This window comes from Mustela nivalis, assembly GCF_964662115.1.
Source record: "Mustela nivalis genome assembly, chromosome: 7".
NCBI classification, from domain to species: domain Eukaryota; kingdom Metazoa; phylum Chordata; class Mammalia; order Carnivora; family Mustelidae; genus Mustela; species Mustela nivalis.
In genome coordinates, this window is record NC_139026.1 from 127,664,665 (window position 1) to 128,730,424 (window position 1,065,760).

The 1,065,760-nt window shown below is 36.8% G+C and overlaps 1 protein-coding gene and 2 pseudogenes across 3 annotated transcripts; 2 read left to right on the forward strand and 1 right to left on the reverse strand.

Annotated features, from left to right (window-relative positions):
- Positions 1 to 195,498: 195,498 nt before the first annotated feature.
- Positions 195,499 to 974,894, forward strand: MALRD1 (MAM and LDL receptor class A domain containing 1; the record flags this gene model as incomplete). Its single annotated transcript, XM_082742491.1, has 40 exons — positions 195,499 to 195,697; positions 215,151 to 215,291; positions 231,727 to 231,821; positions 231,919 to 232,080; positions 242,583 to 242,679; positions 261,743 to 261,844; positions 262,500 to 262,643; positions 270,038 to 270,204; positions 276,385 to 276,474; positions 279,106 to 279,313; positions 292,734 to 292,880; positions 301,289 to 301,386; positions 310,142 to 310,315; positions 319,724 to 319,844; positions 360,672 to 360,824; positions 361,232 to 361,337; positions 361,810 to 362,177; positions 365,851 to 366,263; positions 424,780 to 424,867; positions 439,149 to 439,325; positions 442,120 to 442,282; positions 489,897 to 490,053; positions 494,132 to 494,242; positions 497,869 to 498,082; positions 535,410 to 535,657; positions 539,880 to 540,171; positions 619,359 to 619,604; positions 621,368 to 621,525; positions 697,731 to 697,914; positions 734,760 to 734,888; positions 743,661 to 743,822; positions 771,933 to 772,090; positions 805,641 to 805,842; positions 822,913 to 823,176; positions 835,036 to 835,161; positions 842,872 to 842,938; positions 935,045 to 935,124; positions 935,214 to 935,310; positions 971,420 to 971,495; positions 974,580 to 974,894. 40 exons carry the CDS (start codon positions 195,499 to 195,501, stop codon positions 974,658 to 974,660), a joined length of 6,465 nt encoding a protein of 2,154 aa, XP_082598617.1. The 3' UTR covers positions 974,661 to 974,894.
- Positions 478,030 to 484,421, reverse strand: LOC309868866 (ribosome biogenesis protein NSA2 homolog pseudogene; annotated as a pseudogene). Its single transcript has 3 exons — positions 484,275 to 484,421; positions 478,822 to 478,921; positions 478,030 to 478,673 (listed from the first exon to the last, which is right to left on the reverse strand). The product of its transcript is annotated as a ribosome biogenesis protein NSA2 homolog pseudogene (transcript).
- Positions 974,895 to 1,003,527: 28,633 nt separating the features above from the next.
- On the forward strand, positions 1,003,528 to 1,015,035 carry LOC309870360 (annotated as a pseudogene). The gene is made up of 2 exons: positions 1,003,528 to 1,003,575; positions 1,014,561 to 1,015,035. The product of its transcript is annotated as an uncharacterized misc_RNA (transcript).
- The last annotated feature ends 50,725 nt before the right edge of the window (positions 1,015,036 to 1,065,760 follow it).

Consider the following 1,065,760-nt stretch of genomic DNA (forward strand, 5'->3'; position numbering starts at 1 on the left):
GCCAAAACCAAGAGTTGGACGCTCAACTGACTGAGCCACCCAGGTGCCCCATGTTGTTGACATTTAATTGGCAGTGAGGTCATGGGTGACTTGAGGTGTGGAGATTTGATGAGTTGCAGAAGCCAATGAGAGTGGATAAAGTTGCTAAAGATGAGAGGATGGAGTCATAGGCAGGACATTTTATGTCAAGAAGAAACGATGCCAAGAAGGTGAAGCTTGAGGGAAGGTAGAACAATATGTGGAACGTGAAGGGAAGTGAGAGGACATTTTTGTTTATTTCTGGTTTTTACTTGGGAGAGGTTGAGTGATAAAAATACAAGCATCGCTTAATTGCTAGTGTTAACTCATCAGAAGACAGGAGATCTGCAGCCTGGGAAAAGAGATATGTGAAGCTAAGAGTCTGGCATCTTTTATCCTCAGTGAGAGAGAGACAGACAGACAAAGAACAGAGAAAGCGAAAGGTGATTCTAGTTAATTATTCATTTCCTGCGTGAAAGAAATGCCTTTTGAGGTCCTATTGCTTCCGAGTTTTGGCCCAACTACTAATTGGGTCTTCCCAGCAGCTCCAGTGTCAAGTTTACTGATTAACTTTTACGTGGTTAGCTACTTTCAATCAGGTTCTTGGAAGCTCTTTTGGGGCATTGATATAATGGAGTTTCTAGACCCTCAGAGAAACGATGGAGTGTGGAACAAGCTGCCTGCATGAAGATATGACTGGTTCAAACTGGCGGAACAGTTTAGTTGTAAGTTACTAAGAGGAATAAAAATAGTTACCATTTTCCCAGTCCTTGTCACGTGTCATATTCTGTGCTGCACACATTTCTCATCCTTTCTCCAACTCTGCAAGAAGGCTGTTACAATCATTATTTTATAGGTGAAGGAACTGAGGCTCAGATAATTGTTTTTGTTTAAATTTTACTATAAGAAGAGTCAAACATACATAAAAATAAAGGAAATGGGGTAAAGATACCCAGATTCAAGAATCCCTGCTGTTTATCCATCTTTTTGCACCCGTGCTCTCTCTTTGCTTTGTCCCCAGCACATTTTTCTTTCCTACAGCTCAGGGCATTTAAATGCCTTGCCCAGGTCTGCACAATCAGCATGCTGTCCACATCCCTCCTAGGAATCCGGACTAAGTTGGCTCATTGGAAGTGCAGACACAAAGAAGATCTGGTCTTCACCACCATCACCACCTGTGAGAATTGTTTCAGTCAGTGGTTAGAACAGTTCCATGTGATTAGTGTTACAGATGTGGAAACTGAGTTACAGGGAAGACAAGTGACTTGCCCAAGCGTGGTAAAGCTGCCTTCTAACCCAGATGGTCTGACTCTAGGACTGGTCCAGTCTGGTGGGCAAAGCAACCCACAAATAATTTAGGAGGATTGGAGATGTGATAAAATGATATAGAAGGTAAAACCTTTTAGTCTCCCTCCCTGCTCTCTTTTTGATCTCCCTCTCTGGATAGAACATCCCATAAGGAGAGCAAACGTTTGGGTCACAGCACCAACATCATTTAGAACACTGGGTCTAGCTCTTCTCTAGTCTGTGGCCAAGTCAAAATGAAAGCAGAGAGAATTTTAACATTAATGCTAGACTCTAGCCAGCTCGTGTTTAAGAGGCTGCTAACCGAATGATGTGTGTGTGATTGCACATGTTAGTACAAGGTGGCAGGGTCAGCCTCTAAAAAGCCTTGCAGGGGAATAAAGCTAGAAGATTTTTACCTGCCAGCTAGACCTTGTTTTAGCCATGATGAATTCAAATGAGCCAGGCTGCATTTCAAGCATGCCCATGGGCTCATCATGTTACTTTAAATTACATAATATCTCAGTCACTAATAAGCATTGTTCTTTCATCTGGAGTAGAGAAGAGTAGAAAAAATTGTATCAGGAAGATGTTCCTGTTGATTTATTTTTTTAGTTCCCTATGGATATTCAGATATTATTCAGATAGTACTTAGATTAATTGCTTATGTGATTAGCAGTGATTTTTGTGCCTGCTCTAGGGACTAACATGGCAGCTTTGTTACCCTATAATTCAAAGGTAAATGGATAAGGATGTAAACTTATAGCCATGATGCTGGTAGGAGGAGGTAAGGAAGAAAAGGTAGGAGGGGAAATGAAATGATTAGGTGGTAGAATAATTTTTGTCCCCTTTGTTAAGAATCCTGATATTCTGGGGCAGATGATGGGTATATGGAAATGGTCACTTTTGAATGAAATTCTTCTTAGAGGGGTCAGTTGATTTGTGGCCAAGAATTGGGCAATTGAATTATTTTTGTCTTGTTTTGAAACTCCGTTCTTAGAAATTCAAGCAAAACCTATTAATGCCTGTGAATTGAAAGGCAGTTCTCTTGGTCGATGTTGAGATTGTACCAGTGGGAAGTGAGGTTGCTTTTGACTGATGAACTGTTTTGGAGAAACATTGTACTCTAAATTGCTTCCAAGTTTATTTTGTAAAATGCTTTGGAAGGTTATATTTTCTAGATGCTTGGCAGACTGCTGGATATCTAGCATTCAGCTAGTGAACCCTTTTAGTTATTTATCAAAGAAAGAGTCTCAGACTCCCACTCACCTTGCAAATTCTTATTGAGCTTTTGATGGAAATAAACCGTAACTCTCACTGCATTCACTTTCCTATTAAAAACAAAAAAAAGGAAGGAAGGAAAAGAAGCCTTTGTCACAATGATTCATTTGAGGCAACTGCCCATGTCTCAGTTCATCTAAAGTTCATTAAGTTCCAATTCCCCCAAATGCCAAGCTCCAATAACGTTGTAATCCAAGAAGTCAGGGAAATAATTTATCCCAACAGTTTATATACTTATAAATGCCTTGCTAGCTTTGTGATGTACATTGTTGTGTTGGGCTCATTACTATATTTGACAAGTTTATATGTTAACTTTGGGCAATAGGAATTTTACATAGTAGAGAACATATACACTGGCCATGTGTTAGTTAGCTAGCACACATATGAATTCTGTGTTAGTTTGTATAACTTCAAGGTTTGAAATTCTCGCTTTGAAGAATGTTTTACTCTTTTTAAAAACTTTCAGAATTGACTTTGAAGAGCATAATTGCAAATTGTACTCCCTCCTTTGTATGCCTCTTAAAATTATTCTCGAGTGGTATCATACATGCTTATGTGGCTACTGAAAATTCAAAGAAAATGTAAAATATTAACATTTGTTTTACTGGATGCATTGTTATTTAAGAGCATGAGAGTTAAGAAAGGTGAACTTGACTCAGAAAAAAATGAACTGCCTTTCTGGTGGGGGTATATTAAAAGAGAAAAAGAGACTGACTTAAGAGCTATCTTTCCTCATTTACAGAAGAGGAACAGTATATTTTGTCCTACTCCCTTTTTGTCTCTGAGGTGGTGGGAAGATGGTAGGGTGGACATGGTTGGTGGGGGTGGGGGGAGCTGCTGAGGAGATTAATTTGGACTTCATACATCCTTTATCTATGCTGTATTCATGGGTATATTCACCACATTTCAGATTGTTCCTTCACTTTGGTCATTGCATTAGTTTCCTGGAATTGCCATAAACAAACTGAGTACCTCAAAACAAGAGACATTTATTCTCTTAAAATTCTGGAGGCCAAAAGTCTAAACTCAAGGTGTCAAGCAGGGTCATACTTTCTGGCAGAATCCTGCCTTGACTCTCCTCAGCTTCTGGTGATAACCAATAATCCTTGGTGTTCCTTGGCTAGTAGATTCTTGGCAAATCTCTTGCTCCATTGTCGCATGGCTGTTGTCCTGCGTATCTGTGTCTTTCTTCTTTCAAGAACACTTGTAATATTGGATTAGGAGCTACCTTACTCCAGCATAACTTCATTGTAACTAATCATCCCCAAAGAAACCTCATTTTCAAATACAGTCACAGTCAGCATATCTTTTGGCGGGGAATGCAATTCAACCCATAGCAGTCATGGAGATGATGATTCCTGCTGGTCTTCACTACAGACCTGAATATCCTGTGGTGCTTATAGTGGCTTTTTCTCCTGAAAGCTTTTTTTCTTTTTATTTTTCTTTTTTTTTTTTTTAAAGATTTTATTTATTTATTTGATAATGATCACAAGTAGGCAGAGAAGCAGGCAGAGAGAGAGAGAGAGAGAGAGAGGAGGAAGTAGGCTCCCCACAGAGCAGAGAGCCCGACATGGGCCTCGATCCCAGGACCCTGGGATCTTGACCTGAGCTGAAGGTAGAGGCTTTAACCCGAGCCACCCAGGTGCCCGAAAGCTTTTTTTCTTTTTTTCTTTTAAATTATCTGGGGTTCCTAGCTCTCTACCCTGGCAGGCTTCTTTCCAGATTGACAATAATAAGAAGAGTGTTTAGCCTTCTCTTCTTCCTCCCTTTCTAAGGACCAACACTGAGATTAGTCTTCTCACAGAGCCAGAATCTTCCGTCTTGCTCCCCTTGACCTACCACTCTTTGAAATCTTTTGAATTTAGAGTGTACCTACTTCTTTCGTAGATTGCTGCTACCTTTTAGTAATTTCATTAGTTACGTGAGAACATCTGTGGTCCAATTTATCTATCACTACCTATAAGTTCAATTTCAAAAATCTGAGCATAATTTTACAAAATATGTACTATAAGTTATTCTCAAGAACTATGAGTAGTCAGAGATTTTACCCTATGTGCAGACACAAGTTAGCCTGTCACAATGTCATGGATGCCGGAGGGACAAACAGACATCCTGGGTTAGAGATGGAGTGTGATACATCACTCACAGCACTAGCAGTAGCCAGAGTATCAGAATTTTGTACCAGTTCCCAAACATGAGCCTCAGTCCCAAACATGTGATGTGAAGCGAGTCCAAGTACAGCTGCACACAACAACAGGTTAAACTGCAGGAGAGGAACCCTGAGCTTAGGGAACTTGAATCTTTTATAATGGGCAGCAAGCATGACTGCATTTTGCTTCCGAAGGAACATTATCTTCATTATACTGTTCAGTAAGCATGTCTGCCCTTTGCTCTGGAGGGAGACACTGTATTTTCCAAGGGAGCACACCAACTCCTAGCTCCCGAGGGAGAAATGATCTCTATCTTCCAAGGCAATTTTTTTGTACAAACATCCTTGAAAGGGTGGTCTAGAATGAAGAGCAGTCAGTGCCTTGCCTATTAGGCATTCGTAGGTGCAAAGGGGCCCATGGAAGAGTTGTTTTCTAGCAATTGTTATGAGGAGGTATTTTCTCACAGGAAGCACTTGTCGTGATGTCATTATATTTTCTGGAAAATGTGATCTTTGTGTAAAGTTTTACAATGGTAACATATTTAAATGCTGGTAAAAAAAATCCCTGCTTAGAATAATATTTTCATGCCATGTGTTCCAGGGTGTATTTCCTATATGGCTTTAGTCATAGGCTTATGCAGTAGCTGAAGTAGGGGCTTTGGAGACAGGCAGGATTGAATTTTATTGCCATTTAGGCTGTTTATTCATACATGAGTGAATAAAAAAATCTTCAAAATTATTTTCTTATTTAATCCTACATAATCCTGAGAAAACCAGATCAGATTGGAGAGGCTTATTGTCTTTCCCAATGTCATCGTGCTAATAGAAGATAATCAGGATTCACACTGAGGTCTACCTGACTTCCAGTCCTGAATTCTTAACCACTCTATTATTACAAGTCCATGAAGTAGCTGGTGTAATCAGTAGCAGGTGCTTCACATCTAGAACTTAGAATTTATGGGAGAATCTCAGTCAACAGGTCCCTGAAATGTATTCTAAAGTACTCCTTGGAAACAGACAAGACATGGCTGTGTTAAGGAAGAGAAATCAAAGCAAGGAAGCTCCCCAGAAAACAGACATCTGTCATTGTTGTTATTGAACTTTCAGAGAGAAATTTGTTATAAAAAAGAAATTGTCATTAATTCAGGCCTGGACCTTGTGTATTAGCTGCTGAGATTGTCTGGCTAGCATAGCCAGTAAACTTGAGCTATGATTTGGATTTATATATTCATTTGATTCCTATGTGTCAAAAAATTGGGATAGAAGAGGGAAATACTATTTTATTTTGCTGGTCAGAGGACAGAAAGTTTCTTGTTTTGTTGGCTTGGTGTGGAAGGGAGTCCTGTACTATGGTCTAGGTATTTCAGCTGAGTATACAAACAAGTGTTATAGTCTGCTTACATTTCAGGGACCTGTTGACTGAGATTCTCCCATAAATTCTAAGTTCTAGATGTGAAGCACCTGTCTGTTGTGTACTGGGCTTTATCAGGTTTGTCTAACCTCTTCGACATGGCATTTTACTTTGATTTTGTTGCTTTATATTTACTGGGTGTTAACAAGTTGCAAGCACAGTAGGAGATACCAGTTACATAGGGTTCCTCCTCAGTAAATGTATCACAGAAATGCAAACATCAAGTGGTATTTTATGGGATGACAGGTGAACATTTCTATTTTAAATTTCTTTTCAGTGATGGGTCAGTAGATTTTCAAGTGTCATGCAATTGGAGCTTATTATCTAGCATTTTTTTTTTGCTAAACTTAAAATTTTAATTTGGTGGGACTTTGTTTTTGTTATTGCTGGTGTTTATGCTGTTCTGTTTTCCTTACTTAATGGTATAATTGACTGTCCTACTCAAAGATGTTGGATAGAAACCTGTCGCCAATAATTAATGAATACTATTATTTAAGGCTTATGGAGGGAACTTTGATCCTAAAATAAATGTTTATATGTGGGTCATGCCTTCCATTGTAATGTGAGTTTTCTTTGCCCTGCTTAGCATTGGAGTTATCTTTTGAAGAATGCCAATTAACTGCATACCTGCCCTAGGGAAAAAATGTCTTTCAAACACAGGCTGTGTGCAGAGGGGCACAACCTATAGACAAAACATTAAAGTAGCAGGCTGGAGGATTGCAATTTAATCCTGATGGCTCTCCTTATTAAATTTTTAATTTTGGAAAAACTCCCTTAACCTTTGGTGACCATCTTCTCACTTATAATGAGAACACATGAATAGCTCTAGAACTGACGTGTGTATATCAAATATATGTGATATATGCATATAAAATGTATTTGTACTTGTTAATTGTTAATTTTATTTCTTTTAACTTTTGTTAAAAGTTAAAGACTTTTGGATTCCTGGGTGGCTCAGTCATTAAGTGTCTGCCTTCAGCTCAGGTCATGATCCCAGGGTCCTGGGATCGAGCTCCACATTGGTCTCCCTGCTCAGCAGGAAGCCTGCTTCTCCCTCTCCCACTCCCCCTGCTTGTGTTGCCTCTCTGGCTGTCCCTCTCTGTCAAATAAATAAAAATTTAAAAAAAAAAGTTAAAAGATTTTAAGAATTTTTAAGTGTGTCATAAAATTTTATGTTCTAGTTTCTACTGGTAGATAATAAGTCATCCCAAAACATGGTGGCTTGAAACAACAATCTTTTTTTTCCCACCCTTTTTTATGGATCTGCAATTTTGGCAAAGCTCAACAGGGGGCATCTCATTTCTATTGGATATCAGCTGGGGCTGCTTGGGTGGAGGCTAAGGGATCCATATTCAAGATTGCTGTCTCACATGGCTAGCAAGTTGGTATAGGCCATTGCCTGGGAACAGTCAATGTGGGAACAGTCAATGCTGTGGACTGGGAGCTGGTCCCTCTTCACCTGGGCCTCTCTTTGAGCTACTTGGAGTTCCTCACAGTGTGGTGGCTTGGTTCCAAGAACAAGTATCCCAAGAGACAGGAGTGAAAGCTGTAGGTTTCATAATGCCTGGACTCAGAAACTGATACAATGTTGCTTTTGCTATATTCTGCTATTCAGTTTTTCATAGAGCCCCAATTCAAGAGGAGGGAGCATAGACAGCATCTTTCAATGAGAGGTGTGTAATTTGGGGTCATGTTTTAAAACCATGCTATCCTGTACATGGTTCCTGAACTACTGACAATAAACATGCACAAGATGGGATTGGGAGGGAGACAAACCATAAGTGACTCTTAATCTCACAAAACAAACTGAGGGTTGCTGGGGGAGAAGGGGGTGGGATTATGGACATTGGGGAGGGTATATGCTTTGGTGAGTGCTGTGAAGTGTGTAAACCTGGTGATTCACAGACCTGTACCCCTGGGGATAAAAATATATGTTTATAAAAAATAAAAAATTAATAAAAAAAAGAAAATTTACAATAAAAAAAACATGCACATTATAAAGAGCACTCCCAGTGTTTGATTAACATCTATTTTTTTTTCTTTACAATCATGAACAGTCCCTTGATATTCTGCATCATCTCTTACCATTGGCATCATTGTTTATTTTTAATTTTTTTATTAATTATTTTTATTAACATATAATGTATTATTTGCCACAGGGTTACAGGTCTTACATCATCAGGCTCTTACACATTTCACAGCACTCACCATATCACATACCCTCCCCACTGTCCATAACCCAGCCACCATCTCCTTCCCACGCCCCAGCAACCCTGTTTGTTTTGTGAATTTAAGTCTCTTATGGTTTGTCTCCCTCCTGATCCCATTTTGTTTCATTTTTTCTTCCCTATTCCCAAACTTCCCACTGTGCCTCTCAAATTCTTCATTTCAGGGAGATCATATGATAATTGTTTTTCTCTGATTGACTTATTTCGCTCAGCATAATACCTTCCAGTTCTATCCACGTCATTGCAAATGGCAAGATTTCATTTCTTATGATGGCTGCATTGTATTCCATTGTGTGTGTGTGTGTGTGTGTGTGTGTGTGTGTGTGTGTGTATGTGTATATCTATCTATCTATCTATACATATACGACATCTTCTTTATCTATTCATCTGTTGTGGACATCTCGGTTCTTTCCATAGTTTGGCTATTATGGACATTGCTGCTATAAAGATTTGGGTGCACATGCCCCTTTGGATCACTACATTTGTATCTTTAGGGTAAATACCTAGTAGTACAATTGCTGAGTCATAGGGTAGCTCTATTTTCAACTTTTTGAGGAGTCTCCACGCTGTTTTCTAGAGTGGCTACACCAGCTTGCATTCCCACCAACAGTGTAGGAGGGTTCCCCTTTCTCTGCATCCTCTCCAACATCTGTCTTTCTTGACTTGTTAATTTTAGCCACTCTGACTGGTGTGAGGTGGTATCTCATTATGGTTTTGATTTGTATTTTCCTGATGCCGAGTGATGTGGAGCCCTTTTTCATGTGTCTGTTGGCCATCTGGATGTCTTCTTTGCAGAAATGTCTGTTCATGTCCTCTGCCCATTTCTTGATTGGATTATTTGTTCTTTGGGTGTTGAGTTTGCTAAGCTCTTTATAGATTTTGGATACTAGCTGTTTATCTGATATGTTATTTGTGAATATCTTCTCCCATTCTGTCCGTTGTCTTTTGGTTTTGTTGACTATTTCTTTTGCTGTGCAAAAAGCTTTTGATCTTGATGAAGTCCCTATAGTTCATTTTTTCCCTTGCTTCCCTTGCCTTTGGCTGATGTTTCTAGGAAGAAGTTGCTGTGGCTGAGGAAAGAGGTTGCTGTTTGGATGGATTCGTGTCTCACATTGAGGTCTTTCATCCATTTGGAGTCTATTTTTGTGTATGGTATAAGGAAATGGTCCAGTTTCATTTTCATGCATGTGGCTGTCCAGTTTTCCCAACACCGTTTTTTGAAGAGACTGTCTTTTTTCCATTGGACATTCTTTCCTGCTTTGTCGAAGATTAGTTGGTCATAGAGTTGAGGGTCCATTTCTGGGCTCTCTGTTCTGTTCCATTGATCTATGTGTCTGTTTTTGTGCCAGTACCATGCTGTCTTGATGATGACAGCTTTGTAATAGAGCTTGGTGTCTGGAATTGTGATGCCTCCAACTTTGGCTTTCTTTTTCAGCATTCCTCAGGCTATTCGAAGTCTTTTCTGGTTCCATATAAATTTTATGATTATTTGATCAATTTCTTTGGAAAAAATGGATGGTATTTTGATAGGGATTGCATTAAATGTGTACATTGCTTTAGGTAACATAGACATTTTCACAATATTTGTTCTTCCAATCAGTGAGTATGGAATGTTTTTCCATTTCTTTGTGTCTTCCTCAATTTCTTTCATGAGTACTTTATAGTTTTCTGAGTACAGATTCTTTGCTTCTTTGGTTAGGTTTATTCCTACGTATGTTATGGTTTTGGGTGCAATTGTAAATGGGATTGACTCCTTAATTTCTCTTTCTTCTGTCTTATTGTTAGTGTATAGAAATCCAACTGATTTCTGTGCATTGATTTTATATCCTGATACTTTACTGAATTCGTGTATGAGTTCTAACAGTTTTGGAGTGGAGTCTTTTGGGTTTTCCACCTAAAGTTTCATATCATCTTCAAAGAGTGAGAGTTTGACTTCTTTGCCGATTCAGATGCCTTTAATTTCTTTTTGTTGTCTGATTGCTGAGACTAGGACTTCTAGTACTATGTTGAATAGCAGTGGTGATAGTGGACATCCCTGCCACGTTCCTAACCTTAGGGGAAAAGCTCTCAGTTTTCCCCCATTGAGAATGATATTCGCTGTGGGTTTTTTATAGATGGCTTTGATGATACTGATATGTACCCTCTATTCCTACACTTTGAAAGGTTTTGATCAAGAAAGGATGCTGTACTTTGTCAAATGCTTTCTCAGCATCTATCGAGAATATCATATGGTTCTTGTTTTTTCTTTTATTGGTGTGTTGTATCACATTGATTGATTTGTGGATGTTGAACCAATGTTGCAGCCCAGGAATAAATACCACTTGGTCGTGGTGAATGGTCCTTTGAATATACTGTTGGATCCTATTGGCTAGTATTTTGGTGAGAATTTTTGTGTCTGGGTTCATCAAGGATATTGGTCTGTAAATCTCCTTTTTGGTGGGATCTTTGTCTGGTTTTGGGATTAAGGTTTTTGGGATCAAGGCCTCATAAAATGAGTTTGGGAGTTTTCCTTCCATTTCTATTTTTGGAACAGTTTCAGGAGAATAGGTATTAATTCTTCTTTAACTGTTTGGTAGAATACCCCTGGGAACCCATCTGGTCCTGGGCTTTTGTTTGTTGGGAGGCTTTTGATAACTGTTTCAATCTCCTTACTGGTTATGGGTCTGTTCAGGTTTTTATTTCTTTGTGCTTCAGTTTTGGTAGTTTATACATCTCTAGGAATGCATCCATTTCTTCCAGATTGTCAAATTGGCTGGTATATATTTGCTCATAGTATATTCTTATAATTGTTTGTATTTCTTTGATGTTGGTTGTGATCTCTCCTCTTTCATTCATTATTTTATTTATTTGGGTCCTGTCTCTTTTCTTCTCTTTCTCTTTCTTCTGGATAAGTCTAGCCAGGGGTTTATCAATCTTATTAAAGAACCAGCTCCTAGTTTTGTTGATTTGTTCTACTGTTCTTTTGGTTACTATCTCATTGATTTCTGCTCTGATTTTTTAAAATTTCTCTTTTCCTGCTGGGTTTGGGCTTTCTTCTGTTCTTTCTCCAGCTCTTTTAGGTGTAAGATTAGGTTGTGTACTTGAGACTTTTCTTGTTTCTTGAGAAAGGCTTGTATCGCTATATACCTTTCTCTCAGAACTGCCTTTGTTGTGTCCCACAGATTTTGAACGATTGTGTTTTCGTTTTCATTTGTTTCTATGAATTTTTTCAATTCTTCAATTTCCTGGTTGATCCATTCTATCTTTAGCAGGATGTTCTTTAGCCTCCATGTATTTGAGTTCTTTCCAACTTTCCTTTTGTGGATGAGTTCTAGCTTCGTAGCATTGTGGTCTGAAAATATGCAGGGAATGATCACAATATTTTAGTACTGGTTGAGACCTGATTTGTGACCCAGGATGTGATCTGTTCTGGAGAATGTTCCATGTAAACTAAAGAAGAATGTGTATTCTGTTGTTTTAGGATGGAAAGTTCTGAATAGATCTGTGATTTTCATCTGGTCCAGTGTGTCATTTAAGGCCTTCATTTCCTTGTTGATCTTTTGCTTTGATGATCTGTCCATTTCAGTGAGGGGGTTGTTAAACTCCCCTATGAGTATTGTATTATGGTTGATGTGTTTCTTTGGTTTTGTTATTAATTGGTTTATAGAGTTGGCTGTTCCCATGTTAGGGGCATAGATATTTAAAATTGTTAGATCTTCTTGTTGGAAAGACCCTTTAAGTATGAAATAGTGTCCTTCCTCATCTCTTATTATTGTCTTTGGCTTAAAATCCTGTTTATCTGATAGAAGGAGTGCCACCCCAGCTTTCTTTCTTTCTTTCTTTTTAAGATTTTATTTATTATTTATTTGACAATAAATAGGCAGAGAGGCAGGCAGAGAGAGAGAGAGAGGAGGAGGAAGCAGGCTCCCTGCGGAGCAGAGAGCCCGATGTGGGGCTCGATCCCAGATCCCTGGGATCATGACCTGAGCCGAAGGCAGAGGCTTTAACCCACTGAGCCACCCAGGTGCCCCCCAGCTTTTTTTGGATGTCCATTAGCATGGTAAATTGTTTTCCATCCCCTCACTTTAAATCTGGAAGTGTCTTTGGGTCTAAAATGAGTTTCTCGTAGACAGCATATTGATGGGTTTCGTTTTTTTATCTATTCTGGTACCTCGTGTCTTTTGATTGGGCGTTTAGCCCATTTACATTCAGGGTAACTATTGAAAGGTCTGAATTTAGTGCCATTGAATTGCCTGTAAGGTGACTGTTACTGTATATTGTCTCTGTTCCTTTCTACTGCTTTTAGGCTCTCTCTTTGCTTAGAGGACCCCTTTCAGTGTTTCCTGTAGGACTGGTTTGGTCTTTGAAAAGTCTTTTAATTTTTCTTTGTCCTGGGAGATTTTTATCTCTCCTTCTATATTCATTGCTAACCAAGATCTATATAGTATTCTTGGTTGCATATTTTTCTCATTTAGTGCTCTGAATATATCATGCCAGTTCTGTCTGGCCTGCCAGGTCTTTGTGGATAAGTCTACTGCCAATCTAATATTTTTACCATGGTATGTTACAGACTTCTTGTCCTGAGTTGCTTTCAGGATTTTCTCTTTGTCACCAAGACTTGTAAATTTTATTATTAGATAACGGGATTATCTAATAATAAAATTTAATAATAAATGGGGTTATTTTTGTTGATTTTGAGGGGGATTCTCTGTACCTCCTGGATTTTGATGCTTGTTCCCTTTGCCACTTTAGGGAAATTCTCTACTGTAATTTCCTCTAATATACCTTCTGCCCCTTTCTCTCTGTCTTTTTCTTCTGGAATCCCAATTATTCTAATATTGTTTTGTCTTATGGCATCACTTATCTCTCGAATTCTCCCCTTGTGGTCCAGTAGTTTTTTGTCTCTCTTTTGCTCAGATTCTTTATTCTCTTCTTTATTCTCTGTGATTTGGTATTCTATATCACTAATTCTCTCTCATTTATTCAGTAAGAGCCTCTTACTCAGTAAGAGCCTCCATTTTTTATTACGCCTCATTAATAGCTTTTTGATTTCAACTTGGTTCTTTTATTTCTCCAGAAAGGGATTTTATTTCTCCAGAAAATGTTACTCTAATTTCTTCCATGCCTTTTTTAAGACCAGCTAGCACCTTGAGAATTGTCATTCTGAACTCTAGTTCTGAGACACTATCAATGTCCATATTGATTAGGTCCCTAGCTGTTGGTAGTGCCTCTTGTTCTTTTTTTTCTTTTTTTTGTGTGAGTTTTCCCACCTTGTAATTTTATCCAGACAAGAATATATGAATGAGAGAATAAAAATACTGAAAGAGTTGCAAAGATCCCAGAAAACTGTACACTAACCAAATGCGAAGAGACCCAAAACCAGGGGGAGAATAAAGGGTGAAAAAAAGAAAAAAATACATATATATTTGTCTAGTGACTAGAACATAGTCACCCACTTGATTTTGGGTGTATTCTGGTCTCTTAGAAGAAACTACCTCCTAAAATTTTAAAGAAAGAAAAATATATATACAAAAATAAGGGTAAACACAATGAACGGATGGAATATGACTGTAAAGATGAAAATTAAAAAAAAAATTCTAAAGTAATTGATAAGATAAGTTGGCTGGAAAAAGGGAAAAAAAGAGAGAGAATGTGCTCAGACTGGAGACTACAACAAAGCCATGTGCTAGATTTAAGGTGTATTTTGATCTATTAGAAGAAATTTTATCCCACAATTTTAAAGAAAAAAAACCCCTAAATGTAAACAAAAAATAAGGTTAGATACAGTGAAGGGATAAAATATGACTATAACAATGAAGGTTTAAAATGATCTTTTTTAAAAGAAAGGTATTGTTAAGATATACTAGTTAAAAACGTTGAAAGGGGAAAGAGGGGAATTTAAAAAAATTGAATAAGAAAAAATAAAAGTAAATTTAACTCTGCCATCTTGCTTTTCCCTCAGGCATCAGTGTTTATTTTATATATTTATGTAGAATTTCTAATGAATCAAATAAACAAAGGACTATGAAACCAAAGCAACTCACCGTCTATTTGTTACCACCTATCTTTAGAAGTATTTAAAACTGTCATTAAAAATGTGCAATACAATTTGAATTAAGAAAAATAAAACACATCACTGAGGAATTCTTGTTCAATGTGACATCAGTGTATCTTCCAGAGGAAAGCCTACAGCAGAGCTAGTGACCAGCCTTTGATAAACTGTAATATAAGTTCACGGGGAGCACATCCTCACTACTCTGGTCAATGTCACCCAAACAAGAAAGGGCAGGAGTCACAACCAATAGAGAAAATATGTCACACAATGGGGTTCGAGCAGGGTTTGCCAATGTTTGCTCTGGGTGTATGGCAGGGTTTTTGAGCAGCTCCAGAACAGTGAAATAAAGCTGCAGAAACTCATTGAACACAATGGCCACAAGACCTTTAAAACATTCACTGACACACAGTTTCAGAAGTTTTAGCACAAATACAGCTTTGTTACAGTTAATGATAGGTGTGAAATGATCTAAAATGGATTTGGTTTATTTTGTGGGAGAGAAAATATGAATCAAGGAAGGAGTAGGTGAACTTCCTATTGGTCACTGAAAATACTAGCCATTGAAGGCTCCTTGAAGGCTCCTATCATAGTAAGGACCTCTGTGGGGACCTGTGTTCTTCCAGTGCTCCCAAGGAGGGAAGAGATGGCCATGTGAGAGTAGCTTATCTCCTGCTCACCTTATTTCCATTATACTCCTCTCTGATCCTGACAGTTGGCACATGGCTTTTTCATGGTCTATTATAGCTTATTTGGCTATGTGTACATTTCCTTCACTTAATACAACATGATACCATCATACATTGAATGAATATTGACCTTTTTACTCCATCCAGCAGTCCATCCCACTTTGTGCAGTTACTTGTTCTTCCTTATTGGCCTAAAGTCACTTCCTTTTACGTGGTAAGTTTAGGTGTGCCTTTTATACTGCAGAATAGATGGAGAGTAGTATTCATCTGCTCTAAGGGCCTTGTGAATCATAAACTGTTTTTTTTTTTTTAATCAGAGTCTTTTCCAGTAATGATTTAAGATTGCGAAGATTGCGTTTTCAGCTACTTGCTTACTATCATATCGTACAGTTATATTAAGAGTAAATGCTTTGATATTTACACTACTAATATAACAGATGAAATTTATATTTGCTTCTTTTTATTGACTAGGGAGAGAATTCATTAATTTTTGAAATAGTTCATTTGGAACTTCATTAAATAAATACAATGTATATTTGAGAATATAATTTATGTGGTAGTTGAGAGGGGTAAGAAGTCAGCAGTGTTGCTTACCTCTTGTGTCCCCCTCATCTTTGTTACTTACCTTCTTATTCCAGTTGTTGCTGTGGTAACATCTGTAGGGTGTTATAACCTGACAGAACTTTGTCTCAGCTGATCTAATATTTCTACCTCAAGACTTCTTTGCTACTGTTGTGTGGGATGTCCATGGGAATATCCTCAACCCCTTAGACCTATGCATAAACCTGCATGGGTGAAGGAATTCATACTTCATGGAGTAGTCCTTCATTAATAGAGCAGATGCCTAAACGTGAACACTTCCCTTTTCTGGATGGTTCAGAGAAAATTTAGGGAAACATTTGATTTATCATAATACTGATATAAAGGACACAACTCAGGAACAACCAAATGGAAGAGATGCATAGAGCAAGGGGAGAGGTGCAGAAAGCTTCCATGCCCTCTCTTGGTGTGCTAACCCCCCAGCACCTCAGGTGTTCACCAATCCAGAAGCTCTCAGAAGCCTGTTGTTTAGAGATTTCGGAGGAAGTTCCATTATGTAGGCACAACTGACTAAATCTTTGACCATTGGTAATTAAAACTCAATCTCTACTCTTTCTCTTCTCTCTAGAGGTCCAGGGGTGGAGTTGGAAGTCCAAACTCTCTAATACATGGTGGGTTCCTCTGGCAACCAGCCCCATTAGGAAACCATCTAGGGACCCACCAAGGGTCACCTCATTAGCATAAATTCAGGTAAGGTAAGAAAAAGACTCATTACAAATAACAAAACATGCTTCTCAGGAACTTTGGGAGTATTAGAAGTTCTCTGTCAGGAGCTGGGAACAAAGGCCAAATAAGTATTTCTTATTAACCTACTTTCTCTGTTTTATTCTTCTTAGTCTGTCATTTCTTTTTTTTTTTTTTTTACAGTCACCTTCCAGAATAAATTAGTTGCATGCAAATTTTTGTCTCAGACCCTGTCTTTTGGGGAAATCTGAACCAAGATATCAGAAAAAAGGATAGGGATGCCTGGGTGGCTCAGTTGGGTGGACAACTGCCTTCGGCTCAGGTCATGATCCCAGAGTCCTGGGATCGAGTCCCACATCAGGCTCCCAGCTCCTCAGGGAGTCTGCTTCTCCCTCTGACCTTCTCCTCGCTCATGCTCTCTCTCACTGTCTCTCTCTCAAATAAATAAATAAAATCTTAAAAAAAAAAGGATAAAGGTAGGAAGAATCAGGTTCTGAAGTATTCTTAAACACTGGGACCTTAGTTGTTCACCTGGCTCTTCATCACTGCTCTTTTTCTTTTTTAAAGATTATTTATTTATTTGTTTGAGGGGTGGGGGAGAGATATCACAAGTAGGCAGAGAGGCAGGGAGAGGGGGAGGCAGGCTCCCCTCTGAGCAGAGAGCCTGATGTGGGGTCAATCTCAGGACCCTGAGACCATGACCTGAGTTGAAGGCAGAGGCTTAACCCACTGAGCCACCCAGGCACCCTTCTTTTTATTTTCTTGTACAAGATATATTGTCTGCAAAAGGTGTTCTTTTTTAAAAAAATTTTTATTTTTTATAAACATATATTTTTATCCCCAGGGGTACAGGTCTGTGAATCACCAGGTTTACACACTTCACAGCACTCACCAAAGCACATACCCTCCCCAATGTCCATAATCCCACCCCCTTCTCCCAACCCCCCCTCCCCCAGTAACCCTCAGTTTGTTTTGTGAGATTAAGAGTCACTTATGGTTTGTTTCCCTCCCAATTCCATCTTGTTTCATTGATTCTTCTTCTACCCACTTAAGCCCCCATGTTGCATCACCACTTCCTCATATCAGGGAGATCGTATGATAGTTGTCTTTCTCTGCTTGACTTATTTCACTAAGCATGATACGCTCTAGTTCCATCCATGTTGTCGCAAATGGCAAGATTTCATTTCTTTAGATGGCTGCATAGTGTTCCATAGTTCTGCAAAGAAGACATCCAGATGGCCAACAGACACATGCAAAAGGTGTTCTGTACAGCACCCTTCCCAGTACTTTTTTTTCTTTGGCCTGATTCTAAATTTAAATATACAAGTCAATCCATAAAAATGGTACTGCTGAATTTGTATACTTCATGTGGAATTCACTTTCCATGCCTATAGAATTGAAAAGCCCACATCACAAAATCAATTAGAAACATCAGCCTTATGAAGACAGAGGAAAATATAGGAAGTAAAGAATCTATTACTGTGGTGATGTTTTTTAAGGGAGAATAGAGGAAAATATAGGAATCAAAGAATCTACTACCATAGTGATTTTTCTTTAAGGGCAAACAAATTTGTATTCTTCATTTTATCAAGTTAATTGAATTTATGTACAGTATAAGACGATTATGTTCTTGCATCTTCTTTCTGATTTATTCCTTATTTTTGCCTTTGACTTTCTCAATGAGATTTGATTTCATTTTTAAACATCCTTCTGTGATCTTTATCCAGCTTTGGCTTGGTAATAACCACTTTGGAAGGGAAAGGAGCAGCAAATAGCATCACCTTTCACATTAAACCCATTCAATGCATTTGACATATTACTTTCTGAAATTCTGGAAAATTGGCCGATTTATTAATCTTTTGGGTGTCCTTGAATGTTTTAACTTTAATGTATATTTTTTTACTAAAAAAGATTATTATAAGAATATGAAATAACTCAGAACCTAATGATGAAAGACCCAGTAGACCACGCAGAAGATTAGATAAACAAAATGGAATATTGATAGGAACTAGAGCAGCAATTCTTACTATCCTGCATAAAAGTTTTTTCATATCTCTCTTGGGCCATAAGTTCTCTCATCTCTATTTTCCTCTGTATGTTGGCTTCATTCCTGTCTTTGTCTTGTAGTAGCACCAGATGAATATGGTTTTCTGCCTGAATATTCAAGAGACATGTCCTATATTTGATACACCATTTATTTATATATTACTAAGAAAAAACACTATAAAATATGATGCACAGGATATTGTGAGATACCTTGTGATTTTAGAAATGATAAAAATTTGCATCTTGGGGTGCCTGGGTGGCTCAGTGGGTTAAGCTGCTGCCTTCGGCTCAGGTCATGATCTCAGGGTCCTGGGATGGAGTCCGGCATTGGGCTCTCTGCTTGGCAGGGAACCTGCTTCTCTCTCTCTCTCTCTCTCTCTCTGCCTGCCTCTCTGCCTACTTGTGGTCTCTCTCTCTCAAATAAATAAATAAAATATAAAAAAAATGTGCATCTTAACGTCAATATAATATAGTACTGGTGTGTTTGGGTTCTTTTTTTTTTTTTTAAGATTTAATTTATTTGAGAGGGAAAAAGAGAGAGAGAGCAGGGAGAGGAGCAGAGGGAGAGGTAGAAGTAGGTTCCACATTCTGCAGGGAGTCTGACATAAGGGCTCGACCCCAGGACCCTGGGATCATGACCTGAGCCAAAAGCAGACACTTAACTAACTGAGCCACCCAGGCGCCCCTGGTGTCTGGGTTCTCAATGACTGGAGACAGAGAATTTGAGTGATTCAGTCCAGTCAATGGATTGCTTTTTTCAGGTCCAGTTGTTACGCCAGGACCAAGCAGCCACAGCAATAGGAAAGTTCTTAGGCAGGTGGGTTGGGTGGGGACAAAAATTACAAAGGCTGTGTTACTGTACACTGTATACTGTTCCTTGTCATTTTCTAGAGTTTCACATTCAATATTTTGGTAACATAAAAATATTTATATATTTACACTTAGGTTTCCTGTTTGTTTTGAATGGCTGCAAAATATGGATTGAAGAGACACGTCAGCAAAAATCTGATGTCCATATTAAATTATTAATTTAAAAATGAAAATAAATTCTTTTGGCTGTTAAAAGTTCCATTATGGGTACAACTGTAAATTTTAAATAGTTTGACATTTTGGTGCAGTTTTGAGTATGACTTCAATAAAAACTAATAGTTAATTCGTTATTTTGAGGTAAGTTTAGACTTCAGAAGAATTGCCCAAGTAGGACTGTGAATTCTCGGATGCCCTTCATTCAGCTTCTGCTAGTGTCAGCATCTTCTGTAAACTGAGCAATGATCAAAACTACAGTACTGACCTAGGTATGATACTGTGAACTAATGTACACAGAACTTCCTTGGATTTTGCCAGGGTCCCAGCTAAGCCTTATTTCTATCCCCAGGACCCAATCCCAAATTCTGCATCCTGTTGAACTGTTCTATCTCTTTTAAATCTGTGTCAGTCCCTCCGTCTTCCCTTGGCTTTTGTTACTGTGACACTCTGGAAGACTGTTGGTCAGTCATGCTCTTGAACGTTCTTCAGTGATTCTGCATGATCACGATGAGATTTGGCATCACTGGGAAGGCTGCCACAAAGGTATCAGAACATAGTATCTGGGCTCCATAGTGTCGGTATATATTACTGGTGATGTTAACCTTGATCAGTTGGTTAAGGTGGTGTTTATCAGGAATTTCTACTCTAAAAGCAAGCACGTTCCCTTTGAAATGGGTAAGTATTTGGGGGTGGGTACTTCGTGTCCTTCTGAATATCCTGTCTTTGCCATCCAGGTTTGTTCCTGTGCTCTTTGACATGCTACCATCTTTTTTTCTTTAGGCGTGCTTTACTTTCTGACATCACAAGAGACTCCAGGCTGACCCTGTGTTTTTCCTGTCCTAACCTTGAAACCCACCAGTTTTCTTCTTCTTCTTTTTCTTTTTTTTAAGATCGATTTATTTATTTGACAGACAGAGATCACAAGCAGGCAGAGAGACAGGCAGAGAGAGAGGGGGAAGCAGGCTCTTTGCTGAGCAGAGAGCCCGATGTGGGGCTCGATCCCAGGACCTTGGGATCACGACCTGAGCCAAAGGCAGAGGCTTTAACCCACTGAGCCACCCAGGTGCCAGAAACCCACCAGTTTTCTATGGAGCTCTGCTCCTTTTGTTGGAGAATGGGATTTGGAGGCCACGATTTGAGTACCAGAGTGTTCATTCTTATTTCTAATGCCTCTCGGGAAATAGAACTAAAAAATAAATGATGTATGGTAACCCACACAGATGCAAACATTACACCTCTCTCTCCATCTTAAATGTTCCTCTCTCCTCTCCATGATGTCTTTGACTCCTATCCCACACCACCCAGTTTCATTCTAAGAAAATTAATTTTGATTTAAAAATTTTTTTTGTATTATGGTTAGGAGGTAGGGCCCACATGGTATTTATTCTTTGGAATTTATTGAGACTTCCTTATACTGAGGCCTAATTGTTCATTTAGTACGTGTCCCATAGGCACTTGAAGAGTGTATTCTTTGTTAGACATAGAATTATCTGTTCATCTAACAACTTATGAGTGTATTATTCAGATATTGTAGATCACTGATTTTTTTTTCTTGCTTAACTTTCAATTTCTGAGTGAAATATGTTTTAGTGGTTCTCAGAGTGTGGTCCCCGGACCAACAGGTTTAGTATCAGCTGGGAATTTAGAAATGCAAATTCTTGGACTCACTCTAGTATGATTTTTATTCCTTTTGGATTTCTTCCTCTCTGAAAGGCTTCAGAATTTTCTGTTTGATGTTCTTAAAATGTCCCATTATCTGACTTACTGTGGTTCTTTTTTTCTTATCTCTTATATTTAGTGCTCTGTAATCCCATTTGATCTGAGGTCTTTTATCTCTCTAATTCTGGGAAATTTATCTCTTATTTCTTCAAGACTTTGCCCCTTCAAATTTTTACTTCTCTTCTAGAACTCTTATAATCTGTATCTTGGCTCATCTATTTCCAGATTCTTTAACTTTGAAAAGAAATTCTCTTTCTTTATCCTTTCCTATCATTTTTTTCAGTTTAATTTTCCAACTCTGTTGTGTTTTTTAAAAAAATAATATTCATCTTATTGCTTAAATTGTATACTGTGTTCACTCTCATAATTGATATTATACTTGGCGCTACTTGCAATTACTTTTTCTTACTTCAAATTGAGAATAACCTTTTGAAGATCTCTCCAGGGGCTTTCTACTCTTCATTTCTTGGTCTTCAATAGTTCTGCTGTAGGCCCAGGGACATCTTTGGTTAAGCTCCTGATCCTTGGTTTCAACTCAGCTCATGATCTCATGGTTGTGATATCGAGTCCCATGTCCAGCTCTACACTCAGTGTGGAACCTGCTTGAGAGTCTCTCTCTTCCTCTCCTTCTGCCCCTCCTGCTTGTGGTTGTGCTCTCTCTCTCTCTCCCCCCCCAAAATGAATAAACTTAAAAAAAAATTTCTACTGTAGGTTTTACATGTTGCTGATTTAACCCATTTCAGTTGAGGTCATGTTAAGCTTTGGTTATTATTTTTGTCTGTGTGCGTTTTTCTGGAATACTCTTAGGCAGTGTGAGTTTGGAAAGAACTGTTTATCCAGGCTCTGTTTCACTGGGAGACTATTGGGAGAGAGGAGCCACACTCCAGAACATCAGTCTCTATGGATTCCGCAAGGAATAACCATGCCCAGAACCACCTTTACTTCTGGAGAGGGCCAGCCCTGGGTAGATGTAGTCTCCCTGAATTCTGTTCTCTGAGCCCTGGGAGCTTTGAACAGGAGGGAATGGAGGAGTAATGCAATAGGGCAGCTGGTCAGGTCATACCTGCTTATACCAATACCCAATACTGTGGCAGGTTTTTGAGCAGGACACTCTCCTCCCTAGCCAACGCCAGAGGCCGGTGCTATTGCTGCTAATTTCTGTGGTGAGAGTAAACACAGTAGTTGTCCAGGGCAACCTTGGGGAGAGGAAAGAATAACATTGAAAGAGCCTTCCTGCCTACCATCCTCCACACAGCTGTCACTCACCTTCCCACCCCCTCCTTCCCCCACACATACACCAATTCGAGGCAGCTTTTGTTCTTTCTAGTAGTTTCTCACCTTTGGTTTGTTCTTTTGATTTGTTTTTTTCTTTGTTCTGGAATCCATGTTTGCTTCCTGAGTCCATATATTCTCCAGGGTTGAATTTTGGGAAAAGGTTTTAGCGACTCTGCTATTTTGCCATCTTGGCAGGCCATTTAATTTGTGCTGATCTATGACCATTGACTCTACTCTTGGATAACCTCCAGTCCTCATGGCCTCTGCTGCCTTGCCATTGTCCTGGAACCAGACATCACTGCTGGTGGGAGCCAAAGAACGGAGCCTGCCCATTTCAGATTGCCATCGGTTATCTCATCTCGCCTTCCCTGGACCCCTCAGTCCTGATCGCCTACAATAAGTACAGGAACTACTCTTCCCTTTTTCTCCCATCTCCGTTTTCTCCTTGCTATGATTGATTCCAGGGAATGGCCAAGGTTTTTGTTTGGTGGAAGAAGATGAACGATGAGCTTCCTTGCCCAAATTCTTATGTATTTTCTCATATTCTCGTCTCTGGCCTCAACCTTCCATCCAGTTCTAGAACTGAATAGTTATTGCTGAAATAAACTTTCCTCTTGTTCTCTGGATCCCATTTTCCTTGGGATGATTTTTCTGTACTCATCTTTCATATTGTTAGCATGATTTTTTAAAAAAAATAATTTTGTTGCCATTTCCTAAAACTCTCTATATTTTACATGAAGTTTTAAAAACTCATTCAAGTTTTTCTTAGTGTGAGTTTCTTGGCAAAACAGAGCCTGAGGCAAAAGCTTTGTCGCTAAAGCTTCGCTGGGACCAAAGGAGCATGAGGCAGGGAAGGAGTGGCAATAAGTATGAATTAATATGTTACTGAGCTGTTCTCGCTTTCGGGAGCCAATCACTCATTCAAACTCTGACATCCTCAAAGGAGCTCTGGGAAGCTACTGTCCAGCAAATAGTCTACCTGGGAGTAGACTATTTATCCATTGTATACTGTCTCCTGTTTGTCAGAGTTTATCTTGTTAGAGTGCCAATTCCTTGCATTCTCTCCCCGCATTGTTGGTCTCGTGAGTCAGGGTAGAGGCTGAAGGACAAGGTGAGGAGTGCGGTGAGGCAGGGATGAGGTGTGCTGAGAGGCATGAAAGACTGGACCTCTGTCTAGACAGCAAGGCAAGGGTTTGGAGCTGGGTGCCCATAAACTGAACCCAAATAACAGTATATAAAAGATACAAAGAATATTAAATGAGATATCAGGGTTCTCACCGAATAGATTAAGGAGGAGAAAAGAACGAATAATGCTGTAGCTCCCTATAAGCCTTTGTCCATTCAGACTCTCTTTTTCCCTTTCCCAGTCATATCTACTCTGATTTTTATATTATAATCCCATTGTTTTCAATAGCATTTAAAAATAATACATATCTTTAACAATATGTTGATCAATTTTGGATATTGAATTATCTATAAATAATACCCCCTTTGTATTTTTCCGTGATTTGCTTTTGCTGTTGTTGAGTGATTAAAAACAAAATTTCCTGCCAACCCAGGAAAGCGCTCTACAAAGGAAGAAGAGAAAGAAAGCAATTTTATTATTGAATAAGCATTAAAGCAAAGTGTAACGTGCATCACAGGCAAGTGGCATTACAAAATCATGCCAGATTATTTTCCAAAATTGTTGAATCAATTTACCTTACGCTAACAGTGCATGGTTTGTTGCTCGCTGTAATCATGAATACTTGCTAAAGTCAGGTGTTTACATTTTTGCCAATTTGGCTTGGGCAAAATGTTCTCTCAAGGTTTTAATTTTCATGTCTCTGTTTAAAAGTGACATTGGGTATACTTCCACTTATTTATTAGGCATTTATAGTTCTCTTTTTGACCATTTTTCATCTGGTTGTTTTCCTTTTTGGTTTTTAAGAATTGTTTACCCACTCTGCTTATGCTCTTTGAAATGCAAACACATCTTCTAATTTTGATATTTAATTCTGCATTTTCTTTTAAAGTATCTTTTGATGAAAAGATAACTTTAATTCATATGTATTTATTTTTCAGTCATGACTTATGCTTTTGTGTCTTGCTTAAGAAAGTAATTTTTACTGCAGTTGAAGATATTCACATGTATGTATGTACATATATATGTATATAGTTTTTTTTCTTTTTAAATATTTTATTTATTTATTTATTTGACACTCAGAGATCACAAGTAGGCAGAGTAGGCAGAGAGAGAGAGGAGGAAGCAGGCTCCCTGCTGAGCAGAGAGCATAATGCGGGGCTCCATCCCAGGACCCTGGGATCATGACCTGAGCTGAAGGCAGAGGTTTTAACCCACTGAGCCACTCAGGCGCCCCTGTATATAGTTTTTAAAAGATTTATTTTATTTATTTGAGAGAGAGAGAGAGAGAGAGAGCATGAGGTAGAGGGGCTGAGGGAGAGGGAGAGAAATTCTCAAGTAGACTCCACATTGACCATGGAGCCCAGTTTGGGGCTCTATCTCATGACCCTGAGAAAATAACCTGAGCTGAAATCAGGAGTTGGATGCTTAACCAACCATGCCACTCAGTCTCTCCCATATATTTTTTCTAATTAAAAGAAAATCTCTTCACATTTAAGTATTTTATCCCTTAGAATTGATTTTTCTGTATGGCGTGAGATAGGTTCCATTTTTTTTTTCATTTTTTTAAAATGTGTATAATCAAGTACTTCAGCATCACTGTTTTATTGATCCATTTTCTGGCATCATTGTGAAGCTGCAGTTCTTCTGTACTGACTGGCAAATCCTTCTCTGTGAGATACCGTGTTTCCATGTATATGAGGGTTGATTTGGGGGCTTCCTATTCCTATTTCCCAGTGGGGAGCCCCATGCTCCTTGGTGTGACTGGGATAAATTGAAAGTATTTGCATTTTTGTTTTTGGTTTCTATTTTATTTAATTCTGCTTTGATTTTTCTTTTTCTTTTTTAAAAGATTTTATTTATTTATTTGACAGACAGAGACACAAGTAGGCAGAGAGGCAGGCAGAGAGAGAGGAGGAAGCAGGCTCCCTGCTTCACAGAGAGCCTGAAGTGGAGCTCCATCCCAGGACCCCAGGATCAGGACCTGAGCTGAAGGCAGAGGTTTTAACCCACTGAGCCACCCATACGCCCCGATTTATGCTTTTTAAAGTGACTTCTTAAATAATTTTTTCTGCATCTTTGGCTTTCTACATTTTAAATATGATGTATCTAAGCTGTGATTTTTTTTTTTTATTTTTTACTTTTTAAAATCCTACTTGAGTTCTGTGTTTTATCATTTCTAGAAAACCCTTAGGCATCATTTTTTTGTTCGTTTATTTATTTATTTATTTTTACTCCAATCTCGGTGTTCTTTCTGTTTGGAACAATGATTAGGTATGTGTTAAAGCTTTTCGTTCTATTTTGTATTATCTCTTAAATTTTTCTAATTTATTTATGCTGCCTTTGGGTAATTTTCTTCAGATTTATTTTCTGGTTTATTTATTCTCTCTTTGGTTTTGTTTCAAGTGCTGTTTAACTCTTCCTTGTATCTTGAATTTCAACAATGCCTTTTTTTAGACCTTTTGTTTGGTTCTTTGTCAAATTGACTTGGTCATTTTTATATCTTCTCGAGCTTTGTTTATTGCTTGATTCTTTATTCTTTTGCCATTCTGCATTCTGTTCTGATTTTTATTGCTTAATTATTTTATCTTCTGTGTGTTCTGGTAATGGAAGCCTTGGGGATCTAAATCTATTGTTTTTGTTTCTACTGATTCTCACTGAAGATGACTGCTGTTTGTATGCATTTGATAATTACTTTGGACTAATATTTGATCGTGGGAAAATCCTGTGGGGTCTCCATTGAGGATTATTCCCTCCAGAGAGGATTTGTGTGATCATCCCAGGTCAACCTTAATTAATATTTTGGCTTCAACTTTCTCAAATCATCATCATACATGTAATCTAGAATCAAGCCCAAGACACATGTGCTGGCAGGTCTGTAGCTAAAATTTTTTTATGAGGCCATTTTTCTTCTTTATTTTCCCTTTGGAACCAAGGTTGGGACAGACAGGTTTTCTTCTTAGCTCCCTTTCCAGCAGGGCTGGGTTGCATACTCATCCTTTCATCCTTGTTAAAGTTCCTTCTTTGTATGGGGTTTTATGTCAAGTGGTTTCCATCCTGGCAAAGGCCTGGAGTCCTGTCCTTAGTTACCAGTTTGGTGAGAACTCCATCCCAAATGCTGGACTCTTGTTATTGGCATTTGTCTCTAGAACATTTCCAGCTTTTTATGTTCTCTTTCTTATTCTATTTTAGCTTTTTTATTATTATTGTTATCATTATTTCTTGCCTTGGGGTATTTTTCCCGACTTTCTTTTTAGATTAGCAATGCATTTGAAAAATATGACTCTGTAATTTATCCAGTATGTATTTTTTTAAAATGCAGTGGTTTGGAGTACTGGGTTCAAAGTATTAATTCCCAAATAGCCAGAAACAAAAAAGTCTCATCATCTTTTCAGAAATATAAGGAACCAACATTGCAATTATTCTGAGCTCCTGGGGAAGAAGGAAATAAAGGGAAAAAATAATTGCCTTTTAATATGGGAAGGTATGTTGCAAATATCAAAATTTTGGGAGGCAGTGTGGCTAGACCACACTTTGTCTCTGTGTAACTGTGAAGCCATTGCCCTAAATTATTTTTTAAAGGCCACAGATTAGAGTACAGTCTAATCCTCATTGAAAGGAATAGATGTATGTAAAATCTCAATCATAGAGTCCATAATAAAATTTTCTTAGCTGTGTCTCTGTTATAAGACTCTTCCCCCTGCAGTATTTACAACGTGAATGTTATCTTAGAACTGATGAGAGTCTTTATCTGCTGAATGGCTTCGTTTAGAATGTTCTCTTTTGATTTTAATAATGAGCCAAGTAGTATCACTCCAATAATGCAATTGAAGGGTTTCCTGTAAATTTTACTAAGGATGTAAAACTCATGGAAAATTGGACATATGTTGCATTAAATTCTTTTTACATTGGAATAACACTGGAAAATTAAGTGGCCTCCTGATTTATCTAATTCATTGTATGTACAACTATCAGAATATTTTCTTTCCCTTTTTAAAAGATTTATTTATGTATTTGAGAGAGAAAGAGAGAGAGAGAGAGAGAGAGAGAGACTGAGACTGAGAAGGAGAGTGGGGGCAAGGGGCAAGAAGGAGGAAGATTCCCAAGCAGATTCAAGCCTGAACATGGAGTGCAATGCAGGACTCAATCCCCGAGACCATGACCTGAGCCAAAACCAAGAGTGAGATGCTCAACTGTGCCACCTATGTATGCCCAGAAGAATATTTTCTTAAAGCACAAATCCTAATTTATGGCCCTTCCTTCGCTCAAGAAAACTTGAATTAATTGCTATTTCTACCTTCTTGTTAGACATTTCTATGTGAATGCCAACTTCACAGTCAAATACTATCTATCTAAATCTAAACTTATCCACATTTAATTTCATTAAATCAAGATTTATTGAAGTCTTTTTCAATATTTTATTCTGTGTGAGGCAAGTGAATCAAAGATGAATTAGCCATGGTACTTACTTTCTAGGTGACATTCAGTCCCAGTGAGGGTGGAGAGGAGGGACAGACAGCATGTAAAAAAAATCACATAGTGTGGTAAGGGCTCTAATGGAAATTTATGCAAGTAGTTCATTCTTTTTCTTAATTTTCATAGCATTTTATCTTAATCCCTCATATGCATTATGACTTCTACCTTTTAGTACAGACATTATCTCTCCTTTATGACTTTAAAGATTTTGAGGAGCAAGTCATGGATATTGGATTTTTTGATATATTTTGAAGACAGTTGAATTTTTTTATTTTTATTTTTTAAGATTTTATTGAGAGAGAGAACAGGGGGAGGAGGAAGGGGTGAGGAAGAAGGACAAGCAGAATTCATGCTGAGCATGGAGCCCAATGTGAGGCTCTATCTTATGACTCTGAGATGACTTGAGCTGAAGCCAAGAGTAGGATGATGCTTAACCAACTGAGGCACTCAGGCACCATATTAAGATAATTTTTTAGGGAAGTTTTAGGTTCAAAGAAAAATTGAAGGGAATATGTAGAGATTTCCCATATACCTCTTTCCCCACACAGGCATAGCCTCCCTATTATCAACCTCCCCCATTAGAGGGGAGCATTTGTTTCCACTGATGCGCCTACATGGACACATCATCATTACCCATAGTCTGTATATTAATTAGGGTTCATTCTTGGTGTTGTACTTTGTTTGAGTTTGGGCAAATGTACAATGACATGTATCTGACATCATAATATCATTCAGAGCACTCTTACTGCCCTAAAAATCCTCTGTGCTCTGCCTGTTGATCCCTTCCTCTCCCTTACAGTCCTGTTTTTAATTCTACCACACATTTAGCTTAATTCTTTCCATGGAAAAATAATGGTAACAGAACAATAGCGGTAACACCAACAGTAATATTACTTACATACTAAATATGTGCTGGTCCCTGTCCTGTGGTTTTGTACATACTAATGCATTGACTCTATCCAACAACCTCATGAATTGGATACTATCATGATTCCCATTTAACTGAAGCACAAGAAAGTTAAATAATTTGCTCAGACTCACATAGCTAGTAATGCAAGGTGGATAGACTAGGTATCTAGAGCTGGATACAAAAGTGGTCAGTGAATATATACTGGAGACATGATGAATTAATATTAGGTGGCTGTTTAAAGAAAACCTTAAATGCAAAGGTCCTAGAAATTCTACATCCAATACTGATATACTTTCCTTTGGTTTGAGGGCTGTATAATTTGTGGAGACTATAAAGCTATATGTGCATTAAAGGATTTTATTTATGTCTTATGGGAAACTCCTTAGTGTTGTTGCCCTAAGACATGAAAGATTGACAGATTTTACCTCTAGCAGTTCTTTAGTTTTGTTGTCCTGTTTTTCAAGTTGGATTGTCCTCAAAGGACAGAAACTTCATTGTCATGCTAGATGTTTCTTGTGTTTTACACAGAAACTTCCTCAATGCTCTGAATATAAAGAAGCTTTACCTGCAATGCAGAACAACTGACTTTATAACTTGCATATTAATGGAATACACTAAATGGAAAGTCATTTTGAAATCTGGACACTTCTTGCTTTCTTGGTTTTTTACCTCAGGCCCTAAGATAATCACAGCTTGCTGGAGTTGGCAGGGGCTTTGGTGATCATATAGTCCAACAACCACCTTTTATGGACAAGCTAGCTACTGTTCAGAGAAGCTCTGACTCGCATACATTAAGAGAGAATAGAAATGTGAAAAGTCCTGTTTAGAGACAAGACTTGACAGGCTCAAAACAATCAAAGACACAATCAGAGGGTAGCCTGAGCTGTTACCATGAAAAATATTATATGTACCAATTCTCTGTATTCAGGTAATTTTACAGTTAGGAGTAGAGAATATCGGCTATGAGGTCCTACTACAAAGTAATCTGATAGAGTCCACACAGGTAGAGCTAGAGGTAGATTATAGAGGTAAGTTATATGGTATCATAGAGGAATAAGCGGTAACTTCTGGCTTTTGTATTCAGGAAAACTGCTCATTCCTTTCTTCTTTTCAACATATTTCAATCTAGCATGTTTGTTCCAAACACCATTCTGCATTATGGAGAATCAATGATTAATGAGATAGACTGACTTTTCCTTATGGAATTTATATATTGATTGAGATAGATTATTGATGTAAAAATGAATGAAGGCCAATGAAAATGAGAATAAGCAAAGAATATTGGTTCAGCACTTGCTATAGTAAAGAGAGTGAGCCACTACCATTACTTGCCTCTGGCAGAGACTCAAAGACAGGCTGAGGAGTGGGAAAGCTTTATAAGAGAGAAAAAAAGGTAGTCTTCAAGCTATTGGCATGGGGAAGCTGAAGGTAGGCTAATAGAAGTGGGCACCCTATGTGATTAGTTAAGGGTGCATATTTGGCTTTCTCCAGTTTGCCCTAAGATAGAAGCAGGTCAGAAGTTAGGGAAGCTGTTAGCTAATCAAATCCTGGACATTTAGGGCCAATTTTTTACAAGAGGTATTGTTTGACTTCCTGTAATTGTTGTTAGAGATAGTGGTCAGACTTTCTACAAGTCCGATTTGTAGGTAATAGGTTGACTTCCTGGGCTTGCTGTAGATTATGGGTCAGAGTTCTGTTTTTACATATGATCTAGTCACTGTCTGTCTGTCTATTTCATCTTTCAACAGGGAAAAAAAGTGCTCTAAGTAATACAAATAAATGCAAAAGTGAAAAGTCAGGGAGAGGAATAAAGTGTGATCAAGCAGTGGGAAGGAACTCATTTTAGACAGGGTAGCTACAGAAGGCTCCTCTGAAAAAAGTAACATTTGGGCAGAAACTTGAATTTTGGGAAGGAAAAAGCTATGAGGAGTTTGGAAGCTAAGTGGAGGAGGGAGAAGAATGTTTCTGGTGGAGGGAAAGGCAGATGCAAAGGCCCAGAGGTAGGAATGAGCTTAAAGTGCTTGAGGACAGCAAAAACCCAATGTAGGCAGGCAGTGAGAATGGAGAGTGCTAAGGACGGTGAGGACTGTTTAAAGGGAGATGGAGGGGGGGCAAGTGCTGGGATGTTGGTGTCCCACACGTCTTCTAGACCTTATTCTGAAATTATCAAGTGTCACCCACAGTGGAATGAGCTAATTGCTAAATATCGGTTTGGCCACCATGTAGGACATAGTAAGTATACTGTCAAATGTGGAAGCAGGAGCAATTAGAAAGCTAATTGTGAGGACAGTTTGAGCGGAATAAGACTGAGAGGAAAGATGGGAAGACTGTTTTAATGTGAAGGAGTGGTATGAGAAAAGTTAGAGACAATGGTGAGATAATTATGACAGGAGAATGGAGAGGTATTCTCTTGTGTTCTGGGGGTGGCTGAAACATGGGGGCAATAATCTGAGGCAAAATTACAGAAGCATAGATTTGGTTAGTTAGGAAGTATCTGTTGTGAGAATAATATAATTAATCTTTTTGTTTAGGACATTTTATTTCTTCGTGGTTGCGCAGTGGATGAGGGAGATGGGGCTTGTTAGTGGGAACACTGGTGCTGAAGTTATCTGTGTGTGAGACATTCCTGACAGTGGAAACAGAAGGAATCTAGGGAAGTGATAGTTTTTATTGTTGTTTCAGGAATTCAAAAGAATGGAGAAATAATTGCACCGCATGGGAGCAATACAACTTCATATGTGTACCATTGGAGCAGCAACACAGCTTTTAATATCCACTGTTAGAGCTGGGCCATGTCTAATTACAAATGATAGGGACACTCGTGAAGCAATGAGGTTCTGAATAACGCACGAGTCATTGAGGCAACATTTGGCCTGGAAGATATAATGCTCCTGCCAAAAGTTAGGAAGGTCTGAAAAACTTCACCTCACACAAAGAAAGCCTGTGGTACGAGGCATTATACAGAAGGTAGAGATCAGTTGCAAAGCACATTTTTGTTTCCATCCTCTCTTTTTCTCTATGCATCTTAAAATAGCTAAGTTGAGACTGCAGATAAATTTTTGAGTCTTATTCTTCTCAGGCAATATTAGAAGTTTCCTCTGGCGTAAAACTCCTGGAGAGCACAATTTTTAAGAATATTCATGTCTTTGTACATAAGCCTTTACTATTATTTCGGATTATTCCCCTAGAAAGTACTACTAGAAAAGAGATGAATGGATCATTTCTAGTTACTTCTGTTCCTAGTAGTTCTTGCATTAGCCTTGAGATGGTAGGAAATTCAGGACCTGGAGAATCTTTTATTATTCCTTTCAAATGCAAATGTGGGAAGTTCGAAATGAACTATAGAAGCACATCAATGGCTGACTTAGAATAATAGTGATCACTTGAGTGACTACTGATTTGTACCAGGGTTTTCGTAAATTGTCTTCTGTAATCCTCAAAGCAGTTCTATGAGACAACCATTTTTATTTTTGCTTTGCATGTATGGAAACCAAGACCATGAGGTTGTTAGCTCAAGTCTTCAGACTCCTACATTTGACTCCAGAGTCTATACTGTTAATCTGACCAGATGGACAAACAAAACTAACTAGATAATAGCCTGAAAAGAGTCAATCCTAGCCATTCCTGGGCTTTACCCTTCACCTTATGAAGGAATCACTCTCATCTGAAACCCCTCTTCTATCTTCCTCCCAGTCTTAAACATGCTGCTGAAATGGGTTTCCCCACAATTTCTTTCCCAACAGTTCCCTCTGTTCCACATTTTTCTGTATTAGCCTAATGATGATAACTATAGTGTCAGATCTTACTGTAATACATTTAAGGTTGCATTAACATGGCGTATAGTTCATGCTCTTGTGTAAATTAAGTAGTTATGAAGTAATGATTTTGTTGTTATCATAAAATTGTATGCATAAAAGACCCTGAAGAACAAAACATTTTTTCCTTGTGACCCTTATGAGAACTTGACCCCAAAATATTTCTCTTCACCCTTCTTGCTAAACCTAAATCATCCACTGAACCAGCTACTGAGCTGCTCCTTTATTTCTCCTTTATTTACTGAGCTGCCCTCTGGTCAGCACAGCCCATTTTCTGGAGCTTTCTGAGAATTTGAACAGCAAACAATTGTTAGAATAATATTGGTTGAATTTTCTCCTCTCATAAGATATTTTCTTCAGGTATTTTTAAGGACCTACTATTCAATTCAACAGACCTGACTCACATTTAAAGTCATTTGTTTTAGCCACAGTTTGAGAAGACCATGTAATTTGTTATTTTAACAACTCATGCCTCAATAACAATATGAAATAGTAAAATCATTTACTGAGCCATCACCCAGTACCAGACGCCGAGCCCTTTTAATATACCAAGGCATTTACTTCTTAGAAGAAATGTGTGTGATACAATTATGAACCCATTTTAAAAATAATGAAAGTGAAGCATAGTTTAAATGACTTTCCAAGGTCAAACACATCATAAACAGTGGAAGGCAATTCCTAATCCAGATGTACTTGACCGCAAAGCCCGGATTTCTAAGCTCTACAGAGCTCATATCTGGCTAGGCAGGCCACTCTTAAAACAACTATAGATTCAAACTCAAGGTGCAATTCAGTTACATTTAATTGTTTATCGTGTAACCTAGTACTTAAATTCATAGTACAATTTCCTGTTTGATTAATGAACCATGATTATATTTCAGATCTGTCTTCTGTTGGCTCACCTTACCCTCAGAATATTTTTTGTAAAAGCAAGTGTGACTGAAGTATCTTTTCAAAATAAAAGTGAAGAAAAGCTCTTTACTGGAATTGAAAGTCCACTCATTTGTATTTCAGTCATACCTTTGGAGAACACAGGGCAGTGCTCAAACATCTCTCTTTTATAGTCTGAAAGCACAAAATTATGTTATTTATTTAAGTTTTATGAAAATCTTCAAGATACCTTGAAAATGAGTTTGTCTAAATATTATTTTGTTTTCTGGGTGCTTTTTTATTAAAAGATCATTTCATTGATACTTTTCATAAATGTCATCATTAAACAACGTAGGGGCCACTTGTTTGGCTCTTTGTTTGCTTATACTGAGATTGAGGGAAATGGCCCACAAAAGCTCAGCTGGTGAAGAACCCCGCACCTGTGAGTTCTTGCTGTCTGCCAAGTCTTTAAGACTTGAAGAGCAGCTTTAAATAAATTTCTTGCTATTTCCCAGAGATGATTGGACCACTCTGTGCCATCTGCCAAGGATGTTTTAGGTGGCATATTCTTCAGCGGAATTTGTCTTAGCCATCTGATTTTGTTCATTTTTTGGCATGTAATATGGGCATCACTGAAGTCCAATGAAATCACCACAGTCATATTAATTTGCTCTGCTATCATTATGGGGATGGGTTTGCATCAAAGCTATTTGGGTAACAATGAATATTTTAAATGGTCAGAGAGCAAAGAGTTGGGATCTGTCTAAAATGTGAAATGTTTTAATAGCTTTGGAGTTAATCCATTTCTTCAAAGTTCTTTTTTAAGCTTTTCTTAGTGGGGATTGTACTTAGGTTATAGACAGTTCACAAATACCAATGTTGATAACATTTTCATACTTTTTATTAAATCAGTGCATGGTGAAAACATCCTTTCTGCATTTCTATAAGAGAATCAAAATGCTTCGAACACCCTAGAGCTTAAATTTTAAGAAATTTCTAATTGAAGTATAGCTGACATAGAATATTATATTAGTCTTAGGTATACAATATGGTGATTCAACAATTACATGCATTATACAGTGTTCACCACAATAAAGGTAGTTACCATCTGTCACCATGAAAAGTTATTACAATATTATTGACTGTATTCTCTATGCTGTACCTTTTATCCCTGTGATTTATTTATATTATAATTGGAAATTTGTCCCTCTTAGTGCCCTCTATCCATTTCACCCGTTCCCCACTTCCCTCCTCTTTGGCAACCACCGGTTCTCTGTACTTGTGAGAGTGTTTCTGGGCTTTTTGTTTGTTTTGTTTTTTATATTTCACACATAAGTGAAATTATATGGTATTTCTCTTTCTCTGCCTTAATTCACCTAGCATAATAACCTGTGGGTTCATCCAAGTTGTCATAAATGGCAAGATTTCATTTTTTATGGCTGAGTAATATTCCATTATATAAATAGCTATTTATATTATATAATATTCCATTATATAAATAGCTATTTCTATAGTTGTCATTGTATATAACATCATCTGTATCCATTCATCTATCTCTGAAGACTTAGGTTGCTTTCCTATCTTTGCTAGTATAAACAATGCTGCAGTAAACATAGGGGTACATATGTATTTTTGAATTAGTGTTTTCAGTGGGGAGGGGGTGAATACCCAGCAGTGGAATTACTGGATTATATGGTATTTCTTTTTATAGTTTTTTGAGAAAATGCTGTACTATTCTCCATAGTGGCTGCACTAATTTACATTCCCACCAACAGGGCATGGAGTTCTCTTTTCTCCACATCCTAGCCAATAGTTAAAATTTTTTTGTCTTTTTGCTACTAGTCCTTCTGACAGGTGTAATGATATCTCACTGTGGTTTCAGTGCAAAACCACACTGAAATTTGAATTTCCCTGATGATGAGTGATGTTGAGCATCTTTTCATGAGTCTGCTGCCCATCTGTCTGTGTTCTTTGGAAAAATGTCTGTTCATGTCTTCTTTTTTTTTTTTTAAATTTTTTATTTTTTATAAACATATATTTTTATCCCCAGGGGTACAGGTCTGTGAATCACCAGGTTTACACACTTCACAGCACTCACCAAAGCACATACCCTCCCCAATGTCCATGTCTTCTATTTTAAATCGGATTATTTGTTTTTTTGGTATATGTATAAGGAGAACTATACTTTTTTCAAGGACAAATATACTTAGATATTCATTACTTTCTTTAATTCTAAAGATCAAGAAGGAGGAAGAGAAAAGGACTCTTAGTTATATACTTTATAATATGGCTATTCTTACAGAAATGCTTTTATATTAGTTCAAAACAATCCTAGAGAAGAAGTAAAGTTAGAAAACAGGTATTTAGAATTTTAGCTCAATACCTACTTATCGCATTAAGTGACACACAGTAGTCAACACTTAAAAAATAGACTAAGCTCTTTTAAGGATTTTCCTAAATCCATTAAATAAATTTTATTGAACTGTCAGTTTTCTAAGAACTCATAAAGCAACATTTCCTTTTAGTGAGAAGACTGAACAGTTTGGAAGCAGTTTAAGCCTTCTAAAACTGTTTGATTTCAATCTTCCATCCCAATGAGTAGCATCTTAAAAAAGTATAATTTTACATTTCTCCTTGTTTGCTGGGCTGGCTGTGGCCTATTTGCCCTCCAGCCATTCCTAGTCTTTCTCTTACCTTGGCAGTGGGGATCTATGCCTGAAGGTTGCTTTTTTCCAGGTGATGTTGGCTTCCAGCTGGGCCTGGAAAATGGGATGATGGGTGGGAAATTACAGGGTATCTCCAACCTGTGTTCTACCCTGCACGCCTACAGCCTGATCTGTCTTTGTCACCTGCTCTGTCTCTTCAAGGAACCCCCTTTTCTGCCTGGCAGGCTTACTGTTGGTTTACCTACTGTGGAGTGATTCTGATCCCTGGAACATTATTACTTCCTTGTTTCTCCAGGCTAGGCATGATTGCTGGGTTGCCTCATTATTGTGTTGGACTCCTTTATCCCTCCGAACACCACTATAACTCATTACTTTAACTTAATTCTATTTTAAATATTTGGAGTGTTTTCTGTCTCCCTGACCAGTCCCTGTACAATGTACTTGCCCCTGGTGTAATGATTACTTTAAGAATATTCTGTAGTCTGGTATAGATGTACAATCACTTTCTTTGGGGCCATACCAACTGTACTGGGTCGAATTGTTTTCTCTCCAGATTTGTGTCTACCTGGAATTCAAGAATGTGTCCTAATTAGGAAATAGGATCTTTGCAGGTACATTTAGTTAATATGAGGTCATACTGAGAGTTAGGGAGGGCTCTAATCCAGTGTCTTGTGTCCTTATACAAAAAGCCATGTAACTATAGAAGCAAAGATCAGAGTTATATATCTATAGGCCAGGAAACACCAAAATCACTGATAGTCACCAGAAGGTAGGAGGGAGTCATAGAACAGATTGTCCCTCAAACCAGAAAGAAATTAGCCTTGCCAACACAACTGATTTCAGACTTATGGCTTCCAGAAATGTAGGAGAATACATTTTTTTTTTTAAGATTTTATTTATTTATTTGACAGACAGAGATCACGAGTAGGCAGAGAGGCAGGCAGAGAGAAGAGAGGAGGAAGCAGGCTCCCTGCAGAGCAGAGAGCCTGATTCAGAGCTTAATCCCAGGACCCTGGGATCATGACCTGAGCTGAAGGCAGAGGTTTTAACCCACTGAGCCACCCAGGCGCCCCCATTTCTTTTGTTTAAAACCACCCAATTTATGGTTCTTCATTATAGGAACCCTAGGAATTTAATATACCAACTTTTTTTTAGCATTGCTATTATTATAATTCTTACTTATTTCCTAATTTATGTTATTAATTCTTACTTCTTTCTTTCTTTCTTTTTTTAAAAATATGGAATGCTTCACGAATTTGCGTGTCATCCTTGCACAGGGGCCATGCTAATCTTCTCTGTATTGTTCCAATTTTAGTATATGTGCTGCCGAAGCGAGCACCTTACTTCTTTAATTTATGTTAGGTCCCGTCTGCTGATTTTCTCCAAGATTGGGGCCAGGTAATTTGCATTGTTGATCTAATGAAAAGTAAGCAATGACCTTAGAAAGGAGTGCTGGCTTGATTGAGTTCACCCTTAGCCACATTACTATAAAGCCATGCCAATTCCATGCACCAATTCTGTAAGAACAATATTTTAAGATATTATTTAATGATATATATAATATATAATATATAATATATATTATATATAATATAAATTTATATATAAAATATTATATATTATACATTATATACATTATATATAAATATATATTATATATATAATGAACCTATTTATAATTTATCAATTTATCAATTTAAATTTATAATTTATAAACTAGAACAGAGGTATGTAAATATTTTCTGTAGAGGACCAGATACAAAATATTTAGGTTTTGTGTTTTGTTTTATTGTTGTGATTACTCAACTCTGCTAGTGCAGGAAAGTCACTATGCCCTATTGTGTAAATCCATGTGTTCCAATAAAACTACAGAACAGGTGGTGGCTAGGTTTGACCTATGGTCATAGCTCGCTGACCCTGAGCTAGATCATTACCATTACAACTCCATAACCCTTCCCTTTGCTCTGAGCAGAAACTATTGCTCTGATTTTGATATTTATCATCCCTTTTAAAAGATATATTAATTCATTTTATTTATCTGCAGGCTTTATTAAAATGCCCTTTTAAAGAAACAAACCTGGATTATGTTTGTGAGATTCAATACCAATAATTCATGTATTGAGTAGATCAGTCTTTTCACTGCTATAAAATACATTTTGTATGAGTATTCCATAATTTTTCATTTCCTGTTGGACACTTGTTTGCTGTATTTTTTTTTTTTTTTTTGCTATTACTAAAAAAGTTACCTGGTTTATCATACTCCTATTGAGATGAACATATGCAGAAATTTCTGTGGGTCATATACCTAGTATAAAATTGTTGGATGAGAAGGTATGCACATTTTCAACTTCATAAGAAATTCCTAAATGGTTTTCTTAAGTGATTATATCAGTTTACATCTGTCCCATCAGAACTAGATAAGGATCCTCATGATTCTAGATTGTTGCCAAAGCAATATTACTAGATTTTTATTTTTGCCCATCTCATGAATAGAAAATGTTATCTTTGTTTGGTCTTAATTTACATTTCCATGATTATTAAGTCAAGAAACTTTCAGGGGCCTCTTATTTACGTTTCTGTGAAATTCTTGTATTTTTGTTCCTTTCTTTATATTTCTATTGACTCATGTGCCTTTTCCTAATTGATTTGTTAGTTCTTTATATATGATTGATACTAATCCTTTATATAATTAAAATAATAGTACAAGGATTTGCCTTATGTAAATTGCTTAATGGGTTTTAGTAAAATTTAGAAATCTACATTTTGAGTCTTACTTTTTAAAAAATTTGATTTAGTGCTAAAAAGCCTTACATTTTTGTGGTCTGAGTAAATGAGATCTATGAAAGACATTCTGTTTGCTGGTAACAAACTAGTTTCTAATGATGAAAAGCTGAAATTCTTTAAAAAAATAAGATACAGATGAACAGTAGGAAGTATGAGTTACAGAGAAATGTATTGAACTTAAAATTTAGAGGTTATACAATGTTTCACAAATGCAATTAATTTATTTCTTATGCATGTGGGAGAATGGTTAGAAGAGAAGTTTCCAGAATAAGATTCAAATGTATTGTTTTAATTAAAAATTTAACCTTAGTCTGTGCTTTTGTGTATATTTCCTACAGGATCAAAGGATTATTTTTCCTGAGAATACTTAGATAAGTATAGCTTATACTTATCTAAGATAAGTATAGCTCCATTTAAACATAATGTTATGTTATAATGTATTTTATTTTCATAATGTTATGTTATAATGTATTTTATTTTTGTATCTCTACTGTAGCTTACTGTCAAGAGTTTTAATTGTTATCATTGTTAATTTGGCAAATGAAAATGTTTCCCTGACATATTTGAATTGAGGGTCTGGAGACCCAGAGTTCTGGAGTCCTGATGTGTGTAATTATACTTCCACTAAGGAATTACACAAAGTTCCAGAGGAATAGCTGGGAGACTTTTCTCTCTCCTCTCTTAAGTGTTTATTAAGCCAAATCCCTATACAATTGTTCAACTAATAAATCTAATAAAATTAAAAATTGGCATTGTCAAAATTATATTACTTTCTAAATGTGATTTCTTTTTGTGGAGATCAAATAAATAGACCATTTTCTGCTCACAACTTTGTGATTATATACCAGAGAGCAACTGCCTATTCATTTATGTCCCTAGCCTTAGTCAGATGAATTTCTGTAGATGAAGAAAACAAATCAGTAAAATATATTTTTCTTAAGTGATTACTTGAAAACTTCAATTTATTTTCATGTTATTATATCCCGATTTGATAGGAAATTTCATAGATTTGCCTTTTAACAGCATCTTCCAGTGTAGGCTCTCCTTCTTTTGAACTATCCCTCTTTTATCCCTGTCCCTACAGCCTACATGTCTTGTTACCTTTATATTTGTTTGCCAAAAAGGTATTTGCTAGAAGAATTATTTCAAAATCTTTGCTTAATATTTCAGTTGATTTATTAAAATCAGAAGTTTTTTCTTTAAAAAGGAGATCTATCTGTATGACTTGAAATTTCCCTATTAACATACCCATCTAAAAACACCCAACAAATATTAAGTGCTCGACTTAATGAATTGCCACAAAGTCTGTAATGACCATTTAGGTCAAAACTGAATTTTGCCTATATCACACAAGGCCCTTTAGTGCCCTTGCTCAATCTTTATTTCCTCCCACAAAAGAATCACGGATCTTGACCTTTAACACTATAGTTTAATTTTGCCTTTATTAATTTTGGTATATTTATTAACTAGAATTGTATGTTTGTTGTATATTGTGTGGGCCTGGATTTTGTTAATTAATATGTCTATGTGATTCATCCAAATTCCTGCTATGGTTAATTCATTTAATATATTCTGTTATATGGATATATCACCATCTATTCTACCTTTGGGGGGATATTTGGGTTGTTTCCAGTTTTTTGCTATCATGGACAATGACAATATGAGCATTTTTTCCTGTCTCTTGCTACACATATATATACAGTTTTGTTGGATATATATACTTAGGAATGAAGCTGCTGGGTCATAAGAGTGTGTACGTTCAACTGTGGTGGATAATGCCAAACAATTTTCTATAGTGGCTTTACCAATTTACACTTTTCTCAGTACTGTAAAAGAGTTCCTAGTTTTCCAGATCATCAATAATATTGGGTGCTATCAGCATTTTAAAAATTAGCCATTTTTGTGGATGGATAGTGGTCTTTTGTTGTAGTTTTAGTTTTAATGTTTCTGATGAGTAATGGTGGTTAAAAATGGGTTATGCGCTTTTCCCCATAAACATTGTTCTCTTCTGAAGTGCCTCTACTAGTTTTTGTCCATTTTTAAATAGGGTTGTCTGAATTTATGAAATGGCTTTATATCTGGATTTGAGTGATTTGTTTTGCAATAAGAGTGGCAGAGATTTTCTTCCACTCTGTGATTTGACTTTTCATTTCTTCTTTTTAATTTTAATTTTTATTTATTTTATTTGACTTTTCATTTCTTGCTGCTGTCTTTTTATATAAAGATGCTCTTAATTTCAACATCCAATTTAGCAATCTTTTCCATTATGGTTGGTGCTTTTATTTTTGTCCCTGTTTAAGAAGCAATTTCATATTTTAAGATCATAAAAATATTCTAAAAATATACTAAAGGCTTCTAAAATATTCTAAAATATCCCAAGACTTCTAAAAGTGTTTTATATTTTACATTTAGATTTACGGTCCACCAAAAACTATTTTTTGTGCATGTGTTGAGTTTTATTTTTCTCCCTTGAGGATATCCACGTGATCTTTCTTTTTTTCTTAAAGATTTTATTTATTTATTGGACACAGAGAGAGATCACAGATAGGCAGCAGCAGGCAGAGAGAGAGGTGGGGAAGGAAGCAGGCTCCCCACTGAGCAGAGAGCCTGATGCAGGGCTCAATCCCAGGACCCTGGGATGACCTGAGTGAAGGCAGAGGCTTAACCCACTAGGCCATCCGGGAGACCCTTCACTTGATCTTGAGCTGGTTATTAAAGGGCCATCCTTTCCTCACTAATGTGTTCTACCATCTTTGAAATACATAAAATGTATACATATGACCCCATTTTAGAATTATTTCTTTGGTTCCATTAGTTTATTTGTATGTCCTTGTGCCCATACCACAATGCTCTCATTGCCTTAACTTTACAATAAGTTTTAATATTGGCATTGTGAATTTTCTCAGATATTTTTTTTTCCTCTTTAAGAGCATTTTGACCATCATTGGCTCTTTGCTTTAATGAAATGTTTAAAATTAATTTATTTCCACAAAAAAGTATTAAAATATTTTTGGTGACTACATTTAAGCCATAGACTTAGTAGAAAGCCATTTCATAGAAATTTACATCTTTTATATTGACTTTTCCATCTATAGAAACAATAATTTTTTCCATTTATTTAGATCTTATAAAATTTCCCTGATGGTTATGGTTTTTTTATGTAGAAGACTTGCAAATGTTTTGGTAGATTTATTTTTGTGTTTCTGATTTTTTTTTGTCATTTTGTTTGTTTATTTATTTGAGAGAGAGAGGGAGAGAGAGTGTGTGAGCAGGGATGGGGCAGTGACAGGGTAGAGGGAGAGAAAGCAGACGCCACAGTGAGCATAGAGCCTTATGCAAAGCTCCATCTCACAACCATGAGATTATGATCTGAGCTGAAACCAAAATAGGATGCTTAATGAACTGTGCCACGCAGGTGCCTTGTAAATGATTCTTTTTAAACTTTCATTTTCTATTGTTCATTGCTATCACATGGAAATGCTTTTCTGTGTCAGTCATGTATCCAGCAAACTTTATACATCATTTATTAGTTCTAACAATTAAACTGTGTAGTCCCTTGAATTTTCTAAATATCCAATGAAGTTTTTTCTAAGAACATTTTCTTTTTCTGTTTTTCCAATATTTATTTTTCTAACATTACCACATGAGCCCCACTTGTGTCAGTTTTGTTAGGTTGCATTTTTCAAGGATTTTGCCTACTTCATCTAAAATTTCTAAATTGTTGTTATAACTTTGTTTATAAAATTCTCTTAAGGTCTTTTACATGTTGGTTGGATCTGTAGTGATGCTCCCTTTTCAAATGTTTATTTGAGCTGTTTTACTCTTTTTCTCAGTCTTGCTAGCTGTCTGTTAATACTATTTGTCTTTTCAAAGAAGTGAATTTAAGTTTTGTTGATGATCTTTATGTTTTATTTTCCATCTTACTAATTTTAGTTCTTTTAAAATTCTTTCCACTTACTTCCTTCGATTTAATTTACTCTTGATTTGTTAACTTAGTGTTAAGGATTCTCTCTTTCCTCTGTTGAGCAGATAGAGTGAGAGTCTTCTGGCTCCAATTCAAAATTGAACTGGGTAATAGCTGAGTTCGAGTTTTACTTATACAGTCTACCTCTGGCTTACCTTTGTTTCTAGGATGAGGCTCTCCCAGACCTTTGTTTTAGGGTCTGGACCATCTTATTCTTCTCAAATGTGAATCACTGTTAGTAGTTCTGGTACTATGCTTCAGAGCTAAATCTCTAGGCTCATACCCCACATATTTTCAAAACATGCACATATTGAAAGAGAAAGTTGACAGTGTGTTTGAAGCAAGTTTTTATTTCCTAAACATTGAGAAATGGACAGAATTTCAATCTGCCTCTAGGAGATTTTAACCTATGTCTGTTTACACCATCATGGCCTCAGAATGCAGAAAATGTCCCATGAATATATCAGCTATTGTTCTGGTTCCTTCAGGTTTTCAATTTGCCACACTATTTCTTCTATGATTACCCACAACTTTTAGGTTACATTTCCCTCATTACAGGCTCTGTGTTTTAGCATACCTGGAGTTTGGACAAACTAGATCTTTAGTATACAGCTGAAATTACCTCTGTTCTGTGGGGGAAAATAATTGGATATTACTAGCTTCCCTGAGAAAATTTGTCTCTTAGATACTCTTCTTTAGAATTCTCCTTGGGATTTTATTTCATCTAACTCTTTGCATTCACAGATTCCTAATAAACCTTTAAAAATATGATTCAAATAATTAATTTTTTCCCAATTTTGCAAGAACATTTGTCTGTTGTGAAATAGCTATAAACTCATTTGTTTGGCTTGTTTATTTTTATTATCCCTCTTTATTGGCTTTTTTACTTATACAGTTACTTACTCTGTTCTTTTAAGTAATTACCCTGGATACTATAGCATGCATTCTAATCTTATTTTTATTACCTGGATAGTGAAAGATGTTTCTGCCATCTAATTTTGCATAAAAGAACAGTGCAAAACTTAATCCCCTAAAACAACAACTTATTATTATTACTCATGTTTCTATGGTACCAAGGCTCACCTGGAGAGTTTTCATTTGGATTCTCTTATATGATTCTAGTCAGATGATGACCAAGGCTATGGTCATCCTAAGGCTTAACTGGGAAGGGTATTCTTGATGTCTCCCTCATGTGGTTGGCAGTGGTGCTGGTTGTTGGTTGGGAGCATACTTTCCTATAGCCTAAAGTCTTCAAAGATGTTCTGCTTAATGGATCATGCCCTCTAGTATTCAGTGCATAGTATATTCTCCTACCCTTAAATCTGGGCTGACACTGTGACTCAGTTTTAACCTGTAGAATATGGCAAAAATAATGCCACACGACTACTGAGGCAAAGTCACAGGAAGCCATGTAGCTTCCACCTGGGGCTTCTGGCATGCTTCCTTATGGAATTCAGTTATCAAGATGTGACAGGCTTAAATCAGGTATGAAGTCCATGGAAGGGTATTCATGTTGACTGTCCCTTTTCAGCTGGTCTTGCACTCCAAGTTTTGGTTCTCAGGCCTCATTAATTTTTGTAAAGCTTTGTTAAGCTCTTCTCTCTTATGTGCCTCTTCTAGAATTAGAAAATATTCCCGGGGGGGGGGGGGGGGGGGACGGGAAATAGCCTTAAGTGCTAGGTTCACCTCTTTTGATATTTATTTTTATCTAGGTCTTGAACATATAATTTTTAAAATTGCCTTATTAACCCCTTAGAGCCAGTTATGGATCTTTAAAAAACTTTTAGGGAGCCTTCTAATTTTCTTCTGCAGGGAAGTTTGGATTGCCACTACAGGAAGTAAAATTTCCATATATATTTTTGAAATTTGTAATAATTGAAATTCTCACAAATCTAATTAGACCATGGTAAAGGCTTTTCCTCTACTTCATTTTAATATCATTAGCCCTTCAACAGAATGTATGGACCTTTTACACTGAATAGAAGTGTGGATGGTGATAAAAGAAGAATTGTGTTCAGATTATTTTCCCCTTGAAATTGTTTTCAAATTCACTTATTGTACATTTTATTCCTTTTGATTTGGGGCTTATCCTAGCAGGATGACAAAGTTTTGACAACACACTCTTGTGAAAATATAATAAAACCTTATAAAACCTGTAAAACAAATCTTCCCACACAGCTACTTACACAGCTACTTGCCTACTATGTAGACTTTTAAGTCCTTGAAGTTGTACTTTGTGTGTATCTCATTGTTCTTTAACACTGCATTGAAATTATATACTTATGTTTCTAAGTTCACAGTGCAAATAAAATTTCCTCAAGGACAGTGCTCCTTGCGATTCATCATCTAACCTTACCACTCAGGAGATGTGTGTCGATCTGACCTGAAGGGAAGCAAAAGCCTCAGTTTTGAGATCAGTTAGCTTTCTCAGGATCTTTATCAGTTTAGGTCCTGTGACTTTAGGTGTGTGTAAAGATCTAAATATAAATAGAAGAGAGTTAAAATATTTTGTTCAACAATAGGGACAAATCTAGATGGTTCTAGAGGTTCTAGGGTGTAAAACAGGGTTTAATGCAGTATCAAATGATTACCATGGTCACTGAGTAAAAAAAAAAAAATGTACATTAAATCGCCAGAAAAAAATTAGTCATTGCATTTCCCTACAAATCCTGTTCTTTTCTTTTGCTAGATCTCTTCATTTCTTTTCTAATTTTCTTTATTATTACTCATCATTATCATATACAACTGACATTACTTGATCCCCACCTAGCATTAAGTGTTGGAATACAAAAGAAAGTTATATTTTGCAAGGCAAATATTTATTGATCATTTATTATTTGTCAGGCATTACCTCAGATCTTCATTTTTTAAAGTTTTCTTTAAATCCCAGGTAGTTAACATACAGTGTTCTATTAGTTTCAGGTATCCAATGTAGTGATGCAGCACTTCCATACAACATCCAAGGCTCATCACAAGTACACTCCTAATCCCCATCACCCATTTAACTCATCCCCCTACCCACCTCCCCTCTGGTAATCTTTGGTTTGTTCTTTATAGTTAAGAATCATTTCTAGGGGTGCCTGCATGGCTTGGTCAGTTAAATGTCTTACTCTTGATTTTGGCTCAGGTAAAGATATCAGGATCATGAGACTGAGCCTGGTGACTGGTTCCTTGCTGGGCATGGAGCCTGGTTAAGATTTAACCTCTCCCTCTGCCCTCTCTCCCTCAACCTACCCCTAGTTCACACATGCTCCCTCTCTCTAAACAAGAAAAAAAGGAAAGAAAAAAGATAATGATAATACTTTCTGAGAGAAAATATTTGCAAAGAATATGTCTGATAAAAGACTTGTCCCCAGAATATATAGAAAAGTATCAAAACTCAGTAATAAGAAACAAACAGCCTAGTTTTTAAAATGGGCCAATTTAGGGTCACCTGGGTGGCTCAGTGGGTTAAAGCTGCTGCCTTCGGTTCAGGTCATGGTCTCAGGGTCCTGGGATTGAGCCCCACATTGGGCTCTCTGCTCAGCAGGGAGTCAGCTTCTCCCCCACTCCACCGCCCCCTGCCTGCCTCTCTGCCTACTAGTGATCTCTCTCTCTGTCAAATAAATAAATAAAATCTTAAAAAAAAAATGAGCCAATTTAAGCAAAAAACATACAGGTAGAAAATAAACACTTGAAAAGATGTTCAATATCATTAGTCTTTAGAGAAATGCAAATTATAACTACAGTGGATACAACTACACACCTTTTAAAAATATTGAGCATGTCAGGTGCTGGGAAGGATGTAGAAGAATGGGAATTCTACATGCTGCTGGAGGCGACATAAAATACTGATATTTATCACGTAATCCTCGCCATTCTACTCCTAGGAACTTACCCAAGAGAAATTAAAGTGTATAGCCTTACAAAGATTTGCATATTAACATTCATGGCACCTTTATTTATTATAACACCGAAGTGGAAACAACTGATGTCTAGTGTCAGGTGAAAAGTTAGACAAATTATGGGATACCCAAATAATAGAACAGTATTCAACAGTAGAGAGGAGTATATTATTGATACATCCAGCAACATGGATAAATCTCAAATAATTATATTCAGTGAAAGAATCTGGACAAAAAGGAGTTCATATTTTGTATTTTCTTTTACATAAAATTTTAGAAAAAGGAAACTAATCTACAGTGGCAGAAAGGAGGTCAGTGGTTGCATGGTATCTTAGTTATCTATTGCTGTGTAACAGTATTTCCCAAAATTCAGCAGGTTAAGATGACATATATTTATTATCTCATACTTTCTGTAGGTTAAAAGTCTGGGCACAGCTTAACTGTGTGTCCTGTACAAGGCTGCACTCAAAGTGTTGGTCGGGATTGGGTTCTTATTTGAGTCTAGTGTGGGGAAGGATCTGCTTCCAAGTTCATGTAGTCGTTGCTAGCATCCAGTTACTTCTTTGTCTCACTGTTAACAGAATCTTGATTCTATCTTCATAAACACAGACTATAGTAACCCATGAGTATTTCTCCTCATTAGAAAGCAATACACTTCTATGTTCTTTCCTCCATTGCTCTTTTGATGATATATCTCCCATACACTTTCAAAATTAGCAGTAAACATGAAAGCAACTCAGTTTTTGTACCCACATTTCTATTGTTACACCATGCTTGCCATGTTGTGAAACAAATTTTCATAATTTCATTATCATGATAAAATGAAAAAGAACGTGCATTCTGACATTTAAAATAATACACCTTCTCTAAAAATAATATACCCTCTCTGCAGGCTGCTGGGCTGAGGCTTCGGTTTCTCTCTGGTTTTGGGGCTCAAGGCAGCCCTCAGTTCCTTGCCTCATGACCTTATTCATGTGGCAGCTCACAAACTGATATCTGGCTTCCTCAAGGCTAGCAGGGAGACATTACATGTATTACAGTTCATGTACATTGCCATATGCATGTACCATCACGTACATCCCATCACGTTTGCATATTCTGTTGGTTACAAGTCACATGTGCAGCCCACACTCAGGGGGAAGAGATTATGCAAGGGCATGGACAACAGGAGGCCACCTTGAAGTCTGTTCACCACATTTGGGAGGGAAGACTGCAGAAAAGAGGATAGATTTACAAAACAGCAGAGGGAAACTTTTAGAAGTGATGGATATGTTTATTATCTTTATTGTGGTTTCTTCATGGATGTAAATGTATGTTAGACATATCAAATTATATAATTAAATGTGTGGAGTTTGCTGTATGCCATTGATAGCTCAGTAAAGCTGTTAAAAAAAGAATTACATTCACTTATATATCCAGATGGAATTTGAAGCCAAGCAAGAATAAAAAGGCGAAGAAAAACTTTGGCAATTCCTTAGCTGCAGATAAGTTGACTTATGGTTACGACCTTGACTGCTCTCTAGATGAAAATGTACTAATGATATTAATGTAGTCAGCTTTCTGTAAAGAAATGTAAGGTCTACAAAACATTACTGCTACTCACATCAATTCAGATGTTACCAAAATTATGAGCTCTTGTAGTTTGTTTTATATGGAATAATGAACAATGCAATTTGTATATAGTTCGACTGACAAGTAAATTTCCCACATAAAGTATAAATAGAATACAAAATAATTTGTCACATCTGTGAGGCTGAAGTTAGAGCTCTTAGAGAGGGTATATTATTTTTAGAGAAGGTATATTATTTTAAATGTCAGAATGCACGTTCTTTTTCATTTTATCATGATAATGAAATTATGAAAATTTGTTTCACAACATGGCAAGCATGGTGTAACTTAATAGAAATGTGGGTATAAAAACTGAGTTGCTTTCATGTTTACTGCTAATTTTGAAAGTGTATGGGAAATATATCATCAAAAGAGCGAAGGAGGAAAGAACATAGAAGTGTATTGTTTTCTAATGAGGAGAAATACTCATGGGTTACTATAGTCTGTGTTTATGAAGATAGCATCAAGAAGATTGTGTTCACAGTGAGACAAAGAAGTAACAGTTATTGAGTATTAGTAGTATATTAGGAAAATAAATTCCTAATATATTCATATTATGAATTGAAAATTTAATTTTTATAAATACATTTGTATTATAAATTGAATTTTTAATTTTTACAAAATTCCTACCAGTCATTTTTAAAAAAGATTTTATTTATTTGTTTGACACAGAGAGAGAGAGAGAAAGAGAGATCACAAGTAGGCAGAGAGGCAGGCAGAGAGAGAAGGGGGAAGCAGGCTTCCTGCTGAGCAGAGAGCTCGATGTGGGGCTCAATCCCAGGACCCTGAGATCATGACCTGAGCCGAAGGCAGAGGGTTAACACACTGAGCCACCCAGGTGCCCCTCTATCAGTCATTTTTAAAAGACAGGAAGATGGGGCTGAAGTCGCATGGAATTGTCCACAGTGGAACTGGATTTCCAGTGATGGCTTGCTTCACACCTCACCCCCAGTATTTTCTTCAGTACGAGAGGCAGGATCTATTGTGATTAGAGGCACAAATTCTGGAGCCATGGTGCATAGGTTCAAATTCTGGTTGTATAAGCTGATATAAGCTATTATTTTCCTTCTCAGTACCACTGTTTTTCTTACTGAAAGTATCAATAGTATCTGGTGCATCAGATTACAAAGAATGAGGAAATTTCTAGAAAGAACTTAGAACAGTGTCCAGCACAAAGTTAGCTTTTTGTGAGTATTTCTTCTCATTATTATTACATGCTTTGGCACACATGTGTTAATCAAGGTTTTAATCAAGAGAAACAAAACCAATAAGCTCTATATCTATCTATCATCTATCTATCTATCTATCTATCTATCTATCTACTTATTTATTTTTAGGAATTAACTTACATAATTGTGGAAGCTGACATGCCTCAGGATCTGCAAGGTGAATCAGTGAGCTGGAGCCCCAGGAGATCTGATATTTCAGTTTGAGTTCAAGTGCAGGAAAAAGCAGATGTCCCATTTGGAAAGCACCTAGAAGGAATTCTCTTACTCTGGGTGGGGACAGGCCTTTTTTGCTATTTCTGTTCTATTCAGGCCTTCTCTGGATTGGATGAGGCTTGTCCACATTAAGAAGGTCAATCTGCTTTACTCACTCTTATCAATTTACATGTCAATCTCATCCAAAAACACCCTCATGGAAATACCAAGAACCTTTTACAAAATATTTGGGTGCCTCATCACTCAGTCAAGTGGACACATAAAATGAACCAGCACAGGGGCGCCTGGGTGGCTCAGGGGGTTAAAGCCTCTGCCTTCAGCTCAGGTCATAATCTCAGGGTCCTGGGATTGAGCCCCACATCAGACTCTCTGCTCAGCAGGGAGCCTGCTTCCCCTCTCTCTCTGCCTGCCTCTCTGCCTACTTGTGATCTCTCTCTGTCAAATAAATAAATTAAAAAAAAAAATGAACCAGCACAGCATGAAAACTATTAGACATTGACCCAAAATTATGTATACCTAGGTTCTATATGCTGTGATAATTTGCATCTTTTTTTAAGAGCATTTCGTAGTTATTTTTATGTCTTTTTATTACTGAATGCTTGATGGTCTCCTGCCTTGTCACAATCATTACGATTTCTCCCCCTTTCAGAATGAAGACTTTATAAGTTTTATTGGTTGTAACATGACAAGTGGGTTGGTTATTATGAAAACAAATCAAAAGTTTTGTGAGGGATGAAATGACAAATCTTTTGGGTTTTTTCTTTTTTTTTTGATTGATGACATTTATTTTTAAAATTTGTGAAATAATCCAGAAATTTGGGGCCTAATTGGATCTTTAACCATTTCAGCAATAAGGGAGAGATTAAATAAAAATTTTAAACAATTAGTTATGGTGATAGCTGTAGTACCATTAATATTTACCATTTATTGAGTATTGCATCTTAGCTACCATTTCAGCAGGAAGTGAGACATTAAACAAACAAAAATAATTATAGTGTTATTAATAATACCAGTAGTAATATTTACCATTTAATGAATGTATTTACTGTCTGTTGCGCACTGTAACAGGAACTCCACAGTGTTTACTTCCTTTTTTTCTTTTTTTGTTTTGAGAGAGAGAAAGAGTGTGAACATGGGCATGTGCAAATGCAAGCAGGGCTGGGGGAAGTAGGGGTGGGTGGAGAGGAACTGGGGGATTGTGAGGGAAAGAATCTTAAACAAGCTTCATGCTGAGTATGGAGCCTGATGTGGAGCTTGATCTTATGACTTTGAGATTATAACCTGAGCCAAAATCAGGAGCCAGCTGTTTGGGGCACCTGGGTGGCTCAGTCGATTAAGCATCTGCCTTTGGCGCAGGTCATGATCCCAAGGTCGTGGGATAGAGCTCCCTGCTCTGCAGGGAGTCTGCTTCTCCCTCTGCCTCTGCCCCTTACCCTACTTCTGATCTCTTTCTCTCAAATAAATAAATAAATAAAATAAAAAAGAATTGGATGCTTAACTGACTGAGCTACCCAGGTGGTTGCTTCTTTAATTCTTTTATAGCCCATGAATTTGGAACCATTATCTTTTTTTTTTTATAAAGATTTTATTTATTTATTTGACAGAGAGAAATCACAAGTAGATGGAGAGGCAGGCAGAGAGAGAGAGAAGCAGGCTCCCCGCCGAGCAGAGAGCCCAATATGGGACTCGATCTCAGGACCCTGAGATCATGACCCGAGCCGAAGGCAGCGGCTTAACCCACTGAGCCACCCAGGCACCCCTGGAACCATTATCTTATTCATATTATATAGTCAGCGAGATGGTCAAATAAATGACGTAAGCATTGGAGCCAGTCTGGGCTTGTAAGATGAGAGGTTTGATTTCTTTTTTTTAATTTTAAATTTTTAAATTTTTTTTATAAACATAAAATGTATTATTAGCCCCAGGGGTACAGGTCTGTGAATTGCCAGGTTTACACACTTCACAGCACTCACCATAGCACATACCCTCCCCAATGTCCATAACCAACCACCCTCTCCCCTCTACCCCCAGCAACCCTCAGTTTGTTTTGTGACATTAAGAGTCTCTTATGGTTTGTCTTCCCCCCGATCCCATCTTGTTTCATTATTCTTTTCCTACCTGCCCAACCCCCCCCACATTGCATCTCCACCTCCTCATATCAGGGAGATCATATGATAGTTGTCTTTCTCCAGTTGACTTAATTCGCTAAGCATAATACCCTCTAGTTCCATCCACATCATCACAAATGGCAAGATTTCATTTCTTTTGATGGCTGCATAGTATTCCAGTGTGTGTGTGTGTGTGTGTGTGTGTGTGTGTGAGTGTATCTCACATCTTCTTTATCCATTCATCTGTTGATGGACATCTAGGTTCTTTCCATAGTTTGGCTATTGTGCACATTGCTGCTATAAACATTCGGTTGCACATGTCCCTTTGGATCATTACATTTGTATCTTTAGTGTAAATACCCGGTAGTGCGATTGTTGGGTCATAGGGTAGCTCTCTTTTCAACTTTTCGAGGAACCTCCATGCTGTTTTCCAGAGTGGTTGCACCAGCTTGCATTCCCACCAACAGTGTAAGAGGGTTCTCCTTTCTCCACATCCTTGCCAGCATCTGTCATTTCCTGACTTGTTAATTTTAGCCATTCTGACTGGTGTGAGGTGGTATCTCATTGTGGTTTTGATTTGTATTTCCCTGATGCCGAGTGATGTGGAGCACTTTTTCATGTGTCTGTTGGCTATCTGGATCTCTTCTTTGCAGAAATGTCTGTTCATGTCCTCTGCCCATTTCTTGATTGGATTATTTGTTCTTTGGGTGTTGAGTTTGCTAAGTTCTTTATAGATTTTGGATACTAGCCCTTTATCTAATAAATGTCGTTTGCAAATATCTTCTCCCATTCTGTCTCTTGTCTTTTGGTTTTGTTAACTGTTTCCTTTGCTGTGCAAAAGCTTTTGATCTTGATGAAATCCCAATAGTTCATTTTTGCCCTTGCTTCCCTTGCCTTTGGTGATGTTCCCAGGAAGAAGTTGCTGCGGTTGAGGTCAAAGAGGTTTCTGCCTGTGTTATCCTCAAGGATTTTGATGGATTCCTTTCTCACATTGAGGTCCTTCATCCATTTTGAGTCTATTTTTGTGTGTGGTGTAGGGAAATGGTCCAATTTCATTTTTCTGCATGTGGCTGTCCAATTTTCCTAACACCATTTGTTAAAGAGGCTGTCTTTTTGTCCATTGAACATTCTTTCCTGCTTTGTTGAAGATTAGTTGGTCATAGATTTGAGGGTCTATTTCTGGGCTCTCTATTCTGTTCCATTGATCTATATACCTGTTTTTGTGCCAGTACGATGCTGTCTTGATGACAACAGCTTTGTAATAGAGCTTGAAGTCCCGAATTGTGATGCCACCAACTTTGGCTTTCTTTTTCAATATTTCTTTGGCTATTTGAGGTCTTTTCTGGTTCCATATAAATTTTAGGATTATTTGATCCATTTCTTTGAAAAAAATGGGTGGGATTCTGATAGGAATTGCATTAAATGTGTAGATTGCTTTAGGTAGGTAGCATAGACATTTTCACAATATTTGTTCTAATCAAATGATGTCCATGAGCTTTATTAAATGATAATCCAAATGATGTCCATGAGCATTATTAAATGATAATCCATGAGCATGGAACATTTTTCCATTACTTTGTGTCTTCCTTAATTTCTTTCATGAGTACTTTATAGTTTTCTGAGTATAGATTCTTTACCTCTTTGGTTAGGTTTATTCCTAGGTACTTACGGTTTTGGTTGCAATTGTAAATGGGATTGACTTCTTAATTTCTCTTTCTTCTGTCTTGTTGTTGGTGTAAAGAAATGCAACTGATTTCTGTGCATTGATTTTATATCCTGTAAAAGTTCTAGCAGGTTTGGAGTGGAGTCTTTTGGGTTTTCCACATATAGTATCATATCATATACAAAGAGTGATAGTTTGACTTCTTTTTTGCTGATTTGGATGCCTTTATTTTCTTTTTGTTCTCTTAATGCTGAGGCTAGGACTTCTAGAAATATGTTGAATAGCAGTGGTGATAATGGAGAAAGGTTTGATTCTTGATACACTGCTCTGTCTTCCAGAAGGAAGAGGTAATGCCTCAGAGCCACTCTGGAGACAGACTGCTCCCTGCCAGATGGCAGTTACTAGGGAGGGACATTTTAGCATCAATACCTGGTTTACATTTCGCTTCTCATCACTGTGATTACTCTCTTCTCAGTACTGTATTACAGTGGGAGCAGTGGTCCAAAAATATACTATATTAATAGAAAATTTGAGGTATAGTAAGGCTAACAGTTTTTAAAATAACTGTCATTTAAAAGTTTTTACCCACAGTTCCCAAGAGGAAGAAGGATGCCATGTCATGGTGGTAGGGCTACACAGGGAGAAGAGGATCTATGAGCAAGAGCCTTTGTTTTGGGACTTCTACAGGAAGCAGTGAAGTTAGAGTAATCAGGCTTAGGCTTGGCTGGTCAGAATGATTTTATCAGGCTCTGGGGCATAATGGCTGTCCCTGGGTGTCTGGTGCCTGGCCTTGGGGTAATCACGGTAGGGCTTGGGAGCAGGGACTCTGGATTGGTTGATTTATATTTCAAAGTCACCCCCTGGGAGGTGTGCTTCTAGGGACAGGGATGAGGAGTGGGAGGGGATGCTAAGGGAAGCAGGAGGCCAAGGCAAGGAGACTCAGGTATATGTCAGGTTGTGCAGAATAAGGTACATCCAACTTATTACATGGAGGGCAGATGTTAAAGCATCAAGTTTATAGAGGTTAGAAACATGGTTAATGGTAATAGCCTTATTGGCTTCTAATAGAGAAAGGGGATTTCACGAGGTTCAAATTTATCATTAGCCCTCTATTTTACCTGTTTTGGCAGAATTATGCAGAAGTGTTCTTATAGTGTCCATTCATTGCCTGGTGGTCTAGAGTCTCCCACCTGCAGGGAAGGAGCCCTTTTGTTTACCCCAGTGGTAGGTGAGGGTAACAGCTTAGGAATTTGCTACTCACCAGAGAGAGTTGCTAACATGTGCAGACATCCTCCTTTGAAAGGTAGAGATGGAAATACCAAGGTTCCAAGAAAGATTAAAGTCTCAGGAAGCCCTGAGGTTTGTGAGAAGGGGTTGTGATTGCACCAGTATGCAACCCCACCCATATTTAAAAATATTATTATTATATATTGAATTATTATATTATATATTATATAATACATATATAGTATATATCATATATATTTATTCTATATTCTATATTCTATATTCTATATAATATATATATATATATTATATATTGAAATTCATGAATCCTCTGAATTCTTCCCGTCTTTTTTCCTACTTTTTTCACTCTCATTCTCTTCATCCTTTAGGATATTGCAACAGTCACCAAGAGAACATAATGACAAAGCACGTTTGATAGAGACAGAATATCTTCACTTACAAGGGAGGGTAAGAAGTTGAGTGAACTACTGCTTTTAGGACATAGAAACATCCTTATCACAGAGAACAGAGGAAAGAGAAATTTTTGGAAATATTTACAGTTTAAAACGAGGGCCTGTCAGGTTTGTAAGAAGCAGATAGGTTGCAGCAGTTTATGGATTTCAGGGTGGTATGAGCCTGCAGCGAGAGATTGTTACGCATGTCTGTGCGGACTCAAATACTGTAGTATGTGAGCTGTCGAAAGGACTTTGGGGGAAGTTATGGGCTGTACTTTCTTTCATTCTCATATTAACTGCATGATGAAGGTGACCTTTTTCTGAGTGACCCTGAGAAAAAGCATAGAAGTCTTCCTTGGTTGTTGAGGTTCTGTTGGGACAAGTTGAATAGCGTAGAGAACCCATTCCAGGCAGACTTTACAGATAATAATAGATGACCTGCCTGAAGGAAAGAATTGTTCTGTGCATCCTTCTAGAATCCATGAAGGACTATTTGATTCCTGTGAAGGATTAATTGAAAGATTTTTTTTAAATCAACTCTACTCTCTTGTCTTCTGCTATTCAGGCAAAATCACAGAAAATGGATTTATTGATTGTTCAGAGATATTTCTCAAAGCCGAGGCACACCAGGCCTTAAGTAACCCTTCCTCAACCAGGTTGCATGGTTGGCTTTGGAACTCAAATGCAGTGGAAGCTAGGGGGAGACATTAAGAAGTGAAAGTTATATAATCTAGTGCAGAGCTCCCAAACCAGCAGGTTCTGGGGTTGCCAGATTGGAAATGGAATGTTCTTTTTTCCATTTACTCTAGTATTTCTTGCAAACATGACCAAGTTATATGTATTTCATGGATGGGAAACTGGTTGGAAGGTACTAATTGAAGCAACCGTGGTCTAGAAGGAGAATATCACCTGTTTTTAAAATAATTACACCTTTTATAGCCTCTGTAAGACAGTGACCAGCCTTATCCCTTATTATAAACATACATGTTTCAATTGCAACACATAAGTGTTATGTAGGAAAAACAAGATTTGGGGTATATACAAGCATATTAATTAAGCACTAGGAAGCTTCTTTTCAGCATCAGACCAATCAGTGCTTCTCTTATTAATGCAGGGACCTCTGAGGTATCACATCAAATAAGTTGGATTCATGAAGTTCTGTAAGTAAGCAGTTGAATAGCAAAATATCATTTTTCCTTCATTCTAGTATAAAATGCTCTGATTTAGGTAAGTGCATTTTGTAGCACTACTCTCTATATTTAGATAGCTCTAAGCTGAAAACTAAGGCATTCTTTCCAGGTCAAGATATCACATAAGATATATAAATCAAGATTGCTTTGTGTTTTCCTCTTGTAAATGCTGCTGAATTGCTGTTCATTTTCTCTTATAAGGACAACTTTTGGCAGGATTCCTTTCTCCACATTCTCTATTTTAGTGACTGAAAATAATGAAAGCCAGAGATGTGGGAGTTACTTTTGACATATGACTCTTTTTCACCTCCTCTCCTGAATTTGTCACCAAGCCCTTTCAATTTTCTATTATTTCTACCTTAATTTGTGATCCTAGGGATTACTACAACCACTTCTTTATTGGTTTCTCAAAACCCAAGCCTATCGTTCCTCTTCAGTCTGTCCTCTGCATTACTACCAGAAGGATGTTCTTCCTAGAGCATAAGTTTGGTTTGATTCATTTCTGTTGCCTATAAGATAAAGACCAAGTTCCTTGGTTTTAGGCTGAGAGTAACTAGTTAACCAAATTTTTTTCCATTTTACAAGGGAATTTTTTGTGAAATGGGTGCCTCCCCCCCACCGGAAACTTGTGAAAGGTAAAATGTCAGGTATATTACTGGGCAATATTTCTAATGGTAAAATGGTTGCTATACTGTGTCTGGTCTGGAAGAATTGTGAGCAGAAGACCATGGTTCTGAGTTTCATGAGTGTGGTGACGCATGTAACTGGGCATATCTCTTTGAGTCCCTGTATACTCTTATGAGAGAGTGGTTTCTGTGTGGGTCATGGGGCTACTAAACTGATTTGGTGCCCGCATCCACCAATCAGATCTCATTCCTTTAGCACCTGAGTGTTGGCTGGGGGGTGGTGTGGGGCACAAAGAAACTATACTTCTGTGAGAATAATTGAGGAACCATGTCTGAAGCTGCCCTCTTGACTTGTCCCTGCCCTAAGTTAATCTTACGCCAAGTGTAGCTTACTATAGTCCTGTGGGTGTGACTATTTAGCTGAAGTCAAAGATCAACAAGAGAGGCCAGTGCAGTGATATACCGCTTCCTGTCTCTCCTTCCCACATCTCCAGCCACTCTCAAACACATGTCTTACCTACCAGTTTTATTTGTATTTCTTTGAGTGTGTTATATTCCTTCATGCTCAGATCTGTGTGTTTCTTTCTTCTCCTCCTTCTCTTCCTTTATCATTTCCTTCTCCTTTTCAACCTTCCTCTCTTCCTCCTCTTTCTTTAGACCATTATTGCCATAGTGAGTTCTAGTTCCTCAAGTTTCAACAAAATGAAAGCCCTCCTGGATGCATTCCTTGACTGTTGAGAGCAGGGATTGGATGAATTGCAAGTCTATTTTCTCTATGGCCTGATGCTAGGAGTGATTTCTATGGTTTTGAGTGGTTCAAAAGAACCTAAAGAATAATAATGCAACATGTAAAAATTACATGAAAATCATATTTCAGTGTCCATAAATAAAATTTTAGTGGAACCTATTACACTTATTTGTTTCTTGGTTATGGATTATCTATGGCTTCTTTTGAACTATAGTAGCAGAGCAGAGTTGTTGAGACAGAGACTCTATGACTCACAAAGCCTAAAATACTTACTATTTGACCTCTTTTAGAAAAAAAGTTTGCTAACCCTTAGTCTGGAGCAGCACTGTCCAATAGAAATTTCTGTAGTGATGGACAGATTTAAATGTGCACTCTTCATTATGGTGGCAACTAGCCCCATGTCACTATTTAAATTTAAATTAATAAAAAAATTTAAAAAATCAGATTGTCAGTCACACTGGCCAGGTGTGGCTGGTGGCTACCATATTAGATAGTCCTAGTGTAGAAATCTGGGTGCTGAGTAAATTCCTAGCACCTTGAATATAGCTCTGTTATTAAATTTAATACATTGTTCCATGCCTTTGTTTTCTTAACTTTTTTTTCCTTACCTAGATAGTGAATTTGGGGAGAAATTTGCTTTTGTTTTATTTAACTTATTTTTTTTTAAGTTTTATTTATTTATTTGGGAGGGAAAGAGGACAAGTTGTAAGGAGGATCAGAGGGAGAAGGTGAGGGAGAAGCAGAATCTCCACTGAGCAGGGACACTGATGTGGGGCTCGATCCCAGGACCTGGGATCATGACGTGAGCCAAAGGCAGACATTTAACCAGCAGAGCCACCCAGACACCATTTTATTCAATTTTGAATTGTTGGGACCTATTATAATACACGGGAGATGGCAGGACTTCAATAGGAATTTGTCTTATAGTTTCATATGGTAGTGATATTTTAGATACATACACCTTTGGTGAGATGTCTGCTTTTTGTTTCAGAGTCATAAAGACTTTAGGAATCTACTGTAACATGAATAGATTTGTCAGAATGACCAACAGGATATTTATTCCTCTCTTACTATCATTCAGGGTTTGTGCTAGGCATTACTGTATGTCGTATCTTAATTTGATTCCCGCAAATCTGCAAAGTAAGTTGTCCATTGTGGTCGCAATTACATAGCTAGTGAAGGACAGATTCATTATTCATATGTTAAGGTTTTACTTCCTCTTGGGGATTTTAGATTTTTAAAAGGAGTGTTCTTTAAATCAATTAAGTGATTCTCTAATGCAAAATTTTAGTGATCCATTATAAGTAAGAAGGGATGATATTTAGGGACAGAAAAATACTTTCTGGTAATAAAAATCTTATTACATGGGTGATTGTCTGGCTTTGTGCTTTACTGGTACATCTCAAAGACATTTAAGTAATATAATTCCCTTTTTTCATATGGATGGGGAAGGAATCTGATGGGCTTCAGGACATGCTACCACAAAACATGGCACCTTGGCATATTGAATATTTTGGGCTCATGAAGTTTGAGAAAACCACAGAAGCAGACCTTCCACACCTTCTTCTCCCTAAAAACAGATTCCAAAGTCCCATGTGAGAAGTGACCTCCATGTACCCAGAGAAAAGAGGCATCCTTGTCTCAGAAGACAAAAGGATACCCAAAGAATCTGAATAAACAGACGTTGGTTAACTCCCCCAGTTTATTATAATGACCTCATACCTTAACCTATCATATCCTTCATGACTGTCCACTCTTCATCAAACCTAGCACAAAAATACTCAGGTCTAACTGTTTCTTCAGGTTCTCATGTCCTTTCGAAGCCTCCCATGTCACATAAAATTTATAATATACATGCATATGCTTTTCTCCTGCTAATCTGTCTTTGGCAGTTTAATTTTTAGACCTAGCCAGGAATACCCTCACAGGGTTGAGGAAAACTTTTTCCTCCCCTACATAATCTTCAAAATTATCTTGTGAGAGCATACAATTAAATTCTTCTTTACAGACTAAAAATTTGAGGAAAAGATTGGGGAAAAAATGACCAAATTGGGACTCAAACACTGGATTCTGTAGCCCAAAGGCTATGACTTTGGTCGTTATCTATTTGGGTTGCTAAAATAAAATACGACACACTGGGTAGCTTACAAACAAATGAAATCTAATTGTCAGGACCAAGTGATTGGAAGACTCAGATCAGGATGCCAGCATGGTTGGGTGAGGGCCTTCTTCATTGTCCTGTATTTCTCCTTGTATCCTTACATGGTGCAAGGGACAAGGTAACTTTGTGGGGTCCTTTTATACAAGTATTAATATCTGTTTGAGGGCTCTGCCCTCAGGACACAAGCACCCCAAAGGCTCCATCTCCTCATATCATCACATTGGGCATTAGAATTTCAACATATAAATCTGGGGGGGGGGCACAAACATTCAGATCATAGCAAGTTTCTTAATGGGAACTCCCTTAGTAGAGATACTTTTTAGAATTACATGCCTTAGAATGATGTATCTTTTAAAACTGAAATACTGGGACAATTTTGGGATCAAGGAACTAGCATTTATATCCAGTGTAGAGACGGTGCTGATGTTCCCAGGTGGTTGAAGAGGATTTTGAGTTTTCTGTGTCTGTTGTTGCCCATCTGTCAAAATTAAAGCCACAATTAAATGGTATCAACAACTTGATGAAAGAGGGATATACTCTTACTGTTTGTTGTCTCCCTATTTATCTTATGTGTTCCCTGAAGAGACTCTTGCAACTTCCTAGATTTTCAAGATGTTCTGCAAATCAAACAAAATATCACTAAAATATTTATCATCCACAGCATAATATTCTTTTAACAAATGAGCTAAGAAGAGAGAAAATCTATTTCGTTGTGGTAGTTTACTATAGCTATGTTTTTTTTTTTTTTTAAGATTTTATTTATTTATTTGACAGAGAGAGATCACAAGCAGGCAGAGAGAGAGGAGGAAGCAGGCTCCCTGCTGAGCAGAGAGCCCGATGCGGGCCTCGATCCCAGGACCCTGAGATCATGACCTGAGCCGAAGGCAGCGGCTTAACCCACTGAGCCACCCAGGCGCCCAGCTATGTTTTATTTTGAAGGTGTTCTTAAAATTACATAAGTAATGCATGAAAATATGCTTCCTAAGGAAAAAAAATCAATAAAGTTTATATAAATTTTAAAGACAACACTCTATTTTATCCTTTATGTTTAATCTACTTTTCTCCCTAGAGGTAAATGTTGTAAACATTGGTGTATATCCTTCCAGATTAGGTGTTTAAAAAAATATATGAATCAGATTTATTTTGTACATAATGCAATCATTCTAGCATCATTTTCCAGTGGCTGACTTTATGACTCAATTATTATCTTTGAGATTATTATGTGCAAATGTATTTCTCAATGATCTGTTTTCACAGTGATGCTGTGTAACAAAGTACCCCACAACTTAATTTAATTAAAACAGCAGCCATTTATTATTTCTAATGAATCTATTGTGTAGCTGGATAGTTCTTTCTGAGGTAGGCTGATCTAGGTTTGGTTTTTGCATGCACTTGCTGATAAGTAGGCTAGGAGCTTGTTGCATAATGGCCTCAACTGGAAAATTTGGCTTTTCTCCATGTATCTTTCACATTTCTCAAGAGGCTAGCTCAGGCAGATTATAATCATGGAGGCAGGGATCCAAGAATTGATGAAGAAGCGTACAAGAATTTTGTAAGCTTCTGTTAGCATCACATTTGCTACCGTCCTATTGACAGTAGGAGGTCAAGCTTAGAATCAGTGTGTGGGGGGGTACAAGCAGGTGTGAAAAACTTAAGTCATTAATACAATCTGCCCTAATGCAAATGTAGCATGATTTTAATTCTGTGTAGTATTTTACAGTTGATGACACCAAAATTTATTAATCTGACCCCTGACTTTGAGGGTGCTTGTAGTTTACACTGTTAAAAACACTGAGGCAGGGTACATTTTTTACATTTATATCTATGTCCATATTTTAATTTCTCAGTAGGAATACATCTCAAGAAAACCTGGCATTATATTTTTCATTGAAAGGATAAAGATGTGTGTATAGTAAAAAGAAAAATTACCTAACTCCAAGAAAGCTGCTTTCCTCAATTAATTGCTTTCTGTCTTTGGAAACAAGATTTGGGGCCTACAACTTGAGATTTTGAATTACAGTTGAAGCAGGAAAGAGCAAAGGGTATGCTGCTTTCAATCCTCTTTTGTTCCTCTTAGTGGTTTAAAGTGGGGTCCAATGAGGAGTAGAAGCTAATAACTGAACAGTATATAATGTCAGGTAAATACTGTATTTTATTCTATATTTACTGTTTCTTTTTAGCATGTGTTGAAGTCATAAAAACTAGCACCTTGTCTCGTTTGAAAAAAATAATAAACTGTAGCATATGCTGCTATTTCCTTCTTGGATCTACAAATAGAGACATACTAAAAAAAAAGTAGTATCAAGTTACTATAATTATTAACAATTCCATATACTGTGTTTTTGTTCTAATTCCATACATGGATCAGTGTCAGCACATAGTAGGTGTTTAGTAAATTTGTGTTGAATAAATGTCAAAATTATGTTTATAGCCTATACTGTAAGTCCCTAATGTAGCAGAGATTATGGCATAGGAAAAAACTGGGCTGATATTTGAGATCTGGAAAATCTTGTGTCTTAGATTCTCAGGAACAGTTTTACAAAGCACGAGAACTCTGTTTTGCTTCCCTATTCATTTGGTGTCTAAGATACTGGGAATAATAATTCTCTGCCATTATGCAGTTCTATTCAGCCTTAGATGTAAGAGTCCTTAAGGTGCAGCATAAAGATTGACACATTAGAAATGGATTTGTAAAGAGCCCAGGGCCTTGTTTGGGGTCATGTAATTGAAGACAATTTTCCTAAATATAATGAGAGCAGCCAAGGCCTAAAAGCTAAGAGTTTAAAAGGAACAGATTTATGCAAGGATGACAAATGCCGAGCCATTATATGAAGCAAGTAATTTTTCTGTTCTCAAATTGCATTTCCTAATAAGTCAAGGTTCAATTTATTTTACTTATAAATGAATATACACTTTTGCCCTGCATCTTCCCGGTTTGATTGTAGGAGTTACGTTCAGAGAGTGGGAAAAAAAAAAATAGTGTGCCATTGGTCTTCTTTAGAGGAGAGATGATCATATAATCACCAAATTCAATTAAGAATATGGAAAACATCTTTTTAAACCTGCTCCGTATAAAAAACAGTACACTCTCATGTCACTGACAGGAAAAAAAAAATGTAGTCTAAAGCAAGATAATATATTAGCCATCATTTTTTTGTCATCCTGGAAAAATAGCTTTAAAAAATGAGAGCTGATTCTTTCATTAACTATAAATATTACTGCTAGCACTATGTAAGTCAATCTCCTGTGTTTTGCTTCCAGGACAAATATGCTAAAGGCCTCGAAACTCTTTTGCCCTAAAAATTTAGAAGTCTAAAAAAGTGATGGCTTAACCACATTTAGATTCGGTCTTAGAAGGAAAAAAAAAATGTAGAAATATTACATAATGTAACCTGTATTTTTCCAAGTCACAGGAGGCAACATGAGGTAACATGAGGGTCCAAGAAGGATCACTTCAAAAACATCTGTTCTCTGTTGACTCTCAACATGCCCTGTTCACTCAGAGCCTCAGGAATCCTGCCTCCCTTATTTTAGCCAGTTCCCCAAAGTGTCGCCAGAACAAGGCTTTCCATTCCTATGCCATACTCAGCCTCCTCTTCACTGATGCTGGCTGCCCCTGACATTGCTTGGGACTGAGCCACACAGCCATTGGTGCCAGTGGCCACTCCGAGAACATCTACTGAGGTGTGCTGCCTTCCTTCCCAGTGATTGCCCAGGAGGTACAGTAATGTAGAATCAGAAAAAATAATGTCTGTTAAATATTTCATTTTCTTATGAGTAAGATCAAATACAAATTGCACATGGCCTGCCTTTCTGAAGGAAGAAGTTCAGGCTGCCTTACATTAACCTAAAATTTGGAGTAAGTGATGACGATGGTGGTGGTAGTTGTAGGAAAAGCTTATAGTACAATACTGCCTTGCTGTATGTTTATGATTATCATTTTCATTTTTCTTATTATTTTTTTAAAGATTTTTATTTATTTATATGACAGAGAGAGATCACAAGCAGGCAGAGAGGCAGGCAGAGAGAGAGGAAGGGAAGCAGGCTCCCCGCTGAGCAGAGAGTCTGACATGGGGCTCAATCCCAGGACCCTGGGATCATGACCCGAGCCGAAGGCAGAGGCTTTAACCACTGAGCCACCCAGGCGCCCCCCCATTTTCATTTTTCATTTTGGTGACCTCATTACCTTATTTTGGAAGTAAGGCTGGATAATTTCTATTTAGTGGTAAATTTAGTGGCTGTGGAAAATGTCAGAATGACATCTATATATAATTCTCATACAAAGATAGTTGTACAGTGCCAATTTTACAGTTTATTAAAATTGTATGTACCTTGTAGAATTTAATCTTTTAATGATTCTCTGAGAATAGGTGATAGATTATATTTCTGGTTAAATTTTACAAATGAAGAAACAGGCTCTGGGGGTTAATTTATTTAAAGTGGTATAGCTAGTAACTGGCAACAGCAAAATTTGAAGCCAGGTCACTTAACTGAAGTGACCCCCAAAGTAGTAACATTACCCCCTATTACCACTATGACTTAGAGAGTCCATTACTTTCTGACAATTTTTTCAAACAGCCCTTTGTTTTTTGATGGTTGAAATGTCCACATATGCATGTACTTGCACACACGTGCATACTCTATGAATTCATTTTATTATATTATACTTTTTGCTGAACTTCTCCCCTTTTTTTTTCCCCTCTGCCATCACATCACCCTGATGTCCCATCTGCACCACAGGCATCCCGTGCTAACAACACATTCTTCTATTTTCTTCATGCTTATATAATCACAAAATACACATGGATGGATGTGAATGATAATCATATTGAAATAAACACAGTTTTCTGCACTTTGTTTCTCTCATTTGACAATGGAGTTTGGAAATTTCTCCAGATTCAAAGATTTAGTTGTCATTCCTTCTTTTTGTTTGCTATATAATGTATCATGGTTGGCTGTACTGTAAGTTGTCCTGTATTCCCAAGATGATGGGCATTTCAGTTTGTTTGCAGTTGTAACGACTCTCAACAGTGTTGCAGTTGATGTTGTTATCTTCATATGCCTGTTTGAAGGGGTATGATATTTTTTTTAATGAGATTTTACTTTATCTGAGAGAAAGAGTGAGAGCATAAGTAGGGGGAGGGGCGGAGGAACAAACCAACTCCCTACTGAGTGAGGAGTCTGATGTGGGACTCGATCCCAGGATCCTGAAATCATGACCTGAGCTGCAGTCAGAGGCTTAACCACCTAAGCCACCTAGGCAAACCTGAGGGCTGTGATATTTTTAATTTTAATAGTTGTTGATAAATTGCTTTCCAAAAGATTTCCAATAGAGTTGTAAGAAGCCAATTTCTCCCCAAAATGTATGAAAGTAATCTTCCTTTACATTCTATTTGCAAGAGATCACATCGTTTTTTAATGTTTGCCAGTTATATGGGTATAAGATGGTAGAGCCCAGTAACTTTAATTTACAATTCTCTTGCTCCTAATATAGTTGGACACTTTTTTAAATGTATTTTTTGTCATTCAGATGACATCTTATGTGAATTATCCTTAGTATGTTTTCCATATCCTTAGTATGTTTTCTACAGTGTAGCTTATCTTTTCCTTAGCTATTTGTAAGAATTTTATTATGTTAAATTATTTAAATTATATGTAAATTTTTATTGTGATATTTTAAAAATCTCTTCCTCATCTGTTAGGTTCTTACAGCATACAAAATTATTTATTTTTAAAATTTATAACTCAAAGAAAGCCACTGATTTCTGTACATTGACTTTGTATCCTACCATGTTGCTGAATTGCTGTATGAATTCTAGTAGTTTGGGGGTGGAGTCTTTTGGTCCGTATACACTATGGAGTATTATGCCTCCATCAGAAAGGATTAAATACCCAACTTTTGTAGCAACATGGATGGGACTGGAAGAGATTATGCTGAGTGAAATAAGTCAAGCAGAGAGAGTCAATTATCATATGGTTTCACTTATTTGTGGAGCATAACAAATAGCATGGTGGACAAGGGGAGATGGAGAGGAGAAGGGAGTTGAGGGAAATTGGAAGGGGAGGTGAACCATGAGAGACTATGGACTCTGAAAAACAACCTGAGGGTTTTGAAGGGGCGGGGGGTGGGAGGTTGCGGGAACAGGTGATGGGTATTAGAGAGGGCACGGATTATATGGAGCACTGCGTGTGGTGCAAAAACAATGAATACTGTTATGCTGAAAAGAAATTAAAAAGAAATTATAACTCAAATAAGTTTATCAAATAAGTTTATTTCCTCTTTCATAGCTACTGAGTTTTGATTGTAAAGAAAATCTCCTTAGATTTTATATTGTGTAGGAATTTTATTGTTTTATGTTTTATATCTAAATATTTCATCCTGAAATGTATTTACATATGTGGTGAAAAAAATGGATTTGCTTTAATTTTCTTCCAGATGGAAAGCCACTTGTTTCACTATCATGTGTTTATTTGTTTTTAAATTAAATTCAGGTCAGTTAACATACAGCGTAGTATTGGTGTAGGAAATAGAATTTGGTGATTTATCACTTACATATTAACACCCAGTGCTCATCCCAACACGTGCCTTTCTTAATATCCATTGCCCATTTAGCCCATCTCCTGCCCTCCATACCTTTGATCCAACAACCCTCAGTTGTTCTGTATAGTTAAGGGTCTCTTATGGTTTGCCTCCCTCTCTGGTTTTATTTTTATTTTATTTTTCCTTCTCTTTCCCTAGGTTTATCTGTTTTGTTTTTTCAATTCTACATACGAACAACATCATGTATTTGTTTTCCCAACACCATTTGTTGAAGGGATTATCTTTTTTCCATTGGATATCCTTTCCTGCTTTGTCAAAGATTAGTTGACCATAGAGTTGAGGGTCTATTTCTGGGCTCTCTATTCTGTTCCATTGATCTATGTGTCTGTTTTTGTACAAGTACCATACTGTCTTGATGATGACAGCTTTGTAATAGAGCTTGAAGTCTAGAATTGTGATGCCTCCCACTTTGTTTTGCTTTTTCAACATTACTTTGGCTATTCAGGGTCTTTTCTGGTTTCATGCAAATTTTAGGATTGTTTGTGCTAGTTCTGTGAAAAATGACGGTGTTATTTTGATAGGGGTTGCATTGAATGTGTAGATTGCTTAGGTAGTATAGACATTTTAATAATATTTTTTCTTCCAATCCATGAGCATAGAGTATTTTTCCATTTCTTTACATCATCTTCAATTTCTTTTATAAGATTTCTGTAGTTTTCAGAATACTTAACCTCTTTGGTTAAGTTTATTCTTAGGCATCTTATATTTTTTGGTGCAATTGTAAATGGGATCTACTTCTTGATTTCTCTTTCTGCTGCTTCATTGTTGGTGTATAGAATTGCAACAGATTTCTGTACATTCATTTTATATCCTGTGACTTTACTAAGTTCATGTATCAGTTCTAGCAATTTTTTGGTGGAGTCTTTTGAGTTTTCTATATAGAGCATCATGTCGTTTGCAAAGACTGAAAGTTTGGCTTCTTCCTTTCTTGCCAATTTGGATGCCTTTTATTTCTTTTTGTTATCCGATTGCCAATTTTAGGACTTCTAGTACTATGTTGAGCAACAGTGGTGAGAGTGGACATCCCTGTTATGTTCCTGACATTAAGGGAAAATCTCTCAGTTTCTCCCCATTGAGGAAGATATTAGCTGTGGGTCTTTCATATATGGCCTTCATGATTTTGAGGTATGTTCTTTCTATCCCTACTTTCTTGAGGGTTTTTTTTTCCCCTTGAGGGTTTTTATCAAGAAAGGATTTTGTCAAATGTCTTTTCTGCATCTATATTGAGGATCATATGGTTCTTGGCTTTATTTTATTGATGTGGTGAATCATATTGATTGATTTGTGGCTTTCGAACCATCCCTGCAGCCCAGGAATAAATCACACTTGTTCATGGTGAATAATCCTTTTAATGTACTGTTGGATTCAATTAGCTAGTGTCTTAAGTATTTTGGCATTCATTCCTGTTCCTGAAGATCGTCTCTGTTTCTTTCTTGTCTTTGTTGCTTTTTGTCTCTCTTTCCTGCTCACAGGGTCTTCTTTAATATTTCTTGCAGAGCTGCTATAGTGTTGATGAATTCCTTTAGTTTTTGCTTATTTTGGAAACTCTACCTCTCCTTCTATTCTGAATGACAGCCTTGCTAGATATAGTATTCTGGGCTGCATATTTTACCCACTTAGTTTGGTGAGTATACCATGCCAGTCCCTTTTAGCCTGCCAAGTTTCTGTGGACAGGTCTCTGCTGTAACCTTACGTGTTTACACTTGTAGGTCGAAGACCTTTTGTCCCTAGCCTCTTTCGGAATTTTCTTTCTCTTTTTAAAATTTCTCTTTTTACAAGTTTCATTATGATATTGACCAGTTACGTTGATTTGGAGGGGAGTTCTCTCTGCCTTTTGGACTTGAATTCCTTGAATTCCCAGATTAGGAAATTCTCAGCTATAATTATTCAAATAAACAAGTCTATTTTCTTGATCTAATAATTTTCTTTCCCTGGGGGTGCCTAGGTGGCTCAGTTGGTTAAGTAGCCAACTCTTGATTTTGGCTCAGGTCATAATTTCAGAGTCCTGGGTTCAAGCCCTTAATTGGGCTCTACACTCAGCAGGGAGTCTGCTTGAGGATTCTCTCTCTCTGTCTTTCTGCCCCTCCCCCCATAAAAATAGTATTCTTTCTCTTTTCTTTTCATCGTGATTATTTTCAATAATTTTATCTTCTTTATCACCTATTTGTTCCACTGCTCTTTCATCCTCATTCTGACTGTATCTAGTCAGTTTTGCATCTCAGTTACAGCATTATTTATTTTGGCCTGACTAGTTTTTAGGCCTTTTATCTATGCAGGCAGTGTTTCTCTGGTGTCTTCTATGCTGCTTTCAAGCCCAGCTAGAGTACTTATGACTGTTCTTCTAAATTCTTGCTCAGGGATATTGCTTTTATCTGTTTTGAGCAAATCCCTGGCTTTGATTTCTTCTTGATCTTTCTTTTGGGGAGAATTCCTCCGTCTTGTCATCGTGTCTAGGTTTCTGTGTTCTGTTACAAAAGCTCATTATATTTTCTACTCCTGAGTGTAATACTATATTAGGAAGGGGTTCTACACTGTCCAGGGCCTGGCACTTCAGGAAATGTTTCTGGTGTGTGCTGTGTACACCCTGCCATTGTGTTTTGGTTGCTCTTTCCCACAGGTCAGTCATCTGTAGAGTTCCTCCTTGCTTGCAATAGCAGTGTTTGGATCTTTAACCATGTATGCTTTGACTTGTATAGATAAGCCTGATTTTAAAAAAGCCTAATCCACAAAAAGAGAAAAGGAAAAGGAACAAAAAAGGGAAACAAATAGACAAACAAAAAACTATAAGGGTGATTCCAAAGAAAAAGAAAGAAGGAAAAAAGAAAAGAAGCCCAATTCAAGAAACAAAAAAGGAGACAAGCAAACAAACCAACAAATGAACAAAAACTATAAGTCTGATTCCAAAGAAAAAAGAAAAAAAAATTCAAAATAAAAAATGAAAAAATAATATAAGAATGGCTGATCCTATTTCCTCCAGTTCCTTCCAGAACTGAGGCTGATGCTTTGGAGCACTCTGTGATGAGTAGACTTGGTACATGCCGGGGCCTGTGTGGGTGTTCTGGGGGAGAGGCCTGCTGCTCAGATCTGCCCTAGTAAAGATGGCCTCCCAGGTTCAGTGGGGCAGGGTTTGGTGTAAGTGACTCCAGTCTTCCTTGAAGGCGCCATGTTTCTTGCTGAAGTCTGACCATGCCGGTGGGAGTTGGCAGGGGTGGGGAGGAGGAGTCGTAGGAGAGTGGAAGATGGCATCACTGCCGCTGTTCAGGAGGCCCTCACAGATAAGTGAACAGTCTCTCCTCCTGTGTACCAGGCTTTCATAAGTTCCTTGCCCTCCACCTGTCTGTGCCCAGGTTGTTGGCCCTTCCAGTGTGACAGTTCTCCTGTGTTTTGTCTCTGGCCGGAGATTGGGATTCAAAAGTCCAAATGTTAAAGGATCTGGCAAGGTGCAGACCCACTGTCCTTCCCCAGAGGAGAGCCTTGAAGTACTGCGCCTAGCACTGTTCTGTCCCAGAAGAGCAGTGGCACACCTGCACAGGTGCGTTGAGTCTGAGGTGAAGCACAGTGAAAAGCTGTGACCAGTTATCTACCCTCTGCGCCCGCCCTGTCCCATGCTGTTCAATGGCTGTTCAGTGGCACCTGGAAGGTCTTTTGTCCTTGGAGAGGCAATATACCTTCTCCCAAATGTACTCCAGCAAGGGAACATTCTCTCCCAGTGTGACCCAAGGAATCCTCATACCATGGCATCTTCCACAAACCCTACACGCTGCTCTCTCTCCCGCTCTCTTCCAGACTTCCTCCCTTGAAAAGGGCCCCCTCCCCTCCATGGCACCACAGCTTTTCTCTTCCCCAATTCACATCTCTGAACCTCACATCTGCCATGTTCTCTCCCTCCAATTGTACAGATTGTTTTCTCAGTCCTTGGATTGATTTCCTCGTTGTTCAAAATGATTTGATGTTGCTCTAGCTGTGTTTGAGGGCAGAAGCAAGTCCAGGGTCCCCCTACCACTCTGGTATCTTAATTCCTCCCCCTGTCCAGTACAATTTGTTAAATAAGTCATTGTTTTTCACTGAATTAAAATTTCTCTTTTGTCAAACATGAACTTTTCAACTATACTAGATATATTTCTGGATTATGCTTAATAGATAAAGACCTTGGAGACTGTGAGATTTAATCCTACCTCTAAGTTGACAAGTTAGCCTGCCACAGTTTTACAGGTGCTGAAAGAAGGTACAAGACTTCTAGGTCAGAGGCAAAGGACCGTTTATTACTCACAAAAACCGTAGGTATAGATTCATAATGTTCTCGCCTGGGTTATCTGAGCCCGGTCTTGCAGGGTAATGCAACAAGGACCAGAGGACACTACTTTAGCTGCACTACTTGAGTATTAATATGTTGTCATTTTCTCCCCGTTCAGTTCAAGAAATTTCTCATTTCCACTGTGAATTCTTTGACCTGTGTTGTTTGAAACATCTTGTTTAATTTTCAAATAGTTGGGTATTTCTTGTATTTTTTTTCTGTTATTGATTGCTAATTTAATTTTATTATAGTCAGAGAATATAATCTGTATTCTTTAAATACCTAAAAATTTATTGAGACTTTCTGATTTGGATTTCTTTTATATATTTTTCTTGCCTAGTGGGTTTGGCTAGGACTTATAAAACTGTGTTGAATTCAAGCGGCAAGAGTAGGCATCTTTGTCTCTATTCCTTATCTTAGAGGAAAAGCTTTCAACTTCTCATTATTGGATATGATATTAGTGGTGGGTTTGTCATATACAGTGCTTATTATACTGATGAACATTCATTTATACCTGATTTGTTGAGGATTTTATGATGAAAGAATGTTGAGTTTTGTCAGATTGTTTTTCTACCTTTGTTGAGATGATTATATGATTTTTAAAAAGATTTTATTTATTTATTTGATAGAGAGAAATCACAAATAGAGAGGCAGGCAGAATGAGAGGGAGAAGCAGGCTCCCTGCCAGGCAGAGAGCCCAATGCAGAGTTTGATCCCAGGACCCTGAGATCATGATCAGAGCAGAGGCTTAGCCCATTGAGCCCCACAGAAGCCCCTCCAGATGATTATATGATTTTTATGCATCATTCTGGTAATGTGGTGTATTATACTTCTTGATCTGCATGTATTTAACCATCCTTGTATTGCATGGTGAAATCCCACTTCATCATAAAATGTGGTTCCTTTAAAGTGCTGTTGAATTGTACTGTTTGTTGGTATTTTGTTGAAGACTGTGATGAAAAAGGAACCATTGTACACTGCTGGTAGGATTATAAATTGGTGTAGACATTATGGAAAACACTGTAGGGTTTCCTCAAAGCATTAAAAATAGAACTACAATATCATTTAGCTATCCTACTTCTGAGTATTTATCAAAAAGAAATGAAAACAACAACTTGAAAAGATATGTGCTTTGCTATTTCATTGTAGCGTTATTTACAGGAGGCTAGACAGAAACAGTTTAAGTGTTCATCATTGGATGAATGGATATCACATACACACACACACAGCAGAATATTATTCAGCCTTAAAAAAAAGAAAGAAACCCTGCCATTTCTTTTCCCCTAAAGATTTATTTATTTTGAGAAAAAGAGAGCAAGTGAACATGGAATGAGGGAGGGGCAGAGGAAGAGGGAGAAGCAGGCTTCTCACTGAGCAGGGAGCCCGATGCGGGGCTTAATCCCAGGACCCTGCAATCATGACCTGAGCCGAAGGCAGACCCTTAACCGACTGAGCCACCCAGGTATCCCTCAAATCTTTTTCTTTAATATTTTTGAACATGTTCATAATAGCTTCTCTGAAGTCTGTGCCAGCTCCAAAATTTGGATAATCCTGTAGTTGCTTTCTGTTAACTGGTTTTTCTCTTGACTGTGGGGCACTTTTTGTTTTTATTTTTTTTCTTTGCCTTCTTTTTATGTCAGATTTTTTTTTTTTTTTTTTTTTTGAGTGTGTGGCATATTGGACGTTGTGGTTGATGTATTTTAAGGGTCCTGGATTTTTTTTTTTTTTTTTGTCTTTCAGTGTAGAATCTTGGCTCTAGTCCTTGCAGGCAGTTAAGTCCGCTAAATTGCAACTTCTAACTTTGCCACAATTCTGGTGAGCAAAAAGTTAAAGTTTCCTGTCAATTCTTTGAGCCGCCAGTATTTTTTTCACCTGGTACCCTGGAGTATGTGTAATTCAGAGACCAGCCAAAGGTTTGGATAGAATTTATAAACAGATTTGTTCCCCTTTCTTTATAATTCTCTTTACTGGGAATTTTCCCCATCAGACCTGAACTTCGTTGGCTGAGTACATGATGTCTTAGGCTGCTCAGACGGCGAAGTACCTTCATAGACAAAGTTGCATTAACATAAATTTCACCCAGTGCAGTTACTTTTTTTCACAGGTGTTTTCTCCTTAAGGTCCAAAAGTTTGGCTCATTCTTTAGTGCCTTCACTTAAATTGATCGTTTTTATTCATATTTTGTCCAGAGTTCATAGTTGCTATCCATGGGAGGCTCATCCACTTTGCCATTACTGGAAACAAAATCAGTATAGACTTTTAATAAACTAAAGTCACCATCAATTATGAAATCTGTCTTAAGGCATCTTAGGAAGGAAAAGTCAAAAAGCATTTTTGAAGTCAGCGATTCTTTCTTTTTTCTTTTTTTTAGGTGATCAAACAATAAATGTTTTCTGTTTGTAACTCACCCAGTTTGTACCGTGAAAGAAACCAATTACGGATATTCTAGCTTGTTCCTAATGCAGTTTCTTCTAAACATGTAGCAACGACTATGTGTTTAGATAAATTAACTCATGCGTAGTAAAGCTGATCCTTGTGCTTAGTGCTCATTTATTGATGGTGAGACTCCAATGTAAACTTGAAAGTTCATTGATCAGTAAAAACATGTGAAAAAAGAAATGTTAATGGCAACACACATTGTTGGGACTTAGAATTAGATGTGCATGGAAAAATGTTTTGTTTGTTTTTTTGACAAAAACCTGTATGGAACCTGGAGATGAGTGTGGGTGAAAGTTATTCAAAAAACCTGGTTAAAATGACCAAGTCTTTCTTTTCTCATGTCACTGAAGCCAATTACAGTTTGACAGGAATGGAGAACTGGGACAGATTCAAGGTGGTGTTTGTTTTCTTTTAAATCACATTTTCTTCTTCTTTGCCTTTTATGCCCAAAAGGCCATAATTTTTTATAAAATGAGTTTTATAATATGTATTTGTTTAAAAACAAGCTAACCAGAGGAAAGAGTCATTGTATGTTTTTTCCTGACATTGAAAATATCCTTTGTAGGATGTTGAAAAAAAGCATGAATAGCAAAGTATGATTTTTAAAAAGATTTTATTTATTTATTAGAGAGAGAGAGAGAGATCACAAGTAGGCAGAGAGAGAGAGGGGGAAGCAGGCTCCCCACTGAGCAGAGAGCCTGATGTGGGGCTTGATCCTAGGACCCTGAGATCATGAACTGAGCCAAAGGCAGAGGATTAACCCACTGAGCCACCCAGGTACCTAGCAAAGTATAATGCTTAAGAATAATTGGTATTGAGTTTGTATAGGATATAACAGTTAATGGTCTTTAAATTTTTATAGGATATTAATTTTGTCAGCAGATATGATTGTTGATTCCAAGCTTATGATATAAAGTTGCTTATCTTGCAGAAATAAGCACATTTGATTTACCACACCTTATAGAACAATGCCATTTTCTAATGTTCATCCCTAGAAGAGTAAGTTAGGGTCGACAATATTTAAATTCAAGAGAAACAAACAAAAAGTCATAGTAAGCATCTTTTTAAAGTAAAATACAGAGCTTATAATCAACCAAAGCTTCAAATATGTAATTTGAAATTTCTGATGTTTCCCATGGGTAATTTGGGTCCAAATCACTTTTACTGGAAATTATATTTATAATCACTTATATTTTCAGTGTACCTACATTCCTCAGAATTGCTTCAGGACATAATTAAGGTAGAATCCAACCTCCAAGCCTCTGATTTATTAGAGGAGTTTTGCAAATTTGTTTTATATGTAATTTATATATCATCATTTTAAGTGAGAATTTTGCATTTTTCTTTTTGAGGCTCCTGAAAGTGACCACTTTTACATGTAAAGAGAAGTTTTATTTGACCTGTGAGTGTCTCAGAGATAGACCTGCACTGTTGTATTCCTTAGTACCCCAGTGTATAGGACCTTTCTTGGCACATAGTAAACAGACAAGAAATACTTGTTTTCCAAGTGGTGCGTTTTACCATTAATATCTTCTTTAAGTATTGAAGAATAACTGATATCATTGGATTTTCGTAATTTCTAACAATTTACACATTAATTTAATGGCAAGTAATTTTACTACAAATACTTTAATTTTAGATAAATTTCTTCTCTGTCTCCAAGTATAATAACTTATTATGTAAGTAAAAACTTTATTCTTCAAGTAAAATATTAATTTTGGAAAACAAAGATCTCCCTGCTTCAAAACGATGGTCACATTTTTATAACTTAAAGTTGAAACATAGCTAGAGAGGCTATTGTTTAAGGGGAAAATCACAAGACTCATTGTAAAGGCAATTGGTATATTATTCCAGATTTTTCTGTATTTGGAATTCTTGGCACATAGTAGAAAATCAATAAATGTTGCATTAAATCAATGAAGAGTGAAAGTTAGGGTTACTAAAATATATTATTAAAATAATAAATGTGATTCTAATATTTCTTAGCTAATAAATTGTCAATCAGAAAAAAAATCATAGATCAATAGTAATGCATTTCTTGTTTGCACACTCCATTAGAATTTTCAAGTATAGCATTAGCTTTCAGTGATCTACCTAAATGTACTGACTTTCCTGTCCTGTTTTATCATACAAATTGTGTTATACATATGTTAACACATATACATATGTTAGCGCTGTTTGTTTACTGTTTCTGGCAGCTACTCTGCAGTGTGTTGAGGAACTGAACATTTTGTAATTCTGATTAACAAGGATTTTTTTTTGAAGAGCTCATCAGTCGGTGGACACCCACCCGACTCATTTTAGGAAAGGAGCTTCCGGTATGCCCCCCGCGCCCCCCCCCCCCCCCCGCCCAGTGTCTAGTACTCATTGTCTTTCCTTCACCTAATATACGCTAGGACTATTGGTTATGAATATGAAAATAAATTATTTAGAATATAGCATATTGTGCATTTGTCCTTTCTACCACACTACTCTTCTTTTGACCTTGCATTTTTCCATTCATATTTATGTAGCTTCTATGAATTCATGACAACAATGATTAATCTATAATTCTAATGCAGTTGGTTGGTCTTTTTCTTTGTTCTTTCAAATACATGAACTAACCACCTAAATTAAAAATAAAATGGATGGATCTATTTCATACTAGTGTTATCAGTCAGTAGTGTTTACTCAGAACAAACAAGCCCCTCTGCATATTTTGAGTAGAGAGGGATCTAAGGTAGAGATCATTTTAATAGTGCTCTTGGGACTGGAAGAAGAAAGAGGACTGAAGTCTTACTGTTGGTTGGCTGGAGCCCAACATCCCTACTCTCATCACTAAAGCTTCTAGGAATTCCAGAGCTGCTGGCACTTTGGATTCAGAAATAGATATTTTCTCTTCCAGAACTTTATCGAAGTACATAGGTCAATAAAATCAAACTCGATTTAATTTGAGTTATGGAGTATAAAATATAGTTCATAAAAATACATACTAATATGTATCTGCTGCTCTATTATGATGGCACCACTAGGTTTTGAATTCCTAAAGAAGGTCCCTATTTGGCATTATTTGCTCAACTGATTTAACAAGTTTATTTTTTCTGACTTCATAAAAGATTATCAAGGAGGAAAGGAAGTTAACTAAAATTTTAAAGATCTTTTGGCTCATTCATCTTGGAAAACTCATTTTTACAGTTATTATTTGCTCTTAAGAATTTTAGGGAGAAGAAGAATAAATGAAACAAGATGGGATTGGGAGGGAGACAAACTATAAGTGACTCTTAATCTCACAAAACAAACTGAGGGTTGCTGGGGGGAGGGGGTTTGGGAGAAGGGGGTGGGATTATGGACATTGGGGAGGGTATGTGATTTGGTGAGTGCTGTGAAGTGTGTAAACCTGGTGATTCACAGACCTGTACCCCTGGGGATAAAAATATATGTTTATAAAAAATAAAAAATTAAAAAAAAAAGAATTTTAGGGAGAAACTAGTAGGATTGATGGGATTGAGATGTGTCTGCTAGTTCAAACTTAGAAGCATAATATTGTAGTAGGCATAATAATCTCTGCTATGGAAAATTAATTTTACATGTTGTATTAAACATTTGAATGTAAAAGCCTAACCATTTGTAACATTCCAAGTTTCAGAGACTTTGTTAGTACTTGTGAAATGAGAATTTAAAATGTATATTAAAATTATTTTTATGTCATGAAGTGTTCCAACCATTTAAAAAAGTATAGAGAATAACGTGATGGACATCCATGTTTCTACCACCCACCTTACTTCAGAATTTGGAAGAGATTTTTAAGTGTAAGAATAGAGCAAAATAAATACTTTTTTTAGTGTATACGTACATTATCTATTTTTATGAAATCTTTACAAAGTTGAGCTGACTCTTTTAAGAATTAAATTGATTTAATTTGAGTTATGTCTTCAAGAATTAAAATTCCTAAGCGTCTGCCTTCGGCTCTTCTTCAGGTCATGATCCCAGGGTCCTAGTATCAAGCTGCATGGGCTCCCTGCTGGTCAGGAAGTTTGCTTCTCCCTCTCCCACTCCCCCTGCTTGTATTCCCTCTCTTGCTGTCTCTCTCTCTCTCTCTCTGTCAAATAAATAAATTAAAAAAAAAAAAGAATTAAAAATCCTATTTCTAAATTCCTGGAATGGTGCACTTTAGTTATTTTAACATTTTCATTGGTTGCATTAAGTGTCAGTTCAGTCTTATTGGCTCTCAATTTTACATAAAAGTAGTTTGTCGTCCTGTTTTTGAAAAATTACCTCCTTATAGCCCCACAGTTTATAATAAATGGCACATGAGAAGCTCCATAAAAATAACTGGGCCCAAATCAAAACATATGAGTACTTGTGCACTTTATATTTATGCAGAAATACTATGTATATTTCAAGCATGTGGCATTATCAAGCATGTCAGTGTTTCACCCAATAGTTTGGTTGAAATAAAATTATGAATCTATTATTTAAATGAGGTAAAGGATTATATGGTTCTTTATGCAGAAAATATATCTCGTTTCTCTTACTTTATTATCTCATTTGGTTTTAGATGAAGGATGTCAGATTTTATAATGAAGAAACCTGTTCTCATTTTTGCCAAGATTGCCCAGATTTAATATGTGTGCTTCAAGCTTCAGTATCCTTCTAAGTAATAATTGGCTACATATCTTACTTTTTTGTTTGTCAAGTGGGGGCAGGGGCATTGTGAAGCTTGTAATTTTGATGTGTTCAATTGCTTATAACAATATTAATTGAAATTAGTTTTCTATGATATTAAAAGTTGTAATTTTCTTTTTTTTCTTTTTTAAAATTTTTGGTTAAATTCAAGTTAGTTAACACTGTTTACTGTTTCTAATATGCTTTTAAAAAATTTTCAGATTCATTGGAATTTATTAGAGGTAGCACCCAAAGACACTCTCATGAAATATTTCTAACAAATTTGCAAATTCCTTATTCATAACGAAGAAATAAAACATGTAATGAAATGTATATCCAGGTCTCAACCTACAGAGGATTTTTTCTCCTCTAATATAATCAATTCATAGTATATCATTCAATGCCTATACTCTGAATGTCTTTGTAAACATTTAGAAGAATAAAAAGACCCATCTTGTCTAAATGTCTCAAAGTTGATGTGGAGAACAAAGGCAAAATAAATGTAGAAAAAATTAAATTTCTTTACAACTCAGTGCAGGCAGTATGACCCCCTCAAGCTGCCCAACTGCCTCAGTGTTAACGCTTTGCAAAAGGCAAAAGTCAACCTCAACTTGACATTCACCCCACCTCAAGGATCCTGTAAATTTTCTTTAACATATAAAAATCCCTTTGGAAACTTCCTTTTTCTCTACCTCCCCCTTACCCCTATATGTTGGAATCATCCTCCAAGCATATGGCCCACTGATAGACATCTGAAGGGTCTCATGACGAAGGTTTTACTAGACAGTAGTAAATGACCCCCAAGGTCCTGGAAACCTTGCTTCCAAATTCCTTAAAGACCTCTGCTATCCCTAACTCCCTCCCAACTTGAAATTATATAATCAGTCACTCCTCACAACCCTCCTACAGCTCTTTCTGCCCACTGGCCCTGTCCCTGTGCTTTAATAAAACCACCTTTTATATTTTACTTATTTTTTGTGTAAATACCATACACATTCCTTGAGCTCTCTTGTCAGTCAGCTAGCCCATGCTTTTACCTAAAGAGAAAATGGAGTAATAATAGTGGTGAAGTGAAGTGAAGTGAAGGAGGAAAAAATAAAAGGGCCAGTTTTGCCAGACTTGTCCTTTCTGGGAATAAAAATAGCCGGAGGGAGTCAAGTTGTTCTGAGGAGAAGTAGAATGGCCATTTATTTTATATCAAGACAAGGATTTAAAGTTTATATTGATTAGAAGGAAGGACATAATTTGATTCCCCATGTTTAATAAAATAAGTCCACCATTTACCTGGAAATGCATGCAGGAAATGAAATGGCTGCAGTGAAGAATTACCTTAAGATTGTTCAAAAACAACATGTCTCTGATTAAATTTGGAGATCTAATTGGCTTTATTCAAGGATTCATGAATGGGGCAGCATCCTGCCTACCAAGTAGGATGGAGCTCTGAGGAGCTGTCCAAAATGGAAGACTTCCATAAAAGATGGTAATGGGCGTGGGACAAGAAAGTTGTCAGCAAAAAGAATGATTTCAGGCAAAGTCACCTTTCTTTGGGGGAAGGGCAGGGGTCTGTCATGCAGATTACCTCATTACTGCCCATCAGAAAATCCCAAACTGACTGTTTAAAGGTCAGCACTGGGTGTGGTGCAAAAATAATGAATAGTGTTATGCTGAAAAAAATAAATTAATTAAAAAAAAATAATGAAGGTCACATTCCTGAAGTTGGAGTCTGTTTGTTGCCATGAGTGCATGTGATCCATTTTAGGATCATTTTTTCTTTCTTTCTTAACGAGAAAGATCAGTCAAATCGTGTGTCTTAATGGCTTGCTGCCGTACTTGGCACTAAGAAATGCAAAACAAGACGAATAATTTAATTATGAGGATAAGAAATTATATTAATTCACATATTATTGTGTACTTAGGGAGCATATAATTAGGACCCATGGTGTTTACTTCCAGAATAAGTCCTATTAGGCTAGACAGTAGATAGAAAGTTCTAGAAAATGCAGGTGATGTAAAGACAGCTGTGGAAATAAATTTTAGGTGTGTACTTAGGACCTAGGGGAAAAAGGCCTGGATGACACCCAGGCTCTTCACATCTACTTTTGATCTGATTTATCTGAAAAGTTCAGCTCTTGAGAGATAAAGGTTGAATAATGGGGCAGGGCTTGATTTATGTACTGATAAGGAAGATGGGCTGTTGTCCAGAAAATTGATAGTGAAAAATGATCAGAACCTTGGTCCTGATAAGGCAAGGGGAAAATGCTGAGACAGGGAGACTGGTGACATTTATAAAGACAAGTTTATGCATTGAAAACATATTCAAGTATTTATAAAGGCCACTTTTTATTGACTGATCAATCTATATGCTCTGGTAAACCCTGGAGGAAAACAACGTCTAAAGAAATAGACTTCTTGGTTTTTTTGGAAAGAAATCCACAGCGTTTTAGCGTTTTCTTTCTTTCTTCTTCTTCTTCTTTTTTTTTTTTTTTTAGAAAAAAACACCCCATCCCAGCCCCTGTCACTAGAAGTGAGTAAAGACATACTCTTTATTTGCCATGCTGTGATACTTCCCCTTTAAATTTCCTCCTCCTGAGTCTTCTGCCTTGAGTCTGGCTTCCTTTAATGTAAGAGCAGAAGTGCTCTACCTAACAGAACCCAGTTCTTTGATTTCTGAGTAAAGTCCTTATTTTAAAATGACTATAATGCAGTGGATTTTGTTCTTTATATATCTGGTGTATTTTTTGAAACTCATACTAGTTTTACTTTCTTCTTTTCTACTGTGGCTCATGCAGAAAACTCAGAAAGTTAAAACTTAGTGATCTCAAAGTAGAGGTTGGGAGAGTAGGGGTAAATTATTTGAAATCAACAGGATACTTTTAATTTTTCATGTTCCCAAATGTTCCCATCCATCACATGTGAAACAGAGAATATGTTTTGGGCAAGTCCCTTGAACTCTGAGGGTACTGTCATCTTCTTTTAGAAGATACGATCACATAACTCATTTTTTTTTTAACTTAAAAAATTCATTGAGGTGTAATTGACATATAACATTATATGAGTTTGAAATATACAACAGAATGATTTAATAGTCATGTATTTTGTGAAACGACCACCACAAGAAGTCTACTTAACAGGCATCATTATACATAGCTATAAATTCTTTTTTTCTGGTGTTGAGGACTTTCAGAATCTATTCTCTTAGCAACTTTCAAATATGCAACACAGTATTATTAACTATAGTCACTGTGCTGTATATTACATCTTGATGAACAATTGTTCTGTCATTTTAATGAGTTTTTCTTGTCCGTCCCTTATCTTTATTACTTTACTTAATTTTATTTTATTTTTTATTTGCATGTAGTCGACATACAATGTTACATTAGTTTCAGGTGTACAACATAGTGATTCCAGAAGTCTCTACACAATGTTGTGCTCAGGGCAAGTGTAGCTGCCCTCTGCCTCCAGACAACACTATTACAATATCACTGACCATCTTTCTTATGCTGTGATTTTTATCCCCATAACTTATTTATTCCATGAACTGGAAATCTGTATCTCCCTCCTCTCCCCTTCACACATTTTGCCCATGTCTCCATTCCCTCCCCTCTAGCAAATACCAGTTTTTGTGTTGATAGTCTTAATTCTGCTTTTTGTTTATTCATTCGTCTTGTGTTTTAGATTTCACATAGAAGTGAAATTATATGGTATTTATCTTTCTCTTTCTAACCTATCTCACTTACGAATGACAAATATAATATAATATAAATATGACAAATATAATATAAAGCTACTCTTCAAGTAATATATATTATTAATATAATATAATATAATTATAAATTATATTATAAATATAATATAAATATTATATTATATTATAAATATATTATAAATATAATATAAATATATATAATATAAAGCTACTGGAAGAGTAGCTTTATATTATATTCTAGTCATTCTATCAGGACGTACCATGTTCTATGTAAAGGCCATACTGGGTTTTTATGTCTAAGCACTTAATTACTGTTACCAGGCATAGTGCTCTACAAGTAGCAAGTACTCATTTCTACAAAGAATGAATGGCATAGATTTTATGGTGTTTTCAGCTTCAGTTAGAAAGTCATATGATACATATTGCCATCTTCAAATACTAACAGCACCCCTGTTTATACCTGATGCATTCTCATAATCTTTCCTATTTATTCTTTTTTCTACTAGCAATGTCTCATTATGCCAAAATTTGAAAAAAAATTAGGAAAAGTCTCTCTTTGACTCTGTTAATTTGACAGTAGCTCTAACAAATAAATTATAGCTGAAAGGATTTTCACCACATCTCTCAAACTCATCCTTGAGCAATAATCAGGAAAGGTAAAGTGTAAAACCAACAGAGATTGTTCAAGGGATTTATATGCTAGTGAAAATAGGAAATTTCAATAGAAACCATTTTGTAAACTTTACTCTGGTGTTGTAATTGCAGATGCTGAATTGAAAATGTGACCAAAATGTTCAATGACAGGCCATCTTGAGGGCTTTCTGAATGAAAGCATTCAAAAGTACTTTGTAATTTCAGTTCCTTTAAATGTTTAATCTCATTGTCATTTATTCCTGATCTCCTTTATTTATCTATCTAGTATTGATTGCAGAAATTCTGATCTAAAAATCCTGTACTTCAACTTGACTTAAACATACTGCTGTTTAAACAAAACAAAACATATTGCTGTTTATACCTGATTCACTTACAGGGCCCCTGGACTCTGATTAATAAAAATGTACCGATACTGGTTCATTAATTGTAACACACACACCTACTAATGCAGGATGTTAATAGTAGAAGAAAGTGTGTGCAGGCAGGAGAGGAGGCATATGGGAATTCTCTGTACTTTCTGCACCACTTTCCAGTAAATCTAAACATGACCTAAAATGTAAAGTATATTATTAAAAAATAGTAAGATCAAAATATGTTATTATTCTGGAAAATGTGTAATTGTAAGGAGTAACATTAAAATTAGCAAGTTATGCTTTAAATTATCTTATCTAAACAGTCATTGCCAAACCCAGGATCACCTAGATTTTCTCACTATTTTTATTTTCTAGAAGATTTATAGTTTTCATTTAACATTTAGATGTATGATCCATTTGAGTTAATTTTGGTGAAAGGTGTAAATCTCTTTCTAGATACATTTTCTTGCATGTGGATGTCCTATTTTTTTAACAGAGTTGTTGGAAAGGCTACCCTTTCTGCACTGAATTGCCTTTGTTCCTTTGTCAAAGTTTGGTTGACTATGTTTTTGTGGAGCAATTTCTGGGCTCTCTATTCTGTTCTAATTATTTGTTTTTCTGTCTGTTACGCTCTGTCTTGATAACTGTAGCTTTATAGTAAGTCTTCATGTCAGGTCGTGCCAGTGTCCTCTAGCTTTGTTCTCTCCTTAAGTTTTGTGTTTCCATTCGAGATTTTAGCACAATTATCAATGTTCTTTAAATTCCCCATTTGACAATTCCAAAATGTCCGCCCTATCTCAGTTGGTTTCTGGTGCTTGCTTATGTCTTCAGCCTGTCTCTTGCTTTTTAGGATGCCTTGTAATATTTTGTTGAAAGGGGTTCATGAAGAACTGGGTAAAAGGAATTCCAGTAAATAAGCCTTTAGTTTGAGGTTTTATGTTTATCTGGTTAGAAATTAGGCTGTGTTTACTCTTTGCTATAGCTGTAGGTCTTAGAGGCTAAGAAATCCCTGGGCAGCCTTGTTCTTGGCTGCCCTGTTATCTTTAGGTTTCCTTAGATATTTCTTCTTAAGTGAGTTTCTAATTGTTTAAGCTGTAATCTGCTGTATTATACAGGAGCCTGATTGATGTACTGGGGAGAGGGGAGGGAGTGCGTTCTTAATCCTATGATTGGGTCTCAGGGTTTTGGTGAGCGTACAAATATATCTCTGCCTTCTACATCCCTGACATCTTCCTGGAAGAGACAGAAAGACAAGAATTGGTAGGCTCTGGTGGAACCCACATTGATTATGGTCTAGTTTTTACTAGAGCTCAATTTTTTGAGCTTTGGGAATATTTAAAAGTGGTTACTTCACCCCCCCCAAAATGTGGGGATCCCCCCTCCCCAAACTTCCTTAAGAACCAGACGGGACTCTTGGAAACAAACTCATGAAAATGTTGGGAGGATCTCTGTGAGTTTGGCTTCCCAGGGATTTTTGTCCCTCAATCATGTCCATGCTCAGTTTGTAGCAATAAATGAATCACCCTTTAAATTTTCCTACCAGTGACTGGCTCGAACGGTGGTTTCTATTCCTGGTATATCATGATTCTCTGTGGGGGCCCCTCTTTCTAGCTGTTGGGGTGACCTTCTATTGTGTGACCTCAATTGAGGCTTTTGATTATTTCTATATAACTTAATATTTGGATATTTTAAGAGGCTTTTATAGAAGCATTCCCAGTTTATATACAATATTGCTTACTCAAGTTTGTCTGGGTGCACCAGCTTGCAGAATACATAATATTAGAGTCTTTGGCAAAAATCACACATATGGTTTATTCATGGCAATTGCTTCAGCTCTACATGGGAGAAACTAAGACTCTTGGGGTCCACAGAAGTGTATATGGTTTCAATATTTTGAAGCATTTGGGGGGAGATACGTGCATTCAGCTAAGTTCTTAAAAGTTGCACATGATGTATATTCAGTTTTTAGCTCCTTATCTCACATTTTTTGAATGTCTGCCATCCATTTAAGATGCTATATGTCTAGCAGTGAACACCGCATACATGTGATTGACCTTCTTGGAGTTTACTCTGGAGTTGGGTCTGGCCTTGACAAACTTCTCTATGGTTACGAAGAGCTCCCTCTAGGAAGGACTGAATCAAAATTGGAAAGGCAGTATTTTCACCAAATTCTTTGTCTCCTCCCTTCACCCTTTTCCTCCTTACTATTACATGATGTCCATAAAATTAAAAGAAAACAAAATGATGTATAGTATTAAATTAGTAAAAAAAAAAAAAAGTGATTAATTTCCCTTTCCTCTCCCATCCTTTGCCACAATTTCTGGCAAAAGCCCTAATCCTCAATGAGCCTCATTATCACCCTTCCCCAGGCTGGCAGTCAAGCTCATGAGTTTTGGCTGAATAAAATCAAACACATTTAGATCACAAATGACTTCCTCATGGATTAATTTAATTAATGATTTTCAGTCCTCAACGTATTTGACGTCTCAGCAGACATAGACATAACTGCCCACCATCTTTTCTTTTCCGTTCTTCTGAAATCTAACATTTCTCTTTTTCCTACTTTTTCAGCTTCTACTTTTCAGTTTCCTTTATTGAGTCATCCTCTTTCCCCTGACCGGTCAGTAGAACATTTCTTCAGTGCTTTGTTTTAACTTCTCTTCTCTTCCCACCACTGCTTCAGTTCCATTACTACACACCAGCAATTTCCAGGAGCTCTATCTTGGCATATCCCCAGTGGAAATCACCTCTGCCTACTTTGCCTTTTCCTGCTTCTCATCGTCAGCTTACTCTTCAGTATATAATAGTAGCATCTGTAGAGTTGCTTATACCACAAACCTGGGCATCATTTGGATAATCTTCTTTTCCACCTCTGGTATGCAAACATGTCACAAGCCCACATCCCACATGGGTACATGTGAGAGGAAGGCACTCTGTGGTCATTTTAGGATTCCACACAAGAGATCTTGGAAAGAAAAAAGGGACCACATCAGTTATATAGGACCAGAAGAGGAGACATGTTTGCTCAAGGAAGCTGCAGTTGAAAATCACATGTGAGCCCAAAGAAAAAAGAGCCACTGGAGGACGTTGCCACTCCAGAGGGCCCGTGAGATTACACCTAAACATCAGCCCTAAAAACTTGCCTTTTCACTGAATCCCCTCTTTCCTGAGTACAATGCTGCGAGGATTAGAAACAGCAACCCAACTTTGCGGGAGACAAAACAGGAAGATACTCTTTAGTATCCTCTTACAAAATCATATGCCAACACATTCTAACATCTGATGATTTCACCTGCTACATAGTTTAAGATCATTCACACCTGTACATGCTGTTGTTTACATTCTAGTTGAAACCAGAAAGATCTCCATCTTCTATGATTATCTTTTAAAAAAATCCATATTTTCATATGATTTCTCTATTGAAATATTTCGTCTTATTTTTTTAAAAGGTGTTATTTGTTTGAGTGAGAGGGAGAGAGGGAGAGAACATAGAGGGAAAGGGAGAAGCCAGATGCAGGACTCGATCCCAGGATCCTGCGATCATGACCTGAGCTGAAGGCAGACGCTTAACCAACTAAGCCACACAGGTACCCCAACTCTATTAAAATATCTTCAAAAATTCTGAGCTAGGTATATCTATATGAGTCTAAGAATTACAATTTTTCAAATTATGAGAAAGAAACTAGATGGGTTCTAAGAATAGAAACATTTTGGGGTTTGGTTATAGATCAGTATTTTTGAGTGAACACTTCTGTTACCTTAGGCTTTCTTATCCCCTGGTCCTGACAATTTTAGAGGGGGAGATTCTAAAACAAAAGGCCTAGTTTTGTTTTGTTTTCCTTTTTGTCTGATTATTTTTCGACATCTTGTCTGAATGCTGTACATGTAGACATTGGAAGTAAATAGTTTTCATTTTTCCTCTGACTTGGGTAGAATTGATTTCTTACTGCCTTTTCGGTATTCTGTTGTTCCTTAAGAGAATAGATTTCCATTTCTGAAAGCGTCTGACAAGGTATTTTTGAAGACATTTTCTTTGAGAACTATAATATTGAGGTGATAGAACAATCACACTTGTGTTCCAGCTAAACTGCATCTGTAAAATGACAAAAAGATTTTTTGGATCTTTAACTTCACATACTCTGACTCATAAGGCCAGAAAGAAAACCTCAAATTTCTGTCAGTCTGTATAAAGACTTGATGTTCAACTAGGACTAAATATTCAAATTGTATTACTTTGTCCAGAGACTTTCATATTCATGGGAGACTGCTCTGTAGTTCCAGCAGCTCCGTGTGTGATTGAATCTTTCCTTTTTCTGTTTTCTTCCTGAACAAATGATTGCTGTTTTTTTTTTTTTTTTAAAGATTTTATTTATTTATTTGACAAATAGATCACAAGTAGGCAGAGAGGCGGGGAGGATGGGGAGCAAGCAGGGAGCCCCTGCTGAGCAGAGAGCCCTACGAAGGGCTCGATCCAAGGACTCTGGGATCATGACCTGAGCTGAAGGCAGAGGCTTAACCTACTGAGCCACCCAAGATCCCCAAGTGATTGCTGTTTTATAGGCAACTCTATATTTGCTCAGATGATTATATAATTTTGAAAGTAGATTGCAGACATTATGATCCTTCATCTCCAAATACTGCAGTCTGTATCCTTAGGAACAAGGGCATTCTCCTATGAAACCACAATACTATTATCATGCTCAAAAATTTAATAAGGGATATTATAATTTTCTCTACAGTTTTTCTTTTAGTAGGATTTTCTTAAAAGTGTAATTTTTCTTTTGTTTTCTTTTTTTAAAAGATTTTATTTCTGAGAGATAGAGAGAGAGCATGAGCGAGCACAAATAGGGGAGGAGGAAAGGGGAAGGGCCAAACAGGCTCCTCACTGAGCAGAGAGCCCGATGCGGGGCTCAGTCCCAGGACTCTGGGATCATGACCTGAGCCGAAGGCAGACGCTTAACCGACTGAGCCTCCCCACAGATGCCCCAATTTGTGAATTTTTCATGTTCCTCCCATTTCACTATTTTTCTCTTGCACATCTCATGTCCCTTTAGTAAAGGCTGATTACCAAAAATAAGGAAAATAGAATAACATTTATTGCTGTCTTTTTTTTTTTAACTCTTGGAAGAAGAGAAGATTGTGGTACATTATTATGATTGTGCTACTGGAAATATGAAGGTCGTCAAGAGTGGTCAGTGAGTTTCTTATGGGGACCTGAAGAGCCAGTGTGTTATGATAAGGATGATTTGGCATATATATATATATATATATATATATATATATATATATATATTTGTTTTTCCTTACACTAGATTAAAAATTACATTTGCTACTTTTATGAAATATACAGGGTATTCTGGCAAATTCAAAACTTGAAAAGTAAAATGATATTGACATTAGGTTTTGAAAATGAATCTTTTAACTATCCCTTAGGTAGGTATGTGTTTAGAAATGATACTGCTTTCCCAGGCAATTACATTACCTTGGGTCTAGTTGATTTCCTGTGGTTACCTGGTCTTCTTCACCCTCTATTCTGACTTGAGTTACTTCCTTCTACTTATCTATAGCTTGTTTTTCTTTTACAAGCTGTCTCTAACTTCTGTGATCATTCTGGGTTGCCTAACCAGTGCCGTACTCCATTCAGGGTGGGGATAGAAGATTTTCTTATTTCTGTGTCTCTTCTTGGTAAGTGATGATTTTATTCATCAGTATTAGAATTCATAGAAATATCTGTTTCCAAGTGTTGATTCAAATAAGCTTGTTTCAATTGCAAGCAACAGAAACCAACTTGACAAGCCTTAAAAAAAAAAAAAAGAAAGAAAAGAGAAGAAAAGGAATTTATGATAAGGGTAAAGGAAATCAAGGAGTGCTCAGATAGATGGAAAGTTTAGAGAACAGACCTGGTAATAGATGGAGACTAGGGCAATTTTTGAAATATATAGCAACTATTTGTTAGACAAGGTAGAGTCATTCTGTTCTGGTCATAATAGCTGGAACAAATAAGCTTTACCTAGTTCTACCTTGATTGAAAGTCATTCCCAACTATATCAAAACAGGGCAGAAATGATTTTACCCAAGGATATTAGGTTGTCATTATCAGAGAAGGTGGAATCAGTGTAAGCTCAACAAACATCCAGAACAAAAAATCTGTGTTTGAAAATCATAATAGTTTTATGAACTGGATTTTGGCACTCTAGACAGGTATCAGAATTTACCTAATAATGCTAAGATTACATGATTTTGTACTTTTTAAAAAAAACCTTTACGTGTTTGAAAGTATCCACAAAAATTGAATGTAGGTGGGTGTAGTTGGTTTAAGAATGATTTTATAGGGATGCCTGGGTGGCTCAGTTGGTTAAGCAGCTGCCTTCGGCTCAGGTCATGATCCCAGCGTCCTGGGATCGAGTCCCGCATTGGGCTCCTTGCTCGGCAGGGAGCCTGCTTCTCCCTCTGCCTCTGCCTGCCATTCTGTCTGCCTATGCTCGCTCTCTCCCCCTCTCTCTCTGATAAATAAATAAAATCTTAAAAAAAAAAGAATGATTTTATATAGTTTTATGGTCTTTAATTACTTAATACCTTGAATTAAATATTCCCAGGAATATGTTAATACAAAATGATAAATTATTTTAAGAGAGATTTTTAGAATTTTATACCCTTCTCAGAAATAATGCAGTCCTATTTTATACTATTTCAAAAGGTCTGCCTTTTTGTGCTATAAGAAAATGTGATCAGAAAAATTAGTATAAATTAATAAATTCATTCCCTAGAAGAAATGTAGAACATTTATCTATTGAGAATCACTTATTCAGAGAATAAAATAGGGGTCAGTTCCTATACTAAAAAAAGAATTAAAAAAAAATTAGAGGTGTGCCTGCATGGCTCAGTGGTTTGAAGCCTCTGCCTTCGGCTCAGGTCATGGTTCCAGGGTCCTGGAATCGAGACCTGCATCAGGCTCTCTGCTCAGCAGGGAGCCTGCTTGCCTTCCTCTCTCTCTGCCTGCCTCTCTGCCTACTTGTGATCTCTCTCTGTCAAATAAATAAATAAGATTTTTTAAAAAAAATTAAAAAAAATTAGAGTGATATATGCAACATTCAAACTACTTTTGTTATTCTTAAGTTAATAACATATTATTTAATCAAAAAGTATAATAAGAATAACTCAATATGAACTAGAGTTTCAGCCTTGTAAGGGAAAGAAAGAAACACAAAACAAAGCCCAGGAATAGAAACAGAAATAGCAAAAGTGAAAGCAGAAATAGTAACGTGAAAGAAGGACAAATGGTCACTTTGCATGACCCCATTAACAGACCACAATGGCTTCAACTTACTCCTCCGTTCCTGAGTCTGCAGGACACGCTTTCACCCTCTGTTTGCCCCTGCATTCTGAATAAGACATTTCTGTCTTGGAAGTTGATCTTGCTCCACAAGTTCCCTTAAATTCACAGCCATGAATTATCTCTACTTTCTCTATGTGAATCCTTTCAGTCTCCGCTTTCCATATTTCTCGACACTCCCTGGAATATAGTGTCCATCCTATAACATTCTTATATATTAATATAAGAATCGCCTTTTTCTCTGGCCTGGCCTACTGCCAATATTATAAGTCTCTCCCCCCTACCTTCACTCCATCAACAAAAACTACTCGTGGGAAATTCACTATTAATTATCTTCCACCTGACTTCTCAGGTTGTCATCATCAATCAATTTGTTAAATATTTATTAACTTCAGAATGAAGTATCAAGGTCTAGCCCCACCACCCTGTTCCACAATTTCCCAGGATTTGCTGACGTCCAGATTTCTTATGAGAGCTGCCAAATAGTTACGTTTATTTAACTTCTTATTACATTTCTAAATTAAACCAAGGTCCTGATCTTGTCACCCTTGAGCATGGACTCATGTTTCTCTCAAAAATGTATCAACTCTTTGAGGACTCCTGGGTACATGAGTTTATGGACTTTAAAAAAAATTTTTTTTCTTTAACCATTGAGCCAGATATCCTTTGGGACAGGGACAGAGGCAAGGGTCAAGAAATAATATCTAACATTGAAGAAGAAGAAGAAGAAGCAATCCACTCCGAGTTGCTCATGGCCCTACTAAAATGAAAAAAAAAAAAAAATGATACAAACCTTCAGAATGACTCCTTCCCTTAAGGTACCACAAGAATGTCACAAATGTTATAGGATGGACACTATTTAGTATACATTTAGACAAATTCCTCTGAGAACTCCGTTTTGTTTTATTTTATTTTAAAGATTTATGTATTTTAGAGAGAGAAAGACAAAAGGGAGGTGGGGGGTAAGGAGGAAGGGGTGGAGGGAAAGAGAATCTGGAGTAGACTCCTCTCTGAGCATGGAACCTTATGTGGGGCTTGATCCCATGACTGTGAGATCATGATCTGAGCCAAAATCAAGAATTGGACGCTCAACTGACTGAACAACCCAGGTGCCCCAAGAAGTCCACTTTAGTATAAAAAAATCTAAAGCTGAATGTAATATTTGGGTAAGGTCTAACTGAATGAGGATTAAAGTAAAATTAGGGCCAGGAACATGTGAGAACCCTCAGTTCTGGTGGTGTGATCATAGATCAGCCACAAATATCTTCCAGCTAGGAAACTTTGCTACACTATTTCCCACTAACTGCCTTTATAGTAATTTACGGCATTTCTCATGTACTCTAAGAGCTCTGTGCTCAAGCTGTGAGGCCCACTTCTTAGAACTTGACTCACTATTTATCTGATCGGTTGAGTATTTTCCCTTTTGAGATACTTCTTAAAGTCTAAAAAAATAAAATTGGTGTCATTTGGTTTTATTTTCTAATTTTATGTCTGGTCCATTTCTGCCTCAGGAATCAAGATTTCATTTTTATAATTCAAGCTTGACAGGGAACACTGGATCCTATTGGGAGTGTATGGTCTTCTTGTGATCCTTCATTTTTGAGGTGAAAATGCTGCATCGGTATCTATGTGGGATCTGGTTAAGTTTGCAAAATTTCCCACTTTGTGGTTTTACCTGATTCTGTATTATTGATCGATTGATTGCCACTGTGTACAGTGGCTATGGTGTTGGAATCTGTGTGTGAAATGCCCAAACCTCAGATCCCAGTGCTCTGGATCGATTTCCCTTCCTCCCTTCCCTTTTTCTTTCTCTCTCTCCTTCCACCAATATTTGTGGAACACATCATTAGTGTCAGGTACATGCTAATAAAAGACGGTGAGCAATATAGAAAGCCCCTCCTTGAAGAACTCACTATCTAATGGAAAAGATACACATTAAATAAAACGATGCAAATAAGTGAACAGAGACTATAATTAAAGAAAAAGTGTTAAGTGCGTAGAAGGCAAATTAAAGGCAGACATTCCCTCACCATCTATGTAGTACTGAAGTAGGCCAGCTCCTGTCATTCTCTGTCTTTTGAAAGCCTCCTTGATCTGGGACTCTACAGAACTCAGCTTAAAATCATTGTCACGCAGATCATGTAGACATCCAGAACAGATAAATAAGTTAGCCCATGTCTGAGCTTTCACACTGTCCTGATTCTCCCCTTTAGCATTTACTTAAATGGAATTAATCATTCACTGGCATAATTAAGTTTAATGTCTCCTTCTCCCATTGGCCCACACCCTGTCCATCTTATTCATATATATCCCAACTGCCTGGAAAGAAAACATAGTAGTTATTTGAGAAATGTTTTTGTTCAAGCAGAGACAATGGACTATGGTGACTGTGTTCTTTCTCCAAGATAGGAAATGAAGAATTTTATGTATCACTGTGGTTGTTTCTTTGTGTCTATTCTGTACTTTTATTTTTTTCAAAGATTTTACTTATTTATTTCAGAGAGAGATAGAGAGATCATGAGCGGGGGGTGGGGGGGGATGGTAGGAGCAGACTCCCCATTGAGCAGGGAGCCCAACACAGCACTTGATCCTAGGTCCCTGAAATCATGAACTGAGCTGAAGGCAGACATTTAACCAGCTGAGCCACCCAGGTGCCCTATCCTTTTATACAGGGTGGTGTGAGGGTGATTCCTGGAGCACAGACTCCAACTTCAAGGAAGGGGATACTGACTAACCTGTGCCACTCCGTAATTTGATCACTTTTACCATATATTGATAGGTTCAGGATTCAGAAGGGTCACCTGGTTACTTTATGACACTCTCCTGGCCAGGGGTTGGAATGGGTTTGTGATCAAATCTGGAAGAGTAAGCTTCAAAGACAGATTTGCTAGAGGCTTTCTGGACAGCTTTCACTTTCACTGTCTGTTCTAGAATTCAAGGGTGAGGGCGAGGCTGAGACACACGGAGAGGGACATTGAGGAAATTCCACAAGCAGAACCAGGGTGAATTGAATCTGCTGAGCTTAACCCTGACTTCTGCCCACCTCTGCTTTTTCCAGTGACCTGGGAAAATAAATGGTTTTACTGCTTATGCCAGATGGAGCTGTTTTTATGCTACCCAAGGATCTAAGCTCATTTCTCCCATTTACACTGGTGAGATCTCTCTGTCTCTGTTTCCAACTCTTTCTCTGCCCATCCCGGCAAACCTACACTATCAAACAAACAAAGAAGGTATTCTATAATGGAAAAAAAAAAAAAGACCTATAATTAAGAAATATCTGTCTTCACTTAAACAGCACATATTTTAGAATGACCTCATTTAAAAAAAAGATTTTATGTATTTATTTGACAGGGATCACAAGTAGGCAGAGAAGTAGGCAGAGAGGCAGGCAGAGAGAGAGAGAGGGGGAAGCAAAGCTCTCTGCAAAGCAGAGAGCAGATGCAGGGCTGGATCCCAGGACCCTGGGATCATGACCTGAGCTGAAGGCAGAGGCTTTAACCCACTGAGCAACCCAGGCACCCCAGAAAAACCTCATTTTTAATCTAGCACATTGATCAAGTTGAGTTAACTATGTTCCCAAGAATAAATAATTAAGCTTTTTTTTTTTTTTTTTAACTTTTCAGGACCCCATGTGATTTTTTTAACTTATTTTTTAGGTTGTTTTTTTTTTTTTTGAGATTTTTTTTATTGTTGTAAAGTATACGTAAAATTTACCATTTTAACCATGTTAAGTGTACAATTCAGTGGCATTTAGTATATTCTTGTGTTGTGCAACATTGTCACTATCCATTCCCAAAACTTTTTTTTTATTATTCCAAATAAAAACTCTGTACTTTTAAAATAATAACTCCTCATTCCCTTTTCCCCTCCTGCTCTAGTAGCTTCAAGTCTACTTTCTGTCTCTATCAGTTTGCCCATTCTAGGTACCTCATCTAAGGAGGATCGTACAGTGTTTGTTCTTTTGTGTCTGACTTATTTCATCTAGCATGGAACCTTCAAGGTTTATCCATGTTGTAGCATTTATCATGATTTAATCTCTTTTTAAGTCTAAATAATATTTAATTATATATATAATTATAAATATGTACATATATTTATACATATATATATGACATTTTATGACATTTTATATACCCATTCATCCATCAGTGGGCATTTGGGTTGTTTCTACCTTTTGGCTCTTATGAATTATACTTCTATGAACATTGGTGTGTAAGTATCTATTTGAATACTTGCTTTCAGTTTCTTTGAGTATATACCCAGAAGGGAAATTTCTGGGTCATAAGATAATTCTATGTCTAACTTTTTGAGGAACTGCCAAATTATTTTCCACAGTGGCTGCATCATTTTTTGTTCCCACCAGCAAAGCACAAAGGGCTCCAGTTTCTCCACATTCCCCACCAACACACCCACACTTGTTATTTTCTCTCTCTTTTTTAGGCTACTATGCATCCTAATGAATGTGAATTGGTATCTCATTGCTCATTGTGGTGATTTTATGCTATGAATAGATTTACCAGTTTGCTATGAAGAGGCTTATTTTGTAGCATTTCACAGTGTGGTCTTTTGAGCCAAAGTGCCAGGATTCAAATTCCAACTCTGACCAGCCACTAGACCCATCAGGAAAACCTTGAGATATTTATTCAACTTTTCTGTGCCGTAGATTATTCTTATAAAAAATGAGGGTAATAATAGTAGCTGATCACATAAAATGGTACAGATTGAATGAATAAATGTGATACAGTCGTGGGAGTTTCCTTTCAGTATTCTGAGCATAGATAGTATTGTTTCAAGTTAGTCCTTTCAAAAAAATCTTTGTAACTTTGTAATCCAGCATTTCTAGTTGCTTTTTGTAGGAAGAGGAATTCAAGTCATCTCAGTCTTTATTGTTACTGAGGCCCCTTGATACTATTTCCTTGAAGAGCTCTCTTCTCCATGCTGTGAGTTATTACTCAAGCACCAACACTGTTAACATTTTTTATATTTCTCTGCCAATACATATATATGTTTAAATACAGTTTCTGTGTCCTTGGTACTTACTGAAATGAGTTGAAAACTCATGTCCATATAAAAACCTGCACACTAATGTTTATAGCAGCTTTATTCTTAATTGTCAAACTTGGAAGCAACTGAGAGGCCATTCAGTAGGTGTAAGGGACATCCATACAATGAATGGACTTTCATACAATGGATGGACATCCATACAATGGAGTATTATTCAGCAATAAAAGAAATGAACTATCAAGCCACAAAAAGACATGGAGGCGACTCAAATGCATATGGCTAAGTGTAGGAGGCCAATCTGAAAGGATTGCCATAATGTATGATTCCAACTATCTGACATCCTTGAAAAATGTAAAACTATAGAGAATAAAAAGATCTGTGGTTGCCAGGGATTGATTGGCTGGGAGCATGAATAGGTGAACCACAGAGAATTTTTTATGATGGTAAAAATACCCTGTATGACATTATTAAGATGGATGTATGTCATAATACAGTTGTTCAAATCCAGAGAATGTCCAACACTAAGAGTGAACCATAATGTAAGCTATGGACTCTAGGCTTATCAGTTAAAATAAATGTAGCACTCTGGTGGGGGACTTTGATGTTGGGGAGGCTATCCAATGGGGATGGGGTATTGGGAAATCCTTGTCCCTTCCCTTCAGTTATATTTTTTTTATATAATTTTTTATTTTTTATAAACATATATTTTTATCCCCAGGGGTACAGGTCTGTGAGTTGCCAGGTTTACACACTTCACAGCACTTACCATAGCACATACCCTCCCCAATGTCCATAACCCCACTCCCCTTCCCCTAAGCCCCCTCCCCCCAGCAACCCTCAGTTTGTTTTGTGAGATTAAGAGTCACTTATGGTTTGTCTCCCTCCCAATCCCATCTTGTTTCATTTATTCTTCTTTTACCCACTTAACCCTCCATGTTGCATCTCTACTTCCTCATATCAGGGAGATCATCTGATAGTTGTCTTTCTCTGATAGACTTATTTTGGTAAGCATGATACCCTCTAGTTCCATCCATGTTGTCACAAATGGCAAGATATCATTTCTTTTGATGGCTGCATAGTATTCCATTGTGTATATAAACCATATCTTTATCCATTCATCTGTTGATGGACATCTAGGTTCTTTCCATAGCTTGGCTATTGTGGACATTGCTGCTATTCGGGTGCACGCGCCCCTTCGGATCACTACGTTTGTATCTTTAGGGTAAATACACAGTAGTGAAAGTGCTGGGTCATAGGGTAGTTCATTTTCAACATTTTGAGGAACCTCCATGCTGTTTTCCAGAGTGGTTGCACCAGCTTGCATTCCCACCAACAGTGTAGGAGGGTTCTCCTTTCTCCGCATCCTTGCCAGCATCTGTTATTTCCTGACTTGTTGATTTTAGCCATTCTGACTGGTGTGAGGTGATATCTCATTGTGGTTTTAATTTGTATTTCCCTGATGCCGCGTGATGTGGAGCCCTTTTTCATGTGTCTGTTGACCATCTGGATGTCTTTTTTGCAGAAATGTCTGTTCGTCTTCAGCCCATTTCTTGATTGGATTATTTGTTCTTTGGGTGTTGAGTTTGCTAAGTTCTTTATAGATTTTGGACACTAGCCCTTTATCTGATATGTCGTTTGCAAATATCTTGTCCCATTCTGTCTCTTGTCTTTTGGTTTTGTTAACTGTTTCCTTTGCTGTGCAAAAGCTTTTGATCTTGATGAAATCCCAATAGTTCATTTTTGCCCTTGTTTCCCTTGCCTTTGGCGTTGTTCCTAGGAAGATGTTGCTGCGGCAGAGGTCGAAGAGGTTGCTGCCTGTGTTCTCCTCAAGGATTCCATTCTCACATTGAGGACCTTCATCCATTTTGAGTCTATTTTTGTGTGTTGTGTAAGGAAATGGTCCAATTTCATTATTCTGCATGTGGCTGTCCAATTTTCCCAACACCATTTATTGAAGAGGCTGTCTTTTTTCCATTGGACATTCTTTCCTGCTTTGTCAAAGATTAGTTGACCATAGAGTTGAGGGTCTATTTCTGGGCTCTGTATTCTGTTCCATTGATCTATGTGTCTGTTTTTGTGCCAGTACCATGCTGTCTTGATGACGACAGCTTTGTAATAGAGCTTGAAGTCCGGAATTGTGAGGCCACCAACTTTGGCTTTCTTTTCCAATATCCCTTTGGCTATTCGAGGTCTTTTCTGGTTCCATATAAATTTTAGGACTATTTGTTCCATTTCTTTGAAAAAAAAAATGGCTGGACTTTGATAGGAATTGCATTAAGTGTGTAGATTGCTTTAGGTAGCATAGATATTTTCACAATATTTGTTCTTCCAATCCAGGAGCATGAAACATTTTTCCGTTTCTTTGTGTCTTCCTCAATTTCTTTCATGAGTACTTTATAGTTTTCTGAGTATAGATTCTTAGCATCTTTGGTTAGGTTTATTCCTAGGTATCTTATAGTTTTGGGTGCAATTATAAATGGGATTGACTCCTTAATTTCTCTTTCTTCTGTCTTGTTGTTGGTGTAGAGAAATGCAATTGATTTCTGAGCATTGATTTTATATCCTGACACTACTGAATTCCTGTACAAGTTCTAGCAGCTTTGGAGTGGAGTCTTTTGGGTTTTCCACATATAGTACCATATCATCTGTGAAGAGTGATAGTTTGACTTCTTCTTTGCTGATTTGGATGCCTTTAATTTCCTTTTGTTGTCTGATTGCTGAGGCTAGCACTTCTAGTACTATGTTGAATAGCAGTGGTGATAATGGACATCATGCAGCCATGTTCCTGACTTTAGCGGAAAAGCTTTCAGTTTTTCTGCATTGAGAATGATATTGGGTTTTTCATAGATGGCTTTGATAATATTGAGGTATGTGCCCTCTATCCCTACACTTTGAAGAGTTTTGATTAGGAAGGGATGCTGTACTTTGTCAAATGCTTTTTCAGCATCTATTGAGAGTATCATATGGTTCTTGTTCTTTCTTTTATTAATGTGTTGTATCACATTGATTGATTTGCGGATGTTGAATCAACCTTGCAGCCCTGGAATAAATCCCACTTGGTCGTGGCAAATAATCCTTTTAATGTACTGTTCAATCCTATTGGCTAGTATTTTGGTGAGAATTTTCGCATCTGTGTTCACCAAGGATATTTGTCTGTAGTTCTCTTTTTTGATGGGATCCTTGTATGGTTTTGGGATCAAGGTGATGGCCTCATAAAATGAGTTTGGAAGTTTTCCTTCCATTTCTATTTTTTGGAACAGTTTCAGGAGAATAGGAATTAGTTCTTCTTTAAATGTTTGGTAGAATTCCCCCGGGAAGCCGTCTGGCCCTGGGCTTTTGTTTGTTTGGAGATTTTTGATGACTGTTTCAGTCTCCTTACTGGTTATGGGTCTGTTCAGGTTTTCTTTTTCTTCCTGGTTTAGTTGTAGTAGTTTATATGTCTCTCAGAATGCATCCATTTCTTCCAGATTGTCAAATTTGTTGGCATAGAGTTGCTCATAGTATGTTCTTATAATTGTTTGTATTTCTTTGGTGTTAGCTGTGATCTCTCCTCTTTCATTCATAATTTTATTTATTTGGGTCCTTTCTCTTCTTTTTGATAAGTCTGGCCAGGGATTTATCAATCTTATTAATTCTTTCAAAGAACCAGCTCCTAGTTTCGTTGATTTGCTCAAATTTTTTTTTTTTTGTTTCTATTTCATTGATTTCTGCTCTTATCTTTATGATTTCTCTTCTCCTCCTGGGTTTAGGGTTTCTTTCTTGTTCTTTCTCCAGCTCCTTTAGGTATAGGGTTAGATTGTGTATTTGAGACCTTTCTTGTTTCCTGAGGAAGGCTTGTACTGCTATATATTTTCCTCTTAGGACTGCCTTTGCTGTGTCCCACAGATTTTGAACCATTGTGTTTTCATTATAATTTGTTTCCATGAATTTTTTCAATTCTTCTTTAATTTCCCGGTTGACCCATTCATTCTTTAAAAGGATACTGTTTAGCCTCCATGTATTTGGGTTCTTTCCAAATTTCCTCTTGTGATTGAGTTCTAGCTTCAGAGCATTGTGGTCTGAAAATATGCAGGGAATGATCCCAATCTTTTGATACCAGTTGAGACCTGATTTAGGACCCAGGATTTGATCTATTCTGGAGAATGTTCCATATGCGCTAGAGAAGAATGTGTATTCTGTTGCTTTGGGATGAAATGTTCTGAATATATCTTTGATGTCCATCTGGTCCAGTGTGTCATTTAAGGCCTTTATTTCCTTGTTGATCTTTTGCTTGGATGATTTGTCCATTTCAGTGGGGGGAGTGTTAAAGTCCCCTACTATTATTGTATTATTGTTGATGTGTTTCTTTGATTTTGTTATTAATTGGTTTATATAGTTGGCTGTTCCCACGTTGGGGGCATAGATATTTAAAATTGTTAGATCTTCTTGTTGGACAGATCCTTTGAGTATGATATAGTGTCCTTCCTCATCTCTTATTATAGTCTTTGGCTTAAAATCTAATTGATCTGATATAAGGATTGCCACCCCTGCTTTCTTCTGATGTCCATTAGTATGGTAAATTGTTTTTCACCCCCTCACTTTAAATCTGGAGGTGTCTTTGGGTCTAAAATGAGTTTCTTGTAGGCAACATATAGATGGGTTTTGTTTTTTTATCCATTCTGATACCCTGTGTCTTTTGATTGGGGCATTTAGCCCATTAACATTCAGGGTAACTATTGAGAGATAGGAATTTAGTGCCATTGTATTGCCTGTAAGGTGACTGTTACTGTATATTGTCTCTGTTCCTTTCTGGTCTACCACTTTTATGCTCTCTCTTTGCTTAGAAAACCCTTTTCAATATTTCCTATAGAGCTGGTTTGGTGTTTTCAAATTCTTTCAGTTTTTGCTTGTCCTGGAAGCCTTTTATCTCTCCTTCTATTTTCAATGATAGCCTAGCTGGATATAATATTCTTGGCTGCATGTTTTTCTCATTTAGTGCTCTGAATATATCATGCCAGCTCTTTCTGGCCTGCCAGGTCTCTTTGGATAAGTCTGCTGCCAATCTAATATTTTTACCATTGTATGTTACAGACTTCTTTTCCTGGGCTGCTTTCAGGATTTTCTCTTTGTCACTAAGACTTGTAAATTTTACTATTAGGTGATGGTGTGTGGACCTATTCTTGTTGATTTTGAGGGGGTTCTCTGCACCTCCTGGATTTTGATGCTTGCTCTCTTTGCCATATTAGGGAAATTCTCTCCAACAATTCTCTCCAATATACCTTTTGCTCCCCTCTCTCTTTCTTCTTCTTCTAGAATCCCAATTATTCTAATGTTGTTTCGTCTTATGGTGTCACTTATCTCTCGAATTCTCCCCTCGTGGTCCAGTAACTGATTGTCCCTCTTTTGCTCAGCTTCTTTATTCTCTGTCATTTGGTCTTCTATATCATTAATTCTTTTTTCTGCCTCATTTATCCTAGCAGTGAGAGCCTCCATTTTTTATTGCACCTCATTAATACCTTTTTTAATTTCAACTTGGTTAGATTTTATTTCTCCAGAAATCCTGAGAGGGTTTCTCTGATATCTTCCATGCCTTTTTTGAGCCCGGCTAGAACCTTGAGAATCGTCATTCTGAGCTCTAGATCTGACATATTACAATGTCTGTATTGATTAGGTCCCTAGCCTTCAGTACTGCCTCTGGTTCTTTTTTTTTTTTTTTGTGGTGAATTTTTCCAGATAAGAGTATATGACGGAGCAAGTAAAATACTAAAGGGGTGACAAAGACCCCAAGAAAATATGCTTTAACCAAATCAGAAGAGATCCCAAATTGTGGAGGGGGGAGAAAGGGGATAGAAAGTGGTTCAGAAGAAAAAAAAAAGAAACAATTAAAAAAAAATGAAAAAAGAGAAAATATAAAAAATAACAAAGTATATATATATATATATATTTATATATATATTAGATACACTAGTTAAAAAACGTTAAAAAAGTAAAGGTGGTGAAAGTTTAAAAAATTTTTTCAGCAGAAGAAAAAAAAATGGAAAAAGAAAGAAAAAAATTAAGTTAACTGCAAAACTAAAGAATTATGGGGAGAAAGCCATGAGTTCCGTGCTTTGCTTTCTCCTCCTCTGGAATTCCCCTGCTCTCCTTGGTATTGAAACTGCACTCCTTGGTAGGTGAACTTAGTCCTGGCTGGATTTCTTGTTGATCTCCTGGGGTTGGGGCCTGTTGTGGTGATTTGCAAGTGTCTTTGTCCCAGACGGAATTGCACCACCCTTACCGGGGGCCAGGCTGAGTAATCCGCTCGGGTTTGCTTTCAGGAGCTTTTATTCCCTGAGCGCTTTCCGTAGAGTTCCGGAGGACAGGAATGAAAATGGTGGCCTCCCAGTCTCCGGCCCGGAGTTGCTGAGAGCTTGGGGCCCCACTCCTCAGTGTGCCCTCAGAGAATAGCACCCAATTACTCCCGTCTCCCTGGCCTCCAGCCGTGCTCTGAGCTCACTGAGCCTGTGACCAGTTCAAGGTAACACTGAGCTGAGAGCTCACTCCTCGGCTCTGTCTCTGTAGCCGGCTTCCCCATTCTAATACCTGCAAACTCTGCGACACTCAGACACCCCCAGTCCTTCTGTGACCCTGCCAGACCTGAGACCACGCTGACCCCGCATGGGCTTTACCCCGGTTTAGCCTCTGGAGCGATGTCCCTCAGCAGAGCAGACTTTTAAAAGTCCTGATTTAGTGCTCCATTGCTCCACCGCTTGTTGGGAGCCGCAGTCTATCTTCCCGTCATTTTGGATTCACTTCTCCGCCAGTCCTACTTTTCAGGAAGTGGTTGATTTTTTGTTTCTAGAATTGCTGTTCTTCTTCTCTTTGATCTCCCGTTGGATTTGTAGGTGTTTGCAATCTTTAGATAAGCTATCTAGCTGATCTCCTGCTACCTGATGTAGCCTCAGCCTGCTACTTCTTCGCCATCTTGACTCCTCTCCCCCCTTCAGTTTTGTTGTGAGCTTAAAACTACTTTAAAAAAGCTCAAAGTCTTGAGGAAAAAAAAAAAGAAAACAAAAATACCCTGTAGTTTTAATAATATAGCTGCTATTATACTACAGAGAAAAATGATGTTTCCCAACAGCATGACTTCATAAGGGTTTTTGCATGTTGTCATGTGATCCTTGTAAATATCATTTTAAGTTAATGCTAAAATCACATTTGATATATGGTTTAAAATATCTAACCCCTTTATAGCACCTACCGTGTGTGAGATGCTTTCCTAGGCACTTTATATTTACTATTTTTATTATTTTGAGGTAAATATTATGTAGTAAAAATGACTTTTGTTGTACAGTTCTATGACTTTTGAAACATGTACAAATTTGTGTTAACTACATCACAATTGGGATATAGAACAGTTCATTATTACCTAAAACCATCTCTTGCGCTACCCCTTCGGAGTCCACCCTTCCTATTACATTTCCCCTCTGCAACCATTGATCTACTTTCTTTCATTGCTGTTTTGTCTTTTTAAGAACATCATATATTTGGAATTATACAGTACATACCCTTTGGGACTGGTTTCTTTCAGTCACCATAATGCTTTACTTTAATAGTGATGCAGTTTGTTGTGTGTGTGTTATTGATTTGCTCCTTTGAATGTTGGGTTGTATTCTACCATATGACTACACTACAGTTTTTTTTCCAAGATTTATTTATTTGAGAGAGAGAGTGCCACTGGGGGAGGGGCAGGGAAATAGGGAGAGAATGAATCTTTTTTTTTTTTTTAAAGATTTTATTTATTTATTTGTCAGAGACAGAAATCACAAGTAGGCAGAAAGCAGGAGGCCCGCAGGAGGTGGGGGGAAGCAGGCTCCTGGAAGAGCAGAGAGCCCGATGCCAGGCTCCATCCCAAGACCCTGAGATCATGACCTGAGCTGAAGGCAGAGGCTTTAACCCACTGAGCCACCCAGGTGCCCTGGGAGAGAATGAATCTTAAGCAGGTTCCATGCTCAGTGGGGAGCCTGATGTGGGCCTCTATTCCATGACCCCAGGATCATGACCTGAGCTGAAATGAAGAGTCAGGCGCTTAGCTGACTGAGCCACCCATGTACCCCTCACCACATTTTTTTTTTTTTTTTAATCCATTCACCAGTTGAAGGACATCTGGGTTATTTCCATTTCAGTAAAGGATTATAAATAAGTTTCTATGAACATTCACATACGGTTTTTGCAACATATATTGCCATTTCTTCAAGAGTGGATTGCTAGGTTAAATGATAATTGAATGTTTATATTGTAAGAAACTACCAAACTTTCCCAGAGTGGCTGTACCATTTTATGTTCCCATCAGCAAAGCATCAGAGTTCCAATTGCTCTACATCCTTGTCAATATTTCGTATTAAATATAACTTTATTTATCCTAATAGGGATGGAGTAATAGCTCATTGTCATTTTAATGTGTATTTATTTAATGACAACAGAGGTTAAGCATCATTTTGTGTGCTTATCTGCCATCTTTATGGCCTCTTTACATTTTGCATTTATCAGCTTATGGAATTCTCATGACAATTGTATGAAGCTATAAAGTAGGTAATATTATTATCCCTGTTTTACAAATAAGGAAACTAAGACACAGCAGAAGTTAAGTAATTTGCCTACAGTTTACACTTAAGTAGCTAGAAAGTGGTAGAACCAAGATTCTTACCCATGTTCCTGTAAATGGACATTTATGTTGTTTGTAATTATTTTTCTAGTTATGGTTATTTCTAAGAAGAATGTTATGTTTATGAAACTTTTACATATGAGATCATTGGGATTTATGCTAGAGATCAACTTAATGGATCAAAGGATAAGGAAGTTTTTCTTACATGTCTCTTGGTATAGTGTCAAATTGTTTTTCAAAAATGTTATACAAATTTATGCCACTCAGTAGTGTATATAGTTACTTGTACCATTTTTCTTGGGTGTCCAGTGGATCCTGGCTGCTTGAAGTCCCCCTAATCTAGGTCACTTCTTATTCTCCCTTCTTAATCTGCCTGTAAGTACAAAACTGTGAAATTGGGTGAATGGGCTTCTATTTTTCTTTCAAGCTATTAGTTTAGAATTATTCATGAGATACTAAATAGACTCTAAATAAGATTAACCTTTTTTTTTTTTTTAACACAAAATTAGGTGGGGCATGCAATAACCTCCAAGTCATATTCAGAAAAATTCTAGAGGTCTTGTTTCCCCATCAAAAAATATTTTTCCTACTGACCCATCCAAATACTATCTTCTTCCCTGTCTGATCTATAATTCCAATGGGAAGAGTCAAAATAGCAGAGGTAGGAGACATTACTAAAATCGTATTAAATTAGTTTTTCTTCTTGGTTAATTCTACTTGAAATGGAGAACAGCAGGAAAGGGATAACTTACCCTGAAGGGATGAGTTTTGATTGTATTTGAATGCAGATATTCAGCCACTAATTCTGAAACTCTGAAGAGTCAAACAAAGAGGCAGAGCCCCCAGAGAGCAGGTAAAGGGTGGCTGTGTGGAGGGCAGGAATTGGTCAGAGGACAACCACCTACTGAAAAATATGTCCCAGACCTAGGCAACACTGCCTTACCTTTTAAAAGCCATTATAAGCATTCAATCTTTAGATTTTCAAACTACATTATATTTACCTCATTTTATTATATTATTCTATATTCTTTCTCCTGACAATGCAAGCTATTTATTTTCATCCAGTGGGTTCATTTTGGAGGCTTTGTAAGATCCTTATGGTCCCACTCCCCTCTTTCAATGGTTAACTCTCATGATAACTATCCTTCTAGATTCCTAACTATTTTTGTGACCCTTTCTTGAGTATTTCCAGTTTTGTGTTGTACATTTATTGTGTGCTTGCTGGGTATACAGCATTTTTAGACCCTGGTGCTCGTTTAGAAAATGTATCCCATTCCAGAAATGCATCTTCACGGACGTAATTTGAAAAAAAATAAAATCTATTTATGTTGGTTGCAAAATTATTTGTAATATAAAACCTTCAAAAAGACTAAATTAGAGACAATGGGAAATGGTTTTATAAATTGTTAAATCAACTTGATGGAATATTTGAAGGCACTTTAGCAACCTGGCAGCATAAAATTATATGTAAGGTGTCATGATAACCATAAAACTCTGTGAATATAGATGAGAATATTCAAAGGAAGACAGAAAAAAATGGGCAAAGTGATAGGTTCATTGCACTAGGGGTTCATCACCGTGTATTCTTAATTGCTTTAATGTTGAAATGTTATACAGTTTTAAAAAATGGAAGGTATGATCTGTTGGGATGTGGCCTGAATCCACAAGAAGGTTGGTTTGTAGTTAACTTCAGGAAAATAATACACTTGTAGATGGAAAGATAATTGATGCTCTGAAGCTTCATATGATTAAGATAAATGAATACCATGAACGGTAAGAATTTCAGTTAGAGCGTTTGTCTTCAATGTTGGCATTTCCATCTCATGAGATATTGGAGAGGTGGTCAATTCTGATTCCATCAGATACAAGAAACATATTACATAAAGAATAGCACCCCTAGTGCATTACTCCTTCATTTCCAGCTCATTTAGTTTCCATCTACAAATCCATTTGGTGCTTCTATTACACAGTGAATGATTTCCAATTTAAACCATATTCATTGATATTTTTACTTAGTTTTGTTTTACCATAAAAAGGAATACTCTTTAGGATAAGGCTTAATGTTCATTGCTAATTAATTTTTTAAGAATTCCACTTTTAATACTTGTGAAGTTTACATTTGCATAGGGAACTGGGGACGTTGTAATTCAGTTCATCCTACTTCTAAATAATTGTAAGTAAAATATTTTTGAGAAAGTGTGATTGTCATCACTTTAGAGAGGGATAATTTTAAAGTCTGCCCTTGAGGCAAAGGTTCGTGTCTTATGATTGTGCACAGTTAGACCAGAAGGCTAATGGATCAAGATGTGGCCAAGTTAGGTTTGGAAATAAGCTTGTAGCTTGTAGCTTGCACCTTGCCCATGGTTTGAGGGCCTTACTTACCAATGTTATAGATTGAACTGTATTACCCACATTTCATATGCTGAAGTCCTTAACCCCTAGTATAAGGTATTTACAGGTAAGACCTTCTGGAGATAATTAGGTTTAGATGAGGTCATGAGAGTGGGGCCCTCATGATGAGATTGGTGCCCTTCTAGGAAGATATACCCTAGAACTTGTGCTCCTACCCATCCCCTCTTCTTGCCACCTTCTTGCTGAAGGTGGCCATTTAGTCAGAAAGAGAGCTTTCATCAGAAATTCACCATGTTAGCATCTTGACCTTGGACTTCTAGCTTCAAGAACTGCAAGAAATTAAATTTATGTTGTTTAAGCCACCCTGTCATGGTATTTTGTTATGGCAACCTGAGCTGATCAAGGCCCCATTTCATTGTTTGAAGGTTAGGTTTCAGTTGTCATTACTGTAACTTGTCTGAGGGCTTTCTCTGAAGCATCAAATAGGAGCTCAGTCTATGGTCTAGAAAATGCCAAGAAATGAACCAGTGCTGTCCCCACCCTCGCAACTCTCAGCTACTGGCTGATGGTGTCTAACTCTTGGCCCCTGGAGGGGAACTCTGCAGCTGTGTTCTAAATCGTTTCTTGACTACATCAGTGGCTGACTTAGTGACACAGCCTTTCCTGGCTGCTTCCTTTTGCTGTCATATCCTCACTCCCTGACAGTAATCTCCTGTGTGAGTCAAAATACTGGGCACTTGAATCCTGGCTCAGAGTCTGCTTCCTTTGGAACACAAGACATGTCAAACCCTTCTTTTGGCCATTTTGTGAAGGGATACAGCTGATCACTATGGGGGAAATTGCAGGCATTTGGAAATAGGCAGTTGGTCCTCAGCATTGTTGGAAAAAGGTTTAAGCACATAGTCTAATACTGGTGGATTAATAGTATCTATTTTTTCCTTCTTCCCCAGAACACTCAGACAGCATGTGCATGTTTACACTGAGTGTTTGTATATGTATAGTGACTATTTTATTGTTTTCCTGATCAGTCATATAATGGGCTCTCACATAGTACATCCAAGCAGGGGGCAGGCCTTGTTCACAACCCATTACCATACCGGAAGGGGTGTTGCTTTTCTGGTTTGTCCACTCTGGGTGCCATGATCCTAATGACACTTGTTTACTGGGAATGCATATAGGGTATTGACCCAGTCATGCTAGTTGTTGAAATATTCAAATACTTCTCAACTGGTTGTGAGAAGGCTGCCTCCCAGATTCTTTTAAGCATCTTTCTTCCCCTGTCTTTTCACTCTAAGCTCTCTAGCCCCTCCTGACTATTCTCATCATCATCATCATCCTGGTCTGACAACTGAAAGAGACCTCATATGTAATTTCAGCACTGTGTATGGAATTTGGTTGAGAAAAAAGATATAGGTGCTCTTAAAAAATTTTAAAGACATCCCTGTAATTAGTTTGAGTGACTGAGTCCACTTGAAGTAAGCTCTGTTTATTTTTCCTTATCAAATAGCTTTTTATTTATCAACTAGCTAAAACATGAATATATATGAATGTGTCCATGTATATAAACATTATGTACATATATATTTATATACATACATATTTACATGTAATCATTTTAAAATAAATATTTTTTCCAGCTCTACTGAGATATAATTGCATATGATTATTGAAGTTTAAGGTGTACAACATGTTGATTTGATACATTTTTATATTGCAACATGATTACCACCATAGGGTTAGCTAATATCTCCATCATATCACATGATTACTATTACTTTTTCTGTGGTAAGAACATTTAAGATCTACTATCTCAGCAACTTTCAAGGTTTATAGTATTGCTAACTATAATCACAGTGCTGTGCATTAGGTTCATAGAAAGTGTTCATCTTCTAACTGGAAGTTTGTACTCTTTGACCAATGTCTCCCTATCTCCCCTACCTCCAGCCCCTGGTGACCACACCATTCTATTCTCTGTTTCTATGAGTTTGGCTTTTTTGATTCCACATTTAAGTGATATTATAGAGCATTTATCTTTCTCTGTCTGCCTTATTTCACTTAGCAGAATACCCTCAAGATCTAGCTATATTGTTGGAAGTAGCAGCAGCATTTTCTTCTTTCTTACAGCCAGATAATATTCCAGTGTGTGGTGTGTGTGTGTGTGTGTGTGTGTGTGTGTGTGTGTGGTGTGTGTGTATGTGAGATATCTTCTTTATCCATTCATCCATTGACAGACTCTTAGGTTATTTTCATATCTTGGTTATTGTGAATAATGCTGCAATAAAGATGGAAATATGGCTGTCTCTTCAATATTTGTTCAATGGAGTACAATCCATTTCCTTTGGATATGTACTCAGAAGTGGGATTGTTAGGTCATATAGCACTTCTATTTTGAATTTTTTGAAGAAATTCCATACCATTTTCTGTAGTGGTTCTGTTAATTTGCATTTCTACCTAAAGTGTTCAAGAATTTCCCTTTTCTCCACATCCTCTTATTTTTACTGGTGACGGCCATTTTAACAGTGAGAGATGATAGCTCATTGTGGTTTTTATTTGCATTTTTCTGATTATTTGTGATGTCAGACTTCTTTTCATGTACTTTTGGCCATTTGTAGGTGGCTTTTAAAAAATGTCTATTTAATTTGTCCATTTTTCAATTGGATTTTAAATTGGACTGTTATGGAGTTATGTGAGTTTTTTATATATTTTGGATATTAACCCCTTTATCTGATGTATGGTTGATATATGGTTTGCAAATATTTTCTCCCATTCCATAGGTCGCAATTTTATTTTGTTAATTATTTTGCTGTGCAGAAGCTTTTTAGGATAGTCTGGGGAACACCGTGCTGATCTAAGCCAGGGATCTCTGCAGGTTGCTAAGAGTCAGCAAACACATCTTAATTGTGATGACGTGTGATTATCTGAGCAAAGATGGTTCATCATTCTTTTCTCAAAGTATCTTTTTTCTCCTTCATCAAAGTCCCTGAGAAATACCTGTAGCCTGTTATCCTAAGAATTATTTTTTTTAAAATCCAGTATGGATTTCTGTACACATCACTGCTCTGTTAACTCTCCAGTGTTATTCCAGTGGAAGGGGTCTTTGGGGTTTGGAAAAGAAAAGAACAACTTCTGAGGTTGATGATAACCTGAAAGTCTTATTTAGCACACAGAACTTATGACATCTCCTCTGTTTTAGTAGAAAATATTTCTCTTGGTGTCGTGACCACTCTGTTTTCACTGCTTAATTTTATGAAGTCCATGAGTGTTATACTTTTGAATGCATCATTTTGCTTAATTCCCCAATACCAATGTTATTTAGGATGTTGGAAATTCTGTATTTTACATTTCCAGATGAGAGTGTTGAGACTCAGTATTTTGCCTCAATAGTATATAAATGGCCAAATTAATAATTGCAACAACAGCTTAAAAGCAGCATAAGAGCATTGCTTTCTTGAGTCTGCTGCATAAATGTGGAACTATTGCCAAACATGGGCAATTTGTATGAAAAAGGATGATCATCGATTAAGATTTTAGAAATGATTGCTTTTTTGTAAAATGTGATTTTAAAGATGCTGCTGGTAATTCAGCATCTGTTTCCATTCTAATTAGGTGTTTCTGGTTGTCTTAATTTCTCTTTATTTTTACCTCTTCAACATATCACTTTTTTCCCCTTGCTGTTGTTTTTGTTCCTTTCTTTTGCACTTGTCTCAGGCAAGAAAACACACCTGCAGCCCTTTATTATTTGGATTACTAGAAAGCCATCTGGTAACCACAATTCGCTTCCCTTTCTTGTACTTTTTTCCTGTGAGATGCACAGAAGACATTTGGAATTTTTGGGGAAGATCATAAGGATGATTTTTGAAGGGAGTGAATTACATTATTCAGTTTGAGCCTCCTGGAGTATCTAACATGATGTCATATAGTCATAAGGCACTTGTTTGTTGACTGAATGCTTGAGGGAGAGAAGGACAAGACCAGTAGTAAGAGTTTACATCCCTCAATTTAAAACAGGAGAAAAAGTGACAACCAAGAGTAACCATCAAAAGATGATTGAAAAGATTCATAAAAATCTATTCTTTATCATTATTGGGTTGTGCATAAAAGATTAAGTTTTCAAAAGAAATTTAGATTGATATGACAGAATACATCAGATTACATTATATATAGAAAAATAAGTATAATTTTTACATACATACTTAGTCTCTTCATTGATGCACTAAAAATGAACCATTTAATTATGTGCCAGCCATTATGATAGGTGCTGTGAATACAGTGGTAAGTAGAAATAGATATGGCTTCTGTTTTCACAGCTGATGGACTACTGTGATATAAAGGAACTAAACATCAAAGTGGTGTTTAGCTGAGAGCTTTTCTTCTACGGTCAGTGACAAGACAGAGATATCTGTTCTCACCACTGTTATTTAACATAGTACTAGAAGTCCTAGCCTCAGCAATCAGACAACAAAACAAAATAAAAGGCATCCAAATTGGCAGGGAAGAAGTAAAACTTTCAGTTTTTGCAGATGACATCATAGTCTATGCAGAAAACCCAAAAGACTCCACCAAAAAAATCACTAGATCTGATACACAAATTCAGTAAAGTTGCAGGATACAAAATCAATGTGCAGAAGTTTGTTGCATTTCTATATACCAATAATGAAGCAGCAGAAAGAGAAATCAAGGAATTTACAATTTACATTTACAATTATACCAAAAACCATAAGATACCTAACAATAAACCTAACTAAAGAGGCAAAAGATCTGTATGAAAACTATGGAATATTAATGAAAGAAATTGAAGATGACTCAAAGAAATGGGAAAACATTCCATACTTATGGGTTGAAAGAACAAATGTTGTTAAAATGACTATACAACTCAAAGCATTGTACATATTAAATGAAATTCTTATCAAAATACTTTTCAGCTTTTCAGAACCATCAATCCTAAAATTTATTTGGAACCACGAAAGACCCCCCAATAGCCAAGACAATCTTGAAAAACAGAAGCAAAGTGGGAGGCCTCACAATTCCATACTTCAAGTTACATTATAAAACTGTAGTGATTGATTGTATGGTAGTGACACATAAACAGACATATGGGTCAATGGAACAGAATAGAAAACCCAGAAGTGAATTCACAATGATATCCTAAAACCGTCTTTGACAAAGCAGGAAAGAATATCCAGTGGAGAAAGACAATCTCTTCAAGAAATGGCTTTTGGGAAACTGGACAGCAACATCTAGAAGAATAAAACTGGACCACTTTCTCACATGATCCACAAAAATAAATTCAAATTGGTTGAAAGACCTAAATGTGAGACAGGAAATCATAAAAATCTTGGGGAGGACACAGGAAGTAACCTCTTTGACCTCAGGTGCAGCAACTTCTTACTAGATATATCATCTCCTAAAACAAGGGAAACAGCAAAAATAAACTATTGGGATTACATCAAGATAAAGAGCTTCTGCCCAGTGAAGAAAACAATCAACAAAACTAAGAGAACTGGGGCACTTCGGTGACTCAGTGGGTTAAAGCCTCTGCCTTCAGCTCAGGTCTGGTCTAGGCGTCCTGGGATCGAGCCCTGAATTGGGAATCTCTGCTCAGCAGGGAGCCTGCTTCCTCCTCGCTTTCTGCCTACCTCTCTGCCTACTTGTGATCTGTCTGTCAAATAAATAAATAAAATCTTAAAAAAAAAACCAAAAAGAAACAAAAACTAAGAGAACTACTGAATGGGAGAAGATATTTGCAAATGCCATATCTGATAAAGTGGTAGTGTCCAAAATATATAAAGAACTTATAAACTGAACACTCCAAAAACAAATAATCCAGTTAAGAAATAGGCAGAAGACATGAAGAAGACATACGGATGGCTAACAGACACATGAAAAGATGCTCAACATCACTCATCATCAGGGAAATACAAATCAAAACTATAATGAGATATCACCTCACACCTGTTGGAATGGCTAAAATGAACAACACAGGAAGCAACTGGTGTTGGTGAGAATGTGGAGAAAGAGGAACCCTCGTTCACTCTTAGGAATGCAAGCTGATACAGTCATTCTGGAAAACAGTATGAGGTTCCTCAAGAAGTTAAAAATAGAGCTACCTATGACCAAGCAATGGCACTCCTGTGTATTTATCTGAAGGAAACAAAAATATAATTTCTAAGGGATACGTACACCCCAAGGTTTATAGCAGCAGTATCTACAACAGCCAAATTATGGAAACAGCCCAAGTGCCCATCAACTAATGAATGGATGAAGACATGGTATATACACACAATGGAATATTACTCAGCCATAAAAAAAATGGATCTGGCCGTTTGCAAGAACGTGAATGGATCTAGAAAGTATTATGCTAAGTGAAATAAGTCAATCAAAGGCCTATATTCTCAACTGAGCCATCCAGGCGCGCTAAGATTGGAATTTTAAAGCAAACAATTTTAAAGCAAACAATTCAAATCCTTTGAGGAAGGAAGCTGTCATTTTAACCAGAATATGGAAACAAGGTTTATGGTGTTGGTTGGGTAACTGCTCAGATCATAATCCCACATCGGGCTCCCCACCTGTCAGGGAGTCTGCTTCTCCTGCTGGTCTCTCTCCTCTCATGCTCTCTCTCTCTCTAATAAATAAATAAGAAAAATATTTTAAAAAATTCCAATCTTAGTAATATATTCAAGAGACTTTTTTATCCAGAAGCACCAAGAGAAGGTGAAAAGTAATGTTCCTGCTCTTCAGAGCAAAAATTAGGGAAAAAATCTGAATATTCAACAAATAGGGATAAATTGTGGTAAGTTTCTACTATGGGATACTTCAGCTATAAATTTTTATTATAATAATGGATAATATTCACAATATAACAGGAAACAGGGCGCCTGGGTGGCTCAGTGGATTAAGCCGCTGCCTTCGGCTCAGGTCATGATCTCAGTGTCCTGGGATCGAGCCCCGCATCGGGCTCTTTGCTCAGCGGGAGCCTGCTTCTCTCTCTCTCTCTCTCTCTCTGCCTGACTCTCCGCCTACTTGTGATCTTTCTCTCTGTCAAATAAATAAATAAAAAATCTTAAAAAAAAAAAAGCAGGAAACAGTAAACAACGTATTATATTGGTATATACAGCAGGGAATGATTAGCATGAATTCAGATTAGATGTTGTCACCAGGAGAAGATTTGTAGGGGTAGAAACCAGGTATGGGATAAGAGAGGAAGAGTTCAGAGGTAGATTTAAATTACTATTAATTTGCTAGTCCTTCATTTGGGAAGCAAATTAAAATTGGCTATTATATTTTTAAAATTCGCTGAATAAAGTAAAGCCATGCATAGGTTGGTAATCACCAATAGTCAAGGATTGAGTAATCCCATATAGTGTTGGGTTTTGGTCGCACAACTAGGAAGAAGATAAAGTAATTCACAGAGAAACCTGAAAGAAGACCAGATAGAAAAAGAAAAGACCTGCTCTGGATTGTAACCTGTCTCATTCCTTTTCATTAAGCAAATTGTTGTGCGCCGTTTCACCAGAGTGACTAACGTAATCATTCTAACAGTATTATTTTTCTTTCTCTTTCTTCACAGTTCATGTTGTCTTACCTTTTTTTATGGGTAGTATGATGTACACTGAGGACCTTTTTACTTTGTTCATACGTATTTCATTTATGAGATGATCTCTTTGTGTAGAGGAGTTCCCAGACTGAGTTTATGCTTAGTCCACAAACTACATTAAATATGTCTGAGAACTCATTAGGGAATGTGTGTTAAGATCTGACTTGCGAAGAGGGACTGAAATGCTTCCTCAAGGAAAACTGTTCCATAAAAGAAGAGGGAGTCAGGCAGAGAAGCTTGACCCAGTTCTAAATTAGGCCAATTGAATTGGGGTGGAGTGATACTAAATATAACATGGTATTTGTTCATTGAATTTCCCTTCACTGATTTACATATGTATTTTAGGGGAGTGGGAATTTGAAAATTCTGTTGTGGAAGAGGAATTCTCTGTTACAAAAAGAAGATGGTCCAAGCTGATGCATATGTATTTTCCTGGTACAAATATGGAGAAATGCTGGATAGATATATCCAGCATTATAATACCATACAATAAAACCAATTTTAAAAAATTACCATGCTCATGGTGCCTGGGTGGCTCAGTTGGTTAAGCCACTGCCTTCAGCTCAGGTCATGATCCTGGAGTCCTGGGATTGCAGCTCTGCAAAGAGCCTGCTTCTCCCTCTGACCTTCTCCTCTTTCATGCTCTCTCTCATTCTCCTTCTCTCTCTCAAATAAATAAATACAATTTAAAAAAATATTACCGTGCTCATGAGAATAAAAAAAAAAACAAAAAAAAAACGGTGGGAGATATTTCCAAATTTAAAAGACAAAATCAAAAGGAATAGTTGTGAGCTGTAGTTCATGTTAAAGCAATTGATAGGGCATTAGTTAAGAATATAGGCCTTTGAGGAAGGAAGCTGTCATTTTAACCAGAATATGGAAACAAGGTTTATGGTGTTGGTCCTGAACTAAGTGGAAAGTTGCAACCAGTATTTTGTATGAAGTTGAAATACTAGAAGAGCTTTCTAGTCAGTGAAGTGGAATAGAAAAACTATGGAACATAGAGCAACAGTGATTTCTCAAACTCTCAGTGAAAAAATACTATAGAATTTCCCTGAGAGTGCATACCAAGATATGGAAGTGAGGTTTGATTTTATATGACATGCTTGCTGTGGAAAACCCAAGATAAGCTATAAACATTAGTCCTGAGGTGGGGAAACCTCTAATTTCCAGAAAAGAAGGGGGAAAACAGTCTACATGTGAACATAACCATGAACTAGGGCACACTGGACTCGTAAACAACATGCATTAAAGGCAGTTGCACGACGAAAAGAATTACATCCCTCACTTTACCATCAGAAGGTAAAGTCAATGGATAGAGTAATGAGATAATTGACACTCTCAAAAATCAGAAATAAAAATCTAAGAGTATACATCAGTTTGAAATTCTTCCAGCAATAAAGAATTAAAACTATAACGAAGAATGAAATACTATGAAGAAAGAATAGATGGTATTGTTATAGGAATTTCTAGAAATGAAAAATATGTTCATTGAAATTAATAGTCTGGTAAAGTTAGAAATTAACAACCCGATGGTTATAGAGAATATTAGGCAATGCTATAAAGAAAGTTAGTAACCTTGGGGCACCTGGGTGGCTCAGTGGGTTAAGCCTCTGCCTTTGGCTCAGGTCATGATCTCAGGGTGGTGGGATCAAGCCCTGCACCAGGCTCTCTGCTCAGCAGGGAGTCTGCTTCTCTTCTCTTTCTCTCTGCACACTTGTGATCTCTCTCTCTGTCAAATGAATAAATAAAACCTTTAAAAAAAAAAAGTAACCTAGAAGATATAACAGAAGGACTCAGAATAGACTCCAGAAAGATAAAGAAATGGAAAATATGATGTTAAAAAATATAAATCTTATACATAAATCACCAAATGTAATCAATTAGAAATCAACGAAGAGGAAATTGAGAACAGGAGACAGGCAGGATTCAAAGGGATAATGGATGGAATTTTTCTTAAATGAACAAAAGATAAGAATCTGAACCAAAGACACTCACTGGTTTTTAAATAGAATAAATAACACAGATCCTACCTAGATATTCTGCAGTGAAACTGCAGAACATTAAACACAGGAAAAAAACTGAAAGCAACCAGAGAGAAAAGGCAATTATTTAAAAAGAATGACAGTTAGGGCCACCTGGGTGGCTCAGTTAGTTAAGCGTCTGCCTTCAGCTCAGGTCATGATCCTGGGGTCCTGGGATTGAGCCCAGAGATGGGCTCCCTGCTCAGCAGGGAGTCTGCTTCTTCCTCTCCACCCACTTGTGCTCGCTCCCTCTCAAACAAATAAATAAAATCTTTAAAAAAGAAGAATGATAGTTATACTGATAACAGACTTTTATCTTTAGAGTATTTTTTGGAAGGAACAATATCTTTGCAAGTTAGAATCTGAAAGTCAAAACTGAGCTAACATCACATTTAAGAGTGAAGTAAGTAAAAAGGAATCACTAAAGTGAGCCTGAGAATTTCTTTTTTTAAATTTCAGATAATTGCCAGAAGTTCTACTACAGACTGCACTTAAATAAGGAGGACCTTGAACCCCAAAATAGAAAGTGGGATTCAAGAAGCAATCATCTAACCTATCTAATCATTGACCGTGACAAACAACAAGAATTACATCAACAATAACAATAAATGTAGTGATCACTAATTTTGAGATTAAATATTTTAAAAATAAATGAGACAATACAGATAGGTAAATGCTCATTAAATATCAAAATGAGATTGTTTATTGAGTTAAGTGGTATGCAGTCTGGTCAGGAGGTTATGAAGGGACCAGGATCCATAGGGAAAATGAGATTCAACACAGTATGGCTAAAAGCAATAAAATAACTTACAGTAGTTAAAACAGAGAAAATGCCAGCAGAAGTTACCGAGAAAATGAAACAGTCACAGGTGAATAGTTTTAGAAATGAAAAAGGACTCATAAATACAGAAAACTTTGAAAACTTCAAAAGGCATAAGAAAACACTATGAATACCTTTTCCCCCAACAAATTTGAATACACAATATTTTAGAAAAATATGGATTATAAAAATTTGTCAAGAAGAGAGTAAAAGCAGGAATAAACCAACATCTTTATTAGTAAAGTTTAAATTGACACTTTAAAAAGTACTCATAAGTTAAATGCCTGTACAAACATATAAACTGCTCCAAATAAAGTTTAAAAAAACTTACCAACACATTTAAAGGGCCATATTATCTTGAAAAATTACGACAAGCTGAATTATGATCTTAATCATATCCAACAGTTATGTAATATTTTTATAAACTCAATACTTTCCTAACTGCCTTATGTCTATTAACCCATTATAACCCTCAAAAATTCTAAATATTAACAAATATAATTCAGTAATATGTTGGAAGAATATTGGTGATCCAATAGTATTATCCCAGAACCTCAAGAGTAATTTAGCTAGAGTATCTGTCAATAGAGTTTTCTACATTAGTATAGGGAGGGAAGAAAATCATATAATCTTAATACATACAAATAAGTAGTTGTTGAAATTGTTTTTCCACTTCCTGCAGTTTGGTATAGCCAAGTTCTGGGTAATAGGTTATCATCATTTTGAACCCTTTATAGGAGATAGCAGGTCTATGCCATTCCCCTTGTCTTCTTTGTTCCTTCTCTCATCCTGCTCTGGTTGGACTGTGGAGGCTGCCATCTTGGACTTTGAGAAGGAGGCTCCCTATAATAGTAAGATAAAGGAGGCTGTGTGTCCAGTTCAGCCGCTGCAGCAACATCTATCTGCCTGGTAACTGTTTACCGCAGACAACTAAATACACAATAGCCTGTGGGGCAATCTGTGACTTTTACATTGTGTAGCCTGAAGGGAAAAGTCAGAGGAATTAACACCTAAGAAATGTATCTACTGAGCAATGTGTGGTCTTCCTCTTTCTGAAGCCAGCTACTCTGGGAAATAGGCATTTTCTTCCTTTACAAATGCTAGAATAATGATATCAGTGGCAGGCTGATAAATATTTAACAAGTAAATTTCAAGAAAAAATATGATTTTTTAAAAAAAAAAGATTTTATTTATTTGACACAGAGAGAGATCATAAGTAGGTGGGGAGGCAGGCAGAGGGAGGAGGGAAGCAGGCTCCCTGCTGAGCAGAAAGCCCGAGATGCGGGGCTCGATCCCGGGACCCTGAGATCATGACCTGAGCTGAAGGCAGAGGCTTAACCCACTGAGTCATCCAGACATCCCCTAAAAATCTGATTTCTATCATTTTCTGATTTTTGAGTTGTAAATTTTTCTGCCATGGCCAATTTCAAGCTACCATTATGAACTTTCTGATGGTGGATTTGGGTAGAGATGCGTACCTTTAAAAACTTATGAGCCGGTGTGAGCCAGTCCCAGTATCTGTCTGCAATGGTAGAGGGACAGATGTGAGGGTTGAAAATGAGTGGGATAACCTCTTTGGGTTTTCTGTCCTTATGATACTGTACCTTCAACTTGGAGGTCCTTTATGCAATAGATAATATATATTCTTAAGCATACATTCTTATTTCAAATTTATCTGACTTCCTTACTTGTGCTACTTAAATCTAAATTAATAGTTTCCATTGTGATTCACAGGATTGAATTTTCATTGGCAAAGAGAAACATTAGTACAATTAGTTTCCCCAAACAATGAAATATGTTAAAAAAAAAAAATCTACCTTTAGTAGGTGGTGAACTGCAGCTTAGATAAGAACCACCTACAGATAGATAACTTTCAAATGGAAGTCACTATCAATGTTGTTTTGGATTCCTTTATCTTTTATGACACTGACTCAACGCTTATCCCCATCTTGATTTTCCCTGTGGTTGGAGTTAGTGCTGTGGATTATTAGGCCAAGGTTCAGACACAAGGAACAAAGATAAAGCAACATAAATTTGAACTTTGATATGCGGCAGCTTCTCTGTGATAGAAGTTTAGTTGCACTAAATGCCAACTGAGATGACACCAGACAAAAAAGTATCATGTGTCAGTGGGAGGGAGAAAGGATAAGAGAGAGCTATTAAGAGACAGGAGCTATGAAGAAAATTCAAGAAAATCTCTGAGCACCGTTTCAACCAAAGGGTTCTTTCTTCACATATCTCAAGGCTAATATTTCAAAGGACAATCTAGACTGGACACAAAGTAACTATTTTAATCCTTTACAAATAAATACTTTGGTAAAAAAGAAAGATGTAGGATATTGAACATTTTTTACTGAAAGTTAAGATATTAAATATGTTCTCCCATTTAAAAAAAAAGATTTTATTTATTCATTTGAGAGAGAGAGAAAGTGAGAGAGATAGAGAGAGTACAAGATGCGAGGGAGAGTCACAGGGAGAAACAGACTCCCTGTCAAGCAGGGAGCCTGATGTGTGGCTTGATCCCAGGACACCGGGATCGTGACCTGAGTGGAAGGCAGACACCCAATCGACTGAGCCACCCAGGCGTCCCTGTTCCCCCACTAGTAAAAATATGCTTAATTAGCACAGGCAATTGAAAAAGAGTTATAGCAGGTATGAAAATGGATTTTTGAGACCCAGTTTAAAGGTTCTAGTTGTTTGGGGGCTCTTCCTAGTCCTAAAGTATACAGGTAAGAAAAAGATTTATCTTTATTATAGAGAGGATTAAAGTAGTTCTAAGTTGGTACTTGGCTACGTATTTCTAGTTTCAGGTATCTGGGGATTTTTCTCTTTAATGTGGATTTAGAAGAAAGAGACAGTAGTGGAGAAGTTCCTCACTAACAATTCCAACTTAGCTTCCAACCTCCCAAATGCAGTATCATGTAAATCGCATTTGGGCCTCAAGCCCTCAGAAGCTGGTACTGCAGAGAAGCCTAAAGAAATCTTAACTGATGTCTAATTCGTGGTATGATACAAGCTATTAATACAGAAACAGGGCAAAATAGCATCTGAAAAGCTAGAGTAAGACAGCATGTAAATATATATTGTTCTTGTTCCCCGGAATGGAGTTGGAATGCAAAACAATGAAAAGCAAAACATAGTTTATTCAAATCTTTAAGAAATAGTAAAGAATGACAAAAAGATGGCTCTAAAAGCTTTAAGAGAAGGAAATTAAGAATATATAGAATATTGGTTTACTTAGTGGATGGTAAAACAAGGAAATTATAAATATTAAAGAAGGATTCAAAAAAGTCTTAGAGAGGGGGTACAGTCAATCTTCATTATTCATGGACACTGTACTTGCAAATTTATCTGCTTGCTAAAGTCTATCTCTAAGGCCCAAATTGATACTTAGCATGCTTTTGCAGGCATGAGTATATGCAGATTGGCAAAAAATTTGAGTCACCTAAAGCTCATGTTCCCAGCCGAGGTTGAACGAAGTGACATTCTGCTTTCTTGTTTCAGCTTTCATCCTGTAAACAAGTATCCTTTTCACGGTCCGTTTACTGCTGTGTTTCTTGCCCAGTGTCACTAATCATCTGAGAAATGCTAATCAAAACCACACCTGTTAGAATAGCTATAATAAAAAGAAAAAATTACAAAAGACAACAAAGGTTGGCAAGGATGTGTAAAAATTAGAACCCTTGTACCCTGTTGGTGGAAATGTAAAATGGTACAGCTGCTGGGGAAAACAATATGAAGATTCCACATTGTTGGGCTTTCCAACAATGGAATTGTTGGGAATTCGGTGGGTGATTTTTGTGGTTAAAATGGCCTCCAAAAATAGTGCTTACGCGCTGGCCGTGTACCTACGCGCAGGAAGCCAGTGATGTGTCTTATGGAGAAAATACATGTGTTAGGTAAGCTTCATTCAGCCCTGAGTTCTAGTGCTGTTGGCTGTGAGTTCCATGTTAATGGATTAACAATATATGTAACAGTATATATAATTGATCAATAAAAATTGGGGGTATTTAAACAGAAACACGTAGAACATGCCTATCTCTTGATTGAAACTCACAAGGAACTGAATGGTGAGTTTCCCTCAGAAGCAGTGGTTGGGTATTCACTAATTCACTGTTCATGATGACTTTATAGCAGAGAACTACAGTAAATAATGAGAATTAACTCTATATAACGTATTATAAAAGGAAGCTTAGGGGGTTGCAAGATGCATCCGTATTGTAAGATTGTCAATTCAGAGGACTGTGTCACAGTGGTCACATGAAATCACTTGGAATCAGGCAGAAAGAAAAAAATAGACCGAGTGGGCCAGCCTGATGCAGTAGGTCAAGTCTTTTGTTTTCAAATGACTATTTCAAAAGATGTAGTCAAAAGAGCCTAAATAAATTCTTCCTTGTATAATAGTAATGCGAGGAAGTCATGTGTAAGGGTGACTCTGTATGGGTCATGAAATTGGAAAGGGCTTTGGAAACTACTTCTTTGTCGAAAGATCTGACAAGGGATTTTGGGGTACCATTTGTTCCCTGGATTATCAGATGCTGTCATTTGTACCCTGGATGGAGAGGCTTGGATTTTTCTTTTCCTGAATATCGGTCCAGTGTTTTAACTATTGCACAATCTTATAAGATAAACATTTTGACCACGCCTTATTGTAAAATTTGAGGTGATATTTGCAATTATTTCTTCAAATATAGTTGAAGAACATAGAGAATTTATGGTACTTTGATGCTCTGTAAAAGAAAACTATTGATTAATAATTTTTTGATGGTGGAGATATGCTCTTAAATCATTATGTCATTAATATTTGATCTGAAAAATGAATTTACTATGTGCTTCAAAGCTGATGTACTATATCATTAAGTGTGTAGTTTTAAGAATCAAAGCTTCAAAATGCATCTATTTGTATCAGGAAATTTAGTACACTAGAATACATCATGAATACAATGTATCAATGATTATTATTATATTATTATCATAATGAAGAACTTCATCTGTGCCTTTCAAACTTACAATAACATGGGGAGGGGAGTGGTGCACCAAAGTTGTTTTACTTATTTATTTTTAAAATATTTTTATTTATTTGTTTGAGACAGAGAGAGAGAGAGAGAAAGACAACTGAGTAGGGGAGACAGGCTCCCCCACTGAGCAGGAAGCCTGACGTGGTGCTGGATCCCAGGACCCTGAGATCATGGCGTGAGTTGAACATGACACTTAACCAACTGAGGTACCCAGATACCCCAGAAATTATGTTTCAGATGAAACTGTGACTCAAGGAGATTATTAACCCTCTCTGACGCAGCACTGACAAACAAAAGTCTAATAGAGAAAAAAAATCTTTTTTTTTTTTTTTTTTTTTTTTTCAGCTTATGGGGCAAGCTGGAAGTTGTAGTTAGGGAGCAAATGAATGAAAGGGACTTTAATAGATGATATTTGGTTTTGCAATCAGTATCTGTTTATTTTTCTTTGGGATGAATACTCTAGTTTTCTTTTAGAGAACAATATATTCCTCTCTAGAAAAAAAAAATCAGAGTATTTTCCTTTACATTAAATACTTCTGGTCACCAGACGAGATCAGGCGCGTTCAGGGTGGTATGGCCGTAGACTACTTCTGGTCACCAAATCTGTGGGGGTTTTCTCAGATTGACTTTTTTTTTTTTTTTTCAATACCAGCTGGGTGTCCTGTGTTTCAGTTTAGCTGTGACACTATGAAGTTTAAAGTTGGATCACACAAATTAGGGGATTGGTCTCAAAAATTTACCCCAACTTCCAATGCCAATTTCAAGTCTCAGATTATTACCTATACTTCTAATCAACTGGCTATCAATTAGAGGTCTTGGAAACCTTGGGTTTGGTAATTTGCTGGAATAGCTCATGGAAATCAGGGAAATATTTACTTATGGGTTACCAGTTTCTTATAAAGAATACAATAAAGGGGCACCTGGTGGCTCAGTGGGTTAAACCTCTGCCTTCAGCTCAGGTCAGGATCGAGCCCCGCGTAGGGCTCTCTGCTCAGCAGGGAGCCTGCTTCCTCCTCTCTCTCTGCCTGCCTCTCTGCCTACTTGTGATCTCTGTCAAATAAATGAATAAAATCTTAGGGGAAAAAAAAGAATACAATAAAGCACACAGATGAACAGTCAGATGAAGAGATACACAGACTAGGATCCAAGAGGGTCGTAAACACATGAACTTCTGTCCCTGTGGAGCTGGGCTGTACCTCCCTCCAGGCCTATGGGTATGTTTACTTAGCTGACGGCCCTCTGAACTCCATAGTTGGGGGATATTTTTATGGAGGCTTTATTATGTAGGCATGATTAATCATTAACTCAACTTCCTGCCCTCATCCTCTTTCTAGAAAGGTAGGGTAAGGCTAAAAATCCTAAGCTTCTAATAATGGAGTGGTGTCTCTGATGACCAGCACCCATGCAAGAACCTACCAAAAATCACCTTATTAGAACAAAAGACACTCCCACGCCAAAGAAGTACTGAGAGATTTAGGCGTTCTGCTATCATTTAGGAAATTACAAGGGTTTTAGGAACATTGTGCCAGGGTAAACAGGACCAAGAACAAAATATTAGCAGGAACCCAAAGACCAATATGTACATTTCTTATTATTTCACACTCCAGTTCTTAGTCTGTGTATTGAATTAATAGGCCTGTATTTCAGTCTTGTCCCATCCTAGCAACACATTTCATCGGCCACAAGGATTAGTTTAATGATGGACTTGAAACGAACCAGAGCCAAAGGCAGGTCTGGTGGGACTGTTGGGGGAGGGAAGCATGTGCTTCCTTTGCCCCCGTCGACCCCTTGCCATTAGGAAGGATGCATCACTGCTCTTTTAAGAGCCAGCTATAAAATCTGATAATGAAGCCAACACGGAGAAGGCGGAGGAACTGAGAGAAGGAAACTGAATTCTATGACACTGCTTCATACTCTGGATTGGAATTTCAGCTGTATTATAACTTCCTTTTTAAAAAAAATGCTGAATTTACTCAGATTTTTTTACTCTTAGAACTAAAAGCGTCCTAATTGCTACAGATACTTAACTACTTCAAGCTCCAAATTCAGAACTAATGAATACTTTAGCATCAAATCTCCCATTTTACCTTATTTGGCATAATACAGAAACAAGTGGGCAGTAATTTATCTTTGAAGGAGGAAGACACTTGGAAACCTTCCTGACTTTGGCAAGAGTTTAACCTGGGGGTTGTGGAGGCTCACTACACATAGAATATTAACAAAAAGATGTTCAGATACTAGTTCAATATTAGCTGTAACTTTTTTACCCCCCCCCCTTCTGGTTGTTTAAATTTCTGTTTAAGGCTGAAAACGTTTTAAATAAGATACAGTACTTCTCACCTTGTTTTAGAGTATTTTGATTATAAATGCATATCAGATATATTTCCATTGTTTTAAAAATTCTTTGCTATTTTTATAAAAAAATGTTGACATTTCCATTCACTGAAAGTTGAAATAGGCTGATTGATTCAGCCATAAAATATATGGGCCAAATTCAAATAATCATGTCTATCATATCGCATTAATTGTCTCAGTGGGAAGGTTCAGATATAATTGTTTGTGGGTTCTAAGATGCTTTATATAAGAAAACTTGTGTACCATAAAAGAATTCATGCACAACTCTGTGAAATTGGTTCCGCTTTTTCAGCTCTGGTATTTATACGAAGAATGTAATATAGCATGAGGTAATCTTCCAGGTAGGGCATATACTTTATAGTTGGGTTACCAATCAAAATGACTGAATCAATACATCCAAATCTTATTTGATAAAGATGACAAGCAGGCTTGTTCCTTTGAGAGACATTTTGTAAATTTGACCTTTAATGTAAAAACGGAAATTGCGCATCTTTGATTTTTAGAATTCATCTTGTCAGAAAGCAGTCAGGGCTGTCTCTATATCATTAGTTTTAGAGCAGAATTCATCTTCAAAAATATAACTCTATAAATTCAGGAAAAAGAAAAATATGTTTTAAAAGTCACTTACAGAGGGGGCGCCTGGGTGGCTCAGTGGTTAAGCCGCTGCCTTCGGCTCAGGTCATGATCTGGGGGTCCTGGGATCGAGTCCCGCATCGGGCTCTCTGCTCAGCAGGGAGCCTGCTTCCTCCTCTCTCTCTGCCTGCCTCTCTGCCTGCTTGTGATCTCTCTCTGTCAAATAAATAAATAAAATCTTTAAAAAAAATTAAAAAAAAAGTCACTTACAGAGATTATGGGCAAGTGCAGGAAATCGGAACTACTTGGTAACCAGGGAGCCCTCTCTTCCTTAAAAGATCATTCTATCATGTAATTCACAGATATTCATTGGCTTTTAAGGATACCCTGCTTCTTAAAGGTTGGAGTAGAGAGATAAAGATTAGCTACATTACACCAATAAAAATATAAGGACAATGCCCAGACAGTTCCTGAAAGCAACCTGTTAACTTAGCAAATGTGAGCTCTGGGAAATAGCTCAAAAAATGAATCCAGTGGTTTTTTTCTTTACAGATTCATAATTCTTCACCAGTGGAGTGAGATGAATTATATCTGTGGACACATGGACACAGAATAAATAATGCAATTGAGAGAGAACATAGAATATGGCCCAGCTTCTCATCTTAGAGTTAGGAAATGAAGCTCATTTGAGATAGACTGAAAACTGGAAAGAATATTAAGCATTTAAATTGTTCTCTTTACTTCTTTTATTTAATTTTTTACATGAAAGAAATGGCTGGAAATAATTTCAAAGTCAAGTAGGACTATGAGGATTGTAATTTTAAAAAGCAGCTCCCTGTCCCAGTCCTTTGATAATATTTTAATATGATAGTATTGAGAATATGTAAATATTATTGACAAGTGAACTACATTGCATTCGGTGTTAACATTTACTTTGATGTACACTCCTGTTTTCCTTGGAAGAAGCTGTCTTTTTTGTGTTGGTTTTGGTCTCTGAAGTTAATCAAACCCATCAGTTATGACTCCTGACTCCTACTGCTTTCTCATGGGGACATTAGTCCTAGAGATGAGAGGTTTCTACTTGTTTCCTCTAATGCAGGCTGCTGCTGTCTAGATCTGCTCCACAGTATCGTATATGAAATGATGACGTTGTGCTGCTTTCTTGTAGACTACTGCTTCCTGGATCCCATGTCTTCTTTCTTGGCTTTCCTCTGGTCTTAGTAAAACATATCCTTTCCATGCTCTTTGAGAAGGGTTACTTTGGAAGCAAAGTATTTGTGACTTTGAAAATATTCTTATTTTTCCCTTAACATTGAGTGTTCAAGATCACACAGATTCTAGGTTAAAAAACAATTTAAAAATATTTTCACTTCATAATTTTAAAACAGTGATAGAGTTACTTTTACCATGTAGGGTTTCCTGGGGGAAAAGTCCTTGTGGTTTCAGTCCTGTGCATGTGTGTGTGTGTGTTTGTGTGTGTGTATTTTCTTCTGAAGCCACATAGGATCCTTTTAGGTCAATAGTATTCTGGAAATTTGTTTTTGTTTTCTGTTAAGACATCCTCATATAGGTACCCTATTATGAGAGGGAGTGGTGAGAGATTTTTTAAAATTTATTCTTTTATCTGTCAACTATACAATACAAGATTATGTTGCTATACCTTAGACTGACAGAAGTTATTTATTTTATAACTGGAAATTTTTACCTTTGGACCACCTTTATTCTTAGTCTGTGTGTGACCTTAAAGCTGAGCTTCTCGTAGGCAACTTGTCTTTGGGTCTTTTTGATGCATTTAGCCATTCTAGACCTTTTGATTAGAGAATTCTAATCCATTTACATTCAAAGTAATTACTAGGAAATAGGTAAGGACTTAATATTTCCACTTCATTAATTTTTTTCTGTTTTATAGATACTGTGCTCCTTGCTTTCTCTTTTGCTGTATTTCTTCTTTTTTTTTAAGGATTTTATTTATTTATATGACAGAGAGAGATCATAAGTAGACAGAGAGGCAGGCAGAGGGAGAGGGAGAAGCAGGCTTCCTCCTGAGCAGAGAGCCTGACGTGGGACTCGATCCCAGGACTCTGGGATCGTGACCTGAGCTGAAGACAGATGGTAACGACTGAGCTACCCGGGCACCCCAACTTTTGCTGTATTTCTTATGATCAATGACATTGTGGTGATATGTGTTGACACTTTTATCATTATCTTTTGTGTATCTACTAAAGGTTGTTCCTTTGTGACCATGAGACTTATATAAAATACTCAAAACATCTTATTTTAAGCTGATAATAACTTAAATTTATAGCATACAGAAACTTTAAACTTTTATTTCTCTCCCCTCACATTGTAGATTATCAGTGTTACAATTTATATTTTTATATCATGTATCCAAATAACAGACTATTGTTTTTAGGATTTTTTTTTTTTAAGATTTATTATATGTTTTCGAGAGAGGGAGAGTGAACAGGGGGAGGGGCAGAGGGAAAGGGAAAAAGAGAAGCAGACTCCCCACTGAGCATGGAACCTGACCTGGGGCTCTATCCTACAACCCTGAGATCATTACCTGAGCTGAAATCAAGAGTCAGATGCTTAATAAACTGAGCCACCCAGGTGCCCCTGTTGCTAGTTGTTTATTATTATTATTATTATTATTATTATTGTTATTATCATCATCATCATTAACTTTTAAACTAGAGTTTTAAGTGGTTCCCATACTATCATTACAATATTAGAAAACCAGACTTTGACCACATTTACCTTTAATGATGAAATACACACATTCATATGTGTTTATGATGTTTAAATTAGAATCCTTTCATTTCAGTTTGTAGAATGCTCATTAGCATTTCTTGTGAGGCTGATCCAGTGGTGATGAACTCCTCAGATTTTGTTTGTTTGGGAAAGTCTTTCTTTCTACTTCATTTCTGAATGACAGCTTTACCAGATACAGTATTTTTGAGTTTTGTTTGCTTCATAGTTTGAATATGTCTTCCCATTGTCTCCTGACCTGTGAAATTACCACTGAGAAACTGCTTAATCTTTTGTGTATATTGGGTGTAGGGCTCTCTTGTATATGACAGGTTGCTTTTCTATTGCTGCTTTGAAAATTCTTTGTCTTTGATTATTTTTTTTTAAACAATTTAATTATAATGTGTCTCAGTAGAACTTTTCACCTTCAACCTATTTGGGATACCTTTAGCTTCATGAATGTGGGTGTCCATTTCTCACCTCACGTTTGGAAAATTTTTGTTCATTATTTATTTAAATATGCTTTCTGTCCCTTTCTCTTTCTTTTCTGGGATTTCCATAATACATACAATGTAAAGGATCCATCTTCAAGTTCGCTAATTTCTTTCTTCTGGTGATGTTGAATCTGATTGTGTCTGATGTTGAAACTGTCTATTGAATTCTTTTTTTAGTGGATAAATTTGGTATGTATCCTTGTGTAAATTTAAGGTATACAATGTGTTACTCTGATACATTTGCATATTGTAATAAAGTTGCTGCTATACTATATTGAATCCTTCAGTTGAACCATTATATTCTTCATCTCTCAGATTCTTTTTATGATGGTTTCTCTTTCCTTGTTGAACTTCTCATTTTGTGCATGCAATGTTTTCCTAATTTTGTTTCATTGTCTGTGTGTTCTTACAGTTCACTGAACTTCTTTAAGAGAATTCTTCTGAAATTTTTTTTGAGAGTTTATAGATTTTTACTTCTTTAGGGTTAGTCATTGGAGCTTTGTTAGTTACCTTTATTTACCTGATTCTTTATGATCCTTGTATATGCAGTTATCTGTGCATTTGAATAAGTGGTCTTGTCTTCCAGACCTTACAGGTCATTTCAACAGGGAAAGACCTTTACCATTAGCTCAGCTTGGCATATTGGGTAGGTGATCTAGTAGCATCTGTGAGCAGGTGAGTCTTGCTATCAGTGTCTCTAGCTATGCAAGATCACTGCCTGTGCTCTAATTGTGAGGGCTGGGGGTGCCTCTATGGGGTCTCTTTGCTTGGGGCCTGTTTTCAAGTGGGTCTTTTGGGTGGGATCCCTGATTAGGTGAGCCTGCTGACTATTTTCCACAGGTGGGGCCTTAGTTGGATTCTGCAGTCATCTCTGGTTGGGCAGGTTTGTAGGCTGTGTTCTCTGGCAGGGTGGTGCCATTGTTTGTATTCCACAGTTGGGCAGGGCTGAGGGTTATGATCCATGATCAGTCCTGGGTGGGTGGGGTCTTAGGCTGTATTCCCCTGACTGGATGGTTCCACTGGCTTGACTTGATGTTCAGGCAGGGATGTAGGCTGGGCTTCATGGTCAGATGTAGCTCCGGGCTGTGCTCCAGAGGTGCCTGGGGATTCAGGCTGGGCTTTGCAATTGGGTAAGGCAATTAGTTGTGTCCTGTCTTTGGTTGAAGTCAGTGTTCAGGCTTTCTGGTTGGGGAGGACCTGTCATTGTACCTCACAGTTGGGTGGGGCTGGAGACTGTGTTAAACAGTTGAGCAGAGCTATATGTTAGGCTCTGCTGCTGCTGCTCAATGAGATTGTAAACTAGGCTCTGAGTCTGTGTGGTACCAGTGCTACCACAAAAACAAGTGCTCAAAATGAAGACAACATGGTAGGTGGGAGCCCACAATGGGTATGTAACCAAAGTGAGAAATAATCCTGTGTTATAATAATCCCAAGATCCTGGGATCTTGGGGTAGTTTGTTGCTATCATGTAACTTAATAAAAGTTGAGTGATGCAGAGTTCTATTATTGCCTGAATATAGTCCAGAAATATGACCCTTTTTATTTTAATAAATTTTAGTTCCCTTTTAAAAGTAGACGCTAAATACATATTTTTGATTGAACTGAGACTTTGTAAATTATGTTGGTTTTAGTGGGTTTTGATCTAAGTGAGACAAAACCATCTTAAGTGTACTTAAACAGTGAGGAGAGATCACTGGTTTACATATCAGTAAATACAAAGGTGAAAGAGTCTTTGACCCTCGTTTGACCTAATGGCTCATTCACTTCATCAAGAATGGAGTTCAGGGGCGCCTGGGTGGCTCAGTGGATTAAGCCGCTGCCTTCGGCTCAGGTCATGATCTCAGGGTCCTGGGATCGAGTCCCGCATCGGGCTTTCTGCTCAGCAGGGAGCTTGCTTCCCTCTCTCTCTCTCTCTGGCTGCCTCTCTGTCTACTTGTGATTTCTCTCTGTCAAATAAATAAATCTTTAAAAAAAAAAAAAAAAGAATGGAGTTCATCTATGTCTCTCTGTATTGCCTTTGACAACGTCAGCTTTTTTTTTATCTGATGCTGCCAACTATTCTCAGGGATACATGTTTCCTGGTCAACAGTAGGAAGAGAGTGCTCTTCTAGAAACTCTCACAAGAGTGAATAGACATCTTGCTTAGATAGGTGTCTTTCTTAGGAGCCACAATAAATTTCTTGCATCTTAGTGATAGGAAGTGAGTCACCTGCTTCTGAATTCGTAATTGTAACCTATTTACCTCAGCCTCAAGCACAGATTAAACTTCATGAGCAAGGTGTGGTTAAGCCACCCCTAAAGAACTGGGGAAGTGAGTTTGCCAAAGCAATGAGTAATTAGATGTCCTAGACAAATTTGCAATGAACACTATGCATCGACCCAGCTTTTTTTTTTTTTAATCAATCCTTGAACTTAAATATGTGACACAGTGCATCAGATGATTTGTGCTTCTGATCTTTGCTGAATATTCTTATACATTTGGCATAATCCAAGAGAAGTAGTAATTGAAGAAATGATGACAAGCATATAGCCCATTTCCCATGGCCACTAGAGTCATCCAACCCAGTTTTGCAAACTGCAAATCTGCAAATCTGACACATTCCTTATCTTTGATATGTTTCCAGATTTTATGCTCTCAAACTCTTCTTCTCCCTTCATCTCTTCCTCCCTCTTTTTCTTTCTCTGATATATAGATACATCTCCATTATTTATCTCTCCCTCAAGGAGTTAAATGCTTAAAATATGTTAAGCTTTGTGTGTCTGCTTCCTTTTCTTTTTTTTCATAAGCACTAAATTCTTCTTGTTTTCTTAAAAATATCTTCATGCTTCTGAGGATTAACTTCATAGCTTATTAGATTTCTGGGCAAGTAGTTGGTCTAACATTAAAACTCAAAATAAATAATTTCATACTTTTAATGAAACATTCTTGATTTTGTCTTCTTTGGTGGAATATAGCAAGAGTTATATAAATATTGGGGCTTGTTTTAGCATTATTTTCTTGTAACTATTGGGTATTTGAAGCATAACACCAATTTGGCCATGAAAATCCATTTAAAATCTTGATTTTTCTTCTTCCTTATTTATCTAATGCTCAGACAGAGATGGTCTAAAGGTTTTGCTGAGACACCGTTTCACTTTGAATAATTTATAATCAATGTGATTTTTCTGGTTGTGCTAGATGACTGATCATTTATTTATTACATGCCTGGATGTTTCATATGTCAAAATAGAATTTTAATGGGCATTAAATCAATTAGAATACATTTGACAATCATTGCATATTAACTGTATGTGGAGGTCTAAACCTTCTTTATTTTGATAAACGTGACTGATAAATACAGCACTGAGAACTGCTGAGAATCCCATTAAAACGAAGGAAAACATTACAGTGAATACTTTCCTACTCTGTCATATAAAGAAGTCCCTTTAATGCAGCCTAGATTTTGTAAAGTTCCTATTTGGTAAGGGAATGAATGTATTACAAACCAGAAGTTTTAGTGAAAATGCCTATGCAGTGGCTCAGTGGGTTAAAGCCTCTGCCTTCAGCTTGGGTTGTGATCCCAGGGTCCTGGGATCGAGCCCCACATTGGCCTCTCTGCTCGACAGGGAGCCTGCTTCCTTCTCTCTCTTTCTCTCTGCCTACTTGTGATCTCTGTCTGTCGAATAAATAAATAAAATCTTTAAAAAAATGCCTATGTAATATTTAAAGTAAATCAATCTGTAATTGATATTTGCACTTGAAATAAAACATATGTGTTGTAAGGGAGTTGCATTAATTTTCCAATCATAATACTGTAAAATTTTTCTGTTGGTTGTTTTCCTCTTTTCAACTCTGCGTTCACAGTGAATCCATCAGAAAGATGCCCAGGGGAAATCAGAGATGGTGAAACCCAAGTGCAGAGCTCAGCCGCAAAGAGACAGAGGAGGACTATCAGTTCAAGGGCTTGGCTAGAAATGAAGTTTTTGATTGATGCAGTCACATATTTTTCCGGATTAATTGGGACCAAAGCCAGGGTGGCCAAAGGAAGCATTTGTCTACAGTGGGGAACAGGGGACTTGCCCTGTTGCCTAAAATTTTATCATTAGAGCTTTATTCCAAGAAGAGAGAGAAAAGGGAGAGCAGACATCCTAACAGTGGGAAGGGAAAAGCAATTACTTTTGATCAAGCAGAACTAAATTTTAATCCCAATTGTACCTCTCAGTCGTTTCCTGTAATTTCTGGGCAATTATCTCACCAATTTAAGACTTGGCTTTACCATTGGAATAAATATCTAGTTCACTGGGTAGTGGAGAGAATAATGTCAAGTGAGTTAACAGATGCAGAAATGATCAGACACCATGGCCACCACATGGTAGGGACTGGGTGACTGCTGGGTCCTTGCCTGCCTTCCTTCTTTGTCCACTCTTTCTCTACTTTCCCTTCCCCCAGAAGGAAGTGGGAGGGCGCCGGAGGTTAACAGAGCCATGATTAAGTTGAAGACTAGCTCACAATGGGACACCTACTTCTAAAAGGTACAGTGAATCGTGGAAGGTGTCCCATTTTTCTTTTTTAATTTTTAAAAAGATTTTATTTATTTATTTGACAGAGAGAGAGTGCATGAGCACAAGGGGGAGTAGCAGGCAGAGGGAGAAGAAGCAGGCTACCTGCAGAGCAGAGGGAACCTGATGTAGGACCCAAACCCAGGACCCCAAGATCATGACCTGAGCTGAAGGCAGTTGCTTAACCAACTGAGCCACCCAGGTGCCTGGTGTACTCTTTCTTTCTTTCTTTCTTTCTTTCTTTCTTTCTTGTTAAGATTTTATTTATTTGATAGATAGAGATCACAAGTAGATAGAGAGGCAGGTAGAGAGAGAGGGGGGAAGCAGGCTCCCTGCTGAGCAGAGAGCCCCATGCGGGACTCAATCCCAGGACCCTGAGATCATGACCGGAGCCAAAGGCAGAGGCTCAACCCATTGAACCACCAAGGTACCCCTGGTGTACTGTTTCTTAAACATTAAGTATAAGCTTTTCATATCACAAAATGGTTTTAAGAATTAGGCAGATTATTATGCATAAGACCCTAATGTGCCTAAAAAAGAAAAAAAAAATAATAAGAAGAACAACCACCCCTTTCGAATCAGAGACATCTGACCTCAAATATCACTAGTCCTAGAGCTTGGGAAGAGTCTTGATCTTCCGGTCACCTCTTCTTTAAATTGTGATGGCAAATGAATGTGAAGCGCTATCATGAATTTTTGGAGCACTGAGCTCGGCACTTAGTAGGCTCTTAGTGGATTTTGCATCTTGGGGCCCCATTATCACAAATAAAGTGGAGCTGGTTGAACTGTGTCAGATGTTAATCCAGCAGCCGTCAGCTGAAAGAATTTAAAAAGTTGGCTGCGTGCAGGTCTTGCTTGGCAGATCCCTGAGCTACAGCTGTCACTGATAATTGCTTAACAGCTCAGTTAGTACGAGGGCAAGTTGTTGCTCTCAGACGACTTGTGTATTTGGGAAGAGACTTCAAATCATTTCAGAGAACGTACCTGAATTTCAATGAATTCTAAAAGGTGTGTTAAGCGCTTTGATGACCTTGGGTTTAAACTTTTATTCAAATTATTTGATGTAACTGTTTCTCTCTTTGTGAAAAAGTTTTCTCCAGGATGTAATGAATCATTTTGACAGTCCAAACACAGAGTGGCAATTGTATTTGGTGTTCCATCAGTCAGGATAGCAGTAAGAGTTTATTGCTGCACTTAAAATATCTGATGTTAAACATAACCATTAAATTAGTTTCAAATGTTTTAAATTCAGAATGTATGGAATATGATTGGCCATGCTTAAACAACCCTGCTGCTGCCAGCAACTGATATATAAATTTAGAAGTGGGGACCAAGATCGGGGATTATAGGTGAAGTGGTTAAAATATGCATATAGAAAGGGTATTAGCAGTGGCTGTGAAATTAACTTTGGCCTTGATGTGGCATGTGGAGGGGACGGGCCTTTCTTGAGCCCGAAGCAGGACTTAATATTTTTCTCTCCTTCCAGTAGTTAAGTTTTCAATATCCCTCACTGAAGAGTTGTGCTTAGGAGGATAAATCTGTTACAAAGATGGCAGTTGTTTCAAATGTTTCTTGATTTTGCCCATAGGTTTATTGTTTATAGTTTCCGAGATGTAAGCATAGATCTTTCCGTTGAAGTCGATTCTTAGTTCTGCCCTGATAGACCCTGAACTTCTGAGTCAGAGTTGAGGAGAATCCAGTGAAAATTTTCTTATCCATCTGCCCCTACTCGTTGAAGTGCAGAGCGGGGATTCTCAAACTGTAGGTGTGTTGATCTCCCCTGGAGGGCTTGTTAAACTGAATTGTTGGGCTCCATCGCCAGAGACTGGGAATCTGTATTTTTGTAAAGATCTCAGGTGAGACAAATGTTGCTAGCCTGGGGATCCTATTTGAGAACCACTGGGACAGAGGAAGTGCTGCTTCAGGTGGGATGCTTGATGTTACAAATAACAGAACACTTGACTTCAGTGGTTCAAACCATAGATCTTATCTCATATAACAAGAAATCCAGAAATAAAAGATTCTGAGTAGGTTCAGTGGCACAAGGTCATCCAGGGCGCACACTCTTTTCTTCCTTCCATGACAGTGAGTATTGGTTGTGTCTTCCTGAAATCACCAGATATCACTGCTACCTATAACTGGATAGCCGTGGCAGCTCTAAGCATGAGGTACCAAGGCAACAGCCCTCATGAGCAGGACAATGGAGGGATAGGTGTATTTTTTTAGTATCTACTGTGGGAACACTCTTCTGTGTTCTGTTCTGTTCACCAAAAGGGAAGAAGGGAAAAGACTAAAATGGCCAGTGATAAGTAACCAGCAACCATCAAGGGCACACTTCCAGGTAATACTAGGAAACGATCCTCTAGATTTTGTTTTCCACTCGGTATTTGGAATGACACAAAAGCACTGATGGCTGCATCATCCTGGTGCCTCCCTCTTTCCCTTGCTTCCTCTCTGCCTTCCTGCTTGCCTGACTGTCTGCGTGTCTGTCTTTCTTTTTCTTTCTGGCTTTCTGTTACTCTGAATTGTCTCCATGACACCCTCTTGCTTCCACCATCTCTTAATACGGTTTTCCTCGAACATCCTTCTTCCCAGGCGCTAGGAATTTAAGATTGCATTTTGGATGATGAATAACTGCAGCCTGAAATTTGACAGTCCTATGCCTTTTCTTTGCTTTCCGTGGAACAGAGTTGGATTTCCCTTCTCTTTCCTGCTGTTCTAGATTGCCCACTTTCACTCTTTATTGGGAGGAGCTTTTAGACAAGACAATAAAATCTTGATTTGCCTTGTAGAGTCTCACTCTTAAGAACAGGAAAGTCCCAAAGCCCATCAGATCTGATGTTGAAGCCTCAGGGGGAACCATGATGGATGTTTAGAACCCCCAGGATTTCACCTTGCCTTCCTAGGATGGAGGGCATCCTCAAATGCCGACAGTCTTGCCCATTTCCATAAGAGTTAACTCTGTACCTCTTTATACTTGTCAGGGCAATATCTGCGATTCATTCTTGATTTCAGAAATAATTCTTTAGCACAACTTGGCAGTTTAAAAAAAAAAGATTTTATTTATTTGACAGAGAGAGAGACACAGTGAGAGAGGGAACACAAGCAGGGAGAGTGGGAGAGGGAGAAGCAGGCTTCCCACCAAGCAGGGAGCCGGGGGCGGGGCTTGATCCCAGAACTCTGGGATCATGACCTGAGCCAAAGGCAGACACTTAACGACTGAGCGACCCAGGCACTCCACGATTTGGCAGTTTTAACTTAAGAATATGCCCCCACTGTAACCATTTCAGGACTCTCATAGTTACAACACGGGTGCTACAAACCAACATTCTTTTTATCTAGGTTTCCTTTCATCTGGGTGTTCTCGCTGCTCCTGCCTTGGACTTCTTAAATTTATTCCCAATGCAGGAGCCAGAATGTTTCTATTAAAATGTAAATAAGATTATGTCACTACTCTGTTTAATACCCTTCAGTGGTTTCACATCTCATTACAAGTGAGAGCCAAGATTGTTACAATGGCCTGCAAGGTGCCTTAATGAGCTGCCCCACTCCTTACCTTGCTCTCCCTTGAACATGCCAAGTATGTTCCCACTTTGGGGCCTTTGCTCTTCCTGTTCCCTCTCGTGATCTGTTTCTTCTTCTTTTTTTTTCCCCCAGGCCTTCCTCAAATGTCACCTTCTTACTGGGTCCTTTATCATAGTATTAAAATTGGATCACCAGTCCTTGTTCCTCACGGTTTCCCCTCTGTCCATTCTTCCTTTACAGCACCTATGACCACCCGTTATACCTTATCTTTTATTTATTCATTGGTTATCTATTTACTGTTTTATTTATTTTTTATCTTCCTCTGCTACAATGGCATCTCCATGACACTAGCGATATTTCTTATATTAATTGCTCTGTTATCGGAGGAGCACCTAATACATAGAAACCCCTAAGGAGTATTTGTTGCGTGAGTGAATGAATCACTCTACAGTAATTTACAATCAATATCGTAATACCTATAAAAAATATATAAAGCAAAGACAATAGGGTAATGGACCACCTTGTATACCAGTCACCGGTTTCAACCATGATCCTCATTCTGTTATTCTGTTCTCAACTAGCCCATCTATCTCCTACTCAATAATAATTCAGTGTGGATGCAATTCTTTTTTTTTTTTTCAGGTAAGATTACCTATATTGAAATGCATAAATCTTATCTGCACAGTTTTGACAAATGCATATACCTAAGTAAGCCGCACCTGTATCATGATATGAAACCGTGTCACCTGCCCAGAAAGTGCAGTCATATCCCCTCCAAGGCAATCACCTCCGTCCCACCCAGTTAATGACTGCTCTGCCTTTTTCCTGCCTTAACTTGGTTTCACCATTTCTGGAACATCAGCTGTAAGTTAAACCGTGCAGTAGGGACTCTTCATTTTCTTTCTGCCTTGTTCACTCAGAAAAATGTCTGTTCATTCATGTGTTTGCATATATGAGTAACAAGTTCCTCTTTCTGTTGAGTAGTATTCCATTGTATGAACATATGGCAGTTTCTCATCCCATTCTCCCAATGATGGACATTTGCCCTTGTTTTGTGGCTCAACACATGGACTATCTAGCTGCATGTTTCCTGAGGAATTGAAAGGAATTTGTTTTTGGCTGTTGTTCAAAAGCTGCTACATACACTTTTCTCTAAATCTTTTTGGTTTTGTTTTCGGACATCTATTTTTCACTTTTTTTCTGGAAGATCCTTAGGAGTCAAATAGTTAGGCCAAAGAGTTGGTATATGTTTAACTCTGTAACAAATGCCAAACATCTCTCCACATAGTTGTACCACTTTATATTTCCACTAATGATGCTTTATGGTCTTAATTTCCAGTCCTCTGATGGCAAATGATATTGAACATTTTTTTCATATGCTTACTACCTATTCATTTATTGTCTCCTCTAAGTATCTTTTATATAGTCTGAATACAAGACTGTGGTCAGCTACATGTTTTGTGAATGTTTTTTCTGGTCTGTGGTTTGCTGTTAATTTTCTAAATGATGTCTCTTGATGAACAACTTAATTTTGAGAAAGTCTGATTTTTCTTTTTTTTTCTCTTGGCTATTTCTGTTTCTTTCTAATAAATCTATGATTAACTTCAGTCTGCAAAGACATTTTCCTATGGTTTATTTTAATTTTTTTGAAGATTTATTTATTTTTTTGAGAGAGAAAAAGAGAGAGAGAGAGAACATGAGGCAGAGGGGCAGTGTGACAGGGAGAGAGAGTCTCAAGCAGATTCCATGCTGAACATAGAGCCTGACTCACGGCTTAATCTCACAACCCCGAGATCACGACCTGAGCTGAAATCAAGAGTCTGATGCTTAACTGACTGCGCCAGCCTCATGCCCCTATATTTTCTTTCTTTCTTTTTAAAAATGTTTTAAAAAAAGATTTTATTTATTTATTTATTTGAGAGAGAGAGAGAAAGCAGGGGGAAAGAGAGGGATAAGCATGCTGTGCACTGAACATGGAGCCTGATGCAGGGATCAATCTCAGGACGCTGAGATCGTGACCTGAGTTGAAATCAAGAGTTGCTCAATTAACTGACTGAGACACCCAGGTGCCCCCCATATTTTCTTTAAAAGTATTTTAGTTTTATCTTTTACATTTATGACTCTACTTCATCTCAGAATAATTTTTGTATATAATGTGAAATAGGGGTGGATGTTATTGAGTTATTTTTCCACTTAGATATCTAGCTGTCCTTGTATTATCTGTTGGAAAGATTTTCTTTTCCCCATTCAGTTGCTTTGATACCTTTGTCAAATATCAATTAACTATTGAAAATGTGGGTCTATTTCTAGACTTTTTCTTGTATTCCAATAATCTGATTGGTCTCTTTGTCTATTCATATTCCAAGTTCAAACTGATTACTGTTAAGTTAAAGTAAATCTTATAGTCAGATAGTATATGTTTTTAACTTTTTTTTTCCCAGATTGTTTTATGTATTCTAGGTCCTAGGAGTAGATGGTCAAGTCTTATAAAAATATCTTGCTGGGATTATGATTGGTATTTTTGTGGGTCAGTATTATGGTCCATATAACTGAATGTGTGTATGCATTTGAGAAGAAATACATTCTACAGTTTGAGGATATAGTGTCTATAAATGTCAATAAGATCAAGTTGGAGGGTGCCTGGCTGGCTCAGTTGAAGGAGCATGTGACTCTTGTTTTGGTATCATGAGTTCAAGCCCCACAGGAGGTGTAGAGATTACTTCAATAAGTAAAACTAAAAAAAATAATAATAATAAAGTCAAGTTGGTTGGTAGTCTAATAGCTCTATCATTTACTGAGGAGGGATACAAAAATGTCCTCCTCTGTTGTAAGATTTATCTAGTTTGCCTTTTAGTTTCATTAGTTGTTTTTTTTTTTTTTTAAAGATGTTATTTATGTTTTTGACAGGCAGAGACACAACAAGAGAGGGAAAATAAGCAGGGGGAGTAGGTCTTGCTTGATGGGAAGCCCGATGCAATGCGGGGCTTGATCCCAAGATCCTGGGATCATGAGATGAGCTGAGCTGAAGGTAGATGCTTGATGATGGAGCGATCCAGGCACCCCAAGTTTCATTAGTTTTTACTTCATTTAATTTGATGCTTTGTAGTTAGGTATACACACATTAATGTTATGTCTTCATGGTGTATTAACTCCTTAGTGATGAAAAGCTTCTTTTTATTTTGGTAATACTTCTTGCCTTGATGTTTATTTTATTTGATGTTAATATAGTGACTCCAACTTTTTTATAATTATGTTTTTCATGGTATATCTTTTCTCATCCCTTTTCTTTCATCTTAGTCATGTCTTTAAAGTGTACCTTTTAAAGACATAGAGCTCTGCTTTTTTATCTAGTCTGACAATTTTTGCCTTTTGGTGGAAGTTTATCCCATTGAAAATAAATATAATTGTTGATATGGTTGGATTTAAATCTACTCTTTTATTAATTGTTTTCTATTTATCTCATCTCTCTTTTGTTTCTTTTCTTCCTTTTTCTGATTGTCTTTAGGATAAACCAACTATTTTTTTTAACCAACTATTTTTAAATATTCTAGTTTGATACTTATATTTACAGCTTTGCTCTTTCCCTTTGAAAACCTTTTAGTGTGCTCTAGGAATTGCATTTTTTATATTTAATAAAAATCTGCTTAGAAGTTATTATTGTACTAATCTGTAAAAAAATATAAGAATAGTCCACCAGTATAATATCACTTCCTCCACTGTTTCTTGTGCTGTTATAACATATACATTACAACTGTATGCATTCTAAACTCTACAATATAGTGTTATGACTTTTGTTTTAAACTGTTATATAACATAAAGAAATTAAGGTATTTTGTGGCCAGTTATATTTTATATTTTATGATGAACTAAGCACAACCACAAATATTTATTCTTGTACTAGTTCTGTTGAAATGTAGAGTCTAATTTCCTATCCTCCTGGCTTGGGGCTGACTTCAATGCTTGCTCAATAAAACACAGCAGAAGTAATGTTCTTAGTCTTGCAATGCTAGCTCACAAGAGGCTGTGTAGCTTCCACTGGAGTTTGTTGAAACATTCTCTCTGGTCACTCAGCCACCATGCCGTGAGGAGCCCAAATGAGGTGGAGAGGTCTCAAGTCAGCTCCTACCCGGGAGCCACACCAACTACCAGCCATGGAGTGAACCATCTTGGAGCTCTTGCCAGTTGTATTTTTCCATGGCTCCAGCTTCAGCCATCATCTGAATGTCGCCATATTACCCGACTGATTCCAATTAACCTACGTGACCGTGAGAGAGAAATAAACATTTTTCTAATATTTTAAGCTACAAATTTTGGGGTGGTTTGTTAGGCTGTGTTAGAGTATGTACTCACAGTGTCATCATTGCCTCTACCAATTATCACTTGGTGTCATTTGCCTTCAGCCTGAGGCACTTCTACTAGCATTTCTTGTGATGCTTTTATATTTTATTAATATATGAAATGTCTGTGTTTTACCTTTTTATTTTTTTTTTTACCTTTATTTTTTAAGAATGGTGTTAGTGGATATTGAATTATTAGGTTGACAGTTTTCTTTTTTCTCAGCACTAAAACAACATTGGTCCATTGTCCTTTAGCCTTTGCTGTCATTAAGCAATAATTTTTATTTTTTATTTTATTTTTGAAAATATTTCATTTGAGAGAGAGAGAGAATGAGTGAGGGGGAAGGGAGGAGCAGAGAAAGAGGGAGAAGCAGAGTCCCTGCTGAGCAGGGAGGCTGACACGGGGCTTGATCCCAGGACTATGAGATCATGACCTGAGCCAAAGGCAGATGCTTAATCAACTGAGCCACCCAGAAGCCCCAAAGCAATAATTTTTAAAAATTTTTCTTTTTTTTTTAAAGATTTTATTCATTTATTTGACAGAGAGAAATCACAAGTAGATGGAGAGGCAGGCAGAGAGAGAGAGAGGAGGAAGCAGGCTCCCTGCCAAGCAGAGAGCCCGATGCAGGACTCGATCCCAGGACCCTGAGATCATGACCTGAGCCGAAGGCAGCGGCTTAACCCACTGAGCCACCCAGGCACCCCTAAACATTTTTCTCATGGTACTTCTAGACTCTCTCTCTTGTTTATTTATTTTAGTTTTTTGATTATGTTGTGCTTTCTTTTTATTTATCATGCTTGGGGCATGATGACTTTCTTGGATCTTTAAATTGACATTTTTCCTCATATTTGGAGAGTTCGGAGCCATTGTTTTTCAGTTTTGGACATTATTTTAGATATTAGCCTCAAGCTCAGCTCAGAGATTTGTTCCTTAGCTGTATTCAGCCTATTAGTGAGCATACTAAAGTATTCTTTATTTCTGTACAGTGTTTTTGATCTCTAACTTTTCTTTTTGATTCTTTCTTAGACTCTCCATCTCTCTGCTTACATTTTCAATCTGTTCTTGCATGCTGGTTACTTTTTCCATTAGAGTTCCAAACATGTTGATCATACCTGTTTTAAACTCACAGTCTGATCAATCTAACATTCATGCCCTATCTGACGCTGGTTCTGACGCTTACTCAGTCTCTTCAAGCTGTGTTTTTGTTTGTTTGTTTGTGTTTGTTTTTTGCCCTTTATATACGTCATAATTCTTTCCTGATAGCCGGATACAATGTATTGGATAAAAAGAACCATAGTAAATAGGCTCTTAGTAATGTGGTGACGAGTTGTGTGTGGGGGCGAATGGAGCATCTTCTCGCCCATGATTTGGTCTCAGTCTCTTAGTGACCCTGTGCTCTGGGCTGAGAACTTTATAAGTGCTTCTTGGTTTCTGTGTTTTTGTTTTTGTTTTTACAACCCTTTTAAGTGGTACGGGGATGACTAGAGGGGACTAGAATTAGGTGTTTCTCTTGCCTTGAGTTGATTTAACTCGCTAAAACCCCAATAGGTTAGTCTCTGATGAACAGTTTCTCTTGAGGGCAGGCCTTGTGAAGAACAGAATGTGTTGGCATATTTCTAAATGGTTACTCTCCTCCACCCCCTACCAGAAAGCTCTTATCTTCACTGTGAGAATCTATAGAGTTCCTGAAGGGGAGACTCAGGTAAATGTAAGCCCCCACCCTGCCCACCATGACTGAAGTCCCCCATAGTTTTTAACTCTTACACTTATCCACACTGACTGAGCCTCTAACAATTTCAGAAATGTGTGAGAGAGGTGTAGACCTGTCTAGATTGGTAGGAGTTCAGGTTTTATTCCGGTATGATTGAAAGTCCTCGGAAGGTTTAAATCAAGAATGACTGGATCTAACTTACAATTTTCAAAGATTTTCTGACTGATTTGTGGAGACAGGAATCTTTTTTTTTTTTTTTTAATATTTTATTTATTTATTTATTTTGGTATTTATTTATTTATTTATTATTATTAATTCATTTATTTTCAGAAAAACAGTATTTATTATTTTTTCACCACACCCAGTGCTCCATGCAATCTGTGCCCTCCATAATACCCACCACCTGGTACCCCAACCTCCCACCCCCCCGCCACTTCAAACCCCTCAGAATCTGGTGTAATGGGTGGGACAAACATGGAGGTTGGCAAACCAACTGGGAGGCTGCTGTGGTCATACAAAATGAGAGCTGATGTGCTCTGAGCATCAGTTATGTTTCTAGTCTCTGCCATGGAACTACCTCAGAATAGTTCCAAGAGCAGGAGAGACAAATTCTGGACTATTCAGTGGTCTCTGGGGGCAATATATCACTATTCTCCAGTGTAAGTCCTGAAATAAATATCGCATGCTGGAAAGTAATGTCTTTATATTTAGTTTTATTGTCATCAACTCTGTGGTTCAGCCAAAAGAATTATTGGTCCCTTCCTGAACTTGTCTCATGGTTCACAATTCTGTACTTCTACACAAGACATTTCTTCCTGTTTGAAATGTATTTTCCTTATACATTTAAACAATTGTTTTTGAGATCCTATTCAAATACTACTGAGATTTTTTTCTCTCATCTCTGATGCAGTTTTATTATTACATTTTTCAAGGTAGATGCTCTGTACTCTGATTGCTAAGTAGTCTATACTCTAATTGCTATTTCACATTGCCAAGTATCATGAATAACCTGAGAATTTATACTAATCATACACTAACAAGTTAGCAATTCACAATTTCATGGCTATTGGCAGAAAACACGAGATTCCTGAGTCAGAGACTAAAGACTTCAATACTATGACATAACAGGAAGCATGAACTTCATGTTTTGTTGATTCTTTTTGTTCCCTGAGTGCCATGGAATAAAAGCCCAGGAGAGACTGTGTACTCAGGGGCTTTGTGTCATGGTTGAGGAACATCAAACTTAGGAAATCTAATTATTTCCTAATGAGCTGCAAATAAATCTTCTAGATTTTTTTCTCGGGGAGGAGACATTCTTCGCATATATAATGGTGTTACAATCAGCAAACCTACCCTTTGCTCTGCCTTGTAAGGGTGTTCACTCTACAAATATCTTTGAAAACATAGTCTGGAACCAAAAGGCAGTTTATACTTCTGCTCACAGGGTGTGGTGGAACCACGAGATTGATTGAGGATTATCTCTCAATGTCAATAGCACAAAGACTAAGTGTCGTATATGATTAGAGACTGGATGTTTGTGACCTCCCTTAAAATTTATATGTTGAAAGCCCAAGCCCCAGGGCGATATTATTAGAAGATGGGGTGTTGGGGCGCCTGGGTGGCTCAGTGGGTTAAGCCGCTGCCTTCAGCTCAGGTCATGATGTTAGGGTCCTGGGATCGAGCCCCACATCGGGCTCTCTGCTCAGCAGGGAGCCTGCTTCCCTTCTTCTCTCTCTGCCTGCCTCTCTGCCTACTTGTGATCTCTCTGTCAAATAAATAAATAAAATCTTAAAAAAAAAAAAAAGAAGATGGGGTGTTGGAATGTAATTACAACACGAGGGCAGAGCCCTCATGAATGGGATCAGTGCTTCTTTATAAAAAAGGGACATTATAGAGCTTGCTTCCTCTCTCTGCTCTCTGCCATGAGAGCACACTTCAAGAAGACCCTATTTGCAAAGTGGGAGGAGTGCTTTCACCAGGACTTGAACTTGCTACTTCCCTCATCTCCTATTTCCAGCGTCAAAAAGTGTGAGAAGTAAATGTCTGTTGTTGAAGCCACCTAGTCTGTATTTTGGTTATATCACTTTGAACTGATTTAGACATATGCCTCTACCACATATGCCTATACCCCTAGCCCAGGCCTATATACTTAGGGATTCAGGAAAATATGTATCAAATAAATGAAATACCTGATTACATTGCTTTTTCCTATTGTCTGCATCTACCCAAATCCTACGAATATGGATTAATATCAATTTAGTATTTTTATTTTTTAAAAAAATTTTAAAAGAATTTTGTTTAAGAGCCATAATGCTGTTAGTTCAGCTCCTTTTGAGACTATACATTGTGGGAAAAATTAATTTGTCAGATATTTACTAAAATGTTGCTCATTTAAGGCACAAGATATACAACTGAGAGGTTTACTTTAATTAGAAGCAAAGAGTTCTTGGAAAAGGCAGTCCAGGAATGTTTCTTGGTTAAGGGTAAATGTGTCAGCAGAGGAAAGAAAATTCCTTAGCCAGAGAGAAAGCAGGTACAGTTGTTTATAAAGAGAACCCCCAAATTCTTGGGTTCATAGTCTCAGCAGCTGATGAAACTATGAAGCTTTGCCCTGCTCTTTATATAAGAAGAGTGCTATTGTGGTTTTTTGTTTTTGTTTTTGTTTTGTTGTGTTTTGTTTTCATGGTAATTCTTCATGGTGAGAGATTGCCCAGGACATTTCAGGACATTTAAATTCCTCAGTCTCAGGCTTTATGTACCAGCAAAACTCTCCAGGTACTGTTCATTGTATATATTTGTCAAAAAATACCCCCCAGCTGAAACAAAATAAAACAAAACAATATGCCCTAAGGGGATGGTATTGTCCCTTCAAAAGAACTACTGGGTGAGATTTAAAGGTCTCACATGAATATATCAAGATCAAGATAAATTCTAAAGCTGTGTGGTGATAGCTACCAAAACTGTGGATGCTGGCATCCTGGGCAGAATATTATCTCCTAGTGGTGATGCCCACAGGTACTATTAAAATTCTATACAGATGCCTACTTCTCCATGAAACCACTGAATTCTCTATATCTGATTTATACTTTCTTAATCCAACAGCTTTTATTCATTTGTTCAAAATGTTTGTTGAGTCACTACTATGCACCAGATATTATTTCTGGGTGTTGAGATAGGGCACTGGATGAGAAAAGGCCTCTGGTTTCACAAAGTTTACATTCTATTAAGAGGAGATAGGTAATTAAAGTGTGCAATAAAACAGGGAACTTCATGTGTAACAAATCCTTAAGGAATTTGGGGCTGAGATAGTGCCTTGAGGAGGGGGTAAGAAGAGGCTTCCTTCGGCTCAGAAAGGTTTCTCAGAGGAGGGGATCTGAAAAATGATAAAAGGCTGGGCTTAGGAAGACCTGGTGGGAATATATTTTATTTTATTTTTTATTTTAAGATTTTATTTATTTATATGTCAGAAAAATAGAGAGAGAGAGAGAACAAGCAGGAGAAGAGGCAGGCAAAAGGAGAAGCAGGCTCCCCGCTGAGCAAGGAGCCTGATGCGGGGCTCCATCCCAGAACCCTGGATTCATGACCTGAATGAAGGCAGATGCTTAACCACCTGAGCCACCCACGTGTCCCTGGGAGTATGTTTTAAAGGGAAGGAAGAGCAAAGATGCTGAGAGAAAATGAGTGTATTTTTTTGTATTAATTATTTGGCATGTAATTGGGTATTGTCTCATGATATCTTTCATTATCATAGGACTGATGGTTATCATTCTGTGAATCTTTACAGGCCCATGCATCAGTTCATTTAATTCCCACAACAACTCTATAGGTATATATGATCACTAATTTAAAGAATGACAATTCTGTCTTGGAGAGGTTCAGTTACTTGAAGAATTTATACTCAAAACTAGGTCACTTATTGAATCCTGACTCTGTCTGACCTATTAATTTATTCTGTAATTCTATCCTACTTTCTTAGGTAGATTTTGAATTTTATAAAAGGTGATGTATGAGTCAGTTTGGGATAACATAACAAAATACCACAGGCTGTGTGGCTTAAGCAACATATTTTTATTTTCTCACAGTTCTGGAGGAGGGAAGTTCAAGATCAAGATGATGGCTGATTTGTTTCCTGGTAAAGGCTCTCTTCTTGGCTGGCCACCTTCTCACCATGTACTTACAAGGTGGGGAGAGAGAGAACTGACCTCTGGTCTATCTTCCTCATTTTATAAAGACATTAATCCCATCATGGGAGCCCTCTCTTCATGGTCTGATCTAAACTTAATCCCCAAAGGCCCCACTTCCTCTGTTATCTCATTAGGGGTTGGGGCATAACATAGGAATGTTCTGGAGACATATTTAGTCCGTAACAGAGGGGAACCATGCATTGTATGTATTGAGTATCCTCTAAAATAATTAACAAATATTAAAACAGTATCACTGGAATGAAAGCTTAACTATTTTGCCTCATTAATTCCTACTTGTTTTTCAGGTTTCAGCTCAAGCGCTCATCTTCCCAGGAAGCCCTGGGTTGGCTTTCTCTTCCAAATGCTTTATAGTATCCCACTTACCTATTTGTGGTTTCTTATGTGTTCTTCCTGATTGTGTGAGCTCCTTGAAAACCATCCTCATCATATTCCCAGTGTGTGATGGTGCAGTATCGGATGCATAGTAGCTGCTGTAGTTGTCTAGTTAATCTATCATCCTTAGCATGTTAAAAGCTTTCCAAACCTTAGTTTCCTCATCTATAAAGTAGGTAACCCATTGCATTTGGTTAAGAGAATGCAGTGGGACAAGGCTGGGAAGGTGACAGAGTAGGAGGATGCTAAGCTCACCTGCTCCCATGGATACAACTAGATAACACACATCCATGTAAATAAGCCAGAAAAAAACCTGAAGACTGACAGACAAACTCCACAACTAAAGGTAGAGAAGAAGCCACGGGAAAAAAGGGAGGGTAGAGATGTTTGGGAGCCAAACAGACCACCCTGATGGAGAAGGAGCCAGTAGCACATAGAAGAGCAAGAAACAGACTGTCACACTGCAGACGGCAGCCTGTATGGGGAGGGTGAATCCCCATAACATTTGCCTTTGAAAGCAGGAGGGGCTGAATTTTGTGAGTTCTTACACACAATACTACTTAGACACTGGGATTTAAAAAAAAAAAAAAATCAGCAGGCTCAACTCTGGGAGATAGCCTGTGGAGATACAGCATAAAAGTAGCAGTTTGAAACATGTCTGTGGTACATAGGAGAAATCCTTATTTATTCATCTCAGGACATAGCTGGAGAGACAAGGATTGTGGCGAGAATCTTCCAGGAACAAGGGAGCTGGCAGGTGCCATTTCCTTATCCTACACATCCAGCATAAATGCATGGTCACATGTGGGGACTAGCGTGGTGCTGATACCCATTACCTAATTGCATATATCCAGACTCACCACCCCACAGTTTGGCAGATATGTCTTCCCCAGTCATGCTTGCCTCAGTCCTAGTGCTGTGGGACTGCCCAGAAGACTAGCATAAACCCCACCAACACCACTTCTCTGACTCGTGCACTTTGAAGGACCTTGATTCAGTAGCAGCAGCCACAGGTCTCATTTCACAGGCAGTCCAGCATACACCTTGTTAAACTTAACCCCACCTGACCAGGGACCAAAGCCTCCCCACAATAGGCAAAGAGAACCCCTGCAGACAACTGGACTGAAGGGGAAGGTGTCCAGAATGTAACATCAGGGCACAGGCAACATACATAGAAGATACTACCTGAAGTGCCAGGTCCTATTGAACAGGGGACACTGTACTGCAGGGCATTATAGGGCCTTTTCTTCATAAGGCCATTACCTTCAAAAGAAGGAGATGTAGTTGACTTTTCTAACATACAGAAATAGACATAGGGAGGTAGACAAAATGAGGAGATGGAGAATATGTCCTAAATGAAAGAACAAGATAAAACCATAGCAAGAGACGTGGGTGAAACAGATATAAATAAACACCTTGTAGAGCACTTAAAGTAATGATTATAAAGATACTCACTGAAAGAAAAGAGTGGAGGACACTCTTTTAAGAGTGTCAATGAGACACCCTTAGCAAAGATATTAAAAAAAAAAAGAACAAATCACAGAAGAACACAACAAACAAAATTAAAAACACTCTTGATGAAATCAATGAACTTATATCAGGCTAGAGGAAGCTGATGAATGAATTAATGACCTGGAAGATAGAGTAGCGGAAAGTAATGAAGCTGAGCAGGTGAGGGAGAAAAAAATTATGCGAACTGAGAATAGACCTTGGGGATTCTGTGACTCCATCAAGCATAATGACATTTGCATTATAGGGATCTCAGAAGAAGAAGAGAAAAGGGGGCAGATTATTTATTTAAAGTAGTAATAGCTGAAAACTTCTCTAATCTGGGGAAGGAAACATCCAGATGCAGGAGGCATGGGGATCTGCCAATAAAATCTACTGAAGGTGGTCCACACCAAGACACATAGTAATTAAAATGGCAAAAAGTAGTGGTAAAAAACATTTTAAAAGCAGCAAGGAAAAAGAAGACAATCAAAGAGAAGGGGAAACCCCATAAGGCTGTCAGCAGATATTTTAGTAAAAACTTTCCAGGCCAGGAGGGAATGGCATGATGTATTCAAAGTGCCGAGAGGGAAAAATCTGCAGCCAAGAATTCTCTATCCAGCAAGGCTATCATTCAGAATAGAAGGAGAGATAAAGAGTTTCTCAGACAAACAAAAACTAAAGAAACTCATGACCATAAAAACCAGCCCTACAAGAAATACTAAAGAGGATATTTGAGTGGAAAGGAAAGACTGTAAGTGAGAGTATGAAGGTTAGGAATGATAAAAACAGTATAAGTAAGTATATCTGTAAAAATCAGTAAAGGTACTCACAAAATAAAAGGATGTAAAATATGACACTATATACCTAAAACTTGGGGTGGGGGGGTGAGGAGTAAAGAACTCGTTCAAATTTAGGCAACCAACAACTTAATATAGACTGCTATATGCAGAAAATTTATATATAAACCTAATGGTAATCACAAAGCAAAATCCAGTAATAGATATGCAAAGAATAAGGAGAAAGGAATCTAAGTATATCAAAGAAAGCCAAGAAATCATGAAGGAAAGCAAGAGAATAAAGGATCAGAGAAAATCTATAGAAACATCCACAAGGCAAGTAACAAAATGACAATAAGTACACAGCTATCAATGTTTACTCTGAGTGTAAATGGCCTAATGATCCAATCAAAAGATATAGGGTGTCAATATAGAGAGCCATCTATATGCTGCCTGCAAGAGACTCATTTCAGATCTCGAGACACCTGCAGATTGGAAGTGAGGGGGTGGAGAAACATCATGCAAATAGATGTCAAAAGAAAATTAGGGTAGCAATACTTAGAGCAGTCAAAATAGAATTTAAAACAAAGACTATAACAAGATACAAATAAGGGAATTATGTAATAATAAAAGGGACAATCTAACAAGAAGATTGTTATAAATATTGTAAATATTTAGGCAATATTGTGATTGTAAATATTTAGGCAACCAGCAACAGAGTGTAAATACATAGTTAACAAAGATAAAGAAACTAATCCATAATAATACATTAATAATATGTATTTAATAATATGGGACTTTAACACTCCACTTCTATCAATTGACAGATCATTTGAACAGAAAAATCAATAAGGAAACCGTGGCTTTGAATGATACATGTGGAATAGATGGATTTAATAGATATATTAAGAATATTCCATCCTAAAACATCAGAATACACATTCTTTTCAATTGCACATGGAACATTCTCTAGAACAGATCACATATTAGGTCACAAAGTGACCTCAAAAAATACAGAAAATCAAAGTCATAACATGCATGGTCACCTTCGCGAGGTGGGGATCCTGGTGATTGGAGTCGAAATGATGAGGGGACTACTGACTGATGATCAGTAGATGTCTTTATTTCTTACAATCACTTCTTTTATACCTTCCATAAGATCCAATTAGAAATAGGGTATAGATTTATGTGCAGGGTGTGGGCTACATGTGAGATGTGATTTAGTGCAGGTGATCAAGTGAGAGGAGTGAACAACAACAATTATCTCTTAGCTTTAAATGACAAGAGCAAATTAAGGATTTTCTTCACTTATCAGATCTATCTAAAGGAGACCAAGAAAACACTCCAGGGATCCTCCCTTGTTTATTCTGGGTGTCGGCCCAGGGAGACTCTTGCCCTCCATCTCCTAGAGTTTTCTCACAGGATTTTACATGACCCCAGTCACATTGGCAAGGATCCAGGTTGTGTTCCAACAATGCATCCTTTTCTGACAACCATGCCATGAAACTAGAAATCAACCACCTGGAAAAATCTGGAAAGACCACAAATATATAGGGGTTAAATAACATGCCAGTAGACAATAAATAGGTCAACCAAGAAATTAAAGAAGAAATAAAAAATTACATGGAAACAAATAAAAATGGAACACAATGGTCCAAAATCTTTGGGATGCAGCAAAACTGGTTTGAAGAAAGAAGTTTTTAGCCTATCTCAAGAAGCAAGAAAGAAAAATCTCAAATAAACAACCTAACCTCACACCTAAGGGAGCTAAAAAAGAACAACAGTAAAAGCTAAAACCAACAAAAGGATGGAAATAATAAAGATTAGAGTATAAATAAATGATATAGAATCTAAAAATCAATAGAACAGATTAATGAAACCAAGAGCCGGTTTTTTTGAAAAGACCGACAAAGTTGACAAACCTCTAGCCAGGCTCATCAGAAAAAAGCCAGAGAGGACTCAAATAAAGAAAATCTTTAATGAAAGAAGGGAAATAACAACTAAGACCATACAAATACAAAGAATTGTAACAGAATATTGTGAAAAATTAGATGCCAAAAAAAAAACTGAAGAAACCGGAAGAAATGCATAAATTTCTAGAAATGTATAACTTGCCAAAACTGAAGCACTAAGAAAGAGACAATTTGAACAGACCAATTACCAGCAAAGAATTTGAATTAGTTATCAGAAAACTGCTAACAAACAAAAGTCCAGCAACAGATGGCTTCACAGGAAAATGCTACTGAATATTTAAAGAAGAGTTAATACCTATTCTTCTCAAGCTATTCCAAAAGACAGAAGGCGGAGGAAAACTTCCAAGTTCATTCTATGAGGCCAGCATTACTCTGATACCAAAATCAGATACTGACACTACCAAAAAAAAAAAAAAAAAAGAACTACAGGCCAATATCTTTAATCAACATAGGTGTAAAAATTCTCAGCAAAATACTAGCAAACCAAATCTAACAATATATTAAAAAAAATCATTCACAATCAGTGTGACACATCAGATAAAGGAAAGGATAACAACCATATGATCATTTCAATAGATGCAAAAAAACATTTGACAAAGTACAACACCCATTCGTGATAAAAAAAAAAAACACCTTCAACAGAGTATGTTTAGAGGAAACATACTTCAACATAATGAAAGCCTTATATGAAAAATGCACAGAAAACATCATCCTCAATGGAGGAAAAATGAGAGATTTTCCCTTAAGTTAAGAACAAGACATGAATGTTGACTCTCACCACTTCTATTCAGTATAGCACTGAATGTCTGAGCCACAGCAATCAGACAACAAAAAGAAATAAAAAGCATCCAAATCAGTAAAGAAGTAAAATTTCCACTATTTGCAGATGACATGATATTATATATAGAAAACCATAAAGACTTCTCAAAAAAACCTGCTAGAACTGATAAATGAATTTGGTAAAGTTAAAGGTTATAAAATCAGCATACAGAAATCTGTTGTATTTCTATACTAATAATGAAGCAGCAGAAAAAGAAATTAAGAAAACAATCCCATTTACAATTGCATCAAAAATAATAAAGTATCTAGGAATAATCTTAGCCAAAAAAGTGAAAGATCTGTACTCTGAAAACTATAAAACAATGATGAAAGAAATTGAAGATGACAAAAAGAAATGGAAAGATATTCTACCCTCATAGATTGGAAGAACAAATATTGTTAAAATATGTATACTACCCCAAACAATCTACAGATTTAATTCAATCCCTATAAAAACACCAAGAGCAATTTTCACAATTCCAGGCTTCAAGTTATATTACAAAGCTTTAGTAATCAAAGCAGTATAGTACTGGCACAAAAATAGACACATAGGTCAATAGAACAGAATAGAAAACGCAGAAATAAACCCATGATTATGTGATCAATTAACCTTTGACAAAGCAGGAAAGAATATGTAATACAAAAAAAAAAAAGGCAGTCTCTTCAACATACAGTATTTGGGAAGACTGGACAGCTACGTGCAAAAAAATGAAAGTGGACCACTTTCTTATACCATCCACAAAAGTAAACTTAAAATGGATCATGTACCTAAATATGAGCCCTAAAACTGTAAAAATCTAGAGAACACAGACAGCAATTTCTCTGATATTAGCTGTAGTAACATTTTTCTAGATATGTCTCCTGAGGCAAGGGAAATAAAAGCAAAAATAAACCATTGGGACTATGTGAAAATAAAAAGCTATTGCACAGAAAGGAAGCAATGAAGAAAACTAAAAGACAACCTACTGAATGGGAGAAGATAGGCAGAAATGACTTATTCAATAAAGGATTAGTATCCAAAAATATATAAAGAATTGATAGAACCCAACACCCAAGGACAAATAATCCAATTAAAAATGGGCAGAAGTAATGAACAGACGTTTGTTCAAAGAAGACATCTAGATGGCCAAAAAACGCATTCAAAGATGCTCAACATCACTCATCATCAGGGAAATGCAAGTCAAAACTATAATGAGATATCACCTCACACCTATCAGAATGGCTGAAATCAAAAGCAAAAGAAACAACAGGCGTTGGCAAGGGTGTGAGAAAGGGGAACCCTCATGCACTGTAGGTGGGAATGCAAACTGGGGCAGCCACTATGGAAAACAGTATGGAGTTTCCTCAAAAAGCTAACAGTAGAACTACCCCTATGACCCAGTAATTGCACTACTGGGTATTTACCCTCCAAATACAAAAACACTAATTCAAAGGGATTCATGCACCCCTTTGTTTATTGCAGCATTCTTTACAATAGCCAAATTATGGAAGCAGTCCAAGTATTGATAGATGAGTACAATGAACTATTGTTCAGCCATAAAAAAAGGGAACGAAATCTTGCCATTTGCAATGACATGGTTGGAGGTAGAGAGTGTTATGCTAAGCAAAATAAGTCAGAGAAAGGCAGTTACTATATGATTTCACTCATATGTGGAATTTAAGGAATAAATGAATGAGCAAAGGGAAATAGAGACCAAACAAGAATCACTCAACTACATAGAACAAACTAGGGGTCATCAGAGAGGAGTTGGGTTGGGGGATGGGTGAAATAGGTGAAGGGGATTAAGAGCCACTGAGTAGTGTATAGAATTGTTGAATCACTATATTTATACCTGAAACTAATGTAACACTGTATGTTAACAATTGTGGAATTAAAAGACTTGATTAAAAATGTAAAAAAAAAAAAAAGAATTAAGTGAACTGATGGATACGAGAACATTCTTGCTTCATTTTTCCCTTTGCCTCATCATCCACCACTTACATATTTTCTCTGAAAGCTCTTTGCTTTACTTGCAACACACCTTATGATTTAGCTATCTGAAAAGGTTAAGCAAACGGTGGCCGGTGATTTCAAAATGGATCTATATTTCCAGAACTGTAGCTGTAATTCTTTAAATGCCATGGCTAAAACAGCAAGATGATTGTTTTGTCTGAAGGTGACCTTTACCGCACTGAAGATATAGGCGATAGATTTTTCTCTACTTGTGTTCAAGGTTCGTGATAGCCCAGCATTCAGTTCTTTGATGTGCCTAAATCACATTAGCAACAGATTAAAGGTAGAGGAACAATAATTTTCAATCAGAAAATTAGGTCACATGATCCGATGAGTATCAGCATATTTATCAGGGTAGTAGGATAAAATATTTGAAATTATGACTATTCTGGAAAACCTAAGGAGGTATGAACAGATGAGTATTTGACTAGGTGATCTCAATGGACATCATTATTTCTATTCCCTAGGTTGTTAATTTCATGAAGAAACTCCTTGAAGTTAGTTAAGTTTATCTTTAGATATGGATACAAATAATATAGATATAAATATACTTTAACTTAAATGATAGGGCATATAAAGAATACTTGGTCATTGTATTTTTATTTTTAATTTATTTTTATCAAATTAATATGTATATACTTGATATTAAAATGCCAAGCTTACCTTAAAAAACAGGGGTCTGCCACCCTGACTCCCTTTAACCCTTAGTCTCTTTCTGCAAAAGCAGTAACTTTTATTTCATTTTATTTTTTTTAAGATTTTTATTTATTTATTTGACAGAGAGAGATCACAAGTAGATGGAGAGGCAGGCAGAAAGAGAGAGAGAGGGAAGCAGGCTCCCTGCTGAGCAGAGAGCCCGATGCCGGGACTCAATCCCAGGACCCTGAGATCATGACCTGAGCCGAAGGCAGCAGCTTAACCCACTGAGCAATCCAGGTGCCTCAAACAGTAACTTTTAATTCTCTTGCTATTTCATCTGGCATTAACATACATATTTTCAAACAACATATGAGTCTTATTTCTTTATTATCAATTTTGGACTTTGCTTCCTGTGATGGGAGTTGATAATATGCCTCTCTCAGACCCTCTCTATATTAGAGTTTTTATTTACACCATAGTTGATGCTTACATTATCATTATTATGTGAATATTGCTGATGGTTTTCTTTCTGGCACAACATTTTGGTTTTTTTCCTGGAATTAATGGCAGTCTCCTTTTTTATTCCCCAAATATTCAAATGCATCAACTAACCCATAATTCCTCTTTTCCCCCCGGGGAAACATCTTTCCATATCTTGGCCCTGCCCCTGCCTGATGGACTGTTCTCTAGATTTGCTCCATGACTGTCCTCCTGGGACTTCCACTGTCCAGCCCCAAGGATTGAAAGCCTATCTCTTGATCCCAAGTCTTCCTCTCTTGGTTTTCTACCTTATTTTGCTGTAACATGTTCAATTGTGGTTTCCTAAGGAAAAGAGCATAGATGATAAATTTTCTGCAGTTCTTACAAGTTTTGAAATATCTTTATTTTGAACTTAAGACTTGATTGACAGTTTGACTGGGTTCATAATTCTAGGTTGAAAGTAATTTTCTGCCAACATTTTGACATCATTACTTCATTGCCTTCACATTCCCATTGCATCGAGAAGTCCTGTGCCATTTGATCCTTTGTATATTATCTGTCTTCTCCTACTTGAACACATATAGCCAAATGAGATTTTATATGTGTTACATGTGTAGGTACATGTGCCATCTAAATAAACTTTTCATTTTGAAATAATATAAAAATAATACAATTTACAAAAATAGTACAAATAATTCTTGTATATCCTTCACCCAGCTTCCCTGATTTCTTAAATTCTTTTCTTGATAATTTACTCCTTTTGTTTTCTCTGTTCTCTCTTTCTAGAATACCTATTAGTGGGATGTTCTATGTCCTGGGTCAGTGCTCAAATTTTTGTAAATTTTCTCTCCCATTTTCCTGTTTCAGTCTTTCTTATTTACTTTCTAGTAGATTTTCCTTAGTCTATCTTCTATCTTTAAAAAAAAAAATCTTAGTTGATTAAAATTTTAATTTCCAAGAGAATTTTTCAGTTCTCTGATAGTTTTTCTTTAGCATTATGTTCTTATTGTTATTCATTGAATGTACTATCTTAATACCTTTTCTTATTCTCTGATGTTATTTTTTGGTATCTCCTGTTCATAAATAAGATATTTATGAACTGATAATTTATATATAACTGATAACCAATGACCTAATAACTCCGCTATTTCTAAAAAGGGGTCTCTGCTTATTTGGCTTGGTCTGTGTCTTTCAAGCCAGAGGCTGTATCGATAGGATTCTGGTAGGTGACAGTTGGCACACACAAGCAAGATCTGTTTGCAGGGTTAAGGGTTAACAAAAAGGAATAGTGAAAAACAGAGGTTAGGAGCCACACAGAGCTGTTACTTCCCCGAAGCCTAAAGGACAGGAGAAGGAGAAATTATTGGAACTAATGATAGTTGTTGCTGGAGAAGAAGGTTGCCTGAAAATACCTACTTAAAAAAAAAGCCACTATTATATTGCTTAATAAATAGCATATCGTTTGATAAGGAAATGTTGTTACTCTAACCTGTGGCCCAGGAAGGAGAGAGATTTCACTGTTCCTTCACCAGCAGTCTGTAGCTGGTGCCGGACATTTACCAATCCACATGGGAGACAGGACTTGGCTTGGGTCTCTGGAGCTTGGCCTCCTAAGTCACACTTCAGGGTAGAGAGGAAGAGGGGTGGTTCTGGAAAGGCAAATGGATAATATCTAGCACTGAGCCTTCTGAAAATATTAGTATTTCTTTGCTATGCTTTCATTTATGGGTGATGCAATTAAGAGCTAATTGGAAAGTCTAGGATTTCTTTAAGGCCAGACTTTGGTCTTCCATAGGATAAATGGAAGGAGAAAGGAATAAAGGGCATTGGCCCAGGTGTGCTGGGTTAGGGAGACATCTAAGAGTTTAAGATTTGTATGCCAGCTTTTAATAGAGTCTTAATTTTTATTCCTGCAACTCAATTCTGCTTTCCGAGGTGTCATTGTCTCCAATGGCTGAAGTTCTCTGGATTTCTGCTGGTCGCGTAACTTTCTGTCCTCTTCTTCCCCGCAAAGTCATTTACAATTTCTCCATCTATTTTCTGTCTTTCAAAATGTTGTTGAGATCTCATTTCTACTAGTCTCTTCTTTCTTGATCTCTTTGTACTTCTGCATTTGTATTTTTTTTTTTTTGGTCTTTTATTCTTATATTAGGTAACTCGGGAATCAAAGAAACTGCTGTGTTTAACAGCATAATTAATATGTTTAACGGCATAAATTAATAAATTAATATGTTTAATTTATTCTTTGATATCTTTATATATTGACTCATGGAAAATGTAAATTTCACCAGTGAAATTTCTTTTTTTTTTTTAAAGATTTTATTTATTTATTTAACAGAGAGAAATCACAAGTAGGCAGAGAGGCAGGCAGAGAGAGAGAGAGAGGAGGAAGCAGGCTCCCTGCTGAGAGAGAGCCCGATGCGGGACTCGATCCCAGGACCCTGAAATCATGACCTGAGCCGAAGGCAGAGGCTTAACCCACTGAGCCACCCAGGCGCCCTTTTTTTTTTTAATTTTTTTTTTTTAAAGATTTTATTTATTTATTTAACAGAGAGAAATCACAAGTAGGCAGAGAGGCAGGCAGAGAGAGAGAGAGAGGAGGAAGCAGCACCAGTAAAATTTCTTAATTAAATCTAGTAATTTAATTAAGAAATCTAACTAATTTAATTAATTTACTTAAATTAATAAATTAAAATTTATTTGTTAATTTCTTAATAAATTAAGAAGCACTGGTTAATAACAATTTTATCTACTAAATATGTCTGTAAGTCTAGAAATTCATGAATCTGTCCACTGTGCGGTACAATGAAAAATTGTTTTGTATTTGCCCTCAGGGGGCTGAGGGTTGTACAGCATTTTCGTCACTTTTCTGTTTTTTATAAACAGTTCCAAACAATGCGTGGTTACTGTTTCTAACATGGAGTCATACACCTGCAGGGATGTACGTATACTCATCACTTCTTGTTCTCTCCATTTTCTAGCAGATGTGTCCATACACTGAAATTGCAAAGCGGAGGGAGAAAGAAGGAAAGGAACCGAATTATCTACCCTTACAGGACTGGGAGTTGGGTGCACCAGACATCCCCAAAAGAAATCTGCCCAGGGTCCGTTTTACTCAAACATATTTATAACTCAGTCCTTTCCATTTGTAATTTAACAACTGAATTAGTTCCATTGAACTGGCAGCAGATGGTGTGTGATAATTGCCTTCCTAATAATAATAATAATAATAAAAGCCTGTCAATACATGTTAAATATGGATTAAGCCAAGGGTTACTGCAACTGCTTGCATTTTCACTAATACAGTTCGTTCAAGTTGAATTTGGCAATAAAATGTGTAGAAATCCCATGAATTTCATATGTATTATGCATCTTGGCACCTCAACTTCCAAATGAAGTAGTTTGGTAGTGAATTCTTCTGGAAATAGAACTCATTTTTGTTATTTAAGTTAGAAAATAAAACGGTTTCTGTGTAAACAGAGGCAGACGTTTGCATATTTTAGAACTGATTGTGTTTGCAAAAGGCTGTCCTCAAGCCCAGAGACCCAGGAGACTGTAGCCTGCACATCCGCCCAACGATCTCCTCGGTTTAAAGGAAGGCAGCTTGGAGGTTCTCAATTTTCCTCGGGCCTCTAGTACCTCCCCTCCTTTGTTCATTCTCAGCCTGTGATTTTGCTTTCTGCGTCTCCAAGAAAATAAAAATCATCCAAAGAGAACTCTAGCTCCCTTAAATCCAAGCAGTGGATTGAATTCAAATGATATTTTCATTCTTCAGACCCTGTCGCCACATTTTTTTTTGGGGGGGGGGTAGGAGGGGAAGGTAAAGTATTATCCAGCAAATCTATACATAGACCTGTGCAGAAGACTCAATGTTCCTTTTTAATTGATTCTTTGGGTCCACACTGGGTCATCACACTACCATTTGGAAGTTTTCAGGCTGGAACAGATGTTTGAGTGAGGGGAATCCGCCGAGTTATGTATTGAGGGAGAAACAGCGCGGGTCTTACTGGTTCAGACTTGAGGTGTGTTTGCTTGTTTGTTTTTCAGCAAGCGTTGACTGTCTTCTTGGGCTGTGGGGGTTGTTACTGTTTGGGGGGGTTTGCTTCTCCTGTGGGTCATCACTCATCTTCGTGATATTTTTCTGGGAAATCTCTGTTTCAGGACCAGGCCCGGGAGGGGTCCCTGCTGAATCTCTGTTTTCTCCCTCAGGGGCTCAATTGATCTTTCTACTCTGCGGACCCGTCACTTCCCTTTCTGCTTCTGAGAGCTCATCACTCATTTCTCTCCTGACTGACATAGGTGCCTCTTTCTTCAATTTTAAAAAAATGCTTTTTGCCAGTGATTTTTTTTTTCAAAGAAAGTTTTTAGATGTGTGTGTGTGTGTGTGTGTGTGTGTGTGTGTGTGTGAATGTCATGTAGTTCTAAAACAAACTAGGAACAGATACAGAAAAAGATATGGGAAGGCTGAATGCATTCGCATTTTGGCATTTGAAGAAACTTGCCCATAAAGCACTCCAAAAATCCTACGGTCTATTAGGGCTTGAGTCCCTCTGCTAAAGTTGGTCACAGATTTGGGAACTTAAGAGTTGAATTTCATTTAATTTTTGCAGAAAAGGAGCAGTTTTGTATGAGGCAACATAATATTTAATGATTTTATAAAATTAGCGTGAACAGTACTTGGTCATTTATTTTATTAGGTGCTGAATGAGGAAGGAGTTAAGTGACTCTGATAAATATTGATCTTTGGTGTTTATCTTGAATTGAAATTAACTCATGGTCATTAACATCAATATAGATAGTGGTTGTAGATAAAAATTACTGCTTCAGGCATAATTCTATGCTATGTGTCTGTCATCTGTATATGTGTGATAAATATAGATGATCGTCTAATCCTCTATTCTTTAAGGAAAGTAGTATTATCATTCCTGTTTTGGAGAGCAGGAAAGGGAAAGCAGAGAGTTACTAACTTGCCCAGATCACAAAGGTAAAGCTGAAAGAGGCGGCGTTCTCAATCAGATTCTCTGGCTCTGTAGGGGCCATGTCACTCTGCCCAGGGGGCTCTGAGGGCTGCTGTGCTGTTGTGCAGTTGTCCTCAGTGCATTTACTCTTCCCTCCTCTCTTGTAGGATGACTGTATGCCTCTCAATTTTCCTCAGGCCTCTAGTACCTCCCCTCCTTTGTTCATTCTCAGCCTGTGATTTTGCTTTCTGCGTCTCCAAGAAAATAAAAATCATCCAAAGAGAACTCTAGCACTATTCACTGCCTGCCTACCTCAGTCTGCATCTATAATCTGAGCCATCTCCAGGAAATCTGGACCAATTGCCCCAATACTCCTGCCCCAGCACAGAGGAGTCTACCTCCTTCTACCCACTCCACAGAATCCTGAGCCATTTTCTCCTCTTTTGCATTATTAATTCTGTCTTTTCTTCTGTGTTATCCTCATAAACATATGAACATGCAGTTTCTTTATTCTAAAAAAAAAAAAAAAAAAAAAGGTGCCTGGGGGGCACAGTTGGGTTCCAAAATTTCAGACTTTCGGTTTCAGCTCTGGTTGTGATGTCAAGGTCGTGAGATCGAGCCTGGCCTCTGGCCCCATGCTCAGTGTAGAGTGCTTAGTTCTGTCTCTCTCTCTCTCTCCCTCTCTGCTCCTCTGCTTCTAAAATAAATAAATGAATCTTTAAAAAAAAAGAAAAAGAAGCTCCTTTCACCTCACATCTTTTCAGGGACTCTCCCACTTTTTTCTCCTACTATCATAAAGCTCTTGGAAAAGTTACCTACAATCACTTTCCCCCATTCCTCTCCTTGCATCCAGTCTTCAACCCCCGGTGGGTTCTTGCCTGCTGCTCTTAAAAGTCAATAACCTTCACATTGTTGCTGTAAGCCATCATTCTTTTGCTCAGTTGCTCCCCCGGCTATTTGACATAACTGATGACGGTCTCCTCTTGAATCCCTTCCTTAATTAACTTCCAAGAATGCACACTGTCTTGGCTTTTATCCTACTTCCCCCATAGTTGCCTCTCTGCCCTGTCTGTTCCTTAACTTTCTGCTTCAAAGCACTGAGGTCGTCCTAGACTCAAAGTTTCTCTCTCTCCGTTCTGTCTTGATGCTCTCCATCCTGTCCCATGGCTTTCAGTACTGTTTGTATCAGCTTTTCTTGGGTACCATTTCACATCCTCTTAGACGATTCCTTTTGTTCTGGCTCTGCATTATCTTCATCCTTCACCCCCAAGCCCCTTGGTTTTTCCTCCTGTTTGCCATAGACTGAGTCTGTCTCCTCGAGATTCTTATGTTGAAATGGAATCCCCAAGATGGTGGTCTTTGGAGGCACGGCCCTTTGAGAGGTGACAGGATTACCTGTCAGAATGAAATTAGTGCTCTTAGAAAAGAGACAATGGCTCCTTCATCTCTTTTCCCCTGTGAGGACACAGAGAAGATGGCTGTCCAGGAACCAGGAAAATGAGTCCTCACCAGACACTCAGTGCACCTTTATCTTGGACTTGCTAGCCTCCAGAACTGTCAGAATAAATTTCTGAGGTTTGAAAGCCCCCCCAGTCTGTGATATTCTATTACAGGAGCCTGAATGGACAAGCATACAGTGAGAAGCTTCTCTGTTAATGCCACCTGGAGCCCTGTCTGCTCATGCTCGCCATCCATACTTCTGCAGCCCAGCATGGGGTAACGTCACCTGGCACTGAGATTCAGTGGATGAATTCTTTTCCTATTTCCCACTTACTGGCTCTCTTATCTTTCAATTTTGCAATCCCAGCCCCTGGTGCTTTTGTTTTCTTTATACTTCTTCACAGTTTTTCCAGGAGTGAGAGCAAGCAAAGAACACCATTCACATTTTCCTGTAAAAGAGTCCAAACATAGCCTTGACAAAAATGTTACATATCTTTTCATTAGATTCCAGAATTTTTCACAACCATCATATTCTACAATTTTATTTGGGGTCAGATGCTCTGTATCTGTTTACCATGTGAAGTTATACTCACTGTACACCTTTGGGTGATTATATAAGTAAATTTGCCAAGTTTCTACGACATACCCACACATAGCGAATGAGGACACCCCCCCCAATTTTACTTTCTACTTTGTAGTTAAAATGTTATAGTTACCTAAGCTTTCAATATAGGTACTGTCTCAACTTCTTATTTGTGATTTGATCTTCTCTTTGCCTTAGTGAGTCTCTCTGCTTTTTCAACCCGTCAAGCTTGCTTTTGTTAATCATTTGCTTTAAAAATATCTTTCAATGTCTTGCTGCAAGGATCTCTGACCCATGCTTTCCTAACCCAGGTTCATACTATACACATCTTACATTCTCTGACATTGGTGTTTATTCAATTGTAATTCTAAGAACTCAGTGCATCTGGGCCTTTAAGAGGTTGAAGCAAAAGTAATAGAAAAATAGAATGGTGAATAGAGTGAGAAATACCAGATGTGTCTTTGTTTACTATTGAAGAGTAAAAAAAAAAAAAAAAATCATTCTTTTTATTCACTTGGCCCTCTTCTTGTTCGCTTGCAAGCTTTTCAAGTTCCATTCTATGAAGTTTGTAATAATAAGCAGCCTGTCCTATGTCCTCCCTTCCTCTCCTTCCTACCTCTGCACTCTTGCTAAGGTACAAAGGGTAAAAGGGCAAGTACAAAAGTAAATGTCAAGAAAGCGAGCATTACCCAGATTTAATCACAACATTTGGCATATTCCTTGTGTGATTTATTTGTCTAGCTTCTGTCTTTAAGCTTAGAGGGCCATATGTCATGTGGAGGGATAAGGGTTTTGGTCATTTGTTAGATACCAAAAGTAGCATCATCCAAGTTCCACCTTTTTTTTTTTCTTCCCCTAAACACAAGCACACATGGACATGCAATTAATTTGTTTTCTTTATAATTGCCTATTTCCTGAACTGATCACCATACCATCACAGTGTCTACCATGATTGTAGCGTTGCCAAGTTGCTCCTACCTTACTACTTTAATCTTCCTTACGTATCCGTTTCTAACTCTCTCTCTCTGGGATCATTATTATTGGGTGCCATTCTTCTCTAGCTGCCTTTGTCAAAATTTGGCTCCCCAAACATTACAACAAAGCCTTTTGATAAGAGAAAGATGAATGTATTGCCTACCATGGCAAGAAGGAGCTCCACCTCACAGAGCTTTGGCACTGTCTCGGAGAATTGGAAATTTGACTTAAGGCAGGCCTGTCAAGGTAAGGACCTGATTAGAATTGGGTAAGAGTCATGATACAACAGTTCAGGATTGCCGGAAACAGCAAGGTGAGGATTTTGAGGCAGCGATTCAAGGACTCTTTCGGTGCAAACCCAAGGGCAGTTCTGGAAGATCCTGGAACCGATTCTAATCAAGACAGTCAAAGGCAACAGAGCCATTTTCATGAAGACAGTAGGATGTGGTTTGGATTTTAACATCCAGGCTAAGTGTTGGGTTTGACAGTTTTGTTCCTCACTTTCTATTTCTTATGTATATCCTTGAAGGACTAAAATGCCTAAAAATTAATGTGCCTTTTCTCACACCCTCATCCATGAAAAGAGAGATGATTACTTTCAACCCAACGATGGATATTTTCTAGGTTGGAGTTTGAAAACACTGGTCCATTTGGTTGAGTTTTTATGTGTTCGAGTTATTTCTAGTGTGTGGAACAAGCTTGCTCTCCAGCCTGTGACCATTTGATTTTACCATTTGTGGCTAAGCTAGCACACTCAGTCCCCTTTGAGGGGTCTCTCTCTCTCTCTCTCTCTTTTTTTTATATAAAAGCTTTGGGGAAGCAACACACCACTGGAGTGAATAGTCCATTTGTGCTATTGGTGTTAAGAAAAAACATTTTACATCCATCAAGGTAAGAGCTACTTCCTCATGACTAGTAATGTAATGGTCCTGTTTCTATTCTTGGAGTCAGAGAACAAGACTGAACTCTCCCTTATTAATGGTCTTCAAATAGTGAAGACAGTTGTGTGATTTTCCTTAATTTATGTCTTCTGCTATAAACTTCTTAGAACAAAGCTTTGAGTTGTTTTTCCCTCCTGGCCATTCTTTTGTTCTCCCTTTGAAATGCTTCAAATTATCAGTTGTTTTCCTCCAAGCAGGACACAACTGAATACAATTCTCAGAGTTTTGTCCAGTACTCTAGATATGGAGCAGAACGATAACTTCTTTGGTTCTCGATACTGTTTATGAAATAAAAGATTGACATCTTTTTCTGGAGGTCATACCATACTATGAATTGCTTAAACATTGACATCAAAAATGACCCAGGAGTTTTGCCCCAGCCTTGCCCTCAGGACCCATCTGATCCATGCCTTTGCAGGGCGGGATTGTGTAGTGGTGAGACACATAGTCTTAGGAACAGCACTTTCAAGACTTTAATCCCAGCTCCAAGACATTCTAGTGCAAACCTGGACAAGTAATTAGCTCTCTCTTAGTTCTGAAATTGACAATAAGACTGGAAAAGTATATATTTTATTGGATGTTGTAAGGATTCATGTAAGTAAATGTATGCTCAGTCCTGAGACTTGCTGCCATAGAAAGGAAGCATGGTAAGTATTAACTTTGACCATGTTTTAGGGGGCTCTATTTTTCAAAATGAAAATAGCCTCTTACTATAAAAATGACACATGTACATTACTTTAAAAATCAGTCTGTGAATGAAAAGGATAAAGAAAAAGTACAGTTTTAGAACTCAGAAATCACCACTGTCACTCATTTTCTTCTAGATATTTCTGTGTGTGTACACATACAGCTGCGGAATTTTATAAAATGAAATACTACAGATGCTGTCTTGTGCCCTGCTTATTATATGAACATCTTTTTTGGTCAGCTTTTATCAGGGGTCAGCGAACGTTTTTTACAAGGGGCCAGATAACAGATATTTTATTTATGAGATATATGCGGTCTCTGGTGAATGGTATTCCTCATTTTGTTTTGTTGTTGCTTTTTTTTTTTTATATCACAGAGCCTTCAATACATAAAAACCACTTAAAAAAAAAGATTTTATTTATTTATTTATTCATTAGACAGAAAGAGAGAGAGAGAGAGACAGATTGAGAGAAGGAACACAAGCAAGGGGAGTGGGAGAGGGAGAAGCAGGCTTCCTGCTGAGCAGGGGAGCCTGACGTGGGGTGGAATCCCAAGACCCTGGGATCTTGACCTGAGCCAAAGGCAGAAGCTCAACCACCTAGCCACCCAGGTGCCCCTAAAAGCAACTTTTTAGTTCTCAGACTGAACAAAAACAGGCGACAGGCCAAATTTGGCCTGCAGAGCATAAATTGTCAACCCCAATCTAGGTAATGATTTCTCAATACCTAAAATGTAGATATGGGGGTGCCTGGGTGGCTCAGTGGGTTAAGCCGCTGCCTTCGGCTCAGGTCATGATCTCAGGGTCCTGGGATCGAGTTCCGCATCAGGCTCTCTGCTCAGCAGGGAGCCTGCTTCCTCCTCTCTCTCTCTCTCTGCCTGCCTCTCTACCTGCTTGTGATCTCTCTCTGTCAAATAAATAAATAAAATCTTTAAAAAAAAATAAAATGTAGATATGTGTCATATTTATTAAACTCTTCCACTATTTACATTTTCCCCTAGCTTAAGAAGTGCAAAAAGATTTTGAACAGTTTTGTTCTTTCGTTAGAGAACATTGTAGCAGTGGCATTGCTTGGTTAACATCTTTTTGGGCATATATTGAAAAAGTTATCTTTTGAGTTAAGAATAAGACATTAAATTAGGAACCTGATTCTGTCATCTAAATTATTAGTTATTCTCCACAGCTTCTGGTTATTGGAGAATGTCTTCAGAAGTCTCTCATTTGAACCAGTGGTCAAATGAGAGGACAGCAGCATACAATTACCTATCCACTTTTACTTTGACATCATATATTTTGGAATTGTTTGGGACCTTTTTTTTTTTTTTTAAATGAGAAGAGAATTCTGAACAACTGTAATTAACATCAGACACACGTTTTTTTCAGCTATCGCCCGGTAATATCAGAGGTCATCAAAAGACGTGGTACCAATCAGGACTGTTTACTTCCTTAACGGTTCATACACTTTTTTGAACTATTCTAAAATATTTTCCCAGAGCAGCAGCAAAACCTGGCTGCAGTTTGTTTTTCATTCGTGAGTACATTCTCTACTCTGTCAGGCACTGAGGACACACTTGAGGAAGATGGAATCCTTGTCCCCGATTCTAGTGAAGAGCCGGCACATGGGTCATTACAGCACTGTCTGCTAATTAGCATGAGATTCATACAAGGCAAGACTTGATTTGTGAAGCAGCCATATTGGAGCACCTGCTGACTTTAATTTTGCATGAATGATTGACTGCAATGTTTTCCTTGAGTTGTCTCCGTACTCTAGGAGATCTGACCTGATTTAGAGGCATTAATTCTGTCACCACCATCTATCAAATGGGTGCAGAGCTCACCTTATGGGTGAACAGAAGTCTTAGACTTACATGGATTTAACAGAAAATTAACAATACAGACTGATGTACTTTAATTAAATATGTTCATAGTAATTATGTTTCTGGATTCTAAGACCAGAGTACGGACTTTCTACTTAAGGCTTAAATAAATAGGAAAGATAAAGAAAACTGAAATATTTTGATATTAAGAGAAGTGTTCCAAAGTCATATTTCAAGAACACTTCTTTTGAGAATTAAAAAGAAAAAAAGATTTAATTTATTTATTTGTAGGATGCTTGGGTGGCTCAGTCGTTTAAGCATCTGCCTTCTGCTCAGGTCATGATCCGGGTCCTGGGATCAAATCCTGTATTGGGCTCCTTGCTCAGCTGGGAACCTGCTTCTCCCTCTGCCTGCTGTTACCCCTCCTTGTGCTCTTTCTCTGAGAAATAAAGTATTTTTAAAAATTAAAAAATAAAGATTTTATTTATTTATTTGAGAGAGAGAGCATGAGATTGGGGGGGGGTATGCTGAGGGAGAAACAGGCTCCCCACTGAACAGGGAGCCCCACACGGGCTGGATCCTAGGACCCTGGGATCATGACCTGAGCCGAAGGCAGATGCTTAAGTGACTGAGCGATCCAGGTGCCCCTTAACATTTTGAAAGCATCATCACTTTAAGAGACATAATGATTCTTTTCATTTGGTCTGGTGAATTCCTGGTTTCGATAGCTGCCTGCATTTTGTGTACCGAGGACTATTTATGTCAGTTGGTGGAGCTAAATCATTCCAAAGTTTTTACAAGAATTGCTCTGGGCATGTCGCTATAACTGAACACATTAGCTTCCATATCAAGGAGACAGAGTGAGTCCTGCACTTCAGTAGATGGGGAATGTTGGAGCCTTGATGAGGATGAAATCAAACTTCCTTCCTGTGATCTATTTGAGTCTTTGAGACTGTATTTCATCCCTCGAAAATAAATTTGCTGCCATATCAGTGTTTCCCCTGAGCTAGAACCCAGATTCTCAGCACTAGCTCAGACTTTGCTTGCTGCAGTGATAGCTATTGCTTTAGATTTGATTTTATATGGTGCTTTTAACTGTGTCATCTAATGTAAAATTTGTAACATACCATCTTTTTATTTTAAAATATATTTATTAATATTTGAAAGTTTTGCAAATAACATGACTTAAGTAAAAATTACCCATAACCTACAGTTTGGGGAAACTTTTGAAAGGTAGTAATGAAGTTCTCATCTGCCCTAGCAATACACTCTGCAGAGATGACAGCCATGTAAGGTGTTGTTGAACATTTCACTGATGAAATGTTCTTTGCATCTTCAACAGAGTTCAAACAAATTCTGAATGTAGACTGAATCCATTAAAATACATTCTTTTGCAATAAATTGACATGCAGCTCTTGAGTATTTACTGTTACTTCCATGAAGCTGGGATAGCACAGTAATTAGCGCTGTATGCCCAGTGCCAAGCTGGGTGCTTGAAATTGTGGATATTCAGTAAATGGAAGAATGGAGCTGTGCTAGAGGCCTATGTTTGTGATTTTTTAAAATTTTTTAATTTTTTATAAACATATAATTTTATCCCCAGGGGTACAGGTCTGTGAATCGCCAGGTCTATGTGTGTGATTTAATGACAAAACAATTGAAAGAAAACTAGAGGGACATTCTTCTAAGTTATATAAGCTATTTTTGTAAAGATTTGGTACTCTTACATGATAAACTTACACATAGACTTACATTTTTGTAAACTAGCAAATAAACTTACATTTTATGTTAAATGGGGTTCTTTTCCCAAAACAGAGTTTCAGGATTGCTGTGTTCAAGGATTTCATATCCCCACAAGTGTTCTTGGTATAGGTTTCTAGGTATATACCTGGGAATATAACATAACATATAACAAGAGTGTTCTTTCCCTCTATGCCATTCAGTTTGATGCAAAATTGGTTTAATGGGGGTAGCCTCAAATAAAATAATACTGTAGATGAATAACTTACCAATTTCCCCACCTTACCAAATCCTATTCCTTACCCAGTTACGATATTTGGCTTGTGGGAAATTCAGAGAGGCTTCTATTGCAGCTTCCTTGCTGTTCCCCACGAGATCCTGAGTCTTACCCTTGGACCTCAAGTACAATACTCCATTTCTCTTCTTGTAGGATCGATGAACCAATGGGCACCTGCTGATTGCTCACCCCAAGCTGTGTACTGACTGCCCTGCTCACAGTGAAACCAAGTATTACATGGGGGGAGTGCCCCTATTAGAAGAGCCCCTATTCCTTCCATCTTGCATTTACTACTTAGGTTCTCTACCATCTAACTTTATCAGAGAGTCACTTTTAACTTCCAACAGAAACATTTTATTCAGCTATGAGATTAAATTTCCTATGAATTGCCAGCAACACCATGAGAGTGCTACTGGCAGTCTCATTATATCCTAATATAAAACTTATCTTATATAAACTACTTTTTAAGTGGCCTCATATTGAAAACCATGAGATAAATCTCTGGTTTGGTTATAAATTTTAGGGAATGTATCTTTAAGCTTAACAATTATAAAATAAAGCTTTCTTAAGACTAATTGAATAGAGAGACACTAGGAGAGATTTATTTGAAAAATATCCTCTTTCCTTAAGTTCAAAATCAATATTAAATACAGTAAGAGAAAAAAATAACAAAATTGTATATATGAGTCTATACATTTTGGTTGGCTAGGAGAGAAACTCAACAAAGTGAACAATTCTCTGAGCTTATGTAAATGAAGAATCTTGGGTATGGATTCAGTTTTTAGCATCTCTGTGTTTAGGGACTTACCCAAAGACAGATTTATCCATCTTCATCTATTGGCTCAGCTAATATGTGTATTGGCCTCATTCCAAGAAAGGTTCTCCTCAAATGTTGCCAAAGCTGGCCACCAAAAAATCTGGGCTATGCTTTCTTGGCTTGGCCACCTCAGCAGAAGGAGCACCTTTTCTTCTAATAGTTTCTGAAGTCTGGGACTTGCCCCTTCATGGCTGTGTTTGCATATGTTTATCCTGGTACAAATCTCTGTGGCCAGGAGGGTAGATGGGTCCAATTGACCAAACCGAAGTCCTCTTTCAATACTGCTAATTCGTAAGAAATTGCAAGACCTTAGAATTAGTTTGTGTGGTTTCTTAAAGAAATAAAAAATCAATCTGCTATCACCAAGAGGGGAAAATAAATGCTGTAGAGGTAAACAAAAAATGTTCTAAAATACTTCACTTATTTATTTGAGAGAGAGAGAGAGCCAGCGAGCACGCAAGTGGGGGAAGGAGCAGAAGGAGACACACAAGCCGACTCCACATTGAGCTCAGAGCCCAACATGGGGTTTGATCCCTGGACTTTGAGATCATGATGAGTCAAAATCAAGAATTGGAGGCTTAACTGACTGAGCCACTCAGGTGCCTCTAATTTTTTTTTTTTTTTCAAATCTTTATTGAAGTTCTAGTTAGTTAACATATGGTGTAACATTGGTTTCGGGAGTAGAATTTTGCATTCGTCACTTCCATGTAACACCCGGTGCTCCTCACAAGTGCCCTCCTTAATACCCAACACTCATTTAGTCCATCCCCACCAACCACACTCCATCAATCCTCCCTTTATTCTCAATTGTTAAGAGTCTCTTATGGTTGATTTCCCATTTCTTCTCTCCCCCGTCTTCCATATATCCATCTGTTTTGTTTCCTAAGTTCCACATATGAATGAAATCATATGATATTTCTTTCTCTGACTGACTTATTTCACTTAGCATAATACACTCTAGCTCCATCCACGTCAGTGAAAATGGCAAGATGTCATTCTTTTTGACGGCTGAGTATCCATCTACTTATCCGTTCATCTGTTGATGGACACTTGGCTCTCTCCATAGTTTGGCTTTTGTTGATAATGCTGCTATAAACATCAGGGTGCATGTATCCCTTTGAATTTGTATTTTTGTATCTTTAGGTTAAATAGATTGCTAGGTCATAGGGTAGCTCTATTTTTAACATTTTGCAGAACCTCCATACTGTTTTCCAGAGTGGCTGCACCAGCTCACATTCCTACCAACAGTGTAGGAGGGTTCCCTTTTCTCTGCATCCTCGTTAACATCTGTCATTTCCTGACTTGTTAGTTTTAGCCATTCTGACTGGTGTGAGGTAGTATCTCATTGTGGTTTTGATTTTGTATTTCCCTGATAATGAGTGATGCTAAGCATCTTTTCATGTGTCTGTTAACCATCTGGATGTCTTCCTTGGAGAAATATCTATTAATGTCTTCTGCCCATTTCTTAACTGGATTATTTGTTTTTTTGGTGTTGAGTTTGACAAGTTCTTTAGATTTTTGGATACTAACCCTGTATCACATATGTCATTTGCAGATATATATACTCTTTAGTAGGTCACCTTTTAGTTCTGTTGATTATTTCTTTCCCTGTGCAGAAATGTTTTATCTCAATGAAGTCCCAATAGTTCATTTTTGCTTTTGTTTCCCTTGTCTCTGGTGATGTGTCTAGTAAGAATTTGCTACAGCAGAAGTCAAAGAAGTTGCTGCATGTGTTCTCTAGGATTTTTATGGTTTTCTCTCTCACATTGAGGTCTTTCATCCAATTTGTGTAAGAAAATGGTCTAGTGTCATTCTTCTGCATGTTGCTGTCCAGTTTTCCCAACATCATTTGTTGAAGAGATTGTCTTTTTTTTTTAACCCATTGGGTATTCTTTCCTGTTTTGCTGAAAATTAGTTGCCCACCAGGTAAACAAAATTTTAAAAGCCCAGTAAGAATTTGAGGCAGTTATTTTTATAACGTAGTGCTTATTCATTCATGTATACATTTGATGAATATTTATTGGGCACTAATATGTAATGAATGCTGTATTTAGCAGTGAGAATAAAGAGATGAATGAACTTGTAGCCCTAAAGAGGTCACAATTTAGAGGAGAGGGTCTATTACAGAAATGTAAGCTAGCTGTCATGGAAACAAACAAACGAACTAGGAGGAGGCAGAAGTCGGGAATGGTTTTCAGAGGATGTTAGGATTAAGTTGAGTCTTGAGGGATGAATAGGAGTTACATAGAGAGATGACTTAGAAGGACCTATTACACAAAACAAAAGCATCTTCAATGTTAAAATACTTGAACTTTCCTCAATAGAGATTTCTGAGCAGTTTCACAGTAATTATCATAATTTTGGTCCAATATAAGCTACTTTTGCTTCATATCCTTTGTAATAATTCAGTATTCAAATTTGCTATCCCTACTTTTAAAGAGTATTTGCCCTGGATTTTTAATTAAGTGCTTAGTTTCATAAACCTCTCAAATTCTCTCTAAAAACTTGAATAAATAAATGGATACAGAAGAAATACATTGATAGGTGTCCTTGGAGGGGAAAATAAAGGGGCACTCTGACCTCTTCTGCCTTGACCTCAGCCTGTGCCTCCCAAATACTGTGTTTCTGGCCCCAGGATCAGGCACCTGATTGGACCATGAGGCACAGTCAGACCAGATCAACCCATCACTAAGAAGGCTACTGCTAAGACTTACTAGGCTGGCATAAATCAAAGAGCTGGGCCACTCTATTTCTGAAATGTGGATTAATCAACATAAAGACTAAATGAAAGAACAGATGAAACTGAAAGCTTCTAGCATCTCAGGGTTCAGAGTGGCCCGGAGAGGGATTATCTTCAAGTGACAATTGAACAATTGAGGAAGCAAATTCTATGCATAAGCAGCTGAAGCTCCCAGTAGAGAGGGGAAAAGAAGCAATTCTTTGCCTCGTGTGCAAAATGCCAGGGTGAGAGCAAGAGAAAGAGCAGGAGAAAGTATTCATTTCCAGAGACATCTCAGTTCTTGAATTTCTCATCCACTTCCTCCATTACTAACGCTGACTACCCTCCGTCATCACCTCTGTCCTGCTACACACTCTAGGTGATTACTCTGCTTCTACTCCTGTTCCTCTTGTACCTGTTCTCCAAACTAGAGCCAACATGACCTTTGAGAATGTAGATCAGATGATGGACTGCCTCTGAGAAAAAAAAAAAAAAATCCCCCAATGGCTGTCCTTTGCTTATACACTAAAGACAAAACTCCCTATGTAATTTGGCTGCTTCCTACCTCTGAAGCCTCACTGCTGGCCCTTCTTTTCTTCCATCCATGGGCTCAGCTGTACTGACAGGCTGCCTGTGCCCCAAACACACACACATCAGTCCCTCTCCTTTTTTTTTTTTTTTTAAGATTTTATTTATTTATTTGACAGAGATCACAAGTAGGCAGAGAGGCAGGCAGATTGAGAGAGAGAGGGAGAGAGAGAGGAGGAAGCAGGCTCCCCGCTGAGCAGAGGGCCCGATGCAGGGCTCGATTTCAGGACCCTGAGATCATGACCTGAGCTGAAGGCAGAGGCTTTAACCCACTGAGCCCCCCCAGCGCCCCATCAGTCCCTCTTCTGTATGTCCTAGGGGGCCTCACATTTGTTCCTACCTCAAGGCGTTTGCACTTGCTGTTGTATTTCCTTGGAATATATTTCCTCTAGATCTTACTGTGATGACTCTTCTGTTTTTTTTTTTTTTTAACTTAAATTCAATTACTTAACCTATAGTATGTTATTATTTTAAGAGGTAGAGTTTAGTGATTCATCTGTGGCATGTAACACCCAGTGCTCATTCCATCAAGTGCCCTCCTTCATGCCATGACCCAGGTCCCCCCTCCCCTCATCTACCAGCCCTCTAGCAACCTTCAGTTTGTCTCCTATAGTTAAGAGTCTCTTATGGTTTGTCTCCTTCTCTGATTTCATCTTATTTTATTTTTCCCTCCCTTCCTCTATGATCCTTTGTTTTGTTTCTTCAATTCCATATAGGAGTGAAACCATATATTTGTCTTTCTCTGATTAACATATTTTACTTTTTTTTTTTTTAAAGATTTTATTTATTTATTTGACAGAGATCACAAGTAGGCAGAGGCTTTAACCCACTGAGGCGTCCACGTATTTCACTTTTAAGCCTCAGATTAAATGGCTCTCAGAAATCGCCTTGTCATCTGTTTTCTATCACCATTTCTTGTTTTCTCCATAGAAGTTAATAGTATTTGAAAATTTTCTTACTTCTTTTTTTCCTCCTTCCCTTCTTTTCTTCCTTCCTCTTTTCTCTCCCTATCCCTACCTTCTGTTCTCTCTTTCTTCTTTCTATACTGGTTAATTTTTCTTTGGATGATTTCTCTTTTAAAATATGAACACACAAAAACATGAAATTTGTTAGACTTATTTATCATCATATCCTTAAAACTTAGAAAAGTGCGGGCGCCTGGGCAGCTCAGTGGGTTAAGCCGCTGCCTTCGGCTCAGGTCATGATCTGGGGGTACCGGGATCGAGTCCCGCATCGGGCTCTCTGCTCAGCAGGGAGCCTGCTTCCCTATATTTCTCTCTCTCTGCCTGACTCTCCATCTACTTGTGATCTCTCTCTGTCAAATAAATAAATAAAATCTTTAAAAAAAAAAAAAACTTAGAAAAGTGCTTCGCTATCAGTTAGAAACAGATTGATTGAATAACTCCGGTCCTAAAACAGATTTCCAATAAATCCTCCTTCCTTGCCATCTTTGGAGGTAATTTGAATAATGCTATTAGTGATAGCTAATAGTATCCAAAACTAAATTAACAGTTGTGTTATTATTGGTATTGTGAAGCCATTTCTTCATCTGCATTGCAACATTATGTGAGTCTGGTTGTATGAGTAATCCCTCTGTTGGAAACCATTTCTTCCAAGTAGCCAGAAATCCTGACCCTTTCAATATAGTTTGAAATTCAGCACATTAATTTTATAATGCATCATTTTATTAATTAATTTTATAATGCATTATTTTATTATCAAGCTCCATTTAATAGTGAAATTATCTAGGAGGCCCACTGTTTTCTCAAGGTGATTTAATCAATCAGAATGCTTTGGAAGTTATGAGAAAGACATTCCGAGGGCGAAGTGAGGAGATTGAGGTTACTGGGTGTTGTGAAAGTGGAAGGCCAGATGGGGCCTTGCAGTGACCCAAGGTCATGTATGGAGGGACCGAATGTGGGAGGCAAAAGGAGAAGAAGCCAGCTCCTAAATTTCTAAACAGAACCACCCTGTTAACCATCCTGTTAACCTACACTTGTCCTGTCCTTGGGTAGTAATAGAAATGGGATGTGGGAAAGGGATTTTAGGAGAGAGGGCAGTGGGGAACCATAGAAATTTGGAGACTGAATTCACATTCACAGCAACTCAATGTTTCTTCCTTCTTCCCAGCTTCTTCCCAGGTGGACATAACCTATAGAATCACTTTGTCTTGGGCCTTAGCCTTGTGGAGTTCATGCCCCCCATCCAGAGACCTGGTGGGAGGGTTGGTGCTGCCCAGGTCAGCTTCTGTTTTTTCTGGAGAGGAACTCAGGTCAGAAGTAATGTGTTGGTGCAGGTTGTGTATTCTACCAGAGAGGGAAAAAGTCAAATGTGAAATGCCCCGAGTGAGAAATGGCTGAAAAAGTTAAACTGTGTGCTAATAGATACTTTGAAAAGAAGAACTCTAATATTTGTTGGAAATATGACCTCTCTTATACTCTCTTCACTTCTGCACAGTTAGCTCTCTACAGAGTTATATTTATTTTATGGTAGAAACCAATAATAACAGACACCCACCCCACTGTGGAGAAAAGCAATAGAACTCCACAGTTTGAGAGATCATACAATTTTGATTACTCCAGAGTCTCTGGATAGCTCTTCTTCAACTAGGAATGTGATCATCACACTGTATGCCCAACTCCTGTGGGAATGAAAAATCATCAACAAAACGTTTTCAAGTCTTAAAGGCAAAAATTGTATGTTTAGTTTTGGGGGAAAATGGCTATTATCACACAAAATTTTTTCTCTAAGGTGGTTTCATTAGCTTGGTTATAACATCTAAATAGTTAAGATACAGTTTCTGGAAAATTCTCTGTGAAATAGCTGCAGATTTCTTGCTGTCCAGTCAACTTTCCCTTTTCTGCATGGTGTTAGAAGACACTTCCTCCTTCTCCAGCTCTAAGCCCTTTATTCCTTGGTCTGCCAATCGATCTCTTGTCCTCCATTTTAGCATCTACTCTTGCGGGACCCAAATAACACATGTACTGTGAGTGGTCTAAGATAACAGTCGATAAGATGAGGTTTTAAATACATATAATGCATTTTCATCCCCAAGTTCCTGAGCTGATGCATTTTCTCTCACAGACTGGGCAGGGAGTGGAGTGGGGTTTAGGGATATTAACCCTCTAACCAGTGTGGAAATAAACAAAGACCACTCAAATGAGAACAGTCTGTTTAGTCAGAGCATGCCACAGCAAGAGAGTCAGCCACCATCATTTGTGTAGAGACTCAAAGGCAGACAGAAAAGTACAGAAGGTGTAAAATGAAAAATGAAAAAAAAAAAAAAAAAAGGGAAGAAGGGAGGAAGGAAGGGCGGGCTTCAGGTCTGACCTGCTTGGATGGTGTTGCCCAGGGAAGCTAGAGGCGGACCTGCCAACTAAGAGTGAGGCCTGCTATGTGATCCATTGGGGGAGCATACTTGACTTTCCCTGGTTGATTCTGAGTTGGAAGCAGAAGCAAGGAAGGAGCTTGTGGTCCTGGAGCAGGTCCTAACCATTCTGTGTCAGTTGCAACAATAGTTATGGGTTAGCTTCCTGGCCTGGTTGCTGCAGAAATGGTGATGTCCTCTGTGGTCTGGCCACCATCTGCTTGTTCACTCTGTCCCTCACCAGGGTGGGTCTGGTGGGCTCTTGTGAGGGTTGCAGCAGTAGCACTTGGTACTCTGTCTTTTTGGTGTCCTTTTCCCCACATGCCTCCCTGCTGCCCTCTGCTGCACCCTCCAGAAGTGATTTTGAAGTCTCCCCAGTAAAGGATAGAAGTGGAGAGAGATACATTAGTTATGGGAGGGTGCAGAGGACATGTTACCCGCCAAGACTATGAGGACCATGCGGCTGAGGGGGATATTAGCACATTCGGGGTAGCTTTCTGCAGGCTGGAGCTTTTGACAGAAGTGGTCACAGAACTGGGCTCATTCCCTTATCCAAGGGCATCCAAGGGAATCCTGGAGTGATAGAGACCAGGTGGTAGGTTCTAAGTGCTAGCAGCTCAGAACCTGCAATTGAGCATCCATAAGGACTTTCAAGGTCAGAGGGGCAGCCAAGGGGCCTTGACCCACAGGGATATGATCAGTTCAACCCCACAGAGATATGATCAGTTGAACTTGGCATCCTAAGGGGAAACACAGATGGGCAACCAGTGAGGGTGCTGCTTAACCTCTACCAGTAGAAAAGGCAAATGTGGAGATATGGGAGGTTGACAGTGGTTGATGCAGTAAAAATCATGGTCACTTGTTCAGTTCCTGAATTCTTGCCAGTTTTTTTTTGTTGTTGTTGTTTTGTTTTTGTCTTCATACACTTTATTTTGTTGAGCAGTTTTAGGTTTACAGATAATTGCACATTGCGCAGGAGCTACAGAGAGTTCTCAGATCCCCTCTCTCTCCTACCCCATAATGTCACGTGTCCACTGTTACAGTATTATATAGAGTGGTTTCAGCACCCTGTAAATAAGTGCTCTGCTCCACCAGTTCATTCCTGCCTTCCTTCCTTCCTTCCCTGGAGCCCCTGGTGACCACTATCTTTTATAATCTCTACAATGCTGCCTTTTCCAAGATGTCATATAGTCAGAATCAAGGAGTATAAAGCTTTAGACTTGCTTCTTTTATTTAGAATAAGCATTTAATTTCCTCTGTGTCTCTACAGGCTTGACAGTTTATCTCTTCTTATTCCCTGATAATATTCCATTGTATGGATGTACTACAATTTGTTTATCCATTCAGCTGTTGAAAGACATCTTGATTATTTCCAGTTTTTAGGGATTATAAAGTGTTCTAAATATCTATGTGAAGGAGTTGTGTGGACAAATTTTCAACTGATTTGGTCAAATACCAAGGAGTGCGATTGTTGCATCATATGATAAAAGTATGTTTAGTTTTGTAAGAAACTGCGGAACTTTCTTTTGAAGTGACTGTATCATTTTGCATTCCCACCAGCAGGGAACGAGATTTCCTGCTGCTTTGGAGTTTAGCCATTTTAATAGGTGTGTAGTATTATGTTAGTATTTTAATTTGCATTTCTCTGAACACGTTATGTTGATCATCTTTTCATATGCTTATTTACCACCTGTGTATCTTCTCAGGTGAAGTGTCCATGATTTTTGCCATTAAGGTTTTTTTTCCTCTAGCTTTATGATAATAACATTGACATACCATCATGTAAGTTTGAGGTGTATAGTGAGTTGATTTATTTATTTACTGCAAAATGATTACCCATCATAGTGTAAGCTAATACCTCCCTCATGTCACATAATTACCATTTTTTTGTGTGTGTGTGGTAAGGAGACTGAAACTCTACTTTCTTAGCAACTTTCAAGTATATAATATTATTAACCATAATTCCCAAGCGGTACATCAGATCACCAGAACTTATTTTTCTTTTAACTGGATATTTGTACTGTCTGACCAACATCTCTCCATTTCTCTTACCCTACGGCCCTCAGTAACCACCATTCTACTCTATTTCTATGAGTTTGGCTTTTTTAGATCCCATGTATAATTGATATACAGTATCTGTCTTTCTTTGTCTTACTTATTTCACTTAGCATAATGCCTTCAAGGTTCATGTTGTTGCAAATGACAGGATTTGCTTCCTTTTCCATGGCTATAATAATGCTTATACATCTTTATCCATTCATCTTTTGACAGATGCTGAGGTTGTTTCCATATCTTGGATATTGGAATAATGCTTAAATGAGTATGGGAGGACAAATAGTTCTTCAATATCTTGTTTTCATTTCCTTAGGATACATTTCCAGAAGTGGGACTACTGGTTGATACGGTGTTTCTATTTTTAATTTTTAAAGGAATTTAGGCAATTTTTTGAGGAATTTCCATAGTGTTTTCCAAAGTGACTGCACCATTTTGCATTCCCACCAACAGTATAGTAGGGTTCTCTTCTTTCCACAACCTCACCAACACTCATCTCTTGTCTTTCTGGTAATAGCCATTCTAATAGTGTGAGGTGATATCTCATTATGGTTTTGATATACATTTCCTTGATGATTAGTGATGTTTAGTACTTTCTCATGTACCTATTGACATTTGTACATCTTCTTTGGGAAAATGCCTGTTCAGTTCTTTTGCCCATTTTTAATTGGATTGTTGTTTGTTTTGATACTAAATTGTATGGGTTCTTTTGAATATTAACCCCTTGTCCTGTCTATGTTTTGCAAATATTTTCTCACCTTTGCTTTTTTTCTTCAAAATTTTATTTATGTACTTTGGAGAAATCACACATGAGTGGGAGGGCGGGACAGAAGGAGAGAAAAAGAGAGTCTCAAGCAGACTCCACACTAAGAGTAGAGCCTGATATGCAGCTCAATCTCAGGACCCTAATATCATGACCTGAGCTGAAATCAAGAGTTGGATGCCTCACCAACTGAACCACCCAGGTGCCCTTCCTTTCCTTTTTAGAAGCTTTTTAGTTTGAGGTAGTTCCTTTGTTTGTGTGTGTGGTTTTTTTTTTTTTTGCCTTTTCTTTTACTGTCAAATCCAAAAAATCATTTCCAAGATGTAGATCAAGGATCATACCCTTTTCCTTTCTTCAAGAAGTTTTCTGGTTTGGGGTCTTACATTCAAGTCTTTAATCAATTTTTCTGTTGCCCATTTTTGAATTAGGTTATTTGTTTTTTCATTGTTGAATTTTAAATGTTCTTAGTTTGGATCCAAATACTTTATCAGATATGTGTTTTGCAAAGATTTTCTCCCAGTCTGTGGCTCATCTTTTATTTTCTTAAGAGTCTTTCAGGGGTGTTTGGGTGGTTCAGTCATTTAAGTGGCTGCCTTTGGCTCAGGTCATGATTCCAGGCTTCTGGGATTGAGCCCCATATTGGGTTCCCTGCTCAGCTGAGAGCCTGCTTCTCCCTCTCTCTCTGCCTGCCCCTATGCCTACCTGTGCTCTCTCACTCTGTCAAACAAATAAACAAAATCTCCAAAAAAAAAGGTCTTTCCAAGAGAGTAAGTTTTTAATTTTAATGAAATCAAACATATCTCTATTTTTCTTTCTTGCATTAGTGCTTTGGATGTTGTGTATTAAAAGTCATTGCCAGAGTAGCTGTCTGACTCAGTTGGTAGAGCATGTGACTCTTGATCATGGGGACATGGGTTTGAGTTCCAATGTTGGGTGTAGAGATTAATTAAAAAAAAAAAAAAGCCTTTACTAAACCCTAAGTCACGTAGATTTTCCATTGTTATTTTCTTGAAATTTTATATTTAAGCTTTTTACATTTATATTTATGACCCATTTGAGCTAATTTTTTGTGAAAAGTCTAAAGTTTGTATTTATATTAATATTTTTTCCATGTGGTTGTTTAGTACTTACAGTACTATTTGTTGGGAAGATAATCCTTTATTCACTTGCCTTTGCCCCTTTGTCAAAAACCAGTTGAATATATTTTTGTGGGTCTATTTCTGGACTCTCCATTCTATTCCACTGATCAATTTGTATCTATATGTCTATGTTCTCACCAGTACCACACTGTGTTGATTACTATAGTTTCATACTAATTTCTGAAATCAGGGACTGTCAGTCTTATGACATAATTCTTATTCTTCAGTATTGTGTTTGCCATTCTGTGTCTCTGCCTTTCCATATGAATTTTAGAATCACTCTTTGGGTAAAATGACTCACTGGAATTTTGATTGGGATTGGGTTAAATCTGTCCATTAAATTGGGCAGGACTGTCAACTTAACATTAAGTATCCCAATCCATGGGATAGCTCTCTAATTATTATAGGTTTTCTTTTTTCTTTCATAAGAATTTTAGATTGTCCCTCATATTTCCCTTGTACATATCTTATTAGATTTAGACTTACACTTATGTATTTAATTTTTGGGGTACTATAAAAACTGCTTTTTATTTTAAATTTCAAATTTTATTGTTCATTCTTGGCATACAGAAAAACAGTTAGTTTTGTATATTAACTTTGTATCCTGCAACTTTGCTGTGATCATTTAGTTTTGGAGTTTTTTGTGTGATTTTTAAAGATATTCTACATAGGAAATTTCATCACCAGTGAACATGACAGTTTTATTTCTTCCTTCCCAATCTACCTTCTCTTTTCTTTTCTTGTCTTACTACATTAGCTAGGACTTCCAGTATGAGGTTGAATAAGAATGACAAGAGTAGGGGACATCCTTATCTTGTTTCTCATCTCAGCGAGAAAGCATCTAGTTTCATCATTAAGTATGATGTTAGTTGTAGGTTTGGGTATATATGCTTTATCAAGTTGATAATCCTCCTCTGTTCTTAGTTTTCTGGGAGTTTTTAATATAAATGGGTGTTGGATTTTGTCCAATGCTTTTTCTACATCAGTTTTTATGATTATATGATCTTCATTCTTCAGACTGTTGGTGTGATGGGTTATAGTAATTGATTTTGAATGTTGAACTAGCTGTACATACCTGGAATAATTCACATACTGTCATGATATATAATTTTTTTATACATTGATGGACTTTATTTGCTACTTGTTGAGGATTTTTACATCTTTGTTCATGAGAGATATTGATTTGAAGTGCCTTTTAATGTCTTTGTCTGGTTTTGGTATTAGGGTAATGCTGTCCTGTCTTCATGAAATGAGGTATTTCATTGTTTCTCCTTCATGAAATGAGGTATTTCATCTGTTTCTATTTTCTGGAAGAGATTGTAGAGTATTGGAATTATTTCTTCCTTAAATGTTTGGTATAGTTTACCAATGTTATCATCTGGGCTTGCTGCTTTCTGATTAGAAGGTTATTAGTTGTCAATTGAATTTCCTTATTAAATATAGGCTTCATTTAAGCAAGTTTTCATATCTGAAACCCATTGACTATAAAAGTCTTCAGGTCCCTGGGAAGAATTGTTCTGCAACACACTATGATTATTTTCCAAACTTTTCCCCAAAGTTCCCATGATCATTTACTTGAGTGTGCTTTATATCGGGTATGTTAGGTCCTTCAAGAAGTAGACTCCAAGACATGATTATGATTTTGGGATCTGTGAGTAATTCCTAGATATTCCTTCTAAAGTTTACCCCTTCAGCCTTTGCACTGAAGTTTCTTATTTTGAAACTAATGAAAGGCTGGTAATTTATGATCAGCTTAACCCATTTATTATCTGCTTAACCCATTGGAATACTTTCTGTTGTTGGCTGCTGACTTAATTGATGATATACTTGCTCACAAGAAAGGTTGCCAACCAGTTTTTTTTTTTTTTAAGATTTTATTATTTATTTGAGAAAGGGAGAGCACAAGCAAGGGGCTGGTGCAGGGGGAGAGGGAGAAGCAGACTCCCCACTGAGCAGGGAGCCCGATGACATAGGGCTTGATTTCAGGACCTGGGATCATGACCTAAGGTGAAGGCAGATGCGTAACTGACTGAGCCAGCCAGGTGCCCTGCTAACTAAAGTTTCTATAAGAAACTACATCTGGGATGGAGTATCTGACTTGATTGGGGTTTAAAGCAGTGAAAATCCTTTAACATTTGCCATAGTATATTGTGGCAAAGAGTGGTAAAATTTCATCTCTGTCAATATGGGCTGAGGGGCATATTGAAGGTGAAGATTTGGCAGATCAGGTTGCTACTATGAAAATCTTGTGGTTGAAAAAGTAGAATTCAAGAATTGTAGCATTGGCTGAGTACAATTCTTCAAAAAAATGACAGATTCAGACTACTAAATCTTGGTGGAAGTCATGGTCAGAGGACCATGGAAACTTTATGGTTTCCTAAAATAACCTTTGTTGTATTGTTGTTGTTGTTATAAACTGAGTTTATTTTTGTAATTTGTTGATTCAAAATATAGTTTGAATTCAAAGACTTCGTTTTTTTTATTTTATTTATTTACTTATTTTTTTACTTTTTTATTTTTTATAAACATATATTTTTATCCCGAGGGGTACAGGTCTGTGAATCACCAGGTTTACACACCTTACAGCACTCACCAAAGCACATACCCGCCCCGATGTCCATAATCCCACCCCCTTCTCCCAAACCCCCTCCCCCCAGCAACCCTCAGTTTGTTTTGTGAGATTAAGAGTCACTTATGGTTTGTCTCCCTCCCAATCCCATCTTGTTTCATTGATTCTTCTCCTACCCACTTAAGCCCCCATGTTGCATAACCACTTCCTCATATCAGGGAGATCATATGATAGTTGTCTTTCTCCGCTTGACTTATTTCACTAAGCCTGATACGCTCTAGTTCCATCCATGATGTCGCAAATGGCAAGATTTCATTTCTTTTGATGGCTGCATAGTATTCCACTGTGTATATATACCACATCTTCTTGATCCATTCATCTGTTGATGGACATCTAGGTTCTTTCCATAGTTTGGCTATTGTGGACATTGCTGCTATAAACATTCGGGTGCACGTGCCCCTTTGGATCACTACATTTGTATCTTTAGGGTAAATACCCAATAGTGCAATTGCTGGGTCATAGGGCAGTTCTATTTTCAACATTTTGAGGAACCTGCATGCTGTTTTCCAGAGAGGTTGCACCAGCTTGCATTCCCACCAACAGTGTAGGAGGGTTCCCCTTTCTCCGCATCCTCGCCAGCATCTGTCATTTGCTGACTTGTTGATTTTAGCCATTCTGACTGGTGTGAGGTGATATCTCATTGTGGTTTTGATTTGTATTTCCCTGATGCCAAGTGATATGGAGCACTTTCTCATGTGTCTGTTGGCCATCTGGATGTCTTCTTTGCAGAAATGTCTGTTCATGTCCTCTGCCCATTTCTTGATTGGATTATTTGTTCTTTGGGTGTTGAGTTTGCTAAGTTCTTTATAGATTCTGGACACTAGTCCTTTATCTGATATGTCGTTTGCAAATATCTTCTCCCATTCTGTCAGTTATCTTTTGATTTTGTTAACTGTTTCCTTTGCTGTGCAAAAGCTTTTGATCTTGATGAAATCCCAATAGTTCATTTTTTCCCTTGCTTCCCTTGCCTTTGGCGTTGTTCCTAGGAAGATGTTGCTGCGGCTGAGGTCGAAGAGGTTGCTGCCCGTGTTCTCCTCAAGGATTTTGATGGATTCCTTTCGCACATTGAGGTCCTTCATCCATTTTGAGTCTATTTTTGTGTGTGGTGTAAGGAAATGGTCCAATTTCATTTTTCTGCATGTGGCTGTCCAATTTTCCCAGCACCATTTATTGAAGAGGCTGTCTTTTTTCCATTGGACATTCTTTCCTGCTTTGTCGAAGATTAGTTGACTGTAGAGTTGAGGGTCTATTTCTGGGCTCTCTATTCTGTTCCATTGATCTATGTGTCTGTTTTTGTTCCAGTACCATGCTGTCTTGATGATGACAGCTTTGTAATAGAGCTTGAAGTCCGGAATTGTGATGCCACCAACGTTGGCTTTCTTTTTCAATATCCCTTTGGCTATTCAAGGTCTTTTCTGGTTCCATATAAATTTTAGCATTATTTGTTCCATTTCTTTGAAAAAGATGGATGGTACTTTGATAGGAATTGCATTAAATGTGTAGATTGCTTTAGGTAGCATAGACATTTTCACAATATTTATTCTTCCAATCCAGGAGCATGGAACATTTTTCCATTTCTTTGTGTCTTCCTCAATTTATTTCATGAGTACTTTATAGTTTTCTGAGTATAGATTCTGTGTCTCTGTTTAGGTTTATTCCTAGGTATCTTATGGTTTTGTGTGCAATTGTAAATGGGATTGACTCCTTAATTTCTCTTTCTTCTGTCTTGTTTTGGTGTAGAGAAATGCAAGTGATTTCTGTGCATTGATTTTATATCCTGACACTTTACTGAATTCCTGTATAAGTTCTAGCAGTTTTGGAGTGGAGTCTTTTGGGTTTTCCACATATAGTATCATATCATCTGCGAAGAGTGATAATTTGACTTCTTCTTTGCCAATTTGGATGCCTTTAATTTCCTTTTGTTGTCTGATTGCTGAGGCTAGGCCCTCTAGTACTATGTTGAATAGCAGTGGTGATAGTGGACATCCCTGCCGTGTTCCTGACCTTAGCGGAAAAGCTTTCAGTTTTTCTCCATGTAGAAGGATATTTGCGGTGGGTTTTTCATAGATGGCTTTGATGATATTGAGGTATGTGCCCTCTATCCCTACACTTTGAAGAGTTTTGATCAGGAAGGGATGCTGTACTTTGTCAAATGCTTTTTCAGCATCTATTGAGAGCATCATATGGTTCTTGTTCTTTCTTTTATTGATGTGTTGTATCACATTGACTGATTTGCGGATGTTGAACCAACCTTGCAGCCCTGGAATAAATCCCACTTGGTCGTGGTGAATAATCCTTTTAATGTACTGTTGAATCCTATTGGCTAGTATTTTGTTGAGTATTTTCGCATCTGTGTTCATCAAGGATATTGGTCTATACCACTCTTTTTTGATGGGATCCTTGTCTGGTTTTGGGATCAAGGTGATGCTGGCCTCATAAAATGAGTTTGGAAGTTTTCCTTCCATTTCTATTTTTTGGAACAGTTTCAGGAGAATAGGAATTAGTTCTTCTTTAAATGTTTGGTAGAATTCCCCCGGGAAGTCGTCTGGCCCTGGGCTTTTGTTTGTTTGGAGATTTTTAATGACTGTTTCAATCTCCTTACTGGTTATGGGTCTGTTCAGGCTTTCTACTTCTTCCTGGTTCAGTTGTGGTAGTTTATATGTTTCTAGGAATGCATCCATTTCTTCCAGATTGTCAAATATGTTGGCGTAGAGTTGCTCATAGTATGTTCTTATAATAGTTTGTATTTCTTTGGTGATAGTTGTGATCTCTCCTCTTTCATTCATGATTTTATTTATTTGGGTCCTTTCTCTTTTCTTTTTGATAAGTCTGGCCAGGGGTTTATCAATTTTATTAATTCTTTCAAAGAACCAGCTCCTAGTTTCGTTGATTTGCTCTATTGTCTTTTTGGTTTCTATTTCATTGATTTCTGCTCTGATCTTTATGATTTCTCCTCTCCTGCTGGGCTTAGGGTTTCTTTCTTGTTCTTTCTCCAGCTCCTTTAGGTGTAGGGTTAGGTTGTGTACCTGAGACCTTTCTTGTTTCTTGAGAAAGGCCTGTACCGCTATATATTTTCCTCTCAGGACTGCCTTTGTTGTGTCCCACAGATTTTGAACCGTTGTATTTTCATTATCATTTGTTTCCATGATTTTTTTCAATTCTTCTTTAATTTCACGGTTGACCCATTCATTCTTTAGAAGGATGCTGTTTAGTCTCCATGTATTTGGGTTCTTTTCAAACTTCCTTTTGTGGTTGAGTTCTAGCTTTAGAGCATTGTGGTCTGAAAATATGCAGGGAATGATCCCAAACTTTTGATACCGGTTGAGTCCTGATTTAGGACCGAGGATGTGATCTATTCTGGAGAATGTTCCATGTGCACCAGAGAAGAATGTGTATTCTGTTGCTTTGGGATGAAATGTTCCGAATATATCTGTGATGTCCATCTGGTCCAGTGTGTCATTTAAGGCCTTTATTTCCTTGTTGCTCTTTTGCTTGGATGATCTGTCCATTTCAGTGAGGGGAGTGTTAAAGTCCCCTACTATTATTGTATTATTGTTGATGTGTTTCTTTGATTTTGTTATTAATTGGTTTATATAGTTGACTGTTCCCACGTTGGGGGCATAGATATTTAAAATTGTTAAATCTTCTTGTTGGACAGACCCTTTGAGTATGATATAGTGTCCTTCCTCATCTCTTATTATAGTCTTTGGCTTAAAATCTAATTGATCTGATATAAGGATTGCCACTCCTGCTTTCTTCTGATGTCCATTAGCATGGTAAATTCTTTTCCACCCCCTCACTTTAAATCTGGAGGTGTCTTCAGGCTTAAAATGAGTTTCTTGGAGGCAACATATAGATGGGTTTTGTTTTTTTATCCATTCTGATACCCTGTGTCTTTTCACAGGGGCATTTAGCCCATTAACATTCAGGGTAACTATTGAGAGATATGTATTTAGTGTCATTGTATTGCCTGTAAGGTGACTGTTACTGTATATGGTCTCTGTTCCTTTCTGATCTACCACTTGTAGGCTCTCTCTTTGCTTAGAGGACCCCTTTCAAGATTTCCTGTAGAGCTGGTTTGGTGTTTGCAAATTCTTTCAGTTTTTGTTTGTCCTGGAAGCTTTTAATCTCTCCTTCTATTTTCAATGATAGCCTAGCTGGATATAGTATTCTTGGCTGCATGTTTTTCTCGTTTAGTGCTCTGAAAATATCATGCCAGCTCTTTCTGGCCTGCCAGGTCTCTGTGGATAAGTCAGCTGCCAATCTAATATTTTTACCATTGTATGTTACAGACTTCTTTTCCCGGGCTGCTTTCAGGATTTTCTCTTTGTCACTGAGACTTGTAAATTGTACTATTAGGTGATGGGGTGTGGGCCTATTCTTATTGATTTTGAGGGGCGTTCTCTGAACCTCCTGAATTTTGATGCTCGTTCCCTTTGCCATATTGGGGAAATTCTCCCCAATAATTCTCTCCAGTATACCTTCTGCTCCCCTCTCTCTTTCTTCTTCTTCTGGAATCCCAATTATTCTAATGTTGTTTCGTCTTATGGTGTCACTTATCTCTCGAATTCTCCCCTTGTGGTCCAGTAGCTGTTTGTCCCTCTTTTGCTCAGCTTCTTTATTCTCTGTCATTTGGTCTTCTATATCACTAATTCTTTTTTCTGCCTCATTTATCCTAGCAGTGAGAGCCTCCATTTTTGATTGCACCTCATTAATAGCTTTTTTGATTTCAACTTGGTTAGATTTTAGTTCTTTTATTTCTCCAGAAAGGGCTTTTATATCTCTCGAGAGGGTTTCTCTCATATCTTCCATGCCTTTTTCGAGCCCGGCTAGAACCTTGAGAATTGTCATTCTGAACTCTAGATCTGACATATTACCAATGTCTGTATTGATTAGGTCCCTAGCCTTCGGTACTGCCTCTTGTTCTTTTTTTTTGTGGTGAATTTTTCTGTCTTGTCATTTTGTCCAGATAAGAGTATATGAAGGAGCAAGTAAAATACTCAAAGTGTGGCATCAACCCCAGGAAAATATGCTTTAACCAAATTAGAAGAGATCTCAAATCATGAGGGTGGTGAAAGGGGATAAAAAGAAGTTCAAAAAGGAAGAAAGAAGAAAAAAGAAGGAAAAGAAAAGAATTTAAAAAAAGAAAACAAATAAGAAAAATATAAAAAAGAAAAAATATATATATTGGATAAACTAGTTAAAAAACGTTAAAAAAGAAAAAGGTAAAAGTTAAAAAAATTTACCAAAAGGTGAGGAAAAAAAAAACAAAAAATGAAAAAGAAAAAAATTAAATTAACTGCAAAACTAAAAAAATCACAGGGAAAAAGCCATGAGTTCCGTGCTTTGCTTTCTCCTCCTCTGGAATTCTGCTGCTCTCCTTGGTATTGAAACCGCACTCCTTGGTAGGTGAACTTGGTCTTGGCTGGATTTCTTGTTGATCTTCTGGGCGAGGGGCCTGGTGTAGTGATTCTCAAGTGTCTTTGCCCCAGGTGGAATTGCACCACCCTTACCAGGGGCCGGGGTGAGTAATCCGCTCAGGTTTGCTTTCCGGAGCTTTTGTTCCCTGAGCGCTTTCCGTAGAGTTCCGGAGGACGGGAATACAAATGGCGGCCTCCTGGTCTCCGGCCCAGAGGAGCCGAGAGCCCAGGGCCCCACTCCTCAGTGTGCCCTCAGAGAAAAGCGCCCAGTTACTCCCGTCTGCCTGATCTCTGGCCGCGCTCTGAGCTCACCGAGCCTGAGACCGGTTCAAGGTCACCCCAAGCTGCGACTTACTGTCGGCTCTGTCTCTGCAGCCGGCTTTCCCGTTCCAATACCCGCAAGCTCTGTGACACTCAGACACCCCCGATCCTTCTGTGACCCTGCGGGACCTGAGGCCATGCTGACCCCGCGTGGGCTTCGCCCTGGCTTAGCCTCTGGAGCGATGTCCCTCAGCGGAACAGACTTTTAAAAGTCCTGATTTTGTGCTCCATTGCTCCGCCGCTTGCTGGGAGCCGGCCCCTCCCCCCGGGCTCTATCTTCCCGTTGCTTTGGATTCACTTCTCCGCCGGTGCTACCTTTCAGAAAATGGTTGTTTTTCTGTTTCCAGAATTGCTGTTCTTCTCTTCGATCTGCCGATGGATTTTCAAGTGTTTGCAATCTTTAGATAAGCTATCTAGCTGATCTCCGGCTAGCTGAAGTAGTCTCAGCCTGCTACTTCTCCGCCATCTTGACTCCTCCCCCGAATTCAAAGACTTCTTAAGCCTCATGTGGAAAAGTGAGGGCATTGTTTATAAGAGTGTGGGATCCTAAGAATTGGGATGAGGAACTGGGAAGCATTTGGATGACTGCAAATACCTCTAATCCCTGAAATCCCTGCTTCCAGCTTCCCTTGATAAAAGAAATAGCCCTTCCTCCCCTGATAAGTCTGATTATACCTTGTCTGGAGATACACAGTCTCCTCAGTTGTGAGTATAATTTTGCCACATGCCTCACTCTGATCATATTCATTCTGAACTATAAGCAGACTGTGAAGAGCAAACTAACACACAGAAAGGATTTGCAATTATTTGCTAAATCATAACACTAGAAAATGGGAAATATGTGTGGAAATAAAGAGCCTGGTTCAGGTAAGAAGAAATATAATTTTGAATTAGGTTGAAGATCTCTTTATTTTTGATCATGTAGAGTAGGTGCTAACTAGTCGCTCAGTTCAACTGAGATCTAGACTTTATTCATTAAATGAATTTGAGATGTTAATAATAAAGAGGTAGTAATTCAAGACTTAGGAAAATAGGAATGTTGGAGTGGATTGTTTGGTAACTAATGCCAAATGATAACCAATAGAATTTTTGGTGTAGTTTGTTTATTCTTCTCTTAGTCTATATAAACTGAGATGGCCTAGAAGGCCATGTGTAATAAAACATTTAGAAGTACTTTGTTGAGAAGAGTGTTGACATTTTTATGAAGTTCTGTAATGGCTGAACTATTCAGACCTCACATGAAGTGGAGATGATGGTATCTTTATCTGAAGGGGTACGTGCACCCGAATGTTTATAGCAGCAATGTCCACAATAGCCAAATTATGGAAAGAACCTAGATGTCCATCAACAGATGAATGGATCAAGAAGATGTGGCATATATACACAATGGAATACTATACAGCCATCAAAAGAAATGAAATCTTGCCATTTGCGACAACGTGGTTGGAACTAGAGTGTATCATGCTTAGCGAAATAAGTCAAGCAGAGAAAGACAACTACCATATGATCTCCCTGATATGAGGAAGTGGTGATGCAACATGGGGGCTTAAGGGGGTAGGAGAAGAATCAATGAAACAAGATGGGATTGGGAGGGAGACAAACCATAAGTGACTCTTAATGTCACAAAACAAACTGAGGGTTGCTGGGGGGAGGAGGGTTGGGAGAAGGGGGGTGGGATTATGGACATTGGGGAGGGTATGTGCTTTGGTGAGTGCTGTGAAGTGTGTAAACTGGGCGATTCACAGACCTGTACCCCTGGGGATAAAAATATATTATATGTTTATAAAAAATAAAAAAAATTAAAAATTAAAAAATTTAAAAAAAAGATGCTGGTCAGTAACAAAATGTAATTATTAGAGGCAAGGGTAGCATGATTACTGTAAGATTATCATAGTGGTCAGCAAAGCCAGGTACTCTAGGGACTTTGGTGGTGGCTAGTGGAATTTGAGATCCACTGCAATAAAATATGTAGGAAAATCCTACATGGCTTGATATAAAAACCACAGAAAAACATCTTCTGGGTCAGGTGCCTATGTGGTTTAATGGTAATGGTTCACTGGAAAAATGGGAAATACTCAGATGCTGGTTCTATGCTGATATTAATCCCTGGATATTAGGAAAATCACTATGATTCTATTGGTCAGAGGTGGGATATAAGAAGTTTAGGTGATGAGTGGAATGTAGGTCCAAGTCCACCTCTCAGTGGCTCACAGATTCTACAAAACCATTCTGTGGTTGCTGTTCTACTGGTGAATGGCTAATTGGCATAGATGTACTCAGTATTTGGTAGTATCTTCACACAGATTCCTGATCCATTAAATGAGTTCCATTATGGGAGGGTGTCAGGACGCCCTCAAAACTATCCCCAGGTTCAGTGATTTGCCAGGGGGACTCACAAGACTCAGCATGTAGTTGTACTCATGGCAAAGATTTATTACAGTGAAAGGAGACAGAGCAAGATCAATAATGGGAACAGGTGCATGAGGCAATGTCTAGCGGAAACCAGGGGCACACTTCCAGAGTCTTCTCTTGGTGGAGTCATGCAGGACACACTTAATCCAGCAAAGAATTGTGACAATCAGGGAAGATCCTAAGATACTCAGTGCCTTGGATTTTTTATTGGTGGTTAGTCATGTAGATCGTTTCTGCCTGGCGGATATTAAAATTCTAGACTCGTGGAAAGCAAGCAAGTGTGCAGCATAAACTAGATTTTTGTTTGCACAAACCACTTAGATATAGTGAGCTACTCTTAGTCAGTCAGAATGGTGGGAACTGGTAATCCCAGATGCCAGCCAAGGGCCAACATTGAAAGTCTGGCTTTTGAAGGATATTAGCCAGTCCTGCTCATTCTTCATAGGTAAGACTAAACAAAGGGAAACCCCATCTCTGGGGGAATTGCGGAGATGGGTGCCACCATGGGCACCAATTCCTGTCAATTAACTTGACCTGCCTTTTTGTACTTTGTGAGAGTGGTTGAGTCTTGGAAAATAATGGTTTATTATTGAAAGTATAACCAGTTTAGGATGCTGATAGCAGAACTCTTCCAGTTATAGTTTCTTTACTGAGCAAATCAGCAAAACCTCTCTGTAACTCTAAAATTTTTTTATTTTTTATTAACATATAATGTATTATTAGTCCCAAGGGTACAGGTTTGTGAATCGCCACATTTACACACTTCCCTATAGCACATACCTTCCCCAATGTCCATAACCAACATCATCTCCCTACCCCCCCCCCAGGCAAAATGTATTTGTATTTTCTATTCCAATAAGCAGAGAACTCTAGAAATATTTTGTTTTCCGTCAAGAGGACAACATATGCCTTCGTTGTGTGCTTCAGATCACAATCAACTCACTCGCACCGGATCATGTATGGTCTGTAGATGCTTGGATTGTCTTACTATTGTGTAGGACATCTTGCTCACTCACTACAGACATGGCAATAATCTGACAGAATTTGGTAACCACAGGTTATCAGATTTTTACAATACTTTGAAGAAGTTCATATATGGCAGAGGTTAGGTAATAAACCCCATGGGTATACAGACTTTGAATGCATTCATGAAGTTATTTGGAATAAAGAAAGATAACTCTCCAAGTGAGAGAAAATTTGCCTTGTCTTACATCTTAAGCCTCTAAGAAAAATACAGAAAACCTAGTTGGCTTATCGTAGTTTCCGAAGAAAGCTTCAGAAGCAAAGCCTAAAGCTGTCTGGTATCTAATACGAGGCAGTGTTTTTGAGTTTGTTAAGGCTTCAGCCCAAGGATCTGTGGACATTTAGTCTGCTTGATAAGAGTATGTCCAGCTCTGTCAGAGAATCACATTTATAGGTCTGGATCATTTTAGAGTAAAGCCAGCAAGTAGGTATTTTTTCCTACTGGGAAATAGCTACTGGGCATCATTTAAGACTAAATTCCTGACCATGAAATAATGACCCTGCAACTTGAGCTGCTTGAAATAAGTTGAATGTGATGTAATTTGAGAGTGCTAAGCAACAGCATTCGGTCATCAGTGGAAGCAGTGTATACAAGACCAGAATTGAGTAGGGCACCCTTTTGGTGCATGCAGAGATAAAAATGATAAATTATCAGTTGAAAATGATTTTGTTTTTTGGCAACAAAATATGGATTTGCCTTATAAAATATTCTGCTACTGGATTATATTGATTTACTTTCTGTGATTTCAGTTCATTTCTAGTCTAAATGATGAATACCACTTGAAACAGTATACGGTAATGTTATTTTTAGTAGGCAGTAACAGTTAATAAAGGAGTTTCCCAGCTGAAATGGGGGCACTAAACAGCTATGACAGCAACAAAATATGTAATTTTTTTTTCTTAATGAAAAACAGTGAACATATAGAATGTTATGGAACCTGAATTCAGAATCAGGATATAAAAGAAATGTTCCAGGGTTTGTACGTCTCTTTGCACTGTTGCTTCCCTTCCCTCTTCCCGGCTTGTCTTCTTTCTCTTCCTCCTTCTTTATTTCTCTCTTTGTTTTTGACTCTCTTCCTTCCGTCCTACCTTCCTTCCCTTCTCCCATAATTGCAGGCCTGCACCTCTCTCTCCCCTTGGGAAATGGAAAAGCAACATTAAACACAAGAATTATATATCTTTCATATAGTGGAATTTCAAAATTTCACATATTTATTGCATTTATTTATATGCACCTCGCAAAATTCAAAATGATTGTCAATATCTCATTAATTCCATTCAGTTAGCAATTATTATTGAGTAACTATGATCTGCCAGGAACTGTACTAGTAACTGAGGATACAACAGTGAAAAAGTCACCATCCTGCTTTATTCTTACAGACCAGTGGAGGCACCACTGAAGTAAACAATGACCATTCCAGAGCTGTAGGGTGCTAAGATGACTGGGAACAGAAAGTCCCTGAAGTTGAAAAATAAAGAAAAATTAGTGTTAATTTCCTATCTGGTAATTGGAGTGGGGAAGAGATTTCAGATCTCAAGTCAAAAGATGGCGTGTTCAGAAAGCTGCCCGCCCAATAATTCAGTAATAGTGGTAGGGAGGGCGTAAAAATGAACCTGGAAAGGCAAGCTGTTTGTAAGTAATGCTAAGGAATATGACAGTTATATTAATTTCAGAGGAACTTACATAGGAAGACACTTGTGCTCTAAAATGATGACTGACTGAAGGATGGGAAATGAGTGTGGGTAGCCACACAATTTGGTTTGGGGTGTTGCTGAGATGAGAATTGGTAGTCTTTGACTGAAATACAGAATATGGAAGACTGGATGATTGTTAGGTAGAGGGAGTGAGAGCAGTCCAAGAACATTGTCTAGTTTCCCAGTGTGGGATGGGAGAAAGTGGCCTTCATTGAAACATGAGCTGGTTGGCTGGGTGGGGGAAGGGTAGGAGAGTTTAGTTTTGGAGATTTGGGGTGTCCATCTGTGTGGGCTGTGTGTGTGTGCACGCATGCGTGCTCAGAAAGAGGACTTGCAGTATCGATTTGAGGAACATAGCCTGTCAGGACTTCAGATACGGCTTTGGGGCAAGATATAGATAATGCTCAGAATCATGAGAGAGAAGAAAAAGCCTAGGGGGAAAAAAAGTATAATCTGAGCAGAGAGAAGGATTAACATGGAACTATGAGGATAATTAACATTTAAAAGACATATACAGAAGAGAAGTAGGTTAGGTATTGATTAATATTCATTTATAAAATAGAAGTAAGGAGAAGAAATATTTTTGAAACTGGAGTAAAGCACAGAGCAATGAAAAGCCGGATTATGTGGAGGGCTCAATGACTGGGCAAAATTATGGATTTTCCTCCCGGGATCCTGAATGCCCATACTTTATTTATTTATTTATATTTTAGGGTAATTTTATTTTTTTTTTCAGTGTTCCAAGATTCATTGTTTATGCGCCACACTCAGTGCTCCATGCAATACGTGCCCTCCTTAATACCCACCACCAGGCTCACCCGACCTCCACCCCCCTCCCTTCCAAAACCCTCAGCGTCCACAGTCTTTCATGGCTCATCTTCCCCTCCGATTTCCCCCAACTCACTTCTCTTCATCTCCCAATGTCCTCCGTGTTATTCCTTATGCTCCACAAGTAAGTGAAACCATATGATAATTGACTCTCTCTGCTTGACTTATTTCAGTCAGCATAACCTCCTCCAGTCCCGTCCATGTTGATACAAAAGTTGCTAAATGCCCATACTTTAAACCCATATATATATATAGGTTTATATATATGTAATTATATATAATATTTCTATTATTATTTATTATTATATATATTTTATATGTATATATCTTTTTTCTAGAATATGGGGAAATTATTACTTTCCTAATGTTTTTATGAAATGTTTGGAGGCACTCCTATCCCTGATCTATGGTCCTGTTTTTCCCTCTACCTTCCCCAATTGCTTCATATAGTCTCATGGGGTGTCTTGTTTCTTGCTGTTACATTGCAGAAATGAAAAGAATGTAGTTGAAAAAGAACTCTGATATGCCTTTAAGAAATCACATATAAAAGAATATTTTGAATATTCAACTTCATATAATTTCTGTGATTATGCAGCTTCATAGAATTTTATTATGAATACATCAGTGTGTCCTAAACTTCAGTATACTGTTCATTTTGAATATGCATTCTGAAATTATGTTTCAGTTGTAGAAACAAATTAAAATGAATTGACAAGAGGATCGGTGTGCTATAGAAGAGAGAACACTGCCCTTGGCGGTAATAGGAAATTTGAATTCTAGTTCCCAATACCACATTGCTGTATTTTCTCATAAATACCCTTAACTTCTTTAGGCCCAAGTAATGTAATTTGTAAAACAATGACCTCCAGTATCGCTTCAACTTTTAAAATCCTGTAGTTCTTGGGTACCGGGGTGGCTCAGTCAGTTAATTGTCTCCCTTTGGCTCAGATCATGATCCCAGGATCCTAGGATTGAGCCCATGACAGGCTTCCTGCTGAGCAGGTAGTCTGCTTATCCAAATTCCTCCCCCACCATCTCCCACTCCTGCTCTCTCTCTCTCTGAAATAAAGTCTTAAAATAGCCTGTGATACTCAATTTATCTAAACAAGCAATACAAGGTTTCTATTCGATTAACTAAGGCTTCACATTTTGAGCTCACAGAGAAATTCTAATAATTGGGCCTGAAATATTTGAATAAGTTTTAGCTGCCACAATGGTGTTCTAAATTACATGAATGTGATGATGTGAGCACAGGAATTAATGCAGAACATTGCTATAACGTTACTTAGTACTTTACTGTGGTCTTCCCCCTGGCCCCCTGCCTCATTTATGTACCTGCCCTTTGTTTCTTAAAATTTTCTTTCAGGAGATAGCATGATTATAAAGGCTTACATTGTTTAAATATGGTATGCACAGGGCAATAAATATCCACATCTAGCTAGATACAGAAATGGTGCAATTGCTCAAGTTAAATATTTTCTAAAGACACTCCTCTGAAAGAGTAAATGAATTGCTCTGGGAGTCATTTGTTACAGTTGCAAGAGTATCCGATTGTAAGAGACAATCCTGGAAAAGAAAGAGTAGAGAAAAGAGAAAGGATGTTTCTAATTATAGCTTCACCTATTATCACCTCCTGATCTTCCAGAGACCTATCAATGATGCTCTTCTTCTTGGCCAAAATGTTAGCATTCTCAAGGAATGAAGAATTTTGTTTCCTTTGGATTGCCTGTGCTTTCATCTCCGCATGGGTTCAGCAAGGAACGGAAGCTTTTCGGTGTGCCAATGGATTGTCCTTGCCTCCTGACAACGTGTGTGACTTCATGGATCAGTGTGGGGACAAGAGTGATGAACAGCAATGTAAGTGATTTTCTTCTGCTTTGCACAGTTTCAAGTCCCTGGACACCTTCAAACCAGGGGCCGACAGGCAGCCCAGGGAGATTTGACTAGGTACCTGGCCCTAGTTTCATTTATATGCCTTTAATGTAAATCGGAAAGTAAAATATACTTTTCAATAAGGAGGTGGGTTCTTAGACCAAAATTCCTCTCATGAAACTATATCACATTGCTAAGCTTCTAACGGAAGGGAATGTATTCTAAACTAGTTTTAACTGATTATAAAAAAGGAAGTGATATGCAGTCATGTAGCTTTTAATGTATCAGGGAAACAAAATTCAAAAGAAGCTCATGACTGAAGCTTTAAAATGCTGTGATGGAAATGATGAGCCTAAATCTGGCTTCAAGATGGAAATGTTTGAAACGACTTTTAGGTTGCATGAGTAGATTTGATTTTTGCTGATAGGACACTACCTCCCAATGAGGTTGGTACTAACTGCATATGGAGTACAGCATGGGCTTGAATCCTTTGATTCTGGGGTGCTGGAAACAGCTTTAGGAGAGGGCAGGACCTAGATTTGGATCCTGCATAAACTATGTACCATTTGTGTGACCTTGACCCTCTATCTCATTACAAGAGGTTGTAAAGTGAGATAAATTGACTTTCAGCAGCAGGAAAATGCTCCATTGCTAACTGGTACCATATGAAAAAGGAAACTGTTCACCAAGGCAAGATATGGATAAAGACAAGTGTGTTTCTATCGTTTCTCTTGCAATCCGACATCCTGAAGGAACACTGCATTTCACTAGTGGAATGAGAGCTATCACCTTTCACAGACGACCTTTTCATACAATTAAGAGAGTTCATTGTTGGTTCATAGTAACTGCTGGTTCAGTTATTGGGAGGCACTAATTCTAGTAGTTTAGAGCACCTTACACATATTTTCTAGTTTTTATTCAGATGCTATATTAATTCATGTTTATGGAATTTTTCATTTTCTTCTACTAAAATAAGTTTCTACATGTTCAGTTGTGCTATTGTTGCTAGGTTTCCATATCTTAATTTTTGCTATTGTTGCTTAGTTTCTATATATTCAGTTTTGCTATTGTTGGACTTCTACTTACGTAGTCAGTTGTCGTTGGAGTTGAACAAGAACAGTGAATAGCGAAAAATCTCTTCTCTGCAGAAGAAAACAAGCTATTGGTTTGTTTCCCATAGTTTGGGACAGCAATCATGCCGTTAGTAACTGTTAAATACAAAATGCCACCGAAGACAAGGGTTCATTTATATTTGTCCAATTTGCCCAGAGAGGCTGAATGTGGGTGTGCTGCCCTTTCTCTCATCTGTCTGGGAAAACCTTTCCTGTTCTTTGGTGAGCAGCAAAGAGGAACCACTTGGCTGGTTTGACAAGAAGTGCAAAGTCCCTTCCCTTATTAATCTCTGTGAAGCTTCCTTTCGCACGCTTGCTGTGATAACGTGCATGGTCCTGCTTCAGGGAAAAGGTTAATGTGAAAGAAGGGGAAAGCTGCCGAGTGCAAAAGGTCTGGGCTGCGTGAAAAATTCTAATAACTCGCAGCCGTGGAGAGAAACGAAGGAACAGATCTGTCGAATAAACAGATTTCATTTTAAATGTTACATTAGGAGATCACCTTTTGGCTTTTTCACTTTTCATTTTCGTTCCTGAGAACTTTCCACTTTGGTATTTTATTTAAAATTGGACTATAACCTTGTCGATAAAAACTGAGAATCACTATGAAGTGTGAGTTGCTTTTGTACACCACAGGAGGGGGAAAATATTGGGGAGGAATAATGATGGCAAGCGATTTTTCTCATAAAAATTTGTGATGCTCAAACTTATAGATGAGACTTCTTTAAAAAAAAAAAGTTAACTTTTTAATGATGTTATAATAGTCTTTTTTTGAAAAAAAAAATCGACCTGTGTCTCTTTTTAGCATCCAAATGGTGTGCCCTTTAAAGAAATAGATTACTCTGTTGACTTTTTGTAATGAAATTGGCCTAGTTGTAGTTGAATTTCAGATGCAACTGATTCTATTAATAAGTTTTTGAGAATTTTCTTATTTTACATGATGGACCTCCTTTTCAGAATACTGGAATCTTTTTTTTTAACTCAGATTTTTTTTTTAACATTTTATTTATTCATTTGACAGAGATTACAAGTAGGCAGAGAGGCAGGCAAAGAGAGAGAAGAGGAAGCAGGCTCCCTGCTGAGCAGAGAGCCCAATGAGGGGCTCGATCCCAGGACCCTGGGATCATGACCTGAGCTGAACGCAGAGGCTTTAACCCACTGCGCCACCCAGGTGCCCCTCAGATTTTTTTTAAAGATGAGAGTTTTAAAAAGACAGTCTTCATAATGAAATAAATTCTACTTATATACAAGATTGAACATTTAATATATAATGATTAAGGAAAATAATTTTTTAGGTATCACAACTGTTTGGTTCTTGTATTGACAAGAACCCCTCTCCGATATAATTTACTGATATCCTGAGACAGGGAAATAAATGTTATAGTCCTGGGTATCTTTTTTTTTTTTTTAATATAATTTTTTATTTTTTATAAACATATATTTTTATCCCCAGGGGTACAGGTCTGTGAATCACCAGGTTTACACACTTCACAGCACTCACCAAAACACATACCCTCCCCAATGTCCATAATCCCACCCCCTTCTCCCAAACCCCCTCCCCCCAGCAACCCTCAGTTTGTTTTGTGAGATTAAGAGTCACTTATGGTTTGTCTCCCTCCCAATCCCATCTTCTTTCATTTATTCTTCTCGTACAGTCCTGGGTATCTTTTTAAAAAATCATGTTCTAAACATTACATTGCTTCCATGCTGATCCCCATTGCCCATCATTCTCTTTGATTTATATTTGTTTATTTTAATATCGGAACCCTTATGTCAAATACAGAGAGAATCTAACTTCTTTCCTAGCAATTTCTCAAAATTATTTGATATGCAAAGTCTTGACTGTTATATTTTTACTTAACAATAAAGAAAGGAGCCTTGCTTATATTGCAACCATTCAAAGGCAAGTCAACCAGAAGATTATAAACTACTACTGATAAGTGTTGAGCTATATCTCATGAAATGGATCCTCACTGTTGATGTGTCACCGGAAGATAAATATTCTTAGATAATTACTTTTGCATACCTGAAGTCAGTATTAAAATTAACTGTTACATGCATTCACTTTTAGAGCTAACTCGTGACTCAAATGAAAAAGATATATTCTGTTAAATTGACATTTTTCTCTCCTATATACCTGTCACACTTAAGAAGTTTCCATTTGGTCTAGTGTTTTTACAAGGAGATAGGAATCTATTTATATACTTTGATTTGAAGGAATACATCATAAGAGTTGCGGTTTTACCTTATTTCTTTTGCAAACTTTTTGGATTTAGGAAGAAGAAATTTATTCAAAAGGTTTTTACTTCATATAAATCTAAATTTATATGTAAAAAATGTAAAAATTACCTTACAGGTACAGTCTCAAAATTTGAGAGATGACAGTGTTTAATCAGGTGATGTTTAAGTACAAATGTTATTTCTTTAATAGGATGACATGTCAACTACTTTTAAAAAGTAGTTCATTTAAGGACCGCCTGAGTGGCTCAGTCGGTTAAACTTCTGCCTTCAGCTTAGGTCATGATCTCAGGATCCTGGGATTGAGCCCTACATGGGGCTCTCTGCTCAGCAGGGAGCCTGCTTCCCCCTCACCCCACCCCTGCCTGCCTCTCTCCCTACTTATGATCTCTCTCTCTGTCAAACAAATAAATAAAATAAGATAAAAAAGTAGTTCATTTAAGTACAAAGTTAATTAATGAATGAAATGTGAGATTTCATGTACAATGTTTATCTTACTACTATAATGTATGCAAAATGTTTGACATACATTTTCATGAAACAACTAAAAATTCTAAGCAAAGTGTGTTAGTTTGAGCTCTTATAACAAATACCGTAAACTGGGTGGCCTAAACAAAAAGAACATTTAATTCTCATAGTTCTGGAGGGCGAGAAGTCTAGGATCAAAGTACTGGCAGATTTGGTGTTTGATGAGGGCCCTTCTCCTGGTTTGCAGATAGCTGTTGGGTTTTTTTGTTTTTTGTTTTTTTTTTAAGTTTTATTTATTTATTTGAGAGAGAGAGAGAGAGCACACACATGTGCAGAAAAGGGGAGTTGAGGGACAGAGGGAGAGGAAGAGAGAATTTCCCAAAGGCCCCACCTCCAAATATTTTAACACTGGGGATTAGAGATTTAACATATGAATTTTGAAGGGATGCAAATACTCAGTCCATAGCACAATAAAATTGAAAAAAATCTAATAATAAATATATAGAGCCTAGCTGAAGAAAAATTATAAAAAATTACTGAATGTATGGAAGAAAGACTCATGACAAGACTATTTCCTAATGGTATGCTTCAGTAGCATAAATATGTATATTTTTCACGTCCATGAAATCAATCTCCTTAAATTCTATACAGGATAAATTTTGGAATTTATCTGGAAATCTAATAAAAGTGATTTGTAAGTTCATTCAGGAAAATGTGTGAGAATAGCTAGAATAGAGCAGTGGGGAAGAAAATGATTAATAATGGGGAAAATCTTTTATCAGTAGGTTTATAATGGGTATCATGTAAACTACTCCAACATTGTTAAAGTTCAAAATTAGAAAAGCATCTGATCACTAGAAATAATAATATTTCTACATATAAAAATATTAAGAAATATAATACAATATCTATAATATATTAAAAAGTAATGGTGGCATTCGAAGTCAGTTCATAGTACTTCCTATAGGTCAAAAATTGTTGAGAAATTTCCATAGAGTATCTCATTTAATCTTTACCAAACATCTAATCTTTACCAAACATCAAAATAGTAAGAAATATTATTGTTCCCAATTTACAGCTTGGTAAAAAGAGGTTTACTGTCAAATAAATAAAGAATCTTAAAAAAAAAAAAAAAGAGGCTCAGATTAAGTAAATAAAAATGCCAAAGGACACAGAGTTATTTAGTGGAGGAACTGGAATTCACAACCAGTTCTGTCTGATTCTGGAACCCTTAATTCTTTTTTTTTTTTTTTTAAAGATTCTATTTATTTATTTGAGAGGAGCGAGAAAGAGAGAGTGGACACAGAAGCGGGAAGTGGGGAGAAGCAGACTCCCCAGTGAGCAGAGAGCCCAATATGGGGCTTAGTCCCAGGAGCTGGAGATCATGACCTAAGCCAAAGGCAGACACTTAATTGACTGAGCCACCCAGGTGCACCCTGGTACCCTTAATTCTAACCACATACAACACTAACTGTGTTTTTATTTGCAACCAATGAAGATGAGACTGTTTTATGGAATAAATTTCTTATTTACTCCACACATCAAAGTTTCCATAAGGTAAATGTTAAATGTAGAAGATAAAGCCATAGTCTTTATTATTCTTGATGATATGTTTTGAAGTTAGGAAAAATTTTGCTTTGAAGTGTAATAAATCCTCAAATATATATTTTTGAATATTGATATTGGGTAAATATTTGGATGAGGAAGGGCTGCTTTATGCATTACATGAAAGGAAGAATGTACAAAAATCAGTGAATTAGAATATAAAATAACAGTTTCAGTGTATCAAAAACATTGTAAATAAAAATGAAAGAGGAACAATGCTTTCAACCTATTTGACAAATAGTTCTCTTCCAGGTAAATATATCAAATAAAAGATGCATTCTCTCATAGAAATATGGGTAAAAGTCCTGAAAAGATAATTCACAAAACTTATAGAAAGGGAAAAATCACATGTGATGAAATGATCAACTTCACCGTCTGTCGTATATCATAGTCAAAACCCAAAAGCTCTCAATAATTTAAAAAATTAAACACACGTAAATTACAAAAGAGAATGTCCATAGTGTGAAGGGTATGAAAAATGAATGTTTTTTATATACTGTAGGCAGTGGTGTTAATAAACTCTTGCATTTTTGGTAGTATCTTTGAAGTTTGAATAAAGATTTAAAAAAGTGATCATGCCCTTTGACTAGTAATTTCACTTTTAAGAGTTTATTCTAGGAAAACATTTAGAAAGAGTGCATGTTAAAAGTCTCATCACAACATTATTTAAGATGGTGGAAATTGGAAAAATGTCATTTTATAATATTAGGTTAATGCTTAAATAAATTATGATGCATCTATACTATGGACATCTGTGCAGCCATCTGTCATAATTTTTGGTGCTGCTTAAAAGTGGGGGAAAGCTCATGATATATTGTCAAAAGAAAAATTATGATAACTGATCAATACATATACTTAAAAATAGAGTATGGCATTGCATATAAAATACTAGATAGAATAATGTGTAGGTGTTAGAACTACAAGTGACTTTTCTTTTTTGTGCATATTTATATTTCAACTTTTCCCAAATAACATCTGTTGTTTTTAAAATCAGAATAAAATGGAATTTTATTCTATTAGCTCCTCTACTGTGCTTATTGTAGAAATGAAAACAAAGTCATTTTATACATGTAGGCCATGTGATGCTGAACAGAACTCCTGTTCTCTTATTTGCCTTTTAACTTTTTCTCAAAACTCAACTGTGACATATGATTGACAGTGAAGTTGGAACACTTTGTCACCTGTGGTTCCCTTTCTGTAAGTTTTGTGAGTTGCCTTTTCAGGAATTTTGCCCATATTTCTATGAAAGAATGTATCTTATGTTTGATATATTTACCTGGAAGAGAACTATTTGTCAAATACATTGAAAGTATTGTTCCTCTTTTGTCTTATTTACAATTCTTTTGTTACATTGCAATTGTTATTTTATATATTCTAGTTTACTGATTTTTGTCTTCCTTCTGCCTGGATATCACAGGCATAACTGCAGAGTTTACCAGAATAGTATACAGTCACAGTTCCACTGTGGGCTCCACTGGGGGCTGCAAACAGTGAGATTATGAAGAATTATCTGCCCATTGGATGATGGGCATGAAGGAGGGCATGTATGTGATGAGCACTGGATGTTGTAGGTAACTGATGAATTATCGAACTCTACATCTGAAACTAATGATGTACTATATGTTGGCCAATCAAATTTAAATTAAAATAAATAAATAAATAAATAAATAAATAAATAAATAAGAAAAGTAGTAGAAGATTACAGCATTCCAGTTATGGAATGACAGGTCATGGGAACGAAAGGACAGCATAGGGACTATAATCAATGATACTGTAACAGCATTGTATGGTGACAGATGGTAGATACACTTGGGAGTGAAGTGTAATGTATCTGTTAAATCATTACCTTGTACACCTGAAACTAATGTAATGTTGTATGTCAACTATACTTAAAAAAAAAAAAAACTAAAGAAAAAAGAATTATCTTAATTCTGAAAGCTGGAATTTGGGTCTGAATTTCTAGGTAAGCCCAGAGAAATCACCATTTTGGGGTGGTTGGATAAAATATTCTGATGTGGTTTCAAAAGGTCCTCATTCTAGAATTGCAGTCCTTAAAATAAACAAAGAGGGTTTCAGATTCTAGATTCATAAGTCCTATACAAAACACCTAAAATTCTCAAAATCTTCAGTGTTTGCCTTTATGGGTGCTATCCTACCAGAGCTGCCAATAGTTTCATTAATATTCTGAAGGAGGTCATGGAAAAGCAAAATATTAACTTTTGAGGATGGGGAATTTACCTCATTCATCCCATATTCTAGAAGACTGATGGCACACAGAGTCAAAAAATGTTAGGTAGACTAGTTTACTAGGCTAGATCTGTCAACAGCACTATTTTTTTTTTTTCATCGTGGGATTTGATGCAACTACTCAGTCTTGCCATGTAGTCTGTTCTTGTTTTACTGATCAAGTGTGCATTGACATCATCCAAGAAGGACATTCAGAATATAAGTTCCTTTAAAAAGTTTCAAAGACACCTGGTGGCATCAAATGGCAAACTGTTTCTTCCACAAGCAAAGTATCTTCTGAAGCCAGCATATAAACATGGCTAGAACTCCTGCAATTCTTTTCATCTTTTCTGTTTGTCAATAAACGCCATTTCTACGTGCGCTGGTTGACCCTAAAGGCTTGGCTAGGAATCTTGAGAGAAGACTTGCATTGTTTGGTCAAAGTTACCAAAAATATGAAGGCAAGAACCTTGAATCACAGCTATTAAATAAGTTTCCATCAACAAAAGTGGAAATGATATAATATGATGTTCTTTATAACCCAGAAAAAATTGTGATTTCCAGTGAATAAGTCTTGAGATGCTTGATAGGATTTGGAAGAAAAATTTTACTTATTTTGAAAGAAATTAAAAACATATTTAGGGAAGAAAAAAATATGAGAGGAATTTATTTGTGCCTGAATTGGTTTCTGTGATGCAAAGTTTCTTCATGCAAGAATATATAACTTTCTGGTAGAGTCCCTGTATTCACCATTGTAGAAACTACTGAAAAGCCCTAAGATATTTTGGCTAATCTGCTACTCTGGAATGGAAAATTATATGTAAACAGCTATGCAACATTTATTACTTGAGTGAATACTGCTGCAGACTAGGGTTAATGCTATGCCTTGTCAGTGTTTCTACAGAAATCACCAGACACAAGCACTCCTCTGAACTTCTTTGAAGGTTACTAATTGTGAAACAATGTTATAGTTAAAACATGGTTTGGAAATCTTTTTCTCATTGACTTAGATGCCTCAATGACTCAGTTGACAGTCTCAATGCCAGAGACAGTCTCAATGACCTGAGAATAAAGGTGACTATATGACAAGAATCCATTGAAGATAATATTGGATAATTCTGGTGTGAGCCATAGAGTGCTAATTCCATTTGCTATCACGTAACTTTGTGAGTTAGGGTTTTTCCTGTTTCTGTCTGAATGAAAATATTAAAATTAATTCAGTGTGAAAGATAAATATTTCCTTGTAAAGATTAATTAATATTTTAACCTGCCAGGCCAAATAATAGCAGTATTTCATTGAAATTTGAGTGTATTTAAATTTTACTTTTATTTAATTGGAATATTTTAAATTCATCTCATCCTTTGTAGGAACTGACCATTACTTTTTACATTAAATGAGAGCAAAGATAATTTTTTGTGATTATGTTTTTATATGTTATCTACATGAAGGAAGTCATTCTCTAAATGGTAAAATGAATGGTATGTAAAATATTGTGGCTATGTAATAAATAGCTTTCCTCAAAAAGGGAAGGAGCTAAAACCACTTAAGAAATTTGGACTAAGATGCTGGCGAGGATGCGGAGAAAGGGGAACCCTCCTACACTGTTGGTGGGAATGCAAGCTGGTGCAACCACTCTGGAAAACAGCATGCAGGTTCCTCAAAATGTTGAAAATAGAACTGCCCTATGACCCAGCAATTGCACTACTGGGTATTTACCCTAAAGATACAAACGTAGTGATCCAAAGGGGCACGTGCACCCGAATGTTTATAGCAGCAATGTCCACAATAGCCAAACTATGGAAAGAACCTAGATGTCCATCAACAGATGAATGGATCAAGAAGATGTGGTATATATACACAATGGAATACTATGCAGCCATCAAAAGAAATGAAATCTTGCCATTTGCGACAACATGGATGGAACTAGAGTGTATCATGCTTAGGGAAATAAGTCAAGTGGAGAAAGACAACTATCATATGATCTCCCTGATATGAGGAAGTGGTGATGCAACATGGGGGCTTAAGTGGGTAGGAGAAGAATCAATGAAACAAGATGGGATTGGGAGGGAGACAAACCATAAGTGACTCTTAATCTCACAAAACAAACTGAGGGTTGCTGGGGGGAGGGGGTTTGGGAGAAGGGGGGTGGGGTTATAGACATTGGGGAGGGTATGTGCTTTGGTGAGTGCTGTTAACCTGGTGATTCACAGACCTGTACCCCTGGGGATAAAAATATATGTTTATAAAAAAAATTAAAAATTATAAAAATAAATAAATAAATAATAAATAAAAAAAGATTTGGACTAGAGGGAAATTACCTCAGCACAATAAAGGCTATATATGAAAACCCACAGATGACATCATATTGCCTGGTGAAAGACTGAAAGCTTTTCCTCTAAGATCTGGGACGAGACAAAGATGCCATCTTTCATCATTTCTATCAACATAGTACTGAAAGTCCCAGCCAGAGCATTTAGAGAAGAAAAGTATTCAGACTGGAAATGAACAAGTGAAATCATCTGTTCACAGAAAATATGATCTTGATGTAGACAACTGTAAAGATTCTGTCCAAAAATCCTGTTAGAACAAATAAAAAATTTTAGCAAGGTGGCAGGGTACAAAATCAACACCCAAAAATCAGTTGTGTTTCTGTACACTAGCAAAGAATAATCTGGAAAGGAAACTTTAAAAAAAATTCCATTTACAGTATCATCAAACAAAATAAAATACTTAGGAAACACCTCAATAGATACAGAAAAAGCACTTGACAAAATTTAGCATCCATTTATGATAAAAAAAAACCTCTTAACAAAATGGTTATAGAGGAATGTGCATCAACATAATAAAGGCCATATATGACCCCGCCCCCCCCGCCGCCCAGCTAACATCATACTCTATGGGGGAAAAATTGAAAACTTTCCTTCTAAAATCAGGAAAGCTTTTCCTCTAAGACAGTCTTGCCACTTTTGTTCAAAGTAGTGCTGGAATTACTGGCCACGGCAATGAGGCAAGAAAAAGAAATAATAGCATCTAAGTTGGAAAGGAAGAACTAAGATTGTCACTGCTTGCAGATGACATGATTTTGTATTTAGAAAATTGTAAAGACTCCACCATTTAGAACTACTGCATGAATTCAGTAAAGTTTTAGAATACAAAATTAATACACAGAAATCTGTTGTGTTTCTACAAACTTATAAAAAACTATCAGAAAGAGAAATTAAGAAAATAGTCCAGTTTGCAATTGCATCAAAAAGAATAAAATACCCAGGAATAACTTTAGCAAAAGTGGTGGGAGACTTGCTCTGAAAATATAGTATAAAACACTGATGAAGAAATTGAAGGTGACTCAAATAAATAAAAAGATATATTATGTTCATGGATTAGAAGAATTAACATCGTTAAAATGTCCATACTACCCAAAGTGATTTACAGACCCAGTGCAATCCTTATCAAAATACCATGGCATTTTTCACAGAACAAGTTCTCTGGCATCACAGCTTCCAGATTTCAAACTATACTACAAAGCTATTATAACCACAGCAGTATGGTACAGACACAAAAACAGACACATAAATCAATGGAACAGAATAGAGGGTCCAAAAATAAATGCACACTTATATGGTCGATTAGCATATGACAAAGAAGGCAAGTCTTTACAATGAGGAAAAGATAGTTTCTTCAATAGATGGTGTTGGAAACATTGGGTTGCTATGTGCAAAAGAAAGAAAATGGACCATTTTTGTATACCATATATAAAAATGAACCAAAATGGATTAAAGGCAAAATGTAAGACCTGAAACCAGAAAACGCCTAGAAGAAAACATGGGCAGAAAACTCTTTGACATGTCTTATAAATATAGATATATATTTTGGCTCTGTCTCCTTAGGCAGGGACAACAAAAGTAAAAATAAGTAAATAAGACTACATCAAATGAAAAAACTTTTGCACTGTGAAGGAAACCATCAACATAATGAAAGAAGAACTAACTGAATGGGAGAAGATATTCACAAATGATATATCTGGCAGGGGTTAACGTTCAAAATATTTGAAGAACTCATACAACACAATATCAAAAAACAAAGAAACATTTCAATTAAGAAATGGGCAGAGGTTCTGAATGAACATTTTTCCAAAGACATGCATTTGGACAATGGGTACATGGAAAGATGCCTGGCATCACTAATCATCAGGGAAATGCAAATCAAAACAACAATGGGATACCATCTCACACCTGTCAGAGTGGCTATTATTAAGATAATAAGTAAAAATGTTGGTGAGGATGTTTGGAAAAGGGAATCCTCTTACACTGTCCGTGGGAATATAAATTGTAGAGTCACTGTGGACAACAGTATGGAAGTTCCTCAAAAAGCTAAAAATAGGACTATCAAATGATCCCAAATTCCACTTCTAGGTAATTATCTGAAGAAAATGAAAACACTAATATGAAAAGATGTATACACCCCTGTGTTCACCACAACAAAATTTACAATAGCCAAGATATGGAAGCCACCTATATCTAGCAATAGTTGAATGGATAAAAAGATGTGGTATATATATACAATGAAATATTACAAGCCTAAAAAGGAATGAAATCTTGCCATTTGTGATAGCATGGGTAAACCTAAAAGGTATTATGCCAACTTAAAATAAATCAGACATAGAAAGACAAATACTATGTGATTTTACTTATATATGGAATCTAAAAAGCAAAACAAAAGAATAAACAAAACAGAAACAGAAATAGACTCATAGGTGTAGATGACAAAGTGATGGTTTTCAGAGAGGAGAAGAATGGGAAGATAGATGAAATGTGTGAAGGGGATTAGGAGGTGTAGTCTTGGGAGGTGGGTGGGGGGTTGGAGTAACTGGGTGATGGACATTAAGGAGGGAACTTGATGTAATGAGCACTGGGTGTTATATGCAACTGATGAATCACTAAACTCTACTCTGAAACTAATAATATACTATATGTATTTTTATTTAAATCTAATTTAAATAAAACTTGAATTTAAATTAAAAAAAGGTATGGTATTCCAGTTATAAAATAAACAAGACATAATGTAACATACTATGTTGGGTAGTATACTCAATATATAATATTAGTCAATATGTAATATTTAGTCAGTATATAATATTAGCATATGTATAATTGACACATATAGTTAGTAATGTAAAAATTTTGTATGGTGACAGATGATAACTAGGCTTATTGGGGTGATCATTTTGTAATGTACATAAATACTGAATCACTGTTATATATCTGAAACTAATATAATATTATTTGTAAATATTACTTCAATAAAAATACATTTCTTTTTCCTCTAAAAATTAAAACATAACCAAGGAGACTAAAGACATTACATAGAAAACTAAACTTTGTTGCCGAAAGAAATTAAAGAAGACACAAGTAAATGAAAAGACATCTCATGTTCATGGATTGGAAGAATCAATATTGTTTAGATGTCAATATTACCAAAAGTGATGAACAGAGTCAATGTAATTCCTATCAAAATCCCAAGAATATTTTGTGCAGAAGTAGTACAATCCATTCTAGAATACATACGGGACCCCAAATAACCAAAACAATTTCAAAAAAGAACCAACCTCAAATAACCAAATAACCAAGGGACCCCAAATAACCAAAACAATTTCAAAAAAGAACCAACCTATAGCCCTTAGAGTTCCTGACTCAAAACTTATTACAAAGCTAAGGGTATTAAAAGAGTTTGGTATTGACATAAAGACAGACACATAAGCCAATGGAATGGAATACAGAGCCCAGTAATAAGCTTTCATATGTAGACAAATGATTTTTGACAAGGAAATTTATTTCTTGACCATTCATTGGAGAAAGAACAGCCTGCTCATCAAATAGTGTTGTAAAAACTGTATCTACATGCAAGAAAGATTAAAGTTGGATCCCTACCTTACAGCACATACAAAATTAAGTCAGAATGGTTTGAAAATCTAAATGTAAGAGCTGAAACTATAAAACTCTTAGAAGAAAACAAGTAAAACAAGTAAAATCTTAAGTAAAGTAAAATACTGGATCTTTCAGGATGAAATACTGGATTTTACTGGGTAAAATACTGGATTAAGTAAAATACTGTATTTAGCAATGTTTTCTTGGAGGACACTGAAACCAGAGGTACCAACAAAACAAAACAAAACAAAAACCCTGGATAAATTAAAGTTCATCAAAAATGAACACTTTTGCATATCAAAGGACACAATCAGAATAAAAAGGGAATCCACTGAATAAGAGAAACTACTTGCACATCACATATCTGATATGAGGTTAGATTGATACACAGAACATATAAAGAACTCTCACAATTCAACAAAAACAACCTGATTTAAAAATGGACAAAGGACCTGAATAGACATTTCTCTAAAGATGATACACAAATATGAGCAAGGACATGAAAAGATGTTCAACATCTCTGATCATTAGGGATAGGCAAATCAAAACCAAAATGAGATTGCACCTCATACTCATTAGGATGGCTTTTATAAGCAAGCAAAACTCCAGGAAATAATAAGTGTTGGCAAAGATGTTGAAATATTGGAGCACTTGTGCCATGTGGTGGGAATGTAAAATCTTTTAGCTTTTCTGTGGAATAGCATGGCAGTTCGTCAAATAATTAAAAATGGAATTATCACATGACACAACAATTCTACATCTGGAGCTACATCCAAAAGAAATGACAACAGGAAGGCTAACAGATACTTGTATGCCAGTGTTCATAATAGCATTATTCCTAATATCAAATGGTGGGAGCAACCCAAATGTCCTTTCAGAAGATGAATGGGTAAACAAAAGGTGGTATATACATGCAACGGAATATTATTCAGTTTCAAAAGGGAAACAAATTCTGACATATGCTGCCACATGGATGAACCTTGAGGACATAATATTAAGTGAAATAAGCAAGTCACAAAAGGACAAACTCTGTGATTCCGCTTACAGTAGGTATATCAAGTAGTCAAATCCATAGGGACAGAAAAGAATGGGGGGTTAGGGATAAGAGAGAATGGGAAGTTAGAGTTTAATGGAGTTTCAGTTGGAAAAAAAACAAAAAATTCTGGGGTTAGATGGGGGTAATGGTTGCATGACAACGTGAATGTACTTAATACCAGAGAACAGTACACTTAAAAATGGTTAAAAGAAGCAAGGGAAAAAATGAGCTATTGGGATTTCATCAATATCAAAAGCTTTTGCACAGCAAAGGAAACAGTTAACAAAATCAAAAGACAACTGACAGAATGGGAGAAGATATTTGCAAACGACATATCAGATAAAGGACTAGTGTCCAGAATCTATAAAGAACTTAGCAAACTCAACACCCAAAGAACAAATAATCCAATCAAGAAATGGGCAGAGGACATGAACAGACATTTCTGCAAAGAAGACATCCAGATGGCCAACAGACACATGAGAAAGTGCTCCATATCACTTGGCATCAGGGAAATACAAATCAAAACCACAATGAGATATCACCTCACACCAGTCAGAATGGCTAAAATCAACAAGTCAGGAAATGACAGATGCTGGCGAGGATGCGGAGAAAGGGGAACCCTCCTACACTGTTGGTGGGAATGCAAGCTGGTGCAGCTACTCTGGAAAACAGCATGGAGGTTCCTCAAAATGTTGAAAATAGAACTGCCCTATGACCCAGCAATTGCACTACTGGGTATTTACCCTAAAGACACAAACGTAGTGATCCAAAGGGGCATGTGCACCCGAATGTTTATAGCAGCAATGTCCACAATAGCCAAACTATGGAAAGAACCTAGATGTCCATCAACAGATGAATGGATCAAGAAGATGTGGTATATATACACAATGGAATACTATGCAGCCATCAAAAGAAATGAAATCTTGCCATTTGCGACAACATGGATGGAACTAGAGCGTATCATGCTTAGCCAAATAAGTCAAGCAGAGAAAGACAACTATCATATGATCTCCCTGATATGAGGAAGTGGTGATGCAACATGGAGGCTTAAGTGGGTAGGAGAAGAATAAATGAAACAAGATGGGATTGGGAGGGAGACAAACCATAAGTGACTCTTAATCTCACAAAACAAACTGAGGGTTGCTGGGGGGAGGGGTTTGGGAGAAGGGGGTGGGCTTATGGACACTGGGGAGGGTATGTGCTTTGGTGAGTGCTGTGAAGTGTGTAAACCTGGTGATTCACAGACCTGTACCCCTGGGGATAAAAATATATGTTTATAAAAAATAAAAAATTAATTTTAAAAAAATGGTTAAAAGATAAATTTTATGTCGTGTAGTATTTTGTCACAATTTTTCAGAAAGAGCAGGACTCATCATTAAGACTACAACTGGGCCTCATGGATCTTTTAAGAGGAAGAGAGAAATGCGTTATTATTATAGGCCCAGGCAAAATTGTAATATAAATGGTTTGCTTTTAATATCTTCTGCCTCGCCCTTTTTAGACTTTCCTAATTCTTATATTTTTCTCTGTCTTCTAAGAACTTTATATTGTGATCCATACCATACCTAATTCTGAGTTCTGTACCAATTTTTTTCACCATTACCAGTATTTAAAAGTTTATTCTATTCCTACCCATTTTCTCAGAAGTATGCCCTAAGTTAACCATCACCTGGGGATATAATTTGATGCTTTTCTTCCCATGAAGGTGTTAATGATTGAATCTAAGAAGAACTCTTCAGTGAATTTTAAATGAGAGAGTCTGGCACTGTGGAAGACATTTTGGGGGTAACTGGGCCTCCTGAGCAACCTCAGATCACAACATGGAAACACTCTCCCTCTTTGAGTACAGTACGTCCCACCTTTGGGATCACAAAATTGGAAAAATGAGTTCCACACATCAAAAAGCCCACGAACGTGGATTCTACTATAAATTTCTGCACACAGCTCCTCATTGTTTCCTATCTAGTCAAACTGTGGCCTTACTCAATACAATTTAGTGATGGCTGTGATAGCAGAACTCTTAACGCAGACAGATTTTAGCAAAGCAAATAGTTTCAGATTTGGATGTAGACGTGTGGCATATAGAATTAAGAGGCAAGTCAGCGACAGTGCAAGAAACATGGTTCAAAGGGTTTTAAAATACAGCACTCTGTAGGGGGAAAATAAATGGAAAATTTTCAGATGTGATTTTTGAATAATCTAGCAATTATTAGAAGTGTATGGTTTTTACAAGAAATACTTGAAAATGTATGTTCATTAGATTCATTTTATAACAAAAAGAATCCCTGTTGAGATTTTCAGAAGCAAAAAATGTTCTATTTAGCTATTTTTCTAGCTTTAACACTTCCAGAAATCATTATGATTATCTTTCTGTATTAAAAAGAACAAAACATTGTGAACGGAAGTCAACTAAGTAATTGTAATGCAAAGTGATTTCTTGGTATTTAAAAAATGTTTCACACTTATGTGAGAATATATGTATATTTCATACACATAATTGCTGAAATACGGTGATGAAAATAGTTTAGAATATTTTAGAATCACAAATAGATTGTTGTAAAAATTGCTAGGAACTGCAGGAAACTTGAAAATCTATTTGTGCAGATGCATGCATAACTAATTGAATGACATGCGCACATCTATACAAATAATTATATAATTTAGTTCCTTTTTTTTTTTTTTTTTTTTTTTTTTGTTCAGCCAGATTCTCTGGATCACAAGAGGTCCATGAGGTAATAATTGGGATATTCCAGTTACTTTAAATATTTCAAAGACATTATGGTAATTGTAAATTTAGCCATGGTATGATTCCCAAACTAGTCAAACTTTTTAGCTTTTGAATAGAATGACAGTTCAGTCTGAAAATACTGGTTGCCTTGGGCAGACTAGCGATTCTGATAGACCTCTGACTCTAAGTTTTTGATCAAAATAGGAGAGTGCACTAATAAATTAGGCCTCAGAACAGAGCTTTGAGTTCATGACCTGAAGTCAGAGAGAGACCTGGGTTCTAATCTTAGCCTCAGCCTTCACTAGCTGTTCTATCTCAGACAAATAACTTCATGTCTATAACACAGAGTTTAAGCTTCCTCACTTTAAAAAAAAAAAAAAGATTTTTAAAATTTATTTATTTATTAGAGAGAGAGAGAGAGAGCATGAGGCGGTGGGCAGAGGGAGAAACAGACTCCCCGTTGAGCAGGGATCCCAACATAGGGCTCGATCCTAGGACCCTAGGATCATGACCTCAGCCTAAGGCAGACAGTTAACCAATTGAGTCACCCAGGCCCCCAGCTTCTTCACTTTTAAAATGGAAAACAATGCCTGCCCCATACGGTTGTTGTAAGGAATAAATAAACAACCACAAGTAGAACGCCTAGCACAGAGCAAAGTACCTTGATAAATTGTAGCTATTAAGATTCTTGTTATTATAGAACAGAACTGGTCTATGAAATCTTTCAAAATAAGGGATCTAGGAGAAAAATAAATGAAATAGACCATTGGTAATAAAGCGAGTTTACTTAATATTGTTTAAAAGTGATATTTCTAAATCAGCTTTCAGTACACAGATGTATGATCTCAAGAGCATGCATCCGATATATTATTGTTAAATAATATTTTGTCCAAAATATGCTTAAGCAAAAATTATGATTTCCCGACTGGGTTGCCAAACACTGCCTAACTATTCGCTGGCATATTTACTCCTGCAGTGGCTAATGCAACCAGTCAGGGCAAGAACAAACTCATCGAAGGCAAACCTCCACAGTTGTTAAGAACTATAACCCAGCACGGGCTATTTGTGGTCCAGATAACCTGTTTTTTAGAGAGTGACATTCGCAGATGTTGGATAATGAAATGAAGCCCGACCTTGTGGTTATTGTGAACAGATAAATGTCTAAATCCTTCAGCTTCTGCCAAGCTGCTCGGATCACTTAAAGCTGGGGAAAAGATCTAAAGAGCCAGAAATTGCCATTGTGCTAAAAGCACCAAGAATTCCAAGAACACTGATATTTAACAGGAAGGTGCCCTGTTTAATTGCAGAGATGCGTCACAGCCATGGCTGGCTGGTCTCCAGTGAGAGGGTCCTTGGTGGTGTGCTCTGTCCACATGGGAGACTCTGATATGCCTGGAAGCCTGGAATATCGAGGTGGAGCTGAAGATATAACCTGAATAATAATTCCTCATATTTTATGGTTCTAAGAGTTCTATTTTACATAAATTACATCATTAGATTTTCATAGCAACCATTTGAAGGGGAGAGGGCCAGATGTCATTATTCCAATCTTACAAGGGAAGAAAAGGGCTTGCTCTGGTTACGTGGTTTAGCAGGCACTCAGGTAACAAGAGACAAAACCAGGATTAGGTCCTCCGTCTCCTGACCTCACGTGGCCTTCTTTCTGTTTGACCACACTGTGTTTTCTTTTTTTTGTTTTTAAAGATTTTATTTATTTATTTGACAGGGAGAGATCACAAGTAGGCAGAGAGACACGCAGAGAGAGAGGGGGAAGCAGGCTCCCCACTTAGCAAAGAGCCGGACGCAGGACTCTTGATCCCATGACCGGAGCCGAAGGTAGAGGTTTAACCCACTGAGCCTCCCAGGCGCCCCCGACCACACTGGTTTTTGTGTGTGGCAATTTATTAGAATGTCATCTGCAAAAAAGCTTTGCATTAATAAAGTAGACGTAAAATGTGAAAAATAGTCCTTATGTTATTATGTTAATCTATATTTGCCATTTGTTGCTAAGCTTTTTTTTTCTTTTTTTCCCCTCCTATTCGTGTCTGATTTCTTAAGAAGCCAGATGGGTTTTGAAAGCTACTTTCTTTTTTCTCTCATTAGGTTCCAATTATGAAAGATGTGATTTTGAGAATGGGCTCTGTAGTATGGCACGAGACCAGAGTCTGCAAGTTGGTTGGACAAGGAGAAATGGGATGACTGGTGGCTCACCTCCATTTTATGATCACAGTGGCGACACGTCTGGTAAGCACTTTGAATTTCTTTCTCGTCAAGTGGTTGATTATGGCAGTAGAATTTTGGCTGATATTTGGAAATCAATTATTATAATGCCTAATTTTATGCCTTCTTTAATCATTTTCAGGATGTTTATGATATAAAATATCACACTGGAGTCTCATAGATGCATTCTTGGGATCCTGACAGTCTATCTATAGAATGATTGGATTTTCTAGCTGTTTTGACTCCTTATAGAAAATGGAAAATTTATTATTATTTTTTAAGATTTATTTATTCATTTATTTGACAAGAGATCACAAGTAGGCAGAGAGGCACACAGAGAGAGAGGGGGAAGCAGGCTCCCCACTTAGCAGAGAGCCCAACACGGGACTCGATCCCTGGACCCTGGGATCATGGCCTGAGCCAGAGGCAGAGGGTTTAACCCACTGAGCCACCTAGACACCCTGGAAAATGGAAAATGTAACATGATAATGCTACACAGGTTAATTCATCAAATTACGTTGCTTTTGGCTATACTGATTTCAGCTCAAACAACACTTGTTTTCTTAGGCTATCTAGGAAGCTCTAATGGACCTCTCATTAGCCTTTGAGGTGGCTCTGAAGCCAATCATTTATTGATTTCTTTACTTGATAACCAATGAACTTCATCCATTCACCATTTTGTACCAGGTGATTAAGATATTTTATTTTATTTTAAAGATTTTATTTATTTATTTGATAGAGATCACAAGTAGGCAGAGAGGCAGGCAGAGAGAGAGGGGGAAGCAGGCTCCCCGCTGAGCAGAGAGCCCAATGTGGGGCTCGATACCAGGACCCTGAGATCATGACCTGAACCAGAGGTTAGAGGCTTTAACCCACTGAGCCACCCAGGCGCCCTGCAATTTACTTTTTTTTAAGCCATGATCTTCTCAACTCTGAGGGGGGAATGATGATACTTAATTCATAGGTAGTTGATGTAAAAGCTAAATGAGATATTGTGGGTATAACTTGCCATAAACCATCTGACATTCAAGCAAAGTTGATATTTAGTACATTTCTGGATAATTTTGGTGGTCCTGACTCTAACTTCTAGGTAAGTGAACTGCAGTTTGTTATTTTGCTTGGCTTTGATGGCAAAAATACTTTTTTTTTTAAATTTTTAATTTTTTATAAACATGTATTTTTATCCCCAGGGGTACAGGTCTGTGAATCAGCACTCACCAAAGCACATACCCTCCCCAATGTCCATAACTCCACACCCCTTCTCCCAACCCCCCTCCCCTCAGCAACCCTCAGTTTGTTGGCAAAAATACTTCTTAAAAGGACTTTTTGACAATTGTTAGGAATAAGCCAACCTTATCACAAACAAGGGATCAGCTTTTCAAGCAGGACCAATGACTTGCTGCAGCACAGAAAACTTCTATGTGTGCAGTTACGCTACATGGTGATGATATTGAATCTGGTTCCTACCTTTTAGTTATTACAATACCTTGCAAATTGTTTGATTCTATATATATATCTCTTTTAGAACCACCCCACTGCTTCTTTCTTTTACTTAAAAACTTTCACAGCAGCCATTTACTTATCCTAGGCTTCGTCTTGGGCAGAATACCTGAAATTTTCTCCTTTTGTTGCATGTGGCTCTTTTTCTGTTCCTCTTGTATGGCTCCTCATCTTCAAGTTAGACAACCAGACTGTGTCATTGTGCTTCCTGCTTCCCACTCTCCTTCCTTTCTTTCTCTTCTCTCTCTTTCCTTTCTTTCTTCCTACTCATTTCTCATTTTGTCATGCTGATTTTTTTTGGATAGCTGGTCAATAAATAAATGGGAGCAATTATATCAAAATTGAGATGTTTTATAGGCAGATATCACTGTAGCTGCATCACTTGGTTTGTGTTCCCATCCCTGACATCTAACTAGATGGGTTTGAACCCTGGCACGTCAACCTGCTAGTTCTGTGGTCTCAGTTTCCTCATCTGTAAAGTGGGAATAATAATAAGACCAGCTTCATAGGGAGAACAGGGCAAAATATTGTCTGGCATAATTACTGAAGGCTGGTGATTTTAATAATAGAGATGCATCTCTTGTAACTACAATTACATGTTTAAATATGAGTATTTCCCTAGATATAATTTTAAATAGGCAAATGTTTTGCCTTTAGATATTAGCTGTGAAAATGTTTATAGAAAAATCATCTTGTTGGAATCTTGTCTCCATTCAAAAATCCTTATTTCATGAGTATTAATAAAATTTTTGATTAACTTACTCTTGAAATAATTTGCTGGTGCTCCAACATAATATTTTCCATCATGTAATCAATGCCTTGAGAAGTTTTCAGAGCTAAGTTTGAAAATCTAAGAACATTAAAAACATGACTGTGTCAATATTTGAAGTCTACTAAAGCTTGGAGCAGAGTGATTAAAATATAATACTGATTTTTAAGAAGTATATAATATTACATTGAGATGAAATGATATTCCTACACTGCAAATACATCTTTGCAACAATGGTAAAACTTTATATTTTAAAAAAGAATGGAATATGAGTTTTTCTTGTAACTCTTATCAGACTATCAAGTTTTAAATAATTCTAGAGCGCAGGTGATACTAAAGAAGATATGTGAGGCTTTTAGAGTATGTAATTTATTATAAATGTAAAATGTATAGATTATCAAAGATAAAAAATAATGTATTTGAAAAGCTAATATTTCCATCTATATTTCCATCTTATTTTTCTTATTTGGTATTTAAAATCAGGTTTGAAGGGAGGTATTAGAACTCTTGTTGTATTTTTTTTTTAAGATTTTATTTATTTATTTATTTATTTATTTATTTGACAGAGAGAGAGAGAGATCACAAGTCGGCAGAGAGGCAGGCAGAGAGAGACGGAGAAGCAGGCTCCCCGCAGAGCAGAGAGCCCGATTCGGGGCTCGATCCCAGGACCCTGATATCATGACCTGAGCCAAAGGCAGAGGCTTTAACCCACTAAGCCACCCAGGTGTCCCAGAACTCTTGTTATTTTGACCAGTTATTGAATTAGATCTAAAATCCATGTATTATCATATGACAAACACAAATTACTAAACATCATCCAATCTTTTAATTTTATTCTAGAAAGTGTGATAGTTTTAGCCTAGGACTGAAGGCCTTTCGCTGTTCTCTATGGCCACACCTGCATGACCCATTGCTGGGGCATTTCTTTGGTTGTATGGGATTGCTGGGTAGCACATAATAGCTTTGAAAGTTTCATTTACAGTATTTCTTCTAAAATCTAAAAAGATTTTACTTATTTATTTGAGAGAGAGAGACTGCAGGGAGAGAGAGAGAACATGAACCAGTGGTGAGGGAGGGAGGAACAAAGCCAGAGGGAGAAGCAGGCTCCCCACTGAGCAGGGACCCCCCATGGGGGCCTGATTGCAGGACCTTGGGATCATGACCTGAGCCGAAGGCAGACACTTAACTGACTAAGCACTGCGTTTCTAAATTCATGGTCATATTAACTCTATTTTGTCAAGTAAACATAAGCTAGATCTATATGCCCACTTATTTTTTATTTGTATAGTTCCACTCTGCTCCAGCTTATTATGGATTTTTCAAGCATATGAAAAGTTTCAAAACATATGTACGGTGAATAGCCATATACCCACCACTTAGATATTCAACTGAAATTACAGTATTTGTTTTATCAAATATCTATCCATCTGCTGATCCCTTTCTCCATCTATCAATCCATCATATTTTCAGTGCATTCCAAAGAAGTGGCAGGAATCATTTTACCCCAAATATGTTAGCATGGTATCATCTAGACACAGGGCCTGTGGGTCATTTTCCTGTTTTTGTAAATAAAGTTTTATTGCCCCACCTGTTTATTCACAAAGTGCCTGTGTCTGCTTTTGTGCTACAGCCTTTCAGTTGAGTGTTTGTGACAGACTGTATGGTCCACGGAGCCTAAACTATTTGGCCTTTTAAGAAAAAGTGTGTTTGCCCCTTTAGAATTCAATATTCATTACAATTATTATTTTTTTAAATTTTGAGGTAAAGTCTGAGTTACATGAACACACCAATCATAAATGTACTATTTGATAAGTTCTGATAAATGCATTCACCTGTGCAACCTGTTCTAGATAAAATCTAGAACAAAATCTAGAACATTATCCTCACTCCAGAGAGTTCACTCTAGAACAAAATCTAGAACATCATCTTCACTCCAGAGAGTTATCTAGAACAAAATCTAGAACATTATCCTCACTCCAGAGAGTTCACTCTAGAACAAAATCTAGAACATCATCTTCACTCCAGAGAGTTCACTCTAGAACAAAATCTAGAACATTATCTTCACTCCAGAGTTCACTCATACAACTTCCTATTCCATTCCTGCTCCCAGCCTCCGCTCCCAAGGGAATCACCATTTCAATTTCTTCCTCCTTGAGTTTGTCTTGCCTGTTCTCAAACTTCATGTACATGAACACATACAGTATATATGCCTGATGCAAGGCTTTGTTCACTTAGCATAATGCTGCAGACTCTTCCATGTTGTCATGTTATCCTGAGTTCTTTCCTTTTTATTGCTAAGTAGTGTAGAATTGGCTGAGTTTACCCATCCATTCTCCTATTGATAGAGACTGTGTTTTTTTTTCCTGTTATGGAATTTCATGAAGAAAATTGCTATAAACATTCCTATATAAATAAATCTTTTTGCCCTGAGATGCTGTGTCAATGAATGTCCAGTTTTATGAGAACTGCCAGAGTTTTTTCTAAGATGTCTATAATTTGTTTTGTTTAAGTGGAGGCTTAACTTGTTTAGACTCAAATGGAAAACTCTGTTTTGTTTGTTGTGGGCAGAAGTTCAGGTGTCGATTCAGTTCTTTTAAACTTTACTAGACGTGCCCCTTGCCTACACATGCATGTTTTGATTTTAGCCTGAGATATGGGTGGTTTATTTATGGAACATAAGCCACCTCTTCTTCTGGCTCTCTTCTTTCTAGAATTCTTCCCTTTACTTAGGGTGGACCTGGCTCTGTCCTAGCTCCTTTTCTTTGATTCTTCTGGCCAAGGAGACAGCAGCTTTTCCATCAGAATTTTAGTCACACACACCAGTTACAACCACAGCCTAACCTCAGGCCAAAGCCTGTAGGAATCTAACACGTGGTGATCCCTTTCTCCAAGTTTCTGTTCGCATGAAAGTATGCCTCTAAAGGTTTACCTTTAACTCCTCCTGAGGTCTTAACTTTTAGGTTTTTCTGTATGAGTTTACATTTATCACTGGGCGTTCCCATACCAGCATTCCCTAAACTGCTCCATGCTGCCCTTTGTGATGGGCACTAGGAACCATAATGCGTTTCTAGATACTTGGCAAGGTGCATGATTTAGACAGTGAGTTGTATTATTTTACTAATAAGAAACCGCAAAAGAGGGCACCTGGGTGGCTCAGTCATTAAGCATCTGCCTTTGGCTCAGGTCATGATCCCAGGTTTCTGGGATCGAGCCCTGCATTGGGCTCCCTGCTCCGTGGGAAGTCTGCTTCTCCCTCTCCCATTCCCTCCTGCTTGTGTTCCCTCTTTCACTGTGTCTCTCTCTGTCAAATAAATAAATAAAATCTTAAAAAAAAAAAAAACAGCAAAAGACAAAAGGTGGGAAAAAAAGAATCTCATACTCACTTCCTAGATTTTGTTTTTGCAGCCTTTATAGTCTTAATATCTATTTTGATATCAGTGAAAAATTAATGTTCATTTATTCTTCTATATTTTTATTATTTCAAAAGTTTCTTCTTGAGCATTTACATTGCTTCTTATATTATTATAGGATCTAGAGATATTAGAGTGAAGAACAAAGTTCTTGTACCCAGGGAATTCACCATCTAGTGATGGAGACATAAACCTTATACCTTTTTTATTCTATGAATCTGCATATATTTTCCTTCAAGGACCAGAGAGTAAATAATTTTAGCTTTTTAGATCACAGAGTTTATGTCCCTGCTACTCAACCCTGCCATTATGCTGTAGAAGTAGCCATAGACAATACATGAAGATTGAGCATGGCTGTGTTACAATAAAACTTTATTAATGGACTCTAGAATTTATAATTCATATAGTTTTCATATGTCAACAAATATTATTCTTTTGAAATTTTCAGCCATTTACACATGTAAAATCCCTCAGTTCTCAGGCCATACAAAATCAGGTGGCAGGTGGGATTTGTCTATGAGCCATGGTTTGCGGTCTCAGGTTTGTTCAATAAACATTAATTGAGCATTTTTGCTTCTGACAATATGCACTGTTGGGGATACAGGAGTAAAGGATCAAATTCCTCTTCCAAGAACTAACAGATAAGTTATCTTGATTTTAGTGGTTAGTGGTCACTTTTGTAGCAAACATAGGTCAGTATACCTGATGTATGCACTGATTCTATGTAAAAATCAGCTTTATCATGCTGTTACTTCAACATCCATCTGAATTTTCTTTTTTTTAAAAATATTTTATTTATTTATTTATTTGACAGACAGATCACAAGTAGGCAGAGAGGCAGGCAGAGAGAGAGAGGAGGAAGCAGGCTCCCCATCAAGCAGAGAGCCCGATGGAGAGCTCGATTCCAGGACCCTGGGATCATGACCTGAGCTGAAGGCAGAGGCTTTAATCCACTGAGCCACCCAGGCTCAGTGGCTTCATCTGAATTTTCGATGAAGGAGAAGACTATGATAGTAGGTCAGCTTGCGTCTTACAATAAAAATACAGGTAGGCAAGGTTTGTATTTGTGAAATGAAATTCAGTATATTGTCCCATTTGTGCCATTTTCAATACTTTAGTAAAAAAATAATTAAATGTGAAAATTTTCTTTTATATATTTACATACATGTGTTTATATATGGTGGCGACAATTGTGAATTTCAGTTCAAAAGCTTTTATTAACCCCAAAGTGTGTAAGGCTATGTGTGCTATGAATATAATAAAGACTGTTACAATAGATGCTGCATATGATATGATAGGATCTCTTTGAAAAGCACGCTTGACAATAACACAATGAATTATAATATGCGGAAATTTTTTAAAGTGCTATGACATTAGTCAGAGCATACTGCTCTGTGGATATAGGCAAATTCTGACACCGGAAGAAGCCACTCCAGATGGAAACTGATGTCATCACTTTGAGACAAGACTTGAGAATGGACTTGAAAGATGAGTGGTATTTCAATGGGCAGGGAAGTGAGAGACATGATATTTGAGACTAAAAGAACCACATAAGTACGCTGTAGATATACCTGGTGTGCTCAGACAGTGAAATACCAGTCTGCTCTGAGGATGTTGTCTTTGGAAATGAAGATTAGGCCAAATGTGTCTTTGGGAATGTCAAGATTTATGTCAACCAAAGGTTACTGATTTTATTCATCAGGACCATTGCCTTCTCTCTTTTTCCTCCTCCTTCTGCAGAAAACACATGTGACATATTCTCATGGTGAAAATGTTCAACATATGAGCCACAGAAGGGAACATGCATACCTGACAAAAAAAAAAAACCCTCACCTAACATCATGCCTGATGGGAAAAGATTGAAAATGCCCCTCATAGGAATAAGACAAGGATATCTGTTATTACTACTTCTATTCAAAATTGCACTGGAGTTTCTGGCCAGACAGTTAGATAAGGAAAAGAAATGAAAAGCATCCAGAATGGAAACAGAAAATAAAACTGTCTCTATTTGCAAATGATGTGATTTTATATAGAGAGGGTCCTAAGGCGACTTCTACCTCTGTCCAACCAGACAGCAGAAATGAGAGATGTTGACAGATGAATCGTAGTGGCTTAAATGTTACACAAAGAATTTCAAAGGCTTGCGTATTTGATACTTAATGATTCATTCTGTCTCAAGTAGTATTTTCCAGAGAGCTTTATTTCTTCTACAAATTCTTTGTCAAGCTAATAATATCAAGATCTGTGATGTGTGCTGCATGTTGTGTGCATTCTAAATTCGTGAGCTACATGAAGTTTTCACAATTCCTGAACAAAACTGATGCCTATTTCTTATTAGATAATACGATATCTGTTTATTTTCCCATTTCTTTTATTTCAAATTCAGAGTAATACATCAGTCAGGGAATCACAGTTGACAACTTAGATGATTATTTGACTTAACTGATATGACATCAATGAAAATTTTCCATATAACAAAAGTAGTCAAGCTGTCAAATATTTTAAAGTAAATATTATTATTCCACAGATTTGAGCTTAATAATAATACATTCTGTAATTTCTCTGTAGAAATACAGAAATTTTTCATAGGTCATTTGTTTTTTTTTTGGCACAAATTTTATTTTTTACAGGCAGATGGCTTATTTCTTTGTGAAATTTATATGGATATATATTCTTCAAATTAATTCAGCCACAAGTTAAAAAAAACCCATACCCCCCCAGAAATACATAAAGTCAAATAATAGTGTATTAAAATAAATATGATACAAATTTCAAAGAACATATTTTTGTTTAAAAGAATATATCTTTGGAACTACAACCAAATAACCAGCAGACTGAGATTCTGCCAAGTGAAAGCAGGCAGGGAATTTTACCAATTAAAGCCCTTGGAAAGGACCCAGTGGATTGCAGTTCTTTGCAAATGAAGTCTGGCAACATGATGAGAAGATACATTGATTCAGTGTGTGCTACAACTGAATTAGTCAAGGAAGGATTTACAAGCACTCAACTAGTTTAAGCTTCATAGACTAGTCAGCACTTTTAACATGTAGCAAGTAGAACGAGAGAACCAAACTAATGGCTATCTAATTGTGGTAGGCAGAATTCTAAAGAGGTCCCCTGCCCACGTATTCTAAGATTCCCATCCCCTGGTTATTCAATCAAAACAAATCTAGGTGCTATTGTAAGAGGACTTTATAGATGTACTATGGTTATGAATCAGTTGACCTTAAAATAAATTGAATCTGGGCTGTTGAAGTGAGCCCAGTGTAATCACATGGTTCCTTAGGACCCTCTCTATATAAGATCATGTCATTTGCAAGTAGAGATAGTTTTACTTTCTGTTTCCATTCTGGATGCTTTTTATTTTTTTTCCTTATCTAACTGTCTGGCCAGAAACTCAAGTGCAATTTTGAGCAGAAGTGGTAATAACAGATATCCTTGTCTTACTCCTATGAGGGGCATTTTCTTTTTTCTTTTTTTTTTTTTTTAAAGATTGTATTTATTTATTTGAGAAAGAGGCAGTGGGAGAGAGCATGAGCGAGGAGAAGGTCAGAGGGAGAAGCAGACTCCCCGTGGAGGTGGGAGCCCGATGCGGGACTCGATCCCGGAACTCCGGGATCATGACCTGAGCCGAAAGCAGTCGTCCAACCAACTGAGCCACCCAGGCGTCCCTATGAGGGGCATTTTCAATCTTTTCCCATCAGCCATGATGTTAGGTAAGGGTTTTTTGTAGATGTCATTTGTCAGGTATGCATGTTCCCTCCTGTGGCTCATCTGTTGAATATTTATGTCATGAGAATTTGTCTCATGTGTTTTCTGTGTTGATTGAGATGATCATGAGATTTTGGACTTTACTTGATCAATATGGCATTTTGTAATGATTGGCTTTCATACATTGAACTAACTTTGCATTCCTGAGATAAATCCTACTTGGTCGTGGTGAATAATCCTTTTTATATCTTGCTTGATGAGACTTTCTTGTATTTTGTTTAGGGTTTTCACATTTATATTAGTCTGAGATACTGATCTATACTTTTCTTATCATTTGGTTTGTCTGGTTTTGATATCAAGGTGACAATGGCCTCACAGAATGAATTGAGAAGTATTCTCTCCTTTTGAACTTTGTGCAAGAGTTTGTGAAGTACTGATTTTAATTCCTGTTGGAATGTTTATAGAATTCACTGGTTAATCCTTCTGTGACTGAGAATTTCTTTGTGGAAAGCTTTTTGATGATAGATTCATTCTCTTTACTTATTATAATTTATTCAGATTTTATATTTCTTCTTAAGTGAGTTTTGGTCCTGAGTCAATGTTTGTGTCTCTCTAGGAACTTGTCATATCATCTATATTATCCAATTTGTTAGCTTGAAATTGTTGATAATATCACCCTATAGTTTTTTTGCTTCTATAAGGTTGGTGGTTCCAACCCTATTTAACTCTTCATTTAGCAAATTGAGTCTTTTTTCCCCCCTATTAGTCAGTTTAGTTAAAGATTTGTTAATTTTGTTGATCTTTCCAAGAACCAACTTCTGGTTTCTTTATTTTATTTCTGTTATTTTTTAATTTCATTTATCTCTGCTCTAATATCAAATTAAACTTTGGCTCATTTGGGGTTTAGTCTGCTTTTCTTTTAAGCTTCGTAAGGTGGAAGATTAGTCTGTGATTTAAAAGTTTTCTTTTTTTCAAATTAGAAATTTGCAGCTACCAATTTATTTCTAAGCTCTCATTTAACTGTGTCCCATACATTTTGGTATTTTCATTTTCATTCATCTCAAGTATTTACTAATTTCTCTTCTGATTTTCCGTTTGACCCATTGGTTATTTATAAAGATTTTATTATTTATTTATTTATTTATTTGAGAGTGAAAAAGAGAACATGATCATTTGATTTTCACATATTTGGAAATCCCCACTTCTCTTTCTACTGTTGACTCAAATCACTCCTCAGTGATAGAACATACTTGTTTAATTCATATTTTGTTAAATTTATTGAGATTTGTTTTATGTCCTGAAATATGGTCTTCACTGAAGAATATTTTGTGTGGACTGTAGAAATATGTGTATTTTGCTGTTGTTGGATGGACTGTCCTGTAGGTGTCTGTTAGGTCTAATAGATGTAGTGTGGCTTAAGTCTTTTGTTCCCCTACTGATTTTTTAGGTGGTCTATCCATTCTTGAAAGTGGGGTATCTGTTCAACTATTTTTGTTGAATTGTTTATTTTCACTTTGCTTTTATTAGCTTTTGCTTCATATTTTAAGGCTATGTTTTGAGGTGCATATGTTTATAATTATTTTATTTTCTTGATAGCTTGATTCTTTTATCATGATAAATTGTGCTTGTTTGTCTCTAATAATATTTTTGTGTGTGTGTTCAATCTTTTTTTCCCCCTGGGTTTCCAGATCTCCTTTTGTTATTATTTGTATGTTATGGTTTTTATATGCTTTTATATTCATCCTTTTGGGGTAGTTGTATTGTTTGATCATGTTTTTATATAACATGTTAACCTCAGTTTTGATTGGAGACTTTAATCAACTTACAAATAGTATAACTTCTACTAAGGTGGGATTTAGACCTGCCACCTGCTGTTTGTTTTCTGTATGTCTCATGCTTTTCTTGTTACTCTTTTCCTCCATTACTGTTTTCTGCTACAGTATAGATATTTTGTAATGTATCCTGTTAATTTACTTTCTCATTCTTTCTCTTTTTCATTATTTCTCATTCTCTTTCATTAACAGTGAATTATAATTTTACTTTAATCAATTATAACAACAAATTAAGAGACACGTTCTATTGATCACTTTTTTTCTTTTTTATGGGTCATATTTTCTTGTTTCCTTATGTTTCTCACAATTACCTTGGGAACATGGATATTTAAAACAATATAATAAAGCAAATCTGAAAGTCTGATGTCTTAGTTCAGTGACTTTTCTAGACCAATTCTGGAGTCTTTATTCTTGTCATGTATAGCCATTGGATTCTCTATATGGTCAACTTCATGGTCAGTTAATGATCAAAGAGAGAATTCCTTAAATGCCTGCAATCACTAAATCTCCCAGTGTTTGTTGAGGGACTTGCTGTGCCTGTTGAGGATCACTATCAACAAAACCAGGCAGTGGACAACTCTGTCTTAGTATTAACTTTCTGCTTTCATAGAGCCTCAAAGTCAGCCAGAGATGAGAGCTGAGGGCCTTTTAGGCCTTTTGTGCAAGTATATGTCCATCTATATTTGCAGGAAAAATAAGAGTATTTCAAAGCCAAGTCCTATGGGACATCCCAATCCCCAGAGTTTGTTTTTAGCTTTTTGGTTAGACTTTTGAGCCCCAACTGTTATATGCTACTTCGGGCCAACTATAAAATTAAAATACTTACCTCTCATTTCCTCCATTTCCTAAGTTATAAGTGATTAATAGGAATGAATGTGAGCAGAAGGATAAATAAATTGCATGTTACAGGTAGCCTGTGGGCCCAAGTGCTTGCAGGGAAGAAGACTTTTTCCACTGAACAAGGTATTTTTTTTTTTTTTTCTGAGTGACCTTTTTATTATGTTCATATGCTCAGGGTGAGGGGACCCCTAGGCCCTAAAATAACAACAAAAATATATTAGTTAGATATTATAACTCTGGTACCTGAAATAAAGACAAATAGAAAACTATGTTAAAACATTAAAAAGTTGCAAATTCTCATTATAAGTATTTACATGTGTATTCTGGTGCCAAATTTATAGACACATTTCTTTTAAATTAGCTTGATAAAATATCCTGAGTGGTGAATTTCAGACAGCCTTGTAAGTGGGCTTTTTTGGGGAAACACCAGACATGTCAAATAATGACGATTATTTGGTAATGAGGTTTTTTTTTTTTTTTTTTTTTTTAAAGATTTTATTTATTTATTTGACAGAGAGAGAGATCACAAGTCGGCGGAGAGTCAGGCAGAGAGAGAGAGAGAGAGAGAGAGAAGCAGGCTCCCGCTGAGCAAAGAGCCCGATGCGGGGCTCGATCCCAGGACACTGAGATCATGACCTGAGCCGAAGGCAGCGGCTTAATCCACTGAGCCACCCAGGCGCCCCGAGGTTTTTTTTTTTTTAAAGATTTTATTCATTTATTTGACAGAGAGAGATCACAAGTAGGCATAGAGGCAGGCAGAGGGAGAGAGAGGGGGAAGCAGGCTCCCTGCTGAGCAGAGAGCCCGATGCGGGACTCGATCCCAGGACCCTGAGATCATGACCCGAGCCGAAGGCAGCGGCTTAACCCACTGAGCCACCCAGGCGCCCCTGGTAATGAGGTTTTGAAAGAGCTCTGTTTTCTTCTCATTGCTCTGGCTGCCATGCTGGACTGCTATTTTTCAAAGTTGTTACGGATCTGGAAGTGAGCAGTGGGAATAGGACAAGTTAAAAAACCATAAGGGGAGCCCGGGGACTCAGTCGGTTGAACATCTGACTCTTGATTTGGGCTCAGGTCTTCATTTCAAGGTCATGCATTAAAGCCCTGAGTTGGGCTCCACTTTGGGTGTGGAGAAGACGTTAAAAAAAAAAAAAATGGCAGAAACAAAAACACAACCAAAACCCATAAAACTCATTTGCTGGTTTTTGTTTTTGTTTTGTTTTTCTTCATTGCCTGAATGGAGGAGTAAATTTTCATTGGCATTTTTGTTGATATCACCCTTTTGCTTATGGTCAAGTTTTATGATATATTAAAGTGATTCCTGTAGCTCTTCATCACTGAAGCAGGCTTAAATTGAAATGGCCACATTCATTGATAAGTTGCCAGCAATATTAAGAGATTACTATTTGAGGGTGTCCTTTAAGACCTACAGTTTTAGCAAATATTATGTGGTTGTGTTGAGCTTGTTAGTTTAATGAGTGGGTATGAGACAAAACTTATGATTTAATGGAAACAGAATTTAATAAATAGAAATTACCAACCAGAAAAAATTTATACTAAAGACTATTATTTCTTCTCTGTTATCTGAACTTAGTCATATTTCTGTCGTAGGTGAACACACTTTTGCCTTTCCAAAAGTTTTGACATTTTAACCTTTGCTTCAGTCCTTGGGCCTTGTCATGATGATCCATTTTTGCAGCCTGATTTTTGGGGAAATGTTCTTGAGGACTGATATTATCTCACTGTCAAAACACTCAAACTTTTTAAGCTCCTTTGAGCCAGTTGGTTGCTCTATAACATGCAATACGATTTATGTCCCTTCTGCTCACACTCATTCCTATTAATCACTTAGAATCTGGGAAATGGAGGAAATGCAAGGCTGCTTGTCAATAGTTGAAGAAAGTGAGACTGAAAATTCTACCTTATCTCTCCTGAGGATCAAGGTTGCTGGAATTCACTGCCAAAGTTGTTGGATTCAGCCCTTCTGACTTGACTCATGGTTTTTGTTGCTTTCATATTTTATATGCTTCCTTTTTTTTTTTTTTGGTCATCAGTCTTGGTTTATGTTGGGGTTTTATTTCAACCCTTACCCAGCAACTGAGAAAAAAAATTTTCTTTGAAAGCCCTTTAATGTAAACATTTAACATTTTCAATAAAATCACACTGCTTATTCTTACTTTGCCATTTTGATAGTTAACACTTTACCATGAGATTATTTGAAATATGTTTTAAAGATATGCTGTGCATTTACTTTTCTGGATACAGGCATAAAATGGGAATTTAGGAGCCATATAAGCAAGCCGAGATGAATACAGTAGAGGTGGATAGGAAACTTATAATGGTGATAGTGATGTTTACATATATGTGTATAATATGATTGTTGGTAGGCTACTTCAGGAGTAAGAGGAGTATGTGTCAAAAACATTTGGTACATTTTTGGTTATCAATTTCGTGAGTCTCTTCTCATTGGTTAAAAGCAGCAGTAGGATGGGGTGTAGGATGAGGGAATGTACATGCGAGGAAAACTTACACTGCCAAGGATGTGCTTCTTTCTTGTATACTTATAGACAGGATGACTAACGTATTTTGGAGAACAAGGGAGAGTTTTCCATAAGATAGTATTTTTCTCTAAGGAACAGCTTCATCAGTTAAAGAAATTCTATATTCACACTGTAGGGATCAAGGTAAAATTGAGTGTGCATTTAAAGAAATACTTTGTATTGCCACTACATTGTTGGAATTAAAGGTAGAAATCAGATGTTGGTGTTGGGTGCATTTTGAACACTTCTTTGTTTTCTCCCATAAGAAGAAAGTTTATTCCTAGACAAGTGTTAAAAGATATCAAGCTGTTTCTGAATTTAAAATGTTACCTTTTGGGCACGTGGGTGGCTCAGTCAGTTAAGCATCTGGCTTCAGCTCAGGTCATGCGGGGTCCTGGGATAAAGTCCTGCACTGGGCTCTCTGTGCTGCAGGGAGCCTGCTTCTCCCTGTCCTCCTTCCTGCCACTCCCCTGCTTGTGCTCACTCTGTCTCTCTCTCTCTTTGTTAAACAAATAAAGCCTTTTTTAAAAAATAAAACTTTACATTTTTAAAAAAGATATTTATTTTTTATATATTTATTTAGAGTGTGAGCAGGAGAAGGGGCAGAAGGAGAGGGAGAGAGAGAGCCTCAAGCAGATGCCACACTGAGCTTGGGGTCTCATGCGTGGCTTGATCTCACTACCCTGAGATCATGACTTGAGTTGAACTCGAGAGTTGGATGCTTAACAGACTGAGCCACCCAGTTGAATACTATTCATTTGTATTGCTAGTAATATGATTGCAATAATACTTATTTAAGTGATAATATGATATATAGTAAATATAATAACTCATTATGATTATTTGATTATTCATTTGCTTAGCATTTGCATTACCTTCTGAACATGAAGCAAGAGAAAACTAATGACTGTCCACTGTATTACGTGATACCAGCTCTTCATCTAAATCATGTTTATATAATTATTCCAGGGAGTACATTCTCAGAACGGTCTTTTGTTATTGCAGGGGTTTCAGTTATGGCTCTGACCTTATTTACAGCAATCATTAATGTCATTATTTTCTGGTAATTAGGGTACAGTTTTGAAATAGGTCTAGGGAAGAAGAGGTGTCTTAGGTTTCATAATTTTACTATCGATTCTCTCAATGATATGACAATTAAATTTGATTTCCAACCCAGCTTTAAATGACCATGGAATAACTTGGTCGATAGGTTATCATAATCATCAACATTATCTTTTCATTCCTTTTGACAAATAGCAAGACACCAAATAGAGTAGGACACAGTTAGTTCCCCAATTATACGCTATAACTGTGTCAAGCACTGTAGGAAATTATAAAAGCCCAGAAAATGTCCCACACTTATGTTCTAGCCCTTTAATAATAATGGTTCTCTGGCAAGGTCTTCACTGCAAAATGTGGGACAGCATCAGGGCTCTGCATCATTTTCTACGATCACAGGGAAAGCTGGGACTCTTTGATCCAATTTTTTCTAGAGCAAACAATGATCTCCTTTGAAGTTTTCATTTATTTTGGTGATGCCAGTACCTTGTTTTCCCTGGATACTGTCTTTGCAGGGATATAACTTCCTGTGTTGCAGGAGATAAATTAGGTCGTGACTGCAGCTCATAGTAGTGTTATAGGGAGTATAATCACAAGAAGATATTTCTCTGGGGAATGTAGAGACATAAAATGATCAGCCAGACCATTTGCAAAAATGAATGGTGTGGTTAAATATTTTATTCTTGAAACAGAAATATATTGACCTAATGTGGATATGGGCCTACATTCTTACTGCCTGGTATACTAAATAAATTTACCAAGGATTTCTGTCAGTAACACGCTGACTGTTGTTACCCACAGCCCACTTCCTCTCACTGGTCTCCAAAGGGAATTCTACTTCCTCAGACTTAAGAAGCAGAATCTTTCTTCCGACGAATAACCAACATCCCTGTCAGGTACTTGAAAACACACAGCATTTCAAATACTTTTCACATTTGGGAAATTCTGTTTTATAATGAGTAATATAATTCAGATATTACTTATTTTTCACAGATTACATTTTATTACTTCTCCAGCCAGGTGAGTAACAAATTAGTGGCTGGCCTTCAAACTACACGTGGTGGTCCCATCCAGCATTTATGGCAAAGCACAGCTGGGCTCCGCAATCAGTGGGAGAGAAATGTCATGGACATCCAGAGCAACCAGAAATTTCAGGTATGCATGTTATATTTTCTAACTGTGTCCTTGAAGGAAAAATGGTAAAATACAGGTCTTTAACTGATGTAGGAAACAAAGGCAGAAGAAAAGTTATTAAATTTCCTTACTCCCTACAGCCTATTGACAAGTCCTTAAAATAGGCCGAGTAACATTCCTCTAGGAACTCAGTTACCTTGATGTTATTTGCTAATGGGAAGAGGCAGTCTTAGCCTGACCCCCAGGACCCTGTAAGTCTATTTTAACATATATAAAAATTCCTTTGGAAATATCCTGTATCTCTACCCCCAAGATACATGTTGGCAATCATTCTCCAAGCATATGGCCCACCAATACACATCTGAAGGGTCTCGTGTCTCGGGTTTTATTAGACAGTAATAAATGACCTTTCCCAACAACAGCTGGTTCCCCTCAAGTCTGGAAACCTTGTTTCCAAAATTCCTTAGAGACGAACACTATCCCTAACGCCCTCCCAACTTGAAAGGATATAATAAGCCATTCCTCGTGACCACAGTGTAGCCCTCTCTACCCATGGGTTTTATCCCCGTGCTTTAATAAAACTACCTTTTTGCACCAAAGACATCTCAAGAATTCTTTCTTGGCTGCCTGGCTTCAAACCCTAATATCTTTCCTATATCATTAATAATAGATGAATTAAAAATAAGATGACCAGTGTCTCAGTTGGCCAAGGCCTAAGGGATTTGCCAGGACTGTCAAGCACTGAAACCAAACAGTCTCAGGAAACTGGGATGGCCAGTCACCCAAAAGACAGGTTTAAATGTTATGTATAAAAACCAAAGTTGAGCAACATGGGGGCTTAAGGGGGTAGGAGAAGAATAAATGAAACAAGATGGGATTGGGAGGGAGACAAACCATAAGTGACTCTTAATCTCACAAAACAAACTGAGGGTTGCTGGGGGGAGTGGGTTTGGGAGAAGGGGGGTGGGGTTATGGACATTGGGGAGGGTATGTGCTTTGGTGAGTGCTGTGAAGTGTGTAAACCTGGCGACTCACAGACCTGAACCCCTGGGGATAAAAATATATGTTTACAAAAAATAAAAAATTAAAAAAAACCCCAAAGTTGATATATTTTAACATATATTTATATATCAGCTTTCTAATTATCTTCTTAATTTTTTAAATCCCCTTCATTTTCTATTTCTTTTACTATTCCAACCTCCTCTTTCTTCTCATTTCTTATTCTTAAGAATTACTTATCATCCAAACTTTTCTCATGCTTATCAGAGAACAGAGTTATATTGGGTAATGAGGAAAGAGACTATTTGATTTAAATACTAATTCCAAATGCTGTTGAAGTAGAATAATTGTCATATTCATTTCATGGCTAAACTCAAATTATTCAATACAGCCTTTATTTTCCAAAATAATTTTGAGAAGGAAAGCCCATGCAAGCCTATAAAAGACAAACTTATTTATGCAGCCTAATAAAACTTATGTATGGTGGAAATTATAATCTCATGATTATTACAGGAGTTCTTGGTAAAGCATTGCATATTTTTACATTTGAGAGAGCTGAGAAAAATTTCCCATTAAAAACAGGATCTTAAAGCATTTTATAAATTTGCTTTTTAAACCCGGTTTGCAGGCCAATTTAGCCATCTTGGCTAAAGCAGGTTTCCTTTATTGTCTGTTATTTGAATAGTATAATAATCAATTTTGTAATTTTAATACAGAGTAGAAAATCATCTGCCATGTGATGGATTTAGCACTTGCTTAACTATAGGGATTGAATTGGATTGAATTTTAACTTCAGTTATTTTGAGTGGCAAGAGGAAAGATGGGAGAATGAGCAGGATTTCTACTGTAAAATTGAATTGTGAGCTCTAAGAATGACACATTTTCTTAATTGATCTGTCATAAATTCACTGTAGTTTGAAATTTCAGGCTTTTGTAAACTAAATGGGGTTCCAAAGAGGATCGGAGAAAATCACTTCGTAGATGGTTAAATGACACCTAGATGAGAGCACATTGGAGGAACTGTATGGCTGGAAACATAACTCTGCCACTTGAAGCTTTGCACTCTATTGAAGTCAGATATATTGGTGTGGGGGCTGCGTGGGGACCATAGGGTATCTTAAGCCATCAGGCATTCAAGTCCTCCTGTGAATGATTGATTGATTGATTTAACAAAGACTCACTTGGGGCACTCAGGGTGTATCAGATGGGATTCAGGGAATGTTCCTAGTATGTTTGAAGAAAAGAATTTTCTCCCAGCTTTATTGAGATATAACTGATATATGTGTAAGTTTAATGGATGTAATATGATGATTTGATGCATGTACATTGTGAAGTGATTTTCACAAAAAAGTTAGCTAACATACCCATCACATTGCAAAATTATAATTTTTATCATGCAGTAAAAACATTTAAGATCTACTGTCTTAGCAACTTGGAAGTATATAATACAGTATTATTAGCTATATTCACCATGCTGTTTATAGATACTGAGAATTTAGTCATTTGATAGCTGGAAGTTAGTGCCCTTTGACCATTATTTCCCTGTTTCCCCTACCATGCAGACCCTGGCAACTGAAAAATTACTCTGTTTCTATGTTTGGCTTTTATAGATTCCACATGTAAGTGAATCATAGAGTATTTGTCTTTCTGTGACTTATTTAACTTAGCATAGTACCCTCAAAGTTCCAGCATGCTGTCCTAAGTGATAAGATTTCTTTCCATTTTTGGCTGAATTATACTTTTGTATGAATATACCACATTTTCTTTCTCCATTCATCTGTTGATGGACACTTGGGTTATTTATGGCTTGGCTGTTGTAAATACTGTTTCAATAAATATGAGAGTGCAGATATCTCTTTGAGGTTGTGATCTCAGTTCAATACCCAGAAATGGGATTGCTAGGATCATACGGTAGTTCAGTTTTTAATGGTTTGAAGAACCAGCACACTGTTTTTCATAACGGCTGCACCAGTTTCCATTCCCACCAACAAGTAAGGTTTCCCTTTTATCCACATCCTTCCAAACACATTATCTCTCATCTTTTAGATAATAGCTCCTCTGAGAGGTGTGAAATGGTATCTCGTTGTACTTTTGATTTGCATTTCCCTGATGATCAGTGAGGATGAGTATCTTTTCATGTACCTGTTGGCTATTTCTCTGTCTTCTTTGGAATGTCAATCTTTGGAAGGATATTCTCTAACTATTTTATTTGTGTGACATTTTTTTCGCTATTGAGTAGTATGAGTTTCTTATCTATTTTGGATGTTAACCCCTTATCTGATAGATAGTTTGTAAGGGGGGCAGTAATGATAGGCATGTGGAAGGGAGACTATGTGTTCCTGGATTTGGGGTGTGTGTGTGCAGACTGAGAACTCTGAGCACCATTAATGCATCTAATTTATTGTGGATTTTCAGGTATCATAAACCACTAAAGAAGTTTCTAGTTTCTTTCTTTCTTTTTTTTTTTTAAGATTTTATTTATTATTTATTTGAAGGAAAGAGAGACAGCATTAGTGGAGGGGGGAGGGGCGGAGGGAGAGGGAGGAAGCAGGCTCTCCACTGAGCAGGGAGCCCAATGTGGGGTTCGATCCCAGGACCCTGAGATCATGACCTGAGCTGAAGGCAATTGCTCAACCCACTGAGCCACGCAGATGCCCCTAGTTTATTTCTTAACACTTCTCTTTTTTCTAACCTATGTCTCTCTGTCTTCTCTCAATAACAAAGCAAAACAAAACAAAACACAAGAGCAACAAATCAGAGCCAAGAGTGCTTTTGAGGGGATCGAATCACTATGACTAGATACTGAAGGATGAACTTGCTGAAGTCCCTTCTGTCTATATGCTCACATAACTTTAATGACTGAAACAGGATTTTGTCTGTGTATAAACTTTGTCAGCATTTATACATCCTTTCTGACTCTGAAGCAGAGTGGATGGTTAAAGGACCCTAACCTATCTTTTTACCAAGCTTTCTGCTGTCCCATCTCTGTCTCCAACTCAAGGTCAAGATCTTCATGGGTAGGGTACCCAGAGGGAGATCTGGGCATTGGGTAGAACTGGAACCAGCTGAGACTTGTGTGTTAAACCCTTTAAAACAACTTCCTTGTTTTTTCCCATCTATCCATTCCCAAGTGGCCCATTGCAGGGGCTGATGATTAAATATGTGTAGCAGCTAACTATAAAACTGAAAACTCCCAAATATATCACTGCGGGGGCCGTGGGGCTGTAGCTGAGGCAGTGAGTTTATTCACTTGAGTGCTTTAAAATGAGTCAGTGGCTCCAGCGAAAGCAGATGCCTGTGCAGTATATTAAGTAGTTTGCCAAAATACTTTATTGCTGATATGAAAACAACGCCTCTACCTTAGAGGCTTTGTAAAACTTAGGAAACCGTATGACTCTCCTGGGATCCTTTGGCTACACCAATCTTTAAGATTGCAGGCATGTGTTCATTCTGTCCTGTCAGCAAGGGAGCAGGTGTTCGCATGCTTTTGCTTAGCTGAACCACAGAGACGCACTGTGCTTGTCACACTTCCCGCCATCCTCTCGTAGCTTCGTCCTGCAAAAGCTTGAGTGACAGGTTTATTGGAGGGTATTTTGTAATCAGCGTCTCCAGACAATATCTGCTGCCTCATCAGTTTATAGGCCTCCGAGAATTACTCTGTTTTCTGCAGTTTTCCCTCCATGCTGCCTTCGGACATGCCTTTCATGCTTCCTTTAGAGATGTCCAAATAGGAGATGGCAGTTTCTGCTGGACTAGGGTGTAGCATGGGCTTCTGAAAAAGTCTCTGTCATGTGGGGGCTTTGTCACCTTTATGTGTACAGTGCTAGGTCCACACCTTAATGAAATGAAGCTCGTTCATTTCTGAGGGAATACTGCAACCTGACAAGGAATTGTGTTTATGCATCTAGTCAACAAAGACAGCAGCATTTAAGAAAGTTTCTGAAGATGTTTAAGGAGTAATAACATCTAGTATTTACTGAACACTTACTACCCCATATAATGCACTGCATTTAGTCCTTTGTATATATGATTTTATGGGCCCTGCACAGCAGTCTTCTGAATCAGAACTATAATTCACAAGCATCGGAGAGTGAAGTAACCTATTAAACTCCATCCAGATTAGAACCCAAGATAGTTTGATTTCACATCTTAATCATTTACTCACTGAGCCGTGATCATTTCTCTATCATGTTAAAGCATTATAAGGATTAAAAAAAAATAAAAAAAGCATTATAAGGATTTATAAAGTATAGATGGAAAAATCCAACTTCTAGATTTGTCCAAATATGTTGCAGGTGACTCATGAAACATTCTTTTGCCTGCTGTGTTGGATAAAACAACATTTTTACACATTATTCTGCTGATTAACTGCAATTGCATTTCTCAGAATTGTAGATTTAAGCAATTCATTTTGCTATTGTCCTAAAATATTTGCAGAAGCAAATAATAAACCAGGCCAAATATATAGCAGAAATTTAGTCTCAGATGCAAGTAAAACCTTCCCTCACTGTTCTTTTCTTTGTTCTTGAAGGCACTTTCATATTGGTTTTATGGGTAGGAAGGAAGGAATACTGTATTACTAAGTATATCACTGACTGTGATTTTCATGTCAAATGTTTGGATTCTCAAAGATAATGAGAAGTCAATGCCTGAATTTTAAAATGATATCAAAGCATTTTTTATGCTATTATCTCCTAAAGTCATTTCTTTGATATTCCATTTCGACATGCCAAAGAGTTCTTAGCAACCTTGTATTCAGAAACAATAGATTTTATTAACATGGACGAAAGAGAAGTACTCATAAAAATAAATACAAATTATTAAGTTAAAAAAATCTACTCTCAAACTCTCCTAAATCATGATTGGAGTCATTTTCCCTTCTAAGTCAAGACTATTTACTGTGTGAACCCCTGATGGCAAAAAATTACAGTCATCTTTTTGCATTTCACATGTTTGCTTGAGAAATAATATTGAATGCACACTACTGATTTAAAAAACTTTCAAATGATAAATCTAACTACTAGAGTTTCTGTTCATGCAGTTACTGGTGTCACCCAAGCAAGTTTATGGCCATTATTTAGCTACTGTCAAAGATTCATTGAAGATTTAAATCTTGAAGGCTTGAACGCTGACTCCTTGCCTCCCTTAGAGGCCATCTTCTCTTAAAATGTTTGGGGTGAAAGCAATTTGTCTATTATTTACTGTTGATCTGTGCAGCCCTTACCTGACTTCTGTGATGTCGTTAAACTTCTAACTTCATTATCTGGTTATTTTATTTGCTAGTTTGCTATTACTTGCTTTATTTTCCCTAATGCAGTTAAAACGAGGTGGATGTTTGGAAAAACTTATTTACCAAAGTTTTGGGGAAAACAATGAATGCTAGACCTCACTTTTCTTAGAAATACAACTACCATACACAAACATGGCTTCTGACCCTAGACCTTACTTTTTAAAAAAATCATCTTGAGATTCCACTTTCTTGAGCTGGTTCAACCCATTCCTCTTTTCAGGATCCCAGCCAAAATATCTGGAAAGTCTTTCTGTTTAAATATATTTAATTTGAGTACTGCATTATGTATGATGGGTCTTAAGTTTTATAGCTACACAGACCAATGTGTGAATCTCCCTACATTTAGAGAAATAGTGTTCTCCCTAAGAGAAACATTTCCCCTTGCTAGTCCAGTGGGCTCAAATGGAAGCCAATTTTCACACTAAGTTCCCTTCAGTTAGACCAAGTTAATGTGTAATTTAATTAAATCCAACAAATATGCATATTGCAAACTTTGATGGAGACAATTGAAAGTGAAAAGGTCACTTAAAAGCCTTTTCATTAGATCAGGAATGAAGATACAGGGAGAGAAGTTGGAATAAAAAGAAGAGAAGGCTTAACAGGTCTTGAGGATTTGGATGTAGGGCTAGAAGAGAATGTGATTCCTCAAGCCACTTTAGAGTTTTGAGCATTGAAAGTGACAGTCTTCTGGTGCCACTGTCAGAGAATGGGAGTCATGGGAGGGGAAAAAAATATTATGACTTAGAAGTGACTTTTGTCATCTGGTGAAAATGTCCAGGAGGCTGTGGAGATATGGGCTTTTATAGATTCCACATGTAAGTGAATCATAGAGTATTTGACTTAGAAGAGTATGACTAGAAGTGTAGTCTATGAGAAGTCTATCTTCTCTTAAAAGAGAAGTCTATCTTCATAGAGTATGACTTAGAAGTGACTTTTGTCATCTGGTGAAAATGTCCAGGAGGCTGTGGAGATATGGGCAGAAAGCTCAGAGAAGTGGATGATGTTTGTGATATAAATTTGTGTTTCATCAGCTTGGGTGACAGTTTAAACCCTGAAGATCAATGGGTTTGAGAAGAAAGTGTGGAGAAAGAAGGAACAAACTGGTGATTAGTTCATGCTTATCTCTCCTTCTCTCTTTAAATATGGCTGCCACTGGTGTGTCCTTAGCTCAGCAAAAACAGGTGAAAAGATTTTCAAGAAGGATACATCTTAATCTGTAGAGAACAGATTTTTTATCTATAAATACACTATTCATACAGTGGCTTACATACTTTATAATAACTCTGTGTTACAATAATAGGTAACACTTATTTAATCCTAACTGTATACCAAGTGCTGATAGACATGTAATAACTCATTTATCTGTGCATAAATCTTAACATATAGGGAATAACATTATTATTATTTTAAAGATTTTAGTATTTATTTGAGAGAGAGCTCATTTGTGAGAGGACATGAACTGGGGGGAGGCGTGGAAGGAGAGGGAGAAGCAAACTCCCCACCGAGCAGGGAGCACCAGGAAAAGGACAGATGCGGGGCTCGATCCCAGGAGCCTGGCGTCATGACCTGAGCCAAAGGCAGACGCTTAACCGACTGAGTCACCCAGGCACCCCAATAACTTATTTTAATCAGTGCCTTTTTATAGTGCCTTTTTACAAACTGAGGTACAGAGATGTTAAATAACTTCTAGTGACCTGTTGCTATTAAGTGGTTTAGCGAGGGTCTGAACCCAAGTAGTCTGTTTCCAAACACATACTTTAATCATTGTGCTCTACTCCCCTCAGATAAAATCAACCCTATGTAAGTCTTTTCTTTCCCCTCTGAAATGACTTTTTATTGAAAAGCAAAGCACGGCACTTGGGTGGCTCAGTGAGTTAAAGCCTCTGCCTTCGGCTCAGGTCATGATCTCAGGGTCCTGGGATGGAGCCCCACATCAGGTTCTCTGCTCAGCAGGGAGCCCGCTTCCTCCTCTCTCTCTGCCTGCCTCTCTGCCTACTTATGATCTCTGTTTGTCAAATGAATAAATAAAATCATTAAAACAAACAAAAAAAGCAAAACAAATTTGCAACACAATTTTAAATGTTTGTAAATTGGGTCACAAAAGGGATGAAAATGTTTGCAGTGTGACTGTTATATTCATGCAGTTTAAGTCATTCATTGAATCTTACACCAGTACAAACATAAGGTTATTTCATGACTAAGAGTGGCCCAAATTTGGGCACCTGGGTGTCTCAGTCAGTTAAGCATCTGACTCTTGATCTCAGTTCAGGTCTTTATCTTAGGGTCCTGAGTTCAGACCCTGCGTAGGGCTCTTCCCGGGATGTGGAGCCTACTTAAAAAAAAAAAAAAAAAGGAATTAATAAAAGAGTAGCCCAAATCTAATAACCAAAATTGTCTCAGTATCAGAAGTAATATTAAAATGTTAAATGGAAAAGATATCCACTAATTTTCTTACCAAATGGAATCTACAAACTAAATTTTTAGAAACTGTAAAAAGAATGACTAAAACTATAAACCAAACAGGTTTATAGAAAATTCTGGGGAAAGTAGTGAAATAAAATACCGAGAAAATAATCAATTAGTATGCATGTAAATACTCCCATTTCAGTCATGATTTTGATACTAAGACACTGTAAAGGGATTTTGCAGAAATTGATCAGCTAGGTGCTACAAATAAACCTTGAGACTCAATTCTCTGTAATTGTTATCTTCTAGATGTGGTTTACTTGAGGTTAGTCACATTTCATCTACTTTCCTGTATGTATTCCCAGAAAGACCTAGTCTCTACCAGAGATCACACAATCTGTAGTAAAATCATTTAGAGATGGTTAATACTGTTTGCCAAGTACTTTTGCCATCCTATTTCTATTTTTCCTCAAAATTTTATATTTCAAATGTATAGCCAGCACTTCATCTTTTGTTGGTCTACACAACAATCGTTGATAGGCCTTTTCCAGCATTGTCCTCCTTTACAAGTAGTCGTGTGGTTATTATGTTTTATGTGATGAGGACTCTCTTAGGGCTACATGTTGACATATTACTCAACAGGTTGTGGATGTTTCACATTATATTTTCAGTAGTCTTTTAGATAGCATCTTGTTTGAAAGGAAATACATCAGTATGTCATGTTGTAGAGAGAATGTGGTATGACATAAGGACCTGCTATGGTCTGCTGTGTGGAGATCAGCTGTCAAGCTAAAAAAGCAATGCTGACATTCTGAAATAATAAAATGTTTATATTTTAAATAAGGCTGAACAATGCACATGGTTTAATGCATCTATGAATTAAGCCTCAAACATCACTGGTATTCATTGGTGAGGTTGGGAATAATGCTCTCCACCAACACAGCAATTTTCTGTTGATATAAGTAACTAGGAAATTAGAGAGTCGTTTCTTCCTAAGTTTCTCAGATTTATTACACCAGAGTATTTCATCTTGGTGCAGACTTGGTCTGGATTTACATCACAATATCACATTCCTCATTTTTTTTTAAAAAAGATGTATTTATTTATTTATTTATTTATTTATTTGAGAGCGAGAGAGAGGGAGAGAGCAAGAGTGAGCGTGATGGGGGGGCATGGGGACAGACGGAGTAGGAGAGGGAGAATCCTCAAGCAGACTCCTCACTGAGCATGGAGCCTGATGTGGGCCTCAATCCCAGGACTCAGAGATCATGACCTGAAGGAAAATCAACTGGCTGAGCCACCCAGATAACCCTCACATTCACTCGTTCTAGTAATAAGTCACTGCGCAACCATTTCTAGTCACTGTCCCAAGTTTTGTTTAGATAACGGCAGAAAATGTGCAGAAGGATAGAGCACGAGGATGCCAAGGCAAGCCTGTGAGCAAAATTTAGAGAGCCAGAGGTGGAAATGTGGCACCGTTGCAAAATGCCAAGAACCAGAGATCAGGATGGAGCTGGGTCCAAGGGCTGGTAAATACTGAATAGTGTGAACACATACAAACCAAGCAGAGACCATAAGACGGCAAAAACCGGATGAATATTGGTTCATTTCACAAACATGTTATATAACCTATGGTAGACATTGGAGATAAAGAGCTGACCAGTTTTCTTGTCCTTGAAAATATATGTGTGGATTTCTTTTGACTTGGAAATGTCATGGTCACCAAAGTGTTTCTAGAACTGGCATTTTTTTTTTTTGTTTGTTTGTTTGTAGGCTCTGTGCTATAATATTCCTTGCTTTATGCTTTTGTTTTGTTTTTCTTATGCAGGTGGTTTTTCAAGGTCAAATAATTTCAACTCCTGAACAGGATGAAGTCATAGCTATTGACGATATATCTTTCAGTTCAGGCTGCTTGCCTGCAAATGGTAAGAACTTTTTCTCATTTTTATCCTTATTGTGTATATAAGTTCAGTGCATTTTAAACATTGTGTAATGACTTTCATTCTTTGAATGAAATGAAAGCATTGTGTATGCTCGTTCGTTTGTCCTTTCTTTCTGCCTGATGTTTTAAAGTGGGCTATTTTCCATTGTATAACAATGTCTAGGTTTATGCCAGAAGTTAAAATAAATTGTTTTTTCACTGCGTCTGATGCTGTTAAGAGTTGAAGGGATAATTTGGTCTCAGATTTGAAACCTTGTAGCAATGTTTACACTGGCTAGTTAAATCTCACCAAGAGAACTCTTTGCCCCTTAGGAGAAAAGTGAAAACTGGCTTCTCCAGGCTTGAAATTATCTTCTTGGTGAATTGATTTGACTCTTTCACTGAAAGACACAACTGGAGGGAGAGAGATATTAGTTATAATCTATTTTCTATTTAGACTGAAATAGCTAGATCAATAATCCACATGTATCAGATCTAAAAAATTACTCATATTGGTTCTCTGATTATATTAACTGAATTCTATTTACCATGCATATTGTTCTCAATAGAAAAGTTTAAAATTATGAATTGGTCAGGATAAATTAATTTTATAAATAAAAAATAACAAATTTATTATTAAATAAATAAATAATAAATTTTATAAATAATAAATAAATTATGAATTGGTCAGGATAAATTAATTTAGTCTAATGATCATGCAAGAATCATATATATGATTATAGATAGTTGATAGATTTTTTTCCCTTTTAAATGTTATACTGTAGTATGAGATAGCAAATATAGGTACTTTGTAGAGAGGATTCTAAGTTCTAATTTGGTACAAAGATATGGTAGTTGTGGTAAATTATATTTTGAGAACAGAAGAGATGAGTTGATCTACCTAAAGGAGACCAAGGAATCTTGATAAAAGATGCCTGTATTATGCTTCGATTTCAAACAGCACTTCTGCTGGTAGAAGAGCTTTATAGGAATGCATCTCTTGCCACTTAGATAAGATGGTAGGGTTTTATAGGAGCTGTTGACAGCTCCTTCCACACTAGAACACAAAAAGCTTTCTCTCATCTTTATATTATCAGTTATCAGTATATTTTAGCTAAGAAATCACTATATGGTAAATTGAATTACAGATAAATTGAAATGGAGAACTAAGGGAGCAGACTTTATAAGGTCCACCCATTACTAGAAGTAAATAGTTGAAGTATAAACCTCAGTGCCTTTTCACCAACAGAAGGTAATATTTCTAGGATTTATCAGAAGGGAAGCAATAGATCAGAAGAGAATACACTGTCGACCACACACAGAGAAGACCCAACTACTTACTGCTCTGCCATTCAGTCTCCCCTCATGCTGTCTTCTCTGTTACCCTGGATGGTATTCCTGGGTCCAGAGCATGGCTTGTAATGGGGCAGCTGGTCCCTAACTGTGCAGTATCTTCATGTATCACCTTTTCTTAGCAGTTTCTGCAGAAACTGAGATCTGCCAAACACATTGATCCCCAGCTAGTCATGTGTATTGCTCAGTCTAGCTAATCACCCGCCAAAGAAAATAAGGAATGAAATCAGCTATTGGCCAGACTTTCCCAACTGTAGGGAAAATTAGGAACTGGCCTCTGCCTCTAAAACTTTGCATTACGACAAACAGGAATGTGCTGGGGTTGTGCTTGGGACTTTACATCGCCTGTATTAGGACTCTGCTGTCATTTCACAGATGACCTTTCTGTTCATCTTTGGATCTGGGAACCAAAGCCATTTCCTTAATTCCTCATGATGCATCTACTGGGACAGAGGCCAGTGTAGATGGACCATGATAAATATTCAGAAGACAGATGCCAGATTTTTAGTAAGCACTTAAAAGAGCTCTATAAGAGCACTATAGAAGTGAAAAAGCAATAGTCACAGGAGTGAGAGCACAAAAAGTTGGACATTCAGTGAAAGGTCGTGGTCAAATAGAAAAAATATTGGTGTCTATAATTTCTAAGACGGTAGTTCCAGATAATGTTACAGCCATATTGTTTTTGAGGTGGTGATAAAGTTTGCTGAAGATAAGGCTTGAATTGTAATGCAAAGTTATAGGCCTTTCACATGGATATTAAATTTATACAGCATTACAAGGTATGGGGCTAGAGAAGATTTTGAAATCCCAAACTGAAGTCATCCGTGAATACGGATGCGTGGATGACTCAGGGCAGTAAGTTGGATTTCATGAGCCAAGATGTTTCTACACATGGAAGAATAAGTGAATCAACATCAGGGATTTAGAAGAATGGCGACTTTAATTTTAGGCCTTGTATTTATTGGGGCATTGGGAAAAGATATCATCCCTCTGGAGATTTGCAAAAGAAGTAGTCTCTTTTTGGAAAACGCCAGTATCCAGATAAGGTCACACAGTATGTTCTTCTAACTTGAGGGTGCAGGGAGTTTTGTTTTATTGCTTTTCAAATGGAATGAGGGTCAATGGCATATTTAAACTTTTGGGAGGAAAACAAAGCAGCCTGAGGTTTAATAATGGAGAAAAAGAATAAAGTGTAATGGAATAGGATTGACATTTGGTTGGAGTTGCATTTTGTAAATGGTAGGAGTGTGAGAGATGGTAGTATTATGTAACGTTAAATTTCCAAATTAGGGGCACGTGGGTGGCTCAGTGGGTTAAAGCCCCTGCCTTCTGCTCAAGTCATGATCCCAGGGTCCTGGGATCGAGCCCCACAACGGGCTCTCTGCTCAGCAGGGAGCCTGCTTCCTCCTTTCTCTCTGCCTGCCTCTCTGCCTACTTGTGATTTCTGTCTGTCAAATAAATAAATAAAATCTTAAAAAAAAATTCCAAATGATTCTTTCTAGTCAAGTTCAGAGATTATAGTGATAGACTAACCCTAGTCAATCACTAGAATCAAAGAGAAGTGATTGATTCTGAGCTTTATTCCAGACTATTAGATGGGGATCCCTGAGGTTGGTGCTTGCATTTTAAAAAAGGTTCTCGGGACACATTTTGTGAAACTAGCTGATCTCAGGTTTAAGAACTGAACTAGGATTTGGGGCGCCTGGGTGGCTCAGTGGGTTAAGCAGTGGACTCTTGATTTTGGCTCAGTTCATGATCTCAGGGTTATGGAGGCTTCTCTCTTTCCCTCTGCCTCCCACCCCCCTGCAGCCCCTGTATGCATCCATTCACTCTTTCACTCTTAAAAAAAAAGGAACCGAACTAGCATTTGGGAATCATGCATCCTGGTCTCATGCTGATTATTGCCCTCGGCAGGGCGTGTCCTGGGACAGAGTTCCAGCTGATCATGGAGTGGTTTCAGTCCCGTGCAGTCCTGATGGTGATGGTCAGGGTGCATCTGAGACATGCAGGCAGAGCCGACTCAACCTTTTCCAGACATCACCATCAGAAATCTTACTCCAGTGGAGGGTGGGGTTAGGGATGCATCTGGATGCAAAAAAAGAGAAGAGTTTTCTAGTTGACTTAAGAAAACAAGAGGAGATGGACGTAGTTATGACGTAGATTCTTCAACTTTGAGACTGTTAAAGTCAAGGACTAAAGGATTTCCTTGGTATTTACTTCATGCCTGTCACCTTACATTCTTAAAATGACTGTTGAGGTTCTATACATCTCACATCCAGGCAGGAGGAAGGCAGAAATGAGAAAGGGCAATGTTTTTGGTCATGCCATTGGCTAGATGATTGTCAGATGCTACCTCGGTTGCTAAGCAGACTAATAAATTTGAGTATTTGGATTCAGCCTCTATAATAGAGGCAGGCAAGGAAAACAGGTTTATGAGATGAATGAGCAAACCAGAATACTTAAAAGTAAATTCTAGCTTTCTTTTAAATCTGTTCCCTTGCCTATATTCTCTTTTTAAATTATTGACATCTGGTCTCACTCAGCAGCCTAGGAGTTATTCTTAAATCATTCTCCCCTTTTCGTATCCCTCTGTTAATTTAGTTAAAAAATAGCAGTGAGGGCCTGTTCTTACATTTTTTCAAATTGTCTCCTCTTATTTACCATTATTATTTATCCAACTGTGATCCCCTTAAGATGTATTTTTTTCCTGTGGATTTTTAAAAATTCTGGTTTTGATCTATTCAACTCTACTACCCAGTACTATGTACTGTTCACCAGATTATACTTTCTAACATACAAATATGACCAATATCTAGCTTTTAAAATATATCAATAACTCTTATTATGTCCAAAATGGAATTCACATTTCTTATAAATTCTTATGATTTCAAGTTTCTAAGCTCACAGGATCCTGCTCTTGCACACAAGCCCAACTTCCTCCTTCATAGTCCTTCAAAAATCCCCAGACTCTGACCAGAACAAATTGCTTGGTAGTTCAGCAACCCAGTGTCGTCATCTTATTCTTGGGTATTTTTGTAAACTTTGCTCCCTCTGTCCATTTCATGATTTTTTTATTTTTTAATTTTTTTGGCTGTCCTCCTACTACTGATTGAGCAGACTAAGTGGAGGTCTCTTTTCTGGGAAGCCTTCTCTTACAGAAAATTTTCCCCAGACTCTCATCCCTCCACACACACACAGACACACACTGTATTGATTTTTTTTTTAAATTTTTTATTTTTTATAAACATATATTTTTATCCCCAGGGGTACAGGTCTGTGAATCACCAGGTTTACACACTTCACAGCACTCACCAAAGCACCTACACCTCCCCAATGTCCATAATCCCACCCCCTCTCCCAAACCCCCTCCCCCCAGCAACCCTCAGTTTGTTTTGTGAGATTAAGAGTCACTTATGGTTTGTCTCCCTCCCAATCCCATCTTGTTTCATTTATTCTTCTCCTACCCACTTAAGCCCCCATGTTGCATCACCACTTCCTCATATCAGGGAGATCATATAATAGTTGTCTTTCTCTGCTTGACTTATTTCACTAAGCATGATATGCTATAGTTCCATCCATGTTGTCGCAAATGGCAAGATTTCATTTCTTTTGATGGCTGCATAGTATTCCATTGTGTACATATACCACCTCTTCTTTATCCATTCATCTGTTGATGGACATCTAGGTTCTTTCCATAGTTTGGCTATTGTGGACATTGCTGCTATAAACATTCGGGTGCATGTGCCCCTTTGGATCACTACGTTAGTATCTTTAGGGTAAATACCCAATAGTGCAATTGCTGGGTCATAGGGCAGTTCTATTTTCAACATTTTGAGGAACCTGCATGCTGTTTTCCAGAGTGGCTGCACCAGCTTGCATTCCCACCAACAGTGTAGGAGGGTTCCCCTTTCTCCACATCCTTGCCAGCATCTGTCATTTCCTGACTTGTTGATTTTAGCCATTCTGACTGGTGTGAGGTGATATCTCATTGTGGTTTTGATTTGTATTTCCCTGATGCCGAGTGATATGGAGCACTTTTTCATGTGTCTATTGGCCATCTGGATGTCTTCTTTGCAGAAATGTCTGTTCATGTCCTCTGCCCATTTCTTGATTGGATTATTTGTTCTTTGGGTGTTGAGTTTGCTAAGTTCTTTATAGATTCTGGACACTAGTCCTTTATCTGATATGTCGTTTGCAAATATCTTCTCCCATTCTGTCAGTTGTCTTTTGATTTTGTTAACTGTTTCCTTTGCTGTGCAAAAGCTTTTGATCTTGATGAAATCCCAATAGTTCATTTTTTCCCTTGCTTCCCTTGCCTTTTGCGTTGTTCCTAGGAAGATGTTGCTGTGGCAGAGGTCGAAGAGGTTGCTGCCTGTGTTCTCCTCAAGGATTTTGATGGATTCCTTTTGCACATTGAGGTCCTTCATCCATTTTGACACTGTATTGATTTATTTTTGTAGCTAAACACTAAGTTTCTTAAGGAAACAGTTACTAGTGTCTTATTCCTTTGTGGATCTCCAGCACAGAGCAAACACTTAATAAGTACTTGTTGACTAAATGACTTAACACTGAACATGTGCAATTATTTAAGTATTAAGTATTTGGGAATTTGAGTAAATTCTTCTTTTCTCTGAGTTGCAAGTGTTCCATTTCATAGAACAGAGATTTAAATAAAATACCATGAGACTATTTTTTAGCAATATTTATATTTATGCTAAGAATATATATATATATATATATATATATATATATATTTTGCTTTTGTTTTAACATCAGAAATTGAGGTGTGTCTTCAAGTTATCTAATGTGATTTTAGAATCTGAAATTTCTAGCTTCCAAAATCATGAGAAGACAAAATATGTTGAATAAGTCACCAGATTTGTGGTGCTTTGTGTTGGCGCTCTAGCAAACAATTAGAGAGGCTTTCCTGAGCTAATTCTGTAACATATGAATTCTTTCTCATCTGTAGCCACTAAAGTCTCTGCTTAGGAGAGGTGGTCTTCTCTACATTTTATGTAGAGACTGTAGTTTTCCCATCAGTATGGTAGCTAGAATACAGAGATGCATTTTTAAAATGCTTAAACTAAAGAACTCTGAATCCTATATCCATTGAAAGTATCTTTCAGGAATTAAGATAAAATAAAGACATTCTCAGATGAAGAAAAACTATAGAATTCATCCCTAGAAGATCTACTCTAAAAGAAATGCTAAGGCAGGTTTTCCAGCTAACACACAAACAAACAAACAAACAAACAAAAAGCCAGAGGAAAATTTTATCAGTAGGAATAAAGAAAGAAAAACAGAAATCATAAATATCAGAGTAAATATAATGTAATTACCTCTAAAGATTTTTATGTACACAGGACTCTTACAAGCAGATTTTTGAACATCCTCTTGATGGGTTCAAAATATGTAGGTGTAACACATACTAAGTAAACCATAAAAGTTGGGAGTGTAGAAGTCCATACCTTTAAGACATCTACATTTTATTAGAAATGCTAACAAACTCTATGTGGAGTGTTAAACTGAGGGGTGTGTATTATTATCCCTAGGAGGAACACTAAACAGATATAAGTAAAGGAAATAGATACACTAAAATTGAGCATAAAAATATTAAAATACTGAAATAATCCACTAGAAGACAAAAACAGAAGGTAAAAGCAGAAATAATAGTAGCGTGGTGGTAAAGAGCACAAAGAATAATAAATGCCAAGGACACAAACTGAAAAATAATAAATTTGCTAATTTAGTTATAATGATAAAATAATTACATTAAGTATAAGTGGCATTTGTATTCCTTTTGAAAGTCAGAGGCAGTCAGATTGGTTGAAAGATAAGAGCTAACTATATTTTGACTGCAAAAGCTCATTTAAAAATAATGATATAGATTAGTTAAAAGTGAAGGTATTCAAATATGGTTAATTAATCTATGACAAAGTAGGGAAGAATATACGTTGGGGAAAAGACAGTCTCTTCAATAAATGGTGCTGGGAAACTGGACATCTACATGCAAAAAATGAAACTGGACCACTTATTACCATATACAAAAATTAACTAAAAAATGAAGTAAAGATTTAAATGTGAGACACCTGGGTGGCTCCATTGGTTGGGAGGCTGCCTTTGGCTCCTTTCATGATCCCGGTGTCCTGGGATCGAGTCCCACATCAGGCTCCATGCTCAGCAGGGAGCCTGCTTCTCCCTCTGCCTCTGCCTGGGACTCTGTCTGCCTGTGCTCCCACTCTCTCTCTCTCTCTGACAAATAAAAAAAAATAAAAAAATAAAAAAATAAAAAATAAATGTGAGACATAAAAGTTAAAACTCCTAGAAGTAAACATAGATAATGTCTTTGAGATTGGCCAGCTAAGGAAAACTATAACAAAATGACAAGGCAAACTACTGAATAGAAGAAGATATTTCTGAAAACATATCCAATAGATGTAATTATCAAAATAGATAAAGAAATTATACAACTCAACAGTAAAAAATTCCAACAATCCAATTAAAAAATGAGCAGATGATTTGCAAAGACATTTTTCCAAAGAAGACATTCAGATAGCCAACAGACACATGAAAATATGCTCACTATCACTCATAATCAGGGAAATAAACATCAAAAACCACAATGAGAAATTGTTTATGCCTGCCAGAATGGCTAAAATGAAAAAGAAAAGAAATAATAAATATTGGTCAAGGTGTATAGAGGAAAAGAAACCCTCATGTACTATTGGTGGAAATGTACAGTGGTGAAGTCACTGTGAAAAAATATGGGGATTTCTCAAAAAATTAAAAATTGAAATGCTGTGTGATCCAATAATTCCACTATTGGGTATTTACCCAAAGAAAACAAAAACACTAATTTGAGAAGATATATACACTCCTATGTTTATCATAGCATTATTTACAATAGCCAAGCTATGGAAGCAACCTACATGTCCATCAGTAGACAAATGAATAAAGAAGATGTGGTGTGTGTATACACACACACACGAATATTATGCAGCCATAAAAAAAGATGAGATCTTGCCTTTTGTGACCACATGGATGGAAGTAGAAAGTATTATGGTAAGTGCAATAAGCCAGACAGAAAGATAAACACCATATGATTTTAATTGTATGTAGAATAAAAAAAAAACCCCATATGAATAAATAAACCAAAAACAGAAACAATCCATAAACAGAACAAACTCATGGGTGTCAGAGGGGAGGGGGATGGAGGGATTGAAAAAATGGATGAAGGGGAGTGACAGGTCCAGGCTTCCAGTTTTGGAGTGAATAAGACATGAGGATAAAAGGTACAAGGTAGAGACTATAGTCAATGGTAATGTAATGGTGTTGTGTGGTTACAAATGGTAGCTACAGTTGTGGTGAGCACAGGATAATGTATAGGTTTGTTCAGTCACTAGGTTGTACACCTGAAACTCTTGTAACATTATGTGTCAACTACACTTAAAAAAAGAACAATAAAGAATTTTTAAATAGTGAAGGGATTAAATGAGGTGGTATCTCTATATTAATGTCAAACAAGATGTGCTTCAGAACAAGGAAAATTAATAGGGATAAAGAAGGATATGATATGATGATAAAAGGGTAAACTCACTAAGAAGAACAGTCCTAAAGATATGTGTGCCTAAAAGCAGCATGAAGCAATGAAAGAAGAAATAGGCAAAACTACAATTATACAAGGAGACTTGAACACTCATCTCTCAGTAAATAATAGAAAAAGTATACCAAAAAACATCAGTGAGAATTTGTAAAACCTGTGGAAAAAAATTTGTATGGAACCACAAAAGACCTCAGATGACCAAAGCAATCGCAAAAGAACAAAGCCAGAGGCATCTGACTTCCTGATTTTAAATTAGACTACAAAACTATCCTAATTAAAACAGGTTGGTACTGGCATAAATAAATGACACATAGACCAATGGAATGGAATAAAGAACCCAGAAATAAGACACTATATATGGATCAACTAATATTTGATAGGGGGTTAAGGATACTTAATGGGGAAAGAATAGTCTCTTCAATAAATGGTGTTGGGAAAATTGACAGCCACATGGAGAAATGAAATTGGACTCTTACCTTGTTCCACTAACAAAAATTAAACCTAAATGGATTAAAGACTTAAACATAAGACCTAGAGCCATAAAACTCATGGAGAAAGCATAGGGGAAAATCTCTGACAGTAATCTTGGGAACCTTTTTTTTGGGGGGGGGGTATGACACAAAAACCATAAGCAACAAAAGGAAAATCAACAAGTGAGACCATACATCAAACCAAAAAACTTCTGCACAGCAAAAGAAACAATCAACAAAATGAAAAGCCATCTATGGAAAGGGAGAATATTATCTACCTACTTGAAATAATTGATATTTTAAAAAATAATTTAAAACCATAGCAGTAAAGAACTTAAACTCCTTTTAAGTGCATGTGGAACTTTTAGTAACATAGACTATAGCCTGGGCCCAGTGGCAAGACTACAGGGAGGCAAATAACATGCTCTCACAGATACAGAATTCAAGGGGTCACTAAAAGCTTGTTATTATGGACCAAATTGTGTCCCCTTCAAACTTCAGATCTGGAAGCTCTAACTCCCAGTGTGACTATATTGGAGATAGTGTCTTAGGTAACTAAGATTATATAAGATCATTAGGGTATGGTCCTAATATGATAGGAAGGACTATGGCCTTGTCAGAAGAGGGGTTCACTCTCTCTCCCCTCCACCCCAACTCTCTCCCTCTCCCTCCCCATCACTCATGTCTTTGTCTCTCCCTGTCCCTCTGTCATGTGAGGACACAGTGAGAAGGTGGCCATGTACTAGCCAGGAAGAGGACCCTTATGAGAACCCAACCACACTAATAGCCTGATCTTTTATGTCCAGGCTCCAGAACTGTGAGAATATAAATTTTTGTTCCTTAAGCCATCCAATCTATGCTACTTTGTTATAGCAGCTTGAGAAGAGTGAGACAAGCACTAATTAAGATAAATAATATTTTAATACCACATAGTGAGAGCTCACGATTAATGAAAAAAATCAATGATGAACAAAATATAAAAATACTAAATGAAGATAGTATTACTGAATTTTCCAGTCTCCGATATGGCTTAGCAGTACTACAGGGGCTGCAGACAAATCTTAAGAATGTTAAAACAATTGAAATGGTAAAAAAAAAAAAAAAAAAAAAAAAGTCCTCTGAGCAAAATGAAATTAAACTACAAATCTGGGACATCCACAGTCATTTGAAAAGTAACTGTCACACATTTACATAAAACAGACTTTGAAGTTGCCAAGTATTTTGAACTGAAAGAAAATGAAAATATAACTTACTAAAATTTGTGTAACATAGCTAAAGCAGTGCTTAGAAAAAAAAGTAATTGATATAAAATTTTTATTAGGAAAGAAGAAAGCTCTCAAGCCAGTAAATTTAACTATCCATCTAACTAAAGTAGAAAAAGAAGAACATATAAAAGCTAAATCAAGCAGTGGGAAAATAATACATATAAAGACAATAAATAATGGAATTTTAGATGAGAAAACAATAGAAAAAATTACCAAAACCAAAAGCTGGTTCTTTGAAGAGGTAACTAAAATTGATAAATTCTTGCTGGATTGGCCAATAAAGAAGGAGAAAAGGCACACATTACCTAATTAGGAGAGAAATAGGGCTAATACCAAAGACTCTTTGGGTATTAACAGGATAATAGGAATAAGGAACTAACTACCAAAACTCTATGCACATAAATAAAACAATTTATGTGAAATGAACAAATTTCTTAAAAGTCATAAATGAGTAAAAGCTATTCAAGAACAATGTGATAACTTGAGTAGTTTTATGTTTATTAAAGAAATATGACTCATAGTAAAAATCTTCCATTAGAGAAAACTTCAGGACAACACCTGAAGTGTCTCACCGGAAATTTCTATGAAATATTTAGGGGGAAACAATTCCACAAGTTTTATATATTCTATTCCAGAAAATTTAAGTGAAGGTAATGCTTGTTCCCTTAGTCTATAAGGGCAGCTTTGTCCTACCGTGAAACTGAACAAGGATATTTTAAGAAATGAAAGCTACAAACCAATGTTTCTATCACAAAAGCTCTTTTAACAGCATATTAACAAATGGAATATGCCAGGAATGGCCAGCAATTCCTGTACCCACAGATGAAAAATTTCTCCAGACTTTGCTGTGAAAGAGAGGAGAAGACAAGGGGTCCAATGCTCAGAGGCGAAGACCTTTGCTCTTTTTGGCTCTCACTTTTATTGGTCCTTCAGGATACTCACAAATCCTCATCACTAGTTCTCAAGTGGGTGATGTGTGACAAGGAGCCTTATAGAAACTAGGTGGATCTGTTTACAGGAAAGATAAGAAACACTAATATGCTGCTAAACATAGCCTAAGGCAGGCTGTTTTGGCTAAGAAAGCTTCTGGATGGCAGCTCCTGAAGGCATTACAACCTTTCAACAGCTGACTGGCCCGCAGGCCTTGGCATTCCAAAGGCACATGGCTACTCTGAAACCTACTCCCGCCTCATGTTACATTTTAACAAGCCAGGTATTATAGTTGATTTCATTAACCCCAGTGGAAATCCAGTAACGTATTAGAAAGAGAATACATTAAAATCATCCAGGAGATGCAGAGTTGGTTCAATGTTTGGAAAGCGATCAGTGTAATGTACCTTGTTAACAGACAAAAGAAGAAAAGCACATGATGATCTTAGTAGATGCAGAAAAAGCATTTGACAAAATCAACATACAGCCATAATTAAAAACCTCAGCAAACGATAGACATCTGTAACCTAATAAAGGGCATAGACAAAGACCCAACAGCTAACATCATACCCATTATGAAAGAATGAATGCTTCACTTCTAAAACTGAGAAGCAGGCAGTGATGTCAACCCTTACCACTTATATTCAATGACGTACTGGAAAGCCCAGCCAATGCAATAAGGCAAGACATATAAGTAAAGGCATACAGTTGGAACAGAAGAAATAAATCTATCCATATTTGCAGAAGATGTCATTGTCTATGGATAAAAATCATAAAATGTATTTAAAAAGACTTCTAGAATTAGTAAATGAATTTATCATAATAATGATACAAAGTTGGTATAAAATCAATTGGATTTCTATATAATGGCAATGAATAATTGGAAACTGAAATTAGATAAATGAAATTTGTAATACAATCAAAGTAAATTCTTACATATAAATCTAACAAAAAATATGCTGACTTCATCAAAATCAAAAGCTTCTGCACAGCAAAGGAAACAGTCAAGAAAACAAAAAGGCAACCCAGGGAATGGGAGAAGGTATTTGCAAATGACAGTACAGACAAAAGGTTGATATCCAGGCTCTATAATGAACTCTTCAAACTCAACACACACAAAACAGGCAATCATATAAAAAAAAAAAAATGGGCAGAGGGTATGAACAGAGACTTCTCCAATGAAGACATACAAATGGCTATCAGACACATGAAAAAATGTTCATCATCACTAGCCCTCAGGGAAATTCAAATTAAAACCACATTGAGATATCACCTTACACCAGTTAGAATAGCCAAAATTAATAAGACAGGAAACAACATGTGTTGGAGGGGATGTGGAGAAAGGGGAACCCTCTTACACTGTTGGTGGGAATGCAGGTTGGTTCAGCCTCTTTGGAGAACAGTGTGGAGATTCCTCAAGAAATTAAAAATAGAACTTCCCTATGACCCTGCAATTGCACTCCTGGGTATTTACCCCAAAGATACAGATGTAGCGAAAGAAGGGCCATCTGTACCCCAATGTTTATAGCAGCAATGGCCACGGTCGCCAAACTATGGAAAGAACCAAGATGTCCTTCAACAGACGAATGGATAAGGAAGATGTGGTCCACATACACTATGGAGTATTGTGCCTCCATCAGAAAGGATGAATACCCAACTTTTGTAGCAACATGGACGGGACTGGAAGAGATTATGCTGAGTGAAATGAGTCAAGCAAAGAGAGTCAATTATCATATGGTTTCACTTATTTGTGGAGCATAACAAATAGCATGGAGAACATGGGGAGTTAGAGAGGAGAAGGGAGTTGGGGTAAATTGGAAGGGGAGGTGAATCATGAGAAGACTATGGACTCTGAAAAACAATCTGAGGGGTTTGAAGGGGGTGGGGGGGTGGGAGGTTGGGGTACCAGGTGGTGGGTATTAGAGAGGGCATGGATTGCATGGAGCACTGTGTGTGGTGAAAAAATAATGAATACTGTTATGCTGAAAATAAATAAATTTAATAAAACCTGATTTTAAAAAACAAAACAAATATGCTGGGTTTGAATTCTGAAAACTACCAAGTAATGATCAAAGACATCAAGAAGATCTGACTAAATAAATGGAGTATTGATTGAAAGATGATGGGTCTATGTTTGCCAAAATTCATAGAACTGGATAATCAAAAGTCTGACTTCATTTTCCATATGTAAGTTTAAACATTTAAAGAAGAAATAGTAACTTTTAAAAGTTTAAACAATTCTGATGGTGATGAAGCTGCCACATAGAGTACTTAGTAGTAGTATCTTTTTTTAAATGATTTTATTTATTTATATGACAGAGATCACAAGTAGGCAGAGAGGCAGTCAGAGAGAGAAAGGGAGAGAGGAGGAAGCAGACTCCCTGCAGAGCAGAGAGCCTGATATGGGGCTGGATCCCAGGACCCTGGGATCATGACCCAAGCTGAAGGCAGAGGCTTTAACCCACTGAGCCACCCAGGCGCCCCAGTAGTAGTATCTTTAAAGAAAAAGTACAACTTTATTGTTGTGCTGTATGTATTTCTCTTCACTATAAAAATGTGAACAACTTTATAAATGAGCTTATGGTATAGGTATAGGTACCCTTATAGTTTCTGAACATTTTAGTTCAACTAAATTCTTTTTCTAACATTAGAGAAATCTTTTATATTATTCCCACACCTTCAAACAGTATCATTCTAATTACTGCCCTTTTCCAAAAAAATTCACTGCACATTCATTGAAAGAAGGATCTTTTTAGACTTTACCAAAGTAGCATGTATGAAAGAAAAGTCAAGCTTTGTGACTGTGAATAAATAGGTATGTGTTTAGCCACTGATTTTTGAATAAATTGCTTATTATAATTTTTATAAAAATGGCATGCTGTTGTGGTTCATAATCAGAATATTGTGAATATTCTTTGAATATTTTTATATTGGTTTGCCAGGATCTTGCCTTCATCTCATTTATGAAGGCCCCAAATACACAAAACCATCTTTTAATGAGAATTTGAATGGTGCATACATATTACCCAGTTAAATAACTAAGGAGCTAGTTATCTTTTTTGTCTTATTAGCTTCTAGCTACCTTTTAGGATCCAGTAACTGTTCCTTGAAATTCATTACTAATTTAAGAAAATTGACAAGGAGATTGTCTAAAGCCCCAGGAGTCAAAAGGAGATGCCAATTATAACTTCTACTCCAATGGCCTTGAGACTTTGACTTCATTCTGTACCATGTGAGAGAGAATCTGGCCAATTTTGCATAACCTGCTTGTACAAGATAAGATTTGAAGGAAATGTGTCTTCACTTATAGAGACCTTAAAATGGTTGACAAAGCTTCATCCTGATGAACACGTATCGTGGATGGAAGATTTTAAAATCCCCAAAATAGTTTTCTGCAGCCAGATTGTGGTGTAATGTAACAGTGAGAAATAAAGAGGGTGGGGATATAGAGAAAATACCTATTAATATATAGATAATTGCCATCATTAAATAGTTTTGAGCTCTGAGACTGAATGCACTAAAATAAAAAAAGGTACCCAGGAGATTAATTGATTGTCGACTCAGACCCCCATCTACTGTTTTTATGGTTATAAATTCTAGTTTGGGGGGTGAAGGTAGAATAATGGTTGACACTGATGAAAGATATTGAATACCAATTGACACAAGTTACATTTTTAATATCTTATTATTTATATTTGACTATATTGCTATTTTTGTTTATAGTACTTTTGTGAGGTTTTTGTCTTGTATAAATAGTGAAAAATTAGAGATAATATACAACATTTAGTTGAACTATGGCCAATACTTAATTACTTAGCTCTAGGGGTCAGAAGATCTGCAGCTATTATGTGAATCTATAAAAATTACAGTTTTAATTGTTTCATGTTAATTGTTATTGTGTAATCTTAGCTTTGTTTATTCCTCACACTGCATCTGCAGTTTTATTTTCAGTGGATCTTACATTCAAGAGACTTTGCATATTCATCATTTTTAAGCTCCCATGATAAGAAATCAGCTTACAGGGGCGCCTGGGTGGCTCAGTTGGTTGGACGACTGCCTTCGGCTCAGGTCATGGTCCCGGAGTCCCGGAATCGAGTCCTGCATCAGGCTCCCAGCTCCATGGGGAGTCTGCTTCTCCCTCTGACCTTCTCGCCTCTCATGCTCTCTCTCACTGTCTCTCTCTCAAATAAATAAATAAAAATTAAAAAAAAAAAAGAAATCAGCTTATAGATGTTATTCATAAATCATTTTATAACCAATTGCTTCAATTTTATTCCAAATAAAAGTGTAAACAATTTATATACTATCTATAATATTTTCAAGAATCTTGTTGAATTGTTCTTAGGTCATGGATTTATTCAGTCCTTACACAAGTATATAGAGAACACCTATTGTGCCAAGGGTTGTTTCAGACAAGGGGGAGATAGCAGTAAAAAACAAACAGCCATCCCTGTGTTCATGGAATTACATTTTAGTGAAAGAGAGAAATACAGTAAGTAAATAAAAACAGAATTTTATGTCAAGTGGTGATACGTGATATGGAGAACAATAAACCAGAAAGCCGAGAAAAGAAGTGCCACAGATAAAGGTAAGATGGAGTTTTAAATAGTGTAGTCAGGCATAGTACATGAAGAGCACATTTACGAGCAGAAGAATCCCCAAGGAGTTGAGGGAGTAAGCCATGTGTACTTTGGAAGGAACCGTAAATGCAAAGGTCCTAATGCAAGAGTCGTCTTGGTTTGTATAAGGAAGATCATGGTAAGAGCTAATGCATTTGTTCATGAAGGACAGAAACCCATGTAATAATTTTGAGCGGAGGATACATGATCTAACAGACATATTTAAATGTCAGAAGAGGATAAGGAGGCAAAATAAAAGTTAGTGTAATCCAGAAAGCGTGATGCTCCCTTGAGTCAGAATTGGTAGTAGTAGCCGAGGTGGTAGGACATAGCGAGATTCTGGATGCTAGTTTACAGACAAAGCAAAGATTTGCTGATGGGTGAGAGCAAGAGATGGGTCATGGATCCAGATTTGTTCCTGAAAGAGAATGGATGGAGTTTTCATGAGCTGAGATGGGAAGAAAAGCAGAGGATAAAGTCTGGGGAGACAGAAGCAGAAGTTTAGTTTTAGACCCATTTCTTTTTTTTTTTTTTAAAGATTTATTTATTTATTTGACAGAGAGAGATTACAAGTAGGCAGAGAGGCAGGCAGAGAGAGAGAGGAGGAAGCAGGCTCCCTGCTGAGCAGAGAGCCCGATGCGGGACTCGATCCCAGGACTCTGAGATCATGACCTGAGCCGAAGGCAGCGGCTTAACCCACTGAGCCACCCAGGCGCCCCTAGACCCATTTCTATCAAGATGAATGTTAGCTCTCCAAGTGAAAGGACCAAGACAACCACAGGATATATAAATATTGGAGTCCAGGGAAGCTGGGACTGAAAGATAATTTTATGGGTCGTTGGCATCTAGGAAGTGTTTTAAATATATGAAATGAGGTGATATTAACAAGATTGTGGGTGTAGAGAAGAGAAGAGATCCAAGGACTGAGCTCTGGGGCATTCTCATGTTACTTTGTGTAATGCAGAGGAAATGAGGAAAAACCAGCAAAGGAGACTGAGAATGAACAGCTAGTAATTGAAGAGGAAAACCAGGAGAGAATCGTGTAGCAGAACCTAGCGAAGAAACGGTTTCAAGAAAGAGGGAGTGATCAAGTATATCCAATATTACTGACATGTCAGGTGTGACAAGGAGGAAAAATTAAATATGGGATTTAGCAATATAGGTCATTCCTGATATATGCACTTTCAGTGGAGTGGTAAGGGTACAGAAAAGAAAAAAAAGTTCTGATATGCCCTACAATGTGAATGAACCTTGAAAACATTATGCTAAGTAAAAAAGGTTGAATGCAAAAGGCTAGATATTGTATGATTGTGTTTATGTGAAATGTCCAGAAAAGGCAAATCTATAGAGATGAAAAGAAGGTTGGTGGTTGTCAGAGCCTGAGGAGGAACAGAAAATGGGGAGTGACTTATAATGGGTATGGGTTTTATTTTGGAGGGATGAAAATGTTTTGGAAGTAGTGGTAATAATTGTACAATATTGTAATTATAGAAAAGCCACTGAACTGTATACTTTAAAATGGTGAATTTTATGTTATGTGAATTTTAGCTTATTAAAAAAAAATCAAAATCCTCACTGGAATAGGCTCAAGAAAGGAATTGGGGAGAAGAACTCGTGTTGGAGTCCATGTAAATAGATAGAACTTAGCGAAGTTAGCTGGAGGGGGTTGTAGGGTCCGAGGGTTTTCTTTCCATGGGTGAAATTTTGGCCCCCTTGCGTACTGAAGTGAAAGAAAACTCGTAGATGTAAAGGAGGGGAGGAAATTGCTAGAATAATTCCTAAAACAGGAAAGAGGAGATGATTTTCTGAAGAAACATGGGCAGCAGTGCAGGGAGATGGGTGGTAGGACTTGGGAAGTTTTCTCCTGTTTCCTCTCATTCTCCCAATGAAATGTGAAGCAACATGATTATCTGAGAATGATGATGGGGAAGAAGGAATTGGAAGGGGAAGGAGGGGGTAAAGGATTTTGAATAGCAACCTAGGAGTGGCGGAAAAGGAAAGAAAAAAAAGTGGTGGGATGGCCACATGCAACCAAGTGAGTAGTCACAGATACAAAGCCATTTCAGTCGGGGTGGTGGTGGGCTCTTGCATGCTCACCTTCCACCACACAGATACAGGCTGGAGTAGGTCTTGAATTTCCTTCCTGGAGGTCTCAGCATATCCACAGTGATGCCTTTGACTGGAAATGCTCGGGGCACTCACCTGCACCCATGTTGCTTGTGTTGAGCTCCTGCGCTCATTTCTCCCACCCCCACCAGAGCCCATGTTGTGGCTGTCCCAGGCCTTGTGGTTCTTGTCAGGATTGTGGCTCAGGTATTTCGGGAGGAGAGAGTGAGAATTGTCTGGAAGTAGCAACAGGACAGGAAGGATACCTGGTCCACTCTCCAGCTCAGTGTTGGGAGGGTAGTGGAGGGAAAAACAGACACAATGGGAGAAGATGGCAGAGGCAGTCATTCCAATAGATCAGCTTCCAGCTAAAGAGGACAGTCTATCTTACAGTTGACACCTGTTCCATTATGCTCCTCACCATAGGCTTTATGTTTCCACATTAGGCCATGTTACTTCATGGATACATGGATGATTTGGTTTGGGAGCTTGGTAGTCACCACAGGGATCTGATTAAAATGCAGAAGCACTAGCAGAGTTGTATTGTTCTCTCTGTCTCTGTCTTTCTCAGTGTGTAATGGGGTTGCCTGAGGGGAGACGCTGCCACAGAACAGAGTTGGGTGGAGAGTTCTTTCTAGAACAAATGCTAACATTTTAAAAAATACATGTGCCTTTCTAGATGCACTTAATCTCATTTCTTGCCAATTTTTAAATTTAACAGATGAAATTTTACCCTGTCCAGAAACATTGAATACGGAGCAGGAGCAGTGCCATCTAGATACAAGTCTCTGCAGTTTTGATTCTACAGATGAAGGACTAAGGGGTAAGTGTTAAATTGAGATGCCCACCATAATGGTAGGTAGCCACCCATGAGACTTGGAACCACTAGTAGTAATTCAGACCACTACTATTGATACTCACTTGGCAAACTTTGTTGACATTTATGTCCTAATTTAGCCAAAGTGTTATTGAAAGTCTGTGGTTTATTCAAAGCACGAAAGATACTAAATATGTCAATTTAAAGTGATGTTGCTCTGTAAAATAGTTCCATTAAAGACCATCTTTGAATTATATCCATTGTTTCTTCTTTAAAATTTCAGTGTGATTATGAATAGCAAATGATTTAAACTAACTTAGTTCTGTAAGATAGGTCAGGTCAGATACTATGTATGCCACTGAAAGCATTGTAACTGGAGCAGGGGTACAAGAAAAAGTGAAAACATCTTTTTACTTTTAAATGGTAATGGTTTTTTTTCGGGAGGGTGTCCATCTGGGTCAAGGAAGAACTTTTGAAAAACAGGTATGCTGATATAGTTCAAGGCTTGTTGAACCCAAATTTCTAGGTATGAATTAGGAAGTGTGTGTGCGTGCGGTGTGTGTGTGTATGTGTGTGTGTGTGTGTGTGAAGCCTTGATTACAACTCATATGCTATGGCTAAGCAGCCACTCTAGTGACTTTTCCACGTCACGTCTCTGTAGTGTATCAGATCTGTGGATTGGAATTTGATATGCGTGACTGGGCATCTGAAACATCTGTTGGGCAAATTTCCTGGATGCGCACAAAAGCAAGAGAAATTCCTGCATTAGAATCTAGACCTCAGCAGGATCAAAAGAGTGATGAAGGTAGGAACTAAAAAAAAAAAATACTCTTTATATATTTTTTTCAGAATTGTGATTTATTGTGAGTGGTATTAAAACATTTCATCAGGGATCCTGATGAAGATACGGAGTATATTTTCTTGAAACTATATTTACCATACATAGTGAAAGGAAAAAAAATTAAAAACCTTATTATCAATAATGTAAAGGAAGAATTATACTAGGTAAACTATTTTAATTTTGTAAATTTTATTATTTTCTTATCATCAGGAGATAATAGATTTTGTGGGAACCAATAGGAAAGGTATTAAAAGGCTTCTATCAAAATGTATTTGCTCCCCCTTTCACTAGTGTCGATAAGTTTCTTTTTCATCTAATATTAAGTTTGTGTTTCTGTTTATTGTTCTTTCCACTGTTTTTCTTTCTTTTTTTTTTTTGAGGAGGCATATTGTTAGTCTTTTCTTAAAGTAGTAATTTAAGATTTTACTTAATTTAAGATTTTGCAGAAAGCAATAGCTGTTTTTTTCTTCTTCCATGTAGATTTTACTTTCTCCATAGTTTTGCCTTTTCTGGAATGTCATATAGTTGGCATTATACAATAGGTAGCCTTTTTAGATTGACTTCCTTCATTTAATAATATGCATTTAAGATTCCTCCATGTCGTTTCATGGCTTGATAGCTTGTTTCTTTTTCATATGAATCATATTCCATTACTTGGATGTGCCAGACGTTATTCACCTACTGAAGGACATCTTAGTTGCTTCCAAGTGTTTTGCAATTATGAATAAAGATGCCATAAACATCTATGTGAAGGTTGTTGTATAGACCTAAGTTTTCACCTCTTTTGGGTAAATGCCAAGGACCATGATTGCTGGATCATGTAGTAGGAATATATTTGGTTTTGTAAGAAACTACCAAGCTGTCTCCCAAAGTAAAGGTACCATTTTTTATTGCCATCAACAATGAATGAGAGGTCTTATTGCTTTCCATCCTCTCCAGCATTTGGCAATGTCAGTGTCCTGGATTCTGGCCATGCTAATGGGTGTGTAGTGGTATCTCCTTGCTTCAGTTTGCGTTTCCCTAATGCCTTATGCTTTTCATATGCTTACTTGCCATCCATATGTCTTCTTTGGTGAGGTGTTTGTTAAGGTCTTCGGTTTTTGGTCTTTTATCTTTTATTATTTTCTTTCTTTCTTCTTTTTTTTTTTTAGAGTTTATTTATTTGTTTGAGAGAGAGAGAACACAAGCAGGGGGAGAGGCAGAGGGAGAGGCAGGCTGCCCTGCTGAACCTGGAGCCTGATGCAGGGCTTAATTCCAGGACCCCAGGATCATGACCTGGGCTGAGGGCAGATGCTTAACCAACTAAGCTACCCAGTAATCCCTATCATTTTCTTTATTCACCATTGTTTCTTTTATTTCATGCCCTTGATTTCTTTTCCTTCTTGAAAAGCTTCATTTACTAATTGTCCTTTAATTTAGAAAAGATCTGTGGTGATGGGCTTGCTTAAGGTTTATGTTATAAACTTAGAATATTTTTAATGACCTCACTCCTAAATAATAATCAATCAGGTCAGACGGTTTTCTAAAGAAAGTCTGTATATTCTATTTCTAAGCACATGGAGATGGTTCTTTATTTCCTGATATCTACAGTAGTCATTGGGAAGTCTGAACTCATCTAATTGTTTTTCAGTTTTATGCATATTTAAAAAAATGTTTATCTCTAATGTTTGAAAATGTCACTATAATGAGTACGGATCATGACTATATTTTTAATTAAATTTTTCAATGCTCAGAATATATGTGTTTCATCACTTGTGGAAATGGTATGTTACTCTTTTCTAATAATTCTCGTTGAGTCCCTCTGTTCTTATCTTCTTGAGTGCCTATAAAATATAGGTCCTGGGGGCCCGTGTGTTAGTGTTTTCTATTTGTTGGCCTTGTTCTTTGTTCTTATTTTTGTCTTCCACTTCTGTTATGCCTTTGTAGTTTTAAATGAAGATTTTACACACTTCTTTTTTATTTCCTGTTTTAGTATTTCAATTATACTTCCTTTCTCACCCTTTATTTAGTGCTTGCTCTGAATTTGTGAACTTCATTTACAACTGATCCAATTCCACTTTCAAATAGTTTCATACTTCTTCATGTAATGCAAGTATCTTATAATAACAGAATATTCCCAATTCCTCCCTCCTGGCCCTTGCATCATTGTTGACATTCATTTCACTTATTTGCAAATTATAATCATCAAATACACTGTGGCTGTTACTATTTTGAACAAACTATGCTCTTTTAGATCAATTAAGGAAACTATAAATTAAAGATTTTGCTAAAACTTAACAACTGATGTGTTTTATTTATTGCTTTCCTAGTACTGTTCCTTCCTTTATTTAGATCTGAGGTTCTGACAGATATCATTTTCCTTTTCTTTGAAGAATTTCTTCTGACGTTCCTTAAATTCAAAGCCATTGTTTCCTTGTTTATTTTCTGTTTAGATAATCTGTCCATTGATGTGAGTAGGGGGTTTAAAGTCCCCTACTATTATTGTATTATTATCAATTAGTTCATGTTTGTTATTGTTTTATGTATTTGAGCGCTTCCAAGTTGGGTACATAAATATTTACAATTGTCACATCTTCTTGTTGGGTTGTCCTTCTTATTATGATATGGTGCCCATCTTCATCTTTTGTTATAGTATTTGGTTTAAAGTCTAGTTTGTCTGGGGGCCTGAGTGGCTCAATCAGTGGAATATCTGATTTTTGGTTTTAGCTCAGGTCATGATCTCAGGGTCATGAGATCAAGCCCCATGTCTGGCTTCACAGTTAGTGCAGAGTCTGCTTGTGATTCTCTCCCTCTAGCACTGCCCCTCCCCCTGCTTGCATGCTTTCCTTCTCTCTCTAAAATAAATAAGTAAATCTTTAAAAAAAAATAAAATCTAGTTTGTCTAATATATGTATTACTACTCCTGCTTTATTTTGGCATCCATTTTCATGGTAAATGTTTGTCCATCCCTTTACTTTCAATCTATAGACATCTTTAGGTCTAAAATAAATCTCTTTTAGGCAGCATATAGATAGGTCTTAATTTTTTTCCCTTTCTGACAATCTATGTCTTCCTAATGGAGCATTTAGTCCATTTACATTCAAAGTAATTATTTAAAGATCTGTATTTATTGACATTTTATTACTGTTATATTGTTGATTCTGGAGATTTTCCCTGATCCTTTCTTATTTTTGTCCCTTTTGGTCTATCTTTTGTACTCAAAGATTCCTGTTTAATATTTCTTGCAGGGCAGTTTTAGTGGTCACAGACTTCTATCGTTTTTGTTTGTGAGGGAAACTCTTTATCTCTCTTTTTAAATTTTTTAAAAATTAAATTAAATTTTTTTTCAGTATTCCAAAATTCATTGATTATGCTATTCTAAATGAGAGCCTTGGCTGCAGATTTTTCCCATTCAGCACGTTGAATATGTCATGCCTCTTTCTTTCGGCTTGCAGTTTCTATTGAGAAATCTCTACCTAGCTTTATGGGTTTTCCTTTGTAAGTTAAGGACTTCTTTTAAGATTTTTTTCTTTATTACTATATTTTAAAAATTTAATTATAATATATTTTGGTATTGAACTATTTTAAAAATTTGATTACAATATATTTTGGTGTGGGACTATTTTGTTGATTTTTTTTTTATTTTTTATTTTTTATAAACATTTATTTTATTTTGTTGATTTTGATGGGAATTCTCAATGCCTCCTGGATCTGGATATCTGTTTTGTTCCCCAGACTAGGGAAGTTTTTTACTATTACTTCTTAAAAATTCCTTCCCCCCTTTCAGTCTTCAATTCTTCCAAGACTCCTAAATTCTGAGTGTTATTGTGAATGATGGAGTCATTGCGTTCCCTACATCTATTTTTCTGTTGCATAATTCTTCCTCTCTTTTGTTCAGCTTCATTATTTTCCATTATTTTGCCTTCTACAGTACTAATTCATTTCTCTGCTTCTTCTAGCCTGCTGTTCATTGCATCAAGTCTGTTTCCAATCTCATTTATTGCATTCTTCATCTCTGATTCTTTTTTAACTCCTTTCCCCCTTTGTTAAGGGTCTCACTAATGTCTTTTATTTTTTGCTCAAGCACAATGAGTATCCTTCTGATTGTTGTTTTAAATTCTTCATCAGGTCTGTTACTTATATCTGCTTCACTTATATTTCTGGCTGTGGCCTTATTTTATTCTTTTATTTGGGATTAATTCCTCCATCTTGGCATTTTGTCTAACTCTCTGCCTTCTTCTCTGTGTTAGAAAAGCCAGTTATGACTCCTCTTGAATCTAATGACCATGAAGAAGAGATCATGTAGTGTCAAGGTCCTGGGACTTCAAGGAGTATCTCTGGAATGTCCTGAATGCACTCCACTGTTGTGTTCTTGTTGATCTATCCTTCAGGCCAGTCATCTGTAGAGTCTCTTGTTGTCTGCTGTGAGCAGTGTTTGGTTCCTGGCCTGAATGTGACAAGTTTTAACTAGAAGTGCTCAGGTCTGTTTGTGAGACCTGACACCACTTTCACCAGAATGGAGACCCTGAAGAACTCTCTGGCAAGGAGACATGATGTGAGCAGGGGTTTGTGCTCATGTTCTGAGGAAAGAGCTCCTGTGTTAGGACTGAGGCATGCTTGACTGAGAAGAGTAGTTCTGTCAGAGTTCAGGGGTATGAAGCTTAGTGTAAGCAAATTAGGTAGCTAATGTTGGTGTTATCCTGCTTCCCTTGGGTGGGCTCTGTGTTTATGCCGGCACATAAACACAGTGGAGTGGCACTAGCCAACTCCTTTGTTTTTGGAGAGGCATCTCTGTGAACTCTGCCTTTCAGGTCTGTGCTCTGAGAAGAGCAAATGTAGGTCAGTGCTTCTGTACTGTTTGCCCTTAGGTTGTTTGCCTGTCTTTTCTCCAGAAGTAGTGTGGTGACCTCTGGGCTCTATCCCAGCCAAGCTCATTGACCTTTAAAATTTCAGACTTTAAGCCCTCCTAGGTGCAAGAACTCATAATCTTCAGCTCCTCTTCATTTCCAAGCCAACGACTTTGGGGAAACTTTCTCTTTGTGCATTACCCTGTGTGCTCTTCTATCTCTTGCCCTTCTCAGTGACCATGGCTCCTTCCCCTCTGCAATACCCACCAACCATTTCTGCTCTAAACCACATCTCCACACTTTCTACCTTCTTCAGTGTGGCCTTTTCTCTCCCTTTAGTTGTGGAGTTTGTTCTGTCAGTCTTTGGCTCAGTTTCTGGAGTATTTCTGGAGTGATCTGATAGTTATCTAGTTGTGTTCCTGGGACAAGGTAAATCTAGGATCCTCCTACACTGCTGCCGTCTTTCTTTCCTAACATTACTTACAAAACAGGTCTGTTGGCTACAAATTATCTCAATTTTCATTTGTCTGAGAAAGTGTTTATTTCTTCTTCATTTTTTAAAGGTTCTATTTATTTTAGAGAGACAGAGAGAGTGCACACGTGAATGTGGGGGGGAGGCAGAGGGCAAGGGAGAGAGAGAGAGAATCTCAAACTGACTCTGAAGTGAGCATGGAGCCCTGTGTGGGGCTTGATCTCATGATCCTGAGATCATGATCTAAGCTGAAATCAAGAGTTGGACCCTATTAAAGGCAATCTTCATTTCTGTTATAGTGTTTTGTTTTGGTCTCTAGTATTTTTTATTCTTTTTTAGAATTTCCATCTCTCTGACTACATCTCCCATCTCTCTGACTACATCATCTATCTTTTTTTGCATGTTTCTACTTTTTTTCCATTAGAGCTCTTAACTTATTAATTATAGTTGTTTTAAATGTTTAGTCCGATAATTTCAATATTCCTGCCATATCTGGGTCTTGTTCTGATACTTACTCTTTCTCCTCAAACCCTATTTTCTGTTTTTTTTTTTTTTTTTGCCTTTCAGTGTGCTGTCTAATGTTTTGTTGAAAGCCAGACATGAAGTGCTATATTAAGGGAATTAAGGTCAATAAATATTTAGCATGACCTATTACTTTTATGTAGCTAGAGATTAGACTCTACTTTTTGTCACAGCTGTAGATGTTTGAGGCTAGAATGTCATCTGGTATCCTTGTTTTTGTCTTACCTGTTGTCTTTGGGTTTCCCTAAAGACATCTTAAATTAGGTGTGAGACCTACAGTTCTTTGGATCGTATTATCCTATTATTGTTATTGACTAATAACAATACTAGTTTAGGGTTTCATCTTTGTGATAATCCATGGAATTTTGCACATCCTATCACTTAGTCATAGTGCAAGGTAGTGACTGTTGGTATATGTTCCGCCTCAGTTTCTGAGCAGGATTCCCCAACTCTAATCTTTGACTTCATTGAGAGAGTTTTTTCCTCCAGCTTTTGTTTGCAGCATTCAAGTTAGTCAGAATCTAAGCTACCACAGCTTGGGGCTGATCTCAAAGTTCCAGAGTTCTTTGGTGTCAGCCCTACTCTTCACTTGGTATAATTGTTCTTTACTTAACTATTGAGATATTTTATGTTGAAATTGAGCTGTCTCAGCTTTTGTAAAAATATGTCTTTAGCTTATTTATCATTTCTTTGTGTATAAGTTAGATGCAAAGTGTTAACTTAAAATTGTATTTTGCCTAAAAGTCTTCCATTTTGCAGCAAATAAGAGTTTTATCTGATTTAAATTCATAGTTTTAAGAAACTATAGGAATATTCACTAACTTACACAGAAATAACACATTGGAAACCATTATTGAAAGGCTATAAGAGCATAGAAATATCTTTGTATCTCTTCATTGTCTGTATCACTAAATTTAAAAATAATACGAATTGGTTTTAAGTATCAGATGGGATAAAATTGATTGACAATATTTTTATGTAGTACAAAATCCATACCTGCAGTTTAATGGAACTGTGGTATCTGATACTTCCATGTGGTTGAGTAAGAAAGAGGGCTGTTTATATTCCCTTAAACTAAAAAGATTATTCTACAACTAAAAAGTAGAAAAAATAAGAGGGGAAGTAATTCTGGGAAGAAAGGTGAGGAATTCTTGGTTAAAAAAAGATTGCAGTGTGACATTTAAAAGAAAATGATGATAATTTTGTAGCACGAGATTTTTATATCAGTCGATATCTTTTAAAAAGAATATTGAATTGAAATTTCCTAATTTCAGGAACTAGGAGCAGATTTCAGTGCATTTAAAAATCACATATAGAAATGAAAGCCTATAATTTGTAGTTGACACAATCATTTTAAAACATCGTATCCCTAAAAATAATGGATGAATAAATAAGTGAATGAATAAAACATCCTATCCCTTTAAGTAAAATATTTGTCTTCCAAGCCTGATTTTGAAAAGTGCACAAAGCAATGATTTTGTTCAAACAGAAAGCAGCTCATTTTTTCCTAAATTGCTCCCTTTTCCTTTATTTTTCAGGTTACTATATCTGGTTAGGAGCTAAGGATGCTTCTACTCTTAACCAGTTAGACAGCAAAGCCTATTTAAATAGCTCTCTGTGTCACTGCCTGGGCAAGAGCTGCCATCTTCAATTCTATTATTCCATGGAAAACAGTGTTCTGAGAGTAAGACTATACAATAATAAGGTGAGAAGAAACTTACATTTATCTCAAATTCATTTAATAAGTGAAATTTCTATTTGGCAACTTGCGTTTCTATTTCTCATTTGTGTGTAGGCTTTAGGTATTCTTTAACTTGACTTTATTTCGTATACCTTTGAAAAGAAATATTAAGAACCTGATTTAAGACCTACTGTGATGTAGGTGTGCCTGGGTGGCTCACTTGGCTAAATGTCCTACTCTTGATCTCAACTCAGGACTTGATCTCAGGTTGTGAGTTCAATACCAGTGTTTGGCTCCATGATGAGAATGGAGCCTACTAAACAAACAAACAAACAAACAAAAAAACAACCATCATATAGAAAATATAATGTGATAATTTGTATAATATTATTTTACAAAATCATTAAAAATTCATGAAAGTATATTAAAGAAACTATAGGTCTAATAAAAATGAGATATTTGAGATTCTGTATTATTGGCTCATATTGACTTTCTGATGGGATCTGTTTTGGATTTTAGGTCCATATATCACTAGATCTATAATTATGATGGAAACAAATTACTTGTTATGGTACCAGCAGATACAATTTTAGAGACTGGTAATTACTGATTAAATACAAACAAATGAGTCATTGGAATGGGCAAAAATGGCTCACTGGGTTGAATGAAAGTTGCAATGGTTATGCTAGCAAATAAAACAAATCTAAGCTTTTTTTTTTTTTTTTATATACCTAACTTTAACTGAAAACAATCCTCCACAAGTGGAAAAATATCAGAGGCACTTTGAGAATTTTTATTGTGAAGAAAATTTATTAATAGATGGAATTTTTTAAAAATCACAGGCATAAATAGTGGTCATTCTAGCAATGGGAAACATTTGACTATAATTGCAGGAATTCTGAAAGGAAAAAGGAAGATAGTAAAAATATCCAAGTCAGATTCTTTTGGCTTCAGATGCTTTGAATAAATCAAGTTGACACTTCCTCCTCATATTGGCCAGATTCATTTTCCAACAAAAGTTTATTTACCATCTATTCTTATCAAGTATCACAGACCATCTGTCAATAACATTTTCTTCTGTTTTGTTTGCTTCTGAAGTCTGAAGTGCAATCATAATTAATCCTTAGATATGACCTAGTAGCTGCCTATTACTGGGAGAATTGAAAATTCAAAAGGGATTCTCTATTTTTTTTTTCCTGGTTCTATCACATCACTGTTCTCTTTTTCTTTTGTATCATTTTCTTCATGCCCAGTCTTTTTTCTTCTACCTCTTCTTTTCCAAAACATTCACAGAGTTCTAAAGCATGAAATTAGAGGAATAGGCTCATTAGATGGCCTAATATAATTTGTTTGTTTTTATGGATGAGATACAATTTCTAGCATTCTATAATTATGTTATATTTTGGTGACATTTTTATGGTAGCATTTGACAGTAGAATAATTTTGTTGAGTTTATGTTACAGTTAAAGGTGCTTTAAAAAATGTATGGTCCTGCGTGACTAGGTGGCTCAGTCAGTTAAGCATCAGCCTTTGGCTCAGGTCATAATCCCAGAGTGCTGGGATTGAGTGCCGCATCAGGCTTCCTGATCAGTGGGGAGTCTGCTTCTCCCTCTACCTTTCTCCACCCTGCTTGTGCTCGTGTTCTCTTTTTCTCTCTCAAACGAATAAATAAAGTCTTTAAAAAAATATATGTTCCTATGATAGTGCTTTTCACATGACAGGTAATTACTATTTACTGAATGTTGAATGAATTATCTTAAATTTGAGTAGAAATTTGTTCAATATGGCTCCCAATCCTAAAAATTATTTTGATCTACCCTGAACATCAGTGATGGATTATAAACTTTGGGACTATATAAGAAAAGATTATAAACAAATTGACTCCAGATACCACATCATATAATACGAATAGAATTATCAGAGCTCCATCTCCCACATTATAAGAAAAGAAGTTAGTCATGGAGAACTGACCTAATGTATTAATTAGAACCGGTGGGGGCATACATCTCAGAGCACTGAGCGATGTTTTGTTTATTAGTTTACCCAGTATTCTGCAAGGCAATCTCCTGTTTTTTCTTTCATACTATTGGCTCTGATCTCTACATATAATGTATAACATACTGGTCACTAATGGAAAACCTGCATCAAAATACATTTAAGTTTTAAGCTCATGTTTTATCACAAAGTTAAAAAGGACTCCAAACCTATTGTTTAAAAAATTAGCACTTCATGAAATGATCATTTAAATCTTCCATGAATAGAATGTAGACAACAACCCTTAGGATATGTGCAGGTAAATCAAGGAATACCTACGAAGAATGGTGAAGGTAGTTTTTTCTATATTTTCAGAGGACATCAGACCTTAAGAAGTAGATAACACAGGTAAAAGACAAGTTGTTAAATAAAAAGTTGACTCTGTTAGGATCAGCTTAAGTGTGTAGCCGTTCTAGTTTGTACCATATCACCGTCCTTGAGATTAGGTCTCTATCTTCTATAAAATAATGATCTTAGCAACAGCCTATCCTTTATCCTGAAGAGAGTTTCCACGTCAGTGAGCCAAGGATAGCGAGGTGCCCAGCTTGTGGTATCTTTTAGATATTTTAAAAATTTCCGGTGACAAATAGGAAGAACACATAGCTGGGGCAGGGAAGAAAATGCCTTAGAACGTATCTTTTCTCATATGATACTGTTTTTATTTATTTATTTATTTATTTATTCATCTTTAGATTTTTAAAAATTTATTTGACAGACAGAGATCACAAGCAGTCAGAGAGGTATACAGGGGCAGGGTTTCGGGGAGCAGGCACCCTGCCAAGCAGAGAGCTTGATGTGGGGCTTGATCCCAGGATGCTGAGATCATGACCTGAGCCAAAGGCAGAGGCTTACCCCACTGAGCCAGGCACCCCGATACTGTTTATAAAAAGGAAAGCCCATCATAAGCTATCCTCGAAGGAAAGTCTTTGCTAAAGTACATGTTCCTGTTCCTGCATTTAATCAAAAGTAGTTAATTTGTTTTAATTTATTTATTTGAGAGAGAGAGAGGGAGAGAGCAGAGTGAGCAGAGCAAGTGAGAGAGTATATAAGTAGGGGGAGGGGCAAAGGGAGAAGCAGAAACAGACTCCCTGCTGTAGGGAGCCTGATGCAGGGCTCCATCCTAGAACCCTGGGAGCATGACCTGGACAGACGGCAGGTGCTTAACCAAGACTGAGCCACCCAGGCACCCCTCAAAAATAGTTTTAAAAGAACAAAAAAGGGTGCCTGGGTGGTTCAGTGGGTTAAGCCGCTGCCTTCGGCTCAGGTCATGATCTCAGCGTCCTGGAATCGAGTCCCGCATCGGGCTCGCTGCTGAGCAGCGAGCCTGTTTCCTCATCTCTCTCTCTGCCTGCCTCTCTGCCTACTTGTGATCTCTCTCTATCAAATAAATAAATAAAATCTTTAAAAAAAATAAAAGAACAAAAAAATAAGCTGGAAATTGGGACCTTTGATTTCTTCACTGGCAGAGGGAAGGATAAGCTCAGGTCTCTTAGGAGATAGAACAATTCTTTCCTTAAAAGGTAAAATGGCATTATTGATGCTAGTCTAGGGGAGTAAAGATACTTAAAAAAATTGATTGATTGATTGATTGATTATAAGATAATAGAAAATTAAAACATCACTTGAAAGTTTTTTCTGAGCCAAGGGTTTCTTTTTTACATAGATACCTGTTGAAAGTAACTAGGTAAGAAGAGTCTGAGAGTTAGGACAGAATCAAATAAAAGCTGCTTTTATTTAGTTGAAGTAAACTCTTTTTCTTTTTTATTACTTGTGTTGTCAGACAGGAAACTGTGATAGAAAAGATCTGTATTTCATAACATACCATTAACTTAGAGTACAAAAAGCCATTTAAATTTAGAAAGAATTCTGCTCACTTTTCAAAAAAATGTAAACACGTTCTTCTTCGGATAGAGTAGAGGGGAATTAATTAGTCATTGTGAAAAAAGAGCACAAATTCTCTTAAGTTATTTTCGTAAGATGGAAAGTGAAGGGATATGATGAATGAAACTTGCCAAGCGTGTCACTTAAAGCGTCTGTGCAAGAGATAAGTGTCTCGAGGCTAAATAGTTGAAGTTGCATAGGAAATTATTCCAAGAAAAATTAGTTGTGTGTCCCAACTGTGTATAACTCCACTTCCTCCTGAAGTGACCCAGAAGCTCTCAGCTGAAAATACGTCTACCATGGACGTTTCACTCTCTTGTCGAAGTCTTAACAGTTGATTTGCAGAAGTAATAAAATGAAGTACATTTTAATGGGTTTAGACTATCTTCTGAAATATTTAAGACTTGGAAATTGGAGTAGACATCAGAGGGTAAAGGACTAAGTTGGGAATAGATTCATTTTTAGAAAATGTTGGTTATGAATGAAATAAGAGAAGCTGAGGGGAGATTGATGCTTGCGAGAGTCTGAAAAAAGTCCAAGTATCATGTGCCATTTGAATTACAATGAGATGTCACCTTCCAGTGCTGTCTTCTATCCTACAGTAGAAGGAGGGCACAGTCTCAGAGCTCAACCTGAGACATATTTATGCCAGGTTGCATTTTCACTATACTGATACACAAAAAAAATCAATGCATCCGTTGGGTAAATATTACAAACAATCTGGGCTGTCTTTACCAAGGAATTGTCAAATGAACTTATATGTTTGGTAGAATCTAAAGAATTTATTATTTCAGAGCATAAAAGCATGGACATAGATCATAAAGCACAATAAAATAGGCAAAACTTTGGACTACATTATGGAATTTTATTAAATATCTTACCTTATAGTGTATAGAGAAACATAATTTTGCATACACTTTGCCACCTGGAAAATGATCATTTCACAGATGCATGACATAGCGAACTCTAGACGGCACAAAAAGGTCTGATAGAATGACAAGAGAGTCAAGTAGAAATATAATCTCCAGAAAATAACTGTATTGTTTGGAACTTGGAATGAATTCTCCCATAGGGAAAAAAAAAGTATGTCAATTTATTGAGATTGTGCAGAAAAATATATCTGATAACATTGTTTTTTTAAACTTCCATATTAAGTGTTTGCCTGTCATTTCTTTTCTAATGTCTTGGCAATATAATAAAACGTAGTAATATTATTGGGACTAACCTTAAAGTAGCTGGCAGTATGAATTCCTATTTAAATTTGTATTTTTGAAGTACTTTATTTAAAATTCTTTTTAAGGGGCATCTGGGTGGCTCAGTGGGTTCAAGCCTCTGCCTTAGGCTCAGGTCATGATTCCAGGGGTCCTGGGATCTAGCCTGCATCTGGCTCCCCTCAGCAGGGAGCTGGCTTCCTCCTCTCTCTTTCTCTGCCTGCCTCTCTGCCTACTTCTGATCTCTGTCTGTCAAATAAATAAATACAAATCTTAAAAAAAAAAAATCTTTTTAAATGTTTGTTCTGTCCTTACTTGCCATCATAAAAAAATAAACAGATTTACTATATAGATATGCTTTATTTCCTTATTTTTTTTTAAAGACTGTTTTTAGGGTTGAGCCTCTGCCTTTGGCTCAGGTCATGATCTCAGGGTCCTGGGATGGAGCTCCAAATCAGGCTCCCTGCTCGGTGGGGAGCCTGCTTCCCCCTCTCTCTCTTTGCCTGCCTCTCTGCCTGCTTGTGATCTCTCTCTCTGTCAAGTAAATAAATAAAATCTTAAAATAAAAAATAGACTGTTTTTATAGAGAAGTTTTAGGTTCCTAGCAAAATTAGGGGGCAAGTACAGAGATTTCCCATTTTCCTCCTGTCCCCACACATGCAGCACCTCCCCATTACCAGTCCTCCCTGAGAGTGGTACCTTTGTGATAAATGATGAACCAGCATTGATATGTCATTATCACTGAAAGTCCATAGTTTACATTAGGGCTCTGGCTTGGTGTTGCACGTCCCACGCATTTGGACAAATGTTTAATGACATATGTCCACCCTATGTTATCGTACAGAGTATTTTCACTGCCCTAAATATCCTCTAGGCTCTGCCTTTTCTTCCTTCCCTCCCTCCATTTTATTGTTCCTTTAAAAAAGGTCATATACCTTTTTACCAATACTTTAGGCTTCCTAGTACTTGGTGTGGTGCAGGTAGGGTAAACTCTACTGAAATGTAATTGAGAGAGTACATATGGAACCATGAGGGTAGGATTTGGGGAATGACTAATGTCGTTTCATTTGAATTGAAGGAAGAAGTATTTTGGATATACAACACATCAACTGATGGAAAATGGGTGAAAGCAGAGGTGTTAATACCAGAAAGCCTGAAGACGTTTAAGGTACACAATGGAAAAAGAAGTATTCTTTTATATCATAAGTTACACTGGTAGCTTTGCAGTAGTGAATTTTATCACCCATTGCTAAATTTAAGTTAGGGCTTAGATTAAGGATGTAGATTTATGTATTTGGAGAGAACAATTGCCTACTTCCTTTCATTGTACTTAGCCTTTCCCCTGCCCCGTTACTCCTGTATAAAGCTTCTTCATTGTACATGGGCTCTCCTCTACCCTCTCTAACCCCAACACCATGCATTGCCAACAAGGAAGAAAATATCATTACGAAGCAGATAAAAAATAAATTGGTATTGAAAACCAGTAAAAACCATACAAATGTTTTGAAGGCAGTAATTCATATCTTTATAAAATATGGTTATATCTACCTGTGCAAAGATATATCTGAAATATCTGAAATATACATGTGCCCAGTGGGAATATGGTCTCTTAAGAAAATGAACTTAGGATTTTTGTATTGTATATAGAGTTGAGATTATGCAGAAAAATATATCTGATAACTTTTTTTTAGCTTTCCTATTAAATGCTTGTTCATCATAATATCCTAGCAACATTGCAAAATGTAGTAATGTCAGTGTGATCAACATTTAAGTAAGTGGTATTATTGTTATTTATAATTTTACTTTTAAAATGTAGTATTTTATTTAAAATTCCATTCTTTTTTGTTATATGAAGAGTGTATGAATATGCTTATGCTGGGCTGTGAGTATAAAATAATAAGATTGTACATGTGGCTCATGAAACCAATTTCATTCCTTTATGGTAATATCACATATATACATTTTTCTAGGTGCTGAAAGGGAGAACCCAAGTGATACTGAACTGTAACCCATACAGATTTTTAGAATCCCATTTACAGCTGAGATTGGAATTTCTGAACCATAGCATTTTTGTATTAATCACAGCGGAGTTGAGGTTTATATCATAGCCAATTGAATTAATATTTGACACTATTTTAATTTTCTAAGCTGATATTTATCTTTATAACTTCTGAAAGAGGTACTAAATGATTGGAGTTTCATTCTTTTATATAAACTGAATATTAAAGTTGGTCTTGTTATTTAGTTCAAAGATAAAACAAAATAAAAAGAGAGTAATTTGGGAGTTATTCTAGATTTCCAAGTGCATATTAAATGTAATTAACTTTCAATAATAGCACCTTTTTCAAATCTAAGTTTAAATGCATCAATTTTTGAAACCCAATCTAAATTTTTGAAACCCAAATGTCATTTTTGCATCCCTAATCTCTTGCTGCTATAAACATATATGGCTGTAGGTCCAATAATTTATACATAATTATACTATGATATTCACTATGGGGAATGTATATAGCAGCATATAGGTTTCCTATTATTAGATACGATTTGAATATAGTATCTTCTGGACTAAATTGTTAAATATATTTGCAAACTAAGACATAATCCTTAACAAATATATATATATATATTTTTTTTTCCTCATATTTTTGCAAAGGAGAAAACCTATCCAGAAACTTTCAGCTGGAAAAAATGAAAAGGAATTAATCTTTCTTCCTAGTATCTTATTTATACACAAACTACCTAGTTCATTGCTGTTCAATAGTATTTTCTGTTCTAGGGGAAAATGTAAGTATCTGTGCTTTCAAATATGGTAGAAGGTAGGCATGGAAGACTGCTGAACACTTGCAAAGTGACTGGCTGAAGTTACTTTGCAAGTAAGTTAGTATGAAGTTAGTATGGCTGAAGAACTGAATTTTAATTTTATTTTAGTTAATTTATTTTGAAATCACCCTTTGTAGTTGTGGCCACCCTATTTGACAGGAGAGAATTAGTTACTTGGTAAAGTCAGCTATTCATACCTCTCCTTCTGTCTGTGTTAGCCAACCTTTGCTCTTGGTGGAACCTCAAGGAACATTAATACTTTGATATAGTATTTTACATTGGACTAGAAAGGATGGTTGTTTCACTTGCTAATGTTGCATATCTCCAAAAAAGCTAGTAATTTGACTGGCGAAAATGAGATTTATTTCTTTTAATTGGCACTTCTTTGATTATTAGAGAAATTCTTCTTTTGTGAAAATAGATTTTTATTTAGTCTTTTATGTTTTCTGTTCATCTGTTGTGCCCCTTACTATTTGTCTAACCTTCCCCTGCCTGCATTCCAACACTAAATGCAGGACTTTAAAAACCAGATCTAGTTATAGCTCCTGTTATATAAGTAGTGATAATGCTTTTTGTTTGTCCTACATGTTAAAGAGAGCCAGCCATGAAGATGATGCCCAAGTTAAAAGTTAGCAGGCAGGGACATGGCCCATGGTTTAAGTCGCATGTTGTATTTCATTGGATCATGAGTGGTTTCTCAGAGGCCTCAGTGGATCTACTGTGTCCATGTCTTTATACTTTTCCCCTTGGGGACATATATTATGGATTGCTGAACTTTACTAAATCTAGGGTTTTTTCCATTCAGATCAATTACACGTGTGAGTCCGGTTTCCCAAGTAGGAACTTTGGTGGTTGTATTTGCTGGCTCTTTTAATAGGTATTTGTCTCGGTAATTATTAAAAGTCTATTATTCCTTTTTGGACGGGTCCTTTAAAGGAGATTATAAACTCATAAATTGTTCACGTTTTGCTTTTTTAAGATTATATTTGAAGGCACTCTTCTGAGCCAAAAAGGTTTCATTGGGATGCATCAGCTCTGGGTCTATGCCTGTGCACTTGCCCCACCTAGAAGGCTTTGCCCTAAGGATGAGTTCACTTGTGCCAGTGGCCAATGCATTTCCCAAGAATCGGTCTGTGACTCTCATCCAGACTGTTCTGATGACAGTGATGAAGACCCAACAACTTGCTGTAAGTGAATTAATGGTTTACTTGTTCACATGCTCACATTCATGACTGTGTTTGGATTTAAGTCTTTGCTTTGAGTGAGTTAAAGTTAGTATGTATAACATGAAATGAATACACATTCCCAGTCTGCAGCTATTAGCACTGTCCTTTGGAGGGGGGTCTCTATGCTAATATAGGCTTTGGTGTTTTTTATTAACATGGCAACATGGCGCGCGCGCGCGCGCGTGTGTGTGTGTGTGTGTGTGTATCGGTTAAAAAGGAAAATGGGTGGGAGAGGGAACCTCTTTATACTGTTCCCTTGGGAGACATATATTATGGATTGCTGACCTTTACTAAGTATAGGGCATCTTCCATTCTGACCTCTTATGTAGAAGGCTGTGGGGAGGGGTTTAAGAGGAAGGGCTGTCACTGCCTTCTAGGCAGCCATGATGACTATAGAAATCATGTCAGCCATGGTTGGATTCATGACTGGGTAAAATTTAGGTCCAACAGCTGCCTTTTAGGACTTTTATGGAGAGTCTTGGATAGGAGTGATGACTAGAAATCCCATTACTATTCAAACCTAGTTGTATTTGAAAGGAAATATAATTTAATTTACAGCCCACATGATGGTTCTCATCTGAGGTAACTTAGCAACTAAGATACTTGTGTCTCTGGAAATGATGGATTCTAACTAAATGAATCCAAATCCCATATCGCAAACAAGTGGGTTTTCTTAATTATTAAAAATTTGACATTTATTTTGCTGCATTGTTTTATTTTAGTGATGTGTGTTGTTGAACAAGAGAAAAATATTGCAACAAGATAAATGTGTCACCTTTTTAATGAGAAGTTCTTTGTACAAAATGCTTCTATTGATGGGGAGGGATTTTATTAAGAACAATAGAAAGAGATACAGGAAAGAGGAGATGAGTAAGCCAGGGAAGACTCCTCTGCTTGTTTGTAAACAGCACCATTAATTCCTCATATCGCCCTCGACCCGCAAGGACCACAAAAAGCCCCAGTTCAGATGTATCTTCTCTCTCTCTTTATTTCCGCAAGTCTACACACTTATATACGTTTACATGACCAATCAGTGAGCAGGGTACAGGAGGGAGCAAATCAGGCTGTGCACCTAAACGAACAACTTCACTAGCAACCAATGCTGTTTACCTCCTCTTTGGGCGTTCCGCTTAGTCTCACGAGGCAATCCTAACCTGGCAACTAGCCAGGCGCCATCTTTTAAAGGCTGAGGCCGCCCTGGCCAGGGGCCTGCCTCCGACATCTCCCCCTTTTTTCTTTTATGGCAGGGATCGTGCCTGTCTTAGGTGGTTAGTGGCAGGGAATATCCTTACCCATCACCAGACGGCAGATATCAATGATTTGCGTCCTGTCTTAGGTTGGTATATTTCCCCCACCAATCTTACCTGTCGTTGACTACCGATCCAGCATACTTAGCCACACTTGGGGGGATGTTCCAGCCTCGATGGCTAACAAGGCCTGCACCATGGCTTGCTGTTGCCTAGGTTGCTGTCGCCTCCAAATTTGCAGTTTCCTTACTAGTAGAATCAAGCCCACTACGAGGATTGTCATCAAACCAATTACGTTAGCCCATTGTTTCATAAAGGTTAACATGTCTTGCAATGTTTTGATTATCTCTGGGAAGGTTGCAAGCTCAACTCTGGTGTTATTTATCCTTGTTATGCCTAGTAGCAGGTGCTGAGTGTAGTTTTGGAATTCTGCAGACTAATTCCCCCGCAAGTATTGCGAGAGCTGTCGAGAGACATTCTGTAAGTCACTCATATTAGTATAGGCTATGGGAGTTACACAAATTGCCGGGAAGGGTGCTACACATCCCAGTCCCAATAGGGCCCCCAATATGTCCACTTGTTCTTGAACCAAATCCACTCTCTGGTTGACTATCAGGATTCCTGCTTGCAGATGTGCATTGATCTGAGTCTGTGTTTGAAGGGCAGCTGCCGTTCCTTCTGCAAGGGTGTTCACAGCTTCCGCAGTGGGTATAGTTGTAGCAAGCAAGACTGCTGCTGCCGTGGCAGCTGCTGTAGATATAGACAATGCTGTCACAATGGCGGCTGCGATACCAAAATCTCTTTTCTTTTGGATAGCACCACCAGTAACTTGTCCTCTGGAATGGAAACTGGGATAGGAACATGGGTAGGGATACGCATAATCACAGCCAGCTTGAAGGCCGTAACATTCCAGCACTGGGAAAGATAGCAATTCTTAGTGCAATTCAACGTATCATTCAGCTCGCTAGCACTTGTTACGAGGAAAAGGAACAGTGGCGAGACGCATATGGGAGTGGGCTGATAAGTAATATTATTGGGACAAGACACATTAACTGTTGTCTCAAAGGTACTACAGTCATTTTGTTTATAAAAACAGTTGAGGAATTTGCCACCATTTAACATGAGCACTGCTGAGATATCAGTACATGCTCCTAGCAAGTTACAGACCTGCCATGCATCAAAGGGAGAGGAGGAATTGCCTTGCTTTGGATTTTGAAAGGAATAATTGTACCCTGTAAAGGTATTATTTTTATAAGTAGGAAAGTGTGGAGTGAATGTAAAGCTATGCATTTCATTGATGTAAACTGAGCGCAAGGTCCTCGGACATCCAGACCACTCCGGTGGCCATACCCTGTTATTGGTGCACCTGGGCAACTTAAAAGGTTGATATAGCCCCGAGGCATTAATAGGTTTCACAGGGGCCAAACCCTGGATCACAGGTGGTCCCATTGAGGTATGTTTAGCAAGCCTTCATCTAGGAACCATGGAGCCGCCTTTTCCACTGTATTCAAAAAGGCCCGAGCAGTTTTTGCTTTTAGTGGAGTTCCATTGGCTTTCAGCAGGTCTTTTAAAGACCCTTCCAGCTGCACTTTAGATACTTCAGATCCCATTATGAACACACAGACAACAGACACAGACGTTAAAGACACTAACTAACACGTTAACTTTTTACACGCATATACTTCAGTCGACCTTTACTCCCCACTTTACTGCAGAATTCCCACTTTTGAACGTGGCTAATGTCCCCGCTTACCTGCGGACCTTTACTCCCCGCTTTCCTGCGGATTACCTTGCAAGATTCCTTTATTTAGTTCCCGGGTTTCGGCACCATTTATCACCCTCGACCCGCAAGGACGACAAGAAGCCCCAGTTCAGATGTATCTTCTCTCTCTCTATTTCAGCAAGTCTACACACTTATATACGTTTACATGACCAATCAGTGAGCAGGGTACAGGAGGGAGCAAATCAGGCTGTGCACCTAAACGAACAACTTTGCTAGCAACCAATGCTGTTTACTTCCTCTTTGGGCATTCCGCTTAGTCTCAGGAGGCAATCCTAACCTGGCAACTAGCCAGGCGCCATCTTTTAAAGGCGGAGGCCGCCCTGGCCAGGGGCCTGCCTCCGACACCTCAGACACCTAGTTTTAACACTAGTCGTAAACAAAATAATTTACTTCTCAATATGATCTCCGTGGAATTTTTGGGTGCTGTCTTTTTTCACTCAAAAAAACATGTGAGGGCAATTCACTATCTCTAATATGAGTGTCTGTTTCTTTTCTGTGCTTTAAAATTTCTCACAATTTGGTCCATTTCCCTGGAGAGATTCACCTTTCTAATGGTTTGCATTATTCTCACTTTAACTGAAAGTAAATATATTTCCTCTTTTCACTTGTACATATTGACACTTTTTTTTCTCTCCCCTCCCTCCAACAAAGCATTCTTTATCCTCTCCTTTTAATTGGTTTTCTTAATCAAATTCCACCTGGAGTATTAGTAGATACTTTAGCATTTGATTTTGAACATATTTTCCCATTTCTCTTCCACTGTTGAAGTTTCATTGGTTACATATTTAGGATTTTTCCAGTGGAGTGTATCTTGACATCATTCTGCTATTTGCTTTTTTTTGAATGAAGGATAGATGTCCATGGTTATCAACAAATAGTGTTAGTGTGTATAATTTTCAAAATTATGTAACTTCATTTGAACAAAGAAAACCTGGCATGCTTGCTTGAAATCAACTTCTTATAGTGTTATGATATGACAATGTAGACATATTGCATATTATAAAATATGTATTTTGGTGCATGTTTATCTATATATTTTGATATATGAGTATCAAAATATATATGAGTATACATGAGTATTTCATGTCAATATTTGTACAATCATGTTTGTTTTAAGGAAATTGTTTATAGAACAATGGAATTATTTGAATTGATACTACATTATTTCTGCATTAAGATATTTAATACATTTGTGCATACATACACATGCGCATGTATATTATTACTAAATAGGAGAAACTTCCCTTTAAAATTCAAAACCATTTTGAAACATTCTACAATACTTTAAAAAAATATACTTCATTTACTTATTTATTTGAGAGAGAGAGAGCGAGATCATACACGTGTTCAAGAGTAAAGGGGGGTAAAGGGAATCTCAAGCAGACTCAGTGCAGAGTGGGGAGCCAAGCACAGGACTGATTTTCCCACCCTGAGATCATGTCCTCAGTAACTCAACTGAGCTTCTCAGGCCCCCTGATTCTACACATACTTTTAGGTTTGTATTTTACAAGTGGAATTTGTAATGCAAACTCTTCTTAGAATTCCCCAGTTCGCGAAGCTAATGAAACATGCTTGTATACCTCCTTCTCATCCCACTTTAGGATGGATCTCTGAGTGGAGCTCATACATGCAGGTTGAATACCACCGGGAGTTCTTACTGGAGACTCAGTAATATTAACTGATGGATGTTGTTAGTTGGTATTGTTGTCTGCGTGCTTATCCCCAAAGGCACACTCACTCAGGTATTTTTTATTACCAAGTGCCTCTTAATTCTAGATACTTTTAATAAAAGTAGTTGACAGCCTTTAGCCCCATGCCTTTTCTGAGGCAGTTAATTGGAAGTGAAAAGGAGTGTTGCTTGTGTTTTGCTACTATGCGTTGTGGGCCAGTAGCATTAGCATCATCTGGGAGCTCTTTTGAATAGGAACCTCAGGCTGCATCACAATCTTACCGAACCAAAAGTTGCCTATTAACAATGTCTCAGGTGGTTCCTCTGCATGTTAAAGTTTGAGTACCACTGTGCCAAATAACCTTCAGAAATGAAAAGACCGCCGAGAGGAGAACAGATGGCGTATATAAAGTAGACTCAAGGCAGGGCGCCTGTGTAGCTCAGCTAGCTGATTGTCTGCCTTAGGTTAGGGTCATGATCCCAGAGTCCTGGGATCAGCCCACATGCGGCTCCTTGCTTGGTCCTCCCTCAGCCCCTCCCCTATACTTGTGCGCTTTTTCTCTGTGTCGAGTAAATAATTTTTTTTTCTTTTTTCAAATGTTTTACTTATTTACCTGACAGCGAGAGAGAGCGAGAGCAGGAACAGGAGCAGGGGGAGTGGAAGAGGGAAATCAGGCTTCCCGCCTAGCTGGGAGCCAGATGGGGGGCTCCATCCTAGGATGGTGGGATCACGACTTCACCTGAAGGCAGACGCTTAGGGACTGAGCCACCCAGGCGTCCCTAAATAAAATCTTTAAAAAAAAAAAAAAAAAAAAAAGTGGACTTAAGGCAAACCAGCTGGCGGATCTTTAACAGAAGCTATAACTCCTGTAACGAATTCCTAAGAGCATCACTACACCATCAAACGATAAATTTTTAAAAAGCTTTATTGAGGTATAATTGACATACAACAATACACATAATTAATGTATACAATCTGAGTTTGGAATACGCAGACATCTGATCTTTATCCTTCACCTCCAGAAGTTTTCCTCTGTCCTTTCTTTTTGGAGAAAGGACACTTAACGTGGAGACTTGATGGGGCACCACGTGTGGCCGCACAGGGGGGAGAGTTGCCAGACGGTCACGTGTAGCTTGGCGCGAGCCCCTTGCACTTACCTGTCCCTCTGCCCCCGCGCCCCCCACCCAGCGTCCTCCCCTGCCCGCCCCCCTGGCCGCCCGGGCGGGGCAGCCGGCCGCACCTGGGCGGGGACTCCCTCCCGCTGCCCCTTGCGTGGCCTCGTGGTCTTCGCGGGCCTCCCGCAGCCGGGGGCCGCCGAGTACTTGGGCGGTTACCGGCGGGCGGGCGCAGCTCTCGGCCGGCAGCCGCAGGTGAGTGCTCCGCGCGGTTTCCGCGGCTGCTACCGGGCTCTGCCCGTGACCCCGCGCCGCGAGGTGTGGCTGTCTTGCTCGCTGGGGCGGCGCAGGCTGCTGTGCACGGTCCGCGACTTCGGGCGGCGTTCGGGGCTGCTCCGGCCCGGCGTTCGCGGCTAGGGCGGGCGGCCGCGGCTCCGCATTCCCGCAGCACAGCCTGCTGCCCGCGCGGTCGCCGTGTGCTCGCGTGTGTCCCTCTGCCACCGGACCACCCCCAGGAAAGGGGGCGAGGCCCGGTCTAGCGAACGCAAGCAGCGGGGGCGGGGGGTTCGGGGAGGCGGGGCGGCCCCCCGCGGTGCGCGCCGGGGTGCTCGCAGACGAGGGGGGTGGGAGGACGGAGGATCGCGGTGACGCGGAGCCGGTCCCCGCGAGGGAGGTGGGCGCCGCCGAGACCCCAGCCCGGAGCAGCGCACCCGCGCTTCCAGTCCCTACGGTGTGGATCGCTGCGAGCGCTGCGGCACCTGATGGCACGGTGCCCTGGTGTGGGGTGTGCAGGGCGGTTCAAGCAGTGATGCTGAACTTGTCAGGTCTTAAGAACTCTTCCCGAGTGGAGGAGATCTCCTGTCAAAGTCCTAAACAGTCTAGATGCTCCTGCTCAGGAAAACTTCTCCGCTCCGACCCTAGAAGTCCCTGTCATTGGGATTTGTGGGGGAGTTTCAAACATCTGGGTCCGCACTTTCAGCTTCAAATCTATCATTTAAATGAGTGTGAAAAACAGTCGTGCTGAACGTGTGTTAGGGAACAGACAAGTGATTTTTTTTTTTTTAATGCCCCTTTTCTGCCTCTTTGGAAAATAATTTATGAAAGGTCCTATTTTCAACAAAGCCTTAAATAAAAGTATTGCCAAACAATTGAAAAGCACAATACGGTATTGTTGACAATAGGCTGTGTGCTGTGGGAAATTCTGAACTAATTCATCTTGCATGGCTGAAACTTCATACCCATTGAACAGCAACTCACCATTTCCCTGTATCCCCCAGCATCTGGTAACCACAGTTCTATTCTCTGATTTCAGTAGTTTGAGTATTTTAGATAGGGCGTGTAAATGGAGTCATCATGCTAAGTGAAATAAAGCAGCCACAGGACAAATAGTGCCTAATTCCAAGTGATCAGTGCTCAACAGTTATTGATATGCTCCTGTATAAAATAGAGGCATTGCATTACAATGTATCTTTACATATTTCTAATAAAATAATTAAAATATAGTTTGTCCCAAACATATCTAAGGGTGTACATTGGCTAGCTGAATAATTTACATATAAAATGTACCTAATCTCCAGACAGGTGCCACAATATAGATGAACGTTAGACATTATGTTACATGAAACAAGTCACAAAAGGATAAATATTGTATAATTTTACTTATATAAGGTACATGGAGGAGTCAAATTCATAGAGACAGAAAGCAGAATGGGGGTTACCATGGAGTAGGCAGAGGGAAAGACCGGAGTTGTTGTTTAATGAGTATGGAGTTTGACTTTGCAAAGATGAAGTTCTGGAGATGGGGGATGGTGATGGATGTACAACAGTGTGAAGGTATTGAACGCTGCTGAATGGTACACTTAAAATAGTGAAAAATGTTCATTCTATGCCATCTTTATTTTTCCACAAAACTTTAAAAGTATATGTGTATTTTTCAATTATGATATGCAAAAGGACTGTAAGTATGTTCCAAAAAAGATGGGAGCATGGACAGATCTGTGTTCACATCAGAAAGGTGTGGGAAATTCTGAAGGAGAAGTTCTTCTAATTGTTTTTTTTTTTTTTTTTTTTTTAAGCTTTTAAAATGCTAATACAGAGGCACACAGGTGGCTCAGCCAGTTGAGCATCTGACTCTTGATTTCAGCTCAGGTCATGATCTTGGTGGTTGGGATCGAACCCCTGGTCGGGCTCAATGCTCAGTGTGGAGTCTGCTTGAGATTCTCCCTTTTTTCCTCTCTCATTTCCCCTACTTGTGCTTTCTCTCTCTCTAAATAAATAAAATATTTTTTAAAGATTAAAAAGATAAAATGCTGTGCAAATGGTGACACTTCACAGGAGAAGTTGGTACAATATTCAGGTGAAAGAAGCTTAAACCAAGAATTCCGGGGAAGTACATTTAATGTTTACTGGGATGCTGTCCCTGAATGTCTTTTATATTTTGAAAAAAAAAAAAAAAAGCTAAAAATTTCATGTTACACAAGGGAAGGATACATGGGAGAAAAGATCCTTGTGGTTTCTCAATAAGTATTAACAAATGTTTATATAACATCATTTTAATATCTAGTAGATGCTTATTGAATGGAACATTCCCCATTTATTCCCGTATATTTTTCTAATATAATAGGAAATTGATTTATTTCTGAACTAGAGGATTCATAAATATTTTAATGTTCATGATCCAGAAAAATTTTTCTCAGCTGTCACAGTGAATTTTTTTTTTCTTCTGCCAATATGCTGCAGTGGTTAAATATGCAAGAGAAGGCTTTGTCATAATTTTAAAATATTGCTCTGATGAACTCAGCAAAATTTTACTCAAATTATGAACAGTGGTATTTCTCATGCTCTGATTAGAAATAGTGAAGCGTGTTCTACAATCACAGAAAGTTAAAATAAAAGCAACCAAATAATCAATTCTGTGTAGTGAATACATTCTACCTATAATATAAATAGATGATTTTTTAAAAACTTTATAAGTATTTAACATTTATCATAAATGGTATTAACAGCATTTATTAGTGTCCAGGATGTGTTTGGTTCTCCCGGTTTTCTTCAGATATTTATAACTACACCTTAAACTTATTGAATTATGTAGGGAAGTTTTTTTTTTGTTTGTTTGTTTAATATTTTTTTTAATATAATTTTTTATTTTTTATAAACATATATTTTTATCCCCAGGGGTACAGGTCTGTGAATCACCAGGTTTACACACTTCACAGCACTCACCAAAGCACATACCCTCCCCAATGTCCATAATCCCACCCCCTTCTCCCAAACCCCCTCCCCCCAGCAACCCTCAGTTTGTTTTGTGAGATTAAGAGTCACTTATGGTTTGTCTCCCTCCCAATATGTAGGGAAGTTTTAATGTAAGAACCTAAACTTTGGTGACTGAAATTTGATTTATATTTTATAGCACAATTAAGTTCTAGGATACTTAGCTTTAAAAAATATCCTTTGTAGTATATTGGGGTAAATGTCATTGGTAAAAACAGCTGAGCCATTCACTAAGATTTTCATAGAGATGACTGTCCGATTTTGCTTTCACATATTTTTAGGGTGATGAATTTTAAAGAGTAATTTTCATTTTTCAAAGGACAGGGTGTTTCATGTTTTACAAAAAGTGCAATGATTGACATTTTACCTGGTGAAACATCAGATATGGAAGAAAGCAACTTTTCTCCTAAAGCCACATTTCAGAAGCATTTATACAATCCAATGTTATTTTTTTCTTGACATCTTTGTATCTTTGCAGTTCAGTGACCTAGGAACAGTTGTGAAGAGCTGTGGAAGGATTTGATGATGGTTGGGTCACATTGTACTTTCCATCCACCCTTACTAGTCTTACTGCTATTTTGTACCATTGCCTATTTGGGGAATAAGATGGTTACTTGTTCCTTCATTGGTCACCTGCAGTGAATAAGATTGCTATTTGCACAGATTTATTTCCTTTGTGTATTAATACATAATATTTTTAAAAAGATTTATCCGTTTGAGAGGGAGAGAATCTCAAGTAGACTTAAGCTAATCGCAGAGTCCCACACGGATCTGGATCCCACAACCCTTAGGTTACAACCAGAACTGAAGCCAAGAGTCAGAGCCTTAACTGACCCACCCAGGTGCCCTAATATGTAATTTATAGCCTATAACAGGACAATATTGAATTTATTAGCCAAACAGGGACACTTGAGGTGGGGGAGGAGAAGGCATTCATTATTATGCTAGGACAACAGGCATAAATTGTGGCAACCCAGATATGTGGTTATCCTACCCATAGAAGATTTTCTATTCCAAGAAAGTGTTTTCCAGGGAAGAATTAGGGTACCCTTGGGAGTAGGTGGAAGGGTTCCCTGACCAAATCCAAAACCAAGGATTTGGAAACTTTAAGCAAAATTCAGTGGTCAGATATGTACTTTGAGTCTTGTGTATTTCTGGACTCTACCAACTGACTGAGAAGAATTCTGAGGTCACTTAACAAGTGGCAAGGTTCATAGAGAACCAAGGAACTAGACCAGAGGATTTTCCGGATGCCTGGGGAGACCATCACAGCTCCTCATTGGTGCTTAAGTATATGTCAAAAAACAGAACAGACTCTTCTTTGAGGAGTGTCAGTAGTATCCTATGAACTCTGTAGGCAGAGTTGAGTAAAGAAGAACACATCCAGAAGCAGTAGGTTTTCAGTTAGGTGTATGGGTGAGTGGCATTTCCTTGCATATTGATTCACCATTAGGTGATACAAAACATCTTTTCTTATTATATTGTATTTAACTCATGTTTATTTTGGGGGAAATCCATTTAAGTGAGAATGCAGTATTTGCTTGTAAAGGAAAAATAATGTATCCATTAAAGCTAAATCAGCATAGCTCTGAGATCTAAATGTTCCCATGTAAAGAAAAAAAATTTTTTTATAAACATATAATAACTTTTATCCCCAGTGGTACAAGGTCTGTGAATCGCCAGGTTTACACACTTCACAGCACTCACCTTAGCACATACCCTCCCCAATGTCCATAACCCCACCCCCTTCTCCCAAACCCCCTCCCCCCAGCAACCCTCAGTTTGTTTTGTGAGATTAAGAGTCACTTATGGTTTGTCTCCTTCCCAATCCCATCTTGTTTCATGTAGAGAAAATTTAAGTGGCAGTGTTACTGCATAGCGCACTTCAGTGTTTTAAAAGTTGACATGTTAGTGATGAACTATCTGGTCATGAAACCAAACATCCCTGTTTATAGAAATCTGAAGATCCTTTGATTATTAAGCTATAGTGAGCTTTTGCAGTATACTGGTCAATTTGGTCATATTATTAATTTTAAAAATATTTATTATTTATAGAGCGAATGAGTTGGAGGAGATGCAGAGGAGAGAGGGAGAGAGAGAATCTCAAGCAAACTCTGAGCTTGACATGGGGCTCGATCTCATGACTCAGAGGTCATGACCCAAAGTCAAGAGTTCGATACTTAAATGAATGAGCCCTTTAGATGCTTGGATTTGGTCATATTATTGAAAGTTGAAAATAATGATTAGGAACAGTTTTAAGGTGATAGGATCTCTGGTTTAGGGAGGCTTCACGGTGTGTAAGCTTTAGTGTCGGACGTTCCAAACCCTAGATGTTCCATTTACTAAATTTACCACAGACAAGTTGCCTAGAGCAGCTTTTCTCTTTGGGGGATGATTACCCTTACTGTGCTGGGATTTGAAAGGACCAATGGTAATAGATCCAAAAAACCTGACACGTACTGGGAGCTTCTGGTAACATGTCTGTTGTTCTTATTACTAATGATAATAGCGTTCTTATCCTAGGGAGCTTGCTAAAACTTCAGGTTTGTCAAAACTTTGGGTGTATTCTCACCAAGAGTTATTTCATCTCCCTTCACCCGGTATTATAAAAAAGCTTATGCATGGAAAGGAATATGTAGAAATAAATTTTTGTGTTACTTGAATTTATTCCCCAAGCTGTTAACTAAGATAGCCTGATACTCTGATTCTTATTTTAGCCAAAGGGAATTTAAGCACATAAAAACTGATGTCTCAAAAGCACAAATCCTGTTGTTAGAATTTTTAGTTTATGGCCCAGTCTTGCTCCTTTTTTCTCGCAAATTTGGTGGCAAAGCTGGTAAGGATTCTGTGAAGCTAACTAACCCCAGACACTGACTTAATCTAGAAATTATTTTTTTTAAGTTATTTCATTTTTTTTTCAAGTTTTTATATAAATTCTAGTCACTGTTCAGTGTTAAATTAGTTTCAGGTGTAGAATTTAGTGCTTCTTTGGTTACATACAACACCCAGGGCTCATCAGAAGTACACGCCTTAATCTCCATCACCTGTTTAACACCCCGCCCCCATATCCCTCTTCTTTGTAGTTGAGTCTGTTTCCAGGTTTATCTCTTTTTCCCCTCTCCCATATATTAATCTGTTTTGTTTCTTAAAGTCTATGTATGAGTGAAATCATACAGTGCTTGTCTTTCTCTGATGGACTTACTTCACATTATACTGTCTAGCTCTATCCACGTTGTTGCAAATGGCAAAATTTCATTCTTTTTTATGGCTGAGTAATATTCCATCATATATACCATCCCTCCTGTTTCCATTCATCAGTCGATGGACATTTGGGCTCTCTCTGTAGTTTGGCTATTGTTGATATGCTGCTATGAACATCAAGGTGCATGTCTCCCTTCAGATGAGAATTTCATATCTCTTGGGTAAATACCTCATAGTGCAATTGCTAGATCATAGAGTAGTTCGATTTTTAACTTCTGGAGGAACTTCCTTACTGGTTTCTTTTGAGATCAATTTATTTTTTTATTTTTTTTCTTAAAAATTTTTTTAATTAACATACAATGTATTATTAACCCCAGGGGTACAGGTTTGTGAATCGCCAGGTTTACACACTTCACAGCACTCACCATAGCACATACCCTCCCCAATGTCCATAACCCCACCACTCTCTCCCTCAATTTGTTTTGTGACGTTAAGAGTCTCTTATGGTTTGTGATCAATTTAGACACTTAAGTATTTCCCAAATTCTTAGTTGTGCTTTAAGAGGGAAACAAAAGCAAAGTTCAAAATGTTCGAATTTACCTGCATTTCCAAAGTGGCTAATCATTTTATTTATTTTCTTATTTTTGAGAAACTGTTAAAATAGCATATCAGAATGAATACTAAGGGGCCAACTTCAAACTCTTCAGGTGTCCAGAATTAATTCCCCTCTTTCAAATGGATCTTTTTAAAACTATGAACTCAGCAGGTGAATCCTGTTGGTCTTGGCCAGTGCATTGGTTAGTCCCTTGAAGAGCTCTAGTTTCAATGGGGAAGGCTAAGTACAGCAGAGATGGCCAGCCAGGATGAAGCATCCCACACTCGCAGTTAGAAGAATATAGAAGGACGGTTCCTCACACAACACACGGAAAACTTTGCGGCTGGAAAAAGTAAAACCGTTTTGGGAATCAGAAGACATTTATTACAGAGTGGGATGATTGCTCTGCCCTCCAACGTTGATTGGCTAATGTGAAGTCAGTGTTTCAGGAATTAAATTTCTTGCTTAATTTCTCCTCACCTGTCTTCCGTGTGGAACAGCACATCCCCTCACGTGTGACTTTGAATCTGGTTTCTGCGGTTGGGAGCCATTTCTCACAGAAGATTCGCAATGGGAAATCATGAAAGGACTGGCCAGTGGAGAGAGCCACCTTCCTGGTGATGATCATACAGCAAACACAAGTCATGGTAGGATATTTTCCTTTTAAAAAAATATTGGTTGCCTTTCTGTCACGTTGCAGAATGATGAACCTTTGTGTTTTCATTTCTAGCTATAGGCTACAGACATGGAGCTCTGGTTTGTCTCGCTTGAAACTCTCCTGATCAACATCATAATTTGAGTTGAGTTTCTGAAAATAATACTGTTTTCATAACCAACATTTTTGAGGTCTCATTTTTTACAAGGTTGGGCTGAAAGCATGGTGAGAGGGGAAGTCTTCGGATAATTTTCTTTAGTTGCCAGAACTCATGTACAATAGGCTTGCTTTCTTTTTAGAGCAATCCAATTTTTGCAAAACAGAAAAAAAACACAAACTTTAATCTTTCTAGAAAAGAGAACAGAGGTTTAGTGCTATCTATAAAATAAATCGACAAATGTTTGAATGCAGTTTAATCACTCTTAAATCTTCTTTGTAACAATCTTCTTTCTCATGTATTTTTAACCTACGTTACAATTTCTCCATGTACTCTTAAAATACAACAGTCAAATGACACATAGCATTTTGATCTGGGTTTGTGAATCTCCAAGGAAAACAGAAGGGTTTTGTTCTACTTTCCCTTGTTGGTGTCCACGACATAGCCTAGGTACATGAATATCGTATTAACTTTATAAAAACACAACTGCACTGTCGATCCTCTTTAAGCTCATATAACCCCCTTGGACATTATTTATTTCTCCTTTGAGATTTCCGAAGAGGTATGCCAGAGCTAACAGTGTTAACCATGTTTTAAATTATAGCCACTGGAAACTGGAGTTGGTGGGGGATATTAGGGGTTGGGAGGGAGACTCTAGCCATCCATCTGTGGTCTAAAACTATAAACCCAGCTTATTTGGCAGTGGAGTAAGGTTTTACTTTTTCTTTTCATGCCAGTGAACCATATTTTTTCTTTCAGATTCTGGAGGATTAAAGTTTGAAACAGGACTAATGATGGGAGCTCTAAGTTAATAGCCCACTTTCTTTAAGCTCATATAATGTTTCTTTTTCTGCTCTAAAACCGTTGACTGAATCCATATCCTGTACTACACCTGGGGTACACAGGTGGAAGCCATGCTCCCTGCCTCTGGGGTGGTCTGAAGTCCAGTGACTGAAGCCAATAGGTGAGGATTTGCACTTAGATATAATAAATGTTTTATACGAGATGGAGGGTGACTTAGTGGAATCAAGAGGCCTTCCTGGAGGAGGTGACTCCAGAACTGAGCACTGAAGGGAGAGTTGCCAGAAAGGCTGAAGTAAGGAGAGGTGTTGAGGGAGGTGTTCTAACTGACGGAATATTCTGGAAGAGGATGGGAGAGATGTAGGTGGTTCTGGCTGAGTGATGGGTATGTCTGGGCAGAGTATAGAGAAGATGAAGCAGCCAAGAAAAGAGGGGGATTACGGAGTGCTTGGAATTTGAAATATTTCTGGAGGCTCATGGTAACCATTCTGTCTGTGAAAGCATGTGACCCATTAGTTTTATTCTAAAAGGCTGAGATGCAACACTTTTCTGTAACACTGAATGGCCTGTTGATTACCCTTTAAAGGAAGCTCCGTGGTGGTTCAGAGGCTGGAACTTGGCCTGGCTGGGGGCTGTAGTTAGGATGCTTTAAGAGCTATCTGGGAAGGGTGAGACACACTGAGGCCTCTGGCCATTTTATTGGGGCTCACCAGTCAGTGTGTTCAGTCTGGCTCTGTGCCTGGGTCTCTGGGGGAGATGGGCTTGCTGTTTCGGGAGGTGTGGAGCTCTGCCATGTACGAAATGGTGCTTTTCTACTTTTCTACTCATAAGCTGCTCACATGGTGCATGGGGTGGCCTTGGGTGACCTCTTGAAGAGCAGGGTGGCAGAGATCCCTGTTTGCCCAGGGGTAAGTCAGGATGTTGTTGACACTGCACAAATTCATTAAATGCCTTTGTGCCCCATTTTTTTTTTCAGCTAGAAAATAGGTAAAATAAAAATATCTTTCATGTAAAATTATTATGAGGATTAAATGAAGTAATACCTGCTAAGGCTTTTAATGTGGTAAAAGCCCACTAAATGTGACTGTCTGTTGTCTGTTTGTTCTAGTAAGAAAACTAGGAATACCACCAGGGCTGTGATAATAAGAAAACATTTATTAGTAATCTTCAGATATCGTGTAATTACCACTGAATTATGATTTATGCCAAAAAGAGATGCTAAAAGTTCTCTTTTGTTAAATATTGAAGGACCCTTTTTTCTTTTTCTGTGATCTAAACAATGCTCACAGATAACAATACACTGATAGAACTGGAGGCAGCTGTTATAATTGAAAGTGAGAGCAGCAAAGAAATTGCAGCAATTCTCTCTGGAAAGGGCACATCAAGGAGTCCCTCTGCCATTAAGTCTGTCCTTTACCTGTGATTGTCATTGTGACTTTAAGATGATCACTAGTGGTCTTACATCGCAAATGAGGAGGAGGAAAAATTGTACCAGGAAGCCCTAGGAGAAGTGAAGCGGAAGTTTCTGGGAGAAGGCAGCAGGCTCAGCTTCCCGGCTCCCACATCGAAGACCGTATGCTTACCTACAGCCTGTTATGTTAGACCTTTGTGTTTGTGGATTACAGTGCTTTAGAAAACTATTTAATTTCCAGTATTTTTCCTCATATATGCACATTCCCATATGTAATTTTACATAAACGATGAATGGCTTGACATTATGTAGCTTTTCTTTTTGCAGTAAAACCTTGATTTTCCTACCTCCCTTCTTTGCTTGGTTTTTATTTTCCAGTTCCTAGTTGTTACCTTATGAAACCTCCACACAGACAACTCATGTTTATTCATTCTTATTTATGCTCCTGTACACATATGTGTACGTAATGGATATGTATACATTGAAAATTTTAAGTATTCTGATGATGATTTATTTTACCAAAAAATGAGATCCTATTGTAACTACTGTATCTTACTTACTTTACTAAAGATAGCTCATGGCAATTCCTCCAAGTCATCAATTATAGTCATTTTGAATTTTATTTTTTCTGTTAAATATATATTCATACATACATATACACACACATACGTGTGTATGGGCACACATGTATATATATACAAAAATGGGCAAACATACATATTGATTAGCAGTATGGCCACTCACAAGGGTTTATTATGGGAGGGGCATTACAGGAACAATGGTGCTGTCTGCCTCCGGTATCAGGGACCCTGCCTTCCACCGCAACCCAGCCAGGTTTCCGAAGTGGCTGCCCATCTGTTAAAGTATAATTTAAATGCAATAAAATTCAACCTTTTTGGTGTACAGTTCACTGAGTTTGAACAAACATATATAATTCTGTAACCATCAGAAAACTCAGGATATAAGAGTTCCATTCTCCCCTTGATTCTCTACCACTTTCTAGTCAGTACCCATCTCATTTCCAGCTACCGGTATCCACTGATCTGATTTCTGTCCCTATAGTTTTGCCTTTTTCACAATGTCCTATAAATAGGATCCTACAGTATGTAGCCTTTGGAGTCCTCTTTCAGTTAGCTGAATGGATCTGAGATTCAGCACGTTGTTGTTTGCAGTGGTAGTTCCTATTTTTTTTAACTGCTGAGTAGTATTCCATTGCATGGATAAAGCATAGTTTGTGATCTCTGATCAGCGGAAGGGTATTTGGGCTCTTTCTAAATGTTGGTGATTACAGATATTCTGCAAAATTAGCATACGGGTTTTTGTTTGGACGCACGTTTTCATTTGACTTGCATACTCCTCACAGTTCCTCTGTATAATTGATTTTTTCATTCTGGTGATGAGTGCAAGAGCCTACTATTTCTGCCCACTGGGACCTCTGATCAGAAAGTGGCCCCTTTCAGAAGGTTACGGTCCAGCCTCAGAGTGTTTCCTCAGGTCCATGCACTGGTCGGTACTCGGGTAGAGATTTATGGGAGGAGAAGACTCTGCAGATCTGTGCAACTCTGCCTTTGCAGCGCTGTCCTCTGGGAATGCTGCCTTCTGAACTCGGAGGAGGCCCAAGGAGCATCTCTATCTTTTCAGTTTGAAGAGACCACTGCCTTCTTATGTGGCAGCTAGTAACTGTAGGCAATAAACTGGGGAAGTTGTATGCCTTCATGCATTTGTTTTCCCTCTCTCAGATCATTATCCAATGATCTTATATTCTCATTGTCCTACATAAACCACTGTCTAATGCCTAGTGTGTGTGTGTGTGTGTGTGTTTGCTAGTTCAGGAAGACTAAATCTTGTCCCTGATCACAACCTTGCCAAAAAGTAGAAGAAGCCTAATTTTTATTAGTTTGCTTCATTTCTTTCATCCGGATATGCCCAAATATCATGGCAATATCATGACAATGCTGCAAAATCCATTCTTTTACACATTTTTTATATATAGGATGCTTTCAGTTCTACGCAATACATAACTATGAATGAGACAACTATATTTTTACAGAAAGATGTACATTCCTCCAAAATCTTAATACTTTAAATTCCATTAGGAAAATAAGAGTGCTTTTTTCCCCCATTTGTCAGCAAAGGCATTATTCTCTTAAATTCTTCTAATCTGTGGGTATTAAAAGATTGCTTACTTATAGCCTTTATTTGTACTTTATTTAAAAATTATCTTTTCAAATGTTTCTAATTTCTCAGCTTACTTAAATCATCTTTAAGGTCTCTAAATAATATTCTGAAGCTTTTAGTATATAGATTTAAAAATATTTTGCAAATTATTTAGGTTTTTATATGTTTGCTGCTATTTTAAGTAATATTTTAAATACTTTTGTGTTTTGCTGGTATGTAGAAATGCAATTATATTTTTAAATATTGACTTTGTATCCAGTGACCTTGCTGATTTTATTTATTATAGCAAGTACATACACACACACACACAATTTTCTAGGTTCCCAATTATTTTCTCTTCAATAATGACAATTTTATTTCCTTATTTCTAAATCTTAAGCCTTCTGTTTTTTTTGTTTCATTACACTGGCTAGTAACTTTGGAAAAATGTTGACTATAGCTGGTGATAGCTGCTATACTTCTCTTGTTCTAATTTCAGAAGAAAATTGTCAATAATTCAACCTTAAGTGCTATATTTGCTGAAAGATTGTTTACTTTATTAGGTAAAGATGTTCCCTTCTATTCATAATGTTTTCTTTGTGTGTGTATGTATACGAGTCTCTGTTTAAAATCTGTCAGATTCTTTTAGTGTCATGATAATCATATCATCACATTTTTTGTTTGTTCATAAGGGGGATTTTTCAAATATTAAACCACCTTCGCATTCATGAGCCAGATCTCATTTGGTTGGTTTTGGTCATTGTATACATGATTTTTTATTCTATATGATAATTGTTTTATGATACTTATGGTATTTTTATTTTGTATGATACTGGCTTATGATTATTTGTATTCATTATAAAGTCCGATCTCTAGTGTTTTCACATCATGTAAGGAGTCCCTTCTAGACCATTGCATTAAAAGCAGGTGCATGCTTCATAAATGATGGATGGTTTAATACATGGAAGCCGACCCCCTCTTTCTTTAATTCTTATACTGTGTTAGTCATAAATTCTGATACTGTGTTAGCCCCTCTAGGGTTTGTGGAGTTTTGCAATATGAACAACTCAGCTTACCAGGAACCATCTCCTTGATATATTATAATTCCATAGTTCTCTTAACTAAGTACATTCTGCACAGCAAACTTATAAGAATGTAAATCCAGAGACATTTTTCTAGAAGACTTTGGGTCTAGGCTCAGAGTTCAGATTCTCTTTACCCCACACTTATAAATATTAAGTCTGTGTTATTTTTTTATTATTTATTTTTCTAACTATTAAAGTGCTCATAGGATTTTCAAATAAATTTTCACTAAATTAATATTTTTACAATATCTTTTCATCTAAAAACATGTTATCTCTATTTTACGCCTACATATTTTGTATTAACGTAATAGTGAAGAGGATATCTCTAATCATTTCTGTATCTAGGGTCTTATTGCTAAAGTTAAAAAAATAACTTAATCACATTTCTTTGTTTCCGTTTACCTTATCAGATTTCTTATTAATACTTATCATTATTTAACAATAGAAGCCTTGGGAGCTTCTACTTTTAAGGTAATATTATTGGCAAAACATGAGAACTGTATTTCTATTTTCTATTATATTTGCTAAGTATATTATTTTCTTGACTCCCATTCCCTAGGCCTATAAGATAATGTTAGTCTATGGTAATTAATATTATCTGTGATTAATAGTGATAGAAATCTCTAGTTTCTCATTTTAATTAAAGTAGCTTTGTTGTTTGCCATTTAGGATATTTGTTTTGGGGTTGATTATTGGTCTGCATTTAATTATTTACTTTTAATATTTTCTTAAGTTTTTTTAATTGGCAATGGCTGTTTTTTTCCACAGTCTTCTCAATACTTGTTGATCCGAGTCTGACTCTACCCTTTAATTTGTTGATCTGAATGACTGTGTTGATAGAGCAGCTAAATTAAACTCAGCTTCCATTCATGGAAAGCTCAGTTTGGTCAGGACATACAATTTTTTTGATAAGGATTTCAAATATAATTGATAACTTTTTTTTTTCTAAGATTTTATTTATTTTATTTGACAGACAGAGATTACAAGTAGGCAGAGAGGCAGACAGAGAGAGGGGAGGAAGCAGGCTCCCTGCTGAGCAGAGAGCCCGATGCGGGTCTCGATCCCAGGACCCTGGGATCATGACCCGAGCCGAAGGCAGAAGCTTTAACCCACTGAGCCACCCAGGCACCCCATATAATTGATAACTTTTTAATTAGAATTTTGTATCTATGATCATGAGTGACATTGCAGTTTATTTTTTATTTTCCTATTTCTGTAACTTATAAGTTAGAGATATCTGGCAGGGAGATATCTGAGTCAAGGAGTTCTTCATATTCTTTAAGACTCAAGATCCTTGAATAATGTTACAAGTATTCCTTAAAAACTAAATAAAACTCAACTGTTTTGCCATATATGTCCAGTAGATTTTTTTTTAAATCACTTTTGTAGTCATTTTGTGGTATACCCAATTTATTCAAGCCTTTACTGCTTTTAGAATTTGGAGTTTTAGTTTATATGTCCCGTCCTTTATTGACTGCTTGTTTGAAATTGTATATATTGTTTTTAAATAACCAGGGCACTAGGATCCTTGAATATTTGTTAATTTGTAGAATTTTGATTAGTCTTTTAAAAGTATTCAATTGAATGTTAGTTGAACCTAAGAATTTTTAAGCTGAAACAATTTTTTCAAAATCCTCTCTTCCTATGCTATTCTTTTATAGGTGAAACAGAATTTCATGAGCTTATATAGTTTCTATCACTCTTGGTTTGAAGTTAGGGAATAATAGCTTTTATTCTTCCCTGTTGGTTTTGGGATGTTAAAGCCCGTATAGAGGAGCTTGGCTGCCTCCAGTCCATAGAGCATGTGACTCTTGGTCTCAGGGTTATGAGTTCAAGCCCCATATTTAAAAAAGAAAAAAAAAAAAGTCTGTATAAACTGGTTCTGTTTTTCTCATTCAGAGACGATACTGCTGATTTGCAACCTTGGTTATTCGGTTAAACACATGGCCGTAGCTATAAAATAATACAGTTTAATTCTGAAATCCTTTCCGTGTAGTTAGCATTAACCAGTATCTAGGAAAATCACCTTCTGAAAATGATATTTTTCAGTCAAAATTGTCTGCTTTCCCAGTTGCCCATCACTTCGTGATTATCAAAGGGCAGGATCAGACCTTGACATTGTTCTGCATAGCCTTCCTTGTGAATTTTCAGTATTCGAGGAAGCCACCCCTGACAGCAGTTCAGAATGTGTGATCTTTTGAGCTGCTAAAAGATGTTATCCCCTGTATGTTTGCCATGAGCGCATCCACGGAGTTAAAATCTAAAAGCAGTTATTTTGTTAACGCTCAGATTAGATCTTTAATTAAGCTTTCATCCCCACTAGCACAGACAACAATGTCAAACATGTAAGCCCCAGGAGAAACCCAGCTCATTCCACAGGCTCGCATCTTTCAGTCCTTTGTGAAGAAACTTAAAAATAATGCTCTCGTGAGAATTTCATGAGGGCGTGTTGACTATCTAATTGTAAGCTTAGAAGCTTCGTTTAATTTGATTATAGATTCTAATTATGACCCAAGTTAAGACAATAAACCTATTCGTTTAGGGGATTTAGATCAAGAGCTTGTTTTTAATCAATTGGATTTTATCTTACTTACTATTATCCATATGAAAAAGCTTGGTCATTTACAGAACTAAATGGTAAATAAGTAAAACATGTAATTTTCTTGTTGTGATTGACAGTTGATTGTCTGTAAGGATAAGATGTTAGAGCAAAGGACTGCTAAATGTATAACAGAATTTGTATCCATGTGACTTTTACAAATTTATTTATTTATTTATTTATTTCGTAGGCTCATTCATTTATTTCCGATCCCATCAATCTCCAAGAGTGGCCAAGCTTGGAAGTCCTGTTCTTACAAAAGCCCTCGCTGCCTCTACCCCATGTCAGGTAACCAGTTACTGGAACTCCCATCAGCCATTCTGTGGTTGTAAACTGTTAGGTGTGGGTTACTTGGGCCAGTAAATGACTGCTTTGTTTTACTGCCATTTTCATGATGAACTGAGATATTTATACAGACTATCAGCACGAAATGTCATGTCCTTCCAAAAGACCATTTGCAGTCTATGACTTAAATGGTTCTTTTGTGGGGCCTATTAAAGAATATTTCTTTCATTTTGTATTCTTTCCAAATAGTCCTTCCAGTAATCCAAAGCTGTGGGTACATGTTGCCAAAGCTGCTGATTGTTTTGGCCAACAGTGTTAATTGAGTAAAATAAAATAAGCCAAGCAAGTGCTTGCTGAAGGGAAGATGAAAGGACAAATAAAGAGAAAGAACTGTGTGCAGAAAAAATAATGACATTTTCTGAAATTTTATGTCTTCAGTTAGTCTTTGTATGCCAAGTAAACACAGAGCAGGTGACACGTGCTCAGTCCGTTTCACCAGCGTGAGAGAGAAGAAGGCAGAGAAGGACTTTGGAGTCTGACAGACCTGGTTCTGATCTCCATTCTGCCACAGACTCTATACTCTCTTCGAGACTCCGTGTCCACACTGGCAGTGTAATATTAGAGTACCTTTTTTCACCCAGCTGTGAGGATTATCTGACAAAATATCTGGCACATAGTAGGTGTTCACTAAACAGAATTCCTTTTTTTTCTGTAGAACTAACACCTACACTTAGACATTTCTGTTCAGCTTGCTTTGTTTTCTATCCTTTTGAGCATTCCAGCAAGCCTCCAGGCCCTCAGGATTGCAGTTTAATTTTTGTAGTTATCAGAAGACAGCGCAGATCGATACCGCTGCACACCAATTCGTCTCCTGTAAACGTGGGGGTACAGCAGTTTATTCCGGCATTCCTGCTGACAAATTACATATTGTTCAGAGGAATAAATCTAATTATGTGTTCAACTTGATATAAATCTGAATGGGAGTGCTCAGATCTCTTAATGGATTGTCCTCTCTCTCGTTTTTTCCCCTTGTTATTTCTCTGTGGGGATTACATGTAAAATAACTGCCTGGACTCCACTTCGCCCACAGGCATTCTACCTTTGCTTTGTTTCGCTGTGTGATAGATACAGAATTTTTTTTTTTTTTTTTTGAGAACTCCTGAGGCATTGACTCACTTTGTAAAAGTACTTTACAAGCTTACTTAGCCTTAATTCAAGGTCCTACACCAAAGGGCTGGGATCACCGTTGTTACATACATAAGGCATTGGATACTAAACAATAAAATGTATTAATTCTACTTGTTCTGTGGAAGTCTGAAAGCAAACATTAAGAGCTTATTGAAATTCCCGAGATTCAGGGAGGAAATCATATACATTTTTTCTTTTGAAAGATTATCCACATTTTCCATTGATGTGTGCTGGTAGCCATTAATCTGTGATCATTGGGATTATGTTTCAACAGATGGTTGTTTCCACTTGGAAGCATTTTTCTCTGTTGTCGCTTAGGAGTTTAGCGCTTGTGGGGCCTCAGTGAAAGCCATGGACAGTTTGGACACTTGCTGATTTATTTCTCAGAACCAGTACTCAATCTCCCAAGGCCTCGAATGCTGAGTTTGTGGTTTGTCTTGCTTTTTAGAAAAGTAAGAGTGTTTCAGGGAGCCATTCCAGACTGCTAGAAGAGATTTGTTTTTTTTCCCTGCCTTTATCTGTATCTGCTTGAATGTTAGTACTTTTGAGTTAGAAGGATGGATATTTGCATTACTTTATAATACTTTTGGTCTAGGAAGTGGAACTAGACAATTAGAGAAGGTTGTCTGTAGTCGGAGATACACATAGCTTAATGTCTTTCCCAAAAGGGTATTCTAAGAATATAGTATTACTTTTTTACAAGTCTGTGGTACTGTGTGATACTTTCTTTCATAAAAGTTACGGAATAAACAAACCAAATTCTTCTTGAATTATCAGCAGTCCAGCCAATCTTCCTAATTGGAACATATTGATAATACTTATATTCGTGGAATAGCAGATGTTAGTCATTATAAAATGGTGAAATTAGGCAGGGACATACCGAAGCTGTGTGCTTTGATATGATTAAAGTTTTCATTTTATGAAATTACATTTTTTCCCTACATAATCATATGAAGCTAATGCATTTCAGAACCCTTTTTTTGAAAGGACTTTAAAACTGGGAAGCTTTCTTTTGAGTCTCCTCTTCTAACAACAGGCTAGTAGAGTCATTTTGCATGAATTATCTTGTGCCTTATGTATAACCAGCACATGGCTTCAACACGTGCAAACTTTCCTACATCCACTCCTTGCTTAAGAAGTGGACTCTAATTTAAAGACTTCAAAAGTCCCTTCAGTCACTGTTGGAAACTTGGCGTTTTCCCATGGAATAGCCAGGAGATAGGACAAACAGAACACATGGAGGCCAGAAGCTACTATTTCTTATTGGTGTTGAAATGCTGTTACTGTTTTGAATTAACTAGGAAATATCAAATATGAAGGAGATTTATGGTAGGTATTAATACTTTCTGAGTTCTCCTATTTGAGTTACTATATAAAATTACTTTTGGCGGGGGGCACCTGGGTGGCTCAGTGGGTTAAAGCCTCTGCCTTCAGCTCAGGTCATGATCCCAGGGTCCTGGGATCGAGCCCCACATCGGGCTCTCTGCTCAGCCAGGGGCCCACTTTCCCCTCTCTCTGCCTGCCTCTCTGCCTGCTTGTGATCTCTCTGTCAAATAAATAAATAAAATCTTTAAAAAAATTACTTTTGGGGCTTCACGATTAATTAAAGACAGGATGATTGATATTACAAAACTCCTGTTTTCGAAGCTAGTTTGCATACTTGTCTACTTTAAAAACACTTCCCCCACTTGCTTTGCACTTGTTTTAATAGTCTTTAATTTTAAAAATATCATAAAATTTTTTAAAAAGTGAATGAGTTTTTCAGGGAAAAGATAGATGAAGCAAGAGATGGGTTGGTTCCACAAATGAAGCTTATTAGAGCCAGGCTACACATTTGAACTAAGTTTTCCAGCAACCAGTAGAGATGGATGAATCATCATTTGGTTTAGATCTAAGGCAGTAAAAATAAGAAAACAAAGCAAAAATAGTTCTTGTGAGAATTCTTTCCTGAGTGCATACAGTGATAACAATGTAAACATTCTTGCTCTGACTTGGCACACACATACTGTTTACCTGCTCTGTGTGGACCACAGCCCGCAATTCTGAGAATACAACAGAGACCACCGAAGTATGTTTGTCCTAATGAAATGTCGATTTTAGGGATTCTGATGGCAATTCAGTGTTAAAGTGCTCTGAGAGAGTGGGTACAGGATAACAATAACAATCCACTTACAACAATTCTCAACAAATTTTGAAAGGCCATGTCTTATAACGTTCCCCAAGTGAACTCATGTCAATGAGAAATTCAGTAAAAAAAAAAAAGAAAGAAACAAACCAAAAATGATGGAGTGGGACTTGCAACCCACACTTTGTCCCCTGATTGTTTTGTTCAATCCAAGCGTAGACGTTAAAGTAGGGCATGGATTCTAGAGGAAGTAACAGTGTATGGGGGAAAGGCTGAGCCGGTACCCTCTCCACCTGCGCTTGAGCAAAACACATGGAGGCTAATCATTTAAATGGAAATAACATATTTTACTGAAGATTTGAAACTTCTAATTAAGCTTATTCAGATGAAGAATAGACAGGCAAACACGTAATTATGACTAGGATTAGAGAAATCACTGTGGTAATGTGGAGGGTGTGTGTGATGAATGATCCCCACTCAACATGGACTTAGTCCCAGCTGAATTTTGAGGAGCTACATATATATCATCTTTTCTCTCTCTCTCTTTTTTTAACTATTTTTTTTCTACGTCTTGAAGATAAAACAGGTGTTGCACATACTAGACAGGGTCCTTTGTGAGGCAGAAAAAGCAGAAGTAGCTGAGCATTTGTAATACAGCTGAGAAAGAGCTTGAAGATCTGGCCAAGAGATAGGGGAGCAGTTGGAAAAAGAACTGTAGGAAAGTTGAGGAAAGATACAGAGCCTTTGAAGAGTTAGAGTTGCAGCTGGACACAGACCAACATCGAATGAAACAGAAATAGGAAGAAATTATTTTCAACTTGTAAATAATGCCCTGGAAGGTCATTCACAGAGTTAAGTATCAGAGAGCCCAATTACTCCTTTGTAGACCTGGGCTCTCACTCCTCTGGGCTACTTCATGGGGTGATGTAGGAACAGAAGGGCAAATGGTGTGACCAGGGCCATCACACTTTCCAGACTATTCACCTATACTCAGAACTATTAGTATACCACCTGAAAAGCTGTCCTTTCCTTCTGTAATAAAAATGAATTATTGGGTATTTTATTTTTTATTTTTAAAGATTTTATTTAGAGGAGAGCACAGAGAGAGAGAGGGAGAAGGAGATGTAGAAGCAGACTCCCTCTGAGCAAGGAGCCTGATGCAGGGCTTGATCCCTGGACCCTGGGATCATGACCTGAGCTGAAAGCAGACGCTTAACTGACTGAGTTATCCAGGAGCCCTGACTGGGTGTTTAAAAAAATAATAAAGATAATGAAGTCGAAAATACAGTTTAAACTCATAGAATAGTCTAAGCTTCATTTTCTTTTTCTCTCCAATTTGCAATTAAAGTAACTGCTTTGTGGGAAGCTTTTTTAACCACACAACATTGTTTTGATACAATAATTCATTGTCTGTATAAAACATGTCTTAGTGAAAAACCAAAAGAAATAACACCAAGCCTTTAATATTAACATTGATCTGGCTAGTTTTTAATGAATCGGGCATGAATCACAAAAATAATTTCCTTTTGACTGGTAAGTGGTAAATACAATTTCAATGGTTGGTGTAGTGTTAACATACCTGTTTTATAGTTCTGTGTAATAGAATTTTCTGCGGTAATGGAAGTTTTTCTCTGTTGTGTCCAATATGGTAGCCACTAACTGCATATAGCTTTTGAGCACGTAATGTGTAATGAGTATAACTGAGGAACTGGATTTTTCATTTGGTTTCATTTTAATTAATTTACATGTAAATAGCCACATGATTATTACACCTTTGCCACTATACATATTATAGTTAATTGTTCCCTTTTCATTCTCCCCCCCAAAACTCTGGCGTCCCTAAAGACACCTAATACTTTGTACCTTTTCTGACACGGAGCAGCTTCCTTCATGCTCTCTGGGAGAGTTTACAGGTGTTCACTATCAGTGCTGATGCTAATAGTCCTGTTGATCGCTCCCTTCTTCTTTTTTAAAAAACACCTATTAACTGAAAACCTATTAAACAAACTGCTTTAATAGACTCTGTGAGAAATTCATGACACACCTCGTGCGCTTGGGTTCCGGGCTTCGCGTTCTCTGGCGTGCGGCAGATCGAGAGCTGCAGAGGTTGCACGCTTGACAAGAGTCTCTGTGAAACCACAGCTGTGTTAGTGACTTTGTTCAGTGAGTTCACCCTTACCAATATTAAATTTGAAAACAGCTAAGCTGAAGAGTTCTTAATGGTCTACGATGCCAACTCTGCTAACGCGGTAAATTAAATATAAATCTTAAGCTCTGAGCCTATTTAATATGGATCCCATTGGTATTTACTCTTAATACGCTATTAAAATACATTAACACTGGTGATGTACTGAATGACAGTTTGACAGCTTGATAGTCTGATGGGGCTTGTGTATCTCTTGTACTACTAAGGTTAAAGCTCTGGTTTGCATATTTACAAGCTTGGAACGTGCTGAAACTCTAGCAGGGATCTAACATTTAATTCTGGTTGAGGAACCTAAATAATCCCTTCCCATAGGATCTAATCAGACACTTCCATTAGACTTTTCATTCCTCAGTTACCTGTCTTGCTTATCAGAGTTTAGGGGAGTGTGTTAGTAAAGTCTAAAATGAAGTGGACAGAATTTTCTTGATGAAGGGGTGTCAGTTAAATAGATAGACTAAAAGAACGTGTGCCACATTGGAACAGAGGATGTTTGCTCTTTTAAGCTAGACAACGTTTTAAAAGTGCATTTAAAAATTATTTGACTTCATGGGTGCCTGGGTGGCTCAGCCAGTTTGATTCTGGCTCAGGTCATCATCTCAGGGTCATGAAATCAAGCCCTTTGTTGGGCTCCATGCTCAGTGGGGAGTCTACTTGAGATCCTTTATCTTTCTCTCTGCCCCACATCCTGCTCACACTCTCTCTCAAATCTATTAATTAATTGTGTCATTGATTGATTGATTGTGTTAACATTAGTCACCATAAAATATGTCCTTAGTTTTTGATGCGGTGTTTCAAGAATCATTGTTTATGTACGATACCCAGTGCTCCATGCAATACCTCCCCTCCTTAATACCCACCACAAGGCTCACCCTCAGTTTGTTTCTCAGAGTCCACAGTCTCTCATGGTTCGTCTCCACCTCTGATTTTTCCCAAATCACTTTTCCTTTCCTTCTCCTAATGTCTTCCTTTTTATTCCTTATGCTCCACAAGTAAGTGAAACCATATGATAATTGACTTTCTCTGCGTGACTTATTTCACTCAGCATAATCTCCTCCAGTCCCATCTATGTTGATGCAAAAGTTGGGTATTCATCCTTTCTGATGACTGAGTAATATTCCATTGTATATATGGACCATATTTTCTTTATCTGTTCATCTGCTGAAGGGCATCTCGACTCTTTCCACAGTTTGGCTCTTTTGAACTTGCTACTATGAACTTTGAGGTACATATGGCCTGTCTTTTCACTACATCTGTGTCATTGGGGTAAATACCAGTGCAGTTGCTGGGTCATAGGGTAGCTCTATTTTTAATTTTTTGAGGAACCTCCATACTGTTTTCCAAAGTGGCTGCACCAACTTATATTCCTACCAAAATGTAAGAGGGTTCCCTTTTCTCTGCATCCTGTCCCAACATTTGCTGTTTCCTGCCTTGTTAATCTTTGCCATTCTAACTGGTGTGAGATGGTATCTCAATGTGGTTTTGACTTGAATCTCCCTGATGGCTAATGATGATGAACATTTTTTTTATGTGTCTGCTAGCCATTTGTATGTCTTCATTGGAGAAGTGTCTTTTCATGTCGTCTGCCCATTTTTTGACATGATTATCTGTTTTCTGGGTATTGAGTTTGTGAAGTTCTTTATAGATCTTGGATATTAGCCCTTTGTCTGTAGTGTCATTCGCAAATGTCTTCTCCCATTCCGTGGATTGCCTCTTTGTTTTGTTGACTGTTTCCAATGCTGTGCAGTTATTTAAAAGAAAAAAAAGTTTTTTTGACTTGAATTTCCACCAAAATTGGTACCAAGCATAAAATAAATAGGGGAGACTGTAGATGCACTAGTATCTGTCCATGTAACAAAACTAGCAGTGAAGGAAAAATCCCAAGAATCTAAAATACAGTGCAGGTGAAAAGGAATCACTTTGAATCCCAAGAAAAAGATTTTACTTCTGAGAGGCCTCATCTCTGAATTGTGTTTTCTTAGAGAGTCCTAATGCTGCACTTTTCAAAGACATCATGAGAAGGCTATGTGTCCGAACTTGTTTTTAAGGTGATTTTGTAGACATATTTTATAGAGTGAATCATCCAGCCATTGAGGGAATGAATCCCTGCCTCTCACAGTATCTGATATTTAGTAAATGCTCAGTAAATATTGCTTCAATAAATGAGACTCCTGAATTTCATGCTTTAGCTATTGCTGTCAGCACTTAAAATAATTCTTTACTTTTTTTTTTTTTTAACTCATTTAGTTAAGTGCTCAAACACTTAGATTGTCATCCCTGATAATGACTAAGAGGTGAAATGATCACCCCCCCCCCCGGTTGTTTGCTTACTTAAATTATGAACCAACAGTTTTATTTGAGTTCCCAAGTTTTTTGATAGTGTCCCCAAGAGAGGGAATTAATGAAAAGTACTTAGTACAGTTTTCTTTTACCTGAGAAAATAATTTTTCAGGAAAATATCATTATTATTATTTTTTGGTTTGGTGTTTGAGACATCAAAGAGAGTATATAAGTAAAACCCAATTTTTGTACACTAAGAATATGTAACTCCCCAGATTTATAAGAAGCAAGAGAGAAAGGCCCTTCCATAGAAGGAAAGACCATAGAAACTAATGTGGAAGCAGACTGGTACCACCCATGGTGTGAACAAATACGTTTTACGTATTCTCAGTGCTGACGTCCCATTTCTTAGACCTCTTGATGGCATGTGTTAAAAATACCAGTCAGTAGAGCCGCCTTGAGCCTTTTCTTTAAGGGGAGAATGCAAAGGCAGGCAAAAGACATACTTAGCATATTTTGGCTTGCATATTTGGAAGAAAGGAGACTTGAGATTATATATATATATATATATTATATATATATATATATATATGGCTTGCATATTTGGAAGAAAGGAGACTTGAGATTTTATATATATATATATATATATATATATATATATATATATATATATAAAGATTTTATTGATTTATTTGAGAGAGAATGAGTGAGAAGAGAGCATGAGAGAGGAAAAGGTCAGAGGGAGAAGCAGACTCCCCAAGGAGCTGGGAGCTCGATGCTGGATTGATCCTGGAAGTCCGGGATCATGACCTGAGCCGAAGGCAGTCACTCAACCAACTGAGCCACCCAGGCACGCGAGATTATATTTAACAGCAGAATGATTTGTGGTATTTTTAATGATAGAAAAGCTGTTGGAGACCGGCAAATGAAATATTCATGTCATTCAAAAACATTTCCAACAGGTGCGATTTTGGTATCATTTGTCCCAGCATTCACATCTCTCGGTTTTTACAAGAACATCCCTGGATGGGGATTTGCAAAAGCAAGGTGATCTCATTGGAATCTCCAAATCTCAGTGGACACAAGCAAAAATCAATCTCCTTGTGAAGGCTGGAGAATCTACTCTACCTTTTCAGGTAAGCAAGCACATAAGAAATGAATACAGCTCAACAGAAGATGCTAACTCAATACTGTTTTTCTTAGAGAACAATGTAACGCATATATAGCACATATTTCCCATAGATTGATCAGATATTGAAAAATACAAGCACATTCACAGTCCGGGATGAGGACAGATGTTACACTGAGTGCTCAGAAATTATAATTTTTCATTTTAGAGTTCTGAATTTAATTATATAGAAGGAATTGCGTGGACACTTAGCAAAATTGGAGATAAGAATCGAATAGGAGGAAGAGAAAACAATCGAATAGGATGGCAGAGAGAAAAGTAATTTAATAAGAAAATGTTTATTTTTTAAGTGAGAATGGCAGATTATATAAGATGGTGAAAAAACCTGGCTTGCACTCTGCTTGCCTTTTAATTCTGATGCCTTATTTTCTGCTGCCCATTAATACCGAGATTTTGTATCAATCTTTTCTGTCATTTTCTTGGCTCATAATAAAAGGAGACAACTGTAGATAATCAAATTGGTGCCCAAACTTCCATCCTCCTGGATATGGCCTCCCTCTGGATGACAACTGAAAAGAGAGATTTTAGAAACTAGATTGGATGATAGAATATAGCAGAAAACACAGCCTTTGGAGTTAGGTGGTCTGAGTTCTGATCTCTGCTCAGCGCATGGGTTACTAAGTGACTCCAAATTATATTTTTGAGCTTCACATTTCCCTATCTGTGAAAACCACGGAGATACTAAAAGCAATGCTTCAGGGGAGTCTGAGTATTAAAGGTATAGCTAAAATGGTGGCCATAAACATGGGCTCTGGAGTCTGGGGTTCAAGCCAGGTTGTGTCATCATGGGGAAGTTGCTTAATCCCTATGCACTTGTTACTTCTTCTGTTAAATAGGAGGGGAGGGTCATTGTTGGGGGTTAGGAGCCCTCATGGTAATGTTCCTCATTGGCCCTCATCTCTGAACAAGTTCAGATAAATATAGAAGTCAAACAACAAAATATTTTAGAGGAGATGCTTTTAGAATCTGCATCCATATGCAGAATACAGAGATTTTTCCAGAAAGCGGTGAACTGTGCCAGAGAAATCCAGGACTCACATGTTGGGGGGAAACCTATGACTATTAGCCAGAGCTGTTGTCAGAGTTTAAGTGTCCAAGAGTGGGAGTTATTCTTCTAACATCACTAATCAGCTATATCCTCCTGTCTATGGGAGAGAGTGAGGTCAATTATAGCAGTGTTTCTGCAGGGAGAAGTTCCTGCCCATTAGAAGTAGGAGGAGTAGAGAATAAATATAGACTCTTGTCAGTATTCTTTTCTTTCTAGAACTGTTGTGAAGGTTGGAAAATTTATATATGTAAACCACATAAGTAAAGATATTCTGGCATAGAGTGAACACACAAAGTTAACTCTTATTATTGCTGTGATTATCAATTGGACATTATCTGGGAATAGTAGACACTCAGTAAATATTAGTATTCTTTATTTTGAAAAGGAGTCTCCTCTTGACCAGAACTCTCGGCTCAGTCATTAGAAGCTATGTCACTCAGGTCTCTTAAACTCCCTGATTTTCAAGGATCACATTTATGAATCTGTTCCCATATCTAATGGACAAAAGTACTGTGAATCTAGTAACTCTTAATAGGACAGCAGTAAAGGCCAGTTATGGGATCACATAAGTGCCAATCTCCATTACATGTGACAGGACAAAAACAATCAGAACAGTCTGTTCTCTTGTTTCATTTATTTATATTCTGTACGATGTGATTTTCATTAGGTTTGCTTTTAGTTAGAATGAAACTTACCATGAAGATCTTTCTCAGTCCATTGTTAATTCCCATTACTGGGAATTAAACAGAATGTCCTTCTCCACACAAAAAACCTGCATGTGAATAATGATTCATGATTTCCTTGTAATTACCCAAACTTAGAAACATTCCAAGATGTTCTTCAGTAGGTGAATGGATAAATACACTGTGTTCCCTCCAGAAAATGGAATATCATTCTGTGCTAAAAATAAATGAGCTATCAAGTCATGAAAAGACATGGGGGATCCTCAGGTCCATATTACTAAGTGAGAGCAGCAAACCTGAAAAGGCTACTGTCTCCCTCAGTGCACCTATATGGCATTCCAGAAAAGGCAAAACTAGGAAGACAATTAAAAGATCAGTGGTTGCCAAGTCTGGGGGTGCTGGGAAACAGGAGGGATGAACAGATAGAGCAGAGAGGATTTTTAAGACAGTAAAAATACTCTGTATGATAATATGATGATGGATAAATGTTATACGTCGGTCCAAGTGCACAGAATGTTCAACATCAAGAAGGGACCATAATGTAGACAGTGGACTTCCGGTGATTATGAGGTTCATCATTTATAACTCATGTTCCACTGTGGTGGGAGATTGTTTGTTTTTTGTTTTTCTCAGAGGCTGGGGGGTGGAGGGAGAGGTAGAGAGAATCCTGAGCAGGCTTAAGCCTAGTGCACAGCCTGATGCGGGTCTCGATCTCACGACCCTGATATCATGACCTGAGCTGAAATCAAGAGTCAGATGCTCAACCAGGGAGCCACCCAGGCACCTTGGGAGATGTTGATAACGAGGAAGCTGTGCATATGATGGGGCAGAAGGTACAGGAGAAAACAACACCTTCTCCTCAGTTTTGCAGTGAACCTAAAATTGCTCTAAAAGTCTTAATGAAAAACAAAACTAAACCAGATTGTCTCCTGTTAGAACCAGTTATTTAAGAAACGTTTTGGGTTGAAACACATGCCATTCCTGCCTGGTCCTGCAGGCCCTCATTAACCGATCACCATTACTGAAGGGATTGAGCACGGTGCCCTTTTCTTTTCCCTTTATTTAGCATTTCTTCCTCGGGGTTCTGTTTTGTGTTTTGCTTTGTTTTGTTGTGAAAAGTGAGCCTGTTCTTTATTATCTGGGGCATATGAACTGGTTTGTAGGTTGACTAGTGGTTTGAGAGGATTTTGTAATTGGACAGCAGTGGATTTGTGATGTTTTACTGAATGGTTCCGGGTTCTTGCTAGATCTTCTTTTGCCCCAGAGGACCTTTTAGTCTCTGCCTCTGTTCTCCTTAATTCCATTACTTGCCTCAGTATATTTTAGAAACTGCAAGTAGAAAAGAGTGAGAATTCCCTCCGATTTCATCAAGAAGCCCATTGTAGGTCCACAATCTCTAACCAACAATTTGGAACGTTAAAATTTGGAGAATGGTAACCTTTTGAAAAACAATTTGGAGGCAAAACTTAACCTCCCCTGCACCTGTGTGATGTGTTCAGGCCGCTCGTTCCGTGAGATGCTGGATTAGAGAGTGCCGCTTCTGGAATACACATGCTAAGTGGTAGATGGACATTCTCAACTCTGAACTAGTCAAATTTCAAAACCCAGCTGGCCCCAGAGGCTTTGGGAAGGGATACGGTCCCGTGTCCACATTCTGGAGTGAATCAGTCCCGAATTTATGTAGACACACACATGTACACGCTACATAAATACACAGTCACATGTACACATGGTAGTATTTAATACATTATTTCTACATATCTATTAAATATTTCAAACAAGTAGAAAATACAGAGGCAGCTCTCCTGTATTTGTACCTCAGAATGTACTGTGAGCATTCTGCTTGCTTATAACATGATACCTGTTTGCATATGAAGATACAGCTTTTGTTCTCTTTGCACCCATTTCTATTCCTTTTCTTGTCCTCTGCTGGGAAAAAAAAAATTGCAGATCTTATGTTGGCTTTAGCCTGATTTCTGTAAATGCTTATTGGGAAACCTGGAGTTCTGCATGAAGATTCTAGCTAGAATTCTAGCTAGGTGCAATTCTCCTTTACTCTTTTAGCCACAATTGCAACAGATACTCTACCTATAAATCGTCACTTTAGCTTTTTAAAATATTCAGATATTTAAAGTTTACATTCTTGGGAATGGGCTTCTTTGCCACTTTAGTAGACTGAGTCCTTTAAGAGTTACCGGAGTTACTGTCCTTCAAAGTGACTGAACTCTGAACGTATGTATACAGCCTCTCCCAATCCAAACACTGGAAATGAGAAAGGCATCAACCCATATGACCTCTGTGTCCCCTTGTAGCCATGAATTCTTGATGCAGTGTCATCCTTTTGATGTCTCTTGTAGACCTCCCAAATCGCTTTGAGTTTCTTAGGAAATAAACATCCTTAGGTAGGTAGGGCTTTTTTTCTCCCTGGTGGAAAAGGATAAGGCTTCCTCTTTATTCCATAAGAACAGCAAATTAACACCATTTCCATAGTGTCTCCCTTTCCTGTATGTTTATTTATGGAAAGAATATAAGTCAAGTAGTTAATAGTGTTCTTTTTAATCTGTTTTAACTTGGCTCGCTCATTGGATATGTTGAGTTTTTAAAGAAAGGTACTCCTTTTCAATTTCTTCTTCCTCTAACTGCTGTTCTTAGTTTTACTATCTAAAGGTGGTTCTTTTTCTGAATACTGTCCATTGATTTCCAGCTGATGTACTTTTTTCAGGTTTCCTATTAATACGTAATTGTATCATATTTTAGACTTCATTTTGAAAAGACTCTTTTGTGAAATTTTCCACAATGATGGATACGGTGTTCATTCTTTATCAGTCAATGATATAAATCAATAACAATTTCCTGACATTATTTGAAGATTCAGTGAAGGGCAAGATTTATAATACAATAGTAAAAGCTGGTGTAGTCTCTATGAAGTTACAACCTCCTCAGCCTTCTTAATTTAGGGCTGCACTGAATATTGTTCTACCAGACAGCTCTGGTCTGTAGCATCTGCTAAAGGCCAGTTAGCTTTTTATTTTATTCTACCAGCGCAATGCAGCCTAATCCTTAATGGCTCTGGTTACCTATCTCGTTTATGAGATAGATGACCTTTAACCAGTTACTTCACCTCTGAAGCTTCTGTTTCTTTTGCTTTAACATGAGAATGAAAATAGCACATCTTCACAGGGTTAGAACAAATGAATGTGCTTCATATGCAGTAAGCTTTAAATAATGTTTGTGATTGCTCTTATTATTGATTCCATCATTCAAAAATTACTATATTCCTATTTATCTTATATTATCTACTTTCCCCATTGCCTCTTAGATTTCTTTTTTGTTGTTGCTGTTCTTACTCCTTTTTTTAAAACAAGATAACAAAGAACCAAAATCTAAATGTGCTAGTTGAGTATTTCTCTGGAAAGGCTTACCTTGGTTTTTCAGATATACAAAGTAATCACTGGAATATAACCAACATTTCTTTAAGTTGTTTGGTTCCTGAAAGCAAAAATTAGAAATAATTTTGCTTTTCCGGGGATTAATATGATATCACTGAATAATACAAATATCAGCAAGATCCTAAGCAGTAGTTTTAGAAGGGGGAGACTTTTGCATATAACTTAGAATTTAAATTCTCAGATTTTCTTGAGAATCTTAAAAAATGAGGTTTTCACTTCTCCTTCATTCGTGGTTGAAATACCCATGGTTGGGGTGCCTGGGTGGCTCAGTGGGTTAAGCCGCTGCCTTCGGCTCGGGTCATGATCTCAGGGTCCTGGGATCGAGTCCCGCATCGGGCTCTCTGCTCAGTGGGGAGCCTGCTTCCTCCTCTCTCTCTCTCTCTCTGTTGGCCTCTCTGCCGACTTGTGATCTCTCTCTGTCAAATAAATAAATAAAATCTTTAAAAGAAAAAAAAATACTCATGGTTGAAACATTTCTTCTGCGTGAACTCTTTCCCACTTACTGATTATTAATTGGTCCTGTATTTCCTGAAGGAAAACTGCCTTTGGTCACAGATCAAAGGATCGACTTAGTTGAAACAAGCAATAAAAAACAGAAATAGCCAAGATGATTCTGGAATCATTTGATAGTAGTATTTACAGATATAAGATACATTTTTAAAGGAAGTGACCATTTTTCTTTTTAAATTTGGAAGACTTTAATTCATGGTAGAGTTATAATTTTTCATTTTAGAATTCTGAATTTAATAATATGGAAGTAAAAAAGGTGTACATGACCCAAGGTGATTTTGATTTGGCTTTGGATGTAGTTTTACATTAGCATTTTAATATGAATATCTGAAAGTCTAGTGGTTCCCTTCAGACAAAATGATATAACCATATTTTACAGACCTGTTCCACAATTCTATTTCAACTTCTGCCAGGGTCCCAACCATTTCATGTACTTCTTTTTTTTTTTTTTTTTTTAAGATTTTTATTTATTTATTTGACAGAGAGAAAGATCGCAAGTAGGCAGAGAGGCAGACAGAAAGGGAGAAGCAGGATCCCCATGCAGCAGAGAGCCTGATGCAGGGCTTGATTCTAGGACCCTGGGATCATGACCTGAGCTGAAGGCAGAGGCTTAACCCACTGAGCCACCCAGGTGCCCCATGTACCTCTCTAGATGCACAGAGAAGTGCCCCAAGCATTCTTTTCCCCCCACTCTTTTTAGAAGTTGTTAGGGTTTCCAGTATGGTGGCTAATAAAGGCTTGTCTAATGAGTGTGAAGAATTAAGCATTTGTATTTTAATGGACTTCAGTCGAGGATGATTTCTAGTAATGGATGAAAGGAAAAATCTTTTAAAATTAAAGCTGTCCAGAATAGATTACTATAACTTAATGGTGCTAATAAACATAATATTGTTTTTCAATTACAGTGTCTGTGGATACTTTGTCAAAATCCTTCCTTAAAAGCTATTGTTATTTCTGCCTTATGTTTGAAGACCAAGTGCCTTAGCTGGTTAAGACTCTACAAAAAAAAAGTTCTAATAAAAGTTTTAAAAATCATTAAAATTATATATATAGCTCATCAAAAAATTGCAGATAAGGTAACACTCTCCTGACCTCTTTCACCTCTTATTATAGTCTTTATCTTGAGGTTAGCATAGATATTGGTTCATTTTTACTTCTGAACCCTATTCTATTTATGTAATGTGTATGTATGTACCACTATATGTAGAAATCGAAACCATTGTGTTCTTAGCCTAAGTAGTATCTGATCGTAAACTTTTTTCTGTAATTTTTCACTTAGAAACACATATTGAGGCTCTGTCTATATTAGCAAATAGAGGTATTATTTTTAACTGGCATGGTTACTCATTGTCTGTATAACTATTTTTTTGATTGATGTTTAAATTGTTTCCATTTATTTGCTATTAAAACCAACATTGAAGAAAACATTCTGGATAGGTTTTCCCATACATGCTGATGAATGTGTCTCTAGCATAAATGCTGAGAAGTGGGTTTAATTTTTGTAGTCTGTGCTATTTTTTTTTTTTATTTTACTGTTAGTCACCATACAGTACATCATTAGTTTTTGATGTAGTGCTCCATGATTCATTGTTTGCGTATAACACCCTGTGCTCCATGCAGTACGTGTCCTCCTTACTACCCATCACCAGGCTAACCCAGCTGCCCACCCCTCACTCCTCAGTTTGTTTTCCGTAGTCCATAGTCTCTCTTGGTTTATCTCCCTTCTGATTTCCCCTCCTTCATTTTCCCCTTCCTTCTCCTAATGTCCTCCATGTATTTTTCTCTTTGATAGATAACATCGAATTGCCCTCCGGCCGGGCTGCACCAGTTCTTGCTTTCAGGTTGTTGTATCTATTACTATTACTTCATTTATCATTCTCTTAAAATCCTATACTCCTATGCATGGGAGGAAAATATATTCTCTTATGGTTTCTGGCTGGGTCTGGAAATTAAACTAGTAAAGCAGATTGAAGGAGAAAGTGTATAAAATTATTTAATACAAGGCTTACATGACAGTGGAGCCTTAACAAGGACATAAAGACCAGTTAATAAAGAAACAGTTAATCCTAAGCTTTTTCATGCAATGTTCAATGAAGAACAGACAGTCATGGGAAGATATGATGGGGTAAAGAGTATGAGCGAAGTGTGATCAACTGGGAGAAACTTTCCTAAATTCCTCCAGCTTGAAATACTGATTATGCCAAGGTGCACCATATTTTGGGGATAGCATGTCTCAAAACCCATCATCCTATAGCACCGCTAGTTTCTCGTCCATGTGCTGCTAAAGCAAGCATTGCACCCAGTGTTCTAAAAATACCATGCACGTCCACATCTCCTTGCTTTTTGCTTGTAATGTTACCAGCTTCTCTAACAAAATCTGAAGTGGCAGTTACAGCTGAGGAGTTATTATTAGGTAATTAGTTATTGGTTGTTAGGTAATTCATATTTTTACCAACTTTTTTTTTCAACTTTTGTCTCAAATTCTTAGCAGAAATAATGAAGTGTTTTTCTTTGATTCTCATAGTATCTTAAACATATCTCTTTGTATAGCACTTGTGATGTAGTTTAGCTGTTAATGTGTCATACCAAGTAAATCAAAAGGTCTTTGGGATCCGAGGTCCTCTTTTTTAAGACCGAGATGCACAGCCTACAGTGTCCTGGACAGGTGGTCCTGCTACATGTCTTTGACTTCAGACAAAATTTCTCTCTCTCTCTCTCTCTTTTTAAAATTTTTTATTTTTTATAAACATATATTTTTATCCCCAGGGGTACAGGTCTGTGAATCGCCAGGTTTACACACTTCACAGCACTCACCAAAGCACATACCCTCCCCAATGTCCATAATCCCACCCCCTTCCCCTAACCCCCTCCCCCAAGCAGCCCTCAGTTTGTTTTGTGAGATTAAGAGTCACTTAATGGTTTGTCTCCCTCCCAATCCCATCTTGTTTCATTTATTCTTCTCCTACCCACTTAAGCCCCCATGTTGCATCACCACTTCCTCATATCAGGGAGATCATATGATAGTTGTCTTCTCTCTCTTTCTCTTTTTTAAGATGGTATATTAACAATGTAATAATGTGATTAACAAGAAAGAAAGCAAATTATATCAGTCATTATTCAGAGTATTAGAATAAATTACACAGAAGTAGATGCCTCTGAGTGCTTTAACTTATGAATATTATTAACCACTGTATGTGATTATTGATTCTGTGCTTCCCCTCACCAAGTAGGTTTCTGTATATATACATAATATATATTAGTATTTAAATATTCTGATAGGAAAATGAATTATTGCCTCAAGCAGACCCATTATGAATGAATTCATATCTCAATTAAATTGAGTTGTAAACCACACAGTTGATTACCCCAAAGAGCTAATTTTAAATGCATGTGACTCTTAATGGCTCCAATGGGAAGGCAACTCTTCAGGAGTGATGAATGTTTCAACTTTTATTTGAAACGAGGTTACCTAAGATATTAAGGTTACAAAAGATGCTGTCAAAGCTGCTGTGACTTTATAAATTTATAATTTGAACATTCTGGTCAAAACAGTGTTCTAAAATTAGACTGGAAGGTGGGACAGATTAAAATGAGCTTCTCCACACAAAGTATAGGATTATAAGACATCTATGGTGTATTTTTAATAATTTTTTTTGTAATTATAGTTGATTTTGGAAGCTACTGTTTTATCATCAAATGATACTGTTGCTCTAGATGACATCAGTATATCCCAAGAATGTGAAATTTCCAATAAGTCACTTCCAGGTACCAGCATACTAAAGAAAGGTAAGTTATTTCTTGTGGCCACTGAAGTTTTAAACATTGAAATAGTGAGTTCCTCCTGATACCAAAATTTAAAATATATTAGAGTCCTTCAGTAATATAGTCCATGAATAGCTAATACCAGGATGTGGATTCTATCACATATCCTTGAAAACTAAAACATACTTTAAAAAATATATATGTTTATGTGTGTGTGTGTATATATATAAGCTATATCACAGCTTAGGCCTTAAAGACTTTTCCAATAATATTCAATTCCTGTGGCTAAAATTGTCACAGTTTTTTAGTTATAGGAAATATGAAAGAATTCTCATTATTTTGCATGTTTTAAAAACACTTCAATAAAAATTTAATTCTATTTTAATTTTATTTGGTACTTCTAAGAATATATAATGAAATTCATCTTCAGAATCACCTAGGAGTTCAAAAAACTTACTGTGTTTGGAAAAGTGACTTAAGGCCGGCCAAACATTTAAATCTTGATCCTAAAATTCTCTTTAAATTTAGAACATATATTTTCAAGTAACAGATGGAGTTTGGCCAGTTCTTTGACTAAATATTTTGTAGAGCATTTTAATTAAGAGGCCAAAAGATTGTCATAAAAATGAATCCCCGATAGTCAAATAGGCATTTTTGGAAAATCGAACCATTGTTTAGGTTCTGAGAATGGATTGCAACAGCCTGCACTGTGTCTGCAGTTACCTGTTATTTTAACATTGATTGATCTTTCCCTTTGACCACTCCTACCCCGGAGTCTGTTAGTAAATAGACAATGTTAAAGATTTTGCCTGAAAATTATCACATTTTATTTTTCTTTATATACATGAATGTTACTTGCATTTAGAAATCAGGCACATTTTATAATCTGAAGTTACGTTTTGTTAAAGAACAGTAACTGGAAAAGTTGAATTCTTACATAAGCTAAATGCAGTAATTGAGGGTACTATAGCAGAAACAATTCTGGACTGAGAACTACATTGAAGAACTTCTAATTAGTAGTCTTTTAGTAAAGACCTCTTTCATTGGTGAGATTATAGAATTCTCTATACTAACTTTATATTGTCCTGTGTATTTACTTTAGTCAGAATATGTATTCTGAATAATAAACCGTTCTAAGTTCTGTTTATGTGTGTGGTTCTGATAGACAGTGGGGAATGCAAAGCAGCAGATTTAATGATTGAGGTGTTGTTGTTGTTGTTGTTTTTTTTGTAATTTAAATGATTGAGTTTTTGAGGGTTAACCAGTGTTACCTTATTTCTGGTATTTAATTAAACATTTTCCTTCTCCTAATCGAATACTGCATCACCAGAATTGGAATAGCAGAAAGTTGACATTGAAGAGAATGTAACTGGAGGCAAGACTGTGGTTAAAAGTTTTAAATTATCACTAGAATCAACCTTAGCAGAAGTCTCTGAGAGTGCTTGATCTCATTTACAGAGAATTCTCTTCAGAAATTAAATCAAAACTCAATCTATGTGTGCTTTAATCCGAACTCCATCATTGTTGGGTAGAGCATAATTCTAATCAGACCAAAATTATATGAAGTTTTCCTGAAAGGTCAATTATTGTACACAAAGAGAGAGGGAAAAAAAAGCTTTCTTACTGTTTTTGCAAATTTAGCCAGTAGGTCATTATAAGATCTTTGTAGAATTTAGTATTATCACCCAGCAGAAATTTAGAATGGGACTGTAATAGGCTTTTAAAAAGTAAGCCAAATCCCACTGGTAATGAATTATGTTATACTTGTGGGGCAGAATGCCCAGAGATTCACCTAGACCCTGTGTTTGAATTAAGGCTATTGAAGGCTTTAATTAGCATGCAAATGGCTGTAAGATCTTCAGTGCATTCCTAGTGCCTTCCATATACATTTGAATCACCATACACAGGATGAAAAGAGAAAGCTATACTCTGATTTGGCTTTTTGATCTAGCTTCTGTGTCTCTAGCATATTTAAAAACTAGTGTTCATAAAATAATTATGCATTCCATTTATTGAAGGGGAAGAGTATGTTTTATCCTCTCCGTCTCTTAATTTTGAAGGTGGATTTCTGTCACGTGAAGATGCAGGCTCTATTTCATCCCGCAGATTCTGTGATTTTCCATCTGACTGCTCAAATGGAACAGCTGAAGCCAGTTTTGGTGAGCCAGTACTTTAATTACTTAGTCCCTTTAGTACTTAGTCATTGGCTAAAATTTATGTGCACAGTGGCCCCCCCCCACCTTATCCACAGGGGATACATTCCAAGACCCCCAGTGGATGCCCGAAACCACAGGTAGTACCAAATCCAATGTACTTTATGTTTATTCCTATATATACATATCTATGATAACGCTTGATTTATAAGTTAGGAATGGTAAGAAATTAACAACAATAATAGAACAATTATAACAGTGTACTGTAATAAAAGTTATGTGAATGTAGTCTGTTTCTCAGAATATCTCATTGTACTTACTCTTCTTGTGATGTCAGTTGATAAAATGCCTGCTTGATTAGATGAAGTGAGATAAGCAAGTAGTTATTGTGACACAGTGGTGGCTACTGTTGACTTTAAAAAAAAAATGAACTCCAGTATGTTAATGTACAGTGTTATACTAGTTTCAGGTGTACAATACAGCAATATAACACTTACTTACAACACTTGGTGCTCATTAGGACACGTGCACTCCTTAATTCCCATCACCTATTTCACTATCACTATTTCATACCCCCCATAACCATCAGTCTGTTCTCTGTAGTTGAGTGTGTTTCTTGTTTTATCTCTTTGTATTTTTCCCTTTGTTCATTTGTTTTGTTTCTTAAATTCCAAATATAAGTGAAATCATGTTATTTGTCTTTCTCTGATTGAATTGTTTTGCATAACATTATACTCTGTAGCTTCATCCATATTATTGCAAATGCAAGATTTCATTCTTTTTTATGGCTGAATAATATTCTGTTAGTATTGCTAAACCACATCTTCTTTATCTACTCATCAATCGATGAATACTTGGGCTGCTTCATAACATGGCTATTGTAAATAATGCTGCTATAAACATATGGGTGCATATATCCCTTTATATTACTGTTTTTGTGTTCTTTGGGTAAATACCCAGTACTGGGATTACTGGATCATAGGGTAGTTCTATTTTTAGCTTTTTGAAGAACCTTTATATTGTTTTCCACAGTTGCTGCAGCAGTTTGCATTCCTACCGACAGTGCCCAAGGGTTCCTTTTTCTCTACGTCCTCCTCAACATTTGTTTCCTGTGCTTTTGAGTTTAGCTATTCTGACAGATGTGAGGTGATACCTTGTAGTTTTGGTTTGTCCTTCCTTGATGATGAGAGTGATATTGAGCATTTTTCATGTACCTTTTTGCCAGCTGGATGTTGTCTTTGGAGAAATGTCTTTTCATGCTTCTACCCATGTTTTAATTGGATTAGCTTTTTTTTTTTTTTTTTTTTTTTTTTTGGTGTTGAGTGTAAGTTCTTTATGTATTTGGGATACTGACGCTTTATAAGATATGTCATGTGCAAATATTTTCTCCAGTCAGTAGGTTACATGAAAAATAATAAGACTCAGGGAATAAACGTAAGCAAAGAGGTAAAAGACCTGTACTCTAAAAACTCTAAAACACTGATGAAAGAAGTTAAAGACAACACAAAAAATGGAAGGACAGCCTATGCTCATGGTTGGGAGAACAAATATTGTTGAAATGTCTGTAGTATCCAAAGCAATCTGTAGATTTAATATAATCCCTATGAAATACCAACAACATTTTTCACAGAACTAGAATAAAAAATTCTAAAATTTATATGGAACCACTAAAGACCCCAAATAGTCAAAGAAGTTTTTAAAAAGAAACCCGAAAGTATAGTTCCAGACTTCAAGTTATATTACAAAGCTATAGTAATCAAAACAGAATGCTACAGACACAAAAATAAACACATAGATTAATAGAACAGAATAGAAAACCCAGAAATAAACCAATGATTATATTGTCAATTAATCTTCAATAAAAGATGCAAGAATATCCAATGGGAAAAAGATAGTCTCTTCAACAAAGGGAATTGGAAAAACTGGTCAGCTACATGCAAATGAGTGAAACTGGAAAACTGAACCACTTTCTGATACCACACACAAAAATAAACTCAAAATGGATTAAAGACATAAATGTGGGACCTGAAACCACAAAAGTTCTAGAAGAGAGCACAGGTTCTCTGATGTCTCTGGCATTAGCCAAAACAACATTTTTCTAGATAGGTCTTCTGAAGCAAGGGAAATAAAAACAAAAATAAAGTATTGGGACTACATGAAAATAAAAACTTCTGTACAGCCAAGGAAACAATCAGCAAAACTAAAAAGTAGACTAGTATTGACCTTTTTGACCATTCTTCAGAGTAAGGATCATCTGCTCCCTCAGAGAGTTGACCTTGGTTACCTGAAACCAGGGAGAGCAAAACCGCAGACAAAGGTGGGGGGGCTACTGTACATATCTACTCTGAATGTAGAGTACACACTACTCAAGTGAATATTTAATGAACATCTGCAGAATGGAGACTGCCATAAAACTAAAATGACTTGCAGTTGAAAGCAAACCAGATTAGCTTTAAAACAGTAGCGGAAAAATGAAGATACCTCTTTCCTTCAGTTTTGCTGTGTTGGAGTATAGAGTTTAAAATAAATGCAATATAGAACTCAAAAGACAACAAGATTATATTATAAGTATTCCTTTATTTTTTGTGGATATATAAGAATGCTTACTCTTACTCTAAACAATTGTCATTCAAGTACAACTAATGGCAGAAGACTATAGAATACTTAAGAATGCTCCTTCAAACTACAGTGTACCCATAAATCAGTTGGTCATAAAACTATAGATCTTGGCTAGTTCGATATGTTTTTGAATTTTTAAAGGTTTCCTTTAAGTTTTTTCTTTCTGAAGGCAGTGTATCCATCCATTCTGCAATACACTTACATGGCTGTAAAGTTATCCTACCATACCTGGGAAAATATTAAAGAAGGAAAAGAAGGTGATGGTGTTGGTGAACAATCTTTTGCAAAATTATTTAGATAACACTTGTAGAAGACGCTGAAGTCAGGCAAGAGGGAAGCTTATAAGAATCGCACATTTTACTTATCACCCATACCTGAAATGAAACTCAAGTATTTTTACTCAAGACCGTATAGGGGCATGGACATTTTTATGAAGATTGGTGGAGCATAGCGTTGGAAAGACTCAGCAATCCATGCAAAACATAGGTCAGGATGGGGAGGACATCAGGGGCATTGTTGGGTTGTGATAGCCGTGCTCTGGGTCCTCACAAACCTATATTGAGCTTCTATCCTATACCAAGAGATTCAGTGAAGAATAAAATGTGATGATTTCCCTCAAGAAGCTTAGTGCTTTGGGTAAGAAATACTATGTATTTCTTTATGTATAATATACATACATACATAAATACATAATATAATTATGTATTTCTTTATATATAATACTGTTGCACTGTAATTATAATGTGAATAGAGGTATAAACAAAGAGTTGTTACAAGGATTGAAGAATGTGTTCTTTAGAAGGTAGATAATTTCTCAGCAGGAATTTCTTTAAAAATGTTCTGTTTTTTTCTTGTTAGAAGAATGATCTACTGAAAGTTCTGCCAGGGATTAACAGTTGTAAGCCTGTCTCTTCATACATTAAGACTGTTACCGAATGTACATGGTTTTAAGAACTTTATATGAACTCTGTAAAAATCAAAACCAGTCTAAGAGGTCAGTATTGTTAGCTTATGGACTTTCTTAACAGTTAATGTCCATTCAGGCGATGGAAACCACACTAGTGGTTTCAAATTACTAGACCACACTAGTAATTTGAACAAGAAAAATGTAATAAAAAGAATTACGTAATTTGAAAAAGTGGTTACCTACAAAAGAAATAAAAGAACAGTAAAGAAAGGAATGGCAAATGAGGGGACCAACTACTACTTCTAGTGCTGAGACAGACAATCCAAGGAAGGAATTGGTTTGAATGAGTGCACCCCACTCCCCATATCCCAATTATTAGTGGAAAAAAATTAAAAAAAAAAAACAACCTTTATTGGAGAGGGTGTTACTGGGACCCACTGGAAGGTAGAAAAATTTGCTGGGGTGAGCTAGATTTGGTTAATAGCTCATGGGCCAAGGGAGAAATTATCCACCAGGATATCTGCAAAACTCACTGAAGGGGCACTGTAACTGGGTTGTTTTAAATTGTTGGCAGTCACAGGGCAAAAGCAAAAACGAACAAGCAAACAAACCAACCCAAGTATTTTGGAACCACAAAGAGAAGCCTCCAGAAGCTTCCTATTCTACTGTGTTTTGTGGTATCCATCCTATGCTGTCTACTAACAAAGCCAAACATTGTATGAGCTACTCAGAAATGTTTACAGAGTCCAGCATGGGAGGGAAGTGTGGACTTGGATTTGAGACTAATAAATTTATTTATGTATTTATGTATTTATTTTAAAGACTTTATTTATTCATTTTTAATGTACTTTTTTTTTTGTAAAGACTTTATTTATTTCACAGACGGAGATCACAAGTAGGCAGAGAGGCAGGCAGAGTAGGAGGGGGAAGCAGGCTCCCTGCCGAGCAGAGGGCCGATGCTGGGCTCTATCCCAGGACCCTGAGATCATGATCTGATCCGAAGGCAGAGGCTTTAACCCACTGAGCCACTCAGGTGCCCCGAGACTAATAAATTTTATAAAGCGCATCTTTGCCTAATGTCAGATCCATAAATGACGGAACCCCATACTGAATCTAGGCTATCAGCCTCCCTACTCCACATTCTTAGCACACATCACACAGCCCTTTCATCCTCTCAGAGTCATGATTAAATTGAGACAAGCCAGAGATAAAGACTTCACTTTTGGAGGAGATATCATGCCCTTAGGCCCCTAGGATGTCAAATGGTCATTTTCCAAGGGTCATTTATCATTGGAATGGTAAATGCTATCTACAGGTCTGATGTTCTTTTTTCCCCCTTCAGTTGTATTGAGAAATAATTGACATGCATCATGGTAGAATTTTAGGGCATAACACTTGAGGGTTTGATTTTCATATATCGTGAAATGAATACCACTGTGGGCTCAGCTAACATCCATCTTCTCGTACAGATGCACTGAAAAGAAAGGAAAAAAAAAAAAAGGAAAACAATATTCTCTTTGTGATAAGAAAGCTGAGGATTTACTTTCATAAGAACTTCTGTATATATCATACAGCAGGGTTAGCTGTGGTCCTCCCATTGTGCTTACATCCCTAGTACTTACTTATCTTATAATTGGAAAGTTTGTATATTTTGATCACCTTCTTCCAGTTCTTCTCCTGTCCCCCTTTAGCCAGAGAGAGATCAATGTCTTTTTCTGTGAGTTTGTTTGTATTAGAGTCTACGTATAAGTGAGATCATTTAGTATTGATCTCTCTCTGACTTATTTCACTTAGCATCATGTCTTCAAGATCCATCCATGGTGTTGCAAATGGTAGGTTTTCTTTTTTGTTATGAAAGAATAATATTCCATTGTTTATACTTATATACGTGTGTGTGTATGTGTATGGATACCATTACTTTTTTATCCATTAACTCACTGATAGACACGTAGGTTGTTTCTGGGTCTTGGTTATTGTAAATAATGCTGAGATGAACATAGGGGTACAGATACCTTTTTGAGTTAATGTTTTTGTTTCCTTCAAGTGTATTCCCGGAGGTGGAATTGTTGGATCACGTGGTAGTCTTAGTTTTAGTTTTTTGAGGATCCTCCATACTGTTTTCCATATTGGTTGCACCAATTTTTGTTCCTACCACAGTGTACAGGGATTCCCTTTTCTCTACATCCTTGTCAATATTTGTTTTCATTTTTTGGCAGTAGCCATTCCAACAGTTGTGAAATGATATTGTGCCTTTAATTTGTATTTCCCTAATGACCAATAATGTTGAATGTCTTTTCATGTATTTGTTGGCCTTTTATATACCTTCTTTGGAGAAATGTCTATTCATGTACTTTGCCCATTTTTTAATAGGGTTATTTGTTTTTTGCTCTTGAGCTTTATGGGTTCTTTGTAATTTGCAGGAGATAAACTTATCTCCTTTATGAATATTTTTTTGCAGGTAGTCTTTTAACCTTATGGATGATTTCTTTAGAGTGCAGAAAGTTTTTAGTTTACTGTAGTCCTATGGCATTATTTATTACTTATTTTTGCTTTACTTGCTTTTGTGTTAGGTGTTAATCCCCAAGACCCATGTTAGGTAAATTTAGTCTTATGTTTTATTTTTGGAGTTTCATGTCTCAGAATTATGTCTTCATCCATTTTTGATTAATTTTGGTGAGTGAGGTAAAATATGGGTCCACTTTCATTCTTTCACATGTGAATATCCAATAATCCCAGAATCATTTATTGAAGAGATTGTGTTTTCTTCAGAGTATTCTCTCAAATATTAGTTGATTGTATATGTTTGGGTCTATTTCTGGGTTTTCTGTTCTTTGCATGGGTCTCTTTGTTTTTGTGCCAGTACCATATTATTTTGGTGACTGGAGCTTTATAGTTTGGCTTGAAACCAGGAAGTGTGATGCTTCCTGCTTTGTTCTTTTTTCTCAGGATTTCTTTGCCTATTTGGGTTTTTTGTTTTTGTTTGTTTTGTTCCACATAAAGTTTTGGAGTGTTTTTCCTACTTCTGATAAAAAAACAAAACAACAAAAAACCCCAAACCAAACCAACAAACAAAACCTTTGGAATTTTGACTCTATAGATGGCTTTGGATAGTATTGACATTTTAATAGTTTCAGTGTTTTCAATGCACAGCTTCATTTATTTGCAGCTTCCTGGATGGCTTTCAACAATGCCTTATAGATTTCAGGATAGAGATCTTTCACTTTCTCAGTTAAACTTATTCCTAAGTATTTTATTGTTTTGATGTAATTGTAAAGTGGGATAAGTTTCTTTATTTTTCAGAAAATTTGTTGTTAGTGCGTAGAAACCCTATTGACTTTTGTATGTTGATTTCGTATCCTGCAACTTTACTGAATTTGTTGGTTAGCCCAGCAGGCTTTTGGTTGAGTTTTTAGGATTTTTCTCTAAAGACATGTTATCTGCAAATAGAGACCAGGCATCATCTTTTTGAATTCTGATGGCTTTTGGTTCTTTTTCTTTACTGATTGCTCTAGCTAGGACTTTCAGTACTATATTGAATAGGAGTGGTGAGAATGGGCACCTTATCTTGTTTCTGATCTTGGAGGAAAAGCGTTCAGCCTTTGACTAGTGAGTGTGATGTGTGATGTTAGCTGTGGACTTGTCATAAATGGTCTCTATTATATTGAGACATGTTACTTCCATATCTTATTTGTTAATTGTTTTATTCATGAATGACAGTTGGATTTTGTCAAATGCTTTTTTTCTTTTGAGATGATCATAGGATTTTTCATTCTATTAATGTGAGGTATCGCATTGATCCATTTCCGTATTCTGACCCATCCTTTTGTCCCAGGATAATTCCCAGTTGATTGTGGTGAATGATCCTTTCAATGGCTGCTGAATTTTTTGCAAGAATTTTGTTGAGAATTTTTGCCTCTGTATTTTTCAGGATACTAGCCTGTAGTTTTCTTTTCTTGTAGTATTTTTTTCTGATTTTGTTATCAAGATAATGCTGGCCTCCTAAAATGAATTTGGGAGTGTTTCCTCCTCATTGATTTTATGGGGAGTTTGAGTAGTATTGGTGTTAATTCTTTTTTAAATGTTTGGTAACATTCACCAGTGAAGCTATCTGGTCTGGGACTTTTCTTCTTTAGGGCATTTTCTTTTTTTTTTTAATTCAACAAATTTATTGAGCACCTTTTATATGCCAGGAATGAACATTGAACAAAATGACAAAAACCCTTTGCCATAGTGGAATTTACGCTTAAGTAGTGGAATGTAGACAATAACAAAAGAAATAAGTAAAATGTTTACAGTATGGAGAAAAATTAATCACATAATGGTAAAGGGGAGATGCTCATGTGAGGAGGGAGGTTGTTACTTGAAAAACTATTTTTAAAAATTCCATTGTAATTAACACACAGTGTTAGATTAGTTTCAGGTGTACAATATAGTGATTCAACAATTCTATACATTGCGTAGTGCTCATCTGATGAAAGTGCTCTTAATCTGCCTCACCCATTTCTTCATCCATTTCTTCCATTTCTACCCATCTCCCCTCTGGCAACCACCAGTTTTTCTGTATTTAAAAGTCTGTTTTAGGTTTGTCTCTTTTTTTGTTGTTTCGTTTCTTAAATTCTACATGAGTGAAATTATATGGGATTTGTCTTTCTCTGACTGACTGGCTTAATTTAGCATTATAGTCTCTAAGATCCATCCATGTTTTTGCAAATGGCAAGATTTCATTCTTTTTTTTTTAATGGCTGAGTAATAGTCCTGTGTGTGTGTGTGTGTGTGTGTGTGTGTCTTTTGGTATCAGTGTGCTTTGATTTCCTATCAGGTTTTATGTAATTACTATAGGAGTTTCTTAGTAGTTACAATGAGGCTTACATAAAATATCTTCAACTTAAAACAACTCATTTTAAACTGATAACTTTATTTTATAAATAAAATTTATAAACCTTACACTTTTACCTCTTTTCCTCCCTTTTGGTTATTGCTGATACAATGTGCATATTTTACATTGTGTAATTAATAACAGATTATAATAGCTACAGTCATTTTTACCACATTTTTTAAACTTAAGGTAGAATTTTAAGTGAATTCACCAACACTATTACCATATTGCATAAATATTGCTTATCTGTGACTCTATGTTTACCATTACCAGTGAGATTTACGGTTTTTATGATGATGATTAGTATTCTTTTTTTGATAATTTTCAGTGTCTTCTCTTTCAGATTACTGATTGTCTCTTCTGCATGGTTGAGTCTACTTTTGACATTTTCTGTTGAATTCTTCAGTTTAGTTATTTTATTTTTTAACTTTAAGGATTATGTTTGGATTTTTTTTAATGGTTGCCATTTCAAAGTTTTCATTTTATTATGCACTGTTTTCCTAATTTCATTTAGCTTTCTGTGTGTGTGTGTGTGTGTGTGTGTTTCATAGTTCACTAACTTTCTTAAGGGGATTATTTTGAATTCTTTCTCAAAGTTCCTAGATCTCCATTTCTTAAGGTTTAGGTTTTGGAAATTTTATTAGTTTACTTTGGTTGTGTCCCATTTACCTGAGTTTTTGTGATCTTTGATTCCTCATGTTGGTACCTGTACATTTAAGTAATTGGGCTCCATTTCCAAACTTTACAGGTTTGGTTTGGCAGAGACATTTCTTCACCATTCAGTCAATTTCAGTTTCTGGGCATGTGCTGGGAATATCTGGGCAAATGGGACCAGCTGTTGTGGTCTTCTCTTGGGTGAGGCAACTGCTTAAGCTTTAAGGTCAGGGATGGGACGTGTTCTGGTGGCAAGAGCAATTGGATAGGACTTCTGGCTGGGTTGCCTATGCGAGGTTACAGGATGGGCATCACAGCTTTCTTTTTGCTTTGGTCAGCTTCTCCGGTTGGATAGGCTGATGGCTGCATTCAATAGTGAGCAGGGCTATGAATTAGATTCCCTCTCTAGGTGCAGTGGGAGCATCAACTAAAGCCCATAAAGTTCTTTGTAGTCTGAACTCAGGCTGACCCACAGTCTCAAGTTCCCTGGCCAAACAGGGCCACTGTCTTTGCAAACTTCAGCTCTTCCTACTTCTCAGCTTGACTGTATTGGGTCACATAGCTTTTAGGAGTTTTCTCTAGTCCTTTTTGTCAGATGGGGCTGGAAGACACTCTCCACAGAAGGGGCTGTGATTCAGCTCCCTACCTGAGCTTAGGCAAACTTAGCTCTGTGGTCAACAGTATTCATTTGAGGATCTGAATAAATAAGATCTGTATTCTTCCAAGTTCCTTGGTCAGAGTTTATACCCATCTTGGTTCTGATAATGAGCAAAGCAACCAGTTGATATTATTACTTGGGCATAGTAGGTGTGAACTTGGTCTGCCAGGTTGTGTGCTGGTTGTTGCAAGCTTCCCTCCACTTCTCTGTCCCAGTCTGATTCCCAGTGGTTGAACCTCATAGTTTTCCTGCAATCTCTGTGCAGGTATGAGATCAGAGTAGGGGCTCCACAAAGTACCCACAGTGCTGAGTTGGGGGTGCTGGTTGTTTCCCTTAGACTCTCTTTTCTTCTTTTGGGGAAGAAATGGAAGTTCAGGGGAGACCTCAGTGGGTGCTATGCTTGCCTGGGGTGGGTAGGGGGCATTAGTGAGGTCAGTGTGTTGTAGCCACTTTTCTTCCTACGTAGTTTCTCCGAGGTGCAGGGGTTACTTCAGCCTCACCCCCATGTTCTAGGAGTCTCTCAGTGGTGTCTTGTTCTTGAAGAGGGGACTGAAGTCAGGAGTAAGCTATGTTTTTTGTTCGTTTTGTTTTTCTTGAGAGAGGACTGAAGTCAGGAATAAGCTATGCTGCCATCTTGGTGATGTCATTCCTCATGTTCTTTTTTTTAATAAAAAGATTATAATTTCCCATTAGTAATTATTTGTTTAATCATATTATATTTCATAAGATAGTTTTTTTTTAAAGATTTTTTATTTATCTATTTGATAGATAGAGGTCACAAGTAGGCAGAGAGGCAGGCAGAGAGAGAGAGAGAAGAGGAAGCCGGCTCCGTGCAGAGCAGACAGTCCGATGTGGGGCTCGATCCCAGGACCCTGGGATCACGACCCGAGCCGAAGGCAGTGGCTTAACCCACTGAGCCACCCAGGCACCCCCATAAGATAGTTTTATAGACATGAAAAGAGGTTAGGAGACCACAATTTGGCAATGGACCCTGATCATAGTGAATTGAATTAAAAAATTAGTAAATGAGCTCCAGATTTCTAAAATCTTTATTTTTATTTCTTTGCCTGCTTTTTTTTTTTTTTTTGGCAGAGTTAATTTTATACTGTGAATCTATTTTATTGATAGAAATTCTTTTTCTTTACCCCATTTTTATGAACCTGTGCATTAAAAATTCTGGCATTGAGTTGAGATGAGGTAAGGACATTAAAGAGTTGAGTGGAGTAAGAGTAAGGGTCTTTGTCTGTTTTGCAGCAAAGGGAGAGAAGCCAGTGGAATTTAGGCTGAGAGTCTGGCAGTGGACTGACTAGCATATCATTTTCCCCACAGAGAACCTTAACTGCTTGACAAAACAGGCGTTTCCTATGAGGAGAAAAACACAATACCACCCTCAGGATTTCTGTTTATGAATATTGGTATTCTAGAATTTCAGATATTTAATATTTTTAATGCAATTTATTCTAATTTTGTCATTTTTTATAAGCATCTCTAACACAATTTGATTTCTTTTTCTTTTAGATGAGACTGTTACTTACCCTCAGAGATTTATTAAACTTACCATGGATTTAGGTTTTTGGTGCCTCTAAAATATTTTCAAACGTTTTAGAAAAAAATATGAAATATATGGCTTAACACAATTTTGGCAAGAAAAAGTTAATATTTTTTTAAAAATTGGAATGTTAAAAATAGAGATTATAGCACTTGCAGACTATTTGAAAATCTTAGATTATTTAATGGAATGTTTCTTTACAATACAAAACTACAACTACTTTAATCGTCCTAATTATATTTTATGAGAACACTGTCTTCCTGCCATCCTGCCCCTCTCCTTTTTTCACCAAGGGTCACTGTGTTAAAAAAAAAAAAAAGGTCATACCAGCAAAGTAGAAGTGTTTTAATTTCTCTGTGCTTGAAGTGCCTTTTGAAATTTGCTTTTACTCCTCTCATGGTCATGAAGATACTCTTCAGAAGTTTCTATTTTTGTGAACAAATATTAGCTTTCTCAAAGGCTAACATAAGGAATATTACTTTACACCAAGCTTGGTTTAATTCCAAAAAATAACTTATATACTAGAAAATGAAGATTTCATGTGTCAAAAAGCATTAGTGGTACATATTCTCAGGTCCATGTTGTATAAACAGGACATACATAAATTATTTTGTTCTCATCTACATTATGTAATATAGATGGAAGTCCAAAGTTTTCATAAACTCTGTACATGATAAAGATATTGTAATATTCTCAAACAATTTTTTTGAGCACTGCAAATTTATTTCTACCTGCAAACTGTTGAGTTGTGGGATTTAAAAAAAAAAGATCTAAATTATTTCTCAATTTCTACTTTATTTCTTCACAGGAAAGACCACATAAGTCAGTATGTAGTATTTGAATTCAGTAAAGTCTGAGCAAAGACAGGTGAAGCAATATAGGAAAATGGAATGATTTATTATTTTTCTGATTTACATTTTCTTTTTTTTTTTTAAAGATTTTATTTATTTATTTGTCAGAGAGAGAGGGAGAGCAAGCGAGCACAGGCAGACAGAATGGCAGGCAGAGGCAGAGGGAGAAGCAGACTCCCTGCCGAGCAAGGAGCCCGATGTGGGACTTGATCCCAGGACGCTGGGATCATGACCTGAGCCGAAGGCAGCCGCTTAACCAACTGAGCCACCCAGGCGTCCCTTCTGATTTACATTTTCAAACTTAAATACCAGTTGTATGTTTTCTTCAAACTACTATATCTACTAAATTTAGGAATTTGGGCTGGCGTTTCTGCGGCTGAGATCTCAAATAGAACCTGAGTTTATGTGCTGGTGCTTTGGAAGCCACCTCCAGTATGAACCGTATTCGTATTTTCACAATTTGTTACCCTCTCATAGTAATTGTTGTATTCTGCATTGAGATTTAGGAATTTCGTTCATCCCATATATGCACTGTGAAAAAGCTTGAATTGCTTATAGCCTTGTGTCTTTTGCTGTGAATTTTTTATATATGTGTGTATCTTCTATTTAGGACTGTACTTTTTCTGCATGTATTCTGAAAAAAAAGTTTCAAGAAGGTATTTTTGTGGTGAGATTTGACATATTTAAACTTAATTGTAGAATTAAAGTCTTCCTAAAATGCTCCTCTCTGTATAACCACAAATTGCCTTTTTGTTTTAATAGAAGACGGGAAATGAAGCTACTATTTTCTCTTTTCTAGCTTATACTCTTTTCTATAGGCCTAACTACCAAATACATTTGCTAATTATTGAGCATTTTTTTTATTAAGTACATATTAGTAAATAAGTCCTTGTAGGAAAAAGAGTTCCTAGTTGTTTTGTTCTTAGTAAACTGGATTTTCATTGTCTTCTTCATATTGTCCTCAAATTATAATTTAAATACTGTTTTGTAGTTAACAAACATAGTTCACTGACAGAAATGATTGTAAAAGACTGGAATGAGAAGTTGTTGAGGTAAAAGGCTCATCATTACTGTGAAATAAAACCAAGAAGTAGAGAAAAAGTCTATTCTTTCTCATTTATGGAGCCATTGATCACTGAGGAGGAAAAAATATATATATTTTTGTAGAAGGTAAAATCTGGTAAATAACCCATGGTATTTTCAGCAGTCTTTGCTTCAGATAATTATATTGCTAGATTAGAGAAATTCGGGATGGTAGAGATAAAATAATAAAGTGGATAATAAAGTACATAATAAAGAGTTGAGACAAAAATAAAGGATTTTTCTCAGTTGAAAATTCTATTGAGAACAAGATCTGTATTTAATAAGAAAGTATTTTTCTATGATTATTTAAGATTAAATTTCAATAAATTATATTATTAAAGCTGTCTGTGGAGACAGTAGATTTTTTTTTTTCCTGTGTCATTACTTTGCGTTCCTTTGGATTTTATTTTTCTGCAAGATCGTTGTTCTTCACTCTAAAAATTATAAATTAGAACTATAAGTGGCATTTTTTTTTTGCTTGTATGTCAGAACTTCTTGAGTCGTTCTCTTTTCCTCCATAAGTACTGCTCTTGTCCATTTTGTTTCTATTTTCATACTAGCAATGTGTATGATGAGAAGTATAAGAAGAGATAATGATCCTCCCTATTTGACACCAATTTTCTTAGCAGTCTGTGTCTCCTTGCCTTACAGAACTTTACCATGTAGATAGTGAAATTGACATTTCCTTCTAGTGTTCATATAGACCTCTCAGTTCATATTGACCTCTCTTCTTGGGATAAAGATTTAAAGAGACCTGAAATCTATACTTGAGTATAGATTTAAAGACGCTTAAAGATACTGTATGATAACATAATAAATACCAACAGTCAAAAGGCACTTATTTTGTACCTGACATTCTTTGAAATATATTTATATGTTTTAAGTAATTTACAGTTCAGAAAAGTAAGGCATAAAAAGAATGAATGTCATGGCTCTTTTCACACACGTTACTTTAGGGTAGAGGCGGGAGTGTGAAATGGATCTTTGGGTTGATTTTCATTTCACTAAGTCTTACAGGGCAATAAATTTGTAAAGTTCTTCAGCAGTATAAACCTCTTCACACCTCTGGGCATTTAAAAGGGAGGCTTTTAAATAGGCTAGTATTTCTCAATTTCCAGTAACTATATTTCAAGTGTGTTTGAGCATTTCCATCATTTTGCTGGGTTTGTATGGAAATGCACATAAACAAATAGAAAAAGTAGAAAAGAGTCTTTCCTTTAGGGAAAAAATAATCTAGTGAGACAATCTGAACACATGTGCATGAAAGAAGCCGTAGCCGCCCATCAAATGTAGTTGTTAATAATGACTGTTTAATACCTGCTAAAAAAAAAAGTGTGCAGAGAATGCAAAGATGTTAGTGTATTTGCCCTGCTGTGGAGTAGATTACAGTTTAGATGAGAGGATACAAAATACACACAAAATTGTAAAAAGTAGAAAAAGTTTTGCTCCATTGACAATAAAGGATGGTCTAGATTGGAATCTTTAGGAGTCTAAGATAAGGAGCACAGGAGGGGCATTAGTGAAAACTTCAGGAGTGAAGACATTTCTTGACTTCGTTTGGAAACTCCGTATAGCTCATGGGAAGTTGGCTGGAAGCATGGTTTTCAGTTGTAGAAATGAGTTGTTACTAAAAGTAAGAGTGAGGCAGGTTGGCTAGAGAGGGTCTACCTGGGGAGGTAATTTTATATTACTGTGGTAAAGGAGTGGGTACTTGGGGAGGGTTCCTGGAGGGAGTGGGTAATAGTATTATATATATATATATATATATATATATATATATATATATATATATATATATATATATTGTTTCTTTTCTTTTAAAGATTTTTTTTATTTATTTGACAGATCACAAGTAGGCAGAGAGTCAGGCAGGGGAGGGGAGAGCAGCCTCCCCGATGAGCAGAGAGCCTGATGATGTGGGGCTCGATCCCAGGACCCTGGGACCATGACCTGAGCTGGAGGCAGAGGCTTTAACCCACTGAGCCACCCAGGTTCCCCGCTCAGGGTCACTTTCATTGGATAAATATTTATCAAGCACTGTAGTCGACTCTATAGCTGTTTACAGAGTGAACAAGACATACGGTTTCTGCCATCATAGAGATTATAGTCTAGTGGGGAAAACTACACTACACCCATATATACATAATTCCAATCTTGATGAGGCCACAGAGTGGCTGTGAAAGTTACAGATTGACTCTCAGATTAGCACTAGTGTGGAGATAGCTGGATTTAAATATGCATTAATTTTTTTTGAAATTTTCTTTAATTGAGCTTTTTTTTTTTAAAGAGTACTTTTAGTTTCACAGCAGAATTGAGGAGGAAGGTACAGAGATGTCCTATATAGCCCCTGTGATGACACATGCATAACTTGCCCATGATCAACATCCCTTACCAGAGTGGGGCATTTGTTTCAAATGATGAACCTACCTTGACACAACATGATCATCCGAAGTCCGTGGCGTACCTCAGCGTTCACTTTGGATGTTATACATTGCATAGCTTTGAACAAATGTGCAGCAACATGTATCCATCTTTATGGTATCAGATAGAGTATTTTCACTGCCCTAAAATCCTCTGTGCTCTGACTGTTCATCCCTCTCTTGCCCCCAACTATTGTCAACAGCTGATCTTTTCACCATCTACATAGTCTTCATTGCCTTTCCCAGAATGTCATATAGTTGGAATCATATAGTACATTGCATTTTCAGATATTTTTCCACTTACTAATATGCATTTAAGCTTCCTCCATGTTTTTTCATGGCTTACAAGTTCATTATTGTTTAGTGTTGAATAATATTACATTGTTCAGTATTCTGTATGAATAAAGCTGCTGTAAACATCCATGGCTGCTTTTCATGTGAACATAAGGTTTTAATTCTTTTAAGTAAATTCCAAGACGCATCGTTGCTGGATCATATTATAAGTATACATTTCATTTTAGTAAAAACTGCCAAAATGTCTTCCAAAATGGCTGTACTGTTTTGTATTCTCACCAGCAATGAATCAGAGTTCTTATTGCTCCACATTCTTACCATCCTTTGGTATTGTCAGTGTTCTGGTTTTTAGCCATTCTAGTAGATTTTTAGTGGTATCTTGCATTTCTTTGATGATCTATGATGTGAAACATCTTTTTATATACTTAGATGCTATATGTGTATCTTTTTTGGTGAAGTGTCTCTTCCGGTCTTTGGCCCATTGTTTAATCAGGTGGCTTGTTTTTACATATTTTGGGTAACAGTTCTTTATCAGATGGATCTTTTCTATTTCCTCCAAGTTTGTGCCTTGTTGTCTTATTCTTTGACATTGTCTTTTGCAGAGCAGAAAAATTTAATTTTAGTAAACTCTAGTGCATCATTTTTTTCTTTCAGGGATTGTGTTTTGGTGTTGTATCTAACAAGTTATTGCCCAGGGTCACCTACATGATCTTCGAGAAGTTTCAGAGTTTTGCATTTCATATTTAGAGCTCTGATCTATTTTGAGTTTTTATTTATGAAGGACGTGAGGTCTGTCTGGTCTTAATTTTTTTGCATGTGGTATCCAGTTGTTCATCATCATTTGTTGAAAATCCTGTCTTTTTCTTTCATTGTGTTGTCTAGTCCTTTGTCAAGATCCATTGACTATAGGAGTCTCATTAACTTGTAAAAAGACGGTGATAGAATGAATTTGAATAACTAAGCGAACATAAATGGGGGGTTCCAAACAGAAGAAATGGACTGTAGTAAGGCATTAAAATGAGTGAGGAGGAAAATAATCTTGATTTATTAAAGAAACTGTGATAATAGAGGTAGTTTGAGCATAAATGCAAGGGAAGCACAGAGGTTGTTGAGAATTAGCTTAACCATGATAAGGATTATTACACTAAAAAGTAGGAAAGCCATTTAAGGATTTTTGTGCAGTTGCATGATCAGGTTTGAATTTTAGAGGTCTTTAAATGTTTATACATTGGCTGCGGTCTAGAGAATGAATTGAAGGGGAAAGTATGGAAATATTGGTTTCAGTTGGGAGGCTTTAAGAGGAAAGGTAAGAGATTATCATGAACAGAAGTGACATGTAGAGCTAAGTCATAATAAAAGTTTAGTAAGTAGAATAAAGAAACACTCGACTTGAGTTTTGGGAGAAAGGAAAAGGGATGTTTTAAGTAATAGCCTTTAGCTTTTATCTTGACTTACAGAGTGAGAGAAGGGGAACGGGAGGGAGGAAGATCATTATTTTCTCGTTTTTTTTTTTCTTTTTCTTTTTTTGGAGTTTTGACACTAATAAGGGAAGAGTGCATTAGAGAAATAATTTTTTGATTTATTGACATAAATGATTAAAGCTTTGGTACTGTGCTGGATTTGCCAGGATGGGAGTATTGAGTAAGAGCCAGTGTTTTTAACTAAAACTTTGACATGGTGGCACTGATTGAAGTTTTCCATTTTAGCTGACGTATGAAAGATGGAGTCTCCTCTCTTCAAAGGAGAGAGGTTATTAAGTGTCAATATAAATGAGGAAGTGTAAAGAGTCAAGTACCACACCCTAAGGAAAAACTCACAATTAAGGAAATGTGAGGGAAGATAAGCCTTTGGGGGAAAAAAAAATTAGGAATGGATGGACTATTAAGTAGGATTGTTTTAGAGTACCAACTAAATAGGTTTAACTCTTTGATAGAACCAAGAATTTGAGGGAAATGAGAAAGAAAATTTCATATTGGAGAAAGGAAGGTCACTAGTGCTCGTAACAAGTGGTATTGAGTGCCCCCTGTATGCTGAGATCCATGGTCTGAGATCCCACAGTAAACAGACAGACAGACATTCCTGTGCTCTTGGAGCTTGCTTCCTAATTGGGGAGACACTGAACCTATAATAAATGAGTAAATTTAATATTTTTGAAAGGCATCTATACCAAAGAAAAATGGTAAGGTAAGAGTAATGGGGAAGTGATGTGGTTGGCCGAGGGCTTTGCAAGTTTAAATACGGTGATCATAGCAGGTCTCAGTGCTGAAGTGATTTAAAGGAAAGTTTTGAAAAAGGTCAGAAAATAAGCTCTGAGGATACTTGAAGTAAAAGTGTTCCATGCACAAAGAAGGAAGTGAAACAGGAACATAGTTGGTGAGTTTGAGCAATAGCAAGTGGGCCAGTGCGGCTGGAAGAGAGACAGGAGAAAAAAATAATTAGAGATGAGGTGAAAGGAATAAGCAGCCCATTCAGAGCTGGGGTCCTCAATCTTGGCTTCTTTGGAGAGGCCACCTGAGAGCTTCGAAAACTCTGGATGCCATGTCCAGTTAAGTTACAATCACTGGGAGGTGGAACCCAGGCTCCCTCGAGATTTTAACGTGCATCCAGGCTTCACAATCATTCAGCTAGGACCTTAGGAGTCATTGTAAGAAGGCACTGGCTTTTAAACGGGCATGAGGGGGTGGTACTGGAACATTTTGAACCGAGGATTTACTGGATTTGACTTAACAGTAGTACGGTGCTTGCTTAGGGCAAGTAGACAGGAGAGTATTAATGTGTTTCAGAGACCACCAATAAAATGCCTGTAACAAAGTTGGGTTTACTGATACTTGGTGAATAAGGAAAATGGCTTACTATGGGGATCTGTGAGGCATCTCAGCAAGAAAGTGTTAGGAGGAACTAGGGACAGTATTTGGGCTTGCGCTGGGTGATTTGCAGGAGGATGCAAGGAAGCTGGAATTCTCTGGATTGGATGCTTACAGGAACAGGATAACTCTTTGATTGTGTATCTAAATAAATTTTATTTGAAAAGTGACAGAAATGGAACTAATATTGTAACTATCAAAGATGCAACAGTTAACTCATGTTATCTAGGACATTTGCACAGATTTTGAGTTTACACAGCAGTCTTTTTTTTTAAGATTTATTTTTTTAAGATTTATTTATTTGAGAGAGAGTGCTCAGGAGACGTGTGCTTGCATGGGAATGGGCAGAGGGAGAGAATCTTCAAGTGGACTCCCCACTCAGTGTGGAGCCCAGTGTGGGGCTCGATCCCACAATCCATGAGATTACGACCGAGCTGAAACCAAGAGTCGGATGCTCAACTGATTGAGCCACCAGGTGCTCCTGCACAGTGTATCCTTTTGCCTGGGCTCAAATACAATTATAGACTTTTTTCTGGTTTTTCTCAGTTGACACAATGTCCTTGAGATTCATGGTATGTAAAAATCTTTATGTTCAACCAAAGAGCACTGCATTGTTGCCAGGACTGAGAATTGACTTTGGATGTAACATTATGACATCGTTGTGGATTTTGATAAAAGGAGTAAGGCCTGACTGAAGGGAGCTCAAGGAAAAATTGGAAAGATAATAACTCTCATCAACCTCTTTCTAAGACTTCAGAAAGGGAAATTGAGAAATGAGTTGGTGGTTGTTCTGTGAGATGGGGTGAATAGAGTTGAACAGCATGTTTTTATAGGCTTGTAGGCAAAGTAGAATAGATAGGGATGGTATGTGATGTAAGAGAGGGGAGCATTTTATGGAGAGATACAGTTGAATTTCCGAGGGAGGGTGTGATCTAGTATATAAGCAGAGATGGCTAGGAACCCAGGCAGTTGTAACAGAGGAAAGTTGGAGTGTATAGGGGTAGACCCTGCAAGGTGGGGAGGTGTGGCCATGATCACTGTGGGAATTTTGCTTTAGAAACTGGGAATTATGAGGAAATAGAAGATTCTCCTGTAATACTAAAGACTCTGAAAGTGGAAAAAAAAACACCACATTTTTTTTCACTCACTGGATTAATGGCTCCCAGCTTGGAATACCAGACCTCTAGGGTCCTTCAGGAAAGGAGGCAATAAGTTACTGCAAATATTTCAAAAAGGCAAGTGAAATTGTATCTCTTTTCATATTTTTTCCAGTTTTATTGAGAGATAGTTGGCATATATCACTGTATGAAGTTTAAGGTACATATAGTGCTTTCCTTTTTCTAGTTTAGTAGTAGGAATACAATATACAAAGTATGTATTTATTGATTATGCTATCAGTAAGGCTTCTGGTCAATGGTAGGCTATTTAAATTTTTGGAGAATCAAAAATTTTTTTTCAATTTATTATTTTTTTAAATTTATTTGACAGATAGAGATCACAAATAGGCAGAGAGGCAGGCAGAGAGAGAGGAAGGAAAGCAGGCTTCCTGCTGAGCAGAGAGCCCGATGTGGGGCTCGATCCCAGGACCCTGGGATCATGACCTTAGCTGAAAGCAGAGGCTTTAACCCACTGAGCCACCCAGGCGCCCTGGAGAGTCAAAATTTATATGCAGATTTTCAGCTGCATGGGGTGGGGCCAGCACATCTAACTCCTACATTGTTCAGGGTCAGTATCTCTAACACCCACAGCTTCTCTATCCACTCATCCATCATTGGACGTGTAAGTTCTTTCCCTGTTTTGACTATTATAAATAATGCTGCTATGCATAGGGAGGTTCACTTCTTTCTGGTTGTGTTTTCAGTGCCCTTGGATATAGTCCCAGAAATGGATTATATCTAATTCTATATTTAATTTTTTGAGGAACCTTCATTCTGTTTTCACAGTGGCTGTACCAGTTTACAATCCTCCCAACAATGCCCAAGCGTTCTTTCTTGTACATACATGCCAACATTTGTTATCTTTTGTCTTTTTGATGATGGCCATTCTAAAGGACCTGAGGTGGTAACTCATTGTAGTTTTTAATTTGCATTTCCCTAATGACTAGAGGTGTTGAACATCTTTTCATGTACCTGTTGTATATCTTTTTAAAAGAAATATTTATTAGTTATTTGCTAATTTTTAATTTGGGGGGTTTTTCTGCCATTGAACTTATGTGGTTTGGATATTACTGCTTATCAGACACATGGTTTGTAAATATTTTTTCCCATTCTGTAGGTTGTCTTTTCATTTTGTTGTTGGTTTCCTCAGGTGTGCAGAGGCTTTTTAGTTTGATGTAGTCCCACTTGTTTATTTTTAATTTTTTTGCTTCTGCTTTTGGCGTGATTTCTAAAATGTTATTACAAGATCAATGTCAGGGAGCTTTTTCCTGTGTTTTTCTTCTAAAAGTTTCATGGTTTCAGGTCTCACAGTTAAGCCTTCATTTAATTTTCAGTTAAATTTTGTGAGTGGTGTAAGATACAGGTTCAGTTTCAGTCTTTTATCCAATTGCTCCAGCATCATTTGTTGAAGATGCAGTTCTTCATTGAGCATTCTTGACTACCTTGTCAAATATTCGTTCACCATATATTCTTGGGTTTGTTTCTGGACTCCTTGTTTCAATGGTCTCTTCTATGCCAGTACCATCCTGGTCTGGTGACAGTGGCTTTATAGTATAGCTTAAAAGCAGGAAGTATGGTGCCTCCTACTTTGTTCTTTTTCAGGATTTCTTTGCTTTTTTGGGGTCTTTTTTGGTTCCATATAAGTTTTAGGACTGTTTTTTTTTTTTTTTTTTTTTTTTTTTTTACTTTGTTAAAAAAACAAAAACAAAAAACAAAACAAAACAAAACAAAACACTGAAATCTCGATAGGAATTGCATTGAATCTATAGATGACTTTTGGTAGTATTGACACTTTAATAATATTAATTCTTCCAGTCCACAAAGATGGGGTACCTTTTTCCATTTATTTGTGTCTTCTTTAATTGCTTTCATCAGTGTCTTAGAGTTGTTAGAGATCTTTCACTTTCCTTAAATTTATTCCTAAGTATTTTATTGTTTTTATTGTATTTAATGTTGTAAATAGGATCACTTCATTTCTGGTTCAGGAAATTTGTTGTTAGAACATAGAAACTCTGTTGACTTTTGTATGTTAATTTTGTATCCTGCAACTTTAGTGAGTTTTTTTAATTAGTTTTAACAGTTTTTTGGTTGGGTATTTAGGATTTTCTCTGTATAGAAACATGTCTTCTACAAATAGAGATCCTTTTACTTCTACCTATTGAATTCTGATGCCTTTTCTGTTTGTTGACTGATTAGCTCTAGCTAGAACTTTTAGTCCTATATTGAGTAAGAGTGGGGAGAGAGTGGGTACCTTATCTTGTTCCTGATCTTGGAAGAAAAGTTTTCATCCTTACACCATTGAGTGTGATGTTAACTGTGGGCTTCTCATATATGGCAGTATATTACTTTGATACCTAATTTGTTAACTGTTTTTATCATGAATGGCTTTTGGATTTTGTCACATGCTTTTTCTGTGTCTATTGAGATGCTTATAGGGTTCTTTTTCTTTCATTCTATCAGTGTGATGTATCACATTGATCCATTTCCATATTTTTTTATGTATACAAACATATATTTATTTATTTATTTAATTTTTTAATTTTTTATTTTTTATAAACATATATTTTTATCCCCAGGGGTACAGGTCTGTGAATCACCCGGTTTTGAACCATCCTTTCATCCCAGGGATAAATCCCAACCGATTATGGTGAATGATCCTTTTAATAGACTGTTGAATTTTTTGCTAGTATTTTATTGAGAATGTTAGTATTTATAATCATCAGGGGTATTGACCTGTAGTTTTCTTTCCTTGTAGGTTCTCATCTCACTTTGGGTATCAGTATAATGCTGACTTCATAAGGTTTATTTGGCAGTATTCTCTGCTTTTGGCTTTTTGGAAAAGTTTGAGACGATTGGTGTTTTAATTCTTAAAAGTTTGGTAAAATTCACGAGTGAGGCCATCTGGTTCTAGGCTTTTCTTCATTGGGACTTTTATTATTATTATGGTTATTACTGATTCAGTCTCCTTACTAGTAATTAGTTTAGGCAGATTTTTCTGTTTCTTCCTGATTCAATTTCAGTAGGTTTTTTGTTTCAGAGAATGTTTTCATTTTGTCTTGGTTGTCCAGTTTACTGGTATATAGTTGTCTATAATAGCCTTTTATGTTTTTTCGTACTTTGGTGGTATCCATTGTAATATCTCCTTTTCCATTTATAATTTTGTAATTTGAGTCTTTTTTTTTCCTTGCTAAAAATTTGTCAACTTTGTTTGTCTTTTCAAAGAACCAACCCTTAGTTTGGTTAATTTTTTCCTATTGTTTTTCATTTCTCCATTTCATTTATTTCTGTGCTAATATTTATTATTTCCCTTTTCTCTGTTAACTTTGGGCTCAGTTCTTTTTTCTACTTCATTAAGGATGGAGTTAGGTTATTTATTTGGGATCTTTCTTGCCCCTTAATGTAGGCATTTATTGCTATGAACTTTCCTCTTATAACCGCTTTTTCTCCATTCCTTAATTTTCTGTTATGTTTCCATTTTCATTTGTGTCAAGGAACTTTTATTTCCCTTCAATTTTTTTCTTTGATTCACTGGTTGTTCAGGAATGTGTTATTTAATTTCTGTGTATTCAGACATTTCCTGTTTTCCTTAATTTTTATTTCTATTTTCACACCATTGTGGTCAGAGAAGATACTTCATATGATTTCAGTCTTTGTGATTTTGCTAAGACCTGTTTTACAGCCTACCATATATTCTGTACTAGAAAATGTTCCGAAATATGCACTTGAGAAGAATGAATTCTGCTGTTTCTACATAGAATGTTCTGTAGATGCCTTTTGGGTCCATTGGGTCTCTAGTGTTGTTCAAATCTACTATTAACTCACTGATTCTCTGTATGATATATCCATTGTTGAGAGTATGATGTTAAAGTCTTCAACTGTCATTGTATTAGTGTTTATTTCTTCTTTTATCTCTGCTAGTTTTTGCTTTATTTATTCAGATGCTTTGATATTGGTTCCATGAATATCTACAGCTACTATGTCTTAGTGATATAGTGACCCCTTTATCATTAAATAATGATCCTTTCTGTCTCTTTTACAATTTTAAAGTCTCTTGGTCTGATACAAGTGTAGCTATACCTACTACAAGGTACAGCTACAAGTGTATCTATACCCACTCTTTTTTTTTAATAGTCCACTCAGCCATTCTGTCTCTTTTAATTGAATAAATATTTCATTTACATTTAAAATAATTATTGATAGGTCAGGACTTATTTTTTGTCATTTTAAAAAATTGTTTTCTGCTTGTTTTATAGATGCATTGTTCCATGTTTTATTTTTGTGTTTTAATGTTTTTTGGTATTCGTATGCTTTGCCTTCTTTGTCATGTTCTTTTGTGTAATTGTTGTAGGTTTTTTCCTTGTGGTTTTAATGATGTTTATATAAAACATCTTAGAATTAAAACCCTGTTTTAAGCTGATAACAACTTTATTTAATAGAATTCCTAAAATTGTCCCTTCTGCTTTTCCTCATATTTTAGGTAATTTCTGATAGTATTTACATATTTTTGTGTGTGTAACTAATAATTATTATAGTTATGGTATTTTTACTGTAGTTATTTTAACTTTTAAACTGAAGTTTTCAGTGAATTATGCAACATCATCACCATATTACAGAATCTAACTTTGTCTATTTACCATTACTGGTGAGTTCTAGGCTTTCTTTTTATATTTTTATAAAGTTTATGTTCTTTTGCTGAGAGAATTCCCTTAGTCTTTCTTATAAGGCAGGTCTAGTGGTAATGAACTCTCTTATCTTTTCTTTGGAAAAGTCTTTATTTCTCCATTTCTACAGAACAGCTCTGCTCCTATAAAATTCTTGATCATTCTTCAATATTTTGAATATGTCATCCCATTTTGTCTTGGCCTAAAAAATTTCTGTTGAGAAATCTGCTTATAGTCTTATGTAGGTTCCCATGTATGTAGCTTTTCTCTTTTAAAAATTCCTTTTTTGGGTTTGACAATTTAATTATAATGTGTCTTGATGTAGCCTTGTTTAAGTTCAGGCTATTTTAGGTCCTTTGGGTCTCATGGATCTGTATGTCCATCTCTCTTTCCAGGGTTGGGAAATTTTCAGCCACTATTTCTTTAAATTTACTTTTTCTTACTTTTTCATTATCTTCTGGAATTCCCATTGAGTCCTGTGAGTCCCTTAAGATTTTTTCACTCTGTCATTTTGCTTTCTGACTGGATAATTTCCTATGTCTTTTTAGGTCACTAATTCTTTCCTCTGCATGGCTAAATTTGAATCTCTCTATTGAGTACTTCAGCTGAATTATTTTTGTTTTCAACTCTAGGATTTCTCTTTATTTCTGCATTCTTCTCTTTCTTTCTTTCATTCTTTTTTTTTTTTTTTTTTTTTTTTTTGGCTTGTGGCTATTTCTTTGTGAAACTTCTTGTTTTGTTCATGTATTATTTTCCCAATTTCATTTAATGGTCTATGTATTCTTGTAGTTCCCTTAATTTAAGATAACTAGTATAAATCTTACAGTTCATAGTTCTTCATTTTCTTAGGGTCAGTTTTTAGAACTTTATTAGTTTCCTTTGGTGATTTCACATTTACTTGTTTTTTTGTTATCTTTGATTACTTACATTGGTATCTGCACATTTGAATAACTGGGCTCTTCTAGAGTTTATAGATTTGCTTTGGCAGAGATAGATCTTCAACAGGCAGCTCAGTTTGGGTTTCTAGGGATGTGACTTTGGGCAGGTGGTGCCTGCTATTGTCTGTTTTTTCACAAGGTAACTTTCCCAGCTCTGAGGTTGGATATGGGGGAGGAAGTGTGCCACTGGCTGAGAACGGTTGGATAGGACTACTGGCTTTGATCTCTAGCACTTTGTATGTTGTCTTAACTCAACCTGACCTGTGTCCCACGTTCCCTGGCCAAATAGAGCCACTAGCTTTCTTCTGCTCACCATTGCATCTGCCTGTCTGTCTCTTGGCTACAGCATTGCTAGCTTTTTGTCCCTCCAAGTATTTTCACCAGCCCTTCTGGTCAAGATGGGGCTGGGAGATAGTATCTGCAGTGGTGGGGCTGTCTCAGTTCCCTTTTCTGAATGGGATAGGGAGGGGCTGCTCCAGGCTTCTCTATTTTTCTGTCTTTCCAGTCAGTAAGGGTCAAGAACTACCCTCTGTTCTGGCTATGCATTAATCCCCCTGCTTAGGTGTAGCAGGCCATCCCTTTATATCTGGTACTGGCTTTGCTCTGGAACTAGTCAGCTCTGCCTTTCTGATTATTGGCTTAAGCATTTCTGGTTACATAGCTTGGGTGTCCTTGCCAGCTCTTCTGGTCAAATGCGGCCTGGGAGCCATAATGGGTTTCAGCTCACTTGTCTGAATGGGATTGGGAGGAGCCCCTCCTGACCTTGCTCACATGTTCCTCAAACAAGTTTTATTTTAGGAGAGGCTATGAAGAACCCTCATCACCTAAATTATCTAATCAGTTTTAGATGTGGTACATCTCCTGGCCATAATTCCTTCCCTCTGTTGACCTGTGAAATTAAAGATAGTGTGGGTTTTTTTTTTTTTTTTTGAGATTTTATTTATTCATTTGACAGAGCACACGCACAAGCAGGGGGAGTGGCAGGCAGAGGGAGAGGGAGAAGCAGGCTCCTTGCTGAGCAGAGATCCCAGGGCTGGATCCCAGGATCATGACATGAGCCAAAGGCAGAGGCTCAACTGACTGAGCCATCCTGGCACCCCAAACATAGAAGTTATCTGCCTCTAACATTCTTAACAGACAATCATAACACAGGATAACACCTGGCATTTTAGTTAAAAAGCAGAGGGAGAATGGAAGGTTTAAAAAAAAAGTCACTGGTTCAAAGCAGTTTTGAAATTCATCTGGGAAAACTTCAGCTGGAGTTCTTTGATTGCAAAATCTGGATTCTTCTGCTCTCTGGACACTTGGTTCTACCTTCTGAGTCATTATTCCTTTTGCATGAAATGTAACATGTGTTTTCTTAGCAACAACTAGAACCCCTGAACTAATGTATGACTGTCTTCCTGTTTTTAGCTACTTCCTATTTGATTTTGTTTTAGATCTTTTCCTCTGTATCTGTTGTTCCAACACAATATCAGCATTACTGATTCCTACAGTCTGTTGATTTTACCAATACTCCACTGCCCCTCATTCTTTTATGTACTCACTTCCCTTCTTACACAGTTTAAATTCCATGGCCTAATACAGGAATGACTGCCTTACACTGACCTTCAAATGCCTTGCTGTCCTTTCATTGTCACTAAAGCACTAACTGATTGATTGTGGCTCTCAGCCCCCTCAGCTCAGATGAACTGCACAGCCCCCTTAGCTGCACAGCTAAATGTGTCTGGGGGAAAAAACAAAGCAGTGTCGTCTGTCCTTACTGTACATTGATAATTGCTGCCCTGCTTTTGTTCTTAGCTTTCCAGGAATCACATTGTAATTCTCCACTCCATTTCCTCACCGACTAACCAGTGACTAGCATATTTTCCTCCTGTCTTCTCCAACATCCATGTTCTACATTTCTATCCCTAGCCTCAGCTGAGGATCTTCTATCAAAGGACTTTTATAAGCCCCAACACCCCTTCAGCCCACCTGTAACCTCTCTCTTTTCTCTTTTATCCTGGATAAACTGTCCATGCTCGTAACAATGGTCACCCCATTTCTCCCATTAAGTATAACCCATCTGCATGCCTGCTTGACATTGCTCCAGTGATTTTCCCTCTCTGCCATATCTTTTCTATTAGCATAAAACCATGTTTGTATTTCTCACATCTGAATTTTTTTTCTCTTGATCCTACTTCTTCCTTAGCTATCACATCAGTTTTCCCCTTTCCTTTTCAAAGTATATATGTGTGTGTGTATGTATGTATGTGTGTGTGTGTGTGTGTGTGTGTGTGTGTATATATATATATATATATATATATATATATATATATATATATCTCAAAAGAATTAGTTATATTTACTGCCTTTAGCTTTACTCTCCAGAATTTGTTTGATTCACTTTCATCAGGGCCTTGCTGTCACCATCAAGCAGAAAGTGTTCTCATTAAAGTCATCAATGTTCTAGAGCCAGTGGACCTATCAACAGCATTTGACACCAATAGTTTAATAGTCACTTGACTTGATCTCTATGAAACTGGGAGCCACTCTTGATCTTTCTCTTATTTTCATGTCTTAATCTTGCCACTTTGGTTATTTTCTGATTAATATTTCCAGCCTGGACTTTTCACCTGAACTATAGACTAATTAATATATCCAGCTTTCTATTACATGATCACTTGAATACCTAATAGGAATCTCAAATATAGCAAGTCCAAAACTGAGGTCCTGTTTCCTTCTTCTCCCCAAAACCCTGCTTATTCATAGTCTTCTCCATTTCATAAATGGTATTTCCATTGTTTCAAATGCTCAGGTCAAAGACTTGGAAATCCTGTTTGTTTCATCTCTTTTTCTCACACTCCATAACTGATGTCACTTAATTCTGTTATGTCTGTCTTTAAAATATAACCAGAATGCCTCATTTTTGTCTCATTGTTTCCACCCTGCTCTAGACCATTATCACTTCTTATCTGAAAAATTTTAAAATATTTTGTTTATTTATTTGACAGAGATCTCATTTGGGCAGAGAGAAAAGCAGAGAAAGAGAGGGTGGGAAGCAGGCTCTCTGCTGAGCAGAGAGCCCCATGTGGGGCTTGATCCCAGGATCCTGAGATCATGACCTGAGCCAAAGGCAGAGGCTTAACCCACTGAGCCACCCAGGCGCCCCTTCTTACCTGAATTTTTGAGGTATCCTTTTCTTTTCTTGCTGATGTCACCCACTTTTGCCTTCTTTCAGTACAGTAGCCATGGGGATGAGATTAAGTCAGAATTTGTCACTCTTCTCCTTAAAACATCCCAATTGTTTCCAGTATCACAAAGCCAAAAAAATTAAAATGACCGCTCTAATTTCATCTGTTCCTCTCCCTCACTTACTCTTCTGGAGACATCATAGTCTCTGATATTTCTGGAATATGAGAGGCATGCTCTTGCCTCAATGCTCCTTTCCTTTATCTTCCTCTGTGTTGAGTCATCTTTACCTGCATAGTCACATGCCTTGCTTCCTCACCTGCATCTCCCAGGAGTCTCTGGTTGCCAGCTTCTCTATGACACTTCCCTTGGTCACCATTTATGAACACCCTTCTCTGTAATGCTCTATTTCTTTCTTTCTTTTTCTTCTTTGCCTTATTATCATCAAATGAATTATTTATATTTTACTTTATTCTTTTGTTTTTTCACTTCTGTTGTTTCTCCCCTAATGTCCCTACCCTTCTCACTCACATTATTTTAACTCCATGAGGACAGAGATTTTTTTTTCTGTTTTCTTTGTCCCATTTTACTTTATTATGTTCTTAGAAGACCCTGTGCCTGTGCCAAACATATAGCATGTACTCAGTACATGTTTGCCAAACGAATGAAGAGTGAATGAATGAGTATATGTTAGTTATTCTGTTGTCTTCATTGCCTGTTTGCTTATAAATTTCCCACACTAGATTCTAAGCTCATTATTGGTGATTTCTCTCTCTCTCTCTCTCTCTCTCTATATATATATATATATACACACACACACACACACACAGTATTTAATTTACTGTGTGTTGAGAAATGTGAAAGGTCTGAAACTTTCCCCTACTTATAAGCTAACAAGTTAGCCTGCCATAATTTCATGGATGCTGGCAAAGTAGGTGAGGCTCCTGGCTCAGGACAAAAGGATGTATGATTATGGTGTAACACACAGCATAAGTGTCAAGATTACCCTTGTTCCTCTTGCTCCCTGAGCCCCAGGATCAGCACAGAGAGGTCCAGGTGGATGTACACTTGAAATGGCTTTTGCATCAAAGCTAAGAAAACTCGAGTTTATGGAATCCAAATCTTGTATAGTGGGATTCAAGCATATGTGTCTGTCCTCTGAGGAAGACATTTTCCTTATTAAATCATACAAGGTAATAGCTTGCCCTCTGTTATAGGTGGAGTCACTACCTCTGTTTATCCTTAAAAGGATGGTCTGGAACAAAGGGGTGGTTAAGGGCTCAGCTTATAAGATATGCACAAACATGAGAGACCCATGGAGAATTGTGTCCCAACACTGTCTTTGTTGGTCAGATTACAGGAGACCCTTAAAACCATATGTAGACTAAGGTAATTAATCATTTTTATTTCAAATGCAATAATTTTGAATACCAGATGTTATTATTTATGCATTGGTGCTCCCTTAAAAGATTTCATTACTTCTATTTATTTATATAGACATCTTTTTTGTTACATGGTACTTTTTTTTTTTTTAAAGATTTTATTTATTTGAAAGAGAGAAAGATCACAAGTAGGCAGAGAGGCAGGCAGAGAGAGGGGGAAGCAGGCTCCCTCTGAGCAGAGAGTCTGATGCGGGGCTCGATCCCAGGACCCTGAGATCATGACCTGAGCCGAAGGCAGAGGCTTAACCCATTGAGCCACCCAGGCTCCCCTACATGGTACTTTTATACATATTTCTTGACTATATTATATTTTAAATCACTAGCAAATATTAACTATTGATGAAGTCTACAGTTAATTTAACATTATTATAACTTCAAACATATAACCATTTGAACACATGAAAAAGCCTGAAAGATCATGTTCTAAAATAGTGAATATGGTATTAATGCATTTGAGGTTTATAATAATCTCTTTTATTTTTTTTTTAAGATTTTACTTATTTATTTGATGGACAGAGGTCACAAGTAGGCGGAGAGGCAGGTAGAGAGAGAGGAGGAAGCAAGCTCCCCATGGAGCAGAGAGCTCGATGTGGGGCTCAGTCCCAGGACCCTGGGGTCATGACCCGAGCCAAAGGCAGAGATTTTTTAAACCACTGAGCCACCCAGGCGCCCCTATCATAACCCTTTTTTAATCAAATAAAGTACAGCCTCAATGAACTTAAGACAGTGCACTAGAATACTCAGTTAACTTTTGTCCCCCGTCATGCAACTTTCAGGAGGGTCATGAAATCTAGTGAAAGAAAGAAACTTACGGAGAGGTAATGTAGTGGACTTCCAGTTATTATAAACATGCCTCTGAGATACTGCAGGTTCAGTTCCAGACCACTGGAGCAAAGCAAGTATTGCAATAAAGCAAATCAGTTGTTTGGTTTTCCAGTTCTGTTTTCACTATGCAGCAGTCTTTTAAGTGTGCAATGGCATTATGTCTAAAATAACAATGTACATACCTTAATTAAAAAATACTTTATTGCTAAAAAAATGCCATCATCTAAGCTTTCAAGGAGCCATAATTGTTTTGCTGGTGGAAGTTCTTGCCTCTGTGTTGATGGCTGCTGACTGATCAGGATGATGTTTGCTGAAGATTGGGGTAGCTATGACAATTTGTTAAAATAAGACAACAATGCAGTTTGCCACATCAGTTGGCTCTTCCTTTCACGAACAGTTCTCTGTAGCATGTGATGCTGCTTGATAGCATCTTACCCTCAGTATAACCTCTCTCAGAATCGGAGTCAGTCCTCTCAAACCCCGTTGCTGCTTGATCAACTAAGTTTGTATAGTATCCTGTGTCCTTTGTTGTCATTTCAACAACCTCCATAGATCCTTCCCCAGGAGTAGGAGTAGGTTATACGTCCAGGAAAACCACTTTGCACATCCATAACAAGCAAATCCTTACTTGTTCAAGTTTTTCTTTTTTTCACTTTTAAAACCATCATTTTTGGCATTAATACCTTTTTTAAAAAAATATTTCAAGTTTTTATTTAAATTCTAGTTAACATACAGTGCAACATTGGTTTCAAGAGTAGAATTCAGTGATTTATCATTTATGTGTAATACCCAGTGCTCATCCCAAGTGCCCCCCATCACCCATTTAGCCCATCCCCCGCCTACCTCCCCTCCAACCCTCAGTTTGCTCTCTGTAGTTAAGAGTCTCTTATGGTTTGCTTCCCTCTTTTTTCTCTCTTTCTTTTCCCCCTTAGCCTGTGTTCATCTGTTTTATTTCTGAAATTCCACATATAAGTGAAATCAGACGGTACTAGTCTTTCTCGGACTTCTTTCATCCAAGCTTTATTAGGAGATTGCAGCAATTCAGTCACATCTTCAGGCTCTCCCTCTAACTCTAGTTCTCTTGCTGTTTCCACCCCACCTGCAGTTACTTCCTCCACTGAAGTTTTGAGCCCCTCAAAGTCATCCCCGGGAGTTAGAATCAACTTCTTCCAAATTCCTGTTTATGTTGACATTTTGACTTCTTCTCATGAGTCCTGAATGTTCTTATTGGCATCTAGCATGGTCAGTACTTTCTAGCAGGCTTTCAGTAGTCTTTGCCTAGATGCACCAGAGAGGAGTCACTGTCTTTGGCAGCTATAGCTTTATAAAATGCATTTCTGAAATAATAAACCTTGAAAGGTGCAATGACTCCTTGATCCGTGGGCTGCAGAATGGATGTTGTATTAGCAGGCATACAAACAACACTGATCCATTGTACCTCTCCATCAGAGCTCTTGGGTGACCAGGTGCATTGTTACTGAGCAGCCATATTTTGAATCTTTTTTTTTTTTTTCTTTCCCCTGAGCAGTAGGTTCAACAGTAGGTGTAAAATAGTCAGAAAACCATGTCATAAATAGATGAACTGTCATCTGGGCTTTGTAGTTGCATTTATAGAGCACAGATGGGAGATTTAGCATAATTCTTAAGGGCCCTAGGATTTTCAGAATGGTAAGTGAGTTTTGGCTTCAACTTAAGAGTCACCAGCTGTGTTAACCCCTCACAAGCCCCTAACAATAGCCCTTTGAAGCTTTGAAGCCAGGCATTGAGTTCTCTCTTGCTATGGTAGTCCTAGATGGTGTCTTCTTCCACTAGAAGGCTGTTTCATCTACATTGAAAATCCATTGTTCAGTGTGGCTGCTTTCAGTAATGACCTTAGTTAGCTAGATCTGCTGGAGATCTTGCTGAGCTTCCACATCAGCATGCGCTTCTTCACCTTGGACCTTCATGCTATGGAGATGACTTCTTTCCTTAAACCTCATGAACCAGCCTCTGCTAGTTTCAGACTTTTCTTCTGTAGCTTTGTCACCTTTCTCAGCCATCATGGAATTGAAGAGAGTCAGGACCTTGCTCTGGATGAGGCTTTGGCTTGGGGGAGTGTTGTGGCTGATTTGATCTTCTGTCCAGACCACTCTGACTTTCTCCATATCGACATTAAAGCTGCTTTATTTTCTTATCATTTGTTTGCTTAAAAGTGCTTAAAAGTCACTTTTAATTTCTTTCAAGAGCTTTTCCTCTGCATTCACAGCTTGGCTAACTGTTTGCTAGGTTAAGAGACCTAGCTTTTGGCTTATCTCAGCTGTTGACATGTCTTCTTCCCTAAGCTTAATCATGTCTAATTTTTGATTTAAAGTGAAAGACATGTGACTCTTCCTTTCACTTGAAGAGTTAGAGGGTACTGTAGGGTTATTAATGGGCCTACTTTCAATGTTGTTGTATCTCAGGGAATAACAGAGGCCAGAGGAAAGGGAGAGAGACTGAGGAGTGGCTGGTCAGTAGAGCAGTTAGAACACACACATTTATTAAGTTTGCCATTAAGTTTGAGTGGGCACTGTTGGTGGTGCTTCAAAACAATTACTGTGGTAACATCAAAGATAACCGATTATAGATCACCATAGCAAATATAATAATAAAAAGTTTGAAATACTGTGAGAATTACCAGAATGTGACTAGAATTACCAGAATGAGGTGAGCAAATGGAAAAAATGGAACCTGTAGACTTGTTTAGCGTAGGGTTGCCATAAGCCTTCAATTAGTTAAGAACAAAAACAAAAGTAATATTTGTGAAGTGCAGTAAGACAAGTTATGCCTTTATTATTATACAGTTTAAGGTCTACTTCTAGAGCATGCCCTGTAGTTATACATGTTTAGATTTTATATGATCTTGCATTAAAAACTCAAAGCACAGTGCTTGGCATGTAATAGTTCTAAAATTATCTTATCATTATTATTACTTTTACTACAAATGCAGTCTAATTTTTTAAGAGCACAGACTTTGACATCAGGTCTCGGTTGGAATTTTGTCAGTAATAATGACCCCCATAAATTATATGTTAATCCTCTTTCACCATTATCTTTCTCATCTCTAAAATGGGTACAGAAATATGTTCTGTATTTAAGAGAATTAGAGACGATGTGACATATGCAATAAATGGATGTCTTTCACACAACAGTTATGTCTTTACTGGTTTAGATTTCTCTGTAAACTACAGTGTGCCCTTCAGATGGGCTTTAGGTTTCTAATTTTTACAATTACCACTTACACGTTTAGCCATTTTTCTTTTTTTTTTTTCCCCTGAGAATCTTTTGTTCATGTAGCTGAAACCAGAGTGGGTTTGGAGTTCAGCTACATGATGTGTAAGAACATATGTCCTCCTATAAAATTTTGTTTTCTTTTTCTTTCCTTTGAAAGAAGAGAGAGAAATCACAAGTAGATGGAGAGGCAGGCAGAGAGAGAGAGAGGGAAGCAGGCTCTCTGCTGAGCAGAGAGCCCGATGTGGGACTCGATCCCAGGACTCTGAGATCATGACCTGAGCCGAAGGCAGCGGCTCAACCCACTGAGCCACCCAGGCGCCCCTGTTTTTTTTTTTTTTTTTTTTAAAGATTTTATTTATTTATTTGAGAGGAAAGAGTGAGAAAGAACATGAGATGGGAGAGGTCAAAGGGAAAAGCAGTCTCCCTGTGGAGCTGGGAGCCTGATGTGGGACTCGAATCCAGAACTTGATCCTGGGACTCCAGGATCATGACCTGAGCCGAAGGCAGTTGCTTAACTGAACCACCCAGGCACCCTGTTTTACTTTTCTTTAAAGCACTTACCTTAACTGAGTAATTATTAATTAATTATTAAGGTGGTTTTTTTTTAATAGCAGTTTTAGAGTCACAGAAAAGTTGAGGAAAAAGTAGAGATTTTCCATCTACCTCCTCTACCCTGTCTCTCTCTCTCTCACAAACACACACACACATACACACACACACACACAGCTTCTCCTACATCAGCATTTGGCAATATGGGAGGGTGAGGTGCGGTGGTGGGGGGGTTTGTTACAACTGATGAATCTACACCGACACCCAGATAATCACCCAGAGCCCATAATTTATATTAGGATTCACTCTTGGTGTTGTACATTCTGTCGGTTTGGAAGAATGTGTGGTACAGTCTGTCAATATGGTGTCATGCAGAGTATTTTCATTGCCATAAAGATGCTCTGTGCTCCACTAGTCAGCCCTCCCCCCACCTCCAACTTCTGGCAGCCACTACTCCTTTTACTGTCTTCACGGTTTTGCTTTTTCTAGAATGTCATATAGTTGAAAGCCTACAGTATGGGCCTTTACATACTGGCTTCTTTCACTTTGTAATATGCATTTAAGTTTCCTCCATGTCTCTTCATGGCTTGATAGCTCATTTCTTTTTAATGCTGAGTGATATTCCACTGTTCCACTGTCTGGGCGTACCACCGTTTATTTAACCATTCACCTACTGAGGGACACTTCTGTCGCTTCCAAGTTTTGGCAATTAGGAATAAAGCTGCTGAAAAAAGAGGAAAAAAAAGCTGCTGTAAATATCCATATACAGGTTTTTGTGTGGATTAAATTTTTGAGTTTATTGGGTAGATACTAAGAAGCACTTTCCTATAAATTTTCAAGTCTTTGCATGGGACCCAAATTATCAGCTCGGACACTTTCTACTTTTCATGTTTATGGCTTACACATGATTTTCTGGAGGGATCATCTCAAACATCAAAGAAGTTCTGACAGTGAATTTGATATAAGGCCATCTGATTCTGTATTTTTCCCCCTCACAAGGTTCCTTGGCTCCTACATAAATTTATCTTCTTCTGTCTCAGTGCAAAGCTCTCAGCATGACCGTGATAGTGTAAAAGGCTGGAGCTGTGTGTCAGTCCACCGGGCATCCCCGGCACCCTTTCCTCAGGGGTAGCTACTGAAATTATCTTTATGCAACTAATAGAGGCAACAAGGGTCATTTTGCTGAACATTAATAAAAGCTGCTGTGGAGTCACTAGCTTTTTAACCCATATCCATAGAAATAGGTAATTTTAAAAAATTTATATCAACAGACATTGTCTTATGAACTTAATAGCTCCTAGCACAAAGCTTGGTACAAGATAAACCCTGTAATAATGGTAACTGATTGTTCTTGCAAATTATGAGGATAACTGAGATGATGATATGATGATAACTGAGAAAGTTGATCGTGAGGCTCCAGAAAAGTGAACAATTTTTGAACCTCAATTATCAAAATGTACCAGGATATTGCATTTTAAGTCAGGAAAAGACATACGTAATTTTCAACAACTGTTCTAATGAAGTATGTACTTGGTAAACAGCTAATCAGATTAATTTCAGGTGACCTTACTACATCTCTGATCATCTTAGGTGAATTTTAAAGTGTGTATAGAAATCTAAATATTTAGGAACAAAGTAGATGAGACAGGTGTATTTGAAGTTTAACAACATAACCATCTGTTAAAGATTGATTTTTTTTTTTTTTGATGGGCTTTATCTAGAGAGCTAGTAAATTGCCATAATGGTTCCTGAAATTTTACTACCATTAGAATATTCATTTATTTCTACATCAGTACCTTCCTGGACAGTAGACAATAGAGGATAAGGCTCCCTTTCCAGGTAGCTATGTGGGATAACTCTTCCAGAGCAGCAATAGCTCCTTTCCTTTCCTTTGCATAAAACAACTCCTGGATACTCTTCTTCTTCTTCTTCTTCTTTTTTTAATTTTTGGATTGTCTGAAATAGCAATAAAAAGCAAAAAAAAAATATATATATATATAGCAAAAAAAAATTGCTTTCCCAGGAATTGAAATGGCACCTACATATTTTGAAACCCCTAAAATCTGGATAATTTATATATTATATATTTATAAACAGAGATGGCCTTTGAAAATATAGTCTTAAATATTCTGAGCATTTATCCCTAACTTATCATAATTATCATTATTATTTTTCACCTTTGAGCAGCATTTAATTGTCTCTCCACAAATTTGTAAACTTTACTCGAGAAATCTTCATTCTAAGTATAATTTGTTGATCTTTCTGATTTCTAATAAAATATAGTTATTCCCTGCTTATTAAAGTTGATGCAACATTTTATTATTTGTGTCCTTTCTCAAGATTTATTTTTTTAAATAAAAAAATTTAAAAATTTTTAGAGATTTATTTATTTTAGAGAGGGTGGGGGGAGAAGCACAGAGAGAGAGTCTCTAGCAGGCTCCCTGATGAGCACTGAGCTTGATGGGAGGGCTTGGTCCCACAACCCTGAGATCATGACCTGAGCCAAATCAAGAGTCAGATGCTTAGATGACTGAGCCACCCAGGTGCCCCAAAGTTGCTGCAACATTTTAAAAGTATCGTACATTCTCATTGATTTTTGGTCTCATTTTCAAGTTACTCTGCCAGTAACTTGATAGAAAGCAAGCATATTTTTGAAATCAAATATTTTATAGAAACTTAAAATATAATACTTATAATATTTATAAATATTTTAAAAAATTGTATTTATAATATTACAGCTCACTTCACCTTCCTCCCTCTGTAGGTAAAGCATTTTCAAAATTGAAAATGATTTATCATTAGGTTCAGTGAGTGATTTATTGTATACTTTTGTTCCCTAAGCTTAGTGCTTTCTTCCTAAGTCTTTTTATAAGGGAACATCTATGCAAATTACTACTGTATCGTGGATATAAATAACCAGTGACCAAGGATTCCAGTGCAACAATCATCTGTAGGAGCAAACCTCATTTTGTGTTGTGATATATAGTAACACTGAATGTCCACCCTGAACAAACTCAAATTGTGCATTTTGGGTTTATCTTTCTTCCAGAATCATAGCAATTAACAGTTATTGTCAATAGTAGCAGAAAGAATATTATATTTGGGGTGAAAATCTTTGGATTTCAATCCATTTGTACAGTTTCCTAACTCTCTGACCTTGGTTAGATCAGTAACTTCCCTGAGCTTTCCTTTCTTCATCTGTAAAGCGGTTATAATAATAACACTTTCTTCATTGGGCTGTTGTGAAAGTTGGATCTATATAAAGCATTTAGTACAGGGTCTTTGACATAGGTACTTATTAAACATTAGCTATAATTCAACACTATTATTATAACTTCTCAGTCCTGCCTTTTCTCTTCCTCTTTTCTTATGGCTTTGTGGAAATTAACTGGTAAATTCTGAAAAGTGGGTCAAATTATTCTTCTCTACACAAATTACACAATGCTTCAGGAAATATTAAGCTTTACAAAATTGCTGATGAATGTTATATTAAATTTAATCTGGATTTTTCAAATATTGATATTTTGGGGAAGTAGCTACTTACCATATTTTAATGTAAAATAATCTGTAGGAATAACTAATTCTTCCAGATGATGTCATAGCAGCAGAGAAATAACACGAGTATCAGAATAAATTAGGTAGAATTTAGCAATTCTATAACCAAAATGGCTATTAATACTCTTTCTTTGAAAAAAATATTTGGTAAAAATTTAATTTCTTGAATTGATAATTCTGCCTTATCAATTTCCAGTATGAAAAGCACAACTCTTTTTTTTTTTTTTTTTTAAAGAACTGATAGGATCCTTTTTTCCCTCCAAGATGTCTTTTAATGTACTTAGAGAGGTTTAACAAAGTGATAGTTGTACCCTTTCTAAAGTTTGTGAACACTTCGGAGAGTCACCTTAGGAGTCACATTTTGTTTTTTCAGGTTCCAGATGTGACTTTGAAGCAAACAGCTGTGGTTGGTTTGAAGCAATTAGTGGGGACAATTTTGACTGGGTATGGAACTCTAGAAGTAACCTTTCCACTGAATTTGAGCAACAGGCCCCACTTTGGGATCATACTCACAGCACAGCTCAAGGTAAGAAACAAGGAGAGGCTGGCTGTCCCTCCTTCCCTTCACCCTTGGTCAGGTCTGTTCAGAGAAAGAGAAGCATTTGAAGTTCTATGCAACAAATAGTGTGACAGCTCAGTTATGCTTATGTTTGTTATTATGAAGTGACTCCTTTATGGGTGGTGGGGAGAGATAGAGATATATAGATATAATTTTGGCTGAATTCACTGAAATCATTAACTTTTTGCATCATTTTAACCTAGAGGGGGATACTAGTTTAGTTCCTGCTAGAGCAAATTTGACTAACAATCACTTTTATTGATTTTTAATGGTTTAGTCTTAATTTTAATCAGACACAGAGCTTAGGATGGGGTTAAGGGGCAGGTGTGTCAGCTCAGTCTGCTAACTTAAAATTTGTATTTGTGTCCCAATAGGGCATTTTATGTTCATTCTGAAGAAAAGCAGAAGCTTGTCACAAGTTGCCAAACTCCAGAGCCCAACCTTTAGCCAGGCGGGACCTGGATGCACGCTTTCCTTCTGGTAAATTCTAGAAACTGTGGTCAGCTACCCTTACAGCCCTGTGGTTGCAGGCACACTCCTGCACTTATCAGACTTTATGATTTGCCCCTGGTTTTGCTTTAAAAATAGGTATTGTGTCAGATTTACACAGTTAGAATTTTTCTTAGGAACACATTGTCAGCATTTGTTGTGTTCTTTCTTTGGAGGAAAGGGACTCTTTCCCTCCGACAGTGGATTATAATTTAATTAACTCTGCCTCCCCTAGTCTGAACTGAACTCCTTGAGAAAGGCTCCCCGGGTCCTGCGAGCCAGAGTGTGCCCCTCAGCAGATAAGCTCTCGCGTATGAGCAGCCGCAATTACTGCAGGAAAGAAAGGCGTCTGTTGTGTTAGCTAATTATTAATTGGCTGTTGATCAAGCGGAAGAGCCCGTAAGTTAAAAGTTTAGTCTGTGCCATAAATCATTTCCATTCCTTGTGTTGCCTCTTTTTTCAGGTTTTATAACTACGGTCTGTCAGTGGGGGCCGCTGAGCTCCAGCTACACGTGGAAAATTCCAGTGACCCCACCGTACTCTGGAGAGTTTTATATAACCAGAGCAACCAGTGGTCACAGGCGACTGTTCAGCTTGGACGCCTCACTCAGCCCTTCCATTTGTCGCTAGATAAAGTCAGTCTTGGCATTTATGATGGAGTCTCCGCGATTGATGACATCAGATTTGAAAATTGTACTCTTCCGCTTCCCGCGGACAGCTGTGAAGAGCCAGATTTCTTCTGGTGTCGACGCAGCAAAGCTTGTGTAGAGAAGCTTCTGTTATGTGATCTGGTGGATGATTGCGGTGATCACACTGATGAAGATGACTGTGGTAAGTACTTTATTATTTCTCTCTCTCTCTCTTTTTTTTGGTCCTTCTTATTTTGATAGTGGGGATCTAGATTAGTTCAGTGTTTTCTAGCCTGTTGAGGCAAAGACACGAAGCATTGTTCCAAAGTTGATGACTACGAGTGATGAATTAGTTGAGCTACCAATATTTGTTATGGTGACTGAGGAACTAGTTACTCGAGATACAGTGCTGAACACAACTACTGAGTCTGAGATCTCAGGAAGCTTACGGTCTAATCGAGGAGATGGATGTTATTTGAATATTTAAAAAAGAAATACAATCTGGCAGCTTTGATGGGAGATACAGAGAGGGAAGCTGTGACTTTTTATAATGGTATTGAACTTCCTAGAGGTGACAACTTCGCTAAGCTCTGAAAAGTAAGAAGTCAGAGTGTCTGTGCAAAAGCCCTCATAAGTGACTGCATGGCGGACGGAGGCCAGCCAGTGTGGCTGGAGGGGGCATGTGAAGGGGATGGGGGGTGCAGCACGAGGACAGGAATGTGGCGGAGGCCAGATCTGCATTGTCCATATTAGGGAGGATTTTCTTCATCTTGAAGGTTTTTAATAAGGAAGGTAATATAAAAAATTGGCATATTAAAGTGTGTCACTGTGGCTACAGTGTGATGAGTGGGCTGGAGGAGAGTGGGTTCAGAAGACCCATCGGTAGGCTGTTGCGGTGGTTTCTGAGGACGGGTTGGCATCCCAGCTGGAGTGATGGAGATGGAGGGATTGCTATTTGGGGAAATGTTTGGAAGGAACATTTGATGATGTTTTGGCTACAGGGAGCAGAGATAGATAAGCTGATAGATAGGCTGTCAAAGATAAGTCTTGAGTTTCTGGTTTAAATTACCACAAAGCTTATGGTATCTGATGATGACATGTGTTCTACAGTTTTATGAACCTAGATCCAGAGAGTGCCCACTGCACGTACTCCTGAAAATGAATCAGAAGCTCATAGCTGTTTTTTTTTTTTTTTCAATTACAAAAATCATTCAGAAAAAGAGTTTGCATCTTCCCTTGTTTGGAAATAGCAACAATTCTTAAAATTCAAGCTATATGCTTATTACATTGAGAGGCTAATTATAAATCAGAGAGAAGCCATAAAATGCTTGGTACATCATAGGAAACCCTGCATTAAGAAATTTCCATATAAAGTAATGTAGAGAGTCCTGCATATATGTGGTCTTTGATACAGTCAGGTGGATTGAAGTCAGAATTACCATGTGTCTCATTACACAACTAATACTTGAGTGGATAGAAATAAAGTTGATAGTTTAGACAATGGCTAACACAAGAAATGTTACTTGTCCTCAAGGTAATTTATTTGTTCAGATTTAGAAAGCTTTTTCATCTTTTTGAAGTTCTTTGAATCCCCCTCCTCAAAAAAAAATTGGTATGTTGCTAAAAATAAGCAAATTATCCTTCAAACCACTCAGGGCTAACTTAGAATGGAATTACTGGCAGTACAAATGTAATATCAGAATCTTCTTGTGACTACATATTAATGAAAGAGAATAGGAGTGGCATTAGATGGTGAGTTTCTCTCACAGCTGTCCATATAGACATATTATTGGTTGGAATAGAACAATTAGACATCCAGAAATCACTGTCATGTTTCCTAAAGTTGCCCATGTTTAGGGACAGGGTCTTTTATTTAAAGGTGGAGTTGCACACATTCCTTTTGAAATACAGATCGCATATACAGTCCATAGGAAGACAGGCAATATCAAAATCTGTTGGCTTGAGTGCCAGTTTTATGTCAAAAAACTTAGCAGTTTGACATTCTCCTTCTGCTCCACAACCAAAGACTGACACCTGGGGAGTACAGCGCAGGTCCCCAGTTCACGTCACAGCTGGGCTTGATGAGTCACAAGTGAGGAAATATCAAATGAAAGCTCATCTTTCATTTGACATTTACTCACTGGGTTCCCTTCATTAGGTCTAAGCTCCTGTTCTGTGGTTTGCAGAGACAGATGATCTGTTCTTGCCTGGCTGCATTTATCCGCATATGCCTGTATTTACTGTTTCAGAATATTTATTCCCCTTTGGCAAAAAGTGCATTTACTAAGATGAATAGTTAAAGGACAGCTGACATTTATTTAAAAAAAAAAAAAACAACTTATGTAAATTAAGCCAAAAGGTAGAACTCCTTGTTAATTCTAAATCCTGTTCTTTCTGCCCAAATAACGCTAAATGTATATTCTCTGGCATTTATTCTACACAAATCCTGGGTGTCAACAAAAATGCTCACATCCCCCAAAATGAATACATTCCTATATTATGCTAGAAATTACGGTAGATTGGCTAGTTGACAAGGGACAAGTCAATTCTTTGTAAGTGCTTTCAATTCTTCTAGAGACTGAGGGGAGTTTAAAGTTTAAAAGCTCCAGCTCAAAGGAGCCGCAGTGGTGGGAAGGAAAGACTGCCTCCCAGGGGACACAGCACAACAGGAAGCATGAATAGGGAAGGAGAGAGGCGTGAGGTGTTTAAGCATGTGGGGAAGATGGTATATGAGAAATGAAAGGATAGTTAGGGACGAACAGGAAGTTAATTTCATTTGGGAAAGGGGAAGATTGAAAGAAGAGTTTAGATTTAAGTTTAGATTAAGTGAGTATATGTTATAGGAATTTGAATAGAGGAGGAAAATGATAAATTGCCATGGAAGGTGAATGAATGGTCATTCTGGCACTGGGGCCAGGAGACATTTGGAACTGGGCCAAGATGGAACCAGAGGGAGGAGTTTTTCAGCACGAGGTCTGGCAAACATTGACTTCAGAATCCTTTTGGGTGCTTGTTAAAAATATGGATTCCTGGGCTTCACCCCATATCTGACAAGCTAGTACTTGTATGGGGCTTCACCATGGAGTGGGCGATTCTACCATGCTTCAGGTGATTCTGGAAGACTGAGCCCTATTAAAATATGACTGTTCTCAGCTCTGCATGTTCGACTCACCAAGGGAGATGATGAAGTATCCTGATATTTGGTGCACGATTTGCACCAGTTACATCAACATCTCTGGGGGCGCCCGGGGTGGCTCAGTCGGTTGAGTGTCCAGGTCTTGATTTCGGCTCAGGTCATGATCTCAGGGTGGTGAGATTGAGCCCTGCGTTGGATTTCATGCTTAGCGGGGAGTCTGCTTGACAGTCTCTTTTCCTCTGCCTCCCCCTCCTTCCCACACACTCTCTCTCTCTCTCAAATAAATCTTTTTAAAAAAAATTAACATCTCTGGAGATGAATTCTGGACCTTGGTGTTTTTTGTTTTGTTTTGATATTTAATGTTCGCTGGTGTTGGGACATTTGGCCGAGGTTGCAATCAGCTGAGCCAGGAGTTGGGCGCCTGGAGCTAGCCGTGGTGTCATGATCATTTGCATGGAGTCACAGTGCTAGAAATGATGAAGGGCTAGGCGTGAAAGGCATTTGGAAGATGATGGCTAAAGTAATGCTGCCTTCAGTCTATAAAATATTATTGCGTGATGTAAATCTAGGATTTATTCACCTTTTAGAAACGTTAATGTTGCATTTAAAAAACAATTAAAATGGTTAACCATGTCAGGAGCAAAATATCAAAGAGTTTTCTTAATTGTAGTTATTTTTGTCCTAAATTATTCATTCATTCATTCATTCATTTATTTTCTATTATTTAATGCAATTTCAGTACCTGAACTCCAGTGTAACTTTGAAAATGGAATTTGTAACTGGGAACAAGATACAGAAGATGACTTTGATTGGACCAGGAAGCGCGGTCCAACTTCGACACTTAATACAGGGCCCATGAAGGATAACACTTTGGGCACAGCTAAAGGACACTATCTCTACATAGAATCTTCGGAGCCACAGGTTTTCCAAAACAGAGCTGCTTTGCTCAGCCCTGTCCTCAATGCCACCAGTACAGAGGGCTGTACCTTCCGCTTCTATTACCACATGTTTGGAAAGCACATTTACAGGCTGGCCATCTACCAGCGAGTCTGGAGTAACACAAGAGGACAGCTGCTGTGGCAGATATTTGGGAATCAAGGCAACAGATGGATAAGGAAGCACCTCAATGTTTCCAGCAGGCAGCCTTTTCAGGTATGGATAATGGATTTCATTCTGTGTGTTTAAAATGCATCAGAATGTCTAAGGAATATGAAAGATTCCTCTAACCTCGAATTAAAAGCAAGTGGAATTTGATCAAAGTTACTTCGAAATACATTTATCATTCAATTAAGGGTGTACCAGAGCTTGGTAAGTTGTTTTCCTCCTCGACTACCCCCAATAATGTGTGATTAAAATTTCTAAAGGTGGACACATGGTATTGGCAACAGCTGCAGGTCCCTCTGACTTGAAGTCATTTTTCTACTGAAATAAAAAATATGAAGGGAAAAAGAGTTCTGCACAATTTCTGGTGTTCTGCTAAATGTTCAGATTCTAAGATCTGTTATTTTGAATATTTCATTTGACTTCTCCACATTTTGTAGGTAAGTAACAAAAATTCGAGAGGAGTGCGTGCTTTGTTGGAGAATCACACAGCTACTCTGGGACCAAGCCAGAGGTCAGTCTAGCTAGGTCTCCCCACTCCTGGTGGAGTAGTCTTTACTTCTTTACTCTTGAGTCTCGGACCTTCTCCTAAAAGGAAAACTTAGAATGGCAAGTTTAAATGCTTATGTGACTTTTGTAGTTTGGTGAAGGAATTTTCCATCTATTATCTCTTTGATTCCCTCAGCAATTCCCTCAAGTGGGTAAGTCTGGCTTCCTTTTTGTCAGTTTTACAGATAGGAATAAAAAAAAAAAAAGCCAGCGAGGTGGTTATTTATATCTGGTCAAAGAGATGGTGAACAGCAGAATGGGGACTTGAACTGGAAGCTGAGGTTTCCGATTAATTCTCATTCATTCCCTTCCTTATATATCATGTAGCTTGTCACATGTAGGAGGGTTGAATATTTGTTCTTTTCACCTTTGCACAAATAGATCTACATATAATATATGGAGAGAGACTTCTTACCTCTCTTGGCTAAACATTTTTTTGTTTTTTTTTTTTGCTTTTTTATATAGGCTGAGTTTCTCTGTTACCCTAATTTTAAAGTACTGCCTCTAATTGTCTTCACAGCTTTGTAGCCAAGAACTTAGCTCCAGGCCCCCCATTAAGAGCCATCATAGATATACATCATATATGACTCACTAGAAAACACACTGAAATTAGTTATTTGTCTAAATAGGCATAAGACGAAATCATGAGAACTGATCTGCTGCACACAGAGAGTTCAGCTGTAACGGTAAGATAGGTGTAATCATAACATGAAATTGAAGGAAGGTTCTTTGACTTTTATTTAATAATAGCTCATCCACTTCAAATTAATTCTTAATATTTAATCAGGTGAATTGTAATTTGGGTCAAACTAGTATTCAGTGGATAAACTCTCCTTGTGATATTTACTCAAGAATTGGTTGCCAGGAGAAAAATCATCTTGGCAAGGGAGCTGCTTCACATTCAGATGAACATGGAGCTAACCAAGGAATCCTTTAGTTATGAATCTGAAATATAGAAATGGGAGTTTGAAACCCATTTTGGGTTATATATGAAGTTCTGTTTGATTTCATCCAGTGGTTCTTCTAGGGTTTTGGTTTTTTTCCATGACATTCAGGCATGAAAAGGTGAAATCAGATTGTGCATGCCATGTAGGTTAATTATTTAAGAGTGTAAAAATTGGGTCCAGTTGAAGCAGCCAGATACATTTCTTCATTGAATGAGTATACGTAGTTGTTGCAAGAGCAGCAATAACCAAGATTTTATTCAACTGTGATATTGTTGGTGAAACTACCTAGTATCAACCTAGGAGGTAACGTGCTCATTAAATGTTTATTTCAAAGAAAAATTCAAGGATTTTTCAGGGATTTTGTGTGTATGTATAGTTGCACACAATGTTACATTAGTTTCGGGTGTACAACATAGCGATTCAACAAGACTATACATTATGCTATGTTCAACAGAAGTGTAGTTACCTCCTGTCCTGATACACTGTTTTTACACCATCATTAGCTATGTTTCTCATACTGTGCATCCATCACTATGACTTACATGTTCAATAATGAGAACACTCATTATTCAGCTATTTTGTCCAATACACCTCCTCCTTCCCCTCCAGCAACCACCAGTTAGTGGTCCGTATTTATAGGTCTCATTTTGCTTTTTGTTTGTTTATTCATTTTTTTAAAAACTTCCAGATAGTGGAATTATATGGTATTTTTCTGATGTATTTCACTTAGCATAGTATCCTCTAGGTTAATCCTTGTTGTCTCAAATAGCACATCTCAGCCTTTTTATGGCAATACAGTATTCCTGTGTTGTGTGTGTGTGTGTGTGTGTGTGTGTGTATGTGTCACTTCTTTCTTACCCATTTGTCTTTTCATGGACACTTAGTTTGCTTCCATAGCTTGACTATTATAAATAATTCTGTAGTAAAATATGAGTGCATATATCTTTTCAAATTAGTGTCTTTGTGGTTTTTTTGGTAAATACTCAATACTGGAATTACTGGGTCATATGATATTTCTATTTTTAATTTTTTGAGCAACCTCCATTCTGTTTTCCACAGTGGCTGCTCCAGTCTGCATTCCCATCAACAGTGTAAGTTCCTTTTTCTCCACATCTTTTCTAACATTCTTTATCTCTTGTGTTTTTGGTTTTAGCCATTTTGACAGGTATATAGTGATATCTCATGGTGGTTCTAATTTGCAGCTACCTGATAATTAGTGACGTTGAGCATCTTCTTATGTGTCTGTTGGCCATCAGTATATCTTTGGAGAAATGTCTGTATATGTCATTTGCCCATTTTTTAATTGTTTTTTGTGTGTGTGTGTGTGTGTGTGTGTGTTGATTTATGTAAGCTCCTTATATATTTTGGATATTAACCCCCAATTGTATATATCGTTTGTAAATATCTTCTCCCCTTCAGTAGGTTGTCTTTTTGTTTTGTTGGTTGCCTTTGCTGTGCAGAAGCTTTTTATCTTGATGTAGCCCCAATCGTTTACTTTTGATTTTGTTTCTTTGCCTCAGGAGACATATCAAGAAAAATAGTGCTATGGCTGAGATCTGGGAAATGACCACCTGTTCTCTCTTCTAGGATTTTTATGGTTTCAGGTCTCACGTTTAGGTCTTTAATCCATTTTGAGTTGGTGTGTGTTATTAAAAAGTGGTCTGGTTTCACTCTTTTTCGTGTAGCTGGACAGTATTCCCAGCACCATTTATTGAATTGACTGCCTTTTCTCCAATGCATATTCTCGCCTCTTTATTCATAGATTAATTGATAATATAATCATGTATTTATTTCTGAACTCTCTTTTTTATTCTGTTGATCTGTGCATCTATTTTTTGTACCAGTACCCCAAACTGTTTGAATTACTACAACTTTGCATAGTATATCTTGACTTCTGGAACTGTGATACCTCTAGCTTTGCTCTTATTTCTCAAGATTGCTTTGGCTATTCAGAGTCTTTTGTGGTTCCATTCAGATTCCAGCATGATTTGTTCTAGTTCTATGAAAAATGCTCTTGCATTTTGATAGGGATTGCATTAAATCTGTAGATAGCTTTGAGTAATGTGGACATTTTAATAATATAATTTCTCTAATCCATGAGCATGGAATGTCTTTCCATTTTTTAAATATCATCCTCAATTCCTTTTATCGGTGTTTTATAGTTTTCAGAGTACAGACCTTTCATTTCTTAGGTATTTATTCCTTTATGATGCAATTTTAAGTAGTGTTGTTTCCTAAATTTCTCTTTCTGCTACTTCATCTATAGTATATAGAAATGCTACCAACTTCTGAGTGTTAATTTTGCTTTCTGCAACTTTACTGAATTCATTTATTATTTCTAGTAGGATTTTCATATCATCTGCAAGTAGGGAAGTTTTTACTTCTTTCTTACCAATATGGATTCCTATAATTTCTTCTTGTCTGATTACTGTAGCTAAGATTCCCAATACCATGTTGAATAAAACTGAGAGGGGACATAGGTGCCTGGGTGGCACTCAGTTGGTTAAGTGTCTGACTTAATTTTGGCTCAGGGCATGATCTCAGGGTAGTGGGATCAAGCCCTGTGTCAGACTCCATGCTCAGCTGGGAGTCTGTTTGGGATTCTCTATCCCTCTCCTGCTGCCTCTCTCTCTCTGCACCACATGCTCATTCTTTCTCTTTAAAAATAAATGTTTAAAAAACAAAACAAAACAAAACCAAAAATCTGAGAGGGGACATTCTTGTCTTGGAAAAGCTCTCAGTTTTTCCCCATTGAGGATGATGTTAGCTGTCCTTTATTATGTTGAGGTATGTGCCCTCTGAAACTACTTTGTTGAGGGTTTCTATCATGAATGGATGTTATAATTTGTGAAGTGCTTTTTCTGCATCTATTAAAATGATCATATGGTTTTTTTTTTATCCATTCTCTTTTTGATGTGATGATTCACGCTGATTGATGTGCAAATATTGAACCATGCTCACATTCCAGGAATAAATTCCACTTAATTGTGGCAAATGATTTGTTTAATGTACTGTTGGATTTGGTTTGCTAATATAGTTTAGGATTTTTTTCATGTGTGTGTTCACAGAAATACCATTATGTAGTTCTCTCTCTCTCTCTTTTTTTTTTTTTTTTTTTGTAGCTTTGTCTGGTTTGGTTTCATAGAATGAATTTGGAAGCATTCCTTCCTCTTTTATTCTTTGAAACAGTTTGAGAAGTATAGGTATTAACACTTATTTAACTCTTTGGTAGAATTCCCCTGTGAAGCTATATGGTCCTAGACTTTTGTTTGTTGGGGGTTTTTTGATTATTGATTCAATTTCATTGCTGATACTTGGTCTATTCAAATTTACTATTTCTTCCTCAGTCAGTTTTGGAGATTATATATCCATGTTTTCTGTGTTGTCTATTTTGCTGGCATATGATTTTTTATAACTTACAATTCTTTGTATTTCTATGAGGTCACTTGTTTCTTCTCTTTCATATTTTGAGCCCCCCCCCCGACTTTTTATTGTTTGGTGAGTCTGGCTAAATGTTGGTGAGTTTTGTTGATCTTTTCAAAGAACCATCTCCTGAATTCATTGAGCTGTTTAATTTTTATTGTTTCTGTGTCATTTATTTCTGGTCTGATCTTTACAGTTTACTTTTACTGGTTTTGAATTTTTTTATTCTTTTTCTAGCTCCTTTATGTGTAAGTTTAGGTTATTTGAGATTTTTCTTGCTTCTTGAGGTAAGCCTGTATTGCTAACATAAACTTCTATGTTAGAACTGCCTTTGCTGCATCTGAAAGATTTTTGGAAAATTGCATTTTCACTTTAATTTGTCTCCATGTATTTTTTTCTTTGATTTCTTGTTAAATTGTTTAATTGCATGTTAGTTAACATAGATGTATTAGTGTATTCTCCAGATTTTTTTCTTGCTGTTGATTTCTATTTTCATAGCATTTTGGTCAGAAAAAATGCATGGTATGATTTCAGTCTTTTTAAATTTGTTTGTACTTATTTTGTGGCCTAACGTTTGATCTGTCTGGAGAATGTTCCATGTGCACTTCAAAAGAATGTATATTCCACTGTTTATATATTCGGAATATATCTGTTAGATCCGTCTTGTCCACATGTCATTTAAAGCTAGTGTTTCCTTGTTGATTTTCTGTTTGGATTATCTATCTGTTGATATAAGTTGGTTGTCAAAGTCCCTGACTATTACTGTGTTATTATTGATTACTTCCTTTATATTTGTTCTTATGCTTTACGTATGTGGGTGCTCCTATGTTGGGTGGATAAATATTTACAATTGTTACATCTTCTTGTAGGATTGTCCCCTTTATTATGATACAGTGTCCTTCTTTGTCTCCTGTTACAGTCTTTGTTTTAAAGTCTGTTTTTTCTGGTATAAGTATTGCTTCCCCAGTTTTCTTTTCAATTCCGTTGCATGATAAATACTCTTACATTTCTTCACTTTCAGTCAGCATGTTTCATTAGGTGTGAAATGGGTCTCTTGGAGACAGAATATAGATTGGCTTTGCTTTTTTTTTTTTTAATCTATTGCATCAACCTCTGTCTTTAGTTTGAAACATTTAGTCTATTTACATTGAAGTGATCATTTATAGGTGTGTATTTATTTGCATTTTTTTGGTTGTTTTATGGTTGTTTTGTGTTCTCTGTTCCTTTCTTCTCTTGCTCTTTCTCTCAGGGTTTGCTAGCTTTCTTTAGTAATGTACTTGGATTCCTTTCTCTTTATTATTTGTGTATCTATTGCCACTGTTTGATTTGTGGTTATCATTATATTTTTATATAACATCTTATTCATGAAGAGTTTGTATGAAGTTGATGGTCACTTAAGTTTGGCCCATTCTAAAAGCACTATATCTTTATTCCTTTCTTCACCACATTTTAGGTGTATGCTGTCATACTTTACATCCTTTTATTCTTTTTTTAAAAAAAATTTATTATTTCTTAAGAGACAGAGAAGATGGGGGGTAGAGGTAGAGGAAGAGCGAGCATCTCAAGCAGGCTCCATGCTGAGTATAGAGCCTGATGTGGTGCTTGATCTCACAACTCTGAGACTATGACTGGAGATGAAATCAAGGTGGACTTTTTTTTTTTAGATTATTTATTTATTTATTTGACAGACAGAGGTCACAAGTAGGCAGAGAGGCAGGCAGAGAGAGAGAGAGAGAGGAGGAAGCAGGCTCCCGGCTGAGCAGAGAGCCCAATGTGGGGCTCGATCCCAGGACCCTGGGATCATGACCTGAGCCGAAGGCAGAGGCTTTAATCCACTGAGCCACCCAGGCGCCCAAAAGGGTGGATGTTTAACTGAATGAGCCACCCAGGCGCCCCTTTACATCCTTTATTTTGTAACTCCCATGACTGGTTTGTTTTATAGCTTTGCTTAATTTTACTGCTTTTGTGCTTCTTAGTTTTCTTACTCCTAGTTATGTTCTTTCCTTTCTAGTCATGGAGTCCCCTTTAACTTTTCTTCTAATGCTGGCTTATGGTGATAAATTCCTTTCATTTTTGGTTGTCTGGGAACTCTTTCTCTCTCCTATTCGGCACTATAGCCTTGCTGTATAGAGTGTTCTTGGTTGCAGGTTTTTTTGAATATATCATGCCATTCTATTCTGTCTTGCAAAATTTCTACTGAAAAATCCGCCTTATGGGATTTCCCTTCTATGTAATTTTTTCCCCTCTTGCTGCTTTTGAAATTCTTCATCACTATTTTTTTTTCATTTTTATTACTATGTGTCTTTCATCTATTTCTAGTTTATCTTTGTGTATGGTATAAGAGAATGGCCTAGGTGTATTATTCGGCATGTGGCTGTCCAATTTTCCCAGCACCATTTATTGAAGAATCTGTCTTTTTTCCAATGGATATTCTTTCCTGCTTTGTCGAAGATTAGTTGACGGTAGAGTTGAAGGTCCATTTCTGGGGTCTTTATTCTGTTCCATTGATGGATGTGTCTGTTTTTGTGCCAGTACCATACTATCTTGATGATGACAGCTTAGTAATACAGCTTGAAGTCAGGCATCACGATGCCCCCAGCTTTAGTTTTCTAGTATTTAGTTAATACCCTGGCAATCTGGGGTCTTTTCTGGTTCCATACAAATTTTAGGATTGTTTGTTGAAACTCTGTGAAAAATGTCATTGGTAGTTTGATAAGGATTATATTGGAAGTATGGATTGCTCTGGGCAGCACAGACATTTTAACAATGTTTATTCTTCCAACCCATAAGGATGGAATGTTTTCCCATCTCTGTGTCTTCCTTAATTTCTTTCATAAGTGTTCTGTAGTTTATAGAGTTTAGATCTTTTACCTCTTTGGATAGGTTTATTCCTAGATATCTTACAGTTTTGATGCTATTGTAACTGGAATTAATTGCTTAATTTCTCTTTCTTTAATTACGTTGTTAGTATATAGAAATGCAACTGATTTCTGTGCATTGATTTTGTATCCTGCCATGCTGCTGAATTGCTGGATGAGTTCTAGTAATTTGGGGGTGGAGTCTTTTGGGGTTTCCACATAAAGTATCATGTCTTCTGTGAAGAGAGAGAGTTTGACTTTTTTTCCAATGCCTTTTATTTCTTTTAGTTGTCTGATTGCTGATGCTAGGACCTTTAGTACTATGTTGAACAATAATGGTGATGGTGGGCATCCCTGTTGTATTCCTGACCTTATGGGAAAAGCTCTCAGCTTTTTCCCATTGGACTTTTCGTAGGTGGTTTTTATGTTGAGGTATGTTCCCTCTATCCCTATACTTTGAAGAGGTTTAATCAGGAAAGAATTCTGTATTTTGTCAAATGCTTTTTCTGCATTAATTGAGAAGATCATATGGTTCTTATTTATTTTATTAATGGGCTCTATCACATTGGTTTCCAAATATTGATCTACTTGCATACCAGGAATAAATCCTACCTGGTCATGTTGAATAATCTCTTTAATGTACCGTTGGAGTCTTTTGGCTAGGATCTTGTTGAGTATTTTGGCATCCATGTGCATTAGGGATATTGGTTTGTAATTCTCCTTTTTGGTGGGGTGTTTGTCTGGTTTTGGGATCAGGGTAATGCTGGCCTCGTAGAATGAGTTTAGAAGTTTTCCTTCTGTTTCTATTTTTTGAAACAGCTTCAGTAGAATAGATATTATTTCTTCTTTAAATGTTTGGTAGAATTCACCTGGGAAGCAACCTGGTCCTGGACTCTGCTTTTTGGGAGGTTTTTTGATTACTGCTTCAATTTCCTTACTGGCTATTGGTCTGTTCAGATTGTCTATTTCTTCCTGTTTTATTCTTGGTAGTTTATAAGTTTCCAGGAATGCATCCATTTCTTCTAGATTGCTTAATTTGTTGGCATATAGTTGGTGGTAATAATTTCTAATAGTTGTTTCTATTTCCTTGGTATTAATCATGATGTCTCCCCTTTTAGTCATGATTTTATTTGGGCTCTTTCACTTTTCTTTTGGATAAGTCTGGCCAGAGTTTTATTGATCTTATTAATTCTTTCAAGAACCAGCTGCTAGCTTTGTTGATCTATTCTACCTTTTTTTTTTTTTTTCCTGGTTTCTATTTCATTGATCTTTCTTGTGACCTTTAGTACCTTTCTTCTCCTACTTGGCTTAGGCTTTATTTGCTGTTCTTTCTCTAGATCCTTTAGGTGTAAGTTAGCTGGTACACTTGAGATTTTTTTGAATTTTTGGAGAGAGGCTTGGGTGGCTATGTATTTCCCTCTTAGGACCACCTTTCTAGTATCCCATAGGTTTTGGGCCAATGCATTTTCATTCTCATTAGTTTCCATGAATTGTTTAAGTTCTTCTTTCATTTCCTGGTTGACTCAATCATTCTGTAGCAGGATGCTCTTTAACTTCCAAATGTTTGAGTTCCTTCCAAATTTCTTCTTGTGGTTGGGTTCCAGTTTCAAAGCAATGTGGTCTGAAAATGTGCAGGGAATCATCCCAGTCTTTTGGTGTCAGTTGAGACTGATTTGTGACCCAGTATGTGGTCTATTCTGGAGAAAGTTCCATGTGCACTGGAGAAGAATGAGTATTCTGTTGTTTTAGGATGGAATGTTCTATATATATCTACATAGTCCATCTGGTCCAATGTGTCATTCAGTGCTCTTGTTTCTTTATTGATCTTCTGCTTAGATGGTCTGTCTATGGCTGTGAGTGGAATGTTGAGGTCTCCTACTATTAATATATTATCAGTATTTTTCTTTATTTTGGTTATTAATTGGTTTATATAATTGGTTGCTCCCATGTTGGTGGCATATTTACAATTGTTAGATCTTCTTGTTGGATAGACCCTTTAAGTATGATAATCTCTGACGTTTTAATGATTATGTGTGCTGGTATGGATCCCCTTGAGATCATCTCATTTGTAATTCTGCTTTTTTGACTTGGGTGTCTATTTCCTTCCCTATGTTAGGAAGGTTTTAGTTATTATTTCTTCAAATCAGTTTTCTACACTTTTTTCTTTCTCTTCCTCTTCTGGGACCACTGTAATGTTGTCTAAGAGATCTTTTAAGCTACCTTCCCCCCCTTTTTTAAAAAAGTTCTTTTCTCATTTTACTGTTTAGTTTGTGTGTTTTCCATTCGGGATCATTTGTTTAAAGTGAAATGCATAGGCTAGAACTAGATTGCACATGTAGGTATAGGAAGTGTTTGACTTGTTAACATCAGTTGAAATAATTGAGCACTGCTATTATGTGTGGCTTGGTCAGTAAGGCTCAGCTGGTCATTTACATATAAGATTTTACACCAACCTTCTAAATAATTTTTTATTATGGTATTTATTGTGATATAATTTACATGTAATAAACTATGCATATGGAAAGTTTTGAAACCATCACCACAATCAAGATAATAGATAAATATGCTTCACCTCTAAAAGATTCCTCATGTCACCTTGTAATACCTATATCTGGCCTTCACTCCCATCCCTTAATAACATCAAATTGCTTTCTCTTAGTATACATTAATTTATATTTTCCAAACTCTTAAATTGTACAATATGAGGTTTTTTTTTTCTCATTTACGGCATTTAGTAGATTCCTTTATGTTATGGAATGTAACTGTAATTCATTTGTATCTATTGCCAAATAGTATTGTATTATATGGATATAACACTGTTTAATCAATTATTAATCTATATTTGGATTGCTTGTAGTTTGGAGTATTGTAAGTAAATCTGCTGTGAATATTTGCATGTAAATGTGTATATAAACATCTGCTTTTATTTTTCTTGGTAAATACCCAGGAGTGAAGTTGCTGGATCATATGCCAGAAGTATGTTTAACATTTTAAGAAACTCTTGAACTGTTTTTTCATAGTGAGCCATTTTTTATTCCCATCAGCAGAATATATTAGTTTCAGTTCCTCCACATTTTAGCCAGTACTTGTTATTATCAGTCTTCTTAATGTTAGTTATTAGAAGTATATAATGGTATCTTATTGTGGTGTTAATTTGCAGTGCCCTAAGCATTAATTATGTTGGACATATTTCCTATGTTTGCTTGCCAAATGGACATAATTTGAAGTGTCTGTTTAAATCTTTTGCCCAATATTTAGATTGGATTTTTGTTTTCTTATTATTGAATTTCAAGCTTTTTAAATATTTTCTGGATGCAAGCTTTTGCTTGGATACGTTGATAACAAATATTTTCTCTTGGCTTGTTTTTTAATCTTTTAATAGTTTCTTCGAAAAGGAGGCACTTTTTAATTTCGATGAAATCCAATTTATTATAAACTCAGACCCCCAAAGCTTTCCTTTCCTTTTTTCCCTATCCTTTGTGAACTTTGATTACATGTAAATTAAGCTGTTTGAAGTTGTTCCAGGTCTTATTATTGCTTTGTTCAGTTTTTTCCCAATTTTCTTTTCCTTCTGTGTTTTACTTTGGATAGGACCTACCTTTGTATCTTCAATGCCTAAGCTACTATTTAATGTCTGAGCTACTATATCTTTAATTCCTAAACTACTAATCCTTTACAGTGTATATTTTCTTCTTATTTTCAATTGTATTGTCAATTTTATATATAAATTTTGATTTGAGCCTTCATGTTATTTTCCACATCTCTATTTTAGACTGCATAGAGTAGTTTTCATAACTCTTTTAGATGATTGAAGTGATGAAAACAAGGTAGCAGTAAGGAAGATCCCCTGCTTGTATTCCTCTCAAAAATAATTGGGTAATCATCCATGGAGAAAATGACTTTGAGGGAGCTATGGGATTCAGCCACAGGGTGGGAGCCATCCTGCCTGCTCACTGAGCTGCCAGACGTTACATCCATGACCCCAAGAGGTTGCCTCACCAATCTCAGTCCAACAGTGATATTGAATCAGCACTACAACCACTCCATTACCTCTCATTTATGGTACAGAAGTGATCCTACCTTTTCAGGGACCCACCAGGAGATATTGGCATCTGTTCTTCTAGAGGTAGGCCTTTCGACTTTCATCTGACTTCAGATCGTGAAGCATCCCTTTAAGCCAGTTCAAGCTCCTCACAGCCATACTTGGGGGGTGGTCCATTTTACCCAGGAAACTTCCTAGTGATCTGACAGGAGCCTGCTTAAGGACCACCCAGGAACCATATTTGTCTGCATATCTTGTTACAGTCCTGCCATTTGCATGCCTAACTGCAGACCATGAGGTAGACCTCTGTCCTTGTGCCAGCCATACTGATCAAAGTTTCGGAGGCAGTTCTTTCTAATCAGGGACCAGGGAAGATCTCTGTCAACCTAAACCACTGGTAACAGGCCTGACAACTGCAAAATCCACTAAGCATTCAGGAGCAGCCATGAGACTTGGCTCCAGTTCTGGTCACCTGTGATGTTGTGAGCTGGGGGACTGACAGAAGAGGTTGTTAATTATTGAAACCAGACCATAAAGATTGGAAGAGGGTTTTGTCTTTCAAATGCACAGACAGAAAACCAAGGCTGCATGGATCATGAAGATTCAGGCAAACATGATGCCACCAAAATAAGTTAATAAACCTTCAGTAACTGACCAGAAAGAAAGAGATTTACAAATTTTCTGTCAAAAAATTCAAAATAATAATCTTAAAGAAGGCCACTGACATTAAAGTGAACATAGTTATACAACTGAATGAAATCGAGAAAATAATGTGTGAGCAAAGTTAGAAATTTAATGAAGAAATGTAAATCTTTAAAATAAAACCAAACAATTTCTGGGGCTGTAGAATAGTTGCACAACTGAAAATCTCATTAGAGAGCTTCAACAGCAGACTAGTTCATATAAAAGAGTGAAGAAAGCGTATGGGGACTGTAGAAAATCACCTACAGAATAAACATGTGCATTCTGAAAGAGAAGTGAGAAATGAGCAGACAGCTTATTTAAAAAAATTGTGACTGAAGACTTCTCATATCATGAGAGAGATTTGGCCATTTATATATGAGGCTCAGGATTCCCAAGCAAGATGATCTCAAAGAAGATCTCTTTGACACCCATTATATTCAAGCTGTCAAAAGTCAAAGACAAAAATTTTGAAAGCAGTAAGAGAAGAGTGACTTGTCACATGCAAGGGAAATCCCACCAAATGGCTATCAGTGATATTCTGAGCAGAAACTTTATAGGCCAGATGGGAATGGAATGATATATTCAAAGTACTGAAAGAAAAAAAATGCCAACTATGACCGCTATATCTGGTAAAGTTGTTCTTCATAAATGAAGTAGAGATAAAGACATTTCTAGATAAAAGCTGAAGTAGTTCATCACCAATAGACATTGCTTCCCATAAATGCTAATAGGGGCTCTTTCAGTTGAAACAAAAGGATGCTAAGTAACAACATGAATACATGTGTAAGTATAAAAGGTAAATTTAGTCAAATTCAGAATGCTCTAATACTATAGTGGTGCTCAAATTTAGTACTCTAGTATAACAGCATAAAAACATATTAAAAATTCTATAGTTATAATAACTTATTAGATACACAATACAAAAAGATAAAATTTATACACAATATGAAAGCATCAATAGCATAAAGTATGGAGAGAGTGTAGCTATAGATTTATAAAGTTTTAAAATGCAGTTGAACTTATCAGCTTAAAATAGATTGTTATAACTGTGAGATAGTTTAAGTAAGCCTCATGGTAACCACAAAGAAAAACTGCCATAGAGACACAGAATTTAAAGAGAAAGGAATCAAAGCATAACATTACAAAACATTACAAAAGAAGACAGCAAGAGGAAAAAAGGAAAAACAAAATACTCAGAAAACAATGCAAACAATGGCAATAGTAATTCCTTAACTATCAATAATATTTAAAAATATAAATAGACTGTGGTGTGCCTGGGTGGCTCAGTCAGTTAAGTGTCTGACTCTTGATATCAGCTCAGGTCTTGATCTCAGGGTTGTGAGTTCAAGCTCTGCATAGAGTGGGTGAATGGTTTACAACAATATACAAGATCCAGTAATATGCTTCCTGTGAGATTTGTCTTAGTTTTAAGACACACAAAGGTTGGAAGTGAAGGGTTAGAAAAAGATACTCCATACAATTGGTAACCAAAAGAGAGCAGGTATGGTTATACCTATTTCAGGTACAAAAAACTTACAGTCAGAAGAGCCAAATAAAGTCATTAAGTAACTGAAAAAAGGGACAATTCATTCAGAGCATGTAGCAATAGTAAATATATATGCACACAATATTGGAACACTTAAATATGTAAAGCAAATAGTAACAGAATGAAAGGAGAAGAAACATCATTATAATTGTAGGGGCCTTCAAATTCCCACTTTCAGCAATGGATAGATCATCAAAACAAATCAGTAAGGAAGCGTTAGGCTTACACTGCATCAGATCAGATGGACTTAATGACATCTACAGAACATTCCATTTGACTGCAGCTGTGTATATATTCTTTTCAAGCACACATGTAACTTTCTCTAGGATAAATCATGGGTTAAGTCACAAAGCAGTTCTTAGCTAATTTAATATTGAAATCCTGTCAAGTATCTTTTATAACCATAGCAATATGAAACTAGAAATCAGAAACAGGAGGAAACTAGAAAATTCACAAATATGTAAGAATAACCACACTGTTGAATAACCAATGGGTCAAAAAAGGAATTAAAAAGGTAGAAAAAGCTTATCTTGATATAAATGGAAATGAAAACGCAACATACCGAAATTAATGAGAAGCAGCAAAAGCAGCTTTAAGAAGGAAATATATAGTGATAAATACATATTGGAACAAAAGAAAGATCTGCAATAATCTAATTTTATCCCAAGAAACTAGATAACAGCAACAACTAACAACAAAAACATTTAAACCTGAAGTTAATTGAAGGAAGGAAATAAAATACAGGGCAGAAGTGAAAAGGAGAGTAGAAAAACAATAGAAAAGTTCAACAAAACTAAGACTTGGTGTTTTGAAAACAAAATTGACAGAAGAATCAAATAAATATAATCAGAAATTAAGTAGGAGACATGGAACTGATACTACACAAGTACTAAGTATTGTAAGAGACTGTTATAAACAAATATATGCTAAAATGTTGGATAAAAGAATGGATACATTCCTAGAAACATAGAACTTAATGAGACCACATCATGAAGAAATAGAAAATCCAAACCAATCAGTAATGGGTAAGGTGATTGAATCAGTAATCACAAACCTCCTATCAAACTGAAGTTCAGTATAAGATGTCTTCCCAGTAAATTCTAACAAATTTGGAAATAAATACCAATCCTTCTCAAATCCTTCAAAAATAGAAGAAGGAACACTTCTGAAATTGCTTTACAAGACCCAACATTAACCCTGATACCAAAGCCAAGGAAAGACATTTTAAGAAAAGATTTTTGGCCAGTGTGTTTGATGAATATTGGTGCAAAAATACTCTACTAAATGCTAACAAACCAAAGTCAATAGCACATCAAGAAGGGCAAGTGAGATTTAACTCAGGAATGCAAGGATGGTTGATTTTATATAAACTGTTGAATGTGGTAACCACATTAACATAAGACTGAAGTCCTCTGATCATCTGATACTTGTTGACGAAACATTTGACAAAATTCAGTATCTTTTCTTGATAACGACTTCTCAGATTAGCTATAGAAGGATTATACTTCCAACATAAGAAAGGCCATCTATGGAAAACCTACAGGTAATGTAACAATAGTGAGACTTGAAAGCTTTTCTTCTAATATCAGGAGGAGGGCAATGAGAAGCACACTTTTGTCAGTTCTCAAGTTATTGAGGATAAAATTGTGCTTGTAAATGACATGCTCTTAGATACAGAAAATCCTAAACACTCCATCAAAAATTTTAGAACTAATAAATGAATTCAGTACATTTGCTTGATAGAAGTCAATATATTATAGTCAGTTGCTTTTCTATGCAAACAGTGAATGATCTAAAAACAAGATTTAAGAAAACAGTCTTATGAACAATAGCATCAGAAAGAAAAACATACTTAGGAATAACTTTAACCAAAGGAATGAAACATTTATACATTGAGAACTGTCAAGACATTGATGAAAAAATTTACAAGACTAATAATTTGAAAGATATCTTGTTTTTGTGAATTGGTAGTTTTCATATTGTTAAATTATCCATATATTCAATGCAATTCCTATAGATATTTATTTACACTTTTTATTGAAATGGAAAAAAATTCCTAAAATTTGTGTGGAACCATTCAAGACTCCACATAGTCAAAGCAATCTTAAGAAGAACCAAGTTAGAGGTGTTATTGTTCCTGATTCTAAACTATAGTATAGAATTTATATATTCAAAACATAGTTCTGACATAAAATCACATAGTATAATGAAATAGAATAGAGAGCCCAGAAATGCACCTAAACATAAGTGGTCAATTAGGCTTTTTCATGGATACCAGACATACCTAAGAGGCAAAGGATAGGCCCTTTAGTAGAAGGTATTGAGAACACTGGATATCCACATGCAAAAGAAAGAAATTGGACCTTTATACCACTTGCAAAAATTAACTTGAAATGGATGAAAGGCTTGTATGTAGATTTGAAACCATGAAATTTCTATCACATGGAGAAAAAAAACTCCTTGATAATGATGTAGACATTTATTTTTAAACTTTTTTTTAAGATTTTATTTATTTGACAGAGAGAAATCACAAGTAGGCAGAGAGGCAGGCAGAGAGGGGGGGGGGAAGGAAGCAGGCTTCCTGCGGAGCAGAGAGCCCAACGCGGGGCTGGATCCCAGGACCCTGGGATCATGACCTGAGCTGAAGGCAGAGGCTTTAACCCACTGAGCTACCCAGGCGCCCCTGATGTAGACATTTTTTGATAGACGCCAAAAGCATAGGCAACAAAAACAATGATAAATGAGGGGCTGCATCAAACTAAGATACTTTTGCATAGCAAAGCAAACAGTAAACAAAATGAAAAGGCAGTTTATAGAATAGGAGAAAATAATTGCAAACCACATGTCTGATACCTTATGAATCTTGAAGTTTTTCTAGTTTGGCAAAAAAGGTGCTATTCCCAGACGTTTGCAAGTGCATGGACTGTTAATCTCTGTTACTCTGATTCTTTCTAGTGGTTCCTCACAGAAACAGTACTCTACCTGTTTTCTCTGACCTTGGTCAGTTATTCACTACCTTTAACCTCATCGGTGATGTGAGAAAGGCAGAGTGTGGAAAAATGCAGTTTCCTTGGAGTATAACTGGTTATGTGATGATATTCTCTCTTCTCCTTATGCTGGTTTTCTTCCCTTTTCACTTTTATCTTTCTCCCTCCTTTCTCCTTTTCTCCTAACTCTCAAGACTTAGTAAATATGTCCTGAATATTATGATGTTGTTACAAAATATTATTTAATCCTCAGGTAACAATAAAAGTTCAGGTTCAGATAATAGTTGGGTTTTTTTTTTTTTTTAATCCCCATATTACAGGTGTAATGAAATCAGTTGCTCTTAGGTTCATTCCCTTGGATTTATCACTGGTTTCATTTCAGTTAAGGTCATCCCCATCCCTGACTAATTGTAACAGTCCTCTTCAATTGGTCCTGCCATCCTTCTTGTACTTCCTGAAGCAAAATTGATCTTTCTGAAATGTAAACCTGGTCTTGATACTTCTTCACTTAAAGACCGTTGCTGGTTTCCCAAGATTGATAGCATAAAGTCCAAATTCCTGTGTGTCTTCCCTTATTTCTTCTCTCCATACCCAAGTCTACTTTTGCTTCCTGAGTGTCAGAAGTTGCCAGGAGTGCCCTGATGTCATTCTTTTCCCATCCTTGGGAAGACTTCTTCATCCTGCACATTTTTTTCTCCAAACATACTTGGAATCTAACCACTCATCTTTTTTAGATTCAGCTCAGCTTTCACTTCAGTTTGTTTTACAGTTTATGAAGTTTTCCCACATAGCTCCGTATGCCTCCATGGAATTGACCACTAATTCTCCCTTTCTCTTTGTAGATACAGTTGTATCATACCATTTTCATGTGTGTCTGTTCACCTATGAAATCAGTCAGTGCAAGAACCATGTCTCTGTTGTCCTAGCATAGAGCACAGGGCATGAGCTATCGGGGTGGTGTTGAAGTTGAAGACTATTTGACTGCATAATTAAAGTCATATTTAGTAAGTGGAGAGCCAGGATTCCTTTTCCGTCCTTTTTTTTTTTTTCCTTTTTACTTAATTTTGGTTCCTTTAGTGTATATTCATGATTATTTCTTAGTGACCTGAAACTATGGAGCAGTATGTCAGAGTCATTTAGACAGTGATGGGCTTATACATTTGCAGGGCTTTCATAATTTGGAATTTTTATTTCAGTTTCAGTAATTGATCTAATCAATTTCTTATGTTTTGGATTATGTACATTTTAAATATAAGATCAAGGTATGTTTCACCTGAAAAGTACTCATGTTCATTATGACAGTAAGGTGAGTATCACTCTAGATTTACTTTGAAGTAGTAAAAGTTCTGGTTAGACATTGACTATGCCAAGACTGTGCCTTCCTTTTTTCTTCTGTACAGACTAGTATGTACATATAAATTATTCAAATCTTCAGAAATGTAAAAATTATTATGTTTCCTACTTTTAGTTCTTTAGTATCTCAGAATTCCTTTGACACATGCACATAATCTCAGAGAAGTTGATATTAATATTTTAGGTTAATTTCATAAGATAGGATTGTCTTCATTTCCATCAATTGGTATAGGGGATGGACTTTGTTTTCCAGGTGGAAGCTCAGTCATAGAATTAGAAAACTTATAGGCAGAATGGGATAATTTAGGTACCCTTTTGTTCTGTGGGTGAAAAAACTAAAGATCCAGAAAAATCTCTCTTCTTTAATGTCTTTATACATACTTAAAAAGAAAGACTAGGTCCTGAGTTTCACACTCCCAACTTAACAATCTTGACACTGCAATACCCTTGATCAACATTATCCATATAATTAAGCATAACTGCATGTTAAAATAAGCAAAAGTATAAGAAATATTATGCAGCAAAATATATTATCTTGCATATTTTGATACTCAAGTTCAGTATGTAATAACTCAAAGATTAATAATTCTAGTCATTCCTTGACTAAACCATTTTTTTCAAATAAGACTACAATTTTGTAATATCATAATTTTGACTGTTCCAAATACTACCCTTTTGGTCTGAAAAATGTATTTATGTGCCATGGAGTAAAATTTATTCCAAAGGACTAATTTTCAAATATATGAATCTTATGAAGGTATACTTATGTTTCTCACAATTTTTCTAGATATACTTTAGAGGGCATTTTCAGGTTTTCATGATGCAGAAGAAAGTATGAAATAACAGCTTTCTGAAGGAGAGTAATGGCATTTATTGTAACTTTAGGAGATTCCCGTTATTTTTGGAATATGGTTGTTGTAGGCCTGGTCATTTATACTAATTATATACTTACTAATACTAATAATACACTATGCTAAATTATTAAGTGTTGGTCTAAATGAAGCCCTATAGGATACTGCAGAGAAGTGGTTGTAGGTGGATACTGGAGGGTAGATCAGTATAATGTTTCCTTTTCCAAAAGATATTCTTCAGTGTTTTGTATTTTGAATGGTGTTTTACTCTTAAAAGCGTGGATCTGAGAATGAGATACAGAATTTGTACATACTAATATTGTAGGATACTTTCAGGTTTGACAAGGAGATGTTCCATTTTTTTTTTTTAAGGTTTTATTATTTGAGAGAGAGTTAATGAGAGAGAGCGAGTACACTCCAGGGAAAGGACAGAGGGAGAGGGAATAGCAGATTCCCTGCTAAGTGGGGAGCCTGATGCGGGACTGGATCCCAGGACCCCAGGTTCATGACCTGAGCTGAAGGCAGCCACTTAACTGACTGAGCCCCGCAGGAACCCAGATGTTCCATTCATTTCAGAATACTGTCACCAGAAGAATATAATTAAACTTTATCACTAAATCTTTAGGTCCAATACAAATTATTGTACTTCTTCTTTGTTTTTGTTTTTTCTTTTAAAGAGTTTATTTATTTATTTGACAAAGACTCAGTGAGAGAGAAACACAAGCAGGTGCAGAGGGGGAGGAAAAGCAGGCCTCCTGTGGAGCAGAGAGCTCGATGCAGGGCTGGATCCCCGGACCCCAGGGTAATGACTTGACCTGAAGGCAGATGCTTAATGACTGAGCCACTAAGGCACCCCAAATTATTGTACTTTTTTACCTAGATTAGGTTGCTCTTGCGTTGGCCATCTTTTTTTCTTTGAAGGATCCTCATTGTTTTTTTTTTTTTTTTTTTTCTAAGCTGGTTTTAATAAAGGTGTTCACTAATACTTGCTTCAATTATTCAGAAGTTATTTAGAAATCCTTAGGACTTACTGTTATTTCATTTTCCCAGAATGACTTTTGGATAGGAGATACCTTTCTTTCTGTTGAGTCCATACTACTTTGCATGAATTTTCCATGAAAAATCAACATAGTAAAACAACTTGTTATAGAGTACCCTATGTGTTGGGGGTTACTCACAAGGCAAAAGAGAAAGGTGATTGAGTCATGCTCAGTTGTAGAGGGTCTTGAGTGGGAATAAGAGAGAAAGGATCATTTATCCTTTAGGTACCCTAGCACCTTTAGTGTTAAGAATTTATTGCTTTGCGATGTTTTCTATCTTATCTGAGGACATACTGACAGAAAATGTTTTCTTTTACAGCATTGAAATCTGTCTGTCTTTTGGTTTTTGGTGGGAAGATTGAGTTTCTTGGTGTAGATTCAGTATCTGTGGTAGTCACTGATAAGTATTACAAAAACCCACTTTAATTCAACTTACTCATTCTTTGGCATGAATTACTCATTCTTTGGCACTGAAGAAACTGGGACTTAGTATTCTCAGCTCAATTCTTCCCAACATGACCTCTTTTTTGGAAGTGTATATTTATGTGTGAGGTAGAACTGGGGAGGGGTTGTTAGTTTTCAAAGACAAGATTCTTCAGCTCAGCCTTTTAATGCCATAGAACTTTCTAACTAAATCTGGAATAATTTTGCCAGGTTCTAATAACATCTTCAGCAATAAAGAAAAAGAGACTTTTCCCAGGTAGATTATCAGGGGAAAGATTAAAAAAAAATCACAATTGTAATATGTTTTCATTTGTGGAATATGCCTTTAAATTTTAGATGGTGCATCACTTTTCAGTACATCTAGGAAGAAATGTTTCTGGAGTTATGTTATAAATAAAACAGGGTCATATTTAATAATGTTAAGTTCATCCCACTTTCTGTGAAATTGTATACAGAAATGCTAAAAGTATAAATTATATATGCGGCCTCATTTAACATTTTTCTTCCAAGTGTTTACAGTTTGCTAAAATTTGCATTGAAATATTTTGGATGGAGTCTGCTGGCTTGAAGCCTGCTTAAGCAACTCTCATAGATTTGTTGCTTACCAAACAGCACACTAAATCTCGTTTTACAATCTTTAGTTTCTCACAGTCTGTCGTCTTCAGCGGGATTCAAATATAACCACGCTTATGATGTCACTTCTTCATTAATTCCCGATGTAAATTAATGAGATTGATTTCCAGTGTGAAGAACAAATTAAAAAAAGGGGAGAAGAAAAGTTTAGTTAGAGGTTATTACAAGTGTGTATAGACGAGAAAACAAGCCCAGTTTCCTAGTAAATCCATTATGTAAATCCCACTGTGTTTGTTATGACTTCTATAATACTAAATGGCATCTAATATTTTTGACCCTTCACAATAACAGTAGAACATTATTATTGGTCATTAAACACTGAAGATATTTCTTTATGTATGCTATTAATAATATATGTTATTGTAGGTCATTAGGCATTAGGAATTCATAAAAATTTGTATATCATATTGTGATATCCAAATATTTATATAATCCATATTGAAAAAGAGAGAAGTAAGATATGGGTTGTTGAGTTGAATTTTTTTAAATTGCCAATTAGTTATATGAAAAAAAAAGTGGGGGTTAGGAGAAATAATAAGTACAAATTAATGCTTTAATTCCAGTGTGTTTTTTTATCCCTTCTCAGTCTGTGCCCTGTTTTGAAACTTCATGTAACTATGTTTTTGTTTGTTATTTTTTGTCCCTGATGTTGCATAAACTATTTGGGCCCCCAATTTGTGAATACTTCCAAATCCCTTTATCATTCCTTCTGGCTAGATTTAGTAGAATGGAAGGAGAAAACATTGACCTAGTGTGGGGGTTGTCATATTTGATTTTGTGAATTTTGTCCCAGCAAGACTGTCCGCTGAGGGCCTTTGAGTGGAGTTGAAGTCTTGAGTGGTGGAATATACATGCCATTTGGTATTTATGCAGAAGTGCTAGATATACTGGCAGCTGCCCTCCTGGCCTCCTTTTTACAAGGAAGTATTCAGCAATACTTATGAGAAGCTACCATGTGAAGCAAAGTACATTTGATTATTAGGGATGAATTATTTTGCGAAAAATTATACGTTCAAATAACACACTGGATGTGAATCTTCTGACTGAGACCATATCTCTGTAACTCACTAGACAAATGAAAGCCACTGTTTATTCTCCTTCAGTGTAGTATTCACTCTCCAGGAATAAATTCTGTGAAATTTATTTTAAATGTGTTTTTCCTCTGCTGATCGAAACTTGTTTTAATCTTGTGAAATGTTTCAGATTTACCTTTTCTCTGCAATTTTTAAGTATAACACTGAACCAAATAGTTTTGCTTGCTTATATTGATGACACATGATTTTGGCTTTTATCTTAGCTAGAAAATCAATGTGTCCTAGTGTTCACAAAGAGAAGATAGGGGACCTTTTTTGTAATTCTTTGTCAGATGATTGCTTTATCTTGATTTATGCCTTCAAACTTTTTCTCATTCAGCAGAAAATATTGTGCTGCTGTGAAAGCAAAGCGATCTATACCAATTTATGCTCTCAGCACAGCCTCCTTCCAGAATTGTTTATGGAATATATCAACTGTATAGATTAGGGATACCATGTTTTTTCTTTTGTAAATATTTCAGATTGATGATTTGGGTTCATACCAAATTTTCAAATTAAAATTTTTGGTAAAAATAGTTCTTTATAGGTTAAAGGAGATTGTAGGTAATTATTATTTCTAGTGCAGCCCAGAATTTGAAGGTCTGAAAACAAACTCAGTGGTCTTGTCTTAACAAAATTTCCCTTACTTAGGTCAGGATTCCCATTTGGAACTGCTCTTCTGAAATTATTTTCACCAAAACTGCTTTGTCAACTATTGCCAAACTGAAATCAGATTATAAACTTTTAAAAACTAATTTCTTGAATGAAATGCGAGATATTATCTTTCAAGTACCTTTTTACTCAAATACACATTCTAGTTTGCTTTATGATGTTATTTGTGTTGGAATAAAGTATTTCTTTGTTACCATCTTGAACTTTTAATGGAACTTAAAAATTATCAGTCCTGCTTTGTGGTGTGGAGATATTCTTTACATTTTATGATATAAGCCTTCAGCAAAAGGGAAAAACAAATATATGAATGAATGCAATTCTGAAATGTTTAGGGTTGAAGATGCTTATGGATCCTAAGTCGATCTCCAGGAGGGTTAAGAATAGAGAATGAAGATGGAGAAAAATCCTAAAAAATGATAAAAATAGGAGTTAGTCCCCATAACACTGAACTTAGGATCTATTGGGGAATTTCATGGTATACCTAAAGCCTGTATTTACACTGAATATTTGACAAAGAACTTTTTTCCTTCCAATTTCTGTGTGTGTTGCTGCATATGGAAATTTCATTTATGTTTGGATTCATTAAAATTTTCAGGGCATTTGAGAGGTCTATAGAAGCTTCTTAGGCTATTTGAAGTGAAGATTCTTCTGGAAAATCTGGAAATGTGTGTCCTTGTACACACTAGTCATTATTAGGTATAGGCTGTTTCCCTATTCCCTTGTCTCTAAATTCATGGTTCTGTGATCACCTCTGTGTACAAATATGTATGTTAATATTTTCTCTGTCATTAGCATGGTTTTTGCGATTTTCATTCATATATATTATTAGTATATTATCTTTTTAACTGCAGTGTTCCCATTATTGCTTTAATCAGTACAGATTCACCCTCAGTGTCCATAGCCGAAAGTTCATCTAAATTTTAACTGTCAAAAGCAATCAGAATCCATTGAGAATTGCAAAAGAAGCTAGAGAGCTTCCAGTTTCTATCAGAGAATAAGGCTTTATGTTACCTTATCATATAAACTCTATAACTACTTGTTTTGACCTCTAAGACCCTATTGCTCTTCCTGTGTTGTCCCATTCTTTTTTCTTTTTTTTTTAATTCCTTTTTTTTTTAAGATTTATTTATTTATTTATTATTTATTTGACAGAGAGAAATCACAAGTAGATGGAGAGGCAGGCAGAGAGAGAGAGAGGGAAGCAGGCTCCCTGCTGAGCAGAGAGCCCGATGCAGGACTCGATCCCAGGACCCCGAGATCATGACCTGAGCCAAAGGCAGCGGTTTAACCCACTGAGCCACCCAGGTGCCCCTGTCCCATTCTTTCTGATCTTTGATTTGATCACACTTAAAGATTTACCCTTGCTTCTTTCTCGGCTTCTCTGCTATCTGTGCTTGTATAGGCAATGCGACCCTCCTCTATAACTCTTGACTTTATCCCTGCTCAGATAACTGTTAATGATAGAGATAGGTATTTTACATATCATTCTATTTTAAGCAGGCTTTGTATACCTTGTGACTACCGTCTGTACGGTTATATTACGCATTATGTTATACAATTCTATAACTTCATATCACCTCAAAGCTACTATTGTATTTTTGGTATAATAAATTTAAATGTTTATTATAGAATGAATTCAAGCTACTGAAAACGATGCAGTTTCAACTTTGGAGTAAAAGTGTTTAAGGGCGCCTGGGTGGCTCCGTCAGTTAAGTGTCTGTCTTTGGCTCAGGTGATGATCTTGGGGTCCTAGGATCAAGCCCCGTGTTGGCTTTTCCCTCTCCCTCTTCCACTGCCCCTGCCCCTGCCCCTGCTTTTGTTCCCTCTCTCGTTGTGTCTCTCTCTGTCAGATACATAAATAAAATCTAAAAAAAAAAAAAAAAAAGAAAGAAAAGGATAGATACTCTCTTTTAAATGTTTGTTGGAATTCAGCTGTGCACCTGTCTGGTCCTTTTATGTTTTTGGAGTTTTCAAATTACTGATTCAATGTCATTACTCATAATCAGTCTATTCAGAGATTCAGTTTCTTCATGATTCCATCTCTGAAGGTTGTGTGTTTCTGGGAAATGTATCTGCGCCTTCTAGGTTTTCCAGTTTGTTGGCACACAATTTTTTATAATAGTGTATTTCAATGATGTCAGTTATAATTTCTGTTTCTGATTTTAATTATTTGGGCTCTCTCTTTTTTTTCCTTTACTGAGTGTGGCTAGAGATTTATTGATTTTGTTTGTCTTTTCAAAGAACCAGTTTTAGTTTTATTGAACTTTCCTGTATTTTTTAATCACTCTTTCTTTTATTTCCACACAAATATCTTTTTTATTTTCTTCCTTGTAACTTCAGGCTTTGTTCTTATTTTTTGTATTGCTTTAGATGTAAATTTTGATTATTTAGTATTTTTTTTCTAGAGATTTTATTTTTAAGTAATCTTATATACCCAGTGTGGGATTTGAATTCACAATCCTGAGATCAAGAGTTGCATGCAGTTCTCTAACTTCAAATGCATTATGAAAGCACTACATTTTTACCCCCCTTCGCATTTTATATTTTTGATTTCATTTTACATCTTTTTGTTTTGAATATCCCTTTACCACTTATTGTGATTATAGTTGGTCTTACTACTTTTGCCTTTTGCCCTTCATATTAGCATTTAAAGTAGCTGAACCACTGTTGTTACTATATATTTGCCTTTACCAGTGAGGTTTTTTTTTTTCATTTCATATATTTTCATTATTTCCAGTTACGATCTTTATGCTTGAAGAAGATCCATTAACATTTCTTGTAGGATTGGTTAAGTGGTATTGAAAGCCTTTAGTTGTTTTGTTTGTTTTTAAACTATTACTATTTTATTTTATTTTTTATTGAGGTGTAATTGACATGTATTACATTCATTTCAGATACAATAAAATGATTTGACATCTGTGTGTATTACAAAATGAGCACCACAGTAAGTCCAGCCAACATTTATCATCATATGTAATTACAGATTTTTTTTTCTTGTGACACAATCTTTTAAGATCTACTCTCTCAGCAACTCTCAAATATGCAATGCAGTATTATTAACTGTAGTCACCATGCTGTACATTATGTCTCCATGATATTTATTTTATAACTGGAAGTTTATACCTTTGGCCTCTCTTCACCCATTTCATACACTCCCTACACCACCTCTGACAGCCACAAATCTCTTCTCTGTATCTATGAATTTCAACTTTTTTTTTCATTTTATTTTGTATTTCTTTTCAGTGTTCCAGCATTCATTGTTTACGCACCACACCCAGTGCTCCATGCAATACATGCCCTCCTTAATACCCACCACCAGGCTCACCCAAACCCCCACTTCCCTCCCCTCCAAAACCCTCAGTTTGTTTCTTAGAATCCACAGAATCCAGAACACACAGAAACTCAGAATCCAGTTCTCATGGTTTGTCTCCCTCTCTGATTTTCCCCAACTCACTTCTCCTTTCCATCTCCCAATGCCCTCCCTGTTATTCCTTATGCTCTACAAGTAAGTGAAATGTAGTTTTTGCATCTCTTCTTTAGTTTTGAATGATAACCTGGCTTGGTAGGGTATTCTTGGTTGTAAGTTTTTCCATTTCAATACTTTAAATATATATCCTGCCACTCCCTTCTGGTCTGCAAAGTCTCTGCTGAAAAATTAGCTCATAGTATTATGGGGTTTCCCTTGTATGTGACTAGTTATTGTTTTTTGCTGCCTGTAAGATTCTCTTTAACTTTTGAAATTCTATTTTATTATTTATTTATTCATTACTATTTTTAAAATATTTTATTTATTTCAGAGAGAGAGAGAGAGAGAGAGAGAGAGAGCAGGCACAAACAGGGGGAGCAGGAGAGGGAGAAATAGGCTCTCTGCTGAGCAGGGATCCTGATGCAGGATTCTATCACAAGATGCTGGGATCATGACCTGAGCCAAAGGCAGATGCTTAACCTACTCAGCTACCTAGGTACCCCTAACTTTTGCTGTTTTAATTATAACATATCTCGGTGTGGATTTCTTTGTATGTGTGGATTTTTTTTAAAAAGATTTTATTTATTTATTTACTAGAGAGAGTGACAGCGAGGGGAGGAACAGAGGGAGAGCAACAAGCAGACTTCATACTGAACATGGAGCCTGATGCAGGCCTCTTGATCCCATGACCCTTAGATCATAACCTGAGCCAAAATCAAGAGTCAGATGCTTAACTGACTGAGCCAGCTAGGTACCCCTTGGTGTAGGTCTCTCTGGATTCATCTTATTTGGCATTCTCTGTTTATCCTGAACTTAGATTTATGTTTCCTTCACCAGATGAAGGAAAACTTTAACCATTATTTCTTCATATAAATTTTCTGCCTCTTTCTCTTTCTTTTTTCACTATGGGACTTGTATTTAGTGTGAATGTTAGTATGTTTGATACTGTCCTGGAGGGAGGACTCTAAAACTATCTTCATTTTTAAAATGTATTTTTCTTTTTATATTTTTGATTGTATAATTTTACTCTTTTGTCATACAGAGCCCCGATCTGTCTTCTGCATCCTCTAATCTTCTGTGGGTTCCCTCTAGTGTATGTTTTATTTGAGTGACTGTATTCTTCAGCTATGATGGTATCTTGAATTTTTTAACTTTTTGTTGAAGTTCTTACTGTGTTTCTCCATTTTTCTGAACTTAGCATCTTTAAGGCTGTTACTTTGAAGCCTTTATCAGATAAATTACTTGTTTCTGTTTTATTAGTGTCTCCCCCCCCCCCCCGGTTTTAATCTTATTCTTTGATTTGGTACATATTCCTCTCTCTCCTCATTTTGGCTGACTTTCTGTATTTCTTTCTATATAATTAGGCAGAACAGCTACCTCTTCTGGTTTTAAAGCTGTGCACTCCTGTAGGAGCATTTCCTAGATTATGTGTTCTTGGTGGCTTTGTCAGGCCTGCCAGAGCTGGAGGAGTCATGGGTCAGGGATGGGTGTCATTGGGTGTGGGGACGTTGTCCTGGAGTGCACTGTGATGGGACTGCCCTGGTAGGTTGGCTGGAGCTGGCAGAGCCAGAGGTCTGAGCTTAGGCCATATGGGACAACACAGCTGAAGTGAGTGTAGCTGGGGATTGTCCTTAAGTACCCTTCACTGGGGACTTCTTGGGTATGGCTGGAGCTGGTATGGGCCAGGGACCCAGGGAATGCTTGGGTGGCCCTTGCAGGCCAGCTAGAGTGCTTGCACTCTGCTCTCACTATCAAAGTGGAGGGAGAATGTAAAAAGTGACTTTCATTGGCACTTCTGCGCCTGACAAGAGTTCTAGAAGTTCCTTGCCCATTTGGTAGATGCTCTAGGTTTAGTAAATGGATATCCTCCATTTATTATCTACATGCTCTTTAAACTGCAATTTTGTGTGTGTGTGTCTTTGGAAGAGCAAGTCTGCACATGGACTTCTCAGTGCTACCCCTTCCTACTGTAGGTCATCACACAGGGCGGTAGAAAACCTATAATTACCTTGTTGTCTTTTCTCCTGCCCATCTTTATGTGGTACTTTTATTATTTGTTGTGTAGCAGATGTTCAATCAGCCCTTAGTTCTTTTTTTGGAAGAATTGCTATATAGTGAGTATAAATTCATTGTGTCCATGGAAATAGGTGAGGTTAGGGCCTTCCTGCACTGCCATCGTGGATGGTCCTTCTTGCATGACCTGATGTGTAATTTTTAAATTGTTATTTGAGATAAAGGAACATGCTAAAAGAATTTGAAAATGGTTTATATTGCTTGCATTGTGTTCTCTATGGTGGCATGAACCATATGTCTTTAATTCATGTAATTATATATCAGAAAATATTAAGTAAAGAAAAAAACTGGTATAGGAAAACTATATACTCTTTAGAAGGAGATTAAATGGAGCTTTATAAACTTTTTTCTGGAATGTTTAGAGGGGAAATTTATACCAAAATATGTTGTCAATATTCAATCAGATTATTTCAGAATTTGCCTGTGTTTCAGTTATATGTGATAACACATTTCTCTTTGAGTTCTATTTCATTAGTAGCTTTTTTAGGATTCCTCTAGCCTCTCTGGGTGTAGGATTTTCGCTGTTTCTTCTGACACATATCTCTTCTGGTTGTTGCCTAATCTTTGCCTTCCATGCCTCTAGTTTGATGTGTGTATGATGTGTAATCCAAATTTATTCTATCATAGCTTTTACCTACATAAAACAGATTTTTTTTCTTCTCTCCTTTACTAGTAACACCCCCCCCCTTTTTTTATCTGTAGTCCACACATAACCAAAACAACAACAGCAGCAACAAAGAGCTTTTGGTTGTTGTTATCATGTGTCATCTACTTTGTTCTGAATATCTAGATTCAGCTTGATTTCCACTGCTCACAGAATTTCCTGATGTAACCTGAGGACTTCTATGCACTTTGAAAGAAAGCCCATCTGTATTCATTCCAGAGGTATCATCAATGGATGCTGCCAATGGATGCATGCTCATGATGGTCAGGATCTTTAACAGTCCTGAATGCTGGAAAGGGGAAGAGAATTAGCTTCTCTCTTTCCCTAATTCTATACTGCTCCATGTTACACTAGTAATTATTTCTCTCTAAAGGTTTTTAAGCAACTACAGAAAAACAAAGCAAGGAAATCATAGCAGAAGACAAAAGTTATAGCAGACTTTGAGGAGTAATTTATAGATTTCAATTTATCTTCTTAATGTCTGTCACCCAACTGAATAAATAGGTTATGTAGTTATGGAATAACTCACTGGCCGTGAGTTAGCTCTGCCCACAAAGTTTCTCTTGAAAAGGTGGACCTGTGTAGTTTGTTGTACCTGACCCAAATCCTTCCTCATGTTGAAGTATTTCTCTCTCAGATGCTGTGATTGTTGGCAGCTAATGTCTCCCAGCTGATTTTATCTCTAGAAGTTGCCCTCAAGAGAGGTAATATGCCAAGGAGATGCTTTCTCCATGGAGACAGCCCATATCTGAAAAAATAGCCAGTGCTGGATATAAGAACTCAGTACTTTTACTTCAGTTTGGGGCAACTTTGAAGGGCCATCCCAGTTCTTGAGCACCCTGTGTGATTGCCTGAGGGCTCTGTTTTGACTGCCTCCCAGGTGAACTCCTCAGTTTTCCCATTCTTCTTCCTTTCACTCCCCACAGGGGTTGCTTCCAAAGGGTATACAGGGGTGCTGTTAAAAGTCTTGTACCCAAATTTCTATCTGTTTTACAGGAATCTCGCCTGAAACATTTTTCCATTACATTTTGGCCATAACCGTAATTATTTAGAAACTCAAAGCCAGGTTATGGAGCTTTACCTTTGTTTTGTTTGTTTTGTTTTGTTTTGTTTTGTTTTGTCTAGCCTGTATTCATTTTCTTTTCTTTACTTTTATCCCCCCTAAGATTTTATTTATTTGTCAAAGAGAGAGAGAGAGAGAGAGAGAGCAAGCAAGCGTACAAATGGGGCAGACAGTGGGAGAGGGAGAAGCAGCCTCCTTACTGAGCAGGGAGCTGGATGTGGGACTCAATCCCAGGGCTCTGAGATCATGACCTGAGCCAAGTACAGATGCTTAACCTACTGAGCCACCCAGGCATCCCTCAAACATGTATTTCTAGAAAAGCTTTATTCATGTAGATATAAAACAAAACAATTGCTATGGCTAATACTTATTTAATACTCTCTGTGTGCCAGGTGCTTTGTTTTCTACATTATCTTCTTGTTATTTCCCCCAGAGTCCAACACAGGGGTTCTATTCTTTCATGGAGAAAATGAGGACTGTTCTGTAAAATATTAACATTAGGGGAAGTAGGTTGAAGGACATAAGGGGACTATTTGTGTTATTTTGCACCTTTTCTATAAGTCTAATATAAAGACAAAATAATTTTTTAAAAAATATCGAGTAGTAGAACCAGGTTTTTAAGATTAGAGTTAAGTTCTTAGTTACTAAATTGCTTTTAAAACAAAGTACTTTTGAACTCAAACCAAGACAGTGTAACATGAGTGTTTGCTTTTTTTACAGAAAGTGAAGTAGGATGTGTATTCAGACAGTTGTTGCAATGTTCTGTCATGGGTATTAGTTTTTATATAAATTATCAGCAGTATTAGCACTGAGATTGCAATTGCCTATGAAACAGGGACCAATTTCTTATAATTTTCACTGTATCAGCTAGAATAAAAAACATGAATTTCAGTGAATATAGTGGTGACAGTCCCCAAATAAGTGAATCTGTGACCTCCAGCCTGTTACTTCTTGATTTTTAGTGTTCCAAAAATGGAAATGGTTCAAGCACCCTATCGTTAACACTTTGTCATCTGCAAGATGCTTTTTACTTTTCCTTATGGACCTGAGTTCTTGGGATGAAGAAGAATCATCTTGTTTGAATAAAGCTGTTGAATTATAAAATCTTTCCAATAATCTTTAAAAAAAGGAAAAACTTAGTTGGAAACAAATATTCTTCAAAGTGATTCCAATATGGTGAATCTTTGTGATTCTAGCATGTGTTAAGATGAAAAATAGATTTTATATTTAATATGAAGTATAATGTAATGAAAACAAGATTGTAATGAAAAATGAGAATAACTCAATTCAATTTGCTTCAATTTGAAGAATTGGATTAAAATGAATTAGCTTATATTCCATCATGTTTACATAGAATTTATCTTATTTTTTCAATTTGTTTCCTTTTGGGGGGGGGGTAAGAAAAATGCTTTCCCAAGAAGTTTTACTGTTCAATTACTATTTATATTCGGTTATTCTGAGATGCTTTTAATATGGAATTTTCTTATTTAACTTTGATAAATGCACGTGATTGTTATGCTCTTATGCTGAGTTTGTTATTCAGTGCTATACATGTAAAGCAAATTTAATTTTTCATTTAAAAAATATAACATTGTTATATAATATAATTGTTATATTAGTTTCAGGGATACAGTGTGGTGATTCTATAACTCTATACATTTCCCAGTGCTCATCAAGAAAAGTGTACTCCTAATTCTCTTTATCTGTTTTATCCATCCCACAACCTACCTCCCTTCTGGCAACCAGCAGTTTGTTCTCTGTATTTAAGACTTTGGTTTTTTTTGTTTGTTTGCTTGTGTGTTTGTCCCTGTTTTTCTTTGTTTGTTCCTTTGTTTTATTTCTTAAATGCCACATAAGAGTGGAATCATATGGTATTTGCCGTTCTCTGACTGACATATTTCATTTAGCCTTATACATTCTAGATACATCCATGTTGTTGCAAATGACAAGATTTTATTCTTTTTTTATGGCTGAATAATACTGCATTGTGATTATATGTATATATATGCCACTTCTTTATCCTTTCATCTATGGAGGGATACTTGGGTTGCCTCCGTGTCTTGTCTATTATAAATAATGCTGCAGTAAACATATGGATACACATATCTTTTCAAATTAGTGCTTTCATTTTCTTTATACAAATAGCCAGCAATAGAAGTACTGAATCATGTGGTAGTTTTATTTTTAATTTTTTGAGGAACCTCCATACTGTTTTTCATAGTGGCTGCAACAATTGGCATTCCTACCAACAGTGCGTGAGGGTTTTTTCCTCCATATCCTCACCTACACTTGTTATTTATTGTCTTTATGATTTTAGCCACGGTGACAGGTGTATAGTAATACCTCATTTTGGTTTCAATTTCCTTTTTCCTGATGATGAATGATACTGAGTATCCTTTCATGTATCTTTTGGCCATCTGTATGTCTTTCTTGTAAAAAATGTTTATTTGGGTACTCAGCTCGTGTTAAAATTGAATTGGGTTTGTTGTTGTTATTATTGTTGTATTTTTGTTCTGGTGGTTGGATTTTTTGGTGTTGAGTTGTATAAGTTCTTTATATGTTTTGGATTCTAACCCTTTATCAGATGTGCCATTTGCAAATATCTTCTCCCATTCTGTAGATTGCCTTTTAGCTTCATTGATAGATTCTTATGCTATGCAGAAGCTTTTTTATTTTGATGTTCCAACAGTTTAATTTTGCCTAAGGATAGGTGTCTTGAGAAATGGCTAATGTCAGAGAAATTACTGCATGTGTTCTCCTCTAGGGGCTTTATAGTTTCAGGTCTTACATTTAGTTTTTTAGTCCATTTTGAATCTATTTTTGTGGATGGTATAAGAAAGTGAACTAGTTTAATTCTTTTGCATGAAGCTCTCTGGTTTCACCAGCACTGTTTGCTAAAGATACTATCTTTCCCCCATTGTATATTCTTGCCTTTTGTGTTATAGATTAATTGACTATGTAAGTGTGGGTTTATGTCTGGACCCTCTTTTCAGTTCCATTGATCTTTGTGTCTGTTTTTATGCTATTACTGTACTGGTTTGATTCCTACAGGTTTGGAGTATGTTTTGAAATCTGGGATTGTGATACCTCCAGCTTTGTTTTTCTTCTTCAAGAGTGCTTTGGCTATTTGGAGTTTTTTCTGGTTTCTGAGGTTCTCTGAAAAAATGATTTTGGTATTTTGGTATGGATTGCATTAAATTTGTAGATTGCTTTAGGTAATATGGATATTTTGACAATATTGGCTTTTCCATTCCATAAGCATGAAACATCTTTCCATTTGTGTCATCTTCAGTTTCTTCCTCAGGATTTTATAGTTGACAGAGTACAGGTCTTTCACCTCTTTGGTCTAGTTCATTTCTAGGTATTTTATTATCTTTGGTGTAATTATAAATGGAATTGTTTTCTTGATTTGTTTTTCTGCTACTTTATTATTAGTATATAGAAAGGCAACAAACTTCTGTATAGAAATTTTGTATCCTGAGACTTTACTGAATTTATTAAGTTCTGAATGTTGGTGGAGTCTCCAGGACATTTTATTAATAATATCAAACAAGTCTCTCAAATCAAGTTTGAAATCATGTCCTGCCTCTTTTCTGACCACAGCTGTATGAAACTGGAAATCAATCACAAGAAAAAAAATCTGGAAGGAATACAAGTACATGGAGGCTAAATAATATGCTACTAAATAATGAATAGGTCAACAAGAAATTAAAGAGGAAATTTAAAAAGTACATGGATATAGATGAAGATGAACATACAATGTTTCACATTGTGAAACAGCCAAAGCTGTTCTAAGAGGGAAGCAATACAGGCCTACCTCAATAAACAAGAAAAATCTCAAACATCCTAATATTATACTTAAAGGATCTAGAAAAATAAGGAGAGAAATAATAAAGATAATAAATAAAGAAAGATAATAAATAAAGAAAAATAATAAAGATAGAAATAATAAAGAAAGAAAAAAGGAGAGAATGAAGATTAAAGCAGAAATAAGTGATATAGAGAACTAAAAAAGTAGAGCAGATTAGGAGCTGGTATTTTAAAAAAGATCAAAGAAAATTGATAAACCTTTAACAGGACTCATTTAAAAAAAAACAGGACTGAAGTCAGAAAGAAGGAGAAATAACAACTGACACCACAGAAGTACAAAGGATTATGAGAAAATATTATGAAAAATTATATGCCAAGGAACTGGAATACATAAACAGATAAATTCCTAGAAGAAAATAACCTTTCGAAGTGAATCAGGAAGAAATAGATGATTTCAAGAGACTTCTTACCAGTAATGAAATCGAATCCAAATTTATTTTAGAAGGCCAATATTACCCTGACAACAAACCCAGACCAAAGACACTACAAAAAATGAAAACTGTGAGCCAATATCCCTTACGAACACAGATGCAAAAAAATATTCAAGAATTAGGAAACTGAATCCAACAATAAATATGAATTCACCATGGTCAAGTGAGATTTATTCCTGGGATTCAGGGGGTGGTTCAGTATTTGCAAATCAATCAACATGATAAATCACTTTAGCAAAAGAAAGGGTAAAAACCCTATATGATTATCTCAATGGATATAGGAAAAGTATTTAAGAACATACAATATCCACTCATTAAAAAAAACAAAAAACAAAAAAAAAACAAAAACCTCTCTGGGCACCTGGGTGGCTCAGTTGGTTGGACGACTGCCTTCGGCTCAGGTCATGATCCCGGAGTCCCCGGATTGGGTCACACATGGGCCTTCCAGCTCCATGGGGAATCTGCCTCTCCCTCTTACCTTTTCCTCACTCATGCTCTCTCGAACTGTCTGTCTCTCAAATAAATAAATAAAATCTTTAAAAAAACAAAACAAACAAACAAACAAAAACTCAGCGAAGTAGGTTTAGAGGGAACATATTCCACATAATAAAAACCGTATCTGAAAAACCCACAGCTAACATCCCACTCAGTGGGGAAGAACTGAGAGCTTTTCCTGTAAAATCAGGAAAAGAACAAGGTTATCCACTCTTACTACTTATATTCAACATGTTATTGAAAGTCCTAGCCACAACAGACCAAAAAAAGAAGTAAAAGGCCTCCACATTGGTGGAGAAAGAAGTGAAACTTTCATGTTTTGCAAATTTATTTTTAGAAGTACTGAGGAAACAATATGATAAATTAGAAATGACTTAGTCCAGGAGTTACAGTACATTGATTCCTATGTTTAAATATTTTACTAAGGGATCCTGTGATCCTATTGATGTTCCTTGATCTTTCAGTGACCTAACTCCTCATTAGAATAATGAAATAATCTAAAATTATTTCAGTTATAAAGTACTAAAAATTCTAGTTTTTAAATTTACAATTGAACTTTATAATTTTTTTTGTATATTGTAAGAGCCGTAACAATCTTTATTAGAAAATAAAACTTAGCTTCTCATATTGTTACAGAAAGCTTTCCTTAACTTCTAGTATAAGCTATTATAAATTCCAGTTATTTTTGAATACCTAAAACACACAGTCGTGGTGTGCTTTTAATTTATTTTCAACTAATACAATTTTTTTTGGATATCAGTAGCTGTATTTTCATATATCTTAGATAAAATTATTATAGTTCCTTTTTTTTATACCTGCAAGGAGTATTGATACATTGAAAGTAAGTAATGAGTTGTCTGTAAGAAAATGGAACATAAATAGCAAAAATGAACTTTTGAGTATAATCTCCCTGTGTAAATTTTAACTTGGTTCAAAGGTAACCTTTTTATTTAAATGCTAATTCACGTTTGTTGGTGTACTCATTTGTTCACTGATATTAGGTTCTACAATGCCCTAGGTGTTGTGCCACTTGGTGGGCTACAGATATGAATACTAGATGATTATTGTCTTCATAGAGCACAGAGGGGACAAAGTGAGACAGAGACAAGCAAGCAAGTACTATAAAAAAGATAATGACATCTGACTTAGCATGGTGATTTTAAGGGAAATGTTGTAAGAGTTACGTCTTAAAGCATTAGAAGGAGAAAGCCATCTTGGGTTTGGGGAGTAGAGACCTATGCAAGTAGCATGTTCTTGTGAAGAAGTACGGAGCAGATCTGGAATTCAGGGTGCACAAAGTTTGAGGCAGGAAGAAGTAGACTGAAGCTAGAACAGGGAATGTCTCACAGGTCGTGTTCTAGAGTGCATGTATTGACCTACAAGTGATGGGGAACCATTAAAGCTTTTATTCTGTTGACTGAGCTAATCAGAAGAGACTTTAGATAGAATCATTGTATTGCCTATGAGGAGGACATGTTTGAAATAGGGATACCATTAATTATATACACATATACATGCTATAAATACATATATATGTGCAACTATATGCTATATATCATACATTTATATATTATGTTTTTATTTATTTATGTATTTATATATTTGTATGGTTATATATAATGGCATGTACATAATGTTATGTATGTACATCTGATGTATATATGTATTGTACATTGTATATATATGTAATTTATATACAATTACGAATGTATATAATATACTAATATAATAATATACTATATAATGTATATTATATAAAATATACTAATATACTATATATAATGTATATTATATATAATATACTAATATACAAATATATAATGTATACAATATACTGATGTATATTAGTCTAGGTAAGAGACAATCAGAGCTTAAAAAGGGAACATAGGCTAGTCCAGATGGAATGAAAGGGCTTCAAGAAATATTTAGAAAGTAATTCAGTTGAGCTTGCATGTGTAGCGTGAAGGAAGGTGAATAGTCAGGCATAATTCAGAATTTTGGGGGGACAACATTAGGAGCTATCGGTTGAAAGATAAAATGGAGAAAGGGAGAGGGAGTTTTAGGGAGAAAAAGGAGCTGCTTTCAGACATTTTATTTTATTTTTTATTTTAATTAATATTAAATTTTATTAATATTAATACATTAATACATTAATATTAATGTATTTTTAGACATTTTAAACTTTGACATTTCTGTGGGACATCAAAGGAGAAATGCCCAGCCCATTATTGGGGGAAAAAAGTCTGCAATTTAGGACAGAAATACAGAGTGAAGTGAGATTTGGGATAACCATTCAGCATGTCTCTGGTAGTTGAAAATACCAACTTGGCTCACATAGGGAGATTATTTAAAGTGTTGAAGGACCAAAATGCAGATAGCAGGAATAGGTGACTTTTCAAGCCTGGATTTCCATCTCTTTTTGACAAAATGTGTGTAGGTGTGTGCTTGGACTGGCTTACTTCTCATGGTTCTATACACTTCACGAAGTGAGATATTCATGGAGGTGCAGCCAAGAAGTTGGGGAGAGTTTGTGCCCATGAGGCCACTCGTGGCTGATAGAGGATGAAGCCCTTTGCTCCTCCTAGATTAGGAATTCTTAAATTATTTCTTTAGGTTCCCCACAAGCCCATCATGTTCCAACCCAGTGACAGACATGTTGATAAGTCCTTTTCAGCCAGCCTTCCTTCCTTGTCTCACTCTGCCCTTTATGCTTTTTCGTTCAGAGTTAACCTCGCAAATAAAATGCCTACTTTCAGTACTTCGCCTCATGTTAGAGAGAACATTTTGATATTCCATTTATATGTCCAAAACTTAGACTCCAACCTATAAAACCACCAAAAGCAAATAAAATGGAAGATTGCTATGTAGAAAATTTGGCTTCATGGATGAAGTTACAATTTTCCAAAATATTTTATAATATTATTTTTTAAAAATATTTTTTAAAAAATTTATTTGACGAGAGAGAGAGAGAGATCACAAGTAGGCAGAGAAACAACAGTTGGGGTGGCGGGGGGCAGGCTCCCTGCTGAGCAGAGAGACTGATGCAGGGCTGGATCCCAGGACCCCAAGATATGACCTGAGCCGAAGGCAAAGGCTTAACCCACTGAGCCGTGCAGGTGCCCCTATTTTAAAATATTATTGCAGATACACTTTTCCTTTTTGTAGGTATTAGCCAAGAGTAGAGTTCACATAAGAGTACACTGAAGAGTATATAGTATAAAATGTGTTTTGCATTTCACGAGTTTAGCTACAGAGTCTTAAAAATGCAAAGATCCACAGATATTCCTGACACTTTTATTTATTTATTTATTTATTTTTTGGATTTAGAATGGAGTTGAAGACAAAGCTCTTAATATTTACTCTGATAGAAAGGAATTATGTATCCTAAAAGGGCAACTTTGAAACACTTTAGTCTTAATGATTCAACATCAAGTGATGTGTTAAGATCTTTTTGTATTTTTAAGTTGCTTAAAAAAAAATCAAAGGTTGTAAAGGACCTTTTCATTGTGTTATTGATTCTTACAGTCAAAACAGTTTTAATCTATAACAGCCATTTGCACACTTCTCTTTTCAAGAGTGAGGTACTAAATATTTTAGGCTCCACAACTGTAGTCACTGTCAGGACTGTTCAACTTTGTCACTGTACCATGAGAGTAGCTTTGAGAATACAACATAAATTGGTATGGCTATGTTCCAATTTAAAAACAAACCAAAAAAGGCCATTTTTTTTCCATAAGGCTTCCAGGTAAAAATAATAAAAATTTACTTACAGGTTTGCTGAGCTCTGATCTTTCTAAGCAGCCGCTATGGATTCCAGAAGATTGTTGATGTTCTTTCAACAATCAAAGCAGTATTTTTTGTTGTTGTTGATCTTAGAAATTCTCAGTCATCTTTAGTCATGATTCTGGTTTTTTTTTTTTTTTTTGCTTGTTGCCATATTACCAGTTGCTGCTTTGAACATAACTTTTACCATTTCCAAGCACTTTGATTTGTTTGCATGACTCTATAGGCAGACAGCCAGCACTAGCAGGCCTTTTCTCTCTTACCCTGGAGACAGAAAACATTCATTCGCTGAAACCTATGTTGGGTATTGTATCAGTGCTCCTTTGCCACCCAGGTTTGGGGATGCAGTTGAGCCTTGAACAACATGGGTTTGTATCATGTAGATGCACTTACACATGGACCTTTTCCCCATAACTATGGTACAGTACTGTAAAGGTATTTTCTCTTTCTTAGGACTTTTTTTGTGGAATTTTCCAAAAGGTTTATTTATTATTTTTTTTTCTAAAGATTTTATTTATTTATTTGACAGAGAGAGAGATCACAAATAGGCAGAGAGGCAGTCAGAAAGAGAGGAGGAAGCAAGCTCCCCACTGAGCAGAGAGCCTGATGCGGGGCTCGATCCCAGGACCCTGGGATCATGACCTGAGCCAAAGGCAGAGGCTTTAACCCACTGAGCCACCCAGACACCCTAAAAGGTTTATTTATTTTTTTGAGAGAAAGAAAGCACATGCATGCATGTGACTGGAGGGAGCAGGAGAGAGAGATCAAATAGGGAGCCGGCTCCCCGCTGAGTGCAGAGCCCAGTGCTGGGCTTGATCTCATGACCCTGAGATCATGATCTGAGCCAAAACCAAGAGTTGGATGCTCAACTGACAAAGCCATCCAGGCAGCCCTCCTAAGGACTTTCTTAATGACTTGTTTTATTCTAAGAATACAATCTGTTTTATTGTTTTATTCTAAGAATACAATCTGTGATACATATAACATACAAACTGCATATTGATCAACTCTTTGTCATTGGTAAGGCTTCTGGTTAACAGTTAACTATTAGTAGTCAAGTATTTGGGGACTCAAAAGTTATACAAAAATTTTCAAATGCACAGAGGTTGACACCCCGAACTCTGCTCTATGCAAGCACCAACTGTATGTACTAAGAAACTTGGGGTAGAACCATTCTTCTGGTTCAGAAGGCTTAGATGTGGAGCGATGGTTCTCTGATGAGATTGGAAACAAAATAGAAGTGTTTAGAAGGTTTAATAGAACAGATGGGAAAGAAGTCCCTAATACAAGGATGAGGACGATGCAAAGGGCATAAAAGTGTGGGTTTGCGAAGGGAAAACTTACTTGTATAAATTACAGGGAAGTGAATGTCTTATCCTTAATTTAAACTAAAGGAATCTGTCTACTCTTCTATCAAAAAATGCCTTCTAAACGAATAACTCATTTTCTAAGAAAAGTCCCCATGTTTTAAAACAGGTTAAGTGACAATCTTTTTTTAGTACCACATTACACCATCCTGTTTATATATATGGTTTACTACATTTGTTCCCCCACTAATTTCTTCCTGAGGCGTCACCTTTCCTTGCATGCTTAATTTTATGTAGAATTAATTTTTACGGAATTAGTGACAGGTGAAACTCTGATTTCCACCCGGTTCAAAATTAGGAGAGTTCCAAGGCTAATGACTTATTGTAAAAGGCCATTGCTTGCTTGTATTTTCTGGAGAACCAGCAGGTACATCAACATGCAGCTCAGAAACCAAGCTGTTTTTTAGGTATACTTAGATTTTAGATTTACTTTGAGACTCATTTATTGCAGACTTTATCTTTTATTTGCCAGACAAAATGTCGACTGGTCGTTCTGTATCTTGTCTTTAACACTTCTGAGAGTGTCGGAGCCTTGTGTGTGAGTTGTCCCAGTTATGCGGACGCCTGTCTGTACCTCCTTCAGGGGGAGAGTGAGCCAGGATCATCAGGATCAGGTCAGTGAGAATGGTTTCTCAGCTGATTTTTAGATTGGATTTCAGTAACTTGTGATTTCTATGGATGAGCTTGCAGCATCGCACAAGTGTACCTTTACAATCCTGGGGATGAAAAGCAGGTTTAAATAAATACTGTGCTAAGTGGTTTTCATTTTGTGCTAGTTCTAATTTTGTTTTAGTGTCAAAATATTGTCATTAAAGAAAACTCAGGTAGTAGAAACTGAACAGGGAGTTTAGCCAAATGGAAACTGATTTTCTCACAAGGCTTTAGCTGGTGTACAGGAGGCTATAAGATACAACTAGGAATCATCTAGAGTTTAGGAAAAGGTCAGAAAAATTTTCCTTTTGAACAACAAAATAAATATGTGCCTAATATGTATTTCTTGGTAACATGATCTAATGGACAAAAATCTGGTTTAAGAGGCATTCATATGTGAGATTTTATTTCTGTTTTAAGACAAAATACTATGTCTCTGGGGGCATTTATCTGTTTGTGTTTATATACATACATATATGTATGTGTGTGTATATTTATGTGTACGTATATACACACATATGTATATAGTGTGTATTAATACCTTGTCAGGCAAAGAACTTTGTCCTTTTAAAAACACAGAATTTGGATTAGGTTAGTTCTCAAATGTTCCTGATGATTAGAATCCTCTAGAGTCTTTTGAGAAAGATATAGATTCTCAGTCTTTATACATATCCTATCAGAAACTCCAAAGGAAATTTTTAAGAATCTGTATTTTTAACAAAAATCCTTAGTAATTCTGATGATAAAGCAAGTTTAGGAAATATTAGATTAAATGATGTCTAAATTAAGAGCCACAGTTATTTTAATGTCAGTCTATTTTTAAATACCTGGAGATGAATTGTAAATGGAATTATTCATTTTAGCTTATCTGCCAAATAGCGTCAAGGGGCCTATATTCTCTCTTAATTGCCTTAAAAAAAGACACCAGCTTAAATGTAGTTAATGGAAGATAGCTGAATATCATAAATGGATGCTTTATACTCCTAATATAAACTTCTATCGCTGGTGAAGATTTCATCTGTGTTTTTAGTTCTATATAAAGGACGTTATGCCTTTCTGTCTGATGGACAACGGATACTGTGTCTCCTGGAAATCCCACACCATTTTCTCTCTGTGTACACACCAGATGTGCTTCTGATCTTGGTTTTGTTCAGGTAGATTTCCTCACCCGATAACCTTGTTTGAGGACCAGCTGGCATAGGTATTCAGAACCATTTCCAGTTATGCTTATATTTTATATTAATAAACTGGTGTTCGAGGTTTATATTCAGTTTCTGGGGAAAGTGCCTGGGTCTCTAAAGACCAGACCCAAGGTGATTGTACCGAGCTGCAGATACTGAAAGAAGGCTGGCGAGCCCCAGTGCTGATTTTTTCCTGCCCTGGAGTGACTGGGCATAAGGGGAAAGACCCGAATGGAAAGTGGTCTGCGATTTCTGACCCAGGGCTCAGAAGTAACTCTTTATTTTAATTAATTTATTTATTTTCAGCATAACAGTATTCATTATTTTTTCACCACACCCAGTGCTCCATGCAATCCGTGCCCTCTATAATACTCACCACCTGGTACCCCGACCTCCCACCCCCCACCCCTTCAAACCCTCAGATTGTTTTTCAGAGTCCATAGTCTCTCATGGTTCACCTCCCCTTCCAATTTACCCCAACTCCCTTCTCCTCTCTAACACCCCTTGTCCTCCATGCTATTTGTTATGCTCCACAAATAAGTGAAACCATATGATAATTGACTCTTTCTGCTTGACTTATTTCACTCAGCATAATCTCTTCCAGTCCCGTCCATGTTGCTACAAAAGTTGGGTATTCATCCTTTCTGATGGAGGCATGATACTCCATAGTGTATATGGACCACATCTTCTTTATCCATTCGTCCATTGAAGGACATCTCGGTTCTTTTCATAGTTTGGCGACCGTGGCCATTGCTGCTATAAACATTGGGGTACAGATGGCCCTTCTTTTCACGACATCTGTATCTTTGGGGTAAATACCCAGGAGTGCAATTGCAGGGTCATAAGGAAGCTCTATTTTTAATTTCCTGAGGAACCTCCACACTGCTCTCCAAAGAGGCTGCACCAACTTGCATTCCCACCAACAGTGGAAGAGGGTTCCCCTTTCTCCACATCCTCTCCAACACATGTTGTTTCCTGTCTTGTTAATTTTGGCCATTCTAACTGGTGTAAGGTGATATCTCAATGTGCTTTTAATTTGAATCTCCCTGAGGGCTAGTGATGATGAACATTTTTTCATGTGTCTGATAGCCATTTGTATGTCTTGATTGGAGAAGTAACTTTTGATTTGAGACACTGTCTGAGACTCACTTGTTCTCTTGAAAAGAAGCCCCGGGGACAGAGAGTGGCCGCCAGAGGGCGAAAGACAAAGGAGAATTCAAGCTTATTTCATGTCAGATAAAGTTGAGGTGACTTGTGCTTGGATATTTTCCTCAGGCAGAACTGGGACAAAGGGCCCTCCAGCTGAGCCACCAGAGAGTGCAGGGTGAGGGCTTTTGATAACTAATTCCCTGTTTTCAAGGGGAGATAATATACTAGTTTGTCAGAAATTGGTATTTGCTTTTTATTTTTATTTGATTTGGGTCGCAGGGGCTTCCCGGGATGTAAAATACAGTGTAGATTTTCCTCTAGCTCTCTGTGGTTAAAATTATCCACTCTTCCAAGCATTTAGGGAGAGATGTTTAGTGACTGTGTTAAAGGGTGTGCAGCATTTATGGGTATTTCTGTGTGGTATTCTTGTAATTCTGTGCTTTAGGAAGGTCCATTATGTACTTTAGCCTAAAGCATGAATATCTGTGAAATCATGGATTTCCATGAGGTAGATTCCTCCCCTCCTTACACGTGCCTACAACTGATAAAGCTATCAATTACATGGAGATAAAACCCCTGTTACAAATGTATTTTATACCATCACAGAAAAAAAGAAATGCTTCAAAAACAAACTGAAGATTAAAAAGGAAGAACCTGGAAATGCAGATATATTTGCATTAGAAATGGAAAAAGGAAGAAAAGCATAGGAGAGCTCTATAAATACAGGTTAGAAATTGAATCAGAATCCAGGAACAAGGCACTGTAAAGAAGGGAAAGACACGGGGAATTGTAAAAGAAAAAAAGGACTTAATTTGTCAACAGTTTAGGTATGTGATGTGAAATACTAGGACAAGTCAATACGTATTGCACCTTTTGGTTGATACGATAATCATGTGTCTTGTGAAACATGTGGGCAATATGGTATGACATTATGAGTAACACCAGTAATTTCATTTTACTTTAAATGTAGTTGACATGCAATATTACGTTTCTGTGTACAGCATAGTGATTCAGCATTTACATACACTACAAAGTGATCATCATGGTACATCTAGCTACCATCTGTCACTGTATAAAGCTGTTACAATATCATTAACTGTATTCTGTATGGTGTACATTGCATCCCTCTGTCTTATTTTATAACAGGTAGTTTGTACCTTTTAATCCCCTTCCCCTATTTTACCCAGTTCCCGCTCCTCTCGCCTCTGACAACCACCAGATTGTTCTATGTCTCTCTGGTTTTTTCAGATTCCACACATACATACACACACCATATATTCTTTATCCCTTCATCTATTGATGGATCCTTTCATTGCTACAATAGTTTGGCTATTGTAAATAATGCTTCAGTGAACATAGGGATGCATGTTATCTTTTTGAGTTAGTGTTTTCATTTTCCTTGTATAAGTACTCAGAAGTGGAACTATTGGATCATGTGGTAATTCTATTTTTTTTTTAATTTTTTATTTTTTATAAACATATATTTTTATCCCCAGGGGTACAGGTCTGTGAATCACCAGGTTTACACACTTCACAGCACTCACCCAAGCACATACCCTCCCCAATGTCCATAATCCCACCCCCTTCTCCCAAACCACCTCCCCCCAGCAACCCTCAGTTTGTTTTGTGAGATTAAGAGTCACTTATGGTTTGTCTCTCGCCCAATCCCATCTTGTTTCATTTATTCTTCTTCTACCCACTTAAGCCTCCATGTTGCATCACCACTTCCTCATATCAGGGAGATCATAGGATAGTTGTCTTTCTCTGCTTGACTTATTTCGCTAAGCACGATACGCTCTAGTTCCATCCATGTTGTTGCAAATGGCAAGATTTCATTTCTTTTGATGGCTGCATAGTATTCCATTGTGTATATATACCACATCTTCTTGATCCATTCATCTGTTGATGGACATCTAGGTTCTTTCCATAGTTTGGCTATTGTGGACATTGCTGCTATAAACATTCGGGTGCATGTGCCCCTTTGGATCACTACATTTGTATCTTTAGGGTAAATACCCAATAGTGCAATTGCTGGGTCATAGGGCAGTTCTATTTTCAACATTTTGAGGAACCTCCATGCTGTTTTCCAGAGTGGCTGCACCAGCTTGCATTCCCACCAACAGTGGAGGAGGGTTCCCCTTTCTCCGCATCCTCGCCAGCATCTGTCATTTCCTGACTTGTTGATTTTAGCCATTCTGACTGGTGTGAGGTGATACCTCATTGTGGTTTTGATTTGTATTTCCCTGATGCCGAGTGATATAGAGCACTTTTTCATGTGTCTGTTCGCCATCTGGATATCTTCTTTGCAGAAATGTCTGTTCATGTCCTCTGCCCATTTCTTGATTGGATTATTTGTTCTTTGGGTGTTGAGTTTGCTAAGTTCTTTATAGATTCTGGACACTAGTCCTTTATCTGATATGTCGTTTGCAAATATCTTCTCCCATTCTGTCAGTTGTCTTTTGATTTTGTTAACTGTTTCCTTTGCTGTGCAAAAGCTTTTGATCTTGATGAAATCCCAATAGTTCATTTTTGCCCTTGCTTCCCTTGCCTTTTGCGTTGTTCCTAGGAAGATGTTGCTGCGGCAGAGGTCAAAGAGGTTGCTGCCCGTGTTCTCCTCAAGGATTTTGATGGATTCCTTTCGCACATTGAGGTCCTTCATCCATTTTGAGTCTATTTTTGTGTGTGGTGTAAGGAAATGGTCCAATTTCATTTTTCTGCATGTGGCTGTCCAATTTTCCCAGCACCATTTATTGAAGAGGCTGTCTTTTTTCCATTGGACATTCTTTCCTGCTTTGTCGAAGATTAGTTGACCATAGAGTTGAGGGTCTATTTCTGGGCTCTCTATTCTGTTCCATTGATCTATGTGTCTGTTTTTGTTCCAGTACCATGCTGTCTTGATGATGACAGCTTTGTAATAGAGCTTGAAGTCCGGAATTGTGATGCCACCAACGTTGGCTTTATTTTTCAATATCCCTTTGGCTATTCGAGGTCTTTTCTGGTTCCATATAAATTTTAGCATTATTTGTTCCATTTCTTTGAAAAAGATGGATGGTACTTTGATAGGAATTGCATTAAATGTGTAGATTGCTTTAGGTAGCATAGACATTTTCACAATATTTATTCTTCCAATCCAGGAGCATGGAACATTTTTCCATTTCTTTGTGTTTTCCTCAATTTCTTTCATGAGTACTTTATAGTTTTCTGAGTATAGATTCTGTGTCTCTTTGGTTAGGTTTATTCCTAGGTATCTTATGGTTTTGGGTGCAATTGTAAATGGGATTGACTCCTTAATATCTCTTTCTTCTGTCTTGCTGTTGGTGTAGAGAAATGCAACTGATTTCTGTGCATTGATTTTATATCCTGACACTTTACTGAATTCCTGTATAAGTTCTAGCATTTTTGGAGTGGAGTCTTTTGGGTTTTCCACATATAGTATCATATCATCTGCGAAGAGTGATAATTTGACTTCTTCTTTGCCGATTTGGATGCCTTTAATTTCCTTTTGTTGTCTGATTGCTGAGGCTAGGACCTCTAGTACTATGTTGAATAGCAGTGGTGATAATGGACATCCCTGCCGTGTTCCTGACCTTAGCGGAAAAGCTTTCAGTTTTTCTCCATTGAGAATGATATTTGCGGTGGGTTTTTCATAGATGGCTTTGATGATATTGAGGTATGTGCCCTCTATCCGTACACTTTGAAGAGTTTTGATCAGGAAGGGATGCTGTACTTTGTCAAATGCTTTTTCAGCATCTATTGAGAGTATCATATGGTTCTTGTTCTTTCTTTTATTGATGTGTTGTATCACATTGACTGATTTGCGGATGTTGAACCAACCTTGCAGCCCTGGAATAAATCCCACTTGGTCGTGGTGAATAATCTTTTAAATGTACTGTTGAATCCTATTGGCTAGTATTTTGTTGAGTATTTTCGCATCTGTGTTCATCAAGGATATCGGTCTATAGCTCTCTTTTTTGGTGGGATCCTTGTCTGGTTTTGGGATCAAGGTGATGCTGGCCTCATAAAATGAGTTTGGAAGTTTTCCTTCCATTTCTATTTTTTGGAACAGTTTCAGGAGAATAGGAATTAGTTCTTCTTTAAATGTTTGGTAGAATTCCCCCGGGACGCCGTCTGGCCCTGGGCTTTTGTTTGTTTGGAGATTTTTAATGACTGTTTCAATCTCCTTACTGGTTATGGGTCTGTTCAGGCTTGCTATTTCTTCCTGGTTCAGTTGTGGTAGTTTATATGTTTCTAGGAATGCATCCATTTCTTCCAGATTGTCAAATTTATTGCCGTAGAGTTGCTCGTAGTATGTTCTTATAATAGTTTGTATTTCTTTGGTGCTAGTTGTGATCTCTCCTCTTTCATTCATGATTTTATTTATTTGGGTCCTTTCTCTTTTCTTTTTGATAAGTCGGGCCAGGGGTTTATCAATTTTATTAATTCTTTCAAAGAACCAGCTCCTAGTTTCGTTGATTTGTTCTATTGTTTTTTTGTTTTCTATTTCATTGATTTCTGCTCTGATCTTTATGATTTCTCTTCTCCTGCTGGGCTTAGGGTTTCTTTCTTGTTCTTTCTCCATCTCCTTTAGGTGTAGGGTTAGGTTGTGTACCTGAGACCTTTCTTGTTTCTTGAGAAAGGCTTGTACCGCTATATATTTTCCTCTCAGGACTGCCTTTGTTGTGTCCCACAGATTTTGAACCGTTGTATTTTCATTATCATTTGTTTCCATGATTTTTTTCAATTCTTCTTTAATTTCCCGGTTGACCCATTCATTCTTTAGAAGGATACTGTTTAGTCTCCATGTATTTGGGTTCTTTCCAAACTTCCTTTTGTGGTTGAGTTCTAGCTTTAGAGCATTGTGGTCTGAAAATATGCAGGGAATGATCCCAATCTTTTGATACCGGTTGAGTCCTGATTTAGGACCGAGGATGTGATCTATTCTGGAGAATGTTCCATGTGCACTAGAGAAGAATGTGTATTCTGTTGCTTTGGGATGAAATATTCTGAATATATCTGTGATGTCCATCTGGTCCAGTGTGTCATTTAAGGCCTTTATTTCCTTGCTGATCTTTTGCTTGGATGACCTGTCCATTTCAGTGAGGGGAGTGTTAAAGTCCCCTACTATTATTGTATTATTGTTGATGTGTTTCTTTGATTTTGTTATTAATTGGTTTATATAGTTGGCTGCTCCCACATTGGGGGCATAGATATTTAAAATTGTTAAATCTTCTTGTTGGACAGACCCTTTGAGTATGATATAGTGTCCTTCCTCATCTCTTATTATAATCTTTGGCTTAAAATCTAATTGATCTGATATAAGGATTGCCACTCCTGCTTTCTTCTGATGTCCATTAGCATGGTAAATTCTTTTCCACCCCCTCACTTTAAATCTGGAGGTGTCTTCGGGCTTAAAATGTGTTTCTTGGAGGCAACATATAGATGGGTTTTGTTTTTTTATCCATTCTGATACCCTGTGTCTTTTGACAGGGGCATTTAGCCCATTCATATTCAGGGTAACTATTGAGAGATATGAATTTAGTGCCATTGTATTGCCTGTAAGGTGACTGTTACTGTATATGGTCTCTGTTCCTTTCTGATCTCCCACTTGTAGGCTCTCTCTTTGCTTAGAGGACCCCTTTCAATATTTCCTGTAGAGCTGGTTTGGTATTTGCAAATTCTTTCAGTTGTTGTTTGTCCTGGAAGCTTTTAATCTCTCCTTCTATTTTCAATGATAGCCTAGCTGGATATAGTATTCTTGGCTGCATGTGTTTCTTGTTTAGTGCTCTGAAAATATCATGCCAGCTCTTTCTGGCCTGCCAGGTCTCTGTGGATAAGTCAGCTGCCAATCTAATATTTTTACCATTGTATGTTACAGACTTCTTTTCCCGGGCTGCTTTCAGGATTTTCTCTTTGTCACTGAGACTTGTAAATTGTACTATTAGGTGACGGGGTGTGGGCCTATTCTTATTGATTTTGAGGGGCGTTCTCTGAACCTCCTGAATTTTGATGCTCGTTCCCTTTGCCATATTGGGGAAATTCTCCCCAATAATTCTCTCCAGTATACCTTCTGCTCCCCTCTCTCTTTCTTCTTCTTCTGGAATCCCAATTATTCTAATGTTGTTTCGTCTTATGGTGTCACTTATCTCTCGAATTCTCCCCTCGTGGTCCAGTAGCTGTTTGTCCCTCTTTTGCTCAGCTTCTTTATTCTCTGTCATTTGGTCTTCTATATCACTAATTCTTTCTTCTGCCTCATTTATCCTAGCAGTTAGAGCCTCCATTTTTGATTGCACCTCATTAATAGCTTTTTTGATTTCAACTTGGTTAGATTTTAGTTCTTTTATTTCTCCAGAAAGGGCTTTTATATCTCTCGAGAGGGTTTCTCTAATATCTTCCATGCCTTTTTCGAGCCCGGCTAGAACCTTGAGAATTGTCATTCTGAACTCTAGATCTGACATATTACCGATGTCTGTATTGATTAGGTCCCTAGCCTTCGGTACTGCCTCTTGTTCTTTTTTTTGTGTTGAATTTTTACGTCTTATCATTTTGTCCAGATAAGAGTAAATGAAGGGGCAAGTAAAATACTAAAAGGGTGGCAACAACCCCAGGAAAATATGCTTTAACCAAATTAGAAGAGATCCAAAATCGTGAGTGGGGAGAAAGGGGATAAAAAGAGGTTCAAAAAGGAAGAAAGAAAAAAAAAAACAAAAAAAAAAAAAAAAAGAAAAGAAAAGAAAAGAATTTTTAAAAAAAGAAAACACCTTTCAGAAAGTAGTTGTTTTTCTGTTTCCAGAATTGCTGTTCTTCTTCTCTTCGATCTGCCGATGGATTTTCAGGTGTTTGCAATCTTTAGATAAGCTATCTAGCTGATCTCCGGCTAGCTGAAGCAGTCTCAGCTTGCTACGTCTCTGCCATCTTGACTCCTCCCTCTCCGGTAATTCTATTTTTAATTTTTGGAGGAATCTCCATGTTGTTTCCCATAGTGGCTGCATCAGTTTGCATTCTCACCAACGGTGCCCAAGGGTTCCTTTTCCTCCACAACCTTGTCAACACTTGTTGTTTCCTATGTTTTTTTATTTTAGCCATTTTGACAGGTGTTAAGTGATACCTTATTGTGGCTTTGATTTGCGTTTCCCTGATGAAAAGATGAAAAGTGACATCGAGTGTCTTTCTGATACCTGTTGGCCATCTGTATGTCATCTTTGAAGAAATACCTAGTCATGTCCTCTGCCCATTTTTAAATCAGATCTTTCAGAGGGGTACTGAGTTGTGTGAATTTTTTATATGTTTTGTATATTAACCGCTTATCACTTATATCATTTGTAAATATCTTTTCTGATTCAGTAGGTCACCCTTTCATTTTGTTTCTTTCACTGTGCAATGTGTGTGATATAGTCCCATTTTTGCTTTTGTTTCCGTGTCTGAGAAGAAAGATCTAAAGAAATATTTCCAAGACCAGTGTGAAAGAGCTTACTATCTATGCTTTCTTCCAGAAGTTTTATGATTTCTAGTTTTACATTTAAATCTTTAATCCATTTTGAGTTTATTTTTGTATTTGGTATAACAACGTGGTCTAGTTTCATTCTTTTGCATGTAGCTGTCCAGTCATCCCAGCACCACTAACTAAAGAGACTATCTTTTTCCCATAGTATATTCTTGCCTCCTGTGTCAAAGATTAATTGACCATATTACTGGGGGTTTATTCCTGGACTCTCTTCTGTTTTATTCATCTGTGTGTCCATTTTCATGCTAGTACCATACTGTTTAGTTACCAGAGCTTCGTAGTATAGTTTAACATCACAAGGTGATGTTTTTCTTTCTCCAGGTTCCTTTGGTTATTCCAAGTCTTTTGTGGTTCCATGCAAATTTTAGAATTTTTTCTTACAGTTCTGTGAAAAATGCCCTGGGTATTTTGATAGGGATTGCATTGAATGACATCAGTAATTTTAGTTGAAATTTATTATTTTTCCCTGAAGCATTCAGGTGCTTATTAAGTACTTACTGTGCGCCTGACACTGTTGTGGGTGCTGTGTATTCCTCAGAAGAGTCTCATGGAGCCTGTCCTTAAAGTCTCTAGATCGACAAGCATTTAAATGTACGAATACTGATATAATTAAAAATTATGAGAAAATTATAAAGGAAAATTTCCTCAGCTTGTGTGATAAAGGAAGGCTTCTCTGAGGGAGTAGCATTGATGCCAACACCTGAAATAGGATTTTGCATGATAACTACTTGGTGGGTATTATGGGATATTAAACTAGACTAAGAGGCAAATGAGTGTTATTGTTTGGGTTTAAATCTGTGACCTAGTTTTTGGTGCTTTAGGTACAGATCACCTTTAGGTTGTCACGTAGTAGATGTGTAGGGTTTATTATTTGGAGCCTTCTTTCACGAGAAGAATGAAAGGTAGATAATATCGTAAAAGAGCATTGTGTATCAAAACAGTAAATTACAGTTCTTTTTTCCCTTTAAATATTACCTTTAATGGCATAGGAGATGAAAAATTAGCCTCATGATTAGAAAAAAAAAAAATAACAGTAGGAATTTTAGAACTCTGCTCCTTAAAGAAATTTCAGTCTGGCATGTGTGAGCCAGTCACTTGGGCCAGTATTGTATTGTAGGAAAATCTTATTATACCTTACTGCATCATTTTTAAATAACAAAAAACCTACTTTTATGAACTTTTAATAGTTCCAAACCTTCTTTACTTTTTTTCCTCTTTGATATGGACTAGACTATTTTCAATTAAATGCTTCTTTGTAACCTCCAGTCAGATTGCTTCTGTAAATTCCCAGGACAGGGGAAATTGAGTATTATTTGTCCACATTGAAGTAATAGATGAGATGTGAAATGGGTTACATGGTATGTGGGTCTCCAGAGGATGCTTTAAGTAGTGTGTGAGTTTGCAGAGTGTCAAGTAGCCAATTAGTTTCAGACTGATTAACATTTATTTATTTATTTTTTTAACTCGGGCATATTAGGCAACTATATTTGAGGGCACGGGGAACTCACTAAAATTTTGGCTCTTCTCGTACATCTGAAACTACATGAAATACCTCAGAAGACCTGCTGTGGTTTGCCAACCCTTTAACAATCGTGGAAAACAAATCAATTTCACATGACCTGCATACTTAGACATGATTTTTTAAGTTTCTGTTTCTTTCATTCAAGAATAACAGAATTCTGTCAAAATAAGGAAACGTGAATGATATTTTGAATGCCCCAAATGCGTTCCCCATTCCTTGATTTTTTTTCTTTCTTTTAAATCTCTACTCTCAATATAGCAGAAGCTCTGATGGGAAAAGATTCTGTGGGTATGAAAGGAGCTAGATCAACAGCAGGTGGGTGGTCATCTCCGGAAGACTCCAATGAATTATACTCATTTAGTTTAGAATAGTAAAAAATGGGGTATTGTGTAAGAGAAAAGGAGGCTGAATTGATATAAACCTTTTAATTAAAAAAATAGCAAACATTTTAATTTACACCTACATTGGCAGGAGTGATAGTGCTTCCACGAATTAAATACATCAGCAATGTGGCAGCATCCAGCTACCTTGCTGGGAGGTAATTCTCTGTGGATTTCTTGTGTTCTTCACAGTTCAGTATCTGAGTGAGGAGTGTGTTTGAATAGCCTTTACCCTGAGACATTTGCTTACAAATTTCAGATTAAGTTCTCTCTCTCCCTCCTTCCGATCCTCCCTCTCTCTCTAGAATTTGAGATGAGCAGGTGTCTCAGCAGCTTATAACAGTTAGTGTCCTCATGTTGAGATCTTCTTCTGTGGAGGAAAACATCTAATTGAGGGAAAAGTAGAAGGAATTCTCCTGGCTGATGCTGTTTGCTGTTCCTCTAAATCAAGCGTCTGGTGTCTTCTGTCCGTATATGTGTATGAAGCGGGGGCAGGGTATCTTGTTAGCTTGTGAGCAGGGTCAAGTCTCAGACCCTTCATGGTTTCTGACCTAACATGCACAACGAATTGCAAACTCAAATGCCTGTGGGAACCAGGCAAGGGATAGGAATTGGAAGTAGGTCAGGTGTTAAATAATAAATGGCCGTGGACACTCAGCCTTAGAGTTAGTTTTTAATAGGGAGTAACGGGACCGTAGCAACTACAGGACAGTATCTTTTTGTGAAAGAATCCTACTTTTAAAATATTTGGCAACCTGTTCTCCTTGAAAGCCCTGTTTTGATCAAACCACACTCCTGGGAGCCATCCTGTCTTAGACGGTGAAAAATCACCAAGATAGACTTTTCTTTTTTTTAATTCATTTTGGTAACCATGGAAACATTTGGCACAATGCCAAAGCACACAATCATTAAAGAATAAAAAATTCTTAGGAAGTCATACATTATGCCTGATATTAGGTAAGAAGATACATGGTATGTGGCCAAAATACCAACAAAAATTTTGCCATGATTTTTTTCCCCAAACAGATCTTAAACAGATGAGGCAGACGTCAGACATTTTCTTTTTAAGTAATCCTTTTATTACACTTGCCCTGCTTATCTGTTCCCACATTTTATTTCATCTCTCTAGTGCCATGGTTTTATTTTTATTATCCATTTCTGTGCTCAGTATATACACAATTTAGGTAAAACATTTGTGACCCATGTTTAATGATAAATAATGCTCATATACATTGTATAATAATTGGAAAACTCTAATTATTCTGCACTTTTGGGTATGTGATATGGCCAGAGACATACAAAAAAAAAAAAAAAAAAAGGACAAAGGAAACACAAAATTTGTCAGACAAATCTAAGTTTTATTTCCTTGAGATTAGTTTCAAGGTTGTATAAAAAATTCCAGTAGTGATTTTAAGACCTTTTTATGTTAAATCTAGCAAATATTTCCCTAGATATTAACCTAGAAAGTTTGAGATCCCAAGCTGACTTTCTATGAACCCTTAAATTGTAGCTTATCTGGTAAAATATTAGTTGTCTGGATGTGTTTATGAGAGTTTGGCTACTTCAGCTGTTAGTCAAGTATAAAAACAGGGTAAAAGAGAATTTTTATGTTTTTCATTTTCTTTGTTTCTGCATTTTTAATTATGGAAATAGTAAATGAAAATAAGTGGACATCACTAGGAAGTATAAGGGAAAACAAATATTCTCTGGGAAATTATTAGTGGATCATAAGCAAATTTTCATAGCTGAATTAAAAAATACAGTGAGTTACTTCAGATTACTATGTGCTAATTATAAAATTTCATGCATGAAATTAGTAATTTAGAAAAGAGTGAAAATACTACTTGGGATAATGATTTATAGCAGTGAGTATAGAATAAATGTTTTTGTTTATTGATGTATAATTTACATAAGTAAAATTCATCCTGTTTAGGTGATTAGCTCTGTGAATTTCAGTAAACTTACACAGTTGTGTAACCACCTCCACAACTGAGGAGATCTATCCCTCATCTCCCCAGATCTCCATTCTTCTGTGTCATCAGTCCCTGTCTTCTCCCCACAGCCCCTGGCAATACTTTTCTGATTTCTTTCTCCATAGTTCTTCCTATTCTGGAATGTTGTGTAAATGGATTGATCAAATATGTAGCCTTTTGAGCCCAGCTTCTGTCACTAGGTGCAATGCTTTTGTGACTCACAGCTGTCGTTATATGTACCCCTAGTTTGTTTCTTTCCACTGCTGAGTGGAATTCCATTGTATAGATCTCCCACAAGTTGCTTTCCTATTTACCAGGTGAAGGATATTCGAATTGTTTTCAGCTATTGGAGATGAAGATCGTAAATAAAGCTGCTATAAACTTTGTGAACAGGTTTTTGCTTGGCATGGCTTCATTTCTCTTAGGTAAACAATACCTATGTGTAGGATTGCAACATTGTAGGGAAGCACATGTTTAATTTTATAAGAAGCTGCCAAACCATTTCCAAAGTGGTTGCACCATTTTGGATTCCTATCAGCAGTGCATTGGAGTTGTAGTTGCTCTACATTGAGTATAGGGTTTTTGTTTGTTTGTTTTGTTTTGTTTTGTTTTTATCTTAAAGTAGAAATCCTTTCTTTCAAGTCTTTCTGAAGATGCATTATATTAGAAATCGATATACTATGTTTGAATTTTGTATTCTTTTACAAACATGGGATGGTTAGGGTATTGGGGTGTCAGGTTGAGTTAATACCATTTTTTCTTTCCTATGAGTTAGTTCACAAATATAGATACATATATATGTTAGGAAATTAAAGATATTTCAGTAAAATTATGATTAAATGGTGTGTTACATATATACAATAATGGGAGTTTCCAGATCACTTAAAATGCTTGGCCAGTAATTCAGAACTTCCTAAATATAGAGGCAGATGAGTTCAGGCAAGTCTTGAGACCCTTCTAGTAGCTGAGTCTTTGGTTAAATTAGAACTACAAGTTGGAATGTAGTTGGCAAGGCCACTCTGTCTTTAGTTGGAGCATCTAGATGCGGCAGCCCATGAAAACAGCAACTTAGAAGCACTGGAATAGTTTATAAGAGTTCCAAGCCAGTGATAGTTCTAATGTAAATAGAATTGGCCTCTACAGATTATGCAGGTCATTTAGACCAAACTGGAGTTTCCAATTGCCCTTTAAGTAATTCAGTGAGGTACAAATGGCACTTAAGAGTAAAATGTGGCTTCTTTAATTTCCAGAACGGCAGTACTGCCCTGCATACAATAATGTTTGTGTTTTACCATCCTCCCATTTATTCTGGGAAAAACACCAGAAATGAAAGTGAATTTTCCAGAATAAAGACGTTTGGGTTTGTTCTTTTTTGTGTGTGACTATTTTCTTAGGACTAGTTTCTCAGGATAACATGCAGAGTGTTTTGCAAGACCACATCTAAATATAGGGCAAAGGTAGAATTCAACCTGAACATTCATAACTTTCTCAAAATGTGATTTGTTACCACGTAGGCTCTTTTTTTTTTTTTTTAATGGTTGGTTTAATTAAATATTGGGAAGAGGCTGAGACTGCAGATATTCATACAACTGACATTTTTAGTATTTCAGCGTGAAGCTATAGTTTATTTTCAAAAATGTTAACATTTAGAGGGTTAGGAAATGGAATATATTTTGGCAAAAATTATGGTTACATTGTGTCTTAGCACAATACCTGACTGTCTTCTGCCTCAGATTATTTCATTGCCTTCTTCTTGGCACCTAATGCTAATACCAGCACTGTGAAAATGCTTCTCGTGTAATGTGCAGTGAACTCCAATAGAAACAAGATTTTGCAAACAGCATCCATTCAGAGGTGTGCTTACCTCGTGTGGCCCACAAATGAGAATATTCATAATCTTCACAAGTGGCCATTGCTTCAATTTGTGATTACATTATGACAACAAAAAGAGTACTTTGGAACAGTTGAGTCCACATTCTCAAGTGGAGAGAAGTATGTATATGTCCCCAGAGTTAGCTTACAGATACTTATATGGACAGGCACAGTGCTTTCCACAAACTTTGGGATTTCTTATATTATTTTCTATTCCTCCTCATTCAAGAACTAATATAATCATGAGCAGTGCAGCAAGGTCAGTTGTGTTTCTTCTTATTGACCCTAATTTTTTCTTTTTCTTGCATCTTCTCAGCCTTTCTTAGCATGTCGTATGTGGTACTGCAGTGAGATAGACCTATTGATCCAGGGAATTAATTGGTAATTAATCTTTGCATTTGCCTTTTCCCTCTCAAGGACCCAACTGCCGTCTTCTTTGTTTTAATAGAACAAAAAAATATTTTCTTTCAGTATGTTCTGCCAAATTCTGACCGCTGAATTTTTGTTTACTAGAATAATTGTATGATTTTCTACTGAGTATTCTTTCTGCATTTTTTTAAAGATTTTATTTATTTATTTGTCAGAGAGAGATCACAAGTAGTCAGAGAGGCAGGCAGAGAGAGAAAGAGAGAGAGAGAGGAGGAAGCAGGCTCCCCGCTGAGCAAAGAGCCCGATGTGGGGCTCGATCCCAGGACCCTGAGATCATGACCCTAGCCGAAGGCAAAGGCTTAACCCACTGAGCCACCCAGGCACCCCTCTTTCTGCATTTTTGTATTCTGTCGATAATAGTTCTTTCATTCATGACCATAGAGAAACAAAGAGTGCTTTTATATTTGGGGAGATCTGTTATAAAGCACCAGGACACTTCTTCCATAGTACTGGTACATAAATGTTCCTCTGGCAGTAGTAGGTGGGTTACTTTCACCCATTGGTACATACCTTTCCCAAGTTGTTTAATTTCCTTACTGACAAATGATGGAGTAAACTCGGATAGTTCTCAAGAAAGACTAGAAAGTTGGAAAAGATGTCAAGAGGTTTGAGGTTAGCAATTTAATCTTTTAAAACTCCCCTTCAGCTAAGATACCCATAAATAATGTGTGAGACAAGTTTGAACAGAAGCTAAGAATTAAAAAAAAAAAAAAGAAATAAAATTTCAGCTCCCACATACAGCATTTGTGACGAAAAAGGCGACAGAAACCTTTATTTATATAAATAATGGGAAAACAGAAAGTGTTTTCTGAGTTTGCTTGAGTTCTTCATTATTAAATTATAGCAGGATTCCTATTCAATATGCAGCATATTTGCATAAGTATTAAAATAATTTATCATGATTAATTCTATTATAGTAAATTTCAGGCCTAATCACAATCTGCCATATACTGTAGTGGTTTGTCAGTATTTCGTGTTTTCCTGGAGGTTTGGTGGAATTGGTGCTCCTGGAACAGCACAGATGTCATCGGAGTTTGCTGTGATTAATGCGGTTCTGAAAGAGATCTAATAACGATTAGCCAGTTTCATAAAGTGTTACAGAATTAGGTCAGTGCGAGAAAATTCTAAAGCTCTTAAAAATGTACATGCTGCCAAGTCCCTCTGGCCACAAATTGGATTTCTTGAGCAATGAGGAGCTCTGACCTTGGAAACAGATGAACTCTTTGGGCAAAGGTGGGAAAAGGAGACGATTTATCCTCAAATACTCAAAGGATCAGAAAAAAAAAATGTGGGGTGAGTCTTAAACTAAAGGTTGAAAGTTATAGGGAAGTAGATATAAATCTGATCTATTATAATTTTTGGAAAATTACTGGAAGCACAAGGGGCTTCATGTTTCTAATGGGCCCACAAAGGAATGGAGCTTCCTTACTGGAATCATCTAGGTAGGGATAAGATACCTGTTCAGAAACACTATCAGAAAGTATTTTTTTCAATGGCTTGGAAGGAATTTCTCTTTAAGCAAATGCTGATTTTTTTCTCCTACCGTGAGTTTCCATAAACTCTCAGTATCAACAGATTTCTTGTATTTTTCTTAGGTGTTGGTGGAGGCTTCAGTAGGAGATGGCTTCACTGGAGACATTGCTGTCGATGATTTGTCATTCATGGACTGTACCCTCTATCCTGGTAAGGAAGAACATTTTAACATCTGAGTATTCTCAAACCTATTTACTTGGGGAAAAAAGGCTGTGGAGGAAATCAGTATTTCATTCCCACAATATTCTAAAAATATCCTTACTTCTGTTCTGTTAGTGTATTAACTCTGGAAAAGATCACTGTGAATCTTTGCTAGTAATTAGTCTTAATATCTTTGCAAACATGGTAAAGAGGTTTGAATCAGTTATGCTTCTGTCTCATCATGTGGAAAATATTAGGAAATCATGTCTGACGTTAAACCATAATTCCATTATACTTGAGGGGTTATAACAACCGAATTGGTCACCTTATAATTACATTGTTTTGGAGAATGTATACATCTCTCCATTACCTTCAGAGATGGTTTCCTGTCAGGTTACACTAAATATTCCTAAGGATTGCTGTCAACCATTTCTTCTCTGTATCACACATTTCTTTTATGGGGAAAAAAAAAAAAAAAAAGCCAACAACACAAATATATGTTTCCCAGATTTCTCTTTCCATCCTCAGCCTTTACCCTGAGATCCAGACTTGTTTACTAACTACCTACTGAACATCTCAACTTAGAGGTCTGGTAGACTTCTCAAAGATAATGAAGGGAAATAACCTAAGACAAGCCTATGATAAACTAAAATAAAGCTAAAACAAACACCCCAGGCAAAGCTCCACCCAGGCAGTGTAAAAAAAAATGGTAGCAAACTAATAGGACTGGTTATCAAGCTCAGAGGCTGGAGGCTCTTAAATTGCCCAGCAAGGGGGAGCACAGCTTCCTTTCAGAAGAGATCAGAGGCACAGTAATTTAAAAAGCAATTGCAATAATCCATGTAGAAAGCACTCTCAGTTCTGAAGACTTAACCTTCAGTCCTGCTCCGTCACTGTAGTGCTACTGGTTAGAAGAGCACCAGCCTCTCCCTGGACACAATCAGGCTGGACTCCGGTTCTTTTCGTTGTCCTGTGGGACTCAGCTCTGAGTCTCTACCTCATCATCCTGGCAGGATTAGTTCCCTTAACTGCTCTGTGTCATGGTTTCCACAGAACTCTGCAGAAACCCAAATCCTTCTCTGGATCAGACCAGCAAGAAGGAAATTAGAATTCAACAAGTTCACCCTTATCTCTTGATGGCTGCAAGTGAATTCTTGGCTACTGATGGTGCCCTCCATCTTGCCATCCTTCCACGCCTCCCTGTCTCGGTAAATGACAGTTTATTTCTCTTTGTGTATTTTTCATGAACAAATCTGCATTGCCAGTAGCTTCAGATATATCCAGAGTCGACTGCTTCCATCCAAGGTCCAAGCCGCCACTGTGTCTGCATGGATTATCATCATTGCCTTTTAAGCGATCTTCTACCCTTGGGAATATAATCTGTTCTCCAAATAGCAGGCGAATGATCTTTTTCAAACTTAGATAAGAGCATGTCCTCCCGTCATCAAAGTCTTCCTATGATATCCTCTTTCATGGAGAGCAAAAGCCAACTTCTATAGTAGGTTCCAGGGCAGGCATGCCTGGTACCCTCATACCTTGGGACTTCACCCACCACCCCTGGGCTTCTGCTTGACTTCTCTTATCTACAAGGCCTCTCCACTAATCCTTAAATCCTCCAGCCCACTTATGCCTCAGGGCTTCTACACCTTTCTGTCCCTCTTCCTGAGATGAGATAAATACTCCACTCCCTGAAGTGCTTCTTTCTGATCTGCTCTGAAGTTTCTTCATTAGTAAGGATTTCTCTGAACATCACATACACACACACACACACACACACACACACACAGCGTCTCTTCATTGACATTTTTTTTCTTCTTCTTATGTTATTTTTCTCTGCAACGCCTATCACCCTTATGGTTCTGTTTCTGTTTCCCCCAACAATACTGTTAGCAACCTGACAGCAGTGATTTTTAATTGATCACTGTCTTATGTCCAGAACTTAAACAGCATCTGGCACATAATATTACTTAGTGTTAACCTTTGTTGGATAAATGGGTAGAAAGGTGGAGAGATGCCTATATCTTTTGAAGTGCTTTATATAGTTTTGATATATATTTTAGTTTATTATTATTGCTACAATATTATTTATATAACTTATGAATTTTATATATAAGTATATAATATATATAACTGGTCTGTTATATATAACATATATTTATATATAAATATATTTTTATGATTTATAAATTTTTATGATTTATAAATTTTTATGATAAATTATGTATAAATTATAAATTTATGATTTATAATTTTTATAACTTATAAGACACACTCATAGCCTAGATTTTGTTGAAAGCCGAGCCTCCGTGGCTTATAACCACAGACATTTATTTCTTGCTCTTAAGCATGTGGGTGGGCAGAGAACAATAATGGCAGAAGTATGTGTTTCTTGTTCAGAGCTCTTAATTCTGTAGAGCTTCAGGTTGTGTATTTCTGTTTCTTCTGTCCTGTTTATCTGGGACAAAGCTAGAGGACAGAGGCCTTACCTGACATATTTTGTTGTGAAGTAGAGGGCAGGAAAAAGAAAACACACTTAAAGCTTCTGTTGGGACATGCTGTGCACAATGTCTGCTCACATCCACTGGTCAGAATAGGTCACGTGGGGTCAAGACTAACAAGGCGGCAGGGAAACCTTCTCAACTGATATGGCAAGGATAGGTATACAGGAAGTCCTTATGAAAGAGAGAGGGAGGTGATGAATCGGTATACTAATAGCATTTACCACTCATGTGTACCATCTTACATACTACTCTAACTTCTTTGGTTTTGATGTTTTATTTTTTTAGAGAGAGAGTGACACATGCACCGCGAATGGGTGGGCAGAGGGAGTGGAGGGGGCAGAGGGAGAGGGAGGGAGAGAATCATAAGCAGGTTCTACATCCAGCATGGATCCCTGCATGGGGCTCGATCTTACAACCCTAAAATCATGACCTGAGCCTGAATCAAGACTTGGTTGCCTAAATGACTGAGCCACCCAGGTGCCCCCAATCCTCTAACCTTTTAAGAGTCGAGAATAATGTCTAGTCCATTGTCAGTAAAGAGATCTTAAATGTAGGATAGGGTTGATCTCTGGAGCACACCGAGCAGGGGATAACCTGCCCAACGCTGCCTAGCTAAAAAGTAACAAATTTTGTCTACTTGTTAGGAGAACACTGTTAACCACTATCATACAGCTCACCAAAAACACTAACCTCACAAGGAAGAGAATATATATTCTACTTTATAGATGTGAAAAATTAAATGTAAAGAGCCTGAAGGGCAGGGATGAAAATACATAGTTGAGGGAAAGAACGAGAGTTTCATCTCAGAACCTGTGATTTCAGTGCCCAGGGCTTTTCCCAAATCGCCCCCGAGTCTGAGCTCAGGGAGCATCACTGTGACCCCAGTGGCAGCGGAGACCATAAAATAATACAGAAGGGAACACAAGTTACTGCCGATACTGTTGCTACTCTGGTTATCTTGCTACTTACACTCCGTGGCTGATGGTTCCAAAGGAGAGAGAGAGAATGAAGTGGCCAGACCCAGAGGCCGAGATGTGAAGTATCAGTTACAGACCATTAGTCCTGATTTTCTGGTTCAAGTTTTGGATGAAAAATATGGAATTTAAAAAACGGCCTGAATTATATGGTTTTAATGTTGGCTTCGTAACAAAAGAAACACCGGATTAAAACCACAGAGCTTGTTGAAACGATAGGTTTCTTAAAGGAATTTGATGTCATCTTTCCATAAGATGAACGTAAAAATGAAATTTCGGCTTTCAATAAAAATATTGCCCTTGATGATGACCAGTTATTTTTTTTCTTTCTGTTAGCTGAGACAGGATCAGCGCATGTAGATTCTCTTACAGATGTTGATTTGTTTTCCAATATGAACTGATTATCTACAGTGTTTTTCTTCCTTGGCTAATAAAACAAAACTTAAAAATACATACACACAGATGCAAAATATTGACCTAATCCCCGAAATGTGGGTTGGCACATAACCAATATCTTTCATCTTGTGCTAAATGACCATAAGAAGTCCTTTATTCCGTTTTTACCTATTTCCTCAAAATCAGCCTCTTTTTCCCTCATTTCCTTACACCTTTTTATGATGTCACTATTCTCCAGCAACCCAGATTGAAATTCCACAGTATTCTTTGACTTTCCCCTTAAGATTGCCTACTTGGAAAACTTGCTGACTCCAACTCCAAAATAATTCTCAAATTTCTTCTGTTTTTTTTTCCCCATTGTTACCGTAGTTCAAAACAGTGTTGACTAGTAACCTTTCAACTGCAAACTTTCATTAGTTTCCCCCCAATAGTATATATGCCGTGAGCTTAGTTTCCTTTCACTTTTTCCTACAACATCATTATTTGCTTTCCTAGGCCAGCTCTTTCTCATGTTCTCACTTCCAGTTGTTTCTAACTTAATTTTCAAATCCATTCTCTGTTATGGATTGTACCTTCTCTGTTTTCGTATCTTGATGAATATAGATTATTTTAAAACTAACCCAGGAGGATACTAGAGAAAAGACATTTAGACAAGATTAATTGCATTTCTAGGGAAAGTAGACAAACTTAACCATGCAATAGAATCCTGTGATTATTTTTGTGTCCGTGTATAATGATGTTGCTCATTCCCAGAGTAGAGAGTCATGGAAGATGGTGGCAAAGTCAAATCTCCTCACTTTGAACCAGATCATCAGAGTAGATGATTAAATAAGAATTGTTGCCAGACAATATTCAGATTAAAAATAAGTGTCCCATAGAAAATATCTGTTTTTCATGACTCTTTCTCCAAACTGTATGAGAAAAGCAAGAAGGGTGTTCCCGTTAGCAGACCACATACGACAGTTTCTATCTTGCCTCAAGGATTATTTGTGAGATAGCTGGGTCGTTTGTAAAACTCAAGTCATAACTACATGACATCACAGCATACTGTGTACAAACTGAAAAAAAAAAAAAATCGCCTAAGTGCTTTTCATCCTATTTTAAAAACTCAGAATTCAGCAACATCAGAATTGTTACTTGCTAGATATATCAATTATTAGAATGAATATCCGGTCTCCCAAGGTATTAGTGTTTTATTTTTTTTTTCAGGGAAGTTGTTACGATGTCTGTGGTATATCTTGCAGCTGATGAGGGCTTACAGTTGAGAAGGTGTGGTAACTGTTTATAGGATGCTTAAGCATAATTTTTATGATGTCCTCCTCCAATGGTTTTGTTGTTGTCATTGTTAAACTGACTGAGCTGTGTATTTTTGGCATCCCTCCTCATTAACCTCAATGTCTCACCAGCTTTATGCGTAAATGCTTGTTCCAGTCACCCTTCTTTCTGCAAAGAGGAATGTTTGTTTCAGCATGAATGAAAAGGCAAGGGGAAAAGTTTGGGTATTTTTTACTTCTTCATTTTTAAGGCCTCGCCTGCAGCTTTTTACTTTATAATTTTAAGTCATTTGGTGTGTCTGTTATGTTTGCCTGAGAATAATCCGTTCCATAAAGGTATTTCATTTTAAAATCTTCCCTGTTTTTCTAAAGGAAATATGGACTCTGAAAAAGCAAATTATTGGAAATATTTACAGTTTAATAAAAGACTTCTGGAGAAATTTGAAACTCATGATGGCAGTCTTAAGTATTCTGGTTTTAGCATGTTTGGTGTAGTCTTGCAAAATATAGGAAGCATATAGGAATATTAGCAATAAGTGGAAATATATTAGAAATATGTAGAAAATAGTAGCAAATATATATGAAAAAAATTGGCCAAAGCCTGTGGTCCATTCAACTTAGTATTTTTATTGTTTCTAGAAAATCAAATTGGACAAATAAGTAACCTTAACCTATTATAAAGTCAAACCTTTATTTTGTCATCTTTTTTTTTTTTTTTAAGATTTTATTTATTTATTTGACAGACAGAGATCACAAGTAGGCAGAGAGGCAGCAGAGAGAGAGAGAGAGGAGGAAGCAGGCTCCCTGCTGAGCAGAGAGCTCAATGCGGGGCTTGATCCCAGGACCCTGGGAGGCAGAGGCTTTAACCCACTGAGCCACCCAGGTGCCCCTATTTTGTCATCTTTTGAGATAAATGCTAAATACCAAAAATGGAGAAGGCTGTTAAAATACTTTGATTTTAGCTTGAAAATTGTTCAACTGCTACTTTAGTCTACTTGTAGTCACTTTCATATGTGATAGTGTTTGTAAAGATAGAAAATACTTGGTGCCACCTAGAAAATTTCATTGAATGCATGAGTTAAAGCAAAAATGTTTCAAAAAGAGCTGAGTTGTGGTGGCTGGGTGGCTCAGTCATTTAAGTGTTTGCCTTCTGCTCAGGTCAAGATCCCAGGGTCCTGGGATTGAGTTCTATATTGGGATCCTTGCTAATGGGGAGTCCGCTTCTCCCTCTGCCTGCAGCTCCCCTGCTTGTGCTCTCTTTTAGGGGCACCTTCAATTGTATCTTGAAGATTTTCAAGTATATTTTAGATTTTTAAATTAAATATATTTCTTAACATCAGAAGTCCCAGGAAAAACGTAGACTAAAGAAGAACTATAGATAAAGATATGGATAAAAGAAGAACTAGGCATGTCATCAGTCAAGCAGTTCACACAGTTAAGGTATGTTGAAACTGGTGATAATTTATCAAGGACTAGAGGTGTTAAAATACTGGTTTTATAAAATGATCAAAGAAAAATAAATGTCCAGTACACTATTTTTGAAAGATAAATAAAAAGATGGCTTTGAAGATTAAAAAGAAAATAAAATACTGGTTTTATTTTCTTAATTACCAATGCAGGAATGGCTATAGGAAGTGACGACTAGTATAAAGTGTGTTTTCTTTCATCAGAAAGATTATATTGGGGTAACATGAAGTATATTTGCTACAAGAATTCACAGAGCAAGAAGTTATAACATTGAGGACATCTGAGCAAGAAGTTAGAACATTGAGTCATTTACTTAGGATGACAGGTGGGCGGGTGAGTTGATTTCCATGTGGTTTAGGGATGCGTAAGAAGATCAGATTAGCCAGACTAATCTGCTTCTTAGTGTAAATTTCAGTCATCTACATTTCACCTTTGCAATTTTGTTCAACATGCAAAGATATTTGTATTGTTTCTGTTTGTTGGTTTGACTTCATCATTACTTTCATTTATCTTTACTACCAGCACTAGCCTTTTAAGGTTAAAAATAGGTGAAAAATAATTGTCATAACCTTTTCAATGGACTGAATGTTTATGTCCTCACAATAGTCATATGTTGAAGCCTGCACACCCAATGTGATGGTATTTAGAGGTGGGGCCTTTTAGAAGTAATTGGGGCTAGAGTAGGTCAGGAAGGTGCTGCTCTCCTGATGGGATTAGTGCTCTGAGGAGAAGAGGAAGAGACATACATCTCTCTCTCTCTGCATGAATGCACCAAGGAAAGGCCCAAGAGATCATAAGCAAGAGGAGAGCCCTCATCAAGAACCCAACCATGCTGCACCATGATGTTGGGCATTCCGCCTCCAGAACTCTTAGGAATTTGTTGTTTAAGCCACCTAGTCTATGGTATCTTGGAAGAGCAGCCCAAACTGACTAAAATGGGCATATTGTTCTAGATATATTTTACTATTAAAATTGTTCAAAACTGCATAAAGTAATTTCTAGTATCACCTGAGTTGAGAGTATGATGATACTTTAGGAAATACTGTTGGAAGTCACTGCAGTATAGAGCAAGGTGACTTTCATGCTCTTGGGATGAAAGTCTGGACCATCTGCCCAAGCCAGAGAATATGTCAGGAAACTTGCAGTCTTTTGCATGCCTCAGTTTCCAAATTGTGTCTTGGTCTAACCATGTTTCAGGCCTTTGTTTTACTCCTACATACCAGCTGTCAAGGAATCAGCTGCAACTTCATCTTTGTAGACAGCTACAAACACCACCTTTTCCAGTTTGGATCTGGAATAAGAGACGCTTTTCTCTATTTACTCTTCTGTTGCTATCAAATAGAAACATATTGGACTTAACTTGATTTTTAAGATGAACTCATTCTGGTAGACTAACAGAGTAATGAGGACAAAGTATTTCAGGATCTTACAGTTTCTGTTTCAGAGTACTGGTCCTTTTATCTGTCATTGCTGGCTCACTTCTGATATACAAAAATGAGTTGTCTCTATTTTTCCAGAGCATTGGCTCATCAACCTTCTTTTTCTAAGATACCCATTCATGGTCATGATTTCTTCTTAAGGGAAATGGTTTCTTCATTTAAATTGAAATCTGGCCTAAGGATGCAGTTACGACTACTGGTTTTAATAATATGAAAGACCAGGTGATCTGAACAATGTAACATGACATATATCTAGAAAAGTCAAATATAACATGCAATTAAATGTTAAGTCAAGCTTAAAAAAGAGAAATCCCCAGATGAGAGGAACAGAGTATGGGAAAATAGAACAGGAGGCATAATGTGATTTCAGAGTTAAGACATAAGAAAATATGGGCTAGATGAGAGGGCAGAAAAGGTAAAATAGGGCCAAAAGGAACATTCCATACCTGGACTGGGGCTACCAGTGGGGTTCCAAGAGAAACGACTCAAGGTTGATCTAGAAGAACTCTTGGACAAACTCAGTGACAAAAAAAAGTAAACATAGCAAATTATGGTAACCATAGTCAAAAAGCTCTCAGTGATTCCCCACTCTGGTTATTCATGCCCTGGGTACCAGTTTCCTCTCATGCTGACCTGTGTAACCATTGACCCACACGGCAGTGACTAGGAGTAGTTTCCAAAACTAGACTTCTGTCTTCCCTTGGATCACTCAGTCTGAGGGGAAGCCAGACACCATGTCAAACGGATACTCAAGCAGGCCTGTGGGGAAAGCCTGGGAGCTGGAAGCCTCCTGCCAATAGAAGCACTAACGTCTCAGGAATGTGAGTGAGCCCCCTTGGAAGCAGATTTTCTAGCCCCAGTGCAGTCCTCAGATGATTGTTTTCTTGGCTGACATCTTGATAGCAATCTTAAGAGACTCCATGTCAGAACTACCAAGCTAAGCCTCTTCTGCACCTTGCATTCCCAGAGACTGTGTCAGACAATAACTGATTATTAGTCTTAACTTCTAAAGTCTGTAGAAATTTGTTATGGAAAAAATAGAAAACTAATAAATACTTAAAAATACTAAAGGATTCTAATCCCTAAGAAAATAGCATGATATTGTTTTAAAAAAGTATTTGGGGACTGTGGGGAGGAAACAGAATATTTAAAAAAAAAATCCTCTTGGCTTTCTTGAAATGAGAAATAAATGAAATAAAAATCTCAGTGCATGAATTAAACAGCTCAAAGATAAAAGTCGATGTTTTGATTTGTCAGTGGGAAAATAGGTATGAGAGTTTCATAGTGTAAAATATACAGATGGGGGGGGGGAATGGAGGAGTAGACTTACCTGAAGGATTGATTATAAAAGCTGTTGGAGTTCCAGAAAGAGAATGAAGAAAATGGAGAAGTCATTTTCAAAGACTGCACTGGCTTAAAATTAATATAAGGCACAGATTTAGAAGTGTCGTGAACCTTGCGCAAAATATTATAGTAAGAATATGTCCAGGTCTTGACTCCTGGAAATGAATTAGAAAAACAACAAAGAAGAGAGAGGATTATGTTAAAAATAGCCAGAGATTAAAATACAATTACAAAAAAACCACAATTAGACTCATGACAGACTTCGCAACAACAAGCATGAGAGTCAGAAGAGAGTTGAATTGAATTTAAAAGTCCTGCGAAATAATAACTATTAGCCTCGAGCAAAAAAAAACCTTCCAGGAATGAGGGTGAAGAAAGGCTTAGAGAGGATAATATCTGCAAATACACAAAAGAAGACTTTGCTTCACCAGACTCTTACCAGATGAACTATGTAAATGTGAGCATCAGACAGAGATGAAATGAGCCCAACAAGGGCTGAGAGGCGCAGGGGAACAGACAGCAGAGGAAGTGGCAGACACGTGCGTAAATCGCATCCACCAATGGATAGTGTGTGGGCCACACAATCAGAATATTTACACACTGCTGGGAGGTATGGAAATTGATGTAGTGACTTTGGAAAACAGTTCAGCTTTTTCTAGTAAAGTTGACATACAGTTCTCTATTCTCTCTGACTAAGCAATTCCACTCCTAGAAACATCAGGAGAAATGTATGAAATAAAACCTCAAACAGAATCAACTTAAAAAAAAAAAATCACTGATGATAGAATGGCTAAATGATATATTTGATCACATAGTGAAATCTTATACAGCAGTCAAAGTATGTGAACAGCCAGAACATTATTAACATGGATGGGTGAATACACATTGCTCAGGAAATAAATCAAGTTGCCGAAATTCATATAGAGAATGAGTCCATTCATCCAAGTTCAAATTTAAATGGCTTATTTATTCGAAAAGGACCTACATGCTATTCCAGCTGTATAGTCACTGTTCTAAGATGTTTGCGACATCAGCTCATTTGATCACATCATGAGCTAATGGGCACTGTAGGATATCTGGCATATATGCAAACGAGGAAGATGATAAAAGCAAATGAAAATGGGGTGCCTGGGTTGCTGGGTCAGCTAAGCGTCCAGCTGTTGATTTTGGCTCAGGTCACGATCTCAGGGTTGTGAGTTCAAGCCCCATGTCGGGCTCCCTGCTCAGGGTATAGCCGGCTTGTCTCCCTACCTCTGCTTCCCACACTGTGTCCTCCCCCCATATGAGCTCTCTATCTCTAAAAATAAATAAATACAATCTTTCAGCAAAGAGCCAATGAAAACAGGAATGTAAAACACAAGATTCAGCGTACCGCAGGCCTGGAGGGATAGCAGCCTGGGGTCAGCAGGGAAACCGTGGAGGATTCAAAAGCTGTGAATTTTAATTTCATAAGCTGGATGGTAGATTTATGGCTGTTCCTTTTTATTACTATTTAAACAAGGTATATGTTTCCTATCCATTCTTATATATAAGTAATACATTTCATGATCAAATATAGAATAAGTGAGAAAATTTTGAGTTGCTCAATAGATCAGTAGATCCAAAATTGGACACTCATATAAGGAACATTGAATTAAGTTCATATCGTATAGAACAGATAACAGTAAAGTCCAGATGGAGTAAAGACCTACATGTAAAGAGTAAAACTATCAAAATTTTGTGAAAATCACAGAAAAAATATTGATGATAAAAAAAGGAGGAAAGAATTTTTTTTTTCCAGTGAAGCTTCAAACTACATACCATAAAGGAAAAACTGATAAATTGGAAGGCATTGAATTAGAAATTTTTATTTTGAAAGAAACCATACAAAAAGAAAAGACCTACCATAGACTAGTAGAATGTATTTTTCACCCAAGTAAATGACAGAGGATTAGTATAGAGTATATGGGAAATAAAACTATAAATTAATAAGAAAGGAAAAACAACCCAAAGAATGCAATAGAAAAAAAAAGAGCAGGGCATGTGAACAGTTAGTCAAAAGCGAGGGCAAGGTACTTGAGTAGCCCCTAAAATTAAAAAGAAAAATTCTCAGTAATTAGGGAAATACAGGTTAAAATATGAAGGAATTATTATTTCAGACCCATTGCACTGGTAGATCTTTCTTACATTGGATAATGCCACGTGTTAGCTGGATTCGGAGAAGATGAGAAATGCACACATTTCTGAGTGGAAATGTGTAAAATCACTTTTGAAAACGATTGCTTAAGTTGACTGATCACATACCCTATAACTGCAATTTCATTTCCGATGGTTTGTCCTGGAAATAACACTGGCATGTGTTCACAAAGAAAGATTCAAAAAGAAATGGACAGCGATGGGTATTGCAGTGCACGTTAATACTGTCTAATAAGGAAGGTGTATTAAGGTCCTGCCTTGCTTGGCAAGAGATACAGACCTTTTCTACAATAAATATTTAACCGGTGTTCATTTAATTGAATGCCCTAAACAGTGAATACTGTTCAGTGCTGGAAAGAAATGAAGTGTCAGGCCATTGAAATGACCTGGAATAAACTTGAATGCATGTTATTCAGAGGAGGAAGCCTATCTGAAAAGGTAACATACGATGCCAGCTGTATGACACTCTGTGAAGGGGAACCCTACGGAGACAGTAAGAGGATCCAGGGTTACCAGGGACTCAGACAGTGAAGGAATTGAGTGCAGTGAAACTCCTCTGTGTGACATTATGGTGGAAGCATCATTGCATGTTTGGTAAAACCTAGCAGTAAAACCCTAAGAGTGAACCCTAATGTCAGCTGCGTGGAAAAGTCAGAGTGGACTGCCCAGTTTGCAAGGAGGGCCAGAGCATGCGTACATGTTGCCTTAGATTTTTTTCTTTTTTGAGCTGGTTAGCTGAAGGGAGAATGAGATCTGCTTAACTTCTTGCAGTAGTTCACAACGGTAGGCTTCCTTCTGTACAAGGCAAGCTGGAAGTTTCCAGTACAGATTATAAGATAGGCTGCTGCTTTCTGAGTTTTATGCTTTAAAAGACCACTTGTCTATAGATAATAGATTATTAACTTCATCCATAAAATGTTGATATTTTGATTTATCTTACATGCTTTTGTCTTATTAGTTCTTAATTATTTCAAAACTTGAGGTGAGAAGCCAAGTAGTATTTTTTGGACTTTCCTCAAATTCCCAATACCACCCAAATCCCCAGTCCTCTAAGTACTGGGTGTTTGACGTTGCTCAGGTCTCTGCTTTTTCCTCCGTACTCTCTCTGCTTTAGTTTCTTAGTTGCCTGGAATTAAAGTAAAAGCTTAGCAGTTCCTGTTCCTGTCAGAACCACCTGCAAATCATTCTTCACACCGATGCCAGAAAAGTATCTCTTAAAGTGGGGATTGTGTACCTTGGCATTTCTCCACCGCTTTTTATATTTATTTCAAACTCCTAAATTGGTCCCACTTAGCTCTTTATGATATGCTAATTGTCTCCCAACTAGTACCACATCTAGTGACTTTATCACATGCATTCTTACTCTATCACAGAATGTTCCCCATGCCAAATCCTCACAGCATTTGAAAAACTATGGGCCAGTATGTTTTTCTGCCTTCACACAAATCTTTGCTCATTGTCCAAAAGGAGCTTATTCCCATTTTCATTTTGTCTACAACGTCTCATCTTTTAAAACTAAAAACTTGTGTCTGGGTGGCTCAGTTGTTTAAGCATCCGACTTTGGCTCACATCATGATCTCAGTCAGGGTCCTGGGTTCAAGCCCTGTGTGGGGCTCTATGTTCATTGGGGAGTCTGTTTCTCCCTCTCCCTCTCCCTTTGCCCCTCCCCCTGCTTGTGCATATGCTCTTACTCTCTGTCTGTCTCTCTCTTGTAATTAAATAAAATCTTTAAAAAAAATCTAAAAACTGAAGACATTATTTTTCCAGGAAGTCTTCCCTACCTCACAACTAATGTATACTTTTCATGTGTTTTCTATACATTGTACAGTCTTCCAGTTGTCCATCTGTTCATTCTCTCTGTCATCCATCCATCCATCCATCCTTCCATCTGTCTGTCTATTCACTCATTTCTAAGTGATGATAGTGCACCCACCATGTACCACAGTCTGTGAATTGTGCTGTGAATGCAGGAGTGACAGCGTAGGTGTCCTTCTTGCTTCCACGGTGTTATACTCTTTCTCATACATGGATCCTATGGAGCTGTAATGAAAGATTGACCTGAGTGCCTTATCCACTACTCAGTAAATTATTTGACAGCAATGAAAACCTTTGGCTTTCAGTCAGTTGCACCTCCCATACCCGTGATATGGGGTGTTATTAATAAAGGTTGATTGACTAACTTACAGTATAAATTAGCTTCTCTAAATTTCTTCTCAGCTCTGTAATTTCAGAAATTATTATCTTAATTATATAAATACTTGCATAGGAATCTCTCTCTTGCAACTTTGAATATGTAGGGGCAGGTGAAACAGGGATGAGGAGCTGCTGGGATCATTGTTGCAGTGTAAGAGCCATGTTTATTTACCTGGTGGACTAGAAGGTTCAACCAGACCTTAACGCTGGTACCTAATGCCAGCATCTGGGACTCCCTTGATTCCCAGGGATCCCAGCCCTGTCCTCGAGCCTTCCATTTATTCAGTGAGTTTTGAGCAGTTTTTCAGTAATTTCTCTCTGTACCTTCGTCTATTTATATCCAACTATTTGATGTTGCTAAGACCACGAACTCCAACTTCTACGCTTATGTGAAATTCAACACATTACCAAAGACTACCAAATGTTCTTTATAATATTGAATGTGAAACGTACGTATAAAAGCTTATTGTGTCAAATCTTAAATAGAGAATTTACTGAATTATGCCTGTATGTTATCCCTGACCAAGGTATTTTGCCAGTGGACCTCCCAACTCCACCAGAAGTGTCAGCTCCAGTAACGTTGCCTCCACACAACTGTACAGACGCTGAATTTGTTTGCAGGACCGATGGTCACTGTGTTGAAAAAATCCAGAAATGTGACTTTAGAAATGACTGTCCCGACCAGTCAGATGAATCATTCTGTGGTAGGTGAATTCCTGTTTTGTATTAAAACATAGCATAAGATGGATAAGACAATACTAATGTGATCTTTAAGTAGCATGGCCTCATGTGCTAGTTAGAAATTTTTGACTTGGCTTAGAATAGGTTCTTAAACGTAAATGTTGCTTGTATAGAAAATTATAGTAGAAGAGTCAGCGTTGCATTCTTCTGTGATGCTCAACAAGAGGTAAGTGTTTCTAAATTGAAGTTTTAGATTCAGAACACTTGTTTCCTGGACTTTACTGGACTCTGGGACTGTGATTGACTAGGTGCTCCCCACCTCCACCGTTTGTCTCTCTTCTATTCCTCACACTCACAAAATAGGAATGTTTAAAATGGAAGTATTATAATACTCTCAAAATAGATGAATTTGTCCAAATTTTGCCATTGCCAAAATAGAAAATGAATACTATGTTAAATATGTAGAATTCATAAGAACGAATACTAATACAGATGGGCCCTTCAGCACCTGGGTCCTATTGAAAGGTGGTTTTTACTTATCGGCATCTGCTAATCTCTGGCTTTTAGGGCAGATTTTTAATTTACAAGTGAACTTCTCAGCCGGAGATACAATCTTAGAGGAAAAAAAATTGATCTGTGTGCCTGCAGGGGCAAAGCACAAGCTCAGAAGGAGTGAACACTTTTGCTTTTTTTCCCCTTCCTTACTATTTATTGGATGGTATATGAATGCCCTATACTGTAATATTTCTCAAGTATCTTAATGATATGAAGGGTTCAAACCATGCAGATAATACAGAGTGTAGTGGAACTCTGTTCTGTCTTCTGTCAGCAATATGCAGAAAATCTAAAACTTGAAAAGCCAAATGAGGTTCATATTAATTTAACATAGAAAAAGAAATGCTTCTTAATGTATAGATACACAATAAATTAACCAACTTAGCTAGACCCCAAAACTCATAAAATCAATGCTTAACTCACTCTGTGAATGAGACAACATAGTCATTAACTCAAATTGGCTAGGGATACCTATGGTGCATTGCAGATGGGGGATATTATAATGGAAAGCGTTGTGGTATTCAGACTTAACTCGTGGGAAGACCATATCCTGTTTTGATCACACGTAAGTTGTGTTTCTCAAAGTTTACACAGAATTAATTCCACCTAATGAGTATCTTTAGCGAATACTGACTTCTTTGTTCACCTTTGCAGTTTTAGTGGCGTCCTTGATGATTGGGTAGGCGGTTTTGATAAAGTTCTTTAAATGTCCTGAATGAATGTCTCCTGTAAAATTATTATTTTAAAATCCTGGGGTTATTGATTTACTTTGAATACATATGAACTGCATTTCTTACTCTAAACAAATCATGTGGTCTTTCTTCCTCCATCTTTTTGTAAGAACCGCTGTCATATAATAAATCTGTCTGTTACCTGTTGTCTTGCATTTTTAATGCTTTTTATTTTATAAGGAACACAACACGAGAGCTGCCCTCAACACATTTTTAAGTGCATGATGTATTATTGTTGACTATGGGTATAATGTTGTACAGCAGATCTTCGAGCTTATTCGTCTTGCTTGACTAAAACTTTATGTCCTATAATTTTTAAAAAAATCAATGACTATTTTCTTTTTTAATGATATAAAGAACAGAATCCTATTGAATTTTAAATGTCTGGTGGGTGGGGATATGGGGTCACTGGGTGATGGGCATTAAGGAGGGCCTGTGATGGAATGAGCACTGGGTGTTCTATGCAGCTGCTGAACCACTGGACTCTACCTCTGAAACAAGTAGAAAAAAAAATCTCTTCACAAGATTAATATAATTATATTATCACTATTAATGTCAGATTAAATGACATGCCTGAGTGTCAGGATTAAAAAATCACTTTTTTGTTGTTGTTGTTTCCTTCTCAAACTTTACATTAAATCATGAACTCAAGTTCCTAAAAGATGGTGATGGTTTGCCAACATGGCTTATACTATTTAAAATATGGAGTCTTCTACGGCACACATAGGAACAGTGAATTTAAGAGACACACGGACATCTTCAGAGAGGAAGAAAGAATATTTCACACACAGCCTATGTATTTCACAAATCACTGGCCTTGTAATTTCTTTTTTTTTTTTAAGATTTTATTTATTTATTTGACAGATCACAAGTAGGCAGAGAGGGAGGCAGAGAGAGAGGATGGGAAGCAGGCTCCCTGCTGAGCAGAGAGCCTGATGCCAGGCTCAATCCCAGGACCCTGAGATCACAGCCGGAGCCGAAGGCAGAGGCTTTAACCCACTGGGCCACCCAGCTGCCCGATGGACTTGTAATTTCATGTGATATCAAGTTACAGTCATTACAAGGACATTGAAAACTTTCAAGGAAAATAGTATTGCTTTGAACTTAAGGAGTTTGGAATTTAGTCTAACCCCTTCAAAGGCTGAGCTGAAGTTCAGCTTTGTAATAATGCTGCGGCAGAAGAACAGACTTACCAGAACTTGGTAAGCAATGTTTAGAAGAGACTTGGAATTCCGAGATTGCTATTTGAGGACCTAATTAAAATCTCACCTCCTTATCAGAACTAATTCTTCAGTATATGCATTTATTTCCATGTTATAGCTGCTGTAGATATTTGAATATAGTGCACATAGATTTCTTTAAAACTCTTCTAATGATAGTAGAAATCGTTTTTCTAATTATTTTAATTATGCTTAAGAAATAATTTTAAAAAACCCAAATAGTAAGACAGTGCTTGATACGGGTAGAAATTACCTTTTGTGGACACATTTATTGTGGTTAGCTCATTTGTCTTCGTTCTACTCTATTCAAGCTACGAAAGTTTGCAGCTTTGAAAAAGGAAGCCTGTGTCAGTGGTACCAGCCAATCCCAGAAAACCTAATTCAAGATTCGAACACATTCAGATGGGGACTTGGTAATGGAATCAGTATTCATCATGGGGAAGAAAATCACAGGCCACTGGTGGATCATACAACGTAAGTGACCACATGCTTTGAACATGTCTCTTAGGAACTATGTGTTAAGCAGTTCCCAAATTCTTGCCATACTGTCTTACCTACCCTAAGCCAATGAGTGATGAAATTAAAGACTAAATGGGCTAAGTGTACTCTTTTATATAAAATTGAGAAAAAACATACAGCCATTCAGTTGAAAAAAAGCTGTCAATCAGGGCCTCTGGGTGGCTCAGTTGGTTAAGAGTCTGCCTTCTGCTTAGGTCATGAACCCGCAGTCCTGGAATCAAGCCCCACAGTGGGTTTCCCGCTCAGCAGAGAGTCTGCTTCTCCCTCTCTCTCTCTGCTTCTCACCCCACTCCAGCCTGCTTTTCCCTCTGCTCCTTACCCAACTTGTCCTCTCTCTCAAAATAAATAAATAAAATCTTAAAAAAAAAAATAGAAAAGGCTGTGAACACTCATAAAAGTCAAGGAAACTAGAGAAAAGAAAATATAATAAAAATAAGAAAAATAATTTATAATATAACTACTCATGGAAAAGCACTATGAATATGTTGTTTTAAAATGATCATTCAGGGATGCCTGGCTGGCTCAGTCAGTAGAGCATGTGACTCTTGATCTCAGGGTTGTGAGTTCAAGCCCCATGTTGGGCTTGAAGCCTACTTAAAAAATTAAAAAAAATTTGTCTTAATTAAAAAATTATCTGTCCATTCCTTTCCCTGTCCAAATCTTTTATCTGTTTTCTTTTCTTTCTTTCTTTCTTTTTTTTTTTTTTAGCTCCTCCTTCTCCTCACCCCTTTCCTCCTCTTCCAGCCTTTGATCTTCGTTGTCATTTATTTTGGTCTTTCCTTTTCAAGGCTTCATAACTTATACCTCTCCCTGTTTTATAGGCCACAGATATATTGAGTGCTTCCTTCTTAGCAGATCCTACCAGTCATTCTTTCCTTTTAAGGGTTTCATGGAAGTATTACTGAAGAAAGCAAGGGGATCCCCATTTATATTACAGAGAATGTCTTCAGAACCTTTCTGCCTTCACACCTCGAAGAGCTCTCCTTGTGTGGCTTCTGTTTCAAAGAAAACTAACAGTGGCGTGTCTGCTGCCTGTCCATCGTTGCCCTGGCCAACATGGCCTGGTGCTTGAAGAGAGCCATAATACCTCCTGGGCTGACTTTTTTACTCTGGTGTCCTCATCTCTCTTTTGTTGTTTTATTTCGTTGAAATGGTTCCAGTTTTACCATCATTTGATTTCGATATTAGCAACCATGTTGCCCAAAGTATATAGAGTGGCAGATAAGAATACCAAGCGTTTAGATCACTTTCAACAGTTGGCAGTGAATTTGGGAGGTTTCTGTCTACCCATTTTCCATGGGCTGCTTCTGACTCCTAGAAAAGCAAAGGGCAATTTCAGGAAGTTTCTTTGGCACATCCAAATAAACCACACTGCCTTAATAATCTGTATTTCCACCCAGAAAAAGGCGGACTGGAATCTCCCTTCTATGTGGGAAAGGTCTGAATAGAAACACGGTAGCATGTTATAAGCACAGTAATAGAGTTGGCTTTTTTTTTTTTTTTTAAGATTTTATTTACTTATTTGACAGAAATCACAAGTAGTTGGAGAGGCAGGCAGAGAGAGAGAGACGGAAGCAGGCTCCCTGCTGAGCAGAGAGCCCGATGCGGGACTTGATCCCAGGACCCTGAGATCATGACCTGAGCCGAAGGCAGTGGCTTAACCCACTGAGCCACCCAGGCGCCCCTAGAGTTGGCTTTTAACTTCCTTGTCTCTCTCCTTGCCTTGCCCATCCCCAACGTAGACTGTTCAGTCTTTGAGGAATCACAGGGTCTGTGGCTTCCTTCTTTACTGCATTCTTTCTAAATGACTGGTACGTAGTAAGTCTCCATAATTATTTGTTGAGTGAATTAGTTGTGATGGTTAGAACCTATATATTTGTGCTTTATAATTATAGGCTACAAGCAAAAAAATATATTTTAAGTAAGAAAAAATTTTTAAAGATTTTATTTATTCATTTGACAGAGAGAGAGAGAGAGAGAGGGAGAGAGAGCAAGCATGCCCAGGAATGGGGAGCAGCAGGCAGAGGCAGAGGGAGAAGCAGGCTCCCTGCTGAGCAAGGAGCCTGATGCAGGACTTGTTCCCAGGACTCTGGGATCATGACCTGAGCTGAAGGCAGTTGCTTAATGGACTGAGCCACCTAGGTGTCCCTGAATAATATTCACTAGTGAGATAATGTTTAATAGATTTGCTGTACATGACAATGAATCTGGAAAAGGGAGTGATGGTCCCAAAGCTTGCATCTCCCCTAGCTGTCCTCTCCCCTCTCTCTAGGCTCCTTCTGCAGCCAAGGAAGGTTTGACATTTTTCCTTTGTCCTGAGGAGTAGTTTTTATGCATCATATATCCATCCTACTCAGTGGCTTATAGTATATCTTCAAGCTCCATTTTCCAAATTTTATTATTTTATATTTAAAGGGAGGCTCACTCTTCCTTCCTTCCTTTCTTTCGCTATTTTTTTTTTCATTTTATTTTTTCCGTGTTCCAAGATTCAAAGGGAAGCTTGTTCTATCTTAGAAAATGCTTTTTTTCTCTCAGATGTTTGGCTCCAGAAATTTAAAGCCAGGTGTTTAAGCCCATTGTGTTTGAAATAGTTTTCAAAACCCAATTTTGAAAATCAAAAAGCTCTGGACCAATTCTTTCTTCGTCTTCACATTCTGTGATAGAAGCTCTCCTAAAGGCAGACATGGGTTCAGGCTCAGGTTGGTAAAAATCAGAACTGCAAAAGAAAAAGAGCACATTAGTATATTTCAAAATAGTCTCTCATTTCAAATACTTAATGAAGCCATAAAAAGTCTAGGAAAGTAATGGTGGTGTGGGAATATGTCGGGAAGTTTTCATTGTGTAGTCAAGTCTTAGATAACAACTTTAAAAAAAATCATTTATTTATTTTACAGAGAGAGAAATTGAGGTGGGGGGGCAGGGACATAGGGAGAGAGAGAATCTCAAACAGACTTGACGCCCAGTGCAGAGCCTGATACGGGCCTTAGTCCCACGGATTTGCGATCATGACCTGAGCTAAAACCAGGAGTCGGATGCAACCAAGTGTGCTGCCCAGGTTCCCCTTAGATAACATCTTAATATGTGTGATTCATGATGAAAATGTTGTGGTAAAAGCTAAAAGAAGCAATGTTCCAAGGGACATTCTACCGTTTGGTCTTCACGCTTTCATGGCCTCATAAGCCTAAGTATCCGAAATGTAGCTTAAAAAAAGGGTTATATCTTTAATTTTCACTTTGTGGAGAGTACCACTGGTTTATTCAGCACTTTAATATGACTTAGAAAAAGGTATCTCTTTTTCTCAGCCTGGGGACATGCAGGCACAGCCTTGGCAAAGGGCTTGGCGAATGGATTCTTTCTACACTCTGCTCCACAAGGCCCAACTAAGGGCACCTAAGCGTGATTTTTACCTAGGATTGAAATCAGGGCACATAGAAATCAATACTGTTCTCAGCGATACTCCGATACTCCGGTGAAATAAAGTGCTTTCAGTGTAAATACCATCAGTTGCGATTTGCATGTTCTTTTGAGATTGGGGTTGGGTGAAATTTACATTTCCTTTAACTTATACAGTGACAGGGAACATTTAGTTGAAAAGTTAATTTCTTAGTGTTTTGGGAAAAGAAACATAATGTAGTAAAAAAGAAAAAAAACTCAGAAGAAAAATGAGTTTATATCCATTCGCATACCGGGTACTACTGGGGAACTCAGCAAGAACATTAGTCAGTTGAGAATTTTTTTTAATCGCTTAACATTGAGTTAAGATATTGGGATTGTCTAACACCTAGGCTTTGAAGCTAATTCAAATTTAAATATGTTTAGAATATTGTAGATTTGGAATTGTTGTGTCATGACCTGAGTGGAAACCAAGAGTTGGGTGCTCAACTGACTGAACTCCCTGTTTGTAGTTTTATATGATCTCAGACTTCTCTACTCTGACCTTCAGATTCGGTTTAATTAGCCTAGTCTTTTAGCTCAGGCAGTTTTACCATAGCATGTAAATTGGTTTGTAGCTAAGTACCATAAATTTATAATTGTTTTTACCTCCTAGAAGGAGACTTTGTTTGATCCAACTTACTATTTATTTTTATTGCAAGAAGCCAAGGAGAGCAAAGTCTTGAGTTCTTGGCCCTTAAGTCAATTTTTAAAAAAATTTTTTAGACTAAATGCCCATCTGTTGGTTAAACAAGGTTTAATATTAAGTGTTATCTGGAGTATAAAATCATCCCCTCAGGCAAAGTTAAATTCTCCATACTTCATTGTTGATATGGAAAGATGTGTAGGGAAATATAGATGCCTATTCCAGATTAGTGATTTCTAACTATGCTCACAGAAGCCTTTTGGAAGTTTTTCGAAATGGCGATTGGGGCCACTGTCAATTTATATATACATACAATATATTTAAATGCAGATTCAAAACACTTGATTCAAACTCTCAAGGAGTACATCCGGGAATCTGTATTTTAGTGTAATTCCTAGAAGGTTCTAGAACCTCATCCCTAGATGACTCCATGGCAGGAGGTGGGGAAGGTATTGCTGAAAGACAGAGGTTGGCTTTCTCAATTCCTTATTCCAGTTTTGGTCAGAGCAGATTCATTTTTCTCTCAATCTAGTGACTAATTAAAAAAAAAATAGTACAAGATGTTTCAAGACAAAAAATTTGTTCTAAGGTAATTTCATTTAAAAATAAAATGAAATTTGTGTCTTGAAAAGTAACTGTTAATAACTGAGAAATAGTGTGCAAGAAATATCTTTACCCTCAGGGGTGCTCTGGGTGGTTCAGTCAGTTGAGCATCTGACTCGGTTTCCATTCAGGTCATGATCTTGGGGTCAGGATGGAGTCTGGGGTCGTGGGATAGACTCAGCCCAGAGTCTGCCTCAAAGTCTCTCTTCCTGTCCGTCCTGCTCACTCTCTCCCTCTCTGTCTCTCAAATAAATAAAATCTACCAAAAATAAAAAAAAAGGAAAATATCTTTATTCTCAGTTAATCTAGAAGACATGTAATTTCAAGGCACCCTCTACATTGCTCCATTCATTGTATAATCCCCAAACTTTTTTTTCTCAGACTGTTTTTGCCTATCTACAGAAGACAGGTACTTTAAAATACATTGGATTTTAGTTTGCTTACAAAGTGTTGAGAAATGATTTGAATATGAACTATCTCATTTAAAATGCAGATTAGGTAGAATACCGTTTCTTAAGTCTGTCATTTGTAAAGTAGAAATACGTTTTCTTAGATTTTTCCTTTTACTTCATAACACTAGTCATTGTCTTTCAGGAGGAAATGAGTTATAGCACCGCACCCACTGTTGGAAGTGCACCTGCCTTCCAACGTACCTAATGCATTTGTGCAGGCTTCACATCATTATAAACTAAAAGCCACATAAATAATGTGAACTGTCCCTGTGACATAACCGTGCATATCATCATGTATCTGAGTGCTGGATGTAAATGTGGATAAAAGCTTCAGTAAAACTGAAAATATTTTAATGTCTTCTGCTCTGCTACAATAACAATTTCCAAAGCTTTAATCTCTTAGACATTAAATACTAGAATTATTGCTTTCTCCAAGCCTTCTTTGGTAGGAAGATAAGCTAGTATTTTATAGGCCAATTTAGATGCTTTAACACTCTCGCAATATAATTTCTAAAAGATCCAGTTTTATAAATCTGGAATAATGGTTAAATACCGGGCTTTAGTAACACTTTTGCTGAAATAAAAATAAAAGTGCAAACAGTCAAAATCTAAATTAACTGTAATAATTTTCTCTTAATGGTTGTAATACTCGTGGGAAGTGACATTTCTGGCCATGTTGCCACAGGACTGAATATGAAGCGTGGCTGGACCTCTAAAGCCAAGGAAAAAATTGCTCCTCTTTACATTGTCCTTGAGTTAAGCACCTATTCTGTATATTTGCATACATTAATAATTTGTGTTAATGAAGTGAATTAAATCACTTTAATTTTAATTTTATTCCAGTGTATTTTAGCTTGGTAAGTAATTTTAAAAGTTAACTACAGTGGCTTAAAATTACAGAATTTGAGAAAAATCTTTGCCGAAAGTCACATTTGCACACCATACCTAAAATAACAGATCCACATTGGTTAGGGTGGTATATTTGCTATCTGCTGAAGCTGAAGTTTTAAGGAGATAAATTCGTCATGCAGTGTACGATTTTACATTGTTTTCAAAGATCACTGTTTAATAATCCAAAAATTTTATATTATGGTTGTAACTGCATTCAGATATTAGAAATTCATTTTCATTGTGTAATTTTTGAATATGCTTTTCCTTTACCTATGTTAAAATGAAAAAAAAGTGTAGTTTTATTCTATTTCCTGTACAGAACTGTTATTTTTAGATACAATCTAGAGGAAACATCCCAGAGCTCTGTGGCCTGAAAGATGTGGAGGTAGCCTGGGCTAGGCCCCCATAATTTATTATGGTAGGCATGTGTTTTCTGAGCATCTAGAAAGGATAGAAAACTTAATCACACGTAGGACCATCATATGCATGAACAAATATGTGATGCTGGGAAAACACGTAACTTATTGAAAGAGAGGTCCACTGGGAGCTTCAGTTACCAAGTCTTCAGCTCTATCTTGGTTGTGTGTGTGTCTTTAATAATACTTGAAGGAGGTCTCTATTTTTGGTTGTTACTGGATAATGCAGATGAACTAAGATAATACTTTTGGTAAAGACCGCATACTGACTCCCTGAAGAATTTCTTGCCTTTTTTAGTTTCTACAAAAATTCTTTTACTTTACCACAAAAGAGGGAATCCATCTCTATTGTAGGAAAATGTCTGAATATAAGTAGGAAAGATAAATCACATCCAAGATAATTATACCATCATGATAAAAGCATTCTGTTTGGGTATGTCTACACAATCAACCACATTGCTTTCAATTAATACAATAAATAAAAACTACTATTTTCAGTTAACCTGCTTTTAATTTTATATACAATCTGTGAACAACTATTCACTAATTCACTAATACTAATGGGCCAATGGTATTTCATTAAGTGGATGCAACCTGAATCACTAATTCGGTTCCTCACTATTGATTTGTGAGTTGATTTTGGTTATACACAAATTTAATCAGTCTTTACTGGACTATATACAGGTTTGCACGCATTGCAGATTATATCCTACGAGTAAACAAAACAGAGTAGAATTTTTATCTTATTATTCATTTTTTAACCATTTGATTTACAATTTTAAATTATTCCTCAAAAATGTACCTTTTTTTGAAAGCCATGCATGACTACGTCTGTTTTTCTGTATGCTTGAGTATTTTTCTTTTTCACAGTTCAAATTTTTTTTTTTCCACAGTTCAAATTTTAAAATAGGGTTAAAGTAGCAGCTAAATATATATTTTTCTGTTTCTTCAATTCTAATCAGGGTAATCAAGTTTGTGTGTATGTGTGCCTTGTCCATTTGTATTTTTGTGTATGTGAATCTGTATTTCCTATTTGTGCTCTTTGCTTGGTTTTCAGCAGGTAGTGTTTATTATTTTTCTTATTGACTTACATGATCTTTTAAAGCCTCAAGGTATTTTTTTACTTGTTAGGAATTTTGTAAAAACTTTTCCCTATTTTTATTGGCCCTTTATTAGTTTATAATGCTTTTACATTTCAAAATTTTCAGGTTGTACATGGTTATGTCTGCCAACTATATTCTTTAAGTTTAGTTTTACTCATTCTCAATCTGTTCTGATACTCTATTTCTTCTTGATTCAGTCTTGGTAGGTTGTATATTTTTAGGAATTTATCAATTTCTTCTAGATTATCCAATTTGTTGGTATATAATTGCTTGTAATAGTCTCTTCTGATATTTTGGAATTATTTTGTTTCATTGTAATATCCATCTTTCACTGATAATTTTATTCATCTGAGTCTTCTCTTTTTTTTTTCTTGGTTAGCCTAGTGAAAGGTTTGTCAATTTTGTTTCCTTTTTCAAAACCTAACCCTTAGTTTTGTTGGTTTTTTCTTTTGTTTTCTTTTTCTATATTTTATTTATTTCTGGTCTAATCTTACTATTTTTTTCTTCTGTTAACTTTGACCTTAGTTCAAGTTCCTTGACGTGTAAAGTTGTATTGCTCATTTGAGATCCTTCTTTTTTTAATGTAGGTGTTTATAACTGTAAGCTTTCTTCTTAGAACATCTTTTAATGCATCCCATAAATTTTGTACGAAGATATTTTTTTAATTTCTCCTTTGAGCCATCGTTTATTCTGGAGCATGTTTTGATTTCCATATATTTGTAAATTTCCCAGCTTTCCTCCTGTTATTGATATCAGTTTCATACCATTGTGGTCAGAAAAGGCAGGTAATTTTAATTTTCTGGAATTTGTTAAGTTTTTTAAATAGCTGAACATACAATCTATCCTGGAAAATGTTCTGTATGGACTTGAGAAGGATGTGTTTCTGCTGCTGTTGGATGGAATGTTCCGTATATGTCTGCTGTGTCTATTTGGTCTTTGGTGTTGTTCAAATATCACCATATAGTGTTAACTCAAATAGCAATAGTCAGTCATGTAACATAGTTATATGTTATATATAATCATGTATATAGTCAAATAACACTGTAGTGCTCTTTATTGATTCCTGTCTGAGTAGTCCACTATTGGATGTGGAATATTAAAATCCCTCACTATTACAGTATTGTTTATTTCTCCATGTAGTGCTGTTATTTTTTGCTTTATATATTTATATGTTTTAATGTCAAATGCATAAATATCATTTTTATCATCTTACAGTGATCTTCTTTTTGTGTTTCTTGTGTCTATTTGTAACTTAAAGTCTATTTGCTCAAGTATAGCTGCCCCTCCTCTCTTTTGGTTACCATTTGTGTGGAATCTTTTCTGTCCCTTCACTTTCAGCCTATGAGTGTCTTTAAAACTGTAAATCTCTGGCAGGCCGCATATAGTTGGGTCTAGTCTCTCATTTTTTAACCCTTCAGCCTCTCTAAAGCTTTGAATTGAAGAATTTTATCCACCTATGCTGAAAGTAATTCTTGATAAGTTGGTTCTTACTATTGCCATTTTATTGTTTTCTCGCTGTTTTGTAGTTCCTTTATTCTGTTTATTGTCTCTTGCTGTCTTCTGCCTGTGATGTGATGATTCTTTGTGGTGGTGTGTTTGACTGACTCTTCTATCTCAATATTTTATTTATCTACTATAGGTTTTTCCTTTACTGTTGCCATAATGCTTACATAAAGGAACTTAACAGTTTCAGCTTTCTCTTGTAAGCCAGTAATAGTTCACTGTGGGGCTTGGGTGGGTCAGATGGAAGTAACTGTGGGCAGGAGGGGCTTTTTATTAAGGTTTCTAATTCAGGAAGGCTCCCGTCTGTTCTCTGAGGTGGGAGTGCTTCTGGCTGAGCTCTGTGGTTGGATGAGCCTGCTGACTCAGCTTGGCATTCAAAGCTTGGCCGGTTCCCTTGTTGGTGGCGGTCAGTTTGGCTTCTTTGGCTCCATGGTCCAGCGGAGCCACTGGCTGGCCTCAGCATTCACCTCTGGTTCGCTGGGGTCACAGGCCGGGTTCCCTGGCAAAATGGTTTTACTGGCTGGACTCTGCGTTTAGCTGCGGCTGCAGGCTGGGTCTGCAGCTGGGCTTGGTTGGATGGGATGCAGACCATCCTCCACAGCTAGATGTGCCTCTGGCATGACTCTGCCTTCAGGTAAGACCTCTTGGGATTAGGTGGAACCTCAGGCTATGCTCAGCAGTGAGGCAGAGCTGTGGGCTAGGTTCTTTCCAGTGATGGACAGGACCACCGGCTATGCTGTGTGTCCTGGCAATACTCTATGCTGAGCTCCAAGGCTGCCCATGGTCACTATTCAGGTGTCCTGGTTAGGCAGAGCTGTTGTCTCCACTTAACAGCTGGGCAGGGCTACTGGCTTGGCTCCCTGTCTGTGTGGGGTCATAGCCTAGGCTGTGGGACCTCCCCGGGCTCACTGATTAGGTTCCCTGTCTGGGTGGGGCCAGAGGCAGTGTTCACCTTGGGTGGGGTTGCAGACTTCCTGCCCTGTGTGGTCAGGCTATAGAATGGGCTATACATAGAGGACCCTTTGGCTGGGGACCCAGACCCAAACCGAGCCAGTTGAGCTCCCTGGCCTGAGGAGGTCATCATTTTGGTTACGCAAATGGAAAGCGTCACTGGCTAAGATCTCTGCTCAGGTAGTACCACCAGCAGGACCACAGCTCACCATGATCCCTGCATTATGGACTCCTTTTCCCTCTCTGTCAGTGATACCTGGATGTCTAACTCCACTTGTTTGTCCAGGGAGTCCTATGAGATGAGACCTAAGTGGGCATCCTTAGAAGCACCTGTACCATTGGGGAAGCTGGATGCACACCTTGGTCTCTTATTCACAGTGGAGAAACCAGAGGTTTCTGGGGGTACATCTTGGTGCCATACTGCACTGGCTTTGGGAAGGGGTGATTGGGTCAGTGAAACTGTGCCTTTTACCCTTCAAATGCATTTTTTTTTAATGAGCCAACAGGGGTACTTCAGCCTCACCCCTGGCTCCGGGATTCTTACCATTGTGCCTTATTTATGGATAGTTGCTAATTGGTCTTTCTCTGAGGGGACTAAACAAGAACCATTTTTCCTGCCATCTTGCTGACATCACTCCATCTTTTACACTTAGAAAGGCCTTCTATATAAATGTTCACATAAAATTCACTTGTATTTTCTATTGTATGTCAGTAGTTCCAGTGTCTCACAATTATGTCCTTAATTCATCTGACAACTTATTTTGGTAAATGTTATGAAAAAAAAAAAAAAAAACACCTCCTTTTCCTTAATAACTAATCTGTTTGGCACCCTTTAATATAGGCATGGCTTGTTTTATCGTGCTTCACACTTTTTTTTTTTCTTGCAGTATTTCAAACTTTTTCATTACTACTCGATTTGTTATATGAATCTATGATCAGTGATTACAACTCACTGGAAGATCATATGATGGTTAACATTTGTTAGTAATTCAGTAATTTTAAGCATAAGGTATATACACTGTTTTTTTTTTTTTACATAATGCTATTGTGCACTTAATAGATTACAATATTGTGTAAACATAACTTTTATATTCAGTGGGGAACACAAATAATTAATTTGATTTGCTTTATTGAGATATTTGCTTCATTTTGGTGGTCTGCAACTGAGCCACAGGATCTCCAAGATGTGCCTATAAATGCAGTCTGCTTTAATTTACTATACTTTCTCTACTTTCTCACTGAAAGATGCATAGCCCTAGATAACAAAATCTACCTCCTGATTCTGGTGTCTTTCTATTGCTAGCACTTAATGATGTCCATGTTGAGTAGAATCATCAAAGGCAAGGCTCTCTCTGTCACACGTAGCCAGGGATCTGCTTTTATGTTGCCCCTTCATTAACCTGCTTACAGCTGTTCACCCAGCAATGAATGCATGTGACTATGTTCATCTAACATACCTTACTAGTTTGCTGTGACATGGGACTCTCTCCCTTCAGAAACAACTGGCTGTTTCCGTCTTGCAGAATTAGCTCTGCCAGGTTCAAAAACCATCTTTTCTTCCAATATAGCAACAAAGTTTCTAAGGTTACTGTTGACCTATGTCATCTGTGATGCTTCTCTAATTCTAATTTGATGCCTTGTTATTGAAAAGTATTCCCAGCCTCTGGGCACCCCATTTCCTTCAGGTTGGGTTATTTGATTTTTTCTATCCAAGCTACTTTAGACTTGGAAGTAAGCCCTTGTGCTTTGAATATGCTTCTTTTGAGTTTACATTATAAAGCAGCTTCCTAAAATTTAGCCAAATGCATCTTTTACTGTAATCTGCATTCTTAGGTAATTTTATTCTAATGAAAACATTTCTTTGCTTGTACCTGCTTGATTTAGTTCTACTTTCAATTTGGCATTTTAATCTTCATTATAAACATTATTAGTTTAGTTTAATATTTTCAGTCACCAAGGAGTAGCATAAAAGTGGGTTTTTAAACTTCTATCCATTTAAAAGAAACTCACTGGATTGAATTTCAACTTTTTGATTTTGAGATACTGAAATAAATTGAGCAGAAGTTAACAAAGTCTACATGAGGCTTAGTGTAAAAAAAGTACATGTGAACTTTAATAGAGCAGTAAAGAAAGCTCTATTATCTTCTCTGTTTGTTGTGTATCCATTAAGTAGGCACAGAAATACAAGGAGGACAGTGCATTTTCTCTATGGAATGAAGGTTTTTACTTAAATCTAGTGTTTGTGTTTTGCCTATTAAAAAGATGTTTAGAGGTGCCTAGGTGGCTCAGTCTTTTAAGTGTCTGAATTTTGATTTGGGGCTCACAATCTCAGGGTTGTGAGATTGAACCCTATGTAGGGCTCTGCACTCAGTTCAGAATCTGCTTGATATTCTCTCTCCCACTCTCTAGCCCCTTCCCCCACTCGTGTGTGTGTGTGCATGCACACACATTCTCTCTCCCTCTCAAGTAAATAAATCTTTAAAAAATAAAAATAAATAAAAATATTTATTTGCAGGATGATATGACTTTAATGCAGCCATCCAAATACCTCTGACATTAAGAACATAAATTGTTCCTGAGAGTTATATGATATTTGAATTAAATCATAAACTAGAAGCACAGGTAGTTTTCATTTAGTAATGCTATCTGGCACAGACTAAGGTACTGTTTACATCGATCTTATAAAGTCTGTCTCTTAGAATTGCAGTCATAATGAAATTGGAAGTATAGTTCCTTTATCTCATGGATTTTTTTCAGCAAGGTCGCTATTTGGAACTAATTTTCTTCAAGTTTTTAGTGACCTTACTATCCAAGAAGAGTAGTTTTGCCTTAGTTATCCAGGGGGCAGATCCAATTAGTTTATCAAAAAAGATAGCTGATTACAAAAAAAAGAAAAAAAAAAGCTTTGTTTATATTTTGTTCTATTTTATGGGCTAAATAGCCAAAGGATAGAAGATGACATAATAAAGAACATAATATTTTTTCATGCATTAATGAATAGATCTCACTCCTTTGACTGACACTAGTATTTATTTAAAAGGTACCTATGCAAAACCTTTCAATGCATTTATTAAAAGTATGCATAGTCTTATACATAATAGCAACTAGTACCAATGTGCTTACCAATTCATAGATAATATAAATGTGTTGGCTAATGGAAAGAATTATTTCTACTTTAAATTGTTTTCTCTAGAGGCTTCAGGTGATTTATGTATCAGTAGTAAACTTTAAGTTGAGTAGAAATAAATTATGTCTATAGTTTCTATCTAAAACCTACCTTTAATTTGCCTGTTTGAAAGAACAAGAGTGAAGTGCACGATGATGATGAAAATGGGGGGAAATGCCAGGTTTATAAGTAAGTTGTGACATTTCAGTAGGTGTGTGTCTTCCCCGTGACCTCTCTGACTACACAAAGCCCCCAGGAAGGTCTGATTAATGAACAGGAGTGGCTTTTGTATAATGAAGCATCTTCAAAATGAAAGCAGTACTAACTGAGTAATTATTGTGTGATCACGTTCAGTCCTCACAGTGAAGTTTTTTTGGGGGGTGGTATAATTATCCCTGTTTTACATATGAGCTAATCAAAGTTCAGATGTTAACCAGCTTGCCTGTGAGCCCACAGTTTAGTAAGCTTGAGAGCCAGGAACCTTGAAATCCAGATCTCACCTATGCTAAAGTCTGTGCTCTTAAATGCAGCCCTCCATGTTCTCATACATCTCTCTCGCTTAAAAGCTAAGCATTTTCAAGATTTATGACATGATTTGATTGCGGTTTTATGCCACAGGAGATGGGAAGAGAGGAAAAAATGGTAGTCTATAAATAGTTCTCAAGAAAGAGCAGAGAAGATGAGAGAAGTGTTAGTGATGACGACCTGGAGAGAAAACAGTCATCAGGAAATGTCCAGTGCCCCAAACCATTCTTGCCTGCCTTCTTTCCTAATATCCAGACACCAGAATTTGTGGATAGGAGCCAATCAAGGTGATCTCATTCTGCTTTGCTGAGGATTTTTTAGTTCTGCTCTTCTCAAGCCTGCATCAGAATCACCTGGAGAGCTTGTTAAAACACAGGCATCTTGGGCTCACTCTAGAATTTTTGATTAAGTGGGTCTGGGGTAGACCCTAAGAATTTACATTTTTAACAAGTTCCCTGGTGACATGGTTTCCTGCTAGTCTGGAAACCACACTCTGTGGTCTCATTTGTTTAGTCGAGATCCGATGGTTCAAATTGGCAGCGCTTAGAATTACCTGGAGACACAGTTAAAAGCTACCGATATCCAGGTGTCATACAGATAACTTGAAACACCAGCTCCAGAGACAATTTCCTGCCCCAATTCTCATACAGGAGTGGGCTTCTGATAGCTTTTCACCATTATCAACATCATACTGCATTGAGAAGTGTAGCCCATCAACAGTGTGTGTGTGGGGGGGCGGGGTACCTGCCACTGTAGAAATTCAGTGATACCAAAGGGGTAATGAAGGTGCTTTGGTTTTGTGCTCCTTTGAGGCTCTGAATAGTATCACTGTTCATGCTTCCCTGTTTATATTGGCTCATAGAAAGCTCTGAATCAGGTATTTAATCTCATATTAGTGATTCTGTGAAACATTCAGAATGCATTTTGTGATCTAGTTTTATCTGTGACTCCATTTAGTGTTTCAACCCATATTTTATGGGTTTGTGTGTCTTTACGTTTATGATATTATACTTTATCATATGTATTTTAATAACATTATATTTTGATAACAAGGTTAGATTTTAAAAGTAATAAAAATTAAATTAAGGAAGTACAAGTAATAATGCTCCCAGAAGTATACTCATTCTGTGAACTTTGTTTTAATTGGGATACTTTATTATTTACTGATAATTGTTTTCACTTTTATGAAGTAATTTCATTTTCCTCATTATTTGGGCATAAAATAATTAAAAGTAGTTAAAGCCTCTCTCTGCCTGCTTACCATTGTAAGATTAAAAGAGAGTACATATAGATAATTTCTTTAGGCAACTGAATATAGGGTATTTTTATTGTGGCATAAAAATACAATTACAGTAATGTGATTTCTGAGATAATAAGGCTTGGGTTCAGATTTTAGATTTTAAACACTGTATCATCATTGCTATTTCTCAGAATTGTCTCTATGTATCTAGTCAAATTTTTGTAAGAATGTAGCCACTACATAGACTGCTTCATAAATATGAAAACTGTAACATGATATTCCCTAAGATATATTACTTGTGAAGGCATGTTAAAATTTAATTTAAGAGAGATTTTTGTACACGATTTATGTGGAATGTTTTATGCTAGCAACAAAAGAAGATGCAAGAGTTTTAAAATTTAGGAGTATAGATAAGACAGATTTTAAAAATTAGGTATCATTTAAAACAGAATTTAGGGGCACCTGGGCTCTCAGTGGGTTAAAGCCTCTGCCTTCGGCTTGGGTTGTGGTCCCAGGGTCCTGGGATCCAGCCCTGCATTGGGCTCTCTGCTCTGCAGGGAGCCTGCTTCCTCTTCTCTCTCTGCCTGCTTCTCTGCCTACTTGTGATCTTGCTCTCTGTCAAATAAATAAATAAATAAATAAATAAAATCTTAAAAAAAAAAAAAAAAAAACCCCAAAACAAAAACAGAATTTAAAGCCCATAAAGAAAGTACTCTGGTGGATAGTGCACAAGGAAGAAAAGTCTGATGAAAAAGGTATTGTTTGAGCTGCCCGGAATTTCTTCAAGCAGAGGTAAAGTGGTCGTTATAGCCATTATGGGGGAATGATAAACATTCATTTTATTACATACAGAATTAATAATTCAGAGCAAATGGTTGGCAGGGAAATGTTTGATTCCCAGATTCAGTGTCATGGTGACTGGAAGGGTGTTGGTACGAGAATGAGAAATAAAGATTTCGTGAGGAGATGGTTTGCAAATCACCAGTTAAAGACAAGAAAGACTAACAATATTACGGAGGGAACATTCCACTGTCTTAAGAAACATAAACCCTCGAGAGTTTGTGCATGTTCTCTTTGATTATTGGATTACTAGAAAAAATCAGTGCCAAAAGGGTAAAGAAATCACTGGGGTGTAAGAGAAGAACATGACTGCAGAGAATCTTCTTTTAGTGCAGAGCTAAAAAAGGGAAAGAAAAAATATATGTATGGGCCATATATTTTATAATTCCACTGAGATGAAGTGTCCAGAATGGGCACCTCTGTCGAGACAATAGTAAGTACATGGTTACCCAGGCTGGCGGGGTGTGGAATGTACAGTGACCACTAGTGGATAGGAAGTCACTTTTTGGGGGTGATGAACGTATTGTAGAACAGTGTTAATGGATTCACAACTCGGTGATATTAAAAAAATCTCTGAATTATGTGCTTTATAAATGTGAACTTTATGGGGTATGAATTATATCTCAATAAGATTGTTGTAAAAAATAAGCAGGAAAGGGGTACATTTATTTTGGACTCCTGTATTCTGTAGGTGAGAAGTGAATTTTTTAACACATAATTAAATTGAGAATGTCCTATCTCTAAAAAGAGGTTAAAATTAAAAGATAATAGAGAAGAGCAGAAAGTGGAATAAAAAAATCTTGGCTAACTCACTAGAAGGATGAAAGGAGGAACAAGAAATTAAAAATGTTGGAACACAGGAAAAAATGGTTTGGAGGTACATTAAACCATACAGTTGTAATATTTAAATATGTGTGGACTAAATACTAAAGTCAAAAACTTGATAAAAGGGAACACAAACCAAAACCCAGCTCTGTGGTGCTTACAAGACAAGCACTTTAAATGAAAAAGATTTAGCAGGTTTGAAAATAGTATGATTAAAAAAAAAAAAAGCCAACAAAATAAAAAAAATATATATATATGCCATTAAGAGACCAAAACAAGAAAGGCAGTTTGACAGTGCTAACATGGAGAAAATAGACATTTGGTCAAAAATGCTACCAGAGACTGAAGATCATTTAGGGGCACCTGGGTGGCTCAGTCAGTAAGCATCTGCCTTCAGCTCAGGGCATGATCTCTGGGTCCTGGGATTGAGCCCCATTTTAGGCTCCCTGCTCTGTAGGGAGTCTGCTTCTTCCCTTCTTCCTCTGTCCCTTCCCCCTTTCCTGCTCCCAATCTCTCTCTCTCTCTCTCAAATAAAATAAGTAAAATCCTTAAAAAAAAAAAAAGACTTTTTTAATGAGAAGATTGTTATTACACTAAACTTAGGTAGCCATTCTAAATTGGTGTCTTTTATAACATATCTTTAAAAATATAACTACAAATTTGCAGAATGACCAGAAGACACAGATATAAATACACAAATCACAATTAAAATGGGAGATTTTGATACACCTCTCTCAGAAAGATACTAAACAGAAAAATCAGCGTGTAGAGGTAAGCTATAGAATTGGTTAACTTGAACTAATTCATGTATCTAGAACACTGTATTCAGGCTGTCCAGTAGAAATATAAGGCAAACCATGTGTAACTTAAAAATTTTCCAAAAGTTATATTATACAAAAAGAAAAATAGATGAGGTTGTTTAAATAGATGAGATTATTTATGGTATATTTCTCTACCCAATATATGCAAACTTCATTTCAACATGTAATAAATATAAAATTGAGATATTTATGTTCCTTTTTATAGTCAGTTTTCAATATCCAGTGTGAACTTTACATTTCACATTGCAATTTGAACTCTAAGTTTCTATTGGGAAGAGTTGTTTTCGGTGTAGACTTAATAAACTTCACAGTTGAAAAAGTAAATTCAGGTACTCAAGTTGTTCCAAGTATACTTGAGTTCAAGACCAAAATATTATTTTCCTCTCATGTTGTCATCATATTGAGAAACTGGCTCATTGTGTTTATAACAATTAACCACTCTGATATTAAAGCAACAGCATATCCGTTTCAAAACTTCTTCTGTTCAAGTGAAATAAATTCTCTCTTTGTATTAGTAACATCTGAATCAAAGATGTACATCAGGAATTGAAAGACAACTTTTTTAAAAGTTTTTATTATAATTCCTACTAACATGCAGTGTTACATCAGTTTCAGGTGTATAATGTAGTTCTCCTTAATTTTCATCACCTGTTTCACACCCCCGATTCCCCCCCCCCCCAACCATCAGTTCTTTGTAATTAAGAGTCCATCTCTTGGTTTCTCTCTTTCTTCCCCTCCCCTTTGCTTATTTGTTTTGTTTCTTCATTCCACATATGAATGAAATCATATGGTATTTATCTTTCTCTGACTTATTTCACTTAGCATTAGATGCTAAAGCTTCATCCATGCCATTGCAAATGGTGAGACTGCATTCCTTTTTATGGCCGAGCAATATTCCCTTTGTGTGTGTGTGTGTGTGTGTGTGTGTGTGACTTTTTTTTTTCCACACCAAGGTCTTCTTTTATTTCTCCTATATTGATGTTATTGACAGATTACAAGATGAACAAATCTTAAGTGAACAGCTCTTGAATTTTTACACACCCATGTGCCCAAGTAATCATACCCAGATCCAGACATAGAACATTCCCAGTGCCCAGAACTCGCTCAGGCCCTCCCCAGTCAGACCCCACACCAGAGGGTTCACATAGTTTTGATGTCCATTGCCCTGGGACTCTTTCCCTATTCTGAAACTCGGTGCACTGAGAACCGCGCACTGTGCTCTCTGGGCCTGGTGTCACTGCACATCTGTGTGGCTGTGTGTCATGACGGGCTGTTCCATTTCTTTATCCATTCCTCAATCAGTGGACACATGGGCTGCCTTCATATTTTGGCTATTGTAAAAGAATCCTACTGTATACATATAGGTGCACGTATTCCTTTGAATTAGTGTTTCTGTATTCTTTGGGTAAATACCCAGTATTGCCATGGCTGGATCATAGGGTAGTTCTATTTTTTAACTCTTAGAGGAAACTGTATACTGTTTCCCACAGTGGCTGCACCAGTTTGCATTCCCACCAACAGTGTGAGGTTCCCCTTTCTCCACACTCTTGCCAACACCTCTTGCTTCTTGTGTTGTTGATTTTAGCCTTTTTTGACAGTTTTGATTTGCATTTCCCTGATGGCAAGTGATGTTGAATATCTTTTCATGTGTCTTTTGGCCATCTGGATGTCTTTGTAGAAATGTTTGTTCATGTCTTGGCCATTTTTAATTTGGGTTATTTGTTTTTTTGGGTGTTGTGTCTTTTAAATTCTTTATGTACTTTAGGTACTAATCCTTTATAGGATAGGCCATTTGCAATTTTCTCCAGTTCTGTATGTTGCCTTTTAGTTTTGTTGATTATTCCCCTCACTTGCAGAAGCTTTTTAGTCCCAGTAGTTCATTTTTGTTTTTGTTTTTGTTTTGCCTCAGGAAACAAATCTAGAAAACAGTTGCTATGGCTGATATAAGAGAGGTTATTGCCTGTGCTCTCTTCTAGGAATTTATGGTTTCAGGTCTCACATTTAGGTCTTTACTCCATTTTGAATTTATTTTTGTGTATGGTGTAAGAAAATTTTAGTTCCTTTTGCGTGTTGCTATCCAGTTTTCCCAACATCATTTTTTTTAAAGATTTTATTTATTTATTTGACAGAGATCACAAGTAGGGATAGAGACAGGCAGAGGGTGGGGGAAGCAGGCTCCCTCCCCCTGAGCCACCCCCAACGTCATTTTTAGAGGAGAATGCCCTTTTCCTATTGGATATTCCTTCTTGATTTGTTGAAGATTAATTGAGCCAATAGTTATGGGTTTACTTCTGGGTTTTTTATTCTATTCCTCAGATCTCTGTGTCTGTGTTTTGTTTGTTTGTTTGTTGGTTGCCAATACCATACTATCTTGATCATGGCAGACTTGAAGTCTGAATTGTGTTGCCTCTAGCTTTGCTTTTCTTTTTCAAGATTGCTTAGGCTATTTGGGGTCTTTTTTGACCTCATACAGATTTAAGATTATTTGTTCTGGCTCCTTAAAAATGGCTGGTTGGGGCATCTGGGTGACTCAGTGGATTAAGCCTCTACCTTGGGCTCAGGTCATGATCTCAGGGTCCTGGGATCGAAGCTTGCATTGGGCTCTCTGCTCAGCGGGGATCCTGCTTCCCCTTCTCTCTCCGCCTGCTTGTGATCTCTCTCTCTGCCTGCTTGTGATCTCTCTCTCTGTCAAATAAATAAATAAAATCTTTAAAAAAAATGCTGGTTGTATTTTGATAGGGACTGCATTAAATATGTAGATAGATTTGGGTACTATAGACAATACATTACTTAACAATATTTGTTCTTATAATCCATGAACATGGAATGTCTTTTTATTTTTTTGTGTCATCTTGGAATTATTTCATTATTATTTTCTACTTTTCACAGTATAGGTCTTTACCTCTTTGGTTAGGTTTATTCCTAATATCTTATTTTGTATTTTGTACAGTTTTATTTGCAACTGTACATGGGATTTATTCCTCAGTTTCTCTTTCTGCTTCTTTAATGGTGTATAGAAATACAACAGTTCTGTAGATTGATTTTGTAGCCCATGACTTTATTCAGTTTATCAGTTCTAGCAGTTTTTTCATTTAGTCTTTCAGATTTTTTATATATAGTATCATGTCATCTGCAAGTAGTGAGTTTGACTTCTTTCTTACCAATTTTGATACTTTTATTTCTTTATGTTGTCTGATGGCTGTGGCTAGGACTTCCAATACTATGTTGAATAAAAGTGAGAGTAGACATCCTTGTCTTGTTCCTGACCTTAGAAGCTCTCAATTTTTCCCTATTAAGGATGGTGCAAGCTGTGAGTTTTTCATATATGGCCGTTATTATGTTGAGGTGTGTTACCTCTAAACCTACTTGGTTGAAGTTATTTATCATGAATGGATGTTGTACTTTGTCAAATGTTTTTTCTGCATCTATTGGAATGATCATGTAGTTCTTATCTTTTATTGGTGTGATTTATCACATTGATTTGTGAATATTGAACCACCCTTGCAATCCAGGAATAAACCCCACTAATTGTGATTTTTTAAAAAAATATATTGTTGGATTTGGTTTGCTAGTATTTTATTGAGGATTTTTTGCATTCATGTTCATCAGGGATATTGGCCTGTAGTTCTCTTTTTTAGTGGTGTCTTTATCATACAGTTTTGGTATCAGAATAATGCTGGGCTCATAGAATGAATTTGGAAATTGTCTGTACTTTTCTATTTTCAGAATAGTTTGAGGAGAGTGGGTAGTATTTCTTCTTTATGTGTTTGGTAGAATTCCTCTGTGAAGCCACCTGGTCTTGTGTTTATTGAGACTCTATTGATTATTGATTCGGTTTCTTTTCTGATTATTGGTCTGTTCAAATTTTCTATTTCTTCCTGTTTCAGTTTTGATAGTTGATATGATTCTGGGAATTTATCCATTTCTTCTAGGTTGTCCAATTTGTTGGCATAGACTTTTTCATAATATTCTCTGATAATTGTATTTTTGTGGTGCTATTTCTCCTCTCTCATTTGTGATTTTTTAAATTTAAGTCTTTTCTCTCTCTTTTTTTTCTTGTAAGTCTGGGTAGAAATATAAGAATTTTATTGCTTTTTTTCAAAGAACCATCTCCTGATTTCATTGATCTGTTTTTTGTTTGTTTTTTTTAGTTTCTATATCACTTAATCTGCTGTAATTTTTATTACTTTTTTTTATGGGTTTTAGGTTTTGTTGTTCTCTTTCTAGCTCCTTTATGTATAAAGTTAGGTTGTTTATTTGAGGTTTTGGTTGCTTCTTGAGTTAGGCCCATACTGCTGTGAACGACTTTCTTAGAATCACTTTTGCTGTATCCCAAAGATTTTGGACCATTATGTTCTCATATTCAGTTGTTTTTATGTACTTTTTTATTTCTTCTTTTATTTCCAGGTTACTTAACCAATGTATAATAACATGTTATTTAACCTCCATATATTATGCTCTTTCCAGATTTTTTTCTTACAGTTGACTTCTAGTTTCATAGTGTTGTGTTTTTTTTTTTTTTTAATCTCTTCTGTCACCCTGTATATTTTGATGGGAGTGTTTAGTCCATTTATATTCAAAGTAATTAGATAGGCATGTATTGTTGCCATCTTATATTATTAATTTTATTTCCTTTTTTAGAGTTTCTTTACAGATTTTTTACAGAAATACTCATTTTTACTGCTTTTTTGTTTCCTACCTTTTTACTAAAACTTTTGATCTCTCCTTTGCACTCAAAGAGTTCCCATTAATATTTCTTCCAGGTCTGGTTTACTGGTCACAAACTCCTTTAGTTTTTGTTTGGGGAAACTCTTTTTCTTTCTATTCTGAATGATAGCCTTATTGCATAGAGTGTTCTTGGCTACAGACTTTTCCCATTCCAAACTTTGATTATATCATGGCATTTTGGCTTGCAGAGATTCTGGTGAAAAATCTCCCACTAGCCTCAAGAGGTTTTCCCTCGGAGGTTGTTGACTACTTTTGTTGCTTTTAAGAATTCTTTTTCTTCTTTATCATTATATTTTGCAGGGTTGATTCCATTACGTCTTTGGCCTTTTATTGATTTTGATGGGTGTTCTTTGTGCCTTCTGGATCTGGATGTCTGTTTCCTACTCCATATTAAGGAAGTTTTCAGCTATTATTTCTTTAAATAAATTCTCTGGCTCCTTTTCTCTTTCTTCTTCTTCTCAGACTCCTATAATATGAATGTTATTATGTTTGATGGTGCCCCTGAGTTCCCTAAGTCTAATCTCATTTGGTGTAATTCTTTTTTCTCTCTTTTGTTTAGCCTAATTACTTTCCACTATTCTGCTTTCTAGGTCCCTCATTCATTCTTCTGCTTCTTTAATCCTCCTACTCATTTCATCAAATGTTTCTCATTTTTTTTTTTCTTGAGCCTTTTTATCTCCACTGTAATTCCTCATCTCTGTGTTAAGGGTTGAACTCATGTCTTCTACTGTTTTCCTAAGCCCAGTGAGTCTCCTTGTGATCATTGCTTTGAATTTTCTATCAAGCATGTCACTTATATCTGCTTTTCTTAGATCTCTGGCCATAGCTTTGTCCTGTTCTTTCATTTGGGATAAATGTCTTTTTTAAAAAAAATCATTATTTTTTTTAAATTTTTTATTTTTTATAAACATATACTTTTATCCCCAGGGGTACAGGTCTGTGAATCACCAGGTTTACACACTTCACAGCACTCACCAAAGCACATACCCTCCCCAATGTCCATAATCCCACCCCCTTCTCCCAAACCCCCTCCCCCCAGCAACATGGGGGCTTAAGTGGATAGGAGAAGAATCAATGAAACAAGATGGGATTGGGAGGGAGACAAACCATAAGTGACTTAATCTCACAAAAAAAATAATTATTTTTTTAAATTTAAATTCAGTTAGTGCAGGGATAAATTTCTGTCTCCTCACATTGTCTGCCTCTTTGTTTCTGTTTCTGTGTGTCAAGTCAGTCAGCTATGTCTTCTGCTCTTGGAAGCAGTGACTTTATGAAGAGGAGATCCCAGAGTGCCCTGCAGTGCAGTGTCCCCTGTCACCAGAAACTCGTTCTTCAGGAGAGTATCCTATATGTGATGCTTATGTCCTGCTACTATGTCTGAGTCACTTTTCCTTTTTTCCTCACTGACTCTCTGCCTTTGGGCTCTGTTTGCTGTTTGTGGTGTTAGCGGGACACAGGTTGGCCAGCTCTGGTGGGGGTTGTCTGCTGTGGACCTTGGGGGTGTGGTGGCAATGTTAACAAAATTTGCTAGGGCCTGTGTTTTATGCTGGATCCCAGTGTGCTGTGGTGACTGGGGGCTGCAAGCAGGGGTGACTTTGGGTGCTAAACTGGGCTCAGTATGCATTGATGATTAGGCATTGCTGGGCTTGGTTTGTGAAAGTGACTGGTGGCATGCAGCTGGGCTTTGTTTGGAAACTGGGTAGGGCTCATGGAGGCAGCTGTGCTCCAGGTGGCTGGTTGTGCTGTGCAGGCAGCTTTAACAAAATTTGCTCTGAGACTACAAGTGTCTATGCAGCCCAGATTCCTGCAGATGTCTCTGTTTATGCTGAGGGTCAGGGGAGGAAAATGGTTTTCAAAGATGTCCCCCAACATGGCCCAAAATCAGTATGAACAGATGTGTCTCTCATTTACCCCTATTATTGTATAGACAACCCTTAAATTTGCCTCTCCACACAGGATGGTGTCTATTTAAGGGCTGCAACTTAATATTTCTTGTCCTCTTGGTTCACCCATTGCTGAGTCAGGGGACCTTCAAAGCTCCAGGTTCCAAGTTTCATTGATTTTACAAACGTCAAGAATTCAGCCTCTCTGGTTTTTAAAGCCACATGTTATGAGGATTAGTCTTCCCCACATGAGTGAGCCCTCTGGTGCAAGGACCCATTTCTCTGCCCTCTCTTCTTTTGCAGCTTCCTCCTTGCTTCAGGCAGCCTCCCTCTGCCTTTCTGGCCTTCTGAACCTTTCAGATGCAGCTGCTTCTCTTCATTTAGTTGTGGAGTTTGTTCAGTTAATCTTAGAGTCATTCTCTGGTTTATTGACTTGGACGTAGATGGTATCCAGTTGTACATGTGATGCACTCAGGGTCCTGAAAAACAACTTTAAATTCATCGATATCAACAAAGCATTCTTGAAATTATTTTTGTAGATTTGTAGACCACATATATAATGCCACTAGTTATATCTGAATTAAGCTACATGTTGATTTATGTTAGAAAACATGTAATATCATTACTATCAATTTGTACTATGAAAACCTTCAATTTCAATATGAATTCTTGTACTTGCCACCTTTGTGATCTGGTGACAAGTGTCATAAGTGAGCTCTTTTCTTTCTTGAAGTTTTAGTTTGTCCGTATGCAGTGTGATGTTGATATATCTGAGAAAATGTAAATCACACTGCCAGTGTTTCTTTGATTATTGAGAATTTGGTAAACATACCTTTTGTTTCAATGAAATCTTGAATGGGAGTTAGTAATATAGTAAATTTTTATGGACTGCTTCCATTATTCAACCAACAAACTCTGACAAAGAATGTACATGTAATCATTAAATTCATTACCTTCTACCTCCTTCAGGGGGTCCATAACCTTGACATGATTCATAGCATTAGTTTGTAAATACTGAACGACTTTAACAATAAAAATCCATGGAACTTCATGTAAAGTCTGACATAGCACCATACGGATATACTATAGAGAATTCCACATATAATAAGTTTCAGTTTAAGGACATAAATATGGCCAAATATAAATGTGATCAGAACTATAAGTGGGTACATTTTGGTAAAAAATACTTTTGTTCTTTTATAAGATGCAGAGTAAGTAAGAGAATTAAGTAAGCAGAGGGAAAAAAAAGAGGTATTATAAATTATTAAGTATTGGTGACTATTGTTCTTTGGAGGTTCTAATTAGAAAGTCAAAATCATCACATTAGAAAAAGCCCAAGTTCTACTCTGATTGCCATGTGTCCTCTAAAAATAAATTTAAACTGCATACATCTCCTCTGTTAGGTGAAATCCAGTTGGCAAGCAAAAACAAAAGAAATTTTGGTTCCTTTAACAATTATATAACAACTATTACATTTAGAATTATGGTAATGGGAAAACCTTAAATCCTATAATTTCCAATTTATTTGTCTTTCCTAATTCTGATTTTCAATATAAGCTTAAAACCCAGATTATAAAGTATAATACCATTCTTTTAATGTTCTAAAACAAAATCTTACTCCATCCATTGTAAGTCTCTTGCATTTCTTTCTTAGGTTAGCTGTACTTGATTTATAATATTCCAAAAGCAAAATAATTTTTTTCTGAAGATTGAATTGCATCTTTTTTTCCTCTGAATTTGGAAATTTACATTCATTGAACTCTTTTGTTCCAAGTGCTGTATTAAAAGCTGAGGTACCTGAGACAGAAAAGATACCTCTTTACCTTTAAAGGGTTCACAGTGTAATAGGAAAAATGGATTCTATGCCAGTTTTTACTGCCAGGTATGCAGTTGGCCTCTTTGATGTCATGGTGAACTCATCCTGGACATGGGCAGGGCCAGTGAGGCACCCGAGACCAGCAAAAATGAAGCCATTATCATCATCTCTAAACTCACAGGGACAAAGGAAGGAGACTGGGTTGTACAAACACAGGAAAAGCTGGAACTGCAGAAGAGGCATTGCCCCCAAAGGGAAAAACCCTTAAAAGTGCACAGCTCCCTGTCAGAACCTTGGTGATGCAGAGAGCATGGGGTTGTGGATATAAATACCTGGGATGATTTTTCCTCCAACCCTCCAGTCTCTTGCTAGTGTCTTATATTAGCCAAATTGAACTGGGAGTCCCAAGCTCACAGATCCTGCTTTCATTGAATAATTACCTAACCTTTGAAACTGAGTTGAAAGTCAGCTCTCCTAGGAAAGTTTTCCTGGTCCCTCTCCCTAGTCTGATTCAAATATTTCTTCTATGGGTGTTTTTTCTATTACAGCATATGTCCCAGAATACCATCCATATTAACTTACTTGTCTGCCTCCTTCATGATACTGTGAACATCTCAAAGGAAAAGGTGTTGATGAATTTGACTGTTGTAGTCAACACCTAGCTTAGGGCTTATCTCATATCAGGTGGCTACGTGAAAAGGGATTCCATCAATGATGAAAAGACGACAAAAATGAAACATTTAATATTTGGGCCAAAGGAGAAGAGTCCTTTAAAAAAAGAGCTGAAGGCAAAGCCAAAGGAGATCGGTGACAATAATAAAATCTTGAGGATAAAAAATTATTTTTTTTCTTTTCTAAGCTGCTATAGATAGAATTGTAGTGCTTTTATGAATTATTTCCTTCTGTCTTATATTCTTAACTCACATGCACAAGTACATTACTTTTATTCACTTTGGATATATTTAACATGAGTTGTATAAAGTTTCTCATAAAAAAAAAAAGAGAAAAATGTCTTGAACTAGAATTTCTTTGGGGAAATCACTAGGTTTAAAATTAAACTTTCTCCTATTCTCTTTAGAGATCTAAATTTCCTGCCAGGGATTACTTCTCAGTCTCTTTTAAATTAAATACAAAGTTTTCTAACCAAACACAGTCATACTGTTGGCTAGGACGTCATGAACTCAAAATAGTACTCTGGGAAAGCTTTTATCAAGTTAACTAGAAAATGTAGATTTTAAAAATTAAATTATCTTGTTCCTAAATTATTTTAAATTCTTAAATTCAGTGCTTTAACTTTTTATCAATACAACTTCTGGAATATCTGCATATGAACACCCAGTAGTTCTAGTCAATAGAATCAGCCTATTTTAAAGCCCTGTCTAAAATGAAAGGGCATGATAAGCTTTTTAGGAGATGGAAATATCAGGTCCTAAGGTGTTCTGTACTAGACTTTTTCAGTGTTCATGTTCAAATCAAGAAAGAATTCCCTTTTAACAGTACTTAACTGCTGTAGCTTGCTATCATTTGCGTTTCATTGATAGTGTTGCCTTCGTGAGATTCCCGTTGGACCATTCTGTGCTCCTATCCTTAGAAAAAAGGGAATGAGCTGCCAAATGCTGTGGTGGTGTTTGTTTACATTTGAAAGACTTCCTACATGATCTATATCTTTTACATATTCAGTATTTAGATTGGCCTTTCCATTACAGACCAGTGATGCTATAAATAACTGATAATGGCAATTGTTGATGAGGGGTGCTGTAGAATAATGCAAAGGTCAAAGTATGATAATTCACGATCATCCTTAACAAAGCGTATAAGGCATTAAAATACTGCTACTGAACTACAGGCAAGGAACTGCACGACAGGAATCCCCTCAAGTAAACGTGACTGTGAGGAGGTTAAGAACAAGAATCAAATTTTCTCTCTCACGGTGAATGTCTAAATCCGAGGGTCAGCTTTTTGTGGATAATGCAGGAGAATAGATTTATGTACTATGGCTGCTCTATTACTAATTTAATCTCTGGTTAAGTGTAGTGCAGCTTTAAAAAAAAAAAAAACATGCTACAGAAGAAGTGTTTCGGTTCTGAAGACCGCATAGCTTTTAACCTCTTGCAAGGTCTTTCCGGTTGTGAATATTGCAATAAAGGAATCATTTCCATTTTGAGCATATGACACTTTTTTGTTTTCCAGACCCTGGTAATATTGAAGGAGTAAGAATCTGACCAGAAAGCCTTGCTTCATTTGCATATATGTGATCGTCATTTACATCTGACCAGCCTATTACCTGATAACAGGCTGCTTGTACTTACTTTTATCCCCCTACCCTAGCAGGCTGATGCTGATTTTAGATTATAGACTAAGGAAAACTGCCTTTTACAGGAAAGTATCTTTACACAGTTGTCTCTCTATTACAGATACTACTTTTTTGAGACAGAGTGCTATATTTCTGCCCCCTTCAGTTTCTCCTTTGACTTTCGGTTCCTGTATTCCTACAACTAAATTAACTGGCCAATAACTAGGCAAGGAGGCTTAAATACAGCTGTGCTTCCCAGTCATTGTCATGCCATTGCACCTGTAGGAAACTATAATATAAGTAATACTCTGGGTAAATTAGAGGAGATTTGAGGGGGTATTTATATATATGATGATAAGATTAAAAAGTCTATGTTTTTTAATGGAATAATGGTAAGAGAAAGCAAAACTTTGGAAGATACTAAACATTGGATTTCAATAGCACTAATGATTTTTTAAAAATGATAAAACCTTAAATTTGTATAGTGCTAAATTTTTTCTTTAAGATTTTATTTATTTATTTGAGAGGGAGACAGTGAGAGAGAGCATGAGAGGCGAGAAGTTGGAGGGAGAAGCAGACTCCCCGTGGAGCTGGGAGCCCCATGCGAGATTTAATCCTGGGACTCCGGGATCGTGACCTGAGCTGAAGGCAGTTGCTTAACCAACTGAGCCACCCAGGTGCCCCAATCGTGCTAAATTTTGAAAACTATAAAGTACTCATGAAAGAAATTGAGGAAGACACAAAGAAATGGAAAAATGTTCCATGCTCCTGGATTGGAAGAATAAATATTGTGAAAATGTCTATGCTACCTAAAGCAATCTACACATTTAATGCAATTCCTATCAAAGTACCATCCATCTTTTTCAAAGAAATGGAACAAATAATGCTAAAATTTATATGGAACCAGAAAAGACCAAAGGGATATTGAAAAAGAAAGCCAACGTTGGTGGCATCACAATTCCGGACTTCAAGCTCTATTACAAAGCTGTCATCATCAAGACAGCATGGTACTGGCACAAAAACAGACACATAGATCAATGGAACAGAATAGAGAGCCCAGAAATAGACCCTCAAATCTATGGTCAACTCATCTTCGACAAAGCAGGAAAGAATGTCCAATGGAAAAAAGACAGCCTCTTCAATAAATGGTGCTGGGAAAATTGGACAGCCACATGCAGAAAAATGAAATTGGACCATTTCCTTACACCACACACAAAAATAGACTCAAAATGGATGAAGGACCTCAATGTGCAAAAGGAATCCATCAAAATCCTTGAGGAGAACACGGGCAGCAACCTCTTCGACCTCTGCCGCAGCAACATCTTCCTAGGAACAACGCAAAAGGCAAGGGAAGCAAGGGAAAAAATGAACTATTGGGATTTCATCAAGATAAAAATTTTCTTATTGTGATAAAATGTATATCACATGACATTTTACATGTATTACATGTGTTCCTTGTTGATAACACTTATTTTTTATTTTTGATAATAACCATTTTATGCATGTAAAGTGGTTTTATGGTTTTGATTTTGCGTTTCTCTAAGGATAGTGACATTGCCCCTCTTTTTATTGTTTACTGGTAATTTGCATGTCTGTTCCGGTCCTTTGTCCGTCTTGAATTGGGTTTTTAGTTTTTGGTTGTTGAGTTGTAGGAGTTCTTTATATAGTCTGGATTTTAATCTCTGATCAGAATATGATTTGCAAATATTTTTCTCAAATTCTGTGTGTTTACTTTACATTTTGTTGGTAGGGTCCATTGATGCACAAAAGTATCAATATTGATGTAGCCAATATATTTATTTTTTATTGTTGTTGTCTTTCCTTTTGGTGTCATCTCCAAGAAATTGTTGCCAAATGCAGACACGGGGTCTTTCCCCTAAGTTTTCTCATGAGAGATTTATAGCTTTTACATTTAAGACTTTGATTTAGTTTGAGTTTATAAGCAAGGTAGTTATTTTGCAGATGGATATCTGGTTTTCCCGCCCCCATTTATTGAGAAGACTGTCCTTTTCCATTGACTAGTCTTAATACTCTTGTCAAAATCTGACCATATGTGTGAGGGTTTATTTCTGTACTCTTTTTTCTAGTCTATTGGACTTTATGTCTGTCTTTATGACAGTGTAATTCTGTTTTGCTTATTGTGGCTTACCACATATTTTGGTAAATTTTGATTTCAAGAAGTATAAATCCTCTAACTTTGTTCTTCTTTTTCAAGATTGTTCTGGTTGTTTGGGATCCCTTGAGATTCACATGAATTTTAGAATGGATTTATTTAGTATTGTGGAAAAAAATTATTGGGATTTTGGTAACAATTGCATTAACTATGTAAATTCTTTTGAGCATTACTGATATTTTCATAATATGAAGTCTTCTGATAAATGAACAGGGGATGTAATCTCATTTGTTTGTCTTTAAATTCTCTCAGAAAGATATAGTTTTTCAGTGTACAAGTATTTTGCCTTTTTGGTTGAGTTTGTTACTAAACATTTTATCCTTCTTCATGTGCTTATAAATGGAATAGGTTTTTTTTAATGCTTTTGTGGATTATTCAACATTAGTGTGAAAGCACAACTGGTTTTTGCATGCTGATTTGTATTCCACAATTTTGCTTAATTTCTTTATTCTATGAGGTTTGGTTTTGGTGGAAGCTTTCATGTTTCCTACATAGAAGATAGTATTGCCTGCAGAGGTTATTTTACTAGTTTTTCTTACAATTTGGGTGTCTTTTATTTCTTTTTCCTCCTTAATTCCTCTGTTTAAGGACTTCCAATAATATGTTAAATAGCAATAGTGAAAGCAATCCTCCTTGTTTTGTTCCTCTGAGGAAAAACTTTCAGTCTCTCACCACTGAGTCTGAAGTTAAGTGTGGGCTTTTCGTATTGGGCCTTTATTATGTTAGGTAGTTTCCTTTTGTTCCTACTTTGTTGAATCTTATTATGGAAGGGCATTGGGGTTTTTCAAGTGCTTTTTCTGCTTCAATTGAGATAATTATATAGTTATTTTCCTTTATTCTGTTGATGAGGGTGGGTTACACTGATTGATTGTTGTATGTTAAACTATCCTTGCATTATAGGAATAAATCCCACTTGGTCACGGTGTACAATTTTTTCTTTCCTGCTACATTCTGCTTGCCAGTATTTTGATGAGCAGTTTTACATATTTATCAGGGAGTTGGCCAGTAGGGTGTTTTATCTATATATATTTTAGTGTCTATATATATTTTTGTCTTTGTGTTTATCTTTGCTATCAGGGAGGTACTGGCCTCGTAGAGTGAGTTAGGAAGTGTTCAATTCAATTTTTTGAAGGAGTTTGTTGGCATATTTACTTATAGTCCCTTTCCTGTGTTTTATATCTTGTGATTTTTTTTTTTTTTTGGTTGAAAATCAGACATTTGTTAAAAACAGCCACCTCTCTGAGTCTTTACAGAATTACAAGCCTATCAAAACAATGTTGTTACTTTTGCTTTGTTCTGTCTTATGCCTTTTAGTAGGAGTAAGAGAAAAAAAAAGAGTCCACACACATATATGTATTGCATATATAACTTAAAATATATAAGTAAGATATATAAAATTGCATATATATATAATTTTTAAGAACATCATTTTAATCCATCTGAATTCCTAGCTTATGTTATTTCTGCAGGCTTTCTAAAGATATTCCTTCAGGTTTTTTTTGTTTTTTGTTTTTTGTTTTTTTAGCATTTCTTGTGGTAAAGGTCTGCTGGTAAATGATTCCCTCTCTTTTTCAATTTAAAAGTTTCTTTAATTCCCTTTCAGTTTTAAAGACAGTTTCACTGGCTGTAGAATTCTTGTTCATTTTTATTCAACACTTTGAAAAGAAATTTCAATATTTTCAATCATTTCAGGTATCTATTTTTATTCATATTGATGTTTGTCTTTATTAAATGAATCATTTTTCTTTGCTTACAAGATTTTCTGTTTATGTTTGGATTATAACATTTTGGCTATAGTGTATCTGTTATTAAGCTTTCTAGATCCTTGCATTGTTTTCTACCAAACTTAAGGTTTTCAGTCATTTAGTTTTTCAAATATTTTATCTTTCCTGTTCTGGGATTCCATTTATATCAATATTGGACTGTTTTGTATTGTGTAATAAGTTTCTAATGTGGTGTTAATTTTTTTTAATCAGTTATCCTTGTGATTCTTGAGTTGATAACTTTACTGCTGTAAAGTTTATTCAATCCATACTATTGTTGAGCTCATGTATCATCTAATGTTTTAATTTTGATTGCTGTACATTTCATTCTCTGAATTACTAGTAGTTTGTTCATTTAGAGGGCCCATTTTACTCTAGAGATGATCCATCTGTACATTCATTTATATCATAATGTTCTTTAATTTATTTGAATAATTTTCCTTTAGTTCATTGGATATATTTATGAAAAGTGGCATAAAAATCTTGGTTTGATATGTCCAACATCTTTACCCATTTGGTTATTTTTTAGTCCATAATGATCACACTACATTTTTTTCCTGCATGTCTAGAAAAAAAATTTTTTATGTCTAGACATTTTTTATTGAAAATGATATTATTGATAATATATTTTAGTGACTCTGGAGTCTGTCATGTTCATATGAAGATTTTTGTTTCTTGTTTTAGTAAGTGGTTAATTTATCTGGTTTCAAACTGTAAACTTTATCTCTTGCACCATATGCAGCTACTCCTATTTCTGCTCTGTTTTTATGGCTTTCCACTGTTGCTTTTTTGTGCATTCCTTCTCTATTTTTCTGTGCTCTGTCAGTTTCAGGCTCTCCCTTCTGAAACTTTAAGTCTACCAGGACTTAACAGCTTTGTGCCTCTTGCTGTTTGAATTATGTCTGGTTAAAAATTTACTGTTAGGAGAAACCTCAGCTTTGAAGATTGGGTCCATGTAGCTCTAGTTTTTGAGTATAGTTTTTTCTCTGATCTCTACCTGCATTTTCCCTTACTTCCTGTTGTCTTTCCTATACCTGCGTAGCTTTGTTGTTAGGATTTCTCCTCTAAAATTTCTTCCAAATAATGATCCCTGCTTCCTTTCACCAGTGAGGTTATAATTGTGCCATTTTCTGCAAAAATAGCCAAAGGGTAAGAGAGATTGTCAGTTTTCTCAGATCAAAAAGCCACAAAAGCACAGTTCTCACCACTCTGCATTGCAGGTTTGTGTGTGTGTATTATGTTTTCCTCTGATTGTTTCTTCTCTGTAAGTTTCCTAGTTTGTATTTTTGAATTAACTTTATATATTTTACATAATACTTATGATTATTATCTTTGGGGAGAGGGGGGACAAAACCATTTTAATCCCCACTAGTACTGAAATTTCATCTATATAGCATTCCAAAATAAGTTTTGGCTGTAACTTATATTGATTTATGCTTACTGTGAATTTCAAAATCCTATAACATTATAAGTCCATTTCATAAATTTGGAGAAAATCATGACTCTAGTGAGCAGAATCCAATTTGCTAGTTGTATTATGGAACTTTCAAAATTCCAATGAAGTTACAAGTAAAGTTTTGAATAAATATCCTTATAAATCAGTGCTGGAAAGATTGAATTTATTATTTTTTAAAATTTTTTTTTAAGATTTTACTTATTTATTTGACAGACAGAGATCACAAGTAGGCAGAGAGACAGGCAGAGAGAGAGGGTGGAGCAGGCTCCTTGCTGAGCAGAGAGCCCGATGTGGGGCTCGATCACAGGACCCTGAGCTCATGACCCGAGCTGAAGGCAGAGGCTTAACCCACTGAGCCACCCAGGCACCCCAAGATTGAATTTTTTAAAAATCAGGTCGGTCTTAATAAATAAATGCATTTGCCACAAACACTGCTGGCTCTTATTGTTTCAGGAAGTATTAAGAATTCTCTCTTATTTTTGCATGACATTAAAATCAATAAACTAATGGCTATATCATTTGTATACCATACTGAAATTTTTAATTTTCAAGTAATTTTGTGTCTTCTACCTTGCTTCTATTTGTAATGCATCTGTGTGATATATTAAGCCTCTCTTTGTATCTGTATCTGTATCTATAGATTCTTCCCTTATGTGCAAGATGAACTCAGCTTCATTCTCTAGAATTAATGCCATTGTATTTGTTACAGTTGAGGGACTTAAATGACATACAAAAATACCCATATTTTACATTACAGTTTACTTTTGGTTTTATACATTCTATGGGTGTGGACAAACATGTAATGGCATCTATCCACCATTAATGGAGAGTACCTTAATTGTCCTAAAAATCCTCTCCTTTGCCTATTCTTTCTTTTCTTTCTACCTACTAAAGCCCTGGCAATTACTAACCTTTATTGTCTCCATAGTTTTGCCTTTGCTAGAATATCACATAGTTGGAATCATACATCATATAGCTTTTTCCAGTTGGCTTTTTCAGTGAATAATATGCACTTAAGTTTCCTCCTTGTCTTTTCATGGCTTCATAGTTCATTTCTTTTTAGTGCTGAATAATATTCCATTGTTCGATGTACCAAAGTTTATTTGCCTACAGAAGGACATTCGGTTGCTCCCAAGTTTTGGCATTTGTATATAAAGTTGCTATAAACATCCATGTGTGGGTTTCTGTCTGGAAATAAATTTTCATCTCCTTTGGCTAAATAACAAGGAGCATAATTTCTGGATCATACGAAGAAGAATATGTTCAGTTTTGTAAGAAATTATCAAACAGTCTTTTAAACTGGCTATACAGTTTTGCATTCCCACCATTAATGTATGAGAATTCCTGTTACTCTACATCCTTGCCAGCATTTGGTGTTGTTAGTTTCTGGATTTTGGCCATTTTAATAGGCATATAGTAACATCTCATAGTTCTATTTTATTTATTTAAGATTTTGTTTATTTGGGGCGCCTGGGTGGCTCAGTGGGTATAGCCACTGCCTTCGGCTCAGGTCATGATCTCGGGGTCCCGGGATCGAGTCCCACATCGGGCTCTCTGTTCAGCGGGGAGCCTGCTTCCTCCTCTCTCTCTCTCTCTCTCTGCCTGCCTCTCGGCCTACTTGTGATCTCTGTCAAATAAATAAATAAAATATTTAAAAAAAAAGATTTTGTTTATTTGTCAGAGCACAAACCAGGGAGTGGCAGGCAGAGGGAGAAGCAGACTCCTCACTGACCAAGGAGCCCTATGCGGGACTTGATCCCAGGACCCTGGGATCATGACCTGAGGTGAAAGCAGTTGCAGAACCAACTGAGCCAGCCAGGTGTCCCAACATCTCATTGTTTTAATTTGCATTTTCCTGAACAACATCTGTATGGAGCATCTTTTGATATGCGTATTTTTTGTCTCCTGCATATTTTCTTTGGTGAAGTGTCCATTCAGGTGTTTGCCTCATTTCTTTTTTTTTTCTTCTTCTTCCTGTCTCTTTTTTTTTTCTCTCTCTCTCTCTCTTAAACAGGGGTATTTTAATGCTTTTTACAATAGGATAAATAGTTTTCTTGGTGACTGCAGATATGTTAGGCTGTTTGGTGGTATTCAGAACCATGACAGTAGTGGTGGTTTTCTCTGATTGGTATGTAGTCTTCAGTAATTATAAGGAGTTATTTGTCTGAAACTGCTCTCAAAGCAAGACTGCATTTATCCATCCATTGTTTTCAAGATTGTTGGTAACTGGGGCAATATTTTCTGCAAATAACCTTGCCTCCATGTCTTCCAAGGTCCAAGTCACTCACGTTCACCTCAATAACCGTATCTTTGGTAGTAACACCCAGAGTGGTATATAGTTGGGATGAGGGATTCTTTTTTACACCAAGTATCGGCAGGCAAAAGGTGGCTTTCAGTTCAGGCTGTATTGCATGGGCCTTTTTGAATCGTAAGTCCATTGGCCTAATGAATCTCTCATATTTGGATAGTTTTTGAGTAAAACCATCTCCAACAAAGCAGACATTAGTAACCATCCTATTCCATCATTCTTTCTCTTCAGATAACTTTTAATATTTCTGTTTCTTCCCGGGTGCAAACTTTGTGCAAAGGAACTTCCCATTTTCCTACTTTCTCGTTTCATTTTTGTTTAATCATATTGGAAAGTACTGTAGCTCTGGACTGTTCCTCCCTGTCCAGCAGATACACAAGTACTGCTCCTTGTGGAGTCCTTTCATCTTTCTTTCATTTAGTGTTTGTCTTTTCATGCAGCTCGGGCCTTTTTCATTTGTATTTTCCTGGCATGGTACTGTTTATGGTAGAGCTTAGCTTTCATCATTTTGCCTTCATTATTTTTTTAATTATTATTATTATATTTTATTAAGGTACATAGTCACCATACAGTGCATCATTAGTTTTGATGTTGTGTTCCATGATTCATTGTATGCATATAACACCCAGTGCTCCATGCAGTCTGTGCCCTCCTTAATACCCATCACCTGGCTCACCCGTCCCCCTGAACGTTCTTGAGCCTCTTGACCTTCATTCTTTCTCTTTTTCTCATGATAATCCATCCAGTAGCCATAGTGCTTCTAAAGCCACTCAACATTATCATTTCGTGGCATGGTGACAGCCATAGGGCTACTGGGGGCAGCTGCTGGGAAGCAAAGAAGCTCTCCATTTTTGGGTCTCACAGACCCACCAGCTGACTCCACACAACCTGTGATGGACAGACAGTTCTCAAACCTGGCCCTTTTTATAATCGGGTTATTTGTTTTCTTATTGTTGCATATTAAGAATTTTTTTTGTGTTTTATTTAACAGTCCTTATTAGATGTGGATGTTCCATATGAGCTTGAGAAGAATGTATATTCTGATGTTATTGGATAAAGTAGTTTACAGACGTCAATTACATTCATCTGATTAGTGATGTTGAGTTCACCTTTGTTCTTACTGATCCTTTGCCTATGAAATGTGTCAATTTCTGATAGAGAGGTGTTGAAGTCTCTAACTATGATAGCAAATTCATCTGTTTTTTTTTTGTTGTTTTTACTTTTGTTTTTTTCTTTTTAAAAATTCTGTTAGTTTTTGCCTCACATAGTTTGATATTCTGTTGTTAAGCTCATGGACATTAAGGATTATTATGCCTTCTTAGACTATTGACCTCTTTATCAATATGTAATACTGTTCTTTATCCTGATAACTTCCTTTGCCTTGGAACCTGGAACAGATTTGTCTGAAACAAATGGAACTTTCATTCACAGTAACATGTAAATAAATTCTTGCATTAATAATTGTCATTTCTGATAAAGTATAATTTTAAAATAATTTTTATTTTCTCAAAAAAATTTAAATTACTCTAATTTGTTTTGAAATCTAGGTCAAAATTTTTTATTAGAAGGTATTACTTACCTCTTGATTCTCCAAAACAGTTCATCGGTTGTTTTATTTGTTTTATTCATTATTCATTCACTTGACAAATATTTAGTTGAGGACATACGATGTGCCAGACTTTATTATTATTTTTTTTTTTTTTTGGTCAAATACATTAAGGATGTGTGAGTTAGTTTAAAAAAAAAAAAAAAAGGCATAATGGAGAACCCATGACAGAACTCCTAAAGAATTATTTACATCAAATCTGTATGTAGGTATGTGTGGATGTAACTGGTACTCTGGAATTGCTCATTGAGTTTCTCAAATATATTTGACTAAGAATTCCAACCCATACCTCCGTCAGCCAACTTTCTCTCTCTCTCTTTTTTTTTTTAAATAGAGTATAGTGCCTGTGTTCTACATAGTGTGTAATAGAAAATGAGATGTTGCAAAAAACAAGTGTTAAGAAATTCTCTAATCTTATAGTTATTTATTTTCCACAGAGTGTTCATTTTGAGAAGAAAATTTAAGCTTGAATGTCTGTTTTCTAAGTATTTCTTTTGGATTAGCATCTGATTTGGCAACTTAGATACTATTTTAGCTGTTAGTGTAGGTAGTTTTGGGCAGTGGATCTCAAAACTTAGCACGTACCTGAATAAGCTGGAGAATTTGTTAGGCAGACTGCTGAACTCTACACTGGGGGTTCTTGATTCAGTATGCCGAGATAGGGCCCAAGATCTGGTGATTAAAGTGAATTTCCAGGTAATCCTAATGTGGCTGGTTCTGACATCATACTTAGAGGACAACTAGTTTAGAATATGAAACATGGGGAGAAGGAGCTAAGTGTGGTCGTGATTTTAATACTCACCAAAAGAATTAGCACAGGCAAATTATTTAATTTTCCTTATCTGTGAAGTAGTAGTGGTTATGACTGCAGCTTCTCAGCTTTGTTACAAATATTGAATGACAAACTGTTATTAATACTCTCTAATTGAAAGGTTACAATTTAGGGGCACCTGGGTGGCTCAGTGGGTTAAAGCCTCTGCCTTCGGCTCAGGTCATGATCCCTGGGTCCTGGGATAGAGCCCCGTATCAGGCTCTCTGCTCAGTGGGGAGCCTGCTTCCTACTCTTTCTCTGCCTGCCTCTCTGCCTCCTTGTGATTTCTGTCTGTCAAATAAATAAATAAATCTTTAAAAAAAAAAAAAAGAAAGGCTACAATTTAAAAACCAATCTAAAAGCCTCAAATACTTTTTTCCATTTCAGAAACCAGTATTTTTTTTTTTTTTGGCCTAAATTCTATTTTACAAAGAATATAATTAATGAGCCTTTAAATTTTCTGTTTTGAAATTAGAAAATAAATAAATACAGCTACATTGTATAATTCAATTTTGAAATTTATCCACTGTTGTGTGTGTGTGTGTGTGTGTGTGTGTGTGTGTGTGTAAAAACTTGCCTCACAAAGATTTTCTGCAGTGAATGCCATACTTTATTGAAACAGGAACTGTGGGGGCTCCTAATTAAAATAGTTGGCTTTGATACATGTTATATTGAATTTGAGTTGGGAAAACCCCAGGTGGTTGTATAAAATTTCAGCAAATGTTGTGCATGACTTCATTTTTATTTCATGAAACTAGGAAAGAGAAATCCAAAAGCACTTTGCTAAAATTTTAAGTCCCCCCCCCCTTTTCTTTAAATTGAGATAACATGCACTTGTAAAGGAGAATTTTGATATAGAAAATCACAAATTCTCTAACACTTTTATTTAATCTTCAGCAACAGATTCAGGAAATATTTATTGAGTACCAGTGAGTTTAAGCCACTTTGCAAGGTTTTCTGGATTCACAGGGTGATGTAGATAAGTGAGTTAAAATCTGTTCCTTGATATGTATAGAATCTGCGGGGGGAATAAAGCTTTATATTCAGTGAATTAAAATGTAATGTGAAGAATACATCTAAGAAGTTACATATAAATGCTAGGAATGTTTTAGGTGAGGGGGTAATTTTGAATCAAGGACTTTAGAGCCTAGGAATCTAAGGGGGCTTGGAAGTAAGAGTATATATGAAATAAGTTGTGGAGGAAATATCAAAGTAGTATAGAGGACAGACCAAGAGCAGAGGTTGTTAAGTATGCTCAGGAGAAGGACAGATACAAGGGAGACAAAGAACAGAAAGGGCCTGATGTATTCAAGTCATTACATGAATGTTACAATAGTTATAAATCTGGGTGTCTGAGTAAAGTAATATGTGAAAGTCGATGCCAGATATTTTTATGGAAAGTTATTCCTCTGATCCCAATGAATGGAGACTTTATGCATAAAATAGTGGTGAGCAAAGTATGGTCTATGGGCCAATTCTGGCCTGAGGCCTGTTTTTGTAAATACAGTTTTATTGGAACATGGCTCTAACCATTCATTTAAGCAGTCCATCGAAGCTTTTATCCTATGAAGACAGAAGTTTAATAGTTGTAACAGAGATCTTATGGCCCACAAAACCTAAAATATTTACTATATGGCCTTCACAAAAAATAAAAATCAGACATAGTTATGTCTGTGTGTTATCTATCAGTGCAGTATAAAATGTACCATTAGTTACAAATACATGATGATATAAAGAGCTTGCACCAGAATGCAAATTAATTCACTGTTTCCTTTATCTAGAAGGCCGTGCTCTGAAAAAAGCTATGTCAGCTGATCTGGACACCGTGGGTAGTGAATAGATTTGTATTTTACTGAAGTTTTTTTTATTGTCGTGTAATGGCGTATAGTTTAGTTCAAGGGTCTTTGACTCAGTAAAGATGCATTGAAGATTTTTTTTTTTAAGATTTTATTTACTTATTTGTCAGAGAGAGAGGGAGAGAGAGCGAGCACAGGCAGACAGAATGGCAGGCAGAGGCAGATGGAGAAGCAGGCTCCCTGCCAAGCAAGGAGCCCGATGTGGGACTCGATCCCAGGACGCTGGGATCATGACCTGAGCCGAAGGCAGCTGCTTAACCAACTGAGCCACCAAGGCGTCCCTGTATTGAAGATTTTTTTAAAGATTTATTTATTTCATTTTATATTATTTTATTTTAAAAGATTTTATTTATTATTTATTATAGATTTATTTATTTATTTGACACAGAGAGAGAGATGACAAGTAGGCAGAGAGGCAGGCAGAGAGAGAGAGGGAATCAGGCTCCCTGCCGAGCAGAGAGCCCAATGCAGGGCTCGATCCCAGGACCCTGAGACCATGACCTGAGCCGAAGGCAGAGGCTTAACTTTTTGACCCACCCAGGGGTCCCAGATTTATTTATTTTAGAGAAATCGTGTGAGCAGGCAGAATCCTTACTGAATGTGGAGCCTGACTTCGTGCTCAATCCCATGACGCTGAAATCATGACCTGAGCCTAAACTAAGTCAGATGCTCAGCCTACTGAGCCAGGTTCCCTGTATTGAAGATTTTTCTAAGCAGGATGGCAGGATCAGATGTGTATTTGTGAAAGGACTAATAAATTGAAATAGAGCCGTCCCCCCTTTTTTGGGTCTCTTCTGCATCACCAAAGCATACTGTAGACGGCATGTGTGTTGTGTTTTAGAGTCAGAACCTTGGGGATGCAGCTAGTAAGATTTGATGCTCAAGAGCTAAAATTCCTTTTCCCTTAATTTGTATTCTGAAAGTCGCACACGGGAGCACTGACTGGTATGGTTGCTTAAGAAGCCTACTACAGCAGTTGGTGGGTCAGTGGGGGAGCAGTAAGTTTCACACAAGAATTGTTCATTATAGATAGTAGCATAATGCTGTGGGAACCAGCAGAATAATTGTATTGTTGAACACGTTATATTTTCTGCTACACATGAAGCTAATAAACTTCATGACCACTTTTACTAGATCATATCTCATCAGATATGTTAAAAACGCCTGTAATATCATGACAAAGGACATTTTTAAGCCCCCCAAATAAGCCTAGAGAGTATGTGCTTGATATTATAGATGCACAGGGTCAAAGGTTAGTTTGTTCTAACTCAAAAATATTTTGATTTGTCCATCTAAGTGTATTTTTTTCTTACTAATTTAATTAGCGGAAATACCCAGGAGATTCTCAAATAAGAGGATAAAGGCAATATTTTAATTGCTTACTTTATGTAATGTTAAGACTTGCAGAAACTGATCTTCCTATGAGGCCTGGAAGACTTTCCTTAAAATAGCATACACTGTAAAAAACATCTCTATCTTTTTTTTTTAAGATTTTATTTATTTATTTGACAGACAGAGATCACAAGTAGGCAGAGAGGCAGGCAGGGTTAGGGTGGGGAAGCAGGCTCGCCGCTGAGCTGAGAGCCCGATGCAGGTCTCAATCCCAGGACCCTAAGATCATGACCTGACTGAAGGCAGAGGCTTTGACCCACTGAGCCACCCAAAAGATCTCTTTTTATAATCACTATTTTTAATGACTTTTACATCATCACCTGGTATGTTTACTTTTGCAACTCCTGGGTGTACAACACTCCTTCAAGTGTTACAACACTTTCCATGTGGTTTATGATATGTTTTATTAGAAAATATAGATATACCTATACAAAGTTCTACTTCGTACCTCAAATGAGAAAAGACCTTTTGAAGGCCGGTGGAGAGATGCTGATATTTTGTGCGAGACAACATTGTCAGGTGTGGTCATTACTGCTTGGCTCATTCCAGGAGGCGAGTTGATTTCCTTTGCAAGTACATGCTTGAATAATCTCATCCTAGATACAGGCAAGTGTTTGTGTAATTTGTCATTTTTCCATTAGGGATCATACATACTATGTCATGTGCCCACAATTAATGTATGTAAGATTGGTGACCGATGGAGGTACCGCTCCACCAGCACTGTGTTCACAGTAGGATGTAAAAACACCGATGCAGTTTTGTTGCTTGTAGTGTTCAAATTGATCACCTGGTATCAGTATCTCCTTTTTTCTTCTTCTTGAAGGTGGGAAGTTTTACAGAGGTATATAATTATAAGATATGGTTTTAGTATTTTATATTTGCATTCAAATTTTAACGGGTGATATTGATTCAGGAAAATTAAACATGCATGGTTGTTCAGTGCATAGTTTCTGGGGAAATTAGTACAGAGACCTCCAGTGGAAGAACTTTGACTAGATGCTTTTATCATTGCCAGAATTGTGACTTTTAGTCAGTTAATTCCTCCACGGTTTCTTGTTGGGTTTGTTTTGTCTTTTCTTACGTTGTTTTTCTCCCCTCAGTGTGAGACACATTTATCAACTTTTCATGAATAATTTCATCTGAATCCATAGTTCTATCACTCCTTTAGTCTTTTTATTTCTACAAATGTTTTACTAATTTTAATCATTTATTTTGTGTATTGAGTAGTTTTTGAGTTTCTATGAACCAGGTACTGCTTTGAAAACAAAATAGAGCCCCTACACACACACACACACACACGGTTGAACATCCTGCATAGTCCATGGCACGTAGCAAGCAGTCAGCAAATATTATATTCATTAAACACGATACATAGGTTTTCCTCCAATTTGCTAATGATGTTTCAGTGATGACTTTGATCATCATTTCAGTATCTTTGATAGAAATCCTTGATTTGAATACAGTCCATTTTTAAACACTTCCCCTCATATTAGCAATTTTTGTATATTATTAAAACTCTCACTTTCATATCATGAAGATCATCTTAGAGAAGCTTTATTGTTTGACCTTTTACACTGCAGGTGCCATCTACCTGGAATTTATTATTTTTGAAGGCTGTGAAATAAGGGCAAGTTTTGGGTTTTTTTTCCCACATTGCTACCTAATTTATTCAGTACACACAGAAGAGATAGTCCTTCCTTTAGTGCTCTGAAGAACCAAACTTTTCATAAGTCAGGTGTGCACATATATATATAAATGGGTGTTAGGACTATTCCATCCATTTATCTGGTCCATTTGCTTGTCTTTACTCCAGTATCTCTGTGTCTTGATTATCCCACCTGCATAATGAACACATCTGTCAATAAATTCTCTAACTTTGTTCTCCTTTATGTTAAAATTGGCTATTCTTTGTCTTTTGGATTTCCATAAGAAGCTCAATATCTGCTTGCCAATCTGGGAAAAAATATCTGTAGAAATTGTGCTAGATCTCAGTGAATCTATAAATCAGTGAATAAGTTATATATTAATTTCTGTTCTTGATATCCCTAGGATGCTGGGATATTAGGCACACAAGGAACAAAGCTGGAAGTGCTTATGTATTGAGACATTATTAATTCAAATTAATTTAATGATCCTGTCTCTTAACAAATGATCTTGACTCATACCCTCTGTGGTTTGTAGGACACTAAACTCTTTATTCCATTAGCAGCAACTACTGACATAAACATAACCACAAATCACAACTGTCATTTATTAAATATATAAGATAGGCCAGGTACTGTTTTAGATGTTCCTTTATTTTATTTTTAATTCTTTTTTTTAAAAAATGTTTTATTTGTTTATTATTTGAGAGAGAGAGATTGAGAATGAGTTGGAGGAATAGTAGAGGGAGAAGCAGACCCCCTATGGAACAGGGAGCCTGAGGTAAGATTCAATCCCAGAACCCTGGGATCATGACCTGAGCCATTGGCAGATGTTCAATGACTGAGCCACCCAGGCACCTTTTATTTCTAATTCTTAAGATGTTATATGGAACATTTCATAAATGAAGAAACTAATATGTTATAAGAGGTTAACTGTCTAATGTTGTCCACTTAGTAAATCATGAGGTCAGAGACCAACCCCTGTTGTATGCTGTGCCCACAATCCCATTCCTGGGGCCTCAGGCAGACAAAACTGCAGAGACTGATGATAAATATGTGGGGGTTGAATGAATACTTACATGTTTTTCTCCATTGATTTGCTATTAGTGATTCACATTTCTTTCCTCAAGAAATATGATGAAACTTTCAAGATAAAAATGGTTTTAATAAGTAGCAAATTTACATTCTATAGTATCTAGCATAATACTTAAGTGAGAAAGTGGTAAGAAATCTAATTAATCAAAATGCGTGAAAATGCCCAAACTGTGGGGAGTCATCTCTTCATTTAATACTTCAGAAGACTGTGTGTTACCTAGCTGTCTTTAATGTTTTATTATTTCTTTTAGAAATTGATATTTAAAGTGGGGGCATCAACTCTTTCTTTTATGGCAAGATTTTATTGATATTCAGTTGTTTTCAACCTTTCCTCTTTGATTCAGAGGTAGGAGAAAAAGACACACTTTAAAAATTATCTACCAGCTTGTTAAAATATTAACAATATTTAAGTAAAACTGACTTAAATTAATAGAGATTAAACTTGAACCTTGAAAACCTTTTAGACTTCTAAATAGAACCCCAGGCCAGTTTGCTATTTTACATGCTTAATTTTTTATAAATATTTTTCTTTTTTATGTGCCTCTTCTAAAAGTATTCAGTTCTTTAGAGTCCTTTTTTTAAAAAAATTTTTTATTTTTTATAAACATATATTTTTATCCCCAGGGGTACAGGTCTGTGAATCGCCAGGTTTACACACTTCACAGCACTCACCAAAGCGCATACCCTCCCCAATGTCCATAATCCCACCCCCCCTTCTCCCAACCCCCCTCCCCCCAGAAACCCTCAGTTTGTTTTGTGAGATTAAGAGATTAGAGTCCTTTGTACACACATGAAAATATGATTTCACTCACACGTGGAATCTAAAGAATGAACAGAAAACCAAGCAGACTCTTAAATACAGAGAACAAACTGGTGGTTTCTAGAGGGTCAGTAGATGGGGGGGATAGGCAAAATCGATTGAGAGGTACAGACTTTAAATTTCCAGTTATAAAGTAAGTAAGTCACAAAGATGAAACATACAGCATAGGGAATATTGTCAATAATGTTGTAATAATATATGGTGACAAATGGTGACTACACTTATCATGGTGAGCACTGAGTAATGTTTAGAATTGTTGAGTCAATATGTGATTCATCTGAAACGAATAACATTGGCAGTTACACTTCAGTAAAAAAATTAAATGTTGAAAAAAAAAAGCCATACAAGACTGACATTATTAGCAATGTTATTATAAATAACAAAACAAAGAAAAAGCACACAACCAAGTAATTACACATTAGACCTGGTAATTTCAGCCTTTTCCATAATTTGTACACATTGTACCAACTGATACATGGATTGTAAATCAAAATAGTAGAGTAATTCTTTCTTTCTCTCCTTCTCTCTCTCTCTCTCCTTTTTTTTTTTTTTTTTTTGGCTTCTTTGATGCCATCAAATAACTTTATTCACACAAACATCCCTGAATTTACAAAGCCTGAGTCATTCATCCACATTAGGGGGATTCATAGTGTTCAAGGAGCTTAAATATAATCTATCACACCAACCCAAGAAACCAAGAAACCCAAGTACAAAAATATTCATATAAAGCTGTTCACATGCAGGTGCTAGATTACCAGCTTCTGCGTAAAAAAAAGAAAGTAAAGAAAAATGGATTTATTATCTAGTATTTGAAACTTACTTTGTTCCTAGGCTAAAGCCTCCTTGCCCCTGAGTTGACCCCAAACAAATGTTAAATCATTGCAACCTGCTTTCCTGCTTAGGGCCCCTGGGGCACAAAAGATTTCTTTAAAATGTTCCTCAATCAACTCCCTTCCGCCTGTGGGCTCTCATGGAAAAAGATGTGGACACATCTGGCAACCAGTGGCAGTGGATTCAGTTCTGGAAGCTTATGTTACCAACCTCAAGTCCTACTTCCTGGTTTGTGCTCTGAAGACATTTCTCTAGACAGGGAACCCCTGTCCTCCAAGACTAGCAGACAGGATCAGAGATGTGTCTGGCATTCCCAAAACTATGTCTCAGCCCATTGTGGGAGGATGGCCGAGTTCCTAGGTGACTGACTGGGGGCCACCAGACAGACCAAGGGCAGGGAAAGGAGTCAGGGGAGAGGAATAACCCAACACCCACCAGTGCCCCCCATATATGTAGGGGGTGCAGGCGCAAGCAGGATCAAAGTTGAGCAGTGCGCGTGATGGATGGCCTGGAAACACAGGCAGTTTGGAGCAAGCACGAGTGAGGGGTGAGGAAGAGAGTGAGGGGTCCCCTCCTTAGGCTGTAGAGGCAGAACTCTTGCTATTCCAAGTTTCTAAAAGATACTCTGATGCTGAAGCTCAGACATCTAGGCTATTAAGATCTGTTTTCTTAAAAAAAAAAAAATGTGACCTGCAACAGCATAAAGATTACAAGAATGCTCTTTTCCTTTCCTTAGAAAAAAGATTCAAGCAAAAATAATCTTACTGCTCCAAACCCTGACTTTCTAGGAGAGAGCTGATAGGTCAAGGAGCTGAGAGCCTTGGAGGAAGGGACTGATAGAAGCAGGGAATACCCAGGCACAAGAAGGCTTTGAGGAAGGTGGTGAGTGGTTTTTGTACCACAGGATCAGGGTGCAGAGGGAGTGCAGGGCATATGGTCCTTGTCCCTGCCATGTTTGTTCATGTGCTCTGGGACACACCACTGGCAGTGCCGGAAAGGAGACCAGGGCCTGGCTGAGAGTCAGGTGTCCACAGTGTTGGGCATCTTTCTTCGGCTGTCAACACGGTCCTCCTCCCTCCCTTCCTTCCTTTTTATATTTTTAAAAGATTTTATTTATTTATTTGACAGAGAATACAAGCAGGCAGAGCAGTAGGCAAGGGAGAGGGAGAAACAGGCTCCCCCCGCACAAACCAGGGAGCTTGATGGGGGGCTCAATCCCATGACCTTGGGATCGTGACCTGAGCTGGAGGCAGACGCTTAACCAACTGAGCCACCCGGTGCCCTCAACGTGGTATTTCTTAAGTAAACATTGGATTCACTCCCTCAGAAAAGCAGCCACGGTGGGCAGACCCTGTCTGGGCAGGAGGACAGAATTTCTGCTCTCCTGTCCCAGTGCCTCTGGGATGAGATGAGGCTAAGGCCTGTGACCTTTGTTCCTATCCCCCAGAAACTGATCAGATGGAGCTAGTCTTGAAAGAACCGACTGTGGCATCCTCCTGGCTACAAGAAAAAAGCAGTAGATTATTCCTGCTGAAGATCGTGAATCATCATTATGCTATAAAACATTATTATGCTTCTAGGAAAACTTACAGAAACATAAAATATGGTCAGTGATGAACTGTATTATATTTTATGATTTTCTTCTTTTTTGTAAATCTAATACACACTGTACTTTCTGCAGAAATACCACAGATGGCTGGTACCTGTATGCTGATAGCTCAAATGGAAAATTTGGTGACATGGCTGATCTACTCACTCCTGTTATTTCACGCACGGGACCAAGGTGCACCCTGTTGTTCTGGACTCATATGAATGGTGTCACAGTGGGTTCTCTCCAGGTACTCCTCAGGCAATTGTACTTTCTAAATTTTCTCTATAAAAATTCATACTGTACAATTTAGTGTTATTAAAATATAGTCTGCAAATAGATGAGAATGGGTAATTATCAACACCTTCCTAGTTTCAGTATGGTATGATTTTAAAAAATAGCCTTATTAGCAGAATTAGACCTGAATGGCCGGTAGGCTGTTTTTACTCTTCATTTTATGGTTATTATCTTTATTCTGAGGTTACAGCTTGTGTAGTACAGTTTTGTACTTGAAATGTTTCAGGTAGGTTTTAGCAACAGCGTTCTGAGAATACCAGTGTTCTAAGAACAGTGCAAATGGGTCTTACACGCTTCAGGGACCTTTCAATGTGCATCTTCTGCCCATGGCGCTGCAACTACATTTTTAAATTGTCGTTTTCCAGTTGTTTCTTGGTTAGAAGAATTAAACTGTTTCAGAATTACTGTTTAAACTATTTCAAACTGTTGCAAGAATTTCACAGAGAACCCCCATATAACCTTCGCTCAGAGTTCCTATTTTTTGGCCCATTGTTCCAGACCATCTTTTATAGGAAAAATTCCAGACAGGATCGTGTATCATACCTAGTTATTTCTTCCTAGTGTCTTTTGAATTGGAATGATTCCTTAATCTTCTCTAGGCTTTTATGATCTTGATAATTTAAAATAGTATAATCCAATCTGATATATAGAATCCACTCAATTTAGATTTGTTCAGTGTTAATCCTCTATATAAATATTATATATATATCATATGTATTTATATATCTATTATTTATTTATATATTTTATATATATTTGCTGTCGTATCACCAAAACTGTTTTTTTTTTACTGCATTCCATTGGTAGTATATGATATCTATAGGTCTTACTACTTTGTTCTCTTTGTTATCAATAAATATTTTGTGAAGAGATATTTTGGTAGTATGTAAAATCATGTTCTCAAGTCAATTTTACATGCTAGTTTTTGCTTAGTATTTTTTACTGGATTAATTTAACTCTGATGATTCTTTTTTTTTTTTTAAGATTTTATTTATTTATTTGACAGACAGAGAGATCACAAGTAGGCAGAGAGTCAGGTAGAGAGAGAAAGAGGAGGAAGCAGGCTCCCCGCTGAGCAGAGAGCCTGATGCGGGGCTCGATCCCAGGACCCTGCGATCATGATCTGAGCCGAAGGCAGAGGCTTTAACCCACTGAGCCATCCAGGTGCCCCTACTCTGAAGATTCTTAATTGTGATTTTTTAGCTGTATTATTCTGTTTACATTTGTTGGTTGGTTTTCTATTATAAAACACTATCACCACCATGACCAAGAAAATTACCTCTCCATTGATGGATTTATATTAGTGTGGATTCATGGATCCTTTTTGTATTCAATTTGTTATTATCTATTATTTTTGTTATTTTTCATTGATTCTTAAATTGTCCCAGATTTACTCTTAGGAGACCTTTTAAGCTGACTTCTCTGTCTCTTTGACAATCCCATCAGTCTTTGAGCAGTTTCTTTTTTTTTCTGTCCAAGAAGATGTTCCAGACTCATGCTGTTTTTATGTTGTTCCATCCCTGGAGTTAACTTTTTCCAGGGGTTCCAATTTCTTTTAGAAGACCAAGTGATATAGGCAAACCAGAGAGAGAGGTCCTGGAGTCTCAGTGCAGATGCCTAGGTCCTTTTTCCCATCTTGGACATGCTTATACAATGTATGAGGTTTTAAGTAATATGTGTAGTTGCATCATTTGCACAGAACAAGCCAACTCAGTTGTCTGACATCTCTGTTTGTACTATTTCATACCATAGGTAGCATTTTCCAGGAAGCCATGTCTGAAAGACCAATCCCAAAATTCTAGAATCGTTTACTGTGGCAGTTTTAGTCCAGGATTATCTTGCTAAACGTAGGCATAGCAAAGGGCTCTTCCCCTTGTCAAATACCATTAATTTGCTAGCAAAGAAGTCTATGTTTAGCATATTTGCAAAAAGATTACAGGTAGGTTACCTACTCCCCCCACCCCCAATAAAGAAAGAAACAGACTGCAATCTAGCTGCGTAACCACTTCTTCCCCTATACCTTTTGATTATAATTTTAGTATTAGGTACTTTATCTCCTCATTTTATTACTCTCTTATTTGAAGCTTTTCCTGGCTATATTAAATATTTATTTTTCCAAATATGTTTTAGATTGACATATTTTACAGATGCTGTTAGGTTTTTGGTTTTTGTTTTTTTTTTTTTACTTGAAAATATATTTACTTACCAGTTTTGGAGGAATTACCTTCTTTATTATAGGTGAGATTCCTTACTAATAATGATTTAGAAGTAAACTTGTTTGTATGTAAGTATGCATGCATGTTTGATAATCTAAAAACATCCAGTAGTCTTATGGATTAAAGTTATACCTTATCATTTGTTTTACATTGATTTTTTTAAAAAATGGTTCTTGGCAAACAATACAGCTTACTACAGGGTTTTCATCAGAAAAATAAGAATTATTTAACTGGTATATTTTGTAGTTAAGATTAATTATCTGAAATATACTTTCCTTTTTCAGGTACAATTTGTATTGGGTGAAAAATGATAAAATATTAAAATGTTAAAAGTAGTTATCAAATTAACTAAAATGGTAATGCATGTGATCCTTATTTTTGTGCATGAGCACATTTTTCTTAGTCATTTGTATGTAGAATGGTTTTCATACAAAGATCTATTTCCCATCCTTTTTTAAAGTATTCATAAAATTTATTTTTTTTTTGAAATTGTATTTTTTTACCTTGATAGCATGTTGTTTTAACTTAAATTATATAGACTGAAACTATGGTATTATTTTTGTTAGCCCCATATTACTTAGAGATTCTAAAGGGTCTGGAAACTCTATTTCTATAAAATTAATAGCTTGAATGTTATTTGTACTCCAATAAAAAATAGCTGTTTCAATTTAATTGAAAGTAAGGAGATAATGAAACCATTAAAAGTTACCTTCACTTGCAGAAGTCAAAACCTTTCACAAACCCATTACCAGAATTATTCTGTCGGTTGTACACATTGTATTTTTTAAAAAGTAATGTTGTGAAATCCTTAAATAAGCCAACTAAGTCTGTTACTTTAAAAGGTAGAATAGTTCGCTTTTTCCTGTTCTCTTCAGTTACTCTCTTTTTGGTTTATTCTGTAACATTCTAAAAGGAGAGCCGGGATAATTTGTCTGCTGAGACTAATCCGAATTTCCCTTAAGAGTAAGGATATAGGGACGCCTGGGTGGCTCAGTTGGTTAAGCAGCTGCCTTCGGCTCAGGTCATGATCCCAGCGTCCTGGGATCGAGTCCCACATCGGGCTCCTTGCTTGACAGGGAGCCTGCTTCTCCCTCTGCCTCTGCCTGCCACTCTGTCTGCCTGTACTCACTCTCGCTCCTCTCTCTCTGACAAATAAATAAAATCTTAAAAAAAAAAAAAAAAGAGTAAGGATATAGTACTGATGAGAATGCAAGGTTTCAGGGCTCTTGGGTGGGGAGCTCTTACCATCCCAGGAGGGGTCATCGCTCACTCATATCATCCAGGTGTGCTGTTAAAATTGAGTGGATTCCTATTTTAACACACTGTTCCCACTGATCCCAAGAGCATGAGGAAGGGAAATCATTCTCAAAAACAAAAACAATAAACCAAAGCCCAAAACCGTTTTAGTAAGCAGTAAGTGCTTTTCATTTCGACTCCATGAACATTATTTAATTTATAAAATTCCAGTTGTTACTAATGTCAGGTTTTTGGTTTTTTTTTGTGTGTGTTTTTTGTTTTTGTTTTTGTTTTTTTTTTGAAGCCAATGTACTTAAGAGTTAATGAGATCGCGTCTAGACCCTTTGGACTTGACTGACAGATACTCATGTATACCTTTATTACACAAAGCTTGTGAGAGATCCTGGAGACATATTGCTATGTAGAAAACAAAGACATGTAATGAAAACTGTCCCCACGTTTCTCTAGGGAACTTCAAGGTGATATTAAAATTTTAAAAACTCACTGGGCAAATTCTAAATGTTTACAATTTATCACGACAGAATAGTTTAACACCTCTTACTTGATTTATCTCTGTAGGTACTCAGCAAGAAAGACAATGTTACTTCTAAATTGTGGGCTCAGAGAGGACGGCAAGGTGCACAGTGGAAGAAAGTAGAAGTGTTTCTAGGTGTTCAGTCACAAATACAGGTTGGTAAGCCAAGCAGTTGTTGGGTGACGAGGGAGGGTTTTCATTTTCTTTTTCTTTAATCCTACTTTATTTCCTCTACTCCTAGCCTTTTTTCCCTCCCGTTCCTGATATGGTATATGAACGCTTACCACTCCATGTCATTTCCATAAGGAATTTAACAGTTCCAGATGTCCTCATTTCTCCCAATCAGACAACCAACCATGTTCTAGGACTATGTAATTTTGATGCCAAACTTGTGCTGCACTTTACAATCAGCCTCCTCGTATAAAGAACACCTCCCTTGATTTTACAGATATAATCTCAGAGACTGCAGAGTAATAATGTTACTCTATTTCAAAGCTAATTAAAAAGACTTTTGAAGCACATTGCATGGTTGAACCTTGTTAGAGGTAATAGATTTACCTAATTAAAAAATATTTGGGGTGGCATGAAATTATATAATGCTGTATTTGTCTTCATGTAGATTACAATAATATTAGGAGAATATGACCTATACATATCTATAAATTTAAAATAAGAAGTAGCACGTGTGCTTAAATTGAAGGTAATTACATGCCAAGATAATTGATGTGGATTTTGTTTTTTATGGGTTATCAAGAAAATAAAAGCTCATGGGTGTGTGTGTGTGTGTGTGTGTGTGTGTGTGTGTGTTGTGCATGTATTTGGCAGAAGGGGATTTTCTTGAAAGATGAGGCTTAGCTATTAAAATTGTAAGATTTGAATCAGGAGAGTGAGAATCCAGAGGCATTTATGCTGGGGAACATTTTCTTAGTCTTAATTGCACAGGGCTTAATTTCATGAATTTAGAACCATTTATCTCTAGATAGAAGATATATCTTGGCTAATTATTGCATTTCTAGTCCTCTGTATATAGTAGCCTGTTTTGCTGTGCACAGTCAGTAACTCTATATAGTTATGTGCTGTGTGAGAGATCAGCCCCTCTCCATTCCAGTGGAAACACAGAGCTAGCTACTTCTCTGTAAAGGGATTAATACAGTACTGTCCCCAATTTCTTGGAATGGCAGGTGTGATAAAGTCTGTATGTTTTTGGCCTCTCACTGGAGTCCTGTTTTCTTATGTCATTTGTAGATAATTTAGGAAATTGATAAGAAATAAGTTCAGCCTGAAGATGTAATTATTGGACTGCACTTTTATATTGCACAATATGAAATTTATTTTTAAAATGATTCCACCAGTTCATTCCCTAACGTCTTTTAATTGAGGGTAGAAGAATCCTCAGCAAGAACATGGAGAAGGTTTCGCTGCTACTGGACATAGGCTTCTACCCCAGGCAATGAATTCTTAACTAGTTCTGGGCAAGTGGAATATTTGTATAGTAAAATCATATTCAAAATAACATTAAGGGGAATTTCAGCAGGAAGAATCAATTATTAATTAACTTAGCCTTGCTGAAATGTGTTTTCTCATATATTGAAATTTGATTGAAGAGATATATGCCTGTGTTGTTTGAATCTTAAAATTAGATAATAATGGCTTGTGAATATTTGATGTTTTTTTGGTGATTCACTCTTTCTTTAAATACAGACCTACTAAGCCCCCACTATGTGCAAAGCTCATTACTGTGCACTGGAGATAGCCTCATGAGCCAGGCATACTGTCCATATTTCTTCCGTTTTTACAGCATCACCCCTTTCACCTTAGGAAGAGGTGAAACTCTAACCCTTGAGAAAAGTCAAAGATATGGTTAGAAGTTATATGCGGAATCAATACTGGGTAGTTTTCAGAGTTTTGTTTGGGAGCCCTCAAATGTAAACAGAGTATTTAATTAAAATAGTTTGATTAACTAGAACAGGCATATACTTAGCACTTAGTAAGTGCTAAGTACTAGTCTATAAATTTGAAACATTTATTTGTTTTAGTTTTTACAGTAATTGTATGATCATTATCCCCTTTTATAGATAGAATACACAATTACCTGCACATGAGGGAACTCCTAGTTGCAGACTACAAAGTGGCGTAGGGAGGCTGTCAGCAGGGCCAATTCATTAAGTTCATAATCCAAACAAGCACTGTGCCATATTGCTTTCCAACTTTTCCAGAATAATTTACCCTGCTTTTATTCTACTGAAAAACTATAATTCTTTTTTTAAAAAAAGTGTAATCACATTCGGTAGGAAAGTCTATGGAATCTTAACCAACATTTTATAGAGCATTGGGATATAAGCAGGGATTTGATCATTTGGACCTCGCAGGCACCTGAGAGTCCATCTATAGAACTGCACAAAAATAAATTAATAAGGAAACACTTATTATCTGATTCCTTTTTCATAGAACATTGTATGGCATATTTAAATGTTTAGATGCATCCAGAAAATAGAGTGCCCTTTTCATTTGTGTAATGGTGTTTCCTTATAAAACACTGTAGTCCTTATTCTTTCTAATTTTACCTCTTCGAAATAAATGACTTCCAACCTCTCAATCAAATTTATTTTTCTTTTCCAGCGTATCTATTATGAAGAACAGTTTGTGTAAATTTGGTGTATGAATTTACATAAAAATTGTATTTTTTTTTTTGGTTTTGATAATTTGAGAGGTGTGATTTTCAATTCTAAAATCTAATCTTAAAAGGACAACACAGAAGTTTTCATGGAGTCACATGAAAGCATAACACATCCTCAGGAGAAATTGTAATTCTTTCAAGAAAAATGTTTAGATTTGGTCAAAAGGTGTTTGGGAGCTTGAACAATAAATATTTGTATAAAATCACAAATAAATCTGTATTCCTTGTTAACTCATTTTGAATTGTTCTACATTTACTTTAAAAAGGGAATATTTTTATGTTAATACACAAATACATATTTGGCATGCAGAAAAATTTAATAGAAGCATTCTGAATTAATGTCACTTAGAAATTTGAAACTAAATAATTTGTGACTTCTTGTGTTCTGTGAAACAGTGTTAATTGTTCTTCCAAGCATTGGTAGTGTTACAACTGAAGACGAAATTTCTAAACATGTTAGCAGCTCCTGTTACTCGTTTTAATAATTTCTAATTCATTTGGAGACCATGTTCAGTGGGACCTCCCTGTCAGTGGCACAAATGAGAATTTTGTCCATCACTTACATCAAAGGCAAATGAAAATCATTTCCATTCCGAATATGGGGGCAATTAAAAAAAAAACTCATGGTATTGAGGTTTGATATCTTTCCTTTCACATAGTTGGGGTGGACAGATCTGAGGAGTGGCAACATATTGGTCACAATAAAGGATGTGGTTGTATCTTTTTTCTCTTCGTGTGCTTTGTCACCTGATTGGCCTCCTTCCTCCCATACAGGGTGCAAGTGAGGCCCTAAGAAGCGAGCAGATCTTGTTTTGGATGAGAGCTGCAGAAGCAGCACTGGTAGCTTGGTGCCTCCTACGGGTTTTCTTTGCCGCCTGTCCTAAAAATCTAGACAAGAGCAGTGCTGTTGCCCCTCCCGCATTTGTGGGATGACCCTCAGGCATTTTGGGTCAGTTTCATTTTGGGGGTGTTTTTCTTAGATTCAAATCTGATGTCCTGTATTTAAAACCTGCCTCAAATTTTGAATTATTAGTTCAACTAAAATTGGATTTATTTACTTCTTTCCTCTCTTCCTTACCTTTTTTTTGTTTTTGTTTTTTTAAGATTGTCTTTAGGGCAAAGCGTGGTATCAGTTACATGGGAGATGTAGCAGTGGACGATATTTCCTTTCAAGATTGTGCCCCCCTACTTAGTCCAGACAGGAAGTGTACCGCTCAAGAGTTCACGTGTGCCAACAAGCAATGCATTGCAAAGGACAAGCTGTGTGATTTTGTGAATGACTGCGCTGATAATTCAGATGAGTCTACTTTCATTTGCAGTAAGTGGAAGTGTTCTGTTTCCTCCCTTTTCCCTTTGTCTCCTACAACCTTAGCTTGCATGTAGTGTGTTAGTTGCTGAAACATACAAAGTATGATAGCCTAGCAGCCAAGGCAGGTAAGGTGATTTACCTATGTAAATACATTTCCTTCTTTCTCTCCATACTTAATTTAGAACTGTAATTCATTTAAAACTAGTTGGTGGCTTGGTTATATGTGAGATAATTGGCGATAAATTGAAAAACAGGTGTCTTCGAAGACAAACAGAATGGAAACAGGTATTTTTCATATGAAAGAATGTTTTGGGAAGAAGACAAGCAAAACATCCATCAATGCCAATTCATGCAGGGCTCACTGGCCTCTGTGCTTTGATGCGCTGGAGAGAGTTGTTATTCTCTTGTGTAAATTAAGAGATGTGATAAATGTTCAAAAAATATGTAAATACCTAGATATTAAACAAAGCGGTCTTCTAAAGGAAATACATATCAGCTATGTGATATTATTGTAGGAGATCAACTCATAATAAACAGCACCTATTAAAATATCCTTAGCTAAATGGGCCATATGTGCTCATTTGGTAAGTCTGTAAATTGTGCAACACAGCCTGGTTATTACCTCATTTCGTTGCAAATGAAGTGAATACAGATCTTTGAAATGAAGATTGATAAATTATTCTACTTACTAGTAATAATTTCTGAGCAAGAATATTTTAGTTTGAGCCTTTGTTGTTGTTGCTGAACCAAATCTGTGAATATCAGGAACAATTTCAGTAGAATGAAAGCTCTCATTTGGATAGAACTTTTAACTTTCAAAGCCATCTCATTTACTAATGTCTGCTTGATCTTCACAGAAGCCCTGAGGGGTGAGTGGGACAGAGACTTAGTGTATATTGCACAGACAAAGCTGCCAACAGGAGTGCTTAAGATTTTGTCAGAGTTCTTAAGACTGGTGTTGACAGAATTGATCCTAGAATCAAGTACTTTATGATTCACTGCTTTGCTCAAGCTACCATACCTCCTCTGTGTAATGCTGAATCTTAACAACATAAAAAAAAAAAGTTGTAGACATAGAAATCCCATTTATATCAAGTAACTGTTCCTTTACTTGTGGATTGTTTTGTACAATATCTAATTATTAGCACATAGGAACCAAGCAAAAATATTTGGCTAATCTTGAGTTCTGAATTAATATTTATCTTTACCTTATAAATGTTTTCTGCTCCACGTATACTTTCTGCATCAAATGGTTTTTACAATTTCTTCATTGCCATTTTCATTTCAATATCACAGAAATCTATTAGGTTATCAAATAGAACAGATATTATGCTTTTGAATTTTATTTCTTATGTTGCCAATCTATCTCTTTCCCCAGATAAATAATATAATGTAATTTTGAAAGTATTGATTTATTTATAGCCAAAGTTTCCCAGAACTCTTTGTATTTAGGTTCTAAATTTGTAAATCTTTCAAAAAATGCTTTGTCTGTGTTCAGGAAAGGATGCTGATATGCTGACAGAGTCTGAAATGTATGGGAACTTATTGTCGTGGTCGTTCTTCCTTTTTTGAGCGCAGTGGGCACAGTTACATGGTTTCAGGTGTACAGCATAGTGATTCAGCGGCTCTATACACCATGCTGTGCTCGGCACCAGTGTAGCTGCCTGCTGTCCCACACAGTACTATTGCAATACCATTGACTGTAGTCCCTGTGCTGTATTTTTCATCCCCATGACTTACTCAGTCTGTAACAGGAAGTCTGTGTCTCCCAACTGCCCTTCGCCCATCTTGCCCATCCCCCACCCTCTTACCCTCTGGCAACCATCACATAGCTCTCAGTATTTATAGGTTTGGTTCTGCTTTTTGTTTGTTTATTTAATTGTTCCATGTTTTAGATTACACATACAAACCATCTGGTATTTGTTGGCTTTCTCTGACTTCACGTAGCATAATGCTGGTAGTTCTTTTGTATGAAAAATAAAGGTAAAAGTAATCATCACACTTTGGAGGGAAAGTTGCACTAGAATGTGCTTTTTGGTGAAGTGATTGCCAAATTACCCTTGTTTAAGGTTTGAGTGGGCTACGCGTATCAGTAATACTAGAGCAAGAAAGCTGAATTACTTCCAGATATTATATAGAAAAAAGAAAACTTTTTCAGCTCTTAGAACAAATAAACAACAATAAGACGTTAGACCTTATAAAAGAGACCCCATTTTGATACTGGTTCTCCTACATGAGTATGATTATTTATTTACTTATTTGTACATTTTTTTTTAGATTGTTATGTTAGTCACTATTTTGATGTAGGGTTCCAAGATTCATTGTTTATGTATAATTTTTTAAGTAACATTGCTTAAATATTATGTGTTTTTCAAAATTTACCTATAATCTCATTTTATAATATTAAACATTTTAAATATAAAGTGGCTAACATATGCCATATGCATTATGAGTTGTTATCCTGTGTATACTGTAAACTTTGATGCTCTGATTAGTCCCAGAAGAATAGGAAGGGGAAAAAAAAATCTTAAAAATTACCATAGCAACTGATTGCAGAAATTTGGGTGACAACCAATCAAAAATCCAGCCTTGAGTTCTGTAGTACTTGGGGGTTTTGTTTTTTTGTTTTATTTAGAATCCTACGTAAAGTCTGATTGAATATCAAAACTCTAAGAAAATTTCTGAAATATCATTAGGTAGAAATACACCATGGAGGAATAGTAGAAAGATTTTAAAACTCCCTTTAAGGGAATGGACGGTCTCTGATGCAAAGGAAGAGAATAATCTTTTATAAAATAGTAGTACCTGCTGCTTAATTTTCTGTAGGTCAATATAGACTCTGAAAATAAAATTTGGCAGAAAAATTAAAATGTTATTTTTGGCTTTACTATATAAATATCATGTGTAAAATATGGGACATAGTAAACAAGAATAAAGTAATATGTATGTCTGACAACTCTAAAATCTTATTTGAACATATCTTTGCCAATGATATAGAAGCTTGTTCAGAAAGCATCCATATTTTTTGTTTCAACATATAGTCTAATTAGCATATTTATTGTTTATACATAATTAAGAGTGTCTCAGGCATACTGAAAGTAATTTAATTCTGTACCATGATTATTAAGGATGCCGGATATTTAATCAACATAATTAGTAAGGAATCTGAACCTAATGGGCAAAGGTAACACTGTATTTACCATCTGTAGATATCTATTCTTTTGAAGCATATACTGTATATTTATCAAAAAAGAGATTAGTGTATTGTTAAACATTAAGGAAATTTTAATGCTTTGAAATGGATTAAAGTGGCACATTATGTCTTTTTAATCAGATTGGAAATCAGTTAGAAAATAAAAGCTGTAAAATAACTATTGGTTAGGAGAAACACACTTTTAGTAGCCTATTCCTCCCATCCAATAAAAAAATTAGAGTAAAATTAGAAAATGTTTTAACGAATAAAAACAGTGCACACAAATCTTGTGGGATTTAGTCTAATGAATACATAGAGAAGAATTTATAGATATTAGAAACTAATATATAGTTCATATTAGTTTATGTTAGAAACTAATATAGAAACTTTATATAGAAATCTTATATTAGAAGCTAATAGTGACACCTATTATAGGTCAGTAAGTGAAACAGAAAAAAAATGAGTTTTCTCATCTTCTATATTTAAACAAAAAATGTTCTTTTTCTCCCTCCTCTGTCTTCCACCTACCCCCACAATTGTCTATAAAAAATTATAGAGTTTTTTGTTTTGTTTTGTTTTGTTTTGTTTCCCTTTCTTTTTTTTTTTAATTTTTTATTTTTTATAAACATACAATTTTATCCCCAGGGGTACAGGTCTGTGAAGCGCCAGGTTTACACACTTCACAGCACTCACCAAAGCACATACCCTCCCCAATGTCCATAATCCCACCCCCTTCTCCCAATCCCCCTCCCCCCAGCAACCCTCAGTTTGTTTTGTGAGATTAAGAGTCACTTATGGTTTGTCTCCCTCCCAAACCCATCTTGTTTCAAAAAATTATAGAGTTTTTAAAAGGTGACAAGTGCTATGGGAAAATGCAGAGTAAACGGAGGGAGACCAGAAATGGGGGGAGGGCAAACGGTAATGTTAAGGAAATTTGGCTGTCTCCATGGTCTGGGACTTAGCTAACACTTGTTGTTTATTATTCTTGTTATAATTCCTTTCTTAAAAAATAGCCATTATAGTACATGATAGAGTGGAATCTCATTGTGATTTAGATTTGCCATTCCCTACTGACAGATAATGTGAAGCATCATTTCTTGCACTTAATGGCTATTTGTGTATCTCTTTAGGAAAAATGTGTATTGAAATCCTTTGCCCGTCTCTTTAATGGATTGTTTATTGTTGTTGAGGTATATGAGTTATTGATATATTTTAGATCTTAAACCTTTATCAAATATAGTCAAATGTATGATTTGCAAATAGTGTTTGCAGTTCATCCTTTCTGATGGAGGCATACTACTCCATGTGTATATGGACCATATCTTCTTCATCCATTCGTCTGTTGAAGGGCATCTTGGTTCTTTCCACAGTTTGGTGACTGTGGCCATTGCTGCTATGAACACTGGGGTACAGATGGCCCATCTTTTTGCTACATCTGTATCTTTGGGGTAAATGCCACTAGTGCAATTGCAGGGTCTTATGGTAGCTTTGTTTTTAATTTCTTGAGGAATCTCGACACTCTTTTCCAAACTGGATGCACCAACTTGCATTCCCACCAACAGCGTAAGAGGGTTCCTCTTTCTCCATATCCTCTCCAACACTTGTCATTTCCTGTCTTGTTAATTTTTGTCATTCTAAGTGGTGTAATGTGTTATCTCGATGTGGTTTTGATTTGAATTTCCCTGATGGCTAATGGTGAACATTTTTCATGTGTCTGTTAGCCATTTTGTATGTCATCTTTGGAGAAGTGTCTGTTCATGTCTTCTGCCCATTTTCTGACGTGGTTATCTGTTTTGTGTGTGTTGAGTTTGAGGAGTTCTTTATAGATCTTGGATATCAGCCTTTGGTCTGTAGTGTCATTTGCAAATATCTTCTCCCATTCCATGGGTTGCCTCTTTGTTTTGTTGACTGTTCCTTTGCTGTGTAGAAGCTTTTGATCTTGATGAAGTCCCAAAAGTTCATTTTCACTATTGGTCATTATTGTTTCCTTTGCCTTTGGAGACCTATCTTGAAAGAAGTTGCTGTGGCCGATGTTGAAGATGTTACTGCCTATGTTCTCCTCTAGGATTTTCATAGATTGCTGCCTCATGTTGAGGTATTGTATCCATTTCGAGTTTATCTTTGTGTAAGAGAATGGTCAAGTTTCATTTTTCTACACATACTGTCCAGTTTTCCTAGCACCAGGGCCCAGGACCTGACAGATTCCCTGGAGAATTCTACCAAACATTCAAAGAAGAAGTAATACCTTTTCTCCTGAAGCTGTTTCAAAAAATAGAAACAGAAGGAAAACTTCCAGACTCTTTTTACGAAGCCAGCATTACCCTGATCCCCAAACCAGGCAAAGATCCCACCAAAAAGGAGAATTTCAGACCAGTATCCCTGAAGAATATGGATGCCAAGATTCTCAACAAGATCCTAGCTAATAAGATCCAATAGTACATTAAAAACGATTATTCACTATGAACAGGTGGGATTTATCCCTGGGATGCAGGGGTGGTTCAACATTCACAAATCAGTCAATGTGATAGAACAATAAAAGAGAGAAGAACCACATGGTCCTCTCAATTGATGCAGAAAAAGCATTTGACAAGATACAGCGTCCTTTGCTGATTAAAATGATTCGAAGTATAGGGATAGAGAGAACATTACTCAACTTCATAAAATCTGTCTGTGAAAAACCCACAGAAGATATCTTCAATTGGGAGAAGCTGGCAGCCTTCCCTTTGAAATCAGGAACATGACAAGGATGTCCACTCTTGCCACTGTTATTCAACATAGTACTAGATGTTCTAACAACAGCAATCAGACAACAAAAAGAAATAAAATATTCAAATTGGTGAAGAAGAAGTCAAGCTTTCTCTCTTCACAGATGACATGATACTTTATATGGAAAATCCAAAACACTCCACCCCCAAACTACTGGAACTCATACAGTAATTCAGTAATATGGCAGGATACAAAATCAGTTGCTTTCTTATACAATGAAAATATAGAAAGGGAAGTGAGAGAATCAATTCCATTCACTAGAGCACCAAGAACCATAAGATACCTGGGAATAAACCTAACCAAAGAGATAAAGGATCTGTACTCGAGGAACTACAAAACACTCATGAAAGACATTGAAGAAGACACACAAAAATGGAAGACCATCTGTGCTTATGCATTTTAACATTGTTAAAATGTCTATACAGCCTAGAGCCATCTATACTTTCAGTGCCATCCTGATCAAAATTCCACTAGCTTTTTTCGAAAAGCTGGAACAAACAATCCTAAAATTTGTATGGAACCAGAAGAGACTCCGAATTGCTAAGGAAATGTTGAAAAAGAAAAAGCTGGGGGCATCACATTGACTGATTTCAAGCTTTACTACAAAGCTGTGATCACCAAAACAGCATGGTACTGGCACAAAAATAGAAACATAGACCAGTGGAACAGAGTAGAGAGCCCAGATATGCCCTCAACTCTATGGTGAAGTACTCTTTCTTTTTCTGTTTTTAAAGGCAGTTTTAGGTTCACAGCAAATCAGAGCTCCCATATACATACAGTCTTTCCTACTATCAGGGTCCCCCACTGAAGTGGTGATTTGTTATGATCAGTGAGCCTACAATGATGTTATCATTATCCATCACAGACCATAGTTTACTTAGGTTCCCTCTTGGTGAAAGGACATTTGATAAATAATATTGCATACTCTTATACTGAATTATTAATAGCAGCCTTATTTGAGTCATTATAAATATTTTTTTAAAGATTTTATTTATTTATTTGACAGAGATCACAAGTAGGCAGAGAGGCAGGCAGAGAGAGAGAGAGAGGGAAGCAGGCTCCCTGCTGAGCAGAGAGCCCGATGGGGGACTCGATCCCAGGACCCTGAGATCATGACCTGAGCCGAAGGCAGCGGCTTAACCCACTGAGCCACCCAGGCGCCCATGAGTCATTATAAATATTTTAAAGCACATTTTCCCTACTGAATTAAAATTTCCTCGAAATGCTAGGTTTTAGAAATATTAGTGTGTAATTTAACACTGTGAAAAAAAATCTGAACTCTGATACTCAAATCTGGATCCATGGATAAACAGTTCTTAGAATTCAGTACCCATCCCAGAATCATAAATTGTATTTTAATGACAACTTCCAGTGAGTCACATGTACATTAAAATTTGAGAAGCACTAACCTAAACAATACAAAATTTTGAAAAAGGGTGAAAGGAGAGCTATTATTTTGTTCTTTATTTCCTTATTGACATATGCACAGATATCAGGCTTTTAACCGGTGACAGTAGTGTTTGAAATTTAAGAAAAAATATCATTCTGTGTGTATCTTCTTGATGAGTTTAATTAATACAGTTATATTGAAGTCAAGGTTTAGTGTTTATATATGTATATGATTATTAGCTATAATTTATTGGAGGTATTAAGAAAAAAATTTAAAATGAAAATTTACTCATTCATTCAGTAATATTTATTCAACATCTATTATGTGCCAACGTTCTGATTATTTGGATGTGGTGAAGAGTGTAGACAAATTTCCTGCTTTCCAGGAGCTTCTGTTGTTGTTGGTAGTGTTGCAGAGGGACACAAACTTAAGCAAAATAAGTAAAATGACACAGTGTATTTCATAACAGTAAGGGTCTAATGAAACGTAAAATAGCGAAAAGTAGGAAAGAAAATGTTTAGAATGGTGGATATGGTTTTAAATAGGCCGGTCAGAGACATCCTCTTTAAGAAGTTGCCCTTTGAATAAAGAATGAAAAAAATAATAGATTAAACTAAGTGATATCAGGTATTTGTGCCAGAATTTTTAAAAACACTCAAAGGTATTTAAAGAGTCAGCCATCATGAAAACACAATTCTTGTGTATTTACCCTAAAGATACAAACGTAGTGATCCAAAGGGGCACGTGCACCTGAATGTTTATAGCAGTAATGTCTACAATAGCCAAACTATGGAAAGAACCTAGGTGTTCATCAACAGATGAATGGATCAAGAAGATGTGGTATATATGCACAATGGAATACTATGCAGCCATCAAAAGAAATGCAATCTTGCCATTTGTGATGACGTGGATGGAACTAGAGGGTATCATGCTTAGCGAAATAAGTCAAGCAGAGAAAGACAACTATCATATGATATCCCTGATATGAGGAAGTGGAGATGCAACATGGGGAGTTAAGGGGGTAGGAGAAGAATACATGAAACAAGATGGGATTGGAAGGGAGACAAACCATAAGTGACTCTTTATATCACAAAAACAAACTGAGGGTTGCTATTAGGAGGGGGGTTGAGAGAGGGGTGATGGGGTTATGGACATTGGGGAGGGTATGTGCTATGGTGAGTGCTGTGAAGTGTGTAAACCTGGCGATTCACAGACCTGTACCCCTGGGGATAAAAATATATGTTTATTAAAAAAATTTAAAAATAAAAAATAAAATAATAATAAAAACGAAAACACAATCCTTTCTATATTATCACCTTGTCAGTAGCAATGTCTTTTGGTTTCCATACATGTGTAACTATAATTTCCTGACATAGTTATCCTTCAGAATTTTTTCTTTGTGAACATTTGTTCTGAGTTGACTTATATTATGACTACCTTCTTTCATTTGTTATAGCAGAATTCTCTCATTTTTTAATAAGAAGATGAATTTGGGGGGAGTAGGAGGAATGGCCTGATACTATTATATGTATTTTAATTGTTGCTCACTGTGGAATTATGTATATTACTTCTCTGCCATATCCAGTTCAGTATTCCCTCTGAAACATTTAGCATATACAAATTTGTGCTCAGTCATGGCAAAAAATGAAATTGAAAGCATAGGGTCCCCCAGTTGGAGGGCAACTGTGCAGTAATGCACATCACTGAAAACCACTGACCTAGACAATTACTTCGTTCCTTGTCAATAGTCATATAAAATTTAACCAAGCATTTTGTAATTAATGCTTGCATCTCTGACATGTACTTTTCATTTATTTATTGGGTTAACATTGGGTACCTCAGATATAAGTGGCCCTGGAGCATAAACAAACAAAAACAAAATATTACCCAAGTAACTGTGAACTCGTTGTCTAGTAAAAGAGATACATAAGCATTCACATTAATAATGAGAGTTAGAATAAGGTACAGATCACTTTTAGAGGGGACAAGGAGAGATAATTTAGTTATATATAAAATACTAATCCCAGCATGAGCTTTCGAAAGTAATACATCACCTTGAAAACAGCTAGTGTGTTTTTAGAGACTTTATTAATCACGGACTGTGAATAACTGAAGTTTTCTTTGGGAGATTATGTGAGAAAGTAGGTCAGGTATCATAATGTTATTAAAAAAAACAGGCTTCTGGTGAAGGATCAATTGTCTTAAGCATCAGAAATTCATTACTGTAGACTGTAGACTGTAGCTGAATGACTGGGATTCAGAAAGCTCTCATAGTCTTTCCCAAATTTCCAGTACTGGTCCCTGCTCTCCCGAAGACAGTGTTTTAAGTGATGGGTGTAAGGGTAGTTTTGTCTATATTATGAAATCAAGTAGTTTATCAGGAAAGAAATAATTTATGTGTTAGGAATATGTTTCAATCAATTTACACTTGTACATTTTCAAAAAGTTGGTATTATCAGCAGGGTTTTCCAGATTAGCCCCCCAAACCCTTTTTGTATGGGAATGATTGTATTCTGTATAGAACATTTGTTTTGTGAAACTGTCTGGAAAATGTTGCTTAGAAAATTTATTATTATTACCTGATAAAATAAGGAAACTCAAAGGAAGTTAAATTCCTAATGTCACCCAGTGATAACTGGAGAATGATATGAAGTTTTTAACTTCAGATTTTGAAGTAATTACAAATTCATAGGAAGTTACAGAGGTAGTAGAGAGAAATCGGTGTGCCCTTCATGCATTTCCCTCAGTGATACTATATTATAATATTAAAACTGGGACACTGACACTGGTTTGATGTACATGTAGAATTCTTCATTACTTTATTTTGTCCTCAAATTCACGTAATCATTACCAAAGTTAAAATATTCCATCCCCACGAAGATCTTCCTTGAGCAAATCCTTTATACTTACACTCCTATCATTCTTATCTTAGCCTTGGGAAACTGTTACTTGGTTCCCCATGTTTATCGTTTGTCATTTTGAGAAACTTATGTAAATGGAACCATATAGTATGTGACCTTTTGAGACTTTTTCTCATTCAGCATAATCTTCTTGTGATCCATCAAAAGTGTTGTGTGCATAAGTCATATTTCTTTTTTTGTTACTGAGTCATGTCTTATGGCATGGATGTAACAGACCATGATACTGTTTTTCAGAGCAGCTGTGTTCTTTTAGATTACCACCAACAGTGCATGAGAGATCCAGTTTCTCTGCTGCTTTGTGAACATTTGGTATTTGCACTGTTTTCATTTTTGTTTTATCGATGTGGAGTAATACCTAATCAAGGTCTTAATTTGCATTTTCTTGATAGCTCATGACGTTGAACATCTCTTATGTTTCTTTGCCATGTAGATATATCCTCTTTGGCAAAATATTTCTTCATGACTTTTGCCTATTTTCTAATTTAATTTTTAAACTGTTGAATTTTGAAGGTTTTTTTTTTTCTTGATATACATTATAGATATGTCCTTTGCCAGATAAGTGAATGCAAATATTTTCTCCCAGGCTTTAGATGGTCTTTTCATTCTCTTAATAGGAAAAGAGCACACATTTTAATTTTATTTTGATACAGTCCTATTTATTGATCTTTTCTGTTAGGAATCATGCTTTTGATAGCATATCTGAAAACACTTCACCAAATTCTAGGTCACAGGTTTGTTTTCCACCTGCCCCATGTTTTCTTGTTAAATTGTATAGTGTTATATTTAAGTTCATGACTCATTTTTTTAAAAAATTTTCATATATGGTATGAGATTTAGGCCAAGATTTTTTTTCCCCGTGATTATCTAATTCCTGAAACACTATTGACAAGACTGTTCTCTCTTCATTTGACTGGTTTTGTATCCTTGCCAAGTATTGGCTGTACTTATGTGAAGCTATTTCTGGGTTCTCTGTTCTGTTTTACTGTTCAAATATTTTATTCCTCTATCAATACCATAGTTTTATTAACTAAAACTAACAATATAATAAATCTTGAAATTGGGGTGAGTGATTCCTCCTAATTCATTCTTCTTTTCAAAATCAGTTATGTTATTCTAGTTGGACTCTTCATAAAAATTTTAGAAGAATCCTGTCTATAAATAATATTTTATTAGTTTTGATAAGAATTTCATTAAATGCATATATCAGTTTGGGAGTAGTAACATACTTCAGATGTTGAGTATTCCAGTCCGTGAGCACCGTATGTCTCTTCATAATTTACATTTCCTTTTTTTAATCATTATTTTAGTTTTCAGCATAAAAGTCCTATACATATTGTTGGGGAAGAAGAATTTTCTCTGGCATTCAAAATCTTTCCAGTTGGACTGAGAATCAAATTGACATAAGACAGATTAACAGGAGAAAATAAAATTTAATTGAACATATGTAAGGAATCCACACAGACATGGGAATTCCAAAGACAGTGAGGTAACATGATGCTTACATGGACTAAGGAGATGAATAGGGATCTGAGGTTACAAAGGGGAGAAAGACTGTTAGCAGGAAAGTGGCAGGAGATGTTTGGGAAACAAAGGTTGCCCTATTATGTAGATGAGTTTCTTAGATAATAGAGGAATCTGTATTAATAACTCTCTCCATAGTACAAAAGTACATCCATGTTGTCACAAATGGTAGGATTTCCTAATTTTTCGTGGCTAAATAATATCCGTGTGTATGTGTGTGTGTGTAGTAATTTTATTCATTGTAGATATTATTGCTGTGAATATGGGGGTACAGTTATCTTTTCAAGTTAGTGTTTTTGTATCCTTTGGATATATTCCCAGAAATAGAATGGTTAGGTCATACAGTAGTACTATTTTTAATTTATTGAAAATCCTCCATACTGTTTTCCATAGTGTCTCTAACAATTTTTCAATCTCACCAACAGATAGAAGTTTCCCATTTTCTCTCCATTCATTCCAGCATTTGTTGTCTCTTGTCTTTTTGATGATGGCAATTCTATATGCATGAGGGGATAACTCACTGTGGTTTTTATTTGCGTTTCTCTAATGACCAGTAATGTTGAGCACCTTTTCGTGTACCTGTTGGCCTTTTTAAAAAATGTCTTAAGAGACATGTCTCTTCAGATTCTTTGCCCATTTTTAAATTTTTTTTTTTTGGTTTTGCTATTAAGCTTTATGAGTTCTTTATATATTATGGATATTAACCCCTTATCAGATATATGGTTTGCAGATATTTTTCCCATTCTGTAGGTTGTCTTTTCATTTTGTTGACGATCTCCTTCAGTGTACAGAAACTTTAGTTTGATGTAGTCCTGTTTTTTAATTTTTTATTTTATTTCTTGTGCTTTTGGTGTCATATCCAAAAACTCATTACCAAGACCTTTGCCAAGCAGGTTTATTTCTCTCTCTCTCTCTCTCTCTCTCTCTCTGTGTGTGTGTGTGTGTGTGTTTAAGGGTATCTTGGTTTCAGGTCTTACATTTAAGTCTTTATTTTGAGTTAATTTTTGTGACTGGTGTAGAATTGGACTAGGTCCAATTTCATTCTTTTACATGTGAATATCCAATTGCCCCAGCATCATTTACTGAACAGACTATTCTTTATTGTGTATTCTTGTCTCCCTTGTCAAAAATGAGTTAACTTTATGTGCTTGGGTTTATGTTGGGGCTCTCATTCTGTTTCATTCATCTACTTGTCTGTTTTTCTGCTAGTATCATACTGCTGTTTTGGTTATTATAACTTTATACTATAGCATGTAGTCAGGAAGCATGATGCCTCCTGCTTTGTTCTTCTTTCTCATATTTTTTTTGGTTTCTAGGGGTCTTTTGTGGCTCCATATAAATTTAACGAGTGCTTTTTCTACTTCTGTAAAAAAATTACATCAGAATATTGAGAATTTTGGTAGGATATGCATCGTGAAGCAATAGACGGCTGCTGGTAGTATTGATATATTAAAAATATTCTTCCAGTGCATGAGCATGGGATACCTTTCCATTTATTTGTGTCTTTTAAAAATTTCTTTCATCAGTGTTTTATTCTTGTCAGAGGAGAGATTGTTCACCTCCTTAGTAAAATTTATTCTTAAGTATTTTATTGTTTTTGATGCTGTTGTAAATGGAATACATTTCTTTTTTTTTCTTTCTTTTTTTTTTTTTTTTTAGATTTTCTTTATTTGTCAGAGAGAGCAAAGCAGGGGAGTGGCAGGCAGAGGGAGAGGAGGAGCCGATGTCCTCTTTTTTACTTTTTCATTTCTTTTTCTTTTTCTTTTCTGAAAATCCATTGATGGGGAGCCTGGGTGGCTCAGTTGGTAAAGTGTCTGCCTTTGGCTCGGGTCATGATCACAGGGTCCTTGGACTGAGCTCCACGTTGGGCTCTTTGTTCAGCGGAAAGCCTGCTTCTCCCTCTACCTCTGCCTGCTTTGGTCTTTCTTTCTGAGAAATAAATAAATTAATTCTTAAAAAAAAAAGAGAGAAAAGAAAATTCAGTGGTACTGTAAAGAAACACTACTGAATATTATTTTTGGATTCTGCAATTTTCCTGAATTCCTTGATTATATCTAAAATTTTTTGGTCTAGTGTTTGTGATGTCTTATATAAAACTGTGTCATCTGTAAATGGAAACAATTTTGCTTCTTTCTTTCTGTTTCTGATACATTTTATTTCCTTTCTTGCCTGATTGCTATGGCTAGGATTTCTTTTTTTTTTAATGCTATATGTTACATTTATTGAATTGAAATAACCATAAAGTCAAATATAAAGTCATATTTTCTTATTTAGTGAAAAATTCTATAAGGATAAAACATGACAGATGTGATTTCTAATACAATGCTGAATAGGAGGGGTGGGAGTAGATATCTTTATCTTGTTCCGTATCTTAAAGGAAAAGCTTTCAACCTTTCCCCATTGAATATGATGTTAGTTGTGGGCTTGTCATATATGGCCTTTATTATGTTGAGAAATGTTCTTTCTCTACCTAATTTATTCAGAGTTTCTAATAAAAAATGGATATTGAATTTTCCCAAATGTTCTTTGTCCAATGAGATAGATGGTCATATGATTTTTTAAAAGATTTTATTTATTTATTTGACAGAGAGAGAGGGAGATCACAAGTAGAGATAGAGGCAGGTAGGGCAGTGGGGAGCAGGCTCCCTGCTGAGCAGAGAGCCCGATGCAGGGCTTGATGCCAGGACCCTGAGATCATGACCTGAGCTGAAGACAAAGGCTTAACACACTAAGCCACCCAGGCACCCTGGTCATATGATTTTTTATTATTCTGCTAATGTGATGTATCACACTGACTTACATAAGGTGTATCATCCTTTCATGCCAGGGGTAAAAATCACTTGACATGGTGAATTTAATGTGCTGCCAAACTCAATTTTCTGGTATTATACTGAGAATTTTTGCATCTACATTAACAAGGGATATTGGCCTATAGTTTTCTTTTCTAGTAGTAATCTTTTCTGTTTTTGGAATAAAGATAATTCTGGCCTCCTAAAATGTATTTGAGAGTGTTCCTTTCTTCTTGATATTTTGGAAGAATTTGGGAAGGATTGGTATCAATTTTTCTTTAAATATTTGGTAAAATTCACCAGTGAAATTACCTGACTCTAGGTCTTTCTTCATTGCTGGAATTTTTATTAGTAATTCAGTCTTCTTACCAGTAATTGGCCTATTTAGATTTTCAGTGTTTTTCATTATTCAGTATTCAGTCCTGATAAGTTGTATATTTCTAAAAGTTTTTCCTTTTCTTTTGGTTTGCTCAGTGGATGGTGTATATTTCTTCGGAATAGCCTCCTAAATGATCTTGATTTCCGTTATAATTCTTATAACTTATAATTCTCTATAAATGTTTTCCATTTATAATATTGTTGATTTAGCTTCTTTTTTCCTTGGTTAAATGAGCTTGAGATTTCTCAATTTTATTTATCTTTTCAAAGAGCAATTTTTTTGTTTGTTTAATCTTTTTGTTTTCTTCTGTTCTCTATTTTATTTCCATTCTAATCTTTATTTTTTTCCTTTCTTTTGCTAAATTTGGACTTGATTTGTTCTTTTTTTTTCCTTAATGATGTAGAATTAGGTTCTTTATTTGGTATTTTCTTGCTTCTTAATATAGGTGTTACGTATTTCCCGCTGAGACCAGCTTTTTCTACATCTCACAAATTCTGGTACATTGTGTTTCCATTTTTGTATCAACAATCTTTTTTGTTTCCCCTTTACATTATTCCTTGAATTACTGCTTGTTCAGGAGGGTGTTGTTCATTTTCATATGTTCATGAGTTTTCTATTTTTCCTGTTTTTATTAATTTGTAGATTCATGTCATCCTGGTCAAAGAAGATACTTCAGTCTTCTTGAATTCACTAAGATTTGTTTTGTGAAATATCCAAGAGAATCTTCTATGTGTACTTGAGAAAACTGTGTATTCTGCTACTGTTGGACAGAATGTGCTATATATGTCTTTTAGGTCTATTTGGCCTGTAGTGTTGTTCAAATCCAATATTTCCTTATTGATTCTGTATCTGGATGATCTGTTCTTTGTTAAGAGCTAGTATTGTTTGAAATGCCCCAATATTATTGCATTTCTGTTTATTTCTCCTTTTAGTTCTGTTAGGTTTTACTTTACATATTTAGATGCTGTAATTTGGGGCTCATAAATATTTGCAACATTATATCTTCTTAATGTATGCACTCCCTTGTCTTTATAAAATGATCTTCTTTTCTTTTTGTACCATTTTTAGTTTAAAATCTATTTTGTCTGATAGAAGCATAGCTACCCCTGCTTTTATTATTAAATTTATTACTATTATTATTATTCTTGGTTACTATTTACTTAAAAAACATCTTTTTCCATCACTTCACTCACAGTCAATGTCTTTAAGGCTAAAGTGAGCCTCTTTTAGGCAGCATACTGTTGGATTGTCTCTTTTTTTTAATCCATTCACCCTAAGTCTTTCAATTGGAGGATTTGTCCACTTACATTGCTGTGGGTAAGTACTTACTATTGACAGTTTGCTCATTGTTTTCTGTATATTTCGTAGATTTGTTATTCTTTGTTCTTTACACTGTGTCTTGTATTTTGTTGTCTTTTGATTTCAGTATGCTTGGACATCTTCATTATGTTCTTCTGTGTTTTTATGACAGAATTTCCTTTGTGGTTATCATGAAGCTTACATAAAATTTCTTAAATTGGACACCTTATTTTAAACTGAAACAATTTAACTTTTATAGAATTAGTAAACTCTACACTTTTGCTTTTTCCTTTCCTACATTTTAAAATCATTTATGTCATAATTTACATTTTTAAAATATTGTATAATGAATAACGATTGTAGTTATGGCAATTATACTATATTTTTTAAACTTGTAAACTAGAGTTGTAAATTAATTATGCATTATTATTAGCAAATTTCAGAATCTAACTATAATTATATAGTTACTATTACCAGTGAGGTTTATATTACCTTTTATGTTTTATGTTTTTGTGTTATTAGTTAGCATTCTTTTTCTTCCACTCAGTACCTGTTAACATTTCTTATAAGGCAGAACTTGTGGTAATGGACTCCATCAGTTTTTGTTTGTTTGGGAAAATCTTTATCCCGCCTCATTTCTAAAGAATGGCTTTACTAGGTATAGATTTGTTGGTTGACATTTATCTATTTATTTATTTATTTATTTTTCACAATGTGAAATGTTACCGATGTCATCCCATTCTCTCCTAGCCTGAATAGTTTCTGTTGAAAAATACACCAAAGTCTTATGTAGTTCCCTTTGTATCTTTTATCTATTCTTTTTTTTGTTGTTGTTCTTCAAATTCTTTTTTTGTATTTGACTTCTGACAATTTAATGATTATTAAATTTTGTCTCATTGTTGCCCTATTAAGCCAGATGTATTCAGGGTCTTTTGGGTGTTATGAATCTGGATGACCATTTCTTTACCCAGGTTTGGGAAGTTTTCAGCTGTTATTGCTTTAAGTATACTTTCTGTCTTTTTGTCTTTCTCTCCCTTTTCTGGAATTTCTGTAATACAAATATTGCTTCTTTTCCTTGTATTCCATATTCCCATAGGTTTCCTTCACTCCTTTTCATTTTATCTCTGGCTAGATAATTTCCAAAGTCTAATTCGCTAGGTTGTTTAATCTTTCTTTCATATGGCTGATTGTGCATTTAAACTCTATATTGAATTGTTCAGTTATTATATTTTTCAGGTATGGAATGTGTGTGTGTGTGTGTGTGTGTGTGTGTGTGTGTGTGTGTGTGTTTGATGGCTGCTCTTTCCTTAGAAAGCTCAGTTTGGGATTTTGGGTGTGCCTTCTGGTAATGTCTTTGGGCAGCTGGAGTTTCCCATTTGGTCCATTTTTTGGTGGATCAACTGCTTGTGCTCTGAGGACTGAGATAGGGGATTGTGCCACTAGCTGGGAATAGCTGGATAGGGCTTCCCTACACATATGAGGCTTTATTTTGGGCTCTGTAGTTCTTTGATTCTCTAGTCAGGCTTATTAAATTTTGGGGAGTGGGTACTATGTTCATTATTAGGTGGGTTATAAAATAGCTTCCCAGCCCTAACTGGGTAGCCAAATAGGAATCGAGAACTTGTATGGCCCCAGATAGGAATCGAGAACTTGTATGACTCATTGCTTGGGGTCCTAAATCAGGCCAGAGTGTGCAAAGAATTTGTTGGTCATGTGAAGCTGCTAGCTTTGCTTTGCATACAGGGGGAAGTCATGAAGTATACTCTCTGTCCAGGTGTTCCATATCTGGACCACATTGCATAGCTTCTTATGTGTTCGAGTTAGGTTCTCTGGTCAGATAGGTTGAAATCTGTGTTCAGTAGGGCTGTGAAGTTGATTCTCTGCCCTAGTACAGCAGGAGAAATTGTTAAAGCCAATAAAAAAGTCTTTGTTGTGTTAAATCAAGCCAGCTTGCACACCAGCTTTCCTAGCCAGATAGGGCCACTGGCTTTGCTCTGTAGACTGTTGGCTTTACATGCTTGTTTCTTGGTTCAAGCTTCACTAACTTTCATGGCTTCAAGGAGTTCTTGCCAGTTCATCTGGTCAGATGGGGCTAGAGACACTCCACGGCTGGTGGGGCTATGTCTGGACAGGATGGGAATGGCTCACTCCAGGCCTTTAGTTTTTTCCATATAGACTTCAAGTCAGGAGGGGCCATGATACACCTCCAGCCTTGGTTATGAATTAGTCCCCCTGCCTGGGCAGTGCAGGGGAACATTTTATGCCTGGTCCTGGTATTGCTCTGGAGATGATCAGCTGTGCCCACCCACTTCTCAGCTCAGGTAGCACTGGGGCGCACTGATTGTAGGAGTTATCACCAGTTTTTGTGGTCATATGGGGCTGAAAGACACTCTCCAGAGAGTGTGGAGATGTGATTCAGCTCTTTGCCGGGTTGTAGGCAAACCTGTCTTTGGGGCCAGCTGAACTCCTCCTTTGAGGATCCAAGTCAGGCACATCTGCAACCTTCCGCATTTTATGTTTGGAGTACATAATTTATTGATTCTACAGATGAACAAAATGTTGGGTGGAGTTACTACTTGGTCACTGCAGGTATGAACTCCATCTGTCAAGACCCTTGAGCCTTTATAAGCCCCTCCCCACTTCTCTGTCAGTGTGTTTCCCAGTGGTTGAGCCCTGATGATTATCCTGTAATCCTTGTGGTGCAGCATCAGAGTAGAAGCTCCTGCAAAACAGACACACATGTTGTGGAGTTCTGGTTGTCCTGCTTGGTTTCTCATTTCCTGCTGGAGTAACTGAGGCTCGGGGTGATCTCTCTACGTGGCGCTTCTCTGGCTGGGGGGAAGGGTAGTACAGTCAATGTGTAGCTGCTTTTTTAATCTTTCTAATACAGTCTGTCCTGGTCTCTCTGATGCAGGGGCAGATTCATGCTGACCCCTGTGATCTAGGATTCTTGCAGTGGTGTCAGAGTTGTTCTTATGAGGGAAGTGAAGTCAGGAACAATCTATTTTGTCATCTTGGTGCTGTCATTCCTCATTACCTAAATATTTCGCAAAAATCAGTTGGGCTTTTTCTATCCATACACAATAGAAAGTGAAATTATATATCTATAGCTTTTGAATTTCACCAGTCAATATAAGGCTAATTGGTTTTATTTTAAGTAAGATAAAGCAGCCAATATGTAGCTATTTGGTTTTAAGTAATATAAAAATAGTATCTAATTTTTAAGAGAGTTTTCCATTTAAAATGTGAGCAAAAGAAAACCTATTTACATCTCCTTGATTCCCCCCCGCCCCATCATAATTTTTCCAGAAATAAGAAACAACATTATGTAAAAGAAGGCAAGAAGCTGCATTTGGACTCATATAGTACTACTGACTAGTGAGGACTGGCATTGGCTGTTGAAGGGTTAGGGAGAGTATGTACCCAAGAACATGCTGGGAATTGGTGCTAGTTGACAAATATAGGTTTGTTTTTTTTTTTAGTTGTTTCTGATTGTTTTGCATTCTGTTAATTAAAGAGTCATAGGGCCAAGAAGAAATGGTCACACCTCATTATAAAAGATTACATTAACTGCAGTTTGTTATGCACTAGAAATTGGAATATGAATAGTCTATGACCTCCAGGTATACCTCTTCTACAAATTACCAGATAATACTGAATCAGCCAAAGGAAAGTTTCATGCCTTATTGATAATAACCAGCTCTGCAATATTATCTAAATGTCGACTGGTAAAACAACAACAAAAAATAGGAACATCAGAGGGATTTAATTCTTCTGAAATGTTTTTATTACAGTAACCCAGGTAAAGCAAATATATACATATATATGTATGTGTGCGTGTGTATATATATATGTATATATTGTTGTACATATCCAACATATTGTAAGAAATTACAGATTGTATAAAATATAAGTAGAAGGCCATAAGAGGAAAGGAAAGAAAAGGTTAAGATGAAATTAGATAAGACAAGATCTATAAGGTATTATCTTAATTATCCATAAGATAATCTATAATTTCTTAAAATATGTAAGACCTTATAATCAATAAGATAGGACAATAAAAATTATATGAAAAATAATTACAACCCTAAATGAAAGTTTGAGCAGGAATGACATTATAGAAGAGTGAATTATTGCTAGGGAGAACAAATTTGAAAATCTTAGGACAGAAAGAAAAATGTTCAAAGATATGAAAGACTGAGAGGAAATAATAAATATGACAGAGGATGAAAATTCGTACTGGGCATAATTGGTTATGATAAGTAAGACAATAGGGCATATGTAAAACAAATAATAGCCAATATATAGGATATATGGTTTTCATAAAATTAAAAGTATTTAAGGTACTCAAAATTAAGTTACACTAATTAAGAACTAAATTTCCTCATAACTTACAGGAGTAAGTTTTACCAAAGGAATATTGTTAGTGATATATAAATGTAGGCATTGAAATAAGTGAATAAAACATGGACAGCAATTTATGATATAGTGAAAGATTAAATCAAAATTTCTGAATCAAAATTATTGAATGATAAAAGGTGAAATCTAAAACGAAGATGTAATTTTGAAGCTTTCTGCCTCAAATAGGATAACTAAATTTATAAAACTAAACTCAAGAAAAATCTGAAGATCCATAAGCTGAACCATATTTCAAAATACCTCTATTTTTCTGATTAGATTAAAAACATACACATTAACTAGTTAATTCATTACAGTTAACCCTTGAAAAACATGAGTCAGGGATGGTGACTATCTCACACACACAAACTCATTTTAATATCCCCATATAACTTTTACTCCCCCTAAAATGAACTTGTAGCCTGTAATGGACTGGAAGCCTTACAAATAACGTAAACAGTCTATTAACACATATTTTGTATGTTAAAGTTAGGCAGAGGAAAGGAAATGTTATGAAGAAAATCATAAAAGAAAGTACTTTTTTTTTTCCTTTCAAGTTTTTTTTTTTAATATAATTTTTTATTTTTTATAAACATATATTTTTATCCCCAGGGGTACAGGTCTGTGAATCACCAGGTTTACACACTTCACAGCACTCACCAAAACACATACCCTCCCCAATGTCCATAATACCACCCCCCCCTTTTATAGGGAAAAAAAATCCATGTATTAGTGGACCTACACAGTTCAAACTTGTGTTGTTCAAGGGTCACTTGTAAATTAAAAAGGCATAGAGTACTTTGTTTTTTTATTTTATTTATTTATTTGAGAGAGAGACAGTGAGAGAGAGCATGAGAGGTGAGAAGGTCACAGGGGGAAGCAGACTCCCTGCGGAGCTGGGAGCCTGATGCAGGACTCGATCCTGGGACTCCAGGATCATGACCCGAGCCGAAGGCAGTTGCTCAACCAACTGAGCCACCCCGGTACCCCAAAAAAGCATAGAGTACTTTGAACATTAAAAATGAAAGTATTTCTTTTAACCGTACTTATTACATTTACAAATTTGTCACGATTTAAGAGACAATTTAATACACTTATTATAGAAATTATAGAGGTCATATTATTCACTGGAAATATGGTAAAACCAAATATTAATTTTAAATTTAAGTTAAAATGCCAGGGCAATTAGATACATATTTTTTACTCTTTTAAATAATTACTGAATGAAAGAGAAACAAAAATGCACTTAATATACTAAAGTTAAAACATTCATAAAAGATGATTAAAAATAAATTGAAAAGCTTAAATATCATAACATAAAATATGCATGCATATTTGCATACATTATTGAAGCAAAGTAATAAGAGAATTAGGTAGGTAAGATACTAGAATATAAAATAATATTAGGAAGAACTTGTGCTTCCATCTGTCAAAAAAAGCCATTACTGGTCTTGTTCCTTTGTCAAAAGCAGCTACAGAATGGGACATAATATATAAGACAAATGTTTTCAGTCATTACACAATTTGTAGCTTAGGACTGTGATTCTTTAGAGATGGAAATAGAAAAGATGAGCTTCATAATTGCCTCAAGATTGTCAAAGATTTCTGTGTGAGGAAATTTTTGTATCACAGAGCAGAGGTAGAGTTAAAAAAATAATATCGGTGTCACTAAATTGAAAGATTAGAATTCTTGGCTGCTGAAGTGACTATCTGAGAAAAGAAACTGGTCCCTGTGGTTGCCCTAGAAGATTTTGTGGGGATTAACCACAGGTCTGCGGCTAAGAGTTAGACTCTCTGTGCCCATGGTACAACCCTCTAAGGAAAGATGATATGGTGTAGAACTGAGGACTGAATGTTTATTCCAGAGGTAAGCAATTTGGAGACATATGAAAGTTCTAGCACAACCGGTGTTGAAAGGTGGTGCTAAACACTTCAGGCATTCAAATAAGATCACAATAAGTAACCAGGTTATCAACAGGAGCATAATCTTTTTTTTTTTTAAGATTTTATTTATTTGTTTGATAGATAGAGATCACAAGTAGGCAGAGAGGCAGGCAGAGAGAGAGGAGGAAGCAGGCTCCCCGCTGAGCAGAGAGCCCGATGTGGGGCTCTATCTCAGGGCCCTGGGATCATGACCTGAGCCGAAGGCAGAGGCTTTAACCCACTGAGCCACCCAGGCGCCCCTAGGAGCATAATCTTAAGGTTAAGTGGAAAATTTTAATATACCTAACCAAAACAATAATAAAATTTAGCTTGATTAGATAAAGAAGATCTGTCAGGAATTAACTGTAAAAAATGTAACACATTTTTAAGGAACATGGCATAATTCTAATTTGCTATAATCCTACCACATAAGTAAAAAGGGAAAAAATACACATATTAAGAAACAGGAAAATTGATATTCATTTGAGAGAACAAAAACAAAATATCAGTAGAAATTGAGCCTGGGGCTCCTGGGTGGCTCAGTCAGTTCAGTGTCTGACTCTTGATTTTTGGCTCAGTTGATCTCACCATTGTGGGATCGAGCCCTTCATCAGGCTCCACCGTTGTCTCTCTCCCTCTGCTCCTCTTTGCATATGTTTTTTCTCTCAAATACATAGATAAAATCTTAAAAAAAATAACTAGAGCCAGAAATGATTTAAAAAAAAACAACAACAACTTGGATTTAGTAAACAGGAGATTTAAAACAGGTGTTACAAATGTGTTTGAGGATCTAAATAAGAATATAGCCATAATGAATAAACAAGTATTGAGGATCTCAGCACAGAAAAGGAAATGAAAAATGAGAAGAAGAAAAAGAAAATGGGGAATAATAAAGAGGAGGAAGTAAACTAAAAAGAGGAGGAAAGAGAAAAGAATAATAGAAGAACCTAAGGGAACTTCTAGAATTGAAAGGTACATTATCTGAAATAAATTCACTGGGTGGACTTAAAGGGATGTTAGAGACAATTGAAGAATGATCATTGAACTTGAAGACAGAACCACTAATTAGAAGTTATCTAAGAAGAGAAAAACAAAAAAAGAAAAGAACCTGATCAATCAATGCCTTAGAGTTACCCAGGACCCCATCAAATACTCTTACATACATGTAAACACCAGGAAATGGGGAAAAATGAGGCCGAAAAGTATTTGAACAAATAATTATCAAAACCTTTGTCAAATCTATGGAAAATATCAACTTATGATGATTAGGATGATTAAGACAAAGTAAATGAAAATCACTTCAAAATAAAAAAGAAAATCTTGGCCAATACCAGGAAAAAGTTCATCAAAAATAGAATAATCATAGGCTTATTAGCTTCTTATCAGCAAACAAAACCCAGAAATAGGCCTAAAGATATTGGAAGAATATATTTAAACTGCTAAAATGGGAAAGGAAGGGAGGACCTACCAACATGAAATTTTCTATCTAGGGAAAATATCTTTAAGAAATTAAGGCAAAGTAAAGACATTTTTAGATAAATGAAAAGCAAAGGTATCAGTATAAATCAGCATGCACTGTAAAAGATGTTAAAGGACATGTTTCAAGTCAAAAGTAAATGATGCCAGATTAAAATTTGAATCATTAGGAATGAATGAAGATAATAATTTAAAAATGTGGGTAAATATACAAGACCACATTTTCTCTTCTACTTTCTTTCAGAGATACATGACTTTTCTAAAGAAAGTATACATTTTTGCAGCTTTTATATCCTAGGTGGATCAACATCACAAAAATAGCACAAGGATCAGGAGGTGAGTGCAATTAAACTGTACCAAGTTTCTTAAAATTTTGCACGAAGAACAGTATCATCTCTAGATAGTGATAGTGAAGTATGCACATGAAATCACTAGACCAACACTAAAATGTAAAGGGATACATTAAAAACCCAACAGAAGAATTAAAATGGAATTCCAAAAGTATTCAAAAGCACACAGGAGGAAAAATAATAAATAACAAGTGGGAAAAATTATTTTAAAAAGTAGAAAAAATGATAAAATGAAAGATCTAAATTTTTTTTAAAGATTTTTTATTTATTCATTTTTCAGAGAGGGAGAGAACACAGGCAGAAAGAATGGCAGACAGAGGGAGAAACAGGCTCCCTGCTGAGCAAGGAGCCCGATGTGGGACTTGATCCCAGGACGCTGGGATCATGACCAGAGCCGAAGGCAGCCGCTTAACCAACTGAGCCACCCAGTGGTCCTGAAAAATCTGAATCTTGTCAAAATATTTAATTAAATCAAATGTAACTAACCTAAACATATCAATTAAAATGCAAAAAATTCTGATTGGTTAGAAAAGCATGATAGAATATTTGGTTTATATTTTTCCAACTTTTGACTTCCAACCTATCTCTGACTTTATATTTAAACTTGTTCAGTTAAAGACAGCAAATATATATATAGTACATAAGTTAATATTAAAGTAGACTTCTGAAAAAATTACAAATGATAAAAGGAAAATTGTAATAAAGTAGTCAGTTATTGGATGCCTGGGTGGCTCAGTTGTTAGGCATCTGCCTTCAGCTCAGGTCAGGATCCTAGGGTCCTGGGATCAAGGCCCACATGGGGCTCCCTGCTCGGCAGGAAGCCTGCCTTTCTCTCTCACACTTTCCTTGCTTGTGTTCCCTCTCTGTGTGTTTTTCTCTGTCAAAATAAATAAATAAAATCTTTAAAAAAAAAAAAAAGAAGAAAAAGTCGGTTATCAGGAAGTTATGTCAGAAATGTGCATTGTAATAGGGCTTCAAAATATGTGAGATAAAAACCAGACAAAATTAAATAAAAATAGAAGAATTCACAATTATTGTGAGAGATTTGATCACTTCTCTGTCATTAATCCTTACAACTAGATAAAATGTTCAGTGTGTTAGCAAGAATACCACACATTCAGGGGCGCCTGGGTGCTCAGTTGGTTAAGCATCTGACTTCAGCAAAGGTCATGATTTCAGGGTCTTGGGATCAAGCCCCTTTTTGGGCTCCTTACACACCACGGAGTCTGGTAGAAATTCTTTGTCCCTCTGCCCCTCCCCCATGCATGCTTTCTCTCTCTCTTTGAAAACAAATAATAAATCTTAAAAAAAGGAAAGTACCACAGATGTAATCATGTGTCCTTCTCAGTGCATCATATGAGGAGGCATGTGTTGATTTGTGCTCATATTCCTGATGTTTACTTTGAACAATTGGTTAAGGTATAGTCAATCACATTTCTCTTCTATAAAGTAATTCTTTTAAAAGCAATTATTAATTCATATGCAGATACCAGTGAGTATGAAAATATACTGCCCTTGCCAAATGTTCAGCTAGTTTTAGCTCCTATTGATGATTGATTGATTTCCTTTCTTCCTTCCTTCCTTCCTTCCATTGTCGTAAGAACATTTAACCTGAGATCTACCTCAACAAATTTTTAAGTGAATGAAATATAGTATTAACTCTAGGCACTCGTTATATAGTAGATCTCTACAAATTTTTCATTTTGCATACCTGAAATTTTATACCCATTGTGGACAGCAACTCCCCATTTGCTTCTCTCTGCAGCTTCTGGCAATCATCATACTACTTTCTGTTTCTTTGAGTTTGGCTATTTTAGATACCTCATGTAAGTTGAATCATGCAATATTTTTTCTTTCTGCAACTGACTTATTTCAGTTAGCGTATTTCGAATTCAACCATGTTGTCAAATAAGGCAGGATTTCCTTTTACATGGCTGAATAATATCCCATTTTATGTAAACACCACCTTTTCTCTATCTATTCTCCCATCAGTGTATGTTGAGGTTGTTTCCTTATCATGGCTATTGTGAATAATACCACAGTGCATGTCAGAATGCAGTTATCTCGTCATGTTCTTGACTTTTTTTTTGCATATACCCAAAATTGGGATTGCTGGGTCCATACAGCCCACTGATGCTTTTCTTATGCCTTCACTCCACACAAATTGGTTTTCTACTATAAAGAAGAGCTTTGCCTTTGCTCTATTCATTTCTTAACTTGTTATTTATTTATATTATTATGGTCTTACAGATTAAAATTTCATCCAAAGGGTTATAATCATCATAATTTATTCTGATTATCGAATTATTCCAGCTTAGGCTATTAGGAACTCCTGTAAACTATTTTCTATGAACTTTTCAAAGCTGTTAACCACTCTTTGATCACTTCCTTTCATCTTGCACAACAAAATATCCCACACTGATCTTATACTTTTTCTTCCCCAGACTTGATATCAGCTCTAAATAGCCCTGATTCTTTTTAGTGGAGAGTGATAGTTTAAAAATCAAGATTATTTTTTTAATGAGTCATTACTTCTTGGCCTTCTCAGTGGACAGAGCTAGTAAATATATGTATATGTATACATGTGTTTGTGTATTTCCATGGCTATTGTTTGTCTGTTTACCTGCCTGTCTACCTATCTACCTATTTACCTACCTATCAGTCTACCTGTCCACCTTTCCAGCTACCTATCCATTCATCCATCCATCCATACACCATGGATAACACCAATTTTAATCCAGTACCACATTTTCATATTTGTCACCTGTATCTACAACATCAACAGCCTAGTACCAAGTTAAATCAATTTTTATATTTAATTGCTCAAATCTAGAATATGCAGAAAGCATTCTAATTTCAGAAATGCCAACATATATCACTGTTAGAAGCAAGCAAAATAATTAGAATTTGATATTTGTTCTTAGTTTTTTTAAGATGAAATATATAGTGCATACATCACAATTTGATGTTTTGACAAGTGCATGCACATATATCACAAATATAGTACATTTATATCATCCAAAAAAGTTCTTTCACACTTCTTTCTATTACGTGTCTGCATATTTACTATATACACAAACATTTTTACAAAAAGACTCTCTGGGATTTCAGATAGGTTCATATTGAATCTATAAAAGAAACTGGAGGAAAACTGCATGTTAATGACCCTGAGTTTTCCAGGGATGACATCCTATATAAACAAGTCCAGTATAGACATGATTTTTAATATGTATTCCCAAATACTTTATTCTTTTCATACTTGTGAATAAAATTACTTTCTAATTTCAACTTGTAAGTTTTTGCTGATAACTTGTAGAAATCCAATTGAGTTTTATATATTTTCCTTGTATCCTATAACCTTACCAAATTTAGTTAAGAGTTCTAGTAGTTACCATACAGATTTCTTAGAAATTTTTTGTGTAGATAATTGATTAATTTATGTGTTTTTATATGCTTTCTCTTCAATTTCATTTTACTTTCTTTTCCTATTGCACAGACTAGAACTTTCTGGACCATTGTTGAATAACGGTGGGCTTTTGGACTTTAGGATTACTTACTCTGTTCCCAGTATAAGGGTAAAATTCTGCAGTATTTAACATTTAAGTCTGAAACTAGCTATATGTTCTCTACAGGTCCCTTTTTTCAGTTTGAATGAGATCCCTTTTATTGCTAGTTTACATTAAGTTTTATCATAAAGAAGTGTTGAATATTATCAGTGCCTTTCCTGCATCTAGATGAGAAGATCATATGATTTTTTCTCCCTTTGTATTAAAGTAATGAATTACCTTAGTTGATTTTTGAACATTAAGTCAAACACATTCCTTAATAAGTGTATTGTTAAAGATTTTTGCACCTATGTTTATGGGGGAATTGGTCTCTAAATTTCCTGTAGTTGCTTGTCTGCCTTTGATATTGGCATTATACTGGCTTCATAAGGAGAGTTGGGAAGAGTTCTTTTTTCCTTATGTTCTGGGAGAGTTGGTGTAAGTTAATACAGTTTCACCCTTAAAAGTTCAATTGATTTGACCCATGAAGCCATCGGAGTTTAAAGTTGAGTATGTGGGAAATGTTTTATTATGAATTCAGTTTTTGTAATGGATAGAATCTCATTCAGATTTGTTTCGGTTTTAAGTTGTTTTTTTTTTAAAGGTATTCTTTATTCTCTCATTTCTTTCAAGTTGTTGATTTTTTTAGAATAAATTTATTATTCAAAACAGTAATTCCCTTATTTTATTTGAATGTCAAAGGTTTTTCAGTGCTATGCTATCCTTACAACTTTTCTATAAGTTTGAAATTATTTAAAAATAAAAATTTATAAGAAATGTAATATTAAGAAACTCGGGAGAAAGAAGTAATGGTTTGGAAAACAAGCAATTCAAATGATAAATTCAAAAGTATGTTATTTTTTAAGGTAGACAAAATACCAACTTTTAATTTTTTTTAAGATTTTTTATTTATTTATTTGACAGAGAGAGATCACAAGTAGGCAGAGAGGCAGGCAGAGAGAGAGAGAGAGGAGGAAGCAGGCTCCCTGCTGAGCAGAGAGCCCGATGCGGGACTCGATCCCAGGACCCTGAGATCATGACCTGAGCTGAAGGCAGCGGCTTAACCCACTGAGCCACCGAGGCGCCCCCAACTTTTAATTTTAAAAAAGGAGAAAAACACATTTGAATAAATGTGGCCTTGTTAAAGGAGAATTAATAACCATATAGAAACCAATAACTTTGTGATAGCTTGAAAATATCAATGAGCTAGTTAACTCTCTATGAGAAAAATGCCAAAATTAACTAATGAAGTAGAGAACCTGAATAGACCATTAACTATCAAATAAAGTTATCAACAAATGTCCTTGATTTTGTCTCTTGAGATAGGTACTACAGCATTCTATCACATTTTAATGAACTGATAATGACCAAAGAAACTATTCTAACATATAAAAATGACTGAATTTGTTTTATGAAGCTAATAAATCACTGATAAAGAACCCTCCAAAAAAACTGGAAAAGTAAGAAAACTGTAGTTCAAACTCCTTGTGAAAATAAATGTAGAAGAACTGAAAATGGTAGCAAGCCAAATTCAAATATAGAACCATTATACATTTTGAGGTCAAAATCTTACACTGTTTAAAGGAAATAAGACACTGTCTGTACCCAAATAAACCACCAAAAAAAATCATAACAAACTGTTAAGTGCTTTCTGTAATATATGGAATGATAGAACTTTAACATCTTACAGATGATTGGATAAATTGAAGGAAATAATGAAATATTTTTATTAAAATCAAGATTATATTGAGAGTGTTTACTATTATTATTTAACACTCTTGTTCTGGTTCTATGCAGTATGTAAGGCGTGAAATGAAATACATTAACATGAAATTATAATGATTTTCTAATGATGTGATTATATACCTCAAAATCCAAGAGAGTTGCTTTAAAGAACATAATCATTCCAGTATTTGGTTGTATAATGTCTTCCCAAAACTCACATTCACGAAGTGAAGGTGAATGTGACCTTAGCTGAAGCAGGCTCTTTGCAGATGTACTGAGTTAAAATGAGGTCATACTAGATTAAGGTATGCCCTAACCCAATGACTGTTAACACTTTTAAGAAGAGCAAATATGGTCATAGATATCCAGAGGGAAGATAGTGTGAGAACACACATAATGTCATGTGACTGGAGGAATGTATCTGTAAGCCAATGAATGCTTAGATTGCCAGTATCCATGAGAAGCTATAAAGAGTCAGGGAAGTATTCTCCGCTAGGGCCATCAGGGAGAACATGGCACTGCAGACACATTGATTTCAGACTGCTATCCTTAGCAGCTTTGAGGGAATAAATCTCTATTGTTTAAAGCTACCCATTTTGTTGTACTTTATTATGGAATTACTAAGAAACTAAAACAATCTCCAAAGTCACAAAACTGAGAAAGTACCCATTTATAACTGGAAACTAATTTCTCAAATTATGTTTTTTTCTTGTTTATTTTAATAGAATTTGTAAAACTTGTCCTATGCATCATCAATGTAATAATCTACACAATTCTCATAGTTCTACTAAATAAGTAAATAAATAAATTCATAGCTTCCTTAGATAGGTTGGGAATATTCTTTGTTATATAAAAAAATAGTTTCCATAATATGGAAACTAGTGTGTTAATAATATGCTCGTGTATTTTTAAATCCCTTTAACAGAGATAATAATTTGTAGGATTCATCATATCCCTTTGACTACAGACCCTTCTTCCATATGTCCATATGTCCGTAGGACATTTATATTTAGATGAATAGTGTAAAAGAATTGATAAACTACCTCAAGAAGAAGCAAGTCAAAGTGGAGGGTTGCCATCTTTTCATAGCTGCCTACATGTAAAGAGATCTCTTTGAGAATTTTCTCATAGACACATACAGTTTCTTAGCCTGTAGTATTTATAGATTTATTATTATTATTTATTATTATTTGCAGCTCCCATCCTGGAGCACTACATTATAAGAGGGAGTAGTGGCACAGGGTTCTGTGTAGATCATTCTTCAGCTCATGTTCTGCTACTTACAGTGTGATACTTTGCTTAGTATCGTACTCTGAACTTCAGCTTTCTCATCAACCAAACTAAAAATAACAACTATTATACTGATATGTTGTGGGACTTACATAACATAACATAAATAAAGAGAATGTTCTGAACCTGACACACATTATGGTCAATATACAATAGCCCCCCTTCCAGTTAGTTTTTTATCTTCCTAAATGTGCCTTATTTATAGCATATGCTCAATAAATCTATATTTAATGAACAATTGAATAGAACACTGAGATCTTAATTTTAGGAATTTGATGGTTGTGTCTTAAAAGGATTTAGATTATTGCCTTTCAAAATTACGAACTTTTTAAATGAAACTGATATTTCATGCTCGTGAAGATAGTGATCGATGGAAAAGTTATAGTGTTTAGAAAGGTAGAACCTGGTTTGATGGATGGTCCAGCTGCAGACAAAGGTGATCATTGTCTTCCTGATGGCACACCTGTCTGGTTCTGGCATTAATTGCTCCATGAAGTGACAGGAATTGGCATCTGCACAAAAGACTGTTTGCTGCTTTTCTCACCTGGCACCCAGGGGAAATTGTGAAATACGAAATTATAAGTTGTTCCTTCTCACCACAGTGATCTGAAATCTTAACAACTTATGCCTGCTTATTGTATTTTCCCCACTGATACATTAGAATTAAAATTTCCAAGGAAAAATATCTTTAAAACCATAGTAAATATCAGAAGAAAAACAGAATTTACATGATAGAAATTCATGTAGCATCATTTGTATGATTTTTGAAACAGAACAAATCCGATTTTCTCCAGCAAACATCATTTTTTAAAAAATTTCATTTTATTTCTTTTCAGTGTTCTAGAATTCATTGTTTATGCACCACGCCCAGTTCTCCATGCAATAAGTGCCCTCCTTAGTACCCACCACCAGGTTCACCCAACCCCCCACCCTCTTCCCCTCCAAAATCCTAAGTTTTTTTTCTCAGAGTCCACAGTCTTTCATGTTTTGTCTCCCCCTCCAATTTCCCCCAACTCACTTCTCTCCATCTCCCAACATCATTTCTTTATGCAATTGGCCTTTCTGGATGCTGGTCTATATGGCAAACTAGTCTTCATGGGCTGATCAATTTTCCAACACAAGGTGAACTGATTTAGTTACTTTATTTTATAATTTTTAATTAAGACAACTATTCAGCTTCTAAACGATGCTTAGTTGGGGTTCATTATTATTTTAATGTATTTACCTCTCAAGCCTCTGAAAGGATACTAGGAGAACTTTACTATTCTAAAGCAAAAGAGACTATTACAGTTTATTGTAGGAAAGAATAAATTACCAGAAAGTATCAAATGCAATTTTTAAAAATCAAATCAGCAATTGGATAGAAAATGCTATCATGTTCATTTGGTGACAGAATTATGACAGAGAAATTTTCTCTATACTTGAAAGTAGTAAAATCAGTGTTAGCTAGACTGTTAAACCATTTTTTAAAAAGCATATTAGTCTCGATGCTTTCTTAAGTTAATTAATTTTTAGTTATTTCAAAAACTGAAGGCCATTCTTCACTATTGGGCAAGTTTTTTTTTTGTTTTTTTTTTTTTTTTTGGATGGTGTGATAGAATTAACTTTTATCTTAGTGGTCTTTACCCTCCAAAATGGTATCAAAACAATGGGAAGACCCATGTATTTTCAAGTTTTCTACTTTACTTAAAATAATTTAATAGTTATTTTTGTGTATTTAAACAATTATACTGATCTATGCTAACTGTAAGAATGAATCCATAAAGAAAGACACAATTTTGGTGCCTAGCAGAATTTGGAGAGTCTTAAAGAGTCTGTTGATTACATTCTATTAACAATAGTATAGAATCTTTGTCCCAGAATTGCTGTGGCTTCAGCTGGGATGTGCACCTGTCTTCCTTTGGCCTGTGCACTGAGGAACAGGGCCCTGAGAGCTTTGGTGGCAGAATCATTCCTACTCTCATGTACATTAAATTTCCTTAAATATTTGAGAACTTGTTCTAACTAGCTTTCTTGAAGAGACAAAACTATATAAATACTTAACATGCTGCAACTTCAATCCTTTTTAACTATTTTTAGTTTTTGAGCACCACCTCACATAAAATTAACGTTTTTAATATTTTCATTTTCACTTTAATATTCAGAGAGAACTTAATAAAGAATAACTATTATCAAAGAATTCTGACCTGTACATTTTATTACTTAAGATCAGATTGCTCGTTGGCTTTATGCTGCATCATGCCTTTAAACATAAAGAACATGAAAAGTATCCTAAACATACAATTTTAGAAAATACAAACTCTTAGTAACACAATGCTCAGTTTTACAGCATCATCACTTACATCATCAGCTGTAGGATTTACCAGCAGAATTATAGGAAGAGGTTTGTGTAGTTCCTACTGTCCAGTGCTATCTATGATGATTTTGGAGGTCACAGCTCTCTTCTAACAAGTCAAAGGCTGAAGAGACTAAAAAATCAAGAACTCTTATTAAATCCACAGGACAAATATCTCCGAGATTGAAGAGAGGCAAGTGAACTCAGGGAATCACACATTAGCAGATTAGAAACTTGGGGGCAGAATCCACTAACGGAACCAGTACCTGGGTAAGAGATCCGAATTGGTTATTGATGACGTGCTGGAATTGCCACATGGACAAGCCCAAGAGTTAAAAACTTCAGGAAACCCACTTATCGGAACACCCTATAATATTATGAGATTGATATTTATAATCTTTATTTATGATATTGTGTATAAATGTAATACTGCAAGGAGTTTGGCCAGGTTTCCAGTAAATATCAGAGAAAAATCCTCTCCTGCTTCCAACAGCTGGGGGCGGGGGGGCGGTGGAAACCATTTTAAGGTATCACAGAGCACTTTGCTTTTCCTCACAAGGCGTTCCCTCAGACAATGGAAGCCTAAACTGCCAGGGTATTTTCAGAGCCTACCTGGCCTCGTGGAAGGGAAATCTCTATTGCTAACCCTCTCTAGATATCCCGTTCCATGTAAGGAGAGGAGAAAAAAAATCTGAGAAATGCTTGTGAGGTTCACAGTCCAGAGGTTCATGATCCCTAAAAGACTGAGACCTAATCATAGAACTCTAGAATTCTTCCCCTCTCCCCACATGAAGCCCTATTTATAGCAGTTCCTCTTACCCAGTGTATCCTGTCCAGCTATTGAGAAAGTATCACATGGTCCGATTTGGAGAAAGGAAGAATTAGAAAGAGACATGACAGGCATGTTGGAATTATTAAACCAGGTATTTAAAATAACTATGATCAGTGTGCTAAGGCCTTTAGTGGATAAAACAGCAAGCAAGAAAGATGCGCAGTGTAAACAGAGATCCTCAGAATCAGAAAGAAATCCTGGAGATCAAAACCTCTGCAACAGAAACGAGTAAGCTTTGGTGGGCTTATTAGTCGCCTGGACACAGCTGAAGAACGATATCTGAGCTAGAAGACATCACAATAGAAATTTCCAAAACTGAAAAGCAGAAAGAACGAAGACTGAGAAAAAACAACAGATGTTCAAGGACTTCACAACAAGATATGTGTGTAGCGGGAATACCACATGGATAAGAAAGAGGAAAGGAACAGAAGAAACATTTGGAAAAATAATGACTAAGAATTCTCCCCAAATGAATGTTGGACACAAAACCACAGCATAGAACATGAAGCAGGATAAATGCAAAAACAAAACAAAAATGTAACAACAACAACAAAAAAAACCCAATCAAACAAAAAACACCCCTACACTTACATATATCCTTTCTAAGCTATGGAAAATCAAAGTAAAATCTTTAGAGAAGTTGGAGAGATAAGATGTTTTACCTACAGAGGAACAAAGGTAAGAATTATACTTCTCAGAAATTACCCAAATGAGAACTGAGTAGATTGAAACATTTAAGGTGTTTGGGGGGATAAACAACAACAACAAACTACCAACCTTGAATTCATACCCTGTGAAATTATCCTTCAAAAGTAAAAGACAAATACTTTCTCAACTCTGTCAGACAAACACAAATTGCGAGAATTTTTTTTTTTTTTGCCAGAAAACCTATTTTGAAAAAAAAAAAAAGTTTTTATATCAAGGAAAATGATCTAAATCAGAAACTCAAATCCTCAAAAGGGAAAGAGAGCCTTGGAAAATAAATGAAGGTAAAATAAACACTTTTAAAGTTATCAAGGATAAATAAAGGCATTACATAACAATGAAGGAGTCACTTCCCCAAGGAGGCATGACGATCCCTAATGTGTATGCATCTAATAGAATGTCATACAACATGCAACAAAAACTACTAGAATTGCAAGAATAGATGAATCGACTATTGTAGTTGGAGATTTCTGTACCCATCTATCAGAAATAGACCCATTGGTCTGTGTGTCTGTTTTTGTGCCAGTACCATGCTGTCTTGATGAGCACAGCTTTGTAATACAGCTTGAAGTCAGGCATTGGATGGGTGAGCTGGGTGACGGGTATTAAGGAGGGCACGTACGGCATGGAGCACTGGGTGTTCTACGCCAACAATGAATCATGGAACACTACAGCAAAAACTAATGCCATACTGTATGGTGACTAACGTAACACAATAAAAAAGAAAAGAAATGGATAGACTCAGTAGGCAGAAGGTCAATGAGGTCATAGTTGAACTCAGTAATTCTTGCTGTCCTGGAAGTAGAAGAAAACTTTAGCAATATTTGTAATAAAATATTTTTAGGAACCTGGGAGAGATAAGTTGGTATTTCATGCAACCTAACATATTTAATTTCTGCAACTTATTATAATAAATTCCAATTAGTACACTTTTTACCTTTTTCTGTTTCACAATTTCTCATCTCTAAAATGAGGATTTTGTTTTAAAAAACAATTTCAGTGATTATAACTTTTACTTTAGGCAGCATTTCCCAACCCAAACTGTATTGAACAGAATAAGAAGCTTCCTGAATTCCCTACCAGGACCTGAGGAGCAAAGATGAGGAGAAAGAAGAAATAAAATTACATTGACTAAATAGGTGTTTAGAGGAGGTTATGTGTGTAATACTTAAATATCGTCTCATTGATATTGGGACTGAGAATCAGATTTGTGGAAAAGTAAACTTGCACAAGCCATGGAAATGGCTATATGTAGCAAACTAAAATATTATTTTCTTTTGTTTTCCTTTTTTTTTTTTTTTTTTGTCAAAAAGACAATTGAGAATTTGAATGTTTGGGAGAATTTGAATGTTTGGGAGGATTGTTAACAATATCAGAAGGTTCTAAAGCATGTAATCTAATTAGGGTCACAGGTCACTATAAAACTCAATATTTCATTATTTCTTTTACCAACAATGTTAATAAGGGATTTCATAGGCAAAAACATTGGATTATATAGTTGTTAGCAAAACTTTGCCCCTTTAATTTTGAGAAGTTTTAACTGCTTCAAGTAGTCAAGACCTGATAAAGACAAAACAGAAACTCTGCTTTTAATTTCTTACTAAAGCAGAGCAATAATCTAAGAAAACCATCTTTTTTAGCAGAGAGAGAAACCAGGTTTCAATTTTATACTAGTGTACTTTTAAAACCCATTTATTCCAATCCAGGTCAGTCCTGACCCTAGCAAAAATTCTCCAGTGATTCCCCTTCACAAATGTTTTACAGATTTCTTTTTTCTTCTTTTTTTTTCTTTTTCAATACAGATTTTGGTGTAAGTCTCCTATCTCTAAATAACCAGTTTCATTTTAGGACAAAATTGCTTTCTTTTCCCTCAACAAAAATGTAATTTTATCCCTTTTGTCTTTTTATGCACCTCTTTCTTACACACAGAGTTGCTTCCCTGAGCCATTCTAGCATCTTAATTACATTTATCAGAATTTTAATTCTTAGAAACCTTAGTTTCTAAAAACAAAGTAGTAACCAAATGTGAACTGTACTACTCCCACATCTTCCCAAGCCTTGCTAGATAATCAGCTTTTATTTTACCAAACTTAGGAGTTCAGTTCATGTTGGGACTGGTGCAGTTGGCCAACAAAAATGACCTAAGATCATGGTTGATTTTTGTCTCTGGAAGTTTTCATGGGTAATTTTTAAAAACAAGTTGGTTGAAATATTAAAAATATTGTAGACAAATTATTAAATGGCTTTCAAAATCTTTGGTAACCTAACACTTTGAAGTTTTGCTAGGTTAATTTATTGGATATTTGAGTCTTCTCTAAGATAAAATGCAGAAGCATTAATTATTAAACATAGATTTTAAATATTCTATTTTAATGCTAGTGTCAGGATAATTTTCTCAGGTGCTGTTACAGGATGTGTCAAGATTGCTCTAGTTTTGGACTGTGTATCTTAAAACCTGCTAATTTTCTCTCTGCCATAATTTGGGAAATGTTTTTCCAGGAACCTCCAGTGGGCGCTGTGATTTTGAATTTGACCTCTGTTCTTGGGAGCAGGAGCAGGATGATGACTTTGACTGGAATCTGAAAGCTAGCAGCCTCCCTGCTGTAGGCACAGAGCCAGCTGCTGATCACACCTTAGGAAACTCCTCTGGTCATTACATCTTCATAAAGAGCTTGTTCCCTCAGCAGCCCATGAGGGCTGCCAGAATTTCCAGTCCAGTCATCAGCAGAAGAAGCAAAGATTGCAAGGTAAGCAAAATACCCAGAAATGTTGTGACTGCTGAGAGCACTAATACAGAAAATGGAATACAGAATACCAATACAGAAAGGTTGTTAGAGCTGTGGGAAGAATTGATCCTATTGATAAATTCCATAGTTATTCGAATTGTGGAAAGCACCGGAAGACTTCATGGTTACTATCCGTAAAGTATGGATAGTACAAAGGAAGTAAAATGCAGTTGCTCCCCCTCAAGGAATTTAGTACTTACTGTGTTATGGCCCAATAATGGGTCCGTGATTAAAGGAGCGAGACTGATACAAAGCGAAGGTCAAGCAAAGCTTTTTTTTGTGCCAAGCATCAAGAATCAGACCGAACATTTGGGGACACACCTCTTACAAGAGAGGGCAACCCTTCTCTGTTTCAGTCTAGCTATTAAGGGCAAAGGCCATGCGGTCAGGCCTGGCCACGCACAGGTGGCCAATGAGATTGTAACACACACAGGAAACTCCACAGTGATGCTAGGTGACCAAATGAGTTACAATTTACCCTAGTAGACATTTGAACCAGCCTATTACACCTTGATTAGGATTGGCGCCAAAAAAGGCTTCCAAAGGGCTGGGGCCGATACTCCTTGGTAGCTAGGGAGATAGTATGCAACCCCCTACTGATTGGGTGTCTCCACCGGGCCTGACCCACCCTTGTATCTGGGCTCTGTTACCTGGAGCTGGTTTCTGGGACTTGTTTTTAAGTAGGTCCCCTGGGGGAAGGGGAGCAGGGACAGTTTACGGGTTAAACAACAAAGTTATTGTTTAAACTCAATGGAAGCTTCTGGCTAAAATAAAAAAATAAAATTGGTCCTTACAACTGGAATTATGAGAATTTTACCATCAGAAAGAAAATTCAAGTAGTATATACTTAAATATGCCCACGAACAAATGTTAGAGCTGGATCCACTGTAAAATGGTTAAAAAAGTCTTCATGAAAAAGGAAAGATGAAAATTAGCCCTAAAAAATGGTAGAAGAACTTCTGTAGCCGGGAGAAGAAGAGGGTTTGGCTATTATCCTGTGGAACTTTCAGGAAAATGTTAGTACTATTATAAGTATAAATAGGACAGTATGGCTCTTTGGGACAACTGGCCTCTATGATGACTGTGTATTTTCAGGTCCGTCCCTTTTGTTTATTGATTGCTTTTATTTCACAAAGAATGAGAGTCATCTGAGTTAGGATCTAAACTTAGCTTTACATATAACATAAATTAACCACTCAGAGATGACTTCCCAAGAATCTTGCTGAAAAAGAATAGTATATGAATAAATGTGGCATTTATATTTACAATGGGTAGTGTGATCTCCGTAGGATCAGAACACACATATTCTGACTGGTGAGTTCTCAGGGTCTGAACACTGAAAGGAAAGCAAATTACATTCAGAAAGATGTCAGCTGATGATCAAAGACAATAGCATGATCGAAATCTTTGTTTTCGAAATATAATATTCTTGTGTTGCCGCCTCCACCACAGAGCCTTAACCTTTGGAAGGAGACATTTTAAACCTTTGACCCAAGGTGCCCCAGATTCCCTGCCCCCATTACAGGTGCTCGCTCCTCTGTTTTGTACCGAGCAGCCTTCACTTCCTACCATTGTCATGGTTTTAATGCATGTTAAGCTTTTAGTTTGTATTGGAAGTTTTTCTGTTTCATCTTAAGTTGATTTCGTAGTTTAACTCTCAGGGGATAACCTCATTTCTATTATCTCTTGTGAGGCACATTTGATAGAATTTTCTGCAAGAGAGTGACATGATCTGATCAGAGTTTTAGAGAGAGAACTCAGCAGTCTAAAGCAAATATAACAAATTATACAGGATAACATTAAACTTTATCTAATTCGTTTGGCAAAAAAAATGAATTTTAATCAAATGTATTTCTCATCTGTTTTGTTGTTTTCCACATTACTTGATAGGTTTCTCCAAAACAAAGCCCAAGCACACCAGATTTTATATGTCAAGTCTCTATCTACAAATCTCTTATGTTCATAGATGTTCTGAAATTTACAAATTTTAGTCTTAGGAAGCTAATTAAAAATTAAACACAAAATGTAGAGTATTCCAGCTTGACTTCATGGCTTTTTAACTTAAGCTTCCTCTGAAAATGCTCCAAAGCTTTGTTTTTCATAGTGTAGTAACTCAGGATTTCATCCATCTCTATTTTTCCCTGGTCCCGGAACTGTGGTCCCCACTGTTTTAAACATCTGTGTGAGAATAATGAAATATGCCTAGAAGAAATGTCAAAAAATTAATGATGAATGGTTCAGTTTATGAATATTTATGATATAAATTGAATACAAAGAAGTGAGGAAAGGTCATGCTGGGAATGACTGTGTAGCTCATATAAAAAATATGTATATCAGGTAAGCAGAGTGACCTCCCAGATTTCATGAAAATCCTTTCTGTCACTTGACCTTGTGGAATACCTTGAAGCAGAACAAAATCAAATTGAAGATTTTTCTTCCTTTTTAGGGATGGATGGTAGGAAGAATGAGACAGATTGATATGGGAAAGGATGAGACCTTTGAGTAACTCTGAAATTTTCAGAGAAAGTGCCTCACTAGTTGAATCTCATACTTAGCATTCCCTCACTATGCCCTGCAGTTAGACTACGTTGTTGTCAAGTATTTTCTTAACATGTATTGACACACACATGTCTATATATTTGCATGTTAACCACATGGGATCATTCAAGAAATGACCTCAAGAAGACAGGGAAATATTTATTGCAACTTAAGAGGTAGGCCTCAGATTTGTTGCACAAATAAGACAAAACAAGGCAGATGACTAGAAAGGCCATGTCTGTGACTGCAGGGAATCCAGACAGACATGTGTGACGCACACTGGACCATTTTCTCTTGTCTCTGTTGATGCTGGTCAAGAGGTTGGCCATAGGCCCCTTATGTTTCTTCCTTTCATGAGTCATATAACCCAGATTTCATGGGTCTTCTCCCAGAACAAGTCATAACGGTCACAGAGCTTGTGTTGGAAAGCTTTTTCAATAGAAGAAACGATTTTGGATCACAGAAGAATGCCTGAAGGTTTCATCAGCTAGGAAATTTGAGTAGTGTCACTTCACATGGCTTACTTACTCTATTAAGTTGATGCTTTTTGAAGTATGCACTGCATATTTTGTTTAATCAGATTCTTTTCCCCTTAAGCACATTCATTCCTTTCATTCTCTAAAGTGTAATATTACATGACTGCTGGTGTTTCAAAAATACCTTTATTCTGTGTGGGGATCACTCACCTTTACTGTGTGCCCTCATTCATACACATGATAAGATAAAAGCTTAAAAGTGCTCTGAGTTCATATTTTTTCTAACCTATACAGTTCTTTCTCCTAGAATTTCCTCTAACTTTTCCCTTCTGTGTAACAATAACTAAGAATCTGGTGAGTTGTTAATCTTTGAAACTACTTATATTGATTTTTCTTGTGGGGGGAGAAATGCCCAAGGCTGCTTTCTTAGATCATATCTCTAGCATTTCAGCTAAATTTGGAGAACTGTTGTTCTGTTGCTGGTAGTTGGTGGTAGATAGCGGAGCCCTGAAAATCGTATATATCTAAAAACGTGTTTCAAGTGCAAGGAATATGGTAGAATAAGCATCAGAGTACTCCACTGTTTTGAAGAAAATGATTTAAAATTTAAAAGACTGAAAATGGTCTTCATTAGTTCCTACTATTGTTTAATCATGAAGAGTCTTTAGATAATGGATCATATATATATATATATATATATATATATATATTTTTTTTTTTTTTTTAAGAGTGCTGTGAAGTGTGTAAACCTGGTGATTCACAGACCTGTACCCCTGGGGATAAAAATATATGTTTATAAAAAATAAAAAATTAAAAAATAAAAGATAATGGATCATATTTTAACGATATTTTATTCCTTTGCCAGTGGACTTTAGGAGTTTATTGGGAAATTCACCATTTAGAAGTTAAAGAATGAAAATAAACTCTGCTCAGGTTTTCATCTAAATTTCTTTTTGATTCTTACTGCTCTGTCTTCCATATATCGTGACTTATAATTTAAGGCTGGCCTGACTCCACACAGTATTACAGTACTCACAGAACAACAGGCCACGCAGATCTAGTTTTCCTTTGGGAGTCTGTTAATAAAGGAGAGGGTGATATTATACAACTGAAAGTAAAGTGGAGTTAATCGTACTAGCTATATACAGTATTCCTGTTTTTGGTTACAGATCATTTTTCATTATCACATGTATGGAAATGGCATCGGGGCACTCACCTTGATCCAGGTGTCAGTATCTAACCAACCAAAGGTCCTACTTAACCTCACTGTAGAACAAGGCAATTTCTGGCAGCGGAAGGAACTATCACTGTCTGGCGATGAGGACTTCCAACTTCAATTCGAAGGAAGAGTTGGTGAAGGACACCATGGTGATGTTGCCCTCGATGACATTGTGCTTACCAAGGGCTGTCTGTCACCTCACCGCTCTGTGACAGGAGACCTCACCGAGCCTCTTCCAACAGGTACATTTTAACAACAACATTTTAAGTTGTGATTACTTGGTATTTTTATAGAAGAAATGGAGAACAAATAACAGAAACCCCGAGTGATTCATTGCTTTCATAAAGAAAAAAGTCTTAAAATCTTTCAAGCCTTGACTCATAATGCTGTCCTCCAGATTTTTTCCAAGCTTCAGTGTGTTTACTAGTTTCTGACTTCTGTTTAGTCAGCTGCTTCTTAGATCAACAAAATAAGAGAAGACTCATTTGTTTGCAGTCTGATTCAGAATTCAATCCTTAACAAATATCCTTTTACCCAATGAAATATAAGAACATCAGAAACAGAGTTACTTGATTTTAATTAGGCATGACTGTGGATGGGCCATTTACTTTATTCTTTTTAGACCTGTGGATATTGCGACTTGAACGGTTGCATTTACATATTTAAATAGTTCAGGAGATTGAATATGTTCATATACTCTTTTAAACTCTCCTTTGGTAATTTGTCTAAGGAATTATATCAGCATATTGGTATGTATATGTTCAATATAATGTGTATAGTAACAATGTTGTAGGAAGTGGGAATAGCAAGCACTATTGATCTGTGTGATCTCTCAGTGGTATGGAATGAAAATAAATGCTGTCTATGTTATTAAAATGAAAGGACAACAGATTTTGGAATGAAATAAATGCTGTCTATGTTATTAAAATGAAAGGACAACAGATTTTGTCAATTTGTAGGACATATTAATATTTAAACCCTGAGTTTACTGAAGAAACCGAAAGTGCCATTCCTTTGGTATATAAATTATATCTTTCATAATTAGTGAAAAAGAAAGTGCTTTAAAAAGAACAAATGTTTGCTCTGGCTTTTAGCATGGTAGATGGAATAAGGAACATTACATTTAGTATTTAGTATTGGTTAAGAGGAAGTTTCTAGATAGATGTTTCCCAGTTGACTGTGTGTTGAACAGAGTCTTTCCCGGACATGTTTCTAGCACTATGTGGATTAGTATAGAGAAAAACAAATGAACATGTGAAGGCTGTTTAGGTATAAATGTCCTCATGAAATTGTAATGCAGGAGCATTTCAGATACCTCAGATTTCATCTACTTCTTTGAGAAAAGCTTTGCTTTCCATTCTGTGTTGACTGGATGGTGGCTATACTAGCTTGTGTATAGGTCTAGCCTTTGAAAAAATAATCTAATAGCATCTACGTAGTGAGGGGAGCAAGGTTAATGTTCAACCACTTCAAACTTTAAAGAAAAACTATAAAGCAGGGTGCGTGAAGAACAAATCAGTCTTGTTGGGAATGTCAGATTCTTAAATTGTGAAACCTCGGATAAAAGTTAGTTAAAAGCCATTTGCAAAAGGAAAATTTAAAAGTTATCTACAAAGTGGTATAAAATATATATTATCAAATGAAGGACACATATTAATAATGATAGAGTTCTTTGTCTATCCTTATGATACTTGAAGTGTCATATTAAACTTTTTTCTTTCTTTTTTATAATTTTTAAAAATTTTTTATAAATACATAATGTATTATTAGCCCCAGGGGTACAGGTCTGTGAATCTCCAGGTTTACATACTTCACAGCACTCACTATAGCACATACCCACCCCAGTTTTCATAACCCAGCCACCCTTTCCCTACACCCCTCCCCCCCAGCAACCCTCAGTTTGTTTTGTGAGATGAAGAGTCTCTTATGGTTTGTCTCCCTCCCGATCCCATCTTGTTTCATTTATTCTTTTCCTGCCCCTGAAGCCCTCCACGTTGCATCTCCACTTCCTCATATCAGGGAGATCATATGATAGTTGTCTTTCTCCGATTGACTTTTTCCGCTAAGCATAATACCCTCTAGTTCCATCCACGTCATCACAAATGGCAAGATATCATTTCTTTTGATGGCTGCATAGTATTCCGTTGTGTATATATGCCACCTCTTCTTCATCTGTTCATCTGTTGATGGACATCTAGGTTCTGTCCATAGTTTGGCTATTGTAGACATTGCTGCTATAAATATTCAGGTGCATGGGCCCCTTCGGATCACTACATTCATATGTTTAGGGTAAATACCCAGTAGTGCAATTGCTGGGTCGTAGGATAGCTCTATTTTCAACTTTTTGAGGAACCTCCATGTGGTTTTCCAGAGTGGTTGCACCAGCTTGCATTCCCACCAACAGTTAGGAGGGTTCCCCTTTCTTCACATCCTCGTCAGCATCTGTCATTTCCTGACTTGTTAATTTTAGCCATTCTGACTGATGTGAGGTGGTATCTCATTGTGGTTTTGATTTGTATTTCCCTGATGCTGAATGATGTAGAGCACTTTTTCATGTGTCTGTTGGCCATCCATATTAAACTTTTTGATGAATGGAAAATAAAAGAATCTCTGCTCTTAAGAATAATTCAGTATGGTAACGGGTTATAGGAAAAACACCTCAAGTAACTCTAATAGTAGGTAGGCTATAATTAAGTGCCAGGAGAAATATACAAAACTTTATGAGAATGCAAAAAAAAAAATTGAAGAAAACCCCCAGCTGAGGGCATCTGATTTGAGGATAATTTATAGAATGTGCAGGAGTTTGGAACCTCACCTAGGGCTTATAGGAAGGAAAGCCTCCTTCAGTTTGCTGGATAGAGTTGCCGAGTGTGAGCACAGTAGATCAAATAATGAATGTGGGGAGGAAAGCACTGTGGGCACGCCTAAGGGCATGAGACAGGAGAGACGGTGTCACACAGGCTGCCAAGATGGCCTGTTTTGTGAGTGGATAATTTGTCTGAAGCAGGAACCTAGTACCCCTGAGTCTCTGTGATAATATTACAAATGAAATAGGGAGCTAACCTGGGACCAACTCAATTATTGGCTTGTTTCAGTTTTTTCCCCAAATGAACATGCATTGAAAATGTATTGACTAGTCTTAGGAAACAAATAAGAAGGAAGAAGAAAGGAACGGAAAGCAAAGGAAACAGTAAAAGCTCAAAATAAAATATCGTATTCCTTTGCATAAAGTATGATAACTGGTAGAAATGGCTGTGGTAGAAGGACTCCAAGGAGAAAAATTTTTTAAAAAACCACCAAATGTCTTTATATTATTGATGAACACTCTGAAAAATAAGGTGAAATACTTGAATTTTTTGATGGCTCCCTTAGTTCCAATACCCACATTCAAATGTGGCAGATGAGAAATATGTGTGTATAGCGTTAACATTCCTACAGACTATTGGAGTATTTGTAACTATGCCTCCAGAAACTTTAAGTATATGACCTTCTCTTGGGAAAAGTGAAAAGCTACACCTTGTTTAGACTTGAACTATGAAGTGATTCTGACACACTATGGTATCATCTTGAGTTTAGAGGACTCTGTTGGAGTCACTGATATTTTTAAAGGAATGCTCCCTCTCTCTCTCTCTCTCTCTCTCTCTCTCTCTTTCTCTGTAGATTTTCAGGATGGGTGGAGGAGGGTGGTATCCTGAACACATCACTGTTGCATTCCCACCAACAGTTAGGAGGGTTCCCCTTTCTCCACATCCTCGCCAGTATCTGTCATTTCCTGACTTGTTAATTTTAGCCATTCTGAATGAGGTGAGGTGGTATCTCATTGTGGTTTTGATTTGTATTTCCCTGGTGCTGAATGATGTGGAGCACTTTTTCATGTGTCTGTTGGCCATCCATATTAAACTTTTTGATGAATGGAAAATAAAAGAATCTCTGCTCTGATACCATGAATGTCTAACTGAAGTATAAAGAGAGTCACAAATGTGAACCACATGGGTAATTTTATGTTTTCTAGTAGTTCTATTTTTAAAAAAGTAAAATCAACATATTTTTATTAACCTAATATATCAAAATATTATCATTTCAATACAAAGGCAATATAAAAATATTAATAAGATGTTTTAAATTCTGTATATTTTATTCTCACAACACACCTCAGTTGGGATTGCCTGCATTACCTACATTTCAGTTGCTCAGTCGCCTCTTCTGGCTAATGGCCACCATAGTGGACATAGTCGACATATAGTGGACAGTCCAGGAGGTGAAGTGAATATTCTAGGACATTTTCAGGTCTGTCATGGGGTTCCATTTAGGTAGGGCAGAGTTCATGAATATCCAAGAATTGCAGTTATATTCTTTAAATGGAAGTACAGGTCTGTTTCCCCAACACCAAGTGTGAAAGCACCGGTACCGTATTTGAGCAGACTAGCTACTCATCTCAGACTCCTTTCTTACTACTATGCATTGCCTAACTGCCCTGAGACTCAAATTTCCTTATCTGTAAAGCAGAAAGAGTATCTCTTATTTCTTAGGCCCCTGAGAATAAAGAGGTCATTGCCTATGTAATTTGCCTAGTCTCATGTTTGGCTCACAGTAGACATTTATTCAATAAAATCAACTCATATTATCCTTTATTTGGGGCATCTTTGTCAGTTTTCCTTAGGTGATATAGATATTTGAGAGTAAGCCTCCATTATTTGCACTTTATTAAGGATATGTTTCTTTCATATATTTTGAAAAAAAATGTTTTGTTTTTTTTTTGCTGAGATCACATATAATTTTTTCACATTGCATTGTAAAAGGCGAAAGATTTATGCGATCTGAAGAGAAACCAGAGTATTTTCACATTGCATTGTAATTGCTCAGTCTTATCACTTTCTGACAGTCTAATTAAATATTTTTGATGTGTCATTAATAACATGTGTATATACCTATCTTGAAAAGGCGGCTAATTTCTCTTTCCTGCGAAAACACTTAACTTGGAACTTGTACAGATTGAAAAAGAGTAAGTGGCATTATGGGCCATAAACAGTAGCTATGTCCATTAAACTTTTGAAAATGACTCTTATTCACATGCTTTTCATTGATATTCATGTGGGTAGGCTAACAATTCCATCAAGGGTGGCTTAAAATAGGAAAGACAAGAGGAGACAAAACATATATATTTAGGAAGATGCAATTTAACTGAATCTGAAATCAGTGATTCTAATTAGTCAAATAAGACCCAGGGCTTTATTAGCAAAAGTGATATTAAATTATTTTTAAGACTCTAGAAGTTATATTTGAGAGCTTATTTTGATGGCAATTTTGTTAATTGCTAAGTGATGATGGATAAAAATAATTGTTTAATGAATTTTAATAAGAAAAAGGCAACCAGGATTCATTTTCTAAATGTCCATATGCAAATTTACTCACTACCATATTATCTGCATTGTTGGTAGACATTTAATAAAAATTCTGAGTATAATGAAGGCAGGGAGCAGGTGTGTGTGTGTGTGTGTGTGTGTGTGTGTGTGTTTTAAATCCCTACAGTCATTTCCAAGTATGAGTTATACAACAAATATATTTTGGGATATCACATGCTAATCAACTTTTGCTTTAAGAAAATGTAAGGCAGGGCGCCTGGGTGGCTCAGTGGGTTAAGCCTCTGCCTTCAGCTCAGGTCATGATCTCAGGGTCCTGGGATCGAGTCCCACATTGGGCTCTCTGCTCAGCAGGGAGCCTGCTTCCTCCTCTCTCTCTCTGCCTGCCTCTCTACCTACTTGTGATCTCTGTCTGTCAAATAAATAAATAAAATCTTTTAAAAAAAAAAAAAGAAAAGAAAATGTAAGGCAATGGGCACCAAATGGATTAGCTCCTCTTTGAGGTCACTCATTTCCCTGAAATATTTGGCAGTAATTAAAAGGCTGCTACCTACTGATGGAAATGCTGGCATAGCAGCTCAGGCAGAGAGTCCTGAGTTAGGAAAATTTGGCCAATTGTGCTTGGCTCTAATTTAATGAACCTTGTACAAAATGCTTAGTGCAAAATGCGTGCGTCTGAGGTTTAAAGACATGGGCTTGGACCTTTGCAAGGCCCACTACATGTATAATGTCATCTGGTCTACTTAACCTCTCTAATTCTTATCTTCCTTGTCTCTAAAAATGAGACATATGGAATTTACTTCTGAGTGATTTGAAAAACAGTTAAGATAATAATATTCAGCGTGTTTTAAACAATACTTGGCAAATAGTTGACGTTTAGCAAAAATGTTACTTCCTTTTTTTCCTTGTTATCCCTCTTCCCTGCTAGAGAGATTACAAAGTTTCACTGTGTACACTGAAATTTTTTGAAAGCATATTGTCTACTTGCTATTTTTTTCTCCAACATATTCCAACTTAATTGCTCAAAGCAAGGGTTCAGACCTGCTTTGTCTTTCTCATTCCCTTCAAAGAAATGGCTCTTACAATAGCCCCAAACACCTCATTGCTTGAATGAATCCCTAAATTCTACCCTTGAAAATAATTTAAAAAATGAATTTGTTGATCTCACTTACTATTCGTAATCATGCAGAGGAAAAAAATATTCTTGAAAATCGCAGAGGTGGATGGCTTGGTTGGGTGTGATAGAGGGAAGAGGAAAGAAGTTGATACAGGCATACTCTTTACAGAGTGTTTCCCAAGTTAATGTTACAGTAGAATACCTCTTGTTTTTAAATACTCAAATCCATAGCATGCTTGTATCCATGTATCTCTTCTTCCTTATTTTGTGTTGTTGGGAGAGGGCACTAATATTTATACTGGAAAATATATTTAGATCACTCAAAACTCATTAGAGTACTCTTTAAGCAATATGTTCTACAGGGAAAATCTCAAGTTGCATTCCAAATACAATTGGTAGACAAAGATGTTTTCAGAATTCCCTGCAGTAGCGTTACATAGGATATTCATCTCGGGCATTTTTACGGCTAAGAGAAGGATGTCACAGCAGCAAATGCGCCCTGAGCCATTATTTCATTGTGCATTTGTCTTGACTGTGTTTCTTCAGTGACTTTCATAGGTAGTCATGCATTGTCTAAATTGAACAAGGACTGCTTCTAGAAATTGAGAAAGTCTTGAAAAAATCTGTAGAGAGGAAAGCAAAACAAGTGAAAGATTATGATGTAAGAGAAGAGAAAGAAAAATATAACATTTTGATCAAGGAGAGCTGGCTTTGCAGTGGTAGACCCCCCCCCCCAAAAAAAAAGAAAGAAAGAAAGAACTCTTAGAATATCAGTATCTTAGAACTCTTAAAATATCTAATATCATTGCCAGATTGACTTCTAAGTTTGTTCGTGTAAACATGTAATGTTAGTCGTAGGAAGACAGCAGTGAACTCTCAAAAGACCAGCTAATTAAACTGACAGACATTGCTGGCTCAAATGAATTTATGACTCTCAAAATACAGTAATAAATACAATAGCTTTATTGGTGTTTCACTGTTTCATTTGCATTTTTAGAACTTAGTTGTAAATACATGGGTAGATAGGTAATGCATTATATTTTCCAATTTAAATAATGGAAATTAGCTACGGGTGTAGCATTTCAAAACCCAATTTCTGCCTCTTTGGAACACATTACCAACAATGTGTAGGAAGGGGCTATGCTTAGCTTAAGTATTCGGTGGGACACAGTGGTGGATACAGTTAGCCAGCACTTGGACATGTGAGAGTTTGGATTTGAAGTGAGATACTGACTGGGCCTCTTCAAGTTTGAGAGTTCTGCGTGTGTGTGTGTGTGTGTGTGTGTGTGTGTGTGTGACACTTAGGTCCAGGTCCATTGAAAAAATACCCATCTTCTGTTCATGGATGTAATAACTAGTAACATCACTGACTCCATGGCCTCTCTTTTCTTCTTTAATACAATTAATTTTTTCTGGAACCCTTCTGCTTTTTTCTATATTCCAAGGAAAACTTAGCTTTTCTCACTATGACAGCTAAGTGTCTGCCTCGCCTTCCACTTTCTCCTGTCCCACATTTGTGTATTGCTGCGATAGACTCTATTTTATGAAATTTCTTTCTTTTAGTTTTATAGGTTGTATGACGGATATTGTATAAAATTAGTGCAACATGCTAGCCAATATATTTAGAATACCTAAAATCGGTTTTGGAAATAGCATAACATAGTAAGCAGTTTTATAAATATTTATTCAGGGGCTTCTCCCACATTATTTATCCCATGTATCACTTTTAAATTCATGAAATCAGTGCTTCTTATGAAATTATAGAGTGTGTTAGTAGAAATTAATAAGGTATAATAATAATAATTTTAGGTAATAAGGTAAAATAGTTAATAAGGTAAAAAATAATTTTAAGGTTTTACTTTTATTCTAGTTCTCATACAGTGTAATGTGAGTTTCATTTGTGCAATATAGTGATTCGGCACTTGCATACAATACCCAGTGCTCATCACAGTAAGTGCCCTCCTCCCCATCACGTGTTTCACCCATCCCCCCCCCCACCTCCCTTCTGGTAGCCATCAGTCTGTTCTCTGTAATTAAGAGTTTGTGGTATGATTTGCCTCTCTTTCTTTTTTTGTTTTTTTTTAATCACTTTGTGCATTAGTATTGCTTCTTAAACTCCACACATGAGTGAAATCATATGGTGTTTATGTTTCTCTGACTGATTTATTTCACATAGCATCATACTCTCTAGCCCCATCCAACACATTGCAGCAAATGCCAATATTTTGTACTTTTTTTTTTTAAGATTTTACTTATTTATTTGTCAGAGAGAGAGCGCAGGCACAAGCAGGCAGAGTGGCAGGCAGAGGCGGAGAGAAAAGCAGGCTCTCTGCTGAGCAGAGAGGCCGATGCGGGGCTGGATCCCAGGACCCTGGCATCATGACCCGAGCTGAAGGCAGTGGCTTAGCCAACTGAGCCACCCAATGTCTCAATTTTGTACTTTTTTATGCCTGAATAATAATCCATTATATATATGTGTGTGTGTGTGTGTGTGTGTGTGTGTGTGTGTGTATATATACATATATGCACATACACACATCTACCATTTTTCTTTTTATTAGCTAATATTGGTGATACATTAATTTAAAATTTTTCTTTAGTTGTTAAGGTAACCAGGGAATTTTTTTTGAAAATTTATTCCTTCATATTGCTTTACTACAGTATAATTATTATACAAATTAACTATATAAAAGTAAATGCAGCTGTGAAAACAAGATTTCATTTTTTATGGAATCATCCGGGATTGGAGGTGTGCTCTATTTGTTCTGCAATGGCCAGTTTTTTTCCTGCTTCTTCAATAGTTAGTTAGGCATGTAGCATTTCTCTTCTGCAATAAATGGAAGAACATTTTATTTCCATGGATTAGAAGATCCAGTAATGCATTCTAGTTTAATGGTAAAGACATTTAATATTTTTTAAAAGATTTTATTTATTTATTTGACAGAGATCACAAGTAGGCAGAGAGGCAGGCAGGGAGAGAGGAGGAAGCAGGCTCCCTGATGAGCAGAGAGCCTGATGTGGAGCTCAATCCCAGGACCCTGGGATCATGACCTGAGCCGAAGGCAGAGGCTTTAACCCACTGAGCCACCCAAGTGACCCAAGACATTTAATATTTTTATGTTAATGAAAATTGTAATGTTTTGTAAGAGGTATGTTTTTGAAATTTAATTTTTTCATTGGTAAATAGAAAAGCAACTAATATTTTTAAAATTTTTTTAAGATTTTATTCATTTTTTTGACACAGAGAGGTCACAAGTAGGCAGAGAGGTAGGCAGAGAGAGAGGGGGGATGTAGGCTCCCTGCTGAGCAGAGAGCCTGATGTGGGGCTTGATCCCAGCACCCCAAGATCATGACCTGAGCTGAAGGCAGAGGATTAACCCATTGAGCCACCCAGGCACCGCAGCAATTAATATTTTAAAATATTAACCTTCTAGGGGTGCCTGGGTGACTCATTCATGAAATGTCTGTCTTTGGCTTGGGTCATGATCCCAGGGTCCTGAGATCAAGCCCCACATCGGGCTCCCTGCCTGGCAGGAAGCCTGCTTCTCCCTCTCCCACTCCCCATGCTTGTGTTCCCTCTCTTCCTGTGTCTCTCTCTGTCAAATAAATAAATCTTTAAAAAAAAAATTAACCTTCTGTATGGCAAGGGTAAGTGCATTTATTTAGAGGATTTTTAATTTTTCTTAGTAACGTTTTGTGTTTTTTTTGGAAAGAGTATTTTATATAGTATTTTAGATGCTAGTGGCAAAGTGGTATTTTTTTAAATACTTATTTTAAATGCTAAAGCAAGAATTTCATTATTTTGTTGACATATAATGTTATATTAGTTGCAGGTGTACCACATAGTGATTGAACAATTATATGCATTACTCAATGATTACCACAACTAAGTGTAGTCACCATATGTCACCGTACAGTATTATAACAATATTATTGACAATATTTCCTATACTATACTTTTGATCTTCTTATTTATTTTATAACTGGAAGTTTGTACTTCTTCATCCTCTCACACCTGTTTTGATCATCACCCCACTCACCCTGGCAACCCCCAGTTCTATGTATTTATGAGTCTGTTTGTTCATTTGTTTTGCTTTTTAGATTCCACGTGTGACTGAAATCATGTGGTATTTGCCTTTCCATGACTTATTTCACTTAGCCTAACACCCCTGAATTCCATCCATGTTGCTTAAAATTACAAACTTTCATTCTTTTGTATGACTAATATCCCATTGTGTGTGTGTGTGTGTGTGTGTGTGTGTGTGTGTGTGTGTGTGAGAGAGAGAGAGAGAGCGCGCGAGCGCGTGTTCTCCATTCATCCGTCAATGGGCATCTGATTTGTTCCATACTTTGGCTATTGTATATTATGCTGCAATAAACATAAGGGTGCATTTATCTTTTCAAATTAGTGCTTTTGTTTTCTTTGGGTAAATACCCAACAGTGGAATTACTGGTTCATATGGTATTTATATGTTTACTGTTTTGATAAACTGCTATACTCTTTTGTATGGTGGCTGTGTCAAATTACATTTTCACCGACAATGCATGAATGTTCCTTTTCTTCCCATCCTTGCCAGCACCTATTACTTGTCTTTTTGACACTGGCAATTCTGACTGGTGTGAGGCGTTACCTCATTGTGGTTTTGATTTGCATTTCCTTGATGATTAATGATGTTGAACATCTTTTCATTTGTCTATTGACCATTCTTATGTCTTCCTTGGAAAAAATGCATATTCAGGTCCCCTGCCTCCCCCTTTTTTAATCAGGGTTTTTTTTTTTTTTTTTTTTTGGGCTGTTAAGTTGTATAAGTTATTTACACATTTTGGCTATTATGCTTTATTGGAATATTTTCTCACGTTCCATGGATTGCCTTTTTGTTTGATGGTTTCACTTGGTGTGCAAAAGCTTTTTATTTTGGTGTAGTTCGAGTAGTTATTTTCCCCTTTTTTCCCTTGCCAAAGGAAACATATCTTTGTATATTTATATATGTTGCTAAGGCTGTTGTCCAAGTTTTCTTTAGAAATTTATGGTTTTAGGTATTACATTTAGGTGTTTAACCCATTTTGAGTTTATTTTTGTGTAGGGTATAAGAGAGCAGTCCAGTTTCATTCCTTTGCATGTACCTGTTCACTTTTCTAACACCATTTGTTGAAGGGACTGTCTTTCCCCCATTGCTACCTCCTTTGTCAGATTAATGAACCATAAGTATGTGGCTTTATTTCTAAGCTTTCTATTCTGTTCCATTGATCTTTGCCAGTACCATAATGTTTTGATTAGTATAACTTGGTAGTATTTCTTGAAATCAAGGATTGTGATACCTCCAGCTTTGTTCTTTTTTTTCTCAAAATTGCTTTGGCTATTTGAGGTATTTTGTGTTACAACATAAATTCTAGCATTATTTGTTCTAGTTCTTTGAAAAGTGCTATGGGTATTTTAGTACAGATTGCATTGAAACTGTAGATTGTTTTGCATAGTATGGACATTTTAACAGTACTAACTAGTTCTTCCAGTCCATGAGCATGGTTTATCTTTTCATTTGTTTGTGTCATCTTCACTTTGTCTTATCAACATCTTACTGTTTTCAGAGTATAGGTTTTTTTTTAATCTCTTGCTATCTCTAGGCATTTTCTTCTTTTTGGTTCAATTGTAAATGAGGTTGTTTTCTTAATTTCTTTTTCTGGTGCTTTTTTTTAATTTAAAGAAACATGATAGGTTCCTTTAGATTTTGTATCATATATATATATTGTATATATATTTTGTATCATATATATATATATATATATACACACACACACACACACACACACACACACTCACGTGTGTGTGTGTGTGTGTGTGTGTATTTATCAATAATCTGTAAATCATGACAGTTTTTCTTTGTCCTTAACGATTTGGGTCCTTGTCTGATAGCTGTGGCTAGGACTTTCAGTACTATGTTGAATGAATGTGGCGATAGTGGACATCTTTCTCTTCTTCCTGATCTGAGACAAAGTTTTCAGGTTTTCATCATTGAGTATGATGTTATCTCTGTTTTTTTCATATGTGGCCTTTATCAAGTTCAGGTATGTTTTCTCTAAACCCACATTGTTGAGAGTTTTTGTCATGAACAAATATTGTATTTTGTCAAGTCCTTTTTCGGCATCTGTTGAGATAATCATTTGGTTTTTATCCTTCATTTTGTTAATGTAATGTATCACATTGATTGATTTGAGAATATTGAACCACTTTTGCATCCTTGGAGTAAATCCCACTTGATCATGGTGAATTATCCTTTTAATGTACTGTTGAATTCAATTTGGCTGCTTTTGTTGGATACTGTGTAATTTTGATGTTTATTTGGCTATTGTCTCTAGTTAGAGGATCTCTAGTTTTCCAGATGTCACCAACAAAGATGTTCTATGATTTCTGTGTTGATAGTTGGCCTCTTGGGAAGTCAGTTCTGGGAGTTATTCCTCTGGGACCACACAACAGATCACTCCTTTAACTATTTCTCTATATATTCTCTATATAATTCTCTATGAAATCACATTATGTTTAAAATAGAGTAATTTGTATTATCTGTGTTTGAATCCTGATCAATCAAGCATTTGGTACAGAAAGTTTGATTTTATTTTTTTGATTACTTGTAGTTGTATGGGTTTTACAAATGTGCCATTCTGATTCTGAGAATACAGAATAATTTGCTTGCAGGTAGAATCAGAGCATATGATGGAAAGTGTTGGAAAGGGACACATAAGTTAAAAAAAAATTGAGCATGGAAGAAGGAAGGGAAAACCAGTTTTTATACGAGAGACTAAGAAAGAATTGGGAACTAAAAATCACCTCTTTTTGGATAAAGTGTTAGGAAATGATGAAACTCAAGAATGGAATTAACTGAAGACAGTGTTCAAAAACATTTTTCAGGTAGCACCTTACATTGTATTTATTGAATAACTACTGAAATAATTTAAATTGTACTTGGTAAACCATTGTAATGAATACTTCATTTCTTACTAAATGATTAGTAATATGATATCATTACATAATTCTCAAAAATATGCTTTGGAAAGTTAAATATCTTCCTTTGCATTTACATTTTGGTTCTTAGGAACTCCAAAAAGAACACTGCATTTGTGATCTCTTAAGTAATATATGTGTTTGTGTTTCCTATAAACTTGATCCTTACTGAAATATTTCTATTATAAGCAAAGTTAGAAATCATAACATTATCAGCATATTATCTTGGTTATCAAGGTAACATTAAACTATTTTTATTTTTTGTGACCCCAAAATATATTCCAGTTACATAAAAACCAGGAATGGTTGTATGATAAGCTATTTGAATGCTTGAATGTCAGTGAAACAACAGAGATAATGTTTCTCTTGGAAGAAAAATATGATTGTGTGAAATCGAATATATTTCACGACCCAGTGAACTTAATATGTTGGGAAATTTCAGCTTCACTTTAAATGCCAATTGGCTGTACCCTACTTATGTAGTCATGGAGAGATGCAGTTTAAAATACTTTAATTTTTAACTGTATTATTGTTCCAACAAAATGTCCTTTATTCACTTTAGGATTTTTTCCACATGAGCCATTTCTTTTATTTTGTGGAAAAAATATAGAGAATTAGGTTATCTGAGGGTTATTATTTTAACTATATTTGGAATTTCCAATGAACATTGCTTTAACAGTCATATGGATAGATTAACCAGAATAAAATTATTTAATCAGAGTATTATTTAAAATACCACAGTTGCTAATGTACAGTTTTGTGCCAGAATATGCATGTTCTGTCTTTGAAATCTTTTCATCTAGAAATATTTTAATACAGGAAAAGGTTTGACACTTTTACACCCAGTTTCTTCCTCATTTTTCTATTTATATCCTCTGAACTTTTTTTTTCTGGAAATACTTTCTTGCTCCCTGAAACATAACTATAAGTAATCCATTGAATGATAATATTTTAATGTTGAATCTAATTAAATGCTTTAATATCAACATAATGTTTGAATGATAGTTTCATTGGGCATACAGGTTTAGTTTGACCATGATTTTCTATTAAATACTTTAATGGCCGTTTTCTCACTATATGTTGGCTTCTACTGTTGAGATCAAGAAATCAGCTCTTAATCTAATTGCCATTCCTTCATAAGTAGTTTCTTTCCCCCTCCGCACTTAAGATTTTCTTATTTTCTCTGATATTCCAGTAAATTGTGTGAATTAAGGTAGTCCTCTTTTTATTCTGCTTGAGATTCATTGAACTTTTGAATCTGAGGACTGATGTGCTTCATGAATTCTTAAACATTCTAAGCTATTATGTCTTTTGATATTGCTTTTCCCTCATTCAGTCTTTTCTCTCTGGATCTCTGGTAAGACTTATTTTGGATCTTTTCATCTTCTTTTTCCTTTTTGAAAATGAAGTACAATTTAGATATCATGAAATGTGCATATTTTCAGTATATAGTGCAATAGATTTTGACAAGTTCATGCAGTATAAACCAAATCACATCAAAGTATAGAACATTTCCGCCACCCCAGAAGTTTTCCTTTTTCTTCTGATTAATACTCCCCTCTAAAAAGAACTACTCCCCCCCACCATCTCTCCAGTCTGAGGCAACCAATGTTTTGACGTTTATCCTTATATATTAGATTTGCCTGACATGAGCTTCCTATCAGTGTTATATCTGGCTCCTCTTGCTCAGCATAAGATTTTGAAATTTATATTGTCAAGTGTATTACTAATTTGTTTCTTTTTATCAATGAAGAATATTCTGTTATGTGAATATATTATCATGCATTCATTCTCTTGATGAACACATGGGTTGTTTCAAATTATTGGATACTGTGAATTAAGATGCTAGGAAAATTTGTGTGTACATCTCTTTGTGAAAATATGTTTTCTTCTTATAAATACCTGTTACTGCAATTCCTTGGTCATAGGACAGATGTATGCCTTGCATTATTAAAAAGTTATTATTTTGTAATCCCGCTAGCAATGCATGAGATTGCCAGTTTGTTTTTTGACAGATTTGGTTTGTTATTTTTTAATCTTAGTTCTCATAGGTAGGAAATGATATCTCACTGTGGTTTCAGTTTACTTTCTCCTGATGGCTTGTACTTGTGCTTATTGGTCATCTGTATATATTCCTCTTTGGAGTATCTGTGTAAGCATTTTTTTTTCATTTGTATGTTTAATACTGAGTTATAGATATTAAATACTGAGGATATCTCATATCAGCATATATATGTTATATGTTTTTGCCCCCTCAACATATTGGTGTCCCATCTCTTTAATGGTGTCTTCTGCTGTTGGGAAATGTCCAATTTATCAATTTTTTCCCATAATTCTTACTACTTTCTGAGTCTTACTAAGGAAACTTCCCATATCTAAGGTCACAAAAATATCCTTCTATAATTTCTCATAAGTTTTAGAGCTTTAGCTTTTTATTTTTTAAGATTGATTTTGTTTATTTGGCAGAGAGAGTGTGCGCAAGTGAGCACATAAGCAGGGAGAGCTGCAGAAGGAGAGCCTGCAAGCTAGGCTTAATCCTGGGACCCTGGGATCATGACCTGACCCCAAAGCAGATGCTTGACTGACTGAGCCACCCAGGCGCCCATAAAGCTTTAGCTTTTATATTTATGTTCCTGGTTCATCATGAATTATTATCATGCATGGTTTTCTAACATCATTCGTTGAAATTACTGCTGTTTACCTATTGATTGCCTGGAAACTTTTGTCAAAGATTAATCGTATAACTGTAGAACTAAAACTAGTCCTTTGCTCTCTTCTACTGATTTATCTGTTTACTCTCACTACCTGTTTTACATCCTACGTATATATATTTTTTTCTTTTAGAGTTTATTTATTTATTTGATAGAGAGAGATCACAAGTAGGCAGAGAGGCAGGCAGAGACAGAGGGGGAAGTAGGCTCTCTGCCGAAAAGAGAGCCAGACATGGGGCTTGATCCCAGGACCCTGAGACCATCACCTGAGCCAGAGGCAGTGGCTTAATCCACTGAGCCACCCAGGCGCCCCTACATATTTTTATATAAATTTTTGAGTCTGCTAGGATATTGATTGTTGGTTGTCATAGCATTGTATCTGTCAATTTAGGATGAATTGATATATGAGTAATACTAAGTCTTCCTATCCGTGGACATGACATATCTCTGCCATTATTCAAGTATTCTTTAATTTCTCTCAGTCCTGCTTTGTAGTTTTATCATGTAGGTCTTCCATATTTAAAAAAGTTATCTCTAACTTTGTAATGCTATTATTAGTTGTACTGCTTTATTTTGTCTTATTTTACAGGGGTTGATTATTTATATTTGAGTTTGTGATAATGTTATATCTATAGCTTTTTAAAATTCACATATTAATTTTTATAGTCATCTTTCATGAATTCTTTAGGATTTAAAATCATGGAACACGATAAAAGACAATGTTATTCTTCCTTTCCCAGCTTCAAGAGTTTATTTATTTTTCTTGCTGGCTAGAATGGACATGGAGGGCAACACCAAAAATAAGTGGTGGTGAGGCACCTGGGTGGCTTAGATGGTTAAGCGTCTGCCTTCAGCTTAGATCATGGTCCCAAGGTCCTAGTATGGACCCTGTGTCAGGCACCCTGCTCTTTGCTACTCCCTGTGCCCTAAACCTCACTCATGCAAGTGTGTTCTGTTCCTCTTTCTCTCTCTCTCTCTCAAATAAATAAATATATAAATAAGATTCTTTAGAAAAATTAGTCATGGGCAGAGACATTTTGCCTTGCTTCTCATTTTAAAAGAAAGCAGTCTGTCTTTTTCCATTAAGTATAATGTTAGTTGTATAATTCAACGTCGTGTCCATTTATCAGTGTGAAGAAGTTTCTTTATATTCCTCATCTTCTAAGAGATTTAATCATGATTGGATATTAAATTTTGTCAAATGCTCTTTCTGGATTTATGAAGAAAATCATGTGTTTATTTCTTCTTTAATATCTGTATTACATTGGCCGATTTTCAAATCTTGAACAAGCCTTGCATTCTTAGATTTAAGCCCCCTTGATTAGAGTGTATTGTCCTGTCTACATTTTAGATTATAGCTGATAAGTGTTTGTTGAGGGTTTTTGCATATATATTAATCAAAAGCATTGCTCTGTAACTTTTTTTAAAAAAAAAGATTTTATTTATTTGACAGAGAGAGATACAGTGAGAGAGGGAACACAAGCAGGGGGAGTGGGAGAGGGAGAAGCAGGCTCCCCTCTGAGCAGGGAGCCGAATGATAATGCAGGGCTCTATCCCAGGACCCTGGGATCATGACCTGAGCCAAAGGCAGTCCTTTAAAAACTGAGCCACCCAGGCGCCCTAGCTTTTGTTTTTTTATATTTTGTTTACAGTTACCTCATCTTTTATAGTATATCTATCAAATTCATTTATATATTTATGTTACATTTCCCCTTACAGAATTTTATTGCATGTTTTCAGACATTTTTAGAGTTGCTTGTTTTTTTGTTTGTTGTTTTTTTTGTTTTACTGCTTGGCAAATAATTGGAGCTCAGTAATTATTTTTCTTTCTTTTTTTTTTAAGATTTTATTTATTTGACTTTGAGAGAGAGAGAATAAGAGCACAGACAGGCAGAGAGGCAGGCAGAGGGAGAGGGGGAAGCAGACTTCCCACTAAGCAGAGAGCCCCATGCGGGGCTCTATCCCAGGACCCTGGATCATGACCTGAGCCAAAGGCAAAAGATTAGCCAACTGAACTAATCAGGCATCCCTCAGTAATTATTTTCTAAATGACCTAATGAGAAAGTCGAAGGGAATTCTCACAGATATGGGTATGGAGTTGGTTCACGAGGCAGTCAGCTAAGATTGGGTCAGGAGGCATAAATTACAGAAGCAGTATCTTCAAGAAAACATAGAAATAATTGAGAATAGGAAAACTAATAATTGTGTAAATGTAAATGTAATACATATACATGTACATTTGACATATACATTGAGTCAAAAGACTAATGTGTGTATATATATATATATATATATATATATATATAATTTGTAATGGTAATGAACACTGAATATGAATTTCACCAAAAATCATAATAACTTTCAGATATATGGGGATAGAGTATATGTGTTGGAGAAGAGAGTTGTGTAAGACTTGTGTCCTTATTTCCCAAAGGACAAAAGCAATAGGTTGTACCTAAAATTTAAAAATTCAAGGATTGGCATAAATATTTTATTTATATACACATAGAAAATAGCAGACAAAATAGATAAAAGAGGTAAAAATGAATTTATCCAAAGTAATAATAATAAACTAAGTGTGGAATGAGACATGAGTTACCTGAAGTAGTTTTTAGCTTTTAAAACTCTCTATATAGAGAGTTATGTTATTATTGAAAAATAAAAAATAATTTAAATTTTATCTGTATAAGTAGGTTATGTATAATGAAGGCAAGACTGGTCTAGTTTTTTAAAAAATCATCAGGTTTCTCAAGTCTGGGATTACCAGTCAGACCATCTATTTTTCTTTGTCATTATATTCTTCATGAATAATCTATAGTAAGATCATTAATGATTAAAATAATCAATACTCTTGTGAAATAAGTCCTCTGGCCAAATGAATGTTTTCAAGTGGTCTTTTAAAGATTGAAATTCTTAGAAAATGTGAATTTACACTTTTTGGAGAAAACTAAGTCATTGCTAAAATATATGCTATTTCAGTAGAAGGGAAAGATAAAAGTTCATCTTATTTTTTTACAGGTTTCTTTTTTACATTTTAGTAAATATTAAATTAAAAAAAAAGAAAGAAGAAAAAGGGATAATGTAAAGAATGAAGAAAATGTTTCTATAAAACTTTTAAGGAAATGTGTTCTTGTAAGTTTCCTTTTTTGTTATTGTTGAGATATAATTGAAATACAACTTTATGTTAGTTTCAGGTGTAAAACATTAAGCTTTGGGGGACCTGAGTGGCTCAGTGGGTTAAACCCTCTGCCTTCCGCCCCAGGCATGATCCCAGGGTCCTGGGATTGAGCCCCGCATTGGGCTCTCTGCTCAGCAGGGAGCCTGCTTCCTCCTTTCTCTCTCTCTCTGATCTCTGTCCGTCAAATAAATAAATTTTTAAAAATCTAAAAAAAAAAAATGATTTTTCTTTTTTTAATTTATTTGACAGAGATCACAAGTAGGCAGAGAGGCAGGCAGAGAGAGAGAGAGGAGGAAGCAGGCTTCCTGCTGAGCAGAGAGCCCAATGCAGGGCTGGATTCCAGGACCCTGGGATTATGATCTGGGCCAAAGGCAGAGGCTTTAACCCACTGAGCTACCCAGGCGCCCCCAAATGACTTCTTTATATATTTCAGATATTAACCCCTTGCTGGATATATGATTTACAACTATCTTCTCCCATTCAGTAAATTGTCTGTTTTGTTGATGGTTTCATTCACTTTGCAGAAACTTTTTAGTTTGATATAGTCCCATCTTTTTTATTTTTGCTTTTGGTGCCATTGCCTTTGGTGTAGATAACAAAAAAAAAAAAAAAATGTGTTTATTACCAAGAGAAGTGCCAAGGAGTTTATCATCTATGGTTTCTTCTAATAGTTTTGTGTCTGATGTAAAACAGTGGTCCATTTTCACTCTTTTGCATAAGGCTGTCCAGTTTTTCCAGAACCATTTATTGAAGAAACTATCTTTTCCCCACTGTGTATTCTTGTCTGTGTATCATAAGTTAATTGTCTATATATGTTTGTGTTTATTCCTAACTTTCTGTTCTATTCTATGGATCTTTGTGTTTTAGGCCAATATCGTACTATATTGGTTACTATAGCTTTGTAATATAGTTAGAAATTAGGGAGCATGATGACATCATCTTTGTTTTTCTTCCACAAGATTGCTTTGGCTATTGAGGATTTTTGTGGTTCCATACATATTTTAGGATTGTTCTATTTCTGTGAAAAATGTCATTGGCATTTTGGTAAGGATCGCCTTGAATCTATATATTTCATTGTGTTAAATGGATATTTTTAAAATATATTAATTCTAGTCCATTAACCTGGGATGATCATCCATTTATTTGTGTCTTCTTCAGTTTATTTCATCAGTGTCTTATAGTTTTCAGACTATAGGTCTTTCAGCTCCTTGGTTAAATTTATTCTTAGGCATTTTATTATTTTTGAAGCAACTGTAAATAGGATTGTTTTACTTTCTTAATTTCTCCTTCTGATAATTTTTTGTTAGTTAGAAAAACAACATAGTTAAGTAGAAAAACAAAGCGTATTTTTGCATATTGATTTTGTACCGTGCAACTTTACTAAATTCCTTTACTGTAACAGTCTGTTAATTTTTTTTTTTTTTTGCAAAATCTTTAGGATTTTCTCTATATAAAATCATGTCTTCTACAAATAATGATAGTTTCACTTCTCTTTTTCCAGTTTGGTCTTTATTTCTTTTCCTTGCCTGATTGCTCCAAGACTTCAAATATTGTCTTCAATGAAAATGGCAAGAGTAGGGGTTCTTGTTAGTAATCTTTTTTTTTTTAAATAATTTTTTATTTTTTATAAACATAGTAATCTTAACAGAAAAGCTTTTAGCTTTTCACAATTGAGTCTGATGTTAGCCCTTAGGTGTTATTTATAGCCCTTATTATATTCAGATTTGTTTCTTCTATACCCACTTCATTGAGAGTTTTTATCATAACTGATGTTGAATTTTATCAAATGCTTTTTCTGCATCTATTGAGATGGTCACTTAATTTTTATACTTTGTTGATGTGGAGTATCACATTGCTTGATTTGCAGATGTTGGTTGACACATCCTTGCGTCTATAGAATAAGTCTCACTTCATCATGATATATGATCTTTTTATTGTATTATTGAATTCACTTTGTTACTATTATGGTGAAGATTTTTGTCCCTATATTGCAGAGTTACTGACTTGTGGTTATAATTATAATTATAAATATGATGATGATGATGATGATGAAATATGATGATGATGATGATGATGATGATGTGTGTGTGTGTGTATGTGGTGTCCCATGTCTGTTTTTGGTATCACAGTAATGCTGATCTCATTTTATGAGTTTGGAAGTATTTGCTCCTCTTCATTTATTTGGAAAGGTTTGAGAAAGATAAGGTGTTAAATCTTTTATGTTTGTTGAAATTTACAAGAGAAGTCATCTGGTCCTAAACCTTTCTTGTTTAAGTTTTTTTTATTGGTAATTTAATCTCCTTACTGATAATCATTTATTCAGATTTTATTCAGATTTTTTTTTCATGATTTAGTTTTGGAAGATAATTTCCTTCTAGGAATTTATCCTTTTTTTTTTCTAAATTGTCTGATTTTTCAGTCTGTAATTGTTCATGGTAGTCTCTTATAATCCTTTATATTTTTATGGTGTCAGTTGTAATTTTTCATCTTTCATTTCTGTTTTGATTTGTCCGAATCCTCTTTTTTTTTCCTTAGTGAACAAGGTTTGTCAATTTTATCTTTTCAAAGAACAAGCTCTTACTTTTATTGATTTTTTTTCTATTGTATTTTTAGCCTATTTTATTTATGTTCCCTCTGGCCTTTGTTATTTCCTTCTTCTACTAATTTTAGGCTTTATTCATTTTTCTTTTCCTAGTTCCTAAAAGTGTCAAGTTAGATCGCCTATTTGAGATTGTCTTGTTTTGAGGTAGACCTGTGTTGCTTCAAACTCTGCTCTTAAAACCACTTTTGCTGCATCCTGCAGATTTTGGTATGTTGTAGTTCCATTTTCACTGTATCAAAGTATCATTTGATTTCTCCTTGGATTTCCTTGGTGACCCATTGGTTTTTTAATAGTATGTTGTTTGATCACTAAAAATTTTTGATTTTCCCACTTTTCTTCATATAATAGATTTCTAATTTATACCACTGTGATCAGAAAATTGTTTGGTATGATTTCAGTCTTAGCTTACTGAGACTTGTTTTGTGGTTAAGCATGTGGTATGTCCTGAGAGATGTTCCAGGTACATTTGAAAAGAAAGTGCATTCTACTGCTTTGGGATGGAATGTTCTGTATGTCTGTTAAGTCCATGAGGTCAGATGTGTTATTTGAGGCCAATATTTATGTTTCCTTATTTACTTTCTGTCTGCATGATTTATCCGTTGATATAAATGAAGTATTAAAATCCTTTAATATTATTGTTTGTGGTCGATTTTTCCCTAGGTCTGTTAATATGTACTTTATATTATATATATTATATGTTTATATATACAATTGCTCCTGTGTTGGGTACATAAATATTTACAAGTGTTATATGTTCTTGTTGGATTGACCCCTTTTCATTATGTAATATGCTTCTTTGTTTTTATTACAGTCTTTGTTTTAAAGTCTCTTTTCTGATGTCCGTACGTATAGCTACACCCCACTTGTGTTTTCCCTTTGCATGAAATATCTTGTTCCGACCCTTTCCTTTCAGTCTGTGTTGTGTTCTTACAACCGATGTGTGTCACTTATGGGCAGCACACGGTTAGGTCTTGTTTTTTAATCCATTCAATGTGTGTCTTTTGCTTGGACAATCTAGTCCATTTTTAGTCCATGTAAAGTAATAACTAATGGGTATGTACTGATAGGTATGAGACTGAGAAATGCCATTTTTTAACTGTTTTCTGGCTGTTCTATAGTTTCTCTCTATTCCTTTCTTTTCCTCTTTGTTCTTTTGTGGTTTCATGACCTTCTGTTGTATTTTGCTGAAATTTCTTTCTCATTATTCTTTCTATGCCTATTTCAGGTTTTTGCTTTTTGGTTACCATGAGGCGTATATATAAGGAGAAACACACACACACACACACACACACACACACCAGTCTACTTTAAATTAATATCAAGTAAAGATTTAATACATTTTATTCCCCTCCCATTAATGTTTTTGATGCTATAGTTTACCTTTTTTATGTCTCCCCTATCCAATTAGTTTTTTTCTACTTTTGTCTTATTTTAATCTCTGTACTAGCTAAATGATTATTCCACTCCCTTGCCTATATATTTACCTTGGCTAGTGAGATTTTTACTTTCTTATGTTTTCTTATTGGTATTTTAGTACTCTTTTTTTTTTTTTTAAACTGACAGCCATCCCTTTAAATTACTTATAGTACTGTTTTATTGGTGGTGAACTCCTTTAGCTTATGCTTGTCTAGAAAACTCGTTGTCTCTCAGTACTCTTTGTAGAATATTCATGGTAGAGAATTCTTGGTTGGAAGCTTTTTCTTGTCAGCGCTTTGAATACATCATGTTTCTTTTTTCTGGCTTACAAAGTTTCTGCTGAGAAATCCTTTGATAACCTATGGTGTTTTCTGGTATGTAACAAGTTGTTTTTTCTTGCTTTTTAAAAGATTTTCTATTTTTCACTTTAACAGTTTAATTATAATGTGTGTTGTTGTAGATTCCTCTTGGTTCTTATTATTTGAAACTCCTTAGGCCTGTGGGAGCTGGGTATCTGTTTTCTTCCCTGGATTAGGGAAGATTTTGGCCATCAATCCTTCAAATATATTTTCTGCCACTTTCTTTTTCTCCTCTCCTTCTGGGATTCCTGGAATGAGATATAACCGCATTTGCTGTTGTTCTATAAATCCCTTAAGTTATTGTCACTTTTTAAAATTTTTATTTCTTTTTGTACTTCGTTTGGGTGAGTTCCGTGGCCCCAAATTCCAGATCACCAGTCTGTCTTGTGCTTCATCTAATCTGCTGTTGAATCCCACCAGTGTATTTTTTAGTGCAGTTATGATTTTCTTTAACTCTGTCATTTCTCTTTGGTGTTTTCTTATATTTTCTGTATCTTTACTTAAGTTCTCTCAGCATTCAACCATCCTTCTCCCAATGTCAATGGACATCTTTATGACAATTACTTTGGACCCTCTATCAAGTAAATTACTTACCTCCATTTCATTGAAGTTTTTTATTCCCCTGGGGTTTTATCATGTTCTTTTATTTGTAACATTTTCTCATTTCCTCATTTTGGTTGAGTCTCTGTTCATTTCTCTGTATTAGGCAAAATAGCTATCTTTCCCTTTCCTGAACAGGTGGCCTTGTGCGGGAGATGTAACTTATTGTTTAATCTTTGTCTTGATTGTCTTTCAAACCATCTCCCTGATTGGTTCAGAACCCTTGGGATCTGTCCACTTGTACATAACAAGCTGGCATTCAAGATATATCCCTTGTGCGGACTGCACGTACCTGCTGGCCGTGGGACACCACAAAGGCAGGGAGTAGACATGGTGTTTGCCTCCTGTCTCCTGAAGGTATGTATGAGTGGTGGGGGTAAGGTGCTCACTTACTGTCTTGGGTGGGACTGTTGAGGCAGTGTGGTGGGGTGGGGTGCTTGGGACTGTGGAAATAGGACATGAGGATATTGTGCTCACTATTTGCCTCTGGCAGGGCCTAGTTGCAGAGAATGATAGTACAAAAATTGTACTTGGCAGTGTCAGCACTAGCCAGGTAAAGGAAGAGCATAAAAATGGTGCTCACCAGCACCTCTGTCCCTGAATAGTAATACAAGAGACTTTTTTTGCAGCCTTTTTAAGATTAGTAAGTGAATCGGGGTGCCTGGGTGGCTCAGTGGGTTAAAGCCTCTGCCTTTGGCTCAGGTCATGATCCCAGGGTCCTGGATCGAGTCCCGCATCGGGCTTTCTGCTCAGCAGGGAGCCTGTAGGGAGCCTGCTTCCTCCTCTCTCTCTGCCTGCCTCTCTGCTTACTTGTGATCTCCGTCTGTCAAATAAATAAATAAAATCTTAAAAAAAAAAAAAGATTAGTAAGTGAATCTCTTGCACATATGATTTAGATTCTTCAAACTACTGCAGTTGCACTGGGTCTTGGGGATAGTGAACCTCTGTGTAATCTTTCAAGAGCAGAATCTCAATTCTCTACAGTCTTGTGGTTCTCCTGGATGTGAGCCCAGTTGCCTTCAAAGCCAAACATTTTGGGGGCTTGTCTTTGTGATCCACCTTTGAAGGCCTGGTGTGCCTACTGTGGAACAGAAACCCCTTGTTCCAAAGAGAGAAGTTCCATATTTGTAGATCCCTCACACTGGTGGGTCACTGTGCCAGGATTGGGGTTTTGGTGAAGTGATGTCTGTGCCTCTTCTCTCTGTCTTGATGTGGCCCTTTTACCCTCTTTTGTGGAGTAGTCACTCAGCTGGTTCTCAGAATTTTTTCTATATGTAGCTGTAGATTTGTTGTGTCTATGGCAGGAGGTTATTTCAGGATCTTCCTCTGCCACCATTTTGAACCACCTCCCCAGTGATGATTTATTGAGCTCCTACTTTGCATGTCAGTTTCTACTGTAGGCACTGGGGAAACAGAAGGATACAAAACAGGCCCTGCTCTCACAGAGCTTTGCATTCAGTGTGAGACTTTGACCACAGCTTTGACCTCTCTGGTGCTTAGTTGCCATCTGCTTTAATGTGAGCCTTCTCTTGTTTCCTGATGCATAGGACTTGCTTCGCCAGTTTTAGGTTTTCTTTTAGGAAGTTTTTCCATATGTAGTTGCAGATTTGGTGTATCTATGGGAGGAGGTGAGTTAAGGATTCTTGTACATGGCCTTCTTGAACTGGATCCCCTCCCACACTTCTATATGTACTGTTCCTCAGTTTGAATTGCCCTTGGATCTGTGGGTTGGTTATTGTTCACAGTATTTTCCTAAAAACTATAAAGACCAATTAGCCAAGAAGGTTTGGCAGGTTTTCCACTGTTTTGTGTCTATGACCCAAACATCAAACTGAGGATATAAGTCAGCATGGAAATAGAAAAATTGGAATTTTCTATCAGCACTAAATATTCAAGAAAACACATTTATCGGTTCAAACCAATTTGTGACCAGGTTGTTTCTTCTTCATGTTGGATATTGCACAAGCAATTGAACTGAATGAAATGCAGTTCTTTACTGCTCACTTAGCATAAATTATTGTTTGTACTGGTAAATTGAGACGCTATTTGTGAAGGGACTTTAATTTTGACATCTTTATTGCCTTTTCAAAGAAAGTTCATTTCAATATATGTGTGCGTTAGCTACTTTTTAAATGTTTTCAGTGACTCTGACTGCATATATAAGCATACACTGCTGTTTCTTACATGCTTTATTTAGACTGCATGCATAGTACAATAGAGTAGTCAGTAGAGTAGTGATGTGGAAATCCATTTGCTTGTAATACAGAGAACAGTTTAATATGCTAGAAATTATATTGTATAATCTTGCCACGCCATATCACTGAGATTTCAATTTATATTACTATAGTAGTTTATTTCAGATAAATTAAAAATTCCAATGTAATATTTTCATGATAAATGTTCACATTAAAGATTTCATGATTGGTACATAGCCTAGCAGCACAAATGTTATAGGTTATTTTCAAGCTATCACTAACTTAGTTAACATATTTTCTGAAGTTCTGTGCAAATTTTTTGAGACAGTTATATGCTTTTCTTTTAGTATCACATCTTATTCCATAAGTGATTTGAAGAAGTACATATATAATGTGTACTAAAAGTATATACACACACACATATATACATTCCTATATGTATATAGAGAGAGGGTATGGGGAGGAGAAAGAGAGAGAGAGAGAGTGTGTGTGTGTGTGTGTGTGTGTGTGTGTGTGTGTGTGTGTCTGTGTGTGTATCTTCAACGAAGGGTATAGGGACCCAAGTTTCTAGGGACCCAATTCACTGCTGTCCATTTAAGGCAATTATTCACAGTCTTCAGTCTTCCTGATCCAAGATGGTGGTAGAGAGATGGTTGGAGAGACAGTGAAAACGATTGATGAAGATGTAGAGAAAATTACGAACCATTTTTGGAAGTTGCCATAGCACACTTGGGGTGATACTGGCAAGAATCTAGTCCCATGATGACACTAAGGATTTCTGGGAAATGGACTGTATGAGTAGCCCTGTATCCAGCTAGAAAGTACATCAGTAGCAGAAGACAGATATGTGGGACAAACTGCAGAACAATGCTATGAAATAATATGCTGTGGAGTAAGACTTAGAATAGGAAAATCATGTCATAACATATTGCACAGCATCTACAGAGAGACCAAAAATATTATAAGCCTCTTATTGACCAAAGGGAAAATAAAATTATGATAAGATATAATAATATCAATAGCCATAATCAATAATCAGTTCAATAGACACAGAGCTTCCCTTAGTTCAGGACCTGATAGTGTTTACTATCGGTATACATTCAGCATTCCCCACAGTAGATATGATAGGTGACTTTAATGTTTCAAGTGTTTAATGTTTCTCAGAGTATGCCAATGGGTAATTCATCAATGGCAACGCCAGAAGAATAAGAAATAAGACAATGGTATCCACAGATATAGGATGGTATAGCTTGATTTAGTATAATTTTATTACAGAGGAAGAATTTCACTGTGATGGTGACGGATGAGGGCTTTGGGAAAAGAGAAGGTTGTAATCATAGAGAAGTATATTGAACTTTATGGTAATAGTCTTAACTGTGTTGACAAACCAATATAACCTGCAAAACCTTGTCAAAATGGCAGACATTCAGCCACACTGTCCCTGTTCTCATATCCCGCTATTTTGCTGGATGACCTCAGGCCTAGCCTAGCTACCCATATTTTTTTTTTTAAGATTTTATTTATTTTTTTTGACAGAGAGAGAGAGAGATGACAACTAGGCAGAAAGGCAGGCGGAGGAGGGGGGGGGAAGCAGGCTCCCTGCTGAGCAGAGAGCCTGATGCAGTGCTCAATTCCAGGACCCCAAGATCATGACCTGAGCTGAAGGCAGAGACATAACCCACTGAGCCACCCAGGTGCCCCACTACCTGTATTTTTTAAAGGATACATTGGTCATTTTGATAGTTGATGTGGTTGAGAACCCTTGGTATAGAAGTCAGAAGTTTTATTTCCTTATTATAAGAAGGCATAGAGGGGCGCCTGGGTGGCTCAGTGGGTTAAAGCCTCTGCTTTCGGCTCAGGTCATGATCCCAGGGTCCTGGGATCGAGCCCCACATCGGGCTCTCTGCTCAGCAGGGAGCCTGCTTCCTCCTCTCTCTCTGCCTGCCTCTCTGCCTACTTGTGATCTCTGTCAAATAAATAAATAAAATCTTAAAAAAAAAAAGGCATAGAAACAAATTCCTTGAATGCCATCAACTACCCAAACTCAACCAATATGAAATAGAAAACCTGAAAATCTGTCCTATAACCATGAAAGAACTTGAGTTAATAATTATAAAGCTCCCTAAAATGAAATCTTCAGGCTCTGATGGCTTCACTGGAAAATTCTTCAAAGCACCTGAAGAGAATCTCTTTCTTTTCTCTGTCCTCATGTCCTTCAAATTATAAGTGTTAAATATTTTATTTCCTCCAACTCCTACCCCAAATTAATTTGGACTAAGGATTCTATGGTTAATATAAGGATTTTCAAGTCATATTACACCAAGTTTCTGCTTCTCCGAGGGGCCCCTCAAAAAGCGATTACATGTGGTGGCAAAAGAATGTTGCGAGAGAGATCTCCAGACACCATAGCCTTACTTTCCTTACGGCAGCGTGGTGGATATTCTTTGATGTTGGGCCGTATTCGAACAATTGAGAATAAAAAGATTTTAAAGCCAAGAGGTTGATATATTATCCTATTCAAGTGACGTTATTTTAAAAGGGAAGAATTCATTTTGTTCTTATGAAGAGACTCTACTAACTTGATTTACCAGGGGGAAAAAAAAAACTAAATAGGAATAGCAGAGGGACTCTCTTTTCAAATTTTATTAAGTGGAAGGGGAAGATAGACATGGTAAGATAAATAAAACATGTTCTGCAATTCTTGCAACGTGATTCTCTGTTAGTACAAAATAGTCAGTTGAAAAATACAACATAGTGTCAAATAGGTTAAGGCATAAACAAAACTAGGCAAAATGAGTTCAAAACAATTATTCAAGCTTTTTTTGCCATCTCTATAAAACTTGTTCATTAATGTTTATAAAATGGAGAGAAAGCTGAGGGAGGGCCATTTCAAAAATGAAAAGTGTTTGAAACAATAAGGAAAAATTTAAAAAAATACTGATTTCTTAGCCATTAAGTAAAAATTAACACGTCTATATTCATGAAGGAAAGGGTGTTTACTGAGACACATGTCATGCCCTTCAGCAAGCAGCAATATGCGTAGTATTTAAGAATATGGACTTTCAAACCAGTTACCTAGGTTTGCCTCTCAGCTGGCCTTACTACCTCTGTGGCGTTGAACAAGGTACTTGATTCTCTCTTCATAAGATTTTTCACCTGTAACATGGGGTGACTCAGCAAGTCAACCCCATAGTGTTGTGAAGCTTGAATAAGATCTATAAAGCAATTATAAGAGTGACTGGCAATTGGTCAATTCTTTGTCAGTATTAGTCATGATTATTGTTCTGTTATTGTTGCTAATAATTACCATTCATCACTTGACCATTGATGACTTAGGGCCAGGTTTGTTACTGTGAGCATTTATGTTCAAAGAAAATACCAGGTATAGTGTAAATGTGATTTCAGGGAATAGTAGGTTATGATTTTTGAGTATTTTTTTTATTACTGCCAGCAATCTATAGACAAATTAATAAACTCAAAGTTGATAAAATTGACATGTAATTTCTTGTGACTAGATTTTTAAATACTCCTTGAGCAATGATTTACTCAGTTTTATGATATAAGTGACAATTGCCAGCAATAAAATCCCAGTACAACTTAATTCACCCTTTTCCCCATTTTGTCAACCTAAGAATCATCAGGAATTTCAGGATAAAAGTAAAATTGATATACAGATTTTAAAACTTAATAGAACTCATTGACACTATCCTTCCGTACCAACTGTTACATACCTCATTAGAAAACAGAAGTCATTTAGCTTTTTGAGTGCATATAATTTTTTTCGCACTAAAATTAAAATTTCTGGAAACCAGGTACTAGATTTTATGGTGTATGGAAGTCATCTCTGTATCTTGAACTCAAATTACACTGAAGCTTTAATAATACATATTAAATTAATGATGAGAGACATTTAATAGTTTTGAATTTCACAAAGCCCCATTGGAGATGAAACACTTCTCCATGATGGTTTACCAGATGTATTTTATAATGATCTGTATGATGAGATACAATCTACCAGTAGAAGTGGATTTGCTGGATGGAAATGTGTTTTCTAGGCTCGCTTTATGCCACCTTACCAGCAGATGCTCTCCAATTCAAATAGTATTTCTCCCATCCAAGTACTAACCAGGCCCGACCCTGCTTAGCTTCCGAGATCAGACGAGATTGGGCGCGTTCAGGGTGGTATGGCCGTAGACTCAAATAGTATTTCTATAGCTGCCATGGGAAGGAGTCCTGACTCCCGGAGGCAAAGGGATAAGGGAAAAGAGAACCCGCAGTGTTCTGGTGTAGTTGGAAGAACGCAGAGCCTGTCACCGGATGTATAAGCTGGCTCCTGCTCGGCTATGTTCAGTTTTTTCCCCTGCATCTATGGAAAAGACTTTGTGCTTTTCTCCCCATTATTTTGCCTATATGCCTATTTTTATTAATATTTAGACAAACCCTATGCATCTTGGCTTAAACATTTTCACTCTTATATCTTCTCTGTCACTGGATTTTATTCACTAGTTTACCAAAAAATATTGTCTGCCTTCATGAGCAATGTTGATCTATCATTTTGGGGGTATTACAGTAACACTAACTTCATAAAATGTGTTTCCTCTGCTTTTTGATTGAAGAGTGCATAATTGGATTGGTAGTCTTTTTCCTCAAAAGTGTGGGATGATTGATCAGCCAAATTTTGTCCTAGAGTCTCCTTTGTGGGAAGGTGTTAATTACGGATTTTATTCATTTAATTCATACAGAGCTATTCACCATTTTTGTTACTAATTGAGTTAGATTTGGCAGTTTGTTTGAAGGAATTTATTTCACCAAAATTGTCGAATTCGTTGTTTTAAACTTTTCATAAAAGATACACTATTATATTTTTAATGTCTGCACACGTCTTGATATCCCTCCTTTTCATTTCTCAGGTTGGTAATCTGCATCTCGTGTTTAGTTTTTCAGTCAGTGTCAATGGAGAAGACTATCAATTTTACTGATATTTTCAAAGAAACAGCTTCGAGTTTCACTCATCTTTTTCATCCTTTTGTTTTGCCTTTCCCTGGACTCTCCTCTTTATTATTTCCTTCCTTTACTTTCTGTGACTTAAGATGGCTTTTTGTAGCTTCTTTAAATAGAAACTTAGGACAATGGATTTTAGACCTTTTAGGATTTTCTAATATAGGCTTTAAAGCTATGTATTCACCTGTTCTGCTGTAGCTACATCCCATCAATTCTGATACGCTGTTTTCATTCAAATATATTCTAATTCAAATATATTCTAGTTACTTGTGTGTTTCTTTTTTGAACCATGGCTTATATAAAGGTGTGTTGTTTGGCTTCAAATACTGGGTGGATTTTCCAGATATCCATTTGTCTCCTGATTTCTAATTTGATTTTGTTGTGCTAAAACAACATACTCTGTCTGATTTCATTTCTTTAAAATTTTTATGGCCCTGCACATGGTCCATCTTGGTGACCATTCTATATCCCCTTGAAAATAATGTATATTCTGTTCTTGTTTGTTGTGTGTTCTATGAATGTTAAGTAGGCCGATTTGCTTGCTAGTGAGTTCAAATCTTTCATATCTTTAAACTGTTTCTATCAATACTGGAAGATCAGTGGTGATATTCCCAACTAAAATTGTGATTTGCCTTTTTCTCCTTTTGGTTCTGTTCCATTTTTGCTTTTTGTAATGAGGTGCATATACACTTCGGATTGTTACGTTTTCTTGCTTAAATGAGCCTTCATCATTGTAAAATGTCCATCTTTATGCTTGGAGGTATTTCTCACCTTGAATTCTACTTGTTCTCTCTACTCTGATGGGGTTGATTGTAGTATCTCCCACATCTCTGGGGGTTAAGGGATTTGTTTTGCTTTTTGCCTCATCTTTTTTTTTTTAATGACTTTTAAAGTTTATTTTACGCAGTTTTTAATCCCTGCCTCTTTTGGAAAATATACACTTTAATTTAGATTTTACCTTAGAACTTTAATTTATATGTATAATGTTTAATGCAACTTGTTATCTTTATCATCCTCCTGGATATTACCTAAAATTTAAGATAATTTAACTTCAGCTTCCCTTCTAATCACTTCTATGAAGTTGTAAGTGCTTTATTTCTATTTTGATATTTTACATCAAAAGTTGACCTCACTGCTGTCATTATTTTGTAATAGTTACCCTTCTTACAGCATTTGTTTACTTCGCATTTCTTCTAACATCTCAGATTTTCTTTCTAGGATCATTTGGCTTCTCCCTGGAGAACATTTTTTAGCATCCCTTTTTCAGGGGTCTTTGGAGGATAAACTTAGATTTTTGTTCACCTGAAAATGTCTAATAATAAACCCTTTTGATGGCAGTGTCGGGAGCATGGATATGCCTTTCATATATATATATGCTATGTGTATATATTCATATATATATATATATGAATAGCATATTCACTCATCTTTTTCATCCTTTTGTTTTGCCTTTCCCTGGACTCTCCTCTTTATTATTTCCTTCCTTTATTTAATATAATATTTAATATTATATATATTTAATAAATATATATGCTATTCATATAATAGGCATAGATTGACCATTGCTTTCTCTCAGAGTTTGAAGATGTATTTTCTTCCCCTCTTCTCAAGATTCTGTTGTTGTTATTGATAATTCACTGTATTATTAGTCGTTAAGTCCTTTTAAGGTCTTCCATCTGTAGGGGTGTTCTGCAGTTTCACGAGGGCGTGTTTGACACCGAATGTTGTCTTACTTATTCTCATTTAGCTCTTCTTTCCTTCTGGAATTTAGATTAGCTGTAGCCAGGCTTTCTCACTCTATCACTTTCTCTCTCAAACTGAGTGTTGTATTTCCATTTTCTTGTTTCATTCTAGGTGATTGCTTCAGATTTGTATTCCTATCTAATTTTTATTTCACCTGGATTTAACCTTCTGCTATTCTTTCTATTGTAATTTAAATTCAGATTTTATAAATTTTTTTGAAATGTTTTCTCGACATTTGGGATAGTGTCGTTTTTCTACTCTCCTCTTTTATTTTTAAACTTATGAAATGAATTTGTTTTATATTCTGTTTTTAGTAGCATCTATTTCGTGGTGTTTGTGAGCCTGTTTCAGATGGTTGGTGACTGCTTCTACTCACACTGACTTATGATATGTTTTGAATCTTGATAGTGAGCTCATACTTGTTAGAAGGTCACTTGTGTGATCTCTTTGTGGCTAAAGTTAAGTGTCTGTTCCTCCCAGCAGGTATAGTTTTGCTCCAGTCAAGCACCTGTTGTCAGCACAGGGATAGTTGTATTTTCAAATTCAGTTTTCAGCTTGGTCTAAAGGGCTGATCAGATAGTGTGGACTGGTAAAAATACCTGTGTAATATACAGCTAATACCAATAAACTGTCAAGGAATTTTACTTTAAGTAAATTTTACTTTACTCTAAGATCTAAGGTCAAGATACACAATGATTTTTTTATGATGACTTTTGAAAAAAAAATTTATTTTTTGGAATAGTGTTCTTCTTGGCCCCAGTTTTGTGCGCATTTGTCTGTTTTATAGCTCCCTGCAACTTCAAAGGTCCAAAGTTGACTCTAGTCTTCACTATAAAACCTTAGGTTGAAGCTTCCCAGCTGGTATTCTTGGTATATGGGTGTATTGTAATTGGCTTAGAGTGTACTGAGCCACTGATCCCCTCAACTCTCAAGTCAGCCAGAATTGGGCTGGGTATTTTCATCCACTTTGGCTGCTGTAACAAAATACCATAAAGTGGGTGGCTCAAACAACAAACATGTATTGCTCATATTACTAGAGGTTAGCATTACCAGATCAGGGTCCCAGCATGGTCAGGTTGTGGTGAGAGCCCTCTTCTTAGTTTTTAAACAGCGATCATCTTTCTGTGTTTTCACATGGCTGAAAGAGAACTAGCTAGCACTCTGAGCTCTTTATAGGACCTAAATACTATTGGTAAAGACTCTGCTCCCATGACCCAATTACTTCCTAGAAGCCCCACCTCCAAATACCATTGCCCTGGACTAGGGCTTTAGCATATGAATTTTGGATGGTCAGGAACATTCAGTCTACTGCACTGGGCAAGCCAGGGCAGCCAGGCTGATTGCTTCTGTTAGTAAGCAGACCAACCATTTGTCACAGCAAACAAATAATATTAATTTTTGCATGAGTCATGAGGTGAGAAAGTTGGGAAACATGGCTTTACCCCGCATGGTTCTCTGTTATTTCCTCAGTGTATTTAGCAGTGTCACTGCAGGATTTTCTTCAGAATCTGCAACCATAGGCATTCAAACAGGGGTTCCTATACTCAATAATGAGCATAGAGCTAAGAACAATCTACTTATGTTATAAATGGCCAACACCTGAAAAAGTACTCCACATCACTTGGCATCAGGGAAATACAAATCAAAATCACAATGAGATACCACTTCACACCAGCCAGAATGGCTAAAATTAATAAGTCAGGAAACATCAAATGTTGGGAAGGATGCAGAAAAAGGAGAACCCTCCTACAGTGTTGGTAGGGATGCAAGCTGGTGCTGCCACTCTGGAGAACAGTATGGAGGTTCTTCAAGAAGCTAAAAAGAGCGCTAGCTACCCTAGAACCCAGCAATTGCACTGCTAAGTACTTACCCCAAAGATACAAATATAGTGATCTGGAGGGGTATCTGCACTCCAGTGTTTAATTAGAAGTGTCCACAGTAGCCAAACTATGGAAAGAACCTAGATGTCCTTCAACAGATGAATGGATAAAGAAGATGTGGTATTTGTATGTATGTATGTATGTATGTGTATATATATGTATATATATATATATATATATATATATATATATATATATATGTAATATCCCATAGCGTGTATGTATGTGTATGTATTTGTAGGTATATGTGTGTGTGAATGGATAAAGGAGATGTGGTATTTGTATGTATGTGTATATATACACACATAAACACACTCACACATACATACATGCTATGGGATATTGTGCAGCCATCAGAAAGGATGAGATCTTACCATTTACATCAATGTGGATGGAACTGGAGGATATTATGCTGAGCGAAAGAAGGCAATCAGAGAAAGACAATTATCATATGCTTTCACTCATAATGAGGAATATAAGAAATTGCAGAGAGGATCATAGTGGAAAGAAGGGAAAATGGAATGGGAAGAAATCAGAGAGGGAGGGAGACAAGCCTGGAGAGACTTTTTAAAAAATATTTTATTTACTTGTCAGAGAGTTAGAGAGCACAAGTAAGCAGAGCGTCAGGGAGAAGGGGAGAGAGAGAAGCAGGCTCTCTGCCGAGCAGAGAGCCTGATGTTGGGCTCGATACCCGGACCCTGGAATCATGACTTGAGCTGAAGGCAGCCCAACCAACTGAGCCACCCGGGTGCCCCAAGCCTGGAGAGACTCTTAACTCTAGGAAAAAAACTGAGGGTTGCCGCAGGGGAGGTTGGTAGAGTGATGGGGTAGCTGGGTGATGGGCCTTAAGGAGGACCCATTATGCAATGGGCACTGCACGTTACATGCATCTGATGAATTATTGAACTTTATATCTGAAAATAATGATTTTCTACATGTTGGCTAATTGAATTTAAATTCAAAAAAGAATAATTTACTTATGTCTCTTCTTTTTTACATTTAGATTTACATGTACTTTTTACATTATGTATTTTCTATGTTGGTTATTTTCATTGTTCATATCTCTGCGAATTGAAATTAAATTAGTGTGGCTTTTTATTTTATTTTTTATTTTTTTATTTTTTTTTGCATTTTTTTAAAATTTTTTATTTTTTATAAACATATATTTTTATCCCCAAGGGTACAGGTCTGTGAATCCCCAGGTTTACACACTTCACAGCACTCACCAAAGCACATACCCTCCCCAATGTCCATAACCCCACCCCCCTCGCTCGACCCCTCTCCCCCCTTCAATCCTTGGTTTGTTTTGTGAGATTAAGAGTCACATATGGTTTGTCCCCCTCCCAATCCCATCTTGTTTCATTTATTCTTCTCGTACCCACTTAAGCCCCCATGTTGCATCACCACTTCCTCATATCAGGGAGATCTTATGATAGTTGTCTTTCTCTGCTTGACTTATTTCGCTAAGCATGATACGCTCTAGTTCCATCCATGTTGTCGCAAATGGCAAGATTTCATTTCTTTTGATGGCTGCATAGTATTCCATTGTGTATATATACCACATCTTCTTGATCCATTCATCTGTTGATGGACATCTAGGTTCTTTCCATAGTTTGGCTATTGTGGACATTGCTGCTATAAACATTCGGGTGCATGTGCCCCTTTGGATCACTACGTTTGTATCTTTAGGGTAAATACCCAATAGTGCAATTGCTGGGTCATAGGGCAGTTCTAATTTCAACATTTTGAGGAACATCCATGCTGTTTTCCAGAGTGGTTGCACCAGCTTGCATTCCCACCAACAGTGTAGGAGGGTTCCCCTTTCTCCGCATCCTCACCAGCATCTGTCATTTCCTGACTTGTTGATTTTAGCCATTCTGACTGGTGTGAGGTGATATATCATTGTGGTTTTGATTTGTATTTCCCTGATGCCGAGTGATATGGAGCACTTTCTCATGTGTCTGTTGGCCATCTGGATGTCTTCTTTGAAGAAATGTCTGTTCATGTCCTCTGCCCATTTCTTGATTGGATTATTTGTTCTTTGGGTGTTGATCAGGAAGGGATGCTGTACTTTGTCAAATGCTTTTTCAGCATCTATTGAGAGTATCATATGGTTCTTGTTCTTTCTTTTATTGATGTGTTGTATCACATTGACTGATTTGCGGATGTTGAACCAACTTTGCAGCCCTGGAATAAATCCCACTTGGTCGTGGTGAATAATCCTTTTAATGTACTGTTGAATCCTATTGGCTAGTATTTTGTTGAGTATTTTCGCATCTGTGTTCATCAAGGATATTGGTCTATAGCTCTCTTTTTTGATGGGATCCTTGTCTGGTTTGGGGATCAAGGTGATGCTGGCCTCATAAAATGAGTTTGGAAGTTTTCCTTCCATTTCTATTTTTTGGAACAGTTTCAGGAGAATAGGAATTAGTTCTTCTTTAAATGTTTGGTAGAATTCCCCCGGGAAGCCGTCTGGCCCTGGGCTTTTGTTTGTTTGGAGATTTTTAATGACTGTTTCAATCTCCTTACTGGTTATGGGTCTGTTCAGGCTTGCTATTTCTTCCTGTTTCAGTTGTGGTAGTTTATATGTTTCTAGGATAGTGTGGTTTTTTAATGTACAAATAATACCATTCCAAAAGATTAAATTCTAGCCTAAGGAGCATAGTATTTACTTAAAAATTTAAAAAGAAAACAACTGTGGAGCTTTTTCTAAAAGACTAGAAAAGTAAATAATATGAAAAGCATTTTGTAAACCTAATTTTGATCATGAGAATATGGTGGTCACATCCCAGTAAGTAGGATGCCCTAGGTTAATGAAAATTAAACATTCCTTACCACCATACTACATTACTTTCTGGTTCAACAGTTTTCAAACTCATACGGAGTAAAACAATGATTCATCAGTTTGCTTAGGGAAGTATACTAACCTGAGATTATGACTGAACATTTGTCTCCTGATTGAAGATATAGAACAAAATACCATTTTGACTGAGACACAAGTGACTTGAGAAGTTACCTAGCAAAATCTTGCACTTCAGAGATAATAAAATTGAGTCCTATGGCGCTTAAATGATTTTTCCAAGATTACACATCTAGTTAATAGTGAATCTGTGACCAAAACCCACAAGGCTCCTGATTCCATCTTTAACATTGAAACACTCTTCATTCATTCACTCTTTCATTCATTTATTCCTTCCAAAGCATTTTGGCATATATAATGTGTTAGGGACTAGGGTAATTAAAATAATGAAATTCAGCATGTTTAGTGAAGCAGTAGTTGTGTTGTCAGTATAGTAGGGGACCTCAGAGAATGAAGATGCACTTAGTACCTATTAGGAATAAAGTTGTCCATAAACAGGTGATATTTAAACTGAAACTCAAAGCATGGGCAATGAAAAGTGAAGGAGACCGTGCCACAGTGAAAGGAATGCTCAGAGTGGTGGATGCAGAAAGGGAAGGTGGTTAGCTATTGGCAGGACTCCGCATGTTTGTCCTTAGACATGGGAATAATCATGTGGATGCAACTGAAACGGGCCTTGAATGCCATGTTAAAGAGCATGAATATTCGCGTTGGGGTTTGATGGAGCTCATTAACTCTTGGATACTGTAAGGCTTTTTAGGACCTTGGGGGTGATGTAATTCATTTGTTAATTAGAAAAATAATAGAGGCTGAGGACATGTAGGAGGAAGGGAATTAGGAGGAAGGGAAAGCTAGCACAGTATTCCAAATGAAAGATAAGGAGTTTGTGCATCGAGGCAGTGTGTTAGGATAGAGAGACATATTTGAGAAGTGTTGTGTAGAAATAACACAGATTGGGGACCGTGGACAAAAGAGGATTGGCCATAAGGAACCTATAATTTTTCTTTGGCCCCTTTGTATAACTTAACAGGTGACCTTTGGGATCAGAGGTACAGGGAATTCTAGACATGTTGAATATTAGCTATTCAAGTGATATTCGGGTAGAAAATATGCAAGTGGTTATGTTTAGGGAGTCTGAAGCACAGGAAAGCAAAGGTTAATGCAAACTTTGCTTTGACTAAGGGTTCAGCAGCATATTGAGACCATAAGTGAGAGAATGAGTTTATTGATGATGAAAGTTTAGATTAAAAGGGCTAGAGATGGTTCATCATAGTTTGGCTTTTATTGTCAAGGATCCCTTTTCCACTCCAGTGGGATTGTTTGAGGTTTCATAATGTTATAGAGAGTATGGAGAACTTAGGCCTTGTGATAATTGGGTGTCACCTATATAGCCAGTGACATTACTTCAGATTTTGACCCTGAGTGTATATAGAAGAAACGTACTCTGTGATTGGTAGATATACTCTACCACGCATCAGTCATTTACTATCCGTTTGCTCTTCAAGCACTAGGCCAGTTCTTTCTTGCTTAAACACCTTGCACAGCCCCCAGAAGGTCTTACACACGACCACATGTGGCCTATACGCATCAGTCATTTCTTAGAGAGCAAGGTCATTACCTTGCCCCTTGTGAATTTCATGGTCTGTGAGTCTTCTAGTTCTTTGGAAAAGACTCTCTGTGGCAAATGTCTAACATTCAGTTCTGAATCAGTTGCCACCAAACTGTCTTGTGCTAGCTATTTCTATCTTGTTGCCTAAGTCCTGTACAATTTAGGTTACTTAGAATATTATATTGCACAATATAGTGTACCAGATTTCTTATGGCCTTCATCTCTGTGTACTGCGCAAATGATTTTCTTCATTTTGTCCCTATACATTTATTCATGACTCATAAAATCGTTATCTATTACTTAGGGTATGAACCCAAAAAGGCCTTCCCTATTGTATTTCTTGTAAGGGGAATCCTCACTGCGTGATTTTTACTTGAGGGGTAGGGGTTTTTAACAATGGTGCTTGCCATTTTTTAATAATTTGGGAAGAATCTTTCTGCCTTTTTTTTTCTTTCCTGTCCACTTGTGAATGGGCCTTTCTGATTTACTGAGTTCGCAGCAAGAAAAAAAATGCATATGTAAATTTATATTATAGTGACAAATAGGATATGTGACAGTTATGTTGTAAATTATTAACTTTGTTATCATAGAATTTCTATGGCTATACAAATTGTAGAATTATAATTTCCTATTTTTAAAAATGTCTTTTAATACCAAAACTGACTATTATCTAGTAGTTTTTCTACTGCCAATCATTTGAAAAAAAAAATCAAGGGACCATAAAGTAGAAGATATCTAGGAAAAGAAGAAATAGTTGCAACTCCACTTGTTGTTTGGTTTAATTTTCCTTTATAGAATCTATTTCAGGACACCTGGGTGGCTCACTTAGTTAAGCATCTGCCTTTGGCTCAAGTCTTGATCTCAGCGTCCTGGGAGCCCCATGTCAGGCTCCCAGGGAACCTGCTTCTCCCTCTCCCTCTGCCTTTCCCCTCAGCTCGTGCTCGCTCATTTTCTCTCCCCTCTGCAAGTAAATAAATAAAATCTTAAGGAACCTATTTCATTTTTATCTCAAGGGTTAATGTACATGAAATCAGAGTTAATGGAAGAAATAGCATCATATACATATTAGGAATTGTAGCCATTTTATCTTAGTAAAATATTCATAAAAATATAATATAGATTATACCATGACTGCTACTTTCGTACTATTACATTAAAGATGGAAGATATGCAAATGTCATTTACATATTTTCCTAGAAGATGAATGCACCTAGTCTGGAGGACAGAATGCCGAACAAATTCTTGCATTAAATTTCATTTCACAGGAATCAGTTAAGTTACCGGACCGGTTGCAGGCACATTAGCCAAATGTTTTATCTCTAAGTATCTCTCCTTATGGATATATAGTATATCTTATTTTCGGTAATTTTCATTATTGCCTCAGTTAAAAATAGGGTTATTATTAATGTTATGAAGCAGAAAGCAGTATAAGCACTTAGGGAAGAAAGATATTTCCAACTGAATGAACTTTTAACTGAATTTTCTGATAGCTGGTATCTATTAAAACATGATCACAAATGCTATAAAACTTGTATGTGTATATATTCAGGTGTGTGTCTCTTTTGAGAAATAGCTTATAGATTATTGAACTTGAAAACATTGCCCTTAAGGTCAAGAATGTATCTTTTCTGTCAAATGCCTCCTGACTTTAACAATTAAGGAAAATAATTTAAGAGTCTTAGATCTCACAGCATTAAAAAAAATTCCAAATAACTAAATATAGTTTTCACAATGCACTGTTTTGATACTTTTATTCTAAGTAACTGTAAAAATAAATGAAAATTTGATGTTCAGAATAGGCCTAATTGACTTGTACAATAATATGATATATATATGACATCAGATACTATTTGACAGATGTAAGTGTGTGTGTGTCTGTCTGAGAGATGGAGATAGGAAGAGAGTGTAAAGAAGTGTTGGTGTAAAGTCTGAATGTCTTTATTCTTGGCTTATCTGCTAAGGTTTACATGATTACAACTTAGGTGACATTTTCTTATTTATGTCTCTTAATTTTAATTAGTCTCTGATTTTTATAATGTGGTTTCATTTGTCTTATTTGAGTTTGTATAAGATAGGATTGAGGAGGTAGTAACCTGGAATTTTCACATGCTGTGTAATTCAGGTAAGAATTAGAATTTTTTTTTCTCCTGGGATGCTTTCTATAAACTTCCCTGGTCTGCTGTGGGAATCCTTATAAAGTCAGGGGACCCTCAACCTCATTTCTCCAGACTGTTCAGGGAGTAGGTCCCTTTGGTACATTTGAATGTCTAAGAGTCATGTGGCTTGTATGATGAAATTCTATGAGGACTTTCAGTGTTTCTCCAAAAATTAAAAGAATGTATACTATGTATTCAATAATTAGATTCTTACCACATTTGAGAAACAAACTTGTTTATGGGACCTAACACATGTTTCTAAATCTTTTGGCAACAATTACTCATAGCAGAAATGAAACAGGGAACTTTGCTATAGATCACATGGTTGTTAAGAGAATAATAAAGGAATATTATAAACAGATCTTTCCTCACAAATTTTATAATTTCGATGAACTGGACCAATTTATTGAAAGCCATCATCTTGCAAAACTCACACAAGAAGAAATAGACAATTTGAATAGTCTTATCCCTTAATACTAACTAGGAAAGCCCCAAATGGTACATTGCTCTGTAACATTAAATAATCTTGGGATGAGCTTATTAATGCCCCCATATGATACCGAAAGGATTATGACCCTCTTTTGTGTTTTATTCCCAATTATTGGATAGTTTTCCTTAACACAATAAACCAAAATATAGTTGACCATTGCCCACTACAGTGAGAAATGGATTAAGGAAATATTTAGATTATCGAAGCAACTGGACAAATAGAATGGTAGAACTTGAGATAAAATCAAGAAAAATCTTGGGATTCTGGATTGAGAAACAAACTAGCCAGTGTTGCAAATTTACCAGTAGGGAGATCAAGCAGAATTTATGGGGGTGAACTCACTAATTCAAAATGTTTAGGGATGGGGCACCTGGGTGGCTCAGTCAGTAAGCGTCTGCCTTCAGCTCAGGTCATGATCCCAAGGTTCTGGGATCGAGCCCCTCATAGGGCTGTCTGCTCATCAATAACCCTGCTTCTCTTTCTCCCACTTCTCCTGCTTATGTTCCATCTCTTGCGGTGTCTTTCTCTGTCAAATAGTGGGTGGTTCATTTGGTTGAGCATCTGCCTTCAGCTCAGATAGTGATCCCAGGGTCCTGGGATCAAGTCCTGCATCAAGCTCTTTGCTCAGCGGGAGCCTGATTCACTCCCCCTGCTTGTGTTCTTTCTCTCTCTCTGACAAATAAATAAATACAATCTTTAAAAAATAAATGAAATAAAAATGTTTATCATCCCGAGAAATTTTGAGGAGGGCTCTGGATTTTCCATAGCACATGGGATGGATGCTTCGTCTAGTCTCTTTCCTAAGTGCTAGAAGATAGTGACCCCAGAAATCTGGGGTCTTATAGATCCCAGCTGTATGGGTTACATCATAATCGATATGTACCATTCCCATCAGAATGGTGGTGTGAGGACTAAAGGAGGAGAAGAAAATATGAGTAACTATACCACCACTATTGATAGAAAATGTACCTTTATTACTAACCCTTACAGACACCATGGTAGGTTTCAGTTTTACTAAAGACATTTTAGTGACTGTTGAACAGATGAAGAGAGATAGGATGCATGCAAAGGCCACAGTTCCCTCCAAGCATCTTCTACCAGAAAACAAACAAAAACCTTTGGCTAACGCGGCTACGTTCTTGACATCATGTACCTGTGGCTTCTTGCTGACAAACTTGCTCTGTATTTAAGGCACACAGATGTAATAGGAAGTTGCACAAATTAAAAAATAAGATTGAACAATTTGGTAAACATTTGACCTTTAACAGATGACAGAAGCATAAGCACACTTACAAAACCATTGTCTTGAGTGGGTTATGTGCCTAATGAAGGCATGCCAAGCTGAAAGGGCAGAAAAAAATTGGAGGTCTGAAGTGAGAGCCACAAGAATAAGCCGAAAACAGCCAACACTCCACACAAAACATACACATGGGGATTTAATTACCAGATACTCAAGGCACAGCCAAATTTTATAGCTATTTTCTTTTATTTTTCACAATGAATCGAACTTTTCAGTGAGGTCATCAATCAAATATTCTGCATCCATGAAAGGCTGTGTGGTATAACCACTGAAATGTAGCCATATGCTTTTAGTCTCATAACAGACATGACAACATTAAAAATAATGATTAGAAGTATTTAGGGCTGAATGTAAATAAGATGTTGTACACAAAAATAATTCTTGTTGCAATTCTCAAGATGGTAGAGAAATCCAGTTTTTTTACATAGAGTGTTTTGTGTTTCTAACCACTGTGCTTAATACTGTCCTGAACAGACCCTCGGCCTCAATCAGTGTTTGTTGCAGATTCGAGAATGAGCTTGATAGCAGAGCATTACACCTACAGCCTGGCTCTTCTTCCCAAGTTCAGAAAACATGAGAAGATCGTCACCATTTAGATCGTCACAATCTAGAAATCATGAGTTTTTGATGCAGTGTTCAATGACTCGTTAGTTGCATATAACACCCATTTTGCATGTAACACAAAAACAAGAACTGATGTGTGCTGAGATCTTAAAGACATCACCACAAAGTTAGTGAGACACAGGGGGGAAAAAGGCAAACATAAAACAGGGCACATAGTACATACTGGGTTAGTCCCTTATTATTATTTTTTTTAGAATATTCACTGGGGATTATAGAAGTTACATATATACATACTATATATAGATATAGACATATATCTATCTATTAGATAGATCTATCTATATATATCTATAAATCTATATCTGGCATGAAGGCAAACATACAGACCATACATACAGACCAATGGAACACAACAGACTGCCTATATATCTATAAATCTATATAGATAGATATATGTCTATATCTATATGTCTATATCTATATCTATATATCTATCTGTATATATAGGCAGTCTGTTGTGTTCCATTGGTCTGTATGTATGGTCTGTATGTTTGCCTTCATGCCAGGATCATGCCGTTTTTATAACTACAAATTTGTAATATGTTTTTGAAATCCGAAAGTATGGTTCCACCAGCTTTGTTCCTCTTTTCCAATATTGCTTTGGGTAGTTGGAGTGTTTTGTGCTTCCATTTGATTTTATGATGGATTTTGCTGTAAAGAAATTACATTAGGATTTTAGTAGGTATTACATGACATCTGTAGGCTGCTTGGGTAGTATGGACATTTTAACAATATTAATTCTTCCAATCCACAAACAAGGGGTATCTTTCCATTTATTTGTGTCTTTTAAAATTTCCTTCATGAATGGTTTATAATGTTCACTGTATAAATATCACCTCCTTCACTGTTTGTTTATTCCTAAATTTTCTTTAGGGTTTTCTTTTTTTTTTTAATTTTTTATTTTTTATAAACATATATTTTTATCCCCAGGGGTACAGGTCTGTGAATCACCAGGTTTACACACTTCACAGCACTCACCAAAGCATATACCTTCCCCAATGTCCATAATCCCACCCCCTTCTCCCAAACCCCCTCCCCCCAGCAACGCTCACTCTTAATCTCTTTAGCGTTTTCTACATGTAAGATCATGTCATTTGAAAACAGACGTATTGTGTTTAATAGAAATGGTGAAAGCAGGCATCCTGGTCTGGTTCCTGATCTTAGAGGAAAAACTTTCAGTTTTTCACCCCTGAGTATGTTAGTGGAGAGCTTGTCATACATGCTCCATGATTTTCATCACTGAATGGATGAACATGTGATTTTTATCTTCCATTAAGTTTATGTGGATTATCACATTAGTTTGTTTGCATAATTTGAAACACTGCTGCATTTCAGGGATAAACTCCACTTGGGGATAGAGTTTATCCTTTTAACATGTTACTGAATTTGATTTGCTGGTATTTTGTTATCTCTATTCATCAGGACTATTGACTTTCAGTTTTCTGTTCTTGTAGTATCTTTGCCTGGTTTTGGTATCAGGGTAATGGTGCCCTCATAAAATGACTTTGAGAATGGTCTCTCCAATTCAGTTTTTTGGAAGGCCTTGACGAGGATTGGTGATAATTCTTCTCTAAATATTTGGTAGAAGTCACTGATGAGGGGCCCCTAGGGGGCTCATTCAGTTAAGAAGCTGCCTTCGGCTCAGGTCATGATCCCAGAGTCCTGGGATCGAGCCCCACATCGGGCTCTCTGCTCAGCAGAGAGCCTGCTACTCCCTCTCCCTCTGCCTACCATTCTGCCCATTTGTCCATGCTCTCGCTCCATCAAATAAATAAACATTTTTTTAAATAAATAAAATTTTTTTTAAAAAAGTCACTTGGGCTGTTGTTTGTGGGAGGTTTGTGTCTACTGCAGTGTCCTTACCAGTAATTTTTCTGTTTAGATTTTCTATTTCTTTAAAATTTAGTCTCAGTAGGTTATATGTTTTAAGGAATTTATCCATTTCTTATGTATTATCCAATTTGTTGTATCGTTGTTCATAGTAGTCTTGTAATTCTTTGTATTTCTGTTCCATTTGTTGTAATGTCTCATCTTTCATGTCCAATTTTGAGATTTTCTTCTACTTCATTAGTTAGTTAAAAGTTCGTCAATTTAGTTTACCTTTTTTTTTTTAAATTTATTTTGTAGTGAGCTAGTTCTTTTTTTTTTTTTTTAAGATTTTATTTATTTATTTGACAGGCAGAGATCACAAGTAGGCAGAGAGGCAGGCAGAGGAAGAAGCAGGCTCTCTGCTGAGCAGAGAGCCCGATGTGGGGCTTGATCCCAGGACCCTGGGATCATGACCCGAGCCAAAGGCAGTGGCTTTAACCCACTGAGCCACCCAGGTGCCCCAATTTAGTTTACCTTTTAAAAATCCCCAACTCTTAGATTTTCTGACCCTCTGGTCTTTCTAGTCTCTATTTTATTTATTTCTGCTCTAATACCTTCTGCTTATTCCAATATTCTTCTTCTTTTTTTTTTTTTTTTACATTTCTTGAAGTGTAAAATTAGGTTTTTGAATTTTTGTTTTGTTTTACTGTAGCTCTTTATCACTTATAAATTTTACTTTTGGTACTTACTTTGCTACATCCTAAATTTTGGTATGTTACATTTTCATTTGTCTTGAGATATTTAATTTTCTTTTTAATTTCTTCTCTGCCTCATTAGTTATTTAAGAATGTGTTAAGTTCCACATATTTGAGAATTTTCTAATTTTCTTTCTTTTTGATTTCTAGTATCATTCCATTGTGGTCATAAACCATATTTGATATAGATACCACCTTTTAAATTTGTTAGGATTTGTTTTGTGACCTAATGTGATCTATCCTGGAGAATATTCCAAATGCACATGAAAATGTGTATTTTCTGCTGGTGTTGAATGGAATATTCTGTGTATGTCTGTAGACCCATTTACTCTACTGTTATTTAAGTTTGCTGTTTCCCTATTGAGTTTCTGTGTGGATGATCTGTCCTTTTTTGTAATCAGGATATTGAAGTCTCCTACTATTTTTGTATTGTGATCTATTTATTCCTTCAGACCCATCAATGTTTGCTTTATAAATTTAGGTGCTTTGTTGTTTAAGGCATATAAAGTTTATAGTGATGAAGGATTCCTGATGATCTGTCCCTTAAATCATTATATAATGGCCACCTTTATTTCTTGTGACAAATGGACTCAAAGTCTTTTTGTCTGATAAGAAGTCTTTCAGTTACTGTTTGTGTGAGATATCTTTTTTTCTTTCATTCCTTTACTTTCAGCCTACGTTTGTCCTTAAACCTGAAGTGAGTCCCCTATAAGACAGCGTATGGATGGATTTTTTAAGAAATTCAGTCAGCTACTCTGTCTTTTCACTAGGCAGCTGAATGCATTTATGTTTAAAGTAATTATTGATAGTTAAGCACTTACTAATACCATTGTAATTGCTTTCTGACTTTTAGTTCTTTTGTCCCTCTTTCTTTCTTTTGCTGCCTTCTGTAATGATTTGTTGATTCTTTGTAGTGATATGGTCTGATTCTTTCCTTTTTTACCTATAAATAAATACCTATAGGTATTTTCTTTCTGGTTACCATGAGACTTAGAATAATTATAGTCTATTTTAAACTGGTAACTGATTGTGTGCAAAGTCATCTATAATTTTACTCTGTTGCACACAGTTATTATAATCGCAGTTTCATCTTTTTATATTGTGTATTCACTAATAGATATTTGTGGTTGTAGCTATTTTTAATACTTTGTCTTTTAAATTTTAAATTAGAATTAAAAATGATTTACATATAACCATTGCAGTATTACAGTATTCTGTATCTGTCTATATATTTGCCTTTACCAATGAATTATATACTTTACTATGCTTCAATGTGGTTTATCATCCTTTCAGGTTAACTTGAAGAACTCCCTTAGCATTTCCTGTAAGTCAGTTATAGTGGTGATAAATTCACTCACTTTTTGATTGTCTATGAATGTCTTGAGACATTCACATTGGAAGGGCAGTTATATGTGATACAATATTTTTGATTGGCAGGGTTTTTTTGTTTGTTTGTTTGTTTGTTTTCTTTTAGCACTTTAAATCCGTCATTCCACTTGTGGCCAGTAAGATTTCTGCTGAGAAATAGTCTGATAGTCTTATGGGAGGCTCCTTATATGCAATAAATATTTTTTTCTTTCAAAACTTTCAAAGTTCTCTTTTGTTTAAATTTTGACTATTTGATTATAATGTGTCTTAGTATAGACTTCTCATGATTTATCATCTTTGGAGTCTTTTGGATTTCCTCATTCTGGATGTCCCATTTGTTTCCCCAGATTTGGGAATTAAATTTATTTTTTTTTATTTTATTTTTTTTGCCATATAAGCATTCCATGTCTTTCTCCCTACCCTCTCCTTATAGGACTTCCATAATGCATATGTTGGTTCACTTGGTGGTTGTCCTATAAGTCCCTCTGTTTTTCTTCACTCTCTTTCAATATTTTTCTTTCTGGATCATTTCAAATGACTTTTTTTTTTTAATTTCCTGTTCTTCTGTTTATGAAATTTGTTGTTGTAGCAATTTTTCTGTGGGTTTTTTTCAGCCCATTATTGTATTACTCAGTTCCTAAACTTCTATTTGGTTCCTTTGTATTTTTTTTTAAAGACTTTATTTATTTGACAGAGAGAGACACAGCAAGAGAGGGAACACAAACACAGGAGTGGGAGAGGGAGAAGAAGCAGGTCTCCTGCCGAGCAGGGGACCTGATGTGGTGCTCAGTCCCAGGACCCTGGGATTATGACCTGAGCCAAAGGCAGACACATAACGACAGAGCCTCCTAGGGGCCCCTCTTTTGTATAGTTTCTATCTCTTTGTTAATGTTCTCATTTTGTTCAAGTATTGTTTTCTTGATTTCATTTGTCTGTCTTCATTCTCTTGTAACTCACTGAACTTCTTTAAGATAATCATTTTAAATTATTTGCCAGGAAATTCATAGATCTCCATTTCTTCAGGGTTGGTTAATAGAGATTTATTTTGTTCCTTTGTGTCATGTTTTCTTGAATCTTCATGTTCTTTTTGGTTTAGTATTGGTGTCATTTGAAGAAAGAGGCACTTCTCCTAGTCTTATAGTTTGACTTCAACAGTGTGTCCAGTTTGAGATTCCAGGAGCTACTCAGTTCTTTTCAGTGAATTATACTCTCTGGACTTTTGAATATAAATTCCTAAATAGAAAGATGTTTTCCTCCCCTTTTTTCCCCCAGCATCTCATAATCTCTTGCTCTTTACAGTGTCTTACTGCTAGACTGTGGGATGGGGCATTGGAGACATGCTCCACTCCTCTCCCTTCTTTTTTGTGGAAAAGTTTATGCCTTCTCCTTTTCTCACAAAACTGCTGGGCACAGTTAGATGCCGACAGTATTTTCTTTGTTTTTAATTTATCTGCACCAAACCATGCTAGTTCCAACAACATTTCAGGTTAGGTGAGATGGAAACAAGCCTCAAGGATTGTACACTGAAAAGGTGGGATTTTAGAGGCTTGCTCTGCCCCTCTCTCTTCTTTCTGGAGGAGAAGCCTCAAAGTTTGCATCATTTCACAGTCTTTTTCCCCCTCTCCCAAGCTTGCAGAACCATGCTGGGTTCAGTAAACTGTCCACTCCTTTACTTTATCCTTATCTGTACCTAAGCATCCAAACTATGCTAATGCCCTCAGCACTCCAGGTAAAATGAGGCACAAACTGGTTCCTAGGGTAGTATACTGAAAGGGTATTGGACAAACTCCAGTTTTTTATTATTTCCTAGGGGAAATAAAATGTCACAAGGTTTGGTACCTTCTCTCAGGCCTATAGAATCATGCAGGCAGCGGTATGTCACTCATCCCGTTTCTTTGTTCTTAGCAGCCTCCAGGTGTCAAAACTATGCTGATTCCATCAGTGCTCCATGTAACGTGAGACAGAACCTCATCTCTCAGACAGTGCACTAAGTGGCTGGGATATTGGATGCATGTTCCAGTCTTTTTTCTCTGAGGGAGAAATTAGGCCAACACAATCTCTCTTGGTACCTAGCTGTACCACCTTGGGGGAGGGGCTGATGCAGGTAAAGTGAAATTGTCCTTCCAATCCATTTCAGCATGACTGTTGTCAGCTTTATGCTTGTCTGGAGTACCATAACCAATTAACTGGATTTCAGACTTCTCATAAAGATATTTTGGCCTGTATATTGTTGGTAAATTGGTGTTTTTTATTTTCTGTGGGCTGACAGGGCTAGGACTTCCTATTCTGCCATCGTGCTGATGTCCCTCTAAAGACCAGACTCTTTAAATGAAAAAAGAAACGAGACCATCAATAAAATTATATTTTCAGTGCCCATGACTCAGTCAAAACTTGCTAGATATGGGCAACTTATATACACACAAGAAAAACCGTAAAAATCAATAAAAACCAAAAAAAACCCACCAAAAAAAAAGCCAGAGATAATAGAATTATTAATAGAGAATGAGATTAATAAATTAATTATGAATATAATCAAAGTTTTGAAGAAAAATATGAATATAATCAGGAAAAATAGAAGCTATATAGAAAAAATACATGGATTTTAGAGGTGAAAGATTATGAAAATTATGAAATAAAATATTCACTAGGATTAGCAGGTTAGACAGTGTAGAACAAAAGGTCAATAAGCTTAGAGAGATTGCAATAGGAATAATCCACATTAAAGAAGAGAAAGAAAAAAGATGAAAAAGAAAGAGCTTTAGTAGCCTGCAAGACAATATCAAATGAATTAAAATACCACTAGTTTTGGGGAGCCTGGGTGGCTCAATTGGTTATTCGTCTGCCTTCAGCTCCGGTCATGATCTCACAGTCCTGGGATTGAGCCCTGCATCAGGCTCTCTGCTCAGCGAGAAGTCAGCTTCTCCCTGTCCTTCCCACTCATGCTCTCTCTTGCCATCTCTGTCTCTTTCTCTCCAATAAATAAATAAAAATCTTAAGAGAAATTTTATAAAATAAAATAAAATAAAATAAAATAAAATAAAATAAAATAAAATCCTGCTTGTTTGAATCCTAGAATGAAAAGGAGACTAGAAAGTAATTTGAAGAAATGTCTAGGACATCCATGTATTTCATGAATTCTGTTCACTTCACTGACTCAAAATCTTAGCAGATGCTAAACAAGGTAAATAAAAAGAAAGCCTGTAAGATATAAGCAGTCTAATTGCTGAAACAATGTAAAGAGAGAATTGTAAAATTAGCCTCCAAAATGAAACTGAAAGTTTTTTTTAATTTAAATTTTTAAATTCTTCATCACCCTACATATGCTAAAAAAATCATTAATGGGATTTGTACAGGTGGAAGGAACTTACGTCATCCAGAAACTCGGATCTAAATAAGAAATGAAGAAGACCAGAAATGCTAAATATGTGGATAAACAAAGCATAATTTTCTCATTAAAAAACCTTTAAAAGGTAATTGTTTAAAGGAATAATATTTACAATGTATTGTAATGAATTTACAAAAGCAATAATAAAGTAGAACAATTTGTGAAAACACAAGCCCAGGGAGAGCATTAATAAGGAAGTATACTTTTGTGAGGTTCATACCTATGTTTATTAACAGAGACAAGAGTAGCTGAGAGTAGGCTATTATAAATTACAGATGCATATTTTAAATGAAAGAGGAATCCTGTAAAATTAGAAAAAAAAAACCCAGTAAATTAATAAGGCAGCAGAGGTGATAAAATTACAGTTATTATGAATGCTCAAAAGAAGCTAAAAAAGAGGAAGAAGGAATGGAGGACAGATGGAATCATTAGAAAGTCTGTGCAAGAGATAAAATGCAAAATAAAATGTATAATAAAAAATATAGACGTGAAGGAATATGTGGAAACGATAGGAACAGAGAAGGTACAGGGCAAAGAGAAAACAATTACTAATAAGGGAGATTTAAGGATAATCACCAATAATTTAAATACCCTAAACACTTCATCTAAAGGCAACTATTGGATTAAAAAGCAATATTCAACAACTTGCTGCTATAAGAAACCTACTTTAAAGGCAAAGAAAGAAGGGGCATCTGGGTGGTTCAGTTGGCTAAGCATTGGAATTATCTTTTCTCTTCAGGTCATGATCTCCTGGGTTATGCTCAGTGGGGAGTCTACTTGAGATTCTATCCTGCCCTTCCCCTTACTCGCTCATGGCCACTCTCTCTGTCAAATAAATAACTCTTTTTAAAAAAAATTAAAAAATATATATGGAATGGAGACACTAATAATAAATCTGGAGTGACTATAATAATTTCACACTAAATAGGGTTTAATACAATTGTTTTTAAAAAAGATTTTGTTTATTTATTTGACAGAGAGACAGCACACAAGTAGGGGGAGTGACACACAAAATAAGAAGGAGAAGCAGCCTCCCTGCTGAGCAGAGAGCCTGATGGGGCTCGATCCCAGGACTCTGGGATCATGACCTGAACTGGAGGCAGATGTTTCACCTACTGAGCCACCCAGGCACCCCACAAAGTAGGTTTTAAAGCAGAAAATATTACTGGGAAATAATAATTTATTATTAAAGGGTCAATGCATCATACATTCCTAAAAGTATATGCATTCAACAGCTAAGTTCCAAAATACATGGAAACAAATGAAAAAACTGACAACTGAAAGGAGAACTAGAAAAATTAAAAATGTACTAGATGTGAGGGTTTTGTTCTCAATTTCTAAGAGAACGAGAACAGAATCAATACACACCAAGGTGTGGAAAACAGTATCAACTGTATTGTTGAAATTCACATCTTTAGGACACTCCACCCAGTATGTCCCTGGCAGAATTCTAAGGACGTCCTGTCAATAAGATTCCTGTTCCATGTTCACTCAAACACTAATTCGGGTGTTTTGTCTATGTAATGCGTGTCTCCAGTCCTTTACCTTGAGATAAGGAGATCAGCCTCTGGAGTACTACTCGGGAGCCCTTTAAAAAGTAGAGCGATTGTTCTGGCTGGCAGGCAGAAGTTGTTGCTGGCACTGAGGATGGTAAAGGGCACTTGAAAGGGGCGCAGGTGGCTTATAGGAGCAGAAGAGCAGTCCTTGGCTGACAGCCAGCATGGAAACTGGGACCTCACACCTACAGTTGCAAGCTTTGGGACTTTGCCAACAACCTGAATGAGCTTCCAAGTATATTTTTCTCCAAGCTTCCAGATAGGAGTTCAGTCTGACCAATACCTTGAAGACTTCCATCTGACTAGACCTTAAGCAGAAAACCCAGTATAGTCTATCCAGACTTGTAACAAACAGAACTTCGGGATCTTAAGTGGCTTTGTGTAAGCTGGCAAATTCGAGGAAATCTGGAATAGGACAATAGGATATTTATATGCAGTTACAGCAAACACTCTGATTTCAGTGCACAGAGAACATGCAATTAGATACTGAACCCTAAAACTAGTGTCAGTAAATTTAAACGAATGGAAATTATACAAATAATCATCATAATCATATGTTCTCTAAGCATAATGAATTTAATTAGACATTAATATTACCATATCTGGAATATTCCAAATACAGAAAATTAAGGCTTAGTCTTCTAAATAAATTGATCATCAGAGAAGAGTGCGCTTGGACGGCTCAGTTGCTTAAGCATCTGACTTCAGCTCCAGTCATGATCTGGCATCAAATCCCACATCTCCCTTTGCCCCTCCTCCTGCTTGTGCTTTCTGTCTCTATCAGTCTCTGTCTCTCTCTCCCTCCAATAAATAAACAAAATTTAAAAAAAAAAAAAAAAGGAAGAAGAAATCACAAGGGAAACTTGAAAACATTTTGAGCTGAAAATACAGCCTATCAAAATTATCACCATAGATGCCACTCCCATGTATCTCTTAGTTTATAAAAATGTGTCAGTTTTACCTAAAATTTTTAATCCCATTCCCTTCTGAAAACGAATGGATTCCTGACTTTTTTTTTCCTACAATCCGTTCTCAGGGGTGCGTCACTTTCGTTTGCGGCCATCCTGGTCAAGTGAGTGTACCGCCCAGAGGCCACTGACATGAAAGAAACTGGAAAGAAGCATCACATAAATGAAATGCTGCCCTGTGGCTGTAGGCAACAGAAAGCACTCTCAGGAGCCCTTTCCCTCTCTCTCTCTCTCTCTTTTTCATAGACCAGCCCTAGAGTTTGTCTTACACACTGAATCTAATCATTTGGCTTCCAGATAAATACCTGGTTAGAAGTCATGTTGCCATTCATTTCCTTCCATTCATTTCCATAAATGAGGGTCATGTTTATGCAGGAGAAATATTTCTCTTCAGTGAGTACGTCACAGACAATAGCATTAAGCTTCATGTACCTGGAGAACGAGGAACCATAAAACACACCAAACCCCCAAAACCTTACTTACAAAAGCAACAATTAGAAGCAGGTTGGAAGATGAGAGTTAATGAGGATGTGGTTGTACTCCAGGTCACCACTATTCTGAGTAGTACATATTGGTTATTTCAGTAATAAAGAGCTAAGAATAAGTGAATAAAGAGCTACGAATAAGTATTTCAAAGTAAATTTCCTTCTCCTCCTCCTTTCTTTCCTTTCCTCTCTTCTTCTCTTTAAATAATGCATGCTTTGTATGGATAATAAAACTGGAATCATGGCCTTTTAGCCACAGAGGGAGTTGCACTGAAAGCAAATCTAAATAAATCATAAGACTTTCCCCAGCTGTCTTTGCTCTCAAACAGCACAGCTCTCGAGGCGGGTTCTGGATGTCTACGGCACTCCTTAAAGTATTTTTGATAGTTTGACTAGTTATTCATTGTGTTTCATTTTATTCACTTTCTACATATATTCTGACTGCTCCAAGGCCAACCTACTCATACCTGAGCAATTCTCATCTGGATTTTGGAAATGGAGTGAAATCAGGAAGGGAGGTAACTGCAATCATTGGGTGTGAACATTCAGATGCATTCAGATGCATATTATCTTCTGTTGTGCATGCTGCTGAACATACTGTTGGCTTTGAACCCATATTGCGGTTCAACGCTGAATACTTAGAATGCCTACTACATGCAAGGTAGGCATGAGCTGTAATTGCTGTACAGAGACTTAGAAATGGAATGTAGGTTTTAAATGATACAACCAAAAATATTTTGTATTTACGGGGTCCCCATTTGGAATGAATCAGATGTTTCTGTTTACTGATACCATCGTAAATATATGAAACTTAGAGGGCATTGTTTAAGGTATTGAGAACAAATATCCTAGGTGATGTATGTTTGATGTATCAATATCCTATTGATGTTATTGTGGGAAAAGGATAAATGTTCCTTTCTGGTTTTCATTTATTTTTTATGTTTCTTAGGGGCAGGGTGCCAGGGTTAGACGACCTGTGAGGAGGGTGTGAAACAGGCACATCTCACCGGTGCACCCGCAAAGGACTGCATTTGTATATTATTGAGTTAATGTTTTTGTTAATTTTGTACCCTTCATTAAAAGGCGATGTTATTAAATCAATCATTGTGATCTAAAAGTTAGGACCTTATTTCACATCTATAGATGTCTATTTTTACTGGTTTTACTTTGACATCGCAAAGTTTATCAACTTTTTTTTTTTTTTTTCAGTATACGGTGTTAAAATCCAGAAAAGTAGGATGTATCAGAGTATATGTCACATGATACTGCTTGACTCAATTTTACCATTACTTCTACAAATAATTCAACTGCTACTTTTCAGTTTTAACCTATTGTTGGGACAGAAAGTCTACCGTCAACCCATCTCGTACCAAACTGTCCCCTGACATTTACACTCTCTGTTAGCTAGTCACAAAGACAATTAAGTAGGTCAAGGTCACCACAGAGTGACTCTCCTGTGACTGGTTTCTCCCCAGAGGAGAGGAATTGGCTTGTTAGCTGCCTGTTACAAAAAGGGTGGAGACCTAGGTCTTGAGGGCTTCAGGTGTGGAATGTGATGATCATCAGTAAATGTCAAGGGGCCTCGGTGCTACTGAGATGCTGACCTATAATTAGACAAAGGGAAGGGAAATCCCGGACCACTTTACACAAGAAACCACAATGCTGTTGGAGCCTTGGCTGGTGCCCCTAGGAGAAGAAGCAGTAAAAAAGGTTATGTTCTTAGAAGGCCAAGGGCAACCATCCCACACATGACTTCATGCTTCAAGCTACTATGATTCACTTGAGGACCACATCTGCCCCAAAGAGAGCTTGATACTTTGGATTTCTGTTTCTGTGATTACATTATAGCTAACACAGGGACACTTCTCCAAGGCCAGTATAATTCCATGCAATCCCATGGAGGATGTGAGTGAAAGCGGCTTCATTCTTGCTGTATAATTTGACAGAATGACAGCTCTGAACATGAATCCCTCATATGGAGAATGACTGATAAATTTTAAGGTCTGCTGCATTCATCCTACTCCACAATATGGAGGACTTCACTAAATGTGTTGTTAGTGCCAGGAGGCCCTTTGTAGCAGGCTTTGCTCTTTTCGAGCCAAAAGAGGCCCAGGATAAAGACAGGCTCTTCCGTAAACTAGGCAAAGTATGCAATACAAGACAATCAGGTGATTATGCAACTAGCTGAAACAAGGTATTTCTATAGAACCAAATTCTTCCATAAAAATAAATTTTCCTTAACTGGAGAAACCAAGGGTGTGGCTCCTAGAACAAATTAATCCTTAGACTTCTCCACTATGTGACCCTGGACCTCCGTATTCTCATCTGACAGCCTTTAAGGAAAAGGGAGAACCAAGGTGGACCTTTCAGGTTTCCCATCTACAGGTGAAACAGAAAGCCTTACATCCCAGTGAAGATATAGCGGGGTAGGAGCAGAACATGATTGATAGAAACATTTATGCCCTTTGAGTATCAGGTTCTTTTGAGACATGTGAGCCAAGCATTCAATTGGCTGGATTTTGGAAATGGAGTGAAATCAGGAAGGGAGGTAACTGCAATCATTGGGTGTAAACATTCAGATGCATATTATCTTCTGTTGTGCATGCTGCTGAATATACTGTTGGCTTTGATGTTTTATCTGCCTGTACTATGAGAGCTCTTCAAGTCCAAGTGGGATTTTGTGCATTTCAAAGAACATCTTGTAGGGAGGCTCTAGTGGGACTAGCAGTGCCCATCATACCATCAAATAGTCTTCCCATTTGTATAAAAAAAAATCCAAAAATCCCAGACATTCTAACATTCCAAGAGGAGAAAAGAAGGTCACAGAGTTCTTGTGAGTTGCTCAGAGCCCCTCTCCAACAATGCAGTCCACTACCTGTCCAAGTGCCACGTACTCTTCCTAACATCCCCCCTTGGAAATTCAAACTCAGGGAACTTAAACTAAACACGGTGATGTTCTGGCCAGTGCTCTGACCCTGAGCATTGAACTGTCCTTTATCTCTGAGCCAAGAGTCTTGGATTTCCTAATGGTATGCATAAAACTGTGGCAAGCCAACTTACTAGCTTGCAGTGAGGGTCCACGTTCAAACACTTCACAGTTCCTGACAAGCAAGTCAGAACGTAAGGAGCAACATGGGTTTGAGGCTCAAGATCGATCTCTGAGACAGGAAAGGAACATTTTCTTGGCCCTGTGGCCCTCAGTACCAAAAAGAAAGTCTGGCACCTAATTAGATTGTTTTGATATTAAAGGTAATATCCCCCTTATCTGGGGTCCTTTGTGCAAGTTGGGTAGAAAATATGGCCAGTAGGGCTGGGGTCTTGCGTAGTGCACGGTGCAACGGGCCGTCTCAGCAGCATTCCTCTTGTGGTTTAAATCCCCCAGCATTCCATCTGAACTACACAGATCTGTCACTGAGGTCTACTCCGACGGGAGCCTCTGACAGAGGGAGGCAGCTTCTGTGTGGTGGTTTTCTACAGGTACTGGACTCCTTGCTTCCGCAGGAGGTCTCCCACTGCATTCACTTGAGACACAGGTACTGGCCTGTTTTGGGGAACTCCTGGAGACCAAGTGCCTTTCACAGGATTCCCAGGTGAAATATTGCTTCCAGAGAGTCCCATGTTGGGTTGGGAGCCACTCAGTGGCTAGCCGCTGAGTTGGAAATGTTCAACAGTCTTCTTTTATTAGATGGAGAGGGTATATTCAAAAGAGGAGCCATCTGGATCTGCAGTCATGTCTTCCTTATACAAAATGGCTGCAGGCACATCTTCAGAACCTTTACCCCCCCCCCCCCCGACCAGTAATAGAAAGCTTTGACTACCATGGGAGCCCGCTTCTAGGAATTCATTGAGGATGTCTGGGCTTGGTTTATTGATAGCTTGGCCAGACTGAAAGCCGTAGGTGTCCACTGGGGGGCAGCAGTCATCCAGCCCCGTAAGTACTCTGAAAGACAGTTATTCTGGCCTTAGACCAGTAGTCTGCAAACCAGTCCTTATTGTGTATGTTTCACATACAGATTTCTTATTTTACTAGGAAGATTGTAAGCTCACAGAAGGCAGCAATCAGATCTTGCATATCACATGTCTCCAGGCCAGGTCCTATAAGAATTATCCCATAGTTCAAGATACATCTCTTCAAAGAATGCATCCTCTATTATAACTGAATTTAAATTAAATCTTCATTTCCTTAAGAATGTATTTTTATTTTATATCTTGATTCAATGAATTTGAAGCATAGGGTCCAGTTTATTTGTTTGAGCAACTAACATCCTGGCTAGTTGTTTCAAAAAAAAAAAAAAAGAAAATCTTAAGGCCACACAACAGTTTACCTTATTGTAATTAGAATATTTAGATGACTCACTGACTGAGGTTGGGGTGTAGATAGTGAGTGGTGAATTCTTGCCACGTCCTGTTGCACATTCCCAGGGTCTGGTCTGTTTGTCCCAATCAGATGTGCTGAGAGAGTGGACTGGTGTCGGTTCCTGAGAGGTGTGTCCCTGATTTCAGAGAATCCTGTTAGGTTGAACAATCCCTAGCCATTGCTCCTGCCCCCAGTATTTATTCTTATGCTTGGTTCTTCATGATTCTTCATATTTTATTGAGTCTCATGAGACCTACTGTAACCAAAAACTACTATCAGCATAGAATCCCAGGAATAGCTTTGCATGATTTTATGTCTAGCTTCAGCCCTCTGAATCAGTGCTTCCTTGGAAATTAAGCTGAAGCAGGGGAGGCTGTCCCTAGTTAATTTTCCATTATACTTTAGAAAGTAGATATACTGTCGGGCGGGTGACCTTACTTCTTAGGTTTCTGCATTAAGTTCGCCACCAGACTCTAAACCGCATGCAGCAATGCAGCACAGTGGAAAGAATATTGGACTTGATCTTTTTAATGAGTTTTAGCTCTTTGTCTTCTCAGTTAAAAATATAGCCTTAAGTAAGCGACTTCAATCTCTGCCAGTTTTCTGATGTGTCAAATCTCAAATGAAAGAAACTAATTAAGACCTAACTACTCTTCCTGCCTCCAGTCATTCCCACTGTCAATTCATTTTTCAGTCTTAAAGGATTAAACTTCCTAGCACAGGGAAGGTGGGAAGGTGGGTTCCTTCCCAACCTCCCCCCCATGCCCCTGCTGAGAATTTCTGAACATTTCCTGTGCTGAAAGATAAAGTTCAAACTTCTCAGATGGGTATGTCACTTTGTTTCAATTCAACGTACATTTGTTGAGGGGAAAACTATATATAAAACAATAATTGAGGCTCTAATGATGCAATGATGAATGCAATAGGCTTCTTCCCTTTTTTAAAAGAAGTTTACAGTGTAACAGGAACACCCTTGTAAATGAACAGTTCTTTTTTTTTTAAATCACACTATGTACAGTAGTACTGTGTTATGAAGATCCTCCAAAAAGAGAGAATTAAAATAGTAATATCAACAGTCATTATATTAGTAATAATAGTAATAATGAGAGCCATTGTTTGTTGATAGATGTATGGTATGTTTGGAAGTTTAGATGCATTTTTTTGTGAAAGATTATCTTCTTTTTACAAATTATATAATTTAATGAAAAGATGAGAAGTGGGATTCATACTCAGATTTGCCTAATTACAACATCCATGCCCCTCTGTACTAGTTTTATGTGGTTGCCATGACAAAATACCACAAATCTAGTGGCTTTAAAGAACACAAATTTGGGTGCCTGTGTGACTCAGCGGGTTAAGTCTCTGCCTTCAGCTCAGGTCATGGTCTCAGGGTCCTGGGATAGACCCCACATCAGGCTGTCTGCTCAAGGGGGAGCCTGCTTCCCCTTCTCTCTCTGCCTGCCTCTCTACCTACTTGTGATCTCTCTCTCTCTCTGTCTCAAATAAATAAAATCTTAAAAAAAAAAACCAACAACACAAATTTATTATCTCACAGTTCTGTAAGTCAGACTCAGTGGGACTCAGGTCTCGCTGAGCGAAAATCACAGTCTGAAGGGTGCATTCATTCCTTCCCAGAGGCTCTAGGAGAGACTCCATTTCTTTGCTCATTCAGGCTGTTGGCAGTGTTCAGTTCCTCATGGTTGTAGGGCTCAGCTCCCCATTTCCTTGCTAGCTGTCAGCTGAAGGTTGTATCCAGCCTTCTGAGGCCACCCACATTCCTTGGCTAGTGGCTCTCTTTCTCCATCTTCAAAGCAAGGAATAGTGAATCAAGTCCCTCTCATAATTTGAATCTTTTTTGCCTCTCTCTTAAGTCTTCACACTTTGCTCTTCTATCCTTCCTCTTGGGCTTTTTAGGATTTATGAGATTAGGTTTACTAGGAGAATTCCAGATAATGTTCCCATTTCAAGGTCCTTGCCTTTGATCACAGTGCCAAAGTCACATCTCCACCCCCACCCCTGCCATGTGAAACAACATATTTGCAGAGATTTGAGCAGGGACATTATTCAGACTACCACTCTCAGTTTTTTTATCTTCTTTTCCCCCCTAAAGAATAAGGTATCTGGTGAAGTTCAGTTACTTGGATCCAATGGAGTATACCCCAAAGTGGGAAGAACATGGGCAAGGACTCAGGCACATAGAAGTCCATGTATGTTTGGAGGAATGGCCAGGTATCTGGTGTGGATGAAAGACAGACTGGGTAAGACTTGTGAATGGCTCTGAGTAATGTACTAAGCAGTTGAGAGTAAATCCCAGTGAAGGTGGGGGTGAGGAAATGCTTTGACCATGAAGCAGACAGCTGAAGATCCCTCATCATCACATCTCTCCTAATTCTGTACATGAATTTTGGAGTGAGAGAATGTGGATTGAGTTGTGGATCCAGTAGTGACTGATTTATTCCATCCATGATTGCTCTTATAGTTTGATGGACAACAAATACGATCATACATATACGTGTACAGGCAGGTCCGTGTGTGTTTATTTCTGCACACACACACACACACACACACACACATATGAAAGTGTTTGTAAATTATCAAGTGCTATAAAAATATTCATTTGCCTGTCAAGTAAGATTGAGTTGATTCTTAGTCACAAGCATGCTGTGATTCATGCCTGTTTTTATGAATCATGCCGGTTTTCAATTGCTGGAAAGGCATTTTCTATTCTCTGTATTTCTTCCATGAATTCTGCTCTTCTTTATAAGGCAGTTTAGTATCCCGTTCTTCAGTATCCAGCTGCTGTGACCCTGGTCGCCTCATGTCCCTTCGTGCCAGAGATCTTGCATTGCATTCACAATGTCATTCAGTTTTCCCACCATACATTGAACCGTGTGATTAGGAAATCTTTACTGTAATTGCATACACAGGTGTTATTTTTAAATACCTTTAGGAGGGAGATGTAACCATTTGCTTCTTGTTATTTCTTAGTTTTTCTCTTTGGCCTAGGATTTTAGGCAATGGACTATAATGAAAAAGAGCACAATTTCAGTGTTAGTTCCATTTGGGTCTAAATCCTAGCTCTGCCATATGCCAACATCATGAATGTGCTCAAGTTCATTAATTTTAGTGTAAAATCAAGTTAATATTTATTTTTCAATGCTGTAAGAATTAGAAATTATATATAAGTATATTTATAAATACAAATTATTATACCTATATGGCGTCTGGTATTGGTTGACATTCAGTTAATTATAGCTATGGTAATGAAAGTGATGACTACTAATGAATGTTTTCATTATTTTTAACCAAAGCATATGTTCAACTAAATTTGTTTTGATATAGTTATTTAAATTGTGATCTGGTCCCCCCCCCCAAATATCTTATAATTATTTATTTATATTTCAAAACAGTCTTGTAAGTGAGGTCAGTTGTAATAACTGTTACAGTAATGGAAACATTTTTATACAGAAAGGCTAAAAGAACTGATTAAAACCAGACTTTGAGGGGCATCTGGATGGTTCAGTGGGTTAAAGCCTCTGTCTTCGGCTCAGATCATGATCTCAGGGTCCTGGGATTAAGCCTCACATTGGGCTCTCTGCTCAGCGGAGAGCCTGCTTCTTCCTCTCTCTCTGCCTGCTTCTCTGCCAACTTGTGATCTCTGTCAAATGAATAAATAAAATCTTAAAAACAAAACAAAAACAAAAACAAAAAAAACCCAGACTTTGAATCACTGCATTTCTGTGACTTGTCCTCAATATGGTGATTTTTTTTAACTTTTTATTTTTTATAAACATATATTTTTATCCCCAGGGGTACAGGTCTGTGAATCACCAGGTTTACACACTTCACAGCACTCACCAAAGCACATACCCTCCCCAATGTCCATAATCCCACCCCCTTCTCCCAAACCCCCTCCCCCCAGCAACCCTCAGTTTGTTTTGTGAGATTAAGAGTCACTTATGGTTTGTCTCCTTCCCAATCCCATCTTGTTTCATTTATTCTTCTCCTACCCACTTAAGCCTCCATGTTGCATCACCACTTCCTCATATCAGGGAGATCATATGATAGTTGTCTTTCTCTGCTTGACTTATTTCGCTAAGCATGATACGCTCTAGTTCCATCCATGTTGTCGCAAATGGCAAGATTTCATTTCTTTTGATGGCTGCATAGTATTCCATTGTGTATATATACCACCTCTTCTTGATCCATTCATCTGTGGATGGACATCTAGGTTCTTTCCATAGTTTGGCTATTGTGGACATGGCTGCTATAAACATTCGGGTGCATGTGCCCCTTTGGATCACTACATTTGTATCTTTAGGGTAAATACCCAATAGTGCAATTGCTGGGTCATAGGGCAGTTCTATTTTCAACATTCTGAGGAACCTCCATGCTGTTTTCCAGAGTGGCTGCACCAGCTTGCATTCCCACCAACAATGTAGGAGGGTTCCCCTTTCTCCACATCCTCGCCAGCATCTGTCATTTCCTGACTTGTTGATTTTAGCCATTCTGACTGGTGTGAGGTGATATCTCATTGTGGTTTTGATTTGTATTTCCCTGATGCCGAGTGATATGGAGCACTTTTTCATGTGTCTGTTGGCCATCTGGATGTCTTCTTTGCAGAAATGTCTGCTCATGTCCTCTGCCCATTTCTTGATTGGATTATTTGTTCTTGGGGTGTTGAGTTTGCTAAGTTCTTTATAGATTCTGGACACTAGTCCTTTATCTGATATGTCATTTGCAAATATCTTCTCCCATTCTGTCAGTTGTCAGGAACACGGCAGGGATGTCCATTATCACCACTGCTATTCAACATAGTACTAGAGGTCCTAGCCTCAGCAATCAGAAAACAAAAGGAAATTAAAGGCATCCAAATCGGCAAAGAAGAAGTCAAATTATCACTCTTCGCAGATGATATGATACTATATGTGGAAAACCCAAAAGACTCCACTCCAAAACTGCTAGAACTTATACAGAAATTCAGTAAAGTGTCAGGATATAAAATCAATGCACAGAAATCAGTTGCATTTCTCTACACCAACAGCAAGACAGAAGAAAGAGATATTAAGGAGTCAATCCCATTTACAATTTCATCCAAAACCATAAGATACCTAGGAATAAACCTAACCAAAGAGACACAGAATCTATACTCAGAAAACTATAAAGTACTCATGAAAGAAATTGAGGAAGACACAAAGAAATGGAAAAATGTTCCATGCTCCTGGATTGGAAGAATAAATATTGTGAAAATGTCTATGCTACCTAAAGCAATCTACACATTTAATGCAATTCCTATCAAAGTACCATCCATCTTTTTCAAAGAAATGGAACAAATAATGCTAAAATTTATATGGAACCAGAAAAGACCTCGAATAGCCAAAGGGATATTGAAAAAGAAAGCCAACGTTGGTGGCATCACAATTCCGGACTTCAAGCTCTATTACAAAGCTGTCATCATCAAGACAGCATGGTACTGGCACAAAAACAGACACATAGATCAATGGAACAGAATAGAGAGCCCAGAAATAGACCCTCAAATCTATGGTCAACTCATCTTCGACAAAGCAGGAAAGAATGTCCAATGGAAAAAAGACAGCCTCTTCAATAAATGGTGCTGGGAAAATTGGACAGCCACATGCAGAAAAATGAAATTGGACCATTTCCTTACACCACACACAAAAATAGACTCAAAATGGATGAAGGACCTCAATGTGCGAAAGGAATCCATCAAAATCCTTGAGGAGAACACAGGCAGCAACCTCTTCGACCTCTGCCGCAGCAACATCTTCCTAGGAACAACGCAAAAGGCAAGGGAAGCAAGGGAAAAAATGAACTATTGGGATTTCATCAAGATCAAAAGCTTTTGCACAGCAAAGGAAACAGTTAACAAAATATGGTGATTTTTGATGCTCTGATTAGTTAACTACTTTGCTTCCTGCCATTAAGCCCTCTCTTACCAAAGGTGAAATTTGTGGTCCTAAGACTATCTGGGTTTTGTACATCTCCACTAAAATTATTTGGGCTCTTGATTATGCAACAGAAAATCTAAACAACAACAACAAAAAAACAGTTTTTCTTTACACTGGTTATTTGTTTTTTACAAAAATGTTATATATTTTAAAACCTCATAAGGAAGGTACCTTTGATTACCTTAATTGCTTCATTGTCTCTACCCTTCAGTTCATTTCTCAACCTATTTTGTGTATTTATGCCTAGTCCCTAGTATAGAAATACATTGGTTAGATAGATAGCTGGATAGCTAGTTATGGTTACTCATCCACAAACTTCAGGGAAAATTCAGCATTATCCTTCTCCAGAGATAACGGCTGAATGTGGTAGTACAGTCAATATGTGCCAAGGCATGATTAGCTTTGATAATATATCTTGGCTGATTTATAGACTTTGAAGCCATTTACGTTTCCTGCAAATTCAGTTTTCTCATCTTTAGAAAAGGATCCTGGTCTCTACATCTCCCTAGGGAATGAGATGAGAGTAATACAAAATAATACATGTTAATATTCTATAAAAATAATTTCCAATATGGTTCTAATTTCTCTTTTTTACAAATAATATTAGAATAGAACTTTATTCTGCCTCAGATTTCTCCCCGCTATCCCTCCCCAACTCCCACTTGAGTAAAAGTTTACGTCATTCACCCAGTGTTTTATGCCAAAACTTCAAAGCCATTCTTGAGCTCTCTCACTCTGATTATCTATCTTCAGTCTTTTAGAAATTTCTGTGGGCTTTGTCTTAAAAACATCTTCAAAATTCATCCCCTTTATACTATCCAGCCTGTACTCTAACAGAAATAATGGGAGCTCACATTTGTTAAGTGCTCACTGTGTTCCAGGCACTGCCTATTTAATACTCTTAATATTGCTAGTGTGAACCTACTGCATTGCCTCACAGGGTTAATGGAATAGACTTACAATTGGTTTCCTTATACGCATTCATGCTTCTCTATTGTCCATGTTCCATATACTAGCCAAAGATAATTTTTTTAGAGTTTTTTAATGTTATTAATTATCCCATGATTCTGGGCAAAAACTGCCAGTAGCTCCCCATCTCAGAGTAAAGCCAAAGCCTTCACAATGGCCATGGAGCCTGCCTGCTGTTCCTCTGTATCTGTACTCCTGTAATTTAGAACCACGCTCACTAGGATCTAGCCATATGGGCTTTGCGATGACCCTCCACCATTACTCAAACGTAACTTGGGATTCCCTTGACCTACCTTGCATGGCTTTATGCTCTACATCTTATTTAGGTTCTTTAGGTTACATTTTATTTAGGTTCTTTAGGTTCTTTTAGGTTATTTAGGTTCAGTGTTATATCTTTGGAGATGCCTGCAAAAGACCACTGCCTCGGCCGCCCACACACACTTTACTCTCACTCCCTTGTATGTGTATTCCAGCATTATCTTTCTCCTCCTGGGAGGAGAAACACCATGGGGACCAACACTATCATCTTCAACACTGTACTCCCTGTGCCAGAGCAGTGTGCCTGGCACAAAGGAGAATATTGTTACTTCTCTGTTGTATAAAGGAGTAAGTGAAGTAATGATGTGCAAACTCTTGTGATACTTTTGGTCTTATCAAAAATTTAATTCCCTTAACTTAATATTTATTTATTTATTTATTTATTTATTTATTTATGACAAGCACTTTTACAATATTGAAGATCCATGGGAGAAATTTTTTTACAGCATAGTTTCAGGGAATGCTATGTTTCTCCTAAGCAAATAATGTGACTTTACCTTACAGATACTGATTTTTATAATTCTTTATGCCTCCGTATTGTAATATTTTCAGAGTGATCTCATGGCCCAGTTATTTTAACTGCAGGATGATTTTATCTAGATTCATTGTACTAGTCCATCTTTATACAAGCCGATATAATTAATTTACATGTTTGGCTACTTCGGTTCTTACTGAAAAGACATAAAATATTAAAATACTAAAATGTATCTTTGGTAATCTCTGAAATTGTGCTTATCCATTATTTGACATGTAGATCCACTTATCATGCTTTAAACTAAGAGACAAAACGGTTTGCTCTTGATACACGAGGCTGGAGTTGGCCAAATGAAATTTTTGGGTCATTCTAACCATGTTGACTCTTTGATCCGTTTGTCCTCACACTTCGTTGGAAGATTCCCCATAAAACCTGAATGGGGTGCTCTCAGGGTTTCCATGTTCAAGATCGATGTTACCCATTCAGTGATAAACAAGGGGCTTCAGGTATTCTGTCCCTTCTCCTTACCGTGTGAAGGAGTGGAACAATCATATTCATCCATTATTATTTTAAGAGTCATGGGTGGGTGCAACAACAAAAACGGGGGCATGGTGTGTGAGTTCACATCTCAAACACATACGAGACTAGGACTGTTAGCCCTTCCCTGGAACATATTGGTTTGGAGTAGGTTAATCAGATTATATGGTTGATAAAGTGAGACAAATTGTGCCGTCCTAACACAGTGCCATGGTAGATGTTCAATGTACCACTCTCACAGGGTCACAGGGTGATGTTTTTTAAATTTAATTTCTTTTAATTTTTCTATAAACATATAATGTATTTTTATCCCCAGGGGTACAGGTCTGGGAATCACCGGGTTTACACACTTTACAGCACTCACCATAGCACATACCTCCCCAATGTCCAAAACCCCACCCCCCTCGCTCGACCCCCCTCCCCCCAGCAATCCTTGGTTTGTTTTGTGAGATTAAGAGTCACTTATGGTTTGTCTCCATCCCAATCCAATCTTGTTTCATTTATTCTTTTCCTACCCTCCAAACCCCCCATGTGGCATCTCCACTTCCTCATATCAGGGAGATCATGTTAGTTGTCTTTCTCCGACTGACTTATTTCACTAAGCATGAAACCCTCTAGTTCCATCCATGTTGTCGCAAATGGCAAGATTTCATTTCTTTTGATGGCTGCATAGTATTCCATTGTGTATATATGCCACCTCTTCTTGATCCATTCATCTGTTGATGGACATCTAGGTTCTTTCCATAGTTTGGCTATTGTGGACATTGCTGCTATAAACATTCTGGTGCACGTGCCCCTTCAGATCACTACATTTGTATCTTTAGGGTAAATACCCAGTAGAACAATTGCTGGGTCATAGGGTAGCTCTATTTTCAACTTTTTGAGGAACCTCCATGCTGTTGGCCAGAGTGGTTGCACCAGCTTGCATTCTCACCAACAGTGTAGGAGGGTTCCCCTTTCTCCACATCCTTGCCAGCATCTGTCATTTCCTGACTTGTTAATTTTAGCCATTCTGACTGGTGTGAGGTGGTATATCATTGTGGTTTTGGTTTGTATTTCCCTGATGCCAAGTAATGTGGAGCACTTTTTCATGTGTCTGTTGGCCATCTGGATGTCTTCTTTGCAGAAATGTCTGTTCATGTCCTCTGCCCATTTCTTGATTGGATTATTTGTTCTTTGGGTGTTGAGTTTGCTAAGTTCTTTATAGATTTTGGACACTAGCCATTTATCTGATATGTCGTATGCAGATATCTTCTTCCATTCTCACAGGGTGATTTTAAGAATTATATGACATAATGTACTGCAAGCACATACCACAGGCCCAAGCAGGAGTAAACACTTGATAATTAAATTATAAGCTATTATTAATGTTATTATTTTACTTTGCACATGCTTGATAAATTTTAATAAAGTTAGGAAATTTTAAGTCAGATACATATTAGATGTAATCTTTGGGAATTGCACTTTAGCTTTCTTATCCTTTATTGCCACAGTTGAAAATAGAGATAAATAAAATTGTGGAAATAGCCCAAAGGTCCATCAGCTGAAGAACAGATAAAGAAGAAGTGGCATATATATATAATGGAATATTATTCAGCTGTTAAAAAGAATGAAATCTTACATTTGCAATGACATGGATGAAGCCAGAGAGTATTTTGCTAATAAGTTAAATAAGTCAGCGAAAGACAAATACCATATGATTTCACTCATATGTGGAATTTAAGAAACAGACAAGCAAGGGAGAAAAAAAAAAGAGAGGGACACGCAAACCAAGAAACAGACTCTTCACTAGAAAGAACAAACTGCTGGTTACCAGAAGCATGGTGTCAGGGATGCACTAAATGGGAGGTGGGCATTAAGGAGGCACCTGTCGTGGTAAGCCCTGTGTTACAGGCAACTGATGAATCGCTAAGTTCTGCTCCTGAAACTAATACTACACTATATGTTAACTAACTGGAATTTAAATAGAAACTTAAGAAAAAGAAAAAAGAAAATAGAAGTAATTAACATTTTTCATATGAGAATTAGAGATAATATTCATCAAGTACCCAGCACAAAGCACAGCATGTGGGAGGTGATGACTAACTAGTTGTTACCATCATGACTAATTTTATCATCCACTTGTACATTGCTCTGCAGTCATTTTTAACTACACCTTTCATACATATGCAAATTCATAGATATAATGCTTTCACAACATGCATGCACAAAATATACACAGTTATATGTGACATGTGAATTTTGCAACACACACATGTGATGTGTGTGTATACAGACATGCACATGTGCCTACATATGCGCGCGCACACACACGCGCACACACACACACACACACACACACACACATACTGGAGAACAATTTTACCCTAGTTTGATGATACACACCTGTTTTAAGGAAAGAGAGCCCATATATGAATGCTGTTACAAAAGACTTTTGTACTCTATTCATTATGAATGATGTATACAAAGTAAAAACTATATACATTGAAACAAATTCAAACCTAATTTATGCCAGTTAATTTGAAGCATAACTGGAGTGGTGTTCAGCCATACAAACACTTTGGGTTTGTTTTGCTTCCTATTAATAGAATTTAGCTTAGATGACTTGTTTTCTTTTATTTTCCCCTTTGAATGAGATAATTGCCTTAGTTTCATTACACAGAATTTGTTTTCACCACCTTGGCAAGGTTTACAAATGGAAATTGCTTTGTTATAGATCACGTTATACACAGCTAGTATTAAGCTGGGACTGTGACTGTAGAATTCTGTCTATACATAGAATAAGGAAATCTTTGCGGAAAGTGTTAGAAATGTATATTTTGAACAAATTCAGTAACCGCCGTTACTATCTAAAACAGAAGAAAGAAACTCAGAAATGTTTGTCATTTTCATCACAGTAAATAGGTCAGAGGTGATTGACTCTCCTTCTCTAATACGTTCAGTCTTGGCATCTCAAAGTTCAGCAATCCAAGCACTGCTCTCTCCCTGTCATTTTTATCCAGAAACCAAAAGGCCAGCTCATCTTCCAGTAAACCATTTCCTGGAAGGCTCTCACTTGTTCATGGATGTGTGCCTCTCCTCCTGTTCTCTTCAGTTCATTCCTTCACTTGTTCATTCACTCGTTTCTTTGTTCACCTGGAAAAATGCACAGGGAGCATTTTCTGAGTACATGGTAGTTTCTCTTCCCCATGGGCGGTGTGGACTAGCAGGGGAGAAAGAGTCATTATGCACAGAACCATGTGGACAAGTACAATGGATATTATTAAAGTTTTGTGAAAAGGGCTGCCTGGATTGGTGAAAGACCGTGGTGGATGGTCTTGACCAATCAAGACTGTTTAGCAAGAAAGTGGAAATTGAGCTGAAATGTGCAAGGTTTTCAAAGAGAGTTTTCTAGAGGCAGGTGGCCAGCAAATGTAAAATATCTGTGGATGGAGGGGTGCAAGAAGGCTAGTAGATTTTTATGGTGGAGGCTTGAGGAGGGACCATGAGATGAGGTTGGAAAGATGAACAGCACATGGACCTTGAGTTGAACCTGTGTCATTAGTCCAGTAACATTGTTGGTCTTGACCTTAACTCTGATAGGAAGCCATTTAAGGACGTTCAAGCAGTGTAGTGGTCCAGTTTGCGTGTTGGAAACATTGCTGTTTTCACAGTGTACGACACGAATTTCAGGGGCACTCACGTGGATGCAGAGCATCAGTTAGGATGCTGTTTCATTAGGGAGAGACCCGAATGTCCCTGGAGACGTGGGTGGTTCAAGAAAAATTGAGAAAATAAAATGGGACAGTGTTAGTGGTTGGTTGAATCCAGGAAATGAAGGAGGAGCAGGCATCAATGATGACTACGGGATTTCTTTTGAATTCTTTTCCCACTACCTTCCTTCCCTATTTATTCTGCCTTCTGTAGTTCATACTCCACTATATAAATGTAATATAGATCTTTCTATATTTCATAGAGCATTTCATTCTGTATATCTTCTTGTCCAAACTGGAACTTGGTTCTTCCTTAACTTCAGCATTTTGTCCACAGCCACCTGGAATAAAGGGAGTTCAGTCTTCCATTTGCCAGAAACCATGATGTCCAGAAAACTGTCAACATTCTTGTCCCTTGGTTCAGGTTAATACTCATTAGAGGAGTGTTAGCTATATTGGATTCCCCAACTAGAATTACGACTTGAATCTTTTCTTTATCCTAGGTAGATGTCCTGGCATGTTATTTTTAAATAAAGCAAACATTTATTTCAATATACACAGTATCATCAAAATTGAGCTGGATTAAAGAAAAATATTTTCTTCTGACTTCTTTGTTTTCTATTTCCAGAGGTACTGCTAATTTCTTATGTCTCTTTCCAAAGACATTCACTAAACATACCAGCACGAGAGCATCTGGATGGCACAGGCTGTTAAGTGTCCAGTTCTTGGTTTCTGCTTGGGTTGTGGTCTCAGGGTCGTGGGATCGAGCCGTACATTGGGCTCCGTGCTCAGTGCAGTATATGAATAAATTTCTCTCTCTGTCTCCCTTTGCCCCTGCTTATCCTCTCTCTCCCTCCAGAATGAATAAATAAATCTTAACACACACACACATCAGCATGTGTGTATGTTGTGCATGTGTGTGTTCCTCTTTCTCACTTTAAGAATATTCTTTTATTCTGTATGTGGGGCACCTGGATGGCTCAGTGGGTTAAGCCGAAGCCTTCGGCTCAGGTCATGATCTCAGGGTCCTGAGATGTATGCCAAAGTAAATGTCAAAGGTTTAAAATATTTAAATATTTTTTAAAAAATGAAATTACACAGCAATCATATAGTACTAGAAAAAAATATGGCAGGGCACCTGGGTGGCTCAGTGGATTGAGCCTCTGCCTTCAACTCAGATCATGATCTCAGGGTCCTAGGATTAAGCCCCACATTGGGCTCCTTTCTCAGTGGGGAGCCTGCTTGCACCCCTCTCTCTGCCTGCTGCTGTGCCTGCTTGTGATCTCTCTGTCAAATAAATAAATAAAGTCCTTAAAAAAAGAAAAAATATGGAAGATTTTTAATATTGCATTGTCAAAAACCATTAAAGGAAAGAATGACAAATTTGACTGCATAAAAGTGTAAAATAATATTTTCCTGAAGTGATTTTGATCTGGAGATTTATCCCTACATCATACTTCTAGCTCTAGCTCTCTGTCTCATGGTAGTGGCTTCATTTGTGATATCTTAGAACCAATTCTCCCTAAATATTCATAGCCTCTAACAAGTACATTGGAAAACAATAAAATATTACTGTATTTTACATTTCCTGACAGCAGAAATAATTCCTTGGACTGTCTTCATGTTATTCCTGATAGATGAATTTGAAACTTCAGAAAATGATAATTTTAAATTATCATTTAATTTAAATGAGTCTCTCATTTAAATGAGTCTCTAGAAACTAGAAACTCAAGGTATACAATTTGTTCACCACCAAGATGTCAGCAATTTCCTCCACATCAGAATCATGAAGGAATATTTATTTTTAAAAAGTAGCTTTGGATTTCTTGTTTGAGTGCTTTTCCAGCAAAGGATTAGAACCGTTCGAATATTAGCATGTAATGTTAGCATAGTATTTCCTAATGGTTAAGTATTAAAACTGGGTAATTAAAAAACTGAGGAATAAACTGTTCTTTCTGGAAATATCTTTTTGAATGAACATGAGTGGCAATTTAGTGTAAATTTTTGTCATGCTGAGCATGGCTCTAGGAAGTGCTCTTCACACATTTTGAACATTTGATGGGAATGTAGACGAAGGAAGCTGCTGGAACAGTATTTGAGCCAATGTGCACGTTGTTCTTAGTCGAGGGCTGAGCCCACGGCCCAAGAAGCCTAAAATCAGAGAAGCTGCTGGTTTTTGAACAAGAGTCTCTGACAGACTGCAGTAGTTAGCCACTTTGGAACCATGATAGGCCTTCTTCTCAAAGCTTAGGCACTTCTGTTCCTCCTAGACTCCTTTCCATGTTTTCCTTGCTTTTTTAACACAAACCACAATCCCTCTACCTGTTTTTTTTGTCTATTCCTTCAGGCTTCTGTTATCTATAGTATGGTATTTCTTTTGTGCTAAACAGTAAAGTGGATGCCACAACACCTTCACATTTTCAAGTCTTGGCTTTAGATTACTAAGGGGAGAGATCAAGAGGCTTAAAAAAAATAACAAATATGAAGCACATTCAGAATGTTTCAGGGTCTCCCAAAGCAACTGGTCTACCTTTTTTATTTTTTTAATTTACTACATAAAACCCAAGAACCATAAGGGTTTTGTTTTCTATTCTTACATCCCTTAACAGGGTTGGCTGCTCATCGGAACTCTCTTGCCACATAAATAAAACTACAAAGTGAGAAAAAGAAAAGTAGTCCATGACATCTGGGACCTGGCCTGGTACTATATCATTTAGGCTTTGATGTTGCTCTGAGCTGGTGGTTCTCTTGTTGGACATCAACAATTTCACAGTGTCAACATCTGACAAAGCCACTCCGGAACCATGGATCAAGATAAAAACAAGATCACTTTGTAATCGTGACTGAACACAGGCCAAACACGACCATTAGCTTGGCCAAAAAATAAAGGACCAGACTTCTCCATATCTTGACTCATAGGAGTGTTTCCAACCCATTCTGACTTTAGCCTATTCTAGTCATCCCTTGGTTAGGTAAGAATCAGTAAGATAGACAATCATGTAATTATTTCTCCTTCCTGAAAGCAACCAATCTGGATCAAAATTCTACTTTCTTTAGACCCTCCCCAATATAATCTACCCAAAGCCCTAATGTTGTTCTTTTTTTTTCTTTTTTTTAAGATTTTATTTATTTATTTAAGAGAGAGAGCACAAGCTGGGGGAGAGGCAGAAGGAGAGAGAGAAGCAGACTCCCATTAGTCTGACGTGGGGCTCGATCCCAGGACCCCAGGATCATCCGACTGAGCTACCCAAGTGCCCACATACTAGTAATTTTTAACTTGATGCTGGAATTGTGAATTCCTGTTGCTAAGTGTTAAAGCTTGATATATTCCTTCAAAAAGCATTGAACTTTGTTCTAGAGGCGCTGAAGTTGCTAACTGTTCTGTCTAGTCCTTATGAAGTTTAAGTTTTTTAAAAGAGAGATTTAAGATAGAAGTCTGCAACTTTTTGATACTAATTTTTGATTATATAAAAATATTTTTATATTAATTTTTGATTAATATAAAAATTTTGATATTAATTTATTGAAGTATAGTTAAACATATAATATTACATTATTGTGGGGTGACAACAGTGATTTAACCATTACATATGTTGCAAAATGCTCGCCACAATAGCTGTAGTCACCATATAAAGTTATTACAGTATTGCTGATTATATTCCCTATGCGGCACTTTCCATCCCTGTGACTTATTTATTTTATGACTCAAAGTTTGTATTTCCTTATCACTTGCCTCTTTGCAAAATTTCCTCTGTGTTTTTTTTCTTGAACTCAGGAAACTTTCGTTTTTAAAGTAATCTAGTGTAAAAACAAGTTGAGATTAAAAGAATATGTTCAGTGAGTGAGTATGTTCAGCTTTGCAGGCCATATGGTCTTGAATGCAACTACTTAACTGCCATTTCAGTGTGAAAGTAACCATAGATAATGTGTAAACAAGTGGGCATGGCTAAGTCCCAGTAAAACATTATTTACTTAAACAGGTGGTAGGCCAGATTTGGTCCTAAAATGATAGATTGCCAATCCAATCCATGGTCTAGATTCTACTTCCTTCTAGAGTTACTTTGGCCCCTACTAAATTGTAACTCTGGAGTTCCTACGGAATGCTCTGTATTTTCACCAAGGACTCCACATTCTGGCTGATAGAAACTCAAAGGTATGTGGCCCTCTGTAATGGCAATTTTTCAGCATATAACTCGTAGTTATTATTCTCTTAGAAGTTGTTCTCAGTCTCTATTTTTGGATTTTTATCCTACAAATATTAAAACTAGAATTTAAACCAAGACTTAGGCATATCTCTGGGTCTCCTTCTCTGTACAGCACTCTTTCCTCCACCACCCAGCCATGAAAATTCCAGCTGTCCCATACTATCTCCTCTACAGCGTGTGACTCCGTTTAATGCTGGGCTGATCCTATTGGAGTTCAGAAAGTGCCTCCATACAGAAATCTAGGGGTGATCATAGGGTATGCCTTTTTTCATTTCTCTAAAAGATCACAAACCTATATTTCCTGATGTTCAGTGTCTATAAACACTTGTATATACTTTGCCTACGTTTCTAGTTGTTTATTGCTAAAGGATAATTTCATGGCTTATTACTGTTTCCTGCTGTGTATATACTGGGAGCAAAAGTCTTCATATTACTTATTTTGATACTCAAGTTGTCTCTGATTTGGCCAGTAAATTTCTCTAAAAGCTGCCTCCTTAAGCCTTTCATCATAATGCTATAATTTTTTGAGCACTTTATTATTTTCTGGTACCAAAAAACAAAACAAAAAAAAAACTAGGTTCATCTTGAAATTCTTTGTTCTTAGTTCCAAACAGACTATTTTCTCAGAGATCTGGCTCCTTGTAATGGGGAATAATATTTAAATATAAATAGAATTTGAAATAGAGGAGTGACATTCAATTATGTTAAAATACCACATGGTTTTATTTTGTTTAATGGACCATAAGGGGTCAAGGGTAAGGCACAGAAATCAGAAAGGAAAGCATTATAATAAAATCACATAAAATGATAGTCTCTTAGACCAAAATAGTAACAATGAAAAATTATATATGTTATGAAATAAAAAGTTTTATACACACACACACAATTGTGCCCACCTTGGAACTGAGGATTGGCTCACCTTCAGCCAAAATTTGTTTTGGATGCTAAAACTGACAATATTGATTGTACACTCAAAGGGTTGAAAATGTCCATTACTCACATCATGAGGCCTTCTGGGACAACAGGGTAGTTCCAAGGCATGTCCAAAAGCAGTTTTAGGGAACAAGGAAAGGAAATTGATTCGGAGTTTTCTGGTGGATGGTGGGACTGGGGTGAGAATTTCCGTGCACAGGTAAGGACATACATGGTTTGAACTGCCTGCCAGTAAGGGGAGCACCTGGGCTATCGCGCTGGGTTTCTGGATGTGGATGGAACACAGAGGAAGCACTGTCAGCAATCCAGTCAGACATCAAAACGTGGAGCTAGCCCCTGCCACACTGAGCTCCTTCTAAGATTTGTTTTTCCTCCGAGTAACTGGGGTTATGGAGTTGCCATAAACACAGTTGAGGAAGGCTATTCCCTGGAAGAATTTGGAGGCAAAGAATCAGTTTTCATTCCAGTAAGTTAAGCTTCAGATGTCTCCAAGATTTATTTGCATTGGAGGTTTTCACTTTCATCATTTCCTTTTTGCAAAAATAAACGGCCCACCAAGAAGGTCTCTGTCCAATTTGAATAATACATTTTTTACTAAAAATCAAAGTGATAATTCATAAAAGCTTTAATATCAGAATCACTTAAATGTATATACCCTCCCCCTTAGTAGCTGGTTTCTTTGGACAAAACAACAGACATGGGAAATAATTTGGAAATAGGTAAATAACACTATCAACGTTTATAATTTTCCTTGATATTTGGCAAAATGTTTTTAGGGTAGGAACACATGATAGCAATGAAATTGTTTTTATTAATGTGAAATTGTTTTTATTAATGCGTTCTGTTCGAAATAATCTAATGTATTGAAATTGTTATTTTTTTGAATTATGTAGCTACATATGTTTTAGAAATTTTAAAAAATTATGATTCTAAAATATTGGCTATATCTGTTGTATAATATATTGGGATCTGTGATGTGTTTCCTTTTAGAAACATGTTCAAATTACTTTCTTGTTTGTTTTAAAAGAATTAAATTTAATTTTGATGCAGTCTCTTTGGAGAAAAGCATCTTTTTTTTTTTAATTCACTTCTCTTTTTATTGGTACTAAGTGATCTCCTTAGAGATACAATTTAATTTTTAAATTTTTAAAAAATTTTTTATTAACACATAATGTGTTATTAGCCCTAGGGGTACAGGTCTGTGAATCGCCAGGTTTACCCACTTCACAGCACTCACCATAGCACATACCTTCCCCAGTGTCCATAACCCCACCACCCTCTCCCTACTCTCCTACCCTCGGCAACCCTCAGTTTGCTTTGTGGGATTAAGAGTCTCTTATGGTTTGTCTTTGGAGAAAAGCATCTTAAGAACCAATTTTTTTTTTTACTCCCCAAACAAGTTGGAATTGACAGAATCAATATAAGTGCCAACTTGTATAAAATTAAATGATCTAGTAATTTCGCAGGTTCTCAATAGTCCCATGAGAAATAATGCATCTGGTAGTCAACACTACCATTTTTGTTTCTTGGTGGTCTGGTCTGGTGGTAGTTGACCTGGATCACTGCTCTTCTTTTTTTCAATAGATTAAAAAAAAAAGAAAGAAAGAAAAAGTTCCAAAGACAATAGACCTGGGTCCAAATTGCATCTCTGCTCTTGAAAAATCATCAAGTTGCTTAACATCTATAATTATTTATTTTTCATCTATAAATGAAGGATAATGTACATGCTCTTCATTTCTGTGTAGCTTAGAATTGCTTTAATATTATGATTCTGAGTCAGGCTCTGTGAATGAAACATTAAAGGCCTTTTGTCTTACCCCCAATCTGCTAAAACTGAACTGGGCAGAAATAAAAATAGTTTAATCCCACGCTGCAAGAAAGGAAAATGTTAGCAATTAACCCGGACAAGAAAGTTTTGTTAGAGGCAGAATGCATGGTTGAAACTTATTTTCAAAGGCTTTGCAAGTGTAAAGGGCATTTAATTAGGCAATTTTGAACAAACAGTCCAGAAACAGCTTAGTACACAAAATGGCTTGAAGCCTTCAGAGCACTAGTCTTCTCCCCAGTGGTTTCTACATGGTATCCCATCCAGGTCCTCCCACTTCTTCCCTCTTAGCCATCTAGTTTCTAAAATATGGGACTGATCCAGGACCTGAAAGCTTCTTTATGAGATTTTGTCCACAGTTTTCAGCAACCAGAACACCGTCTAGTGAATCCCTGCATCACCCCACAGGTCCAATCCACACCTGTCCTCAGCTCCCAGACAGCCTCAGGCCATTGAAGCTACCACACAGAAATAAAATAGGGAGGCATTATCCGTTTCTTTACATACCAGATGGGGAAGACAGAAAGGGAGAAAATTTCTGTTAACTGTGGAGTCACAGCAACTGAGGAGTGGATAATCCTAAATTGGATCTTTGAATGACTTCTTCTACTAAAATATTGTTACCCTGGTGTTACACCCTATTGTAATATTGGAGTAGGATAATTATAATATCTTAAGCTTGCACACTGAACTGGTTTGCCATTTCCAGAACACTGCATTTCACTCACTCATGTATTTGACTAGTATTTTCTGATCACCTACTAATGGCCAACCTCTGTTCTAGGCACTGGGGATATCAACAGTAGTCTCTCTAATTAGCTTAACTTCTGTAGGTGGTACTATTCTTTTTTCTTTTTTTAGATAGAGAAACTAAACTCATCAAGGATAGGATGATGCAAGTCTCATAGCTGAAGAGGATCAATACCAGGGTTCAAACTCAGGTCTTTGGAAACATTGCTCTTTATTTTAAGCTTTCTGGAGGAAAAGAAAAATCAGCAAAAAATAAAACTATTGTTGATATTTCTTTGTAGGGAAATTATTTCTAAAATTCTAAGCAATTGACAGATATATATGCTTTTTAGAGAAAAATCTGTTATAAAGTTGAATATTATTTATATATTCATATCCCTGCTTCTTTGGAAGTACTATCTATCTATCTATCTATCTATATATATATATATCTGTATTTGGTTTCTGATAAATATTGAAATGCATGGGTGGTAATGGAATGTGCTTCCAAATACACCATAATACATATGCTCTTAGTATCCTAAAGATTTTGTTTCAGGATAAAAAATGGACAGCCTCACTGGCTTTCAGATCTAATTTATATCCTTGAACTTAGCTTGCAGGAAATGCTGTATTTAAGGAGACTTGGGGTACTTTCCTAGATCAATAAGATGATACTTGATTTTTTTTTTTCTTCATTTTGAATAATCCTAGTAAGCGATCTGTTGGCCAGAGCACTGGACAGGATCAGGAGAGAGAGATTGGTGTCAGATAACTCATACTCCTAAGAACACCATGTTTCTTTATATGTTAAAGTAAATCTACTCTTACTAGCTTTTAAGCTCAGTGATGAGTTAGTAGTGTTTGCTCATCTTCGTTTATTTTCTGTTTTCTAGGTTCCTGCCCCCGTGGCTATCGGGAATGTCAGAATGGCAAATGTTATAAACCAGAGCAAAGCTGCAATTTTGTAGATGACTGTGGAGATGACACGGATGAAAATGAATGTGGTACCTCCTGTACTTTTGAGAAAGGCTGGTGTGGCTGGCAAAACTCCCTGGCTGAAAACTCTGATTGGGCTTTGGGAGTTGGCTCTCATCAGAGCCTACGACCTTCCGAGGACCACACACTTGGAAACAAAAATGGTAGGTTTTCCTCATCGTTGTCACAGTGTTCTCATCTTGTTGTCATCCTGGACAGCGACTGGAGAGCTCTGGAGAGACTAGTGTGGGGCCAGGGCAGGCGAGTCCAACGTTTGGCGAGTGTATTTGTCTCCCGAGGCTGCCATCACAAAGTACCAGAGATGTAAACCACAGACATTTTCTCACAGTGCTAGAACGAAGATGGGCAAAATCAAGGTGTCAGCAGAACTGGTTCCTTTTGAGGGCTGTCAGGGAGAGTCGCCTATTCCATGCCTCTCTCCGAGCTTCTGGTGGTCTCACACATGACTTGACTTATAGGTGGCATTCTCTTACGTCTTTACATTGTCTTCTCTCTATGCATGTCTGTCTCTGTGTCCAAATTTACCCTTTTCATTACCCTGAAGGGCCTACCCTGATAATTTCATTTTTTTTAAAGATTTTATTTATTTATTTGACAGAGAGAAATCACAAGTAGATGGAGAGGCAGGCAGAGAGAGAGAGAGGGAAGCAGGCTCTCCGCTGAGCAGAGAGCCCGATGCGGAACTCGATCCCAGGACTCTGAGATCATGACCTGAGCCGAAGGCAGCGGCTTAACCCACTGAGCCACCCAGGCGCCCCTGATAATTTCATTTTAATTTCAAAGGTCCAAATAAGGTCACTTCCACAGGGACTGGGATTAGGACTTCACCATTTTTGTGGGGTTGGGCGAGGAGACACAATTCAACACATCATAGCGAGTAACCAAAGTTTAGTGTTGTTCCGATCGTTGTAGATAGATGATAATGTATGCTGCCGTCAGCCACCTTTCCTCAATGACCCATCTTTATAATTAATAACCCTGAATTCTGCCACTCATTGGATCATTCACCTGCCCTGTAGCTTTTCAGATTCTCAAATTTCTCATCCACAAATGGAGAGAATCCAGTTTTCCCTGTGTCCCAAGCAGGGATTAGAGAAATGAGATGATACATGTGAAGGGAAAGCAGGTTTGGAAGCTGTAGATGGTAACATGCAGATTAACTATAAGGTCACACCTGTCAGACGTGTTAGAATGCCTCATTTTTGCAGTGAGTAGATGAGGTCTAGTCTCAGACTCCTTGGTCAAAGGACAAAGGATGTCAGCAGAATAAAGCAAGGACCCTGAATTCCTGGAAGCTTCAGAATAGGAAAGAAGGTGTCTTAGAGTAACAATTCCTCATGCCTATGATATAGCAAAACCCTCCAAGCCAAACTGACCACACCAGAGAAAGGAAGGTCTGAGCTCTGTGCAGACACTCCACTGTACATGTAAAAAATGTTTCAAATATTTGGATACATAAATATAAAACTCAGGGTCTTCCATGTAACATATTAAGATTCTCAGCATTTTATTTTTGCTCGCAGTAGATGACTGCATTTTTGGAAGTACATTATAATTCCTTTATTTTTCATAGATATATCTTTGCATTGTTTTACAAGAACTGGAAGGTATAGCGAGTCTGTTAAATGATATCTGTAACTATGTTGTTGACTCAGTGACGTAAATATCCTGTCACATCAGTTAATCTGTATACTGTGAGGTACTTTGCTCAAAGCACAGACAGTTGGAAATCATTTTGTCCATGAGCTAGAAGCAAGGCTATTCGATTTTCTTTCTGTTTCAAATGCAAATGCCTTTGGCAGCTCATATCCTATAAACTATAGTTAAAACCCCTAACTAAGATGGAAAAGCTAAAATAATCCCCTCGTTGTTTCTGTCGTAATCTGAATGCTATCCTCTTTCCTAGGGCACTTCTTGTACCTGGAGGCCACTCCGGTGGGCCTTCGGGGCGAAGAAGCACACCTCAGGAGTGCTGTGTGGCAAGAATCCAGCGCTGCCTGCACCCTAAGTTTCTGGTATTTCATATCTACAAAAGCTACAGGCTCCATTCAGGTCCTCATTAAGGTAGGATACTTGTCCCTGCTGCCTCTCAGCTTAGCGAAGGTTCTTACAGGCAGCCTGTGGCCGAAGGGAGTTTTCACAGTTCAGCTACCTTGACCAGAGGATGCTTCCTTTCATCATTGGGCACTTCTGTTTGGGATTCAGATGCTCTGGGGGATTTGATAAGCAACATGGGCATGGGAACTAGCTTGGAGCTCAACAGCAGACTCTGGGGTTATGACTGAATCCCAGAGATTCCTTTTATGATAACATTTAGTTGAAGACTCAGGTTCTTCCTTGCCATCTTGGCATCTCCTTCCCAGTAAAAGAGAATTGATTTTCTGTACATCTTAAGGGAGAGTGACTATCCATTTTTTTTTTTAAGATTTTATTTATTTATTTGACAGAGAGCACAAGCAGGCATAGAGGCAGGCAGAGAGAGGGGGGGAAGCAGGCTCCCTGATGAGCAGAGAGCCCGATGCGGGGCTCGATCCCCAGGACCCTGAGGTCATGACCCAAGCCGAAGGCAGAGGCTTAACCCACTGAGCCACTCAGGCACCCCGGGACTATCCATTTTTAACTCCTGCATGAGCAATCACGAAGGAACTAATATTAGACATTTGGGTTCTAACCATACCTTGCCACGGACTGAACCGGTCAGATGAATGATCAAGGTGGGATTACATTGAAATGCTTATTAATTATGACACAATAGTGCATTTTCTTAGTGAGAATTAATTGGATGTTTCTGTCAGGGCTTTAATTTAGTATAACAAAGTGACAGTGTTCAGGGAGCAAAATAGCCAAGTATATATTCATATTAATAGGACTTGGTTCATATACCTCTATTCTTTGGCAAGTTAAAACAGCAGGAAAAAGGAGTGTTTGTGTGTGCGTGTGTGTGTGTGCGTGTGTGTGTGTGTGTTTATTTAGAGAATCTGGTTAGAATTCCAAGAAAGCTGACTTTAGAAACATGCTGTTGAGGCCACTGCTGTTTTTTCATGCATGAGCTTGCCTGGCGTGGCCTAACACCGGCCGAGAATGCCTGACTAGAGCGCCACAGAGCTCCCATGTCTGACGTGATGATGGCTGCATAGCCCGTGTTTTATCCAAAACCTGAGGTAACTTCATAATTTCGGATTCTTCTATCATCAGAAATGCTGATGAGATACATGCAGCAAATACCATAGTGAATTATGCTTCTATCTAAATAGAGAAGCCTAACTGTAGTGCTGGAAGTTCTCACAAGAGTCTTTTGCTCATACATTACTGAGCGCGACGCTTGGTGACACAGACACAGGGAAGGATTTCGCACGTGAAGGACTTTGTACCCCTCTGTGGGTTTCGCTGTTAGGATTTGCTTCCCTCATGTTCACCTTTAATCTTACATCTCAGTAACAAACTTTTTATTACTGTGTAATGTAAAATGAAGCTATCTTTCGAGGTAAGTCTTCCTGTGAAGTCAGGTTGAACTCCTGTGGTTCCTCCGACCGATTTCTCTGGGCATTTCACAGCATTTTTAAGGAACTAGATTCCTACCATATTTTTAAAAACACAGTAACACTTGCTTAAAGGAAAGATGCTTATCCACCTTTGGGGACATTTATTGCAAAAGAGAAATCTTTCATCTTGTATATTGATTTTACATTCAGGATTTTTAGGGCAATCATTTTATTTTGGTAATTAATATGGTAAGTATTTTTTGATCATCATTACAAAGTACTTCTTAGGCTGCTCTCTGTGTGGAACCATGCTGGGTTTTAACCTGCTCATTAAATTGAAAGCTTCCGAGCCAGATGGCAAACACAATAGGGGCAGGGATTCTGCCTTTTCTTTCTCTACCTCTTGCTTTTGAAATGGTCTCAATTTATGCATGTGTTGCCTCTGGCTCAGTCTCCCCTGTCTGTTCTCAGGACAGTCTCCTTCTTGTTTCCCTGTTTTGCCTCCTACCAAAGCTAACAGAATCTGGCAAATTCAGCTTCTCACAAAACTTTCCTTGACCACTTTAGCCCACCGTGATTACTCCTTCTTAGACTGTCCCTCACAGCTCCAGAAATCTTCTTTCTCACTAAAGGTTCAATTACATGTATTCTATTCAACAGGTAGGTCATAAAATCGTGAGAGGAAGACCTTGAAGTTTTAGTCTTTATGTCCCTCTGAGCTCTCAGAGAAGGGACTGCAGGAAAGGAGAGTTGTCCTCCTTGAGCTCACGGCCAGGCTCAAGGCATCCCTTTTTGGGACAGTCCTTATGAAGGAATGACTGTTAAGGGTAACATGCACAACAATAAATTCTACTTTGGGAAGCAGGGGTGTGGTTCAAGCTTAGGAAGCTAAACACAACTCCTTCCTTTATATACAACAGATTTATAGCTACATATGTAATTTTCCTCTGTAAACAAACAAAAACCCCTGAGAACTAGATGACTAGCATTTCCACAACAAAAGACAGAAGAGACTTTGAGAAGGATGGGACAGGCAGAGACACATCGTCCCTGGAACCCTACCACAGATGCAGTGATCCCACAATGGGAGGGATCCCCCAAATTTGGAATTCTCCCTCAAGGAGTAAAGAACTTGTTCCCCACGTCAGGCACTCTGACCTTGAGTGCTAGCACCAGAAAGTTGAGCCTGCTAAATATCTGATTTTAAAAATAAAATCAGGGGATGAAGACCAGGAGAAACATTGAACTATAAGGAACTTCTACCCCATTCGATGAAGGCTCACTGCAAACCCCCTCACACTGAGATCCAGCATAAGAGGAACAGACTGAAAAGTACCGAGACCATAAGCAAGGGAGATCTGCTTACTAATTTCAAAGTGACCGCCAGGGAGGCGGGAACGTGTGAGGATTTTATCCAGGGCTGGAGGTGCTGGTGCATGCTGTTTTTGCCACTCACGCTAACTTCCTGGTGATGGAACATGGGTGCCATTTTCGGTGCCCTTTCTCCCGCTAACACACGGAGGGCTTGGTCTGCCCTCCCCGTCATATAACCAGACTGGGGGAAGCACCCCATGTTCCACTCACCCTGTACATTGTCGGAGCTGCAGCAAGGCCAGGCACGTACCAGGACCTCATCTTCCCCATACAGCAGACAAGGCACAACCAGGACAGATGAATGCCCTGGACCCCAGCCACCCTGTGCACAACTGGGATGGGTCAGCGATGTAAGTAAGCCCTGATCTCCCTGCACAGCAGCTGTGGCTCTGTCTGAGCCAGCATAGTCATGCAGCCCATAGAGTGCCTGGTTCTGGTGGCCAAGGGAGGTGGTGCTTCTGGATCCCATGCAACAACTCCTTCACAAGACCATCCTTTCAAGACCAAGACGGCCATTTCACCCAATATAAAGAGAGAAATAAAGAGAAACAAAATGAGCAGAGAGAAAATTTATTCCAAACCAAGCAATAAGGGAACTTCTCAGAGAAGGACCTTAATGAAACTGAGATAAGCAACACCCTTAATAAAGAATTCATAGTAGGGGCGCCAGTGGGTTAAGGCCTCTCTTTGCCTTCGGCTCAGGTCATGATTCCAGGGTCCTGGGATCGAGCCCCACGTGGGGCTCTCTGCTCAGCAGGGAGCCTGCTTTTCTCTCTCTCTCTCTCCCCCTCTGGCTGCCTCTCTGCCTACTTGTGATCTCTGTCAAATAAATAAATAAAATCTTAAAAAAAAAAAAAGAATTCATAGTATTGGCCATAAAGATGTCCACTGATCTCGGGAGAAGACCAGATGAACATAGAAAGAATTTCAACAAAGAGAGAGAAAAATAGAAGAAAATAACCAAGCAGATGTTAAAATGGCACTGAGAAATAACACTGTAGGGGTTCAACAGCAGAACGGATGGAATAGAATCATGAGTCAGCGAACCAGAAAGAGAGCAATGGAAAACACCAATCACAGCAGGAAAATGAAAGCAAAAAATAATTTTCAAAAAGACAGGATGCCTTAAGGGACCTCCAGGACAGTATGAAGCAGAATAACATTTTCATGATAGGAGTCCCAGAAGGAGGAGGGGAGGAAGGGCCAGAAAAATTCTCGAAGAAATGATGGCAGAAAACTTTTCCTAATTCCGGGAAGGAAACAAATATCCAAGTCCAGAAAACCCAGAGAGTTCCACATAAGGGGAACCTAGGGATGCCTAGGCGGCTCAGTCAGTTGAGCGACAAGCTCTTGGTTTGGGTTCAGGTCGTGATCTCATGGGATGTGGGATCGAGCCCCACATCAGGCTCCACACTCAGCGGGAAGTCTGCTTGAAGATTCTCTCCTCCTGTTCCTCCCTATGCTCTCTCTCTCTCTCTCAAACAAACAAACAAATAAATAAACCTTTTGAAAAAAGAGAAAAGATGAACCCAAAGAGAAACACACTGAGACACATTATAATTAAAACAGTAAGAATTAATAATAAAGAGAAGATATTAAAAGCCAGAGAAAAGCAATACACTGTATGAAAGGGAACCATTATAAGGTTACCCGCAGGTTTCTCAGCAGGAAGGTTACAGGTCAGAAGGTCGTGCACTGCACAATAGATGCACAGTGCTGAAGGGAAGACTTCCAAACCATTCAGAATTGAAGACAAGATTAAGAGTTTTCCCAGAAGCAGAAGCTAAATTAGTTCATCACCACCGAACCCGACCATACGCATAGGGAATGTTAAAGGGGGTCATCTAATCTAAAAAGAGAAAAGCACAAATGCTAGTAGGAAAACACATGAAGTTGAAAACCGAACTGGAAGAGACAAGTCATCAGGATACTGATTGACACCTTGCAACGTGAGTATAAAGGGTAAAAGACAAAAGTAGTAAAATTAGTTAAAACTGCAATAATTAGTTAAGGGATAAATAACACAAAAAGATGCAAAACGTGTCATCAAAGATATAAAATGCACAGGAGGGGAGTAAAAATATAAAGCTTTGGAATATGCTCAAAATTAACTTACTGCCAACTTAAAGGAGACTGTTAAATATGTATTGTATGCGAACCTTACAGTAACCACAAATAAAAAACTTAAGAACACAAAAGTAAAAGACAAAGGAATCTAAATGTAAAGAAAATAAACACAAAGGAACAAACCAAGAAAAGAACAGAGATGAGTAACAAAAATAGCCGGAAAGCAATTAACAAGATAACAGTAAGTCCATACTTAATCAGTGATTACTTGAAGTGTAAATGAACCAGTCCACAATCAAAAGACAGAGTGTGGCTCAATGGATATGAAAAGCAAGATTCTTCTATATGCTGCCTTATCAAATCTCAGTGAGCTGTCACCTCATACCTGTCAGAATGGCTTTTATCAAAAACACAAGAAATAACAAGTCTTGGTGAGGATGTGGGAGCCCTCGTGCGCGGTTGGTGGGAATGCAAACTGGTGTAGCCACTGGAAAGCAGTATGAAGTTTTCTTAAAAAAAAAAAAAATTAAAAATAGAGCTACCATCTGATCCAGCAATTCCACTTATGGGTATTTATACAAAGAAAGCAAAAACAGTGATTGGAAAAATATATATATGCATGCCTGTGTTTATGGCAGCATTATTTACTGTAGCCAAGATAGGGCAGTAACCTAAGTGTCTGTTGAGAGATAGATGTTAAAGAAGATGTGGTGTATTTATATAACAGAATGTTGTTCAGCCATAAAAAAGGAGGGGGGGGATGAAATCGTGGCATATGCAACAACACAGATACACCTTGAGAGCATTGTGCTAAGTGAGTAAGTCAGAGAAAGACAAGTACCATATGATTTCACTTACGTGTAGAATCTAAAAAAGCAACGAAACAAAACCAAAGAGAAAGACTCATAGATACAGACAACAAACTGGTGGTTGCTAGAAGGGAGGGGGTCAAGGGACAGTTGAAATCAGCAGAGGGGATCAAGAGGTACAAACTTCCAATTATAAAATAAATAACTCGTGGGCATGTAATGTACAACGTAGGGAATACAGTCAATAACATTGTAGAAAGTTTGTAAACAGATGGTAACTAGTCCTCACCAGGTGATCATTTCATAATATATAAAAATATCAAATCAGTATGCTATATACCTGAAACTAATATAATAATGTATGTCAATTTTAATTCAATGAAAAGTCTGATCTGGAAAATTTGTAATCTTAACTCTGAAATATATACATGCAATCAGATGCAAAAGGCACACAACCATTGAGCAATCATTTAATGACGCTGTAGTTTTAAAGGACAATATTGATTACACATCACAACCACAATAGTAGATACATCAACTCTTAATACAATTTCCTGTAATTCTTAGCACAGCCCTCTGAGTTAAAGAATGTGAGCCCTTTTTTTACTGAAGGTGGGCCAAGGGGTCTCATAGAAATAACCTGCCCATCCTGTGGCTACATAACCAGTCAAGAGACAGACTGGGACTCTGAATCCTTATGTTCTTACCAGGAATTTTTCCACTGATGTTAACGAGTTCTGCTTTTTTATGAAATGCAGATTCTATTTTAGTGAGATCCATTTTCATGGGATGAAATCATGGAATATTTTCTTTTTTAGGAAAACAAAAGGAGTAATAGTTCTTAACATAGATATGTGTGATCCTTAAACTACTCCTGAGATAAAGGTGTGAATTTAGGAAAATAGCAGGAAAGCAATGCTATTTGTTTAGGAAGCAATTAGTAAAGCATGGTACAATTTTACTTATTCTGTATATTTTATCTTTCTTCTATATTTCTTGCTTACAGTCACATGAGAACGAATTTTCACTAAAGTGATATGTTTGGAGCAAATGTAATGTTTGTGTCTTGAAGTGATGGGTGAATTACAAGAAGATGGGAAAATATTTTATTGAGAAATTAATTTTTCTTTCCTTTGAGTTTGCTTTAGTTATATGTGTAAAAAATATACACACATACACACATGATAAATTTTCCAAGAGAAATAATTTTTTTAAATATAACTGAATTTTTTAAATGAAATGAGTATTTTGGTACATAGAAGGATAGAATGATAACTCATTTCTTGGGCCAAACCACTTTGTGAGTAGGATTTAGTGCATGGGCACTAGTTGTGATCTCTGTGATTTTGTTCCCTTCATTTATGGTGAGTCAGTCAAAACTCAGAGGGACTTAAGTTAAAGGTTATAAGAAAGTAGATGAGCTTGGACTTGAACTCAGGTGATTAAAAAGTTAAGATTGTAATGTTACGTAATCAGTTTTGTTTCCGTCTTTCTATGGAGGAAAGTTGGATGTTGAGAATTTAAAATACATTGGCTGAGTCTTTTTCTGAATTTAGCGGTTCTTTTTTTTTTAATAGTATACTCCTTCTTGATGACATTTATCATTTCTACTTACCTTTTACTTTTACTCATTTACATTCAGCATTAAATTTCTCACCAAATGTATTGCTTTTCAGACCATCTAAGATTTAAAACGAAAAAATGAAAAAAGTGCTCAGGGGTGGAACAGAGTTGCATTACATAAAAGTCAACTTGGTTTTACAAATATATTTAATTTTACCTATTTATGTAGTGACTTGTTTTGTGATGATGTTAATCAACGATGAGTAATATGTAGATTTTAATACATGATGAAGAATTCAAAGGGGTTTTTAAATTTACTGGTGTTTGACGATTGGTTTTCTTGGGTTAAAGTCTGTCTAGCCTCATTAGGAAACAAAGAACTTTTGCATCTTTTCAGCTAGACATTTGAATAAAATTCAGGAACACCTGCTACCGGAAGAACATTATTGTTTTTTGGAACCACTCCATCTATAATAAACTGTTGATATTTTAATCAAGATGACTGTGTGCTGTAGGGAATTTTAACATATTTGACCAAAGGCATTCAGGGCTGTTATACTGTTGTGATAGAAAAAAAATAATTTATTCAAAACAGAAGTGGAGAAAAATAATGCATTTCAGGAGAGTCCTGATTATAGCAACCTAGTTACGCTGAAAGACCATTACTAAATTAGTTCATTGTTTTATCTTGCCTAGTGGTTCCGAGAATTTGAGAGCAGATGGGGTCGCCAGTAATTTGTTTAATCTAAACTATTCATTTACAGATGAAGGGGCTAAGATTAGGAGGTTATATTTCTTGCCCCAGCTCACATGGTATTTAAGAAAAAGAATATGGATCTAGTTGTTTTTTGTGGCTTTTCTTTTCTTTTCTTTTTTTTCCTGATTTCTCCTTTAGAGCTCTGCTATTTGTCTACCTGGCATTTCTATCTGAAGATCCTATTCAGTATGGAAATACAGATTTTGTTCACTAGGCAGTGCAAAAGGTCAAATCAACAAATGAAAGGCCAGATTCCTTTCCCTGCTTAGAAGACTGTGGTCTTCTGACTCTGCTTTTCTCCTCAGTCCAGTGAACAATGAACCTCAGTTGTGTGTAAGGGTTAACCAACAGGAGTCACCACTACGCCCTCTCCTGCCCCGCCCCAAAATGCTCACCACAGTCCTCATCTGAGGAGATCTACAACTAATTGCTAACACTCCAAGTGTCCAACACTTGTCCAACACTTGGAGTGTGGCAGATACATTTTCGGGTTTAGGCGTATTTTGATCTCCTCAGCCTACTGAACATCTGATCCTATTTTAGTCATCTTGGCATTTTATTCATTATTTCAGAGCAAAGAATGTTGGGAACATGGATGAGAGGATACGTAGAATCTGGGTATAGAAAATTGATTTCTCAAAGACTGTCTAATAGATTTTAGACCATAAATCCATTAAACGAAGTCTTTAGTGCCAAAGCTTCTCTTGCTTTTCCTGAATTGTTTCAGCATGTTAGCAATTCAATCTGCATAATTTTGGCTGTATTCTATTATTGACCTGAAGCTGAGAACTGAGAGGGAAAGCAGTTTGATTTTTGCATTTTAAACTCCAGCACACAAGATATCAACACCTCCAGAGCTTTATTAAATTAATTGCCACAAGCTCACACTGCCCTGATTTATATAAAAATCAATGTTTCTTTTTATCATCATGGAGGACATGGCAATATTTGTTCCGGGCTTATTTCTGACTAAGATTTTTCTAAAGTTCTTGCTCCCTCCGCCCCATCACTTACCTCTTTCAGATGCCTCAAATGATAAAGAGAGGGTTTCTGTTCAGACGCTAACAGTTTCATTTAATTGCTTCCAGTAGTTTTGCTTTCAGGAAATCCTATGACCAATTCTAAAGAATGGTATTTTCAGGGGCGCCTGGGTGGCTCAGTGGGTTAAAGCCTCTGCCTTCAGCTCAGGTCATGATCCCAGGGTCCTGGGATCAAATCCCACATTGGGCTCTCTGCTTGGTGGGGAGCCTGTTTTTCTCTCTGCCTACTTGTGATCTCTGTATGTCAGATAAATAAATAAAAATCTTAAAAAGAAAAAAAAGAATGGTATTTTCCTTTTTTCTGCTACTTCCCTTCCATTTCTCCTCCCACTCCTGGTGCCGCCCTTGTGATCAGTCCCCAGTTATGAACTGATTCCCTTTTTCCGTATAATGTGCTCATTCTTTTACACTTGTTAACTCAGTCTTCAGAATAAATTTGTGAGGTAGGTATTTTGTCCTAATTTTTCAGGCCTCAAAATTGAGACTCAGGTCACATAAATGGTAAATGGTATAATCAGCATTAAAAGCCAGTTCTAACTCCAAAATCTATCCTCCAAGCCACTGCATTCAACTTCTGCTATTAGAATTTACAACATTCTCATATCCAGGAAGCTGTGATATTACTATCAGAGTTTTCCAGTGGCACTGATCCACATATATTAGAGAGGGGAAGTGATTACTTAGCGTTCAACAACTATTATAGTTTTGTTTTCTAACTTAGCTTGTCAACAGCTTGTGACAGTAATTATATTTATCTAAATCATTCTGCTTCACATCTAACATAATTCAAAAATTTCAGAATCATATTTAATAGCTGCATTTTAATTTTAGTGAGAAATAACTGAATTAGAAACAATGTAATTTGGGACGCCTGGGTGGCTCAGTGGGTTAAAGCCTCTGCCTTCGGCTCAGGTCATGATCCCAGGTTCCTGGGATTGAGCCCCACATCAGGCTCTCTGCTCAGCAGGGAGCCTGCTTCCCCTGTCTCTCTCTCTGCCTGCCCCTCTGCCTACTTGTGATCTCAGTCTGTCAAATAAATAAATAAACTCTTAAAAAAAAAAAAAGAAAGAAAGAAACAATGTAATTTGATTTTTATAAGAGCAAAGCTAACTAGATAAAACTTAGTTATATTAATTTTTGTTCAAACACGAAATCTTTAAAACTGTTGCAAACATCTATTCTTTGGGAATCTTCTCTCTTGGGCTTTTAGTATGATCAGACTTGGTTAGTAACAGTTTTTCCCTCTGGAAACAGGGATCAAGGAGCCATCGAGCGCCCCATGACCAGTGCTTCTTAATCATGTGCTTCTGTGTGTCACACATCTCTTTGGCAGTCTGATGAATGTCTCAGTTCTCATCATACTGTATCAAATGTATGAAGCAAAATGCTAGAATTTTAGAGAAAACACTACCGATTATTAAAATATTTTAAAATCCCAAATTTTGACTTAGTGAATATATGTTAAATGATAAGAGCTGAAGGAAGATGGAATTAACTGTTATAGGTTTAAAGGACTGATAATCACAAATGATATTTTGACATATCCCCAATACTGTAATGTGATATTAAAATATTTAGTATTATTATTGGTGAGAGAGTCACAGGTATATTAACAACATGATTTGTTGCTTGCTTTCATGACTCAAGAATACACCAAATTTTAGTTTAAGTTAGTGAAAATAAAGGTGTTTTTCTCCCATTAGTGTTATGGTCTCTTGAAAACCACTATTTTATATGTAAGAAGTCTTGAATTTTTTTTAATTGTGTAAGGGGATCTATCTTATGTGCTCAGCATTTACATTTATTTATTAAGAAAGAAAGATCAGTGTGCCTTCAGTCCCTAATAGTTGAGGCGCAAAGACACGGAAGGTAACATTCTCTCTGAACCAAGTTCAGAACAGGCTAATCGTACATGACATGTAGGTGATGCCACAGCAAGGGGCTGGTTTAGCAGGCTTAGTAGCAGGCTCTCAGCTGGTCAGTGATTTACAGATTGGCTGCTAGTGGATGAATATATTGAGATTCGTCACCCAAATTATGGGGTGTCTTTTCCCATGTCGTAAGTGGTCATAGCTAGCGATTTTTCCATGTAATGTAAGATAGGGGAGAAGGCAGGGAAGAAAAACAATATTGTAATTTTCCTCGTTTGAGAGGTAAGTAGCTAGTCGTTTCACAGGTTTACCATTCATTTGTCCCCAGAGAAGTCGTAGGTGCAGCTGTGTTCAGAACTGGTCTCTTAGAAGAATTCCATGTGCTAGTTCATTTCCCTTGTTTGTTTCCTGTGATGTTTTCATTTTAACTGTTTGAAACAAATTTATCATGAGAAGACAGTCCTTTGTTCTCTCACTACATTTCTTTTTTTTTTTTTAAGGACACTGCCTGAAAAATCATAATGGTCTTCAGCACATGGTAGTAAATTTCTGGAATTCACAAGTTCTCATCAGTTAATTTTTAACGCCTGCTCTGTTAATTTTCCACACAGTTTGTGACACAGGCTCCTACCAAAATAAGTTAGAATTGCTTATCTGTCGGCTGATTATTCTAACTGAAATCACATCTCTGACTCAGAGGCTGCTACAAGATTGGCAATCTGTGTTTGCTAATTATAGATCATAGAGTCCAAGTAGAGAAAACCCCTGTGATTCACCCTTGTATGCATTTTCCAAATAAACAAAATTCTAATAACGTTAGCAATCTTCCCTCTGTAAGAAATGAATATATCACATATTCCTGTTTGTAATCTCTGGTGAATTGCGGTTAAAACAAATCTTTAAGATTTCTTCAACAGTGAAGAAATATTTAGGCTTAAATTCACATTTTCCAGATTAGTGCCTCTCTTCACATCTTCTACAGAGGTCAGAAATATTTTCTATTCATGTGTAAGTTGTTTCACATAGTTGCAGAAGGGCTTCTGCAAAATCTGCTGATTCCACTTCTGTGGATAGCATTATGTGACACAAAGAAAATCTGGGCACTTTAAGATATACTATGCACTAATTTATACTGTCTGTTGCTAACTAACAATCTCTTTTATTTATTTTATTGAGGACTACAACTTTTCCTTTGCAAATACTGGGTTCTGGCTCAATCCCCACTCTGTCTACCCCTCACTTCCAGTTCACGCATTCAGACAGATCTTTACTGAGCATCTATTAAATACACTCCCAGCTGTCATGGAGCTTCTGAGTTTAGAGTGGAATTAACTGTTTGCAAAAAGCAGCAGTATGCCATTCAGTCTTTCTATCACAAACAGCCAGAGCTCTCCATTAGTCCCTGGGTGTTCTTCAATATTTAATTGTCCTCTTTCTGAAATTATCCTCTTTCTGAGAAGGTGACTTGGGACTTCCTGTGCTGTGTTCTTGGAACTGGAACCTCTTCGAGGTTGTGTCCTCTTTGGGTAGCATCATGTCTCCATACCACTGGGTCTTTTTTGTGGTCCTGTTACCCTGCAGGATGACTCTGTGTTTGAAGTTCTATTTTCCAATGACTGGGGAGCCTTAACCACACCAAGACTGCATCTGCCTTGTTTACTGTCCTATTTCTAGCTGTAGCAGTGTGCTTAGCCGGTAGTAGGTACTTTGATTGAATGAGTGAAAGTACAAGCAATGGATAATTAAATGGCAATTACGTATGAAACATATTTAATATTCTAGGAATGGAATTCAAAGCTATTAACATGTTTATGAACTGAAAGTGTTTAGAGGATATAAGAAAAAAATTGAACTGGATTTTGACAGTTAAGAAGGATTTAGATAAATAGATGAAAGGAGGCAGGGCATTTCAAATGAGAGAACGCATAAATGTAGGAAAGCAGAAGATGTGTCCCACAGACCTTGAGTTTACCAATTATCAGCAACGAAAGATAGAATATTAATGGAAATAATAAAGTAAGCATTGATTTAACTCTTCAGTTTATATCTGATACTGTGAAGTTACTGTTATTTAACACAATGTTGCTTTTATTTTTATAATTTTCAATTGTTGCTGATTCTTACCTTTTGTCCTTTTTGGAGGAAATACTATATTTTATGAATGTCATTTTTTTAAAGTTAATTGATATACAAGATAATATTAGTTTAGGTACATATCATAGTGATTTGATATTTTTACATGTTACAAAATGATCCCCATGGTAAGTCTGATTATCATCTGTCACTGTGCCGAAGTTACTACAATATTATTGACTATAGTCCCTGAACAGTACATTACCTCCTCATGACTTATTTCTTTTATATCTGGAAGTTTATACCTATTATTCCACTTTACCAAATTTATTTGTTTATTTATTTGTTACCCCCTTACTCCTACCCCCTCCAGTTTGTTTCTTGTACTTGTGATTCTGTTTTGTTTGTTTTGTTTTTTAGATTTTATCTATGAATGAAATAATACAGTCTTTGTTTTCTTTTTCTATCTGACTTATTTTACTTAGCGTAATTGTCTCTGAGTCCATCCATGTTGTTGCGAATGGCAAGATGTCCTTCTTTTCTACGGTTGAGTAGTATTCCATTGTATGTACCTAGCACATCTTTATGCATTTTTCTGTTGTGGGGCATTTAGGTTGCTGCCAGAGCTTGGCTATTGTAAATAATGCTTCAGTAATCATAGGGTACATATATTTTCAAATTGGTGTGTTCATTTTCTTTGGATAAATAAACAGAAGTGAAATTGCTGGACTATAGGTAGTCTATTTTTAATTTTTTGGAGAACTTTTATAATTTCCATGGTGGCTGCACCAATTTAGATTCCCACCAACAATGCTTTGGAGTTCTTTTTTCTCCACAGACTCCCCAATATTTGTTATTTTTTGTCTTCTTGATAATAGCCAGTATGACTGGTATGATTCGCATATTTCCCCTATGTTTAGTGATGTTGAGCATCTTTCCACATGCCTGTTAGACATCTATATTTCTTCTTTGGAACCATGTCTGTCAAACTTCTGTATCCATTTTTAAATCAGATTGCTTTTTTTTTTTGTATTAAGTTGTATAAATTCTTTATGTATTTTGGATGTTAAACCCTTATTGAATGTATGACTGTACAAAAGATTTTTACTTTGATATAATTTCATTTGTTTATTTTAGCCTTTTGTTGCCCTTACCTTAGGAAACTGATCAAAAACAAAACAAAAAACTGTTGCTAAGACCCGTATCAAAAGTTTACTGTCTATGTTTTCTTCTAGGGGTTTTATGGTTTCAGGTCTTACATTCAAATCTTTAGTCCATTTTGAATTTATTTTTGCATATGGTGTAAGGTAATGGTTAAATTTCATTCCCCTACATGTAGCTGTCCTGCTTCCCCAAAATCATTTATTGAAGAGAATTTCTTTTCTTCATTGTTTATTCTTGCCTTTTTGTCATAGGTTGATTGACCATATATGTGTATATTTGTTTCTGGGTCTCTATTTCATTGATCTATGTGTCTGTTTTTGTACCAGTACAATACCGTTTTGATTACTGTAGCTTTGTAATATAGCTTGACGTTAGGGACCATTATACCTCCATCTTTGTTCTTTCTCAAGATTACTTTGGCTATTTTGAGTCTTTCATGGCTTCATATAAATTTTAAGGATTCTTTGTTCTACTTATGTGAGGAATGTCATCGGTTTATTGATGGGAATTGTATTGAATCTGTAGATTGCTTTGAGTAGTATGGACATTTTTATAGTATTCTTCCAGTCTGTGAGCACAGTATATCTTTCCATTTATTTGTGTTGTCTTCAGTTTCTTCCATCAGTGTTTTATAGTTTTCAAAATACAAGTCTTCAACTCCTTAGTTAAATTTAATCCTAGGCTTTTTATTTATTTTGATGCAGTTGTAAATGAGATTGCTTCATTAATATCTTTTCCTCACAGTTATTAGTGTATGGAAGCACAATAAACTTCTCTGTAAGTTAATTTTGTATTACAACTTTGCAGAATTCATTTGTTAATTCTAATAGTTTTTTTTGTTAGAGTCTTTAGGGTTTTCTACGTATAGTGTAATACCATCTGCAAATTGTGACAGTTTTACTTCTTCCTTTCCAATCTGGCTGTTATTTAAATTTTTTTATTATCTAATTGCTTTGACTAGAACTTCTAATACTATATTGAATAAAAGTGACAAGGTTGGGCATCCTTATCTTGTTTCTGAACTTCAAGGAAAAACTTTCAGTTTTTCACCATTGAGTGTGATGTTGGCTGTGGGTTTGACATGTATATCCTTTATTATGTTGTTCCCTCCATACACACTTTGTTGAGAGTTTTTATCATAAATGAAAATTGAATTTTGTGATATGCTTTTTCTACATCTGTTGAAAAAATCATATGATTTTTATTCTTCATTTTGTTGTTGTGGTGTATCATGTTGATTCATGAGCATAGAACCATTCTTCCATCCCTGAGATAAATCCCGTTTTATCATAATGTATGCTCCTTTTGATATTATGTTGAATTAGGTTTGCTAATATTTTGTTGAGGGGGTTTGCATTATGTTCATCAGAGACACCAGCATGTGATTTTCTTTTTGTGTGGTGTCTTTGGATTTGCTGTCAGTGTAGTACTGGCCTTGCAAAATGAATTTGGAAGCATTCCTTCCTCCTCAGTTTTTTGGAATAATTTGAAAATTATAGGTACCAACTCTTCTTTAAATGATTGGTAGAACCATCTGTGAAGCAGTCCAGTTCTGGACTTTTGTTTTGGGGAGGGTTTTTTGTTGTTGTTGTTTTGTTTTTTAAAATTCTAATTGGCCTAATAACATTTCCTGTATCTTCATTATTCAGTCTTCGAAGATTGTGCATTTCTAGGAATTTATCCATTTTTTCTAGGTTTTCTAATTTGTTCGCATATAATTGTGGCAGTCTCTTATACTTCTTTGTCACTTGTAACTTACCCCCTTTCATTCCTGATTTTATTTGGGCCCTCTTTCTCTTTTGATGATTATGGCTAGTTTATAGGTTTCATTTATCTTTTCAAAGAAGCAACTCCTGGTTTTGTTGATCAACAGAATTATGTGGGGGGGTTTTGTTTGTTTTTGTTTTTGTTGATGTTTTGTTTTTTAGTTTCTAGTTCATTTATTTTTCCTGTGATCTTCATTATCCCCTTCCTTCTGCTAACTTTGGTCTTCCTCTGGTTTTTTGTTTTGATTGTTTGTTTGTTTTTTGTTCCCTTAAAGTTTGATTGTTGACTTGGGATTTTTCTTCTGTGAGGGAGACCTGAATTGCTAATGAGTTTCTCTTCTATAGCAGTTCTTTCTGCATCCCATAGATTTTGGAAAGTTCTAGTCCCATTTTCATGTTTCTCAAGGTGTTTTTGATTTCTTGTTTGATTTCTTTGTTGATTCTTTTGTGTTTTTGCCTTTTCATTTTCTTCTTTTTTTTTTTTTTAAGATTTTATTTATTTATTTGACAGACAGAAATCACAAGTAGACGGAGAGGCAGGCAGAGAGAGAGAGAAGCAGGCTCCCTGCTGAGCAGAGAGCCCGATGCGGGCCTCGATCCCAGGACCCTGAGATCATGACCTGAGCCGAAGGCAGCGGCTTAACCCACTGAGCCACCCAGGCGCCCTTCATTTTCTTCTTTATGTGAACTCTCCTGGAGAATGGTTCCTGTGCATTTGAGAAGAATGTATATTACTTCTTTTGGATGCAGTGTTGTCTATATATCTACTGAGTCAGTCTGTCTATTGTGTCATTTAAAGCCAGTGCTTCCTTACAGATTTTCTGTCTGGGTGATCTGTTAATGTAAATAGGGTATTAAAGTTGTCTCCTATTATTACATTATTGTCAATTTCTCCCTTTATGTCTATTATTATTTGCTTTATAGAGTCAGTGCCCCTATGCTGGGTACATAAATATTTATGAATTCTATGTTCTCTTCTTTGACTTCTTTATTATAATATAATGTGCTTCTTGACATTTTGTGACAGTCTTTGTTTTAAAGTCTCTTTTGTCTCTCTGATCACTGCTACTCCAGCACTCTTTTCATTTCCATTCACACAGAATATCTTTTTCCATCCCTTCACTTTTAATTTGTGTGTGTTTTAGATCTGAAGTGAGTCTCTAACAGACAGCATATAGATGGGTCTTGTTTTTTGTTTGTTTGTTTTTATATCCATTCACCTAATGTTTTTTGTTTGGAACATATAGTCCATTTACATTTAAAGTAATGATTCATTATGTTTGTACTTATTGCCATTTTGGGTTTTTTGTTTTTGTTTTTGTTTTCTTTTGTTTAGTTTAGTTTTTGTAGTTCTTCTCTGTTCCTGCCTTCTTCTTGGGGTCTTTTCCTTTATGGTTTGATGGCTTTCTTTAGTGTTATGTTTGGGGTTTTTTCCTCTGTATTTTTTATGTATCTTGTGTGCTTGGTTTGTAGATACCATGAAGTACATGTATATGAACCTATATCTAGAGTGTCTGTTTAATTTGATAGTCACTTAAGTTCAAACACATTCTAAAAGTATTACCTTTTTACTCCCATTCATGTTTTATGTTCTTGATGTAATATTTTACATCTTTTTTTATATTCTTTCAGTACTTTATTAACTTTACCTATTTATTATAGTTGATTTAACTATTTTTGTGTTTTCATCTCAAAACTTTTTTTAGCTTTTTAAGTGACTGATCTTCTCTCATTACTATATATTTACCTTTATCAGTGAACATTTTTATTTATTTATTTATTTATTTTAAAGAATTTATTTATTTATTTGACAGACTGAGATCACAAGTAGGCAGAGAGGCAGGCAGAGAGAGAGAGGAGGAAGCAGGCTCCCCGCTGAGCAGAGAGCCCGATGCGGGACTCGATCCCAGGACCCTGAGATCATGACCTGAGCTGAAGACAGTGGCTTCACCCACTGAGCCACCCAGGCGCCCCTATTTATTTATTTTTAAAGATTTTATTTATTCACTTGACAGACAGAGATCACAAGTAGGCAGAGAGGCAGGCAGAGAGATAGAGAGAGAGGAGGAAGCAGGCCCCAGCTGAGCAGAGAACCTGATGTGGGGCTCGATCCCAGGACCCTGAGATCATGACCTGAGCCGAAGGTAGAGGCTTTAACCCACTGAGCCACCCAGGCGCCCTTCAGTGAACATTTTTAAATATAGTTTCTTATTTCTAGTTATGGCCTTTACTTTACCACTTAAGACCCATTAGCATTTCTTGTAAGGCCTGATTAATGGTGGTGAGATCCTTTAGTTTTGTTTATCTGGGAAACTTTATTTGTTCTTGAGTTTTGAATGATAACCTGCCTCGGTACAAAATTTCTGGTTGTCTTTCATTTCAGTACTTCAAGTATATCCTGTCACTCCCATTAAATTAAAAATACATAAAAAGTAAAGTTTATGCTGAAAAATCAGCTAATAGTCTTATGGGATTTTCCATGCATGTGACTGTTTTTTTGTTTTGTATTGTTTTGTTTTTTTGTTCCTTTGAGATTCTCTCTTTAATTTTTGCCATTCTAGTTATACTATGTGTAGATCTCTTTGGGTTCATTTTCTTTGGGATGCTCTGTGCTTCCTAGACTTGGATGTCTTTTTCCTTCCACAGGTTAGAGAAGTTTTCAGCCGTTATTTCTTCAAATAAGTTTTCTGCCACTTTCTCTCTCTCTCTCTCTCTTTCTGTTTCTCTCTCTTCTCCTTCTGGGAATCCTGTGATGTGCATGCTAGAATGCTTATTGTTGTTTCAGAGCTCCCTTAAACTATCGTTATTTTTGAAATTATTTTTTCTATTTGCTCTTCTGATTAGGTGATGTCCACTACCCCATCTTCCAGATCACTGATCCTTTTTTTATTTCCATCATTTAAATTGCTGTTGGTTCCCTCTAGTATATTTCCATTTTAGTTATTGCATTTTTCAGCTTTGATGGGTTCTTTTGTATACTTTCTAACTCTTTGTTCAAATTCTTATTGTGTTCCTCTATTCTTCTCCCAAATTTGGTGAGCAGTTTTATGACCGTTACTTTGAACTCTTTGTCAAGAACATTAATTATTTCTTTTCCATTATGTCTTTTTTTTCTGGGTCTTATCTTGTTCTTTTGTTTGGGACTTAGTTTTCTGTCTCCTCATTTTGTTTGACTTTCTATTTTTGTTTCTACAAATTAGGTGGAATAGCTACCTCTTCCAGACTTGAAGGAGGAGGCTCAGGTAGGAGCATCCCCTGTATGAAATCTGTATCCCTGGTGGCTTTGACAGGTGAGCTGTGTTGACCCCTGGAACTGGACCAAGTGTAGGTTCTGGGGTTCCTGGGTATGATGTGCCAGGACCACTTTAGGAGGATGGCTAGAGCTGTCCAAGTCACACTGTGCTGGATCTGCCTTGGCATGCCAGCTGGAGCTGATACAGATGTGGTCTGGCAGGAGAGTCCCATGGTGTGATGTACTGGCGCCACTTTTGTGAGATAGTTAGAGAAGGTGTGAGTACTATCCCAGGATATCCTTGGTCACTTCAGATGAGAATCACATTGGTCAGGGGGCTGGTTTATATGCAGGCAGAGGTTGAGGGTTTTAGAGCACATTGTCCCTGGGTCAACTATAGCTTTACCTTAACTTTATAGCCACATTTATTGAGTAACTTGTAATTAGTTACAGTAAATAAATTGTAATACATCAAATTATAATTGGAAATTAGTTAACTGTGCAAATACTGGTGATAGTGTAATCAAATTTAAAAATAATTCAAATTGCTTTTTGAAAAGCAAAAGGAAAACACTTGAAAATTAAATTCTTAAAGTTTATTTTAATGAATTTAACTTTAAAATTTTGCTTGATATGGGAAAACCAGTATCAAGTGAGTTGTTATATATTCATTCAGGCATTGTTGACATTTTATTTTCAGTAACTGACATGATGGTTTGTGTAACTTATGTAGAATTAAATTAAAAATACATATAAATTTTATTTAGTTCTCATAGACCAAATTATGCACAAAATCTCTTAAGATCAAATATAAACAATATTGATAAAGACAGCTAATGGCAGCTAAAGATACACAGTAGCCACCATTCAAAGTGACATTAATTTTGAGCTATCAATTAAGAGTTTTTCTATTCAGTGCTGTTCATTTACCAACATTTTGTAGCACTCATCTTGCATACACTTTATGTAATTTTTTAAGAACTCCATGTCACTGCTGCTCATGTGATTAAGAAACTATAGGATTAATTAAATACTGAAGAATAAGATTTTTCTCAGTAACATTGAGTTTGGAAGGCCACAAACCATTGTGATATCCGAAATTTTACTTCCCAAGAACCAGGTTTTGACCCCATTAAAAGTGTCTGTTATAATCTTTTACTTGCCTCTCTGCAAGTCCCAGCTATGATTTCTGCACATCCTCCTCCTCTTGTGAGGACCTCATTTCTCATCTTTTCTCGGGACAAGATTTCTAACTTAACACCATTGCTACATTTAGTTTTTCCCTTAAACTATTTCTCATCAAGCAAATATAAACACATGTTATCATGTACATTTATCTTTTTTGCTCGTATCCATGGCTTCTTATTATTCATAATTTTAAAAAATTGATGTCTTTTTCTACATTCTTCTAGTACTTGTCACTTTTTACCACTATCTTGAAGGTAGGATACAACTACAATTTATTTTGTGTCCCCCATAATGAATGATTCATTTTAGGCACATAGAATGCCTGTTAGCGAAAAGATAAATGCACCCTATGTTTATTGCAGCATTATTTACAATAGCCAAGATATGGAAACAACCCCCATCCCCATCAATAGATGAATGGATAAAGATGTGGGGTGTGTGTGTGTGTGTGTGTGTGTGTGTATAGATATATAGATATTTGTGTATATAGCCACAAAAAAGAAATGAGATTTTTCCCATTTGCTGCAAAATGGATGGACTGAGAATGTATTATACTTAGTGAATAGGTCAGAAAAAGACAAAAACTATATGTCTTCACTTATATATCAAATCTAAAAAGACAAAACAAACTAAAGAAGAAAACCCAAACTTTTTAATACAGAGAATAAATTTGTGGTTGCCCAAGGGGAGGTGGGCAGGGGAATAAGTGAAATAGATGAAGAGGATTAAGAAGCACAGGTTTCCAGTTATAAATAAGTCATGGAGATGAAAAGTACAGCATAGGGAATATAGTTAATAACATTATAATAACATTTTATGGTGACAAGTGGTAACTGCACTTACCATGGTGAGCTCTGTGTAAGGTATAGAGTTATTGAATCAGTATGTTTTAAACCTGAAGCTAATATGTGGTATGTCATTAGCCTTTAAGTAAGATAAGGGAGAAGGGAAAGGCCTTGCTCTGTATTTCTGGAAGATTCAGTGATGGGCCAGTTGTCACAGATATCACCTCAGCATCCAGGCTCTGTGCCCATGCCGACCTTTTCCCAAACAGGTTTTAGATACTCTAAAATTTGTTTAACCCATCCTTATGTGTTTTATAGTAACCTTTAACATAATTGTTAACTTTGTGTTATTGCCTACCCAAATTCCTATATCCCTGTCTTCATTTTTAAAATAGCATTTTGTTGTTTTGATTAGGACCATTGCCATAGAGATGACTTACATTAGTCTCTAGCCACTGAAGTCTAATGTATATTTGGAGTGTGATTATAGTACTACTTTGGAGAGATCTGCACAGATTTATGATAGACATAGGATGATGGAAATAAGTTTTGCATCTTATAGGGTTAGTCCTTGTATAACCTGTCCCCAGGTAATTATCAGTAGCTCTCCTTTCACTTTCAAAAGTATCCCAGTTTGGATGATAAAGCATAGGATTACCCTAAGTATATTATTATGTAGTAAATCAGTGAAATGTTTAAATTAAAAAAAATACTTGTTAGGAAAATAAAAAGATGATCAGTATCTCAGGAAGCTTAAATATAAACAAGGGAAGCAATATATTAATACATAATAATAAGAATTTGCAAAGTAGAAGATTTGGGGTAAATGTTGAGTAGGATCTGAAGATAGAATTACCTGTGCAATCTAGACAGATTGTTCATACTGTATAAAACCACTACTTTTTGGCCCTAAATTAAAACCCTTGATCGTGTTGTGATTGATATCATTCTCTTAAGAATTGAAAAAAAAAATAGAAAAAAATAGATGTTTAAAGTGGATTTGGCTGAAATACTGTTCTTTTTATCAACTAGACCATCTCGTTATGGATTTACTTTATGGACCAAGTGTAGGCTCTCGGGCTCCTGGGTATGCTGTGCCAGGACCACTTTAGTAGGATGGCTACATATCAATTGTATGGCCTACATATCAAATTTCCATGAAATTACTCATTGAAGACTTGGCTGTTGGTTCAAATACTAGTAGATTTTATTTATTTATTTATGTAAAGATTTTATTTATTTATTTGACAGCCAGAGATCACAAGTAGGCAGAGAGGCAGGAAGAGAGATAGGAGGAAGAAGGTTCCCTGCTGAGCAGAGAGCCCGGTACGGGGCTCCATTCCAGGACTCTGAGATCATGACCTGAACAGAAGGCAGAGGCTTAACCCGTTGAGCCACCCAGGTGTCCCTAGATTTTATTTTTTGCTAACTGTGTGCTCTTTATTGTTTTCTGTAGCTGGTCAGTGTGCGTTGCCTTGTCCTCTTTTATGCTAACCCATTAGTGGCAAGAAAGTATACTTAGTTCTTCAGTTTTATGAGCTGAAAGATCATTATTCTGAGTGCTAGCATGGAAGTAACATAGACACTCGAGGTTAAAAAGAAGGATAAAATAATATTTTTTGTCAATTCATGGATTTCTTTTCGTTAGCATTCAGGAGCCCTAAGGATTTTAGGGGTCATATTTTTAATGAGTGATCTTGACTCTTTTTAACTTCACTGAGGGTCATTCAGCAAATAAAATCTCACCAAAGTTAGAGGTGCCGATGGTTCCTGAATGACAGAATGGTGAGAAAATTCTTTAAGTTACAGGAGGAGGACTTAATTCATGGGGGGGAAGGGGGAGGGGAGAGGTGGGTTCATTGAAATTACTTTTGAGAAAAGCTCTAAATTATAAGGTAGAATGTTGAAGTTAATAAATGTCTTAACTTCATTGGAACCAGACCTAATTTTTCTCTGTAGTCAAAAGGACATGTACATACACAAACACATAAATTGAAAAACAGAAAATAAAATTTCAGATAGTGTTAAACAAACTAAGCCTTTGCAAAGCAATTTTGTTCCTTTTGAGGGTTTTTTTTTTTAATTTTGAGAAATGTTTAAAGAGAAGGTACATAAAGAATGAAATAGTCATAATTACAGGAAGTTTTTTTCTTTTTCATTTTCTTTCTGAGTTTGAGCACAAAATATGATAGGCCCATAGAAATGAAATTTTGGCAATATGCTTTGTTTAACTTAGATGTGGGGAGATTGTGAATAATTGTATCTCTACAAATATGTAATTAATAGTGAGTTCAGAGTACATTTATGCTTTTTTATTACTATTCTACCTATGCAGCAGTAAACATCATTTAGGAAAAACTCATATTTTAAATAGATATTTAAGTGCTTGAAAAATGTTTTATACTTTGTAAAACAATTAAAGGCATATTATTGACCTGGAGCTCCAGATAATTTTTTTTTTAATATAATTTTTTATTTTTTATAAACATATATTTTTATCCCCAGGGGTACAGGTCTGTGAATCACCAGGTTTACACACTTCACAGCACTCACCAAAACACATACCCTCCCCAATGTCCATAATACCACCCCCTTCTCCCAAACCCCCTCCCCCCAGCAACCCTCAGTTTGTTTTGTGAGATTAAGAGTCACTTATGGTTTGTCTCCCTCCCAATCCCATCTTCTTTCATTTATTCTTCTCGTACCCACTTAAGCCCCCATGTTGCATCACCACTTCCTCATATCAGGGAGATCATATGATAGTTGTCTTTCTCCGCTTGACTTATTTCGCTAAGCATGATACGCTCTAGTTCCATCCATGTTGTCGCAAATGGCAAGATTTCATTTCTTTTGATGGCTGCATAGTATTCCATTGTGTATATATACCACATCTTCTTGATCCATTCATCTGTTGATGGACATCTAGGTTCTTTCCATAGTTTGGCTATTGTGGACATTGCTGCTATAAACATTCGGGTGCAGGTGCCCCTTTGGATCACTACATTTGTATCTTTAGGGTAAATACCCAATAGTGCAATTGCTGGGTCATAGGGCAGTTCTATTTTCAACATTCTGAGGAACCTCCATGTTGTTTTCCAGAGAAATTGCACCAGCTTGCATTCCCACCAACAGTGTAGGAGGGTTCCCCTTTCTCCGCATCCTCGCCAGCATCTGTCATTTCCTGACTTGTTGATTTTAGCCATTCTGACTGGTGTGAGGTGATATCTCATTGTGGTTTTGATTTGTATTTCCCTGATGCCGACTGATATGGAGCACTTTTTCATGTGTCTGTTGGCCATCTGGATGTCTTCTTTGCAGAAATGTCTGTTCATGTCCTCTGCCCATTTCTTGATTGGATTATTTGTTCTTTGGGTGTTGAGTTTGCTAAGTTCTTTATAGATTCTGGACACTAGTCCTTTATCTGATATGTCGTTTGCAACTATCTTCTCCCATTCTGTCAGTTGTCTTTTGATTTTGTTAACTGTTTCCTTTGCTGTGCAAAAGCTTTTGATCTTGATGAAATCCCAATAGTTCATTTTTTCCCTTGCTTCCCTTGCCTTTGGCGTTGTTCCTAGGAAGATGTTGCTGCGGCTGAGGTCGAAGAGGTTGCTGCCTGTGTTCTCCTCAAGGATTTTGATGGATTCCTTTCGCACATTGAGGTCCTTCATCCATTTTGAGTCTATTTTTGTGTGTGGTGTAAGGAAATGGTCCAATTTCATTTTTCTGCATGTGGCTGTCCAATTTTCCCAGCACCATTTATTGAAGAGGCTGTCTTTTTTCCATTAGACATTCTTTCCTGCTTTGTCGAAGATGAGTTGACCATAGATTTGAGGGTCTATTTCTGGGCTCTCTATTCTGTTCCATTGATCTATGTGTCTGTTTTTGTGCCAGTACCATGCTGTCTTGATGATGACAGCTTTGTAATAGAGCTTGAAGTCCGGAATTGTGATGCCACCAACGTTGCTTTCTTTTTCAATATCCCTTTAGCTATTCGAGGTCTTTTCTGGTTCCATATAAATTTTAGAATTATTTGTTCCATTTCTTTGAAAAAGATGGATGGTACTTTGATAGGAATTGCATTAAATGTGTAGATTGCTCTAGGTAACATAGACATTTTCACAATATTTATTCTTCCAATCCAGGAGCATGGAACATTTTTCCATTTCTTTGTGTCTTCCTCAATTTCTTTCATGAGTACTTTATAGTTTTCTGAGTATAGATTCTGTGTCTCTTTGGTTAGGTTTATTCCTAGGTATCTTATGGTTTTGGGTGCAATTGTAAATGGGATTGACTCCTTAATTTCCCTTTCTTCTGTCTTGCTGTTGGTGTAGAGAAATGCAACTGATTTCTGTGCATTGATTTTATATCCTGACACTTTACTGAATTCCTGTATAAGTTCTAGCAGTTTTGGAGTGGAGTCTTTTGGGTTTTCCACATATAGTATCATATCATCTGCGAAGAGTGATAATTTGACTTCTTCTTTGCCGATTTGGATGCCTTTAATTTCCTTTTGTTGTCTGATTGCTGAGGCTAGGACCTCTAGTACTATGTTGAATAGCAGTGGTGATAATGGACATCCCTGCCGTGTTCCTGACCTTAGCGGAAAAGCTTTCAGTTTTTCTCCATTGAGAATGATATTTGCGGTGGGTTTTTCATAGATGGCTTTGATGATATTGAGGTATGTGCCCTCTATCCCTACACTTTGAAGAGTTTTGATCAGGAAGGGTTGCTGTACTTTGTCAAATGCTTTTTCAGCATCTATTGAGAGTATCATATGGTTCTTGTTCTTACTTTTATTGATGTGTTGTATCACATTGACTGATTTGCGGATGTTGAACCAACCTTGCAGCCCTGGAATAAATCCCACTTGGTCGTGGTGAATAATCTTTTTAATATACTGTTGAATCCTATTGGCTAGTATTTTGTTGAGTATTTTCGCATCTGTGTTCATCAAGGATATCGGTCTATAGCTCTCTTTTTTGGGGGGAACCTTGCCTGGTTTTGGGATCAAGGTGATGCTGGCCTCATAAAATGAGTTTGGAAGTTTTCCTTCCATTTCTATTTTTTGGAACAGTTTCAGGAGAATAGGAATTAGTTCTTCTTTAAATGTTTGGTAGAATTCCCCCGGGAAGCCGTCTGGCCCTGGGCTTTTGTTTGTTTGTAGATTTTTAATGACTGTTTCAATCTCCTTACTGGTTATGGGTCTGTTCAGGCTTTCTATTTCTTCCTGGTTCAGTTGTGGTAGTTTATATGTTTCTAGGAATGCATCCATTTCTTCCAGATTGTCAAATTTATTGCCGTAGAGTTGCTCATAGTATGTTCTGATAATTGTTTGTATTTCTTTGGTGTTAGTTGTGATCTCTCCTCTTTCATTCATGATTTTATTTATTTGGGTCCTTTCTCTTTTCTTTTTGATAAGTCGGGCCAGGGGTTTATCAATTTTATTAATTCTTTCAAAGAACCAGCTCCTAGTTTCGTTGATTTGTTCTATTGTTTTTTTGGTTTCTATTTCATTGATTTCTGCTCTGATCTTTATGATTTCTCTTCTCCTGCTAAGCTTAGCGTTTCTTTCTTGTTCTTTTTCCAGCTCCTTTAGGTGTAGGGTTAGATTGTGTACCTGAGACCTTTCTTGTTTCTTGAGAAAGGCTTGTACCGCTATATATTTTCCTCTCAGGACTGCCTTTGTTGTGTCCCACAGATTTTGAACCGTTGTATTTTCATTATCATTCGTTTCCATGATTTTTTTCAATTCTTCTTTAATTTCCCGGTTGACCCATTCATTCTTTAGAAGGATGCTGTTTAGTCTCCATGTATTTGGGTTCTTTTCAAACTTCCTTTTGTGGTTGAGTTCTAGCTTTAGAGCATTGTGGTCTGAAAATATGCAGGGAATGATCCCAATCTTTTGATACCGGTTGAGTCCTGATTTAGGACCGAGGATGTGATCTATTCTGGAGAATGTTCCATGTGCACTAGAGAAGAATGTGTATTCTGTTGCTTTGGGATGAAATGTTCTGAATATATCTGTGATGTCCATCTGGTCCAGTGTGTCGTTTAAGGCCTTTATTTCCTTGCTGATCTTTTGCTTGGATGATCTGTCCATTTCAGTGAGGGGAGTGTTAAAGTCCCCTACTATTATTGTATTATTGTTGATGTGTTTCTTTGATTTTGTTATTAATTGGTTTATATAGTTGGCTGCTCCCACGTTGGGGGCATAGATATTTAAAATTGTTAAATCTTCTTGTTGGACAGACCCTTTGAGTATGATATAGTTTCCTTCCTCGTCTCTTATTATAGTCTTTGGCTTAAAATCTAATTGATCTGATATAAGGATTGCCACTCCTGCTTTCTTCTGATGTCCATTAGCATGGTAAATTCTTTTCCACCCCCTCACTTTAAATCTGGAGGTGTCTTCGGGCTTAAAATGTGTTTCTTGGAGGCAACATATAGATGGGTTTTGTTTTTTTATCCATTCTGATACCCTGTGTCTTTTGACAGGGGCATTTAGCCCATTAACATTCAGGGTAACTATTGAGAGATATGAATTTAGGGCCATTGTATTGCCTGTAAGGTGGCTGTTACTGTATATGGTCTCTGTTCCTTTCTGATCTACCACTTGTAGGCTCTCTCTTTGTTTAGAGGACCCCTTTCAAGATTTCCTGTAGAGCTGGTTTGGTGTTTGCAAATTCTTTCAGTTGTTGTTTGTCCTGGAAGCTTTTAATCTCTCATTCTATTTTCAATGATAGCCTAGCTGGATATAGTATTCTGGGCTGCATGTTTTTCTCATTTAGTGCTCTTAAAATATCATGCCAGCTCTTTCTTGCCTGCCAGGTCTCTGTGGATAAGTCAGCTGCCAATCTAATATTTTTACCATTGTATGTTACAGACTTCTTTTCCCGGGCTGCTTTCAGGATTTTCTCTTTGTCACTGAGACTTGTAAATTTTACTATTAGGTGACGGGGTGTGGGCCTATTCTTATTGATTTTGAGGGGCATTCTCTGAACCTCCTGAATTTTGATGCTTGTTCCCTTTGCCATATTGGGGAAATTCTCCCCAATAATTCTCTCTAGTATACCTTCTGCTCCCCTCTCTCTTTCTTCTTCTTCTGGAATCCCAATTATTCTAATGTTGTTTCGTCTTATGGTGTCACTTATCTCTCGAATTCTCCCCTCGTGGTCCAGTAGCTGTTTGTCCCTCTTTTGCTCAGCTTCTTTATTCTCTGTCATTTGGTGTTCTATATCACTAATTCTTTCTTCTGCCTCATTTATCCTAGCAGTGAGAGCCTCCATTTTTGATTGCACCTCATTAATAGCTTTTTTGATTTCAACTTGGTTAGATTTTAGTTCTTTTATTTCTCCAGAAAGGGCTTTTATATCTCTCGAGAGGGTTTCTCTAATATCTTCCATGCCTTTTTCGAGCCCGGCTAGAACCTTGTGAATTGTCATTCTGAACTCTAGGTCTGACATATTACCAATGTCTGTATTGATTAGGTCCCTAGCTTTCGGTACTGCCTCTTGTTCTTTTTTTTGTGTTGAATTTTTCCGTCTTGTCATTTTGTCCAGATAAGAGTATATGAAGGGGCAAGTAAAATACTAAAAGGGTGGCAACAACCCCAGGAAAATATGCTTTAACCAAATTAGAAGAGATCCAAAATCGTGAGGGGGGAGAAAGGGGATAAAAAGTGGTTCAAAAAGGAAACAATAAAAAAAAAGAAAAAAGAGAAAAAAAAAAAGAATTTTTTAAAAAAAGAAAACACCTAAGAAAAATATAAAAAAGAAAAAAAATATATGTATTAGATAAACTAGTAAAAAATCGTTAAAAAAGAAAAAGGTAACAGTTAAAAAAAAAAATTTTACCCGAAGGCAAAAATAAAAAAAAAGAAAAAGAAAAAAATTAAATTAAATTAACCGCAAGACTAAAAAAAAATCACAGGGAAAAAGCCATGAGTCCGTGCTTTGCTTTCTCCTCCTCTAGAATTCTGCTGCTCTCCTTGGTATTGAAACCGCACTCTTTGGTAGGTGAACTTGGTCTCGGCCGGATTTCTTGTTGATCTTCTGGGGGAGGGGCCTGTTGTAGTGATTCTCAAGTGTCTTTGCCTCAGGCGGAATTGCACCGCTTTTACCCGGGGTCGGGGTGAGTAATCCGCTTGGGTTTGCTTTCAGGAGCTTTTGTTCCCTGCGCGCTTTCCGCGCTTTCCGTAGAGTTCCGGAGGACGGGAATACAAATGGCGGCCTCCTGGTCTCCGGCCCGGAGGAGCCGAGAGCCCAGGGCCGCACTCCTCAGTGCGCGCCCAGAGAACCGCGCTCAGTTACTCCAGTCTGCCTGACCTCCGGCCGCGCTCCGAGCTCACCGAGCCTGCGACCGGTTCAAGGTCACCCCGAGCTGCGAGCTTACTGTCGGCTCTGTCTCTGCAGCCGGCTTTCCCGTTCCAATACCCGCAAGCTCTGCGACACTCAGACACCCCCGATCCTTCTGTGACCCTGTGGGACCTGAGGCCACGCTGACCCCGTGTGGGCTTTGCCCCGGGTAGCCTCTGGAGCGATGTCCCTCAGCGGAACAGACTTTTAAAAGTCCTGATTTTGTGGGCGGTTGCTCCGCCGCTTGCCGGGAGCCGGCCCCTCCCCCCAGGGTCTATCTTCCCGTCGCTTTGGATTCACTTCTCCGCCGGTCCTACCTTTCAGAAAGTGGTTGTTTTTCTGTTTCCAGAATTGCTGTTCTTCTTCTCTTTGATCTGCTGATGGATTTGCAGGTGTTTGCAATCTTTAGATAAGCTATCTAGCTGATCTCCGGCTAGCTGAAGTAGTCTCGGCCTGCTACTTCTCCGCCATCTTGACTCCTCCAGATAATTTTATTGTTGCTAAGATGCAGTATTTTTTATTTCATATGAAAAGTTTCTTATTTATCTCATATTCTTGAAAATCTCTCTTTTTTTTTTCTCCAAACTCTCTAATCCCAAATACATGGACTTTTTTTGGTCTGTCTTAAACCTATTAAATTTCTAAGAAAATTTTATGAATTGAAACATAGGCAGAGACAAATAAATTGCAGAATATTATTCTGACTGACAGATTCTGTAGAGTCACTTTTTTTCCTAGTTCTCTGGGGAAATGGTAGCTCCATATCATATTTTATCTTGCACACACAAAATGGAAATTACTTATATTTTCTTTTAAGTTAGCACTTAGAAAAGTTCTGTTGAATATGTTAACTTCAGTGTGAATTGCTAAGATCAGAGTCATTAACACAAGGCACAGTACTCAGTCTTTTTTGCCTTCTCATGTATGATCACCACTCTGAATATATATGAAATTTTATGCACAGAGAAAAGAAAGCAAACTTACCAATTTTCTCTTTATAATTTACTGTGAATATATTCATGTAAATAAAGGGCCTATATGTGTATTCATGAAGACAATTAGCATTTTATTCAATAAGTTTTACATAATGACAACAAAAATTCACTGCTTTGAATGGCAAAATTTGTGAAAATGCGATTTGAAATGAAGCATTTGCGATTTTTTGTATATAATCACCTTAGTCTAATTTTCTCTGTATTTGTGAATTTGGTAAGATACTTGGAATGACATCCTTGTCCTTTTTGATGAGGGAAGTGGTTACTACTAGTAACGTGCAGGCAGCTCTATGACTAATTAGTTTTATGGAAAGTTATGTTGGACAAGGGTCACTATTTTCTAATATTAGTTTTATGGAAAGTTATGTTGGACAAGGGTCACTATTTTCTAATATTTTTGGTCTTGTTTTTATGTGTACTACTGAGTTGTTTATCAGGAAGCTGTTTCTCAGCCTTGTACCCTTCTACTTGCAACTCTTAACAATATATTTGGTCATTGATTGTTCTGTTCTGGTTGCTGGCTGGGACTCAGACTCCTGGCTTGATCCTCCCCTGCCGGCACCTCGCTGTTTTCAACAAAGGAAGAGAACTATGTTCCCCTTTGATCTCACCCACTAATTCACAATAAAACCACTAACAAGTCTTAGGTGTATGCCTTAGATTTTACAGGCCTGAATCTAATTTGAAGTTTAGAACATTGGAGGGGAAACAAAATTAGTTCCCAGGCTTATATTTTGCTTCACTTTTGACATTTCTTTGAGTCAGTTAAGGAATCTCATGGTCCATCTTTCAATGCATAGATGGATTCCAGACTCAAATAACACCGTCCCCTAAATATAGCAATTGATCTTGACTTTCCTCCCTTTTGCCAAAGCAATCAAAAAATGCCAGGACCTATATCAGCTCATTTCCCAAAATGTGAGATATTTAGCTGACAGAACATCACAGTGGACTTCTTGATATGACAAAAGATCACTGGACAAGTAGCCAGAGAGAGAAACTTAGATTTGAATCCTAACTCTGCCACTTGTTAGTCAGGACCTATGACCATGAGCTGGTTTAGCATCTATGAGCTACCATCTGTCTATATAAAATGGTAGTTACAACAGGAATTTCATAGTTTTAGGATCATCAGATGCTGTAAGTGAGAGTGTGCTGCACATCCTCTAATGCACTTAGCAAATTTTACGTTCTTTTTTGTTGTTGTTTGTTTTTAAAAGTAAGCATAGGGAAGGGAGGAAAAAGAAAAAGAATAATCCAGAATATTTATTTTTGTTCTTTTGTTAAAAATAAATTAAGTACTACTAAATGTATCATCCAAAAAATGAGAGTTTTCATTTAAATGGAGCCATTTTTTTGGATGCCAAATTCCTGATCTGCTTGGATGGGTGTGCATAGAACTTTGTCCCTCTGTTCCCTGATAACTGAGCCATGATGAGCTTCTGTCAGGTGTTAAGCTTAGAGTACAAGCTGTTATTGTTTGCTTCTCATAACCTGGCTAAGGATGTCTGTCATTTAGGAGATAATGTTAAAAAAGCAGAATGTTGTCCTGAGGTGGGTTTTTCATGACAAATAAATACCCAGGTGAAACTAGGATATTTATTTTTAAAGTAAAGGAAGGACATTGAGATATGTCAATGTATCCTTTTAAGAAAACATTATGTCCCTTTTCCCACATGATAAATGCTCAAATAATCAGCATATCTCACAGGTTAGGAGAACATTAGCATGACATAGTGTGCAGACAACTCACTTAGTAGCTCTCTGCTGAGAAAAAAAAAATAGTGTCCACATGTTACCAGAATGCCAGCTCTTCAGAAAAGCACTGAGTAAGAGAAGGATGATCTAATGATTGATTTTTTTTTTAAGTTTTCCATGTATACCACTGTGTCCTTCTTCCACCTCTAAATACATTTACAGCTTTGATTCCTGTCTTAAGTGATGATAGGATCTCTCTTCCTGATGTAGGCGAAGTTCCACTTTTAGTCTTAATTGTACTCTCATCCTAGAATCTGGCTTGACATGAGCCTGGATTAAATCTCAAATTTAAGCCTAGGAATCTGTAACTTTAAACTACCATACCCTATTTCCTCTGTAAATAAATAAAGAATTCCTACAAAACATAACCAGATAAGCAGAAGATATATGTAGGTATTCTACGCAAGACAAAGTACGAAATGGCCATTGAACATATGTAGAGATGCTCTACCACTGGAATAATCAGGGTAAGGCAAGTCAGAACACAGGCAGACCTTATTGCATACTCAGTTGTTGAGAAAACTTTCCAAAGGCATTTCGGTACCCAAACAACAACAATAACCAAACCAAACCAAAACAACAGAAACAAATTTACAAGACAGTACCGAGTATTGCCAAGAATACAGGATAAGCAGTGAAAGATTTTGAACACTTCTTTTTTTTTTTTTTTTTAATTTCTTTTCAGCGTAACAGTATTCATTGTTTTTGCACCACACCCAGTGCTCCATGCAATATGTGCCCTCCCTAATACCCACCACCTGGTTACCCCAACCTCCTTCAAACCCCCTTCAAACCCCTTCAAAACCCTCGGGTTTTTTTTCAGAGTCCATAGTCTCTCATGGTTCACCTCTCCTTCCAATTTCCCTCAACTCCCTTCTCCTCTCCATCTCCCCTTGTCCTCCATGTTATTTGTTATGCTCCACAAATAAGTGAAACCATATGATAATTGACTCTCTCTGCTTGACTTATTTCACTCAGCATAATCTCTTCCAGTCCCTTCCATGTTGCTACAAAAGTTGGGTATTCGTCCTTTCTGATGGAGGCATAATACTCCATAGTGTATATGGACCACATCTTCCTTATCCATTCATCCATTGAAGGGCATCTTGGTTCTTTCCAGAGTTTGGCGACCGTGGCCATTGCTGCTATAAACATTGGGGTACAGATGGCCCTTCTTTTCACGACATCTGTATCTTTGGGGTAAATACTTAGTAGTGCAATTGCAGGGGCATAAGGAAGCTCTATTTTTAATTTCTTGAGGAATCTCCACACTGTTCTCCAAAGTGGCTGCACCAACTTGCATTCCCACCAACAGTGTAAGAGGGTTCCCCTCTCTCCACATCCTCTCCAACACATGTTGTTTCCTGTCTTGGTAATTTTGGCCATTCTAACTGGTGTAAGGTGGTATCTCAATGTGGTTTTAATTTGAATCTCCCTGATGGCTAGTGATGATGAACATTTTTTCATGTGTCTGATAGCCATTTTTTTTGTTTGTTTTTTTAGATTTTTTTTTAAATTTATTTATTTGACAGAGAGAAATCACAAGTAGGCAGAGAGGCAGGCAGAGAGAGAGAGAGGAGGAAGCAGGCTCCCTGCTGAGCAGAGAGCCCGATGCGGGACTCAATCCCAGGACCCTGAGATCATGACCTGAGCCGAAGGCAGCGGCTTAACCCACTGAGCCACCCAGGCGCCCCCTGATAGCCATTTGTATGTCTTCATTGGAGAAGTGTCTGTTCCTATCTTCTGCCCATTTTTTGATATGATTATCTGTTTTGTGTGTGTTGAGTTCCTCAAACTCAACACACACAAAACAGATTTTGAACACTTCTGATGAGAATGTAAATTGGTATAGAAATTTTGGAAAATAACTTGGTAGTGCTAAGTAAAATTGAAGCCACATGTTTTGTGTTAGTTGTGTTTCTCCCTTGTACATTTAAAAAAAAAAAATACTTAAGTATCCAGGAGTCATGAAAAAAAGTATTCAAAGCAGAGAGTTTATAAATGTTCTAAGCTAGGACCAACCCAAATATTAGTCAAGAAGAGAATTACTGACAGTGACTATTCCCTTCCCATAAAAGGAGAAATAAATATCAAACTTTCGCACGTGAATTCCCTTCTCAAGCACATTTTGGTTTCCAGCCTTGCTCTTTTACTGAGGTTTTGACCCTCCTTTGTGTATTTTCTAGGAATTACCTCTCCTGTCCTCCTAATGCATTCATAGACTCCATTAAATAATGTGTGATGTGTTGAAACAATGTAAATCATACATTAGTGGACTATGTTAACACAGAAAATGTTGCACTATCAAGTTAGGTAAGAGACAAAAGACATAAAGAGATGTTTTACTGTAGAAAGTATATAGATGGCCCCCCTCCAAAAAAAAAAAGCAAAAACAAAAACACGAGAGGGTTTTCAGTATTATTGGCTATTAGGGAAATACATGTTAAATATACAGTGAAATATCACTACATCCATCAGGAGGGCTAAAATAAAAATAAATAAGTAATGTCCACACCAGGGGCACCTGGGTGGCTTAGTGGGTTAAGGCCTCTGCTTTCGGCTGGGGTCATGGTCCTGGGATCGAGCCCCATGTCAGGTTCTCTGCTCAGTGGGGAGCCTGCTTCCCCCTCTTTCTCTGCCTGCCTCTCTGACTACTTGTGATCTCTGCCTGTCAAATAAATACATAAAAATCTTTAAAAAGAAAAAAAAAATGTCCGCACCAAATGCGAGAAGCGTGTAGGGGTACTGGGGCACTCCTGCGGTGCTCAGATTGTGAAACAGTACAGTCCCTCTGGAAAAGTTTGGTTATTTCTTAAATCAACAAAAAGATAGAAATATACAACTACTGTGTGATCTAGTAATTGAACTTTCAAGTGTTCACCCCAGAAAAAGGAAGACCTATGTTTACATGAAAGGTTGTGCCCAGATGTTGATAGCGGTGTTATTTGTGTTAGGCACAGCCTAGAAAGAGCCCATATTTCTTTCAGTGGGTGAATGATTAACTGAACTGTGGCATATCCATGGAATAGTAACTCTGCCATCAAAAGGAGCAAATTATAGATACTACAGATCCCAGTTATCACAAAATGGCTACCATGGTAAGCTCACAATATTCCAGATTTTAGTTCATTGGAAAGTTGCTCTTGTCTATTATAAACCGTGTCTTGGAGAAATTAATGCACAGATAATATTCCTGGCTACTTATGGTTTCTTTTCAATTTTACCCTTATTTCATCAATTCCTATTTCCAAATGTATTATTTTCACACACTATGCTTTTCATATTGTCTGTATTATCCCATGTCAAGTTTTAGGTTTTAACTGATAGTATGCTAAGTGGTTTTTGATATTTTGTGCCCAAGTTGTGTGGATTTTTTGTTAAGCTCATTACAAGTCACTCTCAGTGAACCTCGAAGCAGTCCTCACAAACGTGAAGCCTAGAAAGCAGATACTTTTCTCACTACTCTGAAATTTTAGGTGAAGTAATTCTCACTTTGTGATGAAGCTGTAGGCAGGTATTTTGAATCAAAAGAATTGCATAGTACAAGCTCAGCTCTCGACCTCTGGAAATCTAAATTAAATCTCTCAGCTAAGTGTGAACATTGTGCACTTCAGGAAAATAACCTCGGTAATAGATTGGGGGAGAGCGGAAACAGAAGCTAGTGAACTGCTCATCTGCCCTTCCTTCCTTTCCTCCCTCCCTCTGTCCCTTTAAAGCTTCTCTCCTTCTTCCTCCCTCTCACCCTTTTTCCTTCCTTCCTTCTTCCCACCCTCCCTTCTTTCCTTCCCACTTCCCTCCCTTCCTTATCCCCCTCCTCCCTCCCCTCCTCATTTTCCCTTCTCCCTTCCTTCTTTCCAGTGCTTAATGAGGACCTACTTTAAGCTAGGCAGAGATGGGAATAAATACTGCATGGTAGCAGTGAATAGTGGATTGATTTAATATTCTAAGATTTCTTTATAGCTTATGGGTCACTTCAGGGGTTTCAGACTTGGACACCACTCCATCAGCAATTAAATTTGTGTAAAAGAACATTAAATAATAATAATAATAATAAAAGATCTTTTTTTTTTAGATTATAAATCACTGTTTCTCTTTTTTTTTTTTTAATTTTATTTATTTATTTGACAGAGAGAGATCACAAGTAGGCAGAGAGGCAGGCAGAGAGAGAGAGGAGGAAGCAGGCTCCCTGCTGAGCAGAGAGCCCGATGCGGGACTCGATCCCAGGACCCTGAGATCATGACCTGAGCCGAAGGCAGCGGCTTAACCCACTGAGCCACCCAGGCGCCCAATAAAGGATCTTCTTGGTGTCAATGTTTCTCAGCAACGTAGTCTCTTTTAATAAGTTATTTGATGATAAGGATTTTTTTTCTTCCAGGTTAGTTTTATTGACTCTCTCTCAACGGAACTTTTTTGATAAATATGCTGTAATTTCGTTTTAGAAAAGTTTTGTCAGTGAGTATATGATTTAATAGAATATCAAGTTGCACACTTTTTTGACGAGGAAGCTGAATATTGGGCCACGGTCTTAGTCAACAGCACGTGGGGACAAAGGACATTTCAAAGTAGGCCGTAGCAGTTGTCTACGGTGATGTGTGGGCCAACCCTGAATGTATAAAATCCGGGCGTATAAGAAGATATTGTTTATGCTCCATCCTCTTACCATTTTAAGCTCAGGAAAGATACGGAGACCATAACTTAAAATGTCTGGGTTTGTGAATGGATTAGCCTAGTTCTGGAAACTTGTAGCGGCAGCAGCTAGCGCTTATGCAGTAGGGTCTAATGCCAGTCATCTCTGAAGGCTACCTAACACTGAATAAGCAGTTGATAAACATCTGCTTAATGGAACAAAGGGTAGCTAAGTCTTATTCATCTGTTCTTACAAACGAAGCTCTCTTTTAACTCAATACATTGCCTCATTTAATCCTTATAATAACTCGGTGGAAAGGGCATTATCATTCCGCTCTTACTCAGAGGCAACAACTTGCAGATTAGCTTCATTAGCTTCTTAATGTTGATGGCTGAGCTGGTCTACCTCGAGGATTCAAGCTCCCAAGCATTAGCTTAGGGTGCCTGTCTACTTGTAGGACTCCGAGGTTTGCAAATTCCACTTTTAGCCTTCACTCAACATCTAGCAGGGAAGCAACCAAAGAACACTAAGTACTTCCCTAGAATTCTTTGAGCATAACAGTGATTTGTAGTTCGGTAAGAGAACATTTTACTACTTAATTACAGAACTCCATTAAAGAGTTTTAAAGAAAGTTATGAGCTGTGTGGGAGATATACACACATTTTTCTGATATATTTCTGTCATCTTTATTTCACAATGATTATTGTGTAAGTAAATTTCGTAACACACGCTGTATTAAAAAGTTTAGAATGGAATCCACGCTTTTAAGGAAGGAAAAATGGGTCCGGATTCATATAATTAACCCACGTAAATTGAGTCAACCAATAATCAAGAAAAATGGTACTAGCAAAACCCTATCAGTCAGCAAGGAAAGGCAACAAAGAAGTAGTATGCCACCTCTTGGAATCTTGTGTGAGCCTAGAAAGTCTCTGAAATACTTGAAAACACAGATTTGTAAAATGTTTCGTGGAAAATCCCAGTGTACTCTGTCTGCATGGTGGAGACACACTGAGCTGAAAGGTTAGTATTAATGTGGATGTAGGGCAGCAAGAACCTTTAGGGCTGAACTTGAAGTCCCATGGAGACACAGCCATAACTTAAACACACAACCTCCTGCAAAGGATAGATTCACAATTAAAAATGACAAACCAAGATAGTAAATGAGCCACCTCAAGTCTGTATCAGCCACCAAAAAGCTGAAGAACTACAACCTCATTTCTCTTCCTGAGATTACATCTTGCCATGTTTCTCCTCACACATTTGCCCATCATCATGGGGAATTCTGTGATTGGCAAGTCACTGTTTACTCTCATAGTCATGATAAGTGTTGGATGCTTAAAACATTGTGTAAATTAAATGTTTACAGAGAAGGGGGAAAAAAGTCTTTCCTGGGTCATGCATTTTAGAAAATAATTTTATATATTGAACCTACTCAATATACCCAGATCGAAACCTTTGAAAAGAAAGTGAGAGTAAATACCAGTTATGGAGCATCTTCTATGTGCAGGTACACCATATACACATAATATATTGTAGTTCTCTTAAAAAGCATTATGAGGGGCATCTGGGTGGCTCAATTGGTTAGGTGTCTGACTTCCGCTCGGTTGTGATTCCAGGGTCCTGGGGTTGAGCCCCATGAGAATCATGTAAGGTTCCCAGCTCAGCAGGAAGTCTGCTTCTCCCTCCCCCTCTGCCTGCTGCTCCCCCTGCTTAGGCTCGCTCTTTCCCTCTCTCTGTCTGTCAGATAAATAAAATACTTTTTTTAGAAAAGTATTATAAAAAAGGTTATCTGTTACACTTTACAAAGTGAAGAACCAAGACACAAAGATTTTAAATCTAACTTCATTGCTTTTGGTAACAATGAACTACTACCAAAGAGTTTTGGAATTTAGGAGCTATTGATAATTTTATGCTAGCATTTTATACAATGTCTTTGGGGGTACCTGGGTGGCTCAGTCTGTTAAGCATCTGCCTTTGGCTCAGGTCATGACCCTAGGGTACTGGGATAGAGCCCCAAGTTGAGCTTAGCGGGGAGCTTGTTTCTCACTCTCCCTCTGCCCCCCAACCCCCACAGTTTATGCTTTCTCTCTCTCTCTCTCTTAAAGAGATAAATAAATAAAATCTTTAATAAAATAAAATAAATTGCCTTTAATTTTTTTTATTGTTTTACAACACTACTTCAATTTAGGACTAAGACATTGATTAAAGTTCTCAGATAAAACACAGTAATACTTTACTGTTAATATTCCATTTTCTATGGTTTCCCTCTGCTTCTTTTGCCAATTGCCTACTATTAGATTGATTTTGAGAGATTCTCTCTACTTAAAACTTTTGATTCATGCTTACAAAAATGTATGCTAAATTTCTCTTTGGTGTGCACAATTCAATTGGACTATTTCTCTTTTAATCGTGAAAAAGAGAAGAATTTTTGAAAACATTTATTTGCATTCCCAACTACCTCCATCCATCTATGGGGTTACTGTTCTCCCGTTTCTCCTTTTTTTCCTACTCCAGTCCACAGCCAGTGAGTTGGGGATGATTTTTTGTTCTGTTTTGGTTTGGTTTGGTTTTTTTAATAGTGTGTTCACCAGTTTCTTCACCCCTGCTTCCCACTCCTTTCTTCTAGGTTAATTTGCTTTTAAATGTAGTACATTATTCAGTAATTTTCTTTTCAAGTTCTCCTAGTTCTAGAAGCTGTACCCCTTATATAATCACATACTGTGTCTAAGAACTAGTCCTCTGGATAAGTAATCTTGACTCCTCTTCTAGATGGTAATTCTAATGGTAGCACCTGGGATGCATGTGAAGGGGAGAAAGAACAAAGTCTGTTCAGGTGTAATTTAAAACTCATAAAGTAGTTATTGATAAACCATTTTGCCACAAATAGGATGGAGACTATATGATACGATCTTAAAACACGTTGTTAAATAAGTGATTTGTGACTTGGAATTGGGAAACCAGAGAAAGAGAAGGACAGATTTCCCAAGTTTGGAATTTGAGTGGTTGGGGTAAAAATTCCAAGTGGGAAGATTCGGGAAGTCCAAGGAGGATCAAACTCATTTTGGAAAGAAGGTGATGAGGTAGTTTTAGGTTGTGTTTTAGTGCTTACGTGACATGGGGCATGTCAGTTGAATTACGCAGCTGTGGTCAGGAAGACGCTGGTGAGGGAGATAAAGACTTGGTGGTTACTCTCAGGAATGTACTAAAGTTGGGGAGAGGGATGTAAATTTCAGTGTGCAAGAGAAGCATAAAGAGGTAATGACAGCTGTGGACAATCAGTGTTGTAATCAGCATCTTCTGAGCCACCCATTCCCCAAAAGCTCTGTAGGTTAGCAATTTTCTGGACTGTTGTGGGACTTAGGAAATTTCTTATAAAATTTATAAATGGCATAACTTTTTACATAAATAGCAAAACAGCAGAAAGCATCTTGAATACACCGCAAGTCTTTACCACAACCAAATCTTCCTCACATCAATGCTGGGCAGCCCCAGATGCGTGGATGTTTTATTTTCCAGAAGATCAATAAATCAGCTGGCTTGAACTTGCAACACATTTTTTTCTATAGAAAGAATATTGTAAATCATGGTTTGTTTCAGAAACCAGTCCATAAAACCCTATTGAAACTATAATGCAGCTCTATATCTAAAGTTAAAAGCATAGGTATAGAAAACATCTTTTTGTTTTTTGTAAACACCAGAAACATAATTAAGCAAATGGGACAGACAAAATAGTCTTCAGCGGATGCAAGGATTTTTAAATATGTTGAATTAGAGATAGCTAAACCAAATGGAAAACATGCCTTGAGTAAAATGGGTTTTTAGATTTACTTTTGGATGTTAGCAGTGGAGAAAAATTAAATTTATTTTGGGAGTGATAAAATAAATGGAGGCCAATGGGAATTTATGGGCAATCTCAAGAGTCCTTGAACAGCTATTGTACTTTTCTGTTCATTTAATTTTATTTTAATACTTTTTACTTTTTTCCCCTGGTATTTGTAGATTGCCAACACTAAAAGTTAAGTTCGTTTTATTTATTTGAATTATAATTAAAGCAAATGTTTTTTTTATTTGAGAGCACCAAACTTTCTGACTGCCTCTCCTAATCTTTCATGTTTAAAAGTTCTTCTAATTTTCCTTTGGATTAATTTTTTTCTGTTTTATTTTGTTATATTTTCCTTAGTATTATTATTATTTGCTTACTTCCTTAGGGGAAGAGCCTTTCAGACTCATCAGTCTTCTTTTTTTCTATTGCATGTTTGTTTCACTTTGTATCTCCAACTGGACTTCAGTCTTTAACCGCAAAGTATCTGAGCTCAGGGTCCCATGTCTTCACAATGGTGTTACTGCCCCTTTAACAGACAGGTGTCCCTCCCTGAGAAAACCCTATCCTGGCACTTCCTAGCTCCACATTTAAATTGTTCTACCCCAGAGGCATTTATCCACTAAACCATAGGACATAAGATATTATGAAGGTTCAGTTGAACTGCTTTAAGCAATTGGCTATGGAGCACTGTGGCCTCTTCCCAAAATAACATTATATCCTCAAAACCTATGGACTCTGAAAAACAATCTGAGGGGTTTGAAGTGGCGGGGGGGTGGGAGGTTGAGGGTACCAGGTGGTGGAGGGCACGGATTGCATGGAGCACTGGGTGTGGTGAAAAAATAATGATACTGTTATGCTGAAAATAAATAAATGAAGAAAAAAACAAAACAAAACACCAAAGAAGTATGATTGGAACAGGAAGAGGGCCTCTGAATCAGGTACTATGGGCATGGGAAGGTAGCTCACCCAGGCTGCTGAGTCAAACAGCTAAACTTAAAGGATGCCTAACAGGGCATGGACAGTGTATGCAGGACTTGAGTGCGGTTTATAAGAACCTTAATAGCCACCCAAATAGATGGCCAACCAGCTAAAGCACACATACTAGTGATATACAGCCATAAAAGGATTTTTCTACGAGGGAATTGATCATACCTTCAAATCAGTATAAGATCTGTACTCATTTAAATGAAGGTTGGTTACATAAACTTCTCAAAAAATAGTTAGTGGTGCGCCTGGGTGGCTCATATGGGTAAACATCTGCCTTCAGCTCAGGTCATGATCCTGGGATCCTTGGATCGAGCCGCACATTGGGCTCCTGGTCAGTGGGGAGCCTGCTTCTCCCCCTCCCTCTGCCTCTCCCCCTGCTCATTCTCTCTCTGTATCTCTCTCTCTTTCAAATGAATAAATAAAATCTTAAAAAAAAATAGTAAATGATATTACGATTCCCCTTCTGACTTATTAGACAAAATCAATAATTTAAAGCCATAATCTCTCTAATTTTTGAGAGTCTATTAGTTAAGATGATTTGTATTTTCATAAATAATGTATTATTACACTGTCTTCATGCTAATGGAGTTGATTCACATATTTAAGCATGATAAATGGCAATCAACGTGTCATTTCTATATGTTGATCAGAGAGGAAATTAGAATTTTTTTAATAGGACATATGCCAAGTACCAGACCATCTTAATGGCTTTCTTTGTTTGTTTTTTCTTTTTGTAGCTCATTGAATGTGCTCTTTTAAGAAATAGATCCTAGGGAGTAGATTATTTCTATAGACTTCCACATGATAACTATTTTTTAAAAGATCCTAGGATAGTTTTCATATTTAATGGACATACTAAAAGAATTTTTTTTTTTTTTTGCAAATGAACACAGTAATTTATTAAGACACAATGAGGAAAAAAAAATTGACAATAAGTTCCAGATTTTAAAAATCACTTGCCATTCAATCCAAATTGTGAGTTTGATCAGTTACCGAACACTTTATAATGCACCCCCGGTAATTTTACAGAGATTATTTTTTTCTTACCAATTCTTTTTTTTGTTGTTGTTGTTAACTTTTTATTTTTTATAAACATATATTTTTATCCCCAGGGGCATACTAAAAGAATTTTAAGAAGTGAAAAACACTGTAATACTGCCAGTAGGAAAGGGTACGCTTATGGTCTTTATGATCTCTGAACAGTTAACTTGTTTCAAAGTGGTCTGGGATTTTTGTCTCTTTCTTTCATAGATGAATTCTAAGCATCAGGAATTGGGCTTGGTAAAGAGAGACACGCAGCTACTTATTTACTTAATGAATTAGACTTTTAAGAGAAAAAAAATCTAAGGAGAGTGTTGTGGCTTGCTTCTGGCTGTAAACAAATTGTCTGTTTGTAGGAAAGCACTGGTTGCCTGACAACTAATTTGCCTATGGGAGCAAAGCAGAAGTCACAGCGTCTTTTACCAGCCAGGTGGGGGCTGGGGGCCCAGCTGGGAGGCTGGCAGCCTGATAACCACTACCGGAGTAATCTGCATTGACGTACCTTCTGACACTCCTTGTTTGCTCATATATATTCTGCAGTGCCTCGTGCCCAGGTGAATAACCAGAAAATTGGAATCTGTAATCCTTGCTAAATCGCTCTTGTGGGTTTGGCAGTAACCAAAGTTCATATTCTTGTCCCATATGGGGGGCCTCTGGTTGCCATCCATGCATTTTCTGGATTGTAATCTCTCTCCTTCTTCTTCCTTTTTTTTTTTAAGATCTTGAGAGAGAGGGAAAGAGCACAGGCACAAGCTTGAGCAGGGGGAGCAGCAGAGGAAGAGTGAGAAGCAAACTCTCCTCTGATTAGGGAGTCCCAAGAAGGGCTGGATCCCAGGACCCTGGGGTCATGACCTGAGACAAGGGCAGAGGCTTATCCGACTGAGCTGCCCAGGAGCCCTTTCTCCTTCTTCTGTGTTAGCCTCCTTAACCCTGTCCTTTCTCCAGTGTTTTCATTCTTACCATCTCAATGCATCACGTTGGTGTGCAAAGGTCTTCTAAAAATCCTTTACCTCTCTCATTCCTTACTGCAATCACCATGTCTTGATTTAGCTTCCCTGCTCTCACTTCTTTAATTTGTGTTCACCTCTCAAAACTTCACTGAATCTTCTCTTGGAAAGGTTACCAGCTTTTTCTCACTGAAGCCAGTAACACTTTCCTGTGCCCAGATTGCTTGGCCACTCAGCAGCATTCGACATCTGTGTCCATCCCTGCTTAGAAACACTTTCTTTTGCTTTTCTTAGCTTATGGGATGCTCTACCTGAATGGCGTTACTCTATGTCCTCCATCTTTTCCTTTCACTTCCTTTTCCAGACTCTTCTGTTTCTGCTCAACTTGTAAAATACTGGCTGACTTCAGGACAGGATCGTTGCTTCCCTATTGTTTTCTCTTCATGTCTCCTTGTGTTATTTCATCCTTTCACATAGGTTAAGTGTCCACTATTTTATTACTTGTCTCACATCAAACTGTCCAGTGAATTCAAGTTCAATTTACCCAGTAAGTTTAATATGCCCAGATGAAACTTTGATTTTGGTGCCTGCTTTAATGCTTCCTTATTTTTATAATAGCTTCATCTATGCATGATTTATATTCCCCAGAGTGGTTGTTAAGTACTCAGTTTTGAAATTGTATTTCACACCTTTATATATATATTTGTCATGTCATAGAACACAAGAGGAAGGAGCTATTTGACGCTTAATACTCATTGAATTCAATTAATGTATCAATATGGCAGGAGGAATAATCTCTGTAAAATAAATTCAATCTTTGTTCTGGGCAGGGAAACAAATTTACTTCTAAGTACAGTTGTTAATTAAACTTTCTATAATAATTTACATAAACAAAAGTATCTAAAACTATGTCTTAAGTACATGTACCATTTTCAGGTAGATAGAATGTGCTTCCATGTAAATGAATACAAAATGCTTTTCCTAGATTGACACCATTCTTTTTCATTTATGCCCAGTGCAGTTATTTTTACTGCTATTTTTATTCATTTCTTCACCATGATGTAGAGTGTAGGGTTCTCAATTCAAAGTTATAGATAGATATGGTATGATAGATATGTATATTTACATTACATATCACATCATATAAATATGCAATGTCATGTTAATTATCATTACCTTGTCTTTCAACAAATGTTTACCAAGTACCTATAGCGTGCTTGGCCCTGGGGTTACAATAGCAAACATATGCATGCATGCATAGACCCCTGCCCTCTGGATTCATTTCTCTTAAGGCAAATAGATTCACCTAAAAGAGGTCTTAACAGTTGTACATGCACGAACCCCTGAGTATCATCATCACAAACAATGCAAAGATTTAGGATAAAGGTAGAGCTTCATACATAAATATGTGCTGATAACTATCATAATATCAGGGCTTAAGGGATATATTCAGCTAGCTAGATAATATAGACAGATGGATAAACATCCGTATGCACACATATGCATTGCTTTCAAACATTAATGTCATACTTTACAAGATTCCACACTAAGAATAAAATAAAAGTTTATAATTTTTAACATAATCCACTATTTTATAAGGTATGTTTTATATTGTCTTTGGAATTTTAGCATAAGTGTTCTGGAGGTTGGGGTTAAGGTTTTGTTCTTTGAATACACTCCAACACCCACTGTAGTTTCTAACATGTGGTAAAATTATAATAAATGTGGGTTGTTAGGGCCTTCCATGATGTCCAAGTTGTTTACTATCACTGTTCTAGAGTAGGATGATAGCTAACCTAGTATGGTCATATGGCTTTCCGTAGGTACATTTCTGATTACTGAAATTACTGCAAAATGAAGACTTGTCATATTCTATATGTTAAACATGATGAGAAGCTTCTTTTCAGAGTCACATAGAGAACATGCTCTTCCGTAAATGTAAGGAAAAAATGACATATTTCCTTTCTCGAACTAAATTGATCATGATTTCCTCCTAGTTTAACCCATAAATGTTTTATGACTTCCTCCTTTGTTAATAGCCAACATCTCAGTTCAGGCCCCTTATCACACAGGAACTGTGGGATTGGCCTCTCTAACATTCTATCTTCACGTGTCCTTAACCAGCTAGGATAGTGGTCTCTGTGTCTTTTACCTCCTTTATCAATCCACAAAAAGTAGGATTCTGAAACACATATGTGATCATTTCACATTCACATTTCATTATTCAAGATCGTTTGGCGGACTCCTGTTACCCTCGAGGATGAACTCAAATGGTTTCAATATGCACAACCTTCTCCAGCTAACTGCTTTGTTTTCCCACCTCCCTCCACTGCCAGCTGAGTCCCACAAGGTCTACACTCTAGCCATTCCAGTCTATTAATACTTACATTTGTCTCAGTAATGCATGTTCCTCTGTGGTTTTCATAGTTTTATGCATGGCCTTTTCAGAATGATCTTCCTTACTTCAAATGCAGAAAAAAAAAAAAAATTCTTCTTACTCTTCAAAACTAATTCACTATCACCATTACCATGAAATATTCCAGCCAAGACCTGTACCCCTGGGGCTAATAATACATTATATGTTAATAAAAAATTAGAGATTAATAAAAAAAAAGTGGCCTTTGCATTTTGCTCATACTTTAATTTTAGCAGTTTGTAGTATTTTATATTATATATTATATCTTTTCCCATAGTCTCTGAGCTCCTTAAGACAGATAGCTTTCCTTATTCATAGGCCTAGAACCAGGCATGATGAATGCTTACTGAATGGATCAGTGGACTAAATACAATGCTGTTATTAGGAAAGGGAGAACAGGAAGACCTGAAGGGAGGTGTTACTTTCCTTGCCCTCTAGGAAATGTAAAGATAAAAGTTACCTGCAGAAAGAAGAGCTATCACATATTTGTTTCTATCCTATCTTATTTGTGGAGTCACTGTTTTTTTTATCAGATATGAAAAAGAGAAGAATAAGTTTTCTTTAAAGTTATCTCTATATTTAGCTAATGCTCATCAGCGAACCATGGTTTGGATTACAGGTCATTTCATCAAGTTTCAGCAAGTAATGGAGCATATTGTTGTTGTTGTCTTAAAGATTTTATTTATTTACGACAGAGAGATCACAAGTAGGCAGAGAGGCAGGCAGAGAGAGAGGGAGGAGGAAGCAGGCTGGGCAGAGAGCCCGATGCGGGGCTCGACGTCAGGACCCTGGGATCATGACCTGAACCGAAGGCAGAAACTTTAACCCACTGGGCCACCCCGGTGCCCCAAGCATATTGTTTTTTAAAGCCCTGTTATTATTGTGTCTTTAACAGTCTTCTCTGCATTTATTCTCTTTACCATCATGTTGAATAGCAATATTATGAAACAAAAGAACACATTTTCTTTGCAGAAATTTTCAGGGATAAAGATCTAAACAACAAATGTAGTGCAAAAGGGGCAGTGATATCACCAAAGGGGCTCACAACATCCCTCCTGTGAGGAGCTACAAAGTGTACAGGGGTATGAAATCATCTATCTGTTGGTCCACTATGGATTCTCAATGAGGGTAAATCTTACCAAAGATAAGTGGGACACAGTAGGTAAGCTAATGGGAAAGATCTTGTGCTTTTGTCATTTGTCTCAAAGGGATTCCTTTACAAATCTGTCAAAACAATAATAACTCTTATTATCTTTTTCTGTGACTGTAGATGTTTCTGGTGTGTGTGTGTGCGCACGCACGTGTGTTTTAAAGCAACACACTACATCGCAGAAATTCTGCTAATGAGAACCAGGACTTGAACCCTGGCTGTCCAATGCACTCTGATCTGAAGCACTGACATTACAATGCTGGCTTTGGAGACATGCAAAGAAACTCACTAAGTTAAATAAGGAATACCAAGTAATACCCAATTCCCTTGGGGTCATTGTGGGACAAGGCAATCTTAAAAGAGGGCACTTTTAATTCTTGGTTAGAGGCCACAGAGAAATAAGTACAAGACATTACAGACACCAAAGTATTATAATTACTATGTCCCTGGATAATTACTCCAGGGTTAGAGAAAGTTTAAAAGCTTTATACACTGAAGAGTATAAGAAAGGAACACACTTTATCATTGCAAATTTGACCAAATGCACCAGTGATTAATTGCTGCTCTAGTTAACATATCCTATACTTCCTTCTCAAATTAATATGGTTAGAAATATCACCAATCTTTTTTCCCCACTCTCAGAGTTTTGGCTTGTCGGATATACATAAAAAAGATTTTTATAATTCATCATATCCCTCCCAGTCTTCAAAGGCAGACTGTTACTGCATCTTTTCTTTCTTTTAAAACAGGACAGGGTTAAAACCCTCAACTTGAAAGACATGTAGAAAGTTTGGCTTAGTTACAGGGATTTCAAAGACCAGAGCCAAAGTTAGTATGTTTGTGCCAAGGAGAAGGATGGAAGGAGCATATGACTGGACCCATCTGTAGCAAATTGCCTTTGATGATGCAACAAAAAATAATTAAAACACAACAAAGAGCAGTGAATGATCCCAGTAGTGAACAAAATCCTTTAGAAGGCTGATAAAAATGCTGGTGCAGAAAAACAGCCTTTCTTCCAGGAAGAGATTTTGAGAAGGGAAATCCATTTCTTGAACCTTTAAAGAAGCCTTACTGTTTCTATGTGGGCTCTGCCCCATTTACCTTCTTTTCTAACCTCATGTTGGCATTAATAATATTCAGCAAAATTGACTCTGAAGCCCTGAGATGGAATGCCACTATGCAATATCTTTGCAATTTTATGATCAATAAAATACCCTTATGCCAGAACATAGTAATCAATGCATGAGAAATGAATTTCAAACAAAATAATAAAAGTATTAGCAAGACAAATATCTTTTAGATATTAAAAATGTCATATATAGAAAATAAAGATAGCAACACGTAGACTACAACAGGAAGACCTATGGTATTTGGAGAAGTCATGAATTAAAACCCGAAGGCTTACGAGATAACACGTTAGAATTTAAGAATGATGAAAATAATTATTGCCCCATGATATTTGTGCATAGAGTGGTAATTGCTTTCTGGCTCCAAAGACACAGATTTAGACCAACAAATTTAACAAATGAGAATTGCATTTTTATACCTAATGCTAAGATGTAGAATACTCTGGATCTATGGAAACAATGTAGAGTAATTACTATATCCTATAATCTCCTAAGCCAGATTTCACTTCCTGTCTAGAATTCTTTCCTAAAGTTTATTTGTCTGGGTTTTCATTGTTCCTCCAATGTGGGAAGTTTATTAAACCTCACTAATTGGCCTGGAAATTTCTGTGAGAAATGCAAAGTGTGGAATAATGATAGCATTCTCATTCTTCACTTTTGGGCTTCAAGTATACCCCCAAGAGAAGTAGTTTGGATCTGCACTCTTCTCTCTGGTTCCACTTTAGGGCAATTCCATCATTAACCAGGCTCTTCCCTCACTTGTCATGATCATAACTAATCTTCTCCTAAGCAGTGAAGTCCCAGATGAGCTTCTCAAGCCCTTGCAGCGCTCACTCTATATTCAATGGCTGCTGGGTTATGCTGTCAGGTTGGAAGAGGCCCCTTAGGATGGAAAGAATGAGAGGATTCAGCCAGAAAATAATGTGCACATTCCAATTGAAGAAGTTTTGTGAAGCCTAGTGATTGCTATTTGAGGTTCAGCTAAATTTGGCTTAGTAGATTTTATAAGGTGGTAATTGTTTGTATTGTTCCAAGAAAGCATAGGTCTATATATTTTATAATCTTGCCATTCCGTGGTAAAATGCAATCCTACTTACTAAGTTTTACTCTAAATCTCTTTAGTTGGTGACAGAACTTTACTACAACTAACTCTATGAACAAATACCTTAATAATTATTTCTACTATCTTTAAGGTAGTCTATATTAACTCAAATGACCGTGATTAAGGAATATTAGGCTTCAGAGTTAACATGAACCTAAAATGGCCAAAGGCAAATACCCTACAATGAAGTACTCTATGCAAATGATGATATCAGGATTTAGACTAAATGCATTAAGTTACAAGTATCCTGCTTGTACAAAATGGAGGACAGATGGCACTTTGAGGACCCACAGAAGAATACCAGAGTATTGAGAGACCCCAATGGCAGGTCGTCATCTGTATAAAGACATGAGACAACCAACTGACCCTATTGCCAAGAAGGAAGAGAAGAGAAATAAATTTGGGACCATGGAAGGAAGGTTGTGCGTTCCTTCCGCACGTGATGCCCAGAACTCAACTATTGACAAAGCAAAAAGGAGACTTCTATCATCGGCAGCTGAATGTCACCCTGAAGCGTTTGCTTCTGCTGTTTATGAAGGCCAGGACACGGCAGGGAATCTGATTTCAATCAACATAAGGACAGCCATCCTACCAATGAACACAATGTGACAAAGGAGGAGGCTGACCAATATCCCAAGAACGAAAGGAGATGATTATGTCATGTGGATAATTTATGGGAAACATTGATCTAATTAGGGATGACATGTAAAGATATAAATGAAGCCAGTCTAAGAAGAGATTGATGTAACATGTGAAGTCTAAAATAGAGCAAAGAGAAAAAAAAAGCCATTTGTTTGGAATATATGCATAATTAAGAATTGAACTGGGAGTATGGAAATCCAGCTCATATTTCTGGAATTAGGCCAATTAATTGTTCCTTAAATCTTAACTTATTTCAGCTCAAGCGGAACAAAAGAGACATTACTGATTGTCCCTCACACAAACATTCATTACCCTGAGATCTGCCTCTTTACAGGGCATTTCAAAAATCAAAGCTAATGTCATTATGAGTATATGATTAAAATATTATAGAAATTGATTTGTTGCTTTTGTAAAATGAAAAATTCACTCTTAATTGCTCTTGTATTCAGAAACTCCTCCAGTTGTGTTTGGTGTTAAGTATTAATGTTTGCCATAAAAATCACAAGTTCATGCTCTCTAAGACTTGAAATGGCCGCTGTCCAAAAGCGATAAAAATCCGAGCTGAGTTTAGTTGGCAGCATATGCCAGCAACCAGATTAATATCAGATACCAGAAAATTTGGGGGCCGTATGTGAAAATTGGTGGCTCTTTAAAGCTCTATATGAAGAGATTCCAAGAGTGGGGGGGGAAAGAAAAAGAAAAAGAAAAATGCAACTAAGGGGAAGAAGGTAGGGTTGGAACAAGAGAACAACTTTCCGAAAAGTTATCAGTGGTTGACATGAATTACTTTGGGGGTTGTCTTTTTAAGTACTGTAGTTGTATATTTAATCACATCATTAAAAGATGATTAGGGGCTGTCTCTTCTGTTTCTTCATCTGCTAGAGTGGTTTTCCAAGACAGTAGTGATCTGCTCTAAGACAGCTTTTCAATGACAGTGTAAACTCCCCATCTTTTTATTGGCCCTTAAAAGAACAGTCTTAGCCTACATAATAGAATCTTGGCAGCTTATTTTGATTTTGCCTCAGTTTGGTCCTCTCTCCACCCATTATTCACGATCTCTCTTTTAAAGAGAATGGCTCTCAGGGGCAGGAGCGTGGAAAGTGTTCTGGTGGGTATACATAAGTGTGCGTATACGCACATACACAGTCTGGCCGTAGAGGCACAAATGCGGTGTGTATACACATGGCATAGTAGCTCTACATACACGTGTCTGTGTGTACAGGTATGTGTATACAGGCCCGCACATATATATGTTTTCACTGGATCCCCATGAATGTGCCATCAGAGGGAGGTTATGACTATTCTTACCAGTCCGCAAGCCTGGAGCAGAAGTGAAGGACCCGAGCCTCTTCTGTCTGTTGTATTAAAAGACCTGCATGCATGCCCCCGACGTGGTTAGAACTACAGGAGGAAGGAAGAGGGCAAAGATCTCCAGCGGACATTCGGCAGGACTTTGACAGGATGAATGTGCAGACCTCTGTGGTCCAGGGCATTGTACAGGAGAATGATTGCAGGGAAACTGTTTTGTCCTTAGAGTGTCCTTCCAGTGCAAGGTACCAGCTCGTTCCGAGTCTCCCTCCCCTCCCGCAGGAATGCTAGGGCACTAATCTAGTCCTGGAGACTGAAGAGATCTATGTATCTCATATTTATGTATTTGTATTTGTTTTTCTCATTTTTATTTTTCTTCCTCTCTCTCCCAAAACATCCCACTAGAAAGAAAACTGGACGAGGGATGACCTTGTTTAAATAATTTTTATATTTTACAAATACTTTTTAAAAAGATTTTATTTATTTATTTGACAGAGATCACAAGTAGGCAGAGAGGCAGGCGTGGGGGGAGGGGAAGCAGGTTCCCCGCTGAGCAGAGAGCCCAACGTGGGGCTCGATCCCAGGACCCTGAGATCATGACCCGAGGGGAAGGCAGAGGCTTTACTCACCGAGCCACCCAGGTGCCCCTAGAAACACACTTTTAATGTACTCCGAATAATGTTCAATATTCACGCATGAAGATACTGGTTAAATATTTGTGTGTCCTACACGCCAGGCATTGTGTTAGCAGCTTTAAATGCTCAATCTCTAATTGTCACAAAACACAGGGTAAATATGACAGTTTCCATTTTGTACATAAAGAAAGGGAGGTTCATGATGGTTAAAAACATGTCTAATTAGTAAAGAACTGGGTTATTTCCGTTACGCTCCACTGAGCTCAAAATACATATACTTGAGTCAGATTTGAAAGTGGTGAGAGGTTGTAGTTTCTCTGTCACTGACCATGTGGTTTAAGGGGTGGGAAATACCGAGAAAAAGCCGCATTGCCCTCCTATACAAGTCTCATGGAAGACATCACTCATTGTTCTTTTTCTGCTAAGCCCCTCGGCAGTTTTGGAGTTTTCAGTCTTTGATAAATGAGAGGCAGCTTTGGCATCTCAAATTTATGGATAGAACTTTCTATCAATTTTATTCTTTTAATATATTCACGTAATCCTTTTCTAATCTTCCTGTTTTGTGTGTGTGTGTGTGTGTGTGTGTGTGTGTGTCTATTTGCAGCTTCCTTTTTTTTTTTTTTTTTTTTTTTGCAGCTTCCTTTTACTAATGAATGTGGTCATGAGGAATTTCATTGCCGACATCTAGGTCAGTGTACTAGGATCTGCCTAATTTTTACCATAAGTTTTTTCTTAACCACCTTATTATCACTTAGTTTTATCTTGTTACACTCTAGCATCATCATTTCTAATCCCTGGAACAAAAACAGGAGTAAATAAGTGCAATAATTATTCCTTACATGTAGTGTTCTTGTCCCTAGTAAATTTCTTGCCTTTTATTGCTAAGTAATTAACCCACCACTAATGGGCATTCAGGTCTCGGTGATGTCGTCCAAGATTTTAAGGAATGCATACAGCTCTTTTATGCTATTAAACCTTAGTATGGCTCTCATATTTTGTGTGTGTTTGTGTATATGTATGTATGTATACATATATTCAATCATATAGATAGATAGATAAATAGATAAAATTAAAAGCTAAATCAAATCACTTTCATGTATGGTTCTTATTCTAGCATTTCAGCAGTTAAAATATCCAGATAATAAATTATAGAGTAAGCGTTGTTCAGTTTTTAAACAGAAATAATACTTGTGGTTTAGCAGGGGCATAAACCATGTCTTACAGATGACCTCTTGTTAGCGGAGCCCTCCAGTTCCCGGTAGTAGGTGGCAGCATGGGCATTAGATTCAGACAAATCTGAGTTCAGTCTCTGCTCTGCCCTTAAATTGCTTGCTGTGTGTTCTCAGCTTCAAGTTTCCCAATTACTGAGACTCAGTTTTCTTATTTATAAAGTGAATTATTAATAGGTAATTTCAGGATTGTTTTTAGCATTCTAAGACTGTATCTAAGACCCCAGAATAATTATAGGTATTACTGTAATTACTATGTTAATACTATTATAATCTATATATAGTATATACGTATAAGAAAGGAAATAAAAGGCTCAATTATCTTCTGTATAGGAGATATTTTATATGGCATCTTTGATAGAGGAACACAGAAATAAGACATGGAATTTCCCATGAAGGAATTCATCCCAATAAGATACACACACATACACACACACACACACACACACTAAATATAACTACACATATACATATACAAGCAGACCAAATATTAAATCACGTGCAATAATTTCCTAAACTGGAAGCATCAAGAGTTGTAAAATTTCCCATGAAGGAATTCATCCCAATAAGATACACACACACACACGCACACACACACACACACACACACATACACACACAAAATATAACTACACATATACATATACAAGCAGACCAAATATCAAATCACATGCAATAATTTCCTGAACTGGAAGCATCAAGAGTTGTAAATGCTTGACAATTCTTTCTTACCACTTGTCCAGAATCTCTGACCATTGTCAGCTGTTCTAAGTCAATGTCCCCACCTTGTGGACAGAATAAAGAGTCTGACCCCACATCACTTTCCCTTTCTGCCTTCTTGTCTTCTTGGTGTGGGGAGAGAGGCTTTGGTAATCTGGACACAAGTAGATGGTCTCTAAAAGATTTAGCTGGCTAAATCTAAATTCAATGCAGGCTCCATATTTGGTGATTTTCATCAAAGGTATTCCTTCTTCATAAAATACAGGTAGATGTTTATCTCCTTCGTCTTTTCTCTTCTCTTCAAACTTCATAGCCAGGCAGCTGCTCAAAATAATTTGTTTATCTGAAATTGCTCTTATTAACTCTGAAATTCTAATCTCTGATTACTACCTTCTATTGTTTTATTTCTCAATGTACTAAACATTGCTTTCTATCTCATGTAAGCCCAAGATCTCCTTTTTCTCCTAATCTCTGCCTCTTCTCCATCATGCCCACCACACCCATCCCCATTTTCAGAGGATTGTTTCCCATGTGCTAGGTGATCTTCAATAGCCTTTATATATATTATCTCTTTTAATCATTTCAGTCTTCTGTGTTGGATGCTATAGGTCCACACTTCCCTGTCCAATTTTAAATTCAAAACTCTAAAGCACTCTGAAAATTAAAAACAATGTTTTTTACTCATTTGACATCAAGACCTGACAAAAACTAGAAGAGGCTATTGCTAGTCTTGATTGATTCCACTGAATGAAAAATAGTCATGTTTTACTCTGGAAGTATTCATGTATCTTACTGTGGAATCGATAGTACAAACTTGCTGGATATACACCTAAAATAGGGTAGGTGTACTGTAATGTCTTCCTAAAGTCTGAAAAATTCTGAATTAAAAAGCACATTTATCACAAAAGATTGAAATCACAAACTGTGAATGAGTATTGCTCTCATTGTCACTTACTTCACAGCTAAGGAAGGAAAGATCAAAGTGAATGGGGCCACCTGCCCAAAGTCACACGCTAGTAAGTGATGTAACTAAAATCCCAAAGTCGATCTGTATCAGAACCTGATCTTTAAGCACGCACTTCTTCTGATAAATGCTGTAGCCCTAAATTTTCTGAACTCTGTCCTATATTTTTTTCCTGCATATTTTCAACAGTCTTTGTACGATTTCTAGTTCCTAGTTTCGGGCTACCAAGGAAGCAGTCTCACTAAGTTGCTCCATTACTTATCAGCTACCAGGGGCTTCTGATTGGTTAAAGGACTGATTCTTAAATTCTCACAAAGGCATTAAAGACACTTTCCATAACATGACCCTGGTCTGTATGTCTGTATGTCTAATCTTGACTCTTCGGTTTTTAACACACTTTTGAAATTCTAATTGCATCAAACAATTCAGGGCCCCAAATATTCCAACACTTCTGTATGCCAGTGCTTTTAATCGTATGGTACTCTTTGCTTGGAATGTTCCCATTATAGCTGATGTACTTGGGGGTCTCTTGATGAGTTTTCAAGGCCCAATTCAAATGCTACACCCTTTAATGTATCTTATTAGTTTCATGTAGACCCTTCATCTCACTGCAAACCCCCACCAAAGCACTATGCCATGTTCCATGATATAATGGAATTTGCTCACACTCGAATGCGATATATATGGTGTTTTTCTCCCCTTCAGTTTGTGAGCCATTTAAATAATAACTTATTTTTCTTCTCAACACTCAGCTGAATTAATGGCATATAAAAGAAACCTAATAATAATTGATTGAAATTAAAATACAGCATTCATGTGAATCATATCTATTCGGATTTCATTACTTTCCTCACATGCATCAGGGAATATTAAAATGTAGTTAGCAATTTCAACATGCCTCCTTTGAGCTTATGCAAAAAGAAACTTGAAGTTTTATTTCTATCATTATAACATTTTATTAGCAAATGGAAGAATGCCTGACTTAGGAGTCAATGCTCAATATATGGGTTAAACAAGTAGAAAAATGATCAATTCATTTTATGAAGCTGGCATTTTAATCTTTAATTAATAAACCATTATTTATCTTATTTAATTCCTATCCCTTTTGAATTAATGGCTAGTCTTATCTCTTTTGTTATTGACTTAATTCTTATACTTTCGTCTTTGTTTTCATATCTTAGGTTTGTAATCTTTTTTCAATGTATCTTTTTATTTCATTATTCTACTCTGAGAATAGAAGTTTGGGTATTTTTGACTTTTCTGTTAAATACCAAACATTATTCCTATTTTGGGGAATCCAGTGATTTATTCAAGCAAGAAAATTCTCCCATTCTTTATATATACATAATACATACTTTCCTGAGTAGTAGCACCTTTGTACATTGAATTTTGTGTTTATTACCTAGTATTGATTCTTAGAGGAATTTGAATTGCAAATATGACTTTTAACACTCTACCGAAAGATTTTTATTCACATTTTATAAACAGTGTATACTGGTGTCCCTTTGTGAAGAAAAATTTGTACAAGGATCTTAGCTTGAAGTTTGCTATTCATTTGTACACATTTGCTGTTGTCCACACATTTATCTGTTTTATTTTCTCTGCCATTATTCCCCACCCCTCAAGGAAGACAGCAAACTGAGTTACGTCCAATAATTTTGTCATAAAATGTTGCTCTTCTGTTTGCATTGAATCATTATCAACTCTCATGAACAGCAGTGTGCCAAGGGACAGATACAATCATTCATGACTGATATTTTGCTCCAGACCTTGCTGTCTCCTTATATTATTCTTCCTGTCTGATGCTTCCTAAGGACTCCTCATTTTTATTTTTTTCCATTGTTCTTCTGTGCTCAACCATAGGATTGTTTTTCTCCTTCAGGAACCAAATGTAGTGTGAAAGACAGTAGAAACCAGCCATCAACCACTAAGTAGGAAATCACCTTGAATATCATAGATTGGGGATTTTAATTGGGTTAGTGAGCTATTTCTATAAAGAGTATAATAAAGACCTTGCAAGAATCATTCTGAGTCTAACTTTTTACCTCTATGGCCTGTTCCTTATTATGGATAATTCTTGCATTCCTTTTTATATCACCTGAGATTTAGAACAGTTGTAGGAAAATTATCTCTATGCATATAGTAACACACTCTTTAGAGAACATACCTTTTGGTGGGTTTTTAAAAATTTATGACAATTAGGGGCGTCTGGGTAGCTCAATGGGTTAGGGCACTGCTTTCGGCTCAGGTCATGATCCCAGGGTCCTGGGATCGAGTCCTGCATCGGGCTCTCTGCTCAGCGGGGAGCCTGCTTCCCCCTTTCTCTCTGCCTGCTTCTCTGCCTACTTGTGATCTCTGTCAAATAAATAAATAAAATCTTAAAAAAATTTTTAAAATAAATTAAACCTATTAAAATAAGTTTTTACCTTTATCAGAGAAAGAATCTGAAACCAAATAGAAGTTTTAAAGGAAGCTTTGAGGTAATTTTCAGCTGTACTAGTAATTTCATGCAACATCTTAATTCACAAGTTGAAATTAAATATCCATTCATTCACTAAACAAATGCTTTTGTAGGACCTGCACTATGTCAAGATCTGTTTTAGGCGTGGTGCTCCAGAGGTGAAAAAGATGGGAGAAAGCTCTCATCCTCATGGATCTTAAATTGTGGTGAGAAAGACAGACAATGACCAAATATTGAGGTAATTGAAACATAAAATGATATTGAAAAGTGAGAAGTGAAAGGTACTATCAGCAACAGAGTAGGAGTGAGGGTAGAACCCACCCTCAAGGTTCTGTCCACTTCTCTAAGGTGATATGGGAAGAAAAAAAATCCTATCACTAACTACTGCACTTCTGTAATTCCAGTCATTGCATTCCTGCTACAGTTTTTTCTTCCTCTCCCAAACTCCAAATATGCTAGATCCTTGTCAAGTTTGAAAGAGAAATTAAAATATTTTAGATGCTTTATAATAAAAATGTTTTCAGATGATATTCTATACATTGCATACTCATCAAGTATCTGTTATGCAAGGTGCTTTTGTTTCTTTTCACAGAAATATGTCTACGAAATGCAGTCCATTTCTGGTTGTTTATTAATCACTCACTATATGCAAGGCACTGTGTGAGGTACCATTTCTCAGATCTTGCCCAGCATTGCCTTCTGTATATCTAAGAGGAGAGGCAGATATTTATCTAGTCGTCACACTAGTAAAGACTTGATATAATTACAAGAGTGGTGAGTGCTGTGAAGGAGAAGCACATAGTCGTCTCAGTCTCTGGCAAGGAGGTATGATCGAGTTGAGGAGATCACCGAGAGCTGCACAAGGAGGTGGTGATTCCACTGAAGCATGAGTAGGAATTAACTAGATGAGAAGAGGAAACTAAAAGATTTCATAGGAATGTGCAGAGAAGGGAAGGAGCCTGGGCTATTGGAGGACTGCAAGAGAGTGAGTGCGCTTGAGGCAGGAGGAGGAAAGAAGAGAAGCCTGGTGAAATGAGGTCCGGCGGGGGTCTGTGAGCCACTTTAATGTTGAGGCTGCAGGTGTCTGCTAATGGAGCAGTATAGCAGCCTTCTGGTGTCATGATGTCAACGTTGATTTTATGAGATCACTTGATAGGGCCAAATTTTATTTAATAGCATGTCAGCCATACTGCCTATGGCACATAGACCCTGCTTACTCACGATTTACTCTACCACCAAGAGAAATGGGTCCATGCAACAATTAGTCTATGAGGTGGTGCACCCATACCTCATGCTTTCCTGGTTAAAGGATATCTTAATGCCATATTCAGTGGATGATAAAATAGTTCTGGGTCAGATATATTGGGACACTCTTGATGTCCAAACCCAACAAACAATGATAATTATTCTAGGGCACTGTGGGAGAAATTCCTTAGCTCTACTAACTCTATCTGAAAACAACAGCTTTCAACAATGAGCGTGGAAGAAAGTGACCTTGCGAACATGGAGGGAAAAAATTAATATTTGTGTGGAATATGGAAAAACTCAAATAAGAGTTGTGCATGGGGATTTTTGTGATCACTCTATAAACAAAGAGGACAAACACTGTATGAACTTCTCCAGACCATGTAAACATGTAGCTCCCAGTCCCAAAGGAAGATCCATAAAGAGCTTTCATCAGCTGTGATATGGCAAAAATGCATATGAATGGAAATAGGGATATAAATAGGGAATGTAAATAGGGATTAAAAAAAACAAAAATGTGTTTTTATGAATGAAAAAGGAACTGAACTTTCTATCTTACATACTGTAAATGCCTTTATGATTCTGTGGCTGGAAATCCTGGAAAACAGAAGGATTGGTATGGTAAAATGAAAGTGATTATAAGAAATTAATTATACAACTTCAGCTTCGTTGATCTCTATACTCACAAACTGTTTACTTAAGTGACACATATTGGTTGCCTAATTTTTTTAAGAAATTTGTCTAGAAATGCATGTTTTGGATTTAAAGGCACAATATTCTAGCAAAAAAAAAAAAAGTAACAGTATCCTGTTTAAAATGGTTTTGCCAAATATATGTTTTGTTTTTTTAATTTATTTATTTGACAGACAGAGATCACAAGTAGGCAGAGAGGCAGGCAGAGAGAGGGGGGAGGAAGTAGGCTCCCCGCTGAGCAGAGAGCCCAATGTGGAGCTCGTTCCCAGGACCGTGGGATCATGACCTGAGCCGAAGACAGGCTTTAACCCACTGAGCCACCCAGGGGACCCTCAGCAGATACATGTTTAAAAAAACCACATATATCTACCCGGTGAGTATATTGATTTCTCAGTATTATCCACCCCCCCGCAGAAAAACTCCTGTAAACCCAAGAGCCACTGACTAAAGATATTATTGCAAGAATACCTGTTTGCTAGGTATTACTGTGGAAGAGATTTTATGCAATTTTAAAATAGCCTACCCTTGATTTCATTCTATTTATAAAAACTCAGAATAACATTAGCCTGTATACAAACTATAACCTTTTGATATGTTTGCAGTTTTAAAGAAATTTCTAGGTTTATTTTTAAATACTTGATGTTTTAGAGGATTTATAGAATTAGACATTATTTATCCACTTGATACAAATATTATTCTAAGCCCTAACCATTCCTTTCCATTCCTTAAAATGTATTTTTAAAATATTGTAACTATAGTAGGTTTTAATACCATTAAAATCATCCATGTGGATTCAAATATTCAGTGTTTTACTCTTGTCCAGAGACAGAGGATGAAACTAGGCTGTGAAGCCAATGATTAGGGCCAACCATGTATTAAATGATTTTTCTTTTATTGGTTAGATTCAAAATGATCTCTCTACGGCATTTCATCTTTTTATGTATCTTTTATGTGCTCAATCTTTTATGAGCATAATGCTTATTTATAAATGTTTAAATTGTTTTGATTAGTTTGAAAAAAAAACAGCAAGAAAAATCACGGACATACTAGACACAAAGCGAAAGTTTAATTTGGGGTGCCTGGGTGGCTCAGTCAGTTAAGCTTCTGCCTTCGGCTTAGGTCATGATCCCAGAATCCTGGGATTGAGCCCCACAGGGGGTTCCCTGCTCAGCAGGGAGCCTGCTTTTCCCTCTCCCTCTGCCTGCTTCTCCCCCTGCTTGTGTTCTCTTTCTTTATCTGTGTCAAATAAATAAAATCTTTAAAAAGAAGGAAAGAAAGTTTAAGTAGAATATTTATTATGTTATACAGTTTTTTGTCTTCCTTCCCAATCCATATACTGTTTCTTTTTTTTCTCCTTACTGAACTAGCACAGAGTTACAGTACAGTGTTGAGAGGAGTGGTGTAAGAGGGAACATTCTCGCCTAAGCTATAGGATCTTAATGGGAAAACTAAGTTTCTCACCATTAAGTATATTTCCTGTAGATTTTTTATAGATGTGTTTTGTCAAGTTGAAGTTATCCTATATTCCTAGTTCACTGAGAGTTTTTATCATAAATGGGCATTGGATTTTTGTCAAATGCTTTTTGTGCATCTCTTGATATAATGTGATTTTTGTTTTTTACATATTCATGTGATGGATTATATTAATTTATTTTCAATTGTTGAACCAGCTTTGCATACCTGGGATAAATCCCACTTGGTCACTGTATAAAACTCTTTTTTTATTTCTTTAGATTAAGATCTATAGATGCTTATATTTTGTTCCGGGTTTTTGCATCTACGTTTCTAAGAGATATTGGTCTATAGTTTTCTTGTAATGTCTTTATGTTGGTGTTAGAATAATGCTGACCTCATAGAATGAATTACAAACTATTCCCTCTGCTTCTATCTTTTGAAAGAAAATATAGAGAATTCAATAGAATTTATTTTTTAAATGTTTGGTAGATTTCACAGATGAACTCATATGCGTCTGAATCTTTTAGTTTCGGTAGGTTATTAATTATTGATTCCGTTTCTTTCATAGCTACGGTATAGGCAGATCATTTGTTTCTTCTGTGTGAATTCTGGCAGATTGTGCCCTTCAAGAAATAGTATATTTTATGTAGGTCATCAAATCAGTAGGCAAAAATTTGTTCGTAGTATTCTTTTATTATCTTTTTAATTTCCATAGGCTTTATAGTGATGGTCCCCTCGTTCATTTCTGTTATTAGTATTTGTGCACTCTCTTTTTTGTCTTAGCATGACTAAAGGATTATCAGCTTTTTTCTTATCTTTAAAAAATAGCTTTTGGGGGGCGCCTGGGTGACTCAGTGGGTTAAAGCCTCTGCCTTTGGCTCTGGTCATGATCCCAGGGTCCTGGGATCGAGCCCCGCATTGGGCTCTCTGCGTGGCAGGGAGCCTGCTTCCTCCTCTCTCTCTGCCTGCCTCTCTGCCTACTTATGATCTCTGTCTGTCAAATGAATAAATAATCTTGAAAAAAAAATCTTTTGGTTTTGTTGATTTTCTCTTTGGTTTTCTGTTGCAATTTCATTGAATTCTGCTATAGTTTTTCTTTTCCTTCTCCCTTTTTTTGGACTTAATTAGAAATAGTTTTGAAGGTAGAAATTAATAGTGCTAGCCACAACAATCAGACAAGAAAAATAAATACAAGGTGTCCCTATTAATAAAGAAGAAATTAGATAATTAGTTTTAGATCTTTCTTCTTTTCTAATATATCCATTTAATACTACAAGTTTCTCTCTAAGTACTCCTTTCAGTACATTGCACAAATTTTGATGTTTTATTTTCATTTCAGTTTAGTTAAAAATACTTTAAATTTCTCTTGAGACTTCTTCTTTGACTTATGAGTCACATAGAAATGTTTTGTTTTATCTCCACGTATTTTAGGATTTTTAACTATCTCTCTGTCCCTGATTTCTAGTTTAGTTTGATTGTTGTATGAGAGCAGATACTGTGTGATTCCTATTATTTTTTCAGCTTAATACGTTTGCTTTATGGCCCAAAGCATGGTCTGTCTTGACAATTGTCCCATGTAAGCTTGAGAGAAATCTGTATTCTGCTGTTGTTGGATGAAGTAGTCTATAGATGTCAAGTATGTCCAACTGATTGATTCTGCTGTTGAGTTCAGCTGTGTCTTCACTGATTTTCCACCTGCTTGGTCTGTCCATTTTTAAGAGGCATGTTGAGCTCTCCAGCTATGATTGTGGATTCATCTACTTTATCTTGAAGTTCTATAAGGCCTTACCTCATGTAATTCAAATGCTCTATTATTTGGTACTTACATGTTAATACTTGTTATGTCTTCTTTGAAAATCGATCTCTTTAACATTGGTAGTTTCTTTTTTGGAATATTTCTCCCTTTGCTTTTAAATGTATCTCAACAGGAGCCTTTGATGTGATTTTTTAAGCCTCTTTTTGAATTATGGTAAAATACATAGAACACTAGACTTATCCTAACAATTTTCAAGTGTACAGTTCAGTGGCACTTAGTACATTCACATTATTGTGCAGCTATCACCGTCATCCCTCTAAGAATTCAGGTTGAATAACTGAAACTCTGTACCTCTTAAAAAGAAGCCCCTTTTCATCCTCTTCCAGGTCCCGGTAGCCACCATTTTACTTTCTGTGTCTGTGAATTTGACTACTTTAGATGCTTTATATAACTGGGGTCATCAAGTATTTGTCTTCTCGTGACTGGCATATTTCACTTAGTATAATGTCTCCAAGTTGTATCTATGTTGTAGGAAATGTCAGATGCCCTTCCTTTGTAGGGTGAATAATATTTCATTGTATGTATTGGCAAATCTTATTCTTCCATTCCTCTGTTAATGTGCCCTTGGGTTGCTTCCACATCTTCTGAATTGTGAGTAATGCTGCTATGTACATGAATGTACAAATACTTCTCTTCAAGTCCCTGATTCCAGTTCTTTGGGTATATACCTAGAAGAGGGATTGCTGGATAATACCATAGTTAGATTTTTGGTCTTCGAGGAGTTGCCTATCGTGACTGCACCATTTTACATTATCAACAGCAGTCCACAAGGATTTCATTTTTTCAACGTCCTCACCAACGCTTGTTATTCCTTTCCCTTTCCTTCATTTCTTTCTCTCTTCCCTCTCCTTTCTTTTCTTTTCTTTCTTTTCTTCTTCTTTCTTTTCTTCTTCTTTCTTTACATATGCTTGGTTGTATGTATTTTATACTGTATGTGCTATTCTTTTTGAGTACATTATAACTTTCATTATATTGATTATTTTCCCCCTTTTTTTTCCCTAAAGATACATCTTTGTTTTAAATATGTGCATCCAAATGATCATTTCCTATTGCTGCAAAACACTCTGTGAGGTATACCCATTATATTTTGCTTTTTCACCCTCTCATTGCCTGACTTCCACAGAGTCTGAGGATCTCTTTGCAGGTCATTTGATCTTTAAAGTTTCCTCTTACATAAATTGTTTGTGAATCTCTCTTACATATTTTTTTCTGCCTTGTAATTTTCCTATTGACTTTTTGGAGTTATTCTTATAATTTAGCTTTTAGTCTTTAACATATTTATATTTCTATTGTTGCTGTTATGGTGAGACTTCCTAATTGCTATTTCTTTCTCTCTTTTTTTTTTTTTAAGTTTACATTTGACTTTTTTTTCTTTTTATAAGGCTGGTTTTGGTCTTTAACTTAAAACACATTACTTACGCTCATTTACCCCCCATTAATTTCTATCCCTTAACTAGATAAGCCATTTATTGTGCTCTTATGACAATATTATCTCTGTCCATCGCTTTCTCCTATACTTCTTTCCACTGCCCTAAGAACTGATAATATGAATACTTTCTTTATTCTTCTCTCTGGATTATTTGTGATAACACTCTGTATTCTTTGGCCCCAACTTTGATGTTTTAAGATTTTATTTATTTATTTTAGAGAGGGAGAGAACACAAGCAGGGGGGGAGAAACAGGAAGGGAAAGGAAGGGGAAAAGAATCTCAGGTAGACTCCACACTGAGCACAAGCCTGACATGGGGGTCATCCTCATGACCCTGAGATCATGACCTGAGCTTAGACCAAGAGTCAGATGCTTAACTGACTGAACCACCCAGATGCCCACCAACTTTTATATTTTAACACTACCCTCATTTTCTGTAATCTTCTGAGAGATTCTCTTGAATTTCTTTTCTTATTTTACCATATGCTCTAATATTTGTGATGGGGTCTTTTTTATGTCAAATTTGAGGTCCTGTATATGGGATGATAATTTTTCTTAGGCCTTAATATTTGACTGACAGTGTGGCTGGGTATAAAACTTTAGGTTCAAGGTGCTTTCCTTCGATACACACAGTTATTATTTTACTGTCTTCTTGTATCCCAGATTGTTATGAGGAAGTCTGATTTCTATCTAATTATTGACCTTTTCTTTTTCTGGAAATTTTTAACATTTTTTTCTTTGCTAGTCTCAAGTTTTACTGTAGTACATAAGTACATTTGTCATTCTTTTCTATCTTATTTGATAATTCACACTGAAATATTGTATTTAATATTTTTATGTGTCTCTTTCTTTTCTTATTTCTTAATCTTTGTGGAACTCTTTTTATCCATATATAGGCCTATTTTTATCCTTAAAATATCCTTTAGATATTTTAAACTTCCTACTCCTCCTTTTTCTGCTGACTCCTATGAAAGTTTAGGAATCAGATTCTTTCTACTCATTAATTAATTTTTCAGTGGTAACCATTCTTCTGTTTTTATACCTATTTTGTTCCATATGGACATACTATATTTTTCTTACCCAATATTTCTACTTAGTTATGTTCATGATTTCTTGTTTTATTTTATATTGCTATATCACTGCTTCTCTTCTTAGGTGTATGCATGAAACCTTTATTTTTGTCTCTAATGTATTGTTTAAGTTTTTATTTAAATTCCAGTTAGTTAATAGGTAGTATAATATTAGCTTCAGGTGTACAATACAAGTTATCCTGTACTTCCATATAAAACCCAGTGCTAAAACTCTGATTTCATCTGTTTTCTTAAATTTCCCTTTAGATGTTATATGTTGTTTAGTTTATTGTTATCTTTTTTTAATTAACATATAATGTATTATTAGCCCCAGGGGTACAGTCTGTGAATCATTAGGCTTACACACTTCATAGCACTGACCATAGCACACACTCTCCCCAACGTCCATAACCAAACTACCCTCTCCCTTGTCTCCTCTCCGCCAGGCAACCCTCAGATTCTTTTGTGAGATTAAGAGTCTCTTATGGTTTGTCTCCCTCCTGATCCCATCTTGTTTTGTTTTTTTTTTCTTTGCTATCCCCCAAACCCCCCACATTGCCTCTCAACTTCTTCATATCAGGGAGATCATATGGTAATTTCTTTCTCTGATTGACTTTTTTCACTTAGCATAATACCCTCTAGTTCCACCCACATTGTCACAAAAGGAAAGATTTCATTTCTTTTGATGGCTACATAGTATTCCATTGTATATATATACCACCTCTTCTTTATCCATTCATCTGTTGATGGACATCTAGGTTCTTTCCATAGTTTGGCTATTGTAGACATTGCTGCTATAAACATTCAGGTGCATGTGCCCTTTCGGATCACTACATTTGTATCTTTAGGGTAAATACCCAATAGTGCGATTGCTGGGTCATTGGGTAGCTCTATTTTCAACTTTTTGAGGAACCTCTATGCTATTGTCCAGAGCTTGCATTCCCACCAACAGTGTAGGAGGGTTCCCCTTTCTCTGCATCCTCACCAGCATCTTTCGTTTCCTGACTTCTTAATTTTAGCCACTTTGACTGGTGTGAGGTAGCATCTTGTTGTGATTTTGATTTGTATTTCCCTGATGCCGAGTGATGAGGAGTACATTTTCATGTGTCTGTTGGCCATCTGGATGTCTTCTTTGCAGAAATGTTCTGTTCATGTCTTCTGCCCATTTCTTGATTGGATTATTTGTTCTTTGGGTGTTGAGTTTGCTAAGTTCTTTATAGATTTTGGATACTAGCCCTTTATCTAATATGTTGTTTGCAAATCTTTTCTCCCATTCTGTCAGTTGTCTTTTGGTTTTGTTGACTTGTTTCCTTTGCTTTGCAAAAGCTGTTGGTCTTGATGAAGTCCCATTAGTTCATTTTTAGCCTTACTTCCCTTGCCGTTGGTGGTATTTCCAGGAAGAAGTTTCAGTGGCTAAGCTCAAAGAAGTTGCTGCCTGTGTTCTCCTCAAGGATTTTGATGGATTCCTTTCTCACATTGAGTCCTTCATCCAACTTGAGTCTCTTTTTATGTGTGTTGTAAGGAAATGGTCCAGTTTCTTTTTTCTGCATGTGGCTGTCCAATTTTCCCAACACCATTTGTTGAAGAGACTGTTTTTTTTCCATTGGACATTCTTTCCTGCTTTGTTGAAGATTAGTTGACCATAGAGTTGAGGGTCTATTTCTGGGCTCTCTATTCTGTCCCATTGATTTATTTGTCTGTTTTTGTGCCAGTGCCATACTGTCTTGATGATGACAGCTTTGTAATAGAGTTTGAAGTCTGGAATTGTGATGCCACCAATTTTAGCTTTCTTTTTCAATATTCCTCACACTATTCGAGGTCTTTTCTGGTTCCATATAAATTTTAGTATTTGAAAAAAAAAATGGATGGTATTTTGATAGGGATTGCATTAAATGTATAGATTGCTCTAGGTAGCATAAACATTTTCACAATATTTGTTTTTCCAATCCATGAGCGTGGAATGTTTTTCCATTTCTTTGTGTATTCCTAAGTTTCTTTCATGAGTACTTTATAGTTCTCTGAGTATAGATACTTTGCCTCTTTGGTTGGGTTTATTCCTAGGTATCTTATGGTTTTGGGTGCAATTGTAAATGGGGTTGATTCCTTAATTTCTTTCTTCTGTCCTGTTGTTGGTCTAAAGAAATGCAACTGATTTCTGTGCATTGATTTTATATCCTGACACTTTACTGAATTCCTATACAAGTTCTAGCAGATTTGGAGTGGAGTCTTTTGGGTTTTCCACATAAAGTATAATATCATCTGAAAAGAGTGAGAGTTTGAAGACTTCTTTGCTGATTTGAATGACTTTAATTTCTTTTTGTTGTCTGATTGCTGAGGCTAGGGCTTCTAGTACTATGTTAAATAACAGTGGTGATAATGGACATCCCTGCTGTGTTCCTGACCTTAGCGGAAAAGCTCTCAGCTTTTCTTCATTGAGAATGATATTTGTGGTGGGTTTTTCATAGATGGCTTTGATGATATTGAGGTATGTACCCTCTATCCCTACACTTTGAAGAGTTTTGATCAGGAAGGGATGCTGTACTTTGTCAAATGCTTTTCAGCATCTATTGAGAGTATCATATGGTTCTTGTTCTTTCTTTTATTAATGTATTGTATCACATTGATTGATTTGTGGATGTTGAACCAACCTTGCAGCCCAGGAGTAAATCCCACTTGGTCGTGGTGAATAATCCTTTTAATGTACTGTTGGATCCAATTGGCTAGTATTTTGGTGAGAATTTTTGCATCTGTGTTCATCAAGGATATTGGTCTGTAATTATTTTTTGATGGGGTCTCTGTCTGCATTTAGTATCAAGGTGATGCTGGCCTCCTAAAATGAGTTTGGAAGTTTTCCTTCCATTTCTATTTTTTGGAACATTTTCAGGAGAATAGTTTTAATTCTTCTTCATATGCTTGGTAGAATTCCCCTGGGAGGATGCCTGGCCCTGGGCTCCTGTTTGTTTAGAGATTTTTGATGACTGCTTCAATCTCCTTACTGGCTATGGGTCTGTTCAGGTTTTCTATTTCTTCGTGGTTTGGTTGTGGTAGTTTATATGTCTCTAGGAATGCATCCATTTCTTCCAGATTGTCAAATTTGCTCATGATATGTTCTTAAAATTGTCTGTATTTCTTTTTTTTTTTATTTATTTACTTTCAGCATAACAGTATCATTATTTTTTTTTACCACACCCAGTGCTCCATGCAATCTGTGCCCTCTATAATACCCACCACCTGGTACCCCGACCTCCCATCCCTCTGCCACTTCAGACCCCTCAGATTGTTTTTCAGAGTCCATAGTCTCTCATGATTCACCTCCCCTTCCAATCTACCCCAACTTCTTTGATGTTGATTGTGATCTTTCCTCTTTCATTCATGATTTTATTTATTTGGGCCCTATCTCTTTTCTTTTGGATAAGTCTGGCCAGGGGTTTATCAATCTTATTAATTCTTTCAAAGAACCAGCTCCTAGCCTAGTTTCTTTGGTTTGTTCTATGGTACTTTTGTTGTTGTTGATGTTTTTATATTTGTGTGTGTGTGTGTTTCTATTTCATTGATATCTTCTCTGACCTTTCTTATTTCTCTTCTCCTGCTGAGTTTAGGCTTTCTTTGCTGTTCTTTCTCCAGCTCTATTAAGTGTAGGGTAAGTTGTGTATTTGAGACCTTTCTTGTTTTTTGAGAAAGGCTTGTATTGCTATATATTTTCCTCTCAGGACTACCTTTGCTGTGTCCCACAGATTTTGAACCGTTGTGTTTTCATTATCATTTGTCTCCATGAATTTTTTCAGTTCTTCTTTAATTTTCTGGTTGACCCATTCATTCTTTAGTAGGATGCTCTTTTGCCTCCAAGTATTTGGGTTTTTTCCAAATTTCCTGTTGTGATTGAGTTCTAGCTTCAGAGTATTGTGGTCTGAAAATATGCAGGGAATGATCCCAGTCTTTTGGTTTCGGTTGAGACCTGATTTGTGACCCAGGATGGGATCTGTTCTGGAGAATGTTCGATGTGCACTAGAGAAGAATGTGTATTCTGTTGCTTTGGGATGGAATGTTCTAAATATATCTGTGGTATCTATCTGGTCCAGTCTATCATTTAAGGTCTTTATTTCCTTGTTGATCTTTTGCTCAGATGCTCTGCCCATTTCAGTGAGGGAGATATTAGAATTACCTACTATTATTGTATTATGATCGATGTGCTTCTTTGATGTCATTAGTTGGTTTATATAGTTGGCTCCTCCCATGTTAGGGGCATAGAAATTTAAAATTTTTAGATCTTCTTGTTGGACAGACCCTTTGAATATGATATAGTGTCCTTCCTCATCTCTTATTATAGTCTTTGGCTTAAAATCTAGTTGATCTGATAAAAGGATTGCCACTGCAGCTTTCTTTTGATGTCCATTAGCATGGAAAATTGTTTTCCATCCCCTCAGTTTAAATCTGGAGGTGTCTTTGGGTCTAAAATGAGTTTCTTGTAGACAGAATATGGATGGATTTTATTTTTTTTATCCATTCTGATACCCTGTGTCTTTTGATTGGGGCATTTAGCCCATTTACATTCAGTGTAACTATTGAGAGATACGAATTTAGTACCATTGTATTGCCTGTAAGGTGACTGTTACTATATATTGTCTCTGTTCCTTTCTGGTCTGTTACTTTTAGGCTCTCTCTTTGCTTAGAGAACCCCTTTCAATATCTCCTGAAGGGCTGGTTTGTTACAAATTCTTTTAGTTTTTGTTTGTCCTGGAAGCTTTTTATCTCTCCTTCTATTTTCAATGATAGCCTAGCTGCATATAGTATTCTTGGCTGCATGTTCTTCTCATTTAGTGCTCTGACTATATCATGCCAGTTATTTCTGGCCTGCCAGGTCTCTGTGGATAAGTCTGCTGCCAATCTAATATTTTTACCATAGTATGTTACAGACTTCTTGTCCCGAGCTGCTTTCAGGTTTTTCTCTTTGTCATTAAGACTTGTAAATTTTACTATTAGATGTCGGGGTGTGGACCTATTCTTATTGATTTTGAGGTGGGGGGGTTCCTTGCACCTCCTGGATTTTGATGCTTGTTCCCTTTTCCATATTAGGGAAATTCTCTACAGTAATTCTCTCCAATATACCTACTGCCTCCCCCTTCTTCTTCTTCTGGAATCCCAATTATTCTAATGTTGTTTCATCTTATGGTATCACTTATCTCTTGAATTCTCCCCTCATGATCCAGTAGTTGTTTGTCCCTCTTTTGTTCAACTTCTTTATTCTCCATCATTTGGTCTCTAATTATCTCTTCTCCCTCATTTATCCTAGCAGTAAGAGCCTCCATTTTTTTAATTGCACCTCATTAATAGCTTTTTACAATTTCAGGTTGGTTATATTTTAGTTCTTTTATTTCTCCAGGGAGGGTTTCCTCTAATATTTCCATGCCTTTTCTGAACCCTCCAGCACCTTAAGAATCATCATTCTGAACCCAAGATCTGACGTATTACCAGTGTTCTCTTTGATTAGGTCCCTAGCCTTTTGGTACTGCCTCTTGTTCTTTTCTTTTCTTTTTTTTTTTTTTTTTGTGGTGAGTTTTTCTGCCTTCTCATTTTATCCAGGTAAGAATATGTGGACAAGAGAGTAAAATACTAAAAGGGTGGCAAAGGCCCTAGAAAGATGTATGCTAACCAAATCAGAAGAGACCTTAAACCAAGGAGAGAAGAATGGTGGTAAAAGGAATTTTTTTAAAAGAGAAATTTAAAGTAATTTCTATATATATATATATTTTATTATGTATTATATATATGTGTGTGTATATATATATATGCACACACACACACGAATGTGTATATATATATATATATATATATATATATATATATATATATATTAGACTGGTGAAAAGAACAGAGCCACCAATTTGATTTTGGGGGTATTTTGGTCTCTTAGAAGAAAATACCTCCCAAAATTTTAAAGAAAGAAGAACATATATATACAAAAATAAGGGTAAACATGATGATGGGATGTAATATGACTGTAAAGATGAAAATTTTTTTAAAAAAATTCTAAAAAAGGAATTGATAAGTTGGTTGGGAAAGAAAGAAAAAGAAAGTGGAGAAAATTTGTTCAGGCTGGAGACCAGAACAAATCCCTGTGCTAGATTTATGGTATATTTTGATCTATTAGAAAAAGTTCTGTCCCAAAATTTTTTAGAAGAAAAACCTGTTATGTATACAAAAAATAAAGTTAGATACAATGAAGGATAAAATATGACTATAATAATGAAGGTTTTAAAAGATTTTTTTTAGAAAGGTATTGTTAAGATAAACTAGTTAAAAAATGTTAAAAGAGGGAAGAGGAAAAGTTTAAAAAATTAAAATAAGAAAAAAAGGTAAAATTTAAAAAATTTAATTAACTTTGCAAGATTAAAGAATCATGGGGAGAAAGCCATGAGTTCTATGCTTTGTTTTCCTCTCCTCTGGAATTCCGCTCTTTGTGATCAGTGAGCTTGGTCCTGGCTGGATGGTCTTGCTGATCTTCTGGGGAGGGGCCTGTGTAGTGATTCTCAAATGTCTTTGCCTGAAGCGGAATTACGCTGCCCTTGCCAGGTCCTGGGATAAGTAATCTGCTTGAGTTTGCTCTTGGGAGCTTTTCCCTGAAAGCTTTTGGTAGAGCTCTGGAGGACTGGAATGCAAAAGGTAGCCTCCCAATCTCTGGCTCAGAGGAGCTGAGAGCTCGGGGCTCCACTCCTCAGTGCACCCTTGGAGAAAAGCAGTCAATCACTCCCATCTCCCTGGTCTCTGGCTGTGCTCCAAGCTCACCCAGCCCGTGACCAAGTGTTTCTATCTCTGGTGCATGGCCCCATCTGGAGTCTCCAACCCTAGCAGACTCCTGCCACTCTGCTCTTCCAGTGGTTCTTCCCGGATCTGCCACTTTTGGGATCCCTGCTCAAAGAGCAGTGGTCTGATTGTGCCAAAGATCACAGTTTAATGTAATCCTGAGGTGAGAGCTCACTCCTCAGCCCCGTCTCTGTAGCCGGCTTCCCCGCTCTAATACCTATGAGCTCTGCTACACCCCCGATCTTTCTTTGACCCCATGGGACCTGAGACCACGGTCTCCCAGCAAGGGCTCCACCCCTGCTTCGCCTTCAGAGCGATGTCCCTCAGTGGAGCAGACTTTTAAAAGTTATGATTTTGTGCTCTGTTGTTCCACCGCTTCCCGGGAACTGGCCCTTCCTCCCATGGACTATCTTCCCGTGGCTTCAGATTCACTTCTCCACACATCCTACCTCTCAGAGAGTGGTTGATTTTCTGTTTCTAGAATTGCTGCTCTTCTTCTCTTCAATCTCCTGATGGATTTGTAAGTGTTCAGAATGGTTTGATAACTATCTAACTGAACTTCTATGACCTGATGTCATCTCAGTCTGTTACCCCTCTGCCATCTTGACACCACACTTATTGTCATCTTTTAATAGTTATTTGGCCCTGGGAGCCTAGTAACTTTGGCCTATGAACTTGTAGTATAGTAGTAATGTGAGTTGCTGTCTCTGGTGATTCAGGGAAAGGCAGAAGGCCAGCCATTTGCCTGTCTCCCACTCACCACTGTAACACACATTGCCATATATTTGGATATAAATGTTATAATAAGTATGTAACTTATTTATTAAAAGGACAAGTTTTAGTAAGTGACATAAAGAGTCCTGAATAAGTAAAAAAATAAAAGATATCTCAGGGTAAAAATAATTCAACATTTAAAGTTTCAGCTATTCATTAAATTATTCTAAAAATCATTTGGGAGACTGAATGTATGAGAAAACCTAAAGAGCAAAAGAAAAAAATTGAGGATGAAAATGTGACCTGCTAAAATGCAACATTAGGACTTAATCAACTCCAGTGTAGCAACTTTACTTCCCTTTATGTCTTTACTCTCTTGCACTTAAAGTATTTATGCCTTAATTATTTTCTTTATATACATTGAAAGCCACATGAGATGGTATTTTAATTTTTCTTCAGCCATCAAAAATAAATTCAAGAACACAAAGAAAGTTTACTGTATTTACTCATATTTTAGCTGTTTTTTAAATCCCTTCTTGATAATTATTCTAAGGTTTATTCTTTTATCCTCTCCTTTATGCTTGAAGAAACTCTATTAGCCATTCGTTTATGTTATGTCTACTAGTGACAAATTCTCTTTGTTTTCCTTCATTTGAAAAAGTCTTGGAAGAAGCGGTCCTAGGCTCTGTGCAGCCTTTGCTTTGGGGATGGAAGCAGAGTTTTAGTATTTCTCACATATTTTCTTTTCATGACACAAAAGGGAAACACTGGCATAAACTATGAGGGCAGGGTTGCCTGGGTGGCTCAATCCGTAAGCATGTGCCTTTGGATCAGATCATGATCCCAGCACCTGGGATCGAGCCCTACATCGAGTTCCCTGCTCAGAGGGAAGCCTGCTTCTCCCTCTCCCACTCCCCCTGCTTGTGTTCCCTCTCTGGCTGTCTCTTTCTCTGTCAAATAAATAAAATACTAAAAAAAAGAAAAAAAGTATGAGGGCAAATACATTTCCAGAACAAATACACAATATATAAAATAAAGAGTCAAAATGCATAATACATGGAAATCAGTTAAAAGTTAGGTAAATTGTTAAATTATAAGAAGAGAGTATTCCTTCAATTTCTATAATTTAATTATTATTGAACTAATGTCTATTTTTACTATTATTAGTGTGGCCAGTCACTTTTCATATGTTTATTACCTTGGGTTCTTGGGATAGTTCACCATCCATACAGATGGATGCGAGAGATATGTCCTTGGCCAGTGGCAGAGTCATGAGTTGAAATTAAGAGGGTTTTCCTTTTATCAATTTAGAAAGAATAGAAAATCAGAATATTAAGTAAATAAAGCAACAGTGTATATATGTGGAACAAAAATTAGATTGACATATAACTACTTTTTGAAAAATTGTTCTGATGTATATTGACATATATAAGAATAATAAATACCTATACTTATGTAACTTTTCTAGTAATTTATTTTTATGACTTTCTCATATTAGATTATTACCTCCACAATGAGACACACACTCTCTCTCTCTCTTTTTTTTTTCACCTTTTTATCCCTGGTATCTAACATAGTACATGTGAACATCAAATGTTTGCAGAATATATGAATGAATTGACAGATAAACTAATAAGCAAATAAATCTCCCACTTTACATTTGGATGCATAATTTTGTAAATTATGGGGATAAGATTTGATATATTTAAAGAGGAATGATAGTAAATATATTAGATATTCTAATGTCACCCGCCATGAGATTGACCCATGGTTGGTTTTCCAAAGAATTCACCCTTGTTTTCTTTTCTTACTACATAATATGATAATGGATATATTATTCAAATATCTTTTTCACAAGAAGGTCAGTTATAAGATTGAAGAAATGATTTTTATTTTATGGATTAAAGTAATCACATAACCTTCTGTGATGGTATTTGTTGAAAACCCATTGGGGGCTTGTCACAGTTAATGAGTGGTTCTAGAAACTTCAGAAGTAGATTAATAGAAAATATTAGCAAAGTGAGTTAAGTTTGTAAATTAAGGCAGACTTTACCAATATCCATGCCTGTTATGTTGTTATGTGTCAGACAGGCCCCCTCTACTTTAATCTTTAATTTAAGTAATCATTCCTTTGATTCCACATCACTACAACATCACTGACAGTCAGTGATTAACCTTAAAAAAGGCTTTGCTTCTTTAGTCATCAGAAGGATATAAAATCCTATTAATTATGTGCGAATTTCCCATTCCCTTCAAGGCAAAAGTTACATGAGTCTCTGGGTATAAAGACTTTTCTTATTCTTATTATTTATTTATTTTTTTTTTTTAGAGGGGGAAGGCTGTTCAGAAATCTATCTAGACACCATTAGTTGTTTTGCAAAGTTAAGTTTGGATTAACTAATATGAGGCTCCACTTTCTTTGTAATTCAGCCAAGGAAGAACTGTTTGATTGTGTCTCCCTCAGCACAACAAGGTGTCAGCCATATTTATCAACATTAGTACCCTAAAAGCTTGAACCTGTAGAAATGTAATTCCTTTGGATCCTTTTTCCAATATTTCTCTTTTTCTTCAGCTTATATTAAAAAAATACCTGTAAATTATGTGTTTCACAGTTGCATGCTATAAATCTGCTGGAACAGCTTGCTTGATTTTCTGGCTGCCATTCCCCTCAGTATTTTCCCTCGATTCCACGGTTTGATTACAAGCTTCAGACACAAGGTTTTGTTGTTACTGTTGTTAATTTGTTATGAAAACAAAATAGTGGATCCTGAGATATTAGTTATTTGGGGCTAACCATAAACATAAACATAGATGTGCATATATTTATAATACTATATATAGAAAATATATAGTTTATTTATTTCTCCTTCCTTCAATGTGTCCATCATCATGATTTATTAAAACATCTAATTCTCGGGAGGAACTAGGTCTAGAAGACCAAAGAGCAATGAGAACCAACTTTAAACATATGGAGGAGGTACTTACATAAGTGTTTTAGAAAATTAATTTTTCCTTTATAACTGAAGAGTGATCCGTCATATTATAATAGAATTTTTTAGATAGCCAAAATAATATATTAGTAGGATTTTTGAAATCTTGCTGATCTTAGAAATCATCACTTTGCCACCATAACTCACTTCACAATCCCTTTGTTATATCCGTCAGGGATAGTGATTTCTCCCACGTATTCCTCCTTCCATCTCATTTCTTCTCTTCCCCTGTGTAAACTATTTCCACTCAGAATACGAATAGAAGGTTGGGGGAGCATCCCAAGCTATAATCCAGGGTTTCTATAAAATGTTCAGATCCCATGAGATATCGAGGATTTCGTGTGCCTGCAGAGGAGAAGTGGAAAGCACTGAGTGAGCTACGCCTAGATAGTGGTGTCTTTGAAAACACCCAACAGATTTATCGGTGCTGCTAGGAAACACTGTAGTAGACTAACATGCCTCGGTTTCGCTGAGGTCAGGGACATCACGGATAGTATCAGAGTTCCAGGGTTTGTTTTATAATCAGTTTTCCCTAAGCAAATGCTTCTGTTCTAAGGGATTGGCTGTGTTTCTTCTTTGGTGTTTATTTCTCTACTGCAGACAGAGAAAGGACTGTCAAAAGTATGGCAAGAACCTGAGCAGAACTCTACTGAGCATTGGCAAAAGGCTGCCATCCTGCTAGGAAAGCTAAGGAATTTCGAAGTGATATTCCAAGGCATCAGAACCAGGGATCTGGGAGGAGGAGCGGCAGTTGATGACATTGAATTTAAAGACTGCATGACTGGTGAGTTTCTGGAAATCACTTCTTTTTGGAACAACTGTCGTAATCTAGGCATTTTTATCTTTACTTCTCATTTACAAAGTGTTCTGCTGTCATCTATTTGGTACATGCATACAAATATGTTGAAAGGGTTCATTTCATAATTGTTGAACACCCATGTTAAGGGAAGATAGCTTCTCCCTCCCATTAGTACATAAGCATTTAATTCCTTTCTTGCTTCAGACCATCCCCTGACATACAGAAATATTTCCCTTGGCATTTATTTTTCAACACAATGTAAGTGTATGCCTAACATTTACATACATTTATCTAAATCAATTTAAAATGAACCAGTTAAAAAAAATTGGTAGAAAGCCATCACTTAGTGGAAATAGGAGAAATAAATTCAACCCAGACTTGAATTGAGAGCAGAGCTTTGGGTATTTAAAATGCTACTTCAGCAAGTGCGCAGCAACTTGAACAATTTTGCTCTCATTTATCTCACTTCCAAATGTGTGAAGTATAACTGTACTTAGATGTTCTTTACAAAACTACCCAGAAAATGTCAAAAATCATTACAAATACACTGGCAAAGTTCTTTCCGGGGCACTATTCCATCTAATTTCCAAAACAGCACCATGCGAATGACACTGCCAACGAATTCTACACTGATTCTCTTGGAGGCGAGCTCCTGGGACCGAGAGCTAAACTTGAGTGCTGTTTAATTTTATTATTGCTCTCACATTAAAGTATCTTTTCACTGAGGCAGCTCATTTTATGAGCAAGGCAGCTTCAAAGATCCCAGATGGTGTACGGAGCGCAGAGCTCCGGGTCTTCATGTGGAGAATGGGACAGGATTTGGGCGTGGAGATGTTTGGGAGAGGGTTCTGGACAACAGGAAATGAGGCTCTGGACATATAATCATGAAGAGGTATCTTAGAAGGTAGGCGTTTGTTCTAGAAGAAAGAACTTCAGTTCTTCTCTAGTCACCTTCCTAGTAATATGCTGATTTTTCCATTATAGTTAGTTCTTCAATCTATAAATGATTCTGGCAACTTAAAAAAAAATCTCCAGAACTTTTTTTCCTAAGATTTTTGAAAGAAAGAAATTTTTATTGAACAGAAGAGATTCCTTTCCTCTTCAGGGAGGCAGAATGATTATTAGATGGGCTGATTCAGGGAAGATATCTGAGCATTATTATTCCAACTTTGCCAGTTTTGTGGAGGAGTTTACACTGTCCCCCCCCCCATTCTTATGAAGTCCTGTGAGAATTTACATGATTATAATCATTGCTCAGCCTACTGAGAAATACTTTAATATCTTATGTTTAGTGATAAAGTACTTTTTAGGCCTATAGTTCTTACTGTGTCTTGGAAATAAAGAGGCAAATCATGACGAGTTGTACTTGAACGTAGTCAGTTGTGTATCAAATATGTTTTAGGACAAAGTAGCCACTGCTTTATTAAGAAGCAGTTAAAGCCCAATCTGCTACAGGTAATGAAGGTTTTCAAATTATGTTTTAGTTAAGATAGAAGAAAAAAAGCATTACGACAAAGTGTGCAAGAATATCTATGAAACTAAAAGACAATGATTCTTTTGTCTCCTTAGGTTTTTCTTTATTAAGTTGTTTTTGTTTCTTTGACCAAGACAGTGAGAGAGGGAACACAGCAGGGAGCCTCATGTGGGGCTTGATCCATTGATGCTGGGTTCATGACCTGAGTCAAAGGCAGATGCTTAAGGACTGAGCCACCCAGCCACGACTTGGGTGTCGTCTTAGTTTTAACCTACATGCCATTAAAATGTTAATGTATTACTCAGAATTTGTTACCCTAAGCTGCTTGGCACTGCCACTGATTTAGAAGAGAATGGCATTTAACTAAACACCCCAAAATCAGAAAGGCACTATAGAACAGTTGTTAAGAACAGAGTCTTGTGATACCTGGGTGGCTCAGTCAATTAAGCATCTGACTCTTGATTTCAGCTCAGGTCATGATCTCAGGATGGTGAGATCGAGCCCCTGCCCCCCTCAGTCTCCCCTGTCTGTGAGGAGTCTGCTTCTCTCCCTCTTCCTGTCACTCTGCTTCCCAACCCCCACCTTGAGCTCTCTCTTTGTCTCTCTAAGATAAAATAAATCTTAAAAAAAAAAAAAAAAGAAAGAAAAGAAAAGCACAAGGAGTCTTATGGGACACCTGGATGGCTCAGTTGGTTAAGCGTCCGACTCTTCATTTCGGTTCAGGTCATGATCTCAGGGTTGTGAGATTGGGCTCTGTGCTCAGCAGGTGTCTGCTTGAGAGTCTCTTTCTTCCCTCTCACTCACCCACTCTCTCTCTCTCTCTAAAAGAAAAATTAAAAAAAAAAAAAAAAAGAACAAGGAGACTTGAGACCAACTCTCTGGGTATGGAATCAGCTTTTCCAGTTACTAATTTGGGTGACTTTATTTTAGTTTGCCTCAGTTTCCTTATCAATAAAATGGGGACGATAACAATAGTACTTCCATCATAACTTCCTGTGAATATTAAATCTGTTAATATATTTGAAGTGCTTAGAAGAGTCTTGACACACAGTAAAATCTGTGTATCACATTTTATTGTTATAGTCGTCACCCTTCCTATTGACCATGACCATGTTCTCAGTTGGTGTTTTATTGCCCTGCACCAGGTAGCCAACTTCAAATCATATGCAGACACATTGTCATAGAGTCTGCCATGGAATTGTTGCTGTTAGCCATTTGAGGTGAAGAACTTAAAACATTACATCATGTTTATTTTTCTGTCCCATACTACCGATAGCAAAAGACCATATTTTATGTGATACCATTTATATGAAATATCTATAACAGGCAGATGTGTAAAGACAGAAAGTAGATAAGCGGTTCCATAGGGCTGAAGGAAAAAAGGGCTGAGGAGTAACTATTAAGGAACATGGCATTTCTGTGGAGGATGATGAAATATTCTACATTTTTTATGGCAGTTGTTGCACAACTGCATAAATATACAAAAGACATTAAATTGTAAACAAAATACAGGTGACCTTAATGGTATGTAAATTCCAAATTATAACACAATGAAGTTGTTTAAAATATGTATAAAAGCAGGGAGAATTATGGAAACATGGTAGTGATGATGCAGACTGGTTTTGGGGTTTTCCCAAGTTCTCACATCAAAACAGTCAGAGCACCTAGTTAGCAAAGTCAGTAAATCACAGAAAACATAGACAACAAAATTAAGTGCAAAGGCATCCCTCCAAAAGCCAGTATATAAGCAAATAGGGATAAACCACCAATAGCCACAAGACCTGTATGTTATTTATGTCTGTAAAGGAGAAGGTAGGAGAATCGTGAGAGAGCCAACAGACACTCACTGGGAAACTCAGTCATGCGGTTGGAGAAGGCAGCTAAAACTGGAGGGAGCTAAAACCTATGGAATGAATGGGTCCAGAGCTCTGCGGGAAGTTCTGTGGGGTTGGAGTCATTGACACCATGAACTCTCAAGCTTGATCCACATGATCCCCTTCCATTTCAGTGGTTCCCATTCGTAAACCCAGCGAAGCAAAACATGAACAGACACAACACTGGGAGTGGAATCAAAATGGAGTAGACTAGGGACAGACGAAGGAGAGGGAAGACCCACCTCAAAGTAGGGGATGGGGAAGAGCCAGAAAATCTCAAAAAACAAGGTACCATATGTTTTTATAGATTTATATAGATTATATAGATTTATGTAGGTTACTATACACTAATAACCTTTTTCAGGGATTTAACACAAATCCTTTAACTTCCTCCGTGTCATTATAGAGCTTCACTTTTCACATTTGCAGAATGACAGGATCATAATGGACTCTGAGATTTTCCCAGAATTATCTGACAACCCTGGAATCTATGCATATTTTTAAAAGTTTGGAATAATTGGGAACAAAGTTTAAAATTGATGAAAAGTGAATGTGGAAGAAGGTGGAGGATATATATGATTCCCATGTATTTCTATTTCTGTTTGGTGGTTATCTACTTTACCTGCAAATAAGGAAGCTATTTGAGCTCCATAGTTACTTTTTATTTTCCATTCAAAAACTTACAACTCAATTTATTAGATAATATTTAGTACATGACCGACATAAAGCTGTATGTATTCTTTTTATTTCTTTGCATTCTGAATACATCACTGTACTATCTTCAATTTACTGTCAAATCTATTGTATTTTTCTAAAAAGAAAAATAAGGCATAGGCATAGTCTTCAGTCTGTCCAGGGACACGTTAAGAAGCATGTCTCCTTTTTGGGCAAGTTAACAAGGAAGCAAGTAGCTTATTCATGGAAAAATAAGTGACAGATTAGGAACTCGTTATCTCCTCTTTTTAAATTCATGTTGATTTAAATGTTTTTTTTTTTTTAATAAAAATCTTACAAAGTGCAACTACCATCCTACAGAAGAAGGATGTAGGACTGGAATTTATATAGACAGGAATGAGATAGTCCATCATTGTAATTATCAAAGTGTCAATTCTAAATTTAAATGGTCACTCATTTTTCAAAGAGAGTATTATTTATTAAGGACCATCATTCAGCTGGTACTTACTGCATTTACTATGAATACTAAGTAGCATTTATGTCAGTTGTTGGTAGCTCAGTTCTGCAAAACCATTAGGTGCATATCCTAGGTTACACTCTTGCAGTCTGCTCTGTGATTTTAGGCAAGTCACATGATCCTCCTTTGTCTCACTTTCCTCAGCTATGAAATAATAATAGTTCTTCCATCTCAGGGAGCTCTTAGGACTAAATCATTTCCTTCATGCAAAGTGCTTTGAGGAATGCATGAGATATACAGTAAACCCTGAATATTTGTTAGCTAAAAGTATAAAGGAGCAGCAAGAGCAAAAGACTTGATAATTGTAGGCATCACACTTTTTGTATCATTGTTCAAGATCTGGTTCCTTCTGTTCACTTGTTCAGCAAACATGTATCGATTGCCTGGACTGCAGAAAACTCTGTGCAATGTACTGTGCACATCTCCTCTGAACAGAGCTGAGATGCACATGTTACGCAGTGTTTGGCTTCATTGATTTTCCATTTCCCCTTTCAGTGCCCCTGCCTTGACTCCCAGCACTTCCTCCCCTTCCCCACATGCCCCCTGTGCCTTATATTTCCTGGACTGTTCTGTGAACTGTTTCCAAGAAACTCGCAAGCCTGGTCCCTTAGCCTGGTCCCTTAGGGTGGAAACCAATAATAGTGTAAGATGTTGCCTTTTCCACTAAAACATCTAGAAGATTGAATTGAATGATGACTAGATTTGAGTTTAGGGAAAAGGAAGGAATGATTTAGGGTGTAGAAAAATGCTTCCAGAAGTCAATAAAATCTTCTAAGTAGACAGTAGCACAGTAGCTATCCTGTGTTTCTCTAAATTCATACAGAACAAAATAATCATGCTTCCCAAATAATCCTAAATGTGAAGGGAGGGATATAGTTTGGAGATCAAATAAGGGAAGCCAGCGTCATTATAATTTTAGCTGTCTGGTGCATTGTCTTCACACATAAACTGAAAAGGCTTACTCTTTCACACCTTTCATTTTTCCCCTCAAAAACTGTATGACTCCTAAGTGTCCTTTAAACAGTAATTGATCTGGAGTGAAAAATAGTGGCTTGATGATAATGATTTCAGTGCAGCATTACTCTGGATTCAAATTGAACTGGGGAGATCACAAAACAGTGATTGCTCTATATAAAGTTCACGAATACATAAATCTATAAACAGAAGTCTGTAGAGTTTGCCTTCGAAACTTAACCTTTGTCACTTAGTTCAGATGAAAAGCTGTACTTCTGCTCAACATATGAGTGCTTCAAGTGTTACTTTTAGATTTCACATAATTTTTTTTAATTAAAAAATTTTTAAAGATTTTATTTATTTGACAGACAGAGATCACAAGTAGGCAGAGAGGCAGGCAGAGCCGAAGGCAGAGGCTTTAACCCACTAAGCCACCCAGGCGCCCCTCACATAATTTTCTTTTAAAGTATATGTTGGAGAAAAGAAAAAAAAAAGAATGGCAGTGAGTAAAAAAATAATAGTAATTGAACATCTCACCCTGATGAAATAATTAAAAGCCACTTATTTTTAATAACTAATGGTTAGATGATTTATAGCTCTGAATAATATAAGGATAGATAATGAGTCCGGATGGATGGATGGATGGACGGATGGAAGGAAGGAAGGAAGGAAGAAATGAAGGAAGGAATGACAGGTAGATTAATAGAAACCGTTTATTCAGATCTTGGTATGTGTGTGAAAATTCAGATCAGAGCAAGTTTCTGCCTTCCTTGAGTAACATTCTGGTGGCAGACACAGATAATAAACAAAGTAATATGCAATATTGTGTCATGGGGTGATAGATGCCATGAATTATACAGGGAAAAAGCGATGGAGAATCATTACCTTGATTAGAGTGGTAAGAAACAATCTCTTTGAAGGTTACAGTTGAGCAGAGCCTTAAATGAAAGAAGGGCTAACCCTGCAAACATCTCAGTGAAGAGTTCCTCTGAGCCAGTCGGGCAGATTTATCAGAAGGAAAGCGCACTGATGGACGAAGGGTAAGGGGATAGCAGTGGGTCTCATCATTCAGAACTTCGTCATCAGAAACGTCTACTCTGTATTGGGGATCTCCTCACAGCACAGGAGTTAAACAGGCCGAATGGAATTGGTCACCCTAGGTTTCAATTTTGTCACTGCCACTTACTTGCCATGTGACCTTGAATACATGCTTATCAACTCTGTCACCTCCATATCTTTATGGCAGTAAAAATCAGACCTACTTTTATAGATTTAACAAATTAACATATGCTAAGAGGTTTAAACAGAAACTCTTTAACTACTCAATAAATGCTAAACATATGATTATCATCATCACCATCATATTTAATCTAATTCTCAGTAAAACTCCAGAAAATTGAGGTACCTGGAGGTTGCAATAACTAATACCAGCTAGGTAGATTTCCTTACTGATGCTTAACAGCATAGAACCTTAGCCATTGTTAGCCATAAAAACAAGTAGCAGTACTAAAATTGTCATAAATACCCTTGGGTTTTTAGTCAAAGAGAGGTAACTGAGTTTTATTAATTCGAAAATTTTGATTCTTCATCAGTGGAAAAGAATGGTGATATCAGTTCATGGACTTAGGAACAAAAACTACAATTTTTTTAAACCTATCATTTTTCGTTGTAGATATTATTTACTATTCGCAAAATACCCATTTTTGTTTGTCTTAATTATGTTCATTTAGCCAACGTATAGTACGTCAGTTTTTTTTAAGTTGTTTTTTTTTTTTTTTTAAATTTATTTGACAGACAGAGATCACAAGCAGGCAGAGAAGCAGGTGGCGGGGGGGTGGAGCAGGCTCCCTGCCAAGCAGAGAGCCCGATGCGGGGCTCGATCCCAGGACCCTGGGATCATGACCTGAGCCGAAGGCAGAGGCTTTAACCCACTGAGCCACCCAGGTGCTCCACATCATTAGTTTTTGATGTAGTGTTCAACAGTTCACTAGTTGTGTATAACTAACCCAATGCTCATCATTTCTTTCCATGTTTCCCAGACCCTTTTGGGTAAGTGGATCCATGTGAAAAGATGTGGTCAGTGTGCTCTGAGAAAGTAAAGCATCACTTGCAGGTTGAAGCATTTATGTGCTGGAAGACAACCCTCCCGGTCTCCCTTCTGATGCTGTGGTAGAGGAGGCCTTATTTTTCAGATGTTGTGTCTCCACCTGCCTGGTCTTTCCTGAATTGGTAGACAAAAGTCCCTCTGCCAATTTATTTTGGATATGGATAACAAGTGACCCTCCAGAAATGGTGTTTTTGAAATTTGGGGTTTATTTGTTATGGGTCATATCCCCTATATTACAGAGGGAATATTTTTACAGCTAGAGCTGTTACAGAATTGTAGTAAACATATATAAAGTTGTATTTGACACTGGGTTGCCAAATGTATTGAAACAGATACATTTGTTGTCTTCGAGGTTACCTCATGAGGATTGTTGTTGCTTAATTAATGAACAAAAAGAAATCACAACCCAAGCTATCAATCCTTTGCAGGTTTTTTCCCAAACTTTGAAAATGTAAGGGAGAAGGATACCTATCTTTCAGAATCTAATACTCTATGTTAAGAATGAGCTTTCAGCAACCCTTCTCCTAGCCTTGTGGGGAAAGTGGTTAGGAGAAAAAAGTTGACATACACAAAATTCAGAGCCAGGGATTGAGAGTCCTTGTGGCGTCAACCCTCTGCTTTCAGTTGTTGCTAGCTAGTCTTCACTTTGCTTTATTGCTTGAATTGATTGGAGACAGGCCTCAGGAGAGAGGCTTCATTGTCACGGTCAACCAACATTGTTCTTCAATAAGCCTTAGAGCCAAGTTATTTGCTTCCTGTAAAATCAGTGCATCGATTCTTGTTCTTGGTCCCATGCCCATATTTTTAGAAATAGAACTTTGCAGTTGAGGTTGTTATAGCCATAATCAGCTATTTCAAATTAAAAAATTGAAGCCATTATACATCTAATTACTTTAACATTATATTGAAATCATTTGTTATATACCTGGGAAATATCAGATATTACTTTATCTTTCAATATAGTTGATAAGATTAATGTTCCAGTGTCAAAAAAAGTCCATACTTAAAGCTATAATTATAATAATATCACAGTGACAAACTAAATATTATAGTTAATGTGATTATTCTTGATTATAATCTAAGCACAATGATATAACTTCATTCATTCATAATATTAAAGAAAAGTAATTGCTGAAGAATACATTTCAGTAAGGATTAAATGCCTTTGAAATACTCCTAAGTTCAAATGAAGGCTACTATAAATTTGAATACTAACATTATCCTCAGTTTGTTTTGTTTCTAATTCGAATTTTTGTTTTAATTACTATTAAACTATTTCCACAGTTACCTTGGTCGGGAAGACCACTGCACAAACTATTTGTGACAATATGGAACCTCATTTTTACTGAACTATGTCTTAATAATTATTTTCTATTCAAAATTAATATTCATATCAATAAAACTTCCATTTTATATTCATGTTAATTAAAAAAAAATTTCCATTACACAGTTGAAAGGTGTGTTCTTCAGTCTTGAAACATTAGTAGACATACATGTAATATATATAATCTATAGGTATACTTTACACAAAAAATTTATATCAGTTGGATAAAAAATAAAGAAGTAGATTTGAATAAAATTTGCATATATATGTACGTGTACAAATATTAAGCCAAGGCTAGAAACAAACTTTCTTATCTATCATATTTCATGAAACACACAAACACATACACACTGAGGCATATGTGAGTTTCTAAAAAACCTCATATTTTGAATAATCACACAAGGAAAGGGCTTATGTGTGAGGCATAGATAACTAATGTAAATACTACTAATATAAACAATAATAATGGTAATAAAAAATACTAGCACAGTATAAAATATTTTAAAATCCTCATGGAAGAACTTTTCAGAAAATATATTCCTGCATCTAAAAAGGGGGTAAGTTGGGAAGCCAGAAATCTTGGTGGAAGGGTGGTTTAAAAAAATGTGTGAGGCTGTTTAATAATGGAGACAAGGGGAAAGTGCCCAAAGACTGGAATAACTGTATGATAAAGAAGTACTTGGCAAAAGAAAACATGTGGAGAAGCAGAGTGAACACTGCATAACACGCATACTGAACAGCCCTGCATTTTCTTGGCTCTCTGGCTCAGTTGTGTTGGTTTCCTTACTTGGTGGCAAAAGGCATTATTTTAGTGAAGAGCATTATAGAGGAATCAGCATGACTTCTGTGTTGTAGTGACCTAACTCCCCCCTGGTCAGTTGCATAAAATCTTCATTGTTCTATGGAAACATGGATTACCTATGAAATAATCAAGATAGTAGACGGGACCTAGTACTACTGGACATTAGTGGGTGCCAAGGTCAAGCTAGACCTAGCCCATGCATGATTTCTTTTAAGGAGGCGATAAAGATATTTAATACAGAATGGGTTCTTGAAGGATTTGAGCAAAATAAGTCACACAAATTGTCTGTAAAGTTGCCTCAGCAGATTTGGGAAATACAAAGTTTCAAATTGTTGACTCAAAGGTCAGGAAGGAGCTCAGCAAAAGAAACCAAGTGTGGTTTGGATTTCTTTCCACTAGTTTACTTTTTGGTCTTTGGGTCTTTATACATTCTCATGATAATTTCTGGGAAGTCTCTAGGTTAATTAGGTCTAGTTTAATTGCCAATAGCATTAAACACAAAGTGAGTTTATTTAAGGATAGGAGACATCTTAGGAAAGCCAAGAGCAGAAACACAGTCCAGCTTCAAGAAGATTCTGGAACCAAGATTGAAGAGGGAACTTAAGCCATGCTTTTTCTGTGCCTCTTGTCTCTTAACTGCATGTCTGCACATCTGTTTCACTCCCTCCCCCGTGGAACCAGCTTTCTCTGCTTCACCATGCATAGGCAGAAAACACGAGTACGCCTCATGATTTAAGAGCCCTAACAACATTGCAGCAGAAACTCATTATATTTTAAATTCTCTGGTAGAGGATTCTGATTGATCGAGATCAATGATCAGATGACCTTTATCAGAACTATAGTCCGATGGCAGGGACATACTGTACACCTAAGCCTACTGGGACCCAAGCTCGGTAACCATATGGATGAGAGGGAATCATCAGATGAAGGGAGTGAGGTAAACAAGTCTAGTGTGGGTCCATTGACAATGTATTCTTATGATGTTGTATCATTCACTAAACAAATATTAATATAAGACTTTCTACAAACAAATATTATAGGACACAAATGAATTGACCATTTCAGTAGATGGCTAGTATAATGGCATAGGTAAAAAGCAATGAACTGACCTGGAATATGCAGTGGGAATAGAGCAGTGGTCGAAGGGTGTATAAAAAATTGTGGGGAGATGACAGTTCAGGATGGGTGCTTTTAGGTCTGGTCCTTATGCCTACCTTCCAGCTGGCGGGAAAAAAAAAAAAATAAGGTAGAGAAAGAGGCAAAGAGCATATACTCACTGTCCTTTAAAAGATTCTGTTGCACAGCAATTTCATTTATGACTAATTAGCCTAATTTTGAATCCGTGTTCAAACTATAAAGAAATCCAGGCCATGTGTTTATTCAAAACTAAGGAAAAAGGTAGCGGAAATTTGTTTAGAGAAAAATAGCCTACCACACTTTCCTGCTAGGCAACTTCTCAGCCTAAGAACATACAGAATTATGACTGTAACTGTATATTGTCTGGGCGTCTGGGTGACTAAGTCAGTTAACCATCCAACTCTTGATTTCGGCTCCAGTCATGATCTCAAGATCCTGGGATCCAGCCCTGAGCCCCAAGACAGGCTCTGTGTTCAGCGGGGAGTTTGCCTGAGAATTTCTCTCTCTCTCCCTCTCCCCTTCCCCCTGCTCATGCTTACACACTCGTGTTCTCTCTGTCTCAAATAATCTAAAATTAAAAACTAAATAAAGGTATATTGACCCACCCTTCTTCGGAGCACCCACTTCTTTGCTCTGTTTCTCTACATGCTCTCTGCTAAGGTGCCTGTGTGTTAACTTTCAATCCTTGAGCGTATGCCCACCCCCCGCAATCTCCGTAATATCCCCTTAACCCTTTCTTAAATTCCCACCTTTTCCATCAAGATTGTTTCCCTTTTCCATAATTTTTCCTAATTTAGTAGGCGAGTTGATACAGTGTTTTAATTTATATATACCATCAATAATGAGGTTAAATCTTTTTTAAACCAGTCTGGTCCTTATGCACATTCACATTTCTTCTTTTGAGACTTGCCCATTAGCTTCCTTGCCAAAGATTTTTATTGAGTTGTTTGCTTTCTTATGTTGATTTGGGCACGCTCTTTCTTCACTAACTATATAAACCCTCTATTTTAAGATATATTCTAAATACAGTTTTCTTGCTTTTCATTGTCATTTCATATTGTTTATAGTACTTTGAGAACATTTCATTCACTTAATTCTGTTCAATTTAATTTAATTTAATGAAGGTTTTACTTTCTAGGTTTGCTTTTGTCATTAAGAAACACTCTGAGATTAAAAATGTGGGTCACATGTTCTTCTGTTTTTCATCTTTAATTTTAATGCTTATATTTAAATGTCTTTTGCGCCATGCTTCTCCATCACCATAGAGATTTTTGGTAACTTTAATTATGCTTTATACTTTTTGTTGTTTCTTTTTCCAAAGTGCCCTACCAAGAACAATTCACCATAACATTATTGTTGTTTTCTTTATAATATTCTGGTACAGTTTACTTTCCTAGTGTTGTGATCTACTATTTTATTTTTTAGTTTGTTGTGCTGTGCACTGGGGGAACACCCTAGTTTCTTTTCAGTTGTTATTTCTTAGTGGTTAATTAGAATTCTCTTAATTGTCTTACTCTGGTGGAAACTAAAACATGGAATTAGGTGATTATCTATATTATCAAGGACTCATCGGAATTCATTTGGCAGGGTGATGTTTTCATTTTCTTAATTGCTTTAAGCATAAGCATAGTCCAAAGTATTAAAGGTTCTTTTAATCTATACAAAAGCTAAATGTCTTAGTTGAACTATTAAAAAAAAAAAAAAGAAAACCAAAAAGAAATGAAATTAAGAAGTTCACCATTTTATTATTCACTAACTGATCTGTTACTGTTGGTATATTTCAAGATCATCTTTCCAAGACAGTTTTATGCCTAGATATATTTTTATGAGTTGAGTCATTGATTGATTGTTATCTCAGTATATATTAAATATCATAACCTTAAAATAATATCTCTACCCAGGCCTCTTTCCAGACCAATTAAACTGTTATCTCTGGGTGTGGGGTTCAGGCATCCATAATTTTTCAAGCTTTATGTAATTCTAACATGTAGCCCTTATTACACATATGAAACAGTAACTTAAATTATATTTTCAGTTTAATATTAGAATAAAGTGATCCCCCAGGTTACTATACACAAATTAAGAGCATTATCTACACTTTGGAAATTTTTTAGGTGCACTTTTCTGCTGGAGAAAATCACTGGCCTGCATTTTATGATAATCATCCTCTGGAACTTATTTTTATTGTAGTGCAGTTGATGGTTCTAAATAATGTTATTTAACTTGGACAGTTTTTTGTACTTTATATAAATAGAGTTACGCTATAAAATAATGTGCATTTTTGGTGACTTGCTTCTTTTCTAGTTGTATGGTTGTGAGGTTCTTCACTATGCATAGAACTGTGACATTAATTGCATCGGTTGTTTCATATAGTCATGGGCAATGATCTCTTAGCTCAAAAATAATTTGATTTAGGGGTTCCTGGGTGGCTCAGTCAGTTAAGCTTCTGCTTTTGGCTCAGGTCATGATTTCTAGGTCCTGGGATGGAGCCAGTGTAGGCAGGGAGTCTGCTTCTCCCTCTCCCTCTGCCCCTCCCCCCATGTAAGCTTTCTCATGTGCTCACCCTCTCTCTCTCTCTCTCAGATAAATAAATAAAATCTTTAGAAAAAATTTGATCCTATTTCTAAAACTTGCTTTTAGAGAATTCAGTGCTAAAAAGCCTCATTCATCTAAGATTGTAACAATTGCTAAGATGGGAGTTTTGTCATAGCATTTTCTCTCAAGTGTTTGAACTGTATTATATGTCAAAATAGGTTGTAAATTAAAAACTACTGTATAAAAAAAACTACTGTGTAATTAAAATTTATTTTTTGACCCAGCTTCAGAAAATTAAGTCACTCCTCAGATTTTGGAAGCAACAAATTAAAAACCACCTGACTTAAAAAATATTTATTACAGTACAGTTGGTAGAATCATTCATTTGCTCAGTTTCTGGGAACAGTATCCAAGAATTATTTACATATCAAGACTTAGAGAATCACCGCTAATAAATCTTCTTATGCTTCTTCTTTGTTTAACTCAATATACTCCTAAAGATGTGGAAAATTTGAAACATGAATAATTTTAATATAGCTTTGTCAATTATTTTTTGATAAAATAAGTTAATGTGATTTTAACTTATTCAGACATGATTCAGACATACTTATGTCTAACCTTTGGTGATGCAAAATTAGTTCACCTACTGATTTGAAAATGTCTGCCACGTGTACTGTTTGGGAAACACAGTTCTCATTGTCAAAATGGCAGATTAAATCAGGTTTACCTGTCATTATAATAAGCCTGTCTTTTTTAAAATTCACGTTTAAGTGTGTAAAAACACATCCCCCTCTCAGGTGTAAATGCAATACTTGCAGAATACGAATTTATCCCACATTCTTCACATATTTCTTTAAAACATATGCTAGCTTAATATCCTAAACAATAATGTTTGCCATTTTAATGATAACGTCCCACAGTCCATGCAAATCAAAGGCAAAACATTTAGGCATCCAACATTTGTTCCTCAGTAAAAATGTTTCCAAATTTAAGCTGAAGATAAACTCAGGCTTTGCCGTAACACTGGCTCCTAGCACGGTACCTAGCACTACCACTTAGTAGACAATCAGCAAACATTTTTTTTTCCTTTTTAAATTTTTTTAATTGTGGTAAAATAAACAGAACATAAAATGTACCACTTTAATCGTGTTTAAGTGTGTAGTGTAATGACATTAAGATATTTCCATGGTTGTGCTACCATCACTGGCATCCACCCAAGAAGTCCTTATTTTGGAAAACTGGAACTCTGTGCCAGGTAAACCTTCTCTCCCCACCACTCCCTACCCACGGCCCATAGCAACCACCATTCTACTTCCTGTTTCTACGAATTTGACTACTCTAAGTGCCTCATTTAGATGGACCCAGACTTACTTGTGATTTGCTTACTTCACTTAGCATAGAAAGTTTATCCATGTTGTAGCATACGTCAGAATTTCCTTCCTCCTTAAGACTGAGTTATATGCTGTGGTATGTATATACCACATTTTGTGTATGGTTTCTCTGTTAGTGTACACTTGGGTGTCTTCCACCTTTTCCCTCTGATGAATAGTAAGAATATGAGTGTATAAATACCTGTTGGAGTCCTTGATTTCAGTTTCCCAAAAATGGACTCACTGGATCATATGGTAATTATATTTTAGTGTTTTGAGGATCGCCATTCTGTTTGTCATGGTCCCTGTGCCATTTTACATTCTTACCAATAGTACATAAGCATTCTGGTTTCTCCATATTCTCACCAAAATCTGTTGTTTTCATTATTTTTTTTATAAGCATATATTTTTATCCCCAGGGGTACAGGTCTGTGAATCACCAGGTTTACACACTTCACAGCACTCACCAAAGCACATACCCTCCCCAATGTCCATAATCCCACCCCCTTCTTCCAAAACCCCTCCCCCCAGCAACCCTCAGTTTGTTTTGTGAGATTAAGAGTCACTTATAGTTTGTCTCCCTCCCAATCCTATCTTGTTTCATTTATTCTTCTCCTACCCACTTAAGCCCCTATGTTGCATCACCACTTCCTCATATCAGGGAGATGATATGATAGTTGTCTTTCTCTGCTTGACTTATTTCACTAAGCATGAACGCTAGGTTCCATCCATGTTGTCGCAAATGGCAAGATTTCATTTCTTTTGATGGCTGCATAGTATTCCATTGTGTATATATACCACATCTTCTTGATCCATTCATCTGTTGATGGACATCTAGGTTCTTTCCATAGTTTGGCTATTGTGGACATTGCTGCTATAAACATTCGGGTGCATGTGCCCCTTTGGATCACTACATTTGTATCTTTAGGGTAAATACCCAATAGTGCAATTGCTGGGTCATAGGGCAGTTCTATTTTCAACATTTTGAGGAACCTCCATGCTGTTTTCCAGAGTGGCTACACCAGCTTGCATTCCCAACAAAAGTGTAGGAGGGTTCCCCTTTCTCCGCATCCTCGCCAGCATCTGTCATTTCCTGACTTTTTGATTTTAGCCATTCTGACTGGTGTGAGGTGATATCTCATTGTGGTTTTGATTTGTATTTCCCTGATGCTGAGTGATATGGAGCACTTTTTCATGTGTCTGTTGGCCATCTGGATGTCTTCTTTGCAGAAATGTCTGTTCATGTCCTCTGCCCATTTCTTGATTGGATTATTTGTTCTTTGGGTGTTGAGTTTGCTAAGTTCTTTATAGATTCTGGACACTAGTCCTTTATCTGATATGTCGTTTGCAAATATCTTCTCCCATTCTGTCAGTTGTCTTTTGATTTTGTTAACTGTTTCCTTTGCTGTGCAAAAGCTTTTGATCTTGATGAAATCCCAATAGTTCATTTTTTCCCTTGCTTCCCTTGCCTTTTGCGTTGTTCCTAGGAAGATGTTGCTGCGGCAGAGGTCAAAGAGGTTGCTGCCCGTGTTCTCCTCAAGGATTTTGATGGATTCCTTTCGCACATTGAGGTCCTTCATCCATTTTGAGTCTATTTTTGTGTGTGGTGTAAGGAAATGGTCCAATTTCATTTTTCTGCATGTGGCTGTCCAATTTTCCAGCACCATTTATTGAACAGGCTGTCTTTTTTCCATTGGACAGTCTTTCATGCTTCGTCGAAGATTAGTTGACCGTAGAGTTGAGGGTCTACTTCTGGGCTCTCTATTCTGTTCCATTGATCTATGTGTCTGTTTTTGTGCCAGTACCATGCTGTCTTGATGATGACATCTTTGTAATAGAGCTTGAAGTCCGGAATTGTGATGCCACCAACGTTGTCTTTCTTTTTCAATATCCCTTTGGCTATTCAAGGTCTTTTCTGGTTCCATATAAATTTTAGAATTATTTGTTCCATTTCTTTGAAAAAGATGGATGGTACTTTGATAGGAATTGCATTAAATGTGTAGATTGCTTTAGGTAGCATAGACATTTTCACAATATTTATTCTTCCAATCCAGGAGCATGGAACATTTTTCCATTTCTTTGTGTCTTCCTCAATTTCTTTCATGAGTACTTTATAGTTTTCTGAGTATAGATTCTGTGCCTCTTTGGTTAGGTTTATTCCTAGGTATCTTATGTTTTTGGGTGCAATTGTAAATGGGATTGACTCCTTATTATCTCTTTCTACTGTCTTGCTGTTGGTGTAGAGAAATGAAAGTGATTTCTGTGCATTGATTTTATATCCTGACACTTTACTGAATTCGTATACAAGTTCTAGCAGATTTGGAGTGGAGTCTTTTGGGTTTTCCACATATAGTATCATATCATCTGCGAAGAGTGATAATTTGACTTCTTCTTTGCCGATTTGGATGCCTTTAATTTCCTTTTGTTGTCTGATTGCTGAGGCTAGGACCTCTAGTACTATGTTGAATAGCAGTGGTGATAATGGACATCCCTGCCGTGTTCCTGACCTTAGCGGAAAAGCTTTCAGTTTTTCTCCATTGAGAATGATATTTGCGGTGGGTTTTTCTTAGATGGCTTTGATGATATTGAGGTATGTGCCCTCTATCCCTACACTTTGAAGAGTTTTGATCAGGAAGGGTTGCTGTACTTTGTCAAATGCTTTTTCAGCATCTATTGAGAGTATCATATGGTTCTTGTTCTTACTTTTATTGATGTGTTGTATCACATTGACTGATTTGCGGATGTTGAACCAACCTTGCAGCCCTGGAATAAATCCCACTTGGTCGTGGTGAATAATCTTTTTAATGTACTGTTGAATCCTATTGGCTAGTATTTTGTTGAGTATTTTCGCATCTGTGTTCATCAAGGATATCGGTCTATAGCTCTCTTTTTTGGGGGGAACCTTGCCTGGTTTTGGGATCAAGGTGATGCTGGCCTCATAAAATGAGTTTGGAAGTTTTCCTTCCATTTCTATTTTTTGGAACAGTTTCAGGAGAATAGGAATTAGTTCTTCTTTAAATGTTTGGTAGAATTCCCCCGGGAAGCCGTCTGGCCCTGGGCTTTTGTTTGTTTGTAGATTTTTAATGACTGTTTCAATCTCCTTACTGGTTATGGGTCTGTTCAGGCTTTCTATTTCTTCCTGGTTCAGTTGTGGTAGTTTATATGTTTCTAGGAATGCATCCATTTCTTCCAGATTGTCAAATTTATTGGCGTAGAGTTGCTCATAGTATGTTCTTATAATAGTTTGTATTTCTTTGGTGTTAGTTGTGATCTCTCCTCTTTCATTCATGATTTTATTTATTTGGGTACTTTCTCTTTTCTTTTTGATAAGTCGGGCCAGGGGTTTATCAATCTTATTAATTCTTTCAAAGAACCAGCTCCTAGTTTTGTTGATTTGTTCTATTGTTTTTTTGGTTTCTATTTCATTGATTTCTGCTCTGATCTTTATGATTTCTCTTCTCCTGCTGGGCTTAGGGTTTCTTTCTTGTTCTTTCTCCAGCTCCTTTAGGTGTGGGTTAGGTTGTGTACCTAAGACCTTTCTTGTTTCTTGAGAAAGGCTTGTACCGCTATATATTTTCCTCTCAGGACTGCCTTTGTTGTGTCCCACAGATTTTGAACCGTTGTATTTTCATTATCATTCGTTTCCATGATTTTTTTCAATTCTTCTTTAATTTCCCGGTTGACCCATTCATTCTTTAGAAGGATGCTGTTTAGTCTCCATGTATTTGGGTTCTTTTCAAACTTCCTTTTGTGGTTGAGTTCTAGCTTTAGAGCATTGTGGTCTGAAAATATGCAGGGAATGATGCCAATCTTTTGATACCGGTTGAGTCCTGATTTAGGACCGAGGATGTATCTATTCTGGAGAATGTTCCATGTGCACTAGAGAAGAATGTGTATTCTGTTGCTTTGGGATGAAATGTTCTGAATATATCTGTGATGTCCATCTGGTCCAGTGTGTCGTTTAAGGCCTTTATTTCCTTGCTGATCATTTGCTTGGATGATCGGTCCATTTCAGTGATGGGAGTGTTAAAGTCCCCTACTATTATTGTATTGTTGTTGATGTGTTTCTTTGATTTTGTTATTAATTGGTTTATATAGTTGGCTGCTCCCACGTTGGGGGCATAGATATATAAAATTGTTAGATCTTCTTGTTGGACAGACCCTTTGAGTATGATATAGTGTCCTTCCTCATCTCTTATTATAGTCTTTGGCTTAAAATCTAATTGATACGATATAAGGATTGCCACTCCTGCTTTCTTCTGATGTCCATTAGCATGGTAAATTCTATTCCACCCCCTCACTTTAAATCTGGAGGTGTCTTTGGGCTTAAAATGAGTTTCTTGAGTTTCTTTGGTGAGTGTTGTGAAGTGTGTAAACCTGGTCATTCACAGACCTGTACCCCTGGGGATAAAAATATATGTGAATAAAAAATAAAAAATTATATATTAAAAAAATGAGTTTCTTGTAGGCCACATATAGATGGGTTTTGTTTTTTTATCCATTCTGATACCCTGTGTCTTTTGACAGGGCATTTAGCCCATTAACATTCAGGGTAACTATTGAGAGATAAGAATTTAGTGCCACTGTATTGCCTGTAAGGTGACTGTTACTGTATATGGTCTCTGTTCCTTTCTGATCTAGCACTTGTAGGCACTCTCTTTGCTTAGAGGACCCCTTTCAATATTTCCTGTAGAGCTGGTTTGGTGTTTGCAAATTCTTTCAGTTTTTGTTTGTCCTGGAAGCTTTTAATCTCTCCTTCTATTTTCAATGATAGCCTAGCTGGATATAGTATTCATGGCTGCATGTTTTTCTCATTTAGTGCTCTGAAAATATCATGCCAGCTCTTTCTGGCCTGCCAGGTCTCTGTGGATAAGTCAGCTGCCAATCTAATATTCTTACCATTGTATGTTACAGACTTCTTTTCCCGGGCTGCTTTCAGGATTTTCTCTTTGTCTTGAGACTTGTAAATTTTACTATTAGGTGACGGGGTGTGGGCCTATTCTTATTGATTTTGAGGGGCGTTCTCTGAACCTCCTGAATTTTGATGCTCGTTCTCTTTGCCATATTGGAGAAATTCTCCCCAATAATTCTCTCCAGTACACCTTCTGCTCCCCTCTCTCTTTCTTCTTCTTCTGGAATCCCAATTATTCTAATGTTGTTTCGTCTTATCGTGTCACTTATCTCTCGAATTCTCCCCTCGTGGTCCAGTAGCTGTTTGTCCCTCTTTTGCTCAGCTTCTTTATTCTCTGTCATTTGGTCTTCTATATCACTAATTCTTTCTTCTGCCTCATTTATCCTAGCAGTGAGAGCCTCCATTTTTGATTGCACCTCATTAATAGCTTTTTTGATTTCAACTTGGTTAGATTTTAGTTCTTTTATTTCTCCAGAAAGGGCTTTTATATCTCCTGAGGGGGTTTCTCTAATATCTTCCATGCCTTTTTCGAGCCCGGCTAGAATCTTGAGAGTTGTCATTCTGAACTCTAGATCTGACATATTACCATTGTTTGTATTGATTAGGTCCCTAGCCTTCGGTACTGCCTCTTGTTCTTTTTTTTTGTGTTTAATTTTTCCGTCTTGTCATTTTGTCCAGATAAGAGTATATGAAGGAGCAAGGAAAATACTAAAAGGGTGGCAACAACCCCAGGAAAATATGCTTTAACCAAATTAGAAGAGATCCCAAATCGTGAGGTGGAAGAAAGGGGATAAAAAGAGGTTCAAAAAGGAAGAAAGAAAAAAAAAAAGAAAAGAATTAAAAAAAAAAAAAGAAAACAAATAAGAAAAATATAAAAATGAAAAAATATATATATTAGATAAACTAGTTAAAAAATGTTAAAAAAGAAAAAGATAAAAGTTAAAAAAAATTTACCAGAAGGCATGAAAAAAAACAAAAAATGAAAAAGAAAAAAATTAAATTAACTGCAAGACTAAAAAAAATCACAGGGAAAAAGCTGTGAGTTGTGTGCTTTGCTTTCTCCTCCTCTGGAATTCTGCTGCTCTCCTTGGTATTGAAACCGCACTCCTTGGTAGGTGAACTTGGTCCTGGCTGGATTTCTTGTTGATCTTTTGGGGGAGGGGCCTGGTGTAGTGATTCTCAAGTGTCTTTGCCCCAGGCGGAATTGTACCGCCCTTACCCAGGGGCCAGGGTGAGTAATCCGGTCGGGTTTGCTTTCAGGAGCTTTTGTTCCCTGAGCGCTTTCCGTAGAGTTCCGGAGGACGGGAATACAAATGGTGGCCTCCTGGTCTCCGGCCCAGAGGAGCCCAGAGCCCAGGGCCCCACTCCTCAGTGCGCCCTTAGTGAACATCGCCCAGTTACTCCCGTCTGCCTGACCTCCGGCCGCGCTCCGAGCTCACCGAGCCTGCGACCGGTTCAGGGTAACACCGAGCTGCGAGCTTACTGTCGGCTCTGTCTCTGTAGCCGTTTTTCCCGTTCCAATACCCGCTAGCTCTGCGACACTCAGACACCCCCGATCCTTCTGTGACCCTGCGGGCCCTGAGGCCATGCTGACCCCACGTGGGCTTCGCCCCGGTTTAGCCTCTGGAGCGATGTCCCTCAGGAGGACATACTTTTAAAAGTTCTGATTTTGTGCGCGGTTGCTCCACCGCTTGCCGGGAGCCGGCCCCTCCCCCCGGGGTCTATCTTCCTGTCGCTTTGGATTCACTTCTCCGCCTGTCCTACCTTTCAGAAAGTGGTTGTTTTTCTGTTTCCAGAATTGCTGTTCTTCTTCTCTTCTATCTGCCGATGGATTTGCAAGTGTTTGCAAACTTTAGATAAGCTATCTAGCTGATCTCCAGCTAGCTGAAGTAGTCTCAGCCTGCTACTTCTCCGCCATCTTGACTCCTCCTCATTATTTTTTCATTTATTGATTTTATTGATTTTATTTATTTCATTTATTTATTGTTATTTATTTTATTATTTATTATTTTATTTTTTTATTTTACTGTGTTTATTTATTTTATTATTTATTATTTATTATTTTCTTTATTTTGTTTTACTACGAGACATCCTAATGGGCATGAGGTGGTATCTCATTTGGGTTTTGATTTGTATTTCTCTAATTTGCATTTATGACGGTAAACATCTTTTCATGTGCTTATTGGCTATTTGTCTCTCTTCTTCTCAGTAAAACCATAGTTTTGTTTGTTCTAAGGCATAGTTTTGTTTTTAATCTACCATAATTTGTGACACAGTCTGTTGAACAGTGGCTTCAGCCATCATATTTATTCATCAAGCACAGTGATTTCATTATAGAGAATCAGTTTTCTGAGGTGATGAGCTGAACTGCTAACTTATAGCTACTAATGTATACTGAGGACTGCCATTTTTCTGTGGGTGCGTATGCTTCTCTAGCTTTCACTGTGAGCAGTTCTCTAATTTGCATCAAACTTCCAAAGACAACTTTGATGACAGCTTGTGAATATCAAACCTGTTTACATTTATACTTCACTTGTCCTAATTCCCTTCTTCTCTTCCTCCCCCTCCCACCCTCCCCTCTTTCTCCTTCCTTCCTTCCTTCCTTCCTTCCCTTTGATTTTATTTATTCATTTGACAGAAACAGTGAGAGCAGGAACATAAATGAGGGAGGTGGGAGAGGGAAAGTAGGCTTCCTGCTGAGCAGGGAGCCCTATGCTAGGTTTGATCCCAGGACCCTGGGATCATGACCTGAGATGAAGGCAGAGCTTAAAGACTGAGCCACTCAGGTGCCCCAGTTTTCCTAATTTCCTAATTTTAAAAAAGTAGCTTTAGTTATGTATGCATTGGTAGTAAAGAATATTGTATGATTAAGTGGCCTCATGCTAACTTTGTTTTATTTCAAGCTCATGAAACTCCATCTAGATGAGTCATTTTTTTTTTTTTTTAAGATAGGGGATAAAAAGTGTGAGGCATTAAATGCACTAGAAATACCACATCTCTCCTGTCACAACCTGGCCAAATATATATATATATATATATCTGAATGTCAGATAGAGGAAAGATGAAAAGGTCTGTCTTCTGCAAAGTATGGAGTGTGCTGGTAAAGCAAGTGCATAAAGGAGAACCAGAGTGATCACAGGTGCGTCCTCAAGCAGAGCAGTTTAGGAAGCTTTGCATTTGGAAATGAAGATCTAAACATTGATTTCCTTAAAACTGTATTCCTTTATCTCCATTGTAAAATCTTTATGTACTCTCTGATGTCTCCATAGCTCAGCCTGAAGATTGATGATGTATATATTTAGTCCTTTGTTTTCCTTCCAGTCTGCATGTCGGGTCTGTCACAAATCAAATTTCTAAACACATGAGGCTCAGACTAGGTCTTTTAGGTTTCGGTGGTCTATTACTCTACCCCCTTCTCACACACCATCTTGTTATGCGTAAGTTTTGTTATCTGGAGTCTATAGTCTCTTATGGGAGCACCTTGGCTCTTCTTTAGCCTTTTGTTATTCCATGGAAATTTTAGATATGTGTGGATATGAATACACACACACACACATCCATCTTCATATCTGTGTATATTAATGTACATTCATCTGCCACTGAGACAGGTTTCTCATTTATTCTATGCAGCAGGTATAAGCCTGCGGGTCCCAGTTTTGTGCGGGAGCCTCCAATACATCCTCTGTCCTGGGCTGGCCCTAAGCCAATGAAGTTGTCTCCAGATTCCAACAGAAATTTCCAATTGGCTGAATCCGTTCCATCTCTGGCTTTGAAGACTCTTGCATTAAAAAACATTTCAATATTGTATTACACATGTAGGTATTTCCTCTCAGATTATCTTAATAAGGTGACTAAAATCTCATACTGACCAAAATGCTAATCAAAAAGTGATTTTACCATCCATAATATTTAAAAATGTAGAATATAATAGTAACATAAAGGTGTTTTAGAATGTTCTATAACATATATTATGAAAAGTTATAATACCATTTTTGAAAGGTTAGCTATTTAAAATGTACATCTTTTCCCAAGATGTCAGTCTTGCTTTATTCTTTAGGAAATAATGTACTCTTTGGTGAGCTTCTCTTTAAACTAACTTATGAAACATATTATGCAATTGAGATTTTTAGTGAATCCAGTGAGTATCCAGGTGTTTTGAGTCTAAAAGTTTTATGTTGTGTTCAAAGAAAACATTAAATATTTTATCATTTTTCAAATTTCCTTAAAAGTGTAAAACATGAAATTTATTTAATTTTATTTTTATAACATGAACTTTAATTATATTCTTTCAATTAATTCTCTCCAAAACAAGGAGAGATTTTTGATTGGAAAAGCGATGATCTTAGATACTATATAACATGATAGGATTTCATATCATTGTCTGAGTTTGAATTTTAACTCTACTATTTCTCAGCTGTATAACCTGGGACAAGTCATTTAGCTACCCTGCCTCTTCTTTACAATTAGATTATTGTGAAAATGTATTGATTTAATCCTTGCAAAATGATCCTAGCCTAAATCAACAATTTTTATTATTTGTTAATGCTGGTTTTGTTTTCTAACTCTGTTTAGAAAGTAAATGATAATATAAAATATTATTAATGTTTCACAAAGCAGTGTTTTGTTGTAGAAAGAATGCTGGCCCGGGATGAATGAATTAGAACTTCCATTATCCATAAATAGGATAGTTTTATCAGCTTTATGTACTCTATGTTAGCTAAATCTTTGAAGAACACATTTTATACATAAAGAAAGGTTTTGAGAGACAAGCAGTCCAGAACCCAGAAGAAAATGGAAGAACTGACGGTAACAGAACTTTTACCAAAGTGTCAAGCATATACTAAAAACATTGCATACATCATCTCATCTGATGTTCACACACAAGTTCATATAGGACCTACAGTATCTCCATGTGTCAGAGAAAGAACCTGAGCCCAGAAAGATCCACTGATTTAAGCACACAGTTGTTACAGATTTTGCTCAGGGATATTTTAAGGTTTTGTTAAAAAATATTTTAAATTTTCTTTTTTTTTTGTAAATTATTTGTTTACAATTATAAAGTACCTCTAAATGTGTTTTTTGAGTCTCAGTTTTAATATTCATCTTTAGTCGATAGTACTCCTCTTAAAGTCTGAAGAGCAGATTCAAATAGTGTATTGACAATACAGTGCAGAATAAAATTTTATACATCTTACAAATGTCTGAGAGTTCAATGGAAAGGGTCAAAGATAATATTTACTGTGATTAGACTTGTTTGTATTCATTTTGCACACAAAAGCATAACTTGATCATTGTATGACCCTGAAATTTGCACATAAATTGAAAATTATATAACAGTGTCCTACAGTAACCTTACTACATAAATAATAGACAAGATGGGCTAATTACAAAGTCTGAATTAGATTTTTCAGCATTTTAGAATCTCTTATTCTCCATTAAAGCCCATAAATGGTACCAAAATCAGAGAGGTTCTCACTCCTTATATTTTTAAGATGTATTTTCGTACATGGGATTGTTTTTAATTGCACATGTTATTGGCCATTGCTATAGCCCATCCAATCTATAATAGGACCAAGAGAGATCAATAATAGATGTAATTAACTCCTCACATTCTTTTTTAGTCCATGACCTTGAGAAAATCAAGGTCACTTTTTGTTAAGGATTCTGGGATGAGAGCATAGAAACATGAATACAGGCAAGAAATAGTTGAAAAATCTGTGTGTTTGGGACCATACATAGGTAGGCATTATGAGGTTTATAAGTAATGTAAGAAGGTGGGAGAGATAAAGTAGGCAAAAGAAGAAAGTGTGTGTATTTTTTGTTATATTTAGTTTGTCTGATATGCTGTAGAGAAATCCAACAGAAAAATGTATTGTAGGTTTCTAAATTCAGGAAGAGGTACAGATTGGGATGTAGATATCAGATCATCAGGCCCAGGTGGCACCTAAAACCATGATGTCCAAGGAAGAACAAAAGAAAATAAATCAGGATCACAGTTTGTTTTGTTAGCATTTAAAAGTCTTAGCCACAGGTGCCTGGGTGGCTCAGTTAGTCAAGCATCAGACTCTTGACTTCAGCTCAGGTCAGGATCTCAGGGTCCAAGATCCAGCCCTGTATCTGGCTCCTTGCTGAGCATGGAGCCTGCTTAAGATTCTCTCCCTCCTTCTGTCCCTTCCTGCCACTCGCTTGTATGCTCTCTCTCTCTCTCAAAAAAAAAAAAATTAATTGATTGATTGATTAATTAATTAATTAATTAAAAGTCTTGGGCTAAAAGGAGCTGAGATGAGAAGGAAGGTAAAGAAATGTCAGAGGGCCAGGAATGTGATTCCTTTAGCCAAGGAGCTAAGGGAACAGGGGTCTTCAAAAAGAAAGGCATTTCGCATACCAGAGGCAACAGTGAAGTCCAGAATGGACAAGGTTGATACTTCTTTCAAAATGGTAATTAGGAACTCACCAGATAGCTGAACAAGCATCCTGTTGTGGTATATAATGAATAGAAAAGAGGTGGGAATGGTAAGCACTTCTGAATCACTAAACCACTAAAGCATTCATGCATAAAAGTATCACATTCTGAGTTTTGGTGGTGGTGGTGTTTTATTTCCTTTTTATTTCTCCTTCCTTCCTTCTCAGGCATTCTAATAATGTTTTTCTGTCTAAACCTTTGAGTCACTGATTTGATATATTGCCTGGGGTTCAGCACTCCATTGTTCTTAAAGAATACAAAGAATCCATAAAGAACACTGGATATTTAACATATGTCCTGATCTAAAATAAAAATATCAATATTTTCATTCATATAAACCTAGAAATAGTTTATGAAATCACCTTTTTGCGTAAAAACATGAAAATATCAGTCTTTAGAGATTTTAGCGTGCACCTTAATTCTGTATCACCAGTTGAATCTCATTTTATTTATTTATTTATTTATTTTGGTATGTTCCTAAACCTTTGCTGTATACCAAGACATGGTCCACTAGCTCTGCTAACACTTCTGATAATTTTGACACAAGCTGAACTTTGCCTTCGCGGAGACCACTGAGGTTACATTTTCAGAGGTCTTGCTAAGAATTGCCTGATATGTGCATTGACCTTCTTAAAACCTAACAATTTTTCTAACATAAGATTTAAATGCTTCTGCTGAATAGAAACTATGGAAGGTATTGTTAATTTCCAGATGTTTGAAAATACGGGTCATGCGATATTAAGTTGTCAGCAGTGTTGAGATCTCATTTCATTTGCAGACTTGCCCCGATTGCATTTACAGAGCAGGAGAGTGTTCAAGTGAAATAAACAGTTCACCTGTGAAGGAAGATTTGGGGTGCATGATCCTCTTCCAAAATGTGTTTTAGCCTTTTTCTTTTTTACACCAGATGTTGCTCTTCCTTCAAATAGACCCGAACCTTCCATATGTTGCCAAACTTCCTTGTTAAGGAAACTGAGAAGAAAGGAGTTTTATAAAGGAGATTCATAGAGGAACTGCTTTGTCTCGGTCAAGTGGTCCAGTCTATCTTTCTAATTGGTTAAATGACTAGCTGAGATGACAGACACTTTGAAAGGCCATCAATGATAGAACTGCATTAAATATTTATTAATGCAACACTATAATCTTGGACTTTTTATTGCTTTCTGAGGGCAACACATAAATATCTTTAATTATAGTGCTATCCATACTGTTTTACTAATAAATTTTTATCCCCAGGTTATAAATTCTTTGAAGGTAAGAACAATTGCAATATCTACCATGTTGTCCGACAGTGGCTTAATACATGTTTCTAGGATGAATGAATACAAGATTCTAAGTTGATAACATCACTAGATGTAAACATTTAGTACTTTTTATGGGAGACTGATTTTCAGTATTCCCATTTAGAGATGAATATTAAATGGCTTACCTAAGAGCACAGAGCTTTTATAAGAATGGGGGTTCAGATCATTACTTTGGTCCTCATATTTGGACTGACCATTAATAATCGGTATTGATGGAGCGCCTGGGTGGCTCAGTGGGTTAAAGTCTCTGCCTTCCACTCAGGTCATGATCCCAGGGTTTTGGGATCAAGACCTGCGTTGGGCTCTCTGCTCAGCGGGGAGCCTGCTTCCTCCTCTCTCTCTGCCTGCCTCTCTGCCTACTCGTGATCTCTGTTGGTCAAAAAGATAAATAAAATCTTAAAAAAAAAATTGATATTTACTGCTGAGCACTACCAGTTCGCACTAGAGGTAAACTTACTTAAAATGATAAAACTTTTGAAACATACCTTCCATAAAAACTATCCAAAGATAATCAAGATGTTAAAACAGACAAATGACCAGGCAAACCCACATATTAACCTGTAAAAATGTTCCCTCTTTCAGACAGTACAAATGCATCTTAATGTTTCTGCTTCAATGGATGCCCTCAGATGTTGATATATGTTTACCTTTAAGTGAACACAAGATACAAAAAAAAATCATATATGCCAATTTCAGGGATTCTTTTTTAAGGCATAGATCTACCATTGAATAAAATGCAATTAGAGTAATGTTTATATTAAATAAAGAACTATTGGGAGAAAATTTTTATGGGACATTCTTTGGGTTATCTTTAGAATACATGGTCTAAGACATTAACAGTTTTTAAATATTAAATTTATATTGAAATTTAGGCTATGGAAGAACTGACAAAATTATATCGTGGGATATGCTTCCCACTCACTAAAACATATAAAAAATACTTTGAAAAGTGCAAATTAGTACTCCAAACTAAATTTAAAGAAAGAAAAACAAATCTACCAGTCTTAGGATCATAAGAAGGGATTCAAAACCTAGATCATAAGTGGATGCTAACTTCCCAGTGGCCTAAAGGTTTTGAGGACCTGGCCATAGAGTATAGTATCTGGAGACCGGGTTTTTTAGTCCTATAGGGGAATGGGAAAGGTAGACAATGAAACCGCTGCATAAGGCCCAGTCCTTTCCAGAAAACCCTCAAAGATAATTTGTTGTCTGTCTAGGGGCCTGGGAAAAACAAACAAAACAGGAGCTACCATCATGAAACCAAAACCATGAAATTGTGCCACTCCACATATAGGATGGAATATGATGTTAAGAGTGAGAACTCCAAACAGCAAATTAATATTAAAATTTTTAGAACCACTTTAACTTCAAGGGCAGTGCAGAAGCCACTGTAAATTTATGCTGTTGAGGCCATAATGGGGTTATGATACAGAAAAAAGGAAAGCATGACAAAAAGAATAGGCAGGATGCTAAATAAAAAGAGTTAAACTAGTAATAAAATTATAACTGAACATAATTATCAATGGAAAAGTGAAACAAAGAGATTAGAGAAAAAACTGAAGAGTAAATCATCAAATTAATATGGGTCTGGGGCAGCTGGATGGCTCAGTCAGTTAAGCCAGTGACTTCTGGGTTCACCTCATGGCATGACCTCATGAGATCAGCCCCAGCTCTGCCCTCTGTGTGGATCTGCTTGAAGATTCTCTCCCTCTGCTCCCCCCACTTGCATGTGTTCTAAATAAATAAATCTTTATATATATATATATATATATATATATTATGCACACATGTGTATATATTTTTTATATATATACATATAAAAAATATATATGATCTTACTCACCAGAATGCAGCACAGGAAAGAGGGGAAAAAAACAGGACAGTGACTAAGAGACACTGAGGATCAGAGGAGTAAATGCAACATTTTTCTAATAGGACTTCCAGAGGTAGAAAACAGAGACTTAAGGAAAGACATTAGTTGAGGAGATAATACTGATGATTTTTTTAACTGAAAAAATAGCATGACTTTTCAAGTCATTAGAGCTTAGAAACAATGACATCTCAGTGGCAAGGAGCAACCTAGTACCCAGAGCTTGGTTTCATATAACATTTTCCAGTAAAAGGAACCAGGGCGAGGAGCTTGAGTGGCTCAGTTGGTTAAGTGTCTGCCTTCCACTCAGGTCATGATCCCAGGGTCCCAGATGGAGCCCTGCATCAGGCTTCCTGTTCAGTGGGGAGTCTGCTTCTTCCTCTGCTCCTCCCTCCTACTCTGTTCTCTCTTGCTTTATCTCTCTCAAATACATAAATGAAATCTTTAAAAAGGCTAAAAAAAAAGGACCTATCATTTCTTAGAGAAATGGCTGATGGCTGATCCTAGGACTGGACAAGAAAACATGCAAGATGAGCCTGAAGCAACTTGCAGTGCTACGAGATAAGGTGGTGTGCAAAAAGAGAAACCTACATCGGTGGGTATATCAAAGGAACCGAGGAGCCAAGTGAAAGAGCTCCTCTTGGTCAAAGTTGGAACAAGTTGGACAATAAGATAAAGTTGCATTGTATTGTGACTCAAATTATAAGATATTCTTGAGTCCATACTAATATTTACTGAATATTCAGATTATCCGAATAAATATTTGCTGAATAAATAAGTAAACGAGAGAGAAGAAACATTTTCCATGAATAAGAATTCCAGCTAATTTATGTAGATTCCCTGCCGTGAAGGAGGGGGACTGTAGATCACTGTAGATGTGGCCTACACCCAGTGATTCCCTTCTGAAGAATGCAGTATGGAAAGGGATAGAAAAGAGACCTTACAGTGGAGAATCATGGCAGGCACTACACCAGCCAGGTGAACAATGTCAACAGGAGCACTACCAAGTCCTATTAATAGTTTATACCCTTGTCACTACCTGATGAAAATAACACTCTGTAGTCTTTCTTCCCCCAAACCATTAATTCTATCTAATCATGAGGGGAAAACAAATAAAACAACAACAACAACAACAAACCCAAATTTCAGGAGAAAGGCATGCTACGAAAGACTTGGCCAGTATTCTCCAACTAGGAAAAGTCACCAAAAACAAGGTAAATCTGAGAAGTGGTCAGAACAGAGGCACCTGAGAAGACATGGCATTACCACCTAAATAGCATTGTCTTCAAAGGCAGGGAATATGCCTATTATGTCTTCATATGATTAGTATATTTTGTAGGAGAAATGAAGGTGCTGAAAGATGTGTGTCCATGTGAAATTTACTGTCTGCAATGGAGGGTATATTGAATATCATCACTTGAGAAGATGATAAAACTCATGTTTGCTGGCAAATACAATCTACAGAACGATTAGTTCTGTATAATGAAACTTTTAATCCAAATAGAAATTTAAAGGGGCGAGAGCTTCTTGATTGTCAGTTCTGTTTCAAAGCAGAATAAAGCCAGTTTTAAACTGGAGTCACTTTCAGGCTGGTGACAGTCTGTTCCAATCCATAGCAGATTAGTCTTAACATATGCATCATCCTTTTATTGCATTAAATATCTCAGCTATAGGGCACCTGGGTGGCTCAGTGGGTTAAGCTGCTGCCTTTGGCTCAGGTCATGATCTCAGGGTCCTGGGATCAAGTCCCACATCAGGCTCTCTGCTCAGCAGGGAGCCTGCTTCCCTTTCTCTCTCTCTCTCTGCCTCTCTGTCTGCTTGTGATCTCTCTCTGTCAAATAAATAAAATAAATAAAAATCTTTAAATATCTCAGCTACATTCTTCTACAGACCTTTTCTTCATTGTAGGATTTTTGATTTATCATGCTTTGGTTTTAGGTCTTTAGGAATCTGCCACCTTTTTTTTCTTTTTCTTTTTCTTTCTTTCTTTTTTTTTTTTTTTTTTTTTTTTTGCAGGGGAGGGATGGGTAGAGGCAAAGAGAGTGGCAGAGAGAGAATATTCAGTAGTCTCCATGCTCAGCACAGAGCCTGACGTGGAGCTCGATCATACAACACTGAAATCATGACCTGAGCAGAAATCAAGAGTCAGATATTTAACTGACTGAGCCACCCAGGTGCCCTAACTTTTTTGTTTCCTAAAAAAAATATTAACTCTAGTTCTTTTTTTTTTTTTCATATGCTCAATTCTGCCAGCCCTATTATCTCAACCCTCTATTATGAGCACCACTGTTCTTTCCACTCTTATAGCATTAACTGTGGAATCTGTGAGATTATTGTTCATCCCACATATTTGTCAGCCAGGTAGGAGGTACTACTTTTATCATTTTGATTGAATAAACCTGAAAGTCGCTGAATATGTGTAAGACAGTCCCACTAACATAATCTGCCTTTTCTACTCACCGTGTTTTTGGTAACAACTGTCTGTCTATATTCTTGTCTTAAAGAAGATCTACTTCTCTTAGAATTGTAGGCTCTTTTCTTTTTTCTTGGGATGATGTCTAAACTATAGATATTTTAGTCTTTGCTTGCTTTACTGCAGTGCAAAGAGCTGACTTGATTTCTTTTCATGTCATTGCTACTCTATATTGTTAAGGAAATGAGCCTCATTTAGACATGTAGTCCATTCTAGTCCTTTTTAAAAACTAAAGAGTGAATTATTTAAAGTCAAAACACATTTCCTCTGTGGAGTAATTATATAGGGCTCCACAGCCTATGGCATGGAGAAATAAAATAATCCCTGATGCATAGAGTTGCATACTAAATAATACCCACATACTGCTCTGAGTTAACTATAAATTCTCACTAGTGTTAATTAAAAATTATATGGCAAAGCTTCTTCTATAAACCACTCAGTGAACATGACCTTTAATTCTTCTTGCTGATGCCCATACTTAAACTACTTGCCATTTTCTTAGATGCCTTCTTTTCCTTCTTCATTTTTATACTATATTTTACTGGTAAATTATTTCTGGAAATTATAGAAGTTAAAACTTGCATTTTTATCAAGAGATTTACTCTTTTTCTTCATGGAAATACTACCTAACTTTGAGTAAATTACCCTTATCTCAGGCGCATCAGCTATGTACCTGTTATAATCTGTAACAAAGGAATTGTGAGCTTTATTTAATTTGTTGAACTAGATTAAAAATAGTTTGGGACCATTAATGCACATCTCTGTGAAGGTATAAAGTATCATCATTGGACTTCCTGTGATTTAAAATGATACTCAAATATGTAAATTGCTAAGATTGCTTTGGGTAATATGGACTTTTGACAATGTTGGTTATTCCAATCTATGGAAATGGAATATCTTTCCAATTTTTTTTATATCATCTTCAATATCTTCCATTAATGTTTTTTAGTTTTCAGAGTACAGGTCTTTCAATTCCTTGGTTAAGTTTCCTCCCATTTTGTCATTGTGGGTGCAGCTGCAAATGGGATTGTTTTCTTAATTTCTTTTCCTACTACTTTATTATTAGTGTATAGGAATGCAGAAATTTCTGTATATTAGTTTTTTTAATTAATTTATTAATCTTTTGACTTTACTGAATTCATTTATTAGTTCTAACAGTTTTTTGGTGGAGTCTTTAGTGTTTTCTATATATAGTGTCATGTCATCTCCAAATAGTAAAAGTTTTACTTCCTTATCAATCTGGATGCTTTTTATTTCCCTTTCTTATCTGATTGTTGTGATTGGGGCTTTCAGTACTACCCTGAATAAAAGTGAGAGTAGACAGTCCTTGTCCTGATCTTAGATGAAAATATCTTCTTTTTCTCCCTTGAAGATGATATTATTTGTGGATTTTTCATATAAGGCCTTTATTATGTTGAGGTATATGTTCCCTCTGAACCTACTTTGTTGGTAATTTTTGTCATAAATGGATGTTGTACTTTGTCGATGTTTATTCTGCATTTCTTGAGGTGATCATATGGTTTTTGTCCTTTTTCTTATTAATCTGATGTCATGTTGATTGATTTATGAATAGTGAACCATCCTTGTATCCCAGGAATAAATGCCACTTGATTGTGGTGAATCAATTTTTTCACATGTTGCTGGATTCAGTTTGCTAATATTTTGTTGAAGATTTTTTCATCTTTGCTCATCAGAGATATGGGCCTACATATCTCTTTGTCTGGTTTCAATATCAATAAATCTTGTCTTATAGAATGAATTTGGAAACTTTCCTTCCTCTTTTATTTTTTTAGAATAGTTGGAGAAGAATTGGTATTCATTCTTTAAATGTTTAGTAAAATTTACCTGTGAAAATTGTTTATTTTTTATTTATTTTTTATTTTTTACAAACATATAATGTATTATCAGCCCCAGGGGTACAGGTGTATGAATCACCAGGTTTACACACTTCACAGCACTCACCATAGCACAAGCATATACCCTTCCCAATGTCCATAACCCCACCACCCTCTCCCTACCCCCTCATCCCCCCTGCCCACCCTCAGTTTGTTTTGTGACATTAAGAGTCTCTTACATTTTGTCTCCCTCCCAATCCCATCTTGTTTCATTTATTCTTTTCCTAACCCCCCAACACCCCCCCCCATGTTGCATCTCTAAGATTTTATTTATTTGACAGAGAGATCACAAGTATGCTGAGCAGAGAGCCCGATGCTTTGGGGCTCAATCCCAGGACCCTGAGATCATGACCTGATCTGAAGGCAGAGACTTAACCAAATGAGCCACCCAGGTGACCCTACCTGTGAAAATTGTTAAAGTGGTCATACCACTCAAAGCAATTTATGGATTTAAAGCAATCCTTATCAAAATACCAATGACAGTTTCCATAGAACTAGAACAGATATTCCTAAAATTCATATGGAACCCCAAAATACCCTGAGTTGCTGAAGCAGTCTTGAAAAAGACGAACAAATCTGGAGGTATCACAATCCCAGATTTCAAGATGTACTACAAATCTGTAATAATCATACCAGTATGGTAATGGCACAAAAATAGACATAATGATCAATAAAACATAATAGCAAATCTAGAAATAAGCCCACACTTATATTGTCATCTGCTAGAGAGGAGGCAAGAATATACAATGGGGAAAAATAGTCCTTTCAAGAAATAATTTTGAGAAAAGTGGACAACTATATGGAAAAGAAAGAAACTGGACCACTTCTTACACCACACAGAAAAATAAACTCAAAATGGATTAAAGACCTAAATATGAGACCTGAAACTATAAAACTGCTAGCAGAAAATATGGGCAGTAATTTTTTTGGAAATTTCTTTGGAAAAATGGAAACATTTTTCCATTCAACATGTCTCCTCATTCAAGAGAAACAAAGCAAAATTAAACTCTTGGTACTAGACCAAAATAAAAAGCTCTTGCACAGCAAAGGAGACCATTAGCAAGACAAAAAAAAGCAATCTACTCAATGCAAGAAGATATTTTCAAATGATATATCTGATAAGGGATAAATATCTGAGATATATGAAGAACTGATATGACTCAGTACCCAAAAAACCCAAATAATCACATTAAAGAAATGGACAGAGGACACAGACATTTTTCTAAAGAAGACATATGTATGGCATATGGACACATGAAGAGGTGTTCAGCATTACTAACCATCAGGGAAATGCAGATCAAAACAATGAGATATCACTTTTTACCTGTCAGAATGACAAAAAAAAAAAAAAAACCCACAAAACACACACACACACACACACACACAACAGAAATAGCAAGTGTTGGCAAGAATGTGGAGAAAAAGAACCCTCATGCACCATTGGTGGGAATGAAGATTGGTGTAGCCATGGCAGAAAACAATGTAGAGGTTCCTTAAAAAATTAAAAGTAGAAATACCTTATGATACAGTAATTCCATTACTAGATATTTATCTAAAGCAAATGAAAACACTAATTCAAAAAGATATATTCACTCTTCTGTTTATTGCAGCCTTATTTACATAGTCAAGATATTGAAGCAATTCAAATATCCATTTGTAGATGAATGATTATGGTGTGTGTGTAGATTTATATATATTATGTGTAAATACACACACACACCATACCCTATATATAAAGATATGGTGTGTGTGTGTGTGTGAGTGTACACACACACACACACATATGTACAGACCCACAGTGGAATATTATTTAACCATTTGCAGCAACATGGATGGACTAGAGGGTATAACGCTAAGTGAAATAAGTCAGTCAGAGCAAGACAAATATCATGATTTCACTCATAGGTGGAATTTAAGAAACCAAACAAGCAAAAAAAAAAAAAAAAGAAAACAAACAAACTCATAAATAGAGCACAAAGTAATGACTACAGAGAGGAAGGGGTTGGGGGATGGGTGAAAAGAGGTAAGTGGGATTAAGAATACACTTAATGAGGGATGCCTGGGTGGCTCAGTTGGTTAAGCAGCTGCCTTCGGCTCAGGTCATGATCCCAGCGTCCTGGGATCGAGTCCCATATCGGGGCTCCTTGCTCCGCAGGGAGCCTGCTTCTCCCTCTGCCTCTGCCTTCCACTCTGTCTGCCTGTGCTCGCTCTCGCTTGCTCTCTCTGACAAATAAATAAAAATCTTTAAAAAAAAAAAAGAATACACTTAATGACTACTGAGTAATGTGTAGAATTGTGAATCTTTGTATTGTACACGTGAAACTAATATAACTGCATGTTCATTATATTTCAATTAAAAAGTATGAATTGCTTTGAAAATTCTATGCTAATTCCTAAACTCCCTTTAGATAAAACCATTATGCCTTCAGTTACTATAGCCAGAATTTAGTAAGCACAAACTATGGATTAGAAGCTATGCTGGGCTTAAGAAAATGCAACCCAAACTCCTGCTTCTAAGGGGCTTGGAAACTGGAGGGGCAGACAGAGCTGTAATGCAGCTCCTCTATGAGGTGGTAAACATTTAACATAGGAATAGAAGGGTTCTTCCGGTGCCATGAAACATAGCATACCCACCTGGGGCGTGGCTGGCAAAGAAAAGGCAAAACAAGGGGAGAGGGGAACAGTTTCCTGGAGTCTTGAGGTTGAGCAGACCACCAGGAGCCCAAGAAGGAATGGCCAAAGTTGGTGAAGGAGGTAGCAGATGTGCACACACGGAGAAATGAACATGTGACCTCTTCATGAGCCCTTAAGGAGTAGGGCGTACTGTGGTTTAGCTGCAGGTGCTTACCAGGAGAGCTGCAGAAAATGAGACTAGCAAACTAAGCTGGCACCCAAATCAAAACATTTTAGTGCATGGATTAAGATGTTGGATTTAGGCAATGGATGATTTTGAAAGCACAGTCTATTTAATTTGCTGGAAAACTGGCTGTGAGACTGAGAGCGGAGAGGTGTCTAGAAGCCTGCCTTGGACAGCTATTAAAACCAATAACTTACTTAAGTGTTATCTGTAAAACCACTAAAAGGGATATTAGAATTTTAAAGAAATATTATAAAAATGACTTTGTTTTTATTATTTTTCCCCAGTGGGAGAGACTTCTGAGAGTTGCCCGGAAGCCACTGATTTTTTGTGCCACAACAAGAAGTGTGTTGCGTCCCACCTTGTCTGTGACTATAAGCCAGACTGCCCTGATGGGTCTGATGAAGCTCACTGTGGTAAGTGATCTGTCTGCTCTCATGCAGCCCGTTCAGCACAGATTTTACTACATTAAGAAAGTAACATATTGGCATTGATGATGGAGAGGAAATACTCTTTTCCGTGCACTAGAGGAGATTTAAAATACTAAAAACATTTTTCCCAGCTTCTTTATCCACACATCCAAATCTCAGCCTGCTCCACTGTTTTATCCCCATACTAAACACCACAGCAAATCTTGTCCTAAAAATTTCTCAACATGTCATAGCGCAGAACTGCAGGGGGAGGAGGGTGTCAGAATTTTAATCGCCAAAACTGACCTGTTGGTCTACATTTCTTCATTGGTTTTTATTTCCTTTTCCAGAAGATTGATTTTATAGATAAGTCTAAAAATGAGCACTTCAAATAAATACTAGTAAATGATTAATTTTATCAGTTACATTGCTCTGGGAAAACGGAACTAGATTGGCCACATTGGTTATTTTATTCAAACTTTAAGTCAAGTGATTTTTAGAAGTCATGCATAAAACCAAGTATGTAGTTTTAAAATATGAGCATGTATTTAAATCCAAAGAATTTTTCTTTTTTTGTATTTCTTTTTGATGGGCATTCATAGGGAACCTCACTACCATATAAGCTACCTGTTGCAATTAGGGTTTGCTGCATAGCAAACTACCCTAAACTTTAGTAGCCTAAAAAAGTTTCATTTTGTGCTCAATTTTGTGGATCAGTAATTCAGAAAGGAATCAGCAAGGCAGGTTGTTTCTCATCCACATGGCTCCCAGCAGGTATCGCTGGAACTGGAGGGTCACTTTCAAGATGGCTTCCTCCCCTCCGGGTTTGGCACATTCTTACTCTTTGATCTCTCTGTTTGGCTTGACATAGCATCTCGTTCTCCAGGGCTATCTAATGTGGCTTGGGCTTTCCATAACAGGACTATCACAGGACCATCAGATATCTTGAATGGGATTGGCTTTCACCAGAGTAAATACTTTCAAGAGCAAACATTCCAAGAGCCACAGGAAAAACAGGAAGAATTCATATGATTTAGCCTCGGAAATTCTAGAAGGTCACTCTTGGATCTTTCTAGTGGTCATGCAAATTAAAATGTCTAGCTTCAAACAGAGAAAGTGGGGGTAGATTCTACCTTTGGGACAATTTCATGCATGTACAGGAAAGGAGTATCATAGAAGTCATGTTCAAATTTTTCTTTTTATTCCTCAAGATCTTATAGTAATGATGCTTCTGAAGTGTTCATTTTATCTTCTTTTGTGTTTATTAGTTTCATTAAATTGTGGTGAAATGTGCATAACATAAAATTTACCGTTTTAACCATTTCTATAACTGTATAGTTCAGTGGCATTAAGTGCTTTGGCATTATTGTCCAGATATCACCACCCTTCATCTCCAGAACATTTTTCATCTGGAAAAACTGAAACCCTATACCCATTAAACAATTAATGCTCCAATTTCCCTCCCCCAGCCCCTGAAAGCCACCATTTGATTCTCTGTTTCTATGCATTTGACAATCTGGCTATCTAACACCAGTATTTGGAACCATATAGTATTTTTCTTGCTGTGATGGACTTAATTCACTTATCATAAATTTCTCAACATTAATGCTATATTTTAATTTGAAATCAAAGTGTCAAAGGGAGTGAAAAATCACTGGCACTTCCTAAAACTGTACTACCAATGCCACAGTATTATAATCTTAATTTTATAAACTATTATATATTACCTTTATAATATATACATTCTCAAATGAAATTCATAATATATTGAAAGATACTTCCTACTGTTCTTTTTTTTATAAGCTTCTATTTAGGTTTAACTTAGTTTTTTTTTTTTTAAAGTACTCCCAAAAATACATTTTTTGATTCTGACTATAGAGAACTGATTCCAGTGAAGCTCAAAAAAAAGCTCCAAAACGTTTGTAAAATCACTGTTTTCCCCACCAGACATAACAAGTAGAGAGTATTTAAAAAATCATCAACATATAGTACCATTATAGTATATATGTATCCTATATACATATAGTATCATTAGTTTTTGGTGTAGTAGTCAACGATTCATTGGTTGCATATGAAAATAAGTAATATCCAATCAAAAGTCAAAGAAAAAATCACCAGCAAAAGAAAATGAATTTTCTAAAAGAAAAATAATTTGAACAAGGTGACATTGACATACATAATCCAGGGAGGGGAAGGAGAGCTGTCGTGTGCACAAAGAAAAATAGTTATAGGCAGTAAATGTTCCTCCTCTCACTTCCAGATGCACCTGTATTGAAAATATTTATATACAAATTACATTCTTCCATTTGTTCCTATTATTAGTATGGGCTGGGAAAAGCTTTCTTTCTTTTCTTTTTTTTTTTTTTTTTAAGATTTTATTTATTTATTTGACAGAGAGAAATCACAAGTAGTCGGAGAGGCAGGCAGAGAGAGAGAGGGAAGCAGGCTCCCTGCTGAGCAGAGAGCCCGATGCGGGACTCGATCCCAGGACCCTGAGATCATGACCTGAGCCGAAGGCAGCGGCTTATCCCACTGAGCCACCCAGGCGCCCCTGGGAAAAGCTTTCTAAGTGTTGAATATATATAAATGAGTAAGACATTGTCTTAGATTTCAGAAACTCACTTTCTCCTAGGTGGGGATACAGGGGATATATCAAAATACGGTGTTCTTTGCTTTTTGAAAAAGTTGGTTATAAAAGAATTCTGATTACTTTTGAGATGTAACACGCACTATTCATAATAAGGTTATCACAGCACATTTGGACAGTACAGATGAAGGCAAGCGTGTGTGTGCGCGCGCACGTGTGTGCACGTGCCCGTGAAATGTAAATATCGGCTTGTACAACCCAAATAGTTGCGATTTTGGTTTTTCAAATGTGAATGCTGCTTTTTGTCGTCCCCCACCCCCAACCCTTGGCTTCACTCATTTTTCCTCTCAGACTGCTTTATATGATTTTTATTTTTCTCACAGCTACTTGACCTATTGATGTAAAAATACACAGAGGCAGTTTTGATTTTCAGAACCTGAGTCAGTTGCATGCTCATATTTGTTAGTGTTGCCTTCAGCTTTGGTAGACAACCGCATGCAGAATTTGATTTTATTAAAATTAAAACAATATGTTGACAAATGAAATGGTCATTTTCTTTAAGACCTTTGACAGACTTTGTTGACATCCAAAAGGAGCACTCCACGGCACACGTGGGTATACACGGGTGACTTATTGATTCTGCAAAGTGACTTGATCAGTATTTTTTTTTAAAGATTTTATTTATTTATTTGAGAGAGAATGAGTGAGAGAGAGCATGAGAGAGACGGTCAGAGGGAGAAGCAGACTCCCAAAGGAGATGGGAGCCCGATGCGGGACTCGATCCTGGAAATCTGGGATCATGACCTGAGCCAAAGGTAGTCGCTCAACCAACTGAGCTACCCAGGCGCCCCTATCAGTATTTTATGTTGAAAGTCTTTTGGATACATTGGAGACATCAGGGTTAGATTCCTGCAATCAGATAGTCTGTTGTGGATGATGAAATAAATTACAAAATTTTCAAAATGGCCTTTGGAGAAAAATAAGGAAAAAATGGACGTTTGGTTTATTAAACTGAAATCTTCATTTTGATGTTGGCCCTCTCATGTTCAGCAACTATTTAAATTCTCAGAGACTTGTTTCCTCATCTTTATCTTAGCTAGAATCCCATCCGTTCTATAGAGTACTTTGAGAATTAAATGATATAAAGAATGTATTTGTTCAGTCTTCTAGGATTGATAATGTCAGCCTCTTCCATTCATTATTTTTATACTCTCTTGAAATTTGTCAGTCAAAGTGGATGTATTATATATACCTTATATACTTACCAGAAAATAAACTCAGCAATTCCTCAAAAGTAAATTTTTACTGTAGGTTATAAGCAAAGGTAAATTTTTATTTTGTATCTCTAACTCCTGTTAGAAAAATTCCTGGTTTGGAATAAATGAAATCAATTTTTTTAAAAGGAACCATAAAGTCCCAAAATGCGCTCTTTTTTTACTTGGAAGAAAATTATTACTTAATGCCTGTATTAATTGCTTTGTACTTTAAGCTAGGGATGTGCAGGGTGTATGCAGATGGGTGCATACTCTGCTGCCTTTTACAGCAGCTACAAACATGATTATCCAGTCAGAGCCTTCTTTCCCACTGAACCCAAAGTCTTCCAAATCCTTCTCAATGCAGCACTCTATGAAGCCATTTCATGCTGAGGAGAAAGTATTAAATATCCCTGTATTATGTATGGTGGTATAGCTCAATAGGGCAAATATGTGAATGTGATGAATTAAAAATAATTATGGAGCCAGCTCTTAAAAATATATAAGTTGATCAATTTTACACTGACCATACCACTGTATGGCTGGAATACCATACTACTGGGAAAATGCCATTTGTTGAGACGGTGGTGGTAATACTTTAAGTCTGTTCGAGGAATCATGACAAAGATCACAATTTAGAAAATACTTTATCAAGAGCAATAACCATTTTGAAAATACTGACCACATAATCATTATCAAGAAATATTACGAAGTTCCTTATATCATTTATGATTTAATAGCTATATATGGAACCACTATGGGCAGTAGGAATACTGCCCACATAGTAATGTTTATAGTAATTCAATGGTAAACACTTATAGTGACAATCCACAATAAAGAAGTAATGAGGGGCACCTGGATGGCTCAGTGGGTTAAAGCCTCTGCCTCCGGCCCAGGTCATGATCCCAGGGTCCTGGGATTGAGTCCCGCATCTGCTCAGCAGGGAGCCTGCCTCCCCCTCTCTCTGCCTGCCTCTCTGCCTATTTGTGATCTTTGTCTGTCAAATAAATAAATAAAATCTTTTAAAAAAAAGTAATGAATTTCTAAATGAGTAATAATAACTATAATCACTGTTACGTGCCATAAAACACACGTGCACAATACTCTGACGTGTTTTGAAAAGGGAAAGATAGGACGGAAGTTGAACATTCAAAGACAACTGTGATCTACTAGATGGAATGAAGAAGATACATTACTAAATATTACAGTAGAAACTTCAACATCAGCCAGCCTAGCATCATGGTAATTCCTGTTGGTTGCCTGGCCTTCCTTTGTGTTTCTTAAAAACAGAACTCCCAATTTTATTTGTGGTGGCATTGCGACCAACGACAAATACCATCTTCTCCAGACTTCCTTGTAGCCACTGGAGGCCAATGACGTATACATGGGAATTTGGGGAAGGTATCTCTTTAGAAGGAAAAACACCAGACTAGAGGAAAAGTCGCTTCTCTTTTCCTCTTCCACTTTTTTCAATGCCTTGAACACATGTGATACTAGGGAGTACCACAGTCCTTTTGCAACCATGAATGAGCAGGAGGATGAGAAGGTGACAGGAATAACAGATGGAAAATATGTGCTTCACAACCACACAGCTGAACCACAATACCAACCCTAAACAGACAACTTCCTGGCCTCTTTTTAACTGAGATGAATTAATTCCTGTCTGTTTCAGCTTCTACTACTTGGGTTTTCAGTTGCTTGGAACCAACCGATGTTTAATTAATACAGTGAGGAAGCTATATTATCTCCTGTAGCAAGAGGTCAAAAGCAAGAATCCTAGAGTTGGTTGATTTTAGCAATTTCTGTTATCAAAACATTAGAACTACATGGACTCCTTCCTTCTTTATCCAGGGCTATTTTCATGTAAATGACTTTGTAATAAAGTTAGTTACCCTACCCATATAATCTCTTTGGTCCCAAGGATCATATCTTTACAGTGATAGCCTGAGAAAGAATAAACGGATTTTCTTTCTTTTGATTTGTTTTTAAGAAAAAGGCAATCTTTTCCTAGGTGCCTTTTCCACAGTAAGGCTCAATGTCTAGATTGTATCCCAAGACTATGGCTAAACTAATCAAGGTGAGGAAAGAGAAAACATTGCCCATCATGATTGCTTAGATAACCTTTAAGTCATGTCTGGCTATCTGAATGAAAGAGGGTGGATTGTCAAATAAAATAGCACTTCTGTCCTCTACAAGAGAGAGAAGGAATGACAGATAAATGAACCCCCCCAAAACTAAGGAAAACACTCAAAAAATAGAGGAAAGTAATCTTAAACATAAAATTTGAAAAAAAAAATCGGTTTTTATTTAAGAGATAATGTTCTGAAAAATTTAGTTGGCACAGAGGTCATTTTAAGATTCAGTTTCAAAACGTTTTGCATCAAAGTAAAGGTTATTGTATGCAAGGTAAGGGGTTTAGTATGAAAAACCTGATATTTTGAGCCATGGAAATAACACAAGAGCGTTCTTAAAGAAGATTAATGTGGTTTGGGTTTGTAAAGTTGATCAATGAAGGCTACACTGAAAAAAAAAATAGGCTCTTAAATAAATCAGGGGCTTGGACCAATGGAACTGGGACAGAGGTTATAAACTTCAGGGGAAGGAGAGAATTAAGTTTTCAAATAGAGAACCGACAAAGTGTTGGTGATAGACTGAATATGGAAATGAGGAATGTAGAACCAAAGATAACTTCAAAGGTAGAATCTTTTTTTTTTTTAAGATTTTATTTATTTTATTTGATAGAGATCACAAGTAGGCAGAGAGGCAGGCAGAGAGAAAGGAGGAAGCAGGCCCCCTGCTGAGCAGAGAGCCTGATGCAGGGGCTTGATTTCAGACCCCAGGATCATGACCTGAGCCGGAGGCAGAGGCTTTAACCCACTGAGCCACCCAGGAGCCCCAAAGGTAGAATCTTTAAGAAAAGAGAAGATTCATGCTCTGAACTTAATCAGTAATCTCTGAGAAGAACTCATTTGGAGAGGTGAATGATGAGTTCATGTTAGGCTTTTTGATTTTGAGACAACAGTTGTATGTTCCAAGTGGAATATTCAACAAACGTTTGAAGGTATACACCTGCATTCCATCCTGGCTGTAGATTTGTAGGTCATCTGCATTAAAGTGTGAAGGGCTGTGGGAAAGGTTGAGTGAAAGGTATACAGAGCAAGAAATTTAAGGATATAAAATTAAATCAAGAGGGGCACCCTGGTTATGTTTACAAGTTACAAGAAAGGAATTGGTAGAAAATGTGAGATTGAAGGACCTGGAAAAGTTCTCTAACTGAAATAAATGGAGCCATAGAATGCTAATAGCTATAGAATGCTTGATAAGGTGTTGAAATCTTAAGCTGAGATTAGCCCTACAAAAGGGAAAGGAAAAAGTGACATAATTTTGAGGTAGAGAGAATGAAATAGAATTTATCGTGATTGTACTGGTATCTTTAGAGTCATACATAAAGTCATATGTTAGATAAGGTGGAACAGAAGGTTCAAGGGTGGTTACAGAGAATCAAAAAAGATAGAGAACAATGATTTTATAGGTTCTGTGTGTTAGGGAGTCAGTTACATAGAAATACAATAGTGCAGAACCTGAATATGATATCATTCTAAAGAACACACAATGGCCATTTTGTATTTATACTGGAAGATTCTGCATGTTTGCCCTTATGTTAGCTAAACACCTGGAGAACTAGATTTCTTTCTTTCAGCTGTACTGATAGCACATTATAAACCTATTTATATCATGAAACTGGAATGATAAACCTAAGGAGGGGATATAGAGAGCCCATAAATAAGCATCTAAAATTAAATGCATTATATACCATGTCGAATGAAAGAAATGTACATAATTAAAAATGATTCTAGATTTTAAGGATAAGATGCAGTCATGCCTGAGTAGTGAAATACTGATATTTAAAGAGAATATTGTCAGGAATCCAGAACATTTTCTGTACAATTTTTTTAAACTTTGTTTTTGATATGTTTGTCATCCATTTTAACAGCAAGTTTTTCTCCTGATGCAGTTTCTTTATGCTAGTATTAGTTTTACATTAAGAAGAAGTTATGAACGGGAAACCATCTGGAGAAGAAATATTAAAAGCAACATAAATGTCATCTCTCTAAAAAGGAAGGAAAAGTCAATAACAATCTCAATTCATTCACAGTGGTTAAATCACACAATCATTCTGTCTGTACAACACACTTTTACAGTGAATGCTCAAAGATAATAACTGCTGTGTGAAAAAAATTAAAAACGAAAGCAGATATCAGTTGTATTATGATGGTACTTTTCACAGATGACTAAGTAGTAGACATTCAGCTATTATCTGGTAATTTGTCTCATTATGAATAACTTAATTTTTAATGAGTTATCAATCAACCCTTAGAAGAGAACTTTTTTCAATATTGAGTGACTAGCCCTGAAATGTTATATGTGGTTGGTTAGTAGGGTATCCTGAGAGAGTGTGTGTCCTCTACAGTTTACTACTTCTCCAAAGGCACCTTTTTTTAGCTAATGACTTTGCCCCTCTAATCGTCTGTGCTCTTCAAACACCAGAGTGAACACAGGGACTGAACTGAACTTCGAGACAATTGAAGCTATTGATTTAGTCGATCTGACTTACCTGTATTATCATAATATTATGTTCATTGCTTATGTGTAGACACAGTTTTATCTATCATCTATAATATTATTAGTTAATCCATACAATGCCTTCATGGATAAATGACAGTGTTCATGCACTGCCTCTAGACTTTCTGATTAAAAAAAAAAGCTACCATGTACATTGTACAATTAAAATTACCAATGAATGCCAATGTCCTAGTTCTTTAAATTGATTAATAAGTAAAATAGGCAGGCACTAATTCTAAATCATCACAAATGTAGTATAATACCAAGTGTAGTGTAAATTTCCAGAACATTCTATTAATATCTTCCTTTCCTTAGGCCATTATACAAGCACACCAGGAAGTTGCAATTTTGAAATAACTTCAGGAAACTGGACAACAGCCTGCAGTCTTACTCAGGACTCTGAAGATGACTTGGACTGGGTCATTGGCACCAGAATTCCTGCTGAAACATTGAGCCCAGACTTGGATCACACCCCAGGTAAGTCTAACAGAGATCCCCAGGCCAAGTAATGCACCCCTGGAAATCTGCCCTCACCATTTGAGTGAATATCAGATGACATTCCTTGTGTGTGTGTGTGGGCAGAGCTCAATAGTCTTCATGAAAAGAGAGTGAGTCCTTTGTAACCTCTGAATTATTGACTAGACCCAGAACTGACATTGCTACAGCAAGGAAATCCATGACTCCTGTTTTAAGAGACTCACAGGTTTTATCTACTCAAAAAGTAAGGGACATTCAGATGAATGCCTGCCGTAGGCAGAAGTTAACAATGGGAGGAGTTCTCTTGTGGCCCCAGTAGCCAGCAGCTGGCCACCAGTGTTGTTCCAGTCCCTCTGATGTGTAGGGGCTGAGACATAAAAGGTAAGTGGTGATGGAAGGAATGGACATCAACAAACTCTTGACAGGGTTTGCCTTCTTCCTCCTTGTTATTTGAGGTTAAAGGAATCCTTAATGCTCTGCCAGGTAATAGGATCAGAGCAGAAGTAAGCTTATATTCTCATTTACTTTTACCCAGAAGTCTTGCCTACTCTGTATGCCCCCCCACCTTGGAATCTAACTTTTGTTAGGGATAAAAAAAATAATCATTTTAGAGACAACTATTCTTAGGGATAAAATTTGTCTACATTTTCTTAGGGATAAAATCTAGCTTTTCTTAGGGATTAAAAAAAAAAAACTGAGGTATTTGTGATGGTTACTTTTACATGTCAGCTTGGGGGGGGTGGTCTTTGGATGAGGTTAGAGTTTAAATCAGTGAATGTTGAGAAGATTACCCTCCATAATGTGGGAAAGGGGTGTGGGGCTCATCCAATCAGTTGAAAGCCCAAATGGAACAAAAAAGGACTGGCCTCCCTGAGCAGGAAGTAATTAATTCCCCTCAGCGCTGCGTGCAGATGTCATGGGTTCAGTTGACTTTCCTGGTCTTCAGCCCGCCAGCCCACACTGTGGATCCGGGGGCTTGCCAGCCTCTTTGATCACATGAGCCAATTCCGTATGGTAAATGTCTTTCTGGATTCATATACATTTTATTGGTTCTGCTTCTCTGGAGAACTCTAATACACTATCACTCAAAACAATTGAAGCATAGGCACAATGATAAAGGACAAGATTATAATGGAATTAATTAAAATGACGCTTTAAAGGAAAAATATGCAAGATTGTCTCAGCCATTCTATGACTAGCAAAAAGAGAAGAATACTTGTATTATTTATATATTCAGGCAGATTGAAAACTTTACGACGTTCCATTACAGCCTACAAGTTCATTTTTGCTTGACATTTGGCCCGCATTTCAATTCCAAATTGAATATTCTTACTTCATTTGACCTGCCAGATTGTATTTCCTCTTCCTCACCAAGTGTGGTTTTTGGGTGTTTTGTTTGTTTAGTTTTTTTAAAGCATGAAGTTAGTGTACACTAGATGATAAGTTAATGGAACAGGATAGGCCATCAGGACACTGAGGTTGGTAATTAGGATTTAATACAAAACAGAGACCAGTTCAGTGGGGGAAAAAGATAGTCTTTTTCAGTATGGAGTTGGCATATCTGGGTACATAGCTAAAAGAAAATGACTTTTTTTGTGTATTTTACTTTTCTGTATTTTATAGACAGAAATATATTTGGATGAATTAAAGACTTAAATGCAACAAGTAAAAACAATAAAACTCTTGCAAGAAAACAGAGGGTGAATCATGGGTAATGTAAAGACAGAATCTCACTTCCAAAAGACCAGAAGCCACAAAAGAAAAGATGATGGTGAAAAATTATAGCTGTAGGGGCGCCTGGGTGGCTCAGTGGGTTAAAGCCTCTGTCTTCCACTCAGGTCATGATTCCAGGGTCCTGGGATCAAGCCCCACGTTGGGCTCTCTCCTCCATGGAGAGCCTGCTTCCTCCTCTCTCTCTGTCTGCCTGCCTATTTGCCTACTTGTGATTGCTGTCAAATAAATAAATAAATAAAATCTTAAAAAAAAATTATAGCTGTGGCCTAAAAATTTCATAAACAAAATCAACAGGAAAACAATAGGTTAGAAAAATTTTTGTGTGTCAATTACAAGTTGGATACATATAGATAACTCTTATAGACTTAATGGAGATGAAAATTTTAACAACCAGAAAAGATCTGCATAACTCATTCACAGGTGATTGCATTCAAATAATCAACAAAAATATCAAATGATGCTCAAGTCCTCAAGTTATCAGAAAAATACAAATCAAAATAAAAAGATGGGGAAAGGTTTTTAAAAACTACCATTGGATGGCAGAGAAATGGAGAAACAGGTGGCCAGAGAAGGATACTCCTGCTTCTCTGGGAAATTTTCCATTCTGGAAAGCATTCTGACCATATAGAAATAAAAAGATCACCACATAAGCACATGTATATAAGGATATTTACCTCAACATTGTTTGTAGTTGAAAATAATCGGAAATAAAATGAATGTCCCTCATTCATACCATCATTTATTTGTTCCCTCATTCATTCAAGAATTGGCCTGTTGAATGCTAGGTACTGTTCTAGGTGCTGGGGATACGTTAGTGAGGAAAACTCAACTGCCCCAGTGCAGTCCACATTCTAGAAGGAGGGAAAAGCTAACTGATTCAACATGGTAAGGAAATAAAGTATGGGGTCCGTTAGAAGTTGAGTGGAGTAAGAAGTAGGATTGAGAAGGCATGTGGACGGTTGTGAGTGTTACAGCTGGGGAAGGATCACAGTTTCTAGGCTGGTCAGTTAGGCTGTGGTGGGAAAATGCCATTCAAAAAAGACTTGAAGGACATGACTAGTGAGCCATTTGGATTCCTGAGTCAAGAGTATTGTGGTCAGAGGAACAGCCAGTGCCAAATGCCCTGAGATCCGAGTATGCCTGGGGTGTGTGCCCCAGGCTACAGTTGATGTTTTAGGTGACCTAATGAGTTACGGTGGTACGTCCTGTGCACTGTATGATATTTGCCGGTTTTCCTGGCCTCTAGTCACTAGATACCCTCTAGCTCCATCTGTTACAAAATATTTTTAACATGATATTCTGCTTTTTGGATATAACATAATTTATAAAAACTATCTAGTGGTAAACTCTTAAATTATTTCCTAACAATTTCACTTATAGTAAACATCACAATAGTGAAAATACATTTAGATGAAATTTTGGTTTTTTTTTTTTTTTTTACTTTTATGATAGTTCCTGAGGATAAATACTTTCTCTTTCTTGAGAACTTTTGAGAAATAATCCAGTTTTCATTTTTGCTGCTAAGATCGCAACAGTCCCATTTAGATACAATGTCTGTGAGGTCTCCTGATAACATCTGCAGAAATCTTTCCTTAAGACAGAATTTGGAAACCGGGGAGGACATCTGCTAGTATAATGCTTCTAAGGGTACAAAAGTTTCAGAGGCTCAGTCTAGGAAAAGATAAAAGTATAATCAGCAGACGTGGGAAATGTTCTGTGCATTGCTCAGAGAGACAAACATGAATGATCAATTGATACCTTTTAATGGAACAATTAAAGACTATTAATGGCTGCTTTTATTTTCTTTTTTGAACTTTTATAAGTTGTGTGAGTTCATGAAAGGCCACCTGAAAAGTTTTGAATCTGGTCATTATGCCATATTGTACACAAGTAATGTTGTCCACAGATAAAGAAAAGTAATCATTCTGACAGAATACTTTATTATCCTCCTTGTTAATCACTACTTGAGACAGTGTATTTTTACAGAGCACTTGCTTCAAAGCAGCCCGATTAGATCATCCTTGATACACTAATGTGGCTCACTGAACTTGTGTAGGCCTCCCTGAAACAATGGGCCACTAAATAAAGGACATTAATTAATTTGGACCCCCTGGGAAAAACAAAATTCTTTACGAGAAGGCCAACTGATTCAAGGAGGCTACGGTCTATTTCTAAACATCTCAACGTTGCTGTTAATTAAAACTGTATTTATGGATCTTTTCACTTATTGTCACCAAGATGAAGCATTAGACCCTTAAGGAGGATGTTTTCAATGCTCATCACAGGCCTGTTTATGAGCCTTTTTGGAGCCATTGTGGAAGCTGTGGAGGAAAACTACAGACATTAATCCACTCTCGTGTGCACATGAATAGTGTTTAGGCTTAGTATATACAGGCTTTAATGGCAAGAGTGACATTTGGGTAACACAAACTAATGAAGGTATAAAACAAAAGCTGCCGTCTCTCTCTCTCTCTGTCTCTCTTTTTTTTTCCCCCCTTTCTTCACAACTTTATTTTCTTTTTTGTGGTATAATTGACCATATCCACAATTAAATTCTAAAATTGGGAAAGATAAGAGTCATCTTTTTGCTGTTTTTAAATTCCCTCCAGCATTGAAGACGGAAAGGCACTTGATAATACTTGTGTAGGTCTCGTGTTACTTGTCTGTGTCCTTCTGTGTTTATTAACAGGAAAATATTTTGGATTAATTAATGCAACAAGCACTTCCTGAGTGCCTAGTAAATACACAGTGTGTTGGTAACTAAGGGTGTGAGTTAAGGAGATGTTTGTAAAGTAACTGGAATGAAATACACTGCCTGATGTAAGGCACAGGAAGTTACTATTGTGCAATTGTATATTCACAACACAAGGTCAAAAAATATTCTAAAACTATCTTAGTGATACTAATGCTCTAATGTATATAGTGACAATTTAAAGTACTAGGTGTTCAACAGATAAAACTTAATTGATAACGTGGGTTGACAGAGCCACAGGCAGATGATAATGGTACTTCTTTTTGAGTAGATGGGGCAGGTACTATTATTACTCCCACAGGTGAGGAACCAGAAAAGCTGAATGACTTGTCTAAGCCTGTATAAAGAATAACAAAGCCAGAACTGAACCCCTGGTGTATGAGCCTAACCCAAGCCCACTCCAGGACCTCCCAGGAGCAGGCTTTGTCCTTAATGTGTATTCACTATTGTGTTGGATCTTATAGAGAGAGTGTGAGGTTGTAATTTAGGAGTTAACCTTAGATACTTTTGTAAATCATGAATCTCCTTCCTCTCTATCTGGGGCCACTTAACTTCTCTTTCAGTCTGGGGGATATTACCATCTCACTCTGGTCTCTAATAGAGTAGAGGGAGACCCTCATATTCATTCACTTGGGAGGTTGGGGCTTGGCCAAGGATATGGAGTTAGAGATACGGAAGCCAGCCTTCACTCACAGTTTACCAGAATGCTCACTCTGATCTGATCTTACTCATGTACACTCATGCACTCATACACATGAGAAAGATAATAATTGTACCGTAACACATTTTTTTTAAACCATCACGTTTAAAATCTGATCATTGGACCAGCAGTTTTTGAGATATTCCAGGAAGCAGGGGAGAGGCCAATCGGATCAGAATGAACGGATAAAACAGTAGAAATTCCAGCCCAGGGAAATATGGTTCACTGTAGGTCTTCCCAAGGAAGCTGTATAAATAGTCTAAAATCAAGGTAAAAATACTGTTATGGACAGGATTCTGTCTCTCTAAAATTTGTACGTTGAAGCCCTAACCCTCAGTGTGACGACATTCAGAGTTGGGACAGAAAGGTAATTCACGAAGTCTTAAGTGTGGGTCCTGAATCTAATGCTGATGTCCTTATAAAAAAAGGAAGGGACACCAGGGATGTGCACACACGCAAGAAAGACCCTGTGAGGAGACCAGGAGAAGCCCCTAAGCCGAGGAGAGAAGCCTCACGAAAAAACCCCTGCCAGCACCTCTTGGACAGAAATGAGAAAATCACCTTCTGTTGCTTAAGGCGCCCACTCTGTGGTATTTTGTTATGGCAGGTTGAACCGATTTATACAAATACCAGGAAAGATTGTGAAGAACTCTTCAGAGTAACTCACTGGAAACCAGCACTCAGATCACCCGGCAGAGCTGGGAACTTGGCCCCAGCCACGCATTTCCTCCCGTGACCACAGAAGGGCTTTTTCTCACAAACTAAAATCAGAGAGCTGCCGGGTACAGACAAGCAGACATCTGAGTGGGGAGAGATTATCGTGAGACAATTACAATCTAAGATAAAGGCACAGTCATGTGTGGAGTTACACTGGATCAACACTGTAAATATGCAGGGAAATAAAGATAACTCCATCCAAGAATTTAAAAAAAAAAAAAAAAAGCACTAAGGGGATTTTGGGGGGTTCAGTTAGCTGAGCATCTGACTCTTGATTTTGGCTCAGGTCATGATCTCGGGTTCAGCATGGAGTCTGCTTGAGATTCACTCTCTCCTCTCCCTCTGCCCCTGCCCTGCTTGCAGCACACACACACACACACACACTCTCTCTCTCTCTCTCTCAAATAAATAAATAAAATCCTAAAAAAAAAAAAAAAAAAAAAAAAAATTGGGGCATTACAGTTTGCCTGCCTGCTTACTTACTTAACCAAAGTAAATGGTTCTCAGACTTGGCTGCATATTAGAATTATCTGAAGAGTTAAAAAAAAAAAAATGCAAATTATCTGCCTCTACCCACTCAGATCCTGATTTAACTGGTTAATATTGTGGCCTGAGTATTAGGACGTTTAAGAATTCCTCAAGTGATTTTAGCATGTAGCTGAAGTTGCGAACTACGGGGAGGCCTACACCCCCAATGCACCTGTAGCACACCTACTTTTCATTCTCCCGAGGGACAAGCCTTCCAGGAAGATGGTTCTCTATAACAGCAGTGGAAATTCTCCCAAGTTGCCTACACTAAGCAATGAAAGCCTTCATTCAGAAGTTTCAATGCCTAACCAAGAGTCGGCAGGCAACCAAAGACAACCAATACCATGAAAGAGAGAAATGGGGATGTGAAAAGAGAACAATTGCCCCTGGAGGAGATGGATGGCTCGGTGTAGCGGACGTTCGTTATATTTTCTCCGTGCTCTTTAGAAGGCTGTATTTCATACTGAGCTGTAGAAGCCCCATCCGGGTGAGCTCGCCCAGCTTCTCATGGATTTAGGATGAAAGCCGCCAATCAGATACATGCCAGCAAGACCCATTATCTACCTCTCTTTACCCCAACATGCTCTATAGGACTATAACCATTTTTATGTGCAAAATGATACTAAAATATAGGAATGTATATATAATACCAATATAGTATTCCAACAATCTTATCTATACTTAATATTAATATATCTTAATATAAACTGTGTCCTATTGATCAAAAATTTAATTACAATAAGGAAATACAGTTATTTTTCATTATAAAATGCTAGTTATGAAAAAATTAATCCTAATCTTATAGAAATATATACTGATGTGGTTAAAGGAGATGTAATTGATATCCAGCATTACTTTCAAATTAGTGGTGTTAAGGAAGTAGGTGTTAAGACAGAGGAAACAAAACTGACCACTGTTGAACTTGTCGAAGCTAGGTCTTGGGTTGGGGGAAGTTCATTATGCTATTCTTTCTACTTTGGTAGAAGTGTGAAAGTTTCCAAAAACAAAATTGTTCCCTCAAGAGATGAGTGTGACTTACCCAAAGTGAAAAAACTGACAATATGATGTCTAGTGTGAAATAAGAACGGAGTAATCAGAAAACACCGAGAGAATTGTCAACAGGTAGAAGTTGAAGACAACAAAAATGATAATAACAGAAATAATATCTTCGCTAGATCCTCCAAGGACACAGAGATATATCAAAGGATTTAATTTATAAATCTGCCTTTTATCTAATCATTTACTAATACACTGGCATTTATTATGATACCAGTTCAGAAGAGATTTCTGTTTAAAATTGGATACCTTCTGGATACACTAAGAGGAGTTAATTCTTAATAAACCATAATAATAATAATTACATTAAAGTATGAGAAGAGTGTTAACAAGAAATGTGATTTGTGTGATGCTTCACCCATCACTTTAAAGATACATGTGACGAAATGGAAGATAAAATTATATGCATTGGCATGGTAAAAAAATGTTTTTCCCCCATTCATTCATTTCACAAATGATGAGTTCATTTTTTGCCAGCCACTATTTTAGGTATTTAGAATACTTGTAGGTCAGATCGGAGAAGGATCTCTGCCACCTCGTGGCTAATGTAACAGAAAGGGATAGAAAATCAGTGTCAAGCATTATAAATTAAAATAATGGGGGAGAAAGGAAACAGAGCAGTAAAAGAAGGATCAATCAGGAGAGGACCAGTGCGGGGTGGTGTAGGAATTATGGGGGTATGGGGAGGAAGTAAGTTAAGGAAATTTTCATGTGTAGCCACTAGAAGGAGGGGGCCTTGTGTTCCTGTTTTCAGTTTTATAAAGGGCTGAATGGATGTCAAACAGTCGCTCTTCTTATCCATTCACTCAAATCCAAACAAATAATTTTTTTCAGACAAAAGAAGGAGAAATTCCAGAGGGATCTAGAGAAAGGGAAGTAACAGCAGTTAAATATTTCCTAAGAGTCAGGCAGTGTAAAAGGTGATATAGATGTTATCTCATTTAATCTTTAAAACATTGTGACATGGAAGATGCTAAATTCTTAGAAAGGTTAAAAAATTTGATCAAGTCATGGGTATGACTGAGCTGGAGGATTTGAATATCAGACTGTGACTCAAAAGACTTTGTTCTATAGCCTACACTGTCCCATATAATAGCCAGTAGCTACACAAACTACTGAGCCCTTGAACTGTGGCTGGTGCAAGTTGAGATGTGCTATAAGAATAAAACACACATTGGACTTCGAAGATGTAGTATATATATATGTAGTATATATGTAGTGTGTGTGTGTGTGTGTGTGTGTATGTATATATATATATATATATATATATATATATATATATATAAAACAATTATTATTTATTTTTTTTAAACATATAATGTATTATTAGCCCCAGGGGTAGAGGTGTGTGAATCACCAGGTTTACACACTTCACAGCATTCACCATAGCACATACCCTCCCCAGTGTCCATAACCCCACCACCCTCTCACCCCGGCCACCCTCAGTTTGTTTTTTGAGATTAAGAGTCTCTTATGGTTTGTCTCCCTCCTGATCCCATCTTGTTTCATTTATTCTTTTCCTACCCCCCAAACCCCCCACACTGCATCTCCACTTCCTCATATCAGGGAGATCATATGATATCAACAATTATTTATATATTGAAATAACACTTTGGATTCATGGGTTAGATAAAATATATTACAAAATATATACAGAATAAAATAAATTACAAAAAATTCACCCATTTCTTTTTATTCTTTGAAATGTGACTACTGAAAATACTAAGACTACATAAATGGCCCACAGTATGTTTCTGTGAGACAGCCCTATTCTGTATTACACTGCCCACACCATAGAGAAGGCTTTTCTGTCTACAAAGGGAATAAAACACTAGAATCAACTAAAGAAATACTGGAAAGTGCCCATCTCTGGATCTGTTTAAAGATGTGCAGTCTCTTGGTTATGAATTCACACACTTCCAGCTGGGACCTCCAAAGATGATCTATTCACAGGTTCCAATCTGGTTTAAGTGGAAGGTACTTAGAAAGCAAAGCAGTAACAATTATAATAATTTAATCCAATTTATTATCTTCAGAATATTTCATTATGTATATTAACAAAGTGCATCCATTAAATAGTAACACACAGTCCTCTTATGATATTAGCAATTTTCATGTCCAAAAATAATGCTTTTTGGCATTATTGCTCAAATATGAGAGTATCTTCTTTCATAATTTTCAGGTCAATTATTCCATCATTTTACAAGTATCCAGGCATTATAGTTTCCCAAAAAGGAATTCACCAAACTCCTATGTATTTGTTGACTTTATTTCTCAGTAAAATAATGAACCATTAAACTTAATCCTTTCTGTCTTCTCAAAAACTTTTCTTTTTGTATTTCTAAGTATCCTTAAACTGCCTATTACTGTTATCATACTTTTTGCCTTTAAGCATCACAGTTTTCTTATCTTGAAAAAAAGAAATCTAACCTCAATTTCACTTCTAAGTACTATTGTTTTTTCTTATATTTCAAAGATGAGACAATACAAAAAAGTGTTTATACTCTCTACTACACTATATATGCTTTCTTTGGTTCCCTGCAGTTTATCTTCTGCAAAAATATTATTTCCTCAGCAAATAATTTTTGGCCGTCCACTCTGGGTCATGGATCTAAACACTTTAGTGACTCACATTTACCAAACATACCAGCTCTCATGGGGCTTAAGTACTAGCTCCTTTGAGGACTTTAGGATTTCGTAATTCTTCTTGCATTATTCTGATTCTTCTCATGTTGCACTTGGCACTACTGCTTAATGCGCAGCTTCCTGGAAGTTCTCACCTGCAGTGGACTGTGATATGTATTTCCTAATATGTGTCTTTGATGCTTTTTCTTTTTCCTTGTAAAACCCAATTGTGAATCTTACTCAGTATTCCTACTTTTACTATTTTAAATCTCTTCCTACACTTGTTGATTGCACAGAGTTTTCATTCTCTCAATGTTCAAACTTTGCTAATTTCTGCATACCTCTGGTCTCTATTTCCATGTTCTAATCTCACATTATCTGTTATCAGTGGGATAATTTCCAGTGTCTGCAAGTCACGTATCCAGACTCAAGCTTACCTTCCTTTCAGAAAGGATCTCCTCCTGCTGCCCCTAATATTTCTGTTATTGACATTATTGTTACTTAACACAAGTCTTTCTCAATTTCCAATTCATTGAACTCTTCATTCTCAATTTACATGTTTTTACTTGGCATTTTCACTTCTGTCATCACGTCACTGTTGGGCTCTTGTTGCCAGTGTCAAGAAAACTCATCACCAGTGCAAATACTCTCCTAAACCAGGCCGCTCTTCTCACTGACACAGGATGAATGTTTCAGGATGAGGACTATTAGTCCTGAAAATCATCAGAAGCTCTCCGTTGACTTTTAGGGTAGCATTAAGGGCTTTCTATATTCTTCCCCAAGTGACATTTCTGATTTTAATTCTCCTACAAACTCTTGTGTTCTTGTTCCTCAAATGTGCTCTGGGAGTTATAAATGTCATCTTTTGGTCATATCACTGTGTTAGCGTGGCTTGTAATTTTTTTATTGACAGTGGATACAGTGTACCAGGTAAAAGCAATCAAGGTAAAGAGGTCTTCGGTGTGAACTTTTCTGTCTATCCGGTAGGAAGTAAGGTCATTTACTATTTACTGTTGGCTGGATCTATAGGAGTCAGAAGGTTTTAATGTCTACTGGTGTCCCCCTCGGCTGCTCCCTTGTCTTTTGGTTTCCCTAGTGAATTTCTTTTTTTTTTTTTTTTAAAGATTTTATTTACTTATTTGACAGAACAAGAGAGTGTGCATACTGGCACAGGAAGGAGGGGCAGAGGGAGAGGGAGACTTCCCATAGAGCAGGGGGCCCGACGCAGGGCTCCATCCCAGGACCCCGTGATCATGATCTGAACCAAAAGCAGACACCTAACGGACTGAGCCCCCAGGCACCCCTCCCTAGTGACTCAGTAAGCTCTGAGAGAGGGCATCCTTTCCGCTGCAGCCCCCACTGGAATATAGGAGCCTGTGGATGGGGTGGGAAGGTGAAGAGGTGTTGAGTGTGAAAGTCAACGGCACTAGGAACCCTCCATAATCCTGTGATCTGTTACAATCTTTCAGTAAGCCTGTGCTCTTTTACTGTGCCCTTGACAAGTACTTCTCAGTTTTCCCTCTCTCTTAGGGGATAGGAATTCTAGACCTTTTTAAGAAAAATAGGCATACTTCAAAATGGCTACTTTTCCTCTCTCCCAGAAAGAAACAAAGGGGATTTTTCTCCCATCTTCACTGTGGGAACTTGGTAGGGCTTCTGGAAATAAGACTTTGGGGATGCCCTTAAGACTTGTCCCCATGGAGTTCCGATCTCCCGAGCTTCTCCATGCTGAGCCTCCGGCAGTCTGTTCATTGCGGTTTCCCTTTTCCTCACCCAGGGCCGGCTCCATCTGTGGTTCCTGCTCCTGCGGTTTTGCTCCAGTGAATTGTGATTCTCTGTATCTGCCTTCCTGTCTCCAGTGGTTTTCCCTGTGATGTCTACTCTAATTCTCTCATAGATATAAGAAGAGTTTTTGATTTTTTTTTTTTTTTAGTTTGGCTTTTTTTGTTGTAAAGATGAGGCTGTGCCTCTAAGCTTCTTACATGCTAGACTAGAAACCAGGAAGAACCTCTTAGTGATTTTTTAAGAATGAACTTTTGCCCCTCTAACCTACTTTCTTTGCCTATTACCATCTCCATTATATTCCTTAATATCTTAATATAATGATAGGTCTCTTATAAATTCTTTTCTTAGTCATCCAGTTTAAGTCATCTTTTATTAGATGAACTAGATGGCATTTACAGCCTATGTCAATATTTGGCATTAAAGGCTCACAATAACCCCAGTGAGCTGTATATTATTATTATTATTACCGCCCATCTGACAGAGGGTAGATATGAGACACCGTGAGGATTCAGTGATTTTCCCAAAGTCACAAAGCTTGTAAGTACCAGTAAGGTATGCTGGGTAGTCTGGCCTGTAATATGTCTTCTAAATAGTACGTACTGCTAGCTTTCATTGTCAGATTCTTTTGAGTATGTTTCATGTGTTCTGATCTATAACTTGTCTTTCTCCTTAATATCCAAATGCAAGACATGGCACCTTCCTTGTAGTAGTCATCCAGTCAATAACTTGTGATTGATTGTCTTTTTTTTTACTACTAGAATCATCTTTCGATCTATTTTTTTTAAAATTTCCAGGAGAGTAGCACTAATTTACACCTTTGTTCTAAGCACTTTACATGTAGTGTATCCTTTAATCTTTACCACAACCCCATGAGGTAAGGTACTGACTATAATTATCTCTTCATGCTTCTGATCCTGAGAATTTCCATAGGCTGCCCAAGGTCACATACCAAATAAGTGGTAATGTCAGGATTTGAATGGAAGCCAACAGCTCAGGTACCTGCAGGCTTAACCATAGGGCCAGCCAGCCCAAGGTTTCTGCTCATTACATATTCATTAAAATAACTGTTTTCTGTTTCAGTGAAAGGAAATTCTTCTGTTCTTGTTTGCTTTCCACACTCTTTCAGGTAAAATGGGTCTGAAATCTAAACAAAGTCAAAGTTCATACCATTTATCATTTAACTAAAGGATTTATGCTTTATTAGTTCTCCCTTCCTATATGACAAGGAAACAAGTTTTCTTTTTAATCTCATTTTGGCAAATAAAATCAAGTTACACAAATGCTATTAAGCAAATGCTTGTTTCTCTAGACATCTTGACAACAACACATAAAAGAGGTTCTTCAGCATTCCTGCATTATGAAGATTAAGAGAGTCAGAATCCTTTGTCTCCAGCTACATTCCTGAAAGTGCCAACAACTCCATTCATAAGGCACCTTCATGGGATTGAGGTATACTTATCCCTGAGCAAATTAAAATCTCTTAAAATAAGGTGACTATATCCCTACGATGAATAGATTGTGTTTTGGCGTGTCTCAGTGTTAAGCTTCATTTTTAGATCAGGTTAGTGATTACTGAAGGAAACAGTTCATAGCACCAAGATTTGGCAATAATAAATAGCCTTACAATGAGATACCCTGTTTTTTTCTTAATAAGTAATAATTATTCTTAAGAGGAGTAATGCCTGAAGAATAAACTGTTAGAAAAGGTAGAAATAAAGAAATGCCAAATCAATTCATTGTACAGCCTTTCAAAAAGCAAATAGAAGTGATGTAATGACAGACATTTTCATCAAATGCCATGAAAACATTTCATTTGACTTCAGAGGCACTGGATCTGTGGTTGCCATTTTGACAACTTTAAGGAAAACTTTTGTTCTCTCTCTGAGCATGTTTACATTTCACAGTCTTTAAAACTTGCAGACAGAAAGAGAATGAGGGCATTTCAGCTGATAATCATTGTGCCCCCTCCCCTTTCTTTGTAGAGCGAGGGACAGGCAGAAATTACAGAGGATGTGGACCCAAGCTAAGTAAGTCTAACTCTGAACAAGGGGGCATTTGCTATTTTGGAAGAGAGGCATATTGCATCACATTTTCAAAAACCATTAGGCAGCTTTATTTTATGAGCAAGGGGGAAAAAAACCAAAAAGACTAAAATTGCTTACAATTTAAAGCGGGAAGTGAATTCAGATCACTTGAAGTGGGAAATTGTCTTTTATGGTTTGACCCTAGTAGAAGTGAGTATGATTCTTCCGAGGGCACTGGAGCTGAAAAAATATAGCTTTCTTTGGAAAGTATTAACTGTCTTTTTATAAAAGAAATGTCAAATTTATTATGTTATGACATAATGACTCAACGAAACATTTCCAAAAACTCAAGATTGTAGCTAATCACATCGAAAGGACAAATTAGAGTCTCTACTGCATGCTAACACCAAAGTGAAAAAGAATGTCTGTGAGGCACACCGTTGGATTCTGAATGTGGCTAATGTATTTTGGCTCTCTCCTGTCAAGTAACAATGGAGAGCCGAACAAAGTGATGCTGAATTTATAGTCTTTGACACTAAGTGGCTCCAGTTTTTGAGAATGTGTGTAATTCTTTAAAGAGTGTCTAAGGTAAAAATTGAATATTGATGAGAAACTTTTTTCCAGTGCCTGATTGTAATTAATTAACATATGACATATAAAATCTGTATGCTAGGAATCCTAAGAACTTATAATCCTAAAACCTGTACCAACAAAATTGAAGTGTTACACTGAAAGGTACAGAAAATATCAGGAGGCAGAGTGTAGAGAGAGGTAACATTCAGACATATTTAGTAAGTGCCCACGATCCGGAGTACTGCTTCTGGCAGTATTAAAGTTTTACAAACCTAATTAAAGGCATTCTAATATAATATATGAGAATTAATTTACAATGGCCAACAGAAAGCCATAAAGCAGTTTAAAATCAGACCGACAATCAAAAAAATTTGCTTCTGTAAAAATCTGTCCCATGACTGTTGGGAAAAGTAGGGATTGGGAAAAATAAATGTAGAATTGGAAATGAAGGTGGTTGATCATTCCACAGAGTCACATGTAAACAAAGTCAACTGGTTCAATGATTTACCATTAAATTCTAAATATGTTGTGGCAGTTGAGACTTTTAAGCTTTCTTATCTGCTTTAACAAATTCTGAACTTCGTGTGGGAAGCTTGATTGACCTTCCCCAAGGATTTTGCTAGATATAAATAGGTAGTTCTCAATGAAGCAACCTAAAATTTATAAATGTTTGAAAGTAGGTCTAGTCTGAGCTTGCTAGATAAAGAATGAGTCTATTTCTGAAAATATAATTCAGTGTAAGGTTTTGTAACTTTGTGATATAGTACATAGTTCCTGGATAATTCACATATTTCTATTAATAATCTCAAGAGGCTAAGCAACTTTTCACCTTTGTGATTCTCAGGAAAAAATATGTCATTGCAACAAGTCTATTCCCCTTACAAAGTCAAGCTTAGATACTAGAGTTCTAGAATTAAAAATACCAAAATACCAAATTTGCAATGGTTGCTTCTAAATTTCCAGGCATAGTTTTCTATTCTTAAATTTTAAAATGGTTAAAAGTTCACATTTGCATGCATTAATACATCAGCCAGGAATTGACTTTCTGACTTTTGTGTTCCACTGCAGGATGCTGTAAGACCAAATTGAATATGCAAATCAGGAGAGGCTAGGAGGGGTACACTTTGAAAGCTCACCCACAGTCCCCTAACTAATAATTGGAATTGCTTACCTTTGATGTTGAGCCCTACAGAACATTGCCTTATACTGAAATAAATACGCTGCAGTGAAACATCCTGGATATTTATCATCCCCCATGAATTACTTTTTTTTTACATTAAGTTTCATAATATATCCCTAAAATGCAACCATTATATTGTTCTACATTCCTTTCAATGATGTCATATCTTTGCTAAGCTGATTTATGGTAGTTGCTATGATTAAAGTAAGTACTGGGGAAAACAAAAATGGGATAGGAAATGAAGGTGGTGATGTTCAATGTAATTTCAAGGTTTGAGACTTTGGGCAGTGCCTAATGAATACACTCTCTAGTGGAAAGTAATCGTGGTTATTTAAGAATTGTTTTGTTTTTTTTTCAGTTTGTATGTATTAGTTTTTTGAATGCCCGCGGTGTTGTTAGTATTTTAATAGGCTTTAAGTTGTTTGGACTTAAGGACTTAATAATAACAAAACCAAGATATTGCTTTCCTCCTGGGGTGCTATGAAAAAATTATTGAGATCCTGAGGATGCTGTGACTGGGGTTCCACGAGGAGCCTATAGGCAATGACTAAGGCTGGAGAATTTGGTTAGGTTGTATTCATTTTGTTGTGCAGACTTAAAACCTACCTTTAAAAAAGAAGTATCGCATGATTAAAATTATTCAAAAGAAACATCTGTGTTAGTAAAGGATTAGTGTATTTATGTAGTTAGAAGAATAAATTTACATTGTAAAATACATTATTGTATTTTAATAAATTAAAATACAAGATTTTAATTCAGAATTTCTAGTTTTAAAATGGATTAAGTTTATGCCAGTGGACACAATCAGTTCTTTTCTCACTGCTCCAAATGTTTGACATTCAATATCAGGTTAGTAGTACAGCATGGAAATATGTATATTTAAAGTCAGGGTTAAACATGATTTGCTTTTGAGATGGAGGTATATTACTTCTCATTATATATGTCATACTATTTAAGAGCTGAGCTATGAAATACAGAATAGTTTCATACACACATACTGACCATTAATTTTTCTTATTTGGAACTAGGTCAAGGCTATTTCTTCGCATCCAGTATAGTATGATTAGATTCCATGCTTTCATCTTAACTGTATACATTATTATTATAGTGAGTTGGACTATACTATATTTTCTTTATTCAGGATAACATAGTAAGGTTTGTCTGATATTGTTCTCCAAGTGCATTGGGAATCCTTACAGACATAAAAGGCTATAAAATGAGGGAACACCTAGATCTTCTTCTTTAATCCGAGAATGTAGATTTAACAAATGTGTGTTCTTAATGAATAAGTCACAGTTTGTAGGAGATGTGACTGATGGCGTCTAGGTCTATCGTGGCTGCACATGCCACATGCCTGTCTTCCTGTTCCAAATAAGAAAACAAACATGTCATCCTTGCAAAGGAATATGAAAGCAAACTTTTCTGTGTCTGACTTAAAATATTGTGCACAATTTTCCTAATCCAATGTTAGCTAGTACATGTATTTCATAAAACAGTGAGGAGAGAAAACAGTTCAATGGTGCAAGCCATGAAACTTAACAGGTTATTTCCACTACTATTTTATATGGAGGAAAATCTCGCAGCATCCGTTCACATGTCATATTCCTTGGTAGTTTCCTTAAGATTTTTTTTTTTTTTTTTTGTGAGACTTTTATAAAGTGTTCTAAGTGAATGGAAATATTTTCAGTAAGGAACCTAAAAAGAAAATAGGGGCGCCTGGGTGGCTTAATCAGTTAAGCATCGAGCCCCTGAGGGTTGTGAGATTGGAGCCGCACATCCAGCTGGAGCTCAGTGGGGTGTCTGCTGCAGAGTCTCTCCCTCTGCCCCTCCCCGCACTCACTTGTGCACAGGCGCATGTTCTTTCTCTTTCTCTTAAATAAATCATTAAAAAAGTAGATGTGAGTCCCTTTCAGTCTCTGGTCGGGCAGGTAAGGAGCTAGGAAGTCATCATTTCTTTCCCCATAATAAGAAAAAAACCAAAAGCTGAACAACCTAAAAATCAACAACTCTTTTTAAATTTATTAGAGAATTAAGAGCTCCACACACACACCACTGCCCCCAAACTAGAGACAAGCAAGTGGAAATGGAGAATCACAACTTACTGGAGCAGATGCTCCAGTTAGTATGGGGCCAAACAGGAGTCCAGACAGGGCAGGACATCCTCACCATTACTGATGGATTGCTGTAGGTTCAATGTGGATGAGTTGGAGAGCTAGTCCAGGGGGTTTCAGTGTTAGGAAGCCCCTACACTTTTGTAAGTTTTACCTGGAGGAACCCTGTCAGTTTTTCACAGTGAAGATCAGAGGAAGCTCCTCTCTGCTTTCAGCAGGTAGAGGGAAGAAATAGCCATTTTGAACATTTCCCAGAACTTTCTTTTTTTCATAACAAACCTGCCCTCAAGAGAAACTATTTTATTAGCACCTAATGGACCTAAAAACACAAAACAAAACAAACAAACAAACAAACAAAAACAAACAACTGACCTAAGAGATAAGAGATGGGAGAGTTTACTGGGAAAATAATCTGGTATGTTTCTTACACTACTCATGAAGTGGTATCGTGATATTTTAAAGAGGACTTGGACTAGTAGTAATGTATATTGCAAACTCACTGTCAAACCCTAGAAAAGATTAAAAATGTATATGTAATTGGTATGCTAAGACATGATAAAAAAATGAAATCATATGAAATGCTCAATTAAGATCAGAGAAGACTGAAAAAGAGTGAAGAAAAAGAAAGAAAGAATAATACCAGTGAATAGCAAATTCTAACAAATAAGGTAAATGTTAATCCACCTATCTCAATAATCAGCTTAAATGTTGCTAGTCTATCTATATTCACCAATTAAAAGACTAAGAGAAGATTAAAACAAAACAGAAGAACCATGTATTGTCAGTAACAAACCCATTTCCAGTATAAATACATTGAATGAATGAATGAATGGGGAAAAAAGTGAAAGAATGGAGAAAAATATTAACATTAATTTCAGACAAAGAAGACTTCAGAGGAAGGAGAACATGGAGGGATAAAGAGGATTAACAAATGATAAAAAGGTCATTACTCTAAGAAGACAAAACATCCTTCAGTGTGTAAGCACTTAACCTCAGAACACCAAAATACACAAAGCAAACCTAATAGCATTGCAAGAAGAAAAAGAAGAATCCACTACTACAGCTGGAGACTTCAGCACCCCTCTGTCAAGAGTAGGGCCAACAGGCAGAAATCAGTAAGGACATAGTTAAGCTGAGCAGCACCATCAACCAACTGGATACAACTGACATTATAGAATCCTTCAACAACAGCAGAATATACATTCTTCACAAGCTCACATGGAACATTCACCAAGATAGCCCACATTTGAGCCATAAAATACATCTTAACAAACTTAAAAGAAATCCTACAATATGAGCTCTCAGAACATAATGAAATTAAGGTAGAAATCAGTAACAAAAATTATTGGAAAATTCCAGAAAACTTGAAGATTAAATGGGTGGATTTCTAAATAACATAACAAACCAAAGAAAAAAAACCTCAAAGGAAATTTTCAACTATTGTGAATTAAATGAAAAAGCAAATATAACTTATAAAAATTTGTCAGATTCAGTGAAAATGAATAGAGGGAAATTTTTTTTTAATTTTTTATTTTTTATAAACATATATTTTTATCCCCAGGGGTACAGGTCTGTGAATCACCAGGTTTACACACTTCACAGCACTCACCAAAGCACATACCCTCCCCAATGTCCATAATCCCACCCCCTTCTCCCAAACCCCCTTCCCCCAGCAACCCTCAGTTTGTTTTGTGAGATTAAGAGTCACTTATGGTTTGTCTCCCTCCCAATCCCATCTTGTTTCATTTATTCTTCTCCTACCCACTTAAGCCTCCATGTTGCATCACCACTTCCTCATATCAGGGAGATCATATGATAGTTGTCTTTCTCTGCTTGACTTATTTCGCTAAGCATGATACGCTCTAGTTCCATCCATGTTGTTGCAAATGGCAAGATTTCATTTCTTTTGATGGCTGCATAGTATTCCATTGTGTATATATACCACATCTTCTTGATCCATTCATCTGTTGATGGACAACTAGGTTCTTTCCATAGTTTGGCTATTGTGGACATTGCTGCTATAAACATTCGGGTGCATGTGCCCCTTTGGATCACTACATTTGTATCTTTAGGGTAAATACCCAATAGTGCAATTGCTGGGTCATAGGGCAGTTCTATTTTCAACATTTTGAGTAACCTCCATGTTGTTTTCCAGAGTGGCTGCACCAGCTTGCATTCCCACCAACAGTGTAGGAGGGTTCCCCTTTCTCCGCATCCTCGCCAGCATCTGTCATTTCCTGACTTGTTGATTTTAGCCATTCTGACTGGTGTGAGGTGATATCTCATTGTGGTTTTGATTTGTATTTCCCTGATGCCGAGTGATATGGAGCACTTTTTCATGTGTCTGTTGGCCATCTGGATGTCTTCTTTGCAGAAATGTCTGTTCATGTCCTCTGCCCATTTCTTGATTGGATTATTTGTTCTTTGGGTGTTGAGTTTGCTAAGTTCTTTATAGATTCTGGACACTAGTCCTTTATCTGATATGTCGTTTGCAAATATCTTCTCCCATTCTGTCAGTTGTCTTTTGATTTTGTTCACTGTTTCCTTTGCTGTGCAAAAGCTTTTGATCTTGATGAAATCCCAATAGTTCATTTTTGCCCTTGCTTCCCTTGCCTTTGGCGTTGTTCCTAGGAAGATGTTGCTGCGGCAGAGGTCGAAGAGGTTGCTGCCTGTGTTCTCCTCAAGGATTTTGATGGATTCCTTTCGCACATTGAGGTCCTTCATCCATTTTGAGTCTATTTTTGTGTGTGGTGTAAGGAAATGGTCCAATTTCATTTTTCTGCATGTGGCTGTCCAATTTTCCCAGCACCATTTATTGAAGAGGCTGTCTTTTTTCCATTGGACATTCTTTCCTGCTTTGTCGAAGATGAGTTGACCATAGATTTGAGGGTCTACTTCTGGGCTCTCTATTCTGTTCCATTGATCTATGTGTCTGTTTTTGTGCCAGTACCATGCTGTCTTGATGATGACAGCTTTGTAATAGAGCTTGAAGTCCGGAATTGTGATGCCACCAACGTTGGCTTTCTTTTTCAATATCCCTTTGGCTATTCGAGGTCTTTTCTGGTTCCATATAAATTTTAGCATTATTTGTTCCATTTCTTTGAAAAAGATGGATGGTACTTTGATAGGAATTGCATTAAATGTGTAGATTGCTTTAGGTAGCATAGACATTTTCACAATATTTATTCTTCCAATCCAGGAGCATGGAACATTATTCCATTTCTTTGTGTCTTCCTCAATTTCTTTCATGAGTACTTTATAGTTTTCTGAGTATAGATTCTGTGTCTCTTTGGTTAGGTTTATTCCTAGGTATCTTATGGTTTTGGATGCAATTGTAAATGGGATTGACTCCTTAATATCTCTTTCTTCTGTCTTGCTGTTGGTGTAGAGAAATGCAACTGATTTCTGTGCATTGATTTTATATCCTGACACTTTACTGAATTTCTGTATAAGTTCTAGCAGTTTTGGAGTGGAGTCTTTTGGGTTTTCCACATATAGTATCATATCATCTGCGAAGAGTGATAATTTGACTTCTTCTTTGCCGATTTGGATGCCTTTAATTTCCTTTTGTTGTCTGATTGCTGAATAGAGGGAAATTTTTAACAACAAATGAATACATTAGGAGAAATATTTTCAACTGATAATTTCTTTGAAGCCTAGGAAACTAGGAAAAGAAGAGTAATTTATAAAATTGAAATCAGGAAATCATTAAGAAAATAATCCAGTTAATAAATGGGCCAAAGACATGAAAAGACATTTTTCTGAAGAAGACATGCAGATGGCCAAAAGACACATGAAAAGATGGTCAATGTCACTCATCCTCAAGGAAATACAAATCAAAACTAATATCACTTCACACCTGTCAGAATGACTAAAATTAACAACACAGGAAACAGCACATGGGGAAGAATGGGGAGAAGAGGGAATTTACACTATTGGTGGGAATATAAATTGGTTCAGCCACTGTGGAAAACAGTACGGAGTTTCCTCAGAAAGTTAAAAACAGAACTACCCTATGAGCCAGCAGCTGTACTACTGGGCATTTACCCAAAGGATACAAAGTAAAGATTTGAAGTGGGGCTCCTGGGTGGCTCAGTTCATTGAGTATCTGATCTTGATTTCAGTTCGGGTCATGATCTGAGAGTTACGGTCAGCAGGGAGTCTGCTTGAGATTCTCTCTCTCCCTCTGCCCCTCCCCCTGCTTGGGATCACTCTGTCTCACTCTCTCATTCTCTCTCTCTCTCAAATAAATAAATTTTAAAAAATACAAATTCGAAGGGGCACCTGTCCCCTGATGTTTATAGCAGCATTGTCAACAATAGTCAAATCATGGAAGGAGCCCAAATATCCATCCACTGACGAATGGATAAAAAAAGTGAGATAGATGAATAGACAGGTAGATAATGGAATATTACTCAGCCATAAAAAATAATGAAATCTTGCTATTTGCAAGAATGTGGATGGAGCTAGAGTGTATTACGCTAAGCAAAAGAAGTCAGAGAAAGACAAATACTATATAACTTCACTTATGTAGAATTTAGGAGACAAAACAGATGAACATAGAGGGAAAAGAGAGAGGGAGGCAAACTGTAAGAGACTTTTAACTACAGAGAACAAAGAGGGTTGCTGAGGGGAGGTTGGTTGGGGGATGGGTTAATTAGTGTTAGGTATTAAGGAGGGCACATTTGATGAGTTCTGTGTAAGTGATGAGTCACTAAATTGTACTCCTGAAACTAATATTACACTATTATGTTAACTAACTCAAATTTAAGTAAAAACTTGAAATTATAAAAATCAAAATAAATCATATGTAAAATCAAAATGAAAATCTAGTTTGTTGAAAAGATTAATAAAATTGAAGATCTTCTAGATATATAAACCTAAACAGAAAAGAAAACACAAACTGCTAATTATCAGAAATAAAAGGGGGAACCATCACTACTTAAATGATACAAAAATGATAATAGACACTAAATGATAATAGAAATGGTACTAAAGTGATAATAGGCACTAAAATGACACTAAAATGATAATAGAAAAATATTATGTACAACTGAGTGCCCACAAATCTGGTAATCTAAGTAGACCAATTCCTTCAAAGACACAAGCAACCAAAATCACATGAGGAATAGATAATCTAAACAAGCTTGTAAAAATAAATTGCTTGGAGGGGTGCATGGGTAGCTCACTTGGTTAGATGTCCAACTCTTGATTTCAGCTCAGGTCATGATCTCAGGGCTGTGGAATTGAGCCCTACTCATGCTCCACATTCAAGCAGGAAGCTTGCTGGAGATTCTCTCTCTCTCTGTCTCTCTCAGCACCACCCCCCACTTCCACACACTCAGGAACTCTCAAATAAATCTTTTTTAAAAATTGACTACATAATTAAAAATATTCCAAATCAGAAATCACTAGACTTGACTGGATTCACTTGAGAATTCTCCCAAACATTTAAAGAGGAAATGAAACCAGTTATATATAGTCCAGAAAATACAAACAAAAGGAGCATTTTCTGCCTTGTTCTAAATAAGACGAGGATTTGAAATAAAAAACAAAGACATTACAAGAAAAGAAAACTAAAACTCAGTATCTCATCAACATAGATGCAACAGTTCTCCACAAAATATTAGCGGATCCAATCTAATGAAAACATATATATGCAGCACAACCAAGTGGAAATTATTCAAGTATGTCAGACTTGTTTTATATTTGAAATTTAATTAATGTAATCCATCACATCAACAGAGTAAAGCAAAAAATTAAATGATCATGTCAATAGATGCAGAAAAAACATTTGAAAAAATCCAAACATCCATTTGTGATAAAATACCTCAGTAAACTAAAAACTGAGGTGAACGTCTCTAACTTAATAAAGAATATCTTGCTCCTGCAGCACATACTGAAATTGAAATGATACAGAGATGATTAGCATGGCCCTTCCACAGGATGACACATGAATTTGTGATATATTCCATATTTTTATGGTGACTATGGTTGATAATACAGTATTATATACTTGAAGTTTGCTGTGAGAGTAGATCTTAAGCATTCTCATACACCTACACACACACAAAGTAAATATGTGAGGTGATGCATGGATGAACTCCTTTGTGAGAAGCCTTTCAAAGTGTGTACAAATGTCAAATCATCATGTTGTACACTTCAAATGAATTCCAATTGTATTTGTCAATTATGCTTCAGTAAAGCTGAAAAAAGATATCTACCGAAAACATACAGCAAACATTTATAATTGTGAGAAATTAGGTACTTTCCGGGTAAGAGCAGAGTAAGGCAAGGCTGTCTGTTCTCACCACTCATATTCAACATCATCCCAGAATTCCTAGTTAATACAGTAAGGCAAGTGAGGAAAACAAAAGATTACAAAGATAGATAGCAAGTTGTGTTTGTTTGCAGATGACATGCAGTTATACACCATGAAGAAAACTCTTGGAATTAATAAACAGTTATAGCAATGTTATCAGATACAAGGTTTGTACACAAATGCCATTTACTTTATTATATGCTAGCCCTGAACAATTAGAACTTGAAATTTAAAACACAATGATGATTATATTAATACCAGAGAGAGAGAAAGACAAATACTTAAGTATAAATATAACAAATAAGTACAGGTTCTACATGAGAAAAAAATATAAACTCTGATGAAAGAAATCAAAGATCTAAATAAACTGGGAGATACTCCATGTTCGTGGACAGGAAGAATAAGTATTTTGAAGCTGTCCATTCTTCCCAATTTGATGTATATGTACAAGGTAATTCCAATCAAAATTCCAGAACATAATTTTATAGATAGCAACAAACTGATTCTAAAGTTTATATGGAGAGGCAAAAGACTCAAAATAGCCAACAAAATATTGAAGTATTAAAAAAAAACAAAGTTGGAGGAAGTATAATACCTTATTTCAAGACTTAGTATGAAGCTATAGTAATTAAGACAGTGTAATATTGGAAAAATAATAGATAAATAGAGAAATGGAACAGAACAGAGAGCTCAGAGATAGACCCATATGAGTAAGATCGACTTATATTTGACAAATGAACAAAGGCAGTTCAACAAAGAATGGATAGTCTTTTCAATAAATGGTATTAGAACAATTGGACATCCATATGAAAAAAAAATCTAGATACAGAAATTAAACCTCTCATGAAAATTAACTCAAAATGGATTATAGATCTTAAAGTAAAATATAAAACTGTAAAACTCCTAGAAGACAAAATAGGAGAACATTTAGGAGACTCTAAGTTTGGTGATGAGCTTTCAGATTCAATACTAAAAGCTTGAGTTGTGAATGAAAAAATTGCTGAGTTGCACTTCATTAAAATTAAAATTTCCACTCTGCATATGACACTATTAAGAAAAATAAAACTTAAGCCACAGACTTGGAGAAAATAGTTGCAAACACATATCTGAGAAAGGACTGTGTCCAACATGTAAAAAGAATTCTTAAAACTTAACAGGAAAAAGTAAAAAATTAGACAAAAGATCTGTACAGATACCCACTGTAGAACATAGATGGCAAATGAGTATAAGAAAAAATGCTCCATATTATATGTTATCAGGAAAATGCACATTGAAATGACATGGAGTTGAAATGAAATACCACGGCATACCTAGTATAATAACTAAAATCCAAAACACTGGGGCGCCTGGGTGGCTCAGTGGGTTAAGCCGCTGCCTTCGGCTCAGGTCATGATCTCAGAGTCCTGGGATCGAGTCCCGCATCGGGCTCTCTGCTCAGCGGAGAGCCTGCTTCCCTCTCTCTCTCTCTGGCTGCCTCTCCATCTACTTGTGATTTCTCTCTGTCAAATTAATAAATAAAAAATCTTTAAAAAAAAAAAATAAAATAAAATCCAAAACACTAACAACATGAATGCTGATGGGGATAAAGAGGACAGGGGACTCTCCTTCCTTGTTGATGGGGCTGCAGAATGGTACGGCCAACGTTGGAAGAAGAGTTGGCATTTTTTACAAAACTAAACATAGCCATAAGATCCATTTTTACAAAACTAAACTTACCATAAGATCCAGCAGTTGTGCTCCTTGGTATATACACAAATGAAAACAGGCTTACACAGAAGCATGCACACAGTTGCTATAGGAACTTTATTCATAATTGCTAAAAGTTAGAAGAAACCAAGATATCCTTCATAGGTGAATGGATAAACACACTGTGGTACATCTATACAAAGGAATTTTATTCAGTGATAAAATGAAGTAAGCTATCAAGCCACAAAAAAGATATGGAAGATCCTTAAATGCATATTGTTAAGTGAAAGAAGCTAACTTAGGCTACATACTAAATCATTACAAGCATATCATACTCTGGAAAAGGGAAACCAGCGGATACAGTAAAAAGATCAGTGGTTGCCAGGCATTTGATGGGGGAGAGTGGGAGGAAGAGATAGAGAGGGGCTGCATGGGAGATCTTAAAGCACAGAAACTCTCCTGCACAATAGAGCAGTGGTGGACATGTCGTTATGCATTCGTCAGAGCCCGTGAAACACACACGGGAATGAATGAACCTGACGTAAACTATGGACTTCAGTCAATAATAATGCATCAGTATAGGCTCATTCAGTGAATGTAACAAAGTACCGCACTAAAGCCAAGTGTTAATAGTACGCAAATTCCATGTACTGGGGAGGTTGGAACTCTGTAATTTCTCTCAACTCCCTTTTTTAAGTGGATACAAGAACAAGTAACCCCTTAATGATTTCATGAGGATTCCAACCAGCCTGTCTTATTAACCACATATTTATATATATTTTTTTAATTTTTTATTTTTTTTATAAACATATATTTTTATCCCCAGGGGTACAGGTCTGTGAATCACCAGGTTTACACACTTCACAGCACTCACCAAAGCACATACCCTCCCCAATGTCCATAATCCCACCTCCTTCTCCCAAACCCCATCCCCCCAGCAACCCTCAGTTTGTTTTGTGAGATTAAGAGTCACTTATGGTTTGTCTCCCTCCCAATCCCATCTTGTTTCATTTATTCTTCTCCTACCCACTTAAGCCCCCATGTTGCATCACCACTTCCTCATATCAGGGAGATCATATGATAGTTGTCTTTCTCAGCTTGACTTATTTATATTTACTGACAATCCATTTGGTGAAATAATGGTATTTGTGAACAAGAACAGACGAAAAGTTAAACCATTAGAGGGCGTAAATGTGATCATCTAACTCTTTTGCAATTCTCTTCGGCTGCTTCTGTTCTTAACTCTATTCAAGGGAGTAATGCATGCGTATTCCTTGCATTGAAGAATACAGTGCCATAGGAATAAAGGTAACAACATATATACTGATTCCTCAGAGAGTACTAACTTCACCTGACAACAAGTTCTTAAATAGGAAAGCTTCATAAAAGAAGCCTCTTGTACTATTAATGTACCATTGATGAGTGAAAACCATATATCTCAGTAACAGGACTAAAATGTCCGGGGGGAGAATATTTTAATTAGAAAATACTTTAATAGCTTTGATTTAAAACTGTAAATAAACATTTAACCTAAGAAAGCATACACACACACACACACACACATATATATGTTAGTACACAATGTCATTTACTTTATTATATGCTAGCACTGAAAATCAATCTATCTATCTATCTATCTATCTTTCTATCTATCTTCATTCTTTCCTAATAAAAGCCATGCAGAGGACAGTAGTTATGATGAATTTTGACAGTGATGTCTGTAGAAAAAAATCCATTTGTGTTTCAATGGAGAGATCTTTCATGTACGGCTGCAGTTGAAGAGAATAGAAGTTATCGCTCAGCATGGTGACTTTCAAGTTTACATTTCATTTACTCTTACTGCCATTCGCTACTACTTTGGTCATTGTGGGAATCAGAAAAACTGGAAATGAGATACACTATCAATCAGCCTCCAATACCCCATGTCCCTGCTCTACACACAGTATACAAAATATTTTCCTAACTTGAAATAGACAGACAGGTTTGAGCATATTAGAAGAAAAGAAATGTACCTAAAGAGTGAGCTCAGATATTCGATCACTTTTGGTCAGAGTCACATACTCAGGTGAATTTTGTGAATCATGTAATCACAGTGACATTCTTTTTTCTCCTTCTCCTTCTTCCTCTTCCTCTTGTTTTTTCTTTTTGGGTCAAAAGAATGAAACATCATTGATTTGTGACTCCACAGAAAGAAAATGACATGTGTGTGTTTGTGTGGGGGTGGGAGGCATGAAGTTTGCTCATGGTTTCAATATGTTCTGCCTCACGCTATGGCACCTATCATTGTGCTGAAGGAGTTGTATTTGTCTATTTCAAGGGAGCGGCCGGCACTTCCTGTATGTCAGCTCATCTGGACACAAAGAAGGACACACGGCAAGAATCACTACTTCCCAGTACTTTCCAGCAAGTCTCGGAATATGTGCTGTTCGGTTCTGGTTCTACATGGTTGATCCCAGGAGTATGGGGGTATTAAAGGTACGAAAGGAAGGCAGGAACTTTTTCACGGAAATGTTCGTAGCATGTGTTTAAACATTTTTTTTTTTTTAATCACACAACAAGGGTGTTGAGTCCATTAATTTCTCATTTCTTTCTGGGACAGTGGGACTTTGGCCAGCAGTGCTGTCATTCATCTTAATCTCATTCAAGATTTATCTCATTCAAGGCAGCCACCTGAACTCAATTATGGTGTGTGCTATTGAAAACATCATCTAGAGATAAAAGAGGACGGGCACATTCTCATGCATCTTCTACTAAAAACTTAGAAAAAATGCCGAAATGTGATGGCAGGGATAATGATAAAAAGAATTTTCTTCCCCAGACAAGGTAAAAGCAAAGAAATTTACAATTTTAAGCATCTTTCAGCTTACCTGAAAAATAACATTGTCTGCTCCATTTTTGACTAATTTAAGACAAGAATCTGCATCAGATGCAAATGTCTTTGAAGAAGCAGGTTACTGCATTTTTACTTTTCATTGTCTGGAATATCCATAAGCGTTTCAATCAGCCTGAAACAATTTGGAAATCCTGATTTCTAATGGTAAGATTTATATATCAGAACACAATACCTGGTGTTACTGCTTTGTAATTATACAACTACCTGTTGTCTGAATAAAGACAATAGGAATCTTTGTCTGTATCTCAAACATCATCCCTTATAAACAGTAGCAGTTACTAAGTGATCTTAGTAACTGGGTATTATGAACTTGTATCTGCTCTCTGCTTTAATTCCACCATTCATCTCATGAGTTAGTATATTCACCCCAATTTTATAGTTTAAAAACTGAGGCTCAACATGGCTTAGTAACTTTTCTATTACAAAATCAATGAAAAATCTGATTTCAAAAATCTGACATCCCTTACCCTGCATGGTTTCACAGGTGTTCTGCAGTCTGTGGAGGAAGTCTAGGGAGGAACCTGGGAACAGAGAGAAAGGGGAAAAAAGGGCCTTATTCATTCTAGCCAGCAACAGAAAAGAGAGCTCTTCAAGTAAAAATGCAAACATGCAAATAAAGTAGAGAATTTGTACTGATTTCTCCAAGCACGTCTGTTTTCCTGAAAAGCAGTGTATATAAACCACAGAGAAAGATCATTTTTAACAGTTTAGAAACAAGTAAATGAAGATCCTTTGACAACTTTGGAATTTTTTTCATAGTTTTTAGATACAGTACCTGAAACCTCAGCAGTTTAGCCTATTGCTTATGGTCGATTTTACTTAGGGTAATTTATAACTGCTAACCTTAGACTCCATAGCGCATTATTTCTACCGATGTTTTAAATGCAGCTTGCTGCGGTAAAAGAGGACGCAAGTCCGTGGTGGTTATTTATGGAAGTAAATACCAAGGGAAAGGCCAAGAGACCTTTCAACAGAACACGAGTTGATGCCAGTCACTAACTCTCAGAATGTTGTTTCCTTAGTTCAAAAAGAGCATCCTTACGTCTCTGAGCTCCTCACCAGCTGGTTGGTCAGACTGAATATTTTTGCACCCCCCACCCCCACCCCGAGCAGTTCATTTGTGAGCTTCTGAGGCAACTACTTAAGTTACCCATTGCTTTGAGCCATATTTCGGGAAACATGTAAACGTCAAAAAGAAATGTTGGCCTCCACTCTTGATTTTTGATACCTAGCTTTTGGTGACTTTTGGTTTTCCTACCAGAGGCAGCAAGTACGCATGGTGATGCTTTTATGCTCCGGTGTTCAGAGAGGTCTACTGGGAAGAATAGTGCTGGGGGATTAGCAGGACATCTGGTTTGTGAAGAGGAATCACTCTCCCCCACTCCAGACCATCTTGATAGGGTTGACGTCACTCTAGGTTTCTTGCATCGCCTCCACAGCTGACCCAGATCATAATCTTCTCCAGTAGTTGGTGCAGATTATAGGATGATTTGTCTTTCTTCTGTTTTACAAGTCATAAGGAGATAGACTACATTTGCGCTCTTGGAGACCATCTTTCCCCAATGTGGAGAGACACACTGAGAAAGAAGCTAACATAAGAAGGACTCCAACTAAAAAAAATATGAAGAAACAGAACAAATGAACAGTATTTGTTCTGTTTAAATCCTGGATCCTACCTTGTCTGAGCCCGTAAAATTCTCTGTTACTTGCTACTGAAAAGTCCTAGGCTTTACAGAAATCTAAAAGAAACCATTTTCATAATGTATCCTTATGTCATTGACAAACATAAGGGGCAAGTCTCACTTTCTCAGCTATTGGTCTGGAAAATTCTATGTATGGTTCTGGAGCACATGGTGCATCATAATTGTTCTAATCTCAAACCATTTCTTAAATTGATTGCAAAAATCCTTTAGAAAAGGTATGGCAAAATACCCCCCCAGGGTGAAGTTGTAGTAGAGGGTCCTGGAAATAGCTGGGCATTCTTAGGAGAGATTTCAGATTGTAGTTTGTGGTAGAATGCTTTCTTGTCAGCACACATGTTATGCAATTGTATTAAGTGCTGTGCATCCCCAGCCCTTCTGTGCTTTGTTCTGTACCCAAGAGAACTACACTTCCCAGGCTGCTTTGCTCTCTGCTTTCCCGGATAGGTTTGGCCAGTGCTTTCCATTGGCCAAAGACAGGAAAGCTGGAACACAAGCCTTTCTTCTCTCCCTATCCCTTTCTCCCTCCCTCCCCCCATTCCTTTCCATCCTCCTCCTCTCCTCTCCTTCCCCCTCCCCCTCCTTCCCCATTTCCCTACCTCCCCCATCTCCAGCACCCCCCTCTGCTGAATTTCTAACTGCATTTCATTTATGACTCAGCTTGTTCCAGTTCAGCCCTGCCTCCACCAAATAAGCCAAACTCCATCTTCCACAATCTCAGTTCCAGTAACTCCCTCCCTTTGACTGTCTGGTTTTCGAGGTGTTTCCTACACATAATGATTAATCTCTAGAATGCTTCATGATTTCCCTGGCAATGAACTTTGTAACCAGTGCTCTACATTAAAGTTTTTCTGTTTGAAATACATTAGTCTATATTTTCTAGCTTGGGCCAGTCTGATACAGTGTCCACTCCAAAGAAAACACAAATCTTTTCAAGATAATAACTTGTAACACAATGAAAAATTTTGAGCAAGCTCCAGTCAGCTTAAATTTGTCCTCCTTATATTGACTTATTAAAAACTTGCCCTTCAGTTGGGGAAGACAGAAAATAAATTTAAAGAAATGCAAATATGAAAACCTCAACTTGTGATGCAATACTCTGGAGCAAATAAAACAGGTTTCTATAATAATAGTTACTCCTGGTCTGCTGAAAGAGTTTTATTTTATACTGAATGGTAAGGAAGTCTTTGGGAAAGATGACATTTGAATTTAAGCTTGAAAAAAAAGAAGGAGCCAGCCTTGGTAACATCGGGAGTAAGAATGCTCTTGGGAGGCAAAACAAGCTAGAGAAAGTTCAGCGTATAAGGTATTTGAAGGACAGTATAGCTGGAGCAAAATAAATGAGGGGGGGGTCGGGGTGGGGGTCAGGGGAATCATGACCAAGCAGGCTAGAGTCAGTTCCTATAGACGGGGGTCTTTTAGGAACACTTCCAGGAACCACAGAAAGTCATTGAAGAGGGTCTTAGTCATCTTGGGCTGCTACAGCAGGTTACTGTGGCATAAGCAATGGAAATTTACTAGAGGCTGAGAAGTCCAAGTTTAAGGTACTGACCAATTCAGTTCCTGGTGTGGAACCTCTCCCATCTGGTTTGCAGACGGCTGCCTTCTCACTGCATGCTCACCTACAGAGAGATCATTTCTCCCTGTCTCATCTTATAAAGACATGCATCCCATTCATTGTGTGTGTGTGTGGCGGGGGGTAACTACTGACCTGATTGCCTCCCAAACACCTCACCTCATCTCCAAAATGCAGAACACTGGGAATCGGAGCTTCTGCATATGAATCGGGGTTGAGGGGACGTGTTCAGTCGATGACAGAGAGTATTTAATTGTGGAATAATATAACCTCATTTGAAAGTTTAGAAGATCTATCTAGTTGTTCTGTGGGAAGAAATGGGGACTGGTGGGTGGTAGGTGGCCAGAGGTCCGGCAGTGAAACAAAGAGGCAAGTTAGAGGTGATTTCCAGGTTTTGCTTAGAGTCGAAGCTAAGGATAAATTGGGAAGTAATTTCTATAAATAATGAATGCTTAGATCTTTACCTGGCATAAAAAACTGTTTTCTAAATAAAACATGCTTTCATTTTATTAGTGTATTAATGAAGGGCATCATATAGAGCTAAAGCAGATAAGACGTACCGTCAATGAGATCAGAGTGAAAACCAATTATGATTTTCTGATTAATTTTTAGGGTAAAAAGCCAAAATATTCAGATTTACCCCAGCCTGCAAAGTTGGCAAAATAGGTTGCATAGAAAAGGCTTGTATTTTATAGGAACATGGAAGCCTGATAGTCAAGGAATAATATTCAGAGTAATAAATGGATAATATTCAGAATAATAAAATGTTCACACAGGCATCAGTGTCCTTTGATTCAAAGGCTCAGAAAATAAGAGGATAATACTAATACATACTTTATTTTTTAGATCAGGATTTTTTTTTTCTGTCTTTCAATCACCTCCCTACATATAAAATTAAAAGCACTCCTTAAATTGGTGCTGGTCACTTTTTGATCCACATTGCTAAAAGAGCCCTAAGTGAACCAAATAATTTCCCATGAGATGACTTAGTTCCATTAGTTCGGCTTCCTAGCTTCTGGCTTGTTTTGATACTTAGCCAACTCAGGTGAATTATTGAATGCTGACAAAAAGAAGTAAAGTTTGTCACAGGGAAAGAGTTTCTTTAAAAATGACTAATATCTTTTTTATTATTTTGGACTCATTTGTAAAGGCACAGAAAGGAAATGAATAGGGAACTTTTACAATTGATACTTTTCATAACTTTTTTTTTTTTTAATTTACAGAAATTTCTAATTGCTCAGAGGGGGAAAAAATGAACTACTTCCTAAAGTTTCCTTCAGTGATAACAGATGAATTAATAGATCTAAATGGGCTTCAAGAAGCCTATTGTTCATATTTCAAAACAGTCAGCCTACCGTGTGAAATGATCTTTATCTTAGTGTTGAGTTTTAAACAAATGATTTCTGCTAAACCCTGTGGAATTTGGCATGTAAATGTTCCAATCAGGGAATGGTTTTTCTTGTGGACCCTTGTTTGTGAATTTTGTTTGTTTTGATGTGATGTTTATGGAGATAGTAAGAACAGAGGGGAAAAAAAGACTGAGAAAAATATCAGATGAATACTGTACCACCCAGTGTTTGAAGTCCTCTGTGTGTGTGTGCACGCGTGTGTGTATGTGTAGTCTTCACACTCCAATGGGACAATACTGACATTATCTACATTTTATTTTATTTTTTAATTTTTTTTAAAAGATTTTATTTATTTATTTGACAGAGAGAAATCACAAGTAGTCGGAGAAGCAGGCAGAGAGAGAGAGAGAGAGAGGGAAGCAGGCTCCCTGCTGAGCAGAGAGCCCGATGCGGGGCTCAATCCTAGGACTCTGAGATCATGACCTGAGCCGAAGGCAGCGGCTTAACCCACTGAGCCACCCAGGTACCCTGATTATCTACATTTTAACAGATTAGGAAAATGAGATGGAGAAAGCTTCAGGAACTTGTTCAAGGTCAGAGAGCTAGGAGATGGCAGGCCAGGGTGTCCCCAGATCCTCTGGCCCTGGTCTGTGCTTTTAATTACTCTGCTCTACTGCATCTTAGAACTAGAAGGTATTTTTTTTTTGGCATATTTTATGTTCTGTATTTCTATTATTCAAAATAATATGTTAGACCAATAGTTATTCTTTCAAAGGTGCTTTGCCTAGTATATGTTCTGCATATTATAGTTTTCAGTATAGATTTGGTTTGAGTTTGCAGACTTTACCAAAAAATGGCATAATTATCATGTAAATAGTCAGATGCAGAAATTCATCCAGTCCTATGTTGAATAACAAGAAAAATGAGCAAAAATAGTAAGTTTCCAAAGGGGAGCAAATATATTCATAAAAGTCTAATGTATATTTGATTTACAAAATACATATTCAAAATCAAATAGATACAAGTTTGCATAGCATATGCTTAAGGCAATTTATAGATTTTTATTCATTTTCTTTGCTATTAATGCTTCATTAAAAAATACATATTTTATGATATATTATTATGAAAGTTGTTCGGAGGCACCATCAGTGTTCTATATATAGTCTTATCCTTTAAAAAATTTCTTTTAAAGATTTTATTTATTTGTCAGAGAGAGCACAGAAGCAGGGGAGGAAGCAGGCAGAGGGAGGAGCCTAATGTGGGGCTCCATTCCAGGATGCTGGGATTATGACCTGAGCCAATGGTAGATGCTTAATTGATGGAGCCCCCAGGTACACTTAATTTTACTCTTTTTAAAAGTACATTTTACCCGATGTTCCAGGCTAACCGCTGCTCTCTCATTTGTGTTGAACGCTGAACCTCATGAGCGTGTCCGTCCATACAAGTGACGGCACCCAGTTTATGAAGGAAGTTTTTGAGAATACCCATTAAATGTTTAAGACATGAAATAATAGGGCAAATGTCCCCTTGCATAAAAGGTAGAGAGATGAGGGTAAGAGCTGTTGAACATACTTAGCAAATTTCTGCTTTCTAAACAGACTTGTAGGGAAGATTCTGGATCATACTCTAAATTTGAGCATTTCATGCTATTTTAAGCAGAAATATGGAAAGTAAAATATCAGTAGTTCTAAATGTGTTGTGCACACTGGTGTGGCACAGGTCATATCGAGAACAGTAGTTGAAAGGAACTGAAGTATGTTTTAGCAGTTTCCTCCCTTTTTGAGAATCGATTCACAATTCTCCCTATATAATATCAGTATCCTGTATTTTAATCTGATAGGTCTCAGGGTAGAGGAGAAAGGTAAGTGGTATCCAGTGTGCAGTTCTGTGAGGCAGTTTACCACCTCCGACACTGCAGTGGGTTACACATACGTAGGGGTTATACATGCCTCAAACACACACATGTCACCCAAGACATAGTAAGAATCCTAGGCTTGTATCAGCAGCTTAGTAAAGACAGGCGTACAGATCTTCACAGCAATAAAACTTTGATAGCTCAGGTAGAGAAAAGGATGCCAACATGTATTGTGTATTTTCCATTGTAGATAACAGAAAAGTTAACTAGGATGATAAAAACCTGGCTGTTAAGTTGCTATGAAATGACTGATAAATTACCAGAATGGGAAGGTGCCCCCAGAAATGAAAGGTTGACACTTGAGAGAAGGAGCTAATCTAATTTGACCGTCAGATTAGACTTTGCCTTCAGAATATCAGAAAAACAGAAAAAGAAAAGTGACCTCAAGTCAAAGATATTTGCTGCTAAAAATTAAAATCAAGTCACAGTTTTAAGACAGAGATGTGGGAATTTGCAAAAGTAGGTATTTCTTACACCTGCCTACAAAGGGGCAAGATGGAAAGTCACCTTGAGAAAGAACCAAAGGTCAGCTTTGCTTAGAAGTCTAGGTCCCAAGCACAATTGGATTTCTTAAAACAAAAACAAAAACAAAAAACATATTCAAAGTTAAAGCACCTTTTCTTTTACATTTTTTTTGAGATTCGATTTCTTTTTAATATCACACATAGATTTTAAGCATGGGAATCATATTTCAAAACCCGAATTTGTTATAGACCCCAAAATGTACTCTATTTTTTTAATTTTTAATTTTTTATTTATTATAAACATATAATATATTTTTATCCCCAGGGGTACAGGTCTGTGAATCGCCAGGTTTACACACTTCACAGCACTCACCAAAGCACATACCCTCACCAATGTCCATAATCCTACCCCCCTTCTCCCCACCCCCCTCCCCCCAGCAACCCTCAGTTTGTTTTGTGAGATTAAGAGTCACTTATGGTTTGTCTCCCTCTCAATCCCCTCTTGTTTCATTTATTCTTCTCCTACCCCCTTAAGCCCCCATGTTGCATCACCACTTCCTCATATCAGGGGAACATCATATCATAGTTGTCTTTCTTTGCTTGACTTATTTCGCTAAGCATGATACGCTCTAGTTCCATCCATGTTGTTGCAAATGGCAAGATTTCATTTCTTTTGATGGCTGCATAGTATTCCACTGTGTATATATACACAACATCTTCTTGATCCATTTATTTGTTGATGGACATCTAGGTTCTTTCCATAGTTTGGCTATTGTGGACATTGCTGCTATAAAGGGTGCACGTGCCCCTTTGGATCACTATGTTTGTATCTTTAGGGTAAATACCCAGTAGTGCAATTGCTGGGTCATAGGGCAGTTCTATTTTCAACATTTTGAGGAACCTCCATGCTGTTTTCCAGAGTGGCTGCACCAGCTTGCATTCCCACCAACAGTGTAGGAGGGTTCCCCTTTCTCCGCATCCTCGCCAGCATCTGTCATTTCCTGACTTGTTGATTTTAGCCATTCTGACTGGTGTGAGGTGATATCTCATTGTGGTTTTGATTTGTATTTCCCTGATGCCGAGTGATATGGAGCACTTTTTCATGTGTCTGTTGGCCATCTGGATGTCTTCTTTGCAGAAATGTCTGTTCATGTCCTCTGCCCATTTCTTGATTGGATTATTTGTTCTTTGGGTGTTGAGTTTGCTAAGTTCTTTACAGATTTTGGACACTAGTCCTTTATCTGATATGTCGTTTGCAAATATCTTCTCCCATTCTGTCAGTTGTCTTTTGGTTCTGTTAACTGTTTCCTTTGCTGTGCAAAAGCTTTTGATCTTGATGAAATCCCAATAGTTCATTTTTTCCCTTGCTTCCCTTGCCTTTTGCGTTGTTCCTAGGAAGATGTTGCTGCGGCAGAGGTCGAAGAGGTTGCTGCCTGTGTTCTCCTCAAGGATTTTGATGGATTCCTTTCGCACATTGAGGTCCTTCATCCATTTTGAGTCTGTTTTCGTGTGTGATGTAAGGAAATGGTCCAACTTCATTTTTCTGCATGTGGTTGTCCAATTTTCCCAACACCATTTATTGAAGAGGCTGTCTTTTTTCCATTGGACATTCTTTCCTGCTTTGTCAAAGATTAGTTGTAATAGATTTGAGGGTCCATTTCTGGGCTTTCTATTATGTTCCAATGATCCATGTGTCTGTTTTTGTGCCAGTACCATGCTGTCTTGATGATGACAGCTTTGAAATAGAGCTTGAAGTCCGGAATTGTGATGCCGCCAACTTTGGCTTTCTTTTTCAATATTCCTTTGGCTATTCGAGGTCTTTTCTGGTTCCATATAAATTTTAGAATTATTTGTTCCATTTCTTTGAAAAAGATGGATGGTACTTTGATAGGAATTGCATTAAATGTGTAGATTGCTTTAGGTAACATAGACATTTTCACAATATTTTTTCTTCCAATCCAGGAGCATGGAACATTTTCATTTTTTTGTGTCTTCCTCAATTTCTTTCATGAGTACTTTATAGTTTTCTGAGTATAGATTCTGTGCCTCTTTGATTAGGTTTATTCCTAGGTATTTTATGGTTTTGGGTGCAATTGTAATGAGATTGACTCCTTAATGTCTCTTTCTTCTGTCTTGTTGTTGGTGTAGAGAAATGCAACTGATTTCTGTGCATTGATTTTATATCCTGACACTTTACTGAATTCCTGTACAAGTTCTAGCAGTTTTGGAGTGGAGTCTTTTGGGTTTTCCACATATAGTATCATATCATCTGCAAAAAGTGATAGTTTGACTTCTTCTTTGCCGATTTGGATGCCTTTAATTTCCTTTTCTTGTCTGATTGCTGAGGCTAGGACTTCTAGTACTTTGTTGAATAGCAGTGGTGATAATGGACATCCCTGCCATGTTCCTGACCTTAGCGGAAAAGCATTCAGTTTTTCTCCATTGAGGATGATATTTGCAGTAGGTTTTTCATAAATGGCTTTGATAATATTGAGGTATGTGCCCTCTATCCCTACACTTTGAAGAGTTTTGATCAGGAAGGGATGCTGTACTTTGTCAAATGCTTTTTCAGCATCTATTGAGAGTATCATATGGTTCTTGTTCTTTCTTTTCTTGATGTGTTGTATCACATTGATTGATTTGCGAATGTTGAACCAACCTTGCAGCCCTGGAATAAATCCCACTTGGCCGTGGCAAATAATCCTTTTAATGTTCTGTTGAATCCTATTGGCTAGTATTTGGGGAGAATTTTCGCATCTGTGTTCATCAAGGATATTGGTCTATAGCTCTCTTTTAATGGGATCCTTGTCTGGTTTTGGGATCAAGGTGATGCTGGCCTCATAAAATGAGTTTGGAAGTTTTCCTTCCATTTCTATTTTTTGGAACAGTTTCAGGAGAATAGGAATTAGTTCTTCTTTAAATGTTTGGTAGAATTCCCTGGGAAGCCGTCTGGCCCTGGGCTTTTGTTTGTTTGGAGATTTTTAATGACTGTTTCAATCTCCTTACTGGTTATGGGTATGTTTAGGCTTTCTATTTCTTCCTGGTTCAGTTGTGGTAGTTTATAGGTTTCTAGGAATGCATCCATTTCTTTCAGATTGTCAAATTTGTTGGCATAGAGTTGCTTATAGTATGTTATTATAATTGACTGTATTTCTTTGGTGATAGTTGTGATCTCTCCTCTTTCATTCATGATTTTATTTATTTGGGTCCTTTATCTTTTCTTTTTGATAAGTCTGGCCAGGGGTTTGTCAATTTTATTAATTCTTTCAAAGAACCAGCTCCTAGTTTCGTTGATTTTTTCTATTGTTTTTTTGTTTTTTTTGTTTGTTTGTTTGTTTCTATTTCACTGAATTCTGCTCTGATCTTTATGATTTCTCTTCTCCTTCTGGGTTTAGGGTTTCTTTCTTGTTCTTTCTCCAGATCCTTTAGGTGTAGGGTTAGGTTGTGTACCTGAGACCTTTCTTGTTTCTTGAGAAAGGCTTGTACTGCTATATATTTTCCTCTCAGGACTGCCTTTGTCGTGACCCACAGATTTTGAACCGTTGTGTTTTCCTTATAATTTGTTTCCATGATTTTTTTCAATTCTTCTTTAATTTCCTGGTTGACCCATTCATTCTTTAGAAGGATGCTGTTTAGTCTCCATATATTTGGGTTCTTTCCAAACTTCCTCTTGTGGTTGAGTTCTAGCTTCAGAGCATAGTGGTCTGAAAATATGCAGGGAATGATCCCAGTCTTTTAACACCAGTTGAGTCCTGATTTAGGACTGAGGATGTGATCTCTTCTGGAGAATGTTCCATGTGCACCAGAGAAGAATGTGTATTCTGTTGCTTTGGGATGAAATGTTCTGAATATATCTGTGATGTCCATCTGGTCCAGTGTGTCATTTAAGGCCTTTATTTCCTTGTTTATCTTTTGCTTAGATGATCTGTTCATTTCAGTGAGGGGAGTGTTAAAGTCCCCTACTATTATGTATTATTGTTGATGTGTTTCTTTGATTTTGTTATTAATTGGTTTATATAGTTGGCTGCTCCCACGTTGGGGGCATAGATATTTAAAATTGTTAGATCTTCTTGTTGGACAGACCCTTTGAGTATGATATAGTGTCCTTCCTCATCTCTTATTATAGTCTTTGGTTTAAAATCTAATTGATCTGATATAAGGATTGCCACTCCTGCTTTCTTCTGATGTCCATTAGCATGGTAAATTCTTTTCCACCCCCTCACTTTAAATCTGGAGGTGTCTTCGGGTTTAAAATGAATTTTTTGTAGGCAACATATAGATGCATTTTGTTTTTTTATCCATTCTGATACCCTGTGTCTTTTGATTGGGGCATTTAGTCCTTTAACATTCAGAGTAACTATTGAGAGATATGAATAGTGCCAATGTATTGTCTGTAAGGTGACTGTTACTGTATATGTTCTATGTTCCTTTCTGATCTACCACTTGTAGGCTCTCTCTTTGCTTAGAGGACGCCTTCAATATTTCCTATAGAGCTGATTTGGTGTTTGCAAATCCTTCAGTTTTTGTTTGTCCTGGAAGCTTTTAATCTCTCCTTCTATTTTCAATGATAGCCTAGCTGGATATAGTATTCTTGGCTGCATGTTTTTCTCGTTTAGTGCTCTGAATATATCATGCCAGCTCTTTCTGGCCTGCCAGGTCTCTGTATATAAGTCTGCTGCCAATCTAACATTTTTACCATTGTTTGTTTCAGACTTCTTTTCCCGGGCTGCTTTCAGGATTTTCTCTTTGTCACTAAGACTTGTAAATTTTACTCTTAGGTGACAGGGTGTAGGTCTATTCTTATTGATTTTGAGGGGCGTTCTCTGCACCTCCTGAATTTTGATGCTTGTTCCCTTTGCCATATTGGGGAAATTCTCCCCAATAATTCTCTCCAGTATACCTTCTGCTCCCCTCTCTCTTTCTTCTTCTTCTGGAATCCCAATTATTCTAATGTTGTTTCATCTCATGGTGTCACTTATCTCTCAAATTCTCCTCTTGTGGTCCAGTAGCTGTTTGTCCCTCTTTTGCTCAGCTTCTTTATTCTCTGTCATTTGGTCTTCTATATTGCTTTTTCTTTCTTCTGCCTCATTTATCCTAGCAGCAAGAGCCTCCATTTTTTATTGTACCTCATTAATAGCTTTTTTGATTTTAACTTGGTTAGATTTTAGTTCTTTTATTTATCCAGAAAGGGCTTTTATATCTCCTGAGAGGTTTTCTCTAATATCTTCCATGCCTTTTTTGAGCCTGGCTAGAAGCTTGAGAATCGTCATTCTGAACTCTAGATCTGACATATTACCAATGTCTGTATTGATTAGGTCCCTAGCCTTCAGTACTGCCTCTTGTTCTTTTTTATTGTGGTGAATTTTTTTGCCTTGTCATTTTGTCCAGATAAGAGTATATGAAGAAGCAAGTAAAATACTAAAAGTGTGGCAAACAACCCTAGGAGAATATCCTTTAACCAAATCAGAAGAGATTCCAAATCGTGAGGGGGTAAAAGGGGGATAAAAAGAGGTTGAGAAAGAAAGAAAGAGGAAAAAAAACAAAAAGAAAGGAAGAAAGAAAAGAATTTTAAAAAGAAAACGAATAAAGAGAAGGATAAAAAAGAAAATATATATATATTAGATAAACTAGTTAAAAAATGTTAAAACAGAAAAGGGTAAAACTTAAAAAAATTTTAGCAGAAGAAGAGAAAAAATAAAAAATTTTAAAAAATTAAATTTACTGCAAGGCTAAAGAATCATAGAGAGAAAGCCATGAGTTCTGTACTTTGCTTTCTCCTCCTCTGGAATTCTGCTGCTCTCCTTGGTATTGAAACCGCACTCCTTGGTATGGAAACTTGGTCTTGGCTGGATTTCTGGTTGATCTTCTGGGGGAGTGGCCTGGTGTAGTGATTCTCAAGTGTCTTTGCCCCAGGCAGAATTGCACCACCCTTACCTGGGGCCAGGCTGAGTAATCAGCTCTGGTTTGCTTTCAGGAGCTTTTGTTCCCTGAGTGCTCTCCCTAGAGTTCCGGAGGACGGGAATACAAATGGCGGCCTCCTGGTCTCTGGCCCGGAGGAGCCGAGAGCCCAGGGCCCCACTCCTCAGTGCGCCCTCAGAGAACAGCGCCCAGTTACTCCCATCTGCCTGACCCCCGGCTGCGCTCCGAGCTCACCGAGCCTGCGACTGGTTCAAGGTAACCCCCAGCTGTGATCTTACTGTCAGCTCTGTCTCTGTAGCCAGCTTTCCCGTTCCAATACCCGCAAGCTCTGCGACACTCAGACACCCCGATCCTTCTGTGACCCTGCGGGACCTGAGGCCACGCTGACCCCGTGTGGGCTTCGCCCCAGTTTAGCCTCGGGAGCGATGTCCCTCAGGGGAACAGACTTTTAAAAGTCCTGATTTTGTGCTCCATTGCTCCGCTGCTTGCCAGGAGCCGGCCCCTCCCCCCCGGGGTCTATCTTCCCATCGCTTTGGATTCACTTCTCTGCCAGTCCTGCCTTTCAGAAAGGGGTTGTTTTTCTGTTTCCAGAATTGCTGTTCTTCTTCTCTTCTATCTGCCGATGGGTTTTCAGGTGTTTGCAATCTTTAGGTAAGCTATCTAGCTGATCTCCGGCTAGCTGAAGTAGTCTCAGCCTGCTACTTCTCCGCCATCTTGACTCCTCTCCCTTTTACATTTTTATCTTATGAAATCTGTGAATCTGTTTTACTAGTAGATTCTAGATTTAATGCTCAGGAAGCCCTTGCCTGTTGTAAAATAACAAAATATTCTTGAGGCACCTGGATACCTCAGTTGGTTCAGTGTCTGCATCTGTCTTCAGCTCAGGTCATGATCCTGGGGTCCAGATGCTGACTCCCTTCTAGCCAGGCTCCCTGCTCAGTGGGGAGTCTGCCTCTCTCTCTCCTTCTCCCACTGCCACCTCCCCCACTACCCTCATAAGCTTTCTGTCTCAAAAAGGTAAATAAAAGCTCTAAAAAAGCACAAAGTTTTGTCATTTGTTTTAGTTAATACATAATTTCAATTTTAGTTTAACCTAATTAAGCCACTTATAATTCATTTTGTGTAGGTATGGTGAAAGGTTAGAAGCTCATTTTTTTTTTTTTCCCAAATAGCAAGCTGGTTCTTTCAATACTACTGATTCATTACTGTGTCCTCTCCCTGTTAATTTGACATACTTTCATTACCACATGTGGAATTCATATGTTTATTTGTGAATTTTCTTTGGGTGTATGAAAGAATGATTACTACTTCCTACAAAGATAAGTAGATGGAGAGAGAGATGATAGACGCACAGAGATAAATTAAGTCATACTCCTCTACATATTTACTGTTATCTCAACTTAATTTGTCAATTTAGGAAAATAGTATTTTAAACTGCTTCAGGGAAATTATGAAAGTTACAGTTTGTTTTCATTATTCTCAGCCTTTTATATTCCAGAGCCATTTTGTTGAATGTATAAAGATTCCAGACAGTTATATGTGCTTGGAGAGTCATAACTTTTATCAATATTAGTTGTCCCTCTTTATACTTTACCCCAAATCTTATTTTTTTCAGTTAATAATATGGAAGTTTCTTTTTTTTTAAATAATGTAAAAAATAATTTTACTAGTACTTTACCCATGCCTTTATTTTTAACTATCCCATGATACTTGGCTTAGTTATATCAGTTTTAAATACCATATGGCTAGATTTTTTTTTCCCATAATCTGAATCTCTGGCTTTTATAATTGAATTCAGTCCTTTTCACATGTGTTATTGTTTCATCATGATATAGACCTATTTTTTGTGTGTTTTCTATTTGTGTTTTATTTGTTTTATATTCTCCCCATACCAGTCTTTAGTAGGGTTGATTAGATTTCCTGAATTTTTGCTTACTTCCAGTAAATTTTATTTTCTTTATTTTAATTTTTAAAAAGATTTTTTTTTTTTACTTGTCAGAGAGAGAGAGCACAAGCAGGGGAAGCAGCAGGCATTGGGAGTGGCAGACTCCCTGCTAAGCAAAGAGCCTGATGCAGGGGTTGGATCCCAAGACCCTGAGATCATGACCTGAGCCAAAGGTGGATACTTAACCAACTGAGCCACCCAGGTGCCCCTAACTTCCAGTAAATTTTACTTTCTAGGTCTCTCTTTCTAAAGTGGACACAGGTTTTAGCAAATCACTTTGTTTAAGTTATTTAAGATTTTAATGATTAAGATTTAAGAAGGATCACTTTGTTTAAAATATTTATCCAGTATCACTGAAAATCAATTGCATGTTTCCACCCACCCCTCAAATGAAAGACAACTTTGGCAAGTTTTATTACCCCAGCTCGTCTTCTCCTATAGCCCTATGTCTTATTCTTGTTGGCTGGAGCCTTAGATTCAGGGTGTAAATAATTCATCTGCTTTTTGACAGTCATATTTGTAAAAACACTGTAGACCTCAAGAGAACACAATTACCAAGTGTACGTTTATACTATATAATTCTGTATGTTTTCTAGGCATCTTTTCTCACTACTCTTTATTGATTCCTACAAAATCCGCTATGTTGGATTCTTTTTTTTTTGCTGATATTACTTTGCTAAGGCTGCCTTAAGGAGATACCACAGACTGGATGGCCTACACAACAGTAATTTATTTTCTCACAATCCTGGAGGTTAGTGGTCCAAGATCAAGGTGCAGGCAGGTTTGATTTCTTGAGTCCTCTCTCCTTGGTGCAGATGTTTGCCTTTTTGCCATGTCCTCGAGTTGTGTGTCTTTTGTGTGGGCAACCCCAGTATCTCTTCCTGTGTGTGCAGCTCCCGTATCTCTTCCTGTGCCCAAATTTCTTCTTCTGAGGATACCAGCAAGATTAGATTAAGGGCCATGTGAATGGCCCCCATTTCATGTACTGACCTCTTTAGAGCCCCTGTCTCCAAATACAGCCACATTGTAAAGTACTGGGGTTTAGGGTTCAACATGTGGACCCTAAAGGAGTTAGGGACTCCTGTTAGGGTCAGGAGGCACATTCAGCCCTAACAACATGCTTTGCTCATGCATTTCAGAAATTGTGCATGGGTGATAAGCTTTTTGACTTCCTGATTGACTGGAAAAAAAATGTGTGTGTGTGTGTGTGTGTGTGTGTGTGTGTGTGTGTGTGTGTGTATACATACATATGTACCCATATTAAAAAGTAGTTTGATCTAGGGTCAGACTTATTTTTTCCGTAAGTAATTGACAGCATTGTTTCAATGTATTCTAACATCCATTATCCACCTGCCTTATAGAAGAGAGATGTCTGATTATTTCTGCTCCAGGATTTTTGCATATTCTTCTTTTCTGTCAAGAAGCAGGGAAAATGTTCTTTTTATGCTTAGAGGTCATAAATCCCTACAGCAATTTGATGGGCCTTTGTCATTTTTCATCTCAGGGAGATTTTCATCTGTAATTTATCTGATTACTTCTTTCTAGAAAAATCTATGAGACAGACATAGAAACTTCTGGATCTGTCCTTGCTATCCCTTCACAGATATTCTCCATGTTTTCATCTCTTGGTTCTCTGGCACTGTAGTCTTAGAAGGATCACTTTACTTAGTTTCCCAGTTCACTGGTTGGAGTTTAATCTGCATTGATTCTGCTAGTTATTTCTTCTCTGAGAGTTTTATTTTAGCAATCATGTTGTTAATTTCTGAGAACTCTGAATGCTGATTTTAAAGCCTGTCCTATTTCATAGATATGATGGAGGCCCCAGTTTCTCAAGGGAATTAATTACATTTCCTTATTTTTCCCCATTTATTCTCATCCTCATGGTGTTCAGTGTTCTGTTTAATATAATGTCTCTCTCTCAGAATTTTCCTCAACTGTCAGGTTAATTGCTGTTTCTTTTCTATTCCTATAAGTAGATGAATCCAGATTGAATAGTATTACTCTATGCATTTTATTGCCCTCAGACCCAGTAAGAAATTTCACTGCTCCAGGAGGGAATGCACGTCCTGATTCAGGATTTCTGGTTATATGTTGCTCTGAGTGTAGAGGAGGAGTTCTGTTTTCCATTGGGCTTATGTTAATGGTGTCCTGGTAACTTCTTTATTTGGGGGTGGGGAATGGGAGGTAAAGTTGTCCATCCCATCGGCCCCTCATGGACTCCTGTGTCACATCTCCCACGTCAGCAGTGATTACCCATCCTGGATGTCCTAAGTACAAACACTAGAATCAATGGCTTCTAATGCAAGGGAATGACCTGGCTTTTTTAGGAGGTGTGTTGACTTATTTAGTGACGCATGTACAGCTCCTCCACTATGGCCTCCATCAATCTGGGTTATTCCAGAATTCTGCTGGGAACATTTTTTGTTCCTCTTTGTTTCACCTGCAGGTGTTTGCAAGTTTTTCAATTTCACGCATTTTTATCCAACAGTTTCCATTTGTTCTATAGAAAGTCCTTAAAAAACTATTTCTGTGTGTTGGTAGCTGTGCTCCTCATTTTCCAGTGATTCTGGGGATTTATATTAGAATTTTTTTCTGTCTTTTCAGTGGAATAGTTTTGAGGGATATAGGTAAGTATATTTTATATTTATTTTGAGGAATTTTGAGGAATTAATTTGAGGAATTATTTTGAGGTAAATACGTGTTTTCTGTTGCCCATCAGAACCAGAGACCATCTTCTCCCTATATTTACAGTTTTGTAGAACACACTAAAAGAAAAGTCAGTCAGCTACAGTTCCATGTTTTTTCCTTTGCTATTTTGCAGTCTAAATTTTCCTTCACTTTGAGGGAAGTTGTTTTGAAAGCATTTTAAAGTTGGTCTTGTCAGGAGGGAGAAAAAGCACGTGAGTATCAGCATAACATCGAATGCTACCCAGGTCATTCTGCTAGTAAGAGACATTTGGTTGGTCCTTTATTTCTCATTACTCCTAAACAGTCTGCCTCTTTCAAGGAAAGTGAAGTTAATGTTGTAGAGCTACATAAAAATCAGCCATTTCAATGTTTACATGGGTAGTAGCTGTAATTTTTCTCAGCTCTTTCCCCTCTGATACAGCCTGTGATGTTTACTGCAAACTGAGTGATGTTCAGGAAAGGCAATTGACTGGAAGGTAGGAGACCTGTGTCCTAGACCCAGCTTCCTAAGTTACTAATGACTGGAAACGCAGAACATTTCTAAAGCTCTTTGGTCCTCCTTCCCTTTATTTATAAGGACCCGGGCATTGTTTTTGTAAAAAAATCTGAAAAAATCTTAAATTGTACTGTGAGATCATTTTTTGGGATCCCACAAAGAGTATCAGCTTTTCATAATGAAATCATCCAGTTAACATTCTCACAAACATACTCATCCGAATATGTGAACTTTTTCTTTTCAGAATAGATGAAATAGGTTGTGTAGTAGCAAACATGTAAAGAATTAATAATGGAAAGGAAATGCACTTAGTGTTAGTACTTTATGTACATTTATATACTTTGTACACATTATTTCAATTTAGATCTAATAACAGACTTATCAAATAGATATTAATATTTCTTCTACTTAATAGAGGATAAGTCGCAGTTCAAAGAGATTAAATAATTTAGTCTAAGATATCCAATTAGTATTGGGATGGCCAGGATTAGAATTTGGGTCCTAGCCTCTGATTGTAACACTGTTCAGCCTTCTTATTGCTAGGTAAGTCAAATACTAAAGCAAAGTTTCCCACTTTTAAAATATGATAAGGATGACCAGAAATGCCTTCCTATACCAGAAATAATCACCAGCCACTTTTAGATAGTTCTTTTTAGTTTGAACAATGGTTTCATGTAAATGAATTTACCTCATCTGCTTTGAGATATTAGATAACAGACTGGAGTTCTCAATCCCCTGTCTCAAATGAGAAAGACAAAGAAAAAAAAAAAGTGTAATGTATTAAAGAGTGATATATTTCTTCAACTTTTATTTTTTTATTTATTTTTATTTTTTAAAACTATTTCATTTATTTATTTATTTGACAGAGAGAGAGGGAACACAAGCAAGGGCAGTGGGAGAGGGAGAAGCAGGCTTCCCACAAGGGAACCTGATGTGGGGCGCAATCCCAGGACTCTGGGACCATGACCTGAGCTGAAGGCAGATACTTAACCGACTGGGCCACCCAGGCAGTCTGCTCTTCAACTTTTAAAGACAGAGCTGAATTGTCTATTGTTCTTTGATTCAAATTCTGATCATTCCAAGTTTTTTTGGGTTTTGTTTGTTTTTTCATCACCTGCTCCTCTGTTTAACCTCAGATAAATTCCTTATCTTAAGGCACTGTAGCTTCTTTATAACTCAGTGACTTCCAAACCCAAAAAGTTGCATAGTGATGTTTTAGTGTGAACACGCACTTAATTGTAAACTTAGCCATGAGAGCTTTGTTAGCTCTTAGTGCAGTACCTGCATGATCTTGATTCTTATAAGTAGATACATTTATTTTTCAAACAAAATAATGGATTTGCTAAGGTGAAAATTGCAAAGCGAGAAACCTGAGATTCTGCTTCCAACCTGAACTGGAGTCAGGCATTCTCCCTGGTTTTCTCTGAAGTTTTTGACTAGAAAGTCTTGAGATGCTCTCCAACTCTGGAGTTATGAAATGTGGAACTTTTCCATTCTTTGATTCTTTAGCAAATATTTTCAGAGCACCTGTTATATACATGTATTCTAGACGTACCTAAATAAACAAAACAGACTCCTTGCCCTGATAGGGTTTCCGCTGTCACCGTGAAACAGACATTAAACAGGGAACATGATCAGTGAGTAAATGGGATACTCTTTGCAAAGACCATGTAACACAGTGAGGCTGAGTAAGAGGATTGGTGGGGCCTGGGATGGTCACAGTGGGCCACGCTGAGATTGTAAACTTGGAGTGAACACTTGAAAGAGACCAGGGAGCGAGCCATGCAACTAGGGGAGACAGACTGGGAGAATATTTCAGACAAGAAAACAAAACAAAACAAAACAGTGCAACAGCTCGAGTTGAGAATGTCCTTGGTGTTTTGGAGGACTGGCAAGGGAGCCTCATGGAGGGAGAGAGTCGTGAGATGCGGAAGAAGAGGGAGGGGAGAGAGATCTTGAAGAAGTATTTATACCTCTGGAAGGACATTTTTATTACCTATGTTATGAGGCCCGGTTCTAGAAAATTGCTATTATTATTGAGTTCTTCAGGGCTTCCTTTGATAGCTTAATGTACCTAGTACTTTGATAATTCATGCCTCTAATAGGCAAAGATGCTTCTTAAGAGGGTACTGGGGTAAGCAGTTGACATCTGCAAGGCAAGAGATGATGGGCCACGTGGTTTTTAAAAATGTCCAGTATTGGAAATAGAAAGGGTGATGGAAAGGGAAGGGAGCAAAGAGAGAGTAGATGTGTTCAGAGCACTGGGCGCCTGGATGGCTCAGTCTGTTAAGTGTGAGGCTCTTGGTTAGGCTCAGATCATGAGATCAAGTCCCCTGGGGAGCCCTGCACTGAGCGTGAAGCCTTCTTGAGATTCTCTCTCTCCCTCTCCTCCTCCACCCACTTGCATGCATGCTTTCTCTCCCTCTCTTTCTCTAAAATGAATAAATAAATAAATAAATCTTAAAAAAAAGAGAGAGAGAGGACCAAGTGACCCATTTGAATAATGCTTAATTGGTGTTGAAATGGATGAGACATTAGTGTTTTTCCAATAAAATAGACAATTGAGTGAATCAGAGCAAATAAGAAAAATTCTCCACTAGTTATATTGCCTCTCTACTGTGTATATTTGGATTTTTAGAGTATTCTTTAATTAATACTTTAATTTTTGAGCAGTTTCAGGTTTCCAGAGAAAATGAGCAGCCTGTGCAGACGGTTCCAATAGAGCCCCCCCCACCTCTCTCCAATTTTGCACTATTATTGACACCTTACATCACTGTGGCATATTTGCTTTGCTGGATGAGTCAATATTAGCACTTTATTAGTAAAGTCTGTAGTTGACATTGGGTTCACTCTTGGTGCTGTGCATTCCGGGGGTTTTCACATGGATGTCATGACTTCTGTCGACAGTACTGGACAGAGTGGTGTCACTGCCCGGAAAGTCCCCTGGGCTCGACCTGTTCCTCCCTCCCTTCTTCTCCAACACCCCTGGCAACCACTCATCTTCTTTACTGTGTCTATAGATCGTTTCACCTTTTCCAGAAATCCATAAAGGTACAATTATACTGGAAACTGTGTTGGTCCGCACCATGTTGCGGTGGCAGGGTGCGAGGGTCCTGCCCCAGCTGCAGAGCCCCCAACGGAGCAGATTTACCCCATTGCTGCTGCTACCCCCACATCACCCACACCTCCACCTCCCCAGGGCGCCTCCAAGCGCCTTCACCCTCTGCCTTCCCTGCACTCCCAGAACAACCATTCTGTTCCCCCAGGAAACCACATGCAAAAGTCCCTGGTTTCAGGGGAGGCATAAGACCGAGTGAGGAGAGGGGCCCAATAGGGACTGAGGCCCATGCCAGCCCTGCCCATTTCCTAGGTCGCCAGGCAGAACTGGATCTGCAGCCCCAACACAGCTGCTGAGACTGGTCCTGGCCTCCTACCCATTTGTCTTTGTTTTCCTGTCCCTCTGTCTGTGTACTTATCTGTCTGGACAATTCCTGTCTGTCTGTCTATTCCTGGGAAGCTCATTACTACAGGCCCTAGCATCTACCCACTCTCTCCCGTACTGTTATCCTTAAACTTACCTCTTATTCAGAACACATACACAAAATTAAAACAGCAAAAACAAATGAACAAAACCAACCAACAAACAAAAAAGACCCCAAAGTCACCTAGATATTTTCCTTTGTTATCATCTCGAGGTTTTCTAGTTTCTAGACTTTTCACATTGGCTTCTTTCACTTAGAAATAAACACTAAAGTTTCCCGATGCCTTTTTGTGGCTCGATAGCTCATTTTTTCGTTTATGACTAAAGAAGCTTCCAGTGTACAGATGCACCAACATTTGTTTATCCATTTACCCGTTGAAGAACCTCTTGGTTGCTTCCAAGTTTTGACAATTATAAATCTGCTATAATCATTTATGTGTAGATTCTTGTATGGAAATAAGTTTTCAACTCCTTTGGGAGCACAGTTGCTGGATCATCTGATAAGAGTTTATTTGGTTTTGTGAGAAGCTGCAAAATTGTCTTCTGAAGTAGCTGTCCCATTTGGCATTCCTACCGGCAGTGATAAAGAGTTTCTGTTGTTCCTTGTCGGGATTTGGTGTTTTCAGTGATTTGGACTTTAGCCATCCTAATGAGTGTGCTAGCCGTTTCTGTTTGCATTTCCCTGGTGATATATGATGTTGAGAGTTGCTCCTCTGCTTATTTGCCATCTGTATTACTGCTTTGGTGAGGGGTCTCTTCAGATCTCTTGTCCCTATTTTAATTGGGTTACTTTCTCATTTTTGTCTTAAACGTCTTGCATATTTTGGATACTAGTCCTTTTATCAGATGTGTGTTTTGAAATCTTCCCCAGGTGCTCCTAGGGCCCTCATTCGGTTGAGCATCGAATTCTTAGTTTCAGCTCAGGTCATGATCTCAGGGTCATGGGATCGGGCCTCGAGTAGGGCTCTGTGTTCTGCTTGAGATTCTCTCTTTCCCTCTCCCTCTGCTCCTTGCCCCCCACTTGCTCTCTAACGTGCACTTTCTCACTGGGATAAATAAATTTTTAAAAAATATATTTTCTCCAGTTTTTGTGTTGCCTTTTCATTGTCATAACAGTGTCCTTAACAGAGCAGAAGTTTTTAATTTCAATGAGGTCTACCTTACCTGTTTTTTACTCATATTCTTGTTTTATAGCTAAAAAGTCATCTCAAAACCCAAGATCAGGAACGGCTGGGTGGCTCAGTCGGTTGGGCATCTGCCTTCAGCTTGGGTCATGATCCCAGAGTCCTGGAATTGAGTCTCACATCATGCTTTCTGAGCCAGAGCCTTCTCCCTCTGCCTGCCACTCCCTCTGCTTGTGTGCTCTTCTTTCTGTCTGACAAATAAATGAATAAAATCTTAAAAAAACCAAACAACAACTTATGATCGATCACATAGATTTTTCTCCCATGTTATCTTCTTTGAACTTTTAGAGTTTTGTGGTGGACATTTAGGTCTGTGAGCTACTTTTAATTTATTTTGCTGAATGAGATATGGAAGTTCCATGTCTAGGATCATTTTTTTTTTTTTTTTTTTTGCATGTGGATCTAGTTGTTTCAATACCATTTGTTGAAAATACTAATCTCCCTTACTGAGTTGCCTTTGTTTCTTCATCAAAAAGCAGTTGACTGTACGTATGTGGGTCTGTTTCCAGGCTCTCTTCAGTTCTTTGATCAGTTTGTCTAGTCTTTCGCCAGTACCACCTGCTTGATCACTGTAGCTTTGAAGTGTCTTACAGTCAAGTCGTGTCATTTCTTGGACTTTGTTCTTACTCTTCAGTATTGTTTTGGTTATTCTCTGACTTTTGTCTTTCCTTATAAACTTTAGAATGAGTTTTTCAGTTGCCTCTGTGTTACTTGCTGAGATTTTGACTGGGATTGAATTGAATCTATGTATCAAGCTGAGAAGAACTTCTATCTTGACAATATTGAGTCTTCCTTACAGAATATCATCCATTTAATTAGAGCTTTCATTTTTTTTTCATCAGTTTTATAATGTTCTTCAAATGGAGCCTGTACTTTTTGGGCTACTATAGGTAGTATTATGTTTTTAATTTCAAATCCAGTTGTTCATTGTTGGGTTAGAAGAAAATGAATGACTTTTGTATATTAACCTTGTATCCTGCAACCTTGCTGTAAATTAATAGTTTCAGGAGTTTTTGTTGTTGCTGATTCTTTGGGGTTTTCTATGTAGACAATCATGTATTTTGCAAACAAAAGCATTTTTTAAGGTTTTTGTTGTTGTTGTTGTTGTTGTTGTTTTACTAACATAAAAATGTATTATTAGCCCCAGGGGTACAGGTCTGTGAATCACCAGGTTTACACACTTTACAGCATTCACCATAGCACATACCCTCCCCAGTGTCCATAACCCCACCACCCTCTCCCTACACCCCTCCCCCCGGCAGCCCTCAGTTTGTTTTGTGAGATTAAGAGTCTCTTATGGTTTGTCTCCCTCCCAATCCCATCTTTCATTTATTCTTTTCCTGCCCCCCCCGAGCCCCCCACATTGCATCTCCACTTCCTTATATCAGGGAGATCATATGATAGTTGTCTTTCTCTGATTGACTTATTTCGCTAAGCATGATACCCTCTAGTTCCATCCACGTTGTCGCAAATGGCAAGATTTCATTTCTTTTGATGGCTACATAGTATTCCATTGTATATATATATATACCACATCTTCTTGATCCATTCATCTGTTGATGGACACCTAGGTTCTTTCCATAGTTTGGCTATTGTGGACACTGCTGCTGTAAACACTCGGGTGCATGTGCCCCTTCGGATCACTGTTAACATTCAGGTGCATATGCCCCTTCAGACCCCTTTGTATCTTTAGGGTAAATACTGAATAGTGCGATTGCTGGGTCATATGGTAGCTCTATTTTCAACTTTTTGAGGAACCTCCATGCTGTTTTCCATATTGGTTGCACCAGCTTGCATTTCCACCAACAGTGTAGGAGGGTTCCCCTTTCTCTGCATCCTTGTCAGCATCTGTCATTTCCTGACTTGTTAATTTTAGCCATTCTGACTGGTGTGAGGTGGTGTCTAATTGTGGTTTTGATTTGTATTTCCCTGATGCCGAGTGATGTGGAACACTTTTTCATGTGTCCGTTGGCCATCTGGATGTCTTCAAACAAAGGATTTTTATTTTCTATGATCAGCATATTTTTTTTCAAAGATTTATTTATTTATTTATTTGAGAGAGAGAGGTGGGGAGGGGCAGAGGAAGAGAATTGCAAGCAGACTCCTCACTGAGCATGAAGCCTGACATGGGGCTGTGTCTCAGGATCCTGAGATCACTAAGTTAGCCCAAAGCAAGTGCTGGAAGCTTAACCAACTGTGCCACCTAACCAGCCTGATCAGTATATCTTTTTATCTTTTCTTCTCTTTATTTTATGTATACATTAGCTAGGACTTCCAGTACAAATAGAGGCAGTGAGAGAAGATATACTTGCTTATCTCATGATCTTAGCAGAAAAGTGTGTAATTTCTCACCATGAGGAATAGGCTTAGCTGTAGGTTTTTTGTAGATGTTCTTTATTAAATTGAGGAAGTTTCTTTCCTATTTCTAATTTCTTTGAGTTATTATCATGAATGGGTGTTGGATTTTGTCATATGATTTTTCTGCATATCAGTCGTCAATATTATCATATGATGTTTCTTTTATATCCTGCTGATATGATAGATGACATCAGTCAATTTCCCAGTGTTTATTTGCCTATCACACCTGTAATAAATCTCACCTAGTCGTTATTTGTCATTCTTTCTCTACATTATTGGATTCAATTTGCCTATATTTGCTGAGGATTTTTGAATCTATATATTCATGGGTGATACTGCTGTGTCATTTTTCTTTCTAGCGTTTTCTTTGCCTAGCACCTGCATTAGGGTAAAGCTGGCTTCATAGAATGGATTTGGAAATGTTTCCTCTTTTTCTGTTTTTCTGGTTATGATTACATATAATTGGTATAATCTCTTTCTTTTTTTTTTTTTAAGATTTTATTTATTTATTTAACAGACAGAGATCACAATTAGGCAGAGAGGCAGGCAGAGAGAGAGGAGGAAGCAGGCTCCCCGCTGAGCAGAGAGCCTGATGCGGGGCTCGATCCCAGGACCCTGGGATCATGACCTGAGGTGAAGGTAGAGGCTTTAACCCACTGAGCCACCCAGGTGCCCCGGTATAATCTCTTTCTTAAATGTCTGGTAGAATTTATCTGGGCTTGGTGCTATCTCTTTTGGAATAATTGATTCAATTTCTTTATTATTACAGGCCTGTTGAGATTATCTATTTGTCCTTGTGTGAATTTTGATAGATATGCCTTTCAAGGAATTTGGCAGTTTCATCTAGTTTATCAAATTTGTGAACATAGAGTTGTTAATAATAATTCTTTATTATCCTTTCATGGGATCACTAATCATAGTTCCTCTTTCATCTCTGATATTTGTATTTGTATCTTCTTTTGCTTCCTTAGGTTGACTAAAAGTTTAATTTTATTTTAAATAAATATAATAAATAAATATATTTACAATAAAAATAACAAATATAAACAATTTTATTATACTTTTCAAAAAACTAGCTTAGGTGATTGATTTTAGATTTTTTTGCTTTCGATTATATGAATTTAAGTCTATAAAATTTCCCTCTAAGCACTGCTTCACTGCATCCCACAAATTTTAAATAAAAGTACTCTTATTTTCATTTAATTTGAAATGGTTTCTTCTTATTATTTCTTCTTTAATCCATGTGTTACTAAGAAGTGTGTTATATAATCTTCAATATATCCTATATATAGGATATATATATCCTATATATCTTCCTGTTACTGTTTTCTAGTTAAATTCCATTGTGACCTGAGAGCATATACAGTACTATTTCTGTTCTTTCAAATTTGATACAGTGTACTTGATGGCTTAGAAAGTTGTCAGTCTTTATGAGTGTTCCCTGTAAAATTGAGAGTGCTGTGTCTTCTGTTGTTGCTGCATGAAGTATTCTATAAATGTAAAGTTGATGGTCGCTGTTCAGTTCAGCTATGCCCTTACTGATTTGCTGCCTCCTGATTGTCAATTAGTGATAGAAGGATGTTGAAGTCTCCAGCTATATGAGTGGATTCATATGTTTCTCCTTGCACATCTTCCAGTTACTGTCCAAGCATTTGACATTGTGGTATTAGGTGCATACACATGCAAGACTGTTATGTCTTCTCAGGAATTGGCCACTCTCTTCATTTTATAATGAACTATTGTCCCTGATAATTTTCCTTTCTCTGAAATTTGCTCTGTCCAAAGTTAATATAGCTTTTCTGGCTTTCTTTTCATTAATATTAACATGGTATATCTTTATTCCTTTTACTTTTAATCTATCTGTGTCCTTATATTTAACTCAAGTTTCTTATAGGCAACATATAGTTGGGTCTTTTTTTTTTTTTAATTCACTGTAACAGGCTCTTTAATTGGTATATTTAGAAAACTATCATTTAAAGTGATTACTGGTATTCAGATTAATTATCTAGCATATATGTTTCTCTTTTATACTTGTTGACCTTGATTTTTTTTTTTTTTACCCCCTTTGGGTATTTTTGTTTTGTTTTGTTTTGTTTGTTTTTGTTTGGTTTGGTTTGGTTCTCTACTCTTTTTTTTACCTTTGTTTTTAATTGTTTTGTATGATTCCTTTTCTTCTTCTTTCATAGCATATTGATTATACTTCTTTTTAAACTCTATTTTTCTAAATTTGAGCCCATGAATTTGCAGTATGCATTTATAAGTAACCCAGGCCCACTTGCAAAGAACACTATGCCACTTCATGGGTAGTGCAAGAACATTATAAACAGTATTTTCAGGTCCTCCTTTCTGTCTTTATAGCATGCTGCTGTTCATTTATTTCACTTACCCCGCAACTAAAATCACTGAATACATTCTTGCTGCTATTACAGTAACAAACTGTTACCTGTTAGATCAATTAATAATAAAAATAGAATGTTTTATTTCTTAATTTATTCTTTTCCAATATTTTTATGTAGATTATATTTTCTGAATGATACAATTTTCCTTCTCTCTAAAGAATTTATTTTTAACTTTACTTGCAAGGCAGTAGATCTAATGAAAAATTGTTTTAACTCATGTTTGAGAAAATCTTTATTCTTTATTTTGATGGGTAATTTTATTGGGTACAGAATTCCAGGTTGGAGTCTCTTTTTTTTCTATCTCTCTTTAAATACTTCCAATATTTTTAGTTCACTCTCTTTTTGTTTGCATGGTTTCTAAAGAGAAGTCTGATATAATTCCTATTCCTTCTTCTCTCTAATTAAGGTATTTGCCACCACCGCACCCAAACCCCAACCCCCTGTGGTTTCTTTCAAGATTTTCTCCTTGTCGTTGATTCTCTGCAATCATATGCCAAGGTGTAGGTAAATGTTTGGTGTTCACAAATTTTCAGGAATCTGTGGTTTTTTGTTTATCATTAATTTTGGAAAATTATCCTTCATTATCACTTTAAATATTTTTTCTGTTATTTTGCTTCTCCTGGTATTTACCTTATACATATTACACCTTTTGGAAGCATTTCACAGTTCTTGGACATTCTGTACCTTTTTTTTTTTTTCCCAGTCATTTTTTTTTCCTTTGCATTTCAGATTTGGTAGTTTCAATTGACATATCTTCCAGCTCACTCATGCTTTCCTCTCCTATGTCCAGTATAGTGATGAGTCCTTCAAAGGTGTGTTTCTTTTCTGTTAGAATATTTTTGTTTATTTCTAGCATTTACTTTTGATTATTTCTTAGAGATCCCATCTCTCTGTTTATACTTACCACCCATTCTTGCATATTGTCTACTTTTTATGTTTAAGCCCTTACCTTATTAACCTGTATTAATTCCTTTCTTCATAATTCCAACATCTCTACCATATCTAAACCAGGTTCTGATGCTTGCTCTGTCTCTTCAATTTGTGTTTTTTTGTCTTTTTTGACAGACTGACTTGATGTACTGGGTAAAAGGAGTTAGGCCTTTAGTGTGGGGTTTTATGTGTATCTGGCTAGAGGTTAGGATATGTTTACTCTTTGCTGTAACTGTAGATATCAGTTATAATTTCCCTGTTACCTTTATTTTTGTCTTTCCTATTGTCTTTGGGTTTCCAGGGAGATTTATATCTAAACAAGGCCTGCAGTGTGCTCTGTATCCCTTGTGTTCTTCTGTTCTTAACGCAGAAGCTCTCCTTAGTTGTGGGGCTTATGATTAGGTCTTAGTGAGTCTTTTTTGTGCCACTGGGTTGTATCCTTCACAATCCTCTCAGGTGTTTGTTTGTATGTTTATATTTCCACTCCTGAGGTAAGACAGGAAGGCTAGAAGTTGCTGGAATTGCTTCTTTCCCTTTCCCCACCTAGAATGCTACTAGGAGCTAGAGTTAGGTATTTTCCTTTCTCCAGTCTTGTTAAACCTCAGTAAGTTACAGTCTCTTTAAGTCATTTGTCTTGAGGGAAGGTCCTGTAGGAGAACAGAATGCTTTGGGTATATTTCAAAATGGCTACTTTTCCCTTTATTTGCCAAAATTTTGAGGGAATTTTCCTCTAGTTTACAATACAAGAAACCGGTGGCGTTCCTAGAGGTCAAACTCACTAAAGTGTAGGGGCTCTTTAAGAATGTTTAACTTGAAACTTGTCTACAGTGGGCCTCCAGCCTTTCATCAGTTTCAGTCTGGGTTTTTCTACCGTGCTACTCGTTCCCACAGCGTTTCTTTCCCTGGGCTTCTGCCTCGGTAAACTGTGATTCTTTGTGTCCGCCAATTATTCTTCCCAGTTTGGGGACAAGTGGTCATGCTGGCTCTGTGACATCAAGTGTCTGATAGATCTAAGAAGAGTTGTTGATTTTCAGTTCAGCTGTTTTCTTGTTAGGACCAGTATGATGATTTCTGATCTATTTTATATGCCATATGGAGGACTGGAAGCCTGTGCCGTGTACAAGTAATGGATTATTTAATCTCGCTCTACAACTCTAATTCCAGATTTGTAGAGGGTGGTCAGTAGTCCTACCCTACATTCACACACGGAGTAGAGTTTACAAAACACACGTGATTGTGCTAAATTTTCATTAATATGGACAATGTTATTTCTCTTTTATTAAATAAGTTTAATGCCTATAATCTCTTCTTTTTGAAGGAAATTTCCCTTTTCATTACTTTTGATTTTTTTCTTTCTTATATTATATCAATCTGAGTGTTTTCAAATGAAGCCATGAGAAGCTGTACACTGATAAGGACTTACTGTAGTTCAGTTCCTTAATTTACCCTATCAGTGGTGAAAGAAAGACATCTAGCAGAATAGCTGAGTGTAACTGGGACCAAGTAAAGCTAAGGTTTCATCTTGCTGCTATATTTGACACACTAATTTCAATAAGTTAAATACATAATGAAATGAATAAAGTATCTCTGATATCTGGACGTGTCCATTAGGAGACGTTAAGTCAGCACCAGCCTACCTTCCGTGTTGCCAGGCATTTGGAGATTGTGACTGGCTGCAGGAGAGGAACTTCAGGAAAATCTACTAATCTGGTTCTTGCAGTTTTTCACCAGGAAAACTTACATACTTGGGTATTGTCAAGATAACTGCTTTCTGGTTTCCATACTATTCTGTAATTGAATCATTAACTCATATTTTTTATTACTGCATCACACCTTTTGTCAAATGTTTCCTCCCCAGGCATGCTCACTCTAAATAAGTGCTGAGGAGACTCCTCTCAAAAAAAATTCCCATATATTTAATTGAATATTATTATAATATTTGTATTTAAATCATGTATCATTTTATTCTGTGTTTTGATTTAGTAAGTTCTCTTCAAGTTTTCCCTGCCCTATATCATAAGCAGTTAAAATTATATCATCCTTGATTATAATATAATCTTGACTTAATATATATACATTATATTTTATGTGTTTTCTTTGAATCCATATTGTTTTATGATAAAAATCATGATAAAATGATTGTTTTTAATATATAATATAATGTAATTATATTAATGGTTATGTATCCAACCAACATTTAGAATATCAGAATAGCAGTATCCAAATTATTTGTTTAGCAGCTGATTTTAGAAGCTATTTCAAATAATAAGTTAATATTGCAACATAGATTGGTTTTTGTAAAATGTGTATAATCAAATATAAAATTTGAAACAAATTAAACTAAAATTATTTTTCAAGGATATTAGCCATTTTATTTTTCAAAATAATAGATTTTTGAAAAATAAAAAATATTTTGTGGACAGTTATCACAAAAATTTTCTGTGAAGACAGAGAATATTATTTTCATTGAAAGACAGAAATAGATAATATTAACCTTTTATAGGGTTCTTACTTGCCAAAAACAAAAAACAAACAAACAAAAAAACCACAAAAAACCCCAGCATTATATGGAGCCCTTAAATGGTCCTCCTATTTTTACCATTGGCCATTGTGGCTACAGAAACACTGGATATAGCAATTATTCAGTTTAATGCACTGATAGTATTATAAATTCATGTTACAATTGAAACAATCCATGAGATTGTCAAAAAGTTTCATTGGAATTAAGTAGTGAATTAGTGAAGTTGATCAGAATGAATATGGACTGTAGTAGGGTGAAATATTGGGTACCATAGCTTGAAGTCTATTAGAGTTAATGCTCATGATGGGACACAGTGGGAGGGAGAACAGGCCGGGGATGTCATGGTGGATTTAGGAGAAGCAGAGTAAAAGGAGCATGAGGGAGATGGAATTTGGCAAGAGCATGCTTGCTTAATTAAAAATTAAGATGACTGAAAGAGAAACAAAAATATCTTAATAAAATACATTTATACTAAGGTTTTGAAAAAAAGCAAAAGGTGTTGGGTGTGTCTTCATGTAATTTAGTTTTCTGAATTGCTTTTTGTAGAAAAAGTTATAAAATAAAGCCATCCCCTTTTAAATCTTTAAGTTGTAACTCAGGATTTATGAAGGAAAAAAAGAGATACTTCAACTTTGTTTGACTTTATAAAGTTTTCCTCTTATCACATTGAATTGGAAGCTTCTTACCTTTTTTAATTTTTTGAAAATGGAGGAAATTTGTATTTATTTGAGAGATAGGTACCCACCAGATCTTAGAGCTTTGGGATGAATGTTTGCTTCTGTTGAGATTGGAAACACTCTGTTGACCCAAATTCCCTTCATACTGACTTTTAGTTAATTTCATCTACTGAGGAATCAATGTAAAAAGGGCTTTTGCTTACAAAATGTGTGCTTTTTCTACCATTGATGTTAAATCTCACTTTTCAGGTTTCCAAATTTGGGGCAAGTTTTTCTATTTTTCTTTCTCTATGATCATCTTGATATGTTTTTAATTTTTTTTTAACGTCCATTAATAGCTGGATTCCTGACAGACTTTTTGCAACAGTGAACGTTACAGTTGTAGTTGTAGTTGTACAGTAACATTATAGTTGCTAACTTCAGTTAGCAGCATGCTAATTTCTGGCTCTAGATAATTTGGTGGAGTATTTCTGGAATGCCATACAATATCATATCATTGCATGCAACAGAATGAGTGGTGTTATTTTCTCCTGATAGTATAAAATATTAATGAACTTTTGATGGATAAATTATCTTTAGATAAATTTTGATACCAAGAAAAAAAGTGAGAAAGTAGGATTTTTTAGTAGGAAGAAATGTTGTTAGACAAAAACACTGTTGTAATAGAAGAAAATTACTATTATATGTTTTCTTTTCTCTGAGTGATATTTTTCCCATATAAAAGAAAGCGTTATAATAAGTGATTGCTAACATACATTGCTATATGTGTGTGTGTGTATGTGTGTGTATAACTATCATTTCTAGGGAAATGATAACTGAAAGTTAGATACAGAAAGGTAGTATAGAAAAATAGGTTTACAACCTTGCCTGTTTTTGTTGTTTAAAATACAGATTTTTTTTTTAAGTGCATTAGGAAATGACATTTTTTGTTTTGTTTTGAATTTCTTTTTACTGTTCAAAAAGATTATTGGAACTTGGCCTGGTGATTGGTTTCAAAGCTAACTTTATTGCTCTTTCACTTTTCTGTGTTGAATCTGTGAGTTCTTGCATTTGGAAAGTCCTGGGTATTGATGTTAGTTAATTCAGGAAGATACCCTGTTTGTCAGAATAGTAAGTATGTTCTGCACATTGCTTTGGCTTTCAAAATGACTTGTATATGGCCATGTTCACGTACGATATGCGTTCTCTTCTTTTGAAACAGCCTTGGAGAAATATGGTCCTTTAGCATGAGAGATTCTAGTTTTATAGCTTTCCAGCTCTTAGATTCTTAAGATAGTTACAGGTTTTGGCCATGCCTACCATGATACACAGAAATTGACATGAAAAAAAAAACAAACAAAGGTCTGACTGTTTAAAGAAAAAATAACTCACTCTCTATCCCCAATTTGTACAGAAAGGAAGTATTATAGCCGAGGTGTCGTGCTGTCCCATTGCCAGACTCCATTCTTCCATTAACAACCAGGATGCCCATATATCTCTAACATCCAAACCATAAAGAGTTGCCTTTTCTTCTTTTGCCCCCGTTTTTAGGTATATACCATTGAGGAATCTGGACTAAATATCCTTGTGTGGTCAGCGATTGGAAGTAAAAGAACTGGTTGGATATACGGACATGTTCCTCTCTCCAGCACTAGTGCATTCAAAGTGACATTTGAAGCTGATTTGGCTGGAAATGAGGACATCTTCATTGCCCTTGATGACATCATTTTCACCCCAGAATGTGTCTTTGGAGGTAAGTGATTTCCTTAGTAGGTGGGATGTGCAAGGATTGTTTTACTATCCACATATGGAAGAACTGGGAATTCCTGATGATTAACATTTGTTTCCAGGCCTAAGACTGTTCATACATTGAATGAAGATCAGTGTATGTTGTAGGGGGTAAAGTTTTTCTGTCCATAAACCTAACCATCAAGTTTTCATGCCCTCTAGGCAACCAGATTACCGTGATTACCGTCCTTTAAGAGATGTAGGGGAAAGTTAGTTTCATTAGAGGAGCATTATCGTCTCCTTTCTTTATTTCTAAAGGTTCACAAGACTTACACAAGGTAAGGATTCTTCTGGTCACCTGTCATCTTCCAAAGTGTCTTTTCTGTCCATGTTAGCTTTTCCCCATCCCCTGGGCTATTTGCCTTCTCCTCACTGTTTCTACCTTACAGGGTAGAACTCTTAGTCAAAACAAGAGTCTTGTCAATAACACATTTTATAAGAAATCATCCCTTTAACTGTAATCTGAATTTCTGCTATTTATGATGCTTCTGCTTGACTGGCTGTTTATTCTTTATAAAATCTTCAGATTTTCAGTGTTAAATAATAGGGTCATTGTCTTTCTGGCTACTCTATGCCTCATTCAAAGGTTTATTTTTACAGAGTTATTTAAAAGTTTCTTCTTTTGGGGAAGCCTCGCTGACTCAGTCTGTAGAACATGTGACTCTTGATCCCAGGGTTATAAGTTCAAGGCCCATGCTGAGTGTAGAGATTACTTAAAAAAAAAATTAAAATTGTTTTTTTTTTAATTTTCTTCTTTTTAAGACCACACATCTGGGTTCTTATCCTTCCAGTGATTTTTCTCTAGATCCTAAATCCTGGGCAATTTCAGCTTCCAGGTTACTCAGCCCATGTATAGTGTTGACCTTTTCAATTTCAGTTACCTTCATAAATATTCTTCCTTCATAACCAGCTCCCACACTGGATCTTATCATCCTATCTGAAATTTTAGGGTTAAAATTTTCATCTGATCATCATATCCTCTACTTTCTAATTACGCCTCCAAAACCTGTTTTCAAACATTGTTAATAAGAAAAAAATGCAATTCTAGATTCTCAGTGCTTCCCGTTTTCTCCCATAAAACAGTTTCTTTATACTTTTTTTCCCCTAATAATCCTAGATCTAGTGATCTGACATTTTAATTCCATTCTCAGTCAGCACTTTAAATTATTTTATGTCCCATTTTTTTATTAATAACTTTTTTTTTTTTAAAGGATTTTTATTCATTTGAGACAGAGAGAGAGAGAGCCCTAGCAGGGGGTAGGGAGCAGAGGGAGAAGGAGAAGCAACTCCCTGCCGGGCAGGGAGCCTGAAGCAGGGCTCAATCCCAGGACTTTGGGATCATGACCTAAGCTGAAGGCAGGCACTTAACTGAGCCACCCAGGTGCCCCATGTCCAATTTTTTAAAAGATAAATTTGGGTTCTAATTATATGCCAGGCTTCTTGCTAAGTACATTATGTGTATTAACACATTTATTTATTGGACAAACTCTGTAGGATAAATAAAAATATCCAAGACATATTCAGTCATAATGGCTTTATTGGTCTTTGAAATTGGGTTACTATAACCATTTGTATTTTCCAGGCTGCTGCTGATCATGTTCACTGGGACCATTAAATGTTTTGGTTTATCACCTTAGCTGGTGGTCAAGGGTCCTACACACATCTATTTCCCATTCCCTGGCACTGATTTTCTACAATAATCCTCAAATCTCCCAGCTGTTCCCTTGAACATCCTTCACTCTGCCAATGTTCTTATATCCCTTGAATAGAAAATAACTCCCTTAAATAACAAACACCCTTAACCTCTTGTTTCTACCTCTAAATGTGACTATATCCACAACCAAACTCTTTTTTGTCACCATTTGTTTCAGGAAAAATCTTCTGTCTTTCAAGAGCAAATGTTCTCAGTCATTTCCACTCTTAGTTCCTCCCAGTCACTGTCCCATCAAAATCTTCCTTGTCCTATATCTTCCATTTCTTTCCTTCCCCTACTTACTCTTAGCTCTTCTCACACACATGCAAACATACATACGTACATATGTATATATATACATACATATATGCACATTCATGCATTTATATATCACTTCCCACTAATTTGAGCTCCTCATGAGCAAGAGGAGCTTGTTTATTTCATCTCCAGAGTCTAACACAATGACTGGGAAATTTGGGCTGAAAAGTTATTATTATTCTAAATAATCATAATAACAAGGATAACTAGTTGTGTGAACAGAGTTGCTAACATTTGCCTTAGGTTCTTGTCCACTATGTTATAAGACAGATTCTGCTTTTGAAGATAGTTCAAAACAAACAAACAAATGAATAAACAGTAAGATCTTTAGCATTAAACCATGTCTTCTTTCTGTAAGTTTCTACAAAAAGGTGCCTCCAACCAAGCCCACATCTAAAATCCAGAATCTTTGGGTATAGTTTTTACAGCAATGCTTTGTGATCGATTCAAGCAGATGTTTTCAGAAAATCATCAATTGAACCAGTGTTTCTCCAATGGGGGTATCAGGGCCCCCATAGTGACATGCCAGGAAGCATGTTCCATTGGATTCACTTGACGATCCAGGGAGAGAAGTTACATAAAGCGTTACATGACATTTGGAATAAACATGTACTGAGTGCTGGGGAGGTAACAGCTGGACTAAAATTGTGGAGACATGAGTCTAAATCATGAATGTGTCCCTAAATAACTGTACAATTCTGAGAAAATCATTATAACTCCTTAGACCATGTTTCCTCATCAGGGAGCTGAAGTAGATGATCTCCTAAGTCCCTTCCAAATCACGCAGGGCTGGGTTTGTACAAGAGGATCAGGAAAGCGGAAGGAATGCATGGAGAGAGATGGAGAAAGGGAGAGAGTACAGAGAGAAGGAGGCAGGGGGCAGGTAGGGGTTAAGGCAGGGGTAAGGCAGACAGGGGAAAGCAGAGGTGACATTGCAGTTAGAGAAGGCTCCTCACTCTTCGGTGTGTTGGTGAACTTGAGCAGGACGGCCCTTCAGCCAGGTTAGTTGGGAATCTACTGTGTACTGTCCTGGATTTGGATTGGAAGGGCACTTACGAGCAGAAGTTGTGTGTGTGTGTGTGTGTGTGTGTGTGTGTGTGTGTGTGTGTGTGTTTTAACCCCTCTATTACCTTAGTCTAAACAAACCTCAGGCAGCAGATTCTATAGATTTTGCCCCTCCTGCCCCTTTGCTTCCATTTTACTGTTCAAACTCTAGTTCAAGTCATCCTTATTAGTCACCAGAATCTCTGTAATGGCTGCATTACTGATTTATCTAATTTACTGACAGGTAGCAAACTACCAAATTCATCTTCTAGGACCTATTATAGAAAAGTAGATCTGGCATCTTTCTTATTCAACACAATAATGATTTTTTTTTCCCCAAGCAACAGAATCTGACTTGGGTAAACTTAAGTAGAAACTAAGTTTGTTGAAAGGATTTGGGATAGTTCCAAAAATTTAATAGAATACTGAGAATCTAACACAGAAAAACAAGTGGGAAGCAAGTGAGATAAAGTACATCAGAGGGTAAAACTGGCTAATTCCACTGTCTTTGAAAACTTGCTTTGGAAACTGGTCTATCTACTCCCCTGTCATCACTCTGAATGATCTCTAACAGTCCCTGTGTCATTCTGTCAGAATTAAAATTGTTGTTTGGAAGCATACCCTTGACCAAGCCCATGCGTCAGGGTCCCTTAGGCTATGCTCTCATATCTAACCTCCACACCATCCCGGTCTGCATGATGGCCAGTTCTTTTTTTAATCATAATCAGTCTTGAATACTCTGAAGCATATGGACCAAATTATATAGTTAACCAAGAATAGTAAATTATCTGTCTGAACTCTAACAGAGAGAGGGGAAATAAAAGGGAAACTAATCAAAATACACAAATTCATACAAGTTACAAAGAAGAAAAATGCTTATAGGCTCTCAATTACCTACTAAATAAGTTTCATACCCTTTAGTACAACTCTTGTCTTATCTGTCTCTGTCTATGAAATAATACCTCAAAATAGCACCCCCTGCCTCTATCCAACTATGCCCGTAGTCTTCCACCTCCATGACTTTGGACCCACTACTTCTGTGGCTGGGAACGCCCTGCCTTTTACCTCCTCTTGTGTAAATGCTTTTCTACTTTGAAGGGCAGAGCAAAACCGCATTTTTCATGAATTTATCCTTGAAACTCCCCACAGGAAGCCAAACTCTGTTGCAGATTCTCTTAGCTTGAAGTTTACAGCTCTCCTATAATATAGTTTACATGGTGTTTTATGATATTCGTGGCTTATTTTCTGTCTTTTTTTTTTGGTCCATGTAAAAAATCATCATTGTCACTGTCTTGTTCTGGGTGTGTGTGTGTGTGTGTGTGTGTGTGTGTGTATGTGTGTGTGTGTGTTTTAATTTTAGTGAGAATGAGTGATCTTTAACTTTTAAGTTGAGAAAAATCTAAAATAAATTCCAAGTCAGCACATGATATAAAATAGACATTCATTTTATATCAGAAGTGATATAGTAATTATAGATAAATTATTTAAAACATGATTTTAATGTATGGTTCATTTTTATAATTTTGATTCAGTTAGTGAATCATGAGCCTAATTTTAAAATGAGCACTGGTGATTACCAAAAAAGCTGAAAGAAAATGGTAACCAGTGAACCCCAGTTCACTTTTGGCTTAGAGAATATTATTAGACTTTAAATTTATTCTTGTGGGTTATGAAGCCCTCACAGTTTATCAAAGGATGGGATAATTCCTTTTTACTGAAGGCAGGAACATTAAATTTAAAGGAAAAACAAAACAAAACACAAGAACCAGAAAATGGCTTTAAAAACTAAGACCAGGCAGGCTTATGCCAACAAGACCTGGGTTCTCCCTTGCCTATGTTTGGAGAAGCTTGCATGTTATACTCTGAAATGGTTCTTACTTGATTTCTTACTTATTATCAGGCTGGAAGGAATTTTGTTAAATTAGGGGGAAAGTTCCAAATGAAAACCATGAAAAACTCAGTCCCGTTATGAACCATACTCCGTTAGGTTGGCTGGATTTGACAAGTACCTCCCTTTGAACCTGAAGATAAGCCACAGGTTATTGTTCTAACTCTGTCTTAAAGGTGAATGCTTTTACGTGAGCACTGATACTAGCACATAAACATACATATTTCTGTATGTATGGCCTATAATATAAACATAATATATATTTTAATGCATAAGTAATATAACATCTATATAAAACAAAACATGTTGTAGTAATATAGCCATTTCTCTAACATATGAAAGCAGTAATCAACTCCTAAATTCCTAGTCATGTTTGGAAATTATCATAACCTTTGCTAAATCCTTTCTTTTCACTCAGAAATAGGGCCAACTGTTTTACCAGGCCAAGTGTGTCTGAGACATTCTGGGAGTTTTTCATTGCCAAGATCTATCTGGCTCTGTTTTGTTCTCTTGGGGTATTAGAGTCTACTTTTATCATGGTTTTCCTAATTCCCTGGAACACATATGTTGTTACCTAGAAAACATCCAGACTTTATGAAAACAAGTTTGTTTGTTTGTTTGTTTGTTGCCTAAGAAATAGAATAAAAAAGTGACACTGCTTCACTAAAAACACACACACATCCACAAACTGTGTTAAGAAGATTTTTTTAAATTAAAAATCAAGTGACTTCAACAATTCTCATAACAGTTTTTCTGATAACATCTTATTGGCCTGTGACAACATTTTACCCAGAAATGACTGGTTACTCTCTCTGAGAATAGTTGGAAGTGACAGAAATAGAAAACAACAAAAACAAATAAAACACAACTTTCATGGCTTAATGAAGAATAAATGGGTTCATTCATATGAGTTATTTTCACTAACAAACTTGCTCAAAACAGAAAACATGAGGTTAGGGAAATAACCAGGTTTTGGTAAAAACAGCTCTAAAGAAATGACAGTTGTTTCTGCCTGGTGGAGCAAATGATTGATCAATTAGGAAGTAAGTCCAAGTTCTAGAATATCCAGACTTTGCTGTTTGCCCCTTCTTGTCTTTCTGATTGTAATATAATTAACATAATGTTAGTCTTTCCTTCTGTAGAATCCCATATGGGCAAGATAACCCAATATACTTCAAAGTAATCACTTTTAATCATTTCATCAGAGAGGGAAAAATTAATCTTAAAAATTATGCATTTTTTTAAAATAATAATAATCGCATACAACACTCTGAGCTTAGAGGTGAGCTACTGATTAATATTTCTCAAAAGTTAATATTGATTAAATTAAACATAGCTCTATTTTTCTCTGTCTCCAGCGCCAGTGGCCTATTAACTGGAAGTGATGGCATCACAGCCATTTTTTTCTGGTTGGGTCATAGAAGTAGTCAAGACACTTCAGCTGAGAGATCTCTGAAAGACCACCATAGAATTCTGCTTGACCCCTGAGTGGTCTTCTCTACCACCTGCCTCAGTACATCATCCATCTGTTCTTTGGCCTTCCTAAGACTTGTACAGCAGGTGTTTCTTAAGTGTGTATGAAATTGAACAATCTTCTCTCACTGCAGATTGCTTTAAACTCTTTCGATTCCCTTCAGTGCCTGTATTTCTGGTGTGTGATGGAGAGATAGCTTCCTACTCTCCATCTCAAGCCTTCTATGCTTAGACAAAAATCTAATAATTGATTGGTGCCAAAATACTCAAAATTTCTGTAAGTAAAAGCTTGCCAACAACATTTTCTTTCCTGGTCCTTTCCCAGCCAGCAAAGAGTATAACACCATCATATCTGAAATGTTCATTATTTCCTCTGCAATTATAGGCTTAAGAGGGAGAACATGGGTGAGGCTGAGTCAGGCATCAGGACAGTGGTACTTCAGCCCTTAATCCTGTAAAGCATTGGAGAACCATTTTTTTGAGCAGGAGTCTTCCTTTGGGGAATGTAACCTGGAAGCAATATGAAGCATGAATTTAAAAAGGAATGTATTTAAGAATAATGGCCCTAAAATTAGAAATCAAGAGTTCAGCATTGGGGGATTTTTTTTTTTTTCACTATTCAATAAAGTTGCAGTTAATGTGGGCCAGAGCTACCAAGTGAACAACAGCAGTCAATTAGGTCAAGTGCGCAACCTGGTCCAACACGGAGCATAGCTAAGGCCACACCAGCATAGATATGTCCGACCAGGAACTGTCACACCATCTGGAAATGATAAAATAGGAATGAATCGGTTAATCCACTAGGGTCTGTCTGGGCTCCAGGCTTCATGACAAGAAAGAAATGACCAGCAACATTTTATATATGTTCCCACATTCACACACGTTTTAGATTATTTGAGGTTAGTTGATGGCAGAAAATTCTTCATTTATGCAATGTCAGCCATTTACATTACCATCACTGTTTTTCCTTTAGGAAGGAGTTGGCCATAATTGTGGCAAACGTTGATGTGGAGTAAAAGGGATCACTCTTTGGGGGCCTCTGAATTAGGTCCTGTTTCCTCAACTCTTGATGTTCCCTAAATGTATTCCTGATTTTCTTTTAAGCCTGTGACCTCCGTAAGAGCTGGGGGGCGGGAGCGGGAACTAGGGCAGTAGAGTACTCCCCCCTCCATAGCCTTGTGTGCGCTTCCCTTCTGGTGCCCATCACCCACCGCCCCCCCCCCCCCCCCCGTCACTAGCGAAAAGCTCTGTGCTTTCAAACCACCCACCGATGTGCGCGAGTACATGCGTGCATACGGGTGAACACACGGTATTTGCACAAATGCACATACACACATTCTACGTATGTCTGTATACATTTTGAAATTCATTCAGCTTTCTTCTATATTTATTATAGCTTAGCCTTGAGTGGCTGCAGCTCTTCCCTTTGAAAATAATGATGCCTTTCTATTTGGCATCTGTTCTCAGGCCCTTATCAGCTTCCATGCTGGATCCAACTTCTGGAAGCTTTTAGATTTCCCTGACTTTGGTCTCTTCTGTCAGACTTTTGACGTTTCTCGTTTGTGTAGCCCTTCTGACAAGCCGTGTAAGCCCTCCTGACTTCTCACATACGCTGCATGCGGCCCAGACGTCTCTGTGTGACCCCTACCCTTCTGTTTCTCTTTAGTCCAAACAGAGGTCACATTCCATCTTTCCAGGAATATTTAAGCTATTAGATATGGAAATTAAAGTAGATCAAAATGATTCTCTTAAGAGTCCAAACTAGAGATAACCATTATTAATGAAAAAAGAAATGAATATTTTTATACTTTATGAAGGTCCTTCAGGAAACATAAAATTATAACTCAAAATAGCCTCAAACCAAGAGTTCTAAAGAATTAAAATTAAATATATACGTGTGTGCGTGAGTGTATATATATAATTAAATATATATATACACACATTTATAACCGATATATTTTACAGTGAGCGTTTAACCATTTATGTCTTTAAATATGGCAATATTTGGCAACAGCTTACTTCCTGCTCTTTAAAACTGAACTTCCTTGTGCATATTTTTTTTCCTTTCAAAACAGGCAATCAATTTTGCCTTCACTAAGCATATTAATCATAAAGATAAAAATCCATCTGATTATCCTTGGGACTCTCGGCTCTTATTAAATTTATATGAAAATTATAAGAATGTTTCACTGTGTTTCGCTGTAAATTTTCAGTATGAAGTAGTTTTTATTGGTATGAGAAAGATATTTCAATTGCTTCCCAAACTGAGTGACCAAGGAAGTTCAACATCCTGTAGGACAAAAGAAATACCCCCAAATATTAGGAATTATAACTGCGTGTAGAACATAGAATGAAGCAGACTGTGGTGTTCAGAAGAATGTCTTAGTTACTGGGAATTTGAATGTTAGTTAACAGTGTCAGTTCACTTTTATCCCAGGTGTTTTGTTTTTGTTTTTTCTACCATATCCTGAGATTTATTGCAAAACCAAAAGGGCAGATTTATTCATAAAGAGAGCGTGGTCTGTCAAAGTCCTTAATGTAAAAATCCCATAAACCTTCTGAAGCAATTGGTAAAAACCCATAGTGTCAGTATGAATGTAGGATAGTTTTAGTTGCTAAATTATAGATTTACTAAAATACATTGGAAGGTTATTTTTGAGAGAACTTCTTGGTTTCTATTTTTCTGGTCTACCCTGTTTCATGGCTAATTAAATCAATGGACATAGTCATTTAGTCAGTGCATTCGTTATTTTATCCATTTTGGTCATTTCACTGCGTATTATCAAGGAAAGTAAAACTACTATTATAAACCATTCCCTTATTATTCATCCACTTAAGAAATATTGAGCCCACACTTCACCTGTGCTCCCTTGGACATTAAGATGTCACTGTATTTTCAAACAAAGGTCAAAACTTCACCTCTGGTTTGGATTGTCCAGACTCCATGTGAAATGACCACTCTGAACAAAAACCGGGCAGAGACTTGGCAAGTAGGTGGTCGCAGCGATGCACCTGCCCTTTTTTGATGGCTCTAGAATAGCTTCCATGGTGGGATTTTTCACTGGTTTCAGAACCACTCTTGTCAAAACAAACGACCATACAAATCCCCTGTACTCTAAAGCAGCATGTCTTAACCTGTTTTCTACTGAAACACACCAAAGTAAATGCCCGTGTGCTTCCCGCTCTCCTCATGCAGCAAAGACAAGAGGGCGGTGACGTCAGCACACTTTGTGATGCCGGCTGTACCCCGCACCCCTCCCCCGCCCTGGACTTCCTCTCCCCTTGGAGGAATCATCCTTGGCAGGAGGTAGCGCGGGGGCATAGCTTTACTGTTGGGACAGCCTTGCATTGGCTTTAACATACAGAGAGTAAATCAGTTGCAGACTGCAGCAGGAGATTCACCTCATTATTGATCTCAGCACCCGTTAGACTTGGAATTCATTTGAGACACTTTCCCCTATGGTTAATAGGAGATAGTGTGTGTGTATGCGTGTATGCATGTGCAATTGCACCAGGTGTGTGTGTGTGTGTTTGCGCGCACATGTACAAGTGCACCAGGCTTGCCCACTGGCCTCTGGCTTCCTCCTGCCCCAACCTCAGGTCCACCCAATACCTCTCATCAGATACAGCCTGAGGGATGGTGACTTAACCACAAGTACCTTTAAGTTGAACCGTGAATCTTATTGTTAAAATGAGCACCATTCTCCTGAAGTATCTTTTTTCCTGCTCCTGTCTCTCCCTGTCACAGTCTCCACCATATGTGCAACCTTCTCTCTCTCCTACTTTCTTTTACTTTCATCTATGCTGACGGAGCCCTTCGGGATATATGGAAAGGACACTGTGAGCCCTGAATGTGCTATTTTAGCTCACCTTCCTGGTGGAGGTCTTTGTTCTGCTCTGGCCATGTTGTTATGCAGTGAACAGCAATGCACATTTCCAACAGAGCATGCCAGACTTGGGACCGATCTGGCACTTGTCTCCTTGTGTGTTCACTGGCCTCGCACTTTATTTTGTTTCATTTTTTAAGAAGATTTTATTTATTTATTTGACAGAGAGAAAGATCAGAAGTAGACAGAGAGGCAGGCAGAGAGAGAGGGGGAAGCAGGCTCCCTGCTGAGCAGCGAGCCCGATGTGGGACTCGAACCCAGGACCCTGGGATCATGACCTGAGCCGAAAGCACACGCTTAACCCACTGAGCCACCCAGGCACCCCTGGCCTGCACTTTAGTTCCCCTGGTTTTAAACAACCTGCCTAAGTGGCTCACTGGGCCTGGTAAATAATGGGTCAGTGTGCTTGGCCTGTGTACTCTATATTTTTCATCATATTGTGTACTTTATTTTTTATTAAGATTTGATTGATTGATTGATTGATTGATTGGAGAGAAACAGAGAGTGCACATGGCGGAGGAGCAGAGGGAGAGGGACAAGCAGACCCAGCGCCGAGTGCGGAGCCCCACACAGAGCTCAGTCCCACAACCCTGAGATCATGACCTGAGCTAAAAATCAGACATTAAACACTTAACCGAATGAGCCACCCAGGTGCCCTGAAAGCATTGTGTACTTTTTTTTTCCTTCTCAATTATTTGTTTTTTTAATTTTTAATTTTTTATAAACATATAATATTTTTGTCCCCAGGGGTACAGGTCTGTGAATCGCCAGGTTTACACACTTCACAGCACTCACCAAAGCACATACCCTCCGCAATGTCCATAATCCGACCCCCTTCTCCCAACCCCCCTCCCCCCAGCAACCCTCAGTTTGTTTTGTGAGATAAGAGTCACTTATGGTTTGTCTCCCTCCCAATTCCATATTGTTTCATTCATTCTTCTCCTACCCACCCTGATATGAGGAAGTGGTGATGCAACATGGGGGCTTAAGCATTGTGTACTTTAAATGTTGAATTTCAGAAGGGATCTGGAGAAACTAGAACATAGAAATTTCAGAAGCAGAACATCAAATATGAGTTACAGGCTAGCATACAGATTCTGAGGTATATTGTCGCTGCTTTCTCTTAGACGATGCTTTCTTGCTGTGTGCTCACAAGGTGGAGGGGCCAAAAGTTATTTTGATCTCTGTGGGGGCTCTACCCTCATGAGCTAATCACTTCTCGAAGGCCCCACCTCCAGATTTCATCACATTCCAGGGTGTGAAACTGGGGCAAGGGGACACAAACATTCAGTCTGTGGCATGACACGTAGCCACTATTACAGTGTCGTACAGAAGAATTTCTCCGCTCTAAAGTCCCCTACGCGCCACTCATTTATCTCCTCCCCCAACCCCTGGCCACCACTGAGCATTTTTCTGTCTCCACAGTTTTGCATTTTCCAGAATATCATATAGTTAGAATCTGGCAATACTTAGCCTTTTCAGATTGACTATTTTTTTTTTCATTCAGTAATCTGTGTTTAAGATGATGCTGAGAATATTCTGGTTATAAAAAAAAACAATTAATACTGTTCATTTTTTACAGGACTGTATGACAAAGATATCACCTCTAATGATTAGCTGACTCCACGGGTGACACCCATGAATAAATACATTTATTAAAATTTTAGGAACACTTTCTTAACATCTCGAAGGGATTTTGCGGCAGATCGCGTTGAATTCAGAAGATAAATTTGCCACGTCTTCCCAGAGTGCTCATTTCATTTGAATACCTGGAGGAAGTTTTTTATATTAGAAAAAAGCACGGATATATTCTGTAGTAGAATAGAGAATTTTCATTAGATAAAACAAGAGACTTAAGAGAAATGCTGAGCGTGTGGAGAACTGCTTCTGGCTAAGAGCCTATTTAGACTCCCCTAGAGATGCAAGTTCGTGTTCCTCTTGCATCAGAAATACTTCAGTGGAAAATTTAAGAAGTGATTCAGAGGAATTCGGTTAAAAACAAGATACATTTTGGTGGTTAGAGAGTATCTTAGGTCGGGTTCCCAGGGAAGTGGACCCCGAGTCACTGATTCCTATGCAGAAAGCTGACTAGAAATCCTCCCAGCAGCAAGCCCCGTGAAGCCAAGGGAGTGGGACTGGGCAGAGGGACGGTAGGGGACGAGGCAGGCGCGGTAGGGGTCTCAGCCCATGTCACCGGGCTCTGGAACCACACTGGCCCTTTCAGAGATGTGCCTCACTGAGGCCCAGTGCACCAGTCAGTGAATGGAGCTGTTTCCTGGAGGAAGTTCCCGGGGCCGGACTCAGCTGTGAGCTGTCTGAAAACCTCCCGACATCTATGGTTTAGAATGCCTTGATCTTGGTCGAGGAACCCGGGCTGCCCACGACAGAGTCCACAAAAGCTAGCACAAGTCCACCAACTTCCTTGTAAAGAAGGACCTAGAATGAGTGAGTTCTGTATACCTTTTCCTGTAAAGAATTCTAAAATAATGGAATCACTATCTCCCAGTGAAAGAGATTATTTTATATTTGTGTATCCAATGTAAAGAAAAATGTAAAGGAACACACACACCCCCTTCTGAACAGGAGAGAAGTATAAGGAATTTGTTCCTGTCTTGGAATATGGATAATTAATTCCTTCATGGTTTTTTTCAGTTCATAAAGATAAAAGTTCAATGCATAAAATATTTTAGAAAAAAAAAATCAAATTAAGAATGTCTGCCTTAAATGTGAGATTAATCTAGTGGGGGTGTGTGTGTGTGTAAAGGTATAAAAAATTAAATGCAATTTTTTTTCTAAGTTCGAGTTTCTGACGTACTCGTGGGAGCATACAACTCTCTCTGCTGCTCTGACCTGTTAGTCGTTACGTAAGGACAAGGTAGCAGTGTCTCCAGTTCAATATGCTGGTTTCCGTGGAAGGTTCCCTCAAATATATGGCTTTCCCCACAGAGTTTGAGTCTAAATATATCCCAGATATATTACCACTAGTGAGTGAATCAGGGGGAAGAGGAAGTGTCAGATTTTGTTTTTGTTTTTGTTTTTTTAATAAATTCACATCACCATCCTAATGCATAAAACAAATAATTCTTATATATATTATATAATTAATTAAATTCTTATATAATCTCACATATATTACATTAATATATAATCTACATCTGATATATAATTATGTAATTATAATTATATCACATATATATTCTTTTCATTTTATTTTATTTCTTTTCAGTGTTCCAGAATTCATTGTTTTTTAATGTAGCATACCCAATGCTCCATGCAATATGTGCCCCCCATAATACCCACCACCAGGCTCACCCAACCTCCCACTCCCCTCCCTTTCAAAACCCTCAGTTTGTTTCTCAGAGTCCATAGTCTCTCATGGTTTGTCTTCCCCTCCAATTTCCCTCAACTCCCTTCTCCTCTCCATCCCCCAATGTCTTCTGTGTTATTCCTTATGCTCCACAAGTAAGTGAAACCATACGATAATGACTCTCTGCTTGACTTATTTCACTCAGCATAATCTCCTCCAGTCCCGTCCATACGGCTACAAAAAGGTATTCATCTTCCTGATGGAGGCATAATACTCCATTGTATATATGAACCACATCTTCCTTATCCATTTGTCCATTGAAGGGCATCTTAGTTCTTTCCACAGTCTAGAGACCGTGGCCATTGCTGCTATGAACATTGGGTACAGATGGCCCTTCTTTTCACTACACCTGTATTGTTGGGGTAAATATCCAGTAGTGCAATTGCAGGGTCATAAGGAAGCTCTATTTTAAATTTCTTGAGGAATCTCCGCACTGTTTTCCAAAGTGGCTGCACCCGCTTGCATTCCCACCAATAGTTTAAGAGGGTTCCCCTTTCTCCACATCCTCTCCCAACACATGTTATTTACTGTCTTGTTAATTTTGGCCATTCTGCCTGGTGTAAGGTGGTATCACAATGTGGTTTTGATTTGAATCTCCCTGATGGCTATGATGATGAATATTTTTTCATGTGTCTGTTACCCATTTGTGTGTCTTCTTTGGAGAAGTGTCTGTTCATGTCTTCTGCCTATTTTTTGACATAATTATCTGTTTTGTGTGTGTTGTTTGGGGAGATCTTTATAAATCTTGGATATCAGCCCTTTGTCTGTAGTGCCATTTGTGAATATCTTCTCCCATTCTGTGGGTTGCCTCTCTATTTTATTGACTGTTTCCTTTGCTGTGCAGAAGCTTTTGATCTTGATGATGTCCCAAAAATAAATTTTCACTTTTGTTTTTTTCTTTGCCTTTGGAGACATATCTTGAAAGAAGTGGCCGATGTTGAAGAGTTTACTGCCTATGTTTTCCTCTAGGATTTTGATAGATTCCTGCATCACATTGAGGTCTTGTATCCATTTCAAGTTTATCTTTGTGTATGGTGTAAGAGAATGGTCGGGTTTCATTCTTCTACACATAGCTGTCCAATTTTCCCAGCACCACTTATTGTAGAGACTCTTTTTTCCACTGTGTTTTTTTTTTTTTTTTTCCTGCTTTGTCAAAGATTATTTGACCATAGAGTTGAGGGTCCATATCCAGGCTCTCTACTCTGTTCCACTGGTCTATGTGTCTGTTTTTGTGCTGGTACCAAGCTGTCTTAGTGATCACAGCTTTGTAGTAAAGCTTGAATTCAGGCAACATGATGCCCCAGTTTTGTTTTTCTTTTTCAACATTTCATTAGCAATGTGGGGTCTCTTCTGTTTCCATACAAATTATAGGATTGTTTGTTCCAGCTCTTTGAAAAATGTCAGTGGAATTTTGATTGGGATGGCACTGAACGTATAGATGGCTCTAGCAAGTATAGACCTTTTTACAATGTGTATTCTTCTGATCCATGAGCATGGAATGGTCTTCCATCTTTTTGTGTCTTCTTCAATTTCTTCTATAAGTGTTGTGTAGTTTCTCGAGGACAGATTCTTTACCTCTTTGGTTAGGTTTATTCCCACGTGTCTTATGGTTCTTGGTGCTCTAGTAGCTGGAATTTCCCTTTCTATATTTTCATTTTTAGTGTATAAGAAAGCAACTGATTTCTGTACATTGATTTTGTATTGTATCCTGCCATATTACTGAATTGCTGTATGAGTTCTAGTAGTTTAGGTGTGGAGCCTTTTGGGTTTTCCATATAAAGTATCATGTCATCTGCAAAGAGAGAAAGTTTAACTTCTTCCTGGCCAGTTTGAATACCTTTTATTTCTTTTTGTTGTCTGATTGCTATTGCTAGGGCTTCTAGTACTATATTGAACAACAGTGGCAAGAGTGGACATCCTTGTCATGTTCCTAATCCCACATATATGTGGGAGCATATAACTCTCTATGCTGCTCTCACCTGTCAGTCGCTAAATAAGAACAAGGTAGCAGAGTCTCCAGTTCAATATGCTGGTTTCCATGGAAGGTTCCCTCAGATATATGGCTTTCCCCACAGAATTTGAGTCTAAATATATCCTAGATATATTACCTCTAGTGAGAGAATCGGGGAAGAGGAAGTGTCAGATTCTGTTTTTTTTTTCTTAATAAGTCACATCATCATCTTAATGCATAAAACAAATCATTCTTATATAATTATATAATTAATTACCATTCTTACGTAATCTCACATATATTACATATAATATGTAATCTATATCACATATAATTATGTAATTTTTATATCATATACTATATAAGATATAATATATAATTTTACATATAATTTAAATAATTTATGAGTAAAATTTGTTTTAAGATGTAAAGAATACAAAACTATTCCTGAACTGGTCCCCACTATTATGTATTTTTTTTCTCTCTTGATATACAAGAGAGATGAGTCGCCCATCAACTACTGTCAGAGAGACAGTACGAAGTATCAGGACCATTCTACTAGTAATGTTCCAGCAAATTAGTGCACTTCGATATATTCTCATGTATTTCTGGCCTCTGGAAATTGCAACAAGTTAACAGTCTTTTTTTCATGCTTTAGGTTTTGACTGAGAGCTAATTTTAACCATTTCTGCAGAATAGTTTCATGTGCTAATAATTTATTAAACTAGTATTGTGTCTTTGGGCCCTTGAAATTTATGGGCTTCTGGGTCTTCATTTGTAAAAGAAGTTGGTTTGGGTTTGAACCACATTATCTTCAGGATGCCTGCTAGTGCAATATCTTGTCATCCAGTATGACTTTGTAGGCACTTTACATATGATAGCATGTGACCTTTGAGCTGTCATCAAGACCCAGGGGCAGAGAGGAGTGTGATAGAGCCATGGCAGAGGTCTGCTTCTGTGACCCCGCCCTAACCAGGGCCTCAGGAGCCAAATTTCCCAAGTGGAACCACAGAATGTTTATTAATTCCCTACTGGTAGGATGACAATTCCCTTCACAAAATTTGAAAATTGTGAATGCAGCTTCCCAAAATGCTTACCTGACTGCATAAAATATATTTACTCTCGAGGAAAATCTGATTTAGTGGTCAAATTTAAGACCGATGAACCAATATTTCTTCTTTAATTTGAAAGTGTTTTTTTTTTTTTTAAGAATGTCGTTTCTGAGGTTAAGAGACATCTTCTCTAATAGCACTTGGATGTTTTGTAGAGCTCCTATCATTCCTAATTGAAGATTAATTTACTTAAATTACCATAATTTTTCATTTTTACCCAGAAATAAATGTATCCTATAATGTTTCAACAATGGACAGAGCAATAATTCTCCTCATACGGAAATGACTTGCTTTCTGTTTAGGTCCTGTGGCACCCCGGCCATCAGCCTGTGAAGCCAATCAATTTTCTTGTATCTACACACTCCAGTGCGTCCCTCTCTCGGGGAAATGTAACGGTCAGGAAGATTGCATAGATGGCTCTGACGAAATGGATTGTTCTCTCAGCCCTGCTCCTCAGCACTGTGGTGAAATGGAGTTCCAGTGCTTGAGCGACGAGTGTATCCCGTCCCTCCTGCTATGCGATGGAGTGCCCGACTGTCACTTTAATGAAGATGAATCCGGCTGCTGTGAGTTATTTTCACTAACTCGGTATGCCAGGGAAGAAAGGCAGTTTGGAAATTATAAAGAGAGCTGGACGGGTGAAACAAGGTTCTCTAGAGTCTTACCGTGATTTTCTCATCAGTAACATAGTTGCTTGTATTATGTTGCTAAACAAAGCGTGTAGGCCTTGCTTAGCATTTTTTAAATTAACTTATAATGTATTATTTGTTCCAGGGGTATAGGTCTGTGATTCATTCAGTCTTGCATAGCACCCAGCACTCACCACAACACATACCCTCCCCAATGTCCATCACCCAGTCACTCCATCCCCCCAAAACCCCCTTCCCTCCAGCAACCCTTGGTTTGTTTCCTGAGATTAAGTGTCTCCCTCTGTTGTTCCATCTTAGTTTGTTTTTTCCTCTCTTCCCCTATGACCCTCTCTCTGTTTCTCAAATTCCTCAAATGAGTGAGAACATGTGATAATTGCCTTTCTCTGATTGACTTATTTGACTTAGCATAATACCCTCTGGTTCCATCCATGTTGTTGCAAATAGCAAGAGTTCATTTTTGATGGCTGCATACTATTTCATCATATCTATATCTATATATAAATATATAGATATATCACATTTTCGTTATCCATTCATCTGTCAGTGAGCATCTGGACTCTTTCCAGATTTTGGCTATTGTGGACATTGCTACTATAAACATTCATGTACACATGCCCTTTCGGATCACTACATTTGTATCTTTGGGGTAAATACCCAGTAGTGCAATTGCTGGGTCATAGGCTTGCTCTATTTTCAACTTTTTGAGGAGCCTCCATTCTGTTTTCCAGAGTAGCTGCACCAGCTTGCGCTCCCTTGAAGAGTGTAGGAAGGTTCCCCTTTCTCTGCCTCCTCGCCAGCATCTGTCATTTCCTGACTTAATAATTTTAGCCATTCTGACTGGTGTGAGGTGGTATCTCACTGTGGTTTTGATTTGTATTTCCCTGTGAAATACAAGTGATGTCCAAAGTAGCCAATCAGTATGGCTGTTGTCCACAATAGCTAAACTATGGAAAGGGCCCAGATGTCCATCGACAGATGAATGGATGAATAGTGCCATATAAGCACTATTTCATGTGTCTGTTGGCCATTTGGATGTCTTCTTTGCAGAAATGTCTGTTATGTCTTCTGCCCGTTTCTTGATTGGAGTATTTGCTCTTTGGGTGTTGAGTTTAAGTTCTTTATAGATTTTTGATTTTTGGATACTAGCCTTTTATCTGATATGTCATTTGCAAATATCCTCTCCCATTCTGTTTAGTTGTCTTTTGGTTTTACTATTTCCTTTGCTGGGTTTACCAGCAATGCTGGGCTTTCCAGCATTTCTGGAAACATACTGTTTGTAGTCACACTAATCTCTGTTAAACTTACCTGATTTCCTTTTTTATTTACATCTGAGCCATTCATGTGGAGAATGCGCCTATGTATTTTTTATCTTTTTTGTTGTTGCTATTACCGTGTGCCACCATGCAAAATTGTTAACAGTATTATGGACTACATTTCCTATGCTGTACTTTTCATCGCCATGACTTATTTATTTTATAACTGGAAGTTTGTACCTCTTAATCCCCTTGAATGATTTTGTTCACCCCACAACCCCTCTCCCCTCTGGCAGCCACCAGTTTGTTCTCTGTGTTTGTGATTCTGTTTCAGTTTTTGCTTGTTTTTAAGATTACGCATTGGAGTGAAAACATATGGTATAAGTCCTTCTTTGTCTGACTTAACTCACTTAGCATAATACCCTCTCCATCCATTTATACTGTCACAAGTGGTAGGATTTCATTCTCTTTTCTTGGCTATATAATATTCCATTGTGTGTGTATGTATGTATGAATGTGTGTGTGTGTGTGTGTATATCTCATTTTCTTTATCCATTCATATATTGATGGATGCTTGATTTCCATATCTTGGATATTATAAATAAGGCAATAAACATAGGAAGGCATTATATCTTTTTGAATTAGTGTTTTGTTTTCTTTGTACAAATACTCAGATGTGGAATTTCTAGATCATCTGGGTAGTTCTGTTTTTAATTTTTTTAAGGAACCACTGTAGTATTTCTCGTTTTTATTGTTTATTTTTGTTTTATTTTTATTGCTGCACCATTTTACATTCTTACCAATAGTACACACGTGTTCCTTTTTCTCTACATGCTAAACACTTGTCCCTTCCTTTCTTTGACACTAGCCATTCCTACAAGTGTGAGGTGATATCTCTTTGTAGTTTTGATTTGTATCTGATGATAAATGATGTTGAGCAAATTTTCATGTTTCTGTTGGCCATCTGGTTGTCTTCTTTGAAAAAAAATCTCTTCAGGTCCTCTGCCCATTTTTTTTTTTAAGATTTTATTTATTTATTTGACAGACAGAGATCACAAGTAGGCAGAGAGGCAGGCAGAGAGAGAGGGGGAAGCAGGATCCCTGATGAGCAGAGAGCCAGATGTGGGGCTTGATCCCAGGACCCTGGGATCGTGACCTGAGCGGAAAGCAGAGGCTTTTACCCACTGAGCCACTCAGGTGCCCCTCTCTGCCCATTTTTAGTTAGATTATGTGTGTGTGGGTAAGTGTGTGTGCAGTTGTTTGTTTTGGATAATAAGCTCTGATCAGGTATACCATTTGCAAATACCTTTTCCCATTAATAAGGTTTTGTTGTTGTTGTTTTTTATTTTATTTATTTATTTATTTATTTATTTTTTTAAGTTTTGCTGATAGTTTCTTTGTGTAAAAGCTTTTTAGTTTCATGTACTCCAAATGGATAATTTTCACTTTTGTTTTCCTTGCCTGGGGAGACAAATCCAGAAAAATAAGGCCAATGTCCAAAAGTTTACTGCCTATGTTTTCTTTTAATTGTATGGTTTCAGATCTTACATTTAGGTCCTTAATCCATTTTGACTTTATATGAGTATATGGCATAAATGCTCCAGACTTACCCCTTTGCATGTAGCCATCCAGTTTTTCAGCACCATTAAGCGAAGAGACTGTCTTTTCCCCGGTGTGTACTCTTGTCTCCCTTGTCATAAAGGGACATAGTCGCCTTATGTGCATGCTTATTTCTGAGCTCTGTTCTATTCCATTGATCTGTGTGTGTGATTTCTGTTGGTGCTATACTACTTTGACTACTATAGCTTCGTATTATAGTTTGAAATTTGGGATTGTGATGCTTCAGCTTTGTTCTTTCTCACGATTTTGGCTATTTGGAGTCTTTTGTGGTTCCTACAAATTTTAGGATTATTTGTTCTAGTTTTGTGGAAGATACTATGGGTATTTTGGTGGGGATTGCATTGAATCTGTAGATTGCTTCAGATATTTTGGACCTTTTAGCAGTACTAATTCTTCCAATCCATGAGCATGATACATCTTTCCATTTGTGTTGTTTTCAGTTTCTTTCATCAACATCTTACAGTTTTCAGCATATAGATTTTACATCATTACAGCATTTCAGCATACAGATTTTTCACCTCCTTGGTTAAATTAATTTTTAGATATTTTTTGATGCAGTTGTATATGGGACTTGTTACCATTTTAACAAATGTTTTTGGAAATGGATCGAGGATATGTAGATAAACTTTCTTCCCAATGTAAGTATTTATGAAGCTGGCTTAAGCAAAGGACTATAGGCAAATACTCATTTTAATGAATATATGCAGGTAGAGGTTGGACCTCGACCAACTACCTGGGTAGATATGTCAATAAGAGTTCATGGGATAGTAAATCCTAAAGACATGGGTTTGAATATCCTCTTTATCACTTACTACATGTTCAGGCTTGGGAAGGTTATTAGAACCAGCCTTAGCATCCACATAATATTGCCTTTTAGAGCTATGAGGATTTGAGAGAATATATGGACAATCCTTAGCCTGGCATTCAGCACTTTCTACTTTCATTATAACTAACCTATTCGTATAAGGAAGGGAGAGTGTTGGTTAAGAAGTAATTGCACCGGGGTGCCTGGGTGGCTCAGTGGGTTAAAGCCTCTGCCTTCAGCTCAGGTAATGATCCCAGGGTCCTGGGATCGAGCCCCGCATCGGGCTTTCTGCTCAGCAGGGAGCCTGCTTCCCCATATCTTTGCCTCTCTGCCTACTTGTGATCTCTCCCTGTCAAATAAATAAATAGAATCTTTAAAAAAAAAAAAAAAAGAAGTAATTACACCAGTCATTAAGGTGAGCACAAAAGCATCATGAGTCAAAGCACCACTATCATCTCATTTAATTATTTGTATGCTTGGTGTTATATTATACTGTATTCTATATTTGGTATAGGTTGCAGTGATAGTGCTATGTAAACTACCTGTTAATGACCACTTTTCTTTTTTAAGTAATAAAAAAACATCTTGGAATGTAAGAGGGGACACTGAAAGAAATATAAGGCTATTTCAGTGTCTTATTTAGAGTGGGCATCGGGAATTATAACTGTCAGAAAAGGAGTACAGATGAATGCAAGAAAGGGGAGACAGCATTTGGATGTTTAAAAGTTTTAGTCATAAATAAGTGAACTTCGTTTCCTAGTTTAGGCCTAGAGATTGGTTTTCCATTTCCATGTTATTTCCTACACGTAGATTCTTTCTGTAATAAAGCCAGCTTGTCAAGTCCTATAACATTTTCTTAGAGGTAGGTAAACAAATGGAAGTGAATAAAGAAGAGAAAGCCTGCCAAATAATTTATCCCTATTCCCATCAGGGCTCTAATGTAATTTGGTTGAAAGAAATCTTAGTAAGTTCAATAGAGTCATATGATACTTGATTTCAAATACGAATGCTATTTAAATAGGAGCTTAGGAAAGTACAGTATCCTTATATTTTGAGACACTCTCTGGAAACTTGGTGTTTGATGATGGAGTCACATGGGAAATTCTGCTCCTGAATGGAAATAAGCCCATGCTAGGAATAGACTGGTATCATGAGAGCATCGCTTCTATCCATCTCTGATATATTTGATTAGGTTGTGGGTCTCTAAGGAAAACTGTTATGAAAATAAACTAGTGAAAAAAGTGCTAGGGCAAATTTATAGGATAAAAATACCTAATGATGACAGTTTTCCAAAAGATTAAAGACATACTAGTTTTTTGTTTGTTTGTTTGTTTTTCTGGGTTTACCTACTGATTTAGAAAGGTAATTTTTTAAAAATTCAGTCATTTCTTCATTCACAAACTCTCAGTAAGAATGTAGTCTATGCCATATATTATACGGGCATTGATGATAGATGGATATGGTATTAGACCAACTCAGGTTGTAGATACATTATATGTTACTGAAGGTGATAGTCAAGAATAAAATGTGAGAAGTTCTGTGACAGATAAACACAGTGTTATTGACTGTGTAGGGTACTTCCTAACAGTGGTGCTAGGGAATCTGTAAATTTTAATAAGAAAAGTGATTTCAGGGGCAAATTTAGAAAGATAGTAGTCATTAGGCAAGTGAAGCAGAGGTGCTTGATTCCACTAAAGAATGGTCTGGAAATAGAGAAAAAGTTGTTTGCCTGAAGCAAATTTTGTATAACTGGAGTGGAATTTGTGGTCAGAAATGTAGAAATAAGTCTGGAGAGATAAGCAGGGACTAGGTCTTAAAGAATCCTTCCTCACCCATCATACTACTGCCACCCACCGTTCAGGTAGTACAGGGAATGTGCTGGAGTTGAGGGACGGACTGGTTGGGAGATGCCACAGGAGTTGATTGGGGAACAATGTGAAGGAAAGATTTTGATGAGACTTTAGAGATGGTCAGGTGAGGAGGAAGAGAAAGTAACCAACATTAGTTTCCCTGTTTCTGATTTGGGCAACAGGACAGCAAATTTGCCCTTTCCTGAGCTGGGGAAAACGGAAGAGAAGCACCTCTGAGGGAAAGATTATGGCTTCATTTTTAAACATGTTTTGATTGTGGTATTTATGGCACATTCACATGGAGATACTCAGAAATGTATTCAGAATGGATATGTGGAGCTCAGGAAAGAGATAAAGCGATTTACGTAAATCACCTGGGCCTTCAGTATACAGGCTTGAAGCTGTGGGTTTGGAGGAGATAACAGAGAGAGGAAGACACAAGGTGGAGGACAGTTAAGAAAAAAACAAAATGCTTAAAGACGCGGAGATGCGGTCCCAGGCACAGGAGGACAGCAAAGGAAGAGTGATAGCCATAAATGAGATGTAGAAAGTCTTAAATATGAAGAGTATTCACAGGTTGGAATGTTTTTGAGAGATCATGTAAGATTTGGCCTAAAAACTATGAATTGGGAAAAGCACAGCAAAAGCCCTGGTGACCTTGGAAAGGAACTTGCTGTCAACAGGAAGGGGAGAATTCTGAAGCCAATCTTTTATAGAGAAAATAGTCAAAGAGAGACATCAACTGTTGACTCTTCCAAGAAGCTGGCACTTAGAATGTGATATAGAACAAAATAAGAGGTTTTTTGTTTTGTTTTTTAAGTTGGTTGGTTTTGAGAACCTTGTACACATTTAAATGTTGGTAGGAATAAGGATTCTGAAGTGGTTATAATTTAAACAGGGAAATCAATAGAAAATGGTATTTAAAGGCCTTTTATTCTTGCAAAAATAAATGTTTTAGGGATCAGAATGTTTATGTAAACCTGTGATGAGTTCAGCATTTAAAAATAATTCATATTTAGTATTGTCTTTCCACTGGAAACATTTTTTTTTTAATAAACTGAAGTGGTACATCTTTACCAAAAATAGCCCCCTTCCATTAAAAAAAAAAAAAAGAAAAAGGAGGAAAAATAAATATGGTTTAATTATAAAAGAAAATAGCACAAAATTAGGAGGATTCCTCTTATTGATATTCCCCCAGTTCATCAGATGTTACCTCAGCCAGTATGCTGACAAGACAGAGATGGCACACTGATATTGTAAAATTTGAGATTATTCAATAAAGGGGTTATTCAGGGAAGTAGTGTGCAGAAAGAAACCACAATAGATAGTAAAAGCAGGGGCTGTTATCACCCTTGGACCAAAGGATGTGAGAAGAGGGAAGATTTGTCTTAATCCGGAATCAGAGAGAGCCTCCTGATGCCAGGTCAGGGAACAGCTAGCCCATGGTGATCTCACAGCCTCTTCCATCCGGGTTACTTCTTGCCGGTTCTACATATCAGCCAAACCCAAGGAAAAGCTAGAGGACCAAGAAGCATGTGGATATGTCCTTTATAGTTCAGCCTCCTGGATCCGGAGCAGAGAGAGAAGATGCAGAAAGTTCCAGGAGAGGCCCATGGAAGCTGCCAGTGATGGATGTGACTGTGAAAAAGATAGGAAAGTGGGTAGTCTACCTACTTCCTAACTTTATACTCCCATACTAGTCAACATGTCTTATGAAGTTGATTGACACTTGGAAGATTTAGAATGGGTCATGCTCCTCAGATCTGTGGACCAACCTTTATCATCAATATTTTTATTACTCGCCTTTAAATATATTCGTTGCGATCCCAGCATCCTCAGGTGCTTCTCAATGAGAGTAGGAAGATCATCTCTCTGCATTTGCCAGCTTCTTACCACAGTGTTCCTTGGCTTATTCAACATTAAAATAATGGTGATTGTCTGTTTTCCAGAGATATTGAAGAATTGGATGAATACAGCCAATTGTGTAATACACATAATTAGTTATTATTCTTTTCCCATTACATTGTTTTTGTAGTTTTATAAAAAGTACTTAAACTGCCCAGATACTTCAGTAAGAGTAGTAGTTGGTTTTAGTTTAAGGATAGAGTAAATACCCATCCCGCCTGTGCTAGGTACAGGCATGCCTTGAAAGGCTGATAGCCTTTATTCTCGGAGCAAGAGCGTGGTCACTCTGCTCTCAGAAGTGTTGAGCTGCATGCATGAGTTTTCTTCATAATAGTAAATGGATACACATCCCTAGACACATGCACTTTACTTTTATGTATGTTTGTATGCAGCAACGATAATTTATAAAGGGAATTTTGCTTTAGGAAAGTAACTCCAGTGAACCCTTCATGAATTGCTTCTGTTTAATGTATCTCTAATACTGAGTGAAGGAGCTAAAAGTCACAGAATGTTCTGTGTTACTTGGCTTATTTTGGTAAGAAAGAGTGTCAGACTCTAGGATGACAGATTGAAATAAATGTTTCTGTAGACATTGAACCATAATGTTTGAATATGGTGAAAGTACATATTATCCAGGGAAATTACAAAATCTGAGTTTCCTATAAATTTTATATGTAGATTACGTGGAGTATTTTTGAAATTTTTCTTTGTCATATCTGTAATAATAATGAAGGAGAAAAAGAAAGTAATGGTTTGATGACTTTTCCTATATTCAGTACAATGTACTTTGCTGTGTGGGTTTCAGTAAATACTACTTGCTAGTCATAATTTATTTGCCACCTATTTTTAAAAGGAAATTGATATATATCTATAACTTTAATATTATACTATTTAAATGCCATAGAAATGAAGAATTTAGTTTTAAATTTCATAAAACACCTATTTTTAATTTAAATTCAAACTTTCTTAATTTAAACTTTCTCAAGAAGGGAAAAGTAAGACTTTTTGTACATTGAAACCATTTATTTTGTTGCATATTTTTTATGTGTTTCAATACTATTTGGGCCAAAGCTGAAAGGATTTATAGCCCTTACAGGTTAGAGCTCTTCACCTGTATAGTCAATTTGAAAATAAGCTATCACTCACACTGGAAATTGCTTTAGGGGATATGGTTGGAGTAGATGAGTATTTTCAAGAGTAGAAGTGTCTGAAATAATGCTTCAACAGTAGATGAGTATTATCTATGAGCTTTGTATACAAATTTCAACATACTATATTATCTAAAACATTAAAACTGTTAGGGTGCCTGGGGGGCTCAATTGGTGAAGCATCTAAGACTTCGTTTCAGCTCAGGTTGTGACCTCAGGATCACGAGAGCAAGCCCCGTATCGGCTTCTCTGCTCAGAATGTCGTCGGCCTGTGATGCTCTCTCCCTCACTCCGCCCCTCCCATTTGTGTTCTCTCTCGCTGAGCAGAGAGCCCGATGTGGGGCTCGATCCCAGGACCCTGAGATCATGACCTGAGCCGAAAGCAGAGGCTTTAACCCACTGAGCCATCCCGGTGCCCCTCAAATAAATAAATCTTAAAAAAAAAATTAAAACCCCCTAAAAACTGTCATCTTATATGATCTCTCAGCCCCTTGCAAAGCAAAACAATGATGACAAGAATGTGTATACACACACACACACACACGAATATATAGCGCATGTGTGTACATACATATTCATTTTTTACAAACACCTCTTCATCTTAGAAGAGTTGGAAGATTATTCTGTTTCCTAGTTTACTTGGTTTGCAGTATCATTTATCTTGTCAATGTAGATCTTAAAATTATTTAACCTTTTGCAAAAGCTTAAAGATCATCTCTTCTGGGACATTGGGCATTTGTACAGTATGGTTTTGGGTGGTTTTTCAGTTTGTCTGCACTACCTCCTTACACACACTCCCCAGCGAAAGGCAAACTGCCTTGCTCACTGTTCTAATATCAAACCTATTGATTCCCCACTTACAGATTTTGTTCCCACTCTGCTAAATGGCTTTTTACTAGGAACATGAAAATTTAGAACATCTCCAGACTCTACTCTTTCAGTCCTTACAGACTTTTGTGCACTGAAGGAAACTCTCATTTTTATAATACTGATCTGTACCAATGCTTTCGCAATTAAGACTGTGCTTTTGGCATTTCTTTATGTTATTATTTTGGACTCTTAACTGGTTTCATATTGGCATTTTGCTTTTATTGTTAAATATGTTCTGGTCACTCTTTTTGTTTGTTTTCTCGTCACTCTTTCTGTAAAGTGTTTCCCTGCACTCTCCAGTTGGGGTGCTAAGCATAGACTCTTATGTGGAGGGACAGCTCTGTAATATTTACTGGTGGGAACTGATTCTAGCACCCCAGGATTACTCAATGAAAAGCATCGCTTTAATTTTCAGAGCTAGGATTTTTAATCAATGGACAGACACACTCTTAAAAACATCTTGTGTGTAACTTGAAAATTAATTTTGATAGGTAGCTGTCAAACTGTATGATAACTCAGACAATTCCAACCCATAAATATACTTTTTTTAAAAAAGATTTTATTTATTTATTTGACAGAGATAGACATAGTGAGAGAGGAACACAAGCAGGGGGAGTGGGAGAGGGAGAAGCAGACTCTCCACTGAGCAGGAAGCCTGGTGCAGGACTCAATCCCAGGACCTTGGGATCATGACCTGAGCCGAAGGCAGACGCTTAATGTACTGAGCCACCCAGGCACCTCACCAGCCATAAATATACTTAAAGAAAAGAAAAAAATCATGATAATATTGGCAAAATTTGTGTAAGACCCACTCATGGGTACATTTATTCCTGAGTCTTCTAAAATACCAATTTAGCTTGAGAAATTTGAACTTGTCTCTATCCTAGTAGAAGTAACTTCCCAGGTCAATCCTTCTTTAAAAAATTCTAGCAGCGGGATTGGATTAAAGTGTTCAAATAAGGTATTGTATGTGACACCATTAGGGAAGTCAGAGAAAAGCAGAACCATTTTTGCTGAACTTGGGTTAAGCACCACAAAGCTTTGCCCTCCATTTATCTCTGAGGAAACCTAGGACTCAAAGGATTAAGCATAGAAAATCAGCATAATCAATATTGTTATAATTTCATGCCTTTGAAATCTATCCAGGATTCCTGACGAGATGGTGCCATGGGTCTGTGTTTCAACATTCCCTCTATTCCAAACACAGCAAAGCTAGATGGAAGAGTTATCACAAAGAAAGGCTTAGAGGGGCGCCTGGGTGGCTCAGTGGGTTAAGCCGCTGCCTTCGGCTCAGGTCCTGATCCCAGGGTCCTGGGATCGAGTCCCGCATGGGGCTCTCTGCTCAGCAGGGAGCCTGCTTTCCTCTCTCTCTCTCTCTCTCTCTGCCTACTTGTGATTTCTCTCTGTCAAATAAATAGATAAAATATTTTTAAAAAAAGGAAAAAAGAAAGGCTTAGAGACATGATAGATTTCAGCATGGGGCAAAACTGGAGTAGAACCAGAGAGGAGAGATCAGGCATGATTCCAGGTTCTCAAGCAAATACAAGATGAGAGATGTCTAATGACAGTCTGGAATGGAGGGTTCTTCTTCAGCGCTAACTTGTAAAAAGAGCCTCAACATTTTACCTCTTTGCAGGAAATTATAGCCCTGATGAGACAAAAGAATGACGGGCAGGAAGACAAAAATACAGTTTCAGGACTAATTGTAGCATCTGGGGGAAGTCGAGTACTTGTCAGGACTAGATTGCCACGGAAGTATCAGTGCCCTTGGTTAGCATCGGTAAAGTCATTTTTCTGAAACAACTCATCCTATGAGCAAGACTTGGGCTTGTCTCCTGAAGTCAGGCTGACAAGAGACTCTGGAATTAGTAAAATGCACCACGCCAGGAAGACACAGAGTCATCTTACATTGAGCTGCTGTGACCTACATCGTGTACCCGGTGACCACCCGGGATTTACAACCGTGTGGAAATTGATGAACATTCAAGTAATGGTTGCTGTCATTGCAAATGAGCATAATGTCAGGGACATTAGGGGAGCAGCAGAGGAACAGAGAGCTCTACTTGGACATAAAAGTTAAGTCTAAAATCCATTCAGACGACATAGTATACACAGTAGATTTTATACATACGTGCCTGTATAACAGTACCTAGTGCGCAGCTGGGAAACGATTCTGTCAACAAACTTCTTTTTGAAAAATCAAAAAGAACTATAATACATAATTCAAATATAAGACCAGAAAGAGGAGGGATGGTATAATAAACTGTCTTACTATTTCATTAGAAGAAATTCATTTTTTAAAAAATGATGATTATTCCCCGCAGCCAACGAGAGCTGTTCTGATGGTGCGTTGACGTGCACTTCCTCTAACAGCTGTATCCCAGTTCACAAGCGCTGTGATGGTTTGGTCGACTGCATGGCTTTCCAGCTTGATGAGTCCAGCTGCACAGGTACTCTATTTCCATTAACATATTCTTTACAATATAAGCCAGTAACTTAACCCGTAGGTGATAAAAATAACAAAACTTGAAATTCTAAATAATTGCCAAGTAGGGAATAATTGGATTTCTATTATTGGTTTAGGTCAGGAAGAATATTAACAGTAACATATAAAAAGCTTATAAATATATAATGTAATATATAACATATATAATATTTATAAATATATAATGAACTCATGCTTGTTCTATATAAATGAATGTTCCCCGATGAAGAAAAATCAAACACTAAATTTTAAGTTAATAAAACTTAAAGTTATTAGTATTTGATAATATCTTTGATGCAAATTGCTTGGTTTCTAAAATAAGGAAACAATCTAACATGTTATTAATTTTTTAATTATAATTTTCCCACTTCTCTATTTGCATGATCTAGTCATGTTTAAAAGTCAGTTTATTAAGCTTTAGACTGACTTTTAAAAATTCTTCTCTCCTGAACCTGCAATATTTATCAGAACTGATAATGTATGTTTGTGATTATACTTTTATCAGAACTGCTTTAAAATTCTCTAAATTTATTATAGTCCATTGCTAACATCTCTCCTGGGTAATTGAACTTTTATTTCATGCCGGAGATATATGAAATAATAGATAAGTAGGGGCAATATAAATCTCTCACAACAAAAATACAAAGTCACAATAAAAGATATATTCAATCATATATTTTAAATAAATTGGAGATATTTAATATCAAAACTAGGTGAGAATATATTCTTTGTATCTTTGAAGAGTGCAAACTATTATGAGATAAGTGACAAAAGCATGATAATTATAATCAGATCACAGTGCAAGAAAGTCTTATTTTTTATGCTGCTGAAATGAATACTCACAGAGCACTGAATTTTATGAGTACAAAAGGAAATCAAGAAGCGAGCAAATCTGGTCCCATAAAATATGCAAAGATGAACGGTCTCTGCCATTATTTCTGTACGAGGCATGCTTATACATCAGACTGATACCCAAAGGAAATGCTTTCATTTTCTTTCCAGAGTAAGAAAAATATAAACAAGATAGTTTCAGTCTTTGAAACTATTAAGACAAAGCACTGATATCCACTACCCAAATTTATTTGCATAAAGGTGAGATTTTTGTTCAGGATAGTCCTCAGTGAGAACAAATATACCATAACATGTGATGGGTTATTGTCTGACTTTAGGTATTTTACTTTTATCATTCATCCTGACGACGTGGAGGTAGTAGCAGACAGCACATTCTGGTCGCCCCATTTAGTTGAGCCATTCAGCAATTCATTCACCGTTCATTTACACATCACACTGCCCCAGCTGCTGGGTTACAGTAATATAAGCTGTTTCTGAAACAGCTTTCAGAAATAAAATTCACATTACATTTTTTGTTCTCTATATTTTCTGTGCTTTTTAGTTTGTCAAACAGATACGATGTAGTCAATGCTTCTGTGTTTAAGAATGTGTCTAGGCTTAATCCACACGAAGAGGTGTCAATGCCTGTGACACCTTCCTCTTTCTTTCCAAACATCATCTCCCTTTTGGGTAGTGTTTCATAGACTTTATGAGCCCGATCCTGACAGCATCCAGTAATGTCCCTGGCCGCACAGCAGGCGGTGAGCATCTGGTCTCCCCTCACCTGAGGTTTAAGTCATTAACGGGAACATTGACCTCAGGCCCTATGCAAGTGTTGCAGGTTAAGTATATTTCGACAAGGCCGTGTGTTCCCAAGTTATGTTAGAAAGGCATATTATTTTCAAGTTTTGGTTGCTGATGCAGCAGAAGGTTATTGAACAGAATGTGTCTGGCTTAATTTAAATTGGGAGTTTTTTCCAGTCATCTGTAGTAGTGGAGGTTAATGAAAGTTATGTTAAGGTGATACTATAATTATGATAATCATCCTTTGAAGTAGAATAAGGAAAAGGCATCAAAAATATAGAGTTGTAGGGATGCCTGGGTGGCTCAGTCAGTTAAGCATCTGGCTTCAACTCAGGTCATGACCTGGGGGTCCCAGGATCAAGCCCTGCACCAGGCTCCTCCCTGCCCAGTAGGGAATATGCTTCTCCCTCTCCCTCCGCCCCTCCCTTCTCCCACCGCTCGTGCTCATTCTCGCTCTCAAATAAATAAATAAATAAAATCCTTGGAAAAAAAATGAGGTTTTAGGATGGGATGTTATGAATACAGTTTAATATGTTTAATAATAATAATAGTAATGCCTAATAATATTTCAGAAGGTTTTATTTTTATTAAGTTTTTTTTAAAAAATTTAATTCCATTGGTCTCAACATGTAGTGTTCTATCAGCGTCAGGTGTACAATACATTGACTCATCACGGCTGTGCCTCACGCCGTGCTCGCCTTGATGAGTGTGCGCTTCATCCCGTCACCTCTTTCACCCATCCCCCTCCAACTCCCTTTGCTCTATTTTCAATGAATACCCTCCGTTAGAGCTACTCTTCTTTCCAACAAGAACATTTTTTACTCGAAGCATACACCAAACCAAAGCACTATAGAGTAGAGCTATGCCAGATTGCTAAGCCATAGTTAATCTTCCCTGCAGTCCCTGTGCTGGGATTTCAAGATAAAGAGAACAGTCTGTGCCCACTGGGTATTTGGTTTATTGCACCAAGCCATTTGGTTTTCTGGAAGATTCTTAGACCCTTATAGCTCCTGAAACTACAGGCAAGTTATTGGCAGGTGTATATCTAATCCATGACAGTGCATAAATACTGTACCGTTCAAAGAAACTGATGATCATAATATCAAGAACAGCAAGGGGTTATACAGAAAATCTGACCTGAATAGCAGATCATTTGACATTTTTAAACCAATAGACTTTAGGTGTTAGAGGACTGGAATTTAGTTCAGTATCTGTTGCTCCTTTGCTATTGACTTGAGCAAATTATATTATTAACCAGTTTCCTTCTCTGTGAAAAAGGATCTCTATGAATATAACACATACTGCTATGAGGATTAAATGAGGTAATGCCAGTAAAACTCTTAAGACAGTCTCGACACAGATCTGGTCTTCAGTAAATGATAGTGGTAGTGGTGCTCATAATGGCACAGGGGAGAAGGACAGGAAATGCTGGAGAGAGCATTGGTCATAGAAATTAGGTTTCATGGGCAGTTTAAACAATCCCCAAATACAGAGAGCTGGCTGAGAACAATTATTTAATACATTATGCATACCTAACTCACTCGTATAGAAATGTTACAAATACCTTTCATTTTATCTTCTCAGCAGCCCTAGAAGGCAAGGTGATAGATATAATTCGCACTTTAAATATGAGAAAGCTTAGACTTAAACCGCTTAGTCCAAAGTTACACAACCCATTACCTGAGCGGGTGTCAAGGAGGGAGAACCAGGACTCACGTGACTATCAGTCTTCTCAGCAGTCCACCGTACGAGAGCTCTCACTTCCTAGCCTCCAGTTGAATCATACTGGCCTCCAGATACACGATCATAATAACCAATGCAGGAGGGCACAAGGCGGCGAGACACTGATGTGGCTAAGGAGCCTGAGGTTCTCCTATCAACCCCATAGACCCCGACTTGACATTTGAGAGCTGCTTATATCCTGGGAGTTTAATAGTTTAATCTCTTCATTGCTAACTAGTCATAGACCCCTCCCTGCCCATTTCAGCTGTTCCCTACTTTAAACTGTTTTGAATAAAGTAAAGGTGAAAATATGTTGTACTGTGTCTTTCAATTCTTATGGATAAAGAACCTGTGGAGGTCATATACAAACAGTCTCTCTTCCAAAACACCGAGTTTAACTCCTTGCTCTGGCCAGTGCTTCCTTTCCACCGTGCTCCATTATCCAGTGTAATAAAATGCATATTTAAATTTCCACAGCTTTATTTTGATGTAAAGCAAGCCTATGTTTTACTCTCAGCAATCATGGTAAATACTAATAATCCCGGGGGGGGGGGAATGTGCAGCTATGTGTATTTTGATGTTCTATGTAGTATCAGACACTCTATGTTTTTTTTTTTTTCTTATAAAAACAAAGCCCTTATGTGAGGAAGACTGAAATTGTACTTAAGACCAAACATAACCATAAAATGGTTTATCTGAAAGGTTTCTAGCTATTTATGCTTTATCATGCTGGTGGGCTGTTTTTAGTCAAAACCAGCTAATTTCTTGTTTAGGAAGGAAATTTCACATCTGTTGTGTTCAGCTGAGCATGCCCTGAAAGCCTGAGGGGTGTAGCTGTACCCCCATCTTTAGCGCCACACTCCCTTGCTGTAATTAAAGAGGGAGGAGGAGGGAAGGCAAGACTGGAACTACAGATGACCCTGAAGTAGCACAGGTTCAAGCTGTGAGGCTCCACTAATAGGCAGAGTTTTTTACAGGAAAGTACTGGAAATGCAGTTGCTCTTCCTTTGATTTCCCTCATAGCATTTTCTTCTCCTAGCTTACTTTATTGCAGAAGTACAGTATACGATACACATCATATATAAAAGATATGTTCACCAACTGTTTATATTATCACCAACTGTTTATCTAAAAGATACATTCACCAACTGTTTATATCATCAGTAAGGCTTCCAGTCAACAGTAGGCAATTGGCAGTTAAGTTTCGGGAGAGTTCAAAGTTATCTATGGGTGGTTAACTGTGCGAGGGTCAGTGCCCCAAATCCCCACGTTGTTTAGGGGCCAGCTACTTCCCTGGAAGAGCAAATCACTGGAAACCTTTGAGAGCAAAAAGAACACCAGACACGTGGTATATTGCAAATTTGTTCCCACACTGCTACCTTCCTCCTTCCCTGTTTTTCCTCTTTCATCCTCCCTCTGCTGCCCCCTTTCCAGTGTTCAGTGACTGACTCCACAATCTGACTCTCTCTCTTCTCCGAGGGCTGTTTTCCTACACAACATTTTTGCTTCTCCTTATTACTTTTCTGCTATTGTTCAAAACCATCATCCTTTCCCGACCCAAGTAAATTGTTTTTCTTTCTGCTAAGGTTAGTCTGCTCCTGTAAAGTCAAAGACTGTGTCTTTGTGACCCCCATGACACTTAATAAAATGATCTCAAGTGATTTTTGAGGGGCAAGCCTGAAAATTGATGGTAGCTGAAAGGCAGAGGAAGAAATCCAAAGCTTCAAATCCATGCCCTAGCCTGTATTTTATCTGAGCTTCAGACCTGCAAATAATATTGCCCACTTCGATGTCCCCTTAGGCACTTAAAACACCAGCATCTTTCCCTACAAATTCTCCCTTCCCCTCAGATCCCCCAATTCAGTGAATGAAACCATCAGCTAACCAGAGGCCTGGCCAGAGGTTTTAACATCACCCTTTATTCTTCCAGATGATCACCAGGATCTTTCAATCCCAACATTTAAATATCTTACAAATCCCTACAATTCTCAGGCTCCTACCCCACCTCTTTCATTCAAGCAACCACGGTTTCTTACTGGATTATTACAAAAAGCTCTTAACTGGGCTCTTGCATTTTAGTCTTAGCCCTTCTCTTGACTTTACATTACTGGATCCAGAATTGTCTTTTTAAAGAATGAAACATGCACTTAGTTTCTTAAAATTCTGGCCTTCTAGGTTAAAGCTTAAACTGCTCACTGAGCCTATATGAGCTGGCCCCGTGTGTCTCTGACCTTCTCCCCTTCTCTCTCTGCGTGATCGGTCCAACCAGGCTGAACCTCCTTCCGATCCTCAAACATACCATACTCTCTTCGTGGGCCTCTGAGTCTTTATGACTATATTTAAACACACACATACACCCCCGTACCCAAATGAATGCTGATTTTTTTCTGGAAAGATTCTCTTTATTCCCCAAATTTGATTTAGGTGCCCTTATTGGTACTCCAGTTACCTTTGTTACATCCATTCCAAAGTAAACCAATTTTAATATTGTATTTTAACTCCCTAGTCTTTTTTTTTTTTTTTGCATTTTCTATAAAGCTGGAAAGTCAACATGAGCAAAAACCACAATTGTCTCTTTTTTATTATTTCTTATTTATTTTTTTAAAGATTTTATTTATCCACTTGACACACAGAGAGAGATCACAAGTAGGCAGAGAGGCAGGCAGAGAGAGAGGAGGAAGCAGGCTCCCTGCTGAGCAGAGAACCCGATGCCACCTGGATCCCAGGACCCTAAGATCATTCATGGCAGAGGCTTAACCCACTGAGCCACCCAGGTTCCCCTATCTCTTTTTTAGGTCAACATTTCTTAAGCATGTATCATGAGCTAGGTGTGTTCTAACATTCTCAACAACTCTAAGATAGATACTATTTTTAATCCAGTTTGACAGAGAGGAAGCAGAGATACAGAGAGATTAACTAGCTTATCCTGTATTATACAGCTAATTAAGTTGAGTTGAGATTCTTCCTCAGGCAGTCTGGCTCTGGTGCCTGCAGCTTTAATAATTTTGTAAACTTCCTGTGTTATATATTATTATATATCCAGTGCCTAGCCTAGTGCTGGATATTAACAGATGCTCAGAATAGTTATGTTGAATTACAGGTTTCCACCAAGTATTGGAGGTAAGACAGTAAAACCAGGGGAGAATGGTATCCTGCAAGAGAGAAGTTGTTTAAAAAAAAAAAAAAAGGGTGCCTGGGTGGCTCAGTGGATTAAGCCACTGCCTTCAGTTCAGGTCATGATCTCAGGGTCCTGGGATCTAGTCCCGCATCGGGCTCTCTGCTCAGCAGGGAGCCTGCTTCCCTCTCTCTCTCTCTCTGCCTGCCTCTCTGCCTACTTGTGATCTCTCTCTCTGTCAAATAAATAAATAAATAAAATCTTAAAAAAAAAAAAAAGCCAAGAAAAGCAATTTGGGGATTAAGTGAGTAAGGAAACCAACAGGTCTTAGTAGGTCAGGATACATGTGAGGATCCAAGGATACTGTAAAGAAACCTGAAGAGCTAAAGGCACTAACCACTTCCAGTGTCATACCTATGAGACAGTATCTAGCCTCTTTTTAATCTATAAGCAAATCACCTTTGAAGATAAATGTTGACACTAACCTAGGAGTGGGGAATGATACAAGCAGCAAGAGACCAGGGCCAGGGAAACAGGTCAATTTGAGCTATGCTGATGCTTGTCATGGATGCAAAGGTCGGACATGCTCATGCACAAGTGACATTTTACCAAGAAGACAAGGACACCCAGGAAAGCATTGTCTGTCATGATAGTGACTCGTGTGTGGAACTGAAAACAAACATTGAAAACAATGTTGCATTAAAGAACAAATTTCAGTATAATCACAACCATGAGAGACTATGGACTCTGAAAAACAATCTGAGGGGTTTGAAGTGGTGGGGAGGAGGGGGTTGGGGAAACCAGGTGGTGGGTATTAGAGAGGGCATGAATTGCATGGAGCACTGGGTGTGGTGCAAAAATAATGAATACTGTTATGCTGAAAATAAATAAAAATTTTTAAAAATCACAAATATGTCTTACAGACATGTTCTAAATAAGTAGATTTTGCTAATCCAGGGGAGGAAAGAGTCTTCTCTTGCGGTCAACCACTCAGGCATGTGAAGAGAATGAACACATCAAGGGCGGTAAGGGCCACAGAACAAATTTGTGGGCCACAGAGAAGTAGCCTAGGAGAATTCTTGTTCTTTTAGAAGCAATTTATTCTCAGTGGCTAGATTTAATGCAGCGATTAACAGTAATATGTCCTCCTCCTTCCTCATAATATTTACAATTAACTGTGGGCTTTGTGATGCTTCTTTGTAGAGTGCCCATTGGGTTACTGCAGAAATGGTGGGAATTGTGTAGTGGAGAAGAACGGCCCTGTGTGTCGGTAAGGAGCATTGTCTACTTTGTCTTTGAACAGTTATTGCCATTGGCTGACTTATTTTTCTCAAAGCTGGTATAATACAACACCAATGAACACAAAGTTATTCAGGCAAAAATAGTGGATAATGGCATTATTTGCAATTATCTGTCTGAATATGAGAAAGGAAGATGTGGGTATATTTTAGAAAAAAGGCAATTATTTAACATGATTTTATGTCTTAACATTTTGTATTATATAGGACATAGTTTTAATACTCATTCGCTCTTATTTTTAATATTTATATCAGGTTATAAAAAGATTTTATATATGGGTGTCATCCTATTTCAGATGAACTTAGTGTCTGTATTTCCTTATTCCCTTTTTATTTCACATTTCATATTTCTCTTTTCTAACAACAAAGGATAAAATTAATTCATAAATAAGACCTTTTTCTAGTTTAAGCAGTGGATGTTTATGAGTACCCAAAGTTAAGGTACAGATAAGGAATACATTTGCATGCTTAAAGCAAAAATAAACAAAAACAGTCCTTGTGATTTCTTTGGGGAATTATTTATACTGCATATCAAAGATTGCTTGATTTTTTTCCCCTCACCCTTTAGGGAATTGTGCAAAAACAGTTTCATAAATTCCAAAGGAAATGATGCATATTCCATTATATTTGTGTTTATGACTTTTTAATCTAGCAGACCAATGGATATATTACTTTGCTTATTAGAGAATGGATGGTAGTTTGATACTGAAGTCATAACAAAACACACAGAAGTATCTGGAAAACAATGATTGATAGTTGTTTGAATCCTTATATCCTTCTGAGTCAACACGTATATTTTAGGAGAAGTTGTTTATGCCTTATAAAAGCAAATATCTCTACCAATTAACACAACAGCAAAATTTTTTTGATGAGATATGTTTAGACACTGTTTTAACATTGTTGAAAGTGAATTATTAATGGGTTTCTCTAAGTGTTTTGTCTCTCTACTTCATTACAAATTTATTTCACAACATCTCAACAAAATTATGCTTTCCCCTGTATCAGTTTCCATGGAAATTAATTTTTTACAAACTGTAAGTTGATGGAAAGACAGGATGCATAGTATAATTTCTAAAATCTCCTGAAAGAAATTGAGAATGATGCCATAAATAATGTCCATCTTATGTCAGCTGAGTGGATAATGTTGTTTAGTGTCAACTATTTACAATAAGGAGGTTTGCATTTTTGTCTTCTCTAACCCTGCCAGACAAGAAAGCTCTCTGAGACTGTAGCTAGTCTTAGCTAAGCAAACAGAGTTTTGCGTTCTTGGCAACATCCTCTGGTACTTAAATAAACTTTAAAAATGGAAATCCAGATGGTGACGTCTGAGATGGGTTTCTCTCACATGAGAAAACTCTTAACATGAGGGAGAAGATGCAGCGGGAGGATTAAGAGGCAAAGGGACCAGAGGAAGGAAATCGGTGTGACAAATGTAGAAAGAAATTCACTAATCAAATATTTTAAAATAGTGTTTTTAGTAATAAATAATACTTTTCAGATAGTGAAATGACTCATTGCCACTAGTATAAACAAATGTTTGGAATTAGTGTTCTTTTCAACATAGGTATGAAAAATGACTTGTGGGTTTTTTTTTTTTTTTATATTACAGTATGGTAGTTTCTTCATTCAAACTCTAATTACTTTAAAGCCATGAACTGCAAAAGTAAACATATGTATATTACAATAAACTTTTGGAAGGCATATACTAGTACATCAGGCAAAAAGTAGAAACCCCAATATCTAAATCCCACTTTGCAGTATTATTTTTCTCTCCACTTAAATATGGTTTTCCTTTCACCAACACATGTACCCACACCAGCACACATTTGTTTCTTATAGAAATATGAATTATACTTTATACATTCCCTTTGTACCTTGTTTATTTTTTTTTTCTCTTAATAAAATATTGTGCTGTTGTTCCATGTCGGCACATCTGGCTCCTAGATCCATCACTTCTTGGCTGTGTAGTGTTGAGTAAATTTCCCAATCTAATGTGTCCAGCTTCTTCTCTGGCAAACTGGACAAGATAATAGCACCTACTTCACAGGGTAGTTGTGAGACTTGAAGGGGTTAAATATGTGAGACACTCAGTACTGTGTCTGACATACAAAAGATACTAAAGGAAGGCTAGCCATTAGAACTATTATATCATCCCTTTTTATGCTGTGTAGTCTGCAATATTTAATGTAGGGTTTGTCATCATTTAAATAACTTCATTGATACTATTAATGGTTGTTTAGTTTCTTTCTGAAATATTTGCTTTCACAAATAATCTTGCAACATGCATCCTTTGACTTGGACTGAGCAAAATTCCTTAAGCATAACATACCTTACTGAAATGCAAAATAACAATGTAAGTTGTTTCTAGTTACATTTAGTATCAAATATATTTCCAATTAAATTTCGTATCCAGGTCATGTCACATACAGGTATTCTTTTTTGGATTTAAGTTTCAATGAGGATGGCTTTAGAATGAAGAGCTTTAGAGTAAACATAAAGCACTATGTAAAGATGTTGGCTTTATATCAAACCCCTGTCATTCCCAGGCATGAGAATTCAAGGTCTCTGTCACTCAAAGACGTAAGGACAGACCAAAGCCCATCTCTGTCCGGGCATTGTGAATATAAGAACTTCATGGTATCGAAAAGGAGGCTTGTCACAAGAGTCTTTGGGTTTTCTCTTGGAATCTAAGGTATCTTGAGAAAGGACCTTCAGATTTTACCTGTGATCCTAGAGAAGAGAGACTTAAGAAAAAAAAAAAAAAAAGTCATTTGGGTTGCTGGAGTTTATAATTATCCGCAAGCATAAACACTACTATGTGAACTATGGTTTTCCATGACCTGAGGACCACCAACAGGGAGGCATGTCTGAGGGCTGAAGAAGCAAATCATGAGCCAAAAGAGGGAAATTATTCCTAACCTAAGGAGGCTTGGTTATTATATTATTTTGATATATCAGTATGTTTCTTTGAAAAATAGACTGAGCTATGTAATTAAATTCCAAAGGGTAGGAAAGAGGTTACAAAGAAAAAAAAAATCAAGTCATCAAAGCTAAAAGAAAGAAATAGGAAACAGTATCAAATTAATGCATATATAATTATATATATACACATATAGAGATAAATTTATTATATATTTCATATATATGTATACATGAGATCATGTTGTTAGTGAAGCTAGGCAGAAAAAGTATTAAAGCTTGGGTTAATTTATAGATTTGGAATACAATTTATTAAAAACTATCCTATCCCACTAGGTTCCACATTCTTAAATGTGCTTGCCAATAGGACACCAGAGTTCCTTTGGATATGTCATAGGCATTACAGATTTAACATGTCCAAAAAGATCTGGCATGTGGGCAGGCCATATTCTTCTCTTTCTCTCAGATTTACACGCACTGTTCTCTCTACTTAGAATTTTATTTTTCTGCATTTGCCCAAAAGATGCCTTTTAATCCTTTAGAGCAAATATAAATGGCAATTTCTCTGGGAAGCCTTTCCCAGACCAACCAGAGAGGATGCCTCACCCCTCCTTCTGGGTTCCTTTGTTGCTTCCCTCATTCTTTTATTTTACAAGTACTGGTTTTACTAAACTACGTATTGGAACCTGTTATATCCTATGAAGAAATATATTTCCAATTAAAATTTTATTCTTTATGACTATCAAAATTTATTCTGTCCACTTTTTACTAGTTTTATTTGTAAGGATAACTTTTAGACAATTATGGTCACTAAAAATTTTAAAAATATATACTATGTTCATACTTTTGGTGTAAAAAAGATTTAAAAAATAATCAAAGGCTTTTAAGTATAAACTATATTATATTAGGATAAATATTTGCTAGAACAGGGCCAAAGTAACAGTTTAAGGAGGAAAATGATCAATTGGAATTTATTTTGAAGACCATTGTCTTAGAAAATAAGGGTTATATTTTCCACAGCTTTTTATGACTAGTACCTAACACACACTTGACATTGTAAGAGCTATTTGAATAATACACTGACTAAAGTATAAGTGAATGAAATACAAATGGAAAGTCCTGAGATTTCAAGGAAAAGTATCAGTACTTTTAAATATGTTCCTAAAATGTATTAAGACATGAGTAAATAACATACCACAATCCAAACAATCACAAAGGAGCTCTTGGGTACTTTACATGTAGACAGCAAACAGTGTAGTGAGGGAGCATACGATATACTCATTATACTGTAAAACAAAAATCACTCCAGTGTATAGGACAGAACAAATACCCATAGAAAATATTCACCAAAGAAAGTCTACTTTGCTACAATGACAGAAGAGGGTACTCTTAAAATAGGAATCTTGTAAACTACCTCAACTCTTCAACCCTGGGCTTAAAATTAAGAGGTAAGTGCAGTTATCCATCTATAAAAAGCCACTGTTTAAAATAAAATTCAGCTTATGAATTCTCTCATTTTCCCCATCAAAAACAAAACAAACAAAAACAAAGAAATATGAAGCAAGAAAGAAAGTACTCCAAGACCCTGACTCCAAACTGAATTAAATATTAATTCATTTAAATTTAGGGAAAGGGGGTGAGGTGGGGAGTAAAACTTAATCGGGATTTTAAAGTCCAAATACAACTGGATAACAAAACAGTAAGAATCAAATAAGAGTGGATTGAAGCAAGGAAGGAAATGAAATAGAAAGGAAAGACTAAATTATAATACTTCTCCCAAGAAAGGATAGATTCAAATTAATTCTATTAAAGAATTCTGAACAAAGTTGAAAAATAACCAAGGGAACAAAAAGAAGATAAAGTACATAACCAAAGAGAAAGTAGTTGAAGTGGAAGATAAAGAACATGTATATAATTGGAGTCCCTAAAGAGGAAAACAAAACAGTGGAGTGGAACTAATATTTAAAACTATAATCCAAGAAAACTTTCAGAAATGAAAGAAGAATGAATTTGCATGATGAAAGGGCCAGAAGTTACCTGGGAAATTTGACACAAAGCCAGAAACTCCCAAGACATGGCCTAATAAAAATATGGGACTTCAAAATGAAGAAATATATACTCCTTCAAGAATGGGAAGGATAGGTGTTTTCCCTGATATTATCTACACAAACACACACACAAAGACATATATATATATATATATATATATATATGCATGCTTCCTCAGGGCCTCTAGGGAAAAAGAACAAATAATATAATAAAGGGATTAATCTAGTATTAGATTTCTGAAAGCTAAGAAACAAGGAAACCCATTGTGATTGTTCCAGAATTGCAAAAAAAAAGTCTTTGACAAAATTCAATTACCATTCCTGATATTTTTTAAAGGCACTAAAGAAAATGTGAATTGGTATCCAACTGATACAAATCCTTATTAAATTCAGCATCTTACTTGACAGAGAATCATGAGAGACATTACCATTAAGACATTAAGATTGGGAACAAAGGCACACATGACCTCTGTCTTTACTGCTATTTAATATCAAATGAGGCAACATAATTTGACCATAAGTAAAATAAATAAATAAGAATTAATAAAGGGATACCTGGGTAGCTCAGTCAGTAAGGTATCTGACTCCTGATTTTGGCTCAGGTCATGATCTCAGATTGATGGGTTCGAGCCCTGCATCAGGCTCCGAGCTCAGAGTGGAGTCTGCTTGAGAATCTCTGTCTCAAAATAATAATAATAATAATAATAATAATAATAATAATAAAGTGAAATTATCATGATAGTATCCCAGGAGAACCCTAGGGAATTAATCATAAAAAGTTATTAAAAAATTAAAAACAACTCAGTAAGTAAGGTTGGGGGACATAAAATTAGCATTGAGGCAACAGTGTATGTACACAAACAAAACTAGAGGGGCAATAGGAAAAGGAAATATAACCACAATAAAAAACATAAAATATTTAGGAATAAATTTAATAAAATAAACACACCTCTATGATAAAAAACAATCCCCAAAGATTTGAACAAGTAGAAACCCATTTTCTTTTCTGAGTAGCTGGCTCAAAATAGTAAGGATCTTAGTTCTTCCTAAATTAATCTATATATTTAATGCAATTCTAACAAAAACACCCACAGGCTTTTTGTGGGATTAAATAATTCGATATTAAAGTTCCTATGGAAAATGAACATGGGACTAGCTAGTTTAACATGGAAATACATAAGCTATTAGGGGCTGAGGAGCCCTACTAGTATAATTGGAATAAAGCTCTTATTGTTAAAGCAACATGGTATAGACACCTGAAAGACATTTCAGATGAACAAAGTAGAACATCTAGAAATATATTCAAGTGCATATGAAAATTTAGTAAATGATAAAAATGGCATCACTGGACAGGATGGATTTTTAGACAGGGAGTGTCAGGCAACTAGTTAGCTATTTGTAAAAAGACAAACTTAGAACCAGGTACACACATAAAAATAATCTTCAGGTGGAGCAGTATGCAGGGTGAGACCATAAACATACTAGAGAATTACACGATAAATTTCTCTCCAAACTCTGTATGTAAGAAAGTGCTTTATTCAATGACTCAAGCCCAAATGCAATGAAAGACAATACTGATAAATTTACATAAGAATTAGGTTAAAAAGAATATTTTGCATGATATAGAAATACATAAGCAATGTCAGAAGACAAAGGTCAATCTTAAAGGAAATGCTTATATCATAAATCTCAGAAAAAGGAAATATCCCTAATACTTAAAGAACTATTTCAAGATATGGGAAAAGATCAACCATCATATTAAAAAACCTGATGATTATTATTTTTCAGGTATATAAAATGATGATCAAACATAAAAAAATTCAACTTCATAACAGAAAGGCAAATTTAGTGATACTAATATTCTGATGAGAAACATATTCTGTTGGTAAGGATGCGAAGAAACAAACATTTTGCTAACAGAAATGGAAATTAGTATAACTTCTGTGGAAGTGATATGTCAATATCTAAGAAAACCTATATATGAACATACTTTTTGCCCTAGCAAAATTAGAATTTACACTGGCGGTACAACTCCAGCACTATAAGAATATTGAGCAACAAAGTTACTCACCACAGCATTCTTACAATTTCAAAATATTGGAAAGAACCTTAATGTCTCCATATAGGAGAGTGGTTAATAACTATGGCATATCCACACAATGGGGTATAACTCGAATATGGAACAGTTAAGGAGTGTCCCTTTAGCCAGGTGTAGAAAGGTGATGTGGGGAGCAGCATAAGGGAAAATGAAGAAATATAGAATAGTTCTGTAGTTCTTTCATTTGACTCAAATGTTGAAATTCTGGAGAGTAGGGGTGCCCGGGTGGCTCAGATGGTTAAAAGTCTGTCTTTGGCTTAGGTCCTGATCTCTGGGTCCTGGGATCCAGTCCCATCTCAGACTCCCGGCTCAACAGGGAGTCTGCTTCTCCCTCTTCCTCTCCTGCCCTGCTTGTGCTCACACTCTCTCTCGTTCTCAAATGCATTAAGTAAAAATCTTAAAAAAAAAAATCTCAATGTTACTGTTGATAATAACATGTCAGAACTTCTTACGTGTTTGACATGTCTTTGGCCTTCACATGAACCTAGAAGACAGATGATCATGTACTAATTTAGCAGTTAATGAATTGAGACTTAGTGGAATGAAATTAAGTAATTTTCTCAGACACAAAAAGCAAGAAATGGTGGATTTCAGGGCACCTAGGTGGCTCAGTTGGTTAAGCATCTGCCTTCAGCTTAGGTCACAATTGCAAATCGAGCCCTTGTTGGGCTCCCTGCTCACTGGGAGGTCTACATCTTCTTGCTCTGCTGCTGCCCCTGCTTGTGGTCTCTCTCTCTCTCTCTTTCTTAAATAATAAGGTCTGAAGGAAGGAAGGGAGGGAGGGAGGGATGAAAGAAATGATGGAATTCAGATTCAAAACCTGTCTTTTGGCCAAGGTTTATATGCCTAGGTTATCAATCACTGTGTCACATTTCCTCCTTGGAGATTTGACTAGGTGGCTCATGATTCTATGAGTGCAAGATTCTATGAGTAGAGATATGAATCAAGTACCTATGGAAAATCTAGAACTAAGTTTTATTTGCACTTGGCTATTTTTTTTCTTTAATTCCTGTGGGTGTTCATGTCATTCCTTTTTGCGCCCCCCCCCCTTTTTTTTAAACCTTCCTACCTGGAGTACTTGGAAAAAAACTCTAAATTCATCTTTTATGTCCCAACCTGTGCAGACCTTCCTCTCTAGAACTCTCCCTGAACCCACATGCATGTGAGTCATAGCCTGTGTGCAATGTACAAAAGAAGACTGGGATATGAGTCTTAAAAACAGGTTAACCTCAGTTTAGGTATGAACTCCATCCAGCACTTACTAATGCCATGACTTTGAATCAATAACTTAACCTTTTTCTAAGGGGGGAAGAGGAAAAGGGATATTCACTAAGAAACTAACATTCTCTGCACCATGGGACTGTGAACTGAAAAGGGCTTCTGTATTTCTGAAATGTATAATTCATAATTGTTTTATTTACTGAAGGACATTTTTTAAAATGTTGTATCTCAATGGAAAGCATTAGTAATCTGTTAACCAGTTTCTTATTTAACATCATCAAAATCATCTCCATAGCAACCAACAATAGTTCTTTATGAGGTGGAATACAGAACAAACCATCAAAATTTAAGATCATGGCCTCCGTTGTTATTTTTTCAAACACGGTACTCAAGCACTAAGGACTAACAAATATTCATAGTAAGCTTAAATGTTTTGTAAATGAAAATCATTTCAAATTTCAAAAATCCAATTTAAAGAGGAGGAGGGCATTTAGAAATCTTTAATGCTATAAGCTTGAGAGGCCATGTGGGTGTCTGTTTTTCAAATCCAGGACATGGAAGAAACAATTTTCTGGTTAAATATGAATTACCAAAATTGCCCCAAGGAGAGGTATTAAAGATGAGTAGATTGAATGACATAGTGGAAACGTTAGAAGTCAAAGATGTAGTCCCTCTCTTCCAAAAACTTAAATGCATATATCTATTTCAATAAACTAAAAGCATTTCTCTTAAAGCTAGGAATAAGAAAAAGAATGGTCTGTTAGCACTGGGATTATTCTATTATTCTGTTTGCTCAAGAGGTTTTAGCCAAAGAAACAAGCACAAAGAAGTAAGGGTTAAACGTATTGAAAAAAAAGAAACACAAATATTATTGCAGATATTCACAGTCTAGGAAATTCAAGCCAATTAAGTGTAATACTGTTAGAATGATTAAAAAAAAAAAAAAAAGAGGTTCAGCAAGGTAGACAGATACATGATAAATATGCAACACTAGGTACATTTCCTTTTCACCAGCAGGGACAATGACGAAACAAAATAATGGGAAAAGAACTCAATTCTGAAAGAGCAGAAATTATTGTAATATATGCAGGCCTACACTAATAGTGAATATACACTTAATAGTAAATAGAAAACTGCAAAGCTCACATGAAGGGTGTTCAAGGACTTGATTATGTAGATAGGAAAAAGAATGGGTAAACTTACTTCTAGAATCAGCAGTATTCACTAGTGTACAAATGACAACCAAAGAACATTTTCAGTGTTCTAGATTTTTGTTGTTTTTTTTAGACCAGTGAATTTTAATGGCCACATAAATAAAATATTTAAAGGCAAAATTAAGACTTGATATATGTTGTACTTGATATTAAAGTATGCTGTAAAGTCATGGTGATATATACTGGGAGCCAGGACAGAAATAGACAAATAGGCTAGTGCAAAAGAATAAAGATTCTACAAGTAGATTAATGTAGCCATGTGAAACTAGAATAAACTAGGCAGCATTTCGAGTTGATGAAAATGGATGGATTGAATTAGTATTAATTGGTATTAAAATAATTGGTTAGCCATTTAGTTAGAATATAAATTATTGACATTTACACATGAATTACATATTTAATAAAGGAATATATAGGGTAAAATTATAAAAACTTTTAGAAAGAATAAAGAATAAAGGACCGTTTTTAAATCTTGAAATATGGAAGCCATTTATAAGTTTATCAGCAGCCATAAGAGAAAAGATAAACAAATTTGAAAATGTGATCACATGGATAGTTCTCAAACAGAATTAAAGCTGCAGTATGGTGAAAGATATCGTGTGTGTGTGTGTGTGTACACACATACATATGATATCATTTTTTTAATAATACATAACAGGCCCAAAAAAGCTACATAGTATTATACAGTACACTATAGACAGGGATTAATTATTACATTAATTCGTTATCTGTATATAGTGTTCCCACAAAGAAATAAAAATTATGTAACTAGACAGAGATTATTCACAGAAGAATTAATATAAATGTTCAAGACATACCTGGAAAAAATTCTACCTTCATTAATAGGTTAAGCACAAAGTAAACCTTTGGAAATCCCAGTTTTACTAAAGTGACAAAAAGAAATTAGGAATATCCATTATTTGTGAATATGTAGAAACACTGGCACTTTTATACATAGATTATATGAATAAAATCTGTATATCTAGGAAAGTAAATATACAACAAAATATACAGCATTTAGGAAAAGAAACTTTCAGGAAAGACAAAGGGAAAATACCCATTCAAGATTCCAATATTTATACTGTTTTTTTTTTTTTAAGATTTTACTTATTTATTTGACAGACAGAGATCACAAGTAGGCAGAGAAGCAGGCAGAGAGAGAGGAGGAAGCAGGCTCCCTGCTGAGCAGAGAGCCCGATGCGGGACTCAATCCGAGGACCCCGAGATCATGACCTGAGCCGAAGGCAGTGGCTTAACCCACTGAGCCACCCAGGCGCCCTATTTATACTGTTTAGCTCAGCAACCTCTGTCCTAGGAATCTAGCCTACTGACATATTAACAAGAAATATGTAGGTAAACATCCTGAAATTGGTATTTTTTAGTACCTTTTTTAAAAAAGATTTTATTTATTTATTTGAGAGGGGGAGAAAGAGTGAGAGAGAGCACAGGGGAGGGAGGGCAGAGAGAAAGGGATAAGCAGACCCCCCGCTGAGTGCGGAAACCAAAGTCTGGCTGGATCCCAGGACCCCTGGATCATGACCTGAGCCAAAGGCAGATGCTTAACTGACTGTGCTACCCAGGCGTTCCTATAGTATTGTTTTGAAAACAAAATTAAGTTCAAAATAGTGTAATGCGATCTTGTAAAACCTGTTTTTAAAATGGAAAATATAAATTCTGACATAGAAAATTACATTTTTAAATGAAAAATGCAAATTCCACAATAATATGCATATTAAAATCCATAGGGGGAAAAGGTGTAAAAATGTGAGTGCCTATAAATAATGAAAAACAAGTCTAGCAGTGTCACATCAAAGTGTTAGGAGTTGTAAGTGACCTCTCTAGAAGGAAACTGGCTTTGGGAGATAGCGCAATTTCATATTTTAGTTTCTTCATTTTTTCTTTAACAAATACTGCTTCTGTAACTCAGAACTACATTTTTTAAAAAGGCCTTAAAACAGTTACAGTATTGAAAAAATAATAACACTGCTTACAGTAAAAGGCTGAGCCAACTGGCTGCTTTTAACAGTGTCTCCAAGATAAATGGGCCTGTCCCTTGGTTTTTCTCCCTTGTTGTCAGAAAGTATTACACACTTTCTGCCTCGTGAAGAGCCAAACAAGCCAGACAGACTAGGAATGTGATTGAAGATGAAGCAAATAACCTCTCTCACCAAACCTCCCTCCCTCCCCCCCAAAACTGGATCCTTCTCCAATCACATATGCCAAAAGAGTCATGAAAATGAAAAGCACAGTAATACCTAATTTTCCTTCTCTGCCCCTTTCCCAGAAAGAAAGTGTTGTGGTGTGTTTGTACACTTAACTGTTAAATTGTGTTTAGACTTTTCATGCCAGGCATAAGTTTTCACAGCTGAACACTGCATTGCTTTGACAATTTGATGTAAGTGTCTCTTGAATGACCTGTTGACTCATCCAGGGAGGGCATTCTGCAAGGAAGGACATGGCCCAGATTTCGTTTTACTGGTCACTGGTGACAGGGATTTGTGATCCAGATATTTTCCAAAGTCTCTGGTATGACCTGACTGTTAAGTAGATATTTCTTTCCTCCTGGAAGAAAAGTGGTGGGTTATTTCTGGGGCAGTATCTAATGCCAAAGAACTTGCTTTAAAAGAGAGAACAAGAGATAGCTGTCTATATTATAAGGATTAGGAACTTGAAAAACCCCACGACTTCACTGGTCTTTTAAAATAGCTGCACAGGAAAATGTTTCCTCTAATCTGCACAATTTTTGTCAATTTTCCTAGCATATGCACGACCGAGCTTTAATGGGACAGCAGTTGATTGGAAATAACATCTTTTCTTTCTCTGCTGTGTGTGCCGTGTGCATGTGTCCGTTGTACTCTTGAAGGGGAAGGAGAGGCACAGCCCCGTGGAGGCGCTCAGAGACCTGAGCGTTGAAGAATGCTGACAAAAAGTCATTCCTCAGAATGAATTTCACAATTTCCCAAACTAGGCTCCCCAGTGACACTGGAACGGCAGGCCGTCCAGCTCGGCCCTGATCCTACATAGCTTTTCTTCCTGCTCAGCCAGCATGAGTTTAACTATGTCAGAGTAGAATCTTTTGTGCTGTTGCTAGGTGGCTGATCTCTGCCTTACAGAAGCAAAATCTAGCAAATGAGGTAGAACTTTTTGAACCTATCCCTCTTACTAGTGAAATGTTGACAGATCTAAGTAGTTCAATGCATTTTAATTTTGAAGCCCCCGTGGGACTTTTCTTATCCTCTGAAAGCCCTAGTTTATGTTTGCCGTTGCCTTCATCTGCTGTCCATCTGTACCTCCGAGATGGAGGGCGCTTCTTTGTTTTCTTCATAGACTTAGTTTATTGTCCTTATTTTCACAAGGAGGAAGGAGGAGGCAATGGAAATTATTTTGGTCTTCAAGTTTAATAGTAAGTGATGACTGTTCACGATCAGTAGCTAGATTTTATGTCATCTATAAATCTCGAGATCCACATTATCCTTCTGTTTACTACGTACAGAGAAATAAAGAATTGTGAGAGACAGACACGCAAAAACTGGGAAGTATAACACACGATATAGAAAAAAATAATATTCTAGAAATCACAGTGATAGTGTTGCTACAACTCCTACTTGCCTTTTCATTCTCTCTGTGTGGGGCAATAAATGAATATACAAATGCATTGTAGCGAATGCCACAGGGACAGCAGGAAAAAGATAAAAGGAGAGAACATGCATTTTGGTACTGAACAAAGAGAAATGCATTCCCTTTTGAATTTACTGCTTGAGGATCCAGAGTAAAACATTTAAGATCACTTTACAGCAAATCGTTTCATTTTAGAGTCACTACCATCTAATAATGTTGAGGTCGAAAGGGGCATGCTTTTTTGAATATACATGGAGAATTCAAATTTTGGAATAAATATATACTAATAATGACATTTTTAACTTTGTAGATAAAATTGAAAACGTGATTCTCTTGTTAGAGTGTCAGAATAAAAATGTGTTTAGTTTGAAAAAAAGACTTCAATATAGGAAATGAGGCTTTACATATATTACTCTTCTCCATTTTGTTGGAATTAAAAGTGATAATATGAAATTTCTCTGTAATAAGTTAAATTATAATGCATTGTATTTTTCTATTGGTTATGTGTGCATTCTATGATGCTGAGGGAATCCAAGCTATGAGAATAAAAAGGTATATGTTGATAAATGGTATATATTATTTTATAAAATATTGTTCACTAGGATAAATCACCCTAGTGAACACATACATATCCATATTGACAAGTATTTTGCCAAGTTTCTTTGTTTTTTGTGGTAAAACTTCACAATATATAAAATGCAGTCATTGAAAATCAAGTTTAATGAAATACTGTGTGGTACAAGGAAAGGAAGACTAGACTTGGAATTAGAAATTCTGCCTTGGCTACATTTAATACTTACATAGCAGTATTAGTCAGGAACCCACCAGGAAAGATAATTCACCCAGATGGATGTCATAACAAAACTTTCAAGAATACTTACTTTAATGATGGGTGTAGGTAAGATTAACTTAATGACAAAGAATGATAAGACTCTCAGAGACTAGCAGCAGTAGAAAGCCTAAATTGGAGGGACAAGGGGTAGATCATAGATAACCAGTTCCCAGTGAGAACTGTGTGTATGTTTGGGGAGGGGGGTGTAGAGGGGTAGAGAGGTGGGGGGAGGTTCAAGCTGAAAGGGTAGTTGGGGAAAGATGCAGCAACTGACCTGGCATAGAAGCTGGAGGAAACAGACAAACATATTCAGATTTTCTCTCCTCCTACTGTCCAAGCTCTGGCTTCTGTCTTCCATTGGCTAAACCCAACAGAAAGCCAACAAAGGACCAGAGATAAGGATGCAGTCCTTAGTGTTCTCTCAGGCCACAGATTAGGGTATCAAAAGGGATCTGAGTCCACTGACCAACCTCAGCAATTCTCTGAACCTCTCTCTATCTTAGAATGTGTATCAATTAGGAAGCCCATTCAGCTTCTAGTAAAAGACATCTGGCTATAATGAAATTAAACCTAAAGATAAATTTTTTTTCTTATAAAAATTCTAGGAAAAATGATTACTAACGTCAGTTTACTTCTTCAGGGATGCCCAAAACGAATTTGTGATTTTTTTCCTGATTTGCAGTGTGGGGTGGTACTCCATCATAATCCTTTCCTAAACAACTCAAAACAAACAAACTCAAAACAAACAACCAACAACAACAAACCAGAAAGGAAAAGGGAGCTTAACCAGAATCTCACATAACAATTTCTGAATATACCTCCTTTGCCTAAGAAATACACTATGAGAAGTTATTCAGTGGAAGTTTGGAGTAAGAGGTAAAGAGCAGTAAGAACATCACGTTAAAAGAGACCGATTTTTAGACAGCTTGGGTAACATTGAAACTATTAAAAGTGTTGACAGAGGACTTTTGAGGGAATTGATTTATGAAGATTTCTTGGCCACGTTGAGTCCCACCCTGTCCCTGGAGGTATAGCACAAGGAGATTGGCTTCAGAAAGACGTCTCAGGGATCACTGATAATAGTTCCTAGAGTTGTAAGAAATCATAGGACTAGTGTTTGTCATGCATATGAGGTGTTTGGCCGTGGCTCCTACCCTACAGTGGCTTGGCACAGTGGAACAGTAGCTGGAACCTTGAAAAAAAAAAAAGTGCATGTCTCCCCTAGAAGTAGGTCACAAATACACAAATCCTGAAGATAGAATATTGTACTCAATTAGTAATGTCATCCTGGTGGTTTTAAACAAACAAACAAAAAATCTTTCACCAGAGAGGTTATGCTAGGAGTTGAGGAGACCCCAAAGTAGAAGGACAAAAACAACCTTCTGAAAAATCCAAAGATTCTTTACATGCTTGCAAGGCCCAGAGAACTGGAAGCACAAGTCAAGGAAGGATGTTCTTTTTCTCCTTCCCAGATCCCAGCGATGGACCAGAAGCAGTGGGAGGGGAGGGGCTGAGGGAGAAAGAAAATGCCAAGTCACGTGTTCCCAAAATGTGGCAACCATCCTAAAGCTGGTCTCTGCTAAGAGAAGGGAAGAAACACAACCTTAAGTTCTGGGTTTTGATTATTACATAAGATTGAACACTTAAATTACCAAAATGATGCTTTTATCACTTAGAGTGACGATCATCTTACTCATTTACCTAAACTGAGCAAGAGAGTCATGACGCCTACTAGAATTTTTATTTATATATAGTAGATTTAAAGACCATGGAAGACAGAAAGGTTTATTTTTACTATATCCCAGAAGCCATGCTTATGCAATGTCAGGTTTAATAATTTTTTAGCTGGGCATTTTTCAGGTTTCTTTTGGTGAGGAAGAAGGAGAGAATGGGTATGGCTAGGTGCTGAGAAATCTCTTCCATAGAACTCATCTACAAAATAAGTGGAATTAACTAGACTGGAGTCCTCAATTGTGACTTCACAGCTATAAAAAATAATAGGCCATTAAAAAACAAGCTCTAGGGGCGCCTCGGTGGCTCAGTGGGTTAAGCCACTGCCTTCGGCTCAGGTCATGATCTCAGGGTCCTGGGATCGAGTCCCGCATCAGGCTCTCTGCTCCACAGGGAGCCTGCTTCCTCCTCTCTCTCTCTGCCTGCCTCTCTGCCTACTTGTGATCTCTCTCTGTCAAATAAAAAAATAAAATCTTTAAAAAAAAAAAAAAAACAAGCTGTAAAAATTTGGTAAGAAGCGTTTGATTCCAGAGACTTACTTGGCTAAAACCAAATAAAAAGGACTATAGAAAGGACAAATTGACTGACATCTGACTCCTGTAGAACTGGTACTGGATATAATTCCAATTTGGTGGAAAAACATATGAAACAAGGTAGCAAGCAAGATTCTGCACCCATGAAATCAGGATGAAAAAAACGGCAATTGTGGTGTTGATCTGTACTTTTAGTGAAGGAGAATGCCTGTCATAGTGAGAACACAGATTACACTGCAACTAGTACTTGGCCCAGTCTACCTAGGGGAGTGAGTACTACATATTTGAAATCTATAATATCGTGGCAGCCATGGAGCTTTGAAGCACTAAAATTTGGACAATGGAGAGCAACCTAAGAAAAGTAACCTAAAACCATGCCGTAGGGAGAATCATGAGAGAGAACTCCAATTCAGGATGAGTTCACAAAATAAAACTCGAAGGCAATAAGACAAAAGCTAATGATAAAACAGACAATAAGCAAAACCAACTCCAAACCAACCAAAAATTTAAAAAGCAATTTAAAATATGCTTAAAGTAAGTATGTTATAGATCCTCAAAAATCGAAAAGAAGAAATACAGTCCATAAAATGTAGAATTTTTTAAATAATGAAGCAGCTATAATTTTTTTAAAAATTGGATGAAAAAGTAATCCTGGAAATTTAAAATAGAATCTAAGTTGAACACAGTTGAAGAGGGAATTAATTTCTTAAAGATCTTATTTAGTTATTTGATAGAGAAAGATCACAAGCAGGCAGGTAGAGAGAGAGAAGGAAGCAGGCTCCCTGCTGAGCAGAGAGCCCAATGCGGGGCTTGATCCCAGGACCCTGAAATCATGACTTGAGCTGAAGGCAGAGGCTTAGCCCTCTGAGCCACCCAGGTGCCCCTAGAAGATATTCTTAAAATGACTCAGAATAAAACACAGAAAGACAAAAAGATATAAAAAAAAACAAAAAAAATATGAAATAATACTTAAAATATAGAGAGATATAGAGGGCAGATTATGAGCTTCAAAATATGCCACTATGATTTCTAAAAATATAGAAAAATAGAATATTAGAAAATAAAGTGGCTGAGAATATTTCTGATTTAAATAAAATAGTGGATTTAAATTTAGCACATAAAATGCTACACGCACATGTACATGCAAAACAAAACAAAAAAGCTAAAACCCACACCTTAATGTAGCATAGGAAAGTCGCACAGTATCAGGAGGCAGGGAGTATTTTAAAAGCAGAAGAAAATACACGCAGTACTTTTGAAGTTTTATTAAACTGACCATGGAACTCCCTCAAGAATATGAACACCAGAAGATAACAGAGGAAAGATGCTGAGGGAACATAATTGTCAAATTAGAATTGCATGCCCTGGAAAACTGAAATAAAAACATTCTCCATCATACAGAGATTAGGAATATTTACTATACACAGACCTTCTGATAAAAGAAATAATTCCTTGGTAAACACTCAAGCAAAATGAAACTTTGATCCCAACGTGAAAGTAAAGATGCAAAAGCAGTGATGATTAAAGAAACGGGTAAGCTCTTCTATATATTTATTAACTATTAACTCCAAAAATTGTACCCATTTTTAAAACTTGTTTTAAAAAGTGAGAACTAAAATCTGGAAAGGAATAGCATTGAGAAGAGGAAAGAGTTCAGAGGGTAGTTCTAGGTGCAAATTCCTTTTTTATTTTAGAAGTTCTTTTATCCACTTTTACTCCTGTTATACTCTTTCCCCTTTTCATTCCTGTTTTAATTGAGAGATAGGTATTTACCCAAAGAATACAAACATACGGATTCAAAGGAATACATACACCGCGATGTTTACAGCAGCATTATCTATAATAGACAAAGTATGGAAATATAAGTATATGTGTATGCACACACACAGACACACACACAGATACACACACTGGAATATTACTCAGAAATTAAAAGATGAAATCCTGCCATTTGCAATGACGTGAGCTAGAGAGTAGTTAGCTCAGTGAAATAAGCAATTAGAAAAAGACAAATACCATATTATTTCATTCATATGTGGAATTTAAGAAACAAAACAAATAAGCAAAGTGGAGGGGGCGGAGAGAGGAAAACAAAGAAAGGGCCTCAATTATAGTTAACAAACTGACAGTTACCAGAGGGACCATTAGTGGAGAGGGGGGTAGAGGAAACAGGTGGTGGGGATTATGGAGCGCACTTGTCCTGGTGAGCACCAGGTGCGGTGCCGAAGTGCTGAATCATTATATTGTACACTTGAAACTAATATTACATAGTATGTTAACTAACAGCAATTTAAATAAAACCTTAAAAAAAAAGTCAAGGAGGACTCTGTAAGTGGAAAAGAAAAACCGTAAGTAAGAGAAAAATAGCAAGCAAAAAAAGTGTATCTGTAAAAATTTGTCAAGAAAAGCAATTAAAGGATATAAAATATAAAAAATAAAATTGAAAATATATATTAACTTAATAAATAATTTCAAAGGAAGCTCCTATATCTGATGATTTTGTAAGATGAAGTTTACTTACTAAATGTTCATAGAACAATAATCCTATTTTATACCAATTATTTCAGACATATGAAAGGAGGTGGAAAAACTGTCCTACTCATTTTATGAGATAGAATAATGTTGATACCAATAGTGGATAAGGACAGAACAAAAAAGATCCATTTTACTTCTAAGCACAAAGGCAAAAATCAAAAAGTGAAATATTTGCAAACAGTTTATCTGATAACAGTTGTTATCAGATAAAGTAACTTAGTCGTAGAGAAACTCACAGCTTGCCACTTTGCGAGTGACAAAACTGGATTTGGGGCCTACCTGGTTCCAGACTCAGAGTCCAAGGGGAGTCATTGATAGGTTATGACCACATTAATCAAATGGTCAAAATTCCATTTTGGGAAGGTAAATGTCCCATTCCCTCTACAGAAATATGAATTAACAAAAATTAACAGAAAAAGGAATCAACAGATATGCTAGCCCAATGATGGGAGCACCTGGGTTTAAGACATAGTACTGGTATGCCTGGCAAGAGGCAGTCTCCAAAACAAGGTTAAGATCATTTTCCCAGAAAGGAGCCACAGCACCACATGACAGATCAAAGAATTCAGGAGAGAAGGCAGAAGTTTTAGTTCTTAATGGTCAAGAAAAGGAATGCTGGAGGGTATGATAACAAGGGAAGCATTTAGACAAAGCAATGAATAAGATCAAGTGTCAACGGCCACTTCTTTTTTCCTTACTGGTTTCTCACCATAAATTATGAAAACATGTCAAATTTGTTAAAGGCACAAGATAAACAGAGTGGAGAGAATGTTTAGAGAGACTGAAATTAATTGTAAAACTTACAGACACACCGCTAGTCTAAAAGTAAAGCCATAAGTAGCAGAAGATTAATTTTGGAAAAGAGATGTTAGAATTTAATAATTAACTGAATTTGAGTAAAGGATGATGGAGGAAGAAAGAATCAAAGATTATCCTAAGCCCTTTCTAATAACTTGGAAGATGGTGGCACTGTTAGCCGGAACTTGAATGTCTGGAAGAAAAGTTGTTTTTAAGAGAAGAAACCTACTATTCTATTAAACTATCCAGGAAGTATATTTCCAGCTACTTTAGGAATGTGAACCAAACAGTCCTTCACCAGAGTAGGGTTTGTTTGCAATTATTATGGTCTTTTTTTTTTTTTTTTTTTTAAAGCCTTTGCTCTTAGATTCCAATGAGGTCACCTCCCACAACAGATTGTCTGTGGAAGCCAAGTGTTTGGCAAGACTCCTTGTGAAGGAACTTCAGACTCAAACCATAAGAGACATGTCAGCAAACAGTTTAACTTCCTTTTTGTCATGTGGGTGACCAGAGTAACAGGAAGGCTAGTTGTTCTTTTTTTTTTTTTTTTTAATTGAAGCCTCATGAAAACTAAATTCTTAAACTCTGCTTTATCTCAGGAAAAAAAGAAAAGAGAAAGAAAGAAAAGAAATAGGTCAGAGCTCCAAAGATATACAACTAAACAGGAAGTAAAAGTTAGGAAATGGAAGTGAGGAATGGTCCAGAAGTTCAAATACAGAGACAGATATGTTGTCCAAACATACATCTTTTTTCTTCTCAAAAAAAAAAAAAAAAAAAAAAAGGAGTAAAGAAAAAATTTAGTCTTGAGACAGCTTTTATTTCAGAAAAAGCATCCACTGTATCATCTAGTAGGGTTCAATTGTACATAGATCGATGAAACTTACGTGTTTATTTTTCTGCAGAACCATGGCAGGATACAGTCCTCTCTATCCTGGGAACATGGCTGAAATGAAGTAGTTTAAATTCAACAGATACATCTCTTTGATTCCCACAAGAATCCTTTGAAATAACACTCTGCCCACTACACAAGGAGGTTCTCATACCCTTTAAAGCAACTGTTCCCTAGCTCAAACTATACATTTTGGGAAATACACCATCAGCCAGTCAATCAACAGAACTAGAATCACACTTCAAAATCAGGCTCAGACTCTCCACAACATCCCTGAAGGGGTCACTGACATCTCAGTGTTCCATTCCTTCAGTACACAGAAATCAGCATACATTTCTAGTCTTTTAGCATAAAATCAGTGTGAGACATTACATACACAAATTATTTTGTTGGCAGAGAGAATTAAAATAAGAGAGTGTGAATGTAAAACAGTTGAACATCAGTATTTTCTATCATATTTGCAGTGCGTATGCCTCTGACCAGAAGTTAACCATTGTATCGCTCTCAGAATAGATAATTAGAATGTTTTTAACTTAAGAAGAGAAGATATACTTTAAGTCACCATTAATTAAACCTAAGAGTTGCAACTGCCTTAAAGAGTCAATATGTCGTTTTGTATTAACAGAATTCTTTCTTTTTTTTTTTTTTCCCGGGACTGGTGGTAGTGGAGATAGAGTCTATTCTACAGCCAAGCCGCACAAATTAAATTAAATTAAATTGAAATTTCTCAGGTCACCCCCTGTCCTCAGTGCATACCAGTGATTCACCCTTGACTATGATGCCCACCAGGGGGTAATGTTCCTTTATGTTCTACTCCTTAGGTGGTATTCCCTGAAGTCTAAGATTGTAGTATTCAGGGGTGTCTGCAACCCTGAAAAGGGGGAAAGAAAGAAAAAGTCTGTTTTAGTTTTTAAAATAAATAATATCTACGAGGTGTTTCAAAAATTGAAACTGAACACTGAACATTTTGTTATTATTCTTTTGTGTCCTGACCATATTTTGTATCAGATTATTTTGTAGAGTTTCATAGCACTATGCTATTTTGGAATATGTGGTATCCAGTAGCACCTAATTCTAATACATATCTCTTTGGGTCACTGTTACTCTGTGGTTAAAAATTTCCTTTTATTTAATTTCTTGAACTTATCTAGTTTCCTCCTTCCCCCTTTCTACACAATTTAGAAATAACAGCATTCATGGTATTCAGCAAAAGAGCCGAAATGTGGAAATTATTTAATAATTTTTTTTGATTTTCAAATGAAAAAAGCTAATAAGGAAATTGTCAGAAAAATGGAGTTTTATTTTTATTTCTTTTTTAAAATTAATGTATAATATATTATTTGTTTCAAGGGTACAGGTCTGTGAATCATCACTCTTAGACAATTCACAGCACTTACCATAGCACATACCCTCCCAATGTGTTTTATTATTAAAAAAATAGTGATACATGGTTTTCACATCCAACTAGAAGACATCTAGGAATTGCTCTCTACTTATATTATTATCATCTTAGCGCCATCTGTATTTATCTTGTATATTAATTTTTACTAATGATCCCAAAGGAAGAAACAATTTAGGCTTGAATAAGAGAAAAAGGCTAAAATTATCAGATTGAAATGTGCCAAAATTATGTTTATCATAAACTTATAAGATTTAAACATCCCAACATTTATATCGAAGTATAACTGACCTACAATATCCTGTTAGTTTCAGGTGTACATCATAGTGACTCAATATTTTTATACATTACATAATGATACCCACAAAAAGTCAGTTACCTTCTGTCACCATACAGGGTTGTTAACAGTATTTGATGGTATTCCTTATATTGCACATTATACCCCATGCCTTATTTATTTTATAACTGGAAATCTGTACCTCATAATCACCTTCATGATTTTGCTTCCCCCCCAAATCCTCCTCCCTCTGGTAACCAACAGTTTGTTTCTTGTATCTTTGAGTCTGTTTCCATTCTGTCTGTTCATTTGTTTCCACAGATAAGTGAAATCGCATGGTATTTTTAGATTCCACAGATAAGTGAAATCACATGGTATTTGTGTCTGTCTCTCTGACTTGTTTCATTTAGCATAATACTGTCTAGGTATATCCATGTGGTTACAAATGGCAAGATTTCATTTCTGTTTTATGGCTCAGTAATATTCCTCTGTGTGTGTGTGTGTGTCCGCACCGTGCACACACATACGTGTACTCACACACAGGCAAACATAACACCACATTTTATCCATTCATCTGTCAGTGAATACTTAGGTTGCTTCTTAGCCAATATCTTGGCTATTTAAATAATGCTGCAGTGAACATAAGGCAGACTGTATCTCTTCAAATTTGTGTTTTTATTTCCTTCAGATAAATATCCAGAAGTGGAATTGCTGGATCATATGGCATTTCTATTTTTAATTTTTTGAGGAACTTCTGTAATGTTTTCCATAGAGGCTGCACCAATTTACATTCCCACCCAAGTGTACAAGGATTTCTTTTTCTCCACGTACTCACCAGTACTTATTTTTTTGTGTTTTTGATTTAAAAAAAAAATTCAACAAGTATAAGGTGATATTGTGGTTTTGATCTGCATTTCCCTAGTAATTAGTGGTGTTGAGCATCTTTTCATGTGTCTCGTGGTCATCTGTATGTCTTCTCTGGAAAAGTGTCTATTCAAGTCCTCTGCCCATTTTTTAATGAGGTAGTTTTTTTAAATATTAAGTTGTGTCAATTCCATATATTTTGGATATTAAACCCTCATCAACTGTATGATTTGCAAATATCTTCTCCCATTCAGTAAATTACCTTTTCATTTTGTTGATGGTTTACTTCACTGTACAGAAGCTTTTTAGTATGATGTAATCCTACCTGTTTATTTTTGCTATCATTGCCCTTACCTGAGGAGACTGCCCCCCCCCCAAAATATTCCTAAGACTGATATCACACTTACTTCTTTTAGGTAAAATGTTAGGTTTGTTGGTGGGGGACTTTCTTATTTCTTGAGATAGGCCTGAATCAGTATCAACTTCCCTCTTTAAAGTAGTTTTGCTATACCTCATAGATTTTAAAAAGTTGTTTTTCCATTTACATTTGTCTCAAGGCATTTTTTTTCTTTAATTTCTTTGTTGACTTATTGGTTGTTTCATAGCATAGTCTTTAATCTCCACATGTTTGTGTTTTTCTAGTTTTCTTCTTAAAATTGATCCTAGTTTCATACCATGTGGTTGGAAAAAAATGCTTGATATGATTTCAGTCTTCTTGAATTTTTGAGACTTGTTTTGTGGCCTAACATGTGATCCATCTTGGAGAATATTCCATGTGCACTTGAAAAGAATGTGTATTCTGTAGTTGTTGGATGAAGTGTTCTGTATATATCTATTAAATCCATCTGGCCTAATGTGTCATTTAAAGCCAGTTTTCCTTATTTATTTTCTGTCTGGATAATCTATCCATTGATGTTAGTGGTGTATTAAAGTTTTCTCCTATTATTTTATTACTGTCAGTTTCTCCCTTTATGTCTATTACTATTTGCTTTATATGTTTAGGCACTCCAACATATATGTAAATGTTGGGTGCAAGAATATTTATAAATGTCCTATCTCCTTAGTTTGACCTCTTTATGTGGTATCCTTCTTTGTCCTTTGCTATAGTCTTTGTTTTAAACTCTTATTTTATTTGATATGAGTATTACTACTCCAGCTTTCTTTTTGTTTCCATTTGAATAAAGTATCTTTTTCCATCCCTTCACTTTCAGTCTGTGTGTGTCTTTTGAACTGAAGCAAGTCTCTTTAGGCAGCATAAAGATTTTTTTTAAATCCATTTAACCACCCTATACCTTTTGATTGGGGTATTTAGTCCATTTACATTTAAAGTAATTACTGATAGCTGCATACTTGTTTTCATTTTGTTAATTGCTTTCTGGTTTTTCCAAAGATATATTTAGTATAGTTTCTTTGGTAGGTTATGTTTTTATATGATAACATACATGGTATAATAAATCTGATAAACCACAAGTAATGCATAATGACATTTAGAATTAACATTCAAAAACTTATTGTTAGATAAAATGACTAAAGTGACTACATATCATGATGTTAAGTAATAATTGTATGTACACGCATTACCCTTATATTATTAGACAAAGACTTTACATGAAAAAGGAAAAGGTTTATTCTTAAATACAAAAAGAAAACAGATGTAGATAATACTTTATAAGAGTGTGGTTCCTAGAAGAAAAGACATCATCTTGAGACATATGAATAATTTTATTTTCATAGTGAGGAAATTAAAAATTTTCCCTTTACAATATGGACTTTGCTTAGGACTTTTTGTTTATACTCTAGTTCTCCATTACAAATTATAGGACCCAATAAGCAAAGAATGGAACAATAAGACCTTCAAGGAATCTTAGAAGCCTTTTGCTACCTTCCTAGAGTGGAAAGCTTTTGTTAGAACAGTGAGGATTGCAGCTACGTTCCTCTACTTATAATCTAATGTGGATTTACCTGTTTCTTATGCAAGCTGCCTGTTACAAGCAGCCTAAATTTTATGACAAGTGTACTTTACAAAATATTTCCTAGTCACTAGGCCTGACTTTCCCAGAGTTAAATTGTAAATTCAATACTGATATATATTAAATGACCCAAATTGTGTTACATTCCATACCTCTAAACCCTGTCCTTTTATTTTTGATAATAACAAGTAAGCTTTTAATGGTAAGAATTGGAGATTATCTTTGAGTGAAATAAAACTTTCCCTCAAAATGAAAACTGATCTTGGTCATTTAAGTTGTATTTTTAAATGACCTTTAAATGATATATTTCAAGCTTAAACCCTATATTAAATGTATAAAAACTTTGCACTAGAAATATGCATATTCAGTCCTCTCTTTGAAGCATATATTCCATCCTCCCTATTCTCCACCGTCTTTTTCCACAGTCTGTGCCTGATGCTAACCTTCATGGACTACATAAACAGGTTCCTTTGCCCTTTGGCTTCTAATTGAATTCAGCCAGTGGGATACACTGGTAGAGATCAGAGGGTATAAGGAGTGTTTTCCCTGGCCCAATCCCTTCTGGGCTCTTACAGACTGACTACCTAACCACTTCTGAGACATTGCTTCTGACAGGGAGCCCTTCCTGCCACAGTTCTATTTTGAGCTCAGGAAAGAGCTCTCTCTTTTTGCCTCTTCCACTTCCCACTGGTACTTGTCCTGGTTTACTGTTCCACCCCTTGTTGCTTTGCCTAAACCTTTCCTTCACATCTACAAAAATTCCCTTTAACAAACCTTCCTCAATTAACCAAGTTGTGTATGTCATCTGTTTTCTGCAAGACCCTGCCTGAACACTTCCTCTCCAAACTCTTGATTTGAAGGACTGAAAAAACTCAAAGGTAGTGCTTTGTAAGCTTATAGTGCCGCTAAGTATGGACACCAGAGATCTCCTGGGATAGCGTCTTCCTGAACTCCTATTAGATACCTGATCTGCCAAAGAAGCCCTGTTGTAATGCATTTGATAGAGACAATGATGTACTAAGGTTCAGCAGATGTTCACCATAACTGCCCATCAGTCAGCTTTGTTGAAAGGAACTAACATCTCCAGAGCTTTACTTGTGGGTGTCAGAGAAGGATACAGGGAAGCAGTTCATTCATTTGGCCATGTGCACTGATAGGGGGTCATTTATACTTATATAAATATATACCTATACTATTTTATGCTTACAAGCAAGACAGTTTCATATGCTAAGGAATAAAATATTAAAATTAGCATTTTCAAAGATCTTACTTCATGAAAAGATTCCATGGTGAAACCAAAACAGTTCTGTTAGTAGACCATATTCATCTAATATATGAAAATCATTTTTTAATACTATAGGTCAGGTAGCACTGTCGATTTTAAGAAAAAAATTCCATGAGGATATTATTCTCAGACAGTGGGCCTGAGGATCAAACATTTTATTAACTTTCTCAAAGTCATTAACTTCCTCAAAGCAAACAAGTAGCAAAATTGGAATATAAATGAAATGTCTGACTACAAATAATAATCTCATAACTACCAGCCTCATAATTAGCATTAGGTACATATGTAGAAAAGCAATAGTTCATAAAACTGCTTATTGTCCATTTGGGGTAAGTACAGATCCTATAAAAATTAATTATATTTTAATAGTTTATAGACAGTTATCTGGTACAGATTAGAACTTGGAATAAACTACATGTCAATTCTCACTAAAGGACATTATCCGGTAATTTTCATAATTTTTTCATATTTAATGGTTTCATTGATCTTATAAAATCTTGGACTATGATTTCTGAATTCAGTATATAAGAAATAGGTAGGAATCAAATTATTTTCTTAACTCCTAAACAGTGCATTAAACAACATCTTTCTTTTTTTTTTCATACAAAAACAGACCCTGGTTTTCTTTCATTTGCATTTCTTTTGTTGACTAAATGAAGGTTTTGTAGTTCATGTAAAATAAGGAAAAGCAAAGTTTTACTATATTGAATGTAGATGAAGTTTTCCTCACTTTTCCTTTCTTTTCTTTCTAAAATATGACACTGTTTTTTCTTTTATTTTCTCTGAGACACATTAGTATTTCCTTTTTCAGCAGTTCATTAGGGAGGGCATTGGCCTGTAGCTGCTGGCTAGGATTATTCCAGTAGGGGAAATCATTCCAGTGTCTCATCTGTTACATTGTTTCCAACTTTTGGTTAACCAATGACCCAACCTATTTGTAGAATGTAAAATATTTTATGTCTAAAGTAGGTTTTAAAGCTTCCTCTGTCAGTTTCTCAATTACAGGGCTGAGTACGTGTTTATGTCTGTTTCCCTGGCATTCAGGATAGTGTCTGGCACATGTGTGCTTTAAAACAAAAATAGGGGTGCCTGGGTGACTCAGTTGGTTAGGCGTCTGCCTCCACCTCTCCCCCTGCTTGTGCTCTCTCACTATCACTCCCTCTCAAATAAATATATAAAATATTTTTAAAAAATAATACTAAAGGACATAATAATAATCATACATTTTTTCATAGGGTTATTTTCTGTGTTGAATGAGATAACCTATGAATGGCCTCTCACTCTTTCTGATTCAGTAGTACAGGGACAGAAGTATGCATTTCTTTGTTGTTGAAGACCTAAAATGTGCTGGAGATTTTATATTTATATATAGAGAGAGATAGAGATATATACCTCTGTATCTATAGATACATATATATATATCTTAAACAGAAAAGTTGTAACAGCTGTGCCAAGTAATGAGTGATAAAAGTCCTATGAGAGGTGAATGGGCAAACAGAGGAAAGGCACAGAGAGCAATTTTAAAAGCTGGATAAGATTTGAAAAATGCCTTCGTATGACCTAGAAGTAAGTATTCCTCAAACGTTTTTTTCCCCCATCAGAAGAGTCCTAGTAGCAGAAAGAAACAAATGCATTTCCCTTGAGAAGCTTAGGGGTGTAGCTTGAAGCAACTAATTCCAAGTATGGTATTTCCTGATGGTCTCCTACTTTATCTTGAAAAAGTTAGTAAAAATTACAGTGTATGCCATACTATAACTGTTTTTCTCTCTATATAATACTTTTCAAAACTCTTTAATTGATGTTGCAACTTAGGTATAGCATTTTTGTCATGTTTAGCATACTCCTTAGCATTTCACTTTTATATCAATCCATTTGAATAAAACTAACCTAGAGGGTTTTCACATGCCCAGTCCCCTTGGGGACACATGGCAATTGAGATTTATATTAAAAAGTTACTACTATGGATTAACTACACCTGAGCAGGGTTATATAACTAAGTAAAGTGACCATATAATTTATTCTCCTACTTGGAACATGTTCGAATATCAGAGGGGCACACTTGGCGCAGGATAAATTATCCCAGACTGTCTCCAGTAAACCGGGTCTGAACTGGTTTACTCACGACACTTATGATACCAGTTGTGTGGGTATTTTCCTTACATCAACCAATTCGCCAACTCTCCAGACACCAATGGGGTGTCTGACAATTTAATTCAATTATAACTAGAATTAATATCAGATCCCACAAGTCTGTTGGGTCCACAAGATGGCCCCCACTTCCAGGTACCAAGCACAAGTGCCGGTAAAGTGCAGGAAAGCATTTTGCTTACTATGACCAAGTTATTAAAAGATCCAGCTCCGGAACAAGGTATGAGACAGAGGCAGGGGCCATTCATGCTTTATCTCGGTCCGCCACCCCGCAGGCCCCCTCAGTATGTTCACCAGCTCAGATTTCTCCAAACCCCACCATTTAACGGTGTTTTTGTTTTGTTTTGTTTGTTTTTAATCAAGTTTCTATTACACAGGCATGATTGATCAAATCATTGGCCACTGGTGTTTGAATCCAATCAGCAGCAATTCTCTTATCCCCTCAGGTCTAGAGACAGGGCTGGAAGTACCCAGGTTTGTTTCTCTGGCAACCATATTCTAGGCAGAAGCTATCTAGGGGCCCACCAAGAGTCACCTCATTAGCATAAACTCAGTTATGGTTGAAAGGCTCTGGTTATGAATACCAAAAGATATTCTTATCACCTCTATTACTCAGGAACTGAAGGAAGAAAACCACAAAATATATATTGTGGACTGTATCCCACCTGTATATGTAGTAGTCTGAATACAACTGGTTAAGGAAGAAAGATTTGGCCTGGAATGTAGACATATATGAAAAAGAAAGGAGGAAATAGACAAAATGGAATATTTTAACCAACAATATTAAATATTAGGACTTTTACTTTCAGCTATTATGGATGAACTGATATCAAACTAGCCATCTCCTTATAAACAGTAATAAAACTGGGCAAAAAATATAATGCAAATATTTTTCTAGCACTGGACTAATAGGCAGCACCTGTCTGCAGTCACTGGAAGAAGGGAAAGTTATGAGGTAGGCCTCAAGGTTTCATAGACTCTGCTCTGCCTGGACGTAATTTCCCAACTGTGAAAGCAGGTGTCTAAGCAGGACATAATGTTTAGGGCCTTTGAAGCTACTGGCATTTGCAAAGAAGGGTACCACGTGGGGAAAATCTCTGAAGAGTTGGGATCCAGAAATCTGTGAAGGTGGTACTGTACATGCATAGTGCAAAACTACTCAAGGATTAACAGAAAACAACTGTGATGGGGTCAAAAATGGAAGAGAAATTCTAGAAGTCAAGTAGTGCTGAGGGTGGTGTTGAGAGTCCCATTCAGCCACAGTCCAGAGATCTTGTTAACATCTGTTAACACCACCAACATTAAATCTGAAAACATACAGAATTAGATGTGAGATAACACTGCATTTTTAGGAGTAAGGACCACTTTCCAAAATAAGGCCTAATTCATACCATTCTAAAAAGTCTAAAACCAAATCTTAACAAATGTACTGAGTAGAAAGTTTGAAGGTAGAGACATGACCGTATTCTGAGATTTACCTCCAGCAGCTTTACATGATTCCCACAATGAATATCGGAGAAAAAAATCCTTTATTCCAGCAGTGGTAACCAGGGAAATAAAGGAACCATTTTTAAATACTCCAGAGCATCCTATTCTTAACAAGGCCTATCCTCAGGGGAGACTTGGTTAATCAGACCTAACTGACTTGGGGAAGGAGAAATACCCAACTCCAGCCCATTCTAGCCATCCTGTCCCACCTGGGGCAAGGAAAACAAAACTGGAGAAACACTTCTGAAGTTCATGAGACACTGAAAGGCTGAGACTTAATTATAGGGCTATAGATTGCTTCCTATCCCCCTATACCTCACCACCTTATTGCTAAAGGCCTGTTTACAGAAGTTCCTTTTACACAGAATATAGTGTCTGGCTATCAGGAAGAAAAAAATTAGAGGGCATACCAAAGGGCAGAAAACACAACTTAAAGAGACATAGTAAGCATCAGAACCAGACAGGATAGTGGTACTGAAATAATCAGACTAGGAATTTAAAATAATTATGATTAATATTGGGCTCAAATGCATAAAGTACACGATATCCAAGAACAGGGGGAAAATGTAAATATAGAGATGGAAATTCTAAGAACCAAAAGAAATGCTAGAAATTAAAGAGATGAAGAATGGCTTTGATGGGCTCATCAGACTGGAAATGACTGAGGAAACTCTCAAGTTGGCTAGTTGAATTTAAATTAAAAAAAAAAAAGGGGGTGCCTGGGTGGCTCAGTGGGTTGAAGCCTCTGCCTTTGGCTCGGGTCGTGATCTCAGGGTCCTGGGATCGAGCCCCATGTCGGGCTCTCTGCTCAGCAGGGAGCCTGCTTCCTCCTCTCTCTCTGCCTGCCTCTCTGCCTACTTGTGATTTCTGTTTGCCAAATAAATAAATAAAACCTTTTTAAAAATTAATTAATTAATTAATTAATTGAAAATCTAGGCTATAAGTGACATCTATAGACTACCTCATCCCACAACAGCAGAATACACACTCTTCTCAAACTCACATGAAACATTCACAAGACAAACCACATTCTGGACCATAAAACATACCTTAACAAACTTAAAAGAATGTAAATCATACAATGTCTGCTCAGACTACAAGGGAATTAAACTGGAATTCAGTAATAGAAAGATAAAAGGAAAATATAAAAAAAATTCATGGAATTTAAACAATGCACTTCTAAATAACACATGGTCAAAGAAGGAATCTCAGAGGAAATGAAAAATATTTTAAACTAAGTGAACATAGAACATCAAAAATTTGTGGGATGTATCTAAAGCAGCGCTTAGAGGAAAAATTATAGTATTGAGTAAATACATTAGAAAAAAGGGAAGATCTAAAATCAATAACCTGAGTTTCCATTTAGGAAACTAGGAAAAGAAGAACAAATTAAACCCTAAGTAAGTAGAAGAAAAGTAATAAAAATTTGGTCAGAAATCAATAAATCTGAAAAAAGGGAGTCAATAAAGAATATTGATGAAATCAAAAGCTAGTTCTTTGTAAAGATCAATAAAATCAGTAAGCCTCAAGTCAGGCTAAATAAGATTTAATTTGCTTTTCTTAAAAAAAAAATGTAAGTAGATGGTTGGTATTTTTGTGTATTCCTAGAAATCTGTCACTTTATTGCCAATAGGAATTTGGTCATAACTCTTAAATAGTAAGCCTTCTACTTAGAGTAGGCACTTATCATTATTATTAATGTTGTATTCATAGTGACAGGAATCCATTCCACATAATTTTTTAAAAATATACTTCTAATAACATCAGTTTTTATCTTCCACTTAAAGAATGGGCCCATTTTTGTTTCCATGGTAGTTGTATATATGACTTAGATGGTATAAATATTTTTTATAACATCAAGCATTTTGCTGGGCACCTTTTATGTATTATCTCAGTTAATCCTCAAAGCTACTCTGAAATAGTAATATGGATATCCCCATTTGAGGGATGAGAAAATTAAAGCTTATAGAAGTGAAGTAATTCAAGTCACAGGATTAGCAACAAGCAGAGCTAGAACTGTGACCCAGTTTGGGCTCAAGATTCCCACAATTAATCATGTCAGTGTTTACATCAGACATGTGACAAAGATTTCTTTTAAAAATTGGTTTTTTGAATGTTTCATCCTTTGAGTTCTTTGCTTTTCTTCAAGATGTTTAGTCTGAAAATCAATTAAATATTTTAAATGTTTATTATGTTTGGGGTGCCTGAGTGCCTCAGTGGGTTAAAGCCTCTGCCTTCGGCTCAGGTCATGATCTCAAGGTTCTGGAATCAAGCCCCGCATCAGGCTCTTTGCTTGGCGGGGTGCCTGCTTCCCTCTCTCTCTCTCTCTCTCTTTCTCTCTCTGCCTACCTCTCTGCCTACTTGTGATCTCTGTCAAATAAATAAACAAAATCTTAAAAAAATAAATAATAAATGTTTATTATGTTTGATAAATAACAGTATTATCACATATATTAGTATTAATTAACATTTTAGTATGCATGTTTGTTATCAACTATGATCTTGGTACTGTTAAATTTTAAATATGCTACAAAATCAAAGCATTGCTTAGAATTTCTTGGAAGAATAAGAAAAACTGATTAAAGCAATATAGAAATCACTGGAAAGGATAAAATGGATATTACTGACTAGTGTCTCAAGCATCAAATGGGTCCTAGAAAAAACGGAATTGACTTGTAGAAAAGCAGCTTTTAAACTTTTATTTTAAGGGGACCTGGCTTATAGGAGTTATACTATCATGGCTTATTATTTTTTTAAAATTGCCAAGCACAGTATTTAGATGTGTAAAGATGAATGGTAAAGTCCAACAAAATTCTTACCCACAAAGTAGACTATGGCAGAGACACATCAATTTATAATTGTAATACCCAGTTGTAAGGTCAGTAAAATTGGATTTCAGCCCCAACTAATGTCTTTGTAATAGCCTTTTGGTATTTCTAAAAATAGTCAGATTTTTAACCAATTCATATGCATTTTTTTAATCAGTGTGTCTCATTTAATAGGTCAGGTAGGACCTAAGAATTTGCATTTCTTTTTTCTCCCCATTTTATTTTATTTCTTTTCAGTGTTCCACAATTCATTGTTTATGCACCACACCCTTGTTCCCTGCAATACATGCCCTCTATAATACCCACCACCAGGCTCACCCAACCCCTCACCCCCCTCCCCTCTAAAACCCTCAGTTTGTTTCTGAGTCCACAGTCTCTCATGGTTTGTCTCCCCCTCTCATTTCCCCCAACTCACTTCTTTGGTCCATCTCCCAATGTCCTCTGTGTTATTCCTTATACTCCACAAGGAAGGGAAACCATATAATAATTGACTTTCTCTGCTTGACTTCTTGTCACTCAGATAATCTCTTCCAGTCCCGTCCATGCTGGGTGTTCATTCTTCCTGACGGAGGCATAATACTCCATTGTTTATATGGACCATATCTTCTTTATGCATTTGTCTGTTGAAGGGCATCTTAGTTCTTTCCACAGTTTGGCAACCGTGGCCATTGCTGCTATGAACATTGGGGTAAAGATGGCCCTTCTTTTCGCTGCATCTGTATCTTTGGGGTAAATACCCAGTAGTGCAATTACAAGGTCATAGGGAAGCTCTATTTTTAATTTCCTAAGGAACCTCCACACTGTTTTCCAAAGTGACTGCACCAACTTGCATTCACATGTAAGAGGGCTCCCCTTTCTCCATATTGTCTCCAACACATGTTGTTTACTGTCTTGTTAATTTTGGCCATTCTAACTGGTGTCAGGTGGTATCTCAATGTGGTTTTGATTTGAATCTCCCTGATGGCTAATGATGAACAGTTTTTTTCCTGTTTCTGTTAGCCATTTGTATGTCTTCTGCCCATTTTTTGACATGATTATCTGTTTTGTGTGTGCTGAGTTTGAGGAATTCTTTATAGATCTTGGCTATCAGCCCTTTATCTGTAGTGTCATTTGTGAATATCTCCTCCCATTCTGTGGGCTACCTTTCTGTTTTGTTGACTGTTTCTTGTGCTGTGCAGAAGGTTTTGATCTAGATGAAGTCCCAAAAGCTCATTTTCGCTTTTGTTTCCTGTGCCTTTGGAGACATATCTTGAAAGAAGTTGCTGTGGCCAATGTCAAAGAGGTTACTGCCTATGTTCTCCTCTAGGATTTTGATAGATTCCTTCCTCATGTTGAGGTCTTGTATCCATTTCGAGTTTATCTTTGTGTATGGTGTACGAGAATGGTCTACATGTACCTATCCAATTTTCCTAGCACCACTTATTGAAGAGACTGTCTTTTTCCACTGTATGTTTTTTCCTGCTTTGTCAAAGATAATTTGACCACAGAATTGAGTGTCCATACCTGAGCTATCTACTCTGTTCCACTGGTCTGTGTGTCTTTTTCTGCCAGTATACCATGCTGTCTTGGTGATCACAGCTTTGTGGTAACACTTTAAGTCAGGCAGTGTGATGCCCCCAGTTTTTTCTTTTTCAACATTTCATTGGCAATGTGGGGTCTCTTCTGGTTCCATACAAATTATATGATTGTTTGTTCCAGCTCTTTGAAAAATGCTGGTGGAATTTTGGTTAGGATGGCATTGAATGTATAAATAGCTCTAGGCAGTATAGACATTTTAACAATGTTTATTTTTCCGATCCATGAGCATGGAATGGTTTTCTTTCTTTTCGTGTTTCCTTCAGTTTTTTCATGAGTGTTCTGTAGTTCCTCGAGTACAGATTCTTTACCTCTTTGGTTAGGTTTATTCCCAGGTATCTTATGGTTCTTGGTGCTCTAGTATATGGAATTGATTCTCTCATATCCCTTTCTGTGTTTTCGTTGTTAGTGTATAAGAAAGCTATTTTTGTTGTCTGATTGCTGTTGCTAGACTTCTAGTACTATGTTGAAAAAGAGTGGTGGTTCCTGATCTCAAAGGGAAGGCTGTCAGATTTTCCCCACTGAGGATGATATTCACTGTGGGTTTTTTGGTTTTTGTTCCCTCTATCCCTGTATTTTGAATTATTTTAATCAGGAACAGATGCTGTATCTTGACAGATGGTTTTTCTGCATCAATTGAAAGGACCATGTGGTTCTTCTCTCTTCTCTTACTGATTTGTTCTATCACATTGATTGATTTGCAAATGTCGAACCACCTTTGTATTCCATGGATGAATCCCACCTGGTTACAGTGGGTAATCTTTTAAATATACTGTTGGATCCTATTAGCTAGGATCTTGTTGAGAATCTTAGCATGCATAATCATCAGGAATATTGGTCTGAAATTCTCCTTTTTTGGTGGATTCTGGTTTGGCGATCAGGGTAATACTGGCTTCATAAAAAGTATCTGGAAAATTTCCTTCTGTTTCTATTTTTTGAAATAGCTTAAGGAGAATAGGTATTATTTCTTCTTTGTATGTTTACTACAATTCTCCAGGGAATCTGCCAGGTCATGGGCTCTTGTTTATTGGGAGTTTTTGTTTTTGTTTTAATCACTGCTTCAATCTCGTTACTAGATATTGGTCTATTCAAGTTGTCAATTTCTTCCTGATTCAGTTTCAGAAGTTTATAGGTTTCCTGGAATGCATCCATTTTTTCCAGGTAGCTTAAGTTATTAGCATATAACTGTTAATAATAATTTCTGATGATTGTTTCTATTTCCTTGGTGTTAGCCATGATCTTACCCTTTTCATTCATAGTTTTTAATTTGGGCCCTCATTTTTTTTTTTTTTTGATTAGTTTGGCCAATGGTCTATCGATCATATTCTTTCAAAAAACCAGATTCTGGTTTCATAGATGTGTTCTACTGTATCTCTAGTTTCTATCTGATTGATCTCTGGTCTAATCTTGATTATTTCCCTTCTTGTTTGTGAGTTGGCTTAATTTGTTGTTGATATAACTTCTCCAGTTATTTAAGCTGTAAAGAAGCTGGTGTAATCCGGATTTTGGGGGGATTTTTTTGAGGGATGCTTAGATGGCTATGGATTTCCCCCTTAGGACTGTATCCCATAGGTTTTGCTGTATCCCATAGGTTTTGGACCAAAGTTTCCTCATTCTCATTGGTTTCCATGAATTGTTTAAGTTCTTCTTTGATTTCCTGGTTGATGTACATATTCTTTTTTTTAAAAATAATATTTTATTAACATATAATATATTATTAGCCCAGGGGTACAGGTCTGTGAATCACCAAGTTTACATACTTCACAGCACTCACCATAGCATATACCCTCCCCAGTGTCCATAACCCCACCACCCTCTCCCTATACCCCTGGCAGCCCTCAGTTTATTTTGTGAGATTAAGAGTCTCTTACAGTTTGTCTCCCTCCCAATCCCATCTTGTTTAATTTATTCTTTTCCTTCCCCCCAACCCCCTCCATGTTGCCTCTCAACTTCCTCATATCAGGGACATCATATGATAGTTGTCTTTCTCTGATTGACTTATTTCACTAATCTTAATACCCTCTAGTTCCATTCAAATTGTCACGAAAGGCAAGATTTCATTTCTTTTGATGGCTACATAGTATTACATTATATATATATATATTATATTATAGTATGTAGCCACCAAAAGAAATGCAATATTGCCGATATATATATAATATGAATATAGGAATCTTGCATATATATATATATATATATATATATATATATGCCACATCTTCTTTATCCATTCAGCTGTTAATAGACATCTAGGTTCTTTCCATAGTTTGGCTATTGTGGACATGGCTGCTATAAACATCTGGGTGCATGTACCCCTTCAGATCACTACATTTTTATCTTTAGGGTAAATACCCAGTAGTGCAATTGCTGGGTCATAGGGTAGCTCTATTTTCAACTTTTTGAGGAACCTCCATGTTGTTGTCCAGAGTGGTTGCACCAGCTTGCATTCCTACCAGCAGTGTAGGAGGGTTCCCCTTTCTCTGCATCCTTGCCAGCATCTGTCATTTCCTGACTGGTTAATTTTAGCCATTCTGACTGGTGTGAGGTGGTATCTCATTGTGGTATTGATTTATATTTCCCTGATGCCAAGTGATGTGGAGCACTTTTTCATGTGTCTGTTGGCCATCTGTATGTCTTCTTTGCAGAAATATCTGTCCATATTCTCTTCCCATTTCTTGATTGGATTATTTGTTCTTTGAGTGTTGAGTTTGGTAAGTTCTTTACAGATTTTGGATACTAGCCCTTTATCTGATATGTCATTTGTAAATATCTTCTCCCATTCTGTCAGGTGTCTTTTGGTTTTGTTGACTGTTTTCCTTTGCTGTGCAAAAGCTTTTGATCTTGATGAAGTCCCAATAGTTCATTTTTGCCTTTGCTTCCCTTGCCTTTGACGATGTTCCTAGGAAGACATTGCTGTGGCCGAGGTCAAAGAGGTTGCTTCCTGTATTCTCAAGGATTTTGATGGATTCCTTTCTCACACTGAGGTCCTTCATCCATCTTGAGTCTGTTTTCATATGTGGTGTAAGAAAATGGTCCAGTTTCATTGTTCTGCATGTGGCTGTCCAATTTTCCCAACACCATTTATTGAAGAGACTCTCTTTTTTCCATTGGACATTATTTCCTGCTTTGTTGAAGATTAGTTGACCATAGAGTTGAGGGTCTATTTCTGGGCTCTCTATTATGTTCCATTGTGTCTATGTGTCTGTTTTTGTGCCAGTACCATGCTGTCTTGATGATGAAAGCTTTGTAATAGAGCTTAAAGTCTTGAATTGTGATGCCACGAACTTTGGCTTTCTTTTTCAATATTAATTTGGCTATTCAAGGTATTTTCTGGTTCCATATAAATTTTCAAATTATTTGTTCCATTTCTTTAAAAAAATTGATGGGATTTTGATAGGGATTGCATTAAACGTGTAGATTGCTTTAGGTAGCATAAACATTTTCACAATATTTGTTCTTCCCGTCCATGAGCATGGAACATTTTTCCATTTCTTTGTGTCTTCCTCAATTTCTTTCATGAGTACTTTAAAGTTTTCTGAATACAGATTCTTTGCCTCTTTGGTTAGATTTATTCCTAGGTATCTTATGGTTTTGGGTGCAATTGTAAATGGGGATGACTCCTTAATTTCTTTCTTCTCTCCTGTTGGTGTAAAGAAATGCACTGATTTCTGTACATTGATTTGATATCCTGACACTTTACTTAATTCCTGTACAAGTTCTAGCAGAGTTAGAGTGGAGTCTTTTGGGTTTTCCACATAATTATCATATCATCTGCAAAGAGTGAGAGTTTGACGACTTCTTTGCTGATTTGGATGCCTTTAATTTCTTTTTGCTGTCTGATTGCTGAGGCTAGGGCTTCTAGTACTATGTTGAATAGCAGTGGTGGTAATGGACATCCCTGCCATGTTCCTGACCATAGCGGAAAAGCTCTCAGTTCTTCTCCATTGAGAATGATATTCGCTGTTGGTTTTTCATAGATGGTTTTGATGATATTGAGGTATGTACCCTCTATCCCTACACTTTGAAGAGTTTTGATCAGGAAAGGATACTTTACTTTGTCAAACGCTTTTTCAGCATCTACTGAGAGTATCATATGGTTCTTGTTCTTTCTTTTATTAATGTATTGTGTCACATTAATTAATTTGCAGATGTTGAACCAACCTTGCAGCCCTGGAGCAAATCCCACTTGGTCGTGTTGAATAATCCTTTTAATGTACTGTTGGATGCTATTGGCTAGTATTTTGGTGAGAATTTTTGCATCTGTGTTCACAAGGATATTTGGTCTGTAATTTTCTTTTTTGATGGGGTCTTTGGTTTTGGGATCAAGGTAATGCTGGCCTCATAAAATGAATTTGGGAGTTTTCCTTCCATTTCTATTTTTTGGAACAGTTTCAGAATAGGAATTAATTCTTCTTTAAACGTTTGGTAGAATTCCCCTGGGAAGCCATCTGGCTCTGGGCTCTTGTTTTGGGGAGATTTTTGATGACTGCTTCAATCTCCTTACTGGTTATGGGTCTGTTCAGGTTTTCTATTTCTTCGTAGTTCGGCTGTGGTAGTTTATATGTCTCTAGGAATGTATCTATTTCTTCCAGATTGTCAGATTTGCTGGTGTATAATTGTTCATGATATGTTCTTAAAATTGTCTGTATTTCTTTGGTGTTGGTTGTGATCTCTCCTCTTTCATTCATGATTTTATTTATTTGGGTCCTTTCTCTTTTCTTTTTCATAAGTTTCATAAACCCATGGGTTTATCAATCTTATTAATTCTTTCAAAGAACCAACTCCTAGTTTTGTTGAGTTGTTCTGCTGTTTTGTTTTTTGGTTTCTATTTCATTAATTTCTGCTCCATCTTTCTTATTTCTCTTCTCCTGCTGGATTTAGGCTTGATTTGTTGTTCTTTCTCCAGCTTCTTAAGGTGTAGATTTAGGTTGTGTATTTGAGACCTTTCTTGTTTCCTGAGAAAGACCTGTATCAGTTATAAATTTTCCTCTCAGGACTGCCTTTGCTGTGTCCCACAGATTTTGAACCATTGTGTTTTCATTATCATTTGTTTCCATGAATTTTTTTCAATTTTTTTTTTCAATTCTTCTTTAATTTCCTGGTTCACCCATTCATCCTTAGAAGGATGCTCTGAGTCTTCATGTATTTGGGTCCTTTCCAACTTTTCTCTTGTGATTGAGTTCTAGCTTCAGAGCATTTTGGTCTGAAAATATTCAGGGAATGATTCCAGTCTTTTGATACCAGTTGAGACCTGATTTATGACCCAGGATGTGATCTATTCTGGAGAATGTTCCATGTGCACTAGAGAAAAATGTGTATTCTGTTGCTTTAGGATGGAATTTCTGAATATATCTGTTATGTCCATATGGTCTAGTGTGTTATTTAAGGCCTTTATTTCCTTGTTGATCTTTTGTTAGGATGATCTGTCCATTTCAGTGAGGGGTTGTTAGAGTCCTCTATTATTACTGTATTATGGTTGATGTGTTTCTTTGATGTTGTTATTAATTGGTTTATATAGTTGGCTGCTCCCATGTTAGGAGCATAGATATTTAAAATTGTTAGAACTTCTTGTTGGACAGACCCTTTGAGTATGATATACTGTCTTTCCTCATCTATTATAGTGTTTGGCTTAAAATCTAACTTATCTGATATAAGGATTGCCACCCCAGCTTTCTTTTGATATCTGTTAGCATGGTAAATTGTTTTCTACCCCCTCAGTTTAAATCTGGAGGTATCTTTGTGTCTAAAATGAGTTTCTTGTAGACAGAATATTGATTTTTTTTTTAAACATTCTAATACCCTATGTCTTTTGATTGGGGCATTTAGCTCATTTACATTCAGGGTAACTATTGAGCAATATAAATTTAGTGTCATTGTATTGCCTGTAAGGTGACTGTTACTGTATATTGTCTCTGTTCCTTTCTGATCTACTACTTTTAGGCTCTCTCTTTGCTTGGAGAACCCTTTCAATATTTCCTGAAGGGCTGGTTTGGTGTTTACAAATTCTTTTAGTTTTTTTTTTGTCCTGGAAGCTTTTTATCTCTCCTATTTTCAATGATAGCCTAGCTGGATATAGTATTCGTGGCTGCATGTTTTTCTTGTTTAGTGCTCTGAATATATCATGCCAGTTCTTTCTGGCCTGCCAGGTCTCTGTGGATAAGTCTGCTGCCAATCTAATATTTTTACCATTGTATGTTACATACTTCTTGTTCTAGGCTGCTTTCAGCATATTCTCTTTGTCACTAAGTCTTGTAAATTTTACTATTAGATGATGGGGTGTGGACTTATTCTTACTGATTTTGAGGGGTGTTCTCTTCACCTCCTGGATTTTGATGCTTATTCACTTTGCCATATTAGGGAAATTCTCCACAATGATTCTCTACAATATACCTCCCCCCCCCCTTTATTTCTTTTTCTGGAATCCCAGTTATTCTAATAGTTAGAATATTCTAGAATAATCTTATATTCATTGTATGGTATCACTTATCTCTTGAATTCTCCCCTTGTGCTCTAGGAGTTGTTTGTCTCTCTTTTGCTCAGCTTCTTTATTCTCTGTCATTTGGTCTTCTATATCTCTAATTCTCTCTTTTGCCTCATTCATCTTAGCAGTAAGAGCCTCCATTTTTTTACTGCACCTCATTAATAGCTTTTTTTTTAAATTTCAGCTTGGTTAGATTTTAGTTCTTTTATTTCTCCAGAAAGGGCCTTTATTTCTCCAGACAGGGTTTCTCTAGTATACTCCATGCCTTTTTCGAGCCCAACTAGCACCTTGAGATTCATCATTCTGAAGTCTAGATCTGACATATTACCAATGTCCAAATTAATTAGGTCCCTAGCCTTTGGTACTGCCTCTTGTTCTTTTTTTTTTTTTTTTTTTTTTGGTAGTGAGTTTTTCCACCTTGTCATTTTATCCATGTAAGAATATATGAACGAGAGAATAAAATACTAAAAGGGTGGCAAAGACCCAAGTTGAGAGCTCACTCCTCAGCTCCATCTCTGTAGCTGGCTTCCCTGCTCTAATACCTGCAAGCTCTGTGACTATCAGATACCCCTGATCCTTCTGTGACCCCGCGGGACCTGAGACCACACTGTCCCCACCAGGGCTTATCCCCAGCTAGCCTCTGGAGTGATGTCCCTCCATGGAGCAGACTTTTAAAAGTTCTGATTTTGTGCTCCGTTGCTCCACCACTTGCTGGGAGCCAGCCCTTCCCCCAGCGGTCCAGCTTCCCATCACTTTGGAATCACTTATCTACAGGTCCCACCTTTCAGAAAGTGGTCAATTTTCTGTTTCTAGAATTGCTGCTCTTCTTCTCTTTGATCTCCTGTTGCATTTATAGGTGTTCAGAATGGTTTGATAAACTATCTAGCTGATCTCCTGCTACCTGATGTCATTTCAGCCTGCTACTCCTCTGCCATCTTGACTCCTCCCCTCCAGATTTTATATTTCTATTAACCAGTTTTGCACCGAAGCTCAGAGTCCAAATGTAAAGACTCACAGCCCCACGTTGAGGCACCAAATGATGAAGTTCTAGAATACAGATGAGGATCGGTGGGGTGAGGTCTGGAACCGATGACCAAGAAAGAATTCTTGAGACTGATCCAAACATTCTTAAGCAAGGTAGTCTTTAGCTTCTAAGTGTTTGAATTCCTTCCAAACCTTTTCTTGTGGCTGAGTTCCTGTTTCATAGCATTGTGGTCTGAAAATATGCAGAGGATAACCCCAATCTTTTGGTACCGGTTGAGTCCTGATTTGTGACCCAGTATGTGGTCTATTCTGCAGAAAGCTCCATGGGCACTCAAGAATAATGAGTATTCTGTTGTTTTAGGGTGGAATGTTCTCTATATATCTATGAGGCCCATCTGGTCTAATGTGTCATTCAATGCTCTTGTTTCTTTATTGATTTTCTGCTTGGATGACCTATTACTGACAGTGGCATGTTAAGATCCTTTACTATTAATGTATTCATATCAATATGACTCTATCTTGATTAACAGTTGTCTTATATAGTTGAGAGCTCCCGTATTGGGGGCATAAATATTTACAATTGTTAGATCTTCTTGGTGGATCGATGTTAAGAATGATGTAGTGTCCTTCTTTATCTCTGAACACAGTCTTTAGTTTAAAATCTAATTTATCTAATAAGAAAATCGCTACCCCAGCTTTCTTTTGAGGCCCATCAGTGTGAAAGATGGTTCTCCATCCCTTCACTCTCAGTCTGGATATATCCTTAAGTTCAAAATGGGTCTTTTGTAGACAATCATGTGGATGGGTCCTGGCATTTTATCCAGTCTGCAACCCTGTGCTGTTTTATGGGAGCACTTAGGCCATTCATGTTGAGAGTGATTATTGAAAGATATGTTTTTATTGACATCCTGTTGCCTGTGAAGTCGTTGTTTCTATAGACTGTCTCTGTAAATTTCTGCTCTATGATACTCTTGGATTCTTTCTTCTTTTATACAACCTCCCCCCCTTAATATTTCTTGTAGTTCCGGCTTGATGGTCACATTCTCTTTTAAACCTTGCCGGTCTTGGAAGCTCTTTATCTCTCCATCCAGTTTGAATGTCAGCCTTGCTGGATAAAGTTTTCTTGGCTTCATGTTCTTCTCATTCAGTGACCTGAATATGTCTTTTCAGCCCTTTCTGGCCTGCCAGGTTTCTGCGGACAGGTATGATGTTATTCTGATCGTCCTTCCTCTGTAGATAAGGAATCTCTTCCCCCTGGCTGCTCTCAAGAGCTCCTGTCTAAAATTCTGATTCATCAGTTTAACAATCAGGTGTCTGGAGGTCTTTCTAGATTCTGTGATCTTGGGGGGAAATCTTTCTGCCTCTAGGACACAAACACTGGTTCCATTCCCCAGATTGGGAAAATTTTTATGGAGAATTTGTTCAACTCTATCTTCTAGTCTTCTTTCTTTCTCCTCCCCCTTAGGGATCTCAATAATTCTGATGTTGGAACATTTCATGGCATCATTTATTTCCCTAATTCTGTTTTCATGGTTCTAAGCTGTTTGTTCCAGGCCTCCTCCTGATCCTTTTTCTCTATCATTTTGTCCTCTAGATCACTAATTGTATGCCTTGGTTACCCTAGCTGTTAGAGAATTTAGATTAGATTGGATCTCATTGATAGCATTTTTAACTTCTTCCCAGGCAGCTTTCACTTCTGCTCTAATAGATTTCATGTTGGCATTAATGGTTTTCTCTAACCTAGCGATTGCCTGGATAATTGTTACCCTGAATTCTCTTTCCACCATACTGTTTATGTCCATATCCAATAAGTCTGATGGAGAGGGCACAGTCTCTGAATTTTTCCTCTGCTGGGTATTCCTCCTTCTAGTCATTTTGGTGAGAGGTGGTCAAGGGGATGTGTAGCTGAATATATCAACTGTGATCCAGGCAGGGTGCACTCTGAAACACTTCCAAGCAATTGCAAGTCACCACCAAAAAGAAAGAAAAAATTTAAAAAGGACAGAGATAGGAAAAAAAAAAGAAGAAGAAAAAGAAGAAGACCCAGCCAGAATGGGCCCAAAGGTAAGCTTTATAAGGTATATGAACAAAAACAGACAAATTAAAAGATTGACAGAAGTAAATGACAAGGGGGGAAAAAAAGCCATAATGAAGCCCAAGTATAAGATTTATATAATACCAGAACAAAAACAAATACACAGAAACAATGATAGAAGAAAAAGTTGGAATGGTGGTTATAATTCCTCAATGTAGGCGAGGAAGGTTATTTTGATTCTTCCTGGGTGTATCTTGGTATCTTTGTTAAAGGACTCAACTTTCCAGAGATAAAGGGAGATTAAAACTGGTTTATATATAGGGGTAGTATTGATTAGAGAAAGAGGATTACCTTGAAGCTTAAGTATTTATGTACATATATCTATATGTATATTTAAAAAAATAGAAAAACAATAGAAAAACACAAGTATATGTATGAAAAAAGTCCAAGTTAAAAGATTATTATGGAATTTGTTGTATTGAACCTCTTGTAATGGTAAATAGGTTAAAAAATTTGAAAGAACGAGAAGAGTGAGAACAAATTTAAAAATAAAATTGTATTTATGAAATACACAGGTTTTAGGGCAATACTGGGAGCTTAATATCTTCTTTTCCTCTGATATTGGGGCTTTACAGTTTTATGGGGACCCTGTGGTGGTTGTCTTCTCATTCTTTGGTTTGCAACCATGAGTTTAATATATTGTTTTCCCCAGATGTTGGGATTTTACAGTTTTATGGGGACCTTGTGGTGGTTGTCCTCTCATTCTTTTGGCTTGCCTTTCGGGGGCGGGGTCTGCCAGGTTGTTTTTGATTCATTCTTGATTGGGTTGAGTCGTCCTGCCCCTCCCTATCAAGGGGCTGGGCCCTGTGGAAACTGGTTTTTCAGGCTTTTGTTTTCTGGAGGTTTTGTTCTTTGGTGGCTTTTTGCGACTTTCCAGAGGTTTAGTGGAAAGCAAAATGTGCCCAGACCTCCGCCTCAGAGAGAAGCCTCAGTCTGCTCCCCTCCAGGTAGTCCAGAACACACGGACTCCCCCTCTGCAAATTCAGCTGAGCCGTCAATCTCCCACAGGCAGTGCGCACCCCCAGGAGTAATGCGCACCCCTCAGGAGTAATGCAAAGCACCCCTGCTTGTCTCTGCACCCCTGTGCTACTAAAACTGCTAGCGATATTGGTTCAGGGATCCCACTTCCAATGGCTGCCTTTGTTGGACTGTGGTAGACCAGAGATAGAGCGCTGAGATTTTCAGGCTTGGGCTGGAAGTGTTCAGACTCTGGGCCGATTCTAGCATGCAACCAGGCTAGCGCCTGCACAGAGCACTCAGGCATGGGCGGGGAGCCTGTGGCTTCAGTCCCCAGTCCGTCATACAGTGAGCATGCAGAGTGCAAGAGGCTGTGTTTCTCGAGAGCACTGGCTGGTGCACACATTGGACTCTCTCATGGGGAGGGCACCTGGCCCAGCACTGGTGCAAGCCCCTGAAAGGCAGAGGCTCAAGGACCACAGCCTGGAGGCTTTGCAGCACTCCCTCTGGCATGGGTGGCCTCGGGCAGTGGCCGTCCTGGGTCCGTGGACTCAGGCCCATTTCTGTGACCACCTGATTCCACCAGTTGCCCCTTAAGATCTTTTGCTCATTTTGAGTCCTTTTAACCAGACTCCAAGCTAATGCTGGTCCCCAATCACAGGGCACTCTTGGGTTGAGGTGGTACTTTCCAATGGGATGCTTCAGGTGGCTCCCTCCCCAATCTGTTTATTTTCTGATATCAGTCCGATTTCCACTTTACCACTCGACTGGCATCTTCTGACCCCACAGAGATCCAGAAGTGTATAATCCTACATCTCAGGCTGGTTTCATGAGTGTTCAGAGTGTTCTGAGTGCGCTGGAACCACATAGTCCATGAGGACAGGGCCATCTACCAACTCCCATAAGCATCTTTTTAAGTCAGCTAGGCCTCTACTAACTGCTTCCTGTGTGTCCCATTAGGTTAAATCTGCAGTTGCAATTTGTCCTGAGAGTGAGAACTGGTGTCACTTCAACCTGACAGTCAATCCTTCTAATCAGAAGACTAGTGAATGTCAGAGGATATACTGGGTGTTGTTTCTTTCTTTCTTTCTTTTTAAAAAATTCTTTATTTAAATTCATATATATATATATATATATAGAGAGAGAGAGAGAGAGAGGCATATATATACATATACATATAAAACTATGTTATATTTAACAAAAACTGTTATTATTAGTTTCAAGGATAGAATTTAGTGATTCCTCAGTTGCATATAATACCCAGAGTTCATTATATCACATGCCTTCCTTAATGCCCATCACCTGGTTACCCCATCCCCCTACCCACTTCTCCTCTAGTAACACTAGGTTTGTTCCCTCTAGTTAAGAGTCTTGGTACTGTTTCTATTGAGTAGTCAGTAGAAAACCGATCTCCTCAACTTCTCTAGAACTGTTATCTATATCTAAGGGTAGTCTCTGAATCAAATGGAATAACTGAAATGAGTAACGGAAATTTTTCTATATACCATTTCTTTCCTTCTCCTATTTAAAAAAAAAAAAAAAGGTGAATTAGATGGTCATATGTCCAAAGAACTTAGGCATTGTTTTAATTAGAGTAATTTTTAGAGTTAACTGTCATGGTTAGGAAATTGATGTTTTTAGTTAAGAATATTAGTTAGGAAAACTGATTGGGCCTGGGACATCTTTGAATATGTTGAGATGTCCTGTGGTACCTAAATCTCATTTACTTTCAGACACATTTTATTAACAGACAGAATGTTGTTTGATCTCTCAGTTATGTATCTTTAGAAAACACTTTAAATCATCAGATTCAATATAGGCAGATTGAGCCTACATAGGCTTCATTGTTTATTTTTAAGAGAAGGTCATTATTTGAAGGAGAAAAAGCATAATGTGCAGAAGCAGACTACTTCAGAATCACAAATATTTAGTTATTCATTAAACAGTATCCTCATTCAAAACAAACACTTACTGAGCACTATTATGTATCAGGACCTGTGATAGGATATGGACAGAAACATAAAGAAGGCAATTATCCTAGCTTCAGAATGATTAATATAGTGGGGAAGACAAGTGAGCATTAGAGACACAATTTAATAAAAGATGTGCATAACAAAAAGAATGCTAAGAAATCAGAGTACAGCTTTTTAAATCCTGCCTGGGCATGACAATCAGTGCTCTTAGTTGCAAGCAACAGAAATGACTCTGGTAGATTTCAGTAGAAAGGAATTTATTTTAAAAATCCTGTACAATCTGCAGCAATACTTGAAGGTACTCAGGGGCTATGAAGCCAGGGACAGTGGCCGACTTCAAACCCCAAAACTGATGGTGAAGGGGCATCACTGTAGCTGTCATGGAACGTTAGTGTTCCACCTCTAGCACTGTTGTGTAGTATTGTCCCAGAAGCTAGTAAGTGATGAGACTCCCAGTGCTACCAACAAGGAGCCCCATGATGCACCCCTAGCTCCAGATTTGAAGTCTAGAGTGAGAGCCTCTCCTTATGAGATCCTAAGTCATATGCTGACATCTTCGCTGCCATGGAAGCTAGAAAAACAAGTGTCTGGAGTGTTCAATTTCTCCAGTGGGATGTGGGCTCTGCCTCCCACATATGACAGGAAGTGCTTTTGAAAAATAAATAGGTATTTACTAAATAGACAGGGGATTACATATTCTATGAAAAAGGAACCAAATGCATAAGATTTTTCTTGAATGTGCTGCTCAGATATGTAGCCCACGTGAGAGAGGTAAAGAAGGTAAAATTCTAAAGGCGAAGAGTATCCAGATCATAGAAGTTCATGTATGCCATAATAAGAAAGGGAAGTCTTATTCTGAGAGAAATGAGGAGGCACATTCTTGGATTTGAATCTTATAAAACTGTATGCATGGTGGAGGCTGCTCTAAAAGTGGAGTTTGGGTCAGTACCACACAGAGGCAAGGAGGGTCCAATTAGGAGTCTATTCAAGGAAATTAAAGGTGAGGAGAAATGAAGGCCTGGATGATGGTTATAGTTACAGGAACAAGTGAAGAAGATGTAAATATACATACATATAGGTATGTGTGTGTGTGTGTGTGTGTGTGTGTGTGTGTGTGTGTGTGTATGCATGCGTATGTGTATGTGTGTGTATATATATTTCTCCTATATATATATATATATATGAGAGAATTCAGCAAGACCCCAAAACTGATCAGTTATAGGCTTGATTGAAAATAAATGGCGTAAGATAACAGAGGTTTGTACAAATCAGTTGTTAATGGAGTAACAGTCTCTGAACTAAGTGAGACAGATATGTTAGATAGTTTTGCAGGATGATGTTGGGTTAAACGTTGGATATGAAGGATATGACCTGAAGCACCTGTAGAATATCCACAGGGAGATACCTTCCAGAGAATTTGGTATAAACAGGGCTTAGATAAGACTGTTGATCAGAATCTGTATGGTATGGTGCAGGGGCTGATGGTTTTGGTCTGTTTTTTATTTGAGTCACCACTCGTACTACTTACAGGCTGTGAGACTTGGGCAAGTTACTTGAACTCTCTGAATTTCAGCTTTTCAATTATAAAACAGGATTAACGTGTATTTCTAGGGTTCATATATATGAAGAAATGTTTATGAGTCATAATAAATACCTGCTAAAAAGTAGGTAGCTCTTAATATTTAGAACCAGAGGTTTTAATTTTGGAGTTGCCAGACTATAAATTCAAGGGACAGGCAGAGTGCAGAGAAGAACATAAGGAACATTCTGACTAAGGAAGATAACTGGGAGAGTTGGTATCATGAAATCCTAGAGGAGATTCAACTGGTTATCTCCATTGTCAAAAGATCCTAGAAAGGTAATGTGTGGAAGATGTCCACCTGGGAACAGATACAGTATCAGCAGCCTTAAAGCCGACTCATAAATTGGGGAGGTGCATGGGATATAGATACCATAAATATTAAAAAAAAAACATATTGAGTAAATATGAGAAGCTAATGACATTTCTTTAAAAAGAGAGGACTGAAAATTATTTTGCATCTTAAAAATGCAAAGAATAAAAAAAAATGCAAAGAATCCTCTAAGTCCCTAGCAAGAATAAGCCTAAACAATTACTGAATATTATTTTTCCTTAGATCTAAGTTGCATTTTCCATAGGTTTAAAAGCAGGGAAAGAAAGGAACAGAGAGGAACACTTGGGAAAGAGTTTGAAGTTCATTTGCCCTCTTTCAGTCAAGCTTTTTTTTTGTCCACTTGTAAATTTTTCATTGTGCTTTTATCTTAGAGGACTTAGTTCTTCCTTACCTCTATGCAGGTAATCCAAAGGCAACTTCTAAACTTAATAATTTCTCAGTTATTCTTTGGTGGCCATGGTGATCCATTTGAATAGTTTCTCCAGTATTAATAAAAATGTTTGAATTCTACACCATTGCTTATGGCTTACAATTACTATTATGAATATATATGCAAATTTATGCAAGATAACGTTTTTCAGTTGTCTAAAGACTTTAAAAAACTGGTCTGTTTTCCTGTGACATCCTTTGGATAATCTACAAATTGCAGACATCCCTCCCTTAAATCCCTGTGCCTTTCAGTTCACTGAAATACTGACTCACCACAAAGATAATTTTGACTTCTTCACCAGTAAAGCTCTTACACTTAGTTTAGAGTTTAATTAATTAGCTATTTAACTTCCTAATGAGAGGAACAGCATAGTAGAAACACAGAGACAAACACCTATAGATGAAAGAAAGGAACCTTAAATATCATTTAGGTTTTTTCTCCTTCTTCCACTTTTTTTTTTTTTTTTGAAACCTTGATGAGACAATTTGAGATAGCAGCAGCAATCCGTGATCCCAGCAATCACCCAGAGGGTCAAATCCAAGTGGAACTGTAATCACATGTTAACAGTTTAATTAAGCTTTTTGCTAACAATGAGTAGGGTTATCATTGATATACTGAGTGGCTTTCTGACATGTACAGCATTAAGAATAGGCAGCCGTAGACTTTATAGCACAATATTGTCTCCTGTGAAAGCAGATGAATTTGTGATTTTCTCGAAATGACAAAATGATTTATCACCTCCCATATGCACTGCTATCCACCTGGCAGGAGTAATGCTTCCCCTGGCAGGCTCCTTCCAATGGGAAAAAAAAATCTTGATGGATAAAAGACTAAACCAAGATTAAGAGAAGGGAAAGAAAAAAAATTTATCAAAAAAATGTTTTTTTAATCCATCTTATTAGCAAGATGTGTAGCATAACGCATTCCATCAAACATAGTTGTAATTCAAGCCTTTAAGTGAAGGCCTGTTTATCAATGTTTTGCTGATTTATAATGTAATCGTCAGTAAAGAAGATATAAGGAAACAGATATGAAGGCTGTCTTTGGCTGCGACAAATGACCGTTATTCATACTTCTACATAGACAAACTCAAAAGGAGAGTTATATTAAATAGTACAATTTCTTGTTCTCACTATATTTTGGAAAGGAAACATTTGCTGTGATAAATGGCTGGATTTCTTTGCATTTGCTTATTCCTAATCACAAACAAATAACTCTGTTGAATCTAAAATTCAATGTCCTTAAATTAAAAAGAGGTTAGACAACAAAGTTGCCATAAGAAACTACCTTTGTTGTTGAATACAATGAAAAAGAAAATGAGATAGCATGAAAATTGAAGCTGAAATTATCCACATACAGAGGGGTAAATCAGGAAGTGAGTAGCAAGAGAATCAGATGCAAGAAAGAAATGTGAAAGAGACACAGAGCAGAGTGTGCTGGGGCTGAGTTCTTGAATATTTATGCATTATTGCAGCTTCCTGCCCCACCTGCTACCTAAAACTCTTATGAAGATTTGAGGTATTTGGTTCAGACAAAGAGTAAAGAACATTAACTTTTTTCCTGTTTATGTAACCAAAAGGAACAGTCCTTCTCCTCTAATAAGTAACTTTAAGTTCATCACAGAATTTATGTAAAACTAAAGACTCATTGTCAAGAACAGGACACATAGTTCAGTTGGTCAATATTTTGCCATCTTCTGTGGGATAAAAAATCACACATAGTTTAAATTTGTAGACAGAATAAAGCTTCAAAACTTGGAGAAACTGCATTTGAGATTTAAAAAAAAAAAAGAAAAAGAAAAAGAAAACCTGTGCATCAGTGTGGGGATATTTTGGTGGTGGTTGTTCTCCCACAGTCTTATGTCCAAATTAATTTTTAGAAATGTAAATTGAATAATGTTTAAATTTCTGCAGTAAGATCTGAGAGCAGGGTCTGTTTCTAGGAGTTGTCATTTGTATGCAGTGAGAGAGAAGTGATTTTATAGACCATTACTGACCGTAATTGCTCCATACTATTTACTACTCTAGGCCTGCCTTTCTTCAATTTAACAACAGATGACTCTTGAACAAAACAGGGGTTAGGAGTGCCAACCCTTCACAAGTCAAACAAATCCATGTATAATTTTTGCCTCCCCCAAAACTTAATTACTAATATAATGGGTTGACCAGAAGCCTTATTGATAACATAAAGTCAATCAAGACATTTTGTATGTTACATGGATTATATATTGTGTTTACAATAAAGAAAGTTGGAGAAAATAAAATATGAAGAAAATCATAAGGAAGAGAAAATATATTTCCAGTACTGTACTGTATTTGTCCAAAAACAAACAAAAGAGCTGCCTTTAAGTGGGCCTAAGCAGTTCAAACTCATGATATTCAAGGTCAACTGTTTTTGATGATTTGAAGATACGCTTGATATTAAAGAACCCAAAGATCCCAGAAAGTCATTATATTTGTGGAGATAAGGCAATGAATGGTGTTATCCAAATTATTCTCATTATGCCTGAAATAAAACAGTTGCTATATGAGATATAAATAGACATATGCAATGCTGAAAAAATACCAGATACAATTTTTTAAAAGTAGGTAGTAACTCTAATAGGAAGACTTAATACATTTCTGATTTATCTTACAATCTCCACTTATCTTTGCTTTACTAGAGGGCCACACACTGTCCTTAATTGCATAAAGTCTTGATTTAGAACACCAGAATGTCATGACTGAGTGTATAGAATTTGGGATTCAGGGTGTCTGAATTGATATTCTGGTTCCTATGCTAACTAGCTGCACAAGCTTGGGCAAGTTCATTACTCTTTTTAAAATTCTCATGTGAAAATTGAAAATTGTAATAGAACCAAGTGTAGGTGTGAAGGTTAAATGAGTTAATATCGGTAAAACACCTAAAACAATGCCTAGCACATATTAATTCTTGAAGCTATTATAATTATTTTGGTAGAGTGGCATTAAGAAAAAGCTCTGTATTATAGAGCTTATCAAAAACCAGAGTACTGTATCTTATATCTTAGCTCAAATATATTAGGTCAAGTATATTGTGGAGTGTGTGAAGGTTCCAGTCATTTTTATGTTTAATTATGCTCACCAGTTATAACCTCATATTTGAAAAATATCTATGAAAGATCAATTATCTTAGAATGCTCTATTTGATCTTGTTCACAATAGCCAATATATTGATGTTATAATTAATATATGTGAGAACAATAATCAGACATATTTGCCTGCATTTTCCAATTTACTAGTTCTATAAATGTTTTTCTTTGTTAAATAGAATTTAAAAATAATATTAAGGGCCAATTACTTCTTGCGAATTTCTAGTATTCTTACAAAGTTTTTCAGTATTCCTTTTGCTGTTGTGGTACCGAAAATTCCGGCAGTATTTCACACACTGAACTTTGTTCTCTCTGTCTGACCCAAATTAACCTTCACTGCTGTGTGTTTATCTGTAGCCTCCATGTAGTCTTATTAAAACTTCCTAAGTAGATAGAATATTGGCATTCTAGGCAATGTCTCTAAGCTATATAGTTGCTTTATGAGTAACATGATGATTTTAGAGCAGGCAACAGTTTATTCATTCGGTTGTCCATCAGATTGTCCAGTACTTCTCCTGACCTTGTCTTCATGAAACATGATGCTTCCTGTCTTCTGCTATTATTGTTTGTGAGAGTTCTGGAAATTTTGATTTCTCCATCTTAAAAATGGGATGGCAGTGTTTGTCTTGGCTGCTTCATAGGTCTATTCTGAGAACTGAATAAGGTGTACAGAATCCTTGTGGACTGAGGACAGTGGATGGAGTATATAAGGTGCTCATGTCCTTTCTCCATTTTTGCCCAGGTGATCTGAAGTCTGTCACAAATCAAACTGCACATGTTAACAGGCACAAACAGTCCTATTTCAGGTTCCACTCTGAGGTGCTGAGCTGGACAATCTTCTATTCTTGCCAGCTGGCCTTTGGATCTGCTGAGCTGATGAATAACAAATACTGAATTGTGTATGAAACAATGCATAGCCTGAGCTAGTGTGAGGATCTTCTCCCCACCTTCAGTGACTTGAACTGCGGGGACGTTATCTTGAGGACATAATGTACCCAATCAATATCTTTGTGTCATGTTGCTTTCTGGGGCAAATCACCCAGTGAAAAGACACAGAGAGATAAAAGCACACCATGGCAGTAACAGAATGACTTCTTGTTCTTTGCTAGGCACAGACACTGAACTTACGGCTGAAGTTTGCTTATATAAGATGTTAAAGCCTGGGTACGTTTGTCCTAATTTGCCTAATTTGTTATTTTAAAAAATTTCTCCCTGTCTCTGGCAGTTGGTGGGATATCAATCTTAGTTTTGGGTTTCTGAGTTTTCTTCTTTTTCTGGGTCATCAGAGATAGCAATACAAGAAGTTATAAGCATTCAGAACAATTTAATTCAAAATGTGTATACTGAATAACCACAAAGTGCTTCCTGTCCAGGCTGTGGTGAACAAAACAAGTGAACAAGACAGACATGACAGCTGCCTTCGTGGGTTTTAAAGGTTACGTGGAAAAAAAACACTCTTAACAAGTTGTTGTATCTGCATGATGAATGTATGAAATTGGAAGAACAGGATACTAGGCATATTTACAGCAGTCAGATATCATTTCAAAATGTCCAAATTATTTTATAAGCTACCTTCACCTTTCCCCATGTGAGGAAGTTTGGTTTTGTTTTGTTTTGCTTTGCTTTGCTTTGGAGAGTCCAAAGAAGTTGTAATCACTTGAGAACACTGGATATTTTCTCACATAAGCACTCAATTGAACAAAATAACAGGCTATCAAAATAGTGGCATTAATTCTAGAAGGCTTTTCTTACTTCTTTACATTTCCATTAAAGAGAGACCTAATTAGGAACAGTGATCATCATTCTTTAAAGAACCGGACTGCAGCTGCGCTTGCTTGTTAACTGTCTTTTTGTGCAGGAGACATGGTAGACGCTTCAGTTATTCCAATACCATCATTCCTAACACACTTAACAATTTTTCTTTGTTAAAAAAGGAAAACAAATGACCAGTCAATATTAACAACAAGGGAAACCTGAGGAAAACAGTCTCACTTCTTGTGAGGAAATCTGAGGTTTTGAATAACTTTCCAATATGTAAACAGATTCACTGTAACAGCCATTCCTCCATTCTTTCATTTTTAAAAATGCATCAAAAATGTAGCATCTGTTAATAAAATTATAGATTACTTTAATATGAAGGACTATAATAAAAAAAGAGTATAGTAATTAGTACATACTATATTCTTTTTTTTTAAAAGGTTTTATTTATGGGCACCTGGGTGGCTCAGTGGGTTAAGCCGCTGCCTTCGGCTTGGGTCATGGTCTCAAGGTCCTGGGATCGAGTCCCACATCGGGCTCTCTGCTCAGCAGGGAGCCTGCTTCTCTCTCTCTCTCTGCCTTCCTCTCCATCTACTTGTGATCTCTGTCAAATAAATAAATAATATCTTTAAAAAAAAAGCTTTCATTTATTTGTCAGAAAGAGAGTGAGCGAGCGCACAAGCAGGGGGAACAGCAGGTGGAGGGAGAAACAGGTTCCTCACTGAGCAAGGAGCCCAAGTACATACTGTATTCTAAGTCCTAGAGAGAAAAAAGTTAATCTGACAAGGCTTTGTCCCATATTTTGCCACTGATTAGGTACTATTCAATACCAGCACTATTTTGTTACTTATAATTGAATAAAAGTGGATGAACTTATTATTTGAAGCAAAGTGTATACATTGAAATGGTGGCTTGAGTGGAACTTAAAGAATTTACAATGGAAGTATTCATTGAGTTTCTACCTAACCAGCTCTTTGTAAGTGAGAGACAAGGCACAAGAACATTTTAGAGTACTAGGTTGCAGAAGCAAAAAAAGTAAAGAGAGAAAGAGTCTTTTTATTCATCATATTGAACAAAATCAAACATTGTTGTTGAGTTTATATAGTGTCATTCTCTGTGAAGAATTCAGAATTATTTCCCCATTCTTGAAACAATTATATATTCATAGCATTTCTGAGACTTAAAAAAGTATACTGTGGACATATGCAGACAAAGATATTGAAAGTTTAAATGATTTACTCCGGGTCATCAGGTTATCCAAAGAAAAAGTCAAGTTTTAAAATTTCCAACAGTTCATGCTTTAGTGCTATTTCATGCAGTTCTATATATAACATAGTAAAACATGATTTCTGATTATACTTCATCATAGGGTTTTCCTATAACCCAAGTAACCTCCATCACAAATCCAATAAAAGCAAAGAAAGCGAGTCAAAATTATTCTGAAAACTCTCCGTGATAGCCCTTAATTTGTAGATGAGTGCACTGAGGAGGTGACTAAGTTTCTATAGAAAAAGTCAAGGTGAAAACCCTGAAGAGAAGAGGCCAGTATTCATCTACCATGGATAACCCACAGAAGAGTATGATCATGGAAAACAAAACAAAATAGAGTATTAGCATGGCTGGGCTGAGTGGGTCCTACTGCACTTGGCTCCCTAACTCAAGCTGGGTGCTTTCAGACGGTTTCAAAAGAATTCACCTCATAGGATGGGGAAATGGCACAACTTCTTCCCTGGCACTGGTCTAGATAATAGGTCTGTATAGTTGAAAGGTCTCTGTTCTGCTGGGCCACCTTTAACCAGTTTTATGGCTAGGGAGAAAACAGGCTTTGCAGGGAACCTCTACTGATTAAAACTATATGAGACTATGGGTGTAATCTTGGAACACTGAAAAAAAAATATGGCTGTTCATGGGTTGTGCCCTTTTCTACTGTGCAGACAAGGATATATTAGAGACAAGGAAAAAAAATAAACAAAAGCTACAGGAAACGGGGAGGAGTCAAGATGGCGGAGAAGTAGCAAGCTGAGACTGCTTCAGCTAGCCGGAGATCAGCTAGATAGCTTATCTAAAGATTGCAAACACCTGAAAATCCATCGGCAGACCGAAGAGAAGAAGAACAGCAATTCTGGAAACAGAAAAACAACCGCTTTCTGAAAGGTAGGACCGGCGGAGAAGTGAATCCAAAGCGACGGGAAGATAGACCCCGGGGGGAGGGGCCGGCTCCCGGCAAGCGGCGGAGCAACCGCGCACAAAATCAGGACTTTTAAAAGTCTGTTCCGCTGAGGGACATCGCTCCAGAGGCTAAACCGGGGCGAAGCCCACGCGGGGTCAGCGTGGCCTCAGGTCCCGCAGGGTCACAGAAGGATCGGGGGTGTCTGAGTGTCGCAGAGCTTGCGGGTATTGGAACGGGAAAGCCGGCTGCAGAGACAGAGCCGACAGTAAGCTCGCAGCTCGGGGTGACCTTGAACCGGTCGCAGGCTCGGTGAGCTCGGAGCGCGGCCGGAGGTCAGGCAGACGGGAGTAACTGGCGCTGTTCTCTGAGGACGCACTGAGGAGTGGGGCCCTGGGCTCTCGGCTCCTCCGGGCCGGAGACCAGGAGGCCGCCATTTGTGTTCCCGTCCTCCGGAACTCTACGGAAAGCGCTCAGGGAACAAAAGCTCCTGAAAGCAAACCCGAGCGGATTACTCACCCCGGCCCCAGGTAAGGGAGGTGTAATTCCGCCTGGGGCAAAGACACTTGAGAATCACTACAACAGGCCCCTCCCCCAGAAGATCAACAAGAAATCCAGCCGAGACCAAGTTCACCTACCAAGGAGTGCGGTTTCAATACCAAGGAGAGCAGCAGAATTCCAGAGGAGGAGAAAGCCAAGCACGGAACTCATGGCTTTTTTCCTGTGATTTTTTTTTTAGTCTTGCAGTTAATTTAATTTTTTCTTTTTCTTTTTTTTTTTTTTTCTTTTTCTTCTCACCTTCGGGTAAAATTTTTTTTTTTTTTAACTGTTACCTTTTTCTTTTTTAACGATTTTTTACTAGTTTATCTAATATATATATTTTTTCTTTTTTACATTTTCTCAGGTGTTTTCTTTTTTAAAAAAAATTTTTTTTTTCTTTTCTTTTTTTTTTCTTTCTTTCTTTTTGAACCTCTTTTTATCCCCTTTCTCCCCACTCACGATTTTGGATCTCTTCTAATTTAGTTAAAGCATATTTTTCTGGGGTTGTTGCCACCCTTTTAGTATTTTACTTGCCCCTTCATTTACTCTTATCTGGCCAAAATGACAAGACGTAAAAATTCAACACAAAAAAAAGAACAAGAGGCAGTACCGAAGGCTAGGGACCTAATCGATACAGACATCGGCAATATGTCAGATCTAGAGTTCAGAATGACAATTCTCAAGGTTCTAGCCGGGCTCGAAAAAGGCATGGAAGATATTAGAGAAACCCTCTCGAGAGATATAAAAGCCCTTTCTGGAGAAATAAAAGAACTAAAATCTAACCAAGTTGAAATCAAAAAAGCTATTAATGAGGTGCAATCAAAAATGGAGGCTCTAACTGCTAGGATAAATGAGGCAGAAGAAAGAATTAGTGATATAGAAGACCAAATGACAGAGAATAAAGAAGCTGAGCAAAAGAGGGACAAACAGCTACTGGACCACGAGGGGAGAATTCGAGAATTAAGTGACACCATAAGACAAAACAACATTAGAATAATTGGGATTCCAGAAGAAGAAGAAAGAGAGAGGGGAGCAGAAGGTATACTGGAGAGAATTATTGGGGAGAATTTCCCCAATATGGCAAAGGGAACGAGCATCAAAATTCAGGAGGTTCAGAGAATGCCCCTCAAAATCAATAAGAATAGGCCCACACCCCGTCACCTAATAGTAAAATTCACAAGTCTCAGTGACAAAGAGAAAATCCTGAAAGCAGCCCGGGAAAAGAAGTCTGTAACATACAATGGTAAAAATATTAGATTGGCAGCTGACTTATCCACAGAGACCTGGCAGGCCAGAAAGAGCTGGCATGATATTTTTAGAGCACTAAACGAGAAAAACATGCAGCCCAGAATACTATATCCAGCTAGGCTATCATTGAAAATAGAAGGAGAGATTAAAAGCTTCCAGGACAAACAACAACTGAAAGAATTTGCAAATACCAAACCAGCTCTACAGGAAATCTTGAAAGGGGTCCTCTAAGCAAAGAGAGAGCCTACAAGTGGTAGATCAGAAAGGAACAGAGACCATATACAGTAACAGTCACCTTACAGGCAATACAATGGCACTAAATTCATATCTCTCAATAGTTACCCTGAATGTGAATGGGCTAAATGCCCCTGTCAAAAGACACAGGGTATCAGAATGGATAAAAAAACAAAACCCATCTATATGTTGCCTCCAAGAAACTCATTTTAAGCCCGAAGACACCTCCAGATTTAAAGTGAGGGGGTGGAAAAGAATTTACCATGCTAATGGACATCAGAAGAAAGCAGGAGTGGCAATCCTTATATCAGATCAATTAGATTTTAAGCCAAAGACTATAATAAGAGATGAGGAAGGACACTATATCATACTCAAAGGGTCTGTCCAACAAGAAGATTTAACAATTTTAAATATCTATGCCCCCAACGTGGGAGCAGCCAACTATATAAACCAATTAATAACAAAATCAAAGAAACACATCAACAACAATACAATAATAGTAGGGGACTTTAACACTCCCCTCACTGAAATGGACAGGTCATCCAAGCAAAAGATCAGCAAGGAAATAAAGGCCTTAAACGACACACTGGACCAGATGGACATCACAGATATATTCAGAACATTTCATCCCAAAGCAACAGAATACACATTCTTCTCTAGTGCACATGGAACATTCTCCAGAATAGATCACATCCTCGGTCCTAAATCAGGACTCAACCGGTATCAAAAGATTGGGATCATTCCCTGCATATTTTCAGACCACAATGCTCTAAAGCTAGAACTCAACCACAAAAGGAAGTTTGGAAAGAACCCAAATACATGGAGACTAAACAGTATCCTTCTAAAGAATGAATGGGTCAACCGGGAAATGAAAGAAGAATTGAAAAAAATCATGGAAACAAATGATAATGAAAATACAACGGTTCAAAATCTGTGGGACACAATAAAGGCAGTCCTGAGAGGAAAATATATAGCGGTACAAGCCTTTCTCAAGAAACAAGAAAGGTCTCAGGTACACAACCTAACCCTAAACCTAAAAGAGCTGGAGAAAGAACAAGAAAGAAACCCTAAGCCCAGCAGGAGAAGAGAAATCATAAAGATCAGAGCAGAAATCAATGAAATAGAAACCAAAAAAACAATAGAAAAAATCAACGAAAGTAGGAGCTGGTTCTTTGAAAGAATTAATAAAATTGATAAACCCCTGGCCCGACTTATCAAAAAGAAAAGAGAAAGGACCCAAATAAATAAAATCATGAATGAAAGAGGAGAGATCACAACTAACACCAAAGAAATACAAACTATTATAAGAACATACTATGAGCAACTCTACGCCAATAAATTTGACAATCTGGAAGAAATGGATGCATTCCTAGAAACATATAAACTACCACAACTGAACCAGGAAGACATAGAAAGCCTGAACAGATCCATAACCAGTAAGGAGATTGAAACAGTCAATAAAAATCTCCAAACAAACAAAAGCCCAGGGCCAGATGGCTTCCTGGGGGAATTCTACCAAACATTTAAAGAAGAACTAATTCCTATTCTCCTGAAACTGTTCCAAAAAATAGAAATGGAAGGAAAACTTCCAAACTCATTTTATGAGGCCAGCATCACCTTGATCCCAAAACCAGACAAGGATCCCATCAAAAAAGAGAGCTATAGACCGATATCCTTGATGAACACAGATGCGAAAATACTCAACAAAATACTAGCCAATAGGATTCAACAGTACATTAAAAAGATTATTCACCACGACCAAGTGGGATTTATTCCAGGGCTGCAAGGTTGGTTCAACATCCGCAAATCAGTCAATGTGATACAACACATCAATAAAAGAAAGAACAAGAACCATATGATACTTTCAATAGATGCTGAAAAAGCATTTGACAAAGTACAGCATCCCTTCCTGATCAAAACTCTTCAAAGTGTAGGGATAGAGGGCACATACCTCAATATCATCAAAGCCATCTATGAAAAACCCACCGCAAATATCATTCTCGATGGAGAAAAACTGAAAGCTTTTCCACTAAGGTCAGGAACACGGCACGGATGTCCATTATCACCATTGCTATTCAACATAGTACTAGAGGTCCTAGCCTCAGCAATCAGACAACAAAAGGAAATTAAAGGCATCCAAATCGGCAAAGAAGAAGTCAAATTATCACTCTTCGCAGATGATATGATACTATATGTGGAAAACCCAAAAGACTCCACTCCAAAACTGCTAGAACTTATACAGGAATTCAGTAAAGTGTCAGGATATAAAATCAATGCACAGAAATCAGTTGCATTTCTCTACACCAACAGCAAGACAGAAGAAAGAGATATTAAGGAGTCAATCCCATTTACAATTGCATCCAAAACCATAAGATACCTAGGAATAAACCTAACCAAAGAGACACAGAATCTATACTCAGAAAACTATAAAGTACTCATGAAAGAAATTGAGGAAGACACAAAGAAATGGAAAAATGTTCCATGCTCCTGGATTGGAAGAATAAATATTGTGAAAATGTCTATGCTACCTAAAGCAATCTACACATTTAATGCAATTCTTATCAAAGTACCATCCATCTTTTTCAAAGAAATGGAACAAATAATGCTAAAATTTTTATGGAACCAGAAAAGACCTCGAATAGCCAAAGGGATATTGAAAAAGAAAGCCAACGTTGGTGGCATCACAATTCCGGACTTCAAGCTCTATTACAAAGCTGTCATCATCAAGACAGCATGGTACTGGCACAAAAACAGACACATAGATCAATGGAACAGAATAGAGACCCCAGAAATAGACCCTCAAATCTATGGTCAACTCATCTTCGACAAAGCAGGAAAGAATGTCCAATGGAAAAAAGACAGCCTCTTCAATAAATGGTGCTGGGAAAATTGGACCATTTCCTTACACCACACACAAAAATAGACTCAAAATGGATGAAGGACCTCAATGTGTGAAAGGAATCCATCAAAATCCTTGAGGAGAACACAGGCAGCAACCTCTTCGACCTCTGCCGCAGCAACATCTTCCTAGGAACAACGCAAAAGGCAAGGGAAGCAAGGGAAAAAATGAACTATTGGGATTTCATCAAGATCAAAAGCTTTTGCACAGCAAAGGAAACAGTTAACAAAATCAAAAGACAACTGACAGAATGGGAGAAGATATTTGCAAACGACATATCAGATAAAGGACTAGTGTCCAGAATCTATAAAGAACTTATCAAACTCAACACCCAAAGAACAAATAATCCAATCAAGAAATGGGCAGAGGACATGAACAGACATTTCTGCAAAGAAGACATCCAGATGGCCAACAGACACATGAAAAATTGCTCCATATCACTCGGCATCAGGGAAATACAAATCAAAACCACAATGAGATATCACCTCACACCAGTCAGAATGGCTAAAATCAACAAGTCAGGAAATGACAGATGCTGGCGAGGATGTGGAGAAAGGGGAACCCTCCTACACTGTTGGTGGGAATGCAAGCTGGTGCAGCCACTCTGGAAAACAGCATGGAGGTTCCTCAGAATGTTGAAAATAGAACTGCCCTATGACCCAGCAATTGCACTATTGGGTATTTACCCTAAAGATACAAATGTAGTGATCCAAAGGGGCACATGCACCCGAATGTTGATAGCAGCAATGTCCACAATAGCCAAACTATGGAAAGAACCTAGATGTCCATCCACAGATGAATGGATCAAGAAGAGGTGGTATATATACACAATGGAATACTATGCAGCCATCAAAAGAAATGAAATCTTGCCATTTGCGACAACATGGATGGAACTAGAGCGTATCATGCTTAGCGAAATAAGTCAAGCAGAGAAAGACAACTATCATATGATCTCCCTGATATGAGGAAGTGGTGATGCAACATGGAGGCTTAAGTGGGTAGGAGAAGAATAAATGAAACAAGATGGGATTGGGAGGGAGACAAACCATAAGTGACTCTTAATCTCACAAAACAAACTGAGGGTTGCTGGGGGGAGGGGGTTTGGGAGAAGGGGGTGAGATTATGGACATTGGGGAGGGTATGTGCTTTGGTGAGTGCTGTGAAGTGTGTAAACCTGGTGATTCACAGACCTGTACCCCTGGGGATAAAAATATATGTTTATAAAAAATAAAAAGTTAAAAAAAAAAAAAAAAAAAAGCTACAGGAAACATCCCCACAGGGTTCCTCCATTCCTGAGCTCCTTAGCCAGTTGCCTCCTATTCTTTTCCTTTTAAAAATAAAAAGAAAAAAAAAAGAAAGTAAAAGAAAAAAAATGATTAATTCAATTTACCCACTAGTTAGATGATTAATGATTCATTAAAACTAATATAATTTTCATTTTATACTTTTTTTCATTTTATACTGTTTTATAAAAGCAGTTTGAAAATGTCTAACTGGCAGAAAGATGTCTCACTTCAGTAATTCTCAGGTGGGGCCACAAGATCTCTCTTTTTTAAAATCACTTTCTCAGTGATGCTGATGTTAAATGCCATCTGGAAATCATTGATTAAAGTGCTTGTTCAGTTTCATGTTGAAAGTGTCAGGGCCTTTGTAGATCTCAAAGTGAACTGGATTACTACTCTGGAAGTCTCATATAGTAACTTTTTTTTTCTTTTTAAACAAGCCCATATGTAAATAAAAGAAAAGATTCATGGTGTAATATATTTTAAAAGATTTTGGTTGTCTCTTTCTTATAAAAAAGTATTATGTTAATATACTTATCATAGCAAATTTTAAAATTCAGAAGGACACCAAAGAGAAAACCTTAAGGTTTTCTTTTTAATATAATTTTTTATTTTTTATAAACATATATTTTTATCCCCAGGGGTACAGGTCTGTGAATCACCAGGTTATGCACTCTTTTTTTTTTTTTTTTAAAGATTTTATTTATTTGAGAGAGAGACAGTGAGAGAGAGCATGAGAGGGGGGAGGGTCAGAGGGAGCAGACTCCCCATGGAACAGGGAGCCTGATGTGGGATTCTATCCCAGGACTCTGGGATTATGACCTGAGCTGAAGGCAGTCACTTAACCAACTGAGCCACCCAGACACCAAGAGAAAACCTTAAAAATAGTCAAAATTCATATGTTGTTGTATAAGTTTACTTTTAAATTAAGATCATACTGTTTGTGTAATATTTGAAACATGTTTTTTCTTACTTTTCATTTTATCATAAACAATTGTTGCATTTTCTTACAGAATTATTATTTTTTTTTAGTATATGTGCTGCCGAAGCGAGCACTTACAGAATTCTTTTTAAATAATATTAATTTTTCATGTATCATCAAGAATTTAGATTTAATCCAAAGGCCATTACCAAAAGTCTTGGTAGTTAAAGAAGCACTTATTTAGGATTGACTGACTGTGTTTATTCTCTTCCTCCCCCCCCCCAAGACAAGGCATGACCTTACACTATTGAATAGACCAGCTGCCTTGAACCCTATCAAAACGTAGGCATTCAGGACCTTAACTTAAACTTTAGCTTTTCTACATTTTTTTTCTTCCATCTTTTATGACCAAGGACTTTCATTCTCATTTTGTGAAAATATACTAATCTAAATCAGTCCCCTACCTCTTTTCTTAGATACTTTCCTTTTGTCCCATCTCTAGATGTATGATCAACAAACTTTCCCATAGCCTCTCAGCATCATCTAGAGTGATTTTCTTTACCTCCCTGCTGTAACAGAAAACAGACTGTCCCTTGAAAAATGTGTTAACTGGCCCCACCATTTGCTGCTCCTCATTGTTGCCAGCATATGCCTCTCTGCAGAGGTTTTGGCTTTCAGTTGTATTCATTTCCATTCCTGTACTCATTTTTAGTGAACTAAAAGGCAATGAGTGTGTCTTTAAAATATATCTTGATCCTTTCAATTTTCTGACTTCTCCCCAGTTAGCTTTTCTTTTATACTTCTAGATCTATTCACTTTTACAGTCACATTCTGGACACTGTCCTCACCTATAGCTACATTATTTAGATTTCAAATAATAGTCTTTTGACTAGAGCCCCACACTTCCAAACCACATATCTGACATAGCATATTTACTGCAGTAGTCTCTACTTTGATTCAGAGTCCCAAACCATTGACCTCAAACTAGTTTTTACATTCTTTATCATCTTCTTCATGTCTTTACTTCCATTCTTACCAAACTTTAATTCCCATGGTCCATTATTAAAATAATTTCTTGGGAAAAATTTCACTTTCTGAGTGAACCGAAACATGTGTATTTTCTATGAATACATCAGAACAGCTAAAAGCAGATGAACTAAATTATAAAAGCTGAAAGGTCAAGTATTTACCCCATCTTCTTTCCGCACCTATCAAAATAACAACAACAATGGATAAAAAAGCTCTATAAATCTACAAGGGCAGGTAATGAAGAAGGGACAACAAAGGACAAGAGAAGTTGATAGCATTTCAGGAGACAACATACGGGTGGAGGATGAGTTAGCTTAGTGGAACAAGCTTAATCCTAAGCACATGCAGAAGGAACTTCCAATGAAGTGCAAGTGCATTCATTCTACAGGCACCCTAGAATGCCTAATGATTACAGAGGTATTGAGTATCTGAGTACCTCAGTGTCCAAACAGTACACTCAGAAAATAATGTGTTGAAAGTCTATAAGGAGTTCTTAAATAGTCAAACCCAAATGTACCCATCCATTCAGGAGATCTGTTCTCTGAAGAAATTGTGCCAAAGACTCTGGACACAGGAAGAACAGTTTTGGCAAAGCTCACTCACGAGATGCTGCTCCAGGAATTGGCTTTTTTACATGTTTAATGAAGAAAACTCGATTTTCCTTTTCCTTCACAGATCCCAGAAAAGCAGCAGTTAATCTTATATCTTCCCGATGCCAAATCCCCACACCCACCACAGAGTGAAAGACTGAAGCCTCTCTCAGCTGAGAGGCTGAATGACACCAGAATAAAGACCTAAAATTCCATAATGGGACAGCACCCAAAAAAGGAGGCTTGTTGCCTTAAACCTTAGCCTATCAGTGAACTGGTACAGTCCATGACAAAGACCCAGTCACCATCTTTTTTAGGGTTTTACTCTTAAATACACTTAAAAAGCTAGATAATAGCTAACATGGAAGAGACTAATATGAAAAATAGGTTGAGCTAATAAATCAGTAGATTCAAATAAAAAAATAGAACTCATATAAAACAGAAATGTAAGGATCTAAAGAAAAGTTTACTTCTATTCAGTGTGCCCAGAGTGGGAATATATTATGTCTGTTATCTATGAAAAATAGAGAAAAAAAGCTTTAGGAAATATATAATTCTTAAAATTTTTTAAACATTAATAAAAACATTGGGAGATAAAAACAGAGCATTCTCCTAAAATAAAAATATATAAGCCCAAGGAAATATGTGATAAAAATAAGAAAATTTAATGATTAATTCAGGATGTTCAATATCCAAAGACCAAGAATTCTAGAAAGAAAGTGAAAATAAAATGAAGAATTTTCAAAGAACTAATGAAAAAAAATCCCTAGTTTGATGAAGTGTCAGCTATAATGGATGAAGAAAGAATTATACTAGGACTCTCCATAGGGAAATTTCAGAAAACCTGGGATGACAACTCTATATGTGAATGTAAAAGTTTGCATGCAAAGAATGAAGAATAATCAAAGTACTAGAAGCTAGAAAATGATGACAATATCTAGAAGACAGTAAATCTTCTGACTGATTAGATTACATGATATTCATACCTGAGTTCTAAAGCCAAGCAAACTAAAAATTGAATATAAGTGTAACATTTCAAACAACACATTTTTTTTAAAGATTTATGTAGGGGCGCCTGGGTGGCTCAGTGGGTTAAGCCTCTGCCTTCAGCTCAGGTCATGATCTCAGGGTCCTGGGATCTAGCCCCGCAAGGGGCTCTCTGCTTGGCAGGGAGCCTGCTTCCCCCTCTCTCTCTGCTGGCCTCTCTGCCTACTTGTGATCTCTGTCCATCAAATAAATAAAAAATCTTAAAAAAAAATAAAAAGATTTATTAAGTGAGAGAGCATGGGTGTGCGTGCATAGCGGGAGAGGCAGAGGTAGAGAGAGAATCTCAAGCCAACTCTGCACTGAACATGGAGTTGGACTTGGGGCTCAATCTCACCACGCTTGAGCACGACCTGAGCTGAAATCAGGAGTGGGACCCTTAACAGACTGATCCAGCCAGACATTCCCAACCAACTGATTTTTTTAAAATGAACGTCCCCTACACACTGCCCTAGCAAAATGAGGGAGGAAACCAAAGAGGACACACTGGGATACAGAACACAGGGCTGATGGTGAACAGAAGTCCTTGAAGCTCTTGAAAAGCAGCCTATACAGTAAGCAGTCCAGGTTGGCCTAAAGGAAGACGGGGCTTTGGAGGTTTCCAAAAGAAATAGGGTACTAATAGTCTATCTGATATTTTAATCTCATGGAAAACTGTATTGAGAAAGTTGTTGGAGGGTTTAAGAATTAGCCAGAAAGCACAGAAAACTAAACAGATTTAAATAAATTGGAAAATTAACTCCAGAAAGAAAGCAAGAAAGAAGGAAATGGATGTTTAATCTTTGTATGCTATTGGCTTAGTTGTGAGCAGCAATATTTATTTAGTACTAATATTAAAAACTTTGAGTATGGATTTAATTATACTGAGTGGTGGAGGGAGGCCTCCAAGAGGTGGTAAGTAAGAAACTGCGGGTTATATAATGTAGTGAAATTTTTAGCTATAACAATAAAATAGATAAATAAAAAAACCCACCACATATGTATATTAGTTATAAAAATGGAAGTTCACACTAGAAGAAATAGTAAGGAAATTGAAAGTATTTGTCTTAGGAGCCTTAGACTTTTAGTGCATCTTGAGTTTCTGAACAGTTTGTATGTAATAATTTAATAAAAGTCTAAATATAGCAAAATGCCCACTGTTTCTCTCTCTCTCTCTCTCTCTCATACACAACATAAACACAGACCTCAACTAGGCACTCAACACTGTACGAAAACCATTGTGTTTCTAGATTGAATGCTTTCTGAAAGTCAGAAATTACTTCAATATTATGCTTTCTCCCCTGGTTCTCAAATCCCCATCACATTGTATCATCTTTGTTAATTACTTAAACTCCAGTTTCTTTAAAAGATTCATTAACAGAGAACTCTCCAGTTGTTCCATCAGCAAATGATCTGTTCTGTTCTTATGTTTCATGTCTTCTTTCAGAAAAGACCTTATAAACCATGGGCTCTGGAATCCATTCCTTTCACTCACCCTAAGAATTTCTCCTATGTCACCCTTCTCTCATCATCAGATACCAATCTCTCCTTGTTTACTGAATTAACAAACATGCTCTAGTAGCTATGCCATTTTTAAAAAGAAGACAACCCTCACATGTTCCCACTTTCTGTTCCAGCTTTCAACAAAACTGTCTTCTCCACTTCATAATACAAATTCTCAGGGGGGCTTGGGTGGTTTAGTCCATTTTGAGGTTTTTTTGTGTGTGTAGTGTGAGAAAGTGGTCCAACACTGTTTCTTGAAGGGACTGTCTTCATTGCATATTCTTGCTTCCTTTGTTGAAGATTAATTGATTATATAAGTGTGGGTTAATTTCTGACCTCTCTACTCCAGTCCATTGATCCATGTCTCTGTTTTTGTGCCAGTACTATACTGTTTTAATTACTACAGCTTTGCAATACAACTTGAAGTCTGGAATTGTGATACCTCCAGTTTTTTCTTTCTCAAGATTGCTTTGGCTATTCAGGGTTTTTGGAAGCTCCATACAATTTTTAGATTGTTTGTTCTAGTTCTGTGAAAAATGCTGTTGCCATTTTGATAGGGATTTCCTTAAATCTGTAAATTACTTTGGGTAGTATTGACATTTTAGCATTTGTTTTTCTAATCCATGAGCACAGAATATCTTGCCATTTGTTTGTATCATCTTCGATTTCTTTCATCAGTGTTTTATAATTTTCAGAGTACAGGTCTTTCACATTTTTAGTTAAATTTATTCCCTAGATATTTTATTATTTTTCATGCAAGTGTAAATAGGGCTGTTTTCTTTCTTCCTTTCTTTCTTTCTTTCTTTCTTTCTTTCTTTCTTTCTTTCTTTCTTTCTTTCTTTCTTTCTTTCTTTCAAGATTTTATTTATTTATTTGACAGAGATCACAAGGAGTCAGAAAGGCAGGCAGAGAGAGAGGAGGAAGTAGGATCCCTGCTGAGCAGAGAGCCCGATGCGGGGCTCGATCCCAGGACCCTGGGATCATGACCTAAGCCGAAGGCAGAGGCTTTAACCCACTGAGCCACCCGGGTGCCCCAGGACTGTTTTCTTGTTTTTGCTCTCTGTTGTTTCATTATTGGTGTATAGAAACACAGTGAATTTCTGTATATTGATTTTGTATCCTGTGACCTTACTGAATTCACTTAACAGTTCTAGTAGTTTTTTTGGTGGTGTTTAGGGTTTTCTATAGATACTATCATGTCATCTGCAAATACTGAAAGTTTTTCTTCTTTCTTCTTTAGATGACTTTTATTTATTTTTATTTTTTTGCTCTCTGACTGCTGAGGCTAGAACTTCTAGTAGTATGTGGAATAAAAGAGGTGAGAGTGGACATCCTTATCATGTTCCTGACTGTAGGGGAAAAGATAAGGCTTTTGTTATGTTGAGGTATATGTTGTCTAGACCTACTTTGTTGAGGGTTTTTATCATGAATGGATGTTGTACTTTGTCAAATGCTTCTTCTGTAACTACTGAAATAAAAATATGGTTTTTATCCTTTCTCATATTGATGTGATTACATTGATTGATTTGTGAATAGTCAACCACCCTTGTATTGCAGAAATAAATCCCACTTGATTATAGTGAATGATTTTGCTAATGTATTGTTGGATTTGGTTTGCTAGTATTTTATTGAGGATTTTTGCATTAATTTTCATCAGGGATATTGGCCTGTAATTCTTTTTTAGTGGTGTCTTTATCCAGTACCAGGATAATGCTGGCATTATAGAATGGATTTGAAAGCTTTCCTTTTTTTTTTTTTTTTTTTTTGAATAGTTTGAGAATATTGAATAGGTATCAGCTCTTCAAATGTTTTATAGAATTCACCTGTGAAATCATCTGGTCTTGGACTTTTGTTGGTTGGGCACACCACCCTGTTCTTATTCAGAGATTCTGCCACTGTGCCAACTCCAGCCAGTCACCTGGAGCCCCCACATTACCAGGCTTACACATTGAACACCATGACTCTTCATTTTGTCCAAGAATGTGAAGTATTAAAAGATCATGACGTACTCTAACAACAGATACATAAACAGTGGAATTACACACACACACACACACACACACACACACACACACACACAACTATCTGTTCTTTAGACTCCTTAATAGATTTTTTTCCTGTATTTTGAGACTTTTGCACATCTTGGCATGAGACTGACCTGTGATTTTGTGGATATCCTATATGTGATTTATGTAACAGATATATAGCTTTATGAAACATATCTTTTCATATGTTTAGAAGGGCTCATATAATTTGGAAATTTTCTGTTTATTTAGAAATTTGAGAGAATTCACCAATAAACTGATCTAGACAAATATTTTAGGGGACTTTTCATTAATAACAAAGTAGTTTTATTGCTATTACCCACTTTATCTATTTAGAAGACTTTATATAACATTAGAATTATTTATTATTCATTTATAGCTTAAGAAAAATCCTCAGTATCATGATTTCAAGATGGAACATTGGAAGGGAATCTGCTGGTAAAAGAGCAGAGCAGATTTTCTACTGTATTTATACTACTAACTCACAAGATCTCCTTATACAGATTGTTTTGCCTCATGGGTTATAACTGCATACCTAAGGAAGAGGCAGTGTTTACTAATTTTTTTTAAAGATTTTATTTATTTATTTGACAGAGAGCATGCACAAGAGAGAGCACAAGCAGGGGAGCAGGAGGCAGAGGATGAAGCAGGCTCCCGCTGATGGCGGACTTGATCCCAAGACCCTGGGATCATGATCTGAGCTGAAGGCAGATGCTTAACCAACTGAGCCATCCAGGCATCCCAGTTTTTACTAAATCTTACATCATAGTGTATTCAGATTCCTGGGAATTTATTTAGGATTTTGACATTTATGAGTAACATTGTATTTTCTTTGGAGCCAAATTATGTTTTGAGGTTCTGTTATCAGGCAAACATTTGCCCCATGAAGTAAGCAGCCTAGACTTTTATTTTCTGGGACAGCATGTAAAACGTGAGCATTACCTTTTTTGAAATTTTCAAAGAACAAAACAACAAAACAGCCTTATCTTGAAGCAGTTTTTAAGGCTTTTTCAGTATCATGTATTATAATAAGTGCTACTGAACTACTGTGAATTTCTACTAACATTAATTTTATAATTTATATTATCATTACAAAACCATTGAGATTTTTCAATTTTCTCTTCATATAATTTAACATATATATATATACACACATAATACATAAATTTATTTTTCACATATATAATCTACACTTCCAATTAATATTTATACTTACAAATATATTTTAAATATGTGTACATACAGATGCACAGGTGTGCATGTGCATGAAATTGGGGCAGTAACAAATGTAATAAAAAATAATTCAAGTAAACAGTCCTGGAAAGGCATGGGGAAGGAATGCTGGCAGTAGTATATATTAGATAGACTTGTTGATTAAGGCCTTTCCGAGAGGGTATAATTTAAGCCAAGATAACAATTACATGAAAATTTAAGCTAGTCCAAGATTTGGGTAAACTGCTTAATTATCAGAAAAAGCAGAAAACATTAAGTGTCTGAGGCAAGAACAAGCTTAGTGTGTTTAGGGAAGAACATTATCTTAATGAAGCTGAGTGAGTTTGGAGGCCAGAAAGCATGAAATTTAATAGACAGCAATGCACTTAGAACAAGGCCTAGCAAACGAAGACACTGAATTATTGCTTAGGGAACAAAGAGTATAGCATTAGTTTGCTGGAAAGCCATTAGAAAATTTCTTGTTTTGTACTGAGCAAGTCAAGGACCTTGTTACTTTACCGAAAGATCAAAGTGAGTCTTAGACAGCCATTGATTATAAACCTGACCTGTAAGGATACTGTGGTTAGTGGTAGTTCCTTCTAGAGCCCAGCAATTCGTTGTCCTTCCTGATTTTCAGCCTCTCCATTTGTGCTTATATGTGTGTTTTCATGTGTATTTCAGTGTGAAGGAGAGAAAACATGGATAAGATCTTGCTTAACCTAAATCAGAACCTGTGTTTAAAAAAAAAAAAAATTCTTTCATACTTCATATGACATAGAAAATTTTCAAAACCCTATTTTTTGCTAGTACTGTATTTCACAAGAAAAAACAAAATTAAAAAACAATGTGCTGACCTTCTTCATCTTAGAAAAAGATTACTTTCTATTGACTTGCAATTCATTTTCAGTTGCCCAGTTTGTGAGTTCGTTTTCTTATTTCTTCTTCCTTTTTTTTCTTCCATTCAACTCCAGGGAAATATTACTTCATAACTTTATATGCTGAAAAAAATCAGTAAAAGTGTAAAACTCAAAACATCAACTTAAGATTATTTTTTTAATTAAAAATGGTTTTTTTTAGTGTTACATCAGCCACAACACCACTCACCAATCTATTTGAACAAAAGGTAAACAAAAGAACACTTTTTTTTTTTTTAAGAACAATTTTTATTGCTTGGTTTCTACTCTGAAGTAATCATTTTTTTCTACGGTGCTATAATAACTTGAAATGATGTTTGAATGTGCTTCCTTCCTATATTTGCAATCCTCTACATCTTGAACTACCAGTTCAAGTGGAATTGCAGTAAAAGCCACACAGGGCATGTCATTTGCGTTTTTTTTTTTTTTAAAGATTTATTTGTCAGAGAGAGATAGAAAGAGCACAAGCAGGGGAAGCGGCAAGCAAAGAGAGAAGTAGGCTGCCTGCTGAACAAGGAACCGATGTGGGACTTGATCCCAGGACCCTGGGATCATGACCTGAGCCAAAGGCATATGCTTAACCAACTGAGCCACCCAGATGTACCATTATTTGCACTTTCAATTTATTATCCCCAAAGGACAGAATCTGATAATATATTCACTGCTTTTTATGAGGAAATGGAGTATAGTATTTCATTAATATTCATATAGAACAATGACAAGATGACAAGACCATAAACTAAGCAGCTCCCAGGACCTGAATTCACCACTTACAAAGTCACTGCTCTCTGAGCTTCAATTTCCCCTATAAATTGGGAACAATAACATTTAACCACATAGGAGTGGTCAAAGGCAATTGTTCTGAAAGTGTGGCAGAATTATTAAAAATTAAATTATTGGGTCACCCCTGGCCTACTGAATCAGAAATTCTGGGGATAAACCCAACAATCCGTGTTTTAACAAACTTTCCAGGTAAGTTTAATGCATGGAAAAGTGTCATTAACTATGCTAAATGATTAAACAAGACAATGGATGTAACAAAATAAAAGTGCTTTTATCACTGTAACACATCATCCACATGTTAACTGCCATTATTATGACTATAATAATATTTTCCTCAGGGGCGCTTGAGTGGCTCAGTGGGTTAAAGCCTCTGCTTTCGGCTCAGGTCATGGTCCCAGGGTCCTGGGATTCAGTGCCACATTGGGCTCTCTGCTCAGCAGGGAGACTGCTTCCTTCTCTCTCTGCTTGCCTCTCTGCCTACTTGTGATATCTGTCAAATAAATAAAATCTTTAAAAAAATAATATTTTCATCAAATATCTATGTGCAGATTCCTTCAATAACTGAGTATTTATAAGGAAACCGACATTTGCAGTACTGTGTGGTAGGTGCTGTCACAGGAATTGTCAGGGTGCCATGGAACCAAAGACAGGGCACCAAGGAAGCTTTTCAGGGGTAAATGTTATTTGGTCTATGTCCTTAATGAGAAAATGAGTCAGCTAGATTGATAAGGAGTAAAGCCATCTTTGGGCCAGTAAGAATAGATATAACGGAAAGTTCTCCAAGTGTGGAAGATTGTATCTCTCAGGTGAAGGGGTTTTAAATTAGAGGAAAGTATTGGGGCACCTGGGTGGCTCAGTCAATTGAGTGTCTGACTCAATTTCAGCTCAGGTCATGATCTCAGTGTTGTGAGACTGAGTCCCCCATCAGGCTCCGTGCTCAGTGGGGAACCTGCTTGAGATTCTCTCTCCCTCTGCTTCTGCCCTTCCCCTGCCCTTTGCACACTCTGTCTCTCTCTTTCTCTAAAATAAATCTTAAAAAGATTAAAGGATTTATGAGCAAAAGCAGAACTGAGATCATACGAGCTCCACTATTAAGAGGTCATATCAAATAAGAGCCTCTGTGTAAAACTGCTTTGTCTGGACAGGATTTTGAAAGCTGTGAGAATGTGGTAAAGGATTTAAAATCAGGGAAGTTGTCAGTCTGAAGGTAGGGCATCCAGTCAGGAACCTATTACTGTAGAGCGATAGGGGACTCTGGCCACATGGTCTAAGCAGGATGGGGGCAGGAGACGATATGTTAGATACGTTTACCAGGTAATTTTATGGAACTTCTGTGACTGAGATGATGAAGTAGGGGTAGAGGAATGGATATGGGAATTCAGACACTGTTTTTATATATATATATATATATATATATATATATATATATATATATATATATATATTTAGCATTAAATTCTTACCTCTTTCTGATGCTTTGAATGTCCTTTATCAGAGTAGGATTAAGATTCCCTTTAATTTCATAATTATTAGGAAAAATGCATTTAAATGCATTCTCCTGTATTAGTGAAAAATATTGGATCACATCATTTAACTTATATTTCTAATCCCTCCTAGATTTGAATATGCAGTATCAACATTTTTATGAAATAACTTTGCCTCTATATTAGCCCTTGATTTGTCTTATTACTTTAGACTTACTAGAAAAATTCAACTCCTTTAAAAAACAGTAAACCCTCCACCAGTTCCCACCAAATGACTCCATGAACACATGTTTAGAAAATGTGTAGCTCATTTGTTTTCCCTGGCAATGAGACATTTAGGCTAGGGCTGGCACACAAATGACAATATGGATGGGAGGGGCTTTTTCAGGTGTTAGTGAGTAATGAATGGGTGTTACCAAGCGGACTGAGAAATAAATGGTTTCATAACTCTTCAGTTATAACCTATTAATAGCAGAAGGCCTGTTTGAATTTAGGGTGTTGGCTCTGGCTGAAAGAGTCTTATTATATTTTATTTCTCCCTTTCTCCTGTTTGTGCAAAAAACCCAGGCCCTTACGCATGGATGGAGTGGGACATTTATCTTTCTCTTTCAGGTGGACCCTACTTAATTCTTAATGTTACAAAATATGCTGTAACTAATTAATCAACAGGAAATTAGTCTAAGCAAATTAATCACTGGTACTCAATGTGGAATTTCAGAGCTTTGGGGCTGGGAGATTATATAATGGCTTTTCCTGCTTTTTTGTTTTCTGTTAAAATGAATTCACCCATGACAATAAGGATGGCTCCTTAAGGGCTTACCTCAATTGTCCCACTCCCTTTCTGCTGACATCCGCTCAGCCTGCGGCCCAGAAAACACTTGGGTTTGAGCTGATGCTTTCATGCTGCATTGAGCCAGCATTACTCTCTCCCTGCCTGCAGTACTCTAATGGGTAGAAGCCACCAGGGGGTGGTAGGAAGAGGAATGTGCAGGGCAAGCAATAAACATCTTCAACACCTGCCACCTGCTTTTTCTTCCCTTACATGTGTATTGGATGAAGAACCTTCAGGCATATTCATATGTAAAAATGTTTTTAATGGCATAATTAATAAGTCATGAAAACAGAAGCTATGGCGAAGGCTTTTCATGGCTTCCTGATCCTTAAACGAAGGCTCAGGCAACAATGGAAAATAGGGCAGGAATGTGAGGACCAGTCTGTTAGGGCATGTGGGCATAAGGTCAGCAGGAGCAGGCGTGACCATGATTTGTACCAGAAATCAAAAGACTGGGTGTCAAACAGCTTGGCATAAATAACATTTTACAGTTAACAGTATGTTTTCATGTCACTGTTTTAATTTTCATCTGCATTCTATGAGGTGAGTTGTAATTTTTATTGCTTATAACAGAAAACTAAAATTATGTGACTGTTCCAAAGCTACATAAGTAGAAAGTGGCAGAGTCTTGCTTCAAATTCATTCACCTGATACTTACTTTTTTCCCACCCTGGGCCACATCTGAGTGCCGTCAAACCTAGAGATGCTTCCAGGGTAAGATTTAATTGATAAGTGGACATTTTCAGACCATTAAGACAAAAAATTTCTTCTAGTGTTTCTACTCTAACAGACAAAGAATTTTCAAGTTAACTACCATTATAAACTTTAGGAAGATTATGGGAAGGAAAGCCAAGTAGTAAAAAGAACATCTCCTGAGAAGCCAAAGAGATAAAATATAAAAGTTACTCAGAATATACCTCTGGGTAACTTCCTGCTCAATCTCTCTGTGCCTTATTTCCTCAGTCATCAAATGGAGAAACAATCCCTACCTTGTAACATTACTGTATTACAAATAAGATATTAGAACATTTAGAATTTTGTTTTTTTAGCAAATAGCAGGTATTCAATACATTATTCCTACTGGGCTTTGTATATTGGAGTTTTCTGAAGCATGGGATATAAATGTAGAATACAGACTTCTAACACAAAAACATATATATGAATTTAATACTCATGATGTTATAATAGAAATGCCTAATAAGAAAAATAAGTGTAGTGCTATTATGCCAACCTATAAATCTAATGTGGAATATATAAAATATGCGTACTGCAGAAGGGATTTTCCTTCTACACTAAAAACTAGAAGATTAGAGGAACTATAGCTGAAAAATATACTGTAGCAAAGGACTGGAAAATCTAGTTTTAGGATCCCCTTAATAATCTGAAGAAAATCTGAACCTGTCTCTCCAGATCTCAACAGTTATAGGTGATTTCTGTATATACTGCATAACCAGTTTTTCTGAAACAGTTATAGAATACATATATAAGCACTTCGTTTTTTGGAATAAGTTATTACCTGTACCATTAAAGTCTAGTTGAGATAGCACATTTTACATTTTCTGGGTCTGAAAATATAAAGATTCTTTTTTTTTTTTTAAACAGGTTGTGACTTTGCTTTTTATTTCCTTATTAATTTATTTTCATTTGTTTAGATTCCATGTTAGTGAAATCATATGGCATTTGTTTTTCTCAGTCTAATTTATTGCACTTAGCATAATATACTCTAGGTCCATCCATGTTGCCTCAGATGGGAAGAGTTCATCCTTTTATATTGCTGCATAATGTTCCTGTGTGTGTGTGTGTGTGTGTATCCCATCTTTTTTACCCATTCATTCATCAGTGAGCACTTAGATTGATTCAATAATTTTGGTATTGTGAATGTTTCAGTAAACATAGGGGTCCATAGATCTTTTCAAAATTGTATTTTCATATTCACTGGGTAAATAGCCTGTAGTGAAATTACTGAATTATATGGTATTTCATTTTCAATTTTTAAAAGATCCTATACACCGTTTTCCACATTAGTTGCACCAATTTACATTCCTGCCAGCAGTGCACAGTGTTCCTTTTTTCCCCACATCCTTACCAACATTTTTTAATTGTCTTTTTAATTTTAGCCATTCTGAGAGAGAGGAGGTGATATTTCATTGTGGGATAGGTTTGCATTTCCCTGATGATAGTGATGATGACCATTATTTCATGGTCTTTTGGCCATCTGTATGTCTTTGGAAGAATGTTTCTCTAGATCTCTGTTTTTATTGGATTTTTGGGGGTTGAGTTGTGTAAGTTCTTTATATATTTTGATATTAATCCCTTATACAATATATCATTTGCAAATATCTCCTCCCATTCAGTAAGCTGCCTTTCTGTCTTGCTGATTGTTTCCTTTGCTGGGCAAAAGGTTTTTACTTGGACATAGGATCAACAGTTAATTTTAATTTTCTTTCCTTCATCTCAGGAGACTTATCTAGAAAAATGCTAGTCAGTGTCAGAAAAATTACTGTGTTCTCTAGGGTTGTTATGGGTCAGGTCTCACATTTAGATCTTCAGTCCACTTTATTTTGGTGTATGGTAGAAAAGTGGTCCAGTTTCATTCTTTTCCATGTACCTGTCTGGTTTTCCCAGGACCATTTATTGAAGAGACTTTTTCCCAATGTACCTTTTTTTGCCTCTTTTGTCATAAATTAACTGACCGCATAAATGTGAGTTTATTTTCGAGCTTCCTCTTCTGTTCCATTGATCTATGTATCTATTTTTGTGTGTGTGCACCAGTACCATAGAGTTTTGGTTAATACAGCTTTGTAGTGTATGTTGAAATCTGTGATTGTGATACCTCCAGTTTTGTTCTTTTTCAAGACTGCTCTGGCTCTTTGGAGTCTTTCATGGTTTCATACAAGTTTTTAGGGCTCTTATGTTTAAATTATCTGAAATAGTACTGTTGGTATTTTGATAGGGATTTGCATTAAATACATAGATTGCTTGGGTAGTATGAGCATTTTAACAAAATTAATTTTTCCAATGCATGCTCATGGAATTTCTATTTGTTTATGTCATCTTCATTTCTTTCACATTTTATAGTTTTTAGAGTACAGGTTTTTCACCTCCTTACTCAAGTTTATTTCTAGATATTTTAATACTTTTGGTGCAGTTGTAAATGGGATTGTGTTATCTTTCTGCTGCATCATTAGTGTATAGAAACACTACCAACTTCTGGATATTGATTTTGCATGCTGTAACTTTACTGATTTCATTTCTGTCTGGAGTTCCTTAGGTTCATCTATTTGGAACTCTTTTTGCTTCTTAAACCTGGGTGTCTATTTCCTTCTCTAAGTTAGAACAAGTCAGTTCTTATTTCACCACGAGTTTTCTTACCTCTCTCAGTCTCCTTCTGGGACCCCTATAATGCAAATGTTTGTTCATTTGATATTGCCCAAGAGATCACTTAACCTTTCCTAATTTTTTAAAAATTATTGTCTCTTTTTGCTGTTCAGTTTGGGTGCTTTCCATTCACTTGTCTGCCAGATTATGGATGTGTTCTTCTGCATCCACTCATCTGCTGATTCCCTCCAGAGGATGTTTTGTTATTGTATTCTTCAACTGTGATTGGTTTTTATTTTTTTATCTCTTTATTGGATGTCTCACTAAGTTCTGCCATTCTCATCCCTAGCCCAGTAAGCATCTTTAATCAGGCATATTGCTTATCTCTGTTTCATTTAGTTTTCTGAGATTTTGTCATGTTCCGTGTTTTGGAGAATATTATTCTGTCTCCCTGATCTGCTATATTTTGTGTTTCCATTGATTAGGTGGAACAGTTCCTTCTGAACTTCAAGGAATGGTCTTGTGTATGGTCATTCCCTATATAGATAATGTGTTCTTGGTTACTTTTCCTGGCTGGCTGGGTTCCTGGGGCTCTCCACATAGTGGGTTCCCTGGCAGGATAGTTAAATTGGAGGTAATCTGGGGTGTCTCAAAACTCTACATGCAGAATATGCCTTGGCAGGATAAGTAAGGCTGAAGTGAAACCATCATGTTTCAGGACTCTCCACACAGAGAGTACCCTGAAGAGGTGCCTAGAGCTGAGGTGGGGCAGAGGCTGAGGGGTGCTGGGGCACTCTGCAGGGAGCACCCCTGCAGGACAGGTAAATCTAAAGCAGTTGTGTAAAGCCAGTGTAGTCTCTGAGTTCCTTATGCAAAATGTGCCGTGACGGGACAACTAAAGCTGAAGCAGTTTTAAGCTGGGCTGTCCCAGTCCCACTGGGGCCGCCCATGCAGGAGAGCTGATGCTGAACAGGGTAAAAGCTGGACTGTCCCTGAGTAGTCAACACAGGGGGTGCCTTAGCCACAGGACTGAAGCCAAGGCCAGTGAGGGTAGGAGTGTTCTCATGTGTTCCACACAGGAGGTATCCCCTGGCGGCGTGAGTGGAACCAGTGCAGGTAAGGGCCAGGGGTTCTCTGGGTGCTTCACACCAGGGCACCCTGGCAGGGCAGTTGGTTCCAAAGCCAGAAGGTTCGAGAGCATGTTGATCCAGGGGTGCCCAAGCAAGCTGTCTAAAGCCGAAGTGGTATGGGCCTGGAGTGTTCCAGGGTGCTTTGTGCCTGTGTGTCCTTGGCACAAAGGCTGGAGTGGTCCAGAGCACTAACCAGGGGTATCCTATTGTGTGCACCGCCCTTTGGCCTCCTTAGTGGGACAGCTGGGGCTGGTGGGGGCTAGGGGCCCAGGGTTCACTGAGGTCGCAGGCCAGTTAGGGAACGGGATTGTATACTGTTCTACGATTTCAAGGTGCAGGGGGAACATTGATTATGTCCATCAGACCCTGCTACCCAGAGGGAATTTTAGTAGCACCCTCACCACTCGATTGAGTTCTAGGGCTGGCGCTTTTATATGGTAATCATTCTTTAAAACCCTGGGTGTTTTGTTTTGTTTTGTTTTGTTTCCTGTGCCCCAGCACAACCAGAACTGGTGTGGGCTTGGGGACCTGGCACCTGTTGAAGTCAACTGGTTATGGTGTGCTGACCCTACTCCAGTGTGTACTTTAAATGTGGGGTGGAGACAGCATAAATTCTGTCACTGTCCAGTCCCACTAACCCAGAGATTTAATTATATCATGAAATCAGATTCAAAAAGTTCTAATAAATCTGAATATAAATATAAATCCTGAGGTAAAAATTGTAATCTCCATTCGAAACTGATGCTCAAATGTTTACTTTTTTCTCAATCATCTGATATTAACAAATTAAAAATAATACATGCTTAAAGTCTTAAATGAAATCATGCAGAAACATATGTTAAAACATAACTTTTCATCCCCATATGCATTCAGGAGACTGGAACTGCGTATGGGGATATAGGGTTATGTTTTGACATATGTTCGTGTATAATTTAATTTAAGATTTTAAGCATGTATCAGATGACTGAGGGAAAAGAAGCATATTTTGAAACTAATTTTGATCCATAAAGACCATTCCTTTCCATTAGTTTTCACACAGTTACATGACTTGATCTATACTTTAAAAAAAATTGGTCCTTGGTAAAAAATAAGTAAGTAAATACAAAAATAAAAATTCGGTGATATATATTTATGTACCTACTGAAAAGAAGCTAATTTCCTGTTATTTTCATAGGTAAACTTTCATCAACTAAACCTCTATCTTTCCTTTTATCCATAGGGTCCATATTTCTGGAAAAAAAAATAACATCAAAATTTTTTCGGTATAAACTCCTCAAAGAAACATCAAAGAAAAGGTCATACAATACTCCCACTTGTTCATCACCAGGTTTTATTTACATACATAAATCTATAAATATGCATAGCTAAATAAAAGGGAGACAGGTAGGCAGCATGCATATGACTTCCCCATATGGCTTTGCCTATTTTTTTTTATTCCCATTATAATGAAAGTACAGTATTAGTTTCAGTTGCACAACATAGTGATTCAGCAATTCTATACCTTACTCAGGGCCGTCATGATAAGGGTACTCATAATACCCTTCCTGTAGTTCTCCATCCCTCCCGCACACTTCCTCTCTGATCACCATCACTAGTTTCTTCTCTAAAGTTAGAGTCTGGTTTTATGCCTCCCTTTCCCCTTGTTCCTATATTTTGTTTCTTAAATTACACATGAGTACAATCAAATATTTGTCTTTCTCTTATTTCACTTAGCATTATATCCTCTAGTATATCCATGTTATTCCAAATGGCAAGATTTTATTCCTCCTAAGGTTGAGTAATGTTCCTGTGTGTGTGTTCCTCTGTGTATTTTGTTTCTCCACTCATCTACAGATGGACACTTGGGTTGCTTCCATAATTTGGCTACGGTAAATGCTGCAATAAACATAGGGTGCCTATGTCTTTTCAGATTAGTATTTTCATATTCTTTGGGTAAATAATCAGTATTAAGATCATTGGATCAAATATAATTTTATTTTTAAACTTTTGAGGGAACTCTATAGTGTTTTTCACAGGTGCTGAAATATCTGAATTCCCAACAGTGCACAAGGGTTCCTTTATCTCTATAATTCTCACCAACATGTTTCTTGAGTTTCTGATTTTAGTCATTCTGAAAGGTGTTAGGTGGTATCTCACTGTGGTTCTGATTTACACTTCCCCGACGATTAGTGATACCAGGCATCTTTTCTTCTGTCTGTGGACCTTCTGTATGTCTTTTCTTTGGAGAAATATCTGTTCATATCTTCTGCACATTTTTAAACTGGATCATTTGTGGTTTTGGTGTGGAATTATCTAAGTTTATCATATATTTGGATTCTCTTTATCAGATATATCATTTGAAAATATCTTCTTCCATTCAGTTAGTTGTCTTTTTGTTTTGTTGATGGTTTCTTTTGCTTTGCAGGAGCTTTTTATTTTAATGTAATTCCAGTAATTTAGGCTTTTGTTTCCCTTGCCTAAGATTTATCTAGAAAAGATTCAATGGCCAATGTCAGAGAAATTAATATGTTTTCTTTACAAATTTTATGATTTGAGGTCTTACATTTAGGTCCTTCATCCATTCTGAGTTTATTTTTTGGTATGGTTTAAGAAAGTGGTCCAGATTCATTCTCTTCCATATACCTGTCCAGATTTCCTAGTACCATTTGTTGAAAAACTTCTTTTTCCCATTGCATTCTACTGCCTGCTCTGTTGAAGATTAATTGACCTTGTTTAAGTGTGGGTTTATTTCTGGGCTCTTTATGCTATTCCACTAATCTGTGTGTCTATTTCTGTGCCAATAGCATACTCTTTTGATTACTATATCTTTGTAGTATATCTTGAAATTTTGGAATTGTGGTACCTCCATTTTTTTTTCCCTTTTTTAAGATTACGCTATTTTTTTTTTTCCCCCTTGGTTCCATACCAATTTTAGGACTACCTGTTCTAGTTCTGTAAAAAATGCTATTGATATTTTCATTGGGATTGCATTAAATCTGTAGATGGCTTTGGGTAATATGAATACTTTCATAATATTTATTCTACTGATCCATTAATATGGAATATCATTCCATTTATGTCATCTTCCATTTCTTGATCAAAGTGTGATAGTTTGCAAAATACAAGGAGTACCTGGCTGACTCAGTTGGTAGAGCATGTGACTATTGATCTCAAAGTTGGTTATACGTTCAAGCCTCAGGTTGGGTGTAGAGATTACAACAACAATAAAAACTACAAATCTTTCACCTCTTTGTTTAAGTTTATTCCTAGGTATTTTATTCTTTTTGGTGCAATTGTAAATGGGACTGTTCTCTTTCTGCTACTTCATTATTAGTATATAGAAATGCAACAGAGTACTGTGTATTGATTTTTTATAAACTGACTTACAGAATTCAATGATCCATTCTGGGATTTTTTGTTGGTTGGTTTGTTGTTTTGGTGGAATCTTCAGGATTTTATATAAATATCATTTCATTTTCAAGTAGTGAAAGTATTTTTTAATCTTCCTATCTTCCTTATCAATTTGGATGCCATTTATTTTTGTGTCTGATTACTGGGCTACAAATTCCACCACTATGTTGAGTTTTTCAGCACTAAGTAGGATGTTGGTTGGGGTATTTTTATATATCACCTTTATTATGTTGAGGTATGTTCCCTGTAGATGTACCAGCGCTTTAATCATGAATGAATGCTGTGCTTGGTCAAATGCTTTTTCTGCCTCTGTTGAGATGCTCATTTGCTTTTTGTCTTTTCTTTTGTTGATGTGATGCATCACATGATTGGTGACAACTGAACCACCCTTGCATCCCAGAGATAAATCCGACTTCATTGTGGTGTATGATTTTGATGTAATGAAGGATTAAGCTGAACAGTTTTACATCATGTTCATCAGAGATACTGGCCTCTAGTTCTCTGTCTTTGTAGTATCTTTATCTGGTTTTGGGAACAGGGTAATGCTGGCCTCATAGAATTAGGCTGGAAAGTTTTCTTCCTCTTCTATTTTTGGAATACTTGGAAAATAACAGGTATTAACACTTCTTTAAATGTTTGCTAGAAATCACCTTTGAAGCTATCTGGTCCTGGACTATCCTGATTCACTTCGGGGAGGTTATTTGCTTCTAGGAGTTCATCCATTTCTTCTAGGTTGACCAATTTGTTGGCCAATATTTTTTCATAATATTCTCTTACAATCTTTTGTACTTCTGTGTTGTCAGCTGTTACTTTTCCTTTTGTTTCTGATTTTACTTATTTTGAGTCCTCTTTCTCTTTCTGTTAGGTTGGCTAATAGTTTATCAATTTTGTTGATTTTTTTTTTAAATTTGATTTATTTATTTGACAGAGATCACAAGTAGGCAGAGAGGCAGGCAGAGAGAGAGAGAGGAGGAAGCAGGCTCTCCGCGGAGCAGACAGCCCGATGTGGGGCTCGATCCCAGGACACTGGGATCATGACCTGAGCCGAAGGCAGAGGCTTTAACCCACTGAGCCACCCAGGCGCCCCAATTTTGTTGATCTTTTAAACCAGTCAGCTCCTAGTTTCATCAATCTGTTATCTTTGTTTGGCTTTTAGTTTCTATTTTTATTTATTTATTTATTAAAGATTTTATTTATTTATCAGAGAGAGACAGCACGTGCACACAAGCAGGCAGAGTGGCAAGCAGAGGCAGAGAGAGAAGCAGGCTCCCCGTCAAGCAAGGAGCCCGATGCGGGACTCGATCCCAGGACCTAGGATCATGACCTGAGCAGAAGGCAGCAGCCTAACCCACTGAGCCACTCAGGCGTCCCTAGTTTCTATTTTTTAAAAAGTTCTTCTTTTGGGGCACCTGGGTGGCTCAGTCGTTAAGCATCTGCCTTTGGCTCAGGTTATAATCCCAGAGTCCTGGGATCTAGCCCCACATTGGGCTCCCTGCCCAGTGGGAAGCTGCTTCTCCCTCTCCCACTCTTCCTGCTTGTATTTCCTCTCACTATCTCTGTCAAATAAATGAAATCTTTAAAGAAAAAAGTTCTTCTCTTAAATAAAGGAAATTTTTATTTCCTTCCTTTTGCTGGTTGTGGGTTGATTTATTCTTTTTCTAGCTCTATTTGGTGTAAAGGTAGGTTGTTTTGAGATTTTTCTTGCTTCTTCAGGTAGCCCTATATAGCTATAAATACCTCTCTGAAAACAACTTTTGCTGCATCCCAAAGATTTCTGACCATTGTCTTTCATTTTCATTTGTCTACATGTATTTAATTTTCTCTATGCATTGCTGGTTGACCCATTCATTGTTTAGTAGCATATTATTTAACCCCATGTACTTGTTTTCTTTCCTGATTTCATTTTGTTTATTTCTACTTTAATAGCATAATGGTCCAAAAGATTCATGGTGTGACTTCAGTATTTTGAATTTGTTGAGACTTGTTTTACGGCTTAATGTGTGATCCATTCTGAAGAATGTTCCATGTGCCCTTGAAAGAATGTGTATTCTGCTGTTTTAGGATGGGATGTTCTGAATATGTTTATATATCCATATAATCCAATGTGTCACTCAAAGCCACCGTTTCCTTTTTGCTTTTGTCTGGATGATCGATCCACTGATGTTAAGTAGGGTGTTAACGTTCCTTACTATTACTGTATTTCCTTTGTGTTTGTTAAAAAGCTGTTTTCGGTATATGGGTGCTTCCATGTTATACAATATCTTCTTGTTGGATTTTTCCCTTTATGATTATGTACTATCCTTGTCTTTTGTTATAGTCTTTGTTTTTGGGGGGGCACCTGGATGGTGTGGTGGATTAAGCGTCTACCTCTTGGTTTTGGCTCAGGTTCTGGTATCTCAGCACTGTGAGATCAAACCCAGTATAAGGCTCTGTGCTCAGCATAGTGTCTGCTTTAGATTCTCTTCTCCTTTCCCTGCCCCTTCTGCTGTGTGCTTTCTCTCAAATAAATAAAATTTTAAATTAAAAAATAATGTCTATTTTATCTCAGGATGCCTATGTTGCTCAGTTGGTTAAGCAGCTGATTCTTGATTTTGGCTTAGATTATGATATCAAGGTCCTAGGATCAAGCCCCACATCAGGCTCCATGCTCATCTCAGAGTCTGCTTGAGGATTCTCTCCGTCTCCCCGCTGGCCATTTGTGCACTCTCTGTCTCTAAAATAAATTTAAAAAGATAAAAGTATTTTCTCTGACACAGGTATTATGACCCCAGTTTTCTTTTCATTCCCATTTTGCATGATAAATGCTTTTCCATCTCTTCACTTTCAGTGTTCATGTCTTTAAGTCTGAAATGAGTATCTTTTTTTTTTTTTTTAAGATTTTTATTTATTCGACAGAGATCACAAGGAGGCAGAGAGAGAGGAAGGGAAGCGGACTCCCCGCTGAGCAGAGAGCCCAAAGTGGGGCTCAATCCCAAGACCCTGAGATCATGACCCGAGCCAAAGGCAGAGGCTTTAACCCACTGAGCCACCCAGGCACCCTGAAATGAATGTCTTGTACACAGCATATAGGGTGTTGCTTTTTAATCCATTCTGTCACCCTATGTCTTTAGATGGGAGCTTTTAGTCCATTTATATCCAAAGTAATTATTGCTGGTATGTACTTACTGCCCTTTCACTTTTATTTACTTATTTTTTTGGGTTGTTTTGTAGTTCTTCTCTGTTCCTTTCTTCTCTTACTCTTTTCCCTCATGGTTTGCTGGCTTTCTTGAGTTACATGCTTGGATTCTCCTTTCTCTTTACTTGTTGTTTATCTATTACCTGTTTTTAATTTGTGGTTACTGCTAAGTTTATATATAACATTTATACATGCAGTAGTCTGTATTAAGTTAATGGTCACTTAAGTTTGAAACCACGGTAAAAGCACTAAAACTGACTGTTCTCCTCCCCACATTTTAGGTATATGGTGTCATTTTTTACCTTCTTTCATTGTGTGAATCCCTTGACTGATTTTTATTGATATACTTAATTTTACTGCTATTGTGCGTCCTACTTTTCTTACTGCTGCCTACATTTTCCTTTCAAATCAAAGGGTCCCATTTTAATAGATCTTATAAGACTGGTTTAATAGTGATGAATTCCTTTCACTTTTGTTTTTCTGAAAAACACTTTAATCTCTTCCATTCTGAATGACAGTCTTGGTGGATAAAGTATTCTTGGTTTTAGGTTTGGGTTTTGTTTTTGTTTTGTTTTCCTTTAGTACTTTGAATATATGATGCCACTCCCTTCTGGCCTGCAAAATTTCTGTGAAAAAAGAAGTCAGCTGACATGGGGTTTCCCTTGTAGGGATCTGCTTTTAAAATTCTGTCACTACTTTTCACCACTTAAATTACTTTATTTCTTGGTATAGAACTCCTTGGGTTGGCTTTCTTTGGGGCTCTGTGCATCATGCATCTGGCCTTCTGTTTCTTTCTCTAGATTCAGAAAGTTTTTAGCTATTATTTAAATAAGTTTTCCTCCCCCTTTTCTCTCTCTTTTCCTTCTGGGATCTCTATGATGTGAATGTTATTACACTTGATGGTGTTGCTGAGTGCCCTTAATGTTTTTTCTCATTTTTGATTTATTTTTTTCTCCTGTTCAGCTTGACTGCTTTCCATTACTGAGTCTTCCAGGTCACTGATTCATAATTTTCCTTCCCTTAGTCTACTACTTATTCCCTCTACTGTATTTTTAATTTCATTTATTTATTCATCTCTTATGGCTTCTTTTTTATGTTTTCCATCTCTGTGTTGGAGGTGTTACTGAGATCCTCTACTCTTTCCTCAAGTTCAGGGAGTATCTTTCTGACCATTACTTTAAATTCCCTATGAGGCATATTATCTCCATTCCGGGTAGTTCTTTTACTGAGATTTTGTTCTTTTCTTTCATTTGGGACAAATTCTTCTGTCTCATTTTGTCTAAATAACTCTCAGTATTTCTCTCTGTTAGGATATTCAGCTATAGCTCCTTCTCTTGAAAGTAGTAGCTAGATGAAGAGGTCCTGTAGTGTCTTGCCATGCTATGTCCCCCATTCACCAGAACCTGACACTTCAGAGATGCAGCCTGTAGTACTGCATGTACCCTACCACTGTGTCGGAGCCACATTTGTCATCATTCCAGTTGGCTCAATGGCTCTCTTCTGTTGTGGGCAGCAATTGGCCCTTCTATTGAAAGACCAGGCAGGGGCCACCTTAAGCTTGAGATGGATCAGATCAGGAATTTTTTTCAGAGCCATAATAGCACCTGAGTGACATCCCCAGAGAAGCTTTCATTGGTGGGCACAGCCTATATTCAGAGTAGATGCCTGCCCCCAGCCCTCTGCTGTGGCTACAACTGAACTGGTACATGTGTGTTTTTTGTTTTTTCCCCCTCTCCATTGTGCAGGAGTCACTTTGAAGTAGTGCTAGTGACTGTCTGGGCTGCTTGCACACTGCTATGCTTTGAATGGACTCTCTACAAGGGCATATTGAACAGGACAGGTCAGCAAGAGAACACAGTGGTTACACATCAATGTCAGCAAGGATTGCGCAAGTCTACTCTAGGAGGAGTCCTGTAGCTGCTTTGGAAAACTCCTGCGGAGGAGACAGGTCTGCAGGAAAATTCAGAGGCAGGGTGAAGCTCACTTGCACTGTTCCAGTCTGTGGGAGGGGACCTGTGGCTGCTTTGGAAAACTGGTGAGGACTGGTTTGAGTGGGTGGGGTCGGGCCACTAGCTAGGTGGAAAGTAATCAAGTTGTACCAGTTCCTACAGGTATTATCGTTTCTAGGCTGGGGGATGGTGCAAGGAAATGGTGCCACCCACTCTTGTTCTTGGAACAGTCTCCCAAAGATCCCTGCCCCTCTGGGATATGTTCTGAGATTAGGATATAAATCTTCCTATATACCTTAGGTGTTTTTCAAACTGCTGCTTCTATACTGCATTTCAGGGAAGCTGTTACGCTGGTCGTTTTAAGGGTGAAACTCTGCTGCCTATCCCCCTCTGGCTCTCCCACAGCTAAACCGGTTGATTTCAAGTGTTAAGCCCTAGTGATTATGAAAATGCATGAAATTAAGACCCTCTGGTTTTCAAAGCCAAATGTTATGGGGATTTATCTTCTCAGCAAGGTTCCCCTGTGCCTGGGGTGTCTGGTGTGCTCCTCTCCCCTCCACATGTGGATATCCCTCTCAAAACATACACTTGCAGGTCAGTTTGGCTCCCAACCAGACCTCTGCTCTTCCAACCCTCTTCAAAATGGTCTTTTCTCTATATTTATCTGTGGAGAGTCTGTTCCATCAGTCTTTGGGTCATTTTCTGCTTTATCTATACTTTACATGGGTGTTACCTACTTGTATCTAAGGGATGAGGTGAGCTTGGGATCCTTCTACTCTGCCAACTTACCTGGAAGTTTCGCCCACTGTTATTTTTCACTGGTATTCCAAAATACTTTCCACTGGAATTGTTTTTTTTTAATATCCGTTTTTGTTTTTGTTTTTGTTTTAAGATTTTATTTATTTGACAGAGATCACAAGCAGACAGAGAGAGGTTCCCTGCAGAGCAGAGAGCCCAATGCCTATGCCAGCTTTGATCCCAGGACCCTGGATCATGACCTGAGCCGAAGGCAGAGGCTTGAACTCACTGAGCCACCCAGGCACCCCATCCACTGGAATTTATCTTAATAGGCACATTCAAGCACGTACAATTTGTTTAAAATTGCAATTTGCCTAAATATTGTTGTAGTTCTGATCTGACACTGGTGAAGTGGAACTTCAAAATCTAAAGGAGCCAAAATAACCCAGGAGGAAAAAGTGTCCCCCATTACTAAGTTCACAATGTCTGTGCATGTGAAAACTGGCATGTAGATTCAATGTAAACTAAGGAATGACAAAGAAACATCTTGTGAGTGACAAGAGTAAAAAAAAAAAAAACAAAAAAAAATTGTTTCAGAGACATCAAAACAATTTATCCTGTATTTTTACTTTTAAAAAATAAGGAAATTTTTTCTTGCAGTTTCTCCCTCTCCCTTTAACACATTTTGCCCATTCCCTACTGCCCACCCCTCTGGCAAGTATTGTTTGTCCTCTTTACCTAGAGGTCTCTGACATTGTTTTAACACTCCACATATAAGTAAAATAATTTGGTATTTGTCTTTCTCAGTCTGACTTATTTCACTTAGCATTATACCCTTTAAGTACACCCATGTTGTTGTAAATGGCAACTCTTAATTCTTTTACATGGCTAACACACACTCAAATACTACATCTTCTTTATCTATTCATCTTTTATGGACACTTAAGTTTCTTCCTTAAGAAACTTCCTCATGACTATTTTAAATGATGTAGCAATAACTTAATGATTCATTGATCTTTTAAAATACTGTTTTTATATTCTTTGCGTAAATTGCCAATACTGGATTTACTGAATCATAAGATATTCCTATTTTTAATTTTTTGAGGAAACTCCATACTGTTTCTGTAGTAGCTATACCAATCTGCCCTCCCACCAACAGTACACAAGGGTTCCTTTTTTTTTTTTCCCATCCTGGTCAATACTTGTTTTATTCTTCTCTTTTTGATTCTAGCCCTTCTGACAGGTGTGAGGTGGTATCTATTGTGGTTTTCCCCTGTATATCCCAAATGATTAGTTGATGCTGAACATCTTTTCATGTGTCTGTTGGCCATCTGGATTTCTCCTATGGAAAAATGTCATGACTTGACAATGAGGACCTGAATGGTCAGATATTAATTCAGATGTATCATTTGCAAATACCTTCTCCCATTCATTAGGTTGCGTTTTGTTTTTTTGATGGTTTCCTTCACTGTGCAAAAGCTTTTTTTAAGGCTTTATTTTGGTGGTGTCCTGATAGTTTAATTTTGCTTTTATTTCCCTTGCCTAAGATTTATCTAAAAAAATGTTGCTAAGGCCAATGCAAAGAAATTACTGCTTATGCTTTCCTCAGCGTTTTATGGTTTCAGGTCTCGCACTTATATCTTCAATCCATTTTGAATTTATTTTTGTGTATGGTGTAAGAAAATGGTCCAGTTTTATTCTTTTGCATGTAATGTCCAATTTTCCCAGAACCATTTATTGAAGAGACTGTCTTTTTCCCAATGTATACTCTTGTCTCCTTTTTCATAGATTAATTGACCACATAAGCATGGGTTTATTTCTGGGCCATTCTGTTCTATCCAAGTATTTCTGTGGCAGTACCATAGTGTTTTGATCACTACTTCTTTGCATTATATCTTGAAATTCAGGATTTTATCTTTCAGTATTGTTCTTTTTTTATTTTTATTTTATTTTTTTTTTTTAAGACTGCTTTGGCTATTCAAGGTCTCTTGTGGTTCCATATAAATTCTGGTATTATTTGTTCTAGTTCTGTGAAGGGAAGAAGGCATTCTTTTTTATTTTATTTATTTATTTTTTTAACTTATTTGAGCCAGAGTGAGGGAGAGAGAGAGCACAAACAGGGGCATTGCAGAAGGAAAGGGAGTAACAGGCTCCCCGGTGAGCAAGGAGCCTGATACAGGGCTTCCATCCCAGGACCCTGAGACCGCAACCTGAACCCAAGGCAGGTGCTTCACTGACTGAGCCATCCAGGTGCTCCTATTTTAAGATTTTACTTGAGAGAGAGAGAGAGTACAAGACGGGGTAAGAGCAGAGAGAGAGGGACAAGCTGACTCTGCTGAGTGCAGAGCCCAATGCAGGGCTCAGTCCCATGACCCTGAGATCATGACCTGACTGAAACCAAGAGGCAGGCACTCAACCTACTGAACCACCTAGGTATCCCAGAAAGAAGGCTTTCTTATGGATCTTCTTGAAACTCTAAGCTTTTTATATTTAAAGAAGCTACTGCTTTTGTGCAGAAATTGCTATTAGGCATTCAAATTTTCAAGCTCAAAAAGATTGAGGGAAAATACACAACTGTGTATTGCAAGAGCATTGCTTGTAACACACAGCTTCAGTGCACACATATTCAAAAGCTACCTTTTAATCCTATTTGTGAGATGTACTATGAACTTGGCAGAAAATTCAACTAAACAAATACAAATAATTTGTATCCTGTTATTTCTGATAAAAAAAAATGAATACATAAGCTTTCACACTCACACACAAACACACTGTACCAGAAAAAAAATCTGACATATTTACTGCTTAAAAATAAACCTGATTTCCCTTTGAGATATAAGCTAATCCCCATTTCGGAATGTTCTGAAAGCCACCCATAAAGGAAATACTCCCAGTATTCCAGGTTTCATTATGCTGTCCCCAAATAAAGCAAAATTAATTAAGTCATAATAGTACTGCAGATATACCAATGATGTTATTAACCTGGTTTCAAATCTATGTACCGAAGGATCATCCTGACATAGTGATAAACATACTGTCTGATTTATGTAAATACGTAATTTTAATATTTCCATCAATATTGAAAAAAATTCTGTTTGTTAGTGAAAAATGCTAGTTTTTAGCTTTGAGACAAATGAACAATAAAAGTGGATTGGACGACGGGACGCCTGGGTGGCTCAGTTGGTTAAGCAGCTGCCTTCGGCTCAGGTCATGATCCCAGCGTCCTGGGATCGAGTCCCACATCGGGCTCCTTGCTCGTCAGGGAGCCTGCTTCTCCCTCTGCCTCTGCCTGCCATTCTGTCTGCCTGTGCTCATTCTCTCTCTCTGATAAATAAATAAAATCTTTAAAAAAAAAAAAAAGTGGATTGGACGTTTGTAAAAATCAAATCAATACTGAAAGTAACAGAAGAGCATGTGAAAGCTAAGTTCCCACCTTAGAGATAATTTCAAGAAGGTTATATTTTTATTTATTTTTATTTTTTTAAAGAAGGTTATATTTTTAAAAATCATCTCAATTATGAAAATAATAAAAATTTAATTTTGTTTTTGCTCTTATTTAATATTTTTGGTTTCTTATCAAAGTTACCCACATTCATTGTATTATTATTTATTGACACTCATCATTTTATTCCATTATAAGGCTGCTAAAATAGCTTTCTACTTTTTAAAATTTAAATATCATGTTTTATCTCCTTTTCAGATGTGGACAAGGATGGAAAGGAAATCGATGCCACATCAAGGTGAACCCTTCCCCGGCAGAGTTCACATACACTCAGAATAGTAGGTGATACTGTGACTCTTTGCTTAAATTTGGAATTTTGAACGTTTTTCACTGCATACTTATCTTTTTAATTGGTTTGAAATTCCAGATATATGGACTTTCCTGGGCATTGGATTAGCTTTCCTGATGATTCATATTATAATCGCAGTTGTGTGTTTTCTTGCAAACAGAAAAGTACCAGTCAGGTAAGTGATGCCTTTGATTGCTAAATAAAATATACTGTGGCAGAACAATTTTCTGAAACATTTCAGTTCCTTCGTTTTTCTTTCACTTCATTTACATGCAGGTAACTTTAGTGTTTCTATGCTTTGTGGATTTCTTTCCTTCTGGGCAGAATGTAGGAACCTACTTAACAATAATCATTCTTCTTTTTTCAGTAAAAAGCCTTAAGTTTACTTTCCACATTGTGTTAAAAGCAGTTTTGATGACAAGAAAGGGAATGTGGCATTCTCCACAGATTAAGAGACATGAGGGTATCAGTGTCCCACTTGCTGGTGGCACCTGGGGAAGGCAACAGAACTGCAAATGAGATGCTTTCTTGGCCCTCCCAGTGAACTCTAAACATCAGTGTTTCAGGTCAAGACTCCAGGTTCTAGGCAATATACAGAACAGAGACCAGGAGTTGTACCCAAAAGAATTCATGCAAAACTAAGAAGACCCCAATTACTAGAGGGAGAGAGCCCAAGAGGATAGTGGAGTAGGAGGATCCGAAGCTCACCTTCTCCCCTCCTAGATAACAGTCACATCAGTGCAACTAACCCAGAAAAAGACTCAAAGACTGGCAGAACAGGCTCTGTACAGTTAATTCTAGAGCATCAGCGACACCACAAATGGTGGGAGGCACAACAGTCAAGAACCAAACTCCCACAAGATTAAACTGCACTGGAGAGACCAGTCCCCCTAATATTTTACTCCAAAAATGAGCAGGGCTTAACTTTTGGAGTTTTTAAATAAACTAGAAGAGCTTAAAACTGGGTACTTTAAAAATCAGTAGGCTTTACTTTGGAAGAGCTAGAAGGCAATAGGAAACTGAGTTGCCATCCTTAAAGACAGAACATAACAAACAACCCAGCCAAAATATAGCAAAGCAGCAGCAATCTGAAAATTACTTGGGGCATGCATGAAGTAGATTTCTTTACTAATCTCAGAATGCATGCTGCAAGGGCAAGGATTTTTAGGAGACTTATCCAAAAAACATAAGAACTGGCAGGTGACATTTCTACCCCCTGGCAGCTTAGACAACCAGACACCTTCAAGAATGAGCATGAACACTCATTATCTAGCTTGCTAACACTGTATACCCTACCCCACATTCTCCTATGGATCTGGCCCCATCATACCCACCCAGTTGGGCAGGAGTCATTCCAAAGCAGTGACTGTCAAAACTCATTCTACAAGTAGCCCTGCTAGGAACTAGTGACATTCTTCACCTACCCTGCTAACACCACACGCCCTGCATTCTACTGCAGACCTATCCCATCCAACTTGCTCCACTGGGGAAGAATCCCTCCATAGCAGCTTCTGACAAGTATCATCCTGCAATCAACTACAATAGTTCAAAGCACCACTCCCAAGTGACTCCTGCCCTGGGGAGCTGGGGAGAGGGGAAGATAACCATACACACCAGTTCCACTGCAGCCCCATCAGGGGACTAGGGATAGACATCTGAAACGACTGCCAACATCATCCACCAACAAAAACCTCATGGGGAACAGCACAAGGAAAAAACCCTGTAGTTCAGGGCCACTGCAACCCCAACAGACTGGAGGCAGATATTTGGTCTCAGTGAAGACCCCACTCACCAATGAAAACCTCTCAGGAAATGATGCAGGAAAAGTGTCCTACAATTCGATGCTACCACAGCCCCAGCAAATGGGCTGATGGTAGGCATTTGGTCTGAACCAACTCAAAGCCCAAGGTAACCACGGATTGGCCCTTCAACAGCATAAGGATCATACCTTACCCAGAACAGAGAAAGGGGGCCACTGTAGCCAACTGGACAGAGGGCAAACAAGGCTCAGCCACAACAGGATGCATGCAATACATAAAGGAAACGCCTCTGTTGTGACTGGCTCTGGTGAACAGGGAGCAGTGCTCTAAAAGGCACCACAGGACCTCTTCTTTGTAAGGCCACTAATTTTAAATCAGAAGACATAACTGATTTTCCTACTATAGAGTAATAAACACAGAGACTTAAACAAAATGAAGGGACATAAGAAGAGATCACAAATGAGACAAGAGGACAAAATCACAGCAAAAAGCTAAAGGAAAAGGAGATAAGCAATATGCCTAATAGAATTCAAAGTAATGATCGTAAAGAACTTACTGGACTAGAAAAAAGAATGGAGGATCTCAGTGAGACTTTTAACAAAGAGATAAAAAACATAAAAAAGACCCAAAAATGAAGACCTCAATAACTGAAATTAAAAATACACTAGATGAAATAAACAGTAGATTAGAGGAAGTAGAAGAACACATGAATGACCTGGAGAACAGAATAATGGAAAATAAACAGCTGAAGAGCAGAAAGAAAAGAGTAATAGAAATTGAGAATAGGTTAAACAACAGGTTAATAGGTTAAACAAACTCAGCAACAACATCAAGTGTAATAACACTCACATTATAGGGATCCAAAAGAGAAAGAAAAGGAGCATAAAATTGATTTAAAGAAAAAAATAGCTAAAATTTTCCCTTATCTGGAGAAGGAAACAGAAATCTAGATGCAAGGGGCTGAGAGAGCCCCAAAATCAACCTAAGGAGGTTCACACCAAGCCATATAATAATTAAAATGGAAAAAAGTAATGATAAAAAGAAGACTTCAAAAGCAACAAGAGAACAGAAGACAGGTACCCCATCATAAAGCCTCTTAGCTACTGTTTTAGCAGAAACTCTGCAAACCAGAAGAGAAGGGCATGATCCATTCAAAATGCTGAAGGGAAAAAAAAGATCTACAACCAAGATTACTCTATCCAACAAGGCTATGATTTATAACACAGGACTGTTAAAGAGTTCCCGGACAAACAAATGTTAAAAATGCTCTTCACTGTATGGGAATGGAGTACAGGGTATGGTGCATAAACAGTGAATTTGGATAAATGTGTTTATCTCCACTAAACCAGTCATACAAGAAATGTTAGAATCGAGTCTGATTGGAAAGAAAATGTAAAAATGGAAGATAAATTTGAAAAGAGAAAATTTTCATAAGCAAATACAAACATAATAAAAAGTATCAGATTTGGAGCAAATAACTTGCTCAGAAGAACACACAACTTTTGATCTCTAAGTTATGAGTTCAAGCCCTAAGTTGGGTGTAGAGATAAATAAACTTTAAAATAAACAAAAAGCGAACATACTAATCAAATATAACACAAGTACAGAGGTTAAAACACAAAAGCAGTAAAATCAATTATATCAATAAACAGTCAAGGAATTAAAAATAAAAGATGCAAAATATGATATCATATGCATAAAACATGGAGGGGTAAGATTTTGTGCTTTTAGAATGGGTTCCAACTTCAGCAACCTTCAACTACTGTAGATTTCTATATGCATAGGATATTATACATCAACCCAATGACAACCACAAATCAAAAACCTATAACAGATATGCAAAACATAAAGAGAAAGGAATTCAAGTAGATCACTAAAAGTCAGCAAATCACAAGGGAAGAGAGCAAGAAAAACAAGATACAGGTTAGAACTATCCAAACAACCATAAAACAAGTAACAAAATGTTAATAAGTACATACCCATTGCTAATTACTCTGAATGTAAATGAACTAAAAACTCCAGTGTTTAGTTACACTTTTTTTTTTAAGATTTTATTTATTTATTTGACAGAGATCACAAATAGGCAGAGAGGCAGGCAAAGGGGGGTGGGGGAGCAGACTCCCTGCTAAGCAGAGAGCCTGATGCGATGCGGGGCTCGACCACAGGACCCTGAGATCATTACCTGAGCCGAAGGCAGAGGCTGAAGCCACTGAGCCACTCAGGCACCCCTTAGTTACACCTTTTATGCTGTAACTGCAATAAAAGACCAAGACCTAGGTATATGCTGCCTACAAGAGACTCACTTCACACCTAAAGACATATACAAATTGAAAGCAAAGGGTGGAAAAACATTTACCATGCAAATGAAACAAATAAGATTAAATAAATCTTAAAGACTGTAACAAGAGGTGAGGACAGTACCCAATGATAAAGGAAACAATCCAACAAGAGAATATAACAATTGTAAATATTTACACACCCATCATGGAAGCACCTAATACATAAAAAAAAAACTATTAAGTGATATTAAGGATTAAGCTGACATTAATATAATAATAGTAGGGGACTTTTAACACCTTACTAATATCAATGGATAAATCATCCAGACAGAAAATCAGTAAGGGAAGAGTGGCTTTGGAAGGCAAATTGGACTAGATGGATCCAATAGATATATTCAGAGAACCCCATTCAAAAACAATAGAATACACATTGTTTTCAAGGGCACATGGGACATTCTCCAGAACAGATTATTAGGCCATAAATCAAGTCTCAGCAAATTCAAAAGAAATGAAATTATATCATGCATCTTCTCTGACCACAAAATGTGTAAATCAATCACAAGAAAAAAATCTGGAAAGAACACAAATACATGGAAGCTAAATGACACACTACTAAACAGCAAATGGGTCCAAAAATCTTTGGGAGACAGCAAAAGCTGTTCTAAAAGGGAGGTTTATAGCAATATAGGTCCACCTTAGGAAGAAAAATCTCAAATAAGCAACCTAACCTTACACCTAAAGGAGCAAGAAAAAGAAAAACAAAGCCCCAAACCAGTAGAAGGAACAAAATAATAAATATTAGAGTGTAAATAAATGAAACAGAGAATGAAAGAAAAAAAAAACCCACAAGAGAACAGATCAATGAAACCAGGTACTATTTTTTTTTTTTTTAATATCAACAAAACCGATATACCTTGAGCCAGATTCATCCAAGGAGAGAGGACTCAAATACATAAAATCAGAAATGAAGAGGAGAAATACCCACTGAAACCACAGAAATACAGCAATAATAGAGATTTTGAAAAATTATATGCTAACAAATTGGACAACCTAGAAAAAAATGGATAAATTCTTAGGAACATATAACCTTCAAATCTGAATCAGCAAGAGATACACAATTTGAATTGAGTTTCTTTTTTTATCATGAATGGATGCCATACTTTATCTGATGATTTTTCTGCATTTATGGAGATGATCATATGGCTTTTATCCTTTCTCTTGTTAGACTGATGGCATAAATGCCATCAATGAAACTGAATCAGTAATCAAAAAACTCCCAACAAATACAAGTCCAGGACCAGATGGCTTGGAATATGAATTCTATCAAATATTTAAAGAAGAGTTAATACCTACTCTTCTCAAACTATTCCAAAAATATATAAGATGAAGGAAAGACTCCGAAATTCACTGGACAAGGCCATCATTACCCTTATACCAAGACTAGATAAAGACACTAGGAAAAAAAGCAAACAAGGCCAATCTCTCTAATGAACATAGTTGTAAAAATCCTCAACAAATATTAGCAAATAAAATCCATTGATACATTAAAAAAATCATTCACCATGATCCAGTGGGATTTATTTCAGAGATAACAGTGGTTCAATATTTACAAATCAGTGTGATCTATTACATTAACAAGAGAAAGGATAAACATCATATCATCATCTCCATAAATGCAGAAAAATCATCTGAGAAAGGATGGCATCTATTCATGATTAAAAACCTCTCAGTAAAATGGTTTTAGAGGGGACATACCTCAACATGATATAGGCCATATATGAAAACAAAACAAAACAAAAACACGGCTAACATCATACTCTGTGGTGAAAAACTGAGAGTTTGTCTCTCAGACCAGGAATAAAACAAGGATGTCCACTCTCATCAGTTTTATTCAAAGTACCGGGATTTGTCTGATTGCTATGATAGGCCACAGCAATCAGACAAGAAAAGAAATAAAAGGCAGCTAAATTCATAAGAAACAAGTAAAACGTTCACTATTTGCAGATGCCAGATACTCTGTAGAAAACCATAAATATTCCACCACAAAACTACTAAAACTGATAAATGAATTCAGTAAATTCACAGGATACAAAATTAACATAGAAATCTACTGCATTTCTATACACTAATAATGAAGTAGCAGAAAGAGAAATTAAGAAAATAATCCTATTTACAATCGCACCAAAAATAATGAACTACCAAGAATGAACTTAACCAAGGTGAAAGAACTTTACTCTGAAAACTCTTAACAAATTCAAGAAGGAAATTAAAGATGACAGAAACAAATGGAATGATAACACATGCTCATGAATTGAGAGGACAGTGTTATATTGTCCATACTACCAAAGTAATCTACAGATTTAAAGCAATCACTTTCAAAATACCAACAGCATTTTTAACAGAACTAGAATAATCCTAAAATTTTATATGATATCACAAAAGACACCAAACAGCCACAGTCATCTTGAAAAAGAAGAAAACTGGATGTGTCACAACCCCAGATTTCAAACTATACTACAAAGCTGTAGTAATCATGACAGTATGCTACTGGCACATAGATCAATAGAACAGATTAACGAGCCTCAAAATAAACCATGCTTATATGGTCAGTTAATCTATAACAAAGGAGACAAGAATATGCAATTGAGTCTCTTCAATAAACGGTGCTGGGAAAACTGGGCTGTTACATGCAAAAGAATGAACCGTGACCACTTTCTTATGCCATACAAAAAAATAAACGCAAATGGATTGGAGATCTAAGTGTGAGACCTGAAGCCATCAACTCTGCAGGAAAACATAGGCTGTGTTATTTCTGACACATTCTTCTAGATCGGTCTCCTCAGGCAAGGGAAACAAAAGCAAAATTCAACTACCGGGATTGTATCATTAAAAAAGGCTTTTGCACTGCAAAGGGAACAACTGAAAAAACATTAAGGTAACCCGCTGAATGGGAGAAGATATTTGCAAATAATACATCTGATAAAGAGTTAACATCCAAAAGATATCAAGAACGCAAATAACTCAACATCCAAACAACAACCTGGCTAAAAATGGGCAGAGGATCTGACCTTAATGTCAGGTCATGACATTTTTCCCAAAGGAGATATCCAGATGGCCAACAGACACATGAAAAGATGGTAAACGTCAACTAATCATTAGGGAAATGCATATCAAAACCACAATGAAACAGCACCTCACACCTATCAGAATGCCTAAGATAAAAAATGACAAGAAATAAGAAGTGTTCACGAGGACGTAGATAATGAGGAACCCTCACACTATAGGTGGTAAGGCAAATTGGTACAACTACTATAGAAAACAGTATGGGGGTTCCTTAAACATTAAAAATAGCATTTCCACTAGTGAGCAGTTACCCAAAGGAAAGAGAAGTACTAATTTGAAAAAATATACATATTTTGATGTTTATTGAAGCATTATTTACAATAACCAAATTATGGAAGCAACTCAAGTTTCCATCATAGATGAATGTGGTATATAGGCACCTGGGTAGTTCTATCAGTTAAGCATATGACCCTTGATTCAGCTCAGGTCGTAAGCTCTGGATTGTGAGATTAAGTTACCAATCGGGCTCTGCACTCAGTTTAGAGTCTGCTTGGGATGCTCTCTGTCTCCTTCTCCCTCTCCCCCTGTTCACATTCTTTCTTACTCTCTTTCTCTAAACAAAATTTAAAAAAAAAATGTGAGATATATGTACACATACATACAGTGGGATATTTCTCAGCCATTAGGAAGAATTAAGTCTTAGCATCTGCAACAACAGGGATAGATATAGCAGGTATAATGCTGAGTGATGTAAGTGATATATGATTTCACTCATATGTGGAATTTCATTGAAAAAAAAGAAAACAAAGCAAAAAGACCAAAAAATAAAACTCATATACAGAGAACAAACTAATGGTTTGAGAAATGTGTAGAATTTTTTGAATCATTTTATTATATACCTGAAACTTAATATAATAGTTTATATTTTTCATATTTGAATTAAAAACCAAACCAAACATAACAAAAAGTAAGAAGAGCTTACAATCTACATTGCCATTCAGGATCCTGGGAGCTTCCTGCCCAATATCCACCTTCCTATCACCCATATGGAATATACGTCACCCCAGGAATGAAAATTCTTGACTTTTCCATGAACTGAGCAAGATAAGGGCTCAGACTAAGATTTAATGACATTTAAAGGAATTAAAGAAATGCATCATCTCTTGCATGCCAGAATGTGTGATCAAAGACTTAGATCTCCACCAATACCAATGTGTCACAGAATACTGGATAACTGCATTTTCCTTGGTGGTAGTTTTTTGTATACGTAATGAATTCTTCTCAGAACTCCAGCCCTCAATCATGGTAATTAGCAGACACCAATCTTGGTATATAAATTAAGACAATTATTATAGACCTACGGTGTTCATCAGGAGAAAAAAAAATGACATCTTCAATCTTATTAATATCAAGAAGATCTTACTCATCTATTAATTCATTAATTATTTTTATGTGCTTTAAATATACCAGACAATGTGGATACAAACATGAATGAGAATCAGTGTGGACTTAAAGGAGTTTGTAATCTAGTGAGAAAGATATATGCACTTGCTAAGTGAAATAACAATTTTGTGCTAGAATGCACACATGTATTAGGATTCTCTAGAGAAACAGAAATGATCAGATAGATATTCTATTATTTCTGTGTGTGTGTGTGTGTGTGTGTATTTATGGGTATATATCTTAAAATATCTTACTATATTAACACATATAATATAGAATATTGACAAATTATATAAATATATTAATCTTGATAGAAGATATCTTAAACATATTTCTACAAATATGTATTATTATATTACATCATGCTTATATAATTATGCAAATGATACATAATATTAATGAAATCATTTTAATTATAGTAATTTAAAGTATTAGTATACTGAAATAGAGATTTAAAGAATTGGCTCATATAATTGTGGGGGCTGGCAAGCATGAAACTTGTAGGGCAGGATGCTAAGTTGGAAATTCAAGCAAGAATTGATGGTACTGGGAGATTGAGACAGTGATCAAAAACCTCAGCCCAGGACCTGACAGATTCCCTGGAGAATTCTATCAAACATTCAAAGAAGAAATAATACCTATACTCCCGAAGCTCTTTCAAAAAGTAGAAACAGAAGGAAAACTTCCAGACTCTTTTTATGAAGCCAGTATTACCCTGATCCCCAAACCAGGCAAAGACCCCACCAAAAAGGAGAATTTCAGACCAATATCCCTGATGAATATGTATCCTAAGATTCTCAACAAGGACCTAGCTCATAGGATCCAACAAAACATTAGAAAGATTATCCACCATGACCAGGTGGAATTTATCCAGGGAATGCAGAGGTGGTACAACATTCCCAAATCAATCAATGTGATAGAACAAATCAGTAAGAGAAGGGAGAAGAAACATATGATCCTCTCAATTGATGCAGAAAAAGCATTTGACAAGATACAGCATCCTTTCCTGATTAAAATGATCCAAAGTATAGGGATAGAGGGAACAATCCTCAACTTCATAAAATCTATCTATGAAAAACCCACAGCGAATATCATCCTCAATGGGGAAAAGCTGACAGCCTTCCCTTTGAGATCAGAGACACGACAAGAATGTCCATTCTCACCACTATTGTTCAACATAGTACTAGAAGTCCTATCAACAGCAATCAGACAACCAAAAGAAATAAAAAGTATTCAAATTGGCAAAGAAGTCAAACTTTCTCTCTTCACAGATGACATGATACTATATATGAAAACCCAAAAAACTCAACCCCATACTACTAGAACTCATACAACAATTCAGTAATGTGGCAGGATACAAAATCAATGTACAGAAATTGGTTGCTTTCTTATACACTAACAATGAAAATATAGAAAGGGAAATGAGAGAATCAATTCCATTTACTAGAGCACCAAGAACCATAAGATACCTGGGAATAAACCTAACTGAAGAGATAAAGGATCCGTACTTGAGGAACTACAGGACACTTATGAAAGAAATTGAAGAAGACACAAAAAGATGGAAGACCATCCTATGCTCATGGATCGGAAGAATAAACATTGTTAAAATGTCTACACTGCCTAGAGCCATCTATATTGTCAATGCCATCCTGACCAAAATTCCACTGGCATTTTTCAAAGAGCTGGAACAAACAATCCTGAAATTTGTATGGACCTGGAAGAGACCCTGCATTGCTAGGAAAATGTTGAAAAAGAAAAACAAAACTGGGGGCATCACGTTGCCTGATTTCAAGCTTTATTACAAAGCAGTGATCAGCAAGACAATATGGTACTAGCACAAAAACAGGCACACATTGCCTGATCTCAAGCTTTATTACAAAGCAGTGATCAGCAAGACAACATGGTACTAGCACAAAAACAGGCACATAGACCAGTAGAACAGAGTAGAGAGCCCAGATATGGATCCTCAACACTAGGGTCCAATAATCTTAGACAAAGCAGCAAAAAATATACATGGGAAAAAAGTCTGTTCAATAAATGCTGCTGGGAAAGTTGGACAGCTACGTGTAGAAGAATGAAACTCAACCATTCTCTTACACCATACACAAAGATAAACTCAAAATGGATACAAGACCTCAACATGAGGCAGGAATCTATCAAAATCCTAGAGGAGAACATAGGCAATAACCTCTTTGACATCGGTCACAGCAACTTTCTTTCAAGATATGTCTCCAAAGGCAAAGGAAACAAAAGCAAAAAAGAACTTTTGGGACTTCATCAAGATCAAAAGCTTCCGCACAGTAAAGGAAACAGTCAACAAAACAAAGAGGCAACCCATGGAATGGAAGAAGATATTCACAAATGACACTACAGACAAAGGGTTGGTATCCATGACATATAAAGAACTCATCAGACTCAACACACACAAAACAGATAATCACATCAATCACATCAAAAAATGGGCAGAAGACATGAAGAGACACTTCTCCAAAGAAAATATGCAAATGGCTAACAGGCCCATGAAAAAATGTTCATCATCATTATCAGGAAGATTCAAATCAAATCACATTGAGATACCACCTTACACCAGTTAGAATGGCCAAAATTAACAAGACAGTAAACAAGTGTTGGAGAGGATGTGGAGAAAGGGGAACCCTCTTACACTGTTGGTGGGAATGCAAGTTGGTGCAGCCACTTGGGAAAACAATGTGGAGGTTCCTTAAGAAATTAAAAATAGAGCTTCCCTATAACCCTGCAATTGCGCTACTGGGTATTTACCCCAAAGATACAGATGTAGTGAAAAGAAGGGCCATCTGTACCCCAATGTTTATAGCAGCAATGGCCATAGTTGCCAAACTGTGGAAAGAACCAAGATGCCCTTCAGTGGACGAATGGATAAATAATATATGGTCCATATATACAATGGGGTATTATGCCTCCATCAGAAAGGATGAATCAGCTTTTGAATCAGCATGGATGGGACTGGAAGAGATTATGCTGGGTGAAATAAGTCAAGCAGAGAGAGTCAATTATTATATGGTTTCACTTACTTGTGGAGCATAAGGAATAACATGGAGGACACTGGGAGATGGAGAGGAGAAGTGTGATGGGGGAAATCGAAGGGGGAGACAAACCATGAGAGACTGTGGACTCTGAGAAACAAACTGAGGGTTTGGGAGGGGAGAGGAGTGGGGGTTTGGGTGAGCCTGGTGGTGGGTATTACGGAGGGCACGTATTGCATGGAGCATGGGTGTGGTGCATAAACAATCAATTGTGAAAAACTGTAAAAAATAAAATAAAATGGAAAAAAAAAAAGAAAAAGAAAAATAAAGAAAAGTGCACCAGTTGGGGGGGCGGTCGGGGGAATGAGTTGATGGTGCTGGGTTGAGTCCAAAATCCACCAGGCAAATGTATCAGGCTAGAAATAAGGTAGTACTTCTATACTGTAACCCTGAGGCAGAATTCCTTCTTCCTCTGGAAACCTCAGTCCTTACTGTTAAAGCCTTTAAATGATTGAAAGGCCCACCCACATTATGGAAGGAATCTTTACTTAAACTTGGCTGATTGTAAATGTTAATCATACCTAAAAATACCTTCATGGCAACATCTAGACTAGTGTTGGGTAAACATTTGGGCATTATAGCCTAGCCAAATTGACACATAAAATTAATCATCACAATATGTGAACAAGTTGTCATATTAACACAACCAGTGAGATATTCAAAAAGAACCCTAAATTTCACTCCTGCAGATATGTGTTCGACCGTCTGTACCATGGGGGCTATGGAGCAATCTCTTAAACAAATGCTGTTGGCACTACACCACAACCTGACAGCCACTTCTTTTTCTCTCTCATTTCTGTCCTTCAGTTTTATACTTTCCCTCTATATCTGCTTTCCTTCCCATCTACATATTCACCATGGGAGCTGTCATTCATCTCCAAAGATTTAATGTTGTCTATATGTTAATGGCTTCAGAACATCTTTCCCTTACTGAAATTCTCTTCTAATCTCCACATCCATACTATGCATTCAACCATTTCCTAGATTTCTACATAGAATCGTTTTCTAGATACAAAGACTTCAACATGTAGGATATTAGTATCTGTCATTTCCATATCTGGAACCCACCTCTGAAGTACCAGAAATAGAGTAACTTCATTATTTAAAGACGAAAAGCTTAGACATAACTGCTTATATCCCTCTATCTGAACACATCAGAGTTCTTAGGTGACAATAACTCCTCTAGCAGAAGATTAACAAGAAACTGAGGGAAACTGGCTACATTCCTCAAATAAGAGGTTCCTAGCTGTCGAAGACTACCAATAATTGGGATCATCAAATACAACCCACTAAGGCTTGTAATGGAAGCAGAACCATTTATACTGTCATCACCCAATCTTTCATCTCTCTGGTCTACCCTAAGGAAAAGACTGAAAAGAAAACAGGAAGAGGTATTCTTGGAGTCATTGTCTTTAGGGTAGTGTAGCATTTATGGTAAGAAGTTTTACCTCTTTCCAACAAAGAAGGGGAAGGATATGCTACCACCAGCACCACCCAACACCAAATAATGGGAGGTCTCCAAGAGAATCAACAGTTCAGATTGGTGAGGTTCAGATAAAAAGGTGAAAAATCTGCAAAATCTGCTTCCTGGTGCTTATTAGAGCAAAATATAGAAAAAGAAAAGTTCTTGGGACTATTTGACATATGTATGGCTTCAGACAAAGATAATTTTTGGTTTAGTGTTCTGAAAATAGACATGAGAATATTCTGCATCATTGGCCTTAAAAGATCTGTGGTATAATATACCAAAGAACAGTAAGAAGACAGGAGATGGCAGTGGGGGTTTAGCTGCATCCTGGTTGTGCATGATCCTCCAAAGGAAAGGAAGAAAATGTAGAGCTTCCTTCTTCAGTGAATCTGAAGAAGCACAGAAAACAGAGACAAATTGGAGTTGTATGGCTGTTCAGGCAGCTGCTAGTTTAGGTGAGGTGATGCCTCTCCTGGAGAGGGTACTGGAGGCCAGACCGAGATGACAGCTGACATAGCTGCCTTTTTTTCCCCTTTCTTTTATTTAATTATAGAAGGGGCCCAATGAAGCTGATTTACACATACACTCAAATTCCATATACTATCACCATGGAGTCTGTGACAGGAGAAGTCCACCAGAAAAGTCAGGACTACACAAACGCATTGTACAAACAGTGGGGGTGGAAAGAGGGGCCCCGTACTAGGAGAGCTAACTAGATAGTAGGAATGTTCCAGGCACCCATTTCCCCCTCTTCTCAGTGTCTGCACCAGAGAGTTAAGCCTCAAGAAAAGGGGTGGGAATGTATCAAAGCCAGAGCATGACCCTCATCTTCTTCCTTACCCTAAGTAACTACTAAGCAGTAGTTACAGTCAAATGTCAAGTCTGAAATGGGGAGGGAGTAGGATGAAAACTGAGGTTAGAATCTGATATTGGCATCTTTCAAGTGGGTTGGATTACCTTTTAATCATTAAAAAGTAACTTTTGATCATTAAAAGTGATGATACAGCTATGAAATTTGCCCAACCTATGTGAACTGGACCGAGAAGGAAGGATGATTAATAAAATAGAATGTAGAAATAAATGACTGTAAAAGAAGAAAAGCATTTTGTTGTTTTTAAATTACCTTCTTGAAATAGCTCACTCAATCAGGTACCCAAATATTAGTCTCCAGTTCCTAGAAGAGGCAGGCAAGGTCCAACACTTGAGGTTCCAGACAGTATCTCTGCCTGTGACGCTCTGATTTACCTCCCTGTCCACTTCCCTCTCTCTAGCACCTTCTCTTTTAAGTTCCAAAATCTCAAAAGGTTTTATTCCCTATTATTGCCCAACACAAATAATCACTCAAGACTGTATTCTGTCCTGTTAATGATCTCCTGAATTGCTCACTACACATCCTGCCCCAGAGGCCACGATGATGAAGTTCTCATTTGTGGGACTGAGGAGAGGAGCCCCTCAGAGGAACCAGAGAGGCCAAAACTGGAGCTGCCCCCATTCTCTCTAGCAGAGGTCTCCTGCCTAGAGGATGCTTACCTTAGGTCTCAGAGACTTCTCAAAAGTGTACAGCAAAAGTAGTTTCAACAAGGCATTCAAATTTAACCTACTCTTCAGATTGAAAAAGGTGCATCTGGCCTGCTGCTTCTCCTTTCCCATTTCTTCTTTCACCTCACACTTATCTTCAGTCTCATCAAAATAAATGAACAGGGGAGGACAAAGGCAAACCCCCCAGGGAGTCAAACAGGGGTATGAACTGAGAATACAGCCCCCCAAAAGGGACTCATGTACCAAGATACTTGGATGAAGAAGTACTAAAAGGAGAGGTAGGAGAGGAAGCCATTGTCAAGTTACTTCTTTTTTTCCCTCTCTCTCCTTTCCTACTTAGAATTTGAAAATCAATCGAGATGATTGTCATGGAACACATTTTAACATTTCTTTTTCTGAACATTGTCTTTTTCTGAACATTAAGTCGGAGTTGAGGAGAGAGCAGGAATGACTTTGTCATTTAGATTTCATGGCAGACAATTTCAGTAATTTTAAGGAACTCGCATAAAATATTTCAGAAATTATATCCTTTGCAACCACTAAACTCATAATAAAAATGTTAGATGTTAATAATATAAAAGGAGAGAGTTTTTTTTTTCTTTTTTTCTAAATTATTTTAGGGAAACTCAAATAGCAATGTTCAAAGACCACTGCACCAAGTTTAACTTTCCACCATCCCTACCCTTCTACCCCCTAGTCTTCGGAAAAATTCTCACCATTCCCCCAAAACACATGGCTTTCCACACCCGCTGCCTGACAGAGCTATACAAACCCACACATTTTTGACGCCAAACAAAAACATCCTGGTTTCCCTTCAGGTTCAGTCACTGAGCTGTCAGAATGTTGTCCTCAGGAAGACAGTTACAGCCTATTATGTTGTATTATGACTTAACTGTTTCCATATTAACCAGTCCTTTTCTCGTGTGCCCAGTATCTAGCTCTGAATGCATAATTGGTATCCACTACATGACTACTGAAGACTAGCTATGTTTTGTTCACATTATTGCTTCTGAGAATCACCAAAAACATTGCTTATGTCTATAGATTACATTTAAATAAAAATGTTGCACATCAAATTTTTGTCTTTTGATTCACACCAAAAATAATACCAAAATGTAAGGATACAGGAATTAACATAAGCAGGAAATTTGTTACTCTTTCTAAATAAACCTTGAGATTTTTCATTAGATTCTGTAAAAAGGATCTGTAGCATAAGAAGCCTTTCAGTGACTTAAGAGAAACTGTTATTATTACTATTTTTCAAAAACACAGGCCGAAGCGCTGCATGCTCAAACAATGCTAAGCACAGCAATAAGCTTCTTGAAGTTGTTTTTAGAGATCTGTTTCGTAGATTTTATTATACATTCTGTGACCTTTCTGTTAGCTACTTGCTACCAAATATATTAGTGAGGACTCTCTGACTGCAGAAGAAATCATCTCAAGCTAGCCTTATCAGAATAAAGAATTTAGCATAAAAATGTACATTTCATGAGCTCAAAGATAACAGGAATGAGGATGGGAAGGGCTGGACCCAGTGGTATTCTTCATCTGCCTCTCATCTCTGCTGCTTTTTACTGCTTTGTTTGGTAATTCTCTCTCAACATCTTTATAAAAATGGTGCTGCCTACAACAGGGTGTTAGTTACCCATTATGGCTTTAGACTTGTGGAGAAACTATATCTTTGTCTTTTTGTCTCCATTACTTATTCCAAAGAAGACCTAATGTTTAGCCCACCGAGGGGTCAAGATCCCATTTCTGGTCAAGAACTGTAGGAGAGATTTGGGGGGAGCATCAATACACAAACATTGCTGCAGGGACTATATAAGCAAGGCACTGTAGTGTGGGGATGGGTTCATCATGAAAGGTCTCCGAAAATTACCTAGTACCCCCTTCCCGTGGCACAAAATCCACCAGATTGTAACTCATGACACTTGAGAGGAAGTGACAAATATGGAAGCCTTCTAGAATTGTTTTTAGGAATCAAAAGTAGATGCGATCATCAAACATACTTAGAAATAAAAAATAAAGGATACAAATAAATAGTGGACCATTTATTCTTACCTTACCTGAAGCCATATAATACCCACTGCTTTTCTATTTTAGATTATATCTTCTTTGCCTGTGGAAAAGTTGGCAATAAATAGCTGTTTATTATGCTGTACTGAGACAGATACTCCTAAAGGATTGTGTTAATTTAATAAAAGTTGAAAATAAACATATTTCATTTAGTTACGCTAAGAAATAAGATATGTCCATGTGAGGATTTTTTTTTTAAGTTTGCATCTGGAAATTTCTAAGTAATTTCATAGGATTGTAAATATGTGCAACAGTGGAAAGACTGTGGAGTAGGAAATTACAAGATCTGAATGCGATCTTGGGAATGCTTCATGGTTCAGCTCCACAAACATTTATTAAGTTTCCTATGTGCTAGTATTGAGAGAGCTTGATGATATACAAGATGATATCCTGCTTTCTATCTCATAACATATGTTTAGCTATGATAAGTATAACAGTAGAAATGTAATCCAAATATTCTGGGGGTAGAGTAGAAGGAAAGGATAATCCAGAGAATGAATGGTGTTTATATTTCTGATAAGAAAGAAGGTGATTAGGGTCTCCACAGCTGAACCAGCTGCCTATAACCCCATGGGAGATACAGGTGTTCTTGTTGTCTGAGATGCTTGAATGAGTGGCCCTGCCCACAGATAAAGTTATCTATCCCTATAATACTATATTCTCTCTACCAGACCCTTGTCACTGCAAATACCTTGTATAATAATGTGGAGCTTTGGAGATAGAAAGGCAGCTACTTTTTCTACTTCAAGATCCCCAGATAGGCCTAACTTGGGCCCAACAATGAATATCTATCCTTAGTAAAAACCAAAACCTCACTTACTTGGTGTTAAAGGCACTCAGCTCCTTTTGCAGCTACAGTGTTACTAGTGAGGCTTCCCTGATCCCAGAAATAGGTACTTAGCCTTAGACAACAACCACTAGCAGCAACAACCAAGGGTGTCTCATAATGCTGGCAAACTTTTGCTCTCTCCATTTGTGTGCATTTGCCCACAAGAAATACAGTCATTAAAACCTAGGAACCTCACTCCCCAGTCTCAGTTCCTTTGTATACTGGAGCTATCCTCTGCCAATCTTGCCAAATGTTTGCTTTGGGTTGGAAAAGGGAAATTGAGAACAGGGTTTCCAAATCCTCCCCTTAAAAATGGTCTTGGACAATATGTGATTCCTCCTCCTCCTCCTCTCTCTTCTTCGTTTTAAAGAGAAGCCTATACCGTTTATTCCCTGATACTTTCCCCCAATCCTAAACTTTGTGTTCTTTTCTGGAAATGGAAGAAAAGGCCAATAGAGTATTTAGAGGAAAAAGAGCATTTGTCTCAAGACAGTGACATTTCTGCTCCTCTCATAGGAGTTCACTTCCTACCCTGTGGCCTCTCATTTGAGTGGGGTGAGCGGTACATAAGACAAGTCTTGAAACATCACATGGAGGCATTTTAGGGAGCTTAGCAATTCACATGGAAGAAGGATTAAGAGGGCTACAAAAGGGAGGCAGCAACCAGACAAAGATGAGATTAGGGAGTTCAAAAAAATAATGTGGACACTCAGGAGTTCCAAAAATAGCCAGCACAGCTACAGAATATGGGAGGGGGACAAAAAATTAAACTTAGTAGTACACTGTGGAGGGGGTGATCAGGGTTTGAATGCCTACTCAGGAGATTTCAACTCCTTTAAGAAAAAAATAGAGCTGAGTGCTGGCTATGTTCTGTCTGCCCCTCAGGTCCACCCCCCACTCTTTTCCACTAAACAGGATGGAGAAGAGGGGAAGGTTGATCTGGAGACTTGGCCTTTATCGACTGCATTAATGGGATCCCTTGTCATCTGAATTTACATTATGTTTGGCCAGAGTAGGGTACCTTGAGAGAGGAAAAAGAGAAGGCCTAGGTGTTCATAACCCTGACTACTTCCTACAGTGAAGTTCCAGCCGGCTGCTAGAAGTGAAAGAACTGTCAAAAGCCCCTCTGCATACTACTACTTCCTCCAATGTCCTGCTTCTTCCCCCTTCCAGCCTAGGCTGACAGCAGGCCTGATGACGGGCCCAGTCTACTGTACCACCTCTTCTTGTTCCTCTACATTCTGGCATACCTCTGCAAACTTTCACTTTATCAAACATCCAATTCTCCAATTTGAGTATGTCAGCTATTTCCTGGTAGTGCCTTAACTGATAAAAGCCAGGAAAGTGTTTTAAGCAGAAGAATGACCAGATCATATCTGTGTTTAAACACACACACACACACACACACACACACAGAGGCAGAGCATGAGAGTAGATTAGAAAATATCTAATCTTTTAGGACATAAGGCTACACAAGAGGTTTAGAAGAGAGATTATAAATTCTTGAATCCAGACAGTGGTTGAATGCCTTAATATAGGAGATGAGAAAAAAACAACTGTCAAAGTTGATTTGAGGATCTTGTACTTAGGCAACTGCATGGTTGATAATGCCACTAAGAGAGATGCAAAAATCCAGGAAGAAAGATGGGTTTGGAGGACAGAAAGAAAACTATATTCTATATTTTCTTATGTGTAAAATGAGGAAGTTGAACTCAGTCATCTTTCCCAAACTTCTATCATTTATAGGCTGTCCCCACAATTTAGGGCCTACATATTATGTTTACTATTACTTTTATTTATGTATTTATCGTTAAATAGACTTTTCTTTTTCTTAGCCTTCTCCAAAAAATAGTATTTGTTGAAAGCATGGTTTTGTTGTGTCATTCTTATATTTCTGCTCTATTTTTAATATAAAATAGAACTACAAAGTTAAAATGTTTATGTTGCTTAAATTACTCCTTCCTGTAACCCATGTTACACCTTCTACATGGGGAGTAATAAATTATTTTAAAGTTTTCTCCCAGTTCAAAACTGCATGAGTCAAACAGAATGTTGAACTTGGTTCTTTAGGGCCCTGAGTGTTCTCTGGTTGTAATGTGACTGCATTACACCTTCAGCTATTAGGGTGTTTTCAGTCGTACTGGTAGTAATCTACCTTTATATTTGCATTACAATTCCCTGTGATAGTTAAGGCTTATCAAAAAAAGAAAAAAAGTTCCTAAATTATAATTCAGCATTAGACTAGACAGCATTAGACTAGACACCTGGCAAATCTATCTGTATGGTAGTTTTCACCAAACAACAGACTGATAGTTAAAAACAGTATCTGGAACTCACTTATAATTCCCTTTGTGGATAAATCTCTGGAAAGCGGGCATAACACTGTTGGTCTGTCTTGCACCTTGCCTAGCACACCGTGCATTATGTAGGTAACATGTAGGACAGATGAAAAGTCAGATGGCTGGGATTCGTAAATTTGCAATAATATATGAAAATAATTGAATTGAGTTTCTGTGGGCTAAATATACCCAAGGCACAGAATGAGGGATACCAACTGCCATCTTTCCAGACTATAATGTCCAAGAACTTATTGGTCAAAAGAATATAGGGGAAGTTTCCAGAAATGCTAGGTTTACTTCTTCCTTTACCATAGAAATAAAATATAATAAAAGAAGACTTTCAAAGGCTACTTAAAAGTGGTGTCCTCTGTGGATCTTCCCAGGTCACACTCGGCAGAAGTAACCACTCCTGAGGTTCCAAAGCACTTTGTTCTCAGCCTTCATCACACTGACTTTTGGTTTGATGTTCCCTATAACAGACTCTGAAGCCTCTTAATGGCAGATCTTTGCCCTATTCATGTTTATATTTCTAAATTCAACAAATAGCAAGTAGGATTCATCTCAGTAAACATTTTATTAAACTGAATTTTCAAACTATCTAAAATAGGATGTTGGAACCCAAATGAACATTTCTTTTTTTACTCCAAAAGAATATTTTACTTGCCTTAATGCTCCAGAATTCATTTATACTAGAATTCTCACAGATGACTCTAAACATTGGGATATCATTGTTGGATATTCTTGAAGAAATTCCATCCAGCTTGGCCAATTTTCATTCATTCTGTGGAAGCTGAAAGCAAATAAAGGAAAACCAAATGAGGCCTACACGTATAACCCTTTGCAAACTCATTAATGGGATCCATGATGGGTTACAAAATCAGTCCATAATCAGAAGCTTAAATCCTAGAATAGTAATGTTGAACATTAGAGGATACCAAAAACCTACAAGTATAAGTACTCAAAATCTATGGAAGAAACTGAACATCAAAAAACCTGGGAATTTCAAGAAATTGAATTTAGTTGAAATAGTAATTATGTCCATTCTCAATACTATCCTCATACTAGACCATTTAATTTAGGTGTCCACCTTTATGACAGATTTGGCACTGAAGTTTCTGAAAACTTAGCCTGGCAACTGACACTTAACCTAATCAACCTGGCTGATAATCTGATTAACAATTTTACTTACATTATTATTCTCATTCTATTTATTTAGAGAATTAATTTGTGAGTGTACAGATGAAATCTTTTCAAGAGAGTAATTTATTGGGGCACCTGGGTGGATCAGTCGGTTAAGCATCTGACTTCAGCTCGGGCCATGATCTTGGGGTCCTGGGATCAAGCCCCAAGTCTGGCTGCACACTCAGTGGGGAGTCTTACTGCCCCTCTGCCCCTACCCCTACTTTTGCACTCTTGCTCCCTCTCTCAATAAATAAAATATTTAAGAAAGAAAGTAATCTACTTCTCAAAGGAACAAAATTAGAAATTTCATGTGAATTTTTAAATTATTTGCAATTTTGTAATGTAATTTACTAAATATCAAGTCATTGTTTAGTTCTATGATCATTTAAGATACTGACTAAACAAAAACAATTTATATGCAATGTATGAGAAATACAAGTCGCGAATAATGCAAGCTGCACTGGCCTAAGTGTGTATGTTGCAGTTACTAACTATCCCAAGTTGTTTCAAATCTATGGTCAATGGACATACACTCCAAATCGTCTAAGAAATAAAATCTGTGTAAAACTTATAAAGAGCACTTTACCATCTAGCAGCCCCATGTTCTAATTATTTGATCTGAAGATAGATATTTTACCATATTAATACAGATGATTATTTAACAAAAATTGTTCCCAGGTCAGGATTCAAGGATCTTTTCAGCATCTTCTGTTTATTGTAAATCTTACATAGCAAGAAGACATTATGTTACATTTGTTCCCTCATGTCCAAGAAATCAGAGTTGCTCACTGAAAGAAGTAACCTGCTTAAATGAGGAAGGCAGTACAGATAAGTATCCTAATCATTTAGTAAATCACATTGCGCTCCGATAGTATGCAGCAAGTACATTCAGCACCTTTGGAGAATCAAGATGCTAAGTATTTTCCTTCATTAGGAGTTACTAAAAGGTGGGGAATTTGGCGGGGGCGGGGGGAGATGGGATCAGTTTCATAATTTTTCTTCAGTAACTGCCTTGCTATTCTCCTGAGAGATTCTTTTATGCTTTTGAATCATATTTCACACAATTTCTCCTTAAAGCATCCTTAGCGATACTCCTATAAGTTCAACAACCTGTTTACTGTGTTAAAATTTCTAGCTCACTAATGAATCAAAGGACAGAATGACAACAGAATGTAAAAGACCAGCTTATATTCATCTTTATAAAAAAGAAAGGCATAAATCATAAAACTCCTGGCAATCCATTCAGGTATTTGTTGGCAAACATTTTTTAAACATCTATTTTGTGGTAGGCACTGTGCTAAGGATGAGAATATAAAAATAAATAATAACTTAGACCTTGGTGAAGGCGGCACCTAGAAAAGCAAGTAACAGCAGTTCTTCAGCAAGCACGTATTAAGCACATACAGTCACTTCCTGCACAGCAATGGAGAAACACAGGTAAAGAAGAGGCCGACTTTGCTTCAGAGGTGAGAATAATACGCTAGAGACATTGAAGAAGGATTCTGTGAGAATGTGCTGCATCAGTCAAGTCTGAAATCATGGACGGAAATCCACTAGATGAAAAGGAGGAAGAACATCACAAAGACAAAACATCTTGTGTAAAGGCACAAGGCATGACAGAGGGTGGCGTCGTTAGTGTGACTAAAACAGGTAATGTAAGAAAAAATGATGGTATGTATTTCCCTGATGCCAAGTAATGTGGAGCACCAATAAGATACCACCTCACACCAGTCAGAATGGCTAAAATTAACAAGTCAGGAAATGACAGATGCTGTCAAGGATGCAGAGAAAGGGGAACCCTCCTACACTGTTGGTGGGAATGCAAGCTGGTGCAGCCACTCCAGAAAACAGCATGGAGATTACTCAAAAAGTTGGAAATAGAGGTACCCTATGACCCAGCAATTGCACTACTGGGTATTTACCCTAAAGATACAAATGTACTCATCTGAAGGGGCATGTGCACCTGAATGTTTATAGCAACAGTGTCCACAATTGCCAAACTATGGAAAGAACCTAGATTTTCATCAACAGATGAATGGATAAGATGTGGCGTATATATATGAAATGGAATACCATGCAGCCATCAAAATAAATGAAATCTTGCCATTTGCAATGACGTAGATGGAACTAGAAGGTATTCTTAGTGAAATGGGATTAAGAGGGAGACAAACCGTAAGCGACTCTTAATCTCACAAAACAAACAGGGTTGTCGGGTGGAGGGGGTAGGGAGAGGATGGTTGGTTATGGACATTGGGGAAGGTATGTGCTATGGTGAGTGCTGTGAAGCGTGTAAACCGGGCGATTCACAGACCTGTACTCCTAGGGCTAATAACACAATATGTGTTAATAAAAATTTTTTTAAAATGATGGTAAATTTGCTAGGAATTAACAGGGAAACCTACATAGAATGTAGAAATGTAAGAAATCTACATAGAATGCTAATTTGTGTGCTTGGGTGCTTATAATTTCTAAATATGTTTTATAAGAGAGGTTGTTTTAAGACAGGTAAATGCCATTTTGGTTTTTTTTTCCATTTTTAATGTATTATAAGCTAAATTTATTGAGAGTCCAAGAGAGCTTTAGCTGTATATATAAATAAATCCAAAACAGTTTATTTTTTAAAATTTTTGGAAACTTGTGTCATAATAAAATAAGTCCACTCTTTCTATACAGATTTTCATATAGTGTTGTAAATTTTAAATTTTCTAAAAAGATTTAAAAAGCAGCAAGTTGCTAGGTGATTGCTAAGGGAAATCATGAAGACTGATAATTAACTTCAACACTGCCATCAGTTTCAATCAAACAGATTATATGTCTATAAGAATTCAATAATGAAATTAGAGAGTTTTCATATAGAGCCATTTACATGGAAAATATTTCATTCCAATTATAAAAGTACCATATGTCCTGGTAGTAAAATGTACCACGCACAGTGGAATACAAAGAAAAGTTTATCTGGCTCCAGAGCTAGCTCAGTTCTGGCCAATGGAGAGTGAGCCTCAGAGCAAAAGCAGGATTTATGAAAAAGTGCAGCCTATCCAACAACTGTTACGTAGTGCAGCAAGGTGGACCAGACTGGCTTTGAGAAGAAATGCTAAAAGAAGGCAATCAGGAAAACCTGGTGAGCATGGCAGATCTTATCTTTTAGGCAAATGACTTAACAGGGGTTGGGGCAGGATGGTATGGAGCTCAAGCTGGGGTAATGTCTCCTGAGAGTTTCTGAACTGGATAACCATTCATTTTCTCCAAGATTCTAATACACAACAACTTAACGATGATAAACTAGGAAATACAACAAAGTGCCAGAAGAGAATTTAAAATTATCTTTAATGTCACCATCCAGAGATATATATTATTACCACTTCAATGTATCTTCTAAACTTTTATCAATGTGCACACATATAAAGATATGTGCACATACTTGTATCTTGAAATTTGAGTTGTCTACCAATTTTTTTTTATTCTCTCCCTATGCTGATCTCTCAGATTTTTTACTCAAGATACCTTTACATCACCAAACATTGAGAACCCCAAAGAACTTTTTTATGTGTTCAGTTATCAAAATTTATATTTATATTTATTGAGAAGTGTTTGAGAAGTATTTTAAATTATAAGTATTAATTCATTTTAAAATAAAAAATCCATCATGTATTAAAATACATATTATAAAAACATTCATATCATATATGTATTATACATATATAATATACATATCATTTTATGAAAATGACCTTTATTAATGTAGGACTTTATAGCATCACATTTATAGGAGACAGGAAAAGAATACAGAGATAGCAAACTATCTTTAGAAGAGATAGCAAAAACTTATTGAGGAAAAGTATGTCTTGTTTCCTGCAGGTAATGAGTACTTACTCCTATTTGAAACCAGAATGCTCAGGAGAAGAGAGGTACTCAAACTGAAATAAAAATTTAGTGAGAGCCAGCACTGAATTTTTGTATCTACTATTGCATTAAAAGCACTGCAGTATATTGTTTTGATTGAAGTATATAAAGAAAATTCAACCTTACATAGATAAGTATTTTTGAAAAGGGAGATATATTTTCATAGATTTTTAGGTAATCATGCATGTTTTTTATTATACCAAAACTTGCCATTGTGGTAAAGTGTAGTTGTAATGTGGAATCTGAAACCCTATCAATGAAGTCTTTGCACTGTTACATTAAAAATTCATTAGTCTATCTGGCACTATGAATGGATCATTTACCCATTCTGTAGTGTCCTGCACTTTTCATTTAGAAAATGTTAAGTGAGTTATGTAGCTTCTCAAGTGTTGAAACATTTCATTATGCATCGTAAGAAAAAAATTTCAGACAAGTCTTTAAAATACTGGGAAGTGGTTGTGATCCTGATGGAAAATGCAAGTTTTTTAGAATTCTAACTTTTGTTTGAAAGTTCAAATTTTATCATTAGCAAGAGATGCTGTCAGGTGTTTTCTCTGATATCATTGCTCATATTCATTTTTTAGTAAAATGTCTGCCAAATGCCCTAAACTGAATAACCACAAGCTGTCAGTCATTCTTCCAAATATAATTGCCGTTGCATGAAAAAAGTAGTTAGTTTAGCATGCAACTCGGTCTTGCAGTGCTTTTCCACAAGACAATATGCCATAAAAGTGCTTTATGCATAGTTCTCAGAATACTAGAAAAACCTTGCATGAACAGTTGAAATTTAATACAATCAATTTTGATGTTTCAACAAGATCATTTTGAAATGAAATGGACTTGTCAAAAAATTTACTGCAAATACGTGCTGGTGAAGAACGTAACATATAGCTAGGTACCATTGTCTTGTTCCCTGCTAAGGCACTGACAGTTGTAATCATCAATGCAACATCAGTGCAAATCTCAACACAGTGAAAAAGTCTGTTAAAATAAAAATTCATTGATCTAGCTTGCATTTGAATGAACCTTTTACCAATGGGTCTGATGATGATGATGATGATGATAGTTTTGAATTTGTATACCTCTGAAGAGGTCTTAGGACCTCTGGCAGTCCATAGACTACACTTTGAGAAACACCGCCCTTAAGCCAATAAATATTCTTTCTAGCATTACTCGAAAGGGCTATTTAATGTCCTCTCAAGTACATGTATCATCATTTAACCATTATCCTATTATCAGATATTTAAGTTATATAATTTTTCATTATTACATATAATTTGTGATAAGCCTCTTTCTACATAAATCTTTGTTGTCCTAATTATTTCCTAAAGATTGACCCCTAGTAATTTTACCAGGTCAAAGAAGATTTTCAAAGTGCTACCAAATATGTTTCCAAAGGGAGTCCAGCTCTGCATCTGGTTCCTGTTGGGCAGTTGTGAATGTGCTAACACTACACTCAGATGAGGAGAAGCCAAGCTGAGACTATGCTCACATTGGCAACATGGAGGGGTCTCCGTAAGGTTAAGCTACAGGAACCTGGCTCAGCTTTATTCACACTAATTGCATCCATATTCCTGGGCATGTTCCTTTTTATGCTCTCTGCCACAGCAAGATCGCATTAAACAGGGACAGGTTTTGTACCAGTGATATTTATTTCCTGCCCAAAAAGAGTAGGAGAAAAATATGGCAGTTGCTGTGTCATGTAAATGAGTTTAGCAAAATTCAGTGTCCCAGTTGTTTGGTTTTGTGACCCCAGATGATTAATCCTCTCCTCTCCTTTTTGTGGCATTTCTGGTTATATGTTTGCAAACCCAATCCTTTCTGAACTTTTTCACCCAAACATTTGGTTCAGCTTGTTCCTTAAGGACTTGGAAATGAAAACTTGAGTCATGGACATGCCCCCCCTAATTTATCTCTGCTTTATTAAAATTGGCTTTTTGTTTTCTCCTTCCCAGATTTACTTCTAAAACAAAACAAAACAAAACTCCGTATCTTGCTAGAAATAGAGACTCTTATATAGCTGAATATGACCTGAGTTTTTCTTTTAGCAGTATTATATAGATTTATACAGTGTTTAATATATTTATATATATTTTATATATGTGTATGTTTATACACACACACAAAATACTATATAATACTGCTAAAATATATAAAACATATATATAAAACATTTATATATATATGTATATATAAAAAATACATACCAGATTATATAGTATTCTACAGTACACATTCAATGATAAAAGGTGATTTGATAGACTCAATTTATTCTTACAATGCCTCATGATGTTATGTGATTTTATTCTACCTATAGCTTGTTATAACAGATTTAATGTTTGCTCTGTAATTACCTACTACAAATTGTAATCTTTTTATTAGTTGTAATCTGTTGGATTTTTTTATAATAAATATAAACATATGAAAATGCTCCCCAAATCAGATTCTCTGAGGCACTGTTGTGCTTCAAGGGTTCCATAAAATTCGTCCCCCTCCTTGCTACCACATTCTCTGAGACAGATTTTATTGAGGCACACTTTATCACTGATATTTTGAACTGCCCTGGGGACTTGTTGCTCTTTCGGCCTACATTGCACTGAGCTGTAGTGCAGTTAGCTATGTAACTGATTGCCCTGCTTACATTTAAATTTAAGAATCTTAAAGTCAAAACATTTAGTAAATATATAGACTCTCAATTCATGAACTGTCCCATTTCACTACCTCTGGTTCTTTTTTCCAGTCCTCACAATTCCTTTCTTGAACTTCCTACCTACTTCTTATTTAATTTATATTCTTCTATTGTACTTATCTTTGCAAGCTGAAAGACACGAAAAGAACAAAATAAGGTCTAAATTTTATAATTTGTAATAATTCTCCTTTAAAAAGTTTTATTCAAACAGGCTAAAATCTGGACTGGAAATGAACAGAGACCAGGTATAAAATAAAACTTGTTTAACGCTTAGAGAAAGGAAAAAAAAAGATAATATATGTGAATCATTGAGCACTGACAATTTCATAGGAAACAGTGCATCGGGCACCTGGGGCGGGGCTCAGTCATTTAAGCATCTTCCTTCCTCTAGAGTTATGATCCCCAGGTCCTGGATAGAGTTCTGCATCAGGCTACCTCCTCAGCAGGGAATCTGCTTCTCCCTTTCCCCCTCCCCATGGTCATCCTGGCTTGCTTGCTCTCTCTCCAAAACAGATTAAAAAAAAAAAAAAAAGCAAAAACACATTTAAAAAAAACACTAAAAAAAAAGTGCATCAATCTAAAATCAGGAAGCAAAAACAAACAAACAAAAATTCATTAATGTTTGATGGGACAGAGAAAAAAATTAGTATTACCCTGGTCAAGAAACAATCATTTCTTAAAAGAAAAAATTTCTTCTTGGGGAGCCTGGATGACTGAGCCGGTTAAGCGTCTACCAAGAGCTCAGGTCATGATCCTGGGGTCCTGGGATCAAGTCCCACAATGGGCTCCTTGCTCTGTGGAGAGCCTTTTTCTCCCTCTGCCTACTGCTTCCCCTGCTCATCCTCTCTCTCTCACTCTTGCTCTCTCAAATATATAAAATCTTAAAAAAATTGACAAAAATATGTTTAATTAACATTAAATACAGGTGAATAAAAGTAGAAACCCAGGAATACTTTATTTCTATTAAGATTTTATAAAAAGATCAGCACACTCAAAGATTGAGGCATACTAACAAAGTCTTAAGACTAAGAACATTTGGAAAAAACAAACTGAAGAGTTTTAAATGACAGAGGTAGAAACTGGGAGAGTGGAATTGAGATTTACTTCTCTGGGACACCCCCGATTCATCATTGATCAGGCTAAGCAAAATTTAACGTAATGGACATGACTCCCAGAATAAATGAATTCTGTCTCCACCACTGAAATAACTGTATTTTATAATTTAGATGTATTCTTTAAAAAAAAAAGTCACATGTACTTTTATGGTTAGAAAATATTTTTCCCTAATAGTAACAAACCAAATACTTTGTAGCCTGAAAATTCATTTCAAGATTCTTATATTTATACATGGATGTTTCATACCTCTCATTTTTCAGAGATACATGAGATATTAGGAACTCAGACCTTTACTTTTCAAATACTGTAAAATGTTATTTGTACTTTTTTTTTTTTTTTTTTTTTTTTTGCCAATCATATGACTTTTTCAGTTTCTAGGTAATAGAGAGAGATAGAAGGGCCACACTCATTCGTTTCCTCTAGTCTTCCTGGAAGCCCCAAGCTATTCATCTGAGCTGGCAGTTAATCCACTGGAAAAAAAAAAATGGAAAGAGAGCAGAAAAGTAGGCTCCTGGCCCACTTAAAGTCTTGTGATAAGTGGAACAGAAAGCTAAATACAAATGTGGCTCCATGATAGTAAATAGTAAAAATGATTATCTTATCTCTGTGGGAACTTATGAAGTATATTGGTAGAAGTGGATATGAGGGAACAGGACAGAAAGCAGATTAGTGGATTTTGTTCCACCATAAATGCTTCAGACCATATACATTAAATTATTCTTTCCATAAGTAGTCAGTTGATTCCTACTACATTAGGTACTGTGATAGAAGAATAACTAGATTTGGTCTTTCTCCTCCAGAAGACTCGTGGTCTAGTATGGGAATAGTCTCAGTTGCCCTGTCTGTAAAATAGACATGAACAAAATTATTGCAAAGGTCCTTGTGAGCTCTAAATTTGTAAGTTGATATTAAAAAATAAAAAAGTACTGCAGTGATTGTTATTACTAATTTGATACTTCCTTATTATTTTTCTTTATCCCAATATCCCTTCATTGAACCCAGGCTTTGTGGTCAGGAGAAAGAACTAAAAAGTTTAAAAAAAAAGAATGTTGACAGAAGGAGGAAAGAATAAGAAAAGAAGGTAAATAATAAGAAAAGAAGGTAAATAGTTGCATTCAACTATTACCAGGCATCTACCTGTGGTAGGCATTGTATATACATATAATTTCATCCAAGAGACAGAAGTCCATTAGCTGCCACCCTCCAAAAGTTCTAGAGGCAGGAACCATATACTAATCAACTCTGTAAGTCCAAGACCTAACACAATGGTTTAGCACATAGTTTGTATCCTAGAATTATTGGATATATTTAAATAATTATACAAGATGATAGAGTCTACACTGAGACTCTACACTCAGCAATATTCTATCATTCTGCCATTTTAAGAAATGAGTCATCGCTTTGTAAAGCATCATTTTTCCTTCATGCAAGTAACTTGGAACAATAATTTCTTGAAGTTTAGACTATCCTTCAACATTTAGAAGCAATATATACAGATTTCATTAGTGGAAGCATGAGAAAAGATTCACACATACACAAACACACACACATGAACAGCAATATTTTTTGGTAAATTATCATGTTCATCCCTTCAAATCACCTTGGTAACGGCATTATGATTACCTCAGTTTCAGAGATGACAGTTCTCCATACTTTTTAGCATACAGCTTTTTACAATAGAATTTTATAATACAGTCCACCCAGAATCATCACACATTGCCCTCTCAAATGGTATTTCCTTTTTTATAATTTGCACTAAAATTTTTAGCTCATTTTTCTCTGAGCGTTTTCTAAGCCCATTTTTAAATATGAGAAAAAATTGAGACAGCTTGTTCCCCGAGACGGTAGTGGGCATGAAGGCATTTGGTAGATTAGACTAAGAAGCCTGACTAGTTAGTTGCTCAGACATACAAAATTGACATACTGTAACTTAGAGAAAAACATGCCTGTTGTTAACAAAAAGAAATTAAACAACCCACTGATAACCAAAAACAGCAATTAATTTGGTAAATAAAATTAAAGGACATGCCCAACAAAACAAATTATTAAAGTGGATTATAGTTACTAATTAATAAGCTAATGATTTATGTAAACAGATGTTTGTTTTGGAGTATAGATTTTTCAACAGAACAACTTATCATTCCTTGTGTAACCTTCCTGATAGCCATTCTTCAACATTCAGAGTGATACTCTTGTTCACTGTCACCTTTTCTTTCACCCTAAATAAAGATTTATTCACTCATCTAAAGATGGTCACATTGACAATCAGAATCTATCCTAAAACTATCCAAACACTGACATAAAATTTTCATCATACACTGTCATTACAATTCAGGGTTTTGTTAATGTTTTGTTTGTTTTAAAAGATTAGAGAAAGAGAGAGCAAGCACACATAATGGTAAGAGGCAGAGGGAGAGAGAACCCCAAGCAGACTCTACACTGAGCATGGAGCCTGACTCGGGGCTTGATCCCAGGACCCTGAGATCATGACCTGAGCCAAAACCAAGAGTTGGATTCTTAACGTACTGTGCCACTCAGGCACCCCATAATTTAGTTTTATATTACTAAAGGTTTTAGCACCAAGAAGCTAGGGATAAATGTGTTAATCAATAAGAAACCTTAACCAGAGCACTTAGGCAAAATAAACAAACATTGGAGTGCATGTATCTTTACCAATTAGGGTTTTTGTTTTCTTTGGGTAAACACCCAGTGGTGCAATTATTGGATCATACAGTAATTCTGTTTTTTCAGTGGCTATACCAATCTTCATTCCCTTCAACAGTGCACAAAGGTTCCTTTTCCTCTACATCCTCGCCAATACTTGCTAATTCTTGTATTTTTTATTTTAGCCATTTTGAGGTAATACTTCATTGTGGTTTTAATTTGCATTTCACTGATCATGTGATACAGACCTGAAACCAATAAATCCTAGAAGAAAATAAAGGCAGTAATTTCTTTAACATCAGCCATAGAAACTTTTCTTTTCTAGATAGGTCTTCTCTGGCAAGGGAAACAAAAACAAAATTAAGCTTACTGGCACTACACCAAAATAAAAAGCTTTTGCAGACTGAAGGAAAGCATCAGCAAAACAAAAAAGCACGTACTAAATGGGAGAAAATATTTACAAATGATATAATCTGACAAGGGGTTCATATCCAAAATATAAAAAGTTTATACAACTCAGTGGCAAAAAATCCAATTAAAAAATGGGCAGAGGACATGAATAGATATTTTTTCAAAGAAGACATACAGATGACCAACATACATATGAAAAGATAACAATGCATTCTTTAATGAAACCGAAAGCCCAAGAAACAAAACAAAAAGAAAACTGGACTTCATCAAAAATTTTCATGTATCAAAGGATACTTTAAAAATCCTAAAAGGACAACCTACAGAATAAAAAAAAATATTTGAAATCATACATCTGATTAGAGTTTAATATCCAGAGTCTATAAAAAAAACTCCTGCAACTCAATAACAAAGAACAACCACAAAATTAAAAGCAGCAGACTTTTATAAACATTTCTTCAATAAAGATATACAAACTGCAGATTAGCATCTGAAAAGATATATAATTGAATGGGAACTCAGATACTCACATGTCAACATTCATAACATCATCTGCAATAGACCAAAAGGTGAAACAACTCAAGTGTCTATTATCAGATGAATGAGTAACCAAAGTGTAACATAGACACAGAATGGAATACTACTCAGCCTTAAAAATTACTGAAGTCTTTATACATGCTACAATATGGGTGGACCTTGAAAACACTATAGTAAGTGAAATAAGCTAGACACAAAAAGATAAACATTGTACAATTCTACTTACTAAAGTATCTAGAGTAGGCAAATTCATAGAGACAGAAGGTAAATCAGAGGTTACCTAGGGCTAGAGAAAGAAGAACATGGGAAACTATGGTTTAGTGGCTATGGAGTTTCTGTTTCTGGTGATGAAAACATTCTGTGAATAGAGGTGATGGTTCGTAACACTGTGAAAATAATGAAAGCCACAGAACTATACACTGAAAAGTGGTTAAAATGTCAAATTTTATGTTACCTATACAGTCACAAGTTTTAAAAATAATTAATAAAATTAATGTTACTAAACACTGAATCATATTTTAATGAATAAATTTGTATGATGTGTGATAATTGAATAAAGCTGTTAAAATACACATATTTATCTCAAAGTCATGTTTACTAGATGTAACAAAAATGAGTTTTTGTTTTATTCTTTTTCTTCATTGCCCATATATGGTAATTGCAGATACATATTATAAACACTTACATGTTTTTAATCTATACTAAAACAATTGTTGGTTAATATGCCATGAATTGAATTCCTTTAGAGTTATACATATGCTCACTAAATTTAAATTGGAAATTCCCATTGGAATTATCCTAATTCAGTAATGACATCTCTCTTTCAGCCTATTCAAAATGCCACCCTATATAGCTACTGTGCATACTGGACACAGCGGGAGCTTAATAATAATTTAAGTGAACGCATGATTAAGTTATGGATGGAAAACGCATGTAATCCATGCTGCTTTTTTCTCTCTACTCCAAACTTCTAAGTCAATTCCCTGCTGATCCCTGAAAGTGGTGAGACTCTTTGAAATCTCAACTCTTTTAGAGCTATATGCCTACTGACAGATAGTGTTAAGTGAAATGTAGCATTTTTTAGCCTAATATAGGCTTATAATTATACATTACAGTGTTAGAACTAGCAGAAAATTTCACAGATGTTTTGTTTTCCTTACAGAAGGATCTACCATTTTTTTATACGAATGCACTTTATTGTTTTAAACAGAACAAAAGAAGAGGCAGAAAATATTTGCATATAACAAATCCTAGCTTATAAATGTAGTTTTTTGTGATCTACCATTTTAAGTAAAACAGTTTATGTCTGAATATAAAACATATATAACTGATGCATATGGAAAATTATATCATAGTACTTGAAAGAGTAAATGTACAGAGTTGACACTAGAAATTTACTTAATGTAAGTATCTATTGATGATAGGTGATATTTTATACTATGAACAGGAACTACATTAAAAATTAAGCCTAACAATTCATATTTGGGGATGTATCTTTGATAGGAAAATCAGTAGTAGTTTGTGACTGCTAATAAACATAATTTAAGGAAGGACAAATTTACCACTGCTCACATTCTGCTACTCATACCATGACCCTTTCCTCTTTTACTACAACTTCACATTCTTACCTTAAGTGCAACCCTTCCTTCTTTGTGATCACCGGATCCCCAAAGTCTACCACCTATAGGTCTTTTTTTTTTTTTTTTTCATTCTAATAGAAAATTATTTAAGACTTAAAATCCTCTCAGGGGGGAAAAAAGTAGCTCCAATACCTGAATTTAACAGAACTGGAAAACTGATCAATTTACCTGACTTCTGCCTGCCAATCTTGGTCTAAGTCATTTGGGATTCTAGCTCCACAGCCAAAAGTAATTGTCTCACATCAAGATCTTTTTGTATTCCTTGCACCTCACTTCTATCCGATTGACTGCCAAGCCTGTCCCTTCGGTTCCTGGTTGCCTGCCTGGCCTTTGGACCATCTGTCTCTAGGCCTATGGTTTAGATTTCCTCTTGCTTCCTGATTTCATGCCTGATTTCAGCTGAGATTAATTTTTCTTTTTAAAATGTTTTTAAAAAGATTTTATTTATTTATTTGGCAGAGAGAGAGATCACAAGTAGGCAGAGAGACAGGCAGAGAGAGAGGGGGAAGCACACTCCCTGCTGAGCAGAAAGCCTGATGTGGGGCTCGATCCCAGGACCCTGAGATCATGACCTGAGCAGAAGGCAGAGGCTTAACCCACTGAGCCACCTAGGCACCCTGAGATTAATTTTTCTGAGTAGTGTCTGCATTCATCTCATCTTTAACTAGTTCCTAGATTCCATTTTGTTTTGTTACCCCCTACCTTGATGTTCAGTCTCACCCGTGCCAGCTTTTGTTTTAGCATTGTGACATACTTAAATTTCCATTCAACTCCCTATCTAGTCTCAATTCTAAAAGCAACACTACCTAGGCCTGCACCTAACTATCATTTACTGAGCTTACCACTCTGAGAAGTTTACATTGACTACTAGTCCTGGAGGAAGAAAAGGCAAAGAATAAAATACCATTTATTAAACCTAACTGTAGCAAATCCCAAGTACTCACTTACTGTATTTAAGGAATTAACAGATATTTGTTGCATCATTTAAGAGCATATCTATGATTTTTTCCCAAGAATAACCCACAAATATAACATATATATATATATATATATATATATATATATATATACACATACATATATACATCCCCTATGGATTGATACCCAAAATGTAGACTCACTGAGGGTCAGCTGGTTAAGCTATTGAATATTTAAGCCAATTGTACAGAAATAGTGGAGATTAGGAAGCTTTGAAGACTGAATCAACAGAAAGGACACATTGCCAGCCAAACACAATTACCCAGATTAGGCTGCTGGCCTATGTGTTTTGGTAGATGAGAATAAGAAGTCATGAACTGAATATTTCTTTTTAAAAAAACAAGTTAGTTTCCTCTTTACTGTCTTTTCCCTTAGGGTTTAAGGGTATATGATTGACAGACTTATTGTCATTATACCCTGATTAGGCAAAAATACTCAAGTGTTACTATATTTTTCCTCCTAGCTGTCCTCAAGACACTGCAATCATCCTACAATTGGTCTTCCATTCTCCATTATTCTTGTGTGTGTGCATATATGGGATCATTCTGTATATCTTTAATGGGGTGTATTTAGTTATCTGGTTATATTTTTTGTTCCCCTAGTGGGCATTTTTTATTCTCAACAGTTGTGACCAAGTATTCCAAGACTTGTTATCTTCTAATAAGTCTGTGGACTCTTTAAGTAATTAAGTAAACCACAAAAAGAAAATGATCATTTAGGAGTTCAGTTGATCAGAGTATATTAACAGATCTAGACCAACATGTGAGATTATCAAGGACACATCTCTTTATGATTCATTTAAAGGAAACACTAACATTAAGAACTCTTCAAAAAACTCATATTTAAATTTGCTATCTAAAATGTTAAAGAATGACTCATTGCTATAGATTTTTATGACAAACACTGTCACTAAAAATAGTCCTCAGGATTTGGTGGTTTGGCACTTCTGAAGTCTAAGGTAGCCTTTCCGTATAGCTGGTTCTTTATAATGTTGTATCCTTTGTATTACCTGAGTAATACTTTAAGAAATCAATTTTAAGACCAATTTATGACACTTTTTATCTCCCTGTGTTTATTTTTATTTAAATATTCAGAGGTCAAATAACATTTACTTTCAAGAATGTAGTTGCCTTAGTGTCCTGCAAAGAAAAAAAAATAATAATAACCTTACTTATGGTAATACATTCATAAAAATAAATAGGTTGGCTAGAATGTATCTCTCAAAGATGTCTACCAGGTAATAACCTGGAAATGTACTGTACTACATTCCAATAATTATTCTTTTTTTTATGGTCCTGTGTGCTTTAAGGAAAACTAAAGGAAGTGGTAACTGTGCATTTGTTAATCCGGTTTATGGGAACTGGAGTAACCCAGAGAAAACAGAGGTAAGTGGTAATGGTGAACTGTATTGTAATGGTGAACTGTATTGTTTCAGAAGCAAAAATATATACACACATACACAAACTCACACATGTGCGTGCGCACACACACACACCCCCAACACACAGTGTTATTTGGACATGTCTCCATATCATGGCTAAGAGGAATATTTTGATGGAATTATTTTATTGGGGATTGAAAGGGTTTTAATCTCTCTGGATGTGTAATGAGAATTTTCCATTCCAGGACAGATTCAAACTGTTTGTAAAGTCAGTTCAATGTTAAGTGGCATTGTGGTCACTGTTCATACTCAACAAGACCTGACAAATCTGGAAAATATCAGTTTGACCCAGAGTATTACTCAGCTACCCATAGTAACTCTTTATTGAGTATTCTTTGTATTCTATTCCCCAAGACAAAAGGGAGGACAGCATTCTGTTCTGTGCTTTAAATTTAGGTGTGAGCAGTAAAGGGCTATTACCGGCTAATTTAGAAGACTAAAGGAGAAATTAAAGTGTATTACATCTTCTTGGGACTTTTTAGGGCTATTTCTTATCAGTGCACTAAGTAGACTAGAGAGAAAATGAAGTAAAATCTTTCTCATCTCTTTAAGTAGATAATATGAGCATTCACTTAGGTATAAAATAGGATTAGCCATGACGCATCACTTCTTATCTGGGAAAACCTCCTTACATCTGATTTTAGCAATATTTTATCAGATTCATTCTTGTCAAGGTGAGCATATAGAAAGCTAAAGTGTTCCTTTCCCCCCTATTATTTTTAAATGAAAATAGGCCACAAAGAATTGTTACCATTATTTAAATGAGTAACAACGTGCCAGATTAGATGACTTCTAAGTAGTTTTGGAGCCTTGGTTAATATGGTTGAAGGCTGACACAACACTTGACTTCTTAATTTGTGTTTTATTCAATAATGATGTTGCACATACTTTCAGTATTATTTTGTTAGGAATGAAAACAAGAAAGTATTTCCCAGCGCACAAAGAGAATTAATTTGGATGATCTGTCAAGTCAGTCAAGACACAGAGTAAAACTTAAAATGGAGGCCCCCATCTTTCTCCCTCCCCACTTCAAATGGATAATAAATAAATAAATGGATATTTAAGAAGCCCAAAGTATCTTTCTGGCAAAGTAGGCAGGGGTAGTACAAACCCACTTTCATTTTAGGAAAGGAAAGAAAATTTATTCTTTTTTTTTTTTTTTTTTTGATCTTTAACATTTAGTATCTGAAAGATACAAGTGACATAAGTGTTTTAAATTTGGCATTTTTATATTAATATCTTAAAATTGTAATAGTTAAAAAGCTTCTAGGAAGGTCCTGTGCATCTTTTACTTTCTACTGAGAAATGGCTGCTCTGGCACACGAGTGGGGGTTCATATCAAACACCCACTTTTCAAGGTGCTTTCAAGACTATGCTATGTATGCACATGGCAGTGCAACTGATGACTCTAAAGAAACTTGGAAGCAATTTCCTTTTTTCTATCCAAATAAAAAAAAATTTCCTCTTTCACATTTTTTCCCCTTTCATCAAGAATGGCTAGAGAAGAAATTCTGTCACAGTTGTTGAACTTTGTTGCTGCTTTGATTTCTATTGTTTCAGAAACAAAGACATTGTATTAAACTAAGTGTACCTTCCCTGACTTTGTAACAGAGAAATAGATTTCTCCAAAATACTTTTCCAGAACCTCTTAGAGAAAATTCTCAAATTCTGATACAGAAATTGTAAGAACAGTATAACAAACTACCATATACCCATCTCCCAACTTCAGTCATTTCAACCCATTATCATTCTTATTTCACCTCTACTACCACTCATTCCCACTACACACCAGAATGGTAGTGTTTGGTTCATTTTTTTTTTTTTAAGATTTTATTTATTTTGACAGAGAGAGAGAGATCACAATTAGGCAGAGAGGCAGGCAGGGCAGGGGGAGCAGGCTCCCCACTGAGCAGATAGCCTGACATGGGGCTCGATCCCAGGACCCTGAGACCATGATCTGAGCTGAAGGCAGAGGCCTAACCCACTGAGCCACCCAGGCATCCCCCCAGGCGCGTTTAGAGCTTTTTAGGTTCATAGCAAAACTGAGCAGAGGACACACAGAATTCTCATATATATCCCCCCCATACACACACAAACACATGGTCAACATCCTACAGCAGAATGGTACATGTGTTAAACTGACAAATCTGTATCTGCCCACCATCCAGAGTCTATAGTCTACATTAGGGTTCACTCTTGGTTTTAACTAGGGTATTTTTAAACAAATCCCACATATCATTAGGTTTCACCTGTAAAATTTACGCTGTAATATTAAGGGATAAAGACTTTAAAAAATATAACCACAGTATCATACCTAAACATTTAGTAACTCCTTGATGCCATTAAATATTCAATCAGTGTTCAACCTATCCCCACTGTCTTGTAAATAAATAGGGGGGGTTATATTTGTTGTTGTTTCTATATTTTTAAAATTAGGATGAATATAAGGTATATCATCCAAACTGACAGACATGTCTCCTAAGACTCTCTTAATCTCTGGGCTCCATTTTCTCTCTCATGTTTTCCTTGCATGTTCTTTGTTGAAGAAATCAGTGTTTGTCCTATTAGAACTTACCAATTTTTAGGTTTTCTCATATACTCTATAAAATATAACTCTCTCAACTAAAAGTCAGGTTTGTTGGTTTTGTATTTTTTTTTGTTTTGTTTAACTCAATTATGATCAATACAGCAGACTTAGAGAAACCAGGACCACAGAAAAGAGGTAGTCAAGATCCTACCACTGCATGTCCCCCTCCCACCAGAGGTAAAGATCAGGCAGTGACTCTCATGCCCCCAAGGGCCTAGGACACATACCAACTGTACACCTGTCAACAGTGTAGGCAGTGTGGGTTGTAGGTAATGGGGGGAGAGTCAGGAATGCTCTAGTTATTACTTCAGCGGAAATCCATTAAAAACTCATTGTATTCTGTATGATCTGGAAAGAAGTCTGTTACTTTAATGCCTAAAATCCTAACCTTTTCAATGTGTGTGTTTTTTGTTTGTTTGTTTGTTTGTTTTTGTTTTTTAGAGTTCTGTATACTCCTTCTCAAATCCATTATATGGTACAACATCAGGATGCCTGGAGACCATATCTAATCATCTGAAATAGTACCATCCAAATCCAGTATGATTTAGGGTATGTGGTTTATAGAAAATCCTACTCTGAAACCTGATAGAAACTCATCTTATACAATAGTAAAAATAGAAGGGGTTCAGAATACTAGTGCAATTATAACATTTACAAATAAATTTTCTTACTGAATATATTAGATTTTTCATGGAATCTGAATCAGAACTTATATTCTTTGTATATCTGAATATTTTAATAAAATGTTCTACTTGAGTTTCCTGTTTTCCTTTGATTTTATCATGGTCATATTTTAAAATTACAAATCAAACTGTTTTGTATCCTGAATATAAGTGTTAAAATGCTTACTTAAATGAGATAGAGCTTAGAAACAAAAATAAGTGAATAAATTAATATACAAATTAGCAGGAATGGACAAATTACACCAGTCCTAATCCACATAATTAAAGTAAAAGTTATTTCTGCATCTTGAAAAAAAAAAGTGAAATCATCATCCTAATCATGCCTTTATTCAAATAATTATTTAACACATATCTTCATATAGATATAAAAAATAATACTGAAATATATGAGTTAAAAAGCTCTGGACTTCAAGAAACTGAAAAATCTCTATTTCGATTGTTTAAATAATGTGGCAATTAAAATCCCTAAAATCAGGAAATTGGGAGGTAGAGCACTTTCTTTGGTTGGTTTTTGCAAAAGCTGCATGCCTTCAGCAAGGACTCTGGTTATTTGTAAGTTTTAGTTCCTACATTATGTTCTCAGGCTAGCTCCCCTACAGGTTAGAGGATAGTTTTATAAGCTGTGGCACTGTTGCATTCACAATGAAGTTCAGAGGGAGAAAAAGGGGCAATTTCTCTTGTGTCACCTTTTACCAACAAGAAAACCCTTATCAGGCTGCACTCCCAGCAACAGCACTCTTACTGGCCAGGAGAGACATGGACCCCATGCCAAGCCAACCTCTTGAAAGGTGATGAGGCCACCATGGCTGGCTGACACCCTTCACTATACCCGCTAGGCTGAGAACGAATCCGTGAAGCTCACTGACAAGGACTTAAGGGTAGATACTTGAACAAAATGAGAGGATAGTTAGGATCAAGAAAGGGACAGAACCATATAGCAAGCAACTATGTGCATCTGCTTTAAATAATAATAAGAGGAATGTTTCCTTGAAGTCTACTGGATATAGACAAAATTAGTGATCCATAACCTGCCAGTCCTCTGTTCTTAAGGGTTTGGAGAGAAGAATAAAAGTTCATGAATCACTATCACATGATCATACAAGAAGAATAAATGAAAGAAGATGGGATTGGGAGGGAGACAAACCATAAGTGACTCTTAATCTCACAAAACAAACTGAGGGTTGCTGGGGGGAGGGGGTTTGGGAGAAGGGGGTGGTATTATGGACATTGGGGAGGGTATGTGTTTTGGTGAGTGCTGTGAAGTGTGTAAACCTGGTGATTCACAGACCTGTACCCCTGGGGATAAAAATATATGTTTATAAAAAATAAAAAATTATATTAAAAAAAAAAGACATTCCTCAGCCCAATGTAAGGTCAGTTGTATACAATATAAGGTTCACTACCAACTTATTAGTGCCTTTTGTGAAACAACAGACTGGGAAAAAATATATTATTGTTCATTAACCTTCCAACATATTAATCTCAAATTTTATCCCTGTTAATTGTTTTGAATCCCATTAACTGCATTCTAGTTGCACTCTCTATGACTATCTTTTAACTGTTGCTTTCTTATTGAAGTCAAAATTTTTGATCCTAGAAAAATTCACACAAAAGAGGATCACTTATTCTTATTGTTGAAGTTTGGCCCCTAACATTACAGTACATATACATTTGGGGAAGCTGCACTTTTTTAGCTTAAAACTATCATTGGGGTGCCTTGGTGGTGCAGTTGGCTAAGCATCACACTCTTGGTTTGGGCTCAGGTGGTGATCTCAGGGTGATGAAATCAAGCCCTGCATCAGGCTCCACATTCAGTGAGGAGTCTACTCAAGACTTTCTCTCCCTCTCCTGGTGCTCTCTCAAATAAATGAGTTTTAAAAAACAAAACAAAACAAAACAAAAACTATCATCCAGAAACATTCAGAAGCTTTGCCTAAGCTTAAAGAACAGGGATGTGTTAAAATTCAAATACGGTTTTAGTAAAAGACCTCAGGGCTACTATAGGAGAAATGTAGGAAAAATGCCATTTTACAAAAGAAATAATAGCAATGATTATCCAGATTAGGCTTGTTTCATAGGAGTACTGAGGAAATTCATGACCTATAGGTAGCTCCAAACTGAGGGTAACAACAGAAAATCAATAGAGATCAGAAATTAAGGTATTCTTAAGAGTAGTTAAAATTTTCTTCAGGTGCAAGTTGTGTGCCCCCTAAAACGTTTAAATCAAATATTTTGTGAGGTCTTATAAATATATATGGTGATTCTATGAAACTAAAATAATGGAACTGATTTTTTCCTATCCAATAGATGGAAGAGGTATGTGTTTGTTGTTTTCATAATTGAATGTGACATTCAGGAATAAAGATTGTTTTAATTTGCATTGTTCTTCCTCTGACAACTTTTTGATATAAGTCCAAATCTACATCATTGTGATTTTAAAAATATAAAAAAGAAAAATAGAGGAAAGAAGAACAAGAAGTATACGGAGTTCACAAGTTATATAATTCAGCTTTAAATCATGAAAAGATCTCAAATTTCACACAGGACACAGAATCCATTGAAATCTTTTTTTTTTTTTTTTTTGAAGCCAGTGAATGTCAGGAGAATGGATCCTAACGAATATAGCTGATTCTTAGGGTTTTTTGTGCATAATATTAAGATGTGCATAATATTCTTGTTAACTGAATTCATGTGACCAACATAATAATATTAATAACAGCAACAACAAATGATGATAAGTACTGATTATCTGAAAACTGTTAAGTATTTTATATGTTTTAACTCAGATAAACATAAGCAGCATACTGTATTCTATGATAGCCGCATGTGGACATTTAATATGAAATTTACATTAATTAAAATAAATTTAAAATGCATCTCCTCAGTTGCACTAGCCACACTGCAAGTGCTCAACATCCACGTGTGACCAGTGACCACTATAATGGAAAACACTGGAAACATTTTCATCATATAAAGTTCTTTCAGACAGCACTGTTCAGAACAATGTTGAAGTATTTTGCTATAAATAGCACAAAAGTAATCTGTAATCTCTACAAATATAAGAAGCACTAGAAATGGCCAATTTCTAGAATAAAACAAGTCAAAATTATCTGAAAGAAAACAAATATGTGATAAAAAAGTATGTATTATTAGTGCTCTCTTGACATAAATGTAAAAGAACATTCTATCATACTATATCATCTTTGCTACTCCTTTCTCCACATTTAGATGGCACCTTGAAGAATCTGTGTAAGAATTTGCTTTTCTCTATAAATCTTCTTGCCCATCAATCATTTTTCACATATACCACACTAAGAACAAGATTCACAAATCCTTTAATAACTGCCTATGTTTGGCATATTAAGGGAATGTGCTTCAGGTAAACCAACAACTTTTCATGGCAACATCTTTTGCAGTAAGTAGTCTTAAATTTCACCTTAAAGATAAAATCCAGGGAAATTCCATAAAAAGATGTGACTTTTTTTTATAACCCAAAATGCCTTTTAAGAATAAGATTTCAAGTGGGATGCCTGGGTGGCTCAGTTGGTTGAGCGGCTGCCTTTGGCTCAGGTCATGATCCCAGCGTCCTGGGATCGAGTCCCACATCGGGCTCCTTGCCCCGCAGGGAGCCTGCCTCTCCCTCTGACTCTGCCTGCACTCTGCCTGTGCTCTCTCTCTCTCTGACAGATAAATAAATAAAATCTTAAAAAAAAAAAGAATAAGATTTCAAGTACGTATTTCACTGCCAAACCAGTGACAGGTTTGTGAGTCTTAATGTTTTTCTGCTCTTCTTTGTATCAACTTGCAAAATACTTTCCATTTCATTGCTAATGTGTCTAGAAAGCTAATCCAAGGGTTAATATCTAAAGTTATCATCACTCTATGTCTCTCTCTTTAAATAATTACAAGTGGAAAGGCACCACACTTCAATGAGCACACAATTTTTGAAATTTCAATGAAAGTAGATACATGTTAGATCTTGAATTAAAGAACTCTACAACTCTCAATCAGTTAAAGCATGCACAAAAATCAATCAATCAATAAATAAATAAACAAAATACTTAAGGACCCACTTAAAAATTTACACTGATTCATGTCATTAAACATTCTTTTTTTTTTTTTTTTTTTTGGTCATTAAACATTCTAAGAGAGTGGAGTGCTCCAAAGAGCACATTTTCTTCTCCAGAATGTGGAAGCAAAAATAAAGAGCTTTTTACTTTTCTAAATTTTTTTTTTTTTTTTTTTTTACTTTTCTAAATTTTTATACATTTATTTATTTAGGTCTGGTTCTGGGCCCTGTCAAGATGACTTCCCTTAAGTTTTATATTTATTCAGATTTGTGTTACTAATAAATCAGCTCAGGAAATTAGCATAATTTTCTTCAGTTACTATAATACAATTTGGGGTCAATAAAAATTAAAAAAACAGCATAAGAAATCAGAAATAGCAGTCCTAGTTTCTCTATCTAGATTTCCCCCCCCACAACAGACACTAAGTAACCATGTAATCTATTTCTACCCATAAACTAAGGTTAAAGAGAAAAGTAATCACTGTGGGGTAACTATAATTGCTATTCATCTGATCAACAAATATTTGTACATAAATATTACACTGGAATAAGTAAGACAGAAAGTGAGAGGAGAGTGAATAGCAAATACAATATATAAAGTGTATTGTTCCCATCTAGAACTTTTACCTTGCCCTACATGGGACCTCTAGATTTTTCTCTACCTTGTTAGCACTCCAGTGGTAATACGCTAATACATATCTTTAAATATATAAAGTAGGAAGTTGATAAAATGAAATACACACACACACACACACACACACACACACTTATGTGTATACATATTTTTTTTAATGAAGGGGACCGATAAAACTAAATGCAAGTTCTTTAAAAAGAATAATAAATCCCTGATGAAACAACAACAGAAACAAAATAAACCTTCAGTGAAGTAAATTAATAAAAACCTCAGGAAATGAATCAAAGATGGATTATGCACAAATAGCCTATGTCAGAGATGGAAATGTTATTATCACCAGATTCTATAAACAGTGAGAAGGTAATGAAGATATTATAAAAACAAAAACAAGAAGAAATATGACAAAATTTATAAAACTTTAGAGGAAATAAATTCCTGGAAAATATAATTTTCTAAAACACCCATAAGAAGAAATAGAAAATATAAGCAGTCCTTTAGCAAAGTAATTGATCTATACTTAATAATCTTCTTTCAATCAAAGCTCTAAGTTCATAAGAGCCACTAGCAGATATTATAATACTGTTAAGAAATAATGCCAAATTTATACAAATACTTCAAGAGGATAGGACAAGAGGTACCACTTCCTAACACATTTTAAGAGGACAGTATAATTTTGATACAAACCCTCATAGAGATATTTTAATAAAGGAAAACATTAGATCAGTATTACTCAAATACAAATGTGAAGTACTAAAACAAATCATACAAGCAATGAACATATTGCCATTTTCATATTTATTCCGTGAATGTAGGTTTAACTTCAAAAATCAACCATTAACAAAATGACCAAAAAAAGCACATGATCATTTTAACAGATGAAAAAAAGTGTATAAATACAAATGTTTATAAATATTTATCTGAGACAGAGCAAGAGAGCAAACATGAGCAGGAAAGGGAGAGGAAAAGGGAAAGACAATCTCAGACTCCACACTAAGCACATAACAAGACATGGGGCTCAACCCCAGGACCCTCAGATTACAACCTGAGCCAAAACCAAGAGTCAGAAACTCAACTAATTCAATACCCATGGGCCTCAGTATAAATTTGCTTATAATAAAAATATCTTAGGAAAATAAGAAAAGAACTTTCCTAATGTGATAAAGGAAGCTACAAAAAACTGACAGCTATACTTAATGGTTGAATGTTAATTTCAATATGATGTTAGGAATGAGTCACAAATGGCTACTATTACTACACCTTTCAGAGTATTTGAACTGTTTACTAGTCATCCTTGTGAGAAAATAAGACATGAAAAAATTTTAAGTGATTTACTGGAAAGAAAAATTATACTGTCATCATTTATAGGTCACATGATATGTACAAAGAAAATTCAGGTTAATCTCCAGATTAACATTAATTACTGATTTAAACAATTTGTCACATATAAGATTAATATACAATATCCAATTGAATATCTATATAACTTGAACAAACTAAAAAACATTTTAAGCAAACTTAAATTTTGCTTAATAAATTTTAAAATTTTAAATTTTAAAATTTTAAATTTTAAAATAATTTTAAATAATTTTTTAATAAATTTTAAAATAAATATGCTAGAATATATCTTGCAAAAGACATATATGATGCAAAATATTGAGATACTAAACTAGACACATAGATACAGTATTCAAATTTCCCCAAATTTATCTGTAGGGTCAGTGAAATCCCTATCAAATTTCTATCAGATGCCTAAGGCCTGAGAATTTGATTCTAAAATTTATATGGCAATACAATGGGGCAAATATAGCCAAGAAACTGAAAATATATGGTATGAGGATTTCTTTACTGGGTATCATATATAAAGCTAGAATAATTAGCAGATGGTGGTTTTAGCATAAAAATAGACATATAAAACAATGAGGCAGATGAGATTCCAGAAACAGATATACACATGTATGATCAATCTATCTACGTATTTTACCTGATCTATCCATGTGGCACTGCAGAACAGTACATAAATAAAGGCATGTCAATAATGGGTTGAAATTTTTATTTTCATTTAGAAAAATGAGTAAAACCTGATTCCCACTATATATTTTCCATGCAAATCAATTTTAGGTGGATTTTGATGTATACGTAAAGGTGAGCAGTAATAACACAAACAATAATAAACATCCTATACTGACCTAGAATATAAGATATGAAAATACATGATAATTATGCTCATGAAGGGAAAGACTTATTTAACAATCAAATAATTAAGAATAAAAGAAAAGACTGATAAATTGGACATTAAATTTAGAAATTTCTGCTCAATAAAGTTACAGCATTAAGAGAAAAAAGAATGAATCATCGAGGAGAAGTTATTTGCAACACATAAAAGCAACTTAGATATCTAATGTATTTTAAAATCTCAAAAAATCAGTAAGAAAAATGCAAACAGAATTTATTCCAAATCCTTTCTATGAGGCCAGCATTTCCCTGATACCAAAAGTAGATAAAGAAAATACCAAAAAAGGAACTACTTCCCAATATCTCTTATGAACATAGATGTAAAATCCTCAACAAAATATCAGCAAACCAAATCCAACAACACAGTAAAAAAGTCATCACAATGATCCAGTGGGATTTATTTCAGGGATGCAAGGGTATTTCAATATTCACAAATCAATCAACATAATGTATCACTTTAACAAGAAAAAGGGAAAAAAGTAATCATTTCAACAGACACAGAAAAAGCATTTGACCGAATACAACACCCACTAATGATAACAACTCTCAACAAAGTAGATTTAGAGGTAATATACCACAATATAATAAAGGCCAAAAAAATTAAAAACAGAACAACAACAAAGAAACACCAAAAAAATAATAAAGGTCATATATAAAACAAACAAAAAAACAACAGCACAGCTGAAATCAAAGTCAAGTGTGAAAAACTGAGAGCTTTTCCCCTAAGATCAGGAAGAGACAAGAATGTCCACTCTCACCACTTGTATTAAGCATAGTACTAGAAATCCTAGACACAGCAATCAGACAAGAAAAATAAATAAAAGACATTCAAACTGGTAAAAAAGAAGTAAAACTTTCACTATCTGCTGATAACATGACACTATCTATAGAAAATCCTAAAGACTCCACCAAGAAAAGTACTAGAACTGATAAATTCACTAAAGTCAGGATAAAAAAAACCAACATACAGAAATCTGTTGCATTTCTTCACACTAATAATGAAGTAGCATAAAGAGAAATTAAGAAAACAATCCCATTCACAATTGTAACAAAAATAATAAAATACCTAGGAATAAACTTAACCAAGGAGGTAAAAGATTTGTACTCTGAAAACTATAAAAGAGTGATGAAAAAAACTGATGATGTCAAACAAATGCAAAGATATTCCATGCTCATGGAATGGGTGAATGAATATTGTTAAAATGCCATACTACCCAAAGCAATCTACAGTTTAATGCAATCCTCATGAAAAGATCTATAGCATGTTTCACAGAACTAGAAGAAAGAGTTTTAGGACTCTTTGGAGCCACAAAAGACCCCGAATAGCCAGAGTAATCTTTAAAAACAAGAATACTGGAGGTATCGCAGGGTACCTGGGTGGCTCAGTAGGTTAAAGCCTCTGCCTTCAGCTCAGGTCCTGGGATTGAGCCCCGCATCAGGCTCTCTGCTCAGTGGGGAGCCTGCTTCCTCCTCTCTCTCTCTCCACCTACTTGTGATCTCTCTATCAAATAAATAAATAAAATCTTAAAAAAAATACTGGAGGTATTGCAATCCCAAATTTCAAGATATAATATAAAGCTATAGTAACCCAAATAATATGGTACTGGCACAAAAACAGATACATCAATCAATGGAACAGGATAGAGATCCCAGAAATCCATGTGTTTTTGATCATTTAAACTTCAACAAAGGGGGCAAGAATATGTAATGATAAAAGGACGGTCTCTTTAACAAATGGTGTTGGGAAAACTGGACTACTGCATGCAAAAGAATCAAAGTGGCCCACTTTATTTCACCATACACACAATGAACTAAAAATGTACTAAAGACCTAACTATGAGACCTGAAATCATAAAAACCCTAGAAAAAAACACAGGCAGTAATATCTCTGTCATCAGCTATAGCAACATTTTTTTAGATATGTCTCTGAAAGCAAAGGAAACAAAAACAAAATACTGGGACTACATCAAAATAAAAAGCTTCTGAAAAGCAAAGGAAACAATAAAAAAAACTGAAAGACAGTCTACTGAGTGGGAGAAGATATCTGTAAATGACATATATGATAAGGGGTTAGTATCCAAAATATATAAAGAACTTATACAAGTCAACACAAAAAACACATATAATCTAAGTGACAAATTGGCAAAAGACATGTACAGACATTTCCTAAAAAAGACATACAGATAGCCAACAGACACAGGAAAATATGATCAACTTCACCAATCATCAGGGAAATGTGAATCAAAATCACAAATAGGGTATCACCTTACACCTGTCAGAATGGCTAAAATCAAACACGGGAAAAAAACAAGTGTTGGTAAGGTTGTGGAGAAAAAGGAACACTTGTTTATTGTTGGGAATATAAACTGATGCAGCCACTGTGGAAAAGAGTATGGAGGTTCCTCAAAAAATTAAAAATAGAATGGCCATAGGATCCAGTAACTCCACTACTGGGTATTTACTCAGAGAATGTGAAAACACTAATCTGAAAAGATATATGCACCCCTATGTTTACTGCAGCAATATTTACAATAGCTAAATTATAGAGGCAACTGAACTGTCCATCTATAGATGAATGGATAATGTGTTAGATATGTGTGTGTGCGTGTGTGTGTGTGTGTGTGTACACACAGAGAATATACACAGAATACTAGCCATAACAATGAATGAAATTTTGCCATTTACAGACACATGGATGGACCTAAAGGATATGATGCTAAGTGATATAAATCAGTCAGAGAAAGACAAATACCATATGATTTTACTCATAAGTTAAATTTAAGGAAAAAAACAAAGTAAAAAAGAGACAAGGCAGAAAAGAGACTTAACTATAGAGAACAGATGGTTTGTCAGAGGAGAGGTGGGTGGCATAAATGGGTGAAATAGATAAAGGGAATCAAAAGTATACTTATCATGATGAGCACTGATTAATGTATAGAATTGCTCAATCACTATATTGCACACCTGAAATGAATAGAATACTGTATGTTAATTGTACTGGGATATTAAAAAGTTAAAATATTTATAGTAAGCATATTTTAAAAATCCAAAGAGGAAAAAAGAAAAAAGGCAACCAAAAAATTATCAAGCCAGTTGAACATAAAATTCACAAAAGAAAATGAGTCAATACACGTATGAATAAATCCTCAACCTTATAGGTCATCGGGCAAATATAAATTAAATGTAGGCTAGATACCAATAAATACTTGGTTAATATGTACTACCACATGCCAGACAGAATAGCTAAGTTAAAAAAGCCATTGACAATGGCAATACCAGGTCTGTGTCCCTCTCTCCTTACCTACATGTTGAAACTCCAGCCCTCAATATGATGGTATTTTTTTTTAATTATTTGACAGAGAGAGAGATCACAAGTAGGCAGAGAGGCAGAGAGGGGGGGGCAGGCTCCCTGCTGAGCAGAGAGCCCCATGTGGGGCTTGACCCCAGAACCCTGAGATCATGACCTGAGCCAAAAGCAGAGGCTTAACCCACTAAGCCACCCAGGTGCCCCAATATGATGGTATTTTAAGATGAGGCCTTTGGAGGCCCTTAGGTATGAGGTCTTGAGTGTGGAGAATTAATGCCCTTATAAGAAGGAACATCAGAGGAATTGCTTTTCTTTCTCCTCTTTTAGGCACCCAAAGAAGAGAGCATGTAAGCATGTAAGCAGTTTGCAAGCCAAGAAGCCTCAGAATGAAATAAATTGCTAGCACCCTAATCTTGGAATTCCAGTTTCCAGAACTGTGAGAAATAAATTTCTGTTGTTTAAGCCATCTGCTCGTGGTTATTTTGTTATAGCAGTGAGAGATGACTAGAACAGTAAGCAAAAATGAAGGATATATACAAAATGTTGACAACACTAAGGAAATGAAGCAACTGGACCCCTCATACTTGCTGGCGAGGGTGTGAATTTGTTTGTCATTATCTCCTAAAGCTTAGCATATGCGTATCATTCAGCAATTCATCCCCTCAGGAATTACATACACATGTGCATCCATGAAAGTGTGTGACCAACAAAATTGCATGCATATGTGCATCAAGAAACATATAAAAGATTGATTACTATATTATTTGTAATATGAAAAATTCCAAATTTCTGTCAACTGAATATGTATATATTAAATATAGCAGAGTAATAAAATAGAAAAAATATACAATTAAAGTAAACAAACTTACAGCAATGTTGATGAATCTTATAAGCATAATTTTCAGTAAAATAATGATGAATACAGCACTTAGATATATAAATCCAGGTGGTAAAACTATGAAAATAAAAAACATTAAAGGAGATATGTAATAACAATGTCCTACTTTTTTTTACTTAAGTATTGTTATACAAGTATTATCTTTGTGATGTGATAATGAACTATGCCCTTTTTTTGTGAGTTAAAAAAGTTTTTTTGAGTCTTCTTTTAAAAATTTTTTATTTCTTTTTAGCGTAACAGTATTCATTGTTTTGGCACCACACCCAGTGCTCCACACCCGTGCCCTCTCCAATACCCACCACCTGGTTCCCCCAACCTCCCACCCCCCACCCCTTCAAAACCCTCAGATTGTTTTTCAGAGTCCATAGTCTCTCATGGTTCACCTCCCCTTCCAATTTCCCTCAATTCCCTTCTCCTCTCCATCTCCCCTTGTCCTCCATGCTATTTGATATGCTCTACAAATAAGTGAAACCATACGATAATTGACTCTCTCTGCTTGACTTATTTCACTCAGCATAATTTCTTCCAGCCCCGTCCATGTTGCTACAAAAGTTGGGTTTTCATCCTTTTCTGATAGAGGCATAATATTCCATAGTGTATATGGACCACATCTTCCTTATCCATTCTTCCGTTGAAGGGCATCTTTGTTCTTTCCACAGTTTGGAGACTGTGGCCATTGCTGCTATAAACATTGGGGTACAGATGGCCCTTTTTTTCACTACATCTGTATCTTTGGGGTAAATACCCAGTAGTGCAATTGCAGGGTCATAGGGAAGCTCTATTTTTAATTTCTTGAGGAATCTCCACACTGTTTTCCAAAGTGGCTGTACCAACTTACATTCCCACCAACAGTGTAAGAGGGCTCCCCTTTCTCCACATCCTCTCCAACACATGTTGTTTCCTGTCTTGTTAATTTTGGCCATTCTAACTGATGTAAGGTGGTATCTCGATGTGGTTTTAATTTGAATCTCCCTGATGGCTAGTGATGATGAACATTTTTTCATGTGTCTGATAGCCATTTGTATGTCTTCATTGGAGAAGTGTCTGTTCATATCTTCTGCCCATTTTTTGATATGACTGTTTTGTGTGTATTGAGTTTGAGGAGTTCTTTATAGATCCTGGATATCAACCTTTTGTCTCTGCTATCATTTGCAAATATCTTCTCCCATTCCGTGGGTTGCCTCTTTGTTTTGTTGACTGTTTCCTTTGCTGTGCAGAAGCTTTTGATTTTGATGAAGTCCCAAAAGTTCATTTTTGCTTTTGTTTCCTTTGCCTTTGGAGACATATCTTGAAAGATGTTGCTGTGGCTGATATCAAAGAGGTTACTGCCTATGTTCTCCTCTAGGATTCTGATGGATTCCTGTCTCACGCTGAGGTCTTTTATCCATTTTGAGTTTATTTTGTGTACGGTGTAAGAGAATGGTTGAGTTTCATTCTTCTACATATGGCTGTCCAGTTTTCCCAGCACCATTTATGGAAGAGACTGTCTTTTTTCCACTGTGTATTTTTTCCTGTTTTGTCGAAGATTATTTGCCCATAGAGTTGAGGGTCCATATCTGGGCTCTCTACTCTGTTCCACTGGTCTATGTGTCTGTTTTATGCTAGTACCATGCTGTCTTGGTGATCACAGCTTTGTAGTAAAGCTTGAAATCCGTTAATGTGATGCCCCTAATTTTATTTTTGTTTTTCAACATTTCCTTAGCGATTCATTTGTGATTTGGGGTCTCTTCTAATTCCATACAAATTTTAGGATTATTTGCTCCAGCTCTTTGAAAAATACTGGTGGAATTTTGATCAGAATGGCACTTTAAGTATAGATTGCTCTAGGCAGTATAGACATTTTAACTATGTTTATTCCTCCAATCCAAGAGCATGGAATGGTCTTCCATCTTTTTCTGTCTTCTTCAATTTCTTTCATGAGTGTTCGAACTATGTATTTTTAAATATCTTAATTGAGATATGATGCATGTACCATAAAATTCACTATTTTAAATGGCAAAATTCAAGGATTTTTAGTATATTCACATTCTCTGGTAATAACTAATCTATTTTCTATTGATTTGCCAATTCTAGATACTTAACATTAATGAATACGTATGTGACTTTCTATGTCAGTTTTTTTCATTTAGGATAATGTTTTCAAGATTATCCGTTATATAGTATTTATCAGGACTTCACTGATTTTCATTGTTTAACAAAATTTCATTGTGTGGATATACCACATCTGTTTATCCATTCATCAACTGATGAACATCAGGATTGTTTCCACTTTCTGGCTATTTTTGAATAGAACTGCTATAAACATTCATGAACAAGTTTTTGTGTAAACATATGCTTTCAATTTTTTGGTGTACACACCAAAGATTGCAACTGCTGTATCATATAGTACTTCTATATTTGACTCTTTCAGGTACCACCAAACATCTTCACAAAGATTTACCACTGTCCACGTATTATAGCAAGTTATTATGAAATGGTTATTTTCTGGTTTTAACTCGGATTTCCTTAATAATCTATAATGTTGAACATTTTTTTAATGTTCTTTGGTCCATTCGTGTAATTTCTTTGGAAAAGTGTCTATTTAAATTATTTTATACATTTTTCATACACTTCTTTATTGTTTAATTGTAAGAATTCTTTAAATACTGTGAATATTAAACTCTTCAGATAAATGATCCACATTTTCTGCCTCTGTTTGGGTTGTCATTTCAATGTCTTTTTTTTTTTTTAAGATTTTATTTATTTATTTGACAGACAGAGATCACAAGTAGGCAGAGAGAGAGAGAGAGAGAGAGGAGGAGGAAGCAGGATCCCTGCCCAGCAGAGAGCCCAATGCGGGACTCGATCCCAGGACCCTGAGATCATGACCTTAGCCGAAGGCAGAGGTTTAACCCACTGAGCAACCCAGGCGCCCTCATTTCAATGTCTTAATAGCGTCCTTTTATGTATAATTTTTTAATATGACAAAGTCAAATTTATCCATTTTCTCCTTTTAGTTGTTTATGCTTTTGGTGTAATATCTAAGAAACTCCTACCACCGGGAATGTCAAGAAGATTTTACATCTATGTTTTCTTCTAAGAGTTACACCATTTCTTGAGTTTCATAAATGTGTTCAATAATGGCTTTAGTTAAACTTCAGAAGCTTTTTGCCTGTATTTCTCTGTACAGTATTTCTGCCCCATTTCTCGTTTCCATCTCTTTCTGTACCTCCCATGTGCATGTGTTTGTGTGCCTGATGGTATCCCACAGGTCTGTGAGCTCTTCATTTTTCTTTTCCTTATAGTGGAAAATGTCCTACCTTTAAGTGTGTTACTACTTTCTTCTGCATGTGGATCTGCTAGTGAGTCTTGGGAGTGAATTTTTCATTTTAGCTATTTCATTTTTCACCTCCATAACTTCAATTTTGTTGCATTTTAGAATTTTTATCTCTTTATTGATATTCTCTGATGAGACATCATTCTCATTCTTTCCTTTAGTTATTTATACATTGTTTTAGTACTTTTAACATAGTTTAAATCATTTGTCTTTAATAAGTCCAATATCTGAGCTTTCTCATATAGAATTTATATTGTTTCTTTATGTATTGTAATTTCTTGTTCCTTATATGCCTCAAAATTTTTGTTGAAAATGGGACATCTGGATATAATCAAAAGACATTTTGAATCTTACTGTCAAGCTGTCAGGTGTCAAGGGAGTCAATTAGGGTAACAAGCCCAAATGCAAATACCAATCAGATCTTTATTAACTTACTGAAACAATACAGTCAAGAGGCAAAAGATAAAGAAAGGTGCCAGTTCCACAGTGTTTTACTGATGCCACTGAACACCACTGTGGGAGAATCATGTGATATATAGTACAGATGGGAAGAATTATTTCTATCCAAGACCAGGTAAGAGGAAAAATAATTATTCAACTGTGTAATATAGAGAGTGCAAAAACACAAATACATATACAACGAGTTGAAAACAAGTTGAAAGAATATATAAAAAATGTCTGTCCATTGCCAGATATATACCTGAAGGAAACCAAATCACTGTCTCAGAGTTATCTGTATCCACATTCATTCCAGCAGTATTCATAACAGCCAAGACATGGAAATAACCTAAGTGTCCATCAAAGGATGAATGGATAAAGGAAAGGTGGTACACACACACACACACACACACACAGTGGACTATTATTTAGCCCTGAGAAATAAGAAAATCCTGCCATTTGTAATATCAGAGATGGACCCTGAGGGTATTATGTCAAATGAAATAAGCTAGACAGAGAAAGAAAGAAAAACAAACAAACAAACAAAAAAAACAGTGAATGATCTCACTTACATGTGGAAAAAACAACCAAACAAACAAAAAAACTCACAGAAAAAACAGATTGTTGGTTGCCAGAAATGGGGTGTTGGGAATTCAGGGGTGGTAGAAAATAGGTAACAGCAGTCAAAAAGCACATAATTCCATTTCTGAAAAGATGGCAGAGTAGAAGAATCCTAAGATCACCTGGCCCCAGAGACATACCTAGACAACAGCCACATCAGTGCATCCAACCCAGATGACGACCTAAACTCAGACTTTCCAAGCAGAACAGACTTTCCACAGTTAATCTTACAGAGGAAGACAGACCAGAAAGGGTAGAGAGGGCAGAGATGCAGTCAGGAACCAAAATCCTAAGAGACTAACCATAAACTGGAGGTACATTACCACACGAAGAAGAGAGAGGAGCAGATCTAACACTAGCTACTACAAACACAAGGGACCTGCACTGGAAAGACAAGTCAAGTTCTCCTAACAACTGGCTTCGACAGTGCAGCTTAACTTTGTGAGTTTTTATAACCAACAGGGCTTATACCTCGGTACTTTAAAAATCAGTAAGTCTGCTCGGGAAGAGCTGGAGGGTAATAGGAAACGGAGTTCCAGCCCTTAGAGATAAATAACCCTGCCAAGATAGAGCACAGAGTTTGAAAAGTACCTGGAGTATACAGGAAGTAGATTTATTTATGAATCTCAGAACTCATGCTGAGGGGGCCTTCTCCAGGAACAAAAGAGCTCACAAATGCCATCCCCCTACCCCACTCCCAGCATAGACAGACAGAAACCTGCAGGAAAGAGCAAGAACATCGTTCACCTAACTTGCTCCTGGCTTGGGTCTCACAAACCTGCACCCCCCACCTTGACACAATTTTCTATAGATTTGCCCCATTCGACCAGCCTCCCCAGCAGGAGTCCTTTCAAAGCAGCTCCTACACATCTCATTCCTGCAAACATCCCTATCAGAGACAGCAACACTCAAAAAAGGGATTCTTTCTCTAGGAAGAGGAGAAGATAAACACACACACTTAGCATACTGGGAATCCTGGCCCCCAAATCTTCTGACAGTCCAAAGAGAGTGCCATGCCCATCAGTGCATCTGAAGCCCACGTAGCATCTGGCTTAAGTTCTGGGCCCATTTACCAACAAATGCCTCTCAGGGGACAAGGCAGGGAGATCACCCTGCAGTGCAATGCTGAAAAGCAGTCTGACTGCTGACACTGCATAAATACAAGACCACCATGGCCCCAGACTGGTTTCCTAATGGGACAAGAACCAAACCCTGCCCAAATGAGAATAAGGAATAGGTCCCAGATGAAAGAACAGGACTAAAGAAGAGCAAAAAAGCTAAATGAAATGGAGATAAGCAATTTACCTGATAGAGAGCTCAAAGTAATGGTCATAAAGATTCATACTGGACCAGAGAAAAGAGTGGAAAATCTCAGTGAAACATTCAACAAAGAAAAAAAAGAACCCATCAGGGGTGCCTGGGTGGCTCAGTTGGTTAAGTGACTTCCTTCAGCTCAGGTCTGATCCCAGGGTCCTGGGAACAAGCCCATTGAACTCCTTGCTCAGCAGTGAGCCTGCTTCTCCCTCTCCCTGCTACTCTGCCTACTTGTGGTCACCCTCTCTCTCTGTCAAAAAAATAAAATTTATAAAGAAAAAAATAGAACCAATCAGATTTTAAAAACTCAATAACAGAAGTTTAAAATACACTAGAGAAAATCACTAGATTAGAAGAGAAAGAGTGGATCAGTGAACTGGAAGACAGAGTAACAGAAAGGAACCAAGTTGAAAAGCAAAAGGAAAAAAGAATAAAAAATTGAGAGTAGGTTAAGGGAACTCAGCAACATCATGAGACAAAGAAAATTTGTATTACAGGGATCTCAAAAGGAAAAGACAGAAATGGGGCAGAATATTTATTTGGGGAAATAATAGCTGAAAACCTCCCTAATCTAGGGAAAGAAAAAAATACTCAGATCCAAAACACGCAGATGACACATAACAAAACCAACCTGTCAAAGTCTACACTAAGACACATAGCAATTAAAATGACAAAAAGTGGTGATAAAGAGGGAATTTTAAAAGCAGCCAGAGAAAAGAAAATAGGCACATACAAGGGAAACCCCATAAGACTATCAGCTGATTTTTTAGCAGAAATTTTGTAGGCCACAATATTGGCATAATAAATTCAAAGAGCTGAAAGGGAAAAAAGAAAAAAAAGAAAAAAAAGTGCAACCAAGAATACTCTATCTACCAAGCTGTCACTAAAAATACAAGGAGAAACAAAGAATTTCCCAAACAAAAGAGTTCATCACTACTAAACCAGCTTTGTAAAAACATTTAAGTTAATTCTTTGAGTGATCAGAAGTAAGAAAATCATGAAAGGAAAATTCTTAACAGATAAATACAAACATGATTAAAGTACTAGATTAATAATACATACAACAAGTACAGACATTAAAGCCCAAGTGTAGTTAAATCAATTCTATGGATAAAACCAATCAACAGATTCACAAATAAAAGGATGTACAGTATGGCACTGTAATGTATAAAAAGCGGTGGTGGGGAGGAGGAGGGAATAAAAATTTACTGCTTTTAGAATGGGTTCAAACTCAAGTGACCATCAACTCACTGTAGACTGTTATACACACAGGGTGTTATATATCTATCTCACAATAATCACAAATCAAAAATATGTAACAGATGTGCAAATAATAGAAAAAACAGAATCCAAGCATGTTACTAAAAAAACCCAGAAAACCACAAAGGAAAAGAGCAAGAAAAGAAACAGGGTTAAAAAAAAAAAAAAAAAAGGAAAGAGAGAAAAAGGGAAGAACTACACAAACAACCATAAAACAAGTAATAAAAAGTCAATGAGTACATACCTCTTAATAATTCCTTCGAATGTAAATGAACTAAAAACTCCAATCAAAATACATAGGATGACTGAATAGATAAAAAAGCAAGACCTAGGGGCACCTGGGTGGTTCAATCAGTTAAACATCTGACTCTTGGTTTCAGCTCAGGTAGTGATCTCAAGTTCCACATCAGGCTCCATGCTCAGTATGGAGTCTGCTTGTCCCTCTCCCTCTGCTCTTCCCCTGCTTTCTATCCCATAATCTTTAAAAAAAAAAAAAAAAATAGGCAACATAGGATCTGTGTATATGCTACCTATAAGACTCACTTCAGGCATAAAGACACATGCAGATTGAAAGCAAAGAGATGGAAAAACATTTACATGCAAATGGAAGTGAAGAGAAATCTGGGTAATAGTACTTAATATTAGACAAAATAGATCTTAAACAAAAACAAAAAAGAGACAAGGGCAGTACCAATGATAAAAGGAACAATCCAACAGGAGGATATAACAATTGTAAATATTTATGCACCCAACATGAAAGCACCTAATACATAAAGCAACTTTTAAAAGATATAAAGGAAAAAACTGACAATAATATAATAATAGTGAGGGACTTTAATACCCCACTTACATCAATGGATAGATCTTCCAGACAGAAAATCAACAAGGAAATATTGGCTTTGAATGACACATTGGACTAGATGGGTCTAACAGATATATTCAGAACATCCCATCCAAAAACAATGGAACACACATTGTTTTCAAGGGCAAATGGGACATTCTACAGAAGAAATCACATGTTAGGCCACAACACAAGTCCCAGGAAATTCAAAAGGACTGAAATCATATGCATCTTCTCCAACAATGATATAGTATGAATGTATAAGCCTGTTGCAAGAAAAAAATTTGGAAAGAACATAAATACATGGAGGCTACATAACATGCTATTAAACAGGAAATGGGTCAACTGATAAGTCAAAGACAAACACACTGAAACAAATGGGAATGAAAACCCAACAGTCTAAAACTAATCTTTGAGATACAGTAAAAGCTGTTCTAAAAGGAAGTTTATAGCAATACCAGTCTACTTCAAGAAGAAAAGTCTCAAACTGCCAATTAAGATTACACAAAAGGAGCAAGAAAAAGAAAAGCAGAGTCCAAAGGCAGTAGCAGAAACAACAACAACAAAAAGATTAGGGCAGAAATAAATGAAACAGAGCCTGAAAAAAACAAGAGAATAGATCAAGGTACTATTTTTTTTTTTTAAACAAAACTGATATACCTTCAGCCAGACTCATCCAGTGAGAGAGAGGACTCAATATGTAAAATCAGAAATGACAAGGAGAAATACCAATCAAAATTTCAGAAATACACAGGATTATAGAGATTATGAAAAATTATGCACAAACAAATTGGACAACCTAGAAGAAATGGATAAATTCCTAGGAACATAAAACCTTCATGTATTTTTTAAAATATCTTATTTATTTATTTACTTGACAGAGAGAGAGAGAGAGAAATCACAAGTAGGCAGAGCAGCAGACAGAGAGAGAGGGGGAAGCAGGCTCCCCACTGCTTGAGCAGCGGGGGAGCTTGAGCAGAGAGCCCAATGCGGGGCTCAATCCCAGTCCAAAAGCCAAAGGCAGAGGCTTAACCCACTGAGCCACACAGGTGTCCCAAAATAAAACCTTTAAATCTGAATCAGGAAGAAATACAAAATTTGAACCGTCAGATTATTAGCAATGAAATTGAATCAGTAATCAAGAAAACTATTCCAAAAAATATAAGATGATGGAAAATTTCCAAATTCATTGGACAAGGCCAGCACTACCCTGATAACAAGACCAGTTAAAGAAACTGTGGGGCTGGGGGTGGGGGCAGGGAAATAAAAACCAAAACCAAAGAAACAAAAAACAAAAACAAAACAAAACAAAAACCCCGCAACTATAGAACAGTATCTCTGATGAATGTAAATGCAAAAATCCTCAACAAAATATACCCATACTGAATCCAACAATAAATTTAAAAGAAAATCATTCACCATGATCTAGTGAAATTTATTCCAGGGATACAAGTGTGATTCCATATTCATAAATCAATCAATGTGATAAACAAGAGAAAGAATAAAAAACATATGATCATCTCCATAAATGCAGAAAAAGCATTTAACAAAGTGTAACATCCATTTATATTAAAAACTTCCAATGAAATGAGTTTACAGGAAACCTATTTCAACATAATAAAATACCATATATGAAAAACCACAACTGGGGCACCTGGGTGGCTCAGTGGGTTAAAGCTTCTGCCTTCAGCTCGGGTTATGACCCCAGGGTCCTGGGACTGAGGCCCACATCGGGCTCTCTGCTCAGCAGGGAGCCTACTTCCCTTCCTCTCTCTCTCTGCCTACCTCTCTGCCTGCTTGTGAGCTCTGTCAAACAAATAAATAAAAAATTTTTTTTAAAATTAAAAAAAAAAACCAAGGCTAACATCAAACTCAAGGATGAAAAACTGAAAGCTCGTCCTTTAAGATTAGGAATAAGACAGGATATCCATTCTTACCACTTTTATTCAACAGAGTACCAGAAGTCCTAGCCATGCAATTAGACAAGGAAAAGAAATAAAAGGCTCCCAAACTCATAACAAAGTAAAACTTTCACTATTTGCTGATGACATGATACTATCTATAGAAAACCCTAAAGACTCCACCAAAAAACTAGTAAGGCCACAGGATACAAAGTTAACATGCAAACATCTATTGCACTTCTATACACTAATAATGAAGTAGCAGGAAAAAAGTTAAGAAAATAATCCCACTTACAATTGCACTAAAATTAATAAAATACCTAGGAATAAACTTAACCAGGGAGGTGGAAGAGTTCTACTCTGAAAACTATAAAACACTGGTAAAAGAATTTGAAGATATACAAATGGAAATATATTCCATGTTCATGGATAGGCAGAACAAAAACAGCTAAAATATCCATACTACCCAAAGCAACCTACAGATTTGATGCAATCCCTATGAAGATACCACCAGCACTTTTCACAGAAGTAGAACAAAGAAGCCTAAATTGGATGGAACCACAAAAACCCTCAATAGCCAAAGCAATCTTAAGAAAGAAGAATAAAGCTGGAGGTATCATAATCCAAGATAAAGCCATAGTAGTCAAAACAGCATGGTACTGGCACAAAAACAGACACATAGATCAACAGAACAGAACAGAAAACCTGGCAATAAATTCATGTGTTTATGATCAATTAATCTAAGGGAAAGGAGACAAGAATATACAATGAGGAAAAGATAGTCTCTTCAGTCTGGGGAAACTGGACAGTTACATGTAAAGAATGGTACAACTATTTCTTGCACCACACACAAAAATAAACTCAAAACGGACTAAGAACCTAAATGTGAGATCTGAAACAATCAAATTCTTAGAAGAAAACAGAGACAGTAATTTCTTTGAGATTAGCCACAGAAACATTTCTCTAGATATTTTCTCTGGCCTGGGAAACAAAAGCAAAATTAAACTATTGGAACTACATCAAAATAAAAAGTTTTTACACAGTGAAGGAAAGTATCAGCAAAACAAAATGCAACCTATTGAATCGAAGGAAATAAATGTACAAGCTAAATCCCATAAAGGGTTAATATCCAAAATATATAGAGAACCTCTACAACTCAATACCTAAAACACAAGTAATCCAGTTTAAAAATGAGAAGAGGACCTGCATAGACATTTTTCCAAGGAAGATACACAGATACACAGACGACCAACATCACTAATTATCAGGGAAATGAACACCAAACTATAATGAGATATCAACTCACACCTGCCAAAATGACTAAAATAACACAAGAAATAATGAGTGTTGGTGAGAACTTGAATAAAAGAAAACTTTGTGCACTGCAGGTGGGAATGTATATTGATGCAGTCGCTGTGGAAAATAGTATGGAAGTTCATCAAAAAAATAAAAATAGAATTACCATAGGATCCAATAATTCCACTACTGGGATTTACCCAAAGAAAATGAAAATACTAATTTGAAAAAACAGATGCACCCCTATATTTATCGCACTGTTATTTACAATACCCAAGATACGGCAGCAACCCAAGTGCCCATCCATAGGTGAATAAATAAGATGTGACAGATACATAGATATACACACAATGGAGTTTTATGTGGCATAAAAAAGAATGAAATCTTGCCATTTGTGACAACACAGAGATACCTAGAGGGTATAATGCAAAATGAAATAAGCCAGAGAAAGACAAGTACCAGTGACTTCGCTCATACATGGAATTTAAGAAACAAAACAAACTTAACAACGAAAGGAAGAGACAGAAGAAACAGACTATCATATACAGATAACTGGTAGTTATCAGAAGGAGGTGGCTGGGAGATTGGTAAACAGATAAAGGGGATTAAGTGTACACTATGTTGATGAGCACTGAGAAATGTACAGAACTGTTTAATTATTATATTGTACACTTGAAAGTAATGTAACACTGTATGTTAATTACACTTCAAAATGAACTAAAATTGGATATCTGGGAGGCTCATTCATTTAAGCATATTCCTTCACTCAGATCATGATCCCATGATCCTGAGGCCCTGGGACCAGGCCTGTCTCTGGCTCCCTGTTCAGCAGGGAGTCTGCTTCTCCCTCTCCCTCTGACCCTCCCCACCCCCACTCATGCTCTCTCTCATGTGCTCTCCCTCAAATAAATAAATAAAACCTTTTTAAGGAAATGAAATAAAATTAAAATGTCCTTTATTTCTAAGGAAGGTAGGGGGGGAAAGGTATGAATTTCCAGTTATAAGATGAATAAGTTCTAGAGATAAAGTGCACAGCATGGTGACTATAGTTAATAATATCTTCTAAAATATATTTAAAGTTGCTAAGAGAGTAAACATTAGGAAAACTCATCACAAGAAAAAATGTTAACTGACAAATGTTAACTTAGCACGGTGATCATTTCAGAATACATACATACAGCAAATCATGTTATACAGGTTATATTGTATTAATATACAATATAATAGGTCACTATGTCTCAATAAACCTGGAAGAAACTAATTCTTCACTATAAAAAATAATCTGCATTACTGAATGCTAACAAGCATGAAAATCCAGATAAAATCAGTGATTTTCTAAGAAAATTCCAGTTACAAAAAACTGATTCAAGACAAGATTGAAAGCCATGTAGTAACCATAGAGGATTGAGAACTCAAAAACACAAATGGCTTCCAGGAAATAACAACGAATCTTCTAATCTTCTATTTCAACGATCAGATTTCTGCGCTACTTAAAATACTTTAAACAGTCATTCCCCTTTCCAATTATAATACTCTCACACTGTCAACAAAACTAGAAGATGGCAAAATATATATATAATCACTTACAAAAATTGACATGAATATCCTGGATTAAATGTTACCTACTCTGAAGCAGGCCAATTAAGTTCTCTCTGATAGGAATTTGTATCTTAAGCAAAAACACATGAGAATGAAAGGTCGTTTAACTGAAGGTAACAGAAGCTGAAGCATCTGAAAGGAAATGCCTCATGATTGTGACCTTATTCCTGCTACTATGATATTCAAAGCAACTCTGCAAATACTTTACATGTTCTGGTTATTCTGATTTTTCTTTAAATATGTGAGCTCCCTACTATCTTCGCAATGTATCCCTTTGTCTTGCTTAAGTTGGTCATGATCAGTTTTTAGTTGCTAACAATAAAGAACACCAAATTAAGCAAAAAATTAGGGCTTTCCTTATTCAGCTGGAAGTGCCATAACAAAAATACTTTACGCTGGGTACCTTAAACCATAGAAATACATTTCCACTTCTGAAGACTAGCAAGTCCAAGATCGCGGTGCTCACAAAGTAGGTTTCATTCTGAAGCCTCTGCTTTTCCCATACAGCGAGCTGCCATCTCACTATGAGCTCACAAAATCTTTCTCTGGCCTGAGAGGAGAAAGCAGGGGAAGTAGGCTCTCTGTTTTCTCCTGAGGGCACTATTCTTATCACCACTTATGTGGCTTCCACATCACCTAAATCTAACTATTTTCTAAAGGTCTCATCTCCAAATACCATCAAGTTATGGTTAAGGCTTCAAGTGAATTTTGGAAGATATAAACAGCAGTACTATTACATAGAGCCTGCAATGTTTTGGGTGTTTTTGTGTGTGCGTGCTGTTTTTAGTTCATAGACAATAGATGGGGGAAATATATTAAGAATTGGATGAAAATGGAGTAAGAATGTAAAGTTCAGATTCTAATTTTTTTCCCTTTTTAAAACTTTATTTTTTTAATTATGTTTGTCAACATACCGTACATCATTGGTTTTTGCTGTAGCTTTCCATGATTCCTTATTTGCATATAACACCCAGTGCTCCATGCAATCCGCGCCCTCCTTACTACCTATCACCAGGCTGAGATTCTGATTTAGAGAAGGACCTGAGATTATAGATCAAGAATGGATTAAGACATCTATCCCCTTTAGGATTCTAACAATTTCTTCAGTCTTCTTTGCAGATAAATTTTGCACATTATCCATTATTATGATTAATTATATTGATTAAAAGTTAAGTCTTTTAAAAAATCAGTACTAAATACTATCTTTATACATTTTTCAGAAAGTTGTCCATGATATAAGACTAGAATGTAAGAGCAGGACAGATAAAAGCAACTTTCTTTAGAAACTACATTTAGGGGCTCCTGGATGTCTCAATGGGTTAAATATCAGTCTCCAGCTCAGGTCACGATCACAGGGTCCTGGGATCCAGACTTGGGTCAGGCTTCCTGCTCAGCAGGGGGTCTGCTTCTCCTTCTCTGGCCGCCTCTCCCCCCGGTCCTGTGCAGGTACACATGCTGGCTCTCTTGTGTATGCTCACTCTCTCTCTGGCTCTCAAATTAAAACAAAACAAAACAACCCCCCCCCCCAAAAAACCTACTTTCAAAATAAAAAAAATCACTGGTGAAGGTGAATTAACACTGAATTAATTAAGCTACTAAGACTGCTTTTAAACTAAAGCATGAAGAAACAGATTTATCTGCTAAATTTACATAGATTTGATTTAGGAAAACATAATTCCATTCAACTTTTTCAAATTGTGTTTATTTCCAATAAATACAATTCCACTCAACATTCACTGTCCTAATAAACATTCTACAAAGATTTGGAAATATGTTATCCTCAGAAATCAGTTTATAGGGTCTTGCTTTTGTTTCAGATTCAAATGTGTAAAGTATTAAACTGTATTAAACTTGGAAACCAAATAAAATAAAGACCTCCATATTAATCTGTACATGTCAATAATTTTCAAGAACTAAAGGGTATTTAATGGCATATTAAAGCATACTTATTTCTAGGTAATGCTAGAACTTGACATTATAATCACATTAATATTAAGAATAATTATAATTTATGTGTGCTGCAAATTAGTGATGACTTCCTAGATTTGGTTAGCAGGAAATATATTCATTTAAATGACATTAGTTCTGTCCAGAAAGGTAAGTAGCATACTTGAGCCCATGTGCAATTCTATGCTATGTCTATACTCAGATACTACATTATATAGAACGATTAGAAAAGTCCTTATGAAAAAAAAAAAAAAAAAAGAAAACCCCTTATGTCCAGACAATATGTCGAGACAACATGCAATTCAATAAAGAGCTTTGCAGTGATGGTACTAAATAACCCTAGATACAAGTCTAGGGTTCTCAAGTAAAATAAAGACATAGATGTAGATGTAGGTCTGTCAATGCAGATTGTGTATAGATCTGTGCATATCCAAGTAGGTTGGAAAGTAAAGAGATCCAGAGAAAGAATGTGAAATCATATTCTGGTTTGTGTCATATCTTGAGATGGAGGCCTAAATGCTTTCTTTTGATACCATTCTTTAGTCTATCTATATCTAATTAAGACAGCTTTACCAGGCATCACAGAAAGAAGTCACCTCTCCATACCTGACTAGCTGAGCCAGGACGAAAGTGGTCAATGGTCAAATTCTTAGGTCACCTCCCCATGTTTGCAAAATTCTTTAGTTCAAGAGCTCTGTGGCTCAAGAAGGACCAATTATGACAGACTGGAGCAAGATCTTTCCTTGCAGGTATGATAGAGGAAAATACTGAAGAACTTAACAGAGAAGTTTAAGAGCAACTTCTTATAGATTTTTTTCCTCTTTTTAATCTGAAATTTATCACTATACATTCTTAATAATGTGTCTACTGGAAAATTATGTTTTTGGTAGTGCTTATAAAGCTATAGAAATCTCTCTAGTTTTTATGAATTTGTATATTTTCCTACAAAATGGATCCCTGAAAAATTGTTAGAAAAAAACACAAAATGAGTCTCTGAAAAAACTGTTAGAAGACGACCTTGGAATTTCACTTTTTGAAGGACATTTGATGAAGTATACCATAATCAAAAATATTTTATCATAAAATTAAATAGAATAAAACATTTAACATTTTCATTTAAATTATGTTAGCAGAAGAAAATGGTGCAAAGTCACCTGTGCCCTACGTATGGACGCAAGAAAAATTATGCATGTGCCAAATAGGACTTTTGTGACCTGTGGATTTCTGAAAACAAATTTCAAGATTCTAAAAGCACCAGATATTTTACCCTTAATGGATACATATTTGGCAGATACCCATTTGCAGTTCCCTGAAGCATTTGCATTTCTCCACACTTAAGTTACTTGCCAGATATAAATATGAAAATAGACAATTTCTAATTCAGAGGACTGCCAGTTCAGTGCTTAGTATTATACATTTCGATGCTTGGTCACTTAGTATTGCCAGAATAATTAAAACCAATTCTTTGAAACGGAATTACTCATTTGATGTGCCTTACGTTAACTGCAGAACCACCTACCACACTGAAAACACACGTCCGAAAGACAGAGGGTATCTTTCCCAGGAAAGCCTGCCTCAGAATGATTATTTCTATCAGATGTAACAGAAAAAGCTTTGACAATAGGCACGTATCAATTGCACACAATTCAGCTCATCCTTCTATGATTGATGCATAATAGATACTATTATAGTTGTTCCAAACATTCTTGTTCCTCTTTGTCACTCTGTATCATACCATGACTGGAAAGACAATGAACGTGATGCTGCTTTTGAAAAGCCTTATCTACTGCAGCATCTAGAGGCAAAACTGAAAAGAAAGAAAGGGGGATGGAAAGAGATTACTGAAAACCAATCACTGCTCATTCCCATGCAGAGCGTAAAAACATCACCAAGCGAATGATTAGAACAAATGTAGTTCAGTTAATGCAGGAAAATGTGTTTGCTGTATGTCTATCAATCGTATTACATCAATAACTATAATTTGAAAGTTTAAAAAATAGGAAAGTTGATATTAGGATTAAAAGCTCAACTTGTTTTGTTTTGTTTTATTTGAACTAAATGTGTTGTATGACAACTGAAAAGACAAAAAATCTATTTCCCTGATGTCTTCTGAATCTAAAATACTAGTGTAAGTAAAAATAAAACAGAAACTATTGGGAAAAAATGACCAATGTTCTTTCTTCATATGGATGGATCTACATTTAACATTCCTCTTACTGCCTGGGGCTCTTCAGACTGTCTATAGATTTTTGATGGTATATTTTGAAATATGATGCCATGAAATGTATTTTATAAAGCAAGTTTATTATTTTTCCTACCACGGTAAGGAATGAAAAGACTGCATCTTATTGTTTGCTGTTTAGAGCAAAGTATTTTTAAACTTTCACGAGTATGAATAGAACAAAATGGTGTTCATCTTTTCAAATAAATCCTTTACTATATTAATTATAGGCATTTTAGAGAAAGTTTACTGATTTTAGGATTAAAGACTTCATTAAAATACATTTATATTTTCAATGTATAACAAATGTGTTTTAACAAGAGATCAGGCCTTAGTTAATTCATAATTTAAGACTATACCATTTTTTTCCTATAGATTTCCCACATTATATAGAAATACTGTTGTACTATTTTTTTTAAGTGACTGCTATAGGGTTTACAACATATATCAATAACTTACCATAATCAACCTTCAACTAGCACTTCGCATACAGTGTGTCTTAAAATAGTCGCCTTCCATTTCCCCACTCTCAATTTTGTATGCTGTTTTTGCCATTCTTTTTACCTCTATATATGTCAGAACTCCACAAGGCCTAGTTACTACTTCTGCATTATCTCTTAAAGCAAATTAAGATTATGAAAAATATCTATTATATTTTACCATGATTTTTTAAAAAGATTTATTTACTTGAGAGAGAGAGAAAGAGAGAGTGTGCGCATGCGAGCACAGAGGGAGGGGCCGAGGAAGAGAATCCTAAGCGGACTCCTTACTGAGCATGGAGTTCATGCAAAGCTTAATCCTACAAGACCAAGATGAGGAACTGGGCCAAAATTGAGAGTTGGACACCTAACCGAGTCCACGTAGGTGCCCCCTATTTTTACCAGGATTTTCACTCTTTCCTCTGCATTATTACTGACAGGTTCTCGATTTCTGTTATCACATTCCTTTGTTTAAAGAACTCCCTAAACATTTCTTTTAGCATAGGCCTGAGGCAATAAAATCTTCCCAGCTTTTGTTTACCTCACAAAAGTTTTATTTTGCTTTCATTTTTTAAAGTTATGACTAAGAAAGTCTACGTTGAAAGATTTTTCATTAAAGATGTCATTTCACTTTATTCTGGGCTACATACTTTTAATGAAAAGTCTAATGAAATTATTTCCTTTGTCCTTTTGTATGTAGTTTTTTATTCTGTTCACGTTCAAGAATTTTTTTTTTTTTTTTAATCACTAAGTTTTAGCTTTTGACTATGACATGCACAAGCGTTCTGGGAAATTTATCCTGCCAAGATTTTTTGGGATGCCTGTATCTGTGGCTTTTTTTTTTTTTTCCATACATCTTAGAAAAATCTGAAGGCATTGTCTTTCGATATTGATTCCCTCATTTTCTCTTCTTTTGAGACTCCAATATCATGCATGTTAGACCATTTGATATTGTCTAGAGGTTCTTTTTTTTTTTTTTTTTTTAACTTTTTATTTTTTATAAACATATATTTTTATCCCCAGGGGTACAGGTCTGTGAATCACCAGGTTTACACACTTCACAGCACTCACCAAAGCACATACCCTCCCCAATGTCCATAATCCCACCCCCTTCTCCCAAACCCCCTCCCCCCAGCAACCCTCAGTTTGTTTTGTGAGATTAAGAGTCACTTATGGTTTGTCTCCCTCCCAATCCCATCTTGTTTCATTTATTCTTCTCCTACCCACTTAAGCCTCCATGTTGCATCACCACTTCCTCATATCAGGGAGATCATATGATAGTTGTCTTTCTCTGCTTGACTTATTTCGCTAAGCATGATACGCTCTAGTTCCATCCATGTTGTCGCAAATGGCAAGATTTCATTTCTTTTGATGGCTGCATAGTATTCCATTGTGTATATATACCACATCTTCTTGATCCATTCATCTGTGGATGGACATCTAGGTTCTTTCCATAGTTTGGCTATTGTGGACATTGCTGCTATAAACATTCGGGTGCATGTGCCCCTTTGGATCACTACATTTGTATCTTTAGGGTAAATACCCAATAGTGCAATTGCTGGGTCATAGGGCAGTTCTATTTTCAACATTCTGAGGAACCTCCATGCTGTTTTCCAGAGTGGCTGCACCAGCTTGCATTCCCACCAACAGTGTAGGAGGGTTCCCCTTTCTCCACATCCTCGCCAGCATCTGTCATTTCCTGACTTGTTGATTTTAGCCATTCTGACTGGTGTGAGGTGATATCTCATTGTGGTTTTGATTTGTATTTCCCTGATGCCGAGTGATATGGAGCACTTTTTCATGTGTCTGTTGGCCATCTGGATGTCTTCTTTGCAGAAATGTCTGTTCATGTCCTCTGCCCATTTCTTGATTGGATTATTTGTTCTTTGGGTGTTGAGTTTGCTAAGTTCTTTATAGATTCTGGACACTAGTCCTTTATCTGATATGTCGTTTGCAAATATCTTCTCCCATTCTGTCAGTTGTCTTTTGATTTTGTTAACTGTTTCCTTTGCTGTGCAAAAGCTTTTGATCTTGATGAAATCCCAATAGTTCATTTTTTCCCTTGCTTCCCTTGCCTTTTGCGTTGTTCCTAGGAAGATGTTGCTGCGGCAGAGGTCGAAGAGGTTGCTGCCTGTGTTCTCCTCAAGGATTTTGATAGATTCCTTTCGCACATTGAGGTCCTTCATCCATTTTGAGTCTATTTTTGTGTGTGGTGTAAGGAAATGGTCCAATTTCATTTTTCTACATGTGGCTGTCCAATTTTCCCAGCACCATTTATTGAAGAGGCTGTCTTTTTTCCATTGGACATTCTTTCCTGCTTTGTCGAAGATGAGTTGTGTCTAGAGGTTCTTGATTGCTGTTTTATGTTGGGTGATTTTTTTTAATCACCATTTTTTTAATCTGTGGGTTTCTTTTCAATAATGACTATTGGTTTACTTGCAAATTTTTTCCCCATCTTGGTCCAGTGGAGAAACTATTCATCTCTAATGCTATATGTTTTATTTTCAGTGTTTTTTTTTTTTTAAAGACATATTTATTTGAGAGAGAGACTGCACACAAGCAGGGGGAGGGGCAGTAGGAGAGGAGAGAGAGAGAATCCCCAAGCAAACTCCTTGCTGAGTGTAGAGCCAATGCAGGGCTCCATCTCAGGACAATGAAATTATGACCAGAAACAAAATCAAGAGTTAGGCCCTAACCAACTTAGCTACCCAGACACCCCTTATTTATTTTCAGTGTTCTTATTCGCTATTTAAGAAAGTTCCTTCCAGCCTGCTGAAATATTCTACCTGCTTCTACATGATGCCCAGTATTTCAATAGTTTTTAGTCATCATTAATTATAGTTAATATGTTACATTAATTAATATAAATATAGTTAATTGTAGTTAAATTATGTTTATTTAAAAATTTCATATCATTTCAATAAGTGGGTCATTTTGAAACCCAATCTTTTGATTACTTCATCTCTTAATTATTGATAGGTTTTCCTCTTTATCTGATGAAGTTTTACTAAATTCTGGATATCATATATGGAATGGTAGAGACTGAGCAAAGTAGTATTTGTGCCTTTAAAGCAGCCTAACATTTCTTTTGTCATGGTGCCAGTGTGTGGGGTTATTCTAATCAGGAGTTTGGCTGTCTATGGATCTTGTTACTTATCTCATAACCTCCTTTCCCACAGATTTCAAATACCTATAGCACTTTGAATGGGACCTGAGGTGCAAAAGTTTTTTCTCAATACTTCAGCTTCACCTTCATGTTCCTCAATATCTACAAGATTTGTAAATATGTTCTGCCATTCTGGGTGTTGTCTTTTTAATTTCTAGGTGGTATTCTTATGAGCAAAAAGGTTTTTGATTGTCATTTACGGTGAAAAACTCTCAAAAATTGGGCTTAGAGAAAACATAGCTCAACATAATAAAATGCCATATATGAAAAAGCCACAGTTAACATCAAACTCAATGGTGAAAAACTGAGAACATTTCCCCTAAGAGAAGGAAGAAGAAAAGGATGTCCACTATGTCCACTCACACCACCTTTATTCAACAAAGTAATGAAAAGTCCCAGCCACAGCAATCAGACAAGGAAAAAAAAAAAAAGAAGAAGAAGCATCCAAATTCATAACAAAGAAATAACTGCTGATGACAGAATACTATCTATAGAAAACTCTTAAGACTTTACAAAAAAAAATTACTAGCACTGATACTTGAATTCAGTAACTAAGGTCACAGGATACAAAATGAATATACATAAATCTGTTGCATTTCTACACACTAACAATGAAGTAGCAGAAAGAGAAATTAAGAAAACAATCCTATTTACAATTGTGCCAAAAATAAAAAAATAACTGGGATTAATTATAACCAAGTAGGTATAAGATCTGTACTATGAAAACTATAAAAGACTGTAGAGAACAAATGTTGTTGCCCATACTATCCAAAGCAATCTATAGATTTAATCCAATCCCTATGAAAATACCAATAGCATTCTTCACAGAAAAATAAAGAACTAAATCACAGAAGTAAAATAAAGAATACTAAAATTTATATGGAACCACACAAGACCCCAAACAGCCAAAATAATCTTGAAAAGAACAAAACTAGAGGTTTCAAGATATACTACAAAGCTCTTGTTATCAAAACAGTATAGTACTGGCACAAATCGAGACAAGTAGATCAATGAAACAGATTAGAAATCCAAGAATTAAACCTACAATTATATGGTCAATTAATCTATGACAAAGGAGACAAGGATATAAAATGAGGAAAAGACAGTCTCTTCAACAATTGGTGTTGGGAAAACTGGACAACTATATGCAAAAGATTGAAACTGGACCACTTTCTTGCACCATACAAAAAAATAAATTCAAAACAGATTAAAGACCTAAACATGAGACCTGAAACCACAAAAATCCTAAAAGAGAACACAAGCAGTATTGTCTCTGATATCTGTCATAGTAATATTTTTCTAGGAATGTCTCCTAAAGCGAGGGCAACAAAAGTAAAGTATTGGGACTACATCAAAATAAAAAGCTTCTGCAAAGCAAACAATCAAGAAAACTAAAAGACAACATACCTAATAGAAGATATTTGCAAATGACATATATGATGAGGGCTAGTGTCCAAACTATATAAAGAACATAGGCAACTCGACACCAAAAACACAAATAATCCAAATAACAAATGGGCACACAACACGAACAGACATTTCTCCAAGGTAGACATACATATAGGCAATAGACACAGGAGAAGTTGTTCAACCTCACCAATCATCAGGGAATGAAAAATAAAACTACAATGAGATATTACCTCATACCTGTCAGAATGGCTAAAATCAAAACAAGAAATAACAAGTGTTGGTGAGGATGTGGTGAGAAAGGAACCTTCGTGCACTGTTGGTGGGAATGCAAAGTGGGGCAGCAACTGTGGAAAACAGTATGGAAACTGCTCAAAAATTTAGAAGTAGAACTACCCTATAACTCAGTAATTTCTGTTGTGGCTGGCGTGACAAATCGACCAGGAACATGAGGGTAAGAGGATGAATAAAAGAACTCAAGAAGCAGAGAGATGGGGGCAGGAGGGGCACTGAGGAGGATGTCCAACAGTGGTAAGTTTATTCAAAGCATTAAGGCCATATAAATAGTGATATTATAATAGGAGATGCAATACATCTGTGTCTAGTTAAACAACCACGAGTTCCTGTAAGTTGTTTCACACTTAACCATATACAGACCTTGTGATGCCCAATGGCTGATGCCAGTACAATTGTTTTGTATTGATACAGCAAACCTGAAAGTAATTTATGGGCTGTACTAGGGCAGCAAGGACCAGCCACGAACTTATGACCCCAACCGAATTGTTCTCATTTGTTTAGCAAGCATGTGGGAAGTCACGTAGGCAAGCGCACAACACATAGCACAGACCCTTTCTCAGTGCTACTCAACTTTTCCTGTCCTAAACCTTTTGTTAGGTTATTCGGACCTTAAAGGAGGCACAAGTCAGGGCCTGGTTTGGTCCTCATCGCAAACCTTACTGCGGCCTCCCACAAATTTCACTACTGGGTATTTACCCAAAGAGTGTGAAAACACCAATTTGAAAGCATATATGCACCCCTATCTTTACTGCAGAATTATTTACAACAGCCAGATTATGGAAACAACTCAAGTGTCCATCAGTTAATGCATGGATGAAAACGCAGTGTATATATATTTTATATATGTATATATACGTATATAAAACACACACATACATGCACACACACACTGAAATATTACTAAGTCTTAAAAAAGAATTAAATTGAGTTCTTTGCAACAACATGGATGGATCTAGAGGGTATAATGCTAAGTGACAAGTCTGTCAGAGAAAGACATATACTGTATGATGTCACTCACATGTGGAATTTAAGAAACAAAACACAGAAAAATGAAAAAAAGAATTAACTATAAAGAACAGCCAGATGGTTACCAGAGGGGAAGTGGGGGCGGGGGCACCACTGGTGAAGTAGGTGAAGGTGATTAAGAGTATACTTACATTATGAGCACTGAGTAATGTACAGAATTGCTGAACCACTACATTGTATACCTGAAATTAATGTTATGTTAACTACACTGGAATTAATTTTTTTAAAGTACACTTATCTTAATGAAAAAAAGAGTACATTTATAATGAGCACTAAGTGTTTCGTAGAACTGATTAATCACTATCTTGTACAACTGAAACTAATATAACACTACACTGGAATTTAGAAGAAGTTCTAATTCTTGAAGTTTTTCAAGATATACTACAAAGCTGTAGTTATCAAAACAGTATATATAGTACTGGCACAAAATGAGACAAGTAGATCAATGAAACAGATTACTTTAATTTTAATCTTGATGAAGTTCAAATTATTTGTTTTCTTCTCAGAGTTTCATAGCTGTAGCTCTAGCATTAGGCTTTGATACATTTTGTGTAAGTTACTGTATATGCTGTGAGGAAGGAGATTACATTCATTCTTTCACAAATCCAGTTGTGTCAGCTGTTTTTGTTAAAAAAATTATTGTTGTTTGCCATTGAATGGTCTTCGTTCTCTTACTGCAAAACAGTTGACCACAGATGTGCAGGTGTGTATCTGGAATCAGAATTCTATTCCCTTGGTCTGTATGTATACCCTTGCGGCAGTATGACACTGCCTTGGTTATTTAAGCTTTGTAGTTAATTTTGAGATAGAGAAGTATGAGTCTTAACTTTATAATTCTCTTTCAAATCTATTTTGCCTACTCTTGGTGTCTTGAAATCCCATATGCATTTTAGAATCAAACTGTAAATTTCTGTATATAAGTAAGCTGAAATTTTTATGGAGATTATGTTGCCTTTGTAGATTACATTTAGGAGTACAGTCATTATAAAAAAAAAATTTAGTATTTTGATCCATGAGCAAGGAATTTTTCCAATTATTATGTCTTCTTTAGTTTTCCCCCTATTGCATTGTAGTTTTCACAGTGTAAGTTTGGTACCTCTTCCTAAATTCATTCCTAAAAATTTGTTATTTCCTCTACCATAAATACAGATTTTTAATTTCATTTTTGGACTGTTATTTCCAAGTAGATAGGACTACAATTGATGTCTGTATACTGATGATATATCCTGTAAACTTACTAGTTGTAATTGTTTCAGTTTGTTTGTCTTGTTATTTATTATTCTAATTTGCTTTAGTGAAATATTTAGGATTTTCTATATATTAGATAATGTCATCTGCAAACAAAGATAGCTTCTGGATAGCTTCTATTTCTTTTGCTGGACTAACTGCCCTAAAACATCCAGTAAAATGTTGAATAAAAGCTGTGTGAGAGAAACTCATTTTTCTGATGTTAAGGGAAACACAGTTTTTCATCATGAAGTGTCACATTAGTTGTGTTTTTTCAGTAGATGCTTTTTGTCAAGTTGGGGGTAACCCCTTCTATTCCTAGTATGTTGAATGTCTTTATTATCTAAAGATACTGGACTCTGTCAAATGTTTTTTCTGCATCTATTAAGAGGACTATGTAAATTTTGCTTTTTATTGTACTGATGTAATGTATTATATTATACTCATTGATTTTCAAATGTTAAAGCTGCTTTACATTTCTAGGATAAATCTTTTTTTCTTTTTCTCTTTGAATGTTTCTGGATTTGGTTTGCTAATATTTTGAGGGGTTTTTGCCTGTATTCATAAGAGATACTTATCTTTTCTCTTTTCCTTTTCTTTTGTTATCTTTGATTTTGGTATCATAGCAATACTGGCCTCAAAGAAAGTTGGGAAATGTTCCTCTTCTAATTTTTTAGAAGAGTTTATGACTAATTGGCTATAATTCTTGAAATGTTTGGTAGAATTTGGTGAATGCATCTGAATCTGGACTTTTTTTTGTGGATTTAAAAGAAAATTAGTCAACCTCTTCACATATTACATAGGTCAAGTCAGAATGTCTACTTTTTCCCCCAGAGTCAGTTTTGGTAGTTGTGCATTTCTAGGAATTTTCCCATTTCATTAAATTACCTAATTTGTTGGCATTAAAGTATATATAGGATTCTTCTAAAATTCTTTTTGTTTCTACAGAGTCAGCAGTAAAGTCCCCTCTTTCATTTCTGATCCCAGTAAGTTGAGTCTTTTTATTCTTGGTTAATCTAGATAAGTTCTGTGAATTTTAATAACTTTTTCAAAGAACTCACTTTCTGGTTCCATTCATTTTCTCTATTGCTTATCTATTCCCTATTTCCTTTATTTTCTAAGCCTAATCAGCTTTTCTTTTCTTTCAGTGTTCAAAAGTCAAAGTTTAGGTTACTAATTTGCAAATTCTCTTTCTTAATACAGGCATTTACAACTATAAATCTACTTCTAAGTACTGCAAGTCTCATCCAATACATTTTAGTATGCTGTCTTTATTTTTATTTATTGCATAGTATTTTATTTCCCTTATGATATCTTCTTTGATTCCACTGGTTATTTAGTGTGAATATGGTATTTAATTTCCAAATAATTATGAGTTCCCCAATTTTTCCAACTATCAGTTTGTTTTTCGTTTTAAAGATTAGAGAGACAGAGAGAAAGACCATGTACAGATGTGTGTGAGCAGGGGAGGGCAGAGGGAGAGGGAGAAAGAGGAAGCAACCTCCCCGCTGAGCAGAGAGCCCAACATAGGGCTTGATCTCCAGACCCTGAGATTCTGACCTGAGCCAAAATCAAGAGTCTCAAGAGTTGGCCACTTAACCAACTGAGCCTCCCAGGCACCCTAACCAGCTAAGTTTCTAATTTCATGCCATTGTGATCAGAGAACATACTTTGTATTATTTCTATCCTTTTAAATCATTGAGATTTGTTTTATTACCTAACATATGGTGTACCCTGGAATGTTTTGTGTACTTGAGAAGAATGCATATTCTGCATTTGTTAGGTGGAGTGTCCTAAAAATGTTCTAGTTGGTTTATCATGTGGTTCAAATTTTCTATTTGCTGCTCTGTCTAGATTTTCTACCCATTATCGAAAATGGGATATTCAAGTCTCTAATTATTATTGAATTATTTACTTCTCTCTTGTTTTGGCTTCATGTATGTTAGTACTCTGTTTCTGAGGGCATATATGTTTATAATCACTGTACCCTCCTGATAGATTGACTTTTCTATCAATATACTCCTGATTCTTTAGACTCCTGTTATTTTTGGGGGTGGCAAACTGGAAATTTTGTGTAATATATAATAGCAAATCTGAGTATTATTTCACCCCTTACCATGGGGCTTGTCGTTAATAGTTGCTTGTTCATCTAGTGACTTACTGGAATATTTTCGTGAAGCTGATCTCCCCCTACCCTCAGCATCAGCCTGTGATGTTGTTCCTCAAGGTAGGACAACTTGGGTATGTCCAAGGTCACACTGAGATGACAGTGGTACTAGTGGGACTCCTCATCTATTTCCCCTACTCACCTCTAAAGGTTAAACTTTATCATTCACCAGCTAGCTGATCTATTGTTTTTAATAATACCTGGGGCATAAATTGCTCTACAAACTAATCCAATTAAATAGGACTTCTCTGGAGCAACAGATTCTGATAAGTCTTTCATTTTGTTCTGATGCCAGGACTTCTCTTCCCTGACGTATTATTCCCTAGTTCTCTCTTTCAAACTACTTGACCTACAGTTTAGCCTATAGCTTGAATTTCCTCCCAAATGGATTCACCACAACCTCTACTGTTCAGAGTGCCTTCAGGCTGGAATTTCTTCACTCCGTTGCAAATGAAATCAGTTCCTTGGGAAGAGATTAGTAGGAATCTGTTTTGGCTTTTTGTTTGTTTGTTTTATTTTGTTTTGGCCTGTTTCTCCCCCTAGACAAAATCTCTGAGCCAAAGCTCTGGAGTTAGGAGTGACGACAATGGAAGTCTTCAGAGGGACACCCTGCTCTAGGAATCCAACACTTGGTACATGAGGGTAGGAGCACAGGGTCCTCTCAGCTTCCCTTAGTGTGAAACCACTAGCTCCAAAGTCAGGACACAAGAGGTACCAGGGCCCCAGTATTTTAGCTTGCTGCACCCAAGCCAGAGTCTCTGTTCTATGAGTCAGGGTTGAGTAGAAGAAGAGACCCCTCCACCTTTCAACTGCATTCAACCAGGACTGAACCTCAGTAGTAGGCAGCTGAGGGATGAAGTAAGAAACACTGATGCTCTACTCCCTCTGGGAAGAAAGTCTTCCTCTGGGAGCTAAGAGAAGAGTGCCTAATGCTCCTGAAGGCAGTAGTGTGGAATCTAGTATCCGTCTCACTGTGCTGGCAGCAAGCAGCAAGAGAAGAATATTGGTTCAAATACTAAGGACTCTCACTTTTATTACTGAATTTTCATTGATGTTCTTGAATAGATGTTTCTTCACTTGCTATTTGCCCTTAGGACCATTTACAGAGATGTTTTTTTTTTGTTTTGTTTTAAATACAGTTTTCACCAGTTTTTCTGGGAAACAGGCAGCATAGCTTCTCATGCTATAATCTGGAATTTTTCACTGGATTTCCTTATACCTGCTTCTATGGTAGTCACCTCTATCACCTTCATTCTGTCAAGACAGAACCATTGTTTTGTCCTCTTTCTCCTCTGAGAGGCAACTAAGGAACTGAGTGAATTTGCTTTAACTTATATCCCCAGCTTTCTAACAAATTCCCCCTAAATCATGATTTTGTTTGTTGTCTAGATTTTTTACATTGTTAGGTTGGGGGTTACTTTCTACATCCTAAGTTGTAATTTGTTTTTATTTTGTTTAGCATTTGTTTTACTCTCCTGCTTTGTAGATGGTAAAACTACAATGTATGCAGATTGGGAGGCAGAATGAGAGAAAAACAACAAAATTGTCCTAAGCTTCCTATATCTAAATAACATTACTGAGTGTACAAATATGTCCAGATTTTATTAAAATAAGCTATGTTTCTGAATATCCTATGAATTTCTAGTGTATTCAGAAATACATCATTAATTCAATTATTTATTTTGCAAACATTTCTATATATGATGGTCTATGCTGCAATTATCAGAGAGTAAATCTCTTGAGTCTCATCTTTCAAAACATATTAGTCTACTAGAAAAAACATGTATAGACAGAAAACCAAAGACTCAACAGCCCGCTCACACACCCTGTGGTCCCAATCCCTGCACGGTCTACTCCCACTGCCCAAGGAAAACCAGGTTCATGAACTGACCAGGCCACAGGCAAGTGGTGAATGGGCTTTGATGAGCCTGAAGAGGGGCAGGCCTGCCCTGGTCCCCACAGGGCAGTGTGTCTGTCCCTAGCACTCTCCAAGGCTAGAAAAGGAGGAAGAACCTTTCCAGAATCCCTACAAGACAGGAAAAGAAGGGGAAATCTCAACATGATAAAACTCTACAGAAAGTGAAGGTAAAGCTGACGATCCAGGGAAAGCCAGAAGATGTAGTAGAGCCTGAAGATGAAGGAAAATCAGATGAGGAAGAAAAGCTGGAACTGGAGGGGAAGCCAGGGCTAAAGGAAAGCTCCAGAATGAAAGACAGTCAGAAGATGAACAACCAGTAGATACGGGAAAACAAGAAAGCAGGGCAAGTCCGAAAATGAAGGAAAACCACACAATGCGGGCAAGCTAGAATCCCTGGCAAAGGTTGAGAGTGAGTTGCAGGCTTACAATAAATGCCCACCTAAAGATTATATACCCAGGAAAACAAAAAGAAAAATGGAGAGGGGGACAGAGGATTCCCCCAAGGACTATCAGGAGGACTTACAGGAAAGGAACTTGGGCAGTATGGAGATGACAATGGAATGTGGAGATACGGGAAGAGCTAAGAAAAAATAGAAAACGGGTGGTTTTCATTGGATGAAGAGAGATGTATGAAATTCCTTCACCCCAAGAGGGAACAAGATGTCAGAGGAATGAGGGGCAGAGGTTGGGGCCAAAGAGGCTTACATGATATCCCATACCTATAATGACTTGGGTCTTGAATTCTAATTTCTCTAAAGGGAATATTCCTGACCCTGTTTTCCCTGGCAGGCATTTGCCAGGCTACGTGCTTTAATCTTAACCTGATACTTTGTTGTAGGGGTCGCTCTTGCTGCCAGAAGCCTTTGGATCCAGCAACATTGTTCTCTATCTTTCCCTAGGGAATTTCATCCACGTGCATGGAAGAAATGTTCATGGTACACTGTAAGATAACAATAAAGAAAAAGTTTTTAGAACCAAAGAAAGAAAGAGAGGGAGGAAGGAAGGGAAGGACTCAATAAAGAGAGACCATAAGCTAAGTCTGAAGAATGAATGAGACTTTTTAAGGCAAGAAATACTGGGAATGTCTAGTGAGATAAAAGCCAGAACAAAAATACAGAAATACAGAAGCACCTGGGCGCCTGGGTGGCTCAGTGGGTTAAGCCACTGCCTTCGGCTCAGGTCATGATCTCAGGGTCCTGGGATCGAGTCCCGCATCGGGCTCTCTGCTTGGCAGGGAGCCTGCTTCCCCCTCTCTCTCTGCCTGCCTCTGCCTACTTGTGATCTCTCTCTGTCAAATAAATAAATACAATCTTTAAAAAAAAAAAAAAAGAAAAGAAATACAGAAGCACCAAATAATTTCTAATTTAATGAATGTGAGACAGATACAAGACATGGAAGCAGGAAGTAAAACCAGAAATGTATGTCAAGGCAAATGAATAAAGGACAGTGTGTCTTGATAAGGAGTTTGGATTCTAGTATATGGGCCAGAAAAGCCATGGTGGCTATTTTAGCACAGAAGTAGCACAGCTACTCATTTTTTAGTTATTATTTTTAGAAAATAAGTGATTCCAATGTGATAGATGGTCTTGGATAAGGAATAGCTGGTGGTAGTGATACCAAGGTAAAGGCTACTACATGGACAGTTGTTTGGCTTTGTGACTAAAAATATGGTTATGGGGGCAGATTTCTGAGACCCAATTTTATTGTTTGATTGACAATTTTTTTTTTTAAGATTTTTACTTATTTAAGAGACAGAGTAGGGGCGCCTGGGTGGCTCAGTGGGTTAAGCCGCTGCCTTCAGCTCAGGTCATGATCTCAGGGTCCTGGGATCGAGTCCCGCATCGGGCTCTCTGCTCAGTGGGGAGCCAGCTTCTCTCTCTCCCTCTCTCTGCCTGCCTCTCTACCTACCTGTGATCTCTCTCTGTCAAATGAATAAATAAAATCTTTAAAAAAAAAAAAAAAGTCTTAAAAAAAAAAAAAAAGAGACAGAGTATGTGAGAGAGAGAACAGGAGTGGGGTGGGGAGTGGAGAGAGAAGCAGGCTCTGCACAGAGTAGAGAGGCTGAAGCGGGGCTTGATTTGGTTCTCCAGAGTTATGACCTGAACTGAAGGCAGACACTTAACCAAAAGAGCCACCCAGGTGCCCCTATAATTGGCAATTTCTTTACCAGTAAACTGCAGTGGGATAGGGAAAAGGAGATATGAAAAATGACCCTAGGTTTTGGGCTTGAGAACATAAGTAGAATAAAATCTACTTAATTAAAATCATGATGCAAGACAAAGAAACCAATCTAGAAGAAAAATAATAAATCTAGATTTAAACATCTTAAATTTGAATAACCCTGACATCCCAATGAAGGTTCTAATAAATAGTAGGTAGGGTGCCTAGGTGGCTCAGTCAGTTAAGCATCCAACTCTTGGTTTCAGCTCAGGTCATAATCTCCTGGTTGTAAGACAGAGCCCAGCATAGGGCTCTGCAGTGGGCATAGAACCTGCTTAAAATTCTTTCTCTCCCTCTCTCATTGTCCCTCCCCTCTCTCTCGCCCTCTTTAAAATAAAATAAAAATGATCAGCAGGTAATATGGGATTGAAGATAAAACTCACACCAGCTTATATCACAAGAAAATTTACATCCCGTTTTTCCTGAGAAATCATTCTAATTTCTTAAAAATGCTGATAATTGGCCACAGAAACAATTTTACTAGATATGTCTCCTCTAGCAAAGAAAACAAAAACAAAATCAAACTATTGGTATTATACCAAAAGAAAAGGCTTTTGCATAGCAAAGGAAACCATCAACAAAACAGGCAGTTTACTGAATGGGAGAAGATATTTATAAGTAATATATATGACAAGGGGTTAATACCCAAAACATATTAAGAGCTTACATAACTCAACACTCAAAAAACATTCTTGTTAAAAAATGGGCAGAGGGGGGCGCCTGGGTGGCTCAGTGGGTTAAGCCGCTGCCTTCGGCTCGGGTCATGATCTCAGGGTCCTGGGATCGAGTCCCACATCGGGCTCTCTGCTCGGCAGGGAGCCTGCTTCCCTCTCTCTCTCTCTCTCTGCACCAGCCTCTCTACCTACCTGTGATCTCTCTCTGTCAAATAAATAAATAAAATCTTTAAAAAAAAAAAAAAATGGGCAGAGGACCTGATCATTCAGGTCCTCAATGTCGAGTCATGACATTTTTTTCAAAGACATACAAACAGCCAACAGGCACAGGAAAAGATGATCAACCTTACCAATCATTAGTGAAATATATATTAACACAATGAGGTATCACTTTATACCCGTCAGATGGCTAAAATAAAAAACACAACAAATGACAAACATTGGACAGGATGTGTAGAAAACAGAACCCTTGTGTATTATTGGTGGAAATGTAGCCACTAGGGAAAACAGCACGGAGGTTCCTCAAAAATTTAACAAAAGAATGGCCATAGGATCCAGTAATTCCACTATTGGATATTCACCCTGAGAATACGAAAACACTAATTTGAAAAGATATATGCACCCCTATGTTTACTACAGGATTATTTACAATAGCCAAATTATGCAAGCAATTCAAGTGTCCATCCATAAAGAAAATGTGACATGTGTGTACGTGTGTGTGTGTGTGTGTATACACACGTCATATTTTCTTTATGGATAGGCACTTGGATTGTTTCCATATTACTCAGAATTACTTACTTCCAGAATATTACTCAGCCATAAAAAGGAATGAAATCTTGCCATTTGCAACAACATGGATGGTATAATTCTAAGTAAATCAGTCAGTCAGAAAGACAAACACCATATGATTTCACTCATATATGGAATTTAACAAAACAAAACAAAAAAGACAAAACAGCAGACTCCTAAATACAGAATTGGTGGTTTTGAGGGGGGAGGTAAGTGTGGGGGGCGAAATATACAAAGGGATTAAGAGTGCACTTATGGGACACCTGGGTGGCTTGGTCAATTGTGCATCTACCTTCCACAAGAGTCATGATCCCGAGATCCTAGGATGGGGCCCTGCATCAGGCTCCTTGCCCAGCAGGGAGCCTGCTTCTCCCTCTTCCTGCACTCCCCTTGCTGTGTGCTCTCTCTCCCTCTGACAAATTAATAAACAAAATCTTTAAAAAAAAAAAAAGTATACGTATGTTGATGAGCACTGAGAAATGTATAGAATTGTTGAATCATATGTATACTTGAAACTAATGTAACACTAATGTTAATTATACTTGAATAAAAACAAATAAGAATGTAGGTAGTTATAGTACCTCAGAGTTTTAGTGGGTGATTAAATATTAGGAGGCAAGTCACCTCAATAAATGACAGCGATGTTGCTATCTATTTTTGAAGTCATTTGGATGAACAGAAATGAATTCAATAATCCAGAGAGAATATATAATGTATTTGAGGTTAATACATTCATATTTGAGTCTGTGTATTGTATATTATACAATATATTTGAGTCTAAAGATGTGCTTCGAAATGTGTTTTTGTGGGTTAACAAAATACTTCAATCTTAGGTCAAACTTGAGACCTTGGGGTAGCAGAGCAGGAAAATACCCAAACAGAGTTTCAGATTTGTTTGTACTTTTCAAAGTGCCCTCTCACACATCATCTGATCAAATTCACAGTCATTCTTTGAAGCAGATATTATAAGGCTTAAGACTTGTCTGTCCACGGTCAGTCACAAAGTATGTATAGTTATGGAACTGATCTTGCGTTATCTAGCTTCTGACTCTCAGCCTACAGCTCTGCCCTATCAAATCTTAACATTCATCCTTCTTTCTGGGATTTACCTTGGACTTCAATAAAATAGCCCTACGAAGTACTGCATTTGGAAGGAACCCTGATATACAACATTTTGACTTTGAAAGCACTTAGTGGTTTATCACTCCCATTAGAAAAACATTTCCAAGAAGGAGACAAATGTCCAAAACCTGTAATTAAAGTTTTGAGTATACAATTCAATTAAAGAATTTGGATACAGCTGGTACTGTACTGAGTCTTCTGAGTTGATGTTAAAACTGCGATACTGTTACAACATTAAACTCACCAATTTTAAAAGATTACTATTATTTCTAAAAAACTGAGCCACATGTGATCAGTCTTGTCTTGAATAACAGTTGCCCTCAGGAAAAAAAAAGGCACATCCATCTTATTAGTTCTATGCCAATTTGAAAAATAAAGTTTAAAATGAAGCCCAAAAAATTAAGCCTTACATTATTTTTTAACCCTTTTACTACATGAACACTAAAATTTTTCTTGGGCTTAAAAGGTAAGTATTCTTTTGGGACACCTGAGTGGCTCAGTTGGTTAAGTGTTTGCCTCCAACTCAGGTCATGATCCCAGGGTCCTGAGATCCAGTCCCCCATCAGCTCCTTGTTCAGCAGGGAGCCTGCTTCTCCCTCTGCCTGCGGCTCCCCCTGCTTGTATGTGTTCTCACTCTCTCCCTGACAAATAAATAAAATCTTGAAAAAATAAATAAATAAATGATAAGTATTCTCCTATGAAGAAAGTTGAAGCATAATAACAGTATTTTGTTACCAAGTCCATGATATAATATTTCTTGAAAAACCTTCCTCTAGTGGAAGTATTACTCAGTCATGTGCACAGTTTCACCATCTGTAAAATGGAGTTTATTTTTTCATATGAGTTAATAGTGGCATTTGGCAGTTTTAGGAACCTCAAAACATTTTCAAAGTGCCACTTTTTCTATCATAAGAAAAATTTCTCCTCACGCTAGTTTGTAGTTCACTCTTCATCTTCCATGACATAATATCCTAGGACACAGGATGATGGAAACTTAATTCTGCTCAGGCACATAACTGCTCCAGCCCATGGAAAATAACAGCAATAAGATGTGGAATTCATCTAAAAAGTGTAATTACACATTAAATGATGCAGTTTATGCTGGACATCTGCAGCATATCATTGTAATTAATCAAGAGTGGGTAAATGCAAAAATATTAAGAGGATAAGCATGTTCTGTCTCTATTTTTCTCTCCACTTATATAGAAAATAAACAGCCAGGAAGAATGAGTAATTTATGAAAAGGTTTATATGAAAGAAAATCTTGAATCTTCAGAGTTCTTAGATAGGAAAAGCTCTCAAGAGAATTGATTCTAAGTAAAACCTTTACTGAGAGGTCTAAAATGATGGGGAAAAAAAAGATGGAAAGAAGAAACAGAATAAGAGAACGGCGGAGTAAGGCACTTCAAGGAAGTTTCAGACTACTTGTCATCCTTTGAAGAAAGTTAAATGATCAAAAATAATTCAAACATTCTTTGTCTACCCGGTCCTGGAAAAAACTATTACAGATTCACAGTGATCCAGGGAAAACAATCCAATATAAGTAAGATTATGTGTATTTTTAAAAAATATATGTGGACCCCCTCCCAAAGTATAACTGTACTGGCAGAATTTCAAATGCTCTGGTATCTGCATGGGAAAAGAACTTAAATCATTAAACAACTATGGGGCTCCTATCATATTATCAACACTGATGCTAGGAGATGAGTAGTAGGAGGTGGTCCCTGCCCTTGATAACCTAAGAATCCAGGCAGTATGTCGAAGCATACCAACCAACCAATAATCGAAAACTATAATAAACTATTACAGTACTGATCTGAACAAATTATCATCAGGACACAGAGAAACAAGTGCTTACCTCTTTAGCCTAGAAGCAGCAGAAATGCAGAATAATAAGCAGTCTCTCAGAGGAAATGGCATTTAAGATGGTATTTGACAGATGAATAGTTGTCTCCAGGTAGGCCTGGGAAAGAGGTCCTTCATGAGCTCTGGATGTTCTCTGAAATCCTTAATGTAACATCAAACACGTTTAAAATGTACCCGTATCCGATATTAAAGTGTGATTTTTAATTTACACATAATCATAAGAGCTGGACTGCACTTACCAAGATACTGTAATGCTACATTTTGTAAACCATGAATTAAATATTTATTAATTAAATTCTGTGATTTTTTTTTCATATATTTAACAAAATACATTGTTCCCTTTCTCCAAAATTTTCCTAGACTCTTGGAAAACTCTTAGTCTCCAAACACTGTTCCTGTGGTACCTGATAAAAAGTAATGACTAGGGCTAATGTCTACCAGCCACAGGATTTGGCTGGAAAAGAGAGTCTGGGAAAATGTGTGTTTGAGTCAGGAAAAAAAAAAAAAGTGTTTTTTTTGTTTGTTTTTGTTTTTTAAGTGGGGTCAGAGGCAGACGGAAAGGTAGAGAGAGGATGTTAGGCAGGCACCATGACCAGCACAAAGCCCCCTGTTGGGGCTCAATCTTACAATACTTGAGATCATGACCTGAGCCGAGATCCAGAGTCAGATGCTAACCTACTGTGCCACACAGAATGCCCCTAGTCAGAAAATCTCCTAAGATCACTGATTAACCCTTTGGAGATAAACTCATTATCATATTTACATAAGGCATTCTCTCTCTCCTGCAGTTAGATGTCATCAGCAGAATGACTGAGAGAGCATCCACTTTGAGAATTTTTTTCCTTCCTGTGATCCCATGATCATGGAGTCCTTTAGTCTTCAGCCTTGGTTTCTCTATCCATAAACCAAGGACAGTACTACAATCCTATAAATGCTTAGTATCTAGTTTCATAAGGAAGACTCTAGAGATGTAAGGCAGTATAGCAGCCACAATAACCCAGGGCTTTTTATCTAGCACTTTCCTTTGAACCCAGGAATGGCAAAAGTTGCTAAAATGTTGCATTCACTAGAAAAAAAATGTAACCAGAAGATAAGGATTCCTCCCTTCTTTAAAATCTTACTGAAAGAGAATTTCTTTTTAAATAGAAAACACTTGGGAAATGTTGATTTTCTTTGTGAATTATCACAACTAAAATTATACTGAGTGACGTACGGACGCTCTTGAACACTATTTGCAGTGGAGGGGCAGCAGCGAATTCTTTTTTACATTCCAACTGGGTTTTTTGAATCGCAGCGCTGCTTTACAGAGTCCACGGTGTCCGGGAAGCGAGGCTGCCAGTGCAGAGAAGCAGAAGCAGCTTGGAGAACCTCCCCGTGCAATGGGTGCCCTCAATTCACCTGTGGCTGCAGCCGCCGCAAGGGGCCGCGTGGACGTCCAAACAAGCTCAGGCCTACGTCTGTCTTCCCTTCTCATATACAACCGGGTGCCCAGAAATCTGAAATCCCCCAGGGATCACTGAGGAGGCTCCGTTTGGCGTTCTTTTGGCCTGAGAAGCGTTCTGGCCGCGCAGGAGGGGTCAGAGGTCGACCTCGCCAGCTGTCTCTGCTCCTGACAGTCTGGCCCTCACGAGGGTGTCCCCTCTGTCACCTTCTTCAGGAGTCCGGGGGCCCGTTGCGAGCTCTCAGCGCTCTCGAAGGAGTACCCAAGTCCTGGCTCTAGAACACGCTCTCGGGCCGGTTCTCCTCCACTCGAAGTGCAGCTAACAATGGCAATGGGCGGAGATCAGCACCCAAAACCGGAAGACGGGGAAGAAGGAGATGGAGAAGGTCAGAAGCCATTGGCCTCCACCCCACAGGGGACTCGCAGACGGTTCTGAGCCTCCGCGCAGGCGCGTTCAGCCAAAAACTACAGCCAGCGGCATGCGGAACAGGAAGCACCACGTGGTGCACGCAGCACGCAGGAAGCACCACGTGGTGCACGCAGCACGCAGCAGGCAGGAAGCACCACGTGGTGCACGCAGCACGCAGCCTTCTCCGCTACGAGGCCGCGGCCTCCTAACTCCGGCTTGTCCTGGCCGGGGCTGCTTTGCTCCTGCAGACTCCGTGTGGGACAGCTCACAGAAGCTGGGGAGGCCACCTCCTCAGGCAGCTCTTGTGCTGAGACCCAAAGCAGGGAGACAGCGAGGTCCTCTCATTTGCTATTTCATGGCAGATCCTTGAGAGCGGATCATCTCTTGGCGTGGCCTCAGCCCGGATGATGGTTGAGAGGGGCTGGCCGTGCCATGGGGCCACCTGCGCTAAGTACTGGGTGGCCCCCACACCCTTGCAGAAGGGGGTCTGACAGAGCAGTCGCACCGGTCCGGAGAGGTGGCATCCATCACCTTGTTGTCATGGTCCCAGGAAGCCCCGCGTGTCCTGATCCCAGGAGCCTGATCCAGCCCAAGCCCCGACTCCCAGCCTGCAGGAGTCCCTACCTAGCCGGTGCCCTCAGCGCCACTACTCCACTCCAGCCGGAGTTTGCGTCCAGAGAGCAGTTCGGTATGCAACGCAATGTATAACCTTTGTTCAAGCCTTGAGAAATTGGGTTGGTGCTTTCCCTGTAGAATGACAGCAGTAGGGTCTGAGAAATTTGACATAGGGGAAGTTGGCTAATGTTATTAATGTGGTGAATAAATATTTAAAACACAGGATAACCAGAAATTTTAAAATGCGCAAGCTAAATATTTTCCAATTTAAGTACCTTGTGTAACTTACATATACATAACCAGCAATGTGTGCTGCATGTTGCAGCTCCTACATACTTGCACTCCAAAAATCCCATTGAAATTGAACAAATTCTTTCCAGTTAAGGTTACTGTGACTGTTGCTATTGTTAGGTTAAGAGGTTGCAAATTATGTGCTTCAAACACCAAAAAACGTTGTTAATGTTACTGTTGTTATCATTGTTGTTAGGTTAAGGGTTTGCAAATTATGCACTTCAGTCACCATCTCTGTCCCCCAAAAGGCAAGTCACCCTTCTCTCCCATCTTCCCATCGCATCCACTTCCCTCTCCCAACACACACACAAGTAACCAGCATTACTGATGCTGATATTAAACACTTGGGTTGAATAATTAGAACTTGAATTACTTGCAGGAAAAAAATGGACTTTTTGTTAATTCAGAGAAATGAATTACAGCTGCAGTCCCTAAACAAGTTTGGGAAGAAAGTGATGTAGGAACAAGTCAAAGTACCTTATCTTGGTTAGAACTAACACCTTTAATAAATTCTTCTCTAAGAAGAAATTATCACAGTTAACATTGTATGTGCCTGCCACTGTCATTTTTATTTTTACAAGGAAAATCCAAACACTCTGAAATTTGATGGCATTGATTTATGTATGATGTATATTTTCTCACAAAAAGTAATGTCAGAATTCTGTTACCTTTTTTATTTTGTAAAGGAGGAAACAGTAGCTCATTGACATATATGAGTCATCCAAAGTTTTTAATTCCTTTCCTTCCAATAAATGAATACATTGAAATAGTTATATGACAACTTTGATCACCTCTATAAACTAGTTATATTATTTATTCTGATTGACAATTATAAAAATGTATTTATTGGATGAAATTAATAATTATATCAAGAAATATTCAGTGATAATGTAAAAATATTTTTCAGGTTTTTTGGGATAAAGTAAAATATTGCAGCACTCTTCAGTTATTAGAAAGATGTTATTATATAATTGAGTCATTCTTGTTTCCAAAACCAGTGTTTGTTACTACACTCAGAGAACATTTATTTATATCTGCCCCAGCACGTACCACAGAACCTAGCACATAGTAGTTGCCAAATCAATATTTGCTGACTGAAAGACCAATTCTGTATCACAAAATTATTTTTTAATATCATCCAGAGCTTAAGGGGTTTTATTAATACAGAAATAACATTTATTGTATGAAATTAATCCAAAATGGAAAATGTTAGTGATTTTTTCAGTTTCATATTCTATTAAATAAGTAATGCAATTAGAAAATTACAAAAGCAAGCAATTAATACCATTGCCAGAATCAGTCCGTTCATAGAGCGCTGTATGTTTCTTAGTTTGAGGGGTTTTTTTTCCCCAGAAAAGTGGGGAGTAGATGAATCATAGCCAAACTGCAACATATTTCCTCAAAACTTTTCTTGTGTGTTCTCTTAGCAAAACTTACACACACACACACACACACACACACACACCTGTGCTATTGCACCTGGACTTTATCACCCACAATCACACTGCCATGATTACCAATTAAAACTATGTTGTCTTTACTGCGATTCAATTCCTATCCTGTTTTTATTTTCCAGCTGAAGTCCTCCCTGCTCCAGGAAGCCTTCCCTCCAAAACTTAGCTTGCAGCAAACTCTTTCCTTTGAACTTTCAGACTGATTATAAGAGTAGAAATAGCCAGGGGCGCCTGGGTGGCTCAGTGGGTTAAGCCGCTGCCTTCGGCTCAGGTCATGATCTCAGGGTCCTGGGATCGAGTCCCGCATCGCATCGGGCTCTCTGCTCGGCAGGGAGCCTGCTTCCTTCTCTCTCTCTGTCTGCCTGCCTCTCCATCTACTTGTGATTTCTCTGTCAAATGAATAAATAAAATCTTAAAATAAATAAATAAATAAATAAATAAAAAATAAAGAGTAGAAATAGCCACAGAAGTGTGTCAGTTCAACCTTATTTTGTATGAAAGTAGAAACTGAGGCCCATCCGGAGGGATTAAGCAAATGGCCCAAATTCACAGCTTTACAGTAGCAGGAATGAAAAGATCTCTTTTTTGCCATTACTTCTGCTTCATTACTGCATACCTATCGGGTATGGGTCTTTGTGTATCTTCATGTCTACGTGCTAATCACTGTGCTTTGTATGTATTATTATATTTTGGGTGTTTTGTTATAAATGTTATATAAAACACATATCCCACTATTCATTTTAAAAATATTTGCTCAATGATTTGATAGATGTGTTCATATGGTGAACACATAGTTGTTTTTTTCAAGGCTCTTTGGCAACAATCCAATATTTTGACAGTCTCACCTCAACTGATACATTTTACAAAACAAGTTCCATGTCAAAACAAATAGAAAAGGGGGCAAAAAGCTTAGAAACTTGAGATAATTTACAATTTTTATAAGAGAGAAAAGCACATTAATTTTACCCTATGCCATCTTATCACCCCCAGCAAAAGAACTGGAGATACACACCCTCACACTCTGCTTAAAACTGCAGTAGAGATAAATGCATACAAAAGAACCTGAGTATAGGGGGAGTAGGAAGGAGGGGGAAGGGGTACTGGCAAAGAAGAGTTCACCGCTCTATAATAATAAGGTTATTTGTTTGAATCGGTATTAAAAAAAAAAAAAAAGTGTTTCCTTTTAAATATTCCCAAGATGTTCTGACATTTTGAGCCAAAAAGGAGACCTCTAACAGCTGCTGGGCCAGAGCCAGGACTTCTATCCTCACACCTGCCCTTCATCCTCCACTAGTCGCAAATCCTTTCAGTAATACATAACTGAGGAGAGTATTGTGTCCTGAGTGCTGGAAACCAGATTGCCCAATTCCTACTGTTTGCCACTACCTTTAGTGAAAGTCAGACTTCATTAAGTCTAGACACTTGGCAGTTCCCTCCTGATGAGGCGGTTTTTGTTTGTTTGTTTCTGTGTTTTGTTTTGTTTTTTCTTACCGCAAGTCTTTGACCTGATGTCTTTGGCAAAGTTGGAGGGTCAGGAATTCAAGCAGATGCTGAGGTTGTATCTTAACCCCATAGCTACCAATAGAAGGCTCGAAGTATCTGTCATCACCTGGTAGGGGGAAAGGGGGGTATGCAGAGAAGATGGTATAAATTTGATGAGATGTTAAAACTTGTTAAAGTTGTCAGAGGGATGTCAGACTTTGCATGTGTGGCCCACTTTTCTCTCCACTGGCCTCACCTGTGCCCCGTGCCCACTCAGCATCATCTGTGCAGCTCTCATGCCACCTGACCTCAAGGTGTTTCCTCCAGCCTCACAGTTCCTTTGATTCCTTTCACGTGGATATTGGCTAGAAATTTCTCACTGAGGTTTCTCATTTCTTTTTTCTTTTCTTTTTTTTAAAGATTTTTTATTTATTCATTTGACAGAGATCACAAGTAAGCAGAGAGGCAGGCAGAGAGAGAGGAAGGGAAGCAGGCTCCCTGCTGAGCAGAGAGCCCGATGCGGGACTTGATCCCAGGACTCTGAGATCATGACCTGAGCCGAAGGCAGCGGCTTAACCCACTGAGCCACCCAGGCGCCCCTCTCATTTCTTTTTCTACTCATGGTACACAAGAAAGAAGTTGAAACTGCTTCCATACTAGTAGAATATCTACTTTAAAGACCAGGAAGTAATGGAGATAGCGTTTTTGGATCCTGATTCACACTCAACCCCCACAGCAGCCCTGGTTTCCAGGATAGGTTTTGATTTCTTGAATCAATGTAGTTATGACTTGTGTGTCCTTTCTGAGAACAATGCTCATAAGTCCTTGAGCTGGTCCTACTCTCTAGGTTACACAGTAATAGTAATAAAGATTAGAATGATAGTAGTATTTATTGAAGACCTTCTTAATGCTAAATACTAAGCACATTTTTACATATATTAATTCCTTTACCCCGTATTAGGGTCTTCTGGGTATATGCTTTCTGATTCTGTTTCAGAGTATATTCTGATTCTATTTCATGTGTATTATGAGAAATTGGATCGTGTGATTATGAAGTCCTATGATTTGCTGTCTGCAAGCTAGAGACCCAGGAAAATCAGTGGTGTGATTCAATTGGAGTCTGAAGACGTTGAGATATAGGGAAACTGGTTGTGTAAATTCCAGTCTGAGGAGAGGAAAAGATGAGATGTCATGTCTCAGTTAAAGCACTGAGGCAAGGAAAAAAAGGGGACAAATCTTTCTTCTGCTTTTCTTTCTGTTCAGGCCCTCAGTGGATTGGATGAGGCCCACACACGTTGGGAGGGACAGTCTACTTATCTGAGTCCAACAATTCCAATGCTAATCTCACCCAGAAATACCCTCACAGACACACCAAGAAATAATGCTTAATCTTGGCACCCCGTGGCAGAATTCAGACTCTGTCTCTACAAAATGCAGCCTGAGCTATGAGGCTTAGGGGCCTCCTACAATGTGCATTCTGTAGTAATACTAATGATAATAAATGACCACATAGGTTACCCATTGATTAGACACGTGCTTTGAGTTAATTTTAAATGAGTTTGATTTCTGCACTAAAGTACCTCATTTATACTCTCTCCTCTGGTTCCTATGAATAGGAGCACCTCCAGTTGGCTGCCTGGAGCTGGAAGAATGGTCAGTAGCTATGCAGCATTAGGGGTTGTTGGTTTTTTGTTTGTTGTTGTTGTTTTGTCTTTTGTTAAATCTCAGGCATTTATCTATTAACAACGTCTTTAGATATTTGAATGTTTCTAGAGTAGTATTACAATCTGAGTCTACACCAAAGTATAACCGAACATTCACGTGGTTTCTTTCTTCCTCAACCTTATACTATGAAGGGAATCCACTCTTTACCTGCAAGTAGAAAACCTGAAACTTAATTATAGGAAAGGAGAACATAAAAATACAAACCTGTTTTTTTCCCCCATTTCAAATTTCATCTTTCTCCTTTACTATGGAGACAAAAGATTATTAGAAAAAAATTTTCAGGTGCAATACTTACATGGCTTTCATGTTTCATAAATTTGAAATGTGTTCTGAATTTTTATGTCTTGGTAGTTCTAGGGGAAGTGCTTACTTTTTGTTTGCTTTTCTGAGAGCATTTAGAAGAAGGAAGTACTTCAATTTATTATGTTGTAACAGTTCCTAAGCATTTTATTCTTCAGAACCTATGAGTATGGAGTTGGAAGACTTATTAGGGGCATTTTTAAGTTTTCCTATTTTTTTATCCTGGTTTCTTCTAAAACTTCCAGAGTTAACTATAACACTACATCCCTAAAATTAAGTGAAAATTATTTATTCCTTTGTAGAAATCAATTTAGTGGCCAAGTGCACATAATTTCACTTCTACTACCTTATTTATCTGGAATTATCAGGGGAAAAAAGAATCTGAATAAGAAAATTCCCAGAAATTTAAGTTTATTAATTTAAATGGTTGACAAACATTTTTGCTTTAAGAAAGATGTGTGAAGCAGTCTAAACACTTTGAGTTTCTGGTTTCAGTAGAGGGAAATATCATGGAGTGCTAACATAGTGCAACCAATAACACAGCTATGATCTCATTGTGAGGTTTTTCCTTCTTTTTTTTTTTTTTTAAAGATTTTATTTATTTATTTGACAGATCACAAGTAGGCAGAGAGGCAGGCAGAGAGAGAGGAGGAAGCAGGCTCCTCACTGAGCAGAGAGCCCGATGCGGGGCTGGATCCCAGGACCCTGAGATCATGACCTGAGCTGAAGGCAGAGGCTTTAACCCACTGAGCCGCCCAGGCGCCCCGAGGTTTTTCCTTCTTACCTTAAATTCAACAAAGCAAATTCAGCAGACTTATTTAATGAACACCTGTAAAATTGGATCCCATGTTAAGTTGTTGCAATTGCAGAAGTGAGTTAAGACAACCCACGGAAATACCACTCAGATCAAAACATAAAACATAACCAGCACCCAGACATGGGGTTTCTCCCAATCATTAGCTATGCCTTTTTCCCAAAGGTAACTACTCTTTTTTTTTTTATAATTTTTTATTTTTTATAAACATATATTTTTATCCCCAGGGGTACAGGTCTGTGAATCACCAGGTTTACACACGTCACAGCACTCACCAAAGCACATACCCTCCCCAATGTCCATAATCCCACCCCCTTCTCCCAAACCCCCTCCCCCCAGCAACCCTCAGTTTGTTTTGTGAGATTAAGAGTCACTTATGGTTTGTCTCCCTCCCAATCCCAATCCCATCTTGTTTCATTTATTCTTCTCCTACCCACTTAAGCCCCCATGTTGCATCAACCACTTCCTCATATCAGGGAGATCATATGATAGTTGTCTTTCTCTGCTTGACTTATTTCGCTAAGCATGATACGCTCTAGTTCCATCCATGTTGTCGCAAATGGCAAGATTTCATTTCTTTTGATGGCTGCATAGTATTCCATTGTGTATATATACCACATCTTCTTGATCCATTCATCTGTTGATGGACATCTAGGTTCTTTCCATAGTTTGGCTAATGTGGACATTGCTGCTATAAACATTCGGGTGCACGTGCCCCTTTGGATCACTACGTTTGTATCTTTAGGGTAAATACCCAATAGTGCAATTGCTGGGTCATAGGGCAGTTCTATTTTCAACATTTTGAGGAACCTCCATGCTGTTTTCCAGAGTGGCTGCACCAGCTTGCATTCCCACCAACAGTGTAGGAGGGTTCCCCTTTCTCCACATCCTCGCCAGCATCTGTCATTTCGTGACTTGTTGATTTTAGCCATTCTGACTGGTGTGAGGTGATATCGCATTGTGGTTTTGATTTGTATTTCCCTGATGCCCAGTGATATGGAGCACTTTTTCATGTGTCTGTTGGCCATCTGGATGTCTTCTTTGCAGAAATGTCTGTTCATGTCCTCTGCCCATTTCTTGATTGGATTATTTGTTCTTTGGGTGTTGAGTTTGCTAAGTTCTTTATAGATTCTGGACACTAGTCCTTTATCTGATATGTCATTTGCAAATATCTTCTCCCATTCTGTCAGTTGTCTTTTGATTTTGTTAACTGTCGCTCTCGACCCGCAAGAACGACCCGCAGACGAGGTGAGTGGCAAACTTCTTTATTGACAGTCTTCAGCCCCGGGACCCCGTACACCGATTATAGCCCCAAGTTATAGAACACAGTGGATAGAAAGCAACCAATTACCACATAACACAACTACTATAACATCCAATCAGAAGGGATACAGATGACTTCAATCCAGATCATGCGGGGAGCTCGTGTCTACTGACGTGAGCCCCCGAAACTTATTGTTCACTCTGTTTTTGTGCCGTTCCCATGGTCCCTGGTTAATCTTATACTAGTCCCGATACTTTAGTGCAGGTTGTGCGTCACCCTTGAGCGCTCCCACATAAACATTCACCTGCCCTTCTCCTCAAGCCTCGCCTAGAACGTGACTCCCAGCTTCTGCTGCATGGCTCTTCACAGTTAACTGTTTCCTTTGCTGTGCAAAAGCTTTTGATCTTGATGAAATCCCAATAGTTCATTTTTGCCCTTGCTTCCCTTGCCTTTGCCGTTGTTCCTGCGGCTGAGGTCGAAGAGGTTGCTGCCTGTGTTCTCCTCAAGGATTTTGATGGATTCCTTTCGCACATTGAGGTCCTTCATCCATTTTGAGTCTATTTTTGTGTGTGGTGTAAGGAAATGGTCCAATTTCATTTTTCTGCATGTGGCTGTCCAATTTTCCCAGCACCATTTATTGAAGAGGCTGTCTTTTTTCCATTGGACATTCTTTCCTGCTTTGTCGAAGATTAGTTGACCATAGAGTTGAGGGTCTATTTCTGGGCTCTCTATTCTGTTCCATTGATCAATGGGTCTGTTTTTGTGCCAGTACCATGCTGTCTTGATGATGACAGCTTTGTAATAGAGCTTGAAGTCCGGAATTGTGATGCCACCAACGTTGGCTTTCTTTTTCAATATCCCTTTGGCTATTCGAGGTCTTTTCTGGTTCCATATAAATTTTAGAATTATTTGTTCCATTTCTTTGAAAAAGATGGATGGTACTTTGATAGGAATTGCATTAAATGTATAGATTGCTTTAGGTAGCATAGACATTTTCACAATATTTATTCTTCCAATCCAGGAGCATGGAACATTTTTCCATTTCTTTGTGTCTTCCTCAATTTCTTTCATGAGTACTTTATAGTTTTCTGAGTATAGATACTGTGTCTCTTTGGTTAGCTTTATTCCTAGGTATCTTATGGTTTTTGGTGCAATTGTAAATGGGATTGACTCCTTAATTTCCGTTTCTTCTGTCTTGCTGTTGGTGTAGAGAAATGCAACTGATTTCTGTGCATTGATTTTATATCCTGACACTTTACTGAATTCCTGTATAAGTTCTAGCAGTTTTGGAGTGGAGTCTTTTGGGTTTTCCACATATAGTATCATATCATCTGCGAAGAGTGATAATTTGACTTCTTCTTTGCCGATTTGGATGCCTTTAATTTCCTTTTGTTGTCTGATTGCTGAGGCTAGGACCTCTAGTACTATGTTGAATAGCAGTGGTGATAATGGACATCCCTGCTGTGTTCCTGACCTTAGCGGAAAAGCTTTCAGTTTTTCTCCATTGAGAATGATATTTGCGGTGGGTTTTTCATAGATGGCTTTGATGATATTGAGGTATGTGCCCTCTATCCCTACACTTTGAAGAGTTTTGATCAGGAAGGGATGCTGTACTTTGTCAAATGCTTTTTCAGCATCTATCGAGAGTATCATATGGTTCTTGTTCTTTCTTTTATTGATGTGTTGTATCACATTGACTGATTTGCGGATGTTGAACCAACCTTGCAGCCCTGGAATAAATCCCACTTGGTCGTGGTGAATAATCTTTTTAATGTACTGTTGAATCCTATTGGCTAGTATTTTGTTGAGTATTTTCGCATCTGTGTTCATCAAGGATATTGGTCTATAGCTCTTTTTTTTGGTGGGATCCTTGTCTGGTTTTGGGATCAAGGTGATGCTGGCCTCATACAATGAGTTTGGAAGTTTTCCTTCCATTTCTATTTTTTGGAACAGTTTCAGGAGAATAGGAATTAGTTCTTCTTTAAATGTTTGGTAGAATTCCCCCGGGAAGTTGTCTGGCCCTGGGCTTTTGTTTGTTTGGAGATTTTTAATGACTGTTTCAATCTCCTTACTGGTTATGGGTCTGTTCAGGCTTTCTATTTCTTCCTGGTTCAGTTGTGGTAGTTTATATGTTTCTAGGAATGCATCCATTTCTTCCAGATTGTCAAATTTATTGGCGTAGAGTTGCTCATAGTCCAAAGGTAACTACTCTTGATCTCTCGTGTCTTTTATTCAACATTTTTCAATATTTCAATATTTCTTATTTCATATTTCAATATTTGTGAAAGTCATTCATTTTTTGACATTTCACAAATTTCCATTATTTGAAGTATTGGCTATTGGGATATATCAGTGATTTATCCATTTCATTGTTCATGGATATTTTGAGTTTGGAGTTATGCAAGCAATTCTGCTCTGAACATTCTTGGACGTGCCTCTTCGTAAACATATTTTGCTATGTATGTGTCTAAGAATAGAAATGCCACGTATTAGGATAAATGCATGCTTAATTTTAATACAAACTGCCAATGAGCATTCCAGATTTTCTGCATTAATTTATTTTTTTTAAAGATTTTATTTATTTATTTGACAGAGAGAGATGACAAGCAGGCAGAGAGGCAGGCAGAGAGAGAGGAAGAAGCAGGCTCCCTGCTGAGCAGAGAGCCTGATGCGGGGCTTGATCCCAGGACTCTGAGATCATGACCTGAGCCGAAGGCAGCGGCTTAACCCACTGAGCCACCCAGGCGCCCCTCTGCATTAATTTATTATCCCACCAGCCTAACAGTTTTTATTGCTGCATGTCTTCTCCAGCATGTGGCATTGTCATCTGAAGTTATTCTATTATGTAACTCATGAGGTTTCAATTTGCATTTCCTTCATGAATAAAGAGGTCAAGACCTTCATTTATAATGTCTGGCCATTTAGTTACACTCTCATATAGTTCTTAATCAGACTTATTACTGATTTTTCTATTGGGTAGCCAAACTCTTACTGACACATAAAAATTCTTTGAATACTCATCATTACAAACTCTTTGTTGAATATATATTTTGCAAAAAAAATTTTTCCCACTATCTCATGCTTAGTAATCTTTTGATGAAGAACAATTTCTAACTCTATATGTTCCTCTTTATCAATCTTTCTTCTTTATGGCCAGTGACTTTTGCATCTGCTTTAGGAAAATATTCATACCCCAGTGTTATGATGATTTTCTTCTATGTTAATTTTTAGAATCTTATTATTTTGCCTTTTATAGTTAGCTCTTGAATCCACTATTTTATTTTATTCTGTGAGATGGGTGACGGAGGGGTTAAATTTTTATTTTCCAGTTGGCCCGTGCATTTATTGACAAAGCCACCTTTTTTTCAGAGCTGGACAGTGTTATATTTGTCACTAGCTATTGAATTATGGCTTCATGTAACAACATTGATAAACACGAGAAAAATATTATTAAGCCCAAGAAAACAAGTTATAGAGGAATGTAAAAACTGAATTCTTTTAAATATAGATTATATCTTGTTATGAATACTGATAAACAATAACTTGTTTGGGGTTACAACTTTGATGAGCCTATAAAGAAAGTGAAGGTAGTAATAAAACATTCAGGACTGGGTTAACTCAGAGTGGGGAGGGAAAAGGGCAATATTACAAGGGACACAAAGGAGGGCGCCTAGGTGGCTCCGTTGGTTGGGCATCTGCCTTCAGTTCAGGTCATGATCTCAGAGTCCTGGGATCGAGTCCCACATTGGGCTCCCACCGACCTCCCCTCTATTGCGCTCTCGCGCTCTCTCTCTCTCTCAAATAAATAATAAAATCTTTTAAAAAGAGGGGGACACAAAGACTTTAAAGACTTGTAAGTATTCATTTTATTACAGTTTTCATACATTGCAAATGCTTAATAAATATTTTTTGCGTCTGTTTAGTAAGTTTGAGAAAAAATTAACAGTGATTGACAGATTATCCAAGGACAACCACACAGTTGTCTGGCTACTGAGTCCCTTTTCATCCCTCTTCACTCTCTGTCCTTTAGGCTTCTCCTTCGTTTCTTACAGCTTAGCTATACATTTAAGAAGGTGTTTGTTGTGCTCTGGCCAGCATTTCTAAGTTCTGTTGTGTTTTGTTGAGAGGCTTTCTAAGATTTGTATTTCCATATGCAGGACACAAAAGTCCTTCCCTTCACTTCTCCTACCTATCTCCCCTGCAGGCTCCAGGCCCCTTCCTCCATCCCACTGAAACTGCTATTGTCAAAGATAAAATGTTTTCCGTGTTAGTCGGTCTTACAGATTCTTTCTCTACTGGATTCATTCAATACAGTTGGCAACTTCCTATATCTTGGTGTATTTTATTTGCTGCTAGGATACCACAATCTCTGAATTCTCTTTTTTTAAAAAAATATTTTATTTATTTATTTGACACAGAGAGAGATCACAAGTAGGAAGAGAGGCAGGCATTGAGGGGGCAGGGGAGCAGGCTCCCTGCTGAGCAGACGGCCCAATGCGGGCATCCTAGGACCCTGAGATCATGACCTGATCTGAAGGCAGAGGCTTAACCCACTGAACTACCCAGGCACCCCTCAATTTCTAAATTTTTGTGTTACTCTGTTGGACTCTTTTTATTAGCCTCATTCCCTGGCTCCTTCTCTTGTGCTGATAGCTTGGTGTCTGTGGCCCCAGGGCTCAGTGCTGGACCCTTTTTTCTACCCCTGCCTTCTTCCTACATGATCTCATCAGTCCCATGGCTTTAACATGCCCAGTGTTTCCCAAATTTATCTCTTCAGCCCTTGTTTCCATTTTAGAATGAGAGTTCTGTACTCATTTGCTTACTTGACTCTCTTATTTTCATGTTTTACAGGCATCTCAAATTAGCATTTTAAAACATAGTTCTTGATTTTCCGCAACTCTCTTCTCAAGCCACTTGGTATCAGTGGGACTGAATTCAGCTGCAAAGAAGAGGGGGAAAAAAAAAATATATATATATATATATATAAAATACATATACATATATAAAATTATATATAATATATACATATATAAATATATATATAAAACAGTGACTTAAAATATAACTTTTGTTTCTCTTTTATATGAAAAACGTCTGAAAGTCAGCATTCAGAGCTACTCTGAAGGGTCCTTGGTCATCAGATTTCTTTTAATGTTTCTGATTCAGTGCCTTAACAGGTGCTTCTCTCTTTCAAATCTCTTCAGCATCCACGGTCATCTTGGCATGCCGCCCATCTTGCCCAGGTTTCCAGAGGGAAGATGAGAGAAAGATAACAGGGTGGAAAGGGCACATCACTCAGATTGAAGCAACCTTTCCAAAAATCTCACACAGTATTTCCAAATATATCTCTTCGGCCAAAGGGCACACACCTAGCTGCAAGGAAGGGAATACAAAAATGGATTTCAGCTGGACCCGCTTCCCTCTTTACTACAATTTGAATTGTGTTGCCAAGAAAGAAGGAGAAACTTGGTGCTTTGCATTGAGTAAAGGTCTCTTACTCACTATTTCTTCTGAGTCCTTGCCATCTCAGCACACAGAACTTCTGTCTGCCTGCTGATTCAAATAAAAATCCTAGCTAGGGCCATTCTTGATTCCTTCCTACATCCTGTCCATCAGATAGTCCTCTTAGTTCTATTTCCAAAATAACATCTTGAGTCTATCATCTTTCCTCCTCCTCATCTGCCATTCTCTTACTATACACCCTCATCATTTTCTTTCAGTGACATTTAATGATTTGTAGTGTCTAGTTATGAAGTCTGAAGGTAACTGATTAGTTAAAGTTTGATATTTTGCAGCAGCCCTTGTAATATGTAAGATACGGCCTAGGAATGTCAGGTAGCAAACAGATCAGGCATTCCTTGTAACCTCAAGGAGTTCACAATCCAAAATGGGAACTAAGAGAAAAACTGTATCTATCTATATTCTAACTCAGACTTCGGTAAGTGCTAGCAAAGATATATAAAATAGATGTGAGTTACTGCTATCTATACTATATAATCCACCGCACCCCCACATGTAGCTAGTGTACTGCACTATCTAAAATCACGCCCTCCCAGGCAGTTGCTTTTTCTTATACCAAAAAGTTTCTTCCATCCTGATTCACCTTTTTTTGGTCATTATTTCCTCCAAAAGCAAATCAAAAACAAAAATAACAAAAGAACCACCACCAACAAAAAAAAACCCAAACAATGAAGAACACCACTCTTTCTGAAACAAGTTTCTACACATTTCTGACATTACTATCCAGGTATGGAGGACATTCTTTTCCAACACTCTGCCTCACTTAGGGATGCTACTTAGCTTACTTCAGAGAAAGTGAGCAGCAAGTGATATATGCTGATTAATCTGCCTTTTTACAGGGTGGCAGCCTCAGGAAAAGGCACCGTTAGAAAATCAAAGCAGAAAAACTTTAAGGGCTCCAAAGTGCTCTAGAGATAAGGTGTAAGTGAATTAAAAAGGAAAGATTTAATAGCTTTAGTTTATCTCAGAGAATAAATGCTTCATGACATTGAAAGATGTTTACTAAGCTGTTTATTTATAAGAACCAAGACTAATATCATATTAAGCATTGCAAAATTTAATAATGTTATGGTGCTATTTTAAATTTGCTTCGATGATTCTTTTATCTTTTATTTTCCCAGTTCTTGAAAGGTATTTGTAGCTATAGTTTTATTAATATGAGGCATTCTCAGAATTCTTGGTATAAGCTACTTAATAATAATAATAGATAGCATTTATTATACAAACACTGTACTATGCAAAGATTAAAAGATAGTTAATATCTTATTTTTCCTATATCCTTTATAAAGCCTGATTCTGGCTGGATGCATCTTAAGTAGTTAATACACATTTGTTTGTTCTGCTGTAATGTTGAGAAAATACTGTATTGGGAATTATAAACAAAAATATGATTCTTAACTCTCACTTTTATTAAATGGAATAACCTGGTTGGTTTCTCATAGACTACAAAACTGCTAAGGTTTCCCCCAGCTGTAAATCCTTTCTTTTTTTTTCTTCCTTTCTTTTTCTCTTTATTTCTTTCCCTCCCCTGCCTTTCCCCAATTTTCTCTCCCTTCCTTCTTCCTTTCCTTCTGTTCTCTATCTGTGAGCACTCTGGCCTATTTTGGAATATTTTCATCCATTCAACAAATATTTGTTGAATGTCTGCTGGTAGGGTACTAGCCATTGTTCCATTTACTGGGATTCAGCAGGGAGCAAGATAAGAACAAATGGAACCACCAAGTTGTTGCATTCTCATGGACTTCAGGGTTTGTAGCCCCTTAAGGGAAAACTGTCTCCTCATTCATTTGTTCTTCCATAGTGCCTGGAGGAAGGCATTGACTCTGTTGATACTTTAAGGAAAAAGCATTAATGCATGTAGAACAGAAAGAAGGAATGAAAAAATAAATGATGAAGTGAACTTTTGACCCCTTTAGGTTTGAAAAAACAGCTCTGTCCTCGATGAATTATAATTAAAGGAACACTGGATGACCTCAGAAAGATTGAACCCAGGAGACAAAATGTAAGTAATCATAGGCAGTTTCGGTTTTTTCATGTGTTCATCTTCTTACAGAAATTTCATTTTCACAAATTATACACCAGCGTCGCTAAACAACCTTCAGTGCCCTGATTTCAGACCTTCATAATCAGCTGAGAAACATTTCAAGCTGTCACAAACGGGAACTATTCTCAGGCTATAGTTCAGTTCCAGTAACATCACCATTTATGTGCATGAGTTTTGTAATTATTTTAATATAATTGCATTTTGTCCCTATCACTTTTTGAAAAATATGAAAACCAGAAACAAATATGCTGATTCAACCTGGCAAGAAATATGACTCTCATAAATCTAATTAATAGGTTTTCGATAACAGTGGAAGAAAACACTTAAAGGTTAAAAAATCATATGGGGCGCCTGGGTGGCTCAGTGGTTTGGGCTGCTGCCTTTGGCTCGGGTCATGATCTCAGGGTCCTGGGATCGAGCCCCGCATCGGGCTCCCTGCTCCGCAGGAAGCCTGCTTCCCTCTCTCTCTCTCTCTCTCTCTGCCTGACTCTCTGCCTACTTGTGATCTCCGTCTTTCAAATAAATAAATAAAATCTTTAAAAAAAAAAAAAAAAAAAGGTTAAAAAATCATATTTGATTCTCATTAGATTTAAGCGAGGATAGTATGCATTTGATTGTCAGATTAAAACAAAAAATATTAAGAACATGTATGTAATGTTGGAATTTTATCATTGAAAACTGGATCTAACAAAGAAGAGATCACTCCCCCCCCACCTTCAGCTCTCTGGCAGACAAACTCCCTATATTTGACTATTGCCCATGAGACCTTCACACACGCCTTCCAACATGCGTGAAGTATGAAAGTAGGCCTAACAAATGGGGCCATCTGGTAGCTGATTGGTTATAACAGTCTCCCTTCTCCTCAAAAGTAAGTATCCCTCCCCTTTATCTCTCCCTTTCTTTTTTTCTGTCACTTTTATTGTTCCTCTGTGATTTTTTTTTTTTTTTTTTTTTTACTACATTAGGCTTCCTAGTGATGCCTAAATGTAGTCACAGGCAATGTACACCTGAGTACAGAGCTAGAGAACTTAGAATGGATTGACCTTTGCTGTGAATTTTAAAGATTCAAAGGTTCTAGAATCTATATGCTTCTTCTGTCATTTTCAGAAAGCTCCAGAGACTTGAGATTTGTTAACCTTGGATAACTTGACTAGCATAACATGGCATGCTGGAAAATGTGTATATATGCTGGCACTGAATTAAAAATTTGGCTCAGTCGTTGTTCATTCACATAACCATGTGCTGGCTCCTCAGCCACATAGAAAGTCAGCTTCCTCATTTATAAAATGTGTATCTGATGACTCAGTATCATTGTGAAGATTGCAAAGACATATGTATATGAAGCATCTGGCATACAGCAGGCACTCAGTAAATATTTTTATACTAATTATACTGTATTGGAATAAATTACTGTTATGCTTAAGGCATGGATACAGTTTAATGAAAATAAAGGTTCTCCCTTGAAAATAACTTAAATATTAAAAGCAAAATAGCTTCCTTTCCATATTTTTACCTGATCCTGGAGAGAGCATTAATCAGGGAGCACCTGAGTGGTTCAGTCCAACTCTCATTGATTTCAGCGGGGGTTGTGATCTCAGGGTCATGGGATCAAGGCCCATGTTGGGCTCCATGCTCACTATGGAGCTTATACTTATACCTATACTTATGCTTATACCTCTCCCTCCTCCTCAGTCCTCCCCCTGCTCTTGCACAAGCTCTCACATGAGCTTTCTCAAAAATAAATAAGTATTTTTTTTTAAATTATTAAATTCCTAAATGTTCAATGATGGAGTCTTGGGAAATCAGTGACAATTACTAAAGTAATTAAAACAGTGATTAAGTTAATTGTTAAAGCGGACCCTTTCTTAAAAGTAAGACAGAATATTATTCTGTATGTTGACTACCTGGAATTTAAATAAAAACTTAAAGAACTAAGAGAATGAACAAGATGTTTATAATTTTCTTATGATCCAAAGATACCAAAATGGTACTGACTCATGACCTCTCTCATTATCTGTACTTAGTGAAACAAGAAAACTTCCCGGAAAGAGTGAGATTCAAAACATTTATATCTGAAAATGAGGCAACAGTAAGAATTGAATGTCTTCTTCTTTCATTTACCTAGCACTGTAAAAACCTTTAAATATTCCAGGGAACACAGAGGGTAACCATTAAAACTAATAGAAACCAATAGTCAAGGAAAGATCATTTCATTTCTTTAATATACTTACTGCTGTCTTCAATATATTTCCTTTTCTCTTCCCCAAATTGCTTTTCCTCTTTTGCTGTGGCTAGTGGCTTATTTTCCCAACATCTCAAAACTCTTCTCTCAATTCTTTGATTTTTCATCCTCCCTCAGGATTTTTCTCTTTCCATTTGTAGTCAGTCTGTTGATTCTACACTGTAAGGTATAAAGACAATTCAAGTTTGTCATTTAAAAGCAATGGGCAGATAGAAGAAAAATCCATCTGCACTTTTTTTCATAAAGGTGGTGGATTAGGTTTTCAGTGATGGGTAGGGTAAAAAGTGAAGATGCAATAAGAGTTTAGATGTAGGAGCACCTGTGTGGCTCAGTTGGTTAAGGTTCCGACTTTTGGTTTCAGCTCAGGTCATGATCAGGTCGTGGGATCAAGCCCCGCATCAGGCTCCACGCTAAGTGGGGTGTCTGCCTGAAGATTCTCTCCCTCTGCCCCTACTGCTACTTGTGCACACACATGCACTCTCTCCTCCTTTCTCTCCACTCTCTTATTTCTGCCCCAAATAAATAAATCTTCAAAAAAAAAAGAAGTTGGATGTACATTTTGGGTAAAGTTAATGGCAAGAGCAAATAAAGACAGGAAAAAAAATACAGATTTTGGCACAAAGAACAAGTAGTCAAGTCTCAGGGCTACTGGGATAAGAGCCTAGAAAGATGGACAATATGAGGGATAACTTTGAATGCAGTCTAAGAAAGCTGAACTCTAGTGAGTTTCTAAGAGGGAAAGAGCATAACATCTCCAAGAAATTAGACTGGCAGTAGAGTGGAGAAGGATTATAAGCAGAACTATAATGTACTAATTAGGCCTAAGACTTTTCAGGTGCCCCAAATATGAAATTTGTTAAGTGGGCAACAATGTTAGTGATAGAACGGAAAGTAAAGGAAATAAAAGTAAAGGAAACACAAAGACTTCTCAAACTAGTGCGCCACAGAAAATGGTATTGGCATTAATATAAAGTCAGAGGGAGGAGCTCGGGGTGGGAAAGGGAGATGATGACGGTGAGTCATTGGTGCTGGAACGTCAGCAGAATAACCAAATGGAATACGTATCTTGGGAAACTTATGGTAAAAAGAGGATATAAACCTGTATTTTCCTTGTAGTGAACATGAGCTTCATAGAATTAGTATGGTTTTCTCCATTGTAAAAATCATAATAAAAATGGGAGTGAAGCTAGAAATATGTAGGGGCATAGATCTTTATTACCAAAAAATCAGTACAGAGTCAACATCAAAGTGAGAAGTTTTTGCTTTAGCACTAGGGTTAGAAGAATTTGTGAATGCCTTGTAACTGAAAGCATTCATATTCCCCACAGAGGAAAACAATGGCTGTTTATAAAGGGTATTTTTAAAGTAAGGCCAGCTAAAAATCACTACTCAATAAATAATTGTTGAGTAGATGCATGTTCATGTTTTTTTAAGGTCGGATAATCTAGGGGGAGAAAGGATTTTCATGGCCCCCAATTTTCTTTCCTTTTTTACTATGGTAAAATATACATAATGTAAAATTTGCCATTTTAATCATTTTTAAATGTATAATTCTGTGACATTAAATATAATCATAATATTGTGCAATCAATCATCACTATTTCCAGAACAGTTTCATCAACCTGTACAGAAACTTTGCACTAACTCCACATTCTTCCCTCCGCCTAGCCTCTGACAACCTCTAATCTACTTCCTGTGTCTATAGATTTGCCTGTTCTGATATTTCATATTAGTGGAATTATACAATCAAAGAATTAGGTATTTTCATTTTTATCTTCTTGTGGTAAGAATACTTAACGTGAGATCTGCCCTCTTAACAAATTATCTGTGTGTACAATTCAGTATTGGTGACTAAAAGTACAGCAGATCTCTAGAGCTTATCCACCTTTTTTTCTTTCTTTCTTTGTTTAAATATTGATTGATTTTGGAGGGAGAGAGAGAAAGCATGCATATCAGGAAGAAGGGCAAAGGTAGAAGGAGAGAGAGAGAGAGACTCTTCAAACAGACTCCCTACATAGCAAAGAGCCCAAGATGGGGTTCAATCCCAGGACCCGGAGTTCATGACCTGAGCCAAAATCAAAAGTCAGACGCTTAACAGACTGAGCTACCCAAGTGCCCCAAGAGCTTATTCATCTTACTTAAATGAAAGTTTATGCCCATTGGTAAATAATCCTATTTCTTCCTTCCCATAGCCCCTGGTAATCACCATCCCAGTGTTTGATTTTATGAATTTGACTATTTTAGATGCCTCATATAAGTAGAGTCAATAATAGTTGTCTTGGGCGCCTGGGTGGCTCAGTGGGTTAAGCCGCTGCCTTCGGCTCAGGTCATGATCTCAGGGTCCTGGGATCGAGTCCCGCATCGGGCTCTCTGCTCGGCAGGAAGCCTGCTTCCCTCTCTCTCTCTCTCTGCCTGCCTCTCCATCTACTTGTGATTTCTCTCTGTCAAATAAATAAATAAAATCTTTAAAAAAAATATTAAAAAAAAAATAATAGTTGTCTTTATGAATCTCATGGCAGCTGATTTTCTAAGACAAAGTAATCCAGACAAAAGTTGGGGGCGTGGGGCAGACATTTTAGTTATACTTATGCTAAGAATACTTATCCAACACTCAGTATCTCTGATAGAAAATAAGATTGTATTTCTAGTTGTTTTAGCACTTACAGCATGTCTCCATATTGTTTCATTTTTACAACCCTCCTGTGAGGTGGGGCAGAAATAACTATCTACATGTCATAGATGAAGCAATGCTCAGGGGTCCTGGGTGGCCTGATCCAGGACACATCAATAATAAATTACTCTCAGGTTCAGATCATTTGGTTGAAACTAGAAACATAAGAAACAAACAAAAACAAGCAAATAGTGATATCACTTACTTAGAGCAATAAATGACTGATATTTAAAAAATGTGGACTTTAATACATCTGTTTTCAAGCAAGGTACAATTTCCTTATGAAACTATACAATGTTGCTAGGTAAAAAAGTAAAAACAAACTTATCTGATGAGTATTTCACTGTACCTTGGTAACGCTATTGTTATTGAATTGAGAGTATAATCAGAAACTCTACATATGAAGATACTAAAATTATAGTTGATGACAGAATGAGTCAGTTTACCAGCATTTCAAAACTATCGGTGCCCTCTCAAATCTTATTTTTCTTTGAGAGAGAAAGTGAGCAGGGGAGGGACAATAGGAGAGGAAGGGAGAGAGAATCTTAAGGAATCGGACACTTAGCTGAAATTGCCAACCAGCCGCCCCTCAAATCTTACTTTTTAAAAGATAATAAATGATGAGTAATTGTCATTGGAGCAAAAATACATAAAATAATGGATGCCTTTTAAAAGGTTACATAGTTTTCAAATGTCTGATGAGGATTTAAGAAATTGAGACTTGCTTATATTTTCTCACAAAATGTGAAGGGAAAGTCTTTTAAGCCAAGAGGACATGTTTTAGTATGGTAACCATGTAGGTGAATTTCTTCAAATTTTGATTTTTAATGAAACTTTAAAATATAATATTCTTTAATACTTACACTTGGTAATCTCAATACAATATTCGTTGCAAAAGAAAAAAAGTAAAACCAAATAGAACAGTGTATTAAATTCTTTGGTCTTTGTTAATCTCATCTGTGGGAAGTCTGATGGTTGAGATCAGAAAGTTGGAAGTTGCATGTCAGTCGCTTGGTATGTTCCATCACTGCACTCACTGATTTAAAGAAAGTCTGAAACAATGAAATATTGGTGTGTTTCTTCTAAAATTTAAGAATACATCATCTACAGAAAGGAAATGGTATAGTATAAAGCAGGTCAGATTTAAACTTTGGTTTACTAATCACTAACTTGGCTGGTTTGCTTGATTTCTAAAGATGGCTGCTATCTATGTGGTACCAGAAAAACAAATGGAAAAATCCTAGCCTAGAGTCACTGGTAACTGTGTCAGGACTTCATGTAACATACTGAAGTGTATACTTCACACCGAGGTTTATACTTAGGCAATTTAAATACAACTCTCAATAAGAAAACTTTTTTTGAAAAAGGCTAATTCATTTTGTAGCCAATTCTTCCTGAACATGTGAGTGTATCTTATCAATGTAGGTGTAAAATGATGTAATTTTAAAAATTACTTTTATTAATATATAATGTGTTATTTGCTCCAGAGGTACAGGTCTGTGAATTGTCAGGTTTACACAGTTCACAGCACTCACCATATCCCATACTCTCACCAAAGTCCATAACCCAACCTTACCCTATCCCTACCTTCCCACCCCACAGCAACCCTCAGTTTGTTTTGTGAGATTAAGCATCTCTTATGGTTTGTCTCCCTCCTGATCCCATCTTGTTTCATTTTTTCTTTCTCTACCCCCCACAACCCTCCTCCCTATCTCTCAAATTCCTCATACCAGGGAGAGCATATGATAATTGTCTTTCTCTGATTGACTCATTTTGCTCAGCAAAATACCCTCTAGTTCCATCCAGGTCATTGCAAATGGCAAGATTCCATTTCTGTTGATGGCTGCATAGTATTCCATTGTGTGTATATATATATATATATATATATGACATAAAATGATGTAATTTTTAAAGACTGTTTTCCCACTGACTTATTATGTGACACTTAGACAGATTTGTCATGTTGTTTTTTGCTTGTTTTTCATGGCACCATCAATTAACAACTATATCCATTTGAATTCATCTCCAAAATATCAGTAAAACCATACCTGGTAATTGGGACAAAAGTATGGGAGTGGTAAGGGTGGGGATGGTTTGGAAAGAAAGCAAGGGTAATTAATAATTTCCAGTCTTACCACTTCTCATCAAGTGTTTTCTTCTCTCTCAGTCCGTCTGGGGACTCAGGCAGAGTGTATATTGATAGAACTTAAAAGCAAACTCCAATAAAGGAGAAACTGTCAAGTTTACTCATGTGGCTTCCGCACCTATGACAGAACCTGGCACTTAATAGGATCTTATCACTCACTCAGCAGTTACTTACTGAATTTTCACTGTGTGCCACACAGTGTTCAAGAAAATTAATATATGTATGTATCATTGAACAAAATATACAATATGTCTTGTCCTTTGGAACTTATATTTCAATAAGGGATGAGGAAATATAAGGATTTTTAAAAAAACATTTAGAATACCAAAAAGTTTTGTGCTATGGAAAAATAGCAGGAGGACTGGGAGCATAGAAATGGGGCAACTGAGATTTTAAATGGGTGACCAGGTAGGCCTCAGTGAGCGGATCTGAAGAAATGGGGATGTGAGCCACATGAAATTCTGAGAAGAGCCTATTCCAGGCAGAGGAAACCACAAGTGACAAGGTCCTGAGGTGGGCACAAGGCTTTGGAGAATCAATAAAGGGCCTACGTAGCGAGCTGAATTCAAGTATAGTTTGTTAAATAGGTCACATTAGAAGGAGCATATGGTGTAAGGCTGTGGAGACCACCCAAAGAGTTGAATTAAATGAGGAAAACAGACTGTATAGGGTTTTAAGCAGAGGAGAAGCACAATCTGATTTATGTTTTAAGCAGATCACTTTGGCTGCTGTGCTGAGACTTAGGTGAAGATGACGGTAGAAGTAGTGAGGACTGTGAGGAGACTACTGGAATTATCCCGGCAAGAGATGATGGTTTAGATCTGGCTGTGAAAGCAGTGAGAAGTTCACAAGCCTATTCCTTTTACAAATCATAGTGGAAGGTATTTGGTTCCAGGCACTTTCCTAAGCACTTTAAATCCTCACATGCTCTTATTTGCTTACAGAATGTGGTAGGCTGATTAATGTCCCTGCTCCTGCCCAAAGATGCCCACAACCTAATCCCTAGAACCTATGAGTGTGTTACTTTCCATGGCAAAAGGGCTTCTGCAGATGTGGTTGATTTAATGCATGCGGAGATGGGGACATTATCCGGGATAATTCTAGCGGGCACAGTGTAGTCGCAAGGATCTGTAGGAGAGAGAAGCAGGACGGCCAGAGTCAGCAGTAGGAGATGTGCAGATAGAAGCAAAAGGTTGGAGTGATGGGAAGGAGGGGCCAGGAGGCATCACATGCAGTAGCCTCTAAAAGCTAACAAAGTCAAAGTCTTCTCCTGAGAAGGACCACAGCCCTACTGATGTCTTGATTTTTCCCACTGAGATCCATTTTAGACTTCTGATCTCCAGCAGTGTATGGTAACAAACACTGTGTTTTGTAAGGCACTAAGTCGGTAGTAATTTTTTACTCCATCAATAGGTTATTAATACAGAAAACAAGATTTCCAAATAAATACACAATAATCATGTAACTCTACTGTAATTTACTTAGCTATTCCTTTTTATTTATTTATTTATTTTCAGCATGACAGTATTCATTATTTTTTCACCACACCCAGTGCTCCATGCAATCTGTGCCCTCTATAATACCCACCACCTGGTACCCCAACCTCCCACCCCCCCCCCGCCACTTCAGATTTTAGACTGTTTCCCATTTTCCCAATGATAAATATTGCTGAAGAGGGTATTGCTAGGAATAAATCTTAACATGCACCTCTGATAATTTTCATAGGTTTGGAAATTGAATGTCTACTATGGTGATAGATTTTTCTATTTTAGAATACAGAGAAAGTAGAGTCATTCAACAAACACCATACTCACACCCCAAGATTTTTGTTAGCACTGGTGTTTTACATAATAAAATGAATAAAATGTAAGTGGTAGAGATTAATTACCCTTTGAGCTCCCTTACCATCCTGCTTCCCCACACCCATCTCTTCTAGAACAAAGACTGACAAATATAGAATGATTCACAAATGTGTGAAACATCCTTGTATACGGGCTGTGTTTCATCTTCTCTGTGCTGTTCCAGTTATAGTGTGTGTGTGTGTGTGTGTGTGTGTAATATTATATATGTATTTGTCAATATAAGAAATATTGTTTTATCTTCTTTTAATCTTCTAAGAAAAACTTGATGAAACATAGCCATGGTTATAAATTATTTGTTTATGACAAAAACATTTTGAGACTTAAAAATATGTGAATGTTCATGAAAGGAAAAGGCATATACAAGCATTAAGGAAAAGAAAAAAAAAAGGCCGAAATGAATAATGAACTAATTGTAGCTATTTTTTTCTGGATGTACATTTGATTTTCTGTTTATCTTATATCCAAAATATTAAAATATAAGTTAAACATATGAAATGTTCAAATTATGCCCTTACAGGCCATTACTAATTTTGTCACAGTTCCCAAATTAGTCAAATCGGCTTGTGTTTTGAACTGGGAAGAAAAGGGTATTGTTTCCCTTACTGTAACTCTACTGTTGTGTTAGGGTGTCTCAGTGGCTACTTTACAATCTAGTTTGAGAATAGGTCTCTTTGTCAAGCTCGGTCATAATTTGGGCAAAACCTCTACTTAAGCAGAATACAACTCAGTTATGAGGATGAAGATTCATTTTTATTGTAGGATATCACAAAACTAGAAATTTGACTTAATGGATTCACCAAATAAAAATGTCTCAAATAAAAGATTTTCTCAAGTTCTCTAACTTTTTAGTAACTTTTACATCCCAAACTGTGTGTATGACATTACCAGTTTTTTCTGAAACAATCACTTTGATTTGTTTGGAAGAGCAGTTCTTTTATCCTGGTCAGTCTAAATATTCAAACACTTAAATTTTTAGATAACAGCATTTATATAAGAACCACAAAGTATGAAATACTACCACTGAAGTGGTATACATTTTGAATTCTATAAAATAGCAAATAAGCAAAAAAAAAAAACCAATAGGACTAAAACTGTTCTTTGTGCAATTCTTGAAACACAAAATACTTTGTTTCTTATGTTTCACAATAAAACCAGTAAACACTGTCTTCTCAGATAAAGATACAAACAATGTGGATTATTAACTTCACTGATTAAAGAAAAATTTTAAGAGGGAAAGTGAATAATAATTAAATAATAGATGGCTATCTACATATTACACACAATGAGAAGTTTTTATTTATAATTAAAAGGCTAGTCTTGTTCCTAGATAGAAATTACATTTCTCTTTAAGATAATGAGAACATATGAACAATGGCCTGCCCCGTAGAGATATTTTTTACTTATCCTGATCAATGAAACAAAGAGGGAGAAAAGTTCCCACAGCTATCTCTAAAGCCCTGAGAGTGAAACCCTTGTTTTAGAATCAAAAGGACTTAAGCTCTGACTAAAAAGATGTAAACTCATAACCAAGGAGCAATAATTTAATGAAATGGGCTTGTCCTCAACTTAGCTATTACTTTCTAAATTCTGAATTACAACACCTCATTATATAAATGAGTTTAATCTTAGAGGAATGTGCTTTATAGTTAATTTTTAATTTATGCTTTCTACTTTCTTATCTGACTAATAATAGTGACTCCAGAAATTTAAATGCTACAGGTTTTTGTTAAAAAATACTTTATAAAGGTAAAATTTCTTTTTCTTTCTTTCAGCTTACTGTTGTTTGCCATGAACAATTGAGAGATAGTTAAAAAAAAATGCACTCATGTACACATACATGATAAAAAGGATCTCATTGTTATGACTTTGCTGTAGGACAGTGTTCTCCAAGAGTGGCATTAGGATGACTTGTATCACTTAATCACCTAATGATCTTCTTAAAAAATGAGCTTTCCCACATTCCATCCCAACTCACACTCATTGAATCAACTCAGTAGGCAGGGGTGTGGATCCGAAATGTGCGTGTAAAAGAAGCATAATTGGCGATGCGGGTGGAGATAGCTCAAGGAGTGATCTTAAAACAGCCCTGCTTTTGGAGCTAATGTCACATTTTTCTAAGTCTTATTCTATAGATCTTTAAAGTAAACATTCATATCATTCAGATGTGTGTCTAACATACATTTTATGAGTACTATTTTTAAACTGATCATTGACAATTTGTGGACCTGCCTATAATGATGACAAGAATTCTGGATTTTTAAAGACCACTAAATTAGCCCAGTTCCTCCTTTGATCATAGGCCCTTCCAAGCTACTGAGTTGTCGAATGTTGAACACGCTTACTTGAGTGACAACACTGGGTTAGTTATTATGCAACACTGATACTATTTTCTTCTTTTTTTCATGTCCTCCTTTGATAAACAAAAACCTTACTCAGTTCTCATGAAAATTCTGATATGACTCCAGAGTGTGCCAGCTGCATCCCAGCTCGGGTTAAAGCTCATGACTGTTTTTTGTATTCCCATTAGCTGAGAAGATGTTATTTTCTGTAGTTTGTATTTTTAAAAGTCGATTTTCTTTGCTTCCCCAATAAAAAATCATAAGATTTTTTCCTGTTATTACAGACTTCTTACCCCAAATATTCCCCAGTCCTACAAGAAATAATAATAAGCTCATTCTGTTGAGAATTGCATTTATATAAAACACTATCATGCTTAGAATAAAACCTTGGGTATTGATTCAAATGGCCATTATTAATCTTGGCCCCAATTTTACAGTGTATAGATTTATTCCACAAGTCATGAGGTTAGTTGATGATGTTAGAACTCTGGGGTATCACTTGGAACAAAGAAAGAGATCATCATATTGTAATTTCATGATTGGTTTTCTCTGTTTACATTTCTGTACTTTATCTGGAATCATTCTTTGATGATATCTCCAGAAACCCACTATATACTGTGTCATTTGTCAGATATCCACGCTCATCGTCTGCTAATGGATATGTCTACCTAGACTATGCTCTATCTTCATACCTATCAAGATCTTCCAAGTCTTTTCTTTTTACTAATTATTTTTATTAACATACAATGTATTATTTGCCCCAGGGGGTACAGGTCTTCCAAGTCTTTTAAAATGCAACCTCTTGATTTTTACCATTCAGTGTTACTTCTTTTCACTCCTTCTTGAGTTCTTCTGCTCCTCCTTCCTCTGCACATTCTCTGCCTCCATGTTCAGACATCACCAGTCTGCCTATCATGTATATCCTCTGTACAGTGATACAAACATTTCTGGTATGGATTTTGATCTTAGTTGACCTTCATCAGGTAAATTGTAAAGTTAGCCCTCAATCCTTGTTAAGCATATCTCTTTGTATGCCATGTTGTACAAAACACAAAGCTTAAATGGTCCCTTGGGGTTAATATAAAACATTTCTTAGTCCATAAAATAAGAAAAAGTAAGCAGCTAATATAATCACCCAAATCCAATACATTAGAAAGTTTTTACCCCTAAGTGTTAGAGGATTTCGGTATATGGAATATTTACAAACTATGTAATGATAATATGGGATAACATTATGTGGGGGAGCTACTTATGTTATTGAAGGTCCCAAGTGGAAGTAGAAGCCCAAAATTTCAACACCTGTTGGAAAGATATAGGCAGCCTGAAGGATAAAAAATAGAAAAATGAACTGAAACTAAAATGCTATTAGAAAATTTAATATAAGAAAGTCACTGAAATATTTTCAAAGTGACATATCAGGAAGAGAAAGTAGCAAATAGCTAAAACCAGTGAGGCAGTACCAAAAAACCAATAAGGAGAAAAATCTTCCTAAAAATGATGGATGATTTAATCAGGACAACTAGAATTAAATCAGAAGAAGAGAACACACACACAGGTGGAAAATATGTTGGCCCAAATTCTGCAGAGCTGGGGGAAAAAATGGGTTATTGGATTCTTTAGTAATAAATGGAATCTTCTAAGTTTTAAAAGAAAGTAATTGACTTTTCCAGTTATGTGCAAAGCATTCATTAACAATAGAACATTAGCATTCATTAAAAAAAATTGATGCTCCAAGAGATTCTAAAGCTTCCATTTGGCTTTTTAACATACACGCCATACCTTGATTTTTCTGTCATTTTAAGTAGATCATAGAATACCTGAATTTGAATGTTCCTTCACTCTCTTTTTATAGAATTTCAGTAAATACTGCATATTTCAGTAAATCAGCCATAATTAAAAAATACTAATGTTCTATTACAAAAAATACAATGGCAATAAAGCCTATATTTTTCAAAGTACCTTACTCTGAAAAACTCAACAGAAATCTGTAGGAAAGCTCAATGTGGACTATAAATGAGGTGACTTTTGCTCTTGTAGTTTATAGTTATAGTATTATTTATTAGATCACTGTAGTATCATCCTGTGTAGCTCTCTGAAGTAGTCTTCACTCTTCTGTTCTGGTTATTAGTAGTCTATTCTTAGATATTCAATATATAATGCTAATGCTTGAATGTTTTTGTTTTGATAATTTTTTAAAATAAATGCGATTTCAATAGTACAATGAAATAAAAAGATATTTGTATTACTCTCCTGGTAACTTATTATGGTATTAACATACTTCACAATATTTATGTTATAGAAATATTTCTTTTTCTAGATTAAAATTTTAAAATGGCATACTTGGACCTTTGGGAAACAATGTATTCTGACCAGGATTTTGCATCTTCCTCTCTTTGCTGGCTTGATCTACCTGGTTTTAAAACATTGTGAGAGGAATCTTATATCCAACTTGACCATGCCATCTCCATCAGTCCTATTTGAAAGCCATTTTAAACTTCCTTTCCATAAAAATGGGGATTGCCCATTAGATTACTGTAACTAATTTTCTGTATATTTGTCTCCTATCCTCTTCTAATATAATAGAATCTATCTAATATTTATTCAACAGAGCAGGAAGGAACAAAAATATTGTCCTTAACTTTTGAAGTTTTAGTTCAGATCTGCTGAGGATCATATTGAAGTGAATATGTTTTCTTACAAAACTGTGGCTTTATCTTTCATTCTGACCAGAAAAGGAGCAGAATTACTTATTGACATTAGCTTGTTTTATGTGGGTGTGTAGAAACTTGCAGGAGCCATCAAGTTTCAGCTGACTGAGTGTACAGCTGAGTTTTCACCACACCCTTTCTTGACTTCTCAAGCTTTTAGTTCACATTGCATGAGCAATCCTGCCTCTTTCATATGTTGATTTTAATCATCCAAATTCCCTATGAGGTTTGGCCTTCATTCCTTAACAAAGGTTGCTGTAGTTGTTATAACCTATTAACATTTCTCAAATTTAAGTAGAGCACACTGGTAATTGTGTTATTAATTTTCCTTCCTAATAGTAATAATATGTTTATAGTAAGTCAGTTCTATGGTATTTTCTTGTTGGAGAATAAAAAGAGAAACTAGATGGAAATAAAATCTCTAGTAAGAAAAAAGTAATCATAATATTTTAGGAAGCAAAGCAGAGTTTCAGGAGGAAAGCAGATTGCCAGGAAAATTCTAAAACATGTCAATGGAAACTTAGGTTAAAATAAAAGATAAAACCAGACTAACAGGATACAAAACAAAACATGCTTATTGCAAAATCAGTGCTAAACAGGATATAGTATCAGGTAGTCCTTAGGACTATTTGTGTGTGTTTTGTGATTTTTTTTTTTAAGATTTTATTTATTTATTTACTTGACAGACAGAGATCACAAGTAGGCAGAGAGGCAGGCAGAGAGAGAGAGAGAGAGAGATAAAGAGAAGCAGACTCCCTGCTGAGCAGAGAGCCTGATACAGGGCTCCATCCCAGGATCCTGAGATCATGACCTGAGCCAAAGGCAGAGGCTTAACCCACTGAGCCACCCAGGCACCCTGTTTTGTGATCTTAATGTTGAGAATAATTACAGATTTTTACACAGACTATATTAACATGAAAGAAACAAAAAATCCAGGAAAAAGAACATTTCAGCTAGCAATCAGTATTGTGTCTGTATCCAGCTGAATAGATGAAAATTCAGTTTTATGTACATACTAGCCATGTGAATGTGGCATCATTATATATTCATGTGTCCCAAGGGATTTATACTCAGTGTGATTTTTTTCGTCACTTACTGATATAATTTTCTTTTGTTCCAACTGATTTCTTGATTGTGTGTACATAGACTTATAATATGTCCTTGTTGAAGTAGTCTCCAGTATCTGTGAACAATGAATGGATTAAAAAGTGTTATGTACATATAACAATGTAATTATATTAACAATATTATTATTCAGCTTTAAAAAGAATGAAATTCTAGCACATGTAACAACATGAAGTTTCAAGACATCATGCTAAGTAAAATAAGCCAGATGCAAAAATGGGCAAATGTTGTATGATTGCACTTAAATGAGGTTATCTAGAATAGGCAAATTCATAAGATAATAAGTAGAATAGTGGTTACTAGGGGTTGTACGGAAGGAAGATTGGGAATTTTTTTTTTTAAGATTTTATTTATTTATTTATTTATTTATTTTTTAACTTTTTATTTTTTTATAAACATATATTTTTATCCCCAGGGGTACAGGTCTGTGAATCACCAGGTTTACACACTTCACAGCACTCACCAAAGCACATACCCTCCCCAATGTCCATAATTAAGATTTTATTTATTTATTTGACAGAGATCTCAAGTAGGGAGAGAGGCAGGCAGAGAGAGGAGGAAGCAGGCTCCCCACTGAGCAGAGAGCCCGATGCGGGGCTTGATCCCAGGACCCTGGGATCATGACCTGAGCTGAAGACAGAGGCTTTAACCCACTGAGCCACCCAGGCACCCGGAATTATTGTTTAATAGATACAGAGTTTTAGTTTGGAATTATTCTAGATATAAACAGTGGTATCTTTTAAAGGGAGTTAGAAAACTTGAAACATCTTGAGATCTTAAAGCCACTTCAAGGCCATGGTGAAATCCAACTATAGGAAAATATGTGGAGAGCACAAAAGAATGGGCTGAGGACCACAACAATGCCATTAAAAGAAATACATAACGAAATTGGTCACTTTAGTGAAAACTTGCATATAAGGAAATTTCTATCTAAGAATCCTATATTATTTTCTTTATCTGTTCCCTTCTTGAATCTAGACTGGTTAATAACAGATTTTTGGGGAGTCTGGTAGCTCAATTGGTTAAGTGTCTGACTCTTGATGTCAGCTCAGGTCATGATCTCAGGGTTGTGAGATTGAGCCTTGCACTGTGAAGCTTACTGAAGAGTCTCTCTCTCCCAGGTTGCCTGGTTGGCTTAGTTGTTCAAGCGTCCAAATCTTGGTTTTGGCTCAACTAAGCTCATGGGTTGTGGGATCAAGTCCCAGTTTGGGCTCCACGCCCAGTGCGGAGTCTGCTTGATGACTGTCATCCTCTACCTCTTCCCCCACTTGTGTACTCACTCTCTCTCTGAAATAAGTAAATCTTAAAAAAAAAAAAAAAATTCTCTCTCCCTTTCCCACTCCCCATCTGCCAGCTCATCCTCTAAATAAATACATAAATAAATAACACACTTTGCTTTACAAAGATACCTTCAGAAGAAGCCAAGTTAAAAAAGGAATTCATCAATTTAGTTATGCTGAGATTTGTAATAATAAAGAAGTTAAATTCCATGTATGTAGCTTATCTCTCTTCTAAAGATTAAAAGTGAATAATTAAAAATTATGCAAGGGGGCTAAGCAATAAATGGCATAGCTGTATAATTTCAGAGTTGGGTCCGTGAGGCTAATGAACTTAAAGTTATGAACATATAGCACTATGACATCTACCACATTTTTAAATGGAAAACATATTAAAGTGTATTTTGTAAAACTCTTAAAAATTTTTCTTAAATGAAAAGAATATACAAATGTAATCCTATTCTCCTTCCCCATATTTTAAAAGAATTAATTTAACTTAAAAGTTAAATCAGGTGTTTTAAAGTTTACATAATATTCTGTCTGTGATACTTAAATTATTTTTCAGATTTATTTATTTATAGCCCTTCTTAATCCCAAACGTTTTTAGACTATTTTAAAATATTCAGGGATAGATTTTGGCAGAAACAGTGGAGTAAAGACCTCCAAAATTTGCTCTTCGGTAACAGCAACTGATACAATTATCAGAAGAATCTTTTTAGAATTCTGAAAGTTAACCAAAGGCTTGCAGCATTTAGGGAGTGTCTATTCAAGAAAAAAAAAAATGCTTGAATCTCAATAACAACAGTAAGTTTTTTTGCATTTTATTCTGTTATCCCTTGCTCTCTACCTTGGTGGTAGCATGAAAATTAACAGTTTGCATGCAGCCACTAGATGAGCAAATATAGCTATATCTCTCTCAAAACCTCATTTCCAAAAAACTGTTAATATCTTACCTGTCTAGAGAGTCCCTGGGAAGCCAACCCACAAGGGTAACTTGGGATACACTCTGTACTAAAAGCCTTCTCTCTTATGGCACAGTAGAGGGTGGTTAAGGAGCAGTTACCAAAAACAATTGCAGGTGTTTTGCCATCACACCTGTCGGAGGAGATTGGTAACTGTTGGAGCAAACAGTAGACTAACCAAAAATCTTAAAAGGAAAACCTAGAAAATGGTATTTCTAATTGGCTTTGTAAAACTCCAACATATTCCTGGGAATCTGGAAGGCCAGATGTATTTGTAGGACTGTGTGCCTGCTGAGGAAAGACCTTACAAAGCTATAACTGCTCACTTTTGACTGAACATAAGGCCATACACAAGTAGGAAATGAAGGCTTAAAATGAAGTTGTAAACTGTCTGACTGGGTTTGAAGGCATACAACATGCACACAGAGCCACTCAGCAAAGAATGAGAGAATTCTGGGTGGCAATCATTTAAGTAAATTTCTGCCCAATCATAGCAACAAGTAAGCTAACCAAGTAAAGACTTAAATGGCCATACATGACAAAAGAATACAGATTTTATGGAATTAATTCAGGAAAGTTACTAAACAATGGCTATTTAAAATAGAAATGACTATTTAAAACAAAGGCTATTTAAAAATAGAAAACAACAAACCTTGGCGAGTAACAGATATCTTAATTTACAGAGTTGTCACAATAGATTATTTAAAATGTTCAGTATGCAACAATGAAAAATATGAGATATACAAAGAAGTAAGAAAGTAAAAAAAGAGGCAAGAAAATATAGCCCATGCATAGAGAAAAAAGAAATCAATAAAAACAATTAGGAAGCTCAGATGTTTATTTTACTAGATGAAAAGTTTAAATTGGCTATTTTAAATGTGTTCAAAGATCTAAAGGAAAAGTGGTAAAATCATAAAAGTTAAAGAGATAATTAAAAAACACCAAGGTGCAGGGGGTGGGCAGAATTGTTACATACAAGGAAAACCTCATAAGGCTGTCAGTATATTTTTCAGCAGAATCTTTGAAGGCCACAAGGGAGTGACATGGTATAATCCAAGTGATAAAAGGAAAAACAACCAACCAAGAATTCACTACCTGGCAAGCTTTTCACTTAGAATTGAATGGAATATTAAAAGCTTTCTGGATAAGCAAAAACTACAGGAGTTTATCACCACTAAACCAACATCACAAGAAATGTTAAAGGGACTTTTTTTTTTTAAGCTGAAAAGGAATGGCATTAATTAATAATAAGATATATTAAAATAAAAATGTCACTGGCAAAGATAAATAGTAAAGATAACAGATCAACCACTTATAGAGCAAGTATGAAGGTGAAAAGACAATGGTAGTAAAATCAACTAAAACTACAATAATTATTTAAGAGATACAAAAATAAATATAGGTAACATGCAAAATCAAAAATATGTTTGTGGGGGGTAAAAATGTAGGTTTGAAATGTGTTCAACTTAAATCCCTATCAACTTAAAAATAACCATAAAATGTGTGTGTTTGTGTATGTAATGCTATATACAAACATAGTATCCACAAAGCAACAACTTAAATATATAAAATAAAATGAGAAATGATTCTAAATATAACACCAAAAGAAACCATGAAAACATAAGGGAACAGAGAAAGAGAAGAAGGAAGGAAAGAAAGAAATTACAAAAATAGTCAGAAAACAACAAAATGGCAATAAGTACGTAACTATCAAGAATTACCTTAAATTGGGACGCCTGGGTGGCTCAGTTGGTTAAGAATTACCTTAAATATAAATGGACTAAACTCTCCAGTTAAAAGAGTTGGGTGAATTGATAAAAAGCAAGACCCATGTACATACTGCCTTACAAGAGACTCATTTTAAAAGTAAGGACACACACTGAAAGTGGAGAAATATATTCCATGCAAATGGAAATGGAAGGAAATACAGTGTAGCTGTACTCATTTCAGATAAAATAGACTTGGATACAAACACTGTAATAAAAGACAAAGAAGGGCATTTCACACTAATAAAATAACTTTATTAATAATAATAAAATTATATATAGATATATTTGTAAATATAAATATATCCTCTTGCTGGATGGATGATTATATATAAATTATATATAATCATCCATCCAGCAAGATATTATATATATATATATATATGTATACATATATACATATATATGTATATATGTATATACATATATATGCTCCTATGTTGGGTAGATACATATATCTACCCAGCATAGGAGCACCAAAACGTGTAAAGCAAATACTAACAGACTTAAGGAAGAAATTTGGAGGAATAAAGTAATAGTAAGGTAATTTAACACCACATTTATATCATTGGGTAGATCATCCAGACAGAAACCAATGACAAACATCAGCCTAAATGATACATGAAACCAGATGGGCATAACAGATATATAAAGAGCATTCCATCCAAAAGGAGCAAAATACACATTCTTCCCTTTAGTATACATGGAACATTCTCCAAGATAGATCATATGTTAGGCTTCAAAACATGTCTCAATAAATGCAAGAAGACTGAAACCATTTCAAGCATTGTTTCCAACCACAATGGTAAGAAAGTAGAAATAAATTACAAGAAAACTGTGAAAAAAAATGCTACAGAAATGTGGAGATTAAACAATATGCTACTAAATCATCAATGAAATAAAAGAAATCATGAAACACTTAAAGACGAATAAAAACATAAATATGGCACACCAAATCTATGGGATGCAGCAAAAGTGTTTCTAAGAAGGAAATTCACAGCAATACAAGACTATCTCCAGAAACAAACAAAATCACAAATAGACCATTTAACTTTACATTGAAAGGAATAAAAAAAACAAAAACAAAAACAAAGCCTAAAGTTAGAAGAAGAAAGGAAATAATAAAGATGAGAGCAGAAGTAAATGAAGGAAAGACTAAATACAGAAAAGATAAATGAAAATATGAACTGTTTCTTTGAAAATATAACAAAGTTGACAAGCCTTTGGCTAGACTCACCAAGAATTAAACAGAGGACTTAATAAATACAAAATGAAAGAGAAGTTACAACTGATAGAAAAGAAATACAAAAGATCATTAGAAACTACTATAATCAATTATGTACCAACCAGTTGGACAATCTAAGAGAAATGGATAAGTTCCTAGAAACACATGACCTTCCAGGATTGAATCATGAAGAAATAGAAAATCTGGATAGGATAATTTTTTCTAAGATTGATTCAGTAATGAAAAGACTCTCAACCAACAAAAGCTCAGAACCATATGGTTTCAATAGTTAATCTGTCAAACATTCAAAGATTGAATATCTATGCTTCTCAAATTCTGTAAAACTGAAGAGGAAGAAAAGCTTCCAAACTCATTTTGCAAGGCCAATGTTACCCTGTTACAAAAACAGACAAGAAGACCACAAAGAAGCAAAGATACAGACCAATATCATTTATTAGCAACAAAATATTATCAACAAAATATTAGAATTCAACAGTCCATTATAAGAGTTATATACCATGGTTAGCTAGAATCCATTTCAGGGCTACTGAGATCTGCAAATCATCATAATATGCCACATTAATAAAATGGGTAAATTAAAAGATTGTCTCAATAGATACAGGAAAAATGTTTGACAAAATTCAACATCCATGTATAATAAAAACTTTCAACAAAGTGGTTTTAGAGGGAATGCATCTCAATCTAATAAAGGCCATATATAAAAAACACAGCTGACATCAGAGTCAGTGGTGAAAAACTGAAGGCTTTTTCTCTAAGATCAGGAATAAGACAAAGATGCCCACTCTTGCCACTTTTACCCAACAGAATAGTGTAAGTCCTAGTCACAGTAAAAAGGCAAGATAAAGAAAAGTCTTCCAAGTTAGGAAGGAAGAAGTAAAACTGTCACTATTTGCAAATGACATGACTATATGTAGAAAACCCTAAAGTCTCTGTCAAAAAACTATTAAAACTAATAAATTTAGTAAAATTGCATGACATAAAATCAGTCTGTGAAATTTGTGGCATTTCTATACACTAATAATGAGCTATCAGACAAATTAAGAAAGCAATCCCACATACAGTTTCATCCAAAAGAAAATACATAAGCATACATTTAAACAAGAAAGTGAAAAACCTATACACTGAAAACTACAAGACACTGATGAAATGTAACTGAAGAAGATACAAATGAATGGAAAGATATTCCATGTTCATGTATTAGAAGAATTACTATTGTTAAAATGTCCATACTACCCAAAGCAATCTGGAGATTGAGTGGCAGTTCCTATCAAAATTGCAACAGCATATTGCACAAAATTAGAACAAATCATTCTGAAATTTGCACAGACCCACAGAAGTCCCTGGGTAGTCAAAGCAAACTTAACAAAGAAGAACAAACCTGGGAGTATCATGCTCCCTGGTATCAAACTATATTACAAAAGTACAGTAATCAAAACAGTATGGTATTGACATAAAAACCAACATATAGATCAATAGAATAGAGATCCCAGAAAATATATATGGCTATAAGCCTACATTTAAATGGACAAACAATTTACAACAAAGAATTCGAAGAACATATAATGGAGAAAAGACAGTGTCTTCAATAAATGCTTCTGGTAAAACTGGACAGCTACATGCAAAATAATGGAAGTAGACCATTGTCTTAACCATGCACAAAAACTAATACAAAATGGATTTAAGAAGTTAAAAGACCTGAAACCATAAAGTTACTAGAACAAAACATAGGTGGTAAACTCTTTGACAGTGATCCTCGTGAAATTTTTGTGGATCTGACCCAAAGACATGAGAACAAAGTAAAAATAAACTGCACGGGATTGCATCAAATTAAAAATCTTATGAACAGTGAAGGAAACTGTCATCAAAATGAAAAGGCAACCTGCTGAATGGGAGAAGATATTTGCAAATGATATATCCAATTGGAGATTAATATCCAAAATATATAAAGAACTCATACAATTCAACAATAAAAAAATTTAAAAATATGCAGAGGATCTAAATAGAAATATTTCCAAAAAAAGACAAACAGCCAAAAGGTACATGAAAAGATGTTCAACATCATTAATTATCAGGGGAATTCAAATCAAAACCACAATGAGATAACATCTTAACATCTGTTAGAATGATTATTATCAAAAAGACAAATGACAAATGTTGGAGAAGATGTGGAGAAATGCAAACCCTCATGTACTCTTCTTGTGAATGTAAATTGGTGCAGCTACTCTGGAAACTAGTGTGGAGATTCTTCAGAAAATTAAAAACAGATCGGCCATATGATCCAAGCTATTCCACTTTAGGATTTTTATCCAAAGAATATGGAAACAGTAATCTGAAATTATATGTGCTGTGCTATGTTTATTGCAGCATTATTTATAATAATCAAGATATGAAAACAACCTAGAGGTCCATCAATAGTTGAATGGATCAGAAGATGTAAGATACACACACACACACTCACACACACACAATGGAATACAGCCCAACCATAAAGAAGAATGAAATTTTGTCATTTGTGACAACATAGATGGACCTCGAGATTATAAGGCTAAGTGAAGTAAGTCATTCAGAGAAAGGCAAATATCATATGATTTCATGCATATGTGGAATTTAAGAAATAAAACAAACGAGCAAACAAACAGCACTAAATACGTGTCTCCAGCCAATCCTTGCCAACACACTGTGGCTCTCACAGCTGGTTCCCATAAGCCAACCATGTACATGTCACCAACTCCAGCCAACATTGTTGCCTTGTGGTCCCCAATTACTGGGACTAGAGGTGCTGCTGAGACCATCAATAGCCTTTGCTATCAATGGGGACCTCAACAGCTATCACTGAGATCCTGCTTTTGTCATTTCTGTGGACCACTTGGGTTTGAGTCAACAAGTCATCACACACTCACCTCTGGACCCAGAGTTATCACATGCCCCTGCACTTGGTGCTCTATACCACTAAACCATGTGTTGCAATGTACTCCAGCATGCTTCTCCCCATAGGTGAAAATATTTCTTTACCAAAGTTAGTCCATGAAATTTGAAAGAAGTGATTGTTTCTTCATATGCAAAGATACCTGGCAAAGTTTGGGGAATCACAAAGAACTGGAAACATGACACCATCAAATGAATGAAATAAATGGAGACCGCAAAGAAATGGAGATATACAATCTGCCTGACAAATAATTCAAAATAATTGTGCTAATGATGTTCAGAGGACTATAGGAGAACACAGATTAAACAACTTAATATCAGAAAAATGATATAAGAACAAAAGAGAAATTCAACAAAGAAATAGAAAACAAAGAACCAAGCAGAAATTTTTAAAATGAAGAATACAGTGACTGAAGAATCCAGTAAAGAGCTTCAACAACAGTCTAGATCAAGAAGAAGAAAGATCAGTGATAAGAAAGAATCAAAGATAATTTGAAGTTATATCTGAGGATCAAAAAGACAAAGGAGTGAAAAGTAAGGAAGAAAGCCTCTGGGACTTACAGGACACTGATAAGAGAAACAATCTATGCATTATTGGAGAGCCAGAGAAGAGAGGGAGAAAGCAAAGAGCAGAAAGCTTATTTAAAGAAATAATGGCAGATAACTTGAAAATCTGAGGAGTTTTGGATATCCAAGTTCACAAAGCTCATAGGTCCCCAAATAAATTTAAAGAAATCTTCTCCAAAACATAGTAAAACAAAATAGTCAAAAATAAAAGAGAGTATCTTAAGTGTAATAATAGAAGTTTAACACTTAAAACTCCCTCCCTAATGCTTTAATGGGTTTCTCAGCAGAAAACTTACAGGTAAGGAGTGACTGGAATAATATATTCAAAGTGCTAAAAGGAAATATATTCCAACTAAGAATATCTGGAAAAGCTGTGCTTTAGAAGTGAAGGTGAAATAAAAACTTTCCCAGACAAATAAAAGCTGAAGGAGTTCATCTTATAAGAAATGCTGAAAGGAGGGGTGCCTGGGTGGCTCAGTGGGTTAAAGCCTCTGCCTTTGGCTCAGGTCATGATCCCAGTCCCGGGATTGAGCCCCGCATCGGGCTCTCTCTGCGTGGCAGGGAGCCTGTTTTTTCCTCTCTCTCTCTGCCTACTTGTGATCTCTATCTGTCAAATAAATGAATAAAATCTTAAAAAAAAATGCTGAAAGGAATTGTTAAAGCTAAAATGAAAGAATACTAATTAGTAACATGAAAATGAGTATAACTAGAAAACATACTGGTAGAGTATATATATAGTCAAATTCAAAATACTCCAGTGAGGTAACAGGGTAGTGTATTAATCACTTAACTTTAGCATAAAGATTATAAGACATATGTATTAAAAATGTACAATAATTTTTTATCTATAACAATTTGTTAATGAGTGTACAATATAAAAAAGATCTAAATTTTGTGACATGAAAACATAAAATGTGGTTGGAGGAATAAAAGAGCAATTTTTGTACACAATCTAACTTGTTATCAGATTAAAACACATTGTTTTATCTGTAAGACATTTTATGTAAGCCTCCAGGCAACCACAAAGCGAATACCTATAGCAGATAGGCACAAGATAAAAAGAAACTAATCAAAATCTGCCACAACAGAAAACCACCAAATCACAAAGACAACAAGAAAAGAACTACAAATCGGCCAGAAAATAATGAAGATGGTATAAGAAATCCTTACGTATCAATATTACTCTAAATGTAAACGGATTGGTATAGAGTGGTTTAATGGGTAAAAACACAAAACCCAACTATATGTTGCCTACTAAGAGAGCCACTTCAGATTTAAGGATAAATACAGGCTCAAAGTGAAAGGATAGAAAAACATATTACATAGAAATGGTAACCAAAAGAACAAAGATGCATATATTAAATTAGACAAAATATATCTTAAGTTAAAAATTATTAAATAGACAAAATATAATGGTAGAGTGGTAAATTCATCAGATAGAACAATTATAAGTACACATGCATATGATATCAAAGCACTTAAATATATTAAGCAAATACTAACAAATCTGAAGGGAGAAACAGATAACAATACAATAATAGGGGACTTCAGTATTCCACTTTTAACAATGGATAGATCATATTGACAGAATTAATAAAGAAATATTGGACTTGAAATATACTGTAGATCAAAGGAACCTAACAGTAATATGCAATTCTTCCAACAGCAGCAAAATATATATTCCTCTCAAGAACACATGGTACATCTCCAGAAGAGATCCTACATTAGATTACAAAGCAAATGATCAGTCTTAGCTAATTTTTATTTTATTTTTTTAATTTATTTTTTTTTAAAGATTTTATTTATTTATTTGACAGAGAGAGATCACAAAAAGGCAGAGAGGCAGGCAAAGAGAGAGGAGGAAGCAGGCTCCCTGCTGAGCAGAGAGCCTGATGTGGGACTGATCCCAGGACCCTGAGATCATGACCTGAGCCGAAGGCAGCGGCTTAACCCACTGAGCCACCCAGGCGCCCCCTTAGCAAATTTTTAAAGACTGAAATTATGCTAAGTGTCTTTTCCAACCAAATGGTAAATAACTAGAAATCAATGATAGGCAGACAACTGGAAAACTAACAAATATGAGGAAATTAAACAATGCACCACTGAAAATCCAATAGGTCAAAGAACAAATCAAAAAGGAAATCCAAAAATATCTTGAAACAAATGAAAATGGAAGCACCACAGATTGAAACTTATGGGATGTAGCTAAAGCAGTTCTAAGAGGGAGGGTTATAGTGACAGATGCCTATATGAAGAGAAAAAGAAAGATCTCAAATAATCTAGCTTTGCACCTTGAAAAAATATAAAAAGAAAAAATAAACTAAGACCAAAGTTAAAGGAAAATATAACAAAGATCAGAACAAAAATAAGAACAAAAGAATAGAAAAAATATTTGAAACGAGCATTGAAACTAGAAGCATTTTTTTTTAAAAAGATAACAAAACTGACAAACTTTTAGCTAGACTCACCATGAAATTGGGAGAACTCAAAAAAAAAAATATAAATTCAAGAAGAAACTTTACAACTGATAGCACAGGAATACAAGGGATCATACTAGACTGTTGCAAAGAATTATATGCCAAAATATTTGACAATCTAGGAGAAATAGATAAATTCCTACCATATAACCTACCAAGTCTAAATCATGAAGGAAGATAAAATCTGAATAGATCAATAAATAGGTGAAATCAATAATCAAGAATTTTCCAACAGGAACAACAATAAAACCCCAGAACCAGAAGGCTTCACCAATGCATTCTACCAAATATGTAAATAAGAATTAACACCAGTTAAAAAAAAAAAAAAAGAATTAACAGCAGTTATTCTCAAACTCCTCCAAAAATTGAATAGGGAACACTTTCAAACTTCTATTAAGAGGGTTGCCTTACCCTGATGATAAAGCCAGATAAGGATATTGTTAAAGGAAAACTACAGACAAAATCATAGATGAATATAGTTGCAAAAGTTCTCAACAAAATATTGCCAAACCAAAATCAACATCATATTAAAGGAAATATATATTATGATCAAGTGGAATTTATTCCTGGGATGCAAGGATGGTTAATCAATAAATATGATACACTGCAGTAATAGAATGAAATAATCATATCATCTCAATAGATGCAGAAAAGCATTTAACAGAATTAAACAACCTTTCATAATAAAAATTTAACAAATGGATTTAGAAGAAACATACCTCAACATAATAAAGGTCATATACAATAAGCCCATAGCTAATTTTATACTCAATGGTGAAAAATCGAAAACTTTTCCTCTAAGATCAGGAACAAGACAAAGGTGCCTACTTTTGTGAATTCTATTCAACGTGGTACTAGATGTCCTAAGAGAAATTAGGCAAGAAAAAGAAATAAAAGACATTCAATTCATAAAGAAGGAACTAAAGTTGTCTCTGACATCATCTTGCATATAAAAAATTTTAAAGATTCTATTGAAAAACTGTTAGAACTGATAAATTCAGTAAAGTTTTAGGAT